Genomic DNA, 1,078,394 nt, shown 5'->3' with positions numbered 1-1,078,394 from the left:
TGCCATAACACATAGATGCCATTTCACAGTGGAATACTTTAATAACCACCTCCAGAAACAAGAAAGGACAGTTCATACATTCATATCCGCTATCTCGCTAACACTTCAAAATAACGCAGTGCAATGAATGATCTTCATGTGCAATTTCATTAAAATGAAATACTCTCCAAAACATGGATGTAGCTTTTAAACTGTTGTGTAAGGAGAATACCTCAGTATTCTGCATTAAAATCTTGGATCTCACAGCAATTTTTCTTACTGATGTGTGACTCACATTCATGATCCGGGACAACTGTGCCTTTCTGTGTACATAAAAACAAACAATATGCTTGTGTGAGAAGACAGTCAACCCTTGGGAACTGCCAAAGACATTTAAGGGGTGCTTTCAATGAAAGTCCTCGAAAAGAACTGGAATGTATGTCCATGACCTACTCCCAGATTACAAGTGATTGCCTATGTGGTCTTCAGAGCAAGGTTTCCAGTATTTTAATGATAGCAAATCAGTGATTTCACTGTTAGCAAATCAAATCGGAGCTCAGATTAATTACAAATCTATTTATTTGACCATCAACAATCAACAATGCAGTGTAGTACAATCAAGATTATGAATCTTAAAACACAGATCATTTCTTCCTTGCCAGCCTAGTTTCCTACGTCTGTCACTTTCCAACCACTACTAAACAAAATTCATGCGAGTCTGGCTCAACATAATTGTTTAAAACTATAGGGCCAACTGAAATAAAAACGAAGTAACGTTATGCATGGAAATATACACAAACCACATATGTCCAGGTATCCTACTAGTTCACTAAGCATATTCAGCAAACTGGCCAATAAAATAGAGTATGCAAAGAGTACAGATTTTTCTTGTATTTGATTTTCAACACAGGCAAAGCATTTCTACCCATTGAGGAACCCCATAAATACACTTACGTATAGTTTGAGGATGGACCCTTTCTTTAATCTACTATAGACAGAGCCACACACTCTCCCACTTAACATTAGTACATGTGCTTATTAGGGATGTGAGTCTATTTGGAAACAGTTTCTGGAACATCCACAAACCTACGAGGACCCACATTTTGCAAGGCTGTCCCTGTCAGCCCTGCTTTGCTTGAGCACGGTTTCGCCCCTGCCCGCAGTGGAGGCTCTCCTGGTGGACTGTCCGCAGTTGCAAGTCTGATCTGGGAGCAGAAACATCTCAAGATGTAGTAACCATAATCAAGGACTTTTGCTCACAGAATACCTTTTTGTGCAAGTAAGTACCACACATGTGCAAAAATCTTTGCAAATCCAGCCTAAAGAAGTCAAATTAAAAAGTAAAACCAGCGCATAAGTGTCCAAATATCCTCTGAATATCAGTTCCTCTTTCATGCTACTCTCATTTTAGAGTGAACTTCTATAGTCTGTGACAGAATAATCTAGAAAGTAAGCACATGTTTAAAAACAACATCATATCAGGGCTTTTTTAGCTTAGCTTGTTGAAGCAACTTTGAAAGAACAGTTCTCAGCAGCTTAACACAAATGTAGATAACCACAGCAGCAGATGTAAATATGAAGGCCATAACATCCAACAAGTACTGCTGGTACCACGGTTGTTGGGAGCTGTATGGGCGCAGGTGAGCGCCTCCCTTTGACGCGATGATGTGTTCTATCCAACGAACTAACTTCTGGTCAGGTGGAAAGGGATCGGATCGGTGAATATTGCTCTGTGCTGCTGCTGCTAATTTGTACCTAAAGGAAAAATGCACAGTATCACTCCACTATTTGAAATAAAGTACATGCAAAAATGCTACCCTATGATTGGTTATTGTACCATCCGTAAATGCTAACCTACGAGTTCAGATCAACATTTGGTTTATTTACCTTAGTTTGCAGTACAGGACATATGAAAGTGGCCACATGTATCAAAACAGTATTTTACGATTACCAAATAGAGATTTTTTACCAAATCACTATTTGGTTATTCCCAAAATGGTATGTATGCTAGGAATCGTCAAAGATTTAGCGAGTCCTTAAAAATACCTAATAGTGATTCAGTAAACAGTGAATCGCTATTAGGTAATTTTACACCATTTGTTCCTTTGGGCCATAAGGCCCATAGGTGAGAATGGTTTTGCATTCGCTAATTTGCGGTCACTTAATTGATAATTGCAAATTAGCAAATATAAAGCCAAGGGTGCGGTGGGGGGGCAAAGGCCCCTGAAGCACCACAAAAAACATAATTGTGCACATGTAATACCTAGGGGCATGAGTGAGCTACATGGCGCATTGGAAAATTATTTTTTTTGCATTTTTCAGATTTTGCACATGGTTTCCATCAACTTCAAGCCGATTTTATTAGCATTTCCTATATGCACAGTTTGCATTTAGAAAATGCTTGGCACATAGGCTTACAGATTCGGTACAGTATCATAAACTTTATTCGGTTTTTTATACAAACCATAAAAGTTACACACAACATTATCACAATTTAAAAGGCAGAATTTGTGCAAAGAAGAGGACCATAATAACAGTAAGAGAGAGAGAGAATATTTATTCGATCAATCACTTGATCATTACAAAAAAGAATACAGTTTAAAATAATGAAAACTTCTCATAAAACAGCAATTTAAAAATACTAGTTAAAAAACATTTGATCCCAAGCCCCTATAGCAGCAAACTATGGGCCCGATTCACAGAACTAACTTAAGACAAAATCCTAAACTTACTACCATTTTTGTATTCACAGAAGGCCCTTACTCATTTTGGTATTCACAGAAGTTAGGAGTCCTAACTTTACTACTACTAAAGTGAGAAAAATCCTAATTTTAAGACTTTCGGTATTCACAGAAGGCATTTAGGAGTCCGAAAGTTAGGAGTCTTAACTTTACTACTACTAAATTTAGAAAAATCCTCATTTTAAAACTTTCGGTATTCACAGAAGGCATTTAGGAGTCCTAAAGTTAGAAGTCTTAACTTTACTACTACTAAATTGAGAAAAATCCTTACTTTAAGGACTCCTACCTTCTGTGAATACCGAAATGAGTAACTGCCTTCTGTGAATACCAAAATGAGTAAGTGCCTTCTGTGAATACCAAAATGGTAGTAAGTTTAGGATTTTGTCTTAAGTTAGTTCTGTGAATCGGGCCCTTAATTATGCACAAATCAGATAACAGTCATAATTCATCTGTCAGTGTGTTCTTATGTGGTCATAGATTCAGAAAACAGTTACAATACATCAGCGTCAATACAGACTTATGTAAGCAATATTGAGATCATAATCTACTCCCCAGAGCAGATTTGATTATCTTGGATCTCCTCCACCATGCAAATAACAAATATCTGGAAAAATCAAAAACCAACCACCTCGTAGTGTCAGATGAGAATATTCTAAATGCTTCGACTAGCCTTCTACAAGACAGTAGCCTACAAACTGGTACAATCCATTGTCTCCTATGGTCATCGTATGCATGGCAATGAAAAAGAAAATGTATGTTGGACTCAGGTGCAGAAAGGCATGCCGGGCATAGTGAAGTTAAACCAGTGTTTCTCCAACTTGATCTCCAACTATTAAGGGGCAAAGTCCCATATCTAAATTGGAGAAACAATACTCTAGCTTGGGACGGCTCGATATCATCCAGACATACCTCAAAATCGTAACAAGCCTTCATATTTAAAAAGCTGGATGTCAAGGAGCCATGTACATTGCACTCAAGACTAGATCGATCTTGGAATTCCCAGTACCTTTGTATTAGTGTAGGAACCATGCTTCTTTTGATCGAGCCCAGATCTTCCCATAGGGAAGCCAGATTTAATCTGAATAATAATTTAACCATTTTATGCGCCCTGATTGTTTGTGAAGAGCAATCAGCTCTGTCAAGGCTTCCTTTATGGGAACTTGTGTATTACTATCCCAGATCCTGATCCAAAAAATCAGGGCTCTAAAGATAGCAAAGTGGCCAATCGATCTGAGCCCCATGTCCAATCTCAATGATAACAAGGGAGTATGAATTTATTCTCAGCGAGATTCAATTCCTGTAGATTTTCGAGACCCCACAGCTCCACTCCATATAGTGCCGCTCGCAGGCCCTTGGCCCTGTGTAACTCAAGTAGCGGAGAAATGGTTTTAAACGGGGATGTTCTGGATCTCTTGGCAATCGCACTATCTATATGTTGGAGGCAAATGGTACTCTTTTCATGTTAGATTCTCACTGATACGGACCCCAAGATAATCGAACACCTTAACCCTCTCTAGGACTTGGGAATCCAACATTAGTTTCCCCTTATCATGTTTATATGGGTTAAACACCATATACTTGGTTTTCTTACAATTAATCGTCAGTCCCCAAGCTCGACAAGCCCTTTCGAAACTACTTAGAAGATTCTGAATTCCCCTTGGGGTTCTAGCCATTAGGAGTTTATCATCTGCAAAGAGCAAGCAGGGTACCACCCTACCAGCCATTTTAGGAGGATCACCACCACAGTTGAAAATATCACCTATAATCCCATTAATAAAGAGTGAAAATAGGGTGGTGGCCAAGACACACCCTTGTCTGACACCTTTTTGTATCAGGATCTTTCCGGTTAGGCCACCATCACTGTTCCATCTAACTCTGGCAAAGGTATTAAAATGCAGACGGATCAAGATGTCAACTAAATATGAGCGTAGGCCCATATCTCTCAGAACAGACCACAGGATGGATCGATCAATGGAATCGAAAGCAGTCTTAAGGTCCACGAACACAACATACAGGTGGCCTCTAGCGATGGTAACTTCTTTTGAGACTAACATCAGAAATCTGAACACCTGATCAGTTGTGCTCGTGGACATCCTGAAGCCTGTCTGGAGATCGGAAAGGATGTTATGTCCCTCGATCCATGGATGAATTCTGGCTAGGACAACTTTGCCAAAGATTTTCTGGGAGACATCTATGAGGCTAATTGACCTATAATTTTCCGGGGACCCATTATCGCCTTTCTTGTATATTGGGATGATTTCGGAGCCTTTTCATGACCCCGAAATCTCACCTCCTCCCATGAGGGCATTAAAGACTGAAGTAAGATAGGGACCCCAGATTTCCGGTTCCGCCCCATACATGTCTCCTGGTAGCTTGTTCAAGCCAGGTGCCTTCCCTTTCTTAAGGGTTTTTATAGCCAATATGGTCTCACCCACCGTGATCAGCCTATCATCCTCCAAGGTCAAACTGGATGGATTTACCCTCAGGGGCCTAACAGACTGATCACTCTGATCTAAGTACAGGTTCCGAAAGTACTCCTCCCAAATCTGTGGTTGCAGATGGAAATTTTCCACTGTTTTGGGATTTACCGACTGTTTAGCAATAAGACGCCAAAAGACTTGACTGTTTCTCTCTTTAGATGCCACCAGAAGTGACCTCCACTTTTCACCCTCCCAATCCCTTTTTGCCTCCCCTTGCACAGCCTTATACCTCTTCCTGCTTTCTTTAATGGCTTGTGGTGATTTATTTTTAACTTCAGTTTTCAAGTTAGTTCTAGCTTGTTCACAGTTCCTGTTAAACCAGGGAGCATTGTGTCTTACAGGATTCATTTTTCCATATTCCCTAGAGAAGTGGGCTCTGAGCCTGGCATTTAGACGTGAAAAGATTGTCATAGAATCTGCCACTCCACCATTAATCTGCATAAGGTCAGAAAGAGCTAGCTCAACCTTTTGGTAAATCTTAGGAGAGACTCCCCATCAGATAGTATAAACAGCACCTTATCCTTTTCTCATTATTTCTTGCTGTCACGGGAGCACTTTTTTTAAAGGTTTCCCTTTGCCACGCTACTAGGTTAGACATTGTTAATACAAGGGCATTATGGTCGCTATCAGACCTATTCTAAGCCATCATATCCTTTACATTTGGCCATAGATCGATATCGACCAAGATATGGTCTATTCTGGATCTGCTTGACCCTCTCTGGAATGTATGGCACGCAGTTCTATCAGATGTTGTTCTGCCATTACAGGCCTGAACACCAAAATTAATAGTCAGGGACATGACCTGTTGTGCAACCCTTGTACTCTTTTTTATTGGCGGGATTTCTAGTTTCTTAATGCCTCTTGCTTCATCTTCCTCAGCTATTAGTTCCTGAATATAATCTACTGGCTCAAACGAGACATTGAAATCGCCAGCAAATATCAATAGATGGTTCCCTCTATCTAGTTCTAGATGGTTTGTTAGTGTAGTTATAGTGTCAGAAGGTTTTTGTGGATTACTACATCGATTATATAAATTTCTTAACTTTACTAGGGGGTTCCCTTTTGCAAGCCCTAATGACAACCCTAAAATATCCACCGAGCCTAAATCGAGAACTTTGAGTTTGCAGGCTATTGTGATTTTAATCCAAATCAGGAGGCCATCTACAGGTCGACCCATTTGGCCCTTTTTGGCTTCAATACTAAAAGTAGTATAGCCAACCCTGTACACCTTTTCAACTGCCCAGGTTTCTTGCAGAAGGCAAATGTGCAATTTTTCCATCATGGAACACCATTCTGGATCATGTAGTTTCGGTGTAATACCTGCCACATTCCAGGAGATGATTTCCAGATCCTGAACGTTTTTCACTATGGCCCTGGGATTCTCCTTTCAGAGAGGGATGCCCTCCCCTCACCCCCACCATCTGGCTGTAACAGCGAAAGGTTGCATAATACGATGTGGGATTTAGGGATGACAGCTACCTTTCTGGGCCAGGCAATCGATTTTGTCAGGTCTGTGCCTCTTGCGCCCTCTGACACAGGAGGTGCAATGCCCCTGCTCGTATCTAGTCAGCCTAGATCATCCAGGCCTGACAACAGGTTGGAATCTATTTCTTAATTCAGATGCATGAGGTGGATTAGGGTTAGTTTCATGCTGTGGGAGAGCCCTACCTCCCTTAATCAGCCGTACTTACTGTACAATGTGCCTATAAAAGATAGCAAGGGGTAATATCTTAGGTCCTCTTCCATCCCTGAGTTCTTCCAGACTTAGAAGCCATGAGGCCAAATGTGGAGATCTGCAATTTATAACTATGCAATCCCCAGTAACGGACTTCACAGAAGCACCAATCCAGTTCACCCGCCTTACATACAGGAGATCCTGAAAAAATACACCTGAGAAGTTCATGTGCTGGGATAACCAATGGCATACTTTGTTCTTTAGTTCAATAAAATATTCCTGTTTGTTTTCCATTAGGGGAACAACATTTGCAAGCACAACCACATACAGGGAACATTCAGATGGAAGATGTAGTATTGTTTTGTCGCCATTGGAATTTCCAATAGGCCCGGGTTGTGGGTTGGATTTAGGTGGTTCATTAGAGCACCTTGCCAGATACTTTACATAGGTTAGTACTAATGCCTACTGGTCTAGATAAAGTATTTACCTGGTCTTGTGATCCACTAGGGATAAGACCTCCCTGTATTGGGTGTGTTACACTGGGAGGTATAGTGGATTGCTCTAGAATGGCTTACTGCTTGATGTATCCATCTGCCCTGTTTTACCCTCGGCCCTTTTAGGGGGTGCTCGAAGACCTTGCTCCCTACCTGAACTGCCCTCTATACTGCTTCCCCCATTATTACACTTGCCTCCCTCTTGCCCTCAAATTCCTTTGACACATTCATACATTAGGTCTACAGATGCCTCAAGTTTCTCCAATCTCGAAATTATTGGATGACATTTTTTTGACATCGATTGATCAAGGTGCACAATTAGCGCGTCCACTATACAAGCCACGGAGGCATCCAAATTGCCTGGGGTAAGTAGGCCATTTGTCACCGGACATTCGTCACTTGTGTCAACCTCATCAGATGCTAGTTCTTTTGCCTTATGCCTTGATCTGGTACGGATATAGCAAGCTTGACCAGTGTCTTTCAAGTTCCTATTTTTCTTTGCACCACCACCATGATCTACTGTCGCCCCCACCCTTGAGCTCAGTTGATCCAAGATTAAAATGGCGTCATCTACTGGGCACAAGTTTAAATTACATGATTCGCTCTCAATGTTGGCATCAATATCAATGTATTTTGGCATAGGGGATTGGGTAAGGTTCATAGTACCTGGGGTTGCTTGATTGTTTGCCACCCCTCCTCCAAACGACATCCGTCGCTCGGCCGACTCAAATTCTTTTTTTATTGCCTTTGTTGCTTTGAGTAAATAGCAATCCAGGATTGAACTTGTCAATTGCGTCGGTGTGTTCACCTTTGTGCCCCCTCCTTTCCGTTTAGGCAACATTTTCCCAGGTATAGACGACTACTCCCCGGACAACCAGCAACCAGTGCAGTACCCAAAGTGAATGAGTTTACAAGCCGAACCCCTTTTTCCAACATTAGGGGCAACACGTACCAAATAAAAGTGCACTCAGAAGTTAGTTGTGGGACGAAATATAAAGAGCCTGGCCCGCCCGCCTTTTCCTGGCTCAGACAGGCACAGATGCTCGTCCCAAGCTGCGGGGGCCCGGTATTGCTTTTATGTGCCTCCTGGCGCGGAAAGGGTGACGTATCTCAACCGGCACAGCCTGCTGGATACTATGGTCCTGCCCCCAGAACCGGTAAACTGCTGCTCTATTTGTTTGCGTGTTAGGCTTAGAGTATATTCTGCCTACAGGGTCCTGCTTCATGTCACCCCCGCCCAGCCTACTGTAAGCACCAACTGGGGCCAGGGCATTGTTATAAGTTAGAACTAAGTTGATGTGTCCCCCACTCTCCCGGCTGCCTTACTTATAGCTCCGAGTCCTCCGAGGTGGGCCCACCGCTGCTGTGCACCGCTGCCTTGGTCTCTCCACTGAGCACGTCCTGCTTCTCCGTGCCACCTCCTCACATTACGCTTACACCGCGGCCCTCCTCGGTCTCCGCAACCACCAGACCTTGATGACGCTCTCGCTGGTCGACCCCCTGGGGATCAGCTCCTCTCTGCTCGTCTACAAGGCCTTGGGCCTCCCGCTGCTCTTCACTCGTCAGGAGTCCCGCATTTTCTCGGGGATCCTGACCTCCGCCACCTCACCTTTCCACTGAGCTCCCGTCCGGGTACAGAGCTTTAAGCCAGTTCGGGTGTACCAGGATGCTAAATTAGATGCTTAATAGGGCCGCGGCGAGCGGAGCTCCAGAAAGTGACCTCTACACTGCCGCCATCATAACAGTAAAAAGTTAATAAATAATTTAAAAACCTGAGGGAAACATACATTATTGATCCATATAGTTCCTGCAGTTAACAGAAGCTTTTAGCAATCTCAATATAAAAAATAGACAGATTCACAAATTGCGATTCTCTATATGCATTCACAATTCTAGGTAATCGCAAAAAATTGTGATTACTCAAAATTGAGACTACAAAGCCTTTCATACATCATGAAGGCTATTTTGCATTTGCAAACCTCTGTTAGGCCACATCTTCTCCCCAACATGGCATACTGTCATTTGAATTGGATCAATGTTATCTTCGTGCACACCTACTTCTTGAATTAGTTTAAAACACGTTCTTTTCAGCACTTTCCTTGTCGCACTGTGTCTGTCAGTGCCTTCACATTGATTATTTGTAATGTGTGATCAACAATATTCTTTTATTGGTTAATTTTTCATTGAAATTCATTTACAATTCATTTATGTTGTGAAGAATTCATTTTTAGTCATGAACATTCAATATTTTTTACTGTGGCCAATGCATTTCGGGTTAGGGAACCCTTCATCAGGGGCCTGCCGAAAAATGAAAGAAAACATACAGGACCTTAGCATTCAGTGAAAGTCAAATAAATGCATTTAAACTTCATTTATCAAAAAACGATCAGATTCACAACATAAATGAATTTAAATGAATTTCAATGAAAAAATTAACCAATAAAAGAATGTATGAAATCAACGAACTTAAAATTTATGGATTTATGAATTTATTGAACAGAAAGACAGTGTAATAATCATTTCAATGAGCAAGTGAAGAAACACTACTGTTTCATGTTAAATGAGCGCATCCTTTGAGGTTTGTTGATCACACATTACAAATAATACTGTCATTTGACCCACACTTTAACAAGCTTGCTTAAAACAGCAAATTTCCAGGTTCAATAATTAAAAAGACTAAAACATTGTTTTCTCAAAAGATTAACTTAAGGTGGTCACTCGTGCACTCAGTGTCTAGAACAGATGCAGGCAATGCCATCCTACCGGGTCTCACTGTAAAAATCACGTTGCCCTTTAAAACAATTATACACCCAACAACCCAGCTGATCTCACAGAAGTGGAAACTTAGTCGTATTTTTCCCATTGCTAGAAAAATATTTTCGCACCCATTCATTTAGGGGAAAGGGTCTTCCTGTTTGCAAATGGTTTACCTCCCTTTTGAAAAGTGTGGTAAGCTGCGACCGCAAATATGATTGCAAAACAATTGTACATGCTGTTTGTACTCCCTATTCACTCATTCATTCATTCAATCTTTATTTCGATCACTTTAGATCATAAAAGAATACAGCAATTTAAAACAATTGAAAAAGTGTACAGTGTAAGAAGATTTAAAAGCAATACAGTTAAGCTGTTTAAAATCAGTTACAATACGATACATTAGGAAACATCAAAAGCAATTCATTTATCTGTATCTGACTTGATGCAGCGGTTACGGGTATGCCACATTACTGTTAAAATTTTTGCCACTGCAAACACAATTGGGGGGGGATAATTCTGTCTTTAATATTCTGTAAGCTGGGAGGTAGTGCCTGAAACCAAGGTTTTTGAGGAGTGGGACAAGCCAGTACTTCCTAGATTTTTGGTAGGCTTTACAGAAAAATATAATATGCAGGTCATTTTCTCGGGGATGTGGGCATGCTGGGCACTGTGTTGAGGGCTGGGACTTAGCCCAGCGATCCGTCAATGCCCTGAGAAGAAGAGTCTTTAACAAAAAATAAGGGAAACCCTACTCACAAAGCAACCAGGGCCAACAATTATATCAAGAACAGTGGTTCCAGTGGTGTAATCAAAAATGATACGAATTAATTATATTGCTCAATGGCGATAAACATTACTACTGAGGATTGACATGAATGGCAAAAAGAAATGCACTCACAATTATATATATTTCTCTCATTTTTACTTCATAGTATAAGTTTCATTGAAATATGTTATACAGTACATTCCATACAAAAACATGAACAATACATAAAAGTGCGGTGTGTCCCAAGTGTATCAAAAAAACCAAACTAACAATACACAAAACATAAGTTCTCTAAAGGCACAGTGGTTTCTAATGGATACATGTACAGGAAAAAGACCAAAGAAAGATAATATGATTGTTATAAGTGAATCTACACAATCGTAGGCAGAGTGCCATATCGCCACTGCATAAATAATTTCCTGGTGGTGACGGGGATGATGCCATCGAGGACAAGCTCTAGGTGGTATGAGTCTTTAGATTTAGTAAACAAGTTTGTTAAAGACCCCTCGCATGTACTCTCGATTGGGACAAGTAACTTGTGCTCTTAGAAATCCCTCAAAAGAAGTTTACGTGGGATCCTACAGCATGCATTTCCTGGATCAAGCCACAGTTCTGGTCTTCCTAGTGTCTCACATGTTTGTTTGATATATCTCAACCATGGATTTGTGCGACATTAGGTAGGCGTAAGATCTCTTCAAACTCAGCCCTATAGTTCGATTGTTCTGGCGTGGTACAGATTTTACGCCAAAAGGTTATAGGTTTTAGTCCTAGCTCTTCTGTAATAGGTCTGAGACCCAAGTCTAATCTCAGTGGGAGCAGGGGGGTACTAGGTGGTAGGGCTGCCAGCTGCCTAATGAAGTTGTTCTCACTAATCTGCAAGTTCTGGGCAATTGTATGACCCCATAGTTCTCCACCATAGGTGACTGCCCCTCTTGCCTGCATTTTGGATTTGAAGGAGGGGACCAAAAGGCTTGTAGGTCGACCTACTTGCCATCCTATAGATACCACCCGTTAACTGAACCAGTTTCATGTTTGCCTTAGTTCGATGCGAGTCGCAAGTCATATTCTGGTTGATGGTTACCCCCAGGTATTCGAAAGTGAGAACCCTCTCTAGTCTTGAAGGCCCTATGGTGGGATTCGGGCGAGTTGAGGAGGGCGGGTTGAAGATCATGTATTTGGTTTTCAGGGCATTGATCTCCAACCCACGCTCCACACAAAAAATCGAGAACCCGTCCAGGACCTGTTGTATACCCATGGGGGACTTGGACAGCAGCAGTGTGTCGCCTGCAAACATAATGGCGGGTACCCTGCTGCCGTTGAGCTTAGGAGCATCAATATCACTCAACCTATTCAGATGGTCGATTACCCCGTTGACAAAGAGGCAGAACAGGGTCGGTGCGAGCACACAGCCCTGTCTTACCCTCTGTCAACGGGGAATCTTCCCGAGAGTGCCCCACCTCTGCCACACCTGACCCGAGCGAAGTTCCCCTGGTGTAGTCTTATCAGAATTGACAGAATGTCAGCCGGGATCCCTAGCTCCGCTAAGACGGTCCATAATTTATCTCTTGGCACTAAATCGAAGGCTGCTCGCAAGTCCACGAATGCCGTGTACAAGCTGCAGCCCTCGATTGTCGCAGTCTTCCAGAACAAAAGATTCAGACAGAAGATCTGGTCCGTGGTTGAAAACCCCCTTCTGCACCCAGCCTGGTAGGGGCTCAAGATGGCGAATTCCAAAATCCAAGTTTGGAGGCGATCGAGTATCAGCCTACCAAATATTTTCTGAGGAACATCGATGAGACTGATGGGCCTGTAGTTGGCTGGGAGCAGAGGCGATCCCTTCTTATATATTGGAATAATCTCTGCGCCCAGCCAAGTACCGGGCACCTCCATACCCCTCAGAACTGCGTTAAATATCGTCACCAAGTAGGGTGCCCCTACATCAGGCTCCTGTTTGAATAAGTCGCCCGGTAAACCATCCAAACCAGGCCTCCATTTCTGTGAAGGGGTGCCCTTCTGGAAAAACGCTGGCGGTCAGTGAGGAATTATTTGGGGCCCCATCGTCGACCCTATACAGGGACTGGAAGTGGTCTTGCAATGCCTTGGCTGAGATGTCAGGTTCTATTGCCGAGGCTAGCTCCTCAGACCCTGTATTGACAATACGCCAGAATTTGCGAGAGTCCCTGCAAGCTAAAGAAATAGTGAGGTTTTCCCACTTCTCCTGTTCCCATTCACTCTTGGCATGGGCAATCAAGCGCTTGTAAACCTTTCTCCTGGCCCTAATCTCAACTCTCTCCTTGCCTTCCTTGATCGAAGGTCAATAGGTCAGCTTTAGCCTTGCGGCATGCCGTGTTGTACCAGAAGGGGCGGTTGCAACCACCACTAGCACTTTTTCCTGTCGAGAAGAGAATTTCGGACACAGACTTGATTAGGTCCAGCTGTTTATTTATGCCCTGAGTGCTGGGTTGCTCCGTTATTGCACAAACCTTTTCGAGTATGGGGATAATCCGGGCATATAGCCCAGAGACCTTCTCTTTATTAGAAGCTAGCTTCTCCCACCTTACTCTCCGTCTATTGTTCGTTAATGCAAGCCCTTGGGCGGGGGCCTCTGCCTCCGCCCCCCTATCGTCTAGGCCAGGATGGGCATATTCCAATTCCAGTGCGTTGTGATCGATATCCTCCCTAGGTGTCACCCGGAAGTCGCTGATGTGACCACAAGGCGAGTGGTACCAGAATATAGTCAAGTCTTGACTCCCTGCCCACTCTATTGTTTGTACATTTGGAAGGGATGTCAGAATTTGTGCGTCCATTACAGGCCCGCATGCCATGTTTCAGGGTTAAGGATGTCATCTGGACAGCCAGAGGGGTCCAGGCTCTAGGAGCGGGCGCTGCAGATGAAGGTACAGACCATACTGCGTCCTCCTCCTGGGAAAGTCCATCCAATAAACCTGAAAGCGGCTCAAAGTGACAATTCAGGTCCCCTCCTATCAGGGAGGGAGTACCCTCAGGAATATAGTTTAGAGCAACAGAGAGTTCCTCAATGGTGCGTGACTCTTGTGTAATGCTTACCGGCCTGGAGTAAACATTTACCACCACAAGCCTACTCGAGTTCGGCCATTCCAACAAAACACCAAGAATGTCCTCTGTGGCTAGGGGAAGTGCGGTGGCCATGCATCCCAGGTCAGCGGCCACCCAGGTTGCAAGACCTCCCGACGGACGCCCCCTGCCCCCCCACTTTGCGGGAGTGGAAAATGCTGCAAAACCTGTGCGGGAGACATCCTCTCTCGCCCAAGTTTCTTGGAACAAGCATATATCTTTACCCTCAATGAATGAACTCCAGTCCGGGCAGTTCAGTTTGTTCCCCAAACCTGCCACATTCCAAGATAGTATCTTTAGGAAGGGAGGTATAAAACTCAGGATTGGAGGAGAGAAGTGCCCGTATTGAGTTGAATCATCAATGGTGTGTTGCTGTGAGAACTTTCCCCTTGTACAACTATGGCATCGTTCAAATTGAGTGGGGACCGGACCGTGGTTTTGTTTGCCTCTCCGGTGATATGTTGCTCCTCACAGTGGACCTTCCCCCTTGGATTAGCAGTGCATTGTGTGGGTGAAGAGACTTTTCTTTCCTTGAATCCCCTATGTCGACCTGCAGCCTCCCCCCTCCTAGTCCCACTCTGTCAGTCTACCATATCCAGGGTGCTATACCTGTAATAAGTTGGAAAGTAAGCAGGCTGCTGAGGTCTATGGTGGAAGGAGACTCCTTTCTCTCTGTCGCCCCAGCTTCCCTCCCTCCTGTGGACTGTTTCCCATCCCTCCTCTTCTTGCGCGTGTATCATTGGTGGGTAGAAAAAGGATAGAGGTAAGGGCTGGATGGAGGCCCCCTGATCAGGATATGACCATCTGCATATATGTGAGACGGCCATGGGGTCCCTAAAATTAATTAGGACACAATCTCCATTGATTGATTTCCTAATGTTGCCTAACCATGGGACTCTCCTCGCCATGAGGACCTCACTCGATATTTCTTGGGGAAGGGGCCTGTTAATGTAGAGCCAGTTGACCACCTTATTTTTCAGAGCAGCAACAGGTTCTTTAGAGAATGATTTTAACTCTGGGACACCAGCTAGAATAACTGTATATGGGCTCGCCTCCGGCGGCAAGTTGACTGGCCTATGTTTTTTAGTGTTGCCCTGTGCACCCTGTGTGGCTACAGCTGTCCTCTTGGGAAGGCTGGAAGTTGCAGCACGATCAGTCACCTGAGGGTTTGAAGTGTGAGGTGTAGGCTGTTGGGTTTGTAATGACTTGAGGGCTGGACCAGCTTCCTTTGCTGGTGGCGCTGGTATAGCCTTCTTATTCCTAAACTCCACCCCTCCACTAGCAGCCTTGTTGTCTTTTTTAAGAGTGTCTGCTAGATGCACTGTTGCTTTTTCAGTGATCACTAAACTGGCTTCGATCTTGGATAGGCGTGCTTCAAGAGGGTTTAGCATTGTCCTCAGAAGAGCGCCAATATCAGAGAGGGTAATGTCTTCGTCCCCTGCGGTTACACTGGGGCGAGAAGGTATCTGTTCTAATGTGTGAGGAGGTAGTGCCGTGTTTTTTTGAGGAGGAGTTGGTCCCTTGCTACTTGATCCTTGTTTGTTACCCTCCGCCATGGATTTGTGCTTGGCAACATTAGCCTTTCGCCCCCCAGTATTTTGTGCCCCTCTTTTCCTTTTTGGGATAGCTCCTTCCCTTTCCCCCTGGGTTGGATGGCTAAGTCTATCAGAAGTGTCATCCGTGTTGGCCAAGATGACAGTAGCAGTGGGTGGTGGGGGAGGGGGCTGGGGTAGGGGTAATAAGCTTAACTCTTCGGGGCGCTAATGTCAATGTCATTGTTATAAAAAGTGGAATTGGTTAGGTCAGGCAAGTCTGGCGTACCACTTGCCCCCTTAACTCCATTATCTGACATTATACAATCCGATCTCTTTTCTGGGGTAATTGCATGCGCTATGGGACCCATAGAGGATCTCTTTACCCATTCTATTTCTTGGGATATACGCCTTTCAAGGATAGTGATTTCATCTATGAGAAGTGACCCCGCTTTGGCGAAATAAGTGTCCAGAGTACCTTTTGCCATCCCGGCGGCTAGCGTGCTCTTGCTCCTTGTCTCCCTTGTGGCCATAGTTCGAGAGTTTGAGGAGATGAAGAGAAAATTTAGAATAAGGACAAAAACCAAGGGGGCGTAGCCCGGCCCCGGTCTCTGCCGTTCTCGAACGGCCTCAAACGGCCCGCGCTGCGTCCCGCGGTGGCGCGTTAGGTGTGTCTTAAGTAGGGGGTGAAGGAGGAGTTACGGGAAGAGGCACCAGGTGTGCGTGGTGGTGGTGCACACTGACCTGTGGTCCTCGCAGTCCCGCAGCCCTGAGCAGCAGTTCCAAAAACGGCGGCAGCAACAGCAGTCCCAAAGTCTAAGGTCAAATAGGGCAAGATCAGCTCCCAACAACAATGGGCTTCGGCTACGACTACGAGCTGTTCCCGCGGAGCAGGGGCCGCGAGTCGTGTTAAGAGGCAGCAGGCTCAGCAGGGAGGAGTTGCGGGAAGAGGCAACAGGTGTGCGTGGTGGTGGAGCGCACTGACCTGTGGTCCTCGCTGTCTCGCAGCCCCGAGCAGCAGTTCCAAAAATGGCGGCAGCAACAGCAGTCCCAAAGCCTAAGGTCCAATAGGGCAAGATCAGCTCCCAACAACAATGGGCTTCGGCTACGACTACGAGCGGCACCCCATTAGGAAAGGACACGCTTGGCATGCCCTTTCCTAATAGCAAAAAATATTTTGTGAACCGCAAATAGGTTAGTGACTCGCAAAATATGGTTTGTACATGGGGCTGACCTTTGTTTGCGGTCGCAAACAGGCCGAATGAGCTGTTGTGACCGCAAAAAAAGGTCGTACATCTGCCCCTCGTCCACAGGTATGCATGGCTTCCATAGGAAGCCTCTGTAGCTCATACCGGATTCTAAATCTGATAACAAAGCTCATTTCTCACTGTTGCACCTCATAAAGGTTTTTCAGGCCAGGTTCACAGGAATCTCTGAGAGGCTGTTGGTGCATTGCTGCTTATATGCTTTGATGAAAGCAGAAATCACTGTTACAGGGAGGGGAAGGAAGGCAGGAAAGGTAGTGGATCAGGAAGGATGTTATTTATGGCTCCCCCATACTTCTCTGCTCCAGCGTAGTGGTGGAAGGCAAGGGCAGATAATGTTGGGGTCCTTTGTAACATAAAATTATAGATGGGTAAAAAGTAAATTTCAGACTTTGTTTTACACCTCGGGGTTCTGAGTGATACTATCGAAAACATGATATTCGTTCTTCTCGTCTATTTGATGTCACTCAGAACTAGGTCTGAGTGAAATTTTGATTACTCTGGAGTATTTTGAGTCGTATTGGTAATTTCGTGTTACTCAATGCAAAATTACTAAAAAATTATGCCTGTTTGTGTAGTTATGAGTGATTTGGCACACAACTATTACCGCAGGAGCACAGGAACAACAATCTTAGAGAGCATTAGAGCATTAGAGAGCATTAGTAGATGCTGCTATTCATGTTCTGTTGCATTTACTGCTGTTTTCTTAACATACAATGCATCCTCTATTCTATTTTGGATGTAAGAGTGCATCTTTGTGCAATGAAAATCGTACTAAACACCTGGCTATGCTCCTCGCATAATTCAGCATTATCTTGCATCATTTTGCATCATTTTGCCAGAATTACGCTACAGGAAATTACAAGAGTTACGCCCACCCCTTATCAGAACTCTTCGGTGAAAAACATCCATGTAATTCGCTGTTACCCATCTATAAATCTGTATGAAATGTGTAGCCCACCCTGTGTCAGGTAGCCGTGTATGTACTCCCTAATTTATTTATTCATTTTATTTTAATTTTAAAGGTTTTATTATAGAGCTAGCTAGACCGGGAGGTATCAGAGCGCTTTACATGAGTATCAGACCATAGTTGCAGGTTACATCGTTACAAAGGTTACACAGGTATTAGAGCTTGGCAAACATAGTTACATATAAGGTCGAGACAAACAAAAAAGGACAAATATGTAAGGGAAAAAGCAGGCAAGGGGAGAGATTCAGGGGAGGGGGGTAGGAGTAGGGCCGGACTGGCCATAGCGGGCACCAGGCGTTTTCCCGGTAGACCGCTAGGGTGGGGGCCGGTTTTGGGCCCCTGGGGGCCGTTTTTGTTACCGGGGGTCGGCAATGTCGGCCCCCGGTAACAAAATCGGCCGAAACCGGCTGTCGCTAACTGCTCACCTGCACTCCCCCTGACCCCAGGGGGGCCAGCTGGTCAGTTTGCCAGGGCCGGTTTCTGTTCTCAGTCCGGCCCTGGGTAAGAGCAGGGGAAGTATACAGAGAATGGAGGAGGGAAAGAGGAGGGGAGTGAGCAAGACACAGCATGGAAAGAGGAGGGGAAGGGTGACGGGGACACAAACCGGTAGACGAGTCAAAGCTGCGTCCAAAGTCCAGTAAGCTGTGATCCTGGGGAAGTGGTATAATTTCCCCATCTCTGTTGCGAGAGGCTCCCTTTACGCAGTGGACTCTCTCAGAGGGGACTCTGAGACTCTAAGGCCTACATACTGGATCCTTCCCCAAAAAGGGGAGAGGGAGTGCTTTGGCAAGGGGTGCCATACCATACTTCTACTGTGAGTGGCTCCCTTGGCGCTGCGGACTCTCTTAGCGGGTTCCCTGAGACTCCAGAGTATAAATATTGGATCTTTCCCCAACAAGGGGAGAAGGAGTGCTTAGTCAAAGGGCACAAAAGGACAGGGGGCTAGACAGGGGGCTAGGCGGTGTAGCAGCCAAGGGGAGAGATCCAGGTGAGAGGGGATAGGAGCAAAGGAAGTAGACAAAGAAAGAAAGAGTACTAAATGGGAACAGACAGCATCAGTTGGGGGACAGGCTGTTTTCTCTCTGTGGCCATTCGAGCAGCTTTGCCATCCAGGACATGAAGCAAACAGTTTGTAATTCGAATTATTTTTTCACAATTCACAGAAGTTTATAGTACGCTGCACATCAGAAATCCAGATGTTTTCATCTTAAGTTCTTGGGTGCAGAGGATGATCCTCAGAACTAACAGTGTTTAACCCATTCACCATCCAGGGGAGATAGTTCAGAATCAGGAGGCTGAGGGAGAAGATCATGAACCCAATGAAGGCCAAATCATGGACCGCAGGATTCTCTGTAGAGGACATGTATGTCAGAGGGAGCTGGCATAGGTTCTCCAGGACATTCAGAATGAAGATAAAATGGCACAGACATTGTAACAAACCAGAATACAAGCACCTTCTATTTTGCTGCCTGTAATTCTGCAGCCATTCTATTAAGGCATACAGTTGTTCAATATTTAAAATTTTGGCTCAGAGCGATGAAGTGTTAGGTTCAAGAACTGTTTCAACATATATTAGCAATGGCTCCATATTTAGGATTGACATTTCTGCAATTCTATAATTTTTTTAAAACATCTTGTTATTTGGTTTTGTAACACATACAGCAGTGGCAGTAGGACAATTCAATTCACAACAATACAGCGAATGGCATTGCACAGAATAGGACTTAAGCATTACATAGTACTGAGGGATGTGTAAAGGTTTAACATGTTAGTAACTGGTGAAGTGCAAAGTGCTGTTTGGTGGACCAACTTGGAGAGGCAATATAACAGGGGAGTGAGGGTGGTGACATGGCAGTGGCAATGAACTCTGTTTTGCGAGTGGTATAGGGTATGGGTTGTCGTGTCGAGAATGGTGCTGGCATAGCTTAGGGTGGGACGCCAGCTGTGGGAAGTCAGCTGTGGGAAGTCGGCTGTGGTGACACAAAATAAGGTGGGGTGTAGGAGGGTGGAGATGGGAGGCGGGTGCTGACGGAGGCCATGGGTATGAAATATTGGCATTCGCCAATTCTATCATGATGAACTACTCTGGGTGAAACATTGTTTAGTTCAATGTAAAAGTCACTAGACGATCACAAACAACAACAGATAACTGAGATAGATAGGACATACTTGTTCATCCCCTACTGTTGCTTACTGGCCGTATTTCCTCATCCAAAAACAAAGAAAGCAGGCAATAGAGTCCTAGACCTTTCGATGTTACTTGCCAAGAGAGTCATCGCAATGACATAGAAAAATGCATATTTAGCAATGTTTAAATTTAAGGAAAAAAGTTTTTTTAAAGGAAAGAATACATTATGTGGGAGTAACCCAACATGCATGAAAGATAAAGAACAGAAGTCAAAACCATATCTTCGATTTATTCCCAACCATAAATGTTTAGTGTTTTCAGGCTGTAAAAAGATACATTAAATACTGATCCATAAACTGAAGGAGTTTGAAAATATGTTTAGATGAGGTCTCGCCTACAAATAACCTTGCGCTCAGTTCCCTTCTCCTGATTCAATGACTTTCTTTCCTATTTTTGTGTTTGTTCGGCCCACGGAACATTTTGGCCCCACTGTATTTTGCCTGGATGATTTTTATCTTTTCAATGCTGATGTCAGGAACTTACTTGAACTGGAGTGCATTTAGGGGTCTCCTCGAGATGCAAATGAATCCTCCATGCTCAATCCGTCATTGTATTGGCGGGCAGCCATCATCAGAGAGTTTTGGAGCCAGTGCGGGTGGTGAAAAACCCTTCATCTTATTTACAAGTCGGCGTTAAGACGCCACTTAACTTGGCTTAACGCTACCATGTAAATAAGGCCCCCGCTCATGTTACACTTAGCATGAAAGGGGTGTGCATTGGCTGTTGTGGTGAGTGTTCTGCCACAACACCCATTGATTTTGATGCTGACCCCTATTTAGAAGGGTGGCATCAATAGGAGGCAGCCCCAAAATGAAGACCAGAGAAAACCTGGTCTTAACATGGCAAAACAAGGAAAAATGCCATATTTCCCCTCGTTTTTGCTGTTTTTATGTTTGCTACATTGTGCAGCAAATATAGAAGCAGCTAACTGCTATGAATTATTGTTTATGAGCAGGAAGGTGTCCCTTCCTGCACATAAACAATCATTTAAAATGAGGAATTCCAACTTGCAGCACATATAGAAGTTACAAATCTCCATTCTGGATTGATTATGTGCAAGAAGAGACACCTTCCTGCACATTCCTAATCATTCCCTCAATGCAGGCACCCTTGCACTACTGTGCAAGGGTGCCTGCATTTATGCTAGGCAGCTTAATTTAGCACCAGCGCTGAAGGAAGTGCATGCGTGTGCCGTATCTTTGTAAACAAGGTGCCTCCCTGCGTTTATGGAATGGCAGAGGGTGGCGTTAGCATTTTGTGCTTAATGCCACGGTCTGCCAATCCCATGTACATATGCCTCTAGATTTCTTAATCGACCAATGTTTGATACAGTAAATAGGGAAATGAAAAGTAGAATCATGTGCTTTGCTATAGCAGTCACCAGGAAAGCTTTATACTTCATGGCAAATCCCTGGTTGTTTAGTCAACTGTTTAATTTTTCAATCTGTCCTCCATAGTTCCGTTTGAACTCAGCCCTTTTCCTACTTATCCTGGTGATGTTAATAAAGCACAATATATCAGTATTAGATCTGGTGAGATGCTTTTCAGCATATACACATTGTACAATAGGTACCCAGAGAGGAATAGGGAACTGTACTAATGGAAAGACAAGCATAGAAGTGAAGTACAGCTAATCTAGTTAAAGTATAGAAGTCAGGTGAGTCCAAGTGAGGCAGTGAGCTGTCTTTTTATAAAAACGTTAGATGTCAGACGTTAGAGGGTCTGGAATGCGCTAAATGATGTGAGAAAACCTGAATGTGACTGGAGGATACATGAGAATGAGTTGGAGATTTTTAAAGATATGCTAAATTGGTTCCACAGGACAACTGTTGCCTGAAATGTAGTACCACACCACTATCTAGTGGATATTAAATACACAGACCTAAAGAATTAAGCTGGGGTAGATGAATGGTAATTAGAGAACAGAGTATGGGAAGGTTTCAAGAACAACACTGTTGTAATAAAAATAGCTGAGACAAGACGGTGTAATCTTCAGGTAAGTTTAATACAACCTGCCTGAGCGTGACATCCCCTGAGACAGCCATAAGATCATCTGACTCTGGTGGAACACCAGGCACACCAAGACAAACAATAGAACATTTTGTGACCAGCATTCAAAAACATGTCTTAAAGACACAACATATACCCCTTCCTTCCTTATAAAAATATTAATGCCCTCAACAAAAATGAGAAAGGAAAAGAAACTTATAACAGAGTACCAGAAATTAACTTAACACGTGATCCTATATATAAAATACAATAAAGAATAATACAATGAAACCTAGAACTGGAATACAGGAATTATTTTGCACATATCCCCCCAAATATGCAGGTGGTCTCCTCTCCTTGCCTGACTCTCTATCATACACCATCGTATCTCACACAATTTTGCTGCCCTCCTTCCCCTTGATCACCACATACTGTAACTCTTACATAACTCTTTAACTTTCCATCACTCATCAACTTTAACCACTACAGCCATCTTTGCCACTGCACCATAAAACTCACCTTCCTTCTGATATAGTGCTACTTTCCGTCTGTTCTACTCGTCACCATTCTCCAACACCCACAACCCTTTAAAGGGTCTGCTGAATTTGAAAAGACCTCTCCTCACACACCCATCTTTAAACTTAATCCAATTGCCTACCTTGATCACACTTGGCAAGCTCCCCTGCTTGATTTTGGATTCCAACTCACTATTACACTTCTTTAACCAAACTTAGTGCTAGGTTTCCGCTCTCTCATCAATTCAAATGGAGAAACCAGTGTGGCTGGACTCACTGTGGTACGATGTGCCACCACCATAACATTTACAATTCTATTTACCTTATTGCCTCTTTGAATTGCCATTTGAATTGCTCCTTTCACCACATGGTTACCTCCCAGCTATATCATTAGCTTGAGGATTATCCAAGGGGGTGCGATGATGTTTGATACCACAATCACCAAGAAATGTCTTCATTTCCAGTGACGTTCGTTGGGTACCATTTTCTGTAATCAAAGTATGGGGAAACCCTTCCTGCTCCAAAATGGAAATAGTATTCTTTGTGGTAACCTCATTCATGAATTTAACCACCAACCACTTTGAAAAGATATCTACCAAAACCATGGCAAACCTGAACTCCCTGTTAAAAAAAGCATTGGACCTCAAAGTCCACACAGACACAATGCTATGGTTCACCAGGATCGGAATATGACCAGCCACAACTTGGGACCCTACCCTTAGCCTCTTCCTGCCCGCTTTGTACACACTACAATTCTCCTCCTACTGGACCATCAACTCCAGATCACCAGAAGTCTTCCTTAATTCTCTGTTTAGTCATCAATTACCCCAAGTGTCACATCTCTCCGGAAATTCTGAGGGGTCACATACCTGTCATTTCTCATCAAAACAAACAGACCATTCAGAGACAACTCCTTCAAAAAAATGTTATACGGCCTGATAGATGGGCCAACTTCCCTTTCTCGCCTTGCACCTTCCACCATAATTTTTTTTACCTCGTTCAAGGCACCATCATTTTCCATTTCTCACTTCCATTCCTCCTTAGTAAAGGCACCTCTCCCACAATGTGTCACATCCTCCAACCAAGCTACAGCTCCTTCATTCTCTTTAGCCACCACAACATCGCCATCCACAAAAGTGTGACAGATCATCCACCTGTGCACCGCACCACCCTGGAACCACATATCGATATTCCTGTAAGCGGGCTGGTAATCTTGCTAACCTGGCCAAACCTTTAGTTTTCACAGAGGAGTTATTACTTTGACTATTGCTTTGTGAACATGCGCAGAGTGAAGTTCATGCCTCACAAGTACATTCTAAAATGCTCTGGGCTTCAAGCTGCTGCTAATGTCTCACGCTCACTGACATCCACTCTCAACACATACTGTAACTTTGATTCAAATGGTACTGATACACCAGTTGAGCATAAGTGAGCACACGTTCTCTTTGATGCATTGAAAACATTCCTGCTGCTCATCTCACCATTCAAACATAAATCCTTTCCTCAATAAAACTCTTGCTGAGAGGACTGGAGCCTGGCCGACAAAAGTAGCAGCTTAGTGTTTATAGATGGCGGCGATGAACGGACAGGTAGTTACTCCATTGACTGACAATGGTAGATACACTAATTGTTTGTGCAACCTAGATTTCATAAGATGTTTATACCACATGAATATTTTAGAGGGCCAGGGCAGAGATACCCAAGGGCAAAGGTGTACAAAGGAGAGTAAACAAACCAAAATGAGAAGGGTAAACCTTTGCTCTGAGTTGACCAACAAATCCATCCTAGGGAATGACACGCTAGCTTCGGAGATACAGGAGATGTGACTAGGTTGCAGACTGATACCATTTATAATTCAGAAGGCACTACCCTACAAATCGAAAGTCTCTGTCTCTGATTGGAGCGAAGTGAGCGGCCAAAGGCGCAGTGTGTATCATGGAGCAACTGCATGTACCAGATCCTGCAGATGAATCTGATGTTTTTATGACCCAGAGACAATGCTTTCCCAAGAAGGACTTCATAACAGGATGATGGCCAGGCACAGGAAGAACCTAGTGCCTGGTTTATCCAAGGCTTCCTGGATATAAGGACTCCACCTGCTAGCTAAAAAGGGGTTATCAGTGCTACAGTACAATTTATAGGCTGGGTTTAACACCCAAGAGTTGCTAATGGTTAGACCAACGGGAATGGTTGAGGCACTTATTAGGATTCAAATGTGGATGAAAATAAAACAATATTGCTGTAGCTATAACGAGTTCCAGGCTAGTGGCAAGGCAAGAGGAAAGGTTAGGGCATCCCTGGTGTTATAGTGATGGTGGAGGGAGTATTCCCTTCGAAATAAATGGGGAAAGATACTGTTGGCCCTTGGCTCAAAATGCATTTTCAGGTCCTATCTTGTTAGACAAAAATGAAGCACCAGGTAACAAGAGGAAATACCACTGATGTCTCTAAAAGCACTCGTTACCAGAGCCTACGGGGAGACACTAGTACTAAGATTACTTATGGTTCTGATCAATGATTAGATTGGCAATGTCACGATTCCATTTGATAAAGCGGGGGACTATGTTAGATTTAAGGAGAAAGGCAATTAATATTTTGGGAAAACATAGAGGAGATTTGTAAGCCAGCCAAGCATCGGTCAAGCACATGTATGCCCAAACAACTTGACAGAGTAAGATTAAATGCCCTGTTTATAACCCTTTTTAGGTCTCGTGGCGTTAACCGCGCGTAAGCACGGTCTTGCCAGAGACCTATAGTCTGCGACACAGCTTTCCAGGAGACAGGAGCTGCCCGCGCGCTTCTTGAAGAAGGCGATCGGAGCGGGCCACGCGCGTGCGAACCCGTTCGCTGTGGCCATATCCTGTCTCCTGGGAAGCGCAAACACACACGCACGCGCAGACACACAGACACACACACGAGCGCCCATACACGCACGCACACATACAGAGGCTCCCCCCGCACACATACACACACGTGCGCACACACACACACACGAGTGCACCGAGACCACCCCCGCACCCCCCCGCCGCCGCCTAGAAATGTGATCACCAACCAAAAAGGTCTCCCATGCTCTAGCCGTCTTGTGCCCTGATGGCTCTCTCGCTCTGGGCCCCCACCGCTCCTCACCTCCCTCACCAGTTCTCCAAATTGTGTTCTACTCTCTGTAGCAGAGAGAGGTCAAAATGTCACCGCCGGCCGCTCGATGTCTAGCGCGTCTCACAGGCCGCGAGCGGCTCATCGGTGCCCAACAGCTCCTGCATACAATTGTCGCTGTGGACAATGCTTCCGCGCTCAGCTGCGGGCCTGCAGCAACCAGGAAAACCACGGAGGCACGGACCTGGGGCACTCTATTCGCTAAGCAGAGTTAGCGGTCATCGTCAGGTCAGGGCTGGGGTCCGGGCACCTGCACAACTCCGGGTCCATGCCACACTCTGGCACCAGCTCACAACGGCAGTTGCAGGTTGGGCCACGCGCAACACTCCCATGTTGGGTGGCTGGGGCTCCGCGGTCCACTGCAGCTCCGGAGGTCGCAGATTGCAGCCCAGGGTATGTGGTGACCGGGACGACAGGTAGGATATCGCGGATTTAGGATTTACAGTAGGATTGTGTAGGATTACTACGGGGCTACGTGACCCGGGCTAAGACACGCCCCTCATGCTGTTTGTCATTGCACGCGCACGTCTTGTTTTTGAAGCGATCGCGAAAGTGAAAGCGATCGCTTTGTCTGCCGTGCCTCCCGGGCTCGCTGCGAGAGGGAGCTGTGAATAATAACTGCCGGCAGCCCCGCGCTGAGGTGCATCATCAGAGCTGTGTGAATAATAACTGCGTCAGCCCAGTGCTGAGGTGCATCATCAGAGCTGTGTGAATAATAACAGATGTGAGCCCGTGCCAGAGGTGCATTATCAGAGCTGTGTGAATAATAACTGCGTCAGCCCCGTGCTGAGGTGCATCATCAGAGCTGTGTGAATAATAACTGCGTCAGCCCAGTGCTGAGGTGCATCATCAGAGCTGTGTGAATAATAACAGCTGTGAGCCTGTGCCTGAGGTGCATCTTCAGAGCTGTGTGAATGAATGAAAGAATGAATGAAATTTGATTTGTAGAGCGCATGGCTGCCCGAAAGCGTCCCAGCGCTTGCTTAGAGAACCCGTCCTGGTATTCCCCTGCCTGCGAGATAACCCATTACTGGGCATCCCCAAGGTGAAAGCCAGGCTTCCCGCTGCAAGGGGCCGTTGTGGAGATTAAGTAAGCTATTGCCTAGAGTTACAGAGTGGGACTCCATGATTGGAATAGGCACCGAGGCGAGAATTGTCAGGTCCGGGGAAATTTGAGCCCAAGACCCGCCGAGGCGGGGAATTGAACCCTGGTCCGGGCAGAACCTCTGCATCAGGGTATGCCGCTCCAACCACTTGAGCCACACTTCTCCACGAATAATAAATAATAACTGCGTCATCCCCGTGCGTGAAGTGCATCATCAGAGCTGTGTGAATAATAACTGCGTCAGCCCCGTGCCTAGGTGCATCATCAGAGCTGTGTGAATAATAACTGCGTCAGCCCCGTGCGTGAGGTGCATCATCAGAGCTGTGTGAATAATAACAGCTGTGAGCAACAGCATACTCTTGCACACACTCTCACTGCTCACCAATTCAAAGTTTGCTAAAAATGTTATGCAACGCATTGTCATACACAATGCCAATAATGCAAACTTTAATGCTGCGAGACCTATTGCATTGTAAATGCTTGTTTAATTTTGTATATGTCATCGGCAAATTGCAGACTAAAATATGACACAGGTGTTTCAGAAATATTAAAATATAAATGTAAATGTATTTGAGCTTATATAGCGCACAGCTACCCGCAGTGGGTGTCCCGGCGCTTGCTTAGGGAACCCGTCCTGGTATTCCCTAGTGAGATAGCCCCGGCAGGGTATCCACAAGGTGAAAGCCAGGCATCCCGCCGCGAGGGGCCGTTGTGGAGATTAAGCAAGCTATTGCCCAGAGTCGCAGAGTGTGAACCCATGAGTCGAGAAGGCACCGGAGCGAGAATTATCGAGTCCGTGGAATTTTTAGCCCAAGAACCGCCGAGGCGGGGAATTGAACCCTGGTCCAGGGCCGATCTCAGCTTCCGGGTCTGCCGCCTCTAACCCCTGAGCCACACTTCTCCACTAATATAATATCCCCTCACCTCTAAATTAGTTTTTGCTACGCCCCAAATTAAGAAAACGCAGGAATCAAATCAATCAAGTTGTGTTTTGTTGGGTGTCACAGAAAGAGAAGGAGGGTTTTTCCTAAATGTGCAGGCAGCACCATAGCATGCATACATGTAGTCCAGAATGAGATGCAATGAAAGCCTAGGGGAAAAGATGAACACAAAGAAACTGAACATAGACAGTGTTCTAGTCCTTGCAGGTGAGTTTGTCCCAAAGATGAAGCAATTGAGAATCATTGATCATTTAGGAGGTTTTTCAAAATGGCAGTGAAGTACTATAAAATCAGCAACTACATTTCTCAGGGAAAGAGAAGACTTTCAACTTCTTGTTACACCTGCAGGGGTTACTCATCAGCGGGAGGAGCGTGTTGGTAAGACTTCACATTCATAGAGGAGGCAACACATCTCTGCTCCTCTTGCTCAGCACAGGGTGTTGTGTTTTCCTACACCTTTGTCAATATTGACATCTCCACAGTCAATCAGCATGTTGTTCTGCTGGCCAACAGAATCGCTGGCCACACAAGCTTGAAAAGATAAAGGTCGTCAACTAAAGGGTTCTTCTTCCCATGCCTGAAGGACGCTATTGTCCCGAAGAAGAAAGCATTATTTGTGCTAAATCTATGGTTTTCCAAAATGGTTATCTTCCCATTGGTTGTTGTTGTAGTGTCCTGTGGGTCACAGAGGACACAGACTCAGTAAGGAGTTCACCTTTCTTTATTGTACGTCCTTTCCCTTCAGTCTCCTTCTTGCAACTGCCCCTTTCCTAGTGTGGCTCCTCCTCTTCCCTTATCCCGCCCATGTCCCCTTCCTTTGCCGAGATGGTCCTACTGCCCAGCAATTCGTGCTCCATTACACCTCCCCCTTTCTAAACAAAATGAGCGAGTTCAATTATCCTTCAATATATAACCACAAAAGAAATTGGCACATAGTTACAGTTCTTCAGTCAGACGACTCAGTCTTTTGATGTTTCGCCGGGGATGTAGATGAACGTCTTGACAGTCAGGTTCTCTTCTATCGGGATCTCCCTTGACAGCTGATCACCGGCTTCAGTCACAACAGGTCCCGTTTCTCCATCGACAGGGCCGGTTAACAGTTCTTTGACTTTAGGGCTGCACTTTTGAAAGTGCGCTACATTCCTGGTGATTCTCTTATCATCCAAATTAGCTGTGATCATAGTTTCCTTTTGTCTGGTGACAACCAGCGGAGTTTCATGATACCGACAGTCTGTTTTCTTGTGCTGTTCTTGTTTTACTAACACCCAATCGCCTTCCCGAATCAGGGAGGGTGCAGCTCTCCGACGGTGATCTGCGTACGTTTTAATTTTTTCCTTCTTGAGTCGATCAGTGGCAGCTATGCCATCATGTTCAGACTCATGCGACACTGTTCCGTCGTTCCAGTCAATCATGAGTATTCTGGTGCGCACCGGCCAGACCAACATTTGGGTCGCGGGACACTTGCCAGTAGTAGAATGAGGTGTGTTTCTATAAGCTCGCAAGACTTAATTTAGAGCCATTTGAGAGTCCTTTTGAGATAGTACCGCTTGTTGAATGGCTTTCTTTAACGTAGACATAAATATTTCAACCATTCGTTGGCCTGTGGCCACAGTGGTGTACTTTTGCGATGCTTGAAGTTGAGATGCTTGGCGAACTCCGTAAAGTCTTGACATTTGAACTGAGGCCCATTATCCGTTTTCACTATTTTAGGAATACCCAAGGCAGCAAACACTTCATCCAACACAGGTATTGTGCTGGACGCTTTTGTTCATGTAACAAATTGTGCGATAGGAAAGCTTGAGTACTCATCCATGATGACCAGGATATATTGTCCAGATTTGAATGGCCCAAAGAAGTCAAAGGCAACATGCTGCCAAACACTCTCCGGCAGCGGGGACATTTGCAGTGGTGCAGGAGGGTCAGGTCGACTGACCAGTTGGCATTAGGGCTGTACAATTTGAGCTGTACCATTTGGTCTAACACTGGAAACCATACCCGCTCCCTCAGTGCTCTCTTGGTGGCCACAATGCCTCTGTGGCCTTCATGTGCCAGAATAATAATGCCTTGCCGTAAATGTTTTGGGATGACTATTCGATTGGCTCGTAAGAGCAGGCCATTTGTGGCTACTGACAGTTCCTCCTTCACGTGCTTGAAAGCGGCAAGTTCATGTCTGTCAACTAAGCTGTTTGGAGTGTTGACATCTAAGTGTCTCCAGTCATTGGTTTGTATACAGCGCTTTATGTTTTGCAGAGTGACATCTTCAAGAGTGGCATCTAAGATGGCTTCCAGCGGGACTGCTGGTGGTCGGGCCTGATCTACCACAAAGCATACGTACTCCTCGGCTACAGACTGCCTGCACTTGTTTGTCTCTTTGGGGTGCCTTGACATGTAGTCAGTAGGGTTTTCTGCTTTTCCGGGCTTGTGCACAATTGTGTAAGTGTATTCTTATAGGCGAAGGCAACAACGTTCTATTCTTGGTGGCATCTTAGCTTGAGATAGTGATGAGGGCCTGATGATCGGTGATTAGTGTGAAATGTTTTCCGTATATGAAAATGTGAAAGTGCTCACAGGCCCATCCGACAGCCAAGCTTTCTTTTTCGGGCTGTGAGTATGCTTTCTCCGTCTCAGTCAAGCTTCGGCTGGCATAGGCAATTATGTATCGTTGGTCACTTTCGGAGTCATATTGGGCGTCTACGGTAATTTCTGTCTTTTTCTTCGGATCGAAATAAGCCATGTTGTCGGCCGACTTCACAGCCGCTTTAATTTCGTTGAATGCTTGTTCACATCCCGCCGACCACTGGAACGGGTGACCTTGTTTTGTGAGTTGTCTCTGGGGATAGCTGATGATTGCATAATCCTGGATATACCGGGCACAGTAGCTGGCCATCCCTAAGAAGGAGCGAACATCTCCTGCGTCCCGAGGGCTGGGGTGTCATTCAAAGCAGCCACTTTGTCTGGATGTGGTCTCATTTCCGCCTGAGAGAAGATATGGCCAAAGAACTTCAGCGTGGACTTATGGAACTCACACCTTGCTTTATTTAACGAGAGGTTGGCTTCCATTAGTGCATGACAGACTAGTTCTTGGTCGGTGTTGTGTTCTTGTGTCGTGGACCCATAAACCAGGATGTCATCACTGTACCATTAGGGGATTGGGGATGTGATGAATCGTTTTTCTAATGGCTTCTTGAAAAATTTCAGCAGCGGACGACACTCCAAAACTGAGTCTCTTGTACCTGAAGAGACCAATGTGGGTTGAGAAAGTTGTGATGTAACGTGACTGCTCGTGTAATTCCAGTTGGTGGTAACCTTTATTGAGATCTAGTTTGGAGAATATCTTTGCTCCGTTGAGTGAAGCAATCATGTCACTGATATGTGGCCCGGGGTGCCTTTCTCTCTCAATGGCGGTGTTGGGCGCCCTCATATCAACACACAGACGGACTTTGTCAGGTTCACCTTTCTTCGGCACGACGACTACCGGAGAAACCCAGTGCGTAGGTCCATCTGTCCTTTCAATGATGTCAGCTGTGAGCAGATCCTGTAGCTCCTGTTTGACTGCTTGTTGGAGATGAAAGAGGATCCGCCGATGGTGTTGAGCAACTGGAGTTATTTGTTCGTTAATGTGTAATCAAATTTGACAATGAGCCATCTTTCCCAGGCCAGCAAATAGCTTTGGAAATTTCTGAACCACATCATCAACCTTGTACAGGATGTCCACTAGTCTCAGCTGCTCAGCAGTCGGAAGACTCAGAAGGCAATCAGCCTCTGGTCCTTTAATGACATGGATGTAGGCAGGAATTGTGCGATCTTGATATGTGAGGTGTGTTGAGAATTTTCCCAAACAAGGGAGTGGCTTTTTGGACATCCAGGTGTAAACTCTCACATGGGCAGGGCTTATTTGCGGTGGTGACTTCATCCTTTGATATTCCGCCACTGGTATATAATTGAGATAGGCTCCGCTGTCCATCCCAAATTTGGTCCAGTGCGTGCCGATTTAGATGCTGAGCCGAGGATATTTCTTCAGTCAGTCGGGGTCAGCGACCATACATACGTACTCATCACTGTCCTGCGAGATGGGGGACAGTGACCTCGATTCTTGAGAAGACACGCGTCAGGATCAATAACTTCGGCAAGACTGGCAGCTAGAGCGGGATGATCCAGTTGATGAGTCTCTGTGATCACGCACCGCTTTGGCATGGTGACGCATGCTCGAAGGTTGAGACGATCTTTCCTGATCTCTCTGTTTGTCTTTTCTGTAGGTTCCACATACGTTTTCGAAGTGGTTCTCCCCCCCACACTTCCTGCATTTCTGACCCATAGCGGGGCACCCATCCGTGTGGGGAAAATCATAGCCACACCGATAACTTTTGAGATGACGCTCCCGCCGTCTGTTGTTTCGACTGGAGCTACGACGTTGTTGGTTCACAGGTTGCTGCTGCATCTAGGACCGGGATGACCTCGGCTTCACCGGAGAATATCTGCGAGTGTTGCGAGATTGAAGCCTGAAAGCTTGTTCACTCTTTTCACTTCTCCCTGCCTCCATCTTTTTGGCATGTTCTTCAGCCTGATCAGCCTGATCATGCACCTGTGTCATCTCCTCAATTTCGTCCAGTGAGTAGCTTTTCTTTAACAGTTTCCATCTTAGTGATTCGGACTGACAGCCTTCAATAACCCTCAGACAAAGGGCATCTTCGGTCGAGAAAGAGTCAAACTCACAATAGCGTGCCAGACGTCTAAGGTGTTTGATGAAAGCGCACATGGGCTCTTCTTTTTTTTGAGCCGCCAGGTTAAACGTGTAACTCTCATAATCAATGTTCTCTTTGTGTAGGAATTTCCGGTTCAAGGCTTCACACACATCAGCGTAAGATGCCACATCAGCTGCAGGTTGTTCCTTTATGATTTGGCCAACGTCTTTTCCTATTAAATTACATAGTGCTATCAGCTGTTGACCGGCTTCCGTCACGTGCAAACCCTTCAAGAAGTCTTCAAAGTCCTCAAGCCACTTCTTCCAGCGAAGACCCTTACCTCCTCCAGTTTTAAGGACCAAACGTTCAGATGGACGCAGAAACAACATTCCAAGCACCCCATGTGACCAACATTGGCTTGCGCCGGACCTGCTTGAGGAGGTGGTGTAGTCAACATGATGATGAAACGGCCTTCTCTCAAGTCTGACCACCGACTGAGAAGAAAGCCCCTTCTGTTGATCGGGACAACGCGCACACCAAATCACTACCAGACATAACTGACTTGAACTTGCTAGGTCTTGATTTAATTAATGCGCAAGAGGACACACTCCAACAGCAGTAGGAAAATGTTCTTTTTTTGTTGACTTTACCAATGCTTGATGATTTCAGGCTTTTTCAGTTGAATTTATCAATTCTTAATGAATTTCAAATTTTCCAGTTACATTTACCAATGCTTGATGGATTTCAGGCTATTCAGTTACATTTACCAATGCTTGATGAATTTCAGTTATTCAGGTACATTTACCAATGCTTGATGAATTTCAGAATGTTCAGTTACATTAACCAATGCTTGATGCCTTTTAGGCTTTTTCCAGTTGAATTTACCAAAGCTTGATGCTTTTTATGAACTTCGCCTGACTTCAAGATGGCTGCCAGGACTTCCTCAATGTGGATAGGTGTAGTCGCCTGACTTAAAGATGGCTGCCGCGAACTCTCGCGCCCCACGAGATTTGGTCTCTCTCACACCGGGAGCAGCTCTTCATTCAACCGGACTTCCCCAGCAGCCAGGAAAACGAAGGAAGACACTCATCCACAGGTACTGGGGGCGCATTACCACGCGACTGGGTTGGGCACCCAGATTGCCATTATGCACGGCCAACGCAGGACCACCACGCTGCTCCGACGTCATGGGGGAGGGCTTCCAGGCACTCCTCACTCCTTCCACGAGGCAGATTGGTGCGGCCAGGGTAGGCACCCGGACAGCGAGGCGCTACGATGAACGCGTTCGGGGTAGGCTCCCGAACCGCGAGGTGCCAAGAGGAACGCGGTCGGGGTAGGCCCCCAAACCGCGCAACACAAATCCTTTTTTTTTAGGCGCTCCACACCTCCTGGCAGCAGGATACACAGGACGCACGCCCACAACGCATGGGTCGTCCCCACCAATCGTCGCCAGTTGTAGTGTCCTGTGGGTCACAGAGGACACAGACTCAGTAAGGGAGTTCACCTTTCTTTATTGTACGTCCTTTCCCTTCAGTCTCCTTCTTGCAACTGCCCATTTCCTAGTGTGGCTCCTTCTCTTGCCTTATCCCGTCCATTTACCCTTCCTTTGCCGAGCTGGTCCTACTGCCCATCAATTCGTGCTACATATCAGTTGTAGATGGCTCCAACTTCTTTTCCTGCAAAATCACGTCCTGTCTGGACAGCATACACTGAGACTTTGTTTTGAGATGCATGTATCATAATGATTTTATTGCCTTATTTTATATCACATTTATCAACCATTTTTAAATCCTTTTCTCCCTGAATTTTGCAAACGATTTCTGAAGCTTTTGTAGTTTGGAAGATCTTTTGTCTGCCTCTTTTTCCACCCCAGTTTAGAGTAGTTTTGATGGCTTTCTTTTTTAAATATCCTAAATGGTATCCTCTTAAGGAGACACTTTGCACCTTTTATGTTAATATTAAATACATGGTGACACTGTGGCTCATGGGAAGTGCAACCCTTCTTTTTGGCAAGCAGGACCAACAATTGAGAGACCTTCAAAGCAGCTAACCCTTGACACATCTAGTGAGCTTGTTAATTTGATACTGAGGTTGCCAACTCGAAGCATCGTAGATTCACATAAACATAATTTGTTCATACAGGCTGCCTTGTTTCATCTTTCAGTAACGGGCTTTTTAATGCTAATGTATTTGAGCCAGATCATATTAAAAAGGGAACTCAGATAATATAATTGCTATATTATTTCCTTTTTGTTCATTTATGATCACCATAATGCTCTTAATGTTTGTAATATTTCAGTATACACATTTTAATAGAACATTTTATAATGAAACTGCATAAAATTTCGTTGGGACAAAGAGTGGAGGGAACTCACTCAAACACCCGTGTCTTTGACAGGTAATGTTGCATTCCCAATTTGAATTCCCTCCGGGTAAGTTCATCCGAGTTTCATGGGACATACACGTCTGTGTTCTCCAATCTGAATGATAAGTTCATATACCTGTACTTTCTTAGGGCTACGGGAAATTGATCAGATATCTTGAGGATAAATCCTGCCACATAACACTCAGCCAATGTCCTACAGGCACTTCCAGGCTCAGGTTAGCATCTTTGTTCATCTACTCATTCATCTCAGAAAGGTAATTTTTCTTATAATCGGTGTCAAGTTATCAGATGTAAAGGCCTGCACTGTTTACTTCATCCTTTCTAAATGTATTACCTATCTTAGACTTTTAATAAATGTATGACAGAATATCGACGGACAGAAAATCGACCTGCAAAAATATCGACATAGAAATGTAGAAGTCAAAAATATCGAAGTCCAATCTACATAAAGGTAAGTATAAAAATATAGAAAAAAAGATATCGTTGTTAAAAAATATCGAAGTAAAAAATATCGTTTTTTAAAATGTTTTAATAATAATGTAAAATTAAGTAAATAATACATATAATACATATAATTAAAAGTTAAATATTACATTTTGGACTATCATGTGATATATACCGTACTTTGAATGAGGCTGTTGCCCATCAGTGGGCTTCTAACGTTTACTATATGTAAGATGTCAATGTGTTTGGTATTTATTAACAACCATTGTAAGATGTCCGCCACAATTCTATGTATGGTATGAGTCCCCTTTCTCTGCCTATGCTTTACAGAACGTGGGAGTGAATGCACAACACTTAAAATAATGTCGGGAGTAAACACAGTGTAACACACACTGACGAAGGCAGAACGCCGAAACGCGTCTGTGTGCACCCCCTCGCTAAATAAAATCTAGCGTGTTGAAACCTTCCACCTTCGAGTGCTGTTTTGGTTCTTCTACTAATTTGGAAGAAATTGGAGCGTTATATATATATATATATATATATATATATATATATATATATATTCCACCAATCCCGCTTCCGTTCAAAACGGGCTGACACATGCTTGACGATACTTCAGGTAAGCTTTATTATCACCTTCAGGGCATATTACTGATAATGGTCCGTCGCCATCACTGTCCCTCTGGCAGACGCGTTTCGGCTTGGATTGCCTCTTCAGTGCCAGTTAAGTGTGACAGGGTTCACTGGTGAGGGTCTTTTGAAAGTCCAGTGTCTTGATCCTATTGGATGCTATTGTGCGGCCACAAATATATAATTAAAAGGTAAAAATTACTATTCCCACTCCAAAGAGTGCAACAGAAGGGAAAGCGCTGGATAGCGTAGGGGTAAGCATTACTATTCCCACTCCAGGGAGTGCAACCGTAGGAAAAGCGCTGGATAGCCTACAGGTAAAAATTACTATTCCCACTCCAGAGAGTGCAACAGCAGGGAAAGCGCTGGATAGCATAGGGGTAAAAACTACTATTCCCACTCCAGAGAGTGCAACAGTAGGGAAAGCGCTGGATAGCGTAGGGGTAAAAATTACTATTCCCCCTCCAGTGAGTGCACCAGTAGGGAAAGCGTTGGACAACGTAGATGTTAAAAATAACATACTTCCCTACACTTTGCCGAGCTGTTGACGACCGACCGACACTGCGGTAGCGCTGGGTGGCTAAACTAGCCTCTTCGGGGCCTGCCTATTGTGGTATCGTTATATGTGCTACTATGCTTTTTGAAAGGAAGGTGTGCGCCCAGCTGCCGTTCTAAGGTACTTTTTGGTTTTGCTGACATTGGGGGGGAGCCTGGACTGACTGCTGTTTATTGACATTTATTGACACTTGCCAGGCGCTCCTCTCCTGCTCTCTTTTATGACATTTGAAAAGGGGCACAAGGTTGATAAAAATGTTGGAACAAAGGGCTCGTTTGGGGTAAGAGCAATCTTTCCCCCCCGGTTGTTGTATAAAAGAAACGGGTATTATGCACTCTGCTTTGTTGGCGAGGCGGGAAGTTCTAATACCGTCAAGCAGGGAGGCAGGGTGGGGGGAGTTTGGGTCTTTGCAGGATGTTCAAAGTATTGTTTCAGGTGGGAGATGGGTAATTGCACATTCGTACAGAAAGGTGGTAGGGAAAAGGGTGGGGGAGAAAGCATTGTTTTTAAGAGTTTCTTTGTTATTTCTTGCACAGTTTAAAAGGACATATATAATGACACACATGGCTGCTGATGTTCTATGGCTGTACGGTCATGTTGAGCTTATAATGACGCAATTTGTATTTGATATTTATGTTTCTACACAATCAACGCGGCACTAGTCCCCAACTGGCTCAACTGTCCACCGGGACCCCACTGACGGTACTCACATGGAATGTACAAGGCTTAGGAGACAAGGTGAAGAGGGGTCTAGTGTTACAGTACCTGAAAAGGTGCGCACCTGCGGTGGCTCTCTTACAAGAGACACATTTGCTGGGTTCGACATGTAAAGCATTGGACAGGTGGGGTTACAAAATGGTGGCACACTCTGAGTTCTCCATTGGATCTCGGGGTTAGGTATTTTGATCAAAAAGCACTTCCCATTAATAATACAATGGACACACATAGATGGTGAGGGACGATTCGCGGCTATCACATGCCAATGGGAGGGAAAACGTTCAATCTGATCTCAGTTTATATACCACCTTCACTACATGCGGTAGCACATCTTGCACTACATACGTTTTTGCTTGACCTTCCGGATGCAGAGATGGTGATCGGGGGAGACTTCAATGATATAGTGGACGGTGATATAGACAGATGCCTACTGCCATGGGGGGATTACGTATGACCGGCTTATTGAATGCCCTCGGGCTTACAGACGTGTGGCGTTATAAGCACCCCACTGCAAAACAATACACCTTCCACTCAGGGGTTCACAACAGCCTCACGCGCATTGACTACTTTTTAGTCTCCGCCACTGCCTTGGGGTTGGGGGGTGACGGACGTAGATATCCGACCTAGGGGTATATCGGACCATTCACCGATATTGCTGTCCTATACATGTGATCGAACAGTGAAGCGCCGCATCTTTCCCATTTACCCGAATTTTTTACTTATACCTGAGGTAATGAAGGGGCTCAAGGACACCACTAACATTTTTTTCCAAGAAAACACGTCATCGGTGGTCTCGCCTAGTATTTTATGGGAAGCATACAAAACAGTAATAAGGGGTCAGGCCATAACCTCAATCACGGGATATAAAATAGGGTAAGCGGGCAGAACTAGATGGTATAGAAGCAGACCTAGACGCTGCGACAGTTCAACATACAGAGGATCCCATACCTTCTTCCTTACAGAGAGTGCACACCAAACAACTTGAATTTGTAGCGTATCAGAGAGAGATGGTCATGGCCAGCCTACAGACTACGTGCCACAGGGTGTACAAACTCGGGGAAAGGCAGGCAAATTGTTAGCATGGCTTGACAAAAAGGAAACAGCAGGTAGAACGATTGCGCAACTGCGTACGTCTGACAACACCCTAGTGACGACCCCCAGTGACATAGTGGCAACATTGGCTGATCACTTTGAGCAGATATATACCTCACGCTCGACATTAACGTTAGAGGAATCACAGGAGTATATCAAGGATATTGCTATGCTGAAACTTTCACCTGAAGAAGCACTGGTATTAGAAGCCGACCTGACTGTTGAAGAACTGCGAACAGCTATTAGCTCTTTGGCATTTGGCAAAGCGTTGGGGTCCGATGAGATCCCCATCGAATTTTACAAAACAAATGCTGACCTGACGGCCCCTTATCTCCTTAATATGTTTCAAGACATCCTCGAGGCTGGAGAATTGCCCAGAGACCAACGGTTGGCCACGATTATAGCGATCCCCAAACCAGGTAAGACACCGGAAGACTGCGATATTGCCCTATATCCCTAATTAACCCTGAACCAAAATATTGGCCAAACTATTGGCTTTGCGATTGACCCCCCATTTATCATCTCTAATACATCCATACCAATCTGGGTTTATGCCCGAGCGAAATACAGCACTTAATTTACGGTGCCTGCAGGCGGTGCAGGCTCGCCAAACATCCATTCAAGAACCTGCAGTCATCCTCTCTTTGGACGCAAGTATGGCGTTTGATGTGATGGAATGGCCATTCCTGTTTGCGGCCCTGCAACATCTGGGCTTCGGTCCTAAGTTTTGCGCTTGGGTCCAACTACTCTACATCAACCCACTGGCACATGTGGTGGCCAATGGCCACATATCTAGAGACTTCCACCTATCCAGTGGAACGCGTCAGGGGTGTCCATTATCACCCCTATTGTTCGCCTTGGCCCTAGGGCCGTTGGCGACCTGGATTAGGTGGGAACCCTCCATCCGTGGGCTCGTTGGACTGATGCCTGGGAAGATCGCATATCATTGTATGCAGATGATGTGCTATTATATTTAACATCCCCCAGAAAATCCATCATGGAGCTCCTGAATGTATGCAAAAAATTTGGTAGAGTATCAGGATACACTATTAACTGGTCGAAATCAGTACTATATGTGCTGAGGGGACTTTGGACGATCCTTCCGGCGGATTTCCCACTACGGACCACCACCGAAGCATTCAAATACCTAGGCATCCATGTGACAGCGGATTAAAATGGGTTTTTTGCGACGAATTTGAAGCCCCCATTGGAGCGCTTCAGGCGTGACGTGATGGTATGGCGCACCCTCTCTCTCCCGCTGTTGGGCAGGGCAGCATTATATAAAATGATGACTCTCCCCCGCTTTCTATATGTACTCGAAAACAAGCCATTCCTGGTCCCACAGGCCTATTTCAAAGCCATTGCCGCTGAACTCTATGGGCTGCTATGGGGGAACAAATCAGCACGGATTGTCCAAGATAAGTTGATGGGCAGCTGGTACGACGGAGGGATAGCGCTCCCAAACATGCAGTTATATTATTGGGCGGCGCATCTTAAAATAATCAACTATTGGATTCATGCACCACAAGATGACCCTGCATACCGGGCAGACAGCCAAGCACTTGGGGCAGATGGGCTGCTGTCAGCATTGTATCGTAAACGTACGCCACCTCGTCTGCTCGGTCTGATGGCGCACACAATACATATATGGTATCAGGCACAGGCTCGATCAAAATGCACAGGCACCATCACACAAATGACACCCCTGTGGGACACACTACAGCTGGGGCGACTCCGGAATAGTAAGGGGTTTTACCACTTGGATAACATAGGTATTTCTGTGGTGGGCGACTTGTGGCTGAGGGGCGTAGTGGTTGACTTCAAGCATCTAGAAACCCAGTATGGCTTGGCATAGACAGAGAAGTTCCGATATCTCCAGATCCGGCATGCACTACAGGCGATAATACCGCTGGGCGCTATTTTGCCGGAAGCCACTAAACTGGAGGACAGGCTACTCACGGAACACATGAACGCAAGGGCGACGTCCTTCACCTACCGTAAATTAATCAATAATTTGCCAGACTAGACGTCTAGGTTGCGACACAAATGGACTCAGGATGTGGGCGATTTTGACGACTCGGAATGGCAGGAGGCATCATCCGCAAGAGAAACGGACATATCCTCGCGACTCAGACTAATCCAACTTAAAGTGCTGCACCGTACGTATTTCACTAGGGTCACATTATATGCAATAGGGAGAACCCAACATCAATACTGTCTGCGGCGCTGTGGGGAAGAGGGTATGTTTTTTCACACTGTATGGGACTGTCCTCAGATTACAGCATATTGGGCCAAGATCATGCACACCATATCACAGACGATAGAAATCTCACTACTTCCAGAACCCAGGCGATGTCTATTAAATGTATGGGAATCTAATGACCTTACTCACAAAGAGCAGGATTGGGTGATGCTAGGCATGACTGTAGCCAAGCGTAATATTGCTATGTTATGGGGGTCGGACACCACCCCAACGCTTCGAAAATGGTGCAAGGATATGTATGTGACCATGGTGGCGGAGAAGGCGGTATTTGTACATCGTGGCTGTCCTCGTAAAGGGGAAAAGGTTTGGGGAGCATGGAATACATTCTGTGGATATATATGTGACCCACCAGACGTCTCTGCAGGCGATGCAACCCCATAATGGAACCAACGAATCAGGGGTCAGGGAAGAGGACTACCTGTAATGTGAGAGGTTGTGTTGTTAAACTGGGACTGTACACTATTGCAGCTTGTGTTTTGATTTGCATGTATTCAACTTTGAGTGATCCATGCCGTTATCACAGCCACTCGAGAATCTTTTGTGTTGATTGTGTTGATTTTGTGCTGATTGTGATTATCTTGTGAATGTATTTCTTGCCCTGCTTTTCTTCAATAAAAAATAAATAAAAAATAAAAAAATAACATACATATAAATGAAATAAATATTATATTTAAATAATGATTTATTAATAAATTTAGGAAATAATATATACAAATATATCAAAAAAATTAATTAATTTAATCATATTAAATACTTCCCACACTATTCCCCAATAAACACACAACACACTCAATATAAAATTTCACACAATTGATAACCAATTATTAAAAATTAATTTGCAATTAATAATTAAATAAAAAAACAATTATAAATAAATAATAGGTAATACAAATTAATAACCAATTAATAATTAGCAACAACAATACCAATGCCAATAAATAATATTTATTACAAATAATAACAAATTCATAATTAACAAATTGTTATTATTAATACTCAATTTTTCTTAATTAATTACTTAATTACAAATATTTTACTTACCACCCTATTCCCCTAAAAAGACACAACCCACTCCAGTAATAAATTAATACAAATACAATAATTATCAATTAATAATAATTAATTACCAATGAATAACTCAATAACAATAAATTAACTATTGATACCAATAAGTAAAAAGGTATAATTACTTAATTAAAATTAAATAACTTCCCACCCTATGCCCCTATAAACCCACAGCCCGCTACAGAAATAAAACACAAGGGGGCGGATTCTGATCCTGGAAAAAAAACGTCTGGACGATTTTTATCCGGAGCCATCGCCGTACGATTCGTACCCATCCGTCCGATTCACGTAGTACGATCCGTATTCCGTCAATCCGTCTGAATCGTAGTGATCCGTACGTATTGCAAGGCTGAAACAGTGAACCGTACGACTCGTACACATGCTGTACGACCCGATGAGTACGATCCGGACCGGGGTATGAGGACGCGATTCGTACTGTCCACGTCAGGTAAGGGTGATTCGTAGTGAAAAGCGCACAATCACTTACACACCGTATGGTGCGTACACCCCATGATAGCAGGGGTACGGTGCATACCCCTGCGATCTTGGGGTGTACGCACCGTACCCCGCGATCGCAGGGTGTACGCACATATGGGGTACGGTGCGTACACCCCGAGATCGCGGGGTACGGTGCGTACACCTCATGATCGCAGGGGTATGCACCGTACCCCTGTGATCATGGGGTGTACGCACCGTACCCGGGGGGGCCGTTCCGTACCTGTTTCAGGGCGAACTCTGCTTTTACAGCTTTTTTCAGCTCGTAGAAAAAAGGGTTGTACGGTGCGTACCCGACACAAATCGTACTTGCCGGGTCGGAAAAAGCAGCTGCAAACCGTACAGATGTCGCGTACAGCGGTTTCCGAGGGAGATTTGTGTGGAGATCCCAGTCGTACGGTCTTTGTACGATTCGTACGGAGTCCTGCTCCTGGTACGAAGTGTACTTCGTCATACGTATGGGGGACGTTGCAGGGTACGATTCGTACGGTAAAACCGCTCCGAACAGCTATTCAGAGCGGTTTTTCCCAAATCGGAATCGCCCCAAAATGTTATTAAAATAAATTAATAATTCCTAAAAAGTATTATTTTATTTACTATAATTAAATTACTTTCCACCCTATTCCCCTATAAACCCACAGCCCACTGTGGTACTAAAACACAAAATGTACTTTAAAAAAAATTACAAATTTCTTAAAAATGTATACATATATTTTAAAAAACTGCACAATACTTAAAAAATCTTGAACACATATATATTAAATACATATTAAAATACATAACACTCATATAAATTTCGATATTACTAACATCAATATTTGCAACTTCGATATTTCTTACAGTGCATTGGTATATTTCTTACCTTAACTTCGATATTCTGGTTGTAGATATTCTTGACTTCGATATTTTGTCCCTACTATATTTAAAACTCGCTATAACTGTGCTTCAATATTTAAAATTTTACACTTTGAATAAAGATATAGAGGAATTATTTATAAAACAAATATTTGTGTTATTCTTATACTTAGTATGATTTTTATCATAACTATATTTTTTAGAGAAGAACTGTTGAACGCATACCTTGGATCTTCTATGAGTTGTTTCATTGTCATCGTAAATATCTGTGCCGTCAGTTGCTTAGCAGGAATTGTGGTGCCCATTTTTTTTTCCACCATTCGAACCATATTGTCAAACTGATCTCCGAAAAGAGGAATCCCCAAAACAGGAACACCGTGATAAATGGATTCCATCAAACTATTCATTCCACCATGGGTAACCAGAAGCCGGACCTTAGGGTGCCCTGTAAAATCAATTAAAAGATGTCATATTTACCATTTTTATTTCAAATTATCGTATGCAAGACTGCACAACCAAGAAATATTTGCTCACAGTAGTCACAATCTGGTGTACTGTAGAAAGTGATTTGTTGTTTTCTGTTTTCATCATGATTTTGTTCACAAAGATAATATCATAAGGGTCACTACCATTCAGGAAGCTGTTCAGTGTTAAATTTCCGGGTCCAAAGCGAAATACCATGTTCCTCACAGGTGCTCTACTCAGGCTCTTCGCAATTCTATGTTGAATTCCGCATGTGGGTTTTTCAAGCATAGAAAAAGATAAAACACAATACCGGTCAATAGATTCTGGACCCAATTCCAAGTTGCACTATTCGATGTGGGTGGAGAGTTCTTCAGCAGGACTATATCTCTTGCTGCGGTAGGAAAGGATTTTTCAGTTGCTTTCACCTCTAAATCATACCCTTTGAGAGATCAGACTTAAAATTTCTGGGCCTATTCACAAACTACATTTTTAGTATGTTTAGGTGTAGTACAATGGTACTACCAGCGCAATACAAAATGCTATTCACAAACCTAAGTGCGGAGATATCCACCCCTCTCCCCCTACTTTTATGTATGGAAATCTCCACCCCGACTGCGTAGATCTCTGCACATAAAGGTACTAGCAGCCCGTCTCGACCTTGTCCGGGAGCAACAGGCTTCCCCGCCCCCCGCCCGCCCCGACATTGTCCAGCAGCCCGGGCCCCCGCCCGGCCCGTCCCCCGCCTGCCCCGACCCCCGCCTGCCCCGACATGGGTCCCCTTACCTCAGCCGCCGCTCCTCCCGCCTGTCCGCTGCTCGCACCGCTGCTGGCCTGTCCGCTGCTCCTCACGTCACCGCTCCTCCCCCGCGCCATGTCCGCCGCTCCCTTACCTCAGCCGCCGCTCCTCCAGCCTGTCCGCTGCTCGCACCGCCGCTGGCCTGTCCACTGCTCCTCACGTCACCACTCCTCCCCCGCGCCATGTCCGCCGCTCCTCCTCGCGCTCCTGGACGCTGCTCCTCGACCGCGCTCCTGACGTGAGCACGCACGTCGCGGCCGGCGCTACATCGGAGGGACTACTTTTGTTTTTACTGTAAATTTTTTAAATAACGTTTAAAAAAAAAAATTGTATAGCCTATAACCATATACACACCCTGACGATTCCAACGGTGTATCGGGTGTGTGGATTGGCGCTGTGGTTCCCGAGTTTACCCGCCTCAAAGGCTGAAAGTTCCTCCTTTATTATAGTAGTATAGATAAATTTCGGCAGTGTAGGAAATGGGGGTTGCCCAAATCTTCAAGGGGGTAGCATGGCATCAAGCGGGCAGGCCAAACTCCAAGGACATGTGAAGCATTCACGCAGTACCCACAGACGACACACCAGGCACACTACAAAAGAGACGCAACTCCACCTTTGGTTGGAAAAGAAGTAGTTTAGTGATATCTCCAACCTGTACGGTAAAAAGGAAAAATACACTGGTAATCATAACATGGCGCCAACTGGCACCCAAGCCAAGTATTTCAGTGGGGGATTATTTACATGGGACAAAAAGGGTTGAGTCCAAAGTCCATAATGTCTAGCTGAAATTCAAAAAGGTTAGCACTTGGCACATATCATCAATGACGTCCATGTAAGGGACAAATTCACTTGGCGTGTTCGCCCATTAAACATGCAATCAAACATTAGGGGTAAGAACCCAAAATAGCTGGCATTGGCGACTCCTGCAAAAAGAATAGGAATCACCCGGCATTAACATCAGGCAGGAACACCTGTAATAAAACACTAGGTTTCTTCCCCCCTCCACCTAGGGAACGACGCGTCAGGCAGGGCCTACTCAGGCCTTCATCCTTGGGAGGTTGGCTGAAATTGTAAGTTGCATATTAGCGTAATTACACCTCATGCGTGACAACGCCAACCCAACCCCTGTAAGGGAAAAACATCATATAATACCAGACAGGAACATGAATCCTCAGCCCCCCCTGCAACCTGCAACACAAACATTAAGCAGTGCATTGGTATCAACAACATATAAACCAGGCTTGAATCCCACTGCACCTGGGCATCACTTTAGTGTAGGCATAACATTAGCATATTCACATTAGCCACCAGACATTCCTAATCCTGGGCAGGTGACGCAGTACGCTCGGCACCCTGCTTTAGCATAAGGCTTGGCCCTAACCTGGGAGGTCAGGCAGGTAGCAGTCACATAAACACTAGGCCCGAATCACATTGAACCCGGGGGCACTTATGCATTTAACATGGACCTGACTCTAGGCCTATGAACCTCAACCTAGGGCAAACCCTCCTTGGGGTATAGACATATAGATTAGATGTCAGGCCTAAACATTTCAGGGAACATCAGGCAACAGGTAACAATGTGCATTTCATTAGGCATATCACCTGGCTATGCGTATCACACAATTCCCTGGGGGCCCCTGCAACATTCTACATTTCCCCTGTGGCCTCTATGATTATCCGGGGTCTCTGTAGGCAGTTCAGCGGGGCCTAACCGGCATCCTGGGATTCAGTGGCAGCAGTCGCTAGCAGCTTTTACCCGCTTTCTGGGCACTTGGGCCCCACTCAGTCAACAGAGGGGAGGGGGGGGCGGACACCGACCCTGTGTCCCGTTGCCCTCTCCACCCTCCATACTGTACTCTGTCGCCCACACTCACCGGCTGTCCAGGGCCTTCTTGGTGGTAGGGGCAGGCACCGGCAATGTGCCTCGAGGCCCCTGCTGCACAGCGCTCACTCGCGGGGCTTCCCTGACCAACTGGAGGCCCCGCGGGACCTGCAGCACCCTCCCGCCGTGGCAGGAGGAAGGAGGGGTTAGCGCTTCCTGCTTCTCTCATGCCCCTCCGCTTCACAAGGACCCGAGACCTCCAGGCAGCCGTCACCTCTCCCACGGGGCTCTCCTTCTCTTCAGAGCCCCGCTGACACCGGCGCTCTTAACGGCCTCCTCACTCTCCTCCGACCGAGCGGGACTCCCTCTTCACTTCGGGAGCCCCGTAGCGCCACTCCAGGCTTCCTGGCCCACCGGACCGGCGGGGTAGGCTCCCGCTCCGGTCTCAGGCCTCTTCCTCTGGTCTCCCGGCCGGCAGCGACCTCGGTGGCTTCACCCGGGTTCCCTCTTCCTCACGGGAACCCGGGGCTTTTCGGCGGGGCAACCAATCCGTGTGCGGCCCTTCAGGGGTGCGGCCGCAAGGACCAATCCGTGCGCGGCGTGGCTGGGGGCGTGGCGGAAGACGTCACCGGCGCCCCAGTCTCGTGATGCGGGTCAGGCAGGCTTCAGGGCCTAGCGCGGCCCACTCCTCACATCGGCGGCCCACTCCTGGCACCGGGGGCCGCCGCAACGTTCACCCCAGCAATGGGGGGGGTCCCCACGATAGCGCCGGGCCGCGGCGGTGATTTCCGACAATTTACCACTGGCGCAAGGCAGCGCCACCACTCCTCGGGCTGCGGCGGTGATATCGGCGGCACAAGGGGTAGGCTCCCTTTTTAATTAATTATTTATATTGCCGAGTAGACATCCGCTCCGATCACGGGGCCAAAAGCGCGCCAAAATGCGGGGTAAGCTCCCGGGCGCTATTCCACTCAGAATAAGGGCGCTATTCACGGAGCACAGCTCCTCCTTCGGCCCACTCAGTTCTCAGGGCCACCAGCACCTCGGGGGCCACACCAATCACCGGCACAGTACTTTAGCATGCCACAGTCCCTCAGGGTACAATCCTCCCCGGCAGCTCCACAGGCAGCAACAGTCTTTGGACCCACAGCGCTTAGAGGGCAATATTGCAGTTTATGCCAGTCAGCCGTCCACAGTCCCTCGAGGGCACAATCCTCCCCGGGTAGCTCCTCACGACCCACCACTTCCACAGGGCCACAGCATTACAAGAGGGGGTAGACAGTCCCACTCCTCACCTCCTGGGCGCTTCTCCCATGCAGCGCTGGCGTGGTACCTGGTCCAAAACGGCGTCAGTGACCTGGGAAGGGGCCCTCCTTTGTCAGGGGCCCAGGGGACAGCAGAGGGGGGAGTTTAGGGGTACAGGGCCCAGCTCACAGGCCCATGTAGCGGTAGCACCTCACAGCAGGTCCCCCTCCCTTCCTTGTCCCAGCGCTGACTGACTCTCTGGTGACACTTCTCCCTATTTATACCCTCCTCCCAGGCAGTGCCAGGACCTTCTAGAATGTTGGCACATCTAGCCTAAACTGGTTCTAGGGGAGAGGGTGAGCACCCTGGGTGCCAGGCTTTCCCTCCAAAAACTAGGGGTAGCTGGGTAATATTAACTAGACCGCCAACCTAACGCAGTCAGGTGGCACTACCCAGGGCCATGGCATCCATTTTAAGTCTCAGTACATTCCAGTCAGGTGCAGTTTTAAAATGGGGGATATTTTCTGTACACCATTTAACATCATGTAATTTTACATTTTCAACAAGGTGTCTCACACCACTCATGGCCTGTACAGGTTTAATTCCATGGGGGAGACATCCTAGGTAAGGGGGTCAAAAGCGAAAAATTTTGGGGGAAAAAGGCCAAGTGCAACACGCAGTAAATGTGGAAGAATAGTGACTCGAAAAGGATAATATTTACAACTGAAGAGGAGTGGTTTTGGGAAGTGTATGAAAGGCTTAAGAGAGGGCTAAAGAGGGGTTTAGAGAGGGATATGCACCCACTGACAAAAGAATAAGACCCGTCCTGTTCTCAAACTGCACTACTAAAGTTACTAAAAAGCCAAAAAGATTCCAAAACAATAATAAATGCACTCCGGTAAGTGCTGGAGTAAGTTCAGCAAAACTCATGGCCACTCACAGGTACTGCTTGAACCTCCTATAGAAAATAATAATGGTGGGTACTTAAAATAGAACACTTTAGGAAATAATGGCAAAATGAATTAACAAATTTTATGTTTGATAAAATATAACAATATTTTAATGTTAAAAAATAAGTAAATTAAAATAAGGTTTTAGTACATAATATTTAGTAACTTTTAATAAATTATAAAAAAATATAAACAATTTACTTTAAGGGGGATTTTTTTTTAAAGAAATCTTTAATTAACTTAGTGCGCCTAAATTTATTTAAAATGGAAAATCGATTTAATAGTGCAGTAACAGTTTAAAAAGATTAGACATTTAAAATACATAAATACAATTATTTAACTTAAAAATTTAGCACACTAAAAAATTGGAATCTTTTAAAACCTGAATAAACTTTACCTTAGAGAGACCTTCGCCCCAATTGTGGAGATTCCTGCCAAGTGTGCAGGACAATAAATGTGGTTGTAAAGTCATTACTAGTAGTAACTTTACAGTTGTATTTGATGTTTATACATACTCTTTCCCCTATTTCAGGGGATGGGGACACCTAAGTCTGAACTTTTGAATAACTTTACTCTTGTAAAAATGGTGAATAGCTAAAAGTAGTAAAGTTACTCAAAAGTGCAAGAGTAAACTTACACATGTAAGATTTAATGTGTAAATTATCTTTTGTGAATATGCCTTACAGTGTTTAGAAGTTGTTACTGACACCATGAAAATGGGGGTAATAAGTCCGCCGGTAGCAAGGTAAGTGCAGTGGAATTCCTGGGTAATGTTCTGCTCTGCTCAATTATAAGTGGAACTGAGGGCCATATTAACAACAAACTGCGATAAATATTGCAGTTTGCGCTTAGCGCGAAATTTTTTAGCGCCAGCTTTCGCTGGAATATATTGCCACGCTAAAGCTGTATTAGCAACAATTAGCGCTATGGCGATAAATATTCCAGCGACAGTGGAAGGGAAGGGCCAACATCGCGGCAAAACGAGCGATGTTGCATGGGGAAGGGGGAAAACCTTGCTGATATGGTCCAGTGGTCGGATCAGCATAATCCACCTGCCATGTTAGGTAAGGTTAAGTCAGGAAAATAGCAAGTGTTAAAAAACCGGCGATGACCCCGGTTAGCGCGACTTTTCACGCCAGGGCCTCCTTGCTAATAGGCGATAGGCCTGTTAGCGGCTGTTTACCAGGTTTGTTGATCGGGAACGCCTACTTTGCACGTCATTAGCGATAAATATCTCTGACATGCAAAGCAGCACCCAAACCGGTTGCTTTAGTCAGAAAGCTGTCGCTAACTGCTGTTAGCAACAGGTTGTTGATAGGGCGATAGAATTATTGTCTCTTTAGCAGGAAAAGGTACCATTAAAGCGGCAATATTGCCCTTGCTAATATGCCCCTGTATTCTCTCCCGCACATTTCGTGAGTATGATGATGGCTTGGAGGCATAGCACTGTATATGTTTTCCCAGCCTATCACCCAATCTGACAACTCAAGGGGCAAATCGGGATCCATATGCTTGTCTGTACTCCTACTTGCAAAAATCTCCTGCTTACGAAAAACCAAATCTATTGGTTGAGCCTACTCCTGCATCACCCCTAAAGCATGAAACAACCTGCTGCTACGCATAAGAGCCTCCTCCCCACTTCTTTAATTTGGAAAGTAGGTGAAGACCTAGCTTTTCCAGTAGTCCCACTAGGCCCTAGGTGTGCACAGAATAACAGCCTCTGGGTGACAGTGCATTCTACTAATCTACACAACATAACATAACATCTAACATAACATAAAAAAATAACATAAAATAACATATGGATTACTTCGTTTTTAGCTCTCGTAGCATGTCAGCAATTTTTATGACCTTGAGGTAAGGTCCCCCATTCAAGCTCTGATGGGTATCATGAGCTGCATGCCAGAGCTGGAAAGTGGAGGAAACTAAACGCAGAAGCAGCATGATCTATTGATTGCCTTGTGTGAAAAATGGGGGTATGACCACAAACAGTTGAAGTGAGGCCAGAAAAGACCAGGAATACATCTGAACACTGTAGCTGTGTATATATGTTTGGGGCTTTTTTATTGTTATTAGCACATTATCTTCAAATAAAGATATGCAGTGTTTTTCCACCCCAAGTTGGAAGGTTTCTGATCTCTGTGGCTGCCATAACTATTCTCATAAATCCTTCTCCCAGCCCGGATCTGTTTGTAGCTTAATCTATTACAAACCAACTCACCCTCTCAATGCAACTTTTATGCATTAAATGCTATCGCGGCCATGGTCACTTTCTCTTAGGTTTTTCGACAAGGTGAGTTTCTCTCCTGACTTCGTCAAATATCTGGCAGTCTTTAATGAATCAAGCCCTGCCTTCATGAGTTAGTTCATGTAGGCTCTCTGCCAATCTGCTAGTGAGAATTATCATGTATATTTTTAATCCTCATTGAGGAACAGCTATGGACCTTTACACCCTGCACTAGTGGTGGTCTGTGCCGGCTTGGAGAGTACCACCAAATTTCCTTCGATCATAGATGCCATTATTCTACCTTACTCTACCACAAATCAGTACATCTGTGTGAGGGTGGAGGTCAGGCAGCTAGCAAATGTCTCATGTGAAGCCATCAGGCCCAGGGGTCCTAAAGCACTTCCTTGATTTGATAGCTTAGTAGTTGAATATTGTGATGGAATCTATGCTGGCCACACCTACAGCAGAAGTTGCACATTGAGAAAAATAGATTCTTTCCAATATGGAGTAGTAATGATGCACATGTAAGTAGCAGGTATAGTATTTCTCATTATGATGGTGGGTCCTTCACACATGCGGTAGCCCAAGGTCAGCTAAGCAGCTCCCACCACTTCTGCTGAGGCTACTTTGAAGGTCTATGCTCCCACTCATGATCTGTACAGTCCCTGGTCAGCTACTTGGATAATGTCGGCTTCCAATACAACTGTGACCTCTGCTCAGCCTTTCCTCTTGTGCAGCACATTTTGCATGAAACATTTTGACCTGAGGTGGGACGTAAATTGAAGCTATAGTCAGTGTTTTGCACTGTGCCTCTCCCACCTTTGGCAAACATGTCCTTTGCTTATTGGTCACCTAGAGGTTCCTTGTATTGTTATGCACTGTGACATGTATTTGTGTAGGGTAGAAACTAGAGGAGAAGGTGTTGAATCTCCTTTTTCCAAAAGTGTCTTCTGCAGTGGTATAATTTTAGTCTTCTGTGATTCAAGGACGGCATGGAGTCTGGATCGTTTCACAGGCCGTTTAGCCCCATACATTAACAGGTAGTAATTTGAATGCACATGATGGCCAAGGGTCTTGTCCTGGAAGTGTCTGTAGGAAGGTGGAATCTGACTATATGGTTACCCCCACTTTATGCCTAGTGTTTTGCTGGTTTTCGACTTAGTTGGACTGGGACCCTGCTATTCAGGGCCCCAGACTATCTGTTTTCTCTATAAAATTGATATCATGTACTTTAGGTACATACCAAATTGGTTACTGGGTTACCCTTGTGAGTCCCTGTATATGGTACCTTAGGTACCCAGAGCATAGGTACCCCAGAGACCTACCAGGGGCTGAAGCATGTATTATGCCACCGCTGGTTAGCCTTCCAAAATGGCACCACAGGTCTGCACTTGCAGCCTAGGTAAGGTGGTGTAAGCACTGCTTACTTAGATATAGTATACTTATATCTACCTTTACATGTAGACAATAGGTTTCCTGTCCAGGGAGGTGCTAGCACCTCCCCAGACAGGCTTTAGTGTATTGGGGCAGTGTGGGTTGCATTCTGTGAATGCTTTTCAGACACTGCCGGGGGAACACAAGGTGCTCCATGCATTTCCCAGTTCAAACCGGTTGCTGGGGCACTCTGCCCCATCTCTGGTGCAAAACTGGACAAAGGGGAAGGGGTGTAACCACCCCCTCCCCAGGTCCTCCCAAAGGTAGGACCCTAGAGTTTGTCCAACCCCTAAACTAACTATAAGAATAGGAGCCCTGTCCCTAGGACTTTAAATTATCCTGGAGGAATCTCTGCAACATATATCTTGGACCTTCTACATTCCATATCGACTGGAAGATGGAAGAAATCTCCCTTGTGGTCAAGGAGTGACCACGCTGTCCAAACAGGCACCAAAAGCATCTTTTCTGGTCTGCATTTGTGAGGCTCCCGCCGATCCTGAAGAATCTGTGACACAGGACACAGACTTCCAGACATCTCTGAAGCTGACCCGAGATCCCAGCCAAGCTGAGATCCGTAGCTGACACAAGAGACGTGGGACCAGAACTCCTGGAAATCCTGCATTTTTGCAACTGCACCTACTTCCTGAGGTATCCTGAAGTTGTGCATTGGGGTATTTGAAGTTCCTGCCTCGAGCACCTTTTGCACACTAGGCCTTGCTCCTTCTTCCCCCACACCCTGTCCCCTGCCGCACGCTCCCCCATCGCCCTGTCACCCTCCTCTTGACCCCCACCCCATCACTCCGGCATTGTCTGTTTTCCTACTCAACACCAGGTCAGCGGTCAAGCACCACCACGAGCTGTTTGTCTTACTCGATTCAGAGAAACCTGACCTACTGCTCCTGACCGAAACCTGGTACTGTGATTCCTCCCTCCCTGTTCTCCTGGCCACCCTACCCCCCTACTATGTGGCCCTGCGGGCCGACCGGCCGGCAGGCAAGGTTGGCGGTGGGGTCGCCCTAATCGCTCGGTCGGAATTGAACTTTCAATCACTTCCCTTTCCCCCCATTCCCCCTGCTGACTTCCTGGTAGTCCGCTCTCTTTCATCTTCCCCCCCCATCACTTGCCTCTTAATGTACCGCCCTCCTCAGCCTTCGCCTTCATTCTTGCCGGCATTTCAAGACCTGTTGGCCAACTTGGTGGTCAACTACGCCTCGGTCCTGGTGCTAGGGGACTTCAATTACTGGCCCTCAGACCCACATGAGTGCTCAGCCTCACAAGAATTCACAGAATCACTTTTGTCCCTCAACTTTATGTCGCATATATCCGTCCCCACTCATTCTCATGGGCACACACTAGACCAGGTCTGGTCCCTCAACCTCCCTGTGGCCTCGGCGGCGGTCTCGCCGTGCCCATGGTCCGACCATGCCCTCATCTCCTTCTTCATTCTCCGTAACCCAACGCCCAAAACTCCGCACGCCAAAAACACCTCGGCGCGGAATTGGAACAGACTGGATTTTTCCTCCTTGACCTCCCTGCTTCGCAACTCCACCCCCACTCTTTCTGGCTTATCATCTGCCTCTCAAGCCAAGGCCATCAACACCTGGCTGGCTGGAGGCTGCGACTCAGTGGCGCCCCTACGTCGCATTTCCATCCGCCGACCAAAGGACTCCAATAGATGGTTCAATGACCACCTAAAAGACCTCAAACTGAGCGCCCGACGGGCGGAGAGGCAATGGAGGAAAAATTACAGTCCCTTATCAAAAACCCACTTTTTATCATCACTGGCCAAATACAAAACAGCAATCCTTGCTGCTAAAACTACCTATTTTTCGTCAAAAATAACTTCTGCAGAAAACAAACCCAGGGAAATCTTCGGCATAGTGAATGACCTGGCATTCTCAGACCGAACTTCGCCCCAAATCCCTCCCTCCCAACCTCTCTGCGATCAACTTAACACCTACTTCTTAGACAAAATTGCTACCATCAAGACCAACATCCCACCACCCTCGTCTGCCTTCGTCGATCCCTCCCCCCCTACCGTTCAATGCCTTCTCACCTCCATTCCCCCCCTCACTCAGGACTCTTTTCTGGAGATACTCCCCAAAGTGAAGTCGGGGTCTCCGGCGGACGTCTGCCCGGCACGAGTCCTGCAGCAAATTTATTCCGGCTGCCCTGAGCCCCCCATTGCCTTCCTCAACAGCTCCCTGGCACAGGGCCTAGTGACCCCTGCGCTAAAGGCAGCCACCATAGTGCCCATCCTGAAGAAACCTGGCGCGGACCCTTCCATCTCGGCCAACTACCGCCCCATCTCCCTGCTGCCCTTTCTGGGCAAGGTGATGGAACGCCACGTCACCGCGGCACTTAGCGCCCATATTGAGGCAAATTGGGGGCTGGCATCCCGCCAAGCCGGTTTCCGTCCCAGGCATTCGACCGAATCAGTCGTGGTCTCAGTCTTAGACAAACTCAGAAAGGGCATGGATGATAACAAACACCAGGCACTGGTCCTCCTTGATCCCTCCGCCGCCTTTGACACGGTGGACCACACCATCTTACTTACCCGTGTCAAGGCGGCCGGCATCGGGGGATCAGCTCTGGTCTGGCTCTCCTCCTTTCTGAGGGACCGCACCCAGGCGGTCCGGCTAGGCGACTTCACTGCCACTCCCCTCCCTGTCACCTGCGGTGTTCCCCAGGGATCCTCTCTCCCCCCCCTACTTGTCAACCTTTATATCTTTCCTCTCATCTTCACACTCCAGCAGCTGGAGGTCACCATTTATAATTACGGGGACGACCTCCAGCTCATCTTTGATCTGTCCCCTTCTCCTCTCTCTGTCTCTAACTCCAGTCAACTATGACATTCATCAGGGACTGGATGAACCACAACCACCTTAAGCTGAACCCGGATAAAACCGAGCTAGTTCTCACTGGTGGTTCATCCAGCCCCTGGAACTCTCTCTTCTGGCCCCCCTTCCTTGGTCCCGCACCGTCTCACGGTCAAAACACTGGGCGTCAAAATAAACAACCAGCTCACTCTCCATTCACAAATCAGTTCCGTGGTCTCCTCCTGCTTTCTCACTCTCCGCACCATCCGCACTGTCTCCCGCTTCTTTTCCCCCCAGGCACTCAAGATTATCATGGTGATTTCACGACTGGACTACGCAAACGCTCTCTACCATGGCATCCCCGCGTACAGCTTGCGTAGACTCCAGACTATCCAAAACCAGGCGGCCCGGCTGGTGTACGGCCTCCCTCGTTATCACCATTCCACCCCCCTTCTCAGGGAGCTTCACTGGCTCCCTGTAAAAGAACGCTCCCTTTTTAAGATTGGATGCATGATCTTCCAGGCCCGCCAGGGCACTGCCCCCGCCTTCATCTCTTCATTAATCAATCCTTATGTCCCCGCAAGAGAACTCCGGTCTTCCTCCAAGTCCCTTCTTCAGATCCCACGCTTCACACGTAAAAAGTGGGGCGGGTCCAGCTTCTCCACCCTGGCTCCAACATTCTGGAACTCACTCCCTGACCATCTCCGCTCTGCCACCCAGTATCTCCCCTTTCGCAGAGATCTGAAAACGTTCCTCTTCAGCCAGGCCTTATCCACTTAAACTCTCTTAAACTCTCCTCTTAATTCCTCTCTTGGTCTTTTTCCTCAGTTGCTGAACCCCCTAGCGCCAAGAAACCGCAAGGTGTACGCTGCGCTCTAGAAATATTTTAAATTAGAAATTAGAAATTAGAAGCTTAGAGGCCTACGCTCCACGAGTGTTCAGTGGGCCCGATTTGTGCATTTCAACTTGAGGCTCCTTTGCTGTTCCTAGTCCGTTGACTAGTGAGTCCCATGAAGGCCAATCCTTTGTTCCTTGAGCTTTCCTGGTTGCTGCAGACATGCTCGGACTCCCCTCCAAAGGAAGAGTCCCCGAGACCTTGCTGGTCTGAACCAAAGCCAATCTTTTCATCTTGCATGGGTTGCTGTTGCCAAGGCTTGTTGGGTCCAATCCGGATTCCGACACTGCAGCACTCGACATTTTTTGTGGGACAGCTCGAATCCAGTTCCTGGTCATTATCGATGCCTCGTGGTCCTCGTGGCTGAAGAGTCAAGCTTCACCTCTTTCACCTGAAATCAGCCAACATCGGCTGGCATCTTCTCCTCGCCATCCTGGTCACTGGCTAGTGACTCAGACTCTGTCCCCTCTGCTTTCAGGTTCTTCACATCTCCGATCCACCCTTGGATCCACCCGGACACTTTTCTTCTGGTCGCCTGCAGCATTTCTTCGCAGCTCTCTATTGGAATCGACAACGAAACCCGACACCAAAAGACACCTATGCACCCGGCTTCCCAGGGTGAGGTAACACGAGTACTCCGGTGCTCCCGTGGGTCTTGACTCTCGAAGTGTCCTAGTCTAAAAGGGTTCCATTGTAGTTCACCTCTAAGTGCCCTTAATCTTTAAAATTGTAACTTATTCGTTCTCCATAGAAAGTCAATGGTGATCCGCGGCTGTGTTTAGACACTGCACACGTTCCCCGTGGGCCTCCTGCGTTCCTACCTTGGGTGGTTCCTGGTTGCCCCAGTGGTTCTACAGGCCCTAGGCCTGCTTTCTATCCCTCATGTGGTTCTTATACCACTATTTTAGTATTTGGTTTGTGAGGTCCCTAGGGCAAAACGTATACTGTGCAACTTATCGTATGCTAATTAAGGGGCCAATTAGGATTGCGGTGAATCCACATCCTCCGGGCCGGCGGAAGCCACCGCCGGCCCGGAGGATGAGGATTCACCGCTGCGGTGATTGCAAAGACCCCCCGCCAGATTAGGATGGCAGGGGGGTCATCTGCGGACGTGAAGACCGCCCGCCGCTTTTTCGCCGCGGTCCAGCGGTGGAAAAGCTCTAATATGGTGGCAGTGTCTATCAGACACCGCCAGCCATATTATGATTCATGCGGAAACATGCTTTTCCACGGCGGGTTTTCCGCCGTGGAAAAGCATGTGGTCTTTGGTGTTTGGGGGCCCGTTGCGGGCCCCCAGGGTGTCGAGGGTGGGGGGTGCACATGGGGGGTAATTATGGTCCCCCCAGCATTTACATGCACAAAGCGGCAGGCACCGCGCGGTGCCTGCCGCTTTGTGCATGCAAATGTTAAACATGCATTTTTAACCTTGCGGCGGGTGCTGCTTCAAGCAGCACCCGCCGCAAGGTTAAAGGAACAGGATGTGACCACCAGGGTGGCGGTCACGTCCTAATTTGCATGGAGGGACCACCGCTGCCCATGCGGACGGTTCCTCTTCCTCGGGGTGGCAGACGAACGCAGGTCCGTCCGCCATCCTAATGACCCCCTTAGTTCCTTGTATTGTATTTTTACCTCTGACCTCATAAAGAGTCCAGATGGGTTGTGTTTAGAATAAATACATATATATTTGATATATACCTTGTGTAGTGTGCTTTCATTTGATCATTCAAGAGATTATAACTGGTAAAACAACTTGCTTAACTCGCCTCTAAATCTTAGACCTTCTCGCAATGCGGAAAAGTTCCTTCTTGAACCCCCCTCCTTCAAAAGAGAAAAATTGTTGGCACAGTCTTTCTCAGGTAATGGGGTGAGAATCCGGAACTCACTTCCTCCTTCACTCTGTGCCATCACCTCCATCCAGATCTTCAAAGCGGACCTCAAAGCTCTTTTATTCCAAAGACACTTTCAGAACTAATTCCCTCCTTCTCAGACCCCGCCAGGAAGTTCTTTAGTCATTGTAAATTTGTCTCATATATTTATATTTTTGTTAGTACATCCTGTGCTTGCTGCATTTGAAATTGTGTTCCTTTTGCCTGCGTTGTTTTGATTCTATGGCCTGCTATTGTTCGCCAGGAAGTTCTTTAGGCATTGTAAAATTTGTCATATTTATTCCTCCTTTTGCTTGTACAGTCTGTTCATGCTGTGCTTGAGATTGTGTGCCTTTTGCCTGAGTTGCTTCGACTCGATGGCATGCTATTTTTGTTTGTTCTATTCCTGCAACAGTTCTCTCATGTAACGTAACTGATTCTATTGTACAGTGCACTGACACCTTCAGGTAAAGTCCGCGCTTTATAAAAATGCATTAATAAATAAATAAATAAATAAATAAATAAATAAATAAATAAATCTAAGCCTGAAGGCTGAAGGCTATTCTCCACAGCTACCACTAGGATAGCTTTCTATAAAGGTTGACTTTAAACCTACCATCAAAGAGGGTCGTTTGGACTGATGCAAGGTGCCCACTAGAATAGTGGACATCAGATGCCAGGCCAACTTCTAATAGTGTCCCATTCGCTGGGTGCTGTGACTTCTGTTGTCATCTCCTTTATAACTTCCCCTTCTGCACCACTTCAGACTTTTAACACTTATCACCCCCTTCACAACTGTAAACAAAATATTTCTAACTTCCAATCTGAGCTCAATTCTATAGTACCCTGTAGTCAACGTTTGTCCTTTCTGGGATCAAGAGCCCTCTGTCCCCTGCACCTCACTGACAACTTTTCTTGTTTAACTTACATCGGTTTTCAAATTCTTGGATGATCCTTGGTAGTTACCTTTGTCTAGTCTATAGGGCCACAGTTTCTTATCATACAGTGTAGAGGCTGTTTTCTATCTTTTTTTCATACATTTCCATGGACTTTGCAGTCTGAAACATGTCTTTTGCATTCTCCACCCATATGCTGCCTCTGGTTGAAATCGTCCACTTCAATTGTGGTTATGCTCAGTATGTCCACACCTCTTTGCACTGTTATGTGATGGGTAGCTTCACCCTTTTGAAATAGTAGGTCACATAGAAAGGCCACGCAGAATCTGATATTTTGGTCTGTTGTGTTAACCAGGGGCCTCAAGGCCTTTTTCTTTACGAGGGCAGTTTGCAATAGGTCTTGGAGCAGAATTATTTTATCTCTATTGTATGCCACAGGCATTTTGTGTTAAACGTAAATTATCAGTAATTCTTTTTGTGTAAAAGAGGATATTTTGGCAAGGATGTCTAGTGGTCCAGCTGTAGCATCTGCCTTGTTTGCGACTACCATATATATGCGTTTGATGCCTACTTTGTCTCCCACTTTGATGTTCAGAATCTGGAGAACTAACTTCTTGACATAGTCTGTCTTCATGATTATTTCCTTCAACTTTTTCTTTTATTGCTGGGCATCCTGATGTTATCGCATCAGTCTTCCATATCCTGACACTTGTCAAATAGCATACCTCTTTGTTGTTTGAATATCTAATGTTCATGAGTGAGTTACTTCCAGCAAGGCCATTGTCAACCCTGTTTCCTCCGCTATGTTGCACAGTTGGTCATTGCCTGATCTGCAGAGGTATGCCACTTCCATGAGGGTTTATTGAATTCTTAATAGTTTGCTCTTTAAGTCTCTTTCCATTGCTTTTTTAAGTCTTGGAGTGGTCATTTTAGGTCCTCTTTGCTCAGCAGCGTCTCTTTTGACTGTCTGCTTACTCCAGTTTTGGACGCCATATTCACTGTCTCAGATTTATCCAATCCCCTGAATGTGATCTTGTGCAGTAGCTGTCCATGTCCTTATGCACTTTGGTGCAGTTTTTGGACCCTGTCTTTTTCTTCAGGGATCAAATTACTTTTTATCCTGTGTGTTGATGTTGGTTTTATTCTATTTTTCACTCAGGAAATGCCATTCAATACCAGTGGACTACTTTTCTTTGATGGAATGCTTATTTTGTTGTAAGTCATATTTTCCACTGCATCCTCTAGGTCAGGTTTCCCCAAAGTCAGTCCTGGAGGGCAGGATTCATGCGAGATTTTTAACATATCCCCATTTAGATAAATGTCGTTATCTTACAAGTATAGCATGGATCTGGCTCTCCAGGACCGACTTTGGAGAACCCTGCTCTAGCTGATACCGTGCCCCCATATGCTGTCTTTCAATGGGTACTCCATGCATGTCCATTCGTCGTCCTCTCAAGCGTGGCTTTCCATCCTCATCTATTGTGGGAAGGAGTTTCCCGCTGTTGCCAGGCTGGCTGGGTTATAAATAGGTGTTGGCATGGTCTCCTGGCCTAACTCCTCTTCATGGTCTGTATCATGTGCTCTCAGCAAGAGGGGAAGGGCTGCCCCAGGAGACTCTCTGTCTTCACTCTACACTTGAGGAACAGGTTTGCAGTGTGACTTGACGTGCCTTCTTGGGCATCCTTTATCGCCTGCTCTCCCCTGGGCCTCTGTGTTCACACTCACCCCTTCTCCTGTGGCTTCCCACTTCACGCATCTCTCTTGACTTACAGGCCGCCCCCACTGCACACACTGCCCATGCAGACATGAAGGTCCTCGGCTACCGCTCCTCTTGCCCTCTTTTCAGTCTTCACCCCCTTCTGCATGTGGGCACCAGTGCAGTCATGGATTCTCTTTTCTGCTGTGGCTCACTCCACTTGTTGCCAGAGGTGTGGGGGCAGAGGCACGTCACTGTTTTCCATTCTGAGCACAGCTTCCTCCTCTCAGGTCCTCTTTTTCACTTAATTGGTTGTAGCTGGGTCCCATTTCACGTTTGTTGTATTTCCATCAAATGGTGTAACGAAAGTTGAGAGGGCACCTCTGCAAGGTACACAGAGGGCCCCCCGCTCCGGATTTAATCTGGAGTTCTCAGGCCCGAGTACTGTGCTCAGGGGCCCCCCGGCAGCTCAGGGGGCCACCTCAACATGGGGGCTGCAGCCGCGCAGCAGCCTGTGTTACCCTCCTGTTTCCATTCATAGATTGAGTATGCATTAAGGGGTATTTCTCCATAACCAAGCAGTGGTGGCCAACACAAATAAAAAGTGATGTGCGGGTGAAGGGTGCGTGACGGGAGCACATGGGGCGTGTGGGGGAGCACGGGTGGGGTTGATAATAAATAAAACGTACCTGATACTCCCCGACGCCTCGCGCCTCAATGCTCCTTTGCTTCTTGCTCCCAGCAGTCCTTGGGACAGCATAAGAGACTCCCCATCAAATTCCTGAGCTGCTCTCATGCTACATTACCAAGCATGAGAGCAACACAGGGATTGGCCTGAGTGGGCTGTTTTAACACTTGCTCAGGCACAAGTCGTCTATGCTGTTTCTCCAACCCGGCTTTGTAATACAGCTGGGTTGCAGAAACCAAACTGAGCATGTCTGATTGGCTGACCTAAGCTGCCGGCCGGCCAAACCGACATACGCACTATGCCTCACTCCGCCCCATCTGCCATGGCCCGGCCCCACCCCTCCCTACACATGCTGGCTCAGCCTGGAGCTGAAAAATAAAACGATAATAAATATTATATTATCTCTCAGCTGCGGCTCCTCTGCCATTGCGGTGGGGTCGCTGATGACCCAAGTAAAGGCTCAAAGAGTTGCTGCAGCCATCTGTATCTTCCAAGCCTGACCCAAGCAATGGTTTTAAGCAACTGTGCAAATAATAATAATCTTAATCTGGTATGATGTCAGATATCATAACGGAAATATTGTCTAACAGAAATATTGCGTTCCAAATATCTTTTCACCCCATTGTAGTTAATAATAGAAAATCTCAAGAAAGGGCCTCGCACGAAGATGGCCCCTTGATCCCAGAGCTCTGTGTCGAGGGGAGCCCCGGACGGCAGTGAGAGCTCTTTGACAACCTGTTTTCAGCCTAAACTTTAGTTTTGGGCAGCGGAGAGACTGGGGCTGATATGGTGAAGTCTTTTTTACTACACGGCAACCCCGGTTGAGTATTCCCGCCGGGGGCTGAATGAGCCCTGTTGACAGACGAAAGACCGCGGCTCGTGAAGTGAGAGTATTGCCTGTGAAGTTAACTAAAAGAGGTGCTTGGAGTTGATTCGGACTCCTGTTCTGCCGTCACTGACGACCCTGAGGTGAGCTTCTGCTGCGGCGTATGATATCCATGTTTTACTTCAGGTGGTTTGGTCTAGACACATGCTGCTGCCAGACCTGAGGAGACTTGAGGAGCATGTGCGGCGGCTTATATACTGCTTATAACATTGAAACCAATGACCGCTCCTGCTCCAGAGCAGAGGCCTGACCTGCTCTTTTGTTCTTTTACCAGCAGAGTGTAAAGTCTTGGTTTTCTTTCTGTAGGGATGTTCTGGGTCTGCGCTGCATCATTGAATGGTTATTGGATACCGCGTTGGAGGTTATCTACCTACCATAATGCTAATGGAGCTTTTCATTTGCCATGTGATATTATTGAAGTAAGCATAGAAGTTGTCCTGCTTCACTGTGTGAAATTATTGGGGGAGATCTATCTGACCGACAGAGATCAACCCTTGCCCTAGTGTGCTTACAAGGCGCTGATTATGACCTAAGATGGCTGCTAAGATTGATGTCTGCTCATGACCCTTTCTATGAAGAATTTCTCAGCAATTGGAAGTTTTGTGGAATGTGAGACTTGATGCAACAGTCATTGCTTTCCCTACTATGGTATTATGGAGTCTCTACTCTAGCAATGATTGGGTGAGCAAGTGCACTATTTACAGCTCTTTCTTCAAGTGAGCCTAGTGGTTACCCTATTGTGGAAATCCTCCTCAAACGAAAAGACCTGTGAAGGCCTGACCGCCATATTAGAATTTCGCACTGTTAGAGGCCAACCTATATCAATATCATCCTCCACACCTGCTACCTGAATATCACCTCTGTAGAATGATAGACCTTTTACTACAAACATATAAGGCAAGTAAGAGGACCCCATCAGAGACCTTAAAACACAAACGTGATAAAGAGGTAAAGACTTTGGCCCCTCCCCCAGAAATAGAAATTCAAATAGTTACCTGTTGCCCTTCAACAGCACTTTCTTTCATATGATCTACCTCTACTCATTAACCTTGTGCCCTACCATGTTCAATACAGTACATCCTGTACCTCCAGAAGGTGATGTCTCCTCAAAAACTCTTATATTGGAGGTGTGTGCTCCAGTCAGCTTTGAAGTATTCATTGGACTCCTTTATCTAGCTAGTCTACGATTAAGTAATTAAGATTATAGATACTACTACATCTGTACTCTCTCTCTGGTTTGTTCTATGTATACCTACGTCCATTGATTACTATATAGAGGCCGTCTACCAAGTGAAAACATTTCTATATGAGAGGATTGATGCTGACAAATCGAGGATGCCTACTGGCAAGACGAATGGAAAACCAGAAAAACAACTCCTCTTTTCAGAAGCTCTGAATCGGGGCTGTTCTACTTCAGATGTAAGGGGTGGCACTCCCTCGACATCAACCCATTCTAACCCTATGATGTCAACATCACCGGACTCCACCATGCAGCAGATTCTTCAGGAAATCTCTCCTGTATGGAAAGGTCTATTTCTGCTCTTTCGACCGAGACTAAATCCATAGCGTATGGATCGTCTAACTGTGCGGAAGGTATGCGTAGAGAATCATTTCCATGCTATACCAGATCGAGACCAAGAGCTTTTCTTACTTAGATTGCAAATTAGTAGATGTGGAAGATAGAAGCTGTCAAGATAAAGTCAGATTTTTTGGCTTTCCAGAGAAAATAGAAGGCTGGGAATGCCAAATCCTTTCTCAGAGAAACTTTTCCAAAGTTTACAGGTCTCACTTTCGACCCACCCGTGGAGATGCAGAGTCCATCGTATTGGACTGCCTAACACAGGGAAAAATATTCCACCACGCCTGCAAATGTATTCGAAGGTCATGAGATCAGGATGGCAGAGGATTTCTGGAAAGAAACTAATGACCATCGCAAAATTTTCCTTTCTCTTGGACCTCGTCAGCATCAGCTTGATATCACAAATGACCTCTTTGAGCCTGCGCATTTACAGATTACCAAAAATGGGATATCCAAAGAATCCGATCCCCGCACCAGCTGTCAGGCCGCTTTCCTGCTCGGCTATTTAAGCAGCGTCAGCGCGCCAACACAGACCTGTGTGCCAAGTTGTTGTCCCCTGAGGCAGAAAGCCAGGGGTTAGTATTTTAAAAATCGCTTGTTAATTTGCCTGAATCCTTGGGGAATATTTTACTGTGTTGTAACGTGTTTTTAAATTCAAGGATTCTCCTGGCACTCACTGGCCTCGAACCCTGGTACCCGCCCAGAAAGATTTAGGCTCTGGAGCGGCGAAATAAGGGAGGAACGCCATCTTAGGGGAGGGAAATCCGATCCCCGCACCAGCTGTCAGGCCGCTTTCCTGCTCGGCTATTTAAGCAGCGTCAGCGTGCCAACACAGACCTGTGTGCCAAGTTGTTGTCCCCTGAGGCGGAAAGCCGGGGGTTAGTATTTTAAAAATCGCTTGTTAATTTGCCTGAATCCTTGGGGAATTTTTTACTGTGTTGTAACGTGTTTTTAAATTCAAGGTTTCTCCTGGCACTCACTGGCCTCGAACCCTGGTACCCGCCCAGAACGATTTAGGCTCTGGAGCGGCGAAGTAAGGGAGGAACGCCATCTTAGGGGAGGGAAATCCGATCCCCGCACCAGCTGTCAGGCCGCTTTCCTGCTCGGCTATTTAAGCAGCGTCAGCGCGCCAACACAGACCTGTGTGCCAAGTTGTTGTCCCCTGAGGCGGAAAGCCGGGGGTTAGTATTTTAAAAATCGCTTGTTAATTTGCCTGAATCCTTGGGGAATATTTTACTGTGTTGTAACGTGTTTTTAAATTCAAGGATTCTCCTGGCACTCACTGGCCTCGAACCCTGGTACCCGCCCAGAACGATTTAGGCTCTGGAGCGGCGAAATAAGGGAGGAACGCCATCTTAGGGGAGGGAAATCCGATCCCCGCACCAGCTGTCAGGCCGCTTTCCTGCTCGGCTATTTAAGCAGCGTCAGCGCGCCAACACAGACCTGTGTGCCAAGTTGTTGTCCCCTGAGGCGGAAAGCCGGGGGTTAGTATTTTAAAAATCGCTTGTTAATTTGCCTGAATCCTTGGGGAATATTTTACTGTGTTGTAACGTGTTTTTAAATTCAAGGATTCTCCTGGCACTCACTGGCCTCGAACCCTGGTACCCGCCCAGAACGATTTAGGCTCTGGAGCGGCGAAATAAGGGAGGAACGCCATCTTAGGGGAGGGAAATCCGATCCCCGCACCAGCTGTCAGGCCACCTTCCCGCCCTTTTTTCCTTACAAAATGAACGGAGGATCTCGCCCGCGCAGCGGGCGCGCCGGTGGCGCGCCAAAGGCAAGCCCGTCTGGGCCCGTCCGGGCCGCGCCGGGCCCAGGGGCCGGCCCCCCTGCTTCTTCACCTGGAAATAGACCTATGATTGCATACGACAGGAATCATCTCCTGCCTATAAGAGGTAAGGTCGGACCGACCTGTATCCTGTTAAATACCGATAAGGATCACGAATCCTGTTCAGGCTGCAATTATCATTTTACCCCAGACATCAGGTCCTCCGAGCAACCTCCTTTTTTACTGGCTCTTCTGAACTGCCGATCCCTACCTAAACATGCCCTAGAGATCTCCATGTTACTGGAGGACACAGACATTGAGGCTCTTTTCCTCACAGAAACGTGGACTAACGAAGGGTCCGACCCTGATGTTGTTCGGGCCCTCCCCTCTAATTATGTCATGGTGAGGCAAGATCGGATGGATGGAAGAGGAGGAGGGATCGCCATAGCGCACAAAAAATCTATAAGTTGTAGAACAGAGAAAGTTTTCATCCCTGGGGCAGAGTGTATGATGTTCTCTGTCACCCTTTCCCCTACATGTAAGCTTTCAGGCCTTTTGGTGTACAGACCTCCAGGGGCGACGGGACAGTTCTGCGAAGATCTGTTAAGCTCAATCATCAACCTATCCTGCAACTCCCCCAATTTTACGGTTTTGGGAGATTTCAACATCCAGTTAGATAAATCAGATACCCCCATCTGTCAGAATCTGCTGGCAGCATTAAACACAGTCCAACTTAGACAAATTATCCATGGCCCTACACACAAGGCAGGACATATATTGGATCATTGTTACACTAATCTAAGCGCGTTCGAGTTTATAAAATCTACCTCAATTCCCTGGTCGGATCATTCACTTTTGTCCTTCTCCCTTACCCGCCAGGAACAGACAGGCCAGGCTTGTTTTGTAAAAAAAACTAGGCGACCCTGGTCTAAATTAGTCACTGAGAAATGGACACTCAACCTTTTAGAAACTGTACCTGAAATTCGCAATGACCCCTCCGACGCTAACGACTGTTATAATCGTTGGCTAGAGGAATCACTAGACCAGACCCTACCTAAGGTTGAGCTTTCCCATCGTATCGGAGCAAACAAAAAAGCCTGGTACACCCCAGAGCTTAGAACCCTTAAACAACTCTGTAAACAGAAAGAGAGGCTCTGGAGAAAAGACTACCAAAAAACCAGTAAGGATATCTATAAGATTACTCTTCGCAACTATAAAAAACTGATTAAATCCACTCAATCCAAATATTACCAGGAAAAAATTACTTCTGCCTCCAGCTCTTCCAGGGAAATCTTTAAAATATTCAAGTCTTTAGCAACCCCATCTACTCCCACTGCTGACCCCAGTCTTGCATCTACTCGTTGCAGGGAATTGGCTAATTTCTTTGTATCAAAAATAACAGACATCTATTCCACTTTCCGTGAGACTCCATGTATATTAACCTCGCCCCCGAGTTTTGAGCTGAATCTCCTTGAGACATTTCCCCCTCTTGATTGCCCTAAGGTCCAATCACTTCTGAGTAACCTTAAATCAGGTTCACCGGTTGATGTGGCACCCCCCACCATGCTCAACTTGGTCTCTGATGTTGTGGCTCCGGTGATTAAGGAGGTGATCAATACTTCACTCTCAGCTGGGGAAGTCCCCCTTCACTGGAAACATGCAAGAGTAAAGGCACTACTTAAAAAGCCCAACCTCAATCCTAACGACTGGGCTAACTATCGCCCTATCTCTTTGCTGCCCACAATTAGCAAACTTACAGAAAAATATGTCAATTCTCTGATTTCCAACCATCTAGAAACCCAGGATTTACTGCATCCTACCCAGACCGGATTCAGGTGCAAACAAGGCACTGAAACGGCTCTGGTGGCAGTTATTGAGGAAGCAAGAAGGATTGTAGATGAAGGCAGTTGCGCAGCCATACTGTTATTAGATCTCAGCGTGGCCTTTGACACCGTTAATCACTCTATTCTGATTCAAAGTATGGGTGATGTGGGTGTCACTGGCACCGCGCTGAAATGGCTGCAATCCTTCCTCTCAGACCGGACCTTCTCTGTATTTGAGGATGACATCTCTTCTCCACCTGTGCATCTTCACTGTGGCGTTCCCCAGGGGTCATCCCTCAGCCCAACCTTATTTAATATCTATATGAGGCCTTTGGCTGAGGTGGTGTTACCTTGGGGAGTGCAACTAGTGATGTATGCAGATGATACGCAGCTTATCATCACCCTTTCTGGCCAGATGTCATCCTATGATAAACTCTCTTCCTGTCTTAGCAAGGTTCGTGAGTGGATGGATGCATCCTTCTTGACACTTAATGGAACAAAGACGGAGATCATGATGTTGGGACATGATGCTCCCTCCGCGGTCGACGGATGGTGGCCTACCACTTTGGGTCACCCCCCTTCCCCTAAAAAGAAAATCAAAAGTCTAGGGGTTTGGCTAGACCCAGCACTTAACTTTTTGGTGCAAGCTCAGAAGGTTGCAGCGAACTGCTACGCCCTGATGAGGTCCCTTAGAAAAATTATTGAACTGCTTCCGTTCGAAGCAAGGCGGATATTAGTCCAGGCCCTGATTTTAACACGCCTGGACTATGCTAACGCAATATATTTAGGAGCACCATTAGGGACACTCAGGGTTCTACAGACGACACAGAATTGCGCAGCTCGGATGATTTTAAAGATACCGCGTAAAACTTCTGCCAAACCAGCACTCAGGCAACTCCATTGGCTGCCAATACAACAAAGGGTCGATTTTAAGGCTATGACTATTGTCCATAAAGCCTTGACCAAGACAGGGCCTGGTCTAACTCAATCTCTGTTTTGTCCTTACCAAACCAATAGGACCCTTAGATCCAGTAGTAAGAACTTCCTGGCAGTCCCACGAATAAGGAGAACCCGCATGGGTGGCAGACGTTTTTCTGTCCAATCAGCCAAACTCTGGAACAACCTGCCGGACCCTATTCGGATGGAAGAGAACCACCTTAGGTTTAGAAAGATGCTAAAAACCTTCCTATTTCTGTAATCTCTCGGGTGATGAATTGGTACACTGCAGCGCTGGGATGCCTCCGGGTAACCACGTGCTTTATAAATGAGTATTCATTCATTCATTCATTCTTTGATCCAGAGGACCTTCTCCATTTCTTGGACAATCTTTCACCTCAACATATGGAATGTACGGAATCTCTACCAGAGTTCGGATCCCAGCTCCTATCATTGATACCTCTATTGTCATTCGGTGGGACCCGACGTAACCCAGGCTGGTCCCAGAGTAGAGGACGAGCACCAGACCGACCTATCCGATCCTTGGGAGATAGAGCACAGGTCCTCCAAGCAGTGGTTTCCTCACACAGGTAAGAGACAGGGGCAAATCATGTTCTTCTCTAAAACCCCCTTCATCCGAGGAGGGTGCATCTTGAACTATCACTGATTGATTGATCACCCTCTCTATATTAATGAGAAGATGGAAGTTTGTTGCCTTGAAGTCGGTTGAAGACGGCGAATGGATAAATACCTGAACACTGCTTACTTGTTATGTATTACTTGCTCTATAATGTTCCTCTTTTACCTGATTTCTTCCCTTTCATTCCCCCCTTCTTTTCGTGCATGTCCAAATGACAATGCTTAATTATCCTTTCAGTATTTTGCAAAGCTTGTTTGATTGTACATTGCATATTGTAAACTTTATATGATACCGTTTAGGATGATTGGCTATATGCTTGTACTCTTGCTCCCTTGTATATATTATTTGCTCTATAATGTTTCTTCTTCCATCACTTCTCACACATCTCTTCTCCTCTCTTTTAATATGTACTTATGATAATATTTAACTGTCATTACTAAGTTATGCTAAGCTTGTTTGATTATACTCTTCACATGGTAAATTATAAATTACATAGTTCTTCCCCTCCTTCCTCCTCCCTTTTCTTCTGATTGTCTCTTCTTCATCAATACTGCACTCTTATAATGCTTTTCCACTCCTATTTCCCCCTTCAACCTCTACTTCATGGATTGTATACTCTTAACCTCTACATCGACAATATTGTTGCACAGGTATGTCTTCTTACTTGCTTTGCCACCAGATGAGGCTCCTCAGTTGTGCATAGTCCGAATGTTTAGACCCACAGAGAGCAATCCTATACCCCTAGTGTTGCGCTTTTCCTGCGTAATACATTTCCTCCTTATACCCTCTCTTCAGTCCTTCCAGAAACTTATTTTTTGCATCCTTTCTCTCTCCTTACCTGTTGTTTTTCCTCCTGTTTTTCCTCCTCTTCTTTCTTCTTCTTTTTCCTTCTTCTTTTCCCTACTTCTTTCGTTCATCTTCTTTCCCTTGCTTAGATTTTCCCCCTTGTCTCTACCACCTGTGCTCAAATGCTCCCCTTACCTGTTCAGCTTTTACCTCTTTATCCTACTCTTTTTTCCTGCCCCCCCAAAATTTAGCACCTCTCGACCCCTCCATCAGATATTCCTAAAAAAACAATCTCTTTCGATTTCCAGCGCACACATGACTGCGAATATTTCCTCTCCCTCTCATCCACTACGCATTACCTCATGGAATGTCAGTGGTCTCACACATTACATTAAACGTAAAAAAAAATGCTGTCTTATTTGCAAATGAAAAGAGCTGATATTGCCTTCTTACACGAGACTCACTTAGATGCCCTAGATCTAGAATCATCTAAGCTATGACGAGAATGGGTGGGAAAAGTGATTTTTAATACAGTTTGTTGTCACAGCCTTGCACTAAGGAGAGTCAGCCATGGAAATATGGAGTGGCTATCATATTGCACAAATCCCTACCTGTCACAATTCTCAAGTCCTGGGTTGATCCAGATGGCAGATATGTCTTTGCTAAGTTAAAAATAGGAGACAGATTCCTTTGTGTTGGCTCAATATATGCTCCAACGGAAGCTAAGCACTCTTATCTTCTTAGACTGAATCGCTTGATAGTATAAATTGGGGCATACAGTTATACATTGGCAGAGATTGGAACCTTGCTTGTGATGCAGTCTTAGATAGGACGGGTCCCCTGGACAGGTGTAATGAAGGAGATAGAGCATTATGGAGAGATGTATTTACAGACCACGGATTGGTGGACCACTGGCACCTTTGTCATCCCACAGACCAGGAGTATACATTCCTCTCCTCTGCTCATGGCATCCAGTCTAGGATAGATTATTTTATTATATCCTATTCGGTAGTTCCAATTACAAGTGAATTTCATATATTAGAAGCTGCTATCTGATGATCATTCTCCGATTCTCCTTGCTCTTGACGTTGGCTTAGTTTCTGCATGTCTTAAACCATGGCGAATGAACATTCAAAGATACCGTTCACCCCAGGGCAAAGCTCAGCTACGTTCTCATCTTTCTGACTATTTAATCAATAATAAAGCATCAGTTACTTCTTGTAGAATCATATGGGTGGCTGCAAATGCAACTATTCATGGACAACTGACGAACTGTGCGGCTGAGGTCAATAATAAGGCATCCCTTCATCTAATTGAACTGGAGGATCAAATTATTACTCTCACGCGTCAATATTCTTCTCATCCCACACTGCCCAATTGTCATTATCTAGAACTAAACAAAATGGCGCTTATTAGGTTGTACACCTCCAAGGCTGAATATGCACTTCAGCGTCTAAAAGTTAGGCATTACTAACAAGGGGAGAAAGCAGGCCAATAACTTGCTGTGCAGCTGAAACAGAGTGAGGCAGCCATGGCAATCCCTGCCATAAAGACAGAAACAGGTGTGATCCTTACTAAACCCCAAGAAATAGTAAACACTTTTGCATCATTCTATGAGAAACTTTAAACCCTTGAGTCCCCAGCTGCTGAAGGCCAATTAACCACCTACCCAGCAGATATTGATCTTCCAAACCTCACAGACGAAGGCAGAGATTTACTTAATGGCAACATCAGCAAAGAAGGATTTGTAGCCATTGCCAAATTACTATACCATAAATCCCCGGGAAAAGATGGTTTTCCTGTGGAATATTATAAATGGTCTGGAGAAGAGGCAATTGATACTTTACATGCCACCTTCCAAGAGGCTGTTCAAGCAGCCTCTCTAGGCCCTATTTCTAACAGAGATTTGATTGCGGTTATTCCTAAGCCAGGCGGAGACCCTCTTGATTGTGGTATCTACCGCCCTATGTCTCTTATAAATGGAGACCTTAAAATGTTGGCAAGTTTTCTAACGCCACAGTTTCACAAATGTATCCCTTCTCTCATACATGATACACAAGTTGGCTTTGTCCCAGGCCGCTCTTCCAGAAAACACCTTTGAACGCTAGCCCATACTTTGTGGACTGCAAAAGAGATGGCGAAAGATGCTGTGGCTCTTTCCCTGGATGCAGAAATGTATTTGACTACATTGATTGGGATTACCTCTTCGACACTGTGAAATGCTTTGGCCTAGGCGATCAGTTTATCTCCATAATACATCTTCTATACGACAACCCTGCTGCCCAGGTTAATTGTGGTGGATTTACTTCAGATCCTTATCCAATCCAAAGAGGTAACCCCCATTTTAGTCCTACTAGCAACGGAAACCCTTGCTTCACTTATCTGCCGTTCATCGCGGATTAAGGGTAGACCTATAGCGGGAGGAGTATCTAAGCTATATCTATATGCTGAGGACATCCTCCTTACTATAAAAGATCTTTCCCATTCTCTACCAGTCTTGCTTGAGATTATTGACAGATTTGCAGCCCATTCCGGTTGACAAGTAAATTGGGGAAAAAGTGAGGCTCCACCTCTTTCTTCAGGGACCACAAAAGCATCAATTGATGGATACCCCTCTTGCTGGAAACTGTTGCAACTAAAGTATTTGGGAATTATGTTTAATCGAGGCTTGGAAGGAATGGTCTCAGACAATCTTTCACCCCTTATAGCGCAAATGGAAACTGATTTTGCCAAATGGTCTTTTTTAGGTTTCTCCATGTGGGGAAGTGTACAGGCCGTAAGGATGGTCACTTTAGCTCACTTCACTTATGCTCTTGGAATGCTTCCGATTCTAGTTCTGCTGTCCACATTGCGCTGGGTAGATACCAGTATATAGACTTATGTCTGGGGATCTATGCGCCCTCATCTAGCTGCAGCCAAACTAATGCTCATCGCTCCCTCGGTGGTCTGAGACTACTATCTTTGGAATATTATTCTTTAGCCCTGCACCTCTCACCACTAGCCTATCTGCTTCCAGGTATGACTTACCCTCCACAATGGGTTACAATGGAACACTCACTAATGAACTGTGATGATGGCCTTGAATCTTTATACGGAACTCGTAATCCACTAATTTCCCCTCCGCATTCTATGATGCAAGCTACATATCAAACATGGCATCGAGCACACCGTCTTCTTGGGGTTTCGCATTGTTTGTACCCTTAAGTTCCGCTTTGGGGTAATGAGAGCTTTCGAATAAATGGTCATGCACTTCACTGGTCCAGTTGGAGATTGAGAGGAATCTTAACATTAGACCAAGTCATACTAAACGGAGAGTTGAAAGCCTTTGATCTGCTCTGTGAGGAATTTGATCCTCCTTTGCCTTGCAGCACCTGCAACTACAACACTGCCTGAGGCGTTGTCTGGGCCTCCATCCCTGGAGATTAGAACCCTTATGATATTAAACTTTCTCCTTATCTGGGGACGACACAAGGGAGTGATGTTGGAGTTGTATGGTGCATTCACTAATCCCTTATATTCACAGCCATTCCTTAAAGCTCTGTGAGAAAAATGTCAGGAGAGCCTACATATTACCATAGAAGAAGATGTCTGGCTGGATATATTGTAATTCTTAGACAAGGGTACTTAGGAAGCGTGTTTGAAATTCTGTCTTTTCAAAACTTTGCATGACTGGTATTGGATACCTTTGAAATTGCAGCGAGCTAGGTTATTGCCACACTCTAAATGTTGGAGGTGTTTGGGAATTGACTGTGATGTTCCTCATATAATTTGTGAATGTCCTACTATACAATGTTTTTGGGCCTACGTAGGGGATACTCAGAAGAAAACAATCCACTCCGACTTCCTCTTACCCCTATCATCATCCTTTTGCATGATCTTGGGAACTCACCTAACATTGCACGCCCACACCTTCACCTTTTACATACTGCAGTTTCTACTGCCAAATTTGTATCTTGAGACAATGGCAATCGCCCAACTCCCCTCGCAGGAGGGATTGGATGGTAGCAATGATTAAGACGGCATTCCATTACCAAAACGAAGTGTTCCAATAAATATGGACTTCTTTCCTCCAAAACTCTTGAATGCTTTCTCCCCCTACCTCACTCCTCACCTCCCCTCCTATGTTATCCTTCTTTTATCTTCACTTACTCCTCTTACATTTTCTTCTCTACATCCCTCTTCATTTCTTCACTTTCTCCCCATCCTTCTATTCCTTCTCTTATCTCTCAATTCACAGGTGCCTTTTTCCTTGCCCCTTTCCTCTCCCTTCCCCTCTTTCCTTCCCTCCTCACAACTTCCCATCTTCTCTTTCCTTTTCTCCTCTGTTCTTTCTCCGGGTAAGGAAACAATAATCTCTCTCACTCATGATCATTTAACATCTTTATTGTCTCTCCCCTTGTACTCATCCAATATTTTGTGGGTTCAACTCTATTTTCCCATATCTATGATTCAATCTGTTTAATTCATCTCATTATGAACAATGAAGATTCTGGGTTATTCATACTATACACAACACCCTTTCTTCTGTCATTTACTCTTTGTCTTCTATTCTACCCCTTTTTTTTCTTTTCCCCTTCTTCCTTTCCTATTCTGTGTAGCTTTTCTCTTCAATTAGCACACTACTATATATATTGGCATTTGACTCATGTGAGTCCACTATGTTGTGCAGAACTTATATATTTATGTTTGCCTTTAACTTCCAATAAAGAATTACGAAACAAAAAATAGAAAATCTACATCCAATGAGACAATATTGTTGTATACGATATTCGTCATAATATTTCTGTCCGAAAACATCATTATGTGATATACATATATATATATTTTTTAACGATATACAACTCGTTTCTTTGATTCTGAAACAACAAAATGAATTGAAAGGGCCCAGCCCACCATTATATTTGTGAAAAAGGTGCTCCGACTTTGTCAGCAGAAACACTTTTATTACAGATTCGCCTGAGAGTAGGGGATCACTAAGAAGGTTGTGAGCTCAATTTGGGGTACAATGACTCCCAAAGAATTTGTTTTATAATCTTCTTCATTTCTATTCGTTTAAACAAATTCAAGGATGTGCATTAGCAGCAAATGATGCCAGAAATATTTTTGTATTAATAATTACTCGTTTTTGTGAATTCTGGACACTATTCAAGTAGTTCTAATTGCTTTTTCGAAAAAGACAAAGTAGTATAAAAAACGTCAGCCGCTTGTATTGACTTGGCTAAAGAATAAAGGATTAATGTCTTGTTAATTAGTTTCAAGCAGGTATGTGCTCCCATCATGCAATTACATCGTATGGTTTCATCTCTCTGTGGCATAAGAATAATAGGCAACGCACAAGTTAAATTAATTTTAAAGTAAAAAAATGCATGCGGGGTCAGCCACAGAAACAACCGCGACCCCATCTGTAAGCCCATTGAGCCTAGGTGCACAGAGACTGATGTAAACATACATAGATCTCCACGGTCCAGTGCTGAAGCCAATCCTTCTGATACTCTGTACATCCGTAATACATGTGACACTATTTCCTAGTCGACCCGGTAGACATTGCTGATGCAAAGGGTTTGCGCACTCAGGTATAGGGAAGGCTCCATCAGAGACTGGGGAGACCTCTGTTAGGTTTGTTTACTTCTTGAAGGAGTCTAGACCTTTTGGGTTGAGCCAACCATGATACAGCCTTCATGGCTTGTGAGAAGTACTTACTCACAGTATTAATATTGGAACTTACCTAGCCACTAGTAGAACATGAGTGCTTTCAACTTAGTATGTAAACAAACACTAAGGGCTAAAGGCTACTGAAAAATATACTTCTTATGGAAGAGGAAGGTGGTTCTTTCACCTAGGATATCTGAAGTTTCTAATCCATTTCGAAAATATCAGATAAGAAAATGGCTTGGGGATGTATTATATTGTATTGCAATCACAATAATATAGTGCTTCATAGCCCCCAAGCAGTATCCAGGGACTATGTAGCACGCTACTCCATCTGTTTTGATTGAGAGCTCAATGGAATGAGAATGGTCTTTGACTCATGAGTGTGGACTCTAATTATCTGCCCCAAAAGGCTAAAAATGGCCACTATAGCCAGCTGCACCATACTGACAAGGGATATTATATTTGAGACAGCACAAGTATTCCCCTAGGGGGCCTGAGTTGTGTGTCCCCCCGTTGGCTCAGCACCAGCTTGGACTAATAAACACAGGAATGCCAGAACCAGAGAGGGTTAACAGAGTAAAAAGAAGAGAGAGAGAAATACAATTTTGTTCGCCTGCAAAATAAGCAGCAGGTGCACAGTTTCATAACCAAGCTACACAGGGTTGCCAAAGTATGTTTTGAAGGAAAAGCAAACTGTTGAGGCCATATGGGTGCCCAGTTCCCCACAATGGGGACCAGATCACAGACACGATGGGTTAAAAGTATGCTTTTTGGAGCAAAACGCCACAATGAAGAGTAGAAAATCTATTTCTTGAATTTAGATCTGAATAAAAAATAGCTAGACTCAAAAATATACCATAGAGAGGCGGACAAAGCACTTTCCCGGGGAAAAAGTAAAATATCTAGTAAATGCTCGAGAACTGGGCCATCGTTCAAGAACTGGTTGGTTGAAGAACCTGGCTTGCAGGAAGATCAGTGGAAGGTGTGGATGAAGGTCACATCATCTGCTCAGAACCCCTTGGTCAAGGCGATATGCTGTGCTCTGCAGGCTCTGAAGCAGGGGGCAGTGAGATGAACACAGGGTCTACACAATTTCAAATGACCACTAGGCATGGCCGATGGTAGGGCCTGGAGAAGGGGGCCTGGGTGCAGGTGTTGTCGCGCAACATGGCCCTTGCTCAGTAGGTGCTTTGGATGGGAGGCAAAGTATATCATAAAAAGACCAAGGACATAACTTCAAAAAATCTTTGTTAATGACATGTTTCGTCTTTTTACTTACATCACAACTAACGTGTCTTTAAAGTCAATCACATTCCCACAAATCCTTCAGCTGAATGGACATGATGTCAACTCAAAAGCTATAAGCTTATAGCTAAAAGCAATTGACATTCAGCAGCTTGGCAGAGCTACCAACTATACCTCCACCCACTGTACTGTTTATGAACATACATGAGGTCACAAAAGCATGACAAATGACATCATCAATGGCATCACGAGTGACATCATATTTCTAATCATCACTGACTTCCTCAATGACATTACTGAAGTAACAAATCAAAGGAGAACCATATGTAGAAAGTGTGACTTTAGCCTTCTCACTGCAATCAATATTTATGAGGTTATGTATTTCAAGTGACCAATCTTTACAGGTGTTTCAGTTGCTGGGAGTTCAGTTGCACTCAGCGGCAGCTCCTTCGCTAAGGTAGAGGAGCGTCGCACCACTGCTCTAAGAGCAGTGCAAAGGAAAAATAAAATGCTTTTGACAGAACGTTATCATAATTTCATTTTCAGTATAATAAAGCCGGGCTAGGGCAGGACGGGGCTGGCCTTGCGTCAGAGGAGGAGTGGTTGGTGAACCATAAGTGTGCAAGACGGTTTGTTCGGCCATCTTTGACCGGCCAAACCATCATGCGCACTTAGCATGTTATCCACCTGGCTGCATTTCACAGCCTGGTTTGAGAACATGCACAGGCTCCCACTCCCTGTTTGAGCGGCGAACCAAGCCACTCAGACCAATCCCGATGCTGCAGTCATGCTGGTGACAGCATCATCGTGATTGGCTATCGGATTCTGGGAGCCTGGGTGCTGCTCGGAGCCAGCAAATCAGAGAGGACGGAGGAGAGGAGGCAGCTGGCGACCATCGACCGGCAGGTAAGTCTTTTTTTTTCTTCTAACCCCCAGAGCCCCAATCCTGCCTCCTTGCCACCATTCCCTACCAGCCGCCACTGGTTGTATTGCATCCATATAATGGCATTTAAGCCATAAACCATGCAAGCTCAGGGAGAAGGGGTTCTGAGAATAAGACTTGGCCAAGGATAAGGCCTGCACACGCTGTTCGGAGCCACGGACTATGCTCAACAGGTTCAAGGGGTCGGATGCTGAGCTCAGCACCCATCCAAAGGCCAAGCCTTGCACCGCAGGGGATGTATGATGTTACTCCGCATACTATTACTCCGCATACCGTTACAACGCGACTTTTACAACGCATACCATTACAACGCATAGCGCTTTGAGGTGCTGGATAGTGGTAAGTATAATTTACTATTCTAACTCCAGTCCCCGTGGACCCTAGGGAAGGTGTTGGATAGTAAATTATACTTATTCCCTATCCTAGAGCGCCCCCCAGCGCAATGCGTTGTAATGGTATGCGGAGTAAAAGTCGCGTTGTAATGGTAGTGTGGAGTAAAAGATGCATTGTAACGGGTGTATACCCACCGCAGGTGTCCAGGTGAAACCAAAGAGCACGCCCAGCAGTGCTTCAATGCAGGAGTGCTGGGTGCAGGGTATGTCCGAAGGCTTCAGTGATGTCAATGTTGATGTCTTATGTAATGTGAACAAATGATTAAATCTTTTATAATCCATGATACCAGGTGAGGTAATGAGGTCCTTATTGAGAGGAGTCACACTTGCCTACATCACAACAACTTGTGAATTTGAATAGGTTTGGAACGTAACTTGAATAGGTCTTCGAATGTAACCATAAAATTCTTTCAACTGATGATTTTTCAGGAAATCATACAATATAGTTATTTATCTGGGAATTCTTTCTAAACAGAGTCTTTGAAAGCTGTGTAAATATTTTTTTCTGGTTGTGTGCACTACTTGAGCTATAATATTCTCTTTAATGAATGTGTGTCTTGTCGCGTTCTAATCTAGGACCATGATCAACCCTATGACCTTTATGCCCCTATACGGCTATAAATCCATTTATTCCTTATATTGGCATAACCGATCAAATGCAATATTCAGAAACTCGTCTCTGGCCTCACACAAACAGAACCACATTTCAGAATCGCTTCCTCTGCAACTTCCTTTGCAGCTCATTAGTGCAAATGACACAGCAGAAGACACTAAGATTCCTAGATTAACACTCCGAATTCTTTAACAAGATAAAAACTTAGCAACCTGGGAAAGCCCCGCTTGCTATGTTTTGATTAGTAATAGAACTCTAATGAGCACTGATAGACGATCACTTCCTAGTGACATCTTTATTGACGTCTTATGTCCAAAAACTTACGTCCAACAAGGCACCTTTCAGGTATAAATATTACCAACGTTGCCTTAAGCAAACGCTGAAGCTGCTGCTGATGATACCATCGCTGAAGCTACTATCGCTACTGCTATCGCTGCTAACGAGCGAACGATGGTGTGGTGAACTCAGGAGCTGAACAGCCGTCCCCCTGCAAGAGCCCAGAAGATGCAAGCTGCCCGCGGACGCTGCCCCTCCTCTTCCTCGACGTGCTGAGAGAGACGCTGTCTTTTCTCCTGCCGAGAAATCCAGCTCCGGCGTTTCCAGCCTACTCTTGCGAGTGACTGGGATATCGAGTCCCTGGAAGGAGATACCAGACCTCCAACATTCTATTCCAGAGGTATGGTGTTGACTAAACCCTTAGAGAGAATTCTTGAAGCAAACCTTGGCAAAACCAACTTAACTAAAGCTACTTACTTACTCCCTTCCACGTGTTAGGCTTAGGTCAGGTACACTGGGGTAGGCGTAGTTAGAAGCACCAGTTGAGTACGTTAGCCTAATGTATATATGAATGTATATATGTTTTATTCATTTTAAACCATTGTATGGCTAAGAAACCATATCAATGCTTTTACAGTATTATTTCGCAATACTCATTTTACTGTACGTACTTTTTATAATAACAAGTCTTCCAATTGTGGCAATTCATTTCTCTTGTATGAGAAGAAAGACTTTTCAATAAATGTTACCCTTTATTGAAAACGCCTGTCTCTCTATTCTCTACATATTGTGAAAGTAATCTGCACAACAACTGACTGAGTAAAATAACTGTCTATTGTTTCACACGACCCTAGAGATTGACTCTTATCTGAGGAGCAAAGTTGTCATGTTGCACGTTTGTTGGAAAACTGAATCCCTTCTTGGCTGTGCCAGGGAAGCTGATCACTTCCTATTCAGTCAAGAAAGTTTCCAGTGACCTCTGGGCTAGTTGGTAACAAACCCAATTAAGTTTAGCATAGTCAGTGGAGGCCTGGAAGATCCGCACTTCTACGTCGATCCTACTGTTTATGTTATTCCAATGCGCAGGGCCTATTGGGAAAATAGGAACTACACTACATGGCGCCCAAACGTTTGGTAAGGCGATAAACTAACGCAAGACGTTAGAGTAACTCAGTCGTGCATTTTTCACACAGACCCCTTTCTCCCGTAAATACTCCAATAGACGTCTGGAGTGGGTGAAAGGTTAAAATCCGCCCGACCTTAGTAGGAAGAGATCCCTATGTAAAGCTCTGGTTTATTCAACGTTGAAGGATACAGTGTTCCAAAATATTGTGCACCTAATCTTTGTCTCCCTGTAGACCTGCTCTGCAAAACCTGCATTTATAAAATGCCAGGAGAAAACGGAACCACTGCACCCGCAGTAAATGCGACTCAGCAGGGTCCCAATGGTACTACTGAACCGGGTGCAATAATCATCCCGGCACATTTAAGAAAATCTATAACGTCAAAACTTATAGAAAATGGACTGACCACACAAGGTGGCACAGTCGTCTTCGTGATAGAGGCACACGAATATTGGCAGACAGAGGTGTTCTATTCATGGATAAAATTTCCAGCAGCAAACGCTGCAACACATGAGTTCCACTATTATAAAATAGAGGATCCACCGGGAGAGTACGCTCCTTTCGAGGAGATTGAAATCCCATTAAAATTCCAAGAGCACCTGCTCTGGTTTAATGGCGCCCTAAAACATAATGATCATATTACCAGGCTCGGTCCACTAGGTAGACCAGGAGCAACGTGGCCGGTTCTAGCCAGCTACACACTACATCCGGACATTGATAAAATGTCAAGTGAAGAACTCTTAGTTAAAGAGAATTAACAAAGACATATAGAGAGTTAGTAAAATTATTTATTAAAAATAATTCAAACACTCCTAAAAAGAGCTGGGATGGAAATAAACAATCCACTCCCAAGGAAAAAGTTTTCCAGTCCAGAGGAAGGTCTCCTCGACGGAGGGAAAGAACTCCGACTCGAGAACACCAGTCTCGCCAGAGGCAGCACTCTGAGAAAAGATATAACCTTAGAAATAGGGATAATTTGAAGAAGCATGATAGATATCAAAGTATTGATACACGTCCCTCTCGATCTTTTTCGCAGAAATCGGAAAGAAGGGGACGGTCAGACCCAGGAGAGCACACCAAGTCCAAAGACAAGGAACATGCTCAGAGTAAAAAATCTCAATTTCCAAAAAAGAAGGTAGCCAGTATTAGAGTAATCAACCATGCCGAGAATACTGAGGACACAGTTGAAAAACGGGGAGTGGGCACAGACAATGCTAGACAGTGCAGCAGAAATCAGTATAGCCCGCAATATCTTGATGAGTCATCTGGAGACAGTGGACACGAATGAATACATTCAGGTTGAAACTGCCGACACCAGACTTAGCGAGCCCCATAAGATATACGAAATAACATTGCGTATAGAGGGTGATAAGACTAGGAAAATGAAGGGTCTATTTTGGGATAAACTCTCAAAAGGCTATGATATTCTGTTAGCTGAAAAAGATTCACAAAAAGTATACTTATGCAAGGAAATGGGCAGGGCACCGGCATTATATAAAAATCATGTAGGATGGGATGAGGATTATCCTCCTCACAAAATCCAATTAAAAAGTGAACCAACTGCCCAAAGGCAGTATCCCATTAAGCAAGAAGCTAAAAAACAAGTCAGGGAGATTTTAGATCAACTTGAATATCAGGGGGTGATTGAAACATGCACCTCTCAAATGAACAATCCTTTGTTTCCTGTCTCCAAGCCAGACAATTCATATCGTCTAGTTTTGGACTACAGACACTTTAATGCATGTTGCAAAACTTTTGCAGTACAAAATTCGCATAGTGCTGCACTAATGAACAACATAGTTAGGAAAAAATATAAAACGACATTAGACATATCGAATGGTTTCTTTTGTCGAAACATTGCACCAGAAAGCAGATACTTGACCGCTTTCTCAGTAATGGGGTCTCAGAAAAATGTCTGTTGGCTCCCACAGGGGTTCAAGAACAGCCCAGGACTATTCTCAGCTAGAGTAACAGAGTTACTACAAATATATGATGATGAGGCATTATCTTACGTAGATGATATCTATCTCACAGACGACGACTTGGAGACTCACTTGAAAAGAGTGAACACCATTATACTTGGGTTCGCAGCAGAGGGTTACAAATTCAACTTTAAAAAGTCTTGAATTGCCCATCTGACAGTATTATTTTTAGGATACGAATTATCAAGTGAAGGAAAAAGCCTAGCGGACAACTTCTTAGAGAAGTGGGCTGTGCTTCAAGCTCCAAAAACGCTGAAGAATTTACAATCGATCCTAGGTTTCCTGAATTTCGGTAGAACTTACATTCTAAATTACGCAGAAAGGGTTAAACCTCTCTACGAACGAATTAAACCTGATTTTAAACAAATCAATTGGACTCAAAAACACACAGAAATTTTGAGATCACTGCAAACAGACATGTTAGCAAAAACAAAATTAGATACACGTGACAATACACGCAATCTTGTAATCCGAGTCATCCCAGGAAGATGCAGATTCACGTACCTGACCTCTAATGTGGGAGAAAAGGTACCAATAGCTTACAAATCACATTTGTACACAAAGGCTGAAATAAAATTCAGTTCAACTGAGAAAATTCTAACTGCGGTTCATACTGCTGTAGCAAAAGAAAGGCCCCTAGCACAAGGTAAACGAATAATAATCGTTACACCCATACCAGCTTTAGAAGAGGTAACTAAAGCAAGCATTCCTAATGCTAAAGCTTTGGATCCGAATTGGATACAGTGTATAAATTCTCTTGGAGCGGAATATGTGAAATACTATTTCGCCCCGCAATTTGAAGAACTGAATGAATTGACTTATGAAGAAGAATATCCTCTGCCAATCAAACTTCTGCCTCTCCCACAGTACGCCTGTATAATCTATACAGATAGATTTGTACAGCATTTCAACGTAGAGAACAAATCCTACGATGCAGCCTATGCGATTGTTAAAGGTCGCTGGCTGAGCGGTAAATTCAGACCGAAAATAACAAAAACTGAATCAGTGAAGTACTGTTCGGCTCAGAGAGCTGAAATCAGATCTTTAAAGATGTCGCTTGAAAATGCGGAACGTGAATTTCCGACACTAATCGTGTGCGATTCTCATTTTTGCGTCAACTCTTACAATAATAAGTTGCAGAGCTGGATTGAAAATGATTACAAAGATGACACAGGTGCCACAATAAAGCATAAATTGCTCTGGAAACAGGTAGCTCTTTTACAGAAAGAACTACAAAAGACTCACGTGATACACGCACAGAGTCTTCAACGTGATGGCGTTCACGTTGCAGGGAATTCATTGGCTAACACAGCCACAGCGGAAGCAACTAAACCGGCTTCCGTAGCCACAAAAAATCGTTCAGAAAAATACATAGACGGGGAAACTATGCTGGCAGTAAAAACGTCCGTAAAAGGCGACTGTGCAGCACTACCCGTGAACTATCCACTCAATTATGCATACGTAATTGATGCAAACTCCGTTCCTTTTGCTCGAATCCCTGGAGTGGGGGATAGGGTAATTCCAAACATGAACAGGAGAATATTTTTAATAGCAGACGCACATATGGGATTGGGTCCTAGGCACAAAAAGATCAAGGAATCGCTGACTGAATTACAATCAGTATACTGGTGGCCGGGAATGAGCGTGCAACATCAAATATATGTAAAGACCTCTCCCGACTGTGACAGGGATCGCAGTAGTGAACTACGCTATCGGCTACCAATCAGGAACAGCGTAACGCTGTCTACATGCCATCCTGCGTCCTATTAATCATTAAGGCTAAATCCACTTAAAAAAATTTGGCCCCCAGCGCTCGGCTGACGCCAGAACGGTTATAAAAGATCTGCGAGTCTTTATCGGCACATACGCAATTGCCATGTTCCATTCTGACCAGGGTCCTGCTTTCAGCTCTTGAGCTTATAAGGAGGCCATGGGCAGCATGGGAGTTGGGTTGCGGTATTCTTGTCCGTCACACCCCGAAGGGAACAGTGTGGTAGAAAGAAAAAACCGGGACATAAAGCGATCTATAACAGCGAAGGTATTAGGTTCGGGTGCTGGGTGGGTCAAACATTTAATAAGTGTCCAGATCAGTCTTAATAATTTGCCAAGAAATTCTCTAAAAGGTTTCAGCCCATACGAACTATTGTTCGGAACTAGAATGCGAGTTCAGGACTTAGATAGTCAGGTATCAGTGGTACAAGATAAGAAAACAAACTTTGACATCAAAGATCGTTCGGCTGTTTTACATGACTTGAATGAAACAAGAAAATCCTTAAGCAACATAAAGTTAAAGCAACAGCCAGCTACCACTGACGAGGCACCACAAGCACCAGCCCCAGCAAGGCCTGTCTGGATTCCAAAGATTGGGGATCTAGTCAGAGAAAAAATAGCGGTGAAGAAGGAATTTGGGCCTTCTTACAGAAAAGCAGTACCTGTCTTGGCAGTAACCGGAACAAGATCAGTAGTACTACCGCCCCTTGCTGGTAAAAAGGAGAACAGAGTTGTATCAATCGACCTGGTAAAACCACAAGCATGTGGCCTCTAATCAACAGTAGGCCCAGTGGACTCCCAAGAAACAACAGAATATCCAAACTTTCAACAATCCAAGAGGTTCAAACTGAAAGACTAATCACATTCGATCAGCCTGCAGTGCACAGAGAGGGACTATGCAATAATGCCATGGAACTCGTGCCTCTTGAGACACAGATTGAAACAGTTTGTCAAGAAACACCAGTCTACAATGATGTGGCATCAGAATGTGCTACTGAAAGACAAATTGAAAGAACAATTCCAACAATTGACAGAACTGCCTCTGGCTATTTCATCAACTTCGATAACTTTTCTGAGGATCAAAGCAACCCCGAAGTGATGCCAGAAACAAAAAAGACTTTTAAAGAAAAAGCAACGGAACTCTTTCATCAACTCAAGGAGATTTATCTTATTTCCCCATGGTTAGAGTTCTGGTTTGGTCTAGGTATATTTTTCCTCCTGCTTTGGCTCATCATGGTACTTTGTTTGGGAAAATTCATTGAGGGAAAATATAGTACAATGGACACAGCAAGTCAGAACATCAACTTAGCTCAAACCACACAGATCATCCCACGTGAAGAAAAGAGAACTGTCAACAGTAAAGGTCACAGCCATTCCAATACCCGATGGGGTAGTATGGGAAAAAACTGACTATGAAACCTATGGTCCGGTAGATCCTGAAGTATCCTCATCAACTCAAGGTTTCCTTAAGTGACTTTGTAAAACCTAATACATTCTCTGATGATTGGGACTTGAAAGTATTAATAACATGATGTCTGACTTAGTAATGTCAGCTAGATTCACAGAACATGATTATTTACAAGGTTCGTCTAGTTATGAACAGATGTTCTGCTTCACACATTATGGCGATCATTACTTGCACAAATCTGCACAGCCTAGAAATGTTTTTAAGTATAACCAATGGGAACATTGTGCTACACTACCTGAAAGCAGTTCTAAAACATTCTATGAGAAATTTCAGTACTTCTAAGGGTTTAACACCAGTGATGCAGAAACATTTTATTATAAACTGTTAGATAAAACAGGGTTGAAAACAATGCTGACAAATACTAAATTGATATATTCAGAAGCATTTTATGAAAAAATGATGTCATTTGGTTTTGATTATTGGAAAAATAACATTGAAACAAAAACCATCTGGGGTACAAAAGAGTGGCAGGTACAAGGCCTAGAAGCATTATTCAGAACCTGCATGATACCAGAACAAATGATGTTTTTAAATGACACAATTCACCAAACATCCTGTCTTGGCCTAGCTAAGATTAAAGTCCTTAACAAACCGTCTATTCCAAAGCCAATACCTGAGAATACAACAACAGATATTGAGATAGACGTAACCAAAATTTTACATTTAAACAGAACACATCCTGATTGGAAAAAGTGGTTAATCAATCAATCAATCAATCAAAGACATTTATAGAGCGCACTACCTACCCGTAGGGTCTCAAGGCGCTTGGGGGGGGGGGGGTGCCGCTACTGCTCGAACAGCCAGGTCTTGAGCTTCTTCCTGAAGGAGAGGTGGTCTTGGTTCAGGCGCAGGTCGGCCGGGAGGGAGTTCCAGGTCTTGGCGGCCAGGTAGAAGAAGGACCTTCCTCCTGTAGTGGCTCTTCGGATGCGTGGGACGGCGGCGAGGGCGTGGCTGGCGGAACAGAGGTGGCGTTTGGGAGCGTAGAAGTTGATGCGGTTGTTGAGGTAGCTCGGGCCTTGATCGTGGAGAGCTTTGTGTGCGTGGGTAAGGAGGCGGAAGGTGATTCTCTTGTTGACCGGGAGCCAGTGTAGGTCTCTTAGGTGTCCGGAGATATGGCTGTGTCGTGGGATGTCGAGGATGAGTCTGGCCGAGGCGTTCTGGATGCGCTGAAGTCTCTTCTGGAACTTGGCGGTGGTTCCGGCGTAGAGTGCGTTGCCGTAGTCCAGTCGGCTGGTGACGAGGGCCTGGGTGACGGTCTTCCTGGTCTCTGTGGGGATCCACCAGAAGATCTTCCGAAGCATGCGCAGGATGTTGAAGCACGATGAGGAGACGGCGTTGACCTGCCTGGTCATGGAGAGGGAGGAGTCCAGGATGAAACCCAGGTTGCGTGCGTGGTCCGTCGGTTTGGGTGCGGTGCCCAGGGCGGGGGGCCACCAGGAGTCGTCCCAGGCGGAGGGCGAGGAGCCCAGGATGAGGACCTCCGCCTTATCTGAGTTCAGTTTCAGGCGGCTCGTCGTCATCCACTCGGCTACCTCTTTCATCCCTTCATGCAGGTTGGCTCTGGCGGCGGCGGGGTCGTTGGTCAGGGAGAGGATCAGCTGGGTGTCGTCAGCGTAGGAGATTATGTTGAGGTTGTGTTGGCGTGCGATGGCCGCGAGGGGGCTCATGTAGACGTTGAAGAGGGTGGGGCTCAGCGAGGATCCTTGAGGGACGCCGCAGATGACTTCGGTGGCCTCTGACTTGTACGGTGGTAGGCGGACTCTTTGTGTTCTTCCGTCGAGGAAGGAGACGATCCATTCCAGTGCCTTCTCCTGGATTCCGCCGTTGCTGAGGCGCTGCACTAGGGTGCGGTGGCAGACCGTGTCGAAAGCCGCGGAGAGGTCTAGGAGAATGAGGGCCGCTGTTTCTCCGTTGTCCATCAGGGCTCGGATGTCGTCAGTGGCGGCGATGAGGGCGGTCTCGGTGCTGTGGTTGGCACGGAATCCGGACTGCGATGGGTCGAGGGATCCATTTGTCTCGAGGAAGGCGGCCAGCTGTTTGTTGACGGTCTTCTCGATGACTTTGGCTGGAAACGGGAGTAGAGAGATGGGGCGGTAATTCTTGAGTTCGGTGGGGTCTGCTGTAGGTTTCTTGAGTAGAGCGCTGAGTTCGGCGTGCTTCCAGCTCTCGGGGAAGGTGGCGGTGTCGAATGAGGTGTTGATGATGTCCCGCAGGTGGGGTGCGATGACAGCGTCGGCTTTGTTGAAGACGTGGTGAGGGCAGGGGTCGGTCGGAGATCCGGAGTGGACGGAGTTCATCATGTGGACGGTGTCTTCGGTGTTGACCGGGGTCCAGGCACGGAGGGTGGTGGTGGGTGGTGTTGCTGCGGTCGTGGCGTGCGTCGGTTGAGTGCTGAAGCTGTTGTGTATGTCCGCGATCTTGTTGTGGAAGTAGGAGGCGAGGGAGTTGCAGAGGTCTTGCGATGGGGTGATGTCGTTGTTTCCGGCGTTGGGGTTGGAGAGCTCTTTCACGATGTTGAAGAGTTCCTTGCAGTTGTGTGCGTTGTTGTCCAGTCGGTTCTTGAAAGCCGTTTTCTTGGCGGTGCGGATCAATTGGTGGTGTTTCCGGGTGGCGAGCTTGAGGGTGGTCCTGTTGTCCGGCGTGGGTTCCTTTCTCCAGGCTTTCTCGAGGGCTCGGCAGTTCTTCTTGGAGCTCTTGAGTTCGTCGGTGAACCATGGGGCTCTCTTTCTGCTGGGTCTGCTGGGCGGGATACTCAGAGGGGCGAGTTCGTCTGCGCATTTGCTGATCCACTTCGAGAGGTTGTCGGCGGCCTGGCTGGGGTTCGCTGAGCTGGCCGGAGGGTGCTGGCTCAGGGAAGCGGCGAGCTGGTCGGCTGTGATCTTGTTCCAGCTTCTTCGGGCAACCTGTTGCTGGTGGTGGTGGATCGTCGTTTTTCTGAAGGTGAAGTGGATGCATCTGTGGTCCGTCCAGTGGAGTTCTGTGGCGTGGCTGAAGGTGATGTCTTTGCTGGATGAGAAGATGGCGTCGAGTGTGTGTCCGGCGAGGTGGGTGGGGGTGGACACCAGCTGCTTGAGTCCAAGGTTGGCGAGGTTGTCGAGCAGGGTGCTGGTGTTGCAGTCGTTGTTGTTCTCCAGGTGGAAGTTGAAGTCCCCCAGGAGGATGTAGTCAGCGAAGGGGAGGGCGTGCGGGCTGACAAAGTCGGCGATGTCCTCGCTGAATTGAGTGCGTGGTCCCGGAGGTCGGTAGATCAGGGTGCCTCTGAGGGTGGTCTTCGGGTCGGTGTGGATCTGGAAATGCAGGTGTTCGGCGGAGGGTGGGGTGTTGTCGGTGCTGGTCGTGATGCTGATGGTGTTCTTGTGGATGATGGCGATTCCTCCTCCTACCTGGTTGGCGTTGCGGTCCCTCCGGGTGATCTTGTAGCCTTCTGGGATGGCGATGGCGATGTCGGGCGCTGAGGAGGCGTTCATCCAGGTCTCCGTGATGAAGGCAACGTCAGGGGCTGTGGCGTCTAGGAGGTTCCAGAGTTCGATGGCGTGTCTGTGGACGGAGCGGGTGTTGAGCAGGATGCACTTGAGGTGGTTGCTGCTGGTGTGCGGCTTGGCAGGTGCTGGTGTCGGGCAGGTCCGGATGCAGGTGAACTTGCAGGTGTTGCAGCTGAAGGGTCCGTGGATGCGTCGTGGGGTGGCTCTGCAGCATCCCGGGACTCGGCCGGTGTTGAGTGCGATGAGGGTGGCGGCGGTGTACGTCAGGTGGGTCGGTCGGGGTCCTCGAGGGCCAGGGGTCCTGGCACTGGGCGCGGTCCAGGCGCGGACGGGCGTAGACGGGCTTACCTTTGGCGCGCCTTCGGCGCACAATCGGCGCGCCCGCTGCGCGTGACCGCTGCGTGTTCGCACGGTCGCCATATAAGGCGAAGTGCGCGGGTGGGCGGAGCAGCTGGGAGGCGGGAGCGGGGAGGGAACAGAAGGAACAAGGGGCGGGGTCAGCGGTGGTGGCGGGAAGCGGGGAGCGGGGAGGGAAGACGGAGGGCGGCAGCAGGCGGGAAAAAAACAGGCAATACGGCGGAATAAACAACAATTATGGCAAATACAAATACAAATACAATTCTGCACAGTACACAGTAAACAGTAAATACACCAGGGGCACAGGGAGAAGAGCGCAGAACACGGACCACGCCGCTCGAAGGAGGGGGCGTGGTCACGAGGCGGCAGTCGGGCAGCGAGGCACAATGGAAGGGGAGGCACACGCAGCAGCTGGTGGCCGTGCGGCGCGGGGGTGTCCTAGAACTAGGCGTGTTAATCTGGCCTACTGACACAAACAACTGTCAAGATAGATTCCTGAACAAAACACAGGGGTTAACAATGTCCAGACAAGCCCCTAGATACTCCCAGAGACAACATCCAGGGATAGTAAGAACATACAGTGTAGGGAAACTCTGCCTCGAATGGCTAGGATCATCCACACTTGCTGAAATTAAGCAACACTTATCTTTACTTAAAGATGGTGCTGATTTGCGCGATTTTATTATGGGACCACGCAAACAGCGTCAAAAGCGTTTCATAGCGACCAGTATCTATGCTGCATACAACGAGGCTTGGAAAGTCACACAAATTGAAGCAGAAAAAATACGAGAAATTGATCGTATTCATTTGGAAAAATCACTTTCTGTAGTGGACAATGGGTTAATGACTCTGTCTTCCAGAATATATTCGTTGGACAATATTGTATCATCTGCCTTTGATATAATAGACAGAGACTTGCTAATGTTACAGCATGGCCAGTCGCAATTGCGTTCTATTGTACAATTAGGCTGGACGCTGCAAAATCTTCGTTCAGGCTATGTGCCTTGGCGTTTAATCAACACAACGTCATTGTTTTCCATCTTTAACCTTACTGATAAACAAATCAGCATGGCACAGAAAGGAGCAGACTATACAATCCTGAGCATCGAAAAACTTGAGAGATTACCTTTGACAATGTCAGAAAGTTCTGTCATTGAATGGATAATACACGGGATTATCACAATTCCGATAACTTTCCAATTTTAAAAGTGCCTTGAATACATACCTACTGGCCAGTATGAACGATTAGGTAAAGGATACGTTAAGTCAACATGGAAATTACCATACACACATTCATGCTATAGTGACAGCAACAAAAATGTATTTCTTAGTGGTGAAAACTGTAAATGTTCACTAAGTAGTATACTTTTGTGCCAGGGTATTAATTTACACGGAGCCTGTGAAGGTAATTCTAACAACCTTTCATGCCACCACCTTGTCACACCTGCAACGCAGATAGAGCCTTTCTTTATGCAACTCGCGAATGGGAGTTACATTCTAAGAACTGATCACAGATGTTGTGGCCTTTTGCCAGGGAAAGCCTATCTCGTAAGCGTAACTTCCATGGTCAAATGCTGTATGCAAGCATTGTTTTCGAGCGGCCCTGGAGACATAGAGACTCCCATCTGGCCTCGTCTGAATTTCTCTTCTATACGAATTGATACTTTAAGCAAAATGAAGTCTGTGCTTTTGCAGACAACAGTGCCCATCACGTCATCAAAAGAGACATATGATCTCCTAGTTGCAAGGACAGCTACGGAGGTTCATGACCTTTTATCAACAAATTGCCCCGTGCATTTTGTAGAAATGCTTAGCCAAATTCTTAACATGTCTAGTGCCATAGGCATCCCAGGCATATTTAAGACGATTTTTACGGGACTGCTAACACCATTTCAAGCAATTCTGGGAATCATTCCTAATTTTGTCCATTCAGTCTTTGGCGGCATACCCCTATTTTTGGGACTTGTAGCAGGGATTTAATTTTTGACCCTCCTGCTCCGATATGGCAAGCCGAAGCTCAGACATGACTCCTACTAGGATGGAAGAAACAATCCTAGCAATCCGCTACCGGGACAGAATAACTAGAGTACTTGGATTGGCCAGGCTGAGAGATCTAAACATGACCTGGTTCCTTTCATTCAGACCGATATGGCAATCCTGCATCTTACCTGTACTACCTGTACTACCTGTACTACGATGTATGCTATGCGGAGATGAGTGCGTGTTGGACATCTGTCTTGCACTTCCATCAGCAGTACCAATGGATATCGATACTTTGCTCAGTCCGATAACGGCTCACGCATTGTGTTGTCCCCAGCGGCTACCAATCCTGATGACGGCATTCGTTGAGACTCCTGAACTATGACTAGGTGGTAACAGTGGAGCGAGTGACAAAAGCAACATCACCCAGGTACGACCTTCTGTGAGCATTACTGATCCAGACTTTGATGACAGCAATCATTCTCACACCTGCCAAGTTACAGCACTATCGAATTTGGTCGAACTGTCACCTGATTTTGTAGACCAATTCTTTGAGAGCCTGTCTGAAATGATGTATTTTTTGGATTGAACTATTTCTTCATAATATTTTCCCCTTTTTCTGGCACGAAAATTCTTTGCTTAAAGTAGACCTATTCATAAAGAACAGAAGCTTCTACTTCTATTTTTAGATAAATCTAGAGACATAATAACTTAACACCAGCCTCTAGCTCATTTTACTGCAATGCAATTTTTTGTGATGAAATTATCTCGCCCTTCTTTTCTGTATTAAGAGATATTTCATGTGTAATTCTTTCGCAAAATCGTTCATTGATTGCATATGCTATAATTTTGAATGATTTCTATGCTTAAAGACGTACAGTACCTATATTTTCACCTATATTTTCACGTATTTCAAATACGCCTATTTCAAATGCAAATATGTATTTTGGGGTGGGCAATGTTACACCTGCATCTTATTGCTCTAGTTTTAGTAATTTGAGGGACATAAATTCGTGGAGTGGGTGTCGCGTTCTAATCTAGGACCCTGATCAACCCTATGACCTTTATGCCCCTATACGGCTATAAAGCCATTTATTCCTTATATTGGCATAACCAATCAAATGCAATATTCAGAAACTCATCTCTGGCCTCACACGAACAGAGCCACATTTCAGAATCGCTTCCTCTGCAACTTCCTTTGCAGCTCATTAGTGCAAATGACACAGCAGAAGACACCATCTAAGATTCCTAGATTAACACTCCAAGTTCTTCAACGAGATAAAAACTCAGCACCCTGGGAAAGCCCCGCTTGCTATGTTTTGATTAGTAATAGAACTCTAATGAGCACTGATAGACGATCACTTCCTAGTGACATCTTTATTGACGTCTTATGTCCAAAAACTTACGACAAACAAGGCACCTTTCAGGTATAAATATTACCAACGTTGCCTTAAGCAAACGCTGAAGCTGCTGCTGATAATACCATCGCTGAAGCTACTATCGCTACTGCTATCGCTGCTAACGAGCGAACGATGGTGTGGTGAACTTAGGAGCTGAACAGCCGTCCCCCTGCAAGAGCCCAGCAGATGCAAGCTGGCCGCGGACGCTGCCCCTCCTCTTCCTCGACGTGCTGAGAGAGACGCTGTCTTTTCTCCTGCCGAGAAATCCAGCTCCGGCGTTTCCAGCCTACTCTTGCGAGTGACTGGGATATCGAGTCCCTGGGAGGAGATACCAGACCTCCAACATTCTATTCCAGAGGTATGGTGTTGACTAAACCCTTAGAGAGAATTCTTGAAGCAAACCTTGGCAAAACCAACTTAACTAAAGCTACTTACTTACTCCCTTCCATGTGTTAGGCTTAGGCCAGGTACACTGGGGTAGGCGTAGTTAGAAGCACCAGTTGAGTACGTTAGCCTAATGTATATATGAATGTAAATATGTTTTATTCATTTTAAACGATTGTATGGCTAAGAAACCATATCAATGCTTTTACAGTATTATTTCGCAATACTCATTTTACTGTACGTACTTTTTATAATAACAAGTCTTGCAATTGTGGCAATTCATTTCTCTTGTATGAGAAGAAAGACTGTTCAATAAATGTTACCCTTTATTGAAAACGCCCGTCTCACTATTCTCTACATATTGTGAAAGTAATCTGCACAACAACTGACTAGGTAAAATAACTGTCTATTGTTTCACACGACCCTAGAGATTGACTCTTATCTGAGGAGCAAAGTTGTCATGTTGCACGGTTGTTGGAAAACTGAATCCCTTCTTGGCTGTGCCAGGGAAGCTGATCACTTCCTATTCAGTCAAGAAAGTTTCCAGTGACCTCTGAGCTAGTTGGTAACAAACCCAATTAAGTTTAGCATAGTCAGTGGAGACCTGGAAGATCCGCACTTCTACGTCGATACTACTGTTTAAGTTATTCCAATGCGCAGGGCCTATTGGGAAAATAGGAACTACACTACAGTCTTACCTAATAGGTCATTCTGGGGCAGCCAGTCAAATATTCTGGCATTCTGAGCCAACTGAAGTTCGGTAGGCCATTTGGACTGCTGGTACCTCCAGATCACTTTTTGGGGCATAAGAGAGAATCCTGCGTTCATCTCTTCCAGCAGTTCAGATCTTCTGACAGATGAAACCATTGATCCCAGTGTAACTACGATGAAGCCAGCATCTCCTGAAGTTGCAATGAATTCTTCCAGTTCCTGGATAAAACAGGAAATAAAACGTTGTCAAATTGTGGTGTTCTTGCCATGTGAAAGCTTCTCTTGGAATAAACAAGTTTACATCATTCTATGGTCCTCTCCTTAAATTACAATCAACTCTTTCATAAGCAAACGAGAGCAAAACATTTGACATGATAATGTCTGAGACGATATAAAAAGCAAAAGTAAAAAGGAACAAACGTGTACAAGGTACTTCACTTTACAAAAATTCTTTATTGGATTTATCACAGAGAAAAAAAAAGAAAAATTACAGAAAACTTATATGTAACAGCACCAATATGACGCTAGCAGGAAAAATCCCAATAGTGAACAGGCTGAAGAACAAACATAGTGGAGTCGCCTAAATCTAGTCATGATGCCCCCCAGCCTCAAGTGCAGCTGACTGTTCTAGAGAAAGAGCCCGGCGTAGGTGTGGCTTGTGGTAGTATGTATCGTGGCTCCAGACCTCAGGGTATCAAAACTACCAGCAGGAACATTCAGAGGTACCCACCCTCATGCCAAGCATGTTTGTTAAAGTGCAAAGGAAGCTCATATGCCGGCGTGAACAGCCACCCTCCAGCGGATCAGCGGGTCAGAGGGGCCGGCTAGAGATCCACTAAAAGCTCACCCGTCAAAAGAATTCTGAACAATATGTACACGACAACAGGTGTCTAGCCCACCCATAGGAGTCCCAGTGGGGCAAGGACCAATTGACATGTGTGCTATGCAGACCTACCATAAATGGTACAGGGAGGACTACCAGGGTCTGGGTAACCATCAGGGTGGATGGGTGTAATTTTTCACCTCTATTTTGTGGATGTATGTGATCCCAGCATCAACCTCCGGCATTACCTACCACATGCACACACATCTCCTCAAGGACATCCTGCTCAGCTTTTGCCCACCTCAGTAATGTGGCTAATGAGCATTGTACGTCCAGGTCTGCAGGGGCCTTCCAGGACATCATGATTTGTCAGATGAAGAGGACAATGGTGAGATTCTTGTGCAAGTATTTATTCCCCTTGGCCCTAGGTCGGAGGCCGAGTACGCACAATTTCCATGAGGGTGGGAGCAAGCATTCCATTAAGGTTGCAGTAACACTAGAAACCTCTCCACCAGGAATACTGAATCACTGGCAGTCCCAGACCATCTGATAAAAACCAGCCCCTAGAAATTGACAACTCGGGCACTCAGGGGACGATGTCGGAAACTTCTCTTTGATGTGTTTCGACGTGAGGTCTGTCTGATATAAAAAATTGAATTGTGCAAAGTGAAAACGTGGGTTTAGGGATGCCACCTTAACAAGCACTTCCAAACCTCATCAGGGGCAGTAAGCGCTGTATAAACACAATTACAATATGACACAATACATGCTGCAATGCCTGGGTCCAAAGAAAAAAGCAAACAAAAGGAGATGATGGGATGGACAGAGCGCTTAAACTTTTCAGACACTCACCCTCAGTCACAGATCTGGGTTGAATCCATCATCTTTCTTTAGCTCAGTTTGCCACCTCAGTTCAGACCCTGCTATATGCAAATCAGTCTTGACCCTGTGCCCCATGTGAACAGTCCAGACTGAACCAGGTTTCTGTGAACTGGAAACAAGCATCCTGGGATAAGTTTCTGGGTAACACCCTTCATCAGCCAGGCTAGCTTGAATCGAGTGCCAAAATGAGCTAGGGACCCACCTCTGGGCATACCCTGCCAACAAAGCAAACACAAAGAGATGATGGACGGAGCGCTGAAACTTTTCAGACTCACCACAGTCACAGATCTGGGTTGAATCCATCATCATTCTATAGCTCTCTTTGCCACTTCAGTTCAGACCCTGCTATATGGAAATCATTCTTGTCCCAGTACCTCATGGGAACAGTCCAGACCGAACTTCCAAAGAACATCCATGAGTGGCATCTGCAGATCCACCATCTAACGGTCCTTAGCCCTGTCCACCAGTGCAACGGACGAGTGCAGTGCGACAGAGTACCGTAGTAAGTTTCCTTGTGCCCCTATGCGATAGGATTGTGTGTAATATCGGGCATATATATGGTTTGGTTTGTCTAAATCCCAGAGTGCGAGCAGTCTGTGCTGCACGGTATGATATGGCAAGAATTGTCTCACCGCTACAGCATAGATCGCCATGATCTCCTGAAAGGGCATGAGGGTTCCCTCCAGGAACTAGTCTCCCATCTGGCTAATCTCTGCCTCTTTCAACGTGAGACATAATGGCATTAGGTCGCCTCCCTGAGTGCAGGCAACTGCCAGTGGGGTGTATTTTGGGCTGGGTTCCCTGCTATGCTCACATACACAACAGCAACAATGTGCCACTCTCTTCTGGTGCATCTCATGTGGAGCTCAGTGTGGTGTACTGTGGGTGGGGTTCCCTGCTATGCTCACATACACAACAGCAACATTGTGCCACTCTCATCTGGTGCATCTCATGTGGAGCTCAGTGTGGTGTACTGTGGGTGGGGTTCCCTGCTAGGCTCACATACACAACAGCAACAATGTGCCACTCTCTTCTGGTGCATCTCATGTGGTACATGAGCCCGGGGTTCTGACAGCCCTGTAAACAAATGTGTCCCCTCTAAGTTCCGACTAATGGATGCCCACTCTCAGGCTGCATCTAACCAGTGCATAGGCCATTGCAGCTGGACCACTGATTAGTAGTTCTCATAATTAGGATGCCAAGGACACCCTCAAGAAGTTGGCGATGGAGGATGGAGAATGCCACTCACCTCCTGCCTCAGCCCCATATGAACTCCAGGGTAAGACCATGGATGTCACAAAAAGGGCACCTGGGGAGAACAGCAATGCAGCGAAGAAGTGTAGGACCCAGTGCAGAACAAGCATCTTGGAAATCGCCACCTGGCCAATTGGAGACAGTGGCAAGGACAGCCAGAACAAGAGAGACGATTAGAGCCCACTTCTGTATCTGAGTGATAAATGTACACCCCATAAACATAAACATCTGTATGTGCCGTGACACCATTCAAACTGGAACCTCGGCAGTGCTCCCCTATTACCCTCAGGGACCGGGGACAGATGAAACAAGCAAAACTTAGCCTAATTGACTCTGAGGATCAAGACGTTTCGGAATTCCCCCAATAGCTCCATCAGGGTCGGAAGAGAGACACTCACCTCAAGGGAAAGTGGTGAGGCGTAAAAGTTCTATATGAGCGCCCGGTGACAAGCGACCAGAGCGAACAATACTGGCCAACATAAGGAGGGTTTGGCCGGCTTCTCCTCCCTCTGAGAGAATATCTTGGAAAGAAAGTGGGCAAATGGGGCATTTTCAAGTAACTTTGACGAAGCAAGAAAGTTGATAAAGCAATGGTGAAAGTGTAGTTATGACATCAATAAAGATATTTCATATGATAATGATGTAGGTAGCTGCTTACATAACGAGCAGGGATTATGGGCAATTTTAAAGTGCCATTCTTTGTTAAAAAAAGTGTGCAACTTTAATTCCAGGGTCACCAAAGCACAGAGGGATCTGCACAACACAGAGAGAGTGAGTGATATTTGACACTTTTCTAGGGCTCCATGTGAAAACAACAGCCTCGGGGCACTACTGATACTCTGACGAGGGGGTAGTCGCACTTGCTGAGCGGGTTTGGTTTTAGGAAATCTTTGTCAACCCTGTCCCCCACCCTGGTGACACATCTCTGTGCCTCAGGGGCCCTCTGCCTGGGAGTCTCTCCAGAGCTCGAATGTCATTGTCATGACGACAAGTGTTACACACCTGGGCCCAGGTCTCCCATCTGCTCAAACTATGGGCCAAGCCACACAGAAGTAGAGAGACGGACGAAGCCACAGACTGACAGACACAGATGAGCGCGGAACAGCATGTGGCACAGTCCGTGGTGTGAGGGAGTATTAAAGTACCAAGAGTGAATTATTGAAATTAACACATTTCTAGCTCTCTGTGTGAATACAACGACCTTGAGTCACTGCTCATAATCTGAGGAGAGAGTGGTCGCACTAGGTGAACTGGCTTGCGTACGACGTCTCTGTAAGAAACTGGCTCTATATATACTGCATCAAAGTGAGGTACAGTGTATAGAGTCCAAGGGTCTCTAGAGGTTTGGCAGAGGTTACAGTTAGAAAGAACCTCACTCTCTAAAGTGGTAGCTTGTCAAGCAGTAAGGCAGTATCAGAGGACAGTGTTAAGCATTTGATATACATACTCAGTCAGCAAATGAATTCACACACTCAAGAACTGAAATCTAGGACAATTGCGTTTGTATAAAAAATATACTGTTGCTTTATTTCTAGAACCAAGCAAGCCTGGTAGAGGTAAGCATATAAATACTTTTCAACTACAAGATTCTTTTGTTTAATACTTTCAAAATATAGCAGGACTTTGTACCAATTCGAGTTTACAAGGGTTGCAATGCAATGCACAAACTTAGTAGACTCAGTACATTGGAATTAATAGGCTTTTTCGGTAAAAATGCAATTACTTTTCTGATTACTTTTACTAACACAGTGCTGGATCCTAGATTCAACCCTGGGACATTTCCTGAAAACAGTTGAGTAAATGCATTTTAGTTAGTTGTATGTTTTTTTTTTACAACAATTTTATTGATTGATCAGGTAAAGGCATAGACACAGTTCTCCACAATCAGGAGGTCACTGCCAAATATCAACACAAGTATATCATGATAGCCCAATCAATGAAAGAAACATTTCTCCCTTTACCCCCACCACCTCCCACAACCCCCCTGTAACCCCACTTCCCTCCCCTTATCCCTCCCTAACCCAGTACAAACGATCACATTAAGCATCCTGTAAGTGCTGTCAGTATGCCAGGCGCCATGCGCCTCTCTAGGCCTGGTGCCCATCGTCCAGATCCGGATCATCGGCAGGTTCTGCTGGGGGCTCCTTAGTCAAACCCCTATAGTCGGCCCACCGCTTCCAGATTTTGTAGTGTTTTTTCGGGGGCAACCTCTGGCCTCGAATACTGGGCGCTCTAGCCCCATAAAATAATCCAGTCCAGACTTCCACGCACTCGTGGGGGGGCTCGCTCATTCTTCCATGCCTGTGCCAAGTCCCGCTTGGCCACCACTAGACCCAACAGCAAAAGGTGGCATTTATAAATATTCCCTCCCACACCCTCTAGCACATGTAGGAGACCCAGGCGATGAGTGCGGGGGAGATCCCAGCCCAGGGCCTCTGACAAACAACTCCATGCACCATTCCAGAACCTAGTCAAGCCCGCACAAGACCATACAGTACGTAGCAGGGAACCTATCTCAGCTCCACAGCGCAGACACTCCGGGGACACAATCAGGCCTGCCTTCCACAGCCGTTCCCGTGTATAATAAGCCCTGTGCAAATATTTGAATTGGATTAGTCGGAGTCGTACCACGATAGCGGTCCCACGTGGGGACTCCAATGCCTCCCTCCAGTCATCCTCATCCAGGGGCCCTACTTCCTTTTCCCAGGCGTCTTTCAGTGGAAGCAGGGAGGAGGAGCAGTGGGTAACCAGCGTTTGATAAATGCGGGACGCCTTCTTATCCCCAAGATCTCTCATAAAAACCTTCGCTTCTACAGGGCTGAACTCCGGGAGCGACTCCAACCCAACTAGACTAGGCGCAAGCGCGTGACGAAACTGCAAATACCTGAAAATTGAGTCTTGGGCATGCGGAATTCATCCCGCAACTCCTGGAACGACTTGAGAGTTACACCTTCGTAACGTCTCCAAGCGAAGAGATCCCAATAGAATCCCATCCGCCAATCCAAACCCCCCCAGCGAGGCCAGCGCGGGGAGCCGCCCATCATGCCACAATGGGGTCTCTGCCATCAACCTACCCCACCAGCCCATGCGACGCAGCGTTTGTTGCCAAACCCCAAAGACCACCTGCGTAGCACATGGCAGCCGCCTCCGGAGCCTGGCCGAGTACAAGATTGTGTGCAATGTATTGTTCCCCATCAGCGAGCGCTCCAGAGCATATGCAGGGTCTCCTCCATCTCCATACCACCATTCATTTAAGACTAACAGATGGGAGGCTTGGTAATATGACAGTATGTCGGATGTAGCCAGGCAACCACAATATGTGGATATGAAGTATGTACGCAGCGCCACTCTGGCGGCACCTCCGGCCCACAAGAAGCGGCCTAGGACGGAATTGACCTGCCGGAATCACTGAGGTGCGATTAGGGGCGGATGGTTCTGCAACTGATATAGGAGGCGCGGAAGGGCAACCATTTTAAAAATCGCAGACCTACCATATATGGGAAGGGGCATTCGGGACCATGTTTTAACGTCCGTTTGGACCTTCTCCCACACCGGTAGCACGTTGCGCTCCCACGAATCGTCGCAGACTCGGACAAGAACACTCCAAGATACAATATGCCCCCGGCCGCCACCTGCAAGGTTGACGCCCACGGGCCCGTGTCTGCCCCATCTCCCAGCACCCATAGGGTGGATTTACGCGGGTTGAGGTAGAGGCCCGACACTTCGCCAAAAATACGCACAATCTCTAACACTCGGGGGCCCGATCTATGTAAGTCAGTGAGAAAAAAGAGGATGTCGTCCGCATAGAGGGCGATTCTATCAGTGAGGCCCCATCCCATGCATAGCCTTGCAGCTGCGCATCAATGCGCACCCAAGAGGCGAGGGGCTCCATAACCAACGCAAATAAATACGGGGACAGTGGGCAACCCTGACGGGTCCCCCGGCCGATGGTAAACCTCTCCGAGATCGCTCCGGAGACACGCACGGACGCCGTGATGCCCGTATATAGCAGCTTGACGTATGAGATAAACACCGGGCCTAGGGTGAGATGAGGCAGGAGCGCGAACAGATAGGTCCAACTCACCGAGTCTGCGCCTGACGAATATTGTGTCGCGTCGCCCTGCGCGGCATAAAGCCCGCCTGATCTGGGTGATTTAGGTCGGCTACATATGGGAGGAGACGGTTCGCCAACGCCTTAGCCAGCAGTTTAGCCTCAATATTGAGCAAAGATATAGGGCGATACGAGTCATGACGATCAGGGGGCCTACCTGGTTTCTGAAACACCACCACCTCAGCGTGGCGCCAGTCAGCTGGCAGCCTACCCAATTCTCGTGCTGCCTCTAGCGCAGACCTGTAATGGGACCCCAATTGGAGATGGAATTTCTTATAGAATTCACACGGGAAACCGCTCGGCCCGGGTGCCTTCCCCACGTTGAGTTGCCCCAGTGCATCTCCTAGCTCCTCCGCCGTGAGGGGGAGGTCCAGCGCGGCTCTCGTCTCAGTGAAGACTGTCCTCGGGGGTAGGTCGGCAATAAATTTATCAATCGCCTCAGCCGGAAGGCAATCCTGCGGTGCATATTGCCCCGCGTAGTAATGGGCAAAGCTAGCTGCTAGTTCCGCCGGGTCCGTTATGGTGACACCATCAATCAATCAATAAATCAATCAAAGACATTTATAGAGCGCACTACTTACCCGTAGGGTCTCAAGGCGCTTGGGGGGGGGTGCCGTTACTGCTCGAACAGCCAGGTCTTGAGCTTCTTCCTGAAGGAGAGGTGGTCTTGGGTCAGGCGCAGGTCGGTCGGTCAGGATTTCCAGGTCTTGGCGGCCAGGTAGGAGAAGGACCTTCCTCCTGTTGTCGCTCTTCGGATGCGGGGGACGGCGGCGAGGGCGTGGCTGGCTGATCGGAGGTGGCGTTTGGGAGTGTAGAAGTTGATTCGGTTGTTGAGGTAGCTCGGGCCTTGATCGTGAAGGGCTTTGTGTGCGTGGGTGAGGAGACGGAAGGTGATTCTTTTGTTGACGGGGAGCCAATGCAGGTCTCTCAGATGTCCAGAGATGTGGCTGTTTCGTGGGATGTCGAGGATGAGTCTGGCTGAGGCGTTCTGGATCTGCTGGAGTCTCTTCTGGAGCTTGGCGGTGGTACCGGCGTAGAGGGTGTTGCCGTAGTCCAGTCGGCTGGTGACGAGGGCCTGGGTGACGGTCTTCCTGGTCTCGGTGGGGATCCACCAGAAGATCTTCCGTAGCAGGCGTAGGATGTTGAAGCACGACGAGGAGACGGCGTTGACTTGCCTGGTCATGGAGAGGGAGGAGTCCAGGATGAAGCCCAGGTTGCGTGCGTGGTCCGTCGGTTTGGGTGCGGTGCCCAGGGCGGGGGGCCACCAGGAGTCGTCCCAGGCGGAGGGCGAGGAGCCCAGGATGAGGACCTCCGTCTTGTCTGAGTTCAGTTTCAGGAGGCTGGTTGTCATCCACTCGGCTACATCTTTCATCCCTTCGTGCAGATTGGCTCTGGCGGCGGCGGGGTCGTTGGTCAGGGAGAGGATCAGCTGGGTGTCGTCGGCGTAGGAGATTATGTTGAGGTTGTGTTGGTGTGCGATGGCCGCGAGGGGGCTCATGTACACGCTGTAAGGCCGGGCAGGGCAAGTGGCTGCAGAGTACGCTGGCATAGCCTGTGGAGCATAGTACAGGACTTGTCTCCCCACTGATATACCCTACTCCGCGTGGCCAACCACGCCTGTCGGGCTTCATCTAGTAACACCGATGCATAGGACTGCTGCGCCTGCAGGAGCTGCCGCACCGCCACACCGTCCCCCTCCCTCTGACACCGTTGCTCCAGAGCTTCCCCCCGAGCTGCTGCTGCAACTATGGCCTCCCGGCGCTTGCGACGGGCCGCCGCATACCACGCAATGTCGATTCCCCTCAAAGTAGGCTTCATGGCTTCCCAGACGACCGTCACATCTGTGTCTTCTACCAGATTTTCTCGCCAGTAGTGAGCAATCGCGCCCGTATGTGTTGTACATATTCAGCTTGTTGAAGGTGCCACGGAGACATCCTCCATTGAATTGGTTGTCTCGTCCTATGTAGGACAACCACCACGGCCACAGGGGAATGGTCAGACAGCCCCCTAGGTAGGATACTAGCCTCCCGCACTCTACTCAGGAACCCACAAGGCACAAATATGTAGTCCAGCCGTGAAAAGGAACCATGAACGGCAGAGACATATGTATACTCGCGGGCCCTAGCATGCATGTGTCGCCAAACATCCACCCAGCCCAGCCCTTCCACCATCGCACTCAGCCGGGTAGGGGCGGCAGTAGTAAGCGTCTCCTGCAGCCTCCGACGGTCCCCATGCACATCCATCACGTCATTCCAATCTCCACCCAGCACCGCTCGGGACTCTGGGATTTTGGCCCATACCGCAAACAAACGCTCAGCCAGGGACCACTGCAATGGGGGGGCATAAATACTGTCAAACACAACTGATTCCGTACCCACCATCCCTTGAACAAACACATACCGACCCTGTGCGTCTATCCACTGTCTCTCGTGAATGTAAGCCAACCTGCGATGGACCAAGACGGCGACGCCCCTGGTGCCCCTGGAAAACCCAGCATGGAAGACCTATTGGTAACCAAACCTCTGCCGGCTAAGCACTTTCGTTCCCATCATGTGTGTCTCTTGTAACAATAAGACATCTGCCGCTTCCCTCTTTCCCCACTGCAAAATCGCCCCCCTCTTGATTTTATCCAGAATCCCTCTAGCATTCCAACTCAGTATGCACATTGACTCCCTGGGGAGCCCCGGGGTTGATGCCTCAGCCATAATCCCACGGGACCCAACACAAGGATGCCCAGCACCAGGCCCAGGCGCAAAGCACAATCCATAACAAGGCACCAGAAATCGCATGTATCCCACACCAACCAACCCAGACCCCTCCCCCCACCTGCCCCCAAAACATACCCGTCAACTCCCCACTCCCTGTCCCCAGCCACCCACCCCTATACCTCATAGAACTCTGAAGTATCTGTCGCGGCATGGGCAACCTCGGGCCCAAAACAGAGCGCCCAAGGCCAACCATATCAATGGATCCCAACTACCCCCTTAAACAGAAGAAAGCCGCCCCCAGTCAACTCCCACTCACGTAGGAGGCAGAGAACCCCTATAAAGAAGCACCCCAAACCCCACCCCGCAACACCACACAGTTTCAAGAAAATAAACTAGCAATGGCAATATACTCAGTTTTCAAATATCGGCACAATCGGACACAGCTATACAACTCTTCTCAGCTGGAGCCTGTGGCATCTGCAGATAAGCTCAGTTCCCCGAAGTCTCTCAATGGTCCTTTCAAGAATGATCAGAGTCAGTAGGCGCACCGGTTTGAGTTCCACTGCGAGAAGAGGATCGTTTCCGCGATCTAGACCTCCTGTTCCTTTTGCCCCGGGCATTTTGGTCCCCCCAGTCCTGTGACAAGTCTCTCGAGTGGCCCGGGTCCAGACTCTGTTGGGCATGCGGTCTGACCCTCACTGTTTCATCAGTCCATTTGAAGACATCCTCCGGTGTATCAAAGAAGTGGGTTCGTGATTGGAAGACTACCCGCAAGCGGGCCGGGTAGAGCAAAGAGTATTGAATTTTCAGACCTCGCAGTTTTGCCTTGGTGGCAATAAAAGAGTGCCGCTGCTGTTGCACAATTCTGGTATAGTCTGGAAAGATCATAATCTTCTGATTCTCGAATAGAAGGGAGTCCTTGGCCTGTGCTTCCCGTAATATAGTGTCTCTATCATGAAAATTTAGGATTCTAGCTATCACCGGTCTGGGCCGCTCTCCCACTGGCGGCTTCTGTGTCAGAGCTCTATGGGCGCGCTCAATCACAAAACAACGAGATAGGACATCCGGGGGGAGCCAGCTCTCCAACCACTGGGACAAGAAATGTTCCATATTGCCTTTCTCACATCCCTCCGGAAAACCCACAAAGTGAAGGTTGTTCCTGAGCGCCCGCCCTTCGGCATCCTCTGCACGGAGCGCAAGGCCCTTTTGAATGTTTTCCATCGCCGCCATTTTCTGCTTCAGTGTCCCAACGTCGTCCTCCACCACCGAAATTCTGGATTCTGCCTCTGTGATATACCGCTTTTGGCCGCCATAAGGGTGGCAGGGTATGCTCAGACGTGAGTCCCTTGCTCACTTTGCCACTGGATTCAAGCAAGCCGGGCTGAAGACGGCTGAAATGCCAGAAACCGGTCCTCTGAAGCTTGTTTCCGGTCCAGGGAAGCCATGGCTTGGCAGTTCAGGCTGGACTGTTCCCATGAGGCACAGGGTCAGACTGATTTGCATATAGCCATGTCTGAACTGGGGTGGCAAAGTGGGCTAAAGAACGGTGATGGATTAAACCCAGATCTTTTGACTGGGTGTGAGTGTTTGATTGATTCAGATGCTCCATCCATCACCACCCCCTTTTGTACCGTAGATTATTTATTAGTTCCTCTCTAATTAATTCACTCAGTTAGTACACCACACATCTATAATATTGAATTTTTGACCATGCTCTTATTTCTATGGTTCTACAACTTAATCCAAATTCTCAAGATCAATCCAGATGGCGTATGAATTCACATACTATTCTTCACAAATATAATAAACCAAAAATGTTATCAGCAAATCAGGATTATTTTACTTTCAACCAAAAAGGCTCTACATCCATAATAACTCTTTGGATTGCCTTTAAGGCTTATATTAAAGGGACATCAATTTATCATATTGCTTATGAAAACAAATTATTCAATTCTAAAATGAAAGAATTGGATAAACAAATTGCAAAATTTGAGAGACCTTTCATAACATCTAGTGATCCCCAATTTAAAATAAACTTGCAAAAGCTGCATTATGAGTTTAACTCAAAATTAAGTGGAAGAGCTGGTACTCAATGTTCTAATACAAAAGCCAGGTTTTGTTTAAATGCTGATACATCTAAAAGGCTCTTAGCAAATTATTTACCTATTAAGAATGATAAAACTTAAATAATTTCAATTCATGGTTCCAAAGGAAAGATTGCATTAACCCAAAATGGATATCGTTAATGAATTTTTTAATTATTACTCAACCTTATATAATAATCCTAATTTAGAAGACCTTTCCCTGATTGATCATTTTTTGCATAAATGTGGACTACCTAAAGTTTCACAGTCAACCAAAGATAAATTAGATTCATCAATTACTATGGAAGAAATTAAATTGGCTATTAAATCCCTTAAGCAGGGTAAATCTCTAGGTCCCGATGGAATTCCAGCAGAATTTTATGAAGAATTTGCCTCGCAACTCCTTCCTCATTTATTTAAACTTTTTACTTTTTGGTGCTTCTGGCTCAACTTGTGGTTCCTTTACTGAAGCTTTGATTATAGTTCTTCAAAGACCCGACAATTGTATCGAATTATCACCCTGTTTTTTTTAAATAAATCAAGATTTTAAACTCTATTGCAACCACATTGACCTCTGTTGTGGATTCCCAAATTCATCCTGATCAATCTGGTTTCAAGAAAAATAGATATTCTGTCAATTATACTAGAGTTTTATTATATACTATTGAACAGGGGTCTTCCTTTTCTTTACCATCCGGAGTGCTTGCATTGGATGCTGAAAAAGCTTTTGATAAAGTTCATTGGCAATTTTTATTTCATACCCTATCTGCATTTAATTTTAGGGATCCATTTATTTGCATGATATCTGTTCTTCATTATGGGCCTTACGCTTCCCTATTCATTAATGGTCAAATTTCTAATCCGTTTTTTCTTTTTGGAGGTACTAGACAAGGTTGTCCATTGTCTCTGTTGTTGTTTCTTCTTGATATTGAACAATTACTTACTACTATTGGATAATGTACTGCTATCAATGGTATTAATATCAAGGATGTTATCATCAAGAATTAGCTAATGCAGATGATATAGTTTTGTTTATTAGTAATCCTGAATCCTCACTTCCTTCATTATTAGATTTTATCTCATTATATTCCCAGATTTCAGGTTATATGTTAAATACTAACAAAACAGATTTTTTTCCGCTAAACATTCATTGTACACCTGATATGTTACCCATACAAGAAATTATTTGACGAAGGGATACAATTAATTATCTCGATATTTAGTTCTCCACTTCTATAAAAAAAACAATTACATTAAACTGCAAATCTATTATAAGCTATATTAAAGATAAATTGTCTAAATGGTCTGCATTACATCTGTCATGGTGGGGAAAAATGTATTCAATAAAAGTGGTAATAGCTCCTAAAAAATGTATTCCATAGCTATGATACCTAGTCAATTTCCTATTCCAGTTTCATAAGACTATTGATTGGCATTTTTCAAGTTTATTTGGAATGATAAAACACCCCATATAGGCTAAAAAAAATTGAAAATGGCTAATTAAAAATGGCTAACAGTAATGGAGGATTTGGCTTGAAATCTACAAAACTAATATTTCAAGATTTAGATTCTCTTTTTCACTCCACTAGTTCACATTCTTCCGATATGTCTTTATGGCATAATCCTAAATTAAAACTATCTTGAACAGTAAAATGTTGGCATTCCTGGATTAAAGCTTGTATTTTTTATTTAAAAAATAAATACCATAATAATACTTTTTTATCATTTGATTAATTGCGACATAAATTTTGCTTACCTCCTTCTGATTTTTTAAATATCAGCTTTTATGTAATTCTATTCTGGACTCCTTTCCCAATATTATCCCCTCTAATATTAATTCAGATTCAACAATGTATATTCATGCAGTTTCTTCTTCATCTCACACTGTTTCATTAATTTATTTAAAAAAATATATTTTTGAAGGAAACAATAGTTTGATGATTTCAGCATTTTGGACTAACAAACTCTCAACATCTTTCTCATATGATACATGGAAGTACATATGATTATATAATATCTCAGGATGGTTACCTCTGTTTTAACTGTTTATGGACTTCATTAAAGTTATTTCAAGCTAACCTTCTTTCTACTTCGAACTGTTGGCACTGTAATTTACATCCAGACTTGTTGGAACATATGTTTTTTTAATGTAATTCTTTTTTTACATTTTGAAATGAAGTTTGGGATGTTATAAAAAAAAAAAAAATTCTGAATTACTTTTATTTAATATTTTGCTTTGCAAATCCGCTGCTCTCTCTATGAATCTTTATGATTTAAACTGCACAAATGTTTTATTGTCGGCTGCTTTAAAGTCTATTTCTGCATGTTGGAAAGATGTGTCCCTGTTATCTTTTCATGCTTGGTGGTCATGGATTATTTTTACAAGAAGAGGTGTTAATTTATCCATGTCAGGTATTGTTCATAATAGTCCCTCTAATCGTCCATTTTGAAACCAATTGATGATTATATTGCTTTTTATTTTAGCTCTCATTTATAATTAGTAGATAGTATTTATAAGTAGCTCTGTTTCGAACAAAAGAAAAATGTTTCTCATAATAATAATATTTTGTTTTTCTTTCCCTTTCTTATTAATGTATTATTCCTCAGATTATATTGTACCTGTTAAATATTTATTGTTACTGATAGAAAGTTTTCTCGAAGGGACTTACTACAGTACTCTTTTTTGTTTTGTCTTTGCATATCATAAAACTCAATACACTATTTTGAACACAAAAAGAATAGCAGTACCACCCAAAGGTGGAAGGTCTGGGAATTGGATTCAGATTAAAAATGTCAGTAAAACGAGCAGGTGAAGTGACCTTCCAGCCAGACCTGGTTGTCAACACTGTAGTGCTTTGTGAACGTTTGAAAGGATGCAGGCTAACAGATGTCAAGGACAGACACTCCATGTGCCAATGGAAATGTACCAGCCTGAACCCAGGTAGAAAATGCTCTCAGAATTCACTGCAGTTGCTTCCGGATCAGTGTGTAGTAGCTCTTAATGCAGAAGTCTATCTACTATGAGAGGGTCCTCTTCTGCAGGACTTCCCTTCCTTTGCCCCGAAGAACCCCACAAAAAGCTGATCATACACACAATGTTCCGTGGTATGATCAGTATAAAAGTTTTTTGCTCCAATCAATGAAGCCTCTCCTAAGCTTTTGAGGACCTGAGGGCCAGAGGATGCAGACAGGGTGGTGAATTGCTCAACATGGAATGGCATCACACCTTTAGGTAAGATGGCAGCCCGAGTTCTCAGTACCAGTTTGTCTGGAGGAAAAGGTGGTATTGGGGATTTGTACCAACAGTACCTCAAGTTCACTCAGCAACGAGCTGAAGCGATCACAGTGATTGTTCTGATGGTCTTCAAGTCAGGAGACACAACAAGCAGCTATGAATCTGTTTGAAGGGTGCAGACATAAGAAACTTCAAGACTAAGGGGCTTATTTAAAAAGGAGAATATGGTATTTACTTCATCAGGATGATGGAGTAAAATACTCAGTTGCCCCGATGGAGTAACCATACTATAAATTTAGAGACATCCACAAGCCAATTGGACACCTCCTATATTAGCAGGAACGGGTGATCCTGCCAATGCGCTGAAAGTGTGCCGTGCAGTTCCGTCAACATGACGGTGCCATAGGACACACTTTCAATATCGTTTTTCATTTTCCAAAACAAAATCCGAAATGGATTTTCCTTTCTGAAAATAAAGAAAAGCCTTGTTTCCCTTATCATGTGAGTCCATCTTGTTTTGAGTCCAGTTTATGTCACTAAATAAGCCTGCAGATTGTACAACGGCTGTTGGCCTGTAGCTGAACCCGAAGAACCCGTAAGGCCTAGAGAAGTGTACATGACAAACTATTGCTATGGTTAATTAGCTGATATTGTAAGGCAATATCCATCTATTGTCCATTGTTTAATGTTGATAAATTATTGGATTAATGATTAGAAAGCACCTATGCCAGGTATACCCTGTTTGGCTATGTATCTTTGTGCAAAGTGTACTGTAACCAGCTGCGGTCTGTGCAGGTAACATCGGAGGGGCTGTGGTGCCGCATTAGGGGGGATTTCGAGTGACGATGCAGAGGGAAAATTAAATAAATAATTAATTTTGCCTCGGGATCCTCCCTCAAAACCCCCTTTCACGCCACCCCACCGCCCCACCGCTGTTACTTGCACGGACTACAGTTGACTGTAACCCATGATTCATGCAAATCTCTGCATTTTTAGCCAGTCCCGCGAGGCACTATCCTCCATGCTGTTGCGTTATAGAAAGTTGCACTTTGAAATCTTACTGCCTGCTTGTTTTTATAAAATGTTATACTTCTTTAGCTGATTGGAGAATGGTGGTCTGTGGATCTTAATGACTTAGCAGCCACAGGTGCCTTAGCACTGACGAGAGCGAAAAGGTCTGGCAGATTACTTCAAGCGTCTACACAGACGGAACTCACTTTCTGGCTCTATGAGCTCTCTGTCCACTTACCTCACAGGTTAGTCCTCGTGTTTTGAATGCTGGCTGGCTGTCCTTGTTGCAGTTTGAATGAAATAGGGTGGGGCGCGCTTTCAAAGAGTTGGGGCCTTACATGCCGTGAGGTGGACAGCTTCTTTGCTGACTTGCTTCTTTGCATCCTCGCTCTGAGGGGAACGGACGACAGCGGCATAAAACTATCCACCGCAAGGAGGAAAACTAACAAAAGGGAGATTGAAAAATCATGTACCACTATAGTTTCCTATCTGGCAAGAGCGGTAAATGTACTCTCTGAGGAAATTGATTGTACCGAGAGACGTTTATCTATAGGCCCTAGTCCCCAGGGGGACGATCAGGGGAAGAAGCATAGGAGTACCCCTACTGAGGAAGGGTCAAGAGACTCTGTGGAAAGTCCATTAATAATAGATGAAACAGGCATTGATATATTGAGGGACGTTGATCTGGTTGCAAAACCATATGTTGATCATTCACGGATATCTTTAACACCCAATTTATCGATTCCTGTCACCCCACCATCCCCCAAAAAGACAAGAGGGTGTAGAAAGAAATTAACTGGTCAGGGTAATTCTAAGATTAGAAAACATGGAAAAACGAACAGTAAGGGATTACAAGCCCCCTTTTTAACTAGACAGGTTCAGACTGATCACCTATATCCCAATTTAACATTAGAAATTATTACAGAGAAAATATCAGAACTTCTTAGACCACTTTATGATAAACTGGAATTTCTGATACGAGAAGTACATAAGTTCGAGGGAAATATGGATAAAGTTAGTGAGAGGCAACAAGAACAGATTAGAAGAATGGACCGGTCTCTAGAGGAAGCTAGGATATTGACAACTGATTCTGTTGTTTTGGCCACTAAGGAGTCGAGTGTTAATAATAGAAAAGGGGATTTCCAGACAAAGGGGAATGTAAGACCCTAAAGATTCACCGCCCCTGATGATACAGTCCGGATACAGAAGGCAATAGTTGGGACAGGGTCAGATGAGATACCTACACCTGGCCCCTTGAATAAACAGGATACCAAGTTGGATTCTGATTATACTTTCCTACCTAAACACATTAATTTACCTCTGGAATGTGATGTTTATGTTGCTATCCTATCCAACGTACCTAAATTACGGGCTGGCTAGGTGGAAAATCATGATATGTTAAAAAACAAAACTATCCACTGGCTATCTAAAAACTGTGGCTATCCCATGGAGGGTGTCAACCAGATATTGACTACCCGGAGAGTTGGCTGGATAGGCCCGCTTATCAAATGTTTTGAAGGGGACTGCAAAATTATTAACTTTTGTTCGCCTAGGTGGGCATGTAAAACTTTAGAGAATGCACAGATGTCCATGCTAAGTAATCAGAATATTACCCTTCTCCCATTGGGGTTTTATTATAGACATTTGATGCCTAGTATAATTAAAGATATACCTTTTTGATCACAATACATACCTGGTCATCCCCCCACCTAGAAAACAACCCCGTTTTAATATCCCTGTAGCTAATAGATTCAGGCGCTGAGCTCCCTGGATAGTAATGATTGACGTAAGGCTGCCCAGCTCAAGTATTTAGCACAGAAAACCAAATGGGTGGGAAAGGATTATAATGTACAGCTCGTCCAGGGCCTTTTGACAAGGGAGAAGTGTACCGAGATATGCAGTAGTTATGGGGCCGAAATGACAATGTGTGATGACAAACAATTTAGGATGCTCCCCCGAGAAATTTTGGAGATCATCATAATAACTAGTAACCCCTGTAGTATTATAGAAAGCTCAATATTGTCAAACACTGTCGTGAAGCAGGAAGTCTGTTCCTTAAAATCGCGGGATGAGTCCACTTACAGTGGATATATAATTACTACATGGAATATGTGAGGACTGACCTAGCCGCGCCTGCCTGAATACAGTTGAACTACAATTCCCATGATGCTGTGGTAAAGGAATTACTTAGGCGTGGACAGCGCATCGAAGGATGCGCGTAACTTTGTTATTTCCTGGTTCCAAGTCGGCATTGAATGAATATTGAATATTGATATTGAATATCAATATTTCTCTTTGTGTGTTCCCATACCTGGCTTGTCACGCAGTTTGGTGCTTACTTTCTGTAGTAAGTAGAGATGGTCACCAGCTTGCTTAAATGTACGTTTTATTCAGAGAGCATAACAGCAGAGATCCCAACGCAAGCTGGCCAAGCACAAACTGCCTCTCCTAGGATTCTAGGATGAGTCAGAGCCATCTGCATTCTAGAACAAGTGACATAAGAAAAGAACATAGAAAACAGAGTACAAGTAATATACAACACATCTTCTCCTATTGAAAGAAAAGAAACAAAAGCTACAATAAAACAAAATAACATGTCAAATTATTAAAAACAAAAGAACATGTCAAGTTAATCACAGCAATAATCATTCAAATACAAAGGTGGTCTACAATACCTTGGAGACCTGGAATTAACCTGCGAAGGTACAGTACAGGAAGAATCAGAAGTGACATTAGTCATACTACTGCAAGATTGAGAATCAGCAGCATCACCTCCACCATCACCTCTCCTATGAACAGGAAAAGAATAAGGAGTAGTGGATTCATCTGAAGAGGTAAACATGTAACCACTATTGCCTCCATTGTAATCAAACTGTCTTTCCCTTGAATTTGAATCACAAGACAATGCTCCTCCTCTCCTCTGATACAAGGCTACTCTCCTCATGTTCCATTTCTCACCGTTAGGAAGAACAACATAGTGAGGAAACACTTCCCTAACAACATAAGGACCTCTAAATTTAGATAGACCACCCAAAACTCTCCCAGGTTTCACCTTAACATAGTCTCCTTTGGAAATGCGAGAGGTACTAGAGGTACCAGATTCCCCACCCACAACAGCTTTCACCTGATCACAGTTGAAAATCAAAATCTTAATCCAAGATGGAGTCAATTTAGTACTGGGAACCCTTCCTCTCATAATTTCAAAAGGTGACCTTTTCTGGATACCATGAGTAGAGGTACGATAAGCATGAACCATATCCTGTACAAAATCATTTGCCATACAGACCTTTGAAAGAGCCAATTGAATCATGCCTTTCACTAGTCTATTAATTCGCTCACATAAACCGTTTCCCTGTGGGTTTTAGAGAGAAGTTCTGTGATGTGATATACCACAATTACTCAAGAAAGAACGCATATTTTGAGACACTAATTGTGTTCCATTGGCAGTAATAATAGTGCTTGGAAAACCTTCCTGTTGAAATAAGGACTTTAAATGCTTTATGGTGGTCTCTGGAGTGATGTCTCTTAGGAACTCAACAGACAACCATTTGCTAAAACAATCAATAGTAACTACATCAAAACGTTGAGAAACAGGTAATTCTTCCATTGGCCCAATAAAATCTAAACAGATAGTGTGCCAAGGAATATCAGGAGAATCTAGTTTACCCACAGTTGAACCCACAGCGACTTTTAACCTCTTCTCCCCTTCTTTACAAGTTGAACAATTCTCAACCATTGAGGACACTTGTGAATCAATACCAGGCCACTAAAAATTGGCCTGAAGTCTTTGTTGCGTCAAGGTCTGACCAAGATGTCCCTCATGAGCAATGGATATAAGTTTAGGTCTTAATAATTGGGAGGAATGAACTTCTCGCCTCGCATCAACACACTGTCATCACAAATAGAGAGATCATCAATAACTTTTAAGAATGGCCGAACAGTGACATGTACACAGCTTTTAAGTCTTGAGTCTAGTTTTATTAATGGGATGACCTCCTGCAACACATTGTCATAAGCCATGGCATTGATCCAGTCTTCATGTGAAAAAGAACGCTCACTTATGTAAAGAATGTCATCAATCCAAGCGATATTCTCATCACTACTCTCTAAACTAAAATCATCACCACTTTCAGGATAACCACCAAGGGAAAGTCTAGAAAGACAATCCGCTTGGAAGTTACTCCAACCTTGTATGTGCGAAACCTCAAAATGATACTCTTGCAGCTTAGAGGCTAGTCTTGCTAACCTGGGTGAACCACAAGTAGCACCACCAGGTGAAAGAATTCTTAGTAACGGTTTGTGATCAGTCTTTAGATTGAAAGTGTTTCCCCAAAGATAAGTGCGGAAGTGATGCGCACCCCAAACTGCCGCCAACGCTTCCTTCTCAATAACAGAATAATTCTGCTCAGAAGAAGAAAGCATCCACGAAGCAAAGGCAATAGGCCGCTCCCCTTCCTTGTGTCTTTGTAGAAGAACAGCTCCAAGTCCGGTAGCAGTCGCATCAACAACCAAGGTTGAAATTTTACTAGTGTCAAATGGTGCAAGCACTTTAGCTTTACAAATATCATCCTTGATATTATTGAAACATGACTCGTGCTCATGCCCCCAAACAAATTTACAACCTTTCTTCAATAACTCTCTAAGAAGTGTGGTCTTCTCAGAAAACTTTTTAACAAATTTCGAGTAGTACTCGATTAACCCCATGAAAGAACGCAGTTGGTCTTTGTCAGTCGAACAATGAGCGGATCGAATAGCCTCAAGAAGATCCTTCTTCGGTTTGACCCCACTAGCAGATGTTTCATGACCTAGGTATTCGATCTTCTGCACTAGAAAGGAGCACTTTTCCCTACGCAAGGTAAGGCCAGTATCCCAAATCCTATGCAAAACATCCTTAAGAAGTCGATTATGATCAGCTATGGAGTCAACCGAAGATCAAGTTGTTATCTTGAAAGAACACGACCTTCCTTAGCCCCTTGAAAATCTCGGTTACCGTCCCTTGGAACACGCTGGCTGCCGATATCAAGCCAAACGGAAGGTGTTTGAACTGAAGAATTCCTTCCGTTGTAATGAAGGCAGTGAGGTGTTTTGAAGTTTCATGAAGCCTCACCTGATGATAAGCACTCTTCAGGTCAAGCTTCGAAAAAAACTTAGCGCCCTGAAGAGTTGACACCATTTCACTGATGTTGGGCAGGGGAAAAGTGTCAGCAACCACACACTTATTCAGTGACCTGAGGTCAACACAAAACCTCAATTTGCCATCAGATTTCTTTAAAATTACCACTGGATAAACCCATGCAGAGGCTTCCACTGGTTCAATCACACCACTCTGAAGCATTTCATTGATCAGTGACTTGACATCATCTCTAATGGAAAGAGGGACTCTCCTCAATCGATGTTGTACTGGCAGACTGTTCTTCTTAAGTTTAATAAGGTGAGAATATCCTTTAAGTTACCCAAGCTCATCCTTAAAAACAGAGCTGAATTCTTCTAGAATATTCTCAGCAGAATCATCCTCGACTACCATTACCTGATTCTTAGCTCTGGGGTTGATAATAATGTAGAGATCATACTGATGTACCCAACCCAGAATTGGTGGACCATCAATAGAGACATAAACCCTACCAAATGTGGACCTGTTCTCAAAAACAATATCAGAATCAAAATAACCAAGGATGTCAATGTTCTCCCCGTTGAACCCTCTAGGTGAAATGTCACTATGCCCCAGTCTCATATCCTTCCAAGTATTGTTAAAAATTGACTGAGGAATAATGGTATATCGAGAGCCTGTGTCCACCATCAGTGATACCTCGTGACCCCCAATATTGAAGATAGCTTTGGGTCTATTCTGCCGTCTCTCGTCTCGGACTACGTCAACATCAGCTACAACTAGTAGTCTGTCACCTTCGAATTTATTTTCATGTAAGTAATCTTCAACAGTCGCCACTTTCTGCCTGCTTTTAGTCTTGCACATCTTTGAAAAATGTCCTAAACGGCCACACTTGAGACATTCTTTATTCGCAGCTTCCAATGTGTGACTGTTACTCCCACATCTGGTACAAAACTTGTTAGGCGAAAAGTTTTTCCTGACAGGAGGTTTAAATGTGTTTTTTACAACAGCAACATTATCTGCATCACAATGTTCGCACTCTACACCACACTTTTTTTCTGAAATCTCTGAAACATCTTTTTGCGAACTGCCTATGCGAATCTATTACTTTGATGTCTTTGTCAGATTCCTCGATCACTTTAGCTAAGTCTATAGCAGCTTTTAACGACGGATTCTTTGACGCCCATAGTCTTTCTTGTATCTTCTTGTTAAAACACTGAACAATCAATTGATCCCTTATTAGCCCGTTATTCGTGGCCCCAAACTTGCATTTAATTGATAGTTCTCTTAGCCGGGCCACAAAATCATCAATTGACTCACTCTCCTTTTGTCGTTGTGTATAAAATTTTTAACGATTCATGACCAAATTCTCCTCTTTTGCGAACCGTACTTCAAGTCTGGAAATCGCTTCTTTGTATTCGTCGGGCATAGCTTGACCATTAGCTTGTAAGGCCATGGGCAAAAATATGAAAACTCTTTGCCCCTCTTTACCCAGGGTACTCAATAAAATGGCCTTCTTTCTCTTAGCAGAACATTCCTGCCCATCTAGAGCCTCAAGGTAGTTATCAAAAATAATAAACCAACCCTCCCAAAGTATTCCTGGATTACCAGGTTCACTCAAAAACGGTGGTGGTAATGTGACTTTGCTGTGCCATGTTTGTTCCAAGCACCCCATAAAAACAAAGATGTAAACAAATGTCCAGAAGTAATACCAATCCCTCAGGTATGAGTGTTGCTCGTGTCTCAAATTCAATTACATTCTAATTTAGTTCTTTTAAAATAATATCTCATAACATACCTTGATATTCCAATAGTGAAAAGGCTCTCCGTTATGTTTAGAACAAAATGATACCCAGAGTACTGGTGGGAAACTGTTCCTCAGCGCTGCCGGTAACTGAAACAGCTTTACGGAGAAGCTAAGATGGCCGCCACAGGAGTGAGAACGAGAACGAGTCTTGGAGCGCACGCCTCATGTAAATGGTATCTCGTGAGCCATGAGTCGTCCTCCCTTCCTACGTGCGCACAGTCAGCTCAGCTCTATGGTGTGGCTGACATAGACTGCACACAATAATGGAAGTGCTGCCTGGATACCGCAAACCGCGTCACCAGGTGGAATACCAATCAATTTCAAAATGCGCGAGTACTCACAGTTTCCTTAGTTTTAATTTTCTCAAAATATGCCTTCCTGTAATAACTCCCACGCCGTTCTTTCCATCCGAGACAAAGGAAAAATTCAGTTTTTTACACAGTAGGTTTACAGGATGGGAGCAGCTGCTGTTGTGACTTTTGTTCCAACGCTGATCTGCTACAGCAGCTGGAGTCTCTCTGAAGAGTGGAATATCTTCACTTGACCAGCAGGATCGTCGCCAAAATTGTAGTAGGTAGAGATGGTCACCAGCTTACTTAAATGTAAGTTTTATTCAGAGAGCACAACAGCAGTGATCCCAACGCAAGCTGGCCAAGCACAAACTGCCTCTCCTAGGATTCTAGGATGAGTCAGAGCCATCTGCATTCTAGGAATAAGTGACTAAAGAAAAGAACATAGAAAGCAGAGTACAAGTAATATACAACACTTTCCCTCCATGTTAAAGAACAGTAGATGTTTCAGCACCCAGGCTAATGTGCTGCATAGCAAAATACATATAAGGTCCCAAAGGCGAGACCAATTGCATTGCAAATGCTTGTTTAAGGGCAGAAAGTGGTCCCTGAGACCACGGCCTTCCCTAAAAAATATTTTCCCCTAAATTTACAATTTTGCGAGTGCTTTACCACCCTCTTGAAGAGGCTGGTAAATTGCGAGTGTTTTGCAACCGCAATTACGGTTGCAAAATATTGTTACGTAGGGTAGTGAGTCGCTATTAGAAAGGGACACCCATGGAACGCCCCTTCCTAATAGCAAGTTGCAAATCCTATTTAGCGAGTCGCAAATAAATTGCGAATCACTAAATAGGGTTTGTACATGGCCATTGGTATTTTTGCATGAGTAAATGGGTCGCAAACCTGGAGTCGATGTTTCTTAGTTCTACCTTCTGGAGACGCTGATCTTCGACGTTTAGGCTGAGAAGATGGCTTAGCAGATGGTAACAAGCCTTTGGAACTCTTCTCACCACGGTTTTCTCTCTCCAGAAGGCCCAGCAACCTCATTTTCTCCCTTTCTTTTAAAGTTCTATTTGAAAGGTTGAGGCAGTGATAACAATCTTCCACCTTATGAGAAGCTGGAAGACACACCACACAAATAGAGTGTGGGTCAGTTTTCACATCTTCTTCCCACAGGAAGGGCATTTGTAAAATAAAGGTGGCATTCTGACTAAAAAACACCAACAGTTTAGTCAGAAAGGGATAACAAACCAACACCAAAGCTATATTTTGACAAAAAATGACAAGAAAAACCAACTTCTGACAGAAAATTACTACAAATGAGCAGAGCTCAAGTTCCAGGTTCCTCACAGAACAAGCCGGAAAAAAGAACTGACCTAACTGTCACCTGTGGTGCATGATGGGAACAGAATTCTCCTGGAGGCCTTAAAGGCAAAGTGTGCAGATTCTCTGGGGCCTTAAAGGCAAGGTGCCAGTCTGATTTTCTGTACGCAGACATTTTTTCATATGCAGCCGTTTTAGGCTAATAACTGTTTACAACAGGTTCTTTGATGAAAATAAAAGGTTTTTCATGGTTATGAAATGCATTTTAGGCTCATGCCTGTTTACTGCATTTATATACAGCATATTTTCATGCGTCAGAACGTGTGTAAGGTTTGGTTTGATTAGCCTATGTATTAATGTTAGGCTGCATATTATGGTTATTATACATGTATATGTGTATAATTACTTAGTACTATTTACTTTTGGTTATATTTACACATATATATGTATATTGTTTATGTGTTCCGGGTCCCCGCTCATGGGCGGAGATAATTCAGTGCTTATGACTTTAATGTGTATACCCCTGGAAGAGAACTAGGATTACAGGTAAGTAACTAATCCCTCCAGTTCAATTCAACGAAGGAATGCCTTATTTTTGGCCTCAGCTGCACACTTCAGCAGTTGTCCACGAATAGTTGCATTTGCAGCCACCCACGTGGTTCTACAAGAAGTAACTCATGCTTTATTATTGATTAAATAGTCAGAAAGATGAGAACGTAGTTGAACCTTGCCCTGGGGTGAACGGTATCTTTGAATGTTCATTCGCCATGGTTTACGACCTGGAGAAACTAAGCCTGCGTCAATAGCAAGGAGAATTGCAGAATGCTCAGAGATAGCAGCTTCCAATATATGAGATTCACATGTAATTGGAACTAACGAATGGGATATAAGAAAATAATCTATCCTAGACTGGGTGTCATGAGCAGAGGAGAGGAATGTATACTTCTGGTCTGTGGGATGACAAATGTGCCAGTGGTCCACCAATCTGTGGTCCGTAGATATATCTCTCAGTAAGGCTCTATCTCCTTCATTACACCTGTCTAAGGGACCCGTCCAATCTAAGACTGCATCACAGTCAAGGTTCCAATCTCTGACAATGACATAACTGGATGCACCAATTTATACCAATAAGCGATTCAGGCTAACAAGATAAGAGTGCTTAGCTCCCGTTGGAGCATATATTGAGCCAACACAAAGGAATCTGTCTCCTATTTTTAACTTAGCGAAGACATATCTGCCATCTGAATCAACCCAGGACTTGACAATTGTGACAGGTAGGGATTTTTTGAAATATGATAGCCACTCCATATTTCCATGGCTGACTCTCCTTAGTAGAAGGCTGTGACAGCAAACCATAGTGAATCACTTTTCCCACTCATTCTCATATTAGCTCAGATGATTCTAGATCTAGAGCATCTAAGTGAATCTCGTGTAAGAAGGCAATATCAGCTCTTTTCATTTGCAAATAAGACAGCATTTTTTTACGTTTAATGTAATGTGTGAGACCACTGATATTCCATGAGGTAATGCGTAGTGGATGAGAGGGAGAGGAATATTCGCAGTCATGTGTGCGCTGGAAATCGAAAGAGATTGTTTTTTTAGGAATATCTGATGGAGGGGTCGAGAGGTGCTAAATTATGGGGGGGCAGGAAAAAAGAGTAGGATAAAGAGGTAAAAGCTGAACAGGTAAGGGGAGCATTGGAGCAAAGGTGGTAGAGACAAGGGGGAAAAGAAGAAGAAAGAAGAGGAGGAAAAACAGGAGCAAAGACAACAGGTAAGGAGAGAGAGAAAGGATAAAAAAAGTAAGTTTCTAGAAGGACTGGAGAGAGGGTATAAGGAGGAGAGAAGGAGGAAATGTATTACGCAGGAATAGCGCAACACTAGGGGTGTAGGATTGCTCTCTGCGGGTCTAAACATTCTGACTATGCACATGAGTGGAGAAGTGTGGCTCACCGATTAGAGTGGCAGACCCTGAGGCAGAGGTCTGGCCCGGGACCAGGGTTCAATCCCCGTCGCGGCAGGGTCTTGGGCTCAATGTCCTCGGACCCGATAATTCTCGCCTCGGTGCCTACTCCAATCATGGGTTCCACTCCGCAACTCTGGGCAATAGCTTTCTTAATCTCCACACCGGCCCTAACAACGCTAGGATGCCTGGCTTCACCTTGGGGGTGCCCAGGAGTGGACACCTCACAGGAACAGGCCAGGAAGGGTTCCACAGGGGTATTCGTACAGCGCTTAGAGACCCCTGAGTGATAGGCGCTATACAAGTGAAAATTACATTTACATTTATATTTACATCTGAGGAGCCTCATCTGGTGGCAAAGCAAGCAAGAAGACATAACTGTGCAATAATATTGCCGATGTAGAGGTTAAGAGTATACAATCCATGAAGTAGAGGTCGAAGGGGGAAATAGGAGGGGAAAAGCCTTATAAGAGTGCAGTATTGATGAAGAAGAGAAGATCAGAAGAAAAGGGAGGAGGAAGGAGGGGAAGAACTATGTAATTTATAATTTACCATGTGACGAGTATAATCAAACAAGCTTAGCATAACTTAGTAATGACAGTTAAATATTATCATAAGTAAATATTAAAAGAGGGGCGAGGAGATGTGTGAGAAGGGATGGAAGAAGAAACATTATAGAGCAAATAATATATACAAGGGAGCAAGCGTACAAGTATATAGCCTATCATCCTAAACGGTATCATATAAAGTTTACAATACGCAAAGTACAATCAAACAAGCTTTGCAAAATACTGAAAGGATAATTAAGCATTATCATTCGTACATGACAAAAAGAAGGGGGGGGGTGAGAGGAAAGGAATCAGGTAAAAGAGAAACAATATAGAGCAAGTAATACATAACAAGTAAGCAGTATTCAGGTACTCATTCATTCGCCATCTTCAACCGACTTCAAGGAAACAAACTTCCATCTTCTCATTAATATAGAGAGGGTAGTCAATCAATCAGCGCTAGTTCAAGATACACCCTCCTCGGATGAAGGGGGTTTTAAAGGAGAACGTGATTTACCCGTCTCTTTCCTGTGTGAGGAAAGCCACTGCTTGGAGGACCTGTGCTCTATCTCCCAAGGATCAGATTGGTTGGTCTGGCTCTCGTCCTCTACTCTGGGGCCATCCTGGGTTACGTCGTGTCCCACTAGAGGACAATAGAGGTTTCAATGATAGGAGCTGGGATCCAAACTCTGGTAGAGATTCCGTACATTCCATATGTTGAGGTGAAAGATTGTCCAAGAAATGACAAAGGTCCTCTGGATCAAAGAACTCTTTGGATATCCCATTTTTGGTAATTAGTAAATGCGCAGGCTCAAAGAGGCCATATTTGATATCAAGCTGACGCTGACGAAGTTTAAGAGAAAGGAAAATATTGCGATGGTCATTAGTTTCTTTCGAAAAATCCGCTGCCATCCTGATCTCATGACCTTCGAATACATTCGGACCATGAGTACGAACCGCTATGATCAATTGACAGGCCTGTACGTGGCAAAGAAAGCAGACGATGAGCAGGCGTGGTTGAATATTTTTCGCTGTGTTAGGCGGTCCAAAACGATGGACTATGCATCTCCAACAGTGGGTCCAAAGTAAGATCTGTAAGCTTTGGAAAAGCTTCTCTGAGAAAGGATTTGGCGTCCAAGCCTTCTATTTTCTCTGGAAAGCCAAAAATCAGACGTTATCTTGACACATCTACTAATTTGCAGTCTAAGGAAGAAAAGCTCTTGGTATCGATTTGGAATAGAATGGAGGTGATTCTCTAACCATACCCTCTGCACAGTTAGACGATCCATAGGGCTTTGGCTTTAGTCTCGGTCGTAAGAGCAGAAACAGACATTTCCATACCCTCTAGCTGTCGGCCTACAGGAGAGATTTCCTGAAGAATCTGCTGCATGGTGGAGTCCGGTGATGTTGACATCATAGGGTTAGAATGGGTTGATGTCGAAGGGGTGCCACCCCTTACATCTGAAGTAGAACAGCCTTGATTTCGAGCTTCTGAAAAGAGGAGTTGTTTTGCTGGTTTTCCATTTGACTTGCCAGTAGGCATCCTCGATTTGTCAGCGTCAATCCCCTCATAAGGAAAAGGTTCACTTGGTAGACGCCCTCTATATAGTAATCAATGGGCGTAGGTATACGTAGAACAAACCAAAGAGAGAGTACAGATGTAGTAGTATCTATAATCTTAATTACTTAATCGTAGACTAGTTAGATAAAGTGGTCCAATTAATACTTCAAAGGTGACTGGAGCACACACCTCCGATATAAGAGGTTTTGAGGAGACATCACCTTCTGGGGGTACAGGATATACTGTATTGCACATGGTAGGGCACAAGGTTAATGAGTTGAGGTAGATCATATGACAGAAAGTGTTGTTGAAGGGCAACAGGTAACAAGTTGAATTTATATTTCTGGGAGTCTTTACTTCTTTATCACTTTTGTGTTTTAAGGTCTCTGATAGGGTTCTCTTACTTGCCTTATATGTTTGTTGTAAAAGGTCTATCAGTCTACAGAGGTGATATTCAGGTAGCAGGTGTGGAGGATGATAATGATATAGGTTGGCCTCTAGGAGTGTGAAATGCTAATATGGCGGTCAGGCCTTCACAGGTCTTTTCGTCTGAGGAGGATCTCCACAAGAGGGTAACCACTAGGCTCACTTGAAGAAAGAGCTGTAAATAGTGCACATGCTCACCCAATCATTGCCAGAGTAGAGACTCCATAGTACCATAGGAGGGAAAGCAATGACTGTTGCAACAAGTCTCACATCGATAAAACATCCAATTGGTGACAAACTCTTCATAGAAAAGATCATGAGCAGTCATCAATCTTAGCAGCCATCTTAAATCATGTTCAGCATTGTGTAAGCACATTAGGGCAAGGGTTGATCTCTGTGGGTCAGATAACCCTCCCCCAATAATTTCGCACAGTGAAGCCGAACAACTTCTACGCTTACTTCAACAATATCACTTGGCAAATGAAAAGTCCCATTAGCATTATGCAAAATTCCACCATCACTTTAAGCCCAAACAGTATACATTTCACCAAGGTGGGGAGATAAACTCCAACGCGGTATCCAATAACCCCCATTCAATGATGCAGCGCAGACCCAGCACATCCCTTCAGAAAGAAAACCAAGACTTTACACTCGGCTGGTAAAAGAACTAAAGAGCAGGTCAGGCCACTGCTCTGGAGAAGGAGCGGTCATAGGTTTCAATGTTATAAGAAGTATAAAAGCCGCCGCACATGCTCCTCAGGTCTGGAGGCAGCACGTGTCTAGACCAAACCGCCTGAAGTAAAACGTAGATATCATACGCTGCCGCAGAAGCTCACCTCAGGGTCGTCCGTGACGGCAGAGCAGGAGTCCGAATTAACTCCAAGCACCTCTCTTAATTCACTTCACAGGCAATACTCTCGCTTCACAAGCCGCGGTCTTCCATCTGTCAACAGGGCTCATTCAGCCCCCAGCGGGAATTCTCAACCGGGTTTGTCGTGTAGTAGAAAAGACTTCACCATATCAGCAAATGTCTCTCCGCTGCCCAAAATTAAAGTTCAGGCTGAAAACAGGTTGTCAAAGAGCTCTCACTGCCGTCCGGGGCTCCCCTCGACACAGAGCTCTGGGATCAAGCGGCCATCTTCCTGCGTGGCCAGACCACGCTCCTTTCTTTTCTATTATTAACTCCAATGGGGTGAAAAGATATTTGGAACGCAATATTGCGGCCGGACAATATTTTGGGTATGATATCTGACATACCAGATTAAGATTATTATTATTTTCACAGTTGCTTAAAACCAGCATTGGTCAGGCTTGGAAGATATAGATGGCTGCAGCAACTCTTTGAGTCTTTACTTGGGGACAGCAGTGGCCCCACTGCAATGGCGGAGGAGCATTGCGCTACTTTGCAGCAAAGAGCCAGCAGCTGAGAGATACAATAATATTTATAATTGTTTTATTTTTCAGCTGCTGGCTGAGCCAGCATGTGTAGGGAGAGGTGGGGCCGGGCGATGGCAAATAAGGCAGAGTGATGCAGAGTGCGCATGAGAGTTTGGCCGGCCTTCTTAAATCAGCCAAACAGATATGCGCAATTTGGTTTCTCCAACCCAGCTGTATTACAAAGCCAGGTTGGAGAAGCAGCACAGAAGCCTTTTTAATTTGTCGCTGTTTATTTTGGTGTGGAATACGAGGAGGGGGAATCCTGTGAGCAATTATAAATTTTTCTGGAAATTTTAGACGTAGAAGACCAGGTAACAAATTCTCCAAGTGCAATCTACAATCGTTACCTTCTACGTTCTAAGGTAAGTTAAAAATACACAAGTTATACTGTCTGTTGCTATTATCCAATTCAAGAAGAAGGTTAGAAATAGTAGGTATTTTTGCAACAAGTGGTGAGAAACTATCAATTTTAACTTTATTGTCCTGTATTTTAATTGTATTGCAAGATATTTTCATTGCTAGACTAGTCATGTCTTTTAGTATATTTTTTATTTCAGACGCAATAGTATCTGTGCTAGAACAAATTGCTTGAATCTCATCAAGTAGTAGGGCCAGAGAAGGTTCACTAGACTCCACCATTTTTTATTTAACTGGAGGCTGAGAAATATTTTGTTTCCTTTTATTAGGTTGAACATGTGTATTTTTACTCTCCAAACATCCTTAAATTAAAATGCTGCAGCAAATGTATGAATTGCAGAATATATTTATAAAAGGAAAAACCTTTCAGAATACATAGATGCAGCAGCTAAATCTGACTGTGGGAGTGACTATGCCACAGGCTACACCTTTTGTTAAAGTTGCTCTGCCCCCTCCCCTCTCCCCCTTGACTGGAAGACTCTGCAGTACCTGCACTGGAAGACCAATGAAAAGCGAGGAGAGGACAAGAACTACTTCTGTCATGCAGAATCACCAGACAAACACCTCACTGGCAAGGAAAAAACCCGAAAATGCTGCTGCAAGCATTCTCGAGGTAAATTCCGGCACCTTGATAAGCAAAATTGTCGATGAAGGGCAGACGCAGTGAGGCGCTCACCCATCTTAACTTGCGCATCTCTCTGGGTGGTACTGCTATTCTAAAGGTGATGAATCACTGGTTAGAATTATCTACTCTTTATAGTGGACACTTTATCAAACTGGAGATTCCTTACTGCTCTTCCACCTCCTCGTTTTGTGTAGTGGTCACTTTTTAAACATCTAGTAAGGTTTCAAGTTAGGAATCAGCACAACGGTATCAACAATTGTACATGCTCCGTGTTTGCTGGCACGGAAAGGAAAACATTTGAAAATGACTATATGAGATTCTGGAAACTCTTGAAGATTTGGCTGTTCAGACAAGGGTATGCCTAAGTGCCTGCCTGCAGTGCATTGTCTCTGTTACCCAGCTCCAAGAAACCTCACCGGGTATTTAACTTTATATAAAACTCTGCAGCATAATATGACATAACATCCCACTCTTTTTTCCCCCACTTCTCTTGACCCCACTTCACTGTGCCCTACTCTACTCTAAGCCACTGTCCTCTACAGCACTGAACTCTTTGCCACTGCACTGTATGCTATTTCACTCTACTCCACCCCACGTCACTCTATGTCACTCTACTCCACGCCACTCTACCCTACTCCACTGCAATACTCTAATCTAAGCCACTGCACTCTACACCACTCCAAGATGCTCAACTCCACTTAATGCTACTGCACTCTACTCGGCTCAAAGCCACCTAACTCTACTCTATTGTACTGTAGTGTAGTTCCTATATTCCCAATAGGCTCCGCGCATTGGAATAATATATTCTATAGATGTGATGTAGGACTTATGTCTACTAGGTCCCTATCGAATATATTAGACTTAATTGTGAGTGCCAGCTAGCTCAGAGGCCACTAGAAAATTTCTCGAATTCACAAGAAGGGATTAATCTCTGACAACCGCATAAACATGACAACTTTGTTTCCCCAAGATAAAACTGATCATCAGAGTCGCGGAAACAATAGATAGATATTTCACTTAGTCAATCATGCATGCTTCGTTTCACCAGAGGTGCTGAGAAAATAGAAAGACAGGCATTTTCAATAAAAGGATTTATTGAACAGTCTTCTTTCTCAAGCATAAGAAGTGAACTGCTACAATCGTAAAGCTGGTTGCAAAATAAAATGCATACAGTAAAAAGAATAGAATAAAATAATACTGTAAGAGCATTGTATGGTTCCTAGACCATAAATAAATACATACATAAATAACAGAGGCTAAAAGTACTCAACTGGTGCTTTTAAAATACGCCTATCTCGGTGTACCTAACCTAATCTTAGTACGAGGGAAGAAGTAAGTGAGGTGTCGAATAAATAGATTATTCTTTTGCCAAGAATCTGTCCAAGAGTTCTCTTAGGGTCTAATCAGCTCCGTACCTTAATTTGGAATGAAGAAGGTCAGGCTCAGGATTCGATTTGCCAGCACCTAGAAAGGGTAGCTTGGAAACACTGGAGCTGAATTTCATGGCAAGAGAAAAGACAGCGTCTCTCTCAGTGCATCTACTGGAGGGTCGGCTTCCTTCGGCACTTGCAGTAGCAGGGCGCGTCGGGCAGGTAGATAGTTGAACTGCTCCAAACCACTTTGTGTTTGCTAAGGCAAGTGTGGGCATATTTATACCTTGAAGTTGCCAAGTTTGACGTATAGGTGAACGTAATAACGTCATAAAAGAGTCTCAGTTCTTTGAAAACTCCATGAGTTCTTAGACAAGCCAGTTCTCAAGGAAGGGGAAAGCCCTGGCTGCTGAAGCTGAGTTTTCCAAGAAATCGTTGTAGATTTTCGGAACTAGTGGAAGTATCCCCTGCCGTATTTGGACTGCATGAGCTAAGGCCAAATATGGGTATGATTTCTATGCCTATATAAGGATATGGTGTTTAATACCTATGTAAGGGTACAAATCGGGAAAATTACAACAGGGTCCTAAAATGGTACACAACAGTACTCCACTCTATACCACAACACTGTATGCAACCCTAGAGTACGCCACTGTACTCTATGCCCCTCTTCTCTACCCCAATTTACTGTACGCCATTGTATGCACTCCACTCAACTTTACACCACTCTACTCTACCCCACTTTACCCTACACCATTCTACTCTATGCCACTCTACGGTATGCCACTGTACGGCACTTTAAGTCACTTTGCACCACTGCACTCTACACCACTGCAGTCTACTCTGTACCACAGCACTCTACACCACTTTGCTCCACGCCACTCTACTCTTCCTCCCTTCACCCTATTCCAGTTCACTCTACGCCACTTAACTGAACATCATTGCACTCTAATGTAGAAAATAAGAAGTATTGATGTACATAGGCTACGTTCATTTCCCTTTTTCCACTCCCCTCCCTGCACGCACCATGAATATTGTAAAGCATTGACTGCATCCCTCTGCCCGCAAAGGCCTGTACCCATGTGTACATGATAGCCATTTTAGGCACCTTGGCCTCTTGCCCACTCATTAGAATCACTGGCTTCCCTCCTGCGCGCATTTGAGCACACCCCCCCCCCTCTTTCACTCTCACATACATAGACCATGAAACCCAGCACTCTGCGCGACCCTGCTATGAAAGGCAACTCTCCTGCTTGACCCAGGCACCCCCCATTTCCCTCTTGAAGAGGCATCCTTCGCCTCAGCTGACATAGCCCCCCCCCAGTTGTATCTGACTGCCCCTGTTCTCTCACGTACAGGTCATAAGATCTCTCTCTCTCTCTCTCTCTCTCTCTCTCTCTGCGCGACTCTGGCCCTGCATACACCCTGACCCCCCCCCTCCTTCTCCTCATATGAGCAAGTCATAAACCCTCTTCTTTCGCAAAGCCCTGTCCTTGAGAGTCACGGCCGCGCCTGACCAGCACCTCCTTCCCTTCCATGAATGCCCCTCTATTGACGAGCCCTCCCTCCGCGCTCGATTGTCCACGCAGGCATGAATACCACTCCTTTGATGACCCCTTCCCTCGAGTCCGGCTGACCACACATGTCCGAGGCCATCGCCTAAGCCAGGAGATACCATTTACTGCCCTCATTGTATGCCTAGCCACCCCACCCCCTGGGCCATGATCAGGCGCACACATCCTACGACACACTCAGCTGCACGATCGCCCTGCCCTCTTATCAGCAGTCCAAGGGTCCCCATTGTGAACGTATTTGGAGTAGGATCATCACGAGGATTATAGGAATGTTTTCCTTTTGCGACACACTGACCTGATTGTATCATCAAATGTTCTACAAATGTATAAAAGCCGGAGTCTCACGCTCACTTGTTAGAGCACCTCCCGAAAGACACTGTGTTTCGTGTCCGAAATGACTGGCTCTCCTCATGAGAAATAAACTCCGTTCTTGATTCCTGCTCCCAGCGCCCGTCTCTTTATTTTGGTAACTATTCAGAATGGGAACTAAGAGGCGGTTTGCGCCAGCAGCCTGGGCATCGATAGAATTATGGGCTCACATTCAACAATTGGCGTCCCAACGCGGGGTCCATCAGTGACATAGGGTTCGGTAAGAGAGATCCAGACGAAGAAGTGAACGTCTAAAATGATCGGAGTATACCTGCCTTGAGAGGGCCCTAGCCCGGCTGCCGATCGACAGAACTTCACCAATTCTGAACGGACCTCTCTTGAGTGACCTATTGTCCTGACTGGAATCCCACAGGAATGCTACATGGAGTAAGAGAACGATCGGGCGCTGGAGGAGGGAGTCGAAGAACTGTCCGTATGGTCCGGTCCGGGTAAGATTAAGTAGGGTGTTTTTACGCCTGATTGGTAGGGTGGCTCTGTTCACCTGATTGATTGATTGTTTGTATTGAAAACCGGTATTTGTATACTGGCATTGTTGGTATTGGTTATTGTTTGTATTGAAAACCAGTATTTGTATACTGGCATTGTTGGTATTGTTTGTATTGAAAACCAGTATTTGTATACTGGCATTGTTGGTATTGGTTCATTTAGCTTTGAGGGCTACTTGACATATTGGTTCTCTTTTGAGAACGAGACATTCTCTGTTTGCAAACAGCGGCGAATAGGAACGTCGTCCCTCTTTGCAGATAGAGAAGGGTAGGTAATGCAGACTTTTGTCCCCGGTGTAATCCGTCATGCCTACTTTTCTCCCCACTGATTGTTTGAAGTCGATTAATAATCGATTGTTGCTCTTTGAGATCTTCCCTGTCTACAAACTGAGACGAATAGAAATATTCTGTCTTCCTTTTTGGATAGCGAAGGGCAGGTAATGCAGACATTTGTCCCCGTTGTAATCCGTCATGCCTGTTTTTCTCCCCACTGATTGGTTGGTTGCCTGGACATTGTTGTTCCAGGAATTGTTTCGTTTGAGGTATTTTCTATTTGCAAACAACGTGAAATAGAAACACTCTGTCTAGTCTTTGCAAGTAGAAAAGGGTAGGTTATGCCCCTTTGTGAATTCGTCAGTCCTACCCACTCCCCACTGGTTGGTTATTGTGGGGTAGCTCGCATGGTCCGCCCAGGAGACTACTCTTATGGAGGACATATGCTCTCTACTCATGGGCCATTTAATAGAAATAGACCGACTGGTCCGTCCAGGAGGCTACCCTAGTAAGTGGAAGTACATCGCTCGGTCTGTCCAGGATGATACCCTAATGAAGGAATATATGTCCCCCTTTTTGATCGATAATCTCGTTCCACCCCGGACCATTTATTGGAGGGGACTCGTCTGGTCCGTCCAGATGTACCCCCCTAGTGAAAAGGACACATAAAAATATGAAGTGATCACCGTTCCCTACTAACAGAAAGCTTTAGCTCGAAACACGCTAAGGAAGAGAAAGAAAAATAAAAAGAAATCAGGCTAAGTCAGTAACCCCCTGATGAGCTTTTGACTTCACCAAAAATAAGAAACATTAGAAGTAGTTCATAATAAGAAATGTAAAATGGCAAAAAGATTCGATATCAGAACATAGCCACGAGGTAGCTAGGCTTCACTGCCTGTTCCTGTTCCCAACATGTCTGCCTCATTGCCCGCCCCGCCCAAATAACGGTCACATGAAGTAGAAACAACTCAATAGGTACCTACCCCCATTCCGGAAGCTCCCGAAGTGCAACAGGTCCGCGGTTACGCCCATCCGGAAGGCGAGGCCTGGAGGCACGAGGGACTCGCCTACCCACGGTCAGAAGGAGACGATGTTGGGCAGGCGGTCCAAAAGGAATGACAAGGACCTCTCCGTCTTCTCCCTTCTGCCGCCCTGCAGGCCGCGGGGAGAGAGGGGGCTGTCTTGCCTCGGCCACCGACCACCCCTCTCTCTCACCCGATCCGGCTTTTGCCAAAGGCCGACGCCAAGGCGACAACGGCGGCGAATCAAGTAGTCCCGCCACATTTCAAATTCGCCGCATGCCATCGCCTGCTGGTCCAGAGCCGAAGCCAAGGCAAGAACGGCGGCAAATCAGATAGTCCCGCCACATGCCAAATTCACCGCCTGCCTTCATAGGTATAGGCAGTCCTGCCACATTCCACGCTCCCTGGAGAGTTGAAGGTAGTCCCGCCACATGTCGCCAAGGGAAGGGGGGGGCTGTCTTGCCTCAGCCGCCGACCACCCCCCCCCCATCATCAATGGCTGGCACGGCCGATGTCGAAAACGATGGAGCCGGGGAACGGCGCGGGGTCGCTGGAAGGGGGAGGTGCCGCGAACGACCCTCCCCCACCTCCCTCCAGGTGGAGGCTTCCAGCGACACCCCAACACTCTTCGCTTAAGGGTCAACATCAAAAAGAGGTCTTCTGCCCAGGACGGGCACACGCTCCATATCGCCTCTCCTCGACCTTGAAGATTCTATAAGAGCCGGGGGGCCCCCGACCCTCTGCATGGGTGCCCCCGCCCCCTTCACTGGGAACCACGACATCGGTGCTACTCCTGCCGGCACCAGACTCGGATCGGAAATGGCTAAGATGCCGCCACGGCACAGGCTTGTTCAGTTCCGGAGGAACACCAGAATGACCCGGTAGGAAAATTGTTGCCGCCCTTCCCACTCTTTGACTCATGGTCCATATTGTTAGACTGTTAACCACATTGCACAAGACTTTCTGAACTGCCAATGGAAAGTTCTGGGCCAACCTTGCGAGACTAGAGACACTCTGACTGTGCTAGAACTTGCCTGACCCCACCCAAAATGGCACCGACGCAAAATGTGACGTTTTTAATGAACTTTGTTGCACCCTGATTGCGCAAGCTTTTTGCCCCGAGATATATATATAACGCTTGGATAATGAAAGTAAATATGAAGGATATTGAGTATGTGCTTGAACAATGAATTAACTTAAGGGTGGGTACTGTTTATGAGTTGGAAAATGAATTGGTATAAATGAATGATCATTGGACGATGTATTTATGAATTACTGACATGCATCGTGCTTGCTCTGTAGGAGAGTTTAATATGATTTTATTGTACTGCCGCACTTTACGCAATGAACTGCCACCAGCTTCGTTCTTCCCATGTACAGTTCCAATCTGCTCCGTGGCTAGCCCACCGGGTTGTAGGCCTGTATTTATGTGTCAACCTTCTTTATTAAAGGTATTTTGGAAACGAAAGCATCGTTGTAGCGGATTGCATTAATGAGTTTTGAATGAATTACTACTATGAGCAACGAGAAAGTATGATGAAGGCTAAAGATTAAAAAGGACCCGATATTTAGCAACCACACTATGTGTGACAGGCAGCCGGAAAGGTGCTTTAGAAGCCCTAAAACGACACCACAGAAATGCCACCTGACCGCCACCCTTGTACCCGATCAAAAGAGGTTACGACCAAGTAGCTCATGTCGCACAGATCGTCAATGATTATCTGTCTGACCTCTCTGGTCCATCTGGGCTTAAACGCCGTGATGGTAGAGAAATGCACTACGTGAAAATAGGTCGAGTATGTGGTAGGTAAAGCGTTTCCGGATTACTGCACGTTGATGAGGTTTTGAACGTTGCCCCCCCACCCCTTCTTTTCCTCCCTTCTGCAGGTCACGTCGGAACACTGGCTAATGTATGGATGGACGACGACCGAACCGCCGATGAGAGAAAAGAAAAAAAGGGAATGTGAGCATGGTCCTTAGGACAAATAAAAGTTAAAAAAAAAAAAAAAAAAAAAGACGTAGACTTAAACATGACTGTTCCTCCTTAGAGCATAGCAATGGGAGGATGGACTGACATAGAGACTGGACAAGTACTGAATGACAAAAATAAAATTGACTAGAAACGACGCGTTAGATGAAATGACTGGACGTTTTGACTAGGTAGGGAAAGGACAAAAGAAAAATTGTACGGGTAAGGGTTGCCACGGCACCATCCGCCTAGGAAGTTAGAAATGTTGCCGATGTTCTAAAATGCACTGCCCCCTTTCTCACACTCTTACAGATATAGCCAAGCTGTCCGACTGTTTTCCCGATCAATACTTGCCGTTGCCTCAGCCTGGAGAACTTCCCACCAAAGGAGGGAACAGAAAAATGGTTTAAGATCCAACCATGGGTAACTAGCATGATCAGGTTAATGTCCGATCAGCCAACGGAGGTGTGAGTATTGGTAATTGGGAACGCTCGCAGGCGTGACAAACGAGAAGGAAAAGGGGGGAAGGGCAGAAAGAGCTAAGCACGTAGATAAATAGGATAGTAAAGATACGTAGGATATATATAAAAATAGATGTTGTAGACTAACAATTGTTTTCTGTCTTGTTGTGAATGTCTTGTATATGTGTAATACATGTGCTGTCTTCCCCGTCTGAGTTTGTGTGTGTGTGTAACGTACGAATATATGTCTCCCCTCTGTCTATATCTGCATGTTACCCGACCTTTGCTGTTCTGTGTTGTGAGCGCACTAAATGACCTATTTTCGTACACGTCTCTCTCTCTCTCCACCCTTTTTTCCTCTCCCTCTCTCTCTACATGTCATACGTGTACCGAATGGCTCGTTTAGATTGCGGACGACTCTCACTCTCTATGAGAGTCTCTCTATTTTCTCTCCATTCTTTTTGGTAAAATTTGTGCCCCACCGGCACCAGTCTGATTTGATACATATTGAACACGAAGGTGTTCAGCGAAATTGACCGAAACTAAAACGACTGTATCTCGCCATGTTACTACCTCTCCTTTCTGCAAAATGAATGAACTTGAATTGGCTGAGAAGGAAAGGACAGGTAAGACGGCTAAGGTCCCCCAATTTGGCCTTTTATAGGGGAACTATATGCCAATGGCATCCTAATTTTTATTGTTAGAAACAAGCGCCAAGGTCCAGATTGACCCCCAATGCCCAGATTGCCCCACCCCTTTGCACCCAAGCACGAATGCCCGAAGCGTCCCCGCCCCACTTGATCGACCCCAGCTACTGCCCCCGATATATATATATGTAATGACCATGAGTAACTGCCGCCCCTCGAGAGAAACATGTTTGACTCTGTCTTTCGATAATTGCACCCCCGCTTGTTTTAGAGAGTTAGCCAGCTCTAAAGGGAAATGTAAGACTGTTACGGCTCGAATTAGAAGGACGAGTCTCTCCTGAATGTTGTCAATCTTGGGGTTTTTGTTGAAATACGGAGGGGACAAGAGTCCGACCTTTGTCCATATATGTCATGAACGAACGCCCATTAGACCAGGTGCGAACGCAGTAGAAATACCCACCTACTTACTTCATGGTAATAGACTTCTGACTATGACCAATGGGCATAACGCCAGGTGCTAGGATTGCGAGTGGAATTCATATGCAAAAATCTCTTCTCCTACCAGTTCTCTAAAACTTGTTTTTACCCATTTAAAGATACTCAATCACCGGAGGAGAAGGGCCGGACGTGACGCACAGCGTGGCTGCAGATCATGAGACACATGCGACCGCAACCAAAGGTGGAGCCGCAGGACAACAAGAAACGGGACGAGGCAGCACTCTCAGAGGCGGTAAAAGAAAGAATGAAGGGCTGTCCTGAAGCTCTCTGTCCGCCAACCCACGTGTGCCTGGAGCCTCCGTCCCTCTTTTCAAGCCCGATTGATGGGCCTGCTTGCTTGTTACCCATTGCTCCCTTGGTCCCTTTGGTGTGTCCCGGGAAAATCTGCCCCCACTCCGCCCTCTCACTCCCATCGACTAACGAAACAGCACACCCTCTTTTCCATACGACTCTCTGCTGACAGGAAAAACAACATCTAGATGGAAATAGGGTTACACCACGGAAATATAGGTGCCAAGCTTAAGGCGCCACTCAAAGGATTGGTTAGGGAACAGGACTGTGGTCTAACAGCAGAGGACTGACCGCACCCTGCAACGCGTAAGGATAGAACCGAGCTGGACCTATAGCTCCACCGCGGGTGCTCAACAGCGCCAACGAAAGGACACGGACTAGAGCCTACCAGTGATGGCTCACTGATAAAAGACACTGTGACGAAGAGATCTTGTATATTGAACTGAATTCCTCCCTTGACTACTTGGTCAAAAATGTTCATTGGTCTCATGTTTTTAAGTCAGAAACATTTATGCTATGTAGTGATTTGAAATGATAGGAACTCGACAAATGCCATCCCCTATGTGCTGCGTTCTGCCAAATGCATCAACTGTCCATGATTATATGACATATGGTAGTATTGACAAATGCAAAATTCTTCGATCGCACCTGTTTATATGTACCTTCATCGACTGTAAAAATGAACTTTGCTATGTAAAAAGGGGCGACTGTAGAAAATAAGAAGTATTGATGTACATAGGCTACGTTCATTTCCCTTTTTCCACTCCCCTCCCTGCACGCACCATGAATATTGTAAAGCATTGACTGCATCTCTCTGCCCGCAAAGGCCTGTACCCATGTGTACATGATAGCCATTTTAGGCACCTTGGCCTCTTGCCCACTCATTAGAATCACTGGCTTCCCTCCTGCGCGCATTTGAGCACACCCCCCCCCCTCTTCCACTCTCACATACATAGACCATGAAACCCAGCACTCTGCGCGACCCTGCTATGAAAGGCAACTCTCCTGCTTGACCCAGGCACCCCCCATTTCCCTCTTGAAGAGGCATCCTTCGCCTCAGCTGACATAGCCCCCCCCCAGTTGTATCTGACTGCCCCTGTTCTCTCACGTACAGGTCATAAGATCTCTCTCTCTCTCTCTCTCTCTCTCTCTGCGCGACTCTGGCCCTGCATACACCCTGACCCCCCCCTCCTTCTCCTCATATGAGCAAGTCATAAACCCTCTTCTTTCGCAAAGCCCTGTCCTTGAGAGTCACGGCCGCGCCTGACCAGCACCTCCTTCCCTTCCATGAATGCCCCTCTATTGACGAGCCCTCCCTCCGCGCTCGATTGTCCACGCAGGCATGAATACCACTCCTTTGATGACCCCTTCCCTCGAGTCCGGCTGACCACACATGTCCGAGGCCATCGCCTAAGCCAGGAGATACCATTTACTGCCCTCATTGTATGCCTAGCCACCCCACCCCCTGGGCCATGATCAGGCGCACACATCCTACGACACACTCAGCTGCACGATCGCCCTGCCCTCTTATCAGCAGTCCAAGGGTCCCCATTGTGAACGTATTTGGAGTAGGATCATCACGAGGATTATAGGAATGTTTTCCTTTTGCGACACACTGACCTGATTGTATCATCAAATGTTCTACAAATGTATAAAAGCCGGAGTCTCACGCTCACTTGTTAGAGCACCTCCCGAAAGACACTGTGTTTCGTGTCCGAAATGACTGGCTCTCCTCATGAGAAATAAACTCCGTTCTTGATTCCTGCTCCCAGCGCCCGTCTCTTTATTTTGGTAACTATTCAGAATGGGAACTAAGAGGCGGTTTGCGCCAGCAGCCTGGGCATCGATAGAATTATGGGCTCACATTCAACACTAACCTACTTTGCACCATGTTACTCAATGCCAATTGCAATCTATATCACTCCACTGTACGCCCTGTACTCTATGCTACCCTACTCGACCCCACTTTGCTCTACCCAGCACCACTTCACTCTACTCATCGCCGTAATATGGATGTATGGCTGTGGACTTTCTTTTCTCCACACAGAAAGCAAACTACCTTGAGCATAAAAACATGTTGCTTGAAATGGATGACCTGATTCCAACCAATAACAACTTCCTTTATGGTAAGGAGTGGTTCCAAAAACTCTAGGGTATGGCCGTGGGTTAAAAAATGTACCCGCCCTAAGCGAATCTGCTCAGGGGCTGGGTAGAACATATTCACTCCTGGGTCCCAATGGCAGAAGAATGGACTAATGAAATCCACTACTGGGGGCGTTACATCGATGACATTATTATTATTACCTCAATGATAATCCCTTCAATGTAACCTTCACACTGAATATTTTCCAGACAAAAATCCAATTCTTTTAGGTAGAACTGTATGTGCCTAGCAACACACTGCAGAGTACTCTCTTCAGAAAGGAAACGGTGGTGAACAGTATCATAAACCACTTCAGTGCACATTCCCCATGTACTAAACGTGCTATTCCATTTGGGGCATTGATCAGAACGTGGAGAAACTGCAATGAAGATGGCCCTTATGAGCATTAACCAGACCCTCTCCATCCTTAAACCCAGGGGATATAAAGTACAGGACTTACAACTGGCGGCGAACAAAGTCAGAACGGTTAGCCATAGCTACACTTTGAAAACCAAACAAAAGGCTGAGTCTAAGGGAAGCCTTTCATTCATCACCACACACTTCAGACTCAACCATGAGGATGTTGAACAAACACTGGTCACGGCTGAAAGAAGTCCCCGGGCAGGTAGTTTACTCTCAAACAGACCATCCATTACATACAGGAGAAGCAAGACCATTAGGGAGTTCCTATGCCCGAGTAACACATTACCCACAGTTAGAGATCAGATCATCTGGCCATGGGTTTCTACACTTGTGGCACATGTAAAACTTGTCAACTGGGACTTACTCGAACAAAAGATTTCACGTACAATACACAGAAAAGAAATGATATTTCTCACTTCATTACCTGGCTGCCAAACTTGTTTTGTTGTGTATGTAATTATATGAGTTTGCAATAAGATATACGTAGGTAGCACTACACAGCAACTGAGATCCCACGTTCAAGAACATTGTAGAGTTTACATTACCCTTGAGGACTCCTACTACTTGGTCTCATGCCACACCTTGAGCTAATTTCAGGTTCAATGGCGTAAATGTGGCCTTACCCAACTGGAGGGGAGAAGACAGGAAACTGCATTCCTTTCCTATCAAAATGCTATTTGCTTTTATTTGGGGTAGGCGGGAGAGAGTGGCACAGCACCAGAACTACTGCTGACATGAATGATCCAGTGTGAGGTCCCATAACTGATGACTCTATACGCTCTAATGGTGCGCAAGTCGAGAGATCAGATCACCGGCATGCGATTTCCACGTATTTTTAGCTTCAAGAAGGAAGGGGTGGAGCAACTTGGCAGCCATCTTATGATAAACACGCAGGCCAGTAAGACAATCTTTCAGTACGAAAATGTATAGTAAAAAATGTACAAACTGCCAATATATTAAAAGGTGTCAGTCTCATGTTTGGTATCACTTATGTCTTACGTGGTGCTGCTCTGCCAATCTTGGAGGTGCGCGAGACTGCTAGGGTTTTTGTGACCCTATATACAAATAGAGAAGTGGAACGACATGCCCCAGAGTGCATTGTGATATTAGCCGAAAAGGTGAGATTAGCAGAAGGTGTCACGCATTACATCAAGACATGCAGCAGATGATACTATCTTCTTTGAGTAGCTGACTATATTTCGATTTCTTAACACAGCACGCAGGGTTATAAAAAGTCAGTGGAAACAAAATGTGCGCCTTTTCTGACTGTTTCTTATCAGCAGATGTCCTTGCGTTGATGAAAAAAACGGTTTGTTTTGCAACGTGAGAGGAGTTTGTAGCTTTGCATTTTCTTGGGGTGCTCCCCTGCAGTATCAGTCTTGCCAAGAGGTTAAAGGTAAGTAATAGCTAAGAAAACATAACTTATTCCCATACAAAATTAAAACAAACTACACAAACCTTAGAAAATAAAAAGTTATAGTTATAACGTAAAGGTATCATTTCCATCACAAACAAAACTTTCTATAAATCACTCGCCTTCGTCCAGACTGTTGCAAACCCACTAGGCAGACTAAATCAACTGTAATTCAAGCACCGAAGCAGGTAATAGTAGTCCGTATAGTAAGGATAAATGAACACAGGTAATTCTAAATGAATGAACCTACATGGTCCATAACATTCCTCTTATTCCATACATGGTTTTATTCTTTGAACATTTCCAAGTCTTCATACATACAAACAACAGAAGCAGCAGACAAGTCGTTTGGGCTTTTTCAAGGCTAAAGGTCTTGTCAGAACAATGCAGTACCAAGCTGGTTGGCAATTTTCATGTTGCAACTCCTAGAAAAAAATGAAAAGATTGTACTGGCTATAGAAGCAAAAGTGTCTCTGAGAGAAAAGAATCCTGAAAAGATATAGGTAAGGCGTTTTGGTAACGGGTCCAAGAGCCGGAAGTAAAGGGAAGCAAAAGTCGTATGTGTGCGCAACAATCTTTGGCCAAGAACCAGGTGGCTGAGTCTATAACGAATATATGATTCCATTCCGCAAACAAAAATTCCGCATACCATCACTCCGCATTTTTTAGTCCGAAAAACCATTACTCCTCAAGCCATAATTCCGCAAATTTTTACATCGCATATGACTTTACTACGCATGCAATTACAACGCAAATGCATGTGTGGTGAAGTCATATACGTTGTAAAAGTACATTATTTTAAAAAAAATATATATATATATATTTATATATATATATATAATTATACACATATATATATTTTTAATTAAAATGAAACATTATTTCTTTAAAATTACATTATGTTTAGATCTATATTAATATTACACACACACACACATATATATATATATATATATATATATATATATATATATATATATATATATATATATATATATATATATATAATATCAAAATATAGATATATTTAATTTTTATTAATTAATAATTACCCTATACACCCTAAAAACGAATCCCACCCTAGTCCCTTTAAATACCCCAGCACCCTTAAACACTAACCCATCCTGACCCTAAAGATACCCCTGTACCCCAAAATCCAAAACAACCCCTGAACCCTAAAAATACCCCTGTACCCCAAAACCCAAACATACCCCTGAACCCTAAAAATACCCCTGTACCCCAAAACCCAAACCTACCCCTGAACCCTAAAAATACCCCTGTATCCCAAAACCCAAACCTACCCCTGATCCCTAAAAATACCCCTGTACCCCAAAACCCAAACCTACCCCTGAACCCTAAAAATACCCCTGTACCCCAAAACCCAAAACAACCCCTGAACCCTAAAATTACCCCTGTACCCCAAAACCCAAAACAACCCCTGAACCATAAAAATACCCCTGTACCCCAAAACCCCAAACAACCCCTGAAGCCTAAAAATACCCATGTACCCCAAAACCCAAAACAACCCCTGAACCCTAAAAATACCCCTGTACCCCATAACCCAAACCCAGCCCTGAACCCTAAAAATACCCCTGTACCCCAAAACCCAAAACAACCCCTGAACCCTAAAAATACCCCTTTACCCCATAACCCAAACCCAGCCCTGAACCCTAAAAATACCCCTGTACCCCAAAACCCAAAACAACCCCTGAACCCTAAAAATACCCCTGTACCCCTTAACCCTTAAATACCCCTGCACCCCATAACCCAAACCCACCCTTAAAATACCCCTGAACCCAAAAAACATATACTCCAAAACCCCAAACAAAAACCATATACTTACCTTACAACTTACCTTAAAACATATACTTTTACCAATCATGCTTTTACAACGGTTTTCGTTGTAAAAGCATGCGTGATAAAAGCATATAATATGTAAAGGCATGCGTTGTAAAAAAATGCGGAGTAAAGGTACCTGCGTTATCATGGAATGAGGAGTAAAGGAATGCGGAGTAAAAATGCGGAGTGACGGTATTTTACCGTCTATAACTCCAATTGGTAAAACGAGGCCTTAATAAGCCTATAAGCGTACAAGCGTCTGGAGAGCAGCCCAGGTCAGCACCAGTGTGTATGTCAAGTCTTCACCATGCACTGCTTATACCCTTTCATAATGCACCATTTATAGCATTTTAAATCATAGCATTCACATCAACACTCATGCCATCTCAAATGAGAGTATTTATGAGAACATAGTCACCACATTATAATGCATTAGACACGCATTTATTTTGCCTCCAGTCAACCCCTAGGCACCCTATGAAGTGATGTAGTGAATGTACTTGGCAGTAAGAGCGATGTTCAGTGTGTGTGTGCCATCTGTCTTAAATACACATTAATAAACTCTGGGCACGGGCCCCTGGTTTGGGAAATCACTATTCATAATTACACAAGCCATGCGCCTGGTGGCTAGTATAAACTATATGACAATCTGTATGTGGTGCCACGAAGCACATGCTCATAAAAACTATTGCGGACAGCCCCATGTCTATCCGAGTGGGGAGCTTCGCCTTGCATTATCTTTGAATTTCAACCAACAATGAATTCGACCCTGTCCACATGCAGGCAAATCAAGACATAAATTATCAAGCTAAATGCTAATTTTTCTAAAAAAAAAAGAGAAGTATTTTATTTCTACTGCTACTAACACAAGGATAAAATACGACATTCACAAACAATCTGGCAATACATTTTGAGGTGAGGACTCTTTTTTTTTAGCAGGTTCCCTGTCCCACTCCCTCCTCGCTTCTAGCAATAGTGCCATCCCCCCATTTACTATTAGTAACATCCAGGGTAGGTCCCACTAGTGGACTGAGTCTCAAGAGGCTACTCTGATGCTGTATTGTCATAAGGTATCTAGCAAGCAAGTTTCCCTGGGATCGGTCTTATCCACACCAGTGGGATCGGATTGACTGGAGTTCCTGGAGCATGTACTCTCCACAGGCGTTGGAGCGGCAGCTGCTTTTTCAGGTGAGTGCACTTCATGCAGCCCAGGCAGGCTGCACTCAGTGGTCATTGAGCTTCTCACACGCAGGCGCGCACTTGTAATGACCGGCGGTTCCTCGCAGTTCCTTCTTGCAGGTAAGTCTATCCGTCTCCACCACAGATGGGGGATAGGTGGAGAAAAGTTCCTGTTGCTGATCCCTCGCCTTGGGGTCGATCCCTGGGAGTTCCCACAGCAGCCTCCCACCTCCCACAATGTTCTAGGTCAGGACATACTTCTTGCTAGTCCTGGCTGGAGGGGTGTGTGCTTTACTGGGGACAATTTCCCTGGACTATTGTGGTGAGGCTACGCTTATATGGGGGAAGAACCTGAGTTTCCTGTTCACAGGTTTGTCTGCTTGCAACGTTCCACCTCACCTGGGTTTGTCGATCAATTACCATGGCCCTAGGTTGCAGAGTCTGCCTGATCACATATTTCTGAGTCAGGGTTGATGGTGGATTCATGAAGCGCAAATTTGAAAATAGTGATGCACCTTTGTTTGTGTATGCCAGTGTACCCTTACACACATTAGCATTATTTTTTAGCATTATTTTTTACCAATGTCAACACTGGGATCTGGAATTTATATGATGTATGAGCAGGAAAACGAGTTTTTGAATTCCTCTAGAATGACTGTATTGCTGGAACATGAAAGACTCAAAATCACAACAATAAGTTAAATCATGGCATTGTACAGGTGGTGAATGACTGGGTCATCTCTCTGCTGCAAAGGGTTAAAATTAACAACAGCAGATAACACAGCCTGAGAAAATAGACAGCATATCTCAATCAATCAAAAGGTTCTCAAACCACTGAACAAGTCTCCTTAACCTGGCTTTGCTTAATATTCAGATGTTGACAGGAAGTACACATGCAGAGCATCAAACTGAACAATCAGTCTATCCAAACATGTGAACATTCCTAGCTACCTCACTGAAATCCACTTCAGCATATGGCGGTCAGGAATGGTTCGTCCACAGGGACATGGGAGCATTGATCTCCTGACCTCCCCACTGCATCACTGCAGGCCATGCCATCTGAACTGCATATGTTCGATTGTCAGTGTTTTCACTGTGGCCAACCTAACATGCACAGTTCAGCCTCTGCCATCAACAGCTGAAAGGCAGCTAAGAAGCAGTGACACAGCCCTGTAAGTTTCCTATGGAGCGCTGTGTTTACTTGCTCCTGCCAATCCCAGCATTTCTCTTATGCTGTTTAGCATCGTAAGCCGCAAGACAACAATGCTTAGATCAGCTTGGATGCTATTATACAGCAAGCAGCATGAGGCAGGAGTAACTTCGGGTGTATTTGCTGCTGAGCCGAATATGTGCTGTGCTGCAGAAGTTCATAAAAAGTTGCTATATTTTTAAAGGCTTTCATGCAATTTTTGCCTCTCGACATTTAAAATGTAGCAGCCACCACTGATGCCAGCAATCTCAATCGACAAATTGACAGAATTCAGCATACACGTTTTTACGTTTAAAAGGATAGCCAAACCAGAAGTAGATATCTGCAAGCAATTCTTCGATATTAAATTCTGTACAATTGGAACAGAAGGCAGAAGCGGCATGAGATGCTGTATTGTATGCAATGTGCCATGGACAAGCCAGGAAATAGACATTAGCATTCAGAGACAGTACTCTAGGTTAATGGAATTATGCCTTCCCATATTAATTGAGGCACTATCCATAGCAAAGCCAACATAATTTTCCCATTGAGTGGAATGCTTTTTCATAACATTAGATATCACATTGAATATACCTTCAGCTGTACTGCCTGGCTTCATCAAGTAAAGAAATGTGCAGCATACCAGACTCTGCTTCACATCAAAAATACATACAGTTATGGAATATTATTTTACAATACGTTGATCACTGCTACCATCTAGGCACAGACTAAATGCTTGATAGTGTCATATCAGCCACTAAGTCAGTCAACAACTCTGGTGATACTGTGTCATGTGATACACATGTTGCTTTTGTTCTGACACATGCATAAGCCTGCAAAATTTTACAATTGGAGAAATATGTCTTAGGCATTGAATTTATTCGGCTGCTGTTGCCTTATACTCTTTGGTATTGTGACCACACAGGTAATTTCACTAAAGCATTGTTTCAACAGCGTGCAAATTTAGTTTTCAAATCTGCTCTCTTCTGGCCTCTCTGGGACATGTCATGTGGATGCGGGAGGTGGAGTCAGTCACTAACAGTTTCAGAATAAAGCATTTTTGCTCAGTAATACAAATACACAGAAACACCATCATCTAACAAGTCTATTTGTCAGTGCCTTCTGTTATTTTCTAGGCATGCATTAGTGCATACTGCTGTGCCCGCCTAGACAAGTGGCACTGTGCTTGATCCCTTAGTGGTGTCATATATGTGGTAGTAATCGGAACAGGTGGCAGACTTGGCATGGCGTGCTGCAGTATATTTGCCACCCGGAGAGACTCAGCGCTCTCTCTGGATCTGGCAGCCCCCACCTGATTTTATTATTTTGACAGCTCTAGCCAACCAGGGGCAGTTGCAGCAGACCTCCTCACCTCTAAAGTGGTTTAGTCCTCAGGGAGCTGGTCCTCCTGGCTCCCTGAGCCAGCCTTCCTCTTGGTCTTAGTTTCTGGGTGCAGAAGTACAGGTCCTTCCCTCACCTGATCCTTAAAGGTGTAAGGGGGTCAGCCTCACTGGCCCGAGGGGAGACTTGCTGATCTTGAAGTCAACTGGGCAGAGTCCTTTGTCCTTTCTGGGCACCAGGGGCTTCCTGCTTCCATTTGTCTATGGCGGTCCCAGGGTCCAGCAGCAGCAGTGACTCCTCCGTTATGGCGGAGGAGTGTCACCTCACTGCTCCCTGACAAGCACTAAAAGGAACAATAAAATGATAATAACAGTGTCATTAACATTTTATTCTTCAGTGCTGAGCCAGGGCGGGGCTAGGCTGTGCTATCCTGATGGACAACAGCGGCCAGCAGGGAGGAGCAGTGATGGCCAACATAAGTGCGCATGACATTTTTGCAGGCCATCTTAGGACAGACAAAGGATCATGCGCACTTAGCATTTCTCGAGTGGACAACAGTCCTAGACACGTTCTAGGCATCATACCAGAAGCTGTGTGAAGCACTGTTAATTGCTCCCTTTGTGTGGGTAGGCCTTTGTTCTTGCTGCTAGGGAGAAATGTAATTAACCTGGCACAGCAGGGTGACAAAAGGCTTGGGCTCTGTTCCTGCACTGTGCCAGAGAAATATGACAATTCTGGAAAACCCATAAATTGTACAGATATCTTTTTGGAATTTGCAGATATGATTTTCCCACTTAAGTTACACCTCAATTTGAAATGTTGTTGGCCTCTGTAGGCCAAAGTGGAGCGTAACTGGACTCTAAGGCAGTCTCATCCTACGTTTATGATAAAGTCTCACTACAGACAAAACCATAAATCACAATGACTTTCCCTATTAGGGTACACTAACATTATAAGGCCTACCCCAGGTCAGTATCTAATCCTGCGAAGTCCCCCTGTGTAGTTACCAGGCTGCGCATAAAAAATTGTTTCCCTCATGCAGCCCACACAAGTGTTCATGTGTAACAAGTCAAGTGCCCTTTACCCTTGCTACATACCAGCAGCCTTATCTTCAAAGGTGTACACTCACTGTAAACAAGTGCTCTCTGTTTGCCATCTGATTAGTGGGTGAGACACCTGTAGTGAGGCTCACCCATAGTAAAAAAAACAAGGACCAGGTGGTCCAAAGAGCAAAAAAATCTGGCCATACTGAATAGGTGGAAGTCAACTGCAACAATATGTTACTGCTCGGATGTCCTCTCTGTAACAATCATCCTAGAAAGGGACTGTAAGGTAGTGACCTTCCAATTCAGGGATTTTGCAGTATTTTAAGATCTTTAGGATGTTTTTAGAGGTTCTTAATGCTTAAAATGGCGTCATTTCAGATATTACTCTCTTCCCATAGACTTCATTGCTTGTTTTTATTTTGGATAAAGTTGCGCTCTTAAGTGTCACACATTGACACTCACAGGTACACTGAAACCATAGAAGTGTCACACATAAGCAATCCGACAACTTGGCAGCTGTACACCAGAGGTTTACAGAAGTGCTTATTGCAACTTCACAAACACAACAAGACTGATTTGCATATGGCTGGGTCTAAACTAGAAATAGCATGGTGTTTAAAAACACATGGTTTTAGGCCAAATCTCTGTACTGGGGTGAATGCTTGAAATTGTTCAGCATTCTGTGCTACAATTGTTCTTTTTGCATTTGTCGCCCAAAGTCGGAAGGGTGTACCCAGATGTGTCTCCTGTGCTCATCATACCACTGGAGTCAAGCTAGCCTGGCTGATGAGGAGTGATACTCCAAAACCGGCCCCAGGATGCTTGTTTCTGGTCCAGGGAGGACCTTGTCTGGCAGTTCAGGCTGGACTGTTCCCATGGGGAGCAGGGTCAAAACTGATTTGCATATGGCTTGGTCTAAACTGGAATGGCATGGTACAAAAAAAATGCTGGGGTATATTTTAAGATCCTTGCGCTGACAGTGCCTCACTTGTTTCACTGGTGTCGCAAAGTGGTGCTCCATATTTACAATGTCATATAAAGCCAACCTGCGTGGCTTTTCTTGGCCTCGTTAATCATCGCCCCCATCACAGTTGGACCAGGGCCACCAAAGAACTTATAGTCAACTCCCTCAGCACACCCACCCCGCCACTGCCAACAGATGGCTATGCCACTAGATCTCTCAGCCGTCTTCGACACCGTCTCCCACCAGACCCTAATCACGAGACTCCACAACGCCAGCATCCACAACAAAGTTCTGGACTGGATGCTCCCCTGCCTCACAGGCCAGACCCAGTGAGTCAGACTGCCACTGTTCATCTCAGAACCCACAGAGATCAGTTGTGGAGTGCCCCATAGTTCATCCTTGAGCCCCATCCTCTTCAACATCTACATAGCTCCCCTCGCAGCTATCGTCAGAAGCCACAGACTCAACATTGCCTCATACACTGATGACTGATGTCACCCAGCTGTTCCTCTCCCTCACCAATGAACTCACAACCACTAGAACCAACTTCCATAGTGGAAAGAAGGTCGTTGCTACCTGGATGAAAGACAGCTGCCTCAAACCTAATTCGGACAGGACCCATGCCGGGACCCACCCCTTCAGCTTGGGATGCCTCCTGGTGGCCTGATGCTCTAGGAGGTCCCCCCACCCAGACTGGCAATGCATGCAACCTCAGCATCATACTGGACTCACCGCTCACTACGAAACGCCTGCTTCGAAAGACGTTTAGATGGATCCCTGCCGGGGTCACCCAGAAACAGCCCTAGTAACTTCAAAACAGCCAAAATATAGCAGCCACCGCAGCCACATCATGCAACACCTCCAGCAACTCCGCTGGTTCCCAGTCAACAAGAGAATCACTTTCAAGCTCCACACATACCTACAAAGCTCTACAGGATGAAGGACCAGCATACCTGAACCACTGCCTCACATTCTACGTACCTGCCAGACAACTCCAATCCTCCTAACTTGCCCTTATCTCTATCCCCAGGATCCACAAGACCAGAACCAGAGGAAGGTCTCCCTCCCATCTTGCAGCCAAGACCTGGAACATTTTGCCCCTCCACTTCAGGCAATCTGCGTCGCTGACCCACCACAGGCAGTACCTCAAGACCTGGATCTTCGAATAATCCTCCACCCAGTCCTACCAGCATCCCCCCACCCCCAGCGTTTTGAGACCCTCTAGGGTGAGTAGTCACGCTATACAAGAACTTGATTGATTTAATGCAGCCCCTTTTCACAAAGCACTTTGCGTGAAAGGGGCGTGCCATGGGTGTTGCAGTGGGTGTTCCCACACAACATTCATGGATTCTGCTGTATTACCAGATTTGCAACATTTTGTAAACCTGGGACTGCTTCATAATCCTACACCTCCACAAGGGAGGCGTAAGGAGGCGCAACAAGGAGAAATACTTATATTTCTCCTTGTTCCTCATGTGATTTTTTGTTTTGTGCAGAAAGATACACCTTCCTGCACAAAAACAATCTCCCCTAAAATGTAGACATCCTTGCACCATGGCGCAGGGTGCCTGCTTTGGTGCATGACAGCCAATTGTGTGGCTAGCAGGAAAAGCTCAGGGATTCAACATATTGTTGTAAATATGACACATCCCTGTGCTTTGAGAGTGGCACACCCAAATGTCTTGTCGTGCTGCAATGCATCACTTTCCTGTAAATAAGGCCAATGTATTTGGGCCTGGATCTCTGTACCGGGGATGAATGTTTGACATTGTTCAGCATTCCGACAATCAATTGTCCTTTTTGCAACTCACAAACAATGCCATGGACCAGATCTCAGTTAAAGAATTCAATGATTGAGAGACAAAAGCCTAATTAAATGTAAAAAGCAACACGTAAAGTGTTAATTTAATGGCTCCATGTTGCTGGTACTAAAAGTGACATTATTTATGGAATATTTTCCTCCTGCCGGCTGAAAATAAAGACAATATATGTTGCATTGTCATAAAGCAGAATAAACTATGGAAAGAAACAACCTCTATTTTTTATTGAGTGCTGCTAGTGAAATAAATCTATTTTAAGACTGATTGTAGCGTACGCCCTACAATTAGACCTAATGTTTATAGCAATATCAATAATCATTTTTCTTAGTAATGCAAGAAAACATGAATAACAATGTAGCAACTATTGAAGTCTGACCAATACAACATTGCATTAAGAAACATAGACTAGGTTGTTGGGGAATAAAACCCTGGAGTTTCATATTATGAGCAAAAGCAATAAATAGTTGTGCTACAGCTGCATCAGTAATGGGCAATGTTGTGTCAACAAAGATGGTGTTCTAAAAGATTACAGCATCAATGTTTCAATCAATCAATCAATCAAGGAATTTGTAAAGCGTGCTACTCACCCGTTAGGGTCTCAAGGCGCTGGGGGGGTGGTTGCTACTGCTCGAACAGCCAGGTCTTGAGTTGCTTCCTGAAGGCAAGGTGGTCCTGCGTCAGCGGAGGTGGGTGGGGAGGGAGTTCTATGTCTTGGCCGCTAGGTAGGAGAAGGATCTTCCTCCGGCGGTGGCTTTGTGAATGCGTGGGACGTTGGCCAGGGCGAGGCTGGCAGAGCGGAGCTGGCGGGTTGGTGTGTAGAATGCGAGGTGGTTGTTGATGTACTTGGGGCCCGCGTCGTGGAGGGCCTTGTGTGCGTGGGTGAGGAGTCGGAATGCGATTCTCTTGCTGACGGGGAGCCAGTGCAGATTCTTCAGATGGGCGGAGATGTGGATGTGGCGGGGATGTCCAGGATGAGTCTTGCTGAGGCGTTCTGTATGCGCTGTAGTCTTTTCTGGAGCTTGACTGTGGTTCCGGCGTAGAGGGTGTTTCCGTAGTCTAGGCGGCTGGTGACGAGGGCCTGGGTGACCGTCTTCCTGGTAGCGGTGGGGATCCATAGGAAGATTTTCCGGAGCATGCGCTGGGTGTTGAAGCAGGACGATGACACGGCGTTGACTTGCTTGGTCATCGTGAGGGAGGAGTCCAGGATGAAGCCCAGGTTGCGTGCGTGGCCGGTGGGTTTGGGGACGGTGCCCAGGACAGGTGGCCACCAGGAGTCGTTCCAGGCCGAGGGGGATGGTCCCAGGATGAGGACTTTCCTCTTGTCTGAGTTCAGTTTCAGACGGCTGAGCTTCATCCATTCCGCGAAGCCCTTCATTCCTCCTGGAGCCTGGCTCTGGTGGTGTCTGGGTCGTTGGTGAGGGAGAGGATTAGCTGTGTGTCGTCGGCGTAGGAGATGATGTTGAGGTTGTATTTGCGTGCGATGGCCGCGAGGGGGCTCATGCAGACGTTGAAGAGGATGGGACTGAGCGAGGATCCTTGTGGGACACCGCAGATGACTTCGGTGGCCTCGGACCGGAACGGGGGGAGGCGGACTCTCTGGGTTCTACCGGCGAGGAAGGAGATGATCCATTCCAAGGCCGCGCCGTGGATTCTGGTGTCGCTGAGACATTGTATTAGGGTGCGGTGGCATACCGTGTCGAAGGCTGCTGAGAGGTCCAGGAGGATGAGTGCTTGGTTTCCCCGTTGTCGAGCATAGACCAGATGTCGTCGGTGACTGCGATGAGGGCGGTCTCGGTGCTGTGGTTTGCTCGGAAGCCGGACTGTGACGAGTCGAGGGATCCGTTGATCTCGAGGAAGGCAGAGAGCTGCTTGTTGACCGTCTTCTCGATGACTTTGGCAGGAATCGGGAGGAGTGAGATGGGTCGGACGTTCTTGAGGTCCGTAGGGTCCGCGGTGGGATTTTTCAGGAGGGCACTGAGTTCGGCATGCTTCCAGCTCTCCGGGAAGGTGGCAGATGCGAAGGAGCTGTTAATGACATCGCGGAGTTGGGGTGCGATGATGGAGTCGGCTTTGTTAAAGATGTGGTGTGGGCATGGGTCGGTGGGGGAGCCGGAGTGTATGGTGCTCATCGTGCGGGCGGTGTCTCGGTGTTGACCAGGTTCCAGGTGCAGAGGGTGGTGGTTGGGTGCGTTGGCTCGGTGGTTGGGTGGCTGGCCTGTGTGCCGAAGCTGTTGTGTATGTGGGCGATCTTGCGGTGAAAGAACGAGGCGAGTGTGTTGCAGAGGTCTTGCGAGGGTGTGATGTCGTTGTTGCAAGCGCTGGGGTTGGAGAGCTCTTTAACGATCCTGAAGAGTTCCTTGCTGTTGTGTGTGTTGTTGTCCAGGCGCTGTTTGTAGGTAGTCCTCTTGGTGGTGCGGATCAGTTGGTGGTGCTTGCGGGTGGCGTTCTTGAGGACTGTCATGTTCTCTGTTGTCCGGTCCTGACGCCAGGCTTTCTTCAGGGATCGGCAGGTTTTCTTTGAGGTAATGAGGTCGTCCGTGAACCACGCGGCTTTCTTGCTGTGGGGTCTGCTGGGTGGTTTCTTCAGTGGTGCGAGTTCGTCGGCGCAGTCGGTGAGCCATTGTGCGAGGTTGCGGGCTGCTTCGTTGGGGTCCATCGTGATGGCGGGAGGGTTCTGGTTGAGGGAGGTGGTGAGCTAGTCGGCGGTGATCTTGCTCCAGCTCCTGCGGGGGGCCTGTTGCGGGTGGTGGTGGGTTGTGGTTTTCTTGAAGGAGAAGTGGACGCAGCTGTGGTCTGTCCAGTGGAGTCCGGTGGAGTGGCTGAAGGAGATGTGCTTGCTGGAGGAGAAGACGGGGTCAAGCGTGTGGCCGGCGTAGTGGGTGGGGGTGTTCACTAGTTGCTTGAGTCCGAGGTTGGCGAGGTTTTCCAGCAGGGTGGTGGTGTTGCTGTCATCGTTGTTCTCCAGGTGGAAGTTGAGGTCTCCTAGGAGGATGTAGTCTGGGGAGGTGAGGGCGTGCGGGCTTACGAAGTCTGCGATGGTTTCGCTGAATTGAGTGCGTGGTCCCGGGGGTCTGTAGATCAGGGTGCCTCTGAGGGTAGTCCTGGGGTCGGTGTGTATCTGGAAGTGCAGGTGTTCAGCGGCTGTGAGGGTGTCTTCCGAGTTGGTTGTGATGCGGATGGTGTTTTTGTGGACGATGGCGATGCCTCCTCCGGTTTGGTTGGAGCGGTCCCTCCGGGTGATCTTGTAGTCGTCCAGGATGGCTATGGCGATGTCGGGGGCTGAGGAGGCGTTTATTCAGGTTTCCGTGAGGAAGGCGACGTCCGGTGCTGTTGTGTCTAGGAGGTTCCAGAGTTTGACTGCGTGCCTGTGGACGGAGCGGGTGTTGAGCAGGATGCACTTGAGGTGATTTTTGCCGGTGTTAGGCTTGGTGGGTGCTGGTCCGGGACGGATGCAGGTGAATTTGCATTCTTGACAGATGAAGGGTCCTTGGGTGCGTTACGGGGTGGCCAGGTAACAGGCGGGGTTCCGGCTGGTGTTGAGTGCGTGGAGGCTGGCGGCGTCGTAGGTTTGTCGGGTACATCGGCATCAGCGAGATCCAGGGTTTCTGGTGCTGGGCGCGGTCCAGGCGCGGACGGGCGCAGACGGGCTTGCCTTTGGCGCGCCATTGGCGTGCAATCGGCGCGACCGCTGCGCGTGGCCGCTGCGCGTACGCGCGGACTCGGCCATAGATGGCGAGGAGGGAGGAGCAGCTGGGAGGAGGGAGCGGGGTGGCGAATGGGAGAGGGGAGAGGGAACAGAAGAAAAAGGGGGCGGGCCGTGGGGGAGCAGCGTCAGGGAGCGGGGTGGAACAGTGGGAAAAGGCGTCAGAAGCGAAAAATACAAAATCAGGGGCACAACAGTGAAAGTAGACAGATACTGGTACTAACAGAGGAATGACCAGGGGGAGAAGAAGGAACCTCGACTGCAGGGGCAGCGACGAGCAGGCGGCGGCAACAAGGGGGACCGGGTGACCTCAGGAGGAGGTGGAGCGACCGACACTGACGAGGTCTAGTCCAGCAGTTCTTAACCTTTCGACTTCTGAGGACCCCCCACTGGATCATTACTGGAATCCTGGGACTCCACTGAGTCATTATTGAAAGCTGTGGAACCCTCGGCCAAAGCAATTTCTATGAGTTGTACCTCAAAATAATACACAAAAATACAAAATCACATATAAACCAAATGCTAAAATATTGAAATATTTTGTTTAATTCACAATCAAATATAGAAAAGATTAGCTTCTTTAGTTAAATATACTTTATTAACCTCAATATTATTGAATTTTGTAAAACATTCACAGACTCCCTGAGTTGGCCTCCTGGACTCCCAGAGGTGCTCAAACCACAGGTTGAGAACCACTGATGTAGGCTACATGGGTTTGAATCCTGGAGGCGTATATTGATGGAACATCAAATGGTCCTTGTGTTACTCTTGGATAAATAGCAGCCCATGTCCTTAAAATACTGAAAAGAACAAAGCTATGATTTTACAAACTAATTCTATGTTCTAATGTTAAAACCTTACACACATAATTAGGGACATTTTCCTCTTACAGACTTGACATAAAGACAGTAAATCGCATTGTCATAAAGAAACCAGGTATTGGAACACATGGAGAGAAATATTGCCTTTCAGCGGGAAATGAAATAGTTCAAAGCTCTGTTTTTAATATAAAATCGGGGCCTTTGGTGGTCAAATCACTGAAAATAAAAGTTTTGAAAAAAATATTATTGTCTACACATGCTCGTGGAAGACAATTTCTATGAACTGGAATCTTGAGAATGCTAAAGTGATTCTGGTAATTTACGGACCTTTGCTGGTCGTTTTCTATCAAGAAAGTTAAATAGAGGCAGTTGCCAGAAAAATAAAAAGAAGAAATTCCCTCATCAGAAAGCAATTCTGGTATTTTACTGACCTCTACTGGTCGTTTTAAATCAAGACAGTTAAATAGAGGAAGTTGAACAAGCAGAAAGCAATTCTGATATTTTACTGACCCCTCCTGGTCGTTTTCTAACAAAGTCAGTTAAATAGAGGCAGATGAACAGAAGAAAAGTCCCTAAGTGGAAGCAGACAAGTCCTAGGGCTGATCTCTAGAGCCCACAAAGTACACACACATATAAGTATATACTAAAGTATATACAAGAGGTCTCTAATGCTCTACCTAAAAATAGGGTAATAACCACTGATGATTTCCATCACATTAAGAAATGCAGTTGATAATACAGGGAAATCAAACCTTGAAAATTCATATTGCGATCAGGGCAATTAACCTTTGCAATACAGAACTCTGTGGCAATCTATGATATCTTGAAAAAATGTACTTTTCGAAAGTTACAGCATCACAGTCTGAACTTATGGTGTATATTATAGGGAAACCCTGGTAGTGAATAACGAGGCCACACCAAATGGCTATTATATTACAAATGAATAACTGACAGACTGTTTCTTGAAAAGCTGAAAGAACCCTAACTTAGAGTTAGACTTTGTGTTATTCATTTAGTCCTCCATGTAGGTATGTAATTCTCTGTCTGTGTATAGTCCATGACTAGTACATTTAAGAATATCAATCCATTTGGTTTCACATTTATTTTCTTAGCGCAGGGACTCTGTCTCCTCACCTTCTATTACAAATGTGTGAGCCCCAAAAATGTAATTTGACTAAGGTCCTGATTTTGATGTACTGTCCCAAAGATAATATCTAAAGAATATGTTTCATATTTTATGATGGTAGTCATATATGTCCCTTCACTCATGTTTTAATGGGTCTTTCAGTTGAGCCTACGTACATTCTACCACATAAATAGTAAATAATATATATAAATATGTTGTGTTGACATTTACAATGGAGTTGAAACTAGGTTTTTTGTAGCTGCACTTTAGATAAATGTGGTGCATTCATCTAAAGTGCAGCTACAACAAGTACAATGCCCTTATTTATGAAATCCTGCATGTGGTGAGGGTAACCAAGTGGTTTCCATCTTTGTTTGATCGCTAATAGTGTCTCTCTGGCTATGTGCTCTGCCTAGAATGTTCCCTTTTCTAATAGCTATCTTAGGTTTCAGGGGAATTATTATATTCATCAGATCAAAAAATAATGTAGATAACTGCCAGTGTTTATTCAAAATAGAGTTCCATTTAGCACTTTTAATATAATATGTTGGTATGAACTTTAATGGAAGTTCACTCGTATCAGTAGGGTGTGTTTTTTCAGCCAGTAGGTTGTCTATTTCTTTTATCTGCTCTGTATTTAGACTTGAATAGCGTTGTTTCTGAGTATCATCTTCACAAGAATCTTCTAAGAGGTATCTGGAATTCCTCCTTTATACGTTTCTAATGTAATATAATTTCTTCTTGTTCTATAAAGCTCACCATAAGGAAAATTAGTAATTCCATGTTGTGGATGGCAAGAAGTTACACAGACCATACTATGACATGGAGTGGTTTTTCGATGTATTCAACTTAGTAACCTATTTTGGCTTACAAATAGCCCAACATCCAAAAATCAGTACTGTTATAGCTATGCTCCAATGTCAATTTCACACTGAAATTGTTATTATTGAGAAAATAATTCTATTTCTTAAGGATTTTACCATTCCAGATCAAAGGAATGTCATCAATGTACCTTTCCCAGAAAATGATATGATCCTGATCATTGTAAAGGTAATCGTTCCAGGCATGCATTCTTTTGTACCGTCCCATGAAGAGATTTGCGTGTCCATCGAAGTCCTCTGAAAGCCAGATAACCGCTGGAAGAGGTCCCGCTCAAGCTGATTATTTTTGCGAGAAAAACAAATGTTACTGCTGCTGAAGTCCAGCATTGGGTAAATACTTGTCAAGCCTTAACCTGGTCAATATTTCAACTTTCAGATTTAGGGCCTGATTTATATCTTGATGGGGAGCATACTTGTTAGAAATGGGGATCTCTAGTTGGCAGAGGTAGGTACTTTTGTCCAAGTAGGGACCCTTCTTCCAAGTCAGCGTAAGGGGGATACACTTCTGCCTTGGTAACTTGGCATGAGCAGACAGGCTTATCTCATAGGCAGTGTATAAAGTATTTGTGAATACATACAATAATACAGTGAAAACACTACAAATGGACACCACACCAGTTTAGAAAAATAAGTAATCTTTATCTAAACCAAAACAAGACCAAAGCAAATTGCAGATGCAACACTTTTCACACAAAGTACCTTGGATGAGCCGCACACACAAACAAACAAAAAGGGTTGTAGAGAAGGTGATGCGTCGCTTCCTTACACTCAGGGAAAGTGATGTGTTGGTTCCTTGCTCCGGGGGAGGTGATGCGTCAGTTCCTTACTGCTGCGCAGGGGAGGTTATGCGTTGGTTCCTTCCTCCTGCGCAGGGGAGGTGATGCATTGGTTCCTTACTGGAGAGGAGGGGATTTGTCTGTTTCTTACTGCGTAGGAAGGTGATGCATAGGTTTCTTACTGCGTCCCTCAACAATGCAATAGACGTGGTGCTTCGATGCGATGCAACGATCTGGGACGATGCATGAGTTCTTAGAGTTGCACAGGAGGGCTTGCGTCGGACTAGGTGCAGTGATCTCAGACTTCGGAGACTAGTGCACTTAATGCAGCATGCGCCGATTTATCAAGCCATGGGCAGGCACTATGTTGGTTTTTTCGGCGATGCGTAGGAAACAAGTACAGATGGTCATGCTTCTCGTTGTTGCGTTGCCAGAACAACCTCCAGTGGCCCAGAACAGCTACAGGCACCTCTTGGCCAGTCAGAACTCCCTGCAAGGAAGTTCAAGGGAGCTGTGGGTGAAGTCTTTGTGTCCCTGAGACTTCAGAACAGGAGGCAAGCTTTTCTTCAAGCCCTTGGAGATCTTCCTCAAGCAGGGAACACAGCAAACAGCAATGCAGTCCAAACCCAGACAGCAAACAGCACAGGGGCGTATTCTTCCTCAGTTTCTCCAGATTTTCTCTTTGGCAAAGATTCCTCTTGATTCCCAGAAGTGATCTAAGATTCTAGGGTCTGGACCCCTCTTTTTATAATACAAAATCCTTTGTTCTCTGGAGGCAGAGAGTGCCTTTGCCCAACCAAAACCAGTGCTGCCCTCATTGGTACAGCTTCCTGGCAGGAGGTGGGGACAGCATTGTCCTTGACAGGCCAGGCCCCTTCAGGTGTGAAAGAAATATCCTCCCCCTACTCTGAATGCAGCCCATGTCTATTCAGCCCAGCCTTGACTCACCCTGGGAAGGCAGGACATACCTAACTCCCCCAAGTGACTGTCTGAACAGAATGCACATCACCAGCTCCTGTCACTCCAAAGCCAGACAGTCAATATACAACCTAGCAGAGGCACACTGGATGTTTAGGCAAGAAAATACCTACTTCCTAAAAGTGGTATTTTCAAACCCAGAATGTAAAAATCACCCTCACTAAAAGATGCTTCTTAACATTCTGAGTTCAGGCACAACAAACTCCATCTTTTTATCTTGTCCCAATGCGGAGTTATATTTATACGATGTTATAAATAAACTCCCATTCTAACCTTTGGGGACATATAGCCTTACAATAGTGAAAAATAAAATGTTCATTATATAACTATCAGCCTTGACTCACCCTGGGAAGGAAGGACATTACTAACTCCCCCAAGTGGCTGTTTGAACAGAATGCACATCCCCAGCACCTGTCACTCCAAATCAAGATAGCCTTACAATAGTGAAAAATAAAATGGCCATTATATCACTATCAGGACATGCCACACACATCAGAGCATGTCCTACTTTTCACATACAATTCACCCTGCCCACAGGGGTACCTTGGTCCTACCTTAGGGGTGACTCACATTTAAGAAAAGGGAAGGTCGGGGCATGGCAAGTGGGTGCACTAGGCAGGACAACATGGCCGTGTTAGACTGCGCATGGGCACAGCAATGGCAGGCCTGAGACCTTGTTGCAAGGCTGCTTGTGTAGGTGGCACAATCAGTGCTGCAAGCCTACCAGCAGAATTTGGTTTACAGGACCTGGACACACACAGTGCAGTGTACTAGGGACTTATGAGTGAACCTAATAGATCAATCATGGAAACACCAATCCATACAACAATTGACAAAGAGAACACGTTGGCACTGAACAGCAGTGGCAAAGTGCCCGAAACATATAGACCAGCAGAACAAAGTCTATCACAGGAAAAACACAGGGGGCAAAGGTAAAATACAGGGGAAACCCGCGCCAATGATTCCGGCTCTAACAATACTCCATTGTGACAGCGACAGAGTATGCTTACTCCCAAGATAATGGATTGCCTGCTCGATTTTGATGCGGACAGACCATAGGTTTGATCAGGCGGAGACTACTCTGTCTCTGCTGTGATTAAACCCCTCTAACAGCCCTGGGGAGTAAGAGCCGTCTGAGACAGACCAGTAATTCTGAATGGTGGAATTAGTGGCGGTTTTCACTGCCTGGAATATCCTGGCAGTAAGGGACAGTTAAAACTGCAAAATGTACTCCTTGACATGGGAGAGGACTCCCATAACGAGGGGAGCACTGACAATTTTATTTTAAAAAAGCAATCTCATTTTGGGATAGAAAAGAATTAAAAAAGAAAACTGTTTGGCACAGGACTCCGTCCTGCTGATGGAGCCATATACCAAAGAGAGAAATGTATTGACTTCAACTGACTGCCGTGACGGCAGTTCTTGCCAATGCTTTATAAATGACTGTCAGCTTTAGCAGTCAGTTATACATTTGTTGGACGGTCCCTTCATCAGGGCTACATAGTACTTTACTCTGCTTCCCTGGGCCATGACCTGGAAGTAGATTTCCTCCAGTGGCAAGCCTGGAGATGTCAAAAGTCCTCTCAAAATCAGACATTGTTGCTGCCAGGTCCAGCAGAAGCTCCGGGGTTCTTGGAAATCCAACATTTTCCAAGACTAAGCTAATTAGCCACTGGAGGCTTAGGCAGTGCAAGTGCAACCTTTCACAAGTCACCTTTTCGAAATGTTTACTTAAAAATCCAGCTTCACCTATGATTTGGATTTCAATAATAAATATAAAAAATAGTGGTTTAATCATGTTTGGTGGCTAGTGATCTGTAAGTAAATGCCTACATTAAATTGTTGCATAACAACTTTTAAATACTAGACACCCCACCTTGTGTGCTACAAGGCCTACTTAGGGGTAACATATTTAATATTTGAAAGTAGGGTCCCTTTCTTTTAAAAAGGGTTATTATATCCGGTTTGCTTGCAGGTTTAAAAGTTGCAGCAGTCAGCCTACACAGGTAAGCCTGAAGCCAGGGTTTCTCCACTCTAGTGGATGCCACAGTATGTGCTGTATTCTCCACGAGGCATTTAACTTTCCATGACTTGGTGTATTTTCCTGAACCAAATACAACAGCCTTACCATAAGGTTGAATCTGTCAACTGGAGATTAGGTATATTTTTGAGGTCAGAGTATTTACACTTGGGCCTGGACAGCTGGGCCTGGACAGCTGGGCCTGGACAGCTGGGCCCAAAGATGAAGTCTTGAAAAAACAGCACAATCAGTGAGCAAAAAAATGGGGAGATCTTGCAAGAAGAGGCACTTTCTCACAGTATGCATGCATAAAAAGAGAAAATGTAAGATTCAAAATTTTGAAATTGCATTGCAAATGCTTGCTGTATAAGTGCATTGAGTTATCTTCTTCGGATGTTCACAGCATTAAAACTTGGCAGGCATTCCAGCATGAGTGCATATTTAACGGTTAAATAAATGTGGAAATATACTAATTTCAGCTTTATTTCTTCAGAAAACCCCAAATAAATATGGATAAATACAGATAAAATGTGGGCAAAAAAATATGGATAAATACAGACGGAAATGTAAAAAAAAAAATACCATAACACCGGGAGACCTAGTTATAATGATGTTTGGACAACTTGTTCATCCAGTCCTTGGCCTCTCTGCAGAGAGCACAGGGTACTGGTAATTAAGTTTCTGTCCAAAAGAGTGAGAAGGAGGAAAACAGCTCTTTAAATATTGACAGGGCCAAAGGAAAAGACTGCAGCTTTTGTGGATATGTGTGAGAAGGAATGAGAGAGGCTTGTGAAGTGGAGTAGATAAAATAAAGTATGTCACGAAAAGTGAGCGAAAATACTGTGATAGAGGAAGAGGTGAAGGATGAGCCGTTTATATAGAAGAAATGCAGGAAAAGATTTGTGGAACAGTAGCATAATACAAGCCATTGCGGATGGGGGTGGGGTGACTTGGGGTAAACGCCCAACCTTTCAGGACCCTCATTCAGCCCGAGGCCAATGGATATCTGTGAGGGAAGGAAAACTCTGGGGTCCCATCACATTATACGGGGTCTGGGGGTGCAACTGTTTATTTTACACCATTGTGGTGGACAAAAAATGGCGTAGGTGACAAACATAGAGAGACTAGCAGAAGGAAATGAGGGGGAAGACCACGATATTGAACACAATCTTGTGCTAACAAGCAGTGGTAATGCCATCAGTGGCATGATATCCTTGTGTGCCATATATTTGGATGGATTAACGAAAACACAGAGGCACCCAAACACCAGTGTGGTTATATGCTGCATCAAACGTGTTTTTAGTTCATATTTTACAGCTACTTGTAAAATACACGCTTTTCGGCCACAGCTCTTTAGAGAACCCTAACACCCACATTTTCCATTGTACTGAAAACCCTGCCCTCTATATTACTTTTTCTGTTATTGTTACTTTGTGACACTCCCTGCACAACATTCTTATTGGAAAAAATAACCATTCACAGTAGTTCTTTGTTACATTTGTCCAAAGTTAAAGGTACTGGTGGGTGTGGTGAAGGGGCAGTTAATCTGATCTTTTTGTACGTGTAGTTCCGAAACTGTCTGGATGCCTTATACTGTTGCAGAGGCGATGGAGGGTTGTGGGGCTCAGGCAACTAACATGTCACAATTTGTGACGATTAGGTGTACGACAGTAAGGTTCAATGGACAGCAGGTGGGGTGTAGGGACGTCTGGGTACAAAAGGCTTCGGTTCAGGGATAACGCTTGTGAAGGGGAACAGTTGTTTGGGCTGCTGGATGCTCGGTTTAGGAGTGGCAGATTAGTAAATGGGGCTTAGGAGCACAAGGTCATTACGGGAGTCAACAGTAGACAATATTGAGGACCATGGGGGACGGAATAGGGCCTTGTGCTCAAAATTGCCGATTTTGAAGCGGGGAAGGGGGAGGTTACGAATAAGGGTCGGATTTCGGCGTGATCAACCTTCTGTGATTCAGGGCAGATTGTTTAAACTTCTCGGAGTACCAAAGAACATTTTAAAAAATTTACTTTGTCCTGGTGTGAAGCAATGGGCCTCATGTAAAAATGCACAATACCAGAGTTGGGTTACAGTGAGACAAAAGTGGGAGCAAGGGGGTGGGGGAGGGTGGGAGCAAGGGGGTGGGGGCGGGTGGGGCAAGGGACCCTCATCTTGGCAACTTAAAGAAGAGGCAGTAAAGGATCTAATTACAAGGTTAAGGGGGGAGCGAGGCTGCCCAGGAGGAGTATTTTAAGATAAGGAGAAAGGGGTGGGGCCTGCTTTGATCCACTGGGCTGAGTGAGCTCCCTCACATCTGGTGGGTTAGGGAGGAGTTGTGACGCCAGGCGCTACAGGGTGTGGGACCCAGTAATTATGGATTGGTGCCATCCCTACAGTAGCAGGAGTGATTAACACACAAGAGTGGCATGTCCGGCGGTGTGGAACGAACCGGTGGTGGCGCGCACACGGCTGGCGGAGTGTGCAATGATGTGAGTGCCTGGCAGTGCGACAACAAGAAGTTTCAGGAGGCTAATTGTGCCGGTAATAGGGAAAAGGAGGCTGTCCACTTCCCCTGTTCACGGCAGGGAGCGAGGAAGATTGTATGTCTGGTGCCTGGCAGTGCTACAATGGGGGGGTAGTAATGTTGGGCCGCAGGAGAGCCTACTTTGGCTAACCGTTCGGTGGGGTGTACTCTTACGAGGAGAGGAGACCGGCAGTTAGGTCAAGGTCCGCAATAATGTAGTCAGTTCTCCTCCTCAAAGCAGTCACGGGTTGCAAGCGCGGAGCTGCTTTTGCCAGTTGTTCTGGCAATATTAAATATACAACCATATGGCCCTAGGAAACACGCAGAACAGAGAGACATGATTATTGTGGAAGAAACAGTATTACACGGAAGGATTGGTCATGCAAAAATCTCTCTTCTAAAAGAACAGCTATTTCAAGATGGTTTGAGTTTTACTTATTAAAGGGCAATCACCCACATCAGAAAAGGAGCCGTGGTAGGGTCCGCGGACTCTTCCACAAACCGCCCGGCTTCTCAACCTTTGGGGCCGCTCCACGTACTCACTAGCTGTACTGCAACCCCTACCTGGGGCTTGTCAGAGGAAACCAATGTGGGATCACACTGCTTCACCTCCCAGAGGGTCGCCCCTGAGCATTGTGGTCACGTGTTTTCTTGCAAAGTCTCTCGAGGTGAAGCAGTGTGATCCCATATTTGTTTCCTGTTTAAAAGGCTCCCTCAAGCCATTTGAGCTGACGAGCTCGTGGAGAGTCACCTGCGTGCCTGGAGAGGTACTGTGACCCGAGATTACTTTGGCAGCCTGCTCAGCAACCCCATACATTCAAATTGCCTAATCTCTACTGATGACGGATAACAATCCAGAAACACGTGTCTAGAGATGGCCAGCACTAATCTGCACCTACCTGGTGAAACACTCAAGAGACTTTGCAAGTACACACACTTGGCGAACTGCATTTACCATGATGCCTAGGGGCGAACCTGCTGGGTGGTGAAGCATTGTGATCCCACATTTGTTTCCTGGGCCTTGTCAGAGCCCGCACTGCGCACCCAGTGCAGGAAGCACGGAAATATAGCAGCGCCTCGTCAGCCGAACTAACATCTCAGGCACTAATATACCTGATACTTCGCAGCATCACCCCAAATATAAAAAAAAAACAAGCATGTTCATGTTTACCTGCTTATGCATCATGATCCTGGACATGATCACCACACATGCATATTTATGATCCCAAGATGATGCACACACATATTGGGGTGATAAACAAAAAAAAAATACAGAACGGAGTGTCCAAAAGTAAATTACAACAGCTGAGACCACCTAAAAAAAGTGAGAAAATAATTAAATAAAACAAAAATGCGACAGGCAGAGGACAAAAGGGAGTGTTGTTGGGAGGCTGCAAAGGGGTAATTAAAGTCTTAGCGGTCAGCTAGCATCAGCGGTGAGAAGGAAGGGCCGGATAATCAATAGGGGAGGAGGGGATGAGGGAAGGGGTGGGGGAAAGCCGCGGGTGAGATAGAAATGCAGAGTGTGTACGGTGTGGTAAAGTCCAGGAAAAGCATTACAGAACGGAGTGGCCAAAAGTAAATTACAACAGCTGAGACCTCATAAAAAAAGTGAGGACAAAATTAAATAATACAAGAATGTGAAAGGCAGGGGACGAAAGGGAGTGTTGTTGGGAGGCTGCAAAGGGGAAATAAAGTGTCAGCGGTCAGCTATCGTTAGCGGTAAGAAGGAAGGGGAGGAGGGGATATGGGAAGGAGTGGGGGGAAAGCTGTGGGTGAGAGAGAAATGCAGAGTGAGTACGGTGTGGTAAAGTTCGGGAAAAGCAGCATACAGGGAATATAGCAAGGATGCATGTACTTCCATGGAGTACTAAAAGAAAACCAGTAACGGGCCCAAGGAAGCAGTGTGATCACTTTCGCGGTCGCTTTGATGTTCTCAGTGGCTGCGCGGCTCACTGAGAACATCAAAGCAGCCGTGAAAGGGATCATGCAGGCTGACAAATGGTGCGCGCGCCTCGCGCACATGCACTGTACCCGATCCGCCTGTAGACTTTGGGAGCACTTTCAGAAGCCCCACTAAATATCTTGCAAAGCATCGCTTATGCGATAGCTAGGCAAGACCTAAAAATGGGGTGATCTTGCAAGAAGAGGCACTTTCTCACAGTATGCATGCATAAAAAGAGAAAATGTAAGATTCAAAATTTTGAAACAGTCTATAAATGTCAACGAATGTGAAATTTTGAGAGCAAAATTAAATTGGTATCCTTATTTTGATTCGTGCCAGCGCTACAAGTACAGCAAACCGACTATTGTATAAAAGATTGGTGACCTCAACTGTAGCACTGGTATTCGCAGACAAAACAGAGATCATGCACAAGGAATCTAATATATTGCTTAGTCTTTTAGAAATTAAACCAAAAATCTGAAAAGCTCCAACCTTCCCACTAAAATAAACACTTAGATTTTTGCATATTTTTAGTTAATTAAATAAAACTTTTCCTAATGTGTATATTTACTTAGCTACACTTTTCTTGTATTTTGTTCACTGTTTTGAGGTTTGAAGTATAAAAAATGGTAAGGCTAGGGTCCCTGGCTTTCAGTAGTGATACACTAGGGGTGCACAGACTTGAAACGGCCGTCTCTCTCTCTCTCTCGCTCGCTCTCTCTACCTCCCACTCCCCCTCCCCCTCTTAGTCACTGTGTATCCCACACTCTACAATAATGCTTCTATCTCGTATAACTGTCTTCCAAGGTATAAAGAAAAAAGACTCATTAATAAAAGGCCGTTGGAGTCTTTGAAGCTTTCTGCAATGACCATGGTCTTGTCATCAATACATCTAAGACAAAGTTCATGGTCCTACACAAAAATAAATACGTCAGAGGGAAGGTGGTTATGGATGGGGTTCAACTGGAGCAGACCCAAGTATTTAGGGCCCGATGTAGGTGGTAAATACCCGGTCGGAAACGGCCGAATTCGGCCGTTTCCGACCGGTATTTGGCATCTTGAGATGTAGGGGGCCAGATTTTACAGATTCTGTAAATTTACCGATTCGGTAAATACTAAATCGGTATTTTTACCGATTCGGTAATTCCCAGATGTAGGTGGGACTCTTCTGAGTCCCAAAGGCCCTACAAATTCGGTATTTTACCACCCAATCCAATTGGGTGTTAAAATACCGAATTCAGGTGTGCATGCACATGTGTGCATGCACAATTAGCCATGTGACAGACAGACATGCCCTTAGGGCATGTCTGTGTGCCACATGGCGCACATGCCTATTTTTGGGGTGCCAGAGGGTGTCAAAGTGACACCCCCTGCACCCTTGTGAAATTCGGTAATGCCCATTCATTCCTATGGGCTTCAAAGCCCATAGGAATGAATGGGCATTACCGATTCGGTATTTACCGAATCGGTAAATACCGAATTCTTCCGATTCGGTATTCCATCTGGAATACCTACATACCCACCCCTTAGATTTACCCATTTTTAATTACCGAATCGGTAAAATTCGGTAATTAAAAATCTGTAAATCTATTCTACCTACATCTAGCCCTAGATTATCTGGGCATAACCTTATCATCCAAATTAGACTGGAAACAGCACACCAACCAGCTGGTCACGAATCACGCACAATTGACAGGAGCACTCACTAAGGAATTTTATTTATCTCATACCAGGCCAATCACCCTGGTTTTAAAGATTTATGACGCTAAAGTTGGAGCAGCAGTTCTTTATGGGGCGGAACTGTTGGGGCTCAGTAACTTAAAAAGGTTGACGGGTGCGCAAAAATTGAACATCACAGGCTTACCGGCTTCCACTCCATTGATCCCTCTCCACTATGACCTAGGGTCTCATGGGCTCGAGGATATGGCCAGATATAGATCGGTTGCCTACTGGAGGAGATTATGGGTCACTCCAGAACTCTCCCAGTATGCACGGGCCTTCCTCGAGGTGAGAGACTCCGATAAGGCCCATAAAATACTATGGATGAGGGAGGTAAAAGCAATATACAAGGCTATGGGATTATCTCCATTGTGGGATGACCCAGTAGGGAATCCCTTTCCACCTAGAAAAACATTTCGAGACCTGTACTGGAACATGCTTGAGGCAAAGAGATTTGGCCGCTGTATTGAACCATCTTTTACGGCAGATTTCCTAGAATTTAAGCATTCTCCGGCCTTTGAGGCATATTGGGATTGGATTACCATCCCAGGGGACAGGAAGAAATATCGTCAGATTAGGGTGGGGACATTACCACTAAATGCTCTCACTGCAAAATGGCGCGGGGGACAAGGTTCGGTCTGTCCCTTTTGTCCCGATCAGCGGGAAGTCATTGGGCACAATCTCTTTGCCTGTCCAGAATTTAAGGTACCTAGGAGATCTTGGTTAAAACCTATTTGTGTCCAGTTAGGTCTCAAAACGGGTTGTGAGGCTGTCAGGATTTTACGAACTGACAACTCCCAAGTCGTAGTTATAGCCATAGCTAAATTTCTCCACTGGATGTGGATAATTCGGGCTCGTAAAATGAGCCTACAGTAATTTCGGCCTAATGACACTTGAGACTGTAAAATGTACTTAGTGACTAATGTACCTAGTGATGAATTAAAAAAAAAATTTAATGAATGAAATGAATTATATATCCATGTGTTTTTTTTCAATTTTTTTTCTTCTTTTTAACATAACTTATTTAATGACTGTAATCTATGGTTTTTATGTTTGGCGGTAGGCCAATAATTGTTAATTGAGAGTTGAAGTGACGAACTGTGGATTTTACTAGCTGTCAATGAAGGGTAATTTTAAATTTTAAATTGTAACATTTTTTGAAAATGCCCAAGGCTGTAACTGTCTTTTATGATTGAAAAACATCGAAATAAAGGCTTTTTTGAATTTGACTCATTAATAGTATACAAACAGCTAACCTCATACAAAATACTGTATATGAAGTCTGAAATAAAGGAGGACTGTCGTAATGCATATTTTCCATAATCCAACAATGTAATTAATGAATATTGTGCTTTATGTCGATGCTGGAAAGGTTCATAGTATAAACCGATGCAAGAGACTCACCTGAGAAACTGGTTTTGCAGGTCTTGCCAGTATCCCTCCAATATAAATGGTGTTTGGAAGAAGAGGGCGTGCAAATTCAATGGAAAAGTCCGTGTTATACATCCAGAGTTCTGTTTTTTGGAAGAGCTCTGTAAGAACTGGTTTGGCTCCTTCTTGGAAATGGTCTTCGATTACTTTGTCAAACTTTCTGTGTATTAGATGATCGAACATTTTTGAGGTAACATACATGATAACGTTCTTCACACTCCCCCAGAAGTCCATCCGATCAGTTAAACATGACTTATACACTGGAACGTAGGACAAGGGGCTTGGGATGCCAATTTTTTGGGCACCCGCAAAAATTGAAGGAAAGAAAGAAACAAAGGGCAATCCCAGTTTTTCTACAAACAGGAAACAGCAAGGATTGTAGCTATCAACTATTACAATGTCAGGTTTCTCAGTTTGGAGGGAGTTGAAGATTTCAGATTGGTTCAGCAGGATGTTGCACTGGCTTGCAAAGTGACCCATAAGCCTCAGATAATCATATCTAGAGGGAATAAAAATCAAGAAATATGAAACATACAATCTCCTGCTAGTCACTTTGGCTCAAGATACTCAATGTTCTTATAAGCGTTATAAGCGTTAACCTGCCATGCAAATACAGTATACATTTATCTATAAAACCAATGAAACACTGGGGCATATTACCAAGCAATAGCGATAATTATTGCTATTGCTTGGTTAGCGATAAAAATTTATCGCCGCGCTGCGACGATTTTTATCGCAGATAAACCTTGCTATTAGCAAGGTTTATCTCTGAAACGATAAAAATCGGCCGAAATGCATGAATAGCGCTGTAAAGTCAGCGATATTCATGCATTACCGAGCGAATGCTCTTAGTCATGTTATCCACCTCCCATTGTATAACATGGCTAAGAACTGCTCAGGGCAGGTGTTAGCTTTTGGAGATATTCGCGCTTAGCGCGAATATCTCCAAAAGTTGGTAATAGGAGATAGCGATGATCTTGGCACGCCCACTTTGCATGTCATTAGTGATAAATTTCTCTGACATGCAAAGCGGGGCCCAAGATGGTCGTTATCTCTTACTAGCTGTCACTAACTGGTGTTAGCGACAGCTAGGTAATAGGGAAATAATGTTATCTCCGCTTTCTTGGCTTTTAAAGCCAAAAAAGCGAAGATAAATCCCTTGATAATATGCCCCCCTGTTTTTCATTGTATTCGGGTATTTTTGTAGTGTCCACTCAAACCCGCTGCTCATTGGGGCGCTTTACTATACAAAGGGATTTACATGCTGCTCAACGTTCATACAAACTTTCATGATGTATTAGAGGTAATCAGGGTATAGGACCTGATATAGATTTCAGCGGACTGGTTACTTCATCACAAACATAACAGATATGCTGTTTGCCATTTTCGAAGTAATTATATCCAATGGCATGTGTAATATGGCTGACAATATTGTCTCAATCAGGCCCTTTAGTTCCAATGCAGTGCACAGGGTTCTTTACAGCATGGGACATATAGTATCGGGTTAGATGGGTGGTCAGCAGTCCAGTGACAGTGGCGGCTTAGGAACGGTGCAGAGGAGCAGTTGGGAACTGGGTATATGTAATACCCTACTATCTCCAACAAATACCTAGAACTTCAATGCACAGTGTAGATAATATTGTTGCTGAATTTTGGTTGCCCAGTGAAATGATGAGATATTTTAGTAGAAGCAGCTTTCAAATGATTTGGTTCACTGGTCTCAGCATATATTGACAACTTTTATAATAATCAATAGAAGTTTTATACTCTCAAAGGGACAAGACAGCAAGCATTGTCATCATTGTCATCTTAAAACTATGTAACACTCACTACCACTCTCAAATACTGTAAGAACAAAATACGAACTGACCCACGCAATAGAGTATCCAAGGTGTATGCAGCCAGAATTCCCTGTGTGGTAAATGTTAGTCCACTTCGGGTAGTCTTGGATCTAATCTGTGCAGGAGAGGACCCACATTCTTGACCCAGTACACTTATTTAAACCTCATTTATTTAGTATCCTAGCACGAATAGTATGTAGGGGCTGCGTACCATACTCTAAATGTGTTTACACATGTGCTCCTGTCACCGCACAATATAAACATATAGAAATGATTGGAATGATTGAATTAACTTGCTAGCAATAAAAATCGTATAATACACAAATTAATTTAATTAATATACATTATAGTTGTGTTCTAATGTAGTTTTAATTGATAAGTCCCATTTATTCAATATAGTATATTATTATTAATATATTTATAATTAATTAAGGAACCATATTCATCAATTTAATAACTAGAAGCTTATGCAAAGTCTTTATGAATAAATTATGTAATTTCAGATGTAATGACTGTTCTTTGAATGCTATGATAAAAAAGTGATGTATTATGATAGTTTATAAGCTGCAGATGTGAAAGGCAAGTTAGAAATAATGCAGTGCATTTAGCGAGTTCACAACATTATGCATAGAGTTCTACGACATATAGTAATTTTTTTACGTGGCGCAAATGATAAATTTAAGTTATAACTATAACTTTAGAATTTCTACTGTTTGTGTAGTTTAAGTTTTGTTTTGTATTCAAATGTAATAAATGAAGATTTCCTAACTTAATATTATCGTTCAACTTTTTTCCCCCAGTGAATTTCAATGCTTTAAAAAAAAAAGATTTTCAAATCATATAGGGGAGTGCCATTGAGGTTAGTTTTGTAGAGTACAGTGGAGTGTCATAAAGTGTAGTGTTGTACAGTGTAGTTTCATGCAGCAGAGTGGCATAGAGTGGAGTGTTGTAGAGTGTCATGGCTTAAAGTGGAGAAGTGAAGAGTGGAGTAGCATAAAGTGGAAGGGTGTCGAGTGAAGTGGTGTAAAGTGGAGTGGCGTGTTGTAGACTAGAGTACAGTGGCGTAGAGTGTATTGGTATGTCCTAGAGTATAGTGACATGGGGGGTCATAGAGTGGCATGTCATAGAGTGTCTTACACTGGAGAGAAGTAGAGTGGCATAGACTGGAGTGGCATGTCGTTGAGGGGAGTGACGTGTCGTACTGTTGAGTGGCGTATCACAGACTGGAGTGACATGGATTGTCAGAGTGGAGTGGAGTGGAGTGTGACACAGTACATTGGCATGTTGTACTGTGGCTTCACATGTCATAGATTGCTACAATGGAGTTCAGTGGTGTGGCAGAGAGTATTGTGGTGTAGAGTGCAATGTCTTAGTGCCATGTCGTAGAGTGCTGTGTTGTAGAGTGCTGTGTCGTAGAGTACTGTGACATAGAGTGTTGTGGAATATAGTGGAGTGGTGTACAGTAGAGTGGCCTACAGTGGAATGGCCTACAGTGGAGTGGGATAGAGTCGAATGGCAGAGAGTGGAGTGGTGTAAAGTGAAGTGGAGTGGTGTAGTGTCTTTCTCTCAAAGGTCTAGCAAAGCAAGGTACATTTTTAACTGTCTTAATTATGGATTGAGTTAGTGCACTAACCTGTGTTGCCTTGATTTGTTTTCTGTGCTCTTATAATCCTCTCTTTTTGTTAGAGGGAGTCGGCAGCTGCGACCCCTGGCATACCCCTTGGGATCCCTGGCACTGCCTCTGCGACCCCTGACCTCATAGGTGGCAAAAGCAGTGCCAGGAATACAGGGGCAGCTCCAATCTCCTATTTTTTTGTCCATTGTTTATTGCAATATTAGTGAATAATATTTTACTATTTATTATTAGTGTAATAGAGTACAATTAACTGGGATATAACCCTCTCTGGTGGCTGAGGTAAGTAAGACATGCTTTTAAATGTATTTTAAGTGTGTGCTTATGGGTACTAGTAGGTTTACGTGAGAGCGAGTGCGTGCCTGTGGGAATGTGTATGAATATGTAAGAATGCGTGTGTGAGTAAAAGAAAGGGTAAAATGGTGCATGGTACCCGTGGCCTTTTGGTGAATTGACACTCATGGGCGGAGGCCAACTGGATGCCTAATTGTTGTTGCTGCATAAAGGTGCAGACAGCAGCACAACGGGAGCCAATAGCCCTCTGCGGACGAAGGATCTTATTTCAAGAGCAATGGAATCTTCAGGTAAGTAAGTCTTTAATTAGGTGGATCTTATTCATTTGTGAGAGACACAATAAGCAAGACCTGCTCAGTGGAATCCTTAAAGCCAAGAAACAGCTTTGAGATGAGGGCATGGTGTTTATAGTACCAACAGCGGCCCTAATATGTGACGTGCTAAAAACTTGCGAAATTTGAAGCACATCGCTTTTTTAGGAATTGGAAGGTCATGGTCACTACAAGGACCAAAGGGAGGCCTACATTTGTCAGGGCGAGGAGCTGGGGATCATGAATTTAGCATACAGATACAGGGGTATAGCATGAGAGTGGAGCGGCTGTCTGAGGGCATGCAACCAGAATTGCTTGTTGGGGTCGTTTGAGGCATGTTCACAAGCACAGCAGGTTATGACATAGACTCAATTTCTTATTGTATTTTAGATTTGTATTAGCTGCCATTATCTGGCATCTGCTCCCCAAGTGGGAATTACATGATTTAATGCTATTAATTCAAATACTTGTATTCACCCTCAATTGTTTCTTGAGCCAGACTTAATTATGAAATCAGATGTTGTGTAGACCAGAATGGCATTTTTAAAGCACTGAGCTGTTCTTAGAGAACAAGTCAAAGACCACAAAGCCCCTCCATGCGCTAGCGGATAGCCACAGCCGAACACCTCAGGTGTAAGTACTTGTGTAAGAGCAATATAAGTAGACGAAGGATATGTCCCTACCAAATAGATGAAGATAGACGAGATGTACCCGTGGAAGCTAAGAACCGATGTAAAAGAGGTAAGCGGTAAAATGGAAATTGATATATTTAGGGTGCTACTCTGTCCCCCGGGAGGGTCCCTGCCATACTCGGATAGAGAAAGGTCAATTACACACCTCTGCAATATGCATATTGGGACACCCGGCGGGAGGGTGCGGCTTAAAATAAGGGTAGGGTGATTGAATATAAGTTTCTCCGCCACATGCCGGCTATGGGCTTTCAAAAAACGGCGGGAACAGGACGGAGATTAGAACCTCCCAGAGACATAGATAAGTTTTTACAGCGAAGAACATTTATTCTCGCCTCGTAATCAAATACCACGTACCATACACGGGATACGAGTTCGGGAAATTACAATAAGTTAAAGAAAGCACAGAAGGGCAAATGGAGAGTGGCAGTTTAAGAGTGAACATAATACATACATTATAAATAGTGGCACATATTGTTTTCCCACTGTAGAAACCATCGAGTTTAATTGATCTGCACCAGACGCGAGAGGCGGTCCGGAAAGACAGTCTAACCACGGGGAACGAGGACTTTCTAATATCTGAAGGTAAGGGTGCAAGAGGGGGAAAGACTCCAAGAGATAGCAGCAACAAGATAAATAAGAAATAAAACCCATTCCTCTTTTACCTTAAATAGGAACTCACATGAAACAAATTCTAACTGTACCAATTGGAGTATCGAATGATTAGCCGCAAAAAGCAAAGCAATAAAAGAACTGAATATACAGCTTTTCTGGCCTATAAATAGAGGTAATGTTTATCTATCTGCCTATACCCTAATCTTTAAATGTAATACTGCAGCTATTGATTAGATCAATTTTAAACCTCCCACACAACAGGATTTTTTTGCCAACCACGTATGAAGTAACGAAAGATTGGGTGAACGCAAGGAATCCATACAATATTTTCTAGAGGTCAGTAGATAAAGATATCCATTAAGACCCTGTTATGCGATGAAGCTGGTCACTTACTATACCATAATGGAGGGACTAGAGATGATACAAGTTGTGAATACTGTGATTTTATTAAATGTATCCCAATACACATATAAGAGAATCATGAATGATATGTGACAAATATGTATACGCAAATTAAGAACCACACTGGTGAAAAGAGGTAATTCCCATTAAATCAGGGAAGAGTACATCAAGCAACAGTGCCAATATGTAACGACGCACAGGCACTTATTAGAAAGAAATATGAGAGATATGTTGATGTGAATATTTGTCCCTGGGAAAATTGGTAGTATATTAGCCCACAGTCCTGATATGTAATGACATAGAGGTATTAAAGAAACAAGAGAGAGATGCAGTCATAATTTGAGAAACGTCCTTGTGAAAATGTATACTGTCTATGAGACCAGAGAACGGTGTACCTTCAAGGTTTTGACATGGAATTACATACATGCACTTACTGATTCTCTTTCACTACACAGAGAGGAAACGGTTGTTTGCCTTTGAAGACCCCAATAAATAAAACTGTCCTGAGGAAGGTGTGACCATATCAACGGGCTACAACACCGAAACGCGTCAACGCACTTTTTTGCACTGAATTCAAACTTACCTAGGGGGCCCCTGAGATATTTTGTACTGTATTATATTAGGAGTCCCCCAAACATTTGTAAAAGGTTTTTTGAATCGATCACTCCGTAGCAATATTGAGTGCTTTATTGAATTTAAAGGGGTTATGTTGTTTATTTTGTTTGATTTGCGATATACTGTATAATTACTCTTATGGACTTGAAAAATGTATTGTGTTTTTCTTTTTTAATATGATATATATATATATGTATTGTCTCTTCTTTATATTTTATATATGTAAATGTATTAGGTTCTCTTTTGTTTTTAAAATTTTCTCATGAGATGTTCTTATATTGATGTGTTCAGTAGATTCATTTAGTATTCCTACTGAATTTTTAACAAATATATTTGTAATAAAAAGACTGTGAACGCTATGATCTAGTTTGTGACCGGTGATTCAGCTGACACTTTGAATGCTTGGGGTGAGTGAATGATATAATAATTGTGGCTAGAGTTTGCCTCTGTGACAATAGTTTCCAGGGATTGCCCTTTTGACTTTCAGTGTTACTAGTACCGTGTTCCCTGGAACCTGTGGGGTCTTCTCTCATTTTTTCTCACTGATGTGTACAGCTTTATGCTGGAGAGATTAAACTAAGTTCTTTGTAGGTCTCCTTTGAAACCTACTTTTCGTGATCCAATTGTAAAATAGATGCAATGAAGACCTTAGGCTTCAGTGAAGAACAACTTACAAAAATTTTGAGCTCCAATAGAAGTGGTAATCAAATAACTGTGATCCCAAATGGGGGTGAGAAATGGAACCAGTTAGTGAACCTTAAAAAGAAAAACATTCGTACTGAACTACATGCTGAATTCATGACTCAGTATGTTAGAGCAGGAACTATCCCAGTTGGGCTCCAGATACGTAATGAGCCGGGACTCTTTGTCAACAATCCCAAATTCTTAGAAACCTGGACATTCATTTCGAACAGGTGTAGTAGGGATTGGATGCGCCTAATAATAGAAACAGCACAGAGCACCATCCTGATAGAGAAGAGGGAGATAGAAGAACTAGAAAAGGGCCTAATGGACACTAACATACTAGAAAATGCAAAAAAGAAGATAGAAGAAATAAACCAAGACATGAATGGGTATTACGAATACTTAAACAATAAAAAAAAAAAAGTTAAGAAAGGACATTAATAGGTTCAGCCAAGAGGCAATCTATCCTTTCCTCAAAAAAGATTACTACACTGAAAAACCAGAAAAGAACTGGGAAAGAGGACCCAGGGTTAGGTTTCAACAAAGACGACCAAGACACATGAACTTTTCAGGTTCGTCAGCAAGCAGTGGGGGGGAAGAGGATATACCACAGAGAGAAGAAGCAACATATATTCATCCAAACAGAGAATATGACGATTTTTTAGATCAGCGCCCACAGAGACCCCAAAGGGGATTCTCAAACAGGGGAAGGGGCTCATTCTCAAGGAAACCAACCATGAGAGACCAGGATCAGGAGTTTCAAAACAACCAAGCACCTCAAGAATACAAGAGGACACGGAACAAGGTTTATTGGAGATAGGGACCACCCCAATCATAAACTTATCCTGTAGAAGTTTGACAAAAACTGAGGAGGAAGTTTTAAGAATGGGATTTAGTTTTGTCCCCACGGCGGGCATTAATAAATTCCAATTAGAGAAAGACCTACGATCTTTCTTTAGAAAAATAAGGCTACGCAGATTTTTTGAGACTAGGCCAGAGAGGGATCCTCCTGCAGACTCAGGTTTGAGGGCCAAATCTACTTTCACTCCGAGCTTAGGAATGGTAGACAAAAACATAGACATTTTTGAAAGTATGGTAAAAATGGAAATTGGAAAGATAGTTGAGAAAAAGCTTTACCAAACACAGAATATCTCTAAAAACCAGAGGGAAGCCTTAGACTCCCTTGCCCAGGGCACGCTTATAACTATTAAGCCAGCAGACAAGGGGGTGGGGGTTGTAGTTTTTAACACATCGGATTATGAACAGAAGCCAATATCTCTTCTGTCTAACAAAGAACATTACACCAAAGTATCTCAAAGTAGAATGGATACTTTAAAACGGGAAGTGGAGTCATTTTTATATACTGCTAAAGCTAATGGTACGATTAGTGAGGAGGAATTCAAATTTCTACACAATGAGAGCCCGAAAACACCTGCCTTTTATGGATTACCAAAAGTCCACAAGAGCATGGAGGATCCACCTCTAAGACCAATAGTCGCCTCCATTGACTCCTTATTAGAGCCTCTTAGCAAATACGCAGATAGGTATCTAAAGCCATTAGTTCAACAACAAAAGTCCTACATAAAAGACACCTCCGACATGATCACCAGGGTGGAGGGTTTGCCCTTCCGGGAAGATCACGAGTATATGGTGACTCAAGATGTAGATCACTATATACAAACATACCAAAACAAGACACAATAAATGTGAAGACATGGCTTGGCAGTTCGGGCTGGACTGTTCCCATGAGGCACAGGGTCAGACTGATTTGCATATAGCCATGTCTGAACTGGGGTGGCAGAGTGGGCTAAAGAACGGTGATGGATTAAACCCAGATCTTTTGACTGGGTGTGAGTGTTTGATTGATTCAGATGCTCCGTCCATCACCACCCCCTTTTGTACCGCAGTGCCTCACAGTGCGGCAGGCGTTTCTACTCCGGCACTTGATGTGTCACTGCCATACAGTGCGGCCGACAATCCTCCTCCGGCCCCTGATGTGTCAGTAGCACACAGTGCCGCAGCCGATACTGCAACACCCACATGTGGGGCAGAACAGTGAACACACATACGAGGACGAGGACATGGATGGTATTGTTGTCAGAAAGAGGCACTAGCATTCATTACTGCTACCTGGCCTGTTTCTGAATGGTGCCGCACATCTGGTGGGATGAGAGTGACCGTGTGCTACATTGCCTACTGCGTTCCAGGTGCCGTGGACACTACAACAGGGACACATGCATTAGTCACTTCCTGGGCCGGACATGGACTGAACCAGGCCCAGAGCCCCCGAGTCATTGTTGCAAGCCCTGCACTGGTCCAGCGTATACCAGGCCAGATCACTTCGCTAACGCTCTGAAGGGGGGGGGCCCACATAGCTACCTGTCGCAGGCGCACTCGCTGGTGGTGTGCAGGTCACTGGTCAAGTTGTCAGCATGTCAACGCCACTCCCAGACGGCAGGTTTGCACGAAACCATATCCATCCGGCACAGATATCACAGGCCATGTGACCCCGCAAATATAAGGGGCCGACTACGTCACATTTCCCTCTGCCGGTGGTGACTGGATGACGGACGCTCCACGGTGCTCAATCATAAATGGCCCATGAGTTACTGCTCACAGGGTTGGTGGCACCCGAAGCCTTGCGGCCGTCAGGTGCCTACCACCACGTGGCGCTGACTGGTGTCGCACAGGGATAGTGGCACCCGGGACCTACCACCACGTGGCACTGACTGGCGTTGCACAGGGCTAGTGGCACCCGTAATAGCTGAGCGGGTGTGAAGCCTGCGATGATGACGCGTTCACTGATGTGGTCTCCACCATTGATGACTCAGCGCCATGTGTGGGACGTGATGGGCCGCGGGCGGCCCGCATGATGTGGACCATGCCATGGTGGTGTCACCGGGGCCTGGAGCTTTCAAGGGCACGTAGTGTCCCTACGGATGGACACACTGGTGGCAGCAGGTAAGCATTCGTGCCTGTGTGTGCAGCAGCGGCAGTGTCTCTCTCTCTCTCTCTCTCTCTTCCTTCCTTTCCTTCTCTCTCTCTCACTCTCTCTCCCTTCCTTTTCTTCTCTCTCTCTCTCTCACTCTCTCTCCCTTCCCTTTCTCTCTCTCTCTCTCTCTCTCTCTCTCTCTCTCTCACCCTTCCCTCTCTCTCTCCCTTTCCTCCCTCTCTCTCTCTCCCTTCCTTTCCTTCTCTCTCTCACTCTCTCTCTCTCCCTTCCTTTCCTTCCCTCTCTTTCTCTCTCTGGCTCACTTTCCTTCTCTGTTTCTCTGCGTCTCGCCCCATTGATATGCGCATGACACACATCCTGTTTTTTGTGCTTTCTTTTCCAGGCTGTGTTGTCGAGTTTGTCCCTGACAGAACCAACAGGAGTCTTCCGCATTGGTGTTTTGTGTTGTGTTCAATAGAGGTCTTGGTTGTTACTTCAGTGCTGTCTGACTGTTTCTCGTTCTTCTGGCCACACATGTGTATTTATTTTGGCAATGTGTGTCATTATGCATTTGTTGTGGCTCTTGTGTTGTGCACGGTATGTGTATGTCCGGGGGGTGGGGCCGGGAGGGACCTGGGGTGGTTGCAGTGGGTGTTGTGGCCCTCATAGGTATCCGCAGTGCATGTTCATTGTTTCCATTGCATCTGTGGGTCTTCAGGTGTGGCTTTGGGTTGGGCTCCATTTTATGATGCAGGTAGTCGTCCTGCTTAACACCAGCAAAAGGCAGGTGTTCATTCCCTGCTGCTACCGCATCTTATTGCCTGTTTTCGTTTTGCAACGCAGATCTGGCGGTTCGTTGTGAAAATGGTGTTGTGCTTTTTCGTGTGTTTTTGCAGAGGAACGCCTAGTCTGCATCTCATTAGGGTTAGTTGGTGGTGTCCACCGTGGAGATAAATTTGGGGGCAGTTATCGGGGGAATACAGGCGATGTCTGCAGTTTGCACCAGCTTGTAAATTGGGTGTTAGATCTATCTCCACTTTTGATGTGTTAAGGTGGGGATAAATCGGAGTTGAGTTCTTTTTGAATATTCCACATAGTCTAAACGACCAGAAAACATAGTGTAAAGTCTGTTAAAAACATAGGTTAAGATAAGTCAATTCTTAATAAAATATCATGCACTTGTAAATTATATATGGGTGCTCTGGGCGGGAATCCGCACCAGCTCATCTTTAGAGGGGCTGTAAGAACACACGGGGCAAATGTAAAGTACTAAGGGCCAGATGTAGGTAATCCCAGTTTACCGACTCTTAAATACCGAATCATTCCGATTCGGTATTTCAGATTCGGAAAACGGGATGTAGGTAAAAAATCTGTAAAAAATACTGAGTCAGTAACATTCGGATTCTTCGTATCGGTATTTACCAAATCGGTAAATACCGAATTTCATGAAATTCTGTATTTTTTAGGATTCCTACATCTCGATAGTCATTTTTTACCATTTCTTATTTACCGAATTTTGTAAATAAGGATTCGGAACATTTCGAATCGGTAGAATACCGACTCGCATTTACCGATTCGGTCGAATTTTGACCCCTATATCTCATTTTCCAAATACCGGTTGGTAACGGCCAAAATTACTGAATTTCGGCCATTACCGACCGGTATTTGCCTACCTACATCTGGCCCTAAATGTGTAGGGCATGAATACTATTCATAATGAGCCAGTTATTTCTTCCAAGCCTTCCGGACTATCCAATCTGGCTGCTGCAGTATCCGTGACCTTCACTAAGTGGGCAGTACGTTTGCTTTCCTTCTCCTGGAAGCAATGGTTCTCTAAATGTTGGTCTTAGCAGTAGCATCTCTTCCACTCAAAGCTGGGGCTAGTGCATTGTATGTGGGCCAGAAATTCCTTTGGGAAAGGGCAGAACCAGCAGCAAATGTTAGCCCGTGGATAATTCCAGCTTTGAGCCACTTGCATCAAAGAGAACCATTGTAAATTGTAAAAACTTGATTTTACAATTAAGTGATATGAGGAGTGATATTTAGAATTGTGGTTTCAGGTCCATGTAGGTGGTAAGTCCATTTCAATTATGGGCTTTCAATTGAAGGGTCACAGGGTCTTTATTTGCAGCCAGCTTTTTTACAGTCTATCCCAAAACAATATATTTAAATACAGTGGATGGATCAATTTGAGCTCTTCTGAACTCCTCTGCAATAGCATCGGCTTCGGCATTCTGTGATTTATTTCAAAATTTTAATAATGAGGCCCTCTGTACAAATGTCTGTTCTATGATGCTTATATCCAATCTTATATGGGGGTCTCTCATGGAATTTGGGGGCCTCAAAAGTTGACAAAAGAGTGAAGTGAAGTAAGTGAAGGGGTTTTGTAGAGCACGACTGCTGCCCGAGGGCGTCCAAGCGCTGAATAGAGATAATAGAACTCTGAGAGACGGGGGGAGAAATCCAGGTGGGGAGCTAATTTCTGAAGAGGAATGTTTTTAGTTCTTTACGGAAGGATGAGAGGATAGGGTTGGACCTTAGTGAGAAGGGAAGGGAGTTCCATAATTTGGTTTGATTCTTGTTTAACCAGTCTCTGAATTTATCTGGAAAGGGTAGGAGACCATAATTCAGTGATGGTAGAAATTTAGTTTTGATAACTTGCAATAGTGGCAAGAGAGAAGGGCCTGTGATCACTATTTTGAAAAGCCCAACCGGTATCGCTGAAGCACATTTTTTTGTAGGGCAGACATTTGAGTGCTGTGTGCGGCGGAAGATTGAAATTCGATTCCCAGGTGTTGTAGGAATTGATCATATTAATTGTATGCTCTCCAAGTTTTCAAAACCAATGATGCATCTTGCTGATCCTTGTGTACGTGACACATTTCGTTTTTTTCTGGTTTATTTCTAATTAATTTCACTTGCAATAAATGCTCAATTTATTGAGGGAGGATTGGAGCCTAATTGCCGAGAACTCCAATGGTACAGCATCGTCTGTGTATTGTATCGTATACAGGGTTTGGCCATTAAGCCTTTGTGGGCAAGATTTTTGAATATTTAGAGTAGACTCACTTTCACCCGTGAATAACTGAAAGAGAATTGAGGCCAACACAGCGTTTTAGCCCTTTATCTATCCAGATTCTCTTAGAAAGAGTACCTTCATTGTCAACGCGGATGTTAGCTGCGGAGAGTGTTTAGAGACGGGTTTAGATTTTCCTTGACTGACGCTTGAGGAAGGAGAAAGTAGTGAAAGTTTCCCTTTGGTAAATAAGAAAACCGAGCAAACCCCTGGACATCTTAGTGGGCGCCTTTAGTCATTTTAGGGGCACGTGAAGTGTGTACCGAACGGGGAATCCATCCCGCTGCCTGGGATTGGATTATTTCCCCTATGAACTGAGTTTGAAGTACCCTTTTCCTGATGAAGCCATAAGAGACGACTGGCTGAAACGCGACCGCAACTGCGTCGACACCATTTTGTTAAGGAGTACCCATAAGTTTTCAATGTAATTTATGCTTGATTACATGCGCCCTGATAAATATATATTTTTTTAGAGGAGTTATACCTCTGGCGCTGCTAGGACTTCCTTTGATGTGTATCACTTTGAGTTAGGAGTGGATACCGTGAGGATTTTGTATATTCCTTTAGGGTACACATATATATATACTTTTTTGTATATGTAGTGTATATATTGTATATGTGATGTATATATATTGTATGCTGTATTGGGATGTATGACGTAACATCGCATACTTTTTCAACGCACACCATTACACCGCAATTTTTACAACGCAGGATCCTTTACAACGAAAGCCTTTTCAACGCATGACATTACATAGCAGATGCTATTACAATGCATGCCATTACAACGTAAGTCTAGGTAAGTATATTATTTATTTAACAAATGTAATTAATAAATATTTACTTAATTTTATTTATTAAGTTAATTTTTTATTAATATATTTGTAAATATATTTATATATTTTTTAAAAATAGTGTAGATGTTTAAAAATAATATTCAAAATCCAGTTAGTGTAAAACCCAAACCCAGCCCTGATCCCTAAAAATACCCCTGTACCCCATAACCCAAACCGAGCCCTGAACCCTAAAAATACCTCTGGTCCCATAACCCAAACCCAGCCCTGAACCCTAAAAATACCCCTGTACCCCATAACCCAAACCCAGCCCTGAACCCTAAAAATACCCCTGTACCCCATAACCCAAACCCAGCCCTGAACCCTAAAAATACCCCTGTACCCCATAACCCAAACCTAGCCCTGAAACCTAAAAATACCCCTGTACCCCATAACCCAAACCCATCCCTGAACCCTAAAAATACCCCTGTACCCCATAACCCAAACCCAGCCCTAAACCAAAAAAATACCCCTGTACCCCATAACCCAAACCTAGCCCTTAACCCTAAAAATACCCCTGTACCCCATAACCCAAACCTAGCCCTGAACCCTAAAAATACCCCTGCACCTCATAACCCAAACCCAGCCCTGACCCCTAAAAATACCCCTGTACCCATAACCAAAACCCAGCCCTGAACCCTAAAAATACCCCTGTACCCCATAACCCAAAACTATATATATAAAATAATAAAAAATATTATAAAAATGTTTAAATTAAATGATATACTTACCTATACTTACATTGGAATTGCATGCGTTGTAATAGCATCTGCTATGTAATATCATGCGTTGTAAAGGCATTCGTTGAAAAGGATCCTGCGTTGTAATGGTGTGCATTGAAAAAGTATGCGTTGTAAAATCTGCGTTGAAACGGTTGTATACCGTTGTATTGTTTATGGAGATGAATGCTAGTTAGGTTGTTACATGGTTGTACAGTCCTTTTGTTTATATACAGTAATTGTTGATATTATTTAAAAAAAATGTGTTCTTGTGCGCCACCTTGTCTTTTGACACGTATATATGGCTTTATAAACTTGTGAACATTAATGATTTCAAATATTTGTAGCCAACAGGACAATTAATTATATCTTGTTTGCAATTAAATGTTGGATTGATCCCTCAGTACCATTTTCTTTACTTTTACATCTTTTGATGTCCCTTGCTCAGTTATGGGAGGGTGATTTGGGCAGAACCCCAATATATTTTTCTAGTTAAGCCTTTGTGGGCAAGATTTTTGAATATTTAGAGCAGACTCACTTTCACCTGTGAATAACTGAAAGAGAATTGGGGCCAACGCAGCGTTTTAGCCCTTTATCTATACAGATTCTCTTAGAAAGAGTACCTTCATTGTTCAGTTCGACTTGAACCCAATAATTGGAGTACAAACTCCATCTACCGCACCTAGAAAAAAGTCTACCTCACCCTTTTCTCAACACACCTCTCTCCAACCCACTTCTCTCTACCACTCTCCGCTCCAACCCCTCCATCTATAACTCTTTACCTGCTTTTTTTGCCTTAACAGTCTCATTGCACTTTACTGCTCGGTTTTCATCTCACTCTCTCTAGCTCTCTTCTCTGTAATTCACCTATCTCTGAAACTCATCTTTCTCTTTATCTCACTTCTCTCACTCTCCCTGTACTTCAACTCTCTCTACCTGTCTCTCAACCCTCTCTCCACTTTGCTCTCTCAAACCATCCTGTCTTAATACCTAATTTCCCTCTATATTTCAAAACTCTACTTTACTTCTTTCTAACCCACCTTTGTCTCTCCCTACCCAATCTCCTAATTTGCCCCATCATTTTTGCTACTTCGCCTCTCCACGTCTTCTCTTCATATCTATTCTATTATTCCTCGCTTCATACCCTCTCCTACCTCTTTTTCTCTGTCATCACACATTAATCTATTGAACCTTCTCTATTTAAATGTAACTTCTACTCCCTGATTCCTTCTCTACTTTTCTTTATACATCTATCTACCTCACATACCTCTACATCTCTATGCACCTCACAACACACTCTCTCCCTATTTGTCTGTATCAACCTCACCTCTGTTTTCTCTACCTTGGCTCTGATTCTCTAACTTTTCTCATTACATCCCATCCCTGTTTCTACCCTTCAACATTTTCTCTCTACGTCACTAATATCTTGACCTAAGATGTGTTTTTATGCCTCTGCTCTGATCATATAAACCCGTTCCTTTCCTCATCACTTTCCCTACCTTGAATTTCTCTATACTTCTCTCATCTTTTGGAGTGCGCCACCCTTTTCCCTATTTTTATCTCACTCGACCTCCCTCTAAAGCCTTACACTCCATCTCTGATCTTTACCTTATCTTTATCCATAACTTCCGTCTCCTTAATCTCTTTCATTAGAACATACACTTGACACCTCTTTCCAACTCCTGTCTCCCTCCGCCTACAGTTTCATTTAGCAAAGTCAAAGGCTGTTTTTTAGCCTATGCAGTGCACACATAGAACGAGGAGATGGACAAGGCACTGGAAACGAATTAAGGAGAAAATTATCAGATTTAACCCAATGGAGCAGTGGCAATCCTTGAACCAGTGCATTTAGTTTCACTATTGCAATGAGAATGCCAGTTGTGAAGGTGGACTTATTTCTGATTATGGCTATCTGGCAACTAAATCTACGTTTCCAGAAACTATGTGCACATGCCTTGTTGTAGTGTTATGTTCTAGTTCACTAAACACCCACCACACCATCCTTACTACACCTACAATGGGATCAACAACCTAGTTAGACACTGATTTATTTAATAAACTATTTCTCTTGCAAAACATAAGAAATTAGCGTAGAAAGAAAAGACTTTGTCAAGTTTTATTCCGGTACCCATACACTATTCTGACCACAACACAGGCACCCTTGCTTCATAGCGTGAGCACTCCTGCGTTAGGGCTAGCCAGCCAGTACTACACCAGTGCTACGAGAGAGCAACACTGCAGTATTTCTTAGTAGATATAGTGCATTTCTGCTCTTTCCCTTTCATGCGATGAAGCAAATTCACTTGCTGTGTTGTGTTGCTCAATTTTAGTAAACCTGGTCATAGGTGAGATCTATCCTCTTCTACTAACTAGTTGTAAGGCAGTGGTTTAACCTATTATATTTTAGAGGCTGTGTTACACAAACACCTTTTTTTAAATTGCCTGGATGTCATTTTCATATAGTACAGGTAAAGGCAAAACATTGTGGTAATTCCTCCTAGTACTGGATTGTATAATCCATATTTCACCACATATTAAATACCTACACTGGCTCCCAATAATTTAAAGGTCAATATGTAGTAATATGTGTCTAGTCCACCGAGCAGTTAATGAACAAGGCTCTTTAATTCTAAAAGACAAGTTTAGGCTATAGAAATTCAAGAGTGGATTCTTGATTTCTGAGTGGTTGGACAGTTAGTATTCCACATGCAAAGAGTGCCATTATCTTTTTTATATTAGTTATAGCATGCTTACAGCTGGACAAATCTAATCTTTGCACAGATGCACCCTTTTTTTGTGTCCACCTGTTTCTGTAGATCTCTTACCATTCATATTCTTTCATGCTAAAGCTCTATCTCCATTGTGGATGGTTTAGTGTGTACAATTTCAGGGTAGCTATTCCTTGAGTTGGAATGTTACAAACAGGGTCTAGTATACAACAACAGAAGTATACAACAACAGGACAACAACCTCACTTCCTTATATGCCCACAACCTGAGGCTCAGACAAGGAAAAGGACAGCACCTTGTATACCAAGTTCCTACACCCCCAAACAGCAAACAGGCAGCTGTACAATCCCTTTCTCCACTGGTCATGAAATCACCTTAAAAGGAAGTCTCATCTCATGCTCTCATATTTGAAGCAGAGCACAGTCCTACACTCTATTCTCAAACAAGCACTCAAATTATCACACTGGGAACTCCATCTTCTCAGACACTGATGGCAGAATGCATCTGTACACGCTTCTACTGCACTGGTTATCCCTATTATATTATGGGGAACTGCATCACACACATTCATAGAAAGGTGCTTCTATACATCAACTTCCTGCATGTCACCCGATCACCACAAGGGGGCACCTCATCCCACATATTCCTGAAACACTTAAATGATCATCCTCTCACCATAGAGGGAACCTCATCTCAAACATTCAGCAAATCAAGTGTTTACACACCAACATCCTGTAGTGGTCATCCTATTCACCACACAAGAAACCCCATCTCATACATTCATGACATACTTCATCTATGCACCAACTTCCTTCGCTCATCATCCTATCACCACATGGAGCCCACCTCTCACACATGCAGGGTAGGCTGCTTCTATGGATTTTATTGCCACACTAGTCCTCCTATAACCACACATGGATCCCCATCTGAATAAGTCAACACTTTGATGAGCTCATTGAAAATATGCACATTGCACACAACCACAAAAATATTAATCACTATATTTACCACACTTCTTCTAGATAAACCTATTGCTGCATATTTCTCACTGTTGTAAATTCTTTTATAAAATCTAATTGTAGCTATTATCTACAGTTATACTCCAGTTGATCGTTAATATAACCAAGTAAGCACACAATGGTTTATATCATATTTTAATATTATATCCGTTGAATTGTTTTACTGCCTTCTGTTACCTGGCCTCCAAAAATGTTTTTTGGTGCTCATCAAATATTATTTTGAGTGGTGTTTCAGATTCCTCTCCAGCTGACCAAGTCATAATTTTGTAGCTGCTGGCTGATTTGTGATCATATTTGCTTGCACCTTAAATACAGAAAGTAATCATATTTTGTAAGAATTTGTCCTCAAATATGAACAAATTAAACAGCAGAAATATAATTTGCAATCCTGAAAGTTAATCTTTTGTATAATCAATAGATTATCTACTACACATCAAAATAATTAGGCGTTAAAGGGAGACTCCTGCAATAATCAATCACCGCAAACATGACCCACCATTAAAGAATAGCATATGCCACATGGTGTAAGAAGCAACAAAGTAAAGGAGCGAAATGTGCAGATGTTGATACTAGTATACGAGCAGTACTCAATGGTAGAAAACAGCGATAAATTGTCCCAATAATTATCTTTGGCAAAATAAAGACAGAATTGCATTTAATGGAGCGCGATGGTGCTCTAAAATTGTAGGGTGCATCATAATCATGGATAGTCCGCATCTGCATATATTCTTGTGTTGTGTTAACAATTGGTCATTAGAAGGTGTTCTGTAATAATAAAGTGAAGTCAAAGGTTAGAAATTTGTGTTGTGCCATGTAAGAGAAATAACGTGGCATTCTTGTTGAACTGTGTAACCTTTGATGTCTATTGCAATTGCTTAACCAAATAGCTGTTTGAAATTTAATACATTAGCTTTAAACGTGCACCATATCAAAGTCTGCACGTTTAGGGATGACTAATTGTGCTGAAATGTAGTTGCTTGCAGATGCAATATTATGACATGTGTGATTAATTTGATGTTAAAGGCCTTAATGCAATGTATGCTTTAGTGTGTTTGAAAGGCATGTTCGTTTATTCTTATGTTGGCCGAATTGTGTAGGCCTGAAAATGTAATTTCCCTAGTAAGCTCTCTCATTTGGAGGTAGTCAGCATATTTCATCTGTATGCAAGGATGTACTGTTCTCACGTTTCAGTTGCAGGTGGAAGAAGCTGCCTTTGTTAGTTAGAACTAAGGCCTTTTGTTTAAAAATTAGGCATGGAGAAGTGAAACATTGTAAACAGAAGGCCGATAATTGGAAGCCGGTGTTCTTTCTCGTTGAGGAGGCCTGGGAACCAAGGTCATAGGACTACATCTGGAGAGGACCGTGGAAAATTACCTAGGAGAGGTGTATTTTAGTATGAGGTGAACTGTGGGCGTGTTTTACCTCCTTGCATTTTGTATTAGGGAAAGAGCCCCGAGGAAGGAGAGACAGAAGGAGACAGGATGAGTTAGGAGAAGGAGGTCAGAAGATCAATCTGGGAAAGAGCATTTTAGATTGAGCTCTGTAATTTTGACTCCCTGATTTACTCTGTGAATGTACTTGTTAGGAAGTCTTCACAAGCTGACACCTTTAATAGACTTTGCTTGGGGAATGTTAAGTAGGCATTTCACCTTAGTGTTAGAGTAGATATAGCTTAATGCCATTTACTTTCAGCCACAGATGAAGACCGACTTGAATATTGGAGCAATTCTTGATTGCGTCCTGTTCTTAGAACTTTTTATCCTCTTCATGATTCATTGGATTAGACTCATGCGTAGATATGGATTTATACCCTGTATTTTTACAACCTCATCTTGAGGTTCTTGTATATTCAGTTGTTTTTGGCTTTGTAATAAATCCCCTAAACTGCAATCTGGAATCCGTGATCTTTCTGAGTTACAGATATTGGGTTTGCTAAATTGTTGCCATGAATGGTTGTCCTCTTTACACTTCTCAGAGGGTAACAAAATATCTGTCGTCCCAGGGTTCCTAGTAGGTTTTTTTTAATAAATCTTTTTATTAAACAGACTTGACATAAAGGTACAGTTCCACAAAAACCAATAGAGGGGAGTACAGTGAAATCAAATATACATACAAATACAATAGGGCGGTTCATTTGGAAATCACGGGGAGAGGGGATCATCACAGTCAAGATCGTGGGGAGGAGTACAGATGTTGCCATGGTATTCATTCCAGGGGGCCACACCTTGGACCGTTTCGGGGGCAACCCTGGGCCATGTACACTGTCTTTTCCCTTATCATACACCAGTCAAGGTCTTTTTTCCAATCCGTAACCGTAGGTGCATGTTATGCTCCCCAGAGCTGAGCGATATTTCTTCTGGGACCCATTGTGGGATGTGGGCGTTGAGGTCTGTAGTTTCCCAAATGTTGAGGAGGCATCTGGGTGCTTCTGGCTCAATTTCAAACACTGCTGTTTCGCTCATTACTTCATGTATCTTACGCCAGTATTCTTGGATTAGTTCACAGTGCCAAAGAATGTGCATGAATGTGCCCAGTTGGGTGCAACCACGCCTACAAGATCCGTCCACCAGCCCACCCATGTGTGCCAGTTGGGGACCTGTTATGTAAATTCTTTACAGGATCTTTAGTTGCACCAATCAGAGACGTTCCGGGATCGCACAGGTTTTGTGGGAGGAGACCGCCACTTGCCAGCTTTCATTGTATAACTCAATGCCGTCTCTAGTCCATTTTTCTCGCAGCGACAGCAGGAGATCTTCCATATTATTAATACATTTTCGATAAGTTAGGGAAATAGCCTTTTCAGGTAGGTGGCCATCTAGTAGTCTGTCTTCCATTGGGGCTGCATCTGGTGGGGAGGAGCCGCGGGGCAACACTGTTTGCAGTGCATAACGGACTTGCAGGTATCGAAAACGCTTAATCTGCAACTCGCAGCAACCATTTGGACGGCGCACTTTTAAAATCAGCAATACCTGCCTACCTCTCGCGGCACCCGCTGCGCGGGTCCCGCTTCGTGTGGGGTGAATCCAGGAAGTGCAAGGATCACAACGGTGTCCCTGTGAAGGCGAGTGACAGGCGGGGCTGCGAGCGAGATCAGGCGCTGGACCGGGACTACAGTTCCCAGGAGCGCTTGCCAGCCCCAATTGAGAACACCTGGGCCGCTCTCCCTGTCTACTCCTCCCCTTCCCCTGTAGACTTATAAATTGACACTGTCAGTACCGCTGCGCGGAAGCGCGCGGGAGCGCCGGGAGAAGCCCGGGACAAGGGCGGGACCGTCTGTGGCCGTCAGGAGCCGAAAGAGGCCGGGCTGGGCCACCCCTCTGATCAGTGGACTAGAATCATATGTGGGTAAAGTGTTGTCTCTCATATCTGTTACCTATACTGGCCCTTCTTGTTTAGAAAAAACACACTGTTATCCTAAGTTTTCTCGCACTTAACTTAACTTTTATTTTGTTAAAGGATGTCTGCTTCTACCCCAAACTCCCTTCCTGACCGTGTGAGCATCTCTATACTCGGTCCTTTAGATAAATTCTTTGCTAAAGCCACTAAGGATATTGACCGTGAACTGTTATTGGCGGAAAAAAGGGCCGAACGACGTTTATCTGTTGAGGCACTTAAAAGACAGGCTCCTTCCGTTAATAAAGGGATACTTTCTGCGTCCATAGTAGAACAGGCGGATATGGATGCAGAGCTTTTTAACACAGATAGCATACCTTTAATTTTTCAGGAAAGTCAGCCACCCCTGGGGGCTCGAGATATGACTGTGGAAAGTTTGAGCGACTTATCCACAGTAATATCAAACAATCTTATAGACCTTAATACCCCTTTACCCCCGGAAATTGATACTCATTGTCACATTAATGCTATTCCCCCCCCCTTGAAGATACAAACAGAGGTTATTTCGTTGCTTCCTTCTTCCCCCTCCGCTGAAACGATCAAGGTACACCACGGTCAAAAGCGTAAAAATGGTGTATCCTCCCCAGCTAGGAAAAGAAGGAGGAAGGGAGGCAAAAATAAAACTAGGTTTCTCAACCCATGGAAACCCTCTGAGATGGTATCCCCTAGACCAACCTCGTTAGTAGATATAAGTGATAAGGTATCAGAGGGAATAGAAATAATGCCAAGGAATACAGATGGGGAGGACAAAAACATCTCTAGTGTTGAGCTCCTGGAAGCGCTTGAAAAAATGTTAAAGGCTCTTTTCCTTCCTCTTGTAGAATGGTTAAAAAGGCTGGATAAAAAGTTAGATTGTCTCCTTACCCATTCTATACCCCCAGAGAATGCAACACCAATTACCCCGGCCATTAAGCCTAGGGAACAAAACACTAGTAAACCTTCTAGTCAACATAATTCCCTTAATAAACCAAAGAATTCAACTGCTAATAAAAACCCTCCCCCTTCATCAGATATACCAGTAAATCTGGCTTCAAAAAACATGGAAAAAGAAAAAGCGTCTGCTATGGTTTTGAAGCCTACCCAAATAATTAAAGCAACTACTCCAAAAACAACTCACATTAACAAAGCCAAATTACAATACAAAAATACGGTACAATTACCCCCAGAGTCCTTTGGTTTTGTTATTGTTTTAACGGGAGTACCAGTAGCCGGGGAGGGGGATACTGAAACAAACACAAGTCTAAAAAATAAAGTGATTCATTGGTTGTGCATGAACAGACCATTACCTGCATATTTGAATGGGGATATTGTATCAGTTAGGAGGTGCCAATGGGTAGGCATACGCCCTAAGGACATAGATGGTGATTTGATTATAGTGAATTTTAAAGACCAGAGGGTGGTATCTTATATAAATGATTGGTTTGTTGGTAGCAACGAGGGTGGAGTCTCTACACGAAGTCTGACATATTTCTACCCAGAAAACATGATGTTTCCATCAAATAAACATCGGCAGAGATATGGTCTAAATTTCAACCATCATCAGAAACCACCCACAAACAATCTAACTTTCAACTATCCAAATAGAAACCCTAGATTCCACCCTAGAGTAAACTACCCAAATCTGTACTCTGGTTCAAATAATCATTATCCGACTGATCCTAGGGAATTCTGGAATATTCCTTTGTCAAACATGTTCTACCCCTTGACTCCATTGAACTTAAATGATTGACTCCCTCTAACCAAACATCAAACAAGCCACTTTGACCCAAGATGGGGGGACAGTACAGTTACTTGTAGAGCTATATACACGGGCGATGAATTGGATGTGGGAAATGTCGATAAGGATACCCAAATAAATGAGCCACAGGAGGTTGCGGATCTGGGAACTAATGTTATAGGAACCAAGGCAGATCAATGTGCCCAAGCCCTTTTCCCAGATAGATTGCAAGTGGAAAAAGAGGATAATTGTGAGAAGGTTTGCAATACTTGTGAGAAGGTTAGCAATTTTTGTGTACTTTCTTGGAACATAGCGGGTTTTGCCCACAGGTTGGAGGATCCGGCCTGGGTAGAATTTGTAGATTCCTTTGATCTAGCCTGTTTACAGGAGACCTGGAGCACAGTGGATTTGAGTTTGGATGGTTTTCAAGCATTTAACACCCCAGCAATACCATCAAATTCAGGGCGAGCTAAGGGTGGACTTATGACAGCAATCTCTGTAAAACACAATCTAAGAACCGTTAACTTAGTGGTGGAAAGACCTTGGTACCAATTATTTACTATCAAGAACCTTTTCATGGAAACTGTTCTTCTTATTAATTGGTATTACAACATATTTGATCCTAATGAAACGGAAATTATTGATAATTTGCAGGAAGAGATTACCAATGTGAGAAATAGAGTCCTCCCCCTCCTTATTATGTGGTTAGGTGATTTTAATTGTGAGTTGTGTAAATTTAGTGGGTCCAGAGCCTGTGGGATGATGGATTTAAATGACCATCCTATGGCCCATTTTTCCCATACAAAACAAGGCGAGGCCATAAACAGTATTCTAATAAATAATAATTTATGCATTCCCGATATGAATAGTTTTTCGGGTAATGAGAATATACCCACCTTTCAGGGCACAAGGGGTAGAACAAGCACAATTGATTTTGCAATCATATCCATGGGACTTTTTAATCATTTAAAAGACTTTAAAATTGAGGTAAACCCGGCTAGCGACCATAACCCCCTAACCTAGAGTTTTTCTATTGCTTCTGACCCAAAATCGTACCAGGAACAACCGATAGTATATACTAAGAATCAGGGTATCACTGTGAAATGGAATAAAGTAGCTGTAAGGCAACTAGAGATGGATATTTTTAAGGAAAATGTGGCTCAGATAGACATCTGCCTATCATCCAATCCTGACCCAGTCCATATAATGACTAGCTTTGAGAAGCTAATGGAAAATGTAGCTACACATTTACTAGTAAAGGTAGGGGGGAAGAATCAAGATCAGGGGCCCAAATGGTTCAACGCTGAATGCTCTGCAGCCCAAACTACCTTAACTAAAGCTTTGCGCCAAAATCCTAGAGATAGAAATATGGTTATACTAGCTAGGAAACAATATAGGCAGGCAATTAGAAAAAGGAAAAATGAACTGAAGTCCAAAGCATGGGAAGATTTAGATAAGGCAGTAGATTTAAGGGACAATAGACTCTTTTGGGAAGTAATAAATAGGCCCTTTTTGAAATCAGGGGACGAAAATACCATTCGAGTTCATTTACCAGAGGAAACCTGGGTAACTCATTACAATAATATTTTTAATCCCAAAGAGATATTATATACTGCTACCTCGGAGGAGGACGATTACCTTTATGTTAATGTGGAATCAGCAAAGAAGTTTAGTGATTCAATAACGCTTGCAGAAGTAGAGCTAGCTCCTACTAAGGGGGCATCCGCAAAGGCCCCAGGCCCTGACTAAGTACCATTAGATCTCTTTAAATGTAATCGAGAGTTTTGGTCCCCTCTACTTATGAATGTTTTTAAGGCATTAATACTTGGCCCTATTCCGACCTCTTGGAAAGAGGCCGTTTTGGTTCCAATTTTTAAAAAGGGTGACAAGTATGATCCTAGATGTTACAGGCCAATATCACTAATAGACTCAACATGTAAGTTAATGGGTAGGGTGATATTGGCACGGCTGGAAACATGGGCTGAGTCATCAGGGGTAATTGTAGAATCCCAATATGGTTTTAGGAAAGGGAAAGGAACTAATGAGCAGTGCCTGAACCTTGCTTTGATTATGGGCAAGTACATGGGTGCCAAGAATGGTTCTATACACTTGGCATTCATGGACTTGTCCAGCGCCTTTGATACAGTATGTAGGGACAAATTATGGCGTATGATGGACTCTATGGGTTTTGAAGAACCACTGGTTACCCTGCTCCGCAGGTTACATACTGCCACAACGGTTAGGGTTAGATATGGCCGTGGTGGTGAGAAATCAAAACCTATATTATCCACTGAAGGTGTCCGACAAGGATGTATTTTAGCGCCCTTCTTATTTCTGGTCTATACAAACGGCTTAGAGGGCTTCTTGTTAGAAACTTCTGCTGATTTTCCAAAGATAAATGGAAGAAGAATCCCAATGTTGTCTTATGCAGATGACACTGTTTTAATGGCACGTACCCCCAATAGCATGCAGATTTCCCTGAATGCTTTTGATACATTTATGGGCAAATTAGAATTAGGTGTTAATTTTACTAAATCTTTTGCCATGACCTGTGGCCAAAAAAATGTTAAAACACGGAAATATGTGGTGAAGAACGCCACTATTGAGAAAGTGGATAACTTTTGTTATCTGGGTAACCTCTTTAACAAAAAATTGAGCTGGGAGCCTCTGCTGATAGCACGGGTTCAGAAGGTTGCACAGCTAATTGAAGCCCTCTTCCGCTTTGCTAGCAAATTAGGCCAGCGACGTGTAGCAGAAATTACATTATTATATAAAGCCAAGTGTGTTTCTGCCTTGACCTATGGTTCAGGTGTTTGGGGCTCGCATAACTGTGAAAAAATACAAATTGTGGAAAACAAGTTTGTTAAACGTTTGTTATCTGTCCCAATGGGCACATCTAATATATTTTGCCATGGAGAAGTTGGAATCGAGTTTATAAATGATATTATTCATGTTGCCCCTTTAATACTATGGGCTAAGGTTTGGCAATCTGAAGAACTGAAATTAACAAAAGATATTATTCAAGATTGTCTTAAGCTTGATTATTACACCCAAATCCCGTGGCTACGATATGTTAGAGGGACTTTTAATAATATAAGTTTAGGTAAGATGTTTACAAATCCCGAACTGCTTGGTAGGGATGCCAAGGAGATTATTAAAAATGCTTTCAGTAATAGTTTAGGTTCTTTTAAGACAAATGACCATGTGTTAAGTGTAAGGGGAAAACTAGTTCCCCAGTTTTATTTGTCATATATTACGAACACGCAATGGCGTTTTTATCTTACAAGATTTCGCCTTGGCACCTTACACTTTTTGTTTGCCTTCCCAAAGCAGGGGGGTTGGTGGGAGAAGTTACCCTACTGCCCTTGTAACAATAGGGTCTCACAAAATACTCTCCACCTTCTGCTTTTTTGCACTTTGTATAAAGTGCCAAGAAACACTTTCCTTAAACCATTATTAGAATCATTTGAAACGCGTTATTATAAAGAAGCGTATGATTGCTTGTTATCCTTGTCAACTGCACGTATTTGTAATGCCGTTTTAAACTTTATTAGATCAGCTTTGGTGATTAGAAATAGATACTGATGGAATTTGGTTTTAAAAAATTATGTAAACATGTATTGTGATTTTATGGTTGATTAATTCAAATGTCTTTTTAAAATTGTCCATGTATACTTTTATGGTTTCTACATGAAATCGAAATAAAGTTTTTGAAACGGGTATCGAAAACGCTCCAAATCTGCCAGTGCATATTGTTGCTAGAGGGTGTCAAAGGGCTTCACACCCTCCCGTGCCCCAGAGATCCCGCATATGGGTGATGCCAATTAGATCCCATTTGTCAAAGCCTTTGGAATTTGCAAGTCCCACAGAGGTGTGGCAAGAGTCAACCTATTGCTCCAGCCGAGTGACTTAGTTGCAGAGTGCCAAATTTTTACTGTGTGGTTGGTAGGGCGAGTGAGTGGGTATCTGTTTGGTTTGGAGTATAGTGCGCAGGTGTAGGTCCCGTTTGGAAGAAGCCAACGAACCATATTGCACCCCGGGTCGTCAGGGCGACCATAGGTGCCATGATTTATTGCTGTAAGGTGTGCTGCCCAGTAGTATTTTTTAACGTCAGGCAGTCCTATTCCACCATCGTTCCAACTGAGCGTGAGTTTTTGTACAGCAATACGTGGTCTCCCACCTCATAAAAGGTCCCGCTGGAGCCCTTCTATTTCTTTGAAGTAGGAGTTTGGGATGGGATCCGCCAAATTTTGTAGGGCATATAGGAAACGGGGTAGGGACATCATTTAAAAAAGGGCCCCCTTGCCCAATAAAGAGAGCGGGAGTGACTTCCAGTTTGCAATGTCACTTTTGAGTCTTTGCAGTGGGGGGACAAGATTACGGGCGTACCGGTGGGAGGGATAAAGAGAAACAAATATGCCTAGGTATTTGAAGCCTTCTGAGACTATTGGTATGGGGCAATTGGGTAACGGAGGGGGGGCCCATGGAGGACATATACGAGAGTTTTTTGCCAGTTGATACCAAATCTGGAGTACCTGCCAAATATAGCCAGGATGTCGAACAGGGCAATCAGGGATCAATTGGGGGACGTGAGATAAAGAAGAATATCATCCGCATATAAAGAAATACAGTCTTCCCAGTCTTCCGACCATCGCATTCCACGAGTCATTACATCTGTGCGGATCCATGCTGCAAGGGATTCGAGGGCCAGTTCGAATAATATGGGAGAGAGGGGGCACCCCTGGCGGGTCCCCCGGCTAAGAATAAAGGTCTCTGATTTCTTATTATTCACGACCACTTGAGCCATTGGTGCGCTATAGAGCAAGTGCACCCATCGGCTGAAATCGGCGCAAATCCCAGTTTAGTGAGTACAGCAAAAAGATAAGGCCACTCCAGTGTATCAAATGGCATGGTGGTATCTAGGGAGACTATGATTGCATCTTCCTGTATGGTCATCGCCCTACCCAGGACCCAGTGGGCTCTGCGCAGGTTCAAAGCGGTATTCCTTTTCGGCATAAACCCTGATTGATCTGGGTGTACTAGGTCACTTATTACCTTGATCAGCCTATATATGCCAGTACCTTGACTAGAATTTTGGGTTATGCATTTAGCAGAGATATGGGATGGTAGGAGGAGCAGTCTGTTTTAGGTTTCCCTTCCTTGTAGATTGTGACGATGGTTGCGGTTCTTTGATCTAGGGGCAGCGTTCCCTGCTCACGGCTGTCTTCAAACATGGATTTCAAATATGGAGCTAATTAATCTGGACGGAGCTTGTACAGTACGATAGGGATACCGTTAGGGCCGAGGGCTTTACCCGAATGAAGCGCTTGTATTCCGAGCACTATCTCGTCGGTAGTAAGAGCACTGTCCATAAATGTTCGGTCGGCCTCCGAGAGCATGGGAAGGGATATATCTCTAAGTAGGTCAGAGGAGTCTGCCTCAGTATAAGGCGCTACCGAGCAGTAGACTGTATGAAAGTGGTCCGCAAACTGGTTGACTATGTCTTGGGGGCATGTTATGGGGGACATGTCAGCGTCTCTAAGTTCTGGAATGAGCCTACTAGCATGTTCTTTTTTAGCCAGGCAGGCAATTAGCTTTCAAGCCTTGTCTCCCCAGTCGTAGATCCGACCCATCCTGTCCTGTCCCATAAGTTTAGCATGGTCAGTGACCAGTGCTCGGTACTCATCCTGGCACAAGCGGAGTGCGTGTAGGGCTTCAGGAGTGGTATCAGAGTTCACTTCTTGTTCAAGGCGGTATATCTCTTCTTCTTTATCAGAGATGTCTTTTATTTTGTCTTTTTTTGACCCCGCTATTTGGGAGAGGGCTTGGCCCTGGACTACTGTTTTAAAGGCCTCCCACAGTATTTGTGGGGAGTCAACGGTGTGTTCATTCTCCAAGAAGTAGTTGCCAATGGATTTACTTAGGTCTTTACATATTTTAGGGTTTTTGAGATACCAGGAATTGATAGGGGCAACACGTCCTGCTTGTGTGCGGTCTAGGACTACATGGACCCAAAGAGGAGAGTGGTCAGAAAAACCTCTGGCCAGATGTCGAATCTCATGGATGTCAGTGACTTGCGGAGCTGGGACAATAATGTAGTCCCGGTGGGAGAGGCTATTGTGTGTCCCAGAATGAAAAGTGTGCTGGAACTTATCCGGATTTTACGTTCTCCATCCGTCCACCGACCCCAGTGCTGCCAAAAAGCTGGAAAAAGAATGTGCAGTGTGGGAAATCTTGCAAGGGCGGTGTCTGTCAAGGGAGCCCGACAGTTTTGAGTTAAAGTCACCGCCAAGCACAACGTGTCCATCTAGCAGCGCCAGCAGCACAGTACTAAGATCAGTAAATGTTGTGGCTTGAAGCCCCAGAGGTGCATATATTGACAGAAAGGTAATGGTCCGTCCCTTCCTATATGTTTTGATGGTGGAACCCAACTTAATCACATTGAAGAGTCAGTATGCTTTTCTTCAACTATATATAGGAGCTACATTTGTTGGACGTTGGCTCCTTAATGACCCATCTGGTTGCCCAGCTGTTCCACATGGTTACTGCTGATCCACAGAGCTTGGAGGTCTCTCTTACTGCAGTGAAATCCTAGAATTGGCTATTAGGGTTCTGTTGGGTTCCTGCTACTCCTTGGCTCAGAAATACGTTCTTTACTCAGTTTGCATTTTTGAATCTCTTTTTTTCTTGAGAAGGGGCTTTTATCAGTCAGAAGGTGGACAATGAAAGATTAGCGAACAACCATTGACTCCTGGGCTTTATGATATAAATCTTTTTTCCTTCCAGAGGTCTTCTGGGTCTTTAATTGTAAGAGGAGTTGAGTTTCTATCAGTACTGTACATCATAGCAGCCAGGAACGAAGTTTTGTTACCTTTGGTTTGTAACCCCTACTATATTTTCGTCTTTTTACCTTTACAGGTTTTTTTTCAGAATTTTCTGGATTATTCTTCTGAAGACTGTTTCTCCAGATTATTTTGGGTTCTGTTTAGTTTAAGTTAGGCTGTTCTGTGCCTTGTCTATTACCGCACATCTTCCAAGCTCCTGTTCTTGCCATGAAACATGGTTTTTGCCTTGACTTTTTCCAGTGAAAGTGACTCTCATCAAAACACTGTTTTTGAAGCATAGTGGATACAGAAGGGAGTTGCCCTATGAGACATGCAGTTAATAAGATTGATGAAAAAATTATAATTATAAAAGATTGCAACTGCACCACTTCTGCCCTCAACTTATTTCTTTTTTTATGTTTAATAAGCTTTATTAAGTAACAATTACATAAGAATAGGCCATGAAAAAACAATATATCTGTAGTATAATAGACATGGGGAAACAGAGAATAAAACATAGTAAAAAGTTGTTTTCATTTTAGCAATAATAAACGAAGTGAGGGAAAGAAAGAAAGGAGAGGAGGGGGATATAATACAATTCTTTAATTGAAGATCCTGAGAGTAAATTATAAACTTTTTAAACGTATTAAAGAGGCAGACAAACACTTAAAACATGAGAAATGCAATATAAGTATAGGGAAAAGTAGTGTGGGGCAGAACGTAGGGACTATAATGATGTATGGAGGCTGGAAATTCTCAGAACGATTACGTGATACTTGGATTGAAATCCTAGTTAAATAATTGGATAATGATGACCAAAGTAAATCCCTATTTACATATGGTTTGACAGAGGAGTCAAATTCAATATCTATGGTAATGACAAAAGTTCTTCCACCAGGATTTCACTGAAAGTTTAGTTCAGCATTTGCAATTAAGTGAGATTTGCTGGAAATCTAAGGCCAACATCAAATCAAATACACCTTTTATATGCAAAGACAATCCCAATGAATCTGATAAACTATCTATTAAGAGACTAATGTTTGATAAAGGAGTATGCAGGTTTAAAAATACCTGAAAGGTGCTTCCAAGCATCCTTCCAAAAGGAAGAGACAGCAGGGCAAGAAAATAGAAGATACATCAAATCAGCCATAGGAGACTGACCAGTCCAACAAGCCTTATCATTAGAATGTGTAAACCAAGCTATGGATGAGGGTGTAAAGTATAATCTGTGATAGAGAAAGAACATGGACTGAGTAGTGGAGGCAGATCTAGAAAAGACCTACCCCACAGGTGGTTCCAAAAATCTAAACTCCAGTCACAGCCCAGATCCGTCTCCCAGGCAGCCTCTATCCTAAAATTTAGAGCGCACAAGATCAGGGGAAATAAGAAGTTTATAGATCAAGGAAGCTTTGGGAAATGCAGTTATTACTCTGAGAAGAGGATCTGCTATGGGAGTGGGTTCAATAGAAGGTAGAGAATAAAAACATCTAGGATTATTGTCATAAGAGTAGAAATGTTATGCCAGAACGAGCGCGGGCATTTAAAGGTGTTTTGAAATTGAGGGAAGGAGAATGGAGATAAGCCATCAAACATATCCTGATACCATATAATCTCCTTAAGCCTCAAGGATTTCCAAAAAAGAGGTCTATTATTTATGGTAAAGAGACAGTTGTACCAAATGGGAGAGTGAAGAAAAGCATTTCTTGAAAGAATTTTGAATTGATAGAGCGGTTTTAATAATGAACAAGTATGTTTAAATAACAGAAGAGAGGTAACATTGACCTTTGGTTGAGAAAGAAGGACTTCCTCAATAGAAAAGGGTACAAGTAAGGATCGTTCAATTGTAACCTATAAAAGTGTAAAGGGGGAGACTTCAGAAAGAAGCCATTTAGATGCTAGTCCAAGACAAAAGGCCTTCTGATACAGTTCAAAATTGGGAAAATTCACTACTCCCATATATTTAGGTTTACGAAGATGTGACAAGGAAAATCTAGCTTTTTTATTGTTTCATAAAAATCTAGGGCTATATGTAGATAATTTGTGTTTTGAGATTCTCAAATTGCGATTGTTAGGGAATCGCAATTAGAGAATCGCAAAATGCAATGTAGGTAAGATTAGCAAAGGTTTTGGTGAATCCCACTTATTCCTATGGGCTAGAAGGCCCACAGGAATGAATGGGAAGTCATTCTGAATTTGCAATTCTCTATTAGAGAATCGCAAATTGAGAATGCAATTTCAGAGTTGTAAGGGTGTCAATAGGACACCCTTTTGCACCCCTGAAATTAACGTGTGCACATTTGGCCCACATACATGCCCTAAGGGCATGTATGTGACCCACATGGCACTTTGAAAAATGCCAAAAAGTGCATTTTTCAAAGAAATCGCAAAATACCACCAACCTGAAGTTGGTGGTATTTTGCGATTCCTTATGCCAAAATTTGCACAACTTGGGTGCTTCCTACATTGCATTTAAGGAATCGCAATTTGCGATTCCTTAAATGCAATAGCAAAATAAAGAATCGCAAATATTGCGATTCCTTATTTTGCATGTGGGTTTTTGTGTGCTACATAGCACACTGCCCTAATTGCGATCGCAAATGCTGAAATTCTGCGAATTTCAGCATTTGCGGGCGCAATTAGGCTTCCTACATATGGACCCTAGAGAGGAGGGAGTCAATTTAAAAAAAATAGATATTCGGGATGTGAATTGGAATCATAGGGGAAATATATAATAAAATATGAGTAATCATCATTTTAATAGAATCAAGATGTCCCCATCAAGAGAGAAAGAGAGGGTTCCAGGAGGAGAGAAGTTTAGAGATACGATCTAGCACATCCTTCATGTTAATTTTAACTGAATTTAATATGGAGTTGTTAATACTTAATTCTTTATCATTTGTCAATCCTCCAAGTTTAAACTTAGTGCAATGTCATATATGTGCACATGGTAAAATACATATCCCCTATATTATCTGAGTTTGAGGATGATTCCTTGCCCTTCCCAGGAAGGCCAGGATATTTCTTATTTCATCCAGTAGACTCCAGTACATCATATAAGGTTTTGTTCTAACCACTAACATTTGCATGGGAAGTCATGAGGAACTTCATTGAGGCAGAGAAAGATCATTATCACTCATTGGCTCCCAAGCCTAACAATATCTGTCTCCCTATATGTGACCAATTCAGAGTCCTAGTGTCCAAACCCCAATTGGTTACCCAATTTTCATCCAGTGCCATCACACAGCCAGTCTGACAACCTCGCCCCTCAACCTCCCTGCCCTCTTGCGACATTGGAGTCCTACGATACTTCCACCCAATTTACCCCTCCCACTAACACCGTTCCAAGACCACACAACACGCCTGCCACCCTTTTACCGCCCTGTCCTCTTCCAACATCGGAGTCCTACGATGACACCCAACTTACCCCTACCCAAAACACTACACCTCACCACACCAAATCCACCCAGGACTCCTGTCATCCTCACCTCTCGTCCTCCCCGTCCATGTCGGGCATCTGATTCTTACATTACCTACACCCAGATGACTCCCCCTAACCTCACACCTCACTGCACCTCAACAATCCCACACATTCAACCTCTCAACACTGTCGATACAGCATATGTCCCACCAACAGATACTGAACCCCTACACCACAAGATCATAGCTCCCCTCCATCCTAACACCAACATCTCTCCTGTCTCAGCATCCTTGCCCTATATTGCTACTCCTTACAAGCATTCACCCTATCACAGCAACCCCATGCGATATCATGCTTTGTCATGCTTTGTCACATGTCTCGACACCACAAGACCACAGTGATAACGCATTACCTTCCGAGCACCCCACGCCCACTACTACCCTTCCCACTCCCAAATTACAACCAGCCACCCCCTCAACTCAGCCATCTACATCCTCCAACATCTCTCCTGTCTCTGCATCACTGCCTTATAATGCTACTCCTCACACGTATTCACCCCATCACAGCCACCCCCTTCGAGGTCATGGTTTGTCACGCGTTTTGACACCACACTGCCGCAGTGATAACGCATTACTTTCTGAGCACCCCCAACTACCCCTCCCACTCCCACATCACAACCAGCCACCCCCTCAACTCAGCCATCTACATTCTCCACTCATCCACCCTTTCGCACAACACTACCTCCAACTCTATCCATACCTGCACCTTTGCAGCCATCCTCATACATAACACAGCCTCCAACCCCACTCATAACTGAACCCAACTTAGGCATGAGGAAATAATGTTGGCTCTTCACCAAATCAAAAAGGAACTCCAATATTTCAAGGTTCTGATGTCGAGACAACCATGACGTAATATTTCCTCAAGAGCCTTTAACCCGAACAAACGCTCATACCACATAACTCGCACCCCTAAACTCACTCCACTCAGTTGGAATTAATTTCCCCTCCACAACACACTATCTCGCCCTAGGCAAAGCATCAATCCGTTTTCTAAGAGCGATCTTCTATCTCTTCTACATTCCTACGAACCCTCTCCCATTATTTGCATTACCTCTACTCAGTTGACCATACCTACTGTCCCCCCAACCCATTCAGATCTGCCAGACATAACAACAGAGGGGTCATTGATAGCAACCTTAGAAGTGTCCCTCTCACCCAAGACCCCTCCTTCTCCCTCATCACTCCCCGTCTTAAATGCACACTCCTAAACTGTAGATCTACCTCTAGACATGCTGCGGATATAGCTGACCTTATCATCTCACAGGAACTAGACCTGCTAATCTTAACTGAAACCTGGCATCCACCACCCCACTTATTGACATTCTAGTGCCACCGAACTACGACATCATCAGATTAGACAGAATCTATAAGATAGGGGGAGGTATAGCCTGTATACATCGTAGTAACATCACTGTAAATAGAGCCAAATCCCCAGTTTTCCCCTCTTGCGAATACTTTTGCCTAGACATTAGCAGCAACGGCAAACCAGCTTGCTCACTACACAACATCTATCATCCACCAGGTGACAACCTCATATTTACTGAACACCTCATGGATATGATTTCAACTAACAACGGATGGCAAAATACCCAAATATTCCTTGGCGATTTCAATCTCCACTGGATTAACAACAACGAGGCAGTGGTCAACAGCTTCAAAAACCTCCTGGATTATCTAGCCCTCACCCAAACTACAGCCCTACACATAATAAAGGATCAACCTTGGATCTAATAATCTCCAAAATTGATGTCCTTCAGTTGGAGTCGATACAACCCTACAACTGGTCTGACCACCATATTATCACCTTCTTCATTAAGGAAACAGTCAAATTCAACTCAGTTCAGTCCAAGAAACCAAAGATTTGGAAAAGATACCTGAAACGACTCAACCCAAACACACTACCTTCCTCAAGCTACAACCTTCTTCGGCCACCTGCTGGCACCTCAGACGTACATGATCTCACCAACCACTACCTCAACTCTATGACCTTGATAATTAATGAGGTAGCCGTCCTTCAACTAAAGAGAGTTTCCACTAAAGACTCTTAGCGAAGATAGACATTCTCTCAGAGCTTTTGAACGTAACTGGAGAACGGTCACGTCTACTAATCACCTCAAGTTACTAAGGAAAAAGAGAAATGCCTATTACAAAAAGATCAAGCGCATCAAAACTGACTTCTTCAGCCACCAACTAGACCAAGCTAGAAATCGCCCAAAAAAACTTTTTGAGCTAATCAAAACTCAATCTAAGGATGCACCTCAATGGTTACAAGACGAAGCCCAACTGTGAACAATTCTCTGCCTTCTTTAATCAGAAGACTGACAACATCGAGAAGGATCTCCTAATTGATCTATTATTATAATCCGTGCCGCACTCGCAAACCTCCTCTTCACTTCCAACTACGCCACACCAAATCCCTTCAAAGGTTGACTTTAAGAGCGAAGCAGCCTGGTCATCCTTTGACACCTATACTGAAGAGGCTTTGGGTAAGATTCTCAATGCCCTGAAGCCTTCCAACCACCTCATCGATCCGATCCCCGCTAACGCTGTTAAAGACTTAAGCCCTTGGCTTCTACCGCTATGGACCAAAATCATCATCAATTCACTGCAACAAGACTGCATTCCAGACTCCCTCAAAGTCGGACAGGTTTTACCCATCCTAAAGAAACCAACAGCTGACCCCATGGATCTTAACAACTACCGCCCTATATCCAATATTCCTACCTTGGCCAAATTACTTGAAAAATGTGTACACCACCAACTGACTAAACATATTGACCATTTTGACCTTCTTAACAATCACCAATCAGGCTTCAGAGCAGGTCACAGCACGGAATCAGCCATGACACACATTATTGATGATGCTCTACAAATCCTTGACCAGAACGGATCCTGCCTACTCATCCTACTAAACCTATCTTCAGCCTTCGATATGGTCAAACATGAGAATCTACTAGATCTTCTCAAACTTAGAATCGGTCTATCAAGATCAGTCTTAAACTGGTTTACCTCTCTTCTCTATAACGGAACACATACATTTAAGATCAACAACACTCTTTCCAATCCAGTACCAGTAAGGCTGGGCGTCCCGCAAGGGTCCTCATTATCCCGACACTGTTTAACCTGTTCATGGAGCCACTCACCGAAATTCTACATGCGTCTAACATGCAATATAATATGTATGCTGACGCTACACAACTTTATCTTAAGATCAATACCTTAGAAGACATTAAATGGCTTAACACCACCTGCCAGTCAACGACCTCAAACTGGCTGTACAAGCTCTAGTTATCCCTCGTGTGGAATATGGAAGTGCCTCGTTATGCGGCCTTCCAAAAGCGAATACAGCTCCCCTTAGAACCTCAATAAACGCCGCAGCAAGACTCATCACTGGCTTGAAAAGAAGTTCCCACATCTCCCCTGATCTAAAATCCTTGAACTGGCTCCCGCTTGAAGCAAGAATTCATCTAAAAATAACTTGCATGACACATAAGGCCTTACACCCCAAGGCACCCAGCTACCTCGCACAGAAACTGACAATCTCTGGTGGGTCAAGGTCCTCTAGGGATGCAGACAACCTACTACTGAAACCTCAAAGATTCAACAAGAAGAACACATATAAACAAACCTTCTCTGGGATGGCGCCTAGGATTTGGAATACTCTTCCCCCAGAAATCAGATTGAATTCTTCTACCGTCTCTTTCAAAAAGGATGTAAAAGCGATTCTCATGGCAAAATGTACTTGATGACATTCTAAATAAATCTGGAAATCAATAGTACCCTTACTACTATGTCATTCTTTTGTTAAGGGTCTAACTAAACATCCTAGTCACTTTATCCTGCCTTGGACTTAAATCAATCGTGATGTTCCTGATATGTACTTTTCGGCTTTTCCTGTGTATTCGTACTGTTATCCCATGCTTGTTCTCTCCTTCATATAATTGCCTGTATAATGTGTCTTGCTATTTGTTATGTATAAAGCGGTACAAAAGGGGGTGGTGATGGACGGAGCATCTGAACCAATCAAACATTCACACCCAGTCAACAGATCTGGGTTTAATCCGTCACCGTTCTTTAGCCCACTCTGCCACCCCAGATCAGACATGGCCATATGCAAATCATTCTGACCCTGTGCCATCACCACCCCCTTTTGTACCGATTTGTTATGTATGATCAGCTTTGATCACTAGAAAGCGCTCTGATATCCGCAACGATCTTGTCCGCGCTGTATAAAACTTTTAAAATAAATAAATAAAATAAGGAAATGGTACCTGTCCCCCTGTAAATATTAGTTGTGGTGAAGGGTGTGAATGCATAAATGAGGTTTGCCTTTTGACATAGGTGTGAAAGGGAGTCCATACTTTCTTGTATTGGTCCAGTTGGTCTCTGACAGCTGCTTTTAATATTTCCGTGACATATAAATGCCAAGCTTCTGTCCACAATAGCCTACGAGTCAGAAGGTCTGGGACTTTTAATTTTTGAGCTATCATCAATTTAGTTGCTAACAATAAATGGGAGATCCACATACTGGTCAGGAAAGATCATCTACCTCTCACAATAAAATGATCATATAAAGTGCAAACTGTTCAGTGGAATCACATATCCACCACTTGTGTAGACATGAGCCAGTATCCCCATACCCCCTTCAATAGATATTAGGACAACCAAACATTGCCCATAATCAAATTGGCATCAGATACCAATGTGCCATCACCATGTATAATTTTTTCTTGAACTGTGTGCAAATAGATGATTTAGCTGCCCATGACCAAAAAAGGACCTAAGAGCAATCTGGGATCTTAGCTTGAAAGTCTATTGTCCACTATTTAATGTAAGTCAATATTTGATGTGGCCATACCACCTCTAAATAGAGGAACAAATGGGAAACTCCTGTGCTGTGAAAACATCTAAGATCTTTCTTGGTTGTGGCATCCCATGTTTATAACTTAATGTGGCAAGCCCACTTAAGTAATAGAGTCAGTCTGTGTAAATCTCTTGGGCCCAACTCGATTTCATTAGTACACTGCTCTCTATTTATTAAGGCTAAGTGGTGAACAATGCTCTTAATGTAGGGGATGATACCGCAAATTCCAATTACGTGGGATATCAGGGGGAAAGTCTAGGGTGTGTACTGTTAGTGTAGTGTAGTTGTAGAGAGACCAAGTCCATATGCAAGCCCTCTAGATATCTCCACATGTCTTGACCCTCTGCACCCTCAAGCCAATCTACAATACAAAAATTACTTCTCCTGGCTCTCCCCTGAGCAACTTTCACCATTCCCTCTAGGAATTTCACTCTGTACATGAAGTCTTGTATTTCTTGGGTTAATGTGATGTCTGTGGTTGGATGTCTGAGAGTTTCTGTTCTGTTTAGTTTACTCTGTCCACCAACTCCCTTTTATTGTCCCTCAGGAGGCCCAGGTCAATCACCACTGTATTGGTTTTATATTTGAGGGTTTTTCAAGAATCTCCTATTGTATTAAGGATAGTGTCCAATTTACTCTGCAAATTAAATACCGATCTGTGAATGAGGATCACAAGCCATCCCGGGCATCCAGGGGGAGAAAGCCCCTTTTGAGCTTCCAAGGTTGGTTTCTGTGATCTGAGGTGTCCCATCTGCTCTGGAGGTGCCTCGTTCACCTGAGTACTTGAGTGCAGCTCAACAAGTCACTGAGTGCATGTCTCTGCTGTTCATCGATCCATGGGGAGGTCATTTGCTAAGGCATTGGCCCGCAACACATTCGACCAAGCCAACCATGTTTACACTGCAGGCGTACAAGCAGCTAGTGCACATCCAGGAATTGAAGTCTTTCCTCCACTGTCACCTGGAGTGAGTTTCTTCTTGATTCACATTTTCTTTTCAGTCCATATAGTCAAGTCCAAGTCCCCTTATCATGGCTGTATGCCCAAGGGTCAAACCAGCTTAATATACCCCTACTCTGGAGAGGTCACACAGCCACCAAGTCTAGGAGAAGAGGGAGTTTGAAAGAAATAGAAGGAGAGAGATGTATCATCTGCATATTTCCTGATATAATGTGGGATAACTAGGCAGGCATTGTAGTGCCCTCTCAAGTGAGTCCTCCAGAGGGTAACAGGGCTTTGTCATAACAACCATGCGTAATGGCTCCTGGTTCCTTGGGGATTGTACAGGAGGATCCCATCTGTCTGCCGGTACCAGCTTACTTCATCTTGAGTGGCGGACTAAATCCCACACCTGATTGTAGCCCTCAGGTTGGCAGTCGCACCCATGCAGGAGTGAAGAAATTTCCTGGGCTGGGCTCTCAAGTGCCGCTGCAGGTCAAATCTCAAGTTCCATTGAGCGGCAGGCCACAGCATTGCAGCTGACCAAGGGAAGTGTCCCCTATGTTCCTGTAACTCCTTACCACGGTGCAGAGATTTGGGCAAGATGGTGTCCTGACTGGCTTTCCACATAGGCTCCCTCTTCTGGTCTCTTTCAGCCCCGCAGTTCATTCCCCCGTACTGGAGCACGGGCTCGTTCTTCTGCCTCAAAGCTTCTCACGGTTACAGGGGTGAGATCCCCAGCTGTGCCATAGAATGGTTGTTTCCTTGCTGACGCAGTGTCCACATGTATGTCTACCTCTTTTTATTTTTATTTTTCGGAGTTTTATATAGCACAAACGTGACCCATAGATATCGGGTATCAGAGCGCTTTACAAATGCACCAGTTTTGTTACAGACAGACACGTTAACTTTTTGTTAGGCACAGGGAGATTAAGGCCTAGATGTATCAAGCAGTTTGTGAATCGTTAAGGCCGAAATTCTGCGAATTTCGGCCTTAACGAATCGTAAACTGAAATTTTGCATCTTTTGAGATGTATGTGTCATTAGCAAAATAAGGAATCGCAAAAAATTGCGATTCCTTATTTTGCATAAGCATTTAAGGAATCGCAAATGTGCGATTCCTTAAATGCCATGTATGAAGCTTTTTTTTTTTGCGAATTGAGGTTAAGGACTCGCAAATTAACACGAACTTGAGGTTCGTGTTAATTTGCGAAATCCTTTAAAACAACAAAATATCACTATTTTGAAGGTGGCATGTGGCACACATACATGCCCATAGGGCATGTATGTGTGCCATATGCACACACATGTAAGTTTCAGGGGTGCAGCAGGGTGTCCATAAGACACCCCTGCACCCTTGAAATAATTCTCAAATTGCGATTAGCAAATTGCGAATTCGCAATTTGAGAATTACTGCACATTCATTCCTATGGGCCTCCTGGCCCATAGAAATGAATGGGAAAATTATTCCTTAATTGCGATTAGCAATTTGCTAATCGCAATTAAGGAATATTAAGGAATCGCTAAAATATAGCGAATTTCTACATACATACCATTTTGCACTTCTCAAATAGCGATTCCTTAACAATCGCTATTAGAGAAGTGCAAAATGATTTCTTGATACATCTACCCCTTAGTGATTTGCTGAGAATCACAGGATGTTGAGCATCCTTGCTGAGAATCCAAACCCGGTTTCACAGATTTGAGGTCAACCGCCCTAACCGTTAGACTACATCCTCTCCCCAATGTAATTGATACAGTTTAAGAAAATGTGACCTGAGCATGAAGCCAAACTAAATTGCGGCTGCCATCTTGCTGCACTGGCCATTCCCCAGATTGGCCAGTCCTTTCTATGCCACTTGCCTGGTGAACTTGTAGTTTCAGAACTCCTTTCAAAGGTTCGCAGGGCACACAACTGTGGTGGTTGAAGCCTTTTACTCCTGATGTCCTGGGGCTGGACCTATTATGGATCCCGTGCAACTGGGCCAAGTGCCCCTTCTGCACTTGACTCTCAGTGGTAGCTGTGATCAAGCAGTCAATGGTCCCTCAGGGAAAGAGTAGATACAGAGCAATGAACACAACTCATAATTCAATATGAACAATACATCAATGCTTAGTCAAATACAAACACAATAAGTATATTACTTCGAAATCTACACAAGCAAATGTACATGACATTCAGAAGAACAACACAATCCCCCCTTGAGATCGGGGCTCTAGTAGTGGTCAGGCAAATCCATGTCCCACCCTCCTTCATATAACGTATTTGGGGTTATTCCCCACTCATTGGTGGCTGCATCCAGGAACTGCACACTATTAGGCCATACTCACAAGTTTCCGTTGACTCTTCAGGATATTAGTAAAAAATGTCAGCGAGTCCCCCAGGGCATAACTTGCCCAGGTCATATTTGCCTGCGCAACTAGCACAGAGGAGTTTGGCAGAGCAGCAGGTTCCCTTAGTACGGGCACCCATGAGCCCTGCACAGTTTAGAGATTGAATGCTGCTGGCAGCTTTGTGGCAGCACCCAGCACTCCAGGCTCTCTCTCTCCTGACCAGCGCTGGCAGAGTCCTCAGATGTCAGTGCAGTCCCCAGCTCGTGAAGACGTGGTAAGTTAGCTTTACTCAGCAGTGGGGTAGTTTGAATCATATCTTCACTCCGACTGCAGCCTATTTAGGGGTCAATTATGCCCATTGCATCTTCTGTAGCCCTCAGGTCAGTCTGGTGCAGTTCCCTTGTAACAGAGGTCTAGCCGGTCGGATGTAGCCTCAGTTTCTCCTTCAGGTAACAAACTGAATCCTTTGGCACTTTGGTACCAGCAGCCCCTTCTGGCATATGGGGTTTCAAGGTACTAGGAAAACACATGCACAGAATTTCTTGGGGCAAACGTCCACGCTAAGACCATTTCGGGTCACAGCGATTCAGCAGTAGTAACTTTACTAATGACCCCATCTGGCATACAGAGTCACCGCAGCATGGCGGTACAGGTTCTCTCAGGCCCACATGGTGCTTCAGTCTCGGCTCAATCTCCAGTGTCTCTCGCCTGGCATACAGGGGTTGCAGAGCTGATACAGCACATGGGCAATGACCCGAACAGTGTACAACCTCACATATAGCTCAGGGAATCTTCTTGCAGCGCTCCGCACTGGACCTTGCTGCCGCCAACACTCTCCTCTTCCTCACATAGCACACTGGTCTTGGCAAGCAGGCAGGCACTGGTGCTTCATGCACCAGGGCAGGTGATCTTGTTGTCCTGGATGATATCCTCACACCCAGTAGGTAGACTAGCAGGACTTGGGCCCCAGTCCTGGTCACTGATAGAAGTCTTGCAGAGCTTCCCCTTTTCATAGAGCCCATCTGGCTGCTTATCAGATGACTAATTTTGGGCTCGCAACCTCTCCTTTTAATCCATTTCCATCTGGCCAGAGTCTTTGAAGTTTTTGTGTTGGGGTTCTGTTTCATTTGAAATGAACACTTCTCCTTTTCTTCTTTCTTCATGAAAGACTGTCTATCACAGCAAGCTAGACTTGAAACTGACTTCCCTACAATTCAAGGAAGTTACTAGAGTTAACATCTGAATGCCAGCTACAGTGATATGTGAATCAGAGGTTAACCCCCGGGCCCCCGCTCTACTCCTTATGATTGCCTTGTCAGCCCCATCTCTCTTCCTGAGATGTGTCCAGCCTTTTGAAGTGTAAAGAGAGTCTCTTCCTTTTTCCCTCCAGTGTGTGTCCACCCAGCTCACAGGAATGCAACAAGACACAAATGTATATAGAGGTGTGGGAGGGGGGGGGGGAGTTCCTCTCCTCCTCATGTCTTCACAAGGCAGGCCTGGACTTCCAAAAATGGAACCCAAGGTCCTCCATATAATTTACCATTGCAGGCACACATATTCAGTGTACATCCACAGCACACTAACTGTCCGGTACTAGTACCTCCATGCATTAAACTATTGTATGTCTGGTTTTAAATGGTTAACATTTGAATGCCATTTCTTTCATCTCCTGTATATTTCTTTATTTCTGGAGAAGCTGGACCAGCAACTTCGAATGCTGCTTGCATTATTTTCTATTCTCATTTAAAAATGCTTCTGTATGCAATCCAAGAATGTGTTAACAAGCTTTTGCAAAGCACCTGCAAAACACAACCTTGGAAAATATATTTTATTATGTTATTGATAACTGCAAGTCTGAAACATTTATACTTGAGAAAAGTAATGAATTTACCTTATCGGCTTGTGCCTTTCCATGACTGATTCTCTGACTGGGAATCATGTGTAGGTGTTACAAGTTTTGGAAAATGTGTAATTTAAGCTAATTTAATGAAAACCAAAGCTCTGATGCTTTCCCCGATGCCTTTTAGAAGCATACTTCCTGCCTCTTAGCGAGAGAGAGATCCTTTTCCTATTTCTTGCTAGCAGATGCTTGCTATTGCCTTTCGGACAGGCGCCACTGCTTTCTCGCATTGCGAGAGGCAGAAACATAAAATGGTAAAACTATGTATGTTTCTGCTTCTCGCACTGCACGAAAGCAGAAGCGTATGCCTGGTTGGGATCGAGCGGGTGGGCGTGTTGGGGTAGAGTGGCTTGCCCAATGTTGGGGCCCTGTCTTGGTCGGCCCTCTGAGGCCGACCAAACCAGTCATGCGCACTCGCCCTTTTCTCCATGTAGTCTGTATGCAGCGTCTATGAAGAAAAGGCACCTGGCTGGGAGCCATCCCCACCAATCATAACGCATCCATTACAGCGTTGTGATTGGCGGAGGGGAGGGTGGCTGTCTGTTTCCTGTGCAGCAGGAGAGCAGGAAAACAGGACCCGGCCAGGAGCTGAGACATTGTGCGACCCAGAAAGGTAAGTTTCTTTAAAAAAAAAGATTTAACAGCCCCCATCCCCGCACAAACTCTCACCCGCCACCCCGACCCACGAGTCAAGCTGGCCGCGACTGCTTTCTGGGTCTTTCTGGCAGTATCCCACATCCTTTCTTTTCTCCCAATTCCTTTGCCTTTTCCCTAGCACAGAAGTGTATAAAGTTCCTCTTTGTGGGAGAAATCATTTGCATTATTCTATTTGAGACAACTCTTTAACAGTTTGTCTTTGCTCATGATTTCGAATTGCTTTGATTATATTGACTAAAGCATTTATGTATTGGCTATTGAATTAAATTTGATGATTTGAGTTTTAACTTTGCAAATCTTTTAATAAACCTTTATGGTTAGAATATAAATATTTTCGGCATTCCTTGTGGGGCCAAACGTGTTTCACGTTATTAAAATGTATTGAATTTGACATCTTTTATTTTATTTTTATTCATTTATTTATTTAATGCGATTTTCTAAAGCGCTAACATTACCCGAAGGTGTCAGAGTGCTTTACAGAAGAACCAGGGCAAGAGCGCCAACAGGAGACGGTCCCAAAAAGGTGGGGCCCACACGTGTTTCCAGTCCAAAAGTTACAAGTGAGTGCTCTCCCGGGCTCCTTCCGCGAGGGCCGGGCCGCTCCTTCACCCTCATTTGAATGCATTTTTTCCCGTAGGATGTATTTCTTTGTTAGGGTGGGGGTAGCAAGGGGTGGGTGGTTTCTCCTCTTGGGGGCTGGGCGGCACCTTTCCCCGTTCCGATTCCATTCCTCCGGTGGATTTATTACTTTGCAGGGGTGGGGGCAGCAAGGGGAGGGCGGTGCCTGGGGAGACGCTACCCGGGCCACTGCAGCCTGGCATGGTGGAGGGGTTCTGCGGCGTGCGGTGCTCTTGTCTGGGGGGTTACTCGGCTGCTTTCTCTCCGTCCCGTCCCCGGTGGAGTGGGCCGCAGCTTGCAGGTCATGGGTACACCAAGGGTGAGTCCCAACCGGTCATGCTGAAGGACTGCAGGCCGAGGCACAGGTCGTTGGTGTCAGGCAGCACTCGAGGCGTATCCTGCACGGAGGTGGGGAAGAGCATCTTGCTGACCGCCGCTGTCTCCCCCCTCCATCTTTCTCCGTTAGAACTAGAGATTCTTTGGAGGGAAATTATTGAACCAGAATTTGCATGGAGCAAAGTGCCCCAACACCCAATATCACTTCTACTCTGAAAAACAATGGGCATGCCATTCGGTGTTGGACATAACTCATGACAATACATTAATCAGGCATAACATTATTGCAAATTAACTCTATCTTGGCAAGCCACGAAGAACCAACCAAATGCAGTCCCTAAAAATTGCATATATGCAGCATATAAGAACTAGTTAAAAGAGTGTACTATGGTATTCAGCTAATTTAACCACCTCAAAATTTCAGACAAAGGCCTACCACACAAGATGCATCGGATTTTTATGAGCCACCACAAAGATTTAAAAAGATAGTGTGATTTCATAGCGCAAAACTAGTTCTATAAAACATATATTTATATTGTTTTTCAAACATATCAAATAGTACAGTACAATAGTCCTTGCAGCCCTTGTCAATGTATTCAGTGACTTTCCAGAAAATGTAGTCAATGGCGTACAATAAATGTGAGCGCAATAAAGGTAAATGACGCCCAGACTGCTGCCCAATGTCAAAGGCGATATGATGTTGTTGCTTGAGGAAGAAACCCTTACTCTTGTGGAGAAGTGTGGCTCAATGGTTAGAGCGGTAGACCCTGATGCGGAGGTCTGGGCCGGGACCAGGGTTCAATTCCCGCCTTGGCGGGTCTTGGGCTCAATTTCCCCGGACCTGATAATTCTCGCCTCGGTGCCTATTATAATCATGTGTTCCACTCTGCAACTCTGTGCAATAGCTTGTTTAATCTCCACAACGGCCCCAACAGCGCAGGGATGCCTGACTTCACCTTGGGGGTGCCCAGGAGTGGACATTTCACAGGGAAAAGCCAGGAAGGGTTCCACAGCGGTATGTGTTACAGTGCAAGGGCACCCCAGTTGGGGTATTAGTGCACTCTACAAGTACAAATTACATTTACATTTACTGTTGTGAGGGAAGTCAGAGCAGAATATGATGGTGCTTGCAAAGAGTGATGTACCTGTTATCCATGTGAGTAACCTGAACAATTTTCCTATGGCTGAAGTGTGTGGAGAGTTAGGGCTCCAGCTGTGATTTATAGAAGACAGGTGTTCTTTCTGGGGCTGCCAATAATAAGAGCACGTGGGTGGAGGGTGCTAGTGGTTAATGCTGTTGTGCATTGAAATTATATTGGTGAGAGTTCTATTTTTCTATTGTTTGGTCCGACTAAGGGTCAAATAGACTTATGGCAACCATGGTGACTGTAAGTGGCAAAGAGTTATCAATAGGGGTAACAGCCTTGTGTAGAGCAATATTCCTCTTAGGGAGCATTACATTGTTGTTTGTGCTCTCTGCTGTTCATAAGTCTTCCCACTCTCCGGCTATTGGGAATTCCCATAGACCACTGACCTCCTCCCTCTGTAGGACCATGCTTTCACTGGATGCAAATCATTTGACTGTTGCTTCCCATTGCTTAAAGTTAGGGGGATTTCCATTGCATGGTAACGGTACCTTCACCCAAATCATTAATAGGTCAGTAAATTTGGTTCCCGCTAGGGTGAGGTGGAAGATTCAAGAGGCGGGCTTCTGGGGTGATGTAGCATTCTATGCTGGTTACGTTGCTAATGATCTCTTGAGCTGTGTGCCTGAACTGAGTTATGATAGGACAGTCCCACATCGTATGGTAAAAATCTGCTATTTCATCATGGCAGCAGGCTGTTGTGGTGTGGTGTAATTTCTCAAATAAATTGGGGGACATAAACACCCTATGCATTTGGTAGGACTAGATTTGTTCGAGTCTAGTAATACCAGAGACGTCCTTAGGCTATTCAAGGAAGTTATTCCACTCCTTAACACTGAGCAGGGGTTCTAAGTCTCTTTCCTAGTGAAATTTGAGCTTGGTTAGGGGGATGTAAAATATTAACAGAGATCTGTATAACCAGACAATTAGTTTGTGACCCATGCCCATGTCAAAAAGTATCTGCATGTAATTGTGTGTCTGCAGTACTATGTTAGTGTTGTATCATAGAGGGTGCAATTCAGCCAGGAGCTTCCTGTGAGTCAGAAACGCATTGGGAGAGATAGGATGTCTTTAGTAGTGTTTCAAAGGGAATTAATACCCTGTTCTCAAAGATGTTTCCTACTGTGGTAAGGCAAGCACATTCCCATAAGCAATCGCGGCTGGCACCCTAAAAATTTGGTGAGCAACACACCAACCACTGACCAGCAAGAGGTCAAAGCCAAAACTGTCAGTCATGGCTCATTTTAAACATATTTGATTCGAACTATGACTAAGGGCCAGATTACGAACACACTAGGAAAGCCCTCTGTACGACTCTGATCTGGAGGATTTTCCAAGTGACATAAGCTGTGCGAGTCGGACTGAATGAGTACGATGCAGCCGTACGCTGACGAACTCAGTTCGCTCGGACTCTATGGAAGCCCAGGTACCGACAGGTTCCCATAGCAAAAAGCGGTGGGAGGGGAAAAGCTTACACCCTGTGGCAGGCACCCCATGTTGCTCGCCACACTGTGCATGCATGGATCAGGGGGACCCAAGGGCACCCCCGTGACTGATTCGAAGGGCTTCAGGTGAAGGGGGACCTGTTACGGCCCCCGAAGTCCGATTCCGACAGCTGTTTCATCTCGTTGAGACTGAGGCAATACTGCTGACCAAATCATGCATCATACTCACTTGGTCGAAATCCGGCTCCATTGCAAAGCACAATTCATCTGCGAACATGTCTGTCCAACAGGATTGGGTTCTGGAAAGGATTCGGTCGATGCGGACGAGATCGTCGCATCGTACTTGGTTGTTAGGAACGGGTGATGACTCGGTTGAAAAAATAGGCACCAAATCGGATTTGTGCGTTCCAGTACTTGTCAGGAGGGCTTCCTTACGAGATCCGAATCTGGCCCTTAGAGCTCTAGCGTTGCGGCTGAAGGCATTGTTTGACTATAAGTGTTTTTTTTTTAAAGGAAATGTACTTATCCATTTCACTGGCTCACCTCCGATCTTCCTCAGTGCTGGTGGTCTCTGCAGCAATTGAAGTCTCCAGTCCAATCCAGATGTTTCTCTCTTGCAGCTGATAATGTTAGCAGCATCAGGATTGGCTGGAGTGCCTATATGCTTCCTCAGGCACTGGAGGCCTGTGCCTGTTCTCTACCAAGCTGTCTTAGGCAGCTGAGTGGAGAGGTTTACACTGCGCATGTCAGGCTGGTCGTCGCTAGACAACTGGCCAAAGGAACATGTGCAGTGTAAACTGGTGGAGAGAGCAACCCTCCCCTGCTGCCAGTCTGTTGCAGTGGCCTCGCCTCCAAACACGGCTGGCTGGCAAAAGGGTCAAAGAAATTGGTCATTAATTCATTTTATTACCATTTTATTTTTCTCCTTTGTGATGCTGGCAGCAGGGGGGTGACGCTCCTCTGCTTTAATTGAGGGGCTATCACTGCCCATAGGTTTTTTGTTGTCCTGTCCTTTATGGGTGGGAGCGCAAATTGCAAAGATAGTGGGATGTTGGGTAGATAGGACTGACTGGCAGATAAGGAGTGGAGGTTCTTTCAGTGACAGCATTGTGCAAACCTAGGTGGATGTTGAGTAATTTGAACCATTTTATTTGGCTTCCTTACCGTACCAAGTTAACTAAGGTTTAAATGATGAGCCAGCATTAAATCCATTGAGCTTATGCTGAAAGATAATATCAAAGTCTGGAACTCTGCGTCCCCCTTGATCGTCTGGCTTCTCAAGTTGATTAGGGGCGGGGGAACAGCCCAACTAAGCGGTGTGGACTACCATGGTGGTGGTCGTTTTTACCCTTTATCTTAATTTGTTAGCTTTTTAGATAAATCTTTGAGATACTCAGTAGGGTTTTCCACCGCCTGGTGGTTACCAATAGCCAATGTGAAATAGGATCTGTCCACTGATCAAGTGAGAACATATGGTCTTAGTTTTTAAAATTAATATATGTGTTTGAATACATTTGTATATATCTATGTCTTATATGATTGTATAATCATGTTGAAGGTGTTCACAATGTATATATATTTTTGAATGTGAGCAATTGTATATAGGCTATTTGTCGTGCATATTCAACTTTTTTAAGAAAATCAATTTTTGGCATGTGTGTCTGTTTTTAAAACCCATCCAGTTCTGTATTTTTGTATTGTTGCATTGTATATACGTATGTCCTGTGGAATGTGTTGTTTGTAACATATATACTTTTCTGGGTCTTGTTTCAGCCATGACGAAGTTCCGCCTAGGATCGAAACACGTTGGCTGTACAACTTCTGCAATAAAGAATTCAACAATTTGGACTAAAGAGGATTCTATCTTATATTTGAATGAGTGCGCCTGCCACTATCTGAAGAAATCTGTTGACCTTTTTTGTGCCTTGTGGCGACGGGCACGGGAAGTGTGCTGCACCAGACTTATACTCATTGTATTTAGGTTATGGTTGTGCTGAAACTTGGTCAGGCCGTCTTTTCTGTAATTTTTATATGTTGTCCACTCTGTATTTCCTTCAATGACAGCACATAAACCTAGTTGATAAGATTACAAGCCACAGCAGATACCTCTGCTGAAATTAGTACTCTCAGTTTTTTAATATTTCTTTGCATGGGAAGAAACAAAAAGAAAACGGGAAAGAGGACTGTCGCTATAGTGGAAGGCGCTGCAATTATCACAGAAATACTGTGCATCTTGAACACACTATCAGTACATTGCATGGAGAATTCATATACCTGGGATACTGATATTTCCAGATTGCAACATTGTGACTTCATGACCGCTCTTCTGAAGAACATGCGAAATCTCACTCATCAGAAGGTAATGGCTTCCTCCTAAATGATGCAAGTTAAAAACAGAAAGGGAAACATTAGCTATATATAATATATTCTGACTGCAGACAAAAGGTTTACTTCATTCTGTGTAAACAGTTTCCTAGGACTTTCTCGTCATTTCAGAGTATTAATGGACACACATTCAATTGTTCTGCAACTACAACAATGTTTTTATTTATTTATTTCTAATCATGCATTGAAGAATCCATACTGCTGTAAACACCATGAAACTATTCCGTGTGTGCCATCACAACCCAAGGGCAGTGGCTATCTGTCGTACTCCATGATTGTGGATGAATGACCTGATGATGATCTATCGGCTATAGTAACTGATTAAAAGGACCGAAAACGTCTGCAGTCTTTTTTTTATTATAGTTTCTATATTAGTAAAACTCTCTATTTTCCAATATAGCTAAACCTCTTTTTCCTGATTGCTAGAATACTAATATAATAGCTATATTTTTGGTCAGTTGTGCACTCACTACTATGTAAATAATCACTTGCATCGTTCTGCAACAGTGTTCTGAGTGATGAACCCTTGACCACTTTTAGGGCCAGATGTATGAAGCTCAAATGGGTTCGCAAACGCCGAAATTCGGCGTTTGCGAACTCATTTGAGCAAAATGGTATGTATGTAGCAAATTTAAGTGCAAAATAAGGAATCGCAAATTTGCGATTCCTTATTTTGCGATTGCATTTAAGGAATCGCAAAATTTGCAATTCCTCAAATGCATTGTATGATGCAAAAAAAAAATTTGCTAATTGTCCCTAAGGAATCGCAAATTACCACCAACTTCAAGTTGGTGGTAATTTGCGAATTTCTTGAAAAATGCCCATTTTTGCATTTTTCAAAGTGCCATGTGATGCCCATACATGCCCTTAGGGCATGTATGTGCACCACATGTGCACCCATGCTTATTTCAGGGGTGCAACAGGGTGTCCTTTGGACACCCTTGCACCCTTGAAATTATTCTCAATTTGCGATTTGCAAATTGCGAATCGCAAATTGAGAATAATTTCACATTCATTCCTATGGGCCTCCTGGCCCATAGAAATTAATGGGAAATTATTCCTTAACTGCGATTAGCAATTTGCTAATTGCAATTAAGGAATTTAGAGAAATCGCAAAAAAATAGTGAATTTCTACATACATACCATTTTGCAATTCTCAAATAGCGATTCCTTAAAAATCGCTATTTAAGAATCGCAAAAGTGTATCTTGATACATCTGACCCTTGGTCAATAAAATGATATGTTCTTTCCTAAATATTCTTAACTAAAAGCAAGTGACATACACTGACATCCAGTCTCGTTGATACCCCTAGAATTGTCGGAGTCCAGGTACCGGCTTTGTTGTACACGGACAATGCGGTCCTGCTGACTTTAAGTGCACCAGTGGACCGCTTTGTGCTCTTTATAAGAAAACAATATCTGACCACAAGTTACGGCAAGTAACAAATCATGTCTTGTTGGCTTGGTAAAAGTACCTCAAGCAGACTTATTGCTAAAGTACAGTCTTTGATTGGAGTTAAAGAGTTTAGTTACCTGGGAATTACATTTAACTCTGCAGGCACCTTGCACGTACAGGTGACTTGCTGTCTCTTGAAGCTCGCAAAAAACGCAGTTGATGGACAGAATGTAGAACAATGTCATACATTCACCCCAGTACAAGGATCTGGGCCTAAATCCATCGTTTTTTGCACTCCACACCACCCTGGGTTAGACACTGGCTATATGCAAATCAGCTCTGACCCTGTGCCTCATGGGAACAATCCAGTCCGAACTACCAAGCCATGTCTTTCCCAGACCGGAATCAAGCATCCAAGGACCGGTTTCTGGCTATCAGCCTTCATCAGCCTAGATAGCTTGACTCCAGTGGGGTGGAGAGCCTGGGACTCACGTCTGACTATACCCAGCACACTCGGGGTGAAAATTGCAAAAAACACAGTTGATGGACAGAATGTAGAACAATGTCATACCAGGGCCTGCCCAAGGCATGTGCAAAGTGTGCACCTGCACAGGGCCGCCAAACCCCAGGGGCCGCCACGACGAGGATCGAATCATACACATATTCGTGGCACTGGCGGCCCCTGGCAGGATTTGGCGGCCTCCGACCCCGGCGGCTTTTAGTTTCAGTTTTTTACTGTCACTTCCGCAAGCCTTGTCACCCCCCACCCTATTCCCCCCCATTCCCCTCCCCCTCCCCCCCCCCCCTTTCACTTCCCTGGCCTCCTCTCTGGCTCCGCATCACCGACCTCCTGATTGGGCAGCAGGGGCACCGGGGTGTTAATTAAGATGATTCATGACCAGGCTGAGTTGACTGTCATCACCCGGTGGGCTGGCACAGACAGACGCCGGAAGCCAAGGTGATCTGTGGCACGGCAGCGCGCGCGCACGCAGACTGTCAACCTAACCTGGCTGCTTCCCGGCACGTGTGCGTAACTTGTGTGGCTTTTGTCTATTAGTCTCTGGCTCAGCTGCAACATAACAGCATTCTGTGGTGGTCGGTGGTCGGTGGTCGTCGTCCGTCCGTCGGATAGGAGTAAGCTGAGAGTGAGCCTGAGCTGAGCAGCGCAGCCTCAGATTAAAGAAGTACTTACTGTACTGTGTACGCTGCGCACCTGTCCTGTGACCTGGCGGGTAAGGGCAGAATGATCATGTTATGTACAAACGTCATGTACTGAAAGATTCATTTCATTGATTATATTTCATTGTCTGGACTGGATTATTTGTTTTTGACATTTGTGGCACTCACTTAATTTATGTACAAGCACGAGTGTGGTGGTGCTCCACGTGCTGCTTGTAAACTAACTACTAGGCAGCCCTTTGCCCAATTTCGCATCATGGCATGGCAGGCCCGCCTGCCGACTCATGAGGCCCAAGTACGACCTTTTGAAATCACACGGGGAAATAAAGTCAACGGTAATCATAATCATATGCCTTTCATGCCAGTCTCACTTTTAATGTGGTGTGCCTCAATTAACAACAAAGGTGTCTTTTGTGGCAAAGTACCTCTACAAAAGGAGAACGGCAATTGTGAAATGTCTTTCTTAGGCATGAAGGCGAAATGCTTTCCTAGCAGCACTCTACAATTTTATAGATTATAGGATCAACGTATTATTGAATACCGCCTTTAGCACTGAAAACTCATCTGATGGCGTCTGTGCAATGGTGGGACGGTAGTGGGACAGGTGTTGAATTAATGGGATGGGCTTGGGGCAAACAGTCCAGCCAAGTGAAACAAACACATACATAGGTCGGCTAACAATCCAGCAATCACAATTCACTATTTCCTCTAATTTGGCATATAAACATAGGCCAGAAGCCTTTTCTCACACACCCTGCCTTCAGCTACTCGTTGCCCTAGCTATATAAAAATACATATAACATGGCATACTGTGCACTTGCTGTTGCTAGAGCCAACATATTTATCTATGTATACTTCATTTAAACCAAAAGCAAAAATGCTAAGAAAGAAATCCCCTAAAGACGGAAGACGAAATGAATAAGGTGGTCTTCCTAAAGCAGCATGTATTCTAAAGAGATGCTTTAATTATGAAACACCTTCCTGAGCTCCGACCCGTCCGGACCCCCTCTTCCGGGGCCCCCACCTACGCTCCCTGCACAGGGCCACCATGAGCCTGGAGCCGGCCCTGGTCATACATTCACCCCAGTACAATGATCTGGGCCTAAATCCATCGTTTTTTTGCACTCTACACCACCCTGGGTTAGACACTGGCTATATGCAAATCAGCTCTGACCCTGTGCCTCATGGGAACAGTCCAGTCCGAACTACCAAGCCATGTCTTTCCCAGACCGGAATCAAGCATCCAAGGACCGGTTTCTGGCTATCAGCCTCTTGAAGCTCCGCAGAGCAGCGGGAGCCATTTTTTATCTCTCGAGCATCTCATTTAAAGGTACTATTTCTCCCTTGTTTAAAGTGTAGAGCGCTCATAGTATCCTTGGAGCAGTGTATGGGTCAGCAGTTTGGTGTTACCAACTTGCCTCTTCACTACGGCCTGACGAAAAACGTATTTCTCGAAGGTTTTTACACCTCCCTCCAACAGCTTCGAGTTATATCCTCCACACAGAGCTTGATCAGCAATACATTGAGGATATAGTCCATTTGGTACCCCTGTTGCTTTGGATCAGTATCGGGGTGAATCCCCATGGCAAGCTATGCAGGGATATTATTTAGGATTGTCTCGGCCTGGATAAAGGATGTGCTATACCATGGCTGAGTTACATATCTAACTTTTTGAAGACCTTGGGGTTGTCCCCTCTCTTTTCTCTACCTACAGCTATGAAGAAAGAGGATACATTAATTGTTAAGCATTTATATATTCAGCTCCGTGAAGATTTGCACTGGTGAGTACGAAAAGCACAGTGTCACTTTATTATAGGCTGCTTACTTCCGTTGAACCAGTTTTCTATCTTGGACTTGAATTAACTCACTCTGAGCAATCTTCGCTTTTTCGGTTTAGATCTAACAACACTGTATGGTGTGTTTTGTGTTTTGATGGTTCTCATGCTAACTTACCCGTGTGATAACCTCTCTGAACAGTCCTTGTTGCGTTAAATGTTTTTTTGCGCTTACTATAAACAGCACAAATGCACTTTCTCAAGCCTTTGTTAAAAAAAACTTGGTTATTGCAGATGCAATAAAGTGCGATATCATCGACAATTGTTTAACACTTCGAATATCTGTCTAAGAATATGCTCTTTTTTAAAAGCTGCTATTGAGCCAGCAGACTGATGGAGGGTTAATATATTACTTAGTGCTGTGATAGATTTCATTTATATGATTGGCACACTTGTTTCGTGCGATTTTCTTTTCTCCCTTTTACCTTTTTAATCTGGCTTTTAGTGGTTTTATCATTGACAATTTGCACATTCGATCATTTCTATGAGCACCGTTTGTATTTATTTGTGTTTGCTGATATTCATCGATTGAGATATTTTGTTGTTTTAATGAATTTTATTAATTTGATGTTTCAGTTATGGAATTCTCTTTTAACAATGTTGTATTATTATGTTGTGCCATGCTGTTCATGTGTCTTTTGTGGCCTGTCCAGCCGAATAAAGAATTGCTCAACTGAACTAAACTGAATCCAACTGTAAACGTGGTTCATTTTACACAAGTAATTATTTCGAAAAACAGACTACCTTGCTGTAGACGAACTACTCATTTTTGGTGGACTCCTGAACCAGAAATGCTTGGTATGTAAACATCAAGCCAGACTGGAGCCCAGTAAGCACATAACCAGGAGTCAATCGTTTCTATTCCATGCTTCGAGACTCTAGGATATCTTTCACTGACCTTAAAACTCTCTCCTTCTCTTAAAAAAATATTTACGGGGTTAAAAATGTTCCTGCAATATCTACAAAAACAACCTGCAGAGGCCTCAAACCTTCTGGATCCTAGCACAGGGTTCCATGTAATATAATGTAATTGGGTATTTGTAAAGCGCTTGGCTACTCCACAGAGTGTCCCGACGCTAAAGACCGCTAAACAGGCAGAGTGTGCTCCCAGCAACGGACTTGTACTACTGTTGAAATAGCCAGGTTTTTAATTTCCTCATGAACGCACCTAAATCAGATGTCTGTCTAAGAGAAGGTGGCAGACGGTTACCAAAACGGGATGCCACCACTTGAAAAGAGCGGCCGCCTATGCGGGAACGAGAAAACCTAGGGATGGTCACCAGGTACTGCATCGAGGACCTTATTGTCTGTCTGGGGGTGTCGTGGGGATCCTTTTCCTAATATAATGGGCACTGAGTTGTGTAGGACCTTAAAGGCCAAGGCGAGAGCCTTAAACTGGACCCTCTTACATACGGGAAGCCAATGAAGAAATTTTAGGTGGGGGGTCATATTAGCCCTGGGTCCCACCATAAGAATAGCTCTGGCCGCCGCATACTGGATCACCTGCAGGTGACCTAACAGATATTCTGGTAAGCCTAAATTTAGGACATTTGCGTAGTCCAGCCTTGATGCAATCAGGGCCTGAACTACCGTCTTTCTGAGGGGGACCGAGAACAGTGGGAGGAAGTCGTAAGCATTTTTAGCAGCCCAAAGCAGGTGCCAGGAACAGGTTGAATTTGGGTCTTCATGGACATGTCCAAATCCAGCTTCACCCCAAGTTGTTTTATGGTGGTAACAGCGGACATCGGGAAGGGATGGGGGGGACATGTCCAGTGGCCTCACTTTATTTGGAACCAAAAAAATAATAATCCCTGATTTTTCGGGATTACACTTTAATTGGTTGCCTCTAAGCCCGGAAAACACCTACGTTAGGCAGGTGTTTATCTCACTGCCTCTGAACACGGAACCCTTCTCACAGGTGAACAGAAGTTACATGTCATCGGCATAAGATACCATTTTAGCGCTGTATTCCTCCGCTAAGAGCGCAAAGGGGGCATATACACATTAAACAAGGCCGGACTTAAAATAGAGCCCAGGGGAACTCCAACTTTCATGGGAGTCATAGGGTTCACGAAAGGGGGGGGGGCCATACTGTTTGTTGGCGGCCCATTTAAAAGGAGGTGTACCATTTGAGAACCATGCCGCCAATGCCACAATCCTGAAGCCTTTCCAGGAGTCGGTCATGGGGCTCGGTATCAAAAGCCGCAGACAGATCCAATAGCACCAGTACTGCATTGCCCCCACAATGCAATGTAGTTTTGATAGTTTCAGAGACTTCTAGTAGGGCCGTCACAGTGCTGAAGTTTGCTCTGAACCCTGACTGACTCGGATGTAATATGTTATTGGCCTCCACATATTCCGTAGTAACTATGTTTACATATTTCTCGAAAACTTTGGAAAAGAAAGGCAACAGTGAACTGGCCTATAGTTACTCGCTATCAGTGGGTCTGCTGTAGGTTTTTTTTAACTGTGGGAGGATTCTTGCGTGTTTTCAGCTCTCAGGCATTATTCCCTCCAACAAGGAGGAGTTAAGAACCCGGTTAACCGCTGGATTAATCGCTTCGGCAATTGAGGCCAAAACTCTCGCCAGACAAGAGTCCACGAGGGAACCGGATTTCAGGGCCATCATTAACTCAAGGGATTTATCTAGTAGGATAGGCGGAAACTGTGAGAGAGATGCACCTAAAGTAGAATTAACTCTGAGAGGAGCAGCTGTATTTTACCCCTCATTCCAAAGCAGCTCCTTAAAAGAATCTTGGATGATTGTAATCTTCTCAAAGAAATAATGCGCTAAACTGTTAGTCCAGCCGCTGGTCGGGGTAAATGGGCTGTCCATAGCATTTGGGGATGTTAAAGTCTTTGACGAATTTAAACAGCCCCTTACTCTTGTTCCCAGCTTGTTCAACTTTGGTGGATAGGAAGAGTTTCTTTTCATCACGACCCTTGGAGTAATGGATTTTTAAGGCCTGTTTGTAAATGGCTTTGTCAGAGGGATTAAAAGTCTTCCGCCATACTCTCTCCAGACGTTTACATGCGCTTTTACTTTTATGAAGAGCCTCCGTAAACCATGGTGCCGAGGCCCTACTGGCTTTTGCTACCCGGGTCCGGCTCCAACGAGCGGAGCTATAACCAGTTCTCCAGGGAGAGTCCATCTCTCTCCAGCATTCCATTAAAAGAAATGGGATGTGGCCTGAGTGCACTGTCCATTGCCTCTACAGTGAGCTTATTAAAAGGCCTAAAGCTGTCAGGACGGGGCCCGCAGTATGATCGAGGTCTGACAGATTCTTTCGGGACTCCAAAATTGAGCCTCTCACTTTCACACTATGACTACGCCTTGCCACCTGATTTAATTTATAACTGCTTTGTGCTGCTTTGTGTGAACTATGTACAATGACTGCAATCCCCTAGACAAATGATGGAGTGTATGTGTGTTTGGCTATTTGATAAGATGCACACTGCAGGCTGAAATACATCTAATGGGCACCATAACCTGACACCATTTTTTATCCCTCAGTTATATATAATCTAAACCTGATTGAATTGTACATTGCTATGTATATGTGCAATGCTTCATTGCCCATGAGAATAGGTCTGTGTTACCAAAAGACAATAAATACACAAAAATATTCCTTGATATCATCATGTCACGCACGTTGTAAAGCCATTGCCACATAATATATCTTGATAATATGTCATTGGTTCTATTTCACATTAACATCTGCAATATTGAATATGAAAAAATAAATACGTCAGACAATGTGCAGTCCTTCCTCGATGTCTATGCTTCTACTGCTGCCAATGTCTTATCCTGGAAGCTAGCTACTACTCCATTGGAAGACTTTTCCCCAGCCCCTACTCTTTCACCTCTTTCCATATCTCCTGCGTGCACCCTTCTGCCTTTTTTGTTATTTTATTCTGATGGGTTTAAATGGGACAGGAGGTGATAGGTGGAAAGGAGCCAGGTCAAGTTTCTGACACCAATTGTTATTGCGACTTGTTTTGCTGAGTCTTTTCCCTATGATTGTTCGGGGCATAGAGAACTTTTATTAATATAAAGCTGTATACGCGACAGTCAAGTCACTCATTTCCTCCCTCGTTTATGAGCCTATGATACACAGAATGTAATTATGAGTTGTGAGATAATGTAGAGCACTGGCAAAAGGTATGTTTGCCCATTAAGCCACAACATAGCGGATTTCCCACAGGCCTTCTTGCATGTGATGGTAATGCAGCGTTTCATCCTCCTTAAGTCCATGGTAAGAGAATACTGTCGGGCACATATTAGAGAGTGTGTCTGTCTGACTCTCTAAGGCAGCTGAGAAGCCCAGGAAAGGATGCTCAAGTCACGTTGTGCACTGTGTAGATTGGGGTGTGCATAGTATTGACTACATAAAGGAGGCACTACAATCAGCTGCCAACAAGTCCATCAACTGCTCCTAAAATAGGTGGAAATAATTAAAATAAGATCACATCTAGTAATATGCCTCCCAGTGGTCTGCCTATTCCTTTGTTTCGGCAGATGCTTGTCTTGCCAAGTCACATTATCTGATTCTGGAACAGAGCTTGGCTCTATTTAGTATGTCTTGTGATAGTTCAGCAGCTAAATCATATTTACTCGTCAATGCACAAATTGAGTTTATGCCAGAAGAGTATAACTTCCACAATGACTCATGAAATGCTGCATGTGATAAACTCTGCATTATTGTATAACCCCAGTTCCGAGGCATATCCGCCATTCTGACTTTTGACCGCACGAATCCAGCGTGTGCACAGAGGCCTTGGCAAGTTCCTGACTATGAGAGGTCCTGCACTAGTCCTAGCACTTCAAGCCTGACCTCATTCGAGACAGGGGACCACCATCCCTGCTGACTGGTTTAGCATGTAGAGCGATGGTGGCAGCATAAGGTTTTTTAGGGACAAATAGTGCTATCGGACCTTTTTATCTAGATGACTGTTGGTGGGGGCCTTCTGGCAGACTCGAGTAAAGTTATGCTTCTATGCTCTTGTCAAGTCATGTGTGCTAACAAACAGAGTGAATAATAAGTGTGTTGGTGTGTAACCCATGTGGCACAAGCAAAGTGTATTTGAGTCAGCCAGAGTGCTGGACATGAATGGAATCCATTCCGCATACCCCTAGCCTTACACAAGAAGGCAGGTAAGGGCTGTGTTCCCAGACAGTGAAAGTGCATTGATAGATATGACAGTCCATCTTTTCAATGCATATACCAACACCTGGGAAATCTGCAGAGCATTCCAAAGGATGGGAATAATGTTTCTTTTACTTAACTCTGTTTGTCTAAGTTTAACAATTGCATTCAGGGTTGTGCTTTGGTAGTAGAAGAGAAGAATCCTTAGGTTTAGAACCCTTGAACAAGTGCATACAAACTTTTGAGTTGTGCAACTGCTTTGGACTTAAGACAGTTACAAACCTGCCTGTCAAATGTTTTGTGTTTTACAGAAACAGGTAGGAAGATTCAGCTGGCCAAATTTTGATGACAAATCAAAATACTATTTCCTTTAACCCTTCAATTCTTGTGTCCAGAGATACATGTTCTCTTCACTTCTTTTCATATCTGACAGGAAGCCAATAATTCATCCAGGGTGAGACTGCCAGGACTTCTTTTCTGTCACTCTGATGTGGGGCCCTGCAGTGTTCCGTCCTTTCCATAACTAACTTATATCTCAACATAGGATGTTTAAGAAGTCTGTTCACCAGCTAGGAGAGCGCCAAACACCAGTGCATACAGCTTTACAGCGGCGGACCTACAGATCTAATCTTGTAGCACTAGGATGGATACAGTTGGCTTCATCCCGCTTCACATGCCGTGCCCCTTATCTCCTATATCCTATATTGACTCCCAGCTCTCTGTTAAAGCTCACATGTCAAACAAACAAACAAAGAACATTTGTAGAGCGCACTACTTACCCGGAGGGTCTCAAGGCGCTTGGGGGGTGGGGAGGGGGTGCTGCTACTGCTCGAACAGCCAGGTCTTGAGCTTCTTTCTGAAGGAGAGGTGGTCTTGGGTCAGGCGCAGGTCGGTCGGGAGGGAGTTCCAGGTCTTGGCGGCCAGGTAGGAGAAGGACCTTCCTCCTGTTGTCGTTCTTCGGATGCGGGGGACGGCGGCGTGGGCGTGACTGGCTGATCGGAGATGGCGTTTGGGAGCGTAGAAGTTGATGCGGTTGTTGAGGTAGCTCGGGCCTTGATCGTGTAGGGCTTTGTGTGCGTGGGTGAGGAGACGGAAGGTGATTCTTTTGTTGACGGGGAGCCAATGCAGGTCTCTCAGATGTCCGGAGATGTGGCTGTGTCGTGGGATGTCGAGGATGAGTCTGGCTGAGGTGTTCTGGATCCGCTGGAGTCTCTTCTGGAGCTTGGCGGTGGTTCCGGCGTAGAGGGCGTTGCCAATTCCAGTCGGCTGGTGACGAGGGCCTGGGTGACCGACCGTCTTCCTGGTCTCGGTGGGGATCCACCGGAAGATCTTCAGTAGCATGCGCAGGATGTAGAAGCACGACGAGGAGACGGCGTTGACTTGTCTGGTCATGGAGAGGGAGGAGTCCAGGTTGACGCCCAGGTTTCGTGCGTGGTCTGTCGGTTTGGGTGCGGTGCCCAGGGCGGGGGGCCACCAGGAGTCGTCCCAGGCAGAGGGCGAGGAGCCCAGGATGAGGACTTCCGTCTTGTCTGAGTTCAGTTTCAGGCGGCTGGTCGTCATCCACTCGGCTACGTCTTTCATCCCTTCGTGAAGGTCGGCTCTGGCGGCGGCGGGGTCGTTGGTCAGGGAGAGGATCAGCTGGGTGTCGTCAGCGTAGGAGATGATGTTGAGGTTGTGCTGGCGTGCGATGGCCGCGAGGGGGCTCATGTAGACGTTGAAGAGGGTGGGGCTCAGCGAGGATCCTTGAGGGACGCCGCAGATGACTTCGGTGGCCTCTGACTTGTACGGTGGTAGTCGGACTCTCTGTGTTCTTCCGTCGAGGAAGGAGATGATCCACTCCAGTGCCCTCTCCTGGATTCCGACGTTGCTGAGGCGCTGCACTAGGGTGCGGTGGCAGACAGTGTCGAATGCCGCGGAGAGGTCTAGGAGGATGAGGGCCGCTGTTTCTCCGTTGTCCATCAGGGCTCGGATGTCATCGGTGGCAGCGATGAGGGCGGTCTCGGTGCTGTGGTTGGCTCGGAAGCCAGACTGTGAGGGGTCGAGGGATCCATTTGTCTCGAGGAAGGCGGCGTTATATGGTTCAGTCCATAACGTCGTTCCTCATCAGAGGCATTCCTAACCAGACTACCAGATTATGCCGCAGCCCAATTTAAGACTATTTTCTATGGTTCCACCCTTATGATATTTGCCCAAAAGACATCGAGCCCTACACAGAAGGGGTTGCTCCAGCTCCCACGTTCGAGCTTCAAACCAAGTGTAAACACGGTTCATTTTACACAAGCAATTACTCTGACTGCAGACCCCCTTGCTGTTGAGCAACAAAACATTTCTGGTGGCCACCTGAAGACTTTGCATCATAACCAAGCCAAGCACATAACCAGGAGTCAATCATTTCCATTCCATGCTTAGGGACTCTACCACTTCTTTCACTGACCTAAAAACTCTCCCCTTCCCTTAAAAAAGAATTAAGGGGGTTCCAAGTGTTCCTGTAATACCTGCTCCAACAACCTAAAGATGACTCTTACATTCTGACTCCCAGCCTAGGGTTCAATGTTCCTCTACTCCCATAGAGGTTCCACTGTGACTATGCCTTGAAACCTTATTTAACTTATAAATGCTGTGTGTGAACTATGATCTATGATTCAAAGCCCCTAGATAAACTAATGAGTGTATGTGTGTGTATGGCAACCTGATAAAGTACACACTGATGACTAAAATACCTCCAATGGGCATTTGAACCTGACATCATTTTCTGTCCCACAGTTATATATTTTCTGAACCTGATTTAAATTACCATCGCCCTCTTGTTATGTATTTATGCAAAGATTCATTGTGCATGAGAATATGTCTGTGCTATACTAACACCAACCAAAAAACAATTGCCAATACTGCTACAGATTACTATACTGAATCAATATTGATATAAGAACTGACCATCACTATATCATAAAGCTCATGAGTTGCTTTTAATTTTTACTCTTATTTCATTTTTTAGAGAAACCGTTGTCAATTTTTACATACATATATTACATTTCAAAAACAAGCCCACACATTCCTTGTACACAATACCATATAATCCAACACCATCACATCAAGCATTCATCTTCAAACATACAGCATTCATAACCATACCCTATAATACATCCTGTACAATAAACCAAACAAATAATTTGATGTAACGAAAAAAAAAATTCTACAAAGAACAAATATATACATTTATATACAATTACAGTATTCCAATGAACTTGATCAAATTTGCACAAATCCTATTGCTATAAAAAATAACCCTTAGTGCACAAAAAGATGGCTTGGTTTATCATAAGGTCTGTGCTCTACTAAGGCACTAAATTAATCACATATAACTTGATATCATAAGTCAAGCAAATTGTGAAGCCACTGTCACGTAATACATCTAAATATATGTCATAGGTTATGTATCGAATATTGAATATGAAAAAAGAAAGATGTCTGACAATCGGTAGTCCTTCCTTGTTGTCTGCGTTTCTACACCTGTCACTCTTATACCCTGGAATCTAGCAACTACTTCCCTGCTCCTTTGGAAGAATGTTCCTCACTTCCGACTCTGTCCTCTCTTTCCAAATGGCCCCCTTCTTCCTTTTTTGTTATTTTATTCTGATGGTTTAAATGGGAGGGCAGTCGAGAAGTGGACGATAGCGAGGTCGGATTCGGATACCAATTTGTTACTGTGATATGTTTTAAAAGTGGTTTCCCTATCATTATTTAGGGCATAGTAAACCTTTATTAGTATAATGCACGATACATACAAGTCAGTCACTCATTTTCACATAGAATGTAAATATGAGTGCCAGATAAAAACTAAGACACAGAGAAGATTTCCCACTGGCGTTTCCTCCATGGTAATACAGCCTTTCCTCCTTATTGAAGTCCATATTACGAGAATAATATCGAGAATATGTTAGTTTGTGAGTGTGACTGGCTGACATTTAATGGCAGCTGAGAATCCCAGAAAAGAATGCTCTTCAAGTCAATGTGTGCCCTGTGTAGATTGGGGTGTGCACACTAATGACTACATAAAGAAGGAAATTCTACCATATGCTGTTAATCAGCCTCCGACTGGTCCTAAAATATGTGAAAATAATTTTTAAAAGATCACATTTACTAATATCCCTCCCACTGGCTTGCCTACTGCATTCATTTCTGCTAATGCTTGTCTTGCCAATTTATTTTAGCCGAATTTGGAACAGGGCTCAGTTGTATTTGATAGGTCTTGTGACATTGCAGCTGGCAAGCCATACTTACTGTTCAATACACAAAGCAAGTTTATGTCAGAGACAATATAACTTCCACAATGACTCATGCTAAACTGCATGTGACAAACTCTGTGTATAATCCCCATTCTGAGGAGCAGAATTTACACAATGGAGGAACTCCTGCAGTTGGTGATATTTACTTTGCGAGGTATTACTTCAACAAGTAACATGGGATCCAAGACTAAAGGCCTTGGGTGTATACAGAATGGGGCCCTAAGTTTTGTACAGCTCCCAATAGATGTTTTGTTTCAACCGAGGGTTATATGTAGCCTTATCTTGCGCTGAAACATATAAATCTTAGTATTATCAGATCTAGGATATGTTTGTTCTTATTATAGTCCTATAATGTTTCCTGACTGCCAGGCTATGAGTCATGTGACGAGTGAAAATAAATTCAATCACCAGTACTGGCTCCTCTAATGGTTTTTTCTCCAGTTTCATACATTACCCACTCCTCCATTAAGTCATTCAGTTCGACTGATGAACAAGTTGTAAATATACTCACAGTGGTGCACCTACATTGCAAGTACATTTCTGATTTTTTTTAACTCTTCCAGATTCTCAGAACTACTCCTAAAGACACATCATCCCTAGAAAATCCACATGCATAAATAATATTGCATTTTTCAACTGAAAGAATTTCAGGCTGATGTGCATTTCCATATTGCAACTTTTTTTATTTCTCAATGGTGAATGTCTTGTTATTACCGATAATCTTCATTACCCCGATTAGGATCCCCCCTGTCCCAGTCCTTACTACGCGAGACAGTCCTGCCTCCACCCAGCCAATCAAAACGCCAGACATCCAAAAGTTTAAAAGTTACATAAGCCCCTCCTACCCACCTCCATGCCTGTTATCAACAAGACTCAGACACAAACACAGCGGGAGGGAGGGAGGGAGAGCACTGGGACGGGTAGGACCCTAATCGGGGAAATTAAGATTACCGGTCAGTAACAAGACATAAACCCCTCAGGGGTCCTCCCCGCCCCAGTCCTTACTATGTGATGCACTCACAAGCAGAGAACCAAGAAGAAAAACGCAGGACACCAGGGATCCATGCAAAAGTACAAAACTTTAATCAATAACTGATCAAAGAACAGCAGCGTTCAAGATGCCAACAGAAAAACTGTCAGCAGAGGCATGTAAAACATCAAGCCAATAATGTCGCACAAATGTGTGATGGGACTGCCAGGTGGCTGCCCTATAAATTTCCTGGATAATAATAATAATAATGACATTTGTAGAGCGCATGGAAAAATACGCCATCTCGGCGTGTCCCCGCGCTAAAAAAGAGAGGCATAAACTCATAAGGGGGGAGTAGACAGAGCGAGGCCAAAAGGGCAGTGGTGGGCAATAAGGAAAAAAGAAAAGTTTTGAGTTTTCGTCGGAAAATATTTTCTGAAGGCTCTAGGCGGAGATGGATTGGAAGTTTGTTCCATGCTGTGGCTGCCGTCACTCTGAACGACCGGCATCCCATTTTTCTCTCCTGTAGCGGTGGATCACAAGGGTGCCCGTATCGCTAGATCTTAGTGATCTGCGTGGTTCGTATCTGGTAACCAGACCTGACAGATATCCGGGGGCTTTGTTCCAGATAATCTGATGGCATATGAGGAGTGCTTTGTATTTTATTCTTTTTTTCACTGGGAGCCAGTGGAGGGCATCCAGGGTGGCTTTAGAGTGAGCCCTTCGTGGGAGTCTAAGCACTAGGCGAGCTGCAGCATTTTGCAGTACCTGCAGTCGTCCTATGCTTTTACTAGAAGCTCCCAAGAGCAGGACGTTCCCGTAATCGAGGCGTGAAGTGATTAGTGCCTGGGTCATAGTGTGCCTGGCCTCTAAAGGAAGGAGATCTAAGGTTTTATTGAGAGTTTTTAGGACTCCATCCATATCCCTAAGTTTTTTGCTTCAGTGCATGGTGTTGGCATATCGCCTAGGCAGTTTGGCCACCAATCGCATGTCCAGTGTCTTTGATCACCGCCTACCACCAAGACTTCCGTCTTGGATCCGTTCAATTTAAGGCAGTGCGTATCCATCCAAGTGGCCAGTGCTTGCATACAGGCTCTGAAATTGTTAGCCTCAGCAGCCGGAGTTTGAGTGAGGGTGAGTAGGAGCTGAGTATCGTCGGCGTAGGATACAATCTCTACGCCGAACGATTGAACCAACTCCGCCAGGGGTGCCATGTATAGATTAAAAAGGGTAGGACTTAGAGCAGAGCCCTGTGGTACTCCCTGTTCCAATACGCACTCCTCAGACCGAAATGAGCCCCGTTGAACCTGAAAGCTTCTGCCTGTTAGAAACGATTTCAGCCAACCGAGTGCTCTATCGGTCACACCTCCTCTGTTCAGACACTGTAGCAAGGTGATGTGTGCTACAGTGTCGAACGCTGCGCTTAGATCTAGCATGACCAGTGCCATGGTTAGTCCAGCGTCCGCTCCTTGACGGAGAGTTTCGGTGGCTCTTAATAAGGCCGTCTCAGTAGAGAAGCCTTTCCGGAAGCCCGATTGGGAGGGGTGTAAAAGATTATTCTGCTCCGCAAATGTCATCGGTTGCACATTTGCAATTTTCTCAGCAATTTTGGCGGTATAGGGAAGCAGAGAGATTGGTCGTAGGTTCTCTAGGACATCATGGTTTACATTAGGTTTTTTCCTAATGGGTAGTACAATTGCTTTTTTCCATTTCCTGGGCAGGGTCTGAGATTCAAAAGATGTAGTAAGGACATGGCGGATGTATGGTTCTAAAGTGGCTATACTTGCGGCCAGAACCCTTGGAGGAGCGCGGTCAAGAGGGGAACCTGATTTTATGCTAGAGCATATGGTAACAAGTTCTTTACTTTGCGGGACAGTAAAGCATTCTAGCTTTGGTTTTAAAATTGTCATCGCTGGTTCCTTCATTTCTATGAAGGTTTCTCCAGCCTCAGGATGAGTGGAAAAGGAGCTGTATATCTTCTTGACTTTGTTGGCAAAATATGCTGCCACCTTGTTACATTCCATCACGGAATCAGTTTCTGGAGAGTTGGAAAGCGAGACAGCTGAGATTTCTTTGTAAATTTTAAAGAGTTCCCTGGATGTGCATTCTGCCTCACTAATTTGTTTTACGTAGAAGGCTGCTTTAGTAGTTCTGACCTGTTTTTGATATCTTCTCTGGGCTGTTTTGTATTGAAGCTTAGTTAGATCATTCCTGTCCTTGCGCCAGAGTCTTTCAAGCTTTTTGCACTCAGATCTGATCGATTGCAGATTATTATTGTACCAAGGTGCTGTTTTCCTGACTCTATTACCTTTTTTTGCAGTTTATTTGCCGATAGAAACCCCCGCCGCCTCAGCCCAGGAAGCAGACACAGAATGCGTCGAACGACCCTACATATGAGACGGAGGAGGCATATCCAAAGACTTATAGGATTGGCAAACCGCCAAACGCACCCACCGACTGATCGTGGAAGTGGAAACCTTCTTCCCCTTAGCCACACCCCCAGAGGAGAGAAACAGGGCAGGAGAAATCCGAAACACCAGCGAACGTTGGAGGTAAATCTGAAGAGCCCTGCAAACATCCAAAGAAGGGGGAAGAGGGAAATCCCCCTCAGCAGGTTAATAAGGAAGTAACACCTCCTGCTGCAATGGAAACTCGAGAAACCTTAGGCAGAAAAGCGGGATAAAGCTGCAAAACAACCCGATCCTGAAGGAACTGCAAATAAGGAAACAAAATGAGCAAGGCACCCAACTCACCCAACTGGCGAGTGGAGGTGATGGCCAGCAAAACGGCCACCATAGCGGACAACCAAAACAAATCCGCTTCCAATAAGTTTTCAAAAGGGGGCAAATGCAGACCCAGAAAAAAACAGTAGGCAAATCCCAAGAAGGCACGATCACAGGAGAGACCTGCCAACGAAGCCAAAAGCTCTGAAGTAGCTGACCTACCAAAGGAGCAACAACCTCCAAGGAAGCCCCAGGACCCCAACAAGCACAAACCTCTGCCCACTGAGTAAACAAAGTTGAAGGGGAAAGGCCTTTTCAAAAACCATCCCAGAGAAAACTTTGAAGCAGGACCCCAGCACAGAATCAACCCCATGGGAAGAACACATGGGAAGAACACCAAGAGCCAAAGGAGCCCCAATGATGTCCATAGCACTTAAGGGTTGAAGGACAATGGGACAACTGAGTGTCATGAGCCACCAAAGAGGAACAGCCCAAAGATTCCAAGGTCATCTGTTCAAGAACCAAGCCGTCATCTGCAAATGACGAAGGCAAGGTAGAGACAGGAGCGGAAACGGAAGAGGAGCTGGAACCAAAGGAAGCCGGACAAACCAACCCTCCGCCAGCTGCAACAGGAAAGGGAAACCAAAGGTGGCAAGGCCAGAAAGGAGCAATCAGCAAGAGGAAACTCTCCCCCCCCTCCCCGAATCTTCTGCAGCACCCTCGGAAGGAGGGGAATGGGAGGGAAGGCATACAAAAGGCCCGAAGGCCAGGGAATTGAAAGAGCATCCCCACCCAAGCCTGAGAACACATCACCTCTGAACAAAACCGGGGGGAGAAGAGCGTTGTGAGATTCGTTTTCTACTTGGAATTTTAATCAGCTGACTCCACCTGAATAAAGGCATAATCCCTCTATACGTCAATATATGACGTTAACCGTTATTTCTAGTCCATCTAGAAATACGATGGTACAGTCCTGAGGAAGACACACCTGTGTCGAAACGCGTAGACAGGAAACCATCTTTTAATTGTATTGTAAATGTATCTGATAAATGTCTGAACTTATGCATATGCTATAATGCTGTAACACTTTATCATGCATGTATATTAATGTACGTAATTTTTATAATTGAATAATGTTTTTTAATAATAATTAAAATGTATCCAAGGTGCAAAAACTTGTTTTGATCACTTTTTATTTTTGTTTGGCAAATGCCATTGTTCATGTGCTAGTGTTTATTAGAAATTTGCCTGAGTACTATATTCACACAAAAAGACAAAGGGACTGGTACAGAGGAAGAGAGAGATGGTACAGAAAAGAAGATGGAAAATTGCGGTTCAGAGCGTCCGCAAGAAAATTCAACTGTCCCAGAATGTACACCGCCCTAATGGCCAACAGATGAGATTCCGCCATGCACAAATCATGGAGGCCAACAGGTTCCGAGACGCACACATTGGTCCCCCAGTGACGGTTCCAGTAACAACGAGTCACCTGATTGTCGGTATGAACCAACAGATTTGTCCCGTGGAGATGAACCTGAAAGAACTGCACCGCCTCCCAGATGGGACCAACTCGCACCAGTCTGAGGAACGGGCGCTGTCTTCCCAAGACCACCGACTCTTGGCTTCTAAGGACCCCAACGTGGTCCCCAACCCCAAAGACTGGCATCCGTCGTCAACAAAAGGGGAGGAGGAAGACAAAACCACACCCTCCTCCTGATTGGGAGTGCCAAGCCACCTGCCCAAGACTCGAACCAGAACAGGAGAGAGAGGAACTAGAGTCTCGTAATCTGCCCAGGATGTGTCCTACCGAGCAAAACAGATGGATCACCAAGGGCTTGAGATGGAGACGAGCACAAGGAACCACAAGAGTGGTGGCAGCCATCAAACCCTGCACCCGCAACCAAATATGAGCCGGGGCAGAGGGAAGAGGAGGGAAAAATATCGCCCCAGAAAGGTGTTAAACAGACCCCCGATGAACTGGAGTCTCTGAACAGGATCCAGATGAGACTTAGCCAGATTCAACTTGAACCCCAGATCCTGGAACAGGGTCATCTTAGCCTCCACCACCAGAAGTGCCTTAGGAAAGGAGGAAGTAGAGATCAAACAATCATCAATATAGAGAAATACAGAGAAGCCCTGATGCTGCAAAACCCCTACAGCAGGTGCCAATACCTTGGTAAAAGTCCTGGGAGCAACGGAGAGACCGAACGGCAGAACCGTAAACTGGAAATGCATCCCTTGGACTGCAAACCTCAGGAACTGCTGACTCGCAGGATGGACTGGAGCGTGAAAATAGGTGTCTTGCAAGTCCAGAGAAGCCCCAAAATCGCCCTGCTGGACGAGGGAAATGACAGACTGCAAAGTGACCATCCAAAAATGATCCAACCGCACCAACTTGTTCAGGGACTGCAGATTCAGTATCGGGTGAAAAGAACCATATGGCTTTGGCACCTGAAACAGATGGGAATATAACCCTAGGTCCACTTCCTCCACCGGTACTGGCACAACAGCCCCCTTCTGCAACAACATGGCGAAGCCAACATGTCAGGATCTTTTGATAACGGGGTAACCAGAAAACAATCCATGGGGTACCTGGTAACCCCACCTGATGACAGACAAGACCCACTGGTCAGAAATCAGAGCTGACCAACGGTCCAGAAACAAACAAAGTCGAACCCCCACAATGGCATAGTCACTTTTGTACCGCACCAGAGGGATTCTGCTGCTGCTGCTGAGTCCGGGACTTATAATGTAATGCGGCCCGACCACAGGCCTGACAACAAAAGGGCTGAGAAGACCAGGGGGCATATTACCAAGCATATTACCAAGCAAAAGTGGTGCAAGGGGCTTGTAAACCTGCCCCGTAATCTTCCTGTGCCTTAAAGAAAACATATGTATAACATCTGCTTCTCTTGTAAAGCGCTCTAACATCCTCTGGCGAGGTTCGCGCTATAAAAAACTGAATGCACCCAGACACACACACACACACAAACGCACGTTATGCTACGGTACATAGACAAATTCTTAGTGGGAATATGGGTATGGTGTGAAAATGTTTTGCATTGCTCCCTGGGGAAGGGCCGGGATTCTCTCACAGGAATGTTCATAGGTATCTAACAAAGCGACTTTTCCTTGCATTGTAAATGCTGCTAAGTAAGTAGTACACCGGGGGCTAAATATAGCTAAATCCCAGACAAGCAAGTAAGTAAAACTCAGTATCTGAGACGGCTCGGTATTGTAGCTACCAGATCGCGGCATAGACACAACTCTTACGCCATTCATAATATATAATGTGCTACGGAGAGGCCGCTGCACACACTAGGTGCCACTTTAGCGGTTGCTTTTTTCATGCATACCGTTAGTGCAATGTGCAGCACTTAATGTTTGCAAATGGTTGCAAATGGTGGCCACGTCACTTATTTTTAGGCTTGGGGCAGTAAGGAATCCTGTAACAAAAAACAAGGGACATGGCTAAAAAGCTTATAAGGACCTAAAAGCGAGACCGATTTGCATTGCAAAGGCTTGGTCTTTTTGTTCCAGTATTTTCACTCATTCAAGTGGCGTAGCCTGCCACATTGCCGCCCGTGGGGGGTGGGGGAGTGGGTGAGGGGGAGGGTGTGTGTGCTGGCGTTATGTGAGCCTTAGAAGTGCAATGAAGAGGGAGCACCAAAGCCTGTTGTTAAACGGCATGGACTGTGCAGTCCATTCTGTGCATGAATATGGGTGCATAAAACAGGTGCCCCCCTGTATGCACCTCCATGCACGGGGGAACCAGGGGCACTGTAGGGCCCCCTTGCTTTCCTGACCTCCACACTTTTTATTGCGTGCTCACCACCATGAAAAGTATGGTGGTCTGGAAATGTGTAATTTGCTTGGTGGTGCCGCAGCTGCACCTCCAGCATATTGCTGCCTCAGACCACCGCTCCATAGCTAAGGACTCGCGAATCCCCGGCGGTTCGCCACAGTACTGTGGCAGTGTAATGAGGCAGCCGGACCGCCAGTGCAGCCGTACTACAAGTTTGGTGGTCCAACAAACTGGTAATCAGCCTCCTGGACTTTAGGACTAAGTTTACCTTTGTGAAGCGGGCCCTCAGTTCTGAAAACATAAGTCTTAATTCCGACTGCTTTAAATTACATAAGGTTTTTAGCAATAGTATTTTTTTCTTCAATCCTTCTTGAGGCTTATCCTCAAGATAAACACAGAAAACCACAGCAGGGCTCACCTTTCAACATAAACTAAATCACCCCGAACCCCAAAAAACCCTTCCGCACATGCCGAACCGGCAAGCACGAGTCTTGGCATGCTTAAGCATAATTACCCAATCAGGGTGGCACTGGCAAAGTGAGTGAGGTCCATTGACAAAGGGGTTAATTTTCATTAAAGCACATGTCAACATTGCTATGCCTCTTCCTTGAGGGGATTACAAAGAAGGCCCAAGAAGTAGTTTACCTTTGTGACATCCTAATCGAACCAAAGATGCAAGTGTCTCTTTAAAAGAGTGGTGTTTTGGCCTCCCTGTTATCTGGCACACCTTCATTTTATTGCTGATGATGATGATGATTTAGTACTTATGTAGCGCATGCTGTCACCCTAAGGGTATCCTGGCGCTTCCAACTATAGAAAGAGACCAGAGTGGAAAAAAGTCAGGCCATAATGTATAGGAGGCTGAGATTAAGCTTTCGGGAAGAGCCAGGTTTTTAAGCTCTTACGAAACTCTATCAAGGTGTCCATTTTTCTGAGATTCCGGGGAAGTTCATTCCAAAGACGGGCACCCACCACATTGAATGCCCTCCCTCCTGACCTGGCACGTTTGACCCTGGAGACCGACACTAGCCCGGCACTGGAGGAGCGAAGTTGCCTCTTGGGTTGGTACCACAAGAATTGTGACTACTGAAAATGGTTGAAACAAAATGGTAGGCAATTGGTGGAAAATAGTCACATGACCACAGATTTCCATTGTCCCAGTACTACTATTAGTATGTTTTGCATGGTCAGTGAGCGAGACATCCACAATAAAAAGGGAGGTCCATTGAGGTGATTCAGCTTCCAGAATCCTTTCTTTCATAAATTCATGCTGCCAGCATGATGGCTCAATGAGATAAACGCTTGCCACTGAGAAATGACTCCATCTGAAAGATTTCGTTTAGAAAACCCAACCTAACCTGTCACCCTTCCTTCCGTGTTAAGTATACTGGGTACTAATAACTTGGAAAAATGAACACCTCTCATTTAGAGTTCTTAGTGAATACAGAATGGTGGTATGAAGCACAATATAATATTATTATTTGGAAAAAACAGATATCTTGAAACAAGGCAAGCCAACTGAAGTAATTTCCTGGAAAATTAGAAAACAAATGGGGGTGATGAATCACCAGATATGCTTGCCCTACCCAGTTAATTTGGCACTATATCAGCAACTAAAAATGCTAAATGATTTCGATACAGAAACTTTAGTTTTATAATCTGCATGACACAAGTTACATTTTTAGCAATTTCCACTTAACTTAATTATTCTGTTATTGATAAAATAAGTAATAATAAAATCAGCGCCAGAATTCCATATCCCCTTACAGTGCTTCAGTTCCCAAAGTAAGCACTATAGGAGAACCAAACATTATTATTGCTATTTTTCAGATATTATTGTCTTTTTCAAACGCAAGGTGTGTCTCCTTTGATAAAACCTATCAGGTAAAAATTGCCAATACGAATTGCAAGGTTTAGCTCAGAGACTTGATCATGAATGGATTAATGTTTCCGAACACTGCGCAAAACCGTTTGCAGAGGGGTCAGAATTCCGCGTTGGGTGGTTATACCAGGTGGATTACAACCCTCACCTTTCTTAAATTCTGACGATTCAACCGTGCAGGAATTGAACAAGGTAAAACAAAAGAGTATTGATGCTTCGAGCACCAAAGTCTGCGTTATTACACAAAAGCTCTGAATAGGTGCTATTGGTTGCACCTGTTAAATTCCAAACCCCAAAGTTTTGGATTTTATTGTGTGTGATAATTCGCATCTGCTCCTGCAACACAATCGTAATCAGGGTCTTAATATTTTAGCATCTAGAGCACACTTATTGCCTCATTTAAAGTGCCACTGGAAATATGTGGATTAGCCCGATTACCGCAAACCTCTCCCGTTAATGTACACAATAATATCACCACGGCGCACACCACCAACTAACGCTAATGAGATGCAGAGTAGACATTCCCGTGCAGAAACACTCGAAAAACAACACCACTGTCTCCACGAAGTGACAGATCTGCGAAGTGAACCGAAAGCAGGTGATAAGCCGCGGTTCCCGCAGGTATTTGACACCTGCCTCAAGCAGGTGTAAAGATGGACGACTACCTACAATAGGCAACGGAGCCCCGCAAACAGCCACACCCACACCCGAAGAACAAACTATGCCATGGAGCTACTCATCATGCAGCTCGGAGCCCCAAAAGGGCTACAACACCCACTGCCACCCCCCCGTACCGCCACCACCCCTAGGACCTGGACCCGCACCACCCCCCGGACCACCACAGAGGCAGCGCAGAATAAGACAGCGGACCTACCGAAAACGCGCCACTCTCACAGACCTGAAGCCTGAGGAAGCCCACTACAGGCTCAAAAGGACAACCATTCACCGCATCATAACCCACATCTCCCACAGGCTGATGGTCCCAGAGAACCTACATCCCTTCACAGACAAAGCTGCTGGCTGTGCTGCACCTGTTGGCCTCTTGTAGCTTCCAACCGACAGAGTTGGAGGTGTCTCACAGCCAGCCCTATCCAAGTTTATCACACCTGCCTGGATGCCATCCTCAGCTTCATACTCCAGAACCTTCACTTCCATAACACTGCGCAGGAACAGCTGGAGACAAAGCAAGGCTTCAACGCCGTAGCTGGATTCCCGGCTGCTTTGGGGGCAATTAACTGGACACATGTTCCACTGGTGCCCCCTTCGGATACTGCACACCACTACCACAACAGAAAGCACAAGCATTCCATCAATGTGCAGGCAATAGTAGACCACGGGGGACTCTTCACCAATGTTGTCGCCAACTACCCAGGCAGTGTGCATGATTCCTTCATCTTCCGACAGTCCATCTTAAATCAGTGCTTCCAGGATGGCACATATGGAATGGGACTGCTCATTGGTAAGTACCAAGACACACATCACACATCCCAATGCCTCCACAGCACAATGCACAACTGTGGGGATGCACACGTGACCAAACCACAATCAACATGTCAAACTACACGGCCACCTACCAGACCACGACCACACCACTTCATGGTCATCCTGGCCTACCCCTGCACCCAAAACAGACATTTCATTGCACCACAGTCACACAACAGTTGAACGTGTGGAGTTGTAAAATGCAGCCATAACACATTTGAGGCACTGCTCTGCCCACATGATCCTACCCCAGTCTCCCGCAGGTCAGCGGCCTGTGGCGGTGGGCCCGTTTCGCCCGCTGTGCATCCGGGGCCACTAGCCCTGTGCGAATCGTGTCATCCCCTTTGTAGTTCTGATATTGCATTTCTGGGTGACTGATGACAGTTGGTGTACTTGCCAGCATCAGCTACTCCCTGCAGGCTGGCTTACACTCACCCCACACACAGCCAGCACAGGCGTCACTTGATTGGTGGACCTGCCATCACATTCGGCCGACCCAAGTATTGACTCTTTTCTCGCTGCACTGTTGCAGGTGATCAAGGATATGCACTCTGCCCTTGGATGATGACACCCCTTCCGAGATCCGAACACACCCACCCAGAGGCAGTACAATGCGGCACACATATGCACCAGGGGCATTGTGGAACGCACATTTGGCGTGTTGAAGTCAAGTTCCAGGTGCCTGGAAGCTCCTGTACAGCTCGGACATTGTGTGCAAGCTGATCGTTGCATGTTGTGTGTTGCACAACATCTTTGTTCGCATCAGGGCCCCTGGGATCCCAGTCCCAGAGGTTCCGGACGATGATGGTGGTGATGGGGCAGGTGGGCCACATCCCACTGCAGCAGTGGCAGGACTGGCACGTAGGAATACCATCATTGACACTTACTTCTCATGAGCACGTCACAATATGGCCATCCATGGCAATCAAGCGACAGTAGTAAATGTCTATATGCACTGCATGTGTGAATAAAATATATTTCCAGGTTTTGGCTTGTACTTGTACATTTTAATGGTACCTTTTCCCTGCAATTTCAGATGTGATTTGCCAGATTGTGCACATTTACGGAATCAGGTGTGTCCTGTGTTCAAATGTGGTGGGGTGCTGTTTGTACCAGGATATTGTCAGTGTCGAGGTGCACTCCTACCTATGTGCGATGCTGCACGGTGGGTGTGTCACTCGTGCGGCTCTGATTTGTCTCCCACTGGTCTCTTTCATGCGGTGTGCCTGTTGGTTCTGTTCTTCCATGGATCTTGGATGTTGTGGTGTACATGTTGTCCTCTGCAGTTGGCCAGGGTGCATCCGTGGTAGTCCGCTGTTGTTGAATTTTGTTCTTTGGCTTTTTCAGTATGCTGTTCTTGTGCTTTTTCCCGCATTGCATGTGTGTATTGCTGCCCTCGCACTAGTTGTCACTGTTTTCTTATCGCACTGTTGCCCATCGCAGGTTTTTTCGAGTTGGGGTTTGTGTTTTTATCTCCTTCGAGGTGGTTGAGTTGCGGGCATTGGTCGCGGAGTACGCAGACTATCGCATGCTACCGCCGTGTTGTGAATTCCACAATGTCAAGAATTTGTTTTCCTGCGATGGGCTGCAATGTTGAAAGTTGCGTTATGCTACTCTTGCGGTAGTTATCACACGTTCTTGTGAATATTGCCCCATCATTTAAATATCTTTGCTCCTTGCCAACAATGGGCCCGATTCAGAAAGGTAAACTTTCACTTTTGTATAATTTTACTACTTTTCAGTATTCACAAAGGTAAACTTAGACCTAAAGTCTAACTTTACTATTTATCGGTATTCACAAAGGTAAATTTAGACCCAAAACCAACTTCACTCCTTTTCAGTATTCACAAAGGTAGGTGTAGTGTTTTTGCAAATGCTTATTCATGTCTTCTCCTTAGTGTTCCTTGTCTCATGCACCCTCACTTAGTTCTTTAATAGAATGAACTCATACTAGAATGTTTAGCTTCAAGCTTCTTGTCAGTTGAACCTGCTTGTTGTAGGATAAGGTCTCTTGTTATGAAGATATATTAAAGACCTTTTACTCAAAGAGCTCCTGCCTTCCTGTTCTTCATTACAACAACAACACCTCATTTTGGCGACGAGGACGGGATTCGAACCCACGCGTGTTGTAGATCCAACAGAAATCAAAAGAAGATAAGGGAAGTAGATATATATGATGAAGGTGTAGAAGAGTCTATTGTTTGTCAGGTCGACAACCTTACTATTGAGGGTCCCATAGAAAAGGTTCTAATTAACGACAATTTTGTTGACATGCTTTTTGACTCAGGTGCAAAGATTACGTTAGTGCCCAAAGCCTTCTTTGAAAAATATTTGGTAAATAAGGTCAAGCTCCTCAAACCTGACATCATTCCCAGAGGTTATGGAGGTCAAATAATTAACCTTCCAGGATTCTTAATGGAGACAATAGATTTCAAAGATAGAATCACAGCAGGGAAAATATATATTTCCATGAAAGGTGATTCACCATTAGTCGGTCCCATCAACGAGATCTTGGGGTTTATTTAGATCCTAATGAAGTTCCTGCTGTACGTTTAAGAGAACTTCCCAATGTTGCTTCCATCTCTGAACATGCCGATTGGGTAAAAAAAAATCCAAAAGTTTTTGATAAAAAACTTGGGTGCCTTAAAAAATATCTGCATCTTATCAAATTCTTTGCCAAAAGTAGCCAATGTCAGAAATGTTCCTCTATTAGTTAAAGATAAAATGAAAGTGGAATTAGACAAACCTTTGTGTAATAGTATCATCCAAGAAATGGAAGCCACAGAGTGGGTTTCTCCAGTGGTTATGGTCCGCAAGGCCAATGGAGAGGCGAGATTATGCATTGATAGGAGAGAACTCAACAAGGCTGTAGTTGTTCACCATTATCCTCTCCCAAATATAACAGAAATGTTATCTTCTTTGAATGGTGCAATGTATTTCTCTACCTTGGACTTATCTTTGGCCTACCATCAGGTTAGACTTTATCCTGCCTGTCAAGAGTTCACAACCTTTATTACACCATTTGGCACGTTTAAGTTTCTTAGAATGCCATTCGGATTAATTTCAGCTGCCTCGGTATTCCAGAGAGTAATGGAGAATGTTCTTGATGGTGTCGATGGTGTCTAAATTTATCAGGACGATGTCCTGGTTCATGGAGCGAATCAGCAGGAACATGATGAGAGAATGAATATTGTGTTGTCAAAGTTGCAAGAATCTGGTCTCACTTTTAGGCTAGACAAATGCAAGTTTGATGTAAAAGAAATAGAGTATCTGGGACATGTGATATCTAGTTCAGGTATCACACCTAAACCGTCCTTGGTAGAAGCCATTACCAATCCTAAATACCCTGTAAATATAGATGAATTAATCAAATTTCTAGGTATGGCAGAGTTTTATAACAAATTTGTTCCAGGGTTTGCTCATAAAACTGAAAACTTGAGAATGTTGTTAAGAAAAGGAAGTGAATTTGTGTGGGACAAACAGTGCTGTGCAGAATATGATTTAATCAAAAATGTTTAAAAAAATGCCCAGAGCCTTTCAAGTTTTGATCCCACCAAAGATTCCTTTCATAATGAAAGATGCAAGCAGTAACGGTTTTGGGGCAGTTCTTTTACAAAATAGTGAGAAAGTAGATAATACCATCTTGTTTATCTCGAGACCTCTGAGAGGATCTGAATGTAACTTCTCCGTAGTTGAAAAAGAAGCTTTGGCGGTTTATTGGGCTGTACGCAAACTTAAGACATTTTTATGGGGTAAGTGTTTTATGGTTATATCAGGTCACAAACCTTTGAAAGAGGTATTTGAAAAGAAAGGTATTGACAGTGTCTTACATAGAATAAGACAATGGGTTGTTGCTTTACAAGATTTAGAATTTAAAGTTTCATATTTACCGGGCACTAACAATATTCTTGCTAACTGTTTATCAAGACTTACTGGTGATTCTGTCTCTGAAACAGATAAAGATGACTTGTTCATGGGCGAAGACCCTTCTGAGGACTTGAAAATTTGTGTAGTAACTGAGGGCCTTATTACTGAAGAAGAATGGATCACAGATCTAACCAATCATTCAACCTTACAACGGGTAGTTGGTTTAATGCGTGATGGTTGGTGTGAGAAACGTGAGTGTGATGATGAAATGAAAGGTTTTTGGTGTGTCAAAGAAGGGTTGTCTTTGCACAACGGTTTGTTGTTCAGAGGAGGTAGACTTGTTCCGCCTTTAAGTTTATGTCACAAATTGATTGAGAACGCTCACTCCAGTCACATGGGAATTGCCAAGACGAAAGAGAGAGTTAGAGAAGCTTATTGGTGGCCTACAATGGACACACAAATGGAAAGGTCTGTAAGAGATTGTGCTCAATGCTCTGTCAGTGATAAATCCTCAAGTGTAGGACTCACACCATGGTTATTAGAAAACAATCCAAAGGTCCGTGGTCAGACATTGCCTTAGATATCTTGGGACCAGTTAAGGTCAAAACCCTCGATAGATATGTTTTAGTGTGTGTTGAAATGTTCTCTAGATGGCCAATTATAAAAATTGTCAATTGTGTGGATTCGTCTTCAGTGATATAATTTCTCGATGATCTTTTTGCAAATAAAGGCTTTCCATGTTTGATCTTGACGTACAATGGAGTACAAATTTACTTCTGGTGCTTTTGAACAATTTTTGAGGGAGAGAGGGATCACGCATAAACGTGCTTCTCTTTATCGCCCAGAAAGCAACGGTGTTGTAGATAGTTTTATTAAAGTTCTTAAAGAAGCAATGCAATTGGCACTTGTGTCAAATTGTGACTGGGAAGAGGCTATTAAAAAAAGGTGTGTGAATATAGATTCACACCCCATTTTTCAACAGGTGTCACACCTTTTACCTTGTTTAAAGGAAGGGTAGCAAGTACTTATCTCAAACCCCTATGGGGTACTACAAAAATGGCTGAAGTTGGTGGTTCTTGTGATAGGACAGTTGGTTGGAAAGATGGAGAATTGGAAAAATGGATAAGAGGAAAAGTATTTTTGATGCAAGAAAAGCTGTAAAGAAAACAGAGGTGAGTGTTGGTGACTGGGTCAGAATAAAATTGCCTGTAAGAAGGTTTGGAGTCTCTAAATTCAGTCAACCAACTAAAGTCATTAAATTGTTAGGTAATGCAGTTAGGACACAAGATCATAAAGTGTGGAACCTTAACAGAATTGCCAAATGTTCTCCAAAGAGTTCAGAAGGGAACACTGCCAGTGTCTCAGATTTTGCCTTGCACACTAATGTAAGGAGGTCTGGGAGACAAAGATCAGTTCCCCTTCATCTTCAAGATTGTGTGTAATGGTGACAAGGTGAAGATCTTTATTTGCCGAAAATCTTTATTTGTCCTCCTAGTTTTTGTTAAGTTTTGGTTTTGCATTAACATCATTTTCCTGTTCCTTTTACTTTTTATCTTTACTTTGTTTATGACAGAAGGGAGGTGGTGTAGTGTTCTTGAAAATGCTTATTCATGTCTTCTCCTTATTGTTCCTTGTCTCATGCACCCTCACTTAGTTCTTTAATAGAATGTATTCATACTAGAATGTTTATCTTCAAGCTTCTTGTCAGTTGAACCTGCTTGTTGTAGGATGAGGTCTCTTGTTATGAAGGTACATTAAAGACCTTTTACTCAAAGAGCTCCTGCCTTCCTGTTCTTCATTACAATGACAACACCTCAGTAGGCTTAGACCAAAAGTCTAAGGTAAGTTACTACAAGTAAAATTAGACTTTTAGTCTAAGTTTTCCTTTGCGAATGCTGAAAAGTAGTACCCTTACACAAAAGAGTAAATTTCCCTTTGTGAATTGGACCCAATGCAATCATGGTGGTCGACCTTAACCTCTGGCTTGAGTCTGTGACTTCTTTTCTTGAGGATATCTCTCACTAGTGCCTGCACAGGGAATGTGCAATGTAGTTTCCCTCAATGTAATTTCAGGATTTATAGGTTGTGTTGCATATCCGTCAGTCACATTTAGCGTCAAGAAATGTTGGCAATAGAGCAAACTATAAATCCTACGTAAGATAACAAGTGGCTATGTTATTACTGCGAGTAATGCCTCATTTTTAATGTCTTTAAAACACTTAAGGAGTCTCAAAATTACCACCACTGAACATTACTTAGTGGTATTTTACAGGTCTCTAAATGAGGCCAGTAGTGCGTGAGTGAACCTTATAAATGCACTTAGTAGGAATTGTAGAAGGAGTACAGGAAATATTGTGGGCACATGTACCCAACATTCTTCAATATGAGCGAAGATGTAGCCTGCAACTGAGAATCTAATGGTTTTATATTGTAGTATATTTTATAGTGCCTCCTACCTATATAGAGGCTCCAAAGGGTTTGCAGTGGATAAGCAGGAGTGTGCTCTGTTCACTATCCCTGTCTAGCAGATTGGACATTCCTAGAGTAGCTTATCTGGGAAGAGCTTAGCATGGTGCACAAGGCTTGGAGGTGCTCCAAAGGTGTCACTTTCAACTTGTGGCTCTGATGAAGCACATAGTAAAGTATAAGCTATTCAGTTGCATATTGGCTCTTTTACCTACTGGTAATCTTCTTTACTCTTAGTCCTACTCACCCTCATCCCAGTCATCACAATTGAGATTTTAAGCCTCCTGAATTGAGACAGGAAGCAACAAACAGGAAATACTCCAACCACATTAGCTGGGAGCTATAAGAACTAGCATTCACTCAACACTTCCTGTAATACTAAGCCAAAATCAAAGGCCATAATCAGGCAGGGAAGCGGGTATGGAATGACTGGGCCGAGTAGGGCTAAGAGCAATGAAGATTACTGGTAAGTAATCAGGCTATTACCTCTACGTCTCTCGTCCTCATCCCAGTCATCAAGATTGAGGTATACCAAAGCTCAACAATCTTTGACCTAATTAAGTACTCCTTTCACTCTTTTATTCATAAAACACACAATTTAAATCACTCAATAAGCATAAAATAACTTCATGCTGCACTCTGTGATTTAATTAAACAAAGCATAATAAAGAAAATAATTAGGGCTATGTTTATGAAATAGTGGCGCATGGCAGCGCAGCAAGTCAACTTGCTGTGCTGCCCAGTGTTACTGGGAAAGGGTAGCACTGCACAGTATTTATCTGTCTTTTCACCTTGCACTGGCGCCACTTTGGCAGGCACCCTTGCACCATGTTACAAGGGTGCCCCTGTTGCATGCAGGATTGTTTTATGCAGGAAGGGGCACCTTCCTGCACAAAACTATTCCTGAGAGGCTTGTTCCTCTGTGTGTACTGCAGAATGCAACACTTGTAAAAAGGGGAAAAAACTAGGAGAAATAAAGATATTTCTCCTCGTTGTGCCTCACCTAGGGAGATTGTGGCACATTCACAAATTTCCCAGGCTTTGCATGCCTTCATAAATCTGGCTAAGAGGCTTTCGTCATGCTTGTACTACTCTGTGTGGGACAAACGTGACTCAAGCCTCTCATAAATATGCCCTTAAGTGAAAATCCTAAGCCAAAACTTTTACCCTCTTGGGGGATATTTTGTAACCTGTAATATCGCTCAATGTGTGGCCGCATAATCAAGTTCCAGCCCTACTAATTTCTTTAAGAGGGACACCTTGAAATTCTGCCCTTAGAGCTGTTACTCCCCTAGTGGAACTGCTTTGAATTATAGCTGGACATTGGAATTCTGATTTGAGTACGCAAAAAAAATAGTCTTTTTTTCCAGCAGTGTCGAGTAATCTTTGAAGCTTTCTGGATAGGGAAGACCACTCGGTCCCCCCGAACGTATGGATGGGTGCCCCGATCCCCCCGGGAAACCATTTTGAGCGGGGGGCTTGGTTCGGCTGGTATGCCCAAAGTGGCGTAGCCGGAGCACGCCCTTCCCGCCCAGGAGGGGTTGTCCTAGACACCCGCCCGGAACACCGCGCCTAGTGGGCATACCTGAGGAGGGTCCCTGCCCTCCCGCAGACGGATAAATAGAACGGGAATCCGAAGAAGCGTCCTCTTGTTCCCGTGCTCTGAAGGCTGCACCACTCGTTGCTCGTGAGCCCTCGACGGAACAAGCGGCAATTTTTGACCCACCCACCAGCCCCTATTGCAATGTTTGTTTGAATAAAGTAATTCTTCATGATATCCGATTGTATTAAAGAGATGCAGTCACGTGTTCAGTATTTATATATGCCTTGGGATTAAAGAAATGTGTATAGGCCTTTTTTCCTTTGTAGAAAAGTAAAGGAGTGTTTCGCGTAATGAAATTGTCTTCTGCTTTAGGACCTTTTTCCCTTTGTAGAAATGTAAAGTTGATGACTCGTCAAGCTGTGTCAGATTAGGCGAACTTTTTCTTCCCTTAGCAGGTAAAACAACTGTCGTATTTATTTTTTGGTCGGGCGGTAAGGTCATGATCGGTGAGCAGTAATTTCAAGGTCCCTAGAGGGGGGCGCCACCCAGAATGGATGGGAGCGCCCGGGGGGAGGCGGCCATTGGCCCCTTCCACGGGGAGGCGGCACCCACTACGGATGGGTCGCCTAGGGGGAGACGGCCATAGGCCCCTCCCAGGGGGGAGATGGCTAGATGCCCCTCCTACGAATTTCCCGGGGGCCGGATATCCACTCCGGCGGAAGAGAGTGTGGGGATGGGGGGGAGTCCACGCTGTCCTTCTGGTGACCGCCCTGCTAACACCAGAAACGGTCGCTCCCCCTCCTCCTCTCCTCTCCTGGCTGGTATTGTACCTATTGCTGCTGAATTCTGCCTCGCATTTCATTTAATTTTGGAATATAAAGCTGCGCCGCGCTCTGTGACACTGCTGTGCCTTGCTACCTAATTGAATAACATTTCGAGTGAGGTGATTAGTGATTAGCCCTGCACAGCGCTTTCTGGCTTCACCTGATATAGCGCTTTGAATTGTGCCTCGCATTTCATTTAATTTTGGAATTTAAAGCTGCGCCGCGCTCGGTGACACTGCTGTGTCTTGCTGCCTAATTGAATAACATTTCGAGTGTGGTGATTAGTGATTAGCCCTGCACAAGCGCTTTCTGGCTTCACCTGATATAGCGCTTTCCTTCTGCTGGCCTGAGATAGTCTTGCCCTGCATAGCGCTCCATTTGCATTGTGGCTTTTGTTGGTTGAGACGCTCGCAACCTTTGTTTACCAGACTGCCATTTTGTTGATTTTCTGACCGTCCCTGACCCTCCCTGAACCTCGCTCCCGCCTCCCTGCTGCCCCTCCCACACACAGAGATACAGGCTGCCCACATCTTCGTGGTGAACTGTGACCGCCCTGCTAACACCAGAAACGGTCGCTCCCCCTCCTCCTCTCCTCTCCTGGCTGGTATTGTACCTATTGCTGCTGAATTCTGCCTCGCATTTAATTTAATTTTGGAATTTAAAGCTGCGCCGCGCTCTGTGACACTGCTGTGCCTTGCTACCTAATTGAATAACATTTTGAGTGTGGCGATTAGTGATTAGCCCTGCACAGCGCTTTCTGGCTTCACCTGATATAGTGCTTTCCTTCTGCTGGCCTGAGATAGTCTTGCCCTGCATAGCGCTCCATTTGCATTGTGGCTTTTGTTGGTTGAGACGCTCGCAACCTTTGTTTACCAGACTGCCATTTTGTTGATTTTCTGACCGTCCCTGACCCTCCCTGAACCTCGCTCCCGCCTCCCTGCTGCCCCTCCCACGCTCCGCCCCCTCCACTATCGATATATGACAAATGCATCAGCGCGCAGCGTTCACGTGCAGCGTTTCGCGCCCCTTGCGCGCCGAAGGTGCGCCAAAGGTAAGCCCGTCTACGCCCGTCCGCGCCTGGACCGCGCCCAGTGCCAGACCCCCTGGTCCACGCAATGCCCAGCCCGCCCACATTACATACGACGCCACCACCCTCATAGCCCTAAACCCCGGCCGTTTCCCCAACTGCGCCCAAGCCGCTCCTGGACTCACCCATGGACCCTCTCCTGCAACTCCTGCAAGTTTGACGGCACCAAGAACAACTCCTCATCCACGAACACCAAACAGAGATCTGACACCAACCACCTAAAATGCATCCTGCTCAACACCCGCTCTATCCACAGACACGCCATTGACCTCTGGAACCTGCTAGACACCACTTCTCCCGACGTCGCCTTCCTAACAGAAACATGGATGAACGCCTCATCAGCCCCAGACATCACCATTGCCATCCCAGAAGGATACAAAATCATCCGTAAGGACCGCACCGACCAAACAGGAGGAGGCATCGCTATCGTCCATAAGAACTCCATCCGCATCTCAACCAGCTCAGACGTCAACCTTACCAGCGCCGAACACCTTCACTTCCAGATCCACACCGATCCCAAGACCACACTCAGAGGCACCCTCCTCTACCGACCTCCAGGATCCCGTGCACAATTCAGCGACGACATCACTGACTTTATCACCCCACACGCCCTCCCCTCCGAGGAATACATTCTACTGGGAGACCTCAACTTTCACCTGGAAAATAGCAATGACAGCAACGCCATCACCCTTCTGGACAATCTCGCCAACCTCGGACTCAAACAACTTGTCACTACCCCACCCACATTGCAGGTCACACACTCAACCCTGTCTTCACCTCCAGCAAACATGTCTCCTTCAGTCACACCACAACTCTACATTGGACGGACCACAGCTGCGTTCACTTCACCTACAATAAGACCACAACTCACAACCATCCTCAACCTACTCTACGAAGAAACTGGAACAAAATCACCATCGACCAGATCTCCTCATCGCTGCTTCAAAACCCCCTTGTCCACTCCTCAAACTCCGACCAAGCAGCCATTAACTTCACCCAATGGCTATCCAACAGCGCCGACATCCTAGCACAGTTGAAAAAACGTCAAATCAAACTAGGCAGCAAAAACGCCTCCTGGTTCAACGATGATCTTAAGAAATCGAAGAAACTCTGTCGCTCCCTCGAGAAGGCCTGGAAAAAATACCCTAACAACAGCACCAAGGACGCCTTCAAAAACGCCACCCGCATACACCACCAACTGATCCAGACTGCCAAGAAAGCCGCATTCAAAGACAGACTAGACAACAACGCCCACAACAGCAAGGAATTATTCAACATCGTCAAAGAGTTTACCAACCCCTCAGCCAACTCCAACGACATCACCCCCTCTCAAGCCCTCTGCGACTCCCTAGCTTCGTTCTTCCACAACAAAATCGCAGACATCCACAACAGCTTCGACAACCAATCCGGAGACCAACCCACTCAACCTTCTGCCGCACCTGCACCCCCCTTGAACATCCTTAACAACTGGAACCCAATCTCCACTGAGGACACCATCCGCCTGATGAACTCCATCCACTCAGGATCCCCCACAGACCCATGCCCTCACCACATCTTCAACAAAGCAGATTCCATCATAGCACCACACCTCCGAGACGTCATCAACTGCTCCCTCAACTCCGCCACCTTCCCGGAAAGCTGGAAACACGCCGAACTCAGCGCCCTTCTGAAAAAACCCACAGCTGACCCCACCGAACTCAAAAACTACCGCCCCCATCTCGCTCCTTCCATTCCCAGCCAAAGTCATCGAGAAAGCTGTCAACAACCAGCTCGCCGCCTTCCTCGAAACCAACAAATCCCTCGACTCCTCACAGTCCGGCTTCCGAGCCAAACACAGCACGGAGACCGCCCTCATCGCAGCAACAGATGACATTCGAACTCTACTGGACAATGGAGACACAGTCACCCTCATCCTCCTCGACCTCTCCGCAGCCTTCGACACAGTCTGCCATAGCACCCTCCTACAGCGCCTCAGAAACATCGGAATCCAAGGAAAAGCACTGGAATGGATCACCTCGTTCCTCACCGGAAGAACTCAGAGAGTCCGCCTCCCACCATTCAAGTCAGAGGCCACTGAAGTCATCTGCGGCGTACCACAAGGATCCTCACTCAGCCCCACCCTCTTCAACGTATACATGAGCCCCCTCACAGCCATCGCACGCCAACACAACCTCAACATCATCTCCTACGCTGATGACACCCAGCTGATCCTCTCACTCACTAAAGACCCTAACACCGCCAAAACCAACCTACATGAAGGAATGAAAGAAGTAGCCGAGTGGATGAAGCATAGCCGTCTGAAACTGAACTCAGACAAAACAGAAGTCCTTATCTTAGGAACCTCCCCCTCCGCCTGGGATGACTCTTGGTGGCCAGAGGCCCTTGGAAAAGCACCCATCCCGACGGACCACGCACGGAACCTGGGTGTCATCCTAGACTCCTCACTCTCGATGACCAGACAGGTCAGCGCCGTCTCATCATCTTGCTTCAACATTCTGCGCATGCTCAAAAAAACATTTCGCTGAATCCCCACCGAAACCAGAAAAACGGTCACCCATGCACTGGTTACAAGCCGCCTGGACTACGGAAACACCCTATACGCCGGTACCACCGCAAAACTCCAGAAAAAACTCCAACGCATCCAGAACGCATCAGCCAGACTCATACTAGACATCCCGCGTAAAGACCACATCTCCAGTCACCTGAAAAAACTCCACTGGCTCCCCGTCAATAGGAGGATTACTTTCCGCCTCCTAACCCACGCACACAAAGAACTTTACGGACTTGGACCTGACTGCCTCAACACACGACTTTCCTTCTACACCCCCCCGCCAGCTACGATCCTCCAACCAAGCCCTTGCTACCGTACCTCGCATCAATAAAACCACCATGGGAGGTAGATCCTTCTCCTACCTGGCCGCTAAAACCTGGAACTCACTCCCCACTCACCTTCGTCTCACTCAGAACCACCTAGCATTCAGAAAGCAACTTAAAACTTGGATATTTGACAAGTAATTCCCCACCCTTCCTCAAGCGCCTTGAGACCCTCTGGGTATGTAGCGCGCTATATAAATCAACTTGACTTGACTTGACTTGACTTCCTACAGATACCTCACACAGGAACTCGGACGACCTTTAAGATGGCGTCGAGTGAAAGGGGGCCCCCACGACAAGGGAAGTTACAGTTGGCAATGAGGGTAAAGTCCTCTGCGCATGCGCCACTCACACCGTGAGGGCGGGATTTTGGTAGTAGGGATCTGACACCGGTTAAGACCTTGCCGTTGGCCCTTAATGCTAGGATGTACAATTTTAATTTAGAATGTATGCATTTTCAGGATGCTAGACTCGGCTAGGAAACCTTTGTATTAGAGATCTGTTAAGGTTAGCCAAAGAACATGTCTTCATCAAAATGTAATGAAAGTAAAATTGTACATAATTCATGAAACGTTTTAATTTAATGTTTTAAATTTTGTTTCATATTTTAATAAATACGGCCGGGGGGGTAACTCCCCACCGCTTTCCAAAAGTTCAAACCTGTGTCTGTCTCCTCCCATAGGGGAATTGGTGTTGGGAGGGGGTGGCGGGCATCCTGGCCAATTATCTTCTGCAGGAAAACTGAAAACGACAAACAGACTTTCTGGCTTTCTGTACTTACTGAATCTGTCAATATAAATAGATAGTGCACAATCAACATCCAACAAATACAATGACTTGTCATTCTCAGACACGTGATGGAAAAAAGGAAAGAATACCCAAGACAAGAAGGATCCAGTTTCAACAACACTGCATCGTCCAAGAACCTTGAAAAAGGTGGATGGTACAAAAAGCAGAAAATTCACCCAGTCTACGTGCAGATGTGATAGCAAAAAAAAGACACCTTTAAAGAAAGATATATTAAGTCTACCATGGCCAAATGTTCAAAAGGGTGAGTTTGCAAACTTCTCAGAACCAAAGGAAGATCCTAAATGGGAGCTAACCTTTAAGAAAGAGGTCTAGGAATAGAAACACTCTTAATGTGTCTCGAAACCAAATATTCAGCACCCGTAAAAGAGAGATTGTCACCTTGAAAAGCTTTATTGGAGCACCATTGCAACTTAAGAGTTGCCAAATAAATATTTTTGTGAACATCTTCCAGCAAGAAATCTAGAATTGTGTAAATAGTGAAAATGGAGGCAGAAATAAAATGAGACAAACACCGAGAATTGAAGGTTACGCAGTGTCTAAAATTTGATTTAAGATATTTATGATCTCTTTGAACAGCTTCAATCACCTTCTTCAACAGATTAAACCTCTTAACCTCCAAAATAAGGGTCATTTTTAGGTGATTGAGGAGAAATCCCACTTTCAATGGAGGAGGAAACATCAGACAAACCCATGGAGGCTGGTGGGCAGCTTCCTCAAAAGAGGCAACCATAGGGCATATTATCAAGGGGGGCGATAGGAAATTATCGCCGCTATAGCGGCCGTTTTCGGCCGCTAAGCGGCGATAATTCTATCGCCCTATTAGCAAGCTGTCGCTAACAGCAGTAAGCGACAGCTTGTAGGCGATAGCGAGCGGTTTGGGGCCCGCTTTGCATGTCAGCGATATTTATCGCTAATGACATGCAAAGTGGGCGTACCCAACCTGTTAGCGACTGAAAGCAGTCGCTAACTTCGCTATAGCCTATTATCAACACAGGCATAGCGATGGAAATATTCTCGCTAAGTGCGAATATCTCCAAAAACTAACGCCTGCTCAGACCAGTTCTTAGCCATTATATTCAATGGGAGGTGGATATAATGGCTAAGACCCTGTTAGCGTTAATGCTTGAATATCGCTGTATTCTCAGCGATATTCACAGATTTTGCCCCTATTGCCAGAAATGTTATCGCTTTTGAGATCAACGTTGCTAATGGCACGTTATCTCAACGATAAAATCTGGTGATGCGCTGCGATAAAAAAAGTGCCCCTAAGCCTACTTAGTGATAAATATCGCTATTTGTTGGTAATATGCTCCATGATCTGTAAAGCCAATATGAAACCACCAGGAATATGTCTGCCTTTTCCTCTTGAATCTTGAGCAGTATCTATGGAATCAAAGGGAACGGAGGAAAAGCATACAGGAGCTTTCTTGGCCACTGTACGGAGATTCAGACGCATCGCCATTCCACAAAGAAGACTGTCTGGATTCCTCCACCATTGTACACTGTTCTTGAGTCTGGAGTAATTGTAAAGTACACAACTCACCTGGGAGGGAATTCTGGTGCTGACATAGAGTTGCCATCTTCGTAGCCGCACCATTTGGTTAGTAGGGTGTAGTCTATAGGGTGGCCTAGGTGATAAGAGTTTTGGTGCCCTTTTGGAGGACTGGAGAGGTGTTATAATGAACTTATGGCAATGCTTATGCAGGGAAATATAAGAGAGTTCAAGAGTTGTTCAGAAGAAGTGATTAGAACAGACAGGTGTTTTGTAATATTTGCTATCCCCTCAGTACCCTGTATTTCCAGCTTTTTGGCCGTCTTCATAGATCTTACCTATTAAACAGCTCGGACGGCTGTACAACAGCCCACTCACTGAAAGAGAAGGGAACCTCTGCCCTGCCTAGGCCTCAGCAGGTAGAAGCTTCAGTGATCCAAGTTGAGCTGCTGCTAGAATAAGGGTGACCAGGGAGAACAGGGCTAGTAGCCAGTCTCTCCCCCCCAGGGTGTCTTTTGGCAAGTGGCTACTTTGTTAAAGTTTTAATAGGTTGGAAAACGTATTCAGATTCACAGTGTACTGCGCCAGTGCCTAGTAAGTACCATATTTCCACGATACACCAAACACATTTTTTTACAGAATGAAATATATTGAAATGTGTAAATACAGTGCACTACACTATGGAGCCCATTACGATGGCAGGCGGACTTTGTCCGCCAGCCAATGTGACTGCAAACGTGACCGACCGCCAGCGGTGCGGCGGTCCCACTGTGCCAATTAGGATGCGCCCCCCACCCTGCGGTCATATCCTGAATATTATGCATTGCGGCGGGTGGTGCTGTCAGCAGCACCCACCGCTATACAAAATATGCATGTTGTGCATTGGCATGCACAACGTGACAGGAACCGCGTGGTGCCTGCCACCGCCCCACCCCCGGGGCCCGCAACAGACCCCAAAGGCATTCCCGAATTCTCCGCCATGGAAAGGCATGCCCCACGCACCCATCAGGCATATCAAGCGCCAACACTCAATTGTGGGCCTTTTCCGCCCGCAGGCAATCGTGACAATTGCCTGCTGGCGGAAAAGCGGCGGACGTCTTTCCGTCAGCCGCCGTACCCCCACCATGCTAATGTGGCGAAGATAAATGACCGTTGGGCGGGGAGTTCTGGCGGGCGGATCGCCACCGCCGATCGGGCGATGGTGATCCGCCCGTGATCAAAACAGGCCCCTATATTTGTGAAATATAGTATATTACAGTGTTTTTCAATTTTTGGAAGATATCTCATTTTTTAAGATCCACAGTACTTCCTAGGTACTACCGCAGTACTCAGTAACATTTTTTTAAATATATACAAACTTATAATTATTTCTCTCTACTAATTAAAATTAACTAAACTGGCAATATGTAGGGAGGAATATAAAAGCTAATACTTACCTTTATGTAAGGCCTTAAGCCAGAACTTTGGAAACGTGCCCTTAAAACAAAATGGCTGCCATAAAAGTTTGTAAAGGCAGTCATTAACGAACCAGATAAGGACCTGTCATTGCCATGTACCAAGATAGCTAACTGAAATTTCACAAAATTCCATGAAAGTACCGCTGTCATAGAGATCTCAAAGTTTAAATGCCTTATAACTATAAAAATACTTATCCTACTTACCTGCAGATAATCTGAGCACCATAATGTATAGCCCAGGCAAATTGTTATGTAAATCCGTTCAGCAGTTTTTGTGCTGCGTCAAATACAATAGTCTTGTTTGGCATTGGTGGAAAAACGTGTTTTGGCACCCCCTTTTTATCTTTGAAAGACCCTTAACAATTCACCATTAAAATTAACATATTTACATAATTTTTAAACTGCTATAGGTCTGGAAAGTCTAGTGGTGATTCATCAAATGGGTGTAAAGTTATTAGGGAGGAACATATCTGAGGAATTCCTATATCTGGGAATCCCAACTATTTGTTTTTGTTGGTGATAGGACTCTGTGCATGTTACCACTGCTAATCAGTGCTAACATGCTTGTTCTTTCTCCCTAAAACATGATACAATTGGCTTACAACTGATAGGTACATATAATTTAGACCTTATTATATGGGACTACATGTACCAAGGCCTGTAAATGCTACCTGTAGGCCTGTAGCACCATTGTGCCACCCAGTAAAGTAGCACTTGTAGTGCAAGTTTAAACTGCCAATTCGATGTGGCAAAATAAACCTTTTGCCAAGCCTAAATCTCCCTTTTTAATTCATAGAAGGCATCCCTAAGGTAGGCCCTAAAAAGTTCACAGGGCAAGGTGCAATATAATTATGAACTAGGGCATGTATTGTAACGTATCCTGATAGTGAAAACCTCCTAAATTAGTTTTTTACTACTGTAAGGCCTATCTTTCCCATTGAATAACATTGGGTTACTTTATTACATTTAATAAGTGCTAACATTTGATTGGGAACAGATAAAGATGTCAAGTTTGAATTCACATGAATTTTAACTTAAAGTCCTCTTTAATGGTAAAGTCGTATTTTAAGTCACAATTCTTAAAAGGCCACTTTTAGAAAGTAGGTATTTTCCTGTCTTAAACATTTGGTGCCTGGTGTCAGTGTCCTGGGTCACATAACTATGAAAAGCTTAGCTGTTGGGCTTTGTGTATTCCTCCCAGTGAGACAAAAAAGTATGAGGTGTTGGCTGGTTAGGCCATCCTGCCAGGATGGCTGGGATTGGAGCTGTCCCTGCTCCACCTCCCCTTTAAGTGACTGTCTCCAGCACAGATACAAAGGAACCTGACGCTAGGCTTTTTCACCCTAAACTTTTGTAGGATAAGGGAAGAACTTTCCAGAACCAGATGTGGCGATGATATGACTTCCTGGACCCCCAGAGGACCACTCTGCTGCGTGATGCCTGCCTTGGTCCCCAGAGAACTTCCCTTCTACTATCAGAGGACTTGCTCCCCAGAGGACTGCTCTGCTTCTAGAGGCCTGTCTTGCTGCTTGAAGGAGAACTGGAGAAATCTCTTTAAACGCAAGATCACCAGACATGACTCTGAGGGTGAGTTGACTGGACTCCTGTGTGAGCTACAGGGGCATAACAAGTGCTAGAGACCCTGATTCCTCCAGCTGGTCTCTGCTGGAGTTAGTCCAAACCTCTTAGCGAATGTATCTGGCCTTGAGGAGCTCTCTTTGGGTACAGCTTGTAGCTTTGTCATGCTGGTGGTTTTCAACTTACAAAACGTTGTCTTAGTCCGAAGATAAAAATCTTCACCAGGCCAGCTCCCCCTCGTCGACAACGAACCCCTCAGCCTGGGAATCCAGCTTCTTCTGCTCAGCGCATTTTCCTGTTATCGTCTATGGCTTTATGCAGTGCTCACCAATGGAGCTGACTCTTCATTGGACACAGCTTGCTGCCTTGCCCCACAGACCTCTACCATCTCCCGGACTTTTCTTCAAAATTTCATCTCAGTCCACAGGTATGCGGAGACCAGGTCCAATTCCCCTAGTGTATCTGATTGATGCTTCATTGCAGTCAACCTTAACCTTTGATTATGTGCTCTTCAAACTACATACCTGTAGTTGGCATTTTGGTCTTTTAGGCACTAGATTTCACTAAAAACTTTAAAAAATCATAACTCCAGTTGTACAGATGGGATTTTGGTGTCATTTTATTTATTAAAATTTATCTTATTTTTCAAAATTGGGTTTGGTTTTTTTTGTGTTGTGTTTTCACGGTATTACAGATTGTGTTCCAGATAATTACTTTACACAGTGCCTCTAAGTTAAGCCTGGAAGCTTTTGTGCTAAGCTACCTCTGGGGTTAACCCTGAGTAGGATTGTGGTTGTTGCTTGAGCAGGGTTTTAGCCCCCTCAACCAATAACCTAATTCCGCACAGCATCATATCTAAGTATTTTAAAAAGACATTCTCCTACCGCTCAGGGAGCTTCTGCTACAAACCACCAATGCTTGCATGGTATTTTCAGTTCTGCCCATGTGATCTTGGAATTATTTCCCACCCATGCTAGTTATATCATTAGTGAGCACAGTGTGTAGAACATTGCTCTCAGAACCGCTTGTGGTATGGTATTAAAGAAATAAAAAAATCTGGGCAAGACAATAATTTTCATAAGAGTTATGGAGCCAACCAGTGGGAGGGTGATACAGTGCTTCACCCCATTATCCTATCTTGAGATGGCCACACCATAGTTATCTCACAGATTTCATATCTATCCCTACTAATCATTATACCTAAGTATTTCACTAAGGCATCTGCCCATCTTAGTTCTTATTCCTTTGAGAATCCCTCAGTTGAAAAGGAAGATCATTGACTTAGACTGATTAATGTGGAGTCTTAACAGGTGGATTTTTTAAATATATGATCATGTTGTCAGCATACATAGATACAATGAGCTGAAGCTTTGTGCATTTGGCTAGAGAGTCTGCCATTTATTTGGATCCATGTGAATAGGCTGGCAAACAGCACCCTTATACAATCCACAAGCAGTTGAAGCATACCTGTTCCTGTTCTGGATCTCCAGCATGTAGTGCTATTCATGCTCATTGAATGCCTTTGTGGAATCTGGCAGTCCCGTCACCACCTTGGTTTCAGGCCACACCTTATGCAATAGGGCACAAATTATGTGTAGGATACTGGAGGTAGACATTTGGAGGAAAAAGCCAAATTAGTTGAGTCTGACTATGGGCCTAATTTTAAGATGTTGGTGGATCAGGTCCTACCATCCTCTTCCCGCCCGTCGACTTGGCTGTCCGTTATCCGTATTTAGATGTTGTTGGGTCCATAGCCCAAAGACCACCAGAGTCTCGCCAACTCCGCCAGGCCGCGGCATAGGCACAATCAGCTGTCGGCAGAACTCCAGCCTAGATTCCCACCTACTGATTACGATGTGCCTTTTCACTGTGGAAACAGTGGCGGGAATCCATTCGAGTTGGCGGAATTGAAGAAATGAGCTAAAGTTGTACCTTTTTTCTGCTTCTTGCTTCCATTTCCACCTTGTACCCAATCATTTAGGTCCCTCCTTTGCTGCTACGCCTCCACCACGATGCTAAATGGCTCCATAGTCACCAAGATCTAAGGTAAGCTACATGTACAATTGTCCTATGTATCATGTGTTGACTGTTTTAGCCTCATGTAGTTCTTCATTGCTCTAACATGCAATATTTTTCTCATGTGTAATGCAGTAGTGTTCAATTTCCGACTTATCAAGGGAAATTAAACACAGCTGTGTTGACACTTAAACAAATATTTGTTATTGTGGTTCTTGGGGGTGTTGTGCTAATGGTGCATGTAGGTGGGCATTCAATAGTGTGTGTATTTTGTGTGTATGGCATGCAATATGTAACACAAAGAGACTTTACACATTCCCTGCATATATGTAATGCAAACATTACGCATATCAATACTGTCACAATAATAAGTTGTACTGGACTAGTCTCCAAGCCACCAGGAACTCATTCCGTCTGCAAACCACCACCAGGCCAACCCTGCAGCACAAATGGAACATCTAAATTGGCACGGCAAAAAACTCGCTACCATGACAGCAATGAAGTAGTGTTAGACAGCAGGAAATACCGCTGCCGCTGCGGTCTCCTGTCTATAGCTACTACATCTAATTACTATACTGTGAAGGTGATCTGAGCACTCTTGGTTAACTATTTTTACTGGTGTTTACTCCTAATATTACGATCCGTGTGCTGCACCTGAAAGAGTGTACCTAAACACCCACGTAATCAAGAGAAGAAGGGGCTAGCTTGCTAGATTGCCTGCTAGACTCAGGTGCGCACTACAGTTAAAGATTTACAATTCTCCACAAATTAAAATGGGTTTTAAGCACCTTAATCATGCAATTTATTCTTAAACATATATTTACAATTCAATTTTCAACTTCAAGAACAGCGTTTACACATACAGTGTAATTTGCATCAAGTAAAATGTACAATGCACAACAGTAAATCAAAATACAAAAACATTTTCAAATGTGGATGTTGATGGCCCAATGCATTACGGGACATAGATGAGGTCCCTTCGTCAGGGCAACACTATAAAAAACAAAGAATATGTAACAGGCACAAAAGTAAGGCTCCATTAGCAACAAATGTATTAGGTTCATATTCAAAGTGTTTTAACTGAAAAACCAGAACAGAGTTGTAAATAGTGAAAACAATAGTAAAAGCCATCACCAGTGTTGATGCCCCAAAGTGACAACTAACTAGAAATTCAAACTCACTATTCAGTAAGACAAAAATGTACTTACGTCCTCAACAAGTAGAGAAAGCATGATCTGTAAATGCAATAGACAGCGATATGACCTATGTGCGATATAAGGTTCATGTCCTTAACAGAACATCACCTCGCTTTCTCCTTACATACCGTGTACTCAGGATAACGGTTCTCCAATTCAATATCCGTTACTTGAACACGAAACAGTCAAAAGCTGATCCCTAAAATCCAAAGCAAAACCAACGGTCAGCTCATTGCTCTAAATCTACTCCTTCAAACACTCGCGGTTTGTGAAAGAACCGAATCACGCTTACTGCAATCTGACACCAAGCGTCTCCGTCTCTCCTGCGTACGCGTTGTACTTAATCACATGACCGTGAGCGAGCGTGTTGTTTGAAAACGTCTAAACGTCATCCCTTGCTGTTCCCTGATTGGTCAAAACATCATTATTGTCATAGCAACCAGTTAAACAAGACTGGTGTCTAAAAACGTGGCATCGTCATCCCGCAGTAGTCAACGATATGGTCAAAAGTGCACTCGACACAATCATCATCATAGTAACTTGGTAAATAAAACCAGCATGTCTTCAACAAAACTTTATTTAGAGATGAGCAGCCTTCAATGTAACAATGTCCTATGCTTATAGGTAGATTATACTCCAAAAATAAGAATGCTTGACGCCTCTACTCACACTCCTAAAAACGTGCTCAACACAGTGGTGATTCTGGACGCGCAACGGGTGAACCTCAGGTGATACCTAAGCAATCAATCCATGCTTAACAACTCTCCTGTGCAAAACAAGTACATAGTCAACTAAATGAATAAAAAACATACTAAAGCAGAAACAACTGAATGAAAATGTGTAGACGAAAAGAGAAAAAGATTAGCAGAGAATAAAAAGGGCAAGAAACTAAAAATAAATATTTAGTGAACCATTGTTTATCACTTACATTTGTGTACACATATATGCAGAAGCAATCTGAATGCATTTACAAAAAGCAACTAAGTTCAATACGGTCATTAAGACCACCCGGGTTCAATGAATTTAAACTTTTGATCCAAAATGTCTCCCACTGGAGTAGTTTTTTATTCATGTCGTAACCCTCTTGTGTTGGTACTACCTCAATGATCCGAAATATAATTTGTGCAATTGTGTGGTGCTTTTCAAGCCAATTTGTTGCTAATGCTGAAGTAGTAATCTTGTTACGAATTCTGCTTTTATGTTCAGAGATCCGTGTTTTTATTTTTCGTTCAGTCTTGCCAACATACTGCAAGCCGCACCAGCACTTAATAACATAGATTATATGATTCGTATTGGAGTCTCCTTCAAATTGTAGTTTAATCTTTTCATCAGTGTGTGGGTGAGAGATGACGTTGCCATGAATGACGTTGTTGTAATGTACACAATTTGAACATCTGCGCATGCCTTTACTGTCTTTGGGTTTCAGGGTATCCTCTTTTTTCATACTTTCCTTTGAACTCAATCATGCTCTCCGTGCAGTTCTCTGTATTTGAGACAACGCTCCTTAATCTTAAAAACTGTGAGTATGGGGGAGGAGCCAAGTTAGCGACCGAGATGGCCACATAGACGCTTGGCTCCGTGAGCCCTCTCACCCCGCGCATACATCCTGGCAACTATCCTGAGCCGTAACGGCATATTCAAGTAGGCGAAGGAAAACTTTCACTAACCGTTTGCTCCTGAGGCTTCTACGTGCGGCAGATCCGAAGAAATGTCCCCGACTGTTTTGCGGCCCTCACGGAGCTGGGACCGGGGTGTTGAGTGAGAAGAGTAGCTGGCCGCGACTGCGACAACAGCGGCCATTGGTGGAGGTGAAGAGTCGGCCGGAGGGCGCCGGAGACTTGATGGGCCGATGGTGACAGCTACGACCCAGTTCATCTAGCGGAGTGCCTCATGGGGATGTGTGGCAAAGCAGGGTCGAGGGGAGTGCATGGTATTTGGCCCCCCTTCCAGTTTTGTGTCCGGGCATAACCAAGGACTTCCCCCCGAATCGGCGGGCGGCTCCCGGGGAGCGGCAGAGATTTTGTTTAGCCCTTTGGTGACTCGCCTCTGGGAAGCCTGTCTTGACTTTCTGGGTCCTCGCTGTGAATCCTGTTGCGCCCTGGTGTGGGGCCCGGTCCCGAGGTGAGGTGAAGAAGGACGAGGCCGGATCGGCTAAGATGGCGGCTGGTACCCTCATACGCAGACCACATCCGGATAGAAAGGCTGCCGTGCGAGAGAGTTCAGGGGACTGGCGGCACAAGAAAGTGCCCACGTCCAAAGATATATTGGCTGCTCTGACGACCCTGCATGCGACCCTGATCCGTAATGCCCGGGACCTGGGAAGAAGGATGGCCGCCATTGTTGTCCCGCCGTTCCACACGGGCACAGTTCAATCTCAAGGAAGTGCCAACGTGCCCGTCTCTATGTCAGTGAAGAGTGCTCCAGCTACGCCTAGGATCGTGGAGACGCTGGAAGACCCGGCCCATGAGACCGCCTTGGACAGATCTGTTGTACATGTGAGTGACTCTTCGGGGCACATATCTAACCGGCGGCTGGGGAAACAACGCCGATCTATGTCTTTGGCCGCCCCGGCGACGTCTCAGCGCTTGCCAATGGTGTGACTCTCTCTCCTTGGATGGTGAGACTGTGTTCGGACTTGAGGATGTTTTCGGGGTCGATACCCACACAGACGGATTTCCGCCATACATGTTCGGCTGGGTTTTGGATGCTGGAGTCCCATGGAGTAATGACACGGCTCGGTCCGCCCGGATCACTTGGACCCTCCACGCCGCTCTGTATGCCGATTGATAAGTGGACGTATGTTGGTACTACTGATAGAAAAGGCCAGGGGTGATACCGTCTAGGATTTAGTGGACTTATTGTTGGCTGACGGTGATTTGGGGGACACTCGGCGGGGATTTTATTGACAGTGCAATTGGTGATTAATGTTTTCCATGGCTATTCTGTTTTTGCTTTTAGGATGTTTACTGTGCGCGGGGGTAGGGGGGGGCGGGTGGTAAGATCAAGGGCCCTTCTCCCTTTTTTTCTTCCACTTTTTTCTCTTCTTCTCTTCTTTCTCCTCTTCTTCTATATTTAGGGTCTCTTATTTAGGGCGACAGGCACGCTGCTGGGGGGGTAGGCCGTGGCCTTCTGCAGGGGTGCAGGGTGGAGGGTAGGTGGATGGGGTTTGTTAATTTGTCCGTTATTTGTTTCTATGGCCCTTTTGTCTTTCTTCCTTTTAGGTGTCGTCGTTTTTCATGTTTTCCACAGTATGTTTCGTTTTGAGGGGTGGGGTGCAGCTTTGCTACGGAACGGGTCTGTGCTTACATTTATCCTGACTCTTATACCTTACCCCTAATACTTCAATTGTATTTGCACTATTTGCGGATCTCCTGATTCATGCTTGTTATTGTAGGACCATGTATGACCGTATGGCATTGATTCTTAGTTTTTTCTTTAATGTAAAATGAACCTTCATGAATCCTGAACTTTGGCCAGTACGCTTGAATATAAGTCATATCCTGGACACTTGTAAGACCCCGGCTCTCGTGCTGCTATATTTTTCCACATTGATTTGCTGTACTTACGACTTGATTAGCGGCCGGCCGGGATGGTTGTAGGCCCATGCTTGTATTTGCTTGAAGTAATAATAAAACTGTGAGTATGGTAAGTTGTTGAGTAGACTTTGAGGGTGAAAGCTCTGGAAATGTAGCAGACTATTTTTATCTGTAGATTTCTGATGTAATGTTGTGATTAATTGTTGTTCCTGGACTTCAACCCAACCGTCCAAGAATGCTATTTTCATTGTGCTCATAGAGTTTCAATATTTTTCAACAATTGGGTTTCGGTGCCTGACCAGCCTATAAAAATGTCATCGATATATCTGCAATAGAATTTCAGGTCGTGCGTCCAGTCGCTATTCTCAAAGATATATTTCTCCTCATACTTAGCGATGTAGGTATTCGCGAATGCCGGCACCCCGGCAAAATCTTTCCATACTCACAGTTTTAAAGTTTAAGGCGCATTGTATCAAATACAGAGAACTGCATGGAGAGCATAATTGAGTTCAAAGGAAAGTATGAAAAAAGAGGATACCCTGAAAAATTGTTGAACAATGCAGAACAACGAGCTCTAGGGCAGAATCACCGTACATTGTTGACAAAATAAGATAAAGTGGAAACAAGAAGGAATGTTTGCTCTGCTTAATTTTCCATCAATTCTCAAAAAATGAGGAGCATCACCAACAAATGATGGGAACTTTTACAGTCAGAAACAGATTTCCATAATATTTACTCTGAACGACCACTGTTTGCCTACACCCGTTCGAAAAATATCAAGTAACTGTTAAGCCAAGGCAAAAGCAAACTAAAACCGAAAGACAGTAAAGTCATGCACAGATTTGCAAATTGTGTACATTGCAACAACGTAATTCATGGCAACGTCATCTCTCACCCTCACACTGGTGAAAAGATTAAACTACAATTTGAAGGAGACTGCAATACGAGTCATGTAATCAATGTTACTAAGTGCCCGTGCGGCTTTCAGTACGTTGGCAAGACTGAACAGAAAATAAAAACACGGATCTCTGAACATAAAAGCAGAATTCAGAACAAGGTTACTACTTCAGCATTAGCAACACATTGGCTTGAAAAGCACCACACAATTTCACAAATTAAATTTCAGATCATTGAGGTAGTACCAACACAAGAGGAATACGACATGAATAAAAAACTACTCCAGAGGGAGACATTTTGGATTAAAAGGTTAAATTCATTGACCCCAAGTGGTCTTAATGACCATATTGAACTTAGTTGCTTTTTGTAAATGCATTCGGATTGCTTCTGCATATATGTGTACACAAATGTAAATGATAAACAATGGTTCACTAAATATTTATTTTTTGTTTCTTGCCCTTTTTATTCTCTCCTAATCTTTTTCTCTTTTCGTCTACACATTTTCATTCAGTTGTTTCTGCTTTAGTGTGTTTTTTATTCAGTTAGTTGACTATGGACTTGGGGGCTCATTAGGATAGCGGATTTTCCGCATCCTCTGGGTTGGCGGAAGCCACTGCCGGCCCGGAGGATGCGGAAAATCCGCTGAGGACTCACCAAAGACCCACCGCCACATTAGGATGGCTGGTGGGTCTTGGTTTCAGTCCGCTGCATTTCCGCCGCGGTTGGCTTACAACCGCGGCGGAAAAGCTCTAATATAGTGGCGGTGTCTCTCAGACACCGCCAGCCATATTAGGATGAGTTTTAAAAAATGCTTTCCCGCGGCGGGTTTTCCGACGTGGAAAAGCATGTGGAACTTCACTGCAGGGGCCCGTTGCGGGCCCCCTGGGTGAAGGGGGGTTGGGGGGTGCACATGGGGGGTACCTATGGTACCCCCCTGCATTTGTATGCATTTTTACCATTGCAGCGGGTGCAGCTTCAAGCTGCACCCGCCGCAATGGTAAAAATAGAGGATGTGACCAGGGTGGCGGTCACATTCTAATTTCACAGGAGGGAACTCCGCAGGCCATGCAGAGGTCCGTCCGCGATCCTAATGGGCCCCTTGGTTTGCATGGGGGAGTTGTTAAGCATGGACTGATTGCCTTAGGTATCACCTGAGGTTCACCAGTTGCGTGTTCAGAAACACCACTGCGTTGAGCACGTTTTTAGGAGTGTGAGTAGAGGAATCAATCATTCTTATTTTTGGAGTATAATCTACCTATAAGCATAGGACATTGTTACATGGAAGGCTGATCGTCTCTAAATAAAGTTTTGTTGAAGACATGCTGGTTTCGTTTACCAGGTTACTATGACGATGATTGCGTCAAGGGCACTTTTGACCATATCGTTGACTACTGCGGGATGACGATTCCACGTTTTTAGACGCCAGTCTTGTTTTTCTGGTTGCTATGACAATAATGATGTTTTGACCAATCGGGTAACAGCAAGGGATGACGTTTAGATGTTTTAAACAACACGCTTGTTCACAGTCATGTTATTCAGTACAACGAGTACGCAGGAGAGACGGAGACGCTTGGTGTCAGATTGCAGTAAGCCTGATTCAGATGTTTCGCAAACCGCGAGTGTTTGAAGGAATAGATTTAGAGCAATGAGCTGACCGTTGGTTTTGCTTTGGATTTTAGGGATCAGCTTTTGACTGTTTGGTGTTCAAGTAACGGATATTGAATTGGAGAACCGTTATCCTGAGTACATGGTATTTAAGGAGAAAGCGAGGTGATGTTCTGTTAAGTGCATGAACCTTATATCGCACATAGGTCATATCGCTGTCTATTGCATTTACAGATCGTGCATTCTCTACTTGTTGAGGACGTAAGTAATTTTTTGTCTTACTGAATAGTGAGTTTGAATTTCTAGTTTGTTGCCACTTTGGGGCATCAACACTGGTGATGGCTTTTAATATTGTTTTCACTACTTACAACTCTGTTCTGGTTTTTCATTTAAGACACTTTGAATATAAACCTAATACATTTGTTGCTAATGGAGCCTTACTTATGTGCCTGTTACATATTCTTTGTTTTTTATAGTGTTGCCCCTGACGAAGGGACCTCATCTATGTCCCGAAATGCATTGGGCCATCAACATCCCCATTTGAAAATGTTTTTGATTTTTGATTTACTGTTATCCATTGTACATTTTACTTGATGCAAATTACACTGTATGTGTAAATGCTGTTCCACAAGTTGAAAATTGAATTGAATTGAAATTATATGTTTAAGAATAAATTGCATGATTAAGGTGCTTAAAACTCAGTTTAATTTGTGGAGAATTGTAAATCTTTAACTGCAGTGTGTGAGTCTAGCAGGCAATCTAGCAAGCTAGCCCCTTCTTCACTACTTCTAATTACGGCAGGTAGACTGCCATCAGCTTGCCGGAGTACTTGGAACCGCTGCACCGGTATTTTAGGAACAGTATTTGTAAACTACAGCAGCCTATAGGATTCAAATTATGTGGGGACCTTACCGGGCTTTAATATTGCAATGAGCAAAGGCTCTCTGAAGTTGGAAGGCATATATCATTATTTTGCTTCCTCTTGCACTGCTAACTGGTGCCTGGTTAACAATGCAACATATTCCTTAGAGAACTCACCAAGCAGCCCTTTTGGGCTATGCGCTTTCCCACTAAGCAGACCTGTAACTACTTCGATGATGACAGTAATTGGTTGACTCAGAAACTCTCTCTGCTCATTACTCAGCCATGCAATTGCAGTCTTATCTGTATTTTCTTTGAGCTGTGATTCAGAAGTGTTCAGTACAATAAATGCTGATGTTATTTCTTCTGCCTTGCATCAGGTCTGCATTTCTCTGTTCATGATATTTGTGATATGGCCAACAGCTCAAGGTGGTTTAAACATGTTCGCAAGTGTCTTACTCGGTAGTTCACCCTTCCTGTATCACAAAGCTGTCATTGCTTTGCCAAGATGCCTGACCTCTGTCTTAGCAGTCTCATTATGTGCAGCTATTTTTACACTGAACTCTGTATGTACAACAAGGCTACGTGTGGCAAAGTATTTGTTTTCTAAATCCTGCATCTCTATTTCAAAGGCACCTATGCACTGCTGCAGTATTTTGAATATACTACTCTGCTTCACATGCACCCCTCACAACCAACCTGGAATTCCTCCCAAACCATTAAATAATTGGCCAGTGATCCAATATTGTGCATAAAGTATTCCTTAATTACTTCCACAACTTCATTCCATAGAGCAGTGTCTATTAATGCTCCTTGTCTGAGCCACCATTTAAATGCCCAATTAATAGCTTTGAGCATTACTATCCATGATTTCGCAGTAAGTAGTAAGTCATTTTATTTGGTTCAGACCTCAACTGAGATCAACAAATACAGATATAAAATTATTATTATGATTTAAGATCATTAAAATAGTAAAACTTTTAAGACACACTGTAGAATGGAAAAGCAATAATGTTTTATCATCTACTTACACAACATTCAATAACATAGAAAATAAAAATGTTAAGATTGTGCATTTACCTTTAGAACAGCTTCAAGAAACTTTTTAAAAACTTAAACAAATTATTTCATACAAATTCATTGAATGGAGAGTTACACAACATAATTAATTCATGAGCTAAGATAGAATTATACTTTAGTTTAATTGGAGTTATATATCGTCGTTGAGCCTCTACCATACTTGCATTAGGACAAATTAATAAAATGTGAATCAAATCTTGTCGACCACCTTTGCACAATTCACATATGCCTTTAGAGTTATTTGTACCGTCCCAACAAGCTAAGTATGTTGCTAATGGGAGATACCCAAACGTAAAAGTAGGATACAGCGACTTACCCCGTGCTCCAGTTGAAATCGTAAATAGGGAGCATAAGTTTTAAATTCTATATTTTTTGTGAACGCTTTATAATGCTTCAATGAATGCAATAATCTTTATCCATTTCATAGCTGATTCTAGGGGCCAAATGCTTTAAAAACAGTTTCAAGTGTGCTGGAGACCACACCTGTAAAAGTGCAACAGTACATTATGAAACCTCAAAGTCTTTTAACATATTCCTATTGAAAGTATACCCAGACGCTTCCTCTCTAAAAGTCTCCAGTTTAACAAATGCCTTAGTGTGTTTGGCGCTGCATGTAAAAGGTTGTACGCCCACCTTATGATATTGGAAATTACTCGACACGAAGAGCTTGGACTGGTACTGACTGCAACATATGAGTATGGTTCCCTCCTTTACTTTTATAGATTACCATGTTTTAATTTGATTGTATTCTATGGCATATTATAGAAGTGGTGGGATTTTCATGCCGTAAACCTCCAGCATTGGTATAAAATGTCTATTTCCCATATAGTGATACCGTCTCTGTAAAGCCCCGATGTGGGAATCTGCCTTCCGACTTAAGTGTTGGAGGTGGGCTGTTTCCTGTCAATTATAAGTGAAAATACAGCCCAAATAGACATACTCTTTTACTGTCTCAATTGGTTCACCTCTTAATGACCATATGTAAGATAAAGGTTTTCTTCTGCCATTGAAAGGGAGAGCTTTAGTTTTAGTAATATTTGGCACCAGAAAATGTTCAGTTGCATATTGATTTAATTCATTCAGGTTTCTTTGCAGGCTTATCGGAGTACAATCGAGTATAACGATATCATTAGCATACATTAAACAATGTATGTCAACTTGTGCTAATTTCGGAGGGTAATTTTCAATTTGGGAAAGACGCGCGGTAAATCACTAATATAGATAGAGAATAATAGGGGCGCTAATAAGCATCCCTTTTTCAGCCCATTATTTGTGGGGAAAGGTTTGGTTAGGCCTTTTTCTCCCCCCATTTGGACTCTGCACCATGTTGATGTGTGAAGGGAGATTATAATTGTTAAAAGATCTATAGGAATCTCCAAATTCACCAATTTTCTCCATAGAGTCAATCTATCTACACCATCGAAAGCAGTTGAAAAATCAATATAAACATAATATAAAGTTGGAGTATTTAACGTAACATCTTTGTTGAGTACTGTTTGGAACACAGTGATGTTATCCAATGTTGAATGCTTTGGATGAAACCCGGCCCGAGACATAGGGATAACTTTTCTCAAAAACGCCTAGTCTTTTAAAGGTTCCAAAATGCAAGCTGCACAGATCTTGCCGGTTGTGTCGAGAAGAGCTATTTGTCTGTAGTTTACAGGATTCGTTATTGAGCTTTTTTTCAGGAGTGGGACCACCAAACTCCCCCGCCAAGATTCTGGTATTTCCCCACTTTTCAAGCAATGTTGGAGGAGTGGGGCTAAGAATTTACTCCAGTCATCTGTGTTTTTTTGTAAAACTTTAATTGGGATCTTGTCTGATCCCATCACGGCAGATGACCTGGCAGAGGACATAAGAGTTGAAATTTGTGTGGCTGAGATTTTCATCGGTTCCTGCTCGCATTGGCTCCTCAGCACTTGATACTGTCTGGGGAAGATCAGATGCTGATGATTAGGTATATAAAGCTTTAGAATATATTTTTCCCAGTCCGATGATGATACTGGTGTAGCTTGAGCAGATTTTTGTAACCCCATTTGTTGTTTTTTTTGTTTTTTTTTATAAACTTTATTTATGTCATTTTTAGGTGGTACATGAAACAATCACGTCTTATAGCAAATCGTCAGCAGATCTTTTCTTCCATTAATCAGCGTACTCCTCTAAAAATGTGCAGAGTATCAAAAAACAACAGAACAAACCCCCGGTCTTAATATCCCTCCCTCCCCCCTGATCCAGCGCCCTTTAGTACAGTGCATTGATTACTTCATGCTTCAAACATGTGAGACAAGGCAGAGCTACAGAAGAGAGTGAAACGAAAAATATAAAGCATTGTCAGCAGAAATCAATAGGCTAGATGCATAACACTCTGTGGTCTCAGTGGGTACAGCAAGCTAGATTCCAGGGGCATACGAATCATCCAGGCATTAATACAATGAAAGTACATTGGAGCCTAACCCACCCCATCCCCAGCACCCATCGAGTCCTTCTCCTCCGCCCGTTGCGTTCTGAGGTAGACCTCAAGCGGGCTCCATATATCCTTAGGTTTAGACTTTAATGGCAGTTGTTCCGCATAAGCATGCAAATTGTCTTGCCATAGTATCATATCTTGTAGCCATTCCTTAAACTTAGGTGCTCTGCCCCTCCCCCAACGACATGCCACCCACCGCTTCGCCAACAATGTACCCAACGCTAGTAGTTTCTTGTGTGGAGTGTTAATGTGTGCTATAAGGCCCAGGAGTATCGTCGCAGGCGTTGGCTCAATGGTGACCCCTAACATTGCAGACAGTCCCGTCATCACCTCCTCCCAGTATTCAGACACTTTTGGGCAATTCCACGCTAAATGTAGAAAGTCTGCCGGGCTTTGATGGCACCTGTGGCATCGGTCATCTTGCCGCAGCCCCAGTCTATGTAAGCGCGCTGGGGTGTGGTAGAGTCTGTGGAGAAATTTGAAATGAAGCAGTCGCAGTCGGCTACTTCCTGAGAGGCATTCTGTCTGTGTGCAGGCTTGTTCCCATTGTTCGTCAGTGAGAGGAGAGGGTAGGTCCTTGTCCCAGGCCATCCTAGCTCTAGCCGGTTCGGGTGGGGGGACCGATCGGACTCTTGCATATAATAAGGATGTGGCGTGTTTAAGCGTGGCATCTTTTGTAACCCCATTTGTGCAGAGATTATGTTCCAAAATGTTTCATTATTTTTGTGTTTTTTTTTTTGAAAATCTGTTTATTAGCATAGTGGTTTGAGCAACACTACAGAGTTAACAGTAGAGTTCAAAGCAGAGTGAGCCGTGCTCCCGTTGACATAATACCAGCTGAATCATCACACATTTTGTATTTTGTTGTATTACTAAACAAGTAAACGATCCCCTGAAAAAAAGGTGAAATCCCACCCCCCACCCGCAAAAATCCCCCCCGACACTCGTAGCACATACATTTATAAGTCTGATCATACTTGGCTGTACCCTTAGGTCCGTTCTTCCCATTAGTAGCACTCTATATAGTTAGTCATGGACAGCAGTAATTAAAGCACGGGGAATCCCGTGACATTGTCTAGTGCACTACCTGCGGTGCGGCACATGTGCGCCCAGCGTGGCAGGACTCAGTCCAGTGCTATGGCATCGACTCAACAGACTCCCCATCTCCCTCCGTTTCAAACATCCCCAATACAGCAAACCAATCCAGTGAAATCGGTGTTTTCCTGAGGCCCCTACATTCTTCGCGCTGCAGCGCCACCCCCTCCGCTTTGCCCCACCGTGACACCTCCGCCCTCCACCATTCGGGATCAGGTGGTTTGGGTGACTTCCACCTCATCGTAATTGCTCGTTTAGCCAGCAGTATGGCCATGTCAGCAAAGCGTGTCGCCACACTTCTAGTGCGCGCTGTGGGTCCCAGCCCCAGCAGCGCATACTCCAGAGTGAGCGGGTGTGGTAGGGCACATGCACCTGTGAGGGATTCGTTGACAGTGGTCCAGTAGTAGCCCAGTTTGGGGCAGTCCCACAGCATATGGATTAGTGAAGCATCATCTGCGGTGCATCGGGGGCAAGTGTCTACTGCAGTAGGGAACATAGCGTGTATGTGGTGAGGTGTTAGATAAGCCCTATGGAGGAGCATGAGCTGGATGAACTTAAATTTGGGGTTTCTGGCCACCTTCTTGGGAAATTGGAGAATACGTTCCCATTCCTTGTCCCTTAGCGGTCTACCCACATCACCCTCCCACCTTACCCTGAGAGGTAGGAGCGGGATTGCTCTCCCCGTTCTGATGCTAACAGCCAGCCATTTAGTCAGGTGGCTCCCCGTCCCCATAAGGTACAGCATCGATGGTAAGGGGTTCGTGGGCGGTTCCACCCCCTCATGCGCCCATTTCCCGGCCACGTAATGGCGGAGGCCGGCATGTAGAAGGAAGGATCCCCCGGGGACACCATGTGTAGCCCTAAAGTCCCCGAAGGACAGCATTCGCCCTTCAGCAAAGAGGTCCCCTATAGTTGCCACCCCAGCATCGAGCCAAGGTGTGAGTGCGTGCGTTGTGAGCGGGCCCATCTCCAACGGGATACCTAGTAGCGGGATTGTAGGGGCATAGGATGTCGCCGGTGTTGTGTACTTCAACGCCTTCCGCCAGTATCGGACAGCAAGCCGGAGTAGCGGTGGAGTATTCCTGGGTAGGTCCGAGTGGGGCAGGAGCAAGGCATGGATCCTCCCTCTGGAGTGGTCTTCCTCCGTCATGTCAATTTCTTGTAAGTTCCGACCAGCCAGCCAGTATGCTAGCCATTGCAACTGACATGCGAAGTTGTAGGCCCTGAAGTCTGGCACTCCCATGCCCCCGGTTCCAGATGTGAGCTGCAGTTTGGCAAGGCCTATGCGCCGCCGCCCCGAGCCCCATACGAGTTCGGTGAGGAGCGTATCCAGCAATTTGAATGTCGATGCAGGGATCAGAAACGGCAAGTTGGTAAAATAGTAAATGAGGCGGGGGAGCATCACCATCTTGGAGATGGCTATTCTGCCGACCACCGATAGGGGCAATGACAACCAGAATTGAACTTGCGATTTAAGCGTTCTAATAGCACGGCCAATGTTGCCATCTAGCATGGCATCGGCATCCCTGTAGATCTGTATCCCGAGATAGCGGAAGGTGGTATCCGCCATCTGAAAGGTATGCGGTGCGAAGGGTAGGGGTGCGAGCGGGCCAGGGGCGGCAAACGCGAACCCGTAGGACTTGGATTCGCTTATGGTGAGGCCCGACAAGTGTCTGAAGTTCTCGAATATCTGAGCTATAGGAGCCAGGTCTCCCCTCAGATCGCGGAGATATAGGATAATGTCATCGGCATAGGCGGACACCATATGGGTAGTCGCGCCCCTTCGAATGCCGCAGCGGGGAGCCTCCGTCCTGAGTTTACAGAGTAGCGGTTCAAGGGCCAGGATGAATAGGAGTGGGGAGAGCGGGCATCCCTGTCTGGTGCCCCTGGCTATGTCCACTGGCCCAGAGATGTATTTGGACGTGCGCACCCGGGCCGTAGGGCGGGTGTAGAGTAATGTGACCCATGCAATATATTCTGGCGGAATCCCAAACTTCTCGAGCGCAGCAAACATGAAATCCCATCTGAGGGAATCAAAAGCCTGCCTCAGGTCCAACGAGATGCAGCCTTCAGAGCCCAAGTCCGCCGGGTCTCGCAGCATCAGTTGGGCGAGCCTTCTAAGGTTCATGGCCGTGCTCCTTCCCGGCACAAACCCGCATTGGTCGGGGTGCACCAGGTGCGGGATGTACTGTGCCAGGCGCATTGCTAATACCTTACTTAGAATTTTGGAATCGGTGTTAAGGAGGGACAACGGCCTGTAGTTATCTAGGTGCATGCCATCTTTACCTGGTTTTAAGAGAGAGGTTATTAAGGCTTGTAGAGAGGACTGCGGTAGCATGGCCGTCCGTAGTGCTTCCAGGTAGACAGCGTGTAGGCGTGGGGCTAGAAGGTCTATGAACGTAGCGTAGAACTCAGCCGGTAGGCCATCCGTTCCAGGGGCTTTGCTCCTCGGGAGGGCGCGTATGGCCTGCCTAATCTCCGCGATAGTAATAGGTCGCTTCAGGTCCTCACATTGCCTAGTGGTGAGTCGGGGCAGGATTAATCCCCTCATAAAGTCTTCTAGCGCAGCCTCTGGGAGACATTGGTGGGGGCCATAGAGTGTAGTGTAATAGTCCCGGAATGCGGTATTTATCCCTATTTGGGTCGAGGCCAGTACACCGTCCTGATCGAGTATTTCTAAAATCGGATGGTTCATTGGGGAGTCGCGTATAATACGAGCTAGTAGGGGGCCTGACCTATCTGCCTGTGTGTGCTGTCTGTTAGTGTACTCCCTGTAATCTAGTAATCTCAAATCTTCCAGCAGCTCAGCGTGTTTAATGTGCGCCTCTTGCAATGGGGTGAAGTGTGTGTTCGTGCCCGCAGCCTCGCTTTCTAGCATTGCCAGTTTATATTCCACTTCCTTTAGATCACCAATCACCTCCCTCCTCCTGCCCACCCTGGAGGCCATTGCTTCTCCCCTGATGCAGACCTTGAAGGCGTCCCACTCTATTCTCCTAGAGCTGGTGTTAGTGTTTGTGGTAAAGTAGGCCTCAACAGCGTCCGTCATGGATGACCTGAAGACCGAGTCTTCAAGCAGTTCCGTGGGTAATCTCCAAGTCGGGATAGGGGCCAGCACCCGGCCCCATTGCCAGGAGAGCTCAACAGGATTATGATCCGAAAGGGTCTTCCCCATATGCTGGGCTTGGACGACTGACCCTAGTAGGGAGCGAGAGCAAAATATGCGGTCAATTCTGGTGTGCAGTTGGTGCGGTGGGGAGAAGAAGGTATATTCCCTATCCAGAGGGTGTATGCTACGCCATGCATCCGCCAAATCCCAACCCACCGCCCAGTGCGCTAGTGCGTCCGCCTGCCTTCTGCTTTCGGTGGCATGTAGTGGGGGGTGGGACCTGTCGAGTGCAATATCTAAAACAGCGTTGAAATCCCCTCCAATCACCCATTGGTGGTCTGCCCAATCCGCAAGTACCCTATTGACTTCTACTAGGAAATCTAATTGGCCTGAATTTGGTGAATACACACAGCCCAAGACAACGGTAACCCCATCCAACAGGCCCTTCACAAACACATATCTGCCCTCCTTGTCAAGTCTCTGCTCAAGCAGCTTAAAGGGAACAGAGTTACGGAGCCAGATAGCGGCCCCCCTAGAGAATGCCGAGTAGGACGTGGCAAAGAGTTGACCCTTCCATTTCTTCCGCAGCTTCGTGCTTTCAGTGCAGTTCAGGTGTGTTTCCTGCAGGCAGGCTATCATCATTCCCCGGCGATTGAGCTGGGCCAGTATCCTGTGCCTCTTGTGGACCGAGCCCATGCCCCGCACGTTCCAGGTGCACAAGTTATAAACATTAAGCGGCCCCATGACTTAGCTTGTAGTACGGCCATGATGGGACCGTGAGTGACCATGCCAAGTACTTCGTGCTGTAGGATAAGAGTGTCATGCAAACAGTTAGCCCCTGAACATCGAGGTCCCCGTGCCAACGGGCTCGGGATCCAAACCAAAGTGCCCAACGTGGGCAGAGTTTAAACAGTTCCAAGTGCATCCGATGGGGGAAGTGGGCCACTCGTGCCCGACTTGTACTGGCTTGCGATGGTACGGCAGCCCCCTGTAATGTAGCCTGCTAACAACCCCCCATTGTATAAGGAGAGACACTGTTCATACATTACCACCCGGGCTTCATTCATAGTGCGAGCCGCTGTCTCTAAAGGTCCTCTGCTGCCTGCGCCGTGATCCTGGGGAACAGTTGTAGGCTGTCCGCCGACCCGGACACTTCGGTGTGTGTATCAGAGTCGCTGGTCTGGTCCCTGGCTGTGTCCGCGTCATGAGCGGTGAGGGCCTTCTCCGTCAGTTGCAGCACCGACGATCGAGCTGTCAGTGGGTCCGCTGCAGCCTGTCCCCTTGGAGGTGAGCGTGATGCGGCGGCTCGTCCAGCTTTGGAAGTGGGGCGACTCTGTCCCGAGGTGTTCCGCTGTCTGCCGTTCCCGGGGTCTTCGAAGGGGTCCTGGGAGGTCGGCGGCGTTAGTGTCACCTCCATCCACTCCTCCGCCTCCTCTGGCGAGTCAAAGAAGTAGGATTTGTTCCCGTGTATAATCTTGAGGCGTGCGGGGAACAGGAGGGCGTATTTCAGGTCTCTCTCCCGTAACTTGCGCTTCACCCCCAAGAAGGTGGACCTCGCCCGTTGTACTGTGGGCGTGAAGTCAGGATATATGGAGATGTTCTTGTCTTCATATCGGATCGGCGCCTTTTCTCGTGCCACTCTCAGCACTGTGTCACGGTCTTTATAGTGGAGGAGGCGCGCGATTAAGGGGCGCGGGGGTGCCCCTGGTTGTGGAGGTCTTGATGGTATCCTATGCGCTCGCTCTACGCTATATAGCGCCGTGAGATCTTCCGGACCCACCATCTTCCTGATCCAGTTTTCCACAAATTCGGTAGGGTTCCTCCCCTCGCTGCGTTCCGGCACGCCTAGGATGCGGACGTTGTTGCGGCGCGCCCGCCCTTCCGCATCATCCACCCTGTCCCACAGCTGCTTGAGTTGCTTTTCCACACCTTCCAGCTTCGCAGAGTGTTCCGTCTGTTGAGGTATGAGGTCATTCAGCGCGATTTTCTGTTCCGACACCCTTTCCGCAAGTTTGTTATGGTCGGCTCGGAGTAATGAGAGGCCCGTCGCCATGCTGTCTATACGTGTTTCCAGCGCCTCCCGTGTGGCCCGTATTTCATTAAGAATGAGATCCAGTTTGGCGTCCTGCGAGCCTTTACCGGTCGGCGGGATAATGTCTGCATTAGATGAGGCGAGAGGGTCCTCAGAGCCGGTGGATTGCATATCTGAGGGTGCGTTGTGGCCCTGGGTCTTGCCCCTGTGTTTCCCCATCGATCTGGTGTACAGGGTGGCGTGGAAGTAGGCGCGCTCACCGCTCCCGGTTCGCCCGCTCTGATGAAAAGGATGTCTGCAGGACGTCTGCGCAGGCACCCGTGGTGTTCTAGGAGGTAGGCGTGATGGTGATATATCCCAGGGCGATGCAAGGCCAACAGCCTTGAAGCGACAGCTGTGCGTGCTGCCGTGCTCCACGGAAGATCCACCTCCTATTCGCAGCTCCGGCCTCTGTGGTGTGGCGGGTGCGGGTGTTGGGTCGCTAGTGGGGACCCGTCAGCGGGTAGCAGAAGGGAAGGTGCTTTGTACCTGTCTAGCAAAAGGTACCTTGCAGCCTGCGGTCCACTGTAGGAGCCTTATGTAGTGGTGCTCCACGGCGGTGCCTAGCGGCCTCCCCCTCCGTGCTGCGGGTGCAGGGGCCGTGGTGGTGGGATGGGGTGACTCGAGGGCTGCGGCACCGTCGTCGTCATGCCTCCATAGTGCAGGGTTCCGCGCTGACTGCCCGGGGGCCCAGGGTGATGGCAGGGTGAAGGCAAATGGCGGCTATGGCACTGCCCTGGTGGGAGGCCGCAGTGAGCTGCCGGTGTGTTGAGGTATCGGCCACAGTCCCCAGGCACCAGCGTCCTCTGTTCCTCCTGCCCCCGGGCCCCCCTCCTGTCACCGGTGTCCGGGCGGGCACGGTCGCCTCCCTCCCGCGCGGGCGGGCGCGAAGGCGGTTCCGGAGTCCCAGGGCCGCGATCAGGGCAGGCAGGTCAGGGTCGGCCCCTCAGTCTTGTCGGGTGGGAGGGAGGCAATGCAGCGGCAGCAGGGGCCGCGTCCGCTGTCAGGCAGGAGAGCTCGCCCGAGCCCAGTGGACCCGCTCACCTTCGGGGACTCTCCTCAGCTCGCCAGGGTCGCGCCACAGCCCGGCCTCCTGCGCAAATTAAGTCCGCGGCTCACCTCGCTGTTGCAGGCCTCAGAGGTCGTCGCCGCTCGCCAGGGTGTCGGCGCTGTCCAGAAGAGGCGGCTCTCCGCAGGTATTCGCCGTTTGCCTCCTGAGACTCCGGGTGTCGAAAAACGGGGTGATTGGTGCTGCAGGTCACCAGGATAAAGTGCTTGTATTTGGGGCTAGGGACGGAGCTCCACAACTACACGTCCGCCATTGTCGGCTCTTGGCCACGCCCCCCATTATTTTTGTGTTTTACCACAAATTGGAGGTCGACCCAGACACAATCTCTTAGGGCTTGCCTTTCTGTCTCCTTTTTCCGTTGTTGGAGTTTTTTCAGTTTCCTTATTTCTCCTCGTCTTACCACACAAAAAGAACAAAATTGAATTTTAGTTGTCGATAATTTTTATCGGCTTGTTTTCGTTTTTGACGTATTTTTACATTTTCACGCCTTGCTGTGTTTCCTTGGAGAGAGGCAACTAACGACTGTATAGTAGCTTCAAATCTATTTATAGTATCCATGATATATTATTGTAGAAATCAAAATCAACTCACAAAACAACATTTTATCAAAGTAATATAGTTACAAAAAACATCACCATTTTAACAAAAACACAAATATCAGTGACAAATTATCGCCGTACAAGGTATCTATTTTGAACAATGTTAAAATAGATACATCTAAATAAAATATTTTAGCCATTAAATAACTATATACAATAACAAAAATATTGAAACATAGAATATCAACAATAATATCACTAAAATAAGCAGAAACAAATTAACATTAAGATGCCTATTTAAACAATAGAACAAATATAAAGTTCTGGTAAAATCAATTCAACAAAAAATATTATTTATACATAGAAGTTAACATTTAACAAATATTAAACAAATAATTGACTTTTAATTAAATATTCATTTAAAAATATATAAATATATTAAAATTAACAGAATAAAAAAATTGTACTATCTTTAAAATTACAATTAAACAACAGGGGGTGGTGATGGACAGAGTTTCTGAATTAAGCAGAATACTCTCACCCAGTCAAGAGATCAGGGCTTAATCCAACACCGTTTTTTAGCTCACTGCACCATCCCAGCTCAGAACCTGGCTATATGCAAATTAGTCTGTCCCTGGCCCAGTGTATCATGGTAACAGGGCAAACCAAACTAACAAGCCAATTCTTTCACTGGGAAGGAAACAAGCTACCGGGGACCGGTTTCTGGCATTTCAGCCGTCTTCGGCCCGGCTTGCTTGAATCCTGATGGTGCAATGAGCTAGGGACTCACGTCTGAGTATACCCTTCCACGCTTATGGTGGACAAAATAATTAAACAACAGGGGGTGGTGATGGACAGAGTTTCTGAATTAAGCAGAATACTCTCACCCAGTCACGAGATCAGGGCTTAATCCAACACCGTTTTTTAGATCACTGCACCATCCCAGCTCAGAACCTGGCTATATGCAAATTAGTCTGTCCCTGGCCCAGTGTATCATGGGAACAGGGCAAACCAAACTACCAAGCCAATTCTTTCACTGGGAAGGAAACAAGCTACCGGTGACCGGTTTCTGGCATTTCAGCCATCTTCGGCCCGGCTTGCTTGAATCCTGATGGTGCAATGAGCTAGGGACTCACGTCTGAGTATACCCTTCCACGCTTATGGTGGACAAAATAATTAAACAACAGGGGGTGGTGATGGACAGAGTTTCCGAATTAAGCAGAATACTCGCACCCAGTCAAGAGATCAGGGCTTAATCTAACACCGTTTTTTAGCTCACTGCACCATCCCAGCTCAGAACCTGGATATATGCAAATTAGTCTGTCCCTGGCCCAGTGTATCATGGGAACAGGGCAAACCAAACTACCAAGCCAATTCTTTCACTGGGAAGGAAACAAGCTATCGGGGACCGGTTTCTGGCATTTCAGCCGTCTTCGGCCCGGCTTGCTTGAATCCTGATGGTGCAATGAGCTAGGGACTCACGTCTGAGCATACCCTTCCACGCTTATGGTGGACAAAATAATTAAACAACAGGGGGTGGTGATGGACAGAGTTTCTGAATTAAGCAGAATACTCTCACCCAGTCAAGAGATCAGGGCTTAATCCAACACCGTTTTTTAGCTCACTGCACCATCCCAGCTCAGAACCTGGCTATATGCAAATTAGTCTGTCCCTGGCCCAGTGTATCATGGGAACAGGGCAAACCAAACTACCAAGCCAATTCTTTCACTGGGAAGGAAACAAGCTACCGGGGACCGGTTTCTGGCATTTCAGCCATCTTCGGCCCGGCTTGCTTGAATCCTGATGGTGCAATGAGCTAGGGACTCACGTATGAGTATACCCTTACACGCTTATGGTGGACAAAATAATTAAACAACAGGGGGTGGTGATGGACAGAGTTTCTGAATTAAGCAGAATACTCGCACCCAGTCAAGAGATCAGGGCTTAATCTAACACCGTTTTTTAGCTCACTGCACCATCCCAGCTCAGAACCTGGCTATATGCAAATTAGTCTTTCCCTGGCCCAGTGTATCATGGGAACAGGGCAAACCAAACTACCAAGCCAATTCTTTCACTGGGAAGGAAACAAGCTACCGGGGACCGGTTTCTGGCATTTCAGCCGTCTTCGGCCCGGCTTGCTTGAATCCTGATGGTGCAATGAGCTAGGGACTCACGTCTGAGCATACCCTTCCACGCTTATGGTGGACAAAATAATTAAACAACAGGGGGTGGTGATGGACAGAGTTTCTGAATTAAGCAGAATACTCTCACCCAGTCAAGAGATCAGGGCTTAATCCAACACCGTTTTTTAGCTCACTGCACCATCCCAGCTCAGAACCTGGCTATATGCAAATTAGTCTGTCCCTGGCCCAGTGTATCATGGGAACAGGGCAAACCAAACTACCAAGCCAATTCTTTCACTGGGAAGGAAACAAGCTACCGGGGACCGGTTTCTGGCATTTCAGCCGTCTTCGGCCCGGCTTGCTTGAATCCTGATGGTGCAATGAGCTAGGGACTCACGTCTGAGTATACCCTTGCACGCTTATGGTGGACAAAATAATTAAACAACAGGGGGTGGTGATGGACAGAGTTTCTGAATTAAGCAGAATACTCCCACCCAGTCAAGAGATCAGGGCTTAATCCAACACCGTTTTTTAGCACACTGCACCATCCCAGCTCAGAACCTGGCTATATGCAAATTAGTCTGTCCCTGGCCCAGTGTATCATGGGAACAGGGCAAACCAAACTACCAAGCCAATTCTTTCACTGGGAAGGAAACAAGCTACCGGGGACCGGTTTCTGGCATTTCAACCGTCTTCGGCCCGGCTTGCTTGAATCCTGATGGTGCAATGAGCTAGGGACTCACGTCTGAGTATACCCTTGCACGCTTATGGTGGACAAAATAATTAAACAACAGGGGGTGGTGATGGACAGAGTTTTTGAATTAAGCAGAATACTCTCACCCAGTCAAGAGATCAGGGCTTAATCCAACACCGTTTTTTAGCTCACTGCACCATCCCAGCTCAGAACCTGGCTATATGCAAATTTGTCTGTCCCTGGCCCAGTGTATCATGGGAACAGGGCAAACCAAACTACCAAGCCAATTCTTTCACTGGGAAGGAAACAAGCTACCGGGGGCCGGTTTCTGGCATTTCAGCCGTCTTCGGCCCGGCTTGCTTGAATCCTGATGGTGCCGCCATAAGTGCGCTGGGGATGCTCAGACGTGGGTCCCAGGCACTCCACACCACCTGTTTTGTTTGCAATTGCCGCCATAAGTGCGCTGGGGATGCTCAGTGCGCTCCGAACTACAAAAGCCATGTCATTCCCAGAACGGAATCAAGCATCCGAGGACCGGACCGGTTTTGAGGTAACACCTCTCATCAGCCTGGCTAGCTTGACTTCAGTGGTGTGGAGTGCCTGGGACCCACGTCTGAGCATCCCCAGCGCACTTATGGCGGCAATTGCAAACAAAACAGGTGATGGACAGAATGTGGATCAATGTCACACATTCACCCCAGTCCAAAGATCTGGACCCAAATCCATCGTTTTTTTGCACTCCACACCACCCTGGGTTAGACAATGGCGATATGCAAATCAGCTCTGACCCTGTGCCCTATGGGTACAGTCCAGTCTGAACTACAAAAGCCATGTCCTTCCCAGAACGGAATCAAGCATCCGAGGACCGGACCGGTTTCGAGGTAACACCTCTCATCAGCCCGGCTAGCTTGACTCCAGTGGTGTGGAGTGCCTGGGACCCACGTCCTAGCATCCCCAGCGCACTTATGGCGGCAATTGCAAACAAAACAGGTGATGGACAGAATGTGGATCAATGTCAAACATTCACCCCAGTCCAAAGATCTGGGCCCAAATCCATCGTTTTTTTGCACTCCACACCACCCTGGGTTAGACAATGGTGATATGCAAATCAGCTCTGACCCTGTGCCCCATGGGAACAGTCCAGTCCGAACTACAAAAGCCATGTCCTTCCCAGAACGGAATCAAGCATCCGAGGACCGGACCGGTTTCGAGGTAACACCTCTCATCAGCCCGGCTAGCTTGACTCCAGTGGTGTGGAGTGCCTGGGACCCACGTCTAAGCATCCCCAGCGCACTTATGGCGGCAATTGCAAACAAAACGGCAGGTGCACTGTAAATCCAGGTTTTAAGTGCCTTCCTAAAAATAGATCTAGATGCAATATGGCGGAGATGGGGTGGGAGTTGCTTCCATGCCTTAGACCCTATGACTGCCAAAGATTTGCCTCCATTTGAGAGCAGTCTAAAGGTTGGAAGGTCAGCAGATTTGCATTGGATGATCTTAGATTACGGGACTGGAAATAGCGTTTGAAACCCATTTGAAGATATTTAGGACCTCTTGAGTGAAAGGCCCTAAAAGTAATGATTAGGACCTTCAACAAAACACATTTATGAATTGGCAGCCGGTGAAGGACATCCAGTGCAGCTGTGGCAGAGGATTTCCTGGGCCACCTCAATACCAGCTGGGCAGCTGCATGATCTGCAGCTTATGCATGACTGCTTTGTTGGTTCCCACGTAAAGGCTGTTAAGTAGTCCAACCTAGATGTTATGAGGGCAACCGCAACCGTTTGTCTGGCTGACTATGATAGCAGGTCGAAGAATTTCCCTAGGCTTTTATTGATGTTGAAGCAGGGGCCCACAACTGCCAGGGACTGTTGTTTAAAAGAGAGAGTGGTATCAAATTTGATTCCTAAATTCCTGGCAGCATTTATTGTGTTGGGGGGGGGGGGGGGTGGCAGTCTCCGGCCACCACAGTTTAGGCACAAAGAGATTTTGTTGGCCACAAGGCAGAATTTCATTCTTTTCTGAATTGCACCTCAAATGGCTGTTCATCCATTCGAAGGTGGCTGAGAGGTAGTTTTTGAGATTTTCTTCTGCATGTGTCGTATCATTGTCCAGCACCAGAATAAGCTGTGTATTGTCCGCATAAGATATTGTATTAATCTTGAAGGACAATATTAGCTTGATCAAGGGGGCATATATACATTAAAGAGGGTTGGGCTCAGGCTTGATACCTCAGGGACCCCCTTAGGTGAGAGCTTTTTTTTCTGAGCTGAACTGCCCTAGAGTGATCACTTGGCATCTGTTTTGCAGAAAGTTTTTGATCTACTCCAGGACATTACCAGCTATGCCAGATTTTGATAGACGTTCTATAAGAATGGCGTGAGAGACCGTGTCAAAGGCCGCAGATAGGTCTAACAGCACCAAAACGGCCTTCTTTCCCTCATCTATGGCTATACGTAGGGTTTCAGTGGAGAACAAGAGGGCAGATTCTGTAGAGTGTTGGGCTCTGAAACCCGATTGGTTGGAGTGCCATACATTGGTATCTTCTAAAAAAGTAGTGAGTTGTCTGTTCACAAATTTTTCAGTTAGCTTGCACAAGGTGGGTAAAAGCGAAATAGGCTGTAGGTTAGAGAGGGTTGTGGGATCTGCCAATTGCTTCTTCTGAAGTGGTTTCTGCAAGTTTCCATTCTATAGGATTCTTTGCTAATTGGCATTGCCTTAGATTAAATATATTTTGGATGTTGATTTTCTGTTACTTATCAAATATTTTAGGTGTGCCAAATAATATGTAAGTATTAGCATACCATGAATTTATTCGAGCCGAGAGACATAGGGTGAACATCAAAATCTAATTTGTATTTCCATGATGGTAGCCCATTCCAAAAATGGCAGACCAGTTTGATTCCACTATTTTCAAAATGGTAATGCAAAATGTTAAGAGTTTGTAAACAAAAAGAATTGCATGCAAAAGGAATGGCTACGTATTGGCTAGTAATTTGAAATATCTGAAGTTCTGGAGGTTAGCTTAGTCTTGGAAAACTGTAGTAGTAATCATGTTGGCTTGTGATATACTTATATAATATCTATCTATATATCTATCTATCTATGATCGTATTTCTGGCTCGGTGATGGAGAATCAATTCTTGGAGCATTAATGGATATGGGTATGGATATAATTATTTCCATCTTAACGTTTTACAATTTTGTATCACAAATGTGCTTAATGTGATAATGATCAGTTGCCGTTAGGAACAATGGATGTTATTAATTATTATCATGAATTTGTATTTGTATTATGATCGAACGCTTTAATGATTTTTTAAAGCTATTTATTGTTATTATGAAGTTTCTTCTACTGTACACTTCGGAGCAAAAATAAAAATCAAATAGAAATATCATACTAACAAATGTGTACCTGTAGATATTCATCCACATCCATCACACAAAAATAAAATCATCAAAAATGCAAAAGTAAATCCTCCAAACTAATCCACAGTCATTAAGAAGCATAGAAAACCTAAAAAATAGGAACTGTTCAAGGAAACCCAAAACTGTAAAGGAAATTAAAAACAGTAATATTGGTTTCAAATAAACCAAAATAATTTCCTTCAATAAACACTGCTGGAGAGATAGGTAAGTACAACTTGTGTATATCTGAAACACATATATATGTTGTGTATGTGTCAAAATGATATGTAGGTAATGTATACGGTATGTTTTGTTGCATGTTAAATATAACAAACTGTTACAATGCACTATATAGTGGAAGTGGCGGTGAAGCCTACCTAACGGGGTTCCAGAGCATTGTGATCTGGTGGCAGCATCACAGGAGGGACCTGAACAATGGTTTCTGACATAGATTCTAAAGTGGGACCCCTAAAAAAGGTGAGTTTTCACCTCTTTTTGTGCCTTTTTGCCGAATTGTGTATGATTCCATGATGGAATAACGTTAACATAAATATCGTCAGAAATAAATATCGTCACGAAAATATCGCTTACATTAATATCGTCATCCTATACTTAAACAAGGATTCACACAAATATTGTTTTTTTTATCGACAACGCTAATATCGTTCACACTAATATCGACAACATAAATATCGCCTACTACATTATCGACTTTTTTTTTAATAACATTACCTTAGACATATATATCGACTACACTAACATCGACGACCTCTCTGCTTATAGAAAGATACAAAAAATATCGTCTTTTTATTACCAACTCGATATGCACTTTTATTTTATTTTACTCACTTATTTTTACTATTTTACTTTACAAAACTATTCACACATATAATTATTTAGTTATCCCATTACTTATTTATATAAAAAAATATAATATAGGTTAAGAAAATTTACATTTACAGATACTATCATACACTCCGATGGCCTAAATGTGAAAAACATTTCATTATTTTCTACATATAAACTATTTACATATAAAACAAAAAAGCACATATAAAACTTTTTACTATGTAATTTAACAAACAAATAGTGATGCAATAAACTCTTAAGAAAATAACGGTTTTCTAATTCAAAATAACGTTCTCAACCAATGAATTTGAAATTTCCCTAATTGAACCAATCAAAAGCTACCATTAATTAACTCACTCATATAAAAACAATTACACACTTAACGTAATTTACCATTTTTGGCCCAAACTTGGAGAAAAACGGTTACCTTGCTGAGAGAAGAGAATACAAACCTACGACTACAACTACAAAACGTCATTCTTCACTTAAAGTAAGTAAAATCCCATTGCTTTTTTCATTCGAACTTAGCAAAATGTAGATAAACTCCCTAATTAAAAAACTGTTCTTCTTTAGAGTGAAAACTAAACATGTTGAACTTATCAACAACAACCAGAAACTTGGATGTAAAAACATTTATAATCTACCTTACCCATGTCTACTTAGAAAGCTGATAACAATTATTTAAACTTGCTAAGTAAATGTACAATTTACTTCATATGTTAACAACTACTATCATCCAAATACTATAAGTAACACAATGATTATTTTTTCCACAGACTCTGCAAAATTTTTTGCCTATCTACAACTACACTACCAACATCTTCTACTACATCAAGTAAGTATAATCACTGTATGTATAACAATTCTGAAAGTGAAATCAAACACCTATCACACTAAATCATGTCTTTCAATTATTCTTTAACACTACTACAGAACTTAAAAAGGAGAAAATTCAGAAAGAGAAATAAGAATAAAAGAATTACCAGTGAAGCCACATAGTAAGTATATGTTCACACTTTTTCCTGCTCCTATACACACCTCTATAAATCGTGTTCAATGTTCTTAAAAATACATATATATATTTTCACAGATCTACCTTAGACATGGCAACTGGAGCTACTTTCATTACTTCACAAAAAGGGAAACTAATGCTGAGCTACATGGGTTACACCTACACCCAAGAAAGAATAAAAGCGAATAAGACCCATTGGAAATGTAGCAAATATTACTCAAGTGCATGCTATGGTAGAGCAACAACTGTTGATAACAATGTGGTAAATGTACGTGAGCATAACCACCCACCAAATGTAACAGAAGTGGAAGTTAGAGAAGCACTGGAAACATTGAAAGATGCTAGTACAGGATCACAAGAAACAAGCACTAGTATTTTGAAAAATGTTTTAAGCAAAGTGCCAGAACATGTGACAGGACAGCTACCTTCTATTCCCAACTCAAAAAGATTAATTGCAAAAGCTAAACGTGCTTCAGATCCAACTCCACCAACCCCAGAAAGTTTTCAGGATATAAAAATATATCCTGAATATACCATTACACATAATGAGGATAAATTCTTAATGTATGACAACCACAGTCATGACAAACGAATTTTACTTTTTGCTACTAATAGTAATTTGCAAAAACTTAAATCATGTGAAACATGGATGATGGACGGGACTTTTAAAGTTTGTCCCAAACCTTTCTATCAACTTTACACCATCCATGGTGAATACCAAGATACAAATATCCCTCTAATATATACTCTGCAGCCAAACAAAACAAATACTACCTACGTTGAACTTTTAACAACGATCAAAGAATTAACTGATAATTACTATCCTCAAAGAATTATAATTGACTTTGAAATGGCCATGATTCAAGCTATCCTTAAAATATATCCCCATACCTCAATACAAGGTTGTTATTATCACTACAACCAAAGTATATGGAGGCACTTACAAAAATCTACTTCAAGCATTGAATATTCTACAAACAGTCACTTTGCTTATCAAATAAAAAAGTTGATTGCATTGGCATATGTACCAACAACAGAAGTAGCTAACTACTACAATTTATTAATTGACAGTCCTTTCTACCGCACCAATGAGAAAAAACTAACTCCCTTCTTGGACTATTTTGAAGATACCTGGGTTGGAAGATTACATCGTTCAGGCCACCGTAGACAACCAAAATTTCAAATTACATGGTGGAATGTGTATGATAGTACAATAGCACAGAAAGCTAAAACTAACAACGCAGTTGAAGGATGGCATAATGCCTTCCAAGCCACTTTAGGAAGAAGTCAACCAACACTTCACAAACTAATCCAAAGCATTAAAAAAGAGCAAAGCTACCAAGAACTCAGAATAGAGCAATCCCTTTCTAAAATTGGCCCTAAACTAAGTAAACAAACATTAAATATGTACGAATATCTCCAGCAAAAAACTAGAATGTACCCAACTATAGAAGGTCTAGCATACTTAGACCTAATAGCTAAATCCATCCTTTGAATATAAATACCTAAGAAGGAAGCAAAGCATAACAAAACATACTATGTAGTTAAATTTAGTAACATTATGTCATGTAAAAATATAAGTAATATGTTATTACAAGACATAATAACATTACATTTAACTAAATAGTTCACTATAACACAATGCAACCCAAAAGTAAATATCACTTTTACTTACGGTTCTGCTGCTGTAGAATATGTTCCACGGTGATACTTTCAACAGCAATAATAGCAAACGCTATCCATATAGTGTTTAAAAATCCCAACAAAATGCAAAAATGAATGAATATTACAACATGACATATATTATTCTTATTAGAAATAGTAAATAGATAATGCTGGATAATGAACCATAATAATTAACTATTCTAACTCCAATCCAACATAAGTCAGGGTAAATGGTGGATAGTAAACCATGTTAATTAAGTATCTAACTCCAAACATAACATAACTCAGGGAAAGTGCTGGATAGTAAACCATAATAAATTACTATTCTAACTCCAATCCAACATAAGTCAGGGAAAATGCTGGATAGTAAACAATAATAAATTACTATTCTAACTCCAAACATAACATAAGTCAGGGAAAGTGCTGGATAGTAAACCATAATAAATTACTATTCTAACTCCAATACAACATAAGTCAGGGAAAGTGCTGGATAGTAAACCATAATAAATTACTATTCTAACTCCAATCCAACATAAGTCAGGGAAAGTGCTGGATAGTAAACCATAATAAATTACTATTCTAACTCCAAACATAACATAAGTCAGGGAAAGTGCTGGATAGTAAACAATAAAAAATTACTATTCTAACTCCAAACATAACATAACTCAGAGAAAGTGCTGGATAGTAAACCATAATAAATTACTATTCTAACTCCAATCCAACATAAGTCAGGGAAAGTGCTGGATAGTAAACCATAATAAATTCCTATTCTAACTCCAAACATAACATAACTCAGGGAAAGTGCTGGATAGTAAAACATAATAAATTACTATTCTAACTCCAATCCAACATAATTCAGGGAAAGTGCTGGATAGTAAACAATAAAAAATTACTATTCTAACTCCAAACATAACATAACTCAGAGAAAGTGCTGGATAGTAAACCATAATAAATTACTATTCTAACTCCAATCCAACATAAGTCAGGGAAAGTGCTGGATAGTAAACCATAGCAAACTGTTTGATAATAGTCCCACGTCGCAATCCTCTCGAAATATAAACCATTAAAAAGGTGATAAATAATCACGAGTAAAAAAGTAGAAAACCTGAAAAAGCAGGGAAAGTTAAAAAGTATGTACCTGCTTTAAAAAAAAAAAGTGTTACAATCCATCTGCTCCCCAAAACGAACACCTGTAAATAATCGAAACAAAACGCACCCTCAAAACATAGGAAATACACATAGCCTACACATAGCATATAAAACATATGAAAACATCTGAATTCATCCATTAATACAACACTAAACGTTACTTGTGTTCGAACTACCTCACAAAGTACGTTCTCCATAACGACGCTAAATAACACGTAAATCGCACATAAAGAGTAAAGTACTACACATATCGACACGTACACACTACAACTATCACTAAAATAAATTTAAATATCTTTAAAAATAATGTAAAATAAACTTACCGTCACCAACAAGAAGCAGCTCCCAACCGCGAGGTTCCGTTTTCTAAAATGACCCAAACAACGATGTTGATAGAGTAAAAAGTGAAGTTCCAAAAACAAAATGGCTGCATAATAAAAACTAAAATAGGACTAAATACCCTTTTGATCAAAAATAAATTGTATTAAATAGCATAATATTTTCCATGTTTAGTAATAAATTTCTTTTTATTGTTAAAAAACAAATAAATATTGTAAAATATACATTAATATGTTCAATATAATTATGTATTAATTGTTTATTGTATATTAAAAATGTTTTTCATTGTTAAATATTTTTCTCAGATGTTAAAAAATGTAAATTTATATTATGTACATATCTTGATAAAAACTATGACATTAAAAATATGTATTATATTAAATTTTAATAAAAATATTAAAATTTAATATACTAATTTATGCATTATTGAAACTGTATTTATGTACAAAATTGCAATATAATTTGTTACCAAAAATTATGTTAAATGTTTTATAAAATGTTCAAAATCTTTGCAGTAACAAATTAAACTATGAATAAAGAAAAATATTTAAAAAAAAATGTTGTTTCTTAATTTATAAACTTGTCATATGTATGTAAAAATTTTATAAAAATGTTTTTAATTTATATTGTTGAAATGAATATTACAACATGACATATATTATTCTTATTAGAAACAGTAAATAGATAATGCTGGATAATGAACCATAATAATTAACTATTCTAACTCCAATCCAACATAAGTCAGGGTAAATGGTGGATAGTAAACCATGTTAATTAAGTATCTAACTCCAAACATAACATAACTCAGGGAAAGTGCTGGATAGTAAACCATAATAAATTACTATTCTAACTCCAATCCAACATAAGTCAGGGAAAATGCTGGATAGTAAACAATAATAAATTACTATTCTAACTCCAAACATAACATAAGTCAGGGAAAGTGCTGAATAGTAAACCATAATAAATTACTATTCTAACTCCAATACAACATAAGTCAGGGAAAGTGCTGGATAGTAAACCATAATAAATTACTATTCTAACTCCAATCCAACATAAGTCAGGGAAAGTGCTGGATAGTAAACCATAATAAATTACTATTCTAACTCCAAACATAACATAAGTCAGGGAAAGTGCTGGATAGTAAACAATAAAAAATTACTATTCTAACTCCAAACATAACATAACTCAGAGAAAGTGCTGGATAGTAAACCATAATAAATTACTATTCTAACTCCAATCCAACATAAGTCAGGGAAAGTGCTGGATAGTAAACCATAATAAATTCCTATTCTAACTCCAAACATAACATAACTCAGGGAAAGTGCTGGATAGTAAAACATAATAAATTACTATTCTAACTCCAATCCAACATAATTCAGGGAAAGTGCTGGATAGTAAACAATAAAAAATTACTATTCTAACTCCAAACATAACATAACTCAGAGAAAGTGCTGGATAGTAAACCATAATAAATTACTATTCTAACTCCAATCCAACATAAGTCAGGGAAAGTGCTGGATAGTAAACCATAATAAATTACTATTCTAACTCCAAACATAACATAACTCAGGGAAAGTGCTGGATAGTAAACCATAATAAATTACTATTCTAACTCCAATCCAACATAAGTCAGGGAAAGTGCTGGATAGTACACCATAATAAATTACTATTCTAACTCTAAACATAACATAACTCAGGGAAAGTGCTGGATAGTAAACCATAATAAATTACTATCTAACTCCAATCCAACATAAGTCAGGGAACATGCTGGATAGTAAACCATAATAAATTACTATTCTAACTCCAAACATAACATAACTCAGGGAAAGTGCTGGATAGTAAACCATAATAAATTAATATTCTAACTCCAATCCAACATAAGTCAGGGAAAGTGCTGGATAGTAAACCAAATAAATTACTATTCTAACTCCAATCCTACATAAGTCAGGGAAAGTGCTGGATAGTAAACCATAATAAATTACTATTCTAACTCCAAACATAACATAACTCAGGGAAAGTGCTGGATAGTAAACCATAATAAATTACTATTCTAACTCCAATCCAACATAAGTCAGGGAAAGTGCTGGATAGTAAACCATAATAAATTACTATTCTAACTCCAAACATAACATAACTCAGGGAAAGTGCTGGATAGTAAACCATAATAAATTACTATTCTAACTCCAATCCAACATAAGTCAGGGAAAGTACTGGATAGTAAACCATAATAAATTACTATTCTAACTCCAAACATAACATAACTCAGGGAAACTGCTGGATAGTAAACCATAATAAATTAATATTCTAACTCCAATCCAACATAAGTCAGGGAATGTGCAGGATAGTAAACCATATACATTTTTCAATCTAAACAATTTTTTAGACCCTATTCCCTTATAATACCAAAAACTCTCTTCTTCAATATAAATGTAATCATTTTTATTAATATTAAAAAATAAATTTCGTGAAAAATTTAAAATTTCGATATTTATTTTTGATTTCATGAACATTTTCTAAATTATTAATATTTTATACAATTTTTTAACACTACATTTTTGAATTACTACCCACCCTAATCCCCTATAATACCAAAAGCCCGCCCCTAAAATTTTAATTTTAAATATTTAAATATAATTATAATTGTAATTTCGTGAACAATTCTAAATTTCGATTTAAAATTTCGAGTTCATAATAATTTTCAAATTTATTAATATTTTATACAAAATTTTGAAACTACATTTTTCAATTACTACCCACCCAAATTCCCTATAATACCAAAAACCCGCTCCTAAATTTTTAATTTGAAATTTTTAAATATAAATACAAATTTAATTTCGTGAACAATTCAAAATTTCAAATTAAAATTTCAATTTCGTAATAAATTTCTAATTTCTAATTTGTTGATATTTTATAAATTTATTATAAACCAAATTTTAAATTACTACCCACCCTTATCCCCTATAATACCAATAACCCGCTACTAGAACTTCAACAATTCTTTTGTAGAAAATATTTTTTAACACATATTATTACTAGTAGGAGTTTTGTAAGTTTTTATACAACATAATACATATTTTGAATTTTTTTTTATAATACCTTATATTTTTATATCAATATTATATACAACGACATTTTAATCAACGATATTATGTTCATCGATATTTTTTATTGACAATATTTTTGTCATTCTCACAAAACGATATTTTTAACATCGATATTTACTACTACGATATTTTTTACATTCGATATTCTTACCACGATATTAATGCTAGTCGATATTTTCCCGTCGATATTCTATCTTTATACCTTGTGTATATCGGTGTCCCTGCCAGGAAAAGCTCAAAGGAAAGGCAGAGTGCAATCCAGATGGTGGTAACCTAGTCGGGACTGCCTCCAAGTCCTGCCTGTGGCTTTCCTGCTATTGACAAGGGAGTCTCGTGGTGGCTGTGGTCCAGCAACGGTCTTGTAGCTGAGTTCAGGATCGTAAGTGGGCAGTTGGACTGAGAAGGCAGCGGGCGGGTAGCCTGCCCAAAAAGCGACAGCAGTGCCGTTCTGTCGAACTCGTAATCAGGCATTGAGACTATAACCCATACTCATAACGTATACCCACATGACCCCTTCCTTAAAACCATCAAAAAACCTTTTCCCTAAAACCTTAAAGAAAAAACTTTAATAAGGACTTACCTTGCCTGTAAAAAGCAGCAGTAAACCACAACTCACCCCCATTAAATCCACCTCAAATTACAGTATTATTAACTCAGGGGGAAAGTTTGTTTAGTGCTCTGAGGCATTAAATAAACAAGCTTTTGATTAGCCTGAGCACTCTCCCCTTTCCCTCCTGTTTGTGACTAAGGCAAGAAAACCTTGGGTGTACGTGCACTGTATAGAATTTCCTAATATAAAATACCAAATAAAGGTATTGGTAAAAAAAAAAGGTCACTAATTGGAAGTAAAAAAAGACTAGTCCTATAAAAAGAAATGGAAATACTCTAAATTATTCTAAATATTAAAAAAATGTATCACAATGTTATAAAAATGTTCACACATATCTAGAAATGCAATAACAAAATATACATGAGTATGCAAAATATAATTTAAATAGTACTATACAAATATGACTTAATATTATATACAGTACCATGTTTTGTATACTAACAAGACTATTAAAGCTGTAAAATTACAAACTTGTATGTGTAACAAAGTTTATATTACAAATAATTATGTAACATTTTTGTGAGCATATTTACAAATGCAAATATAATAACACAATATTTATAAAAACATTACATGGCATTTTTGGAAAGGTGCTGGACACTGAAATGGTTACATTTACCATTCCTCCTCTAATCTAATTACTTTTGAGGGAGGGTTATGGACCCTAAGGGGTTTTAATGTATTATTCCCTCTCCAATGTAAATCATTTTGGCAAGGGTGTTGGACACTAAAGGGGATTCAATTTTCCATTCCCACTCCCATCTCCATTTTTTGGTAAAGGTGTTTGACACTAAAGGGGTCAATTTACTATTTTCACCCCTGCCTGCACACACATGCCTTTAGGGCATGTGTGTGCACCACAAGTGTGTACCTACCGTTTTTGGGGGCTGTATCAGGGTGGCCTTTTGCCCCATAGCACCCTTCAAATTGCATGCGCAATTTGCGAGTACCTATTTTGTAATCGCAACAATAATATATACACCAGGTTTTTGTTAAAAACAATTTAAAAAACAACACTTGAAATGATACTCATACCTTCAATATTTTTGTCCATGATATTTTGGACATCTCGATATCTGTGCAGTTGATATTACTGTAGTAAAATATTTATTTACTGATATTTTGACCAAACACCAGGCCATTCCATACCAAACAGTATGGGTGAGGCATCTGATAATGTTCTAGCTATATGTTGAATTGAATGCACCTGTGACGTCACTGACCATGTCATGAGTGATGTAATATGTGACGTCATCCGCAGTGCATTGCAGGCGCGCAAATTATAGTGAGTCCAACTAACTATAACGTGGGAATTTCATTGGTTTTATGTCCGTAAAATTTCCAGCTAACTATACCTGGTGTGAAACCTATGTTTTTTTCAGTGAATTTAATAGGTTTTTTAAATGCTAATTCCTAACTATAACTGGTGTGAAACCTATGGTTTTTTCAGTGAATTTCATAGGTTTTTTAAATGCTAATTCCTAACTATATATAGCTCCTCAAACTTATATTTTTTTCAGTGAATTTCAAAGGTTTTTTAATAGCAAATTTCTATAGCTATGAAATATAATATTTTTTATAATTAATCCTATATTGTATATTTATGTAATACTATATTTTTTATGTATATTGTTGATGTTTTTTTTTTTTGCCCTGGAGCGCGTACCGGTGAGCGTCCCGTTTGCGCTATTTCCGCGAACGAAAACATCATCGTGACGTATCGCGTAGCCGCATCTGCGTGATACGCACGGTGTAAGCGCACCCAGAAGCACTTGCGTGCATTCCATCACGCTACGTAAGTGCCCCGGGGCGCGTAGCGTAAGCGCGCCGGGTCATGTGACCTGAAAATAACACTTTTCATTGGTTCAAGACAGTTTTGGTTTCCAAATGATGAAAGCCCAGGTCATGTGACCTGAAAATAACACTTTTCATTGGTTCAGGACAGTTTTGTTTTCCAAATAATGAAAGCCCCCACCTTTTTTTCTCATTCTCACTTTGTACTTTGAGTGAGGAAGACCTGTTTGCAGACCTCTTTGTACCTATTTGTACTGAGAAATGGCTACAGTAGCAGCAGCAGCAGGAGCATCTCAACCACCATCACCACTACCACCACCACAAGGACCACCACAACAACACAGTGGTGGAGAAGAAGAAGAGGAGGAGGAGGAGGAGGAAGAGGAGAGGCGGTACCTGCCTGAAGATACAACCACCTATAAGCCAAAGGAGCACATAGTCTGGGAGTTTTTTAAAATCCCAAGGGGCCTCAAAAAAGTTAATGCGCCAAAGGTTACTTGTATGATCTGTGGCACTGTACTTTCCAGGGGGAACCCTGCCAAAAAGTATTCTTTTGGCAACAACACCATGATTCGCCACATGCAACGCCGGCACCCAAACAACTATGCTGCGGCAGAGGTCAGAGAACTGACCAGAAACCCTCCCCAATCTTCTCCCAGCACCTCCCAAAGTAAGCAACTCACTCCATCGGGTCCAGAGACAAGGGAGATGGTCCCAAACATCCAAACCCAGTTTGGAGAATTCAAAATAGTTTGCATATTTTGTGGAAGGACAATTTGCTATGGTGAGCAAAGCATTAAATTCATCAACCGTGCTGGTGACAACCACAAGTGCCCGAAAAAACCTTAGTTTTTTCCAGATTTTTTTTGCTCCAGTTGAGCCGTTTACAATTCCCTGTTTTTTGTTTGTCCCCATAAAAATAACAAAAAAATATAAAATTGTTCATAAAAGCCAAAAAAAGTAAAAAATGTTCCGAAAAACAATAAAAAAAATGTAAAACAACAAAAAGAATAAAAAACTGTTCTTTTTAGAACTACCTCCAATTTATAAAAAATGCTACATTTTTAAAAAAATCTGTCATTCTTTTTTCCCCATGGTACGCTCCCCGGTGCGCCTACCGGGCGCTCCACCCGCATAATTAGAAAAAAAAAATGTTTTGCCCCGCGGGGCCCTTTTATTGGCCCCACATCAAATCTAGGGGGTCAGGGGGGGTCTATCCTGCCCCCTTTTGGTCATTTCCCCCTTTGTTTTTGCCACCTCTTGTGTCTCGATCCTACCGAGACACAAGATGGCAGCCGCTCCGGACTGTTTGGAATGTTGACAGACACCCGAGAGCCAATCAGCTTTCCGCTCGCAAACTCGTGTAGCGCGCTGGTGCGCGCCCCGGTGCGTGTACCGGGGCGCCCTATAGATTTATATATTTTTTTAACCTAAATTACTCAAAATCCACTGGAGCACATATCTTGAGACATAGCAAAGGCACATCGGGCTACCAGTCCCTACAATTTTTCCAAGTTTGGTGGAAATCCATTCAGCCGTTCGGGCTAAAAGTGAGTCCAACCACCCTATGGAAATTAACATGGGGAAAACACGTTTTGGGACCCCCCTTTTATCTCGGCCCCCGCTTGACGAATCCCCCCCAAACTTTCAGGGAAGGAGCGGAGCGCAGCGAGTGAAAATGAATGAAAATGAAAATACATTTATACAGCGCGATTGCTGCCCTGGGGCGTCCAAGCGCTAGGGAACCAAAAGAGGGGGTGTAATGGGGCTGACAGAGACTGGGAGGAAGATGGGGGGCTGAGATGATTACGGGGATTTGAATAGATGGGTTTCAAGTTGCTTGCGGAAGGAGGCAAGGTTAGGGTTAGATCTCAGGTGAGGGGGAAGGGTGTTCCAGATTTTTGAGGCGTTGAGGGTGAACATTCTTCCACCTGCTCTAGATCTCTTGATTCTGGGGACTGTTGCCATGAAAGCCTGGCTGGAACGTAGTTCACGGCCTGGGTGGTATTGGCTGACTAGGCTGCGCAAGAGTTTTGGGCCCGAGTCCCAGAAGGCCTGATGGGCAATGCACATTGCCTTGAAGGTGACTCTTTTTCGTACTGGCAGCCAGTGAAGGCTGGTCAGTGCCTCTCTGACTGGGGTTCTTCGTGGAATTTGCAGTAGGGTGCGGGCCGCACAGTTCTGCACCAGTTGCAACCTATTTAATGAGTACTCTGGGGCTCCCAAGTAAAGGACGTTGTTTGAGTCCAGGCGTGATTGTATTATGCCCTGAATAGCTGTTTGTTTGGCCTCCATTGGGAGCAGGGGTAGGACCTTCTTCAATGTCCGAAGGAGTCCAAAGCAGGTGGCGGAAAGCTTTGTGGCCTGGGTGTTAAAAGTGAGGTTCTTGTCCAGCCACACCCCTAGGCTTTTGATGTTATCTTTCGGAGCCGGGGGGGGGGCCTAGACAGGTGGGCCATAATGACTTGAAGAGGGTCGGGTCGGCCGGGCCTAGCAGCATGAGCTCCGTTTTGTCCCCATTCAGCTTCAGTGAGGACAGCGTCATCCAGGACTTCACCTCCTCCAGGCATTTGGTTAGACCCCCCGATGGAGAATGTTGGGCTTCCTGCGCTAAGGAGACCACCAGCTGTGTGTCGTCCGCATAGGAAATGATCTTAACTCCATACAGACGAACTACCTCAGCCAGTGGCCTCATATAGATATTAAAAAGCGCAGGGCTTAAAGAGGAGCCCTGGGGGACTCCACACTTCATCGGTATGCTGGAGGAGACGGCTTGTCCGTCAAACACCTGGAATGACCTGTCGCTCAGGAAGGATTTTATCCAGAGCCAGGCCTTGTCCACAATGCCGACGTTTGCTATACGGTTCAGTAAGGTGTTATGACTGACCGTATCAAACGCCGCACTGAGATCAAGGAGGACCACTGCCACTGATCCTCCTTGATCGATGATTTTTCTGGACTCCTCGACGACCATGAGGAGGGCGGACTCTGTTCCATGCTTAGGCCTGAATCCTGTCTGTGTAGGGTCTAACAGCAGATTGCTTTCCAGGTAGTTGACCAATTGGAGATTGATGTATTTCTCCGCGATTTTACTGACCCAGGGGAGTAGTGAGATCGGGCGGTAGTTGGCAAAGTCCGAGGGGTCCAGATGAGGCTTTTTTATTAGTGCTCGAACCATTGCCTTTTTCCAGGCAGGAGGAACCGAGGCAGAGTCAATGGACGCATTCACTAGATTCTTGATGATGGGTAGAACCGTCTGGGATGCGAGTAACATTGTCTCTGGGGGGGGCCGGGTCTGTTGGTGAGCCGGATTTCACTTTCCGAGCTATGGATTCGGCTGCTTCTAGGTCCATACAGGTGAAGCGGTCGAGTGTGGGGAAGGAGGCTAGATCTGGGTCTGATCCTTCGTTGTTGTTATGAGGTGACGTGGACGCAGTGCTGGTAGGGAAGGAAGAATATATTTTGTTCACTTTGGCCGAGAAGAATTCTGCCAGGTCGTTACATTGGCCGGTTGATTTCTCCTCGTGAACACTGGAGGGGGGTGGTTTAATCAGGGACTGCAGAGTTTGGAAGATTTCCCTGGGTTTGGAGGTTGAGGTTAGGATTTTGTTCGAGAAGTATTCTGTTTGGGCAGTTTTTATCTGCTCTTTGTAGGTTTTTATTTCTTCCCGATATCGGGTTTTGTCTTCCGTAGCGTAGTTTGCGCGCCATTTTCTTTCTGCTTTTCGGCAGTGTCGCTTTTTATCTCTAAGGGCTTCCGTATACCATGGGGCTGTTTTATGGGGACGTTTAGCCGAGGATTTCTTGAGAGGGAGAATGGTCTCAAGAGAGTGCAAAATCCAGTTTTCGTATTCCTGGTTTGCCAGACAAGGGTCTTCATTATTTGAGGGAGGGTTTTCCACTAGTTTGCTTGTCCATTCGTCTACTTGTATCCGCGCCCACGATCTCGCGCATCTAATCGAGGGGGTGGTGGGAATGGATTTCTCAGTGAGCCAGGTGAGGGGCACCAAGGAATGATCGGTCCATGGGAGGGGAAGAGGGGGGTCGGTTGAAAGTTCTGCGCAATTGCTGAATACTGGGTCCAACAGGTGTCCCTTTGTGTGGGTAGGAGTGTTCACTCGTTGACTGAGTTGTAGTGCGGCCAGGTCGTCAGTTAAGGTAGTGGCCGTTACATCTGCTGGTGAGTCAAAGTGTAGATTGAGGTCGTCTAACACGATGAAGTTAGCAGCAGCGCAGATACGAGGTGCTATCGTTGCTGGAAGACTGCTATGAAATTGTTTTGGAGGGCCGGGTGGGCGGTATATCAAGGTGCCCGAGAGACAGTGGTTGGGGGAAAACTCCAGCGCGAAAGCTAAGTTTTCACAGTCTGGGATGTTTTCCGTTATGGGCCGGCAGCGATATTGGTCTTTTACTATGATTGCAAGTCCTCCCCCTCTGCCATCTGGGCGATCTTGACGAGTGATTTGATAGCCGGCGGGGAGGGCGGCAACCACATCGGGGTCAGAGTCAGACGTTAACCATGTTTCCGTAAGAAACAGCGCGTCTGGCTTACGTTCTTCTAGTAGGAGGGATATTTCCAGCCTGTGTTTGGGGAGGGATCGGCAGTTTAAGAGGAGCATGCGGTATTCGTGGCGTGGGGGTTTTCTCTGCCTTGTGGGGAGGGATGCAGTGCATTTTGGACAGTTGGCAGGAAGGGGTGTGGTATCAAGAGCGTACCTTCGACAGTCATGTTCCATAGGTCTCAGGTCGTGGAGGGCGGCCGAGCTGTAGGCCAGGGTCTGGTTTGCCTGGGTAGTAGGTGGTATGGCCCCTGGCCCGGACTCGGCACGGACGAGCGCAGACGAGCTTGCCTTATGCGCGCCTTCGGCGCGCATTCGTCGCGCCCGCTACGCTCGTCCGCTGCGCTTCCTGAAAAGGCACATTTTTATAGGCAGTAGTCAGGAAGTGCACGAGGGGGTGTGGCCTGTCCGGTGGGCGTGGCCAAGGTCACAATGGCGTCGAGAGTAAACAAACCCTCTCCGGTGGCAGCGTATTGCTCATCTGTCCTTCCGGGGGTTTGTGCAGCGCGAGGTGCTCAGGAGGGGGGTAAGTGCAGCGGAGGTGGGTTAAAACACAAGCAATTTCAGTTTTAAAATTTTGTCAGCGCTTCCGCTTCTACTCCCGGCTCAAGCCTCAGGAGGTTCCAATCTTAATGCTGTTGGCGCTAGAATTCAGCGCGCTTTTTATAGCGAGGGAACGAGTGAGGGGGCGTGGCCTGTCCGGTGGGCGTGGTCAAGGTCACAATGGCGTCGAGAGTAAACAAACCCTCTCCGGTGGCAGCGTATTGCTCAGCTGTCCTCCCGGGGGTTTGTGCAGCGCGAGGTGCTCAGGAGGGGGGTAAGTGCAGCGGAGGTGGGTTAAAACACAAGCAATTTCAGTTTTAAAATTTTGTCAGCGCTTCCGCTTCTACTCCCGGCTCAAGCCTCAGGAGGTTCCAATCTTAATGCTGTTGGCGCTAGAATTCAGCGCACTTTTTATAGCGAGGGAACGAGTGAGGGGGCGTGGCCTGTCCGGTGGGCGTGGCCAAGGTCACAATGGCGTCGAGAGTAAACAAACCCTCTCCGGTGGCAGTGTATTGCTCAGCTGTCCTCCCGGGGGTTTGTGCAGCGCGAGGTGCTCAGGAGGGGGGTAAGTGCAGCGGAGGTGGGTTAAAACACAAGCAATTTCAGTTTTAAAATTTTGTCAGCGCTTCCGCTTCTACTCCCGGCTCAAGCCTCAGGAGGTTCCAATCTTAATGCTGTTGGAGCTAGAATTCAGCGCGCTTTTTATAGCGAGGGAACGAGTGAGGGGGCGTGGCCTGTCCGGTGGGCGTGGCCAAGTTCACAATGGCGTCGAGAGTAAACAAACCCTCTCCGGTGGCAGCGTATTGCTCAGCTGTCCTCCCGGGGGTTTGTGCGAGGCAAGTTCCAGGAAAATTACAGGCAGATTCCTCAATCGACGCCAAAGTTATTCCCAATAGAATGTTGCGGATTCCCTATGGAAAACAATCCTAACTATAACTACCTATATATATATATATATCAAAGCTCCAAACTGTCCCCAGTTAGAGACGCACTCTGAAGGAGACTCGCTGTTGCAGGCGTTTATTCAGGTAAAAACTGCTTGGCACACAAATCTTGAACACAGCAGGATGCCGTCTGCAGCCTGACGCGTTTCAGAGCCCTTCGCTCTTTCCTCAGAGGCTCGGCATTGCTTTGTGCTACGACACACCCACCATTTAAATGCCCTCCAATGGGCTCCTCGAATGAGCAAGGCGCACAGTCTTATGGACTATGTAGTGTGTGTCCTTTTAAAATCCTGAATGGATGCACTTTGAGTATCACAGTGTCCAATTAAAGATCCTGAATGGACTATATATATATGTTACGAAATAGAAAAAACATAGTGTATTTACCAAAAAACTAGAAGGCCCTTCGTTTAAACCACTACTAACGGTAATTGCAGCTAAAGCCTTTCCCACCTTAACATACGCAAGTGCAGCAATGCATGGCAAGGATGGTGCTTTGTTAAATACCTTGATTACCAAAATTTACAAGAAAGTTTTTCAACTTCCCCGCACTGCTTCGTCAGCGCAAATGCGCCTAGAATTTGGTCTCATGAATGAGTCAGTGGGAAGACTATACACGTTCATTAAAACCTGGTACTGCATTAAAATGAATGCCACATTTAAACAGGTAATAAACAAAGCCGCCAAACTACATTCTCTACTTCTCTACTTATTGACAAGGAGATCTTTTCCCATCGTTCACATTCTTGGGTTGCAATTAACAGCTACAAACGTATTACTCCGGCGCTCTACTTGGACTCTACATACTCAGTTTTTTCTAAAAAAAGGTTGATGGCTCTAAGATTCGGAAAATAAAATATCCAACGCTGGCCGATGCACCAGCCTGGAAATATATACGGGATCCATCGCCTGTCAGCTCTGTGATTATAAAAAAGAGGATATATTCCATATTATTTGCCATTGTACAAAGCTGAATCAAGAGCGAACTCTTCTTTTAAAGAATCACTTTTTGACTAAAGGATTACGCACCTGCAGGTCAGCCATTATAGGCTGCTTGGACTCTACGGATCCACAAATCAACTGTAAGATTGTAAAGTTTTTGCTTGCCTTTGAAAAACACTTGATGACTGATTAATACCTCTAATACTGTAGTGTAATTTTCTGAAACCTCATTTTTTCTGTCCTTTAACGAGTATTTGAATTTTATCTTGACGTAAATTTTGAACATGTATTCTTTAACTAATTAAATTTTTTTTAACATTATGACACAAGTGTAAAGAAAATTTGTTATGGTTTTAATTAACTGAACAATAACGTTTTTACTTACTTACTTACAGTGTATTTACCAATTTTAACATATTTAATTATTTACAAAAATGTCTACGCAGTACCCAGGTAATCCTACAAATTACTGCGCTACTTAAACAAACAAACAAAAAATTAAAACATTTAAAAACATAGTACTTGCTAGGTATTGGTGTGGTACAGCATAATCTATTTTATAAAACGTATAGAAAATATAAATGCATTTCTCTACCTATTACCATTTTAATAAAATAAGGAACAACACCCAAACCAATTACTTAAATATATTTAAGGCCTTAACTCAGAACACACCTAAAGTTTACTAAAAAGATTATGGCTTGCTTTTTATTTTGTAAAGGCAGACATTAGTCAATTATATACTGGCTTGTCATTGCTATGTACCAAAGAATACCTCAAAGCTACTGTGGTTATAACTGTATTGCGTTACTCTTGTGCCATGTATGGTGTCACAAGAGCAATGCAATACTTAAGTAAGATTTAACAAGAATGCAAACCTCCACTCTACTCTACACCACTTCACTGTATGCTATTCCTTTCTTTCAGTTTCAATCTACGCCAGGACAATCTACGCCACTCATGTCTATGCCACTCCACTCTATGGTATTCCACTCTACACCACTCCACTTTACGCCACTCTGTTCTACTCCACTCCACTATGCGGCACTCCACTGTATACCACTACATTATACACCACTACATTGCACACCACTCCCCTCTACGCCACTGTACTACACATTATTCCACTCTGCATCACTCCACTCTACCCCAATCAAGTCTTTGACACTCCACTGTACGCTACTCCACTCTACGCTATTGCACTGTAAGCAACTCCACTCTATGCTATTCCGCTCTATGCATCTCCACTACATGCCACTCCACTATACACCACTTCACTGTACACAAGTCCACTCTACACCATTTCACTCTGCCCCATTGCACTGTACAGTATTACCCTCTACGTCACTTCAATCTAGGCCAATCCAGAATATACCCCTGCACCATTCACTACTCCACTGTATGATTTTCCCCTGCTTAACACTCTATGCCGCTCCATTGTACCTATTCCTCTCCATTCTACATCACCCCACTGTATGCCACTCCACCCTAAGCAATTTCACTGTATTCCACTCCACTCTACACCAGTCTACTCTGGTATACAACATGCTAATCAACTGTATGCTATTCCATTGTATGCCAGTCCACTGTATGCCACTTCACTGTACCCTACAACATACACCTACAATGTATGACACTCTATTCAGCTACTCTCAAAACCACTCCAATGTACTGCACTCCAAGCCACTCTAATTTATCACATACCACTCAACTATATGACACTGTACCTCACTCTACACTACGCAACTCTACTCTACTCCAATCCACACAACTCTTCTGAATTGTACAACACTCCACCCCACTGTATGTCATTGGATGACACTCCAGTCCAAGAGACACCACTACATGCAAATATTATGACACACAACTCCACTCTACTCTACCCCATTCCACTCTACAACACTCCACTCTATACCACTCCACTCTACAATGCTTCACTCTATGGTACCCCACTCTATAACACTCCACTGTATGGTATTTCACTCTACGCCAATCTATTCCCAGCCACTCCACTCTACCATCCACCTCTGTATGCCAATCCACACTACACCATTCCACTGTATGTCATTTCACTTTATTTTACTCCACTGAGCACCACTCCAATCCACTGTACTCCACTCCACTCTAGTCTATGAGATGCAACTTCAGTGTACTGAACTCCAGTCTATTCCTTCCAGTCTACACAACAGGAGTCTATGCCACTCCACTTTACTGCAAAACACTGTACCCCACGCCACTTTACTGTTCACCACAGCACTGTATGCCACAACACTTTACCACATGACACTTTTTACCACAATACTGTATGATACAACACTATACGATACAATACTATACCTCATTGCACTCTATGCCACTCCAGTCTATGCCACTGCAGTCTACTCTGCTCCACGACTCTGTACTCCACTCTTCGCCCCTCCAGTCTACCAAACCCTACTCCCCTATATGCCACTCCACTGTACAGCACCGTACCCAAGTCTAGGTCACTGTGCTACACTCTAGAATACTCTATGGCACTGCACAATTATTATTATTATTATTGCATTTATTGAGCGCACAGCTACCCGGAGGTCTCCCGGCGCTTGCCTTGGGAACCCGTCCTGGCTTTTTTCCCTGTGAGATAGCCCCTACAGGGCATCCCCAAGGTGAAAGCCAGGCATCCCGCCGCAGGGGGGCCGTTGTGGAGATTAAGCAAGCTTAATGCCCAGAGTTGCAGAGTGAGAACCCATGATTAGAGCAGGCACCGAAGCAAGAATTATCGAGTCCGTGGACATTTCAGCTCAAGACCCTGCCACGTCGGGAATTGAACCCTGGTCCCGGGTCTGACCTCAGCTTCTGGGTCTGCCTGCTCTACACCGTGAGCCACACTTCTCCACAATGCTCTACTTCACCCTACCACAATGTGCGCAACTCCCTCTATGCCATTCTGGCCAATTTACTCCACTCTATTCTATTGTGGTAAATAATTGATTACCCTGTCATAATTTCTATACATTAATAAGGATCATGCATATAATGAGAGGCAGAGTCCGTGGTGTCCGATTCAGAAGGGCTTTAATGCAATAGCTCGAGCTACTGGAGAATCGGGTTCCATCACCACTAAGGTTCAGCAAGGATTGTCATCTGAATTCTTTATTCACATAACACATTATATATAGTTAAAACATACATTGAGTTAGATAGAGAAGGCGGAGCAAGTGAAAGAGAGAGATAAGAGCACATGGGCGTAAAAGAAGGCGTGTAAGGAGGCGTACACGTGGGTGTTCACTTGATGAGTCATAGGTGTGTCATAGGTGGGTGGATGCATAGAGGGGGTCTGCATGGTCAGCAGGAACCTTTACCCTACTTGTGCGCGCAAAACTGGTCATGACGTGGAATTGACGTGTAACTGGGGAGAGCTGGGGGGAGCTGACTTTAGTGCTAGTAGGAGAGTCTGGGATGTCAGAACGACCTACACCTTTGGCATTATCTGATATCTTGTGTTTGGAGGATGTATTGTCTGAAGTAAAGGTCGCTTGAGCAAAGGCTGCTCATCACTACATGCTAGTGTGTGCATATATTTCTTCGTGCATTGCGTGGGGGCCATGGGCCTTCTATGGAAACGGGTTCAGTAAATCACTTGAATGGAGACAGAAAGGCTAGGCCCTATCTTCTGCAGGCGGAATATGTTTACCCCTTTCACTAGACTGGAATGTGTTTTCTGTGGAGCTGAGCAGATAACTGTAGGCAAAACACTGTCTTTGGCAGGCCAGGCTGGGCACCTCTCGGCTGAGCAGGAAGCAAGTGAGAGGTCAGGGATACATAACTAAACTGCAGCTTTCAGAGTATCAGGAGGCTCAGAGCCTGAATTCGGGTCCTGGCTCGGCTGTGCCTCAAAAACGTGTGCATCTCGACTTTTAAATGTGTACCATGTAAATGCATTGGCAACATAGGCCTCAGTGCAGAATTAACGTTTCATTCATGGAGGGCCTAATAACTGACATGCTAACAGTGGACGGAAATGCAGAGGCATTATTATTACAGGCATGGGAAGGGAATTACATGATGACATGGACATACATGGGGCATGGGTACATAGATAGGGTGCGAGTGGGGGACACACTGGCCACGTAAAATTTCTATTTCCTCATTCCCTCCTTGTCCCCTACTGTGCCCTTTAGGACACGTCTATATTCATAAGACCATCTATTTGTTCATACAGCATCATTTGTTCATCTTTTTTCATTTGCGCACGTGAACGGGGACGTGCACGGGGAATGCAGGCAGTGGCACACAAGCCGCAAATCGCTGGGCCACATTGCAGACAGAGACAGCAACTGAATATAACTAGTAGTATTATTCCTAGGAATGACAATACTTTCCATCCCCAGGCTGATATCACACTCCAGAGCCAACCGGACCAAGTCCAGGTGCCTGGATGATTCTGGTGTATCTCGTGAGCTATCTTATGGAGCCTTGTTATTGCTGCATACACTGATGGCGCGTTATTTGGAATAAACACACAACAACTGGAGCCGATCACTCTACAAGCCCCGCCCCTATCTGCCAGGATGACGTCAAGAACAAGGCGGTTCTGAAGAACAACGAATCTCATAGCAGACTGCTCCTCGGTCAAGTTTCCCAAGGCAGAAGTAGTCTCATTCACTACTGCTTCCAAAGTTCTTGTCAATCTGCGTATTAATTTACTGTTTTGGACAGGACCTATGAAGAAAAAGAATCCTTTATTGAAATCTGAATATTGCTCCCACGCTGTCTCAGTCTGATCGACAACTGGGGAATCGGTCTCCCTCTTGTGTCTAACATGTACTAGTCGTGAGTCTCGATGATAATGGGAAGGGGCTAGAAAAACAGGTGGCAGTAGGAACGCTATATAACACGTCCCACCCCAGTCTAAGGGCAGACGTACATAGGCTGTCTGGCCGCAAATGAAATAGGAATGGCGGGAGGCTTTAAAAGTAGACTTTCCTTTATCATTGAATTCGACCACAGTATTACACTCACTGTGTCCTAAGTGCACCTAACCATTCTTTCTAACGCATAATTCACCTTTTACTGGTAAAACTGTTATGAACGGTGAACCTATATTTGTCTCGGACTGGACATTCAGAATCATAAGGCTAAGGGAAACATTTCCTAGTTCGTACACTTCATTTTCTAGATCTGTTCCTTTCCTTTGGGGAAAACCATCTTTGTCGGGGAAACATGCCTTATTCATTACTATATTCAAATCTCCCCAAATTCAGTCACTCTGGGAATCTGTGAACTTTCTGTCTTGTGTTGATGACATTAAAGCAAACCATGCTCCGCACGAACCATTGTGTGAGAACGGATAAGGAAAGAGGGGCAGAACTCCCTTCGTTTTCTGATAAGGTGGGAGTCGGCCACATACCCAGCAATTCGTTACATTGCTGGTCTGGTGAGACTGGTGTAACATGCGAATAAAAGTATTGTTGCGCAGTGCTAGTCGATAAGACAATTCATGGGGTGGCAAATCACTGAATGTGTGCTCCACAGTGTCATTGAAGGAAGAATGTACATGTGAACCAAGAGGAGGAAAGAAAACATGTAGCGTTAAGCTTATACATATAATCGATATACTTAGAAAAAACATAATGATCAGAGTTACTATGCATCTGCTGCGTAAGGTTTTGCAATATTTTTCTTTTTTATCTCTCTGTCTATCTCTCTGTCTATTCGGGTCTACGATCTTATACATGTCAGGAACCTGTCTAACCGCTTCACCCAAGGGGGACTTAAACAATTAAACGCTGTCTGACTTACTAGACCGTAGCTTTAATTTGTACTCCTGTTGCGGAGTCTTTTCTAGCAAAGGGAGTTTCGAGTCACTGATATCTGGGCAGTCCTTAGTTTCGTTTACTGATCCAAGTCCATGGAAGCGTTTCACGTGGTGGGCATGAATCCAGCCCTTTCTTCCCTTGACCTTGATGGCGGTCCTCGTTGTTAGTAGTACCAGCTTCGGTGCACGCCAGCGGGGCTCGAGAGGACTTGAACGATCAAAGTTTCGATCGAAGACAGTATCCCCAGGGACAATCGAATGTTCTTTCACCTGGGTGTTGTCGGGGAAGGCGGCTGCAACCTGTGAACGACAAGAAAGGAGTGCAGACATCAAGGAAGCCAGGTAATCTGTCAGCATATTACTGTCAACATCGGTAATTCTTTTTGGCATAGGCGTGCCCCACATATTCGGCGGTCTACCAAAAACCACCTCGTACGGGGACAGTCTTGTTCTGGAATGAGCTACCATACGCATGTAAAAGAGGGCAACCGGCAAGGCTACCATCCAATCCACGCCTTTTTCTGCACAGACCTTCGCTAGTTTTGTCTTGAGTGTCTGATTGTGTCTCTCGACGAGACCTGCTGCCTCTGGGTGTCGTACGCAATGGAATCTCCACTGGTACCCTAACAGAAGAGATACTTCTTTCATTAATTCAGCGGAGAATGGCTGACCGTTATCTGAGTACACAACACGGGGCAAGCCGTATCGCGGAAAGAATTCTCGGACCAACTGCCTGGCGGTGGTCACAGCAGTATAATCTGGGACTGGGTACGCTTCTGTCCATCTAGATAGTGCACATACAACTACGAGGACATACTTGTATCCTCGACATCTGTCCATCTGAATGTAATCCATCTGGAGGACTTCAAAAGGGTGGTCAGGAGGATGAAATCCACCTTGTTCCACGGGAATGCCTTTGCCTGGATTGAACTGACAACAGATCATGCAAGTACGCACTTTCTGTTTTGCTGCTGCACGCAGGTGCTTGTTGAACCAGATATTCTGTAAACTGTCTAACATTGCCTTTTCTCCTAAGTGTGCTGGACTATGTGCTGTATTTATGATAACTTGAACCATGTAGTCAAGGAGAAACCATGTGGCTTTGCCTTTTGTCATCCAACCCTGGTCAGTCTGGACCCCTCCTTGTTCAGTCCATTTCTTGATTTCGTCTGGAGTGGCATGTGTCTGTATGTCAAGTACATCTTGTGAGGGATCTCTGACTGTCATGCAGTTTGTCAGTGATGGTACTTCTGTCTTTGTCGTGTCTGTGGGAATGTCTGTTGGAGTCTGGGCTGTAAGTTTAGCTGTTCGATCTGCCAGGTCGTTACCCTGGGAAATGGTGTCTATGACTTTGGTATGTGCTTTGCACTTCATGATAGCTATGGCTGTAGGCAAGTGTATTGCATCTAACAGAGCCTGAATGAGAGGACCATGCTGAATTTTGGCCCCATGAGAGGTCAGAAAACCTCTCTCCTGCCACAGGACTCCGAAGTCGTGAACAACTCCGAAGGCATACTGTGAATCTGTGTATATGTTTACTTTCAAGTTCTTGGCGTGTATGCAGGCTTGGGTCAGAGCGATGAGCTCTGCTGCTTGGGCTGACAGTGTGTCAATTCGATGTGTCTCTATGACTTTAGTATCAGTGGTCACTGCATATGCGGCCACTAACTCTCCTGTGCTTGTTCTCATGCATGAATCATCCACATAAAGTGTCAGGTCTGGGTCTGGTAGTGCAATGTCTGTCAAGTCTTGTCTTGGCTTCGTCACTGTATTTACTACTTCCACACAGTCATGTGGTGCAGTGTCTGCTGTGCTTGAGGGCAAGAGTGTAGCAGGGTTCAGGGTGTTGCATCGTCTGATCTCTATGTGTGGCTTGAATAATGTCAGTTCATATCCTGTCAGTCTTGCTATAGTCAGATGTTGAGTCTGAGTCCTGTTCAAGAGAACTTCCACTGAGTGTGGAACCTGTACTGTCAGGGGGTGTCCTAACACTATGGAGTCACTCTGTCTGATTGCTAGGGCTGTTGCTGCAACTGATTTCAGGCACGCAGGCAGAGCCTGGGCCACTGGATCCAATGTCCTAGAAAAATAAGCACAAGGCTTGCGTTTTCCTGCTTGATCTTGTGTAAGGACAGATAATGCTGTACCTTCGCGTTCAGTGACAAAAAGTGTAAAAGGCTTGCTGTAACATGGAGTCGCTAAAACTGGTGCTTGACATAGAGCTTGTTTCAATTCATCAAATGCGAGTGTATGGTCTTGTGTCCAAGGGAGGACAGTCGAAGACGCTGCCTCCTGTGTTATTAACTGTATGAGTGGTTTGGCTAGATATGCATACTGGGGAATCCATTGTCTGCAGAAGAAGTGAGGCCAATGAAGGCCCGCACTTCCTTTTGTGTCTTGGGCTGTGGAAGATTTGCAATTAACTGAATGCGGTCTGGTGTCATCTGTCTACCCCTCTTGGACAGCAAGTGTCCAAGGTACACCACTTGCTGTGCACAGAATTGCAACTTAGAAGGGGACACTTTGTGCCCCTTGTCTGCCAAAAAGTATAAGACTGTCAGTGATGCACGTTCGCAGTCTCGTTCTGTTCGTGCTGTAATAAAGAGATCGTCCACGTATTGGAGCAGTGCGGTGTCGGTAGGCATGTGAATACTGTCTAGTTGTCTTTTCAATGCTTGACTGTAAATACTAGGACTTTCTGTGAATCCTTGAGGAGCCCTCGTAAATTTAAAGCTGCGTCCATTTAAACAGAATCCGAAAAGGTACTGGCTTTCCGGATGTATCGGGACACTAAAGAAGGCGTTCTTGAGATCGATTACAGTAAAGAACGTCGCTTCGGAATCAATTGCAGTCAGTAATGAAGAAATGTCTGGAACCACTGGGTACTGGGGTATTATGCATTTGTTCAGTTCTCGGAGGTCGATCACAAGTCTGTAGACTGGTGGTGCATTTGGATCAGTTCGTTTAAGAATGGGGATGATCGGAGAATTACATACATTGGAGTCAGTTTCTACAACCACTCCCTGTGCAATGAGTTCGTCAACAATTTTCAGTAATGCTACTACGGCATCAGGTGGTAACTTGTATTGTCGGATTCGTGGCAGTACAACTCCTTGCTTGAGGGTGACACGGTGTGGCGTAATGTGCATGTAACCTACATCAGTCGGACCTTGCGCCCATAAATGCTGTGGTACATTCTGGAGTCTGGGATCAAAATCTCTCAACACATAATGTCCTTTAAAATCATGTAAAAACAATCTCGCTCCTTCCGGAGAACAACAAATCACTGCTCCTAGTTCTTTCAATGTCTTTATACCAAGCAAATTTTCTGGACATGACTTAGTAAGTAGCAAGTCTGTAATACGGGACAAGGGACCGACTCCTAGGGAAACCGGCTTTGACACTTCGTTAACAATAGGCTTTCCTGAAAATCCCAGGGAAATATTCTGTGAGCCTGAGAGGGGTGCCCCTGGAACCTCGTCATGACTGATGGTAGTTCTGCTCGCCCCTGTGTCAATCAGGAATTTTCTGTCCTTTCCCAATACACGACTATGTACATAGGGACCCTCTTGATCTACAGGAACCTCAATAAGGGGCAAGCCAACCTCCCTCTCTAGGCTATTTCATGAGTACTGTTGATATTCTGGATAGTCTGACTGTGCGTACTGGTACATTTGTTGCGTGACATGTTGTGTGGCAGCAATGGGTTGCGGTGTAGCTACTGTCTGTTGTGAGTTCTGTGGCGTTTGCGTGTTCTGCGGGGTGTTATCCTGTCTAGGAGGACGCGGTCTTTCTTTTGTCTTGCCTGTAGCTATATTGTGTTTCAGGACAGCACATTCATTCACATAGTGACCTGGTTGCTTGCAATAATTACAGTTCCCTTTAACAGGTGCCGTGCCCTTTTTATGGCCATCAGCTGATACTGATTGTGCAACTAGTACTTTCATTTTCGTATCTTATATGCGTCTCTTTTCGTGTTCCTGTTCCTCTCTAATTCGGTTCTGATGATATTGTAACATTTGTAACATTTGGGAAGGGCTATTTGCTTGCCAGGTACTCTCAACCTTCTGTACTCTATTTTTGATCGGGGGTAAGGAATTCTCTACTAATTTGCTCACAAAAAGATGTGGGTACGATTCACTATTTGTCTTAAGGCCACTATTAATAATAAAACATTTTTCGAATCTAGAATAAAAATCACTGGTGTCTTCATCTGGTTTCTGTTTACAGGCTGAAATAGCATCCCAATCTTTCTTTTTAGTAACTAATAATCTCGGCAGGACCTGTATCAATAGTTCAGGTAGTGCTTTGGCTTTTTCCCCAAGACCAACACCAGGGCCTCGAAGTTTATCCTCATCTTCCAATTCTGTCCAACTGATCTTTTTCTCTCCCACCTCCCAATCTTTTTCTTTAAGCTTTTCATAAATGCCTGCTGGTAACAGTACTTTTAATAATTTAATGATGTCAGCATATGTGTAATCCCTATGCGGAGAATGTCTTTTAATTCACGGTGGAACCCCCCCCCCCCCCGGGTCTTTATCATGACAGGGCAGCAATTTTTTCATTTCCAGTATTTCTATTTTCGTCAAGGGTGTGTAAACGTATACTCGTTGAAGCTCATTCGCTGCATTTCTAACGGGATGTACCTCTCGTAGGGGGTTCTGTCTGTCTATGTGGAAGGTCTTTCTGTCGCGGTGTGGGGCAGGAATCAAGTGCGTGGTCAGAAAAGTCAAGTACTTATGTCGTTGGTCTAGAATGACATTAATTAATTCGGTACCTAGTCCTCTCCATCTCTCTAGGAGTAAATCGTCCAGTAATTTATACAAAGGACCTGGATCAGAATGTTGGCTCTCGTACAATGTGATCAGATGTTGAACCATATAAATACCAGCTAAACGCTGTTCTTCCAGAGGGAGGCTTAAAAATGTCTGCGCCACTACGTCATCATTATATATATTAGAATTACAAGCCCATTAAACGGCTGACCGGGCTAGTTCCTGTTCATGCATCGTATGAGGTTCACCGCCCCCTACTCGTCTTTTCAGTGCATTCTCAGTAGCTTGGAATAGGTGTTCGAGGGAATATATTTCTGGTATGGGAGGGCCATGTTTACTGTAATCTAGGCCTTTTGGCCTGTCAAACTGTCTTGCTCTACCTACGTAATTCATTTTATCCACTTCCTCTGTTTCTGGCTCATCCTCTTCAGGGGCTAAGTCATCCTCTTTCTCGTCTGACTCTTTCCTGTGTGCGTCTGACTCATTCCTGTGTAAGTTCAGAATTTCTTTACGAATTTTCCTGTACATACATTCTATCTTTGACATTGTATCATGTTTACCGGCAGCTATGTTGTCACTCCAATCAATCATACCTCTAGTTACTTCTTTATTTGGCTGGTCTTGTTCCCTAATCAGACAATTAATCAAAAAACGTAAAATCATGCGTTGGACCCCCACCTTTCTTTGTTCCATGGCCTCATGAATACTCTCGGGTCCCTCCCCTGTTCTAATAAAATTGTATATTCTGTCTAAATTGCCCTTCATGCCTGGTAATGTGATCAAATAGTCTGCAACGCGTCTTAATCGTACTGAGAATATGAGCATTCGGCCCACACCTGATACTGGATCATATATACAATGTGAAATCATTACATTTTGTTTAAGTGGTGATGCTGTCATTTTTGGCGTTCGTTGTAATGCTAATTCATGCAGTGCTCGTAATGGAGGTGGTGTTCGCGGTACGTCTATAATGGGCCCCCCTCCCATTGCCCCTTGACTTGAGTCGTCTTTCACTGTCATTGTCACTACTGGTGTGGGTTGATCCTGTGATACGGGCGGAGGGAGAAAAGGATTGTTAGGATTGTTGCTAGGAGGAGGAGGGGGAGAAAAGCTTGCATTAACATAATCCGGAGCGGCGTCTTCTAAATAGGAGGAAAGAAAAATGTCTGCTGCTGTCTGTTTATGACCATGTACTTTGGTCGGGATCAATGGTGGCGACAAATTACTGGGTACTTCCGGGGTCACTTTAGGTAGTCCTTCGGCGAGGACGGGATACATGCCTTTAATAAGGGCATTTCTTTGTCTATCTACTTGTTCTGCCTTAACCCGTTCACCTTCTTCCTTTCGCTCTTTTTCTCTGGCTTTTTCTGCTGCTTCTTTACTTCTGTCTGCTTTGTTGATTTCTTTCTCTGTTCTCCTATGCGCTTCTTTACGCCATAACTCAATGGCATCTTTCTGGGACTGTCTAGCTTTCTTTTTCCATAGTGCTTCCTCTACTCTCATAATGCAATCAGCATCCCATGTCCCTGAGACAGGCCATCTATATTTCTCTTCCAGATCCTTCGTGTAATCTACCCATAAGTCTAAAAACAGTATGGCATCTAACCCGTGCTTTTGGTACATAGAATGACCAGGAGTGTCCCTAGGCGGGACGGGGACTGCCTCTTCGAGTATCCCTTTCCTGGTCCCTATCTGACGTAATTTCGAAAACAGTGGCATGTTGGAACTAACTTGAACGAAAACACAATATACACAAGAATAGACTGAAAACAATCATTCATACTACGACATTAAAACATTAAAAACAGATACATCCTAACTAGTACATAGAAAAAACACAATCCTGAAAAACTTGTTTACTTTATGCACTGCAAAACAGTACAACCATACCGGTCTCGTAAAGAGACACGTCTTTACCGCATCCACCTAAATGGACATGTCTTTACCGGGTCCGTGTACCCAGACCCGTCTTTACCGGGCTCAAATAAATGAACCCGTCTCTATGCGTTCCCAATAACGGTACTCACCGGGAAGCAAAACTGAAGGCCTTGGAAACTCGATACTGGACTGGACTGCTGCTACTGCTTCTGCTGCTGCTGCGCATGCGCCTCGGAACAGGTGGGCCTCGGGATACCTCGGACCTTGCTCTCTCAGCTTGGGCTCTGGTCGGGATGGTCCGCAATCCTCACCGCCTTGTGTGGATGCCTGGTCGCAGTGTTCGTCTCCTCCGTGGGCCTGAGGGAGTAGGCAGGAAGCCCCGCAGTCGTGTACACTTGAAGTCCGTCACGGCTGTAGAAGGGGTAGGGGGCTGGACCTACATCGCTGGCGCGTGGGGAAGGGGACTAGTCCCTGTTCGGGCACCAGATTAATGTGGTAAATAATTGATTACCCTGTCATAATTTCTATACAATAATAAGGATCATGCATATAATGAGAGGCAGAGTCCGTGGTGTCCGATTCAGAAGGGCTTTAATGCAATAGCTCGAGCTACTGGAGAATTGGATTCCATCACCACTAAGGTTCAGGAAGGATCGTCATCTGAATTCTTTATTCACATAACACATTATATATAGTTAAAACATACATTGAGTTAGATAGAGAAGGCGGAGCAAGTGAAAGAGAGAGATAAGAGCACATGGGCGTAAAAGAAGGCGTGTTAGGAGGCGTACACGTGGGTGTTCACTTGAAGAGTCATAGGTGTGTCATAGGTGGGTGGATGCATAGAGGGGGTCTGCATGGTCAGCAGGAACCTTTACCCTACTTGTGTGTGCAAAACTGGTCATGACGTGGAATTGACGTGTAACTGGGGAGAGCTGGGGGGAGCTGACTTTAGTGCTAGTAGGAGAGTCTGGGATGTCAGAACGACCTGCACCTTTGGCATTATCTGATATCTTGTGTTTGGAGGATGTATTGTCTGAAGTAAAGGTCGCTCGAGCAAAGGCTGCTCATCATTACATGCTAGTGTGTGCATATATTTCTTCGTGCATTGCGTGGGGGCCATAGGCCTTCTATGGAAACGGGTTCAGTAAATCACTTGAATGGAGATAGAAAGGCTAGGCCCTATCTTCTGCAGGCGGAATATGTTTACCCCTTTCACTAGACTGGAATGTGTTTTCTGTGGAGCTGAGCAGATAACTGTAGGCAAAACACTGTCTTTGGCAGGCCAGGCTGGGCACCTCTCGGCTGAGCAGGAAGCAAGTGAGAGGTCAGGGATACATAACTAAACTGCAGCTTTCAGAGTATCAGGAGGCTCAGAGCCTGAATTCGGGTCCTGGCTCGGCTGTGCCACAAAAACGTGTGCAAATCGACTTTTAAACGTGTACCATGTAAATGCATTGGCAACATAGGCCTCAGTGCAGAATTAACGTTTCATTCATGGAGGGCCTAATAACTGACATGCTAACAGTGGACGGAAATGCAGAGGCATTATTATTACAGGCATGGGAAGGGAATTACATGATGACATGGACATACATGGGGCATGGGTACATAGATAGGGTGCGAGTGGGGGACACACTGGCCACGTAAAATTTCTATTTCCTCACTATGACACACTACTCCATTCTACGCCACTCCACTCAATGGCACTGTATATCACTGGACTCTGCGACACTTTATGCCACTCCAATCAACCACACTCTGGCACACTGTAGTGTACTCTACAACACTGTACTCTATTCTATGCCACCCACTGTACTCCACTCTATGACAGTGTCCAACACTCGACAACACACCACACCACTCCACTGTAACACTTTACTCCACTCTATGCTACACCACTGCACTCTACTCCATTCCACTCCAAAGCCCTCTACTGTCCAACACAGTACCCCACCAGGTGAAACTTTACTCCACAATACACTCTTCCACTCCTCTCCACTTTATGACACTTTAAGCCACTCAACTCTATGCCGCTCTCGCAATGACACTGTCTACCCAAATTATTAGTCTCTTTAGCTCCTACTACTAATCTCATAGTTAAAAAGGTGCTCAATTCATCCCTCTCCACCCGCGTAGTGCCACATATTTGGAAGCAGGCAAGAATCTTACCACTCTTAAAAAAAACGTTCGCCAATCATTATAATCCAGCTAAGTATAGGCCTATCTCCCTTCTCTGGCCCTCTCAAAGTTTTTGTAGAAACCTGTTAATTTCAGAACATGTAGAAGCCAGAATGTGCTGAGCATGTCTCAATCAGGTTTTAGGGCAATTCATAGCACAGAGTCTGCCCTGTTAGAAGTGACAGAGCACATTAAGGAAAAACTGGATCAGGGTGGCAGTGCGGTTCTGATATTACTTGACCTATCGGCGGCTTTCGACACTGTCCCTCATGATAGACTGTGGGCACTTGGGCATAGGCGGGACGGCTCTGGCCTGGATTAACTCTTTCCTGGAAGACAGATATCAGGAAATCTGAATACCTACTTTTTCATCTCCCATGCCTAGCATGAAGGTAGGAGTACCCCGAGGGCTCCATACTTAGCCCCACTCTTTTCAATCTATATATGTCTCCTCTTGCATCTTTAGTTGAGGATTTCGGTGCCAAGATTATTTCCTACACTGACGATACTCAACTGATTTTCACCTTTGAAAAATGAGTCAACTTTAAAAAAAAAAAAAAAATTTATTCATCAAATGACAAATATACCGCAGGGCTCTGTACCCCAGAGGCCTCTGCACAATCAATACACAACATCATGACTTTTTGCTAGGGAAAGAAACGTAGGAAGGATATAGAAATACAATGCAGCTGAAAGAAATCCCCCCCTTCTTTAAGAAAATAGGAAGAACAAGAAAACTCCCCCCAGCTGCCACCCCATCTCCCTGTTGCACATACCATCCCATAATCGCAATTGGAGCAAGACCCTGCACCCCAGCCACCACCCCCACCCATTCATGTATACAATCTAATATCCTGTGTGCCCATGGGGTAGCATCAAGCTAAGAGAGGAGAAACCCCCTCTACAATCGGGTCAGCGATAGTCTGCTCACCGCTTCCAGATTTTATAATGTTTCTGTGGGCAGCCTCTCGCTATACAAATTGGGAGTTCCAGTCCCATACAAAAGTCCAGACTACTCTTCCATACGGACACCAATGGTGAAGCTGGCGCCTTCCAAGCCCTGGCGATATCCCTCTTTGCTAATGTAAAACCTAATGTCATAAGATGGCGCTTATGAATGTTGCCCCCAATCCCTTCCATGGCAAGTAACATTACCAACTTTGGAGACCAGGGCAGGTCCCAGCCCAGCAACTACGAAAGACAGGACATCACTCCTCTCCAGAACCTCGCCAGGGAAGAGCAAAGCCAGACCGTGTGTAGCAGGGTTCCCTCCTCCTGTTCACATTTAAGGCACATCGGGGAAGCTATCATGCCCGCCCTCCCTAGCCGGACCCTTTTAAAGTAGACCCTGTGTAGATATTTAAATTGGATAAGGGGTAGACGTACCGCTATGGCCGCCCCTCGCGGGGAGGCCAGAGCCTCTATCCAGTCCGCCTCATCCATAGGGCCCAGGTCCTCCTCCCAAGTCCTCCTGAGATTCTGCAGGGTGGGGGAGCTGTGCATCACCAATGTCTGATATATCTTGGAAATGTTGTGGTCCTGAAGGTCCCACATGAATATCTTGTCTTCCACCAGACTGAATTCGGCGAGTGTCTCCAGGCCCACCAGACTAGGGAAAAGGGCATGACGGAATTGAAGCTATCTATAGAATTGGGTCTTAGGCATATGATAGTAGCCCAGCAGGTCTTGGAAGGATATCAAGATGGCCCCCCTCATGACATCTCCTAGAGCAGAGATGCCAATATTGTCCCATACCTGAAACCCTGACAGGGCCGCCAATTGTGGTAGGTGCCTATTATTCCACAATGAGGTGTCCCTGGTGAATGTGTTCCACCACCCTGTCCGCCGCAATGCTTGCCGCCAGATCCGAAAGACCACACGAGACACCGGCGGCAGAGCCCTGCACGCTGGTGCAGAATATAGGATCGTGTAGAGTGAAAGATCTCCCATGAGGCGCTGCTCGACCGCATATGCTGGGTCATTCCGACTCCCATACATCCACTCATTAGAACCAATAACTGTGAGGCCATTTAGTAAGACAATACATCTAAGGTCGCCAAGCCTCCACAATACGTGGACAGGAAACATGTCCGCAGGGAGACATGCACCGCCCCTCCAGTCCACAAGAACTGCCCCAGCGCTGAATTCACCTGTCAAAACCACCGGGGGGGAATCGGGTATGGGTGATTCTGCAACTGATAAAGTAAACGAGGAAGTGCAACCATTTTAAATATGGCCGACCGGTTATATATTGACAACGGCATGCTTGCCCAGGCCTTCAGATCCTCCCGAACGTGTTCCCACGCTGGTGCCAGGTTTCTCTCCCTTGCCACCACTGGAGACTCAGAGAGGAACACCTCGAGATATTTCATGCCATTAGTAACCACCCGAACCGACTCTGCCCAGTCACCCACGCTCAACGCGCTCCAAAGGGGCCATAATGTTGATTTGCTGGGATTCATGTATAAACCAGACGTTTCCCCAAAACTCTGCATAATACGGAGCAGACGCAGACCCATTCTATTCACATTCGTTAAGAAGAATAGCACATCATCAGCATAAAGCGCAATATGGTCCGACAACCTATGATCCCATTCAAAACCCACCACTTGCACATCTATGCTCACCCGTGACGCCAATGGTTCAACTGTCAATGCAGATAAGGAGACAGAGGGCAACTCTGTTGGGTACAGTGCCCCAAGCAGAAAGTGGAGAACACCTCGCCCGTCACACGTACTGAAGCTGTAAGATAAGTATAGAGCAGAGACAGATAAGACAGGAAGCGCAGGCCAAGATTAAGATGGCACAACAAAGCGAAGAAATACACCCAACTAAGGGAATCAAATGTCCGATCCATATTTGCCAGTAACAACGCCGCTTGCTTGCTACGTCCCCAATCGGCCTCCACAGCCACCTGGGCGTGACGTATATTATGTCCGGTCACCCGCTGGGGCATAAACCCGGATTGATCTGGATGAACAAGTGAGGTGATGTGAGCCTGCAGACGATTAGCCAGCGAGATGTTGAGGAGCGAGATGGGGCGATAGGAGGCATGCCTATCTGGGGGCCTGCCTGGTTTATGAAATACCACAATTTCAGCATGCCTCCAGTCCCGTGGAAGACAGCCTCGCTCCTGTGACTCTTCGACCACCCGACGATAGTGAGCCTAACGGCAAAAAGGACTTCTTGAAAAACTCACAGGGAAACCCGTTGTACCCCAGTGCGTTGCCAGAATTAAGGTCACCCAGCGTGGCGCCCAATTCCTCCTCCATGAGTGGGAGATCCAGCTCCACGCTCACGTCATCCGGCAGAGCCTGTGGGGGTAGATCATCTAAAAAACGGCCAATCTCGTCTTCATCAACACATTCTTTAGGAGCATACAGCTCCTTGAAATACAAGGAGAAGCTTTCAGCTATATCTCGGGAATCTGTGAGGGGCCACCCATCCAAGCCCACTATCCCAGGGGGTGGTTGAGCATGGAACAACCACTTGCAAAATCTATGGAGCATCTTACCGGATTTATCTCCCCTTTGATATATGCGACTGCGGGTAGCCAACCAGGTGAGACAAGCCTCATCCAAAAGGAGAGCGGCGTAGTTTTGCTGTGCCTGTATTAACTGCTGTCATATAACATGTCCCTCCCCGCTCCGACTATGACGTTCCAGATCACCAATATTAGTTTCCGCCAGTATCAGAGCCTCCCTCCGAGTCTTACAAGCTGTCGCCCAGTAGGAGATATTAACCCCCGCAGGGTGGGCTTCATCGCTTCCCAAAGAGGTTCAGCATCCCAGACCGACCCCACATTAACCAAGAAATAATGATCCAACGCATTTCCAAGGCACTCCCTGTAATCTGCCTTATTTAAATTCCACGTCGAGAGACGCCAGCGGAGGGGCCTGTAATGGTAATTGGCGAGTGATCCGAGAGGCTCTGTGGAAGGATATCCGCCTCCACCACCCGGGCCACTTGCGCGGCGGGACAAACAGATAATCAAGGCGAGAAAAGGAGTTGTGTACAGCTGAAAGATAGGTGTAGCCCTGGGCCTGGCCATGTAACTGACGCCAGGGATCAGCCCAATCCAGCCCCAACACCAAAGCGGAAAGCTTCGTACTCTGGTGGACCAGTGTGCCCTCTCTAGGTCTCCAGCGATCCAAGGCAATGTCTAGAACATCATTCCAATCCTCTCAAACCACTGCCAGTCCATCCAGCATATCCGCCCAAATGGCCATAAGCCGCTCAACCAATACCCAGCACAGTGGAGGGGGGACATAGACACATCCCAACATCACCGGCTCCTCTCTGATTGTGCCCCGTAGAAACAGAACCTCCCCTGAGGATCAACCCACACCCTGGTAGGTATATAGGACACGGCGATGAACCAATATTGCGACCCCATGACCCCCATATAAAGCCAGCATGAAACAACTGGGTAAACCCATATCTCTGTAAACAAAGTGCTTTTGAGCCCATAAGATGGGTTTTCTGTAGCATGAGGATATCAACATGGCCCCTCTTGGCATATTTAAGAAATGCCCCCGTTTAATCTTATCTAGGGCAACTCTAACATTCCAGCTTACTACTCTAAGGGTTGGATGTATGTTGTTACAACGCATGCTTTTAGCACGCATGCTGTAACAACGCGGTTTTTATAACGCATTCTTTTACAACGCATAACAGAAAGGGGTGTTGGATAGTGAATATTTTAATTTACTATTCCAACACCAGTCCCCGTTGACACTAGGGAAGGTGTTGGAAAGTAAATTAAAAGTATTCCCTATCCTTGAGCGCCCCCCAGAGTCATGCGTTGTAATAGAATGCGATTTAAAAACCGCGTTGTAATAGCACTGCGTGCTAAAAGTTGCGTCGTAAACGACGTTCCCCCTAAGGGTTCTGAGGGAAACCTGGGCCTGCTCAGGTAACCCCACCTTGGGCTATAACAAAATAAAGGGAAGGTGGGTAGATAGGTGAGTGGTGCGTGGCTAGCGATCTAGAAGTGTAGTAATGCAGTGCGACATGAAAACAAAGACAAAACCATAACTCAACCCAACCCAACCCAACAAACTCCCCCACCCTACACTTCTAGAACGATGAAGCATCTGTCGTGGCTGGTGACACCAGCAGACCCAGCAACAGGGAGTCCAAGCGCACCCCAGCCAATGGATCCCCAGGGTACAGCCCACTGTCAGCGGGCATCCCCTTCGCTGGACCCCCAACAGAGAAGCCGGCCTTCAAGTGGACTCTCCGATCCTCTCAACAGCAGCTGTATTATCAGGGGTCCAGAGTTCTCCTTCAGCCTAGGCACCTGAGGAGGCCTGTCGGGAGGCCGAGCCAGCCCGTGCAGAGGCGCTACAGGAGCAGGACCGGCGATGGGATCTGGACCGCCTACGATCCTTAGGGTTCAGTTGAGACTGCTTACGAGCAGCCTCGCTGGATGACGAGTTGGAGTCCCTCCTAGGCAGTGAATGAGTGTCAAAGAAGTGGGTCCGGGAGCAATAAACCACCCGAAACTGGGCCAGGTACAGCAAGGCATATGTGGAAACTCAAGATCTTGGAGTCGTGCCTTGGCTGCCAGGAAGGACTACCTCTGTTGTTGGACCAGCTTCGTAAAGTCCAGGAATATCAAGATGCGCACGCTGTCAAATAGCAATGGTTCTTTGGCCCTAGCTTGTTTAAGAATAACATCTCGATCTGGATAGTTCAGTAGCCTTGCGATGACTGGACCCGGGCGGGCCCCCGGTGGCGGTTTTTGCATGAGGGCTCCATGAGCCCACTCTATTACGAATCAGCGGGACAAGGACTCTGGGGGGAGCCAACCCTCCAGCCATTGGGTAAGGAACCACTCCATATCTGCCCCCTCACAGCCCTCCGGAAAACCCACAAAGCAAAGGTTGTTGCGACGGCCCGGCGCTCAGCATCCTCCACACGCGCAGCCATGGTCAGCTGGTTTGTTTCAAGGGTGGCTATTTTTTTCTGTAGAGACGTAGCATCATCCTCCAACCCGAAAATGCGTGTTTCGGTCTTGGTAATACGGGTCACTGCGTTCCGCAGATCCTGGCAGAGAAGCATGACGTCGGACCCCACTGACCCAATTCTAGTCTCCAGGGCATCACAAGATTGCGTGATAGCAGCCATGAGCACAGCATTGTCTGGGATCTCCGATGACCCTCCTTGGCCCCCAACCAGCTTCGCTGGGGCCCGAACACAGGACCCCCCGCGTGACAGCACCAGGAGACGCTACAGGGAGAGCCTAAGCACTACAGGTTCAGGACCCCCATGACCCGATAAGGCCGCCGAGCACGGGGTCTCAACAGACCTCAAGATGTAAGCCGGCACCGACAAGAGGACTGGCCCTCACTGCCCTCAATGTAAAAGCACCTGGGAAGACTGCAACAAAGAAGGGTATAGATTAAGTTTCTTATGAGGGAGCGCCACAATGTACTCATCTCAGGAGCCCAAACCTAGCGCCAATGCCAGATGCAGGTGGGCTCCTCCTGTCTCCTCCAGGGACTCCAAGATGCAGTCACTGCCCCTCCACAGCCCGCCAGTGCAAACCAGGGGCACAGATACACAGTCACCGCAGCCCCCGCAGGAACAATACCACCCCGTGCGACCCAAAAATGTCCGCTGAGCGCTCCAGAGGAAAGCACCACCACTCTCCTTAAATCCCCCGGTGTATTAGGGCATGGAAGCAGCCCTCGATGCGGGGCAGCCGCAGAGCCAGAGCCTACAGGTCTCCTGCACTACACACAGCGGCCCGACACTGCCCCCAAGAGTCATCCATTTAAGGCCTCCGCGGCCTGACTCAGGCCACTGACCGCGCAACCATTTTGCAGGGCATTAAGGAGGGGTAGGGCCCCATCTCGTGCCCCCACCACCCAGGGGTCCCTTCCCTCTCCCGAACCCCTCACCGTATGATCTGTTGCTGCGCGCGGCCTCCCTTGGCCCTGCTGATGCCCTAAAGCTCAACACACGCTCCGGGCCGCTCACCAGCCGCCGCTGTCCAAGATGGCGACTGTCAGCCTCCTCCGGTCCGCGCTCCAAGCCGCCTCAGCCGCGGTCACTCCTGACAGGTTAGGGAAGTAAATGAAGGATCACTCTCGTCCCTAATGTACCCCCCCAGATGGGGCGCGAACTAGTATGCAAAGCGGGGTCGGAGGAAAGGATATTTTAAGGATGTTTGTGTAGGCTGGACGGAGATAGCCTAGCACACGTCCAGCATCTTCGGCTGCCAGGCCATGCCCGCCAAAAAATTAGTCGACTTTGACAGTGACAATATCAGATCCTGTCTCATGAAGGTGTTTTATTGGCTTAAAGTGAATCAATTGAAATGCAATCCTGATAAATCCGAGATTGTCTTCTTTAACCAGCCAGTAGTGAGGAACTGGAGATCATGGTGGCTGGAGGAGCTATCTTCCCCCCCATTCAGCACAAACGCTGGTCAAAAATCTGGGTATCCTCATTGATTGCGCCCTCTCCATGAACCCCCAGGTGCAAGCTGTGGTAGGTTCCTGCTTCGGCATAGTTAATATGGTGAAAAAATTCTTTCCACTTCTATCATTAGATATCAGGAAGATTGTGGTCCAAGCCCTGGTGACGTCAAGACTGGACTAAGCCAAAGTCTTGTACTTAAGCCTACCAGATTATCTCATTCAGCGATTGCAGTGGCGCAAAATGCCGCGGCCAGGGTGATTTTTAGAACCAAAGCCAGGTCCCACATGACCCCCATTCTTAAAGCTTTACACTGGTTGCGAATGAAGGAAAGGATCTAGGACCAGATGTACGACCGTTTTTAGAGGTTGCAAAGAGGATTTTGTCCCCTTTGCGACCGCAAAATAGGTCAGTCTAATGTACCAACGTTATTTTGCGAGTCGCTAATCAATTAGTGACTCATATGATAGGGTTAGCGACTCGCTAATAGGAAGGGGTGTGCCAAGGGTGTCCCTTCTTAATAGCCACTCCAAAACCTATGTATGAATCGCAGTTTACCACCCTCGCAGTTTACCACCCTTCTAAGAATGGTGGTAAACCACTCGCAAACGGGAAGGGATCCCGAGGGGACCCCTTCCCCTTTGGGAATGGATGCACCAATATTTATTAATAGCAGGCAGGGGTCGAAGAGACCCCTGCCTGCCCTTAAAAAATTAAACTGAAATGTTTTATTTTTATTTTTTAAATGCTTTCCAATTTCCTTCAAGGAAAACGGGCTGCATTTTTTAAGAAACTGCTTTATCGTCATAGCAGTCCCGGACATGGAGGTCTACTGACCCCAACAGGCCACCATCTCTGGAAGTGCCATCCATTCCCAATGGGGTTGCAAATTCTGACAGCCTCATTAATATTCATGAGGCATGCAATTTGCAACCTCATTGGAAATCGCAAACAGTGTCTGAGACACTGTTGTACATTGGATTTCGCGATTCGCAAATTGCGACTCGCAATTTGTAGCAATTTGCGAGTCACAATTTCCAATGGTCGTACATCTGGCCCTAAGTTCAAAGCTCTGTTATTATTCTTTAAAGCCCTTCACAAGTGCATAAATTGTTACATTCCAGTGTGGACTTTAAGATCCTCTTCTTGACCCGCATTGGTGTCAGGTCTTTCGGGTTTTTTGGGCGCACAAGCATGGAACAGATTACCAGCATCATTGAGAGCCATAACTGACCAGGCTACCTTTAAAAAAACATCTAAAAACTTGGCTTTTCAGGAATTAGTTGCGCACTGACCCTGCCTTGTTCCCACAGAGCCGGAACACTCTTGTTGAGTAGCTGAACGCTATATTACACACCATTCATTCATTCCTACACCTCTCGACCCTACCACACAACACTCCACTGTACAGCAGTGTATTCCACTATATGCTACTATATGACATAGTACTACACTGTGCAATACTCTACACATCTCCCTCTGTGTTACTTCATTCCAATCTACTCAACTGTATTCCACGACTCCTCTCTACACCAGCCCACTCTACCCGACTCTATCAAAATCATCTCTGTCACATCACTCTACCACACTGTACTGTACTCTACTCTACTCAATGCCATTCCACTCAACATCACTGTAATCCACTCTGTGGCAGTCCACTCTATGACACTTTACAAGACTCTATGACATGCGAGTCCACTCGACTGTGCGACACACCACTCTATTCACTTTAATCCACTTTATCCTACACAACTCCAATCAACTGCACTTTACTCTACTCCATTGTATGATAAATTACCCCACTCTATGTCACATTATGACACTCCATTGTACATAGCTACAGTTAGACAATCTCCTCTAGTCTTTGGCACTCCACCGTACAAATCCCACCTCACTCTATCCCACTCTATGACACTGTACTCCACTCTAACCACATACAGTCAACTTTACAACTCTCTATTCCACTCAACCCTGCTACACTATACTGTACAACACTCTACTCCATTGCATTCTACAAGACTTTCCAAGACTTGACACCACAGAACTCCACTACACACCACTCCAATTTAGGAAACTTTACTTGACTAGACATTACGCCACTCCACTTTACTGTACTCCACGCCACTCTACTCTATGAGATGCCACTCTAAGTCTATGGCAATTTACTTGAGTATATGCTACATCACTGTACTCCACTCCAATCTACTACACTGTACAACACTACACTGTCTGACACTCTTCTCCACTGTACTGTACGACACTCCACATAAGAACCCTCCACTCGACAACACTGTACTCTAAGATTTAAAACAAATGTTTATTGACAAATTTTAAAAACATTCAAATTCAAGCTTAAATATAGTCAGGAAAACTTCATTTTTTCTATACAAACTAATCCCAAACTATACAAACATTCAAAATTCTAAAGTTATAGATATAACTTACATTTATAATTTATGCATCACCTTCATATTATTAAGTAGCACACCTCGGTACACTGTTTTCAGCTTCCTAATGACAATATTGTGACAAATTATGAACTCTACTTGATGACACTACACTGTACAAGACCCTCCGACAATCTACTGTGCAATGAAATTTCTCGCAACGGCCGAGCAAGGAATGCCAAGACTGCCAAAATCGGGGGATAATACCACAGACTCAGGCCGATAAGCAGACAGACAATAGTACGTAAGGATAAACTCACTGCACACATCCGACTAGCACCAGAGGGTCACCCTTGTGAAAAGCAAAACGCTAGAGGCAAAAATAGTACATGGCTGAACAGGACGGGAACAATCTAATACTGGGATCAGAATTGCTCACCACTCAATATAAAAAGTGTGTTTTGACCAGTCGTATTGAGTTATCTTTGGTGTAAACAGTAATGAATTTCCAACTTTGTGATCTATTTTAATGGTTTTAAATAATGATGTTTTAAGAATTTTTTAATATGCATTGCAATGGTTTTAATTAACTAAGCATAATAAATTAAACTTAAACTTAAACTACTGTACAATTGTGCGCTTGGCAACACTCAACTCCATGACACTCTACTCCACTGAACTCCGCTCTATGCCACTACACTCTACAACACTGTACTATACTTTATGGCACTGTACGAAAACTCTTCTGGCAATACTCCACTCTAGTCAACGACACTCCAATGTACACCACTCGACTATACTATATGACACACCACTCCACTGAACTACCAACATGCCATTTTGGAAAAGGGGGTGGTGATGGACAGAGTTTCAATGATTCCACTCTACGATATTCCACTCCACTTCACTATATGACACACCGCACTACTCCACTGCATAACACTTTACTCCACTGTATGCTACACCCCTCCACTGTACTCTACTTCACTTTGTTTCACTCTACAATACTCTGTTCGACAACACTCTCCTAGACTGTACATTAAAACACTCCACTAAATGACACTCCAATAAATGACACTCAACACTATGATTTGAAACACCTTTTTATAAAAAAAATAATAAACATTTACATACACTAAAAAAAAAAGGGTAAGGATAATTTATAGCTAGATAAAGTTTATTCTTTCATTACAAGCCCAACTTAAACTACACAATTATTAAAAACTCTAAAGTTACAGTTATAAGTTACATATATAATTTTAGCACCACCGTCATATTACTGAAAGTCACACACTTCCGAAAACAGTTTTGCCAGTCATTTGTTACACACTACATTAACTATAAATCACACCTTCTCCGTGCACTTCTTATATGCTCGCATATTACATCACTTGTACCATATAAAATCACTGGGTCCAAGTCACAAAATCAGTCCAACCACGATGGAGCACAGGTCGAATACAGGACTGAGTTTAGTCCATGGTTTTAAGTAACCTTTGACCTGGGCATAGAGATATGAAGTCCTTGTGTTGGTCTGCACAGTGCGACGAGAGCTCGAGTATCTAGATGCATTGTGTTCCATCAGTGTTGGTGAAGCTGCCATAAGGAGATGCAATATGTGGGCATCAAAATGCATTATGTTGAGGTTGCTGTAGCAGCTGGTGCTGCAAGGATTAGTGTTAAAATGTTTGACACTGAATCGAGATGTGTCGAGCTGGTTTGGTTTTTGGTGTTGAGATGTTTTGCGCTGGGTCAGTGCTAGCGAAGCTACCGATCAGAAGTTGAGATGTGAGGTCATGCAGGGATTGCTGTCGGAATTGAGATGCTTCATGCTGGTTGGTGCTTGCGAAGCTGCCAAAGAAAAACTGCGATGCGTGGACCTGTTTCGGGATAGGTCGAATTGCCTCAGCGCAAAGGAGCCTGCTGCCTCCCTGTATCTTGGAACAGGAGGTCAGCCAACTGACCCTTGGAGCCACTCTGGCGGTTCTGGGTCCAAACAGGCAGACTGGCCTCCCTAGGGCAGTCCACAGCAGCAGAAGAGTCCTTCAGTAGCAAAGCATTCCTTGTGCATCAAAGAAGGCCTTGGGCAGCAGATCAGACCTTGCTCCGCAGCAGGCTTCACACAGGTGTGATGTCCTTCTATCTGCAGGTGCAGAAGTGATCTGAAGAGTTGGGTCTGCGGATCCGATATTTGTAATAGTTGCCTGCTTTGAAGTGTGAGAAGCTTCTAAAGTCCCCCCCCACCCTACAGATGAATCAGGAATTCCCTTCGCCTTGCCCTGGACCTAGATTGTCTGGAGTCACAATAGACTAGTGTGAAACCCTTTGTGACTGAGCTCAGTTAGTCCATGTGATACGTAGTGTGGTAGGTGACAGCTTCTCCCCCTCATCCTGACAGAGATAGTCTATCGTGCTCACACCTATCCCACACTTTGTAACACTGTCTGGGACAAATACACGAAGGCCAACTTCTACCTGCACCTAGTCATGTAACCCACGATACAGGCTGCAGGCACCAAGATGGTTAGGAAAAGAAAATGCCAACTTTCTAAATGTGGCAATTTCAGAATTGTGACTTTAGATCCAGCCTTACAATTAAAGAGGATTATGAACTACAATATTTTAGATATCAACAACAATATTCCTATCTGTTCCCAAACAAAAGTTAGCACTTATTAAATATAATAAGGCAACTCAATGTTATCCTGTGGGAGAGGTAGACCTTGCAGTAGTGAAAAACAATTTTTACAAAAAAAAACCTTTATTGAAGTATTTAAAGTATTACAAGCGCAGGCCTACAACCACGGGGCCCGGCCGCAAACTCAGGGAGTAGATTCAAGTGGCATGTACATATATACGACCAAGTAATATCAACAAGACAAGCATAGCATGTGATTGTATGTGCCACTAAGCGAAGGATATCAAAGGTTTTCATTTTTTGTTATGAAGAATTAGTAGTGGCTGCACTATCGATGGCGTCACACCATACAATAGAATTAAGAAGAGATGGGGGGACGTACCCCGCAGTACAATCAGGACCAGGTGATGAACAATACAGCCTTAGACACACTAAGCCCGCCGAGGCAGACAAGGAGTAAAAGTCAGTGTAATCGCGAGCAATTCAGCTAGAGCATCATCCCGAAAACCCACCCTCCGGAGACAGGGAGGTATAAGCAAGTATAGACTCCAGATAGAGAAAGAAGTGTGATAAAGAGAGACAGCCAACCCTACTGAAGAGGAAGGAAGCCCCACCGAAAGAGAAAAGAAGGAAAAGAAAGGGACCATAGAACAAAACAAACTAAAATAATAAACCCCCCACAACACCCGCCACCCTGCACCCCTGTAATGGCTACGGCCAACCCCACTAACAGCGTGCCTGTCGCCCAGGAACTGCCCTAAAGAAAGGAAGAAAGCGGAGGAGGAGAACATTAGACACACTCCCGGTCCCTTTTACCCCCCGCCAGCAGCAACATCCCCAAAATTCAATGTCGACTGTTAAAGCGAGTACTGAACACATACATGGGGAGAACTCCAACGAAAAACGACCCGACCCCCAGTAATATACACGGTACATATCCGGCATAGAGCACATAAAGAGCTAACCCCGAAATTCAAAGTCAACCCTGACCAGTTCGGTTCTTCAGGAAAGCCCATGTTACCCAAGCCACAGCAATCACAAAGAAAGCGAAGCGTCTAAGACAGTTCAAAACAATGGTGACGGATCGAGGAGAGGAGACAAGATGGCGACATCCGAAAATTCGACAATAGAGGATGAAGAAGGGAGACGAACCTCTCCGAAAGTCACTGAAGAACTGTCTGTGGTGGTATAAACCTTTAGTAACAATGTTCCGTCGAACAGGGATGGAGCAGGGAAAGCCAATGACGGTCACAGGTGCAAGATCCATGGGGCCAGAGTCATCAAAATAAGCTAAATCAGGCTTCCGCCCAGGGATTTCTAAATGGTACGGAGAATAATCCACGCGGTCCAAGGCGTGCTGACAACTTGTCTGAATATCCTCATCTGGTTTCAAGTGTACGTTATCCAGCATTACAGACATCCGTTGGCACAGGACGGCGAAGTGAGAGTGGAGCGCCCCAATGGCGGCCATTACGGACCTCAGCGATGGTGTGCCGTCCGTTCCCCCCATCTCCTCCGGCATGAGACGAGGCAGGATTTGGGCCCCTGAGACACCGTCCAGGAACCAGGCACACACGGAGCTGATGACAACAGCGAGCGCTCACACAACAGGCCGATTCGGTATTTCAGAACACACACTATTTAAATGAGGGTCTAAGTGCTAGTTTTAAGACTCTAAACTGGACACATGCCCCTAACATCAGACTTACTACTAAAAGATCCCACAGGACGGAGCGGGAACGAGCGGAACGACCGATCAACCAGTCTCGTGATTAATTTGAGCTCCTACTCATTGTCCAATGAAGAAGAAAACCTTCTCAACCGTGGATTGGGTTTTGTGGCAACCCACGAGGGTGATCAATTCAACACTCAAGTTGAATTATCCAAACTATTCAGGAAGGTCAGACTTCACTATTTTTTTGCTAAACAGAACCCTGGAGATAATACAGAACCCGTCGTCAACACCGGTCTGAAAAGGCCATCGACCTTCAACCCAACGACCATTGGATTACCTACACGAGTCCAAACTTTTGAAGAGGCGGTGGAGACAGACATCAATCTGCTTTTCAATACGAAGAAATCAAGATCTTTTGTCAATCTACCCAACAAAGAAAGATTAGCACTGCAGGCCTTAACAACCAATGAAGCCATCACAATAAAGCCTGCAGACAAAGGCGGTGCAATTGTCATCCTAGACACAAACTTATAGACAGGAATGCTTAAGGCAGCTACAAGATCGGAAGTCATATCTACCTCTAAAGGATGACCCCACAGAGAGACTAAAGACTAAGATCAGTCAACTAGTGGAAGAGGCAACATCAGAAGGGTGGATTACTCCTCAAGAGGGCCAATACCTATGTACCTCCCATCCATCGGTCCCTTATTTCTACTGCCTGCCGAAGGTGCATAAACCACAGAGACCACCACCCGGGAGACCAATCATCTCCGGCATAGGGTCAGTTTTGGAGCCATTATCCACATTTGTTGACTTTTTTCTTAACCCCATTGTTAAAGAGATGCCAACGTACCTCAAAGATACGAAAGACATGTTACGACTACTACCAAACATAAATTTCGACACCTCTACAGATCTACTCGTCTCATTCGATGTAGAATCTTTATATACATCGATCCCTCAGACAGAGACCCTGGAAGTAGTGGGTAACATACTCCAAGAAAGGGATTTGCAATCGATAACTCCAGCTGCCTTCATCATGGACTTAGCTGAGCCGGCGATGAAAGAAAACTATTTTAAATTTGAAGACACCACCTATCTCCAGATCTCTGGAACCAGCATGGGCAGCGTTTTTGCGCCCAGTCTAGCGAATCTATACGTCCATGTGGTAGAACAGACAAAGGTATTGAATCAGGACAATACCTACTATGTATCGCTTCTTGTTTGGAAGCGGTACATAGATGACATCTTTGTCGTATGGAGAGGCTCTGAGGCCAGCCTATTGGAATTCCATAATTGGTTAAATAATTGCAATGAATTCCTGAAGTTCACAGTAGAATTCAGCAGAAAAGAACTGCCCTTCTTGGACCTTCTTATATTGGCAACAAATGATGGACTAACAACAGAGCTATATAGGAAGCCTATGGCACGGAATGCGCTCCTCAACTTCGAGAGCTGTCATCCCAGAGCCCTCAGGGAAAATTTGCCCTTCGGGCAGTTTCTCAGGCTCAAGAGGAACTGCTCTACAAAAGAAGCCTTCGAGAAACACTCAGAGACACTTTCTGAATATCTGCGTGAAAAGAACTACCCCACAAAGATCATCCGCCAATCTAAGAAAAGGGCGTCAAATAACAACAGGGACGCCCTTTTGGACATTGCCACCCCAAAAGAAAAACCTAAAAGGATGACATTTGTGAATACCTTTCACACAAAATCGAACCAGGTTCGCAAAATCATAACCAAACACTGATCTATTTTGAACACAAGTGGAGACACCTTACCTCCTCCCCTATTTGCCTTTAAGAGAGGACCTAATATAAAAGATCAATTGGTCCATACTAGACCGAAAAGCAAATCGTCCGGACAAGTCGGTACCTTGTGGGATCTACCGGCCGTACAAGGACACCAACCTTGCGGTAATTGTTCGGCATGTCCCCAAACAACTAAGTCCACTAGTGTAGATATCGGAACCATGCGCCCATGGCAACAGCGCAAATTCACCAATTGTAATAGTGAAAATACCATCTACATGATTACCTGTCCGTGCCCTAAAAGATACGTTGGCATGACAACTCGAAAAACGAAAATAAGAATTGGTGAACATAAGAGCACTGTCCGATGCCGCAAACAAGCGACACGCCTAACAGCTCACTTTTTGGAAAAGGGACATGGTCCCAATGACTTTACATGGGCCACCCTGGAACAACCTACCATACCAGACCACTGTCCAGACATAGGCAAATTTCTGTTTAAAATCGAACAGAAATGGGTCTATAAGCTAAACAGTGACAAGGAGGGTCTCAATGAACCGATACCTTGGATGTCACTATAACGGGGTCCGATATTGTCTGAGAGCAAATTCATTAAACAAATGGGTGTAATCTGTATCCTTGTACCACCCGTGATACATACTTAAGGAGAGGTCCTTTCATATACTATAAAAACACTAACATCTGAAACCCAAAATGCTCGACTTTCTTCTGCTGATTTAAAAAAAACTACGATTCCCAGAACACACCACACCTGTATGTCGTTCTCTATTGAAATACCCGCCCTTTTCTCTCGTTCGGTACCTCCCCAGAATAGCCCAGAGGGACGTTGGGAGACACCGACGGAGAGGTGAGTGTGTGAGAGGTCTTTACTGGCAGCGATGTCGGCCACTTAGACGATAACGCCTTGATACGATCTCATGGCTTTCTAATCTTAAACGCCCGGGCGTTTCACTAGAAAACGCCCATACCATAGTTACCGGGTCTATTGCGTATATGTGGCAGGGGATATACCAGTTACATATTTAAAGACTCGTAACGGGCAAAATCATTGTTTGTAGATCAATTCTACATAGCAACTCTCATCTACAAGTCTTTTACCTGTACCATTAGTAAAGACTCGTGACAAGTAGATTTACCCACTCAAATGTTTAAATATAAGAGTCAGCACTTCTTGCCTTGTTTTACTGAATTGGTTGAGTGTCTCTATAATTGTATTTTGGTAACAGAGCGGTGCTCCTTATTTACCTGAGCTGCAGCCAGGTGAGGTGAGGCGCCATCCCCACAAATACTGGGTGAGTGTTATCATGTCCATTAAATTGTATATACATGATCACAAGAATATCGCTACTTGGGAGTGCATTCTTTGATAAATGTGTTTTTCTCTTTTCTCTTTCCTTATCCATATGACTGTCTTAGATTGTGGTGGAGAATCAACACCTGACATTCAGGTGATATTTTTCCCTTTTATTTCTTATCACTAAGTTATGCAAGCAGTAGCAACATCTAGGTCCTGATGAATGCATAGGATAATTTCCGCTTATATGCAGAAACATGTCGACCACTTGCTAGTAGATATTATGTTAAATCTACTTTTCACTGTTCACTTGTTTTTAGATTTGGGGGTCTGAGAGAAATCAATAAAACACTTATTCTACTCAGTTCCACCTAATTTTACTCACTACCACTCTTTTTCACTGCACTGCTTTCTTTCAGTTGTAAATATCACTTCAACACCATACCGATACTACCTAGCGAAACGAATAACATCAGTCTCCTCACTCACACAGTCCTCACGTTCCACACAGTGTGACTGTTTTCTTGTACTAACTCCTGGGTAAGGAGGACCCAAATGAAGTGATAGTGGTGGTACAGAACGGCAACTGATGGGAAAAATTCCTACCCTGGTTGCATGCTGAGTGTATGAGTAGTTGAATGGTTTTTACATACGAATAGTATTTAATTCACTTTCTAATCTTTAAGTCGTATGGTAGTCAGTCTAGAGTAAAAACACTTGGTTGTGACTCCTGGATACCTTTTGTTGTAGTAAGATTCGGTATTTCGCCACTCGCGGGGGCCAGCCCGGCAACCCCGGCTCCCCAAGTGGTCACCGGGCGTAGGACCCTACGACCGCGGACACCGATATCACATGCGTCACTGTGTCGCGTCCTTGGATTAAGCCAGTTACTCAGTTGCCAACTGGAATTAGAAGGAGTGGACCGAGGTCGGAAGACCGGAAGCAGCCCTGGTCCCACAGCCGATGTTGATCACTTCTAACCCGGATGGGCCAGAAATTGAGGTCCCGGCAGAAGCCCTGGAATAGGCCAAAAAGTAAATTCGACGTATCTTCGTCACCCGGTAAGATGGAGGGTCCGGGTTTGCACCGCAGGAGTCAGGAGCACTTCATACGTGTGGGAGTCCGGCGTGTGTGAAGGATGAAAGGCAGGATATACGAGCTGCCGGTGGAGGTCAGCGGAGCCGGGAGCTTATGCGGCTATCTTGGATCATAGCGTAGCTCCTCCCGTGAAAAACAAATTTAAGAGTTTTTCGCTACCAGCACATGAAAAAACTTAAAAGTGCATGTTCAACTTTTCAAATACACTGCAACCTGCCCTCTGGGCTGGATAGGGTGTATAGTAGGGGTGGCTTATATGTAGTAAAAAGTATGGTTTTGAGCCTGACATAAGGTTTAAAGCTGCACACACAATTCCTTAACTTGATAAATTCCACCAAATCGGGTTCGCCCTAAGACCACTGCCCCCATCCATTCTTACCAATCCCTGTTTCTATTGCCTCATATCTAACCAACCTCTTTACCCGGATATTTAGACTGGGACCTTTCCTGATACATGGAAAAAGGCTTCTATTATGCCACTCCTTAAGAAAAGCCTAACCTAGACCCAGATAACCCGGCAAATTATCGTCCCATTTCCAGGTTACCATTTGCTGCAAAAATAGTATAAAAATGAATGAATACACAACTGATACAGTTCATTCAGGTAAGTCATTTACTGGACCCTACACAATTTGGCTTCAGTGCCGAGCATAGCACAAAGCCGGCATTAAGAAAGACCACAGATGAGTGAAGAACTATGCTGGACAGAGGAGGCTCTTCAGCACTCATTCTTCTCGACTTGTCGGCAGCCTTCGACACGGCTGTTCATGCCACACTTGTTGATCGTCTCGAAAAACTTGACATTCGCTACAAAGCTTGTGCTTTGCTTCAGTCTTTTCTAAGGGGCAGAGAACACTCAGTCATGCTGGAGAATATTTCACAGAGGTCTTTTTCTTTTCCTTGTGGGGTCCCTCAGGGATATTCATTGAGATCATTACTCTTCAATATGTATGTCATGAACTAGCTTTCCTGATTAGATCCTTTGGGTTCTCCCGCACTTCATAAGCAGACATAAGCAGATTGTTGTGTCAGCCCCCGACAACGGAGATGTCACTACTTCCCAGTTTCATAACTGTATAAGAGCTGTGAGCAACTTGATGGGCAAACATTGCCTTAAACTGAACTCTATTAAACTGAGTTTCTTTTTGGTAATAGACCACATTTCTGGAGCTCGCCTTGTTGGCCTTCTGAGCTAGGAACACTCCCCATTCCTGTCCAAACAGGGAAAAATGTAGGAATACTTATAGATGATAAGTTGAATTTTAATAAACATATCAGCTCAGTTATCTCATCTACTTTTAACACCATCAGAATTATCAGGAAATTCCTTCATTTTATTCCACTGAACTCAGGAAAAACAGTCATTACATTTCTAATTCTCACCCAACTGGATTATTGTAGTGGACTTTATGTCAAGCTTCACAAACAGTACTTATAAAATGGTACAGAGCATGCAGAATGCGGCGGTGAGACATATTCTTGATCTCCCCAAGTTCAAACCTGTGTTTGCCTCCATTAGGGGACTCCGTTGTTTTTTAGTAAGTAACCAAATTAAATTTAAGGTGCTGTGCCTTACGTATAAGGCTTTGCATGACTCAGGTTCCCATCATCTCATACAGTCGCTAACCTGGTATGTTCCCAGCAGAGATTTACACTCTAAAAACACCATGATTGTCTCTTGCCCCAGATTCAAGAGACTCAAATGGGGGGCAGTTGTTTCTCCTCAGAAGCCTCCACATTTTGGAACGATCTGCCTATAAGCATTAGAGCAACTGCTATCCTATTGACTTTTGGGAAACTGCTGAAAACGTGGCTCTTTACCAACTAGTCTTCTGTCTTCCTTGCCAAACTGCTATAGCATATCATCGCCAAGACACCCACGGGTATTCGTGCGCTTTAGAAATGTATTAACATAACATAACACTGGCTGCAATGGCAGGCAAGAGCCTTGTTGTAAAAGGCTAGTTACAGGGGGGGGGCACAATTGGTGCTGCAGGCCTTCGAGTAGCCATACATATACAGGCCCCTGGTCCAGGCAGTACCACTTTACTAGGGGCTTACAAGTAAACCAAATGTGGCAATTAGGTGTAAGCCAATTTTGCCATGTTTAAGGAGAAAGCATAAGAATGTTTACACTGATCAGCAGTGGTAACGTTCACAGAGTCCTAAAGGCCAACAAAAACGGGTTCAGAAGAGAGGACGGTGAAAGCAAAACCTTTATGGATGACCCTGCAAGTCTAACAACCCTATAACTTACTTGTATATACTATGAAACCATGGAGTAGCGTAACTTGCGTCTAGAGTTTCTTAGGAGAATTAGTGCAGTGCCTAACCTTTTACAGCAAAAGACTGTAGATATCAGTCTTTGGAAGAGAGTGTTTCCTGGAAAGGGAAATCAAGCAACAGCAGCGCCACCTCTTCTCCCAGACGTAGCTCAGTATCAGTTTTCAGCATACAGCAGGATGCAGCAGGATCACAGCAGTATCTGTGAAAATCTCCTGACAGTATCTTGTGAGATACTCTAGGGTGAAGGGCCTGCGCTCCACTGTGGCCAACTGATGGGCCTTATACTTCACATCTTATCTAAGACTGGAATTTCTGGCATAAACAGAGGAATTTACAACATAACATGAGAAATGTCTAACATAACCGAAGTGCACCAATATGCTAGTCTTTGACACATCCATTTAAATAAATAAGGTAAAAACACATCAATTTTGACTCCATTGTTTTGGGTATTATTAAGATTTAACCTTGAAATGGAGATAACAAGGTGCGTGTCCCAGATTGCTGTCACATCAGGTGTTTTTATCGATGTCATTGTCTCAGTGACTTGACACTTTCACAGGTTTTTCAAAAGATAAGGACAGGCGGCCTCTACATCTAAAAGTAGACACGTTGATGATTAGTTTAAATAGAGAAAATTGAGTCTCTGCTTGCTCAAGATGAAGTCTTGCCTGAGGGACTTCACATCAGCGAGAACAGTATAGCTGGTACTGAAGTTCAGAAGATGGGTTCTGAGATCTGAAAGGTGTTTTCTGAGTCCATACTGATGGGTCGTCTGGATAGGGGGACTGAAAGAGCAGGTGTGTGGGTGAAGAAGGTACAGATGACAGGTCTTAATTATTGGTTTTTATGTCTACTAGGTTTGTTAGTCCTGAAGTTCTAATGATCCCGCTGGTGAAGCGTTACCATAGCAACTAATGTAGAATATACTGGTAAGGCTGGTAACAAGTGCCCCTAGAGACTCCAGCACAATAACACACTCCTATGCATAGTTATTGCTGGTTCTAAAGCATGACATACAACGCATATGTCTTGTCAATGCTTACTCCTCAGCAGCCCTGATCGAAGAAATCTCCCTATGGTAAAGTATAGAATAATAGAATAAGCAAAAAAGTTTATAAAATCGAAAAAAGAAGTCAAAATACATTTCTGCCAGATATTATTGCAAATTAAAATTATATATTTATTTTAACCTTCAATTGTATTTGCATGTATATATAGCTCACTACTCCTGACAAGGTGTTGAAGTGCTTTACGTGGGGCAGCGCGCTGCTTCAGAACATAAAATGAGGTTAATACACTTGTTATTGAATTTAGTTTTCTGCTCTGAAGGAGAACATTGCATGCATTTACTCCAGTATCTTTGGTTTGGGTTACATTAGTTGGAGTTAAGTGTGCTGATTAGTGGGGGGAGTATGCAGATTCATACAGATGACCTGCTGAGATTAGTATATGAGCTAGAGGCGATTAGATTAGGTATTGCTAAATTGCAGGTTACGTCTTTCAAAGAAGGACAGATTATGGACAGATTATGGAGATTGAAGGGTGGGAATTTACAGAAACACAATATTGGTCACTAATGCAAAACTTGCTTGAGGAGATAGACATAGAATGGGAAATAGGAAGAGGGCAGTTCAAAGTAAATGGCGAGGTAACAATGAGAAATTTTAATTCACTGTCAACTTTTTTCATGAAGGTATTTAGGAACAAAGAGCAGACCTTTGAGGTAACATGCACTCTAAGGACAATAAACATTCTTTCAATTTGAGATGGTGCTCTTTTATGTCCTTTTTGACAGGCTCTCTAAGAAGGTGAACAATCTGTTTACTGCCACACTACTGCTAGACCACTCGTTGGTGGGACCCTTCAGGCTGCAGTCAGCGCTCTAGTTTTCGCGCTGTACTGCTACATAACCGGATGGCCGATCTCACGCGCAGCGGACACGCGCAGCGGGCGTACTGGCGGCGTGCCAAGGACAAGCCCGTCCGCGCCCGTCCGGGACCAGGAGCCACGACCCCTGGCAGTTCTCAAAATATTCTCAGTTATAGTGCTCAGTCACTGACTGCTTTGAGAGGTGCCACTGGTATCAACTGTTTACACTCAATGAACATTGCTAACAGCCCTTCGGGCTGCTCTTACTGTAACTATAAACTTCAATCTCACAGTAAGGAAGCAGCTCTACTTGCCCCCCCTCAAATTCTTCCTCCTGAACTGTCGCTCCCTTCCTAGGCACTCAACTGAGCTCACACTCCTACTAGAAGACCTCATACCAGATGTCCTATTTCTGACGGAAACCTGGTTACAAGACGAAGTTGACCCAGTCATTATTCAAACCCTGCCACCTGGCTATCTAATACAAGGAGTGGACCGTAAGACCGGAAGGGGTGGGGGACTAGCTATAATATTTAAAGACAACTTCATCTGCCGGTCTTCTATGGACGGGCCACCAGATTGCGAAAGCATGAATTTCCCCCTAGAATTCTCTCCTACCAGCACCTTCTCCGGCTTACTGCTCTACCGATCCCCGGGACCCATAGGCCAATTCCTTAATGCACTCCCCATACTTGTTGCCAACTTAGCTCTAACTCCAGCTAACTTCACAATATTGGGGGATCTTAACATCGGATCACTGAAATAATATCGAATGACAAAATATCGACCTGCAAAAATATCGTTGACAAAATATAGACAGTCAAAATATCGACTTTCTATTTACAAACAGGTAAGTACAAAAATATCGAGTTTAAAATATCGTTTACAAAAATATAGTTGTAAAAAATATCGACTTTATTAAAAACAATGTTAAATTAAATTAATATTAAAAAATATTAACTAAAATATACTTATAAATACTTAAATTAACTTATAATATTAAAATAATTATTGAAAGTTAAAAAAATGTTATCATATTTCTTAAAACATATATATATATAGTAACAAAATATAATTAAATAATAGCCAATCTTATTAACGTACAATAATAATAGTGTAAAAATTACTATTTCCACTCCAAAGAGTGCAAGCATAGGGTAAGCGTTGGATAGCGTAGGGGTTAAAATTACTATTCCCACTCCAGTGGGTGCTACAGTAAGGAAAGCGTTGGATAGCGTAGGGGTTAAAATTACTATTCCCACTCCAGTGGGTGCAACAGTAGGGAAAGCGTTGGACAGATAAGGGGTTAAAATTACTATTCCCACTCCAGTGGGTGCAACAGTAGGGAAAGTGTTGGATAGCGTAGGGGTTAAAATTACTATTCCCACTCCAAAGAGTGCAACTGTAGGGAAAGCGTTGGATAGCGTAGGGGTTACAATTACTATTCCCACTCCAAAGAGTGCAACAGTAGGGAAAGTGTTGGATAGCGTAGGGGTTAAAATTACTATTCCCACTCCAGTGGGTGCAACAGTAGGGAAAGCGTTGGATAGCGTAGGGGTTACAATTACTATTCCCACTCCAAAGAGTGCAACAGTAGGGAAAGTGTTGGATAGCGTAGGGGTTAAAATTACTATTCCCACTCCAGTGGGTGCAACAGTAGGGAAAGCGTTGGATAGCGTAGGGGTTAACATTACTATTCCCACTCCAGTGGGTGCAACAGTAAGGAAAGCGTTGGAAAGCGTAGGGGTAAAAATTACTATTCACACTCCAGAGAATACAACATTAGGGAAAGTAAATCTTTCATATATAAATCAAAAATAACAAGAAATATCTATTAATAATTATTAAAAAGTAAATAAAAATGTTATGTAATAGAATAAATAATAATTGACATTTAATATTTAACAATAATTATTTTAATTATTCACCAATTAATACAAATTAATTAAACATAAACAATTAATTATTTAATAATTAAAAATTATTTCACTATTATTTCCAAATAAATAACGTGTATTTTATTTTATTATTTAATTAATTATTAATATATTACTTTCCACCCTATGCCCCTATAAACTCACAACCCGCTACAGAAATTAAATTAGTAACATTCACATAATAACCAATTAATCAATTAATATAAATAAATTAACAATTATTATTAAATTAATTAACACATATAAATTAATTAACAATTAATTACTAATTACTATCAATAAATATATTTACATATTTAATTATTTTTTATTAAATTACTTCCCACCCTATTCCCCTATAATCCCACAACCCGCTACTGCATTAAATTAGTAAAATTTACATAATTACCAATTAATCAGTTAATAATAATTATTTTGCAATTACTATTAAATTAATTGACACATATAAATTAATTAACAATTAATTACAAATTAATATCAATTAATAAATTTACATATTTAATTAATTATAATTAAATTACTTCCCACCCTATTCCCCTATAAACCCACAACCCGCTACAGAATTACATTACGCAATAATTATAAAAACAAAAATCATTTAATAAAATTATTTATAACATAAATACACACTTTTCACAAATATTATTACATAAAAATACACTATAAAATATTATATATTATTAAAAAATCGATATTTTTGCTATCTATATTTTATACAGTCGATATTACTTCACTTACCTTAAAAACTATATTTTTGTAGTCTTCATTCTGTCCTGTCGATATTTTGTCCAGTCTATATTATTTACTCGATATTATGTCCAAACGATATTTTGGACTCGATATTATGTCTGTGCACCCTTAACATCCACATGGATGACCACTCTAACCACCTGGCCAATAAGTTATCATCCAGCCTCTCGGCACTTCAAATTAAGCAGAAAGGCTTTTCCCCCATGCATGACAAGGGCCATCTCCTCGACCCCGTGTTTAATAATGATCAGAATCTCCGGTCTGGCACTCCCATCCCCCTCCATTGGAGTGATTACTCGCTAATTCCCCTGTTCTGGGAGACTCTGCCCCCCTCTCCTCCTCAGAACACTACTTCGACACTTGATGGGAAATGGTCAAATCTGTCCGTTACCCAATGGACTGCTGTTCTGGACGCCACCAGACCCCATAGTGACCCTAACCCTGAGATGGCAAACAATAACTTTAATTCATGGATCCAAAACTCATTGGATACTATACTTCCAAAAAAACCCTCTCATAAGAGATTCAAGCAAAAATCTTCACCTTGGTTTTCCCCTAAAATAAGGGAGCTTAAGCAGACCTGTAGGAAATTTGAAAGGAGATTGAGACATAACCTTACAGATGAAAGGAAACAGGATTATAGGGAGGCAATTAGGATGTACAAGGCAGAGATTAAAAGCGCCCAAACCAACTTCTATGAGGAGAGAATCAATGCAGCTGCCTACTCTCCTAAAGAGATCTTTTGCATCGCTAAATCTCTCTACACTGTGCCGCATAAACCTCCCAAAACGGAGGAAGCCCCAGATCGTTGCAACAATTTAGCCAAATACTTCTATCAAAAAATCCAGCTGATATGCCAGCCTTTCCCTCCCCATCAGCCGGAATCCACAGATCTCAGGACTAGAAGTCTACATCCTGAATTACAGTGCTCTCTAGGAGAATTCCCTTTGATAGATGCAGATTCCCTGGATACCCTTATCTCCAGTGTAACCTCTGGCTCTCCCACGGACCCCGCTCCTCCTCAGTACCTCTCATTAGTCACCAATTCCATTCGCCAAGTCATTTCTGATGCTCTAAACTCTTCTATCACCTCCGGCACTTGCCCCTGGCATGGAAAAGTTCACAGGTGAGAGCCCTTCTCAAAAAACCCAATCTAGATCACTCCAATATGGCTAATTACCATCCCATCTCTCTCCTTCCTTGGCTGGGCAAGTTGATTGAGAGACACATAAACTCGACTCTGGTACAGCACTAGGAATCCAACAACCTGCTTTGTGTCTCTCAAACAGGATTCTGTCCTCAGCTAGGGACCGAGACGGCCCTACTGGCGGTAACAGAGGAGGCAAGGAGACACACCTGCACTGCGCCTCGAACCCGGCGCTCAGATCTTTCCTGGCTGCCCCTTCCCTGCACGCGACCAGAGACCAGACCGCCGCCGCTGATCGCCCCCTCCTCGCCTGACTCTCGGAGGGGACGGGCGGCTCCACCATCTTAGGCGGGTCTGGCCTTGGCGCTGCAGCGCTTTGGCTCCTCCACCCCCTGTCACGCCCCCTTGACCCTCCCTCTTCATGTGTTGTCCCCACATAACTGTTCCTGTCTTCCGGCGGCGCAGCGGGCGGGCGCAGCGGGCGCGACGAAGGCGCGCCGAAGTTGCGCCTAAGTTAAGCCCGTCTGCGCCCGTCTGCGCCCGTCTGCGCCCGTCCGCGACGGGCCGGGACCAGGGGCCACACATTCTGCCTCTCGCTTGGTTTACACTGCTGCCCAACTTACTGCACTATCTGCATTTCCCTCTCTTGCCCCTCTCCCCCTTCATCACCTACAATCACTTGGTATTCTCTCCTCTCCCCTACTTCACCCGACTCTTTTCTCTTCCGACTCTCCTCCTCTCCCCTCTATTTCACCTCCGGTTCCTCGTTCCCCTTCGGCCCCTACGGTTGCCTCTGCCCACCTACTTAACACCCGGTCCGCAGTTAAACACCAGACAGCACTTTTTAATCTTTTAACCACTGATTTTCCAGACTTTTTATTTCTGACCGAAACCTGGTTCACTATTGACTCTCTCCCTGATCTTCTAGCCATCCTCCCTGACACCTATTATGCCCTCCGAGCTGACCGCCCGGATGGCAAGGCCGGCGGGGGGGTGGCGATGATTGTCCGGTCGCCACTTAAATTTCAGCTCCTTCCTCACCCCCCCATTTCTAACGTGGACTACCTGGTGGCCCGTTCCCTCAACCTTCCTTCCCCCCTCACTGTGGTTCTTGTCTACCGCCCCCCTCAATCGATGCCTTCTTTTGTAGCCTCCATCCAGGAGTTGCTGGCCACCTTGGTGGTCAACAACTCCTCTGTGCTCCTTCTTGGTGACTTTAACTTCTGGCCAGGAGACCCTAAGGAAGATCTTTCTTCCAAAGACTTCTCTGCCACTCTTCACTGTCTGAACCTTACCTCCCACGTCACAGCCCCAACCCACGTGCATGGCCATATACTTGACCAAATCTGGTCGTCCTGTCCCCTTGCCTTACCTCCCTCCATCTCTCCTTGTGTCTGGTCCGATCACTCTATTATTTCCTTTTCTGTTCACTTAGGTGTGGTTGACAAACCCTCTCCCCCTAAAAAACCTTCTAGCCCGCAACTGGAATCAAACCGACCTTGATTCCCTTTCACTCTCTTTGGTTTCTTCCGCTCCTGATCTTACTTGTCTCCCCCTTGAATCCCAGGCCAAAGCCTTAAGTACATGGCTTGCTGCTTCGTGTGACCGTGTGGCCCCGCTAAAAAAGATCAAAGCTGTTCGTCCATACGACGCGCACAAATGGTTCTCCACTGAGCTCAAAGCACTAAAACTTGATCTCAGGCGTGCGGAACGCCTCTGGAGACGTCAGTATTCCCCTCCTCTGCGCGTTCAGTACAGACAACTCCTTACCAACTACAAAAAAGCAGTCCTTAATGCCAAAACCTCTTATTTCACGGAGTGAGTATCGCTCTCAGTGAATAAACCCCGCGAAATCTTCTCTTTGGTCCGCAACCTTGCCACTTTTGATCGCTCCTCCCCCGGCTTGGTTCCCTCCCAACCCCTCTGTCTTTCACTCAATAACTTTTTTATCGACAAGATTGCGAAAATTAAAACTAACATTCCTACTGTGCCTCAGCCTATCCTCACCAGCCCTGCCACTCCCCCTTCCCCTTCCCTCGACACTTTCCCCCCTATCTCCCCTGACTTATTTCACAACTACCTGTCTAAAGTTAAATCTGGTTCTCCTTTGGACGGCGCTCCTGCGCGTATCCTCAAAACCCTTTTCACCAATTGTCCTGGTCCTCCCCTCACTCTTCTCAACTCCTCATTGGCCTCCGGTGCTGTCCCCTCTTCCTTTAAATCTGCTGTTGTTCTCCCTATTCTAAAAAAACCTGGTCTAGATCCTTCCCTCCCCGCTAATTTCCGTCCCATTTCCCTTCTGCCCTACCTGGGTAAGATCCTAGAGACCCACGTCACCTCCTGCCTCTCCTCATACATCGAGGACAATGGCCTTTTAGCTTCCCACCAGGCGGGCTTCCGCCCTGGCCATTCTACAGAAGCGGTGGTTCTCGCGGTCTTGGATGAACTCAAGGGCAAGGCAGATGTTAACCTTCCCCAAGCCTTGGTGCTTCTCGACTTGTCCGCTGCGTTTGACACGGTCGACCATTCCATTCTTCTCGACCGTGTCTGCGCAGCGGGCATTCGGGCGCGGCCTTCTCCTGGCTAGCATCCTTTCTTCAGGATAGGCATCAGGCCGTTCATCTCTCTGGTTTCTCTGCCCCCTCCTGTCTGGTCACCTGTGGTGTTCCTCAGGGCTCCTCTCTTTCCCCTCTCCTCTTTAATCTGTACATCTGTCCCCTTGTTTCTTCTCTTCTCAAGCTGGGGGTCTCTGTATATAATTACGCAGATGACCTCCAGCTTGTCTTTGATCTGTCTTCTTCTCCCGATTCTATTCCCAAGTTCAGTTCCACCCTTATTTTTATCTCTGAGTGGATGAGCGCCAACCATCTTAAGCTCAACCCCGATAAGACGGAACTTGTCCTCACGGGTGGCCCTTCTAACCCTTGGTCCCCTGCACATTGGCCCCCTTCTTTTGCCCCCCCCCCCCCACGCCCTCTTCCTCTGTTCGTACCCTTGGCATTAAAGTCAGCTCTGACTTAACCATGCACAGCCAGATCAGCTCTGTTGTGTCTTCATGTTTCCTTTCCCTCCGTCTTATTCGGAAAATTTCTCGCTTTTTCACCATCGACGCGCTTAAAACCATAGTCTTGGCTTTAGTCATCTCTCGCCTCGACTACGGCAATGGCCTGTACGTGGGCATCCCCTCCCACGAATCCCGACGTTTACAGGCCATTCAAAACCAAGCTGCCCGTCTCATTCTCTCCCTCCCCAAATCCTCTCACATCACCCCGGCTTTGAAATCCCTTCACTGGCTCCCCATCCGCTTCAGATCCCTTTTCAAACTAGCTGTCTTTGCCTTTCGTGCCCACTCTCGCTCTGCCCCTGCTTACATCACTTCCCTCATTTCTTCCTATGTTCCCAGTCGCACCCTCCGGTCTTCCTCTCTCTCCCTTCTTCACATTCCCCGCTTCCGCAAATCCAGATCCGGGGGCACTCGTCTTTCCGTCTTGGCTCCCCAGTTCTGGAATAGTCTCCCACTTCATCTTCGCTCCATTCCTATTCTTAGACATTTTCGTAAAGCCCTAAAAACTTTTCTTTTTTCTTTGGCTTTCCCTTCTTAGGTTCCCTTGTGTCCCCCTCTGTGAGTTCTGACCCAGGTCCCCCAGCGCCAGGAAGCCGCTTGGCAGCAGTGCGCTTTATTAAATATTGTTTTCATTTCATTTCATTTCATTTCATTTCATTTCTGGACCAGGGCGGCTCAGTAGCTATCATTCTTTTAGATCTCAGTGCCGCCTTCGACACTGTCGATCATAACATCCTGCTTGAGCGGCTAAAAAACATGGGAGTGACAAATATGGCACTTACCTGGTTCCAGTCCTTCCTAAAGGATCGGTTCTTTCAACTCTTTGAGGGAACTGCCTTATCAAACAGGTGGCCTCTTAGCTGTGGGGTCCCCCAGGGTTGATCCCTGAGCCCCACGCTTTTTATTAACAACAAATGGCCCCATTGGCAGAGATAGTCATTCCATTCGGCATAAAGATCATTACCTCCGCTGATGATACCCAACTGGTGGCGCCCTGAAGGATCATCTGGCGCTCTTGGTGCTTGCCTAGAGGCTGGAGCCGAATGGATGGATCTTTCCCACCTCAAGCTAAATGGGGACAAGACCGAACAGATGTTTCTGGGCAAATCTCATTTTCCCTCCTCAACACTTATTTGGCCGACCTGTCTTGGCCCTATGCCCATCCCAAAGCAGCAGATTAAGAGCCTAGGCATGTGTCTTGACAGCTCCCTCTGTTTTAATCATCGAGCTACTAAGCTCTCTGCTACTTGTTTTGGCCTAATGAGAATGCCAAGAAAGATCCTTCCCCTGCTCCCTTTCCAGGCAAGGAGGCTTATGGTGCAAGCACTCATACTGTCCCGCCAGGACTATAGAAACATGCTGTATTTGGGCGCCCCTCAGTCCACAATCCAGAGGCTACAAGTAATCCAGAATTGTGCGGCTAGCCAACTGCTCCAGATTTCCCGGAGACAAACAGCGAAACCAGCCTTGAGTTATCTTCACTAACTTCCTATCCGGGCCAGGATTCATTTTAAAGCCATTTGCATAGCCCATAGAGCTCTGTGGCAATCAGGCCCAGTCATCCTTCAGTCCTTGGTCACCCCCTAGGAGTCTTCGCTCCAGCTCTGCTTTTCTTGCCACCTCAATGAAAGTACGAAAATCCAGATGGGGTGGATGTTCTTTCTCCCTGAATGCCTCTAATATATGGAATTCCCTCCCCCACTCTCCGAGGGGAACCTAACATGCAGGCATTCCGTAAACTTCTCAAAAAGAAACTCCACTGTGAGGGTGGTTCACTGGCAGCACAGAGTGCTCAGTACTGCCAGCAGGCAGCATCCAACTTGAGCTTTTGCAACTGCGTGCACCTACTCAGAGCTTCTTGTGCCTCACATCGCCACTGTGTTATTATGAGACAATAAAAATACATGACTAAGCATTTTAGTGCGGTGATGAGGACCACCATTCTAAAATTGTTAGTCTAACCATTCATGCATGTTACTTGGCTGAGCAGTGCTTTCAGCCCCGGAATAAGCACAAAAAAGTGCATTTATTCCCCTCCTTCATTGTCTGTGTTGCCCCCCACACCTGTCCCTCCCTCCTTGTGTCATATATCTTTTTTTACTTTCATTCATGCTGCACTTCAGCCATGCTGCTGTACAATATGACTAAAAAGCATTTCTCTACTCCTCTCAGCGTCATGCATTGGTGTTTGATAGCGTGTGATGAGGTTGATAAACAAATGTTTATACAAATGTGTTTGTAAATTGTAATTGTGTTAAGATCTTCAATTGCTAATGTGTTAAAATGTTAAGACATAACTGAATATGTATCCACTCAAATACACTGAGAAACCAGAAATGTTGTTTAATTACAATGTTACGGGGAAGGAAAACTGGTCTGAGGTTGATGCCTTGGTGGCAGAGAGGGAAGAATGTTGAAATTAATTTTTCCAAGATCAGAGAGCGAGTGGAGATTTATAAGAGGAAAATGACACCTCTCCAGATTCCAGATTGTGTGAGGGTGGAAATGGCTGGAGTGTCAACTAAGAGGTTTGCCAAGTGTTCATGTAAGAATACTGCAGTGAGAGTAGAACATGGCAAAATATGGAACCTCAGGAGAATTTCTTTGTTTAGAGGAGAGTTGAAGACTAAGCATAAGTTGAATAGTGGTAGTGTAGATGGTTTTATGCAGAATGTTATATTTATTGCTTAATGTTAAGAATTTTAATATAGTAGTATTTTTACGGTATTTGTTTTTGTTTTTAGGGGGGCAGGTGTGTTGTATCTGTTACATCTTCAATGGGTTTGCATCTCTGAGTTGTGTAGAGTGTTGGGGTGGAATGCTGGGGGTAGAATGTGAACGCTTGAGTGTGAGGAGTTAGAGTTCAGCTTGGTGGATGTGAAGCTGCTCTTCTTAAATTCGGAATAAACCTACTTTATTCTACATTTGTGGACTTATTTACTACACTTTGCAAAAAGCCTTCTGCTGCACAGCAAAACGTGTTGCTGCGTTGTTTGTACATTTTTATACGTTTGAGTGAGAAACAGTTTTTGGTCACAATTTGCAAACTATAAAGCCGATGATGGATTATGTGACACGTGTTGCAAATGCAATTCTGCAGCTGCAGCGTTTCACGCATAATTATGAACTTCTCACATTTACCACATATTCCATCATCTGCTGTATTTATTTGCAGATTTGAACAAAAAGACATCTTAAACAGATCAAAAGTTACTAAAAACGCAGATCATATTGCTGCACAGTGAAAGTCCCTTTCACAAAGGTTTCATCATCCCCTTTCAGCTGCTTATTGCTGTAGTTGCTTTTAAAACCTATACCAATGTGGCAAAACTTTTTCCAGACAAAGTTAAGGTGTAAAACAAATTTAAATCATAAGATTATACTACCCCACATTACGCTGCATAATTTAGTCTACCCTCCTGCATAATTTGGTACTCTCCGATTGCATAATTCCAGAGGCCCTGATTATAGGGTTGCTATTACTCCTCTGGTCCAAAACTGATATGAGAGAGAAGTCTGAGGTGGAGAGGCGGGGGTGGGGGGGGGGTGGAGCAGAAGGACAGGAGAGTGATAGGATGGAGACTGAGGTAGGAGGGAGGGAAGACAGTGAGAAAAAAAGGACAGTGAGGGGTGAGAGGTGGAGGGAGTTGAATAGACAGGAGGGTGAGGAACAGAGAACATAGGGAGGAAGAGAGAGGCGAGCGAGGTGGAGAGAGAAGGGCGAAGTAGAAATAGAAGGGTGGAGTGGAGTGAGAGTAAATTGATGCACAGAGAGAGAATGGTGAGATTAGGAGAGAGAGGGAGTAGGGTAAGGCGGTATGAGAGGAGGGTGAGGAGAGAAATATGAGAGTAAAGTGGAGAAAGAGAAAGGCACAGCACAGAAAGGAGTGGAAAAGGTGGAGAGGTAGTAGGCTAATATGAAGAGAGAGGAGAGTGAGGTGGAAGAAAATAGAGAGTGAGGTCGGAGGAAGTAGAGGGTGAGGTGAAAGGGGGAGCATGGTGAAGAAGAGAGAAAGGAGTGTGAGGTCGGGCCAGAGTAGAGCGAGACAGAGAGAAAGGAAGGTGTGATGAGGAGAGCAGAGGCGATCGAGCCCGTAGGTTTAAACCTCTAGAAATATATAGTTAGACTTATCAGCACTAGCAATGCTATGCAGCTCAGACCCGTACTAGATGACACAGCATGCCTGGACCCAGCTCTCAGACACCCGGGGGCTTTGGACGAACCCACTCCTCTTTACGGACTATCCATTCTTCTTCATGGACCCCCGCACCCCACATCCTGGATCCGGGCCTAAACAGAATATGAGAAATTGTCTCAACGCCGGAATTGTGAGCCTTTATTCCAAGTGAATGGGTGCTTGGAACTATGAGCAGAAAGGGAGGCTTAGTGAGTGTTTTGTAAGGCGGTTAAAGATTTGGGTAGTGGGGACAGGTGTTGCGTAATATATGGTATCCCCTAGATTCGGGCGTACGCTGCTCTTAAACTGTCTTCAGAGAATAAACCCCGCCCAGGCTGTGTCAGATCGAAGCAGCAGATTTCATTTTCTTGGACTGAGATAGGAACATACCATTAGCCATTACGCGGGACACCAAATTCAGCTGAGGCGAGAAATGTACATTTCTCTAATACTGCAGCCTTTGCTGCACAAGACGAGACGGCAGGAAAGTGAGCAAAACCACAAGTCATACAAAGACTGAAACGTGAAATAAATACAAAATTAAATGCATGCACGGAGAAAGAGTGAAAGGATGGAAATATTTTCTAGGAAATGGAATAAAATAATAAAATAAAAAGGAGAGAGAATACAAGATATTGTAAACAATGACAGAGGATAAAAACCCTAGTAGGGGGTAAACATCAAAAGGGGAGAAAGATTAAAGGGTGGTGGGAAGAAAAGGGGCAATTTGAAAAATCAGGAGAGAAAATTAACAATTTATAAATCTTTTTAACAAGCACATAACTGGCACCGTGAGAACAACAACAGTGATTGTTTCATTACATGCATACAACAGTAAGGCTTCCACTGAACTGGCAAATCACCAGCCTGCTTTATATTTTTATGTCTGTGCAACTCAAAACAAGCATTGGCAAAGACAACAGCTATTGCCTACGAACGAATGATTGGCTTTCTCAATACAAGTTCCTCGTTACGTTCCATCTACAATACACGTGTATTCATACATGCGTGTATTCATACATGCATGCATTCAAAACTTGGATGGAACTTTTAATTCGATTAGCAATAATGAATAAATACATATTTATCAATACCGTTAAACTGTAAGATAATCGATTTGATTTTCATACTACCGAGCAATTTGTTGCGTCCCCAAGTTATACTTAAAATGTGTACTTACCTACGAGGGATAACGTAAGGATCTTGGAACTCCAGGAAACAAAAACGTTCATCATGAAGAGGAAGCAGAATAACTCATTTTTTGTTCCAGTCATTTTTCCTGACGTGAAGAACCAAAAGAGTTGATAACTACAATAACTGCAACTAAATACCAGCCTTGTGTTTTAATTCTCACTCCAACAACCAATGGGACGCGACAACTTTCGAAATGCTAGCTGGCAGCAGCTCTCACAATATTTTACACGGGGGCCATCTTGTGGTGGACTTCAAAAGCAGCACAATCCGACAGACGTCCCTTCGAATATTTTAGCTAAAAGGATGTTTGTTTCATTTGATTTACACACGAACCAATAATAGATTTTTGGGGAGCTAAAGGTATATTGAATTGGCAAAATACCATCAAAGCTAATCTCATTCAAAGCTGTAACACTGTGCCTGAAATTCAAAAAGTTTTTTTCATTTTACAGCTTGGCATTGATGGTATAGATCAGTCGCAGCTAGCATGGCTCGCGGGTGGGGGTTAATTAAAAAAAAAAAATGTAATTAAACTTATCTGTCCGCTGGCATCTGTTGGGTGCGGTGGTGCATAGTGGGTTTCCGGAAGGTGAAGTGGATGCCATGATGGTCGGTCCAGTGGAGTTCGGTGGTGTGGTTGAAGGAGACGTGGGGGCTTGCGAGTGAGGCCGGCGGAGTGGGTGGGTCTTGTGATGAGCTTTCAGTTGGTGAGGTTGTTGATCAAGGTGGTGGAGTTGGTGATGTTGTTGTTCTCGAGGTGGAAGTTCAGGTCCCCGAGGAGGATGTAGTCCGTGGAGGCGAGGGCGTGTGTGCTGACGTAGTTGGCGATGGAGTCACTGAACTGTGGTCGGGGTCCGGGGGGGTCTGTAGACGAGGGTTCCTCTGAGGGTGGTGTTTGGGGTCAGTGTGGATCTGAAAGTGCAGGTGTTTGGCGGTGCTGAGGGTGTCATTGTTGTTGGTCAAGACTATGAGAGTGTTCCTGTGGATGATGGCGATTCCTCCTCCTACTCCGTTGGTGCGGTCCCTGCGGGGGATCTTGTAGCCTTCCGGGATGGCTATGGCGATGTTGGGTGATGAGGAGGGGTTCAGCCAGGTCTCTGTCCGGAAGGCGATGTCTGGGGAGGCTGAATCGAGTAGGTCCCAGAGTTCGACGGCGTGTTTGGTTGCGAAGCGTGTGTTGGGAAGAATACATCTGAGGTAGTTGGGTTCTTTCCTGGTCAGAGGGTTGGTGGGCCGGATGCTGGTGAAGCTGCAGTTCTGGCACGAGAAGGGTCCTAGGGTGCGTTTCGGGGCGGCCAGGCATCAGGTGCGTGATAGTCTGGCGTTGAGGGAGCTGAAGTCGTACCGGAGACGGGCGTAATGGCATTCACGAGGGCCAGGGGTTCTGGAGCTGGGCGCAGTCCAGGCACGGACGGGCTTGCTTTAGGCACACCAGCGGCGCGCCCACTGCGTGTGGCTGGGAGGGGGGAGTGGACAAATGAGCAAGTGGGGGGCGGGCCGCAGGGGACACAGCGGGGGGATTAGTGGGGCAGGAACTGTGAGGGAACAAAAGGCAAAGGAGGGCACAGGTACAGGAACCAAGGGTGAAGCAGAAAAAAACGAGCAATTAAAAGTTAAACAGAGGCAATACACAGGGCACAGAAACCAAGGGTGAAGGAGGAGAAACAAGCAAATTAAGGGTTAAACAGAGGCAATACAGTTACAAGCCGGGGGGTGGGCCCCAGGGGGCACAGCGGTGGGAAGGACGTGGGCAGGAGCGGCGAGGGCACAAGGCACATATTTAAGCAAAGATAAACTGAAGGGGAGAACAGAAACGAAAAATTTAAGCAAGAAACAGGTAACATGGCGGACGGCTAGAAGGTCCATCCGCGAGCTCCGCTAGAGGCGTGCTGAGACGGAGTGTTACGGCTCTGAATTGATAGGTTTCTACCAGTAACTGATTCAAGAGACCTGGAGGTGTACTGGTGATTTGATTTTCTTTGTTTTTGGGTTTGTGGCTGCTGGAGCTTTAATGCGAGAAACACTGGAGCGGCAGAGTGAGTTTTCGTGGCACCCAGGTCGGCGTTGCTCGGGAGGGGAGGTGGAGGCGGGGCCTTGCGGGAGACAGTATTCCTGCCTGCAGAGCTGGAGCGTTCGGACGGAGGCAGCGTCCAGGATACTAACTCGAAGGAAACTATCGACCAGAAACACTTTCAGAGGCCTGCCGAGTAGTTTTTCTGGACTCAGGAAGATGGTCTAAAGGATAGGAAGCCAGTGAAGAAGAATTGGGTCACTTGGAGTGCATGAATCTGGTAAGGAGGAAGGGAAGGGCGAAGAGAGGAGCTTCTTTAACAGGTAAAATAGAGCAACGACAGGGGGGTTTGTTGTTAGAGCAAAATACAACCCCTAGTTATACAAAAGCAGGCACAAAAGAGCAATTAGAACATTTAGACCTCACGGACAAAGAGACTACTTTAAGTAGTATTTGTGGTACAGCTTACCCCTTGAGGAACAGACATTCCATGCTGGACCCCTTAGAGAAGACGGGCCAGCTTTTGGCAGAAGAGGAGGAAGACTACCCCTGGTGGAGGTGTACAAAAAAATACTACAAATACAAATAAGAAAAAAAGAGCTCAGAAAATAAAGACTAAAATCACAGCAGTAGTGTCAACCAGAGCTGCCAAGGCTACAAAAATTGAACACGCTGGGAAAGGGGCCAACAAAAAAATTACGCCTTATCTTCGTTCCTTCTTTAAAGTACAAGAAAAGTTGGAAATTACAAACAAAAACACAAAGCATAAGGGAGAAGGTATTAGCATAAGTGTTCAAAACATGCAGGATCTAACATCTTTCCCCGATGACAATAATGTGGTATCTCCAAACCGCTTCCAAATTCTTGAGCTAAAAGATCAGGTGGAGGAATATAGACCAGAAGTCGAGGAAGGCGTGGAGATGGAGGGAAATCTAATTCAGAGTGTCCCTCCTAGAGAGTGCGAAAAGGATACGATTTCCTCACTGCAGCATGATTTGAGCAACCTGCTAGGCGCATTAATGACAGAGATGAAACTGGGTTTCGCCACTTCTGAAAATAATCAGGAAAAGATAAATTCATCCTGTGAGGCACTGGAGTCTAGAGTTACTGCTCTAATAGACAGAGTGGCAGACATGGAAAACAAATTAGAACAAGCCAGGGAGGAGATGAGAACTTGTCAGGATGACATTGACAAACTGAGATCTAGTGAAAAAGAGCTTAGAGACAAGATTGAGACCCTGGAAAATAATTCAAGAAGAAGTAATATACGAATACTAAATATCCCAAAAGGTCTGGAAGGACAAAACATAAAAAAAATTCGTAGTAACTCTTCTGAAGAATGCTTCCCAGAACTATAAGAGGAAAATCTAGACAATGATATTCAAAGAGTACACAGGGACCCTTACAGACAGAACACATTAAGGAAAAATGCCCGGAAAATATTGGTAAACTTCAAAACTTATACTTTGAAAGAGAATATCTTAAGTAGGGTCTTGAAAGTAGGTACTTTGTCCAGGGGCGATTACAGTTTTAAGATTCGATCAGACATATCGAAAGCTACACTAGATAGGCAGTGGGCGCTTGGAAATTTTATGCAAGAATTGAGATCATTAGGTGCCACAGTTCAGATGAGGTTCCCCGCCTTATTAAAGATCATGTGGAATAACAAAACCTATAACATCAGGGAACTGAAAGAAGTAGAAACCTTACTTGAACAAACTAAAGTGAAAACATGGGGCCATAAAAAACATGATACATTAAAAAGCCTCATATAAGCGTAGCTCAAAGGGGCAATTAGCATTGCCCAATGATAGCAGGGAGGGTTCTCCAGGGGTGGGTGATGGGTGTAATTTGTTTGATTACTTTGAGCACAAGTTTACATTTTGTTTGGTGGGGAGCATGTGGGGAGAAAATAGGAAGTAAAGATCCCGGTGATTGTATAATCATGCTAAATACCTGTAAGGAAACGCAGGAAGAGAGTTTTAAACAAAGATGATAGATACTAAAAGGAAAATAAAAATTGTAACTTGGAACGTAAATGGGTTGAGAGTAAGGAGAAGACGGCAAAAGATCTTTGAATATCTTAAGTTATTAATATGCGATGTAATAATTTTACAGGAAACCCATTTATTAAAATCTGAATGGTCCTAGATCATGAAATAGGAGAAATGGGTGGATAATTATGTGTGCACAAGCCAGACATGCTGTATTAAGGGAGTGGTAATAATTGTTTAAAAACCCTCCAAAATAACCATAGTAGAAGAATACAATGATCCGAAAGGAAGGTGGGCAGCTGCTAAGATTAAACTAGAGGAGAGGCATACAAGTTATGGTATGAAATAAGAAGAAAGTGGAAGATCCCCTATTACAGTCGGTTGGCACCCATATGGAGATCTCAGGAACTCCTGACTGTTTAAAAGATTCCTTAGCAATTGGGTTGAAGGATGTAGGAATAACAAGATAGGGTCAAGTGCTAGATTGAGGCACGCTACGAAGTTAGAACGCTTTGCTTGAAGTCTCACAGGGGAAAATTTCTAGATTCAAATATTATCAACTGTTGAGTTGGATAAAGGACCAAGAGAAATTCTTAGAAGCCACGGAACAATTAGAAACTGAAATTCAATGCGCACCGAAGAAGAAGGAAATATCAATCTGGTATTGGCATTTGATACAAACAAGAGAGGAAGAGTTTACAACCCCAGATGATATTTGGAAGAAGATTTTCCCAGCTCAAGATTTACAACCCCATTGGCAAGTATCCTGCACTTTTTTATGGCAATTTATAGATTCTGCACCTCTTAGGAGAAACCACCTTTTTACTTTACACAGGTCATATTGGACACCGGAAAAGTTATCCAAAATGAGTAACCAAGTGCAGAAAAAATGCCCAAAATGTGGAGAGTTAAGGGCAAATGATATCCATATGTTTTGCTTGTGTCCTCAACTCGAAATATTTGGGAAAGAAGTGGGGAAGATTATTGACAAGACATTAGCTACTACTATTGAGGTAAGCCCATTTATTATTATATTTGGAATTTTGGATACCAATAATGATACGATTATTCTAACTAAAAAACAAAAATGTTTACTATTTATGTTAATTCTGTTAGCCAGGCGCGAGATAAGTGTAAATTGGATTCGTGCTATGTAAGAAGGGTCAGGATGCTTGACAATGCCAGAAGGAATAGTAAGAAAAATAAATACTAGGAACTTTGGGATATGAACATGAGGTAGGGTAGGGAGGGTTGTCCAATGATTTCACCATATGCAAACAAACAAATTGTAAAGAATTGATTTGGAGGTTTGATGACTGGTCAATTCAATCAATTTGAGAGTTCTTTGACATGACCCGAGTATGATATGAAGAAGGCGTTCTTCATTTCCCTGGAAGGTAACGTGACATGGGGATCTTGTCTACCATAACCTCGAAAATTCGCATAAATGAGGACGAAAGAAAAAAAAGAAACAGGTAATAGGGAGCAAGGAGACTTACGGCGCAACAGGTGGTGCTGTCGCAGCGTGGGGGAACGACCTGCCTGGAGCAGGGTCAAGGGTGAATGGCCTGGGGTGAAAGATGTCAAGGTCAGCTTGGTCTATGAACAGGAGACGTGCCAAAGGATGTTTGCATTTAAAAGCCTGGAAAATGAGGGTGCTGTAACCTCATGATGTACAAATGATGCAAGGACGGAATGACAATTGCAAAGTGGACAATTTTGGCCATGAGAAAGTACTTGAGGATGACATAGCAAAACTAGAACTGGTTTGGACAAGGAGGACATGAGGCGATCATCACCACCTCTCTAAATGGACCAATGAGAAATGAGTGCGGACCCTAAAAGTTTCAATTTTGAGTTAGATAGCTAGTAAAAAAGTTAATAAAAGAGCTTGCGTGAAAAAGGAAAAAGAGATGGTTCCGTGGATTTTATTACGCACCACGACATGCTGTTGGTTTGAACGATTTTTGGTGCAAAAAGACTGAATTATTTTTGGACATTACATTTTGATGGGGCAAAGAGATCGAATGTGGAGTCCTATGTTGGGAGGCAGACATCGAGTCGGCTAGAAAGACAGTCAGCTTGGGAACCTGTTCGTTGTAGTTCTGTCATCGCCTATGGCAGACTGGGATTATGCTTTTTACTTTTTTTTCGATTTCTTGAATGTATTAATAAATGCTAAATTGCACTTGAAATGCTATTTTCTTTTCTAAATGAATTTAGATAACATTTCTGTAAAATATAAACCCGAGACTGTGTTTTTATTTAGAATACAAGTCATGACAAAGTAGAAAATAGAGTAATGGAAATATTGTGATTGAGCTGGTCTTAATCGCCATCAACTGACTTCTACTAGTTGGTCCATCGACCAAACAGTGGAGTACCTTGATGTTATTTCCTTATGTCTGTTGAGAGAAATTGATATGTACATATATGTATATATTGTATAAGAATTTGTAAACTAGGTTAATGAGGTACTCCGCTGTCCAGCAGCTCGCCTTCTGTATTCACTGATTCAGGAGCTGTGTGGTGTGTGTATGTGTGACTCACAGTGCTATGGGCCCCACCGATGAGTACATTTATTTATTTAAGAAGTTTTATATAGCGCTAGCCTGACCGGAAGGTATCGGAGAGCTTCACAACAAATACAGAGCGGTGCAAAAGAAACCAAACATAATACAGTAAAGCAAGACATTCAGGGTACGAATCGTAGTAAAGAAGATGCTGACGAGTTCCAAATACAAGGTCTTGACAACCTACATCGGAGAGAGGAGCAATGTCGCTTTAAACACTCCGAGCTGCTCCTATCTGTTCGAAAGGGAGCGGTCGTGGAAAAGGATTTTGAGCTGGCTTTTGAATTTAGGGAAGGAAGGAATAGTTCTGATTTGGGGCGGATAGAGTTCCATATTTTGGGCGCCTTTCCGGCAAAGGACCTGACCTCAGTTTTTTGTTTTCGAGCTTTTAGCGGGATAAGAAGTAGGGTATTAGAGCTTCTGAGAGTCCTGCTCTGACCCGCTTTTCTGAGTTTGGATGCCAGATATTCGGGTTTGCCTGTGTGAAGGGCTTTGTGTGTGAGGCAGGCTGTTCTAAAGTTCGCCCGCATTTCTATTGGTAGCCACTGGAGTTCTTTTAGTGCCGGAGAGATGTGGTCCAATTTCTTTATTCCAGTGACTATTCTGGCGGCCGCGTTGAGGGTTGTTTTCAGAGGAGCAAGATGAGTTTTGGCTATTCCTGAGAGGATTGCATTTTCATAGTCCAGTCGTGACAGTGATGTGTTCAGACCTCAGCAAGGCCTGTGAGTGCAAAGGGTTCGCCCTTCTGTGCACCAAGTCCTCAGACTACACAAAGAATTTGGCACAGAAACTGAAAATACAAAGACAAGTTTAATAAACCTTTAAAGGTGGTACCACAGCCCACACAACACTCTACAGCATTGTACAGGGTAGCACAAAGAACTCAAGCATACAGTCCCCTTTTATACACAAAAGAAGGGGCTCATTCATGGGCAGATACAACTCAGAACATGATTTACGACCATATATGGACATTTCTGAACATGATCAATACATGGGTGGAGTTAACGGTTCTTGAGGCCCGCGAAAATGCACATTCCTATCTACGCTAATCAAAGACAGATGTGACTCTTACTGAGCATGCGCTAGATGCACAATGGGCTATTTATAAACTGTTGCTGGGCAGATCCTAAAGGCGACTAGCGAAGAGGTAGGACTCATTACATGGCGAGCACGTGGCAATATGTAGCAGACAAAATGGAGGACAGAAAACAAGATGGAGTCCAACCCTATTAAGAGTTAGAGCGGGAAAAACACGCAAGAAGGGGAATGCAATATCATATCTTTAGCTAATGCTTAACATTATCGCTGTTTTATTTACAACAACAGCACCAATGCTTGGGTGGCTTGTTTGAGATCTTTGGATCGAATGAAAGGTCTAATTTTGTTTAGTAGCTTCAAGTTAAGGAAAGTACTTGTTGCCGAGATCTTAATGGGTTTGGTCAAGTCTAGTTTGGAGTCTAGCGTGATGCCTAATGATTTAACGGAGTCAGCCAAGGTGAGGTTCCCATTGAGTGCATCAATATCTTTTAACCACTCAACCATTTGTGGGTTCTCTTCTGTGTTCGAGATGAGGAGTAGTTCAGTTTTGTCCGGGTTCAGCTTAAAATGGTTGCTTGACAGCCAACGTTGCACTTCTTTTAGTGTTTCATTGAGACCATGAATGTCTTTAGAAGAGAAGAATTCCAAGTAGAGTTGGGTATCATCAGAGTAGAGGTGAAAGGGGATGTTAGCTTTTCTGAGTAGAGTGGTGAGAGGGGTTCCATGCAGATGTTGAAGAGTTGAGAGGAGAGCACTGATCCTGGGGGCACTCCCCTCTTGACTGGGTGAAGGTCGGATTCAAAGCTTCTGATTTTGATTCTTTGGGAGCGTTTGTGCAAGAATGAGGAGAACCAGTTGAGGACTACGTCGTGAAGTCCGGCCCTTTCTTCGAAAGCTTTGAGGAGAAGATTGTGATCAACTGTGTCGAATGCCGCCGATAGGTCTAGGAGAATGAGGAGGCAACATTGGTCTGAGTCCAGTGATTTGCGTATGTCATCAGTTACGTTGAGGATTGCAGTTTCCGTGCTGCACCCTTTCCTGAATTCTGATTGATGTGAGTCAAGTCGGTTGGTATTGTCCAAGTACCGAGTTAGTTGGTGGAGAACACACCTTTTTAGGATTTTGGAAAGAAGAGGAAGGTTAGAGACGGGTCTGAATTTATTTAAGTCATTTCTGTCGAGGCCTGTTTTTTTGAACAGTGGTGTGACTTGTCCCACTTTCAGACAGTCTGGGACGACTCTGGTTTTTAGGGAGCTGTTGATAATCCTGCACCACAGTGGGGCTAGGGAGAGTTTCAGTTTTTTGTTGAGTTGAGCCGGAAGGGGGTCAAGGGAGTGTGGTGAAGGTTTAGAGGTGGAGATAAGTTTGACTATCTCTTCTTCTAGAATGGGCTGAAAGAGTAACCAGGGTTTAGTAGTGGAAGGGGGAGCGCTACCAAGCACCCACCCTGTCTGCTATGGGAGGGGGAAGAGCAGTTGGTGACCAGGGAGCACTCGATCTTGGAGATCTTATCATTGAAGAAGTTGGCGAAGTTGTTGCATCGTTCTTTGGAGGCCTGCCCTAGGGAAGTATCTGGTTTGGAGGTTTGCTGTCCAATAATACTAAAGAGTTCCTTAGGTCTGTTTTTTGCGCTGTACAGAGCAGAGCGGAAAAACATAGATTTTTTGTTCTTGATGTGATTATTGTATTTCTTCCGGATAGTTCTGAGTTTGTCGCGATGGCAGGTAGTGGGCAAGCTCCTCCAGTACCTTTCTGAGGCTCTTAGTTGTCTCCTTTCTTCATTAGTGTCAGAGTTGAACCAAGATCTGGACGGAATGGCTTGATTTTTTCTTAGTTTCAAAGGTGCTAGTTGGTCAAGAAGGAATACCATATTCGTGTTATAGAGCGAGGTGAGGTCAGTTGTGGAGAGATCTTTGTCGGTGGGTTGGAGCAACTTTAGTCTATCTTCCATGATGTCCAGGGGGATCTGGGTGAGATTTCTTTATTCCAGTGACCATTCTGGCGGCCGCGTTGAGGGTTGTTTGCAGAGGAGCAAGATGAGTTTTGGCTATTCCTGAGAGGATTGCATTTCCATAGTCCAGTCGTGACAGTGATGTGTTCAGACCTCAGCAAGGCCTGTGAGTGCAAAGGGTTCGCCCTTCTGTGCACCAAGTCCTCAGACTACACAAAGAATTTGGCACGGAAACTGAAAATACAAAGACAAGTTTAATAAACCTTTAAAGGTGGTACCACAGCCCACACAACACTCTACAGCATAGTACAGGGTAGCACAAAGAACTCAAGCATACAGTCCCCTTTTATACACAAAAGAAGGGGCTCATACATGGGCAGATACAACTCAGAACATGATTTACGACCATATATGGACATTTCTGAACATGATCAATACATGGGTGGAGTTAACGGTTCTTGAGGCCCGCGAAAATGCACATTCCTATCTACGCTAATCAAAGACAGATGTGACTCTTACTGAGCATGCGCTAGATGCACAATGGGCTATTTATAAACTGTTGCTGGGCAGATCCTAAAGGCGACTAGCAAAGGGGTAGGAATCAATACATGGCGAGCACATGGCAATATGTAGCAGACAAAATGGAGGACAGAAAACAAGATGGAGTCCAACCCTATTAAGAGTTAGAGCGGGAAAAACACGCAAGAAGGGGAATGCAATATCATGTCTTTAGCTAATGCTTAACATTATCGCTGTTTTATTTACAACAACAGCACCGATGCTTGGGTGGCTTGTTTGAGATCTTTGGATCGAATGAAAGGTCTAATTTTGTTTAGTAGCTAATCTGAACAAAGCAGGAAGATTGACCCAAATAAAAGAATTGATTGTAATATTAAGAAAATGGGGAGATGTAGCTCGATGGAGAAGTAGATGGTCAAAGAAAAATGAAGAAGCTAAAGATAAAACATCCTCAGCTTTCCCTGTTAAAGAAAAAGAGCCAGTAGTAACCGAATATCCAATGAGAGAAATACCAGGAGGAGGTTATGTAAATGTACCATGGACTGGACAGGATATATTGTCATTCACAAATGATTTCCCAAGATTACGAGAAAAACGTGTAGAAAGGTATAGACAAGTAGATATGTTTGTGAAAGTTTCAAAGGTATTGTGGGAAGAATTAGATGGGTTGTTTGACATAGTTGTACCTGCAGATTTGTGGACAGAATGTAAAATTACCATTGATTGGCCAAATGAAGACTGTCCAAGAGATGCTAAAACAGGTGCTCCAGGTCCGGAGGTAATTAGGAAATATGACCAAGTCATAACATTTTTGAAAAGTAAAATTCCTCCAAAAGAAACGAATTGGGTAAAAATTGATAGAACCCTTCAAGAACCTAAAGAATCTGTATATGCTTATTATGAGAGATTGCTTCTAGTTTTTAAACAGTACAGTGGATATGAAAATCTGAGTGAAAAGGATATGAGTCATTTTGTATATAGATTTGTGTTTGGTTTGAGACCTGAAATAGGCGATATGATAAAACACCACATGATGTGTTGGCAGTCCAGTTCAGTAGATGATGTATTGAGATATGCAAAGTATTGTAGTGATTACATTGACGCAAGACAGCAACAGCTTAAAGAAAAGGCAATGTGGGCACAAGTGAAAGTTGCAGAACAACAAGAAGCACACTTGAACAGTCAAAATAATAAAGTGGGTCATGCAAAAATGAAAGGTAATATAAATAAAGGAAAAAGGCAAATGAATATAAATAAGGCTAAAAAGAAATGGCCATGTCATAATTGCGGCAAGACAGGGCATTGGAAGAACGAGTGTAAGTTACCCCCAAAGGTTAACCCTGAAAATAAATCATTGAATCCACAGGTGCAGAATGAGGTAAATCAACAGTCATCGCCACAGCAACAGGTAGTTACACAATAGAGTCAGTTGCCATTACCACCTCTCCCACAGAGTGTTAATCTTCAGATATACAGTACAGAGACAGGATTCTACGGAGGAGATCAGGTAAAAAGATCATCGTGTGCAGCTGCGTCTCCGCAGTTTTGGTTGAGATCGGATGGAAATGAGTCCGATTAAAGTTATTGATGGTGCCTAGGAGAGGTAGTGGAGTGCGTGCTTGGCGCAACTCTGGAGGTAGATCAGTCTGGTCGTTTGGTGAATGGAAAGGTGAATGGTGCAAATATTATTTTCCTGGTGGATACAGGTGCTACTCGTTGTACGGTCAGATCAGTAGAAATTTAAAATCTTCCTCTCTCAGGTGAGCATATTCAAGTTGTAGGTGTAACAATCAGACAGATTAAAACTCCTCTCACACAACCCGTGGAGGTGAAAATTGGAAATTTTAAAGAAATGCATTGCTTTGTAGTATGTGACAGCAGTCCTGTTAATTTGCCTGGACGCGACATACTCTGCAAAATGAACTGTGCCATTTACTGTTCACCAGATGGCATTGCTTTCCAGACAGCTGATGATGATATTCTGTATAAAATGACAATGTCAATAATAGATTCAGAAAAGAATGAAATGTTTCCTGTGTTTAACAAAGAGAAAATCCCAACCGAATTAAAAGAAACGGTCAAAGAAGAGGTGTGGGACTTTACAGGAGAAGAGATAGGTCTAGTGAAAGGTGTGAGTCCTGTAAAAATTATTGTAAAAGAAGGAGCTTTATACCCAAATACCCCACATTATAAATTAACGCCAGAAATAATTGAAGGAGTAACCCCTGTAATTGACAAAATGATTGAACAGGGAATATTGAAAGAAATAATGAGTAGCCCATGTAACTCACCCATAATGGGACTGAAAAATCCAAACAAAACTTTTAGGATAGTGCAGGATTTACGAAAAGTGAATACAATTGTTGTCCCATGTTGTCCAATTGTTCCAAATCCAGCTGTGATATTGTATCAAATTCCACATGATGCCGAATGGTACACAGTCATTGATTTATCTAATGCATTCTTTACAGTTCCATTACATCCTGCAAGTCAGCCAATTTTTGCGTTCAGGTTTGGTGAGTGTATTTTGGCATGGTGCAGAATTCCTCAAGGGTATACTGAAAGTTCTTCCATTTTTAATCAGATGTTAAAGAAATCATTAGAAAGTCTAAAAATGCCTGAGAAATCTGTTTTGGTTCAATATATTGATGACCTATTAGTGGCATCAAAGACCACAGAAGCTTGTATATCTGACACTATTGTATTGCTGAATCATTTGGCAAAAGTAGGACATAAAGTGTCTCCCCCAAAATTACAGTTCTGTCAACAAGAAGTACAATATCTAGGTCATAAGATTGGAAAAGGGACGAGAAAAGTGACCTCAGAAAGAATTAAAATTAGTAGAGGAATGATCCCTCCAAAGACATAGAAGCAAGTGAGAATGTGTCTGGAAATGGTTGGTTATTGTCGACAGTGGATAAGTGGATTTTCATTTATTGCAAAACCCTTTCAGCGCTTAACAAAAGGAGATGTAAAAGACCCTCTAGTGCTGAATGAAAATGAGATGGAAGCATTTGAGCAATTGAAGACTACCTTGTGTGAAGCACCATCATTAGGCATGCCTGATTATGAAAAAGATTTTGAATTGTATTGCAGTGAAAGAGATGGGTGTGCATTATCATTTCTGATTCAGAGGCATAAAAGAATGAGAAGACCGATTGCATATTTTTCAGCAGTTTTGGATCCAGTAGCCAGAGCATTGCATGGATGTCTGAAAGCTGTTGCTGCAACGAGTGTGAGCTTGGAACAGAGTGAAGGTATAGTGATAGGGTATCCGGTTAAGGTATATGTGCCACATTCAGTTGAAATACTCCTCACTAGGACCAAAACACAGTACATGACAAACAGTCGTTTGACCAGATATGAAAAAGTGATTCTGGGTGCAGACAATGTGACAGTTGCAAGATGAGTAAATGTAAATCCTTCCACTTTGTTGCCTGATACATTGGATGTGGAAGTCAAAAATGACATTGATCATCATTGTTTGGATGTGCTTGAGTACTATACCAAACCAAGACCTGGCATTAAAGATGAACCTTTGGAAGAATCAGACTATGTGATGTTTGTGGATGGTTCATGCCTGAGAACAGATGAAGGAGTTTTGGGTGCTGCATATGCCGTATGCACAGTGGCAGATGTCCTGGAAGCATCTTATCTGAAAGGAATACGTTCCGCCCAAGTGGCTGAGCTGATTGCTTTGATTCGAGCATGCAAATTGGGAAAAGATATCCGAATTACCGTAGTGACTGACAGTCAATATGGATTCGGGGTTGCCCATGATTATGGGCAACTGTGGTCTTAAAGAGGATACATGACTTCTGCGAGGTCACCTATTAGAAATGCTGAGTTTGTAAGAATGTTACTTGAGGTGATACAGCTGCCAAAGAAAATTGCCCTGGTGAAGTGTGCTGCTCACAAAAATGGAGATGACTATGTCACAGAGGGTAACCGAGTACTGTGCTAAAAACACAGCCTCTATAAATTGGAACAGATAAAAAGAACATGTTTCAAGTCCTTTGATGTTAACTAACATAGTTGAGACTTGGCAGGAAGTGAGACAATTGCAAGAAGGGGCAAGTGATGAGGAAAAGGATACATGGATAAAAGCAGGTTGCAGACAAAGAGAGGAAGACGAAATTTGGGTATACCGAGATGAAAGACCAGTAATGCCTGATATCATGATCTCTAATATGGCCTGAATGTACTGTGTAACCCTGGGCGGAGTTGGCGGAGTGGGGCTTCGCGGAGCTACGCGAAGTGGGCGAGAAACTACGCCCACCTCCGCACTCCGCGTAGCCCCACTCCGCAAACACCACCCGGCTGCCAGCCCCGCCACCCGCCTCCCGCCTCCCTCCCGCCCTCCCTAAATACTTTAAATGAAAGGAATAAATTAATTTAAAACGCACTTACCTTGCCGGCCGCTTCCCGCCGCGTCCCCGGGGCTCGCTATCTTCCGTCTTCTTTCGTAATGCGCATGCGCGGGCGGCCGCGCATGCGCATTTCTCACGAGAAAATGCGCATGCGCGGCCGCCCGCGCATGCGCATTACGAAAGAAGACGAAGACGGAAGATAGCGAGCCCCGGGGACGCGGCGGGCAGCGGCCGGCAAGGTAAGTGCGTTTTAAATTAATTTATTCCTTTACTTTAAAGTATTTAGGGAGGGCGGGAGGGAGGCGGGTGGCGGCCAGCTACGCTCCGTTTGCGGAGTGTGCGTAGTGCCGCCTGGCTCCGCCGGCTCCGCAAAATGCGGAGTAGGCGGCACTACGCACACTCCGCAAACGGAGCGTAGCTGGCCGCCCACCCTTAGTACTGTGGTCAAGCACACATTGGTAGAGATGCAATGATTAGACTTTTCAGACAAACTTGGTATAATCCCAAGTTCCACATGATTGCCGAGAGCTTATGTCAAAGATGTCTAGTGTGTCAACAATTGAATCTAGGACGAAAAACTGTTGTAAGCCTGGGAACCATAGGACGGGAGGGAAGTCCTTTCAACAGAATGCAGTTAGACTTTATAGAAATGCCACCATGCAATCGTCTGAGATATGTACTTTGGTATGTTTTCAGGATGGGTTGAGGCATTTCCCACCAGAAGGAACAATGGACTTACTGTAGCAAAGCTTCTTCTAAGGGAAATTATTCCCAATTTTGTTTTACCGTGACAATTGAAACAGACAGAGGATGTCACTTCCAAAATGAACTCATACAATTGATATGTGAAGCACTGGACATTTGTCAGAAATTGCATTGTGCGTACAGACCAGAGGCTTCTGGGGTAGTTGAACAAGTAAATAGAACAATCAAATTCAGACTGGGAAAAATGTGTTTGGCCACAGGACCAAATTGGCCTGATGCTTTGCCACTTGTTCTAATGACCTTAAGAAGCATACCAGACAGAACAACAGGGTTGAGTCCTCATGAGGTACTGAAGGGACGAGTAATGAGACAAGCATTTGTACCAGTCGACAAACTGTTAACTATAAATGATGATATCATACTAGATTACTGCAAGAGTCTGTCTGACGTAGTGACTTCTGTATTTCACCAGGTTGGGATTGATGCGAGTACAAAGGAAAAGCATCCAGATCATGACCTGAGTCCTGGATATTGGGTTCTTATAAAAGTGCACAGAAGAAGAAACGGCTTAGTACCACGCTGGAATAGACCTTGACAAGTAAACCTGGTCAGCACCACAGCAGTGAAGTGTGCCGGTGTGAAAAGATGGGTTTATGCGAGTCACACCATTCGAGTACCAGAACCTGAAAATCAGCATCTGGAAGAGGCAAATATTAGTTCAGACTCTAACACAGAGTGTGAAACAGACCAAACTCTAGATTCGGTGGCTTGACAGGTACATCGACATCTGGAGATATCAGACACAAGTTCAGCATCTGAAGCAGAGAATGAGATAATTGAAATTCCAGATCTTGAAAATCGACCTGTAAGTCGACATCTGGAAGTACCAAGTACCAGTTTGGACACTGAAAAAGAGCAAAGTAAAACTGATAAAACTGAGAACTCTGAAGATCAAACAGAGAATTTTGAGGACAGGAACGTAAATCTCAAAACTGGTGAAAAGGAAATAACTCACGATGAGGATGAGATACCAAGTACCAGCCATGGAGAAGTTCCTTGTAAAAGAACTGAATTAACAAAAAGAAACACCAGATTCAGTTGATGAACCGGAAATCATAAAGTACAAAATGAGAGGAAGTGAAATAAGGTCTGAAACAGAGTCTGATGGTAGTGAAAGAGAAAAAACTCAACGAAAAAGTCCCAGAAAAAGAGCTAGGAGAATTGAACGTGGAATTATAGAGCTTGAAATAAAAAAGCCAAGAAAAGGAGATAATTGGCCTAAAGATATTAAAGGAATGAAGTTCAAATTGATAAATATAAACAGAAAGCAAGAGGAACAAGTGAATGAAATAACGAGTCAAAGGGATCAAATAAAAGAAAATAAAGAAATTGTGCAAAGGCCAAAAAGAGTAAGGAGACCAAATCTGAAATACAAATCACCAGTATGGACCTACATCGCTTTACCTGATATACAGGAAGTCGAAAGCAGCCAAGAAAACCAAGACAATTTTGGTGAGTGAAAAAGGTGATTGGAGACAAATTGTGTTTGAACTGGAAATTGATTGATGACAAATCAAATTGAGTCGGAAAATTAGAAAGAAAAGTAGCATTACAGAAAAGAAGAATTTTTGAGGACACATATTTTTTCATGTGTAAGAGGTAAAGAGACATTAGAAAGAAAAGGATTAAAGGACATTTATTGTAGTGTGGAAAGTGATTTGAAAAAAAATGGAAAAGAATGTCTGAAAATGATATCAACCCCGACTCACAAATACGTGGTCAGGCGAGACCTAGGCTTGAGGTCACTGATTGACAGGTCACAGGTGCGCTGGCACATAGCCGGCAGGCAAACGCGTGAATAGGAAACTCAGGTCAATCCCTCAGATAAGCGCAGTGACACCACAATAGTCAGGGAGATTGGCCACAAAAAGCACATTTGGTCTAAGGGATGCGCGCATTCTCAAAAACAGCATAAAGTCAGGTGATACATGAAATTAGGAACACACAGCCAATCAGGACACAGCACACACAGTGATCAATCAATCAATCAATCAATCAACATTGTATAACGCGCTACTCACCCGGAGGGTCTCAAGAGGGGTCCGCTACTGCTCGAAAAGCCAGGTCTTCAGTTGCTTCCTAAAGGAGAGATGGTCCTAGGTTAGCCGGAGGTGGATGGGGAGGGAGTTCCATGTCTTGGCCGCCAGGTAGGAGAAGGATCTTCCTCGGTGGTGGCTCTGCGGATGCGTGGAACGGCGGCGAGGGCGAGGCTGGTCGATCGTAGCTGGCGGGTGTGAGTGTAGAAGGTCAGGCGGTTGTTGAGGTACCTGGGGCCCAGGTCGTGGAGAGCCTTGTGTGCGTGGGTGAGGAGTCTGAACGTGATCCTCTTGCTGATGGGGAGCCAGTGTAGGTCTCTCAGGTGTCCGGAGATGTGGCTGTGTCAGGGGATGTCCAGGATGAGTCGTGCAGAGGCGTTCTGGATGCGTTGGAGACTTTTCTGAATTTTGGCTCTGGTTCCAGCGTAGAGGGTGTTTCCGTATTCCAGTCGGCTGGTGACGAGTGCCTGGGTGACCGTCTTCCTGGTTTCGGTGGGGATCCATCGGAAGATCCTTCGGAGCATGCGCAGGGTGTTGAAGCACGATGATGAGACGGCGTTAATTTGTCTGGTCATCGAGAGGGAGGAGTCCAGGATGAGGCCCAGGTTACGTGCGTGGTCCATTGGTTTGTGAGTGGTGCCCAGGGCAGGGGGCCACCAGGAGTCGTCCCAGGCGGAGGGCGATGATCCCAGGATGAGGACTTCCATCTTGTCTGAGTTCAGTTTCAGGCGGCTGTTCTTCATCCACTTGACGACGTCTTTCATCCCTTTGTGTAGGCTGGTTCTGGCAGTGGCGGGGTCGTTGGTGAGGGAGAGGATCAGCTGGGTGTTGTCGGCGTAGGAGATGATGTTGAGGTTGTGTTGGCGTGCTATGGCTGCGAGGGGGCTCATGTAGACGTTGAAGAGGGTGGGGCTGAGTGAAGATCCTTGCGGTACGCCGCAGATGACGGTGGCCTCGGATCTGAACGGGGGGAGGCGGACTCTCTGTGTTCTTCCGGCAGGGAACAAGATCATCCACTCCAGTGCCTTCTCTTGGATTCCGATGTTGCTGAGGCGCTGCACTAGGGTGCGGTGGCAGACAGTGTTGAACACTGCGGACAGGTCCAGGAGGATGAGGGCCGCTGTTTCCCCGTTGTCGAGCAGGGAACTGATGTCGTCAGTGGCTGCGATGAGGGTGGTCTCGGTGCTGTGGTTGGCTCGAAAACCGGACTGCGAGTGGTCGAGGGATCTGTTTGTCTCGAGGAAAGCGGCAAGCTGTCTGTTGACTGTCTTCTCGATGACTTTGGCAGGAAAAGGGAGGAGCGATATGGGGCGGTAGGTCTTGAGGTCGGTGGGGTCTGCTGTTGGTTTCTTCAGGAGGGCTCTGAGCTCGGCGAGCTTCCAGCTCTTCGGGAAGGTGGCGGTGTTGAAGGAGGTGTTGATGATGTCGCGGAGTTGGGGTGCGATGATGGAGTCGGCCTTGTTGAAGACGTGGTGGGGGCAGGGGTCGGTTGGTGATCCGGAGTGGATGGTGTTCATTGTGCGGGTGGTGTCTTCGGTGCTGACCGGGTCCATGCGCGGAGGGTGGTGGTGGGGGGCGTTGGTTCAGAGGTTGGGTGTGTGGTCTGTGTGCCGAAGCTGTTGTGTATGTCGGCGATCTTGCTGTGAAAGAATGAGGCGAGTGAGTCGCAGAGGTCTTGCGAGGGAGTGATGTTGTTGTTTCCGGCGCTGGGGTTGGAGAGCTCTTTAACGATGCTGAAGAGTTCCTTGCTGTTGTGGGCGTTGTTGTCCAGTCGTTCTTTGAATGCTGTCTTCTTGGTGGAGCGGATCAGCTGGTGGTGTTTGCGGGTGGCGTGCTTGAGGTCAGTCATGTTGTCTGTGGACTGGTCGTTGCGCCAGGCTTTCTCGAGGGTGCGGCAGTTCTTCTTGGAGTTCTTAAGTTCGTCGGTGAACCAGGAGGCTTTCTTGCTGCAGGGTCTGCTGGGAGGGGTCTTCAGTGGTGCGAGGTCGTCTGCGCAGATGGTGATCCACTGTGTGAGGTTGCTGGCTGCTTCGTTGGGGTCCGTTGAGCTGGCGGGAGGGTTCTGGCTGAGGGAGGTGGTGACCTGGTCAGCAGTGATCTTGCTCCAGCTCCTGCGAGGAACCTGTTGCGGGTGGTGGTGGGTCGTGGTTCTTCTGAAGCTGAAGTGGACGCAGCTGTGGTCAGTCCAGTGAAGTCCGGTGGAGTGGCTGAAGGAGACGTGGAGGAGAAGATTGGGTCAAGCGTGTGGCCGGCGTAGTGGGTGGGGGTGTTCACCAGTTGCTTGAGTCAGAGGTTGGCGAGGTTGTCCAGCATGGTGGTGGTATTGCTGTGCTTGTTGTTCACAAGGTGGAAGTTGAGGTCCCCTAGGAGGATGTAGTCAGCGGAGGGGAGGGCGTGCGGGCTGATGAAGTCTGCGATATCTTCGCTGAATTGTGTGCGTGGTCCCCAGGGTCTGTAGATGAGGGTGCCTCTGAGTGTGGTCTTGGGGTCGGTGTGTATCTGGAAGTGGAGGTGTTCGGCGGCGGAGAGGGTGTCGTCGGAGTTGGTCGTGATGCGGATGGTGTTCTTGTGTACGATGGCGATGCCTACTCCAGTCTGGTTGACGCGCTCCCTCCGGGTGATCTTGTATCCGTCCGGGATGGCGATGACGATGTCGGATGCAGAGGAGGCGTTCATCCAGGTTTCCGTGAGGAAGGCGACATCTGGTGATGTTGTGTCGAGCAGGTTCCAGAGTTCCACGGCGTGTCTGTGGACGGAGCGGGTGTTGAGCAGGATGCACTTGAGGTGGTTGTTGCTGGTACTCGGCTTGGCGGGTGCGGTGCAGGTCCGGAGGCATGTGAATCGGCAGGCTAGGCAGGTGAAGGGTCCGTCGGTGCGTTTCGGGGTGGCTCGGTAGCAGGCGGGATTCCGGCCGGCATTGAGTGCGTTGAGGGTGGCGGAGTCGTAGGTTAGTCGGTGGGTTGGCATCTGCGGGGGTCAGGGGTTCTGGCGCTGGGCGCGGTCCAGGCGCGGACAGGCGTAGACGGGCTTGCCTTTGGCGCGCCTTCGGCGCACAATCGCCGCGCTCGCTGCGCGTGACCGCGGCGCGTTCGCCGGGTGGCCTCCATATGAGGGGCAGCAGTTAGAGCATGTGTTGATCAGTAGCTATATGAGTGGCTATATGGGTTATTGATTAGTTGCCCAAGTATTTGAATGGGAGACTGAGTGTGTGTGTGGGTGGCTGGGAGGTGTGTGACTCTGTGCATAGATGTGTGAGCAGTTGATTCACTAGGTGTATGAGTTCAAGAGTGCATGTGGAAACAGCTATATGGGACTGTGTGCATGGGTGTGTTGGTGAGTGAATGGATATCTCAGTGCTACATGTCCAAGTAAGTACATATGTAAAACACAGTGCATGTGAGAGTGGCATATATAAATGACTATACATGAGAGCCAGTGAATCTGCGAGTGGCTGTATGGATCATTGTGTACTTGTATCAGTGATTGTATAAGAGAGTAAGTATGTGTTAGTATATGTTTGAATAAGTAAGGTGTTGTGTGTATAACTGTATAGTTGAGGAAATGGAAGTGTGATTGATTCTTTGCATGACCGACTAGGTGTGTGAGCAACTCCATGGATGAGTGGCAGTGTGTGAGTGTCTGTATAGGTGTATGAGTGCATATGATAGTGTTGTATTGATGAGTGACTGTATGTATAAGTGATTCTATGGGTGAATGAGTGAATGTGTGTGTAGACCGAGGAATCAGTGAGTGCGTATGTAGTAACTGGTATTGGTGTGTCAATGGTTTCAAGAATGGTAGTCTGTATTTAACACTGGGTGTATCAAAGGTTATATTAGAGTGTGAGGAGGTGCATCGTATTATCACATGAATTATATCATCAGTGATGTGTTCAGTGGTGTCAAATGAGATGTCATCAGTGATGTCATTTGAGATGTCATCAGTGATGTCATCAGTGATGTCACTGACCATGTCATGAATGATGTAATATGTGATATCATCAGCAGTGGATTGCGGGTGCGCTTAATATAGTTAGTACAACTAACTATATAGGAGCAATTTCAATGTTTTTTTAAATGCTAATTCCTAACTTTATAAGGCCTGAAACCTATGTTTTTTTAAGTGAATTTGCAAGGTTTTTAAAATGCTAATTCCTAACTATATAAGGCCTGAAACCTATGCTTTTTTTAAGTGAATTTGCAAGGTTTTTTAAATGCTATTTCCTAACTATAATACTATATAAGGCCTGAAACCTATGGTTTTTTAAATGAATTTGCAAGGTTTTTTAAATGCTAATTCCTAACTATATAAGGCCTGAAACCTATATTTTTTTCAGTGAATTTCAAAGGTTTTGTAAATGCTAATTCTATTAGCGGATAACGTTTATATATGTTATTATCCTTCTGGGACCACCTGAGCAGGCATCTTGTTTCTCAGGAGAAGTGAGGCACAAGAGAGCTCAAAACAAGAGTAGTAAACGTGAAAAGGGGCAGGGTAGAGACCCCTTTTTTAAAAAAATAGCGGGGTACGCGCACGGTACGCATACCGTACGCGTACAGTGTGCGTACCCCTCGATTTTTTCGGATTTTTTTTTTTTGCCCTTGGGGGTCCCTTTGGGACCCCCTGAGAAGGGCTAGAGGGTTGGGGGGTCTCTACCCTGCCCCCTTTTCGTGTTTTCCACTCTTGTTTTGGGCTCTCTTGTGCCTCAGTTCTCCTGAAAAACAAGATGGTGGCCAACACTTCCTGGTTTGGACAGTTTGGAATGTTGACAGTCGACTGCCAGCCAATCAGAAACTCGCTCGCGCACGTAAGGGTACTAACACGTACGCGTACGGTACGCTTACCGTACGCGTACAGTGCACGTACGGTGAGCGCATATAGATATATAATTTGCTCAAATTCAATTTTCTACGTTTTGGGACCCCCTTTCGGCCCCCGCTTGACGAATCCCCCCGAAACTTTCAGGGAAGGAGCGAAGCTGGCCAAAATTCTGGAAAATTACACGCAGATTCCTCAATTGGCGCCAAAGTTATTCCCAATAGAATGTTGAGCGCATATAGATATATAATTTGCTCAAATTCAATTTTCTCAACAACTACTGGAGGGATTTTCACCAAATAAAGAAAAGGCACTACTGCATACCTGTCCCTACCATTTTGCCAAGTTTGTTGTAATTCCGTTCAGCAGTTCGGGCTGTAGCCATGTCTAAAGGTCCCATAGAAAATGCCATTTGAAAAATTTCAAATTCAATTTTTTCAAGAACTACTGGAGGGATTTTCACCAAACATAGCAAAGGCACATCTGCATACCAGGCCCTACCATTTTGCCAAGTTTGGTGTAATTCCATTCAGCCGTTCGGGCTGTAGCCGTGTCTAAAGGTCCCTATGGAAATTAACATGGGGAAAACACGTTTTGGGACCCCCCTTTTTTCTCGGCCCCCGCTTGACGAATCCCCCCGAAACTTTCAGAAAAGGAGCGGAGCGTAGATGAGCAAATTTAAGGAAAATTACACGCAGATTCCTCAATCGGCGCCAAAGTTATTCCCAATAGAATGTTGGGGATTTCCTATGATAACTAGGTCCTAACTATATATACCTACTGGCGACCGCCAGTAGGTAATATATGTATATATTACCTACTGGCGGTCGCCAGTAGGTAATAGGTAGTTATAGTTAGGATCTACTTTCCATAGGAAATCCGCAACATCCTATTGGGAATAACTTTGGCGCCGGTGGACGAATCTTCGCAAATTTCTCAATTTCTCAAAGTTCGTGGCCCGCTCCGCTCCGGTCCTTCCCTGAAAGTTTTGGGGGGATTCGTCAAGCGGGGGCCGAGATAAAAGGGGGCCCCCAAAACGTGTTTTCCCCATGTTAATTTCCATAGGGCGGTCGAACTCACTTTTAGCCCGAACGGCTGAATGGATTTGCACCAAACTTGGCAAAATTGTAGGGACTGGTAGCCCGATGTGCCTTTGCTGTGTCTCAAGATATGTGTTCCAGTGGATTTTGAGTAATTTAGGTCCAAAAAAAAATATATATCTATAGGCGCGCCCCGGTACGCGCACCGGGGAGCGCACCGGGCGTGCTACGCGACTTTCGCACGGAAAGCTGATTGGCTCTCGGGTGTCTGTAACATTCGAAACAGTCCGGAGCGGCCGCCATCTTGTGTCTCGGTAGGATCGAGACACAAGAGGTGGCAAAAACAAAGGGGGAAATGACCATAAGGGGGCAGGGTAGACCCCCCCTGATCCCCTAGGTTTGATGTGGGGGCTATAAAAGGGCCCGCAGGGCAAAAAAAAATAAAAAAAAATTCGATTTGCGCGGGGGGAGTGCCCGGTACGCGCACCGGGGAGCGGACCGGGGAGCGTAGCATGGGGAAAACCCAGTTTATTCACTGCGTCATCTCTACGACCCTTTCTTGCGTCAATACGCCCCTTTTGCATACATTACACCTGACGTAGGTATAATGTGGCGCAGGGGCTTACAAAGTGACACATCTACCTAGATGCGTCACTTTGTAAATATGACTGAATAAGGTGCATTTTTTACAGCACTGGTGCGTCACAAAAAGTGACGCACCGGTGGCGTTAAAGTGACGCATGGCCTCATAAATGAGGGCTTTAGTCTTCTAGTCATGCGTCATATTAAATATATGACGTATTATGTCGCAAGTACTTACAGATACGTCAGTATTCCAGACGTATCTGTAAGCGCAAAAGTGATGCATTGCTGGAGTGTGTCACAAAAATGATGCAACTCCAGCAATGCATCCTTTCACATGGGGTTATACCTGCTGTGAAACAGGCGTAAGATTTGGACGCAACAGCGTCATAAAAGTGACGCAGTGATATCTCATAGATTTTACTGCGTCACCTCTACGGCCCTTTCTTGCGTCAATACGTCCCTTTTGCATACATTACACCTGACGTAGGTATAATGTGGCGCAGGGGCTTACAAAGTGACGCATCTACCTAGATGCGTCACTTTGTAAATATGACTGAATAAGGTGCATTTTTTACAGCACTGGTGCGTCACAAAAAGTGACGCACCGGTGGCGTTAAAGTGACGCATGGCCTCATAAATGAGGCCTTCAGTCTTCTAGTCATGCGTCATATTAAATATATGACGTATTATGTCGCAAGTACTTACAGATACGTCAGTATTTCAGACGTATCTGTAAGCACAAAAGTGATGCATTGCTGGAGTGTGTCACAAAAATGATGCAACTCCAGCAATGCATCCTTTCACATGGGGCCAGGCCCCATGTGAAAGGGCCTGCATCAGTCTTACGCCTGCTGTGATACAGGCGCAAGATTTGGACGCAACAGCGTCATAAAAGTGACGCAGTGATATCTCATAGATTTCACTGCGTCACCTCTACGACCCTTTCTTGCGTCATTTCGTCCCTTTTGCATACATTACTCCTGACGTAGGTATAATGTGGCGCAGGGGCTTACAAAGTGAAGCATCTACCTAGATGCGTCACTTTGTAAATATGACTGAATAAGGTGCATTTTTTACAGCACTGGTGCGTCACAAAAAGTGACGCACCGGTGGCGTTTCAGTGAACTTCAGTCTTCTAGTCATGCGTCATATTAAATATATGACGTATTATGTCGAAAGTGCCGCAGCGCTGGTGCTGGTTGTGGCGTTGTTTTGCGGTGTGTTCTCCCGCTTTAGGAGGACCTTTGTCTGGCGTTTTCATTCATCCATCAGGATCCACGAGGGGAGAGTCCTTGCAGTGGCAGCGCCCTGAGTGAGAGCGGCGCTACCTGGACCATTGCTGCCGTCGCCGGGGGACTGCAAGTCCCAAGACTCCCTCTGTTTCCCCACACCTGGCCCGGACCATCGGCACGCCCCCAGCCCAAGGCGCCTTGTTAACAGCTCGCCGCACCCGCTATCGCGGGTGCCGCAGCGCTGGTGCTGGTTGTGGCGTTGTTTTGCGGTGTGTTCTCCCGCTTTAGGAGGACCTTTGTCTGGCGTTTTCATTCATCCATCAGGATCCACGAGGGGAGAGTCCTTGCAGTGGCAGCGCCCTGAGTGAGAGCGGCGCTACCTGGACCATTGCTGCCGACGCCGGGGGACTGCAAGTCCCAAGACTCCCTCTGTTTCCCCACACCTGGCCCGGACCATCGGCACGCCCCCAGCCCCAGGCGCCTTGTTAACAGCTCGCCGCACCCGCTATCGCGGGTGCCGCAGCGCTGGTGCTGGTTGTGGCGTTGTTTTGCGGTGTGTTCTCCCGCTTTAGGAGGACCTTTGTCTGGCGTTTTCATTCATCCTTCAGGATCCACGAGGGGAGAGTCCTTGCAGTGGCAGCGCCCTGAGTGAGAGCGGCGCTACCTGGACCATTGCTGCAGTCGCCGGGGGACTGCAAGTCCCAAGACTCCCTCTGTTTCCCCACACCAGGCCCGGACCATCGGCACGCCCCCAGCCCCAGGCGCGATATTACCAGTCCATCACCACCGCGGCGCGGGAGCGCGCGGGAGCGTCCCGGGAGAAGCCCGGGACAAGGGCGGGGCCGTCTGTGGCCGTCCGGGGACGACGAGGGACGGGACGGGACGGGCCACCCCCCTTGGCCCCATTGGACTTCCAACTATTGACTCAGATATTATAGATCGAGGCTCTGGACTGAGTAATTGTCATCTAAGCCCTTTAATATAATCACTAGATTAATTGTACGGTGGTAGGAATAGGGGTGCTAGAGAACTAAGTTGGTTTTGTCACCTGTTAATTGTGGGATTACCAAGTAACGCAGTATTCCTAATCGTGCTTTTGTGGGAATAAGAGTGACTAAGTTGCAGACCTAAAAGAAAAAATGTCTAATCATCCCAACACACGCTCTGTTGTGAGTAAAACCCACACTAGAGAGACCCCTAAGCAAACGCGAGCGTTAATTAAGGAGTCTGCCCAAACCAAAGGAAATAAACCGACTGCAATTGATTTAATGCTAAAGAAGGTCTCAGGGGAAATAGAACGTATGGAACGAAGTCTATCCTCCTCACCTAATCTTAATGAAATTATTCTAACACCCTCTAGAGATCCATCAATTGCAGATAGCCCAAATATGATATGAAATGTGACCCAATCAAATAATGATACTGAGGATGTCCCTTGTGCACAATCCCCGGGGTTAGAAATCTCTGGGCGCAGCGGAATGATACATCAGAGAAAAACGAAGTGACAGGGGAGGACCAAGGGGCCACGAGGCAAAGGAAAGCTCCCGTAGGAGGTAGTCGCTCAACGAGCAGACAAGAGGCCATACTAGTAGAAAATAACACCCAAACAGAAACAACTCCACCAGGATGGGTTGAGGTAGTCCTAGGAGACCTCAAAAAACAACTAGAATCCTTTATAACTGCACATCTAAAACCAATCATAAGCAAGGTGGCCAAAATTGTGTGTGAGCTGTCTAAACAAAGTAAGGCAATAGAACACACATTTACGAAACCTTCCATTGGTTCTAATCAACCAAATGAGGTGGTCACCAAAGACAACGCTGATAAAAACAGATTGCCGAATAATAACTGTGTTAGTCATACTCAACACACAATTGCCCAGATCCACGAGGCACCAAAAATTTCCCAAAATCAAAGAGAGGGTTCCAATGACAAATCAAGAGGGGGATACACCCAAAATACGAATTCCAAAAATATGGATAAACCCCCTTTACAACCACTAATGCAATGGAGACAGGAAGACCGTTACCAGAGAGATGGGAATCATGACCCATGTTATACGGATTCTGACCCTTTCTACACTACAAACAGCCCCGCCCCACATATAGATCTCCCCCCAGAGGCCAGCCCATTTGTAATAGTTTTTGCAGGAGTGCCAGAGATTAGGCCTACCGAGAGAGAATCACACTATCAATTACACGCTAAAATCTCCAAGTGGCTGAATATACACAGACCTTTAAATAATGGGGACAGAGGAGAGATAGTGCATGTAAGACGAGTGAATTGGCTTGGCGGGAGGAAAAAAGACATAAGAGGGGACTGTATAGTTGCAAATTTTAGAGACATTAGATTGGTTGATTATATCCTGAAGAATTCCAATAGGAATCAAACCAGCACAATTTGTGCACTCCCACTCGGGTATTTTTACCCAAGGAGGTGGAACACAAATGGTGATGATGACGATGGTGGGTGGAACCCTGGAAGACCACAACGTACACAAAGATCAAGACCCGTAGGCCACCCCGACCAGTTCTTACCTCCACGAGACTATTCTCAGTGGAGAAACAGATTTGCCCCTTTGCAGTCTCTTGAGGACAATGATTGACTCACCCCGATAGAAAATAATTCTGTAACACCCTTAGCTACCAGTGAATGCCCACGCCCGGAAATAGAGGGTAGTTGCGGGAGTGCCGGGAATGAACAAATCTTGAGGTAAGAAGAACTCCCGAAACAGGGGGAAAAAAGTGAAAATACTATAGAGCCATTTGTAGCGGGAGAGGTTAGAATAAATGAATCTATCACAGTGAGTAGGAAAGAGAATAGGGCTGGATTGACCGTGTTATCTTGGAATATAGCAGGCCTGGAAGCTAAACTCAAAAACAAGGAGTGGAAAGAATTCATAAGGCGCTTTCATGTTATAGCTCTCCAAGAAACATGGGCGCGTGATTCTGACCTCTGTCAATTGGAGGGCTATAAGTGTTTTTTCAGACCTGCCCAAGAAACGAAATCGGGGAGAGCAAAAGGAGGCTTAGCAATATATGTAGATTTAGATTTAAAGGGTACCTGGTCACAGTCAGACTGGGCGTCAGACACACTACAAGCAGTTTCACTACAGAACCAGGGGCAGAGACTATTATTTCTAAATTTCTATAATTCTGGGCCGGTTGATGGGAATCTTCCCATATTATTAGAGCTGGAGAGTAGAATAAACGAGGAACTGGATTTAAGGATGAAGGGGCCTGAACCAACTGTCCTGCTGATGGGGGACTTTAATTGTCATCTATGCCCTAAGCTATTTCCCATTTCTGCTGATTGGTCTACCTGTGCTTTAGAAAAGGGTCCCCATTTTGAACACAATAAAGAGGGCACAGTGTTGATGAAGCTCTTAGACAACTTTGCGCTCACCCATGTTATAGATTTAGTTGCATTGAAAGCAGGGGAGACCCCTATACCCACATTCAAAGGGAGAGGTGGTGGGTCTATAATAGATTTCATAATGATCTCTGCTTGCACTAAAGAGCAGATTATAAGAACAAGAACTGAGTGGAGTCCCTTCAGTGATCATAATCCCCTTTCCCTAGAAATTAATTATAAAGACTTACCGGGGAAAAATCCAGGGGATGTCACCGAAATTCAAATTCAAGCAACAGACCAAGGGAGACGCATAAGGTGGACAATGATCAACCTGCAAGATTTCTACTCCAAGCTAGTGGGTGAAGGGAAAGAGCACATAGAGACCTGCTTAGACCCCACAATAGAGGGCAGAGGAGTGGTTGTGGCTTTCGAATCCTTAACCAAAATAGTAGAAGGGTTACTGAAAACTAAGAGGCCTGTTAAGCAATTACCTTCCCCAAGATGGTTCGATACCAACTGCTCAAGGGCGTTAAGAGAACTAAAGCAGAGTTTAAAAAAGGCCCCGAGGGACAAGATTGAAATTGCCCGATGCAGACAGAACTATAAAACCCAGGTAAAGAGAAGAAAGAGTGCTCTCCAAAAAGAAGTTTGGGCAGACCTTAGAGAGGCAGGAGAAAATAGGGACTATGCCCAGTTTTGGAGAATTATAAACAGACCCTGTTTTCATGACTCAAGCTCCCCAGTTATTAGTTCCAATATACTACCAGAACAATGGATTAACCACTTTAAATCTTTGTATAACCAGCAGGAGGTAGACATTGGAGATGGAATCTGGAAGGGTCCTAGGGCAGAACAACTAGAATTATCTCTGGAGGAAGTTCTAAAAGCAATTCTAGGGTTGACACAAAACAAAGCCCCCGGCCCGGATGGCACCCCACCAGACCTATTTTTAAGTAATACAGATTTATGGGCACCAATAGTTACGAGAGTACTTAATGCAGCAATTAAATCGGGCCTTCCGCGATCTTGGTCTACAGCAGTGATTGTCCCTATATATAAGAAAGGCTGTAGGGACAGTCCGCAGTGCTATAGACCAATCTCGCTGATTGATGTCTCTGCTAAAGTACTCGGGAGGGCACTCCTTAACCGCTTAATAGAGTGGACTGACACTCATAATATCTTGGTGGATACCCAGTACGGGCTTCGAACAGGAAGGTCAACTAGTGACCAATGCCTCAATCTATACCTTCTTGCGGCTAAATACACTAAGACGAGTGATGGGACCATGTACATGGGATTCATGGACCTAGCAGCGGCCTTTGATAACGTTAATAGAGCTAAACTCTGGACACTTATGTATAGATTGGGAATTGACCCAGATCTGATTAATGTACTTAGGGAACTGCACTGGAACACCACTGCCAAGGTCCGCTATAGCGCGGGGGTGGTGAGTACCGATCCCTTCCCGTGCTCCGGCGGGGTGAGGCAGGGGTGTATCCTGGCGCCTTTTTTGTTTTCCCTCTATATAAACGGTCTGGAGAGTGCCCTGCTATCACTGGGAACTGACTGCCCCAAGGTAGGTCCGCGTCATATACCGGTACTTTTGTACGCAGATGACGCGGTCCTCCTTGCGCGAACAGCAGTCAGTCTCCAGCTCCTGATTAGAGGTTTTGCTGATTTCATGAAGAATCTGGACCTCTCTGTCAATTTGACAAAATCTTTCATTATGGTAGCAGGAAAGAAACCACACAAGAGATTTGTGTTCAAACTAGGGGAACATGTCCTGGACACTGTGACCACTTTCCCGTATTTGGGTCTCCTATTTGACGAAAAGATTAAGTTTGCCCCATTGATTGAGGAGAGGTCTAGGAAGCTAGTCTCAGCAAATGGGGCCATATTAAATTTTGCCCGTCGAATGGGACGTTGGTCCCCTGAGCAGGTGATGACACTGTATAGATCGGTCAGTATCTCGAAGGCTATCTATGGAGCAGAGGTGTGGGGTTTTAGGGATGCACAACAGAGGAAGACAAATTTTTTAAAAAACTGTTAAAGCTTCCCCTGAGCATCCCAGCAGCAATTACACACAAAGAGCTCGGTACCCCATACATATCTGACTTGATTAGATTGAGACCAATACTGACCTGGTTTAAAATTTGGCTAAACCCCAACGCGGAATTAACCGGACAGATCATCCAGGATTGCTTACGGAAAGATAGATGGCTCGAAATCCCCTGGTTAAAATATATCAAAGAAACACTAGGGGCTATTGATCAGCAAAGGTTATTTTCTGACCCCTCAAATGTGGATATCTATTGTAGACACTATGTACAAAAGCAACTACTGGAAAAATATGATTGCAGGAGGATGGAACATGACTCTACTAAATCCTCGGTAGTTGCTCACTCGCTTGTTTGTAATGAAATGGGCATGGAACCGTATCTCTTTTTAATGTATAGTCAACATGAGAGGTTTTTAATGACTCGTTTTAGGCTCAATTTGTTGCATAATATTTTAGCTTATCCGTCTGGTTTTACGCAAACAATTGAGCAGAAGGGTGCCTGCGGCTGCGACAATAGGTCTCCGCAGGACACCCTTCATTTTGTATTACTTTGTCCTTTTTATAAAATCCCGCGTAGGAGATTTCTGGTGGACATTTTAAAGGACTTAAAAATTATCCATGCCAAATCTGCTTTATTATTTCTGCAAAGAGCAACTGAAATGCGTACCTTGTGTGCTATTATGAGTTTTCTAAAAATTGTGATTAAATTAAGAAATACAAGGGGTTGATGGTGGATGAAAGGGGATGAAATGAAATGAAATCTGCTGCTCCCTTTTATGCCTACAGTCTGTATATATTAACTAAAAAAAAAAAATTTAACTCGTCTTTTTTTTAAAAATTTTGATGTTCAGTATGTTTTTATGTGGTTATGTAATAATATGCATTTTTATGATGGTTTTTAACCATCGAAACAAATAAAGAACTGAACTGAACTGATGTCGCAAGTACTTACAGATACGTCAGTATTTCAGACGTATCTGTAAGCGCAAAAGTGATGCATTGCTGGAGTGTGTCACAAAAATGATGCAACTCCAGCAATGCATCCTTTCACATGGGGCCAGGCCCCATGTGAAAGGGCCTGCATCAGTCTTACGCCTGCTGTGATACAGGCGCAAGATTTGGACGCAACAGCGTCATAAAAGTGACGCCGTGATATCTCATAGATTTCACTGCGTCAACCTCTACGACCCTTTTTTTGCGTCAATACGTCCCTTTTGCATACATTACACCTGACGTAGGTATAATGTGGCGCAGGGGCTTACAAAGTGACGCATCTACCTAGATGCGTCACTTTGTAAATATGACTGAATAAGGTGCATTTTTTACAGCACTGGTGCGTCACAAAAAGTGATGCACTGGTGGCGTTAAAGTGACGCATGGCCTCATAAATGAGGCCTTCAGTCTTCTAGTCATGCGTCATATTAAATATATGAGGTATTATGTCGGAAGTACTTACAGATACGTCAGTATTTCAGACGTATCTGTAAGCGCAAAAGTGATGCATTGCTGGAGTGTGCCACAAAAATGATGCAACTCCAGCAATGCATCCTTTCACATGGGGCCAGGCCCCATGTGAAAGGGCCTGCATCAGTCTTACGCCTGCTGTGATACAGGCGCAAGATTTGGACGCAACAGCGTCATAAAAGTGACGCAGTGATATCTCATAGATTTCACTGCGTCACCTCTACGACCCTTTCTTGCGTCAATACATCCCTTTTGCATACATTACACCTGACGTAGGTATAATGTGGCGCAGGGGCATACAAAGTGACGCATCTACCTAGATGCGTCACTTTGTAAATATGACTGAATAAGGTGCATTTTTTACAGCACTGGTGCGTCACAAAAAGTGACGCACCGGTGGCGTTAAAGTGAACTTCAGTCTTCTAGTCATGCGTCATATTAAATATATGATGTATTATGTCGCAAGTACTTACAGATACGTCAGTATTTCAGACGTATCTGTAAGCGCAAAAGTGATGCATTGCTGGAGAGTGTCACAAAAATGATGCAACTCCAGCAATGCATCTTTTCTTACCCTTCCACACACCCGTTCCTTTTCAACATTTTCTTTGAATATCCACATTCCCCGTGTTCACTCTCCTTCTCCTTACTTTCCTTCCCAACACTCACCTTCTTTCAGTCCCCCTACTTCACTTCCTTTCTCCTCTCATACCTTTCTGTTCTTTCTTACTCATTTTCCTTTCCATTATCAATGCACTCCACTTCACTTACTCTTTTTAATTTTGTTAAGAATATAGCTCTTTGATGAGAATTGGAGGTAGTTCTGAAAAGAACTTTTTTTCTTCTTTTTTCTTTTTTTAGAACAAAAACAAAAACAGGGAATGGAAACTGCTCAACAGGAGCAAAAAAAACAAAAAGAATTAGGGCTGGGAACGGCAGCGATGGTTCTCCAATGCTCGAACCATGAGCAGAACACTTTGCTCCCCAAAGGTAAGTAGCTGATCGCTGTATCTGCATTTCAGGACGCCTTTGTTGAATGCAGGCTGAATGTTTGGAACCAGCTCTTGCGATCGCCCCCTCACTGAAGTTGTTGCTCCTCCGGTGGATGTAGAGGCCCCATCACTGGGAACCTCTTGTGCCAGAGCCCTGACACTTTCCCAGGCAAAATTCTGGGGGTGCCTCCTCTCCACATGGCGAAGCATTGTGGAGTTCCCAAAAGAATATTTCTTTGTGGGGTCACCCCGTGACAGGACTGAGTGGCAGATCCTGCACTCCACTTTTGGAGCATTCACCTTCTTCTGGTCATCTGGTATGGAAAAAAAATTCCAGATGAAATGCTCTTTTACCTTTGGTTGAGGAGGCTCTTCATCAATGAATTCAGGCTCATCTTCACTGCTGGATGGTCTGGCAGCCATGATTATGCAAGAAAGATCCAAGAGCAAAAAAGCAGGTCTTTCAGTCACAAAAGTGAAAGAAGAAGTGAAGGAAATGGGTGGGGATTTCATTCTTTGTAAAAAAAACTGTTAGCAACCAATGAAAAGTGCTATTTTATGGTCACATGACTTGACGCGATGACGCTGCGCGCAACGGAGCGCTTCCGGGTGGGCATACGCGGCGCGAACGTAGGCGCTTCAGTGGGCGCATACGCAAAGTGACGTTTTCATAGTTTCACGGAATGCAAAATTATTTTCATTTCCTTATTCAAAAAAACTGCTTGTATATGTATGGTACTAAATGTCTTGCGTTATTATTTACTTTTCATTCATATTTTTTTACACGAACGCAAGTAGCGCTCTGGGTGCGCTTTCCGGAGAGCTTACCGGTGCGCGGACCCAGAGCGCCCCAAGAAAAAATGATTAATACTAATTAATATTCACACAAAACAGCAAATAAAAAAAAATCGTAGGTCACAAACTCGATATAGAAAGGAATTAGCATTTAAAAAACCTATGAAATTCACTGAAAAAACCATAGGTTTCACACCAGTTATAGTTAGGAATTAGCATTTAATTGGTTGTTGTAACTGGTATGGGTATCTCCATTTTTTTGAAAATGTTAGTTTCTATTTTTGAATATGTGTTTCAAGGGCTACATTACACTGAAAGAAGGTCTGTCACTCTGTCACAAGGATGGTGTCATCAGTGATGTCATGAGTGATGTCACTGACCATGTCATGAGTGATGTAATATGTGACGTCATCAGCAGTGCATTGCAGGCGCGCAAGTTATAGTGAGTCCAACTAACTATAACATGGGAATTTCAATGGTTTTATGTCACTAAAATTTCCAGCTAACTATAACTGGTGTCAAACCTATGGCTTTTTCAGTGAATTTAATAGGTTTTTTAAATGCTAATTCCTAACTATAACTGGTGTGAAACCTATGGTTTTTTCAGTGAATATATATATATATATATATATATATATATATATATATATATATATATATATATATATATATATATATATATTTAAATAAAACATTATTCATATTGATTGAACTTTGAGACAGTCCTCAGACCCGCTTCTGTAACTGCTCCCAGCCGAAGGGGTTGATTAAACCAACTGTTCCTATTATACCAAACGTTTGTCTTTTGTTTTTCCAAGGTGAATTCATATTCGAGCAACAGAGTACCCCCATGAGAAAGTCCCAGTCAGGGGAATCAAAGGGTTTCTCAATGGTAATCAATAATGTTACATCAGCACTGCCTGCATCTTCAGGATGCAGTGCTGCATACTGCGGTAGGGAATGAATCCACATTGCTCAGGATGGACAAGTTTAGTGATGACCGTGAGGAGTCTATTTGCTAGTATTTTGGCATACAAATCAATTTGGAATTGATCAGGGAGATGGGGTGATAGGAGATGCAGTTTTCAGGTGGTGTCCTTCCATTATGAAGGGTTACAAATGTGGTCATGTCAAGGTAAAACTCCCTTATGGACTTCTCCTCAGACAGTGAACGCAGGGGCCCAGGATATGTTTCTGACAATACTCCATGGGGAAACCATTGAGGCCCAGAGACCTTCTCCAGCTCCTCAAGCTCTATGGGGGGGTCAAGGCTGCATCTGTCAGAACTGGAGAGAGTCGGCAGTGGTACATTGGCCATAAGGGGTTGAGCAGCAAATTCCCTCTCAAGATTGGGGGTTTTGGTATACAGGGTCCCATCATATTCTACAAAAACATAGGCAATGGAGGAAACCTGCATGGTGAGCTTGCCATTAGTCTCCAGCCCGTAAAGCAACCTGCCAGATTTATCACCCAATTTGTAGACTCATTTATTCAAGGCCCTCCAGCATCTTTTAGCTTCATCCATGCAGTGGTGTCAAAGAGATGCTCTGTGAGTGGCCAATTGATGGCCATTGGGATCTAGACTTCCTACTCTTTTGAGCCGGAGGATCTAGTCCTCCAGTTAAGTAATCACTTTTGTCTTCTCAAGTTCTTTCCTCTGAGGAAGGATCTTGCATCCCGACTCATGTAGGCCTTCCTGCTGTCCATAGTATGCCCCAATTCAAGGCATGATTATATGTCCTGTGACAGAAAGCTTAAGCACTCCATGTCATCCAGATGCCAGGTGTTTAGTCACCAATACGGGCAGTTCCCTTCCCTTGGGGCTTCTAGGCTGAACATCACTGGGGAGTGGTTAGAAATGCCCCTCAGAAGAATATGTGCCCCTGTCATTAGAAGCAGAACTGTGGCAGGTAAAAAGAAAAAAAACAGGTAGATACATGATAGCCACCCACTGGAATCACATGTGTAGCCTGCATGAAACACACTGTCATAGTCGAAGCGGGCCAGGCATAAACATTTTGCGCCCAACAGGTGAGTTTCCTGCAGCTTCAGAACAGCAGGTGGGTCTTTTATTGAACCCAAGTACTGCCCCTATTTTAATGCAGTCGTTCATCCCATGTCAGTACCTTAAAGTCGTGCATGATGCGGCCGTTGTCTGCCCGGGGGAGTGGACCTCAGATCCGGATCCTAGTTCCCCCCCCCACTGTATGGGATAGACGTGTGTGGATTAACTGTACAGTGTTAGAAAGGAAATGCTTACATAGGGAAAACAAATCCCCCAACTCCCTCACCAAACTACACGTCCACCCCAAGAAAAGAAGAAAACAAAGGGGAAAGAAAGCAATGGAAAAAGACCCTCCCTCTTTAACAGTCCGAAGAGTGAGAAGGAAATACCGAAGGAAGGAGTGCTGCATTACGGCATCCAGAAAATTTCATGCACTTAAAGGATATTGTGTTGCTGGCTAACATAGACTTTAGGCTGGTTGGTCCTGGTGACATAGAACTAGAGAAGGCAGCTCGGCCACCACGAGCTGCAGACATCCAGGCCACACAAGTTTCAAATTTGTCCCGGTAATAAGGTGCTTGGGATGTGATGTGGAGGCAATGTCTGACTGCACATGTTCTCCTTCACCCCGGTGGTGCGGGGAGTCCGCCGGCATCTACGTTTGACCTTGAGGAATCCTATATTCTCGTGGTCAGGCCCCATTGCTTTTGAGATCTCTTGCACTTATTCGATCTCAGGTTGTGCCTGTGTTTGTTCCAGTTTCTCGTCGTCTCTCCCTCATAGTGATAGGGCTGATTTCTCCTAAGAAGTCATTGCATCATGAGCAAGTCCCAGGTGTTTGGAGAAAAAAAGGTTTTCAAGTCATGCAAAAACATGAGGTCGGCAGTCGCGGCGGCGTGACTCGCAGGGTCACGGGGGCATGGCTAAGCGCCGAACATGGTGCTCGTCTTTTAGACGAGCTCAGGACCTGGGCCACCAATATCCTGGCACAGTTCCGCCAAATCCGCATACAGAGGATTGTACCAGACGTTAAAGCCTCCGGAGAGGCGGCGAGACCCGACTATGCCGCTGGCGGACCTGTAATTCACTGCGATCCGGGACTCCGGCGTGCGGGCCTGGCATCACAGATATTGGGAGGCCCCATCTTGGACCTGCGGCGAGGAGCCTGGAGGATCGCCGCTAACCACCGAAGACCTGCGGGAGATAAATGCTGCTGCGGTGTGGGTGTGAGTCTACAGCCAGCGTCGGAGAACAGCGGAAGCGTGGACATCGACCCGCGGACAACACGGAGAGTGGAGGGCAAGTCCGTGTGGCAGGCACTGGACACAAGTAAGGCCGGGGCTGCGGTGCGGCCTCCCTCCCCCAAACCCCCTCTCTTCTGCAGTGGGACAGTGGGCCGAGGGGCAGGGACACTAACGTAACCACCGACAGCTTTCCACACTCTGATCAGCATGTGTGGGACGGCGGCCGCGGCGTGACTCTGGCGACTCTGGCTCCCACGATGACATCAGGCCCCCGACCACACTGACGGTGCCTACGCTGGTGTCCTTCCTGCACCCGTGACGGCAGTTGCACCTTGGACTGCGGCCGCAGTGGACTCGGACTCTAGCGCCGGGGTTGAACCCCAGACCGTGGTGGCGGAAGACCCCTTACTACCCACGGCTGCTCCCCAGACCAGGACAGCGGCAACTGTGGCTGCGGCGGGCTCCGGTGACGCAGTTGGACCCTGGCTATCCCCGCAGTGAGGTTGGTGGGGGCGGGTCTGGCGTCCATTTCTTGGTCCCTGGGTGTGGTAACAGAGGAGGTGGCACTCGGGTTCCACTGAGTGACGCGGGGCTCCTACAAGCAGAGCCGGGACTGGCATAGCGGCTCAATTTGCTGACTCTGGAACCACTGGGGTGAGAAACCTGGTGCAAGATAAACAACAAGGACTGGACCAGGTGTTTCACCATGCCCGGGGCCCCTGGCAACTGTCACGCGGTGAACCTGTTCTGAAAACGGCCATGCCACTGAGGTGTTGGCGACTGACGAGGTGTATTGTATGAACAGCGAGTTAGGATACGGTGATGGTGATGTTCCCACGATCCACCTGAGGCCATCCAGCCAGAGATAACATATTATATACTGCGCAAGGAGTGTACTGGCCCAACTGAGGAAGGGGCTGGGGTACCTGCAACGTTACAACTGGGTGAGATAGAGGCAGTCTGCTTTGGAGGATACTGGTTTCATTAACGACCACCCCACTAACCAAGGACAATGGGGAGAACTGTTATGTCAACAGGACCAAAGCTGTGCAGACTCTGTACAGGACATAAAGGACCGTGTGGACAGCACGCTTGTTTCTTGTTGTATCACGCCTACTGCTGTCACTGCTCCGGTGGATAAATTGGACCTTATACTGCAAGAAGTACGTGACTCCAGGAAAGCAATTGAGCTCCAGATTGGGACCTTAACCACTGGCCTTAATCTGCTCCGGGCGGACCACGCAAAGACGTCGGACAAAGTGAAGGAAAATGTTGTGACGCTGGCTGAGGTGGTACCGAAACCGAAACAGATTGAAACCAATGTGAAGCAACTGCAGACACAGGTTGCTACCTTACTTGACCATGTGGAGGATGCAGAAGGCGGGGCACAAAGGAACAACATCCGAGTGATTGGAATGCCAGAGAAAAGTGAAGGGACCGATGCACCGCGGTATATGGAGCAGTGGTTTAGAGATCATGTCACGACGGAGGGCTTCTCCACGCAATACTGTATCGAGCGCGCGCACAGAATACCTACAGGAAGGCCGAAACCCGGAGCCCCACCGCAGCCACACATAATCAAGCTGCTGAACTTCCGAGATAGAGACACTCTTCTGCAAAAAGCTAGGGAATCAGCTCTGATAAACTTTGAAAATGCGAGAATCACATTGTATCCTGATTACACGATGCTGGTGCAGAGACAGCGGTCCTCCTTTATGGCCGTGAAACGGAGGCTCAGGGATCTGAATCTGAAATATGCACTGCTTTTTCCGGCACGGTTAAAAATAATACACAAGCAGAAATCTTACTTTTTTGAAAGCCCCGGGGACGTTGAAAACTGGCTGGAAGTGATGGAACTGCCCAACTCTGCGGAGACCTCCACTCAACTCACTGACAGGAGTCCGCTGGTCCGCTACGGGTCGTGGGGCGGACATCCGCGCCGAACCCCTGCATGTAAATATGTTACCTCGCAACAGATACAGCAGATTATTGGTGATTATTGCTGCGGCCACCTTCACAAACACCCCACGGCTGGACACTAAATCCTCCTCCTCAGAAGAAATGACACGTGAATCAGACTCTGAGGGCAGTGTGGCCCTGTTCCCTTCAGCCACCCTGCCGCTGATTAAAGACCTGTTTGGTTGACTGGCCTCGTGCAAGTATCATTTTCCCTTTGTAACTGTATTATGTATCCCTGGTTGACTCATTTGCGGTGCTAGCAGATTAATTGTAGATGGCATAATATTATTAAGGCCCAGGGTACCGTAGAAGCTTAAGAATACTACTGTAAGGATGAATAAACCACATGCAGAGTGCTGGCGTTGTCCCCCTCATGGCGAAGGCTCTCTCCATGACCATTTTGTTTTTATTGGTTAAGTTATGTTTTATGGTCCGGTATAGTTTATTTATTTATTTATTTATTCAAGAGTTTTATATAGCACTGGCTAGACCCGGAGGTATCGGAGCGCTTTACATGAGGTTCAACAAAAATTACATTACAAGATTAAATCAGTTCCAATTTACATCAGTTGCTAGACAAAACAATTGCAAGAGCATAGAAGACGAGATAATTGAAGTGTAGAGGGGAAGGGGGTAAGGGTAAAGGGCTAGGAGGAAGATACGGCAGAGAGACAAAAGGAAATTCTGTCCAAAGTCCGGCTGGGTAGGTGACGGTCAAGGGGTAGTCCCAAAACCCATCTTCTCTATAGCTATCAGGTAGCTTCACCGGACATTGGCCAAAAAGCTTGGTCTCAATGGGAAAAACAATTAAAGAAACATGGAGGGCAAAATAAATGGAGCGTAGAGGGGAGGGGGCATGGAAGGAGAGAAGGGGGGATAGGGGAAGAGACAACAGGGAGAGACTTAATAAGTCTGTCTAAAAGCCGACTGGGTAGGTGACGACCAAGGAGGGAGTCCACGGCCCATCTCCCCTATAGCTAAACCAGGTAGCTCCATCAGGCATTCAACAAAATAGTTCAGTCTCAATACATTGAGAGAGGAGAGAAGGAGAGACAAAAATAGAGGGAGGATGCGGGAAACGACGACAGGAGAGACGAAAGTCTGGCTGAAGACCGACTGGGTAGGTGACGTCCAAGGAGGGAATCCCTGACCTGTCTCCCCTATAGCTAAAACCAGGTAGCTCCATCGGGCATCAGACAAAATAGCTAGATCTCAAAGGACGAGGGAAATTTCGCAGATAGACAGGGTGGGGACTAGGGGCCAGGACAGGTGAAGGCAGAGGTCAGCAGCAGGAAAGTGGAGAGGAGTAGAGCGAGGAGATAAACCGGGTGAGGACTAGGGCCAGGACAGGTGAAGGCAGAGGTCAATAGCAGGAAAGTGGAGAGGAGTAGCGCAAGGAGGGGTAGGGGGAAGGTAGTTCGGCAAGAAGTTCCCATGGATCTGGTGGGCTATAGTTGCCAGCTTAGCCAATGTGCGGGTACTTGGCTGATTCTCCGGTGCAATCTCAGGTACAGTCAGGTTCTGCTTGATTTTTGGTTACCCCATTTTGCAGGCTGGAGTGGATCTTTGTGTGCAGCCTAGATGAGTTTGCAGCATTGGATCTCCCAGCAGGGGTGGTGTACACGCAGGGACACATCAAAGTTGAGATGCGCACCTGCTAGACCTCCAGGTGTCGTTCTCAGGAAGGCTATTTGTTCTCCCATCTAGGCAGGCCTCGTGTGACATGTATCATGGTCAGCTGCTGCCATTAAAGCCCGGTAGGTGGGCACGCAGTGCTGAAAGACCTGCGGAGGGTAATATAGTCTGTGGCCCTTCTAATTGTGTCGGAGTGCAATTGCTGCACGGTCAAAAGAGGGCACCACGACCCGCCGTCAGTGGTCTTTGGCGTCATGGCATGAGCAGGCCTGGGGACCCTCTAGTACACACACTGTCGCGGTTATGGTACGGGCACCGTCATGGCAGGTCCGGAGGCGGGTCCACAGTGTCCTCCATAGGGCCCCTCAGCAGATTCGCAGTGGAAAAGGCCCCCCGTTGACTGGCAGCGCGTGCAGCATGTCAGAGGTGCAGGAGTGGTTCAAAGCTTGAGCAAGGAGCCGGTGCAGGGGTTCCAAGAGCCAGGAAAGGTCTCGATCTGCGGCTGCGGTGCACCTGCGGGCACCATCTTGGGGTCAGGCAGGCTCCGGGCAGAATGACCCAAAGGAGAGCCGCCGCCAGGGTGAAGCTGCTCAATATGCCCCTGGGTCAGAAAGGGGCAGCGGGAGTCTCTGCGGGGCGATAGCGCTCTAACAGCGAGCCTACCTCCCGGAGCCGCTCTCCGCCGACGGCGTTATCGGCAAAGTAATGGCCGCCATGTTGAAGATCACCGCATCTCGTCAACCACCAGGAAAAACAGCCCCAACCGAGGGACACAGAGGCAGGCAAAGACTCTCCAGAGGTGCTCCTAGCAGTCCGCTTCAGGTAGGGAACTTTGTTGGTCTCAACCTCCATGTAGTTGTAGATACACTAACCTACTTGGGAACCATGTTGCCCTGGTATTTGATACAGAACATGTTAGGATGCATACACTGGGTAAATACACCGTAATAACATGGAACAGACGGGGTATGGGCACAATACAAAAGCATCACAGGATCCATGCCGTAAGGCGCAGATAGTGTACCTACAGTAGACTCATATGGTGGAAAGTAAGGTGGTGAAACTCTGAAAGAAATGGAGGGGTCAAATCTTCTCAACCTCTTAATCTAACTATGCGAGGGGGACCACAATTTGGAAATGGCACGGAGTGCCGTTCGTAGCGCAAGATCAGAGGATTGACAAATTAGGCAGATATGTATTTGTGAAGGGAACGCTAGACGGACAACTGGTGGTGCTGGGTACAATATACGCCCCTAACTTCGACCAAGATAAGTATTGGGACATAGTGAGTGGGGCACTGGCGGGATGGGATGCGCACCTGTGGATAGTGAGAGGAGACTGCAACACAGTAATGGATGTGTCCTTGGACAGATCACACCCACCCTTACATGGAGCTGGGGTATTCAAACAGGCTGAAGCATTGGGTAGGTGGGCTGGGGGATGGGGGCTATGTGACATATCGAGGATGCAACATCCTACACTTAGGGAATACTCCTTCTATTCCACAGTACACGATCTCCACACTAGAATGAACAGGATATTCTGTTCTGATAGAATAGCCATGCAAGTGCTTCAATCTACATATCTGCCCAAAACTTTCTCAGATCATAACCCACTGGAGTCAGTTGTTACATGGGGCAGAGTGCCCACCCCGGTCCCTACATGGCATTTATGGCCACAGTTGCTGGAAGACCCAGTGTTCCCTAATGACCTCTCAAACACTATAAACATTTGCAGAAAACAGCAATACGGCAAGGAGCAGACTGGCGGAGTGGGATGCCTTTAATGCAATAATAAGGGGGAAAGCAATTAGTGGGACAGTGGGCGCACAACAGGAACTACACAGTTCCCTAATGGAGGTGGAAGAGAGAATGGGTAGATTGGAACAAGAAGCAGTGACTAACGTAGAGCAAAAGGGCCCATTACAAGAGGCGCGAATCAGGCTCGCTGAGCTTTTAGAATTACTGAGGGTCATAGACTATCAGGCATATACATGGCGTGCTCATGCTGAAGCAGATACGACAGGAGCTCTGCTTGCTAGACGGATTTGGGATACTCCTCCTGCAGTGGTTATACACGCAATTAACACAGAGAATGGGACCACGGTAACTAGCTAGGAAGATATCGATGCAGCATTCCGGGAATACTATGTTACTCTGTACGGTGCGTCAGATTACACTACAAGGGAACAAACAGAGGCTTTCCTATCCACTTTAACATTTCCAGAACTACCGACATCGGTTCAGAAAGAACTCACTGGACACATTACACAACATGAGATCAAAGTCGCTATGAAGGGTCTGCCGCGCAATAAAACCCCTGGTATGGATGGACTCCCCATTAAATTCTATGCCACATATGCAGAGGCCCTAGTGCCCCAATTAATGGAATTGTTCAAAACTGTTTGGGAAAAGGGTTCCCTACCCCTCACCACAGCGCAAGCACTTGTTATATTGCTGCCAAAGCTTGGGAGAGACCATACGGACATGGCTAACTACCGCCCGCTATTGTTACTATCCACAGAATATAACATTTTGAGTAAAGTGCTGGCCAACAGATTACTGCCACACCTGCTGAAACTGGTTCATATAGATCAAACTGGGTTTGTGCCAGCGCGTAGTACTTCACTAAACATTAGGAAACTACATTACTTGATGACAGAGGCACCGAAGCAATACCCTCATGCGGGTTGCGTCTTATTAGATCTAAGGCAAGCATTTGTCTCCATCAATTGGGAATATATGTTTCAGGCGCTATTGAAATTTGGGATACCGGAGGGGTACATATCCTGGCTAAAAACGATACAGAAAAGGGGGTGGTGATGAACAGAGTGTCTAAATTAAGCAGACCACTCTTACCCAGTCCAAAGATCAGGGCTTGATCCATCACCGTTATTTAACTCACTGCCCCATCCCAGCTCAGAACCTGGCTATATGCAAATCAGTCTGTCCCTGGCCCAGTGCATCATAGGAACAGGGCAGACCAAACTACCAAGCCAATTCTTCACCAGAAAGGAGACAAGCTTCCGGGGACCGGTTTCTGGCATTTCAGCCGTCGTCGGCCCGGCTTGCTTGAATCCTGATGGAGCAGTGAGTAAGGGACTCATGTCTGAGTATACCCTGCCACACCTATAGTGGCCAAAAACGATACAGAAAAGGGGGTGGTGATGAACAGAGTGTCTGAATTAAGCAGACCACTCTTACCCAGTCCAAAGATCAGGGCTTGATCCATCACTGTTATTTAACTCATTGCCCCATCCCAGCTCAGAACCTGGCTATATGCAAATCAGTCTGTCCCTGGCCCAGTGCATCATGGTAACAGGGCAGACCAAACTACCAAGCCAATTCTTCACCAGAAAGGAGACAAGCTTCCGGGGACCGGTTTCTGGCATTTCAGCCGTCGTCGGCCCGGCTTGCTTGAATCCTGATGGAGCAGTGAGTAAGGGACTCATGTCTGAGTATACCCTGCCACACCTATAGTGGCCAAAAACGATACAGAAAAGGGGGTGGTGATGAACAGAGTGTCTGAATTAAGCAGACCACTCTTACCCAGTCCATTGCACCATCAGGATTCAAGCAAGCCAGGCCGAAGACGGCTGTAATGCCAGAAACCGGTCCCCGGAAGCTTGTTTCCTTCCCAGTATTAGAATTGGCTTGGTAGTTTGGTCTGCCCTGTTCCCATGATGCATTGGGCCAGGGTCAGACTAATTTGCATGTAGCCAGGTTCTGAGCTGGGATGGTGCAGTGAGCTAAAAAACGGTGATGGATCAAGCCCTGATCTTTGGACTGGGTAGGAGTAGTCTGCTTAATTCAGATACTCTGTCTATCACCACCCCCTTTTCTGAATCAATTTTTTCCACCATAAGCGTGGAAGGGTATACTCAGATGTGAGTCCCTTGCTCATTGCACCATCAGGATTCAAGCAAGCCGGGCCGAAGACGGCTGTAATGCCAGAAACCGGTCCCCGGAAACTTGTTTCCTTCCCAGTATAAGAATTGGCTTGGTAGTTTGGTCTGCCCTGTTCCCATGATGCATTGGGCCAGGGTCAGACTAATTTGCATGTAGCCAGGTTCTGAGCTGGGATGGTGCAGTGAGCTAAAAAACGGTGATGGATCAAGCCCTGATCTTTGGACTGGGTAGGAGTAGTCTGCTTAATTCAGATACTCTGTCCATCACCACCCCCTTTTCTGAATCAATTGTGTCCACCATAAGCGTGGAAGGGTATACTCAGATGTGAGTCCCTTGCTCATTGCACCATCAGGATTCAAGCAAGCCGGGCCGAAGACGGCTGTAATGCCAGAAACCGGTCCCCAGAAGCTTGTTTCCTTCCCAGTATAAGAATTGGCTTGGTAGTTTGGTCTGCCCTGTTCCCATGATGCATTGGGCCAAGGTCAGACTAATTTGCATGTAGCCAGGTTCTGAGCTGGGATGGTGCAGTGAGCTAAAAAAACGGTGATGGATCAAGCCCTGATCTTTGGACTGGGTAGGAGTAGTCTGCTTAATTCAGATACTCTGTCCATCACCACCCCCTTTTCTGAATCAATTTTGTCCACCATAAGCGTGGAAGGGTATACTCAGATGTGAGTCCCTTGCTCATTGCACCATCAGGATTCAAGCAAGCCGGGCCGAAGACGGCTGTAATGCCAGAAACCGGTCCCCGGAAGCTTGTTTCCTTCCCAGTATAAGAATTGGCTTGGTAGTTTGGTCTGCCCTGTTCCCATGATGCATTGGGCCAGTGTCAGACTAATTTGCATGTAGCCAGGTTCTGAGCTGGGATGGTGCAGTGAGCTAAAAAACGGTGATGGATCAAGCCCTGATCTTTGGACTGGGTAGGAGTAGTCTGCTTAATTCAGACACTCTGTTCATCACCACCCCCTTTTCTGAATCAACAGACTAACGCAGGCCTGCACGAGTGGAAGTCTAGGCCTCGCCCTAGCCAATGCATTTTGTAATCCAGCAGTCTTCTTGGTGGTAAAGGATGTCTCAGGCGGTTCTAACGGTTTGGTTGCCCCACCAAAAATAACTTCACAAGGTGTGCTGCCCTTTCAGCAGATCTTCTTGGTGATTCTGGCTGTAAAGTATATGGGGCCAGTAACATGCCATTCAGGTGCCAGGCATCCGCCACTTAGACAGGGACATCAGCCATCTTGATCACCCAGGCCATGCCCCCATTTTAGTCTCCTTTTCCTTTATTAAATTTACTTATTTTGAGATTTTTCTGGTGTTGTGTTTTCACTTTATTACCATTTGTGTGTTGCATACATACCTGACATAGAACCTCCAAGTTAAGCCTGATTGCTTTCGTGCCAAGCTACCAGAGAGTCAAGCACAGGCTAATTTAATGACTTTTGTGGTCCACCCTGACAAGGACTGTGGTTGTTGCATGTGTAGGGTTTTCACCCCACTCATCATAAACCCTTTTTCTCTGCATCCCCCGCTGAACAGTTAAAACGGGACCTGCTCTGGACCCATTTACTGGCCTCTGCTCGAGTGAGTCCTGACCTCAAAGGACTATCACCAACTTCCTGTACCCTTTGATAATTTCAGAGTGCACTTCTCCTGAAAACCTGGAATTTTAGAAACATTCTGCAAGCATTTTACCTAGAGTCAGATGGGTAACCAGGACCCGATTGAGCCTGGTCTCCAGTCGTTCCGAGCCTGAGTTTACTGTACCTTCTACCCTCAAAGCTGGAATCTGTTGATAGAAATTCCTTGCTGACTTCGACCTACAATGTCATTGGTGCTGCAGTTGAAAGGATTCTGATTGACCCTGAAGACACCCTAGGAGTTCAAACGTGAACTTTTCCCGCTGGAGCTTATCCCACCTAAGACCTACAGTTTCGTCTAGCTCCATTCTGATGCTAAATCTGTTGTTTCAGCACCTGCCTGCCCCTTCTCCACGCCAACCCACTGCCTGCTACCTGAAGGCTGTCAAGGCCAGCAATTAAGGTTTACAACTGTAGGAATTTGGTCCTCGCATAGCCTGCACTCCATTGCAGTCGGCCTGTAAACTTACCCTTGTCTTAGTCAAGTACTACCAAGCCACTGTGGTTGGTCCTTCGCGCCTTTTGTACCTATTGTTTATTAAAAATCATAAACATTCGTTATTGCAGTTCTGCATATTGAAGTTTTGTCATTGTGTGTCATTCTATTTACTAAAAAGTACTTTACACTTTGCCTCTAAGTTAAGACTATTTGCACTGTGCCATAACTACTGGGATGTTGAGCTCAGGTTGATTAAATGACTTTAGTTCACCTTGATAGGCATTATGGTTATTATTTGAGGTGGGTACTCAACGCATACCCCAATTCCTTACGAAACCAACATACTGATAATTTGAGATTTACTATATCAGGGAAACTTCATTGGCAGTGAAAAGTAACCCTAAAGTAGTACAAAGAAGCGCTTGCGCTAATCTGCATTGCTTTGCATCAAGGGGGCATAACATATCTGGTACATAGGCATTCCATGCAACCGGCCATCATTTTTGAAGTAAAGTCCTGTCTACCAACAGTTGTAGACAGGGCTTTTTGCCCAAAAAACATTCTCTTTGATGTTGGTGTTAACTTGGAGAAATGATTTTATGTCTCCAAGATTTTGCAACTTTGCAAGTGTACTGCACTGTGCAGCACACATACAAAGTGGGAACAGTGCTAAACTATGTCTATGCATAGTATTTTGTACTGGAAGGGTGCCCTTCCAGTAAAAAACATATGCTTGCCATCTGAACACACCCTCGCACTATGGTCCAAGGGTGTGAATGTTGGAGCATTATAGCCTAAACAATGCAGTGAAAAGAGAGAGAGGAAAACAGAGCCATATCTCAATAGACATGGCCCTGTTCTACTCTGTTCCTTTTTTTGTAATGCAGCACAGAAATTTTGGTTGCTGCGCTGCATTGCATGAAATATTAGTAAATCTGCCCCTAAGGGCTGATGAAACTTCCTTGAGGACAAACTATGAAAAAGACCTTATACATCATTACAAAGGGTGCACCTATATTCTTTGTTTCAAAACAAGGAGAATTCCGACCATATACTGACTAGCAAGTAATGAATCAGATCACAATATGGAAAAGACATTGACTACACTTGATTTCAGTCCTAGATCAACTCATTGGTGATTTTTGCTACGCTAGAATTACTTAGTGCCTACAATTTGGATCATATCAATCAGGGTGAACAATATAAAACCGCCTTAAACACCCATTTCAGCCATTTTGAGGACTTGGTTATGCCCCGTGGCATTTCAATATTCCATTTGTGACATTTCCAGTGACCTCAGCACCTTTCTAGTCATCTATCATGATGACATGCTGATATTCCCTACCACTTTTGAAGAACATTACACTGTGTGAGAGTTTTTGCTAAAACTCAGAGTACACTTGCATGCTAAAGCAGAGAAAAGCCTATATGCTGTACCAGATGTTACTTTACTATGATTCCAGATTACTATTTAGGCCATCCAATAAATCCGACTGAAGTGACGGCAGCTAGGAAATGGACTACTCCCCACATTGTGAAGGAAATACAATAATTCTTTAGATTCGCTGTTACAGACATTTTATTACATCCTTCACTGGGACAGTTATTCCAGAAAAAAGGGGTTAGCTTCCCATCACGACATCTCCAAGGACAAGTCTTTCTGGCCCTTGAAGATGCCTTCACATCTCCTGTTTAGCAACATCAGGATCGTAGCTGAAATTGCCACTTCCTTTTTTGCTGTCGAAACCGTTCTATCACTGGGCAATCCTGGCCATTTTCCATCTTGTTGTATAGCACTCACACACAATGAACTCGGCAGAAAAGAATTACGCAGTGTATGACCGGGAAGTGCTGACTAATAGGAAGGCTTTTTTATGTGGCAAAATAACTTCGATGGACCTGAGGACAAAATGAGTGGAAAGATCAGAAAAACCTGGGCTACCTACAATCCATGAAATATAGAAACCAAGGCACACTCGCCAGTCCCAGCTAATTTCTTGTTTCCACTACCATATGACTTATTATCCTGTAACTCAGAAAAGTAAGGCTTTGCACTGTTGAGTGAATCAGTCAATTCTCCTCCAAAGCTCGCACAAATCTTAGGCCTTATTCCCCAAATGAGCCAACCACTTTCTTGGACAAAGGCAACTTCAAGGCCCACAAATTAACATATAATGGCATACAATGGATCCTTAATGATCACAAAATAATTCACAAATATATAGGTTTGTTATGCCATGCTGACAAGCTATACATTCCAGTAGGGGCTCTACTAAGACAACTTCTATTCTAGTGAGGTCATGCAGAAATATGGAAAACTTGTAATTTTTTTAAGGCAATGAAAGCTAAATGTTTCATTTGTGCTCAAGCAAAGGCCATAAGTAGTACACTAATAGGATTGCTGCAAACACTATCCATGCCAAAGATAACCTGGATTCACCTCTCTATGGTCTTTATTGTATTTTACCAAATCTGATGAACACTCCCCCATCCTGGCTAGCAAAGACTGCACATTTTATTTCTCACACACAACTCCTGACTGGTCCTGAACTGGTCCTAAACTTCTTGAAATTTCCTGGTTGCATGATCTTCCTGATGTTATCATAGCAGACAGAGACACACAGTTCATTTCTCACTTCTGGAAGGAGCTTTTATGAAATATTGGTACCATCCACTTCAATCAGTTCTCATCAATATACTGATGGCCAAACAGAAAGGGCAATCATTCCCTTAAAAAATAACTCAGGTGGATTATCCAGAGAAATGGCTATGAATAGCAAAATTAATGTATATCAATTCTCTACATTGTGCTATGGGGTTCTCGTCTTTCTTTTGTATGTATGCCCATCACCCTTGCATTAGGCCAGTAGAATTAACCCTGCCCACTGCACCAGCAGTACACACTGTTCTGCAGACTACACCAGAGACAAAGAGATCCTCTCCAAAACCTAATGAAAGCTAAAGCTTACTACAAGAATTATGCAGCCAGACACAGACTGCTTAGTCCCCTGTATAAGGCAAAGATAAGTTTGGTTTTCATCAAAGAATCTGTCCATCTCTGGCCCATGAACTAAGTTCACACGGTTTATGGATAATTTTAACATGAAATAAGTCATGGAGTTTACCAAGTTTTTCAAGGGACTTCGCAAAAACATCCAGTGGCACATAATCCATGTTTAGTGTCTGGTCAAACCTGAAAGGTTGGGCGGGATCTTTGTGGATATAGGGTGGGGTACTGTCGGGGTTAGCAAAGCTGACACACATTACAGTCCTACACACTCACCTGTAAGAATAGGTACACCACATACTAGGAAATCGTTATAAAATAAATTTAGTACATGGCAGCATTATTACTAGTTCTGGCAGACATGGTTTTGGGGGTTGGGTCAACGAGTCGGTGCATGACTAAGCCATAGTAAGAAGAAGCACTGCTGGGTACTAACCAATGAGAAACAAGCATGAAATAGCCTTTGTGGAACTATAGGCAGCAGCATAAAACAGTACATCTCTCAGTAGATTGTGCTCGGGAACAGTAGTTGAAGGACTACTCTTAAACTTAGGATTTTCCACTGTTTGCATCCCTTGTGGTTATTCATTTCAGCTTAGAGGCTTTCTGTACTGCCTTTGCCTTCTTGCAGTTCTTCAGTAATTCTCCTCTATGACCTCGTAGACCTGCTATTTCACACTTGTTACTAAGGAAGTGGCCTAGCTCCAATGGGCAACTAGGACTCTAACACGCATCAACCAGTTGCAATTTAATAAAGTAAATTCAATGTAATCCATCCAATTGTACAATACAAATTCAAATAAAGTTTCTGTACAAATTCAAAATTTACATCTCACAAATAAACATGAGACCTTCTAACAAAAATCAATTATACATGGCATCAAGTTTTAAATGAGCATTTTTTGAAGACCCAACCCAATGCATTTCGGGACTCCTGTCCCTTCTTCAGGGGTTACCTATAGAAACAAAGAACAAGAAAGAAAAGGAATAATTTCATTTGCTTCACAAAGCGCACTCAATTGTTAGTGTTAGTCTGAACCGTCTGGGTGACATTGATACCCTAGGGTAAGTGCTACCTTCACATCAGTGTCAAACAAGGACCAGTATTCACATTAAACCGCGCAGGGACTTACTATCAGAGATGTTGCTGCCTGTAGCTGCGTGAAACACAAAAGAACAAAAATAAAGATGAACCGTTGTCGTTTGGAAGCTTTTACATAGGTGCCATCTGTCCATATGGAGAACGCCCACTCACATACCTTGCTTGAAGATTTCGGAAATACTCAAGCATTATAACTGCGTATGTCCATAAGTAAAAACAATCTAGGGAGTCAAAAATAATGAAATCAGTACCCGACTTTGTTCAGACACTACCTGCCTATCTTATAGAATGAAAAACGTTCCTCCCCGTAACAAGCAGTAACTCCATAAATGCATTGTTTTACTCCCAATGTATCCAAATGTTCTGTGTGTGGAAGCCCTGTGTGTAGAAACAGCACTGCAGTTATAGATCAATAAATCCGGTTGAAATCACACCACCAAAAGAGAACATGGACCATAGCTCACCTCTTCAATATCATAGAAGAAAAGCCTCGATGGTAAAAAAGGACTCGTAGTTACACTCGTGTTCTTAACGGAAAAAGACTAGGTACCTTCTTGACCGGATAATCTGAGAATGACGAATAAACAATGGCGAACGTCACAAAATGTACACTGGCTATTTTAAACAGGGAAAAAAATCACTACTGAGCCCAGTATTCTTACCTAAATTAGGTATAAAGTAACCGAGAGCACTCCATTCTATCACCGCGTAATACACGCATGGAATCCGGGCATGTTGCAAATAGTCGAGACCCCGATGACGGCTTGGCGGTTCGGGCTGGAATGTTCCCATGAGGCACAGGGTCAGACTGATTTGCATATGGCCATGTCTGAACTGGAGTGGCAGAGTGGGCTAAAGAACGGTGATGGATTAAACCCAGATATGTTGACTGGGTGTGAGTGTTTGATTGGTTCAGATGCTCCGTCCATCACCATCCCCTTATGTACCGCTTTGTTCGCCATAAGCTGGCAGGGTATGCTCAGACGTGAGTCCCTTGCTCACTTTGCCACTGGATTCAAGCAAGCCTGGCTGAAGACGGCTGTAATGCCGGAAACCGGTCCTAGGAAGCTTGAATCCAGTCCAGGGAAGGCATGGCTTGGCGGTTCGGGCTGGATTGTTCCCATGAGGCACAGGGTCAGACTGATTTGCATATGACCATGTCTGAACTGGGATGGCAGAGTGGGCTAAAGAATGGTGATGATTAAACCAAGATCTGTTGACTGGGTGTGAGTGTTTGATTGGTTAAGATGCTCCGTCCATCACCCTCCCCTTTTGTACCACTTTGTTCGCCATAAGTTGGCAGGGTATGCTCAGACGTGAGTCTCTTGCTCACTTTGCCACTGGATTCAAGCAAGCCTGGCTGAAGACGGCTGTAATGCCAGAAACCGGTCCTAGGAAGCTTGAATCCGGTCCAGGGAAGGCATGGCTTGGTGGTTCGGGCTGGACTGTTCCCATGAGGCACAGGGTCAGACTGATTTGCATATGGCCATGTCTGAAATGGGGTGGCAGAGTGGGCTTAAGAACGGTGATGGATTAAACCTAGATCTGTTGACTGGGTGTGAGTGTTTGATTGGTTCAGATGCTCCGTACATCACCTTCCCCTTTTGTACCACTTTGTTAGCCATAAGTTGGCAGGGTATGCTCAGACGTGAGTCCCTTGCTCACTTTGCCACTGGATTCAAGCAAGCCTGGCTGAAGAAGGCTGTAATGCCAGAAACCGGTAATAGGAAGCTTGAATCCGGTCCAGGGAAGGCATGGCTTGGCGGTTCGGGCTGGACTGTTCCCATGAGGCACAGGGTCAGACTGATTTGCATATGGGCATGTCTGAACTGGGGTGGCAGAGTGGGCCTAAGAACGGTGATGGATTAAACTCAGATCTGTTGACTGGGTGTGAGTGTTTGATTGGTTTAAATGCTCCGTCCATCACCATCCATTTTTGTACCGCTTTGTTCGCCATAAGTTGGCAGGGTATGCTCAGACCTGAGTCCCTTGCTCACTTTGCCACTGGATTCAAGCAAGTCTGGCTGAAGATGGCTGTAATGCCAGAAACCGGTCCTAGGAAGCTTGAATCTGGTCCAAGGAAGGCATGGCTTGGCGGTTCGGTCTGAACTGTTCCCATGAGGCACAGGGTCAGAATGATTTGCATATGGCCATGTCTGAACTGTGGTGGCAGAGTGGGCTAAAGAATGGTGATGGATTAAACCCAGATCTGTTGACTGGGTGTGAGTGTATGATTAGTTCAGATGCTCCGTCCATCACCATCCCTTTTGTACCGCTTTGTTCGCCATAAGTTGGCAGGGTATGCTCAGACGTGAGTCCCTTGCTCACTTTGCCACTGGATTCAAGCATGCCTGGTTGAAGACAGCTGTAATGCCAGAAACCGGTCCTAGGAAGCTTGAATCCGGTCCAGGGAAGGCATGGCTTGGCGGTTCGGGCTGGACTGTTCCCATGAGGCACAGGGTCAGACTGATTTGCATATGGCCATTTCTGCACTGGGGTTGCAGAGTGGGCTAAAGAACGGTGATGGATTAAACCCAGATCTGTTGACTGGGTGTGAGTGTTTGATTGGTTCAGATGCTCCGTCCATCACCATCCCCTTTTGTACTGCTTTGTTTGCCATAAGTTGGCAGGGTATGCTCAGACGTGAGTCCCTTGCTCACTTTGCCACTGGATTCAAGCAAGCCTGGCGGAAGAAGGCTGTAATGCCAGAAACCGGTACTAGGAAGTTTGAATCCAGTCCAGGAAAGGCATGGCTTGGCGGTTCGGGCTGGACTGTTCCCATGAGGCACAGGGTCAGACTGATTTGCATATGGCCATGTCCGAACTGGGGTGGCAGAGTGGGCTAAAGAACGGTGATAGATTAAACCCAGATCAGTTGACTGGGTGTGAGTGTTTGATTAGTTCAGATGCTCCGTCCATCACCATCCCTTTTGTACCGCTTTGTTCGCCATAAGTTGGCAGGGTATGCTCAGACGTGAGTCCCTTGCTCACTTTGCCACTGGATTCAAGGAAGCCTGGCTGAAGACGGCTGTAATGCCAGAAACCGGTCCTAGGAAGCTTGAATCCGGTCCAGGGAAGGCATGGCTTGGCGGTTCGGGCTGGATTGTTCCCATGAGGCACAGGGTCAGACTGATTTGCATATGACCATGTCTGAACTGGGATGGCAGAGTGGGCTAAAGAACGGTGATGATTAAACCAAGATCTGTTGACTGGGTATGAGTGTTTGATTGGTTAAGATGCTCCGTCCATCACCCTCCCCTTTTGTACCACTTTGTTCGCCATAAGTTGGCAGGGTATGCTCAGACGTGAGTCTCTTGCTCACTTTGCCACTGGATTCAAGCAAGCCTGGCTGAAGACGGCTGTAATGCCAGAAACCGGTCCTAGAAAGCTTGAATCCGGTCCAGGGAAGGCATGGCTTGGTGGTTCGGGCTGGACTGTTCCCATGAGGCACAGGGTCAGACTGATTTGCATATGGCCATGTCTGAAATGGGGTGGCAGAGTGGGCTTAAGAACGGTGATGGATTAAACCTAGATCTGTTGACTGAGTGTGAGTGTTTGATTGGTTCAGATGCTCCGTACATCACCCTCCCCTTTTGTACCACTTTGTTCGCCATAAGTTGGCAGGGTATGCTCAGACGTGAGTCCCTTGCTCACTTTGCCACTGGATTCAAGCAAGCCTGGCTGAAGAAGGCTGTAATGCCAGAAACCGGTAATAGGAAGCTTGAATCCGGTCCAGGGAAGGCATGGCTTGGCGGTTCGGGCTGGACTGTTCCCATGAGGCACAGGGTCAGACTGATTTGCATATGGGCATGTCTGAACTGGGGTGGCAGAGTGGGCTTAAGAACGGTGATGGATTAAACTCAGATCTGTTGACTGGGTGTGAGTGTTTGATTGGTTTAAATGCTCCGTCCATCACCATCCCCTTTTGTACCGCTTTTTTCGCCATAAGTTGGCAGGGTATGCTCAGACCTGAGTCCCTTGCTCACTTTGCCACTCGATTCAAGCAAGCCTGGCTGAAGATGGCTGTAATGCCAGAAACCGGTCCTAGAAAGCTTGAATCCGGTCCAAGGAAGGCATGGCTTGGCGGTTCGGGCTGAACTGTTTCGATGAGGAACAGGGTCAGAATGATTTGCATATGGCCATGTCTGAACTGTGGTGGCAGAGTGGGCTAAAGAATGGTGATGGATTAAACCCAGATCTGTTGACTGTGTGTGAGTGTATGATTAGTTCAGATGCTCCGTCCATCACCATCCCTTTTGTACCGCTTTATTCACCATAAGTTGGCAGGGTATGCTCAGACGTGAGTCCCTTGCTCACTTTGCCACTGGATTCAAGCATGCCTGGTTGAAGACGGCTGTAATGCCAGAAACCGGTCCTAGGAAGCTTGAATCCGGTCCAGGGAAGGCATGGCTTGGCGGTTCGGGCTGGACTGTTCCCATGAGGCACAGGGTCAGACTGATTTGCATATGGCCATGTCTGAACTGGGGTGGCAGAGTGGGCTAAAGAACGGTGATAGATTAAACCCAGATCAGTTGACTGGGTGTGAGTGTTTGATTAGTTCAGATGCTCCGTCCATCACCATCCCTTTTGTACCGCTTTGTTCGCCATAAGTTGGTAGGGTATGCTCAGACGTGAGTCCCTTGCTCACTTTGCCACTGGATTCAAGCAAGCCTAGCTGAAGACGGCTGTAATGCCAGAAACCGGTCCTAGGAAGCTTGAATCCGGTCCAGGGAAGGCATGACTTGGCGGTTCGGGCTGGACTGTTCCCATGAGGCACAGGGTCAGACTGATTTGCATATGGCCATGTCTGAACTGTGGTGGCAGAGTGGGCTAAAGAAAGGTGATGGATTAAACCCAGATCTGTTGACTGGGTGTGAGTGTTTGATTAGTTCAGATGCTCCGTCCATCACCATCCCTTTTGTACCGCTTTGTCCGCCATAAGTTGGCAGGGTATGCTCAGACGTGAGTCCCTTGCTCACTTTGCCAATGGATTCAAGCAAGCCTGGCTGAAGACGGCTGTAATGCCAGAAACCGGTCCTAGGAAGCTTGAATCCGGTCCAGGGAAGGCATGGCTTGGCGGTTCGGGCTGGACTGTTCCCATGAGGCACAGGGTCAGACTGATTTGCATATGGCCATTTCTGAACTGGGGTTGCAGAGTGGGCTAAAGAACGGTGATGGATTAAACCCAGATCTGTTGACTGGGTGTGAGTGTTAGATTGGTTCAGATGCTCCGTCCATCACCATCCCCTTTTGTACCGCTTTGTTCGCCATAAGTTGGCAGGGTACGCTCAGACGTGAGTCCCTTGCTAACTTTGCCACTGGATTCAAGCAAGCCTGGCTGAAGACGGCTGTAATGCCAGAAACCGGTCCTAGGAAGCTTGAATCCGGTCCAGGGAAAGCATGGCTTGGCGTTTCAGGCTGGACTGTTCCCATGAGGCACAGGGTCAGACTGATTTGCATATGGCCATGTCTGAAATGGGGTGGCAGAGTGGGATAAAGAACGGAGATGGATTAAACCCAGATCTGTTGACTGGGTGTGAGTGTTTGATTGGTTCAGATGCTCCGTCCGTCCCCATCCCCTTTTGTATCACACAGCTACAGGCAGCAACATCTCTGATAGTAAGTCCTTGCGCGGTTTAATGTGAATACTGGTCGTTGATGGACACTGAGGTGAAGGTAGCACTTACCCTAGGGTGTCAATGTCACCCAGACGGTTCAGACTAACACTAACAATTGAGTGCACTTTGTGCAGCAAATGAAATTGTTCCTTTTCTTTCTTGTTCTTTGTTTCCATAGGTAACCCCTGAAGAAGGGACAGAAGTCCCAAAATGCATTGGGTTGGGTCTTCAAAAAATGCTCATTTAAAACTTGATGCCATGTATAATTGATTTTTGTTAGAAGGTCTCGTGTTTATTTGTGAGATGTAAATTTTGAATATGCACAGAAACTTTATTTGAATTTGGATTGTACAATTGGATGGATTAAATTGAATTTACTTTATTAAATTGCAACTGGTTGATGCGTGTTAGAGTCCTAGTTGCCCATTTGGAGCTAGGCCACTTCCTTAGTAGTATTGCAGAGATGTCCAGCAGACACTATTCTAACACCGCACACCTATCGAACAAAAATCACAGAATCTAGTTTAAAAGAGTGCGCTTCTCACCTACTTTACATAATTTCACAGTTGTTAGCAGTTAACTGGGAGCCGATTCATGGTAGCTGGGTGACTCGTTACAGTATTTTCTCTTCAAACACCCAGGGTTTAAAGGTTGAGAGATTTCTATTGCTAATCATGCATATGCTTATGCTACCTTATACTGTTCACTTTGCAGTCTTTCAGAAATGTCATTCATCTTGACCTGCTGTGGATAGTATATAGATGAAAGACGCAAATCCAGGCCTATGCAGCACACCAAGCTGTGTTTTTTTTTTATCCTTTCCACTTTTTCCAAAGATAGCCACACCTAAGCTTTTTCACTCGTTAATCTTAAAGGTGGTCTTGTAGGAGAGGGGTTGACATCAGAGTCCTGTGGAACACTCGACAAACTGTTAAGCACTTTACACTGTCCTCCTCGTCCCCTACTACTGGCCCTCCTCTTCCACTCAGTCCTTCTCCTCCTCTTATGTTTGCTAATGGTTCTGTGCTGGGTCATGGCCTTGTCCTAGTCCTCGTTGTTATGGTCTTGGTCCTTCATGCCCTAGTTTTATTGCCAGTTCACACTTGGACCCTGCTCATTCTGGTCTGAGCTCCCAGGTCCTCCTCCTTCTCTTGACCATCTCCTTACTCCTAGACCTTCTCTAGGTGTAGGTCCAGGTTTTCTTTTTCATTCTCTTGGTCTGCTTTCTGGTTCTCCCTCTGGTTCTCTTCCTGCTCCTTCTCAAGGTACTCTTCTTCCAGGTCCTGGCCCTACTACACAGCTTGCTGGTCTTCCTTCTCCTCCTGAACTAGTTCTTCAGATCATATTCCTCCTGCCCCTTCTATATGTAATTTTCTGGGATGTGGTCTGCCTTGTGCTCATTATATTGTCAGTCTTTGTTGTTTTCCTTGTCCTTCTGTTCCTGTGTCATCGTCCCCCCCGGTCGTGGCCCCCTTCTTTTGTTCCCCATTTTTCTGGTACTTTTCTTTCTGGTCTTTCTGGCCCTTGTCCTCTAAGTCATGGCCTCCTGGCCATGACCCTAGTCCATCCTGGTTCTAGTGAGACTTCAGGTCCTCCTCTTCTTGGTCCTTCTCAAAGAGCAATTACATTTTTGGTTCTCCTGACCCTGCTCATGTTCAGAGCCCTCGTAGCCCTTCTTAGACTTGGTCAGGCTTCTCTTGATGCTCCTAGTTCTCTTAGTCCTAATCCTCCCAATGCCAGTCCTCCTTGTACTGGTCTCCACTGTTCTGATCTCCATGCTCCTGGCCTTCCTGGTCCTGTTCTCTCTAGAACTGTTTAACCTGGTCTACTTTGTCCTGGTCCTAATGGCCCTGGTCTTTCTAATCCTGTGGGCCCTGGTCTTCCTAATTCTCTTACTCCTGGTTCTCCTGGTCTATTTGGTTCTCATCCTCATGCTTCTCTTTGACTGGTTCTCCAGTTTCTCCTAATCCTTATACTTATGGCCCTGGTCTCAAAAATCCTCTTTGTCCTAGCCCCATTGGTTCTCCCAGTCCTAGTCTTCTTGGTCCTACGGACCTTAGCTCTCCTGGTCATGATTTTCATGGTCACACATCCTGGAGCTACTGGTCCCCCTGGTCATGATCCAGTCGATATGTTAGGCCTTCTTGGCCATGACCATGTTCCTGACCCTCATGGTGTCCCTCAAAGAGGTTGTATTTCTGCCCTCCCTGCTTTTATGGATCCTCTTAGTTCTAGTCCTCCTAGTGCTACGACCCTTGGTCCAGCTCCTCCAGTCCATGTTCTTTTTCATGTCCCTCCTTGTGCTGGTTCACTTGGTCCTCATTGCCCTGGTCCTCCTTGTACCACTAGTCTGGAACTTCTTGGTTGTGGTCTTCCTCCAGGCTTTTGTACTATTCTCTGGCCTTTTGATTCTGCTCCCTCTTAGGCCTGATCCAATTCCTGTTCCTTTTGCTAATTTTGGCTGTCTGAGTTCAAATTCTCATGTTGTCAGTACTTGGTGTTGGCTGCGTTAGTCTTGGTTCCATTGCCTCTCTTGGCTCTGTTCTCCCTAGCCTTGGTGTAGGAGGCTAGCTTAGTATATGGTGCACACTTATATAAGTGAAGCACCCTGCACCAATCCAGAAAAACCTTATGGTGATTTTAGTGGTCTTAGACAACCTTAGAATGCTCTCTAAGTGGTAGCTGTGGAGAGCAGCCTTCAGGCTTAGTCCAGAAAGAGTGTTTAAGCAACTTGTTTCACCAGTACTAATCATATAGTGTAGGGTAAACTAAAAAGAACCACACAGTGTGGTTATAAAAATAGTAATATTTATTATACACGCTAACACATTGGTATATCTCCTACCTGGAGATATAAACACAATACACACAATACTTCAAAAGGAGAACGGGTAAGTAGCACAATTACGCAGTGGTCACCAGGGGGAGAGCAAACCATATACTAATAAAGTGGAATGCGAACTGTGACCCAGAAGACTTAGAAGAGCTGGTGACCCAAGGAACCACCCAAGGTAAGTACCCAGGTGTTATGACGGGATTTTCCGCTTAGATGGGATCAGCCCCCAGGGGCCCCTATGACCCAGCCAAAACGTACTCACCTTCCCTCCTTAGAACGTATTCACAATGGATAGATATACAGATATATATATATATATATAAATCACACCTAAGGATGGGGAATAGCAATACACATGCATAGATTTGCTACAATATCTTATTCACATCAGTTGGTCTCGCGGCCACCCCGACCCAGACCGGTCTACCCTAGGGCAGATATGGCGCACAATCCGGTGCGACTACACATGGGCCCGCAGAACCCGATGCTCCCTTTTCCAAACGATCCACAATCCGGTAGATCTCCACGCCAGTGTCCCCCCTGGCGCTCTCACTTATGCAAGCCACAATCCTGTGGGTATCCGCGCTGGTAATCCTCCCCAGCGTTCTCACTAACGCCGCATATCAACGACGACCACATTCCTATGAACAGTCATCAGGACAAGGTCTCAGTTATCTACTCGGGATAAAACTATAATAATGACTTTTAATACGGCTCCCAAATTATATGATGTACCTCCTATTCTTGGCATCAAAGGTCCACTCACTCCCTCTTTGTTCGATCACTATTTACCTGATCGGGATTTCACATCCGCTCGCATAAACAATTCTCGACTAGGAGATGCGTTTACCGAGATTGAACAGGAACATGAGGCACACTGTAATTCTATAAGAATTAGGATATTTATTGACAATACACACATATCACATTACTATGCAACATAATTTCTGCAAAGAAAAGATAAAGATTAGAGTGCACGCTAAATGGAAAAAGGGCGGAGGTCACCTGGTTAATATGAAGTCTGGTAACAGCGTCATCAGCGCGCCTGGAGGCGCTCAAATAGCGCATCACCCCGGTCGAGGGGGAGGACTTTTTCCTATTGGATTTCTGTTGCTGCTGCTGACCCGTGGAGCACCCTTACCTGCCGCTGTCTTGCCCTCCCGCCTCCCGCCGAGCGCTACCCGACTCCATTATCATCCGGGAGTAGGAGGTGGCTGCGAGGAGTGCGGTCGAGGGAACTGCATTCCCCAGAAGGCTGAGCGGCGCACGACGCGGTAACAGCGTCATCAGCGCGCCTGGAGGCGCTCAAATAGCGCATCACCCCGGTCGAGGGGGAGGACTTTTTCCTATTGGATTTCTGTTGCTGCTGCTGACCCGTGGAGCACCCTTACCTGCCGCTGTCTTGCCCTCCCGCCTCCCGCCGAGCGCTACCCGACTCCATTATCATCCGGGAGTAGGAGGTGGCTGCGAGGAGTGCGGTCGAGGGAACTGCATTCCCCAGAAGGCTGAGCGGCGCACGACGCGGTAACAGCGTCATCAGCGCGCCTGGAGGCGCTCAAATAGCGCATCACCCCGGTCGAGGGGGAGGACTTTTTCCTATTGGATTTCTGTTGCTGCTGCTGACCCGTGGAGCACCCTTACCTGCCGCTGTCTTGCCCTCCCGCCTCCCGCCGAGCGCTACCCGACTCCATTATCATCCGGGAGTAGGAGGTGGCTGCGAGGAGTGCGGTCGAGGGAACTGCATTCCCCAGAAGGCTGAGCGGCGCACGACGCGGTAACAGCGTCATCAGCGCGCCTGGAGGCGCTCAAATAGCGCATCACCCCGGTCGAGGGGGAGGACTTTTTCCTATTGGATTTCTGTTGCTGCTGCTGACCCGTGGAGCACCCTTACCTGCCGCTGTCTTGCCCTCCCGCCTCCCGCCGAGCGCTACCCGACTCCATTATCATCCGGGAGTAGGAGGTGGCTGCGAGGAGTGCGGTCGAGGGAACTGCATTCCCCAGAAGGCTGAGCGGCGCACGACGCGGTAACAGCGTCATCAGCGCGCCTGGAGGCGCTCAAATAGCGCATCACCCCGGTCGAGGGGGAGGACTTTTTCCTATTGGATTTCTGTTGCTGCTGCTGACCCGTGGAGCACCCTTACCTGCCGCTGTCTTGCCCTCCCGCCTCCCGCCGAGCGCTACCCGACTCCATTATCATCCGGGAGTAGGAGGTGGCTGCGAGGAGTGCGGTCGAGGGAACTGCATTCCCCAGAAGGCTGAGCGGCGCACGACGCGGTAACAGCGTCATCAGCGCGCCTGGAGGCGCTCAAATAGCGCATCACCCCGGTCGAGGGGGAGGACTTTTTCCTATTGGATTTCTGTTGCTGCTGCTGACCCGTGGAGCACCCTTACCTGCCGCTGTCTTGCCCTCCCGCCTCCCGCCGAGCGCTACCCGACTCCATTATCATCCGGGAGTAGGAGGTGGCTGCGAGGAGTGCGGTCGAGGGAACTGCATTCCCCAGAAGGCTGAGCGGCGCACGACGCGGTAACAGCGTCATCAGCGCGCCTGGAGGCGCTCAAATAGCGCATCACCCCGGTCGAGGGGGAGGACTTTTTCCTATTGGATTTCTGTTGCTGCTGCTGACCCGTGGAGCACCCTTACCTGCCGCTGTCTTGCCCTCCCGCCTCCCGCCGAGCGCTACCCGACTCCATTATCATCCGGGAGTAGGAGGTGGCTGCGAGGAGTGCGGTCGAGGGAACTGCATTCCCCAGAAGGCTGAGCGGCGCACGACGCGGTAACAGCGTCATCAGCGCGCCTGGAGGCGCTCAAATAGCGCATCACCCCCGTCTCGCGGGACGCGAGCGGGACGCCCGGGGCGAAGCCCGGGCAAAGGGCGGGCCCTCTGTGGCCCTCAGTGGCCGAGGTAGGCCGGGCTGGGCCCTGTTATTTTAGTTTTATTTTTTCTTCGCTGCTCTGATATTGCAGCAAACTTACATATATCAATATACGGACGACCTTAGGACTATATTCCTGCTATCTGTTTATTGTGATCTCTTCGGCTATCCTCCGTAACCGACTATTTATATTTTTATAATTTAACGGAAGGACTATATCTTAAAGATTAATCATGTCTACCAAGAAACTACGCTCTGGGAAAGTACTAAAGGATAAAGAAGAGGTGATATCTGAACCTATACGCCTGAGGAAAAAATCAGAAAATAGTGCGTTAATAAAAGGTCAGATGCAACTGGATCATATTTGGGAAAAATCAGGAAATAAACTTGCAAAAGACCCAATAAGTTCTAAGTCTGGTTTATTGCCTCACTCCCAATCACAAATTAAGTTAGAAATAGACTCAAACATTGGTGTACCGATTGAACTAAAACAATCTATTTCCCCTCAAAAGATGGATAGTATTTTCTTGGCACATGATCATAATATTTTTACTGAGAGAGAAAAGGAAGGTGAAGACTTTGCTGCTACATCCATTTCTACTAATATTGATCTTGAACTTTGTGGTCGATATATGGATAAGAAATCCTCTGCCCAGGTAGCGGACAGTAATATTCCAATTAGGGCAACACCATCTGGAATGCTTCTATATAGTAGCACACCAACAAACAAATCTCGAGATGACTATTTAATAAACAGTGATTTGAAATCTCCTCACCTTAATATATCAGGGATTTGTTCTTTTGTTCAATCTAGCTACCCAAAAAATGAGAAACCGATATCAGAATCGTTGATTGCGCTTGAACAAATATTGTCATCTATTCTGTTGCTCCTTGGTAAATTTGCTGTGAGTTCCGATTGTATTCTATCATCCGTGTCTGAGATTTTGAAGGAAATGTTGGCGAAGAAGGGTGCTAATGTCCAAGCACCGACCTCTGAACCTGTAGTAGAAAAGATTAAATTACCCTCTACAGAATCCGCAATTCAGAGCCTGTCAATTTGTACTAATCTTTTGCAGGGCAATATTCCTTCGAAACTAATTGTCAATGTAGACACCCATCCACCCCCGAAGAGCTCTGTCCTATCTGGAGAGAATAAATCTAAAGAATGTATTGATAAAGATGATAGTCTAATAGAGATGGTGCAAACGACGGGAAATGATCTTTTTCCAATCTTTGTCAATGGAAAAAAGGGCCAAGATGGAGTGCAGGCTCAGACTAAAACTAAAACTAGAAAAGAAAGAATAAAAGGAAAAAATAGGAAGTTACTACGTAAATATAAGAAAAAAAGACCAAGGCAAATTATTTTCCAAAGCATATGTGCTGATGCACGAGAGGAGCCAGGAAATGGGGAAAATCCTCTATTGAATGTAACAAAAAATAAAGTAGTGGCCGATGAATCTAATGATGTATTAGATGATAGTACGATTAAGAGCTGTACAAATGAGCAGTCTTCTGCTCATGTGGTACTAGTTCCGGAACCTCTATCTGTGTTGACTGATGTTATAGACATTCCGCCACAAACAGTAAAAGTACTAAATCCAACTGCATTTACTTTTCGTCCCCAACTTAATACTATTAGTGGCCCAACTCCTCAACCAGTAAAATGTGAAATGAAAACAGTAGATACATTAATACTGGATTTTCTTCCGTTGTTTGACCAAGATGTAAAAATGAATAGATCTCGGCTCCTAAACTGCTTTAAAGAAACTGAAAATTTAAAACTGATTTTGTCGAATGATATTGATCTGGTTTTCCCAGTAAAATCAAGCATTGGACATCGAACAAGAGTAATATTCTATTCAAAAATAATTTCTAATCTTGTTTTACAACAAGCGGAATTTTTCCAATGTAGAGGAATTGATGTATTGCCATTCTATAATAGATCCACATCTATTGCCCCTAGAGATAGTATTAGTAATCCAGCATCTATATATAATGATGGTTATTTAGGTAATAAAGATCTGAAAATCTGGATCTCAAAAGGCAAAAGAATGGTATCTCAGGCCTTGCCATTGCCTGAACATGCAGATGTTCCTTTAATAGAAGACAATCAGAGGTGGAACTGGCTGCCGGGGGTTCTTTCTACTAACTGTGTGAACAACCCAAGACTTTTCCAACATCTTTAACAATAACTTAAAAATTGTCTCTTGGAATGCTGCTGGCATGTTTAATTCCTCTGAGAAATTTGACTTTCTATCTAAATTAAATGTCGATGTAATATGTTTGCAGGAGACGTGGTGTAAAAAGCTACCCTATATAGGGAATGAGTTTTATGTTCTAGAGGCCCCTGCAAAACCCTCAAAAAAAGGTCATGCGAAAGGAGGAATCGCTTGTTTGTTATCTACCTCTTTTCAATGGCATTACACGCATTATTGTGATTCTAGTAATCTTTTTCAATCTGTAACTATCACTAACCTGGGCAAAGTTGGAACACGGTCCTCGTTTGTTATCTTAAATGCATATATTCCCCCTGAGGAATGTTTTAATTGTGTCATGAAGCGAATGTTTTCCTATGTAGCGAATCTAATGAATGTTGAATATCCCCCCTTTATACTAATGGTTGGAGATTTAAACAGTAAAATATCTAATTCTACTCTAGTTAAGTTTAGAAATAAACTGAAGGAAGAGGTATATAATATACCCCAAATGTCCTGGCCTCCTAATATAAAAACTAGTAAAAGAGGTAAGATCCTGTTGGAGGAACTAAGCCTTTTAGAAGGGCTTATTATTAATGGCAGAATGCCCTCTGATAGTCCTGCCCATTTTACACATGGTTCGTATAGGGGAGAGTCTATTTTGGACTATGCCATCACGGATTTTGAGTCATTCCACTTGATTGAGGATATGGAGGTCACTCATTCTATACTGAGTGATCACAAAATAATAAATCTGACTCTTCTATTAACCCCTTCTGAAACTAATGCTTGGTCCTTAAAGCATAGAGATCTCACTATTGATCAAAGATCAGGTAGATGTTTTTGGGGTTTCTCCTCCATGAAGGAAGTACAAAGCCTTTTGGCTCAAACCCTATTAGAACTTGATCAGTGGGAGGGAACAGAATTCCTGCAATTTGAAATTTTTATTAAAAAAGTCATTGGATTCGCCAAGAAAAAGGGAGGTCCAAAAAAACCTCACTTCTCACCTAGTCCACTATTTTTTCTGAATAGGGAGATAAATGCACTAATCAGGAACCAGTATCTTAATAGAACGGCAGAAAATGAGTCCCTACTAGCATTATTAAAACGCAGAAGAGTTAGACTGAGATTGAAACTGAAAAAAGAAAAAGAGGACCTTCTTTGGATTAGCCTGAGGGAGGCAATAACCTTTAATCGAACCAGAGAATTCTGGTCTATAATAAGAAAAGGTTGTGGTACCATAATAACTCCCCGTCCTATATCCATAAGCGAAAAAGTATGGACAGTATTTATAACCGCATTATATGCCCAAAATGAAGTATTGGAGGATACTGGTATGATTGAATCAAATGATTTACAAAAATGCAATTTACCTACAGAAAAAATAATAGTGTTGGCGATAAAGAGTATGCGCTCTACTGGAGCCATGGGTCCAGACGAACTCCCTATGACAATCATTAAGCAGGATATTTCTAGTTGGAGTCGGATTCTTCTCCCTTTATTTCAGGCCTGCTTTTTAACCAGAACTGTCCCTGACTCCTGGAGGGGCAGCATATTAATTCCTATATTTAAAAAGGGGGATCGGGAGCTGCCATCTAATTACCGCTTAATAGCGTTATTAGATGCCATAGGAAAAATTTTCGCTAAATGCGTATTAATGTTAATTATGGAATGGGCAGAAACTAATAAGATTTTACCAATGGAACAAACTGGTTTTCGTGAAGATCACGGAACGCTTGATAATTTGACGATGCTACAGGTGATCAGCGACAAGTATGTACATATCCGTGATGGTGGCTTATATGCCGCATTTATTGATTTCTCTGCGGCGTTCGACAGAGTGGACCGCCCAACGCTGTGGAGAAAACTGGCGACATTGGGTATGCCAGGATACTTACTTGCGTTGGTCCGTTCTTTGCACATGAATACATGGTGTAAGGTATTGCAAGGTGGTGAAGAGGGTATTACAACATCTATTCCCTCTCAGAACGGCCTCAAACAAGGGTGCATGTTAGCACCTATATTGTTCTCTTTGTATATAGCTGACCTCCCAATTTATATCTCATCTTGTGAGGGTGCTGCTCCGAACATTGGAGGATCAGCTATATCTATCCTAATGTACGCGGACGATATTCTTATTTTGGATTTGACCCCGAAGGGTCTATCTAATCGCCTGCTTGCATTGCATGAATTTGCTGTAATGCACCATATGAAAATTAATTCGTCAAAAAGTAAAATCATGTGCATTTTTGGTAAAAGAAAATGTAGATCAAGCAATTATAGGTGGACTATAGGGGGGCAAAGGCTAGACGTAGTTAAAACATATCCGTTCCTGGGTAAAATAATATCATCTAATCTTAGTGAGACACCTCATATCGAACATAACTCTCGTAAAGCTTTGACCCATGGAATGGGGTTATGTTCGTTATATAAAGCTACGGGGAAGAGACATTTCTCTCTTTTTTTGGAAGTCTTTAAAGCAAAAGTGCCAGCTACTCTCATGTATGGAATAGAATTAGTGGAAATGAAATATTGGGGATTCCTTCAAAAAATGGAAGGACGGGTGCTTCGGAAAATTATGTCCCTAAGCAATGCATGTTCCACATCTTCATGCAGACTAGAACTTGGACTTCGCAGCTGTTGGACACAGGCATTGGTGGCATTAGTAAGATGGGTAGCATGCTTGGCTAGAGGAAAACCAGGTACATTAAGAGAGCTTGTTAAAAAGGAATTACTGGGTAATCTTAATGATTTTTCCTCCTTACTAAAAATTTTTAGGAAAGCTGTGGCCCTGTTGGAGGTGGATGAGGATACCCTATTCTCACTTTCTCCTTCTGAGCTTAAAATTTCACTAAAAAAAGCCTCGTGGGAGCTATGTTATAGGTTGGATACCCTTGCCCAACCCAAATTATATAATAGGGAACCTTTGTTGGAGACATACTCCCCCAAGCTGACCCAACAATATTTGACTTGGAATGTTCCTCACGGAGTGCGTAGGTTATGGTATCTCCTACGACATGATCTACTCCCACTTAACTCACTCCTAGCAAAATGGCACGGAAGCTCCCCGATATGTAATTTCTGTAATGGCACTGTTCAAGATCGTAACCACGTCTTGTTTGTTTGCCCTGCCCTACGTTCTCTGCGACTTAAATGGATTAAGCCTATTTGTCTACAATTGGGAATCTTAAATGCTAAATCGTTTATACATGCACTTTACTGCCCTCCTAATGAATTGTTTTGTTGTAGGATTTTTAAATTTTTTAAAGGGTTCTTAAATATTTATTAGGTTGTTGTAATGATGCCGTGGCTCACCTTAAAACTGATAAATTCTTGTGCTTTGTCCTGTATTATTGATTATGTAAGTTCATATATTCATATTATTTGTCCTTATTGAATTATGTAATGTCTATTTCTTTCTTTTTATGTGGCCCTCATTGAGAGCCAAAACATAATAATAAACTTGAAACTATGAAGTCTGGACTCGGCAGTCATCTAGGTTCCCTTCTCGTCTCTGTGTCCTGGCTCGCCTTGCAGTCACACCCCAGCCGTCACAAGTACACGTCTGCACCGCTAGGCTCAACCTCGTCTGCTTCCCTCCAGGGCACTGGAACCTTGCTGGTTATTAGCTACCGTCTCTCTCTCTCTCTCTCTGTGTCAGTGCGCTCCGCGCTAATTCTCCTTCAGTCTTTCTCAGAGAGTTTCGGTCTTAAATCTTTCTCGGACTTCAAAGATGGCGACTGTCCGCCATGAGATAATTAATGGCAGAGATGCTAACGGCTAGATGCCGCCTACGGACTAACTGACAAACTGACTAACACCTTCGCTAATATCAAAGCCCGTTCCTTCATGGAAAGCTACGGCCAGTAACCTGCCGCCCACCAAATTCTTGTACCTCCCCGTACCAAGGACACGTTCCCAGCCGGCCGGCCTGAAGTTGTGTCTTTGGTGTGGAGAAAAATACATTCCTTCGATAAGGGCCAGCCTGAGCCGGTTCTCTCCAAGCGAACAACAGCTTGAAACTAAAACATTACACTTCACCTAGAAAGCCTTCTCGAGCTACCGGGCAGAAAGCAAAATGGAGTCTGTCTCGTTTAAGGCCTACAGAGCCCACAATATGCGTAACTCCATGGAAAATATCCTAACCTGTTAGCAAATGGGCAAATCATGACTAGTACTCATATATCTATCCCCTAACTTAAATTCATAAGCCCTACATTAAGGAAAGTGACACGAAAATACTCTAATATATGGAAGGCAGGGGCCCTGTCTTATAGTCCTAATCCCTATGCTATGGGGGTAATAGGCTGGAGTCACTCTCCATCATTCTTCCCCTTAAAGGAGCCAGAAAAGGGCAGCCATTACACCAGGAACCCGCAAAGAGGCCTTGTGCAGAGTGGAAACACAGCCACATACTCAATGGGAGTTAAAGGGAAAATCGGGGTTGCAGGTTTGAAGAAGGACCCTTCCCAGAGGACCCTGAAGAAACCCCATGGAAGGTTGGAGAGTCACCCCACCCGTGGATACCCCAGGAACCAAGATACCCATACCAGGAATGCAGGGTGCATAGGTGCGAAGTGACGTTGGAAACTGCTGTAGACCACAATGGAGGACTTTTGTGAAGATGCCGCTGGTGAAGAAGGTGAAAGAGTCCAGTGGAATCCAAGGTTGGATTCATGAAAAGGAGTACCTGCAAGCAGAGAGGACAAAGTGCATGCCACTCAGGAGTAACCAGGAGGCATGGATGACCAAAGACCACTGATGACTGAAGATGCAGGAAAGTTGACGGTGACCTTGTCATTGCAGCTGTGAGGACCATACGACGCTGTGGAAGACCAGGAGCCATTCACAAGCTTTCCCATGTCGGGGGTCTGTGTCTGGAAAGAGCACCAACTAGCCTTGGCAGCAGCAACAGATGTGGAAAACGAAGAAGGTGTTGTGTCAATACTAGCAAGTTCCAAGGGACTCACCTAGTACAAGAGAGTCAGAGCTGGCCCTGAGCAAGCAGGGGAGCCCACTGGAGCCAAAGAAGATCCTCAAGAGGACCACAGGTCAAACACACAGGAGTCGCATGAGGACCTCGAGCAGCTCACCAATGATGCAGGCCCACGGTGCAGAGGATGCATTGAGGACGAAGATCTTGGTAGCAGGAGATTCTGGAAGCTACAGATTATTGAAGCCCGAACATCTCTGGAGTAGAGAGTCAAGAAGCCTTGGTAAAGGCAAGTCGACGCAGTACACAAGGGTGCTGGTCCAGTGGTTCCAACGAGGGATACTGGCCTCAAACTCAATGAGAAGAAAGTGCAGGCCTCGAGGGAGTTGCAGAACCACCACCTGTGCTGCTGGGCATTATGAAGTCCGGAGGACGTCAGGAGCAGCAGACTGTTCAGCTTAGTTGCAGTCCCTGCAGATGCAGGGAGTGACTCCTTCATTCCAAGGGAGATTCCTTCGGGTGCCTTTGATACCCACAGGCCTGGAGAAAAACCTGGACGGAGCACAGGCACAGACAACGCAGATGGCTAGCAAGACAACGAGACCAGGAGCCGCAGGAATCTTCCCAGGTGCAGCCTTGGTTCCCAAAGCAAAGTTCAAAGTGCCCAGACGGTAGAAGTAGAAGTGGTTTCGGATCTGAATCTTGTCCCATGACGAATCTGAAGAGCCACCCACAGGTAAGCCCTTAGGTACCCAAAGAAAAGGGTTGGGGCGATTTGGGGGTCCCTCCCAGGGAAGGGGCAGGACAAAGGGTAGGATACTCCCATATCCTTTGTCCATTTTCGCACAGATGCATGACGATACATCGCAAACTAAAACAACGCGTGCTTTTACAACGCGGTTTTTAGTTTGCATGTACCGCCACAACGCATGTTTTTTCAACAGATGGCATTAGTTCGCATTTCCTTTGTGATGCATACTACAAAGTTTCCCGCATGTATTTAAATCGCAATTTATCCCCCAAACACTAACACACTGCCCTACAAACACACGGTCCACAGTAATACCCTACAGTACAAAATTGAAAACTACCCTAAAAAAGTTTTCAAAACACGATGCCACAGTCTGTCCCCTTTACATGAAACTCTACCATACCGGACCTGCTTACACAACCCTAAAGCCAAAACCAATACCCCTGACACTACCCTAAGCCCTAAATTCTAAAACACTAGCATACACTACAACCCCCTTACAGTACCCTAAGCCCCCAAAGCCTAAAACACTAGATTACACTACAACCCCCTGAAACTACCCTAAGCCCTAAATCCTAAAACCCTAGAATACACTACACAACCTCCTTCCTGACACTACACTAAGCCCTAAAGCCTAAAATACTTGGATACACTACAACCCCCTGAGACTACTCTAAGCCCTAAATCCTAAAACACTAGCATACACTACAACCCCTTGAGACTACCCTAAGCCCTAAAGCCTACACTACTACCACCTAAAACTACCCTAAATCCTAATCCCCCTTACTTCTCTCCTTCCTCGTGGTTGTCTCTGCTCTGTTTTCCTGTGTTCCGGTCCCGTTCCCAGTGTCGCCGTCTCTGCTCCCGGTTCCTGCGCAAGCGATGTAATGGCCCGCGTGGTAATGTGTACGCTTGGTTATGTCGCATGTGTTGTAACGCATGCGACGTAACGGCATGCGTAGTAGCAGCCGTGTTGTACTGGCTGTTTCCCGTCTTGCACCATTGCAGGAGCCGAGGGCTCCCCGAACTGGTTCCAGCTGGAGTATAGAAGGAGGGCACCAAATGTGCCCTTCAGAGCAGTCTGTTGGCAATTGGAAGCGCCCCCGGCCCAGCCCAATATACCAAGGGCCTGATGTATCAATAATCTGTTTTGCGATTTCGTAACTGCAAATCCTTGCAATTCGCAATTAGGAAATCGCAAAAAAGCATGCATGAAAGTGTTTTGAACACTTTCTGCGATTCCTAATGGGACGCAAATGACCTACCTCATGAATATTAATGAGGTAGGGTGCAATTTGCGATCCATTAGGATTTGCAAAAATCACAAGGATGGTGTTCAGCTGAGATCAGCAGACCACCATGTCTGTGATTGCTTTTAAATAATTTCTTTTTATAAAACAGCCTGTTTTCCTTAAAGGAAATCTAAATGCTTTACAAAAATAAAAATGAAAAGTTTTCTTTTCATGTTATAAGAGCAGGCAGTGGCCCATGGCACCACTGCCTGCTCTTAAAAAATACTTTTACAAACATTCACAAAGAGGAAGGGGGTTCCTTAGGGACCCCATCCCATTTGTAAATGGGTTACCACCTACTTGAAGTAGGTGGTAAAATGCGAATGTTTTGCGACCGCATTCACGATCACAAAACATTCATACATACCATTAGGATTCACTATTTGGAAGAAACGCACTAGACATGCCCGTTCCAAATAGCGAATCGTAAACCCATTTTGTGATTCGGTAACAGGTTACCGAACCACAAATAAGAGTTTTTCTACATCTGAAAAGCATTTTTCTGCGGTTCGCAAACAGCCGAGCCGATTCTGCGAATCGGCCGTTTGTGAAGACAAAAAATGCTTGATGCCTCTGGCCCTAAGTCCTGTCTGGGAGGTGGTCACACCTCCTTGTGAGAGGAAACCTATTGTTCTACCCCTGCCCTTGCTGCTTCTTTCCCAACCCTCCCACCCGCCCCTGCTTCATCTCCAAGAGATGCCTAAACAACACAGTTTCTTTTTCAACTCTGTTTATTCTCTGCCCCTCTCAATGGACAGAATAGAAAGAAAAGTGTTATGCCGCACTTTTTACTGACCTGTTACCCACCCCGACCTGCTCTCCTGTTCCTTGTTGCTTACCCCGACCCCATTGGCATAGCCATTAGCTCGCCCATAGGCAAAACCTATTGGCTGTGCCAATGCTTTTTTTCTTGCCTCTGCGTGGCTGTGTGTGTGTGTGACTCTGTGTGAGGGTGGCTCTGTCTGTGTGAGGGTGGCTCTGTCTGTGTGAGGGTGGCTCTCTCTGTGTGTGGGTGGCTCTATGTGAATGACTGTCGGTGGCTCTGTTTGGGTGGCTCTGTATGTGGGTGTGGGTGGCTTTCTGTGTGTGGGTGCAAATGCAATAGGTCTCGCATTTGCGAGAGATTAAGCTATTGGCATTGTAAATGACAATGCCATTTATTTATATGTTTTAAAAACAAAAACATGAATAAAAAATGTCATTAGCAATGCCAATAGCTCTAACTTTAACAATGCCGAGACCATTGCATTGTAAATGCTTGTGTATATTGTTTTGCACTTTTGTTTGTGGTTTCAGAGCAGTAGGACCATTAGAAGGTTGGGTGCTATTGCATACATATTAACACTACAAAACGCATGTGCGGTCAGTTATAGCCAACACTGCTCTTTTTCGTAATAACCTCTGTAAAGTAGGCATTATATTATACAATGTTTTGAACAATGTCTACTGCTTACATAAATGTAGTTTCCACTTTGTTTGAACTAGCTCATCCTGGGTATGATCTGTGAGAAGTTGGCCCGATATGCAACGTTCGCTATTCTAGCGACCGCTATGTATCGTTCCAACGACCCTTATGGTGTTTGGTTGTAAGTCAACCTATAGACCAGCTATCCTAGTAGCGTGGATACGAGCAGTCTAAGGCTAAAGACTCAAGAGGGCGCGTTAAGCCAGCTGTTTACCACACATGTACCCCTTGAACACCCAGTGAAAGGACACCACACAAGTGTTATGAAAATAAACAGGATATTTATTAAGAATCACAACAGCCCTGTACTCTTTATGAGGACAGGGTACTAAGCACAAACCAAATCTCTTTAGCAAATACTTCAAGTGCACAGTTTAAAACAAGTGTCCGAGGACACGGAAAGGTTAAGGTCTCGGGCGGACCCGATAAGGCAAGTCGGAAGCGAGGGACTCGGGACCCTAGAGTAAGGAGGCTATGCAGGCACCGAAATGCCGAGTTACCTAGCCACGAGGGCTGCGGCTGCACAAGTCTTACAGGCGTCGGGGTCTTCGCTGACGAGCCAGGAGCCGGAAGAAAGGAGTTGCTGGCCGGCGACCAGTGCTGAATAGTTCGTAGAGATCCAAGCCTGGATCGGAGATTGATGAAACCTGAAAGCAGAGGGGACCAAGTTCGTACTACTAACCAGTAGTCAGAGGGTACCAGGAAGGCACCGGTTGGCCGTCACCTCGACCAGGTGAGTGGGCGACGCTAGGCTCTGCAGTCTCACGGACCAGGAGGCGTTGTCGGCGACCACGGTGGAGGTGCGAGCTGTCCCACGAAGGATGATGCTGTCGGCGTCGCTGGGCCCAGGATGGGGCAACAAGCCTTGGAAGATCTCAGGGCCACGTGGTGGGCCTAATATGGCGTCTTGAGTGGACCAGGAGGGTCCGGGGTGCTTCTCGCAAAGATGGAAGCAAGGGCCAGTCTGGAGCAACCAGACCAGCAGTGATGATTCTTGGATGTCGTCACAGAAGGGCACAAGCCAGCGGCGAGTGACCAGACAACGTGCTGAGCAGCGAGCAGAAGGGCCCCACGCAGATCGTGGAGATGCTGGGAGACTGCACTTCGGTGCTAGAGCGGCTCAGGGTCGGGGCTTCTCGGACCCCAGAGCACTCACCAGAGAGTTACCTCGATGGTCGTGCTGGTTTTTAAGAGCGTGCAGGTTCTGATGATGGCCGGTCCCTCGAGGTCTCGTCGCACCCACAGATCACAGCTGAGCTGATGACGTGGGTAGAGGTCAGAGGTGCCAGGGAAGCCGGTTCTCGTCGAGCTGGGCCGTCGGATCCTTGAGGAAGGACTTGCAGCAAACCGCAGAGTTCTTAGATGGTGCCCGCTGATGCAGGGTGACTACTCCTTAGTCACAAGGGAGAAATCTTGAGAAGAGTCTTGAGTGTCCTTTCGTAGAAAGTAGTTCTTGATTCAAAGATGATCTAATTTGGAAGGGTCCCCGCTCCGGCCTTTATCCTAAAGAAAGGGGCGGGTACATGACTAGGTCCTGCCCTAAGGGTGGGACCAGGAAGGGGGGTAGTTACACCCCTCTCCCCTGCCGGACTTTCCCCAGGCCAGGGCTGTCGCCCCTGGAACTGGTTCTAACCGGCAGATGCGTAGTGAGCACCGGGGTGCCACTCCGCAGTCACCTTCTCGCAAAAGCCCTACCTACCCAGAATACACAAACCCTGTCTGGGACGGTGCGAACACCGCCCTCGACAGGAAACCCTTTGTCCAGACGCTCCTCGCTGGAAGGACTCCCAGCAGCAGGAGGTCAGACTCGTGTCTGTGGTGGCAGCATCCATTTTGTGGAGCTGAGGCTTTCGTTAACTCTAACCGGGGTTCACAGTTACGTACATGTCGTGTCCCTCTAGAAGGGTGGGATGCTAACCTCATCGCCAGAGTTGGTCAGAGGGCAGCACCCCGATTCGTATGACACCTTACTCGACATGCCTTGATAACGCGACACCGGGGTTACCGATATGGTACGCGTTATCATGGAACAGCTATTGGGTCTTGATTCCGCAAGCTGCAACCGGGCTCGGCTCGGGCCTGAACCTAGCTCACACGAGCCCACGCACTCTGCCTTCAGGATTGGTAAGGCCTGCCATAGGAGTGACTGATAGGAACTCGGGTGTCCATTGTATGGTTAGATATAGAGTTACTATACCTAAAGCGAAGGGTGGTTACACGTCTTCGCCCCAGCTGTCGTGCAGCCAGTTGTGTCAAATTTAGGAGGCCAGCCAGGGGTGGCATAATACATGCTTCAGCCCCTGGCGGCCCTGGGTACACCTATGCCCTGCGTTTACGGGGTCTGATAAGGTGGCCCAGTACCAATTGGTAAATGCACCTAGGGTACATATCGTAATTTAGAAAGAGAACAGCCAGGCTGTGGGTCTGATTAGCGGGCCCACAGCCAGAGGAAGTCGTAAACCAGTGAAACAAAAGCAAAAAATCTGGGTGATCATAGGATTGCAGACCCTACTCTCCTACATGACCCCCCCCCAAACGTCGGAACAATAAGCTAACCTTGACCAGGTGAGTCTTCTTGTTCTAAGTGGAAATATCTGGAGAGCCCATCGGCATTGCCATGATCAGTACCAGGTCTATGTTCCACTGTAAAGTCCATCCCCTGTAGGGAAATGGACCACCTAAGCAGTTTGGGGTTTTCACCCTTCATCTGATTTAGCCACAAGAGGGGCTTATGGTCGGTCTGAATCTTGAAGTGAGTGCCAAACAAGTATGGCCTCAGCTTCTTCAGGGCCCAAACCACAGCAAAGGCCTCCCTCTCAATAGCTGACCAATTCTTCTCTCTAGGGGTCAGCCTTCTGCTTATAAAAGCAATGGGCTGGTCTTGACCATCAAAATTCAGTTGAGAAAGAACAGCTCCCACACCCAACTCAGAAGCATCTGTTTGGACAATGAATGGTTTGGAGTAGTCCGGACTCTTGAGGATAGGCGCCGTGCACATGGCCTGCTTCAGGTCATCGAATGCTTTTTGACAGCTCGCTGTCCACTGAACCTTTTTTGGCATTATCTTACTTGTCAGTTCGTTTAATGGTGTCACAATGGAACCATAGTTCCTGACAAACTTCCGGTAGTAACCAGTCAGGCCCAAGAAAGCTCGAACCTGAGTCTGGGTGGTTGGAGGAGCCCAGTCCCTGATTGACTGTATCTTGCTCTCCAGTGGCTGAACCTGGCCTCCACCTACAAGGTGGCCCAGGTATACAACCTGTGTCTGCCCTATCTGGCACTTGGTGGCCTTGATAGTGAGGCCTGCTGCTTGCAGGGCCTCTAACGCTTTCCGCAGGTGGACCAGGTGATCCTCCCAGGTGGAGCTAAAGACAGCAATATCGTCAAGATACGCCGCACAGAAGTCATCCAGCCCAGTAAGGACTTGATTCACCAACCTTTGGAAGGTGGCAGGTGCATTCTTCAGACCAAAGGGCATCACCACGAACTGATAATGCCCACCAGGGGTTGAAAATGCGGTTTTAGGCTTGGCGTCCTCAGCTAACCTGATTTGCCAATACCCAGCTGTTAGGTCAAACGTACTTAAGTAGTTGGCCGAGGCCAATCTATCGATAAGCTCGTCTGCCCTCGGTATTGGGTGGGCGTCAGTCTTAGTGACTGCATTGAGACCCCGGTAGTCTACGCAAAACCTCATCTCTCTCTTACCACCCTGGGTGTGAGGTTTCGGCACCAGAACTACGGGACTAGCCCAAGGGCTATCCGAGGGTTCAATGACTCCCAGCTCCAACATTTTCTGCACTTCACTCTTGATGCAGTCTCTAACGTGATCAGGCTGCCGGTAGATTTTACTCTTAACGGGCAAGCTGTCACCAGTGTCAACCTCATGGGTGCACCAATCGGTCTGGCTGGGTGTTAGAGAAAACATATGTCTGAACGACTGAAGAACCTGTTTACAGTCGCTCTGTTGATGTTCGGAGAGGCTGCCACAAAAGACAACACCATCTACCGATCCATCGTCAGGATTCTGAGTGAGCAGGTCGGGGAGAGGGTCACTCTCTTCTTCCTGTCCCTCATCTAGGGCCATGAGCAAACTCATGTCCTTCCTGTCGACATATGCTTTTAGCCTGTTGACATGAAGCACCCTGTGGGGGCTCCGGGGAGTTCCCAGGTCGACCAGGTAGGTGACCTCTCCCTTTTTCTCCAGGATGGTGTAGGGCCCGGACCATTTGTCCTTGAGTGCTGCTGGGGCCACTGGCTCCAACACCCACACCTTCTGTCCGGGCTGGTAAACAGTCAAGACAGCCTTTTGGTCATGCCAAGCTTTTTGGAGTTCTTGGCTGGCCTTAAGGTTTTCAGATGCCTTTTCCATGTATTCAGCCATCCGCGAGCGGAGGCCAAGCACATAGTCCACTATGTTGGTTGCAGGCTTTTTGAGAGGTCTCTCCCATCCTTCCTTCACCAAACACAGGGGTCCCCTTACAGGATGCCCGTACAAAAGTTCAAAAGGGCTGTAGCCAACCCCCTTCTGTGGGACTTCTCTGTAGGCGAACAAGAGGCAGGGGATCAGGACGTCCCATCTACGCCGAAGCTTTTCCGGTAGTCCATGAATCATCCCTTTTAGGGTCCTGTTGAATCTCTCAACAAGCCCATTGCATTGTGGGTGATAGGGTGTAGTGAACTTGTAGTTAACACCACATTCCTTCCACATAGCAGTTAAGTAGCTCGACATAAAGTTTGCACCTCTGTCGGAGACGACCTCCTTAGGGAAGCCCACTCTGGAGAACACTCCAACTAGGGCTCTTGCCACAACAGGTGCTGTAGTGGTCCTAAGGGGAATAGCTTCAGGATACCTGGTGGCATGATCCACTACCACCAGTATAAACTTGTGCCCTGATGCTGTCGGTGGTTCCATGGGACCGACGATGTCGATCCCCACCCGTTCAAAGGGCACCCCCACCACAGGCATTGGTATAAGGGGGGCCTTTGTCGTGCCACCTGACTTACCACTGGCTTGGCAAGTGACACAGGAGCGGCAAAACTCCTTGGTATCTTCATTCATGTGAGGCCAGTGAAAGTGTGAGACAAGCCTGTCCCACGTTTTCGTCTGGCCTAAGTGACCTGCTAAGGGAATCTCGTGGGCCAAGGTAAGTAGGAAACCACGCTGAGACAAGGGTACGACCAGCCTCCTGGTCATGCCAGGTTTGGGGTCTCTTGACTCAGTGTACAGGAGTCCATCTTCCCAGTATACCTTGTGGGTACCTGTGGCGTTCCCAGCAGCCTCAGCAGCAGCCTGCTGTCTGAGGGGTTCAAGAGAAGGGCAGTCTAACTGGTCCTTCCCCAGGTCTTCCCTTGAGGGTCCCCCTGAACCCAAGAATTCAACTTGATCAAGTTCGAATTCCCTAGGTTCAGTTTCCCGCAATTCCTGTAGGTCAGCCTCCTCTGAGACTTGATCCTCGACCTGGGGCAAGGGGGAAGGCGCAGCCTTAACCCTACTGCTCTTTTTCTTGGGAGGTGTCTGGTCCGTTGTTCCAGGATCCAGCACCTGTTCAGTGGGGCACTTCCTGACCTGTGACCTAGTCACAGTGAACACATGTGCTGGCAAACCTAACATTTCCATGTGAGTCCGGTGCTCCACTTCTGACCATTGTGACGACTCCAAATCATTGCCCAACAAACAATCCACTGGGAGGTCTGGACTAACTACAACCTTCTTTTGGCCAGTTACCCCTCCCCAGGAGAAAGCTACAATTGCCATACTGTGATTGGTAGTGACATTGCTTGCATTGGTCACCAGGAATTCTGTACCTGGCATGATCTGTCCAGGGTCCACAAAGTTAGGCGTCACCATGGTGACGCTGGCACAAGTGTCCCTATAGGCCTGAGCCATCTTTCCATTTATGAAAGGCGTCTGTCGGTATTTGCCCAAAGAATTGGGGCTTACGTCAGGGGACACGTCCACGTCCCCTGTACTGACAAGGACAGCCTGAGTGAGTGTGCCAACTAAGTTGTCACGCCCCTCAGAACCCAGGGTTAACCCTACTAAACCCTTGGGAGGCGCACTACCACTTCTGACTGTACTAGGGGGCACAGGTGCCTTAGGGGCTGCAGTGGCAGGAGTCTGCCCTCCTCCTTTCTTGGTGCACTCACTAAACCAGTGAGATTTACTTTTACAGTACTGGCACCATCTTTTGGATTGGCCTTCTTTCTTCTTTTGGGGAGCCTGACCCCCACCCTCTTTGGGTTGTTGGGGACCTGTCGAAGACTTCTGGTCACTTTGTTCCCCTTTAGAATCTTTACCCTTCTGGTCTGCTTTCTTCTGACCACCTTGATTCTGGCCCTGGTTCTGTTTAACTCTTGTACGAACCCATCTGTCTGCCTTCTTTCCCAATTCTTGGGGAGAGGTCAGATCCGAGTCGACAAGATGCTGATGCAACAACTGGTTCTGACAATTGTTTAAAATTTGTTCTCTCATCATCAAATTATACAATCCTTGATAATCAGTAACCTTACTGCCCAGCAACCAGCCCTCAAAAGCCTTAGTGGCACAATCGACAAAATCAGACCAATCTTGAGACTGCGTTTTCTGGGTATCCCTGAACAGCACCCTGTACTGCTCAGTGGTTAGGCCGAACCCTTCAACGAGTGTATTTTTCAAGATTTGGTAATTGTTAGCATCCTCCACCCTTGTGGTGAGGAGCTTGTCTCTTCCTTTTCCTTCAAAGGAGAGCCACAAGATAGCTGCCCACTGACTCTGGGGAACGCCTTGCACAGTGCAGGCCCTCTCCAAAGCAGTAATCCATTTGTGGATGTCGTCCCCTTGTTTAAAGGGGGGCACTATCTTACCAAGGTGTTTCGTATCGAAACTCTTTTCCCTATTACTAGGTACATTGCTGCCACCAGTGGGGACTACCCCACTTAACTGTTGCTCTCTTGCAAAGGCAAGCCTCTCTTTGGCCAGGGCAAGTTCTTCCCTTTCGATCCTTAGATTAGCTGCCCTTTCCTTAGCTTCGTACACTCTCCTCTGAGGGGACGTCATCCCTCTTTGAGAAGAGTTGTGAGAGCCATTGGTTTGAAGGGATCTGCCAGAGCCTCTTGACAGAGATCTGGCTCGTCCATTTCCAATGTTAAGCTGACCTGATAGTGGCCCCAGGGGTCCCCCAGTACCGCTATCATGTTTGCTTAAGTTGGACCTGCTTAGTCTGACGACTTCTACCTGTCCCTTATCTGCCTCGTCCCCAGAGAGATCCTCATCCTCATCTTCCTCCCCATCTTCGTTCTCAGTTGCGAGGTGGATGAGGTCAGGATCGTCCCGGGTTCCCTCGAGGGGAGGCATGTCTCCTTCTGGATTAGAAGAGCTACGAAGTTTCTCCGCTCTTCTGGCATCATAAGTCTCCAGGAGACCAATCAGAAAGGACGTTGTGGGGTTAGACCCCTGCTGAATCTTCCTGGAGTGACACAGCCGTCTCAACTCCTTGAAGCTCAGCACAGTATATCCTGAAGGGATGACCTGTGGAGGGTCAACTGACACAAGGGGAGACCCAGAGTTTCCTCCTTTGTCCGACATACTGTTTCTAGTGTGGTGTAAGTGATGCACCTACCTACACTATGTGTTTACCTACTGTTCCCTTGCTAAGAGTTGCAGCCAAGGTGTGCTAAGCCTTGAGGAGCTGCAACAGCTGGTTCAGTAGAACTCAGAGTATTCTAAGCTTTAGTTATATGTACTAACAGTACTTATGTGATCTTTCAACAAGATATTCTTAGGATACGTGTGGTAAAACAACAGCAAGCTCAAATCCCAACCGCTGCTCACCAATGTGAGAAGTTGGCCCGATATGCAACGTTCGCTATTCTAGCGACCGCTATGTATCGTTCCAACGACCCTTATGGTGTTTGGTTGTAAGTCAACCTATAGACCAGCTATCCTAGTAGCGTGGATACGAGCAGTCTAAGGCTAAAGACTCAAGAGGGCGCGTTAAGCCAGCTGTTTACCACACATGTACCCCTTGAACACCCAGTGAAAGGACACCACACAAGTGTTATGAAAATAAACAGGATATTTATTAAGAATCACAACAGCCCTGTACTCTTTATGAGGACAGGGTACTAAGCACAAACCAAATCTCTTTAGCAAATACTTCAAGTGCACAGTTTAAAACAAGTGTCCGAGGACACGGAAAGGTTAAGGTCTCGGGCGGACCCGATAAGGCAAGTCGGAAGCGAGGGACTCGGGACCCTAGAGTAAGGAGGCTATGCAGGCACCGAAATGCCGAGTTACCTAGCCACGAGGGCTGCGGCTGCACAAGTCTTACAGGCGTCGGGGTCTTCGCTGACGAGCCAGGAGCCGGAAGAAAGGAGTTGCTGGCCGGCGACCAGTGCTGAATAGTTCGTAGAGATCCAAGCCTGGATCGGAGATTGATGAAACCTGAAAGCAGAGGGGACCAAGTTCGTACTACTAACCAGTAGTCAGAGGGTACCAGGAAGGCACCGGTTGGCCGTCACCTCGACCAGGTGAGTGGGCGACGCTAGGCTCTGCAGTCTCACGGACCAGGAGGCGTTGTCGGCGACCACGGTGGAGGTGCGAGCTGTCCCACGAAGGATGATGCTGTCGGCGTCGCTGGGCCCAGGATGGGGCAACAAGCCTTGGCAGATCTCAGGGCCACGTGGTGGGCCTAATATGGCGTCTTGAGTGGACCAGGAGGGTCCGGGGTGCTTCTCGCAAAGATGGAAGCAAGGGCCAGTCTGGAGCAACCAGACCAGCAGTGATGATTCTTGGATGTCGTCACAGAAGGGCACAAGCCAGCGGCGAGTGACCAGACAACGTGCTGAGCAGCGAGCAGAAGGGCCCCACGCAGATCGTGGAGATGCTGGGAGACTGCACTTCGGTGCTAGAGCGGCTCAGGGTCGGGGCTTCTCGGACCCCAGAGCACTCACCAGAGAGTTACCTCGATGGTCGTGCTGGTTTTTAAGAGCGTGCAGGTTCTGATGATGGCCGGTCCCTCGAGGTCTCGTCGCACCCACAGATCACAGCTGAGCTGATGACGTGGGTAGAGGTCAGAGGTGCCAGGGAAGCCGGTTCTCGTCGAGCTGGGCCGTCGGATCCTTGAGGAAGGACTTGCAGCAAACCGCAGAGTTCTTAGATGGTGCCCGCTGATGCAGGGTGACTACTCCTTAGTCACAAGGGAGAAATCTTGAGAAGAGTCTTGAGTGTCCTTTCGTAGAAAGTAGTTCTTGATTCAAAGATGATCTAATTTGGAAGGGTCCCCGCTCCGGCCTTTATCCTAAAGAAAGGGGCGGGTACATGACTAGGTCCTGCCCTAAGGGTGGGACCAGGAAGGGGGGTAGTTACACCCCTCTCCCCTGCCGGACTTTCCCCAGGCCAGGGCTGTCGCCCCTGGAACTGGTTCTAACCGGCAGATGCGTAGTGAGCACCGGGGTGCCACTCCGCAGTCACCTTCTCGCAAAAGCCCTACCTACCCAGAATACACAAACCCTGTCTGGGACGGTGCGAACACCGCCCTCGACAGGAAACCCTTTGTCCAGACGCTCCTCGCTGGAAGGACTCCCAGCAGCAGGAGGTCAGACTCGTGTCTGTGGTGGCAGCATCCATTTTGTGGAGCTGAGGCTTTCGTTAACTCTAACCGGGGTTCACAGTTACGTACATGTCGTGTCCCTCTAGAAGGGTGGGATGCTAACCTCATCGCCAGAGTTGGTCAGAGGGCAGCACCCCGATTCGTATGACACCTTACTCGACATGCCTTGATAACGCGACACCGGGGTTACCGATATGGTACGCGTTATCATGTAACAGCTATTGGGTCTTGATTCCGCAAGCTGCAACCGGGCTCGGCTCGGGCCTGAACCTAGCTCACACGAGCCCACGCACTCTGCCTTCAGGATTGGTAAGGCCTGCCATAGGAGTGACTGATAGGAACTCGGGTGTCCATTGTATGGTTAGATATAGAGTTACTATACCTAAAGCGAAGGGTGGTTACACGTCTTCGCCCCAGCTGTCGTGCAGCCAGTTGTGTCAAATTTAGGAGGCCAGCCAGGGGTGGCATAATACATGCTTCAGCCCCTGGCGGCCCTGGGTACACCTATGCCCTGCGTTTACGGGGTCTGATAAGGTGGCCCAGTACCAATTGGTAAATGCACCTAGGGTACATATCGTAATTTAGAAAGAGAACAGCCAGGCTGTGGGTCTGATTAGCGGGCCCACAGCCAGAGGAAGTCGTAAACCAGTGAAACAAAAGCAAAAAATCTGGGTGATCATAGGATTGCAGACCCTACTCTCCTACATGATCATCAAGCTCCTGACCCACTCATGTGCACAACAGCACAAGAACATTATGTAAAACGTGCCCTTCCACACCACACTCTGGCAATGCTGGTTTAAAGCCCTACTATATGTATCCCCTTTGGCATAAATGATTAGGTCTTCTAGTCCTTTTGCCCTGCCATATACCATGGGCACAACTAGAGCCACATTTCAGAGGGGCTAATCCTTCCAGTAATATAGAATCAAATTTCGGGGAGGTTCATACTTCGAGCAATGTAGAACCAAACTTAGAGGGGTCAAATATAATACGCCAAGCAATATGTCCTTGTATAATGTAACTGGTGCTCATGCAAAGTGTCTCAATACCTTCAGGTGGAGTTCGAGCTGTATAAAACTACAAAAACACAAAGCCTAAGGTTGCCTTTCAGGAAATGGATTCTCACACTGTGGCAGCAAAAGTAAATTGCAACTTTAAGAACTAGGCAGGTTAGAGATGCAGAGGCTCTAGAACAGGTGAACAAATATAACAAAGCCTCGTTATCAAGTCACTGGTCTTTTAAAGATTTGTGAAGTACTCAGGTGCAGCTGTGATAAAACGCCAGACCAGACAGCCCGCAGCAGCTCAATAACTGTCTGTGTGTGTTTGTTGGGAACCTGTCTCAGTCCGGGCTGACAGATATAATGGGGTGGGTGGGGTGGCTAGAAGACTGGAAGACTAGAAGACTGTGAAGCCCTTTGAGCTCTATGGGCGTTGCACGCGTACGCCTGCCAAATACTAATGGTGCTCAGCTATTCATCCTCCTAGATCAGGATATTCATAGCACCCTTTCTAAGCTCAGTAACTTTTTATCTGCAATTTAGCAATGGATGAGTGGAATTTGTATACACCTCTTGTATATACAAAGTGGGACAAACTAAATTGTCTAACACTTTCCATACAAGAATGCTCAAATTATCTTGTGTGTGAATGACTTATTTTTCTGTCCTAAAGAAAAGGCACAATTTAAAATTGGCTAATTTATTCAGACAAATAGGGTAGCCAACCACGGGGAGGCAGCATCAGTCTGCATACAAGAGTCGCAGGGCATCCTGGTTCGATCCTTTGAAAAGCAGTTGGGTGCACTCTTTCAGTGTAGGTGCAAAAGTGCTTAATTAGAGCTGGTGCTTTGTGGTGCTCGGCACCGGCACCTAATTGTCAATAATACCGGCCTCCCCAGCCATTCCTTTAGCTTTGGGGGCCTGGAATAATCTGAACTGTTGCATATACATGGTTAGGAGTTGTTTTGGCATCGATGGGTGATGCAAGCCTCAGTGGCCTCCTGGTCCAAGCCCTGGCACTTAATATTTTACAAATTAAGCCACACCGAAATAGCAGAGGTCTCTATTTTGCACCAAATACACCACTGCGCCAAGGCTGCTAATTTGTATAAAACAGAGCTGGTTCCACAGCACAAACAGTAGCTTTTGATTTCATTACCAATGAAATTTGAATTAGGTCATTACATTCGCAGGACTCTGAAAATCCTGTTTTGAGCGAGCTGGTTGTTGTGTGTGCCAAACAAAACAGGAAACGGGAAAGGATTTCTGTTATCATTTCCTCGCGACCCCCTCCCATTGGAGGAGGTTAACTTTACACTGACAAGACACGGTGAAAAAACACACAGAGCCCATTTTACAGTGGCATACTTTAATAACCATTCCGAAACAAGAGAAGACCTTATTGTATCCTCTATCCCGCGAACATTTTAAAGGCAGTGCAAGAAATGACCGTCTCGTGCAATGACATTACAATGGAAAGCGCCCTAAAACATGAACAGCCATTTAACAACCGCGTGAGGCGGGGAATTCTGTTTTTCCATCTAAATTGCTTTGATTTGACAGGACGTGGTGCTACTGGTGTGTGACGGGAAGTCTATTCATGAGCCCGGACAACTGCGCTTTTCTGTATACAAAAAACATACATTATGCTTGTGTGAGAAGACGGCCAGTCATTGGCAATTACCGAAGACAATCAAGGGGGCTTCCAATTAAGGCCCTTCAGAAGAACTCGGGGTCTCCTGGTTCATCGAGCAGGGACTCAGGTCACTGGATCCTCTGGAATGCAGGTCTAAAAAGTAAAACTCCCACTAGACGCCGAGGGATTGCTCTCTACCCTAAGGAGCAAGGCTTTGGGAGTTCTGATGACCGCAAATTACTTCTCGGTTATCAAATCGAACCTCAAACCGAACGAAAAGCTCTTAATTTGACCAGATATCAAACTCCTCAAGTTAGCTAAAAAGAGGAAGTTATTGTGCTTCTTGAAACACAGGTCATTTCTTCCTTGCTGGCCTGGTTTTCTACACTTTCCCACCACTGCCAAGCAAAATGCATGCCGCTCAGGCTCAAAATAAGGGGCATATTTATCAATATGTCCCACAGTGCAGCGCTGCAAGCCACCATGCTGTACTGCATTACAGCGAAAGGACACGAATGCACCAGATCTAAAATATTATGGTGCATTCCTGCCTTTTTCCAGCGCTGGTGCACAATCTGCTGCTTAGCGCAACCGCAGGCACTCTTGCACCATGGACACCTTCCTACACAAAACAATTCCCTGATGTGTTTTCCTCTTTCCATGTGGGCTGCAGAATGCTACACACATAGAAAGAGGAGCAATAAACTCGTAAAGCCTCCCCTGGGAAGGAGGTGCATTTTGGCGCATTTGCAGGTCTACGGGTGGCAAATTTGGGAATGTGTCAAAATCCATGGCTGTCGCGCGGGAACACCCACACGTCACCCATGGAAATCGTTCCTGGGTAAAATAATGGAAAGCATGGATCTTTCGTTGAAGTATGTTACTCCAAATGTATTAAGCCTCTCAGGGTCACATAAAATGGCCTTGCATGGCTTAATAAATTGCACCAAAGAGTTGCTTTGCGCTTGCACCCCGTTGCGTGGTGCAAAAGCAACACAACCCTTTGATATATATGAACCTACATATATTAAAACTAAAGGACCGATTAAAAGAAAGATGAAGTAGGAGAATGCTTGGAAATCTACACAAACCACAGACGTCTTGGCGCCCTATCACTTCATGGTGCATGTTCAGCAGACTGTACAATACACCAGTTCATATAGATTCAAACACTTTATTGCATTTTTTCTCCTTCAGCAATGCATTTTCCCCATGGAGGAAGCCTTTACTCCATAAGTCTGAGGGTGCACACTTTCCTTATCTACTCTGAACGGAGCCACTTAACTCCACCCATGGCCATTAGTAAAAGTGTATATTATAGAGACAGGCGTCTATGCAGAAACTCTTTCAGAATACCCACAATCTCCAAGCACCTACATTTTTAAAGTCTATCCTCGTCCATCCTCCTTTGATTGACCATTATCTCACCCCTGTCTCAGGCGGAGGCTGCACAGATGGACTGCCGGCACTTGTCTGATCTTGGAACGGGAATGTGTCATAATGTAATACCACATGCGCAAAAGACTTTACAATTCCAGCCTAAAGAAGTCAAATAAGAAAGTAAAAGCAGTACATAACTAACTGTTCAATTATCCTCTGTATATCTGTGTTTATTCCATACTATTCATATTTTACATTGATCTACTGTAAACTGACAGCATAATTCAGAAAAATAGCCTCGCAATTAAAAACAACATCATATCAGGGCTTTTTTAGCTTATCTTGTTGAAGCAACTTTGAAAGAACAGTTCTCAGCAGCTTAACACAAATGTAGATAACCACAGCAGCAGATGTGAATATAAAGGCCAAAACATCCAACAAGTACTGCTGGTACCACGGTTGTTGGGAGCTGTATGGGCGCAGGTGAGCGCCTCCCTTTGACGCGATGATGTGTTCTATCCATCGAACTAACTTCAGACCGGGTGGAAGGGGCTCAGATCGGTGAATTTTACTCTGGGCTGTTGCCGCTAACTTGTAACTGAAAGAAAAAATAAACAGTTTACACTCCACTATTTGAAATACTTGCTTTCAGTACATAATTATTTATTGTACCATCTAAAAACGTTAACTCATGTTTTCAGATCAGTAATAACGGGTTTTGGCTTGTTTACTTCCGTTTGCGATGCAGAACATGTGAAAGTTGCCGCTTTGTCTTGGAAAATATCTTAGCAAATTGTTTGATAGTTGCCACAGACAAAAAAAAAAAACGAGCCTGCTAGAACTGTAAGAAAATTCTTCAAGAAGGCTCTTGTATGCATTAGTAATGTCCCAACACGCTCAAAGCTAAATATTAATCTATGTTCCTTGATGTTTATAAAAACTGTGCTGTGGGGCATACTAGCATATAGTGTAAGGCTGTAAGATAACTTTACTTGAAATATTATTTTTTACTGTAATTTAAGGAAACATAAATAGGTTTTGGCACATCATTCCCTCACAGATTTTTGAGATTTCACAGCATTTATGGAGTAGACTAGACTCATGGTCCAAACACTGAGAACCTACTTGCCACATGGGTTCAACTTGAGAAGTCGTCTCCATTTCTGTCTGGTGTCTTTCCGAAAAGGACTCCTGCTTGCTGCAATAAAGATCAAGGTACTTATTTACTTACTTATGGCTACTAACCCTGCTGGTATATAGGCCATCAACTAGGACTTTCCAGCCATATCTGCCCTGGGCTTTTCTGATTCTTACTCCAGGGGTAACCCATCATCTTGCAGTCAGCCTCAAGGTCTCAGCAATAGGTGTTTCTTGGCCTTCCTCTTTTGCTTTTCCCTTGAGGGTTCCAGGTCAGGGCTTGTTTGGCGGGGTTTGGTCCTGGCTTGAGGAGGGTGTGACCTATTCATCAATAGGTCGTTGTTGCTGATGGTGTTTGGCCAGTGAATTGTCAGGATTTTCCTCAGGCAGGTGTTAATAAAGGTCAGTACTTTGTTGGTGGTGGTCACTGTTGTTTCCCAAGTTTCTGTTTCATACAGAAGGACTCATTTTATGTTGGTGTTAACCCATTGCATGCTCATGACCAGCTCAGCTCGTCATGGGGCACGGTTGAGCTGCACTCATGACGAGCTGAGCTCGTCATGGCCATTAGAATGTTTGCACGTGGGGATAATCTCCCCCTCTGTGCTGAACATTCCAATACGGGTGTGGTCGTGACGAGCTGAGCTCGTCATGAGAGCAGCTCCACTGCACCTCATGACGAGCTGAGCTCGTCATGAACAAGGCGGCACGTGCACAGCCCACCTCACCCCCGCACAGCAGGAAAAAACGCCCCTGCAGGGAAGGGGTTAAAAAGTTGGATCTTGGTTTGCAGTATTACGTCCTTTGGCCTCCAGATCTTCTTTAGCTGAATTAATGCAACCCTTGCTTTTCCTATTCTTGCCTTTACGTCAGCATCAGTGATGCCCTGCTTGTCCGTGACACTGCCTAGTTAGATGAAGGTGTTGTGTTTCGATTTAGATTCTGTATGCATTTTCCGGATTCATGCCCTTATATAGGTACAAATCACATTGTCCTTAAATAGGCATATAAATCCAGTCCTTATTTAGGCATAGCCCATGCTATCCAAATACAGGCATGGCTACTTCCATCCGTTTATCTACGTCACAACGATTTCTTGGAAAACCAGACTCTTAAGCTGAAAGGACTTCCTCTAGCCTGGATATTGATTTCTCCAATAACTCATTTAATATGCATGAACATCTATTCCTTAGGGGTTCATTCATGATGGTCATATGCCGGACTTTTACGTCAATATTGGCATTCCTGAGCACCTTCAAGGTATAAATATACCTTTACTTGCTGTAGCAAAGCACGGTGTGGTTCGGTGCAGTTCGACTATCTACTTGCACGACGCAGATCGCTACAGCAAGTGCCGAAGGAAGCCAACTCCCCAGCTGATGCACTGACTAGATGCTGTCATCCTCCTGCCGAGAATCCAGCTCCAGTGTTTCTGACTCCCCTTGCGGAGTGTTGGGAAATCGAGTCCCGAGAAAGAGATACCAACGTCTCTCATTCTAAGGTATGGAGCTGATTAGAACCTAGAGAAACCGTTGGCAATTCTTGGCAGAACTAAAACTATAGCTAAACAGCACCTACTTCTTCCCTGGTACTAGACCTAGGTTAGGTACATTGGGGTAGGCGTATTTTAGAAGCACCAGTTGAGTATTTTAGCCTGTGTTATTTATTTATGTATTTTTATATATGTCACTAGCAGCCCGTCCCGACGTTGTCCGGGTATGAATTGCTACCCGCCAGTATTATATTGTTTTTCGGCAATGTGATCCTTTCAGCTTAATGAGAGCGCTCCGCAGCGTGTGCTCAGCCCAGGGGTCGGATCCTGACCCAAATAATTAACTTGGACAAAAGAGGCGGCACAACCGGATACTTTTGGAAGCCTTTAATTTAACGCTTCACCCGTTGAATTAAAGGCTTCCAAAAGTATCCGGTTGTGCCGCCTCTTTTGTCCTAGTATATTGTTTTGTAGGATTTCCTTTAGATAGCATTTCTTATCTGTGACAGGCCTGTGAAACACTCCGATTCACAGTGCACTGCTGATGCACTTAAGAGTGCGCGTTCAGTAGTGTGTGAACTTGAGTTTCCCTACTTTATTTTTCCTTGCAATATTATATAGCGCGAACTCGACAACATGGCATGAGCAAAATTTACATTACAGAAGAACACATTCATTTGTGGTAGGCACGGGGAGACAAAGCGATTTGCCTGGAATCACAGGATGTTGAGCTGATGCCGAGATCCGAACGTAGCTCCCCAGCTCTAAAGTTCGCAATTCTAGAACTTGTGGCGGGAGGTGTGTCTAAAAGTGTTTTTAATGTTTGGATAAGGTAATTATGGGTATAGGGGTATATGTTTTGGGGTACTGAGGTATATGTTTTGGGGTGTTTGGGTATTTTAAGGGTTCATATATCATTTTGGGTTATGGGGCACAGGGGTAGTTTTAGGGTTTAGGGATAGGTATGGGTTTTGGGTACATGGATAGTTTTAGGGTTCAGGGCTAGGTTTTGGTTTTGGGGTATAGGGGTATTGTTAGGGTTTAGGGGTAGGTTTGGGTTTTGGGGTACAGGGGTATTTTAAGGGTTCAGGGCTAGGTTTGGGTTTTGGGGTACAGGGGTATTTTTAGGGTTCTGGGCTGGGTTTGGGTTTTGGGGTTCAGGGGTATTTTAGGGTTATGGGGTAGGTTTGGGTTTGGGGTACAGGGTTATTTTTAGGGTTCAGGGCTAGGTTTGGGTTTTGGGGTACAGGGGTATTTTTAGGGTTCAGGGTTAGGTTTGGGTTTTGGGGTACAGGGTATTTTAAGGGTTTAGGGCGAGGTTTGGGTTTTGGGGTACAGAGGTATTTTAGGGTTCAGGAGTAGGTTTGGGTTTTGGGGTACAGTGGTATTTTTAAGGTTCAGGGCTGGGTTTGGGTTTTGAGGTACAGGGGTATTTATAGGGTTCAGGGCTAGGTTTGGGTTTTGGGGTACAGGGGTATTTTTAGGGTTTAGGGATAGGTTTGGGTTTTGGAGTACAGGGTATAATTATAGGGTTAAGATGGGTTAGTGTTTAAGGGTGTTGGGGTATTTTAAGGAGTAAGGGTGGGTTATGATTATGGGGTGCAGGGGTATTTAAAGGGAGCAGGGTGGTAGAACACGATGAGAGACATGGCATGAAGGGCGGAACGTACCATACGCCCCCAGCGTTTGTCACGCCCCCAGCACACGCCCACAGCACAACGCAGACACGCCCACAAGGGACTACTTTGCTGGCACGGTTCTTTTACCTTTTAAATGTATATGGTGGGCGTCTGCATAGCCTATGTCCTTCTCCTGCAACTGCCCTTTCCAACGCTGTATTGGGTGTTGTGATTGGTGCTGTGGTGCTGTGTGTTCCTGAGATTACCCGCCTCAAAGGTTTGGTGTCTCTCTTTATTATATTAGTACCAGCAGCCCGTCCCGATGTTGTCCGGGTATGAATTGCTGCCGGCCAGTAGTATATTGTTTCGTAGGATTTCGTTTTGATAGCATTTCTTATATGTGACAGGCCTGTGAAACGCTCCGATTCACATTGCACTGCTGATGCATTTAAGAGTGCGCGCTCAGTAGTGTGTTAAGTCGAGTTTCCCTACTTTCTTTTTCCTTGCAATATTATATAGCGCGAACCCGACAACATGGCATGAGCACAATTTACATTACAGAACACATTCATTTGTGGTAGGCACGGAGAGACAAAGCGATTTGCCTTGAATCACAGGATGTTGAGCTGATGCCGAGATTCGAACGTAGCTCTCCAGCTCTAAAGTTCCCAATTCTAGAACTTGTGGCGGGAGGTGTTTCTAAAAGTGTATGTCAATGAGAGAGACCTGTGCATTTTCAAATGGGTGGTGAAAAAATATGAGTATGTTGCTGGAGATGTGGGCCGCCGCGCCACCAATGTACTTACCGGGGGAGGGTAAACACTCATTATTCTGCAACTTTTTTTCCGCATACCATCACTCCGCATACTTTCATTTGGAAAGTACCATGACTCCGCAATGCCATTATAACGCATGGCATTACATTTTATATGCTTTTACCACGCATACAATTACAACGAAATATGTTGAAAATGCATGAATGGTAAAATCATGTTTTTTATGTTTGGATAAGATAAGTAGGGGTATAGGGGTATATGTTTTGGGGTACTGAGGTATATGTTTTGGGGTATTTGAGTATTTTAAGGGTTCAGATATAGTTTAGGGTTATGGGGTACAGGGGTAGTTTTAGGGTTTAGGGATAGGTATGGGTTTTGGGGTGCAGGGGTATTTTTAGGGTTCAGGGCTAGGTTTGGGTTTTGGGGTATAGTGGTATTTTTAGGGTTCAGGGGTAGGTTTGGGTTTTGGGTTACAGGGGTATTTTAAGGGTTCAAGGCTAGGTTTGGGTTTTGGGGTACAGGGGTATTTTTAGGGTTCAGGGCTAGGTTTGGGTTTAGGTTACAGGGGTATTTTAGGGTTCAGGGGTAGGTTTGGGTTTTGGGGTACAGGGGTATTTTTAGGGTTCCGGGGTAGGTTTGGGTTTTGGGGTAGAGGTATTTTAAGGGTTCAGGGCTAGGTTTGGGCTTTGGGGTACAGAGGTATTTTAGGGTTCATGGGTAGGTTTGGGTTTTTGAGGTACATGGGTATTTATAGGGTTCAGGGCTAGGTTTGGGTTTTGGGGTACAGGGTTATTTTTAGGGTTTAGGTATAGGTTTGGGTTTTGGGGTATTTTAAGGAGTAAGGGTGGGTTATGATTATGGGGTGCAGTGGTATTTAAATGGAGCAGGGTGGGATTAGCACACAATATGAGACATGACATGAAGGGCAGCATGTACCACACGCCCCCAGCATTTGTCACGCCCACAGCACACGCCCACAGCACACGCCCACAGCACAACGCAGACACGCCCACAAGGGACTACTTTGCTGGCACGGTTCTTTTACCTTTTAAATGTATATGGTGGGCGTCTGCATAGCCTATGTCCTTCTGCTGCAACTGCCCTTTCCAACGCTGTATTGAGTGTTGTGATTGGTGCTGTGGTTCCTGAGATTGCTTGCCTCAAAGGTTTGGGCTCTCTCTTTATTATATTAGTATGGATGGATAGCAACAGACAATACTATTACAGTATTATTTTATATTACTGTTCACATTGTACGCATTATACTTCACATTCTGTCCCACAATTGTAGCAGTTCATATCTTTTGCATGAGAAATAAGACTGTTTTATTGAAACGCCTGTCTATTTCTATGCAAATCTGTAGAAACTAAGCATGCACGATTGACTGAGTGAAAAAGTTATCTGTTGTTTTCACGACTCTGAAGATCTTGTTTCGGTCCTAGAGGAAACAAAGTTGTCATGTTTTTGCGGTTGTCAGAGACTAATCCCTTCTTGTTTATTCGAGAAAGCTTCTAGTGACCTCCGAGTTAGCTGGCACATGTACAATTAAGTTTAGTATACTCGATAGAGACATACTGACCTCAGTCCTATGTCAAATCTATACTGCATATTATTCCAATGCGCAGAGTCCAAATATTGAATATAGGTACTACACTACATATACACAATATAGGAACTACTCAACCACTTCCAGTGCATTGCATGCAAGAGTAACTGCAATTGTTCTGTCGGTGCTAGCCTTCAGGATCTTGGTTTTTCCCCTATGGATGTTGAGGGCAAACTGTGCTGATGTGGCTGCCTTATTGTTGGTATTCTCTCGCAACTGCATCTGCAGATGGGTATAGGAGAGTAGGACCAGGTCATCTGCAAAGTCCAAGTTGTCGAGCTGTGTCCAAGGTGCTGGTACCATTCACCTGCCGCTGAAGCCACTGACAATACAAAGGGATGGAGGCAGCACTTAGACCGCTCTATGACTGGACCAGCAGTGCCTTTGGAAATCTATATGTCTGACGAACAAGGGTAAATACTCTACAGTTAGGGTATCTAGAAAAGGACATAAAAAGTTAGTAAATTTACGTTTACTATAGGGTTTTACTATTTTGAAGAGGTCTAGCTTCTTCATCATTAGTATGGATCAAACGTACATAATGGAGTAAAGAGTTGCCAACTTGATATGCATATTTAATGATCTCTCAGGTATTTCTTCCATTGTAATCTGTGAATCACATTGTGTCAGATGGCCCTGTATTTAATACCTAATAATAATAAATAAGCATGCTTTAACCATTGCGAACACCTTACTTTAGTTTTTGCAGCCTGGCATTCTATGGCCGTTCTGCTACGTTGTACAGTTGTTCAATATTTAACATTTTGGCTCATGGCGATGAAGTGTTAAGTTCAAGAACTGTTTTCTACATATAGATTCCTTGATTCTGCAGTGTTTCTTGCCAAGAGAGCCATTGTTAAGACATGGAAAACGCTAGTGGACAATTCCACTTCCGCCGCTTCAACGCAGTCTAGTGATTGAGGACTACACATCTGCTGCTTGGCCGGGCTGATTGGCAGCAGGGAGGGGCGAGGGATGAGGGAGGACATAACTAACGCGATGGAGCTGACGAGCAGCAATTGAGAGACTCGCTTTACCACTCTAGCGAAACATGCGAGATAAAGCGGTCATTGGTTTTAAAACTGCCCAGAATATTCTTTTAATCTGTTTACCATCTTAAATATGTTTTAAGTTGTTTTAAAAGTACTGGTATTCTAACTGTTTGAATTTGAATTTGAAACACATACCTGATGGGATCCCGCTCGAGGCACCAGTCCACACCACTTCCGCCGCTCCAGCGCAGTATAGTGGTTTAGGGCTACACAGCTTCTGCTCGACAGGGCTGATTGGCAGCAGGGAGGTGCAAGGGACGAGGGAGGACTTAACTAACACAATGGAGCAGATGCGCTGGCGTGCCTAAGGCAAGCACATCTGCGCCCGTCCGCGCCCGAATGGGACCAGGGCCTGGACCCCATGTCAAATCCAGTTGTACTCGTTGGAGGAGCTGCTGACCCGAAAGCACAGAGCTGCCCCCTGGAGGAACAGGCAGAAGACACACTCATAGCTGAGAATTTGCTTACCATGCAGTGGTGAGAAGAGAGTAGGGGTGCACAACCATATATCTCCAAGGGTACAGGGTCAGTAAGCCCCAGGGATTTAAAGGCAACACTCACTCCCTCCAGAAGCACAATCTAGAGATCCTAGCAATTACAGAAACCTGGCTTGATGACGGCTCAGGTCCAGACATTGTAGCAACACTACCCTTGGAGTATGATGCCCTTTGGCACAACAGACAGGATGGGAAAAGAGGGGGAGGAGTAGCACTACTCTATAACAAACAGCTAGTTGTAGAAAAGCTCACCAGAGAGAATCTAGAGGGCGCGGAAACTGTATTGGCAAGAGGAGGAGAGTGACTTCCTCACCAACCAGCTGAGGGCAGCCATCAATAGGGTGGCACCTGCCCGCAGAGGAAGTCTGCGGAATAAGGGCAAGGGAGTCCCCTGGTTCATGGAGGAACTAAGGGGACAGAAACGGCCCCAAGACAACATGAAAGGCAATGGCATAAGTCATATTTCCCTGAGGCACTCAAGGATTTCAGGGCCAAGCTCACCATATACAAAAAGCCATTTTGACAAGAAAGGCCGTGTATTATGAGGCCAGGATCTTGGAGGCAGATAACAAGCAAAAAGAAACTTTCAAAATTCTGAAGGAACTCAGGCAAAAGCAGGTGCAGGAAAGAGTCACTAGCCCGGAACACTGTAACAGGTCGTGACCTTTTTCTTAGATAAAGTGAAGGACATCCTTACTGATATAAACATCACCCTTACTAGCCAGAACCCTTTGAGTATGGAGGGGGTACACTGTGACAGTAGGGAGCCTCTCGCCTCCTTTCCAAGGCGAGACTCAAATTAAATAAGGTTCACCAGCGGACCCATGCCCAACAAGGATATTTAAAATGGCTCTCCCAGCGATTGAGGGAGAGATCCTTGCTCTGATTAATCGATCACTGGGAAAGGGCAGTGTCCCCAGTAACTTCAAGGAAGCCAGAGTAACACCCCTATTGAAAAAGGCGGAGCAGACGTTACACACCTAAAACATTATAGGCCCATATCTCAACCTCCTTTCCAGACCAAAATACTGGAACTGCACGTCCTTAAAACCCTGTCCTTATATATCCAGAAACATCAGCTACTCGAGGATTGGCAGGCAGGATTTAGGGCCCATCGCAGCACAGAGCTGGTGATGCTATCGGTGCTGGAAGAACTCAGGCTCACGGCCGACAGCAAGAAGCTGTATGCCCTGATACTACTAGGCCACACGGCGGTGTTCGATACGGTCAACCACAGCCAACTCCTGGCACGAATCAGGGACATGGGCATTAGTTTGATGACTTAGCAATAGATCACCTCCTTCCAGACAGCCCAGACTCAAATGATCCAGTTGGGGACTGCATCTCCAATAAAGGGACATTAACATGTGAAGTCCCTCAAGGGTCTGCTCTCACTCTGCTTCTGTTCTATATCTATCTCAGACCATTGGTGGAGGCCCTAGCCCGTATGGACTGCCAGGTGTTCAACTATGCCGATGACACTCAATTTATTCTTCAAATTGACAACACGCCTCAAGCCCACTCAAGCGTGCAAAATATCCTTAGAGATATGGTCAACACGATGACAGCTAATTGACTCAAAGATAATCCGGACAAAACTGAGGTCTAGCCATCATCACAGGCAGTACCCCATGGTCTGACCACTTCTGGCCACCGGAGATGGGTGCCACACCTACTCCAGCCCCAGTCATTAAAAGCTTAGGCAATAAAGTAGACAACAAACTCACATTGTCTAACCAAGTGTCCTCCATGGTTGGGACCTGCGTAGACCTGCTGAGACAGCTGAGGAAATTATCTCCTAGCCTCTCTTTCTCCACCCTGCGGACGGTGGTGACCAAATTGATTGTGTCCCTCCTAGACTATGGCAATGCGCTATACATTGGATTTACCAAAAAAAGGGATTGTTGTGCAATTCTAAGGGTTCTTGTAAAGCCACCCCCTACATCTAAGACAGTTTTGGTTATAAGTACTGGGTCTCTGACCCCATGTTGTTGAAGCACTTTTGAATCTGGAACTGAACCTCTGTCTGAAGGACTGCTAGTGCTGCTTAAGAAAGTCATCAGGACTGTTTTTCTGCTTGTTGCCCAGATGCCTGCTAACTGCTGTGCTGCTTAAAGGACTCAGCCGGACAGCTTTGCTGCTTGTTGCCCTACTGCCTGCTGCTTCCTGACCCTTGTTTAACCGGACACTGCTGCCTGCTGACGGCGGGGCCACAGGAGGGACTTCCACTTTGCAATCTGCCTTTATGTACTGGCCTGCGGCTTGCCGCAGTCTGCTGTGCCCTACTATTGCTCTCCAAGGGATTGTTGGCTTCCCCTCTGCTTCCCCAGATTTTCAGGGCCAGAAAAGACTGTGCCTTTTCATCTCCCTGCCTGCATCACACTCGTGTTTGGCCTCAACCATGTTGAGCGCTTTAGAAGAGCAGTACATGTCTAGTTATTCGCTCTGTCCCTGAACTGTGCCCCTCTGGAGTAGGACCAGTGTGTCCATCTAGCAAGTCACGTCACACAGGGAGTGCAGGAAGGATCCCTAGCCTTTATCTTGGAATCAGCGTGGCCATCCCTGACCTACACCCCGAAACCGAAACACCCCTTCCAAACGCTGGGCTGCTCACTGACTGCGTGCCCGGGCTCTCCGTACACCGCTGCCAGCTGATTGCTGCTAATGAGGCTTATGACTTTGAAAGGAATCCCCTTGTCAGCGCGGTGGCTTCCTCATCCTTGCCCTCAAGTTGCTGGAGCAACCAGAGGGGCGTCAGAAGCCAGCGCAGTGAGTAAAGGATACAGTTGCCAGGTTACGCTGGGCCCCACCTACCCCAAAGGAGGGGAAAGGCCGCTGCAGCCTACGGCAAGGATTGTGCCTGCATCAAGTATTCCCCGCTTCCGTGTCCGACGGACACAGTGTTCCCTAGTGTCCCAGTCAACGCAACCCTGATAGAGGGACCAAGCGGAGAAAAAAATGGTACGGAGTGGCTACAGCTGTGCCGAGCACAGGGAGCCGCAATTTGAATATTCCTCACATGGGGGACCCAGTGAGGTCTCCCTGCTATCATCTACAGTGTGTCTCCCCCATTGGGCCATACCTTGGGGGCACTGGTCCGCTGTAGTCTGCCTAAGTGAGGCCTCAGTGGAGGCCCCCACTTTGCTGATTTAGGGAATTTACAGTGAATTACAGTATTTCCACAACTAGGCTGGCAGGTGCTTCAGAGCCCTGTGTGGGGATGCTTAATCAGCATATAAAGTTTTACAGGAGTGTAGGTGCACTGCACCCTATGTGTTTCTGGGGAGATTATGATTATCAAATTATTTATGAGGATATTTGATCATTCATGTGTATTTACCTAACTTAAACTGGCATTACATGCATTGGTGTTATGATGTTTGTAGTTTTGATTCGTGCATTGTCCAGGATAATGAATACTATCTTTGTATCTGCATAATATGCACAGTATTTATGATTCATTTCATTTTGGTCTGCTTTGATGTACAATATTTTTACTAATATAATAAAGAGAGAGCCCAAACCTTTGAGTCAGGAACCACAGCACCAATCACAACACCCAATACAGCGTTGGAACGGGCAGTTGCCGCAGAAGGACATAGGCTATGCAGACGCCCACCATATACATTTAAAAGGTAAAAGAACCGTGCCAGCAAAGTAGTCCCTTGTGGGCGTGTCTGCGTTGTGCTGTGGGCGTGTGCTGGGGGCGTGACAAACGCTGGGGGCGTGTGGTACGTTCCGCCCTTCATGCCATGTCTCATATCGTGTGCTAATACCACCCTGCTCCCTTTAAATACCCCTGCACCCCATAATCATAACCCACTCTTACTTCTTAAAATACTCCAACACTTTTAAACACTAACCCATCTTAACCCTATAAATATACCCTGTACCCCAAAACCCAAACCTATCCCTAAACCCTAAAAATACCCCTGTACCCAAAAACCCAAACGTAGCCCTGAACCCTATAAATACCCCTGTACCTCAAAACCCAAACCTACCCCTGAACACTAAAAATACCCCTGTACCCCAAAAACCCAAACCTACCCCTGAACCCTAAAAATACCCCTGTACCCAAAACCCAAACCTACCCCTCAACCCTAAAATACCCCTGTACCCCAAAACCCAAACCTAGCCCTGAACCCTTAAAATACCCCTGTACCCAAAAACCCAAACCTACCCCTGAATCCTAAAAATACCCCTGTACCCCATAACCCAAACCTACCCCTGAACCCTAAAAATACCCCTATACCCCAAAACCCAAACCTAGCCCTGAATCCTAAAAATACCCCTATACCCCAAAACCCATACCTATCCCTAAACCCTAAAACTACCCCTGTACCCCATACCCCAAAACTATATCTGAACCCTTAAAATACCCCAACACCCCAAAACATATACCTCAGTACCCAAAAACATATACCCCTATACCCATACTTACCTTATCCAAACATTTTAAAAAAACATGCTTTTAACATTCATGCATTTACAACGAATTTCGTTGTAAATGTATGCGTGGTAAAAGCATATAAAATGTAATGCCATGCGTTATAATGGCATTGTGGAGTCATGGTACTTTCGTAATGAAAGTAAGCGGAGTGATGGTATGCGGAAAGAAAGTTGCGGAATAATGGGTGTTTACCCTCCCCGGTAAGTACATTTGTGGCACTGCGGCCCACATCTCCAGCAACATACTCATATTTTTTCGCCACCCATTTGAAAAATGCACAGGTCTCTCTCATTGATGGCCGGCACCGACATACACTTTTAGACACACCTCCCGCCACAAGTTCTAGAATTGCGAACTTTAGAGCTGGGGAGGTACGTTCGAATCTCGGCATCAGCTCAACATCCTGTGATTCCAGGCAAATCGCTTTGTCTCCCAGTGCCTACCACAAATGAATGTGTTTTTCTGCAATGTAAATTGTGCTCATGCCATGTTGTCGAGTTCGCGCTATATAATATTGCAAGGAAAAATAAAGTAGGGAAACTCGAGTTCACACACTATTGAAGGCGCACTCTTAAGTGCATCAGCAGTGCACTGTGAATCGGAGCGTTTCACAGGCCTGTCACAGATAAGAAATGCTATCAAAACAAAATCCTACAAAACAATATACTACTGGCCGGCAGCAATTCATACCCGGACAACGTCGGGACGGGCTGCTGGTACTAATATAATAAAGAGAGACACCAAACCTTTGAGGCGGGTAATCTCAGGAACACACAGCACCACAGCACCAATCACAACACCCACCCGGGCTGCTAGTACTATATATTTTTTATATAATCCAGTTTGGAGTCTCTTTATGTGGTTTACTCATTATGTTTCTGTGACTGTGTTGGGCAAACACTTTACATATTGCTGCTGATGATAAGCCCGCTTGCTCTGCACCAAGCTACCAGAGGGTGAGCACAGGTTATCATTAGTGTGCAACTTACTTGCCCTGACTAAAGTGGTGGGCTCCATCTGGCTTAAGTGCACACCCTAGCCAACCTGAAAACCCATTTCTAACACCACGCACAAGAGAATGAGATGAATATGACATAGCCCATGTTGCTGCTATGTGGGAACTCACAAACCCACAAGTACAAAGATACCAACTCATAACAGTGGAATTAACCCCTTTCCCCAAATGGTCACCTGTCCTACATATGTCAGGGCTTACTCTGAGAATCATTTCCACCATCTGACAACCAACTAATTCACAATGGTTTCAGTGTTGGGTTATATTATCCTGCAAGCAACCAGCTGCCTCGATTATCATTGATTTGTCAAACTAGACAACAACATATAGTAGACGCAATATATGCCATGATTCTGTAGTTACAAAATCCGAGAAGACTATGCAAATTTATCAATGTTTGAATGAATAAAAAATGTTTTTTTTTTACGTGGCACAGTGGACGGCTTTCATGGCTGTGGCACCTGACAGCCATTAAAATGACTGTACTGCCTAGGTTCCTATATCTAGTCCAAACATTCCCACTACTCCATCTTGCTGGAACTTCAGCTCGAATACAAAAACGGCTTAATAACTGTGTCTGAGCATGCAAGAAGCCAGATGTGCCAACTAGTGGAGGTAGAAGTATTTGGTCTACCAAACGTCCTGAAATACAACCAAGAAGCTCAAATATGTTACATAGTAGAGCGGCACTGCGAAGAGAGCAATAACTATAATGCTTCCTGGATCGGCTGTCACTGGGTTGCAATTGTGGAGGACCCCCAGGTTGGCCAGGCAGCATACATCATGTGGCCTAAATCTGGTGACAGTGGTGACCCTAGAAGCATGGATTGCAGCGATAATAAATACATGACTTTTCTACATGCCCCTTCTCATTTACTCCCTCTGTGGGCATTCTGGACTTTGGACTGGCAGAATCAAACCTGGCATCAGGTGTCTCATGGAGTCCTTAAAAAAAGGCAAGCTGCACTCTAACACCCTGCGAGAACAAACAGGGACAAACACTATCAGAAATATACTAATACTTGTGAGGGAGAGATGGGGGGGGGGAGAGATGGTCTCCCTTGCCAGACTAGATGGCAGAGAGAACTAGGCCATACTCCTACACCAAAGGAATGGTCCTCCATCTATCAGAGGGCGAGTGTTAGACCTGGCATCCTTAGGGTGGTCTTCCCTCAACTTTTTGCCTGCTTACTTTCACTTTTTGATGTATCTTTTTGTTGGCCTTAGGAGTTTGAGCGCTTTACCACTACTGGCCAGTGAAAAAGTGTATGTGCTTTTCCCCTAAACATTAGTGTATACCTGATTGTAATTTTTAGTTTACCTTTAAGCCCCTTTTTAAGATGTATACCACATGCCCAGGGCCTGTAATCTAAATGCTACTAGTGGGCCTGCAGCACTGCTTGCACCACTCACACAAGTAGCATTCAAACTTGTCTCAGGCCTGCCATTGCAGGGCCTGTGTGTGCATTTTACTGCCACTTTAAATTAGAATTTAAAACCACTTGTCAAACCTTAAACTCAACTTTTATTACACGTAGGTCACCTCTAAGGTAGGCACTAGGTAGCCCTATGGGCAGGGTGCTGTGTAACAAAAAGGCGGGACCTGAACTTGTAAGTTTTACATGTCGTGGTAATGACAACCATCTAATTTCATTTTTTACTACTGTGAGGCCTACTCCTCTCATATGGCTTGATCATGTTTCATATCTTTAGAATGGTGGTGATAAATCCTCTTTAACGGAAAGGTTGGATTTGACATTACCATTTTCGAAATGCCACGTTTAGAAAGTGGAACATTTCTCTGCTCCTAACTTTGCTCTGTGTGCCTGCCACTTTTCTCCAATACACATCTGGGCTGGGTGACAGCTACAGTTTGTCCATCTCCTCTAGACAGCCACAAACACTGGAAGGGCTGGGTGTGACAGAGGACTCATCTGCATTCATCTGCATTCTGTAAGCCTTCATCAGTAGGAAGGGGGAGAGAACGTTCACACCTACATCTGAATAGGTTGTGTACTGTTCCCACACAAAGGGCCGATTACCCCTCACAGATGACAGAGAAGGACTAGGTTGAAAGGGATCCTTGTACACTTTGGAGAGCTCTTTTGAAATCACCCCTACATCAAATGTACAAAATCAGTACAGTGCTAGATCTGGAAAGAACTCTGCTGGAGTAAATAATGCTGTGCTGAAAGTATTGCCACTTTGCTGTGACTGACTCTTCATAGGAGCTGCTTGTCTGCTATGCTGAGCTGCCCTACTGCCTACTGATCTGTGCCCTGCTGAGGACAAGGACTGGACTCTCCCACTTGAAACCAGAGTGACTCCAAGGGGTTGCTGGCTTGCTTCCTGTTTTCTCAAGTCTTAGGGACACAAAACACTTCCTGCAATACTGCTGGCGTTTCTGGACTCTACCATCTGTGAGTCCTACCCTTTCCTGAGGTGCCCCCTCCAGTCCTGGGCTTCAGAGGTGGGTTTCTGCAGCTTTTTCCTACATTGACATTGATGCAGCAGTGACTTTGCGCTGACCGGAACAGACACATCACCTTAAAAGCCAAAGAAGCGGCTGCTCAACGACAGAGATTCTACAGCAGGCGCTGCTCGACACCTACAGGCAGAGCAGCTTGACATTGATGCAGCACCTGCACTGCAAAAGGGTTTGACACTGAAGCTTCTATTAATAGGCTGGATAAGCACCAACGCGTGTCTTGATCCACAGATTGATGACAACGCAGCGCCTTCCAAGACTCTTTGAGTCTTCGACACCAACACTTTTCTCCCTACTAGGTACTCAGTTAGTGGGACCTATGTGAGCCCTGTCGCCAGCCTGCCCTTTATCGCGGTCAGCCTCAACGTTTGATTTACCCCAGTCTAACGCAACCTATACTAACTTTTTAGCGCCATTGACTTCTAAGCACTTCCAGTGATTGGATTCATTTTGGTCCTGTTTTAATCAGTTAAATATTATTTATTGTTCTAAACACATTGCCTCTTAAGACAAGCCTGCCTGTGCTACCAGAGGGCCAGCACAGTTTACTTTCAAGTATGAATCTAGCTTACCCTGATTAGGATTGTGGTCACTACATGGACAAGGTGCAAACTTCTGCCAACTAGAGACCCAATTTCTAACAGCGAGGATCTTCTTGATGAGTGCCTCCATCAAAGAAACACTTATCAAACTTGCACTCTATAGTTTCTACAACGCAGAGAGGCTTAATTCATGGGATAACACCAGATCAAAGGAATGCTAGCGGTGCTGCAATGGTACAGAAATGCTCCTTAACTTTCTATGACACTGCCCGAAACTTACTGGACAGAGGTTCTGGATAATATCAACTCCATGTCAGAAACTAAGCTGTTGAAATTCCCCACGTGGATAGTCCCAGGGGCACCAAATCTCCTCACCTACCCTCCTAAGTCACATAGGAGGAAGATCATTTCAGTGCCCTTGATTGCTGCAAGGCAGAACATAGGGGAAAGCTCAAGTGACTGCCCATAAATCTAGGATCTGGGATGTTCTACTGATAGAAAAAAATCACAAAGATCCTGTTTGGCATTGCAGACAGTCCTTGCTGGAACTTTGCGTTGGCAGTCAGCATGGTCTGGTGTTGGTGTAGTGCAAAGTGCAGATCTCGCATTACCAGTGGTCGCTGGAGGTTGCTGTAGCATGAAGAGTTGGGTTCAACGGAGCTTTGAGATGGTGATAACTGACCTGAAGAATGGGTTTGAGGTTCCTATTGTTATACCTGGTGCCAGCTTTGAAGTGGAAGAAACTTCTAGAATGTTCCACCGACAGATGGTTTTGGAATTTCTTTCCTGACTGCCCAGGCTCCAATTTGTGTAGGGTACAAAAGACTCTTCTTTTTTAGTGTGCTGAGGCTGCTCCTTTGAAATGTAAGTGGCGCAGGGAACAGCTTTGCACCTCCCATCTTGAGAGGCTTCATGCCCGTGTGCTAAAGGTTAATGTTCAGGAATATGGTCAATCGACATTAAGCAGTGATTTTTTTGTTTTGTTACCCTTAGTCGTTTGTGAACTGTGTGAAATCATCCCTCACCGATATAAGCTCCCACACAGCTGCAGTCAGATGACGGTTCTCGGTACCACATGGTAAGTGGTATTTACGCCTCTCTGCAATCCAGACTCGGTGCTTGGCTTTGTGAATTCCTGTTGATGTTCTGGACCATGCCCCGGATTTCCCTTCCTTGGATATTTCCGCATTTGAACATTGGCTATTCCTGTGCGGTCTAGTTGTTTGCTACTGGCCCTTAAAGCAGTGGCTGCCATCATCCAGGATCAGGGCCCGAACATCCCGGTCATCGCTGATGCCATCCCACCCCGATGGCTCAGACATTCTACAGTCTTCATTGTTCGTCGCTCTCCTGCCTTGGACGATGAAGACCGAGGGCCAAGACCTTCTAGCAGAAGATGGATGAGTCTGCTGTTGCATACCTGTACTTCTTCGGAGTACCGTTTACATTGCTCTGCTAACGGATGATTGTTCCTGAGCGGCTGAGCTATGTTCAGTTTTTTGTTGTTTTTCTTTGCTTGTTGTGCACCTGCATGCTCCTGTACCACTCTATGCCATGTTTTTTTAAATGTATTTTGATGTTTTCCGTTATTCAGCCTATTAGCCTGTTGATGACTGCTGTGCCCCTGGTGGAGGGGCGACTTCGAGCTGCCGGCTTGCAACTACAGGTATTACTTACCCCAATCCTCCCTTGGGGCCAACTTACATTTAATTGCACGCTGATCCTGCCTGCTTATATCCCCCTACCAACCCTCCTACTGACAGCAGCCTCAGATCTCCGAGTTTTACTGATCCTGGGATGTGCCCTTGACCATTGATGGGACATTAAGGGGTGCCCCGGCCTGCCGCAACCCGTTTTCTCTCTGCGGCCCAGCTCCCGTCCTAGTTTTCTCCCACCTACTTTCTGACCAGCCCCTCCCTGTGGGGGCCTGCACTGGCGCACTGGTGCACTGGCACTGCAAGCCTAGACCCGTGGTCTATAGTCCATGGGCTTTTTGATACCTGATCTTGGATATGTGCAGGTTCGTCTATGCTCCCTTTCCTCCCATCGTTCTCCCACCCCCTCCGATTTTAGCACCACACCCTGTGACGCATCAGAGGGCATCTGCATTCTACTGCTACTGCTTTATCTTTCTTCAAACTTCACCCACTCTTTCCCCTTTTTCTTTTTCTTTTTCTTCTCTTTCTCCCTCTCTCCCCTTCCTACCACCTTCCTCTCTGCCTGGTCATCCCCCCTTCCCTGCCCAGGCCATCCTTTGTCTCCTTGTCGTTTCCGTTAGGGTCATCACTGTCCTTGTCACTGCCAGTCCCACAAACTGTCCCAATGGCCACAACAGCGTCCACAACCTCCCCCTCCTCGGCTCCATCTAGAGGAACGTTAATGGGCTAACAGACTACATGTTTAATGTAGAAGGTGCTACTTGTAGTCAAAGCGGGTGGACATGGCCATTTAACAGGAGACACACCTCTCCAACCTAGAATCTAAAAAGCTCTGCCAGAACTGGGTGGGAAGAGTGATCCACAGCAGTAATCCAATAGCAGCAGAGACAAGCTCTGTCCTTTTCAGGAAATGTGGCATTGCAGTTCTCTTCCGTATGTTGCTGCCAGTCACTGTCATCAAGTCCTGGTCTGGCCGGGTGGCAGGTATGTTTTTGCCAAGCTGAAGCTCGATGAGGGAATGTTCTACGTAGGCTCAATCAATCAATCAATCAATCAATCAATCAATCAATCAATCAATCAATCAATCAATCAGGAATTTGTACAGCACACTACCCACCCGTGAGGGTCTCAAGGTGCTTGGGGGGGGGGGGGATTCTGCTAATGCTCGAATAGCCAGGTCTTGAGTAGCCTCCTGAAGGTTAGCAGGTCTTGGGTCTGCTGGGGAGGGTGTTCCAGGTCTTGGCGGCAAGGTAGGAGAATGATCTGCTGCCGGCAGTCGCTCTTCGGATGAGGGGGACGGTAGCGAGGGCACAGCCGGCAGAGAGGAGCTGGCGGTTCGGGGTGTAGAAGGTGAGTCGTCTGTTGAGGAATGCTGGTCCGGTGTCGTGGAGTGCCTAGTGTGCGTGGGTGAGGAGCTTGAACATGATCCTCTTGTTGACGGGCAGCCAGTGCAGGTCTCTCAGGTGGGGTGTGATGTGGCTGTGTCGAGGGATGTCGAGGCTCATGCGGGCAGAGGCGTTCTGTATGCATTGCAGTCATTTGAGCAGTTAGGCTGGGGCTCCCGCATAGACGGCGTTTCCGTAGTCCAGTCTGCTGCTGACGAGGACCTGGGTCACCGTTCTTCTTGTGTCGGTGGGGATCCACCTATAGATCTTGCTGAGCATGCAGAGGGTGTTGAAGCAGGAGGATGAGACGGCATTGACTTGCTTGGTCATGGAGAGCTTTGAGTTGAGGATGAACCCCGGGTTGAGTGCATGGTCGGTGGGTGTTGGTGTTGCTCCCAGGGCGGTCGGCCACCAGGAGTCTTGCCATGTTGAGGGGTTGGAGCCGAGGATAAGGTCATCGGTTGCGGCGACGAGGGCAGATTTGGTGCTGTGGTTGCGGCGAAACCCGGATTGGGACGGGTCCAGGATGTTGTTCTCCTCGAGGTAGTGGGTCAGCTGTTTGTTGACGGTTTTATGAGGGACCTTTGCCGGGAACGAGAGCAGGGAGATGGGCCAGAAGTTCTTGAGGTGCCTCAGATCGGCATTGGGTTTCTTGAGCAGGGCGTTGATCTGGGTGTGCTTCCAGCTCTACGGGAAGGTCGCGGTCTCGAAGGAGATGTTGATGGCCTTGCGGAGATGGGGTACGATGGTGGCGCTGGCTTTGTTGAAGATGTGGTGTGGGCACGGGTCTGACGGGGACCCGGAGTCGATGGTGTTCATGATTTTGATGGTTTAGTTGTCGTTGATGTTAGTCCAGGTGAGCAGGGGGCCGCTGTGTGTGGTGGTCATGGGGTCTAAGGTGTTTGGTTGTCGAAGCTGTCGTGGATGTCTGAGATCTTGCGATGGAAGAAGGTGGCAAGGGAGTTGAACAGGTCTTGCGATGGTGAGATGTCGTTGGTGTTGGAGCTGGGGTTGGAGAGTTCCTTAACGATGTTGAAGAGCTCTTTGCTGTTGTGTGCGTAGTTGTCGAGGCGGTCCTTGAGGAGGTCCTTTTGGTGGATCTGATGAGGTGATGGTGTTGGCGCATAGCGTTCTTGTGGGCTACGTGGTTCACTGGTGTCTGTTCGCAATGCCCTTTCTTCTCTAGTTTTCAGCAGGTTTGTTTGGAGGTCTGGAGGTCTGAGGAGAACCAGCTGGCATTCTTGTTGGTGCGTCTGTTGGAGGGTTTCTTGATCAGGGCAAGAGTGTTGGTGCAGTCGTCGATCTAACACCTTAGGTTGCTGGTGGCGTCCTCGGGGTTGGTGGGGTCGGCTGGTGGGCTTCGAGTGAGAGCGGTGTTTAGCTGGTCTTCAGTGATTTTTTTCTTCCAGCTGCGGCAGGGGATCTGTTGGGCGCGGTGGTGAGTGGTGGGTTTCCGGAAGGTGAAGTGGATGCAGCGATGGTCGGTCCAGTGGAGTTCGGTGGTGTGGCAGAAGGAGACGTGGGAGCTTGTGAAGAAGATGTAGTCGATCGTGTGGCCGTCGGAGTGGGTGGGTGTGTCCGAGGTTGGCGAGGTTGTTGATCAGGGTGGTGGAGTTGCTGTTGTTGTTGTTCTCGAAGGTGGAAGTTTAGGTCTCCGAGGAGGATGTAGTCCATGGAGGCGAGGGCGTGCGTGCTGACGAAGTCGGTGATGGAGTCGCTGAACTGAGGCCAAGGTCTGGGGGGATCAGTAGACGAGAGTTCCTCTGAGGGTGGTGTTGGGATCAGTGTGAATCTGGAAGTCCAGGTGATCGGCAGTGTTGAGGATGTCATCAGAGTTGGTTGGGAACTTGAGGGTGGATTTGTGGACGAGGGCAATTCCACCTCCTACTCTGTTGGTGCGGTCTCTGCAGGTGATCTTATATCCGTCCGGGATGGCTATGGCGATGTCGGGTGCCGAGGAGTTGTTCATCCAGGTCTCTGTCAGGAAGGCAATGTCCAGGGAGGATGTGTCGAGCAGATCCCAGAGTTCGACTGCGTGTTTGCGTGCGGAGCGGGTGTTCAGAAGTATGCATCTGAGGTGGTTTCATCCTGTCCTGGTGGGCGGGTTGGCGACTCGGAGAGTGGTGAAGCTGAAGCTTCGGCAGGATAAGGGTCCTTTGGTGCACTTCGGGGTGGCCAGGAAGGAGGCGCGCGGTCATCCGGTGTTGAGTGCGTGGAGGGTGTTGGCGTCGTAGCGGCGCCGGGTGTCCTGGCATTCACGGGGGCCAGGGGTCTGGCGCTGGGCACGGACGGGCGCAGACGGGTTTGCATCAGGCGCGTCAGCGGCATGACAGCGCAGCGGCCGCCATATAAGGGGAGGTGGGAGGGAGGAGCTTAGTGTATGCCCCTCCTGGCACTAAGCTCCTTTTTTTCCTCCATCAAAACCACTTCCTCACGGAAATTGGGGCCTCTCACTACTTAATCATAGGTGACTAAAAACTAGTGAGAGATGCAGTGTTGGACCGCACTGGCCTGCTGTATGTGGCTAACAACACAGAAACGGCCCTCCTAGGGTGACATGCTTTCTGACCATGGCTCGGTGGACCACTGGCATCTCTCCTACCAAGCAGATAGGGAGTATACCTTCTTATCGCCTGTATATAGCACCCAATCTAGACTGGACTACTTTCTGGTCTCCCACAGGGTGGTAACGATCACTCAAGAAACCTGGATCGTTGAAGCTGCACTCTTCGGTCTTGCTTTCCCTGCACCTAGCCCTCTCATTTCCCGTTTTGCAAGCCATGCCATTAGATCATCACACGCTATCGTATCCCTTAGGGCAAATCCCATTGGGCTCAAATGTCTCTACACACCTGGAAGACAACCGGGGATTGGTCTGTTCCCACAGGGTCTTGTAGGTAGCCACAAAGATGACTATTCATGGCCACCTCTTGAAGGATTCAGCTCTGGACAATGCACAGAGAATGGCTCGTCAGAGGGAACTGAAGGGTGAGATTACAACCCTTATGCACCTCTCCACAGCAAAGCCCTTATCTCTCATTCACCGTCGACTGGAGAAGTCCTGTATGGACCTTAATGTACTATTTACATCCAAAGCTGAATATACATTGCAGAGGCTTAAAGGTTGCCACTATAAATGGGGCAAAAACGTTGACCGCATCTTGGCTGCTCAACTGCCCCAACAAGAGGCTGCACTGGCCATCCACATATTCCAATCAGTAGGTGAGGAAGTTCTCACCCGCCCACATATTTATGGGTCCTTTTCGATGAAAGAGGCTTGAGGGGCCCCCAAAGGAAGAGAAAAAAGGAGTACATTTTCGAGAGCCTCAGCCACAACCTTTGACTGTATGGACCTTAATGTACTATTTACATCCAAGGCTGAATATACATTGCATAGGCTTAAAGGTTGCCACTATGAACGGGGCACAAAAGTGGACCGCATCGTGGCTGCTCAACTGCGCCAACAGGAGGCTGCACTGTTCATCCACATATTCCACTCAGTAGGCGAGGAAGTTCTCACCCGTCCACATATTTATGGGTCCTTTTCATTGAAACAGGCTTGAGGGGCCCCCAAAGGAAGACAAAAAGGAGTGCATTTTCGAGAGCTGCAGCCACAACCTTTGACTTCACTTAAAGGTTGGGGCTTAACCGTTGCAGGCACTCATTAAAGTATATCAAGGTACATCTATTCCAATTTTCAGCTATGGTAGTAATATTTGGGGCTACTTAGACATGAGGGATCTCCAGATTGTGAAACATAATGTTTAAAGTAAATTGTGGGAGGGGAACACCCATTGCATCGCATGCGTCGCATCACATGCGTATACGTCGCATGCTGTCACAACGCACGCGACATTACAACGCGTGCATTCACTACGCATGACGTTACATCACGGGTGCCATCACATCGCGGGGGATTTTAGAAAGCAGGGACGGCAGAAAACGGCGAGAGACAGGTAGGGTGAACTTTAGTGGAGGGGAGGGTTTTAGGCTTTAGGGTTAGGGCTTAGGGTTAAAAGTCGAATATGGGGGTGTTTTAGACTTTAGGACTAGGGTTTAGGGTTAGGAGTCGAATATGGGGGTGTTTTAGGCTTTAGGGCTAGGGCTTAGGGTTAATGTTACTATATGGTACTGTTTTGCCTTTACCGTTCACACTTTTGAGTTGTTAGTGTATGGTACTGTTTTGCGTTTACTGTTTACATCTTATGATTGATGGGAAGTGTCAGGGTGTTGTACTGTGTTTGGCGGGGCCGTACAGGAAATTTTTGGGGTGTGATTGAACGCCAAATGCGATGCAGCGAGCGCAACAACATTTGTTTTATTTATTTTTTCCGTTACTTACCTGTAATCGTTCGTTTCCCATAGTTTACACCTCCGACCCTGCCCCTCCCCCGGCCCACGTCACTGCCGGGTGGAACGCCCTACACGAGCCGGCACTGGTGTATGGCTTTCTTGATCCTTCCTTGAAATCTCTTTCTCTGCCTAAGATAAGCTGTATGATCCAAGGCATTTGGTCTAGAAGGCGGCTTCATGTCATAAATCGTCCTCCTTAAATGTTCAGTGATTCTCCAATTAAATGTGCCACAATGAGGAAATGTCATAGGACTATCCTTCTCAGTGATCTTATGCCACTGTTTGAGCCAAAAGAACGTATGATTGCCTTAATATGACCGGGCTTACCCTTGGGTAGTGCCTCGTCCCCTTTCTAAAAGGTACAGTAACATCTCCCTTCATTAGACAATGCTTTAAAGAATGTGATTAAAATATTGCAAAATTCAATAAATACTTTTTGTTTAAACTAGAAAATGTTTTTTCAACCTCAATTCTTAGTTCGGCGATCACTACCCATTCCAGCATGGCTCTACAGGATGTACCTTACCAATATCAGTGCAGCTTTACAACAACCGACCAATAGCAGCGCAGCACACTATGAAGGCAACCTCACTGCTTGCAGCAGTACACCCTCTTTTACAATTGTCCACATACGCGTTCTCTTAACAATTTACACACAAAATAAACACAAGCAATTTCGGCACCTAACTTTGTGTGATCTTCTAATGAAATTAAAGATAGTTCTACACACAAAACAAATGCAATCAATTTCAACAACTAACTTTGTCTGATCCTCTAATGAAATTAAAGATATGCCTGAACACAAGAACTAGTTTGGAGCACACTTTCTGACCTACTCTGTCATTCACTTAACATGAAACCTCAACCATTGGGATCTCACTTGGATTGATACAGTTCCTCCCTGTGCACTGAAATTTACTATAACAACCATACCTCACAATCACAAAAAGACAAAATCCCTATCTCAGTAATGCTGTCAACAATGCCTCATGACCAGCACCACAACACAGCCAATGTCATAAGCCACCTATGTGGATCCCAGATGATTGCAATGGGGCAGTGACGCTCATTCACAATTCTTCCCAAGACTTGCCCTCGGTTTATAGGAGCACACAGTGCTCAGGTGGCAAATCCCAGAGGGAAGGGGGTTGGGATGGAGAGAGCGTGTATAGTCAAAGATGCTGTGGCTTGTATACTCAACAGCAACACTGCAGTAGGGATTCACACCAGTCTGATGAACGGCAGATATGGTACTTATAAACAAACAGATAATAAAGCTTTAGTCTAGTATTAACTCTCTCTCTTAAGGTATCACCTCACAAAAGCTTTTCAAATCTCAACCAACCTTTAGTTTTGTTCCATTTGATTGTCCGTAGAGGCCCCTTCATCAACGTTCTCGAAACTGTAGTGAGTATGATTTCAGCATCAAACCCAAATCAAAGTTGGACAGGGTTAGCTTCACCCAAATCCTCTCTGGCAGAACCCTGCCAACAGTATGTACATGATGAACAAAAACACTGCTTAACTTTGTTGGCAGGACGATGTTGCAACTGAGCTCAGCACATGGTAAAATGAAGTCTGTTAATGCACCTCTTCTTGATCTATTTAACAATCATGGTGCAAGACGAAAGTGAGACGTCTCTTGCGGTGAGTTCGAAGCGGGAGGATCAAGGGAGCTGGCAAGACAGAGTCCTGGAAGCTGGGAAACAGGTCAGTGGCAGGCAAAGAAGCTAAGCGAAATGGAGGAGTGTGGACAGTCTTTGAAAAAGACTGCTTTAGAACATTCATAAAAGTCACATTCTAGTTGTGCGTAACAAGGAACAGGTGCAGATATTAAGCTTGATGAGGCTGCCTTCTATGAGGTGCTTGAGAATATTCACAATGGTCATGTTCTAATTGCTTATAGCAAGGAACAGGGGCTGATGATTAATTTGATGAGGCTGCTTTCCAGAAGGTGTTTTAAAATGTCCAACAAGGTTGCAATCTAATTGCTTAGAACAGGTGTAGGGGATTAATTTAGTGAGGACTGTCTTCCGGAAGGTTCTCGTTGAGGCCATGTATGCCGGTTGCTTGATACTTATTCAGGTGGATTTTCTGGATGTTTCTGTGGCACCTAAAACCTGACCTTGCATTTGCATGGTAACACATTTTTAAAAGCTATCAAGTCTTTTCAGACAAACCGGGGAACACCAGCTGCAGCTAGCTATAACCAACAGCATGTAATATGGTCAAAAGTCAGGGTACCAGACTTTGTTCATTCATAACATCATGGCTTTGGCACTGCTAATTGATGCAGCCAAAGAGGCAAAGAAACCACTATTCCTATGATTTATAGATTGTAGCGCAACATTGTATCATGTTGACCGTGCCAGACTATGCCAGACTATGGCAGACACTGGAATAATGGGGGAAGCCGACAGCCCTTCTAAACCAGCTTATCTAACTACACACAGACACCTGGGTCAAAATCAAGCTGGGAGCCGGGACACACCTATCTAGGCGAATAAACACCTCCAAAGGGCTAAAGCAGGGGTGTGTCTTAACACCCTTGCTCTTTAATCTCTTTATGGCAGACCTCTCGGTCGAGCTGGATAAAAGCATGTCACATGCCCCAAAACTAGGAAAAATGCTCCTTTACAATATTTTATATGCGGATGACCTGGTGCTAATAAGCAGAATGCCAATTGGCCTCTAGCATCTCATGAACACCACTAACAACTTCTTGCAAGCCAATAAACTAAGCATTAACCTAAACAAGACAAAAGTCATGGCAGTATATTACTCCAGGAAGAAAAAGCTGATTTAGTATCTGGATGGACACTGCTTAGATTTGGCGCCTGAATATAAATATCTAGGGGCCAGATGTAGGTAAGTATATTTTACTGACTCATAAATACCGAATTATACCGATTCTGTATTTATGAATCGGTAAAATTGAAGGAGGGAGATTTAGGTAAATTCGGTAATTGAATTACTGAATCTGTAAAAATCGGTATTTACCGAATCAGTAAATACCGATTCGGTAATGCCCATTGATTGCTATGGGCCTTGAAGCCCATAGGAATCAATGGGCATTACCGAATCGGTATTTACCGATTCGATAAATACCGATTCCAGCAAGGGTGCAGGGGGTGTCACTTTGACACCCTCTAGCACCCCAAATACTGGCATGTGTGCCATGTGGCACACAGACATGCCCTAAGGTCATGTCTGTCTGTCATATGGCATAGGTGTGCATGCACAACTGGATTCGGTATTTTACCACCCAATTGGATTGGGTGGTAAAATACCGAATCTGTAAGGCCTTTGGGACTCAGAAGAGTCCCACCTACATCAGGAAGTTACTGAATCGGTAAAAATACTGATTCGTAATCTTACCGATTCGGTAAATTTACTTATTCGGTAAATTTACCGAATCGGTAAAATAGGGCCCCTACATGCCAATTACTAAATACCGGTCGGTAACGGCCGAAATCGGCCATTACTGACCAGTATTACGGCTCCTACATCTGGCCCTAGGAGTTTTACTGGATAGCAGAACCTCAGCAGGCGGTCCTACGCTGGAAAGTCATTTCAACTTCCTTTACAACGAGGCCTCTAAAGAAAGCCCTACCACATCTAACCCAAGAGCCTCTGTTACAGGTCATCCGGTTTAAGTTACAATCAATGCTAACATACGGTAGTGAAGTGATGCGAGGGAGAGATGCAATCACGCTGGATAAAATAATCACCAATGCTTATAGAGTGCTTTTTCTAGTTCAGACTTATGTGTCCCCTTGCCCAGAATTTGGTTTACAGAAGCAGTCAGTGGAAAGGAGGGGGAGATACATAAAAAGTTGGCACATGATTAGAGGAGCTGAGCCAGGATCATTAAACTCACATATTTGGATCAAATTGACACAACACAAAACTTTACCTGCTAGAGAGTACCTGCTCGATTCACATATGGGACATATATTGCTAGTATACATGATCTATGACATTTCTTACAATTTCTGGTGAAGGTAGTGGCAATGGAAAGCTAGGAACGTGGACTCGTTTTGTTACTTATGGTGATTTGTTAATGTTCAGACATGTATGGTTGTTTTACTTTGTCTTCCAATAGACTGTTACGTGAATATCATTTTCAACTTCAAATTTATGTTTTTTTCCTATGGTTTACAGTGTGAGGAGCACAGCTTTTAGGTTGCTCTCAAAAGGCACCTGGGTAATGGTTTTAGAAATAAGTGTAATCTGTTAATATAACCTTTGAGAATCCCTGTTAATTAAATATTCCAGCCCTGAGGAAGTCGTAGGGTGACTCACCCGGAGACGAAACACGTGTTGGCTGGTGTGAAGGTGCTATTCAATTAAAAGACAAGAGTTGATGAACTTGAAGACTGCTTGAGTACTTTCTTTTGGACTACAGACTGCATGTGCTCAGTGCTCTTGACTAGCTTTGTGCACCTGGGGATGTGGGTTGACACACCTACTCTTTGGAGCACTGCATTGATTGTTTACATTCAAATTACTATGATTATTATGTTCCAGTGCCCCTAACTCCCCTTTTCACCCATAGCAATTTAATAAAAACTAAAAAGGCACTAGTAAAGCTATTCGGCCTGCACCTCGGTGTCAAAGGCAAGATCTACTGGCTAAGTCAATGCTTGTTAGTATTCGAATTAAGAGCCATGCCTTTCTTTCTTCAGTCCTTAATTTCATTACTGTGGTCTAGGGATGCAGTGGCTTGTCCAGGACAAAGTAAGACAGTAAAGGTGCACTACTTCTTCTGTCATTCAGTAGCCTATGCTAGATGACTAGGCCATCAAATGCTACACTCTATGTCATGCTATTCCCAGCTGTACACTATCAACATCAATCGATACCTAGATTTCTCAATTGACTAAGCATGTGCTATGCTGTGATTACTATATTCCTCTTCCAGGTGGATAGCAGTGCCCCAGCAAAGCTTTATATTTCATGGCAAATGGTGCCAAGATAGCTGCATCATTTTTCAATATGTGCTCCATTGTTTCGTTTGAACCCAGCTTTTTGGATGCCTTTCCTAGTGTGTTACTGATGCACAAGATAAATATATCTTACATTTACGTAGATGCTTTTCAGCCAAGACACAGTACATGGTAGGTGCCCAGAGAGACTAGTTAACACTGCCAAAGGAAAAGCTGGCACAGATGGACACAGCAGATAAAGTATAGAGGAGAACCTGCGTTTACAGGTGAGGCAATGCGCTGTCTTTTTACAAAGACTTTAAACGTCAGATCTAAAGGCGGTGTGGAATACTGTTAGATGGTGTGAGAGAATGTGAACATAACTGGGTGGATAAATGGGAATGAGGTGGCCATTTTTTTAAATATGCTGAATTGGCTGTTGCAGAGAAATTGCTGCCTGCAGCGTTGTCCTGCACCAATGTGTGGTAGATAATACATGTGCGGACCTAAAGAAGTAAGCTAGAGCAGATGACTGGGAATTAGAGGGCAGAATATCGCTTGGCTTCAAGAGTAACACAGAAATACATTTGATAAGTATTCCAGGCAGGAAGGTCCAATCACCTCCAGGTTATATGCTAAGGTGAGGCTAGCTCTTTCATGCCCATGGTAATTAATACTAGTCCCAGGCTAGAAGAAGGGTGACAAGGAATGTCTACATTCCATTCCAGATTTCAGGCCGTGCTCGGAGAAAATGGATGTGAGGAGACTGCTGTAGTCTCACTGGGAGGGATAGACATAGACACACAAAGCGCAGCAGCTGTCCTTTAACTGAGTATAATTTGATTAGTATTTATTAACCGATTAGTATTTACACAAGGTGACAAGGAACGACAGACTGAAAAACGATGGTAGGCATACTACTGGTTTGTGCGGTCTAGACTTTACAAGATGTGTATATCATGTAGGGTTTTTATAGGGACATAACCTAGATTACCGATGGCAAACGTGCGCATGAAGGTAAAACCAATCATAAAGAGAAGGGTGATCGCTTTCTCTGAGTTCCAAAATAACCCATCTTTGAGAATGACATGCTAGCTTCAGAGGTGGGAGCCAGATGTGACTAAGTTGCAGACTAATACAATTTAGAATGAAGAGACGATACCCTAAAAATCGAACGTTCACATCTGATTGCCCTAATTAGAGACCTCAAATAGTTTATTTCCATGGGTTTATTTCCAAGCGCAACTGGAAAAAACTCCCTATAGAGCCATGGGTAACCAACCTAGAGCGCTCCTGCCCACCATCCTGCGCAGACCCCAACCAAGCAAATAAAAATTACGAGAGTTGGGTCAGGGACTCACTAGACACTATCCTTCCTCTGCGGAAATCCATTCCAACGAGGACACACAAAACTGCACCCTGGTTCTCAGACTTTTTGAGAGACCAAAAGCGCCTCTGCAGGAAAAAAGAGAGAGCCTGGCGACTTGATTTCCACCCTGACAAAAAATCCCAATATAAAGAGGCAATTAAAACCTATAGAAATGGGATCAGGACGGCACAGGCCTCCTACTTTGCTGATAAAATTATGGCAGCCAACTCAAGACCGAAGGAGATTTTCCACATAGTAAAAAACTGCATCAAAGCGAATACTGCCCCCCCCTTGACAAAAACGCCGGAACAGTGTAACGAGTTAGCAGATTTTTTTCATAATAAAGTCTCTAAAATATACTCCTCTTTCCCGATAGCAGCCAACAACTCAGGAACATCCAATCCTACTCCTTTGAGCACTTCCCCCCCTTCAGACCAGCCTACTCTGGAACGCTTCCCTCTTCTAGACCTGGACACCCTTCACAAACTGGCACGGCAAGTTAAATCTGGCTCCCCCCGCGACCCGGCTCCTCCGGAGATACTACTCCAGGCAAGCCAAGTCACACTCCCCGTGGTACTAGACCTACTCAACTCCTCCATCTCCTCCTGTACTGTACCCACTGGATGGAAGAGAGCCATGGTTCGGGCATTGCTAAAAAAAACCACTCTCAACCCAGATGACCACTCCAGCTACCGCCCAATCTCATTACTTCCCTGGGTAAGTAAGGTGCTGGAGAAGTACATAAATACCCAGCTAGTACAATTCCTGGAAAATAATCTGCTCCTGGACCCAACCCAGACAGGTTTTAGGCCCAAGCACGGCACTGAAACTGCCCTCCTTGCGATCACTGAAGAGTCACGAAAGATATTAGATCAGGGAGGATCAGTGGCAGTGATCCTCCTTGATCTAAGCGCGGCCTTCGACACGGTCAGCTGCGCCACCTTGCTGAACCGCCTATGCAACATCGGCGTCACAGGCGATGCTCTAAGATGGTTTGAATCTTTCCTTAACAACAGATCTTTTCAGATCTTTGACGGGGATACAGTATCAGCCAGTAAATCTCTGAACTGTGGAGTACCGCAGGGCTCCTCACTGAGCCCTGCGTTGTTTAATGTATATATGAGACCACTGGCCGGGATCGTCGAACCATACGGTATAAAAATTGTATCGTATGCCGACGATACCCAGCTAGTGGTCTCATTGGCTCAAGAGGGTACCAGACATACGTCAGCAGGTCTGATGAAATGCCTTGAGGAAGTTAAGGAGTGGATGACACGCTCCTCCTTAAAGCTTAACGGAGACAAAACCGAGCTCATGCTCCTGGGCTCAGCATCCCCAGTGTCTCTCACCCCCCTTTGGCCTCCCTGCCTGGGTACCCCCCCAACTCCCAAGGACAGCGTAAAAAGCCTAGGAGTTTGGCTTGACAAAAACCTCTCCTTCTCCACTCAGGCCACCAAACTATCCGCCACATGTTTCGGCCTACTAAGAACACTAAGGAAAGTTCTCCCCCTCCTACCAATGGAAGCCAAACAAGTGGCAATACAGGGCCTGATTCTGTCCCGGCTAGACTCGAACAACGCCCTGTATGTTGGAGCTCCAGAGATGACCCTGCGAAAGTTACAGGTGGTGCAGAACTGTGCGGCCCGCACCCTGTTACAGATCCCACGGACTCAGTCAGCAAAACCCGCACTGAATAGCCTACACTGGCTTCCAGTGAGACAAAGAGTGGCATTCAAGGCACTATGTATTGCCCACCGGGCTTTCTGGAAGTCGGGCCCAGCCATCACCGACAAATTAGTCACGCAATACCACCCCAACAGAAACCTTCGATCTTCGGAGGCCTTTCAGGCTGTGGTACCCAGAGTCAGGAGAGCCAGGTCCGGAGGCAGGATGTTCTCCTTAAACACCTCTAAGATGTGGAACTCACTCCCCTTACAGCTCCGGACTAATTCAAACCTACTCTCCTTCCGCAAACAATTGAAAACCTACCTGTTTGCGAGGTCCACCGAACCTTAAACCCATCCGTCATACTCAGTTCTGTCTTATGCTTCAGCGCTTGGACGCCCTTGGGCAGCAACCGCGCTATATAAATGACAATACAATACAATACAATACATACGATATACGAGAAACTACAGGTGGTTGTGAAGTGTTTATGGCACAGAGACAATGACTTCCCAAGACGGTCTTCATCAACAGGATGCGGATCGGGCAAAGGAGAGCCCTGGTCCCTGGTTTTTACAAGGCTTAATGGGGCAGATTTATGAAGGCCTTGCGCCGCCGGTGCGTCACTTTTAACATGGGAAAAAGTGACGCACCGGCAGCGCAAGTCCTTCATAAATCTGCCCCAATGAATATAAGGACCCCACCCCGCAGCTACAAATGAGTTATAAGTGCCACAGGGCAACCAAGAGTACAAGCTATAGTTGGCACACAGGAGTGGCTTGTGGTATGAGGAATGAGGAAATAAGGAATAAGGTTGACACACTTTTAGAGTTTCAGATGTGGTTGAATAAAACAATAACGCTGTAGTTGTCACAAGCTCTATGCTTGTAGCAATTCAAGATAAAAGGCAAAAACATCCCCAGTGCCACAGTTTGTGGGGTGTTTTCTTCTAAGTAATGGGGAAAGATATGGTGCCTTCAGCCAAAATGGATTCTCAGGTAACAGACCTATCTTGCTACACAACAATCAAGCTATAGTAATACCACTGGGGTCTCATAGCGCACACATTGTAGCCACAACCAACACGAAAACAACAGGGGTAAATTTCCTTATGTCTCTGATCAAGGATTAGAGCGAAATCTCACAAATCATTTTGAAAAAGGAAAGGACTATAAGCTAGGTTTGACACCTGTTTTTGTAGGAAAATAAAAGAGAAACATTTAAACCAGCAAAGCACTGGCAACGCACTTGTATGGCCCGAAAAGCCTGACAGGATTATATTAAATGCCTTGCTAATTTAGTCATCACCAGATTGCAGACTAAAAATGACACAGGTGTCCAAATAGATTTTCAGTGTATTATTCCCTCACCTCTAAATTCGTTTTTGCTAAACCCCAAGTTAGGACCACACAGGAATCTAATCAACCAAGCTGGGAAGTTGTGATATGTTTCAGAAAGTGTAGCAGGGCTTTTTCTAAGTTGAACACACAGCACCCTGCACCCAAGTAGAAAAAAGAAAACACGCTGCCTTCTAAACAAAGCGGGCATATGGTTTCAACACCAAAAATAAACATAGCAAAGGGTGTCCATCTTGCATAGGTATTGTAAATAGTCTAACACTGTATTAAAGTCAAGCATGGCTGTCACATTTAGAACTAACGTTTTGGCCATCTTAGAATGATAAAACAATGATACACTGTGTACAACAACCTTTCATAATACTCTCCTTGTTTTGAGGAAATGGAACACACTGCAGATAAAATGCGCAGCAAGAAAGCAACCTGTTGGGGGTGGGTGGGTGTGGCTAGCAGGGCCAAGATGGCAGACGTGCACTGAGGAAGCTCCGCACAGCTGTCCCTTAGCAGTCTTTTTTTCCTGCCTGCAGCTAAACAATCGACACTGCCAGTGGGTCGCATCCCGCTCCGAGATCTGCGGCTGTTAGGGTCCTTATCTGTGCCGCTGGATGACCGGGAGCACGCCATTGCTTGGACCTGGACCACCCTCACTGAATTCAGGAGAGGCCGCAAGACCTGGCTGTTTGAAAAGCCCCATTCAGCGCCTGGATACCCCTCAGGGTGATTAGCTTTGAGTTAGACAGAGAAGCCCAGGACCTTGACTGCGCCCTCAGTTCCCCACTTGGGGTCTCACGCGGCCTACCTTGGGTCTGGCCATTTTGGAGGGCTGGATCTAATACCTGCACATCGCCTGTCTCCTGAACTACCATTACCTCTGTGTAATCGCTGTGCCTTGTCTCTGCCGTTGTGGAATGCCGGAGCGATGAAGCAGGCCCTGGCACCCAGGCCAAAGACGAGCTTTTATTGGGAGACATGATCAGCCTTGAGGGGGATCATTTGGAGGCGTGCGTGCTGTGGGCCCTGGAGGCACTAGGCCCCGGAGTTCCTGATGGGCCAACACTGATACCCCTGCCGCCTGGGATCCTCTGAGTGCCGAAGTGGGGGGCCTACCTTTTGCAGGCCCCTTAACCACCCTAAAGGGTCTGGACGGCCAGCTGAAACATGGGAGCGAGATCAGGAAAACACAGGTGGAAAAGCCTGGGGAATCACTCTGGAAGAGTCGCCCGGAGCACCTACCTAATGCAAAGTGGGTCCCTGGGGCCTCTGGCATCCAGGGATGCCTCATCGGAGAGACAGGGCTGCTTGTTCTGCGACACCATCGACAGGCCTGGTGTCTGAAAGTGGGCCTTAAAGTATGCAATCCCTCCACGGGACTCCTGACAACAGAACCTACTCTTGACCACCTCTGGGATGCTTCTGCTGTGACGCCTGCCCCTTCCTAGGCTGAATGCAAGCAGTCCCATCTTGATGAGGATGCTCCGGCCCCTTTAAACGCCAGTGGACACAAAAGGAGGATATTGAGCTGATGCTAGGCCTGGCTCGATGTGGGTGACCTACAGTCCTTATGGACCCACTCAAATAGGTCAAAGGGACGAGATTCCAGGCGTGCGCTGATTGTGTAGGGTCCCCCAAATGCACAATGCATGTCAGCCCAGCATGGGGTGCCTACATTCAGGAACTCACCAGCAATCACCCTAACAGTCATCCACAATATTGCGGCAGACAGCAGAACATGCAGCAGTAGGAAATCCTGACCAAAGAGGCAACCTAGGCACCAAACTCGACACAGTGTGGCAAGCTGTAGAAAAGATTGGAACAGCACTTGAACAGAACAGACATGCACGTCACTGGAAAGCAGAATAGACAAAGTCACAATGGACTTTAATCTGTTACACGCTGACCACTGCAAAATAACACACTAGGTGCATACTATTGAACAAATGCTGGCTGAACTGCAAGTGACAATATCTGAAACAGCTATCCTGGTACAGGCTCAAGAGGACCACGTGCACCTGCTGGAATAAAGGGCGGGGACATGGAGGGATGCTCCAAAAGAAAGAAACAACATCTATATAGTGGGCTTCCGGAAGGCGTGGAAGGCTCGAACACGGTGGCACATACTAAGTCCTGGATCTGCGCTCTGCTATTGGACGCAGCACTCCCTGCTTTCTTTGTAGTTGAGTGAGCCCACTGTTTGCCGGCCCATCGCCCACCACCTGGAGCCTACCCAGGTCTCTGTTACTCCAACTGCTCAACTACAGAGACCACAATACTATTGTGCACGAGGCATGTAAAGAGCCATAGATTAAATTAGAAAAAGCTGCCGTCATGCTTTTTCCCTTTTATACCAATGCAGTTCAGCAGCAGAGAAACTCCTTTCTCTCGGCCAAGATGTGCCTCCATGCACTAGACATAGACGATCCTTCCTCCTCTTCCCCGAGGACCTCGAGCAATAGCAGAGGGGACTGCACATGTTTTCAACTCAGCTGAAGATGCCTGGGATTGGGTGGAGTCTGCTGGTCCCGCTGCGGAACGTCCTGCACCTGCTGATCTGGTGGGGAGGGGATGCCACCGCTGAGGACAGGAGCATCATCCCCCAGGGCCTGGCTCTATGCCAAATATAGAACAGGTGATCAAAGAGAGGCATCAGGCCATACAGATGGGGTCCACCATGAGTGGACACACCCAGGGCTTAGACCGTGATGCCACCTCCGTGAAGTCCTTTGGTGACAATTGCATCTATGCACATGGCCTCATATGCGGAGTTAGTAGCACCAGCAGAGGTGAATCCCCAAACAGCTGACAACTTGATAAGATACACTACTTGTTGTCATGCATGTGCCTTGAACTGTTCCTACTTCCTTCATTCCAGAAGTATTGTTTGTGCTTGTACTTACCTCTTAAGCACCAGCTGTCATGGACCTGATCCCCCGCGCCCAATACTTGCCTTGCGGTGCTGGGGTCCACGCAGGGCTAAGCTTTGCTCATCCATTTATTTATTTATTTTATTTATAAAGTTTTATATAGCGCGAACGTGATCCTGAAGGATATCAGAGCGCTTTACAATTTGAGGGAGAGGAAGGTAATAGTTGCAGTACAATCATCAAAAGGAATACCAACACAAACAAATCAAATATGCATATCAAACAAAAAGGTTACAAATAAAAGGGACAACAAAGAGTAAGATAATAATTGGACCATAGAGAACTGGGAGGGGAGCAAGTGACTAGTAAAGCAGAAAAACACCAAAGGCAGGACTTAGGGTGTAAATCCAGAGCATTAGAGCAGACGATCCAAGACCCTTTTAAGGTAGGAACTTGTTCATGAGGAATCTTTTTACTTCCAATTTGAAAGCAACCTTGGAGGAGATTCTGCGTATTTCCGGTGGGAGAGAGTTCCAGATCTCAGCGCAGAGCTGGAGAAAGTTTGTTGACACGTTCTATTTTTGCGAAAGATCTGTGGTTTCAGGAGGAGAGAGTTAGCGCTCCGAGAAGGTCTACCTCATCAGGATAATTCTAGCTTTTGCACTAGATAACTGGGGGTTTTAAATGGAGGGCTTTGTGAGACGGACATGAAATCTTTAGCTGAATTCTTGCTTCATAGGGCAACCAATTTAGGGATTTTAAGACTGGGGAGATGGGCTTTCTTTTGGTACCCGTGACTAATCTGACCGCCGCATTCAGTGAAGCCCTTAGTGGGGCTAAGGTATATTTGGGGAGGCCACAGACCGTAGCACTGCCATAGTCTAGCCTCGGCAAAACAAGCGATTGGACCACTTGTTTGAAGTCTGCTTGTGGGAAGAAAGGTTTGAGATTCCTAAGTATCCTCATTAGGTTGTTAGCTCCCTTGCACACATTGCTGATATGATTTTTCATGTCCAGATGCTTTTATAGGGTGAGTCCGAGAGGTTTGGCTTAGTCAACAATGATGGGGAGCATTTGAAGGCAGTGAGGTGGTCCATCCAATGGTGTATCTTGGGGATGTGATTCGGAGGAAAAATGAGAAGGAATTCTGTTTTGGAGGTGTTAAACAAGAGGTGGTTCTCAGTTAACCAGTTTTGGGTATTTATTAGAGTAGAGTTGAGTGATATGAGGTTATTCGGGGAGGAGATTTTCAGATAGAGTTGCGCATCATCCCCATACATATGGAAGAGAATGTCTGCGGAGGTTAGTGCATTAGCTAAGGGTTCCAAGAACAGATTGAAGAGTATGGGGCATAGAGCGGACCCCCATGGATACTGGTAATGGCTGGGAAAGAGAGTGGTTCGCCTTAACTCTTTGGGATCTGTGGTGGAGGAAGGACGAGAGCCACTGCAGCACTGCACCAGAAAGGCCCATCCTGTGATTCAAAATGGATAGGAGCTTGTTGTGATTAACAGTGTCAAACTCTGAGGAAAGGTCAAGGAGGATAAGGAGGAAGGATTAATTTTGGTCGAGCATTTTTAAAATGTCAACCATAATGTGAGTGTGAGCCGATTCGGTGCTGTGCCCACTCCAGAAGCCAGATTGGTGTTGCTTCAGTAGAGTCAAATTCTCAATGTGGGCAGAGTTGAGATTAGACACATTTTTCTAGGAGTTTGGACAGGGTGGGGATGTTAGAGATAGAGTGGAAGTTGTTAAGGTCCGTACTATCTGCTGTAGGCTTCTTTAGGATAGGTGTTGCCTGAGCAGCTTTTAGGCAATCCGGGATCGTATCTTGTGAGAGAGACGCATTAACAATCTTTGTCCAGACCTCCTTCTGTTCCTTGAAGATGGACGGTGGAAATTGGTCCCTAAAATGATTAGATGGGTTGATGCGCTGAAGAATCTTGTTAGTGTCTCTTTCACTGAGGGAAGTGAAAGTGCCCCATGAGGCATTGTTCTTGGTGGTCAAGCTAGTCGGTTCGATTTTCTCAGATTGGGCCAAGGGGGACGCAGACCTCCCACATAGCAAAAGTGCCTTCCTGGAGTCAAGATCAATATTGATGAGTCTGGATTTCTCAGCAAAGAAGGCAGCCAGTTCATCGCATAAAGGTGGGCAGACTCCAGAGAGCGAGCGGTTTGGTGTTTCCACAGATTGTTGTTTCACCAGCTCAAAAAGTTTCTTAGGGCAATTAACGGCTTGATTGAGTTGGGATCTGAAGTAGTCGGCCTTAGTGATCTTGGTTTGTTTGTTGTAGGAGATCCTTACCATTCTAAGTATTATTAGTTGGTCTGAACCACGGTTTGGAAATTTTAGTTGGGACTTTTTTTGTTGGAGTGGGGCAATGGAATCCTTGATGCTAGTGATAGTAGAGTTGTAGAAGTTAGTGAGTGCATGTACCTCAGTTATGACAACTTGTGAAGAGAGGGCAAATGTACAGTGGGTTGTGAGATCTGCTGTATTGATATTTCTGAGGTCCCTTTTACAAATCTTCGATTTTGTTGGTTGAGCCTTTCTCAGGGAGAGTTCCATGTTGATAAAAAAAGAGGATCCTGTGATTATCAGACCAATCGCATGGAGTAATGGTGTCCTGTGTGATGGTGGGACCTTTGGTGATGATGAGGTCCAGAACTCTCCTTTATTATGGGTTGGCTGGTCACAATGTTGAATCAGATAGTGATCAATTAGGAAGGATTTGAGGTATGTTACAGCTTGGTCATTGAGGTTGGAACATGTGCATTTATCTTCATAACTGGCATATAAGTACTTTGACACACGGGGCATCGGACACCCTATCTCACCATCCCCCTTACAACTTTGGTGGGCAACCTCTGCAGCCGATGGAGGCCACTAACCAGTTGATAGTTTGGGCGGACACCTGTTGACCCTTCACTCTCACCTCATAATGCTTCCGGTTCGTATTTCCCCTTTTTCCCCAGTTTACATGAACTCCCCCGGGGATACCTTCCTCCTTCCTCCTTCCCTCCCTTTCGTACCACCACTAATATATATCATACGGGCCACCGTAGAGCGCAACACAGTCGTGGGCGGAACGCCAATTCAATTGTTTCAAGTCATGTACTAGCATTATTACCTGGAACATGAGGAGAATACACGCACCCTTGCATCGCTCCGTTGTATACTCCTACCTTAAATGCAGGCCCATTCATATTGCGCTATCACAGGAGAAACATTTGACATTGGTTGAATCCCGCAAGCTTCACCAATGCTGGATGGGGCAAGTATGTGCCACTGACTACTTTTCCTATGACAAATGGGTGCTGATTTGGGTGCACCCAGAGATTCCATTTGCAGCAGATGAGACAGAGACAGATGTAGAAGGTCAACATACATGCTGCCTTCTGCTGGGAATGATATATGCTCCCAACACTGACCAGGCTCTCTGCTTACACACACGGTCTAGCACGTTTTCGAGGTGGAGTGGAATTCCATGGCTCCTAGGGAGAGACTTTAACTCCTTACTGGACATGGCCTTGGACCAGTCCTACCCTCCTCTATCCTGTATGACACAAATCTCCAACGCCCAAGCACTAATCAACTGGTTGCTTCACTGGAAGTTGTAGATATCTGACACATAAGCAAACCCCAACACCCACATAGACTCCTTCTGTTCCTCACCACACACCCTACATGTCTGGCTAGATCGAATAGTGGGATTGTTGTGCTACCTGGGGTGTGCACACTCAGATCATAACCCCCATTGTTACCACTGGCATGGAGCATTACCACGCCTACCATACCCACCTGGCATCTGCAGCCTGTAGCACTGGAAGATCCGCCCTTCTGCACCTCTCTGGGCACTGCCATAACAGACTACTTTGATTTCCACGCCGACACTGCTACAGACAAAGGGACTGAATGGGACGCCTAAGTAATTATTAGGGGGCACTACCTTGGGCTCACTTGGAACATCCGCAAACAGCTAGATGGGAACGTCATGCATATTGAGCATTTGGAGGTACGTTCAGTGACTGACCCAACATACGCCTGTTGACTTGCAGAGGCACTGCAAGAATACACTGCTCTGCTGGAACGACTTAGATGCCTAAATTATACTACACACTCCTTCTGCATGCACGCAGCCGCAGACTGATTTGACCAGCTATTGGCATGGCTGGTATGCCAGGAACAACCGCAGCACACCATTATTTCACTACAATATTCTGCAGGAAACCTTCTGCATATCCAACACAAAATACATTCGGAACTGATGAAACACTACACCTCCCTCTATAACTCAACTGCACACTAAGGCTCCCAAACATTACCCCTGATCAGCATATGGAGCTTGATGACCTATCAGACTCCATGAAATACGCAAAGCTGTCAGAACCCTAGCCACGGGCAAATCCCCCGGGTCTGGACTATTTGCCGGCTGAATACTATGAAGCCTACACCCCTGTATTGGCTCCTCAACTACTTGCCCTGTATTAGCCTCACTTTCGGCCTCGTCCCTCAACTATTGACTGCAAGAAGCCCTACTCATTTCCTTACCAAAATCTGACACATACCCTACTGCCCCCGGATCCTATAGACTGTTGCTTTTACTTAACACAAACTATAAAATATTGGCCAAAATTCTGGCATCGCGCCTAGTTCCCGCTCTGATACAACATGACCGGAACGGATTTGTACCAGCTCATAACACATCGTTCAATCTGAAATGGTTTTTCCTCATCTGCACATATGCAGTGCAGCGTTGGCCCCACTCAGAATGCCTGGTACTAGACCTCAAGAAGGCCTTTTGATTCGCTCAAGTGGGGTTTTCACGTTTGACACTCTACCACAATATAGCATTAGGGCAAGAATCATCTGGCTGATTTAGCTACTATATACAAACCCATCTGCTAGAGTCAAGACCGGCTCCTATATCTCTGACCCAATTACAATAAAAAGGGGCACCAGACAAGGCTGCCCACTTTCCTCACTGCTCTTCTCCCTAGCAATGAGCCAATTGCAATGGCCATTCGAGCGGCTGGACCAGATTGGGGTATTCCGATGGGGGACAGGATGCACATGATCTCCTTACATGCTGATTATCTTTGAGTCTTTCTCTGAGACATTTAGGTGACACCTTGCATGCTAGCTCAAACCCTTGCTGACTTCGCCACGCCTTCAGGTCTACAGGTAATGGGCCAATTACTGCCTCTTCCTGGTAACCCTCTCACACCCTGATACTACCTATGTCCTCAATGACAACCGTGTGGTGTGGTAGCCAGACACTTTCAATATTTATGGGTCAGATTATATCATCAGCAACAGATCTACAAGATGGCAATCTGGTGAAAGCAATCACCATCCTCAGATCCAAATGACGTTCTGGCACACACTCCCACTGTCTCTCATTAGCTGCATTGCCTTGCTCAAAATTGTGGCTTCGCCCAACCTACTCTACTTCTTCACCTACCTGCCACTATAAATCCCCACCCTTCCTCTTTCGCTCATTCGAGAGAACAATGAGAGAATTTATTTAGAGTAAGTCTCCCTGTATGGTGGCACTTGCTAAGATGTGCCTGCCTGTAGACAGACGGGGACTTGCAGTACCAAATATGGAGCAATACTACCTCTTTCAACTCCTACACTCTCACTGTGGTCCCTGTCTGCGGTGCTCTGACTTTTTCATCCCTGTGGTCGTGGATGACCATCAGAACCTCTGCTGCTGGCGGTCGCCTATAAATTCTTTTGGCGCAGCCCATTTATTACATGTGCCACTATCCAATACGCTCCCGCATTCCCATTGCTAGGAACGACCAGGTGTGGCATCATCACCTCATCTACTGAACTTTCCACCTGGCTTGAGGCTGGCCTACAAATGCTGGGAAACCTCTATCGAGATGCTAAATTGACTCCTTATTACACACTAGTAGAGAAGGACAGAATTCCACCAAGCCAGTTTCTCCTACACACATCACTGATCACAGCACTCGGGCCACATAGGGAGATTTGTCATGAGAACAACCAACACATCTAACTATTGAATACCTGCACATTCTTGGGACGGAGAGGCATCTCACTAATTGGTTTGCAGACCTGTGGCTCCTCTTTTGAAAGTTTGTAGGAGCAAATGTTAACCGATCCTTACTTACGGGGCTTGTATTTGGGGCTTTCTAACAGCCTTGCTCTGCAGTCAGAAGAAAATAGGGTATTGTGACATATCTTAGGTTTACCTCCTGCTTACGCTATATATATTGTTCATCAGGAGTTGGCGGTTGAATATGTTGAGAATTATGTTAAACTAGCCCCCTTGTTGTTATGGTGTAACATATGGGCTAATTCCCACACAGGTTTTAATAGGAAGGCGATCTCTGATTGTCAAGCTTGCAACAGAGGTCTGGCTAAACCTTGGTTGTACTATGTTAAGCAGGAATTGATCATCTTCGGGAGACAATAACTCTTTTCTTCCCTCTCCGCTATTACCAAGGCTGATACCACCTGCGTAAAGAAAGCCTTTCTTTACAGGAAAATGTGGGTTAGAGAGGCTGAGGAATTAGCCAAAAGCTCAGTTAGGGAGTATGGGACTCTACAGACTACTCCCAATATAGAGCCATAACGGTCTTGGGTGGATTCCACCTGGGGCAGAGATCTATTAACTAGATTTAGACTTGGAATTATAAGGTGGCATTTGAGTTTTCCTTTTGGCCAGTTTGAACCCAATAAAGTGTAATTTGTCCTTGTGACAAGTCCTCACCCCTGAGTTTGCTTTATCCTATTTTCTTTTGTAAATACTATTTGGTAGTCTCAAAGACATTTTTAATACCCCTAATTCGAGCCTGTGGTATCAGAAGATGTGCTGAGGCTTTACTTTATCTGTAAGGGCTAAATTCTTCTGCACTGTGTGCCCCTATTTGTTCCTTCTTAAAGGGTGATATTGCCAGGAGAAAAAAGATGTTGTTTTAAGAGCTTAATACTACTCGTTTATTCGATGATGATTGGGCACAGTATCCTTTGGCAGGTTTTCCTTTTACCATGTTTGTGGGGGGTTTTGATTGTGTTTTTATTGGTTATATTTATTTTATAAGTTATTATGAGATTTGTTTTATTAAGGTGATCATGAGATGTGTTTTTAACAAATAATTTTATCTTGTAATGTGCTTATCTAAGCTAAGCTAAAGGTTGCAGATCATTGCGCCAACACGCGGCAACCCCACTCACATCCCTGGGACAACTCTCGGAAACTGACTTAAATCATCCATATATGGACAAGGAATAGGCAGCCATAGTGGAAAGTTCAGTACATGTCCCTAGGAATGCCTGTTTCAATCCTATCCAATACTACATCACTCAGAGGGCCTCCATAATCCCAGCCAAGATAAATAAATACTTCAATTGTGCGGACACCCTCTGCCCCAGATGTCACCTTCAGGATGCTGACCTCCTTCATATGCTATGGTCTTCCCCAACTCTCACAACATATTGGCGGCATGTCCAAACACAACTATACACATGTACAGGACGCACAATCTCACACATATAGGAGGTATGTATCCTGGGCCTATTGTGGGGCAAAGTAACTCCCAGGTTTTTGTCCTCCCCACAACACCGTCCTCCCTGATTTTCCATTTCCCCCCACTCCCTTTGGTACCCCCTTTGTCAATAGTACACTACCAATGTTATGCACCCTAACTACGAATGCACAGGGCCCAAATTGGATGCTGTCCTAGGTGCAGGTATCAATGTGTATGCCTTACGGCCTGCATCCTCAGGGCACATGTGCATATTTCCTTACCTGCTTATTATGATCCACAATACCTCTGGACTTAATATAATGACACCATTTTGACAACCTAATATGTGTGGATATTGGTATTACAAGCATTGTTTTCCTCTGCACATTTATGTACTGATATGTAAACTCTTCACAGTATGTAAGTACCTGTTTGTTCTTCATTAAAAACCAATAAACAGTCAAGCATAAGAAAAGGAAAGCAACCTTTTAGCACAGCTTAGATAGCTATATTATCCTCCTGAGAAACATTGAAATAAATGGGGAGAAGCAAAGAATTGAAAGGTTAACCTCAAAGGAGAAAATAAAAAACTAAAGGACTGGCCAACCAACATAGCTACTGAAGCACGCCTTTTTTCAGGTGGATGTGCACACATGATAAGAAAATGCAATAATTCACAGAGCAAAAGAGACAATGACTGATGCAGACTGAACCACTACCCTCTGCAGTTCATTATCACTGATGGAAGTAAGAATTTAAATGAAACTCAGTCAGACTAGTGGCAGAACAGAGTGCATACAAAGGCCCTCTATGTATCTCTATGTATACATATGGATGTATTTAGCATTAAATGATTTTTGCATTATGAGATTCTGGCAGACATCTAAGAAGAGATTCTAGCAAGAATAATTACAGTGCCAATCTTCTCCTCCTACGGTTTGGCATAGGCAGTAACCAACACCAAAATCATTCCCTACAAAGGTAATCTGATATTTTGAATAACAGAATGCATGTCTATAGGCTTTAATACAGAGAAGTAACAATCCAACAATCCAAACAATAGCAAGTGCTTGCTGCCTTTAACGTATGCTTTTCACAATCAATATGTCAAGCCTAATGTGTTTATCATACCTTTTATAATAAACAGATCTGACATATAGTAACAGAAATATTTTCCTAGTGAACCAATTAGACCTGCAGCTGTTATCAATCGCTTATCACCATAACCAAATTAGGTGTTCTGTACTGAGCATAAGTTTTCCAGCAAGGTAACCATTAGGCTTAGTCATAAAATGAATAGTATGCAAAATTAGATAAGGCAAAGCAAAATACTATCTGTAGTAAAAGTAAATAACAAGGATTATAACAGTACAAGTCTTCTATACCCATGCTTTGCCAGTATCAAAATGTGAGATTCCACGTAATAAATATCTATCTGTAAGCTTTAGTCCAGAATAATAACAATCTACTCTTAAATGCCTATTTCCTAAATCACAAACTTTCATTAAAGACTATAAACTCTTTCTCTCTCCGCTTAGGAAAAAGACCTCTGGCTGAGATGATAAAGATCTATAATGCAAAATGCATCAGTACAGCAATCTTTGGAGCAGGAGTTTGGGGAATAACAAAGGTTGAACAAATTCAGAAAGTTGAAAACTCTTTCCTAAAATTCCTATTGGCTGTCCCAAAGAGCACAACTATCTTTGGTTGCCACTTAGAACTTGGAGTGGATCATATCTCAGATCTCATTAAGATCCAGCCTATCCTGTTATGGCGCAGAATTTGGGCAACGGAGGAGTGCCAGCTCACAAGAGCAATCATTGAGGACTGCATGAAACTAGACCGTATGAAAAAGATAAAATGGCTGTGCTACGTAAAGTCTTTCCTTTCAGATATTGGTCTTTTGAGGTTTTTTGATGAACCACAGTCAGTAATAGACATAACGAAAAAAGATCTAAAAAAGCTATGCCTGTCTCATCTAACCCAACTACGGATGATAAACGAAATAGGAAAGACATCAGTTCAACACTGCCTAATGATACAATCGGTTCCATCTATCCAACCATATCTGCAGCACGACCTGACACAATTTGAAAAACTTCTTCTCACCCGCTTCAGGTTCAATCTTTTTCACATTATGGTTTTATTCCCTTCTCAGAATGTTTGGACACACAATATTTCAGCGTGTCCTTGTGACTTCATTTCCCCTCAGTCCACAATCCATGTTCTTTTCTTCTGTAAATTTTATATGCCACTCCGTAAGAGGTGGATTTTACCAATTTTAAAAGTAATGAAGATCCGAAGATGCCGCCCTGCATATCTGGCGTTGCAGTTTTTGGAAAACAGCTTAGTGTCAAAATCTGTGACACATTACCTAAAATTGTGTCTTAGGCATCGCACGAACTTATGAAAATCATAGAGCTACTTGCCTTAAATATGAACTCTAGCAAATGCTCTGTTCTTTTTTTTAAAAAAAAAAAGAGAGATCAATTTTAACACAGTATGAATTTAATGCTTTTTAATAGATTTTATTGTGCATACCTGTACTTTTATGGCTTTCATAACGAAAACCGAATAAAGTTATTTTGAATTTGAATTTGAATTTGACTATAAACTCTATCATTGGTTTGTCTCCATAAGCAACTTGAACTTACTATGTTTGACCATAAACCAAGGCAACCATCGGTATACCCTATTAAAGATACAAATATGTACAAAGTACAGTTGTCAAAACAATGCCAAATCCCTACTGTTAGAGTCTGATAAAGATTACCATTGTTCACATCATCTGTCCCTGTGGTTTATTTTGGTGGGTCACCAGCACCAAAACCATTGCTTACTACAGGAATCTGCAAGGTTCAATGAAACAAAATGCCTGCCTACTGGTGGCACAGTGTAATAACAAACTATTCTTAAAAGCAGTCTGCTTCAACACATACTTTTCCCAGTAAGTAAGTAACACCTACTTGCTTTATAATAACTTTTCATTATGCATAAATCTCATCTAAGGATCTTGGTGGCTTGCTTTTTAACACTTTCATCTTCCGTCGTCTCTACTCAAGATTGCCATTGAAGATCTTGTACCCTTTTAAAGAGTCAATTGGCACCTTTTATATGTATATCTTAAAAGCAGAGTGGCACAGTGTTCCCAGGGAAGTGCCAACCACTGCTGGGCAATATATTTTGAAGCTTGAGAGATCCTCAAAGCACCTAGCCATAGACACATCTAGGGAGCTTGGTTTTTGCACACCAAGGTTTCAGACAGGAAACGTACAGGATGCCATAAACAAAGTGTGTCCTTGTAGGAAATTAACTTAATTGTGTCATGTTTCAGCTATGCAACAAATAGGATGCACCCATCACGGTGACAGACCTTTCAGTGAAAATGATTATGAGCCAGGACTCAGCAGGAAGGGGATTAAGAGATCTCAATATGTTGTATGCTTGTATGTTATTTACTCTGTGCTAATTTACAATCATCACAATGCTTTCACTATATGTGTAATACTTTTTATATACTCTCTACTTGAATCATTTCTAAGAAAACCATGTAAAATGCTGCTTTGCATTTGTTTGTGTGCTCTCACAAGAGAAAGGGTGAATTGAACTCATTTGAACACCTGTTTCTGTCAATTTTGTTAACCGTATATGAAATCCCTCTGTGTAAGTTCACACGAGTTTTGTGATACACAACATGCCTGTTTTTTCCACTGTGAGTGGTACGTTGGTATGTCCGTGTTTTCTCAGGGAGATGAAATAGGTGTGGTGAGGATAGACAATCCCCAAAAAGGCATTTCCAAGCTCACAGCCACATTTATGCTCATCAACAAATTCATCTCAGCTAGGCAATATTAATAGTAGTTTGTGTCAAAATGACAGAAATAAAGGCAATATCTCTGCATCTGTTCTAAATGAGCTATATATCTGACTTGAGTAAAAATATGGATTTATTACTGACAAATTAATTATCTACTATTATTTTTTTGGGGTGGACAAACTGTTGAATGCACACTGAATTATCAAATAGCAATTTAAGTCTGAGCACTCCAATCTGTAACACATTTGACATACCTTGGATCTTCAATGAGCTGCTTCATTGACATCGCAAATCTCTTCATGGTAAGCTGCGTAGCAGGAATTGCAATGCCAATTTTTTTTTCCATGGCTCGAACCATATTGTCAAACTGATCGCCAAAGAGCGGAATCCCCAAAACAGGAACGCCGTGATAAATGGATTCCATCAAACTGTTCATTCCACCATGGGTAACCATAAGCCGGACCTTAGGGTGCCCTATACGATCAATTCAAAGATGCCACATTTACTATTTTTATTTGAAATTATCCTGTGCAATACAGCAGAATTAAATGCTCGCTCATTGTAGGATCAATCAGGGGTACAGTAGAAAGCATTTTGTTGTTGTCATGATTTGTTTCACAAAGATAATATCTGATGAAAAACTGCCCATCTGGAAGCTGTTCAATTTTATCTTTCTGGTGCCATAGTGAAATACCATGTTCCTCACAAGAGCTCTACACAGGGTCCAGGGGTTTCATGTTTTTATTAGGAAATACACTTGTGGACTTTGCAAGCGTAGAAAAATATGGAAAACATAATACAAGTGGACTGACTTTGGGCCGCATTTATTGAGAATCCTTCAGCAGTACTATCTCTCCTGCTGGGGAGGTAGTGGCTCTTTCAGTTCGCACCCAACTCTTAGACAGTCCCTTTGTATGATAGACCATATAATAAAGTGTTTAGAGGTAGCAACACCATGAAAATGGGATGAGAGAAACAAGAATCAGAATAGAAAAATGGCCTGAAAGGAGTTCTGCTCCACTAAATTACACGTGGAATGGTGTTTCCAAACACAACTGTCCCGAGTACAACGGTGGCCAGTAATGAAGCTAGGATACAGAGCGCTACCTAACCCCTACTTACCTTACCACCTACCTCTTTCAATCCGAGGAGTAATGAAAATGGGGCCCCATACCAATTAGTCTGGTTTCCATCTTCAGTATCATATCTGCATTTTTCTGTGAATGCAATGGGAAGACCCCATTTGAGCTCTGATAGGGGGAAACTGAATTGTACGCTGGAGCTTTGAAAGTGGATGACACTCACCAAAGCAGCAGCACTACATGGTGCTTAACTTGTGCAAGAAAGAGGGATACTGTCAGGTCTCTCAGGAGGAAAACATTTAACTCTATGCTTAGGACAGTGTAAAGACCTTGTAGCACAGTGTTGGTCTGCCAGAGGTAAGCACAACCCCTTCCAGTAGCCATGATGCAGCTGACCCTTAAAAGCGCCTAAGCAGGCAGTGCCTTCCAAAAGTAGCCCCAAAGGATGATAAAGTTTGAAGGCAAAAAACCTCCAACGATGTTAACGTGGCTCCAGGATGACAGGGTGGCATGAAGAGAAATGCAGGAGACTGGAGAAGGCAGCGTAGAACATTACTGAAACCGCTGGACAAAGAAGACAGGAATCTACGAGTATGCAGGAGCAAGGAAACACACCAACAGAAGAGAAGAAGTGTTGTGATGCAAAGAGGAAGAGGAATCTAACCCTTTATTCCCTTAAAACAGGAAATTACCTTAATAAGTGGTGTAGCCATAACAGATAGTGAATATCATAAAGAAAAACATTAGCAAGGTAGACATCTTGGTTTGGGCTTCTCTAAATCCAAGGAATTCTGCCTAGAGGAATGTTGGAAGTCTGGGGAGAAGAAAGAAGATGCCCATGACATCCCCAAATCAGGCCCTAGGGAGAGGACCGCAGGCGACTATACCTGCAAGCATGTTACATCGCATGCTATTAAATCGCGTTCCTTTACAACATGGTCATTACAACAACTGCATTATTAGAATGCTTTACCTTTACAAAGCAAGTCATTAGATTGACTTGCTGTAGGCGGCGCACTGGATTTAGGAAAAGTATCATTAAATATTCCAACTCCAGCCTGCGCAACAATAGGGAAGGTGTTGGAATAATAAATCATACTATTTCTTATGTTAGAACGCCCCCTACAGCAAGTCGATCTAATGGCTTGCGTTGGAAAGGCATCACGTTCTAACAACGTGGTTGTTGTAACAACTGCATTGTAAAGGAACTGCGTTGTAAAAACTGTCTCGCCCCTGCAAGCCAGCCGCCTCAAGGTAGGGCTATTGGGAGTGCACAGTGGCCTGCTGGTATCTGCACTGCCCTGCTGGCAGCCTTGCTACATGTCCTTCTTTTCTGAACAGGACGTTGAAGAAACTCTTGGGCAGTACAACAAATAAGAAAGCAAACTGACAACAAACCAGGAAAAAAATCCTTGCAGCAGACTCTCTGCCAGTCTCAGGGCATCAGGAAAAGATCGTGGACAGCCTGACAGAGCAGGAAGGAGAGGGTAGAGTTAGCTTTTGAGTATGTGGTGTTGAATTCCTTCTCCCCTACTTTATTCCCTCAGTGTGCTTATGCGGGGGCCAGTATGCATTTTATTGTGCTTTTCTTTGTATGTGGATACATTGTTATTGCCAGGCACTCCATCCATTGAAACTGCAACTAAGCAGCTTGACACCAAGTACCAAAGGACATGGAACAAGGAGGTAAGCCATGACAAAGTGTTTGCAAGTCAATAAAATGATTTTTTAACCACTTTAAAATGGTAAAGGACAATAGAACTGAAGGAAGATTATGTTAATTAACTATCTTATTAAAGAATTAAACAGGCATGTTCTGTGACTGGTGGCACTGAGGAGGAGATACAACTAAAACTGATTTACTAATAAACTGATTAAGCAGAACCTCCTTACCTAGCATTGGAAATGCAGGCTTATTTAGACATATACTATTAGCAATTTGGAAGTATAAGTGGTTAAGACAAGCTCAAACCCTAGTTGAAGTAAGAGCCATAACTAAAAATATCAACAGTCGTTTGAGCATGTTGCTCCTGCTCCAGCTTTTGTGTTTCTACATATGTCTTGTTTCTCAAAATTTTATTATGGATGCAAAATCAAAAAAAAGAGATGATCAGTAAGTGACTAGCTAAAGGCCTTAGGGCATCTCATGTAGCTCTAAATGGAGCTAGAGTGGGAGGAGGAACACATTAGTAATCTACCAGGAGGACACTTTAAAAACATCCCTTCAGTCACCCCAAATAGCATGGACCTGACCTAGGAAGGCTTTGACATAAGAGACACTCAAGAAATCACACTGGGCAGAAGAAACATTAAGAAGGCCGAGCAAGATCCCACACAGGCAGCTAGAAAAACAGACTGTACAGGAAGGCACATTATCTTGTTGAATACTGAGAAGAAAGGAATGAGTAACACAGTAAAAACAATCCCTTTCTGAAGTAGACAAGATGCAGATATCTTGCAGGGTTTTCTTCCATCATTCTTAATCAATGCAACTCACTACATAGGTCGCTGAAGCACCAGAGATTACTGCAAATTAGGCAGGGGAATTAAATAAAAAAGTAATTGCAAGTACAAGAGCAAATGATAGAGGATGACCCTAAAGCTTACCTAGAAACGCTAGCACCAAAGGGACATCACCTCTCAGAACCCCTACAAGACAAGAAGATAATCCCCTCACGCAATCAACAGCATACCTATAAAAATAATTTACAGGGTTGACTATCCCTGCTCAGTTTCAATATATGCAATCTAATCGGAAGGCTTAAGAGTACATTGTGTTCAAGATATACCAGTTCATTTTTCTAATAGATATCCATCTCTCAATTGTAAAGCGCAAGCCTCAGTTGGTTAAGTATAGACTACAAAGTCCAAGCCACTGTGAAGGCAGATTATTCCAACTGCCAACAGCAGTATTGTCTACACTAAGTCCAAGTTTAAAAGTCTCTTGATAGAAATCAAAGCCTTTAAAAAGATGAAAGTAGAACAATGTCCAAAGATGGAAGCACTGGCATAAATAGTGGATGCCTAAGACGTACAGCTGGGGGCATTCATGGACAACCACATAGCAATGGTTACTAGATTATCCCGATTAGAAAAGCAAGCAAAAGCAACAGCAGCCAGCTCTGACTTTCAGATCAATATCTTAACTTGCAAATGTGAAGACCTCAAGAATAGATCAGATGTTCCAACATAAGGATAATCTAGCTACTGGAAGGTACTGAGGCAGGAGGGGTAGATACGACAACCGGGATTACTGAACTATTGATGGAAAATATGGGTGACTGCCTAGATGGAGTACAATTAGGTAGACGTAGCAATTGCAAGAGCACAAGGAGTTCCTACAGATCAGCCTGAAATAAGCAGCAACCCTGGGATCATGTTTGCTTACTTTCAGATCTGTGTAGTTGAAGAACTGGTCCTCAGTATTGACAGAAAGAAAAGATGGTCCATATCCAAGCATGGATTTACTTTTACAGTATTTCTCGATCACGCATGGGAGACAACCGACATCTCTCTCTAACAATGAAAGGATCAAATCTTAGAAGTAATTGGCAAAGATCATATGTGTAAACCTACAATGTAATGTGTCAAGGTGGTGAGTGAGGAGGGAGAAACTTTGGGGCATATTTATGAGCCCTTTGCAGAGGTCACGCAAAGCCACTTTGCATGGCTTTGAATGGCACAAATAGCTGTTTTGCCTTACTCTGCCCTCGCGACGCATTCCCTGGGCATTGCAGTGGGTGTTTCCATGCAACACCCATGGATTTTGATGCTTCCCAAGATTTACAAGACTATGTAAACCATGGGAAGCTCCTTTATTTATCATAGTTTATTCCTCATTCCATGTGTGCTACATTCTGAAGTACACATATAAAGAGGAAAACGCATCTCACACTTGTTTTTGTACAGGAAGGTGTTCCTTCCTGCACAAAACAATCCATCCGACAACAGAGACAGGGGGGCCTGTGCTGGTACTAGGCTGTCGAAATGGTGTAAGCGCTGGGGGAAAGTACATGAATGTACCATATTCGATAAACTTGGGCCATTCATGCCCTTTCACTTCAAAGTAGGATAGCGTCACATCCCAATAAATGAGACGCTTTGTTTTCTGCATGGAGTTCCATGCATTCAATAGGATGGAGAGAGAAATGCTTTTCTACTGGCTAGACCAGGGGTCTCCAAACCGGTCCTGGAGGGCCGGATCCATGCCAGATTTTGTGCATATCCCCATTGAGATACATGTAGTTATTTAAAAAATCTGGCATGGATCCGGCCCTCCAGGACTGGTTTGGAGACCCCTGGGCTAGACCAAGGGACAAAGGGGGATAATGTAAGAGATAGAAAATAGCTTCCAGGAGGAGAAGGGAAAGAAAATTTATAGGCAGGGGATCACAGAACCAAGATGCAAGACTTGTATATCCTGAAAGGCCAGAGTCAGCCCGTCCGCGCGAAGGCCGCGCCAGGCGCCAGACCCCCTGCTAATCTGGGGCTGCAAATCTGCAAGGTAAGATGCGCTACTCTAAGCAAGAGTTATGGAATCTACAACATCAGACGTGCACCTGTACCAGGCGGAACCCTGCTCACATCTTGCACCCATTGCCCCACCCTTCCAAGTTATGTTTATTTACTAAATCAAACCTAAAACCACCTCAATCCACTTATACTACCCTTAGGATGGGTCACCTCAATGTCAGATCGATGCAGAAGCATCATCTTGACATACATGACCTTCTAGCGGATTATTCCCTTGACGCCTTGTTCATGACCGAGACGTGGCTCCATGATGACATGGACTCGGTCATCAACCTGGCCACCCCTTGTGGGTTCACTACATATACCGTTAACAGAAATTCTAGAGGAGGCGGACTTGCACTTATAGCTAAAGCGCACCTCGCCTGTCAATTAATCAAAGCTGACATTAGGGGCAGCGAAAGTGCTAGGTTCTCCATTAAAGCCAACCCTCAATTTTGCGTTACTGGCCTCTTGATTTATAGACCCCCTGGCGCGGATACTCCTTTCACCAACTCGCTCCTACATCACCTGGGCACTAACATCACTAAATCTTCCAATTTTACGATCATAGGCGACCTTAACCTACATTTCGACCGGGACACTGAACCTAAAATTTCCACCTTCTTGGCGGATCTTTCCGCTCTCCAGCTTAATCAACTCGTGAGTGGCCCCACCCATAGAGCAGGACACCTCCTTGATCCCATCTTCTCTAACATTGAGAATGGGATCGTCGATGCACCTATCCCTATGGTGTGGACTGACCACCATTTGGTGATCATGACAGTCCCTTGTAAATCCGCCCCTGCATTGGCACGCACCCCTCAAGTCCAGAAGCGTCCGTGGAGAAAACTCCGCCTGGAGAAGCTTTATGAGCTCTTAAAGATTAATCCTCCTCCTCTGAGTGACGACAGTGACCTAGGATACGATCAGTTTTGCCAATGGATAATTCAAGCTTTGGACTCCTTGGTCCCAGCTAAGTGGGTTAAAGCCCGTGCCCACGGAGCTAACCCCTGGTATAATTTAGACCTAGCCACGCTGAAAAAGGAATGTAAAAAGGCGGAAAGAGGATGGAGAAAAAATTACGATGCCAACCTCAAGCATGCCTATGCTCAATTGCAGAAAACTTATCATCGCCAGGTCTGTAGAACGAGGGCGGCTTATTACGCCACTGAAATCAATAATAGCACTAATGTCTCTAAAACTGTTTTCAAAATTGTAAAAGATCTTACTGCAAAGAAAACCACCATTTCTGCTGTCACCTCTCCAGACCTATGTAACAACATGGCCAATTTTTTTACGGACAAAATAAAGAAAATTTACGAGACCTTCCCCCATTCCCCTCAGCCTTCCGTTACGTTAGACCCTAGCAGACCTTGTCTGTACTCCCTTCCCGCACTAGAACGTGTGAGTTTTGATAAAATCTGTAAAAAAATAAAATCTGGCTCCCCGGCCGACCCTTTAAAACCTGAGACCTTCTGTGTAGCCAATGAGCTTATCACAGAACCAATACGAAATATTATCAATCAGTCTCTTTCTATGGCCAAAATTCCTTCTAAATGGAAGCAGGCATGGGTATCCCCCATTTTGAAAAAGCCCACTCTGGATCCTACCCTTCCTGAAAATTTTCGACCCATCTCCCTTCTTCCTTGGCCAGCTAAAATCATGGAAGCACATGTCAACACCATCCTCACCAACTTCCTCCTAACCAATAACATTCTGGATGACTCCCAACACGGGTTTAGAGCGGGTCACAGCACCGAGACAGCCTTGCTTAGTGTTACAGAGGACCTCCGTACCATTCTTGACACCGGCGGAACGGCAGCACTGATCCTGTTGGATCTCAGTGCTGCCTTCGATACAGTGTCACACGAGGTCCTCTTAATGAGATTGGAGGAAGCTGGAATCATAGGTACGGCCCTGGGATGGTTTAAAGACTTCCTTGCCAACAGATCCTTTAAAGTGTCTACCCCCCCTTACATCTCAGAAGAGCACAACATTGGACAGGGGGTGCCTCAGGGGTCATCTCTGAGCCCCACCCTGTTCAATGTTTACGTCCGACCACTGGCAGAAGTGGCCAAACAGAGTGGTCTGACGTTAGTATCGTACGCAGACGACACCCAGTTGGTGGTGGCTCTCAATGGTAACAACGGTCTGGAGGCCCATCACTTCAAGCAGACCCTTACTGACATCACCAACTGGATGACGGCAAATTTCCTCCAGCTCAATGCTGGAAAAACGGAAATACTGCTCTTGGGAAAAAACACCGCAGCCTGGGGCGGTAACTGGTGGCCTGACAGTCTAGGCCAACCGCCTAAGCCTAAGGACTGTGTAAAAAATCTGGGAGTCTGGGTCGACTCTGCATTGAAATTTACTCATCATACAAAAAAAGTTGCAGCTATCTGCTTTGGCATCCTGCGCAACCTAAGACCTACGCTGAAGTTCTTCAACTGTCACACCCGCCAGGTTATTGTCCAAGCTATTATCCTCTCTAGGCTGGATTATGCCAGCTCCCTTTTACTGGGCGCTAATCAGGCGGAAGTTGTTAGACTTCAGAGAGTGCAGAATGCTGCCGCCAGAGCGTTGGTAGGTCTTCCCCGCCACTCTTTAGTGGCGGGAGTTCGGAAAAAACTGCACTGGCTCCCGGTGGGAAAAAGGATTCAGTTTAAGGCACTTTGTCTCGCCTTCAAAATCCTTAAAACCGCCTCCCCCCCGATGCTGTGCCCCCTCCTGACGAAGTATATCCCTGGGAGGCGACTGCGCTCAGCAGGACAACATCTGGTGGTCATTCCCCGTACCAATCTAGCCAGAATGGGCGGTCGTTCCTTCAGCTTGCTCGCTGCCAAGCTCTGGAACAGCCTTCCGGAAAATATTCGTGGCATTCAGGATCTGTTGGCTTTTAGAAAAGCCATCAAAACCCATCTTTTTCAGTAACTGTATCTTTTCTCTTCTGGTATTCCCCTTCTGTTTTTAGTTTCACTCGCAGCGCCGGGACGCCCCTTTGCTGGGGCAGCCGAGCGCTATATAAGTTCCCAATACAATACAATACAATACAATACAATACAATACAATTATTCGAACCCGGATAATTACCTTAAATGTTGAGGGGCTACATTTTAGAGTGCAACAAAAGAGTTCTGTACCTCTGCCCCTGATCACTCATCTATCCAAATCAGACATATGCCCCTCTGGGTGGAAGCCAGCTGCATGGGAAGGAAGGTCCTAGGGAACAAGGAGGGGGGGTCAGGTCTGAATAGGGTTGATTGACTAGTGTCACGGAATGGGGAGGCCAGCTTTGAATTGGCAACACCTTCGAACCCAAGAGATGAAAGTGCTTCAGCATTACCAGACAGCCAGGGCATTGCTGTGGGCCATTGTCCTGCTGTAGAATGCCCCCAGGTAGGACAGGGTTCTTCCAACCTAAAGGGCGACCTAACTACAAATAGAACTAATGTAGCATGCATGAATATTTTGTCATGGAATGTAGCAGGGTTAGAGAAGAAACTGATACTCCCGGAATGGCATAACTTCGTGGATAAATTCGAAGTATCTATATTCCAGAAGACATAGAGCTTAGCTCCACTCTACAAATCAGGTTACACATCCTACTGTATCCCTGCTATTAGCTCAGGCAAAGGCCGTCCGTCGGGAGGCCTACAAATTTGGATAAGAACTGGCCTCAATTGGGTGGTCACCCCACACACTGGCACTTCTCCTGATTTACTACATTTGACCTTCAAAGAGCAAGGCAAGGGCCAGTCACTTGAGCTATTTAATGTCTATGCCAGAGGGTCACCTGATGCCCAAACTTCTCCTGTCATTGCCATTCTTGAGAAAAGCTTAGAAACCATATTGCCCCCAACAAACATCATTGTAGCTGGGGACTTTAATGTAACCTTCGAACCTCTGAGTTCGGGTGATCAAGCAGGAATCATTGAAGAGGACGGCAAATGGGGCATTCCGCCCCTCAACCTATACCCAATTAAGAAATGGTCACAGCGCGCAATACAAATTAACGCTCTCAACCTGGAATATGACCTGAGAGCTGTTAATGGTAGATCGCGCTCTGACCAAAATGGTGCATTTACCTTTAACAGAGTGGGGTCCTCATCTAGGATAGATTACATCCTTTTGGATGTTCGGTTATGGCAGGATCTGATCGATATGGAAATTGTGCCCACACTTGATAGTGACCACAACCCACTCTGCCTCCAAATGAATAATATTTTGCAGCGGGGGGGGGGGACCAAGAAACTCAACCGCCCTGCTATGGGAAGCAGAGAGGTAATACCATCAAGCTGCAAAAGACGTCTCAAGTGGAATATAGTCTCACATCAGGAAGGGCTATTAGCCAGTGTGAGGGAGGAAGTTGTGGCCAAAAGTAGTGAGTTAATGGCATTGTATAATGGCCTGGGGGAATCTAATGATTTTAACTTGAAGAGTTTTTATCAAACGGCAATAGATAAGCTGAGTTCATTTGTTATCACTGAAAGCAAACCAGCCAGAAAACATGACCATATTCAATTCAATTCAATTCAATTGATTTATATAGCACGCTACATACCCAGAGGGTCTCAAGGCGCTTGGAGAAGGGTGGGGGATTACTTGTCGAATATCCAGGTTTTAAGTTGCTTTCTGAATGCTAGGTGGTTCGGAGTGAGGCGAAGTTGAGTGGGAAGTGAGTTCCAAGTTTTGGCTGCCAGGTAGGAGAAGGATCTTCCTCCCATGGTGGTTTTGTTGATGCGAGGTACAGCAGCAAGGGCTTGGTGGGAGGAGCGAAGCTGGCGGGAGGGGGTGTAGAAGGAAAGTCGTGTGTTGAGGCCTTCGGGTCCAAGTTCGTAAAGTGCTTTGTGTGCGTGGGTTAGGAGGCGGAATGTTATCCTCTTATTGACGGGGAGCCAGTGGAGGTTTTTCAGGTGACCAGAAATGTGGTCTTTACGCAGAATGTCTAGTATGAGTCTGGCTGATGCGTTCTGGATGCGTTGGAGTTTTTTCTGAGGTTTTGCGGTGGTACCGGCGTATAAGGTGTTTCCGTAGTCCAAGCGGCTTGTAACCAATGCGTGGGTGACCGTTTTTCTAGTTTCGAGTCTTGCAATCCCTGGTACACTAGGGATTGTGGAGACAAAAGGGCGGCCATCGCACGTAGCATCAGGCTGAAAGACCCAGCTGCTGTCAGAATTGCCAGGAAAGAGTATGCAAGGGCATTGGTGGAGGCTAAAAGGGGTTGGGAGGAGGCGCATTGGCAGGAATTAAAGGCAGCTGCCACACAGAGAGACCCCGAAGTATTCTGGGATTTAATCAATCATAAAGACAGGATATTAACGGACTCCATGTCTAATCATATTAGTTGTGCACAGTGGCAGAACCACTTTGCCAATTTATATTTGGGGGAAGCGTCATCCAAGCCTCTTCCCACAGAGACCAGTCTGGTCACCTGGGAAGCAAACGGAACATCAGACAGGTTCGAACTCCTGGAAGTGGAGCAAGCAATTTACAGCATCTCTCCAGGGAAGGCAGCAGGCCCAGATGGACTGCCTGGAGACGTGCTCCTACATGATCCCATGCCTTGGGCCCAACTCATTCTCCATATCATGAATTTGATAGTTAGAGGGTTTGCCATCCCAGACTCCTGGAAAGGGGCCGAGGTGGTACCAATATTTAAAAATGGGAATAGAGAAGACCCTGCCAACTACCGGCCAATCAGCCTTATAGACGTGATTCAGAAGGTTGTTGGCAGGGTTCTTCTCCCGAGGATTAGAACCTGGCTGGAGGATGGCAACATCCTATCATACTTCCAAGCAGGGTTTCGGCAAAAGGTGGGAACAATGGACCAGGTCCTCAGATTCTTCATGATCTATTGGAAGTCAGTCCTTTTGGGCAAAGGGAGTTTGTACCTGGCTTTCATAGATCTGAAGACTGCTTTCGACCTGGTCCCCCGGGGCAAGCTCTGGCAGGTACTTGGACATCTGGTTATGCCATCTTACATTCTAGATTTTATACGAAGGATGCACATTGATAACTATGCTAGAATCAGGTTTGGGGCCCAAGGGGAGCTGACAGAGAGAATCGCGGTAGGGAGGGGGGTACGCCAAGGTTGTGTGCTGGCCCCCACCCTATTTTCAATATTTATTAATGGGGTGGTGGCCCACCTCAACAAGGAGCCAACTGATGCTCCAGTGTTGGCAGGAGAGAATACACCTACCCTCCTCTTTGCTGACGACACTCTCCTAATCTCCAAGTCCAGAGGTGGCCTACAGAAATTATTGAAAATTTTGACTCATTTTGTAAAGAACAGGGGCTAACCATCAACACTAGCAAAACTAAGCTGATGACTATTAACCCCTCAAAACGCTTTAGGAACAACATCAGCCTAAACGAAGTCCCACTAGAGATGGTTGAGTCTTTTGACTACCTGGGGATCAGAGTTTCAAAAAATATGAAGTGGTCCTTGCACATAGACAAAATGTTTTTAAATCATAAGCGGGCGTCTGGCGCAATTGCCAGAGAACAGTATCTTTCGGTTAGTAGACCGGTTGCACCTGCACTAGCAATTTATAATGGGAAAGCTCTACCCTCGGCCCTCTATGGGGCAGAGCTTTGGGGTATGGAGAATGTCACCGAATTAACCAGGTCAGAGAATAGATTTTTAAGAAACCTTGTATCCCTTCCCACCTCCACCCCTCTGAAGCCCTTGTTTTACGACACTGGTAGGAGACACATCCAGGACATTGCCAGGCTTCGTCCTTTGCTTTTCTGGGCCCGCCTCAAAAGGACGGAGGAGCTCTACAGGTATGCCGCGGGGTTTGATGAATTAGTGGCAGCAGACAAGGGAGGCAGGATAAAATGGCTGGTTGAATTGAAGCATCTTTTGGGCCTCATCGGCCTAAGCGAGGCATGGGCGACCCAGATTCCCCCTTTCAAGCTGGACTTGAAGCGGGCATATTGGGATTGGGTGTCGAAACGTGAGTTATCATGTCAGCAGGCAGGGATACTCACGGAGGGATTCTTTGAATTTAAAAGCATCCGCAGATTAGAGCCCTATCTCGACTTTATACAGGTCCCTAGGGACAGGACCTTGTACATGAAGCTGAGATTTTGCACCCTACCGGTTAATTCAGTGATTTCCTCATGGAAGGGGTCACACTCGGTTCCTGCACCCTGCCCTAGCTGTGGCCATTTTGATGAGTCCATTGCCCATTTTCTCTTGGCATGCCCAGCTTACACAAAGGCCAGAGAAAAGTGGCTAAAGCCAGTCTGCAAAACCTTAGGCCTCATGAGCCATGTGGCTGCCCTACGCATTACGAAAACAGATACCTCCTCATTGACACTGATCTGTGGTCTAGCAAAATATCTGGGTGGGCCTGGCTACTTAGACTAAAGGCGGCAGGCAAGAGCTCGGCAGGCCCCCAAATGGATGATTTGGGACGAATGACTGGCCTGACTTAATAGTACAATGCAGGGGGCAACAAGAGGGTGTTGTCTCCTGATTATATGAAATGGTGATTAATACTCATGTATGAAATTATTTTAAATTGTATATTTTATGCTTATTTTATTGGACTTAATGGACTAACCTTTTGATATGTGCACTGTGCTCCTTTTTAACTGTGGTTTTAACTGTGGCTATATATTTGTATTTCCCAATGCTTTTATGATAATCTATTTATCGAATGAAGCTTATCGTAAAAAAAAAAAGAATTAAACATGTATTGGGTAACTTGAAGCCCAATATCTCTTGCTCCCTAGAAGCCTAAAGTTAGAAAGGCTACCTCATCATTAAGCAATAGCTTAAATCTGGTTAAACCATAGTGAAGGTGTAATCTGGAAGCAAAGAGTATATACATTTTTTTCCATAGTACATACTCCATATTCTAGAACAGATTACTTCCTGGTTAGTAATATGTTAGTTAAAGATATGACAGTTATGGACTTATTACGATTTTGTCGGTCTTCCTATAGGATTGCCAGCGTGGCAGTCCCAGGGAGACGCCGAGCTCATTTTGATCCCACCCGCCGGATTATGAGTAGAATCCACGGCAGTCAGGTGGTGGGGCTGCGGTGTCACTGCAGCGATATGTTAGGCTCATAGGAGAGCCTAAACAGCATACAGCTGCTGTGAGAGCACTGAATGCTTGTCCATGCAGAGTGTGGCATGTACCATGTCGTGCATGCCACACAGTGCACACAGTAACATGCATTTGTAGGGGAGAGCACAGTGTTTAGTACCCGGTTGTTGGATTTGTAGTGTTATAGAGTGGGACCTTAATTAAATTAATATTATTTTACTTTAAATGGAAGTTATTTATTTACTGCATATTCATTATTACATTGAATAATTATGTTATTATTTAATTGTTCATTTATTGTTTAAATGTATTTTGTTAATTTAAATGTATACTTTAGTTTTTATTTTATCATTTTTTGTCTTAGATTCTTTTTATTTAATACAGTGTTCATATTTTCTATGTAGTTTAATAAAACAGGTGTAATAAATATTTGAACTTTTATTGTTATAAGTAATTCTTTAAATGGCTTACACTTTCCTTACTGTCGGTTACACTGAAGTGGGAATAGTAAATCTAAACCCTCCAAAGATCAACAATTCCCTACAGTTGGTTACAGTAGAGTAGGAGTAGTGAATTTAACTGCTCTGAAGTCTAACGCTTTCCCTGTTGTTGCTTAGACCAGAGTGAGAATAGTAGATGTAACCTCTCCAAAGTCCAATACGTTCCCTATTGTTGCCTATACTGGAGGGGGAATAGTACATCTAAACCCTCTACACCTAGTCCAACACCTTCCCTACTGTTACTTAGACCATAGTGGGAATAGTAAATATAACCTCTCCAAAGCCCAAATTGTTCCCTACTCTTGCTTAGACTGGGGTGAGAAAAGTAAATCTAACATCTTTAAAGTCCAACACTTTCCCTACTGTTAATTTAACTGGAGAGGGAATAGTAAATCGAATCCTTCCAAAATCCAATGTTGTTTGTTATTTGTAGAGAAAATATTTTTACTATATTTTTTAGTTATTACATATTATATATGTTTTACTGTATTTAATTAATAATATTTATATAAAATGCATAATTAGTAACATATTATTAATGTATCTTAAACACATCGGTTTTGTTTTTAAATTTTGTGTACACTATAAGAAAATATATTTTTTTATTTACCCAATTTTATTCATTTATATATATGTTAATTGTGAAATATCTAATATGGTAAAACTGCTGTATTGTTTGTGTATTTTTGAATCATTTTTGGCCACGATATTCCGTCAGTGATCCAAAGAGGCAAAGTAAAATTCAGGAGGAGGGACACATGTTATATACTAAAGTTACGGCTGTAGGAGTAGGTCTTCCAGCGCAGTGACACTGAGTTAAAGACACACTATCTAGAGGTGTCACAGCCCCGTCAGAAACTGATGAGGCAGATTTACTAGAGCCTTAGGATTCTCTTCAACACATGCAGGTACTTTACCTCTTTACGTGGTAGGCAGTTTGGTCACATACTACCATGGTGTGTAGATAGTTTGCACATGGTCCTGATGAATTGCCATATGATACTTCTGGACCTGTGAGGCAAGAAACATGTTGACCCCAGTAGAGTAGAGCGCTAGGATCTTGAACCATTATTTTTAAGATAAGTCGCCACTCTACCTCCTTTTAATCAGGTGGGAGTCATTCTATTAAAATTGTTCCCCCCACACCTCACCAAATGGCAAGGAACAAAAGATCTCTGTCAAAGAGCCCCTTATTGGGTGCCCGTTGGATATTGCAGCGCCGACCCGAAGAGGAGCAGACCCAATGATGAAGCATGACACCTAGCTGGCTGGGTGTGAGAGGGCCTTAGTTCTGAAGGGAGGAATCCCCCCCTACCCTTCTCTGGTATTAGTATTATAGGACTACACTGTCCTATAGTTACCTCCTTGTGTACCTCTCTCTACCTGACCTCTTGTTGACCCACTTTGGAACTGCAAACTATTTTTTGTTTATAATATTTGGATATGTATGCTGGACCTTATCAAAAGCCCTTTTGAGTCCCTTCTCTTAGATTAAATTTACATATGTTTGGTCATTTTAATTTATTTTACTGTTAATTGTAAAAAATCAAATATGGTAAAACTTCTGTATTTTACGTCAGTGATCCAAAGAGGCAAAGTAAAATTCAGGAGGAGGGACAAACGTTATATACTAAAGTTGCAGAAGAAACGTTCCAACACTTTTGCCCCAACAGCAGGAGGAAACTACTGTACATATTCCACTAAAAAAATTTACAGATACAATCATGAGCACCTAGCAGCAAATGCCACTGTCACAGACGTTATAAAAGGGAAAATCTATAAAGCAATTATTCTAGAGCTCACTCCACTTTTTCTTCAAATAATTGAAGAAAACCTTGGAGGCCATTTTCCATTTCATCTATATTCATTGAATTATTCAGACCTACATCTTTGTGATGCAGCAGATTATCAAATTTAAATCAATGTTTTAGCATACCGGATTAAATAACTAGCTTGATCACTCACTTGCAACATGACTTTATCTCTGCTGGATACTAATCGATTGGGCAGATTACACACAACACCCCTTGTTCCGAATTGCCTTGAATGCCGAAAACGGATTTGACGTCTGAATGACTATTTCTGTGAGAGGGTTATGGATCAATCAGTCAAACAGCATTTGTATATTGCACCACTGTCACCCCTAGGGGTATCTGGGTGTTGTGTGTGTCAGTGGAGGTTCCTGAGGTGAGAGCTGATGTGGGTCTGTTTAGGGGGGTCCTGGATGAGTCTAGCTGCCGCATTCTGTACTATCTGGAGTCTTCTGAGGAGCTGGGTGTAGATGCGGGTGTAGAGAGTGTTGCCATAGTTGTGGATGCTGGTGACGAGGGCCTGGGTGACGGTCTTTTGACGGGTTGACTGGGATCCATCTGAAGATTTTGCAGGGCAGGCAAAGGGTGTGGAAGTGGGAGGATGCAACTGCATTGACTTGTCGTTTCATTGTCAGTTCGCTAGTGAGGATGTTTCCTAAGTTGCGTGTGTGATTTGTAGGTGTGGGTGTTGGATACAGTTCTGCTGGCCATCAGCTGTGGTCCCATATGGAGGCGTTCTTCCCAAAGATCAGTACCTCAGTCTTGTCAGAGTTGAGTTTGAGGCAGTTGTCTCTCAGCCAGTTGGCTATGTTGGTCATAGTGTCACAGAAGTTAGTTTTAGGGGTGGATGGGTCTTTGGTGAGTAAAGGGATAAGTTGAGTGTCATCTGCATAGGAAGTTATGTTTTGGCCGTGGGATCTGACGATGTCTGTGAGGGGGACATGTAGGTAATGAACATGGTGGGGCTGAGGGATGATCCTTGTGGTATGCCGCATATGATGTCCTTGTGTTCGGAGGTGAAGGGAGGCAGCCAGATGCTCTGTGTGCATCCTGTCAGGAAGGAGGCGATCCACTAGAGGGAGTTTTGCTGTATGCCAATGTTGTAGAGTCTGTTGATGAGGGTGTGGTGGGATACGGTGTCGAATGCAGTAAAGAGATTGAGGAGGATCAGGGCCTAAGTTTCTCCTTGGTCGAGGAGGGTTCGGATGTCGTCTGCAGCGGCAATAAGCGTGGTCTCAGTGCTGTGGTTGGCATGGAATCCTGATTGGGAGTGTTCCAGCAGGTGAATTTGTTCCAGGTACTGTGTAAGCTATTGGTTGATGGCCTTCTAGAGTACTATGGCAGGGTAAGGTAGCAGAGAGATCGGTCATTACATTTTGAGTTCACTCTGATCGGCGGAGAGTTTCATTAGGAGGCTTTTGAACTCTGATTATTTCTATCTGTCAGGAAGGCTGCTGTGGTGATGGAGGTGTTAATGATGCTGGTGAGTTTCGTTCTCAGAGGGTTGGTTCTGAGGTTGAAAAGACGGTGTGGGCACGGTTCGATGGGTGCCCCAGAGCGAATGGAAACCACGATGGCCAAGGCGGTCTGTGTGATAAGTGGAGACTAAGTGTGGGTTGGGGTTCGAAGTCGTTGTAGATCAGAGGTCTTCAAACTGGGGGGGGGGCATAATTGATTCCAGGGGGGCATTAGCCGCTGACCAAGAGAAGCATCAATGCTGATAAAAGTGCTTTGTTTCAGTGGAAAAAATGAGTGCCAGTAAGCCAATCTGTAATGGGCCATCACTAACACCTTTTGTCTTTTATTGACTGGGAGTAGGTGTGAAAAAGGAAGGGGCCCCAAATAATCCTTAAAACCCCCTTAGCACCACTACTGATAATCACCCTGTGGATACTTTTACACTTTATTAGGGCCTGGTTGACAAGACTAGAATGTTTGACAATCGTGTACTTGATTGCATTTCAAGTTTTCAAGTTTTAGGTTTATTTTTATTTGCTTTGGTTCTCTACTCAGGACCACAAATAATTTAAACATAATATTCAGGTGTTTTACACCATTTAAATTTTTTTGTGCTAATACAATGTTAAGAAAGGTTTTAAAAATGTATAAAAATTATAACAGACAAATTCATTTGGCGGGGATTTACATAAAGTGATCAGTTCCTTTGCTAAATTAATCCTACATTTGACGTATATGGCTTGCAAATACCGCTTCCTTGCCGTTACCACCTTTGGATTTGGACATACAAACATTAAATGCTCAACGTCTTGCTCTCCTCCAGTTCACAAATTACATTTAGGGCTTTCCTTTAAGTGCCATTTAGATGTTACAGTTTTGACCGGTAATATACCGAACCGGAGCAGAACGATCGCTCTCCTGACAGTATGATTTAGGTTGAATGCAATGACATGTTTTTCCTAAAAACGTGTTTGGATGAGTCACCATCAATTGTTTCTATTTTGAGCAGAGATCGAAGGGTTCCGTCCTCGGCGTGCAGGAGATTATATGCCCACCTGATGACGTTGGCAATTCCTCGAGAATAGGAGCTGGTTAGTGAAAACTCGAGGCGGAGAGCTTGTACTGGAACAGCCTGTGACACCTTCGTTAGTCTCCGTAATATTTTCCCTTCTTTTAAGTCTAAGAAGTTCCATTGGTTTATTGGAATATATATTCCAAGGCATATGATAGTACAGGCGGTGTCTTGATACTATATACCTTAAGCAGGGAAGAGAAATGCCTGTGTCCTGACGCTGCATATAATCTTGAAAGAGCTCCCGCGTGTACATCAGTTGTCCTGGTCAAGTTCACAGTGTATGGACGATTTTGTAAAGTCTTGGTGAAGATTCTGCCTAGATAGGTGTATTTATTTACCTCTTCCACCTTGTCTCCCCCGAGGGTCCAGTTGTATTTTGAACTCTTTTTCTTTCCTGAAAAAGAAACTATTTTTGTTTTAGTAATGTTGGGGAATAAGTAATTTTCCTCTGTATATTTATTCAGTGCCTGGAGAGTGCATTGTAGTCCAAATGGAGTTAAATCTAATATGATAATATCGTCTGCGTATAACAGCGTATGTATGTTGTGGGAGGCTACTTTTGGTGGAAAATTGCGTACTTGCTGGAGACATTGAGGCATATCACTGAGATAAAGTGAAAACAGTTGATGAGCAAGAAGACATCACTGTTTGAGGCCATTAGGGGTCGGGATAGGGCTAGTTAAGCCCTTTTCTCTCCCCATTTGAACCTGGCACCAGGTGTCTGTATGCAGTGATATTAATATTCGTAGTAACGGATGTACGTTATTACCACGCACACTTTTACAACGTGTTCCATTACAACGCGGTTGTAACAACGCAAGTCGTTACAACGACTTGCGTGGGGGGGGGGGGCGCAAATTAAAAAAATTTAATTTACTATTCCAACACCAGTCCCCGTGGATAGTAGGGAAGGTGTTGGGATAGTAAATTAAATGATTTACTATCCTTGAGCGCCCCCCAGCGCAATTCGTTGTAACAACTTTCGTTGTTATGACCGCGTGGTAATGGTACGGCGTTGTAACGCTTGCGTTGTAAACGTCGCATACCGTAGTAACTGATCAGGGATACCCATTTTACTAAGTTTTTCCCAGAGTATTCTCCTGTCCACTCTATCAAACGCAGTCAAAAAAATCGATAAAAGCTGCGTAAACAGCCTGAGATTTGATGGACACATATTCATCTAGGATAGTTTGCAGCATGGCAACGTTGTCCGTGACTGAATGCTTTGGTCTAAAACCTGCTTGATATCGAGGGATCAGTCCAGATGAAAAGGCCCAGTTTTTAAGTTGATCCAAGACTTCTGCTGTGAAGATCTTTCCTGTGCCATCCAGCAGAGCGATTTGTCTGTAGTTACCAGGTTGAAGTCTTGATCCCTTTTTATGTATAGGTATGATGATACTCCCCTTCCACGACTTCGGGATTACCCCAGTGCTGAGAATGTAGTTGAAGAGGGGAGATAGCATCCTGCTCCATCCTTTAGGATCGGTCTGGAGGACCTTGATTGGGATTTGATCAGGGCCAGTTGCTCCTGTTGATCTCGCCCTTCTTATGTGTATCTCAATAGAGAAGGGGGTAGATGCTCCAGTATTTAAGGATTCAGTTTATGTATTACTAAAAAACATATAGGCCATTTCTGAATTGTTGTTTAATTTGTATAGATTAGTGAGATAAGTTTCCCATTCGTTTGGGGGCACCGGAATAGTTTGTAATGTTTTTTTCGTGCCCGTTTCTTTGGAGATTATGGTCCAGTAGGCACGTTGGTTGTTCTGCATTGCATTTTTAAAAAGGGTTACAGAACTTAACTGCAATATTTAAACATGTTAGAGACCTTTAAACATTGCAAATTTATTAGAATAATTGAAACCAGGCCTTTACTCTTTGTTGCCATAAAGGGGAAAAGGGAGAGGACTCCTTAGACCAGAATCCCCAGCACTACCGTCACTGCACTGCTGCACTCGGAGGCGCATAAATCAATAGCACAGCTCCAGCGGCGCGGGACATGCCTGGGCAAAGCCCAGGCCAAGGGCAGGCCTGTCCTGCACCTGTCAGCGACAGGAAGAGGCAGGGCAGGGCCACCACCCTGGCTCTTTGGCTCCAACACCAACGGTTAGTACTGCACTCTGTGCACCTCTGGAACAGAGGCTGAATCGGTTTGTTGCTTTTGCTATGACAAAACACCTCACCCTCACCTCACCCTGTCAAATACATTTCCTGCATTGTATTGCAGTTTCTCATGTGATTGTTCGAAAGGATGAGCTACTCTCTTGATGTTGTCAAATGTCTGTCAGTCTTTAATGTATCCTGTCTGTTTTTCAAGAATTAATTTGTCAGTTTAGTTGTGAGGATGTTCATGTATATTTTGTAATCCATATTGAGGAGGGCTTTGGGTCTTTCTGCCATGTACTGGTGGTGATCTCTGCCCAGCTTGGGTTGCACTACCACATCTGCCACTTTCATAGATGGCATTTTTCCACCTGATTCCCCCATAGATCGGGACATCTTTGTGAAGGGAAATGTCAAGCAGTTACCAAGTGTCTTCTAGAATTCTCCTGTGAAGTCATCAGGAAGTCATCAGGCCCAAGGGACTTAAATTACTTCATTGATTTGGTACCTGCTAGGGCTTCTGATTCCGTTATGAAGGATTCTAGCTCCTCCCTTCGAAGTGCTGTTAAGTTTGGGAAATTAATTTGCTTAAGATCAGTTTCTGCTTGTCTAATGTCTCAAAAGTGTTTCTGTAATATTCCCCGAATCAGTGTGCATTGGTCTGTCCACATTTTGAAAAGTGCCTTGGCCAACTTTTATCCCAAAAATTCTACATTGGTACTTTTTCCCATTGGCGTGTATTTTTTGCTGCTTGTCTCATAAACCCAACATTTGCTGGCCAGCAGGACTCTCTCTCACTTGTTTATTAACATCACCCTTTATTGCATTAAGTAAGCAAGGTCTTTTCTAGCCCCTATATGTTTGTGTTTCCTCTACCTCTTTCTGTTCTTGCTTTGGATCAGTTCTATATTATTTTTGGCTAGCCTTGATATGGCAAAAAAATTCCTGCTCACAAATGCTTTAAGTGCATTGCAGAGCATCTCAATGAAACCTTCCTAAGTCTCAGTGAGGTGTCGGTAGTCTATGACTGAGTCCTTGAGTTTTGCCCTGTTGGTTTGCCTTGCAGGATATGTCTCTCCACATTCCATCTCCAGTCTTTTGGGACACTGGGCCACACATGTCAAGTGTGACTGGCAGGAGGTTCAATGTCGAGGTGGAATCTATACTGATATCATCTACCAGTCAGAGTGCCTTGAGGAGAATAGATTGTGTCTAACCTGGAGTTGGATCGGTGCACATGTGAATATTAGGTGTAGTATTGCTCATTATGATGGAGGGTCTTACTTAGTAAAGAGGAGACTAAGGGCTAGATGTAGGTAAATCAGATTTACCGATTCATAAATACCGAATTTTACCGATTCGGTATTCATGAATCGGTAAATCTGATGTAGGTAATTATTCGGTAACAAATACCGATTCGGTAATTACTGTTTCGGTGAAAATACTGAATTGCCAAGGGGGACAGGGTGTCACTTTGACATCCTGTTGCACCCCTGTTTCTGGCTTGTGTGCCATGTGACACGCATACATGGCCTTAGGGCAGGTATGTGTTCCACATGGCACAGGTGTACATGCACAGATGTGCATGTACACAGGAATTTGTTATTTACCACCCAATAGTATTGAGTGGTAAATAACGAATTCTTAAGGGCCTGTGGCACTGTTTACTGTGCCACCTACATATTGATTTACAGAATCGGTAAATTTACCGATTCAGTATTTTACAGATTCTGTAAATTTACCGAATTGGTAAATTTACCGATTCTGTAAATCAAAGGCCCCCTACATTACAAAACCCAAATAAAGGTCGGTAACGGCCAAAATCGACCGTTACCGGACGTTATTTGGTTTCCTACATCTGGCCCTAAACTCCTTAGCCTCAACAAAAAAAGCAAAAAGAATGGAATTTCATTCCATATTCATGCTAGAATATCTACGAGCAGGCATTATCCCAATAAGCATCAGAATGAAAAACCAACCTGGCCGATTGGTAGAGATGAGAACATTATTCGAGAAGTGGTCTCTTATCTCCAATTGATATTTAAGAGAATGAATGATAGTAATAGTAGAAACAGCAAACTAACTAGTAACCATCCTCAATAAAGAAATAGAAGAATGTTGTGATGTAATGTTTAATAAAGTTATATCACTTTCCTTGTAATCTCATGTTGGAATTATCCTGATTGTATATTCTTTAGAATGTAAGGCAGACGATACTTGATCGGTGGCAGTTGCTGTTTCACCGTTGAGGTTGTCGGATGCCAGGTTGCCTTCTTAACAAAACCATCTTCGAATTTCCTCTGGTGTACATGGATTTCTTCTAAAGTCCATCTTAACAATTTTGTCGACGATTACTGTTCCCTCGATGGTTCCGGTTTTCCATCGACACCCGTGGAGGTTACCTGGTGATCCTTTTGGTTTCCTTCTATTCCTGTGCTTCCTGTTCGCCCGTCTGTCTTCGGATTTGAAATTGGAGCCTCCGCTGTGGCTATCGTCTCTGAAGGTATTTTTTTCCTTCGGAAATTGTACTTAGAGATGTGGTAGCAAGGAGATTGGGGCTTGAGAGGTTGTCGGCTTGAGATAGCTTGGGGAGCGCTGCTCCATTCAACAGACTTGCTTTCGTCACCCTTCAGTACAACGCAAATCCGGCTCATCGTGAAACGCACGGCGCACGTCACTCAAAGCACGCTATGCGTGACGCTGCACGTAATTGAGGTGCCCTTCATTTTGGTTTCATCGGAAACCCGGAGTCAAGTTCACGTTCTTTTGGGAAGCACTTTCGCCTTTTCAGCACCACTTTGGAGCGTTTTAAGCGCTTAATCGGGATACTGTGTACTGAGTTTTCTCTGGATCTTTCTTTCTCAGCGATTGGTGAGTTTTGCGAGCTTCTCAGCAACCGAGTCTGTGCAGTTTGCCACAGTCACACTATTTGATTCAGTGATCTGCACAACTATTTCTTCCCTGACTTTCACACATTGGAGCCTTATAATTTTCTTCACATATATGTTATATTTGACTCTGAAGTTTTACAGCATTGTGTAGTGCACATTATTTATTGCCATTTTAACGTTGCACTTTAATTTCTTCAACTTCTGTTTTTGTTTAGCCATGTGTGACCCTCATTCTAATGTTCTTGTGCCACCTCTATTTTTGCCTTCACCAGGTACTCCTAGTATTATATGGGAGGTTTGGTTAGGAATGTTAGAAAATTATATTATTGCCCTAGAAGGTCTTCAATTCCCTCCTGCAAGAAGGAAGGCAGTATTATTAAGTGCTCTTGGAAGTGAGGGTCAACGTGTTTTTAAATAGCTTCTGGTGGCTATGGGTCCTAATGATCAACCAATGGATGATGAATATAAAGAATTTATTAAACGCTTAGAAACAAGGTTCGCAAAATAAGTGTATTTAGTTATGGCTAGGTGCAAATTTGATACCCACTCTCAATTTGAGGGTGAGAGTATTGCTGACTTTGTGGCTTGGTTACACAAACATTCAGTGAAGTGCAGTTTTGGAACAATGTGTGAAGAATTAATTTGTGACCAACTTATTGTACAATGTCGAGATAAGAAGATACAAGAGAGACTTTGGGCAGCCAAAAATCGGTCGCTCAAAGAAGCAAATGATTTAGCAAAGGTAATTGGAGAGTCACAGAAATGAATAAAAGAGTTAAGCAAAAGAGATAAACCTTCTAATGATGTTGCGAACATTGAAACTAGCAAGAAAGACAAAGCTGATGTTAAAGTACTCTCTAAAAAAAGTGGAACTTTTTAAAATAATTTTGGTAATGTTTCCAAGCAAAAGAACAGATCATGCTTAATGTGTGGTAGTAATATAATTTGGCTGATTACAAGAAATGTTTTGCTCTAGACCAAAATTGTAGGAAATGTGGCCGTAAAGGTCATTCTTCACATGTGTATAGGTCTAAGGGCATAGCTAAGTTTAAATCTAAAGTCAATGTGGTTCAAACTGATCTTGATTTCAAGCAAACACTAATCGAGTGTTGGTTTTGAGTGAAAATTCTGACACCAACTTAGTGGGTGATGGCATTCAAGATTTAAGGAGAATAACAAGACCTACTGCTGAATTTAATGTATGTGGTAAGAATGTATTCCTCATGGTTGATTTGGGATCAATGTTTACTATTATTCCTGAAAGTCTTTTTAACACACATTATGAGGATGCTCCTCTTTTAAACAAAGATATAAATCCGGTCGGCTACCAAGGTGAACCAATTGATATTTTGAGATTTATGTATGGTCCAACTAAATTTGGGTTGACATCTTCTGATGGCAAAGTGTACGTTGTGAAAGATGGTCCACCAATCATTGGTTGGATGCATCAGTATGATCTACATATTATAATTATTCAAAGGTCTCCCAATCAGATTATGGTTGTGGAGGATGACATACAAATTGATCATATCTTGCAAAATGCCCACAACGTTTTTGAGGACAGATTAGGTTGTGTAAAAGATTATTTACATAAATAATTCTTAAACCTAATGCTTGTCCAGTGCAGCACAAGTTAAGAAAAGTACTGTTGTCAGTTAGGAAAGGATTTAAAGATCTTCTTCAGGAGTGGTTAAGCTCAGGTGTTATAGAGCCTGTGGAGGCATCACCATGGGTTTTGCCAGTGGTTTTGACTCTTAAATCTGATGGCCGTCTGAGATTCTGCATCGATTTAAGATCTCCTAACCGTGACATTGTCATGGATACTTTACCTTTGCCCAATATCAGTGAGTTATTACAATCTGTTGGTGGTGGTAAGTATTTCCCAAAAATTGATTTGTGGAGTGCTTATCACCAAATTAAACTTCACCCAGATTCAAAACCTCTCACAGCTTTTATTACCACCAAGGGCACTTTCCAGTTCACGCGCATGCCGTTCGGCTTGGCGTCGGCTGTGAGTGTCTGCCAGAGAATGATGAATAATTTGTTTAAAGATTTAGTGGGAGTGGTTTATTTCCAAGACGACATTTTAGTCTCCGGAAAAACAATTGAAGAGCACAATGCCAAATTGACACAGGTTCTTTGGAAACTTGAACATTTTGGTCTAACTGTCAATAAGGACAAGTGCAAATTTCTTACTGAACAAATTGAGTATTCGGGGTATACCATTTCCAGCGGTGGTCTAACTCCCAAACACAACTTACTAGAGGCCATAAAAGATGCACCCCATCCTAAAGATAAAGATCAATTTAGGTCTTTTTTAAGCCTGGTCGAGTATTATGCCAAATTCGTTAGAACTTTTGCTGACATTACAGAACCTTCGAGGTGTTTGTTGCGTAAAGGGGCCAGATTTGTATGGTGCAGAGAAGAGCAGGAAGCCTTTACTAACATCAAAGATAAAATTTGCAATGCTGGTATTTTAGCTCCTTTCATCTATGAGTGCAAATCTATTGTCACTGTAGATGCTAGTCTTACAGGAATTGGTGTGGTTCTCTCCCAAATACAACGAGGTGTAGTAAGAACGATTGCTTTTACATCTAGAACTTTAACACAAGTGAAAAGAAATTATTCAGTCATCGAAAAAGAGGCATTGGCTGCAGCATGGGGTTTTGAACACTTCAGAGTATATATGTGGGGTTCTAGATTTGTTCTGAAAACAGACCACAAACCCCGTATTAAAATGTTGTCTGCCGGAGGTGCTGGTAAGGGGTCTGCTCGGTTGGCTATATTCGCTGCTAGATTGCAGGAATATTTGTATGATATTGAATTTGTTCAGGGATGGAGGAACTCGCAAGCTGACTGCCTATCTCGTATGTCTTTAGATTGGGACGTTGTTGATAAAGATGTTTTCAAGAAATTAGAATCTGAAGAAGCGGTAGCTTTGATATGTGAAGTTTCTGATTGTAGTTTGGGTGCGTTTTCTAAGGCACAGTGGGTACAAGAGATATAATCTGATTCCATTTTGAAGGAAGTTAGATCCTTGATTAAGAATAGAGCACCGCGTGAGTATATGGTGTCCATTGGTATTAGACTATATTGGAAACTTTTGGATGAGTTGTCTGTGTGCAATCATGATGTCATTATGAGAGGTGACAGGTTTGTACCTCCAAGTGGTCTTCGTTTACATATTTTTAAACTTGCCCATGAAGGCCATCTGGGCCAAGGTATGACTATTAAAAGGATTAAACAGGAATTCTGGTGGCCGGGAATGGATGATCAGATTCGCAAATGGGTTGAAAACTCTGTTTTGTGCAAGGAAAGCGAGAAGAGACTTAAAGTAGGAGATCAAAAGACTATGGGACATATCACTGATCATGGTAAGGCTTGGCACACTATTTGTTTAGACTTTATTGGTCCACTTTCTGAACTTCCTTTTGATATACGGTTTGCGGTGGTCATCGTTGATGTTCATACAAGGTGGTTAGTTGTCAAATTTGTGAATGTCATTACCACAAAATCTACCATTGATGTGTTGGAAAAATTGATTCTTGATGAATGTGTTTCACATATTTTGTTAACTGATAATGGTACACAGTTGACTTCAGGTGAAATGTGTTGTTTTTTGGAAAAGTGTGGTATTACACAGTCTTGTACATCTCTGTACAATCCCATGGGTAATGGTATTGTGGAGCGAGGTAACAGACTAGTGAAGGGTACCTTACAGTTAGCATTGGTAAATGGACAATCGCCAAGACGTTTGATTGAGGAAATGCTTTGGGCATATCGTTCCATTGAGCATAGCCTTACTCATTTGTCTCCCTTTTAAGTTATGAGAGGGCGTTCGCCTGTTATGTTATGTTATGTTATGTTATTAAATTATTTATTGAGCGCACTAACACTGATTAGTTTCTTGGCGCTAATTTGACAGTAACACAAAAGGGGTAAGAAAAGATAGGTTAAAAAGCTTGTCTGAAAAGCCAGGTTTTCAGAGCCTTCCGAAAAGGTAAGAGATCTTGACAGAGCCGTATTTCCAGTGGAAAGGTATTCCATAAATAGGGAGCAAGTGTTGCAAACCTGCGTCCACCAGAACGTTTAAGCTTGAACGGGGGGATCTGAAGAAGGCCTAGATGGAGAGAGCGAAGCGACGGAGGGGAACATAACTGGTGATTAATTGATTAATACATTCAGGACTTCTGCCATGCAGTGATTTGAACATCATACAGCCTGCCTTAAAGGCACAGCGTTGTGTGATCAGAAGCCAATGCAATTTAATGAGAAGGGGGGTCGCTGCTTGCCACCTTGGTTGCTTCAAAATCATCCTGGCAGCATAGTTCTGTACCATCTGGAGACGCTTGAGTAAATAACCTGGAAGACCCAAGTAGATGGCATTGGCGTAATCCAGATGGGACAGAACAGTGGCGATCACAACCTGGGTAGTAGCCTCCGGCGTAAGTAATCGCCGAACCTTCCTGATTTTTTTTAGTTGGTAAAAACACTTGGAGACCACCTGACCCACTTGTGCCTTAAGAGAGAGGTCAGTGTCCACGATGACTCCCAATGTTTTAGCCGATGGTGATGGTTGTGGAGCTTGACCCAGGTCTGGGGGCCAGTATTGGGGGCCCCAGTGCTTGGCGCTATCCCCGGTCAATACCAGTTCAGTTTTACCTGGTTCTAGGTTAGTCCAGCATGGCTTAAGGATTGGGATTTATCTGAGGGGGGTCTCCTGAAGATTTTTCTAATTCCAAATATAGGGTTAATGATTGGGTTAAACTGAAAAGTGGAAGAGTATAAGCTGGTCTTAGCAAATTTCCGGGTCCACATCGGATCATTAGTGTTGCTAAGCATTTTGTGGTGGTTGAAGGTGGTCAAAAATTGAATCTACTTAGAGTTGCGCTTTACCAAAGGAGAGGTCCTCTGGTCAAGCAATCTTGTGACAATTAAGAGCGTTTTGGTGCTATGTTTATTCCTGATTATCATCTTAATTCTGAAACAAGACAGATGGGTTAGGTGGTTGTTGAACATAATGTTTGTGAGTGATGAACACAACTCTACTCGTGGTAATGCTGCAAGTTTGGGAGCTCGTCCGGACACCTGTGATAATTCAGATCCTAGAGTTCGCAGACCTCCCGTTTACTTGCAAGACTATGTAACTGTTTGATTTCTAAGTAGTTTAATGCCATCTCTGGCATCTTTGTATTCTTTAGGTTCATTGTTTCATCGTTTTATCTCTTTCCTTTCTTTTTCTTCTCTTTCTTTCTGTATCTTTTGAAGAGGTAGGATGTGTTGTGATGTAAGGTTTAATAAAGTTATTTTACTTACCTTGTGATCTCATGTTGGAATTATCCTGATTGTACATTTTTTAAAATGTAAAGCAGACAACACTCGATCAGTGGCAGTTGCTGTTTGAAGTCGAGGTTGTCGGATACCAGGTTGCTTTCTTAATAAAACCATCTTCGAATTTCCTCTGGTGTACAAGGATTTCTTCTAAAGTCCATCTTAACAAAGAACCAGAGTAAAAATAAAGAACTCAAATGTGGTGGATGAAAATATGAAAAAACTGAAGAAAGTAATACTGGGAATAGAAAAATTTGATGCCTATTTGATTAAAATAAAATTGATAAATTACTTAAAGATAGCTACTATTTTTCTCAGGAGTAGGTATGTCTGTATGTTCAGCGGGGTATTGACAGCCATATGAAACAAAAGGCACACGTTTTGAGTACATATACCAATGTACAAGAAAAGTAGTCACTTTCCCCGAAATATTTTCGTGTGAGTCAGAAGAATAGGGGACTTCCAATCAAGGAGGGTAAAGAGAGTCAAGGAGACAACATGAAAAGTTCAATGTATGAGTTGATACAATTATCTGACCAGTGGTATCTCTTTTGCCTCTTCAACAGAAAACCCCACAGAGGAGCACGAGGTGAGAGACACTTTATCCAAGGATAAGGGCAGTTTATGAGGCAAGATGTAGAACCATAAAATCAATATTAGAGATCATTTAGAAAGTAAAGAGCCTACTACTAACAATGTTGTTCAAGTGCCAAAATAAGTAGAACATAGGCAATGTACCACCAATTTCAAATCATCCTCTAAACCAATAGACCAAAGGGCACATTTATAAGCCCCTTGCGCGACCTTTGGATCACTCTTTGTGAGGCAATGGCAGCACATGTGACCAACTCATATTTATGAGGCCTGAAAAGACACTTTGAATGGCCTCATAGATATTGTTGGAAAGTGGATTGATTATTAGTAGTAGTGGAAGTGACATACCACTATTAATAAGCCCATAATACTAAAAGGGTCAGTCAAGCTCTCAATAAATTATTCCGATGCTCACCCTCGGTAACTGATAATGAGCATGCAGGCGTAAGTTATGAGACAGGTGTGTAAAGCTTTTTACTCCTTTACCGCGGCGAGAATTGGGAGTACTATTAGGTGGGCTGGCAATGTCGGCTACCGGACGTGCGCAGCACTACTGAGGTAGTGCTCGCGACGGCCGTTGGCCAGCGCACGCAGGCAAGGGGTTAAAAACACCAAAACATTAAATATGTAAGACACAACACACAATAAAAATCGAACTCCAATTTGTAACAATAGGTTATATTTGCTTGAACAAATAGACATAAAAATGACAAAAATTCAATGTAGGGAACTGAAGATATGAATTTTTAAATAATAAAAACATTGTACTGCTTAAAAACCTATAGTGCCAAATTGTGATATCTGGTCACATTTAACTGGGACAAAGTCAAAGTTTGAAGCTGACCGTGTTGGAGCCCTGGATGGATACACCCAGCGGTAGACCGGGTCAACATTTTACCTTTGCACTCAGTCATTTTTCTGGAGTTTTTTTCTGGACATCAAACAAGCATCCTCTTCAGGCACGATTCGCATCAACATCATTGGCTTGATTTTCTGTGAGGCCCCTGCCAAATCCTGGAGGTCTGGGACTAAGGAGCTTCAGCAGGACAAACCTGAAATCCAGGCTGGGTCGAGGTTGAAGGTATCCGGCTTGATTCTCGACATCAAGTCGGTCACCTTATGAATATTTTCTACCAAAAGGTTTCTAAACTTCACCAAACTTCTGGATCTTCTTCCAGAAGGTCTCCATGAGGGTTCAAACACCAATTCAGATGGTCCTTGGGATGTTGAGGCTACAATTCATAAAATGCACCTGGCCAAATCCTTAGAAGTCCACCGCCCACCACTCCAGGATGGGGATTTCTTAGTGAAGATGATGTAGGTGGGCTCAGTTAACCTGTAGCTTGCAGGGCATCCACTCCTTAATCTTTCTTGAAGCAAGGTAAAGTCCTTAGGGCTGTAGTCCCAGAATGTGCAGCAATTGCAGTCCTTCAGAGTGCAGACCTTTGGGGTGCAGGGTTTCCAGCAGTGTAGTTTTTTTCTCCATGTAGTTTCAGGCAGTAGATGTGTTCCTGGGTGTCAAGCAGGAGGCTCAACTGACCTAAGGAATGCAGGTTGCCACCCAGGTGTATGACCACTTCCTCCAAAGTTTGGCATATTCTTGGCCCAGAGAGCACTAATCTCTCAAAATCCAACTTGAAGAAATTCTCTTCTTGGAAATTAGATCAGGCTCAGCCAACCCATTGGCGTGGCTAAGATTACCTAAAATCCCCCTTCCATCCCCTTCCCTAATCTAATTACAGGGGCTACTGTGTTGCTGGGGTTGCAGGATGGGGAGGTGAGCCTGTGATGTCCCAAAGTGTCATTGAGTCACATTTAATTTTTTTTGTATTTGTGTTGGTAGATTGGGTGTGCCAGTAGGGTTATCCCTCTATACCCAAGGGAGGCTCAAAGAGTTGCAGCCACCACCTTCCCCATTCAGGTCACGCCCTCTGCAATAGTTCTTAGGAACTACACAAATAAAGATGATCTTGAACTAGTATGATTTCAGAAAATCATAACGAAAATATTGTTTGTGTATTAGATATCATTAACAAAAAAAATGGCCCCACTGAAATTGATAGTCGAAAATGTACTGCCAAAGAGGCAACATTTTGTAAGCAATATTTAAGTCATGATATTCCTATCAAACTAAATGTTTGCCAGCAATATTTATGCAATATATATTATTCTAATGAAGTACAACTTGCTTTTTGTTTCTGCAACTTAACTAATTGCATGGAGGATGCCACAACACGAAGGGCCGCCGGTCATTACAATGCTCCTAGTAAGTCGGAAGAAGAACGTTTTTACGAATTCCCCATTAAAGTGCTAGGGAATTCTTAAAAAGGCTTTAAGCTTCTATGGGGTAGAAAATTATTAACCAAGAGATTGTCCTAAAATCTTCCTCATTCCTATATGCTTAGATAATCTCAAGAATGCCAATTAGCCCCAAATCATATCAGAAATATTTAACTGAATAGTTACTACTTTTTTGTGAATTCTGTGCACAGACTTAAATAGTTTCTTCTAATAGCTGAACTTTGTAAAGTTGACCACTCCACATTGCTATGTATGATCACGCTCTGTTTTTGTTGTACTTGCAGCCTTGAGAAAGCACAACATAGTGCGAAAAACGTCAGCCACATTTATTGACTTGTCTATAAAAGAAAGGACTGATGGCCTACCAATTAACTTCAAGCATGTGTGAGCTACCATCCAGTGGTTAAAATGTATCGTTTCATCTCTCTATGGCATAAGAACGAACAGGTAAAGACTTTTTAAAGTAAAAAATGCATGCAGGGTCAGTCACAGAAACAGCTGTGACCACTTCTGTAAACCCATTGAGCCCAGGTCCATAGAGGCAAGTGTAAACACCCCTTGACCTCATCACACACCTAGTAAAGCCTCCCCCATTCTGATTTTCTGCACATCCATAATACACTTTATTCCATAGAAGCCCCAGGAGAATTTGCTGAGGCAAAGGGGTTTTGCTTACCCAGGTACAGGAAGGTTCCATCAGAGAGTGGGGAGACCTCTATTAGTTTTTGAAGGAGTGGGAACCTTTTTATTCAAGTTAAACATGATACAGCCTCCATGACTTGCGAAAACTTCTAACTCACAGAACTAAAGTTTGAACTTACACAGCCATTAGTAGAGAAGTTTTAAGTAAGCAGCCAGTAGGTACTCTGAAGACTGTAAAAAGATGCACTTCTTGGCAATAGGAGGGTGGTTCATTCACAAAGGATTTCTAAAGTGAACTCTCCATTGGAAAAATATCAAATATGAAAATGGCCTGTGGTTGTATTATATGGTATTACAATCACATTTATATTGCGCTTAATAGCCCCGAGGGGCACCAAGTCAGCTCCAGTGCCTGTGCAGCACGCAGCTCCATACGTTTTGAAGCATGAGTGAGAGCTCACTGAAATGAGCATGGACTTTGATTCTCTGCCCCAATAGCCAAACATTGTGTCTGGAGTGGGGGTGAGTGCAGGGGTTGCTATGCAACATGACCAGTGCCCATGGGTCTCTTGGCAGGAGGCAATCTATACCATAACAAACCCAAAGAAAATCATTGAAAACTGTTTCTTAATGACATTATGCATCTTTTCCTCACGTCACAAAATAACGTGGGCTGGATAGACATTATGGTTCGAATCCAAAAACTGAAAGCCACTAACATTCACCAACTATGATGAGCTACCAAGTATAACTACCCGACTGTAGTGCTAAAGATTATACACATGATGTCACCAATTACATGACAAAGGAAATCATAAATTACATCACAAGTGACATCATATTTCTGAGTACCACTGACTTCCTCACTGACGTTACTAATGAATTAACAAATCGAAGGACACCCATATGTAGAAAGGGGGCTGCAACCTGCTATTAACTACCAATAACTATGAGGATAAGTGTTTCTAGTGGTGACTACATCAGCCTTTCCTCTCTCTATCATCTTTACAAAATAATATCGAGTTGCTGACAGTTGTACCCCATCCATAGAACATTTAAAGGCAGAAATCCTTGCAAGCTCTGCGAGAAGGGGTGTTAAGCAGAAGGCCTCCCAAGGGTCAGGCAACCTGGGCACAGTGCTCAGGGCTAAGGGCGGTGCCCAGCAGCTCTAGCAACATGTTTGCTGGTCACAGCATATAGCCGAAGACCAAGCCTGGCACCAGAGATTTCTGGGTGCAGCCGAAGGCCATGCCAAGTGGTGCTTCAGTTCAGGAGAGCACGATCTGTCCGAAGGGAGGTGCTGTGCAGCATCACTAATGTCATTGATGAGGCAAGGGTGATGTGTTGTGTAATGTCAACATTGAAATCGATTACATCATTTATCATCTATTTTGCTATGTGTCAGTCCGTGAGATTTTATTCGGATGAGTTGCATTTACGTAGCTCACAATAACTTGTGAACAGTGGTGGCGCGTCCATTAGGTCGTTGCCCCACAAGCCGCCCGCGCCCGCAGGTATCTCTGCGTCTCTGAACTGAAGTAAACTTCAAGTTTACTGAAGTTCAGAGACGCTGAGAGAGAACTGACAATCATGTCAGTCAGCATGACGCCGGACTGCCAACCCCCTTCAGAGTCTGAAGGGGGTGGGCGGTCCGGCGTCATGTTGACTGCAGGCATTGCCAGACCAGGGGCAGGCAGCATCACAAGTGCGCGTGACTTGTGAAGGTAGGCAAATTTTTCCGCTTTGCCCAGTCATGCGCACTAGTGTTTTCTCAGGCTGGCGCATGCCCATTGGGAGAGCGAGGGTTGAGCAAAGGCTCAAACCTCTGTCTCCTAATGGGCAGGAGGGTGGCGAGCAACCCTGCTCTAAGTCAATACTGGCGCTGTAAAGTGTATCACTTGACTTGCATGTCTGGAAAGCGGCTGTGAGGTAGGGTACACACGAGGGCCGAAAGTACTCCCAGGTTAAAGGTGTGATGAAGATTGCGGGGATCCCCATTAGTTCACATGTTGTATATGGTAAACAGCCTTCATGCGTGCATATGTAACATGCCAGTAGTCTAGCCATGTTTTATATCTGCTTTGTTCAGTGCACAAACGGCACATTTTATTGTACAAACATGTTATCTTAATTTGCAATGAGAGGTCGGTGCACCCAGGCTCATCCAATCGCAGATGTTCTGCATGTTCCTTATAGACTGACCCATATATATATAATGCAGTAATTTGTTCATGAGCAAACTATATACTTTAAACACTAAACCAACAATAACAGACCCACGCGCTTTGAGACAGAGGTGCTATAACAATATCCTCTTGTTCCAGCTATCCTGGAGTTTAGCCACTTTCTAAATTCTGATTTTGAGAGAAAAGGGGTCCCAGGGATTTGGAGATACAGTGATTTGTCCAATAAAACCCAATGCCCTCAAACAGGGGCACTCATTCTCCTGTTGCCACAGACGTGTATATTTTGGTCTATAGCTGTCGTGTGCGGTGTACATAGTGTGGTGAAGCACATTAGTGCATGTATTACGTGTATGTAGGATTCATTTATTTGTATAAATAATGTTTTAGCGAGCAGTAAACATCAGGAACCTTTCCACTTCTGGCCTCTTGCCTTCAAACTACAGAAAATACACACCTCAGAAGTTCAGGAATTCAATCTTTCCTAAAGAACAGCACCATCACCACCAGGAGTATCAAGGCGCTGTGAATTAGTAGGACATGTGAGGTAATAAGAAGCTCTTCATAGTTGCTCTTGTGAGAGATGTAGTATGTAATTTTTATATTTTCCTGACAGGGCCCCCCTTTTTGGCTTGGGTTGGGAGGAATTATGTGGGAGGGAGGAAAATAACCACTTCCTGAGAAGACTGACCTGACTCCAGGCTGCTTGGGTTTTGGCGTTGACTTGTTGAGTCTGGAGTCTTGAGTGAGTCAATAGGGAGGCTCAGGGACTTGACACAAGGAGATGGTGGCCATGTCTTAATCCTGAGTCTATGGTTGCATTTTCTCATGAGACATCTAACATCTGAAAGTGAATTGTATGTGAAGGTGAGTCAGTCGAGGACATCGCTAGGGGACATCAATGCAGTGGTGTATTGAATTTCCTTCATTGCCTAGCTGGAACGCTGGAGCACGAGGCACATATTGGGTGTATATTTTTACAGTTAGTAATGTGTTGTAAAATTGTTTTGACATTAATTTCAATTCCTCTATTAGCCCTTCCACTTGCCCAACAATTTTAGAGAGCTCTGTCCATATTCCAACCTTGAAACACAATTTCCTGTGCTCTAGCCTGGAATACATTTGTATGTGTTGCCAGAGTCAAGCTCTAGTAAATTGTTAGTGAATACCACAAACTTATGACTTTGTGGCCGTGCATCAGCATTTCCCTGTGAATGCACCAAAAAACAAGCATTGGCAGAGCTAATAGTTCCTGTGTTGACCACAAGTTTTTTGGCTTTGAGCTTTGTTTGTGTTAATCATGGTTTTTGCAAAACGTTATTCTTGAGAAACCTGCCTGGCATCAGCATCATCTTTCTACAAAAAAAGCCTACAAGCAATAATATTTTGGCTCTCAAAAAGCACACATTGCCATACCAGTCACTTGAGGGAAATGCTTTGTGTGTGTGTATGTTGCCCTTGTACAAGGACAGAATGCTATCACTCAGAGCGGAGTTAGCCAATGGCTGAGGTAGGCAGACCTATTGCCTTATGTTGTATGCTGTAGTGAGTGGAAGGAAAATGGGAATGACACAATAACAAGTCAATGGATGAAGATGGCTAGCTGGAAACCCCTACATACAAGTATACTTTACATATAATTGTGGCAAAATCCAAAGGTTAAGAACTAACTCCAAATCGAACAAGCAAGCATTTGCAAAGCCATTAGCTATTACCTCTGGGAACTGTTGGCTTTGGCAATGGTTCTAGGCATGCTACTGAGCAGCCATGCTGTGCAGCATCCTTTTTTAATTTTTAATTGCTTGCAGATATGAGTTGGATTGGTAAAAAAAGTAGTGCTAGTGGAGGGAAGCAACAAAGGGCGTGGGAAGTGATGCAGAGAAAGCAACACGGAGCGGTAAAGAAATAAGAGAGGTGAGTGAAGAGGGAGAGAGAAGCAATGGATTGTTAGAGAGAACGAGAGAGAGGGGGTGAAACAGAGAGATGGAGCTAAGCAAAGCCAGAATGAGAGAGTGTGGCAGAAAGAGAAAGGGGTATAACGTGTATGTTGAGCTAGAAGGAGAAAAAGAGGAACATAGGAAGTAAGACAGTTATAGGTATGAGCATACGTACACAGTTATCTCTACTATAATGAGACACTGGAACAGACCATTGAATGTTGGAATGTAAAATCTTGTCCCACTTTGGGGTAACTTAAAATGTTGTCTGCTACAGGAATTTTTAAATATGAGAGAATGTTAATTTGCTTTGGCAAGTCATGCATTGTAGACTGCACTTAGCCCACATGAAATGACACGTGGGAGGCCTGCTTTGTTAGTGAATTGGATCTGGAATTTCTGAGTTTGAGTTGCATGGTCAATATTTATGTGTCACTTTTATAGTTATTTAGACTGTGTTTCTGTTTTATACTGTTTCTGGCAATATGTAAACTTGAGCCACAGTTGTGGTTGATTTTGATTGCAGTGGCTCAGTTTATTTGGTGATTCACAATTCCAATCATGGGTAAAACATGGCTAGTTGAACATAGATGAGATGTTCTTGCAAATTGTTGGATGGCGTATTGCATTTCAGGTTTTCAATTTGACCAATCTTTTGACTTCTCACCAACGAAATATTAGTGTCTTCCTGGTCGAGGACCACACTGCTTTTTCGCTTATCTGTCTTGTATAAAGACCCTGCTGGACTATGGGGTGAAAGAAAACTTGAATAAGCAGCTACCTATGTTATATGACATCTCTTTATTATTGCAATAACTGTACTTTCACAATTGCCTTATTAACCTTCCTGCTTTCTCAGATCTGCTTGAAAATGCACCATTTGTCCACTCTTTTTTCAAATTTTTCTCGAGGTGAGAAGCCCCCCGAACCTCCTTAAGTTGTTCAGGCTCGCTCGCTTGCTCGCTGCTGTACAGTGTGACAATCATTTTACGCCTCACCACTTTCAAATGTCACCAGCCGCCAATGCTTGTGAATGCGAATAGGTATTGGGGTTTGGAACGTAACTATAACATTCTGATGATTTTCAGGGGAATTATACAACGTGGGGACTTTTATGGGTATTTTTTCTAAAGAGATCTTATGAAAGTAATGTAATAAAAATCTGGTAGTGGATACTGTTAATTATGCTCCTTAATTCAGGGTTGTCTTACCTAACAGGTCATTCTGGGGCAGCCAGTCGAATATTTTGGCATTCTGAGCCAATTTAAGCTCGGTAGGCCATTTGGACTGCTGGTACCTCCAGATCACTTTTTGGGGCATAAGAGCAAATCCTGCGTTCATCTCTTCCAGCAGTTTAGATCTTCTGACAGATGATACCATTGATCCCAGTGTAACTACGATGAAACCAGCGTCTCCCGAAGTTGCAATGAATTCTTCCAGCTCCTGGATAACACAGAAAATAAAAGATTGTGAAATGGTGGTGTATTGCCACCTAAAATCATCTCTCGGAATAAAAAGATTTACATAATTCCATGACACTCTATTTTGATTACTATCAACTCTTTGCTCTTTCATAAGCAAACTAGCAGCCCGTTCCGACGTTGTCCGGGTATGAATTGCTGCCGGCCAGTAGTATATTGTTTTGTAGGATTTCATTTTGATAGCATTTCTTATCTGTGACAGGCCTGTGAAACGCTCCGATTCACAGTGCACTGCTGATGCACTTAAGAGTGCGTGTTCAGTATTGTGTGAACTCGAGTTTCCCTACTTTATTTTTCCTTTCAATATTATATAGTGCGAACCCGACAACATGGCATGAGCACAATTTACATTACAGAAGAACACATTCATTTGTGGTAGGCACGGGGAGACAAAGCTGTTTGCCTGGAATCACGGGATGTTGAGCTGATGCGGAGATTCGAACGTACCTCCCCAGCTCTAATGTTCGCAATTCTAGAACTTGTGGCAGGAGGTGTGTCTAAAAGTGTATGTCGGTGCCGGCCATCAATGAGAGAGACCTGTGCATTTTTCAAATGGGTGGTGAAAAAATATGAGTATGTTGCTGGAGATGTGGGCCGCCGTGCCACCAATGTACTTACCGGGGGAGGGTAAACACCCATTATTCCGCAACTTTATTTCCGCATACCATCACTCCGCATACTTTCATGCCGAAAGTACCATGACTCCGCAATGCCATTATAATGCATGGCATTACATTTTATATGCTTTTACCACGCATACATTTACAACGAAATTCGTTGTAAATGCATGAATGGTAAAAGCATGCTTTTTTCAAAATGTTTGGATAAGGTAAGTATGGGTATAGGGGTACATGTTTTGGGGTACTGAGGTATATGTTTTGGGGTGTTGTGGTATTTTAAGGGTTCAGATATAGTTTTGGGTTATGGGGTACAGGGGTAGTTTTAGGGTTTAGGGATAGGTAGGGGTTTTGGGGTACAGGGGTAATTTTAAGGTTCAGGGCTAGGTTTGGGTTTTGGGGTATAGGGGTATTTTTAGGTTTCAGGGGTAGGTTTGGGTTTTGGGGTACAGGGGTATTTTAAGGGTTCAGGGCTAGGTTTGGGTTTTGGGGTACAGGGGTATTTTTAGGGTTCAGGGGTAGGTTTGGGTTTTGGGGTACAGGGGTATTTTAGGGTTCAGGGGTAGGTTTAGGGTTTGGGATACAGGGTTATTTTTAGGGTTCAGGGCTAGGTTTGTGTTTTGGGGTACAGGGGTATTTTAAGGGTTCAGGGGTAGGTTTGGGTTTTGGGGTACAGGGGCATTTTAAGGGTTCAGGCTAGATTTGGGTTTTGTTGTACAGGGGCATTTTAGGGTTCAGGGGTAGGTTTGGGTTTTGGGGTACAGTGGTATTTTTAGGGTTCAGGGCTAGGTTTGGGTTTTGGGGTACAGGGGTATTTTTAGGGTTCAGGGGTAGGTTTGGGTTGTGAGGTACAGGGGTATTTATAGGGTTCAGGGCTAGGTTTGGGTTTTGGGGTACTTTTAGGGTTTAGTGATAGGTTTGGGTTTTGGGGTACATGGTATATTTATAGGGTTAAGATGGGTTAGTGTTTAAGGGTGTTGGGGTATTTTAAGGAGTAAGAGTGGGTTATGATTGTGGAGTGCAGGGGTATTTAAAGAGAGCAGGGTGGGATTAGCACACGATATGAGACATGGCATGAAGGGCGGAACGTACCACACGCCCTCAGCGTTTGTCACGCCCCAGCACACGCCCACAGCACAACGCAGACACGCCCACAAGGGACTACTTTGCTGGCACGGTTCTTTTACCTTTTAAATGTATATAGTGGGCGTCTGCATAGCCTATGTCCTTCTGCTGCAACTGCCCTTTCCAACGCTGTATTGGGTGTTTTGATTGGTGCTGTGGTTCCTGAGATTACCCGCCTCAAAGGTTTGGGCTCGCTCTTTAAAATATTAGTATAGATGAGGACAAAACATCATAAAAAATGTGTAAAAGGTCCAACATTTCTTCGTTGTTCAAAATATCCGTGTATTAATTTTTTTTACACCTCTGACAACGATGTTTATACTATCCAAGTGTTTTCTTCCAAAGCGTTAGCGCTAAAATGCGAGCACAGATCTTTATTGCCTGTTTAGCATTAACCTTCATTATACTGCTAAATCCTGGGCATGGACAACTATCACTTAGTGCTAATTACTCACAAACGTGCATTCTATCCCATGGTGATTTACACATTCCAGTGCAAATGATGTTTGAACTGTGATATATTCGGATGCACTTTTTACAGGAGTGTTTAGTGAAATGGGGGCCTATACTAAGAAACACAGACATGATTCAAGAAAGCATATGAAAGAAGACTCGTTATTCAGCTGTCTATTAGGTTGCACATAATAGGTGCACTCAAACAGGCCCGGACTGGCAATGCCGGGCACCGGGCAATCCCCCGGTCGGCTGGAGGGGGTGGGGGACGGTTTTCAAAAAGGGGTCCGGTTTTGTGGCTGGGGGCCGATTGTCAGTCCGCCCGTCACAGCATGTGACGGTCGGACTGAAAATCGGCCTCCAGCAGCGTCACGTCACTCACTTAGAAGAAGCCACATCAATCATGACTCTCAGTCAGACTTTCCAAGTTACGATCAGTTACGATGCAGGCCTGCAGGATGCCGCCCCCAAATAGTACTGTAGCGCCGCCGCCAGCAAGCCTGATTGACCGGTGTGTGCACTGTAGCACTGCAGCAAGTATGTGCAACCTAACGTAAACAAACGGAGCGAGGAAGAGGAGGTGCCTGTGCGCAGAATTATGCCCTGTCCTCTCCTCTGCCGCGTCTGCGCGTGGAGCGCCTCTACTAGGGTGTGGCTGTAATTCCATTTCCCGCATGCGCATTGGGCAATTAACTGCGCGTGACTGACGAGAGGAGCAGTGGTGCGCACGGACGGACTGTAGTTGAGCGGCCGGTCCCTGCATAATTTTATTCCTACAGTGGCTACTGGCAGTGGCTGGCTAGCGCCGCCACCTAGCCCCCCCGACCCCCCCTGTGTCTGCCATAGTGCCACCAGTGCCACACCGTCCTGTGACCCCACCAACAGCAGGCTTCAGGACGGCAAAATCAGGTATCAAACCTAACGCTCCAAGACCAGAGGCCCGAAAACCAGCAAGGTAAATGCCCTCTAAGCCTCCGGTTGGACGTTAAAAGACTTTCATAATTAAGTGTTCGTCACACCATCGATAGACAGGCCAAGTTAGAAATCCTCCACCTAATTATCACCAATACTGCATGGAGCGTTAATAACAGGATGCAGGAATTCTCTTCAATAACGCGCCAGTGCTTAGTACGAGGAATAATCACGTAAATTGGTGTGCGAGCTGATTTTGACATTATTTCGAGCATTTTCTCCTACTACATTTCAGTTACTTACCTTTCACAGGTGGTGGGGATGGAATGTGCGGGCATTCCCACTAAACGAATAATCTCTAAGGGGAATAAAATCCCATTCCTGTATCAATCGGGATTTCCAGCAAACTCGTTTTTATTTTTTTTTAATTGGCCTCAACATAGAAGGTAATATAGCACATATTAATTTAAATCAAGCGACCACATAGCCTTAGTTTCTTTTCTACTAGGAGTTGGCCTAACAGCTAGGGCTGTCGCCCTCGAATGTGGGGAACTGCCTGGGTTCGAGTCTCGGGAATGACACTGAACTTCCTGTGATTCTGGGCAAATCACTTAATCTCCCCGTGCCTAACAAAAATGAATATGTTCTCGAGTAATTCAACTGGTGCTATGTAAAGCGATCGATACCCGATTCGGGTCAAGTTCGCGCTATAAACTCTGTGGAAAAAAACAACATATTTTTTCAATTTTGTATCAGTATATCCAAAGTTCAATTGTTAAAAGAATTCCCCAAATCTTATTGAACTTCCTTACAATTCCATGACGGCGATAGTAAATTCTTTCCTTCGCCATAATTCTGTTTTCAGTGTTAATGCTTTCCAATAAAGTTGGGCTGTGTTATAAATTCTGTTTCTACACTATAGAGGATCTGGCCGTTAAGAAATGGAAAATACATTTCTAATCCGGAGATTACTTCCATTTCAAAGAGGTAATACAAGCAAGGCAATGTGGGTCTTTCCATTCCTTACGTTGGTGGTGAAAATGCTATATAATCTGAGCGCAGTTTGCCCGTCATAATATAATCTGAGCGAAGTTTGCCCGTCATACCCCTTGGCTCCGGTAGCACAACACCTTACAGTCAGCATCAGCAGTTCTGCCGCCTGCGTGAGGTGAGTGAGTCCGTTTTTCTGCCCTGGGCCGAGACTGAAAGAAGCATTCAGGATCCTATTCTGAGCCGGTGCACTGTGCACAGGAAGGGTTCATGAGTCAGTTTTGAACAAAATTGCCCGGCCAAGGGTTCAAACACTAACTTGGCAAGCAGGGTAAGAGAACGTACATTGGTTTGGAACACAGGGACCAGAATACACGATTAATCCTATCATTCATGAACCGAGTGATCCAACATATAATACAGGATCTAGGGTCTATGTACAACATGTATTTGAAATAAGTTGGCCCACGTACATATAAGGATTCTTATTTTGGCCCTTGTTTCTTTTATAACAATTCTACTTGATTCTATTGAATTTGCGTTATATATTTATATGTGACTGATATGTGTGATTTGAATGGAATGTATGTAGTGCGATTGATAGTTTGACTGTGGTATTTGGGGGGTTGAGCCTGGGTCTCTCCAGGGTGTACATACATTGTTATGAATATTGCTACTGTGGTGTTGGCATTTGAATAGATATTATATATACCAAAGTCTAGGTGTATGTACCATAAGAATCGTTGAATATTGTTAATAAATATGATGTATACATTTTTGCCTCAAACCTGGCTTTGAGATTTGTGATGTATTGAATCGCTGGGCTTAATTGCGACTTATTGAGCTTTGAAATTATTGATGAGATATTTTACTTCAATCTATGTACCAGACGGGTGGTTACTTATACTAACTCGGCAACTTCCAGTTAGTGCATGAGATGCAGACAGCACAACTCAGAAACAGGAAGTGCCAACCACTTCTCGCTGTTCACGCTGCGCTCGCTCGCTATTCGCCGGACGGGGGCTGGTTCGCTACGTGCCGGATGCGGGCTGGTCTGACAAAATTTGCCAGGGCTGCTTTCAGTTCCCAGTCCGGCCCTGCACTCAAACTATGACAACTGAATCCGAGTCTCTATAAAAAAACCTTTTCAAAGGAAAGTTGGAAGTAATTTCTCCCCTCCCACTCATTAAGCTTTAGATGTACCTTCTATGTATGGTACACTGCCCACTTTTTATCTTACAGTAAATCTCCCAAGTTGAAACCCATGCCTTATAAGCACCACATTATTACATAAAGGAAAGCATTTCTACAGTCAATAGAGTCAATAGAAAACTTGCAAAGCCCCTGTGGCCAACAGAAGGTGTTCTGTATGATACAGATGCTGCACCTTTATTGCTGCTTGTAGGATATCCCAGATGGCATGGTTGTAGCCATGGGGTTCATGCCTCATATGCACACTATGGGGTTAGCTTCAGAAGATATCTTTCTAGCCCCCTATACAACTATACTCTGTTTTGTTAATGGTGCAAGTGCAGGATTATCAGGTTTCTTTCATGCCATGGTGATGGCAATTTTTCTATGAACTTTCCTACAGATAACTGTAGTCGGGAATGTCAGCCCACTTAATTCAATTAAATTGAAAAAGAATGGCTAATCCAAGCATGCAGTGATCTGTTAAATACAATCACAGGACTGGTGTTGGATTTGGCCTTCTCTGCTGGGTCACCCACAAACGTTTTGCCTTCTCCCCTCCTGTTTTACTGAATTCATTTTTGTTGGATTTAACACTCTGTGCCCTTTACCACTGCTAACCAGTGCCAAAGCTCTTGTGTCACTCCCTAACACATGGTAACATCGGTTTACACCTGATTGGCACATTTAATTCACTCATAGGGCCCTAGCAAAGTGGTATGCCATAGGCCCAGGGCTGGTAAATTAAAATGCTCTATTAAGTAGCACCTTAACATGTCTCAGGTCTGCCATTGCAGCCTGCGTGCAGTTTTAAACTGCCAATTTGACTTGTAACAAAAAAAATCTCGCCATGCCCAAATCTCCCTTTTTAATACATATGAGTCACCCCTAAGGAAAGCCCATAGGGCAGGGTGCAGTGTACTTTAAAAGTGGGACACAGTTTTAAGTTTGACATGTCCTAGAAGTGAAAAACTCTCATATTCAGATTTCACTAGAATGTGCTTTACCTCTGCCATAGGCAAGGTCGAACTAGCCATACCGGGCATTTGGACGATTCCCGAGGAGGCTGGTAGGGTGGGGGCGATTATGTTACCAGAGGACGTTTTTGTAAGCAGTGCAGCAATTTTTCAAGCACCTGCTGCAGAGTGCCATGTATATTCAGTAGTTTTCAGGCAAAAATAAAACTATTAAGATAACTTAGGGGAGAGAATGTGGCCTAATTTGGAAGGATGGGAACAACTCGAGTCTCGGCAGGGACGCTCAACATCCCGAGATTCCGGGCAAACCATTAAATCTCTCTGTGCCTACCAAAAATGAATGTGTACGACTGTAACATTGCAGCTCGTGGGAATCACAGTTCCTCTAAGAGAGGAGTATAATAGCAAGTTGAGGGCTGGAGTTGTTCTCAAACTGTAGTGTCTGGGGACAGTGTGTCCTTGTCTTGGTGCCCTCATACACCCTGAAGGATGTCATGCTTCATCAATGGGTGTGGCTCCTCGTCGGGCCAGGCTGTATGGATGACATGTGAATCCTACACTTCCGTTAGTAACATTTTCAATACACTGATTCATTATCTGTATTTGTGTGTGATATGAAGTGTTCTGACACCCAACACTGGTATGAGACGTGCTATAAATCAAATACAATTCTTGTGAGAGAGGGGCTATGGAGACATGAGAGACTGATGTAGAGTGGTAGTGAGGAAGTCGCTGAAGACACCAACAAAGATTGTTGAATTGTGGTGCACTCTAAGGTCATCATTTACTATGCTGTACAAGCTAGTACAATTGAATATATAATGAACAAAGTGTTGTAGAATGCGCCATTTTTACCCAAACTTTTTTGGGTGGAGAACCCTCCAAACCCTCCTTGTAGTGGTCAGGCTCACTCACTGCACTGACTATGCACCGTACGGGGGCTGGTCTGAAAGAATTTGCCAGAGCTGCTTTGGGTTCCCAATGCAGCCCTGCCCGTAGGATAACATTGAGCTACCCTATTAAATTTAATAAAAGAAATGTTTTGTTTGGGACCTGGTAGAAATGTCATATTTGGAGTCTAAGGACTTGTAATTCAAAACCCTCTTTAGTGGTAAAGTTCTATTTTAAGTCACAATTCTACAAGACCCACTTTTAGAAAGTTGGCATTTTCTTGTCCTAGCAATTTGCTTCCTGCAGCCTATTTCTGGGTCACAGGACTAGATGAAGTTGGCCTTTATGTATTCCTTCCATATAGCAACACAATAGAGGGCATGGACGTTGGCAGGATGGGAGGGGGGGGGGTGTTGTGCTGTACACAGCCCCACTTGCACTTCAGAAACGCTGCCTTGCCTCAACACACGCACGAAGAACTTTACACTAGCCTATTGTGCCCACAGACATTCTGGGATGAAGCCAGGGAAGCAAGAAATTCTGTAATCTTCTGGGGGGGGGAGGCTCCACAAGTTTATTCCACTTCAAAGCTGGCAGCAGGTATAAAATTAGGACTGCCCTGCTGCCTGAGGCCTGCTTTCTGCCCTCTGAGGACTGCGAAGGTGCTTGAGAGTAGCTTCTCTGCTTGAACCCAAGACTTCCAGAATGACAGTAAGGGCTAGTTGGCTGACCTCCTGATCAGAACCTCAGGAAAAGAAAAGGCTCCACCCATCTCAAACAAGTACCTGGACAAAGCATGAGTGAGTCATAGACACTTGGAAGTGGTGCTAATGGTGGCCGGATAGGGTACATCCAAAAGTTGGAACTCTGAGAATGAGAGGAGACTGGGACCTACCTGCTCACCGATCCGCCCAAATTGCATTGCCAGTGAGCATGATTTTTCTTTACCTAATGCTATTTTCTTTTTTCCACAGCAGCAAACTCTGTTCATCGGCTCCTCGCAGAAGGGGTATCCGGGCTAGTGGAGCACTCATCGTCTACAGCCTGCAGCTACATCCGGCTGGAGATTTTTGAATTCCATAAAAGAAACTAAGTCCGAACGAAGAAAGCTTAATCCAGTTGCTCCCGGACAACACCTCTTCCCTGAACACCGCTGGCTTTCATGCCCCGCTGAACTTTACCCTCTCGGGCATTTTTTGGGTTAAAAATTGTTTTAAGTATGAAGGTAAACGTAGACCGAGCCAATCCACTTTGTGCGTCTGAACCACGCTCCATCAGAGTCAGTCAACATAACTATTGACTTTGCTCTGATCTCGAGTAACTAGATGTTCACAGTTGGCAGTTTGGTCACATAATCAAGACCTTAATGGGTAAAAAGTGTCAGTTTTATGTTAGTTATGATGTATAGTTGAATGTATCCAATCAGAAATTCCTGCAGTGTGGTGTTAAATGCTTTAGTGATGGAAAAATAGTTCTAGACACTCATGGGGAACATATTTATGTACATTATTTAAATCCTGGTACGTACTGAGATGCACCTTATCACCTCTCCCTTTTGCCCCAGTGAGGTCTACATGTGAATAGAGACAAATCTTGTATATTGTCTATTATGCAACATGTATCCCCTGAAAAGGCCCCCAGTTGACAGCAGTACCAGGGATGATGAGAAACCTAGACATCTATGTCAACCTTAGAGACTCTGGTATCATATCATAAACTTTGAGATCACCTGTATTAGTACTAATGCACATTGTCTTCTATCAGAAACTCCATCTGTTGCTGAGGTAGCCCTATCAAACATTGTGATGCTGCCATTATTGCTTTATAAACTTACAGATGATTGTACAGGACAGGGAGCATAAAGTGCAATGAACACTCGCTGGTTGTCAACCAAAAGAGTGAAGGCTAAAGGTGACGGACTTTAAACTCTATTCTCTGGAAGCCCCACTCCAGTGGATATCCAGATGCACGGTAAAGCATGATATTGCAGACATGGAATCCACGAAGCACCCACTAGCCGCGAAAACATTATAAAATTCAATATGGGGATAAAAAAGACTAGCAGTGATTACCTTCATTCAAATAGACTGCTACTATTGGGACATGTGCAAGAAAATATAGCCAACTACAGTGGTTTATGACCCTAAACTACCTTTGTGGTGCACGCCAAAGTTAAAAATGATAGTAAAGCTTAAGGATCATCTGTGGATAGGAAGGTAGGATAATGAAACTGTGAGACCTACATGAGGACTGAAGATTTAATGACATCTGATCTGAGTTTGATATACATGCAAAGATGTCATTTGAGATGTCATCAGTGATGTCATGAGTGATGTCACTGACCATGTCATCAGTGATGTAATATGTGACGTCATCAGCAGTGCGTTGCGGGCGCGCAAGTTATAGATAGCTGAACTAACTGTAACCGGGGAATTTCAAAGGTTTTGTATGAGTAAATTGACCAGCTAACTATAACTGGTTTGAAACCTATGGTTTTTTCAGTGAATTTCAAAAGTTTTTAAAATGCTAATTCCTAACTATAACGTGTGTGAAACCTATGGTTTTTTCAGTGAATTTGCAAGGTTTTTTAAATGCTAATTCCTAACTATAACGTGGCACAAACCTATGGGTTTTTCAGTGAATTTCAAAGGTTTTTTATATGGTAATTCCTAACTATAACATGCTTGAAACCTATGTTTTTTTCAGTGAATTTCAATGGTTTTGTAAATGATAATTTTAAATGTATTAATTGTTATATTTTTTATACTGATTTAGTACAGTATTTTAAATTATTTATTTTTAGATATTTTATTTTTTAAATGACATTACATATTTTTAATATAAATTGGAAAAAAATGTTTTTACACCTCTCTGCAACGCAGCCCCCTGGCGCGTTTACAGTGGGGGAACTAATTCCCCTTGCATAGGGGTCCCTGGGGGCCAACTAGCGTACCTGGAACCTCCAGTATGAGCCAGGGGGCTGCATTGCAGAGAGGTGTAATGAGGCCACACCATTTTTACACCTCTGTGCAATGCAGCCCCCGGGCACGTTTGCAGAGCGGGAACTAATTCCCCTTGCATACTAGGGGTCCCTGGGGGCCAACTAGCCCACCGGGAACCGCCAGTATGTGCCAGGGGGCTGCATTGCAGAGAGTTGTAATGAGGCTATGCCCGTTTTTATACTTCTCTGCAACGCAGGCCCCTGGAGCATTTGCAGAGGGGGAACTAATTCCCCTTGCATTCTGGGGGTCCCCGGGGGCCAACTAGCCCACCTGGAACCTCCAGTATGTGCCAGGGGATGCATTGCAGAGAAGTGTAATGAGACTATGCCCTTTTTACACTTATCTGCAACGCAGCCCCCGCGATTTGTTCCCCCCAGGGGGTAATTTGAAAAAAAACAGACCAGGTTTTTAAAAAAAAATTGGGGGGCCTTGGGGGTCTTTGTGGGACCACCTGGGCAGGCCTTAGGGGGTCAGGGTGTTTCTATCCTGCCCCTTTTTTGTGTTCTACACGTTTGTTTTTCTGCTTTCTTGTGCCTCGGTCTACCGAGGCACAAGATGGCTGCCAACAATTTCTGGTTTGGAGTGTTGACAGACAGTTGACAGCCAATTAGCATGCAGCTCGTGCATGGGAAGGCACGCGTATTGTTTTCTTTTGATTTTCTCAGGAACTACTGGAGGGATTTACACCATTTGAGCAGAAGCGTGGTCTGTGAATCAGACTCTACCATTTTGCCAAATTTCTTGTAATTCCATTCAGCCATTTCGGCTGTAGCTGTGTCTAATCGTCCTATGGAAAATAACATGGAGAAAATACGTTTTGGGACCCCCCTTTTTTCTCAGCCCCCACTTGACAAATCCCCCCAAAACTTTCAGGGAAGGAGCGGAGCGGGCCATCTTCTTTGAAAAATTCGCGAAGATTCATCAACCGGCGCCAAAGTTATTCCCAATAGAATGTTGCGGATTTCCTATGGCAACTATGTCCTAACTATAACTACCTACTGGCGACCATATAAATGCAGTAACCATACAGATGCTCAGAAATGAGACTCAAAACCAGCTGTACTATATATGGAAGTAATACTGCCACCAATAACATGTGAGTTGGAAACATCAACTACAGGCACACAACAGTTAAGTTTCATTAAAAACTTATCAGGATTTTGGCAAATGCTGTATTGAGTTAACTAGAGCTCGCACTTTTGATCAATGTTCCATTTCTACACACTCAATATTGGATGTCAGAACTGACTGTTAAACATGCTCTAGTTTTTCCTGTGTGAAACCTCAATAAAATAATGTAAAAAAGTAAAATGGGTATTTCGGAGCGTGTTCTTAGAGATGGAAATTGAGGGGAATACAGAAGGTCTCCAATAGAAGAAGGTGCAAGGAGGGTGGAGTTCCCATATTTTACAGGACGTTGCTGCTTCCTTTTTTGCCTCTCTACTTCCTTCTTTTCTACCTTGCATGCTCATTACGTAGGCAGGGGAGTTTCTTGGAAAATATATGCAATATGCAATTAGAAATAAATGCATTTCCAGGGCAGGCTTTTGGGGGTAAGGTTGGGGGGGGGGGGTGGTTATGCTTGTTTGTTGAAGCCAACTTTATTGTCTAATGAGAAGATTAAAATTGTCAATGTAAAGGTCTTTGCTTCAAGTAGAAGGGCTCTTCGCCAGAGGTTGCTGGGCAGAGTCAGAGGCCATGTGCTATGTATTCATGGGGCATGGGCAAAGTGGGGATAGGGGTGTGGCATGCACTGGTCTCGTAGCACATGATGAATCCTGGGTGCAGCAGTTTATTCAGGCGGGGACGGATGCAGGGCATTTCCAAAAGCAGCCCTCAATTGTTTCTGGCGGCTTTGGGGATGGGCGCAAAGCAAGTCTGTACTTCTGATGACCATTCAAAGAGTGTTTTTTGTTTGGCCTTGAGCCAACCAGTACACTTAATAAACCCCAAACATGTACACAAAGCTTTATAGGAAGAAAGGTATGGCTCTTTACTTTGAAGATAAAACATAATAAAAAAGATAACAAAACGATAATTCCTCTCCAAAGCACTGCTCATGACCTTAGCCATAATAAAACACCTGTTTGTGCAGGTATTGCAATTACAAGTGGTGCAATGGCTACTGAGTACCATTGACTTGGGTAACAATAAGCATCTTATTCAGTGCCAAGATACCCTTCTGGGTGAATGTGCACATTACAAATACACATATTATGTTATATTACTGCACTTGGTAATAGCATACGCGGTAAAGATCGCACACCCTTTGCTACTTTTTGCCAGGTCAAACATACTGGAATTTAACAAGGGGAATAGTTCCATATTTTCCAAGACATTGAGAGTTTGGTGCAATAAGCACCAAAACCTGAATGTTATTCCCCATATGCTAAGAATATACAAAAATGATCACATATGATCAATTTTGAACAATTCAGTGTCCGATTTTTCATGCATTTGATATTTTTCATATCTAATAAATGTAATAAAAGTGGTTATTATTTGAGTGATGGATGCCCCACTCAAATATTAAACACAGTCCCTGTCAGGGTGAACCATAAAAGTCACCAAACAAACTTGTGTTTAACCCTCTGATAGCTTGGCACAAAAACAGCACTTAAACAGTAATAAAGTGAAAAGACAACACCAGAAAAATCCTAAACCCATTTAGAAAAAATAAAATACATTTAAAAAAATAAAATGTCATATAAAAACAACAAGAATCTAATTAGTAGAACGGGAGATGTGAGTTTTTAATTTTTTTTCGGTGAAAATAGCACCAAAAAGCACAGAGTGGTCATGTGGTCTAGCTAGACTGTTGGGTCAATCAATCAATCAATCAGAGTACTTGTAGAGTGCGCTACTTACCCGTGAGGGTCTCAAGGCGCTGAGGGGATAGGGGTGCTGGGTGAGTCACAAGTTCAGGCCGACTGTGATGGAGCATGGGGGGATACTGGGAACAGGTCAATTCCACTGAAAATTAACCTTCTCAAGTCCTTTGAGTGCTGTTCATGTTGGCAGGGGCCTGAGGAGGAGATTGTCTGCATGAGAATCATGAAAAACAGTTCAAGCATTGCAGACAGTCGCTGTTGTAGCATACAGAGCCAGTCGTCGCTGAAGATTTGCCTTAGCAGTCTTAGAAGTTGACACAGGCTATCACTGTCAGCGCGAAGAGCAGGTCTCACTAGATCTTTGTGTTGTTGGCTGTTGCAGATGGTCCTTGTCGGCATGAAGAGCAGATCCCACTACAGCTTTGCATTGGCGGTCTCGCAGTGGTCAATTCTACCCGTGAAAAAGTCACTACGCAATCATGAGGAGCATAACACTTCTGTATCTTCAGCTTTTCTTCAGAAGGAGTTCACACTGATGACAGCCAGGGTCCAGGCTGTGGAGGCATCTCTTGGAGATCAGGACCCACTTCAGCAGTAACCAGTAGCAGGGTCTAGGCATGTCCAGTTGGAACTGGTCAGCTGGGCCGCTGCAGGGAGGCCTATGGGAGCTTGTTGTGTCCCTGTAGCTCAAACAAGAGATCAGCCAACTGACCCTTGGAGTCACTCTAGAGAGCATGGTTTCAAGGCAAGCAGGCCCACTCTTCCTTCCTTAGACAGAGAGGGCAGTCTTCATTGTGAATATTCCACAGGTTTAGGAGTGTTCTGATGAGAGGTTCTAAAGGACACATTTTGTGTGAACGGATTCCCTGGAATGTCCCCCAAAACTAGATCACATTGGTTCTTTCCCTTCCCCTGGTACTGGTTTCAAAGTTTCTTTTGTGTATACTGCATGGAGGGTCCTTTGAAATGTAATCAGAGCAGGGGACAACTCCTCCCTAGTCATCCTGTTAGGAAGACCCACCTACTCACACCTAAGCCTTCTTTTTTCCTACGCCTAGAAAGAATACATCACCCAAAACAGGGGAGCCATTTACAGTCATGGGACCCAGAATGCTATCAAAAGGACACAGTTGGTTTGGGCATAAAAATTGCAACTTTCTAAAAGTGGATTTTTTTTTATTTCTGAAATTTGAACTTAAAATCTGACATTACAACCCAAGAGGATTTTAAATTACAATTAATTTGAGTGTAAGCATAATTTTTGTTCCTAATCTGAACCCAGTATTAGTCTATGGGAGAGATAGCCTTTCTACGGTGAAAAACAGCTTTAAAAGGTTTCATAACCAGCACATGTAAAAAGTAAACTCACATGTCCTTCTTTTTAAATCCCATGCATCCTGCCATCTCTGGAACAGGATGTTTAGTAAGAAAATCAGGGTTACCAGGACCTGGTCTCTGATGCCGGGCCACTTGCCTATTTACCGTAAAGGCAGAAAGAAGGCTTTGACCAAGTGCTGGTGAAGGTATTGGTGAGGGCATCATTAAAGATGAACAAGGGCTAAGACAAGGCTGGCCCAGGCTACAAAATTTCCGTAAGGACATTTGTTAGGGTCTCAATTAAAGGCAGAAGCAGTACCTGGACTTCAACTGCCTGGCAGTTGTCTGTTGAAAACTATGCACTCCCTTCAATTGGTGGTCCATGTGGGCGAGTCAAACTACGTCTCAAGGGGAGTATTAAGTCCGCTGGCCTCTTCTGAATTCATGTTAAAGTTGTCATCTGTGCAGTAAGAGAGGTCACCCCCGCACCACCACCATTGTCATGTCCATTTTGGTCTGTACCTTGTTCAGAGGCAGAGTAAAAAAAACAATGAAGCCTCTGCTGGTGCGTCTGCTGTGTTAAAGACACTAGTTTACAGTCAGGCTGCATAATGAAAAGTTGTGATTTTATCATTTTGTAATCCTTATAATCTTGTACTGCGACATCGGTTGAGATCAGGCTGAAGTTGATTCGGTGTCAGACATCGAAATCATAACAAGATCCTCTTATGGCACTGGTGGCCTTTGTACCTGTGTCGATGTAGAAGTGCCTGCACAGGAGCCAAAATGGAAGTCTGTACCGTAGTTGGTGCTGGCTAAAACCAGGTCTGCAGGGGTCAGAGGGTGCTGAGGACACATCCACCAGGGGAAATCTGACAAGAGGCCAGAAGTAGGCCAAATATCTGCAACATAGCCTGTTTGAAACCTTCAATCAGTTCTGGCATTGCCAAGGACCAGGAACTTTGGGGTGCACCAGGACCATTTCAGTAATCGGCTCCGAGACTAGAGGGAGACTGACTCACATCATGATGCCCCAGTGTCATCTCTTTTGATGCAAAATGGCAAGAAAGGGTTGAGCTTCTTCAACTTCACTTGTTTGTGTTTGGACTTTGATTTAGACTTACCAGAGAACTTCAACCACAAAGTTGACACCTTGTGGAACGGCCTAGCGAGAGGGAGAGAGTCAGTGCCCCGGACTTGAAGTGGGTGCAGGATTTAAAAGAGGGTTGTAACTTCTTATGTTAGACAAAGTACAACTTTGCTTTTCAGTTTTGGTTCGCGTTCAAATGTGTGATTGAACTTTCTTTGCATGACTTCGAGTCATGTCCTGAGCCCAGATAACAAAGACACACCTCAAATGAATGCATGACTTACATGTGCTTTCACTGCATGGTTTGAAACAAGTCAGTAGAAAATCAGGAGGAAAGCTAGTAGCTGATTCAAAATTCTTTTTTAGCGTATCCTTCCTTTAGACCTCCGGATGGTCACAATAGTGTACCATACATAAGGAAGGTAAACCTAGTGATAGGTGTGGCTCATAATACCCCATTTCCATATTGAACACTGAGGTCAAAATATTAGTGACTCTTACGCAACATAACAACCCCAGTCCACTGTGACTAGTATGGGTATGTACCCGGATGGGCAAACTGATGGAATCCCCACAGAACACATAACTGGCGGTCAAGGACCACAACACCTCGAATGTCTTCCTGTTGTTGGATGCAGAAAACGCATTTTACGTGGTTCATTGGCCCTTTTTAGAACCCACTCTGGTCAAATTTGGATTTGGAAATGGGTGACATTATTATACAATTCCCCCAGTGTGGCTGTACGGGTGAATGGCAGACTCTCCCAGGGTTTCCCCATTGGTCGCAGGACTGGACAGGGGTGCCTCTGTCCCCACTCCTGTTTGCATTGATAGTAGAACCTTTAGAGTGCATGATTAGACAGCAGCCAGGGGTACAAGGCTTTAGGGCTACTCCTGTCAACCATAAGGAGGAGATGATATCACTGTACGCGGAGGAAATTCTCCTATTTGTAACGGAACGCAACACCATGATTCCAACTCTGTTCCAAATAATTGATAACTATAGACGGTATTCAGACTGTAAGAGCAACTGACACACATCAGAGTGTATACCCCTAGACTGATAGTGGAGTGGCTTCCCCTACCAATGGATCAACAAGTGGCTACAGAAGGCTTCAAATATCTTGGTATATTTCTTACACCCCATACTGATGTCTGCCACAGATAAAACATCCAGCTAAACTAAATTTAAAGAGGAGGCAGACAGATGGAGAGACTTGCCACTAAAAATAATGAGCCACACTCTCCCCAGGACGATATTAAGGCTAGGGAGGCAACCAAGGATCACCCTAAGGACATTTTAATGTGACCCATACAATGGTGGTTGGCATTGCCGAATATTGAGGCCTATTGTTGGTCAGCGCATCTGACCCCCATCAACGACTGGATACACGTAGCATGAGATTACCCCACATACAAACTAGAAAGGCAGACATTGACACCCCACATGTTTATTCATTATTTATACAGACGAAAAGGAACACATGGGCTGCTCTCCATGACACAAGTCACCCTGGAAGTGTGGGAAAGAGCATATAGAACACTGGGGTGGGTCCATAAGATTACCAGGGCAACACAACTGTGGAAAGGGGACTGGCTCAAGGAACTGGGTAAGCTACGTGGCTTTGGAACTTGGGATATGTTGGAGATCATTAATGTTGGGGAAGTCATTGACAAGGGTGAATCCAAATCTTTCTCTACTTTCTGCACCGGATTCAAGCTTTAATTCTTGAAATATGCTCAGCTAGGCCACGCATGGCTGGCGGAAGGATTGGTGGGGATGGACCTACCAGAAAATGCACCACTCAAGGGGCGACTACTACAGGAAGAGATCATGACCAAAGCAGTGTCACTCACTTACAAAACATTGAAGAACAACATGCCCGATAAGCTTGGCAAAATCAGGGAGACATGGGAGGGTGATTTGGGTACTATAGACGAAGTGGATTTGGAGGCGGCCATGATGCACCCTAAATAGGTGTCAATCAAAGATAGACTGCGCCTCATTCAGTATAAAATCCTTTACAGGGTATACTACGATAGAATAAACAACAAACTTTAAGGGAGGGCCCAAGGGGTATGAGATTACCGACCTGCTAGTGTCCTGTCCCCCAATCTAAATATACTAACAAAAATGGGACACAAGTGGTCAAGTACCATGTGGCTAAGACAGAAACAGAACAAGTGGCACAGGCTGTGCCTGATATACGTGTCACCACAGTGTACAGAAAACCCATCAGCCCACCCGATGGCGGAGTATCATCATCTGGGATTTTTAGGAAAGAAAAACTGGTATCTCAACCAGGAGTCCCACTAAGTGTTATCGTGAGACATCCAAGGAAGGATCCGCCAGTGATGTGAAACAACCAAGAAATGAGATGCGGTGGTGCTGAAAAATTCTTAGTGAATTGCAGTGTTAGAAGTGGTGTGAGAATAACGTGAAAACTAAAATTGACTAATAATGATGCCAAAATAGAACAAATTTATTAAAGGGTCATCATAATGCCAAGATTAAAAATAGTGTTGGGACAGTCTGAATAAATGGTAACTATCCAGTGATGTTTAACTCGGTCCACATGTTTCAGCCAATCAAGGGCGATAGTTAGCCCACTGGCTTTCTTCAGGACCAATAAAGGAACACTACTGCAATTTTGCAATTAGGACTAAGCCCAAGGTACCGACGGACAAAGCGGGGCCTCATTGCCTGAGCAAGCGCCAGGAGAGGTGAGGTTGGTCCCAAGATTTATCTGTGAAATGAATTAATTTCAGAGACTCTGCTTCCAGATATTGGAATCCCACAAAATGGTAGGATCTCTCTGATTATTTATTCACTTATTTTCTTTGCACAATTGCAGTAGTGTTCCCTTCTGTGCCTGGTTATCAATGCCAGGCCACCTATATGGTTCTCCTCCAATTTCTTCCAAGTTAATGACTGCTCTAATGTCCTTCACTAGCTAGTGTTAAAGGTGTTTACCTCAGTCCTGCAGGAGGGACACATTTCTCCCTCTCATAATAAACATGTAATTATATGCGGATACATTATCTGACACATTGTGATATGGTCCGACACCTTGAGGAAGGGTACAACATTTCATATTTCTTGATTGAGTCCCTTCAGTCTTCCACCATATTCACAAAACACGCTACCACTTACTCTATCTCCAACTAACCATTACCCCATGGCAATCTATCAAACATAGGCAGGCAAACAGCAATTCTTTTTTTCATCTGGTAACATACTCTGCTATGTAGTTAAACAATTGAATTTTGTAGACCATCTGTCCAGTCTAGCTGAACAGTTACAAGCGCCACCAGTTTTTAACACCTTGAGTAAAGGTTTATGATCCATCTGTAATGTTATTTGGTGCCTTAAATATACATTCAAAATGACTGGCAGCCCATGCAGCAGCCAACACATTCCATTCAATTGCAGCAATGATTTCCACAGATGACAACCTAAAAGGAATCCAGCTAAATTGGTAAACTTCTCCATTAGTAATAAAATTGGCAATGCTTTTAATTCTGGGTGTAATCTTATCTGGTGGGAAGCATTGCTCACGACTAACTTGGAATAAGGCTGCGAAGGTCTATGAAAAATCTCAAATTTCCATCTGCTTTTTGTGATCACTGCTGGTGACAACCATTCCGATGCTTCAATGGTTTCTATAATCACCACTGCTTCCATCTGCTTCAACATTTCTTTGGTATCTCATGGGTGGCCAAAGGCACTTTACTGAGAGCATGCTTCAGTGTCACTGCTCCTTTTTGCAACACTATCTTATTGATATACTGTTGAGACACCCTTAGTCTGTCTCAAAAGGCTTCTTTAAACTGCAGCAAAACATCATGAAGTTCTTCCTACTCAACCACCATCAACTGACGAGGTGCTCTAAGAATGATAATTATTTCCAAGTCACCCCAATATTTGTGATCCATCCTTGGCAACATAAACCTTTCCTGAAGTTTGATGATCTAGAAATTGTATTTGTGCCCACATATATCCTGCCACTTCCGCCCTCTAGCACGCCCGGAGGCGTTTAAAGCCCGGAAGCTCCCTCGGTGGAGCGGGGGCCTGCATCAGACTACGGGGGCACACAGACGCTGTACCAGCGCGGACCTTGCCTCACCTCATCGGCCGCATTGTCCCTGGGTTCCACACGCTGTTGGTCTCCCCTGCCGCCGTTTCCACCATCTTTGCACGGCCAAAGCAGGGGGAGACTACAGCTCCCAGGATTCCTTGCTGGACCGCCCACTCCCGCCCTCTAGCATGCCCGGAGGCGTTTAAAGACCGGACGCTCCCTCAGTGGAGCGGGGGCCTGCATCAGACTACGGGGGCACACAGACGCTGTACCAGCGCGGACCTTGCCTCACCTCATCGGCCGCTTTGTCCCTGGGTTCCACACGCTGTTGGTCTCCCCTGCCGCCGTTTCCACCATCTTTGCATGGCCGCAGCGGGGGGAGACTACAGCTCCCAGGATTCCTTGCTGGACCGCCCACTTCCGCCCTCTAGCACGCCCGGAGGCGTTTAAAGACCGGATGCTCCCTCGGTGGAGCGGGGGCCTGCATCTGACTACGGGGGCATACAGACGCTGTACCAGCGCGGACCTTGCCTCACCTCATCGGCCGCATTGTCCCTGGGTTCCACACACTGTTGGTCTCCCCTGCCACAGTTTCCAACATCTTTGCACGGCCAAAGCAGGGGGAGACTACAGCTCCCAGGATTCCTTGCTGGACCGCCCACTCCCGCCCTCTAGCACACCCGGAGGCGTTTAAAGACCGGACGCTCCCTCAGTGGAGCGGGGGCCTGCATCAGACCACGGGGGCACACAGACGCTGTACCAGCGCGGGCCTTGCCTCACCTCATCGGCCACTTTGTCCCTGGGTTCCACACGCTGTTGGTCTCCCCTGCCGCCGTTTCCACCATCTTTGCACGGCCGCAGCGGGGGGAGACTACAGCTCCCAGGATTCCTTGCTGGACCGCCCACTTCCGCCCTCTAGCACGCCCGGAGGCGTTTAAAGACCGGATGCTCCCTCGGTGGAGCGGGGGCCTGCATCAGACTACGGGGGCATACAGACGCTGTACCAGCGCGGACCTTGCCTCACCTCATCGGCCGCATTGTCCCTGGGTTCCACACACTGTTGGTCTCCCCTGCCACAGTTTCCACTATCTTTGCACGGCCGCAGCGGGGGGAGACTACAGCTCCCAGGATTCCTTGCAGGACCGCCCACTTCCGCCCTCTAGCACGCCCAGAGGTGTTTAAAGACCGGACGCTACCTCCGTGTCACAGATGCGCGCGGGCGCCACCGGGCTAAGCCCGGGCAAAGGGCGGGCCGTCTGTGGCCGTCCGGGGACGGAGAAGGACGGGACGGGCCCAGTCCCTGACATCTGTGGATATACATGATATATCCCTTGCCATATGACTAACGGGGGATTGTGAGAGTCACCTTGAACTAGAGACGCTTGGGAGTGATAGTGGGCAAGTGCCACTGCCTGGATATCTATTGAACAAAGTTTGGTGAACTTAGGAAACACTCTGTTGCCCCATTTATAAAGAAAACCGATTAGCACATGGACATGGCAAGCACAGTGCAAACAAGGTCATCAAAATTATCCAAGGGTACCCCTCTAGTCTCCTCTAATGGCAGTAAACCTAAAGGTATGCCTATATCGATCCAGGACAAACCCGCTGCCATTGATAGAATGCTACGCCAAGCATTAGGGAAAGTAGCATCGGAGATTGAGCGAACAGAGAGAAGTCTCTTATCAACTCCCCAATCTCTTTCACCAACCCTGGAGCTAGACTCAGAAGCCCAAACATCGTTACTAGCTTCACCTGATCTTGAGATATTTGATATTCCTTGTGCTCAAGATGGGACTTCACTGGTACAGGAGATAACCTCCAGGGGGGAAACACCACAAACTAGCGAGGCTTGGAAAACTAATAGGAATAAGTCCAGGCGTAAGAGAGTCACCCCGAATGAGGCCCCGTTAGATAGTCCCATCACAGATACAAGGCCTACTGGGGGGGCTGTTTCAAACACACAAGGGCCCCCAATGTGGGTAGCCCAAATCATCACCAACTTACAAAACCACCTAGAACAACTCATCGCCAATCAGACTAAATTGATCCTTAGCAGATTGGATAAAGTAATAAGTTTGGTTAAAACAAAGGGGTTGTCAGGTGGCAGTAATCCTGCCCCCCCAGGTAAAAATCAATTGAAGGATGATACTATTACTAGCTTAGAAATACCACCCATAAACATACCCCGAAATGCCCAAGGCAATACCATTCAACAACCCCTGACCTCCCTGAACACACAACCAGAAGGCCCGACATCGGTTCCCCCGACTTTGCCCGCTGCCAGTAGGGATGCACCCCAGGGAGCGTCAAAGGGCATACACCGAGCAATGGTTCACAGACAAGCCACGACCCCCCCGTAAGCCAGAGCCCACCAGACAATACCACTACCAAGGGGCACTCGAACATGCCAGTAACCCTCAATTTACCCCCTGACGCAGCACCCTATGTAATTATCCTTACAGGAGTTCCAGTGCTGAGGCCAGAACAGGTGGAAACTTATGGCGAACTCAAAAATAAAACCATGTTCTGGTTAAACAAGTGCAGGCCCCTGGTGGGCACGGAACAGGGGGAAATAATAATGGTTCAGCTGGTGAATTGGGTGGGAACCAGACGTAAGGAGGATATCGGGGATTGTGTGGTGGTGAACTTTAGAAACATGCAGGTAGTGGATCAGATATTAAGTTGGGGTCCAACCACAGAGGTTAGTAACATCAGGTCTATGCCTCTTAGTGTCTTTTATCCTAAAGGGGTTTATAATCGGGGGAGTGCCATGGACAGATTGAAAGCTAGGGAGTGGAATTTAGTTGGGCATAACCGCAGACTGCACTATGTAGGCATGAGGAATCAGGGTGGGATTGATCTCCAGAATAGATTCGATCCTCTGTCCACCCTAGAAGGAGTAGATTGACTAGGGATAGACACAAACCCTAGACATATTAAAGCTAGGGATAAGAGTCACGGACAGATTAAGACACCTTTGATTAAAACATCTTAAAACGAGTTAGCGCAGAGAAGGGAAAGCAAGGGGGAAAATATGGCAGAGAGTACCCAACTATGTACTGTAGGGGAGATCGAGTCAACGGGACCAGATAGCATTGATTTAGGCACCCAATTAATAAATACAAATAAGGCAGCTGAACCTAATGAAATTCCAACACTTGAAGGAAACCCACTCACTCATCCACCCAGGGACAGAACAAGAAGAACAGTTGGGCGGGATGGACTGAAAATACTATCCTGGAATGTATCAGGACTCGCTGCCAAATACAAAGATCAGGAATGGACGGCCCGGGACCAGGGTTCGATTCCCGGCGCGGCAGGTTTCTGGACTAGGGTCAGCGGACTCGATAATTCTCTCGCCTCGGTGCCCACTCTGATCAGCGATCACACTCGGCAACTCTGGGTATTAGCTTGCCTCATCCTCACTAATGGCCCCACCAGACCGCCGGGGATGCCTGGTCTCACCCTGGAGATACCCATTAAGGGACCATCTCTCAGGGAAGCCAGGAAGGGTTTCGCAGCGGTCGAAGCGCCTTGGGACCCTCCGGGTAAGTAGTGCGCTATATAAATGCCTATACATTTACATTTACATTTACAGGAGACCTGGATGATTGATAGTAACCATTTCTCCCTGTAAGGGTTTAAGTGTTTTTCAGTCCCTGCACATAGGTCAGCCCCAGGGAAAGCTATGGGAGGGCTGATCATATATGTAGACGTCCTCATACAAGGGGTCTGGTCCAACCTCAACTGGGCATCACAGAACATGCTGGCAGTGGGCTTTCGCTCAAAAGGGTTAAACATCATCCTGGTTAATTGGTACAATGCGGTGGGGGCAAATGGGAAAGGAAACACAATAAAAGAACTGGATTCCCGCCTAAATGCCCAGCTGACGATGGTGCCAACGGCAAATCGCCAGCAGCTCCATCTGTAGTCCTGGTAGGGGATTTTAACTGTCACCTTTGCGCAAACCTTAGGCCACTGAATAAGGATTGGTCACGGTGTACAGTGGAGAAAGGGCCACACTTCTCGCATTCTATGGGAGGGGTGGAGTTAGATAAGGTGCTGAAAGGCCACAATTTGGTCCATACACTGGTCCTGATAGAATTGGGCAGTGGTGAGGAGCTCAATCCTACTTTTAAGGGCAGAGGATGTCTGTCGTACATTGACTACATTATGGTGTCACCTATACTCAAAGGCTGGGTTAGTAGGGTGGACATAGAAAGTAGCATATTTAGTGATCATAACCCTCTGGTGCTAGAATTAAAAGGCGCAACTATTAAAATCACATCATGTGGGGTAGGAGCGACAGAGAAGATATCAGACCAAGGGAGAAGACTTAGATGGTCTAAAATAGATGGGGATAATTTTTACAAAAATGTAATAATTACAGGGGCAGACGCAATAAATACATGCCTCGACCCCAATATTGAGGGGGTCGCTGTAGTAATTGCATTTGAAAAAATGGCGCACCTCATTGACGGACTATTAATGACCACTAGGACTAGGAAATCAATGACCCCCGAACCTAGATGGTTCGATAAAGAATGCTCAAAGGCACACAAAGATCTTAAATCTAGCCTAAAAATAACCCCTAGAGATAGTACTTACATAGCTCAATGTAGGCTGACCTACAAGAAGGTACTAAAAGCCTGTAAAACCAGTCTTCAAATACAAGCCTGGGCGGATCTAAGGTAGGCGGCGGAAAGAAGAGACCTGACTGAGTTCTGGAAAATTATAAATAAACCATGTTTCCAGGACTCAAATGCCCCACAAATTTTAAACACCATTTTGCCAGAGCAGTGGCACTCCCATTTCAGAAATGTATTCAATCACACGGGAGAAATAAACAATGATGAAGGGCAGAGGTTAAAACTGACTGCACGGCCAGAGATTACTCTGGCTGAAGTGGAAGGGGCAATCTTGGGGCTAACTAAAAATAAAGTGCCTGGCCCGGATGGAATTCCTCCTGACCTTTACCTCAGTAAAATAGAGCTGTGGGCATCCATCTTCACGAGGGTCTTGAACGCGGTAGTGGAGGCGGGTCTGCCGCGTTCTTGGTCCTCGGCAACCATAGTTCCAATTTTCAAAAAAGGAAATCGAGATGACCCCAATTGCTATCGCCTGATATCTTGGATTGATGTCACGGCGAGGGTCCTGGGTAGGGTGGTTTTAAATCGCCTGACCGAATGGGCAGATACCCACCGGGTAATAACGGACACGCAATATGGGTTTAGGGAGGGGAGGTCGACCACGGACCAATGCCTGAATCTCTACTTGTTGGTCGCTAAGTACACCATAGCCAGCAAGGAGGCAGTCTACCTGGGGTTCATGGACCTCTCTGCAGCATTTGATCATGTGAATAGAGAGAAGCTATGGGCCCTGATGAAAGGTTTAGGGGTGGACCAGGATTTAGTTAACATCCTAAAGGCTTTGTACTGGAACACAACAGCGTCCGTCCGTTTTAACCAAGACGGAAGCAAGACCTCACAATTTCCATGCACTAGTGGAGTGTGACAGGGATGCATTTTAGCTCCTTTTTTGTTTTCACTTTATATTAATATTTTAGATAGGGATTTATGCAAACTTGGAGTGGACTCCCTGCAAGTTGGCACCCGCCCAGTCCCCGTCCTGCTATACGCGGACAACGCAGTGTTATTAGCCCGGACACCGCGGGGGTTACAGAGGCTCATTGATGGAATTGTGAGTTTTATGGCCTCGCTTGATTTGACAGCAAATCTGGACAAATCATATGTTATGCTCGCGGGGGCCAGACCAGACAAGAAATGTTCTTATAAGATAGGAACCCATTAAATTAGTCTGGTGCAGTCCTTTCCCTATTTAGGTGTACTATTTGATGGGCTTCGAAAGTTTAGATCTTTAGTTGACAAACACTGTGCAAAATTGGTGGCCTCATTTGGTGCTATAATGGGGTATGGGAGAAGGCTGGGGAGATGGTCTCCCGAGCAAGTGATGAATTTGTACAGATCGATATGCTGTGCTAAGGCAGCTTACGGGGTGGAAGTTTGGGGTTTTGTGAACACATACCCGATCCAGTCAGAGAAAAACAAATTCTTCAGAAGGATATTGAAAGTTCCATCTAGTACATCTGCCTACATTTTACACGAGGAACTGGGAGAACCCTACATTGAAGACCAGATTAAGATCAGACCACTTTTGGCCTGGGTGAAAATCTGGTACAACCCCGAGGTAGACCTCAGTAGACAAATTATCACAGACTGTTTAAAACAAGACAAATGGAGCTCTATCCCCTGGCTAGATTATGTAAAGTGCACCCTAGAGGCCATTGGCTGTAAGAACCTCTTCACGGAACCTGAACCCCTTACTGCCCAGAATAAAATGACGGTCAAGTAAATGTTTGGGGAATGGACAATTGCAAGGAGGGCGGCTACTGAAGTGTGTAAATTTACAGTTGTGGCTTATAGACTATTGAAAATAGAGAGTGGAAGGGAACCCTATCTCTCACTGATCCATAATGCACAGGACAGATTTTATATGACCCGTTTTAGATTTAACCTGTTGCACCACTTGTTGGCTGATCCCCCCGGTTTTACCTTAACGGTCAAGCAGAAGGGTACCTGCGGCTGCGACAATAGGTCTCCGCAGGATACTCTTCATTTTGTTTTGTTGTGCCCTTTTTATTCATTACGTAGGCGAAAGTTTCTGGTGGGATTACTGAAACAAGCCAAGTTTAAACATGCTAAGGTAGCATTAATGTTTTTACAGAAGGCTAATGATGCATATACCCTTTTCTGTATTATGAGTTTTATTAAGATGGCAGTGAGGCTAAGGAACTCAAGAGAGATGAGCTGAATATGATGCCCTGCAAATTGAGACTTTGGACTAAATGAAATGAAATGTATTGAAGGAACTATTTTGTAATGTATTTTTAACTGTTTTTATGCACTTTTATGGTATCCTTTTAAGTGCCGAATAAAGAAATATTTGATTTGATTTGATTTGATATCCTGCCACATAAATTGAGGATCTTGGAAAGCCTTTGGACTAATGTATTTTGGGTTTAATTGAACATTAGGCCATATGGATTTAAAAAAGACTCATTTGAATTATTGTGCAAAGTGGAACCAGAGTCTATGATCAGCTTCACATTTGTATCCTCTGCTATTGAATTGCGCCAATTATCTATGTTTTAAATACATCATCTGCTGTTTCAAGGACACACAATACATTATTGTGAGGATATGCCTTCTTTTTGCATGGTCACCCCCACCTTTTGAATGATGCTGATGGTTTTTCGACTCTCAAAGTGCCCTGTGCTCTGCTAACCAGACCCAGTGCTCTGGACCCCTAAAACAGTACAGAATGGGCATGACTAAACATATACATCCCTTGTATATGGCATTGTGTGTACTTAGGGCCTGTAAGTTAAGTGCGACCAGCGGACTGCAGCACTAATTGTGCCACTACGATGCTGACCAAGTCAATCCTGACACAGACTGCCATTGCAGCCTGAAGGAAAGTTTTTAACTGCCAACTCAACATTGCCATTAAAATCAATGGCAAAGCCCAAGCCTTCCCTTACACTACCTAAACGTCACCCCAAAGGGAGGCCAGAAATGCCCAGAAAGCAGACTTTACACTCTTAAAGATACTTCTCATAAATCACTTTGTGAATAGCAAACAATTGTAAACCAACATGAAAGTGTAAGCTTACCTTTGTGAATCAGGCTCCTAGTCTCTAAACGCATAAGCACCTCTTTGAACTTATCCTGCACAACATTTCCTTTATCATCTACTACTGGGAAGGGGGAGGTGCTGTCCCTCCCTCCTTCCCTAGTGCAGTTGTTTTTTTGTGGATGATGAAAAGTCTTTGGCATTGAGTGCTTCTAGGTAATTACTTAATGTGAGAAATTAGGTTGCTGGTTGAGTGGGGTGTTCAAGCAACAGTCACAATCCCTGTCAGGGTGAGCCTCTAAAGTCACTAATCTAACCTGTGCATAACCCGCTGATGAGGAATGCTACCCCGAAACCGGTCCCAGGATGCTTCTTTCTGGTCCACAGAGGATCTGGCCTGGCAGTTTGGGCTGGACTGTCTCCATGGGGAGCAGGGTCAAAACTGATTTGCATATGGCTGGAATGGCAGACTGGAATGGCATGGTAAACAAAACTATTGATGGATTTAAGCCCAGATCTCTGCACTGGGGGTGAATGTTTGACACTGATCAGCATTCTGTCCATCAATTGTTCTTTTTGCAACTTTATAAAAGTGGCATTTCCTTAACTGTAACTTAAATCCCGACTTTACCATTAAAGAGGATTTTAAATTACAATTTTGCCAACACAAAACTTGAAATCCATACCAGCTCCTACTCAAAAGTAAGCATTTATTAAATGTAACAAGGCAAGTCAATGTGAAACCCTAGGCAGAGGTAGGCTTCACAGTAGTGCAAAACGAATTTGTGTTTTTCACTACCAGGGCAATTTAAAACTTAAAAGTACGTGACCAACCTTTTAATTACAAGGTATCACACTATGTAGTTTAAAACTGAATTCAGGCTGCAGTGGCAGGGCTGGGCAAGTTTTACGGGGCTACTTAAGTGGGTGGCAGAATAATTGCTGCAGGCCCACTAATAGCACATAATGTACAGTCCCTGGGTATATGGTATAGCACATTACTACGGACTTATAAGTAAATTAAATAAGCCAATCAGGTGTAAGAAAATGTTATGTTTTAGGGAATGAGCACAAGCACTTTACCACTGAAGAGTCCTAGGACCAACAAAAAGGAATTCAGTAAAATAGGGTGAAGGCAAAATGTTTGGGGCAAGTCCACCCATAAGGCTGACATGTCTAACACTGAATATGTTCTTTCAATTTTTTCTTTGCATGAGAGGAACACTAGGTGAGGGTAGAAAGTATTAGGGGATAATTATCACTTGTGAAGAATCCATGGTATGGGGTTATATATTGAATATACAATGTGGCTTGTGTAAAATGCTATTCTAAAATTTGATTTTATTTGTTCAACTACTAACTGGCACAGCAAAGACATGAAAGTATTTGGAATAGAGAGAGTATCACTTAAAAGGCAACATTTGAATACATTACGATCCCGGGAAGTGAGTGTCTACGGTTTTTGTTGGAACTTTCACCCACCTCCACTTTCTCAGGCCTCCTTATATATCATCCACCTGGCCCTGCTACCCAATTCACAAAGGCCTTCCTTGAAACGACTTCAGCTCTTTGCCTTAAATGTGCACATTTTTCTATCCTGGGTGACCTAAATTTACATTTAGAGAATAACAATAATGATACAGTCAACATTTTTTTCCATATCTATAAGCCATTCAGCTCACTCTTTGGCTGGAAAACCGACTCATATTTATGGCCATGTATTAGACCCTAGAATCTACAATTCCCAACAATTAACAGTAGGAAGTCTGATTGAAATGTTATGGTCAGATCACAAGCTAATAACGTTCGAACTCACCAAACCTGCTGCCAAAACGGCCAAATTGTATATGGTCAATACAAGGCACAACTGGGCCAAGCTCAATCTGAGAGATTGGGAAACCTTGCTAGAAAACACTCACTCTGATTTAACAGGAGACCTAGAAAACAGATACAGCTCCTTTGTAAAAAGGATTCCTAATGCCCTCAATGTGGTGCTGCCTTCTCAGTTATGAAAGACACCTTATATAGGAAGTAAATGTCCCTGGTTCACTCCCAAACTCTTGGAATTAAAAAAAGGAAACTAAGAGACTAGAAAGAGACTGGAGAAAAACTATGGTGGGTCCAAGAAACTGACTTATAAAGGCAAAGTAAGGAAATATTATTACGCCATTATGGCTGCCAGAATTAGCTATATGACAACAAAAATCGAGACAGCTTCAAATTCCTCCAAAGATTTATATCAAATAGTCAATAATCTTATGACAGTCCCCAAGAATGCAAATAAGTATATACCCGCAGAAGATCGTTGCAATGGTTTAGCAAACTGTTTCAGGAAAAAAGGTAGAACACATCAGACACACTTTTGGTGGAATCATAGAAACCATTTCCTCAGATAACTTAATTAATGGAAAATGTAATACTTTTTCAGAGATGACGATTAAGAAAAGTACTGAGATTCTCTCCTCCCTTAGGTCGGGATCTGATTCTGATCCAGCCCCCCCCCCCGATATTTTATTAAAAGTAGGTGATATACTCCTACATAGCCTAACCAACATATTTAATCTTTCTCTTCACTCAGGTACAGTACCAGCAGCATGGAAATATGCTATAGTGAAGACGCCATTGAAAAAGGCTTATGCCAACCCTTTGATAAAAGGCAACTACCACCCAATTTCTTTGTTGCCACGACCCAGTAAAGTCCTGGAAAAATATGTAAATTCCATCCTGACCTCCTACCTTGAGGAAAATAATATTTTGCACCCATCCAAACTGGTATCAGAACAAAGACCGCCCTCTTTATCACCACAGAAGAGCTCAAAGCAACACTAGATAATGGAGGAAAAGAACCCCTTATCCTCCACAACCTAAGTGCCGCTTTTGAAATGGTCTCTCACCCAATCCTTATCAACAGATTAGGACAAATACGTATATCTGGAGCTGTGCTGAAGTGGTTAGAGGCCTTTCTTAAAAAAAAAGAACACTTTTAATTATATATGTAAGTCCGTTATCTGGAATTATGAAAGAACGTGGCCTTACTGCCATTTCTTATGCGGATGATACTCAAATAATCATAGGCCTTTCAAATTAAACAGAATTCACCCCCGCACTTCTTGACAAACGCAGAAAAAAGGTTGTGACCTGTATGGCAGCTAGTAGCCTTCAGGTCAACTGAAACAAAGCCACAGTACAGCAAAGTCTGGGTAAACAGTCATAAAATCTATTCCAAAATATAGAATGGACATAATATCGAAGTAAAAATATAGAATGGACAAAATATCGAATGGGCACAATATATTGGTTAAAAATATCGAATTTAAGGTAAGTAATATCGATTTTCAAAATATAGAAGTCAAAATATCGAAATATACAATATAGGCATTAAATATATCGATTTTTTAATAATATCAATTTTTTTAAAGTGTTTTGTATGTTAGTATATGTGTGAAAAGTGTATATTAATTTTTGTAATGTATGTTTAATGTATTTTAAGTAATGAATTTTATTTTATTTAATTTTTGCGTAATTTAATTCTGTAGCGGGTTGTGGGTTCATAGGGGAATAGGGTGGGAAGTAATTTAATTGTAATTATTTAAATATTTTTATTTATTTATTGGTATTCATTTTGAATTTATTGTTATTTTGTAATTGGTAATTAATTTTTATTAATTGCCAATTAATTTGTATTTATTGATTAATTGTTAATTATGTTAATTTTCTAAATATATTTTCTGTAGCGGGTTGTGGGTTTATAGGGGAATAGGGTGGGAAGTAATTTAATTGTAATAAAGTAAATATTTTTTTTCATTTATTCGTATTGATTTTAAATTTATTGTTAATTAATTTTTAATTGGTAATTAATTTCTATTAATTGGCAATTAATTTTTATTAATTGGTAATTATTTTGTATTAAATATTTGATAATTATTATAATTGTATTAATGTATTTTCTGTAGTGGGATGTGGGTTTATAGGGGAATAGGGTGGGAAGTAATGTAATTGTAATTAATGTCATATTAAAAATACTTTTTGTGTATTGATAATTAATTTACTGTTAATTTTTAATTGGTATAAATTTTTATTATTAATTAGTTTTTGTTATTTAAAATTAATTTGTTGTTGAATAATTATGAATAGGTTATTAATTTTTAATAACTAATATGTCGTTGTATTTCTAATTAATTATTACATAATATTAAATTGGTTATTAATTTCAATTAATGTTTTATTGGTATTGATATTTAATTTATTTTTAATAATATATTAAATCATTACTTTCCCTACTGTTAAACTTACTGGAGTGGGAATAGTAATTTTCACCCTCCCGCTATCCAACGCTTTCCCTACTGTTGCACTCTCTGGAGTGGGAATAGTATTTTTTACCCCTACGCTATCCAACGCTTTCCCGACTGTTGCACTCTCTGGAGTGGGAATAGTAATTTTTACCCCTACGCTATCCAAAGCTTTCCCTACTGTTGCACTATCTGGAGTGGGAATAGTAATTTTCACACTCCCGCTATCCAACGTTTTCCCTACTGTTGCACTCTCTGGAGTGGGAATAGTATTTTTTACCCCTACGCTATCCAACGCTTTCCCTACTGTTGCACTCTCTGGAGTGGGAATAGTAATTTTTACCCCTACGCTATCCAATGCTTTCCCTATTGTTGTACTCTCTGGAGTGGAAATAGTAATTTATACCCTTCCAATATCCAACGCTTTCCCTACTGTTGCACTCTCTGGAGTGGGAATAGTAATTCTTACCCCTACGCTATCCAACGCTTTCCCTACTGTTGCACGCTCTGGAGTTGGAATAGTAATTTTTACCCTCCCGCTATCCAACGCTTTCCCTACTGTTGCACTCTCTGGAGTGGGAATAGTAATTTTTACCCTTATGCTATCCAACGCTTTCCCTACTGTTGCACTCTCTGGAGTGGGAATAGTAATTTTTACCCCTATGCTATCCAACGCCTTCCCTACTGTTGCACTCTCTGGAGTGGGAATAGTATTTTTTACCCCTACGCTATCCAACGCTTTCCCTACTGTTGCACGCTCTGGAGTTGGAATAGTAATTTTTACCCTCCCGCTATCCAACGCTTTCCCTACTGTTGCGCTCACTGGAGCGGGAATAGTATTTTTTACCCTCCCGCTATCCAACGCTTTCCCTACTGTTGCACTCTCTGGAGTGGGAATAGTAATTTTTACCCTTACGCTGTCCAACGCTTTCCCTACTGTTGCACTCACTGGAGTGGGAATAGTATTTTTTACCCCTACGCTATCCAACGCTTTCCCTACTGTTGCACTCACTGGAGTGGTAATATTAAATGTTACCCTCCTGCTATCCTACGGTAAAATATTGTACATTTTTTATTAATAACTTAAATTAATTATATCTTAATTTTAAGGTTATTTGAGTATTTTTAAGTATGTTTAGTTAATTATATTTATTATTTCATTAATTTTAAATTACTTTTAAGACATTTAAAAAAATTCGATATTTTGACTGACTATATTTTTTACAGACTATATTTTGGATTCGATATTTTTGTACTTACCTGTTTGTAGATAGGAATTCGATATTTTGGCATTCTATATTTTGGTGACTATATTTTGGTAAGTCTATATTTTGTCATTCTATATTATGTCAGTGATCCCAAAGTCTCATCGATTTTCGGGAGAATTGAATTGGCCAGTATCTATGGGAACCGTCCCCCAAGGAAGAAGTAAAATGTCATGGGGCCTGATTCACAGAACTAACTTAAGACAAAATCCTAAACTTACTACCATTTTGGTATTCACAGAAAGCACTTACTCATTTTGGTATTCACAGAAGGCACTTACTCATTTCGGTATTCACAGAAGTCATTTAGGAGTCCTAAAGTTAGGAGTCCTAACTTTACTACTCCTAAACTGAGAGAAATCCTAACTTTAAGACTTTCGGTATTCACAGAAGGCATTTAGGAGTCCTAAAGTTAGGAGTCCTGACTTTACTACTCCAAAACTGAGAAAAATCCTAACTTTAAGACTTTCGGTATTCACAGAAGGCATTTAGGAGTCCTAAAGTTAGGACTCCTATATTTACTATTTACCTTGCCCCTCCTCACTCACAGCTGCATCACTCCACGATACCGCGTTGCTGATTTCTTCAATTTCGTGCAATGGGTAACATCTTACTGTAGCGCTGCTTTACATAGAATAATAGCGCTGTGTATCCTCCAATTGTACAATTGTAGCGCTGTTCGACAGAGAATTGTAGCGCCTTGTAGCATCCATTTGTAGCGCTGTCCTATATAGAATCGCTACGCTGTGCATCATCCTATTGTAGCGCCGTTTTTACATAGCATAGTAGCGCTGTGTAGCCTTCACTTATAGCGCTGTGTAACATTCATATTTAGCGCGATTTAGCAGTGAATTGTAGCGCCGCAGCTTTGATTGGCTTCATCAGCGCGACCTCGCTCAGGCAGCTGCGCTCATTTCTCCAGTGTTCTCGTTCATGTACTGATCTCTAAGAACTCGCATTTGTTGTCCCTGTCTGGCTTTCCCCTTTGACCCTCCATTTTGTTGTTGGGATCCCCTGACCCGCCCCTCACCCACACTACCGCCTCCCTGCTGCCCCTCCCACGCTCCGCCCCCTCCACTGTCCATTTATGTCAGATGGTCCCACGCGCAGCGTCCACGCGCTATGGACACGCGCTATGGTGCGCCAAAGGTAAGCCCGTCTACGCCCGTCCGCGCCTGGACCGCGCCCAGCGCCAGACCCCCTGCCCCTCGCGCTGCCCAGCCTCCCCGCATTACCTACGATGCCACCACGCTCCTAGCCCTTAACCCCGGCCGCGCCCCCAACTGCGTCCAAGCCGCTCCCGGACACACCCATGGACCTTTCTCCTGCTACTCCTGCAAATTCAGCGGCACCGACAACATCTCTGATACGACTACACCACAGATTCCCGACCCCAACCACCTACAATGCATCCTTCTCAACACCCGCTCGGTGCACAGACACGCCATTGACCTATGGAACCTTCTAGACACCTTCTCTCCAGACGTCGCATTCCTTACGGAAACATGGATGAACGCTTCCTCCGCACCAGACATCACCATTGCCATCCCTGAAGACTATAAGATCACTCGCAAAGACCGTACCAGCCACACAGGAGGAGGAATCGCTATCGTCCACAAGAAATCTATCCGCATCTCAACCAGCTCTGACACCAACCTCGCCAACTCCGAACACCTTCACTTCCAGATCCACATCGACCCCAAAACCACTCTCAGAGGCACTCTCCTCTACAGACCACCAGGACCCCGCGCAAAATTCAGTGAAGACATCACGGACTTCATCTCTCCACACGCGCTCCCCTCCAAAGACTACATCCTTCTGGGAGACCTCAACTTTCACCTCGAAAAGATAAACGACCACAACACCGCCACCCTCGTGGACAACCTCGCCAACCTTGGACTTAAACAACTGGTCACTTCCCCCACCCACATCGCAGGCCACACACTCGACCCCATCTTCACTTCCAGCAATCATGTCTCCTTCAGCCACACTACGGACCTCCTATGGACCGACCACAGCTGCGTTCACTTCACCTACAACAAGCCGAAACCCATCAACCACCCCCAACCTACCCTCCAAAGAAACTGGAAGAAAATCACCACGGAACAAATCTCCGCATCGCTCCTTCGAAACTCCCCAGCCCTCTCTTCTAACGCCAACGAAGCCGCAGCCAACCTCACCCTATGGCTATCCAACACCGCCGACATCCTAGCACCACTGAAAAAACGTCAAAGCAAACCTGGCAGCAAGAAGGCCTCTTGGTTCAACGATGATCTTAAGAAATCCAAGAAACTCTGCCGCTCCCTCGAAAAAGCCTGGAAAAAAGACCCATCCACCAGCACCAAGGACGCCTTCAAAAGCGCCACCCGCACTCACCACCAACTGATCCGAAAAGCCAAGAAAACAGCATTCAAGGATCGACTTGACAACAACGCCCACAACAGCAAGGAACTTTTCAACATCGTCAAGGAATTTTCCAACCCCTCAGCCAACTCCAACGACATCACCCCCTCTCAAACCCTCTGCGACTCCCTAGCCTCCTTTTTCCACAACAAGATTGCAGACATCCACAACAGCTTTGACAACCAACCCGGAAACCAACCCACCCCACCATCTGTTGACCATCTTCCCCCCGTAAACACCCTTAACGCCTGGAACCCAATCTCCACTGAGGAAACCATCCGCCTGATGAATTCCATCCACTCTGGATCCCCCACAGACCCATGCCCTCACCACATCTTCAACAAAGCAGACTCCGTCATAGCACCGCACCTCCGAGACGTCATCAACTGCTCCTTGATATCCGCGACCTTCCCAGAAGACTGGAAACACGCTGAAATCACCGCCCTTCTGAAAAAACCAACAGCGGACCCCACCGAACTCAAAAATTACCGCCCCATCTCGCTTCTTCCATTCCCGGCCAAAGTCATCGAGAAAGCCGTCAACAACCAGCTCGCCGCCTTCCTCGAAGCCAACAAAGCACTCGACCCCTCACAATCTGGCTTCCGAGCAAAACACAGCACTGAGACCGCCCTCATCGCAGCAACAGACGACATTCGAACTCTACTGGACAATGGAGACACAGTCGCCCTCATCCTCCTCGACCTCTCTGCAGCCTTCGACACAGTCTGCCACAGCACCCTGTTACAACGCCTCAATAACATCGGAATACAAGGAAAAGCACTTGAATGGATTACCTCGTTCCTCACCGGAAGAACCCAGAGAGTCCGCCTACCACCATTCAAGTCCGAGGCCTCTGAAGTCATCTGCGGCGTGCCTCAAGGATCATCACTCAGCCCCACCCTCTTCAACGTATACATGAGCCCCCTCGCGGCCATCGCCCGCCAACACAACCTCAACATCATCTCTTACGCGGACGACACTCAACTGATCCTTTCTCTCACCAAAGACCCCAGCACCGCCAAAACTAACCTACACGAAGGAATGAAAGAAGTCGCCAAATGGATGAAACAAAGCCGTCTGAAACTGAACTCAGATAAAACAGAAGTCCTCATCTTAGGCACATCCCCCTCTGCTTGGGACGACTCCTGGTGGCCGGAAGCCCTCGGAAAAGCACCCATCCCGACAGACCACGCACGGAACCTTGGCGTCATCCTGGATTCTTCACTCTCAATGAACAGACAAGTCAGCGCCGTATCCTCTTCCTGCTTCAACATTCTTCGCATGCTCAGAAAAACATTTCGCTGGATCCCCTCCGAAACAAGGAAAACAGTCACCCACGCACTAGTCACGAGCCGACTGGACTACGGAAACACCCTCTACGCAGGTACCACCGCTAAACTCCAGAAGAAACTCCAACGAATCCAAAACGCCTCAGCCAGGCTCATATTAGACATCCCACGCAACGAACACATCTCCGGTCACCTTAAAGACCTCCACTGGCTCCCCGTCAATAAGAGGATCACTTTCCGACTGCTTACCCACGCACACAAATCACTCTACGACATCGGACCAGATTGCCTCAACTCTCGACTGTCCTTCTACACCCCCTCCCGCCAACTACGTTCTTCCAGCCTAGCCTTCGCCACTGTACCTCACATCAACAAGACCACCATGGGAGGCAGATCCTTTTCATACCTGGCTGCTAAAACATGGAACTCACTCCCCGCTTACCTTCGCCTCACCCAGAACCACCTAACGTTCAGAAAGCAGCTTAAAACGTGGATATTTGACAAATAATCCTCCTCCCCTTCCTAAGCGCCTTGAAACCCTCTGGGTATGTAGTGCGCTATACAAATCTTATGACTTGACTTGACTTGACTACTCCTAAACTGAGAAAAATCCTAACTTTAAGACTTTCAGTATTCACAGAAGGCATTTAGGAGTCCTAAAGTTAGGACTCCGAACTTTACTACTCCTAAACTGAGAAAAATCCTAACTTCAAAACTTTCGGTATTCACAGAAGGCATTTAGGAGTCCTAAAGTTAGGACTTTAGGACTTGTTGCAAGCAGATATGAATGTTCAGTTGGGAAGGAAGATTAAATTGATCACAGTATATCTGTGTAACTGTTGGTGGAGATGAGTTGAGTGAGGTTCAAAGGAGTGTAAAGAAAGAAATTTTCAGGTGTGGGCATACTGTCAGACAGATAAGCAATACTCTGCAGACAAGTAGTGTTATATAGTTTGCCAGGTCCTTCCTGAACCGGAACATAAGCATCCTAGGACCGGTTTCCCCCTAGTTAGGGCTTTTCAGCCAGGTATAGCGTGGTTCCAGTAGCATGATGCGGGGATGCACGTCTGGGCATATCGGACTACCTTTACATTAAAGCTATATGCAAATTTGACTTTGGAATTAATGGTACTTCCAAAGTCTAAAACAACCTTATTTTTACATATAAGTCACCCTTCGTGCCCCAGGGGATATTATAAAAATATGTTTTGTATGCTCTGGTGAGGGAAAAACTGCCAATTTTATTTTTCCCCATTATAGCACGATTGCTCCATAGTGTAACATGAGAAAACTTTAATGTATAACAACTAGCCACTGTTAGATTTATTTTAACTATCCCAGAAAATGAGTTATGGAACTTTCTTTTCTGTAACCCCTTCCAGAAGCATTTTTCTGATTGTCCAGCCTCTACCAGGCTGAGCCAAGCTGTCTTAATGAGACAAAGGATTTCCTGTGGGAGGAGAACTGCAAGCTGCAGAGCAAAAGGTAGGTTGAAGTGGAGCAGCCAAACTGGTCTTCAAAGGGAGATTGACAGTTTAGGGAAGCATAGGCTCCCCCCCCCCATGCATCAACACCCAGATAGGAGCCCCAGTAATTAGATTAGTGAAGGGGCTGGAAGGGAAGTGTTCAGGAAACTTAGCCAAATCAATGGTTTGCCTTAGCCAGATCTAACCCTCTAGGAGAGAGTTGCTCCATTTTTTATTTTGAGAGAATAGTACTTTCTGGGTCAAGACTATACCACACTTTGGAGGAAGTGGTCATACACCTACATGGGTGGCACCCTGCATTCCATTGGTCAGGTGGTTCTCCCTGCTTGATGCCCAGGAACACTGAATACATATGGGAGAGCTGCATGGCAACTCAAACCCCCTGTCTGAAACAACAAGGAGTTGGACTGCCCTGCTGGAACCCTGATCTACACCAGAGGATTGCAGTCTGAAGGACTGCAGCTGCTGCACAATCTGGAACTACAGCCCTAAGGACTTTGCCTGCCTTCACAAGGATTAAGGAGTGGACTGCCTGACAGAAATAGTTCAAAAGAGCTCACCTGCACCATCTCCACCAAGAATTTGCGAGCCTGAAGGATTTGGCTAGGTGCATTCAGGGAATTGTAGTCCCAGCATCCCAAGGACCATCTCTGAGATTCTAGATCCCTGGATTGGTATTGTGGAAACTTTGAACCCTCAAGGAGACCTTCTGGAAGAAGATACAGACATTTCTAGCAACTTTTGTGAAAAGCTCCTTAGGGTGACCAACCCATTGTCAAGAGCCGGCTTGACATCCAGATTTGCCCCACTGAAAGAGCCCAGAGCCCTACTTCGTTGCCAAAACTTACAGGAGTTCGACTGAGATATTGCTCGAGGCCAAGTCAACATCGTCGACTTTCAACCTGACCTGCTGACGTGACCCGCTCGATTTCGAAAGAAAAAGCTTCCAAAAAGTTTTTAAGTGCTAATGTAAAATATTGACTGAAGCCTCCCACTTAGTGTATACGACCCACGCTCCATTGTTGTTAGCCTCAAACTTTGACTTTGATCCAGTCGAGTGCAACCCAGTTGGTGGTTTTTGTTTTTCGGGCACTAAAAAGTGATTATTCCTCTCTGGTCCCCAACATTAGATTTTGGTTGTTTGGTGTCTATTTGTTAAAAAAAATATATAACCTATTTTGATAAATTGGTGTTGAATTTTTCTTGTGTGGTTTGTCTTACATATTTAATGTATTGGTGCTTTTGAATGCTTTACACACCTGTCACCTAAGTTAAGCCTACCTGCTCGCAGCCAACCACCAAGGGTTGAGCAAGGGAATAACTTATTAAGACCATAACTGAAACTTCATTGTGTTTGTGGTCTTATCACTAGTGATATGTCCCTACTTATCACTACTAATGTACCACTTTCCAACAGTCTACTTTAGTGTGTCACTATAAACACGACAGGTATGCCAAGATGTGGGTCCTGTGCACACTGTGTCACTGGAACCAAACAATTACCCGGCTCATGAGCCCATAACTTGGGCATAACCGGTCCTGGGCTACTTGTGTTCCGGTTCAGAAAGGACCTAGCTTGGCATTTCGGGCTGATTTGTTTCGATTGTAGCAGGGTCAAGACCGATTTGCATATTGCTGGGTCCAAACTGAGGTGACACGATGTGCAAAACAATGGATTGGGATAAGGCCTTAGTAATTAGACTTGCTGAGATTCATTCAAGCATTCTATCTATAACTCTTTTGTATACATTAGTGAAGTAAGAGGCATGTCCGGAGTCCAATGTACTCTATATGTGGGCTACATTTATATTATAAATGGAGCAAATGTTAGTCTATTAAGTCAAACAAAAGAGTTTTTTGTACAGCAGACTCATATTTGTATGTGATAATGAAGAAAAAGGTGATTGTGAAATAAAATATTTTCTAGGATCGTAGGTCGAGTAGACTATTCAAGTCACTTGACTTGCAGGTCTGATAACATTTTTCAGATTTTTTGAGGACTGATATACAGTGGTCTTAAACTGCTGCTAAAACCTACATATGTAAAACCTATATAAAGTAATAATTGAAAGAAAAAATTGAGATGGGCAAAGGTTTCGACAAGGCAATACATAAAACTTAATTATGATGACCTAATCATGTTCTTTGAGTTTTAAAAACTGTGAAAGGAGTTACCAGTAAATAGGAAACGTAGAGTGTACAAAGCAAGAATCAGAGGTTGGAGTCCACATTCATGTGTCTAGGGGCTCAGTGACAACTGATTTGCATATAGCTGGGTCCAAGGAGACATGGTGGGCAAAAGAATGATGGGTTAGGATGCTACCCGAGCGATTCCCAGTGATTAAACAAATTGCAAAAAATTCTTCCCATCACCATTTGTGTGTTTCATCTAAGGTTTATGTCAGTGGCAGGGATGGAGTAGTTTACATGTTCAAAGTTACTACGAGTAAACCTCCTTTTACACTCTTGAGTAACTTTACTACTCTGGGCTATTCACAAAGTCACTCAAAAGAGTGTGCCAGAAAGGCCTACGGGGGACTACAAGTCCCAAGGCCCGCGTGTGAGGCCTGTGAGGCCTGCTGGGAGAAGGTGGGGTGGAATCGGACTTCGCACTTCAAAGCACCAGCAACCAGCCTGTAGCACGGGATGCCAGAAAGGCCTGCAGGGAAATACTAGTCCCAGGGACCCACCATTGAGGCCTGTGAGGACTGCTGGGAGCAGGCATGGGAGAACCTAACTTTGCACTTCAAAGTGCCTGTACAAACCAGTCTGCTGTGCGGAATTCCAGAAAGGCCTGTGGGGAACTACAAGTTCCAGGGGCCAACCGGTGAGGACCGATGGGAAAAGGTGGGGCGGAACCTGACTGCGAACTTCAAATCACCTGCAACAAGCCCACTGCATGGGATATGTATATGGTAGTGGAGAAGGTCACATTCTCTAATAGGGGCTGCCCACCCAAATTTCAGAAAGTCTGGGCCAAGTGGATATCGTATTATTCTTTGGAAGAGGTACTGGAAGAAGAAACACTGGATTGAGAGAGGGCAGAATGACAGAAATTGGGGTCCGTCTATTAGTATTAATGTCTGCTGAGCATGTACTTGTTTATCACTATGCTACTGCTGGGTCTTATCGGATGTTGGGGTGGAGGAAGAGGGATGGTGGGGATGGGGGTTGTGCGTTGTCTTTTTTTAGATTTGCCATTGAAGGGAAGTTCCTGCACCTCTGTGGCCTAATATTTGTCCATGTAATATATTTCATGAACTATAAATATTTTAAAAATAAATAATGAGTTAAGAAGGCTAAACTAGTTAAGAAAAATCGTTTTCATGGGAGCACAAAAATGTTATTCCAGAACCATTAGATGATATCGTTGTGGGGCACCAGAACATATAGGGTCAAGTCCAATATGTATAGCAAGAAATGCCTTGTGTCACAACTGTTAGAGAAAAGGTCATCTCACCAAGGTCTATAGGTCAAGGAATCATGTAACCAATGTTAGAGAAGTCAATGATGTCTGTGACAATGTACAGTAACTGGTGCTTGTTATGGATGACATATGTGAGAGAAAGCAGATAGTGTCACAGACTGGGGGAGTAAATTGAGAAAGTATGAAAACATTGGAGAAGCCTCATTGTAATTTGTATATTGAGAACAATGAAGTGAGGATGTTAGCAGATTCAGGGAGCCTATATACTCTGTTATCTCAAGATACCTTTAACAAGCATTAGAAGAGAAATGATACATTGAATTAATCCGACATAAAAGCAGTGAGCTACAGAGGAAAGACCATTGACATCATGGGGATGAGATGGATGATGATAGATTTTGAAGGAGAACTGGTGCATGGTGGAATGCATATAACCACGCAAGGTTCAGATCTGTTAAGGTGGCACCATCAAGAGATCTGAATATTACCCTCAATCCTAATGCTGAAAAGCCTGTTAAAATGACTAGGGTGCACTGTGTGGAACAGGCAAGAAATGTCAGGAGGTTTATGGCAAAAATGGGATGGAGAGATACCCAGAGGTATTCACGGATAAGCAAGGGAAGCTCTAGGGGTTTTCGCATAAGATTGTGCTAAAGAAAAATGCTGTCCAGTTGGTGCATATAGTGAGAAATGTTTCTCATCTAATAACAAAACTACTGAGGAAATAGCTGGACACGTTGCTGGAGCAGGGCATAATAGATTTGATAGAATCCTCAGAATGGCTAACACCAATAGTATTAGCGCCTAAGGAGGGAGGGCAAATTTGGCAATGCATAGAGCTGCGAGACCTAAATAAAAAAATATGGGTGAACAAGCACCCCCTCCCCAACATCTCAGAGATGTTGACAGCGATGGGGAGGAAATGTTTTCAGTGTAATCAATATGTCTGCAGCGCACCATCAGATAGACCTTCATAAGGACTCTACACATCTTACATCCTTTTTTACACCGCTGGGTGCATACAGGTATTGGAGGATGCCTTTTGGGCTTGTGTCAGCCTCAGCAGTATTTCATAGGAACATGTACCAGGTTCTGTGAAGCCTTAGACCACGGGTACTCATAGTACGGCCCGCGGGCCAGGGGCGGCCCGGCAAGCCTTCCCTGGCGGCCCGCGGACCTTGCAGACACGTACCCGTGTTTAAATTCTTTTTTTTTTTTTTACAGTGTCAGCAAAAACCCCTGCGGCAGCGCGACTCAGACTGCTGCTCTGTGGGGGCCAGGCGATTCCCTTCGCAGTCAGAGTGGGGCTGCAGGGGGGCTAAGAGGTGACAACAGGGCCGTTTCTACCATTAGGCCAGACTAGGCGGCTGCCTAGGGCGGCAAAAGAGCTAGGGCGGCAAAAGGGGGGAATTGTTTTTTTTAATTTTAAGGCAGTGAGTGCAAGTGGTGTGTGGAGCGGCCGGCGGTACCAGTGTATGCACACCTTCTCACTCCGGTCTCTGCTAGTTGCAACTTCCTCCCAATGTTCAAGCAGAATCTGATGCTCACTCTTCTCTCACTGCTCCCCACACTTTCACACACTCGCATCCCTCGCCCATTCCCCCGCCCCCCTCCCCCTCCACTAGAAACGCCTGCCTCCGCTATTCCGCTGCGCCCCCACTGTACACGGCTCCGCCATGGCCTGCTGTTCCCGCCCTGCCTTTCTCTGCCCAGACAGTCCACGAGGCGACAGGCCTACCGCCCAGCCCTTCCAGCCACGGAGCTCCTTTCCCCTCGGAGGCAGAGAAGGCACAGCGTCGCAGTGACAGAGGGAGCAGGAAGGTGTGCTGAAATGGGCAGCAGAGGCCTAGCTGGTTATTGTGCAGTGGGCGCAGTGGCACCGATACACAGCAGGTTCCAAATATAGCTCCTTTTTCCTCGCTCACAGTAGGACCCTTGGCAACCTTGCTAAGGCACGAGGGTGTGTGTGTGGGGGGGTCTAAAGGAGCGGACTAGGGCAGCAGCCAGTGGAGAAAGGTTTGCAGGTGCATGTGGGAGAGGCAGCAGGGCTCGAGGCAGTGGCAGACGAGAAAGGGGGTGAGAGAGCTGAAGAAGAAGACGAGAAATCAGGAACTGCTAAAGAGGGGTGAGTGGAAGAGAGCAGATCACGCAAGAACCAGGGACACATCTGGGGTATTAGGGAAGCAAGGAAGGGCAATGCAACACGAAAGAAGCAGGGTGTGAGCAGGAACCACTGAAGGGAGGGAAGGCACACACAGAAGCAGGGAGAAGAGAAGTTAGTGGGGGATGGCAGGCAAGAAAGAAAGGGTGAGCAGGACCTGGTGAATGGAGGGCAAGGGTGCTGAAGGAAGGGACACAAGTGAGCAGCCAGAAAATTAAAAGAACACTCACTGGTAACTTACCTCTAATCACACCGAGCTCGCAAAGCGTGCAAATCCAATCCTGCTTAAAAGAGTTCCTTTCAGTTTTTCATCTTCCTTCGGAGGGTCAATCCATTTCTCCCTCCCTTCTACTCATCCATCCAACCCCTTCACCTTTCCATACACTTACCTCTTGCCCCATTCAGCCATACTGTTTCCATCCATCTGTCATTGCATGTGTTCATCCGTCCTTTCACACATCGCCCTCTTTCCTGATATTCCCTAACGCTGGTATTTTGACTTGCAGGCAGAAGAGGTCCACAAACAACGTATTCACTTTTAAGTGGGGACCAGGTCGCCATTCCATGGGGTCAGTGCTGCCTTTGCTTAAGCTGCTGGTGTGGGTGGGCACAGCTGAGAGAAGCAGTGAGCTCTGCAGAAAGGAGTATATTAGAGAAGCAGGGGGAGGGGTAAGTATTGAATTAAGGCGAAAGGTGAGGACCACTGAATTGAGGAAGTGATGAAAGGTGACGGGAGGCATGGTTTTAAAAAGGGGGAACATTGAGTACTATAAGGTCAGTGGAGATAAAAAGACACCAAGAGCAGAGATGAAAGAGGCGATGCGGGAATCATTGAGGGAAAAGGTGGTATGATAGGACGTATCAGGAGTGCAGGACCTGTGAACAGATGTGAGCTGGTGAAACAGTAAGGACAGGACCTTTTGACTAGGGCCATGGCAGGGCAGGGGGTGGGAGTGGGGAGGGGGGGGGGTTAGAACAACACAGAGTGCTTGAGGGAGAGGCACAATTAAGAACTGCAGAGAAAGTAGGGGGAGAGGCACAGGAGAAATGCAAGGGAACGAGGAACACTGGAACAATAGGTGATAGACTCAGGGAGAGTTAATGAACCAGTGGAGAGGTGAGAGGTGCAGATTAGGGGGCTCCCAAGGGAGGGCTCGACACACCAGAGAGGAGTCCATGAACTTCAGAAGAGAGAGAGATGCGGAGTGATGGTCATGGGAGTTAAAGGAAGGGGCGGCATTTTTCAATTCTCGCCTAGGGCAGCAAAACACCTAGAAACGGCCCTGGGTGACAAAGCCTCATTAACATACGAAGTGTCTTTTGAAGACGTGTGAAGTGCTCCTGTGAGGCTGTGTTTGTGGGTGTGCCTGCCCAGAAGCTGTCTCAGCCCGGGCACACACGGGGAAGGTGGAGGGAGGGAGACAGGGAGGGCGAGAGACAGGGAGGGAGAGGGAGGGAAGGAGAGTGAGGGAGAGTGATGGCAGGAGAGTGATGGCAGGAGAGTGAGGGCAGGAGAGTGAGGGCGAGGGAGAGGTAGAGCGAGGGAAGGAGAGAGTGAGGACGAGGGAGAGGGAGGACGAGGGAGAGGGAGGGAGAGCAAGGGAAGGAAAGAGTGAGGGAAGGAGAGAGTGAGGGAAGGAGAGTGAGGGAGGGAGAGGGAAGGAGAATGAGGGAAGGAGAGAGCATGGGAAGGAGAGAGTGAGGGAGAGGGAGGTCGAGGTCGAGGGAGGACGAGGGTGAGGGAGGGAGAGCGAGGGAAGGAGAGAACGAGGGAAGGAGAGAGCGAGGAAGGGAGAGAGCGAGGGAGGGAGAGAGCGAGGGAGGGAGAGAGCGAGGGAAGGAGAGAGTGAGGGAGAGGGAGGTCGAGGGAGAGGGAGGACGAGGGAGAGGGAGGGAGAGCAAGGGAAGGAGAGAGCGAGGGAAGGAGAGAGCGAGGGAGGGAGAGAGCGAGGGAAGGAGAGAGCGAGAGAGGGAGAGAGCGAGGGAGGGAGAGAGCGAGGGAAGGAGAGAGTGAGGGAGAGGGAGGTCGAGGGAGAGGGAGGACGAGGGAGAAGGAGGGAGAGCGAGGGAAGGAGAGAGCGAGGGAAGGAGAGAGCGAAGGAGGGAGAGAGCGAGGGAGGGAGAGAGAGAGAGAGTGAGGGAGAGAGGGAGACAGAGGGAAGGAGGGAGAGGGAAACAGTGAGGGAGAGGGAAACTGAGGGAGAGGGAAACAGAGTGAGGGAGAGGGAAACTGAGGGAGAGGGAAACAGAGTGAGAGAGAGGGAAACTGAGGGAGAGGGAAACAGAGTGTGAGAGAGGGAAACTGAGGGAGAGGTAAACAGAGTGAGGGAGAGGAAAACTGAGGGAGAGGGAAACAGAGTGAGGGAGAGGAAGACAGAGATGGAGAGGAAGACAGAGATGGAGAGGTAGACAGAGATGGAGAGGTAGACAGAGATGGAGAGGTAGACAGAGATGGAGAGGGAGATATAGAGAGTGAGACATTCAGAGTGAGTGAGACAGAGGTAGAGGGGGAGTGAGCAAGACAGAGGGAGAGAAAGAGTGAGATAGAGGAAGAGAGGGAGTGAGACAGAGGGAGAGAGGGAGTGAGACAGAGGGAGAGAGGGAGCGATACAGTCAGAGTGAGGGAGACAGATGGAGACAGAGAGACAGAGGGAGAGAGAGGGAGAGAGAGGGAGGGAGAGAGAGTGAGGGAGAGAAAGAACGAGAGAGAGAGAGAGAGAGATGTGTGTATGCCGGGTCTGGTGGCTCAGTGGACGAAGGTGTCCGCTGCGGGGACCTGTGATCAACCTCATGGTCACAGTTTTTTTCTTGTTGCTCTAGCCCCGTCCCCCTTCCCCCACTGACCCCGCCCCCACCAGTGCGGCCCTCGGACATAAACCACACTGTAAATTTGGCCCCCTAGAGAAAGTTTGTGAGTACCCATGCCTTAGACAAATCCTATGTTTCTGAACAACATCTGGATTGTGGGGAAAAAATGAGGAAGAGCATGATCATTTGATGGATGAAGTGTTATTGCGTCTAAAGGAATGTGGGTTGACTATAAAGAAAGAAAAATGTCAATTGAGGAGAACCAATGATATATACCTAGGGCATGAAATATCTAGAAATGGCATTAAACTGAAGAAGAACATTGTCAGGGCAGCGAAAGATGCTGCCAAACCAGTGACTAATGATCAGCTAAAGTCTTTCCTAGGACTGGCAGCATATTGCGCCAAGGTCGTGCCAAATTTCACTGAGATTATATAACCATAGCCATTGAGTGGGACAAAGAATGTGCCACCGGGTTTATTAATAATAATAATAATCCACATTTGTATAGCGCACAATCACCCGTAAGGGTCTCTAGGCGCTGGGGGCCGTCGGGAAGATTAAGCAAGCTATTGCCCAGAGTCACATGGTGCTGGGTTAATCTGCCGCCAGTGCCGGGGATCGAACCGTGATCCCCAGATTCCGGAGTCAGTCGCCCAAGCCGCGGCGCCACACCTCTTTAGTAGTGTAAAAGACAGTATATTATGTGCACCAATCTTGGGTAATTTCGATGCCACTGCCAGAACGTACATAATGATTGATGCCAGTAATGTAGGAATTGGCACTGTCCTAATGCAAGTGACAGATAGTCGATAGAATAATAGGGTTTGCTTCTAGATTTCTTCAGAAGGCCGAATTCAATCATTCTGTCATTGAAAGAGAGGCCCTAAGATTCTGTTGGGGAATCAACATTTTAGATACTTTATGTGGGGATTACTGTTTAAACTGAAGACAGATAACAAGAACTTGACTCACCTTTTCAAGGTGGGTAAGGGGCTTGGGGGAACGTGACCGAGTAAATATCTATCTAGGTGAATCTTATCTGTCATAGATTACAATTTTATGGTAGAGTATCTCAAGAATCTAAAAATGTGATGGCCTATGGAAAGTCTGAACATAGAAGATAAGGATGATGATGAAGATGTGGGTGAACTAATGGAAGGGAGTGAGGAGTCAACTATCAATAGAGCAGAATGGGAAATGGCAATGAATGATGATGTTACTCAACAGGAATTACAAAAATGTGTGACTGAAGGTTGGAACTCTGAAGGGATGTCCAATACCCAGTTTAAGATTTATTACCTCGTGAGGGATGAATTGAGTGTGAGTGATGAAAAACTGATGAGGAGGAACTAGATTTTTCCATCCAAAAATCTCTGAAGACAAGTAATTCATATTGCACATGAGGGGCACATTAGCCGAAACATGATGAAAAGACGGGTCGGCCAGTCTTTTTTGATGGCTAAGGATGTATAGTGTCATTGAGGATTCATTTCAAGAGTGTTATGCTTGTGCCAATAGTGACAAGTCCAGAATTCTCAGACAAGCTCCATTTAACTGAGTGGAACTACCCAATAGACCATCGGAGAAGGTGGCTATCGACTTCTTGGAACTTATAGCCAGATTAGGTGAGAGAAAAAGATACATAATTGCTTTAATTGATTACCACACCAAATGGTTAATCATTGAATCTACAGGGTCAGTTTCCTTGATAGAGTGTTAATGGATGAGGGAATACCCAGAATTTTAGTATCTGATAACAGGGTGCGGTTTACATACAATTGTATGTGGGAGTTATCGAGCAAAATGGGGATTAAACACGAAAGGGTGGATTGGTAAAAAGGATCAATTGCTTGATCATGGAGAATATTCAGTTGTTCTCAGCGATTGGCTGTCCTTGGGGGAAGGAGCTGAATAAGGTAATTTGGGTGTATAGGGTCACTCCTCACTCAGTGACTAGCGTTTCACCTTTCATTTCCCTAAAGGGCAGGGAGCTAGGAATTAAAGAGGGTGATTAAAGAACAGGGATTTTTTGTGCGTGGGTAGAGATGTGGTAAAGAGAAGTGTGGTTGAGAAACAAATCAAAACCAAGAGCTACTATTATGTTTAAAAAAGATGTAAAGGAAATATATATAAAGGAAGGAGAATGGGTGGTGGTAAAGAAAATTGGTATTGTTAGAAAGGGGGAAAGTACGTTCTCCAAACCAGTTAAAGTGAGGAAAGCACAAAAGAGTGTTGCAGTTTTACAGGATGGATCTGAGTGGGGTCAAGGGTGTATCAGTAAATGCTCACATGGATATATAATGGAGAATGAGGTTGAATAACCACCATCCTTGATATAAGTCTTGTAGATATTTTCATCAGTACAATTATAGACATTTTGTAAATTTAGATCTATACCTAGCATTGTGTAAATGCCATATATATTATATTTTTTTATGTGCATATATTCCTAAAAGTGGGAGTTGGATCTAGAGTGAGAAGTAGGACATGTCTGTGCGTATCAATAAACATCTGGATACTCTAGGAATCATGGCTGAATGATCTTACAGTCACCCTATCACAGCGCAGCATCCTGTCTGGCAGCCAATCCCTGCACTGCACCTTGATGACGCAACACTTCATACTGCTTCTAAGTTACTGTTTGCCTACTTCAAATACACAAATGTTTCTTTAACAATATATAAGAATGCTGCCTAGTTCCGTGCGATAGTGAACCCTCGACCTGCGAAAGTCACTGCTCAGCAAGTCCATTTCCTTTGCACTAGGAGCAAACTGTCACTGAGATCGGTTAGCACGTTCATACAAGAAAAAATTAAGTTACTACTTTGGTGAGACTGACAGGTCCTGACAGGACATCCTCCTAGCAAGCAATTTTACCAGTTCAATATTCAACTTAAGGTAGCTTGCTTCAAAAGTTTAAGAATATCATCAGAACCACACAATTGTTGTTCAAACAAATCTGACAATCAGATCCACATAATCTTTGTTCTCAATTATCATCCTTTGCATCTGTCACCCTACACCGTCTACAACTCCCACCATGCACTCTTCCGTACCTACTTAATTTCTTCATTTGCACGCAATCCCTAATGATTCTCATGTCATTGTTTTCTTTCAGCCACCTCATCTCTCTGGATTCAGGATCGGATTGGGACTGGATAAATTTAACCTTTGGGGTAAACCATCTAGATCATAAAGGTATAGAGTCCGGTTCTGCAGCCAATTAATTTATCAGTTTAAGAGTCAGCTCCATTCGGAACTATCCTCGGCTACTAGATTTGATGGCGCACAAATTTGCATTAAATTTATACTCATGGGGGTGCAACAATGGCTAGTACCTGGAGCGGTGTAGTTCCAATACAGAATTTGGTGCTCCCCGAAGGGAACCACCAATATTTCTAATTAGGTAAGTTCATGTGAATATGTTGAAACAATTTTTATGAATGACAGACAAGGATTGTCATGTCAAAGCTTTATATAAAGAATTAAAGAATTAAGAAGCAGATTGCAAAAACATGCCGTCAGTGAGTTTAGCAGCAAAGCATACAAATCATAAGTACTCCGTACAGTTCTAAGTGAAATCCAGCATAGATTTGACTTCTCAAGGTGGGGACTAGGGGTTCTCTCAGTTACAGATATCCAAATAGTTTTATAGGACTTTGGACAAAGTCTTTCATACATTCTGTGGGAATACTTGGTTCTCAGCTTAAGCACCAATAGGGAACAATCTAGAAGAAACATTATACTACAGACTACATTTGAGGGTCCTCTTATGATAGTAATACATTGAGATTCAGTCATTTTCTCAGCTTTAGCCGAACAGTTGAGCAGATACATTGCTTCAGCAAGAGCCTGGTGCAGTTGAAAACGCCCATGGTTTGGTACAGTGAAACAATCTCTCAGAGAACTATCCTTACTTAGTCATGTGGACACTAGGGCACACTAGGGATACTTTATTTAGAACCGAAAACAGCAATAGTCATATACTCTTTAAGTCCGCTTTGGCCTCAATGGCCATGTCCACGATTGGTTCACCTCCTTTCTCCAACACGGAACCCAACAAATCAAAATTGAAAACTGCCTCTCCAACCCCAATCCGATCTCTCTCAGTGTCCCTCAGGGATCCATTCTCTCGCCTGCGCTCTTCAACCTCTTCATGGAACCACTCACCCTGATCCTCAAACAAGCAGGAATAAATTACCACCTTTATGTCGACGGCACGCACCTTTACTATAAGATTCAATCCCACTCCGATATTCTTCACCTAAATGACACCCTGACCAACATCCAATCTTAGTTTCACCATAATCAACTCAAACTCAACCCTAAAAAGCTGAAATCATTCTCTTTGCGCCTATAAACAACCCACTTCCCATACAAGACTGGATCTCTGACCTTAACGCTCTCAACTGCTCTCTCACCACTTCCAATTCAGTTAAGTCTCTAGGCATCACCATTAATAATAGCCTTGCCCTCACCTCCCACATAAAAACCTCAGCCAAAGGAGCACTTTTCACTCTCCGTCATCTCAAGAAAATTAAGCCCTTCATCCCAGCCGATGACTTTAAAACTATTGTCCAATTGCTGGTCCTGCTGAGAATCAACTATTGCAACGGTATCCTCGCTGGAACACCTAAAGTCCACCTTGCTCCACTTAAATCTGTGCTCAACCTAGCTGCTAGACTTATCTCTGACTACAAACAATTCAACCACATCTCCCCTGCCCTGAAAACTCTCAAATGGCTACCCATTAAAGGCAGATCCACCTATAAGATTGCATGTATCACGCACAAAGCACTTCACCAAAATACCCCGCGTTACCGCTCAGATAAACTCCACAAAGCAGGCTGCGCACAACCGATAAGGAACACTAACACCCTCATTCTTATCCCCCCTGTTAAAGAAAAAAGGCACCCAAGCTCGCCCCTTCTCCGGTAACGCTCCTTCCATCTGAAACTCCCTGCCTAAAGACTTACGCTGCGACCCCTCCTACTTCAACTTCAAAAAAGAACTTAAATCGTTCCTCCTAAACAAATACTGGGGTCCTTAATTCCTACCTCTGACACTATTCCCACATGCTGCGATCTCGTCATGTCCCCCTCTACTGCCCTCCATTTCCATCCCCTCCACTTTTCTCCCTCAAGCCCCCTCCCTCATGCTACTCTTTCCCCCCTATCCTCCCTCCCTGCTCTCTATATCTACATATGACTCCTAGCCCTTTGCATGGCCTCCTACTGATTTACTACTCTTGCTACTCCCCTAACCCCTACGCTCCTCTTCCCCCTCCTTATCTCTTCTTTTTCACCCTCACCCACCCACCCTAACATAGGTTCTCACTATACACATTAGCTTAATATAGTGTTTTGTAAATAGCTCTAGCATTTTACCTGCTTTGTTATATTAGCTCTTGTTTTATTCAAATGTTTTTTGAACACTGTACCTCCTCATATTCCTGTAAAGCGCTCTGATACACCTTGGTCTAGCCAGCGCTATAGAAAACCTTTAAAATAAATAAAAATAAATGTGGTATATTGTGATGTTGAGGCAAGATGGAGAACAATGTAAACACAATCTAATGTTAGCATAAGCTCAGTTCTTAATGCTCTTTATAGACAGAAAATCAACTCCCACAGCATCTTGCATCCATGAGTGACTCAGAAACTCCAGGACTCGAATATTTAGCAAAATCAACCACCAGAAAAGCCAATACATGCCAGCCACATCAATCCACTCTGTTATCTTTTAGTCTCAGATCACAAGGTGTTAGTTCGTCCTGGCTCACTAGACTCTGGATGAATGACAATCCTGTTGTGCAAAGTAGATGGGTTGAGTTTCATCACACCTGATTTCCTGACTTTCATCATTCTCACTTTGCAAAGCTCCTAACCTTTGTGCCACTGCAGTGTTTAAACTGAAAAGGGTGGAACAACAGCTCAGGTCTACCACAGCACTTTAAGCAATCGTTTTCCAGGCCCACCTCTTCATCTCAGCTTTAATATTTCTTTTTCTGTCAACCTCATGGAACTATGCTATGAGAATAGGAGTGGTTACCACACTGTATTCTAAATGTTGTGTTTGAGTTTTTTTGTACAAACTAAGGTGAATCTGCCTATAAATCAGTACTACCGTACTTACATGTAAGTCATGATACAAAATTGATATTTATTCCTGAAGGTTGTTAGTGAGGCTGTTTTGTGTTGTGAGAACTGATTTATTTTGACCCGAGGATCCCTTCAAATTTGGAAGCAAATTAAAAGACTATCTGTCTTAATAATATCACCAAATATTTGGTCTTCATATAGTTACAGAAACCCATAGATGAATTTTTAAAATATGGTTTGTACTGAAGGCCTCTGAGCAAGTGGTTAATAATAAAACTTTATTGGTTAGAGATAAAAGAGTCATTAATTGTTTTTCAAACAGCTACCCTCATAGAAATTACCATATATAAAATAAGAAAGAAATAGAATGGCATCATAATGCATACTATCTGTAATCAGAAAATGCAATTGTTGACTAATAGGTGTTAGTATATCTGCTGAATTTTATAAGGAAAAGTACACACTAAAAGAAATATGCAAGTGCACTCACCTGAGAAACTGGTTTTGCAGGTCTTGCCAGTATCCCTCCAATATAAATGGTGTTTGGAAGAAGAGGGCGTGCAAATTCAATGGAAAAATCAATGTTATAGATCCAGAGCTCGGTTTTTTGGTAGAGCTCAGAAAGAACTGGTCTAAATCCTTCAGGGAAATGGTCTTCTATTGCTTTGTCAAACTTTCTGTGTACTTGATGATCAACTATTTTTGAGGTAACATACATGAAGACGTTCTTGATACGCTCCCAGAAATCCATGTGATCTGTTAAACGCGACCGGTAAACAGGAACATAGGATGGGGGACTTGGGATGCCCATTTTTGGGGCATCCGCAAATATTGAAGGAAAGAAAGTAACAAAAGGTAATCCTAGTTTTTCAACAAACAGGAAACAGCAAGGGTTAAAGCTGTCAACTACTACAAGGTCATATTTCTCAGTCCGCAGAGAGTGGAAGACATCTGATTGGTTGAGCAGGATATTGCACTCACTTGCAAAGTGACCAATAAGCTTCAGAAAATCACTCAGATCAGATCTAGGGGGAAAAAAAATTAAGAAATATATCACAAACATTCTCCAGATACTCACTTTGGGCCAAGATACTCAATCTTCTTATAAGCGTTAAGCTGGCATGCAAATCCACTATACACTTTTCGATAAAAGCAATGAAACACACTTTTTAATTTTATTGAGGTATTTTGATAGTGTTGACTTAAACCCAGTATTCACTGGAAAGCTTTACTATGCAAAGTGATTCACATAAGGGTCAGCGTGCATACATACTGTTATGACCCAATAGGAGTAATCTGGATTTAGGCCCCAATGTAGTGTACACATTTCCTTACAGGGCATTCAAGTAATATGTATTATAGGGGTCGATGGGTGGTCAGGGAGTCCAGAGATAGTATAGAGACAGTAGTTGGCTTAGGGAAGGTGCAGAGGAGCAGTTGGGGGGTTGGGTAAACGTAATGCCCTACTATCTCAAAACAAATACGTATAACTTCAAAGTATAGTGTAGATAATGTTGTTGTTTAATTCTGGTGGCACAGTGAAATCATGAAAGATTAAAGTAGGAACAGCTTTCAAATCGATTGCTTCACAAGTATCAACATACATCAACAAGTTTAAAAAAAATCCAAAGCACGTTTATATGCGCAAAGGGACAACAGGCATTGTTATCTAAAAACTATGTAACATGCAGTACCACAAATACTGTAAGAGCAACATGCAAGGTATTTCATTCAATAGAGTAAAACGAAGTGTATTTAAGCACATTTCTCTATATGCTAACGTTTTCCTCACTTCAAGTAGTCTTGGAGCTCATCTGTGCAGCAGAGGACCCACATTCCTGTTCCACTATATGCATGTAAACCCCATTTACTGAGTTTCCTTACATAGGAACACCATGTACTCAAGGGGCTGCGTACTAAACTGTAATAGGTGTTTACACATGTGCTCCTGTCACCATTCAATATAAGCATGTAGAAATGATTGTAGGCAAGAATTTGAAATTAACATGCTATCAATAAAAATAATATAGTACAATTAAATTAAATAATTATAAAAAAATGTATTTTTTTATTTTTAATTTTGAAAAGGATTCAAACTCAAAGTATTCATACAATAACGCTAACCTGTTACATATTTTTCTTTTACATTTTATTTGTCTAGAGGAATGGTAGCCGTACAACAGCACTTCCTCAGCCAGATAACAGAAAATAAACTAAATAATAAGCAGTGAAGAGGCAGACCATAAAGAATTTCTTTTAGCACCTTATTCCCAAATCATACCATGCCAAATAGCCTTAAATTTCCATTGTGCCTTAAGACCTCTGTCCCTAGCCAGAACTTTTTGGCGCTCAGAAATGTCCATAAAGATACCCCACCACTCCATTACATTACATGGCTTCGGAGAAATCCATTCCCGGGCTATAGCTAATCTTGCAGAGACTATAACTATAGCTAACAGAGCTCTCTTAGAGCTCTGTCAGCATTGTCTCAGCAGCCCAACATTATCTTGGTTGTAGTAAAGACCACTTCCAGCCCAAGTTGATTTCTTAGTACATTCAGAACCTCTTGCCAAAAGGCCGCTAACATAGGGCACTCCACAAACATATGAACAATATTTGCACCATATTCCCCACATTTAGGGCGCCCGTCCTATTGCTTAAATGATAAGTGGTCATTTGTCTCCACCTGGCTACCTTATCCGGTGAATAATACAGCATAGTTATAGTTTAAAATTGTTGAAGCCTTAAATTAACAGATCATACTGCCTCTTTTGCTGTAGATAATGCTGTCTCAAGGGTTGTACCAGATATCTCTTCCACAAGAGTTGTACTCCATTTCTCAGATAGAAGATCCATAGGATCCAATCTTCCCTGGTTGTATATTTGATACACAGCACCAATTAATTTCCCCTGACCAGGTTCATGTAAAAAGATCAGTAATTGATGAGGTTCCACCTCCTTAAGTCCTAGTGGTCTCATAAAATAATTCCTAAATTGAAGATATTTAAAGTGGTGCTGGCGTGGTATAGAAAAGGAATCTTGCAAGTCTTGAAAAGTACGAAAACCCTCTAGATCATATAGATGTTCCAGTTTATGTATCCCCAAACTGACCCTTAGTTTAGCTATTCCGTCTCTAAATATATCTGGAAGAAATGGATTATCCCAAAGCGTGAACTTAGTAAAATAGGTCGGCACAGAATACATTGTAGAAATGTCTCGCCAGACCATAGCTATGCTCCCCGGGGTCTTAAATCGTACCCTCTTAAAATAATTGGTGTTCTGTATTCGATAGAGAAATGTACTAGAGTCTTGATTTAGCAAAAGCCAATGGCTGAAATCTTGTGTGAAAAAAGGCTACGGAATTGGCTCGTAAATGAAGCCCAGTAATATAATTTAAACAATAAAGCAACACAGGTAGTGGTGGTTTAGGCTGTCGCACTTTCCAATTCTCTACTTAGATTTGTTATTACAAATAAAGTTGTCAATAAGCCTCGTTTTGTTTCACAAAAATGGTGCCCTCAAGGTCACATTTGACATCTCACTACCATAGATGTCGGCTTCCACTTAGATCCCAGAGGGGTCAATTGTAGGTGACTTTTAAACAGAGTTTGTTGTACCTCTGCACTCTAACAATGTAATGTCATAGAAGCCAATGCTTCTAAAGGGAGTTTATTCCCTGTCTTGGCCTGTTTAGAGAGTCAAGACCGCCTATGGCTCATATGCACAGTACTAATATTTAATCGTAGAGAGAACATCCAAAAAGGTGCAGTGGCTTTGAATTTTTTATAATTTATTTGAGAGATGTATTTATACAGTCTTTCGTAGTATTAACATACAAAATATTGTAGTCAAAAGGTCCTTCTGAACTGTAATCCCAGAAGAAAAAGGATGATACGAGCAGCTGACACGTGTTTCGTTACTGAAAAGTAACTTCCTCAAGCCCTCTATGTTCTGTAGCTGGAAAGTAACAAGACCAGTTCGGAAGTCGCATTTAGTAAACAGGATGTTGTATCTTAAATTTGGTGAGTGAATTGATTCCCCGTCTTATAGGTAAATTTACTGTGCTCCCAAACATTATAAAAATGTAGCTCTTTTGCGGAGTTTTTTCACTAATGTGTTATTGATTTACTCATGTCCCAACAATACTATGGGCCGGGATGCCCGCCACCCCTCCCAACACCAATTCCCCATGGGAGGAGACAGACACAAGTTTAAACTTTTGGAAGGCGGGAGGGCCTCACGACCCCCCCCGGCCGTATTTATTAAAATATGAAACAAAATTTTAAACTTTAAATTAAAACGTTTCATGAATCATGTACAAATTCAACTTCAATTACATTTTGATGAAGACAGGTTTTTTAGGCTAACCTTAACAAATCTCTAATACAAAGGTTTCCTAGCCGAGTCTAGCATCCTGAAAATGCATTACATTTTTGAATTTGTACAACCTAGCATTAAGGGCCAACGGCAAGGTCTTAACCGGTGTCAGATCCCTATCACCAACTTCCCGCCCTCACGGTGTGAGTGGCGCATGCGCAGAGGACTTTACCCTCGCAGCCAACTGTAACTTCCCTTGTCGTGGGGGCCCCCTTTCACTCAACGCCATCTTAAGGTCGTCCGAGTTCCCGTGCGAGGTATCCGTAAGAAGGACAGCGTGGACTCCCCCCCTTCCCCACACTCTCTTCCGCCGGAGCGAATATCCGGCCCCCGGGAAATTCGTGGGAGGGGCATATAGGCGTCTCCCCCTGGGAGGGGCCTATGGCCGTCTCCCCCTGGGTGACCCATCCGTAGTGGGTGCCGCCCCCCGTGGGAGGGGCCAATGGCCGCCTCCCCCCTTGGGCGCTCCCATCCATAATGAGTGGCGCCCCCCCAAGGGACCTTGAAATCACTGCTCACTGATCATGACCTTACCGCCCGACCAAAAATAAATACGACAGTTGTTTTACCTACTAAGGAAAGAAAACTATTCCTAAATCTGTAACAGTTTGACAATTCACCGACTTTGACATTGCTACAAAGAATCCATTCCTTTACGTCTCTACAAAGGAAAAAAGGCCTACAAGCAAGTATTCAATTATATGCATACATTCATGATGCAAAAAATGACTGTACCTTTTTATTACATCAAAATAATCATCGAGAAAATTACTTTATTACACAAAATCTGCAATAAGGGGCTGGTGGGTGGGTCAAAAAAGTGCAGCTTGTTCCCTTGAGGGCTCACGAGCGACGAGTGGTGCAGCCTTCAGAGCACAGGAACAAGAGGAAGCTTCGTTGGATTCCCGCACTATTTATCCATCTGCGGGAGGGCGGGGGCCCGCCTCAAGCACGCCCATCCGTGCACGGACTTCCGGGCGGGTGTCTAGGCCAACCTCTTCTGGGCGGGAGGGGCGTGCTCCGGCTACGCCGCTTCGGGCATACCAGCCGGGACACGCCCCCCACCCACAATGGTTTCCCGGGGGATCGGGGCACCCATCCATACGTTCGGGGGGACCGAGTGGTCTCCCCTTTCCATTCCGGAAGACGCCAGACCACCGTGCCCCGAGACGGCGTGTAAAAAAGGGCCTATTATAGCTCCCATTGCTGCAACTTCAATCACAGACTTGAAAGCCAAAGAAGTACTCCACCGATGCGCTCGCTGAAATAATCTAGTTAGAAATATCAGTCTGCTTATGTCACCGCCCTTTCAGGGTGAAGGATCGCTTGACTTGATGTGTAAATGACATAAGTAAACCAATAACACATTAGTGAAAAAACTCCGCAAAAGAGCAACATTTTTAGGATGTTTGGGAGCACAGTAAATTTACCTATAGGACGGGGAATCAATTCACTCACCAAATGTAAGATACAACATCCTATTTACTAAATGCGAATTCCGGAGTGGTCTTGATACTTTCCAGCTACAGGTCTTAGAAGCCTTGAGGAAGTTACTTTTCAGTAACGAAACACGTGTCGGCGGCTCGTATCATCCTTTTTCTTCTGGGATTATAGTACAGAAGGACCTTTTGACTGCAATATTTTGTGTGTTAATACTACGAAAGACTGTATAAATACATCTCTCAAATAAATTATAAAAAATTCAAAGCCACTGAACTTTTCTGGATGTTCTCTCTATGATTAAATATTAGTGCTGTGCATATGAGCCATATGCGGTCTTGACTCTCTAAACAGGCCAAGACGGGGAATAAACTCCTTTAGAAGCATTGGCTTCTATGACATTAAATTTTTAGAGCGCTGAGGTACGACAAACTCTAATATAATTTAAAGTCAGGAAGTGCTAAACCCCCTTGGCTGAATGGATATTTCAAAAATGTTATAGCCCATCTTGCCCGCTTGTACCCACAAATAAAACTACCAACTATACTATCTAGTCGCTTGAAAAACAAATTAGGAAGTTTCAAAGGGATAGATCTAAATAAGTAAAGAAACCTTGGAAGAATCGTCATTTTGACAATATTGCATCGTCCAATAATACTAATTGGAAGCTTTCTGACATTTTTTGAGCTTCTTAGGCGTATCATTCAATAACGCTTCGTAATTTAATTTAATGATACTTTGTATCTGAGAAGTAACTTGAACACCAAGGTAAGTAGTTTCTAAACAATATCCCGTTATGGGGGTTTTGTGTGTATAATTGAACAAAATCTGGGTCTTATCAATATTCAATTTGTATCCCGAGAAGGCACCCGAGCTATTAGCCTCTTGATTAATTTATTCGACAGAACGGGCTGGGTCTGTCGAAAAGATTGCGATGTCATCCGCATAAGCATTACGTTTTAGCTCATTAAGTCCACAAGATAGTGTCCGGATACCACAAGTATAAGTATTTAGATAAAAGGTTCAAGATACAAGGCAAACAACAGGGCGGATAGAGGGCAACCCGGTCTGGTACCCCTATTTATACGAAAAACCCTATACTGTAAACCCTCATAGCTTACTTTAGTCTGGGGTGAGCGATAAAGCGCTCTTACCCATGTAAAATATTGATCAGGGATTCCCATTGCTGCAAGGGTAGGCCATAAATAAGTCCATGTCACCCGGTCAAACACTTTTTCTGCATCCAAAAGTATAATTCTTACTTTAACGTTAGTTTGCTCCACTAAATCGAAAGCCATGATGGCTGTATAAATAGGAGTAGTCATGTCCCCTCCCCAAATAAAGTCGTGGAAGAGAGAGAGACAATCTAATTAAAGATGCTAATACTGGAACAGGAAGGTTTTCAACCTTTTCCTAAAGGTAAGGTGGTCGGTACATTGCCTAAGCGGGAGGGGAAGTTTATTCCATAGTGCTGGGCTACAGCTGACAAGGCTTTACCACCCTGTCTGATCTTTTTTACCATAGGTATTCGGAGAAGGAGCTGGTTACTGGACCTGAGAGTACGGGCAGGTTTATATGAAAGACATTTTTCCGCCTGATATGAGGGTCCCAGGCCATGTAAGCCCTTGTGGACCACGCATCAGGTCTTAAACTTAACCCTTTGGCAAATTGAGAGCCAGTGTAGTTTTTCTAAAAGGGGTTTTGAGGGAGATCTGGGAGGGGCGTTTAGGACTAGCCTTGCAGCAGTATTCTGTACCACTTGTAGTCTACCAAGTACTCCGTCATTAGCTAATGTCAACAGCCCGTTGCAGTAATATAAACGACTGAGCACCAGGGCCTGCACCAAAGTTTTCCTAGTAGAGTCTGGGAGAAGGGGGAATACTTTACGGAGGAGTCCTATCACATTAAAGCAGGATCCCACGGTGTTGTTTACATGCTCATTTAAAGATAGATCCTGATCCAATTGTATCCCCAGGTTCTTCACCACCTGCTTGGGGCTGCGGACAGGACCTAAGTCGGAAGACCATCAGTCAGGGGTCCATAGCATTTTGGCATCCCCGAAAAGCATAACCTCGGTCTTGCCCACATTACACTGTAGGAGATTCAAGGTCATCCACTGGGAGACCGCTTTCATGCCTTCGGAGAAGGATTTTTTAACCTCGGAAGTGAGGGATTTGAATGGGAAAAGGAGCTGAGTGTCATCAGTGTATGACACTGGGATGAAGCCAAAAGCTCTCATAAACCTAGCCAGGGGGCCACATAGATGTTAAACAGAGTAGGGCTCAAACATGAGCCCTGTGGCACCCCCTTTGTAATCTCTACCGCAGCAGATCGATATGCGCCCATGTTGACACATTGAGTGCGGTCTGATAGGAAGCTTCTCAACCAGGCCAGTGCCAAACTCTCAAGGCCAATCTCAGCAAGAGGCCTGAGCAAGATGTTATGAGATATGGTATTGAACGCTGCCGAAAAATCCAACAGCACCAGGACTACCGAATGTCCCTTGTCCTGGTACAATGATTTCAATATGAATTTATTCCATGGGGCGCCTAGGGATCAAATATTGGAGGAGATTGATCACTTTTGGCATATCCGGGCAATTGATGCAACTAAACAACGATTAGACAAAATGGGTAAAGATACAGTGATAAACCTGGAGCATCACAGCCTTCAGTTTGAATGGCAGAGTGGATCCGGACATCCTAGCTCAGGCGACCCATTTTTCAGCACAATCCAAAGCTGTTATTGATTACACTTTAGTATCTCTCCCATTATACCAATCAATAATCCATGCTAATATTATGAAGAGAGAGCCCTTACCTTTTTTAGGCGGGTAATCTCAGTAACCACAGCACCAATCACAACACCAAATACAGCATTGGAAAGGGCAGTTTCAGCAGAAGGACATAGGCTATACAGAGGGCCACCATATACATTTGAAAGGCAAAAGAACCTTGCCAGCAAAGTAGTCCCTTGTGGGCATCACGACAAAAAGAAAGCGTTCCTTAAACGTGTGCGTTGTGCGTGAGACGTGTGCTGGGAGCGTGACAAAGGCTGGGGGCGTACTGGGGGCGTGACAAACGACAATGGACGCGGCAATTGCGCAATTGCGCGGGAGCAAAGGGCAAGACAAACAACAATGGGCGTGGCAATTGCGCAATTGCACGGGAGAAAGGGGCGTGGCCAATGGGCATGGAAATGCACGGGAGCAAGAGCGTTCAATAGGCGTCCGAGTTCAGCTGGAGGCGTGGCAATTGCGCATTTGTGGGGGAGCAAGGGCCGTGACAAACGACAATGGGCGCGGCAATTGCGGAATTGCACGGGAGCAAGGGCCGTGGCCAATGGGCGTGGCAATCGGCCGCCAGCAATAGCGCCACATACCTAAATTATGATGCCAATCACGCACCTGGGCGTATGCGTTCAATGGGCGTCTGCGTTCAGCTGGAGGCATGATAAGTAACCGTTCGCTCTACTCACTTGTGGGCCTGCACGTTCTGCTGGGGGCGTGTCACACATACTGGGGCCGAATGCAGTGTGTGCCTTGTGCTGGGTGCGTGTCAAACAGACTGGGGCCAAATGCCGTCGGTGCTTTACTAAATTGCTGTTACGTTCCTGCCTTCACGCCATGTGGGTCTTAAAAAAATAATAATACCGGGAAATAACTTTCAAGGGTCACATAATTTGCATTATAATACGGTTGCCGCTGGAGCCGGGCCTCCAGCGGTGACACCCGCCAGTGAGCGTGCCTGCGTGGACAATAACTGCAGGGTCTCCTGCGCTCTGTCACTCAACTCTCTGCATAAACGAATTTACACAGAGCTAACAACATCAATCAGGGCTGGAGCCGGCCTCAAGCGGCGGCTGACACGATTAAGCGGCCCTGCTGGCACACTAACCTTGAAACTGACTGCACTTTCCCACACGTGCAGCGTCTCTAGCGCGAGCTGTCACCCACTTAACTCTTCATACCCGGACAATGTCGGGACAGGCTGCTAGTAAGCTTTAATCTGGGAAATAGACTGGAAAGTAATCACCAACCACAAATGATCAGCCTCAATCTTCAAATTACCTGACACGAACAAAGCCCCCCTAAGTTAGGGGAACCTATGGGTCTGACCTATAGAAGGATAAACTGGACTGTAAATAATATACAAAAGATCAAACAGCAAGCAAGAGACCAGTGGGAGGAACAGTTAAATAGCATAGATCAAAATCCATTGACCCTCTGGGAGCATTTCATAGCTAATCTAGTGGAGAAAAATGCTATGTGTTCAAAAGCTGAGCTTGATCTGTTCTGGTGTAAAATTAATTGTGCAGCAAAACGTAAAGATGCACGTGAACTTTGGAGACTGGTCAATCAAGCCAATGATGGGAAACAACAACAACTGATTACAAATATATCGGAAGAAGTCTGCGAGAAGCATTTGGGATCAATGACAGGTTACACCAGAAATATAATAAAGCTAACAGAAGTAAATTCAGTAGAAAGTACAAGGGTCAATGATAATGAAAGGAAAAACTCCCAGCAAATGATCCAGCGGACAACAGTGGAAAAAATGATAAGTTCTAGCGGACGGAGTAGTGCTTCAGGGCCAAATGGCCTCCTTCAAGCACTATTTAAAGAAAATCCACAATATTGAGCAAAGAACTTGTCAAACTTGTTTAATCATGTTTTATGGACGGAAGAAGTCCCAGACAAATGGAGGGGTTCAATTTTTGCTCCGATTTACAAAGCTGGTCAAGTCTCGGATCCTGCTAACTATAGACTTATAGCTTTAATTGATTGCGAAGCAAAGTTTTTTGCTAAGTGTTTGCTAACAGAACTCACGGCTTGGGTTGCTGCCAATAATTTACTCCCAAAAAATCAAACAGGGTTTATTAAAGGCATGGGAACGATTAATAATATTCAAATGCTAGTTCTTATAATGGGTTGGCCAGAAGCCGTAATATGAGCTTTCACTTATGTTTTATTGATTTTAGCTCAGCTTTTTACACAGTGCACAGAAATATTCTTTGGAACAAATTAACGAAAATGAGAATCTCACTGAGTTTGTTGAGAGCAATACAAGTGCTATATACTAATACTTGGACGAGAGTGAGGTTGGGCCAAGGCACAGTTTTGTTAAAAAAAATGATGATAAGGGATGGGCTGAGCAGGGGTGTGTTTTGGCCCCAACTCTATTTAACTTGTATTTAGGTGGGATTTCATCAAGGCTTAGTGAAATTAATTCTCACTCTCCGACTGTTGCAGGTTTTGATGTTTCACATTTACTTTATGCCAACGATATTGTTTTAATAAGCTATACCAAGGTGGGTCTGCAGAGATTAATTAAAGAAAGTGCACAATACCCTTCCACTCATGGCCTAAAGATTAACTTAAAAAGGCAAAAACAATGCTGGTGACTAGAGGGTAGGATGTTAGACAACAATTGAGAATGGAAGGAACTGTATTAGAATTGGTCACTGAATATAGATATCCCGGGTGTTATAATAGATGCTAGGGGCACAGGTAACAATCAGTGCGCTGCACTACTGAGAAAAAACAACTCATTAACTGCTGAATTTTCCATACTTCAGAATAACTTAAAAGGGCTTCCCCTTAACCTACTATTACAAATGATGTCAGTTACTTGCTAGGCATGTCAGACCATCCACCTCTTTACTCTATTGACTACATTAAAAAGATCCTAGAAGGTCCATCTTTACTATCAGACTCAGCTGATGTACCAAATGAAGCCTGTACCTCACTAGGTGAAGAACTTGAAAAAACCAAACAGAAAGAAGTTTGATTATTGTTGATGATCAAGCTCCTGACTGAATACCTCAAAGCAAAAACCATCCCGGTTGGCTTGCAAGTTCACAACGTCCCGGGAGTCTTTACTGACAATCCAAAATATCTAACTGGATTTAGCTACATTAGCACTACCTGTTCCCAGCACTGGATGGTGCTGGGTATCGATCGGACTACTAAAGGAACTTCGAAAAGTAACTTTAGAAATCCAAGAACTTGAGAAACAAATCAAAGATAAAAATACCAACACTGAGGCCAAAAAACTCATTGAACAAGTACAAAAAACTATAGAAGAATTTCACAGGTTTGAACAAAACAAAACGATCAAAGACATAAAAGGCTTCACCCAAGAAAGAACATACCCCTATCTTAACAAAGACTACTATACAAACCAATCATATAGTGGCCCCAAGAACCAGAGACCTTGGGGTAGATTTAACCAACGTCAAAACCTTGTAGGTTTTTCGGACAGTTCAGTTGACTCATCTGAACATTCAGATTAAGGTGAAAGTCGGGGCACCTCTAATAGGATTTTTTTAGGCAGAGGCCAGCCGGAACCCCAAGAGGTGTGAGAGGGAAACAGACACAAAGATGGCCCAAACCCCCAGGCGAACGATTCCCACGCCGCCAACATTACCGATGGTAATTGACAATATTCTCATTGTTGACCCAAGTGGCATTGTTGATAACATACTCCAAACCAATACCTTGCGACCCATCTTCAACTTAACCCAACATTAACTGTCAACTAGTGAGTTATCCTTGCTAAACAAAGGGCTCTCATTTGTTCCCACCATCCGTCCCAATTATTTGGACGCCCAAACTGAACTGTTAAAATTCTTCAGGAAAATCCGGCTACACAGCTATTTCCTACTAAACCCCTCTCCAGCTAAGATTTCAAACACCCCATTTAAACCACCATCTAAATTCTTACCCACAACTGGAATGATTCCACCTGAAATTCTCACATTTGACAAACTTGTTCTTAATGATCTAGCACCTATGGAAAAACAGAAATCTTTTGTACCCTACAACATTTCTATAAATGAGAAAAATGCCTTGGCATCACTTAAAAATAACTCGTCTCTGGTCATTAAACCCGCCGACAAAGGCGGCGGAATTGTGATCCAAGGGTTAGATAATTACAAAAATTAGATTCTCAGACAACTGAGCAACTCCGATCATTATTGTACATTACCTTGCAACCCTACAAATGAAATAAAAAAATTGATTTTACAAGTCACTAATGACGCCCTTAAATCTGGCTACTTATCGAAAAAAGAACTAGAGTTTCTGAACACAAAATCACCCAGAATACCGGTGATCTATTGCCTGCCTAAAATTCATAAAAACCTTGAAATACCTCCAGGTCGTCCTATTATCTCGGGGTGTGGCTCCATTTTAGAGCCCCTCTGAAAATATATCGATTTCTTTATCAAAGGGTTTGTTCCACAGACACAGTACTTCATAAGGGACAGTATGTCCATGATTAACTTGATTGAAGAACATCCCTTTGATCCCACATCCAGCACAATGTGCACGCTGGATGTGGAATCACTGTATACGAATATCCCACAGATAGAGTCACTATGTGTTATTGAGGGAGTTTTAAATAGACGCCCACGCCCACACAATGTCCCCACACTATTTATCCTACAACTTCTTGAAATCTGCCTGACAAAAAGCTTTTTCCTATTTGAGAATCAGTTTTATGGCCAGGTACGTGGGACATCCATGGGAGCTTTTTTTGCTCCCAACTTAGCAATTTTATACATGGACAACCTGGAAATGTGTAACATTCTGAATTCATACAATCCTTTCCACAGTAGCATCGACTTGTGGAAACGATACATTGATGATATTTTTATGCTTTGGACAGACACAGCTGAATCCCTCACACAAATGCTTCATTGGCTCAATAACAACAGTGGAGGACTTAAATACACACTATCTGTAAGCAAGGAGTCTATTCCCTTCCTTGACCTGGAAATTAAACATCAAGACAGTCGACTTACCACTAGTCTTCACCGAAAACCTACAGAGCGTAATACCCTGCTCAGCTACAGTAGCCACCATCCCCAGGCCTTGAGACACTCACTGCCCTATTCACAATTTCTCCGTATTCGCTGAAATTGTTACTTCAAGGAAGACTACTTTGCTGAGGCCAAGACACTCAGTAACAAACTCCGCAACCGAGTCTACCCTCGCTAACTTGTTTGATGCTCTCTCAAGAGAGCCTGGTACTGTCCCCGAGATATACTCCTGGAACCAAGGCCCAAGAAACACCAAGATAGACTTATCTGTGTTACAACCTTCTCCCCAGCATCTAATGCCATACGGAAATGCATACTAAAACACTGGCCAGTACTCAATGCCGGTTCACTAGATATAGAACACCCCATGTTTGCATTTAAAAGAGCAAAAAATATTAAAGACCACCTTGTAAGGGCTGCTCTTCCTCAGCCTGCATCCAGAGTTACGATAAACGATGCGTGGGGCCTACATACACTTACAGGCCACAAAGAAATGCGGCGAATGTGTAGCGTGTGAATCCACAATTGAAGGCAATACATTTAACTATGAGTCACTTAAGTATGAGAGAAGACACTTCACTAATTGTAATTCATCAAATGTCGTGTATGCCATCTTTTGTTCCTGTATGAAAATCTATGTGGGGCAAACAACTCAAAAAATCAAGCTACGAATTGGCCAACATCGCAGCGGGATTCGATGCAGTACCCCGAATGCACCTTTAGTGGAACATTTTCATGCCATGGGACACAATGAAAAGGACTTTACTTGGACCATTATTACCGCCATCAAACCACCACCAAGAGGAGCAGACATGGCCCAATTACTAAATAAGGAAGAATTGAACTGGATACTGCGCACTAACAGTATCTGCAATGGACTCAATCGCCTTGAAGATTGGACTTCACTTCTCTGATTAGCCATTTCTGAGCAGCCCAGACTGTGATAACACCACTTTATGTTTTCCTTCCCGCTATACATATGTAATTCCTTCCCAATGTGCGTGCCACCTGACTTTTTACTTATTTATATAGTAACCACCAGATGTTTATCTATTGTTCTTTCACAGTGTCCATCATGGGTTCATAATTCTAAGGCTATGTAATTCTTGATGCTCTATTTTGTCCCCACTCTCCTCTCGTCTATTTATCACACACTAACCCCCATGCTGGCCGTCAATCCCTGGAACACAGTAGATAACCCTATGTTACCCTTATGCTAACCATAAGCCTTGCAGTACTAGGCTTGTATCCCATAGGGCCACTGCAAATTAACCGCTGACTAGGCACTGCAAACTGATCACCGTTGCCCTGTATGATTCCCATCAGACGCCGCCAACCCCTTTTAAAGTGGCCGACGCTCCCTGTATTGAACTCATCACATATCTATTTCACACCTGCTAATTCGGCTCCCAACACCTTGCACCACGCTCCCCCCTTTTGTCTCTGTTACAGTAACCGCAAGCCCTTTAGTACTCGGCTTACAAAGCATAGAGTCACTTGAATTGACGGCGAACCCTTATGGATCCTACTAAAGAGCGCTCCCCTTAAAGATGGCCGCCGCTTTCAACCACTATGAATGTCTTCTATTTTCACTAATGCCATTCAGACCACGTGACCAATTAAATCCTGGAAATAGCCTCCCCAAACATTACGCTCTTACAGCGATTCCCGCAAGACCCCGCCGACCGACGACGTCCACGAGTATTTACTCAGTAAGTTATTGCCTCCCCTCCCCCTGCATCAGATTCACCAGCCCGGGCGTCCAGGTTACTGAGCCTTGTCCCGCCTCTCTTTCAGATATTGCCAAATATCGCCATTCGCGATGGCCCCTTCCCCCTACTTGCGTGAACCCGACAAACCCTTCAACCTTGGGTAAGCATATGGTTTATAGATGCTACTCGAGCCTGTCGGTCTCCCAATGCATATGACTGAGATACCCGCCACCCCCTCTCAACACAATCATCCCCAAGAATTGGGAAACCGGAAACAGTTCTTGAACTTTTGGAAGGCGGGAAGGGAGTTACCCTTCCCGGCCGTATTTATTAAAATATGAAACAAAATTAAAACATTAAAATAACAGTTTCATAATATGTACAATTTCATTTCCACATTACGATGTTTGGCTAACCTTAACAGATCTCTAATACAAAGGTTCTCCTAGCCGAACTAACATCCTACAAAACATTTGACTTGAAATTGTACATCCTAACGTTAAGGGCCAACGGCAAGGTCGTAACCGGTGTCAGATCCCTAAACCAGAAATACCCCCCTCACTTGTGAGAGTAGCGACCGCACAGAGGCGTACCTCAAGTGCATCTACCAATTTCCCTTTGTACTTGACGGGGGCCCCAATAAACTCGATGCCATTTAACGGTCGTTCGAGGACTCGTGTGAGGTGTCTAAAAGGTAGCGTAAACCCCCTCCCGCACCCCACACAACTTACCCATCTGCCGTCGCAGATGTCCTGGCCCCGGGAAATTCCCCAGGAGGGGCCGTAGCCCCTCCTATCCAGGAAGGGGCCTTGACCACCTTTCCTTTCCTTCCGGCGGCCTCTCCTTAGACAGGACCGCCTCCCCGTTGAGGGGCCAATTGGCCACCTCCCCCGAGCGCTCCCATCCGTAATGGGTGACGCCCCCTCATAGGGATCTTCGAATTACTGCTCACCGATCATGACCTTACCGCCCGACCAAAATAAATACGACAGTTCTACCTAAGTTACTAAGATTACAAAGCAAACATCACTTATTACCAAGCGTAAATACTGATCAATCCTTGTTCCAAATTACTTTATTTGCAAAACATACTGAAAATAACCAATCTTTATTGCATCTTAAGAAATTTCACGACAATCATCACAACCTGTAATAAAACAGAGAAAACAAAAAAGATGCTATGTCAACTGTATTCACAACGAATCGCTGTCCTCAGGGGCTGGTGGGTGGGTCAAAATTGGCTCTTCGTTCCGTCTCGAGCTCACGTGCAGCGGGGAGGTGCAGCTTCAGAGCACAGGAACAAGAGGATGCTTTCTTGGCTTCCGCTCCTCTTATCCGTCTTCAGGGCGGGCGTAAACCCGCCCTCGCCTGCCTCCGAGGGCGTGGCCGGCCGCGTCGGTGTCTAGGCCAGCCCACTCTAGGGCGGGAAAAAGGCGCGCCCCGGCTACGCCGCTTCGGGCATACCAGCCGAGACTCGCCTCCCGCCCAAGATGGCTTCCCGGGGGGATCGTGGTACTCCACCATACGTTCGGGGGGACCCCCGGCACATGTCATGCCCTAAACAGTACATTCAGTTGCATGCATAACAACACAATCTCCTTGAGCAGTCTCAGAATCAATCTGCATCGTGCTGCCTGACTATTGATACACTCAACCACGGTCATGTTATCAGACCAGAACACCACAGAGTGATCACGGAAACCCCCGGGCCACGTTTTCAGGGCCACCAAAATAGGAAAAAGTTCGAGAAAAGCAATGTTACTCGTCAACCCGTACTCATGCCACCATGACGGCCATTTTTGAGCCGACCATTGTGTACCAAATATGGCACCAAAACCTATACTCCCCGCCGAATCTGTCCAAAGGCCCAGCTCCTCGGAGGACACCGCTGGTTTGTTCCAGACAATTCGACCATTGAAATCCGCCAGAAATGCCAACCAAATGCGCATGTCCTGGCGAACCTCTGCCGAGAGTCTCGTGCGGTGATGTCCTTCCTTCAGGCCGACCATGGCTTGTGCAATCGAGCGGGAAAAGGGGCGCGCCATTGGTATCACTCTTAGGGCAAAATTCAACTGACCCACCACCCGTTGCAATTGATGCAGGTTTACTTTTGTTGCACGAATACATGTCTCAAGGGATAACCTGAATTTCAACACCTTCTCCTTGGGTAATCGAAAACAACCTTCTACCGAGTCGAGCTCGATCCCCAGAAACTCGATCAAGGTCGAGGGCCCCACAGTCTTACCTGGCGCCAATGGCACACCAAATCGATTCATTAAGAGACAAAATTCCTGTAAAGCCTGTCCACACTCAGGATCCCCGGCTGCCCCCAAAAACAGAAAGTCATCGAGATAGTGCATAACATGTCGAAAACCTGTCTTCCTTGTGAATACCCACTGCAGAAAACAACTGAACTTCTCGAAATAGGCACATGAAATCGAGCACCCCATTGGCATACATCTATCCATGTAATAGCGACCCTGAAACATGAAACCAAGAAGACGCTGATCGTCTGGGTGTACCGGGAGCAACCGGAACGCTGACTCGATGTCTGATTTCGCCATCAGCGCCCCGGGCCCCAGGCGATTCAACATGGCTACGGCCTCATCGAAAGATGCATACCGCACTGAACACACTTCCGGGTCTATCGCGTCATTCACGGAAAGACCACGTGGGGCTGACAAGTTATGTATCAGCCGAAACTCACCCGGGTCCTTCTTGGGGACCACCCCTAGAGGGGAACAAACAAAGTTAACAACCGGTGGCAAATCGAATGGACCGGCAACACGACCTCGAGTCACCTCCTTCCCAATCTTTACCTGTACCACCGCCGCGTGCTGCAAGACAGACAGTTGATTCTTACAGTTTGCTACACCCTGAAAATCCCCCACTGGGATGCGGAAACCATATGAGAACCCGTTTCGCAACACCCCAGCGGAAGCATGATCCGGGTATTCGTTGAGCCAAGGAATCATTGCCATGGTATCAATCGGGGTAGGTAAAGGCGCCCCTCGGACTATATCAGACCTGTTTGGCGCCTCCCTTACCACCGTTATCACCCATTTTGGCTCTGCACAAGGACTCAGGATGGGATGGCTGCCCACACCCCCCACACTCATGTCTGAATTTGCATGACCCCTGGGGCCTCGTACATTTCCCTCTGTTAAAATTCCAACAGATCCCCCTTTTCCCTGTGTTGCCACTCGGTTTCGAGTGGTACTCATTACCTGCACCCGTCCGAAAGGGCGTCCCAGAGTTTTGGCGGGAAGATTCTCCTCCGTTACTCCCTACCAATGGTACCTTCAACATTCCTGTACTCTCCATTTTTTGCCATGACACGGAGTCGTAACAATCCCAAGTCAACAATGGGTTGTGTTCCTTAGCTTTTCTAAAAAGATTGTCATAGCAGAACCACTGATTGCCCCCATATGCCACAAAATACTCCATAATACGTGACTGATAAATGGGTAACTCGGTCAGCAACTCGGGCCTGCGCTCGCCCATGATGGAGGTAAATATGCCCCACGCTCTGCCCCAAGTACCAATGTTCTCGTCAACCTTAAAGGCGGCCATTTTTGCGCGCCAGACACTCGGATGCATGAGCTCCTTTTGGCTCTTCACATGCTCTATCTCGTAATGGTCGGTAAGCAATGAAAACATGTTTACATACTTATCCGCCCAAATCAATTCCTTAATTTCTAGTGGGACATGCTGGGCAATCTTCTCCCTTCGAGAAGGTACAGACCCCTCCCCCGCAATCGGCAATGGCCGCTTACCTGAAGTAGACCCCGTGCTTGTCGCCGAACTTGGGCCTGCTGTACTTCCAGCCGCCGGAACCTGTGGGGGAACAGAAGATGTTGCCTTCGCAGCCTCCCTAGATTCCCGCAGTTGCCTCATTACTGCCCGGGCGTCGTCAGCCGTGGCGCCCTCGCTGTCTTTTCCCAACCACGCTGCCAATTGTGCCGCTAACTCGGGGGGCATATCCTCCCTGTTCACGGGGGTGACCACCACAGGAATTGGATTCCCCTCTTTCGGCACCGGGATTGGCTCCTCACGTGGGGTATCGGGAACCGGGGTGTCTCCCCCAAGTGCTCCCCTTCTGGGCCTCTTGCTTTTTCCACCGGGGACTGCTCCCTGCAAAGGCCGTTTCGGTCCTCCCGCCCCGTCCTTAGCCTCCACCTTTTTCTTCAGATCGGCTATCTCCTTCATGAGCATGCGGAGCATCTGCTCGGTACTGACCCGCTTTCCGACTTTCTTGGGCATTCTCAGACGGGATATCTGTAAGACAAAAGAAAGATTACAACGCTCAAAATTGGCTCTTCGTTCCGTCTCGAGCTCACGTGCAGCGGGGAGGTGCAGCTTCAGAGCACAGGAACAAGAGGATGCTTTCTTGGCTTCCGCTCCTCTTATCCGTCTTCAGGGCGGGCGTAAACCCGCCCTCGCCTGCCTCCGAGGGCGTGGCCGGCCGCGTCGGTGTCTAGGCCAGCCCACTCTAGGGCGGGAAAAAGGCGCGCCCCGGCTACGCCGCTTCGGGCATACCAGCCGAGACTCGCCTCCCGCCCAAGATGGCTTCCCGGGGGGATCGTGGTACTCCACCATACGTTCGGGGGGACCGAATGGTCGCCCCTTTCCATGCTTCTCCTTAATTGTGGAATTATCTTCCAGGTCACCTTCACGCACCCAGGATCCAACCTGCCCAATCCCTACTCAAAAATTGGTACTGATTGCCCATAACTTCGGTAATCCCATTCCCTACGTATCACACCCCTGTTAGACTCCTGCCTCATTGCGCCGTAATCTTCACACGCATCGTATGTAGCCCAACTATTCTATGTCACTGTTTCTTTCCGGGTTTCAGCAGCCACCTCTATGCGCTGCATCACTCTGTATTAGCTACTGGTTCTGCGCCAACCCTTCTTAATTTCTTAATGCGACACACCTCAATTAGCCTCTTGATTCCGCTGTGATAACTGCTTTCACTCCAAAAATGCTACCTCACAATGTCATACTTTGAGAATTGGCTGTCCTCACTGCGCCATTCCCATGATAATTTTTTAACAGCTCCTTGTTTCCATATACTCACGTGTACACTCCGTACCTCACCACGTTTACCCATCTACATGCTCCTTGTTGAATTAAGTATATATGCCATACTCGCCCGAACATGCTGGTATTGCCGGACTGCCTTATCATCACAATCTTCTCATGCAATATGATGCACTTTTTTCAATTACCTTGAAGGAACCAATAGGCACTTTTTTTGAACTATTGTCACTACGCCCTATGTTACCCAACAACCAAATAGTGCCACGTGTTATGTAACTAAATCCAATGTACAACTGTAAAGTTGCTAATTCTAAATCACTGAATGCCATGCCTAGCAAATTGATTTTAAACAATATTATCTCTCCCTTTTTTCCAATTCTCTTCCCTCAAAAATTCCTTGTGTAAATAAATGTTGTCTTTTTGTTATGTGTGACTGGTAGGCAACTGTTTGAACTCAACACAGGCCTGTTTTATATCTCTGTCCTGAAGATGATGCCACACATTTAAGTTTCGGCATCGAAACGTCAACACCTATGTACTATATGTCTCCTAAAAATTTAGAATGCATTTGACAGTGGCACTTTGATTAAATTAAGTCTGTCTACTGAATACTAGGAAACAGACCGCTTCGCTCGTCTTTGCCTTAATTTATCTGTTTTGTCTTGTTTTGTTTGGGTCACAGATTGTGCCCCCTTGACATTTCCTCTCAAATCAGTGTTATTATTTATACCTGTCAAAATAAAACTCTGTCCGGCTGGACAAAGAACATCTGACTATTTAGCATATGTTGATTCCATTGCTCAACCTCCTTGTTCTAGGGACCCCTGTCTTTAGTAACAATCATACGCCTAAGGTCCCTAGTGTATTGTCTTTGGGTTCCCTTGTTTCTTTAAACAGTTAAACATGTGCTAACTCTTGCATATGGAGTAGAGACCGTAAGAGGTTGTGCTGACAACACCATAGATAAGCTAGTGACGGGGACCTACGGACGCCTGTTTAATCTTCCGCGACATTCTTCACCGGCACAAATCCGTCTTGAGTTCAGACTTAAACGACGGAACCTAAATAGCTCAGGAGCTTATTTAAAATTCTGCCACAAAATTAGAAGGGATAATAATTCCTCGCTTATGACAGTGGTCTGGGAGGCAATATGCGATAATAAACATAAGCAGGCGTATGAATATTTCAAACTGGCAATAGATACGTTCAATGCGGAACAACTATGGGACTTACCTCTTTCACAGGTGGCTTTTAATAAAGTTATAAATGGGTGCAGCAAAAAATTGTCGTCTTTATGGGATAAAGCAGTACTGGCAAAGAGATCCCATGCATGGACAGTTGAGAAACCCTTCGTACGTAATGGGGTAGTAGGTCTGGCTTTGATTGATATTGCTTGTCTTAATAGAAAGTCAACTAAATATAGTTGAATAGGTCTAGAAAAATGTCCAGGAGGTCTGTTAGTAACCAGTGGAAGTCTATGGCCCTGTTGGATTTGACTATCCCAGTCCGAAACAGCTAGATCTGGAAAGGACTTCTGGAACAGATCGACAACATATAGTCGGCAGTCCGTCCCTTTTTTCCTTCTGGTACCCCAAAAACTTGCAGATTATGGCGCCGTTGTCGATTTTTAAAATCTTTAACCATCATCTGCATTGATCTTATTTGAGTCTTGTGTACATCCGTGCGTTTCAATGTTTGGTTCATATGATATTCAGTGCCAGATACCCTCTGTTGAAGCTCTGTGATATCAGAAGTGACAGAAGCTATCTGATCTTTCACCTCTGTCAGAGCAGATCTAATAGCGGAGCTATCAGCTCTGGCTTCAGCATAGTCAGTTTCACCAAAGAGCTCCGCAGCATCTTCCCGGTGGCGACGGGAAAGGATTCAGCTCAGAGCACGTAGCGGAGCAAGCTGAAGGCAGATGCCGGTAAAGTCCCTTATTCTTTAGCAGTCGAGTTATGCGCTCCTCACAAAACCTCAGTCGCGGCGCTTAGCCTTTCCCTTGACTCGCAGGAAAGAATTCAGCAAGGAGTGGAGTGGAGCAAGCAGGAGGCAGACGCCGGTAAAATTCCTTATTCTTTGGCAATCAAGTTATAAGTTATAAGCCCCTCTTTATTGTCAAGCTTTTTTCTATATTTGTCATGTTTTCATTTCCACAGTCTACATTGCTTTGCCGGTCAGTTTGGCCAGGGAGTTCTGTTGCGTCTTCCCAGTGGCGCTGTCAATCAGCCACCTTCCTTCCTCCCGAAAAATTATAGTAATTATAGTTATTATATTAATTAAGAAGAAATTAATTAAGGGCCAATATCCTTCTATATACTAACTAGAAGGTTTTGATTGAGTAATAGATGTTCACCGTTCAGTTGTCCAAGATTACCACACTGTCACAGAATCGCCAGAATTCTTACACACTAATTAACCCCCATTTTTACTGGATCCAATAGGATGTTTACAAGATTGGTTGGTCTGACTGCATTGTAAGTGCACTTTTAATTATCATAAAGCACTCTTCCTTTTAAAACGTTTAAAAACCTTGTAATATACAATGATTCATCAAGTCAAAACACAGTGCAATACACTTCCTAATGAGGCCGAGCAGAAAGAAGCACTAAATGTCTGTTCATAAGAACCCATATACAAATTGTCAAGATATAAGCAGAAAAACTTCACACAAGGGTACCATTTACTTCATTTATTTTTAAACAATAGAAAAAGGAGCAATGTTAGTTATTGGGTTACTGGTAGACTAAGGTGTGAGCTCTGGTCCAGCAGCAACCACAATCCTAGTTAGGGGTTGGCACAAGCAAGCCCTAAATTAACCTGTGCTTAACCCTCTTGTAGCTTGGCACTGAGCAATCAGGCTTAGGTTAGAGGTAAGGTGAAAAGTATTTGTGCAACACTTCAAACAGGAAAACAGAAAAAACACCCCACAAAAAGATCCCACACCAGGTTGGAAAATGTAATAAACAAAACAAGACCAAAATGACAAAAATCCATTCAAGAGAACCGTAGTTATGAATTTTTAAAAATTTAACTGTAAATTAGCACCTTAAAGCACAAAGCGCCAACTGTGGCTATCTGGTCATACTGTAGTAGGTCAAAGTCATAGGTTCAGGCCGCTTGTGATGGAGGGGGTTGGATAGAGTCCCAAATTAGTACCGCTGAAGTTTTACCTTCACAAGTTTTGTGCCAAGAGTCCCGTTTGCACTAGGGTGGGTTGCGGGAAGCAAGAAGAGGATCATTGGTGGTGGTCGACATGGTGTGAAGAGCTGACTGGCGTAGCCGCCGAACAGGTTGGAGCTTTGCTTTGGTGGGGATCGATGATTGCTGTGTAAACAGACGGGCTAGTAGTGGCTTGTGTTTAATTTCAAGAGCCACACCATAAGCCCAGGATGTGATAGGCACCTGTTGGGGGCCAGGAACTCGCTGAAGACAGGCCGAGGGGCTGTTGGTGAGCCTGCTATGTCCCTGAGGCTTAGATGAGGAAGCCTGCAAAATAGACCCTTGAGTCACTCTGCAGTCAGGATGGAGTTGCAGGTCCGGCTCTTCTTCCCCAGGCAAGAGGACAGCAGTTCCTGTAGAGCAGTAGTCCAGCAGAGTGGCAGTCCTTGTACCAGCAAGGCTGTCCTTCTGCCTTGCAGAGTATCCTCAGGTCCAGACGTGTTCGGATGAGTGGGTCTGAAAGTCCTATTTTTTTTATATCAGGGTGTCCTTTTTCTGGAAGGTGGGAGAAGTTTCTGGAAAGGTTCCAAGAAGGGCATGTAATTCCCTGACTCCCCAGCCCTGGCTCCATGCTGGCTTAAGTGACAATGCAGGGTTGTAAGGCCTTTTATGTGGAGACAGGACATAGCCTATTCAGGTGCAAGTGGGGCTGTGCTCAGCTCCGCCCCCCCACCCTGCCATTTGATGGCCCAATGAGGCACACTTGATCACTCTATTTTCTGACTGGGAGTATTTCACAAAGTCTCTGAGCTACACCCAGCCATGTGACCCAAGACAGGCTGCAGGCACAAAGGGCAGGAAAATGTCAGCTTTCTAAATGTCAAAAAGTATTAGGGTACTCACCCTGTAGATAAAGCTCAACTTGACGGTTTTGCTGGTGCTCCTGGGGTATCACACCCCAGGAGCACCCTGACTGGGGTGACTGTCAATAGAGCAGCGACACTTGAGTAAGTGCAAACCCCCTGGGCACAGCAATGTACACAACGCGTGTGTATTTAGTTATGATTCACAAAAATGTGGAACCAATATTTTCTAAAGAAGCATCAATCAATAGCTTTCAGGTTCTTTATTGATGGTGTTCATTCAAGTGATTACGATGTAAAGTAAATTGTTCCAATAGATGACGATGTTAACAGCACATCTTGAAGTCAATCATTCAAAATCCCAATGCATTTCGGGCTGGCGGCCCTTCATCAGGGGTACAATCTGAAAATAATAAAAATACGAATGATACTTAGGGGCAAACTCACACAATCAAAAGTCAAATGATAGCGAGTTACTGCATGCATAGAGTCAAACACCTAATCATGGAAAAGGAGGCCAACAGTGTAGAAAGTGTATCACTATCAAACGTGTCATAACTACCGAAAATATCCCCAAGTTGTGTGCAGGTTAAAAGAAAAAACATGAATCAGGATAGTAAAAGGTGGCCAGTGGATAATTGTCTACTAGAACGTGATAAAACAGATATAAACATAACAGTGTGTAACTCGGATGAACATGCATGAAATAGACGTGCTGGTAGCAATCTTTACTGAAAAAACGCTAAAAAAGAACACCCCTAGTGCCAACAGATCGTGTGACTCAACGATGTGAAATGGAACATTGCGAGCACACGGAGCGTAAATGATTGAAGAATTCAAAACCAAACTTACTTGAACATGCAGTTAAGCAGTCGCAACACGGTTCAGTTAGAAGGTGTGCAAAGCGGGTATGACGGGATACGGAAATAAATGAAGCGAGGTGAAGAGTGGGTATGGAAAACGGTCTTCCAAAAACAATGGGCACCATGTTGTAATGGAGTAAATAAACACAATACATACAAACAGGATAAAAGCAACATGAGAAATCTGAAAAGAATAAACACAATAAAAGCAAATAGGGAAAGAGATGGGAACAACATGTAAATGAAAATAAACAATAATAAACAAGGCTCTATCGAAAATATGGAAATGAAGTATATGTGCCAAAAAGGTGCGGAACAAATGAGTGAAAATTGAGGAAAAAGAACACAATGTGTGAAATGTATAAAGATAAGTCACCCAGATGAAAAGATGAATAGAGGAAAAAATTAGTAAATATTCAAAGTGTGCAACTCAATGTGAAGAGACAGACAGATGTACGTAGCAAAGATATAAAGAAAGGATAAGCAGAGTTACAGATAACAAAGGAACTCAATGCGATCATTGAGCCCACGAGGTTTCATGGAATGCAAGAATTTGATCCAGTAATTCTCTTGTTGCAACAAATGGTTGTTATTGTTCCGGCCTTCTCGTCTCTCCACCACTTTGATCACAGCAAACTGCAGTTGACTGATGTTATGTCGATATTCAGTGAAGTGAAGTGCAATGACGGATTTGGTGTTACCAGTTGGAATGTTACTCTTGTGCTCATTAATTTGAGTTTTTATTTTCCTCTCAGTCTTCCCAGGGTAAACGAGACCACACGGACATCATCAAGAATATTTGGAATTCATTGTATAAATCAGAGTGCATCAAAGTGTCCTCAAAGGCCTCCCATCCCAAGATCGATCCCCCATGATCTTGGGATGAAGGCCATTGACGCAGTTCATTCATTTCACTCTTTATCAGAGCTACTTTCAATGGGTAAATCAACATTACTTACAGATGTCTGGGACATTTATGGGCAATTGTGCCGCGCCTGTCTACACAAACATTTTTATGAAATTCTTTGAAAAGAATAATATCTTCAACCAATCATCTTGGATGTCACATGCCACCACCTTCTTGAGATATATTGACAACATTTTTGTTGTATGGAGAGGTTCATCTGAATCATTAGTGGATGCTTTTACTGGTCTCAACAGCATCAATGATCGCATTCAATTCACTCATGAATACCATGCTGACTCCATAACTTTGCTGGATATCCAAATTACTCGTCGTGACACTTTTCTTGAAACCAATTTATTCATAAAACCAACAGACCGCAACAATTTATTACACTATCAAAGCTTCCATCAGACCACGTTGAAAAAACATCTGCCATTTTCACAACTGTTACATGTTAAAAGAATCGTATCTGATCCTACCAGATACGAATAACAGTCCGCCAATATGCTGAAGAGATTTGAGCAAAGAGGATACCCTGCAGACATTCTTGAATCTGCCAAGACTAGATGTGAGAAATTCACATGTTCTGATGTACTTATTTCCAAACATAAGATTCCATCAAAACGTCCTGTAGTTGTGTCCAAATTCTCTACCTCTAGTGGTGCTTACAGAAAATCCATAATGAAACATTGGCCCATCATAACCTTGGAACCTGATTTTAAGAACATATTTGGAGGCCCACCTGTCTTCGCGTTCAACCGTGGTCACAATATCAAAGAGATCCTTACCAAACCCACCCTCTTCCCAACTACAAAATATAAAGACAACCTTCCATGTCACAATTGCAAGAATTGTAACAACATGATAAGAGGACCCACCATCAAACATCCTATGAAAGGAACTAATGTCAATCTCAGATTTAGCGCTACTTGTGACACCAGCAATGTCATCTTTTCATCTGGTTGACTTATCTTTATACATTTCTTCACTCATTGTGTTCTTTTTCCTCAATTTTCACTAATTTGTTACGCACCTTTTTGGCACATACACTTAATTTCCATATTTTCGATAGAGCCTTTTTTATTCTTGCTTATTTTCATTTACATGTTGTTCCCATCTCTTTTCCTATCCACTTTTATTGTGTTTATTCTTTTCCGATTTCTCATGGTGGCTTTCATCCTGTTTGTATGTTTTGTGTTTATTATCATTTACATGCTGTTCCCATCTCTTTCCCTAGCCGCTTTTATTGTGTTTATTCTTTTCCGATTTCTCATGTTGCTTTTATCCTGTTTGTATGTTTTGTGTTTATTTACCCCATTACAACATGGCACCCATTGTTTTTGGAAGTCCGTTTTCTATAACCACACTTCACCTCGCTTCATTTATTTCCGTATCCCGTGACACGTACTTTACACACCTTCTAACTGAACCGCTTGGTGACTGCTTAACTGCATGTTCAAGTAAGTTCGTTTTTGAACACTTCAATCATTTACGCTCCGTGTGCTCGCGATGTGCCATTTCACATTGTTGAGTCACACGACCTATTGGCACTACGGGTGTTCTTTTTTGCCGTTTTTTCAGTAATGATTGCAACCAGCACCTCTATTTTATGCATGTTCATCCGAGTTACACACTGTTATGTTTATATATATGTTTTATCATGTTCTTGTAGACAATTATCCATTGGCCACCTTTTACTATCCTGATTCATGTTTTTTCTTTTAACCTGCACACAACATGGGGATATTTTCGGTTGTTATGATACGTTTATTAGTGATACACTTTCTACACTGTTGGGGTCCTTTACCATGATTAAGTGTTTAACTCCATGCACGCAGTAACTCGCTATCATTTGACTTTTGATTGTGTGAGTTCGCCCCTAGGCATCATTCGCATTTTATTATTTTCAGATTGTACCCCTGATGAAGGGCCCCCAGCCCAAAATGCATTGGGATTATGAATGATTGACAGCATGATGTCCTGTTTACATCGTCATCTATTGGAACAATTTACTTTACATCATGATCAATTGAATGAACACCATCAATAAAGAACCTGAAAGTTATTGATTGATGCTTCTTTAGAAAATATTGGTCACATTTTTGTGAATCATAACTAAATACACATGCGTTGTGTACATTGCTGTGCCCAGGGGGCCGGCACTTAATCAAGTGGCGCTGCTCTATTGACAGCTTTATAAAAGTGGCATTTTCAAAATTGTAATAAAAAATCCAACTTTACATTTATAGGTTTATCATTACAATTTCATAGGTACCAAACAAGGCATATCACCTTTTCCCCAATTGGAAATTACATTTTTTAAATGTAATAAGACATCTTCAATGCTATCCTATGGGAGGGGAGTAGGCATGAAAGTAGTGAAAAGCTAACTCAGAGTTTTCCTCTACCAGGACATGCAAAACCTAAAATTACATTATCAACCTTTACATTACACAGCACCTTGCCCTGTGGGCTACCTAGGGCCTGCCTTAGGGGTGACCTATATGTAATGAAAGGGGAGTTTAAGGTTTGGCAAAAGGGGTTTAAATTTAAATGCCAAGTCAGGCTCAGGCTGCAATGGAAGGCCTGGGACCAGTTTTATGAAGCTACTTAAGTGGGTGGCATAATAAGTGCTGCAGCCCCACTGGTTGCATTTAATTTACATGCCCTGGGTATATGATATACCAGTCTTCAGGGGAATTATAAGTAAATTAAATATGCTAGTTAGGTATATGAAAATCAAACCATGTTTAGCAGAATGGCATGAAGGGTTAGGAGTGTTAAAGTGCATAGAGTCCTAACGTCAACAAAAACGAATTTCAGCCAAAAAATGAGAGGCAGGTTGGCAAAACGTTTGGGGGATGACCACCCTAAGACTGACAGCCCTGAAAAGCAATATGCTTTTAGTTAATATGCTTCCAAAGTCCTTAACAATGGCAACACATGATTAACATAAACGTCAGTAAGAAGTAGCATACCACAAGATAGTGCATAAACTGTTTCTTTCAGGCATCAATAATTTAAATTATCATTCTTTACCCATTCTTGGGTGAAATAACTTAATAGGCCATTGCTGAAACTGTGCCGTTACCAAATGTGTTTTCCACAAATAGGATCAGGCAAGTCTTAGGTAAGAAAAAAGCACAAGCATGGATAATGAGCAGCCTCATTGTAAAGCACCCATATTCCACTCTTATATCTCCCTTCACTTTTGTGAGGCTTTTTCATCAACGATTTGATACAATTTGTAATAATTTGTAATATACTGTAAAGGCCGATGGACACATTTTGATCAGGCCAACATACTTTAAATACATACTTCAAATAAAAGTATTATAATGTGTCTTTTTTAAGGTCCAACCTGCAATAGCATGTGTTAGCGCATATGTCTCGCTTACGAGACACTCTTGTATACAGAAAACTACTTGGAGCCTGCCAGTTGCTTACTATTTGTGGGCTTGCGCAGCAATTTTCTTTACAGCCTCGTAATTCATCAAGCCAGGCTTAGCATCATTTTCTTTCCTCTCTGTGGAGCAGGGACCAAGTACTGATTGATTCAACTTAATAAGTGCATGCCCGCTGCTCGCGATGTGATTGAGGTACAATTTTGTTCTCTTTAACTTTTAGTGCCCTGCAAATGGCCAGCAGGACAAACAAAAATGCAAAGGTATATTTTCTATAAGTAACTTTCTTTTATTTTGGCAAGTCTTTTCTCACTTTGCATTCATTTTTTCTTTTGTATCTGATGGTGGGCACTGTTCTCAAAAGATGAGGATAATGTTATTGCAAAGCAACATTGTTTCTTTCAGATGGGTAATTTTAGAAATAATGCTTTAACACATAATCTTGATGTAAACACCAATCCACCCCACTCCAATCTGGGGTACTCCAGTTCACACCAATCCACCCCACCTCAGCCCACACCAATCTGTCCAACTTAATCCAATCCACCTCAGACCAATCCAAATCACTCACCGTAATCAAATCCACTCCAAACCACTACACTCCAATCCTTTCAAACCACCTCACTCCAATCTGCCCCTCTACAATTCGCCTTACTCTAATGCAAAACAATCTGCCCCACTCAAAGCCAAAACAATCTGCCCCACAACGGTCTTCCACAATCCAATCTGCCCCACTCCAATTCAAAATAATCTGGCCCACTTCATTTCCAAACAATCCGCCTTACTCTAATGCAAAACAATCTCCTCCACTCTAATCCAAAACAATTTGCCCCACTTCAAACCAAAGCAATCTACCCCACTCCAGTCTAAAACAATCTGCTCCATTCCATTTCAAAACAGTATTCCCTACTCTAATATGCCTCACTTAAATCCAAAACAATCTGCCCGACTACAATCCAAAATAATCTACCCCACTCCAATCCAAAACAATCTCACCCAGTCCAATTCAAAACAATCAGCTCCACTCCAATCCATCCCACCCCAGTCCACCCCACTCCAATCCAAAACAATCTACTCCACTGTAATCAACCCCACTCCGATCCAAAACAATCTCCCCATTTCAATTTGCCCCACTCCAATCCAAAACAATCTGCTTTGCTCCAATCTGCCCCCTTCAAGCCAAATAAATGTGCCCCACTCCAATCCAAAACAATCTGCCCCATCCCAATCTGCCCGACTCCAATCCAAAACAATCCGCCCCACTGCAATCCAATGTATTCCACTCCAATCTAACCCACGCCAATCAGTCTACTCCACTCTATTCCACACCAATCCACCCACCCTTTTGCAATCTATCCCACTACAATCAAATCCACCCATCAAACACTGCAGTCCATCCACCCACTCTACTCCAACCCACCCTAGTCATCCCTAATCCCATCCACCTCAATCCAGTTCAGTCCACTCCACTCAGTTGAATGCATCCAGCCCACCCCACCCCAATCCACCACACTCCAGTCCAATCTACCCCACTCCAGTCCACCCTACTCCAATCCAATCCACCCCATTTCAATGCAATCCACCCCTCCACTCCACTTTAATTCACCCACTCCAAACCATTCTACTCTAATCCAATCCAATCCACCCTACCCCACCCCACCCCACCCACTACAATCCACCCCAATCTAATCCACTTTACCGCATTTCAATCCACCAACTCCAATCCAATTCATCCAATCCACCCACTCCAATCTACCCAACCCAATCCAACCCACTCTACCCAAATCCACCACACTACCCCAATCTAATCCAACCCCCTCCACCCTATTGCCCCTCATTCCACTCTATGTCACTCCACACTATGAGACTGCACTCTATGATACCACTCAACAACACTTTCTGCCACTGAAACACTAAAATCTACTCCTCTCTATGACACTCCACTCCCCCTACTCGGCTCTACTACACTCTACTCCACTCTACTCCAACAAATTAGGTCTACTGCACACTACTCACCCCACTCTAGGACACTCCACGCCACTACCTTTTAGCCATGCTGAACAGCATCCACACTAGTGTACAATATGGCAAAACTGCATTGCAAAAGCCAATATCTCTTGTATAGGCGACGCCTATTGGCTTTGCCAATGTTTGTTACCTTGCTACTGGTGCTCGAGGTTTCCTGTTCTGGTGTTTTAATACATATTCCCGGTGTGGCTTGTCGTGTGTGTGTGTGCCCTGTCTTATACTGCAGCCTTTGTCCGTCCTTGCGGGTCTTTAATATTAGGGCATGTCTGAATTGTTTAGTTATAGGGACACGTTGGTAGCAGGCATTGGCAGCTGCTGAAGGCTCGTATTAAAGTTAATATTCTTTAGCCTGACTCCAGAAAGATGTAGCTCTTACTCACTGAACTTAGCACTATACCTGCCGAAAACAGAAAACAGCAGAATAAACGAGTCTCCCCTTCTGAATTTCAATTCACTTTTCAGTTTTCTCGAGTGTGGATGATATCTTCCCTTAGAGCGAAGTCATTCACTTAAAAAACACCCAGACAATAATCTGCACTGAAATATAACATCAATCAACAGCATCCTTCATATAAACATCCCCTATGCAAATTAGTTTTTGGATGAAGGCCCTTTCATATTAAACAGAAACTAATTATTGCAGAATTCCCATACATTTCTCTGATGCTTTCAATAGAGGGTTTGGCCTTTAATCTCTTTCCATCTCCCTGAATGACCACTATCCACCATTCTACAGCACTACCATCGTTCTGTAATTTTTTTTTACCACTGCCCAACATGTTCTTTTCCCAAGAGTGGCATAGTTACCGATCAGCTGTCTGCAGACACCTCACTTGAGGAGGGCCTGTGTAAATTGCGAAACAGTTATCTTTTTGCAGCTGAGTAATTCTTTCCTCTGCTCACCTCAGATGACACAATCCAACTCTGCTTACAGGAATTTGTCCAATAACCTGTCTACCTGTATCAATGTCTCCAATGGGTTAATTACAGAAACATTAAAATAAACACATCTCTCGCGCTCCATTGACGGGCCGGACATAATAGATAATCGATAAGAACAAAGTTAAAAATCATCACACAAATGAGATTGTGCACAATTTGGAATAGAAAAACAAAAAAAACCATTCAAATAAAATGCTATAACATCCATAAACACATCTCACATAACAGTACAAACATGAACCTTCATTCATGTTAATTACTACCTTGCACCGTAGTCACAAAACAATGGGGTAACCCAAAATTAACCCGAAGGACCTGGGTAACTTATGATAAAAAACAAACAATAGTCCAGTAGGAAAAAGGAACAAGAGGCACTGAATATATCAAAAGATCTCCTACCACTATATGGAAAAGAAGAAAAACAGTCTCGTAGATTCGATCCATAGTTACAAGGTTAGAGCAGCAGACAAGATTTCAAAAACATTTGCCTTTCAGAAAGTTTAGTTACATATAAGTCAGCCTCAAACAACATTCTTATTTACACATTACATCGAAAACTCTCACCTCCAAATAAATTATCCATTTGTGGAGCTAAGAGTTTTCGATATAATGTGTCAAATGTATTGTCTTTTGTAATCCAAGCCAGCTGGTTCTGACCTTCATGACTTCCTTCATGGAGGTTTTTAGTTACCACAAACAATCGTATCCCTTTTTACCAGATACAAGTCACAACCCTTCTAGTGGTCACTTGAATTGTACTCCTGGTCTGTTCAACCAAAAACATAATTTTGTAGGTCTAGCTAGACAGCGCATGCGCTGTCTCTTCAGGACCTGCTGTAATCAGTTTGTGTTATGCATCAAAGTCCTTTAAAAACCCTTACTTGCTACTCATCAGTCCTGTCTCCTCCCAGAGAGTGGAGGCCTAGTACTTTTAGCATTGAAATGAATTAATGAATGAAGAAGACATTTTTACAGCTCACGTTCACCAGCGGCTTCTTGGCGCTTTGAGACTTACTGGCACAGACAACAGAGCAGAGGGAATTTAGTTGAATGCCTGTGCAAACAGCCACGTCTTCAGGGCTCTCCTGAACACCTGGTAAGAGGTGATGTGGCATAGGTCGGGCGGAAGAGAGTTCCACAGGTGAGGGGCTTGTGATGCGCCCCTGGTTCTCTTACTCTTGAACGCGCAGGGGGAAAGGAGATTGAGTCCAGCCGACCAAAGTGTTCGGGAGGGAATGTATCGGTGAAGCAGATCGCCAATGAAGGAGGGACCCTGATTGGTGAGGGCTTGGTAGGTGGTGCAGCCGATTTTAAAGAGGCTGCGCTGAGCTACCGGAAGCCAATGTAGGCTTTTCAGGAGCGGTTTCACAGAGCAAGATTTGGGCTGCCGAAAGATCAGTCTGGCCGCCTGATTCTGGACAAGTTGGAGTTGGTGGGACTGGTAAAGAGGAATCTCGATGTTCTGCTATGGTTCTTTATGTGTTCTTTGGGGTCTATTTCTTCTTTGGTGTTCTCCTCTGTTACTGTTTTTCTGTGTTTAGCTTCAGCTTACATTCAAACATAGCACCACCTCCTCTTAATGCCACAGTTGTGATACCAATGCCTTTTTTTACTGCTGCCTCCGTTGGGCTTTTTCTAGTAGGATATTAGCTTGGTTTCAGCTTCCTTTAAAAGGCTTGTTTTTAGTTATGGCCTGCAAAGGGTTTCTATCCTGCCCCCTCTCTTTCCTTGCTCGTGCTCCAATCCATCCCCAGTGTTGCCAGATTGGCCTATTTCCCGCACAAACTGGTGACCTTTTTCCCATTTGTGAGAGGAAAACCCAAATCCCGCATTGTGCAGCACACATAGAAGTTGTGAACTGTCATTTTTTTAATGATTGTTTATCTGCAGGAAGGGACACCTTACTGCACATGAACAACCAATCATGGTGATTTGCTGTTTCTATGTGTGCTGCACAATGCAGAACACATAGAAACAGCAAAAACTAAAAGAAATTAAGCATTTCTCCTTGTTTCGCCATGTTAAGATCAGGTTTTCTATTTTCTTAATTTTGGCGCTGCCTCCTATTTACGGCACTCTTGTAAATAGGCGGCAGCACTTAACTCAGAGGGTGTTGTGCTGTAACAAAGGCCAGCCTGACAGGCACTCTTTTTGTTCATGTTAGGCAGATAGGATCTGGACATGAGATGAAATGCGTAGACACCCGGCTGCCTGAGCGGAACTTTAACAGGATGAGGATTTCACAGCATGGTGGGCGTGACCTCCTCAGTCTGGCAAAAGTGCCTCAAGCACCTCCACCTTTGGATGAAGGGGAGTGCCACTGACTGCCTCGGATCTGGCCGCTTTAGTTTTAAGCCCTGGAGTGACCAGGGCAGAGTGTCAGTCAGTGGCACCTAGTCAGAGTGGGATGGGGTCAGCAGTCTTACTGACTCCATCCAACTCCTTGACGAGGTTGGGACTGCAGCTTTCCAATCAACCAATGAGGAAAGGAAGCAGTGTCAGCCCTCCTGGGACCTTCGGAGCTTCCCTCTCAGAGAGCTGCAGTTAAGGTGAGTTTTATGCATTTTGTATGTTTCCTGTGTGTATGTATTAATGTTTGTGTACCTAGCTCAACCTCAATCTTTTGTAATTCCAAGGTTGTTAAAAAGGGTTAGTTTGGATAATAAAGTCTTATTAGCACACTCAACTGCATAGCATTCAAATCCTCAATGTGTGTTTCTGAAGAACAAATGCTCTTAATGTATAATGCCTACCAGTGTGGATGATATGACTCCTACAAATTGTAGCCCTCATTGTGCACATGCATAGTAGTGCTTTAATTTACAAGTGGCATTTATATAACCATTACTCTATGCGTTCTCCTAAGAGGATAAGGATTGGATGTGCATTTAGTTTCAACACCATAATGACCCAGTGGCAGAGATTGCGAAAAACGCAGTACTGCCTTCAGCCTCGGGACTCTCAATCATGCCCATCATAAATGTCTACTTGCAATCTAAACTCATCCAGACCTGAAGGCAACTCATTTCTTAATTTGTAATATAAAAGTAGGTTTTGTGAAAATAAAACTAGAGAAACACATCATCCGGATAAAAGAAAAACTATGAGGGAAGACTCGATAAAGTAAAACACATGAAATGCAAGCAACGACTGCTTTTCTGGCATGGATTACCTTAGGGTGTTTACAGTAATTTTTGAGAACTTAAAGTTAAGAGCATGAATAATTACATCCATGGCTGGGTGATAGGAGTAAAGGAGCCTCATAAGAGGGCCTAGGCCCATGGGGTTATGGGAGTGGGACAGTGCTAATGATGAAGGGGAATGGAGTGGATTGGAACACAAACAGTATCAGTAGAGTTGAGGAAGTGTCAGTGTTGATGGTGTCGCCAAAGGTTCTGGAAAATTAAGTGATTTTTCTTTCTACTCCAACAGCGTTGCATTCATCTATACCCAAAACAAATCCACCTGCTGCTTGCCGAGATTAGATGCTTTAGTCGATAGCTTGCTGCAACACTATGAAAACAACAATGTCCTCTATACCTTTTGGTGCCAGATTAAGTGGGCACGTTGAAGGACTTTGGAACGGAGGACAGGGAACCGGTCAGAGTGGGTGACTGTCTTTTTTCAGGTTTCTCCTTACATTTTAACTGGAAAAGTTTGGAACTCTTGTCTTACTGTAGCAACCCTCCATTTTCACACTGTTGCTTCACGCTTACGTACACTTGTTTTGCATGAAAAGTGTGTTTCAGATTTGCTTGCTGCAATGTTTATTTTTGCTATTGTCCATACTGCCATTGTAAAGAAGGTATTTTGTTGAATATCTTCCGACAAGTACATAGAATGTAAGCCGTGCCATTCAAGTTGTGTCGATATTACTTTAATACAAGGGGATGATTCTGAATATGTAGATTACTTTGTGGTGTTAATTCTGCATTTTGGAGCCACATTGTTGAAATAGCATTGATATTCCTATTCATAGACATAATTTGGTTTATAATCTGGTTTTGTAGAGGAAATCATGAATGCCAGTTTCAGGTTTGGTTCTGCAGTGATAGAACTACAAGATGAAAAATCAAAGTGGGTACTTGTCTTGAAAATGAGTAGTTATTATCACAGGTGGCCAGTTAGCCCCCTCCCACTATCTGTATATTGAACAGAATTTAGATTCCTCCTTAAAATGTTTGAGAATTTCAACTTTGGCTGGTTTTTGGGCTGACACTGGTCTGCGTTGGGCTAAATCTGGGCTTAGACTTGAGCCTCTTTAGACTTGGGACGTGTTTCAAATTCTGTCAGCACTGCCTATCCCTCACCCCTCCTGCCATGTTACCTGAGCTTCAGCCTCGTGGAAGCCACCTGCCAGGCTTCATTGCTTCAATCTTTCATCCAAGGTCAGAGAAGATGCTGATAGTAAACACAACCAAGTCTTCGACCTTGCAGTGATTTGTTATTACTATGTATTATTGTCCCCTTGGAAAGCTGCTGTTAGGTTATCATGGTAGTAATTAGCCAGCTAGTGCCTCCTTCCCTGGGGGTGCTATTAACACTTTCACTCACGTGTCAGTGAGACCCCTCAGAGAAATCTTTCCTCTGTAATAAACAGGTTTCCGTTCAGGTATTTACTGCTGTGGCCTGGCGGATGAGCTGGGGGTGGGGAGAGTAATTTCATGCAAACGGCTGGGTGGAGCAGACCTATAAGTTGAAGGAAGGAGTAGGTGTTGACCTACGTAGTGAGGGCTCCACCTCCTCCAGCATCAGTCACCGCTTGCTTACTTCTCCAAGCTAAAGGGTTGGTGGCACAAAGAGACAATGGCTTTCGGTTTCTACCGCAAATCATTGAAGAGCAAGCACGTTGTCTGTTATGCTCAGAAACTTACTGTTCCTCTTTCTCCAGCTCAGCTGTCCCCAGTGCGGGATTTTATTATAATGTTATTTCTTTTTGAAACTGTCTCCATTGAACAGGCTGAACAGGCTTTGACTTTGTCATGAACTAATAAAAATAAACCGCTTGTGACTTCAGCAACTACCACCACCAGCTGATTGATGTTTTATTGTTGCTGCAGTCCCGCACTTTAAATGAAAAGAAAACATACACACAGCTACATTGAAGGCTGAAAAATAGGGTGAAACAATTTTTACCAAGTTTACTTTAGTCACCAAGTTAGGCAGATAAGGAAACGTCAAACCCAAAGTGCAGCTGCCCTGCTTTTTTCAGTACTTAATGGGTTATCCGAGCACAGATGAAAACAGGATCTGTAAAGATATGTCTTTTCCATTATAGTACATCTCGAAGTTCTTCTCTATCACTTTCAAATTTCACCAGCCACTCCTAAATTTGGATGGCAATATCCTGTAATAATGGCCAGTTTTAAGTGAATCACGAAGAGTTAACAGCAGACAGCATAATTTTGAAGTCAGCCTGCTTTAGAAGGTTCGTGCTTCCAGAGTGTTCACTATTTTCCCTGCTTAATAACACCTCGTTGCAATATTGCTAGTTTTTGTTAACTATTTTTGCCTTTGACTATGTATTTGTTTTTTGGCATGAGGCCTGGGAGCCCCCGACATGCATGCTACGAGGTTCTTACTTAAAGATTGCGGGGCATATTACCAAGCAATAGCGATAATTATCGCTATTGCTTGGTTAGAGACAAACATTTACCGTGGCGCTGCGGCGATTTTTACCGCAAATAAACCTTGGTATTACCAAGGTTTAACGCAAATGCGGTAAAAATCGCCGCAAAGCATGAATATCGCTGAAAAGTCAGCGATATTCATGCATTAGCGAGCTAATGCTCTTAGTCATGTTATCCACCTCCCATTGGATAACATGGCTAAGAACTGCTCAGGGCAGGTGTTAGCTTTTGGAGATATTCCCGCTTAGCGTGAATATCTCCAAAAGTTGGTAATAGGAGATAGCGATGTTAGCGACTGTTTTCAGTCGCTAACATCTTGGCACGCCCACTTTGCATGTCATTAGTGATAAATATCACTGACATGCAAAGTGGGGCCCAAGATGGTCGCTATCTCCTACTAGCTGTCGCTAACTGGTGTTAGCGGCAGCTAGGTAATAGGGAGATAATTTTATCTCCGCTTTCTTGGCTTTTAAAGCCAAAAAAGCGGAGATAACCCCCCTTGATAATATGCCCCTGCGTTCCTTTGTCATCAGCTGTGTCTTCACATAGATAGTATTTTAGCCACCACTTTGGAGCAAGTAGAAGCAGTGGCTTGAAATACTAATTCTGTGATAACATGTTTGAAACCCCGCAGAGGTGTTTGCCAGTTTTTATTATGTAAATGGTGTTTTCATTTTGTAATGATTAGTTCCTCCTTCTCCATGTTTGGAAGAGCATTGTACAACAATTGTGCAATAAAAACGAAAATGAGTTTTATTTTTGTAAGAGGCACGGCAGCTCCCAACATGCGGCTACTGGCGGCTGGATTCAATTATTTTGCCTTCTCTCATTTGTTCCCTAAATAGCAGGAAGCTTTTTCTCTTTATGTAGATGGTGTTGTTCCAACCTCATTATAGCAAGGAAGAGGTAGTTATAGTGCAGCAGATAATCTTTTGCCTTGGAACATTTCTGGGTGGTGTGGCTGCTGTAGGGGAAGGGATTTCAAATTACAGAAGGGAGTTTCACATAAGAGATCTATTGTTTTTTTTTAATGACTTTAAAAAACTTTTAATTCTGAAATAATGTTGTTACTTGGGAATATTGTGCTGTGCTTTGGAAAGCACATTGGAAACAAAACTGCCAAAACTAGAAAAAACTCATAGACCCTCATCTCCTCCATATTTTGTTTATGAACACTGATCCACTGGTTTCCCCTCCAGTGGTCTTGGATCTGTGGGTGCTGAAGAATCACACAGCTGCCCTTTACCAGGTGGCCAATCTGCATGTGTGACTTATTTTAAAATATAATTGCTGGTACCTGAGTACATCAGAGTCTGACGTATATCGGTCATATATTTATAGATGTGCAGACCAAACCTGACAGACGTGACCCTATCATGAACATTTCTCCTCGCACAGGGCATGGCAGTGCTTCTACTTTTACGCAGTCGCCCCTACCAAAGTGCAGACATTTATCTGAATTAGCGCTGAAAAAGTAACCAGTGATTTCTATTAATTACTGTCTGCACCACTACCGTGAAAAAAATCGAATTAAATGTATGCTCTTTAGAAGGTGGAGTCATATAAATGCAACTATGGCCAGTGTGATCACAGGTTTGAGATGTGCTGTCTGTGAAACCAGCCTTAGCAAAGCCAGTAGATCTTGCGTTGGCTGCCAGACTTTTGTCTTTGTCAATGCTTGTTTTCTTTTGTAATGGTATTTGGCAACACATTATTGTTGAGGAAGCTGCTGGGAACTCATCAATCTAAAAAACAGACAACTTAAAAACAAAAATAGTGTTGATCTCAAAAAGCACATTATGCCGTAGTAGTCCCTAAGTATTAAGCAAAGACTTTGTGTGTGGACGTGCAACTTATGAAAGGGCAGAATGCTGTCACTCACAGTAAAGTTAGCCAGTGGCTGAAGTGGGCTGAGCCATTACCCTATGGTGCAATATAGTCTGTCCTGGTTGGAAGATGTTAATGACTCAATAACAGGCCATACAAGTAAATATATTATACATAGAATTTTAGTGAAATCAAAAGGTCTTGTTTAACACCAGACTTGACCACAAACTACGACCACACACAATTCAGTTGGCATGTTGTGGAACAGAAGACACCTAGAATAAATTAATTGATAGAAAGCAAGGCAGACAATTAACTTGTAACATATATCAAGTGCCCATATTCTCGGGAATTGTTCTCTTCTAGGAAACACAAGGAATATTGTTTCAAACAGCTGATGTAAATGGTTCATGTGATAGTAATCAGAAGCATTGTGCGCATTGGCAGAGAGGCAAATCATCATTATCTATGGATCATCATTGTCTATGGTAAAGACAACAGATACTTTGCTGTTGTTCAAATATTACTAAAAGTAAAACAATCACAATACCATATACGTTTAGATGTACATTTTATAATTACTGATGTGTTATCAGTACTTAATTGCAAATTTCAAGCAGGTAAATTAAAAGAGAAGGTTCAGATCTTATTGTTGCCAAATACAAAACAACAGTAATGAAAGTGCAAGGAGACCCACCTCTGCACATCCCCCCCCTTGCGCGCTGACAGATGCTATTGTTTACCCCCATAGTTTTACAAGTTCCGGAACTAGTTCCCACACTGGTCATGTTCCCCGACCAGGCCCTTTCTTGTTCCTATCGATACTACTCTACACGCCATAGCTATAACACAGGACAGCACGTACCCGCTGACACACTATGCTCCTATTACAATGACGTGGCACGACCCACCGTACAATAGAGGCTTGGGCCGCGGCCTAAAACAATGTCTTCCACCACCGGACTGTTGACACCAAGCACCGGCAGCTACCTTAGACGTCTGCACACGCGCTGGTGTCACTACAAGGCTTACCAACTGCTAAGCCTGTGGGCAACTACACCCCAGTTGCAATGGTCGCAACCTGGCGCCATCGACATCACGCGCTTATACACACGCCTTAGTGAGCTATACTATTTTACACCAACCTGCAACAGGATGGCATTGTGAACACATAGCCTTTAGTATCCATATTGATAGTCCTCTCCCTGTGGGGATGGATCAAAACTCGAATGATGCCAACACTGACAAAGCATTGACGTGTCTAAACTAACAACAAAATGACAAAATGCTTAGACCTGCCTGTTACTGTGCTGTGTATTGAAATATGAATACAACAAAAGGAGGGAGGGAGAGTGGATTCAGTCTCCCCAGGCAATTTGTTTAAACAAAATAGAATCCACTCAGAAGGTGGTAGTGATCCCTAAAGTGATGGGGAGCACACAGTGTTGTTTTAATACCCCTCACACACCAACAGGCCCCTTGGTGTTATGCTTCATCATCGGGGCCTTCGCATCCCTCTACGGGATGCGGCGTGCTGCGACTCACGGATATGTAGGAGCACTGATAGTGAACTATGTGTTTGTGTGTGTGAGAGGGAGTGTGAGTGGTGAGGTGAAAAAGTGAAGGTTAAAAAATACCTGGCTCGTAGGAAAAAATATTTATTATGTCCTCGGCTGGTATTGTTAAAAGGGGTGCAAGATGAGGTTGTCAGTTATACGTATTAGGGTATATCAACCTCTAAAAAGTGCGTCGACATGTTTCGGAGTACAGCGACTCCTTCTTCAGGACGAGGATATGCACAATTATCCTCACCTTACTCACATGGGTGTGGAATGTAAAAGTGTATTTTATAAAAAACACTAGGTGAAATGTACCTATAGGTGTAGAAGTATGGATAAGCTCTGTTGCGCCCAATTGGCGTTTGAAGAACTTATGGATTAAGGTTGTCTGACCTCATGAGCCTAAGCGTGGTATTGGGGGTTCCTTCCTCACTGCTCAATATAGCAACGGTTACTGCACGACCTAGTAGACTGCCATCCCCTCAACGCGGCTCCGACGATGTGTTCACATGACTCCTTTCTTATACTACTCCGCCGGACCCCAGGGTTGCCGGCTTATTGACTGTGTTCACTTGCTAATGTTTCCTGCGATCAGTATTACCTGCTGCCGGCCCTGTGGGTAGTCGGCCAAGTGCTAAATGTAAGAGAGAATTGAACAATAAAGGTTTTCTAAAAAAAAAAAAATATATATAAAAAATGAAAGTGCAAGGAGACATTTTGCTGGTATTGTGCACTAAAAACCTACATATAAATGAAAATGTTTTATTTCCAGTAAAAACTAAGGTGATGATGAAATCTGTATAATTTAATGTAAGGTAGACAAGGTAATGAGAAATATCGTTATAGTATATCAACGTAATTAAAACATTTATAATACTAACTTTAGGCCAATATGAATACGATTTTGGTTTCTGTAAATACGGAGGTGATGAGAAAGTGGAACATTGATTCGGACAGCTTATATTTAACGATTTGCTGATGGCCATTTCCTAACTGTACTTCTTGCATACCATCATTATCATGATAACATTTATGTAGCACTTATGAAATGGGCATGCATTTGAGCCCTGTGGAGCCGATTAATTTTTTGGGTCTGGCCCAGAGAAATCCTTAGGTGTCTCAACAGCCTTCAGTAATAAAAAGAATTCTAAACAAGCATTTGCAATGCAGTAGGTCTTGCATTACTGAAAGTTGAGATATTGGCGTAGCAAAGAATAATGCAATGCCAATAGCTCAAACATTCAGTCACGCAAGACCTATTACATTGCAAATGCTTGTTTACATTGTTTCTGCACAGAGGCAAACATACTGGTGTCCTTAGCGTAAGGGTAAATTAGATAAGCCTCTCTCTTACACACTTACAATTCAATTATTCATTACTAAATACTTGAGAGCTCCCACCCGCTAGACATACAGTATTCTATGAGTAATGCCTTAAACTCAATAACTTCATAAAGGAAGTATTCATGTGCATAATATGTATTTATGACACATTCTATTACATAAATATGAGGTTATTTTTATACCTTCCTTTTGGGTAATATCTGGGGCAGGTAGTTGGGCAGTGAAGCAGGATCTCACTCTGTTTCCTATTAATACCCACTAGGATTGGAAGCCCTCACAGTGGGGACCCATCCCACGCTGCCAACTTACTGCTGATACAGGATTGTAGCACATCAGTATTCCTATGACTTCTACCCACCCTCTGGCCTCTCGGGGATGGACTGCGACATGGATAGTCCTGGTTTATTGCCCGACTCTTTAGTTCATAGATCTCTGTGGATTGGGTCCATTTTCCAGTACAGGCCCCACTCCTATCAATGGTCATCCAAGAGGAAGATCTTCGGTTCCTACTGCTGCACATTTTGGACTTGGCACAGACCACACTCCACAGGGCTGCTCAGCAGGAGTGTGCCTGCGAGCTCCTCACTCTTGTGTATGGAAAATCTAAATGTGATACAGGAGAAGCCGCCCTAACCGAGTTATGTGGAAAAGATGGCTTAATTCTGCACAATATAAAAATGTAGAGCTTCACACATCACTATTATACAACGTGTTCCACCTTTCCCTTCAGTTTAATTAACATAAATCCTTCCATGAAAGTCCAGTTTTAGTCACTGACTTAATTCCAATAAGTAGTTGGCCTTTCTAATTACATCACAGTTTTCTAGTAGAAGTCTTTCAACATTTGTGTCCCAATTTATATCTTGGCGGATACATCTGTACCAACGAACATTGATGTTCCAACCATCCTCAGCGTTCCAGCCATCCTCTGTTGGAACTGTTGGCCCGCCTGATTTATATATTGGGGGTATACAAGACACATCTCTGTCAACCCTCTGCCATTGCCATCGCATGCAGAGTCCTCTGTCAATGGAGTAATAGCCGAAAAGAGGCTAACGGATGCATTTTAGCCCCAGCTCATCGCGGCCAATGACACTGTTGCTTACTGTCAGTGTAACCATGGGGGTTAAGCCGCAACACCCGACCTGGCGGATACAAACATAAACAAGCATTTACAATGCAACGGTCTCGCCTTTGCAAAAGTTAGAGCTATTGGCATTGTAAATGACAAAATTGTTATTTATGTGTTTGTTTTGAAAACAGATAAATAAATGGCACTGTCATTTACAATGCCAATAGCTTAATCTCTCGCAAATGTCAGACCTATTGCATTTGCACCCACACAGAGCCACACACACACACATCGAGCCACACACACACACACAGAGCCACACACACACAGAGAGACACACACACAGAGCCACAAACAAACACATACAGAGCACCACATACACACACACACAGCGCCACACACACACACAATGCCACACACACACACAGCGCCACACAGCGACACACACAGAGCACCAGGTGTGAGGGTGAGGGGGTGTGAGAGTGATTGAGGGTGAGTGTGAGGGTGAGAGGGTGAGGGAGGGTGTGAGAGGGTGAGGGAGGGTGCGTGAGAGTTAGAGGGTGAGGGAGGGTGTGTGAGGGTGAGAGGGTGTGTGAGGGTGAGGGGGTGTGTGAGGGTGAGGGGGTGTGTGAGGGTGAGGGGGTGTGTGAAGAAGAGGGGGTGTGATGGAGGGGTGTGAGAGTGAGGGGGTGTGAGGGTGAGGGGCTGTAAGGGTGAGAGTGGGTGAGGGAGGGTGAGGGGTGTGAGGGTGAGGGGGGGTGAGGGGTGTGGGGGTGTGAGGGTGTGAGGGGTTTGTGAGGGTGAGGGGGGTGAGAGGTCGAGTGAGGGCGAGAGGGTGTGTGAGGGTGTGTGAGGGCGAGTGAGGGTGAGGGGTGTGTGAAGGCGAGGGGGTGTGTGATAGTGAGGGGGTGTGAGGGTGAGGGGGTGTGAGATAGTGAGGGGGTGTGAGGGTGAGGGGGTGTGAGTGTGAGGGGGTCTGAGGGTGAGGGGGTCTGAGGGTGAGGGGGTCTGAGGGTGAGGTGGTGTGAGGGTGAGGGGGTGTGATGGGGAGGCGAGGGTGAGGGGGTATGAGGGTGAGGGAGTGAGGGGTGTGAAAGGGTGTGAAGGGGTGGGGGTGAGGGTGTGAAGGGGTGTGAGGGTGAGGGTGTGTGAAGGTGAGGCTTTGTGAGGGGGTGTGAGGGTGAGGGTCTGTGAGGGTGAGGGTGTGTGAGTGTGAGGGTGTGTGTGGGTGAGGGTGTGTGAGTGGGGGTGAGGGTGTACGGGGAGGGTGTGAGGGCGTATGAGGGTGAGTGGGTGAGGGTGTGTGAGGGTATGTGAGGGTGAGGGTGTGTGAGGTGGTGTGATGGTGCAGGGGTGTGAGGGTGAGGCATCCTATGAATTATGTTACAAATAGGTCATCACTAGAGACCACATCTGAAAGTAGTGTGTGATTTTCAGAATACCAGGATGCTGATGTAAAGCAAGCAACCACCAGCAGCGTTCTCAAAAGACCCTTTGTACATTCTCAGTTCATAGCCTACAAAAAATGTGCAATATTGTATGGCCATTACAAGTGATGGAGAAAGCAGATTTGGAGCATGTTGGCTTCGGCAGCAGAACTGTTGGTCATTCCGATTTCATAAACATCTCCTAAAATGCCACTCAAACTATATTGTTTAAAACATCAATCTCAATGTATTACATTTAAAAGCAAACGAGAACGCTTGGCCATTGCACTGTGCACTGAGCTAAAATGTCAGTGTATGCATCAAAATGCAGCAGTTTACCAATGGATAAAATAACCTTTGAAGTACATAGTTCACTTTAGGCGCATGCCCAGGTGTCCCTACACAAGTTTCATTGTCACTTCACTTTAGCAAGCATGGTATACACTGGATCAGGGAAATCACACTGGGTGCCTTGAGTCCCTTTTTCTAAGCACTGCGCTCCTACGTGACGTCCTGTCGCTCGCTCTAATACAACAACGTCCATGGGGCTTTAAGTGGGCCGGGTCCTACAGGCACTGGCACCAGCACTGGCAGTTCTAAAAAGCAGGTGCCGAGACGCATCTCTAGCGGGCTCTCCATTTTGCCTTCTCCATCAGGGTGGTAAAAAAAATCGTAACTCTGTAGCAGTGCCACCCTTCACTGCCTCTGATGTAACTTCAAAGAGGCTTGTTCTAGTTCTTGCTCAATCTCATCACTTCAGAACTGAAGCATTTTGAATATTCTATACAACGAAGCCATTGTTGTGTCTTATTTGTCTTATGCGCCTAACAACCGTTGGTAAAGTCAATAGTCCTGCTTCTTGTAAGTGCAATGTTACATGTTGTATTACACATCTGGATACAATGACAGAAGAGGCAATATACCAGTCGGGCGGCACACTATGCAAAACACAGATTTTTAGCTGAAATGTTTTAGCCACGCCATTAATTACATCGATAACGCCCTTTTGAGAGACTACCCAGTTTTTTCATCCCACTTAAACCCCTGAACGTCCAGTCCTGCCCAGTCAGGGACGAAGCTATCCCTAGTGCATCAGGTATTGTGGCACAGGGCCCCAGAGATGTGAGGAGCCCATTGCATCCATAGTCTGTCCGTCTTCTATTATCGATGGCGAGCCAATTCGCCTAGCACCGCTGTGCTCCAGTGACATAAATGAACAGAAGAGAAACTTACTCCTCGGGGTAGTCCGAGGGTGCTCCCTCCTTCACCACAATGCACCCCAGCGATTCTCGGGTGAAAGGTCAGCTCAGCAGACTCGATGTATCGAGAGAGAGAAAAGAAAATCCAACTTTCAATGTCAACCCCTCAGAGCTTCTCCCGTCTCTACCTTGATCTCTCCGTTTATTTTGGAATCCCCTGTAGTGCTTTGAAGCGCCCTGCAAGCAGCCATGAAGCATGACTGTATCGTGGGTATTGAAAAATTGTTTAGCCTTAGCTGTTAGCCAACGACATGACAACATTTGACACTCGCTTTTAGAAAAACAGTGTATTTCTAAAGCTATTTCCAGAAATAAGCTCGGGGAAGTTATACCTTTCTTACCGCAGATATATTCAGAGTAAAGCCACGAATTATGTGCCAAATGTCACCGGAAGTCACAATGAGACAAAATAGAAAGAAACACGTGCCCCGTTATCCGATAAGTTTAGTACTTGGCTGCTTCTGTGAAAACTTATTTCACAGATGCCGGTAGCCTACGGTCGCAGGCCTGGGGTGAATCTCACGTTAGCGTGGAGGGTTTTTAACTTGAGAATACGACCTTTCATTAATTTGCTTCCTTTGCCCTACCCCCTCCTCCAGAGTACAGAGAGTAGATCGGAAACAGTTCATGATGGCCTATGACCTACGGGAAACTGCTGCGCGTGTAAAGCGCCCTAATTCCTTCGGGTCGAGTAAGCGCTACATAAAACTGCAAAAAAGGGCAAAAATATTCACTCCAGTCCCGCTCCCTTCCCCTCTCTCTTCTAAAGCACCCTCGGTGCCTGCTGTAAATTAACTGTTAAGTGCCAGAGTCGCCAGCGGCAGTTTCTGCCCCCAAGAATCTCCACCGGCCGACCTGAGAAATGCCCGATAGAACAAGAACAAACGTTACGTAGGCACTGGTGGCACTTGGAATAAAATGTGATATAAAAACGGCCGAGCTCGTTGGCAATGCCAAGAACTAAGCGAAACACCGGGACACAGCAGAAGGACACTTCTGGAGCAGAGTGAGGTGCTCAGTTGTCCAGACACCAGTCAGAAAGTGTAGATGTATATTCCCTGCTGCAGGAGCAGTTCACAGATCTGCCCAGCGAGGGGACACTAATCTGACTACCAAACAAAGAGACCGGTGGACCCTACAGACCCGGCAGCGCAGGGTGTTTCTCAAACAACAAGCACAGCTTCATACCACACTGAAAAAGAGGCCACTGGTGCGAATAAAGCGGGGCTTACCTGAATGAAGCTCCCCTCTGCCGGGTTTAAATGTCCAGTCCTCGGAAGCACCAGGAGAGACTCCAAGCTCCGCTGCACAGCGCTGTCCACAGGAAGCGCAAGCAATACTTTGTGTCCCGGGTCCTAGACGCATAACGAACCCGGCGCAGTCAAACTTGCCGAAGTTCGGCGCTGCTTGGAAGGCGGAGGGGGTGTGCCCCCAGCGCGCGATGGGCGGATGGACTGCAGGTGTCGGTGGGGGGCGGAGAGGCGTTCCACAGGCGCGGAATGTGCGGCGGCCGCTCGCTCGCTTCAGCCGTATCCGGCACTTCGGTTTCAAAGAGGAAGGGAGCTGTAAGGAGACTGGCCACCACGCAGCTGGACTTTCAAACTCGGAGCTCGATCAGATGGGCAGTGTGCTTCAGTTTTATACCACTTTTTAACAAGCGCACGCTGCTGCATGTGTTCACAGCGCTTGTCGGCTGGCTCGTGCACAGATCCTGTGCTAACGCGAGAGAAGCTGACGCCGGCGCCGTACACGCTCACAGCGCTTGTCGGCGCGCGGCCAGCTCCTGACGCCTTTTTTTAAATTTTTTACACCCCATCCCAACAAGAATCGCCAGCGCTAGCTCGACCGAAACCAGTACGCAGCTCCAGATTTCACCGCCGGAGTTCCCTAGGAGACTAGAGGGACTACTCTGGATGCATGGGGCTACAAAAAACGAGAAGCTACACTCAGGGATTGCACTCTGGACTTCCATTGCAGTCCTGAATAGGTAAGATCTAACTATCGTCAGAAGTACGGGGGAGGGGTGTGTGTGTCTCTGTGTGTGTGTGTGTGTGGGCTTCGGTGAGTGTGGCTGTGGGTGCGCGTGTGATTGTGAGAGGCTGCCACTGTGAATGTGGAGCAAGAGATGTGCACGGCTGGGGGGGAGGGGCCAGGGGGCGCGTCCACGAGGTGCAATCGGCGCTCGTCCCCAGCTCTAGGTCCCTTCACAAGCAACTTGGCTACAATAGGTCTCGAGCCAGACCTAAAAAGGACTGGAGTCCCTTAGCTACCTTTCCAACTAGACTTCTTGCTATGAACCTTATTTTGCAAGGTACCATTTGCCTGCTGTTCAATATTGATGAAGTCCCATCACGTTAAAGAAGTAAAAGGAGATTTGTGTACTTAAAATTGTCTTATTTTTTGTTTGTTTGCATTTAACTCACCCATTACGATTTGTCACGTAGTCTGCTAATTTTTCTTAAGCTTGGATGTTTAAAAATTCTCATCACTTACAAAATCTAATGTGTGCTAAAGGTGTAATTGTGTCCTGTACCCTTCTAACGTTTAAATAATGTATTTACATATGTCTTAACAACCTCTAGTTCAGCCTTATCAAGGTACTAACAATCATTTCAGAATTATTTCCACTTCAAGATGAAAAAACTCTTATTCTAGAAACTTTCAGTACCAAACTGCTTTAGCGCTAATAACTGCTTATTTAAACCCCACGCGGTTAGATCATGTATGATAATGTCATCCGCATAAAGCAAACAGGGCAGATGCCGGACAAACATTCTTGGTGATTCTCTTTTTAAACCACCCAAGTGGGAAGGTAATTCAGAAGGGAATACAGAGAATCGTATAGAGGGAAGCATGCAGCGCAGTTTCATTCTATTTTTTGTGGGAAAAAGGATGCCAGTCCTTGCTCTTCCCCCAAGAAAACCTGACAACAGGTTGAGGAATGCAATGTAATCAGCAGAAGTAACAGAGCGTCTGGAATACATAAGCTCTGTAGTGTTTTTTCCACATGGATGGTGGATCAACTCTATTGAACGCTGTGGAAATATCTGCATAGACTGGGAGGCCTAAAATATGTAAAACCACAACATCCAGACCAAATCTGGGGTGAGGGAACCAGAGGCACAGGGTCCTGGGAGTCGGCAGCCTCCAACATACACTATGTACCACCATGTAGCCACTCCCAGTGTAGTGTCGCTCGTGCTAGTGCAGTTTTAGTTTGTGAGTGCAGGCATCTCACAAAAAAGAAGGACTGTTCTCACACACCACCTGGTTTCATGCTTCATCATAGACCAGTCCTTGCCCTCTAAATACTTGGGGGCAGATTTATGTTAACCGGCGCATCCCCAGGGATGCACCAGTTAACGTGCGCCACAGTGCGCCACAGCTCCGCCACCCATGGTGCGCCGCATTTATAATGCGGCGCACCATGGTGCAAAAACCGCACAGATGCGTGACGCATCTGTGCCGGAAATGTGGCGCATTGCTGGTGTTGCGTTGCTCGGGGGTGCCCCATCTGCACAATGCTGCGTCAAGACCTACGCCTGCTTCAAGCAGGCGCAGGGTTTTGACGCAGCATTGCCCTGAAAGTGACTAAGTGAAATCTCATAGATTTCACTCAGCCACTTTAAGGAGGCGTTCCTGCGCAGGGACGCCCCCCCTGCGCAGGAACGCCTCCTTATGGCGCAGTGCTTTACAACGTGACGCATCTCCTAGATGCGTCACGTTGTAAATAGGGCGCATTGTTTGCGCCGCAGTTGCGTCAAATAAAGTGACGCAATTGTGGCGCAAAGAGGCGCAACGGCCTCATAAATCTGCCCCTTGGTTTGATAGAGGGCGGGCATACACCTGATGACAGGGATGCACTTTTAAACTAAGTGGGGGCCCATTGGAGAAAATAGGGAGTTAAAAGGCCATTAAAGATGTCAGCGTAAATTTAATAGTGCTAGCATCTATATGGTAGTTTAAAATAAGGTGATCAGTATAATGGGGATATTATTGCCCGCCCTCCGCTATCAATGAGGTCAACATGTTTCTGCCTGTAGGCCCAGTTGGGTCCGCAGCATTCATCAGGACTGTGATTACCAAAAAGTAGGGGCTCCACTCTTACCACACTATGGTGAGAGAATTTCCACTCTGTGGGGTGATGAAGATCACACTCCACAGTGATACGGCTAAATTCTTAAGCCTGAAAAATAAAACAAATGTACAAACAAACTGTCAAATAGCATTTGGACACATACAGCAGAACAGAATCAGCCGCAAGCACCATGGTTCTATCGTGAGTGGCTATAAGTGCAACAGTTTTAGGACAACAATCTATGCACCAGTCTAGGAGACAGTATCTCCAAAATGCTTACCCTTAAATGAGGTCAGATTTGTCCCATTGGAGGGTGAGGGCAGGAGACCCCATAGGTCAATTGCAGAAAATGTAGAAAAGGAGAAAACCCAGAAATAGAAGATGTTAAAACCACTTGGGGTACTGCCAAAAAAGCACATGAGGGTAGTAGTGCAATAATGGCATAAAACCTGTAAAAAGAAAGCCTCTCAAACCAGCAATCATACTCTTACTGTGACTTGACTGATCTCCACTTCTATGCCTAGATCTTGTGCACCTCCGCTCTTCACCGTGAAGTGGGTGAGCCGGCATCCAGATTTATAGTGTAAGCTTGAGGAGTTAATTGCTAATTATCGCTCAAAGGGGAGCTGCTGTGCGGGATCCGGTGTCTCGAAGGCATGGTATATTAGTGTTACGGAGGATTGTCTGGCCTTCCAAATAAGGTTTGCGGAAGTGGTAGATGACGGAATGAAATACGTGTGGAAGGTAGTAAGGGTAAAATGTCCCCGATGCGGTCGGCGTCCCCTCACTGTGACTTGGCGGGCTTGATACCAATGCTCTAAAGCAGTTCTGTGTGCATCTACCGACAGAAAAAAGAGAAAGAGTACACACTGAAAAATAGCCCCCCACCCTCTCCTTTCTTCAGTTCCCCTTGTCTGGCAGTAACAAACACACAGCTTGGGGGCATTGGGAGAGAGTACAGATGCTGTGGAGTTACCTGCTGACCCCAGGGCCAGGCCCTGAGCTCTGTTTTTTCTACCCATCCCATGTTTACACTGGGAGTGCCTGGGCAGCCCTGGGGTAAACACGGGTCGAGCCTGGTCTGGTGCAGGGTGACAAGAACCACGTCTGCCAAAACTGTGGTGCTGCTGGTCAGAGTCAGGACTGCAGAAGTGACACATATGATATGAATTAACAGGAAGCAAGAGAACCCCAGCAGCTTAATGGAGGAAACATTTGCAATACTAGCAAAGTAACAAAGTGCGCTGAAGCTGCATCAACAAGCATTGGCATAGCCAATTGTTCTTGCTTTTGGGACCTTATAAGTATTTAGTTATGGAGAACAATATCCTTGGTGCAAAAACATCAACTGTTGCATGGCTAAACACTTATAAGGTCCCAAAGGCGGGACCTATTGACTATGCCAATGCTTGTTATTACAGAAATGGAAACTTCATCTGGACCCAGAACTCCTGACGGTCTCATTGACCCGATAAAGTCCTCAATCTGCGGCACTGAAGATATGACATAAATACTTGTAGTTTCAGGTGTTACATATATGGAGCTCCTCGTCACGATTAGAAGGATACAGGTAAGAGATGTAGCTAATCCATTGCTCTTCCCGGATTGGAATGAGGAGTGAGCTCACTCTAGATCCTCTAATCCCCCAAAATGTCCTAATGTCATTATATGTAGCTGCATCTCCAAGGCCGATCCATTTGCAACCACACTCTTCTTTTTTAAGTTTATTTTCAATCTCTGCCTTTTTCACCTTAGGGGGCTAACCTGCTTCCCTCTTTTGACTGTAAAATGTGTAAACTTTCATCTAAATATTTATCTCCTTTTTTAAGTGGGAACATGACTGAAATGTTGGCATTTTAAATTTTTTTTATTAAGGTTTTATAATATAATCAGCGAAACTTACAATAATAACAAAATAAACAGAATAAAAATGATACCGGCTTATCAGAGCTTTCATCTTGAAAAATTAAGAAAAGGGGGAGAATTACAAATCATATCAGAAACACAGAATGCGATATAGTACCTGATTATGTAGTACATACAATTGGATTATACTAGGTCACTCATTACATGATGTTTCCTCAGAATGATGGGTTTGAAGATAGTCAGTTAGAATTATTCAGTAATCTCTTGCCCTGGATTGTGCAGGGAGCTCCTCCTCATATGTCTTCAGGGTATCACAACAATAAACAATATCCTGTAGCCACTTTTTAATACTCAGGTATCGTTTGCTACCCCAATGCATTGATATCTCCCGTTTTGCCAACAACAATGCTATTATACTAAATGTACGTTTTAGAGATCAAACATTGGTGACCAAACCCAATAAACATGTCTGAGGTGTGCATTCTAGTTTGGTTCCCAACATGTCACTTAATAGTACAATAATATCTTCCCAGTATGCTCTAATATGAGGGCAGTACCATGCCAAGTGAAGGAAATCAACAAACCAAAACAAGTGCCAGTACTGGGACCAACTGAACTAAATAACTTAACCCAAAGACTAGAAACATGAATTTTTAGTCCTGTGATGGATTGAATCCGTCAAATTTAATTTTTATTTATAAATTTTGAAGACAAACAAAATACAAGACATTTATTAAATATGTGCGACAGCAATATTGAATGTAGCAAGAACAGGCGTGGATAAACAAATAACAGTGCAATAAAATTCACTTGGAACACCCTCTTTCACATTTGTTACCTGACTCAAAACCTGATACACTTCACACTTGCAAACACACACACATACACAAAAAACCCTTAAAGATCAGTGGTGCAAAGAATAGAAATAGATAATGTGACCTGCGTAGTAGTTTGGGACAATCATTACATTGTAACCAGCAAAAGATATATGGCAGACTTGGAAATGATTGACAATATCAACCTGCCTATAACAATTAAATTATGTTTTCCTGGAGGAAGTTTAGAAAATACAACTAGATTGTAACGCAGGCCAAAACACAAAAAGGTCGACGTGTTTCAAACCAGACCCTTTTGTCCGGTTCTCATCAGGACCAGGAGACAACCTTATTCCAAAAAGTGGCTTCAGTCAATTCTCAAGAGACGTAAATTTCTCAACGGAATCGGAGGGGTGTAGAAAAAACGGAAGCTGGTTCAACAGTGGGTTGAACTGTCGGCCAACCAATTAACCAGGGCTGTCTGGGACTCGTAGTATTAAAACTAAGAAGACACATCCAAAGTTGCTGCAGAGGTTGCGTGGAGAATGTCTGCTCCCGGCGTTAGTAAGCACTCAGACGCGGGCGGCGCTTGGCTGATTCTCACGTTTTCATTTGAATGAGGAAATCTCTTCGTTATTTGCTGCTCCGTTAGCCCAGGCGTCAGAGTCACCGCAGAGTCACCAGGGTTCCGCGGTGACTCTGATGCCTGGGCTAACGGAGCAGCAAATCACAAAGAGATTTCCTCATTCGAATGAAAACGTGCGAATCAGCCATTGCTCTATGAATCTGCCATTGCTATATAGATCTTGCATTCTGTCTAATCCTATCCGCTGTAACAAGTCCATGCCTACTGTTTCCTGGGTCACTGAGAGAGCCGGATGATGCGGCAGAGGCAGTTTAGTTGTCAATATACCCATACGTTGCCATGCTAGGTTCGTGGTACGAATAGTATTAATTTGACATTTATGCACATGGTCGCGTGTATGTGGCAATTTATTGCTTAATGGGATTGGATGTGCGACGCCATCCTCAACTGCAATATGTGGCAGATAAAGCATTTGGTGATACCAGTAGTGTGCATATTGCCCTTGCGCACACAGGTAATAAAGAAGAAAATCTGGCACCTTGAAACCTTCATTGAAAAAAGGTAATTCAATGCGTGCTTGTTTACCAGCCCAAATAAGTCGAGTAACCAATGTTGATATTTTGCTAAATATTGCCAGCGGTGGTGTAATAGTAGTATTATTGAAAAGATACAACAGTTTGGGTAATACTACCATCTTGACAATGGCTATTCTATCTACCAGGTAGAGTGGTAGCTGAATCCATTTATCCACTTTCTCGTATAATACACATAGAGCTGTCCCATAATTTAACTGGAGGACTACCGCTGGATCTCGGTGGTACTGTATCCTTAAGTACTTAATCGGGTCGGTCTGCCATTCGAGAGGAAATTCTACTGGACGTATTTTAGTAATGTCTGTTAAGGGAATAATTATGGATTTACCCCAGTTTTTTTGAAGGCCCGAGTGCCGCCCAAATTTAATATATTCCTGTATCAGAGGGGATAAGTTAATATTAGGGTCGCAAACATAAAGATCCATGTCATCTGCAAATAATGAGGTGTTTAGAGGCCGCTGAGGGAATTGGGCTGTATTTATATGACATTGTCGTATTTTGCATGCTAACGGTTCTAATGCTATTGCGAACAAAAGTGGGGAAAGGGGGCAGCCTTGTCGTGTGCCCAAGGTAATCTGTATCAGATCTGATACATATTGATTTACTTTTATTCTCACAACCGATTCTGTATATAACAATTTAATCCATTGCAGTAAAACTGGAGGTAAGCCCATTTTTTGTAATATAGTAAATAGATATGGCCATTCAATAGAATCAAACGCTTTAGCAGTGTCCAAAAATACTGCTACTGCCTGCAACTCCAGTGTTAGTTGATGCGATAATGCAAACAGGGTACTTATATTATGGGCCTGGAGTGATGAGGTATAAAACCAGATTGATCTGGTGGTATAATCTAAGTCATTAATGGTTGTAATCTCTTAGCAATCAATTTAGCTAGTATTTTAGCATCTATATTTATTACTGATAATGGTCTATAAGATTCTCAAAATGCAGGATCCTTGTCAGGTTTCAAAAGAGCAATTATCAGGGATTCCCGTAACATGGGTGGTAATATCTGTTTCTCATGAGCATCACCAAACCTCGCAAACAGATGGCGGGCTAACAAGTCAACATATTCTTTGTAAAATTCACCAGTAAAGCCGTTTGGGCCAGGAGCCTTACCATTAGGTAACATTTTTATCACATCTGTAATTTCTTCGACTGTGATAGCTTGCATTAAATAGTTTCTTTGAGCATTCTATAACCACACTATGGCAATATCTTCTATGTATTGTAATGTCTCTTGTGGAGTGGCCGTGTCTCGTGAAGCATATAGTTCCCCATATGTGTCCATGAATACTCCCAAAATGCCCCTTGTGTTATAATGGAATGTACGATGACAGTCTTTAATTTTAGCTACTGTGTATGTGGTACGTCCACTGCATATTTTATGTGCCAGTAGCCGCCCTGGTCTTCCCCCTTCCCCATATGTACGGGCTATCCTTCGCTTTCACATATATTTTAATTAATCTTCAGCAAAATCTTTATATTCAGGTATTATAGTTCTTATCTCACCCAGTATAGCTGTGTCTTGTGTATGTTCAAAGGCTTTCTCTAGGTTAGTTAATTTAGTTTCCCATTGAGTTAATTGTTGACAAATGTCTTTTAAAAATCCTGCATTCATACTGATACAGACCCCATGTATAGTTGCCTTAAATGCTTCCCAGAGTAAACTGGGGTCTTGTACTGAAGGTTGGTTAAATTCGAAATATTCCTCTATTCCTTTACGAATGGATGTATTATATACAGTGTCTAATAGCGACCTGGCATTGAACCGCCATATATATGGTGGTGGTACTTAGCTGGGAAGGTCTATAGATAATAAGTTTTGTATGTCCTGTGTCCACTTGCTCAGTTGCAAGCCAGTAGTCGATGCGCGACCAACTGCCATGCTGTATAGAGTGGTGTGTCACTTCCAGTTGTTTTGGGTGTCTCAGCCGCCAGAGATCTAACATATTAAATTCCGTCATACCATCCGTCATGACTTTTATTGCACGCTTATGAGGTTCTCTAGTGCCGTTCGATCTATCAAGATCGTCATTTAATGCTAAATTCAGGTCACCACCCCATATTAATTCAAATTAAGGCAAATCTCTGATTTGTTCCCAAATATCCTGAAAGAACACAGGATCATCTATGTTTGGGCCATAGATGTTGATTAATCCTACATGGTGTCCTCTAAGATGCCCAGTAACAATAACATATCGTCCCATATCATCTGACATGGTCCGATCAACGTAAAAATGCACTCCCTTTTTTACCAGCAGTAGCACACCTCTAGAGAAAATTGGAATACAAGGACTTTATCACCAACTCAGCCCATTTTTGGGGTTATTCAGACCTCTAATGTTCCAGGATAATAATCTAATATATGATGGTATCAATGTAGCCTCAATACACTATATCCAACTTCTGAAATTATTACATCATGTCGCCCTACTTTGTACCCACAGCATGCAATACACATCCATTTTGTAATTATATATGTGTTTCTGTCCTTACGCAGCCGTAAATAACATACTCTGATTGCACAAGCCTATAAAATAAAACAATACCAAATAATACCAACAGCTGCAAGCCCCCCGCCCACTCATCCCAAAGACTTACCCTTAGAAACAGCAGTACCAGTGTACTAACTTTTATGGGGGAACACCCTCTGGGGGGTCGTTAAGTGCACACATCAATACCCATGAATACGGGTGTGGTCGGGGGAATATGAGTATACAGTATATCATATGCAATAGTTGAACATTGAAATAAATAATACTATTATTGTTAATTCACGACCTACAGGCCTATTCTAATGTAATATAATAGAACTTCTACATCCTAAAGTCTCTTAACATTAACTCAGGCATAGGTACCCTGGAATTAATTTCGCACAGCTCTATTTAGAAGAAATTTAGGCACACTAGCCTGTCGTCATCCAAGAGAATAGCAGTTATCACATGTCTCACATAGAATATAGGAGCAGTATTAAGGAGGGAGCTCCGTAATCATATCTCCAGTGTAGGACATGTAAGTTTTACATCTAACATATTACATGAGGCAAGTTCATGCCTTTCTATTAGGAGTTCCGGAATAGCACAAAACCCGTTCCTGTTTACCTAGCATATAGATACATTACCACCATGCCCATGGTCGTCAGTCTGAATCTGGATCATAGTTCCCATTTTTTTGTACTTTACGTTGAGACATTGTCTTGTTGATGAAATCTTGTGCAGCTTTTGGTGTCGGAAGAATTTTAACATGCCCATCATAAACTACTCGCAGTTGTGCGGGATATAACATTGCATACTCGATGCCCATATCTCTTAATTTCTTCTTGACTGGACCAAATTCTTTGCTTGCAGCCTTAACTGTTACAGTGAAGACCGGATAAAAGGACACAGTATTTCCTTGGTATGTGATGTGTAGCTTTTCCCTTGCAATGCGCAATACCGCATCCCTGTCTGTATAGTTGTGTATGCGGCAAATGATGGGTATCGGTGGCGTTCCAGGTGGTGGTGGTGGTGCCAGCGAACGGTGGGCTCTTTCGATAATGAGCACCGAGGAGAAGTGTCCGCCCGAAGACGTCCTTCAGCATGGTTTCAATGTAGAGGTCCAGTCGTCCCGTGTTCGTACTCTCCGGAACCCCTATGATGCTCACAGTGTTGAGTCTAGAGCACGCTTCTAAGTCTTCATTCTTTTGTTTGATTATTTCCAGGATTTTTTCTATCTCGTTGCATTTGTGTGTCATCTTGTGGGACTTGTCTTCAACTTCAGATAAGTGCACCTCCGCTGCCTTCAATGGCTCGCCCTGCTTATCAAGTTTGGCAGCCATGTTGTCCATTCTCAGCGTGGGCGAGTCGATTTATCCATCAATGGCTTGTAGGCTTACTTGTATGACTTGCAATGTAGTGTTCATATTGAATGTCAATTCTTGATCCGAGTCTAGTTCAGTGTCCGAATGTGCCATCTGTGTTTTGTTGGAACGCAGATTTTCAAAAGAGATTTTTGGTTGCTGCTTGTCAGGCTTGCCCATGTCCTCGGCACTGATGTGCGTACAACATACGTCGTTGTGCGTTAATGCTTTGTATTGATGATTTTATGATCTGCATCTGATGTCTTGGCTTAATGTGCAAGTAGTGCTATGTCTACCACTTCCGCAGCAGTATAGTATTTACTAGGGGTGTGACTCCAGCAGTGCCTCCCAGACAGTACCAGGATCGTAGTGGCTGACAGCAATGGCTATAACATGAGGGAGCAGTATGTTTAATGTTATTGTGGTTAGTGATGTAGGATACAATCCGCCTGTGTCACTTCAAGTATTATGGTTGCAACATTCACTGCGCACCCTCTGTATCACAGGGGAAACATATTCTTCAGTCTTTTATGGCTTAGAGTGCAGTATAATGACTCTTGGGCAGCTCGCCGCAAGTGCGCAATGCCTGCGTATCAGCTCCTGGAAAACAATGAACAAGGGCACCCGTATGGAATTATGGCTCCACGAGTGACGATGTTTTTAGAGCCAAATGGAGCCAACCAACTCCCTGTCTGCATTCATACGTCATTGGAACCAGTCCCTCCTCCAGCACATTTATAGCAGACTGTTGCCGTTCAAGTTATGCCCCACACCGTTGATACCAGAGAACGAGGCAAACGCCACAACACTCCACAGGGCTTCAATGTTATATACACGTTCCTTTCAGGCGGCGCGGTGGATTACAGTATGAATGCCATTCAAGCACCGCACAAGATTACAAGCACACGGCTCCCCAGGGATCGCACACAACACCACATCATGCCGCTCAGCACATCCTGCACAGTCCTGCATCACGCAATATTGAATTAAGCGGTTACACTGTACCAGCAAAACGAAAAGCTCCAGACACTAAGCCGCCATAATCCAGTGCTGCGTCGCAACTTCTCCACTTCGCTCACCTTACATGTCACATGTCTGTAGGCTGGCAACGTGCGATTCTTTCCCCCACCTTCCCAACACAGCGAGGTAATCCCCAGCCGAACCGTATATAAATCGTATATAAACGGACGGATGCAGCCGCCCTCATAACAGTCTAGTTTCGTTTTCTCTATATCTCCCAGGTCGTCGCCGCCATTTTACAACAGCCAGCAGTGGTAGGGGGGCAGATCTTCAGATAGAGATTGCACAGGGGCAGCACGGATTTGTGCACCTTTAACAGCTTTATTTCAGAGCACAGAGGTTCCGATTCTAGTTTCTGTGCTTTGTTCTCATCGGGAAGTGCCTTTAGCTGAGATTATTGCAGGATTTTGACCCTGACTGGCAGAGCAGCACTAATGTACAGCCATTCCGCAGTGCGCCCTCCAGCACCCCCGAAATTTTGGCATTTGTTGGGGTAGCGTGAATAGAGATTTTACTTTAGCTACAAATGACTTCACGTACTGACCATATTGAAAAAGAATGTGTTGGTTCCCAGGTCATTATTATAGCTTCTATAGACACTTTTAAGTTACGACTCCTAGCAGGCCTCCAATTACCTCTTCCGGTAGACTTATCAAATGTTACTGTGTTCCCAATTAAAGTTCCATGGAGACACTTCTGCCAAACACAACTCTAACTAGAATATAATAATCTTGTGATCGCTGTGATAATTATCTGTAACATTCATTTTGGAGCTCAAATTAAATGTCTGATATGAGATGATCAGGTAATCAATAATGAAGCCCCTGGAAATAGCATTATGGGTACATTGAGTTGGGGAATCTTAATCTATCCTACTATTTACCATCAAAAATTCATATTTTCATAATAAGTCCAAAAGAATTAGACCTCTTTTATCTGTTTTTATTTTTATCTGGAAACATTGCTGGAGGAATTTTTAATGCCATTTCCCTATCTGAGTAAGCAAATATAAGACTTGACACTTGATCAATGCATTGAGAAGGTGAGTGTAAGAGGCATCAAGGGGGATGTATGCATTTACTAGGACAATCTCTCAAGACTGGGCCCTTCATCTAGGAAATCGTTTTAGCCAGAAGATTAAAGGCATATGTGGACTTACTAGTAGTCAATCTACAGATGTTACTTAAGAGTATCGCTATCCACCCTTGTATGATCCCTCCTAGTGGAGTTAGCTCTGAAACTAAGCACAAAGTACTGATCAAACTCAAAATCCTTAGGTTGACTGGTTTCTTGGCTGCAGATAATAGCAGCTTCCAAACGATTTAATATTTTATCTGGGTCACTCAATAGACCAACCTCATTTTAAACTATTACAAACTACTCTTGTTGGCTAGTTCCAATGGACTTTTGGAATTAGGAGTACCTGCTAGCCAGCTCCAACTTCCCACTTCATCCTCACTATTGGCGCAAATAAATTCACCTAATGTATCAAACAGAAAATCTCTCTGCCCCCATCACCCAGAGATACGGGCAGGTTTTTTTTCATTCTCAGGGGACACCTCTTTTCCTGATACTGTGGACATCGAAATTACAGAACAACATCCTTATTAGGGTGATAACTTTTCCTTTATTTACCTGGAATTACACTACTCCCCCTTTAAACAAAAAATCACAGTTTTGCAAAATCAAATTTCACAATACCCAGGAATTAAATACAACTCTGGACTTGTTTATCAAACATGAATTTAATATTTTCTGTCTGAATGCCACTAATTTGCACCATCTTCAAGGACTAGGGGCCCGATGTAGGTAGGCCGTTACCGATCGGTAACGGCCGAAAATACCGATTTTGGGCCCTTACCGATCGGTATACTGCCATCGAGATGTAGGGCAAAGAAAAACGTCCAAATCGGTACAAATACCGAATCGGAATGACTACCGATTCGAAAATAATCCGATACGTACATACCCAGATTCGGAAATGTAACGAATCGGTAACACACCGAATCGGATAAAAATACCGATTCGGTCCATGTACCGAATCGGTAGTGACACCGAATCGGAAAATATCCGATTCGGACCATGTACCGAATCGGTAGTGACACCGAATCGGAATTATTCCGAATCGGACCATGTACCGAATCGGTAGTGACACCGAATCGGAATTACTCCAAATCGGCCCATGTATCGATTCGGTAGAGACAGCGAATCGGAAATAAGCCGATTTGGATAACCTACCGAATCGGTAGAATCACCGAATGGGAAAATCCCCGATTCGGACAGATAGGGAGATGTAGGGAAGCACAGAAATACCGATTTTGGCTCTAAATCGGTATTATTCACTCGGTATTTACCATGGATTACAATCAGGTGGTAACCAACTCCAACCCATAAAAATAGACCCAAAATGCATTGCAACTTGCAGGATGGCAGCTTTTTATGTCATTGCAAGGCGGCTACGGCTACAGCAGGAAGGACAGAGGGATTGGCAAAGAGAGGAACAGGTCTACAGACAGAGGATCACCCTGTTCATGCTCACAGAGGCAGAGATCCTACAGAGGTATAGGCTGGACTCAGACACCATTCTGGAGCTCATCAGGGACCTCAAACCACTGTTGGACCACCCCACCCCAAGGGCACACGCCATCCCAGCGCACGTCCAGGTGCTATGCAGCTTACACCTGCTTGCGTCTGGCAGCTATCAAAGTGGAGTTGCAGCGGTAGGAGGGGTGACCCAGAGCAGCCTGTCAAGGTTCTTCCACACATTCCTTGACACCATGATACACAGGATGGACCAATACATCTCTTTCCCTGCAACCCACGCAGAACTGGTACAAACTAAAGCTGACTTCTACCAGATGGCACAATTTCCCCAAATCATTGGCTGCATAGATGGCACGCACATTCCGATTTGCCCCCCAGCTGACACAGAATACATATACCGCAATCGGAAGTCTACGCACACCATCAACGTTCAGGTGATCTGCAATGCGAAGTGCATCATCACAGACCTGGTAGCAAAATTCCCAGGGAGTACCCACGACTCCTACATTTTTCAACAGAGCGGCATCTATGCACGGCTGATGGCTGGCGAATTTGGTGAAGGATACCTCCTAGGTGAGACACATCATCAGACCCCCATAACACAAAGTAGCTAAGTGTAATACATGTATGCATGTGAGTAATGTTACCCCTTTTCCTTCCAGGCGACAGTGCATATGCCCTCCGCTCATTCATACTCAGCCCCTACCTCAACCCCTCAACACCCAGCCAAAGGAGGTATAACCGGGCCCACAAAAGCACAAGGAATGTAGTTGAACGGACCTTTGGCATCTGGAAAAGTAGATTCAGATGCCTGCACAAGAGTGGAGGTGCAAGGCAGTATACCCCTATCACCTGCTGCAAGATCATAGCTGTCTGTGCAATGTTGCACAACCTTGCGGTGAAGAAGGGCACTGAGGTCGAGTTGTCTGACTACGAGGACCATGACGACGACGATGCTGTGCCACAAACACAACCTGCTGGGGTGTCTACGCCAAGTGATGGCAGATACAGACGTGAGGAGATTACAGAAAACTATTTCTGAGTGAGTACAGATGCACAGACAGGTAAATGGTTGTGAGGAAAAGCAAAATGTAATAATGTTGCAACACCGTTACTGCACTGATGTGCAACAAAAGAAAATGTCAAAGTAAAGAAAACAAATGTCAAAGGTCCGGGTTGTCTCACCCGCCCTGGCAAGCCTACTTTTTGGTGCGCTTAGCAGCCCCACTGGGGTGTGCCTCACCCCCTTCCGCATGTCCAGCGGATTCTGCAGAGCGCCTGGTGCTCCGGCGCGGCTCCGACACAGCGCTGGCCGGGCTGCTGCGGCTGCTGCTGTCCCCAGCCTCCCCCAGGTCCAGGGCTGGATTGGCCGCAGTGTTGGAAATGATCATTGCCTCCATGGCTGTTGTTATGCGGGCCATTCCCCTGGTGACCTCAGCGGTGTTCTGTGTCAAGCTTGCCTCCATATTAGCCCCACGTTGGCACAGTTGCGTGGTAGCAGCAGCAAGGCGGCTAATAGATCGGTTGTGCATGCGGGCATCCCGCCTGCGCGAGTGCTCGTGCTCGTCAAGTCTTCCGCATAGCTGTGTGATGGCTGTGGTCAGCCTGCCAAGACCTGCAGCAACTTCCTTGTTTGTGTCAACAAAAGCCTTAAACCCTTGCACCATCTCGCCCATCTGCAGGTTGTGCTGGCGGAGCTGGCGCTGGCAGGCCATGATGGACTTTGCCTGCATGCGCTGGATTTCGACCATGCTGCCTTCAAGCCCCTGGAAGACGCTGCCCTCCCGTGCCGGAGGTGCAGTGCTGGAAATGGCACGCCTCCGGGAACTGCTGCTGCCGCCCTGCTGTGTGGGCTGGGGTGCCACTGGTGTTGTTGTGGTGGTGGCTGGGGCCTGACCCGCTGCTCCCTGGATAGGGTTGAGTGGAGCCACAACCATACTCCTGGCAGGAGATGTGGTAGGTGCAGGGTGGGCCGTTGTTGGAGAGTTCTCAGGGGAGAACAGCAATGGGGGTGTGCCAGACATTTGTGGGGAGTGAAGGAATGCATAGTCAATTACCAGGTCTCCCTCATTTCCCTGGCCAATGGTGTTGTCCTCCTCCTCCTCCTCCTCCTCCTCCTCCTGGGCAGCCTGACTTGTGCTAGACCCTGCCACCGCACTGGAAGTTGGTGCTGGTGCTGGTGCCTCAGTAGCTTGTGCTCCTCCGCCTGATGGTGCCCCTAGATATAAAGAAGCATTTGTGAATTGAGTGCAGATGTATTACATTCACTACAATTAAAGCATTGCACATGTCCTTGCATATCCTTTGAATGTGTTCCACTGTTTTCTATATTGTGGTTCTGCACTGCCATATTTTGCCAACTTCTGCTGACTACATTTACCATGATGCTTTTCTCTTGTATGTTGGTTACAGTACTGGGCTGGGGTTTGGCTGTGCATTGTGTCTAAAGGGGAGGTGTCTGGTAGGGTGTGTCATGATGCGCATGCTTCTTACCTGTAGCTGTAGCTCTGGCTGAGCTAGACAGGGTCCCGATTCCTGTCACACTCTCCCTCTCGATGGTGCTGGACACCAGTTCCTCCAGCTCAGTGAGGGGTGGCGCCGGGTTCCTGCCTCCACCAGTCAGTGCAGCTTGCCTCTGCAGCTCAGCCATTTTGCGTTTCGTCAGGCTGCGGATGTCATAAAATCGTTTTTTAGGTCATCAAGGGTCCTGGGGGTGACACCAACTGAGTTGACCTTCTCAGCAATCTCGCTCCAGAGCCTCCTCTTCGTGCTGTCCGGCACAGTGAGGGACAGCCTCCCAAAGAGCTGCCTGTGCACCCTCACCACCTCCTCCACCAACACCTGCAGCTCCATGGTACTAAACTTGGGCTTTCTCTTGTGGCCAGCCTTCTGGCTCTCACTGCTGCTTGCCATCTTGCTATCACAGTGCTCTGGCTCCTGCTCCCACTGCTGCTCACTGTGAATGTTCAGCTCAGGCTGCCTCTCCAGAAAGTTCTTAATGAGCTGCACCTGCCTGGGTAGCCACTCCCTGCTTGGGTGGGGGAGGGTGGATCCACCTCATTGGCTGTTTCGGATTTTACCGATTCGGATTTTACCGAATCGGATTCTAACGAATCGGGTTTTGCCGATTCGGATTGTTCAATGCATTCCTATTGGCATTTTGGCCATGGGGGTGTATTCCGACCTCCGAATCGGTAATTGCCGATTCGGTATTTGCCGATTCGGCAATTTCCGAATCGGTGGTAGCCGATTCGGTACATTCCGATTCGGTCCGTGCCGAATCGGTACGTATCGAATCACAATACCGATGACGAACGAATCGGTATTTTTTCGTTTTTTTTTCCCTACATCTCATTTTCCGATTTCAGAATACCGATTCGGTGCGCCTCGGTATTTTGAAATCGGAAAAACCGATTTACCTACATCGGGCCCTAGATGTCTGAGAAACATGTTAACAAAAAGGATGTATTCAATCCATTTTTTTGATCAAAGACAGCTACAAAATCCAAAATAGAAAACACATTCAAGGCATGGATGGAGACAGTATTTCCTATCTTTTCCAGACTGTGCGTAATGTGTTAAGTAAATGTCTTGGTAGTCTGGTTAAGGCTACCATTGTTTGTGCCTTATTTAGAAATAAAATGTCCTCACCTTTCTAGGCTGTGTGCTCCATGCTAGCTGACAAGCGGGATGAAAGGAAAAGGCCTTGGCCTGCAAATTAAGATTGCCTCTACCAGTACCTGTACTATTGCCAGAGGTGGTGCCTCCATCGACGCATATGCAACCAGAGCGAATAGAGGCTTCAAGGCACCCTCCAGGGAATTTAGGGCCAGTTGTACGAAGCATTTTACTGTACTTACCCATCTGGCTATTTACATCCGGTGAAATGCATTTTGCCATGTTCAAAAGGCAAAATGCCAATCAGTAATGTTACCAAATCGTATTTTGCATTTGCCATTCAGTTTTAGGAAGGGGTGTGTTTAGGGTGTCCCTTCCTAATAACAAATAGCACTGATATGTTTGAATGTTTTGCAACCAGTATGCAGTCGCAAAGCATTCCTAATTTACCAAATCCGCAGAGGAGTCAGAAAACCCATTAGTAAACTGGAAGAGGTTCTCAAGGGACCCATTATTCTTTGTGATGTGGGTGAAAACATTTTAAAGAGCAGGCAGTGATCCCACGGACCACTGCCTATTCTTAAAAAATGAAAAGAAAACTTTATATTTTTATTTTTGTAGTGCACCCCTTTTTCCTTTAAGGGAAATGGCTGCATTACAAAAATAATACTGCTTTATTTAAAAAGAAATCACAGATATGGGGGTCTACTGACCCCTGCAGGCCACTTTTCCTGTGATTGTAGCCATTCCCAACAGGCCTCATGAATTTTGATGACGCAGGTCCCTTTACGACCCATTTGGGAATTGGGAAATGTGTCCTAGACATATTAGTACATTTGATTTTGAGAGTCTCTAATTGAGAGAGAACTTCTTTTTTCCTTTCTGGAACAGACTCCTCTGGCGTCTGGAAACAGAGCTTTCTTGGCCATTTTTTCTGAATTCAGTGTTGTTTCTTCTTTTTTACCCAGTCTTTCCTAGTCCTAATTTTGCAAAAAGGGTACATTTGGGTGGAAATCAATTACATTTTTTAATGGAAATCACTAACAATGATGTTACATTTTAAATTCTGAATTTGTGCTTACCCAGACCAAAGACTCTTAAACTATACTACTGTTGTAAATAAAGCAGTACACTGTAGAGATTATACAAGACATCTTTATTGCTTGTCATCACAATCACGGGTTCCAGTCAGCTGAAGTCTGCCTTGGAATGTTCGTGCATTCCAGAGAGGGCAGTACCCAAGGAGGGCAGGCAGGAGGGGGGGGCGGAAGATACCAAGAGATTACAACACATCTTCTTATGGAGGAAAGGAACAGAAGGGGAAGGTGAAAAATGCAATACAGTCAGAAATAAGTGAATAACAAAAGAAGATACAGGAAAACGCTTGCTGTTATCAACCAAACCATTCAACAATTGCTGACATGTGAGTACATCAAGTGATATAGTAATCCTTGCTCCACCGGGGTGCGACAGTTGGCCTGGATGACCTCCTGAGGGCCACCTGATTCATACTGTGTGACTGAGACTGCACCTGGGTAGCATCAATTTCTCTGTGTGGAACAATCCTATCCATACTCCAAGTTTGGCCATTAGCTAACTGTACCACATTCCTACCTACTTTGGTTACCCGCAGTGGTGCAGAGAATCTGGAGGCACTCCTCCTTCTAGGCTTGGGAAGGTCTATACTGATCCAATCACCTTCCTTTACCCGACTAGTTCTCACATGTTTATCTGCATTGTATTTTGCCTCATACTTATCTTGGTGATCCTTATGTCGCACCCCAATTTCTTCCCTGTTTACATTACACCTGGTCTGTCTATTTATAGGTGGTGAAAGCTTGGTTTTAGGAATTCTCCCTTTCAATGAAGTAAAAGGGGACACCCCCGTGACCAGGTATGGGGTGGTACGGTAAGCCCAGAGAGTTTCTTGTAGAGCCTGTGCAGCTGGTGTGTTTAATGTCTCCGCACGCTGTAAACACTCTTTTATAAAGTGGTTCATACGCTCCACCAACCCGTTGGCACGGGGGCAATATAATGCAGTTTTCTGGTGGATAATGCCCATGTCAGAAAGAAACTCCTTCATCTCTTCTGATGTAAACTGCACCCAAATTATCTGTGATTAAAATGTCCGGGATGCCTTCCTCAAAGAAGGTGTCTCTGAGGAAGTTGACAAGTACCCTGGTATCAATTTTATGGACACATTTATAGATTACCCACTTAGAGTGGTAGTCCACCAAGACCAGCATAAATCTTTCTTTCAAAGTCTTCAAATTAAGAGGGCCAATTATGTCCAAAGCTAGTTTAGACCAAGGTATCTCTGCTATAGTCACCGGGTATAAGGGTGGTTTCCTTGTCTGGTGAGTCTTATCAGCTTTACTACACTCTAAACAGTCCCTTACTGAGTGTTCTACCATGGCATCCATCCCTGGCCACCAGTAATCTAGCCTGATCTTACTCTTCGTTAGACTACGCCCCAAGTGTCCCACATGTGCCAAATCTACAATTTTCTGCCTGAGGGAACTCGGGGGAACAATCTTTTCTCCTCTGAACACCATATCACCCTGAATGTTAAGTTCCAGCTTCACCTCCCAGAAGCCACTCAACTCAGGTGCCATCTTACTCTTTTCACAAGGCCATCCATTGATTATATAGTTTTTAAGAGTTAGTAAGTTCCCATCTTGGTTCAAGCCTTGCTCCCACTCCTCTTTGCCAAGACAATTTAATTTCAACACACGTTCCTCGTCTACTGCTGCTTCCTCACTCCCACTGGTATCGTTAGGTGAGCGGGACAGGAAGTCTGCTACTACATTTTGTGAGCCTGGCATGTACTTCACAGTGAAGTTGTACCCCTCCAAACCTAAGATCCACCTTGAAATCCGTGGTGTAGTTTTCTCTGACCCTTTTGTAGTAAAGGCATACATGAGGGGTTTGTGGTCGGTTCGCACTGTGAAGGGTATGCCCCAGAGGAAGAAACTGACGTGTTTGATGGCCTATGTGCAAGCTAACGCCACTTTCTCCACCACAGAGTAGTTTAACTCGGCCCCTTTAAGGGCACATGACGCAAATGCCACTACTTGTTCTCTGTCCCTCCCCCCTGGCAATCTCCTTCAGCCGGGTGAGTCCCGCCCCAGCTCTCTGTGACTGACCAGATCTCCCGAGGCTCTGCCGGGAGCAACAACGCTGCCTAGGCGTGGCGCAACTTCGTTTTCTTAATCTGCTACAAGACTGAATTTTAAATACCTTGCCTTCACTTGTTCAGGGGCTGCGCTCTGGATATCGCGCACCCCTTGTCGCCACCGGACTCCCTTGGCTGCCGCTGCCAGAGCGCCCCACGCTGATCGTTCCCTCCCCCTCTGACGGGCAGGTCACGAGGGTGGGGACGGGCGTGGCTACCATCTCGGGCTGCTTTGTGGTTGGCGGGGCAGCTCCTCTGTCCCTCCCCCCCTGGCAATCTCCTTCAGCCGGGTGAGTCCCGCCCCAGCTCTCTGTGACTGACCAGATCTCCCGAGGCTCTGCCGGGAGCAACAACGCTGCCTAGGCGTGGCGCAACTTCGTTTTTTAATCTGCTACAAGAATGAATTTTAAATACCTTGCCTTCACTTGTTCAGGGGCTGCGCTCTGGATATCGCGCACCCCTTGTCGCCACCGGACTAACTTGGCTGCCGCCGCCAGAGAGCCCCACGCTGATCGTTCCCTCCCCCTCTGACGGGCAGGTCACGAGGGCGGGGACGGGCGTGGCTACCATCTCGGGCTGCTCTGTGGTTGGCGGGGCAGCTCCTCTGTCCCTCCACCCCCCGCCACACCCCTACTACTTCCGGTGGCCTACTTTATGGCACTTCTATCCCGGCCGCGCAGCGGACGAGCGCAGCGGGCGCGACGAAGGCGCACCGAAGTTGCGCCTAAGTTAAGCCCGTCTGTGCCCGTCCGCGACGGGCCAGGACCAGGGGCCACACTCCCTGCCCCTTCAGTGGCATACACATCTGCACAACTTCTCTCCTGCACAGCTGATGTGCCCCTATCTCACTCTCTTACGCAGCACCTCACTTCTCTAGGTATCTATGTCCCCCATCCAGGCTGTGTCACTTCTCAGCGGCCTACTCTTTCCTTGCCCATTCAGGACACTAGGCTTTCTCCCACTACACCTGTACCATCACACATTGCCTCTGCCTGCCTTCTCAACACTTGCTCGGCAGGCAAGCATCAATTACAACTTTTCAACCTCCTTACCTCAGATTCCCCTGACATTCTGTTTTTAACAGAAACATGGTTCTCTGAGGCTTCTCTCCCTGACATCCTGGCCATCCTCCCCGATTCTTATTATGCCCTCCGGGCCGACCGCCCTGACGGCAAGATCGGGGGGGTGTAGCCATGATTGCTCGGATTAGTCTCCAATTCCAGCTTCTCTCCCAACCTTCTATAGCTGGGGTGGATTTTCTGGTTGCCCGCTCCACTAATCTTCCCGCACCTCTCACAGTCGTCCTTGTCTATCGCCCCCCCCTGAGCATGCCTTTGTTTGTGGCCTCCCTGCAGGAACTCCTTGCTACCCTCGTAGTTAATAACTCTTCGGTTCTCCTGCTAGGCGACTTCAATTATTGGCCTGGCGACCCCAGGGAGGACTTGGCGTCCAAGGACTTCACGGCCACCCTCTTGCGCCTTAACCTCAAGTCTTATGTATCTACTTCTACCCATAATCTTGGACACATCTTGGACCAAGTCTGGTCATCCCAGGAAATAGTCTCCCCCCCAGCATCCTTCCTTGCACTTGGTCCGACCACTCCCTTATTTTCTTCACTCTCAACCTTGGCTCCCCTCACAAATCCTCACGTCCCAAGAACGTTTTTGCACGCAGCTGGAATCGCGCGGACCTGCTCTCTCTTTCTCATTCCCTTGCCTCTTCCTCACCTGATCTCAATGGCATTCCCCTTGATTTACAGGCCGCTGCAGTTAGCAACTGGTTATCTTCTGCCTGCGATCAAGTCGCCCCTCTTAAGCTAGTCAAGTCCATTCGTCCACACGAGGCCCACAGATGGTTCAACTCTGAGCTCAAGGTCCTCAAACTGGAACTTAGACGCTCTGAGCGCCTTTGGCGCCGCAGCTACTGCCCCGACCTCAAGGCCAATTACAAATCTCTCCTTAAAGAGTACAAGAAAGCCATTCTTGTGTCCAAGACCAAGTACTTTTCTGAGCAGGTAGCCCTATCTACTAACAAATCTAAAGAGATCTTCTCCTTGGTTAACAACTTGGCCACCTCTGATCGTGCTTGCCCTAATTTTATTCCTTCCCAAGCCCTCTGCTCCTCTTTAAACGACTTCTTTATCTAGAAGATCTTCAAAATTAAATCCAACATTTCTATCACTCCCTTCATTCCACTCCATCCTGCCCCCTCTGTGTCTAATTCTTCCTTTTCCTCTTTCCCGCCTCTTTCCTCGGACTCCTTCTTAGCTCTGCTCACAAAAATCAAGTTTGGCTCTCCTACCGATTGTGCCCCCGCTCGCATCCTGAAAACTCTCTTTTCTTCTTGCCCTGCCACCCCTCTTTCCCTTCTTAATGCTTCTCTTTCTACTGGTCCCTTCTTCTTCAAGCCAAGTCCCATCTAGGGACTTGGCTTGAAGAAGTGTCCCACCAAAAATGAACAAAGAAAAGGGGGCAGGGTAGGAATACCCTGACACCGAGATATGCTGAGGGGGTCCCACAGGGACCCAGGCGGGAGTTAAAAGCAGTTTTTATTCAATGTGGTGCAAATTTGTGGGCCGACCAGTGGATCTGTGGTAAAATTGAAAAAAAGAAGACCTCCTGTGGATCTTTAATAGGAAGCCCCCGGCTCAGCCAAATTCTGTGTTCAGTTTATTTTAATTATGCAGGGGTACCCATGTGGCAATCCCGCACCCTGGCAACCAACACCTCCCTGAGGCAAACAATATTAAAATAATGTAGGGGGAGTGCCTGCCCCTCCCCCCACATCCCCAGTAACCACCACCTCCCTGGAGCTATAAATGATATAACTGCGGGGGCCCCAGACGGCCTTCTAGCAGTCCTCGGGCCGCCACCTCCCAGGACTATAAATTATATAACTGTGGGGGGCTCAGGCGGCCTTCCGGCAGTCCTGGGACCTGCCACCTCCCTGTGGCTCAAATGATATAATTGGAGGAGATCCATTTCGGATCTTCGACTCCGGGGACCACCAACTCCCTGGGGCTAAAGTGAGGACTGGTGGAAGCCCACTGGGCCTCCTGGAGCCATGGATGGCCCTCTGATCCCCCCCGCCCCCGGACCGGCTCCTGCTATGTTTCTGGGTACCCACAAGTGCTCCTCAGCAGTCTCCTCCCATTAAATGTATAAAGATAAAAAAAAAATTAAGGCCATGCCGCTCGTTGCCCCCTCCCCTATATACATAGGGGAAAGGTTCAGAGAAAGTAGGAGGTTTTAAACTGAGTTATAGTTATCTCAAGTAACTATATCTTGTGCTTTAAAGTAACTAAGCCCCCCTGAGCATTTATGACACTGGGGACCCCTTTACCTGGGGCTTTTCTGTTTGATTACGGAGAGGGGTGAAAATGGTCCACCTCCCTAAGCGACCTTGGCCCCCGGCATCCCATCCCCAGGGGGCTTTTTTTTTTTTATTAAGGGGAGGGCCCTCTACTCTGGGTTTTAATGGGTGTTCAGTGCCCACCAGGGCACACACAAAACACAATGGGCTTATTATTACGATGCTGGTCGGACAGATCATCTAATCGCCACGGCAGCAACTCAGTTATGCCAGCTGAGACCAGGAAAGTTCCCCCTGTCATATTACCATGCATCTACTGCTACTGAGGAGGTCTCATCTACAGCGGTGCAGATATCCCTGAATATGTGGCTGCAAGTCCATGCAAACTCACAGGAAACATGTGATATGTACAGACATGCATGACATATGAGGGGATATGCCTTGCAGGAGTGTGGAGATCTGTGCACTGTCGAGTTAAGGGGGATACATGCCACCTGAGGATTTACCTGCATTTCGATGCCTACAGACAGGGTCTTAGTCTTTGGGGTTCAGCTGCGTGGTGTAGGAGGGTCCAAGAGGAATTGATCCACAGCAGAGACTGTTGGAGAGAAGCTGATTTTAGTGAGTATGCACCCCAAATCCATTGTTTCCAACAACTGGAGGCAGTCACTTGGACTGCCATGGTTGGGTCCTTGGAAACACACATCGTAATCTGAAGGGCGGTCAGAGATCCCTATAATGCCCCATGGATGCTGCTCTTCTCTAACCGCCCTCTTGACAGTTGGAGAAAGGCTGTCATAGTAGGTGGTCTTCAGAGGTCTGTTGGAGTACAAGAGGCATGCATTGTAATCAAGCTGTCAGACCGACCGCTTCCGAAGAGACTGTGGCAGTCGGACAACCTCCGACGGGACCGCAGAAGCCAGCCCACAGGCACCTTAAGGCCCTACTTTAGGGATTGTGCGGGGAGTATGAAAGTTGTGTACATTCCATATCTTTACATCATAAGAATGTGCGCACACTTTCCTGGATCCAGCCACGATTCATTTGTGCTACGCAATAGCTACATACGACAGCACATTTCACAACTTATATATATGAGAGCCTGGATTGTTGGTAAGTGATATATTACAATGTTAACAACTACTGTTAAACTGTTAGTCCAAAAAGTATATTGTGAACATTAGATATTATTAAATATGTATGTCATATTTTTTCTGAGACTCAGCATATCCAAACCAGTAATGGTTGCTACCACCTCTGTGAATCCAATATTGTCAGGGAAAGTCTGCTCCAATGAGGCACATGGTAGAACTAGAATGCCTGTCGAGTGGGCTTTTGGGCTCCTATTCTATTCTATTCTATTGTTTTGGTAAAGCGCAAAACAGCTGCCCCAGCAATGAGGCGTCCCGGCGCTATAGAACCACAGACCCTGCCTGAGAAGGAAGGTGGGGGGGGGAATTAGGGAAGATTGATGCAAGATTCACTGTCTGCATAGGCCTGATCATCTGATAAGATGTGCCAAAAAACAATGCTATATTATATGCTGCACAACAGTGCCATGGAGTGAAACATAATTTTCGTCCCAGATGATGGCTACAACAAGGAGGCCCAGGGTAATTTTGAAGATTGCAAATGCACAATAACGATGATAGTGGTGAGAAAGAAGGAAATGATCTCAGACAAGATGTAATAGATAACTACTAACTCATGACGGTAAAAGAAATACATGTAGCTAAATAATTAGTTGGGCATTGCTTATATGTACACTGAAGGTGGTTATACATGATGGTTTTGTGTTTGTGTATGCTTGTTACCTAGAAGAGTGGCATACTTTGTATGAGAAAGATGCATGTTAGATGAGAAGGGGACCATTGTGGTACTGAAAATTGATTTCCTGTGATTTGTTAATTGTATTTGTAAGGGTAATAACTAGCATGAAAATGGAGGGCGTGGCCAAGATGGCGGCGGAATAGGACGTGCTTTTCAGTCCCTCGGCGCCGCCCGACATTAAGCCTTGTAAATCCCCCCTGTTAGTGCCCATATACGCTAGCAAAGGCGTGCAACGGTGTCCCCCAGTTGCCCTGACAATATAGGGGCAGCTATTTTGAGGAGTGGTGCGGTCGCCGAGCGGCTCGGAATGGTGAGGCCCTGACTGGCTCTGGGCCCGGCGACCCACGTGGCGGGCGGAGCATGCGGAAGCCTGCACTCACCGGATCGGCACTGTGGTGGTCGAGTGCTGCTGGCCCCAACACAGAGGAGAGGGAATTGGTGCTGAGGCTGTGGCTGCGGAGGAGACGGGCGGCCGTGGCTGAGTCAGGAGCGGTGCCTGCAGGAGAGTGAAGCGGCGGCCTGGCTGGGAGAAGTGCGGTGGCCTGGACATCTGGGGCAGCAGCAGTGGTTGAGACTCCCGCGGGGCGGGCAAGTGCTTCCGCGCAACGCGGCTCCGGGCAGTGGCTGAGGAAGCCTACACCCCCGAGAGAGGTGAGGAGTATGGGGGCGGCCCCAGGGAGGCTTGCGGCTCGGTCCGCAGGACTGTGGACGGTGCGGGCCGGTGCAAGTTTGCTACGCGTTGAGGCCCCGGTGTCGAAAACAGAAGCGGGGTCCAGTTGGTGCTTCCAGCGGCTCCTAGTCCAGGGGCCCTGTGGCCATGAGGGGCCGGATTCCTGAGGGTTGGCGGCAGGCCCAGCCAGCGACGGCAGATTGTTGCTCCCTTCCCCCTGGGCGCCTGTGCAAGCACATCAATGGACGGCTGAGAGAGGCCTGGCCCGGGAGCAGTGATCTGTATATTCGCTTCTTGACCCGCGTATCGGCAGGGAGGCCTTGTCGTGTGGTGGCTGAGTGAGTGGCCGCTCTGCTGTGTGGGTCGGTGGACGCTTTGGATGCCCCTAACAGCTTGCCTCGTGGTGCGGCTGAGACCACAGGAGAACGCAAAGGGCAAGCCTTAGCCCTCTAGAGTAGTCGGCTGTTGAGCAGTGAGGCTGGGGTGTCCCTGTGTACAGGCCCCGGCAGAGGTTTTGTGCCTTTCGCCCCCGCTTTGAGTCCAGGGAGCTGCGGTCTTGAGAGTTTGGGGGCAAGAGGTTTGTTATTGTACTGCCCTTGACTGTGCTGGCCCTCTCCCTGCGGTGGTGGACCGCGACGATCCGGCCGGGCTGCTGGGTCGCTGAGACATTACCCACTCTCTCGGATGCGAGGTAGAGCGGCCCTCTCACGTCCCCCCTGCTTTGGAGGCCTTGGTGGAGCTGGTCTGTGTCTTGGGGAGAAGGTGTGGGCTCTTGGCTGGGGTTCAGTCCGGTAGCCACGCTTCCTGCATAGCCTTCAGTGCTGAGGCATGGGCCCCTCAAGGGGCATGATGGCGGCGGCCAGAAATCTGAAAGACAAGCCCCCGAAGGATGTTCCCCAGAAGGTGACAGGGCAGTTGACCTCTACGGCTGCTGCTGAGTCCCCGTGACCTGATGATAGCGAAGCACCGGCAACCAAGGCCTTCATGCTAGAATTGTTCTCTGCCATTAAGGAGGATATTTCAGAACTGCGCTCCCAGCTTACGTCTGACCTGAGGGAGAGGAGGCGCGATGTGGACGCTGTGGGGGGAGCGGGTGGCGACACTGGAGGAGCATGATCTGGGAACGGCGGCGGACATACATCAACTCCAGCAGGATGTGATTCACCTAACGGAGCAGAACTTGGACCTTCAAGCTCATGCCGTGGGCTTAGATCTCGACAAAATAATATCTGGATTTGGGCTGTTCCGTGGAAGGGCGAGGGGACTGATCTCAGCGAGTATGTAGGAGCCCTTTTTCGTCAGATTCTAGATGAGGAGGACCTACAAGATATTCAACTGGACCGTGTCCACCGTGTGGGTCTGCCGCGGGGGCCCAAGGCCCCTCACCCTGACATATTGGTGTGTGTGCATGACTTTCAGCTCAAAGAAAGGATCCTCCAGAAAGCATGTGATCTCAATCCCCTCCAGTTCCGCGACCACCACCCTGCGCTTTTCCAGATCCTGGCGGCCTCCACGCTTGTCAAGCGCAGGGAATTCAAGCCCATCACTAATCACCTGAGGGAGCAGGGCATTCCCTACTCGTGGGGGCACTTGTTCCGGCTTATTTTTAAGTTCAAGGGCAAGCTGGTTCAGGTCCGCTGCCTGGAGTCGGCCTTCGACATTTTGGGACTGGTGTGGGCCGCTCCCACGTCTGGAGAAGATAGGTCACCCAGCAGACAGCGCAGGTGCTCCGCGGAGTGGCAACGAGTTGGAAAGCCTGCTTCCGCCACAAAGCCTGACTTGTCAACGAGCCTGCTGGAGAGAGGGGCTGCGGTTCTTCTGTGGCCCTGGTCACTGATGCCTCTGAGGTCTCTTGAGGCCCGATGGCTTGGCTTGGCACTAACTAGGCCATTAGCTGGCGCCGGAGGACACCGTTTACTTAATGCAGTTCGGTGACACCCTTATGTCCTTGGATGGAGACGAGTCCTGTATCAGGAACTTGGAGAGTGGGAGGTTGGTGCCATGTTCCCCTGCTATTGGGGCCTGTTTAACGGACTCTTGTTTGCTCTTTTCTACTGTGAATGTTTTTCTGGGTTTTCATGTGCAGGGAGATAGGGGAGATAGGGGGTTTGGGGTTGTTTTGGGGGTTCCGCATCAGCTTTCGGGGGATCTAGGTGAGGATCCAGGGGGCAGTTGGGGCAATGTGGTACAATAGGAGCTCTAGAATAGGAATGTGCATAGGTGATCTGTTCCTCTTATTGACATGATGAGTAGAGATTTGACGGGAGTGAGCCTCAATGTCAGGGACGCTCTGCTATCTTATCTCTCCTGGAAATGCGGAGTGTAGTGTGTGCCTGCTACAGGAGACCCATCTCCTCTCTAAAGATGTCCCCGCATGGCAGAAAAGCGCTTTCTGCTCCAGGTGTGGTCTTCGGGACTGAATAAAAAGAATGGGATGGCCATTCTTTTTAGTGCGCGAGCGCATTGCTAAATTATCTCCCAAGTGGTGGACATTAAAGGCAGATTTCTGGCTGTTCGTGTGCAATGGGGTGAGACGCAGTTTACTATAGGGTCCATTTATGCTCCAAACATTAACCAGGAGTCCTTCTTGCAGGCAGCTCTCTCACAGGTGCTAGCATCACCGGCGCACTGATTCTGGTGGGTGGTGACCGGAACATAGTAATGGAGGCGGGGGTTGACAGGTCGGAGCAGCGGTCCCATCAGTCAGGGGCGATGTCAGAGGGGAGAAGCAGTGCCTCTTAGAGGGAGGGTTGCATGATGTATTGCGCGTTCAACACCCCCAGAACCACGTCTACACCTACTACTCAGCAGCCCACAAGACATATGCACGCTTGGATCACTTCCTTTCCACGTCCTCTCTCCTGCCTCATTTGTCAGCAGCAGATATTGTGCTGCGTTCCTTATCAGATCATGCGCTTATTTCAGTTGTCCTTACTTCCAGCGGTGCTAGGCCGCCACCGGCTGGCTGGCGCCTTCGTGACTCCTTGCTCCACTCAGACTCAGTGGTTGCGAAGATCCGGGGAATCAACGTTCATTATCTTGCGGAAAATCAGGTGGGGGATACGGCTCTCGCTTCGGTCTGGGAGGCCCTGAAATTGGTAGTAAGGGGCAAATTTATAGCGATTGCAGCAACATATTCCCACCTGCACAAAGAGAAGCGAGCTGAGTTAGAAGGAGAGGTTAGCGGCCTGGAGGCGATTCATCAGAGGACTGGGGCACCGATGGTTTGGAGGGAGTTAGAGGCGAAGCGGCGCATGTTGAAGCACCTTGACCTAGATAGGGCCGCGCATACCTTATTACGCCTCCGACACAAGTTCTACCAATGTGGGGACAAAGGGGGACAGATGCTTGCGCGCAGGTTACGGGCGCGCACTCAATTGACCGCTATCCAAACCATTAGGGGGCCTCAAGCGACAGAGCATACCACTGATGATGCCATCGTGGACACTGTTTGCCAATTCTATCAGACCATATATAATGTCCTCTGAGGGAGTGACAGACTATCTCGAGACATGCGGAGTTACACCCCTCCATCGGGAGTCGGCGGAGGCTCTAGACTCGGCGATCTGCATTGAGGATGTTATCTCGGCTATTGCAAAGTTCAAGGTAGCTAAATCTCCTGGGCCAGATGGCTTTTCCGCTATATTTCATAAAACCTTCTGTGTGGAGCTGGCTCCTCTTTTAACCTGCCTTTTTCATTCCTTTCTTAATACGGGAGAGGTGGCTCCGTCCATGGCAGAGGCGGCCATTATGGTCATTATTAAACCAGGGAAAGACCCTAAAGAGTGTGACTCGTATAGGCCGATCTCGCTGCTCAACATCGATGCCAAGTTGTTTGCGGGTGTGCTGGCGGTGAGGCTTAGCCCCTTGATGGACGGAATCATTGAGCCAAATCAAGCGGGATTTATTCCAACACGGCAAGGGGGGGATAACACTAAACGATTGCTCCACCTCATGGACTTGGACTACTTGTTTGCTGTGTTGAAGGCGTTCGGGTGGGGGATAATTTCCTGGAGTGGGTCCAGTGCCTATATGCAGCCCATAAGGTGGCCGTGCGTGTAAATGGCTGCAGATCTGCCCTTTTCCCCATTACTAGGAGAACGCGACAGGGGTGTCCCCTCTCCCCGTTGCTTTTTGCGCTCTATATGGAGTCCTTTGCTCAGCGCGTTCGGTCTAACGTAGATATCACCGGGATCAAATTTGGGGCTGATACTCATAAGATCAGTCTGTACGCAGACAATGTCATTCTTGCATTAACCCACCCTCACTCCTCCTTGCGGTGCTTCTCGATGGAACTCTTTTAGTTCCAGAAGGTAGCGGGCTTTAAAGTCAACTTTAACAAATCGCAAATTCTTAATCTTTCTATCCCTGAGGCAGACGTATTAGATCTGAGGCAGGACTTTGCTTTCCAATAGGCGCACTCCGACATTCCGTACTTGGGTGTCCGATTCGCCCATTCTATTGCTAAAACAGTGTCCCTGAACTATAAAGTGCTGGTTGACCAGGTTACCAAAGCCCTCTCAGACTGGTCCCGTCTTAATTTGGCCTGCTATGGGAGGTTGGCGGATCTGAAAATGAAACTACTCCCCTGCATATTGTACCTCTTTCAAATGCTACCTTTGAGTCCTCTGCAGGGCACCCTACGAAATCTGCAGGGGCTCCTCAATAGGTTCTTATGGAACAATAAACGGCAGCGGCATTTTCCGTAGCGAACACCCCGAAGGTGGCAGGGGGGCTGGGCTTTCCCCTGCTGAAAGCGTACTTTCAAGTATCTTGTCTTAGGTACATAGTCGAATGGAACAGGCCCCTGTCTAGTAAACATTGGAACTTTATGGACCAGAAAGTGGCAGGTTGTAATATTTGGCGGGAGATGTGGTTGCCGTGCAAGCATAGAGCCTGGGGCCTTTATTCCTCCCCGGTGACTTCCCTGACCCTAAAGGCATGGGATCAGCTGGCGCAACGCAAGGGGTGGACTACGTTCCCCTCCCCAATGTTCCCTATCGTTGATAACCCGGATTTTCCACCGGGCCACACGTCCTCAGTCTTCCATAGCTGGCGAGAGGAAGGCTGTAAGAGGGTGGGCTACCTCTTTGACTTAGATGGCCTGATTCCGTTCACCCGGCTACGCACGGAGTTCATCCAACTGCCGATGGCTGACGCTTTTCACTACTCACATGTGGCACACTGGGTGACCCAACCAGCCAATGTTGTCTCCATGTCCCGGCCCTTGATGGCGTTTGAAAAATGGTTGGTCTGCAAGAAAGCTGACCGGAGACTCATCTCGGAGCTATATGCGATGATTTTGAGTCAGCCTCGGAGGCAGCGTACGCCTGCGCAAGTCCGCTGGGAAACGGAGTTGGGGCGTCCATTGACAAGAAAAGAGTGGGAGCATGTTTTCTATCACACACAGCATACGGCCTCAAATAGGGCGGGCACCGAATCGGCCTACAAGGTAGCGGCCTATTGGTATTACACTCCAGCGCGCGTTAGAGCATGGGAAGTCACCAGGTTGGGCCTCTGCTGGCGGGAGTGTGGTCTTTCAGGGACACTGGTGCACTTGTTATGGCACTGCCCGAAGTTGGGGAGGTATTGGACCATGATCTTAGATGAGTTGGATGCTGAGTTTCAGATTACATTCCCTCGGATGCCGGAGCATACACTGTTGTTTTCTTTTCCCTGCGCTGGCTGAAGGGTAGGCAGATTGCGCTGGCTTTGTTGGCTGCAAGGCAGGTTCTTCTGGCACAATGGGGTTCCCCAACTGTACCTGACCCTCAAGACTGGTTTCAAAGACTCTGGCACATTCTAGCAATGGAACGACTCTCGCTGAGAATGGATGGGAAGGGTTCTGAATATGCTAAGCTCTGGGGCCCGTTCTTACAGCTCCTATCCAAAGACCTCCAAGAAGTAACTTGCCCGAAGTATCTACAGATCCTACAACTCATTCCTTTAGAGTCAGAGGGGGTTAAGCCTGTGGATTGAGTTTTGCCTGGTAAGAGCAGGTGGATCCTGGAGAGTGAGCAGCGCAGATAGAAGCTGATGTGGAGCGGGGTGGGAATGGGAGGGGGGTTGTTCTTGAGGGAGGAGGGCTGGGGGATTTTCTTTTTTTTTTCTTCTTTCTTGTTTGTTAGTTGATAAAAGGCGGAGGTCATGGTACTGCGGGGCTGCTCCTCAGGTTCTTTTTGTCTACGCGGGGTCGTCCTCTGGGATGTAGGCCCAGACACTGTGTCATTGCAATGAGTCTACGCCCTGCCGGCAAGTTGATGTAGGCAGCTGGGCTGTGTACCTTAATGCATTCCCGCATAATAAAAATGATTGACTCTAACATGAAAATGAATCATACATATCTATATATTGATAAATAAAATGATTTTAAATAAAGAATACAATTAATACTTAATAATGGAAACTCCATAATAAAATAATTATGAATTGCCAAATTAAATTACAGACACAGAATTAACCATAAATGGACATGAAATATGAGGGAAAAGCCAGAGCTATTTGTAGTCCATGTCTAAAACACATATGTTAATTCCAAGGAAAATTTTAAGAAACAATTGTCCTAAGAGTGAATGGTACTGGTTTGAAACTTGGTGGTGGTCTTGGTATAAATCTCTTACACTGGTCCTGTGGAACAACCCCTCCTGACAGGGACTAATGTATTCCCAGTTGCAGAGTCTGAGGTAATGACAGGTAACTCCAGGGGTTGCAGATCCTCCCTTTCAGTGGAGGAGCCTGGTGGAGTGTGAACCCACGTATAAGGTCCACAGAAAAGGCTATCTGATTCTTTAATGGCCTTACAAATGTCCTTAGACCTATTCTGCCCACCCCAGAAAGGAGGTACAAAAGGGGGTGGTGATGGACGGAGCATCTGGATCAATCAAACACTCACACCCAGTCAAAGGATCTGGGTTTAATCCATCACCGTTCTTTAGCCGACTCTGCCACCCCAGTTCAGACATAGCTATATGCAAATCAGTCTGACCCTGTGCCTCATGGGAACAGTCCAGCCCGAACTGCCAAGCCATGTCTTCCCTGGACCGGAAACAAGCTTCCGAGGACCGGTTTCTGGAATTCCAGCCGTCTTCAGCCCGGCTTGCTTGAATACAGTGGCAAAGTGAGCAAGGGACTCACGTCTGAGAATACCCTGCCACACTTATGGCGGCCAAAAGCGGTACAAAAGAGGGTGGTGATGGACGGAGCATCTGAATCAATCATACACTTTAACATTCTGCATGTGAGTAAGGGGAGGGTAAGTGCATAACCCTTGTCCTGAAGGAGGAGGCTGTGACCTCCGAAACATGTTGACACTTTACTAGTGGTTTTCGATACCTTAACTCGTATCTATCTAACCACGCCCTGCACTTCTTTTAATAATACCAGCCGGGGATTAAATTAAAAAAATGTTTTCCTCCCACGTGCCAGGTATTTTTTAACCTTTCACTTTTTTCACCTCACCTCACTCACATTTTGGTTCTATACACACACCCCCACACATAGTTCACTTCAAAGTGCTCCTGCGTATCCGCGAGTCGTAGCACGCCGCATCCCGTAGAGGGGTGCGAAGGCCCCGATGATGAAGCATGACACCAAGGGGCCTGTTGGTGTGTGAGGGGCATTTAAACAACACTGTGTGTTTCCCCATCACTTTAGGGATCACCCCCACCTTGAGTGGATTCCACTTTGTTTATGTATACATTCAGGGAGACTGAATCCACTGACTCTCTCTCTCCCCCCTTCTGTTACAATTCCCTGGACCGGAAACATGCTTCCGAGGACCGGTTTCTGGCATTCCAGCCGTCTTCAGCCCGGCTTGTTTGAATCCAGTGGCAAAGTGAGCAAGGGACTCACGTCTGAGCATACCCTGCCACACTTATGGTGGCCAAAAGTGGTACAAAAGGGGGTGGTGATGGACGGTGCATCTGAATCAATCAAACACTCACACCCAGTCAAAGGATCTGGGTTTAATCCATCACCGTTCTTTAGCCCACTCTGCCACCCCAGTTCAGACATGGCTATATGCAAAACAGTCTGACCCTGTGCCTCATGGGAACAGTCCAGCTCGAACTGCCAAGCCATGTCTTCCCTGGACCGGAAACAAGCTTCCGAGGACCGGTTTCTGGCATTCCAGCCGTCTTCAGCCTGGCTTGCTTGAATCCAGTGGCAAAGTGAGCAAAGGACTCACGTCTGAGCATACCCTGCCACACTTATGGCGGCCAAAAGCGGTACAAAAGGGGGTGGTGATGGACGGAGCGTCTGAATCAACCAAACACTCACATCCACTCAAAGGATCTGGTTTTAAGCCATCACCGTTCTTTTGCCCACTCTGCCACCCCAGTTCAGACATGGCTCTATGCAAATCAGTCTGACCCTGTGCCTCATGAGAACAGTCCAGCCCGAACTGCCAAGCCATGTCTTCCCTGGACCGGAAACAAGCTTCCGAGGAGCGGTTTCTAGCATTCCAGCCGTCTTCAGCCCGGCTTGCTTGAATCCAGTGGCAAAGTTAGCAAGGGACTCACGCCTGAGCATACCCTGCCACACTTATGGCGGCCAAAAGCGGTACAAAAGGGGGTGGTGATGGACGGAGCATCTGAATCAATCAAACACTCACACCCAGTCAAAGGATCTGGGTTTAATCCATCACCGTTCTTGTTAGACCTGGCACCTTGGCGTGAGTTTCCCTTCCACTTTTTGCTGATGTGCCTCCGATGTTTTGCTGGTTTTCCGATACTCAGGGCACTGCGCCACGGCCGACCCGTGCTGCAGTGCAAGTGCTCCCTACTGTAAATTGTACATGCGATAGGTATCCCTGATTGGTGCATTGGATTTACTGTCAGTCCTTAGTAAAGTGCACTAGAAGTGCCGGGGCTTGTAGATGCTAATACTGCTAGTGGGCCTGCAGCGCTGGTTGCGCCACCCACCGAAGCAGCCGTAAAGATGTGTCTGGGAACTGCGACCGCAGAACCCGCGTGCGGTCTCGTACTGTCACGCTAGCTGGGCAAGTGCACCCACTTGCCAGCCCGAACCTTCCCTTGACTACATATTAGTCACCCCTATGGTAGGCCTACGGGCAGGGTGCGTTGTAGGTGTAAGGTAGGACAAGCCCTGATGTGTGTGGCATGTCCTAGTAGTGACTTACAACCAAAATCGTATTTCACTATTGAAGGCTACCTGCTTCCGTTAGGCCAGACTGAGCTGCTGGAATTATTACACCCTATAATCCCAGCAGGCTCAAGGAGCATGGTAGCGAGTCGTGTTTAGTATGCCTGAACTCAGGATGATAAAATATTTCTTGTAGTCAAGTTTATTTTAGTGTCCTGGGTTTGCAAATGCTACTTTTAGAAAGTTAGCATTTGCTTGCCTAACCATTTCAGCCCGCCTCTGCTGGTATGTGTATCTGACTGTCTGGGATGTGTGAGTGACAGGGCTGGGGGGATGATAGGTGGTGAATGCGCAGATTACACCTTAGTGGGAGGTAGGAGTGGCTCTTGACTCTGGATCTTGCTGTGCTCTGCCACCACAATGCTGGCTCCACCCTCCTGGGGAGCGACTGATGACTCAGCCGACACCTGGTCCAGGAAAGGCGAAGCCCCATCAACAAGGTACTCTGGCTGCCCCTGTCCGCACAATGCTGGCTCCACCTTCTGTGGGGCGTCTGAGGCGCCTGCCCCTCACACTGAAAGCAGAAGCCGAATTACACCCACCGGGGCACTCAAGGACTGAAAGTGGCTATGCAAAGGCCCCCCTGGCCTGCGAGAACAAAAGAAATACCGTATAAAAGAAGGAGCCCTGCTCCTTGAAAGTTAGATCCAGTTTGGGCTACAGAAGGAACTCTGCCCGACGAGAAGGACCGTGAAGGACAAGGAAGGGTACGGTCTCTTGCCTGTGTCTGGTGCCTTGCTGCCGAAGGAGAGGAAAAAGGAAAGACTACGAGAAGACTTTTGCTTGACAAGACTTTGTGCCAAACTCTGCTGAAACGATCTCCAAGGGCTTGCTCTGAACTTGCCCCCTGACCAGCGCCCCAGGACCAGTGGGCGCTACACCCTGAAGAAAGCGACTGTGTGTGCTGCTTATCGCTGCAGTACCGACGGAGGAATCTCCTCCAAGGCAACGACATCCACCGGACCACCGTGACCGGGGCCCAAAGCAACCGCGAAAGCAAAGTGAGGTCCAGCCGCCGCTGGCCCGAACACCGTGACCGCAACTGCACTGGGAGCCCGAGAGCAAAGCGAAGGAGGACCCGTCCGGTCCGAGCTCTCGAGTTGACTGCGCCACGAGCAGCCAATCCACTTGCAAAGACGGACAGTTGCCCTGTAAGAGTCCTCTGGGTCGGTAACTTGCCCGACAGCTCAGCTGTGAGCGCACAGCTGCACCGGCACTTTGCTGGGTACGTCCTGCACTTGGGGACCGTACTGCCACTTGCCGCCACCACACAGCCGCCGCCTCCAGGGTCGGAGCGATTGACGAGGAAAGGACCCTGCCGCCACAGAGCACCGCTGCCCCGGATGACCCGTGACCTGCTCGGCTGAGAGCCGCAACGAACAGCAACCCCGGGAAGGCAACGCGACGTGGGACAGCTCCCCTGGAAGCCGCCCGCTCCACAAGAACTTTGTTGAACCGGCCAGAAGGCCCTAAAGAACACTTATTGCTCGAAAGAACTGTGGAAACTTGAACTAAGTAACTTGGAACCGCTATTTTAAAGTCTGATAACTGTATTCACTTGCCTGCTTGAAGTTTATATAAAGAGATATATTTTCAAAGAATACAGTTTGGTCTCATTGTGTGGTGGGTTGGTTGTGATGGTGTAATATTGCAAGTGTTTAACCCTATGTGCCCCAAAGATTAGCCTACGACTGCTTAAGCCACACTACCTAGAGGGTAAGCAGAGGTTGTCTGGAAGGTAACCCTCAGCCCTGACGAGGAAGAGAGAGTCCCTGCTTGTCGCTAGTGTCGCCACTGCGCCAACTAGAGCCTCCCCCTTCCTACATTGGACGCAGCGGTGAGGATTTTTCGAATCTACATTTGCAATATTTATACCTGTGCTTCCGACCATTGCACAGTGATTACAGTCCAGTTACTTAGCCACAGACTTTGCTTTTGAATTTTGCCGAAAAGAAGATTCCGAGTGTGAGAACCATGCCGGGCACGAAGAGCCTGGATGGAGCGGAGTCCACGACCTCGGAGGTGTTGGAGGTCGAGTGGGACGCCGCGAAGCTGGATACGTACTCCAGAACGGAACTTAAGTTTTTTTGCAAGAAACTCAAGGTTCCACACACCGGTTGCAAGAACAAACCACAACTCTACAAGGCCCTGAAAGCCTGGATAGAGTCCAGAAAGGCCCCGGAAGATCAAGACGCCCTCGCGGAGCAAGTTGCAACGGAGGAGCAGAATGCACTTGGGGATCTGGTGGATCTCGAAAGGCAAGACAGCGTGCACAGCTTTGGTGAAGGCCTGTCGCCAGAGGAGCTGGCAGATAGGAAAGAAACAAGGAATCACGAGAGAAAGCAGGCAGAATTAAAAATCCAACTGGAGCTTGAAACAAAAAGAATGGCGCTGGAAGAGCGAAAGCACCAAATGGATTACGAAGTGAAAATGAGGGAGATGAGTCTGAAGGAGAGAGGCGTGGATCATCCTCCCTCTGGTGGCAGCACATCGCCAGTGCAGGTAGAGTCAAGAGTGCACATCCCGAAGGACGTAGTTAAGGAGTTCTTTAAGGGGGATGACATAGGACAGTGGTTTAGGGCATACGAGGTAGCCATGTCCTCCCACCGGGTCCCTGACAAGGATTGGGGAGCGGGGTTGTGGGGAAGGTTCCTTAGCGAGGGGCAAGATACCTTGCTAGATTTGCCCGTTGAAAATCAGAGATCCTATTCCCACATGAAAGAAGCTTTAATGAACAGGTACGGGCTTACCCCTGAAATGTATAGACAGAAGTTTAGGGGATGTAGTAAGCGGCCTGGGAATACGTATGTGGAGTATGTGACTTACTTTTGCAGAGCACTGGATGGTTGGGTGAAGGGTAGCAAAGTGAATGATTTTCAAGGTCTCTTTGATTTAATTGCATGGGAGCACTTGTATGATCACTGTTTTCCTGAGTTACGCCAACACCTGATCGATAGCAAGCTGTCCAACCCGAGGAAGCTTGCTGAGGAGGCGGACCGCTGGCTCAGCACCAGGGTCCACAAGGGTCCCGTGGGAGACTCCGCCAAGAGTGGGCAGGGTCCCCAGCAGAAGAGTGGGGGGGACAAGGGGGGGAAACAGAAAGGGTTCCAAAAAGGCCCCCAAAGTAGTTCCCAGGGGAACCCGCAGCAAGGTTCTCAGCCTCCCCCACCCCCGAAGCAGAATGGGGCCCCGACAGGTAAACCTGTTCCAAAGGGGCCCTTCAATTGTTACAAATGTGGCGAGCCTGGGCACATATCCAGTGACCCCAAGTGTCGCCTGTTTGGAAAACCCGCACCCACTGGTGCTCCGCCCCGTCAAGTGACTAGCGTTCACTTAGGAGAAGAAGTGATGGTCCCGGGGGGTGGAGATCCCGTTCACATGACCCTAGTCTCACTAGGAGACAGTGAGATGATCCCTACGAACTACCTGCCCTCTAACACTAAGAAATATGGGCAGGTGGTGATCATCAATGGCAAGGAAGCTGAGGCTCTTAGAGACACAGGAGCCAGCGTGACTGCGGTGAGGCAGCACCTGGTGTCTCAAGAGCAGGTTGTACCCCATGCCTACTGTAGGGTTATCAACGCTGATAATTCGGAGAGTCAGTGTCCGATGGCTCAAGTTCCCTTCGAGTGGGGGGGGGTCTCTGGTACTCTGCAGGTCTGTGTGAGGAAAACCATGCCTGTTGACTGTTTGCTAGGGAATGACTTGGAGCACTCCCCTTGGGAAAAGGTGGAGAAAACGACTCACCTGCGGATGGTGGGTCTGCCTGACTGGGCGTGCGTGACCACCCGGTCAATGGCAGCCAGTAGGGGTGATCAAGAGGTCCTGGGGCCTGAAGGAGAGGCCCAGGAACCGGCCTTAGGGAGAAGGCGCAGGGGGCGCGGGAAACCGGCCCCTGAAGTTCCCACGGTCCAGGAGGAAGCAGACCTTGAGGGGGATGCCCTGGAGCCTACAGGGGAACAGATCGCCGAACTGGGGGACCTGCCTGAGCTGACCCATTGGCAGCAAGAAGGAGGACCCTCCAGGGAGGAGTTCTGCAAGGAGCAGAAAGAATGCCCTTCTCTCGTGGGTATGCGGCAGCAGGCTGCAGACCAGGCCAATGGTGTTCAGGTCAAAACACATTATGTGTACTGGGAGAACGACCTCCTGTATTCAGAGCCTAAGGCTGCTGAACCTGGGTCAGCCCGTGTGCTGGTGGTACCCCAGAAGTTCAGAGCCTTCCTACTGGGTCTGGCTCACGATGTACCTTTAGCAGGACATTTGGGGATGGACAAGACTTATGACAGGCTTGTCACCCACTTTTACTGGCCCCAAATGCACAAGAGCTCAGACGCTCATTGTAGAACCTGTCCGACTTGCCAGGCAAGTGGGAAGACCGGAGGGAAGAACAAGGCTCCCCTCCAACCCTTCCCTGTGGTCAGTACACCATTCCAACGAGTGGGTATTGACATCGTTGGGCCTCTGGACCCCAAGACAGCCATGGGCAACAGGTTCATCCTGGTCTTGGTGGATCATGCCACCCGCTACCCTGAAGCTATCCCTCTGAGGACAGTGACGGCTCCCGTGGTGGGACGTGCACTGATGGGAATTTTCTCACGAGTAGGATTCCCTCTAGAGGTGGTGAGCGACAGGGGGACCAACTTCATATCCAAGTACATGAAGTCCCTTTGGCAAGAGTGTGGCGTAACGTATAAGTTCACCACGCCTTACCATCCCCAAGGTAACGGGTTGGTTGAGAGATTCAACCAAACCCTGAAAGGCATGATCATGGGCCTAGAAGGTCCAATGAGGCGTAAGTGGGACGTCCTCTTACCATGCCTGCTCTTTGCATATCGCGAGGTACCACAGAAGTCCCTAGGGTTCAGCCCCTTTGAGCTACTGTACGGTCACCCCGTGAGAGGACCGCTGAGTTTGGTAAAGGAAGGCTGGGAGCAATCTCCCAGGAAACCTCCCCAGAATGTATATAGCTACATGCTGGCCTTCAGAAACCAAACCCGACGCTTCAGACAACTTGCCGAGGCAAATCTGGAAGCAAGCCAGGAAGAGATGAAGCGGTGGTACGACCAGAATGCCACTCTGGTCGAGCTTCAGCCTGGACAAGAGGTGTATGTCCTGGCCCCAGTGGAGCCCTGTGCCCTTCAGGATAAGTGGACAGGCCCATTTGAGGTTGTGGAGCGCAAAAGCCCAGTGACATACTTGGTGGACATGAAGACGCCCAGGAACCCTTTAAGGGTCCTACATGTCAACCGCCTCAAGCCCCACTTACGAAGGTCCGAAGTGGGCATGTTGTTGGCAACTGATGACGGAATGGAGGAGGAGTAGGAGCCTCTTCCTGACCTCTTAGTGGCCTGTGAGAAAGACGGGTCAGTGGATGGAGTTAACCTCTCATCCACCCTGACCCCCGAACAACAGGAAGACTGCCGCCAGCTGCTGGGGCAGTTTCCAGATCTGTTCTCCCTGGTTCCGAGTGTCACAGACTGGTGCGTCCATGATGTGGACACTGGAGACAGCTTACCTGTGAAGCATAAGGCTTACAGAGTGACTGACAGGGTCCGGGCCTGCATCAAGGAGGAGGTCTCCAAGATGCTTGCCCTTGGGGTGGTTGAGTCTTCCAGCAGTCCTTGGTCCAGCCCCGTGGTCTTGGTCCCAAAGGCTGCTGCGCCGGGAGCCACACCCGAACTACGGTTCTGTGTGGACTACAGAGGACTCAATTCAGTCACAAGGACTGACGCGCACCCCATCCCCAGAGCTGATGAGCTCATTGATCGGCTGGGGGCTGCCCGGTTCCTCAGTACGTTTGATTTGACGTCTGGGTACTGGCAGATCGCCTTGACCGATGGGGCAAAGGAGAGGTCGGCATTCTCGACACCAGATGGGCATTTCCAGTTCCGGGTTATGCCATTTGGGATGAAGAATGCCCCTACCACCTTTCAGAGATTGGTCAACCAGGTGTTGGCTGGGCTGGACGAGTTCAGTGCCGCCTACCTGGATGACATCGCGGTGTTCAGTGGCACCTGGCCAGAACACCTGCGACACCTCTGGGAAGTGTTGATGGCCCTGCGCAGAGCAGGCCTCACAATCAAGGCAAGCAAGTGCCAGATTGGGCAGGGTTCAGTGGTGTACTTGGGACACCAAATGGGGAGTCACAAGGTAGCACCCTTGCAACCCAAAATTGAGACCATCCTGGCTTGGGAACCCCCCAAGACCCAGACTGCGGTGAGAGCCTTCCTGGGGCTCACTGGGTATTACAGGAGGTATGTCAAGGGCTATGGCACGATTGTGACCCCCTTGACAGAGCTGACTTCGAAGAAGCAGCCCAGGAATGTGATTTGGACTGACACCTGTCAGAAGGCTTTTGACACCCTGAAGACTGCCATGTGCACGGCGCCTGTGCTCCTGGCTCCTGATTTCTCCAAGGAATTCATAGTGCAAACAGACGCTTCAGAGCATGGTGTAGGGGCTGTTCTTTCACAGATGACTGAGGAGGGCTTTGACCAACCCGTAGCCTTCATAAGTAGGAGGTTACTTCCACGGGAAAGTAGGTGGAGTGCAATAGAGCGTGAAGCATTTGCTGTGGTCTGGGCGCTGAAGAAGCTAAGACCCTACTTGTTTGGGTCTCACTTCCGAGTTCAGACGGACCACAGGCCCCTCAGATGGTTGATGCAAATGAGGGGTTAGAACCCGAAACTGTTGAGGTGGTCCATTTCTCTACAGAGTATGGACTTTACGGTGGAACACCGCCCTGGCACTGATCACGCCAACGCTGACGGTCTGTCCAGATTTTTCCACCTTAGTGATGTGGAACTCCCTGGGGAAGGGTAGTTCCCCCCACATTTCAGCTGGAGGGGACACATGTTAGACCTGGCACCTTGGCGTGAGTTTCCCTTCCACTTTTTGCTGATGTGCCTCCGATGTTTTGCTGGTTTTCCGAAACTCAGGGCACTGCGCCACGGCCGACCCGTGCCGCAGTGCAAGTGCTCCCTACTGTAAATTGTACATGCGATTGGTATCCCTGATTGGTGCATTGGATTTACTGTCAGTCCTTAGTTAAGTGCACTAGAAGTGCCGGGGCTTGTAGATGCCAATACTGCTAGTGGGCCTGCAGCGCTGGTTGCGCCACCCACCGAAGCAGCCGTAAAGATGTGTCTGGGAACTGCGACCGCCGAACCCGCGTGCGGTCTCGTACTGTCACGCTAGCTGGGCAAGTGCACCCACTTGCCAGCCCGAACCTTCCCTTGACTACATATTAGTCACCCCTATGGTAGGCCTACGGGCAGGGTGCGTTGTAGGTGTAAGGTAGGACAAGCCCTGATGTGTGTGGCATGTCCTAGTAGTGACTTACAACCAAAATCGTATTTCACTATTGAAGGCTACCTGCTTCCGTTAGGCCAGACTGAGCTGCTGGAATTATTACACCCTATAATCCCAGCAGGCTCAAGGAGCATGGTAGCGAGTCGTGTTTAGTATGCCTGAACTCAGGATGATAAAATATTTCTTGTAGTCAAGTTTATTTTAGTGTCCTGGGTTTGCAAATGCTACTTTTAGAAAGTTAGCATTTGCTTGCCTAACCATTTCAGCCCGCCTCTGCTGGTATGTGTATCTGACTGTCTGGGATGTGTGAGTGACAGGGCTGGGGGGATGATAGGTGGTGAATGCGCAGATTACACCTTAGTGGGAGGTAGGAGTGGCTCTTGACTCTGGATCTTGCTGTGCTCTGCCACCACAATGCTGGCTCCACCCTCCTGGGGAGCGACTGATGACTCAGCCGACACCTGGTCCAGGAAAGGCGAAGCCCCATCAACAAGGTACTCTGGCTGCCCCTGTCCGCACAATGCTGGCTCCACCTCCTGTGGGGCGTCTGATGCGCCTGCCCCTCACACTGAAAGCAGAAGCCGAATTACACCCACCGGGGCACTCAAGGACTGAAAGTGGCTATGCAAAGGCCCCCCTGGCCTGCGAGAACAAAAGAAATACCGTATAAAAGAAGGAGCCCTGCTCCTTGAAAGTTAGATCCAGTTTGGGCTACAGAAGGAACTCTGCCCGACGAGAAGGACCGTGAAGGACAAGGAAGGGTACGGTCTCTTGCCTGTGTCTGGTGCCTTGCTGCCGAAGGAGAGGAAAAAGGAAAGACTACGAGAAGACTTTTGCTTGACAAGACTTTGTGCCAAACTCTGCTGAAACGATCTCCAAGGGCTTGCTCTGAACTTGGCCCCTGACCAGCGCCCCAGGACCAGTGGGCGCTACACCCTGAAGAAAGCGACTGTGTGTGCTGCTTATCGCTGCAGTACCGACGGAGGAATCTCCTCCAAGGCAACGACATCCACCTGACCACCGTGACCGGGGCCCAAAGCAACCGCGAAAGCAAAGTGAGGTCCAGCCGCCGCTGGCCCGAACACCGTGACCGCAACTGCACTGGGAGCCCGAGAGCAAAGCGAAGGAGGACCCGTCCGGTCCGAGCTCTCGAGTTGACTGCGCCACGAGCAGCCAATCCACTTGCAAAGACGGACAGTCACCCTGTGAGAGTCCTCTGGGTCGGTAACTTGCCCGACAGCTCAGCTGTGAGCGCACAGCTGCACCGGCACTTGGCTGGGTACGTCCTGCACTTGGGGACCGTACTGCCACTTGCCGCCACCACACAGCCGCCGCCTCCAAGGTCGGAGCGATCGACGAGGAAAGGACCCTGCCGCCACAGAGCACCGCTGCCCCGGATGACCCGTGACCTGCTCGGCTGAGAGCCGCAACGAACAGCGACCCCGGGAAGGCAACGCGACGTGGGACAGCTCCCCTGGAAGCCGCCCGCTCCACAAGAACTTTGTTGAACCGGTCAGAAGGCCCTAAAGAACACTTATTGCTCGAAAGAACTGTGGCAACTTGAACTAAGTAACTTGGAACCGCTATTTTAAAGTCTGATAACTGTATTCACTTGCCTGCTTGAAGTTTATATAAAGAGATATATTTTCAAAGAATACAGTTTGGTCTCATTGTGTGGTGGGTTGGTTGTGATGGTGTAATATTGCAAGTGTTTAACCCTATGTGCCCCAAAGATTAGCCTACGACTGCTTAAGCCACACTACCTAGAGGGTAAGCAGAGGTTGTCTGGAAGGTAACCCTCAGCCCTGACGAGGAAGAGAGAGTCCCTGCTTGTCGCTAGTGTCGCCACTGCGCCAACTAGAGCCTCCCCCTTCCTACAGTTCTTTAGCCCACTCTGCCACCCCAGTTCAGACATGGCTATATGCAAATTAGTCTGACCTTGTGCCTCAAGGGAACAGTATAGCCCGAACTGCCAAGCCATGCCTTCCCTGGCCCGGAAACAAGCTTCCAAGGACCGGTGTCTGGCATTCCAGCCGTATTCAGCCCGGCTTGCTTGAATCCAGCGGCAAAGTGAGCAAGGGACTCACGTCTGAGCATACCCTGCCACACTTATGGCGGCCAAAAGCGGTACAAAAGGGGGTGGTGATGGACGGAGCATCTGAATCAAACACTCACACCCAGTCAAAGGATCTGGGTTTAATCCATCACCGTTCTTTAGCCCACTCTGCCACCCAGTTCAGACATGGCTATATGCAAATCAGTCTGACCCTGTGCCTCATGGGAACTGTCCAGCCCGAATTGCCAAGCCATGTCTTCCCTAGACCGGAAACAAGCTTCCGAGGACCGGTTTCAAGCATTCCAGCCGTCTTCAGCCCGGCATGCTTGAATCCAGTGGCAAAGTGAGCAAGAGACTCACGTCTGAGCATACCCTGCCACACTTATGGCGGCCAAAACCGGTACAAAAGGGGGTGGTGAAGGACGGAGCATTTGAATCAATCAAACACTCACACCCAGTCAAAGGATCTGGGTTTAATCCATCACCGTTCTTTAGCTCACTCTGCCACCCCAGTTCAGACATGGCTATATGCAAATCAGTCTGACCCTGTGCCTCATGGAAACAGTCCAGCCCGAACTGCCGTGACGTGAGTCCCATGCTCTCCACACCACTGGATTAAAGCAAGCCGGGCTGAAGACGGCTGGAATGCCAGAAACCGGTCCTCGGAAGCTTGTTTCCGGTCCCGGGAAGGCATGGCTTGGCAGTTCGGGCTGGACTGTTCCCATGAGGCACAGGGTCAGACTGATTTGCATATGGTCATGTCTGAACTGGGGTGGTGTGGAGTGCAAAAAAACGATGGATTTAGGCCCAGATCTCTGTACTGGGTTGAAAGTATGACATTGTTCTGCATTCTGTCCATCAACTGTGTTTTTTGCAATTGTCACCCCGAGTGGTATGGGTATGCTCAGACGTGAGTCCCATGCTCTCCACACGACTGGATTCAAGCAAGCCGGGCTGAAGACGGCTGGAATGCCAGAAACCGGTCTTCGGAAGCTTGTTTCCGGTCCCGGGAAGGCATGGCTTGGCAGTTCGGGCTGGACTGTTCCCATGAGACACAGGGTCAGACTGATTTGCATATGGCCATGTCTGAACTGGGGTGGTGTGGAGTGCAAAAAAAGATGGATTTAGGCCCAGATCTCTGTACTGGTTTGAATGTATGACATGGTTCTGCATTCTGTCCATCAACTGTGGTTTTTGCAATTGTCACCCCGAGTGGGATGGGTATGCTCAGACGTGAGTCCCGTGCTCTCCACACCACTGGATTCAAGCAAGCCGGCCTGAAGACGGCTGGAATGCCAGAAACCGGTCCTCGGAAGCTTGTTTCCGGTCCCGGGAAGGCATGGCTTGGCAGTTCGGGCTGGACTGTTCCCATGAGGCACAGGGTCAGACTGCTTTGCATATGGCCAAGTCTGAACTGGGGTGGTGTGGAGTGCAAAAAAAACTATGGATTTAGGCCCAGATCTCTTTACTGGGTTAAATGTATGACATTGTTCTGCATTTTGTGGTTTTTGCAGTTGTCACCCCGAGTGGGATGGGTATCCTCAGACGTGAGTCCCATGCTCTCCACACCACTGGATTCAACCAAGCCAGGCTGAAGACGGCTGGAATGCCAGAAACCGGTCCTCGGAAGCTTGTTTCCGGTCCCAGGAAGGCATGGCTTGGCAGTTCGGGCTGGACTGTTCCCATGAGGCACAGGGTCAGACTGATTTGCATATGACCATGTCTGAACTGGGGTGGTGTGGAGTGCAAAAAACAATGGATTTAGGTCAAGAGCTCTGTACTGGGTTGAATGTATGACATTGTTCTGCCTTCTGTCCATCAACTGGGGTTTTTGCAATTGTCACCCCGAGTGGGATGGGTGTGCTCAGATGTGAATCCCATGCTCTCCACACCACTGGATTCAAGCAAGCCGGGCTGAAGACGGTTGGAATGCCAGAAACCGGTCCTCAGAAGCTTGTTTCCGGTCCCGGGAAGGCATGGCTTGGCAGTTCGGGCTGGACTGTTCACATGAGGCACAGGGTCATACTGAATTGCATTTGTCCATGTCTGAACTGGGGTGTTGTGGAGTGCAAAAAAAACAATGGATTTAGGCCCAGATCTCTGTACTGGGTTGAATGTATGACATTGTTCTGCATTCTGTCCATCAACTGTGGTTTTTGCAATTGTCCCCCCGAGTGGGATGGGCATGCTCAGACGTGAGTCCCATGCTCTCCACACCACTGGATTCAAGCAAGCCGGGCTGAAGACGGTTGGAATGCCAGAAACCGGTCCTCAGAAGCTTGTTTCCGGTCCCGGGAAGGCATGGCTTGGCAGTTCGGGCTGGACTGTTCCCATGAGGCACAGGGTCAGACTGATTTGCATATGGTCATGTCTGAACTGGGTTGGTGTGGAGTGCAAAAAAACGATGGATTTAGGCTCAGATCTCTGTACTGGGTTGAATGTATGACATTGTTCTGCATTCTGTCAATCAACTGTGGTTTTTGCAATTGTCACCCCGAGTGGGATGGGTATGCTCAGATATGAGTCCCATGCTCTCCACACCACTGAGTTCAAGCAAGCCGGGCTGAAGACGGCTGGTATGCCAGAAATAAGCATGGGCGGAAAATCCGTTCCGCTTGCGGATTTTGCAGATTTTCGGTAAATTCGCAATCCGCGAACGCTCGCGAATTTACCGAAAATCCGCAAATTCGCACGCAGCAGATTATTTTTCTTGGTGATACAATGTTGCGGCGTGCAGTGTAAGTTCGCAATTGCGAACATGTAGGTGCGGCTGGCAGCAACAATCTCGCACTCGCGAAATTACAAAAATTGCAATTCTGCACAAGAAATCCACAAGCAAGCAATAGACCTTCTGAAAATGATGATTTTTATGAGAATAACTCCTCAGGTTGACATTTGCCTGCACTTTTTTGGATTTGAGGCCTTTTGACTTTCTTTGGATCACTTTTGGATTAGAAATCAACTTTCACAAGTAAGCTTGTTTGGGGCATTACAATTGCTGTAATGCTGTTCTGCAGAAAAACGAGTTTTGCTAAACTGAAAGCACTCAGCACCAGGTGCAAAAGTTCAAATTCATCATTAGTAACCATTCCCTGTAGTGCTTCCTGACTGGGGCCCCTCCAGAGTTCAGTTGCTAGTTGCAACAATTGTATGACCCTGCTCTGACCCTCACAGCCGGATCATAGAATCGCTACAAGTAGGCCACAAAGGTCCTGGAAAAAAAAATTGCACTGCAACAGAAAGAAAATTACAGATAAGGAAGCAGGTGCCAGACTGGAATTTTAAAACAGTGACACATTAATAAATCAACCCCAAATTAATTCATGTCAGTTGAAGCAGGGCAGGTGTGCTTGCTTTTCCCCCCCATAATCTGCAGTGATGATGAACCAGAGGGTGGCATTGATGTACCAGAGGGTGGCATGGGTGAAACAGAGGGTGGCAGGGGTGAAACAGAGGGTGCTGGGAACCTGTGATGATGAACCAGACGTAGAAACAACATAATCGCGACCGTTGCGAGCCGACATGTAAGTTCGCAATTGCGAACTGGTACAAAACCCTCGCGAACTGGCAGAAATCCTTGCGAACACACACAAAAAAATCCGCAAATTCGCGAGAATTCACGGATTTTGCGGATTGCGAGTTCGCAAATTCGCAAAATTCGCGAACGCCAGATTCGCAAAATTCGCCCATGCTTAGCCAGAAACCGGTCCTTGGAAGCTTGTTTCCGGTCCCGGGAAGGCATGGCTTGGCAGTTCGGGCTGGACTGTTGGGTCAGACTGATTTGCATATGGCCATGTCTGAACTGGGGTGGTGTGGAGTGCAAAAAAATTGATGGATTTAGGCCCAGATCTCTGTACTGGGTTGAATGTATGACATTGTTCTGCATTCTGTCCATCAACTGTGGTTTTTGCAATTGTCACCCCAGAAAGGAAGCACAATATAGATATCTTCGTCTTTATGAGGTCAATGTGCTCCCCCTGCAACTGATTTTGCTCCCCTAGGAGCTGGTTGTTTACATTTAATGAGGCTTTTCACCTGGCCCATCAGGCCTTTGTGTCTGGGAGATACTTCAATGAGGTTGTGGCTCATAGTTTCACGAAACTAATGGGCATCAGTGGTTTCACTTAGCTGTCCCAGTGGTGCCATGCTCCTACCCGCACTACCCGGTGGCCTTTGAATAGCGTGCAGCATAAGAGTGAGTTCCGGCTTAACTGCAGATGTTGGTACTTGCAATACAGGACCCAAGACTGAGGTACACACTACTGAGGTAGTGCCAGCTGTTTGGCCACAGGGAGCTGTGACAACTATGGACAGAGGAGGTGGTGTAGACACTACATTAGTTGTAGTTGTAATATTAGACTGAATGATGCTCAACATAGAGGCCTGCTGAGATAAACCTGATGGACCAGGCTGATCCTCATTTGGATCTGGACCAGCAGGAGTTCTTTCACCACTGAAGGCATTTGCAGTAGTGGAAGTGGTGGTCCAGGTATTTCTTTCCTGAGCTTCAGAACTGGCCGATGGTCCTACAATGACAAACACAATAATGATACATTACCTGTTTGTATATGAACTGCGTATATAACATTTCTATCTCTGCTTTCTGGCTTTAAATGAATCATCCAACGCTTAAGCTATTTAGGGAGAGTTAACAGCATCATATATTCGGTCGTACATAGACAATTCGATAGTGTGACTGTGATGAGGTATACATACACACAAATCACATTCACATCATCAGGTTAGATGCAAAGTATTGATGTGACATCACACTTGCATCATTATATAACAGAGGCAGTGTAATGCTTTAGCAAGTTGAGGTCTCTTAGACATCCAGCTTTGTCATTTCATTTTTGACTTAGGACAGTACATCAATTCGATTTACTATCTGTATGACATGAAGAATCATTTGAAAAGGCTGCAGACAGCACAAGACTGCAGCCGAAAGGTTCAGAACCTATAGCGCTCATGGGGTACAGAGTGCAAATATTTAAATAGAAAAATGCAAGACAACAGGCACATTTAACAGAGCTCTCTGTATAAACACTTTGTTTTGAAAATACGTAGATTTGTAGATGATCATCCCACTTAACGAGATTTGTTATCAGTGCAACATATAGCATGATGATAGTGTCACATATACATAAACATTATCCACACTAATGCATTACGGTAGACGTAGTCATTGACCGCTAACACTGTTGAAGTAGTTTGGAAAATTACTTTATGTTGGAATAAATTATTACAAAACTGCCTTAGCTATAAATTAGCATTTTTAAATATATTTTAGCAAACTATTGGTCAGGATATTGACCTGAACAATACCAAGAGATGAACAAAATGCAGTATATGCAGTATAATGTAGATACTGAAAAATAATGGTCACTTGCTTACAGAGTGCAATACATATAAATAGAAAATTCTATATGTGAGCACACATTACATTCTGGGAATGAAACAAGGAATAGAAGAATGAACATGGTACTTAGTGAAAATGTTTACTTTTTACAGATGTGTATATAATTTTGGACAAAATTCTAGTTTAAACAATTTGCATGATAATTAAGCTGAAGACGCTGATATACAGTGATTGTAATACCTGTCTTTAATCCCCCAGGGATTCCCGCGTAGCCTTCAGTCTTCTCATCCCAGGGCAAGAGGTTCATGGGCCTGGGAGAATCACCACCGGTTTGCTGGGCCCCTAGATGGCTTTTAGAGGCCTAAGAACCAATTATACCACGCAGATAATTCCAGCAATTCTAAATTTCTCCTGCAAACATATTTTTTTAGATACTGCATTCAATGGTGCAAAATTCTCTCCCACATTTGCCTTTTTGTGTTATAGTGGTAGTTTGAACAAGGGCACCAAACAAGTGAGGCTCTACCCTAATTATCTCATCCAATATGGCTGTTATATTTGTGTCTGTAAATCTGGGTTCCTTCTTCCCGACATGGTAGAGATAATGAAATGAAATTACACATTAACAAAAAAAACGGTGATAAATATGTTTACCGAGATGTGGTACAAGGCAACAAAAACACCCTGGGTCGTGCAGCTTCAAAATGAGAAAGGAAAATGATCATGGTATAGAATGGGGTGTGTTTTATGGTGTGCTGTGCAGGTGAGGTTTTTTAGCCCATTCATCTCAGGTGTGTAATGTACGCAGATGGACACGGCTAGCCATAACAGGTCTGTGACATACATTACTCTATTGGAAGATTGCTGTGAGCCTGGCAATCGGACTGACATATATATACATTTGGTGGGCAGTATACTGCCACTCAAATTCCGATTTAGTATTATCTGATGGCAGACAATTACACGCCATCAGCAGAGCAGCACTGTTGCTCAGACGGAAATACATATTATGTCAAGGCTGGCGGTGGTTACCCCTTCTAAAATATAAATCAGATGGGAGAAGCCCACCAGTTGGGCATGCTGATTTAAACCGTGGAGGATGGAATGACCATCCAACCAAGATATTCATCGGAGGCTTGGTTCGTAATGATTTAATTTGATTTGATTTGATTAGTATACTTATAAAGCGCGCGATTGCCCGAAGGTGTCTTAAGAGGCTAAATATTCCAGCCAGTGTAGTCAGTAGTCCCAGATTCCTGGAGTAAAAATTAGAGATCCTTGTGAGCAAACTGCCACAGGAAGCTGCCTACACACCACACTCTTCCTGTATAACCCATGCATTCCCCAAGTATCCACTTGCCTGTAGAAAGAAAGGGGATCCTTGTTCGGAGAACTGCCTCCCTATTTGACTCTCTGCATCTCCTTTTATACTGTAGTTTGTTGATTGTCCCCGCCTCCTCCCAGTAGTCAGTTGTCAAAGAATATTTGTGTACAGATACATGCCCTGGTGTGAGTTGAGCATATGTGCTTAGCTGCAATTGTGATCTGAAATGTTGTTTTCTCTCCCCCCCACCCTTCTTTCCTTGAACTCCGGTATGGTGTCCACCCTCTGATACTTTTGGATGTGACCTTTTGCCTTCTAAGAAAATATGGTAAAGGGGCTTCTACTACCCCCCCCCCCCCCCGAACCGCTAGCAGAAAACTCTTTTACAGATTTCGACCTTCACGGCCAGGATTAACACCAGTATTACAGATTAGATGTTCCTGCTTCTCCCTCAGTGAATGGAGGTGAATAACACATTCAAGGTATATGCAGATATATTAAAAATAATAACTCTGAACAAACATGCGGGGTGGAAGGCAGCCATGCACATAGAAATAAGATCACTAAACACTACCTAATAAATGTAATTGCATACTTTCACTTCAGATTCTTGGTTCAAAGAATTAGCACAAAACATTCACAAAAGATTAAAATAAGATCGCTACAATGGACTCAATTAAAAAAAAAATCTAAATGAAAATGTAGTTGCAGTATTATATTACACTAAAACATGTTTCTTAATTTTAATCTAATAATATTTTAACTATTAAAGGAACCAAAAACAGCATCCTATAAAAGAAATATGTTTGAATAAATGCATGCATTCAGATGTAGGTACAACTGTGTTTTTTACCAAATCCAATTCAATATCATATTTATTTACTGCAGCTCGGTATAGCCCATACATGAAACATTGAGATCAATGGAGCTACTGGTAGGCCAGAGTGCTGCCTAAAGTTGACACTCTGCACATCACTGTTTGAAATAATTATTTTTATTTTTTATGCCCGAGTAATTTCTAAGGCTTCTTTTTTCAGGGTCTACTTGTGTTAACTTCTAATTAAAAGAGCGAATACAACTTTTGATGTTTTAGCTTGTCCTTTCAAATCAATGGGTTCATTTTTCATCTTTTTCACCTTTTCTTTGCCACAGATTTGATTTCTCAGTACAAACTTTGCGCTGATGGCAAGAGTGGCTGGGTTCAAGTTCCGTTTTAGGTTGATAATCTATTTCTTTCAACTTTCCATTGAAGGGGCTCAGAGGTGCTTTTGTTCCTACAGCATTGTTTGTTTTGCCTACCTCACCCTGCTAACTCACCAGTGCCCCTCATCAAATGAATTTTAAGGAGGACACACACATTGGGACAGTGATAGGGCAATATAAGACGGCTATACATGTCTGTTTGTGTGTGCATGAGTGCGCGTGTGTTGGCCGTGTCAGTGCATGTGTGAGTAGAGGTGAGTCTGGGACTGGGCGTATGACTGGCTGTGTGGGTCAGTGAGTGCGTGTGAGTGGCTGTATGAGCTTATGAGTGCCTCTGTGGGTCTGTGAGTGGATGTGTGAGTAGTTCTCTGGGTCTCTGAGTGGGTGTGTGAGTGTGTAAGTGGGTGTTTGAGACATTTCCTGGGTCTCTGAGTGGGTGTGTGAGTGGCTGAATGGGTGTGTGAGTGGTTTTCTGGGTTTGTGAGTGGGTGCACGGGTGTGTGAGTGGTTGTGTGTCTGGTTTTGTGGGTCTCTAAGTGGGTGTGAGTGGCTGTACAAGAGTGTGAGTGGTTGTGTACATGGGTGTGCGAGTTCATGTGTGGGTCTGCAAGTGGGTGTGTGAATAGTCCCCTGGGTCTCTGAGTGGGTGTGTGAGTGGTGTTTTGGGTCTCTCAGTGGGTATGTGAGTGGTTGAATGGATGTGTAAGTGAGTGGTAGAGTCATTGTGTGGGTGTGTGAGTGAGTGTGTGAGTAGATCTGTGAGTGAGTGTATTTTTTTATTGGTTTCTGGATCTGTGGATCTGTAATGGATTCACATGAGAGCCTCACTAAGTGCGACTGTGGCTCCATGGATCCCCACATGCCCAAACACTTTTGGACAATTTCCTGCCCATAATGGGAACCTCACCCACCCCTACATCAGTCCCATGGATCAGATACCTCTATCCTGACCCCTTATATCCTATTTCTACTTTAATTCCTTCCCCAGCAAACGTGTCCTGATTCACAAAATGGAGGTTGCAACTTTTCTCTCTGGTTGCAGCCATCCAATCGTGGTATTGCTGTTGGTGCTCGGATCCACTTCTCTAGATATACATAAATAAAAATGTTTTAATAACTCAAAAACTACTGAACAGATGTCCACCAAAAAAAAACCCCTTTCTGGACCATGATCTAGCTTTCTGTCAAATTTGGTGTAATGTCGTTTAGCGGTTTGCACTGTAGTTGTGTCAAAAATCCCCAGGGGGAACACATGTTTTAGGATCTCCACACTTTTTCTCAGCCCACACTTGAGAAATTAACCCGCAGCTTTCTAGCCAGCAGCTGTAGTGACTAACAAACTAGTTTGGAAAGTCTCGTTAAGATTCGATGAATCGCAGCAAAGTTAATAGCAAAACAAAAAATGCTTTTCCTAAGGAAACTATGTCCTAGGGCCACCAGTAGGTAATATATATATATGCAAAAAAGAAGGAGAGAACTCTGGGTAGTTCCCAAGTTGAGGTGGAAGGCAGCTCCTGTATAGAGCACCCTCAACACCAGCGACACTAAATTTGCTCACCTCAAATGTCTGCTTTTTTATCAAAGTATTTAAGCATAGGATTAGCACAGTGCTATGCATGCCGAGATAGAAATGGACAAAGTCTGTTGCCATTTGTACAGCAAAGTCTTTAAGCATAGGATTAGCACAGTGCTATCCACGCCGAGCTGTAAAATGACAAAAGCCATTTACCACTCCAGGCACAATATTACACCTTTGGATTGGTAAAATACCATCCAAGCTAACCTGAATTGAATAAAAGCAACCCCTGGCGCGTGCTTCGCAGTCGTTACAGCTATTCAGAGAGGTTTAGCTTTGTTCAGACACAAGCAAAATTCCACGGGAGCGGAGACCAGCGAAACAAGGGCCTCTTGATGATGCGGGGGCTTCTCTAAGCGCGCCACTGGAGCTCGCGCTGCAATTATATCCAGAAAACCTCCTCCGAAAAGAACTAGAAGCCAAAGCAGGGGAACCATGGGAAGCACCTTTATTCTGAACACATGTCCTGGAGATACTAAAACACTCATTGTGGCGAAAGCATTTCAGCGTCTGAGCCTTCTTCAGCGCAGAGGCTGAATCAAACAAGATGCAGGCGTGTATATCGGCTTAAATGTCCTGCCGCATCTTGATTTGTGAAGAGCTACTCCGCCCCCAAGGTAAATACCAATCAGCTATACCTCCTATTAGCCGCCTCGTGTGTGGCGCCTACAGGTCCCAGCATGCATTGTGTAATACTGGCAGGTATTACGGGCAGTGGAATAGCGCTTGAAATCTTAGTCCCCAGACCGCATCAACCTCCGTGCCACAGGGATCCTTTCGGCGGGGGCAAGGTTGGAATACCACCTCGCCCAGCGTGATGTCCAATGACTTCAGCACAGCCCCATCTCCTCCCGGGCCTGTAGGTGGGCCTTGGTAATTCCAGTAACCTGGACAGTAAAATTCCACCGGAGCGGAGACCACCGAAACAAGGGCCTTTTGATGATGTGGGGGCTTCTCTAAGCGTGCCACTGGAGCTCGCGCTACAATTATATATATATATATATTGTGCTCGTTGGGGTGTCCAAAGAATTGAGCCGCACTGGAAATCACAGACGCTTCTCTCCCCATTAAGAAGCCTTTTATTGGTGAGGTTGAAACGCACTCCGTCTTATCAGCAAAACCGTCACCTGACGCGTTTCGAGGTTAACTCTTCATCAGAGGCAGTCATGGTTAAGGAACATGAGGCTGCAGCATCCTAATTAGCCCATCGTGCACCCTGATTGGGTTGCTCAGAATGAGCAACATGTTGCATTATGGACGATGCAGTCTTGTCTTTACTTCCCTTGGATGGTTGTCCTTTTGCAAATTCTATCAAAAGCTCGCATTGAGCCCCGGAGTGTCAACCTCAATCCAAGTCTGTGGTTCAACATCGAGCCTCGTAGCATCGGGCTCCGTCGCCCCATGCTTCTTGGGTGGTGCTAGCTCGACGGCAGGACCGCCGCCCAAAACCTCGTGCTCGTTGGGGTGTCTAAAGAATTGAGACGCACACGAAAACACAGACGCTTCTCTCCCCATTAAGAAGCCTTTTATTGGGCTTGATTGATTTACATGAACGTGATAATGATTGCCTATTCTGTGCTTGATTGTTGTTTTACAATTTATTATTGAATTGATTTTCGTATGAATCTAGCATTCGAAATTTGACCAGTCTGTTATTTAAAGATGACGCTGGCTTAGAGGTACTATCTAGATATATGCTAGTCCTCTTTCGATGTTCATGGTCGAAGTGATTACGTTTAAATACTTTCAGCCTGATTCATCAATCACCCGTTTTGCGATTCGCTATTAAGGACTCGCAAAACGGGATTCATGTAGGATTAACAAAATTTATTGCGATTCCTACTGATTCCTTATTTGCGATTAGCAAATTGCTAATCGCAAATAAGGAAAAACTCCCCATTCATTCCTATGGGCCAAAAGGCCCATAGGAATTAATGTTGCAAAAATTGATTGGAATAATGGCGGCACAACCTGTTGTGATCAGGCAAGCTTCAGGGCACTGATGTCCTGAGGCAGGAGTGAAGCAATTCTAGTAGTCAATGTATATGCTGAATACCCCTTTGAAATATTTTACTTAGAGATGGAATCTGATTCGATGGTTCCATGACACAATATAGACAACCCAAAATATGGCCAAAATAATATTGAATAAAAAAATATCGCAATCCTATACTGAACTAGAAATAACATACACATCAATGATAAAACAATTGCCCCAAAAATCGAATTTTAATAATATTGAACACACAAATATCGAAATAAAATATAATCTTCAATTAAAATACATACACAATATAGAAATATTGAAACATAATTTTTAATACAATATTATCACTAAAATAAGGAAACATATTTTACATGATATACTTATTTTTTTAAATAAATATATATAAAAAACAATAAATAAAAATACAAATGAAAAGACTGATAATTTACTTTAACATTTATTTCAGAATATTCCTATGAGAAAAAAAAGATGCAAGATAAAAACTATGCAATGCAGCTCACAAATTAAAACACACAAAAACTAAATGATATTTTTCAGATGTGTTAAAAACTAAATACAAATATATTAAAATGCAGAATTAGAGACCCAAAAATAAATAAAATACTAGTACTTACAAAGCTGTGTACCCTCTTTATCTAAAAAAAAAACAACAAGAAACATCCACTTCTGCCTTCAGTAGATGCTACAGATAGACTCTTACCTGTTTTTTTGCTGTGGTGAGTACAGTCAACCACTACGGTCCAACATTTGAATCTCTGCTGCAATATCATCATCCTTTTAGTAGGTTACAATGTTGATCACCAGTTTGCTAGAGAGACATGTCACTATCCTGCTGCGTGTTTAACGCTGATTGCTGTGGTTTGGGAATTGCAGCCGAATTCTGCTACTCATAGACCTAAAAAGTACTACCATGCTGTCAGCATCTCTTCATTTCCTTTGCTTGATGGTGTTCTTTGGAAAAAGGTGCATTATCAAATTCTGTGCACTACAGAAATGTTTTTATTCCTTGTGCTTTTAAAATGTAATGTCCACTCCAGGTCCTTTTGCAGGTTTATGGGACAGAAATTATGTTATACAACTAATGATGGCTGATTTGATTTGGCAATGGAGATCAGCATCTTGATGCAAATAATCATCAGGAGCCAATCTGTTCCATCATGATAGAAACAAATACATTACTCAATCTAACAGCAGCAAGGAAGTTTAGAATTGTATGCAGTGGCAAAATTGCTAGACCACCCCAGCTAACAGTCCTAGAAGATTTCTGAAATACTGAAAATATTTAATAGTGGTGACAGATATTTCCAAGAAACAGAAGAGTTTACAACTATTTTGATTACCGTTTTGATAATATAATTAAATATTCATCACATTAATTGATTATTTTCTAGAACATGACTACACAAACTAGAAGGAAAATATCAATGTGAAAAGTATAGGAGGAATTACATTTTGGCAAATTCAGGACACGGATACCTTGTTCAGGGCACGTATAATTCCTAAAGAAATTATCTATTCTAATAATTCTGCAAAACCCCTTATCAGCCAGGCTAGTTTCATTTCAGTGGCACAGTGAACCTGGGACTCACATCTGGGCATACCCGGCACACTTAGGGCTGCAAATGCAAGACAACAAGGGGATGGATGGAATGCTTGAATGAATCTCCGTCACTGTTGATCGCTCAAGGCATCATCCCGATCCATCATTTTTTTCCCAAACATGCCACCCCAGTTTGGACCCAGACCTATACAAATCACTCTTAACCCTGCTCCCCATGGGAACAGTCCAGCTCAAACTGGCATGCTAGGTCCTGCTTTGACTGTAAACAAGCATTCTGGGACCAGTTTCGTGGTATTAGACTTCATCAGCCAGGATAGCTTGAATCCAGTGGCACAGCGAGCTTGGAACCCATGTCTGGTCATACCCTTCCCACTTGGGGAGACAAATGCAAAAAGAAAGGATGATGGATGGAATGTTGAGCATGGAATGGCATGGCGAGCAAACAAATTATGGATTTAAGCCAGATCTGTGACTGGGTGTGAATGTTTGATTTGATCAACATTCCGTCCATCACCTTTTCTTTATACAATACGACATTCACCTAAAGATCAAACAAAACTAGTTCTTTTGAACCAAAGACCACTGAAAGAAGAAGAAAAACGAATTCTACTCATCTCAGATAATTTTCTGCACAGGCCTACAATTTGGGGCTCACACAAGGGAGAGGACCAGAACTTGTACACAAACTGGCGTATTTAAAAGAGGCTTGGGCCACAGGAGCGTCACTTGTTTTGATGCTCTGGTGGCATAAACATCTCAGTCATATATGGGTGGCTTTGCATGGCCTCATAGATATGCAGTAAGATAAAGCAGGGCAAGTTGCTACCTTCCTTTACTGTACATCAAGGAGGTTTTTCAAGGTCGTTGCAGTACGCTTTCCCATGCAGCTCTCATGGATTATAACGCTACCCCAGATTTACTTAATTTCTAATTTCTAATTTAAAATGCTTGTAAAGCGCAGCATACACCTTGCGGTTTCTTGGCGCTGAAGGTTCAGTGGCTGAGGGGAAGGAAGACCGGGGAGAAAATTTAGGCGGGGAAAGCCTGGCTAAATAGGAAAGTTTTCAAGTCTCCACGGAAAGAAAGGTACTGAGTTGCGGAGCGGAGGTTATCAGGGAGAGAGTTCCAAAAGGAAGGGGCCAGAGTAGAGAAATTGGATCCACCCCATTTTTTGCGCGAGAAACGGGGGATCAGGAGAAGGGACTTGGAGGAGGACCGGAGATTTCTTGCGGGGACGTAGGGTTTGATAAGTGAAGTGATGAAAGCAGGGGCAGTGCCCTGACGGGCCTGGAAAACCATGCACCCGATTTTGAAGAGGGAACGTTGTTTCACGGGGAGCCAGTGGAGTTTCTTTAGGAGGGGGGTGGAGTGGTGATAACGTGGGAGGCCAAATATCAGTCTGGCCGCCTGGTTCTGGATGGCTTGGAGTCTGCGCAAACTATAGGCAGGGATGCCATGGAAAAGAGCGTTGGCGTAGTCCAAACGCGAGATTACCAGGGCGGCCATGATGGTCTTGAGGGCCTGAGGGGTGAAGAAACGGGAGACAGAGCGGATAGTTCGAAGAGTGAGGAAACAGGAGGAGACCACGGAGCTGATGTGAGAGTGAAGAGTGAGCTGATTGTTCATTTTTACACCCAGTGTTTTGACAGTGGTGGAGGGGGAGGGTGCAGGGCCAAGAGAGGGGGGCCAGAAAAGAGAGTTCCAGGGACTGGACGAACCACCAGTGAGAACCAGCTCAGTTTTATCAGGGTTCAGTTTAAGGTGGTTGTGATTCATCCAGTCCCTGATGAATGTCATAGTAGACTGGAAATTGGAGACCGAGAGAGAAGAGGGGGACAGATCAAAGATGAGCTGGAGGTCATCCGCGTAGTTAAAGACGGTGACCTCCAACTGCTGGAGAGCAAAGATGAGAGGAAAGATATAAAGGTTGAAGAGAAGAGGGGAGAGAGAGGAACCCTGGGGAACACCACAAGTGACAGGGAGGGGAGTGGAGGTGAAGTCGCCTAGACGGACCGCCTGGGTGCGGTCCCTCAGAAAGGAGGAGAGCCAGACAAGGGCTGATCCCCCGATGCCAGCCGCCTTGACACGGGTGAGTAGGATGGTATGGTCCACCGTGTCAAAGGCGGCGGAAAGATCGAGGAGGACCAGTGCCTGGTGGTTGTTGTCATCCATGCCCTTTCTGAGGTTGTCTAGGACGGCGACTACGACCGATTCTGTTGAGTGCCTGGGGCGGAATCCTGCCTGACGAGAAGCCAGCCCCCCATTCGCCTCAATGTGGGTGCTCAGAGCCGCGGTAACATGGCGTTCCATCACCTTGCCCAGAAAGGGCAGCAGGGAGATGGGGCGAAAGTTGGACGAGATAGAAGGGTCCGAGCCGGGTTTCTTCAGCAGGGGTACTATGGTGGCTGCTTTTAGTACCGGGGGCACCACACCCTGTGCCAAGGCGCTGTTGAGGAAGGCAATCGGGGGATCAGGGCAGCTAGAATAGATTTGCTGTAGGATGCGAGCAGGGCAGACATCCGCCGGTGACCCAGATTTAACTTTGGGAAGAATCGACAGAAAGGATTCCTGAGTGAGGGGAGGGATGACAGTGAGATGATTTTGAACTGGGGGGGGGGAGGGATCGACGAAGGTAGGCGAGGGTAGAGGGATATTGGCCTTGATATTGGTGATCTTATCCACGAAGTAGTTGTTTAATTGGTCGCAGAGAAGCTGGGAAGGAGGGATTTGGGGCGAGGCTCGATCTGAGAACGCCAGGTCGTTTACGATGTCAAAAATAGCCCTGGGTTTGTTGGCGGCCGACATTATTCTCGTAGAGAAGTAGTCGGTCTTAGCAGCTAGAATTGCTGATTTGTAATCAGCCAACAGTGTCAGAAAGTGGGTTTTTAATAACGGGCAGTAGTTCTTCCTCCACTGCCTCTCCGCCCTCCGAACGCTCAGCTTAAGTTCTTTTAGATGGTCGTTAAACCATCGGTTAGAGTCCTTAAGCCGGCGGATGGAGATGCGTCGTAAGGGGGCCTCTGAGTCACAGGCTCCAGCCAGCCAGGTGTTAATGGCCTTGGCCTGTGAGGCCGATGATAAGCCAGAGAGGGGGGGGATGGAATTGTGAAGCAGGGAGGTCAGGGAGGGGAGATCCAACCTGTTCCAGTTCCGCGCCCAGGTGTTTTTGGCAAGCGGGGTTTTGGGGGATGAGTTGTGGGGGATGGTGAAAGAGATGAGGGCATGATCGGACCAAGGGCAAGGGGAGACCGCCACCGAAGCCAGAGGGAGGTTAAGAGCCCAGACCTGATCAAGTGTGTGCCCGTGAGAATGAGTGGGGACAGAAATGTGTGGGACAAAGTTGAGGGAAGACAGAGATTCGGTAAATTCTTTTGAGGCGGAGCACTCGTGTGGGTCTGAGGGCCAGTAATTAAAATCCCCCAGCACCAAAACCGAGGCAAAGTTGACCGCCAGATTTGCCAGCAGGTCTTGGAAGGCAGGTAGAAATGAAGGCGAGGGCTGAGGGGGGCGGTACATGAGGAGACAAGTGATGGGAGGGGCGGTCTGGAGGGAACGGGCCACCAGGAAGTCGACAGGGGCCATAGGGGGAGAGGGAAGTAACTGGAAGTGCAGGTCTGACCTAGTAATTAGTGCGACCCCACCGCCCGCCCTGCCGGCCGGTCGATCGGCACGTAGGGCCACGTAAGACGGTGGAAGGGTGGCCAGGAGAGCGGGAAGGGAGGTATCGCAATACCAGGTCTCGGTCAAGAGCAGTAGGTCAGGTTTCTCGGTATCGAGTAGGACGAACAGCTCGTGGTGATGCTTGACCGCCGACCTGGTATTGAGTAGAATAACGGACAGAGCTGGGGTGGAGGGGGGTGGGTCAGGGCAGGGGAGGCAGGGTGGGAGGGGAGATTGCGGCGGGGAGTGCGGCAGTGCAGGGAGGGTGGGGGCAAGGCCCAATGAATCGACGAGTCTACGGACAGGGTCCGGAAGTGGCCAAGTGCCTTGGAGGGCGATAAGGTCTTTGGAGGAATATGATATAATTTGGGCATAGCGTCGTGCCCCTTGCCCCGTTCGGCCGCGGACGGGCGCAGACGGGCTTGACTTATGCGCGACTTCGGCGCGAAGTCGGCGCTCCCGCTGCGCTCGTCCGCTGCGCGTTCTATATTGACACATAGATAAAGGCGGCCGTAAGGGCGGGAAGGGGGCGTGGCCTGGAGGTGGGCGTGGCCAGCCGTTGGGAGGGCGTCACGTGAGCGATGGATCCGCTGCACGGAGCCCTCGATGTGCAAGTCAGCAAATAGCAGCAGGTAAGGTATAAAAACACAAGTTGCACACTTTAAAATGCAGCGTCTCCCTACTTAATCACGTGAACCTGGGGCAGAACGAAAGCCTTACCCCTCCCAGAGCAGGCGTAATGAGGAGAGTTATTTCTATTTCTCCTTGTTTCTTCCACTTTCGATGTGTGGTGCCCCTGCAGCACACATCGAAAGAGGAAAATACCACCATGACGCAAGGGTGCCTGCAACAGAGGCACCCTTGCTGCATGGTGCAAGCGTGCCTAGTTGTTCTAGTCATCAAATTGTATGCCAATGCATTCGTAAAGGACACAAATGCACCATATTTTATACATATGGTGCATTCCTGCCCATTCACATCGGCATAGGCCGTACAGCATGAATACTTGGGGTGCTACCCATCACCAATTCCTCAAAAATGAGGCCCCATGTTCATCCATTCCGTACAACCCCTTGCTGAACTGGTCATGAAATCACTTTAGAAGGGAATCTCATCTCATGCTTTCAGGTTTGAGGTTAGAGGACAGCCATACACACCATTCTCTAATTTACATACAAGTCATCTGATTATCACACTGGGAACTCCATCCCATATACTCCGAATATTCACACACACAGACGGCAGTATTCAACTGTACGCCCTTACCCACTAATAGACACCCTATCACATTAAGGAACTGCATCACACAAATTCATAGACAAGTGCACCTATATATATATATCAGTTTCCACCACTGGTCATCTTATCATTACAAGGGGAACCTCATCTCAGATTACATCTACTCATCAATGTGCTTCACTGATCATCCTATCCCCATATTGAACTCCACCTAACACAAGTAGTGTAGACTACTTGTATAGACCTTGTTCTCACACATGGATCTTAACTGAGCAAGTCCAAATGTTGACGGTTTCAGTGTACATATGCACATTTCCCACCACCAGAAATCCCTCACTAAAATAATGATCACTATTCTTCTAGATATTCACCACACTACATTCCTCCTTCCAGAAAAAATACCTGGATGCAGATTTGTTAATGCTGTAAAATCATCAATAAAATCCAATAGTTGCTATTTTCAACAGGTACGCACTGGTGGATCGACAATATAGGTAAATAAGCATACATTGGTTTATATAATATTCTAAATATATCATTTGGATTTTTGACTGCCTTCTGTACCTTCCTTCTATAAATTTGTTTTGGTGCTCTGCAAAGAATGTTTTTAATGCTGTTTCCAATTCCTCTCCAGCTGACCAAGTCATAATTTTGTAGCTGCCGGCAAATTTGGGATCAAGTTCATTTACACCTAAAATACAAAAAATAATCACAATTTGTAAGAATGAATACTCAAATGAGTATAAAATAACAGACATATTATTTACAATCGTATAAGTTAATATTTTGCATCATAAATAATGTATCAGAAATCAAAGTAACCAGGCTTTAAGTGGAGACTTCTGCTGCATTCAAGCATGCTTTACTAAGTTAAGCTCGAAGCAAAAATGACCCACCAAAAAAGAACAGCATGCGCCCCATGGTGTTAGAAACATCAAAGTAAAGGGGAGAAATGTGCAGCTGTATATCATAGTATACATCCATAGCAGTATTCAATAGCCGAAAACAGTATTAGTTTGGCCCATCACTCAACAACAGGAATATAAAGACAGAAGGGTATTGAACTGGTACAGTGAACAGTCAGTATAATATTCTTCAGCTAGACACAAGAACTAGATGAGTTGGGCATCGGTTCCCCCATGACCCCGCTCATTGCCCAACTGTTCCACAAGATTAGTATTTCCCTATTACCCAGCTCATTGACCAAGCGGTTCCACAAGGTTCATGTTTAGATGGCAGACCACGGATCTTACTTACCTGCTACTATAAGATTAGCCTCCACCCTCTGTTCAGTGATATTCTGCTGTGGTCGGTGTGGCTGTATCATGTAGGGCTCTAGGTCTGTTCACCTCGCTCCAACTTAAATCCATGACTTGCAGGGCACAGTCAGAGTTGTCTGTGGCTATTAGGGTGCCTGCCATTCCACGCCTCAGATGGGCATTCCCTGTTCAGGCTGCTTTTTGGTATTTTTTTTTCTTAATATGAGAATTTAATACGCCCATGCAAGATATGCAATGATATTCCTGCTACACCTTTTCTTCTTCCTGATGGAGGCCTTCCTGGACATTCATTATAAAAGGAGCTAATAATCTGTCAGCACTGAGACTCAAAGCAGCCAGGAAGTATTTTTACCTCTGGTTCGTGGAGCCTACATATAAATAGATAGTATATTTTTATCTTTTTCTATTGTGCAGATTTTTTCAGAATTGTTCTTCTTCTGACTATTCTGACTATAGACTATTCTTCAGATTATGCCAGGTTCTGTTCGGCTGACATTTTGACCGTTCTCTACCTTGTCTATTTCTGCTAATTTTACAAGCTCCTATTCTTGCTTTGAAATAGATTTTTTCCCTTTGACTTTCTTACGGCATTGATGATAATGTCCTAGGCCTACTTCTCAGACTTCACAAAAGTCGAAAAAAGCTTTTCAGACTGTTTTTCCACCATTGGTCAATTCTCCGAGTTTACGCTTAGCACAATGTACTACATGAAATGGTGTGGTGAGTCCCAATCATTTTTAGACAACCTTGTTTAAGGTTTTACATATTGGGTGAAGCTGAAATAGGCATTGTGGTTATAGCAATCAGTGATATACATAAAGATCAGGATACAATCTCTTTCATCCAGTAGAGTTCAGTACATCATGTAAGATTTAGCATTTACCACTAACATTTGGGTTGCGAGTCAAGAGCAACTGCATAATAATCAGCCTCCATGTATCTGACCAATTCAGAGTATCTGTCAGAGTGCTCAGTGCATTACCCTCAGTATTTTTCAGTTGTGGTGAAGCGGATGAGTGCATATCTAAGGTTTGCAATTTAATACAGGTGTGAAAGGGAGTCCATACATTCTCACACAAGGCCAATTGGTCTCTGATACTTGCACAAATGTTCTCTATGACATATAAATGTTCTACCTTACCTTAGTAGTTGGATGGTCTTGAGATTTCCATTTTTGGGTAGTGATCAACTTAGCTGCCATTAATAAAAGGGAAAGCAATTGCTGTTCAGGGAAGATAAGTACCTCGTTGTCTCGACAAAACTGTAACTATATCATCTTTAATCAGAGATAAAATCGATATCCGAAATCCTCCAGTGTGCTCATATATCTACCTCTTGTTTTATTTATTTATTTGTTTTGAAAGTTTTATAAAGCGCGAACAAGACCCTTGCAGATATCAGAGCGCTTAACAATAAGTGAGGTTAATTATACAACAAAAAGATGTAGGTTAAACACGTATACAGAACATCTTGTAAAATTCAAGCAGTAGGGTACAAAACAGAACAATCCCGCTGAATCAGGTCAAGGGTAGATATAATGTCTAGGTTGTCAAGTTGAACCCTTGTCATAGTACAGGTTAGTAGTGAGGGTGCGACTGGTCTCGAGAATTCTTTAGACTATACTCAGGTGAATTTTGCCATGAGAATCGCTTTTACTTACTTTTTGAAAGATGCGGTAGAAGAGTTCAGTCTGGTTCCTGGGTGTAGTGCCTTCCATATCCTGGGGGCCATCCCTGAGAAGGTTCGTTTATAAGTTATTTTCTTGTTGAATCTTTGCGGTTTCATTAGAAGGTTTCCCATGCTTCTTGAAGATCTTGTCTCACCAGAGATCGTCAGTTTCTGAGCCACATAGCTGGGTGCGTTGTGATGCATGGCTATACTATTTTCAAGTAAATTCTGGCTTCCAGAGGTAGCCAATTCAAGGATTTTAAGTCTGGGGAGATGTGATGAGGCTCGTTGCAGCATTTATTGAAGCTCTTAGAGGTGCTGTTGTAGCTTTTGGAAGGCCATACTGAGAGGCACTTCTGTACTCCACACGAGGGATAACTAGAGCTTGTACTGCCAGCTTGAAGTCATTAACTGGGAGGAAGGGTTTTAACTTTCTCAGTGTGTTTATCTGGAAGTTTGCGCCCTTTGTAGCGTTGCTGATGTGTTTTTGCATATTGAGGTTGCTGTCAAGAGTTATTCCCAATGATTTTGCAGAGTCAATAATGGTTGGTTGAACGCCGAGTGCATTAAGATGTTTGATCTAATCTTGCATTACAGGGACTTTGGCGGGTGGAGCTATTAGGAGGAATTCGGTTTTTAGGGCATTCAATTTGAGATGGTTTTCTGGTAGCCATGTCTGGGTATTCCTAAGCGATGTATTAAGCAATTTAATGTCTTCTAGGGTGTGGATCTTAAGGTATAGTTGTGTGTCGTCAGCGTACATGTGATATTGCACGTTAGACGCTTCTTGCATTAAAGTGAGTGGTTCCATAAAAACATTAAACAATGTCGGGGATAGTGAGGACCCTAGCGGGACTCCTAATGTTACTGGTATGGGTTTGGACAGGGTGTTGTTGACCTTAAATCTTTGTGTCCGTTTTTGGAGGAATGAGGTAAACCAGTTTAGCACTGACCCTGATAGACCCATTCTATGTTTCAGAAGATCTATCAAGTTCTCATGTTATGTGGTAAATATATTTTACCTATTCATTCTAACCGTATAATTATCAATACAAGACAGCTCATTAAAATGAGAGGCAGAGTCCGTGGTATCTGAGTCATACGGGCTTTAATATTATGCTTCGAAGCAAGGGATATCGGGTTCCATCACCACGTAGGTTCAGGAAGGGACATTCAACGTTTTATTAACAGTACACATTATATATAGTAAAACTTTACAATTGAATCCAATACAGTAGGCGTAACAGGTGAAAAGAGAGAGATAAGAACACATGTGCGTAAGAGGAGGCGTGAAAAGAGGCGTACACATGGGCGTGCACTGTACATGTCAGAGAAACGTCACAAGATACGTCACATGGGGGTGGATGCATAGAGAAAAGTTGCAGAATCAGCAGAAACCCTTCACCTGCATGCGCGCGCAACTAGTATGACGTGAAACTGGGGCTTTGACTTTAGCACTAGTGGAGGAGACTGGTGTCTGGAGTGTCAGGGCAACCTGTACCTATAGCATATCTGGTATCTGTTGTTTGGGGGATGTAATGTCTGGAATAAAAGGTCTCTCGGGCAGGGGCCATTCAATATTGAATGCTGGTGCATGCATACGAGTCTTGGTGCAATGCGCGGAGCCATGGGCCTTACCATGGTAACGGGTTCAGTAAATCACTTGCAAGGAGGACAGGAAGGCCGGGCCCTCTGCTCTGCAGCCGGGAATATGTTTACCCATTTCACTAGACTGGAATGTGTTTTCGAGGAGGCTGAGCAGATACCTGTAGGCAAAACATGAATTTGGCAGGCAGGCCAGGCCGAGCCGGGCACCGCTGCGCTGGCAGGAAGTAAGACAGGGGTCAGGGATGCGTACAGCTTTCGGAGACAGGAGAGATGAGGCATAGAGGCCTCGTTTAAGGGCCTAGCTCGACTGGGCCAGGAAACATGGAGAAAAATGTGTGCGAATTTCAGAAGTGCACCATATAAAGACGGTGGCACCGTATGCCTAGGAACATAATTAACGGGATTTCTTGATATGGTTGGATAACTAACATGCTAAGGATGGACGCAAATGTATTTGCGTCTTTCTAGCATGTATAGAACAGAAGCTACACGACATACATGGAACATGGGTGCATGGATAGGGTGCGAGTGGGGGACACATTAGCTACCTGAAAATTTCTATTACCTCATTCCCTCCTTGGACCCTACTACACCCTTCAGGATATATCTATATTCATGAGACCATCTATCTGTTCATAAAGCATCATTTGTTCATCTTTCTTTATTCGGGAGCGGGAACGTGTACTTGGATGGGGAATACAGGCTGTGGCGCACAAGCCGCAAATCGCTGGCCCACATTGCAGACATAGACAACAACTAAATACTATGACCAATATTATACCTAGGAATGATAGCAGTTTCCATCCCCAGGCGGATATCACACTCCAGAACCAACCGGACCAAGTCCAGGAGCCTGGATTCTGGTGCATCTGATGGGCTATTTCATGAAGCCGAGTTATGGCCTTATACACGGATGGCGCGTTATTTGGAATAAACACGCAACAACTGGATCCGATGACTCTACAAGCCCCGCCCCTATCTGCCAAGATGACGTCAATGACAAGGCGATTTTGAAGAACAACAAGTCTCATAGCAGACTGTTCCTCGGTCAGGTTACCTAAAGCAGAAGTAGTCTCGTTCACTACTGCTTCTAATGTTCTGGTCAATCTTCGAATTAGTTTACTATTTGAGACAGTGCCTATGAATGGAAAGAATCCTTTATTGAAATCTATATATTGTTCTAATGTAGTTTCAGTCTGATCAACAATTGGGATCTTGATCTCCCTTCTATGTCTTACATGAACGAGATATGGATTTCTGTGATAATCAGGCGGGGCTAGAAAAACAGGTGGCAATAGGAACGCAATATAGCACGTCCCATCCCAATCAGGGGGCAGATGAACATAAGCTGTATGTCCACAAATAAAATAAGAATGGCGAGAGGCTTTGAAAGTAGACTTTCCTTTGTCACTGAATTCGACCACAGTATTACAATCACTGTGTCCTAAATGTACTGAGCCATTCTTTCTGACGCATAATTCACCTTTCACTGGCAAAACTGTAATGAACGGCAAGTTCGAATTAGTCTCGGACTGGACGTTCAGGATCATGAGGTTGAGGGAGAAGTTACCTAATGCATACACTTCATTTTCTAGATCGGTCCCTGTCCTTTGTGGGAGACCGTCTGCATCTGGGAAACATGCTTTATTCATGACTGTATTCAGGTTCCCCCATAACCAATTGCCTTGGGAAACTTTGGACTTACTATCTAGAGATGACATTAAAGCAAACCATGCACCACATGAACCATTATGTGTGAACGGGTAAGGAAAGAGAGGCAGAGCTCCCTTGTATTTCTGGTAAGGTGGAAGTCGGCCCACATACCCAGCAATTGGTGGCATTGCTGGTCTGGTGTGAATGATGTAACATACGGATGAATGTATTGTTGCGCATGGCTAAACGATAGGATAACTCATGTGGGGGCAAATCACTAAAAGTGTGCTCCACAGTGTCATTAGAGGAAGCATGTACATGTGAATCAAGAGGGAAAAAAACGTGTAACATTAGACTAATGCATATAATCGTAAGACTCAGAAGAAACATAGAGAATAAGGCGATTATGCATCCGCTGAGCAAAACTTTACAGTGCTTTTTTCTTTTCTCGTTACGCCTATCTCTCTGACTACTTGCGTCTATCTTGTTCATGTCAGAAACCTGTCTAACCGCTTCACCCGAGGGGGACTTAAACAATTAAACGCTGTCTGACTTACTAGACCTCAGCTTTAGGCGATACTCCTCTTGGGGAGTTTTCTCTAGCAGGGGAAGTTTAGAGTCAATGTCCGGAAGGGGGCAGTCCTTAATCACAGTGTCTGGACACAGTCCATGAATTTTCTTTATATGGCTGGAGTGCACCCAGCCTTTCCTGCCCTCCAGCTTTACTGCAGTCCTCGTTGTCATCAAAACCAACTTAGGCTGTTTCCATCTCGGCTCCAGCGGACTTTTCCTATCGAAATTTCGCACAAGGACATGCTCGCCGGGGACCACTTCATGCGGTTTCACTTGGGTGTTGTCTGGGAAGGCAGCGGCAACCTGTGAACGACAAGATTGTAGTGCAGACATCAAGGAGGCCAAGTAATCTGTAAGCATAGAACTGTCAACATCTGTTATTTTTCTTGGCATAGGCGTACCCCACATATTGGGAGGCCGCCCAAAAATAATCTCATAAGGAGACAATCCTGTCCTAGAATGGGCTACCATACGCATATAGAAGAGTGCGACTGGCAACGCTACTATCCAATCTACACCTTTCTCTGCACATATTTTGGCCAATCGGGTTTTCAGGGTCTGATTGTGTCTTTCGACCAAGCTAGCTGCCTCGGGATGCCGTACGCAGTGGAACTTCCATTGGTAACCTAGCAGGAGTGAAATCTGTTTCATGAGCTCGGACGAGAATGGCTGTCCATTATCTGAGTATACGACACGGGGCAAGCTGTACCGTGGGAAAAACTCACGAACCAACTGCTTGGCAGTGGTCGCGGCAGTGTAATCTGGGACTGGATATGCTTCAGTCCATCGGGAAAGGGCACATACAACTACAAGAACATATTTAAATCCTCTACATCGGTCCATCTGGATATAATCCATCTGTAGGACTTCAAAAGGATGATCGGGAGGGTGGAAACCACCTTGTTCCACGGGAACACCTTTGCCTGGATTGAACTGGCAACAGATCATGCAAGTACGCTTTCTGTTTTGCTGCTGCTCGTAAATGTTTATTGAACCATAGGTTTTGAATGCTGTCTAACATGGCTTTTTCCCCTAAGTGTGCTGGACTATGTGCGGTGTCAATGATCACTTGAACCATAGAGTCGGGGAGGAACCATGTGGCTCTTCCCTTCGTCATCCATCCCTGATCTGTGTGGATCCCTCCTTGTTCAGTCCATTTCTTTATTTCGTCTGGTGTGGCATGTGTCTGTATGTCAAGCACGTCTAGAATGGGATCCTTCACTGTCATACAATGTGTCTGTGTTGGTACTACAGTATTTGTCGGGTTTGTCTGAGTCTGAGCTGTAAGTTTAGCTGTTCGATCTGCCAGGTCGTTACCCTGAGAAATAGTATCAGTAATCTTTGTATGTGCTTTGCACTTCATAATAGCAATGGATGCAGGTAAGTGTATTGCTTCTAACAGGGCTTGGATAAGGGGACCATGTTGGATCTTGGTACCGTGAGAAGTAAGAAAACCTCTTTTTTCCCAAAGAACACCGAAGTCGTGAACGACTCCGAATGCATACTGTGAATCTGTGTATATGTTTACTTTCTTGTTTTTGGCTAATATACAGGCTTGGGTCCGAGCTATGAGCTCTGCTGCCTGAGCAGACAGTGTGTCTATGCGATGTGTATCTAAAACTTCAGTTTCAGTGGTCACTGCATAGGCGGCCACTAACTCTCCTGTACTTGTTCTCATACATGAACCATCCACGTAAAGTGTCAGGTCTGGATCGGGTAATGCAATGTCTGTCAAGTCTTGTCTGGGCTTCGTTACTGTATTGATGACTTCTACGCAGTCATGTGGTGTCGGGTCAATCGTGCTCGAGGGTAACAATGTGGCAGGATTTAGTACATTGCAGCGTCTGATTTCTATGTGTGGCTGAAACAATGTCAATTCGTATCCAGTCAGTCTTGCTATGGTCAGGTGCTGAGTCTGTGTCCGGTTCAAAAGAACCTCCACAGAATGGGGAACTTGTACTGTCAGGGGATGTCCTAACACTATGGAATCGCTTTGTCTGATTGCTAGAGCTGTTGCTGCAACTGATCTGAGGCACGCAGGCAGAGCCTGGGCTACTGGATCCAATGTACTCGAAAAATAAGCACAAGGCTTATGGTGTCCTGCTTGATCTTGTGTGAGAACAGATAATGCGGTGCCATCGCGTTCAGTAACAAAAAGTGTAAAAGGTTTGCTGTAACATGGTGTCGCTAAAACAGGTGCTTGACATAAGGCTTTCTTTAACTCGTCAAAAGCTTGTGTGTGTTCCTGAGTCCAAGGGAGGACAGTCGAAGTCGCTGCCTCCTGTGTTGTCAACTGTATGAGAGGTTTAGCTAGAAATGCATATAGAGGAATCCACTGTCTGCAGTATGAGGTGAGGCCAATGAAGGCCCGTACCTCCTTTTGTGTCTTGGGTTGTGGCAGATGTGCAATTAACTGAATACGTTCTGGTGTCAGTTGTCTCCCCCATTTGGACAGAAAGTGCCCAAGGTATACCACTTGCTGGGCACAGAATTGTAGCTTCGAAGGGGACACTTTATGCCCCTTTTCGGCCAAGAAACAAAGGACAGTCAGTGACGCGTGCTCGCAATCACGTTCGGTCCGTGCAGTTATCAATAAGTCGTCCACATATTGGAGCAGAGCAGTGGCAGTAGGCATGTGAATACTGTCTAGTTGTCTTTTCAGGGCTTGACTGTAAATACTGGGACTTTCCGTGAACCCTTGAGGTGCAGTGCAAATTTAAAACTTCGGCCATTTAATGAGAATCCGAACAAAAATTGGCTTTCCGGATGAATGGGGACACTAAAGAAAGCGTTTTTAAGATCAATTACAGTAAAGAACGCAGCTTCGGAATCAATGGCAGTCAACAAAGAGGATATGTCAGGCACTACTGGGTACTGGGGAACGATGCATTTATTTAGCTCGCGAAGATCGATCACCAGTCTGTAGACTGGAGGTGCATTTGGGTCTGTTCGTTTAAGAATCGGGATGATTGGGGAATTACATACATTGGAGTCAGTCTCTATAACTACTCCTTGGACAATCAATTCGTCAATGATTTTCAATAAGGCCACTACAGCCTCTCGGGGCAATTTGTATTGTCGGATTCGGGGTAGAACAACACCTTGCTTGAGAGTGACACGATAAGGTGTAATGTGCATACATCCTACATCAGTTGGACCTTTCGCCCATAAATGTGCTGGTACATTTCTCAATCTTGGATCGAAATCACGTAACACATAGTGACCCTTAAAGTCACGTAGGAACAATCTCACTCCTTCCGGAGAACAACATATTCCAGCTCCTAAGGCTTTCAACGTTTTAATACCAAGCAGATTTTCAGGACATGCTTTCGTAAGCAACAGGTCAGTAGTTCGGGACAATGGACCAACTTCAAGAGAAACTGGTTTTGATACTTCATTAACAATAGGCTTTCCTGAAAAACCCAGGGAAACATTCTGTGAGCCTGAGAGGGGAGCCCCTGGAACCTCGTCATGACTAATGGTAGTTCTACTTGCCCCTGTGTCAATCAAAAATTTTCTGTCTTTCCCTAATACCTGACTATGTACATAGGGACCGTCTTGATCTACAGGAACCTCAATGAGAGGCAAGCCAACCTCCCTCTCTAGGCTGTTTCATGTGTACTGCTGGTAATCGGGGTAATCTGACTGTGCATACTGGTACATTTGTGACGTGACATGTTGAGTGGCAGCAATAGGCTGTGGTTGCGGTTGGGGTACAGCTACTGTCTGTTGTACTTGCTGTGGTGGCTGTTGTGTATTCTGTGCGACATGCTGTGGGACGTGTTCCTGTCTAGGAGGACGCGGTCTCTCTTTCGTTTTACCGGTAGCAATATTGTGCTTCAAAACCAAACATTCATTAATATAGTGACCTGGCTGTTTGCAGTAATTGCAATTCCCTTTAACGAGAGCTGCAGACTGACCTGGAGGTGCTGTACCCTTTCTTTGACCGTCTGCTGGAACAGTCTGGGCTACTAGTACTTTCATTTTCGTGTCTTTCATACGTCTCTGTTCATGTTCCTCTCTAATTCGGTTCTGGTGGTACTGTAACATTTGCAACATTTGGGAAGGTGTATTTGCTTGCCATGTGCTCTCGACTTTCAGGACTCTATTCTTAACCTGTGGTAAGGAATTCTCAACCAATTTGGTCACAAAAAGATGTGGATATGACTCGCTACTTGTTTTCAGGCCACTATTAATAATAAAACATTTCTCGAACCTAGAATAAAAATCACTAGTGTCTTCATCTTGTTTCTGTTTGCAGGCTGAGATTGTATCCCAGTCTTCCTTTTTCGTTGTCAATAATCTCGGCAAAACCTGTACTAATAATCCTGGTAATTCTTTGGTTTTATCCCCAAGGCCTAATCCTGGGGTGCGTGTCGTTTCTTCGTTTTCTAATTCAGCCCAATTAATCTTTTTATCTCCCACCTCCCATTCTTTTTCTTTTAGTTTCTCGTAAATACCTGCCGGCAACAGTACTTTCAACATTTTCATAATATCGGGATATGTGTAATCTCCCATGAGTAACATGTCTTTTAATTCACGGTGAAACCCTGCTGGATCTTTATCATGACAGGGCACTATTTTCTTCATTTCCAATAATTCCATTTTACTTAAGGGCGTGTATACAAATACGCGTTGAAGCGCACCCCCTGGAGTTGTCTGTACGGGATGAACTTCTCGTAAGGGATTCTGTCTATCTATGTGAAAAGGATGGTTTACTGGAGGTGGAACAGGAACAAAATGTGGAGTCAAGAATGTTCTGTATTTATGACGTTGTTCGAGAATCACATTAATCAAATCGGTACCTAGACCTCTCCATCTATTTAGTAGTAATTCATCCAATATATTGTATAGGGGACCTGGATCAGAATGCTGACTCTCATATAGCATAATGATATGCTGGATCATGTATATACCAGCTAAACGTTGTTCAGTTGGAGTAAGACTCAAAAATGTTTGCGCTAGTGAATCATCTTTATATACGCTGCTATTATCAGCCCACTGTACTGCAGACCGTGCTAGTTCTTGTTCACGCATTGTACTAAGTTCGTTGTAACCAATTCTATCCTTTAGTACTTTATCAGTGGCTTGGAACAAATGCTCAAGAGAACATTGCTCTGGTATCGGGGAAAGGAGACGTTTCTGGTTTTCTAGACGAATGGGTCTGTCAAAAGGTCTATTTAAGGAATACTGTTTAGGGAGTTTCACTCTACCTACGTACACTATCCTGTCTGCATTCTCTGGAGTCTCTATTTCTTCCTCCTCCGAGGATTCATTCTTGTCTGACCCGGCTTCTAGTTCAGCCCTCTGTCTGTTATGTATTGCTACTATTTCTTTACGGATCTTTCTGGACATGGCATCTATACAGGTTTGTTTATCATGTTTACAATCCGCAATATTTTGACTCCATCTTGTCAGTACATCCATCTCTTCTTTAACAACACCTGGCCGATCTTGTTCCCTTATCAAACCATTAATTAAGAATCTTAATATTAACCCTTGTGTCTCAGCTTTCTGATATGCCATGGCCTCACGAATACATTCTGGTCTCTCCCCAGTTCTAATAAAATTATATATTTTGTCTAGATGGTCTGGCATTTCTGGTAATGTCAACAAATAATCTGTAACACGTCGTAAACGTAATGAGGCTAACAACATGTCTCCTTGCTTGCCGGGTACTGGATCATATCTACAATCGGTAATATACTGTTTAAGCTTTTCATGTGGCATCGCTTTCGGTGTACGCTGTGTCGCTAATTCTCTAAATGTTATTCATTGTAGTTGTGGCGGAGTGTGAGGGTGGCCTCCTAAGGCACCTCCTGAAGCAGAAGCATGGGCATGACCTGACGTCAAAAGCACATGCGATGGGGTTGGACTCTGGGTTGCATCTGTCGAAAAAGGATTGGTAGGACCCATAGTAGGGGTGCCAGTAGCAGCAGAAGGGGAAGTGACAACAGGTGCGGGAAGCGAGTCATGGCGTGGAGGGGTCGTGGCTTGAACATCCGGAACAGGCTGCTGTGCATTATTAACGGGCGGTACGGGTACAGTATATGTTGGAGCTACATCATCTAAATAGGAGGAAAGGAAAATGTCTGCTGCGGTCTGTTTGTGACGAAGTTTAGTCGGAACCAATGGTGGTGGCAAGTTATGTGGAACTTCCGGGGTCGCCTTGGGCAGGCCCTCGGTTAGAACTGGATACAGTCCTGTAATAAGTGCATTTCTCTGTCTGTCTTGTTGTTCTATTCTGACTCGTTCTCCTTCTTCTAGTAACTCTTTCTCTCTAGCTTTTTCGGATTCTTCTCTACTTCTTTCCGCTTTTCTGATTTCCTTTTCATTTCGTCTATGCGCTTCTTTACGCCATAATTCTATGGCATCTTTCTGGGATTGTCTAGCTTTCTTTTTCCACAACGCTTCTTCTACTCTCATGATGCAATCGGCATCCCATGTCCCTGAGGCAGGCCATCTAAACTTTTCTTCCAGACCCTTGGTGTAATCTGCCCATAATTCTAGGTACAGTACGGCATCTAAGCCGTGTTTATTATACATAAAATGTCCAGGAGTGTCCCTAGGCGGGACGGGAACTGCTTCTTCTAATATCCCTTTCCTAGTACCTATCTGACGTAATTTTGTGAACAGCGGCATGATCGGATTACTTTAAACGTTTACACAGGAAAACACAGTAATGACAATAATGGATAGCAAAACAATCATTCATACCACAACATTAAATCACATTAAAACATGTTACCTGATATACAGAAAACACATAAGAGCGAGACTGAAACTCGAGTTGCAACACTAGAATACTGAATTACTAGATTACTAGATGCACTGCTAAAACAGTACAGACCGGTCCCATAAAGAGACACGTCGGACTGCATCCACCTAAGTGAACACGCACGGACCAGGCCTGTGTACCCAGACCTGTCTTGACCGGGAACAAAGTAATGAACCCGTCTAGATGCGTTCCCAATAACCGTACTCACCGGGAAGCAAGAAACTGAAGGCCTCGGAAACTGGACTGGACTGGACTGCGTCAGGTGACGATTCTCCTACGCATGCGCTTCGGAACAGGTGGGCCTCTGGACACCTCGGACCTTGCTCTCTCGACTAGGGCTCTGGTCGGGATCCTCCGCATTCCTCACCGCCTCGTCTGGACGCCGGACCGCAGTCTCAGTCTCCCTCGTGGGCCCGAGGGAAGATAGCAGGAAAACCCGCAAACGTGCACGGTTTCCGTCGGGGCTGTAGAAGGGGCAAAGGCCGCGTGACTTCACCGGCGAGTGGGGAAGGGGGGGGGGGTCCCTGTTCAGGCGCCAAATTATGTGGTAAATATATTTTACCTATTCATTCTAACCGTATAATTATCAATACAAGACAGCTCATTAAAATGAGAGGCAGAGTCCGTGGAAGCTGAGTCATACGGGCTTTAATATTATGCTTCGAAGCAAGGGATATCGGGTTCCATCACCACGCAGGTTCAGGAAGGGACATTCAACGTTTTATTAACAGTACACATTATATATAGTAAAACTTTACAAATGAATCCAATACAGTAGGCGTAACAGGTGAAAAGAGAGAGATAAGAGCACATGTGCGTAAGAGGAGGCGTGAAAAGAGGCGTACACATGGGCGTGCACTGTACATGTCAGAGAAACGTCACAAGATACCTCACATGGGGGTGGATGCATAGAGAAAAGTTGCAGAATCAGCAGAAACCCTTCACCTGTATGCGCGCGCAACTAGTATGACGTGAAACTGGGGCTTTGACTTTAGCACTAGTGGAGGAGACTGGTGTCTGGAGTGTCAGGGCAACCTGTACCTATAGCATATCTGGTATCTGTTGTTTGGGGGATGTAATGTCTGGAATAAAAGGTCTCTCGGGCAGGGGCCATTCAATATTAAATGCTGGTGCATGCATACGAGTCTTGGTGCAATGCGCGGAGCCATGGGCCTTACCATGGTAACGGGTTCAGTAAATCACTTGCAAGGAGGACAGGAAGGCCGGGCCCTCTGCTCTGCAGCCGGGAATATACTTACCCATTTCACTAGACTGGAATGTGTTTTCGAGGAGGCTGAGCAGATACCTGTAGGCAAAACATGAATTTGGCAGGCAGGCCAGGCCGAGCCGGGCACCGCTGCGCTGGCAGGAAGTAAGGCAGGGGTCAGGGATGCGTACAGCTTTCGGAGACAGGAGAGATGAGGCATAGAGGCCTCGTTTAAGGGCCTAGCTCGACTGGGCCAGGAAACATGGAGAAAAACGTGTGCGAATTTCAGAAGTGCACCATATAAAGACGGTGGTACCGTATGCCTAGGAACATAATTAACGGGATTTCTTGATATGGTTGGATAACTAACATGTTAAGGATGGACGCAAATGTATTTGCGTCTTTCTAGCATGTATAGAACAGAAGCTACACGACATACATGGAACATGGGTGCATGGATAGGGTGCGAGTGGGGGACACATTAGCTACCTGAAAATTTCTATTACCTCAGTTTGACCGTATCAAAGGCTGAGGAGAGGTCTAGCAGGATGAGTAAGCGTGTTCCGTTCTGATCAAGGATTTGTAGTGCGTCGTCAATTATGTGTGTCATGGCTGATTCAGTGCTGTGACCTGCTCGGGAGCCTGATTGGTGTTTGTTAGGAAGGTCAAAGTGGTCAATATGCGTTGTCAGTTGGTGGTGTACACATTTTTCCAATAGTTTCGCCATGGTAGGAATATTGGAAATAGGGCAATAGTTGTTTAGGTCCATACGGTCAGCCGTGAGTTTCTTTAGAATGAGTGATACCTGTCCAACTTGGAGGGTGTCGGGGATGCAACCTTGTTGCAGTGAACTGTTAATGATCTTGGTCCAGAGAGGCAGAAGCAATGGAGTGAAGTCTTTAACAGCGTTTGCGGGGAGAGGATCGATGAGGTGATTAGCAAGCTTCAGGGCACTAAGAATCTTGCATATAGCTTCTTCAGTGTAAGTTGTAAAAACTGACCAAGTTGCGTCATTTTTTAGGTTAAACTTTGAAGTGATTTGGTGTGGTGCCTTTGGGAGTGCTGGAGGGGGGGGGGTCCTATGAGGACCTGAGTGTAAGATTAGGTCATTGAGGAGATCCTTCTTGATGTTGTCAGTTTTCTGATTAAAGAAGGCAGAAAATTCTTCACAGTTGGGTTGTGGGCGGGCTATGTCTTGTAGACAGTGAGGTGCGTCTTTAGATTGGGTTTTGATTAGTTCAAAAAGTTTTTTAGGACAATTTTTTGCTGGGTCTAGTTGGTGGCTGAAGAAGTCTGCTTTAGTGCGTTTGATATTTCTATAATATGTATTTCTCTTTTTCCTTAGTATCTTGAGGGGATTGGCGGATGGGACTGATCTCCAATTGAGTTCAGAATTTCTGAGAGACCGTCTATCCTTGTTGAGTAGACCATTGTAACAGGGCTTAGAATCTTTTGTGGAGACTCTCTTTAGTTAAAGAGGAGCTACCTCGTTTATTATAGAGGTCATGGAATTGAGGTAGTGGTTGGTGACAACATGGACTTCGGACGAGCCTGCAGGGGCAGAAGTAGGTTGTAGCTGGAGTAAGGTAATATGTTAGGGTGGAGATTTTTTCAAGTCTCTTTCCATACCTTAGGTCTTGTGAATTGAACCGAGTTAAGTTTCATTGTTTCCTTGATAAAGAAGGTGATAGTATGATGGTCTGACCAGTTACAGGGTTGGATCGACTTAAGCTGAATTGAATCACTTTTGGAGATAATTAAATCCAGGATTGAGCCTTTGTTGTGTGTAGGGCTGTTGCAAATTTGGGTGAGGTCTAGAGCATCGAGTTCATTTTTGAGACTATTGACCACTGCATCGTTGTGGTCGTTCCAATGGAGATTAAAGTCGCCAAGGAATATTTGGGTATTTTGCAGCCCTGTGTTCATTGAGAACATATCCATGAGGGGTTTGGTGGAGGTTGTCACCAGGTGGATGATAGATGATGTGTAACAAGCATAATGGTTTGCCATTGCTGTTGATGTCGAGGCATGTGTATTCACAAGGAGGGAATACAGGGGAAATGGCTCCATTAACAGAGATGTTGCTACGATGTATACAGGCGATACCTCCCCCTGTCTTATCCATACTGTCAATCTAATGATGTTGTAGTTTGGGGGTACTAGAATGTCAATGATGGGTGTGGAAGATTCCGTTAGCCAGGTTTCAGTTAACATTAAAAGGTCCAGTTCTTGTGTGATAATGAGGTCAGATATGTCCGCTGCATGTCTAGAGGCCGACCTACAGCTTAGGAGTATGCATTTCAGAGGGGGTGTGATGAGGGATGAAGTGGGATCCTGAATGAGTGGGACTCTTCTTAGGTTGTTGTCGATGATGCCTCTATTGTTGTGTTTAGAGGACCTGTGAGGATTAGGGGGATAGTAGGGATGGTTATAGAAGCGGGGGTTATTGCATTCATGAGAGAGGGTTCATAAGAGTGTAGTAGAGAAAGTAGATCGCTCTCCAATAACGGATTGGTGCTTTGACTTGGGCGGGTTGATGTATTATGGGAGGGAACTGATTTCCAGCTGTGTAGAGTGAGTTTCGAGGTGAATGTTAGGTGAGTCGGGAGCTCGCTAGATTCAGATGGTCTTTAAGACCTCGTGCACCATGGTTGTCTCGATATCACCTCTTTAAAAGCTTAGAGTTCCTCTTTGATCTGGTGAAGTGAGAATATAATCTCATCCAGTCTGGTGTCTGGAGTGCTTATGAATGGGGTTGGTGGCTGTGTTATGAATGTGGATGGCTGCGATGTGGTCTGGTTAGATCTGTTGTCAGGTGCAGGTCTGAATGGAGTTGGAGGCAGTGTTACATATGTGGATGGATGAGTTGTGGATGATGATGGCAGATTTGTAAGTGTAGCTGGTTCGTGTGTGGGAAGTGTAATTGGGTGCGATGTGTGATCTGAGGGCAGCGTGTTTTCTAAGTGGTAATGATGTGTCCTATTATGTGCCAGCAACTGACCTGGTGGGGTTGGCTGGAATGGGGGGTATAGGTGCTAGGAGTATTGTTGCTCGGCAAGGATGGGGTAGCGGGAGAGGTGGTTATGGAGGGGATGATGTTAGCAGGGGGGAACTATGATCGTACACGGAGGGGGTTTAAATATCTATTGGGGATGGGAAAGCTGTCTCAGTCGTACTGGGTAGCAGTAAGATATGAGGGTTTGGTGAAATGATGTGAAGTGTGTCGGAGGGAGGGGTAATCTGGGTGGAAGTAGCGTATGAATCAGTTGCCAGATTTAGACTACGTCTGTGGATTGCATGAGGATTGTTCCGTTATTGTAGATGGTGATGGTTGATGTCGCTTGGAAGAGCTGGGAGGGGGAAATACCAATAACTAGACCATGTGCGGTTTTCCTAGTGGAGGAGATCGTGAATAAGGGCAGGAATGCTTTCCTCCATTGGGCTCTACGTTTCGTCTGAAAAATTATATCGGTGGTTGTGTTCCCGTTGTGTGGTGAGAAATAGGGATCAGCGTTGAGAGTTTCAGGGTGAAGTTTTATAAAATTGTGCTTGAATCGTTTGGCGGATTTTCTTGAGAGGTTGGGGGGATAAATGATGTTGTAGGTATGTGTGCCTGTGAGCTCCATGATATGACCAGCACAGTAGGTGAGATGTTATGGGGCGCAAAGTGTGTATGGGGCTCGTGAGGGATCCGAGCAAAGCGGCATTAAGTGCTTAGGAAAGGAGGGTGAAAGAAGTAACAGAGGAGGTGGCTAGATTATGGGCTGAAGGGGAAACGGGGGTTGGATCTAGTATCCTGGTGTTTGCACCATGGGCACCAGGTGTGGAGTAGTATGTGAGGTTGGCTAGGGGAAAGAAAAGAAGGGACATATAAAATGTATAAATAGAACATATATAAATATATATATCATATACATATAAAACATATACATTACCTACTGGCGGTCGCCAGTAGCTATTTATAATTAGGACCTAGTTACCATAGGAAATTCCGAACATTCTATTGGGAAGAACTTTGGTGCCGATTGAGGGATCTGTTTGCAATTTTCCTTAAATTTGCCTCGCTCTGCTCCGCTCCTCCCCTGAAAGTTTCAGGGGGATTCGTCAAGCGGGGGCCGAGAAAAAGGGGGGTCCCAAAACGTGTTTTTCCCATGTTAATTTCCATTGGGACATTCTGACACGGCTACAGCTCGAACGGCTGAACCGAATTACACCAGATTTGGCAAAATGGTAGAGTCTGGAATGCAGCAGTGCCTTTTGTATGTTTGGTGTAAATCCCTCCAGTAGTTTTTGAGAAATACGAATTTGAAAATTTTAAAATGGCATTTTCTATGGAACCTTTAGACACAGCTACAGCCCGAACGGCTGAACGGAATTATACCAAACTTTGCAAAATGGTAGGGACATGTATACAGTAGTGCCTTTCCTATATTTGGTGAAAATCCCTCCAGTAGTTGTTGAGAAAATTGAATTTGAGCAAATTATATATCAATATGTGCTCAACATTCTATTGGGAATAACTTTGGCGCCGATTGAGGAATCTGCGTGTAATTTTCCAGAATTTCAGCCAGCTTCACTCCGTTCCTTCCCTGAAAGTTTCGGGGGGATTCATCAAGCGGGGGCGGAAAGGGGGTTCCCAAAACGTTTTTTCCCCATGTTAATTTCCATAGGGACGTTTAGACACGGCTACAGCCCGAACGGCTGAATGGAATTACACCAAACTTGGCAAAATGGTAGGACCTGGTATGCAAATGTGCCTTTGCTATGTTTGGTGAGAATCCCTCCAGTAGTTCTTGAGAAAATTGAATTTGAAATTTTTCAAATGGCATTTTCTATGGGACCTTTAGACACGCTACAGCCTGAACGGTTGAACGGAATTACACCAAACTTGGCAAATTGGTAGGGACAGGTATGCAGTAGTGCTTTTTCTATATTTGGTGAAAATCCCTCCAGTAGCTGTTGAGAAAATTGAATTTGAGCAAATTATATATCTATATGCGCTCATGGAACGCTCACCGTACGCGTACGGTACGCGTACCATACTCGTACGTGCGCGTACCCTTACGTGCGCGAGCGAGTTTCTGATTGGCTGGCAGTCGACTGACAACATTCTAAACTGTCCAAACCAGGAAGTGTTGGCCACCATCTTTTTTTTCAGGAGAACTGAGGCACAAGAGAGCCCAAAACAAGAGTGGAAAACACAAAAAGGGGGATGGGTAGAGACCTCCCGACCCTCTAGCCCTTCTCAGGGGGTCACTAGACTCTTCTGTTTTTGCTCAGCTATCCATTGCTTCCCTCCATGCAGCAACGGGGAGGAAGGTCAGGGGATGTCCAAAACCAGGCAATCTCTCCCTTGGTGATCATTGGGTCAATGCACACTAGCATGCGTCTGCTTTCCATTTGCCTGAATTTGCTGTGCAAAACCTGTACATACAGAAGCATCACATTGCTGTATTACATAATCTTATTAGGATGAGGCCAGATATCAGAACTCAAATGTGAACAATGTGTAAAGGTTTATGCAAAATGTTTTACATGTGAGGATAGGGGGGTCAACCAGTGTTACAAGGGTAGGAAACTGAGTCATAGAGTATGATTAGCTACGCATTATGTAAATGAAAGTCCAATTACTACTATGTGAGACATCCACACCACCCATTGTTCATATAAGTTATTCCTTGCTCCCACAAGCAATGATGGTCTAAAGAAACTACGCTAATAGTTTTCCATCCTTAACAGCATGTGCAGTGGAATGCACAGGTTTCAGAAATGAATATGCAATAAAGTAATAAATCAATATTAGGATTTTTTAGTGATTTATTAATAGAGAATTTTTATTAGATCTTGCCTTGTGCTTGGAGACCAATGCAATGGGCAATGGAGCAGAATAAAATCGCTACCTATTCAAAGAACACATTTGTTTAAATCCCAGACTTTTGATGATTATAGAAAAAAGTTTCACAGTCTTTTTGTTGGTAAAGTCAGTGGAATTCAAAACGTTACAACAGTGGTCAAAAACAAGAACCTAGAGTAAATAATACATACAATTTAAATGAATAAGGGTGCAGCCTTCTGATGTAACATATTCACAAGTGTGTAACATCCTTATAAGGTAAGCTGTGTGCCACTTTGTGTAAATGTAAATGTTGTAGTACTTGTATAGCGCACAGCTACCCGCTGCGGGTTTCCCAGCGCTTGTACGAATACCATAAGGGAACCCTTCCTGGCTTTCCCTGAGAAGTGTCCACTCCTGGGTACCCCCATGGTGCAGACCAGGCATCCCTCGCATTGTGGGGGCCGTTGTGGAGACTAAGCAAGCTATTGCCCAGAGTTGCAGCGTGGGACCCATGATCAGAATAGGCACTGAGGCGAGAATATCCAGTCAGGGGAATTAATGAGCCTGAGACCCGCCAGGGCAGGAATCGAACCCTGGTCCCTGGCCAGAGCTCTGCATCGAGGTCTGCCCGCTCTAACCATTGAGCCACACTTCTCCACAACATAACAGGACTCTACCTTTTCAACCTCTAATTTTAATGGTATATTATGTTATGGTATACATGTAAATGCATCTCTGAATGAACCTGATGATGTGGGTGATCTAGTGCAAATAGCAAGTGAACTTGATGTACTGGAAGATCTGAACAATTACAGTGGCGTGAGATCATCGTCCAAATCCATGCCGCCTATTGTGCTAGACACAGTTATGGATGAATTTTACCATAAAGTAAATTTGCATAAAATTGAAGACTTGCAATGTAATGGTGATAGATGTGTACATGGCTCAAATATGACTAAAAAAGATAGATTTTCTGAATGCACTGAAGGACAATTGAAGCATAGTCATATGGGAAGCAGACAAAGGGGTGAACATTGTTTTTCTGAACAAAACTGACTATATGGACGAGAATAACACACAGCTACAAGCTATGGCCTGCTGTGAAAAACTGAATGGTAATTTTATTTCAGACATTTAACAATATATCAATACGAGACTTACAAATTGGCATGCTAACGGACTGAACAGGAACACAAATATCTATGAGTTCACCATTCAAGGTTTCCATGTATATATGTACTACCTAAAATCCATAAAACTGGCAAATTCCCACCAGGGTTGCCCATCATTTCCAGCAATGTTACGGAGTATTTGATATAGTGCACAGCTTGACCCCAAAGGGGCATCTTGGCGCTGGGGTAACAGAAATGATAGGACCAGCCATTTAAAAAAGCCAGGTTTTAAGTTATTTTTTGAAGCCTGCAAAATCAGTACATGCACTGTTGGCATAGGGGAGTTTGGTCCAGTGGTGAAGGGCAAATAGGTAAAGGCCCATCCACCGTATTTAGATGTGCGGATGCACCAAGGGCGAAGAAGGACCTGATTCCTTGAAGTGAGGTTTTTATCCGGACAATAAAGTGATAAGTTTCTTAAAACCCTCCCATTTAGGAGTAAATATTCCCCATTTTCAGCGCTCCACCTTGTCAACCCCACATTTACAACTAAAACATTGACTTACATGAGCAGAGAATCCAATACCTTGTTGGGGGTCTAAGCATAGAAAATATACGAGGTGGAGGTCTGTGTCCGCAGGCTTTTGAATAACACTTTGTAATGCATGAGTAGTTCTATTTTAGTAATACTTCACAAACTACATATTGTAGTTTGGGATTAGATTTCTAAGATTCCACCCAGACATGAATGGCAGGTAATTGAAGGGTTAGGCAGTATCCTTATGAGGGATTAAGCAGCAGCCGTGTGTGAAGGACCCACTGTCTTTAGGAGCACCCATGCGGACTTTGCAACCCACCTCAGGGTCCCAGGAATACACAACGGACTTACTTGGCTCCTCGTGGGACAGTCATTGTTAGCCCTAACCTGTCGATAAATGACACTAACCAGGTAACCACGATAGTACATGCTATACACAGTGTTCCAGTACCAGAACTGACCACAAGTGATCAAGTCCCCTCTATTTTTTCCTTTGCTTTGCCCAGGTTGTGGATTACGCATGGATGTGATGGGTGCATATGGATGGTGCATCCTTCCCAACTTATGTTATAACTGTGACCAACAGGGTCAATGAAACAAATAAAATCACACAGAAACTTCACCATATACAGTATCAATCCCTGAGATAGCTGTGGATGATGGTGAAGATTATATTGTTGGCTGTCTCTGGAAAAAGTAAATCCCTCACTTCTTGCTGTAAGATATCGTCAGGGCATTTTCTGGGTGCCACTATCAAAAAACCATTCAAAGGTGTCATGGTTGTAAATGGTTTGGGTACCCATTCCTACATAGCACAGTCTTCCACAGGTTCCAACTGTTTCTCACTCGAAGATCGTCCATCAACTTATCCCGCTACTTCTTTGCCTTGAAAGAGTGATACACTGTGAGTAATCATTGCTTCGGTGTGATGTTTGTACCCTAGGTTGTGGTGACTGTCGACTAACCACTCTTGATGGGAGTCCTGACCTTCCATCCTTTGTCTTTTATTATAAAACACATAGATTTCTGAAGCAACTTGTCCCTTTGACAAGTAGATACTTTTTTAAAACTCTACACCTCTAGTAGCAGCATCCAGGATGAGGCAGGTGGGGTCTCGGTTAGAAGTGTTGTGAGAAAACATAAACTACTCAGCGGCAGTCAAAGAGGCACCCTGTGCTCTAGAACACACATCAATATGGCTTACATCAGAACAAAATAAAAGAGTACCCTGCCAACAACACATGTACTGCTTTAAATAGAAGGTTGAGATCAATGACAACTCTCTCGTAGCAGCATTGCCAAGAAATGCTGACAGTGTCCTGACTCACTCCCATCTCCTGATGTGCTTACAGCAACCAGTTCATATAATTAGAGAGAAGGCAAAAATGCCACACCATTCACATATATGCCATCAGATCCGATTCAGAGGGGATTCATAATTGTTAAATCAAAACTGGCTTTTTTTAGCTGTGTCCACCTAAAGGTGCCTCTGTGTCATTATTGTTTAATGGGGAAAATAAATGTCCCTGATTTGTTTACTGCCTCCCTTGTTCCTCCTTTGACATGTTGCCATGAATGCATATACCAGTGCCTGTGTATTTTCTCCTCTCTGTGTTAGTGCATGGCCAACTTGGTTCCTCTCATTATGTAGCCAGAATATGGCTTAGTCTCTTGCATGCCAATAATCTTTAAATATGCATGCATCACACGTGTCAATTTAACTGTCAGGAAAAGGCAGACATAGGGGCCTTCAAGTTTCATATGCAGGCTCAAGAAACCCACAATAAAAGACAAAGGTAAAACAATGTTATTTTTGCTATATGCATTGTTGGAAAGTGGAATAATAGCAGTGGCAAATATGCATCTGCCACTGGCAATAAGGCCACTAACCCAATCTATGGCTCACAATAGGTCTTAATTCCCATGCCCATCCCTTAACTTCAAAGGCAGGTATATAAAGCATTTAAAAACACCAATTCGGTAAATAATTAAGACACAACACACCATAAAAATCCAGCATCAATTTATAAAAATAGGAAATATTTGTATCTCTAAACTGACACCAAACAAAACTGAATCCAATGTAAGAAACCTGGGATATGAATTTTTTAAGATTTAGCACTATATAGCACATAGAAACCTATTGCGCCTATTGAGACATCTGGTCACGCCAGACCTGGACAAAGTGAAAGTTTCAAGCCGACCGTGATGGAACCCTGTGTGTCTACACCTCGCAGTAGGTGTAGGCCAAAGTTTTTACCTGCGGACTTAGAAACTTTTCTCGGGCTTTTCTTCCCTAGATCCCTCGCATCTCTCAGCCAGAGAGGGATTGCTGGCTTGCCTTGTGACTAGCTCCTGGTCAAACTTGTGGAAACCAGAGACCAGAGCTCCGGAGGTTTCCAGCGGAACGAACCAGGGAACCCGGTCGACTCACGGCTGGAGGGGGGGTGGGGGCGGTTGACTCTCGTGGTACGTCACTGTCACCTCTCCTACGTTTGGAGTTGGAAACTTTTACAGAGATTTTTCTTCAGAGGTCCCCCACTGCTCTTACCAGGCTGGCTTCGATGAGAGTTTGCCACGTAGGTTTCAGCCTACTCCCGGTCAAACTCTGGAAGACGGACCTCCAGAGCTTTTCAGCTGAACACCTGGATGGCAGGCCGGCTCGTGGTTGAAGGTCGCCGGCTTGGCTGGCCAGGTTGAGTTGGTCTACTTATGGAGCTTTTTTCTAAAGTTGCTCCAAACTTCTGGAACTACTTTCGGAAGTTCCCCAAGGGTGCCAATGTGTCCAGATCTTTTGACTGGGTGTGAGTGCTTGATTGGTTCAGATGCTCCGTCCATTACCACCCCCTTTTGTACCGCTTTTGGCCACTATAAGTGTGGCAGGGTATGCTCAGACGTGAGTCCCTCGCTCACTTTGCCACTGGATTCAAGCAAGCCGGGCTGAAGACGGCTGGAATGCCAGAAACCGGTCCTCGGAAGCTTGTTTCCGGTCCAGGGAAGGCATGGCTTGGCAGTTCGGGCTGGACTGTTCCCATGAGACACAGGGTCAGACTGATTTGCATATAGCCATGTCTGAACTGGGGTGGCAGAGTGGGCTAAAGAACGGTGATGGATTAAACCCAGATCTTTTGACTGGGTGTGAGTGTTTGATTGGTTCAGATGCTCCGTCCATTACCACCCCCTTTTGTACCGAAAACTTACTCCAAGCATCAGGAAGCTCCAAGATGGTCCTTAAAAGTTTGGGACTTCAGTTTCCACAATCCACTTGGACATAGCCATAACAAATCCACTGGTAGTACTCCAGGCTGAGGATTCTTGGTGGTGATATCTAGGTGAGCTCTGTAGCTTGCAGGGAGTCCACTCTTTAGTCCTTTTGAAGCAAGGTAGTCCACTAAGCTGTAGTTCCAGATTGTGTGGCAGGCACATTCCTCAGAGTGCAGGGCCTGGTTGGTGCAAATCAAAATTCTCAGCATGGACCCTTTTTCTTTCTTGAGTATCAAGCAGCAGATCTGAGAGGCTCTGCCACTCTCAGATACTTATTCCAGGTTTTTTGGGTCTAGGAGAGGGCCATCCTGTCCAATGAGGTACAGGGCAACATCCCATGGTATGACCACATCCTTCAAAGTCTAGCACTATTTTCTCCATGGGATCACCATTTCTCCATAATTCAACATGGCTGATTTTCCATTAGGCAGAGAGGGTCCAGCAAACTACTAGTATAGATCTCTCCGAGGGAACTCTAAGCGACCTTGAGGAAATGAGCCTCCTCTTATTGCCACTGACAGAAATTACACAACCGCCAAATACATCAAACATGGGAGAAGATACTGATTTAACCACTCAAAGCCCTATCCCATCGAGGGTAGAACCACGATTAATAACAGACACCCCAAACTTGACAGGGCTATTAAATGCAGATCGGGGTCTAAGGGAGGGTGCCATACAAAAAAGGAAAATAGGGAAACAGAGCAACAAGGAAAGGAAGGCAAAAAAAGCGAAGATAGGGGTAACACACAACACACCCAGCATAGACTATACCACACAGGATAGAACCTCACCCGTGACATTGAATGGCCCTCCCCTGGAACCACCAAGTAACACTACTACTGGCCCGGCCACTTCCCACAACTGAACACAATCCTGAGTCAGCTGAAGAGGATATAACACTAGCAGACATAGGAAATCTCCTTAAGTTAATCCTAAGTCCCCTAGAAGCCCACCTGATGAAAATGGAAGCGAGACTAATTAAAATTGTGAAAACTGCCTTACAGCTCATGGATTGTTGGAAACCTGGGGTTTCCTGTCCCACAGTCTCTAACACTGATCCAAAACAAAAAAAGAACCCCAACCCTTCGAAACTTGTGAAAACTAGCGAGGCTGTAACAACTTCAACTGGTGCTAAAAACGCCAAACCACATAGCAACCAACTACCGAACCTAAAAGCCAAACATCCACGCTAGCGACCCCAGCAGGTGCCCCCAAAAAGCAACCTCTCAGTGCACAACAAACATCTTTAGTCACCGATAGCATGCACTCCAACTTACAACATAAAAGTTCTCCTACATCCTCCTTGACTACCAACCAAAATGTTCAAGATCTCAATAACACAGTGACAAAACCACAAAGAACAGTTACTGTTAATCTCCCGCCAGAGGTAGCTCCATATACCGTTATTCTAGCCGGGGTACCCGAACTAAAATCGGATACAAGCGAGACAGGGGAGTCATTAAAAAACAAAGTTATCAACTGGCTTTCAACATACAGACCTCTTCCCAGAGGTATGACCAGCAACATTTGCATGGTAAGAAGAGTCTCGTGGGTAGGTAAGAGACCTAAAACAATCAGTGGCGACTGCATACTGGTGAGTTTTAAAGAACCAGGAACAGTCTCATTTATTTGCAGCTCCTTCTTGGAGGACGAGGGGAATACCATCCACCCAGTCCCCTTTTCGTTTTTCTACCCAGCAAATGACCATACAACCAATCACCAGAGACGAGGATACCATCAGAACTCACAGGGAACTTGGGGGGGTAATCAGGAAAGGAGGAGACTCCCCTTAAACCAGATGCGAACGCCTCTCGACCACCCGATAATACATAATGACCTCCAAGGGTGGGAGATTGTAAAGAGAAGAGGAATGGGAATGGGTGGATTCGAAAGAGAAGTACCTTGGGCTCCAAGACATTACCAGCCACCGCTTCTACCGCTTTTTAACCGATATGACTGCCTTGAAATGGTGCACTGACATCTGGCCTCTGAAGAAGGGGCACACGGGCAAACACTAGGGCTTGATGAAGGTAACCACAATACCTCCAACTCCAGGGAGGAGATCTCTACTACTAGGAATTTAGGCCCTCCCCAACAGAGAATAGAAAGGGGAATTATCCTGGAGGGTCCACCCATGGGTTTAGGGCACAGAGATAGGGCATCTCGACCACTCCATACAAGACAAATGGCTAATCAATCTAGTACGCAGACTGTCCCTCAAACATTAAAACTGCTATCCTGGAATTTGGCAGGCCTGGCCAACAAAATAGACTCGGACTTATGGGCCGAGCTAATAAATTCAAAAAGCGTCTGTCTCTTCCAAGAGACTTGCACAAGGGAGGAGACCTCTTTCAGGGGTTTCCAGACATTCTCAATTCAAGCTAGCTGGGGAGGGAGAGGCCGAACATCAGGAGGTTTGGCAATCTGGGTGGCTTCCGACTTAGGCTGCTTAGCGTCACAATATACCGTAGATTCGGAAGATATACTGGCCGCTCTACTTGAATGGCCGAGTCTCTTTAAACTACTAGTCATAAATATTTACTACAGGCCAGTCCCAATAGCTGCTACCTCTAAAACCATAGAGGCACTGTCTCGCCTTCTAGAAACCATCTCAGGGGAGATATCATACCTAATAGGGGGGGACTTTAATTCACACTTCGAACCGTTACCTGGATTACTTGATGGACCCTCCCTTGAGGAGGATTCAAGTTGGCAGGTTCCCCCTACAGAAGCCCGTCCTCCCAGAGCATGGACACCACTGGCTGTTCAAATAAATACATTAAATCTCACCTATGGCTTGAGAGCTTGTAACGGCCATACTAGGTCTGACATCCCGAGCAAATGTACATTTAACAAAGTAGGGAGGGAATCCAGAATAGATTACTTCCTGGTACAGATGCATGCATGGAAAAGGGTGGTGGGTTTCAGAATAACACCTAGGCAGGACAGCGACCACAATGCTTTAGAATTAGAGTATGCCATCCCCTGCTTGGAGGTGAATGCGCTAAGTGAGCAAAAGCCGAGAGAGGAACACCTCCTGGACAACAACAGGAGGAGGATAAGATGGGAAAAGCTTGCCACTAGTGAAGAGAATCTAGCCTCCCTCTACGCTGGAATCATTCCTATCCTCGAGGAGGCCTTTGACCTATGGAACTTAGACTCCACAAAGGATACTAGTGAGGATCTGGCACAGGTACATGAACATCTAATTAGGAAGCTTGAAGCTGACCTCTTTAGCACCAGACCACCTAGAACCCAGGGATTGACCAAAAGTACTTGGTTCAATAGTACTTGTCGAGTGGCAAAACGAGACCTCCCATACATTATAAAAGAAGGAGGCCCGAGGGAAGAGATCCGCTCTAGAAGGAGGGCTTACAAAACACTCATAGCTAATGCTAAAATAGAGTGGGATGTACAGCACTGGGAGAATCTATCGGAGTCCCTAGCTAAAAGAGACTTCCGTAGATTCTGGAGAATAATTAATCATGGAAGCGGGGATCTTCCCACGGCAATCGAACCCAATATTGCAGCAAATGTCTGGCAAGAACACTTCCAGCAGTTATATTCCCCAGAGAATGAGGAGATAGAACCAGCATTACCCATTACCCCCGACATACAGACCTCTGACCCCTTCACCGTAAAAGACATTAGGGTGGCGATAGTGGGGCTCTCCTCTGGAAAGGCGCCAGGCCTGGACGGGGTGCCGGGCGACCTCTTCAGGCAGGAACCTGGGATTTGGGCACCCTATCTTATGGTCTTATTCAATCCAGTGCTGGGGAGAATGAAAATACCCGATACTTGGTTGGGAGCGGAGGTGGTCCCGATATTTAAAAAGGGGTCGCGCCTGCTCCCCGCCAACTATCGCCCAATCAGCCTCATTGATGTATCCCAGAAGCTGTTCGGCAGATTAATTCTTAACCACATGGCTGCTGCGGGGATTTTTGCGCTGTGCTGCAAATTGCGATTCTGGTGCAGATATGACGAGCTCAGCTCGTCATCAGCACACGACACCCGTGGGTGATGACGAGCTGAGCTCGTCATCAGCAGCGAAAGGGTTAATAGGCTGCAAAGCTGGATGGAGGAGACTGACATTTTAAGCCCTCTCCAGGCCGGATTTAGAAAAGGAGTCTCAACAGTCGACCAAATACTTAGATTGAACATTTTATATTGGTAGACGGTGCATCTAGAAGGTGGGTCACTGTATGCGGTCTTCGTGGACCTCCGCGCCGCCTTCGATTTAGTCCCTAGGGCTAAATTGTGGGCGGTGCTGGCTGACCTGGGTGTCCCAGGAGATATTCTCCAGATCCTAATCAGGCTCCACACAGACAACTACGCCCGAGTTAGATATGGAAAGGGTGGCAGGCTGACAGACAGGTTCCCCGTTCGAAGAGGGGTAAGGCAGGGCTGCGTGTTGGTGCCGACCCTGTTCTGCTTATTCACGAACGGGGTGATAGAGCACTTGAGCAGGATCTCCAACATTGATGTGCCACAATTGAACAGCAGCAGGGCGCCAGCGATTATGTTCGCGGACGACACCCTGCTGCTGTAAAAAACACCAATGGGGCTCCAGAGAGTCTTGAATGGGTTCTTGGGGTTCTGCAATGAAAGGGGACTAGAAATAAACCCCTCCAAGACCAAATTCATGATTCTTAACCACAAACCCAAAAGCTGCCCAAATCCCCGCCTGGGATCTAAAATCCTAGAAAGAGTCCACGTAATTGAATATCTTTGCATAACCCTCAATCAGAACCTGACCTGGTTGCCACATAAAACAAAAGCAACCACAAAACTAATCCAGAGGGCCGGTGCCATTACAAGAATCGCCAAAAAATCACCTCTTCGTCCACTGGCACCCGCCATACACATCTATAAAGCCCAAGCCCGGGGGGGCATTACTTATGGGGGCAAGTTATGGGGACATACACCTCTACATACCATACAGGTAGCAGCAAACAATTTTATTAGACAATTGGCTGCACTTCCACCGAGCACTCCTCTTCTCCCCCTAAGAATGGACTTGGCACTACGACCAATTACGGAGGAATTGGGCCTTAAACCCTTGACCTACTGGAGGCGCTTGTGGAGCAGTCAGGATCTGGCACATTACAGAAATGAACTGCAGGAGCTTCTCAGATCAATCCATGCTGTCAAAATCTCATGGATAAAGTACATCAGGGACATGTGTACGACCCTCGGAGTCCCAGAGTTATGGTCCAACCCGGAAGTAGTGTCTGTAAGGCTCCCGAGAAAAGAACTTTCCAAATTATTTTACAGTTTTATGCTTCAGAAATCTCTGAGTTCTATCCGGGAAGGATCCTTAACCGACACATTCATTAAGGCAAAAGACTCCTACAGTCCCGAATATGTACTAGACGGTATGACGCCAGTGTTTGTAAGGAAGATCTACATCCAATGGAGGTACGGTTCTCTTCCCCTGAGGTCCCTTACCAAATCTTGGGACGGCAACCTGGACTCGGGGGTTTGCCCAGCATGCAACTACAAACTGGAAAGTGATCTTCACGTGGTCCTGTTCTGCAGAGCCTACAGCAGAATCAGGAGCTATTGGCTGGTCCCTTACCTAAGGAACTTGGGCTTTCGATCTTATGCCCCAGCCTACAGAGTCCTCAAAACAGACTTATCTGCTCCAACTGTGTTCGTAATGGCAACATTTTTGACGGCAATGTGGAGATTACGTGCAAGAATTATAAGGGACTCTAAAGCTGTATGAACTCCTTGTTCCTAAACCAAAATACATTTTATATTAATTAGACTGTAATCATGAATTTGGCTATTTTTTTTAAAAACACATAGTATACTTCATAATGATTTTAATGGTGACGTTTATGTGTACATCTTTTATGATCTTTTATGATCGAAATAAAGATTTTTGAATTGAATTGAATTAGGCAGAGAAGAGCTAACTAAACAAGCCTGCAGGATGGCCCTTCTACATATTCTTAGTCCTCCTTGCATCTGGAATTCCTACCTTCAGCCAGCCATCTGGCTGGGTTCAGAGGGTAGGGCTGTAACAGGACCACCCCTCCCCCTGCCATAGCATTCCTATGGAGCAAAACTCAGTACTGCTCCCTGACCCCCTGGACTACTTGTCACCTTGTCAACGGAGCCTGGCTAATCCACTTAACTGACCAATTAGGATAGACCATTGAAATTCCAAATTTTGGCTTAAAAACAAGAAAGTCTTATAGTCTGTACATTTTAGGATAAATTAAACAATACCATAGTGTTGCATCTATCAATACCATTGTATCACTTCCTTAATGTTAGTTATTACCTAATAACTTCTTGCCATACTAACCTATAAAGCTGAGGATGTGCACTGGGAAAAATGACTTGAGCCATTTTTCTAACACCAGGGATTATAAAACCTGGTTTATAAGGACCCTGCATATATCTACGGGACCTTCACACCCCTAGAATACCTAGGGGAGACATTAGGGGTTCTGAATATGTATGTTACACATCTTGGCAAGGCCCCGTACAATCGCCCGATACGGTGGTCTATGGTCTTGGCTGTCGAGGTAATGGACCCCAAGCGGGGGCTCGGAGTCTGTGTGCGACCCTGTGGTGGAACAACGCAGCGACGTGGTCCACGTTCTGAACCGGGACTCAGGAACTACGTTTCCCATGGGGATTAGCGGAAGTGATCTCGATTGCCCAGATCACATGGGAATGCAATCGGATGAGGAAGACCGGTTAAAGGCAGCTTCAGGCGAAAATAAATCTGCTGGTTATTCTTTGGTCAAGCAGTGCCTCCTGCGCTGCGGATTCTTGCCTTGATTCGAGTAGGGTAAGGGTGTACTTGCACTGCCTTCATCGGGAGCTTCCTGGTACCACTATGTATAGGGATACAATTGCTGATTAACGTTTGACATTGTGACTCTGCCTTAGTGCTAGCTGGGTTCCTTTCTACAGTCAAAAGCACTTGTCTTTTTGTATCATTGGGGTGTGACATGTTACATCCTGTTACGAGTGCTACCACTGTTTTAGGTATATAGGTTTCGTTACGAAGGATGTGGTTGCACATAGGCGCATGACTGTCAAATGATACGAGTACGAGTACATTACTCCAGAATCAAAAGACATATTTTGAACATTAATATTTGGTTTATCCTTAACAGGGAGTTCAAGAGGCGACCTTCTACTTTTCCCCTGTGATGTCGTACCATGTGTGTGTACTGGTGTGTATGGATCTTTGGCGCATAGTAAAGCTATCCAAGGGTGCGTGTATGTTTGGGCTCCAGAATTTATGTTCCCTTGGTACCTCTATACTTTTCGTAGCGCAATACCCACCATTGCTGAGTTATGATACAGAACTATTGGTTTCATGCTTTTTTTTTTTTGGGTGTTCAAAACTGCTTTATTGCATGGTTTATACAGTACACTGCTTCATGCGCCTATAACCCTGAGGCCAGCAGCGTTGCATGCAAATCAATAAGGAAGTTGTAATTGGTAGAACACAGCCTTTTAACCGGCATCCCGGAGGCCCGGTGGTGCACAATAGCATCAGTCAGTAAATGTACCATATCTACTGCAAACAGATATGCCTGCGAATATGTTGCAGTAGAACAAGTTTTTCATTTTTATCAGTTTACAACATATTTTTTTTTTTGTGTTTTTTTTTTTTGTAAAATTATTTTTGCTTGCATTTTTCAAACTCAACATTACAGGGAAGAAGACAGCAGCAATTTCACTTCTTCCCCCCCCCCACCTCCCTAGAGTCCAAAGATGACTCCATAGTTCGGAGATTCGAATACCCAGTGCCCAGTGGCACCCATCTTGTCCATCTTATTGCATCTCATCCATACCATTAGTGCCAAAATTTGCGCCGTGACCCGTACCTAGATCCCTTTCCCCTACACCCCTCCCTCCAACCCGTGGTGGTGTCGCCACTTGGACCAAACTTTTCGAAACTTCTTGGGGCACCCTCTCGCCTTCTAAGTCACCCTCTCGGATGCCCTATACAAGTCCAATCCCCTTCGCCATTCCTCTAGACCTGGGGGTTCCAATACTTAGCGATGTCCCTTTTCGCGACCACCAGGGCTAGGACAAGGAAAATGGTGAGTGGGCGTGTCAGATCCACCTCCGTGGTCATGCCTAGCAGTGCCAACTTGGGGTCCCGGGGGATCGGTCCCCCCAAAACGTCTTCCAACTCCCTGAAGACCTGTGTCCAATAGGTTTGGATTACGTCACATGCCCAGATCGTGTGGAAAAAATCCCCATCCCCTTGGTGGCATCTGAGACACCGCGGGTCATCTACCTTCCCCATTTTACTAAGTCTCAGTCTATAATAGTAGGTTCTATGGAGCACGTTAAATTGAATAAGACGCAATCTCGATTTAATCGCCACCTCCCGGGGATGCGTCAGTATGCGTCAGTACTATTTCCCGATCCAGATCCTCCATCTCACCCACCTCCGCCTCCCACCTCTCTCTAAGTGTCGCCAGGTCTCCCAGCATATTGTTCGTCAAGGTTTTGTAGGTTAAAGAAACCGCCTGCCCTGGTATCTTCTCCTGAAGAAGCTGTCCCTCTAGCGGAGCATATTCTGGGATGTCGACAAGCGTGATATTTTGGGCTCGCCATGCATGTCTCAGTTGAATGTATTTGAAATGCTGTGTGTTGTGGAGACCAAACTCAGTTTTAAGAGCCTGGAAGGACTTCAGCTCTCCCTTGGCTATCACATCCCCTATGGCAGAAATGCCGATGTCGTCCCACCTTTGAAAGCCGCCTAATTTGTTCAGTTCAGTCAGCCAGCGGCAGTGCCACAATGGGGTCTGTCGCGTGGGCTTCTTGTCCCACCCCATACGTTTAGCGGCCTTACTCCATGCGGCGAGCATGAGGGACGTCGCCAGGAGGTGCGGGTCTCCTCCAACTCCACCATAAAGGTAGCACATTATGTGCTTTGATGACAGTTTGACTCTCTCTAGGGCGTGGAGTTCTGGACCGAACTAAAGTCCAGAGGTGTCAGGGACAACACCCGAAGACCCCTGAGTTCTACCTGTCTCGGTGCACAAATAAACAGAAACACGGGCTTCTCGATGGTGGCGTCAGAGACCAAAGGTTTATTACTGCAGGGATACAGAAGTCACAGAAACTACACACGGGCAGATTCTAGGAGCCTGTTCCATTTGCACTAAGTGGGTTGCTCCTTAAATACAGAGTTTTTAGCTGCAGGCAACATTCTTCACGTGCTAGTACATTGATTTAAGCTTTGTATCCTAAACAATAAATATTTGGCTTCAAACAGGAATTGTCAACAAATTTCTGATGTTCAAACATTACGAATGAGAGGTTCTCACTGTTCGATCATAATCCCATGTCATCTTCTCATTCAAGAGCCGGACCGCCTCATCGTAAATTTCGTTACCTCCCCCTAATAAAGGCCCAGAAGGAAAGGAGCTGAGTCAGGTGTAGAAGATAGAAAAACAGGATAAGAGATGTTTGTGGGTCGTAAATGGGCAAGGCTACCGACTTCGGCCACCTAATCATGATCAGGCCAACGTATACAAGAACCAGTATAGCAGGACTGGCCTCGGGCAGAGGAGGCAGCTTCTGCCGAGTCATGCGGCCACAGCGTTTCTGACTCAAGGTGTACGTGTCATCAACAAGGTGAAGCGCCGGCTAAAGCCTACGTGTCCTTTGAGTGTAATGCATTGATCAGAGGTCACTGTATGTCCATTGACTATGTGAGGGCAAGAAAACAAGATGGATGCCATGATCTAAAATGGATGCCATCGGTGTACCGGAAATGTGCTCATAACAGGAGTACTCTTGCTCGCAGCATAGCGAAAACACCAGGATAGACGATATGGATCATTTACGGTTCACTAGTACCGAAATTATGGGTTTACGACGATGTCGAAAACACGGGTTCGAATCGTCACGGAACCTCAGGCGTACGTCGGGTGGTCCGCCGGGGCATGCAGCCAGTCGTTAATGGGTATCAGGTGTTCCGCCCAATAATAGGCCTCCAGATTAGGTAGCGAGATCCCCCCACTGTATTGGTGTCTCTGGAGTGTAGTCAAGGCCACCCTGGGATGATTGCCTAGCCACAGAAAGGAGCGTAAGTCAGCATGGATCTTAGCGAAGGTCCCCATCGGGAGTGGGTAGTATTCGTTCTGTAATGCGTAGAGAAATTTTGGTAGGGTTATCATTTTGTACATGGCCGCTCGGCCAAGGAGTGTGAGTGGGAGCTGTCTCCAGCGGTCCATATCCGCAAACTGCAATCCGCATGATCTGTTTCAAGTTCCTTTGGAAGGATACTGTCTTATTCAGGGTTATGTAAATCCCTAGGTATTGGAAACCATCAGCCGTTGTCAACAGCCTGTCTGGTAGTCTCCTCCACCGGTCCCGTCCCCCCGGGTCAAAAAGAATTGATTTATGCCAATTAATTCTATGGCCCGCCTGTTGCCCATAATGCTCTAGCTCCCGGAATAGCGCAGGGATGGTGGTCTCTGGTTTTGTTATATATAGCAAGACATCGTCTGCGTAGAGTGAGATCTTTTCTTGTGTCGGATTGGTGTCAGTGCTTGTAAAACCAGAGATATCCGCATTCTGTCGGATCCGTGCTGCTAGTATTTCTATAGTGAGTGTAAAGAGGAGGGGGGACAGGGGGCAACCCTGGCCGGTGCCTCTCTGGATCTGAAACTCGCGTGAGAGTGTCTGGTTCACCCCCAACCTAGCTTTCGGGGTGGAGTATAGGAGTTGGACCCATTTCACAAAGTTCGGTCCAAGGCCAAACCTGTGGAGGACTGCAGTAAGGAATGGCCAATGCACTGCGTTGAAAGCTTTTACGGCGTCCAAGGAAAGGAATCAGTGAGGTTCATCTCGCCCCCGCACATCCTGTAGCCAATTATGAGTGCGCCTGAGATTCAATTTAGTCGCCCTATCCGGCAAGAAGCCAGATTGGCCTGAATGTATGAGGTTTGGAATAACCGCCCTGAGGCGGGCCGCCAAGATGTTTGCTAACAACTTCACCTCCGTTTTAAGGAGGGCAATTGGGCGGTAGGAGGCACAGTCGCCCCTCGGCTTGCCCTCCTTATAGATTGGGACAATTGTCGCCAGGACGAGGTCCGGGGGGAGTTCCCCCTCCTGATACGCACCGATAAGGAGGGCCTTAAGATGTTGCGTTAAGAGGTCTGGAGAGCGCTTAAAAAATTCGGCGGGAACCCATTCGTGCCCGGTGTTTTGCCCGGCCTCAGCTTGGCAATGGCCTCCCCTATGTCGTCGGTCGTTATGGTCGCCTCCAAGCCCGCCCTAGCCTCCGAGGACAGCACCGGCAGGTCTATCTGTTCCATGTACTGTAGCGCTTCCTCGCAGGATGCCAGGTCTCTAGCTGTGTATAACTGTTCATAATGGGTGGCAAATGCTTCAGCTATTCCCGTGTCCATAGTAGTGAGTGTCCCGTCCGCTCTGTGTACACTATCTACCCACCGAGCCGCACGCTCCTTTTTACTGAGCCACGCTAAGAGTTTGCCGGACTTGTCTCCCACGTCATAAAGACGATGGAGTGTGGCAAGGGCTTGGGTCTTTGCCTCGTTGGTTACCAACTCTCGGTATTGCCTCTGGGCGTCAAGGAGTTTTCTGAGTGTCTCGACCTGTTTAGAGGCCTGATACTCGCTCTCCCACCCTAGGATCATCCGTTCCAAGGCCGAGACCTCGGCCTGGAGTCTACGTCTTTCGTCTCCCAATATACCCTGTATTCTATCGCGCAGAACCGTCTTCATGGCTTTCCAGAAGATGACACTAGACTTCACCGAACCTTCGTTTTCGGCAACATAGACCTTGATGTCCACCCTAATACCTCGTAGTATGGCTGCGTTTTGGGGTCCCAGGCTGCTAGGCGCCAGGAGCCTCCCGTAGTGCCCCGTGTACGCCCTACCTTGGCTAGTAGCGGCGAGTGGTCAGATATACCCCTGGCCTTATATTCCGCGGTGTCATCCACCTTCAGGTATTGTCGGGACATGAAAATATAGTCTAGGCGTGAGAACACCCTGTGTGCCCCAGAATAGTATGAGAAGACCCGTTGTGTTGGGTGTAGCCATCTCCAGACATCAGTGAGGCCCAAAGTAGCCATCTGACGGGATAAAGCAGTCTGATGCCCCTCCCTATCTGACTCCCCTGAACGGTCCTGAGCTACACTCATAACATCATTGAAATCGCCTCCCACCACCTGTATAGTATCTGCAGTGTCTAGAAGGATATTAGCCAACGCTGTAAGCGTTCGTGCCTGTAACTTGGGCGGTGCATATATCGAAAGTAGCGTGTATGTGCTCCTATTCCAGGTCCCCTGCACCCCAGCATATGTACCCTGTGCATCTAACCAGGTACGCGTAACGCAGAATGGGGAGTTTTTTTTATGATGACCGCCACCCCTCTGGAGTCGGAGGTGTATCCCGCATGAGCCAGAACTCTATGTCTACCCCTAGCAATGAAGGCACACTGGGTTCCCTTGAGATGGGTTTCCTGCAGGAAGGTGACATCTAGGTCTACCCTTTTAATGTAGGCATTTACCAAACCACTTTTAAAGTTGGAGCCCAGACCATTAACGTTCCATGTCAGGATGCTTATTCCCCTACCCCCCTCCTGTGGAATGCCTACGGTACTTGCCATTCGAAAAAGCGGTAAACAACTGCAGTGAATCTCTGGCATGCATGTGAGGTGTGGAGGTTCAAAGTGTTTCGCTGCCTCTCCCCAACTATTGTCCCCCCCCCAACATTCCCCCCCATTCCCCAACTTGAATCAACGTGATAACCCCTTACCCCGCCCCCCTCCCCACCTCCCTCCCCATCCAGTCGCATCCTAACACAGGACAGAACTGTCCGCAGGAGTAAGCCCGTCGCCCACCCACCCATCCCTCCCTTCAAAGAACTAACAGGGAAAAGACACAATAGAACGTGTTAAAACAAGAGGGCGTGTCAACTTGCGTGCTTCTCCGTGCCGGGCCGCCATCACTAAAGACCAGGTGCACCCCCGATCATGAATGCGAGTCTTGTGTATCAGTCACTGGAGCGTTGTTCAGCTCCGGTGCATCCTGTTCCAAATGGCGGATCGCCACTGCCAGCGGATGGGCAGATTCCTGTGTTCTCACCTCCTCCTCCCCCCCAGATGAGCGGCTCCCCAGCTCCTCTTCGCCGTCGCCCTCCGATCTGATGTTGTTCCGGAGGCAGCTGAACCTGGATCCTGCTCCTGAGTGTGTTCCTGGCGACTCCGAGCGTCCTCTCCGCATACGACCTAAGTCATGACCTCTGTATGGCGTCGCCGGTGTTTGCTTCTTCACCCTACGCGACCTCTGCCTTTGTGGTTTCGGCAGTTCCCACTGAGATCTTTGCCGTATTGCTTTGTCTAGCTCCTCTCGCCCCGCGGCCTCCCTACTGTTAAGGATAGGGCGCTCTTCGAGCCATTGCCAGGCGTCCTCTGGGTGGGTGAAAAAGATAGACTTGTCCTTATAGAGCACTTTGAGCTTTGCCGGGAAGAGGAGCATGTAGGAAAGATTCAGTGTCCTCAGCTTTGTTTTCACAGCGTCGAAGGAGCGACGTTGTCTCTGAACCTCCTGGCTGTAGTCCGGGAAGATCATTGTCGTCGTGTTCTCCAGGCTGATCTCACCCTTTTTTCTGGCCTCCCGCAGGATCAAGTCTCTGTCTGCAAAATTTAGAAAACGTGCAATAACCGGTCTCGGTCTTGCTCCTTCGGGTGGTTTTGCCAGGAGGGCCCTATGCGCCCTCTTGATGATGAAGCACGGAGAGAACTGGGCAGTGGGGAAGGTCTCCTTCAGCCAGGTGCGTAGAAACGCGGTCATGCTCCCTTCTTCGATTCCTTCTCTAAAACCTACGAAGCGCAGGTTGCTGCATCTAGCCCTGTTTTCGGCATCGTCCACCTTCCACATCAGTTGTCGGTGTGACGCCTGCATCTCCGCCATGTCTTTCTTCAGGGTGGTTATAGCGCCGTCGTTTTCGCCAATCCTGGTTTCGGTCGCCGTCACCCTATCTGACAGTTTTCGGAAATCCTGTCGGAGCAGCGTCACCTCAGATCCAACTTACCCGATTTTCACCTCCAACGCCGCCCGTGACTCCTGGATGTCCGCCCTGGACGCCTGGATGGCCTCCAGCAGGAGGCTGGTGTCAGTCCGCACCCCAGAGGGCGCAGGAAGGGCCTCTATCAGTTGTTTGGGTGCCGCAAAGTTGTCCATGGGCCCCTGCTTCGGCGGCCTGGGAGGCGGGTCCTTCTTCCCCATTGCCGGTCGCGTCCCGGGGTCCCACACCCGCCGCAACCAGGTGGCCCAGACCTCCTCGGCGCACCTGCCCAGCGCCAATGGCCCTGTGAGGTGCATCACTTCGTACTTCGAAGGACCGTGGAACCGGTGTCCGCCCAGCTATGCCCCCACCTGCGCCACCGCAACGGCCTGCGGGCAACCAATCCTCGTTCAGTTGGCTGGGTGTCAGCCACTGCCCCGTTCGAGCCACCGGGTACGGCTGTTCCTCCTAGTTGTTGCCCCAAGAGCTCCTTCGCGGTGACACCGGCTGACCCTTCTGCGCGGCGTCTGCCGTCCTCCTCGTTAGCCCCCCGCCACAGCCGCCAAAAGCGGCAGGGACCAGGCGATGATCAGCCGCACGGGAGGAGGGGGCGGCACCACAGTAGTCCAGCAGTGCGTTCTCCCCCGGCTCAGACCCCCTCACAGGCCGCGGTCCAGAGCTCTTCCGCTTCTCTCCTGAGCAATTACCGGGACTCAAATGTGGCGCCACCAGAGTGTTTATTGAGCCCTCACTTCCCCGGCCGCCACCTAGGCGATGGGCCACCTCTTCAATGCCGACGGATGACCAGCTCTCTTGAAAGTAACCGCCCAGACCCAGGCAGGGTGGGTCGGCCCCAGAGCGCAGATGACAACAGGACCGGGCGGGGGAACAGGGTCTCCAGCCCGAGCCGGTCGGAGTCAGTAGCGCCGGATCAGGCTCGGGCACCCTCGCCCGCGGGTATGGTGGCAGCTGCTCATGTCCTCGGCTGGTGCGGTGATACAGCAAGGTGGCCCCCAGAGAGAGGGGGGGGGAAGGGACACCTCCAAGTCCCCGTCAGGGCAGCCCCCCGTCCCCCACCTCAGATCCGGCCACAGCCTAGAAGCCTTTTTTCTTGGTTTTTAAGGAAGGGGGGACCGGGTCCAAGGCCCAGAGTTCCAGGTCGGTGGTGCAAGCCCCACCCGTTTCACCCCTCAAACAGCCCGAGGGGCAGGCGGGGCTCCAGTCACGAGTGCGAGGGGGGGTGGGGCGGCACTCCATCGTGCGGTCGGTCACCGGCCCTCTAGCTCCTCACCTCTCGTCAGGCCGCCGATCCTGCACTCCCGCTCCGGCCCCCAATGGAGCTCTAAGCCTCAATGCGCGGGTCCTCCAGTGGCTCACAGGAACTACTCTGCTCGATCGGCCATTTCAAATGTGATAGAAAAGAACAAGTCATCGATGAGACCCGTTGGCCCATCCCTAGAGATTTATAAGATCCAGGCTAAAGGTGCAGCAATGTACGGTAGCGAACTGTGGGGACATCTACCCTGTAAAGATCTGTTAAAGGTGGAGAATAAGATGATCAGGAGGCTCTTGTTACTTCCCCCCAGCACACCTTTAACCCCATTGAGGCTAGACCTTGGCTTGAGACCAATAGATGAAGAACTATCTATGAGACCACTGATGTTCTGGCGAAGGATTTGGGCCACCCCGGAATTAGTTAGTTATAGGGAGGCCTTGCAAGAGATCCTTTCCCTCCCCAATGCAGGTAAAATTCCCTGGCTTAAGTTTGTTAAATTGGGGTTGGAGAGCCTTGGCTTACATACTGTATGGTATAACCCTCTGGTTACTTGTCCGGTGTTGCCCAAGAAGGGATTGGCAAAAATCTATAATGACCATAAATTAGCGACACTACTGCAAAATAAAAATATCGGGTCCTGCACTGAGTCTTTTCTGCTCTTTAAAGACTACTACTGTTTCGAACCAGTCTTAGACATTATTTATCCACCTCCTATAAGGAAGCTTTATGTGCAGTGGAGGCACGGGTCACTACCGACACGTGACCTTACAATCAAATGGAGTAAGCCCACTGAGAGTAGCTGCCCTGGGTGTGGAGTGGATAGAGAGACAGACATGCACATCCTCTTCTTCTGCCCAGCGTACAGTGGAGCTAGAAAGAAATGGATAGTCCCACTGTGCAAAAACGTAGGCTTCTCTGAGTGTCTGGTGGCTTACAGGGTACTTAAAACCGACCTTGCTGAAAACATCGTGTTTGCTGTGGCAAAATACTTGGACACTGTCTGGAATAGGAGGCGTTACTGTTTGAATCTAGCCCTTCGAAACTAGGAAGTATTTTACTAAGAATGTGGCCAACTTGCGCATTTGATTGAAATAGTTTTATATTTTTAACTGTGGGAATTTTAATACTGTAATATCATTTTTAATATTCTATCAATGTACTGTTTTTTGTATCTTTTATGATGAACAATCATCGAAATAAAGATTATGAAAATGAAATGAAAATGATCGGCCACGTTGGTGAAGGCCTTGCGGGAAGAAGCCACGTGAGGGGGGGCGCTCCAACGGTGTTTCAGCGTCTCCTCCTCATTCTCGCGCCCCACCTCCAGCCGTGGCCCGGTTCTCCCTCAGTTGCTCCTGGGTGCCGCCGGATAGACCCCTTAACTCACACGGGTCATCTCATGAGGCCTCCTCTACTCCGTCCGCCATCTTGGTGTAGGCAGACGGAGTTTGGACCCCCACTAGCCTCCCAACCGGGCTCCCTCGCAGGTCGCCGGATCCCCAGGGCCGCCTCTCTCCGCCGTCCGCCGCTCCTACGGGTCCGCGGCTGAACTCAGGGGGGCCCCTCGCCAGTCGGGCCACCGGAACCACTCCCCCAGTCTACCGACTCGGCGCCGGGCTTCGGAGCTTCTCACTCCCCTTAGAGGAGCTCCCGGTCACCTCACTGGGCCTCCTGCTATTCCGATCTGGATTGTTGCCCGCTTCCACTGGTCCACATCGGCACTCTGCCCAGGCTCCGGCTCATCTGCAGAGACCCGATGCTGCGTCCGCCATCTTGCTTGCCAGGGGCTCACATGCCGGCTCCCCTCGTGGGACGATTTCTTCTGGCTGGAGGCAGTTCCCACACCAGTAAGTCAGCTCCTCAGCATCTGGGTATATTAGGCTCAAGTTTGCATGGATTTCGGGTGCCCTGGGGTCCCATAAACGTCGGATTTGATGGCAGCACGCCGGGAGCTCCGGCAAAGCACTTCCTAACCGGCCATGCTGCTGGCCACGCCCCCCCTGTTGTTCCATGCTTATCCCTGATGAAAGGAATGTTATTATTTGTTTTACAGGTATGAGATGCTCACTGGCTTAGATAAGAGAAACAGTATATCTTTATGTTCGCTGATCATTTAGTATTTTGCCTTTCATGTCTCCCTCCCTGCTGACCTCTTGCTTTCCTTCCCCCACTTGATCAACCAACACGCCTGTGCTATTCCTGCATTCAGCATTGGGACTATCGAGAGGTGGACCCCTTTTGGCATTGAACCGTTCCAGAGGAATCGTCGAGCTGACAAACTAAACATATAGCAGATCCTCACTCCAAAGTGCTCCTAGCACAAAAGTTGACTTTGGGAAGCACTTTATTACAATGTTGGGAGGGAAATATGCCAGGGCATAAAAAAACTCATTTATTAAGGGTCCTCCTTATAAATACTTGATCTCCCATCCCTGGGACACCTAGTGGAGACCCTGGGGGTACCTAAACTGCCCAAACAGAGTTTATTAATGCTTAAATGCCCCAAACACCAAAGTCGAGTTTGGGCATAATTTGCATTTTAAAAGCATTCCAACACACTGCTGCTTTTAAACTGACCTCAGCAGTGCATATGCAAGTGCAGAAAGAGCTGTTGGGCTTTAATCTGCCATGCCCTATTATTTACTAGGGACTTAAAGATAGTTTTAATTCCCCTGCACAAATATGTACTAGGACCTTATAGGGGAGGTCATGTCAATCATAGGGGCATCCTAACCCATAGTGTACCCTAGTGTATGTAGGTGTTTTTTATTGTATTCTAAGTGTGACTTCAGCATAGCACTGGGCCTGGTAAGGAAGAGCCCAGGGTCAGTCAGAGTCAGTTACCACCAGTACCAGTCAGCAAAAGAGAGGAGGTTGCCCAGGGTACAGGATGACTTTGCAACATGAATACATGAAGTTAACTACAACTACTGTGGTCCACTGCGAACAGCTTAATAAGTCATGAGAGGGCGCTACTATAAATAGAGCACTTGCACGTAGTACGTGATTCCATTCACTTGTGAAGTCAGTTAATTTCTTGAGTTGAGCTGAAGGCAGTCCCGGACTGGTCATTCAGGGCACCGGGCAATCCCCCAGTAGGCTGGATGGGGTGGGGGCCGATTTTTTGACAGGGGGCCGGTTCTGTTGCTGGGGCCGATTTGGACAGATCGTGACTCCGTGAGTCATGGTAGGTCCAAATTGGCCAGAACAACAGAACATAGTACATACGTTAAGCCTGTCTGACTGAGGCCTGGTGTGAGCAGGACAAGGATTCTCTGCTGCGGTGCTCCGACGCGTGTACAGGCAGGCTACTAGGCTATTATGATCAGCTGCCACCCGCCGCCCTACTCATTATAATTTATTAAACCCCCTCCACCACCTGACCTGTCACGCTGTGCACGTCATCATGTTCGGGTGACGTGACGTGACTCTGAGGCGAGGTCGAGGCAGGCATTCAGAGGCCAGAGGAAGACAGTCAGGAACAGAGAAAGAGAATGGCACCAAGTGATTTAATTCCCCCTATCTGCAGGTGAGTGCTATTTGTTTCTGGCTGTGGCCAGATCTGATTCATGGGTGACTGGTGGCAGTGGTGGCGCTGTCTGGGGCCAGGGGCGGGGGGCGTCGCAACTGGGCCAGGGCCAGAATCAAAAGAAAAAGGGACGGGCCTAAGGAAGGGGCAAGGAGGGCCTAGTCCCCGGCCCGGTACAGCAGAGCAGTGACCTTTGCTTGTTGTGTGTCACTTGTAGCAGGGAGCGAGGTGGTGGCTGGACTGGCCTACTTCTCACCCTCTCTTTCCTCCTTTTGTTTATTTGTTTCACTGTGAAATGGATCCAAAAACAAAAAATACTTTTGCTGCAAAGGTTGTCGTTTTCTGACTTTATTCTATTCCAAAGTACAGCCTCAGGAGTGAGAGAAATAAAAGGTTAAACTATGAAAGATAAATAAATAAATAACTAAATAAAGCAAGACAGTATTTACAAAGCGGCGCGATTAATTTTATTCACACCCAAACACATTAGCGCCACTATACAGAGTTTGCCAGTGAAGTGCTACTTTTGTTTTATCTTTTCTTTGAACAGCATTGTTTTCCTTGAATGAGGAAGTGCAAGACTCCTGGGGATACTGCAATGCCGGATTGATGGGTGGATTGGGAAACAAAATGAGTACCGCGGCTTGGTGGTCATGGATGTGGTCTTTTTAAACCATACTGCTTGCGTTTTGTAAGGCTATAAGCATTGGACATTGAAGCAGGTCACTTCCGGGCCCTGTAGTCATGTCCTTAACTTTTCAGGCACAAGCACACACTGATTTCTGAATAGTGAGTGTAAATGCTTTAAGTTATCCATGTTGTTCCTGCTTACATTTTACATGCTTTACTTAATTCTGCATTCCCTATGGGTGTCTGCTTTTTTCCGGATGTTGTTACATTTTTTTAGGCAGCATATACTGCTCTTGTCTAGTGTGTAATTTGAACTGAGTCACATCCAGGGATTTATAGCAGGGCACAATTAGGTTGTAGCTGAAGGCAGTGCGAGTTTCTCTCAGTGGGGCAGTATGGTCTTCAGTGGGGGAGAGGATGTGGCACTATGGTCAGAGCTTGTGGATTTGGAACTGAGGAACCAGGTTCAGCCTTCATGACGAGTCCCCCAGACCACCATTCCGAGGGAGAACATTCCCATGTTAGGCCTAAGAAGGCCCTGCAAGGCCATAGAAGCCCCGGTGCCATATGACCAGCAGGTTTACCCTAGTGGGGGCAAGTGTGGATTAACCTTGGAGGCCTGTCCACCACTAGCCATACTGAAGTTTACCTCTAGTCTTGCAGGCAGGCCTATGAAGCAGCACACCCTAGAGCAACAGTGACTCTGTCACTGAGGTCACAGGATCCTAGGAGTGCCAGCTCTAGGGCGGTGCGACCGGTGTGTTTGCACTGGGTGCATACTTTGGGTGGCAAGTATATTATGCTTTTAAAAGTGTTTGCTGCCTCCCTCCTGGCCTCCAGCAATTTTCGGCAATAATATAAATGTTATGATAACTACTTTGATTGATGCTCGTCCTCGAGAGAGATTGGAGTTTTGTCTAGTGGAATTTTTATTCATGGAAAGGTTGCGCAGAAAGTTAATGTGCCTGCTGCAAAGAACATGCACTATGCAGATCAAAATGTGCAAATAATGTAAATAGGTCAGTGGGCACTGATTTTGAAAGACATCTTTGATTGCTTGTAGTTTAGAAGGTAAAATCCTAACATAGAACAGCGAGCTATTGTCATCTATGAGCTGCATGCAAACTGCAGGTTACAAATTAGAGCATTATCTTTTCCCTCTCCCAGTCTTTTGTTTATCCTAATGTTTCAAAAAGTGTTCATTTGGATAGCAATCAATTCTGATTATTAAAGAGAACCCCCAACCATGGTATTGCTTTTTAAATTCTGAGTTTGTGTTTGTCCAGACCAATCACTATTAAACTATACTGCCCACTAGTATGGTTGGCATGTGACTTCTACACCTTTTAGTCCTTTGTCTTATGTAACATTTCTTATACAGTGATTTACACATGTATAATTGATTGTATCTGTGTAGTCTGCGTGATGTAAAGTGCTCTGAAACCCTACACTGGATTGAGTGGTGCTGTAAATCAAATTAAATGCATCTGAGAGAGAGAGTGTGGTTAGGGAGACTTGAGGGGCACTGTTAACGGGTGGAATTAAGGGACTCTGTGGCGGAAGTGGTCACTGGGGGACACCATCAAACACTGTTGCACAGGGCACCACCAGCACTAAAGCCGGCCCTGTCCTTGAGGCCAGTCTGCCTCACCCATTGGTATCGCTATTGGCCTTGTTTCCGCAGTATTAGCTGGAACTCACCAGTGATTGACAATACAGGATTTGCACGCTCACTAAACTAAGTTCACAAACTTCACATTCTCTCTGCTTCATGCACATGCACTTTTAAGATGTGCTGCCTGCTTTGGGGCCACTGGAATTATGCAGCAAAAGAAGACAAAATTACACCGCAGTGTTGACTAAATTATGCAGCAAAAAAAGGCTGCAACGTAATGCAGTATATTTTCTGAAACTTTGTTATTTTGACATTTTTACACATGCTAACAATCTATGGAAAGGTTTTGCCTTATTAGTACCAGTGTAACATACAAATACAGCAGTGAGAAAGGTGATCAGTCAACCTTTGCAAAGGGCGGTCCACTTCGCAACAGCACAAGTCACATTTTTTAGTAACTTTTGATCCATTTGAGCTAAAAACAATTTATTACTTAAAATTGTCAGATAATGTAGCAGATGTTGTATTATGTCGCAAATATGGCAGAGTCATAATTATATAGAAAACTTTTGCAAACTAGGATATTTTTCCCATTCATGTTTGAACTGCTCTTGTGGAAAAAGTTAGAAGTGCTAATAACAGAATCTCCATGGGTCACAGACAAATGGCTTATGCTTCCACTTTTAAGCGTATTTGGGACATTCTGTGATTGGAAATAGGTCTGTATACATATCTATGTGCATGTGCACAGTGGGAATGATAGTAACATTGTAAAAGGTCTGAGTGATGCTTTAATTAGAATAGTGATGTAACAAACTGGACTAGTGATTCACTTAGAGTCAACTGTAGACAAAACAATAACAGAGAAGCTCGAAGTTATAACCGGCAGTAACAGACGGGGCTTGAAAGAAGAGTCCCCATAATGAACACTGTTAATTTGAAAAAAAATGTGCCCTCAAAGTGCAGGTCCCCTTTGACAATTGAGCTTTGCGTCCTAGTCATGTGTCACCCGCCACTTCGCCGCTTCTCCAGTGATCCCTCGCTTTGAGTGGAACTAATTTTTTCTTTTGTTATTCTTCAGGCTTTGAAAGAGTACTCTTTAAATGGCATTTCTGTTGTTGAGTGCATCTTCCAAGAACTTGCAATGTATGAAGACTCTATAATAGGGACAGTCACATAGCCGTAAACACGTCTGGCCCTTTAACCTCATCACTGCGGCGCGAATTCCGCCACAGTGCTGAAGATTCCAATCGCGGGCATGGTCAAGACGGCTCCCGGCCGTCATCAGCCCATGCCCACTGTGACTCATGACGGCCGGGAGCCGTCATCAGCATTGATGAGGTTAAGAAGGTAGCTTTCACATGTTCCAGGGCTTTCTACTTCATGATTCGGAGCGAAACCTCTGGGAGCATCCTCTTGTTAGTAAATATCGTACAACCCCCCCACCATACTTTCTCCCAAGTTCTGGTTTAATGTTATCGGATGGCCTATTCATGTCTAACTGAGCCTGAGCAATACTATAGGCGATTTCTCCTTTCTCAAAAATGTGCTCCAACTGTCCTGAAAATGATCCTGCACCTAGAGCCCAAGTCTTTGGTAAATACTGTATAATGGTGGGCAAGCTTGTGCCCTTGTTTACAGTATTAGGCAATCCGTATTTGGGTACGCAGCAGAGGTGCTTTGCTACCACAGGACACATGAAACTACTCCGCCACACCCCTGATGAAATTAAAGAGGAAAGCTTCTAAATCAAAATAGTCTTCGGGCAAAAAAGAAAAAGGTGAAAACCTTTCCAAAGTGGGGTGCTGTGGTTCTACAAATACCACCTTCGCATCTAATCCCAGAGATAATAAATAATTCCTCTTATGATGAATTTGATGCTACTGTTTTTCATAGTATCTGTCCAAGGAAAGAGAATGACAAACCACCCTTAAAGTTTCTCCAGACATAAGCTTCCCTCATGTGGGAGACAGTTCTCCTTTTTCAAGATGACTGGTGGATCCTTCAGATCTCTGGAGGAGATCGATGTTCTGCAGCCTCTGAGTGCTAACGCGATTCCTCCTGGGTGGAAGTGTGGTCAGAGAGTGAAGAAGTATTGAGAGCTAATGAACCCAGGGCTCCCGGGGCATGCTATAAAGGGACTGTCTGAACAATTAATCTAAAGGTTTTGTTTTTGTGTTCACTGATGCCACTGAAAGCAATATACAACCCAAAAGCATGTGGCATAGGTGTTTTCTCTGCTGTGATCGCTTTTTTGTACACGTACTTGCACATTTTTATTTACCGTTGTTTCCCAGTGAAATTTTCGGAACGTGTTCATCGTACTTACAACTTGAGCACAACTTCTGGCATGTACAGCAAGGTATTTCCCAATCTCTGACATGCAGTCCTCGTAATATTTTTATTTAAATATTAGCGAATCATGCATGTCAACCACAACTGCACAGCAGCTCTGCATTGTTTCTATCTGCATGCACCAACATGTAGAGGCCTTCAAAAATGCACAGATTCTCAGAAGTATTCGTGGGTCCGGGGACCACAATAAGTAACCTGGTGCTCTTTAAGGTCATTTTCTACTATGTATTGTGCTTTGAAAGTTGATACAAATATGCAATGAAAAATGTGCTTTAAAATTCACCATTTTGGTTTGTAATTTTCAAAAAAATGTTTAGGGGTAGAACCCCCCCAAACCACCCTAGTAGAGGTTGGGCTCGCTCGCTGCGCTCGCTCCCTACGAGCCGGATGGGGGCTGGTCTGGCAAATTTTGCCAGGGCGGCTTTCAGTTCCCAGCCCGGCCCTGGCTGAAGAAGTGAGGATTTTTGGCTGCCGGCTTTGGCAGCATTTCTATGTTTCCAGTAAAAGGAACTGAGAATTTTGATGGCTAAAGAAGGTCTGCCTTTTCTGTCCCTCTCAAGTTTCCTGTTAAAGTACCAGGGGAGGATTTCTCTGGTTGTTCTTCCATACCCATCAGCAGAGCGCTTGATTTATTTCCTTTTTGTGGAAGTATAATGACCTTTTGAACTCTATAAGCCTGTTTAGCTGTAGTTATTATCCTGTTGGAAAAATCGTGCTGGGCTGCTGACATTATACAGATAAGTGACTATTTAATGTTATACTTTGTTTATTTCTTACCTTTGTCCTAACAACTAAATAGAAAACTGGTTAATTTATTTTTTTAAGGGGAGTTTTTTCCTCGTGGCATTTAAACTTGGGAGATAAATGAACACTTTGTGAATAACATTCTCAGTAACTATTGTTTATCTAAAGGATTTTTGTTGATTTGGGTCCATTGGCTGCATATTCCCATTAAAGAAAAGAAAGGATTTTCTGAATCTCGTGTTTGGTAACATTATTTTGTTCGTTGATAAGAATATTCATCATTGACAAACATACATGGGACTTTACAGTTTGTGCATGGTATGTATGAATTTCTATACAGCACATGGTCTGCCTTACACTAGTACCACAAAGGTTTGAATGAGGATTTTTCAGTTTACTTGTGATTCGCATTTCTGTGCATATCAGCAAGGAAGGATATATCAGATAAATGTGGTGCATAAGAAAAGTCATTAGTTCCATAAGGCAGCACCCCATACAATAGGTATTTTCATAGCAAAACAATATATATAAGTTGTCTTCGAATAGCAGTGAGAATGGATAACTTAATTTACTTAATTTTTTTTACAGGTCTCCTTCCTTGCAGTTCCTTTCCGTCTATCCTTTCACTCACTCAATCTTTTATTTATTAACTTTATTAACTTTATTTAATTTATTTATAGTCACCCTCCCGGCCGTATTTATTAAAATATGAAACAAAATTTAAAACATTAAATAAAAGTTTCATCATTATGTACAATTTTACATTTATTACATTTCGATGAAGACATGTTCTTTGGCTAACCTTAACAGCTCTCTAATACAAAGATTTCCTAGCCGAGTCTAACATCCTGAAAATGCATACATTCTAAATTAAAATTGTACATCCTAGCATTAAGGGCCAACGGCAAGGTCTTAACCGGTGTCAGATCCTTACTACCAAAATCTCGCCCTCACGGTGTGAGTGGCGCATGCGCAGAGGACTCTACCCTCATTGCCAACTGTAACTTCCCTTGTCGTGGTGGGGGCCCCCTTTTCACTCGACGCCATCTTAAAGGTCGTCCGAGTTCCCGTGTGAGGTATCTGTAGGAAGGACAGCGTGGACTCCCCCCCATCCCCACACTTTCTATCCGCCGTCGCGGATATCCGGCCCCCGGGAAATTAGTAGGAGGGGCATCTAGCCGCCTCCCCCCCTGGGAGGGGCCTATGGCCGTCTCCCCCTAGGCGACCCATCCTTAGTGGGTGCCGCCTCCCCGTGGACGGGGGCCAATGGCCGCCTCCCCCCGGGCGCTCCCATCCATTCTGGGTGGCGCCCCCCTCTAGGGACCTTGAAATTACTGCTCACCGATCATGACCTTACCGCCCGACCAAAAAATAAATACGACAGTTGTTCATCTACTAAGGAAAGAAAGTTCTGACATAGCCATGATGTGTCTTCAACTGCTCTCTGCTAAAAAAGGAAACATATTATCCTAAAGGCTGAGTCACATCCTTATCTTAAACATTCCTTTACTTTTTCTACAAAGGAAAAAAGGCCTATACATCTATTTCTCAGCAAAACTTTATTCAAACAAAACATTGCCATAAGGGGCTGGTCAAAATTGCCGCTTGTTCTGTTGAGGGCTCACAAGCAACGAGTGGGTGCAGCCTTCAGAGCACAGGAACAAGAGGACGCTTCTTCGGATTCCCGCTCTATTTATTCTTCTGCGGGAGGGCGTGTACCCTCCTCCGGTACGCCTCCTGGGCGTGGTCTTCCGTGTAGGTGTCTAGGACAACCCCTCTTGGGCGGGAATTAGCGCGCCCCGGCTACGCCACTTCGGGCATACCAGCCGAGCCACGCCCCCCGCCCAAAAAGGTTTCCCGGGGGGATCGGGGCACCCAACCATACGTTCGGGGGGACCGAGTGGTCGCCCCTTTCCATATGGCCGGGATGCCCGCCACCGCCTCCCCACACCAATCCCCAAGGATGGGAGAAGTCAGACACAGGTTTGAACTTTTGGAAGGCGGGAGGGAGTCACCCTCCCGGCCGTATTTATTAAAATATGAAACAAAATTTAAAACATTAAATAAAAGTTTCATCATTATGTACAATTTTACATTTATTACATTTCGACGAAGACATGTTCTTTGGCTAACCTTAACAGCTCTCTAATACAAAGGTTTCCTAGCCGAGTCTAACATCCTGAAAATGCATACATTCTAAATTAAAATTGTACATCCTAGCATTAAGGGCCAACGGCAAGGTCTTAACCGGTGTCAGATCCCTACTACCAAAATCTCGCCCTCACGGTGTGAGTGGCGCATGCGCAGAGGACTCTACCCTCATTGCCAACTGTAACTTCCCTTGTCGTGGTGGGGGCCCCCTTTTCACTCGACGCCATCTTAAAGGTCGTCCGAGTTCCCGTGTGAGGTATCTGTAGGAAGGACAGCGTGGACTCCCCCCCATCCCCACACTCTCTATCCGCCGTCGCGGATATCCGGCCCCCGGGAAATTAGTAGGAGGGGCATCGAGCCGCCTCCCCCCCTGGGAGGGGCCTATGGCCGTCTCCCCCTAGGCGACCCATCCTTAGTGGGTGCCGCCTCCCCGTGGAAGGGGCCAATGGCCGCCTCCCCCCGGGCGCTCCCATCCATTCTGGGTGGCGCCCCCCTCTAGGGACCTTGAAATTACTGCTCACCGATCATGACCTTTCCGCCACAGGCCGGATAGTTGACCGACTATCCGGCCCCCCCCTACTCCTCCTAAAGGTCATGCTTCCTCAAACCCCTTAGCCACGCTATGAAGTCTCCTATGAGTAAGTCATTCCCCTCCCTGGACAGATGAACCCCATCATTCAGATACATGTGATCACCCCGAATACACCCATGAGGAATGCTATGCAACTGCGAAGAGCGGAACAATTTACCAATTTTATTGTTAACCCTTTTCACTGAATGGTTCAGTGCTGACACCGAAAGGCCCCCCCGCCATACCTTCCTTGGGATCATGTGGGACCAGGCAATCGTGCACCCCGGGATTCTTTTAGCCAACCAGCTAACAGCCGACAAAATGTGTTCCAATAACAATCGTCTACCCAGTGTCACCAAGTCATTGCCCCCCAGGTGTACTATGACTACAGATGGCGGTGACCTTTGCCGCCCTAAGAGACCCTCAAATTGGTCAAAACAGAGCCCGCCCTTCCCATGGAAGGTCACTCTGTACCCGTATTCCCCAGCTGCGCGAGTCGCGTCACCTGCCTTGAATACGTCCCCGGCGCGCCTCACATATGAGTGGCCCACGACCCATACCACTCCTCTCCAGTCGGTGATCCTTGACCGCTGGTCTCCTGGTGCTGGGTCGACTGCGAATTCCGCCCCGCGTGACAGGGTCGCGAAACTGTAATTCAAACAAAAGACAAGAAGCGTGAGTGCATGTCAATTGATCTTTACAACATGTGCAATCGCACATACCTTTTGAAGCAATTCGAGGACCAACGTCCCAACTGTTTTACTTCCTCCGCACTCTGACCCCTGGCTGTAGCCTCAGTAGCAGCCCCTATCCTAAAGGAGTGGGTCCCAAAATCGTACGGGTCCATGCCCGCAGCAGCGATTGACAGTGCTAGCACCCTCTGGAACTGAAATCTCGTCAGTGGGGTGCCATCCCTGTGCCTCAGCAAACCCCCCCCCCATGTAGCCGTCCTTAGTGCCAAGTATTCCTCTATACACCTTATCGGGCACGTGGGGGACCCTCGCACCCGCTGCACGATAACACTATTTCCCATAGCTCCCTGGTCAGTCTTGGACCTGGCTATCGAGATCACCATTGAATCACCCCTAATTTGGACGTGATCCCTGCACAAGCCTCCCTCAACATCTTTCTTGTTCCTTGCGACAAGTTCACTCACCCGCATAGCCCCATGGAATGCTAATGCGAAAGCTGCCCGGAACAGAACTGCTTCGAAATGGGAGGAGCACGTCTCGTCCAGTTTTGCTACGAGTAAAGACAACCTGTCTAAGCCAATCGGGCGCCTCGCATCTTGCTTGCGACCCTCCAGGCGCTGCCAGCCGCGAAGGGCTTTCTTAACCAAAAAGGAACCCGTCGGGTCTTTTATGCCATGCACCTGTGCCATGAATGAAATGGCCGCCCTATGTCTACTGGCCGTCGCCGCTGATCGGCCTTCTCTGTGCAGCGCTACTAGAAACCCCAGGAAGGATTCCTCCTGACCCCAGCTCTGTCTCCCTGTTGGACCCAAAAATGCGCAGTAGGAACGAAACGCTCCTTCGTATGCTTTCCTTGTCCTGGGGGCTAAGCTTGCTGCCACGAGGTCTTGTAATCCGGGGCACCGATTAGCCATAGCGCTTCGGGGAATGGTGCCGCCACTAGGTCCACTGTGGATAAATAGCCCCTCAACGCCTGCATATGTGAACGAGAGAGTGCATCAGCTGCCTGATTCAGTACGCCTGGCACATGTTTCGCCCTGAACTGTACATTCAATCTCATGCAAAGTAGTACAATTTCTTTCAGCAATCTCAAGATCCACTTGCAGCGGGCTGCCTGCTGGTTAATGCACTCGACTACAGTCATATTATCAGACCAAAACACCACTGAGCGGTCCCTGAAATCGTCTGGCCATGCCATCAGAGCAACCCAAATGGGAAATAATTCCAAGAACCCAATGTTACCTGTGAGACCGCTGGAGTGCCACCACGTCGGCCGTACTTGCGCCGACCATCGGTTACCAAAGATGGCGCCAAATCCCACGCTCCCAGCTGAGTCAGTCCACAGACCAAGCTCGTCCGAAGACGCTGGTGGCTTGTTCCACACAACTCCACCGTTGAAGTCCGCCAGAAATGCCACCCAAATGCGCATATCCTGGCGAACCTCTGCCGACAGTCTCGTACGGTGGTGTCCCTCCCTGAGACCCACCATAGCTTGTGCAATAGAGCGTGAGAAGGGGCGGGCCATTTGCATTACCCTCAAGGCAAAGTTAAGCTGACCCACTGTTTGCTGTAATTGGTGCAGGGTCACTTACTCCTTGCCCAGGCATTGTATCAGGGAAGCCCTGAATTTAGCTACCTTTTCGATCGGTAAACGGAAACATCCTTCCACTGAATCGAGCTCAATTCCCAGAAACTCAAGTGAAGTAGATGGTCCAACCGTCTTACCAGGTGCCAGTGGGACTCCGAACTCCCACATGAGGATGCAGAAGTCCTGCAGCGCCTGCGCACAACTCGTATCGCCGGCTGCCCCCAGAACCAGGAAGTCATCTAAATAGTGCATCACATGTTTATGGCCTGTGGCCTCAGTGAATACCCACTGTAGAAAACAGCTGAACATTTCAAAATAAGCACAAGAAATGGAGCAACCCATCGGCATGCATTTATCCATGTAATAACTCCCTTGAAATGCAAAACCCAGCAAGCGCTGATCCTGTGGGTGTACCGGGAGCAACCGGAACGCCGATTCGATATCCGATTTCGCCATCAGCGCCCCGGGGCCCAAGCGATTTAACATGGCCACGGCATCATCGAACGATGCGTACCGCACTGAGCAAACTTCCGGGTCAATGGCATCGTTCACCGGTGAACCCCTTGGGGCGGACAAGTTATGAATAAGTCTAAACTCCCCCGGGTCTTTCTTCGGGACAACCCCTAACGGGGAACATATGAACTCCTCCACCGGTGGGCGATGAAAATGCCCTGCCACCCTCCCCAAGCTGACTTCTTTTGCAATTTTCTTTGCTGCAACGCTTGGGTTGTGTTGGACAGATAACTGGTTTTTACAAAAGGAGTCCCCCCGAAAATCCTCCGCCGGGATGTGGAAGCCATGTAGGAATCCCTTCCTCAACACCCCGGCCGATACATGATCAGGGTATCTGGTTTTCCTCCTTCCTAGCCGGCCGCCGGCAATCGATCTGGGCCCCGCCTGATTCCGCCGTGATGCCGCCTCTGGGAGTCGGGGTCCCTCAGGGCTCTATTTTGAGCCCGACCCTCTTTAACATCATTATGACCCCATTGGCAGCGTTGGTGGAGTCGCATGGTGCCCAGATCGTATCCTACGCGGATGACACCCAGCTCCTCTTCTCTTGTAAGAGAGGAGGCGACTTTGATGGGGAGAGTATTCGGGATTGCCTTGGGGCTGTTTTTCATTGGTTCCATCTAAACAGCCTTAAGTGCAATTCCGACAAGTCCGAAGTACTCTTCTTTGGGTGCGACACAGAGCCAGATTGGCAGACTTGGTGGCCACGGGATATGTTCCCTCCGTCCTGCTCCTCTCAGGTTGCTAAGAATCTGGGGGTGAAGATGGATAACAGGCTCACCTTGAAATCCCAGATCCTGGGGGTGTCGGGCATTTGCTTTGGCATCCTTAGGATGCTGCGGAGGTTCCTTCCTCTGTTATCCGTGGAACATAGGACGCTGACAGTCCAGGCTCTGATTGGGTCCAGGTTGGATTATTCCAACGTTCTTTACCTGGGCCTTCCAGAGTACTTGCTGCAGCGGCTTCAAGTGGTGCAGAACGCCGCTGCCAGGGCAATCTTTGGCCTTAGTAGGCGCTCCAGGGCCTCGGGCCTGTTAGCAACTCTACATTGGCTTCCTATCCGCAAGAGGATCGCCTTTAAGGCGCTGACCTTGGTCTATAAAGCTCTTCACAAGGGGGGGGCTAAGTACCTCCAAAAGAGACTGGTCTTTTATCATCCGACCAGGTCTCTGAGGTCGGAATCCCTGCACCTTGCTGTTGTCCCCCGGGTAAAGAAAGCGCGCCTCGGAGGCCGCTCTTTTGGACTGCTGGCATCTAAGCTGTGGAACTCTTTACCACTGGCCCTGCGGGGAGCCACTAGCCTGCTGGCTTTTAGGAAAGGCCTTAAAACGTGGCTGTTCACTCAGTAGTCGGTCTTCCGTGAATCTCTGGCCCACACTTCTTTTAGTCTTTTATCTGGTGTTATGTTAGTATATTGCAGTTTTGTCTCTTTCTCCAATAAAGCGCCGGGACACTCTTTTTGAGTAGCCGTGCGCTATAGAAATAAATAAATAACATAACATAACATAACATTTGTTCAACCAAGGAGTCAGAGCCATGATATCAATAGGTGTAGGTAATCGTTCACGAGGTCTCACCTCACTCTTGCTTAGACCCCCCTTTACCTCCCATCCCGCTGTTTTTTGATCTACAGCTACTCTCCGAGTGTGAGGAGTTCCCACAGCCCGCACATGCATGCCTGAACTTACAGGTTCCCCGCGGTCTGTTGCAGCTGCCTCTATTGAAGCCCCAACAAACCCCACACTTGCCGCCATTCCCGCCGGTCTTGGGCTGATAGTCCCCACCGGCGCCCGCTCGAAAGGGCACCGCGGGTTTTTGGCGGATGAACCCCGACCCGCTCCCGCTCGGCGAGGACGTACCTGCCCCCCCTGGCAAGAGCTGCTTGTGCCATGACACCGAGTCAAGGCAGTCCCAAGTCAAAGTAGCATCATACTCTTTTGCTTTCCGAAATTTCATATCATAACCTTTCCATTCCTCCCCCTCATTCATGGAATAAAAATCCATAATCCGATTTTGATAGCAAGTCAACTCAGTCATCAGTTCGGGCTTTAGTTCCCCCATGACTGCAATAAATATGGAAGAGGCCTTAACCCAGTTTGTTACTGTCTCATCAACCCTGAATTCCGCCATCTTGGCGCGCCATGCACTCGGATGCCACAAATCTTTCTGGGATTTTGCATATTCCATCTCGCGATGGTCAGTCAATAGTGAAAACATGTTAACATATTTGTCCCCCCATATTAGTTCCTTTGTGGCCAAAGGGCTGTGCTGTGCCACCCTTTCCCGCCTCGAGGGTAATGAACCCTCCCTTGCCATTGGCAATGCGTGCTTACCCGGCTCGGCCGTTGTTTCCGCCGCCTTTTCCCGACCAACCGCAGGTCCTCCTGGCGCCACCTGTGGGGGAATAAGAGGAACATTCGCCGTTGCGGCCTCTCTCGACTGCCGCAATTGCTCGATTATTAGTCTGGCCTCCTCGGCCGGGTCTCCCGCGGCCACTGCCCCCCCTGCCTTTTTCGTAAGCCATGGCAACACTGCTGCTAACTGGATGGCCAACTCGGGAGGCATTTCTTCATCATTTACGGGAGTAATCACAACCGGGATTGGCAAACCTATGTCTGGGTTTGGTACCGGGATGTCTGCCGGCGTGACGGGGCGACTGTGGGTACCTCAGGAACCGGGACCTCCCCAGAAAATGCCCTCCTCTTAACCCGCTTCCCCCTGCCCTCGGGGACGACTCCCGGCAAGGCCGGGCCTATTACCTTCTTGGGGCGACCTGGGTTGCTCAGGGCCGCCAACTGCTTCTTAACCTCCGACAAACCTCGACCGATCGATTCAACTTTTCCGAGCTTCCAGTCCATGCCAGCCATTCGGTTCGACAACAGGCGTAATACCTTCTCCATCTCGGAACCCTTTCCTGCTTTCTTGCCAGCCATGGTTTCGAGTATTCAGCTCCTATTCGATCAACGAGGTCCTGGATCTTTCGTACTTCAATAACTGAAAAAGAAACAACAAGATTACAAGTTCTCAAAATTGCCGCTTGTTCCGTCGAGGGCTCACGAGCAACGAGTGGGTGCAGCCTTCAGAGCACAGGAACAAGAGGACGCTTCTTCGGATTCCCGCTCTATTTATTCTTCTGCGGGAGGGCGTGTACCCTCCTCCGGTATGCCTCCTGGGCGTGGTCTTCCGTGTAGGTGTCTAGGACAACCCCTCTTGGGCGGGAAAAGGCGCGCCCCGGCTACGCCACTTCGGGCATACCAGCCGAGCCACGCCCCCCGCCCAAAATGGTTTCCCGGGGGGATCGGGGCACCCAACCATACGTTCGGGGGGACCGAGTGGTCGCCCCTTTCCATCTGCGTTCTACAGTCCTGTGTCAGGAGTAGTATCGTACCGCAGGTGACTTTCTCTTTACTTACATTGATGTACTGTATTGGTAACATCTCTGTCACGGTGCTAGTGATGAACTGTCTTACCTATTTAAGGAAATTACTCATCAGGAAGATCTTAGCTTCCCTCTTTACTGTTGCTGGGTTTGGAATTATCCTAATGTTTGGAGGGAGTGAGTTCCAGATTCTGGGGGCTGCTCCTGAGAAAGCTCTGTCATATGTTTTCTTCTTTCTGAAAATGGGTGGTCTCAACAATAGCTCCTTGGCACTCCTGGCTGGTCTGCTTCCTCCTGATAGTTAAATTTTCTGTGCAAGGTATCTTGGTGTATCTTATTGAAGCGCTTTGTGAGTGATACATACCATTTTTAGCTGAATTCTGGCCTAGTAAGGTAGCCAGTTTAATGCTTTTTTGCCTTCCTAGTATGCGGAATTGGGGGTATTGAGGGGTGGACCCAATCTGAGCATTGTTCCGAGCCCTATGAGCTCAATTACTTGACTTATCTTGATATAGACAACTGTCGCAGGGATACTGCTCTTACACAGAACTGTGCATAGAGACTTGGAACCTCAGTGAATTAGGGTGTGCCAAAACTCACCTTAGTATCCAAAATCCCCTACCAGACTAGCAATCAGTGTCTCATTGGTTCTTACACACCCCCAATGATTTAGACAACTCAGAACATGGACTTAGAACACCTCAGGTAACGTGGAACACATGAACACTCTTTCATTATACTAACATATCAGTCCAGAACGAGGAGCAAATGATGACACGTGCAAGTTTGAAATGTTTATTTCTAATGCAGTGTTCTCAAGCGCAGTATCTTAGTTAATACAAGCAAACATATTATAAGGAACAAGGTTAGCAGCATAGTTACTATTCCATAAAATACAAAGAGTGAAAGCATGTTAAAATGCTAAAGGGAAAAGGTCTAAAAAGAACCTCAGTTTACCCTCCCTTGCTAGTATAGTATATTATATCTACAGAAGGTCTCTTTGGGTTTAGAAGGACGGGCCCATACCTCTGGTCTTAGCGGAAAGGGATCACATCATCTCCTGCACCAACTCTCTGCACACGAATATTCATCAAGTGTGTGGCTCATGCTCTGTGCAGTGCATTATTAATCGTGCCTAAAAACCCAAAGTTGGCCACAGTTGCAAATGTATTAGGTCTAGACCGTGCGCTGATCAAACTAACAACAAGCACTGTGTTGAAATAACCTTGAAGGCCTCGGCACTCACTGTACAGACATAGCTTACCAAGCAAGGCTGATGTTATAAGCAAACATATTATTCTCGTGTGAAGCAAAACGTTCTACTGGGCGAAAAGCTTTAATAACAAAATGTGTTGTGTGCAGAGGCTGCAGCAAAGGAAAATGGCGTTTAAACTTCTAATAAGCTCATGCTAAAATAACACAGTGCGAAGGCAAAACCAATCCACATGACACAACCCAGTGCAAAAGAAGGTACATATTACTCGGCCACTCACAACATGTGGTCTAGACTAGATTACTGGCTCATAACACGTGATGTAAACACATAGGTAAAAGACATACACCACTTAGGCAGCATGCTTTCCATCCACTCCCCAGTGGTTCTTTATATATCACAGCTGGCAACAGCAATGACAAAGAGATTGTGGAGACTATCATCAAGAATGCTCCTGATTTTTCGCAGACATTCACACATTCACATGGAACTGCATCACTACTTCGAAGTAAATAAGGGTTTGGTCAGGGAGATGGTCACTATATGTGATCAGAGGACACCGCTTTGCCAAGCATCACAGAGTACAGAGACGACACTAGAGAGAGACATTTAACAGCTTGAAACACGCATAGCAGCACAGGATAGCAACAAGATTAGAGAAGAAATCAGAGGTAAAATCACATACTATGATGAAATAGCGAAGTGGTAAGCAAACTACCAAGGCAAATATGCTTAGGCAGGGGTATATGGGAAGAGAGAGATATCCAGAAAAACACTAGCCTTACTGATAAAACTTTGGGCGGCCTTTGACATAACCCAAATAATTGGCAATGATAAATCCTAATATAAACCTAAATAAATAAAAGACATTTATTTTATAAGTACTATACAGAACTATGCAGCACTAAATACGTAAACAGCTAGAGTGTACCCACAAACACCTGGCAGATATAGCCATTGGCTGGCTGAGTAATGCGCAAAGAGAATTTTTGCATCATTCGCTCACGATTGGGGAGGTCAAGTATCCAATGCAGTCTGCTCAACAGCAAGAAGAACTGAGTCAAAAGGACTCTCTGCTGAAATGTATTAGACATACCTGGACTTGTTAGAGCTATATCTGCTGAAGGTGTTTGTTGAGGAAGTTGAGACTGGCAGTCTACCACCCTCCATGTGGGCAGCCATCATTAAAATGCTTCTAAAACAGACTAAACCCCCTATAGGCTGAAGGTGTTTGACTGTTTAGTGTGAAGTTATCCTATGGCAGTGCTAAGTCATTTGGGCATACCCCAACCTTTCCTTTCTCTGATTGGGCTATTATATAAGTTGCCAATGGGAAAGACCTATATGAATGGCGTATTCAGAGCCCACATACCCATTGCAAAGGCTCCAGGCAGGCCCTGCCTTCCACCTCCTGTGCTATTGGCTCTTACCTTAGAACCACTGTTGGCAGTATTGAGACAACACCATGCCCAACATGCTATACGGTTCAAAGGCAAATCACTGGGGATCGATCTACACAGACAACATAACCTTTTATATTAGAGATCCACAGATTAGTCTTGGCACTATTGTCAGGCTACTAGATGTGGCGTCCTGTAATCAATTGAAGCAAATTCAGTGTCTCCACTTACAGGCAATACACATAGCTATGAATTAGACTACCCTTTAGATTGGTACAAATCCTTCATTAAGAGTTTAGGCATTTGGATTAGCCTTAGGGTAGAGGAAATCAGGACCTTTACTACAGAAAAGCAATTAACAACTTGGAAAATTCCATATCTAAATGGCTAAAATTGTCCCTCACAGTGGCTGGAAGGATTGGACTAATACAAATGGTAATCATCTCAAAATTCCTATATTACTTTGATAGCATCCCCATTCAGTTAAAGAAAAGGATCTACCAGCAATTAAACTCTACTTATTAAGCTTAGACGGGCAGGAAAAATGATAAAATTGTCTGGAAAACTATGATGCTGCCATATCACAAATGCGGATTTGCGATCCCTAATATGTATTTATATTACCTCTGTTCCCAGGCACACTGTGCTGAAATATTATTCGACTCGAAATTTTCCACCATTTTGAAAGTGAAAAAAGATTTTGCAGACCCTGTTTCTCTTAGGAAGGTTCTTTGGTCAAATACTACTTCTACAAATATGGAAATACATACTATAAAGCACACAATTGCAGTGTAGGATAAAATGAGCCCTAAAGCAAAATTGAATCTACTATATGCGCCAAACATTCCCTTGCTAGCACATCCATTATTTCCTATGGTTTCTGAACAAAAACACAATCCCAGCTACAAAACTGAAACTTCACTTGTTGAGAAGACATCTATGACAAGGCAAAATGTATTACAAAAAGCTATATTCAAACACGAGTAGCAACCACTACTTTAGATATATTCTGCCTTATGGTTTGAAAATAGTCTGGAAAACAAATACATGTTGTGCCTTGTAATCTCAGACCTTGTTTTGCTCTGCATAACTGAACATTTCCGAGACATTGTTTTTTTGTGGAGTTCACCCATCAGTTCATTACGATGGGTGACACAATGGGAAAAAGGAAGGCCATTGAAGGGGTGGGCAGCTTGGCGAAAAAGACAACAACAAAAACATGTAGGCGGGAACTGTGTGCGTGTGAAGAGATACTTGCACCAGCTCGAGTGGGTTGCTCCTATCTCCCACTAGTCCTCCACTTCCTGGCTGCTCTAATTAGAAAAAAAGCCTACCCGGTTTGTTTAAGAGTTATAGTAAACAAGCCCAGGCACAACACACTAAGGTCACAGTTCATTTAACTATAGTACCAGTGCCTTCTGACCCTGCCCAAGTCCCACAGGCCCCACCTGAGGATGTTTTACTTCTCAGTAATCACTTTACCCCTTTGTTCGAGTTTGGGATGGACCAGGCTTACAACAATACCTCTGTGTATTTTCATACAGCTCTGGAAACTCCCATTACCCCTCTACCAGACCAGGCCCAGTACATTGCTCTTATTTTAGACCTGAAGTCGGGTGCTTGAACCTGTGGTTTATCACTGATGGACTCTATGAGCCAGCTTTTAGCCTTCAGTAAACATCATGCTTTGCTTAGTCAGAGTATTTCATATGCGACTGGCTCAAGTCCACCCATGGTCTCCTTGCCCAAAGTCTCGTCCCCGTGAACAAGAATTCCCTTCATATATTACGCAGTGCTGTCACTACCAATTGAGAGCATTGTCTTTCTAATGATGTGGCCCTAAGGGCCTCTGGCCTAGACATGGCATATCTTCTATCTCTGGCACCTAGTCCTTAGCGGCCCAAACAAGGTGCATCGCTCCGGTCACTAATGCCAAGTGTTTCTGATGATTAACGTTCCCAAGTTGACCACGAAAGTGAGCTGCGAAGGGGAAGATTCTTTGAAGAACAAAGTGGCACACTGCATACGTCATGTTAGGAGGTGCTATTCTTTTATTCACAATGATATCATTGTTGTTAAAAGGGCCATTGCCCTAATTCTAACTATGACAAGTTAGAACTGATTCTCAGGTCCAAGGACACTGTTGACAACTTGGTGGCCTTGGATACCAGGACCAGTCCCTCCTGCCATTCAAGCATTCAATTTGATTATGCCAGGCCACATCAGCATCTAACTAAGAGACCCTGTACGATGTCTGTTAATTCTACCCCAACGCTCAGTGACATCGACTGACTTAGGGTGGTGGGCTTCCCATTTTGTGACCCATCATCCTTGCGGCCACCAAATCTCACACTCCCTTGCTCTTTAGTATCTGGTGGGGGACCCGACTACTGGCGATACTCCTGACTGTCTCTGGTTGTTCTCAGTTGCGACCTTCCACATGTCAGCGAGTCTACTTCTAGTGATGGTGCCATTTTGAACCTTCTATCTTCCTTTACCAACACTCTGTCCGATATGTCTGAAACCACCTTTCTTGTACAGGGTCTTGTATCTTCGAGACCAATGAACTGCTCTTTGTTTCATGGAACGTGGCTATACTTAGATCTAAAACGACATCTGTCTCTTACAAGAGTCCTGGTCTCTGGTCCCGATCCATATGCTAGGATAGCTAAACTTTTTTATCAAAGCAATACAGAGTTCGAGGGGTAGAGCATCTGTGGGTCTGGTTATTTGGATTAGAGCTTCATTAATCTCTAAAATATGCAAGCACAACAATAATTGCCCCAATATTTTGGTCATCCAGCTAGATATTGGTAGATATTGGTTGTACTCATCAGATAACCATCTTTAATGGCTATATAAGAGGAGTTAGGGGTACGTCAGTCTCAAGTGCTTTAGTGTTTACCGATCAATATCCCTAACAACACTTTCTTTTTATACTTTTTTAAACTTTTTTTATTAAAATAACAACATGCCATCTCTTTAGAGGATACACATCATAATAGTCTGACAATCTCAAAGAGACTGATAAATCAATAAGAATCTTCTTATAATAGTCAACCTCCAGATTTCCACCAACCCACCCAAGCCCCTGTTCACCTTCGGTTATATTGTCACTTGCTCCTGATCCTGTCTGCTAATTGGACTACACAGCATTCCCCGATAACTGTTTCACTTCCCTAAACCTTTGTCCATTTTTTTGGGCATCCCCTGCTCTCATAGATCACCCTTTCGGAACACTTAATTTAGCAGGGGAATTCAATTTAACATTCGAGCCCCTAGAAAAGGATGATGTATTTTTAACTAGGGATGAGGATTCAGCGTGGGCTGTCCCTCTTTTAGATATTCCACCTATTAACAGCTGTCCTTCACATAAAGTCATTATTAGCCGGGCATGGCCTGAGGGGCCTCAACGGTCAAACTAAATCCGACCCTCCAGGTGCCGACTCATTTATTAAGCTCCTTTATACGAGTCATATTGATTACATTCTTACTGATTTGAGGCTATGGCCATTTGTCATCGAGATGATTGCCTTAGAAAGAACATAAATGGACCACAATCCTCTTTCTCAAACCATCCAGGCTTTTTGCAAGAGGATTCCTTCCGATTCCTGTTTGCCTTCCAATACGAGGGACATTACTTTGACTGCCGAAAACGCCACCTGAAATGGGAGCAGATGGTCGCCCGCCCTGACATACGGGCTGCTACCCATGAAGATCTCAATGTAGTCCTTACTCACATTGAGGACGGTCAAATTAGCTCTCTCGACCAACTGTTGCTCACACAAAAGGGATTTTTTTTGCATATTTTAGGCCACATTACTATTACAAATCCACCTGTAAGGCAAGGTACTGGCAAACATTGCACTTGGTTTAATAAAGAATATAATGTACTTAACCATTCGTTAGTTAAATCTATCAAAGCCAAGGACATGGGGTGCATCCCCTTGATTAGGAAGGCTTATAAAAATGCCATCACTAATGCCAAAAGGGAATGAGATGAACAGCGGTGGAAGGCCCTTCAGAATGCATGTTCAGCTAGCGACCTTTCCATATTTTGGCTATTGGTTGAAGAAGGTGGCTGTACCGCTGCATTGGACCCTTCAAACAATGCTGCTGCTTCTGTCTGGGTTGACTATGTCCATAATCTTTATACTGATGATTCTTTTGTCCCAACCCAGGCAACCACTGCCATTGCTCTTACGCCCCCTATTGGCGCCACACCATTGTTTGATATTGCTGACATTGTCCAGTTCCTTAATGCTTTCACAAGCAGTCGAGCCCTGATGGTGTTCCTGCAGATACATTTCTATCTGATTTGGAGGCTTGGCCATGTTATATTTTAGCTATAGCCAATGCCATCATTGAAGGGGCCCCTAGTCCCGACTCATGACGGGGTGCAACAGTATTACCCATACACAAAAAAGGTGATCATTCCCTACCATGTAACTACAAGCCAAATAGTGTTATAGACTGTGTCCCAAAAATCTTTTGCTGCTGCGTTCAAGCCAAAATTCCTGACTGGATTTTGGAGAACGACGTTCTTAGTTCATTCCATGCTGATTTTCACCAGAAGGTCTGAACTATTGACTAGCCTTCCGATTTATGCTGATTAACTGGAGGACTGTTCTGATATGCAAGGGCAACTTTTACTTTGCCTTTGTCGATCTAAAATCTACCTTTGATTTGATCCCTCGGCCTGGCCTTTGGAAAGTACTTTCTGCACTGGCATAGCCCCCTCATATTTTTTTGCTTTTAATTTGTTTATATGAAGACAATGAAGCGCGTATCAGGAGGGGGAAACACGGTCAACTGACTGATAGGGCAGCTGTTCACAAAGGTGTTCGCTAGGGTTGTGTCCCAGCACCTACTTTGTTCTCACTGTTCATCAATGACATTCTTGTCTGAGGTCAACACGGATGCCCCATCTTTGGCACAAACAAAAATTCCACTCGGGGTTTGAGACGATCTGGTGTCAGGTGTACTGGACAGTAAGTGATACTTCCAGTTTCGAATAGGCACCTTACTCCTCAGAGTAATTACCTTAGGTTGGGTTGGAAGGGGAGGCACTGTGTCCAAATTGTAACTCTTCAGAAGAGAGTATTCCACATGTTTTTGTGTGTGCCCACGGTATGCCTCCCCCCGTTGCACTTGGCTAAACCCTATAGCAAGCTACTTGGTGTACAAAGCCTTTTGGTCACCCTTAACATCCTCAGGGTGAATTGCCATCCAGAAATAGCCAGATCTGATTGTGAAACTCCTAGGAGCTATGTAGGTGCTCATAAGGAAGGCTCTTCCTCCCTCTGTTATTTGACTCTGCTTAGATTGCCTACCAGACGTTACCTTGGTGTACCATTTTGTAGCTGCCCGGTAGGAAGGTTTTTCTTTTCACTTCTGGCAGCCATAAGTAAAGTCTAGCTAGTTAAGGGGTGTTAGCATGATGTATGATTTTTACACAAATGCTATTGTAGATCTTGTTTTATATATTATATTCAGTTATTTTTATTTTAGTCTTCAACGAAAAATGTTTATGCATGTTTTTATCAACGTTATTCTCTTTTATATTGTCTATAACTTTATTGCCCTGCTGGCCAAAAATAAATTGATTTGCACTGAATGTACCCCTACAAGCACCACAACCACATCACTCACAGCCCCAACAACAGAAAAGAAAATCAGTTTCAATACATGTCTGTTCATTTTACATTGATAAGTTGTAAAATGAACACTAATGCATTACACATAAAAATAAAATTGCATGTAATGGTAATGCAAAAATACAGAAGGCTAAATGAAATGTTAACACATGATTCATAGTAAAACATGTGTAAAAAACATACCTCTGATCCCGGCTACAACCGAGTTGATTAGCTTTGTGATCAAGTTGTAGCAGGGGTAGGGCATGGACAATGGGATTCAAGATGGGCAGGGAAGTGGGAAACAGAAAAAAACATAAATTAGTACATCATTTCCTTTGAATCTGTCAACTCAATTATGGAGGTATCCCCGCTATAGATGTCCTGACAAAAAAGCACATCGTGATTAGGCCATTGGTAATCCTGGCAGAACTCTCTCTGACCGCTACTTTTGCCAATGGTGCAGTCGATGCGGGGGTAATCCTGGCAGTGTCAATGACAACAGGACAGTCTTTAATCCACAGACCCGCTAACATCTAAATCAAGAGGGTCTACCGCCAAGCAAGGAAGTGGTAAAACCATTGAAAAAGTGACAGCAGAACCAAATCTGCCAACGTCTAAATCAGGCCCTAAGTTTCAGCACTGGCAGCTGGTGACCTTTAAAAGTGGTGAAGTGTAATCTTTGGCTCGAATTCAAGTGAGCGAGGCTCATTTCTCATTGGGTCCGGGAGGCTTATTCTGTCACACATTGATTTACTCCCCCTCAATTGGTCTCATTCTCACTGACTCACTCACTTATTCTCAGTTGATCTCACTCAGTCTCACTCAACCCCACTCATTCTCACTCAGGAAGTCTCACTCTGACTAACCTATCACTCAGTCTCACTATGACTACCCTAGTCTCACTCATTTCCACGTAGACTCACTCTGTCTCACTCATTCTCTGGCTCACTCAGACTGTGACTCACTCAGCTTCACTCATTCTCAGTTAGTCTCACTCATTTAATTCATTCTCAGTCAATCAATCTTACTCTGATTCATTTAATCTCATTGACTCACCTAGTCACAATTTTTCTCACTCATTCATGCTTTGTCCCACTCATTCAGACTCACTCTATTAACACCAGTCTCACTGGTTCTCACTCGGTCTCCCACATAGTGACTCACTCAGACTATAACTGACTTAGTCTTACACACAGTAACACTCACTGTTATTCTTCTGCACAGTTACACTCACTGTCATTCTCCCTCACAGTTACATTCACTGACATTCTCCTGCACAGGTACTCACTAGCCTCACATTTACACTCACAGTCATTCTCTCTCACAGTTACACTCAGCCGTTCACCCTCACAGTAACACTCACTGTCATTCTCCCTCACAGTTAAATTCATTGTCATTCTTCCTCGCAGTAACACACTTTGTCCTTACACTCACTCTTCTCACAGTTTCACTCACAATAATTCTAACTCACAGTTATACGTAGTCATGCTCCCTCATAGTAACATTCACTGGCATTCTCCCTCACAGTTACACTCATTGCCATTCTCCCTCCCGGAAACAGTCACTGTCATTCTCCCTCACTCATAACCACTATTCCGATTATACATTGTCACTCACTGACTCTCTCCCTTGATTATCTTACTTTCACACACACACACACACCCCGCACACACCCACTCTCACCCTGCATGCACGTGTTGTCTCTCACAGTCACACTTTTACCCACAAACACACAAACGTACCCATACCCATTTGCACAGCACACAACATTTAAATGATTTAAAGCTTGTTTTGACTTATCTTTCAGCAGGTCCAGTTTGGGCTCTTGTTTCTTTCAGCTTTCAGCACTGTGGTATGAAACTGAAGCCTCAACCTGTGTAGTCGTAGATTTGTGGTTTTAGTTTCTGCATTTTCACCCTACCATTTCCCAACTCTGTGATGATTTACGAAAGGGTGGTGTTACAGGGTGATTTAGCCACAGGAACTGGTAGGCTTAAGCCTGCAGTGCCTATATCTACCTTTAGCTGTGACGCTTAGCACATCACAGATGGGGAAGGCTCAGAGCTGTGCCAGGGCCCCAAGGCTAGCAATGGATCTTCTCCAGCCCTAGTGCTCTCACTCTGAAGGCTGGTGGAGGAGCCTTTGTGCACCTGCACCAGCAATCAGACAGAGACCAGACCCAAAGGAGGTCATCATTTACATTATACCAACAGATTATTATTCACCTGCTATAATTTTTCAAAAAAACTGGCAAAAAGTTAGCGAGCATTGGCCCTGAGCCTATTACGAAGAGCCACCACTGCGTACCCGGGAAATGTAGCGGGGTATTATGGTGTGGAATATTGACTAAAGATCTGGGCACAACATATGTAAATGAAATGCATTAACATGGAAGGTAACAGCTATAAGAAATGTGTGTAAATTGCAGTGTTTTTGTTGTAAAGCCTTAGATTGAATTTGATGTGAATTCATCATAGGAACATCTGATTTACATAACTAGACACTTACATAGTATTATTATCCTTTATGTAAGAGTGACCATCATATTCTTGACTTTCAAAATTGAGGATTCTGGAATACAATTTTCATTGGGGTGAGGCACATGCGCACCAATAGCTGTTTTATGCATGTGGCAGAAGCAAATCAAGACCATGCAGAGTAGGGGCGTGGCTGAAGAACATGGCCAAGTAGACGCATTTCTTCTGAGCTCCGAACGGCGGCCCGCATTATTTCAACATCCTGAATAATCCTGACCCCAACAACCAGCAGACCGGTGACACAAAGTGGTGGAGAACGTGCCCGAGGAGTTGGGGACATGAGATGAGCTGGGGCTGCAGTACAGCGTCGTAGCGAGGTAGCCGAGGCCTCGGGAGACGTGAGGCACCATCTTGAGCCAGCGGCTGGACTGGAACGCCGGAAAGACTCGAGGATCGACTGGGAGGCCCGGTGTGGTATCTCCCACCTTAAGCATCCCCGGCGTCTCCGCGTGTGATGGATTTGCTCGCGGTGACATCACTTAGAATGTCACCGCGGCCAGCGTTCCAAGGCGAGCGCCGGGGATTAGTGTGAGGAAGCTGCGGAATGCGGAGGCTGTGGCTGAGGTCGCAGTTTGTATCACTTGCTGTAATAAACACCACTTGTCATCTGTGGCCGTCACTACACTGGCGACGAGGGAAAACAAGGTTGCGACCTCAAAACGCCTGAAGGAAGGTAAAAAGCACGGCCGACTCGAAGAAAAAAGATGAATTTCCACGAGGAAAAGGTGACAGCTGACAGAAAAAAAGTATTCGGATGCAGCAGACGCAGACAGCGTCGTGGAGGAATTTAAACAATTAGGAGCATCAGCGGGGGCGAGAGGCGAAGTGTTTGAACAATTGAAGAAGGCTCTGCGGAAGAAAGAATGAGGACAAGGGCGACTGCGGGGCAGTAAGAATACACCACCCGTCAGCGCGAGCAAGAAGTGAGGTAACGCCTGCCTAGCACCCTAGCGCGCTGCACACAGACCTGTGATTAAAGACCTGCACGGTATGTACTGGCATCTGGCGTAACTTTAGCGTGTGAGGCGTTTTGGTGCAGTGGGTGTCTGGCAAGCAGTGGAGTGAAGCACCAGCTGAGTCGACCCGACAAGCGAGAGCCAGGCGCGCGGTTTCCTCACCCACTTAAGAATTTCATGGGGAGCTTGTGACAGGCAGTCACGAACGCAGAGCAGACGCCTTTGACCCGAGTTTGACTCAGGTGCAGTGTAGCGCACTTTAAGGGCAGCGTGAAGTGAACAGCACGGATAGGACTGGGTTTAGTGCGATTCACCTTCCTCAGTGTCTTTTCGAGTATCAAGAGTGCAACCGGATGTTGTCAGGAAGGCCTCAGCTGTTTAGAATCAACGCAGCGAGGCGCGAGTGGTGAAGGCAGCTCTTCTGCCACCTTAGAGGGCATTTGATATGACATTGCCAGCAACCCAAAGTCTGAGTGAAAGGAGTGTAACGCACGCACTGTCACAAACAAACATGAGCATTGCCAGCATGTGGAAGTTGTTCTAACCAGAATTCCTCATAGACTGTGTGCTGTTTCCTAACGCATTGAGGGGCACGTGAAGAAGAAGTTTTTTTTTTCCCCTGTCACCACGGGTGTGGTTCATCTTGGACTGTGCTGGCAGTAGGAAGAAAGGAACACTGTGTAGTGTATCACGTGAATGTGGGAATGACATTTTAAGGGGGGTGGCCACGCATTATTTTAGTGAGCATATATCTGTAGTCAGCTTTATGCAGAGTCCAGTCTGCCCCAGGGAGTGTGGGCCGTGCAGGGAAAATAGAACCAAGGAATTTTCCGAAGCATTTCCGCTGTGGGTTGGATATAGACTGCGCTATACATCTATGATTTATCTGTCCCGTAGCATAGAAATCTATAAGCCCATTCAACTGGGGCACTCCCCAACAGTTCTTGCAAGAAGGTTTGTTTGGAAACTGACACTGGAAGTAGAAGTGTATTCGCATGTAGTTTATAAATGTTTGCTTCTTTTAGTACAGGATAATAGCACCCTTCCCTACGTTTACAGTTGGTCCGGCTGGACTTGTACATCCTTATCTGAGTTGTAAATCCATATATAGCCCTGTGACGTATAACCATGCAAAGTGTGACTCCTCCACCCTTTTTCTTGACCAACCCAGGTGATCCCACTATTCAGTGGAAAAAATGGAAAAAAGTGTTCTTAAATTACGCTACTGTATGTGGGCCTAACCTTGGTTTAGAAAGGAAAGTTGCATTGTTAGCCTATTACCTAGGTGCAGAAGGAGAGGAGGTTTTAGACCACCTCCCAGACTTAGGGGCGCAGGAAGCAAGGGGTCTTAATGAGTTTGAAGTAAGTCTAAAGAAATTAGATTTGCACTACCTCCCCAAGACAAGCACAATCATGGAGAGGTACCACTTTGGGAAAAGAGCACAGAAGGAAGGAGAGTCTATTGAAGATTTTGTTTCTGAGTTGAGGAAATTAGCGGCTACTTGCAAGTTCGGTGGGGCGAGTGAAGAAAGAATTAGAGACCAATTTGTTTTGGCTTGCAGGATGGAGCGAGTGCGAGAAGAATTATGGCTTAAAGATGACCCACCGTTGAGGGAGGTTCTTATCATAGCCAAGCAGGTGGAGCACATGCTTCAGTGTGTCAAGGAGATAAAACAAGATGCAGGGGAAAAGAAAAACGATGACAAGACCAATGTCAGTGAAGTGGTGAACGAATGTGAGGCAGTGTCTGTGATCAAAGGCCAGAAGGTAGCGGGCAGAGAACAGAAGGAGAGCAGATTGGGGGGATCGTTCAAGGGTACCTGCTATAGGTGTGGCAAGCTAGAACACCTAGCTAACGACAAAGAGTGCCCCGCCCTCAGATTCACATGTAATAAGTGCGGTAAGAAAGGTCACTTCAAGCAATACTGCAAGAGTGGGCAAGGGGTCAATAGACAGAGTAGAGACAGGACGAATATAGTGTGCGACGAAATTGTTGTGCAAGTAAAAGTGTTGCAGGTCCCAAGTCCCAACGATCCCATGTGTGAAGAAATTGTGGTACAGGTTGATGAAGGTCAGGCCAACAGCCCAAAAGACACCATAAAAGTAGGGGAGGTTGATCTAGAAGCATTGTTTGATTCCTGTTCTAGGATAACTATTATCAATGCAAAGGAGTTCTCTCGAGTGTCTAAGGGGAAGATAACCTTGATGAAAATGGATTTGAGGCCTGGGGGGTATGCTGGTCGCCCCATCTCTATGAAAGGATATTTCTTAGGGAAAATTGAATACAGTAACAGGGCAACTGTGTCCAAAGTGTACGTGTCCACTGTAGGAGACAACATCTTGGGGTGGCAAGCACAGAAGGAGTTAGGGGTCTATCTTAATCCCAACAGTAATCCCCAGATACTGATACAGGAGATACAAGAACAAAAGGCTGACATAGTGACAGAGTTCAAAGGAGTGCTGAGAGAAGAACTTGGATGCCTGAAAAACTACTGCCACAGGATAAGATTGAAAGAGAACACCAAGCCAGTTGTGGCTAAAGTCAGGAAACTCCCTATTGCCATTCAAGAAGAAGTGAAATCCGAGTTAGAGAAATTGTGCAAGGCTGGAGTCATCGAACCGGTGGAAGCGACGGAATGGTTAGCACCCATCGTGGCCGCAAAGAAGAAGGATGGGTCAGCCCGGCTCTGCATCGACCTAAGGGCGCTGAACAAGGAGGTCGTAGTCGACCGATACCCCTTACCGAACATCGCCCAAATGATGAGCATGCTAGAGGGAGCTAAGGTGTTTTCCACTCTCGATCTCACCTCGGCCTATTTCCAGATAAAACTACACGAAGAGTCACAGGAACTCACAGCATTTGTGACACCGATGGGTGCATACAAGTTCAAAAGGATGCCTTTCGGGCTAGTCTCGGCGGCCGCCGTGTTTCAGAGAATCATGGGCAACATCTTGAAAGGCATCCCAGGCGTCATGTGTTACCAGGATGACGTGCTCATATTCGCCAAGAACCATGAAGAGCACAATAAGAGACTGAGATGCGTGCTAGGGATGTTCTAGTCACAAGGACTTACAGTGAAGAAAGATAAGTGTGTGTTTGGATGTGCAGAGCTAGATTTCCTGGGGCACAAGGTGACGACAGAAGGAATATGTCCCAAGGCCGAACTGCAAAACACCATCGTAAATTTGGCACCTCCCACGAGCAAGGACGAAATCAAGTGATTCATGGGGATGTTGGAGTTCTACGGGAAGTTCATAGGAAACCTAGCAGGAAGGACCTACGCCATCAGGCTGCTGTTGCAGAAAGAGACCGAATTCAACTGGAGTCAGGAGTGCCAGAGGGAGTTCGAAGACGTAAGGAGGGCACTTGCAGAGGCCCACAGCTTAAAGTCATATATACCCAACCGGGTGACTGTAGTCACCACCGATGCGAGTGCCAAGGGGCTGGGAGCAGTCCTCACCCAAGTAGGCAAAGAGGGAGAAGAAACCATAGCGTTTGGCTCAAGGTCACTCCAAAAGTCCGAGAACAACTACTCGGTAATTGAAAAAGAGGCCCTAGCAGTATCCTGGGCGGTGGGAAAGTTCAGAGACTTCCTGTGGGGAACTCAGTTCACTCTTCGTACTGACCACAAGCCGTTGGTGGAAGTATTCAGCAAGAAAGGTCTGGATGCCATCTCCAGCAGGATAAAAAAGAGGCCCTAGCAGTATCCTGGGCGGTGGGAAAGTTCAGAGACTTCCTGTGGGGAACTCAGTTCACTCTTCGTACTGACCACAAGCAGTTGGTGGAAGTATTCAGCAAGAAAGGTCTGGATGCCATCTCCAGCAGGATAAGGCGGTGGGTGGTCAGCCTCCAAGAATACACTTTCGGCGTCAAGTACGTCCCAGGAACGCGAAATTTTGCAGCAGACTGTCTGTCGAGACTCGTCAGTGAAAATGAGACGAGGGAGAAGCAAAAGAAGTTGGATGAAGAAGAAGATGGACTTCAGATGGAGAACGTCTGCATCATCCAGAGAGCGTTGGGAGAGGAAACATGGAGAAAAGCATTGGAAGAGGACAAGATACTGGAGGAGGTGTGCAAAAGAATAAAAGGATAATGGAAGAACGAAGACGAACGGGAAGAAAATCTGCGGTCATACTGGGCTGTTAAGGATGAGTTGTCCATAGTAGACGAATGCCTATTCAGGGGGACGAGACTTGTACCGCCTGTATCAGTGAGAGACAACCTGGTCGAGATAGCCCACGAAGGGCATCTGGGTATCACCAAGACTAAACAAAGACTCAGGGAGAGCTATTAGTGGCCGAACATGGACCTGGTCACCGAAAGGAGAATCAGAGACTGCATTCCGTGCAGCAACAGTGACAAAGTCCTGAAGCAACTGACGCCCCCAATGGTATGTAGGCCGCCACTGTCAGGACCATGGGATGAGTTGGCGCTATACATCGTGGGCCCAATGTCTGGAGAACTGCGAACGCCTTACATCTTGGTGCTTATGGATTTGTATTCTAGGTGGCCGGAGATGAAGTTTGTAAATGAAGTCACGACCAGGATAGTCATCGGGTTCCTGGAAGAGGTGTTCATCAGGGAAGGGCTGCCCAGCAACATCCTCACGGATAATGGGGTGCAACTATGTTCGAAAGAGATGGAAGACTTCCTTGCGGAGAGAGGCATCAAACACAAGTGTTGGGCCCTGTACCACCCTGAAACCAATGGCATGGTTGAGCGATTTAACAAAATCCTCAAGGAGAGCATCCAGGTAGCCAAAGCCAGTGGCATAAGCTGGAAAGAAGAGGCGTGGAGGCGGTTAGAAGCATACAGGTTCACACCGCACCAGATGACGGGAGTCACCCCATTCGAGCTGCTCCGTGCTAGGATACCCAACACCAAACTATCCCCAGGGTGGATGGAGTGGCATAAGGGGTGGTCAGACCAAACCAAAGGAGCGCAAAGCTTGAAGAAGCAAGAGGAAGCCATGAAAAAAAAAAGAAAGATATGACCAGCTCAAGGCCACATGGGAGGCCGAATTCAAAGTAGGGGATAGCATCAAGATCAGAACCCCCACCGGGAGAGCAAATTGGTCAGGGTACAGTAGTCCCACCAAAATCACAAAACTATTCAAGAATGCTGTCAAGACTCAAGAGGGAAAGATATGGAACCTAGGGAGAGTAGTGAGGTTCCACCCACCAGGGAATGACTCTGGGAGTGAAAGGGGGGGTGAGGGTGATGCAAGGCAGGACCGTGGTCCCAACACCAAAAAGCTGTTGTCAGTCCCCCACCCAGGTGGTAGGTCTAACAGGAGAGTGACCAGACCCCCCAGGCATTTCGATCAATATATTATGATGTAGCCCTGCTACTCTGCCATTCTTGAGTCATTCCTCCTAGCAGGATAGTGACCAGCCTCTCAAGACATTCCGACCAGGATTCAATTTGCCCCCCCCTGTTTCCAGTTGTTCATGCATTGTTCTATGTTTTCTTTCCGCAGGGGAGGGGGATGTGTGGTATCTCCCACCTTAAGCGTCCCCCGGCGTCTCCGCGTGTGATGGAACTGCTCGCGGTGACATCACTTAGAATGTCACCGCGACCAGCGTTCCAAGGCGAGCGCCGGGGATTAGTGTGAGGAAGCTGCGGAATGTGGAGGCTGTGGCTGAGGTCGCAGTGTGTATCACTTGCTGTAATAAACACCATTGTTTATCCTACGTGACGTCCTTGTCATCTGTGGCCGTCACTACACCCGGGTTCACCGAAATCATAGCTGGCCATCCGGGGACTGAAGTCGGCGATCCTGGCACCTCTGGGGAAGCTGGAGGAATGGTGGAAAATGGCAGAAACTGCAGCCGTCCCCGGTATGTCATAGAAGGAGACAGAGGTACTTGGCGGCTGCCTACCGGCGAAGATGGGGACATGAGGAAGAGTGCTGACGGTCGGACATAACTGGAGCCCTGTTTCCCGCTTTCCGCAGTGCACACACAAGCTCGCTTATGCAGTGCTTTCCCCCGGGTTGCTGGTGAGGATACTAGGTGGAGGCAGGCAGCAACAGCATGGCCCTGCTGGGAAATGGCCAGGCGGAATCTGTCAGTGCTGGGTCGGTATTCTTTGGAGGGACTGATTGGAGGCAGCAGGGGCAACGGCAGGGCCATTAACTGTGGGCCCGGATACACAAGTTAGGAGGCTGTTCGACGTACCTGATACTTTACTGACAGGGTTGCAGTACCGGTTGTCCTCTTCACGCATCGAGGATGGGTCTGGGGGGGCCAATTGGATTTCAGAGAGTACACGGGGCCTGGGATAACTTGTAGGGTATGGCGTTATGCACCCGGGTCCCTGAAATCAATGGCACTGTCAGCCGGATAGTGAAGGCACGATCATCCCAGTGGAAGGTACTGAGATGAGGAGAGTGAGTGTGGTCCCTCGAGTGATTGGTTGGGACGCCTGTGTGAATTGGGTTTCTGATAGCCTAGGCAGCACAGAATATACTCCTGGAGGGAAGAGCGACCCAGCCGACGACAAACATGGGGAAGGACAGGATCCCCAAACCATAAACGGATAAAATCTCCAACTATGCGCAGCCACCGGTGCAGGGACCGGAGCAACGTGAAGACAACAATGGTGCTGACCAGGTACCTCCAGGTGGACAGTATGACGGCCTTCCCACGTTATGTTATGTTAACAAAGGTTTGTATAGCGCGCTGACACCGGTTGGTTTCCTGGCGCTGTGAGGACAGAGTGTGATCAGAGGAGGAGGTTAGGGATTAGTGATAAGCTTGTAAAAAGAGCCAGGTCTTTAGTAGTTTCCTGAATGACAGGAGGTCAGGACATAATCTGATCTCGAGGGGGAGGGAGTTCCATAGGCGAGGTGCCAGGGTGCCAAATCTACAGCCACCCGACCGTTTGCGTTTGAAGGAGGGTGTTTGTAGAAGACAATGGTGTGCTGAGCGTAGACTTCGAGGCGGATTGTATTTTATGATCAGTTTGGAGATGAATTTGGGGCTTTTGCCGTAGAGTGCTTTAAACATCATACAGCTGACTTTAAAAATGCAGCGCTGAGTTACCGGGAGCCAGTGGAGTGATTTCAAAAAGGGGGTTGCTGGCTGCCATCTAGGCTGGCTTAGAATCAGTCTTGCAGCGTGGTTCTGCACCATCTGTAGACGTTTTAGGAGGAACTGAGGAAGACCCAGGTAGATTGAGTTGGCATAATCTAAGTGAGAGATCACAGTGGCAAGCACCACCTGTATCAAGGCTTCACGGGTCAGAAGGCGGCGAACCTTCCGGATTTTCCTTAGTTGAAAAAGGCATTTGGAGACTACCTGACCAACTTGCGTTTTGAGCGAAAGGTCACTGTTTAAGGTGATGCCGAGCGTTTTTGCCGATGGAGAGGGGGACGGGGCTGGGCCCATGTCTGATGGCCAGTAGTGTGGGCCCCAGTGTTTAGCACTGTCCCCGGTAAGGACCAGCTCCGTTTTCCCAGGGTTCAATTTAAGATGATTCTGGTTCATCCAGGCTTGGATGAACCTCATTGTAGACAGGAAAAAAGCGATGGACATGTCTGAGTTGTCAATTGTGAATAGAAGCTGTAGGTCGTCCGCATAGTTTAGCACCGTAACCTGTTTTTTCCTGAGGGCCTGGATTAAGGGGGAGATGTAGAGGTTGAACAGGTGTGGTGATAGGGACGAGCCCTGAGGTACGCCGCAGGTGATAGCTTGTTTAGTGCCCACCTAGTCGAACTGCTTGGGAGCGATTCGACAAGAAGGACTTTAGCCAGGCCGCTGGTGGATATGATCCAAGCCATCCAAATGACCAGGAATGACATGGACAATAGAATTGACTCCGTGGCTATAGACATCAAATTGCTACGAGACGACCTGTGGAAAGTGTCGGACAGAGTGGCCACCAACGAGAAGGACGTTAGTACACTACAATCCGAGGTCAAGTCCCTCACTCCTACAGTGATTGACCTAAAGAGGCAGGTGTTGTAACTGGGCGAGAGGGCGGAGGACTCAGAAGGGAGATTGAATAGGAATAACTACATTTTGTGGGGTTCCCCGAAAAAGCAGAAGGCCCCTCCACAGAGTTATTTCTGGAAGACTGGCTCACTAAGGTGATCGCTCCTAAGATCCTCTCAAACTTTTTTCAAAATTGAGTGCGCACACAGGGCGCTTGTTCCCCCACCAAGGCCGGGGGCACCACAGATGGCTTTTATTGCCAATCTGTTTAATTACAAAGACTACCTGGTGTCCTCTACAGAATCTTCTGGAAGTCACACTGTGCCAGATACACCGGACGACCGTCGGCGGTCGCAAAGACAGCTACAAATGGCCTCACAGAGGGGCCCTGGCTGTATCCAAGTTCTTCAAGCTGGCATATTGCACACATCTGAGACTGTTACGGAGTCTATTGTGGTGACTCTGGATCCAGAGACAGACAACGGAGAACAGGGGAGTGAACAGGAGTGATGGCGTCAGTTTTAGGATGGAACAGAAGAACAGAAGAACAGATAAGTGCTGCTGCTGATGCATAAACACTATTCGGGTACTAATCATGCATAGTCTGAAAGGTTGTTGAGGGTCATAACAGACTCATGGATTGTTTGAATAAAGTAGGGGAAGTGTCCTGCCGTTAGGTAGCGACACCCCCATTAGAAGTTGACTATATAATCTCTCAGGGCTGAATTTAGGTCCGGACTAGAGCCAAACTTCGGCTCTGTTTGTTATGCTTTAATTGACATTTGAATGGTGGGGGATGGGAAGTATGAGGTGGTATGTATTGAATTTTGCACTGGATGTATTGCTATCAGCAGAACTCGTGCGACTGCCCAGAGGCAGGGGAGGGCAACGGGACAGTTTAAGTTATAATGTTTTCAAGGTTAAGGGGGTTTACACTTGGTCATGGGAGTTGGCTACCAGACAAAGTACAATAGTACAAAGTACAATAAGGTGGGAGAAGGGGTATGAACAAGATGAATCTATCCTGATACACCTGATACACCTCATTACACGAACAGACAATAATGGCGGCACAAACTCTGAAATTACTTAGTTTGAACATTAGGGAATGGTGAGCCTGGGAAAAAGATGAAGAGTCTATGCATTTATGTGGTATAAAGTTGGGATTGCAGGGTTGCAGAAAACACATGTATGGGGGGACAATTGTGGGTATACACAGGAAATGGAGAGGGTAGATGAATGCTACAGCCTATTCATGATTTGCAAGGGCGGCTATGATTTGGGTGGCCCCCGGAGTCCTGTTTCAGCATATGAGTCACGTTCTAGTTCCCTACATGGAAAATGGGAGGGTAAGGAGTTGTGTATTGTCAATGTTTATGTGCTGAACGTAGACTGTCACGATTTTTTCCTGGCAGTCCTGAAAGCAGCCCTCCCATAAACGGGGGCTGAGGTTGTCCTTCTAGGAGATTTTAATTGTGTCTTTGAAGCAAATCTGGATAAAGACCCCCAAAACCGCAGGCTAAGCCACGTATGTTGCGATCATTAGAATGGCTGCTGCAGGGTCTGCAGCTTAGGGACAAGTGGAGAGCTAGGAATCGAACAACGAAAGCATTCTCATGTTAAACCCCAGCGGCCAATACATTTAGTTGTATTGATCATTGCTGCCTTACACCAGGACTGTCAGCAGATATGAAGTGCATTTCGTACCTCCCCTGCTATATTTCGGACCACGCACCACTGTTTCTCATTTGGTGGAGCAGACCCACCCATCTGGCCACCCCGCTTTGGAGACTCAGGGTGTAAGCAATTTCGGATCCACCCTATGCTGCAGTGGTGTCGGAGACTCTACAAAATTATTTGCATGAAAACTGGGGGTCCGCTTCTACCAGATCGATTAAATGGGAAGCCATGAAGGTGGTTATAAGAGGGATATGTGTGCAAAAAACTCCTACGGGTGAGACAGCAGTTAAATAGGGACATCACAAGGCTTGAACGTCAATTGAAGCGGCTGGAGGACCAATGTGCATGGGAAACTCTTGGACGCCTGGGCCCGGTTGGAAAAAATCACATATACATCGTATAGGCAGCGGCCGCACATGCAGTGGGAAAGGTTGCAAGGCTAATAAAAACGGAAAAGGAACATACGTCCATATTACAATTACAGACTAGCGACGGGATCCTACTGCAAACGCAAGGGGCGATCCTAAAGGAATTTGCATCATATATGGAATCCACATGCACGGGTATCCAGTGCACTATCCTGGGGGGGGTTATTGGAGCTTTTGGCAGGGGTGGTGCTTCCCACTCTGGGTGATGAGGTGGCCCACTCGCCTTCGTCTCCCCCGACTACATCCTCCTAGGAGACCTCAATTTCCACCTGGAGAACGACCAGGACAACAACACCACTGCCCTACTAGACAACCTCGCCAACCTCGGATTCAAGCAACTGGTCAACGCCCCCACCCATTACGCCGGGCACACGCTTGACCCTGTCTTCTCCTCCAGCAACCACATCTCCTTCAGCCACACCACCGAGCTCCACTGGACCGACCACAGCTGCGTACACTTCAACTTCAGGAAAACAACGACCCACTACCGCCCTCAACAAACCCCCCGAAGATGCTGGAGCAAGATCACCACCGACCAACTCACCACCTCCTTGCGCCTAAACCCTCCCACCAACACGAGGGACCCCAACGAAGGAGCCTGCAACCTCACACAGTGGATCACGGACTGCGCCGACACCCTTGCTCCACTAAAAAACCCTCCCAGCAATCTGAACAGCAAGAAAGCCGCGTGGTTCACCAACAATCTCAAAGACTCCAAGAAATCCTGCAGTGATCTTGAGAAAGCCTGGCGCCACAACCAGTCAACGGACAACATGACAGCCCTCAAGAATGCCACCCGCAAACACCACCAGCTGATCCGCACCACCAAAAGGTCATCCTTCAGAGAACGACTGGAAAACAACACCCACAACAGCAAGGAACTCTTCAACGTCGTGAAAGAGCTCTCCAACCCCAACACCAGCAACAACGACATCACGCCTTCTCAAGACCTCTGCAACTGTCTGGCCACCTTTTTTCACCGTAAGATCGTCGACATACACAACAGCTTTGGTGCTCAAAACACGTACCCCACCACCGAACCTACACCCCCCACCACCACCATGTGCGCCTGGACTCAGGTCAGCACGGAAGATACCACCCACACGATGAACACCATCCACTCGGGCTCACCAGCCGATCCCTGCCCACACCACATCTTCAACAAAGCCGACTCCATCATCGCACCCAAACTTCGGGACATCACCAACAACTCCTTCATATCCGCCACCTTCCTGGAGAGCTGGAAGCACACAGAGATCAGCGCCCTCCTGAAGAAACCCACCGCAGACCCCTCAGACCTCAAGAACTTCCACCCATCTCGCTCCTCCCCTTCCCTGCAAAAGTCATCGAGGAAACCGCCAACAAACAGCTGACAGCCTTCCTGGAGACGAACGGCTCCCTCGACCCATCCCAGTCCAGATTCCGAGCAAACCACAGCAACAAGACCGCCCTCATCGCAGCCACCGACGACATCCGGAGCCTGCTGGACAACGGAGAAACCGCCGTCCTAAACCTGCTCGACCTTTCAGCTGCTTTCGACACGGTCTGCCACCGCACCCGGACAACCCGCCTCCGCCACGCGGGGATCCAAGGAAAGGCCCTGGAATGGATCACCTCCTTCCTCTCCGACAGAACCCAAAGAGTCCGTCTCCCGCCCTTCCTCGCAGAAGCCACCAAGATCATCTGCGGCATACCTCAAGGCTCCTCGCTCAGCCCCACCCTCTTCAACGTCTACATGAGCCCCCTCGCAGCCATCGCACGCAAGCACAACCTCAACATCATCTCCTACGCCGATACCCAACTGATCCTCTCCCTCACCAATGACCCCACCTCCGCCAGAGCCAGTTTCCAGGACGTAATGAAAGACATCGCAGACTGGATGAAGCTCAGCCGCCTGAAACTGAACTCAGACAAGACGGAAGTCCTCATCCTCGGCCCATCCATCTCCGCCTGGGGCGCCTCCTGGTGGCCCCCTGCTCTGGGCCCCCCACCCAAGCCCACTGACCACGCACGCAACCTGGGCTTCATCCTTGACTCCTCCCTCACGATGGCAAAGCAAGTTAACACCGTTACCTCCTCCTGCTACAACACTCTCCGTATGCTCTGTAAGATCTTCCGCTGGATCCCCACTGGAACCAGGAAAACGGTCACCCAGGCCCTCGTCACCAGCCGTCTGGACTACGGGAACGCCCTCTACGCTGGGACCACCGCCAAACTACAGAAAGACTCCAACACATCTAGAACGCCTCAGCAAGACTCGTCTTGGACATCCCCCGACACAGCCACATCTCCGCCCACCTGAGGGACCTGCACTGGCTCCCCGTCAGCAAAAGGATCATGTTCAGACTCCTCACCCACGCACACAAAGCTCTCCACGACTTGGGCCCCGAATACCTCAACAACCACCTCACGTTCTACACGCGAACCCGCCAGCTCGCTCCGCCAACCTCGCCCTCGCCACCGTCCCACGGATCTGCAGAACCACCACCAGAGGAAGATCCTTCACCTACCTGGCGGCCAAGACCTGGAACACCCTCCCCACCCACCTACGACTCACCCAGGACCATCTCTCCCTCAGGAAGCAACTCAAGACCTGGCTTTTCGAGCAGTAGCAGCCCCCCTCCCCCAGCACCTTGAGACCCTAGCGGGTGAGTAGCGCGCTTTACAAATACTCTTGATTGATTGATTGATTGAGGCGAGAAAATCCTAGCATCTATACGGAAATTGAAGTCAGAGAAATGTCCGGGAGGAGATGGGCTCCCGGCAGAGTTTTATCAGAAGTAAGCGCCTTTATTGGTGGATCATCTACTTGAAGTGTTCAATGAGGCCTTGGACAATAAAACGCTACCAAACACAATGTCAGAGGCAATTATATCTAAGCTCCCAAAACCTGGTATGGACACCCTTTTGACGAGCTCCTACAGACCAATTTCGCTCCTTAATATGGACACCTAAATCTGGAGTCGGACACTGGTGTCCCGGCTACTGCCGTACTTTACCCAACTGATCCATCCAGATCCGACGGGGTTTATTCCCAAATGAAATACCACGCATAATATGCCTCGCTTGGCGCACGTCTGGCATGCACCGATTCAGGAAGCAGAAAACTGGGCACTGGGTCTATTGGATATACAACAGGCATTTGACTCTGTAGAGTGGGATTATATGTGGGCAGTGCTGGCTGGGATGGGAGCAGGACAATCATTTATAAAATGGATGCAAGTCATATATAACAGACCAACGGCAAGAGTTTGCATTCGAGGGAAGGTCTTAGAAGGTCACAACAGTGCTGCAGATGGTGACCATGTTGGCAGGGGGAAGAAGGTTGGTTTCTCACATATATAAAGCATTAAGGGAGGATACCCCCCCTCACTCCCCTCGCAATACATACGGAATGGGGCAATGTAATGGGGGCAACTCTTACGGAAGTGCAATGGCAGAAAGTACATGAGTGGGTTAAGCAGATAAGTTCTAATGCACGCTTCAAATTAACTCAATATAATGTGGTGCACCAGACATACCTCACTCCCGAGTAGTACATAAAATATACCCAGACAGAGCAGACTCATATCCTAGATGTAGCCCCTCGGATGAACATGTTATCCATATGTTGTGGGACTGTCATGATCTGGTGCGATATTGGGGGGCTGTTATTGATACTCATAGAGTGTAACCGGATGGATAATACCAGCCACTATTAAAGGAGTGGTGTTGGGGTTTTTACCTACTCCAAAGCTAAAAAACTCACTAGGAGGTTTGTGCAGTTAGGCCTCGTCTTAGCAAAAAGATGAATAGCAATCCATTAGGTAAGTTCAGAACCGCCGGCGCCTAAGAAATGGATTAGAGATGTTGTGGAATGGGCCACCGTGGAGGTGGTATGGATGCAGAAGGTCAGGAGGGAAGACAAGCTTTAGGATGATGTGAGGGCCTGGAGCTTAATGCTCACAGAATTGACCAAGGAGATAGATCTCCCAGAGAAGGAGATGCTTCCTCCTGTGTCACTCAGGTAGAGACCGGCAAATGACACTCATTAATGGTTTCACATGTCAGAGAATGACATAGATAGTTGAGGTAATCCATAATACCTTTGTCTCCGTGTCTTGAAATGAACATGACAACCCATAACCGGGGGAGGGGGAGGAGGGGGGAGTGGATGGGACGGCAGGGGGGGTAAGTTTACAGTTACTGTTACCAACGGTTATAAGAATGATAATGACATCTGCAATTTGTTAACAATGGTTGGATATCAAACAGAGTACTGCTAATAATCTGTGGTAAATGATTGTATATTGTATTTGGTATACTATGCTTGTTTGGAAAAGTGTTATTATCATATGAATGCCAACAAAAATGTATTTAAAAAAGACCATGCAGAGTATCTCAGGTGATGCATCAGACATGACTAGTTTTAAAATGGAGCTTTGCAGCTTCCATAGGAAGGCCCCTCAAGTAATTCATGCTTTGGAGGAGCATAACAATTTTCAATATTTGGTGGTGTGGTGAAGATATTATAGCTTGTACAGCCAATTGCCAGTGAGTTAGTCACCTCAGGCGTTGTCTTCCATCTAAAGTATTTGGTTGGTATCACACAACTCGCTTGTTGCAACTTGGAGACAACGACCCCCTACATCAATCACAGAATAAGAGACAAAGTATACAGATCAGAATGGTATTTATCAGGAGCAGCTGCACCATCTAAGGTTTATATATTCTCGGCAGAGAGATCTATGCCAAGGACATACTTCTATTTTGCAGTCAATTTGCTGCACCATTGATGGTGCCTCAGTCCTATAACTGGTGACGTAAAGGTTTTTAGTGTTAAGATATAATATAAACATATTACGACATAAGGTAAGATGGTGGCACTCCACCCAACAAAGACTCAACATAATTAAGGATTGAAGAATACCGGTTTCTTTAGAAACAGGGGCAACAGAACACTTACATGTTTATAAGTCCACAATACAAGTAGCCCCTTTTAAAGGGAATGCCTGTAATTATGTGTTACTGATTGGGGATCCCAATCACAACTAGCAGCTACTTTAGACACATTAACACCAACGTCTTGTCGGAGATGGGCACTGCCTCACACATGGCATGGAGACCATTTATTGAAATATACTGTGGAATTACGATTATATTGCCTTAGTGTAACTATTATGGGTGAAATTGTGCACACTGTTTGTCTGTGACATCTATTTTGAGAAGAAATGCCGCACTAAGAGACATTTTCTTATTGAACTACACATTTTCTCCTCAAAGGACCTGCTGGTACCTCACTTGACTTTTTGGTGCAAGGCACAGCTTCAGGGAGAAAAGTTAATTTAGATACCAGTGAAACCTACTTAATGTTTTGCGATGACCGTGGGTTAAAGGTCAACACCCTGAAGACAAAGTTAATGGTCCTATCCTCTAGTAGAAAGATCAGGAAGGTTCATGTTACTTTGCGTGGATCCCCCTTGGAGGTTGTGAATGAGTTTGACTACCTCGGGTGAGATTGTCCAATCGTATGACCTGGGACTCCCACATTTCCAAAATGGTATTAAATTTAAAAAGGGTGTCCGGTGCAATAATAAAGAACCAGCGTCTCTCCTTAAGTAGACCGGTAGCCCCAGCCCTAATAGTTTATGAGGGGAAGGCTTTATCTTCGGCTGTTTATGGCGCCGAACTATGGGGTGCAGAAAATATTAGGACACTGGTAACTGCTGAAAACAAGTTTATCAGAGATTTAGTCTTACTTCCGGCTTCTACCCCCTTGTTACCCCTATTTTTTGATATGGGCAAAAAATCAATCTCGGATAAAGTTCGACTAAGGCCGCTGTTATTTTGGGTGCGCCTTAGAAGAACCGAGGAACTAGCTGGGCACGCTCGAGTGCTGGATGAGCTAATAACTCTAAATGTTTCTAATCAAATAAAATGGCTTAACAACCTCAAGAAATTAGTAGTGTCAATAGGTCTGGGGGAGTCCTGGGCGACACAAGTCCCTCCCCCAAAACAAATTGTAAAGAAATTATATTGGGACTGGGTTGAGGCCATGATTAACAACAGCTCAAACTTGGGTACTTTAACAATGAACTTCCTTGCTCATAAACCATCCATGAAGTTGGAACTATTTTTGGATTTTATCGAAGTAGCCAGTCACAGAACTCTATTCCTGAAATTAAGGTATGGCACCCTGCCCCTTAAAAGTTTTTGGGAAAGATGGAAATCTAAGGGGGGAATCGAATTAAAATGCCCAGGTTGCCAATGTCCTGAGGAAACTCTTGGCCATTTTTTATTTGCTTGCCCAGCATATAAATTTGCTAGAGCCAAATGGTTGAAACCTGTATGTAGGGAGTTGGGTGTAAAAGATCATAGGTCAGCCCTACGTATTATTACAACTAATACGATCTCTATGTACATTGTTTGTGGGGTGGCCAAATACCTGGGGGGCGCTTGGTTAATACGCTCCAGACTGTTGGGCAATGTATAAATCTGGGAAAGGGGAAGACATTGTTTTAAACATTGTTTTTACTTTTGGTTTTATGAGATGTAATTGTAGTACTTTGGATTCATTGTCTTTTATATATTTGTATGTTTGTACTTTTATGATGAATTTTCGTCGAATAAAGTATTACAAAGACAAAGACTTAATGTTATAGATATAACTTCCTGGGAGGACTCCAGAGCACACACAGTTGATACAAGACTACATCTCCTAAGGGTACCACCCTTCATCTTGGGGCACTATTCTACACCCCATATTCAAAATAGTTCAAACTGTATACTACTGACCACTTTGAAGACAATTGTATCTAAAAGCAATACCTCTTAAAGAAAAAAGGGTTCAACATCTGTCTTTGTTTATAGCAAGTATTCTGTGAAGTGTTTGATACAAAATTCCGATTACATTTCAGTTGCTTATTTGTGGTAAATGTTCAGACAACATTGCTATCCTGTTGTTTCAATAACATGCGCTTCTTTTTAAATCACTGTTTGATCTGTGAGGGACTCTGACTATTGAAAGGGTGGAAAACAAATATGTGGTTTATTTGCTCTGTCGCTTAATGCACATGCCAGCAGGAATTAAGCCTCTTAAATGAGTGGTGGTATCCCAAGAACAGGGATACTGTTGTATTTTTGTTCAATAAAAGTGATGGAAACGGTTGGCAGGTGGATGGGAAGATTCTAGGAATACCAGCTGAAGCTAGAGGTTACGCCGGGGTGATTGAACTTTGTCTTCTACAGAATTGAATTGGGATAACATTGACTTACTTTGAAGTATGGCAACTTGCAATTATTTCATGGTGGAGATGAGCAAGAGCACAAGGACCCATGTTTTAAAAGAGGCTTTTCTGAAGAGACATTTTTGAAGAAAAGTTCTATGTTGCTGGTATAACCCTCCTGGTTGGTGTCTCATTGTTTGGTATCTGGTGCAATACTGTTGGGACACGGCTGAGTTTTCCATGTTTTTGGGTTATCTGCACACATGTAAGCTGCTGCCCAGCCTGTACTGACATTTCAGGAGAGATCTCGTGCATGAGGAAGTTATGGGGAAGCTGGTGTGTGAATGCAAACCGAGAAACGCGCATGGAAACCACAGGAAGCTGGTGCCCGAATCCAAACAGATGCATGAGGAGAGCTTGTGTATGGTACAATGTAGAAGGCGTGTCTGCGAGTGCCAGGAAGTGTATCTACTGTTCGTTTTGATGGGTTTATTTGGTGCCCATATTTCAACGGTGTGGAAATAAAACATTTATTTGGTGGCTGTATTTTAACAGTGCAGAAATAAGAGTGATTCATACACCCTTGGTGTGTCCAAGTGAGCATATTTGGTGTATAAAACTTTATAACATCTGATGCAGGCGGTGGTCTGCACACCTTATGCTCATCATTAGTATATTTATTTGAGTGGTGTGGCTATTTGGACATAATCAGTAGATAAACCTTACTGGAGGAAAATCCATTTTTTAATCATCTGTATTATAATTTATTAGAAATATGACTAGTACTGCACCACCAAAAATGGAGCCACCACCTTTATTTCTACAATTTAAAAGTGAGCCACCTATGACTGGGAGCTTTGGAATCCTGTATTTTTGGCATACGTCGCTGTTTTGGAAGTAGATGATTATTCACCTCAAAGAAATTTGCTAATTTGAAACATACTTTTGGAAGAGCAGGTCTCAAAGAATTGAAGGCCTTACCTCCTTTTGAAAATGTTGGCAGTATGCTGTAAAACAACTTAGCATTAGATTTGGGAAAAAACTCAATGAAATTATGGAAAGATTTAAATTTTAACTCAGACATGTGATTTTTAAACAATTACTTATGATATACTTGCGATATCAGGTCATGATTAAAACTAAAAGCAAAAAGGTCCAAGAGAGACACTCTGGGTAGGAATGGAAATACCAGTAACTGATGCTGTAAGCATTGCCAGAGGAATTGAGCAATTGGAGAGATGTCTGCAAGAGATCACAGGTGCTAGCAGGAATGGTAGTGGGGACTGGAAATATACTAAACCTACCGCTGAAATCAATATAGTCAAAACTGACAAAGGAAAAAAATTATCACAACAGAAAAATACCCACAGTTTTTTATATATGTGGAAGTAGTTATCATTTAAGCAGTTGTCCTGCAGTTGATAAGACTCGTAACCATTACAGTAAGAAAGGACATTTGGAAGACTTTGCAAAAGCAAGCCTGAAACAAATGTTAACTGTATTTAGCTGATGATTATGGTTGTCTCAATCCTAATGCCATACTCGGCATCAGTAGTGGAGGTGTCAGCAGTTTTCACAAAGGTTACTCAACCTGTTGAGTCGTTGCCATAGGTTTCACGTGTTGTAATTTCCTTGAAACATTCAAGTGAGCTTAGATTAGGTGCATATTTTAGAAGCCTCAACAATTAAATATCATCATTTGCCAAATGTACATTAATTTGTTTCTATATTAGCTGGATCTACATTTTTTCCACCTCAGATCTTGCCAGTGCCTATCTTTAGGCTGAATTGGACAAGGAGTCTAGGCATTTAACTGATATTGTATCTCCTGAAGGCATGTTTCAATTTTTTAGAAGTCCTTTCAGGTTAGCCAGTGCAGCATATGTTGTTCAACGGTTGATAAAAGTGACTCTAGCAAGTTTTAATAGTGCCATTGCATTTCAGGATTTACTTGTTTTATTTTATTTTAAAGGTTTTATATAACGCTGGCTAGACCCGAAGGTATCCAAGCGCTTTACATGAGCATCAGATCGTAGTTACAGGTTACAACGTTACAAAGGTTGCACAGTTATTAGAGCAAGGCAACATAGTTACTTGTAAGGTCAAGATAAACAATAAGCACAAATACGAAAGGGGAAAAGCAAGCAAGGGGAAAGATTCTGGGAAGTGGGGAAGGAGCAGTGAAAGTAGACAGGTAATGAAGGTGGGAAAGTGGAGGGGAAGGGCGACGGGGACACAAACCGGTAGATGAGTCAAAGCAACGTCCAAAGTCCAGTAAGCTGTGATCCCAGGGGAAGTGGTATCACTTCCCTATCTCTGTTGTGAGAGGCTCCCTTTATGCAGTGGACTCTCTCAGAGGGGTCTCTGAGACTCCGAGGCCTACATACTGGATCCTTCCCCAAAAAGGGGAGAGGGAGTGCTTTGGCAAGGGGTGCCATAACATACCTCAGCTGAGAGTGGATCCCTTGGCGCAGGGGACTCTCAACAGTTACGCAGAGACTCCAGAGTATTAATATTGGATCTTTCCCCAACAAGGGGAGAAGGAGTGCTTAGTCAAAGGGCACAAAGGACAGGGGGCTAGGCAGACTAGCAGGCAAGGTAAGAGATTCAGGGGAGAGTGGCTAGGAGCTAGGGAGGTAGACAAAGGGAGAAAGAGTACTAAATGGGAACACATTTAATTAATGAGTTATTATATAACGCTGGCTAGACCTGATGGAATCAGAGTGCTTTCATGAGGGCCAATAATGTTGCAAATTACATCAGTTAAAAGTTACATAAGTATCAAGAAAAGCATTTAAAGACCATAGGGGACAAGGTGAATGGAGCAGGAAGGGTAAGGGGATAGGGTAAAGGGGATGGAGGAAAACAGGACGTAGAGACGAGGGGAAAATAGTTACAAAAGGTACCAGAAAAAACTTTTTAGGAGCATAGAAGAAAAGGGAAATGGGGTGAGGAATGGAAAGGGGGTGAGGGCAAAAAGGGTAGTGTATAGATACAGCGGAGAGACAAAGGGAAAGTTTGTCCAAGGTCCAGCTGGGTAGGGGACGGCCGAGGGGGAATCCTCGGCCCATCTCCTCTTCAGTTCATCATAGACTTATTGTTCAAGGTGTAACCCTCTATCAGCTTGGAAACAGTGAGGAAGATCATTTATTCAACTTACGGAGTGTACTTTGTCAATTGGAATAGAATGGTTTAACCCTCAAACGAACAGCACGGATTCAAAATAGCGAATCCGTGCTGTTCGTTTGAGTGGGCCACCATGCCGTTCCTAAGTTATTTCTGAATACTCGTGTGACATGACAGATCTCTCACAAGTTTTTCAAGTATATTAAGAACTCGCCAGCTCATACTGCATACCATAAGACAGATATTTGAGCCCTGAAGAAGTCTCATTTGTAGAGACGAAACGCGTTGGCTAGAGAAAAAAAGAGAAAAAGAAAATCGTTTGTGAATTGGATCATTTTTTCTACTATGAAATCAAAATAAAGGATTGAAAATATATGATTGCCAAGCTCGGACCTGTTCATTTGACACGGATGCGTACTACTGTTTCAAAGGACATTATTTGCAATTGTACTTCGTAGATGGGTGCTGATTCCATAGCTTTTGTTATTATTTATATAGTAAATTCTGTTTCTATATTTTTTGTTTTGTCCAACACAAGGAAGTGTGTCATTTTTTTGTTTAACTAGAGCACAGGGAAATGGTTGCTAGAATGTTGGTAGGCAGTTGGGAAGATTCTAGGAATGCCAGTTTGAGCTAGAGGTTGCTTCAGGGTGGAGTGGCAGAACTTTTGTCTGCTCCTAAATTTAATTGGAAATACATGTACTTCAAAGGATGACGTCCTGCAATTATTTCAGTTATGTCCTTCAAAGATTAGACTTTAAACAATAAAGTGCAGCTCACATGGTTCACAACCAGTCACAGAGGCCAGAACCTAGTACTATGTGTCTTGGTTTCTTCCCAGTGGTAGGAGTAGAACATAATGATGAAGTATGCCACATTAGGTGGGTGAGGGTTCATCATCCAGGTGAGTACCTTCTCTACCTAACTCAACTATGTAGTCTCCCAACATAGATAACTTGGTGAAGTGTACTTTTCTGCTATAATATAATGATTGCCACTAAGTCGGGTATCATAAAGCAGAACAAGAGAATACAGGAAACGCTATCAAATTGCTGTATAAAAACAAGTCATTTATCAACAATCAAAACCAAATGCTATAATTTGGGAGAGACAAATGATGCACACCCCTTGTATTCTCTACACCACCTCAGTGATAGGCATGGTCCTCTTCTGACAGTATCACTCAGTTTTCAATGATATTTCCAAGCATTTACTAGGTGAAGATGCGTTGGTTTCTGACCGATGGGGTGCCTCTCAACACTAACATTTTCCTAAGGTTTGTGATATCACCAAGGCACTTGTGGATAATGAAAGGGATCTTCAGAGGCCCAAACCAAATAGGCGCGGCAGTGAGAGACTTCCTTTGGTTAACTGCTCTCTTCACCTTGCTGGGGATAGCAGTACACCCTCCACATTGGGAAGGGCAGCACCATGAAATGAGACCAGTGTCACTTATCCTAGCCTGCTAATTACCCACATTTCACATGCTAATCCTTGCACGTTATATCAAATGTCACCCCTCCTATATTACTGTAGTGCTAGAGGCACTGATGACCATTGACCACCATTATTTTAATTGAATGTTGGTGTTTAACTTTACCCTAGCCTGAAAGTACGAAATTGTTTTCTGCATGTGCCCTGTTTCCTTGAAGATTTCTTTTGTGTAATCTTGTAGTTTTAAATAGGGAGCTGTCACAGAGTAGAACAACCTTGCCAGGAACAGAACTTCTGGGATGTGCATTGGAAAGCAAGAGAGAGAGAGAGAGAGAGATGTGGAATGTACTTTCTGGTCTCGAAGTGAGGTGCTATAAGCAGTGGTGCATGAATGTGCATTGTGTTGTACATTGGGAGATAAAGTCTGTGATGTTACAGGCAGCGGTACACAAATGTGCTTTGTGTTGTACATTCGGAAGTATTATGAAGTTCTTACTATTGGGTTTGAGATCTTGAATTCTGATTCTGTCTAGCTTGAGCTTTTTGCACGCACAGGTAGGCCCCCAGATTAGTCAACTTGTTTAGGGTAATCACAATTAGGGTTGCTTTGTTTTTGGAGATTGTTGAATGTACTGCCGGAATCTTTTGTAAGCTTCATTAAGATAAAGGCTGGAACACATGAGAATGCAGAAGGAAAGGGAGAACTCCTCTGCCTTAGGAACGCTTGCATGGAAAATGGCCAATTCCAGTAAGTTTCCTTGGTACAAGGAAGAGCTTCTCGGAAACTTCTAGTGTGTTTTGAGACTATAAAGTTGAGTTTTGTTGACTTACAAACTGAGATTGGAGCCTGAACGATAGACCCGTCTACAGTGCAGCAGTTCCTGGTTTTGCTGAGTCCCTTGACAATCAGCTGTGAATCCCACAGTCTGGAGTAGGCCAAAATGAAGTTTGCAGCTGGTGATGTATCCCGTTTTTGATTGTTGCCATTGTGATGTGTGGGTATCTGTGTTCACATTTAGGTTCCACTGGCCATAATAGTCATTGTGATGTGTGATTGTCTGTGTGCACATTCAAGTTACAGTGTCTATAATTATCTGATGCATTTACTGAATATATCTTTCTGATTTCTTGCAGGACATTCAGCATCATCTGCTTGTGTTTCATTCCATATTATTATCTGCTTGTTTTTCATTTCATATTAATATCAATGCTTGTAACAGATTCATTTGCCAAGTGTGTTATTACTGCTTACATTACCTACTGGCGGTCGTCAGTAGGTAGTTATACTTAGAACCTAGTTTCCATAGGAAAAGCTTTTTTTGATTTGCTAATAACTTTGGCATTGTTTGACGGATCTTCGCAAAATTCTCCCAAAAATATTTCATCCAGGTCAGCTCCTATCCTGGAAGTTTGGGGGTGATTTGTCAAGTGGGGCCTGAGAAAAAAGGGGGTCCCAAAAAGTGTTTTCTCCAAGGGGATAATGAGTAACTACTCGCACCAACTGTGGTGAACTACTTTGTACTCGTCCATCTACATGTACTACATGTACCAGAGTGCCAAGGGGCGACCCGGAGGAGAGGCTAGTGGTGTGCGATCCATCTTGGTTGTACTTAAACGGCTCCCGTGAGCCCTGAGCTGACGAGCTCTTGGAGACGCACTTGCGCGCCGGAGAGGCATCAGGGCCTGTGACGTTTACTTAGCGGCCTTCCCATCCACCCCAAACACTGCTCTGCTGACGAGGGAAACTGTCCCGAAACCCGGGCCATGTCTCGGGTCCAGAGAACTTGGGGATAATGAGTAACTACTCGCACCAACTGTGGTGAACTACTTTGTACTCATCCATCTACATGCACTACATGTACCAGAGTGCCAAGGGGCGACCCTGAGGAGAGGCTAGTGGTGTGCGATCCATCTTGGTTGTAATTAAGGTTGCTTTGTTTTTGGAGATTGTTGAATGTACTGCCGGAATCTTTTTCTCCAAGGCTACAGCCCGAACTGCTGAAAGGAATTACACGAAATTTGGAAAAAAGGTAGTTCCTGGTTCAGAAAGAGACCTTTTTTTTAATTGGTGTAAATCCGTTCATAAATGATTTTCGCAAAATTTTCTTCTTTATTTCTTCACAGTTCATATGTAGTCACAGCACACAGTTCTTCCAATCCTTTCCTTAATGTACAATTCAATGCCAACATGTGTTTCGTCCGGCTAATAAGCCTGTGGACTTCGTCAGGGCTAAAAACAAGTGACATATACACTTTATTAGATGTTAGAACAATAAACCATGGTAAGTTCATTTTAAAACTAGATGCCCATCAACTTAGCATCAGATGTACAGAAAAATCTCTCATGTTAACACAGGGAAAAACATTTCATAAATTCGATATTCTCTACATCTCTAATTGATTATGAGATGTAAACCCAGGATAAAGTGTTATTTACTGAATAGAACCGAAGAAAGGAACAAGTATGGTCCTTCACCAAAGAATACACTGTGCAAAGGAGAGAAATTATGTATCTAATATACTATGGATGACCTAAAAGATTCTTTTACTGAATAAAACCGAAAAAAGGAACAAGTGTGATCCTTCACTACAGAATACACCGTGCAGGAAAAAGAAAGAAATGTTATATCTAATATACTGTGAAAAACCTACAACAAGTTAATATAAAACACCTCCTATATTAGGGAGTGTTACTACCGGTTAATGTAGTGCAAAACTTACCAATTGATAGAGGTCTCTATAAACTGTTATCTAGTGGATATTGTCTTTTTTTAAAAGCGAAAACAACCTATTAAAGGGATACATATATTTTAGTATTTTAAATTAATTATAATTATATCCATTCAAAATTATAACCAATTATTAAAATGATAACCACTATTAATCTACCTATTGTTATAACTGATTCTCACAGTAATTCCTAATTTATCCCAGCGTTCTAGCTGGGGACTAAAAATATAGTCTAAAGGTCTCCTTACGACATGAATGTATTCCAAGGCTGGAAAATCTTATCTCACGATTATGTAGCGACTCATTATTACTCGAATTTAAGATTAACATCTTATAAATTATAGTCTTTAATGTCTAATATAGTAGCACCTATATTTTAAGATCTTCCATAATCGATATATGTAATTATTCCACTTTTTATAAGTATACCTAAACAATTCCAATATAAATTACATATCCCCAGTATTTTTAGATCAAAAGTTCTAAATTCCATAAACTACACTATTAGTTGTTCCGTTACAATACTAGGCGATCTTGGGCGCCATCTTTGCACGGATGCATCCAAAATATTATAAAAGCCCAATTCCAACGATTTAGATTAATATACTATATTGTTCTCTAATTGAATAATATAAGTTAGTATGAAAGTCAAATATTTATAGAAGAAGGAAAGAGAAAATCAAACGTATAGAATAATTCATATGTAGGTGTAGGGAAAAACATCATTTACATACATTATTAGAACCAGTCAAAAGCACAGTACTTCATTAATAGTGATTCACAATGTGAAGAATACAACTAATATATATAAACCCTTGTTGTGTATACATATTAGTAAGATCTTTTAAATCTGGTTATTCAATAATAAAAACCTGACGGTTTAACTGAAATTAAAAAAGTAGAATGAATCTTAAATATATACAAAGTAGTAATGCAAACAACATTCAAAGTACATTATATTGAGTTCTGTTCATAAACAGAATTTATACAGTGCGAAATACTGAAGATCTAATTAGTCTCACTTATTTCTGTATTAATATGGGCAATTTCATTTTAATATTATCATCCTAAAAAGTATTGCATCTCACTATCTACGTTAATCCCCTGTTCTACAGCATGTAATCTAATTATCCAACGTACTTCTGCTTGACGGACTCTAAGTTCCCTATTGCCTCCCCGTATATTAGGAGGGATACTTTCTAGTCCATTAAAGGAGAAGCCTTTAGTTAAGCATGTTGCTGCATGTAACCCCACAGGGTGTCTTTTATCCATATTTTTAAAAGCACGGTGATGTTCAGAAATACGTTCCTTCATGCTTCTAATAGTGCTTCCCACATAGATTTTTAGACATTTACAGATTATAACATAGACCACATATTTAGTTAAACCGTCAATATGTTGTCTAATTATATATTTTCTGGATCCATTATACTCAAAATCTTTTTTCTCCTTAATTGCCACTCTACACATACTGTAGTTATTACATTTAAATGAACCCAAATTGTGTTAATGTAACCATGTAGGTCTAGCTATTGGGTCTCTATGATAGCTTGGGCTGATTATATTACCCAAAGTTTTTCCTTTTCTGTAAGTAACACTTGGGTATTTAGGGATACATTTTTGTATTTGAGCATCAGATGAAAGGAGATGCCAATGTTTTTTTAAGATGTTAAATATTTTATGCGACCAGGGATGAAAACCGGTTACTAATCTCACAGGTACTTTTTTGAGTTTGTCTTGTTCTCTTGGTTTTAGGGTATCCAACCTATTCAATTTCATTGCTCGTTTTTTAGCTTTATAGAGAACCTTTTTATCATAGCCCCTCGATAAGAATCTATCTTCCATGTCTAGTACCACCATTTCAAAATCTTCTTTTACTTTACTTTCACAGTATATTAGATGTAACATTTCTTTCTTTTTCCTGCACGGTGTATTCTGTGGTGAAGGATCACACTTGCTCCTTTTTTCGGTTCTATTCAGTAAAAGCATCTGTTTAGGTCATCCATAGTATATTAGATACATAATTTCTCTCCTTTGCATGGTGTATTCTTTGGTGAAGGACCATACTTGTTCCTTTATTCGGTTCTATTCAGTAAATAGCACTTTATCCTGGGTTTACATCTCATAATCAATTAGAGATGTAGAGAATATCGAATTTATGATTTTTTTTTCCCTGTGTTAACATGAGAGATTTTTCTGTACATCTGATGCTAAGTTGATGGGCATCTAGTTTTAAAATGAACTTACCATGGTTTATTGTTCTAACATCTAATTAAGTGTATATGTCACATGTTTTTAGCCCTGACGAAGTCCACAGGCTTATTAGCCGGATGAAACATGTGTTGGCATTGAATTGTAAATCCGTTCAGTAGTTACTGAGGGATTCAAAAACTAAGAGTCAAAAAATCAATTTCACATAGGAAATTTTAGCCTAGGCTACAGCCCGAAACTGCTGAACGGAATTACACCAAGTTTGGCAAAAAGGTACTGCTTGGCTCAGAAAGCAAACCTTTTAAAAATGCCAGAAATCCGTTCAGTAGTTGCTGAGAAATCGAAAAAATAAAAATATCGATATCTAGAGGCGCAGAGAATCGTCCCGACCAAGAGCTTTAATCTAATTGGCTGTCAACACTCCAGATCAGGAAGTGTTGGCAGCCATCGTGTGACTCGGTAGAACCGAGTCACAATAAAACAGAACAACAAAGGAGAAAAAAAAAGAAACGGGGGCAGGGTAGAAACATCCTGACCCCCTAGGCCTGCTCAGGGGTCCCACAAGGACCCCCAAGGCCCAAAAAAAGCATTTTGTTTTGTAAATGTCAGTGAAATTCGTGGAGGGTCAAAATTAATAAAAAAAAATGAAGCGCGGGGTCCTGGGGGCATTTGCAAAAAATATATGCGGGGGCCCCTGCAGAGCCGGGGATCGGCACCCAGGGCTACTTTTTAAATGTGTGGGGGGGCTACCCAAGCCTGGGAACCGCCACGCCTGGGGCTTTTATTAAGTATTCGCGGGGAACACCACCCCGGGGGTTAGTTTTTTTAAATGAAAACAGTCCTGTTTGGGGGGCTCGAGCCCCTCCACACACCCCGGGAACGCCACCTCTTCGGGGCACTAAAATGGAAATGCGGGGGTCCGTTACGGACCCCCGAGCCTTGGGGACTACCACCTCCCTGGTGGCATTAATCAAATATGGAATGAGGGCACGCGGCCCCCATCCTGGAGCCCGTGATGGCCCTGGGGTTCCCCATCTCCCGGGGCCCGCTCCTGCAGAGAGTGTAGCCCACCGGGACACTGCTGGTTGCTATGGCAGGACGGGAGCCGTGCGGCTCCCGTCCTGCCATAGCAAACACTGGTTTGGATTTTGGAAGCAAGAGCAGTCTCACTTCCAAAATTCAAACCAGATTGCGTTTCCGTGTGGAAAAGTATTGCCGGCTCCCGCATGAGGTGGGGAGCCGACGGGACCGTGAGTGCTTTGGGGCTCCCCCCACTGTCCCCAACCGATAGGGCCAGCCGGCGGGATGGGGTCCCTGGGGCCTGAAGTGGCCCAGTAGGGGGACCACGCGGCTCCCCTCCCCAAAACAAATAAACAAATAAAGGACAGCCCTGGGGATGTGGAATTGGCCACGGGAGGGGGGCCGACGCAGCCCCCTTCACATTTAGATGTTTTTACCCAGCAACTCTCTGCAAATGCCCCCTGTGGCACGTTTTGAGTTGGAGGATTAAGTCCCCTTCAATCCTAAGGGTCCTTGGGGGCCGACTACCCCCCCCCCCAGGTACCTCCAGTATGTGCCAGGGAGCTGCGTTGCAGAGAGGTGTTTATAGGCCATGCCCCTTTTTACACCTCCCTGCGACGCAGCTCTGTGGCACTTACTGGAGGTACCTGGTAGGATAGTTGGCCCCCAGGGACCATCAGGACTCAAGGGAAATTTATCCCCCAACTTAAAACGCGCCAGGGTGCGTTTGCACAGTGGTGCAGGAAGGGGGTGGGCCTGACATAGCAAGTGTGCAAATACACCCCCTGGCACATTGTAAATTGGGGGATTAAGTCCCCTTCAATCCTGAGGATCCCTGGGGGCAAACTATTCCACCAGGTACTTCCAGTATGCACCAGGGAGCAGCGTTGCAGAGAGGTATTGAGAAGCCACGCCACTTTTTACACCTCTCTCAGGACTCAAGGGGATTTAATCACACAAATTACCATGCACCAGGGGATGCGTTTGCACAGTGGTGCATGGAGGAGGCGTGGCCTGATGTAACAAGGGTGTAAACGCACCCTGTGGCACGTTTAAAGTTATAGGGATTAAGTCCCCTTGAATCCTGAGGGTCCCTGGGGGCCAACTAGCCCACCAGGTACGTCCAGTAAGTGCCAGGGAGCTGTGTGGCAGAGAGTGGTCCAAGGCTATGCCTCCTTTTTACACCACTCTGCAACGCAGCTCTGTGGCACTTACTGGAAATAGCTGGTGGGCTGGTTGGCCTCAAGGGACCCTCAGGACTCAAGGGGACTTAATCCCCCAATTTACAACGTACCAGGCGGTGCATTTGGACAGTGGTGCAGGTAGGGGGCATGGCCTGATGTGACAAGTGTGCAAATGCGCCCTGTGGTGCGTTTTATGTTGGGGAACTAAGTCCCCTTGAATCCTGTGGGTCCCTAGGGATCAACTACCTACCGGGTACCTCCAGTAAGCACCACAGAGTTGTGTTGCAGAGAGGTGTAAAAAGGGACGTGGCCTCGGACCACTTCTCTGCAACGCAGGTCTGTGGCGCTTACTGGAGGTACCTGGTGGGCTAGTCGGCCCCCAGGGACCCTCAGGATTCAAGGGGAATTAATTTGCCAACCTATAACCCTCCAGGGGGCCTGTTTGTATAGAAGTGAAGGGAGGGGGCTGGGCCTGATGTGACATGTGTGTACTTATGCAATCATTCGGCCAAAACACAAGCACTAATAAATTCACCATGCACTCTCCTTGTACACTTTAATCATTCAGTCACTACCCATGCACTCATGCTATGACCCATGCACTAACTCATGCACTGCTACAATACCCTGAGCAGTACCCATGCAGTCCAGCCATCGCCTTGTCACTACCCATGCACTCCTCCAATCACCCAGCGAGCACCGTGTACTCATCCAATCACTCCATCAAAACCCAGGCACTTATACATTCACCATGCACTGTCCCTGCAGTACACTAATCTTCCAGTCAGTACCTATGTACTCACGGAATGACCCAGGCACTAACACATGCACTGCTACAATACCCTGTGCACTACCCATGCGGACCTCTAACCTCCTATGCAGTCCTGATTCAATCCACCAATTATCCAGGTTGTACCCATGCAGTCCAGAAATCCATCTGTCACTACCTATGCTCTCCTCAAATCACCCATCCAGCATCATGTACTTATCCAATCACTCTGCCAAAACCCAAGCAGTTATAAAATCACCATGCACTGTCCTTACAGCACTCTAATCATCCAGTCACTACCCATATACTCATGCAATGACCCAGGCACAAACTCATGGCAAATACAAAGCAGGTCATGCTAATCAGAGGGGTACCCCAATGCATAGTGTATGTAGGTAGGTGTTTTAACTGTATTCTAAGTGTCTTTTACCATAGAACTGGCTTTGGTCCTGGTTAGTCAGAGTCAGTTACCACCATTACTCGTCAGTAAAAAGTTGGGGCACAGGAGGACTTTCTGCTCCTCTGTTGCTTCTTTCTGCACATCTCTTGCTTCTTCCTGCACTTTTGTTTGTCTTTATGGACTTCTGTTAACTCTTTCAGCATTTTGTAGTGTAGTTCCTATATTCCCAATAGGCTCTGCGCATTGGAATAACATAAACAGCAGTGTAGACGTAGGACTGAGGTCATCTAGGTCTCTACTGACTATGTTAGACTTAATTAGTTTTGCCAGCTAGCTCAGAGGTCACTAGAAATGTTCTCGAATGTTCAGGAAAGGGTTAACCATCCTGATTTAGACAAGAAGGGATTCGTTTCTGACAACCACATAAACATGACAACTTTAAAGAGTGTATCTCTAGAGTCGTGTGAAAACAATAGACAGCTATTTCACTCAGTCAATCATGCATGCTTAGTGCCACCAGAGTGTAGAGAAATAGATAGACGGGCGTTTTCAATAAAAAGGTGTCATTTTATTGAGCAGTCTTCTTTCTCATGCAAGAGAAATTGTTGTGTTTTATCTAGGACCCCGATCAATATTGTGACCTCATGCCCCTATACGGCTATAATTAATACATATCCCTATACTGGCATGGTAATCCGAGCCATATTTCAGCAAGTCGCCTCTGCAGTCCATGACAGTCCATGACACAGCAGAGGTCACTTCCTTAGATTCCTAGATAGCACACCGAGTTCTTTCGACATACCAAACCCCCAGCAACCTGGGAAATCCCAGCTTACTTTGTTTTGATTAGTAATAGAACTCCTGCGAGCACTGTAAGAACGACCAGTTCTTAGTGACATCTTTATTGACGTCTTATGTCCAAAAACTTACTTCAAACTCAGCACCTTTCAGGTATAAATAATACCGATGTTGCCTTAAGCAAGCACGGTGGTGGTGAATACTGAAGCAGATCAGCTGTCCCCTTGCAGAAAGCCCAGCAGATGCGAGAAGCCCACGGACGCTGCCCCTCCTCCTTGATGCGCTGAGAAAGACGCTGTCTTTTCTCCTGCCGAGAAAATCCAGCTCCGGCGTTTTAAGCCTACCCTTGCGGGTAACTGGAATATTGAGTCCTGAGAGGAGATACCAGACCTCCAACATTCTATTCCAGAGGTACGGTGCTGACTAAACCCTTAGAGAGAATTCTTGAAACAAACTCTTGGCAAAACCAACTTAACTTAAACTGCTACTTACTTACTCCCTCCCATGTATTAGGCTTAGGTCAGGTACACCGGGGTAGGTGTAGGTAGAAGCACCAGTTGAGGACGTTAGCCAAATGTATATATGAATATATATTTTATTCATTTTAACCATCTTATGGCTAAGAAACCATATCCATGCTTTTACAGTATTATTTCGTGCTACTCCTTTTACTGTACGCACTTTTTATAATAACAAGTCTTGCAATTGTGGCAATTCATTTCTCATGCATGAGAAGGAAGACTGTTCAATAAATAATACCTTTTATTGAAAACACCCGTCTCTCTATTCTCTGCATACTGGTGAAAGTAATTCTGCACAACTGACTGAGTGAAATAGCTGTCGATTGTTTCACACGACTCTAGAGATTGACTCTTATTCTGAGGAGCAAAGTTGTCATGTTAATGCGGTAGTTGGAAAACTGAATCCCTTCTTGTCTGAGCCAAAGAAGCTGATCACTTCCTATTCAGTCAAGAAAGTTTCCAGTGACCTCTGAGCTAGCTGGTACAAACCAATTAAGTCTAACATAGTCAGTAGAGACCTAGAAGACCACAGTCCTACGTCTACACTGCTGTTTATGTTATTCCAATGCGCAGGGCCTATAGGGAAAATAGGAACTACTCTACAAAATGAATTGCCACAATTGCAATACTTATTATAAAGTAAATTGCGTACAGTAAAAGTAGTATTATGAAATAACACTGTAAAAGCATTGATATGGTTTCTTAGGCATATGATACTTTAAAATGGATAAAATATATACATACATAAAAACATTGACTACGAACTCAACTGGTGCTTCTAAATACGCCTACACCGGTGTACCTGACCTAAGACTAATACGTGGGAAGGAGTAAGTAAGTTTGCAGTTTTTAAGTTAAGTTAAGTTTTTGCCAAGTATCGGAATCAAGAATTCTCTCTACGGTATTAATCAGCTCCGTACCTTAGTTATAGAATGAAGGAGGTCTTGTATCTCGCTTCTCAGGACTCGATCTCCCAGCAACCCGCGAGGGTGACTTGGGAACACCGGAGCTGGATTTTCTTGGCTGGAGAAAAAGACAGCGTCTCTCTCAGTGCGTCAAGGGGAGGGGCAGTTTCCTTCGGCTCTCATAACAGCTGGGCTCCCGGGCAAGTAGAACGTCGCTCTGCTCCCAACCACCGTGTCTTTGCTTAAGGCAACGTTGGTATATTTATACCTGAAAGGTGCCGGGTTTGACGTAAGGTTGGACATAAGACGTCACTAAGACCTAACAGTTCTTTCTGGACTTCAGGAGTTCTTGTGCAAATCAAAACAAAAGCAGGGGGTTTTCCCGGGCTGCTGGAGGCTTGGTTTGTTTAAAGAACGTGTTGTGCTTTCTAGAAGTCTATGGGAGTAGCCTTACCCTGTTTTGGACTGCATGGGCTATTACTAAATATGGATATGATTCTTATGCCTTTATAAGTATATTATTTGTTATAACCACATAAGGGCATGAATCGGGAATATCGAATTAGGGTCCTAAATAGAAATACAATACCCACTCCACGTATTAATGTACATCATTACTAAATAATAAGCAATATAAACATATAATGATGCATGTGTGTTTTCTAACCCACCCCAAAATACATAAATTGCATTTGAAATGGTGTATGGTTTATACACGAAAATGAGTATTGGTACTGTACGCTTTTCAAGCAGGGTTATCATACAGTTAAATGCATATATATATATAATATATATATATATATATATAATATATATATATATATATATATATATATATATATATATATATATATATATATATATATATATATATATATATATATATATATATATATATCAGCTGAATAAATTGCAAAAATTACACATGAAATGGCTCTGTATACAGAAAAGAAGGTCGAGACCATTTCATCACATATTGATACGATATTGTACATGTGCTAGAGGCTGAGGTAAATATTGTCTCTAAATTCTATAAAAATAGAAGCTCTGTTCTCTAAGAATAGTTCTACCTTAAGCAGAGTACCATGTGCCAAAAAAAGTAAATATTTTGGAAGTGGAAAAATATTTCGCTTTCTGGGGAAAAAATTGTTCCAAATGTTTTTAGTAGCGTTGTTTATCAAAAACTGAAGGCCGAATTCAGAGTTCAGGGAACGCTGTGCGCTCATTGTTTTTAAAGGTTATTCTTGTTGTTAGGAGAGAACATCATATCAGACAGACTCGCAAAAAATTGGTCTACAACATCGGGTGAAAGTTCGACCAAGTTTGAAAATACTGTAACTGTGCAGTTCTGTGCGTGATTGCTATCATCGATGTTTGGATCTGCAATGCTCACAGAAGGTTGTACCTGTTTGGTGCTACTTTCCTCTCGTACTTCACCGCCACCTAATCGTAATGATGAAGTCTCAATGAATGCCGTAATCAGAATAGGTAGCCGCTGGGGACAACACGTTGCATGAGTCGTTACTGGACAAAGCAAAGCGTTGATATCCATTGGCACTGCTGATGGTAATGTAAAACTGACGTCCATCACACATTTTCTCCGCATAGCAGACATCGAAGCACAGGTAAGATGCAATCTTGCCAGATTGGTCTGAATGAAAGAAACCAGGTTGTACTCAGATCTAATAGCCGGGCCAATCCGAGGACCTTAGTGATACGGTCTCGGTATCGTATTGCTAGGATCGTTTCTTCCATCGCTGCTGGAGTCTTGTCTGTGGATTGGCTTGCCATATCGGAGCAGAAGGAACAAAAATAAAATTCCTGCCACGAGTCCCAAAATCAAAGTTAGGCCGCCAAAGACAGAATGGACAAAATTCGGGAAGATGCCCAGAACTGTTTCAAAGGGTGCTAACAGTCAAGAAAAAACTGTCTTAAATACATGTGCGATGCCACTGGTATCAGACATGTTTAAGATTTGACTAACATTTCTACGAAATGCACGGGGCAATTTGTCGATAAAAGGGTATGTATCTCTGCTGCTGTCCTTGCAACTTGCAGATCATACGTTTCTTTGGACAACGTCAGAGACACAGTAGTCTGTAAAAGAATTGACTTCATTCTGCTTAAAGTATCAATTAGAATAGAAGAGATATTCACATAAGGCCATATTGCCGCCTCCATGTCTGGATTGCTGTTTGGATACAATACTTGCATACAGCAAACGACCCTGGAAGTAACAGTTACGAGATAGCATTCTCCTGGCACCATTCCACAACAGCTGTGTTCATTTATTAAAACGTAGCTGCTGTTGGAAAGCTGTCTGAAGAATGGTTCTATCTGTGTTGCAGGAGTGCCTTGCAGGTGACATGAAAGGTTATTTGAAGACCCTTCGCAAGCTCCATGCAAGTTAATACCTTGACACAGAAGTGTACCGCTTAGTGATCTTTTACAATTGATGCCACTAAGAAATACCTCCTTTTTCCCTTCACTATAACATTTGTGTGTGTAAGGTAAATCCCAGGTTGATTTGATGTATCCTTTACCCAACCTTTCGTACTGGCCTCCTGGTATATATTCTTGGCAATATTTAAACTGGAAAGTTGTTATCGGAATTGTAATTGTTCCGTGTATTATCCATTCAATGAAAGGTCTCTCTGACATTGTCAATGGTAATCTCTCAAGTTTTTCAATGCTCAGAATCGTATAGTCGGCTCCTTTTTGTGCCAAACTGATTTGTTTATCAGTAAGGTTAAAGATAGAAAATAATGACGTTATGTTGATTAGACGCCATGGCACGTAGCCTGAACATAGGTTTTGCAACGTCCAGCCAAGCTGTACAATAGAACGCAATTGAGACTGACCATGTTGTAACATTAGCGAGTCTTGCTCTATTATATCAAAGGCAGATGATACAATGATATCCAGTGAATATATTCTGGAGGACAGAGTTGTTAACCCATTGTCCACTACAGAAAGTGATTTTTCCAAATTTATACGATTAATTTCTCGCATTTTTTCCGCTTTTTCAATTTGCATTACTTTCCAGGCTTCGTTGTATGCAGCGTATATACCGGCCGCTATGAAACATTTTTGACGCTGTTTGCGAGGTCCCGTTATGAAATCTCGCAAGTCAGCACCTTCTTTAAGTAAAGTTAAGTGCTGCTTAATTTTAGCCAGTGTGGATTTCTGTAGCCACTCAAGGCATAGTTTCCCTACATTGTATGTTGTAACTATCCCTGGATGTTGTCTCTGGGATTATCTTGGGTCTGGCCTGGTCAGTTTGAACCCCTGTGTTTTGTTCAGGAATCTATCTTGACAGTAATTTGTGTCTGTGGGCCAGATCAACCATTTTTTCCAATCAGGATTTGTTCTATTGTGGTGAAAAATATGGGATACGTCTATTTCCACATCCGTAGTGCAATTACTATCAGGTATGGGCTTCGGAATAGACGGTTTGTTTAAGTCTTTTATCTTAGCTAAGCCAAGACAAGTAGTTTGTTGAATGGTATCATTCAGGAATATTATTTGTTCTGGGATCATGCAGGCTCTAAATAATGATTCTAGACCTTGTACCTGCCAGTCTTTTGTGCCCCAGATTGTTTTTGTTTCAATGTTATTTTTCCAGAACTCAAAACCAAATGTGACATTTTGTCATAAACTTTTTCAGAATAAATCAATTTAGTATTTGTCAACATTGTTTTCATTCCTGTTTTGTTTAACATTTTAAAATAAAACGTTTCTGGATCACTCTTGTTAAACCCTGAGAAGTATGGAAATTTCTCATAAAATGTCTTCGAACGTCCTTTTGGTGGAGTTGGACAATGTTCCCATTGATTATAAGTAAAAACATTTCTAGGTTGAGCAGATTTATGCAAAGAGTGATGACCATAGTGATTGTAACAGTATAACTCTTCATAATTTGATGAACCCTGTTAATAATCATGTTCTGTAAATTTAGCTGTCAAACAAACAAGGGAACCCTTAAGGTATCACATAGGGACCTTGGGCATTAATTATTATAAAGAACAGTGGTCCCTATAACAAGTATTTTTGTGAACAATGATCATACACTAAATAGATTGTATGTCTTCTGTCCATCCGGACAGGATTTTATTTTAAATTAGAAGAATAGTTTTGATTGTAAAAAAATGTCAAGCGGGCACAGCCGTGACCTTCAACATTTACAGGACAACAACAAAAAGGACAAAATGGAAAAAGCACAAAATATGTCTGTACACTAGCATTTCAGTGGGATAGACGTCAAATGTTAGACCGCACCATTGCAATTATCCATGTTACATACACATTTTGCATATGGGGTTTATATGTCGACGTTTCGATGCCTTTCCTAGAATGTGGGCATCATCATCAGGACATTGGATGACATTATTGTTGTCTTAATTATTGAAACCATATTAATTGGCCTTTCCATCACATTTATATCATAAACATTATTTACATTGGGAGGAAAAGGGGGGAAAAACAAAGAAAAATAACATAAATAACAGGCATATAGCTTAAATCCTCTATGGTTCTGGTCAAATGCTTTGGGTGAATGGTGGCATGCACAATAATAAACTTAGAGTGGCCATTTGTTTGTGCGTGAATTGGACAACTCCAATTCACGCACAAACAAATGGCCACTCAATGTAAATAATGTTTATGATATAAATGTGATGGAAAGGCCAATTAATATGGTTTCAATAATTAAGACAACAATAATGTCATCCAATGTCCGGATGATGATGCCCACATTCTAGGAAAGGCATCGAAACGTCGACATATAAACCCCATATGCAAAATGTGTATGTAACATGGATAATTGCAATGGTGCGGTCTAACATTTGACGTCTGTCCCACTGAAATGCTAGTGTACAGACATATTTTGTGCTTTTTCCATTTTGTCCTTTTTGTTGTTGTCCTGTAAATGTTGAAGGTCACGGCTGTGCCCGCTTGACATTTTTTTACAATCAAAACTATTCTTCTAATTTAAAATAAAATCCTGTCCGGATGGACAGAAGACATGCAATCTATTTAGTGTATGATCATTGTTCACAAAAATACTTGTTATAGGGACCACTGTTCTTTATAATAATCTGTAAATTTAGCTGACATTACTAAATCTGACATCATATTATTAATATTTTCAAAGTCCCAATCTTCAGAGAAACTACTTGGTATCACAAAGTCACTTAAGAAAACCTTAAACTGGTGTGGATACTTTAAGAGCTCAATCGGGCCATAAATATCATAGTCAGTTTTGTCCCATACTATACCACCAGGTATTGGGTTAGCTGTGATGTTTACTGATGATAGTTCTCTTTTCTCGATGTGAGAGGATCTGTGAGAATTTAGGACCAAGTTGATGTTCTGACTTGCTGTGTCCATTTTACTATATTTTCCATCAATGAATTTGCCCAAGCATAAAACCATGATGAGCCAAAGCAGGAGCAAAAGTACACCTAACACAATCCATAGTTCAATCCATGGTGAAATCAGATATGTTTCTTTTAGTTGGTCAAAAAGTTCGGTCCTTTTTTCTTTGAAAGTTTTTGTTGCTGGCTTGTCTCCATGTTCACTTGGATCATCGGAAAAGTCATCAAACTTGATAAAATAGCCAGATGCAGTTCTGTCAATTGGTGGGATTGCTTCCGGATTTCCATTGATCTTTGTATTTTCTTTTGTTACATTTTTACATGCTGATGCTACATCATTGTAGATTGGTGTATCTTCACAAACTGTTGCAATTTGGGTTTCAAGAGGCACAAGTTCTATGGCTTTGTTGCATAGTCCCTTGTTATTTACTGCAGGTTTATCAAATGTGATTAGTCTCTCAGTTTGAACCTCTTGGATTGTAGCATAGTTTGGTCTTCTGCTATTTCTTGGTAGTCCACTGGGCCTGCTATTTATTATCGGCCACATGTTTGTGGTTTCACCAGATCGATGGAAACAATTCTGTTTTCCTTTTTACCAGCAAGTGGCGGTAGTACTACTGATCTTGTTCCGCTGACAGATAAGACAGGTACTACTTTTCGGTAAGAAGGCCCAAATTCCTTCTTTACCACGATCTTTTCTCTGAACAGATCCACAATCTTTGGAATCCAGACAGGTCTTGCTGGGACAGGTGGTTCTTCAGTGGTTGTTGGCTTAAACTTTATGTTACTTAGACTCTTTCTTGTTTCATTCAAGTCCTGTAAAACAGCCAAACGATCTTTGATATCAAAGGTTTTTTCTTCCACCACTGAAGTTTGACGATCCAGATCCTGGATAATAATTCTAGTACCAAACAAAAGTTCATACGGACTGATACCTCCTAGAGAATTTCTTGGCATGTTATTAAGACTACGTTGGACACTTATTAAATGTTTGACCCACCCATCAACCGAACCTCATACCCTCGCCGTTATAGATTACTTTATGTCACGGTTTTTTCTTTCCACTACCGCATTTCCCTCAGGATGGAAGGGAGAAGAGTACCGCAATGCAATGCCCATGCTGGTCATGGCCTCTTTGTAAGCTCGAGAGCTAAACGCAGGACCTTGGTCAGAATGTAGTTGCCAATTGCGTATGTGCCGATAAAGACTCGCAAATCTTTTATTACAGTTCTGGCGTCAGCCGAGCGCTGGGGCCACATCCAAATGAATTTCGTGCAGGAATCCACTGCGACCATGATATATTTATAGTTGCCATCCCTTTGTAAGGGACCACAGTGGTCCAAGTAAACACACGCTAATGGTTTATCTGAGATTAGAAGGGGCGTCTGCGCTGGTCGTTTCACCGTTGATACTTTCAATCTTTGACATATTTCACATTCTAGAACATAGTTCTTAGTTTGTTTTCTCATGCGCGGCCACCAATATCTCTGTTTTAATAACGATGTTGTGGCGGAAATACCAGCATGTGCAGAAGCTAGCCCTTCGCGTGCCGCTAAAATAAGTCCTAATCTGTGTTCCATGTTTGGAATTGCCCTATCCCCCACTCCAGGGATTTGAGCAAATGGAACATTATTTGCATCAGTTATGTATGAGTACTTTACTGGAAAGACTTTCGGGAGTGTTTTTCTATCATCCTTTACTGAAGCACTGACAGCTTGCATTGTATCGCTGTCTATTTTTGTTTTTGACCGGGTGATAGCAGCTACGGAAGCCGTTTGCACAGCTGCCTTCGCTCCTTCATCAGCCAATGAATTCCCCGCAATGTGAACGCCATCACGTTGATGACTCAGTGTATGTATCACATGAGTCTTTTGTAGTTCTTTCTGTAAAATAACTACTTGTTCCCAAAGTGTTTTATGCTTGATTGTGCCACCTTTTGCATCTTTGAAGCCGTTTTGAACCCAGTTCTGCAAGTATTCATTGTGAGATTGAACGCAGTAATATGAATCATACACTATTAGTGTGGGGAATTCGTGATCGGTATTTTTAAGCGCCATCTTAAATGCCAGAAGTTCAGCTCGCTGAGCTGTACAATCTCCTAGAGATTGGGTTTTAGTGATCAGTGGTCTAAATTTTCCTTCATGCCAATGACCTTTAACGATCGCGCACGCAGCACTATATGCTTGTTTACCCCCAACTGCGAGTTGTGCTGATCCGTCTGTATATATTATACAGCCGTAATGTTTCAGAGGCAGGATGTCGGTCGGCAGAGGACATTCGTATTCATATTGGAGAAATTCTTAAGTTTTTAAATTAGGATCAAATGTGTATACTACGTCTGTTGCAGCAAGAGAATTAACCCATTGTATCCATCTTGGATGTAGAGCTTTAGCATTTGGAATGCTTACTCTTGTTACTGCTTCGAGGACAGGTACTGGTGTAACGATAATTATTCGTTTACCTTGTGCCAGGCCTCTTTCTTTTGCTACCGCAGCTTGAACCGCAGTCAGAATTTTTTCTGTAGAACTGAATTTCATTTCAGCTTGAGTGTACAGGTGTGATTTGTAAGCTATAGGTACTGTTTCTCCCTCATTAGAGGTCAGGTATGTGAATCCGCATCTTCCTGGGATGACTCGGATTACAAGGTTGCGTACGTTGTCGCGAGTTTGCAATTTTGTTTTAGCTAACATGTCTGTTTGTAGTGATCTTAAGATTTCTGTGTGTTTCTAAACCAAATTTATTGGTTTGAAATCAAGTTTTATTAATGCATAGAGAGGTTTAACCCTCTCTGCATAATTTAGAATGTATGTTCTACCGAAATTCAGGAAGCCTAATATTGATTGTAAATTTTTCTGCATTTTTGGTTCTTGGAGTACTGCATACTTCTCTAGGAACTTGTCTGCCAGGCTTTTGCCTTCACTTGATAATTCATATCCTAAAAATAGGACTGTTAGATGGGCAATTCTTGACTTTTTAAAGTTGAATTTGTAACCATCTTATGAGAACCCAAGTATTATGGTGTTCCCTGTTTTTAAGTGAGTCTCCAGGTCATCGTCTGTAAGATAGATGTCATCGACATATGATAATGCTTCATCATCATATATTTGTAGTAACTCTGTTACCCTTGCTGAGAATAATCCTGGGCTATTCTTGAATCCCTGTGGGAGTCGGCAAAATTGTTTTTGCCACCCCATTATTGAGAAAGTGGTCAAATACCTGCTTTCAGGTGCAATGTTTTGACGGAAGAATCCATTAGAGTTATCTAATGTTGTTTTATATTTTTTGCGCACGATGTTATTCATTAGTGCTGCACTGTGAGAGTTTTGTACTGCAAAAGTTCTGCAGCAGGAGTTTAAATGTCTGTAGTCCAAAACTAGGTGATATGAATCGCCTGACTTGGAGACAGGAAACAAAGGATTGTTCATTTGTGAGGTGCATGTTTCAATCACCCCTTGATATTCAAGTTGTTCTAAGATCTTCCTGACTTGCTTTTTAGCTTCTTGTTTAATTGGGTACTGCCTTTGTGCAGTGGGTTGACTTTTTAACTGGATTTTGTGTTGAGGAGACTCCTCATCCCATCCTACATGATTCTTATATAAAACAGGAGCTTGGGCCACTGCCCATTTTCTTGCAAATGTGTATTTTTTATGAATTGGAATATGATTTGAGAAGGCAGGCATAATCATTTCTTCGCCATGAGGGCACTCCCTGACAAACTCTGGTGGCCAGTCTTTTTCAGCTAACAGGATGTCATAGCCTTTAGAAAGTTTCTCCCAAAAGAGACCTTTTATTTTCCTAGTTCTATCTCCCTCTATACGTAATGTTATTTCATATAGTTTATGGGGCACACTAACTCGTGTGTCTGCAGTTCCCACGTGAATGTATTTATACGTGTCCACTGTCTCCAGAAGATTCATCAGGATCTTGCGAGCTATGGTCACTTCTGCTGCGCTGTCTAGCATTGTCTGGGCCCACTCTCCGTTTTTCAGTTGTGTCCTCAGAATCCTTGGCATGTTTAATTTTAATACTTGCTACCTTCTTTCTGGGAAATTGTGATTTTTTACTTTGATGAGCAGGTTCTTTGTCTTTGGACTTGACGTGCTCTTCCTTGTGTTCTGATCGTCCTCTTCGGTTTTCTCAATTTATCCCTATCTCTAAGGCTGTATCTTTTCTCAGAGGGTTCCCTTTGGGGAGACTTGCCTCCTCGGCCAGGAGATGTTTCTCTCCGTTGAGGAGACCTTCCTCTGGACTGGAAACGTTTTTCCTTGGGAGTGGATTGTTTATTACCCTCTTAACCCTTTTTTGGAGTATTTAGATTATTTTTAATAAATGTTTTTTCTGGATTTTCAGTTAGTTTTGGGTTTTACAGGTTCCCACCCAAACTATCTCTTCCTAGTTCTTCATAGGATTTTTCTATGATTCTGGCGAGTTCAAATGGTTGGTCTGTTATATCTGTCTCCTTCAATTTTTGGCGGATTGCCACACATGCTGCTTCTCCTTTTATGTTGGCTAATAATATAGCCAAGACCTGCTTAAAGTCTTTCAGTAATTTCATACCCGGAGTTAAAGCAGGTTCTCGACCGTATTTGTTTTGAATCTGTCTTAGTACATCTGGTATGACCGCCATAGACGGAACACCATGTGTTTTTGTGTAGATGGAAGCAAAGACCATGCCCCAAGTGTCACAGTCCTCCACATGTGGTGCGACCTCCATTGGGAGGCAGATGGTCAAAATCCTGTGTTTTTCATGAGGTGTAGTATTAGGAAATACTGCCTCTATTTGAGTTATTTTTTTAGCTAACCAGAATGGGATTTGTTCCCATTTTATGTATGTTCTGTGGTGTAATTTTGTTTGTATTCCCCTGATGAGGGGTCAGTTGTGGGATGTTAATTGTTGGTTGGACTGTTGCAGTCCGCATGACATCTTGGACCAATTGCCTATGTATTTTAATTAATAGTTTTAGCTGAGCTAAAAGTTCCTGGTCTGGCATTTTATCAATGTCTGGATGTGGTGTGTAGCTGGCTAGAACCGGCCACGAGGCTCCTGGTCTGCCTAGTGGACCGTGCCTTGTGATGTGATTTTGATGTTTTAGGGCGCCATTAAACCAGAGCAGGTGCTCTTGGTAAGTTAGTGGGATTTCAGCGTCCTCGAAAGGAGTGTATATATCTGGAGGTTCCTCTCTTTTGTAATAGTGGAAATCTTTTTTCACAGCGTGTGCTGCTGGAAAATGTATCCATGTGTAGAACACCTCTGTCTGCCAATACTCATGTGCCTCTATCACGAATATGACCGTACCACCTGTTGGTGATAGTCCATTTTCTATAGGTTTAAGAGTTATAGTTCTTCTTATATTGACCGGAATGATTATAGCATTCGGGTCACCTTGCTGGAAACTTGTGTCTTCCGCTAAGAGTTGACTTGCTAATGCTTCTCTATCTCTTTCTTCTTCACTTTCCGTCATATTATTGACTAAAAATGTTTTTGTTGCAGAGCGAGTTTCAAGGAAACAAAGATTAGGTGCACAATAGTTTGGAACACTGTATCCTTCAACGTTGACTAAACCAAAAACTAATACATAGGATTCTCATCCTACTAAGTTCCGACGGATATTAACCTTTCACCCACTCCAGACGTCTATTGAAGTTTTTACCACATAAGGGCATGAATCGGGAATGTCGAATTAGGGTCCTAGATAGAAATAAAACAATTTATCTTGCTTCTTTCTGCGCTTTTCATCATCTTTCTTCACATGTCCTACCTTTGTAGGCATAGTTAGAAATTAGCATTTCAAAAACGATTGAAATTCACCGAAAAAACCATAGGTTTCAGGCACATTATAGTTAGAAATTAGAATTTAAAACACCTTCGAAATTTACGGAAAACCATAGGTTTCAGGGATGTTAGTTAGTTGGACATTTCACTCATACAAAACCATAAAAATTCCCCCGTTAGTTAGTTCAGCTAACTATAACTTGCGCCTCTGCAATGCACTGCTGATGACGTCACATATTACATTATTCATGACATGGTCAGTGAGATCACTGATGACATCACTAATGACATCTCAAATTACATCACTGATGACATCATCCATGTGATAATCTGATGCACGTCATCACACCCTAATATAACCTTTGATACACCCACTCCAAAATACAGAATACTATTTTTGAAACCATAGACACACCAATACCACTTACCACATATCTACTCACTGGTTCTTAGGACTACACACACATCTACTCATTCACCCATACAATCACTCATACATGCAGTCACACATCAATACAACACTATCATGTACACTTATTATTATTATTATTATTATTTTTTATTGTTATTAATATTATTAATATTATTGATATGGCGTACAAATCATCCCGAAGGGATCTCTCGGGGCCCGGGAAGGCAGACAACGACATACTGATTGGGTACCCTAAAATAGCAAATTTTAAATGTTTTCCTTGAAGGCCATGAATATGGTACAGGACCGCAGGTCAACTGGTAGAGCATTCCAGTATTTGGGGGCAACATAGGAGAAAAGCACGTCCCCCCATCCTGGCCTTTTTAATTCGAGGAATTTGGAGGAGCCTATGGCCACTAGATCTTAACTGCCTTGTAGGAGTGTACCATATTAGTTTCCTCCTTAGATATTCTTGACCTGGACCGACCAGGGCCTTGAACCTCAGACACAGGAGTTAAAAGACTGCTCTTTTCCTCATTGGGAGCCAATGTAGCTCACTCAATAATGGAAGAGAGGGAGTACGCGCAGGTTTGTTAAGAACTAGGCGTGCCGCCGTATTTTGCACGACTTGAAGTTTGGAAAATAGATCTTCCCTCATTCCCATCAGCAGGACATTTCCATAGTCAAGCCTGCTGACTAGGAGTGCCTGTAAGAGGACCTTTCTTGTGGAGAGCGCAATCCAGGGGAAAATCTTCTTTAGCATGCGGAGTAGTCCAAAACACTTGCCAGATAGTGTTTTCACATGCTGCTCCATAGAAAGTTTGGAGTCGATTGGTACACCCACATTTTTTGCCCAAGATTTAGGTAAGGGAGCTTCTCCTAGTTCTTCTGGCCACCAACCCTTAGTCCATAACTGCTCGGCTTTCCCGAACAGTAGGATCTCGGTTTTATTTGAGTTTAATTGCAGGAAGTTCTTTTTCATCCATACTGCTATTTTGGTCATGCATGCTTTGAATCTATCTCTATTTTCTCCTGAGTCCTTCTCTATAGGGATAATGATCTGCGAGTCGTCGGCATAAGAGACGGTATAAATACCACATGATTTAATAACAGAGGCAAAGGACAACACGTAGATATTGAACAGTGTGGGACTTAATACAGAGCCCTGAGGAACTCCCTTATCCACGATTGTGGTTCTGGATACCAAGGTGTCAAGTTGTACAAATTGAGATCTTTCAGAGAGAAAGCTCTGTATCCAGTCCAACACTCTACCAATGACACCAATCGCCCGCAGTTTATCTAACAAGATCCTGTGAGAGATGGTGTCATAAGCCGCTGATAGATCCAAGAGAACCAGCATGGTGGGGGTCCCTTCGTCCAGCAGCAGCCTGATCGTGTCTGACACCTCGGTTAGTGCAGACTCTGTGCTGAAACCTACACGGAAGCCTGACTGTGAGGGGTCAAGTAGGTTATTCTGTTCTAGATAATCTGAGAGTTGACGATTAACCAGAGACTCCATAATTTTTTTGCATAATGGCAGAATAGAAATGGGTCTGTAGTTATGAAGGTCCCCATGATCAGCCGAGGGTTTCTTAGGCAGAGGTTTAAGAAATGCCTTTTTCCATTTTAGTGGGAAAGAGGCAGATGATAGGGACAGATTACAAATTTCCTTGATAGGGAACCCAGGTCAGACATGATGTGATGAGGAGCCACGTCAGCTTGAGAGCCTGACTTGCTATATTTTAATGATGAGAGAACATGCTCCCTCGTTATGCTTCTCTATCTCTTTCTTCTTCACTTTCCGTCATTTTCTTGACTAAAATTGTTTTTGTTGCAGAGCGAGTTTCAAGGAAACAAAGATTAGGTGCACAATAGTTTGGAACACTGTATCCTTCAACGTTGACTAAACCAAAAACTAATACATAGGATTCTCATCCTACTAAGTTCCGACGGATATTAACCTTTCACCCACTCCAGACGTCTATTGAAGTTTTTACCACATAAGGGCATGAATTGGGAATGTCGAATTAGGGTCCTAGATAGAAATACAACAATTTATCTTGCTTCTTTCTGCGCTTTTCATCATCTTTCTTCACATGTCCTACCTTTGTAGGCATAGTTAGAAATTAGCATTTCAAAAACGATTGAAATTCACCGAAAAAACCATAGGTTTCAGGCACATTATAGTTAGAAATTAGAATTTAAAACACCTTCGAAATTTACGGAAAACCATAGGTTTCAGGGATGTTAGTTAGTTGGACATTTCACTCATACAAAACCATAAAAATTCCCCCGTTAGTTAGTTCAGCTAACTATGTCTTGCGCCTCTGCAATGCACTGCTGATGACGTCACATATTACATTATTCATGACATGGTCAGTGAGATCACTGATGACATCACTAATGACATCTCAAATTACATCACTGATGACATCATCCATGTGATAATCTGATGCATGTCATCACACCCTAATATAACCTTTGATACACCCACTCCAAAATACAGAATACTATTTTTGAAACCATAGACACACCAATACCACTTACCACATATCTACTCACTGGTTCTTAGGACTACACACACATCTACTCATTCACCCATACAATCACTCATACATGCAGTCACACATCAATACAACACTATCATGTACACTCATTATTATTATTATTATTATTTTTTATTGTTATTAATATTATTAATATTATTGATATGGCGTACAAATCATCCCGAAGGGATCTCTCGGGGCCCGGGAAGGCAGACAACGACATACTGATTGGGTACCCTAAAATAGCAATTTTTAAATTTTTTCCTTGAAGGCCATGAATATGGTACAGGACCGCAGGTCAACTGGTAGAGCATTCCAGTATTTGGGGGCAACATAAGAGAAAAGCACATCCCCCCATCCTGGCCTTTTTAATTCGAGGAATTTGGAGGAGCCTATGGCCACTAGATCTTAACTGCCTTGTAGGAGTGTACCATATTAGTTTCCTCCTTAGATATTCTTGACCTGGACCGACCAGGGCCTTGAACCTCAGACACAGGAGTTAAAAGACTGCTCTTTTCCTCATCGGGAGCCAATGTAGCTCACTCAATAATGGAAGAGAGGGAGTACGCGCAGGTTTGTTAAGAACTAGGCGTGCCGCCGTATTTTGCACGACTTGAAGTTTGGAAAATAGATCTTCCCTCATTCCCATCAGCAGGACATTTCCATAGTCAAGCCTGCTGACTAGGAGTGCCTGTAAGAGGACCTTTCTTGTGGAGAGCGGAATCCAGGGGAAAATCTTCTTTAGCATGCGGAGTAGTCCAAAACACTTGCCAGATAGTGTTTTCACATGCTGCTCCATAGAAAGTTTGGAGTCGATTGGTACACTCACATTTTTTGCCCAAGATTTAGGTAAGGGAGCTTCTCCTAGTTCTTCTGGCCACCAATCCTTAGTCCATAACTGCTCGGCTTTCCCGAACAGTAGGATCTCGGTTTTATTTGAGTTTAATTGCAGGAAGTTCTTTTTCATCCATAGTGCAATTTTGGTCATGCATGCTTTGAATCTATCTCTATTTTCTCCTGAGTCCTTCTCTATAGGGACAATGATCTGCGAGTCGTCGGCATAAGAGACGGTATAAATACCACATGATTTAATAACAGAGGCAAAGGACGACACGTAGATATTGAACAGTGTGGGACTTAATACAGAGCCCTGAGGAACTCCCTTATCCACGATTGTGGTTCTGGATACCAAGGTGTCAAGTTGTACACATTGAGATCTTTCAGAGAGAAAGCTCTGTATCCAGTCCAACACTCTACCCATGACATCAATCGCCCGCAGTTTATCTAACAAGATCCTGTGAGAGATGGTGTCAAAAGCCGCTGATAGATCCAAGAGAACCAGCATGGTGGGGGTCCCTTCGTCCAGCAGCAGCCTGATCGTGTCTGACACCTCGGTTAGTGCAGACTCTGTGCTGAAACCTCCACGGAAGCCTGACTGTGAGGGGTCAAGTAGGTTATTCTGTTCTAGATAATCTGAGAGTTGACGATTAACCAGAGACTCCATAATTTTTTAGCATAATGGCAGAATAGAAATGGGTCTGTAGTTATGAAGGTCCCCATGATCAGCCGGGGGTTTCTTAGGCAGAGGTTTAAGAAATGCCTTTTTCCATTTTAGTGGGAAAGAGGCAGATGATAGGGACAGATTACAAATTTCCTTGATAGGGAACCCAGGTCAGACATGATGTGATGAGGAGCCACGTCAGCTGGAGAGCCTGACTTGCTATATTTTAATGATGAGAGAACATGCTCCCTCGTTATGGGGGCAAAGAACTCCAATTTAAGAATGACAAGACGTGTCTGGCCCCGGAACTTCTACCATGCACTCCGAGTTTGAAGTGAAGGAGTTATATTTTTACTGGTAAAATACACTGCAAGTTCCTCGCACACATATAGCACCTTAGCGAGTGCTTTACATTGTTCAATTATACACTCACTTAAATTAAGATTGCACCTTCACTTTTTGGTCCTGTCGAAAGCCAGTTTTAATCATAAAGGCCTGTCTGAAAAATGTAGCCCACACTTGGATGAAGGAGGCCCCAATAGATACCCCTACCACATCCATCAGCCTTTTTTAATGCTAACAGTGGCCCAGTTATTAAAGTGTAATTTAACCTCGGGTACTGGGACCCCTGTATATCTTTTAAACTTTCACCTTCACGTCACAACACTGCACACTCAGTAACTTACCTGCTCGGCTGTATCCAGGCGTCGAAGCACACCCGGGACACATTCGGTGTCACTGGGTGGGCCCGATGATGAAGCATGCCACCAACCAGGTTGGTGGGTGAGGGCTTCATGAACAAACCTAATGGGTTGCACGTTGTCATACAATTTTGAGTCGAGGTAAAACTTCACAAACAGGCTAGTCCCTATTGATTGCACATATAAACCTTGGGGATACGGACTAGCTATCTAGTCCCCTCTCTCTCTCTCTGGATAACGACAAAGTGTATTAACAAGACATTGCATCTTATCAGAAGAGGCCAGGTTCTAGCCTTCAGCAGTAAGCTCTGGGGCATAGCCATCAGCCTCAACACATTTACATGCTCAATGCCACCTCTCTGAGAAAGCAATTATCCCCTCAAATTTAAACACATACATCATGGAAAAACCAGTGGTAAAGCTAATGGGTATGACTTATATTTGAAAATACAGTCAAGACTTATTAGCTCTGTCAATGCTTGTTTTGTTACTGCCTTCCCTAAGCTTCATAGGGGTTTTAGCATTGCAGATAGGTTACCTTATAAATCAGTGTGTTGATTAATAAAAGATGATTATATTTCAAATAATCTTTGTAGGAAAATATTCATCACTGCATGTTGAGATTAATAATATTGAGTTGGGGGCAAGGCAAGTGGATGAAGAATGCAGCTGTTTTTTGCAGCAGATATGCACCAGCCATATAATAATCCTTTCTAAACCTGCTCCCCGATACCTGCTACCAGCAGCCGACTGTCGAATTGGGCCCAGGGCTGTGCAGATGAGTTACCGGCCATCCGGAAATAACAGAAAACCATCAGAGCTGCTGAAGGGATGATTCCGGATAGCAGACCTGTGCTAAGTGGCAGAGTAAAGCAAAGTTTTAGTCCCTGGCCACTGGGCTGAGAGAAGAGCCTGAAATTTGAGCCTCCAACTCGTGCTGAGCAGGGCCCAAAGTAGGAGATGGCCAAGAATAATGGGCCGTAACGGAAGCTCGGAGCAAGGTTTCAAGCGCAGCCGAAGCACAGTGGGCAGATGCGAGAGCCTAACCAAGGTCGGAAAAGAGAGACTGGATGTCGGCCAACAGAAGCGGTCCGGTGTGTGAGAAACTGGATTGGCTGGATGGGAGAAGCCCTGCGGATGTGATTCCAGCAGAGCCCAGGGTAGTAAGACAGAGAGGACTGTGAGGCCTGCAGATTTTAGTGATTGCCAGGACAGAGGGCTAACGGTGACCAGGATGCCACAAGACCTAGTCCTGTGGCAGGGTCCATCAGAGGAAGCTTGAGAAGGACACCCGGATGGGGGATATTGTCACCCTAGAATTAATTAATGCATGCACCGCCCTCGTGATCAATGTTACCTGGAGCCTTCAGAAGGAAGCCAGTTCCTAGGGAAGGGAAACCAGGGTGACAAGCCCAGTGGCTGATGAGCAGTAGGGGCTGCAGCAGGGAGGGCAGGACTGAAACAACTAGGCAATATCAGAGGTTGACCGGGGATGTTTCTGGATCCTAGCCTCAGGGCAATAACTTTGTTCCCTGCCTGTGGGTTACTGATCTTGGACATCGTATCTGGATAGGGTGGCAGTGGAAAGTCCATGACACATAGTCCAGAAATGAGTCAGGCCATTGTATGGAACACACAATATGACGAAAGACAAGGTTGCTGCGTCCACAGGACAGGAGAAAAAAAGAACTTAGAAAAATCCACCTTTCTGTTGAAGGGGACCGGCAGGGGGGATGCTGCAGGCCTGGCTTTGGGGTGTAAGACACGGTTTTATCGGTTATGGTCCTCAAAGCCACTAAAAAGTGACACAAACACCTCAACCAAAAAATAGAAGGAGTGGTGTTGATGTTTTCCTGCTCCGACAGGAGTAACAAACCTTATCAGAATACACAAATGACCCTCCTGGATAGAATAGCAGAAGATGAGGAAAGCAGGCCCTGCAGAAATATTCTGGTGGGGCTGCCCGAGGGAAAGGATTGTGCTCACACTGAAAAGTTTCTTGAAGACTTCTTCAAACTGTGGCTACTGGTCTACTTACTGTCGCAATGCTTCACCCTGGAAAGAGCACAAAGGGCATGGGTGCCAACCAGGTGCTTCACCTAGGCCCATCATTTCGAGAGTACTTAACTATGCCAACAGGAACTAATTTCTATGGAGGGCATTCTGAAGTATCCTACAACGTCACAAAGATACTAATCTTGTTTGATTATACACCAATAACGTACAAACTCAGCAGAAATCCTTCTCAGAAGTAAAATTGAAATTAGGAGTGATGAAGATCCAGTAAATGTGCTTTACCCAGAAAAACCTAAAAGTCCCATTCCAGGGGTAAGCTTTTTTCTTGGAAACCCCATGACAGCGGGAAATGGGTACAAGAAAGTAGGATAATCTCCCAGTAAAGAATTGCAAGTAATGACGGTTGACAGGTATGAAGCAGGGGAAGGCCTCCCACATAGAGACCACACCTCCAGGTGCAGGAAAAGACAAAGCTCATGAAACGCAATGCCACAGTAGACAGAGATTCCTGCACAATGAGATCAAGTGACAGAGGTGCCCACCAGTAGGAGAACTGACACTGGGTGGCCTGTACAGGGCAGAGACAGTGGACATGGGCAAACTGATATTCTATCATACTATGCCCCCAGCATATGCCTCCAAAGAGTACATTCTCCTTGCCTACCTCAACTTTCCCCTGAACAACTCCAATGACAAAAACACCTTGTTACTGCTGGAGAATCTCACCACCTTCGGACTCAAACAACTGGTCATCTTCCCAAACCACTCAACAGGACACATGCTTGACCCCATCTTCTCCGCCTGTGAAAACATCACCTTTAGCCACACTACCGAGCTCCAGTAGACCGACCAACGATGCGTCCAGTCTGCCTCACCAAACCTACTGTACACCACCACGCCCATTGCTACCCTCATAGAAGCTGGAACAAGGTCACGGAAGAACAGCTCACCATTGCTCTCAGCCAGACCCCTTCAATGACATCCACTGATGCTAACACCGCAGCATGCTAGCTCCACCGATAGATCTTCGACTGCGCCAACAATTTGGCTCCCCGGATGAAAGCCCTAAGCAACCGATATGCCAAGAAAGCTAGCTCGTTTTCTTCCGCCCTTTATGAGTCCAGACACACTTGTAGATGGCTCGAGAAGATATGGGGGAGCAGCAAGACCCTGGAAGATCACTCTGCTTTCAAGGCCACTGTCACCTCACACCATCACCTCATTAGAACAACGAAGAAAGCAGACTTACAAGAAAATATCAATGCTAATCCGCTCAATGGCAAGGAACTTTTCGACGTGGTCAAATAATTTGCCAGACCCTTCACAGAGACAGCATACATTCCCCCTCCCATGACCTCTGCAACAACCTTGGCACATAATTCCACTGCAAGATCAGAGAGATATATTACAGCTTTGACAGCCTTGATACCCAAGAACTTCACACCCTACATGCAACCACCGCACCCCATGATGCCGGATACCAATGGACCCTACTCAGCTGGACCCCCTCAGAGAGGACGACACCCTGAAGATCATGAGGAGCATCCACTCCTAAGCACCCTCGGACCCCTGACTGTATCACATCTTCAACAGGGTCATTGAGAAGGCCATCAACATCTACCTTGCTAGGTTCATTGAAGCAAATTACATCCTGGACCTCTCCCAATCTGATTTCTGAAGCAACCACAGCACCAAGGCCACCCTCCTTGCCACCACAGATGACATCCACACCCTCCTCGACTGACACAAAACTGCAGCGCTCATTCTCCTGGACCTCTCAGCCACCTTTGATACCGTCTCTCACAGCACCCTATACACAAGACTCCATGACTCCAGCATCTGCAACAAAGCCCTGGAATGGATCCACTTCTTCCCCACCGGTGCAGCAGTACCATTAAGCTGTCAGTTACTGGATTGCTTGTGACCTGATAGAAGAAGAACCTGCTCCATCTGGTGCTTTTCTGACACTAGAAAGAGTTAAGAAAAACTGGCAATCTGAGGAGAACACAGAATGTCAGACTGCCTCCTTTCCTCTCAGAATGTACAGTGATCAGCAGCAGAGTGCCTAAGGGTTCCTCCCTGAACCCCACACTTTTTAAAATGTACATGGCCCGCTCGCAGCCATTGTCAGGAACCATGAACTCAAATCGTCTCCTATGCCGATGACACCCAGCTGATTCTCTCCATCTCCCACAAACCAACAGTCACCAAGAACAACTTTCACAGTGGGATGAAAGGGGATTGGTGTCAGTACAACGCGTTTTTTTACAACGCATTCCGTTACATCGGAATTTTTACAACGCAGGATCCATTACATCGGATGCCATTACAACGCATGACATTACATAGCAGATGCTATTACAACGCATGGCATTACATCGTAAGTATAGGTAAGTATACCTTTTTAAAAAAAATGTAATTAAGTTAATTTTATTAATTAAATTAAATTAATTTAATTAAAATACATTTTAAAATAGTAATTAATTTAATTTAATAAAATAAAATCTATTTATTTAATTTAATTTTAATAAAAATTGTAATTAATTTTATTAAATTAATATAATGAAATTAATTTAATTTAAATATTTTTTAAAATGTAATTTAATTAAATTAATTAAAATAATTTATTTAATTTAATTAATTTAATTAAAAAATGTAATTAATGTAATATAATTAATTTAATTTAATAAATAAATTTTAATTAATTTAAAAATGGTAAATATAATTTAATTAGCCCTAAACACAAACCTACCCCTACCCCTGAACCCTAAAATACCCCTGTACCCCAAAACCCAAACCCTGCCCTAAAACCTAAAAACACCCCTGTACCCCAAAACCCAAACCCTGCCCTAAAACCTAAAAACACCCCTGTACCCCAAAACCCAAACCCTGCCCTAAAACCTAAAAACACCCCTGTACCCCAAAACCCAAACCCTGCCCTAAAACCTAAAAACACCCCTGTACCCCAAAACCCAACCCCTGCCCTAAAACCTAAAAACAACCCTGTACCCCAAAACCCAAACCCTGCCCTAAAACCTAAAAACACCCCTGTACCCTAAAACCCAAACCCAGCCCTAAAACCTAAAAACACCCCTGTACCCCAAAACCCAAACCCTGCCCTAAAACCTAAAAACACCCCTGTACCCCAAAACCCAAACCCAGCCCTAAAACCTAAAAACACCCCTGTACCCCAAAACCCAAACCCTGCCCTAAAACCTAAAAACACCCCTGTACCCCAAAACCCAAACCCAGCCCTAAAACCTAAAAATACCCCTGTACCCCAAAACCCAAACCCTGCCCTAAAACCTAAAAATACCCAAACACCCCAAAACATATACCTCAGTACCCCAAAACACATACTCCTATACTCATACTTATTTAAAAAATTACTTAAATTAATATTTTTAATTTATAATATTAAAAAACATAAATAAATTAATTTATTTAAAATTAATAATGATTAAATTAATTATATAATAGTAAATTTTTTTAAAAAAAATTATATACTTACCAATACTTACGATGTAATGGTATGCGTTGTAATAGCATCTGCTATGTAATATCCTGCGTTGTAATGGCATCCGATGTAATGGAACCAGCGTTGTAAAAGCTGCGTTGTAACAGCATTACGACGTAAAAGTTGCGTTGTAACAGTGACATACCGATGAAAGCTGTTGCCGCCTGGATGAAGAACAGCTGCCTTAAACTGAACTCAGAGAAGACTGAAGTCCTCATCATGGGCTCCACCCCTACACCTGGGACGACTCCTCACTCACTATGAGCTTCCAGGTCAATGCTGTCTCGTAACTCTGCTTCCACATGCTACACCTGCTTCGAAAGATCGTCAAATGGTTCCCCACCGAGTTCTGGAAGATTGTCAACCATGCACTCATCAGCAGCAGAATCAACTATTTATTTATTTAACGACTTGTAAAGCGCCTGGTGACCCGAGGGCATCCCCGCGCTATAAAGATTTATTATCCAGATGAGAGGGAGGAAAAGAGGGGGAGGACGTTATTTGGGGAATAGAAGTGTTTTCAATTTTTTTCTGAAAATCAAATAGTTGGGTTCCAGTCTGAGGGTACGTGGGAGGGAGTTCCATCCAGTGGAAGCTTTCACGGAGAAGCGTCGGCCTCCAGTGCGTGTCTTTTTAAATTTGGGGATGTTGGCTAGGTGTTCATTCTCGGACCGTAGGGATCTGGGTGCTTTATAAGGAGTAACCAGGCCGCTGAGAATCGAAGGTCCAACTCCATTGATCAGTTTGTATGCCGTGCACATGGCTTTGAATTCCACCCTTTGGCGCACAGGGAGCCAGTGCAGGGCCTTGATGGCAGGTTTAGCTGACACTCTGGAGGGAAGGTTCATGAGTAGACGGGCTGCTGCATTCTGTGTTTGTTGCAGTTTCGCCAGGGTGGCCTCAGGGGCTCCCAGGTAGACCATGTTACTGTAGTCCAACCGTGACAGTATGAGCCCTTGGACTAGTAGTTTCCTGGATGCGGGTGGGAGTAAGGGAAGAATCCTGCGGGTGGTGCGCATAAGCCCAAAACAGGTTCCTGCAGTTTTGGCCGCTTGCGTTTTCATTAAAAGCTCGGGTTCTAGCCAGACTCCTAGGGTCTTAATTTCATGTTTTGGGGTGGGAATTTCCCCGAACACGTCTGGCCAGACCGCTGGCGGGATGGTCACCCATTGCTTTCCCATGAGCATCACTTCGGTCTTTGACCCGTTTAATTTTAGTGATGATTCACACATCCAACCGTGGATTTCCGTAAGGCAGTTTGCCAGGTTGTCTGGGTGGTCATCTAGTTGGGATAGGGAGACGACCAGCTGTGTGTCATCGGCGTAGCTCACTATTTTTATACCGAATGGTGTCACTACGTCTTCAAGGGGGGCCATATAAGCATTAAACAGCGTAGGGCTCAGGGACGATCCCTGAGGGACCCCTCTCGTGAGGGGGAGGGTGGATGAGTGGTGATTACCGTCCCATACCTGGAACGTGCGCCCGGCAAGGAAGGACTCTATCCACCTGAGTGCCGTCCCGGTGAGCCCTGCTGCCGCCAGCCGATGGAGAAGGACACGATGATTGACTGTGTCGAAGGCTGCACTAAGATCCAGGAGGATCACTGCCACTGACCCTCCTGAATCCAAAATGCGCCTTGCCTCCTCGATGACGGCAAGAAGGACGGTATCTGTGCCATGGCCCGGGCGAAACCCAGTTTGGGATTGCCGTAAGATGTTATTTGCCTCGAGAAACTGAGACAATTGTCCGTTGACCAATTTCTCGGCTACCTTGCTAATGCCAGGGAGGAGTGAGATTGGCCGGTAGTTTGCCATATCTGCTGGGTCCAGCTGGGGTTTTTTAAGGAGTGCTTTCACCACTGCGCTCTTCCAGCTAGCGGGAACAGATCCCTGGGCAAGAGAGCTGTTAATAAGCTCCGTGATCGTGGGAACGATGACGGGGGCTACTGTTTTGAGGAATCTAATGGGTGCAGGGTCCAGAGGTGATCCGCTTTTCATTTTGGCCATGGTTACTTCTACCTCGTTGCATGTTGCTGGCCTAAATGTCGCAAGTTGGGGGCGTATGCTGCTTCCAATCTGGCTGGGGGGTGCATCATTGTCCATGCGGCTAGGGGGACAGGGAGGGGGAAGGGATGCTAAGATGCGGGCAATTTTGTCATTGAAATAGGTGGCTAATTCGTTGCTTCGGTCCACAGGGGGGGTGTTGGAGGAGAGAGTGGTTGGAACTTTCAGTAGCTCTTTTACGATTAGGAAAGATTCCCTGGCTGAGTTGGTGGATTCTTTTATCCGAGTATCGTAATGGGAAGCTTTAGAGCGTCTAACGGCAGTTTTGTTTAGTCTAACTGAGTTTTGGTAGGCTTCTTTGCTGGCGTGCTGCCAGTCTTTCCTCCATAGCCGTTCGGCTCTCTTGCAATTTTTGCGTAGTAATCGAAGTTCCGGGGTGTACCACGGGGCGGAACCTGGTTTCCCATTTTTGTCCTCCCGAGTTCTAAATGGGAGAACGGAGTCCAGGGAGGTGGTAATCCACTCTCTAAATTTACTATCGGCGATAGCCGGGTCTTCAGCGCAGGCAGGGGTAGTTGACTTTAGGGTCCTGGCCCATTCTTCGGTGGGGAGCTTGGACCAGGCCCTGTCCCTGGTGTAAGTGGGCGGTTTTTGAGGTTTCCTAAAAGTTCCTGGTAGTTGGAAGGAGACTAAAAAGTGGTCCGTCCAGGGGAGGGGAAGGGACTCACTAGCTTGCATAGTGGGGGTGCTCGTGAACACAGGGTCCAGCAAGTGACCTTTGTTGTGAGTGGCTCCAGAGTTTAGGAGGCGGATGTCGAGAGCCGCCAGATCGGTGATCAGGTCGGCTGCCCCAGAATCTAAAGGGTCATCGAAATGAATATTCAGGTCTCCTAGTATCATGAAATTGGTGATGGAATGGGCCTGTGTAGCTACTGTGTCCAGGAGAGTACTAGCAAAAGGACCTGGGTGACCGGGGGGGCGGTACACTAGGATCCCTGTGAGTGAGTTGGTCGGGTCTAACTTAATTGTGAACTGAAGGCTTTCAGAGTCGGGAATCTGCGCCTCATTGGATTTGCAGGGGAGATAATCCCGGTGGATAATGGCGACAACACCACCCTTACCTGAGGGACGAGGTAGGGACTGAATGAGGAAGCCCGGTGGGGTAGCTAGCACCATATCTGACTCCGAGTGTGGGGAAAGCCACGTTTCCGTCAGGAAGAGAACGTCTATCTCATGGTCTTCTATGAGGTGGTTAATCTGCATCGCGTGTTTAGGGAGAGAGCGACAATTCAGCGAAGCGAGTTTAAGGGCTGAGGGCTTGTGGGGTCGAGTAGGGAGTTTGAGCTGGACTGGATGACAGTAAGTACAGCTGATAAATGGTCCATTCAGATCATGAACATACTGACAGAAGGAAGCGATGGGGGGTCTGAGACTTAGGAGGTCCCGACGTGAGTAGCTTACCTTTGGGGCAGCTTTGTCCAACAGGGGTTCTGGCCCTAGGCCCGGCCGTGCGCGGACGGGCGCAGACGGGCTTGCCTTAGGCGCGCCTTTGGTGCGCAGACGGCGCTCCCGCTGCGCTCGTCCGCTGCGCTGGTATGGCCGGCACATTTGTAGTGAGTGTTATGGGCGTGGCCTCGCAGTGGGCGTGGCTTCCGCCTTGGGACCGCGCTGGCGGTGTGGGCGTACTATGGCATTGCACTCTACGCCGGCACCACCTGGAAACTCTTCAAGAAACTGCAGAACATCTAGAATGCCTCCGCCAGACTCATCCTCAATATCCCCCACCGCAACCACATCATCAGCCACCTAAGAGAATCCCACTGGCTCCCAGTCAACAAAAGAATCACTTTCAAGCTCCTTAAATATGCCTATAAAGCCCTACATGATGTGGGACCTGCGTACCTCAACTACCGCCTCTCATTCCACATAGCCACCAGAGACCTCCGCTCTGCCTAACTGGCCCTGGCTACCGTCCCACATTTCTGCAAGACCACAGCTGCAGGAAGATCCTTTTGCTACTCCCTGCCTCAGGCAATCACCAGCACTGCCTCAATTCAGGAAGTATCTAAAGACCTGTCACTTCGACTGATCCACAGCACCTCCATTGACCTGCAGCTCCACGCCCCCGCCAAGGCCTTGAGACCCTTACAGATGAGTAGCCGCGCTTTACAAGCCTTTGATTGCTTAATTGAAGACTGATTAATCATCAGAGAACTGTGCAGTCTATAGGCCACCTTCTTTGATAAATATGGAGGCAAAAATCTTAGAATAGTGGCAAAGATACAAACTCTGTTCAAAACGGCTTCATGCCAGCCAGGTGTACAAAAACACTGTATCAGCCCTGCCAAGTACCACGCATCAGGGGTTACGCTAATACATTTTAGTTCTGGTGTCTGCATCACCACATTATAATTAATTGTAGCGCCCCTGTGCCCACCCGATACGAGACACTCATTGCGGTTGGCTGCATGTCACAAAAGCAACCAGTGGCCATTTTGTTTGCTGCAGTAGTAGTGCCTTCGGTGCTCTGAGGCTCTGCTGCCGAGCTTCTCACAATGTTATACTTCATATTGGTACCCTAATATAGGTTCAGGGAACATAGTACACCTTCCCTACATCATCTCCCCTTCATTTCATATGAACGAGCCTTAAAATGTTATAACTCCTAATAAAACCATACTGCCTTATAGGGACTGAACACCTTATAAGTACTGATGCCTTTTATGGACTAAACCTTTCACCTACTTCCATGCTGAGGGAGGGTTCTTTCCAATCGATATTGCTAAGACGTCATCCTTAGCGCATATGAATAATTTATGAGAACGATACCTGGGTGTATACTTTACCTCTCCTATCCACGCACAAGGTTTAATCCCCAACGTCATCCTCGTACTAAACAATAGCTAACACAAGCACATTGACTGTATAAATACAGCACCTCTTACTATCAGTAAGGAAGAGGGACGGAATATTCACACCGACAAACTGACCAGAGACGCTGCGGATCTGACATGAAATCTCTCCAGCTGACAGTGGCCTGACTATCCCTTGCGGGGTGTCCAATTCGAGTCCAGGACAAAGTCCCACACTCTCACTATTTCATGTAATAGGGTTCGACTAAATCCTAGCGGGATTCTTGGCTCGTAGGCTTAGGCTCTTTCGCACCTACTCACATGCTAGGCACACTTAGGTACAGCTATACAGGCATCGTAGGAGTACACACTATCTTTTATAAATGCATTTTATATTCATGTATCTGCTCATGACTATTACAAAATGGTAGAACTGTGCTATTCCTTTTTATTCACTGTACTGCTGATCTTATATCTCTGCTACTGTTTAATAGTTGTAGCAGCGCATATATTTTACACTAAAAGAACAACGGTACAATGAATTCTTATTGTAAACACGCTCAACTGTTTCTTACATGTATCTCTCTAAGAGAAAATGAGCATGCACGAGTGACTGGGTGAAAAGTAGTATATTGTTTCCACAAGTCTGAGGAATCAGGGTTTGTTGTGTTCTGATGTTGCCAAAAACTAATCTCTCTGATAAAAGGAGATTCTAGAGGCACTGTGAGCTAGCTAATGCAAAATTAGGCAACAATACTCGGCGGGGTGTACAGAGTCAGTCTGCCACCTGACCCATAGTATATGTTATCCAAAAACAGCGCAGGTCCTGCATGAAGGGTACTATAGGAACTACACTACATGGCGCCACCAACGTTTGGTACTTATTTAACAGTAGAATCGGAGTAGCTCAGTCGTGCTTATTTTCAGAGACCCCTACTTACAAAACCAGAGACGTCTGGAGTGGGTAGGCACAAAACTCTGCCACAGCTGAGTAGGCAAGATATCCTATTTCTTGGATGTTGGTTAATCAAATTTGAAGGAATGTTCCCAAATTGTGCATAAAACCTTATCTTAAAATTCCTTGGACAGTTATTCCTTGTCCTAAACACGATGTCTAATGAAGAAGAAGCCTTAAACCCAATAAACCAGGCACTTAATCAGTCTGAAGAAGATGATGTCAATGCAATACAGATTTCACCCAATGTAAGATATACTCTGACACTAACAGTTAAACTACTCAAAAATGGGTTACCACCCCGAGGAGGTGTAGCAATATTCGTGATAGAGGCACACAAAGATTTCCAAACAGAGGTATTCTACTCATGGGTTATATTCCCAGCAGCGATTGCAGTAACAGAAACTTTTCATTTTTACACACCTGAAGTAGTTCCAGCAGTCTACACACATTTGCAGAGATTGAGATTCCGCTTACCTACCAGAAAATTATTTTCTGGTTTAATGGCACCTAACCCACGTTAAAACAAGAACAAGGCTTGGTCCTTTAGGAAGAACAGGAGCAACATGGCCATATTAGCGACCTATGCTCCACATCCTGACATTGACACAATGCCATGTGATGAACTGCTTGTTCAACTCAAAGAGTTGATAAAACTTTACAGAAACATGACACAGTTTGTCTTGAGGACACTAGCGGTCCAACCTACAGTAATTACACCTAATGCAGCTCCTACGCAGAGCACTGGTACTAAAATTGCTCCACAAACATTACACGCTGTAATGGGCAAAGTGCCTACAAAACGTGAACAAATTCCTTTCTGGGTAGCTCAGAAAATAATACAGTCAGAAGCAGTATTCCCAAATACAACTCCAGTTGAAAAACACAGAATGTTAACAATCTGGTTGCCAATGGGGATTACACCACTGTTAGAGGATTCCACCTCTTGGGGTACAGTCTTTGCTGTCATATATACCAGAACTCAAGCTATTCCTTCATTAGCAGTAATAACTAATGCATTAAGACAAATACAAAATGAGTACGGAGCAAAACCTGCCCTAAACTTAGGGATGAAGGTATTAAATAACTACGACCAGTTATCAGCCATAATACTAGCTAACATTAAAGGGGAAGCAGCATCAGTGTCAATCTGCCAACGCCTACATGAGTTCTTTCAATTAAAACAGGGGAATGAACTACCCAAAATATTTGAAACTGCGTATGCAGAATTCGGCAGGGATAGTTTGGGGGGAAGAGCTTTAAAACCTCAACTACAGGGCAGTCTCGAAAAGGACACTTCTAAGCAGGCACCTACTTCTTCTAAAAAGAAGTGGGATAATAAAAAAGAAAACTCTAAAGACAAGAGATCTCAGGCCCGAGATAGGTCTCCTCAACAGGAGCACTCTGAAAAGAGGTACAACCTTAGGATTAGGGATAATATTAGGAAACCTGACAGGTATCAGGATACTGATACACGTTCCTCTAGTTCCTTTCAGGGCTTGAAGAAAAGCTCCAAAAGAGAAGGAGGGTCAGAAAATAGAGAGGAACGCACGCAATCCAGAGACAAGTAGCGTGCTCAAGACTACTTCTAAAAAAGAAGATAAGCAAAACTCAAAACCTCAATTTAAGAAAAAGAAAGTTGCTGGTCTAAAAATCAGACATTCCCAGAATTCTGAAGACACAACTTCTGAACAGGGAATGGGCACTGATGATGCTAGACAGTGCGGCAGAAGTAACAATAGCTCACCAGAACCTGAAGGAATTTCAGCGTACTTGAATGATTACATCACGGTGGAAACACCATACACCGGGGGGGCATCCCACATAAGTGATATGAAATAACACTCCGGATGGAGGGGGACAAGCCCAGGAAAGTAAAAGGTCTTTTTTAGAAGAACTATCGTCTGGTTATGACATCCTGTTAGCAGAACAAGATTAGCCACCTGCATTCATAATGAAGTGCCCCAGAGGAGAAAGTATTATTTTTCCTGCATTTTCTGATTAAGTTTCCGTTCACATTAAACATACATATGCACAGGAATGGACAGTAGCCCAAGCTCCAGCATTGTACAAAAATCATGCTTGGTGGGATGAGAACTCAACCTATCATGTGATCCCGTTAAAGATTTCACCTACTGCTCAGAGGCAATATCCAATAAAGCAAGAAGTTAAAAAACAGGTCAGGGAGATCTTAGATCAACTTGAATACCAGGGGGTCATTGAAAAATTTACCTCTCCAATGAACAAACCCTACTTTTCCTGTCTCTAAATCTGACAATACATATTGTCTAGTTTTAGATTACAGACATTTAAACTCATGCACAAAGACATATGCTGTCCAAAATGCACCTTGTGCCGCATTAATGAAAAACATTGAGCGCAAAAAATAAAAAACCACACTTGATATCTTAAATGGATTTTTCTGCCAAAATGTAGTGCCTGAAAGCAGGTATCTGACCGCATTCAGTGCGTTAGGCTCCCAACGACAATTTTCTCGACTAGCCCAAGGGTATAAGAATAGCCCCATTGTATTTTCAGCAAGAGTAAAAGAGTTACTTAAAAACTGTGATGAAGAAGTGTTGTCCTATGTGGATGATATTAATCTAACGGAAGATGACTTCAGAGAGGCACTTGACCAGGGTAAGCATCATTATTATGGGATTTGCCACTTAGGGCTACAAATTCAACTTTTCAAAATCAAAAATAGCCCACCTTGATGTTCTATTTTTGGGAAATGAAGGTAAAAGTCTGGCAGTTAACTTTTTAGAAAAATGTGCGCTCATCCAGCCTCCAAAATCATAAAAAAAATTACAATCAATATTTGGATTCCTAAATTTTGGCAGGACATACATTTTAGATTACGCACAAAAGGTAAAACCTTTCTATGACTTAATAAAACCTGACTTTTCAGCCAGAAATTGGACACAAGAACATACTAATATTCTTTGTTTACTCCATAAAGACATGATTGCTTCCAAACACGTGTAAACGTATGCTACTTGGTGATCCAAATAATCGCCGGTCAATGCGGGTACACTTATTTAACCTTCAATGAAGGAGAAACTGTACCAATCGCTTATAAATCATACCTGCACACAAATGCAGAAATGCGTTTCACTTCAACAGAAAAAATACTGACAGCCGTTCAGACTGCTCTAGCAAGAGAAAGAGCACTGGCTCAGGGGAAACGCATTATTGTTGTAACCCCGGTACCAGCTTTAGAAGCTGTTACAAAGTCCAGCATCCCAAATGTGAAAGCGTTACATCAAAGATAGATACAATGGGCTAATTCTCTTACTGCAACAGATGTTGAATACAGATTTGATCCAAGTTTAAAAACACAGGCATTACAGCAATATGAACAAGAATATCCTCTACTAAATGAAATCTTGCTTCTCGATCAGTATGAATATATTATTTATACTGACAGATCTATACAACCGACCATACGAAGTAAGCAGCAATATTTTTTGCCGTGAGCAATTGTTAAAGGTCGCATGCATGATGAAAAGTTTCATCCTTGTTGCACAAAAACGCAATCTCTAGAAGACTGCACAGCTCAGTTGGCCGAATTAAAAGCACTGATACTGGCACTTGTAAATACAGATCACGAATTCTCCACACTAATCGTGTGTGATTCCTTTTATTATGTACAGTCGTACAATGAGTACTTACAACATTGGGAACAAAACGGGTTTAAGGGTGCGAAAGGAGGCACAACTAAGCACAAAATGCTATGGGAACAGGTAGAGTTGAAAGACTAGCTACAGAGGACTCACGTGATCCATACACTGAGTCATCAACGTGATGGCGTTCACGTTGCAGGGAATTCATTGGCTGATGAAGCCACAAAGAGGGCTGTTTGCACGGCTTCCATAGCTGCGCTGACTCGTTCAAAAACAAGAATAGACAGAGATATTGTGGTAGCTGTCATTGCTTCACGCTAAGGCAGCTCAGCAGTACCTAAGAATTTCCCACTCAAATACTCCTATAAGTTAGATGCACAAAACATTCCATATGCTCAGATTCCTGGAGTAGGAGATAGAGTAATACCAAGTATGGATCATAGGCAAGGTTTAATAATAGCTGCACACAAGGGTTTGGGCTCTGCGCACACAGGGGTTACAGCGACTATTTCTTTACTGAAACAGCGCTGTTGGTGGCCAGGGTTAACTAAGCAAACTAAAGATTATGTCTTGAAATGCGACATCTGCCAGCAGATGAAAGGCTCCACCATTGCACGCCCGGCACAGACGCCATTATTAAAATCAGACAAACCTCTTGCATGTGTGGACGTGGACCACTGCAGCCCCTTACAAACAGACGAGGCTTACAAATATATCATGGTTGCAGTGGATTCATGCTCGAGGTTCCTATGGGTATGGCCTTAGCACTCGGCTGACTCTTGAACTGTTATGAAAGATTTGCGAGTCTTTATCGGCACATACGCAGTTAGAACGTTACATTCTGACTGCAGCCCTGCATTTAGCTCTCAGGCTTAGAAAGAGGCCATGGAAGGAATGGGTATTGGATTGTGTTTCTCAACTCCATACCATCCCGAGGGCAATTTGTGGAGAGAAAAAAACTTAAAGCAAACTTTAACAGCTAGGGTATTAGGCAAGGGCGGTAGTTGAGTCACACACCTTTATGGGATACAGCGGCCGTTAAACAACCAGCCAAGAAACTCTCTAGGGGGTGTCACTCCATATGAGGTCCTCTTTGGGACACAAATGTGGGTACCTGATCTTGATTGTGAAGGTGCAGTGGCAGATGAAAAACCATTTGATATCCAAGATCGTTTGGCTGTTTTACAAGATCTAAATGAATCCAGGACAAAACAAAGCAATGTCCATCTAAAGCAGACCACCACTGAGGAAGTCAAGGTAGTCACTGCAAGATCTGTCTGGATCCCAAAAGTCGCGGATCTGGTCAGAGAGAAAACTGCGGACAAAAAGGAATTTGGACCTTAATACAGAAAACCTGTACCAGTCCTCCTCTTGATGGAAAAAAGGAGAAAAGATTTGTCTCAATCGACTTAATCAAACCACACCATGTGGCCGATACTAAACAGTAGCCCAAGTGGACTCTGCTGTAGCAGACGCCTTCCTCTAGCTACAATCCAAGTAGTGCAAACAGAAAATTACTCATCACGTTTGAAGAGCCACCTGTAAGTAACGAAGGACTAAGAAACAATGCTATGGAGCTTGCTCCACTTGAACCAGACATTCAAATTTAAAATGAAAATCAGAATAATTCACAAGTTGCAATTAGACCTAATACAGACGTCTACATCAACATGCCTCATCGACCAATCCTGATGCAAATACAACACTTGATCGAACTGCTTCGGCTACTTCCTTAACTTTAAGCAGTTTTCTCTCGATCCAAGGGAACTGGAAACGAGGCATACCAAAAACACTGTTCAAGCAACAAGCAAAGAACTTTATTCTCTATTTTCAAAATATCCCCTTAGATTGAACTCTGGGTAATTTCTGGGATATTCTTTTTTTCTTCAGGCTAGGCTCAGTATTGACTTTTAGTATGCTTATCAATGGACGCTATCTTCCACAAAGTTCCATAGCCCAAAAGGTCAACATCCTACTGAAGGCACATACATCATCACATTGTGAACAAAGAGACTTGTCATCAGTGAACATTATAGCAGTCCCTATACCGATGGTATAGTATGGGACAAGGCTGATTTTAACATATTCGGCCCGACCGAACTTTTAAAAATTAATCATGTATTTAAGATTTCACTAAGTGATTTCATTACCTCCAGTGCATTTTCTGATGAGTGGGACAATGAAATAGTAAAAAACATGTTGTCTGATTTAAAGAAAACTGCTGCATTTTCTAATAATGAAATGTTGGAGGGTTCATCAGACTAGGACAAATTGTACTGTTACCAACATTATGGTCATCATTTCCGGCACAAATCCATTTCAGCAAGGAATGTTTTGAGTACCATCAGTGGGAACATTGCCCAACACCACCAAAAAGTAGTTCACAAGCATTTCCCCTGAATTTTGCATATTTTTCAGGGTTTAACACATCCACCCTCATAATATTATAAGTTTGCACCAACATCAGCACTGAAAATTTATCACATAGATTTTGATGCCGGGATGGGGATTAAGAAGTGTTTCTTAGTGGTACAAACTGCAAGAATGCTTTAGGCGATTCTCTCATGGTTCAATTGCAAATCTGTCTTGCCACATGAAAGGAACTTCAGCTGCCAGGATCACACCAGCATTTGATTTACTTTCGAATGGGACTTACTTGATGCTGAACGATCAAGGTTGTTGTGAGTTGCTGTCTGGCATTGCATATATGGTCACCTTGAACACCAGGGTTACTTGCTGAATACAAGTATTGTTTCCTCCGACAAATACATTCAGGGAGGCGCCGCTATGGCCTTCACTGAATGTTTCTTTTATACAGTTTGATGCTTTGAGCAGAATGAAAGCCATGCTTTTACAGCAGACCATGCGGTTAACTTCCACTCGAGAAACCGTTGAACTTCAAATCACAAGGACCTTGACAGAGATACAGGTGCTAATACGTACTAACTACCCCGACATTTCATAGAAATGGTGGGTCGTATCGTTAATATGTCAGATACGAGCAGCATTATACACCTATTTAAGACCATAGGATCAGGATTCCTTAGCACCTTTCAACCAATCCTCGGAGTTAGTCCTAACTTTATAAACTCCGTATTTGAAAGCATTTTTGGGGGTCTACCTCTGATCCTGCTCGCTGTAGCTTGAATCCTGATTATCGTCTACCTGCTGCGCAATGGACGGACCATGGATGGACCATCCACCAGCGAGATTGAAAAAGCTGTCCTAAAGAGATATTACAGTAAGAGCATGATACAGCATCTGGGTGCACCTCGCCTACGAGAAGAACTAAGAGCTTCTTGGTTCTTATCCTTCAGACTAGTCTTTCAGGACTGCATCATACCTGTATTTGGATGCCTGTTCTGCGGAGGAGGAGAATGCAAGTTGGACAACTGTCTGACACCACTAATGGAGACGTCAGCGGACTTAGGCTCCAGGCTGGAACCACTGCGTTCCCATTCTCGACTCGGTCCTCTGCGTATTCCCCCCTTAACAAATGCATTCCTCGTGGATCCGCAGGTTCCCATTTCAACTGAATTGGATTTAACCTCCAGCATTGGCACCGAGGTATCGAATTCAGCACCGGCTGCCTCCACACCAACTGTTGGCATTGAGGAGTTTCATCTATGCACCCTTGACGTGCTATGCAAGGTACTGCAGTGTTTGTCCCCTGTGGCAGCAGGCAGTGATACTGTTATGCCTCCCAGCCAGGACATTTCATCTAAATCTGGCTCACAGTGTGCTGGGAACGAATTCAGAACTTTTTCATCCAAAAAAAATATTTCAAGAGAATTCTTTTGCTCTCTCCCTGTTTTTTAAACTGTTTTAAAATGATTTTTAAAGTTTTTAGAAACATTTTAAATGACTCATTGCTAATCTTATGCACTGACACCGTTATAAATGTGTATCTCAAATTGTGTATTATTATTGTTGAGTATTAGGTGGAGTGGGTGTAATATTTTATATCGGTACCCTAATATAGGTCCAGGGAACATCGTACACCTTCCCTACATCATCTCCCCTTCATTTCATATGAACGAGCCTTTTTGTGGAAATCGCAGAAATTGCCGTTAGTATAAGCTGAATCCATTTTAGTTCTGGCACTCATTTTGTTAGCCATGTGATTCTTCCATCTTCACTGTTGCTTGCCTTTCTATTCTACTTGAGTCATCAACTGTAGTTAACTCCTTCAGTACTGAGCCAGAGCACTGTGTGAGCTCAGAAAGGCCTGTAGCTGCTAGAATGCACCTGTCTTAGAATGTAACTTTCAGGCTGTTCCAACTGATGTAAGCAGTTCTGTCTCCCCTCCCACACTGCTGACAAAGTGGTTTCTATCTGTCCATGTTAGTCAATACCTATTGCTGTGTATGCCTGTACCTTCTATTTGAGTCTCAATGCTTGCTATGCATAAAAGACCTTGGTTTCTGTATTCCTTATACTACCTCATAAAGTGCCCGATGGGGTTGTATTGATGTAGTCCCACTCATGAGTGGTTAATGAACTTGTTATTTGATATTCCAGCTTACGTGCCAATCTCTATTTTGTTGGTTTAAGGACGCATGGACATAAAAGGGTAAACCCCTGCAGTGGTGAGCCTCTAAAAAGGCTTGTTCCCACAAATTGGCGCCCGGCTCGTGCGGCTCTTTGGAGACGCGGCCATCCGAAGGAGCGGTCTTGATGGATGAATGAAATATTGCTGAGGAGGTACCCTGCATGAGGAGACTCTTGCCTATGCAGACCGAAGTGACTTTTTCGGTTTACCTGATCTGACCCTCCAGGTGGTGGCTGGTCCCAACTGAGATCTCCTTTGGCAGGTGGAGGGCTGGAGAGTTTTGTCATTTAGTAAAATTCGTAAGTAGAGATACGCCGTGCTCTTTAGTGTTCCGCCAGGCCACTTGGTAATTCGGTCTCTTCTTGCAATGGCTTGGGGGTTTTACCCTATCTTGTTTTGGGTGGGTCTGCAGACCCCTGTAATAGGCATGCCTTATGATTTGGTAAAGACACAGAGGGACCGATTCACAGAACTAACTTAAGACAAAAACCTAAACTTACTAATTTTGGTATTCACAGAAGTTAGGATTTTGTCTTAAGTTTGTTTTAAGACAAACTTAAGACAGACTTAAGACAAATATAAGACAGAATTCTAACTTAAGTCTGTCTTAAGTCTGTCTTAAGTTTGTTTTAAGACAAACTTAAGACAAAATCCTAACTTAACTCTGTCTAAAGTCTGTCTTTAGTTTATCTTAAGACAAACGTAAGACAAAATCCTAACTTCTGTGAATACCAAAAGTAATAAGTTTAGGATTTTGTCTTAAGTTAGTGTTTGTGTTGGACCTGCGATGGGCAAGCCCAGCACAAAGGGGGTAGCTTGGCTCAAGTGTCAAGGCAAGTGAAGGCTATCGTGTTAAGCCGGCTCTGACCCAATAATATCTCCTTGTACAACCACCAAAAAGAAGGACACCACACCACTGTTGTAGAAAAATACGATTCCTTTATGTAAAAATTCTCTGTTGTGAATGGGGGATCAATTAGGAAAGCACATTTACATTTCCTTTGGTCACAATTTGCTGGGTTTCGATTTTGGAATAGATTCAATAAATAAGCTTAGGAGAACAGTTCATCAATAAATGGAATGAATATCAGGAATAAATATTGTCAATAAATAGAATAAATATCGGGAATAAATATCTTCAATAAATAGCATAAATATCACTTTCTGTTTAGCAGAATAAATACTGGTTCAGTTAAATAAACAACCACATATTCTTTCTGGTATCGCTGCCACCAATTAAATAGTTCAGGAACACTACATTTGTAAACACATTTCAGGTTGGAAAGATAACTCTTACAGTTTAGGACGTTTTCACCACTAATGTACACAGGCTTCTCTGGGCACAAAAGGGAGTGCTGGGACTCTTTAAGAATCACACGGGGGTTATGCGCGTATATCTAAAAAGCAAGGAAAGACAGCGAACACTTCATTTACACTCGGCTGCCACCGGGTTGAGATCTCTGTTTGCCGGTGGGGGTCTAAGCGCACCTAGGGGTTTCTATCACCGCTAGCACTCAGGCGGCACCAGTTCCAAGTCTTTAGACTGCCGAACGGGGCTGCCGAAGAGGTCACACAATCTTCGCGCTCAGTCAAATAAATGCCGGTTCACAGTTCCTTTGTAACAGCGCTTCCCACCTGAAGAAACGGGCCCACCTCACATCGGCTGCAATCGAAAAGCGATTCAGTCGGGTTCAGCACTTCTCTCGCCAGCGACGGGTTCTCAGGGGCTCCACGGACCTCCCTCCGACTTCCTCAAACAGGGATGGTTCCCGCCCACAGCTACAGCTGCCGATTCACTGGGGAGTGGCAGAGACAGTAGTCCCGCCCAACGAAGGCCGGCCTTTCCCCGCCCCGGCGCACCACCTCACCTCAGTCTGGGCAGGAAGCACTCTACGCTGGTGGAGCTCGGAGACATCCGAGCTCCTCGCTGGAGGCCCCTGTCACAAGGAGGCACAGAGGACGTTCTCGGTCGCGGCGAACTTGCTCTCGCCTCGCGGTCCGAGTCTGTCGTAATTCACCACCGGGGGGCGGGGAGGCACACGAAAACGGCCACAGTCTCTTGGGGGTGACGAGGCACTCGCTGGGCAGGCGCTGTAGGCGCGAGGTCACTGCACACACAGCTGACTGGAACGCCAGTCAGGATCCACGCCAGTGACCCTTGCTTGCTCTACTGCCTGCACTACCAGCCGCCTCAGGGGTCAACAGGGCAGGTGTCAATCTGGTGTCAAGTCTGGAATCTCCTTCTTCACCTAGATCTGGAACATCATTATCCTATCTAGTCTTCTGGTCATCATCTAAAATGGCCGCCAGGGACTGGACCTTATATAGCCAGTGCCCTGAGGTGCTGGCTCGTGCCAGTAGGTTCTAGAACCTTCTTTGGGCTAGGCCAATGACATGGCACTTCTGGGGTATTTGGGACCCTAACAGCCACCATACTGGTGTTCTAGAGCAGCCATTTTGTGTACCTGAGGGAAATAAAGAAATTCCTGTCAGGAATGCGTGCCATGTAAAAGGGCGCCAAAACCTTGAAAGGTCAAGGTTCATGGAGGCTCCAAGGGGAGTCACTCACATGAGGAAAATGGATGGCCACCATTTTGAGGCCATTCATACAGGTTGCCAATCCCAGTCTATAATGTCACAGGTTCCTTGTAAATAGGTGCCAAAAACCTTGTGAACAACTGGGCGTCAAGGAACATCCAGCCCCATGAAACAGCACACAAAAGATCCTGGTAGACAAAGAAAAGCGACAAATTTTGGGAGGTACAGGGGAACAAAAGAAATCATAGTGGGGAGGGGACTCTCAGAAGCAGACGGGTCTAACACGCGTCCCCCCCAGCTGAAAGTGGGGAGAGCTACCCAACTCCTTGGGAGTTCTCAACACTAAGGCGGAAATACCTGGAGAGCCCGTCTGCATTGGCGTGGTAAACTCCGGGTCGGTGTTCCACCCAAAAGTCCTTTCCCTGTAGGGAGATAGACCACCTCAACAGTTTGGGGTTTTCCCCCTTCATCTGCATGAGCCAGCGAAGGGGTCGGTGGTCTGTCTGACCAAGGAAGTGTGAACCAAACAGGTATGGTCGCAGCTTCTTCAGTGCCCAGACCACCGCAAAGGCTTCCCGCTCAATGGTACTCCACCTCTGTTCCCGGGGAAGCAGTCTCCGTGACAGAAAGACCACGGGTTGATCCAGACTCTCTTCATTGAGTTGCGATATCACCTCCCTAATGCCAATGTCGGATGCATCTGTCTGGACAATGAATTCCTTCGTGAAGTCTTGTCGCCTTCAAGATAGGAGCGTTACACAATGATTGTTTCAGAATGTCGAAGGCCCGCTGACAAGCCTCCGTCCAGATGACTCTCCTGGGTTGCTTCTTAGCGGTGAGTTCAGTAAGGGGTGCCACGATAGTGCCATACCCCTTCACAAACCGTCTGTAGTAACCTGTGAGGCCCAGGAAAGCTCGGACCTCAGTCTGGGTCTTGGGGGGTTTCCAGGCCATGATTGCCTCAATCTTCGCCTGAAGGGGCTGCACCTTTCCCCTGCCCACCAAGTGACCTAAGTACACTACCGACCCCTGTCCAATCTGACATTTGCTGGCCTTGATCATCAAGCCAGCCCTTTCCAGGGCTTGGAGAACGGCTTGCAAGTGCTGCAAGTGATCCTCCCAACTGCTACTGAAGACAGCTATGTCATCCAAGTAGGCAGCAGAGAAGGACTCCATCCCGGTGAGGATCGTGTTCACCAGCCGCTGAAAAGTAGCAGGAGCGTTCTTGAGCCCAAAGGGCATGACGCAGAACTGGTAGTGTCCATCAGGTGTGGAGAAGGCTGACCTTTCCTTGGCTCCATCAGTCATGGGAATCTGCCAGTACCCTGCAGTGAGGTCAATGGTACTGAGAAATTGGGCAGCTCCCAACCGGTCAATCAGTTCATCCGCCGAGGGATCGGATGAGCATCCGTTTTGGTTACCGAATTTAGTCCTCGGTAATCCACACAGAATCGTAATTCTGGTGTGGCGCCAGGTGGAGCAGCTTTGGGCACCAAAACCACCGGGCTAGACCAAGGGCTACTTGAAGGTTCAATGACTCCTAGCTCAAGCATCTTAGCTACTTCACTTCGAATGCTGGCCTTCACCTTGTCAGACAGCCGGTAAGACTTGGACTTCACCGGTGGGCTGTCTCCTGTGTCCACATCATGGGTACACAGGTGGGTCTTACCCGGGAAAGGGAGAACAGAGGAGTGAATGACCCCAAGACCTGGCGACATTCCTCCTGCTGCTCAGGAGTCAGAGATGGCGAGAGTTTCACTCCCTCCACCGACCCATCCGTTTCTTGAGACGCAAAAAGGTCAGGGAGAGGCTCTGTGTCCTCTTCCTCTGATCCGTCAGTTACCATAACCAACATCACTTCGCGCCTCTCGTAGTGGGGCTTGAGGCGGTTGGCATGCAACACCCGATGTGGGTGCCGAGGGGTCTTCACGTCCACCAAGTAGGTAGCCTTGCCCATCTTCTCCAACACCTCATAGGGGCCTGTCCAACAGTCCTGGAGGGCACTCAGCTCTCCAGGCTCCATCACCCACACCTTCTCTCCAGGCTCCAGCTCCACCGGGTGAGCATTGTGGTCATACCACGCTTTCATCACAGACTGGCTGGCTTCCAAGTTGTCAGAAGCTTGCTTCCAGAACTTAGCCATTTGGCTCCGGAAGGCCAGCATGTAGCTCACCACGTCCTGGGGAACTTTCTGAGGAGACTTTTCCCAGGAGTCCCTCACCAGGCTGAGAGGTCCACGTACAGGGTGCCCGTACAAAAGTTCAAAGGGGCTAAAGCCCACTCCCTTCTGCGGCACTTCCCTGTAAGAAAAGAGCAAACAGGGTAGGAGGACGTCCCATTTCCTCCGCAGGCTTTCGGGTAGACTTCTGATCATACCCTTCAAGGTTTTGTTGAACCTTTCCACAAGGCCATTGGCCTGTGGGTGATAAGGAGTGGTAAACCGGTAGGTCACTCCACACTCCTTCCACATAGCCCGCATGTACGCTGACATGAAGTTGGTCCCCCTGTCAGACACAACTTCCTTGGGGAATCCCACTCGGGTAAAGATCCCCATCAGGGCCTTCGCCACTACCGGTTCAGTAATTGTTCTCAGAGGTATTGCCCCCGGATACCTTGCGGCATGATCCACCAGTACCAGGATAAACCTGTGACCGGATGATGTCGGTGGATCTAAGGGCCCAGCAATGTCGATGCCCACCCTTTCAAAGGGGGTGCCAACGACGGGAAGTGGTTCCAGGGGAGCCTTCAGCTTCATCCCTGTTTTCCCAATGGCTTGGCATGACACACACGACCGACAGTATGTGTCGGACGCCACCCTCATTCGAGGCCAATAAAAGTGGGGGACAAGCCGTGCAAATGTCTTGTCCTGTCCCAGGTGTCCTGCCAAGGGAATCTCGTGAGCCAACTCTAATAGGAAGGCTCGGTAACTCTGTGGGACTACCAGGGCCCGTGACAGTCCGTGCACTGGCGCCCTGGGCTCACTGTAGAGGAGACCATCCTCCCAGTAAACACGATAGTTGCCAGACTTGTTACCTGCTGCCTGGGCTTCAGCCTGTTGCCTCAGACCCTCGAGGGTGGGACATCCCCTCTGTCCCTTGCTCAGTTCCTCCCTGGATGGTCCCCCCTCCACTCGCCACTCAGCGGGGATAGGCAGATCCTCCAACGGAACCATGTCCTCCTCCGCGGACTCCGGGCACCATCTCCTCCGATGGCCTATCCATCTCACGGGGCACGGACATCGAGGTAGGCTCCTCCTGTCCTCGAGATGCTCCCTCATCGGCAGTTGGGTGGGCCATTGTTCCAGGCTCCAACCCATGCGACTTCTCCTCCTGAGCAGCCGCCGACCTGGTACTCACACAGGCCCAATCAGGTGTACCCAGCATCTCAGAATGAGTCCGGTATTCCACCTCCTTCCAAGCATTGTGCTCCATATCATTGCCCAGCAGACAATCGACTGGCACGGCGGGGCTTATGGCAACTCGAAGTGAACCTGCAACCCCTCCCCACTCAAAGGGAACCTCAGCCACGGGATAGTGGCTCATTTTGCCATCAGCCATCGCGGCTGGATGAAGTACGCCTGGAATCACCTGCTCTGAGGACACCAGATGACTCCTGACTATAGTCATACTGGCTCCTGTATCTCTCAGAGCTTCCCCTCTATGGCCATTGATGGTGACCCATTGCCCATACTTGGTAATATTTGGGGGCACCTGGATCTGAACCATCTCCCGATCACCCAGGGACACTAAGGTGACACCTGCCCACTCCCTCCCCTTAACTAAGGGCATCTCTTCCCCGAGCGCTACACTAGCAACTCCCGTGGCCTTTCCTCCAGTGGGAGGGTGGTCTCTTTGGGCATTTTGCGTCTCCCTCATAATGTCCAACACCACCGCACTCAAAGCAATGGACAACCCTTGGCTGCTGACTCTGGCCAGGATTAGGGTTCTTTTGCGGGCTAGCCTTAGAGTTAGAGAAGAAACTTTTCCCCTTAAAGTTATTTTGAGGGCCTTTGGAGAACTCCTGTTTCTTATTATCTCCCCCCTCTTTCTTCTGGGGAGCGCCCTGTCCGGACTTCTGAGAATCTCCTCCCGTCCCCTTCGTGGACACTCGGGTACTTACCCAAATGTCCGCCTCCTCAGCAAGCTTACTGGGGCAAGTAAGTTTGCTGTCTACCAGGTGCTGCCTCAGCTCGGGAAGACATTTCTCGAGTAGATGTACCTTGAGTATGAGATTGTACAACCCTCGATAGTCTTCCACCTCACTACCTTGGACCCACCCATCCAGGGCTTTCTTGGCATAATCCAGGAAGTCAACCCAATTCTGTGAGCTTAGTTTATGGCTGCCCCTAAACCTCTGCCGGTATTTCTCTGGGGTCAACCCAAACTTCCTGATGAGCGCCACCTTCATGGCGGGGTAGTCTACCTGATCCTCCCGGTCTAGGGCCAATAGGGCATCCCTACCTGTTGGAGGCATGTAGTGATACAATCCACCACCCCAATGCTTCTCATGGATCCCATGGGCTCTTAAGGAGACCTCATAGGCTGCCAGCCACTTAGCTATGTCATCTCCAACGGTATAACTAGCGACCACGTCCTTGGGTAAGTGAGGCCTGAGTTCCCTGGCAAATTCCTTAGACTCGACACCCTCCGGAGTGATGTTATGGGCCCTGAGGTCGAGCTCTCGTAGCTTGAGCTCGTGTTCCATCCTCTTCCCTTCCATCTCCAGCTTGGCTAACTCCCACCTCAATTGTCTTTCCTCTCTTCTGTCAGCTGACTCGGTTTCTGACAACCCTCCTGTTGATGCACTGCTGCCCTCCCGTGAGGTTACCTTGGGGCTGATTATCATCTCACCCACCCCTAGGGGACATTCCGCAGCCCTCTCAACGACAGTACCCCTGTCTGACTCCTCCTCCTCTACCATACCCTCCGGATGCGCTTCCACCCAGGCTCGCAGACTAATGCAAAGCTCCTCTCTTTTGGCCCCTCGCCTAACGAACACTCCCCTTTCCTGACAGAACTCCTTGAGCTGCGCCACGGTATAGGTCTCCAGCTCTGACATATCGAATTCCATCTTGTCAGTGAAAAGTGTGGACAACCACCTCAAAGTAGGTTACAAGGATAGGAACTCTGATGTCACCTCCTCCCACCTCCAGAAGAGAATTTTGAAAAAGCAAAATATTGAATTGGAGGGCCGCTGGGAGAAAACTCCGGGTGTGTACCTGTGGCGCACACTGAATTATTATGGGGTCCAAAACAAGCACGGCTCGTAATCCCACCCGCTGAGCACCAATTTTATGTTGGACCTGCGATGGGCAAGCCCAGCACAAAGGGGGTAGCTTGGCTCAAGTGTCAAGGCAAGTGAAGGCTATCGTGTTAAGCCGGCTCTGACCCAATAATATCTCCTTGTACAACCACCAAAAAGAAGGACACCACACCACTGTTATAGAAAAATACGATTCCTTTATGTAAAAATTCTTTGTTGTGAATGGGGGATCAATTAGGAAAGCACATTTACATTTCCTTTGGTCACAATTTGCTGGGTTTCGATTTTGGAATAGATTCAATAAATAAGCTTAGGAGAACAGTTCATCAATAAATGGAATGAATATCAGGAATAAATATTGTCAATAAATAGAATAAATATCGGGAATAAATATCTTCAATAAGTAGCATAAATATCACTTTCTGTTTAGCAGAATAAATACTGGTTCAGTTAAATAAACAACCACATATTCTTTCTGGTATCGCTGCCACCAATTAAATAGTTCAGGAACACTACATTTGTAAACGCATTTCAGGTTGGAAAGATAACTCTTACAGTTTATGACGTTTTCACCACTAATGCACACAGGCTTCTCTGGGCACAAAAGGGAGTGCTGGGACTCTTTAAGAATCACATGGGGGTTATGCGCATATATCTAAAAAGCAAGGAAAGACAGTGAACACTTCATTTACACTCGGCTGCCACCGGGTTGAGATCTCTGTTTGCCGGTGGGGGTCGAAGCGCACCTAGGGGTTTCTATCACCGCTAGCACTCAGGCGGCACTAGTTCCAAGTCTTTAGACTGCCGAACGGGGCTGCCGAAGAGGTCACACAATCTTCGCGCTCAGTCAAATAAATGCCGGTTCACAGTTCCTTTGTAACAGCGCTTCCCACCTGAAGAAACGGGCCCACCTCACCTCGGCTGCAATCGAAAAGCGATTCAGTCGGGTTCAGCACTTCTCTCGCCAGCGACGGGTTCTCAGGGGCTCCACTGACCTCCCTCCGACTTCCTCAAACAGGGATGGTTCCCGCCCACAGCTACACAGCTACAGCCGCCGATTCACTGGAGAGGGGCAGAGACAGTAGTCCCGCCCAACGAAGGCCGGCCTTTCCCCGCCCCGGCGCACCACCTCACCTCAGTCTGCGCAGGAAGCACTCTACGCCGGTGGAGCTCGGAGACGTTTGAGCTCCTCGCTGGAGGCGCCTGTCACAAGGAGGCACAGAGGACGCTCTCGGTCGCGGCGAACTTGCTCTCGCCTCGCGACCCGAGTCTGTCGTAATTCACCACCGGGGGGGCGGGGAGGCACACGAAAACGGCCACAGTCTCTTGGGGGTGACGAGACACTCGCTGGGCAGGCGCTGTTGGCGCGAGGTCACCGCACACACAGCTGACTGGAACGCCAGTGAGCATCCACGCCAGTGACCCTTGCTTGCTCTATTGCCTGCACTACCAGCCGCCTCAGGGGTCAACAGGGCAGGTGTCAATCTGGTGTCAAGTCTGGAATCTCCTTCTTCACCTAGATCTGGAACATCATTATCCTATCTAGTCTTCTGGTCATCATCTAAAATGACCGCCAGGGACTGGACCTTATATAGCCAGTGCCCTGAGGTGCTGGCTCGTGTCAGTAGGTTCTAGAACCTTCTTTGGGCTAGACCAATGACATGGCACTTCTGGGGTATTTGGGACCCTGACAGCCACCATACCGGGGTTCTAGAGCAGCCATTTTGTGTACCTGAGGGAAATAAAGAAATTCCTGTCAGGAATGCGCGCCAAGTAAAAGGGTGCCAAAACCTTGAAAGGTCAAGGTTCATGGAGGCTCCAAGGCGAGTCACTCACATGAGGAAAATGGATGGCCATCATTTTGAGGCCATTCATACAGGTTGCCAATCCCAGTCTATAATGTCACAGGTTCCTTGTAAATAGGTGCCAAAAACCTTGTGAACAACTGGGCGTCAAGGAACATCCATCCCCATGAAACAGCACACAAAAGATCCTGGTAGACAAAGAAAAGTGACAAATTTTGGGAGGTACAGGGGAACAAAAGAAATCATAGTGGTGAGGGGACTCTCAGAAGCAGACGGGTCTAACAGTTTGCGAACACTCTGCGGCATATTTTGGAAAAGGCCCGGGGCTAGAGCCTGTCTTCTTTGGTAAGGTCGCTGAAGTGGCACTCTTGATTTTGGATTTGCTTGGCCAAGATTCTGGTTTTATTTGTTTGTTTGTTGCAATAAACAAAGGCATGTAATGAGGAGATTTTTGTCTCTACTGTTGATACACTTGAAATAAATACTATTTGATTATAATATTATATTTAATGATAATATTTTTGGCATGCCTGCTCCTAGCACACATCGTAGAATGTGTTGCTGTCTTGGAGGTACCAATATGGATCTAGAAAGTAGTCAGCCGGCTCCCCTAGAGTGGACACCTAATAGATTTATGTATATTAAATATGGTATTCATTCCATAATGTATAGTACATTGTGGAACACATATACGAAAAAAGGATCCTGATCTACGATGGCCAGTAAATGGGTCATTTGATTTTAAAAAGATTATATGTTTGATTGTGTACAAATGTGGGGATTTTTCTCTTCATGATATTTGTAACATGGAACAGTCTTTGAGACGCTTACTTGTCTTGGTGCAGTCTCTGGATTGCTTTTGAGAGCTATTTTGATGGTAAATATGATTTAGAATTGGTTTGGTTTGAGGAAAATCTGTGGTCTGCCTCTTGTTTTTGTCCTAGTGTTGATTTGTTGGTTGATTGTGTGTTTGAGGTTTGTGGACTGACACCGGTGGTAATGCCTGTGAAGTACTTGTTTGAGTGAGTAGCGACTGTGTTCTTTGCGTAAGGATGGCTTGCCTCAGCAAGCTGTGTTGTGTGGTATGAGGGTGTGGCCCCTTCTGTAAAATGTCTGGAATTAGCTCAATTTGGTTTCTTGTCCTCATTGTATTCTGCAGATGCCATTGGAAGAATCACATTTAAAATTTTCAAGAATGAATTATATAAAATATGTGAAGTAGCTGCACGCTACTATGGGAAGTAAAAGCAGTAACAACGTATAGATGTGGGAACATTCAATTATTATATAGCCACAATGGTAAAAAAATGTAATTAAAACTCAAAGCAGAATTGCCTAGCATTCCATATAAAAAGAGAAAACAAATAAAGCGCCTTGAGACCTTTGGGTATAGCTAGAGCTATATAATGTTAAAACTAACTTTATCTAGAAAAAGGCACTCAATAGAAAAAAGTAGGCCTCACAGAGAAAAATGAATTTGTGTGTTTTATACAACTAGGACTTAACAAAATTAAAAATAGATGCCTAACATTTTGTTAGTACTGCCTATCAGCTGTACAAAATGTTACAGCACTATCCTTAGATACATCATATTAAATATTAAAAGGCATTCACATTATATGAGTAATTGGTTGCTGCTAAAATAAAAGCGTCCTCCTTTTACCACACTGCAAACAATAGATTTTGACAGGCATGGGATGCCTGGTTTTTAATTAAATGATCTGACCCTCATTCCCAGCACCAGTAAGAGAGCTTTTAACAGCTGCTCAAGCTGTCTGTCCAAAGGAAGCTGTCCGTCAGAGCAGAGGGAGGTCATGAGTGGTTTATCAACTTTTTGGGGTTTCTGTGAGGACATTAGAATACAGCACATTGCTGTCATATTGGAAACTGATAGCATTATAAGGGGTCCTGTGCAATTAATTGTCAGACAGGATTTATCAGTCCTAGATCACAAGGCCTTCTCTCCTGAAAGAGTATAGAAGCTAACACCTGAAGGTCATAAAACACAGCTAAGTAAATAAGATAGGCCTTGTTAGATCTGTGGGTCTCTAATTGGCAGAGGTAAGTACCTTAGACCAAGTAGGGACTCTTGCTTCTAGTCAGGGTGACGGAGTACACACAGTAGATAACCCCTGCTCCCCCTCTAGGTAGCTTGGCATGAGCAGGCAGGCTTATCCCCAAGGCAATGTGTGTAATAAATGCACTTAACACAACAATAATCCCCAATCCACCACAAACTGAGACCACACAGGTAAGTATATTTATAAAAATATATCTTTATCTATTTGCAGCAGTAAAAATCAACAATATACGATAATTACTTTCTTAGGGAAATGTTGCACTTAATCTTAATGGTTGCACGTAATGTAGGAAGTCTCTTAATAAAAATAGTCTCAAGTCTCTTGTAAATCTGTATTAAAAACTAGTAATACCGACTTATTGCGTCATCAGCTCCTTAAATGACTGCTCGAGTAATGCCCGCAAGTAATTCACCAAAAGAATTAGCCCTTCGATTCTATGGGCCCCAGCCAATGCGAGCGCGCCTCACCGTTGATCTTAGCGCCTTCACGCCAGCACTGCAGACTTCCTCTCTGCCCCGGCCGGTCCTAGCAGCCCTCCGCCCGCTCTCAGGTCCTCGGGGAGCGGCGGGGAGCTGACTCGGTGCTCCAGCACAGGGAAACAGGCCAGGGGGCAGAGATCACTCCCACGGGATCCCTCGGCGAGGTTGGGTCGGTCTTCTTGCAGGTCCCGGTCCCGCCAGCCAATCCTGTCGCGGCACTTCAGGCGAGCCCCTGCAGCCACCCGGGAGTCAGCCAATGACAGTGCGGCTCCCGGGACAGGCCCCTCCTGAGGTCAGAGCTTCTGCAGGCGAGGCAGCAAATCAGAGCGCAGCTCTTGGGGCAGGCCTACGGCGAAGGCCAATCAGAGCGCGGCTCCTATTGTTGATGGACCAATCCGGTCGCGACCCCTTCGTTTCTTTCTCCGCTGCTTTGCGGAGTGTGGAAACAGCTCCTGGACAATTTCAGGCCCCCGTGCCGCGGCGGTGAATTGCGGGCAGATGATTACAATGCGCCCAGCGTCAGTAGGGCGAGCTTGAGGAGCGCAAATCCGATCAGGGTGTTATTTCGCCATGAGGACGCCTTCGGGCTCTCGGCCACAACTGCACACGTGCCGATGAGCATGTCGATCACCCGGCACAGCAGCTGATGAGCAGGCAATACACAGCACGGTGCTCTCAAGCCAGACAGAGGGCAGCCAGCGCTCGACACAGGCAGATGATCGACAGTTTAAGTAAACAGCTCACGATCTCTGCAGCACACAGCAGGGCTTGGTTGTCTTTGGTAACCTTTCTGTTCCTGTGTTACCAAACAGGAGGCCAGCTCTTCTCAGGCCCTTGGAGATTCAGTTTAGGAGACACAGCACACAGCAAAGTCTCTTGGTGATCAAGTAAGCAGGGTCACAGCACACAGCAAAGTCCCTCTTCTCCTCAGCTTCAGTTGGTCAGCAGAACAGGTCAGCCCTTAGAGCACACAGCAAGGCAATCTTCCTTCAGTTCTTCAGCAGGCCTTCTTCCAGCAGAGGTTCCTCTTGATTGTAGAATCTGATTTTCTGTTGTCAGGGGTCCTTCTCTTATACCCCAAAAAGTCTTTGAAGTTCTTTGAAGTCTTTGTGCAAGTGGGCCGTGAGCCCGGTCTAAACCAGTTCTGGCTGTTGCTGGGGCACTGGGGGTTTCCTGGCTTCCTTCTTTCTTTCAGTATCAGGGACAGAGGTGACAGTCGCCCAGCGGGAGGTGGAGCCAACATTGTGGTCAGGCAGGCACATCCCTAGTCACTTCCAGGTGCTATCTCCTCCCACTTCCTTGGTAGCAGATGCAGCCTTTCATCCACGGGCTGACTCAGACAACCTCCTGGGGGCTCTGCAGCCCCTGTCACCCTCAAACCAGACAGTCAATCCACAAACAGTCCCAGGCACACAGAAAGGTTAGAGAAGAGAACAGCCACTTTCTAAAAGTACTATTCTCAAACACAGAATTTAAAAACAACCTTTTCTAAAAGATGTGTTATTAAATTCTGAGTTCAGGGATATCAATCACTTATGTCCCATCTTGTTCCTATGGGAAGATAGGCTGGTATCCATTGGGACCAGCCTCCCCCATGTTAATCTATGGAGCAAGATAACCTTGCAGGAGTGAGCACACAAAACGGCTGCTGCTCACTACCAGAGCATGTTACGTGCACTAGTACATGCTCTACCTTACCTATACACTGCACTCTGCCCAGGGGGGTACCTTGAGCCTTCCATAGGGGTGACTGATGTGCACAGACAGGGAAGGGTTAGGCCCAACCAGTGGGGACACTGACCAGGCGGACATGGCAGTCCACTGACTGCACACAGGCACTGCGCTGGCAGGCCTGAGACACCATTTTAGGGCTACTCATGTGGGTGGCGCAATCTGCGCTGCAGGCCCACTAGTAGCACCTGTCATCACCAGCCCTGGCACACGCAGTGCACTTTATTAGGGACTTCATGGTGATACAAATATGCCAATCAGGTATATCCAATCAATATGACAATTTACATAGGGAGCACTTACACTCTGGCACTGATCAGCAGTGGCAGAGTGTCCAAAGCATCTAAACCAGCAAAAACGAAATCCAGTACAGCATCAAAAATACAGGAGGCAGAGACAAAAAGATGGGGGAAAAACCACGCCAAGGGTGTCAGGTCTAACAGGCCTTACCTAGGCACAAGCTACAAATAAACACTGTGGCAACTAGCATGTGCATTAAAGACTATTAATTTTGAAAGTTAGAAATACAGCTTCATTATTGTGGATAAAAGAGAAAGGATAAAAGTAAGGACTTTCTTTCTTCTTGCTTTCCTAAGAATCACATCTGTGAATCTGATGGTAAAAAATTACCACTTTCTTAAAAGTGAAACAGACGTCCTATGTTTCAGTAAAGCTTCTATGCTTAGGTTCAAAAGAAGTTTTGTAAGTGTTATAAATAAATGCATTTAAAAACAAAAGGAAAGGAATGAGGCTTGCTTTTCATATGTAGAAACAACAAAAGGGTTAGTAATCATTATTCAAAAAATTACTACATGTAAAAAATTATTAAAAGTCATTGCATTAAAATCGTTTCTTGCATTATTATGATCTTTATAATGTGTAATAACATTATTGTAAAAATTCAATATTATTTAGCACTGTAGAAAGTTACCCTGTGCAAAGTGTGCATTAAGATTTCAATGTCTAAATGGCTGAATACACTGTGCATTAAAATTAAAAAGGTGATTATTAGTTTCTCTAACAATGCCAATATTACTGTATCTTAGTGACAAACTTAAAATATGATTTCTAGTATGGCCTAATGGCTGCAGTCTCAAATACAATGAAAAGGTATATAAAAAGAGTAGCTCTAGAGACATGTGAATTACATCGCACGCCTTAATGCACAATAGTTCCGGGTGCATTATGGCATTCTGAAAACTAACATGTTGAGCCAGTTCTTTAGGTTCTAGAACGCACAGTACACAAGAATAAAAAAATAAAGAGTAAAAGTTACATTTTACCTTTAAAATATCAGCACAAAGGCAGGTAGCGGTGATGACTTTAGTCATGCTTCTGAGAGAGTTATTTTGAATTGTAATGACCACATGGGGATAACCTTTGCCCAAGTTCTGTATTTAGCAAACTAGCACGGTTGAAAGCAAAATACACACACAAGAGGGTTTCTTTCTGATAGGCTTGCTCTGGCACTTCGACCTTGAAAGACATTCCGAAGGAGGGTGCCAGAGTGTAGAGAGAGAGAGAGAGCTTGCTTAATATTTTTGGCATAAGACTAGGCAGGTTCTACGAAGCCACAAGAGAGAAGGAGGGGCAGCAGCGTTGGTTGGGCTCGCTTTAGTCATTCATTTCACAGGATGCTGTGAATATGTTTGTGAATAAATAGAGACAAAGCACCTCACCAGTGCACGTCTAATTGGATATTAAGTAATACTGTTTGAACAAATTGTCAGAATTAACAAAATAAATAAATACACCATGTTACTGCCCATCCTGTCTGTAAACTGATGAGATTGGAATTGGATAAGGATGAAAGGATGGGTAGAATAGACTGATGTTCCCTTATTTGACCTTTAGGGGGAACTATATGTTAGTGGTTTTTGTTCCAAATTATCAGGTGGCAATACCAATTATTGTTGATGTTATTACAGAACCACATAAGTCACAAATGCATCACGATTCCCTCATTAGTTATTCTATATAATCGAGCTGACAACCCTTGCTAGAGCTGGTGAATATGTTTTTCCCCTGAATATGATCTGACATGGCCAAAATCGTGAAAAGTAAGATTCATATGGTTCACAATGCTAGGAAAGATGCCCGTATTCCCTTAGCGCACATCTTTAAGAACAAAATGTTCTTTTGCTTGTTTTCTTGTCTGCCACAAACAAGTTCTGCTGGAAAGTTCATGTACCTACTAGGTTATGTTTAAATTATCAGTTATTCATGTTATATGGATGTCCGTTACATTCACAGTTTTAGAGATTCCTGCTACACCTATAATATGAGAGCATGGTCATAAGCGCAAAACATGGTTGTTCTTATGCAAGGAAAATAATTTTAGAGGTGTCTCCAGTTTTGCACAATAGTGAAGGTTCACAAAGTAGAAGCTTTATTGTGATTTCTCTGATGCATTAAGCACAAGTTTGTTAAAAAGAATAGTTGTTTTTAAATTCTTTTTATTTTAGGTTCTTCATGAGAATAATATAGGGGCGTTTCTGAAATAGAATATCCTCTTTTGATTGATTATTTGTATGTTTTGTCTAAAGATTTCTATTCTGTTTACTAACGGATATCTGCTGCCCTAGAACCATTGCCAGAGGAGACTGGACATAAGATCCAGCCTGGGGATTCAGTGCAAGTCCAGCTTGGAGCTGAGGGGAACCACCACAGGTGTTGCTGGCAACTAGGACCGCAGTGAAGGTAGAAGGCACTGGGTCCATGAAAGTGACATAAAACTTGTACCCCTACCACTGTCGGATAATTCTTGGGTGAAAGATGGGGTCACAAATCAGGACGGAGAGCTGATTCCTCGCTTTGTTCCTGTTTGTTGTGCCTAGCTGAGAGAGGCACAGACCAGATAACAAGAGCAAGGAGGTTGTGCCTGAGGTGACCCCCTCTGAAACAAGGGATACTTCAGATACACTGGGTTCTGTGCATCAGGCCTCTGAGTTCTGGCCCTTAACTAAATGCAAGTCTGCACCTTTGTTTATTGATAAGGAGGTGCCTGGGCACACTAGGTGCAATGTGTGGCACAGACAAAAGAGCAGTGTGCCAGCAGAGCAACACAGGAGTTAGGGAAGGACTTGAGTTTAGGGTACAGGTGCTGTGTCTCTGGTTAGATTAGAGTGAAGAATACTGGTGTACTGCCTGAGACACAGGACAGGATGGTTGAGGGTGATTTCCCTTTCCTGAAAGAAAGAATTTTTCCTTAACCTGGACCATGATTGTTTTTTTTCCGGGTTGCAAGTTATGCAGATCCACCGTGGGAGAAGTGAACACTTGATGCACTATAAAAGTCTGCCTGTGAGACTCAGACGGACACAGGGAGAATACCCTCCTCTGGCTAGTGTATAGGGCTTCAATTTCCCAAGTACTTTTTTTGTTAGCAATGTACCCATTTGGTCATCCCATTTTTAAGGAGGAGCAGCCATTTGCAGCGCCTCGTCCTAATTCCCATGGCCACTTTTGGTCTTCCTGATCCCCAAAACAAAGATTGTTTTTTTGTGACAATATGTGTCCTTGCTTTACTATTTGTATTTGGAATACTGTTTTTTCTGCAAGAAAAACATTTTGTGCACACTTTGATAAATACTACTCTGCCCCCGAACATATCATTGGTACTTTAGCCATCATAAAGAAGAACACTAGAAGGTCTATCAAGCTAATGTTTTTATTTAGACATTGCATTAGACATGTGCTGTTGACTATTTCTAAACTGCATAAAATAGCCACTGAAATACATCAGAGCCCTGGGACTTGGAATTGGACTGGGTGGTTTTGGGATTTACTTTCTGCTTGGGGTTGGAACATATTGACAGTTCTGTTTGTGATAATAGCCATTATTCTCTCTTTGTGCTACTACCTATACCTAATATATATCAGCTAAACGAAATGCTCAGAATATAAATGTCTGACTAGTAACTGACCAAGAAATAAGAGAACTTGATATAGCTGAATACTTTCATGTTTCTTCTACTGCATAGCGGATGTCTTCAGCTAATGCTAAAGGGACTTTCTGTGGAAATCGCAGAAATTGCCGTTAGCATAAACTGAAGCCAATTTAGTTGTGGCATCCATTTTGTTAGCCATGTGATTCTTCAGTCTTCACTGTTGCTTGCCTTTCTATTCTGCTTGAGTCATCAACTGTAGTTAACTCCTTCAGTGCTGAACCAGAGCACTGTGTGAGCTCAGAAAGGCCGTAGCTGCTAGAATGCACCTGTCTTAGAATGTAACTGTCAGGCTGATCCAACTGATGTAAGCAGCTCTGTATACCCTCCCACTCTGTTTGCAAAGTGGTTTCTATCTGTCCATGTTAGTCGATAGCTATTCTGTGTATGCCTGTACCATCAATTTGAGTCTCCATGCTTACTGTGCAGCAAACTGGGTATAAAAGACCCTTGGTTTCTGTATTCCTTGTACTACCTCATACAGTAACCGAGGGTGTTGTATTGATGTAATACAATAGAAACAACAGCTACGCTGCCAGAGTATATGTCAAGGTCCCTTAAGTATCAGTAAATGGTGACAGAAAATATGTATTAGAGCCAATTATACATCAAACAGTGTTCATTTTCCTTTTTTTAAAGATTTATTTATTGAATTTATATAAAAGGTTAATATAAGTGCTAAGGATTGACACAGGTTAGTTTTAACTCAACTTATTATATAGGATGAAGAAAAAGGATTGTTTTTGTAGTTTGGCATTGGTTGAACCAAGCAAGATGCATACATACATGTCCCACACACTCCCAGACTCATCCACTAAATTCACACTTATTTTCATACCCATGCTGTAGGTGGTTCTCGATGCCTTTGGATGTTGCTCAAACAGGGATCTTAAGCTTATGGAAAACACTGAATTTTCCTACATATGATCCCCCCTTTCCTAATTTTTCCAAATGGCAACATAAAAGTAAGTGCTATACGAATTGAATAATCAGATGGGCAAATCTGAAGACACCTGGAGCAGTTTCCTCAGGCTTGATATGTGGTATAGACAGATGTAGCTGACGGCTTGTTTTGAATGCTCGGGTGGGGTTATATGAATCAATGTCTTATTTCACATACATCTTGCAGGTTGGGGCAGGAGGGACTTTCTGGGTTATATCATTAATGTCTTTATTTTCCCTATTTGTCCATGCATCTTGCCTTTTGAATGAGATAATGATTATGTTTCTCTCCTTACCCTGGAAATACAAACTGTGATATATATATCATTTTGCCTGGCCAGTGAGATCATTTCACTGCTGCATAGTGAAGAATTGTTATAAAATAACCTTGGGTGAAAGAGTTCAGTGAAACAGTCACAGTGTATCACATCCGGGTCCACTTTACCTAGCTAAACCTGGGGTTGATATTGGAATGCCAAATTGTCTTACACGTAGGGGTACTGGGCTATGAGATGTCTGGTCAAATGTTTCAACTCTTCAGACAATCCTTTCTGTGCCACTAGCCTAATCACATCACTTGTGGCAAGATTCTTAGTAAGACTTTGATATTAATCACAACTAACACAGCAACACATGTCTGGCATATGGCAATATATGTGCAGCTCTGCAAGAATAAACCCATCCTCGACTGACACAAGGTAACAGCTACACACAAAGCATTGGAGCAATGGGCAATGGTCAATGGTATCACCTCTACTCTGAAAATAATGTGCATTCGGTGTTGGACATAGCACATGACCATATATTTATCATGCTTAACAGTGTTGGAAACTCACTCAATCTAGGCAAGCCAATGTAGTGTAGTTTCTATATCCCTAATAGGCTCTGCGCATTGGAATAATATACACAATAGATTTGACATAGGACTGAGGTCAGTATGTCTCTATTGAGTATATTAAACTTAATTGCGTGTGCCAGCTAACTCAGAGGTCACTAGAAACTTTCTTGAATGAACAAGATGGGATTAGTCTCTGACAACCGCATAAACATCACAACTTTGTTTCCCTTAGAGTCGGAACAATATCTTCAGTGTCATGGAAACAATAGATAACTATTTCACTCAGTCAATCGTGCATGCTTCGTTTCTACAGATTTGCATAGTTGAACAGTCTTCTTTCTCTTGCAAGAGATATGAACTGCTACAATCATTAGACAGAATGTGAAGTACAATGCGTACAGCGTAAACTGTAATAATACTGTAATAGCATTGTCTGTTGCTATGACCTATACAAAAATACATACATAAATAATACAGGCTAAAATACTCAACTGGTGTTTCAAAAATACGCCTACCCCAGTGTACCTAACCTAAGTCTATTATGAGGAAAGAAGTAGGTGCTGTCTTAGCTATAGTTTAGTTTTGCCAAGAATTGCCAAAGGTTTCTCTAGGTTCTAACCAGCTCCATACCTTAGAATGAGAGAGGTTGGCATCTCTTTCCCGGGACTTGATTTCCCAACACCCCGCAAGGGGAGTCAGAAACACTGGAGCTGGATTCTCGGCAGGTGGATGACAGCTTCTGGTCAGTGTGTCAGCTGGGGAGTTGGCTTCCTTCGGTACTTGCTGTGGCGAGCTGCGTCGCACAAGTAGGTAGTCGAACTGCACCGAACCACACCGTGCTTTGCCATAGCAAGTGAAGGTATATTTATACCTTGAAGGTGTTTAGGAATGGCAGTATTGACGTAAAAGTCGGGCATATGAACGTCATGAATGAACCTCTAAAATATAGATGTTCATGCATAATAAATGACTTCTTGGGGAAATCAATTTCCCTGTAAGGGGAAGTACCTAAAGCTTCAGAGTCTGGTTTTCCAAGAAATCGTTGTGACATAGATGAACTGATGTAAGTAGCCATGCCTGTAATTGGGTAGCATGGGATATGCCTAAATAAGGACTGGATTTCTATGCCAATAAAGGGCAATGTGAATTATACCTATATAAGCGCATGAATCAGGAAATGCATACAGAATCTAAATCGATACACAATGCCCACTACACTTTCTTATGTACAACGTTACTAAATTCTAAACATGATACCATATCTAAAATATATCTATACATGAAGTGCTAAAACCTGTTTCAAACACATTGTAAACAATATATCCAAACTAGTTTGTAAGCATAAATTGAAGTTATTCATTCATAGCATATTTTTGAAATTATGAAATGCAAACATGAATGAATCATAAAAATATACATATTTGAAATGGCTCGTAAATACAGAAGAAAAAGGGCCGAAACCATTTCATGGCAGATGACATAAAACTGTTTGTTTGTGGACAAGGTCATATATTGTCTCTGGAAGTATTCATATAATTCTTTTTCTCTAAGAATAGTTCTACTGTAAGCAGATTACTTGTGCCAAAAAATGAAAAATACAAATTTGGAAAAAAAAAATTAATCATAGGAAAAAGTTCCAAAGTTAGTACCTTTTTTTTGAAAAATGAAGGTCAAATTCAAAGTCTCTCAGAACACTGTGTGCCAAAATCAAAAGTCAGTGTTAGGGCTTGGAGAAAACATGAAATCTTCTATGTCTGTTGGCAAAAAGTTGTCTACCATTGTAGGCGAAAGTTGGATTACCTCGTTTAGAGGATTAACCGCACATAGATGTGAAGCATCACCTTCAGCCTTGGTCGCATCAGCAATGTTCTTATCGGATGTTACCTGCGCGCCTGATGTTTCTTCTCGTACCTCAGCATCAGCAATTTGCGTCTGTGAGATCTCAATTAATGCCGTCATCAGAATTGGTAGCCGCTGGGGCAACACAGAGCATTGGCCGTTACGGGTTCCAGCAAAGTATCAACATCCATTGGCATGACTGATGGGAGTGTTAGACAGGTGTCTAGCACACATTCTTCTCCGCATAGCAGGCAGCGTAGAACAGGTAAAATGCAATCTTGCCAGATTGGTCGGAATGACAGAAACCATGTGATATTTAATTCTCGTAGACAAGGTAACCCTAAAATTTAGTTGATGCGCTCACGACACTTCATCACCAGTAGAGTTGTCTCCATGGAGAACTGGGTATCGCTGGTGATTTGGCTTGCCATATCATAGCAGAAGGAGCAAAGATAGTATCCCTGCAACGAGTCCTAAAAGGAGGGGAAGTCCACCAAACACAGAGTGCACAAAGTTTGGAAATATTCAGAGGACTGCTTGAAAAGGTGCTAACAGTCTGGAAAATACGTTCTTAAATAGATGTACAATATCGCTCGTATCAGACATGTTTAAGATACGACTTAACATTTCTGAGAAATGTATAGGGCAGTTTATATTCAAATAGGCATGTATCTCTGCAGAAGTCTTTGCAATTTGTAGATCATAGATTTCTTTGGCCGAGGTCAGTGGCACTTTTTTTGCAAAAGAATGGCTATCATTCTGCTTAGAGTATCAATTCGTTTAGAAGAGATGTTCAGTGAAGGCCATAGAGGTGACTCCCTGACTGTCTTACAGCATACAGCAAGTGACCCTGGATGACACAGTTACTACATATGGTATACCTGGCAACATGCCACAGCAGCTGTGATCATTCAACATGAGGTAACTCCCATTCGAAAGTTGTCCAAAAATTTTATCAATCACCGCAGCTGGTGAACCTTGCAGGTGACAGGATAAGTTGTTAGAGGAACCATCACAGGCCCGTGTAAATTAATACCCTGACAAAGGAGAGAACTGCTCAGTGCATTTTCACAGTTAGAACCGCTAAGAAACACTTCACGCACCCCACTCCAACATCTGTGTGTGTATGGTAAATCCCAGGATGTCTCGATGTATTCTGTACCCAAACTTTCAAATGTACTTGCTGGTATGTGTTTTAGGCAATACTGATAATGGAAAATTGAAACAGGCAGAGTGATTGTTCCATATATGATAGCCATTCAGTAGCTGTTTATTCTGCTACCATAAATACAATCTTTCCAGTTTTTCAATGCTCTCCACCTTTGTGCCAATTCGATCTGTTTATCAGTGAGATTGAATTCTGAAAACAGCGACGTGGTATTGATTAAACGCCAACGCACATAGCCTGAACGATGGTTTTGTAATGTCCAGCCCCAGCCTATTAGCATGATAGAACGTAGTTGCGACTGACCATGTTGCAACATGACCAAGTCCTGTTCCATGATTTCTATGGCAGAAGATACTATGCTGTCCAATGAATATATCCTGGACAACAGAGTTGTTAACCCATTGTCAACTACAGAGAGAGATTTCTCCAAATAAAAAAATCAATTTCTCGTATTCGTTCTGCAGTCTCTACTTGCGTAATCTTCCATATTTCGTTATATGCAGCATATATACCGGCATATATGAAACGTTTTTGATGCGGTTTTCTTGGTCCTAGCAAGAATTCCCTAAGATCTCCGCCATCTTTAAGTAGAGATAAGTGTTGCTTCACATCCTTAAGTGTAGATCTTTTTAGCCAATCAAGGCAGTGCTTCCCTAAACTGTATGTTGTTACTATTCCAGGGTGCTTTCTTTGAACATATCTTGAGTCTGGCCTATTGATTTTAATTTTAAAGCCTTGTGTTTTGTTCAGGAATCTATCTTGATAGTTGTTTGTGTCTGTGGGCCAGATCAACCATTCATTCAAATCTGGATCTGATGTCATGCAAAATAGTATGTACATCAACCTCCCCCTATAAAGTGTTATGTGGAGAAGCGTGGCTCAGTGGTTAGAGGCGGCAGACCCGGATGCTGAGATCGGCCGTGGACCAGGGTTCGATTCCCCGCCTCGGCGGGTCTCGGGCTCAAAATTCCACGAAGTCGACAATTCTCGCTCCGGTGCCTATTCGACTCATGGGGTCACACTCTGCGACTCTGGGCAATAGCTTGCTTAATCTCCACTACGGCCCCTCGCGGCGGGATGCCTGGCTTTAACCTTGTGGTTACCCGGCTGGGGTATCTCACAGGGGAATACCAGGACGGGTTCCCTAAGCAAGCGCCTTGAGACCCCTGGGTTAAAGTGTTGCGCTATATAAATCGAAACACATTTACATTTATCACTCTCAGGTGTAGGTGTAGGTATGGACGGGATGTTCATGTCTTTGATCTTGGCTAGCCCAAGGCAAGACGTTTGTTGGACAGTGTCATTCAAAATCATAATTTGCTCAGGGATGATACAGGCTCTAAACATAGTTCTACCCCCTGTACCTGCCAATCTTTCATACCCCAGACAGTTTTTGTCTCAATGTTGTCTTTCTAAATGTCGAAACCTAGTCTATACAGTTGAGCAATAAAGGATGCAGAACAAATCTGTTTGGTGTTCGTTAACATACTCTTCAGTCCTGTTTTGTTTACATTCATAGAGTAAAATAATTCTGGATTGGATACATAGCAAAGGTTTTTGAGCTCCCCCTTGGTGGCTTAGGACAATGTTCCCATTGGGTATAAATTAATAAATTTCTAGGACTTGCAGATTTGTGCAAGAAATGATGTTTATAATGGTTATAACAATACATTTGTTCATAGTCTGAAGAACCTTCTAAATATTCATGATTTGTGAATACTGCAGACATTTCTAGATCTGACATCATATTATTAACAGTCTCAAAATCCCAATCATCAGAAAAGGTACTAGATGAAACAAAGTCACTCAATGAAATCTTGAATAAGTGTGGAATCTTCAACAGCTGCGATGGGCCAACAATGTCATATTCTGTTTTGTCCCAAGCTATACCATCAGGTATAGGAATGGCTGTGATGTTCACTGCTGACAAGTCTCTTTGTTCACGATGAGATGATTTGTGTGGTTTGAGGAGTAAGTTGACTTTCTTACTTGCTGTGTCCCTTTTGACATATCTTTCATTTATCAGCATATCCACAATTATTGTCAGGAACTAGCAAGGCGCCTACCTAATAGGATATGGACTACATTTCCCAGAGGTCCTGGAGGAGGGCGTGTCACTATATAATAGTGAATTTGACCATCCCTCACTGTTCGTGATTTGTGCTATCAGTTGTTTTTGAATTTTAGTCCATAGTTTTTCTGCAGCGTTTCCCGTTTTGGATCCTGAAGTAACGAATAGCTGCTCATTTCTTGTGTTCAAAGGCGAGTGAGATAGTCAGATCTCATAACTTTGTTTATTTTCCCTCGCCCTATCCCTCGAACACACTGTGTTTTTTACGTCAGTGTGTTGGTGTGGTCGGGAGGTGGAGTTCTATGTGCTACAACCGGATCCTGCAGCGTGGAGCCTGACAGAATCACAAACCCACGAATTGCATTCTGCCTGGTCCGGTTGTTGTACATATGGCCACCTTGGAGGACGTGTTGCATGCTCTGGTTCTGGTTCAACAGGAGCTAGCATCATCCAAGGCAGAGACTGCTGCACTTAAGGATAGGGTAGAACAGTTATCTAAGAATCCTTTTTCCACCAGTCCCTCTCAAATACAAGTCACTGTTCCTCCCCCTATTCCGTTGGCTACCCCAGAAAGGTATGCTGGTGATCCGCGTAAAACACAGGTGTTTTTGACCCAGGTGATGCTTCACTTCTCATGTAAACCGGCTTCTTTCCCCAATAATCACTCAAGGGTTGCTTTTGCTATTTCTTATTTAGTGGGGGACGCCGCAAACTGGGCAGTACCTCTAATAAAGAGAGACGATGCCATATTGTCTAATTGGACAGCATTCAGAAACGAATTTGAGAAGGTATTTGACAGGAGGGCCACAAACTTCAGTGCAGATAAAGAGTTGTTAACCTTACGTCAGGGCAGAAGTGACTTGATCACGTATCTAACAACTTTTAATCGTTTGGTGGCTGAAACAGAATGGCCAGAGGGAAAGAGAATGTCTTTGTTCTATCAGGGGTTAAGGGATGAATTAAAAGACGTAGTGGCCCAGATAGACCACCAACCCACTACCTGTGTAGACATGGTGAATTTGGTATTGAGACTAGATGGTAGGTTGACTGAGCAGAGTGGAGACCAGAGAAAGTGGGACAAAGGTTATACCCGTGCTGTGAGTTTCCCTCCTAGGGCTATGGGTACTGCAGAGGCTGGCTTAGAACCAATGGAAATAGGAGCCATTAGACCCCCCCTGTCTAAAGACGAAAGAGAAAGTAGAAGAGTACAAGGCCTTTGTATGTATTGTGGAAAAAAAGGTCATTATGTACGAGAGTGTCCTTCTAAGCCCAAGACTTCTTCTGGTTGGAATAGGAATAAGAGGGTGGCAGTCTCCACTACAGCTAGGGAGTCGGACAACCCGTTGGTACCTTCGCCTGGAGAGGTAGAGACGCCTGATTGGAAACTCACTTCCCTTTCTTCGCATGGGATAGGGGAAACTGAGTCACATTTGGTTCTTGCTATGTCATTGGAATGTGAGCAGAAAGTCCATCAAGTAATGGTTATGCTGGACTCAGGTGCTACAGGTAGTTTTATAGACAACGGGTTGGTGTCTCGTTTATCAATACCTAGAGTACCTAGAGACAATCCAGAGGAGGTTTTGGCCGTGGATGGACAGCCCATAAAATCAGATCTCATAACTGAGAAAACAGCAGAAGTAGAATTGTCTATAGAAGTGTCGGAGGGGAGACATGTGGAAAAGGTGGAGTTGAACATAATCGATGCTCCTCAATATGAGATCATCTTGGGGATGCCTTGGTTTACATATCACAATCCTTCTATTGACTGGAAAACACGCACTGTGCATTTTTCATCTGGGTATTGTAAGGAACATCTGGTGCCATATGTGTCTTCCCCTGTAGCCGTGCTAGCATGTTTGTTTATGGTGGCGACAGCCGCAGAGAAGGAAGTGGTTCTTCCAAAACATTACGAAGCTTTTCAGGATGTGTTTAGCGAAAGTAGAGCAGAGACACTACCACCTCATAGGCCATATGACTGCCGGATAGATTTGATTGATGGGGCGGTTATTCCAACATGTAGAGTGTATGCCTTGTCCGTCCCCGAAACCACACATTTAAAGGAGTACATTGAGCATTATGAAAGCATAGGGTTTATAAGACCATCTCGTTCCCCTGCAGCCTCTCCCCTTTTTTTCATCGCGAAAGCCAACGGCGACTTGAGGGCCTGTGTAGACTACAGCGTCTTGAATAAGAATACCATTCGCAACCGATACCCTCTCCCCCTCATTTCAGTTTTGATTGACCAAGTGAGGGAGGCTATGATCTATACTCGTTTGGACTTGCGAGGTGCCTATCACTTGGTCAGGGTACGTGAGGGGGATGAGTGGAAGACGGCTTTCAAGACGCGGTACGGACTATATGAATATCTGGTCATGCCGTTTGGGCTGTGTAATGCCCCTGCGGCTTTTCAGTTTCTGATCAATGATATCCTGAAGGAATATATTGATTTGTTCGTAGTCGTCTACATTGATGACATCTTGGTGTACTCTATGGAGGAAGGCAAACATGTGGAACAAGTATGCAAAGTGTTGGCTAAACTGAGGGAACATAGTTTGTTTGTGAAGCTCAGTAAATGTGAGTTTGGAGTGTACAGCGTGGAATTCTTGGGAGTGATGATCAGGCCATTGGGTTTGCAAATGTCCTAGCGCAAGGTGAAGGCGGTTCGGGACTGGCCTGTTCCGAAGAATGTGAGAGAAGTCCAAAGTTTTTTGGGCTTTGCGAATTACTATCGTCGCTTTATATTGCATTTTTCGCAATTGGCAGTGCCCATTACGAGGCTCTTGAGGAAGGGTATACCTTTTGTGTGGACACAGGAGGCCGGAGAGGCTTTCCAAACACTCAAGACTTCGTTCACTACAGCCCCGGTTCTGTCACATCCTAATCTGGAACATCCCTTTGTGGTAGAGGCGGATGCTTCGGATGAAGCCATAGGGTCGGTGTTGTCTCAGAGGGATGTAGTTACAGGGCAATTGCACCCAGTGGCCTTTCTGTCAAAGAAGTTGAGTTCGGCTGAACTCAACTATACTATAGCGGAAAAGGAATTGTTGTCTATAAAGAGGGCTTTTCAAGAGTGGAGGCAATATCTTTGGGGTGCTCTCCATACACTGACCATAGAAACTTGCAATATATGTCCTCGGCCAGACACCTAACTCAACGGCAGATGAGATGGATGCTCTTTTTTGCCGAGTACCTTTTTGTGGTCACTTTTCGCCCTGAGTCTGAAAACCGAAAGGCCGATGCCTTATCCCATCAGACAATGCCAGCGGAGAGTGAGGAAGAGAAACAGGCCATCATTCCTACAGGGAAAGTTCTATGTGTGGTAAGGGGTGAGACATTTCTGGATGATGTTAAGAGTTATCATCATCCAGGGGGTTGGATAACATGGGCGCATGGCAACATTGACAGGAAGGTAAGAGAAGGACTGCCATTCTTTCAAGATAGGTTGTTCTTGCCCTCTGTTCCTTTGCAGAAGAAGGCGTTCAGCTGGTGTCACGAGGGAGTATTAGCAGGACATCCGTAAAACCCTTGTAACGGTCCAAAGACATTTCTGGTGGGCTACCCTGATCAAGGATGTTACTCTATGGGTTGCTCGTTGTGACATCTGTGCAAGAGCCAAAAGTGTAAACACAAAAAAGGCAGGGAAGCTCTTCCTATGCCCACTCCCAATCAACCTTGGCAGAATATAAGTTTGGACTTCGTGTCAGGCCTTCCACTGGACCAGGGTTTCTCGGCAGTACTGGTGGTGGTGGATAGCCTCACTAAAATGGGACACTTCATCCCGTGTAAGAAACTTCCCAATGCGAGCCAAACCGCACAACTGTTGGCCAGTAACATCGTTCGTTTGCATGGTTCTGGTTCTGGTTCCGGTTCTGGTTCTCGATTCTGGTGCATGTGGTGCTGTGCCTTGAACATTGAATCAAATTTGTCCACCAGCTTCCACCCACAAACAGACGGGCAGACGGAACGTCTGAATCAAACCTTGAAAAAATATCTGAGATGTTTCGCTAAAGAAGCTCACGAGTCCTGGGTGGAACTGTTGTGGATGGCTGAGCTGGCCTATAATAACACTTGGCATAGCTCCACTGGTATGTCCCCTTTTAAGGCTAATTTTGGGTATAATGCTAACACCTTGCCTGTTGATATTCCCCCTGATCTACAGAATCAACCTTATGTCAGGGAAAAGGTGTTGCAGCTGAGGAAGGTACATAAAGGGGTGCAGGTGCATTTGAACAAGGCCAAGGAGGTGTACAAGAAGTGGGAAGATCGCCGCAGGGTGGAGGGCCGCCAGTACGTGGTGGGAGACAAGGTGTGGCTGTCAACCAAGAACATCCGTTTCAAGCTGCGCAGCGTTTTCCACCATAGGTATATTGGCCCTTATCCCATAGTGAAACAGGTGAATCCCGTGACATACAAACTGAGACTGCCGGGTTCTCTGAGGATACACCCTGTGTTTCATGTGCAGCTGCTGAAGCCCGCTCTTACATTTCGTAGGGCGGTCCCTCCACCGGTGGTATGTGATGGGGGAATGGAATATGAGGTCAAGTGCATCTGTGACTCTAAGTGGCGCAGGGGTGTGCTCATGTACTTGGTGTCTTGGAAAGGGTACACCGCAGAGGATGATTTGTGGGAGATTTGTTCTGATGTGCATGCTCCTGGGGCGGTGCGGTCTTTTCACCAAAGGTTTCCTGCTAAGCCTGGTCCTAGGAGGCGCTAGGGACGGGGACATACTGTCAGGAACTAGCAAGGCGCCTACCTAATAGGATATGGACTACATTTCCCAGAGGTCCTGGAGGAGGGCGTGTCACTATATAACAGTGAATTTGACCGTCCCTCACTGTTCGTGATTTGTGCTATCAGTTGTTTTTGAATCTTAGTCCATAGTTTTTCTGCAGCGTTTCCCGTTTTGGATCCTGACGTAACGAATAGCTGCTCATTTCTTGTGTTCAAAGGCGAGTGAGAAAGTCGCGCCTTTGTTTATGGTAAACGGCCCGCCTTTCAGTCAGCTGCCGGCGTTCTCGGATTGCAAGGACAGAGAGCGGAGCGATGGCGTCTCCGTAGCGAGGACGGTAAACAAAGTTTCTGGGCTGCAACAAGATACCGGCTGGAAGCGGAGTCCGTGAGTAAGCGGAGTTGGGTCTCAATTCAATTCCCGATAGTTTAAAGAGAGCGCGTGGTGATAACGCGTTACTTTGGTACATTTAACATTTCTCTTTGAGGAGCACATGAAAAGGAGCCATTGTTTATGAACTTGCACGGCTGTGCAGGTTTCTTGTTTTTGGCCAGTTGTAGAGCGGAGCGTAGTGGGAAGTCTATTCTACACGCTACCGTTCCGAAGAAGGTCACTAGTGTCCTGTTCTTTAAGTGCCAAAGCAGAAGGTAGTGGGGCCCTACACCTTGCCGTATTTGGAGGTTTGAATCTTATTGGAATACTGTGGAGTATAATCTATTAGAGCGGAGGAGAGTGGTTGGATGCTTTGTCTTACCGTGTCTAAATTGGAGCTTCTGTTGTTTGTTCTTTAAAGAAACTTCTGGCTATATACTTATTTTTGAATTACACTTGGGATTGTGGTGTGTTATGGATGCAGCATAAGGATATCACCAAATACAAGGAGGGGGACCAGAGGTACTGATATCCGTGATATGTTATAAGAGGGAAAGGTGGAGAACACTTCACTCACACAACTGTCCCTTCCCTGCAGTCCCCTTCCGTCCCCTCCTTGTTCTATTTTATTTTCCCTCGCCCTATCCTTCGAACACACTGTGTTTTTTACGTCAGTGTGTTGGTGTGGTCGGGAGGTGGAGTTCTATGTGCTACAACCGGATCCTGCAGCGCGGAGCCTGACAATTATTACCAGAGCTAACCAAAGTAGAAACAAAAATATTCCCAACACAATCCAAAATTCAATCCATTGTGAAACCAGATAAGTCTTTTCCCGGCGATGGAAAAAGTCAGTTGCTTGTTCTTTGAAAGTTCTTTTGCTGGCGTCGTTTCAGGTTTGCTGGGATCATCAGAAAACAAAATTAATGAAATAGCCAGAGGCAGTTCTATCAGTGGTAGAGATTGCATCCGGATTTGTTGAAATCACTGGAACCACTTGATCACTTGTTACTTTGTTGTAGACAGGTGTTTCATGACGAACTGTTATTTGGGTCTCAAGAGGTACAAGTTCCATCCCTTAGTTGCATAGTCCTTCTTTTCTCACAGTAGATTCTTCAAAGGTGATGAGTCTCTCATTTTGAACCTCTTAGATTGTAGCTATAGGTGTGCGTCTGCTACCTGGTCGGAGACCACTTGGCCTTCTGCTTAGTATTGGCCATATAATGTGGTTTGATCAGGTTGAAAGACACTAACCTGTTCTCCTTCTTACCAGCAAGGGGCGGCAGCAAAACTGTTCTTGATCAGTGGATTGCTGGGACAGGTACTGGTTGTCTGTAAGAAGGCCCAAATTCCTTCTTGTCTGCGATCTTTTCTCTGACTAGATCACCAAGCTTTAGGATCCAGACAGGCCTTGCTGGGAAAATTGGTTTTTACCCAGTGGTGGTTGGCTTCAGGAACACGTTGCTATGTTTCCTTCTTAGTTCATTTAAGTCCTGTAAAACAGCCAAATGGTCTTTGATATCAAATTTCTTTTGTTCCACCACTGATGTGCGACATTCAAGGTCTGAGACCAACATTCTTGTCCCAAAGAGGACCTCATATGGAGGTATACCCCCTAGAGAACTTCTTGGCAAGTTGTTAAGACTATGTTTGGTTACTTGTTAGATGTTTAACCCACCCGTCACCCGAACCTAATACCCTAGCTGTTATAGATTGCTTTATGTCCTAGTTTTTTCTTTCCACAACCGAATGTCCCTCAGGATGGAATGGAGAGGAGTACCATGATGCAAACTGGCCATGGTTTCTTTGTAAGCTCTAGAGCTAAACGCAGGACCCTGGACAGAATGTAGCATGCCAATTGCATATGTGCCGATCAAGACTCTCAAATCTTTTATAACAGTTCGAGCGTCAGTCGAGCACTGAGGCCACATCCAAAGAAACCTTGTCTTAATATTTGTGGGATCACATTTGTCCACAGGGACGTCTGCGTATAGAAAGTCTAATGCTGTGTAACAATGGTGTCTGTACTGGGCTGGCTATGCTATAGTCAGGTATCTGGCGACGGTCTGTGCTACGATCTCTATTGCAATCTATGCAGTTAATTACAAATATGTTGATGTGTGCATTCATTCCTGGCAACCAACACATCTCTTTTACAGTTACTAATGACTTAGAGATTCCCTGATGTATCAGACCACCTCCCTTCATGAATCAAAGCTGCTCTACGTTCCCTGTTTGGAATTACTCTATCCCCCACTCCAGGAATTTCAGCAAACGGAACGCTATTTGCATCAAATATATATGAGTATTTGAGTGGAAACCCTTTAGGTAACACTGCACCACTGCATTTGCTTGTAGCATTTACAGCCAGCATTATTTCACTGTCTATTTTTGTTTTTGAACGAGTGATTGCAGCTACGGAATCTGACTGCCCAGCCCCCTTCGCGGCTTCATCAGCCAAGGAATTCCCTTCAACGTGAACGCCATCACGTTAATAACTCAGCATGTGTATCACATGAGTGTTTTGTAGTCCGTTTCGTAACTGAACTACTTGTTCCCAAAGCATTTTAGGCTTGATTGTGCCACCTTCTGCATCTTTGAAACCGTTCTGAAGCCAATTCTATAAATATTAATTGTAAGATTAGACACAATAGAAAGAATCACACACTATGAGTGTGGGGATTTCGCGATCCGTATTTTCAAGTGCCATTGTGAATGCTTGTAGTTCAGCTCGCTGAGCTGTACAATCTCCTAGAGATTGCGGTTTTGTCACCATAGGTCTGAATTTGCCATTGCAAATACGACCTTTAACGATCGTGCATGCAGCACTATAAGCTTGTTTACGCCCCGTAGCGGGTTGTGCTGACCCGTCGGTGTAAATTATACATTCATACTTGTCCAGAGGCAGAATGTCAGTAGCCAGAGGACATTCTTGTTTGTATTGTAGAAATGCTTGTGTTTTAAATAGGGATCAAAAACGTATTCAACATCAGTTGCAGTAAAAAAATTAACCCATTGCATCCATCTTGGATGTAAAGCTTTTGCCTTTGGGATGCTTGCTGTTGTCACTGCCTCTAAGGTAGTACAGGAGTTATGACCATAATGCGTTTCCCCTGTACTAGGGCTCTTTCTCTTGCTACAGAGGTTTGAATAGCTGTCAGGATTTTTTCTGTTGATGTAAATTTCCTTTCTGTCTCTGTGTACAAATGTGATTTTTATGCGATTGGTGCTTTTTCACCTTCATTAAAAGTTAAATAGGTGAATCCTTATTGACCCAGAATGATTCGGATCACTAAGTTCCATATAGTTACGGGTGTTGAAAATTTTTCGTTGCTAACACGTCTGTATGGAGTCAACACAGAATTTCTGTGTGTTATTTTTTCCAATGTATGATTTTAAAATCAGGTTTGATTAATTGGTAGAGATGTTTAACTCTTTCTGCATAGTTTAGAATGTAAGTTTTTCAGCGTTTTTTGAGGTTGGAGCAGCGCACACTTTTCTAAAAAGTTGGCTGCCTGGCTTTTGCCTTCACTTGATAGTTTTTAAAGTTGAATTTGTACCCTTGAGAGGCGAAGTCCAGTATAATGGTGTTCACTCTGTTCAATGCCTATCCAGGTCATCGTCTGTCAGATAGATATCATCGACAATGCCTCATCATCATAAGTTTGTAGTAACTCTGTTACCCTTGCTGATAATAACCTAGGACTATTCTTGAATCCTTGAGGGAGAGGACAGAAGTGACGTTGTGTCCCCATTATTTAGAAAGTGGTCAAATACCTACTTGCAATATTTTGACAAAAGAAACCATTTGAAATATCTAATGTGGTTTTATATTTTTTACGCACAATGTTATTCATTAATGCTGTACTGTGTGCATTTTGCACTGCAAATGTTTTGCAACAAGAGTTTAGATGTCTGTAATCCAATACTAGACAATATGTATTGTCTGGTTTGGAGACAAGAAACAAAGGATTGTTCATTGATGAGGTGCATGTTTCAATCACCCCTTGGTATCCAAGTTGATCTGAAATCTCCCTGACCCGTTTTTTAGCTTCTTGCGTAACTGAGTACTGCCTTTGTGCAGTTGGTTGATTTTTAAACTGGATTTTATGGAGAGGTGAATCCTCATCCCATCCTACATAATTTTTGTACAATGCTGGGTTTTGGGCGACTGCCCATTTCCTGGCATAAGTATATTTTAAATGTATTGGAATATGTTTGGAGAAGGCTGTCATAATGATGTCTTCGCCATGTGGGCACTACCTGACAAATTCTGGTGGCCAGTCTTGTTCAGCCAGAAGTATACCGTAACCCTTAGAAAGTCGCTCCCAAAAGAGTGCTTTCACTTTTCTTAGTATGTCTATCCTCCATTCGGAGTGTTATTTCATATAACCTGTGAGGAGAACTAACCCTGGTATCTGCAGTTTCAACTTGAATGTCCTCATTCAAGTCCACTGTCTCCAGAAGTCCCTTCAGGTTCCGGTGAGCTATTGTTACTTCTGCTGCGCTGTCCAACATTGTCTGAGCCCATTCTCCGTTCTTGAGTTGTGTCCTCACGATCCTCGGTGTGTCTGAATTTTAGACCTGCTACATTCTTTTTGGTGAATTGAGGTTTTAGTTTAGTTTCTGAATGTGTTCATCGCCTTTGGACTTCACGCGTTCTTCTTTGTTTTCTGATCGTCCTATTCTTTTGGATTTCTGTGACGAAGTATGAAAGGTACGAGAGGAACGTGTATCAGTATCTTGATACCTCTCAGGTTTTCTCAAATTATCCCTATACTGAGGTTGTAACTTCTTTCAGAGGGTTCCTTTTGAGGAGACCTACCTCGGGAATGAGAAAGCTTCTTTTTGGAAATTTGTTTGCTATTTTCCCACTTCTTTTTAGAAGTGATAGGAGTGTTTTTAGTAAAGGCCTTTTCAGGACTTTCAGACAGTTGGGGTTTCACTGGTTTCCCACCCAGCCTGTGTCTGCCTAATTCTTCATAGGATTTTTCAATTATTCTGGCTATTTCTTTTGGTTGTTCTGTTACATCAAAGTCCCCTAATTTCTGGTGGATCGCCACTGATGCTGCTTCTCCTTTAATATTAGATAATATTATTGATGAGACCTGGTTAAACATTTTTAGTAATTTCATACCTAAATTTAGAGCAGGCTCTGCCCCGTATTCGTATTGAATGTGTTTCAGGACATCAGGTATTACCGCCATAGACGGAACACAATGTGTGTTTTAGTGTAGATTGCAGCGAAGACTGTACCCTAAGTGGTGCAGTCCTCCAGATGTGGTGTGATCCTCATTGGTAAACAGATTGTTAAAATTCTGTATTTTTAATGAGGGCTAGTATTAGGAAATACTGCTTGGATCTGAGTATTGTTTTGAGCTATCCAGAATGGAATTTGTTCACGTTTTGTGGGTAATTTACCCATGACTGCATGTAAAGTCTGGTTTAATTTTAAGTGGATTCCCCTTTTGAGAGGTGTATTGTGAAGTAACTATTGTAGGTTGGACTGTAAGAGTCCGCATGACATATTGGACCAATTGTCTGTAGATTTTGATTAACTTTTTGAGTTGAGCTAGTAACTTTACTTCTGACATGTCATTAATGTCAGGATGTGGTGTATAGCCGTCTAAAACCGGCCATGTAGCTCCTGGTCTACCTAGTGGACCAAGCCTGGTAATGTGATTTAAATGTTTTAGGGTGCTCATGCTCCTGGTATGTGAGTGGAATTTCAATATCCTCGAAAGGAATATATTCCTCTGGTGGATCATCTTCTTAGAAGAAGTGAAACATACGTGTTACTGGATTTGCTTTAGGGAAGACTATCCATGAATAGAATACCTTTAGTGATATTCATGTGCCTCTAGCACAAAAACTGCTCTACAACCTCTGGATGATAGGCCATGTTTTATAGGTTTTATAGTGAGGCATTATCCTCGTCAGCCATTTCAATGAAAGTTTGCAGAGCAAGTGGCAAGGAAACAAAGATAAGGTGCACAATATTTTGAAACACTGTATCCTTCAACATTGAAGAAACCAAAAACTAATACATAGGATTTTTCGTCCTACTCAGCTATGGCGGATATTATCCCTTACCCACTCCAGACGTCTATTGGAGAATTATGAGTAAAGGGTCTCTGAGAAAAGCACGACTGAGTTACTTCAGTATCTAGCGTTAAATTAGTGCCTTATCAAACTGTTGGGAGCCATGTAGATGTAGTTCCTATATCCCTAATAGGCTCTGCGCATTGGAATAATATACACTATAGATTTGACATAGGACTGAGGTCAGTATGTCTCTATCAAGAATATTAAACTTAATTGTGTGTGCCAGCTAACTCAGAGTAGTATTAGAACAGAGCCACCCAATAATCCCACCAGGACTGGGTAATGTCAATCGTATAAGCCAAATGTCCAGGTAGGAATCATTCGCAGTATCAATTTTTAATCAACAGTGTCATAACTATGATCACTCACTTATGAAAGGTAACCAAGGGGTTTCAACAACAACAAAAGTGAATAGTATCAAAAATATACTTTTATTTTTCATATAGATTTATATATTTTTTTCTCTTTTTGTTCCGAAATCAAAAAGTCTGGCAACATAAACCCACCGACGTTAGATATCACAAATCACCTTTAGGTGTTTTTACCACCCTATGATTTGTGATATCTAACGTCGGTGGGTTTATGTTGCCAGACTTTTTGATTTCGGAACAAAAAGAGAAAAAAATATATAAATCTATATGAAAAATAAAAGTATATTTTTGATACTATTCACTTTTGTTGTTGTTGAAACCCCTTGGTTACCTTTCATAAGTGAGTGATCATAGTTATGACACTGTTGATTAAAAATTGATACTGCGAATGATTCCTACCTGGACATTTGGCTTATACAGCTAACTCAGAGGTCACCAGAAACTTTCTTGAATGAACAAGAAGGGATTAGTCTCTGACAACCGCATAAACATGACAACTTTGTTTCCCTTACAGTCGGAACAATGGATAACTATTTCAGTCAGTCAATTGTGCATGCTTTGTTTCTTTAGAGTTGCATACAAATAGTGAGACGGGCTTTTCAATAAAAAGGGTTTATTGAACAATCTTCTTTCTCATGCAAGAGGTATGAACTGCTACACTTGTTAGACAGAATGCGAAGTATAATGCGTACAGTGTCAACAATAATTTAAAATAATACTGTAATAGCAGTCAATCAATCAATCAATCACAAAATTTGTATAGCGCGCTACTCCCCCGTAGGGGTCTCAAGGCGCTGAGGGGGGGGGGTCGCTACTGCTCGAACAGCCAGGTCTTGAGTTGTTTCCTGAAGGAGAGGTGATCCTGGGTCAGCCGTAGGTGAGTGGGGAGGGAGTTCCATGTCTTGGCTGCAAGGTAGGAGAAGGATCTTCCTCCGACTGTGGATTTCCGAATTCTTGGGACGGAGGCTGGCGGATCGGAGCTGGCGGGTGGGTGTGTAGAAAGTGAGCCGGCTGTTGAGGTACTTCGGGCCCAAGTCCTGGATAGCCTTGTGTGCGTGGGTGAGGAGTCTGAGCGTGATCCTCTTGTTGACGGGGAGCCAGTGCAGGTCTTTCAGGTGGGCAGAGATGTGGCTGCGGCGGGGGATGTCCAGGATGAGTTGTGCTGAGGCGTTCTGGATGCGCTGGAGTCTTTTCTGGAGTTTGGCTGTGGTTCCAGCGTAGAGGGTGTTCCGTCTTGTCTGAGTTCAGTTTCAGACAGCTGGTCTTCATCCATTCCGCGACGGCTTTCATTCCTTCCTGGAGGTTGGCTTTGGCGGTGGTGGGGTCGTTGGTGAGGGAGAGGATCAGCTGGGTGTCGTTGGCGCAGGAGATGATGTTGAGGTTGTGTTGGCGGGCGATGGCTGCGAGGGGGCTCATGTAGACGTTGAAGAGGGTGGGGCTGAGTGAGGATCCTTGCGGGATGCCGCAGGTGACTTCGGTGGCCGCGGATCGGAACGGGGCGAGGCGGACTCTCTGGGTTCTTCCGGCGAGGAAAGAGATGATCCACTCCAGTGCCGCTCCTTGGATTCCGGTGTTGCTGAGGTGCTGTGTCAGGGTGCGGTGGCAGACGGTGTCGAAGGCTGCTGAGAGGTCCAGGAGAATGAGGGCAGCTGTTTCCCCGTTGTCGAGCAGGGACCTGATGTCGTCGGTGGCTGCGATGAGGGCGGTCTCGGTGCTGTGGTTTGCTCGGAAGCCAGACTGTGAGGGGTCGAGGGAGCCGTTGGTCTCGAGGAAGGTGGAGAGTTGTCTGTTGACGATCTTCTCGATGACTTTGGCTGAAAAGGGGAGGAGCGAGATGGGGCGGAAGTTCTTCAGGCCTGTGGGGTCCGCGGTGGGCTTCTTGAGAAGGGCGCTCAGCTCGGCATGTTTCTAGCTCTCCGGGAAGGTGGCGGATGCAAAGGAGCTGTTGATGATGTTCCGGAGTTGGGGTGAGATGGTGGCATCGGCTTTGTTGAAGATGTGGTGTGGGCAGGGTTCGAGGGGGAGCCGGAGTGGATGGTGTTCATCATGCGGGTGGTGTCTTCGGTGCTGACAGGGGTCCAGGTGCAGAGGGTCGTGGTTGGGGGCGCTGGTTCGGCAGTTGGGTGCGTGGTTTGTGCGCCGTAGCTGTTGTGGATGTCAGCGATCTTGCGGTGGAAGAAGGAGGCGAGAGAGTCGCAAAAGGTCTTGCTAGGGAGTGATGTCGGTGTTGCAGGCGCTGGGATTTGAGAGCTCTTTGACGATGTTGAAGAGCTCCTCGCTGTTATGGGTGTTGTTGTCCAGTCTTTCTTTGAATGTTGTCTTCTTGGTGCTTCGGATCAGCTGGTGGTGTTTGCAGGTAGCGTTCTTGAAGGCAGTCATGTTCTCTGCTGTCTGGTCATGGCGCCAGGCTTTCTCGAGGGTGCGGCATGTTTTCTTGGAGTTTTTGAGGTCGATGGTAAACCACAAGGCTTTCCTGCTGCCGGGTCTGCTGGGAGGATTCTTCAGTGGTGCGAGTTCATTGCGCAGTTGGTGAGCCACTGTGTGAGGTTGCAGGCTGCTTCGTTGGGGTCCGTCGTGTTGGTGGGTGGGTTCTGGCTGAGGGCAGTGGTGAGCTGGTCGGCGGTGATCTTGCTCCAACTTCTGCGGGGAACCTGTTGAGGGTAGTGGTGGTGGGTCGTGGTTCTCCTGAAGTTGAAGTGGACGCAGCTGTGGTCTGTCCAGTGTAGTCCGGTGGAGTGGCTGAAGGAGATGTGCTTGCTGGAGGAGAAGACGGGGTCAATTGTGTGTCCGGTGTAGTGGGTGGGGGTGTTCACCCATTGCTTGAGTCCGAGGTTGGCGAGGTTGTCCAGCAGGGCGGTGGTGTTGCAGTCCTTGTTGTTCTCCAGGTGGAAGTTGAAGATTTGCGAGACTAATCTTAAGTCGCAAGCTCAATGCAACAGCCTGATTTACATCCTTACTTCATTTCAGGGCCAACACTACTCTTTGGGTTGCCTAATGTATTAGTCCTGATGAAGACTCGCATGGCCACGGCCTAACTCACCTATAGGCCCTAAGACGAGTCTAAACGTCGACGCTCCCCCCTTTTCTCAACACCTGGATTGTGAAACACATTTTCTGGTGCAACAAGTTTTTGGAAGCTATGTCTCCATTTAATGAAAAATGTGTATGAAATTTATATCATAGGCCAGGTTACTGTCAGATGGTGTACTGTGCAACCGATCCATTGTGTATATAATATTGTGAATATCTCTATGCCTTTATCTATTTCCTTCTATTGAGCACTTGACAATTCTTTATTTCTTGCACGCCCCCTTTGGGCAACCTGAAAGGTTTTGATATAAAGATAGTGGTAAACACAATGAATTAAAATTGCCCCTGATTTTGTAAATTGCTGCTGTTGCATTTTGTTTGTTTTTTGTCTTTGTATAAATTCAATACATTGAATGTGTAGAATTGATCTGAGAGACGTATCCCGCAACTATGTGGTAATATTGATCATACATTAATTAATTCAGTGGAAGGAAAGTAATGGTTGAAGACCATTATATTTCAATAGTATCTAATACCCAGGTCTTTGACTTCATGGGTTTCCCCATTTTGGATAATGGTTTGAAGAATCAAAGTAAGGCGGTATTGAACACGAAGAAATCCTACACCCACTGTGATATGTGAATATACTTAACAGAAAATGATGCACCCAAATCATACTTCAATGAATCGTATTGCCATGAATTTGAGTGTAGGAGTTCGAAATAGCAGAGCCAGCACTCTGACACAATGAAAGATACATAACAATCACTGTCCTGCGATGATGATTGAGCCAAAGCAAAACATATAAAATTGTTATACATAAAACAACATGATTGCACAAATGATAACACTTCGTGATGAATGCAGCTCATAAGAGGTGACTGAACTTTGCACAAAATCACTTGTGATATGTACTATGGGAAGCAAATAATGTCCATTTTATCATTCAGACCACAAGGGGTCATAGTATTAAACAGTTTTACCCACCAAACCTCAATTTGCGATCTCAATCTCGAAATATCTCTGTCTGCACTGATCTGTATAATTTCCAAAATTATATATCTCAGTTGTGCGAAGGTATGATTATGATTAAGCCAGTGTGAAGCTAAATTGGATTTGATGTTCTTTGTCCTAATCGTGCTCTTATGTTTTAGTGATTCTGGTTTTGATTTTGAATTCTGTCTTGCCTACGTACATTAGGCTGCACGGACACTTTATGCAATAGATTACATAGGAAAAATTGCAATCCCTGAATATCTGAGCTTGAGGGGTTTGCTGGACTATAGGCGAGTGACAGTGTTGCCTAACATGACATTATAGCAATTAACACTATTTTAACTCTCTTTGGCAATAGTCAAAGCTTCTTGTGTAGATGTGATCCTTTTAATTCTTAACATCTCTGAGAATGGAAGATTATAAATGAGACTTGAGGGATGGAAGCTTAAGAATAATGATAAGGTATTCCTGTCAGTCTCCTTCTTGAAAACAGTTGTTTCCAAATTGGATCAACCCTTTGGAAATCAATACATCAAGGAAAGACAAGCTTGTCTTGCTCATGGTGTGTATGAGTTGAATTCGAGCACTCTCTTGATAGATTTCTTGGATTGTAAGTTCCAGTTTGGCCTGAGACTTGTTCCAAACTAAAGATATGCCATCAAAATATCTTCCATAGAAAATCAGGTTGGAATGCCAGTCTGAGTCAGCAAAGATATAATCTTGCTCAAATTTAGACATAAAAATGTCTGTGTAAGATGGTGCTCCAGAAATACTCATAGATGTTCCGCTTACTTGTGAATAGAACTTTTCTTTCCATACAAGGTAGCTATGTTATAAGCAAAACTGTAGAAGTTCAAGAATGAACACTCTGTTGGCTTCAATCACAGGAAGCTGAAGTAGAGCCCACTCACATGCATCCATGCCCGCTTGCAGTGGCATGGATGTGTACAAAAATGTTACGTCAATGGAACACAAAATCCATTGTTCATACAACTGGATGTCCAACTTGTTGAGAATTTGGAGAAAATGGGTAGTGTCTTTAATGTATGATTTACAATTCTGCATGAAAGATTGCAGAAAGTAATAAATGTGCTGTCCCAATGGCTCGAAAGCTGAGCCACAACCAGACACGATGGGTCTGAAAGGAGGATCATATACATTTTTATGAACTTTCAGCAGCATGTATAGGCGAGGACATCTGGGATGTTGAACCTTTAGAAAATTGAAAGTGTGGGTTGAGATCCAGTTCATATCCAAGGCTTTGTCTAAGATCTGGTCTAAAGTCACCATAATTTCATGGGTGTGGTCTCTCTCCAATTTAGCGTATGTATTCGTGTCCTGCAGATGCTTGGCGACCTTTTGTTCATAGAAACTAGTATCCATCACAACTAGCGCACCCCCTTTATCTGTTGATTAATACGTTAAGTGCTGTTTCTTGGCTAGTTGGTGCATTATCCATTCCTCATTCCTAGATAAATTGGATCTGGTTTTAGGTGCAGGTTCAATTTGGAGATGTCTTATTTGACCATAGTTTCAAACGTGTCCAAACGTTTGTGCGACGTCAGTGCCATGTACGTACTCAGAGGTTTAATCTTTTTATACGGTGTCTCAATTTGAGTAGATGAATCAGACTACATCGAATCAGACAAATGCAGCACATTAGTGAAGAAGTGGTGTAATCGAAGATTTCTCATGAATTAGAAAATTGATATCTAAATTTCTAAAGAATTACTGTCATACATGGGTATGAATGATGTTCCTTTGTTTAATGTACGTCTCTGTAGTTGATTATTGATTATTGGATGTCAAAGAATTTTGTAATCAAGAACAGCGTTTTGTTTATGTTGCATATATTGTTGATACATATTGAAAAATAGTCAATGCCTGTTTAATTTTGATTGGTTTAATTGTGTGAAATTAATGTCTTATGACATTAAACAATGAGTAATTTACAGTATGAATACGTTTTGATGCATTGTTTATTCTGATGTAGGACTTTGTGAATAGTCAGATTCAAAGAATTTTGCCACTACAAGCTTTATGACACAGGCCTACCACAGGATATGTTTGAGATGTTCATGAGCTGTCACAAAGATACAAAGTTGGTGTGATTTCATAACACACAACCTAGCGGATAGCAGCTACTTCATACGAAATACATACAAAAAATGAGTATTCTCTCGTTGTTACATTTTTTTCTGTGTGGAAGGGAAAGAAAAAGAGGATGAATGTAAAATGTTGGAAGGTGCTACAGTTATCACAGACATACTATGCATCTTGACACACAGTACAATGCAATGTCTATACTAAAAGAGACTTCATATACCTGAGATCATGATATTTCCAGACTTCAGCAACATTGTGACTTCATGACCACTCTCATGAAGAACATGCGAAACCTCACTCATCAGAAGGTGATGGCTTCCTCCTAAATGATGCAGGTTAAAAATCACATTGGAAAATATTAGCTATATATAATATAAACTGACTGCAGATAAATGTTGTATGTGTAAACATGGCTTCCCATTGACTTTGTCATCAATTCAGAAATGCAGTGGACATGCATTCAATTGCTCTGCATCTATATAAATGTTTTCACTCATTTATAATCATGCAATTATTGAAGAATCTATACTGTTGTAAGAACCATGAAACTATTTTGTGTTCCCTATCACAAACTCAGAGCATTAGGGCTCTATGGTACTGAACTATATTGGATGCTGTTTCAATAATTTGTACTGATGATGGGCTGCCATATTTACTGCTTAAAAGGATCAAAAACGTCAGAATTCTTTCTTGGTTTTAATATCTGTATAACTCTGTTTTCCAACAGTATGATTACTATAATACTATTATAATGTGCATATTCACGGTCAATTGAGCACACACTGCTATGCAATAAATAACTTTTGTTATTCTGAATCATCGTTTTAAACCATAAGCACTTACCAGTTTTGGCCAATAGAATGATTATGCTATATGACAAATCTTCATAACTGAATGCAAGAGACTTACCCCGGAGAACCAACTTTTTGTTATTCATGTGTGACACATAGCTTTAATGTTGAAAAATATGTGGATACTAATACAAATGTAAAAATTATCTGAAGTACCAATGCCTCAGTTTCACAAAACTTTGCAGCATTTCCATGTCTATAACTGAAACATATTGAAGAAAAATTCCCAAAGCAACTATAGGTCTATTGGATACATAAGACCTTATACTAAACACACATGATATTTATCTACTCGTAAGCAGAACATCCAAGGGAATATATATATATATTACACAGGTTCATCCCGAAACTCCCCAAACAAACTCCAACACTTCACAGGGCAATGAATAATTCATTTATTCTGGTGTGGCTGCACATATATGTATATATATATACACACAGTAGCCACTCTAGTTATAGTTGGGATGACCGGAGATAGGGATTTTTTTTATTTTGTGCCTTAATAACTTTGCCCCTGTTTGACAAATGTCTGTAAAGCTTTACAAACCTGCTGGCCCATTTAATTCTTGGGAGTCCTGAAAATGTTACAGCATTTTATCAAGGGTATGCAAAAAAAAGGGGTGTCCCAAAATGGACGTAAAATCCAAAGCATTTTACAAAGACTTTTGTTTTTTGTGTAGTGCGAAAACTGTCAGTCATAATTTGACAAAATTGGGAAGGATTTTATATTAATCTGTGAGGATGATTTGTTTTCAGTACTGCAGATAAGTAGGTAAGTATTTTATATGTTTTTAAGTGTTTTTCTCTGTGTTCTGCGTTACGCCTTTCAATGTAGGTAAGTATAGGTTTAGGCTCTTTCGGAATTCAATCAGAGTGTCCGTTTGTCTAAGGTTCAGGGGAAGTTCATCCAAAGGCGGGCGCCCACAACATTGAATGCCCTCCCTCCTGACCTGGCACGTTTGAACCTGGAGACAGACAAAAGGCTGATGACATCATCCAAGTGACAATCTGATAACACCTCATCATAAATTGATACTTGTATAGCGCACTACTCACCCGCTAGGGTCTCAAGGCGCTTGTACGAATACCGCTGTGGAACCCATCCTGGCTTTGCCTGTGAGGCGTCCACTCCTGGGCACCCCCAAGGTGGAGGCCAGGCCTCCTTAGCGTTGTGGGGGCCGTTGTGGAGATTAAGCAAGCTATTGCCCAGAGTTGCAGAGTGGGACTCCATGAATGGAATAGGCACAGAGGCGAGAATTATCAGGTCCGTGGAATTTTGAGCCCAAGACCCGCCGAGGCGGGGAATCGAACCCTGGTCCCGGGCTAGACCTCTGCATCAGGGTCTGCCACTCTAACCATTGAGCCACACTTCTCCATCATACACTAGTATAACCTTTCATCACTCACTGTAAAATATAGAGTACCATATTTGAAACCATTGACACAACAAAACCAGTTACTACATGCCCATTGAACAACAGAATCACTTATACATGCAGTCACTAATTAATAGAACACTATAAAATGCACTTATACACATATATAGACATTGACACATCAGCAGTCATCTTAGTTGGTTATGCAGTCACCTACTCACTCAGTTAAAATGTTAAAAATTCACCATTACAATTATACACTCATTCATATAGTTAGTCTCATAATCACTGACTCTTACATATACTTATTTATATACACCAATTCTCACCTACAATACCCTTTTATTTTCTTACTTTGTTGAAGATGTACAACTAAAACATATATTCGCTCACCAACACACAAATAAATACACTTAGTCACCCAAACAACTGTTTACACGTGCACTCTTAAACCTATACACCTAGTCAATCAACCATTCACACATCTATGCATAGAAACACAAAACCCACCCAACCACACACAACTCAGTGTCCCATACAAATACTCACCCAACTAATCAATAACTAATATACACACTCATGTAGTTAGTGACCAACTGATGCAGCATGTTATACAACAACAGAGACAGTGATGCACACATTCACATAGTTTAGTTAATAATCCATGTATTAAGTGACTGAGAAAAACTAATGTGAATTTACAGAAAATATGCTCTCAGTTTAACTTATAGATCACCTTTCAAACCTCTGTGGGAAAATCATGAGAAAATAGTTTTCTCTCAAACATGATTCATGATATCCCAGCAGAAGGCTTTTTCACATGGTAAAATCACCTTAGAACACACCAAGGGCCCGATGTAGGTGGCCAATCGGTATGTAGGGGCCTAAATCCAAGGCCACATGTAGGTAAATCTACATTTACAGAATCGGTAAAATTACCGATTCGTTAAAATACTGAATCGGTAATTTTACCGATTCTGTAAATTCCATATGTAGGTGGGACTCTTCTGAGTCCCAAAGGCCTAAACGAATTGGTATTTTACCATGAAATCCAACTTCATGGTAAAATACCGATTCCGGTGTGCATGCACATGTGTGCATGCACACCTATGCCATGTGGCAGGCAGACCTGCCCCTAGGGCTTGTATGCCTGCCACATGGCACCCAATCCTGTTCAGGGGGTGTCAAAGTGACACCCCCTGCACCCTTGTGAAATTCGGTATTTACCGATTCGGTAATTACCGAATCGGTAAAGCCTATTGATTCCTATGGGCTTTGAAGCCCATAGGAATCAATAGGCTTTACCGATTCGGTATTTACCGAATCGGTAAATACCGACTTTTACCGATTCGGTAAAAGGGAACATCTGGATTCCCTACATACCCACCCCTCACATTTACCGATTCTTAATTACCGAATCGGTAAAATTCTGTAATTTTCGGTAATTAAAAATCGGTAAATGTTACTTACCTACATCTGGCCCCAAATGATTTATAATGTAACTAAAGTCTTAAAACCTTCTATTAACTGCAATGCTTTTTAATGAGGTGCTATCATGTATATTGATCCCAAGATGGCTGCCAACACTTCTTGGATGAAATGCTGACAGCCAATCAGATCTCACGATGAGATGTGTCGTTAGGCTCCACCCAGATACATATATATATATATATATATCTATATATATATATATATATTACCTACTGGCGGTCGCCAGTAGGTAGTTATAGTTAGGATTTTTTTCAATGTTAAATCTCAAAATTCTATTTGGAATAACTTTGGCGCCGGTTGACGAATCTGCCTGAAAATTTCATGAAAATGGCCTCGTCAAGCTCCGGTCCTTCCCTGAAAGTTTGGGGGGGATACGTCAAGCGGGGGCCGAGATAAAAGGGGGGTCCCAAAACGTGTTTTCCCCATGTTAATTTCCATAGGGCGGTCGATTTCACTTTTAGCCCGAACGGCTGAATGGATTTGTACGAAACTTGGCAAAATTGTAGGGACTGTTAGCCCGATGTGCCTTTGCTATGTCTCAAGATATGTGCTCCAGTGGATTTTGAGTAATTTAGGTGCAAAAAAATATATATATCTATAGCAGCGCACCGGTGCGCGCACCGGAGAGCGCTCCAGGCGCGCCACGCGAGGTGCGCATGGAAAGCTGATTGGCTCTCGGGTGTCTGTAAACATTCGAAATAGTCCAGAGCGGCCGCCATCTTGTGTCTCGGTAAAATCGAGACATAAGAGGTGGCTAAAACAAAGGGGGAACTGACCATAAGGCGTCAGGGATAGACCCCTTTGACCCCCTAGGTTTGATGTGGGGGCTATAAAAGGGCCCCGCGGGGCATTTAAAATATTTTTTTTTTTCGTTTTGCGCGGGGGAAGCGCCCGGTGCGCGCACCGGGGAGCGGCCCTGGGAGCGTACTATGAGGAAAAAAGGTGACAGAGTTTTTAAAAAATGAAGTTTTGATTTAGAAATTGGAGGTAGTTCTAAAAAGAACTTTTTTTTTTCTTCTTTTTGTTGTTTTATATTTTTTTTGTGTTTTTTGAACTTTTTGAACTTTTTTTGGCTTTTCAAAACAGTTTTATATTTTTTTTGTATTTTTTTAGGGGGAGAAACAAAAAAAGGGAATTGAAACTGGCTCAACTGGAGCAAAAAAACAAAAAACCCAAAAAATTACTTCTTTTTGGGGCACTTGTGATTATCACCTGCAAGGACGATGAGCTTAACACTTTGTTCCCCATAGGAGATAAGCTTGCCACAAGCAGTACAAGTAATTTTAAAATCAGCAAATCTCGGCTGAATGCAAGGCATCACCTCGGATGTTTCTGGTTCCAAGGAAGTGGGTTGGTTTCTTTGGGAGGGGGTCCTTGATGACTGGGGGAGGTTACTGGCCAGTTCCCGGAACTCTGCACGAGAGTAGTTGTTTGGATGCTTTCTTGTCATGTGCCGAATCATGGTATAGTTACCAAATGAGTATTTCTTGTTTGGGTTGCCCCGTGAAAGTTCATCATTGCAGATGAGGCAAGTCACCTTGGCCGCATTCACCTTTTTTTTCCCCTCTGGAAGTGAAAAAAACTCCCATACAATGTGTGGTTTGGGTTTGTATGGGGTATTTTCTTCTGGCAGCCATCTTCTTCTCCCCTCCTCCTCTTCCTCTTCCTCCTCCTCCTGTTCTTGACCACCAATATAATTTGGAGCTGGTCCTCTTGGTGGTTGTGGTGGTGGTGGTGGGGCAGATGCACCAGCTGATGCTACTAATGAAGCCATTATTTAGAGCAAAAAAGTAGACAGAGCAACACACAGGTCTTCCTCAGTCAAAGGACAAAGTCAGAATAAGGAAAAAAGGTGGGGTCTTTCATCATTTAGAAAAAAAAACTGTCCTGAACCAATGAGAAGTGTTATTTTCAGGTCACAAGACCAGGGGCTTCATCATTATGAAACCAAAACTGTTATGAACCAATGAAAAGTGTTATTTTCTGCTCACATGACCCGACGCGCTTACGCTACGCGCCCGGGGCGCGCCCGGGGGCGCGCCCCGGGTCGCGCAGCGTAAGCGCGTCGGAAGTTTACGTTGTGCGATCGTATTCGCTCGAGTACTTCCGGGTGCGCTTACGCCGTGCGTATCACGCGGTCGCGGCTACGCGATACGTCACGATCATGTTTACGTTTGCGATATTGGCGCTCACGGGACGCTCCCCGGAGCGCGCCCCGGGGCGCTTTTCAGAAATACGCTTTTCGGGGCGCTCCCCGGGGCGCGCTCCGGGAGCGCTCCCCCCAAAAATTAAAAAAAAAAAATGGGATAATTGTAGGGACAGGTAGCCCTATTCTGAAGTGGTTTGTAAAAAAATGAACTTTAGAAAAATATGTATTGTGCTACATTGGGCTTAATATATGTTAGAGCCAAAATGAAGCCCAAATGTAGCCCAAAGTAGCCCAATGTAGCCCAAAGATGGCCACCAGAGACCAAAAATTGTAAATGTAGCCCAAATTTCAACTAGATGTAGCCCAACTGTAGCCCAATGACAGAATGTACAAGAGTGTTAAAAAGAACAACTAGAGTGCTAACAGTCTTATTTATAAAGTGAAACTTATAGTTAGGAATTAGCATTAAAAAAAACCTATGAAATTCACTGAAAAAACCATAGGTTTCACACCAGTTAAAGTTAGGAATTAGCATTTAAAAAACCTTTGAAATTCAGTGAAAAAACCATAGGTTTCACACCGGTTATAGTTAGGAATTAGCATTTAAAAAACCTATTAAATTCACTGAAAAAACCATAGGTTTCACACCAGTTATAGTTAGCTGGAAATTTTACTGATATAAAACCATTGAAATTCCCACGTTATAGTTAGTCGGACTCACTATAACTTGCGCGTGCAATGCACTGCTGATGACATCACATATTACATCACTCATGACATGGTCAGTGACATCACTGATGACACCATCCAGTGAATATGTGTCTTTCTGAAAAATAAATATTAGTGAGTTATGTTTAAATATTTAAATACATATATTAGTGTTTCACTTTGTGTATAAGTGGCTACATGTGCTGATAAGTAGCTACATGCGTATGTATATGGGTTATTTGATATTTTTATTAGTATCAGTATGAGTGTCTATATGGTTTGGTGGAGGTATTACTTAGCACATAGATGCATGAGTGACTGACTCTTTGTTTGTATGTGTTTTGAAGACAGCATATGTACAGGACTGTATGGGTGGATGAGTGTCTATATGTGTTTGTTAGTGAGTGAATGACTGTCTCACTAGTGTCTTTATCAGTAACTACATATGTTTTAATCTAGTATATATGAATATTGATGTATATAAGTGAGTATATGTGAGAGTAAGAGATTGTAAGATTTCCTGTTTAAATAAGTATGTGTTTCTATAAGTGATTGTTTAAGAGAGTAAATATGTGTAATTTTCAATAGAAGTAAGGTGGAAGTGTGTGTATAACTCTATATTCAAATAAATGGTTGTTCAATAGTTTATTTGCACGTGTGAATATGTGTGTGAGTAACTTTTGGATGAATGTCGGTGTGTAACAGGATGTATAGGTGTATCTCTTCATATGATGAGTGAGTATATGTATGAGTGACTATATAGAACTGTTGGTGAATGAGTGGATGAGTATATAGATAGTGGAAGTACAGAATTGCTTGTTGTAACTGATATAGGTATGTCCATTTTTTAAAAATTTCAGTTTCTATTTTTTAATATGTGTCTCAAGGGTTACTTTACACTGAGAGGAGGTCTGTCACTGTGTCACAAGGATGGTGTCATCAGTGATGTCATGAGTGATGTCACTGACCATGTCATGAGTGATGTAATATGTGATGTCATCAGCAGTGCATTGCACGCGCAAGTTATAGTGAGTCCGACTAACTATAACGTGGGAATTTCAATGGTTTTATATCAGTAAAATTTCCAGCTAACTATAACTGGTGTGAAACCTATGGTTTTTTCAGTGAATTTAATAGGTTTTTTAAATGCTAATTCCTAACTATAACCGGTGTGAAACCTATGGTTTTTTCACTGAATTTCAAAGGTTTTTTAAATGCTAATTCCTAACTATAACTGGTGTGAAACCTATGGTTTTTTCAGTGAATATATATATATATATCTATATATATATATATATATATATATATATATATATATATATATATATATATATATATATATATATATATAGATATATATATATATTCCTTTAATATCTAAAATCTACTGAACAGATTTCCACCATTTAACAAAAAGGCACTAGTCTGAACCAAGGACTACCTCTTTGCCAAATTTGGTGTAATTCCGTTTCAGTTTGGGCTGTGGCTGCGACTATGGGAAGTTGCATGGGGAAAACACGTTTTGGGACCCTGACGCCAAAGTTATTGCAAATACAATGTTGCGGATTTCCTATGGAAAATAGGTCCTAACTATAACTACCTACTGGCGACCGCCAGTGGGTAATATATATATATATACTTTTGCTCCAAGTACACCCGCTTGGTGCACTCGCAGACGGGTGCTATTCAAATGCGGAGGTGCATCCGCATATCAATCAAAGCTCCGACTCTCCTCCAAATCCAGGACAATCCCCAAGGAAGACAGCAATTTGCGGGAGAAGGTTCGCTATTTTATTTTCGCGGACCACAGTCACTCAAACAGACGTGTTTCGGCAATGGCCTTCATCGATAATTACAAGCGAAAAAGAAGACAGTACCTCTGTGTGGACCTATATTTCTTTTAACATGGAAAATATCGAAAAAGTTTTTAGAAAGATGCCAGTGAGAAACTATAAAGTATTATTCAAACATTAGATATTTATTTGATTATTTTTTCATTTTCAACATTTTTCAACATTTGTAAAAAAGACATTTGTGCAAGAGTACAAAAACGTTATCATTGTATAAACCACATTTTTACATACAGATTTTAGTAATGGTCATCCTAACATTCAAGATATGCCCTCTAATAACAGTTTATCTAAATGATCATACAGCATAGACTCATACATCAGTCATACTGATTCTAAAAGTTAAAGATACAGATCTAACAACCTAAACACATAGACATGATGGTACAAGACATTGGACTAACACTAATAATGGCTCAAAGGTGTACTTAGTGTGGTACGCATGGGAACCTAGATGGTATGGTTCCTGCTAGTTCTGATGGAGTTAACTAGATCGTATCCTGGGCAGTAGATGGTAGGCCGACGTACGTTTCGGTGAGTGTCACCTTCCTCAAGGCCGAAGACAAAGAACAGACAAGTGCCTAATACACTTATAGTTAAAATAAGAGGGCTTCGTACAAAATTCTGAAAAAGAGAGTACAAAAGATATTTCTTTTACTTATTTTGTATGGTCGTCTTTCTCAGTGGCATCATATATGTACACAAACTTTATTAAAGTTAAATTTGAATAAGTGCTCATAGATAGCTAGCACATCTGGTTGGGAAGAAATAGACCATAGAATGGAAGAGACCACCAGTTGACAAGAGACAAGGTGAGGGGTAAAAGGTGAGGTGACATGGTGAATCTAGTGAATTGAAAACACCCAAAAAGTACATGAAACATGCAGTGCTTATGGGTTAATATAGTATGCTGGTATCTGCACAAAGAGGAAGCTTTACCTATGATAAAAAGGATCTAGGCGTATCAATGGAGACAGACTTGTTGGTTTCTATAGGGCGTTAGCTGGAAAAAGATTGTTTATAAAAAGTTATTAAAACATGTTTGAAGTGGTAATACTGAGACTGGGGTATAAATGCTAAAGTAGTAGATATTGATTTACCTCAGTGTCCAAAGTGCGCTCATATTAGTTATCTTTAATGTATGAGCCACCTAGGGGACTTCTGTATGGCGTTTATAGCTGCATGGAAATAGAAAGTAATCAACATGCTAGCTATTACAGAAAACAGAACTGTGAAGTAATCATTAAAGGATGTTGGGATAAATACCTCAGGCATTCGTGCTGCGCGATGATTTTATAATGGGTACATAGTGCGTAAGGAAACACCTGAATCTGTATGAAAAAATAGCCCAAGTTATGCACAAATATGTGCAAAGAGATGTGGGGTTTTCTAATATAAATTGCGCCGCGATAACTATGCCTATTGTGATGTTAGCAAGTTCTGAAATAGTTTAAAGTAGAAGCGAGAGCTAATCATTAAGTTACAAAGAGCTTAATGGCATGACTACAGACTGTGGTAATAGCGTTTTGAAAAGGGATGACAGCTTGATGATTTGCTAATAGACCGTGCCTCCTGGAGTGTAGTTCAACGTAAGAAATAGTTATGATGCGTGTATCTGCAGCCTCTAAAATGATAGAGGTAAAAATCCCGTATTAGCATTACAACAAACCTTAGCCTCTTTTCCAGCAGTCTCAATATATCACTGTCCAGAATCTCTGGATGCAATATTAACATTTTTATAAACTGATAAGAGACGCCCTCTAACGCGTCCTGCTCGTACGCAGAGGTCTAATCAGGCAATGTGAGTCTGACTCGCTCACTCTCGAGCCCTCGCCATAGCATTTAAGCACAGCTAACTACTTGGTATAAATTAAACGTAACAGCAAAGCAACCAGTAGGATCATATATATAGAATGTAAACTCGCTGTCAGCGTTTTCACAAACTTGAGCCTTTTACTGAGCAGGTCCCACTTTCTAACTGCCCTTTTACCTCTATCGTTTTAGAGGCTGCAGATACACGCATCATAACTATTTCTTACGTTGAACTACACTCCAGGAGGCACGGTCTTTGTGACCGGAACGCTTACAATCAGGTAAGACGAACGGCACCTCATTACCCGCCGATCCCCCATTAGCAAATCATCAAGCTGTCATCCCATTTCAAAACGCTATAACCACAGTCTGTAGTCATGCCATTAAGCTCTTTGTAACTTAATGATTAGCTCTCGCTTCTACTTTAAACTATTTCAGAACTTGCTAACATCACAATAGGCATAGTTATCGCTTAATGCGGTGCAATTTATATTAGAAAACCCCACATCTCTTTGCACATATTTGTGCATAACTTGGGCTATTTTTTCATACAGATTCAGGTGTTTCCTTACGCACTATGTACCCATTATAAAATCATCGCGCAGCACGAATGCCTGAGGTATTTATCCCAACATCCTTTAATGATTACTTCACAGTTCTGTTTTCTGTAATAGCTAGCATGTTGATTACTTTCTATTTCCATGCAGCTATAAACGCCATACAGAAGTCCCCTAGGTGGCTCATACATTAAAGATAACTAATATGAGCGCACTTTGGACACTGAGGTAAATCAATATCTACTACTTTAGCATTTATACCCCAGTCTCAATATTACCACTTCAAACATGTTTTAATAACTTTTTATAAACAATCTTTTTCCAGCTAACGCCCTATAGAAACCAACAAGTCTGTCTCCATTGATACGCCTAGATCCTTTTTATCATAGGTAAAGCTTCCTCTTTGTGCAGATACCAGCATACTATATTAACCCATAAGCACTGCATGTTTCATGTACTTTTTGGGTGTTTTTAATTCACTAGATTCACCATGTCACCTCACCTTTTACCCCTCACCTTGTCTCTTGTCAACTGGTGGTCTCTTCCATTCTATGGTCTATTTCTTCCCAACCAGATGTGCTAGCTATCTATGAGCACTTATTCAAATTTAACTTTAATAAAGTTTGTGTACATATATGATGCCACTGAGAAAGACGACCATACAAAATAAGTAAAAGAAATATCTTTTGTACTCTCTTTTTCAGAATTTTGTACGAAGCCCTCTTATTTTAACTATAAGTGTATTAGGCACTTGTCTGTTCTTTGTCTTCGGCCCTGAGGAAGGTGACACTCACCGAAACGTACGTCGGCCTACCATCTACTGCCCAGGATACGATCTAGTTAACTCCATCATAACTAGCAGGAACCATACCATCTAGGTTCCCATGCGTACCACACTAAGTACACCTTTGAGCCATTATTAGTGTTAGTCCAATGTCTTGTACCATCATGTCTATGTGTTTAGGTTGTTAGATCTGTATCTTTAACTTTTAGAATCAGTATGACTGATGTATGAGTCTATGCTGTATGATCATTTAGATAAACTGTTATTAGAGGGCATATCTTGAATGTTAGGATGACCATTACTAAAATCTGTATGTAAAAATGTGGTTTATACAATGATAACGTTTTTGTACTCTTGCACAAATGTCTTTTTTACAAATGTTGAAAAATGTTGAAAATGAAAAAATAATCAAATAAATATCTAATGTTTGAATAATACTTTATAGTTTCTCACTGGCATCTTTCTAAAAACTTTTTGGATATTTTCCATGTTAAAAGAAATATAGGTCCACACAGAGGTACTGTCTTCTTTTTCGCTTGTTTTTTCTCCCCCCTCTGGGCCTCAAAGTATCTGGGAGATCTCTCTTCCCTTATATTCTCAACAGTCTTTACTGTAGAGTTTTTTCTTCCTCGATTAGCTCTGTAGCTGCTCATAGCACACATCTTTTGGTTTAGTCTGACCTTATCTACCACTGACACTATACTATACAACCCTTCTCCAACTTTTTTCACGTTGAGTCCTATCTCTTAATTACATTAGTGGCGCACTTTCCCTCCTCTCATCACAGCCATGGACAACCTAAAAACATTCGGCTTCTCCGATGAAGATTTCCTCACTATGATGGACCAAATCACAGGCGGCAACAAAAGCAATACCACCAGTGTTCCTACTACCAACACCGATTGGCTAAAATTAGTTAACTTAAAAAAGAAAGCCAAAAGAATGGAATCACATGCTTTTTTTATGGGGGAATATCTCAAAGCGGGAGCTATCCCCATAGGACTTAGAGTCAGAAACATACCGGCCCTATTTGTGGAAGTTCGCAGTTTCCTAGAACGTTGGTCCCTCATAGCAAATCGCTGTTCACGCGATCGGATGCTCCTCACCATAAACACAGTCAAAGATATGCTAGTGGCATTACAAAAAGAAATCCACGAGCTAGAAGAGAAGTTAAAAGCAAATCCATCGTTAGAAGAAGCCAAGAAAACCTTACAAGAAATAAATGAAGAAATAGAGGAATTCGACACATACCTCATGAAAAAGAAAATGGATAAACTTAGAAAAGATGTCCGTTGGTTTGCACAGGAAAAAATCTATCCTTATCTAAAACAAGACTTCTATAATCAACAACAAGAAGACATAGCTGAAGGAACCAGATCATATGATCAAACCTATTATAACTCTAGATTTAACAAAAGAGTAAGATTTCAAACCTTCTCTAACACCAATTCCTCAGACTCAGAACAAGAAGGAATAATAACAGAAGAAGACTATGACTATGGCTACCCTAATCACAATCAAAGAGGACACTTCTCGGGAAGACCAAACCGAGGCCCACGACAGCCTTTTTTAGTGAGGGGCAGAGGACGAGGAAGACCTCGTTATCCGACAACAAACCAGAATCAATATCAACAACCGAACCAATACCAGCAACCGAACCCTCCACATCCTCAGCCATATGTCCAAACGAGACGGCAACAATATTGGAAACAATAAAAAATCAAAACAACATATCCATACCAATATTTAACCTGTCTTCACACAAATTATCATCAGAAGAAGTAAAAACCTTAAGCAAAGGATTATCATATGTACCAAGTACTGGAGCAAACAGATTCCAAATACATCAAGACATTTTTTCCTTCTTCAGGAAAATTAGGCTAAGAAAGTACTTTGACAACCTAGAAACAAGAGAAGAAGAGGAAAATCTATCAGGCTGCCACCCTCCCTCTACTTTCACCCCCACCTTGGACATGTTAGGACCAGAAGTGGCGATATTTGAGAAAAGTGTCTTGAATGAACTGGAGAGAATTCTCAAATTTATCCCACTGCCCCACACAAACTTAGAAAAAGAGGAAAGATCAGCCCTGCAAACGCTACAAAATAACCAAGACATCATAATAAAACCATGCGATAAAGCGGGAGGGATTGTGATTATGGACACATGCCACTATGCAAACAAAATAAACCAAATGCTAGGAGTGGAAGAACATTACAGAAAAGCAAGCAAACGATCGCTTACAAATCTAGCAGAAGAAATCAAAAAGCTAGTATCAAAAGCTTTTGTAGAAGGGTTTATATGTCAAAAAGAGATGGACTACCTTATTAACACCTACCCTGTAGTCCCTGCTATTTATGGTGTTCCAAAAACACACAAAAACACTCTGGACCCACCTCTGAGGCCTATAGTAGCCTCTATAAACTCTAGCACGGAACCCCTCTCAAAATACTTAGATACCTTCTTATGCCCGCTCACTGCTACCTATGCCTCGTACATCAAGGACACTGGGCATATGATCAAAGTTCTTGAGAACTCCCGTTTCAATAATGCTACCCAACTGCTAGTGACTTGTGATATAGAATCCCTATACACAAATATTCCTCAAGATAAAGCAGTGGAATCTGTCGCAGCCCTCCTAGCACGAACACCAGGAACAAGACCAGATACCTTCATTTTGGAGTGCTTAAAAATGGTACTACAAAACAACTTTTTCGAATTTGGAGAGGAAGTATACCACCAAGTGAAAGGGGTCAGTATGGGGGCCTCTTGTGCCCCCAGTATTGCTAAAATCTATATGGGGGAGTTCGAACGAAAGAACATCTATAATGAAATCGCACCGTTTTTTGAGAACATCAGTAGGTGGCATAGATTTATAGATGATGTGTTTTTTATTTGGTCAGGAACAGAAGATCTCCTAAAGGAATTTATGGAATGGCTTAATTTAGCCGACAAAAACCTGAAATTCACCCATAACTTCTCAGCAAACCAAGTGGAATTCCTGGACATATGGGTACGCCATACAGATGGCATACTAACAGTCGATCTGTATCGCAAGCCCACAGCCAAAAATACCATTCTGGAACACAGCAGCTACCACCCTAACTGCCAAAAAGACTCCATCCCTTTTGGGGAGTTCTTACGAATAAAAAGAAACTGCACATCTATGAGAGACTTCATGATACATGCCAACCAGCTAACAGAACGACTACTAGCAAGAGGATACCCCAAACGTCTCATACGTAACTCTATGAAAAGGGCGAAATATTACAACAGAGATGCCCTTTTAAACCCTGCTCCAAAACCCCAGGATCAGAAACTTGTCTGCGTCCTAAATCACTCTACCATTAACAACAAAATAAGGAAAGTGATTCACAACAATTGGAAAATACTAAACACTAATGATCAAGAAAGCAGATTAAACAAACCAATTCTTGCCTTTAGGAGAAACCAGAATCTCCGTGATAAGCTAGTACATAGTGGATAGAAAGGAAAAGAAAAAGACAAACAGAAAACCTTGGATGGAAACCCCTTACCAAAGGGCAATCACAGATGCGGAAACTGCCATGCATGTGACCAGGTCATACCAGGTGAGAAATGGACTTATGGACACAAACAAGGAAACCTAAAAGAAATGACCAATTGCAGAACAAAAAACATTATATACTTGATCATATGTCCATGTGACATAGGATATGTAGGGGAAACATCGAGAGAATTCCGTACTAGACTGTCTGAACACAAATCTGCAATCCGAACTCATAAAACCGGTGCCCCTATGGTTGCCCATTTCATGCAATATAATCATAATGAGAAAGATATACGCTGGCAAATTTTGGAACATGTCCACACACCTCCAGGCAAAGACCCGTCAATCTTTCGCAAAAAACGCGAAACCTTTTGGATACACTATCTGGACACTGTCCGTTTTGGGCATAATGAAGAAATCTCATGGATAGTAACACTCCAATAAGATTTCAACAACTATGTACTTGGCCTCTGTGAATCACGCCATACCATAGTGCAAGCTTTATCCCTTGTCATTATTGTCTGTAAACTTCAATAAATAGGTCGCATTCAGCCCCTCTGAAACTGATTCCTCGTAAAAGATATTTTGTAAATACGTACTTATTCACCAGTATCTTTGATCACCATTCACTTACTCCAATATGGCCACCACAAAGCCTCTATACTAGTCCATCTTTCATGTCTCACTTTAAGATATGGCTTTAGTCCTACATCTCTGTCAATGATCCCCCTCAGAACCTCGATTGCTGCAGTGTATTTAAAACGCCCACAACACTCACAACCCTCTCAGGCAGGGACCTCTGTCCAGAACCCCCGGATGTGGAAGCAGCACTCTGACAAAATGGTAAGAGACGCCTTCTAACGCGCCCTGCTTGCATGCCCAGTTGCAATTACTTAACGTTAGCCATTCGTTCTAAATACCATGTGTTCCCTAACGAGCCTTTGCGTCAGCATCGCGTTTGGAGTAAATTGTTTAAACCTGCGGTAATCCGCATACACAATTCAAAATCCCGTATTAGCATTACAACAAACCTTAGCCTCTTTTCCAGCAGTCTCAATATATCACTGTCCAGAATCTCTGGATGCAATATTAACATTTTTATAAACTGATAAGAGACGCCCTCTAACGCGTCCTGCTCGTACGCAGAGGTCTAATCAGGCAATGTGAGTCTGACTCGCTCACTCTCGAGCCCTCGCCATAGCATTTAAGCACAGCTAACTACTTGGTATAAATTAAACGTAACAGCAAAGCAACCAGTAGGATCATATATATAGAATGTAAACTCGCTGTCAGCGTTTTCACAAACTTGAGCCTTTTACTGAGCAGGTCCCACTTTCTAACTGCCCTTTTACCTCTATCGTTTTAGAGGCTGCAGATACATGCATCATAACTATTTCTTACGTTGAACTACACTCCAGGAGGCACGGTCTTTGTGACCGGAACGCTTACAATCAGGTAAGACGAACGGCACCTCATTACCCGCCGATCCCCCATTAGCAAATCATCAAGCTGTCATCCCATTTCAAAACGCTATAACCACAGTCTGTAGTCATGCCATTAAGCTCTTTGTAACTTAATGATTAGCTCTCGCTTCTACTTTAAACTATTTCAGAACTTGCTAACATCACAATAGGCATAGTTATCGCTTAATGCGGCGCAATTTATATTAGAAAACCCCACATCTCTTTGCACATATTTGTGCATAACTTGGGCTATTTTTTCATACAGATTCAGGTGTTTCCTTACGCACTATGTACCCATTATAAAATCATCGCGCAGCACGAATGCCTGAGGTATTTATCCCAACATCCTTTAATGATTACTTCACAGTTCTGTTTTCTGTAATAGCTAGCATGTTGATTACTTTCTATTTCCATGCAGCTATAAACGCCATACAGAAGTCCCCTAGGTGGCTCATACATTAAAGATAACTAATATGAGCGCACTTTGGACACTGAGGTAAATCAATATCTACTACTTTAGCATTTATACCCCAGTCTCAATATTACCACTTCAAACATGTTTTAATAACTTTTTATAAACAATCTTTTTCCAGCTAACGCCCTATAGAAACCAACAAGTCTGTCTCCATTGATACGCCTAGATCCTTTTTATCATAGGTAAAGCTTCCTCTTTGTGCAGATACCAGCATACTATATTAACCCATAAGCACTGCATGTTTCATGTACTTTTTGGGTGTTTTCAATTCACTAGATTCACCATGTCACCTCACCTTTTACCACTCACCTTGTCTCTTGTCAACTGGTGGTCTCTTCCATTCTATGGTCTATTTCTTCCCAACCAGATGTGCTAGCTATCTATGAGCACTTATTCAAATTTAACTTTAATAAAGTTTGTGTACATATATGATGCCACTGAGAAAGACGACCATACAAAATAAGTAAAAGAAATATCTTTTGTACTCTCTTTTTCAGAATTTTGTACGAAGCCCTCCTATTTTAACTATAAGTGTATTAGGCACTTGTCTGTTCTTTGTCTTCGGCCCTGAGGAAGGTGACACTCACCGAAACGTACGTCGGCCTACCATCTACTGCCCAGGATACGATCTAGTTAACTCCATCATAACTAGCAGGAACCATACCATCTAGGTTCCCATGCGTACCACACTAAGTACACCTTTGAGCCATTATTAGTGTTAGTCCAATGTCTTGTACCATCATGTCTATGTGTTTAGGTTGTTAGATCTGTATCTTTAACTTTTAGAATCAGTATGACTGATGTATGAGTCTATGCTGTATGATCATTTAGATAAACTGTTATTAGAGGGCATATCTTGAATGTTAGGATGACCATTACTAAAATCTGTATGTAAAAATGTGGTTTATACAATGATAACGTTTTTGTACTCTTGCACAAATGTCTTTTTTACAAATGTTGAAAAATGTTGAAAATGAAAAAATAATCAAATAAATATCTAATGTTTGAATAATACTTTATAGTTTCTCACTGGCATCTTTCTAAAAACTTTTTGGATATTTTCCATGTTAAAAGAAATATAGGTCCACACAGAGGTACTGTCTTCTTTTTCGCTTGTTTTTTCTCCCCCCTCTGGGCCTCAAAGTATCTGGGAGATCTCTCTTCCCTTATACTTCATCGATGTTTACCAAAAACGCCAGATTTCCCTCTTTTTAAACATAATTTCTAACGCATTTCCGTCAACAACATAAACAAAGGCCAACATGTGCAATCACAAATAATGTCAGAATTAAAGCCACAGAAAGGGAGCGCCTTCTTGGAGTGTCCTAAACTTGTATGAGCGTGACACACGACTTCCAAATAAGTATATCTTCATACCAGAAATGCAGCACATCCTTCTTAGCTAATATTACGTGCTTAACTAATAGATGTCAACAAGTAGTAAAAATACACTGCCCCACACCCGATGAGAGACCTAAATAACGCCCTGAATGGGCATAATTAATAGTAGCCTCCCAAAACACAATCCCACCTTAGATGGGTCTGCATTAAGCAACACTATCCTTCAACTAATTAGTTCAGTTGATAGTCACGGAAAAACATATTACCCAGTAGGGATAATAAATAGGGACAGCAATATATCCAATAATTACAAAGCATGATTGATGTAACATGAGCATACACGCATAACTTTTCATCTAGAGGGTTGATCACCTTCGGATCTACCTCATCTCTGACTAAAAGGAGATCAATAAACTGCTTATTCACTGTCTATATACACTACGCTCCTAACAATCGACCCATAATAGCCATGAAACAGAGATATTCAGAAAATAAATAAAGATAAATACAAAATCAGAACATCAACATTCAGAAATCAGAATCAGTGATATATATATACATTCATTGACAATGAAGACAAAGCCATCAGTCACCCAGATGTACTGCCAGTTCCTCCCTGCTATTGAGGCCCTGGGGTGACTTTGTGTGAAGGTCAATTATGTAGCGGGATTCCAGCTGCCGTAGCCTAATGATTCTATCACCACCCGTGGGTTGATTGGCACATGATCATGACAGAAATAGCTTAGCAAATCGCTATACGCTGATGTCTCTTATTAAAATGTCGGGCAACTGGGTAAGCCTTATCTCCATTGGGTATTGCCCTCATGTGTTCCAAAATCCTGACTTTCGTCGGATGACTCGTGCTACCTACATAACGTAGGCCGCAGGGACAGGTCAGGCAGTACACAGTATAGAGGGTCAGGAATTTTCTGATACTCATCCGTATTCCTATGGATCGAATCTCATATACAAGGACCCTCTTACTGCCATTGCAGGCCTTACATTTCCCGCATGGGAAAGACCCATTTAGTGCACCAAAGGCAGATCTGGAGGTATCAGTAATAAGATGACTATGGACAAAGTCATTTTTTAATGATCTCGCCTTCCTGAAAGAAACAAGGAGGTTCGATGGCAAATCTCTCGGTATTATATTGTCTGTCGGTAGAATGTGCCAGTTCTTCCTCAGAATACTCTTGAGATCACTCGCATTCTCTGAGTAAGTTGTTATAAGGCAGAATTTGTCTTCCACTGCCTGAGGTTCCCTCGCTTCCTTATTTCTATTTAATAATAACTCTTTTCTAGCCAGAGAGTTTGCTTTCTTAAATGCTTTGTACAGGACTGACTGGCTATACCCTCGTACCTTGAAGCTGCCTGAAATTCTGTAATACTTGAGCTATTCCTCTTTATTCTAAACTGCTCCCCATAGGGGATAATGTTGATAAGATTAAAAGGATGGCTACTCGTAGCATGGAGGGTGGAATTGCCCGCAGTAGTCTTGCGGTAAAGGCTAGTGTTTAGTCTCTCCTCTTTCACATAGATATTTTGATCAAGATAATTCACAGATTCAGAGCTAAATTCACCCGTAAACTCTAAATTAACCTCATTCATGTTTAATACCTTCATGAAAACTGATGTTGTTTCCGGTGAACCATTCGAAATGATGAACAGGTCATCAATATAGCAGTACCATGTGACCACTCGATCTGTCCATTCCTTGATGGATGGAACATCTCCGTGCCATAAAGAATTGTGATATGAAATACCTTATGGCTGTGCATTTTAAGGATACGCACAAATTGACAGAAATAGAAGGAATCTATTTTATGGGGATTGAACAGGTTACCCTAGACAGAAGAGGGGCGACCTTAAAAGTATACTACGCATGAGAGAAATCTTTTGGATCAATAAATTACAAACTGTTCAACATGGTTTGAATATTGATAGGGAACTTTACACAGTAATTTAAGACTAGATGATGTGAGCAGTAAGTAAAAGGGAACATGGGTGCACGAAGCTGGTGGGAAGACTAAATAGGTCAACTAGATATTACAAAGTCAGAACACTTCACCCCCATTTAATTAGTCTTTATCTCCCCATAACATGGTACAATATAGTACATTGTGGAGCATATTTCGTAGTAAGAATGGGGTTGAACAAGTGAATTTTAAGGAAGTAACCAAGAAAAACACTGAGCAGATTATAGCTATTAAATAAATCTCAAGACTTTTTCTCATAAGATTAACAATAATATTGACTCCAAATTTTGATTAGGGACCTGGGTGTACCGCTAATTAGGAGCAACAGCCTGATAAATTAATGCAAACAAATTTTAAAAGGATTTTGTTTGTAGAAAATGGGGTAGAGGTTGATACAGTTTGCTTTTTAAGCAATTCCCATGGAGGTACGGTAGCACTAATGATAAGAGAGGGACTATTGTTGAAGAGGTCAGGGGTTCTAATCCTGACAATAATATAAATATTTTTAAAAAATTGTCTTTCATTTTGATTATTTTTATACATTTAAAGCTTATTTACTTTGTGGAATAATTGGTTTTGCAGTTTGTGTGCTGCTTTGTAAGAAGTCAAAATAGATTTTTGAAGGAAACCAACGCTGTAGAGTACTGAGTTTTCTGGGTTAATGAGCCTCGAGGAGATAATTGGTAACACCCGTGGCACACAGGTGGTTGTGATCGAGTACAAATAAAAGTGTATAAGGAGTAAGGTTGTATTGAGCCCATTGCTTGTCTGTGAAGCAAGGGAGAAGGTTTGAAGGGCTCACAGCCTGTAGCCGGTAAGCAGGGGGACTGTTTAGTTGATAGTGAATCATGTGAGGTTGTAAAGGGAGTTAATTTGAGGGTGCTTCATTCCTTAAAAAACATTGAAAGCACCAGTAAGTTTTGTGTTTAACAAGGGGGTAGAGAAATAATATACTCTAACTTTGTAGTCACTAAGCTTATTCGTTTACTAGTGACGGTTTCTTCTTTTTTATGTGTAGACCTGTATCAAGGGGTTTTCTGGCGTAGTAACCATGTACAAGGACTTTTTACTTTAAATTGAACCATAAGAAGAGGATCCGGATCTATTAAAAGAAATTTAGAGGTGAGAGGGTTCTATTTAATAAATTAAAACGAGGACGGGAGAAAACGATTAGATTTATCAAGGTATCTCTGTTTTCCTATATAACAGTTATAAAGGAAGATGAGAATGATTGAATTAATGGAGGAATGGGAATGATGGAATAGAACAAAATTATCACAATTAAAATTGAAGGTAAACTAAATAGATTAAGACTTAACATTGATTACTATACTTTAGATTAAATAACCTTGTGGGCCTCAGGTAGGATGTTAAAATTGAGAATACAATAATTGTTAGACAGAAGAGCTAAATTTTTTAACAAATCTCATGAAGGTATGGTGGCACTGAATAATAAGAGAGGGGTAACTGCTGTGGAAGTCACAAGTTCTAATCCTGATATTGACAGAATATAAGTATATATTTTCTATAATTCTGTCGTTTTTAGATAGATAAACGTAGACTTCTTTAAAAGGCTGACCAGAAATGATGTGATTGGATCACAAACGAAATATGTTGAGACATGTGGGGATAATGAGAATGTAAATTTAATCCATGTAGCTTCATTGTATTTTATTTTATGTGCAGTAAAAATTGTTAATAAATTTCAGGGGTGTGTTGTTAAATAGATTGATTCTGTTAAGATTTTGATTTATTGTATTCTATGTTTATGGCAGTAGAGCGCGAAACACGTGTTAGCTTCTGTCTGATCACTAACAACGTATTGACATGGATAATTAAGGAAGAATAAACACAACTTAAAGACTCAACCATGGAAATGTGTTGTGAATTGTTGCGTCTGTGGATATCGCAGTATTTTGTTGTTTTATATGTTTGTAAAAAAATACTAGTGGGGAGCAGTAACTGGGATACTAAGCGCCGGGCAAAAACTGTTACCCAAATTGTATTTGTATCTATCTATCTATTTATCTATCTATCTATCTATCTATCTATCTATCTATCTATCTATCTATCTATCTATCTATCTATCTATCTATCTATCTATCTATCTATCTAACTATCCATCTATATCTTTATATATATATTTGTAAAAATTAGGAGTACCACAGTACTGAGTAAAAAACCTAAAAATGAATTGCAGACAAATTACAGGCTAGCTGTAAGTTTCCTAGGGTTTACGATTACCAAATAGCGAATTTCAGAGATATGCTATTTTATAATCGCAAACAAGGATGTACTCAGGGACGGCTTAAAGATAGTGAGACTGGTGCGGCCGCATTGGGCACTGACTTGGGGAGGGGGCGCTGACCTCGGGGGGGGGGGGGGCACTTGTGTTTAGTAATAACTTATGATTTAAAAACATCTTCAGCAGATTTCTTTGTATGTCCAGTTTTCGGGCAGCATTTATATGTCAAGATAAAGCTTGTGATTAATGTTCCTGCTAGAGAGAGAGGCCAGAGTTTAGTCTAGAGGTAGTTTTGACTCACCATGAAGTAGTGCAGAGAGTTAATATACCTGCTACAAAAAATGCCTACCATGCAGATCACAGATCCATATTTTATGTGGATAGCAGAATGGATTACTGCTTTTTTCACAGACATCCTTTTGTTAACGCAGTTCATAAGATACAACCCTAATATAGAACTGTTGAAAACCGAGGCAGTAAATGTGAGGCCTGCACAAATAACATGTCTACATTTGTCCTTCTCTGGGAACCAAACACCCCACTGTATCGCTTGACTTCCTGAGGGTAGCTTTGCAGAACAGTCTAAGGCTTACTTAAGGGAGGAGATGTGAGCTAGTAATCACCATTTACAAGTACACAAAAATAACACTCAATAATTGATTGTTGTAATATCCTTAATTGGTTTTACTTCTGCTTTTCTATTATTTGTTAGGACAGTTTTTCCCTATTCTATTTTAGAACCTTATCATTAGAAGCTGAGAAGCTTTTATGTGAATCTGTGTGTCAGTTGTTCCTGTAAGCTGTGTGGATAGGACGTCTTAAACCTGCTTATCTTATTGAAGAATAAATCTACACCTCTCTATCTACCTTTGGTGGTGTTGTGCTTCATTAAACTGGCGACGATCTGGTTTACGAACCCTTCTATCAAGATGACAAGATTCATTTTCTTCAAGATTTATTTGTAAAGATGAAGAGAAGACGTCCTAACACAACCAACTTGAGTGGTAAAGCTTACATGTCAAACAAGGTACTGTACAATTTTCCTTTTAATAGGAAGAAAGTTTCATGTCTAAACTGACTCGGCTTGTGTGGAGGTAAAGTTGTAAGTTTTATTTCTCCAAACTACTTTTAATGCTGCCGGAAATTTCATCATAATCTGTTCTCCTTGACTTCTCAAATCAGTCATGCGGGACCCCAGTTCCCATTGCCTTTGCGCAGTAACTCTTCCTACATCGGAACAAATTAAATATTTGGAGGAGTCAATCTGGAGAGATGGATCAATCAGAGCCCTAGTCAGAATCAGCTCTTTTACCGAGTATGTCTGAAAATTGACCAGGATCCTCCTCGGGGCATTCCTGTCTGGGTGCCGGCGAAAAGGATCTCTATGTGCCCGCTGAATCTCACACTCAAGGTTGATATCTGGTTTATCCTTCAGAACACCTTCTCTCAGTAATTTGCATATTAGGGATTTCACATCTCCATTTTCTGCCCCTTCAGGGATTTTTAAGAATTTGAGATTATTCCTCCTAGCATGAATCTCAAGGCGTTCCATATCAAGTTGTAATGATTTATTCTGAGCTTTCAGTTCAGATATAGTTTTAGAATGTGCCTGGGAGACCCTAGAGAGGACCGCCACTTCCCCTTCCAACACCTCCGTTCGGGAGCAGATGACATCCAATTTACTCTCAAGGCTGGTACACTTCTCGGCGATCTCTCTCTGATTTCCCTCTGAGATCTCAAATTTAGGGAGCAGTTTAGCCAGTAAATCTTCATGTAAAGATCTAAAAAGGCTCTATATGCTGTCGCTTTCTTTTTCTCTATGTTGTACCCCTACTGATCCCTCTACTTCAGGAACTGCTGGGTGCTGAGAAACAGACACTGGAGATACCTCTGCTGGTAACAGGGACACAGCACTTCCCTCTATGCCAACCTCTGGTCCTGAGGCTGATAGACAGTCCCCCAGGCCTAGATCTGTCTCAGGCTCAGATAACAACGGGGCATACTTGTTTTGAAGTACAACTGACGCCTCAGTCTGGGGGGGAGGAGCCTTCTGCATTCCTGGTTGCAATTCTGCTGGCTTGCCAACCTCTCCTGAGGCAGACACAGCTTTTTCCATTATCTTTAAGTAGGTCTTTAGTGAGGTAGCCGGTTTTAATTTCAATATAGTGGAGCTTCCTTTTGATTTTTTTATCTCTCCTGTTTTGCTCCTCTCCCTTCTCTCTCTTTTTCTGGCGCGGGGTCAAGGGGACCAATTGGTTAACCAGTTTGGTTGACGGTAAGATCTGACAAATCTTTCTCTGGTTGAGAACGAAGGAGGTATCTATTCCTAACTACTGGAGGAGCTGACTGAGCCGATTGAGTCGATGGAGTTGGCTGAGCTTTACTCCCTACTATTTTCTCCCCCTCCCCGGCCCGTCTCCCGCCTCTCTGACTTTTCTCCTGACTGGAAGATTCCTCTTGTACATTGGGGGGGGGGGCTCCTTCCGATGTAACATCCATTCCCCTACAGCCTTCCCACTCTATGTAGCCAGACCGCACTACTACCTCAGCTACCTCAGCAGCCAAACTTGCACTCTTAATACTACATATACTGTATATATCAGGGACAAAGAACCAGTTCTTCCCACCCAATCCAAGTTCAGAACGATACTGGCTCACTGCTGTAGATGCATGCCTCGGATAAACCTTCGCTGCTGCCGTCCGGATTCTACACCATGCTTTGGCTCGATTTTTGCCCCACACGCTGCTCCTACTCCTCTCCTCCTCTGTCTCAGACTACGTCATCTGCTCGCTCCGTTTCGCATTCACATTACCGACATGAGCCGCCCACGGGCTCCAGGGTCCTAGCGCTCCCGACACAATCCCCACAGTCAGTACGAGCCAAAGAAGGGAAAAAAGCACCGGTTAACACGCAAAGAACATTTCAAGGTAAGACAGCATACCCCCGTAGTCTCACTGCGTTAAAAATGACAGTTGGAGCTCTCTTTTCAGGCTCAGGCTCTCCTATGCAGCTCCTATTCACCAGGTTCGGGACAGAGCTCTCGCCGCTGGCATCAGCCCGCCGCCATCTTCCTCCCTGCCTCCGCTAAAATGAGATCTACTCTTGTTAGATTTCTAATTAGTATGAAAGAAGCCTAATATTAGACGACCGCCCTTCTTTTCTCTCGCTCAATAGCGTTAGCTCCCTGATTAACCAATGAGTAGTAAAACGGTATGGGAAAAAAACAAAACATTTTTAAATTAAGAATTATAGTCTTGTAAGTACACTGGGGTGGTTAATCGCACTGGGGTAGTTAATCTTAATAGGAACTAGGAAAAAATAGAAGAAAAAAAAAGAGGAGGGAGCAAGGAACTCATGTTTGTGGGTAGGGGCATAGGCACATTATTTAGTTCATACACCTAAGGAGTTAGAATCCGGGTTAGGGATAGGAACTCTCATTGGCGATATGATCACCAAAGTCCAAGAGGGGGGGTTCCTCAAGGGGGTGGTGAGGGGGGGAGGGGTTGATAAAGAAAAAAACTATTCCTTAGAGAACCATAAAATCGGAGATAATTAAGCAAATTCTTTCAAATGAAAGTGCTATGCCTAGTGCTGAGACACCTATGAAGCATTTATCCCTACCTAATGACCAGCATTTCTAATAAAATTAAAATAATGAGTTGGAATGTGAATGGCTTGAGGGAGGGAAGGAAGTTGAATAGAATTTGTGAGTTTTTGAATAAATCGGGGGCCCACGTCTTAATGTTGGAAGAAACTCACCTTGAGCCGCTAGAATGTAGGTCTGCTTTTAAAAATCAAAGGTGGATTCAAGACCTGCTTTATTCCAGACAAAGTGGAAGCACCAAGGGAGTGGCAGTAATCATTTGGGTGAACTGTGGGATCGGATTAGAAAAGCACGACACAGATTGCTCAGGTAGATGGCTGACTGCATTTCTGGTTCTGGATAGTATGAGATTTGCCTGTGCAGCATACTATGGACCTAATCAAGACTCTTCAGAGGCCCTCTTGAATTTGAAAACTAGCCTCTCCGTTATGAATGTACCTGTTATCCTTGGAGGTGATTTTAATTTGGTTTTTGATCCAAGTCTGGACCGTACCTCCAGGGCTGTTTTCTCTCCTCCACATAAATCGAAAAGAGAATTGAAAAATATTATGAAGGACTTTAACTTATTGGATGCATGGAGGATTAAAAATGGCAAAAAGAGGGATTACTCATTCTATAGCCACAGACATAGACATCATTCACGCATTGACTTCTTTCTCATAGACCAAGGTGTATTCCCTGCAATTTATATTATCTCTTACATTCCAGCTATATTATCTGACCACTCAATAGTTGAGTTAGTAATTAAGTTCCAGCAGGAAACGCGAAGTAGAAGGTGGACTCTGGATAGATATTTACTCCTGCAAGAAGATGTAAAAGATAGCATTTTGAAGCAGATAGCTGAATATTTCAGGTTCAATAGTGTCACTGCATCTGATCAAATAGTGTGGGAGGCCTTTAAGTCTTACTTGAGGGGATCCTTTACTACCATCATGATTGGCAGGAATAAGGCTAGGAAAAAGGCGGAAGAGGACTCCTTATCTTTGATAAAACAAAAGGAACAGCAGTTGCAGAAGGCCTCATTAGATCAGCAGGATAATTTGGTTGCCATTCAGAAAGAGCTGGAGGGGCTAAAAGCTCAATATCAGGCTAGCCTAGACAAGATTGTCAAGGATAGGTGGGATGCGAGTAAGTTGCGAAATTTTTCTCATGGAGAAAAGTGTGGACGCCTCTTAGCATGGAAGGCCAGGATGGATAGGGTGAGAAACTAAATTAGTGGGTTAAAAATGTTTAGCACAGGCACTGTATCGTATAATAATGACCAGATATCCGAAGAGGCCAAAACTTATATGCAAAAGTTATATACTGGAAATAGTGACCCTCTGCCTCAAAATGCAGGGAATTGGTTGGAGCAACTTGACCTGCCACAGTTAATAGCGGCAGATAGTTCCTGCCTGAGTTCCTCTATTAAGGAGGGAGAGGTCTATAATCAGCTGACAAAAATGGCCAAGGGAAAGGCAGCAGTCCCAGTTGGGCTCCCCATAGAATTCTACCAAATAGGTTCAGATATCATCGTTCCTGACCTTACAACCTTATTTAATAAAATACACTTGGCAGGGGAACCTATTCCTCAAACTTGGCTGGATGCTACAGTCACATTGGTTTTGAAGCCTAATAAAGATCCCCTGGCCATCGAGTCCTACAGGCCGATCTCGCTCCTAAACACAGACTATAAAATCTATGCAGGGGTTTTGGCAGCGAGATTGGCCAAAGTGATTCAATCTGTGGTGCACGAGGACCAGAGGGGCTCATGCCGGGGAGGCAGCTCAATGAGTTGACCTTCCAAGCCATTGCTGCAATAGATTATGCCACTGACAAGAAACTCCCTTTAGCAATTGTAGCAATAGATGCCGCTAAGGCATTTGACCAAGTTAGTTGGTCATACCTCTGGGAAGCACTGGCTGGGTTCGGATTTCCCAAAAATGTTATATCTCCGATACAAGCACTGTGCCTAAACCCAAATGCCAGAATTCTGGTCAACGGTACTCTTACAGATTGGGTGCAAATATCTCGGGGTACAAGGCAGGGGTGTCCCCTTCCCCTTTGTTGTTCAATTTATATATTGAACCTCTAGCCTCCCAGCTGAGATCTGACATACTGATTAAGCCTTTTCTCTTAGAGCAATTAGTTTTAAAATTTGCATTATATACAGATGATCTTCCAATGTTTACCACAAATCCTGAAGTGGCAATTTCACGACTTCTCTATCAGGCTGAGGCCTTTGGCGCAATTTCAGGTTATAAAATAAACAAGGATAAAACTGAAATTATGCAGTGGAACCAGGCAGTAGTATCCCATGCAATTAAGCCTCAGATGAGATATCTTGGAATACTCTTGACACAAAATATCTCTGAGATATCTAGGATAAATCTTAATAAAGTTTATAAGGAGGTCTGTGGGCTTTTACAGCGCTGGTCTGGTCTTCCTCTAAATATTTTTGGGAGAGCAAATCTAATAAAAATGGTCATTTTTCCCAAAGTGACCTTTTTATTCAACTCTTACCCCTCAGCTTTTGTCCTAAGGGCATAGCAAAAATACAGGGGAAAATCGAAATCTTTATTTCGAATTCAAAATCTCCTCGAATCTCCTGGTAAAGCTGAGGAGGAAACTGAAAGTAGGAGGGTTGGCACTGCCTGATATATTAATCTATTGCCACTCATTTCATTTAAAAAATTTCAGGATAATGGCAGATAAAGCGGATATGTCTTCAATGGGCCGCTTATTTCAGGCGTTATTGCAGGGCTGTCCCCAAGGGCATGAGTATTTTTTGTATAAATTCTGGGATCCCAGATTCTATAAAAAAGTAAGGTTGAAGATTTTAGGTACAGCCCTGAAGAATTGGGTATTCTTCAGGAAAAAAACGAGGAATTCCGTATTATGTGCCCCAGGCCCCGATATGGGATTCCCCAGGGACACCTGAATGCCTTAAAGACCAATTATCAAATCCCCTTAAAACAGCGGGCATTACTCACTGGCAGGATCTCCAAAATAATTTACAGCTTTTGGACTGGGATACCATTTCTAACCTGACTGGAGGAACCCTTACCAGATTCAAATACTACCAGCTGTCTGGATGGTGGGCTAACATACCATGGGTCTCTGATGTATTTGAACCCAAGGTGGATATGGTAAATAGAAAGGGAAGGTGGAAAAAGAGATATCTTTTTGGTATGAGGCTATGCTGGAGGCAGAGGGGATTACAGAACAAGAACTCCATAAATTATGGGGAGGGGGATAGTGAGTTTAGACTACAATAATTTAGAGGATTTGTGGAGGAATTCGTTTATGACACTCTATGCAGTAGTTAAGGCTGCACCCCTTAAAAGGAATCATCTATTCACTCTGTATAGAGCATACTTCTCTCCAAAAAAATTGACTAAGATCACGAATTAGAATATCTCTGCCCAAGGTTTAAAGCCCCTTCTGCTGACGACCTACACATGTTTGTGGAATGTCCTAGGCTTATAAACTTTTGGTCACAAATAGAAGGGTTTGTAGCGGAAGCATTGGATATACAATTTTCAATTACTCCTAGGACAATTTTGTTTGGGCTTGCCGTAGAGTATCAGCTTAATGATATGGCGACCAAATTTATTTTTTATGTGATGGTCTTAGCAAGGCGGGAAATATGTAAGGCTTGGAAGGATATTTATGCCCCTACTTTTGCGGAACGTTTACAATACATCATCTACATTTCTGAATCAGATATGGCCTGTGATAGCCTTAGCCAGGATAACATTTGGGCAGCCCTGGTGGCATGGCGGAATAGATGAGTCAAATCCGAGAGTATTCCGATGATTTCACCTGGGCACTGTTGGTGCTTTGCCTCCAGTCAAACCAAGGGCCATCGATGTACGAAGGATTGGAGTGGAGCAAGCAAACAGTTGAAACTGGAGGGGTTTCCCCTATCTCTCTCTCTCCTCTGTTTCAAATGGCTGAGGGCGGAACATCGTAACATTGGAGTGAAGAGGGGGGTCTCCCCATCTGGAATGCCCATCATTGGTATACGAGGAATAAAAAAAATTTAAAAAAGTAAACTGACTCGGCTTTCCTGAAACCTTCGAGGTTAATGAAAATCATTTTCCACCTCGACTTTGTGGTACTCAACGTTCCAGCCTGGAGTCAAATCTGACATTTTATTTACTTGATGTTTCTTAAATTCTTAATTTAAAAACGACACATCTTACTTTAATAACGGCACAAGGATCCAATTTGACTGTACTTTGAACTTTGCTTGTGTTCTTTTATTCAAAATGTAAATGACAAAGTAAAGGGCTTGTCGTATTCAGACATTGTCGATCGCCTCTAAATTTCCTTTTGCCCTTTTGTTCTAAGAAGCTCCAAGTTTTTGCTACCCAGCACGAGTAAAAAAAACTTGCTTACTTTCAAAATCTGCTCCTCACCTCGCATGACAATTCCAATTTTCAGTTTTCCTTGTGCACCTGAACGCGTTCTTTGTTTTCTGCTGCGAGCCTCGTCTCGAGACGCCTGCTTTACATAATCGTCCACGTCGTTGGGGGCTTACGTCATCTTCATGCTTCGTTACCAAGGACGCCCTCACGTTTATTGTCTGTTACCAAGACAACGTTATGAGGCTGTTTCCAGTACTGATATTCGACGGGTGAATACACATCGACGGGTGAATACACATCGACGAATCTCATCGACGTTAATAAACACATCGCAGAATGTTTGTAAATCTTAGTAACACAGTGATAAGCACACCTTTATTGTGTTTGTCAGCCCAACTATACGGTGATGAACACACCCTTCCCGTTCATTTTGTTGTGTCAACAAACAAACCCTGGCAACGCAAAACTACCTAGTGGTCTACACAGTTATTAACACACCTTTTATTGTGTTTGTCAACTGAACTGTTTGCACGGTGATAAACACACCTCGCTTTTTGTTTATTAATAAAAAAGCTTTGACAACATCAAGTTACTTGTAATTTACACGGAGATGAACACACCTTTGTTTGTGTTTACACTTTACTGTTTGAATGGTGATAAACACACCTCACTTTTTGTTTATTTATAAACAAGCCTTGGTAACATCAAGCTTCTTTGTAATTTACAAGGTGATGAACACACCTTCCTTGTGTTTGCACTCAAACGGTGATGAACACACCTCCTATTGAATTTGACTTTTCAACTGTTTACCTTAATTTTAAATCTATTAATTTACAGACCATCATTGTATTTGAGTTCTAGGTTTCTGATATTTGAAATTTAAAATGCAGAATGTCACCTCAGCTCCATTTTTTTGTCAGATCCGGGAGACCCTCCTATTCGTTCGTCTAAATGGAAGAAAGTCTTCCTTAATTATGTGAGAGTCTGCGGTGCATAAGTAAAACCAATTAAGGATATTACAATTGTCCAGTCTAAACTTTTCTTATACAAACCAAGAGTACATTTATTACACACACTACTCAATACCATCCATCAATTTACATATGTACATAAGCTGTTGGATTTACTTTGTGACATTGCATAACATTTCCACCCCTCCCGCAGGGGGGGGGGGGGGTCTAGTATCACCACTCCTATGTATGCACATCATTTTGCCCCCTAATGTGGTACATTGGCCATAACCTGGAGTGAGGGCCCTGCCCACTGGCACCATCCCAGAGGCGACTACCCGATTACCTCAACAAGCATTTATAAGGGGAACACCTGCCCTAGTGACACATAACCCTGACTGAGCATCTCATACTCACCATACATCACAGTGGCTAACAATCTGGGTTGTTCATCACTTAATGCAGTAGCGAGAATACATGTCTAAGCATCCCTTTAGAATGGCAAGTACTTATCATTTTTCATAATATTTGTAATGCAATGCAATTACAGCCCCTAAAAGGCATCACAGTTATAATCATAGAATTAAGCATTTACAGCCAGGCACCCTGGTAGGAATGCCTAACAATATAACCCTACTTCGCTTATGATTTCACCATGCACATGTAACTTCTAATCCCCCCAAAAAACTAACATCATGTAAATGCACCACTGTGCAATTTCACCTTTCCCCCTCTAGGGTGTTTCATTTCAATGACCGTCCAGGTTTAAACTTGCACCCTTCAGTTAAGTCCCGAGCTTCAGCTCCCAGCTGCAGGACAAAAGTTCCAGAGAGGGATTTAGCTTTAAAAACCCTGGTTAACCCTTGAGGGGTTCTTTCTTTTAAGTCCCCCAGAGACTGAGGGTGAGGACTTTCAATTTTCATGCAGCTTTTCCAGCCAATGGTGGTGACCCACATTCTCTAGGGGGCCACCTCATGCCAAAAAACATGCAGCAATCCCCATGCCCTACAAGGCATTATGGGGTGCATTGTGTGCAGAGCACGCATATTAGAATATCCACTCTACAGCTGCTCTGATGAGAGCTGCGCTGCCAAAGCCAGAGGCCTCATACCACATCTGCCCACCGTTGGGGGCCCGGTCTCACAAGGACCCCTTTCCTCGCAGATGAGTGTCATTGCATCTCAGGGAGCCCACCCCCAGCTGCTCCTGCCAGCTCCCCATCTGGCCAGCACCCTTGTGTGCGGCCACGGGAGCCGGTGCTTTCTTCTGGTCTGCCTGCTCCTGTGGGCAGACACCAAGACTGCTGCTGGCCCAGCAGGGCCAAGGGGAAGCGACGGCACTCCCCCCTCCTTCCCACGGCTGTGGGGAGTGGGGCGGCACTCCTCCCTCTTCCAGCTTCACACCGGGGCACAGAGTCTGGGATGCTGGGCCCCCTAGGGCAATCTTCACGGCGAGAACAATGTCTCCTCAACTTCCACTTTCTCTTCGGGCCTGAAGTAGTGGTCCCGGGCCCCAGAGCATTCTTCACAGGGAGTGCAACAGTGCTCCCGGGCTTGTCTTCTCCCGCCAGGAGGTACGCATGATTACACGCCCCCCTCCCCTCACCATGGATTTGGGGATCCTGGGCCGCTGAGATCTTCACGGGGAGCCCGATGGCGCTCCAAGGCTTCATCTTCAGCAGGTCCTGGAGTTGGGGGTCCTGAGCCCCAGAGATCACTTCGAAGCGGGTGCGTTGGTGCTCCCCTACCTTTAGTGTCATCAGGGGCCATGGTGGGCTCCTGGCACCGCCTTTGGGCCAATATCACTGGGAGCGCGACAGCGCTACCTGACTTTACTTCCCTCTGGGGGAGCCCCACGTGCTTCAAAGGGGCAAACTCAGCAGGGAGCTGTCTTCATTGGCTCCCTGCACCAGCCTTTCACCTCGTCCTCCTTCTGAGCCTCTCTTCTCCTTGCGCCAGGGCTCTGGCTTCCCCTCACTGGCCCTGTACTTCCTCCAAGGAGCAGTCCAGAGTCCTGGGACAGTCAGAGTGTATTGAAGACAGAGCCCTGCTTGCACACACTGCTATGTTAGCATGAGCTTATTAGAAGTCAAACGCCATTTTGCAGCTTTGCACATGACACTACATGTAACTGTTGTTGTAAAGTTAGACTGCTTGATTTTCCTCGCATGAGAACGGCTTGCTTTTAACATCCCTAGACTTACATCGCGACCTTAGTCTGTACACTGCGTGCAGAAGCCTTCAAGGCTACCATAACAATGTATGCTGTTATTCAGGTCGATCGACCCATGCTCTAGACACAACATGAACACAGCTGCAGCTAACTGAAATTCTAGTGCCTTTAATATTGCACTGAATGCATGTTTTGGGCTCTTGGGAGAAAATCCTTGTCCAGTGAGAGAGCTTTGCTGATCCTGTGATGTGATTCACCACTGCTGATCTTGAAGGTATGGGGTTCCCCATTCAAGCCTAAGAGACCTTCTATTATTATTATAAAACCTAGTTCCTAGCAGGGGAGTGTTGTTCACAATGCGCTATAGGACCTGTTTCCACTATCATTATAATATGATTTCTCCCTATGTGTTTTATGTAATTGTAACAATCATATTATTTTTAATCATATGCCTGCTTATGTTAGCAAAAATGTTGCATCTTAGAGCACGTCGTTAAAATAAACATTTTAAACTTTTCTTTGTCTCTAATTACTCACGTTGTGGACCGGTATGAGAATAACAACGGTCTCGCCTTTGCAAAAGTTAGAACTATTGAAATTGTAAATGACAACATTTTTATGTATGTGTTGGTTTTGAAAACAGATAAAGAAATGGCGTTGTCATTTACAATTCCAATAGCTTAATCTCTTGCAAATGCAAGACCTATTGCATCTGCAATTCAATAGGTCGCATATTTACTCAAGTTTGAGCTATTGACATTGCAAATAACGATGCGTTTTACTTATGTTTCAAAAACCAAAACATAAATAAAAGGTCTCACACACTGCTGTCTCTCTCACACGGCTGTCTCTCTCACACACACAGAGCCACACACACACAGAGCCACACACACACACAGACAGAGCCAATCACACACAGACAGAGCCAAACATACACAGACACACAGAGCCACACACACACACACACACACACACACACACACACACACACACACACACACACACACACACACACACAGCCACACACACAGGCACACACAGAGCCCTACACACACACACACACAGAGCCACACACACAGAGCTACACACACACACAGAGCCACACACACACAGACCACACACAAATACAAAGCCACACACACACACACACAGAGCCACACACACACAGAGGTACACACAAACAGAACCACACACACATACACAGAGCCCCAGAGCATAATTCCAAGACCCAATGTAGTTTAAAAACTCTTGAGGAGGTAAAACATGAAATTAATCAGGAAACTCCTCAGTTCAGTCGATTGATGTGTCAGCTGCAGAGATATGTATGTAACCTGCACGTCGTAGGTTTCAGTCGGCCTAACATAGCTCAGCGGGTTGATCGTCCCGATTCGGAGTTGAGTGTGAACATTGAGACCTCCCGCCCCAGTAGGTAGAGCAGGCCGAAGCTGCTGCGCTGTGCATTTTCAAGTCCCATGTTATGCACTTCCCTAGGGGTACGGGCCAGTAGACACCCCCCGCTCACCACCAATCACCCCCAAAGCCCCTCTCTTCACAGTTCATCTGCCACACACCCACGCCCGTTTTGCCCGTCACCTGCTGGTGACCGGGCTATAAAATATGTTCTCCACTTTGAACCCTGTGGTGTTACGAATTCAAACAGAGGACCACATCAGTCGGACCAACATAGTTCAGCGTGTCGATTGTCCCGATCCACATGGTAATCTTACACTGTCTTTACAACGTTATACCAGCAGATAAGAGGTCTACAGGGCAATAAAAGGGGGGGAACATGGGCCGATGGGGTATAAATGCACCCACGTACACGGGCAGGTGTTGAAGTGAGCACAAAGCGTCCATTTGCCGCTGCCGACGGGGTTTCATCCGGCTGCAACAGGCTGTTCGTCTGAAAATGAAACGTTGCCATGATTCCTCCGGCCCTTGCTGCCACTGCAGTCATGTGACCTAATGGATCATTATGCGCGCGCGGCGCTAGGTCAACATCTTCTCGGATGAAAGCGAATTCTCTTTTAATGAGGAGGAGAACGGGCATGACCTCTGTGTTACCGCACCCAGGGCACAAGTCCTAAAACAAGCGCTTGCCATCTCTAAGCCCTGTCCTTTTCAGACTGGGGCGTGTTTTTGACTGAGAAAGTCACTAGGTGAAAAGAATGTCAAAAACACGCCCCCAATCCGAAAAGGACGGGTATTAGATACAAAGAATGACATCACTGGGACCTCTTCTCCAATGGCTGGGCCAGCCAATGGAGAAGAGGGGCGGGGCTTAACCTTGCAACTCCAAGTCATTAAATCTCGCGAACTTGAGTTCGCATGTGCGCACCCGACGCCACACAAGACCTAAAAACTAGTGTTCTTGATTCCCACCATTCCTGAGAGTACCCTAAGTCGCATATTCTGGGTTGCCTAATTATTGGTAGCTTCGCTGTAGGACGGAGAGCTAATGAGACACTGATGCTGTTCGGTAAGGGGTTCTGGGTACTGAGGTGAGTTTTTTGGTACACCACAATTCACTGAGGTCTTGGGTTCCTGTGCACAGTTCTGTGCATGAGCAGAATCTCCACAACATGGCGCACCCAACGTTTGGTCTTATATTTGAGACTCTCAAGTGGTGCTTTTAACAGTCCACAACGCCATAACTTCTGTTCCCGGTTGACAGTAGTGATGGGTTAATCTACCTATATGGATAAATTATAGGTTCATTCAAGCTTGATATTTTAAAAAGGTTCGTACTTTGAATTACTGCCCATTTGTGCTGCTTTTCATTGTTTTTTTTATCTATGATGTGTTTTTATGGGTGACATTGATATTGCTCAGCATTGTCGCGTGCTACTCCGAAATCACTTATTTCAGTATGGGGTAGCCACTGAAGGTATGGCGGTGCTCTTTGTGGTTAGTGCGGATGCAGCGTACCCATCTGAGATCTACTCTTGGGTTACCTTTCCAGCTGCAAATGCGGATGATGGTCCATTCCATAAGTTCACACACACACAATATAGGACAGAGGAGATTCCACTTTCTGCTTGGCGATTCAGAAAAGGGGGTGGTGATGAACAGAGTGTCTGAATTAAGCAGACCACTCTTACCCAGTCCAAAGATCAGGGCTTGATCCATCACCGTTATTTAGCTCACTGCACCATCGCAGCTCAGAACCTGGCTATATGCAAATCAGTCTGTCCCTGGCCCAGTGCATCATAGGAACAGGGCAGACTAAACTACCAAGCCAATTCTTCACCAGAAAGGAGCCAAGCTACTGGGGACCGGTTTCTGGCATTTCAGCCATCGTCGGCCCGGCTTGCTTGAATCCTGATGGTGCAGTGAGGAAGAGACTCATGTCTGAGTATACCCTGCCACACCTATAGTGGCCAAAAACGATTAAAAAAAGGGGGTGGTGATGAACAGAGTGTCTGAATTAAGCAGACCACTCTTACCCAGTCCAAAGATCAGGGCTTGATCCATCACCGTTATTTAGCTCACTGCACCATCCCAGCTCAGAACCTGGCTATATGCAAATCAGTCTGTCCCTGGCCCAGTGCATCATGGGAACAGGGCAGACTAAACTACCAAGCCAATTCTTCACCAGAAAGGAGACAAGCTACCGGGGACCGGTTTCTGGCATTTCAGCCGTCGTCGGCCCGGCTTGCTTGAATCCTGATGGTGCAGTGAACAAGGGACTCATGTCTGAGTATACCCTGCCACACCTATAGTGGCCAAAAACGATTCAGAAAAGGGGGTGGTGATGAACAGAGTGTCTGAATTAAGCAGACCACTCTCACCCAGTCCAAAGATCAGGGCTTGATCCATCACCGTTATTTAGCTCACTGCACCATCCCAGCTCAGAACCTGGCTATATGCAAATCAGTCTGTCCCTGGCCCAGTGCATCATGGGAACAGGGCAGACTAAACTACAAAGCCAATTCTTCACCAGAAAGGAGACAAGCTACCGGAGACCGGTTTCTGGCATTTCAGCCGTCGTCGGCCCGGCTTGCTTGAATCCTGATGGTGCAGTGAGCAAGGGACTCATGTCTGAGTATACCCTGCCACACCTATAGTGGCCAAAAATGATTTAGAAAAGGGGGTGGTGATGAACAGAGTGTCTGAATTAAGCAGACCACTCTTACCCAGTCCAAAGATCAGGGCTTGATCCATCACCGTTATTTAGCGCACTGCACCATCCCAGCTCAGAACCTGGCTATAAGTATAAGAATTGGCTTGGTAGTTTGGTTTGCCCTGTTCCCATCATGCACTGGGACAGGAACAGACTAATTTGTATGTAGCCAGGTTCTGAGCTGGGATGGTGCAGTGAGCTAAAAAACGGTGATGGATCAAGCCCTGATCTTTGGACTGGGTAAGAGTGGTCTGCTTAATTCAGACACTCTGTTCATCACCACCCCCTTTTCTGAAACATTTTGTCCACGATAAGCGTGGAAGGGTATACTCAGATGTGAGTCCCTTGCTCATTGCACCATCAGGATTCAAGCAAGCCGGGCCGACGACGGCTGAAATGCCAGAAACCGGTCCCCGGAAGCTTGTTTCCTTCCCAGTATAGGAATTGGCTTGGTAGTTTGGTTTGCCCTGTTCCCATCATGCACTGGGACAGGAACAGACTAATTTGCATGTAGCCAGGTTCTGAGCTGGGATGGTGCAGTGAGCTAAAAAACGGTGATGGATCAAGACCTGATCTTTGGACTGGGTAAGAGTGGTCTGCTTAATTCAGACACTCTGTTCATCACCACCCCCTTTTCTGAATCATTTTGTCCACCATAAGCGTGGAAGGGTATAGTCAGATGTGAGTCCCTTGCTCATTGCACCATCAGGATTCAAGCAAGCCGGGCTGACGACGGCTGAAATGCCAGAAACCGGTCCCTGGAAGCTTGTTTCCTTCCCAGTATAAGAATTGGCTTGGTAGTTTGGTTTGCCCTGTTCCCATCATGCACTGGGACAGGAACAGACTAATTTCCATGCAGCCAGGTTCTGAGCTGGGATGGTGCAGTGAGCTAAAAAACAGTGATGGATCAAACCCTGATCTTTGGACTGGGTAAGAGTGGTCTGCTTAATTCAGACACTCTGTTCATCACCACCCCCTTTTCTGAATCACTTTCTGCTTGGCAGCATCGAGTTTGGTTTGATAGCGCACTACCCCACTCCGTAACGCCGGTTCGGTTAGGTCCCTTGTCTATTCCTGGGGCCCTTGACCATTCTTGGCCGGGTTCACACCGCATCCACGTTATATGACAGTCACTACAGCTGAGTTACGTTTACTCTATGCCTCCGTTGTTGGGGTACATAGGGATTTAGTGCAATACGTTTCCTGCAATATCCAGGAGGGGGCACCTGGAGCTGCGGCGCAACCAGTTGGACTGGCCGGGATTGAAATGAGTCCTGTCATGGTTAATTTGGTTATGGGCAAGTGCCCCCAAGATAAGGACGAGATGCCTTATTGGCTTGCGGAGAAATTTGACCAACTGGAAGCAGTATTTCCTAATACAATTCTTGTTGAGCAACACAGTATTCTGACCATTAGTTTGCAGAGATACTTAGTACCAGAGGTAACAGATTGTGAGACCTGGGGTAAAGTATTTGCGGTGGTCTATGCAAAGTGCTTTGGCACGCCATCTATGACTGTCTTATCCTCCATGATTAAGCATGTTCAGGATCAACACGGTCCAGAGGCAGCTGTAGAATTGGGGATGAGGCTTGTCAGAGTGCCCCCGATGCAGATAAACCCCGGCAGTTACCGAAAATCATTGGGGAGGCTTATAAGACCATTGACCACAATAGTCTGGGTGTTAAGCCTTTTGCTAAAGTAACAGCTCAACAACAAACTCAGACGGCTAAGTCTAATAAAGACGACCGTCCGGTTTTTCCTAAACAAAATTGGAAATCTAAAAAACAGGGGAAGCAGCCAAAAAAAAAAGGGTCGCTTCCTGCATCACCGATACCTGTGTCTACTAAGCGCACATATAATTTGCGCAACTGCGCGAGTATTAAGTCACCTGATTATTTTCAGGTTCCTGATCAACATTATCCTCGTTCTTTGCAGGAAACATCGGTCTTAACAAACCGGTGAAGGAGAACGCGGCAGAGGCCGGGGCGCCCCACAAGGACATGAGCAGCCTCGCCAGATGGATGGTAAAGGCAAGCAGGCCGACTTTCAACGCCCTCAGTTTCGGAAAAAGAAGGTTGCAGCTTAACCGCGAGGTATGCCACGGATAGTGAGTACACAGGAAACTGTCATGGGCGCTAACGCTGCTCGACAGCGCAGCGGAGGTTAAAGTAGTGTGGCAAGCACTGCGTCCGGATCTGAAGGTGACAGCAACTGACACGTTCATTACTTTTGAGACAGCTGACACTAGAGTGTCTCCCCCTGACAGACTATATGACATAGTCCTTTTAATTGAAGGCGATATAAAACGTACAATAAAAGGGATTTTTGGGGAAAATCTGACCTCTATATATAACATTTTGTTAGCGGAGGCAGACTGACCCCCACCTTTCGTATTGGTCACTCTGAGAGGGGAGGAGGTAACCCCCAGTTTCACTCACATAGTACCGAAGGAGCAGGTGCAGAAGTTTGCAGAGGCGTGGGCTAAGATGCTTGCACCGGCTTTGTACTGTGCTCAATGTGGATAGGAGAAACTTTCGACCTGACATGAGATTCCATTGCAATCAATGCCACAGCCTCAACCACGATATCCCATGCAGCGTGATGCGAAAGCTCCAGTTGCAGAAATCCTTTAATAATTGGAATATCAAGGTGTGATTGAAATATTTGTGTCACCTATGAATAATCCTCTTTTTACTGTGAGCAAACTTGATGGTATTGGATTACTGCCATTTGAACTCTCATTGTCGCACCTGTGCGGTACAAACACTCACAGTTCTGCCCTTGTAGATAGTCTCGTGCAAAAACCACTAAGACCACACTTGACACATCCAATGGCTTTTTTAGCCACAACCTGTCCTCCATTAGTAGTCAATGGACTGCTTTCACTTCTGGCGGCAAACAAAAACAGTTCAAAAGATTAGCCCTGGGCTACAAAAACAGCCCATGCATCTTTGCCGCTCGTATTGTCTTTCTCTTAGAGAGACTGATGCGTGCTCGTATGTTGATGATATTTATCTCACAGAAGACTAATTATAACCGCATCTGTGTCGCGTTGACCGCATCATTGTTATGTTTGCGGACTTCGGTTACAAATTTAACTATTCAAAATCACATATTGCAGAGTACACAGTGTTGTTCCTGGGCTATGAGCTCAACAATGAAGGTCGAGGTTTAGCGCCTCACTTCCTGGAGAAATGCGCACAGTTGCGGGCTCCTACATCTCTGAAAAAACTACAATCTTTACTGTTTTTTTTAAATTTCGGGCGTACTTACATTCCCGATATGCCCTGCATATCAAGCCACTATATGCCTTGGTACAACCAACTTTCACCAAATCTTGCTGGCTGCCTGATCATTCTGGTATACTGCAATCTTTGCAGTCTGATTTTCTTGAATCTAAATACTTACTGACGGGTGACAACCACACAAACCTGATAATAAGAGTTGTTCCAGGCGCAGTGGGTTTCACATACTTGACGTTTAATGAAGGAGAAACAGTTCCTATTGCTTTCATGTCACACTTGTACACTTCGGATGAAATGTGATTTTCTACTGTCGAAAATGTTTTGACTGCAGTGCCAATGGCGATTCTGAAAGAGAGAGCACTTACGCAGGGGAAACACATGTTGGTTGTTACACCGTATCCTGCCCTGGAGGCAGTGGCGAAAGCCAGTGTACCATATTCAAAATCTTTGCATCCACATTGGATATAATGGGCCACATCCTTGGCTTCTCCGGATGTCATGTTTATTTAGTATTTCTCTTTGCAGGCTCAGGAGTACCTGCAGTATGAATTTGTTCATGCGGTTCCTTTGTCCTTGCGCCCGCTGGAGGATTTCCATTGTATCATTTACACTGACGGTTCAGTGCAACCGGCGATGGAGTCAAAGTTTATTCAGCAGCCTGCACATTAGTGGTGGGTATCATGGTGAATGGAGAGTCCAATTCCGATGTGCATATTCAGACATTAGGGGACTGTACCGCCCAGTTGGCAGAACTACGTGCTCTGGTGCTTGCACTGGAGTTCTCTGATCCTTGTGTGACTACTCTTATTGTAAGTGACTCTTAATACTGTGTTCAGTCTTCCAATGAAAATGTATTCTTTTGGACTCAGAATAAATATCATGATTCCAAAGGTGGCACAATCAAACACAAAATGCTACGGGTTATAATTTCAGAACTTAGTGAATGTCTGCCACTCGTGTTTGTAATTCATATTCTTGGTCACCAGCATATAAGAGTACACGCTGTTGGTAATTGCCTTTCTGACGAAGCAGCGAAGACAGCAGTAGCAACATATGTAGTAGCAGCAGTTACACGTTCCTAAAATAAGATTGATGATGACATCTTGGCAGCCAATGTTGCAACAGAGAAGGGAGGTAATTACCCTAGAGCTTTTCCTTCTAAATACTCTTATCATTTAAGTCCTAATAAAGTTCCCTAGGTGAGAATTAACAGCGTTGGTGACAGATTGATTTCCAACGTGGACCACAGACTTTCCTTGATAACAGCCGCTCATCAGGGCATGGCCTTGGTTCATGCCGGCGTCTCAGCGACTGTCTCTATCTTACAGCAGCGTTACTGGTGGCAAGGATTGTATAAACAGATAAGTGATTATGTCCTTAATTGAGACATTTGCAAGCAGATTAAACGCTGTGCGTCCACCACAAACACAGCTTTACATATCTAACAAACCACTTGGGTGTGTTTATTTAGATCACTGCGGTCCTTTCTCTTTGGATACTGCGTATAAGTACATCTTAGTTGCAGGGCATTGGTGCACACACTTATTTGGCTCTGGCCGCAAGGTAGTGCTGATGCTCGAACTGTCATAAGGGATTTGCGTATCTTTGTGGGAATTTTTGCATGGGGCACCATTCATTCGGACAAGGATCCATCATTCGCCTCTAAGGCGTACAAGGATGCCATTAGGTCATTAGGAGTGCAGGTCAAATTTTCGTCTCCGTACCGGCCTGAGGGAATTCCGTTGTGGAGCAAATGAACCGTGACTTGAAGCAATCCTTGACAGCAAGGGTTTTAGGTACTGGCAGAAACTGGCAGACCCATTTGTATAGCGTCCAACATGCACTTAATAATCTCCCTAGAAGGTCTCTGGTGGGCGGACAACTTACAAAATGCTCTTTGGCATCAAAATGTTTGTTACGGACCTTGAGGGTCTAGATATGGCGGCGTCTGCCACACCCTTTGACATAGATGATCATTCTGCTGTATTACAGAACCTACAAGAGGCTTGTGACAGTCTTGCAAAGGAATATTTGCCCTCCACATCTAATGCAACTCTTCAGATTCTGATAGTAGGCTGGCTACCCTGAGTCGGTGACCTGGTCTGTGAGAAGGTGGAGAACAAGGAGTTCAGCCCCTCATATCGTGCGCCAGTTCCTGTGCTTGGAGTGCAGGGTACATGAACAGTCATTTTACCTTCACTTCCTGGTCGCAAGGAAAACAGGTATATCTCCATTGACAATGTCAAATTACAACGACTGGCCGATTCTTCTTAGTATGATACCAGCGGTCTCTTGTTCAGCAATACTGAGAAATTCTGTTTTAGCTCCTGCGAATACCAACAGGCCTGACATTGCCATTGAGATGCCTACAGTTACTAATCCATTATTGAATCCACAGGCTGGTGATCCCCTTGATGATACTGAGTATACGTATCCCACAGATGTGTCGTTGCCTGGTGTGCAAACAAGTGCAGTTGACCAGTCACAATTTATTTTTGACACTAACTCTACACCATCGAGGTCCACATCAAAAGTTTCTATTTTTGCTGTTTGGTTTAAAAGACATTTTTTGATACCCACTTGGACTTACATTTGGCTGGTGCTTTTTTCATTTTTTTCCATGTCAATTGGGTTTATAGTTGTATTTTTTCATGTAGTGAATGGACATTATGTTAAAGAAAGATATACAATTAGGTTAATTGATGGAACTTTGGCACCCCACTCCTCGTCCCACATCATGAAGAGGGACCAGACTTTTGTCAACATCACAGCTTGCCCTGTATTAGATGGGATTGTGTTGGATGCTGTTAAATTTCAGATACACAACCCTACAGAGGTTATAAATGTCCCCAATGTACTTCGTGTTTCAATGGGGGATGCTGTTAAAACAAAACATATGGTCTGGGTCTGATGATTGGGATGTCCAAACCGTAGAGGCTCTTTTTTTTAATTTGAAATATTATACTGCTTTTGATGCTGAAGATTTGTACTTAGACTCAGCTAATTATGCAGACTTATTCTGCTACCAACACTATGGCAATCATTTTCTGCATAAAGCAAACACATTTAGAAATGTGGTTAATTATACACAATGGGAAATAGCCCAGCTCATTGAAGGCAGCTCGAAAACTCTTTTGAAAAAGTTTATTTATTTTACTGATTTTAATCAATCTAATCCTGACGCCTTTTATTTTAAGATGACTGCTAAGTCCTTTTTCAAAGTTAGACTCACCCACACTACATTACTGTATTCAAAGTCCTTTATCAATCAATTAGCTGTAGGGGGTAAGAGCTGTGGAAAGATACTATTGATCTTAAATCTGTTTGGGATTCTATAAGCTGGCAAGTACAGGGCACCGAAGATTTGCATCATGCATGTGTCATCCCGAACCATATGTTGTTTTTGAACTCAACTACTTGCTTTGGATTGACTACATCTAAAATATGTAATTCCCCTTCCATTCCTGGTTTGGGAAAATACCCTACATGGTACAATCACACCAATAGGTCCATTGATGAATATCAGTCCCTGATACTAAATTCCTCTTTTAATATTTCCAGCTTGGATTCCCATGGTTGGTTATTATGGCAAACACATTCAGAGTCACGCCAACATTGTTTTCAAGGTCTGGCCCCAGGCTGTACACAGGTTAGAGTAGACCCCCGTTTGGAAAAAGCCCATTCTATTACTACCTATTCAGTAGGCAAATTATGTCAGAACTGGCTTAAGCATTCCACTTTAGCGCCAGTTAAACTTCAGTTGTCCAAATTGACTGACAATGTTGATTTGAATGACATTGTTAAAGGCCCTGTTGGAGGCAGGTCAAAAAGATGGGTATATGCGATTTACAATGATGTTTGGAAACTGTCTCAAATTGAAGCTGCTTCTAGATTAAGGGCTATTGATCAAGCAAATTTAGAAAAAGTGCTTTTGGTTGTTGATAATAGCATCAACACTATTTCTTCCTGGATATACACATTAGATAATATTGTTTCATCTGTTGTTGATATTGTCCAGGATGAAGTGCCTGTTTTGTACCATGGTCAAAATCAATTACGTTCCATTATGCAGTTTGCTTCGACTTTACAAACCTTAAAATCTGGGAAAGTGCCTTGGGACTACATGAACACCTCTTCTCTATTTTTACCGTTTAACTTGACTGAAAAACAACAGTTTATGTCTATGAAGGATGCTGCATATTTACTTTTGCATATTGATAAGTTGGAACCTTTACCTTTTTCTGTTGCTGAATCTAATTCAGCTGTATGGCTCATTCATGGGTTAATAACACTACCTTTCCCCTTGTTTAAATTCAGTTCATGTATGAAACACTATGCCATAGGCAGATATGAACCTTTGGGATGCGCCTATCTTCAAGAAATTTGGTCTCTACCATTCACCTATAGATGCCTGAGGGAGGGTAAAGAATTTTATTTAAAGGGTGAAGAGTGCACTTTCACACCTGATCACTCACTGGTTTGCAAGAACATACAATTGCATGGCTGATGTAACACGCAAACTCCGAATTTAGCATGCATTTTAAAGGGTAATCTAGTCCCAGCTATAACACCAACTTTCACGTTGCTAGCTAACGGTAGTTATTTACTATTAAATAATGAAGATTGCTGCGGTATGCTGGCAAGGATTCTGTACAATATTACCGTCTCCCAATGTATAGTCTACTGTAGAAATGTGCTTTTCTTGTATCCGCATGGGAAGCTCGATGTGTGCATCTGGCCTTCCATTCTGACCTTGAAAGCAGAGTTCAACAAGATAAGTCGAATAAGAGCCCTATTGTCCCAGAAAGAAGTTGCCCTTACTTTATCCAATGAAACATTTGTCCTTCACGCTGCAAACACCCGCACCAAGGTACTTGCGCTTTTGAATACTGATCTCCCACTGCATTTCGGTGCTTTGATTCACACTATATTCAATGCCTCGTCGACAATGGGCTTGGCTCATTTTTTTAAAGTTGTAAGCTCTGGCCTTGTGACTTTATTCCAAACTATATTTGGTGTGATACAGGTATTTTTTCATTCTATTTTTTCCAGCATCTTCGGCAATTTACCATTAATTCTCGCCTTGGCTGCCGGTGTACTACTATTGATTTGCTTGCTCACAAATGGCTGCAGAGTCTCTGCCACCAGACAACCTGCCTCGGCTGCCCCAGCTTCGCAACTGGATGCTTGAATACCATGGAACGCAACCTTTCACCACATTTAGGCCCACATGCATCAAGCATCTTTGGAGTTGCAAACGGTGCGATTCCTTAATATCGGCCGTTTGCAATTCCAAAAATGCTTTTTTGGATGCATCAAGCAATTTTAGAAATCGCAACATTTTTGCGATTTCTAAAATTTCGATTGCTTTTAAGAAATCGCAAATTTGCGATTTCTTAAAAGCAATGCATGATTACTTTTGAAATTGCCAATTCGCAATTAGAGGGATAAATTTACCGAGTAGTTGAACTACTCGGTAAATTTGCAAAAAGTGTAATTAACACAGAAAACGCATTTTAAAAGCATTCATGTTACGGACACACATGTCCTTAGGACATGTGTGTGTGCAACATGATGCGAAAAATACATTTCAGGGGTGCAGGGGGGTTCATTTGAACCCCCCTCACCACCCTTGAAATGCAATCAGGATTTGCGATTTTCAAATTGCGAATTCGCAATTCCCATTCATTCCTAAGGGCCTTTTGGCCCATAGGAATGAATGGGAATTGCGAATTCGCAATTTGAAAATCGCATTTTTTATGCGATTCGGTAAAAATAGCGATTTCTACCGAATTGCATAAAAATGTAAAAAATAATCATGCATAGGCTTTTGCGATTTCTAAATTGCGAATCACTATTTATCGCAATTTAGAAATCGCAAAAGCCGATATTGATGCATGTGGGCCATAGTGTAGCATATGGATTATCCTTCCGGTTTTCATACTTTACATGCATGCAACCTGTTTTCCATTGCCTGGATTGCTGTTTTGAAGGGGTTCTGGATTTGTGTTTCTTGAATACGGTGTCTCCTGACCCGGATTATGATCAACTAAGGAGTTCCTTAGTAGCTCATGAGTTGGACTGTTCTGGTATCGGGATTATGGCCTGTGCGGCAGCGCATGGAGTCCTAGGGAATTGGAATATATGTGTGGCTGCATATGACTTCCTGGCACACAATTTATATCAAAGAACACCCAGGTTGTCCTCTGATGGTGCTAGAGGCTCCAGCTACCGAAGAACATGTATATTCCTTCACTTTATTGAACTGGATGGCTGAATTATTTTCTGATGAGAACAATGACTTCCTCTTGGAGGCAGTTGCAATTTACAGTGCCTATACGCTGATGGATTGAATTGGCATTTGTCCGACTTCACTTGTACTGTAGTTGAAAAAAATGTTTATTATTTTTTTCCATTTCCATGATGTGCAGTATTCCGCCTCTTCTTGTTTTTTTTATTGTTTCCTTACTACTTCGAACGTATTACTTCTTTAACTTGGTTCTGCCTCAATTAAACTTGAACTCTGCGTTCCTAATTTGCCTCCCTTTATGTACGTGTTCCGATCAGGGGAGGGATTAGTGAAGACAGAGCACTGCTTGCACACACTGCTTTGTTAGCATGAGCTTTTTAGAAGTTAAACAACATTTTGCCACTTTGCAGCTTTGCACACAACACTACATGTAACTGTTGTAAGATAGACTGCTTGATTTTTCTTGCATGAGAACGGCTTGTTTTTAACTTCCCTAGACTTAAATCACGACCCCTAGTCTGTACACTGCGTGTAGAAGCCTTCAAGGTTACCACAACAATGTATGCTGTTATTCAGGTTGATCGACCCACGCTCTAGACACAACATGAACACAGCTGCTGCTAACTGAAATTCTAGTGCCTTTAACATTGCACTGCATGCATGATTTGGGAACTTGGAGAAAATCCTTTTCCAGTGAGAGAGCTTTGCCGATCCTGTGATGTGATTCACCACTGCTGAGCTTGAAGGTATGGGCTTCAAGCCTTTTATTAATATTATAAAACCTAGTTCCTAGCAAGGGAGGGTGGTTCACAAGGAGCTATCATTATAATAAGATTTTTCCCTTTGTGTTTTATGGAATCGTAACAATGCTGATCGTAATATTTTTTTCATATGCCTGCTTATGTTAGCAAAAATACTGCATCTTAGAGCACATTGTAAAAATAAACATTTTAAACTTCTCCATGCCTCTAATTACTCACGTTGTGGACTGGTATGAGAATAAAAATGAAAAAGTGTTCTTGATTCCCACCATTCCTGAGGGTACCCTAAGTCGCATGATCTGGATATCCTAATCAGTACACCACAAATCACTGAGGTCCTGGGTTCCTGTGCACAGTTCTGTGCATGAGTAGAATCCCTGCAACAAGGGATTCCTACTTCCAACTACCCATGGGGCCAGGCTCCAGTCCCAGTCCTCCTCAGCAAGACCACACCCCAGAGAGACCCTCTTCCTGTGCAAGACGTTTTCAAATAATTTTGAGGGGACTAGCAGGAAGGGACTTCTGCCCTATCCTGCAGCTACACATCACCTCTCTGCCCCTGCTACCACCTTCCTGCCCAGGCCTCTGGGATAGTTCAAAATGGCGTCGTCCCAGGGTCTCATGCCACATGGTCGCTGAAAAGCCCCCTTCCCCCCTGCTGCCTTCCTTGCCCGGGCCCGGAGAAGGCTTGGTGCCTGGCACCGGGTAACTCAACAACAAAAATAACCTAGGTTCCTGTGTCACTTAAACTCCATTCATTTAAAGGAGAAAAAAACACACTATTTTCTGTTGGTGGTTGGGTTATTTATTTTACCCAAAATTTTTCAATTAATTCGTATATAGTAAAAGGGGCAACTGTTCTCCACTCATTTACACAAAGAATTTGCTAACAAACATTTACAAATACATACACTACTTCATACATACAGCAATAATCAATAAAACAAATAAATTCACAAGTTTTTACACACAATGAAACAAATAAATTCACAAGTTTTTACACACAATGTTCACAATCACTGTCAATAATCCAATGTGGAACGCAAGAAATGTTTTTCGCAAGACAAATCAATTGTACTGCAAGTCTGCGTAAGTTTACACTATTTTCTCATATCTTGTTTGTATTTAATTCATTCTCTAAGATATTCTTGTTATCAGTAAACATATTCCTAATACAACTCAGCGGAATTCTCGCTGTGCCGACGCGTTTCGAGACACACAGTTGCCTTAGTGCACTCTCATCAGGGCATCTTACTTGTCCACATATGGGTGTATCTGCCAATGTGGTAAAGCGTTATTAAGTTGAGGTTTCCAGACTGCTGTGTCCGGTTTGTGTACGCAATGAGTCTGTCTTTTTAATAATGCCAGACTCTAACAACACTCCTTTGTTCTTACTCTTCTTTGTTACCTTAAGGCGTCTGTATTTTTTCTTCCGCCTATTGCACTGGGACCCGGGTAATTATACACCTTCCTTTCAATCACCGGTAGACGTGTCTTATCCTCATCCTCTCATTATCTCGGCCGCGTTGCATGAATCAGCCAATGCGGGTGACAGCAGCTTCACCACCATCTCTCCCTCCTGGAGAGGAGACCTTCGCCCTTGGAATGCTTGCAGTGAAGGGCTAGGCCTCTGATGCTACAGCTTGGGGAGGAAGGTCATTAATCTGGCCTGGCAGGATCGCAGCCAGGCAGGCTCTGGTTATGAGCTGAGTCAAAGGAATGTGGAGTGGTGTGGTTCACTGGTTAGAGGTGGCAGACCCGGAAGCAGAGGTCGGCCCGAGACCAGGGTCCGATTCCCGACGCGGCAGGGTCTTGGGCCATGGTCAGTGGACTCGATAATTCTCGCCTCGGTGCCTACTCCAACCATGGGTCCCACTCAGCAACTCTGGGCAATAGCTTGCTTAATCTCTACTAACGGCCCCATCACCGCCGGGGATGCTCGTCTTCAACTTGGAGATGCCCAAGAGGGACCATCTCACAGGGAAAGCCAGGATGGGTTCCCCAGCGGTATACAGCGCCGGGACGCCTCTTTTCTGGGGCAGCTGTGTGCTTTACAAGTATACGACATTTAACATTTAATATGACATTTTTGGATGACCCATAAGCATTACAGATATGGCCTTAGACTCAGCAGAATACTTCTTTCTACACAATTTACAGTGTACATGTGTGCGTGTCTGGAGTTTGTAGGCCTTAGGTAAGGGAAACTACCATGTAGCCTCTGTTTCCATCGGAGAGAAATGAAGTGTGCTATTAAAACAGTAAAGCACACTGACTTTTCTGTCCATGTGTGTTATAAGGCCTATTCCATGTCACCACCCAACTCTGCATCATTTCGGCCACACCATTCTATCTATACCTGCTCCTGGGCTACGCACAACAAGAATCTCCTCCGCACAGCCCTTACACGCGTGCACACGCCTGTGCACATGTGTCTACAAGTAACAAGTCCGGTGCCCCTTAGTGGGCCTGCAGCGCAGCGGCCTTCTCTCACAAGGGGAACAATGATGCAATCCACATGCAGTTTCTTTTATTATGAGTTCACTGTGGGTGAGTCCCAGCTTATGAAGCTCTCCCACAGTAAAAACTCAAAAATTGTTTAAAAAGTTAAAAATCCAGGCGGCTTGGATGGTCAGCACCACCGTCTAACAAGAACAGTGACTGTTATGAACTGTCATCAAAGAGCTGCACGCAAACTTCATAAACTAAGTTATGATGATCTGTTGTCCCCCCAGCCTTTCATTATCTTTTCCTAATATTGGTGACAAACATTGTTATGGTAGATATACATTTGTAAAAAAATGCGTCAGACGTTTTTCACAGAACGGGAAAAAGATTTGGGGACCCCCTTAATTAAATCCCACAAAACGTTTACACCTTCCACAATGAAATGGTTGTAACAAGTACGATGAGTTTTGGGGACATTCGGCAAATGGGTCCAAAATAATGAAGGGAGACAATATTTAAAAGTCCTTAAGTCGATAATATTTACACATTTATAAACAAAAAAAGGTAACCTATTATCACTGAAATTAAGTTTTGTAATTAAAACTTAATAATTATCTATAACACTCAAAGTCATAAGTCAGCAAAACGCTGCCTGCACAATAATGGAAATTTGTGATAAAAACAATATGCCTGTTTTTTACCTTTGGTCAACACAGCGATGAACCAATCCCATACGCAGGTGTGAGCCCCATGTACAATGGTATACCATGAATTTAGCACTGTACACCATAGCACAATATATAAGTTTTATATAACTGATACGTTTAACATTACTTACACTATTTACATATACAAGCAGAAAATGTGCATTTACATATTATAATATATATTTTGCAGAAATAAAATTGACATCTTTTCACACACTTTAAGACTAAGTTTCCTTTCATTTACACACTCCACTTCACACCACTCTACTGTTTAACAATTCACTAAACAGCACTCCAGTGTACGCTATTTAAAGTATGTTACTCCACTTTACAACACTCCAATATATGCCTATATATTGTATGCTAATCAACTGTACATTTGTTCATTTTACTCCAACAAACATCAATGTACACCACTCCAGTCTACAACACTATACTCTACACTATTACACTGTTTAGCGCTGTATTCTATTACACATTTGTGTATGACAGTTTCTGGACACCCCTACACTGTCCTGCTCACAAATGTACACATTTCATTCAAAGCAACTCTAGTTTATGCTATTCCACTATATGCTATTCAACTATGCCCCATTTCATAGCACTGTGCTGTACTACAATCCACTGTATTACACTTTACAAGACTACATTCTGTGGCCCTGCACTAAACAACACTTCACTCTATTACTGGAATCTACACATCCTATTCCATTATACAAAGCTACTGTACGGTCCTCCAGTAAATGTCACTCCAATATACATTTGATTTCACACCACTATACTGAAATTTATTACACTAAAGACTACTCAATTCTGTGCTACTCCAGTGTATGGTACTACACCTTACGCTACTCCTGTATACGCCATAGCACTGTACACTATTGCACTGTACCCAACTGTAGTGTATGCAATTTTGCTCTGCATCACTACACTGTACAGCACTCCAATATACACCACTCCCATTTACTGAATCTTAATTTAAAACACTACACTGTACCACACTCAACATTAAGTAAGCCCACTGTACACCACTAAACTGTTCGCTACTCCGCTGTAGGGTACTCCACTGTACTTCACTTTAGCTTATGCTATTTCACTCTACGCCACTTCACTGCAACAGATTCCACTGCATGCCACCACACTGTACGCCATTACAGTATACGATATTCCAATATCTACTCCTACACTGTACAACACTACACTGTATGCCAATGCAGTGAATGCAAATATACTCTACAATAGTTACAAAAGTAACTCTACTTTAACACACTCCACTATATGCTATCCCACTGTTTACCAAAGTAGTGCACACCACTACACTATAAACCAATCCAATATACACCACTTTACCATTTTCTAATTCACTATGTAGCACTCCACTGTATGCCATTACACTGAATGCCACTCCAGTATACCAGATTCTACCTTATTCCAGTCCACTATACCACAATATACCGTACCGTAGTATACTATACAACATTGTCCTCAAGTATATTGTACCACACTCCACATAACAACACTCCACAAAACTAAACTGGACTAAATTGGACAAATATTCCAAATTTGTTACTAACATTAGAAAAACCACTGAAATGTATTAAAAAAAACCTAAAGATTAAAATTCATATAACTTATGCACCTCTGTACACAGTCTACTCACTTCACTCGCAACACTATATAAACTATAACTCACCACTGGACCATGCACTATGTAACAACATTGCTGACTTCTTTATTCAGAAGGTTGAACTTATTTACAAGTCACTCTCTGCTCCTTCCCTTTCCTTGTGTAGTATGGCTTCTGCATTTGACCCTATATCTCACAGTAATTGTGACAAGATAGCCAAGATTTTTTCCTGGCACCCATTTGAAGAGGCCTCTTTCCAAAATTGTTTAAGTAGTATTAAATCTGGGTCTCCTCTTGATCCTTTGCCTATTAACATTTTAGTCAGCTCCCTGCCACATCCAAAGGCGTCCTTATCGATCTTCTTAACACCTCTATGCGGGAGGCCTTAGTACCCCCCCCCCGAGTGGAAGCGAGCCATGGTCATCCCTTTGTTGAAAAAGGTTGGAGCAGATCTTTCTGTACTATCTAACTTTAGACCTATATCTCTGCTTCCAGCTTTCTCCAGAACTTTGGAGAAACACATCAATACTCAGCTGACACAACACATAGACAAAGTTGGCTTTCTTCATTTTTCACAATCCGGGTTCAGAGCCAACTTTTCAACTGAAACCGCTCTGCTTGGGGCTACTGAGAAACTGCGCCAGCATTTAGATCAAGGGGAAACTGTGGCACTCATTCTATTAGATTTGAGTGCCGCATTCGATACTGTGTCGCATAACATCTTGCTTAATGCCCTTAGGTCTTTTAGGATGGACGGCACTGCCCTATCCCGGTTTGCTTCATTCCTTGATGGTCACACTTTTCAAGTCTTTTCTGCTAAGGCATCATTTAAGATCTGTGTATCAGCGCATGGAGTCCCACAGGGATCCATTTTAAGCCCCCTGCTCTTCAACATCTATGTCAGACCTTTGGCAGAGATTGTGGAAGAGGCGGGTATTTCCCTATATTCGATTGCGGATGATACGCAGATTGTCTTTTCGCTTTCCACCACTAAAGACGCTATGACACCTGCCCTTCAGTGCAGCCTACGGCAAGTGACAGAATTCTCTTCCGGTGTCCTTGAAGAATGACCCGTCCTATCTCAGATTTCGAAGAAATCTTAAAACTTGGCTCTTTTAGTAGCAAATGGTTCTTGACTGCTCCTTTTCTAGCAATTTGTGTGCTAGGCGCAGGGAAACCCTTTTTGGGTAGCTGCGCGTGTTACAAAACTAATTTATTAATAATAATAATAATAATGTTCTCCCACATTATGTAATTTCAGATGTCATAGGCGTTGTTATAAATGAAATAATTTCACATGCTCTAACATCTTTATTATGCAAGGGAATAGGTAGTGCATGGAGAAGGGGTGAGTTACAGATAATGCAGTGTGGCGAGTGAGGTGAGAAGACTATGTACGGAGGTGCACAAGTTATATGAATTTTAAGGTGGTGACTAAATATAAATGTGAGTTATAGGTGTGACATCTTAATTTGAAAGTGGTACATAAAAACTAAATAAAAAATATATATTTGGTTTAATTGATCTGTTTAATAAATAAAAGGGCCTGGGGAACCCACCCCCAAGGATTGAAGCAATTCCAAGGCCAGGCGGTATGCCACCTGTGCCCATATGTGAGGGGTGGGGCATGCTGGCCTCTTGTCTACCTGTTAGCCCTCCTCGTCAGCAGGGGAAATGCACTGCACTTGCTAGGTGAGAGCAAAACCCGATAAGTGCTGGCTACTGCGTGTTGCACAGGGATTGTGTGAACCTGCAGGTAGCTAGTTGAAGCCCACAGGGACCCTGGTGCTCGCATGTGCAGCCCCCATGGAAAACGAAGGATGTGGGTACCCTATGTGGGACCCTGGCATCCCTAACTAATTGAAAAGAATACAGGGAGAGGTCGCACTTCCAAATCAAAGTGTGGTGGAAAGGCTCTTTATTGAATACAAGGGGCAGGGGCACCTTCTATGTTTCAGAAGATGTCAGCAGCTGCAGGTAGTGCAGCAGCCCCCCAGAATGTTTCTTTTTAAAATTACCCTACGTCTGCTTTATTAGCAATGTGGATCACTGACAATGCAAGGTTTTACAGAGTAATGAAAGTTATTGACTGTTGTAACTACCCTCATTGCCTTATGTGGTGGGTTATAACATGTATTGTATACTGATACTGTTCTCATTGATTTCACTGGTGTGACAACATTGAAATATTAAAATATTACATTTTGCTGCTTTTGCAGATGTAGTGACACCCTGACAAAGTCAGTAGGCTTGCTTTAATGATAATTACACTTCCTTATAATGTGAGGTTGCATCTAGTATAAATGGGGGTATTGTGGTTGTAGGTCCCATTAATGATGTAACATGATACGAGAGTGCCACCAATGGTATTTCTATCTACCTGAAACTATATATTTGTAATTTAATGTTTAGTATTTAGTAGTGTGTGTAATAAAAGTGCTTTTCTTTTTTTAAAGAAAAAGCGCTGACTGGACAATTATTTATTGGTGTTGTTGTTGTGTACCAGCTAGCTAGAGCTATAAACCCACACCTCTGACAAGGCTTGGGACTGTTTTTCTTTGCTACCCAAAGAGAGTCAAGTGCTACTTGGTTCCCAGTAAAAAGACAATTCCAGAAATATTGCTCAATAAGGATATAATGAGCTTCTTATAAGGTTACATATCCTTCACAATTAACAACCTAGTTTCTCGAAGAAGAGTACTCGATTATGTACACATACAAGAGAGAAAGAGACTGGATTGCTGTTGTGTCTAGTTTCATATACATGGATCATATCGCTGAGTAAAGGGGCCAGCTCTCATGTTTTGTTTTTTAACAGAGATTTTATTGAGTTTTCCAGAAAACAAGACATGCACAGAACATTGCATCCAATACATTCTTGATACAGGAGGAGATGACATGATACTTAGTTGCATAGTACACATGTGCACAAAAATTGCAGTATCATGCATAGCGGTGTTTGGAGATCTAGCAGTATCGGATGATAAAACACTATTGAAGAAACAATCCTACTTAGTTAGTAACTACATCAATAACCCTCCTCCCTCCCTGCCCAACAGATGGGTGCACCTATTGTTGTGACAACAACAAAAAATAGAGAAAAGGGGTGACTGCACATATTGCTAACTTAGAGTGTAAGTGCACACGAGAGGACTACCACATCTGCCTTTGAGCTTATTACATTGAGTAATGGATGCTGCATACTATATTAAAAAGTGTAAAGAACTGAGTTTCCTCTCCATCATCTTTTCAGAAGAACTAACCTACTGATCTAGCCTTAAATCACTAAGAGGGAAATAATTGGCTTCATCCAACTCCATTTGTACTTCACAAAATCTCTATTGGCACCCAGCTATCTGTTAAAGCCATGTGACAGAAAAATACACATTTTAAGCTGATGCTGCTTCTCAAGATCATTCCATACTTATCTGGCACTGATTTCCATTCTGGTGTTCTGCCATAGTGTTGCTCCACATCAAAGGGGTAATGCTTTCCTAAGCAGGCTACTAGATTACACAGTAGCCCCATTTAAGACTATTCTAGTCTTTTGCTAAGTGACATTACAGTAAACCTCCCTCACCAGGAGTGGTGGCTCTGGATACCCCTTGCCAAATTGAATCCAACCGTCAACTTGGTTCACTTTTCACAAACATTTTATTCAAACAAAAAAAAGTTTAAAGACTGCTTTGATGTTGACCAATCCAGAATATCTGGTGGCCTTTTGAACAGTTCAATGGTCTCATCCCAGCCAAATTGAAACCAATTAAGCAAATAACAAGGAGTCAAACATTTCTATTCTATGCTTCAAGACTATAGTGTATCTTTTAATTGCATTGAGACTCTCCTTTTCTCTTAAAAATATTAAAGAGGCCAAAAATTGGTCCTACAATTTCTACTAATCAACCTGCAAGGCCTCCTACCTACTGTATTCCACACAGGGCTCAATGTACCTCTACTCCAAATTTTCCACTATGACTATGCCATACAACTTGACATCACATATAGGTCTTTAATGAGAACTAAGATCTATGACTGCAACACCCTAAATATATATATATATATAAGCCAGGGAGAAAGAGAGAGAGAGGGAGAGAGAGTGTGTGTGTGTGTGTGTGTGTGTGTTTGTGTGTGAGACAACTGGATAAAGTGCAGTGCTGACTAAAACAGCTGCATTGGCATTGTAATCTGACATAATTCTTTGTATAGCACTAATAAAATGCAATTTAACATCTTCATAAATAATGCACTGTTAGAGATTAGGTGTTTGATTGAGGGAAAGGAAAACCCCTCTCAAGAATCAACCACAATCCTTGTCAGGGCAAAACACAAAAGTCACTAAATTAACTTATGCTTATCCATCTGGAAGCTTGGCACAAAAGCAGTCAGGCTTAACTGAAAGGCAATGTGCAAACTATTTATTAAGCACTTAAACAGTAATACCGTGAGTACACAACACAAAAGAAATCCCACCCCAATTTAGAAAAATTGAGTAAAATGTAATAAACGATTTGATACCAAAGTGACAACAATCCAATCAGCGTAACAGGAGTAAATAATTAAAAACATTTTAGGTACAAACGACCACCTAAGAGATCAAAGCAACAACCGTAAGCATCTAGTCGCGTAAGATAGGGACAAAGTCGAAAGTTATGGCAGACCGTGATGGAGAGCGGTTCGGATACTAGGAGCGGATTGGGTCTGGTCTTGACTTACCTTCATAAATAGAAGAAATTTTGAGGAAAAATGTCTGAGAAAGTAATATTTTGCAGGGCAAGGCAGTCAGTGCTGTTGGAGTCGGAGGCGTCATCATCAGGGAGCGGCTGGATGAAATTCACAGTGAAAATTTCTATGTTCGGACTTAGTCCCTTGTATTTGGAAGTATCGATGCACCTTTGGCAGATCCGCAAGCAGGTAGGTCTGGGTCGGTACTCAGGCCTGTTTGGGCAGTTTTAGAACCACTTCTAAAATCTAAGGACTGTGTGGGCACCACTTGGATGGTGGGACTCACTTCAGGCAGGGTCCAGGTGTAGGGTTAAAGTTGTTGGAGTTTTTTGTGTCCCTGTAGCTCAAAACAGAAGGCCATCCAAATTGCCCTTAGAGACACTCTGGTAGTCCTGCGTCAAGCAACAAGGCAGTTCTTCATTAGCAGAGCAGTCCTCTGAGGGTTTCTAGGGGTTCAGGCAAACTTCAGGCAACACAACAGTCTTCTGGAGTGCACAGCAGGCCTTCTGAGTGTACTCTGCAGGTCCAAGAGTAAACTGAAGGAGTCGGTCTGAAGGTTCTATTTAATAACTGGTGCCAACCTTGGAGTAGAAAACACTTCTGGAGTTTCCCTCTCACAGATGGTTTCCTTCCTCTATGTCAAGGCTCCAATGTGCCTAGGGTGACAAAAGGCTTGTGTGAAGTTCTTTGTGAGTGTGCTGAGGCAGCTCCTTTAAAATGTAAGTGGGGTAGGGGGACAGCTCTGAACCTCCCATCCTGGCAGGATGGCCTTTTCTTGCTATCACCTTGTCCCCCTTTGTCTCACTGTCTGAGAGATATCCTCGAAGGGCAGCTTCCACTCTACTCACAGTTGTGTGACCCCTGACACAGGCTACAGGCCCCAAATTGTTAGACTTTCCATACGTGGCTTTTTTCAGAATTGTGACTTAAAATACGACTTTATCATTAAAGTGGATTTGAGATTAAAATTCTTTAAAGACCAAACATGACATTTCTACCTGTTCAGAAACAAAAACTATCACTTAATAAATGTAATAAGGTAACCCAGTGTTATTGAATAAGGGGGGTAGGCCTAACATTAGTAAAGAACGAATTTAGGCACGTTTTCACTACCGAAACATGTAACTCTTAACAGTACATGTCCAACTTTTGAAACACATTGCACCCTGCACAATGAGCTGTCTTGGGCCTACTTTAGGGGTGACTTCAATGCATTAAAAAAGGGAGGTTTAGGTCTGGCAAACTGGCAGTGTAAAGCTGCACACATGTTGCAATGGCAGGCCTCAGACATGTTTTAAAGGGCTACTTAAGTGGATGGAACCAATAAGTGTTGACGGCCCACCTGTAGCATTTAATTTACAGGCCCTGGGTATATTGTGTACCACTTTACTAGGTATTTATAGGTAAATTAAATGTGGCAATCATGTGTTGGCTATGTTTTAAGGAGTCCGCACAAGCACTTTTGCACCCGTTAGCAGTGGTAAATTCCAATGAGTCCTAAAGCCCCCAAAAAGGCATTTTTTTAAAAACAGGAGGGGAGAATGCATATGTTAGAAGGAAGACCACCCTATCGCTGACAGGTCTAACATGCACATTGTCAAGTAATTTTTCTCACATGGTAGACCTTTCTTGTTGTTTTCACTGCTACCACTGTTAACCTGGAAGCTAGCAACTACTGCCCTACTCATTGTAACACTTTTTCCCAAACTGAGACTCTTTTCTCTCTTTTCACAGCCCCACTTGCATCCTTTTTCATTTGTTGCTATTTTATTTTGATGGATTTGTATTGGAGAGGTGTTGACGAGAACAGAGCAGTTGGCAAGTTGGCTTTTGATACCAATTGAGATGGTGACTTGCTTTGTTGCGGAAGGGACTTTCTTATGATTGTGGCGGTATAGAGACCGTTATTAGTATAATGCACTATACAGGACCAGGTCAATCAGTCACTTTCTAACTCACTTAAGGGCTTATTATACAAAGAACGTAATTATGAGAAGTGACATAATGTAGAGCACTAGCCACGAAAAGTATGCTTGGTCATTACGCCACAACATAACCGATTTTCCACAGATTCTTCCACCATGTTAATATATCCCTTTATCCTACATTGATAAGGTTTCAACGTAATGAGGGCCTAAGGTTTCTCTAGCTCCTCGGAGATGTGCTATTTCAACTGAGAGACTTACGTATCCTTAAATTGTGCTAAAATACTTAAACTTTATATTTTCAGATTTGGGACTTGTTTGTTCTCTTATCGTTTTGCACATTTTTCTTTGTTGTCATACTATGAGTCATGTCACTAGAGAAAATTCAACGTTTGGTACTGGCTCATTTAAAGATTCACAGCCATTTTTACACATAATGGAGGAAGACAGAGTTATGTCATTCAGTATGATTGATGTACAAAAGTTGGAACTTTACTCACAATGTTAAACTCATGTTTTCAGTTAAGTTTCTGAATTTGTAAACATTTTTTAAGAATTCCAGAAGTACTCTAGGATGTTGCACAGCAGTTGCAGATTCCCAGGAATACCGGGGGCCTTATTGTGGAACTCTGAAAACCTTGATTGAGTCCAGTCAGGCTCATTTCAACAATCTTAAGCTCAAACCTGGGTAATTATGACTTTCGAGCAGCAAGGCTTAAATAAAGGAACTTAGTGTAAAGCATTTAAAAGTACCAAACAACGAAATAAGAACATCACTAATCCATAAAAAAAACACAACATCGATTTATAAAAATAGAGTGTACTTTTAGGACTTTTTGGAGTACAAGAAGAGCAAAATCGACAGAAGGGTTCCAAAAATAAGATTTTTCAAAGGTTTTATCACTGTTAATTTCAATCGCAACAAGCATTGGCCAACAAATAGTTTGCAAACTTTTTTAAAGTTTGCAAACGTTAGTACTACTATGGCCAGGCTTTGCAAACCACATCCAGCAGGATGGAGGTCTAGGGTTGTCAGTGATGTGGAGGTAGGTCAATTTAGGTCATTAAGTTTGTTGAGTACATTTTTATATTCATTCATTCCTTCATGCATTCATTCAGCCAACAAGATGGCTGTGTGAATTAAAAGCTTGAAACTGAAAATGAGGCCACTCACAATAGTAGTCCCAATCTCAAGTTTGAGTGCATGGATTCCTTTCTCGATGATATAGCTTCCAATTGCCTGAACAGCGAACCTGCTTTTTTTTCCCCTCAATGAAATGTTACAATTCATAGTATCCTCTGTGCAGCATTTAGCGCCGTGATAGAACGCTCTATAAATATTTTATATTCTAACATGTGGTTATGTTATTACTGCGTGTAATGCCACATTTTTTCCCACGTCTTTGAAAACACTTAGGTATTCACAAAATGACCACCTTGCATTACCTAGTGGTACTTTACATGTGCCTAAATGAGGCCAATAGCGCATGTGTGCACTTTACAAAGGCACTTTGGAGGAATAGTTGAAAAAGCAAAAGGAATCCTGCAGGCACATGCACCCAGTCTATTCACAGGAATCCTTGCAGGCGCATTTACCCAGGCTATTCACAGGAATCCTTGCAGGCGCATGTACCCAGGCCTTTCAAATCTTCAATCTGGGCAAAGGTGAAGGCTGCCTGCAACTAGGATTTGTAGAACTAATAGTCTGCATTATATAATTTTCATAGCGCCTCATACCCATGTAGAGACTAGAAAGCATTTGTTGTGCTGGAGGAGCAGAAGGGTGCCAAGTATACTGTGTTGTTTGGAGTGTTGAGGGTTCATAGAGTGGCCTATGTGAGAAGCATCTGTCCGGCATTGGGCACGAGGCTTGGCTCCGACGGTGTCATGTGTGAGAGCACAGTCATGCTGCAAGCAGTTGCCAGCTTCACCATTTGTTGTGCGTGATTGGTAGTGTGTGGCTTGTCGAGTGGCCTCGGTGAGAAGAGTGTTGGTGCTCTTTGTTGGACAGGTGGGCGGGGGGGGGGGGGCTACAAACGTAATATGCGCAGTTTATTGCAGCGCTTAAGGATGGAGAAACGCAGAGCAATGTACAAGAGTTCTTTAGCAGAAGAGGTGATTAAGAAAACTTACAGCCGCCAAATTTCCAAAATCACAACAAAACACGAAACTCCACACTATCTGGTCAAAGCTCATAGTTTCAGAGTTGAAACAATTTCTCCCATTCTCTAATTCATAATTCAAATGTGTAATTCAACAAACGTTTCTATTCTCTTAGTGTGCTTCACGCAACACATATTCAGTTATGACTTAACATTCTAACACAATAACATGTTATCATCTTAACACATTAACATTTACAAACAGCTTTGTTCAGCAACCTCATTAGGCGCTATCGAGAGGCGCAGAGAAAGCCCAGGGAGTCCCACGGAGTGTTGCGGCTAAAACACACGTCCATCCACATATTCATGCATTCAAATCTTAGCTGTACGTTTTCAATTCGATCAGCTATAATGTATGAATAAATATTTAACAATACTGTTATGCTGTAAGATAATAAGTATCTTTTGATACCAACGTGCAAATTGCCGGGTGCCCATGTTATACTAACAGGCACTGCTATTATCTATACTTACCAATGATGGATAACGTTAGAATCTTGGAACTCTCGGAAAGTAGGGGGTTGAGAAAGAAGAGCAAAAAGAAAAACACACTTCCACTTCCAGCCATTTTCCGCTCGTACATGAACGAAGTGGAAGGGCTTGATATCTCCCAGCAAATAACTGCAGTTTCCTTTCGCTCTGTTTTTCTCCTAACTCCAACAACCAATGAGAAGCCAGCCACAACTTTACAATTCCTCGCTGGGAACAGCACTCGCACTGTTGTGTAGGGGCGCCATCTTATGGAGTACTTGCAAAGCAGCACAACCGGTTACACGTTTCCTTTGTTTTTGAGTTTAATATTTTTGGGAAAATATAGAACTGTAGACATTACTGAACAGAACAACGAGATATATAATAGTGAAATAGTCCAAAGAGATATAAGGGAGAAATAAATATGAAATAGTAATACATTGAATTCAGCTCAATAAAGTAAAACATATCTCAAAATAGATACACAGGAATGAAATCCGCAATAGTCCGGTGCTCTCCCCTTTAATTTCCCCCAACTCACACTCCGAGCCCCAAAATGGCCGCGTGCGTGGTACGTCATGACGTAGCGCGCGGCGACTAGAGCGCAACTCTACATGTCTCTCCCTTTTGCATTATCAAAGGAAAACGTACAGTCTATTTACAAAGCACGCTATTTGTCTTCTCCTAGTTCAAAGTCTTGAAATCGGGTAGGCCTCACCACCGCTCTACCTGCTCGTGTGCGCCTTACCAGAGTAGAGGGAACTTCCCTGGGACTGTTCTCCGCTGGGCTCACCACCTTATCCCCTTTTTTACAGGGCCCTTCTCTCCTCGGGGTCTCACTCTCCACTCCTAGATGTTCTCCTGTCATGGGGATGTCACTGTCTCAAAACTCATCGCTGCTCCCTCCTGCTCCAGGATTCCCTTGTCTTCAGGGGTTGTCTCTCACTCTCCGGTGGCGGCGGGTCTTGTGATGTCCTCCCACTTTCTTCATGGGACCATTGTAGAATCTTATTACATTTGGACATGCGGTCTTGGGACCATACATTTCCGTCGCTGTGCAACGCTGCTCTGTCGTGTACTTCTTTTACTTGCAGAGTTTGGCTGTATTTGCTGTCCCCTTTTTTCCGCAGTTCTGCCAGTTTGACTCTAACCCATTCCCCTCTCTCAAGGGCTCTTTCTTTCACATTCTTCCTCCGGTTATAATGTTCAGCGTATATCTTTTGGACTTTCTCTAGATTGTGCTACACCACCGCTGGGGACCACTTGCTGGTTACTGTCTTTTCCTTCCACGCTAGGTTGTCTTTGGTGAAGGGATCTCGCCCTCTCAAGATCTGGAAGGGGCTTTTCCCAGTGCTCGTGGGGGTGATGCAGTAGGCCCACATCATACTTTGGACCTCCTTTTCCCAATCTTTACCCATCATGATGGCTGCTTGTATGGATCCCATTATGACCCTATCAAAGCGCTCCACTTGACCATTTCCAGCTGGGTGGTATATAGAGGTGTATTTGGCTTTGATGCCATTCCTACTTCTCCGAGGTGATCTGTGGTCCATTGTTGCTCAATATGGATCTGGGAATACCTTCTCTGAGGAAGGTAGATGTAAGGAATCAGAGCACTGTTTCTGTGTCCATCTCTTCCTGTATGTGCACCTCCGGCCACTTCGAGTACCTGTCGACGAGGACACACAGGTATTTTGGCGTGCCTGGGTGTCTAATATAGGTCCAAGAATGTCTATAGACACCTCCTCCCAGGGATTTATCAGGCTGGCAAACTTCCCTAAAGCTGGTCTTAGAGGTTTCAGGGTCTTGTCTGCCCTTTGACACTGGTCGCAGTACCTTACGTGTCTTTCTACTTGGATGTCCATTCCTGGTCCCCAGTACATTTGTTTCGTTCTCATCTTTGTCTTTACTATTCCCAGGTGCCCTTTGTGTAGTACCGCTAACAAGTGGTGTATCAGTGTTGTTGGTGGGACTACTTTGTCTCCTTGGTACAAAAATATTCCTTTGCCCCCTATTGACAGTTCCTCCCGCACCTCATAGAATTTCCTGAGTGCCGTCCGTAGATGTTTCTATTCTGGCCATCCCTGTAGTATACATTCTTTGACCTCACCGATGTCCCGGTCTTCTCCATACGCTTCAGTCCACTCCTGGTTATTTATCACTCTCTCCAGATCTTCCTTTAAGTCTACCATCAGCTTACTCTCTTCCGCGCTGCCAGAGGCTTCTGCCATTGCTGAAGCTCTACTAAGGTAGTCAGCTACCTTGTTTCTTGTTCCTGGGATGTATTCCATGTCGTACCGGTAATCTAGCAGTTTCAACGTCATCTTGGCGATGCGGGGCGTGGCGCTTGCATGTTTCGATGTGAGGACCTTGACCAGGGGTTTGTGGTCAGTTTTGAGTTGGAACCTCGTGCCCCATAAGAATTGGCGGAACTTCCCCATGGCCCATACTACCGCTAGCATCTCCTTCTCACAAAATTTCTGTTCCGTGGGAGAGAGGGACCTTGGTGCGAAGCTGAGAGTCTCCATTGTCCCATCTTTCCTTTCCTGCATAAGGACTGATCCCAGTCCTTTTTCACTGGCGTCCGCCGTCAACACTGACCGCCCTTGGGGGTCGTATCCTTGTAGAGGTATTGCTTTGCTGATGTCGTTTTTTAGGGTATTAAATTCCTTTTGTGTCTCCTCTGTCCATGTGAACACTGTTTTGTCCCTAATGAGTTGCCTCGGGTGGTGTGTCTTTGTGGCTAAATGTTGTACGGATTTGCTGTAGTATTCAGCCATCCCTAAGAAGGATTTCACCTCTTCTTTGCTGTTTGGTGCTGGGGCGTCACAAATTGCCTTCACATTGGTCCATTTTGGCGTGATGCCTTGTTCTCCAATCTCGTGTCCCAGGTATGTGACAGAGGTCATTCCGAACCGGCACTTCTCCCATTCAGCTGTTAGGCCATTGCTTTCCAGGACTCGAAGCACCATGTCTAGCTTCCTATCATGATCTTTTAGATCTTTTCCCATCACCAATATGATGTCGTCCTGGAAGTACTGCATTCCTTCAATGTCTTTAAATAAGCGGTGCATCAATTTCTGGAATACTGCAGCCGCCGACGTGAGACCAAAGGGCATGCGTCGGAATTGGTAACATCCGAAGGGTGTTATAAACTATGTCAGTTTCCGGCTCGCTGGGTGCAGAGCTATCTGATGATAGGCTGAAATGAGATCAATAGTGGAGAACCACTTTACTCCTTTTGTCTTTGTCAACATCTCTTCGATACGTGGTAGCGGGAATTTTTCTACAACTATGCATTTATTCAGCTCTCGTAGATCCACACAGAGACGGACCTTGCCATTAGGGTTCATGGCTACCACCAGGGGCGCCAGCCATTCTGAGCAATTTATTGGTTCAATGATTCCGTTCTCCTCCAGTCTGTGCAACTCCCGCTGTACCGCTTCTCTTACCCCTGTGGGTACGTTCCTTACTTTGTGGGAAACTGGCGTTGAGTTCTCCTTGAGGTCTATCCGATGCGTGAATTTTTCCAATCTGCCGAACTTCCCGCCGAATACCTTAGGAAATTCACTCTTCATCTTCTCAAAGTCCGGCCAACGCTCTGGGGCTGTCATTAGCACTTGCGTGTCTCCTCCTGGATCCAACTGTATACCTAAGTCACCTTGATCCATTCACCCTAGGACCACTGGCCCCTTCTCCGCTACATACAATTTGCACTCAGAACTTCGCCCTTTGAACTCAAAGGTTAAGACTCTGTATCCGACCATCGGAATTGGTTCTCCTGTGTACGTGAATGGCCTTATATCCGGTGATTCTAGTCGTGGTCCTGGGCTTGGTCTGAAATTCTCATTCCATACTGTCCTTTGGATGATGGTGTATGGGGAGCCCGAGTCCGCTACCATTTTGATCTGTACTCCTCCAATCACCATGTCGCATTGCGGTTTACGGGAGCATCTGCAATCAATGCTCAATACCTGACCTTCCACACACAGTACGTTGTCTTCTTTGTCCTGTTCTCTATCTTCTTCCTATTCCGGATCTTGCGCCACATACTTCACTGTGGGTCTTCTCATCTTGCGGCGGCATACCTTTTCATAGTGTCCCATTATGCCGCAGAACATGCATTTTGCTCTGAACGCCGGACAGCATTTGTCGTGGGCCGCATGGGACTGGCTTCCACACCGGTACAACTTGTTCATTCTTTCTCTGTTCTGTTTTCTTTGCTGCATAGGTTTCCCTGTCCATCTGTTTGACCCTTTACCTACTGCCGTTGTGGCTTTGTTCCTTCCTGTTGGTTCCGCGTCATCTACTTTGTTCACCATGGACCTCAGGGCAGGTTCTCTTTTTGCTGCCTCTGCGCACCTTTTGGACTGTTCTGCCTTTTTCACCATGGCAATCACCTCCTTCAGCGTGGCTTCTCCATTCACCCATAGTTACTCCTGGACGGTCTTATTGGGGGTGTGCATGACTATCTGGTCTTTTATGAATTTGCCATGTAAGACACTGAATTTACACGTTATCACCATTTTTCTTAGCGCGGCAACATAGTTGTCTATTGATTCGCCAGCCTCCTGTTTCCTCTGCTGGAAATTGTATCTATCAATGGATATGCACACTGCTGGTTGATAGTTGTTGTTCAGATCTTCTATCGCGTGTCTGAACATGTTGTCGTCTGTGGCTTGCCTGGGGGTGGGCACAAGATTCTGAAAGACCCTAATACCTTCCAAGCCTAAGTTGTGCAAGTGCATTCTCCTCTTCCTCTTACTGGGGAAAGCTTCTCCGTTCTCGTCTTCCAGAGCATCTATGTAGTTCATGAAGTACTATCTCCAGTCCTCCCACTTCATTAGAGGTTCTCCTGGTTTGAGCAAGAACGGGATCGGTGTCGTAAGTGAAGACGTCTGCGCACTTATTTTGGCGCGTCTTTCTGGTTCTGCCCCTGGACCTCTCGGCTACCCGGGGCGCTTGCACCCTCTCCATGCGCCTGGTTTGATTGGGGTCCCTCTGCGCCCCATTCTCCGCTCCTCACTGACTCCGCCAGGGCCTCGATCGTGTGCGGGTGCTATCTCATGGATTGGCCACCCCACTCTGGTATCCCCTCCTCAGTCTCTTTAGGCCTTGTACTACTTGGGGGTCGTATCCTTGTAGAGGTATTGCTTTGCTGATGTCGTTTTTTAGGGTATTAAATTCCTTTTGTGTCTCCTCTGTCCATGTGAACACTGTTTTGTCCCTAATGAGTTGCCTCGGGTGGTGTGTCTTTGTGGCTAAATGTTGTACGGATTTGCTGTAGTATTCAGCCATCCCTAAGAAGGATTTCACCTCTTCTTTGCTGTTTGGTGCTGGGGCGTCACAAATTGCCTTCACATTGGTCCATTTTGGCGTGATGCCTTGTTCTCCAATCTCGTGTCCCAGGTATGTGACAGAGGTCATTCCGAACCGGCACTTCTCCCATTCAGCTGTTAGGCCATTGCTTTCCAGGACTCGAAGCACCATGTCTAGCTTCCTATCATGATCTTTTAGATCTTTTCCCATCACCAATATGATGTCGTCCTGGAAGTACTGCATTCCTTCAATGTCTTTAAATAAGCGGTGCATCAATTTCTGGAATCACTGAATCACAATTTCTGGGGTCACTGTAGGGTCAATCCCTGGCTCCCCGCTCCTGTCGCACTCTGTCCCTTGTACCTGGTACTCTTCTGTTTCCTTCTGCTGCTCACTCTACGTGGCCCTGTGCCCCTGCCACGCTCTCCTGCCACGCTCTCCTGTTGCTTTTTTTTTGTTTGTTCTCTCCTCTCCTCTCCTGTTGCTCTTCGTGGTGGTCACCTGGGTTCTGTGTGCTCCACTTCTTTCCTTTATGCTGGGTTCTTTTTCGTGTCTTTTCCTCGTGTTTTTTTTTATCCCGGCCTCGTCGCCACTGTAATGATGCACTTTGCGTTGGAGTAAACACTTGTGAGGCAACTGTTGAGGTGGATTAGTATTTATTTGTGTACACACTCTCAGCAGGAGAGCGCCCGGCATCCGGTGCTCTCCGATAATTTCCCCCGACTCATGCTCTGAGCCCCAAAATTGGGCCGCCGTGCGATGTATGTCATGACGTAGCGCGCGGCGACTCAAGCGCAACTCTACAATAAGAAGCAGCATTTTATATGTTTTATAAATTTGGGCTATAAGGAGGAGAAAAAAAATGGGAAAAAAGGTGCGTTAAAATATATGAAGGTAAAAGCAAGAAGTTAGGATATAATACGGCTTCATTAATGTTTGAGAACCTCATCAATTTGAGTGGCAATTATGTTCTGATGAGATCAATAGGAAGTCAAAGGAGACAATAACAGGCCCTTTTTTATGGCACTGCACAGTGTGGGTGAACGGGCGTTGTTCAATCTATGATTATGACAAATAAATGTACATCAGGTAAGAAGAGAAATATTGTTAGAGTTTTCCAATTAGAAGTAACTTGAAGGGCCAGCACCACCCTTAACCTTATCACCCAAACAAATATCCAAACAACCTCTGAGAAATACAAGAAGAATGGTACAAAGAGAAGTAATAGAAAACAATTGGGACAATTTGTGCCAAACCTGTTTCCAAAAGGAAAGATCCTTTAGACATAGGAAGAACATAAGAAGAAGATCTGCATGAGAGGCCTGGCAAATCCAGGAATTATTGTGAGGGAGTAATTTAATTTTAAAAAGAGAACAAGGAGTTAAAAATGACCGATTATTAAAAAAAAAAAAAAAACATGATCTCAGTGGTACTAGAAGAAGGAGAAGTATGACGGATCATGTACCATATTTTGTTCCATACGGGTATGGAGAAGGAAAACTGCAAACATTTTTCCCAAGATTCCTCAGTTTTAGATTTTGTCCTGTCTAAGTCTGAAAAAGAAAACTGCTTATATATGAAAGAAGCTTCAACCTTGACAGCAAAATTGAACGGAGATGTGGGAGAGTTGGAAGATTGTGAAGAAATTGAAGAAGGGTCTATGACACCTTGTCTAAATATATACAAGTGAGTGCCAGATTTAGTCCGAAAAGAAAAGGGAATGTGAAAATGGAAGGATAATTTATCAAAAGAGAAGAATCGATTGTCATGAATGATCTGGGATACTGAGGTAAGACCATTTGCCAAACAAGACCATTCAAGAACCTTATGAGCAAAAGTAATATAGGGATTATACAACAGGAGTGAACAGCAGCAATTGAGAAGGGGTATACATTCGAGATTTTCATTTCGTAACAACATTGCTAGAGTGTTTCTGTAAAGGAGAAGACATAGTTCTGGGTTTATGAGTCATGAATGAGAAAAGAAAAAGGAGAAATTAGCAAAAGTTCAAGCGATTGCCAAAGCGGATGGGAAATGCAATGTGAACTATCCAATGAAGACCAAATCTGTCTATGGGTAAAAGCAGAATGATATTGAGTGAAAATAGGGAAATTAATACAACCAGATATTTTGGAATTTCTAAGTTTGGATAGAAAGATTTAAGTCAATCCCTTGTTTCATAAGAATTTGGATAGAAGACCATCAATGGATCTGAAAAACATGATATATAACGAAGAGGAAGCATTTGCAAGTAAAAATTTATAATAGACAAGAATATCTTTTTAATTGTATCCAGTCTACCCCACCAGGAAAGGTATAAGGGTGACCATTGAGCAGATAAGGTAAGAATCTTGTGTTTTAGAGTAAACAAATTAGCTTGTATAATGTCATTGATAGAGAGAGATTTAAGTATTCGCAAACATTAACGGGCACATGCATCATTCGTTTTTGCATTCGCAAACGGTGCGATTCGCGTAAATCGGACGTTTGCGAATGCAAAATTGAATTTTGGGATACATCAATGTCAAAGTCCAAATCGCAAATTTAGGATTCGCAATAGTGTTTGCGATTTCTAAATTAATTCGCAAAAAATAAGGAATTGCATTTTCAATACCAGAAAGTGCAAGCATGAAAATTCGCAATTTGCGATTTTCTTAGAATTCACAAATTGCAATTCTTATTTTTAGAAGAGGTCTGAGCTGGTGGTATTTTTTTTTCTAACAGTGCATCAGGTGAAAGTGATTATAAAGGCATATAAGGGGAACACCAATGCATCTTACATACATTCACTATGGGTGCAGTCATTGTAGTTGCAAGTAGGATGAGGTTGAGAGCTGCTGCTAGGAGGAGAAGGATGATTAGTGAAAGAATTTTTAGATTGCGCATAACTTTATTAGGGCAAACAGAGCCAGAGATATATGATACTTATAGGCTCAATGGTGATTCCATTTTAGAGTTGATTGCAGATTTGGACCCAATTTTGCAGAGGCAGACACGTAGGACCCAAGCCATTCCTACTCATGTTCAGGTACTTTGTTTGCTCCACCTTCATGCCTCGGGGTCTTTCCAGGGTGTCATAGCCATTGCTGGTGGGGTCTCCCAGAGTTCACTGTCTAGGTTTTTAAATAATTTTCTAGATGCTATATGGATAAGGATAAGGCATTACATTAGTTTCCCTACAACTGCGCAGGAATTGCTTCAAACCAAGTTAGACTTCTACAACTTGGCACATTTCCCACATGTCATAGGCTGCATAGATGGCACACATATTCCTATTTGTCCTCCTTCTGACAATGAGTACATTTTCCGCAATCGGAAATGTTACCATTCCCTCAACATTCAAGCTATATGTAACTCCAAAACTATTATCACTGATCTAGTTGCTAGCTTCCGTGGGAGTGCCCATGATTCCTACATTTTTAGACACAGTGGCTGGAGAATTAGGTGATGGTGATGATGGTGATGGTTATTTGCTTGGTAAGTGATTTCTTTGGAAATGTATTTAAGTGAAATAATACTTTGCATTAACACTAATAGCTTGTATTCCACCTTGTCATGTATTGTAGGTGATAGTGCTTATGGTGTCAGATCATTCATACTCACACCCTATCTGACTCCTACTACTCGCAAAGAGCAACAGTACAACCATGCCCATATTTCAACACAAAATGTAATTGAAAGAACTTTTGGAGTGATGAAATATAGATTTCGCATACTGCATAAAACAGGAGGTGCCTTACAATATCGCCCTGAAGTTTGCTGTAAGATTGTAGCAACATGTGCCATGCTGCACAACGTAGGAACTAAGAGAGGACTTGAATTGGATTTTGAGGATGTCTTTTAAAACAATGACAACCAACCCCAACAACCCCAAGCCAGAATACATGGACCAATCGCTGCAGAGGGAAGGAGAAGGGGGCAGAGATCATACAACATTACTTTTAACACAGGTATGACACTTGCAATGCTGATATTTTGGTGACATGTTCTGTGTATTATGGTTAATTTGAAATTAAGTGAAAAAAACATTTAGACATCATAATGGCTCTTGGATAAAGTAAAGTTACATGTATTGACTTATTGTAAACTTTTGAAAAGCATAAATCTTATGATGACAAATGTATCAGGTCACTTTAGGAAACATGCTATTTTCTTCTACCTCTCACCCCTAAGGCTTTACTTGTGACATTGTCAGTGACCTTGGTCATGCTGGTTCCTTCGCCACTTTTCCTATTGCTGCGGCGTTCCACAATTTGGCTACTACTCCCTTGCTCTGCTACATCTGCCTCACCATAACTGACCTCCCCTTTCACAGGCATTTTACTATTTCTCACAACATGCATGTTATTTGTTAAAGTCATGAGTGAGGACATTCCTCTGGAAACATCATCACAGCACTTTGTCAACCCTTCTGCATGGCAACTGAATTCTTGATCAGCTGTGTTGTGGCCATGCACATTCTATTCATTGCCCTACTACATGATTGCATAGAGATGAAAGACCGATTTGACCCTTGCTATTCTGTCCAGTTTTTCAGAGGACACCATATGTGCATTTTCCATGAGTGCAGATATTTTTGATAAACTTGTACTAATGGCACTAAGATCAACATTGATGTTACTCATTTTTCTTTTAATGAACCTAATGTCTTTTCCTTGCAGACGCTGAATTTTTAAAAGCTTCAATTCTACCACACTGGCACTGGTATCATCATCATTATTTGATCTGCGCTGCCCATGACATGTCCTGAGCCGAAAAAATTGCTGCAATCTATGACGTCTGCCAAGCTGTCTTTGCGGAGGAGCAGGGTTTTGTGGAGTATTTTGGACTTGAACAACGTCATTTTGTGGTACATCGCTGTCTGACTCTGGAAGTTGACGTACTCTGTGACGTGGATTACTTCTCTGGACTGTTGGTGAGGATGCTTCAGAATGATTTTCAACTGAATTCAGCAAATCCTCAGTGAAAGACTCAGCAAAGTCTATGAAATGTGTGTCCAGGTATGCATCTATTGTTAAAAGAGTGCAAAAATGTGATTACTATGTGTGAAATGTACTTTATGTTGCATTAAATAAAGTACTTCATTTGTATATCCAATACATGTTTACAGCCTACTTTGCTTGCCTAATTACTACATGTATTTATTTCTGTTTTTGGAAAACACAATTAACAAATGTTTTCTGCATATGTGAAGAAGAAACTACAAGTACCATGATGCATTGCAGCTACTATAAAAATTAGTATTGCACACACATCCATAGGTAAAACATTGAAGCAGATGGTGAAACAAACCAACATCACTTATGATGTAGTTTGGAATGGCCAGCAAAGACAAACATTACATCTTAAAACACAGAAAGCATCTTTACCTTGAGAAGTTTCTGGTAGCTCTGATGTGTCAATGTCTATTAATCCAATCACTGCTTCTGTGGAAAGGGTTCCTTCAACAAGGTCCTCAAGGGGTGTATTTGGCTTGTCTTTGGGAGGTCCTCCACCAGTCCTTCTGGCAGTCTTAAAGCGGGTCGCAATTTTTTCTTTTGCGCGACTGCGCAGATCATACCATCTTTTCTGCAGGTTTGTGATGTCTCTGTGTACTACGCCTACTGCATTAACTTTGGCTTGTATTGCCAGCCAAAGTTTCCTTTTCACCCCTTCAGGCACCTTAAGGGACTGTTTGCCAAACAACCGCTCCTGTCTCGCTGTGACCTCTTCTATTAGAATCTCTAACTCCTGGTCACTAAATTTCACTTTTCTTTTCCTTGCAGGCTGCTCTTCAGACACATTTTCTTGAACCATTCTTTCAGAAAAAAACACAGGCTCCTCCACTACCAACAGGCACAGCTCCAACTGCCAGAAGTCTCTCCTGCAGTTCAAATGCTGAATCAGGTGCATTTGATTGCTTCCCTAGCTTCCTGGCAGTAATTGTATTAAGATGCATCATGTGTGCGATCTCGCTATTTGCGAATTCGCAAAAATGCGAATTTGCAAATACGAATTCGCATTTTTATGCGATTCGGTAACAATTGCGATTTTTACCGAATCGCATAAAAATTGCGAAAAAATTGATGCATTTCATTTTGCGATTCCCTAAATTTCGCAAATAAGGAATCGCAAAATGTTCCGATGATGCATGTGGCCGTTATTATTTAGAAGAGTTCCAAAGATAACTGGTATTGTTCAACATCTCTTTGAGACAAAATGTATTAAGCAGCATTACTTCCGATTTAGCAATATTAAGATGATAGCCAGAGTGCAGAGTAGTGAGATAGAAGTTGAAGAAATTTGTGAAAGGATGCATGAGTATTGGAAATATAAAGTGAAATATCGGCAGCATATGCAGTGAATTTAATAAGAAGTTGATTTAAAGTATAACCAGTGAAAGTCTGGGTTTTTCTAATAGATTGTAAAAATGGTTCCAAAGCAAGAATAAAAAGTAATGGAGATAATGGGCAACCCCGTATTGTTCCTCTAGAAAAGGGAAAATACAGTGACTGCAAGCCACTAGTAAAGACCGAAGTAGAGGAAGAGGTGTAAAGAATTATAACATATTTAAGAAATGTAGGTCTGAACCAACGCCATTTAAGGGCTCAGAACATAAAGACCCAGTTAACACAATTGAACGCCTTTTCGGCATCAATATGGAACAAGCACTTGGAGAGGCAACTGAGGAAACAGTGAAAAAAAGATGTAACAATGCAACAAAACACAGATGATGTCCTTCAAAAAAGTCTTGTTTTAATAAGTCATCTTGACACGGTGATACAAGTGAACAGCCAATATTCTCAATATCAGATAACCAATGAGACAGCCAAGAACCAGCCAATGCGTTTCACCCGAAGCAGGCTTCCTCAGGGCTGTAAATACAACATATACAGAAAAACAAAAACACATATTTCCACAACTGTTCAATATCCATATAATTGCTTGTTTGAGAAATCAATAGTTATTGTAGGTGTTATTTAGGATGCATGCGCTTAAAAAGGATATCATACAAAATTATTTATGAAGGAATACCATTTGAACTCTATAAATTGATTAAACTAAATCATAATATGGTCCAACCTGGGACCAGTCACAGTGCAAATATTAATAAATTATCTCAAAGAATAAAAGGAAAGAAGAAAAATGTGATTTCTAACGAAAGAACAGAGAGAGAGAGGTAGATCAAATAAACAGAAAAAATGACATAAGAAAATGCAAGGAAAAAGAATAGTGGAAAGATAACGTAGCCAAAAGTAATAAGAAAAATGAGAAAACAAGGCAATGAAACAGAAACGGAGGGGGAGAATACTGGAGCAGTGAGAGAAGAAGACAAAGAAAACACCATAGCCAGAGTGTAAAGTGCAAATTTGAATACTAAATGCAAAAAACGTAATTCCAAATTGTGACAAATGACAAAAACCATAAAAGAAGAAACAATCACTAGCAATAAAGTCACAGTACAAGTCTTACAAGACTTAAATGGTCTCACCCCAAAAAAAAATTTTGCCTCGAATTTGCAGCAACCAGAGTAGTACGACTTCAGGTAATACACTGTGTATACAAGTGCACTGTAATAAGAGCGAGAAAATGAAAAAAAGAAAGAACCTATATAATCATAGGCAACCGTAATGTGAAACCATTACTAGTATGCCGAAACCTATATACCCCAAAAAGAAGGTACCTTATTTAAGTATGTATCCTATAAAAATATGACATCAAGAACAGTAAAAGGGAACATGGCTTTGAATAGGACGCAGTTTCAACCGAAAAGTTAAAGAGCAAACAAATGAAAAAGTGATAAGTACTAGATGTCAACACAGTGGATGATACCGACTAAAGATTCGTTCTTAGAATCCATGTAGTTACCTGAAAAGATCTTTACTTTTCCTAAAGGCATCAGGAAAGAGTTTCACACTTGAGGTGTATACTGTGATATGCCAACGCCCAATAACTGAAGTCAGACCAAGAAAAGAAAAAAATATATATTATATGAATCAAAAATGACAGGGTAAAAAAGAAAAAGTGAAATAACGTCAGCCAAAATATAACTAGAAAGTATTGACGAAATTTGTGAATTTGCGCGAAATCTAATTCGCGATTTGCATAATCAGCGAATTCGGGCGAATTTGCGGATATTTATTTTTTGCGTGTTCGCTGTTTTTTTTGCGTATTTGCGGGCTGCTTGCAGCGCACCGACCGCGAAGTTACCCATGCGGCCATCTTGTACGCGTTGCGTATTTCCATTTCCAGGCGCTATTGGCAAGCTTGCGTTATGTGCGGGGTGCTATTACGAGTTAGCGTGTGTTTTTGCGTGCTCGCGGGGGAAATATCGCGCAAACTTACCCACGCAGTCCTCAATGGGCTCGGCCATCTTGTTTTTCATTCATTGGTATGGTTCTGGGCATGCTTTTCCTATCCTCCACTAATCTCTGCAATCCTTTGTTTCTTTGAACTTTTTTTGATCTTTTTTACTCATTATCTATCCCTCTATTTTTCTACATCTCTCTATTTTTTTTTTACTTTTCGTTACTTTCAAAGCTACTTTTTAAATTTCTTTTCTTTTTTTTTCCCTATTCTTTCCTATTTTTTTTCTTCAGCTGTCCAGGACCATGCCAAAGGGAGCTGGGAAGAGTAAGGGCAAGGGTCCCGTACCCCGCACCCGGCTCCCATGCGGGCGTTTGAGGGGGGTGCAAGTGGTGGCCAGGGAGATTTTCACCGCGGTGGAGGTGGTCGCCCTTATATATTTTTTTCTGCGCCACCTCCCTAAGACCGTGGCAGCAGGGGGCAGACCCAGTCAAGGGCATGGCCTCCGGGAGCGTCGCCAGGGTGGGATAAGGTGTGCCGGGCCATGCGGAGGGAGTGGGGGGTCCGGCGCACCTACGACCAAGCGACACACCGGTGGCTGACGTCCTCGACTGGGAGCAGGACCTGCTCCACCTGCTAGGCGTGGAGATTCCTGGCCTTGATGAGTAGCTATTTAATAACTACTTTGTATTCTTCTGTTCTGTGTTATATTGCTAAAATATGTTTTTCCAGAAGAGCAAGAATGCTGCCTATTCGATTACATTGCAGGTAAAATAGTGTTTAAATAGCTTCTGTGATTGCAGGTGCTCGCCTCCTCAGTGGCGTTGCTACTATGCTTACTTGTTTGCAACTCTGTGCTCATTTGGCCTGAATATGTATGAGTGTAGTACTTTACAGAACTGCGTAATGCTAGATAGACTAGAGACTCAAGTCTAGTCATTCCTTTGTACACCTGCTGCCACTAAGAAAAAGAGATAGCGATGGATTGATAGGTTGAGTATATTATGACTTGTTATTAGTAGTAGGATATTTTTAGTGCTCTGCAATCATGATGACGGACTGTGTCAGTCACGTCGCGTGCTGCTGAGTGCTGGCAGTCATAGTAGAACCTTTTTGTTGTTGGTTTAGTTAGTGAGTTACATAACTTTCCAAGTAGACGGTCTGCGAATCCAGCAATACTGTACTAGTATCCTCCTAGTTGACCAGATCAGATAGGTCAATACATGTAGTGCAATTATTGCTAATTTGTTTACCCGAGATAATTTTTGATTGTGGTCAAAGAAACCAAATATTTCCAAAAAACAATCATCCATGTTTGTGTTTATTTCATGATCATCAGCACCTCCCAGGGACAAGGCAGCAACATCCCAGACTCCGGCGGAACAGAGTGGGCAGGAACGGTCCTCTGCAGGCTCTTCTGCTGGTCCCAGTAAGTTGTTCTGTTGTTAATATAATTATACTTCCCTAACTTTTACAGCTCCTATTCATTCCAAACTAGTCTTTGATATTGTTGTAGTCTGTTTCTCTTTTTCTTAACCTGCCTCTTTACCTTCACTCTCTGTGGTACTACTATTTACTATTATTTATGAGTTGGTCTGTGTAGGTAGCTAAGCTTGCCCAGTCGGCAAACGGTGTTAAACAAAACTCTGATCCAGCAATAGCTCTAGAGGGACTCAGTGCAGTCCTCTGGGTTGCCCTTGCTGTCTATTCCAGTCTTCTTAAAGTTTGTGCTTTGACAATTTCCAACAACAAAATGTCTATGTCCACCAAGATTAAGCTAGTAGTTGGCTTTTTGATTTGATAGTAGCACATACCATACCGCTAGTGTTTCAGGGACTATTCTGCACATACAGAAGTATGGACAAGAAAAATAGGACATTGTTGATGATAGGCGCAGTTCGACTTTCCACATACCTCAGTCAGAAGTAACTGTGCGGGACTCTGGAGCCCTCACCTTGTTGGAACTTCAAGTCCTCCTGGTGGTGATGAGGAGTAGTTGGTTCTGTCTGTAATTATAAAAATGTTGCACGTTAAAGAGCAAGCATTCATCAGTTGTGCCAAATAGAGGTGCATATTATGGCTAAGCATATAAGTTAACACCCTCCCCAAAACTGTGACTTCTTTTCAGTCCCAATAATTAAAAATTGTTTAACATTTTCTCTTTCATTACCAGACAAAGTAGGGGGTGGTGTATGGCATCTAAAAATATGACATGTTTTTTCTAGGTGTCACAACATCGGATGCAGCACTTGCCACCACCAGTGCCGGGGCCAGCAGTGCAGAGGGGTCCACTCAAACGGCGGATGTGGCGACCCCACCAGGAGGAGCTGAGGGGGATGGCTCAGCGGCGGCGGACGGTGGTAAGTTATTATTATACTCCTTACTTATTGACATTTTAAAGTAGACTCACAAAGACAGTAGACAGTACCCTACTACAATTACACTATACTGTTAAGAACAGTTAATGATTTAGAACTACATTTTTTTAGCCAATCACGGAGAAGACAGTCACCCTTGACTTAGCAATAGCATTAGCGGTGGTAGTTCTCGAGTAAGCAATGGGAAACTTTTATCGTGAAGCCAAGTCATATCAGATGAACTTGAGGGATGTGATTAACGAAAAGGGAAAGAACTTAGGGTCAATGGAAGGACGAGCGAGTCGTAACATTTATGACTAAAGAATGATACGTGTTTTTGAATGCAGGCATAGGTGGCTGATAGGAAGGAATCAGTGTATGGCTGCTTGAAGCAAGGATGGTTGGAGGAGAAAGAAAAAATGACTGCCTGTGTCTGTCAATCAGAAAATTCATTTGTGGTGTGCATTGCAATATATCATTTTGGTGAAACTCAAATGCAAGTCAAAACGGTGGTTTACAAAATAAAATGAAAACGGTGTTATTTCATTGTTGAGAAAAAGTTGTTACAGTTGAGGCATTAAGAAGAATGATAGACGTTTACTTTGGAAGCCTGAATGGTATCTTCTTCCTCATACATAGCAGAGGTGTATATAGAGTAGACGTTCAGTGCATGAAGAGTGTTACTTTGTTCGAACAGCATGTCCGTGCCAGAGTAGCAAAGCAGAGGAAATCCAAATACTACAAGTTGTGATTGTTCAGAAACTCTCCCTTGCCCAAAGTAACGGTACAGTAGTTTACTTTGCAAGCACAGCATATATTGTGTATGTATTGTATAGTTGACAATTATATCAAGTCAAGTCCCTTCCTGCGGCAATTATGGTTACCACACTCACTCCCTATGTTCATAATTTTCTTTCTGCTGTGTTAATCATGGGTGGACTATCGCTGTTGTTCACTCAATCTATCACAACAAAGCACCTAAAGTCATCCATCATATAAGTAAAGAGATGATGTGATCGGCGGGATACATGATCAGAAATGGATAATCTACATTTCCTTTTGTAGTACTGAAGGCCCAGGGGGGGCAGTGCGAAATATAAATTACATTGAGCAGTAGCCCTTGATGTAACAGAGTATGGCCAGTGCCACCCCTATACAAAAGTAAGAGCTTCCCTATCCCCACCTGCATGTACTTCTTAAAGTAATGCATGGAAGTCTGCGTCATCATGGCTTGTGTCTCTTTTTCTTGGGTGCAAGCTGACTGAGCTGTCATTATGCCAGCTACCACAAGTTCACCTACAAGTAATTTATTTCGTAAAAGTAGAGAAAAAAAGAAGAATATTGGTGTACTCTCGGACTATATATTGAGTCCATAGTGCTGCCTGGTAGTAGAATTCCTAACACTCCCACTGTTACAGGCCTACAAAGACGGCGGAAAGATACATGCCAAAATGTTATACTGTACTTGCAAAATGCTAGTGTTACTGTGAGACAACTTTCTGTTGAATTATTTTGTCTTATTGTTTAAGAGTATTGGTTACATTATTTTTTTTCTTTCTTCATATAGATACTCCCAAACAGCTCACCAGAAGGGAGATGTCTGTCCAGGCCAGGGCCCAGAAGCTGGAGGCCATTCGGGTGGAATATTCCCGGATGTGGGCTCTGGAACAGGAGGAGGGGGCGTCAACAACCTCCTCAAGCACTGCCCCCGTGTCCACCACCCAGCAGTCTCCGGCACACCGCAGTGCTCGGACAGCCCACTGCCGCCGCTCAGCTGCAAGAACACCAGCAGCTGCTCCCCCAGAGCCTGGAAGGCATGCATGCGCTGCCTAAACCTAAGAGTGGACTACCTGGAGCGCAAGGTGGACGACCTTGGAAAAAAGCTCCGGGACCTCCGCAAGGAGCGGCGGGACCCCCTGTCCAGACACCACCGGAAGTGACTGTGTCCCTTGCCCCTTTTTTAAAGACTGTTGGGGGTTGGGAATCACGAATTGGGGATTATTTGGGACTACTGGACTATTTGAAATGGACAATTCTTTGGGGTAGGGAGGGGTGGGACTAGTTTTTTTGTTAGGGGAAATATATCATTATTCATTTTACATACTTCAACATAGTGTACGTGTTGATCTTATTTTGTGGGGTGGTGGGCGGGAGTTACGGCACGTTTGGTTTCCTCAAACTTACCAGCATGAATTATCTAAAACATCCAAAATTGTTCAAAAGTGCCACTAACAGAGTTAGTGAATTCAATTGGCCTACTAGTACTTTACTAGTACTACTGACAGTCTCTCGTCCTAGTCCTAGCCCATTATTCTACCTCCCCAAAATGCTTATCTTACCTGTGATTCGTGTTTGAGAATAGAGCTAGATACAGCGCTGGCTGCATGGCAAATGGTAATTACGCCATCCTGGACCAGAATTCCGTTGTTGTGGTGTTAGTAGGCGTGGTACCACACTAGCAGTAGCAGCATATGAAAAACAAAGTAAAAAAATGAGACATTGAGTGGCCTGAGAGGAGTATTAGAAGGAACAGTAGCCTAAGCAATGCTGAAGATAAGTATGGGGAAAAAAGAATTACATGGATGATTATGGCTACAACAAGAACAGTGACACAGCAGCGTAACAACAAGTCTTCTTGACACGTAGGAGGATGATGTTGACGATGGATCCAATCGATGGTGGGCATGAAATTCTGAATTTATTTTAAAATACTCATTGTTGTTTTTTCACCAGAATTACAATATCCTAGGATTCATCTAGCTGCCTTAAAATTGATTTGAGGAGGTTGCTTGCACCTTATCCCCCCAGCAAGTGTGTGAAATTATTGTTGTAATTTACTCACACCTCAATGAAAACCGCACAGCCCGGGTTAAGAGGGTTAGGGTTTGAAACTTGAATTGGAATGGGGTTTGTGGGGAAAGTTTTGTGGAGAGAGGAAAAAAAACACACAGCATGGACAAACAACAAATGAAGATAAATAAATCATTGGATACGAAGCTATCCATAAATCTTTTACGGGACATAAAGGAAGTGCATGCACTACTGCATGCATGCAGTTGTTTGCTAAATGGATAGGTTACTGAAAAGTAAATAGTACTTTCTACAATGTACTAACTATGAAGAAACAATGTGACAGTACAGGGCTGGAGTAATTACGCAATTTCACTTGCCTATCTGCCCTCAGAGAGATGATCCTCCTAGTACATTAAATTAGTTTAAAAAATAGCAAAGACAAAAGTATACAATGGCTGGAGAGATGAATTGAAGCAGAGAGCAAACAAATGCACAGAGTCACACTCATAGAAGTTCAGAGCAATAACATTACTTAAAAGATAAGTAGAAATGAAGATGGATACTGTAACTGTATGTTGTTGTAGTTTTCCTGTTGAATTTGGGAAGTGACATGCATCCAGCCATTCCTCTTTTTTGCGGTACTCCTCCATTCCATCTGACGCTCCGTCGATCAATGTTGGGGACCAGAAGACACCTTGTCCACTGCCTGCCTGGCAGGTGCTGAATTGCGGGTCGCTAATTGTAAGCCTGAGTTAATCCTTTTTGCCATTGCACAGGGTAAAAGCCGGCCTGTAATTGTTGATGGAAAAACAGGAAGTGATATTAAAACACCAGGGAGAAAAAAATATAAGGTACGCGGTGTAGTGCAAAAATAACACTTTCAGTTTCAGAGTCAACAGTATTACAATACATACAAAGATCATTTCGAAAGTGCCTACTCTGAGTCTCCGTTTCAGGGATAAATAAGTGCGGGCGAAATTTGCGGATCTTCCCTTCAAGATAGGTGTAAAGTGTAAACTGCGATTTTAGAACAAAATTAGACCTTCCCAGCAGTGCTCCTAGACCCATCAACCCACCCCCAAACATCTAGTACCCCCCAATCAGCCCCCTAAAAACATGCGATACTCCTACTAGGCCTAACTTTTAACCGTGCCAAAACGCTCTATGCAACTAGGGCTAGGCCCAAACCCCCTTTTTCTACCATGGATTTTCTCCATACCACTTGCATCTGATATTAGACCTTCGCGGCATTGCCCCCAGACCCCTCAACCCACCCGCAAAAAAGTAGAACACCCCCAAACAAGCCAAAAGCAAAAATGGAAAATGTTACACACAGAAAATTTGAGGCTTACCTCAAAATCACTCCAAACGCGCTCTGCAGCTAGGCCTTAACTCCCCTTTTCCACCATGGATTTTCTTCAAATCACTTGCAATCAAAATTAGACTATCCCAGCAGTGCTCCCAGACCGCCTGGACCACCCCCAAACACCCAGAACCCCCCAAACAGCCCCCCAAAAACACGCAAGTGAGCTAAAAAGGAAAATCTTTTTCACCATGGATTTTCTCCAAACCACTTGCATCCGATATTAGTCCTTCCCAGCATTGCCCCCAGACCCCTCAACCCACCTGCAAAAAAGTAGAACACCCCCAAACAGGCCAAAAGCAAAAATGGAAAATGTCACACTTAGAAAATTTGAGGCTTACCTCAAAATCACTCCAAACGCGCTCTACAGCTAGGCCCTAACTCCCCTTATCCACCATGGATTTTCTTCAAACCACTTGCAATCAAAATTAGACTATCCCAGCGGTGCTCCCAGACCCCCCAGACCACCCCAAAAAACCTAGAACCCCCCAAACAGCCCCCCAAAAACATCCAAGTGAGCTAAAAAGGAAAAACTTTTCCACCATGGATTACCTCCAAACCATTTGCATCCGATATTAGACATTCCCAGCATTGCCCCCACACCCCTCAACCCACCCTCAAAAAAGTAGAACACCCCCAAACAGGCCAAAAGCAAAAATGGAAGATGTCACACACAGAAAATTTGAAGCCTACCTCAAAATCACTCCAAACACGCTCTGCAGCTAGGCCCTAACTCCCCTTTTCCACCATGGATTTTCTTCAAACCACTTGCAATCAAATTTAGACTATCCCAGCAGTGCTCCCAGACCCCCCGGACAACCCCCAAAAACCTAGAACCCCCCAAACAGCCCCCCAAAAACACGCAAGTGAGCTAAAAAGGAAAAACTTTTTCACCATGGATTTTCTCCAAACCACTTGCATCCAATATTCGACCTTCCCAGCATTGCCCCAGACCCCTCAACCCACCCGCAAAAAAGTAGAACACCCCCAAACAGGGCAAAAGCAAAAATGGAAAATGTCACACTTAGAAAATTTGAGGCCTACATCAAAATCACTCCAAACACGCTCTGCAGCTAGGCCCCAACTCCCGTTTTCCACCATGGATTTTCTTCAAACTACTTGCAATCAAAATTAGACTATCCCAGTGGTGCTCCCAGACACCAGGGACCACCCCAAAAACCTAGAACCCCCCAAACAGCCCCCCAAAACACGAAAGTGAGCTAAAAAGGAAAAACTTATTCACCATGAATTTTCTCCAAACCACTTGCATCTGATATTAGACCTTCCCAGCATTGCTCCCAGACCCCTCAACCCACCCGCAAAAAAGTAGAACACCCCCAAACAGGCCACAAGCAGAAATGGAAAATGTCACACTTAGAAAATTTGAGGCCTACCTCAAAATCACTCCAAACGCGCTCTGCAGCTCGGCCCTAACTCCCCTTTTCCACCATGGATTTTCTTTAAACCACTTGCAATCAAAATTAGACTATCCCAGCAGTGCTCCCAGACCCTCCGGACCATCCCCAAAAACCTAGAACCCCCAAACAGCCCCCCAAAAACATGCAAGTGAGCTAAAAAGGAAAAACTTTTCCACCATAGATTTTCTCCAACCCACTTGCATCCGATATTAGACCTTCCCAGCATTGCCCCCTGATACCTTAACCCACCCGCAAAAAAGTAGAACACACCCAAACAGGGCAAAAGCAAAAATGGAAAATGTCACACACAGAAAATTTGAAGCCTACCTCAAAATCCCTCCAAACACGCTCTGCAGCTAGGCCCTAGCTCCCCTTTTCCACCATGGATTTTCTTCCAACCACTTGCAATCAAAATTAGACTATCCCAGCAGTGCTCCCAGACCCTCCGGACCATCCCCAAAAACCTAGAACCTCCCACACAGCCCCCCAAAAACACGTAAGTGAGCTAAAAATGAAAAACTTTTTCACCATGGATTTTCTCCAAACCCCTTGCATCCGATATTAGACCTTCCCAGCATTACTCCCAGACTCCCCTACCCACCCGCAAAAAAGTAGAACACCCCCAAACAGGCCAAAAGCAAAAATGTCACACCTAGAAAATTTGAGGCCTACCTCAAAATCACTCCAAACGCGCACTGCAGCTAGGCCCTAACTCCCCTTTTCCACCATGGATTTTCTTCAAACCACTTGCAATCAAAATTAAACTATCCCAGCGGTGCTCCCAGACACCAGGGACCACCCCAAAAACCTAGAACCCCCCCAAGCAGCCCTCCAAAACACGCAAGTGAGCTAAAAATGAAAAACTTTTTCACCATGGATTTTCTCCAAACCACTTGCATCCGATATTAGACCTTCCCAGCATTGCTCCCAGACCCCTCAACCCAGCCGCAAAAAATGAGAACACCCCCAAACAGGCCAAAAGCGAAAATGGAAAATGTCACACCTAGAAAATTTGAGGCCTACCTCAAAATCACTCCAAACGCGCTCTGCAGCTAGGCCCTAACTCCCCTTTTCCACCATGGATTTTCTTCAAACCACTTGCAATCAAAATTAAACTATCCCAGCGGTGCTCCCAGACACCAGGGACCACCCCAAAAACCTAGAACCCCCCCAAGCAGCCCTCCAAAACACGCAAGTGAGCTAAAAAGGAAAAACGTTTTCACCGTGGATTTTCTCCAAACCACTTGCATCTGATATTAGACCTTCCCAGCATTGCCCCCAGACCGCTCAACCCACCCGCAAAAAAGTAGAACACCCCCAAACAGGCCAAAAGCAAAAATGGAAGATGTTACACACAGAATATTTGAGGCCTACCTCAAAATCACTCCAAACGCGCTCTGCAGCTAGGCCGTAACTCTTCTTTTCCACCATGGATTTTCTTCAAACCACTTGCAATCAAAATTAGACTATCCCAGCAGTGCTTCCAGACCCCCCCGGACCACCCCAAAAACCTAGAACCCCCAAACAGCCCCCCCAAAACACGCAAGTGAGCTAAAAAGGAAAACATTTTTCACTGTGGATTTTCTCCAAACCACTTGCATCCGATATTAGACCTTCCCAGCATTGCCCCAGACCGTTCAACCCACCCGCAAAAAAGTAGAATACCCCCAAACAGGCCAAAAGCAAAAATGGAAGGTGTCACACATAGAATATTTGAGGCCTACCTCAAAATCACTCCAAACGGCTCTGCAGCTAGGCCATAACTCTTCTTTTCCACCATGGATTTTCTTCAAACCACTTGCAATCAAAATTAGACTATCCCAGCAGTGCTCCCAGACCCCCCGGACCACCCCCAAAAATCTAGAACCCCCCCAAACAGCCCCACGAAAACACGCAAGTGAGCTAAAAAGGAAAAACTTTTTCACAATGGATTTTCTCCAAACAACTTGCATCCGATATTACACCTTCCCAGCATTGCCCCCAGACCCCTCAACCCACCCGCAAAAACGTAGAACACCCCCAAACAGGCCAAAAGTAACAATAGAAAATGTCACACTTAGAAAATGTGAGGCCTACCTCAAAATCATTCCAAACGCGCCCTGCAGCTGGGCCCTAACTCCCCTTTTCCACCATGGATTTTCTTCAAGTTCAAGCCACTTGCAATCAAAATTAGACTATCCCAGCTGTGCTCCCAGAAAAAACAGAAAGAGAACCTGGGGTTCAAACCAGAAATCATGAGAAGAAACAAAACAATTAGATAATGAATCAAATGATGTAATTGAATCAACGAATGATGTAAATCTTGTTATAAACCTTTCTGATCGTATCTTGAATGTCTCTGAATTGTCTTTACTAAATAAAGGATTGGGATTTTGTGCAAGGTACAAGGATGTTTTTTCTGATATCCTTGCTGATCTGTTTAAATTCTCCAGAAAACCTAAATTAAGATGCTATTTTCATCTCAATCCCACCCACGTTAGGCCACAGTATGCTCACTATGATGATTCCGTGGGGTTGTCTGTTGAACATCTAAAACATGTGTCTCTACTGATTTCTTTAGATGAATGTATGGAATTACCTTTGGAGGGGTTGGCACAAGAATTGGATATACATCAGGATTTGAACTTGGACTCTCATTTACGACCTAAAAGCAAGTATGTACCACAGGGCCAACACCTACTAGTATTGATGTGTTCCAAAGATTGGTGACAGAAGATCTGCATAAACTTGAGGATAAGTACATTGGAGGTGGTAGTCCAGTTAGACATGAGAATTTAACATCAGCAGAAAGAAGAGCTCTGTTTCAACTCAAGAATGATCCCTCGCTTGTCATTCTTGAGGCTGACAAGGGCGGAAATGTGGTCATTATGAACAGATCTGATTTGATTGTGAGGCCTATAGACAACTGGGTAACGTACAATGTTATAAGCAGATGAGGTATAATCCTGTTCCAGCTGCCATACAAAGAATCAACATTCGCTTATCACATTGGAAGGAAATAGGTCTCCTGTCCGACTCTGAATACCAATATTTGAAAATTGTGTCACCAAGATCTGCATGTTTGTACCTTTTACCAAAGGTGCATAAAAAGAAGAAATTTCCTTCCGGACGCCCAATAATTTCGGGAAATGGTTCCCTAACTGAACATTTGTCAGAGTTTGTCGATCTTTTATTGAAACCATTTGTATCCACTCTTCCTTCTTTCATAGAAGATACAAAAGACTTTTTGACCAAAATTGAGAATATACAATGGAACGATTCCATGTGGCTGGTGACCATGGATGTCGAATCATTGTATACGTGGATCAAAAGAGAGTTTGGGAGATTGGCAATTGACTATTTTTTGTCGACTAGAAGTGCAGCCCTTTTGGAACACATGGTATGATTCTAGAAATGATTGATATCATTTTGTCTAATAATTTTTTCCTGTTCATTCATACGTGGTACAAAAAACAACAGGCACAGCAATGGGCTCAAAATTCACACTGTCCTATGCAAATTTATTCATGGGGTGGTTCGAGAGAATATTTGTTTGGTCCCAGAATGCGAGTCGATGGACAGGTGAAGTCCATTTTTGGGGTCGCTACATAGACGATGTTTTTATGGTTTGGACCGGGTCAGAGGATGGATTGAGACAGTTTTTCGACTATCTCAATTCCAATTCCTTTAATATACGTTTTACCATGGACAGTTCTTTTTTTAAGTTCAAGAAAATTTTATTTGATATGAAAAAGAAAAAGCAAGGTGTCAATACAAAGTACCATGGAAATATAAAACATTGAGAATTATGATAAATAAACCAAGCATAAGGTTGTAAATAGTATCAAAAGGAAAATCAGGGCAATGGAATGAAAAAAGGAAAAGACATATAAACATTAATCATAAAAGCAAGAAAAAACCTGTAAGAAATGTAAAAAGGATACAATGAGGAAAAGAAAAATGGAATGCATTGAGCATTTAAGGAGGTTTAAGGACTTCTTGTTGCGAGGGCAGTGGACGAAATAAACGATTAGCACAAGTATCCAAGTAAAGCGTGATAGGGAGCCATAAGTCCAAACGCTTTGCGGCCATGTGAGCCGGAAAAACAAAAGCAGTGTCAAGTCTGTGGTTATGGCACACATTAAACCACCACGCCTTAAAGGAGACATTGGAGGAGTCCTTACAGTTTACCGTTATCTGCTGGAATGCAGCGGCTAGTAGCAAGTCAATAATCTGAGGCTTTAGTTCAACATTATCCCAACAAGGGGAAAGGCTGCCTAAGAAAATGTTTATGTGAGAGAAAGGGATACTTGCGTGAAAAATCAAGTTAATTTGAGCCCAGATCTGTAACCAAAAAGCATGAACAGAGGTTCATAAGAACAACATATGAGTTGCTTGTGGGGATGAGCAAGACCAGCATGTATGAAAAGTGTTTGGGAAGCGCTTTTGAAGGTCAAAAGGTGTATAGAGAAGTATGTTATAAATAAAAAACAGGGACTGTGTCAAGGTTGCCGCTCTTGAAGTTTTACGGATCTTGATCCAAACTTTGTCCCATAGTGAAATTGGCCATGACGTGGAGAGGTCATGTTCCCAACATTCCTCTACTTTGGATTTAGGCCTAGGAGAGTCAGTGGTGTGAAGGTATTTATAAATGGAGGAGGCCTTTGGAGTCTTGCGCAAAAATGAGTGAAGTAAGGAGACGGGAGTGGGAGAAGCAGGAGATGGATGTAGCTGAGAGAGTTGATTGTAAGTTGTTAGTGCCGCCTCCCTAAGTAAATGATAGTTGCGAGTGAAGGAGGTAGGTAAGTCATAGAGGGAACGGAGAGTGGTGAAAGACAAGAAAGAGGATTGAGAAAAGAGTTGAGAGATCCATATCAGCCCCCTGTGATGCCATGCTTTCCAAAAGAAGGGTTTGTTGCGAATAAGTAAGGCGGCGTTATGCCAAATGGTGGAAGAAAGGAAATCAGCAATGGTCGTTGGGGGGGAATGGGAAGAAGAGAGGAGCAGTTTAGTAGTACATTTATGGATAGGAGTGGAAATGGAAGAGCGTTTACGGGAGAAGGAAAGATATTCAGCGAAGGAAAAGGGAGAAAGGAGGAGGCGCTCAAATTTAGCCCATAAAGGACAAGAGGTGCTGGGATGTTGCAGCCAGAAAGAAGCTTGTCGTAATAAGAACGCTTTATGGAAGCAGGGAAATTTGGAAAGATAACTCCACCCTCCGTCTTAGGACGAGTCAGTCGGGCAAGAGACATTCTAGGCTTTTTCTTATTCCAAAGAAAGGACATCAGAATGGAGTTAATCTTTTTAAAAAATTTGGAAGGAATGGATACAGGAATATTGGAAATAGTATAGAGGACTATGGGAGACAACATCATTTTAATAGTGTCAAGGCGGCCCCACCAGGACAAGTAAAGAGGATGCCACTTGGACGTTAAGTCCACTAATTTTTGGGTGCATTTGGATAAACAGAGGGAAACAGTATCTGAAATGGTAGGAGTAATATGCAAGCCGAGGTATTTAATATGGGATGATTTCCATGTGAAATTGGAGGCAGTAAAATCGGGTCTAAATGTGAATTTCGTTAAGGGTAGGATCTCACATTTATCATTATTGAGTTTATAGCCAGATATTTGGGAGTATTCATGCACTTCAGCAAGGAAGGCGGGAATCGAATCAGTGGGGTTAGAAATAAAAAGAAGGATGTCATCCGCGTACGCGGCCAGCTTAACTTGAGAATCTAAAATTTGGAAACCTTGAATGGTAGGGTTCTGACGAAGTTTAGACAGAAAGGGTTCTAAGGCCAAATTAAAAAGAAAAGGAGATAAGGGGCACCCTTGACGAACACCTCTTCCCAAATCAAAAAAGGAGGATATTTGATCATTAGCACAAACAGCTGCACGTGGATTGGAATAAAGTAAAGAGATCAGAGAAATAAATTTGGGACCAAAACCAAACCAATGAAGGGTGTGAAAAAGATAGGTCCATTCAACTCTATCGAAAGCCTTTTCAGCATCAAGGGCAATGGCCGCAAGGGAATGGGGCAAATGACGGGACTTAGATAAAACATTGAATAGCAGTTTAGTGTTGTCAGTGATAAAGCGTCCCTTGACAAAGCCTGACTGTTCCTCGCCCAGAAGATCCGGGAGAAGATCAAGACGTGCTGCAAGAGACTTCGCAAATATTTTATAATCAATATTAACCAAGGAGATTGGCCTATAATTCTTACAATGTTGAGCATCTTTTCCCTCCTTGGGTATGAGGCAGATATGTGCATCAGAGAAAGAGCCTGAGGAAGAACCCAAGGTCAGGAAAGCATCAATGAGGGAGTTTAGTTTAGGAATGAGAAGTTTTGAGAAGTGAAGGAAAAATTCAACAGTAAAGCCATCCGGCCCAGGAGCATTATCTTTTTGGAGACTCTGAAGTGCTGTAAGTAATTCTCGTTGAGAGATATTAATCTCTAAATGAGAGAGGTCGAGCGGGAAGTGAGCTGGTTTTTGGATGTTGGAGAAAAAGCGGTCTAAGGATTGAGAGGAGGGTTGGGTTTCGGAAGAGTATATGGTTTTGTAAAAGGCAGACAATTCAGCAAGAATATCTGTATCTTTATGTTTGAGTACAGAGTGTGTGTCATAGATTGATTCAATATTTAATTTGTTATGCTTTACTTTCAAATAATTAGCAAGAATCTTCCCAGCCTTATTTTTACCCCCGTAAAACTTTGCACTTGATTTCAACAAATATAAAGACGTCATCTGTGGACTTTTTGTTAAATTTCATTTTGGCATTAATCAAGGCTGTTAAACTGTCCTGCGAACGGGAGGTAAAATAAGAATGCTCCAATTTTTTTATGTCAAGAAGGAGAGTAGCTGTGAAGCTACGAGCAGCTCTTTGTTTCTTTGCCACAAAACCAATTATAACATCCCTTGCTGCAGCCTTGAAGGCATCCCAGATGGTGTGCTTAGGAATGGAGGGAGTGTCATTAAGTAAAAAAAAATCATCGGAAAATTCAGTGAAGGATGCAGTGAACTTGGGGTCTAAAAGAAGGGAATTATTAAAGCGCCATCGCTTGGGTCCAACTGATTTAGGGAGAATATCAAGTTGAACTAAAGTGAGGGCATGGTCTGAAAGTAGTATCGGGCCTATCTCTGCATGAGTAAGGGTTTGGGCAATGTCATGAGTAACAAAAATGTAATTGATCTGGGATTAGGAATGATGACAAGGAGAATAAAAAGTGAATTCCTGCAGCTCTGGATTACATAAACGCCAGGCATCAGTGAGTTTATGTTGAGAAATAGCTTGAGAGAAGAGTTTATGTGACTTATTAGGAACAAAGTGAGCCTTGGAATGTCTATCCAAAAAGGGGTCAAGGGGCTGGTTGCAATCCCCCGCTAAAATAAAGTTACTATCAATAAATCTGGTAATATGATGGGAAAAGGTATACCAGAAAGTAGGATCGCCAGCAGTGGGGGCATAGACATTTAGAAGGGAAATTGGAACATTCTTAATAGAAAGCTTGACAAATGTCCAGCGACCAACATCATCTGATTCCTGAATAAGCAAAGAGTGAGAAAGATTTTTGTGGCATAAAATGGCTACTCCATTACGCTTGCCATCCCCTGGAGAGTAATATACATCACCCACCCAACTTCTCTTCAACTTAACAGATTCTTCAGCAGATAAATGAGTTTCTTGCAAAAAAGCAATATCAACATTTAAGCATGCAAGGTGTGACAAAATTCTCTGTCGTTTGATGGGAGAATTAACGCCCTTAACATTCCATGCGACTATTTTTAACGACATATCATGAAAATAAAAAAGAAAATAGCAATAAAAAAAGGAGAATAATAAGTGCCCAGAATAATAAAATGAGTAAAAAGGATATGAAAGTCACAAAGAGGTAAGGTAATATGAAGTTGAAAAATAGTAAGGAGGAAGTACAGGTGAATAATCAGGAAAAATGCTAAAGGAGTGAGAAAAAGCAAAGGAAGAATATACAAAGAGGAAATAAGAAAAGAAGAGGAAAGAAAATTCAGTAGAAAAAGGAACAAGGTCGAGAGCAAGTGATAAACAACAAGGAAAGGATCAGAAAAAAGAAAGAAAGAGAAAAAGGAAAGGAAAGAATGTGAATAAAGAGCAAATATGTAAACTGAAAAAGTGGTAGTGAGATTCAGATAAATGAAGAAATAAGGTAGAGGACTACAAATGCGAGGAAGAGAAACATGAAAAAGGTAAAACATAGAAGTGGATGAGAGAGAGGAAGAGAAGACACCTTTGAACAGAGAAGAACTAGAGATAAGAACAAGATCAAAGACAAAAAGGGAATAATGAAGAACAAGGGAAGGAAGGAAAACATACTTACGAAGGGTGAAACTGAAGAAGGGCGATCACGGGGTAGGGGAGACGAGAGGAGAAAACTGAGGGGGGAGCGCCCACTGGGGGAGGCGGCACAACCGATGTAAACGAACCGTCAAACCAAGGGAAGGACATACTCTAAACTGTGAAACCTGTGGAAGAAAAAAGAAAACAAAAGAATTGAGGAGAAGAAAACATCAAGAGGTTTACTGATAGAAACGAAATACCAGAATAAGTGGGAAAGAAGTGAACATATTATGGAACTAGGAGGGAACAAATATAAAGGGAGAGGATTCAAATAGGAGAAGGGTAGAGACAACATGATAAGAACAAACATATGTAAAATCTGCACAAACTATGCAAACTAGTGAATGAACCACATTAGTAGGTTATGAAAGTCATGGAGGGAAAGCTGACGAGGAGCTGGAGAGGTCCATTTCAGATGTTTGGCAGATATTAAGGAAACTCCGAAGGCGAACAGAATCCTCGTAGGTCGTCGTTTTGTTGTTATGAGTGACTCTAAAAAGGCAAGGGTGGAAAAGGCCATATCTGGCGCCAATGGATCGGAGCTCCGGTCGCATATCCAGGAAAGCTTTACGGCGGCTGGCTGTGGCTCTAGCGTAATCCTGCGCAAAGAAGACGGCGGATCCTGACCATGTGAGGCGAGGAGAAGTGCGGGCCGCCGATAAAACTTTGAGAAGATCGGTATATTCCAGAAAGTACATGATGACACCTCGTGGTCTGGAAGAGGCAGAGGAAGATGAAGAAATGCGGCCAAGCCTATGTGCTCGTTGGATGTTAAGCGTGGTTCCCTCAGGTAAATGGAGGAGCTTAGGCAGGAAAGATTTGAAAAAGGCAACAGGGTCATTCCCCTCACAATTCTCCGCCAGGCCGTAAATACGGAGGTTGTTGCGTTGATTGCAATTCTCAAGCTCCTCGACCTGCTTCTGGAGAGAAGAAATCTGCGACTGCATGTGCGTCACCTTGGAGGATGACTCCTGAAGAGAAGATATGGAATGTTCCACAGTCGTCACTCTCGCATCCGTCTGTGACCAATTGTCGGTTAAGACCTGCAACTTAGAGTTGGTTTCCTCCATGAAAGGTCGAAGAGCACGTATCTCCTCCAACAGTAGCTCCATAGATACAGCTGAAGTAGAGCCTGATGGTGATGGAGGGTCTTTTTTGAGGCACTTCGACGTAGCTTTCCCTGGGGCCTGAACAGGACGCTCTGTGTTGGACTGCGACATTTGGTCAACAAGTGCTTGAGACGCTTCCAGATGCGCCAGTGCAGAAAAGACTTTAGAATTTTTGATAAAAACACGTAGTGGAGTTTTGGAAACACGACCAATTGCGCCTCTCTCCATATGATGAAAGCCGCCAGCAAAAAGAAAGCAATAAGGAGACTAGACCTTCAAATGTTCCATGTCTGCGGGAGTCAATAGGAGAATGGAGGAGGGCTAATCAACAAAAGCATGTAAGAATAAAGAAGTCCGAAGGAAACTTTTTCATAACCACTTAGGAGCTGCAAAGGTACACATGGAGACATATAGCAGTATCCACTTGCGTAGGTCAGGAAGCCTTAATGCTAGAAAGTAGAGCGCAAAATGTCCATAACAGGATAAGCAGAATGCTAGCATGTGTTCAAAGAAAAAAGAAGGAATCCAGCAGGAAAATTGCAGCTTCGTGGTGGATGAGGGTAGCCTGGAAAATGTGCGCAATCAGAAAGAGGCGCTGGCAGCAAGAAGAAAGGGGAGCATTGTTTTGGAAACACCCAGGAAAGACAAAATGGCCGCCGAGAACACAATATTTACGAATATTGCTCATGCAGGATAAGGCAGGCAGAGTAAAAGCAGTAGCACGCTGAAAGATGAGGAAATTGGCTCACCATGCGTCTTTATAGGGGTCTGGAGCGGCAAATGAAGGCAGCATTGTCCGCGGTAATTAGCGCGTCATATGCGCGAAGGAAAAACAAAATGGCGGTCGTGGCTCACAGGGAGCCGCGGCCGCTCGTAATTGCCTGAAATAAAGCTGACGAAAGGCTGAAATATGCCGCCGCTGGAGTCAAGACGTTCCCTTCATGCTCAGACTGGGAAATCTTCTCCGTAGCAGCGGCCGGCACAGGTGAAAGAGGGTGAATCCCTCAGCTGACTCGGAGCGCTCACATCAGAGCAGCCGTCCGCGTCGGGCGCTAAGCCACGCCCCCTGCACCATGGACAGTTCTAAGACGAGCATACATTTCCTAGATGTTGAGGTATATGTGAACCAAGATAAACTAATGACATCTATGTTCAGAAAGGATACTGCGGTCAATAGCACTCAGCACAATGAAAGTGCTCACTCTAATAGTACTAAGAATGCAATTCCTTTGGGTGAGCTGATACATGTACGACGCAATTGTTCTGACGACATCCAGTTTGAAAGACATGCCCTTGAAACAGTACAATGTTTCAAACAAAGAGGGTATAAGGACTAGGTACTCTCTAGTGCACTTGTTAAGGCACGAGGAATGGATTGGAGAGATACGCTTAAACCTAAGGGATCACGAAAATACCAGAACAGGGATCGTTTGACTTTCATAACGACTTTCTCTCACTTGAATCAGGAAGTTTATAAGATCTTGTCGAGACATTTGGAAGGTGTTGATGAGCACACCAGGAGTGGGACCACTTCTGGAAGTGAGGCCTTCTATTATCTATAAGAGATCAGGGACCCTCCGTGAGGCACTTGGTCCAAGCTATACCACCAAAAAGACCAATCTTACACGGTTGTGGCTCAGAAGTCCTATTGGCTTCTACGTATGCAGTGACTGTAATGTATGCCAGATTGGACTCAATAAAACTCTGCGGTTCTCATATAATAGTGGGTACACACATGAAATTACATTTTTTATGAACTGTAGATCCACATATGTTGTATACGTAATTGTATGCACATGTAACAAGATCAATGTCGGCAGCACTGTACGAAAGTTGCGGATCCGTGTTCAGGATGTGCATGCCTAAGGAAAGACAACTTGAATACTTTAGGCGCTCATGTGTGTATGTCTCAACAACCTAAAAATAACTTCAGGTTTCATGCTTTAGATCATGTTCCCATAGATAGACGAGGTGGAAATAGATATTTACAACTACGTTGACTCGAAGCTACATGGATATGTAAACTGCGGGCCACTGTACATGGGTTAAATTCTGATAATGAAATGCATTATTTTCTATAATTGTGTACAAAGTTGTTCATTTTGTACTGTTTTTGTGCTAATATTCTGCATTTCCCATTGCATGATCTATAAATTGTTATGAGTCTTTATCCTAAAACATCTTGTTGTTCATGCAACCTAATTGACCTGAGTTCGGTCTCACCACATATGTATTGCTCTTGTCAAAATCTGCTGTAAAGAGATGTTTTCTTCTTTAAATTGGTTTTACCTGGTGCTTGGGAATCACGATATTACATTGTTGTCCGTCAAATTGTGATTCTTTACATTATTGTCATTATCTTGATAGCTAAAGCAAGCTTGTGTGTGAGTAAATTATTCGGTTTTAATATAGGCACTGATTAGGCCTGTGAATGTTTCTAGTCATGACCTGTCTGATCTGTACATGCCTTTCTATACTTTGGTGCTGGTGATCTCTGATGTTCATATCCCCATTCTTATGAACCTGGCTGTAATTATTCATTATTGCATATGGTTTCTGGTTTGGGTTTCTGTAATCCTTTGTATCATTTTATTGAGGCAAGGTTTGTTTGGGTATGGATGTTGATATCCTCTTGTCTCTTGACTTTTAGATAATGTAATTGACACGTTCTATGACGCTCGCCATAGGTATCTTGTTTTTTGGGTATAAATTCGATGGATTTCATATACCTTACTGGATTGGATATGATATCCAATTGCGATTTGTTCATTGCTTAGTCATGTTGTGTATACATATTTTATAATAATTAAACAATTTTACTCTTCTCATTTAATCTCTCATTTTGAGTACATCTGCTCTGGATGCCGTGAGTGCCATGTCCTTCTATACTCGTGAGCATTACTGAACAGCTCACGTGAGAGCAATACAAGTAGAGTTAAATGGCTCCATCCTTGTTCTCTTTGTTCGGCTTCTAAGTATGGTGAATTTAAGTTTGAAGAAAAACCAAAGGTGGGGATGGACGGAGCGTTGACAATACAAACACTCACCCCCAGTCAACTGATCTGGGTTTAATCCATCACCGTTCTTTATCTCACTCCGCCACCTCAGTTCAGACATGGCCATATGCAAATCAGTCTGACCCTGTGCCTCATAGGAACAGTCCAGCCCAAACTGCCAAGGCATGTCTTTCCTGGACCGGAATCCCAGGACCGGTTTCTGGCATTACAGCCGTCTTCAGCCTGGCTTGCTTGACTCCAGTGGTAAAGTGAGCAAGGGACTCACGTCTGAGCATACCCTGCCAACTTAGGGCAAACAAAGAAAAACCAAAGGTGGTGATGGACGGAGCGTTGACAATACAAACACTCACCCCCAGTCAACTGATCTGGGTTTAATCCATCACCGTTCTTTAGCTCACCCCGCCACCCCAGTTCAGACATGTCCATATGCGAATCAGTCTGACCGTGTGCCTCATGGGCTTCAGCCAAGCTTGCTTGACTCCAGTGGCAAAGTGAGCAAGGGACTCACGTCTGAGCATACCCTGCCACTTTGCCACTGGATTCAAGCAAGCCAGGCTGAAGACGGCTGAAATGCCAGAAACCGGTCTTTGGAAGCTTGTTTCCGGTCCAGGAAAGGTATGGCTTGGCAGTTCCAGCTGGACTGTTCCCATGAGGCACAGGGTCAGACTGATTTGCATATGGCCATGTCTGAACTGGGGTGGCAGAGTGGGCTAAAGAACGGTGATCGATCAAACCCAGATCTGTTGACTGGGTGTGAGTGTTTGATTGGTTCAGATGCTCCGTCCATCACCACCCCCTTTTGTACCGAATTTAGATGTGAACAAGCAATCGACCCTGTGGCGTGAGGGGTTGACAATAGGAAGTTCGATACCTGATCTCATGTAGGTTCGAATCAGCTATTGGCAGATGTTGAAATAAATATATTCTGTCCTGTATATATTTTTACAGAAATTCTTTAGAACTTTTATCAATTTTACTAATTCCTTAATTTCTATTTCTTTTGGGAATTATTTCCTTAAAATAATACATTACTTTTTTTCTTCATGTTACCCAAATATTTTTGGTGCTTTTAGACAATAGAACAGACTTGCTGTCAAGTTTTTGCCAATCTAACGCGGTCTGTTTTGAGGCATTTGCATTACTTCAGATTTGCTGACCAAACATTATGTCTCCCAAATAAATGATGAGTTGGGGGCTATTTCCATGAGTCAGACTCTTTTTATCTTTTTTTCTTTTTTCCTTTTTTAGTCCTTTTTTATAGTATTTTTCCTGTCTTTATCGTGTCTGTTCTGGTGGGGGTGATCGCTCAGGTCTACTTTATACATGAGCGGATTAGTGGGTGCGAGATATATGTACAGACACCAGGATGGTTTCACCACCCCTCTTTCTGCTTAAAATACGTTGAGGTTTCCTTGTGGCTGAGTCACGTCCACAATAGCGTGAGGTGCTGGTAACATGGAGCAAAGTACCAGACCTCACAAGGATCATAATACGCTATTGGTAGACATCATGAAAATCTATATATTTTTTTCATTTTCAATCATATCTATGCAGGTTTTGCAGAAACTCTGTATAGTGCATCTAATAACGTAGTATTCATTCCTTTTGGAAAGATTTTTTGTTCATGTACATATGGGTCTTTCAGAACCCCTATAGACAATAGGTGTCTGTGACACATTGTAACTCTGTTGATATGGTTTTGTCTATCTAACACGGTTGTGTCGATAAAGCATTTGTGCTTTTGATGAAAAAAAATTGGCTTCGCACCATTTACGTGCTAATTAAGGTCAACCATGACCTTTAAAAGCAGCGCTGTGTTGATATGTTTTTTTTGTCGCGGAATCCGGCTTTTAGGACCTAGGGCGGTACACTGTTCGGAAGGAATGAGGATGATCTACACATAGATATGTGAGTATTCTGATGGGAGTTGACATAAATTAAGGTGGTTTGCCGCAAAGAGTCCAGGGAATGGGCATATGTAGGCATTATAGATGTGGTGTTTCCTCTTTTGTTCCTTTTTTTGGTGACCACTACGCGTTCATTTTACGTAACGAGCATTTTACATGAGCCCCCCCGCGCCCTTCTGCCTGTTCTTTCGTTTTCAGACGTTGGGGACTTCTACAAACGGTGCTCACAGTTATGCTGGTTGTTTCGTGTTTCTCCTTACATGTTTTAAATCTTACCATGAGCTATATACACAACCTTTAATTCTAGATGTGTGTTCTTTATATTTGGGAGGCCGTATCAGTGTTAGTATCTGAGACACATTATGACTCATGACATTGTTGTCGAAAAGGGGTTCCAGTATAGGGATCACATCTGTTTTACTAAATAGGGCATTTTCTATGTACAATCTCGCAACACATGACCTTGAGAAAATGATGGGTCTAGGGCAATATGATTGTTGATCCTCATCCTTTTGGACACTCGTCTGTTTATTCATTGCTTCGAAATATATGTCCAATTTTTTAATTTAGTTTACTTGTGTTCCCTCGCTGCCTTAATTTTTTCAGTCCTTTATATTCCTTGCTTGCTTTTTTGATGTGCCATATTTTAGTGTTGCTGTGTTCTAGTTATATTTTGGCTGACGTTATTTCACTTTTTCTTTTTTACCCTGTCATATTTGATTCTTATATATATATATATTATTTTCTTTTCTTGGTCTGACTTCAGTTATTGGGCGTTGGCATATCACAGTATACACCTCAATTGTGAAACTCTTTCCTGACGCATTTAGGAAAAGTAAAGATCTTTTCAGATAACTACATGGATTCTAAGAACGAATCTTCAGTCGGTATCATCCAATGTGTTGACATCTAGTACTTATCACTTTTTCATTTGTTTGCTCTTTCATTTTTCTCTTTTAGGAAACTTTCGGTTGAAACTGCATCCTATTCAAAGCCACGTCCTCTTTTACTGTTATTGATGTTATATTTATAAAGGGAAACAAACTTAAATTTACCTTCTTTTTGCGTTATAGGTTTCGGCATACTAGTAATGGTTTCACATTACGGTTGCGTATGAATGATTATATAGGTTTTTTCTTTTTTTCATTTTCTCGCTCTTACTACAGTGCATTTGTCTACACATTGTATTACCTGAAGTCGTACTACTCTGGTTGCTGCAAATTCGAGGAAAAAAATAATTTTTGGGTGGTACCATTTAAGTCTAGTAAGACTTGTACTGTGACTTTATTGCTAGTGATTGTTTCTTCTTTTATGGTTTTTGTCATTTGTCACAATTTTGAATTACGTTTTTTGCATTTAGTATTCAAATTTGCATTTTACTCTCTGGCTATGGTGTTTTCTTTGTCTTCTCTCACTGCTCCAGTATTCCCCCCCCCGTTTCTGTTTCATTGCCTTGTTTTCTCATTTTTCTTATTACTTTTGGGTACGTTGTCTTTCCACTATTCTTTTTTTCTTGCATTTTCTTATGTACTATATTCTGTTTATTTGATCTACCTCTCTCTCTCTGTTCTTTCGTTAGAAATCACATTTATCTTCTTTCCTTTTATTCTTTGAGATAATTTATTAATAATTGCACTGTGACTCGTCCCAAGTTGGACCATATTATGATTCAGTTTAATCAATTTATTGAGTTCAAATCTTATTCCTTCATAAATGTTGTATGAGGTCCTTTTAAGCGCATGCATCCTAAATAACACCTACAATAACCATTGGTTTCTCAAACAAGCTATTATGTGGATGTTGAACAGTTGTGGAAATATGTGTTTTTGGTTATCTGTATATGTTGTATTTACAGCCCTGAGGAAGCCCGCTTCGGGCAAAACGCGTTGGCTGGTTCTTGGCTGTCTCATTGTTTATCTGATATTGAGAATATTGGCTGTTCACTTGTATCACCGTGTCAAGATGACTCATTAAAACAAGACTTTATTGAAGGACTTCATCTGTGTTTTGTTGCATTGTCACATCTTTTTTTCACTGTCTCCTCAGTTGCCTCTCCAAGTGCTTGTTCTATATCTATTTGTTCTAAAGTCCCTTGGCAGTGGACTTGGGAGGTGGGCAGCTTGCATACAGCAATTGCTGTGTATACATAGTTGGTGCAACAGAGAATCCCGTACTGCCTTTTTTGCTGTATTTTGCCGTTTCAACATCCAAGGTAACCGCTGCTAGAGGATTTTTGTACCGGAAAGTCTTGTGTACAATATTTCTAAAAGAGCGGGAGTTATCCCAAATGCTATGACCTTTAACCAAGCCAAACTGCTAAATACCGACAAGAAAAAGGGACAAGATCATTGGCACAAAGTGCCAGAACCTTAGAAAAGATTTTACAAGCAGCATTAATGAAGGATATTGGCCTCAAATTTTTACAATCAGCAAAGTCCTTATCCTTTTGTGGAATTAAACAGATTATAGCTTCAGAAAAAGAGCCAACCAAGGGTATCAGAAATAAAAAAAATGGTGAATAAGGCTAAAAAGGTTAGGGAGTAGAAGATGAGAACATTTGGAATACAATTCAATGATAAAACAATCAGGAACTGGAACCTTGTTCTTTGAAAGTTTGGAAATAGCAGACTGAAGTTCAGCCAAAGAGATATCTGTGTCAAGAAAGGAAAAATAAATATGCGGAGATTGAGATTTAGGAATAATACTGAAAAATGTGTAAATGGAATCTTGAGTAGGATGAGTATCTTCAGTATAAAGATTGGAATTAAATTCAGGGAAACAAGTGATAATATTCTGATAAAAAAAACTGTTGAGCGGAGGCATCACGGATAACTTCAACTTTGGATTTCTGTTTTTTAATCTTTAGATAATTTGCTAAATGTTTGCCTGCCTTATTGGAACCGCCATAATATAATGCGTTTATTTTCAAGAGAGCATTACAAGCATTATTTATGAATGATTTGTTAAAGCTTAGCTTAGCTTGAATAAGTTGGTCCAAAACCTTTTTATTGGATGGGGAATAGTATTCATGTTGTGATTTTTTAATATGTTGTATGAGAGAAGAAGATACCTTGGCGGCAACCACTTTCTTTTGGGGAACAACTTTGATCTTCTGTTTTTTAATCTTTATATAATTTTCTAAAAGTTTGCCCACCTTATTGGAACCGCCATAATATTATGCGTTTATTTGCAAGAGAGCATACAAGCATTATTTACAAATGATTTGTTAAAGCTGAGCTTAGCTTGAATAAGTCGGTCCAAACATTTTTTATTCGATGAGAAATATAATTGTCTTAGTGTCTTAGTGCAGAGGCTTTGAAGGAGTCCTAAACATGGTGGAACTTGATGTTAATAGTGGCGTTGTTATGAAAAAATTCAATGATAAACTGTTCAAAGCCTGTGTCAAAATGTTGATCTAGCAATGGGAATGGGAGGGTTCTAGGTCTACAATCACATGGCATGATCAGATATCAAGATACGGTGTAATTCAGCATGAATAAGATGTTGTGTTAGGTTTATGTCAGGAAGAATATAATCTAGTATAGAAGAGGAGTGATGTGTGGAAAAAAATGATTTTCTAAAAGATCTAGGTTAAAAACACGGCAAGCATCAACAAGATCTCTATCAGAAATTGTTCTATGAAAAGCCTTTTGCATAATATTAGGAATATACTTACAAGCTGATTTCCTATCTGAAAACGGATCATACAACTGGTTACAATCATCTCATCGAATGAGATTAACACTTTTGAGAGATAACAATTTCTAGAAAGTGAATCTCAAAACTGTGCATCCACACCGGTTGGTTCAGAAACCTTAGTAATAGAACAAGGACAATTATTAATAGTAACATTAAAATGAAGGAATCGACCATCAGAATCATTGAATTAACTTGAGCAGTAACAGATAGACTTTTATGAAATAATATAGTCACACTATTTTTATGAGAGGCAGTTGGAGAACAGTACAGAATACCAACCCAACTTTTATTAAGCATGTGAATATCTTTTTTCAGGAAGATGGGTCTCCTGCAACAAAGCAACATGACAGCAGGATTTTGAAAGGTGTGTTATAACTCTCTGTCTTTTAACAAGGCTATCAAGCAAGTCCTTTGGCATTCCATGAAAAACTGCTACTCATGAAAACAATTCTAAAACATGATACATAACTGCAACCCCATGAAATAATATAGATATTACAGTAAACAAATGCATGCAAACCTCTATGACAACATGAAAGTAACGGAGGAAAAAGTATATATGATAAAGGAAAGAGTAAGATTAATGAAACAAGAAAAATAGAAAAATAAAAAAGCCAAAAAAGCCACAGACAAATAGAAAAGAGAGATAAGACTAGAAAAATACGAAAGAACCAAAAGATGAGAAGAAAAGGGAAAAGTAAGAGGGAAAAGGGAAATGGGTCTGAAGAAGATCCAAAAGATCAGATACTAGAAGAAAATGGCTGTGAGTCGAAAGGACTCGAGCCAAATGAAAAGGAACACAAAAAGAAAAGAAATTGAAGACAGAACACTGAGGCACACCATAAAAGATAAACCAGCCAAGGAACCCAATCCAAAAATACAGAAATAAGATAAGGGAGTAATAAACCAGAGTGAGGAAAAAAGGCAGAAGGGGTACAGGAGCAGAGGGTAACGATGAAAAATCCTAAGAAACATACTATGAAACAAACTTACCCATCAAGGTGGGACATATAGGAGGAACGGTCCAACAAAGGATAATGATCGACATTTGAACAAAAGAAAAGTGGGAAACGGCAATATAGACAGACTTGGGAAGGAAAAAAAATAGATAAGTTAGTGAAGTTGGAAAAGGAAACATAGAAACAATAAATATCAACCTTCCCAAAAGGAGTGTAAGTGAGAAACCATGGAAATCAAAGCAAAAATAAGAATTCAAGAGCCAAAAGTATCCATGGCTTCTCTTTTATGACAATGGATACATTCCTTTAATTGCACTGGATAATTGAATGAATGAATGAATGAAAATATTTATAGACCGCACTACTGCCAAGGCGTCTTGGCGCTATAGAAACTGAACAGATCACAGTGCAATCAAGGGATTATTGTTGAGTAAAAAGCCAGGTTTTAATTTGCCTCTGGAACATCCTTCTGTTTGTTTCCTTTCTCAAATGAATAAGAACTGAGTTCCATAATCTAGAAGCGAGAAAGGAAAAATGCTTTCCTCCCCATCTTGCTTTCTTTATCTTGGGGAGTTTGACCAACCCAAGCGTGGCCGATCTTAAATCACGCATAGGTATGTATCAGGAAAACAAGGACTGCACATCCTCTGCCACACCGCCAAACAGGGCTTTGTGAGCCAGACAGAGTGATTTAACTTCAATGCGTCGTCGTACCGGAAGCCAATGAAGTTGTTTTAAGGCAAATGAAGTAGGGTGATGTTTAGGTAGATTAAGTAGGACTCTGGCCGCCGCATTTCGAATTGATTGCAGTTTGACCAGCTGTCTTACACCAGCTCCCAAGTACAAAGCATTGCCATTTTTCAGACGTTTAAGCATAAAAAAGTAGGCTGATAACCATTGGTTGATCTGTACATTCCAGTCCATCTCTTTATCAAACATGAAACCAAGATTTCTGGCATTAGTTACTGGCACTGGGCAAGCCCCTGCTGAGGGTGGCCACCAGTGCTGACCCCAGATGACTTATGACCAAACTCTAAAACGTCCGTTTTCTCTGTGTTTAGTTTCAGAAAGTTATCGCTCATCCAGGTCATCAAAGCCAAGATGCAATTAGAGAATTCCACTCCCATTATATCCTCTGCCTGGGTTACTGATACTATCAGCTGGGTGTCATCGGCGTATGACACCAGCAAGAAACCAAAACTCTTTATTAGTTTTGCCAATGGGGCAACATAAAAATTGAAAAGAGTGGGGGATAATGCAGAGCCCTGAGGGACGCCTCTCGGTAGCAGGAATTCCTCCGACTGAAGTCCGTCCCAGTGGATGATTTGTTTTCTGGATGCCAGAAATGAGGACAATAAGGCTAGAGTTGTGCCCGAGATGCCAATGTCCTGAAGCCTTTGAATTAACACCAGATGATTCATGGTGTCAAAGGCTGCTGTTAAGTCTAGCAGGAAGTAGCGCTGTCCTTATAAGTGACCTTGATATTGCATGGATGTAAAAGACCATATCTGGCACCCATATCTCAAGGAGATGGACCAAAACCCAATAATTCTTTACATTCAGCAGCCGTTACTGGTGAGACAGCGTGAGTGAGAACAGTCTTGTGACCTGACTAAATCATCTTCTTTCGTTGCCAAAAGGACTTGCATAAGATCTGTTTATTGAAGAAATAGTATGATAAAGCATCTGGGTTTTGAGGTGAATCTAGCGCTGACATTTTTTGGAACAAGACGATGGGTTCTCTGGATATTAGGGGGAGAACTACTAATGAAGCCCACTATTTTGGGCAAATTAGTGTGAAGAAAAGCAATCATATTGCCTCCCTCTGCCCCCTCAGGTATTTCATAAGCTTGAAGATTATTTCACCAGTTAGGATTTTCAAAATCTTTGGTGTGTCATTTCAGAACCTCGATTTCCTTGGCCATACTAGTTACTTTTGAAGAGATGTTCTGAAACTCCGCAGAATGAAGTTTATGGTCAGAAACTGTTGCTTCAAGGGAGACCATGTGTCATCCAGACACTGGGGCGTGGTCGGGGCATTTAATATGTAAGGTTTCAACATTTTGAGTTTGTCCATTAAAATCTTCCATGGTGATTGAGAGAAGTGATGTACTGAACGACGCGGGGTACTTTTTAGGTCTCTTACCACCACCACTGACACAAGGAAGTGCTGCTACAGTAGTAGATGATAAAATTAAACCTTCCGGTAGAGAATTGGTGGGCTACAACTAATAGTAACCAGCAAAATATATATAATTATATATATCATGAACACTTTCCACACACAGAAGAGAAAAATAAGCAATAGGGAACTCCTATGCAATGTATTATGCAAAACTTCAGCGTGTCCCCTGGAAAATTGACCGATAAACTAAAACAGCTGCAAGCTATCACTATCACCCATCACTAAGACAGTCTAGTCAGTAATAACCAGTCAATAAATAAATTAAGCATTGCATGTTGAAGCAAACAGACTCGGGCAAACCCAATCAGAGTCTGTAGTATAGGAAAATAAAGAGAATCCTAAAAGGTGTAATGATAAAAACAAATTTTGGGCGAGAAACCTCACTCTGCTACTGAGGAGAATCTGCCGCTAAGGAGAAGAAAGGTGCGGGCCACTGGAGAACGGGCTAGCCAAGCAAGCAGAAAGTTTCACCGCTTGAGCAGCCCCTACCTCTGAAATAAACAACTACAACGTGCAGAGGTATGTCTCAACTAAGAATGGGCGGAAAATCCGCAAGCGGAACGGATTGGGTCAAAAGTTCAAGCTGACTTTTGTAACTCTTTTAGAATGGCACCGGCAAGCTGCCAGAGCCATTCTAAAATAGTTACAAAAGTCAGCTTCAACTAGAAGCTCTAATAGATAAAGTAAAGCAGGTGTTCGAGTTGAAGGTCAAATTCAGTTACACAATCATTAATCACCCCAAACTTGAAGTTCTTTGTAGCTATTTTAGAATGGCGCTGGCAGCTTGCCGGCGCCATTCTAATTGGGGCTGAGGGCAGAAGGGCACAAAAGTGGGACAGAGGGCAGAAGGGGATAAAAAATGAGTGGGGCAGAGGGCAGAAGGGCACAAAAACGAGTGGTACAGAGGGCAGAAGGGCATAAAAAACGAGATGGTGGCAGTGATTAACCAGGCAAAAAAAACGGAACACGCAAAGCACCGCGCGAACACCTGCGAACACGCAAAGTGCCCCGCAAACACCCGTGAACACGCAAAAATGAAAAAATCCGCAAATTCGCACGAATTCGCGAATTTTGCGGATTGCGAATTCGCAAATCTGCAAATTCGCAGATGGCGAATTCGCAAAATTCGCCCATGCTTAGTCTCAACTCTGGGTGAAGAACAAAGGCGAAGTTCAGACCAAGAGAGCTGAGCTCCATTACTCGCCCACCATCTTGTGCACAACCTACCGTGTGCTCCACAGGTCTTCCGTTTAAAAGATGTTGGTTTAATCTACAGACAAACACATGTGTATTTTTGTGGGCTAAAACTGAGTTACATTGTGACAAATAGTAAGTCTTAGCATCCAATTAACTCTCAGGGAATATGTTGTTTTGAATGAATGAATGAATAATGATTTGTAGAAGCGCAACTTTGCCAATGGGCATCAAGGCGCTGACGATGGTACTGGCTGTATGGAGGGAGAGGGCGTGCGCCGGCTATAGGAAGGCCTCCCTGAACAGCCATGTCATTAAATGCCTTCCGGAAGAGAGAGTGGGAGGTTTGTCCCTTAAGCTCAGCCGGAAGTATGTTCCAGATCCTGGGGGCGAGGGAGGAAAAGGCCCTCCTGCCCCACCTGGCTTTGGTGACTCGTGGCACAGCAAGAAGATTTTTAGATGCTGAGCGAAGTGCCCTGCCAGGGGTATAGAGGGAGACAAGGGATCTAATGTCTTCGCCACCGTATCCATGCAGGGCCCAGTGGGTGACACATAGGACCTTAAACTCTATCCTGGCCTGTATGGGGAGCCAATGCAGATCCCTCCTAATGGAGGGGCCTGATGAGAATCTCGGGGCGTCAGCAACAAACCTGGCTGCTGCATTTTGCACTGCTTGAAGGTTTTTTGATTCCTAAATACAGCGCATTGCAGTAGTCTAACCTTGAGGATATGAGGGCCACGGTGACCTGTTTTCGGGCCTCGATTGAGAGATAGTGTACAATTTTCCTCAAGATTCTTAAGACCCCACAGCAAGTTGAGGCAGTCCTGCTGACTTGTTTGTCAAAGGAGAGCTTGGTGTCAAAAATTGCATCCAGATTGCGGGCAGACTGTCAGGGCGTGGGCAAGCTCCAAGGGCAGAGGGCCACCACCCCATCGACCAGATCTCATGCTTGCCTCTGAAGATAAGGACCTCTGTTTTCTCCCTGTTTAATTTGAGGAAGTTCCTTATCATCCAGCCCGCAACTGCTTCCATACAGTTCCTGAAATTTCGGGCTGTGATGTCTATGGATTGCGAGAGGGAAACCATAATCTGAGTGTCGTCAGCATAGGATAGGACTTCCAGCACAAAAGATCTCACAAGCCTGGCAAGCGGTGCTACATAGATATTAAAGAGCGTGGGGCTCAGGGACGAACCCTGAGGCACCCCACAGTGCACAGGCTTGACTGGGGAGAGAAAATCACCCAGCTTAACCCTCTGTTCACGGTGGTCAAGGAAAGATGTCAGTAGGCTAAGCGCTGGTCCGTCCACTCCTATCTCCCTAAGGCGCTTGGCCAAGATGGAGGGGGACAGGGTATCGAAAGCAGCTGTAAGGTCGAGCAGGACCAGAAGAGTAGTCTGGCCACTGTTGACCTTAGCGCAGATGTTATTTGTGACTACTGTCAGGGCGGACTCGGTGCTATGTGCCCTCCGAAAACCATGCTGAGAGGAGTCCAATAGATTGGAGTTGTCCAGGAAGGCACTCAGGTGGCTGTTTAGATGGGCCTCTAGCATTTTTGAGGGGTCTGGGAGTAAGGAATTTGGGCGGAAGTTCTTTAAAATCACTGGATCCAGAGTGGCCTTCTTAAGGAGGAGCTTCACTATGGCCATTTTCCTTGCTGTCAGAAAGACACCTTCGTGTATTGCCAGATTGATTACCTCCAGGAGAGGGGAGAGAAGAACTTCCCTGCACTCTTTAAGAATTTTCAAAGGACACTGATCAAGAGGAGATCCGGATTTAAGTTTGTCCAGGTGCAAACTAAGTTGCACCAGTGTGAGCAAAGGGAAGTTAGTAAGATTGGAACCCAGAGCCCTCACCGGGACTTCTTCCAAGGGGGATACCACTGAAACAGGAAGGGCCCCAGGATCTAGGTTGAGGGCTTCTAGGCCTGAGTGAATGTCAGTTATCTTAACGTGGAAGAAGGTTGAAATCTGATCACAGAGTTCCTGTGTTGCTATTATGGGGTCGGGTGATTGGAGGACAGATAGGGAATCAGCGATTTTAAACAATTCCCTGGGAGAGCTGAGGGAGGCAGTCAGTTTGGCAAAATGTTTTTTCTTTTCTGCCATCACCGCAGCTTTATAGTCCCTAAGTAAACTTATGTTTATCTTTTTCGTGTGGGTCGAGGTGTGATCTCCAGAGCCTCTCTTGCTTCCTACAACCCTGCCGTAGCAGCCTAAGGGTATCGGAGTACCAGGGTGCTGAGGGTCGTTGTCTAGCGGAATAGTGCTGCTTGATCGGGGCCAGGATATCCACAGCCCTCGAGATAGAATTGAAAAGATCAAGAGCGGCAGTATAAGTGTCTCTCGCTAAGGTGGGCATGAGACTAGCCATCAAAGGGGCTAAGGACTCGTTGTTTAAACTCCTAAAGTTCCTTTTTAATTCCCACTTACTGGGATCTGCTACGGGTGTAACGGGATAGGGGGGTGTGAAATTAAGCGGGACGGCCAGATGATCTGACCAGGACAGGGGAAGGTGGGGCCCTAATCCTACCCTGGGGTCGTTGGTAAAGACCCCGTCCAGGGTGTGTCCAGCTGAGTGAGTGAAGCCTACTACTCCTTGATTCAGCCCACAGGAGGCCAGAGAATCCAGCAGAAGGGCAGTATCAGCAGAGCTGTCACTCTCCAAATGGAAGTTAAAATCTCCAAGGATGGACAGATTAGGTCTATCAATATAGGGTTCCAGCAATTTTAGCAGGTCATGACTGAAAGCGGACCTAGGGCCCGGGGGCCTATAAATCAGGATACCGGAAAAGGAAACCAAGTGGGAGGGATTGAGAGCAAAATACATGGCCTGAAAGGAATCAGGCGGTGAGGAAAGGGGCTCGGTCCGGCATCTTATAGAAGTTTTGTGAAGTATTCCCATCCCCCCTGCGCCCCTCTCTGTCCATTCTTGCCAAGGAGTACCCCTCAGGGATGGCATTTAGGAGCTCAGGCCCTGTGTGCTCAGAGGCCCAGGTCTCAGTAATAAATGCCCAGGATGGTTTTCTGTCTGAGATGAAGTCTCTGAAAGCAATGTTGTTTTTGATTAGGGAACGAGCGTTGATCAGAAACCCAGTCTCTATGATCGGCAAGAGAAGGTTGTGGTTCCCTATTCTAGGCCGTTTGTGACATAGTTCAGGGAGGGTGAGCTAGTCCCTCTCCCAGAGCATTGACACTCAGGAGTGTTAAGTAGCCCCTCTGGTAGAAGTGTATGCTGACCAGGCTTCCACGGGGTTTAAGTGTTCGTAGTGTCCGTAAAGAATACAGGGGGCTGAAAGGAACTTGAGTGTCTAAATGGCCAGCCTTCCTGGCCCCTGGCGCCTCCTTAGTGCTGACTGGCGCAGACTGGCTGGACTCAGTCGTGACTCCGGTGCTGAAGCGGCGCGTCCGCAGATCGCGTCAGCTGCGCGGAGGCATGCCCGTCTCTTTTATGCGCTGGAGACTAGAGCGCTGCAGGTGTAGCCTACCCCCAAGATGGCCACTGCTAGATTCCGCGGTCCTAAGTCCGTGTGTCTCAGCACCTCAGTAGGCTGAACACCGGATAATGATCACCAAATGCGGGGAAATGGGGCCAACGACTGCCGAGTGGTCAGCAGGGGGCAAGGTAAGTACCAATGTGGTATTTGGGAAAGATTTAGAAAGAGTCTTAAAACACGATGATTTTAAAAATAATGGTGGAATAATAGCCCAGGAAAGAGGTCCACACTCGCAAGGCACACAGCAAAACCTCCCGGCTTTCCGCCTCAGGAGGGAACAACATACACCAAGTGATTTGCCTGCTTAGAAAGCTCTTTTATGCGCTGGAGACTAGAGGGCTGCAGGTGCAGCCTACCCCCAAGATGGCCGCTGCTAGATTCCGCGGTCCTAAGTCCGTGTGTCTCAGCACCTCAGACGGCTGAACACCGGATAATGATCACCAAATGCGGGGAAAGGGGGTCAACGACTGGCGCGTGGTCAGCAGGGGGCAAGGTAAGTTCCAATGTGGTATTTGGGAAGGATTTAGAAAGAGTCTTAAAGCATGACGATTTTAAAAATAATGGTGAAATAATAGCCCAGGAAAGAGGTCCAGACTCTCAAGGAACACAGCACAGCCTCCTGGCTTTCCACCTCAGGAGGGGAAAACACACAGCAAGGGATCTCGCCTGCTTAGGAAGCTCTTTTATGCGCTGGAGACTAGAGTGCTGCAGGTGTAGCCTACCCCCAAGACGGCCGCTGTTAGATTCCGCGGTCCTAAGTCCGTGTGTCTCAGCACCTCAATCGGCTGAACACCGGATAATGATCACCAAATGCGGGGAAAGGGGGCCAACGACTGCCGAGTGGTCAGCAGGGGGCAAGGTAAGTTCCGATGTGGTATTTGGGAAGGATTTAAAAAGAGTCTTAAAACACGACGATTTTAAAAATAATGGTGGAATAATAGCCCAGGAAAGAGGTCCACACTCGCAAGGCACACAGCACAACCTCTTGGCTTTCCGCCTCAGGAGGGAACAACACACATCAATGGATCTCGCCTGCCTAGGAAGCTCTTTTATGCGCTGCAGACTAGAGCGCTGCAGGTGTAGCCTACCCCCAAGATGGCCGCTGGTAGATTAATCGGTCCTAGGTCCTTGTGTCTCAGCACCTCAGTCGGCTGAACACCGGATAATGATCACCAAATGCGGGAAAAGGGGGCCAAAGACTGCCGAGTGGTCAGCAGGGGGCAAGGTAAGTTCCAATGTGGTATTTGTTATTGTTGTTATTGTTATTTTAATTTTATACCGCGCCTAATCACCTGCAGGCCTCTAAGCGCCCGGAAAGATGGAATAGGACAATAACACAACAAGGTCAGAACAAAAGATCGCATTGGATTAAGCCATGCTCAGGCTTCTCCTGAACAGTAGCGTTTTCAGACTCTTTCGAAATTTTAAGAGGTTTCCTTCCTCACGTAGCCCTCCAGGCAAGTTGTTCCACAGCTGGGGAACCAATACCGAGAAGGCTCTGCCTCCCTTCGTCACTAGCCTGTACCGAGAGCAAGTCAACAACTGCAAGTCCGAGGACCGAAGTGATCTCGTCGGGCAGTACAGTTGTAGGCGCTCCTTGATATAGGCCGGAGCCTTACCATAGATGACCTTATGGGCTGTACACAGACTCTTGAATTCCACTCTCTCTTTAATTGGAAGCCAATGTAGGTTTTGTAGTAGAGGAGTGGCTCTAGACCTCCTAGGGAGTCTAAAAATCAGTCGGGCAGCATCATTCATTAGAACCTGAAGCCTATTAGTAAGGGTTTTCGGTAGGCCAAGATAGAGGGCATTCCCATAGTCGATTCTGGAAATGATAGTGGCAGTTACTATTGAGCGCATCATGGGCTCTGAAAGGATAGGGGATAACTTCCGCAGTTGCCGGATGATATTAGTACAGCTGCCTACCACCGACGCGATCTGAGGCGCCATCGATAGGTCAGCATCCAACCGAATCCCCAAGCTTTTTCCAGCCAGGCTTGGTTTTGGGGCCGGGCCCAACTCCATGGGCCAGTAGAGGTCACTCCAAGGTGAGAGGGTGGATGGTATAACCAAGATCTCAGTTTTGTCAGGATTGACTTTTAAAAGGTTATCTGTCATCCATCGTACCGTGAACCTCAGGATGTTCTGGGATTGGAGTTGTGCGGCCGAGGTGTTATTTATACTTAGCAGCAACTGCGTATCGTCCGCATAGTTGAAGACTTTACAGTCCATCGCAGCCAGCGCAGCGATCAGGGGTTGCAGGTATAGGTTGAATAGAAGTGGGGACAGGGCCGACCCCTGCGGTACTCCACACTCTAAAACCCCGACCTCAGATGTTTCATCCCCCAGTTGTATCCTTTGGGTCCTGCCTGTAAGGAAGGATTCCAACCACTGCAGCGCCGAGCCCTTAATCCCAAAGCTCTTCAATCTGTCCAAAAGCAGGGTGTGGCTGACAGTATCGAACGCCGCTGATAGATCTAATAAAATCAGGGCGCTCGCTTTCTTACAGTCAGCCCTACCTCTTAGTTCGTCCAGCACCGAGAGCATCACCAACTCGGTGCTGTGGTGTGCTCGAAAACCTGCCTGTCTATCGTGGAGTAGATGGTGAGATTCCAGTGTAGCAGGATAGGGACTGAAGAACGTGTTGCTCAAGGATTTTTGAGAGAAAGGGCAGCTGGGAGATGGGTCTGTAGTTCTTCAACACAGCGGGATCTGACCCCAGCTTTTTCAATAAGGGTCTTACCCGCGCCTCCTTAAGTTCACTCGGCAGGTATCCCATGTCTAGCGATCTATTAAGGAGAGAGATGATGTATTCCTCCAATAAGGGACGCGCAATGCGAAAGATCTCAGGTGGGCAAGGATCAGCTGGGGAGCCAGATTTAATTTTACACATCAGTTGTTCCAAGATTAGTGTATCCATCTGTGGGAACATTCTAAGAGAACAGTCGCTCGCCTTATTAGATGTTAAGGCAATTGCAGTCCCTGTTGCCGCCATATTCTCTATCTCCTGGACAATGATCTTCACCTTCTCCAGGAAATAGGTCTGGAAGGTATTACAATCAAAAGGGGGCTTAACATTATCAGGCTTCTTACTCAGCTCAGCCAAGATTTTAAAGGTTTCTTTCTGGATATTAGTGGCCTTGCTTAGGCGCGACTCAAGATAGTCCGCTTTAGCTTGAATCATAAGTTTTTTATATTGGTGGAGAAAGGCCTTATAGGTATCCCTATCAGTATCCTGCTTGGATTTCCTCCACAGCCTTTCTAATCTCCTTAGCTTGGTTTTGGTTTCCCTTAAGAGCGGAGTAAACCAGGGAGCTTTCCCAGAGCCCTTGATTTGCTGTGTTTTCACTGGCGCTATCTGATCGATGGCCCGAATCAAACATCTTGTTAGATCAGAGTAGTCTCGGTCCAAATTACAATCTGGCTCTAAAACCTGGGGGGGTTCCAGATGTGCCTCAGTCAGGGCTCTCAGATTGACTTCAATCCATTTCCGGGTTTTCCTGAAGCTATGTGAGTTATGAACAGCCCCATTGCTAAGGGGGACCTCACACGAGACCAAACAGTGATCCGACCAGACACAGGGCGCTGCCTCACTAAATGTTAGAGTGGCATCGGTGGTCCACATAAGGTCAAGAGTGTGCCCTTTTTCATGCGTTGGGGTATCCACAATCTGTGTGAAGTCCAATGCGGACATTAATGTGTCTAACTGGCGCATAGGTGAATCCCAGGTGGGCTTATCCCAATGTAAATTAAAATCCCCTGTAACCAAGATTTTTGTATATCTTGACCTAAGGTCAGATATAATAGGACAGAATAAGTCAAAGAAGGTAGGGGTTGCCTTTGGGAAGGATTTAGAAAGAGTCTTAAAACACGACGATTTTAAAAATAATGGTGGAATAGCCCAGGAAAGAGGTCCACACTCGCAAGGCACACAGCACAACCTCCTGGCTTTCCGCCTCAGGAGGGAAAAACACACAGCAAGGGATCTCGCCTGCTTAGGAAGGATAATGATCACCAAATGCGGGGAAAGAGGGCCAACAACTGCAGAGTGGTCAGCAGGGGGCAAGGTAAGTTCTAATATGGTATTTGGGAAGGATTTAGAAGGAGCCTTAATACACGACGATTTTAAAAATAATGGTGGGATAATAGGCCAGGAAAGAGGTCCACACTCGCAAGGCACACAGCACAACATCCTGGCTTTCCGCCTCAGGAGGGAATAACACACAGCACGGGATCTCGCCTGGTTAGAAAGCACTTTTCTGCACTGGAGACTAGAGCGCAGCAGGTGTAGCCTACCCCCAAGATTGCCGCTGGTAGATTCCGAGGTCCTAGGTCCGTGTGTCTCAGCACCTAAGTTGGTTGAACACCAGATAATGATCACCAAATGCGGGGAAAGGGGGCCAAAGACTGCCGAGTGGTCAGCAGGGGGCAAGGTAAGTTCCAATGTGGTTTTTGGGAAGGATTTAGAACGAGTCTTAACACACGACGATTTTAAAAATAATGGTGGAATAATAGCCCAGGAAAGAGGTCCACACTCGCAAGGCACACAGCACAACCTCCTGGCTTTCCGCCTCAGGAGGTAATAACACACAGCAAGGGATCTCGCCTGCTTAGGAAGGATAATGATCACCAAACGCGGGGAAAGGGGGCCAACGACTGCCGAGTGATCAGCTGGGGGCAAGGTAAGTTCCAATGTGGTATTTGGGAAGGATTTAGAAAGAGTCTTAAAGCACAACGTTTTTAAAAATAATGGTGGAATAATAGCCCAGGAAAGAGGTCCACACTCGCAAGGCACACAACACAACCTCCCGGCTTTCCGCCTTAGGAGGGAACAATACATAGCAAGGGATCTCGCCTGCTTACACACAACCCCAGCGTGGACGCAGGGGTTGTGTGTGAGAGGGTGTTGTAAATATTTAAATGAGAGAAATCTTACCTCAAAGCTGGGTTCCATGTCTTTGTTGCACCTGCTCTCCTTAGTCTGCTTCCAAGAACAGAAAGTAGGCAGCTAGGCTCCCTCCCCTAAACCAATCACAATACTGCATTGGGGTGTTAGGACTGGTCATAGGCGCTAGGACAAGGCAAGAGATGGGCATGTTCTCCATGTAGGTTGTAATGCAGCCTGCAGTACGAACAGGACAGTGCGCATGACTGCTTTGGGCAGCCTTGATGGGCCGATCAAACAGTCACTGCGAACTTGAGTGGGCATGCCACTCTGCCCCTGCCCTGCTCCTTGAGTGGAGCAGCCCTACCCACCCTGCCGCCCGCAAAGGAAACATAGCACGATTACATCAGGAAGTTATCATCATGTGATGATTGTTCCTCTTCTTGCACTGCTTGAAAGCAGTGGGGGATGCTCTTCCACCATAGCGGATGAGTGGCCACTGGGGGTGTGTCATCTACAGGTGCTTGGCCTGTGCGACATGACCCCTGGGCCTTCTCTGCTATGCATCTCACCTTCTCCTTACCTGGACCTTGATACTGTGGCGCAATCCGCTGCACTCCCTCCAAATCTGTGAATCAGCCAGCCTGAGCCTCAGCTAGGTGGAATTTCACAAGCCTGGGTACAGCAGTTGCCGACAAGTCCACTGGTGAACCTCCCGATGCTGTTGATGTAACAGGGCCCCTTTAGGCATGAAGGTGCAGCACTCCCACCACACAAGTTCAGCGCAGATCAGGGGCCTCACCCACCATAGCATCTGGCCAGCGCAACATCATCCTGCCTGTGATGCAGAGAGGCGCCCCCCACCTGTGGTAATCCACTCCGTGCACCCCGGTTTAGTGGTGGAGTATAGAAGCAGACCTCCCTTCATTGATGCACAGCAGCCCTTCTACCATTCACAGCTCCAAGGGTTAGCAATGTGTCTCCCTGTGACCTGGCAGACTTCACCAACAGATACAGGCGATCACTGCTCCTCAATGTCTACCGCCATGGCTCATCAACTACACAGCTAATCCACATCCCACTCCAGGCTCCAGAAGCAGGTCCAGCGGGGCATCCAGGCTCTTAACCTGGTCATCCTGGATGTTGGGTGGCTTGAGGGAGTTGGTGATGTGTGCGGCACTTGGCCCTGGCTGCTTCATTCTGCCTTTCACAGTTTTTTTTCCTATATCTATTGGAGGTAGACTGGGATGCAATTTTTTACCATAGAGGCAAAAAAACTCATGTTAGGCTGACTAACATGCGTTTTTCTGCCGCTAATGGGCCTTTTGTTGGTTTAGGCCCGCTAACACCGGAATTCCTTTTGCCATCATGCTAATGTTAGCGGCAATTTCACCGCTGATCCCTGAAGCTATCGCCATGTAGCGACGTTTGTACATACGTCACTGATAAGGGGATAGTTTTCCGTAGTACACAGCAGTAGGAAAACTGCAGCTAACTACCATTAGCTGTAGTTTTCACCAGTCCTTGTACATATGGCCCACACATTCTCTTTACGCTCAAAAAAGTCAAAATACATTTGCCCCTTTCACACACACTCATACACCTATTTCATATTCTAAATCACACATATTTTATTCTCACAGGCATACCCATGCTTGCGAACTTACACACTTTGTTTGCTTTTTCTTTGCATCTCTCACAAGTTGTCTTACACATGTACTGCTGGACAGTAGCTGCTGTCAAATATTTTAGCAGGTATAAAAGCAAATCTGAAGATGCATTTTGTGCGATGTGCATATTCACAATTTTAATGTGTCAAAGGCTGCCAATGGTGTGTCTCATTAGAGCAGAGTTCCTTAGGAGGTGATCTGGCTGCTCCATATCACCTAAGAGGTTTACATTTCTATAAGAAACATTTATTAATGAATGGTGCACTGAGAATAAATAAATTTCAGTTTTTTGAATAATTATTAATGCTTTGATTTAAGTCTAAATTCTTCATATTAATTTCACTTTAAACATCAGCAGGGCATCTTGTGTGAAGGACACATACTCTGCCAGTATGGAGTTTATCCCATATTTGAACAGATGCCAGAAGATAGAAGGATTTATCGACAGGCTCAAAAGAATGCACAGAGCCTGCACCAGGAGCAGTGTCATGAAGGATCCAATAGTCACCATAAAAAAGACAAAAGAATAGTCATTGTTGATTTTTGTTTATATCCATGATGTGTGTGGACTGCCACAAAATATGTGAGCAGGGCCCGGTTGCCCAAGTGGCACCATCCTATGTAACATTTTCAATTTATTCCTGATTTTTGCAATATATGCTTTGTATGCTGGGATTTTTTAAATGGCTTATGTAGATTGAGAAAAGAGCCTATAAATTCCAGAAATCAAAGGTTGCCAGCTAAAAATCCCAAACTGTATGAAAGTGTCACGCCTTCAAGAGAACCTCCTGTCACAATTCGTTTAGGTCCAGTTATCCATCTGACGCAAGAGGTTGTCACTTATAAAAAACATTTATTTTGCCTCTTATGTCGTATTTCTTTTAGGTTAATTGAGGAAATTGCTGGAGAGGGCAGGGATTTTCTTTCATACAAAGCCTTTACTTTATATTGTAGATGGGTGAAGATTTGCATGGATTTAATATAATGGGCATGCAAACAAGCTGCACTGCTCCGAACAATGCATTCCACAGCCTGCCCATTAGGGTTTACAGTCACCTTTCTACTGCCACTGTGTAAGTAAAGGTAACAACCTGCAGCCACACCCTACTCTCATAACTACCACAGCAGCACACATAGATCACTGTGTCCTGGAGATAAGAGCTGCAGTTCTGGCGCACTTGAAACCATCTTAGGCCAGGCTTCCAACATTTGAAAGAGGTGTTTAAACCGAGCAGAAGCTGCAGCTCAGGCAGGAATTCACGAGCAACAGCACTTGTGTCGTAGCCAGACCCCTTATGAGTACCGGTACTCTCCTTCTCCGAGGAAAAGTTCTGGTACTCCTGGGGAGAAAATCAAAAGTGCCCATTTAAAGCACTGCGAATAAAAATGAGCTAAAAGGTAACAGCAAAGAAACTAAAACCATGCAATAACTGTAACACTAAAGTAGTCAGAAAAAGTCTAGCAGTTTCTACCTTATTGTACCGAGTTTCATCATAAAATCTAGAATTCTGTGTACGAGTTTCTCTATCAGGAAAGCTTCTGGGTTGATATTAGCTACTTGAGGAATGAGGCTCTTTTTATTTAGAGCAAGATTTAAAATTATTATTCAACACTTGGTCTAGAGTACTCAGCATATGAAACAAAGCCCTGAAATGTTTCTGTTCAGCAACTGGTCCCCACTGGTTCTGACCCCAAGTTAGGGAGGGAGAACCGGCGGGAAAAACAAGTGAGGAAGAGAGGTGTGTCCACCTCTGCCAACTCCACCCACTGGATGGTGGCATAATAGAGGGTGTACCCACCCCAGGGAAGGGACCCACTGGTCCCAACCTTTTACCTACCTGTAACATCCCAACTCTGTCTCCTGTGAACACTGGATTTGTTCTCCAACAGACTCCAGCTCCAGCAGGATCGTTGAGTCTGCACCACTCTGCACCCGATGCCCACAACCAGAGTTCCAGTGGCCCAACACCAAGAGGAGGTCTCCCCAGAGTCTCAAGCCTCAAGCCTCCAGCCGACACCTACAGCCTCAAACCAGAAGGTCCCCCAACCGCGACCAGGAGCAGATAAGAAGATCCGACCCTGAAAGGCACCCCTGCACCCAACGCCACTCGGCCTTGGGTGGCTTAACCAACGGTGACTAACCAACCCCCAGCATTCCAACTTACCTCTACAAGTGGTGGTTACACCCAGAAGACCTTCGTCCCCGAACCTACAGGGTTTTTTTGCAAACAGGAGACTCCCCATTGAAAGCTACAGGGCGCTCAACACCAAAACAGCACTCTGCACTCGGCCTCCCAAGTGCATTTGCAAACCGGAGCCGCTGAGGGTGCCCCTTTTGTGCTGGCTTGTACCCTTATTTGCCCTGAACTTAAGTCCAGGACCTTTGCTCCCACAACGCAGTGGCCTGCTTGTTTGTGGGAAGCCAATGGCGGCCATATTGAGATAGTCGATTGCGACAAATATATATATAATTTTGAAGAGGCTATTAAAGCAAATAAATGTTATATATTGGAAGCATATTATACACATAACTGTGAAATAATTTCACTATAACAATAGTGGCATGTAGATAACACTCCTCTGTAGATACCCAGAGATCAAGGTGCCTGCATGCTATATATAAAGGAGAATTAAGATGGCACCTGTTTACCATGCTATCCAGAATCAAGCATTTTATTTTATTTTAAGAGTTTTGTATAGCACAAACTAGACCCGAGACATCGGGTATCAGAGCGCTTTACATGAGCACCAGTTTCGTTACAGACGGACACACCATGGAGTACTCTCCATCTGAACAAGTGAGTTAAGATGATTTTGATCATATAATGGGATTCGTTGTGAGATATTAATGAATATAATTGAATATGGAGATATTTAAGTCTTGAGTACACTTTAGAGAATGTGGATTTATTTGGTTTTTTGAATGGGCTTTTAAGTTTAATACGCAGAACGATAGACACGGTGCTAATATTAGAATGTCGAGGAGGTAAATATTGATAACTATGTGATGATGATTAAATAGTGACTTGCTCTCTTTTATGTGTATAAGTTTAAGATGGAGAGAGAGTTAAACGCAATGTTAAGCTAAGATAATTTTGGATTGCTTGAAAACCGGATAGTGTTCTGATAAATATTTATCACTCGCAGGTCAAATAACTGGTGGCCTGTTCTTTAGTGTAGCAAAAGGAGGCAGAAAGGAATTGAGGTGAGGACTTGATTTAAGAAATGCATAAGATAATACTAACTAGTGTAGTTGGTTTTGGGTAGTACTTATACCTGTAGTGTTGTGTTCTAGTCTTCACGCAAACGCGTGATGACGTAGATCGTAACTGCCATTTTGGAGAGGAGTGCCTAGTCCGATCGCAGAACGGACGCTTTCCCGGCGCTCTCCTGAAGTTAAATAATAAAGCCATTTAAGTACCTGCCACTTGCCTCTAGCATATCATTTGGGGGAGCAAATTACATTATTACAGTGGCGTCGAGGATGGGATCAGCGAGGAACATAACGAGTGAAACGTGGGACCACCAGACGTTGACCCACAGTGCCCCACAGTCAGTCTATCACAGAGGACCATGAGGGTGAGCCTAACCCAGGCAGGCACCAACACAGGAGAGCACGGCAGAGGATAGCGCCCCAACAGGAAGCCAGACCGCTACAATGAGAGCAGCTCCCAGTCAGGTGAATACAGCCTAGGAAGAAGGTGAGGACACACACCCCACCATGTGGGTAGAGACAGTGGTCTCCACCGGCTGCCTGGATGAGCACAACGCACAGACCACGGAAACACACTTGTCAGAGGGACTCTGCCCACAGTAAGTACCACACCACACAGAGAGGGGGAGACAAAGGGAGTGAACTTCTCGTCAGGGACAACGAAACCAGGCTAAGAGAACACAGCCTGTCAGCGAGAGGCCCTGGCGGAGCAAGCACTGCACAGTGAAGGGGCGATTCTGAGCCTCAACAAAGCCAAGCATATCAGCATAGTCTAAGTGCACCGGGCAGTCCCGGAGAGGAAGAAGCAATGCCAGGGAGGTGAAGGGAAATGTGTGCCCAGGCATCCTCGCTCACAACGCCAGTCCCATTCCTACCCAAACCAGGTGACCCCTTGATGAAGTGGGTGAATTGGAGGGAATACTTTATGAACTACCTGCAAGGCCTAGAGGAAGAGAACAGGGAGGCGTTTCCCAGCAAAAGGAGGAAGAGAATATTACTTCATAACCTGGGCCCGGAAGGCATCAGAGTTTTCCAGAATCTGGACCCCACACCGCAACAAGCAGCAGATGACGACGTGTTCCAACACGTGATAGAGGACCTAAAAAACCACTACAGACCAGCTGTGTGCACATCCATAGACAGGTACAACTTCCAACAGAGGAAGCAAGCAGTGGGGGAGTCCATAGATGAATGCGTAGCAGCTTTAAAGAAATTAGTAATCACGTGTAAGTTTGGCACCTTACACGACGAATTAATCAAAGACCAAATAGTCATGCACACCACAAATACAGCGATCCAAGACAAACTGTGGATAAATGGGGAAGCCACCCTGAAGGAAATCATAGCCATGGTAAAAAAGGCAGAACTATCAAAAAGGTGTGCAGACACGGCAAAGAGGGAAACAGCCACAAGACGGTGAGCGGGAAGACACAAGCTAAGTGGACGCCCAGACCAGCGCAGGTGAAGAAACCCACTAAGGAGAGTGTGAATGCATGCTATAGGTGTGGCAGCCCGTCCCATGCAGCATAAAACAAACGTTGTCCAGCCTTCTGTCAAATGTATGTTCTGTGGAATTATGGGGCATTTCGAAAAAGTATGTCGGCGTAAGCTGAAGAGACCGACAGTCAAGTACATAGCACAGGAGTTGGGAGTGGAAGGTGAAAAAGAAGTAGTGGAGGACAACGTGCTGTGCATCGAAGAACACATACTGGGCATCGACTGCAACCACTCCAAGAAACTGCAATGCGACCTAGTCGTGGGAGGAGTACCGATCAAGATGGTGGCAGACTCGGGTTCCCCATATACCATAGGACAACATACAGTGTAGAATGAATGCTTCAAACAATGCCTAGGACCCCACCTGGAACCTCCAGACATTCGACCGGTCACATTCACGGGAGAGCCCATTCCTATGGTCGGATATCGAGTCCTGAAAATCGAATTTAAGGATCGCAGTGCAGGATGCAAGCTATATGTGGCTGAAAAAGGCCCTTCAGTCCTAGGTTGGGTAGACCAAGGTAACCCAGGTATACAGCTGAACCCGGGAGGCACCACACAAGTTTTGATGACCAGCCCGGAACAACAGCCTGATGTCACCAGAATGAAGGAACAATTCCCCACAGTGTTTGGAGGCAGAGTGGGAAAACTGTCAAATTTTACACACAGGATTAACCTCAAGGTCGAAGCCAAACCGGTATCCCTAGCGATCAGAGAAGCGGTGCAACAGGAACTACAGAGGTTACAAGATAATGGCATCATCGAGCCGATTCACAGTGCCGAGTGGCTGGCCCCGCTGGTGGTGGCAATGAAACCCAAGAGCAAGGTCCGCTTATGTGTGGACCTGAGGGAACTGAATAAGGACATAATAGTTGAGAAGTTCCCAATACCAAGGATAGATGAAATGCAAGCATAGACGAAGGGGATAAGGTGGTTTTCCACCATAGACCTCACCTCGGCCTACCATCAGATAGCCTTGCACCACACGAGCCGCAAGCTGACATCCTTCATAAAGCCCTTCGGATGCTACCAGTTCCGCCGGATGCCGTTCGGGCTGGCGCCGGCAGCGGCCAAATTCCAGAAACCTATGCACAAAATGTTCAAAGACGTAGACGGAGTACAGTACTCCAAGATGATATCGATGGGCAACGATCAAGCTCACCATAACAGAACGCTGTCAGATGTATTACACGTCTTGGAACAGAACGGACTAACGGCAGGATGGGTGAAATGCCGATTCGGTATGTCGACGGTCACCTAGTTGGGCCATGAGATCAGTGACCACGGCATCACGCCCAAACACGCCAATGTCAAAGCAATATGTGAGGCACCCCCTCCGAAAATCAAGGAAGAAGTAAGACCATTCTTAGGGATGGCCGAGTATTATAGCAAATTCGTGCAGCACTTCGCCACCAGGACGCACTACCTGCGCCAAATCCTTAGAGACAAAACAGCCTTTGTGTGGATGGAAGAGGCATAAGAAGAATTTCAGAGGATCAAGGAGGACATTCGAGGCAATATCGAGAGACACCTTCCACTGCTGCATGGCAGCCACAGCAGAGTGGCTGCGAGCCAACTCGCTTCAATTTAATGGATCCAAAACGGAGGTTCTCCATTGCTCCTTAGACCGTACCCCTCATCCGCTTCCGGACGATTTTTGGCCTACATCTATTCCAGGTACGGTAGAGGCTGCTGAGTCGGCCCGCAATTTGGGAGTTTTGTTTGAATCCAATCTGCAGCTTGAGGCCTCTGTGAACAGAACCGTAGCGGGCTGTATGGGTGTACTTCGTGCCCTACGCAAGATCCTACCGCTTCTCCCCAAGGAGGCAAGGGCAGAGGTAGTGCGCAGTTCTATTCTTAGTCGATTAGATTACTGCAACGCACTACTTCTGGGAGCACCAAAAACCTTGATTCTAAAGCTTCAGAGGATCCAAAATATAACGGCGAAATTGGCCCTATCCCGTCCTCGATCTGCCTCTTCCTCCGGCGCATTAGCAGACCTTCATTGGTTACCCATCCAAGAGAGAATCTCCTTCAAGGCGCTCTGTCTCGTCTTTAAGGCCTTGCACGGACAGGGGCCGATACCGCTCCAAAACCTTTTCTCCTGGTATCCCGCTGCCAGACCCCTAAGATCCTCCTCTGCGTTTCTGGTGACGGTCCCCAGGATCAATAGAGTGAGGATGGGTGGGCGTGCTTTTAGCTTCACGGCCGCCACTCTCTGGAACACCCTCCCATTGACACTGAGGGGTAGACAAGATTTTATCCCTTTTAAAAAGGATCTTAAGACCTTTTTGTTCCCTAGAGCAATGTAATTGGTAGCATGCCCGCAGGACAGACGCAGTCTCAGCGCCAGGATACCCTTTGGGTCGCGCTTAACAAGTAATTAAACAAACATTAGCAAGGCAATCCCTCTACAGGGATTCGACCTGCAAGGGAAATCCATACTAACAACAGACGTGAGTGAAAGAGGACTAGGAGTATTCCTTATGCAGGAGAGGAAGAACAGAGAGATGGCTATGATCAGTTTCGCGTCCAGATCACTATCACTCACAGAACAGAAGTTGCGCGTGATAGAAAAAGAGATGTTCGCTGCAGTATGGGCCATGGGGAAGTTCCGCCAATTCCTATGGGGCACGAGATTCAGGCTCAAGACAGACCATAAACCATTGGTAAAAGTACTTACGTCCAGTGGACACGCGAATGCTACCCCACGCATTGCCAAGATGATTTTAAAGCTACTGGACTACAGGTATGATGTTGAGTACATCCCAGGGGCAAGGAACAAAGTATCATAAACAAAAGGAATCCACTAGGTGGACGGCGGTTGTTACCACAATGGTGGGGAGCAACCAGTGTTGTTAAAATACCCCTCACACACCAACAGGCCCCTTGGTGTCATGCTTCATCATCGGGGTCTTCGCAAACCTCTACGGAATGCGGCGTGCTACGACTTCACGACTACGCAGGAGCACTTTATGAGTGAACTATGTGTTTGGTGTGTGAAGGTACCAATAATGTGAGTGGTGAGGTGAAAAGTGAGGAATTAAAAAATACCTGGCACGTGAGTGCTGAAAAAAATTTTTATTTAGTCTCCGGCTGGTATTATTAAAAAAAGTGCTAGAGTGGTTGTGGTTTACTAATTAGGGTAACCCAACCAAATTAGTGCGTCGACATGTTTCGGAGTACTGGAACTCCTTCTTCAGGACGGGAATATGCACTACTTATCCCCACCTTACTCACATGTGTGTAGATATTAAAAATTGTGCTCTACAAAAATAGATATGGTGAATAATGTACCTATCTATGTTGGATGTACGGTCCGTTGCGCCCAGTTGGCGGTTCAGGATACCTGTAAACAGAAAGGTTATGTAAAACAAGATGGCACATATTGTTGTGTCCATACTGTGCTAAAAAACACAGAAGGGTCATAAGGAACAAAAGTGAAGGTCCAGGAACCCTAAAAAAATTTTTACTACTAAGCAAGATAATACATATTTTTATGTTACTACTGTGTAAATACACAGAAGGGTAACAAGGAACAAAAGTGAAGGTCCAGGAACCCTAAAAAGAAAAAAACGAACTACATATAGATTGAGACACACACACACATTCAAAATATCAGATAGGTCTTAGAGGGTATGGTTTGTGACCCAAATGCGTAGCTTACTTATTAATAGAGGTCCAATGGCCTCATGAGCCACAGCGTGTTGGGGCGTGGTCCGTTCTACCCGATATGGCAACCTGTGAGGTATTTAAGGGAATGGATCAAAAGGTAGTAATACCTCGGTAAAAATAGATCACACACCTTCAGGTTTGTTCATACATCCATACACACTCACGGTTCTGCACAGGGCTGTCTGGCTTGTTCCCCCTCCACGCGGCTCCGACGAGTGAGGTGGTGAACTAGGGAGCGAGTTTAAATAGTCTCAAAAGACCTCAATTAGCCCCTAATGGAAAACGGAAAAAGCCCATACTTGGTCCGGTCCCCTGGTTTGCTATCCGCATATGCGTGCACCGGGAAGGGTGTTCCCGTGTGAATGCGCATGTGCGGAGGAGCAGTGTTGCGCATGCGCCCATGCTCTTTCGGTTAGTGGCAACACTGAGTCGCTTCGCGCATGCGCGAAATCTAGATCCAGTGTCTGCCACCGCGCGCATGCGCAGTGACGGTGTTGTGGCCTGTAATCGACTCGATTTTGCTGAGAAACCTCATGTATTACCAAGGGGCGAGTTGTGATCCCTATGGTGACAGCGAAAAGTATAAGCCGCCTATACCCGGGGGTCCTGATAAAATTATGACCACATGCATTTGGGGTAAAACAGCAAATATTTAAGAAATATTAAGAAAAGCCTGCAAGCCATGAGGTAGGCAAGATTAAAAGGCAAAAAACCTGAACCCCTATCAGCCAAATAGGAACATCATGGTTTTACCTGGATGTCCTCCAGTGGAATGAATAAATGGTATGGGGAACTGATTGAAGGGCAAGATGGTTTACAGATCTAAGGGTGCTGGTTTTATTAAACGCAGTTTGCTTCATGCAATGGAGTTGATGGTTGAAAGGTCTCTGATTTTTTTGAGCAGAAAAAGGGGGTTATTATTTAGCGTAATTGGCTCCATGGAATGGAGTCATTCAACCCGGTCACATCTGAGCCCAGACGGAACACCCATCTTTGTTCCTTCTCAAACAAACCTCTTTCAGATTTTAATTGCTCAATAACAGTCCAATGTATGTCATTCACACAGTGCTGTGCCTCTAGGAAGTGAGATGCCATTTTCGTTGTCTGTTTTTTGCATCTCACATTGCTCTTGTGTTCATTAATTCTGGTTTTTACCGCACGCGTGGTCATTCCTACATACTCCTTACCGCAAGGGCATGTGATAAGATACACCACATTGCGGCTGTTGCAATTCGTGACAGCGCGTTGTTCCCATTTCTCGCCATTACTGAATTCAAGGGACAGGCTTTTCTTTGTCAGGTGGCAACTATTACAATTCCCACATGGGTGATGCCCATGCAGTCCTTTTAGCCTCGTCTGCTGTGTTACATTGGTTTGGGGTCTTGTATGGACCAGAATATCCTTCAAGTTTCTCCCTCTCCTATGTGCAAAGATTGGTTTTTCCAGATCTAGACTCACACTTGTAAGGATGCGCCAGTGTTTGTTTACCAGCTTGGTCACTTGGTTTGACACGGGGCTGAAGGTTGTGACACAGACTGGTCTGACAGATTCCTCTTTCCGTGGGTTGTCATCTAAAAGAGCTTCCCGGTTATTCTGGTCCATACAAGACCCCAAACCAATGTAACACAGCAGACGAGGCTAAAAGGACTGCATGGGCATCACCCATGTGGGAATTGTAATAGTTGCCACCTGACAAAGAAAAGCCTGTCCCTTGAATTCAGTAATGGCGAGAAATGGGAACAACGCGCTGTCACGAATTGCAACAGCCGCAATGTGGTGTATCTTATCACATGCCCTTGCGGTAAGGAGTATGTAGGAATGACCACGCGTGCGGTAAAAACCAGAATTAATGAACACAAGAGCAATGTGAGATGCAAAAAACAGACAACGAAAATGGCATCTCACTTCCTAGAGGCACAGCACTGTGTGAATGACATACATTGGACTGTTATTGAGCAATTAAAATCTGAAAGAGGTTTGTTTGAGAAGGAACAAAGATGGGTGTTCCGTCTGGGCTCAGATGTGACCGGGTTGAATGACTCCATTCCATGGAGCCAATTACGCTAAATAATAACCCCCTTTTTCTGCTCAAAAAAATCAGAGACCTTTCAACCATCAACTCCATTGCATGAAGCAAACTGCGTTTAATAAAACCAGCACCCTTAGATCTGTAAACCATCTTGCCCTTCAATCAGTTCCCCATACCATTTATTCATTCCACTGGAGGACATCCAGGTAAAACCATGATGTTCCTATTTGGCTGATAGGGGTTCAGGTTTTTTGCCTTTTAATCTTGCCTACCTCATGGCTTGCAGGCTTTTCTTAATATTTCTTAAATATTTGCTGTTTTACCCCAAATGCATGTGGTCATAATTTTATCAGGACCCCCGGGTATAGGCGGCTTATACTTTTCGCTGTCACCATAGGGATCACAACTCGCCCCTTGGTAATACATGAGGTTTCTCAGCAAAATCGAGTCGATTACAGGCCACAACACCGTCACTGCGCATGCGCGCGGTGGCAGACACTGGATCTAGATTTCGCGCATGCGCGAAGCGACTCAGTGTTGCCACTAACCGAAAGAGCATGGGCGCATGCGCAACACTGCTCCTCCGCACATGCGCATTCACACGGGAACACCCTTCCCGGTGCACGCATATGCGGATAGCAAACCAGGGGACCGGACCAAGTATGGGCTTTTTCCGTTTTCCATTAGGGGCTAATTGAGGTCTTTTGAGACTATTTAAACTCGCTCCCTAGTTCACCACCTCACTCGTCGGAGCCGCGTGGAGGGGGAACAAGCCAGACAGCCCTGTGCAGAACCGTGAGTGTGTATGGATGTATGAACAAACCTGAAGGTGTGTGATCTATTTTTACCGAGGTATTACTACCTTTTGATCCATTCCCTTAAATACCTCACAGGTTGCCATATCGGGTAGAACGGACCACGCCCCAACACGCTGTGGCTCATGAGGCCATTGGACCTCTATTAATAAGTAAGCTACGCATTTGGGTCACAAACCATACCCTCTAAGACCTATCTGATATTTTGAATGTGTGTGTGTGTCTCAATCTATATGTAGTTCGTTTTTTTCTTTTTAGGGTTCCTGGACCTTCACTTTTGTTCCTTGTTACCCTTCTGTGTATTTACACAGTAGTAACATAAAAATATGTATTATCTTGCTTAGTAGTAAAAATTTTTTTAGGGTTCCTGGACCTTCACTTTTGTTCCTTATGACCCTTCTGTGTTTTTTAGCACAGTATGGACACAACAATATGTGCCATCTTGTTTTACATAACCTTTCTGTTTACAGGTATCCTGAACCGCCAACTGGGCGCAACGGACCGTACATCCAACATAGATAGGTACATTATTCACCATATCTATTTTTGTAGAGCACAATTTTTAATATCTACACACATGTGAGTAAGGTGGGGATAAGTAGTGCATATTCCCGTCCTGAAGAAGGAGTTCCAGTACTCCGAAACATGTCGACGCACTAATTTGGTTGGGTTACCCTAATTAGTAAACCACAACCACTCTAGCACTTTTTTTAATAATACCAGCCGGAGACTAAATAAAAATTTTTTTCAGCACTCACGTGCCAGGTATTTTTTAATTCCTCACTTTTCACCTCACCACTCACATTATTGGTACCTTCACACACCAAACACATAGTTCACTCATAAAGTGCTCCTGCGTAGTCGTGAAGTCGTAGCACGCCGCATTCCGTAGAGGTTTGCGAAGACCCCGATGATGAAGCATGACACCAAGGGGCCTGTTGGTGTGTGAGGGGTATTTTAACAACACTGGTTGCTCCCCACCATTGTGGTAACAACCGCCGTCCACCTAGTGGATTCCTTTTGTTTATGATAGTTGCCAGGGGAGACAGAATCCACTTTTCCCTCTCCATCCCTCCTTTGTTAAAAATTATTCAAGGAACAAAGTAGCCATCTATGTTAGCCTAGCCTCAACCATGGAGGAGGCCCCCCAGTACTCTGATGAGGATGATGCCAGGGTCGCGTTCATGGAAGATCATGAAAAAGTAATAAGCGGATGTACTGGTGGCCGGCAATGGATAGCCTAATAGAGAAACACGTTCGTGAATGATGTGAACGGTGACAAAGGGCAGACAAATCGCAGTCATTGATGCGCCCTTCGCTGGGGAAGTTTGACAACCCGTCAAATCCATGGGAAGAGTTGGCAAAAGATATCCTTGGCCCAGTGCTGGATGCACAGGGAGTGCCGAAATATGTAGAGGTTCTCATAGACAAGTATTCCAAGTGGGCAGAAATAGACATCCAAGAGGAAATAGACACTGAGACGGTATTGAACTTCCTTACTGCCACCTTCCTCCGAGAACGTATTCCCCACTCCATTCTGAGCGACACTGGACCCCAATTAACGTTGGAAAAATGGAACAACTATATGGAACGTAATGGCATCAAGATTAAACACACGTCCGTAAATTACCCGGCCGGCAATGGCTTAACCGAAAGGTTTAACCGAGTCATCATGGGGTCCATACAATCCGCTATAGGAGCAGGAAAAGACTGGGAAAAGGAAGTGAAGAGTACATTGTGGGCCTACAGAATCACCCCTACCTGCACCGGATACCGCTAAGCATGGGCGAATTTTGCGGATCTCGCGTTCGCGAATTTTGCGGATGTGCGAACTCGCAATCCGCAAAATCCGCGAATTCCCGCGAATTTGCGGATTTTTTTTTTGTGTTCGCCCGTGTTTCTGCCAGTTCGCGAGGGTTTTTAAAATTTCGCAATTTGCGAACTTACCTGTCGGGTCGCAAGTTTTGCGAACTTGTTGTTTCTACGTGTCCAGCCTGTTTGGGACACTCTTCTTCATCACTGCCACTCTCTGTCACCACTGCCACTCTCTGACTACTCATGCCACCCTCTGGCCCACCCATGCCACCCTCTGTTTCATCACCACACCCTCTGGTTGTCCAGTGTACATTATTTTCGGCAAAGCAAAGCACACCTTCCCTGCCTCAAGTGACCTGAATTAATTTGGGGCTGATTAATGTGTCACAGAATATTTTTTTAGCTGGCACCTGCTTCCTTAGTGCGCCCTGATTAGTGATCTTTTGCACTTGCTAAGTGCTTTCATTGTTGCAAAATTAGTTACAACACCTGCCCTGCCCCAACTGACAATAATGAATTAGGGGCTGATTAATGGATTTTAACTTCCAGCCTGGCTCCTGCTTGTCTCCCTTAGCTGTAATTCAGGACCTTTGTGGCATATGTGTAACTATTCTGAGGTTCAGAGCAGGGTCACATAATAGTTGCAACTGGCAACTGAACTCTGGAGGGGCCCCTCAGGAAGCACTACAGGAAATGGCTACTAATGATGAGCCTGAACTTTTGAACCTGGCAAGTAGTTTCAGTTTTGCTAAGATCGTATTTCTGCAATTTAGCACTTATTCGCGGGGCGCGAAGTTGTACTGGGAAGCCGCGAACTCACGCGAACAGTGCGAGCAGTGCGAGCAAAATCCGCTGCTCGCGGATTTGCGGATTTTGCGGGAGATTCGCGAATCTCGCGGATTGCGGATTTCCCGAAAATCTGCAAAATCCGCGAGCGGAACGGATTTTCCGCCCATACCTAGATACCGCCCTTTCACTATGGACAATCTGGCGTGGAAGGAACGTACCATCACGAGCAAATGGTCCCCGGCGGTAGTCCACCACAATTTGGAAAGAGCCCAATGAATATATACTGAACACTACAACAAAAGGCGGAATGTGAAAGAGACAGAGTTAGAAAGAGGAGAGTGGGTCAGAGTCAAACTAGCCCAGCTGAGAAGAAAAGGGGACAGCAAGTTCAGTGCGCCCTTGCAAGGAAAAGAAGTGCATGACAGAACTGCGTTGCTTAGTGACGGAAAAATCTGGTCACAAGATCGAATATCCAAGTGTAACAAGATACTGCAAAGGACCAGAGAAGAGGATTTGCTGGCTAAGGACAATCAGGTTCCACCAAATGATATCATCCTGTCAGGGGAAGGCGAGATGAACCCAGGAGCAGGGGGAAGAGAAGAAGGGTTGGAGAGTGAATTGAACCCAGTCGCCATAGAACATCCGGGAAACTCAGGCGAAACTCTGGGAAGAGAAAGTCACCTGGGAGCTGGTAGAAGGGGAGCACAAATGCCCGGAGAAAGTACGGAGAGTCCCTCGACTACCCTGGTAAGACGTACACGAGCAGGGAGAATGGTGGTAAGGCCAGCCAAATACAGAGACTACGATATGGGGGAGGTGAAGGACCTGGCCAGAACATAGACATTGAGACTTTCTTTCCATTCGCTTGTTGATCCATAAAGAAGGGAGATATTTAGTGTTGCACTCTAGTCTTCACACGAACGCGTGATGAAGTAGAGCGTAACCGCCATTTTGGAGAGGAGTGCCGAGTCCGATCGCAGAACGGACGCTTTCCCGGCACTCTACTGAAGTTAATAAATTAAGCCATTTAAGTACCTGCCACTTGCCTCTAGCATATCATTTGGGGAGCAAATTGCATTAATATAATACCAAAAACTGGTTTTTGTTCCTGTTATTCAGATAAGATTATTTGAAGAATTGATGTCTAATATTTTTCTGAGTATTATTTACTCATTGGGTTGCACAGGTGTCTTTTCTATGCACGGTTTAACGTTATTTAATTTGCATGATAAAACCCTGCTTCAAGTGCTTTGATAATCTTTATTAAAATGGTATACACAAACGTGCTTGGTTTTGGTGAAGAATACTTTCCTTTCAGAATGTAAATGTAAATGTATTGCGATTTATATAGCGCACGTATCACCCGAAGGCATCAAGGCGCTTGCCTTGGGAACCCGTCCTGGTATTCCCCTGTGAGATAACCCTAGCAGGTTTTCCACAAGGTGAAAGCCAGGCATCCCGCCGCGAGGGGCCGTAGTGGAGATTAAGCAAGCTATTGCCCAGAGTCGCAGAGTGTGAACCCGTGAGTCGAGTAGGCACCGGAACGAGAATTATCGAGTCCATGGAATTTTTGAGCCCAAGACCCGCCGAGGCGGGGAATTGAACCCTGGTCCAAGACCGATCTCAGCTTCCGGGTCTGCCGCCTCTAACCCCTGAGCCACACTTCTCCACTTGGCCTACACAGAAGGCCTTGTTGACTCTAGAGTATATTGGTTTTTCCCTCTTTCTAATATGAATATACATTCTTGAAACCTTTAAAACATTCTAAGATTTTCTTACACTAGGGTGTTTGGTGAAGGAATGATATGTTATACAAATAGGTTTTTAGAACCTTTTGTTTGTTTACTTATATCCCTGACGAAGTCAGTGACGTAAGATCATCGTTTTCTGACTAAACACATGTTGGCTATATCTGAAGGCTGTAACTGAAGATGGAAATTTGTGAAGCTGAAGAATTTTGAAGAAATGAATTGAGTTGAATATAAGAGAAATTGGACACATTCTTCTTTCATATTTTCTGGTGCTCAGGAAAAAGTGTTTACTGCTTTAGGACTGGGTGTTCACTGCCACTTCTTCTGATTTGAATTCAATAAAAACTAGCATTGGCAATGCCAATCGGTCTTGGAATATTGATGAGTTTAGTGAGTAGTTTCTCAACTTATATTTGGTGTGTTTTGGGTAATTTTTACAGTTTTGCTTCCAGCCCCTCCACTTCATGTTCCACAAATTAAGCACTGCTCTAAATACTCCTTTCCATGAATGAATTGTCTTCAAACTATTTGTATTTGAATAAAGTGCATGGGCTAAATCAAAGTAGTAACAACCAGGTTTAACTTTGCAGCACTCTGCAGCCATATAACTCCCAAATAAAGGACTACGCCCAGTGTTTAATTTGTAAAACATAAAGTGCTGTGACTAAAAGCAAAGCAGCAACTGCCACGTTTAACTTTACAGCACTCAGAAGTCACAAAAGTTCCATATAAAGGCCCACATGTAAGCCTTTATTTGGGACCTGTTAGACCTGGCACCACTGGAGTGGTTCTCCCTCCAATTTTTCGCTGTTGTCTCCTCTGTTTTTGCTGGTATTAGATGCTCTGGGCGCTGTGCCACAGCCATTCAGTGCCACAGTGCAAATGCTCCCTGTGTAAATATGACTGTGAATTGGTATAGCCCTGATTGGCTTATTTGGTTTACCTGTTAGTCGCTAGTAGTATGGCCTGTGTATGCCCAGGGCTGGTAACCCAAATGCTGCTGGTGGTGCCACCCACAGAAGCAGCTCGTAAAGTGTTCCTCAGACTTGCCACTGCAGTGTCTGCGTGCAGTCCAGAACTGCCATCTTGGCTGTGAAGTTCCCACACTTCCCAGCCCCTGAACCTTCACTTGGCATCATGTCAGTCACCCCTCGGTAGGTCCATTGTGTGTGTAAGGTAGGACATGGCTTGATATGTGTAGCATGTCCTGGTAGTGAATCACCCTCCATTTTGTTTTTCACTGCTGCAAGGCTACCTGTTCTCCATAGGCTAGAATGGGCAGACTGGCTATTACATCTTATAGTCCTATCTGACTCAGTGAACATGGTAGAAACTTGAGTTTAGTATGCCTGAAAACAGAATGATAAAATACACCTTTTAGTGAAGTTGGTTTTAACATTCTGTGTTTGAAAATACCACTTTTAGAAATTAGGTATTTTCTTGCCAAAGCCGTCCAGTGTGCTCTGCTATTATGTGTATTGGCTGTCTGGGTTTAGAGGGGCAGGCAGGCCGAGTCAGACCTGGGATGAATAGAGATATCTGCATTGAGTACTGGGGAGGGGAAGCTGCTTTATCTGTATAGGGCTGTGCCTGGCAAGGTGAAGGCTGGCTCCACCTCCTACTGTGCTTCTGATGGCAGACCCCCTCTTTCTGAAACAAAGTGCTCCAGGCCTGAGCAGAACTGGTTCTGGCTGGGTTCAGTGACTAGAGACTTTTGAGAACAAACACTTTTGGGGTATAAATATCTGTGCCCAAACCCCTGATTTTGGTATTGCTCCTGGATGTCAAGAGGAACTTCTGTCCGTGTTACTGAAGGAATCTGCAGGAGAGGACTGTCCTTGTACTTGTGTGCTGTTTCTTGGATCGGCCTGCAGTAGTTCCCCTTGGACTTGGAAGTAGAGGGAAAAGGACTTTTGAGAGACTTTTTTTTTTGCTAAGCAATCACCCAAGGGCTAGAAGAGAGCTAGCCTCCTGCTGGAGTCACAGGCACATCTGACTCCCCCACCAGCCTCCTGATTCCTCCCAGCGAGGATTTCTATCTGCAGTTGAGGCCCCTGTGAGTTCCAGGGCCTCTAGTTCTACTACAGAGAAGAGAGTGCTGAAATCATCGCTAACGCCCGTTTGTGAGCCGCCGTAGCTGAAGAGCGTAAGGAAAATCATTGCGCCGCTCACGCCGAGCGCTCGCAAACCAAATATCATCGCATCGCACGCTTGCGGGCCAGAAAGTGCTCCCTAACCCCCGAGATCATCGCATCGCACGTTTGCGGGCTTGTCGAAGGCTCGCTAACCCCTGATCATCGTATCTAGATCATCGCAGAGCGGGCGCCGTTTGTCCGCCATTTTCCTGGCATCGCACCCGGATCGTCGTTCTCTCGCGCGGCGCCATTTTCTTTCGTCGCAACAAGATCACACACGCAACAGGATCAGCACATCATCCTCCCTTGCGGCAAGGATTCAACGCATCGCTGGCCTAGCGTCAAGAAGTCTGTCACTTTGTCCCTCACGCACCCGCAGACTGGCGCATCATCCTCCCTTGCAGCAAGAATTCAATGCATCGCCGGCCTAGCGTGGGGAAAATCATCGCTACAGCGCGTTTGCGACATTTTGCATATTTTAGTTATGAAATCCAGGTACTTTGTAAGTAAAAGGGTCGCAGAGACCCCTGCTTTGAAATGAACCCCTATTTGAACACTTTGAACTATTTTTCCAGCTTTTCAAGAGTAGCCCCCCTTTTTCAGCATTGTGGCTTTTTACCATTATTGGTCTTGTGTTAAGTCTATATATAAAGATACTTATTTTTTTATAACTACTTGTGTGGTGTCCCTTTGTAGTGTCCTTCACTGTGTTACTGTGTATGATCATAAATGCTTTACACACTGCCTCTGAGATAACCTTAATTCTCGTGCTACGTTACCACAGGGTTGGGCAGGGGTTATCAAAGAGTGTAGCAGCAGCGGTGCGTCCATTGGGGGGTAGGGGCGTAGCCCCACCAGCCACCATGGACCCGCATCGCGGCCGCCAGCCAATCTTCTAAGTAAAATACGTATGATACATTACAGCAACAGATCAGCGGCCGGGAATTGAACAGGGGGGGGTGGCCTGCTGCAGCTTGAGTGACAGTCCACACTCAGGCTGCAGCAGACCGTCCCACTGGGGAATTTACAGTGCGCATGCTTGGGAAAGTTGATAACTTTCTCAAGCATGCGCACTGTAAGTTCCTCAGCGGGACCCAGGGGTGCTTGTTTGCTCCAACAGCCCGGGTTGCCAAAGGGCGACAGGGCGAGCAGCAAATGTGCCTCTCTAGCCAATCCTGGCGTTGCTCCAGCGCCAGGATTGGCTGAGGACGGAGGGCGGGGTTTCCGCTCCAGTGAAGGCGTTCCAGAACTTAGAAGATGCAGGCGGCGCTGATCGGCGGTCAGGTAAGTTTCCCCTTCTTTATTATTCTAATTCCCCAGTCCCCCCTCCACAATTGTCTTTCTTATGTTGGATATCATTATAAATGAGATTTCTTGTGGCGTTAATAATGGGAACAGCCACCTTTCACACGGAGCCACCGGCGTAGCTGGGGGGGAGGGGGCACTGTTTTGGAGGCAGCACTTGTGGCCCTTTGCGGCGGGTTTTATCATTTATTTGGGGACATTCACTGTCTGACACTTTGTCAGTCAGTGTTCCCAGCCCCCAAATAAATTATAAATGTGACGGCAAACTCACCTTCTTTCAACTGCTGCCTGCAGCGTACGCACGTTGCACGCATGATTGGGAGCAAAACCCAAAACAGCGGCTGGCATAAGAGTGACGCCACTTTCAATGCCCAATATCTATGGGATACTTATTAGGGCGCTGCAGCAAAAAGCTGGGCGGCACTTCAAGATTAGCTGCAGTGCAATACCACGGTGCAGTACATACCGCGGGTGAGACGGGCCTCTCAGGCTCACCCGACCCTCACCAGCACAGTGACAGGCTAACTTAGACCATGGGCAGCCTGTAGGGGAGGGAGCTGCTCGACGCTGGCTTTCAGCTGCTGCTTATCTAGTTAATCCTCCCAGCGGCGCGGATCTAGTCGTGAATCAATGCAGGTGTGATTTGAGCTGGGCGGGCCCGGATCATAGAGGTGAGCGCTGCCATTTTTTCCCCATTATTATACTTGCTTCACATAAGCCCAGATCAAAACTTGTAATTAATCAAGCCCAATCAAACCCACTGTCGGGCCTTCCCACAGGCTTTCTTCAATTGAGAAAGAGAACAACATGACGATTCATATTATTATCCGAACAGCAGCCCCCACACACAGATCTTTTTTTAAATGCTGGCATCCAATGCACCCCAGACAGTTATTGTTATGCACTAGTGGTGTACAAGTTCCAGACGGAAACGGGTAGTTTAGTTCTTTTTACCGAGCTGCCCTAGGCTATCCCAGCCTCTAATCTTAAATGATGTTGGCAGGATGTTTTTTCCCCTGCGTCGCAATTACCTAAATGCTGATTCCGCCCTACCCCCCAAATATTATTTCGGTCCCAGGCAGCTGGTCTGACTCAGAGCAGATCGTTATCTCCGAGGCCAGTCCACTCTGCAGGAAAAGAGTGAGAAGCTGCAGTGGATAGTATAAGTGGCAAAATGTGATGGATTCAGGCACTCTGAAGACTGTGTTGTATTTTTAACTATAGTAATGGAAAACTCGCAGACACGCAAATCATAGTCCCTGCTTTGATTTACTCACGAGGAAGTGCCACTCGAAGTGTCACACAAGGAAAACACATAAATATCACACATAAGCAATTATAAATATTGGCAGCTATGTAAAGTTGTATGTAAGAATCGTGTCTAGGCCCTTTGCAAAATGTTACAATGAGAACAGAAGGCTGGTATTTTTCTCAGAGGTGGGAGACAGATGCAGGAGGGCAAGGGTTAGGGTTGTGAGGGTAGTTTCAATAACAAGCTGACCCATACTATAAAATGTGCTTTTTAGGCTAGCGTGTGGTCATGAACAGATCATTCTGAGCAGTAGCAGTGCCTGCCAGGCTGTAGTTACACAGTGTGTCTCTGGTTTGTACCCTTATATTTCTGGTGCCGTGCAGCAGTTCTAAGATGTTCTTAGAGTTTCTCATTGCTCAAATGGGTAGGATCTCTGATATTTAATATGTGCCTCTCATCATGATTGCTTGATTTTTGCCCGCAAGATAGTGTCACTCATGGATGTTGAAATGTCACTCATAATTACATTGGAATTATGAAAATGTCACACATTGCAATCTGAAACCATGACAACTATGGTGGTGTGGTTTGCTGCGCGAGTCAGGCAGTCTCTCCTGGGCAATGTCAACCTCCCGCACAAAGACACTGGCTAATGCTGGGACGAGCCACAGGTCCCAGAGTCATGCTGAGCTCAGCTGCCGTCCGCCGTGCGCATTGAGCGGGTGGCATTTCAAAGGTTTCTGAACTGCGCGACATCCTGGGACTCGGGAGCCAGCCTCTAACTATTCGACCCTGTCCCGGTGCCCGGTGGGGATCTTGAGGAATGGATTGATTCGGGATTCCCACCACCGACGCACCACAGTCATACAAATCCATGTTAGCAAAGATGTGTTGTCTTATAGTGAACGTTAAGTCGTCAGTTTGTTCTTCACGCTACAATATTTGATTTAAGAATTGCACTGCATATGTGGCGGTGCAGGTGCTGGAGAGAGCCGCAATTAAATGTCACAAATGTAAGTGTTAGTATGGTGGCAGTCTGTGTGTTCTCCTTTGTACTGCCGTTCACCGTTGTATTCAACTGTGTAGCCTTGGACTGTGTCATGTATGTGCATGTAACTTGCATGATCGAGGTAACTATTAACGGCGATACTACGTGTCTCTCGGTCCTTTTTCCCCAGCCCCCTGCCCCACTCCCCAGGGGCGGCAATCTGAGGGATAGCCCCGGGCGCCACAAGCTCTAGCTACGCCCCTGGTGGGAAGGCAAGAGGGTGCCTGAATCTTTAGACAGATAGAGAATAGAAAGAGGTCCTGGGCACAAGATTAAGACCAATATGCTGTTTCCCATGCGGACGTCCAGAGCCTGTCCCTGATATTCCTATGCCCTCGTGAGACCTCATCCCGCTGTTCAGAGGTGGTCTGACCCAGTTGCACAGACACCAAATTGCAGGATTTTACCTTCCACTCTGATGAAGTGCTGGGATACCGTTCTTGGGGGGGTTCAGTGTTGAAAATTCCAAACACCTGCAACTGTGGGTTTGAATGTTCTCTCTTTAATTTGTTTTTATTAATGACTTGTTCTCAGTCTTCCTTCTGACTTGACTCGCCACGCTGCTAAAATGTGGTGTTTCGTTCTCTGTTTTGATTCATAATTGTCAGTTTTATTGCTTCAGCTTTACCGTCATCTTATGTGGGCAGTTGCTTTTAATCAGCACTTCGCAGTCCCGTGGTGACGGAAAGACACTTACAGAGAAAAGGGAAGGTGTCCTGAAAACCATTCCCAGGGGATAGTGGTGACCACGTTTCAGCACTTTTCCCTGTAGCGTCGAATCACCAGTAGGAGGTACAGATATCGTTCTGTAGCTGAAGCTGAGCCCTTGTTTGTTGCGTCACAGGTGATGTCCAACAGAGTACAGTTGGTAGCCCAGGCATTTTCTATTTAAGCTGTGCAGTCTAACAGCCTTTGTGGTGTTCACTCAGGAGAGTTTGTTGTTTTGCAAACTCGACCCAAAGGTTTTGGTGGGTATTACCTGTGCACCCACCCTGGCTACATTACACTAGCTCAGAGGTTTGTAAGCACCACAAGGCAAAGCGATTTGCCCCGAATCACAGGATCTATTAGAGCCGGCGCTGAGACTCGAACAGCACTTAGTGCTTTTTTGACTTTTTTCACGGACCTCCAGTTAGCCACGTGTGCTACATGTATCCATATTTTCACTGTATGGAGCCATAGTCTGTACATAAATATGTATACATGTAGCACACAACACAATGTGAAATGGAGACTCAAGAAAAAGCACTAAGTTGTTCGAGTCTTAGCCTCGCTCTCTGTTGATTAAATAATTTAAAGGCTTACTGACAAAATGTGTTTGAGCTGGCAGCATCTTTATTTCACATTTTTCTTAACAGTTTGGAAGGAATGTAGACGTCACTGGAATTCAATAGTAATCTCTTGAAGCTCGAACAATGTTTCTTCAGTGCCTGGACTGTGTGTATGTGACAGGACTGCACCATCTTCTGCGCATGATAAAAGAGCTCTGCATATGGCGTGCAAACTGCATAAATATTGAAGGCTGCAGTCTGGGAAAGCTAGGATATTTCATTGTATAAAAGCTTGTGAAGGTGTTTGGCATTTGTCGAATCCGGTGAACCCTTGATTGTCACAACCCAATACTCTGTAAATTGCTGGTTTTATTGTTGGGAAGTCAAATTGTGAGCTGGATGTGTTCCTCCCTGGTGATTGCAGCCTGCTGGAGTGTGTAGAGTGAAAATAAAGGGAAAGGCGAAAGCTGGTCTGAAGTGACATTCACATTTGGAGTAATTAAGTTGCTTTTTGTGACCTTTTAAGCCTTTTAATTGCTAATTGGTGATCTGACAGTCAAAGTGTTTATTTACAGCTGCCAAAACTTCAGATTGCTTACTTGTGACCGTTCCAGAGTTTTGGTGTACTTATGTCCACTTGTACAAGTGGCTCACTCCAGAAACTGTTGAATGTTTTTAATGCAGTAAGGTATGGGGCAGTTCTGATGTACCAAGTCAGACCCAGACCAGTCCCCACAGTTGCTCCGGATTAAGGGACATTGTCATGTCATCTCAGGCACGATGTAAAGACTCCCAGTGAGCTGAGGACTCTTTTGGCTCAAGAACCAACTAGCTGGAGACCCTTGTGGTTGTTTAAAGATTTAAGATCAGCCTGTAACTCAGCCTTGAGCTGGGTGGGTGACCTCGATTACAAAGTGGCTGTGCCAGATGTCCCATTATGACCCCTTTTGCCTGTCTCCCCTTCAGGCGCACAGGGCATAAAACTGGGGGGTGCTCAACCCTGCCAAAAACCTGAGAGGTGACCCTAAGAGCACAGCTGCCATCCTATCAGGAGTGGGATGCTTTGGTGTGCTGGTCTGGTTTTCTGGGTGCGTTGGCTCAAGTTTTTTCCCATGTAATTGATTGGGTGTCTTGGTAAGTTGCTTTTATGTGAATGTCTGACTTATGACTGCGCATTCCTTTCAGTGTGCACTTGCTTCAGTTTACTTTTTGAGTCACTGTCTAGTTTAGTTAAGTGTTGGGGGTCTCGGAGTGGCTTAAGAAACGTCACTATGATCAATTTGCGCAGGGAGTTTGGGAGCTCACCACGCTCCAAGGCTTCTGCGAACGTCTCTGTCAGCCGAGGGATCAATAGGGTAGAAAACGTGCTGTAGTACTCGAGAGGCAGACCGTCCAGTCCTGGCGCCTTATTTCGAGCTAAAGCACGGATCGCACCCGATATGTCCGTTGCTGTTGCTTTTGCATCTAGTGTGGCCTTGTTCGCGTCTGTGATGCGAGGGAGGTGTAGCGGGTTCAGGAAGTGGCTAATCGTCTCCTGTCGGAGATGCGGCGGAGTGCAATATACTGCAGTGTAGTGGTTTCGAAAAGCAGTAAGGATGTCTATTTGGGAAAGCCCCAGATCCCCTGAGGGAGTTATAATCTCAGTGATGGGTTTGTTGTCTGTATCCTGCTTTGCTAACCATGCAAGGAGTGTGCCCGTCTTGTCCCGTTCTTTGTGCATGCGAGTGGCATAGGCCTTAAAGTTGTATTTGCGTAGGACTGCTAGAGCAGTGGAGTATTGTGTTTTAGCCTCCGCCACTTGGGCTACTGTGGCAGCGTCGGTATCTTCCTGTTTTGTGAGTGTCGCCAGCTATTTGGCACATATATGCTGCCCAGCAGGATAGGTTGGCCGTCTAGTACCCCCTCAAACAGGGCGTATCTGCCCTCCCTGTCCCCCACTCTACGCGTTCCCAGAAAGGGAGTGCCCGGGCGAATCCAAATCAACGCACCCTGTGCGAAAGCTGAATATGACCACCGGGTTCGTAGTTTGTCAATTTCTGGAGCTGTGATATGTATCTCCTGTAGGAGTGCAATGCGCGTTTGTTGGCGCTTATTATAGGCATATGTGGCGTATCTCTTGTGTGGCGTGTGGAGACCCCTCATGTTCAGGGTTAAGATGCTAACGTCCGCAGTTGACATTGGGAAGTCTGAGAGTCACGGCTTGTGCCCCGTAGTGTGGCGCTGAGTGGTGAAGACAAATGTGTCGATAGTGGTCTAGCCCTTTGGTTTCCGCTTACGGCTGACATCTCCACCCACCTAGTTGTGCTGGGGATTCTGAAAGTTGTGCCCCCCATGTGGTTTAGGGTAGAAGGAAACTGGGGAAACAGAACATGTAACTGGGTGGGGAAACAGTCCCAATACCTGGGACGTATCAGCGGATCCGATATGTCCAAACGAGCTCCCATGTATCCGGAGAGCAAACAGTCAATGCGTGGGGGTGGTAGCTCCCGCCTGCGAGGCTGGGTCCGCTGGAGCATTGGAAGGATCATTGATCGTCGAGTGAGATGGTAGTGAGTCGTTTATCTTGCGGTGGTAAACAGAGGCCGCCCTTGTTTGGCGAGGGCCGCCTCCATGAGTTTATCTGGTCAGAGTAGTGCTCGGCCCTCTTTGTGCAGGCTCTCAGGGAACAGTGTCGTCAGTTCGAGGAATAGCCGGGGGTAAGGTGATGGAGTTAGCTGAGGGTCGGGCTTCACTGCTGTCGTCGTCGTTCCTGGTAGAGAACAGGTGGGGGGTCCCCTCGACGTCCTCTTCAAGTGGGTGGGTCCCTAAATCAGTCACTGCTCGAAGGGCCTTGCGATGTTCCTGTATGATTTGTTCCAGATCAGGGGAATCAAACTCGTGGCGCACCGTGGACTCTCACCAGCTCTGCATTCTCTGCGTTGGTGGTGGTTGTGTGGCGCGTTTCCTGTTTCGTGCTGGCCTTTGGGTGCGCACATGTGGTCCTTCCGTTGTAGGGTCCAATGTGCAGTGGTGGTCCACCCACTCGCATGCCTCCACGGCAGTGGAGAAGAAGTGTGTGGTACCTGCGTGGATTACCTTGAGGCGGGCAGGATACAACAGGGAGTATTGAATGTCATTTGCCCGCAATTGGCGCTTCACCTCAAGGAAAAAGGATCTCAGTTTCTGCACCGCCCTCGCGTAGTCCGGGAAGATCATGACATGTTTGTTTTCCACTTGAAGTGGATCAGAGCGTCTGTCAGTGATGTCATTTGAGATGTCATCAGTGTTTTTATCAGTGATGTCACTGACCATGTCATGAATGATGTAATATGTGACATCATCAGCAGTGGATTGCGGGCGTGTGAGTTATAGTGAGTCCAACTAACTATAACATGGGAATTTCAATGGTTTTTTATGAGTAAAATGTTCAGCTAACTAGAACTGGTGTGAAATCTCATTTTTTTCAGTGAATTTGAAAGGTTTTTTAAAAGCTAATTCCTAACTATAACGAGTGTGAAACCTATGGTTTTTTCAGTGAATATCAAAGGTTTTTTAAAAGCTAATTCCTAACTATAACGTTTCTGAAACCTATGGTTTTTTCAGTGAGTTTCAAAGGTTTTTAAAAGCTAATTCCTAACTATAACGTTCCTGAAACCTATGTTTTTTTTTAGTGAATTTCAAAGGTTTTTTAAAAGCTAATTCCTTTGTATATCGACTTTGTACCCTACGATGTTTTTAAAAAAAAATAATAATCCCCGTGGTGCGCTCAGGGTGCGCGTACCGGAGCGCCCACCTGGGAGTGCACCCAGCGCTTACCCCGCAAAAATGTAAAAAAATAAAAAAAGTTTTTTTGACCTTCAGGGTCCTTCTAGGCCCCCCTCAGAAAACCTAGGGGGTCAGAGGGTGTCTACTCTGCCCCCTTTTAAATATTTCCCCCTTTATTTTTCACCTCTTGTGTCTCTGTTCTTCAGAGTCACAAGATGGCGGACTATGCAGACCATTTAGAATGTTTACAGACACCCAAGAGCCAATAAGGTTTTGAAATTTAGAACCAACTAAAATGTTTCTTTGCATTTGAATTTGTGTGTGATGAAGTTTCATTGGTTTTCTACATGAATATACATGAGAAATGAGAGGGAAACACAGTAATTTTGTGATAGTACTCTTTGAGGTATATTTGTGAGGAATCTTTGGTGTTCTATTTCTGGAGTGAAATTTTCACAGTACTAACTCTTCTACTGCTTCTAAAAGGTGAATTGTTAATTTGTAAGGGGAATTTAATACTTGATATCTATTACTAAAAATGAAAAGTTAAAGTGATTTGTTTCCTGCAATTTACAGCTAGAATGCGGATACCGTTGATATTAATTTTGAAATTTCTGCGACTTTTGTTGAGGCGAGTTTTATTGAGGTCTTGAATGATCCTGTTGATAACACTATCCATGATGAAGACCTTATTTTGACAGGAAATGGAATGGAGGATTTTAATGATGAGACTTTGGATGCTGAATTAATCCAATGTTTGGACTATATTGAGTTTCAGGCCTCATGTATGGAGACTTCTGATGAGGAGATTCCTGATCAATTAATGTTAGAAGTTCTTCTAAATTAAGAAATTATAAATTGTTTGAGACATTATTTATTATTCTATTTGTAATTTATGAGATAGTAGCAAAATGATGTGGTATAAAGTGAGACTTATAGTATAGAGTGCAACATTTATGTGTTACATAGTAAGTTTACTCCCAGTTACTTCCCTTCTCTCACTATATTTTCTCCAATGTGCATTTCACATCTCTTCTTCATCTCATGCCTTCTTTCTCTCACTGTCTCTCTCTTATGTACACTATTGCCGCCATTTTGTGTACTTTCAGAAGACAGTGAAATGTAATGCTCCAAAGGTGGAGTGCAAGATCTGCCATACTGTACTTTCCAGAGGAGACCCCATAAAGGGAATGAGGATAAGTGAAGAAAATGTAGTAAAGGAATGGGGTGTGGAAGGGTAAGAAAAGAGCAGTGATGTTTAGGATGCAGAATATTAAAATTGGCACCCAGACAAGAATATAAAATGCTGTGAGAGATGTTTAATTGTATCAAGTGAGGGGTTTTGTCCTACGGGGCCAGGCTGGACTATATACGTTTTGGAAAAAACACAAGTGCCTGGTCTCGAATTTGATGCTGTTTTTTATTTTACAGCGAATCAGAAGCTTCAAATTAATCGTAAAGCTTCCATAGTTTTTTTTAGATATTTACTCTTTTCACTTTTTTAAGAACTGATACGAGGTTTGAACACAAACTTTAACAAAAAAATGTTTCTGACAATCAGTGAGATACAAATATACTCAAATTATACAACATTTCACAAAGTACATCATTCCACAAAGTACATAAAATACAGTTTTTTGTCAGTTTAAAGAAAACAAGTTAATAGGGTACACTAGAAAAAGTTATAGCAGTCCTATTGGCCTAATTTCTTTAGCTATTTGGGACTGGGTTCACCATAGGCTTATTATTTAATCAGAATCGGGTCCCACAGCCTGGGACTGATATTTAGTGCCTTTGGTGAGAAGAAGAGATGAATCCTTTAGGAAAGCCGACGCATTTCCAAACCCGGACTGTGAGTTTACGGGTTTTTCCTCAGGGCTACCTGGGTACCTATTGGTGTAAATGATAGAGAAAACTTCTTTTAGTGCCTGCTCCTATTTAGTTAAAACTGAACTAAGCGCTATAATGGACATAGGAGTACCTTTGTGTTCCAGCGCTTCGGTTTCTTCTGTTGTCAGGGGAGATTTTCAGACCTGTGTTTATATAAAAAAGACTGTTTGACCTTATTTCCTGAACGGGGGGCATTTCTTGATGATTCGTAAATGTGTGAATCACTACTTACTTGAGATTAGACTTGTAATGCAGTTCGATTTCACTGATTCATCTGTCTTGAAATTAGCACCGCCTGTTGAAGGGAGGCAGGTTTTTACTTATATTTGATTTTTACATATATTGAGAAGTGCAATGCTGCTTTGGAATGGACCACACTGCTTACTTGTAATACGCCGTCTTTTTAATGGCGGTGCATCTCCGTTACTTAAGTCAGCATTCACGGGACTTTTCTCCTGCTGGATAAATAAACAAACCTACGTTTAGATTTTGACTCCTGGCGTTGGCAAGGGCTGAAACTTATCAAAGTCTGTGGGTTCTCACCTATTAGCAATTTCGTGAGTTCTGCTACGCTTTCTCCTGTTACTGTTCGGTGCGTGTCTCCACTATGTTTGGATCAATCACGGAAGTGCTGTGTTTGATCACGTGATTTAATATGAGATTGGAGTTTCTGGGACTTGTAGTTTGAAAGTGGAATCGAGCTTCATTTTGGTCAACAAAAGGTATGTTTGATTCCCCGCTGTTGTCGTTTTTTAATTCGCAGGGGATTTTGGGGTGTCGGTGGTGTGCATCGAGGTCAGTGAATGTTTCTCTGTAGTTCAGACAATTCGTTCATTCCATCACTCACGCAATTGAACTTGAGTATCAAATATGCTTCTCTCTGCATGAGTAAAGCATCTACGTCACCTCCACATGTGGGAGTTTTGATGGTAGATAACACTGTCCACTTGAATTCCTTTTCAGTGTGCCCGTTTTGTTGAAAATGTTGCACCATTGGGGCTGTTACTGTTTTGTGAGAGATGTTTAAAGCTTTTTTTAAATGGCATAAATTGAGATAGAATTTACAAAAAAAGAGAGGCATATTTACAAGCCGTGTGCACAATCTTTGACATAGCTGTGTGTTTATAAGGTAGACTCTCACAATGTTAACATCTCTCACATTACATAAGGTAAGGTCATGGGCTTGTCCCATGTGAAAGGATGCATTGCTGGCAATTATTTTTTTATTACAATTTTTTACACTGTTTTGCCCTGTGGTGCGTTTGAGGGCCTCATTTATTAGGCCATGCGTCACTTTTACGCCGCTGGTGCGTCACTTGTTGTGACGCACCAGTGGTGTAAAAATTCCACCTTGTTGAGTCATATTTACAAAGTGACGCATGTAGGTAGATGCGTCACTTTGTAAACCCCTGTGTCACATTATACCTGCACCAAGAGGACAGAGGGAGTAAGAGAAGGAGTTAATGAAGTGGAGTTAGGAAAGTAAAGGAAGGGAAAAAAATAAAACAAAGAAGTAATGAAGAGAGAGGAAAGAAAGTAAAAGAGAAGACCTGAAAGAAGGTGAGTGTAAGAGAAAAGTGTGAAAAAAGAGAGTAAATGTGGGGATTCAGAATAAGTGAGGCAAGCGCAATAAGGGAACAGAGGTGTGGGAGTTTCAAAGAAGAGTAGTGAGGTTATGGAAAACAGTATAGAGAAAATTAATATTGTACATCAAACTTACCTTATAAGTATTGTAAATTTAATAATATATTTTCATTAAATTTTATATCTGTGAAAGACAAAAAAAATTAGAATATTTATAATATATATTTTACAATACAAGCAAATGACCTTGAGACAAAGGAAGTGAAAGAGTGAGAACATAGAGGTAGTGAAGGAAACACTGGCAGAAAGAAACTGAGTAAGAGATTAAAGAAAGATAAGTAAGGGAGTGTGGGTGAGTTTTAGGGAGACAGGAAGTGAGAGAAAGGGAGTGAGGATGTGAGAGGACAGAGGAAGTGAGAGAAGGAGTGAGGGAAGTGTAATAAGGTGCGTGAGAGAAAGGGAATTATTGAGGAAACAAAGAAAGAAAACAAGGAGAAGGAGAGTGTAGTAGACTGACTGACAGCTCGAAAGTAGTGAATGGGAGAGAGGAAAAAGGCAGTGAAGGAGTGGTTAATGAGAATAAGTGAAGAAAGTGGAATATGGGAAGAGAGGTGAGGGAGAGTGAAAAAAGGCCAGTGAGGGTGAGTTAAGAGGAGTGATAGAGGGTGGAAATAGGTGAGTGAGCATGAGAGAATGGGAAAATAATATATATTTAATAATAATTGATATTACAAAATTATTTCAACATCATGTTAAATGGTTTATTTTTGCTGTTCTCAGAATATATTGAATTTCACTTAAAACAGTGACTTCAATAGTACTCATCATATAACAGCAGGCAAAAAAAAAAACACAATCAAAATGATTGTGTTAAAAAAAACATTGAATAATTTCTTAAATAATGTAAAATTTTAAAAACCATATCTAAACTCACTTTTGATCCATCCACTTTTCCCCGAGGCCAAATAGTAAATAGAAAGTCCTTTTCTATGTCAATTAGTCCACTGTTTTCTTAATGTCTCATTTACCCGACTTTCTGAAAGAAAAGCTCCAACACCTTTACCATTATGAAACAAGAATTTTACTTTCACCTCTACCTTACTTTTTATAAATAATTTGTATAATACTCACAGCACACACTACATGATAAAAATATACTATCTCCATGAAAACTACATGTTTTTTATTATCTTCATCACTCTCATTCAGAAAGTAATTTTGAAGAGAAAATTAAGTTATATTAACTGCTGCAATCTTCATAGGCCAATTACCTTCCCTAAAACTTCGGTTGTGAGAACACTAGGTAAGAATTTAGTAAGTCAGAAGGCAAACGTTGTTTGAAACTCAATTGAGTATCATTACAGAGCTTCCACCCTTTTTGACATTTTAAGTAGCATGTGTAATGTCCTGATGTTGTTGAAGAACCATCATGGTAAATAATTGCTGCAGTTGTGAAGGTTCTTCCTGAAATTGATAATTGAGAAGCCACAACATTTTTAATTAATGTTGTCAATTTAGTTCCATCAGGTCTACATTGTTGGAACATTAAAATAACATACTGTCCATATCTTCTTAAAAATAAAGTTGATAGCATTGCAGATTTACATTGACTACAGACCATGTTTTGATTTGCTGCTCTAACTACATTATTAGAAGACATTGATTTGCAGTCTGGTAAAGTTAAATATATAAATCTTTCAGTGTCTACTGTAGTATTACTTGAAAAGGACCAATTGTCACAGTCATGTTGCCATTTATAAGAAAGTCCAAAAAGATTTTCTACATCTAAACCTTCACCTTGCAAAACAACAAGCATATACATTAGAAATTCCTGACAATCTTGCTGAATATTCTGTGAAAATTGTGTTTGACCAGAACATATGTCTAAAACATTTCGAATTTCAGAAACACTTTGTATTTTTGTTCTATCACTGCTACATTTCTATAATACAGAATTTAATAAACAACAAAGTGTTTGATCACGATTTTCAGCAATCTGTTCTTTTACAGTTTGGAGAAAATAACAACATTAACCACTACATTAGCATAGCAGTTGACACCAGAACTATTTTCAAACTGAAATCCAACAACATCTTTAACTGAATCCATTTAGTTTCTGCTTACAATTACTGTTTCATCTACTTTTTTTCTTTTTGCTACAACTTCACTGCAATTTTTCTCATTTCTTCTTTTTCGGCCTACCACACGCTTTTCAAACAGAGGATATTGAGGTTAATTTGGCGCATACTCTCTTCTTAACCTATTATATTCTTTTACACAATTTAGATCTGCATTAATCTTTGTCTCATCAAATTCAATCAAGAACAATCCAGATAAAGTTCTGACTCGAGATAAAGCAACATATGATATGCCCTCTTTGAACACAGAATTTCCAATATTCACCAAAGCACTATCAACACTTAAACCTTGAGATTTATGAATAGTTACTGCATATGCCAAACAATCAGGAAACTGTTTTCTGCGTACATATAAATCTTTCACTAGCAAAAAACTAGCAGAACAACAACAGATTTGTTGTACTTCTTCAATACCATCAAATTTAATTTTTATAATTTCAATTCTATCTCTATTTCGGTAATTCACAAAATCCACAACATGACCCATTGCTCCATTTACTAAACCTCTTTCCACATCTAAATTACGTCGTAAAATTATACAATTTAAAGATGCATACAGAGTCTTTTCCATACCAGCAGTTTTAGACATTGTCTTCTCTAAAGAATCTAATTTTGATTTCAACTTCTCTGACAAAATAATAGTTGCGCCTTCATGTTCTATTTTATCAATAGCTTCCAGTTTCACAATTTCTTGATTTTCCAACTTTAACATTTTGGTGTTGAAGATTGAACATTCTTGCAGAGTCCGCATCAAGCATATGACAGATTTGTTTTCAGGAATTTTCTTAAAAATATTCTCTGGGAGAATGTTTTCTTTTGGAAACAAATTTGAAATTAATCGTGAATGTAAAGCTGCTTTCCCATGCTCACTAACTTTTCCAATTCTTACATCTTGTAGAATATTTTTATAATCTTCATCCTTTGCCTGTTGCATATTTTGAAGTAGTTCTGCATATTTAAAATTTAGCCATATGTTAACATTTCCAATGCTTCCTAAGCACTTCCTGGTATCTTCATGCGTAAGCATTTTAAACACTGGCTGTCCTTTTACTGGAGTTAGTTGCAGTAGATCTCCAAAAACAATGATGTGTTTGCCTCCAAATAACACATCATAGTCTGTTTTAAGAGTTTCTTCCATTCTTAAATGCACAAAAGCAAGCATTACATTTGACACCATGCCTACTTCATCAATGATAAGAAGTTTCATTTTCTTTAAGACTCTTGAAACTTCACAACAAGCTTCTCCAGATAGCTTGTGGTATTGTAATTTGTTATCATGCTCCACTGGCAGCATCAATAAGCGATGTAAAGTAATCTCTTTAATGTTGTGTGCTGCCAACCCAGTTGGAGCAGTAACAACACAAGAGAGCGATGATTCCGTTGTTTTCTTCAAATATGTTGCAATCACTTTAATCAGGAAACTTTTCCCAGTTCCTGCTTCTCCACTCACATACAGACGGGTAGGTACAAATGATGTACATGAGCACTCTTTTTTCTCATGAGATAAACCATGCTCAATTTGTTGTGTGACTTGATCATATATTTGTCTCTGCTCAACGTTTAGTTCTTTTTCCAAATCTTCTAAGTCAACTCCATCCTCCTGAGCTTGTTCCATGGCTCTCTCAACTTCATCCATGGCAGTGGCAGCTTCATTTTGTATAATTGGCCCTCCTAGTGGATCCTGACTCAATGAAGCAGAACTCTGACTGTCTTGAGAACTGTCTCTAGCAATCTCTGCTGCAATTGTAGCTTCTTGCTGTATTTCCTCATTCAACATTTCCAGATAATTTGAAAAAAACAGGAAATTCTATGGTATCTTTGGTTGCATTGAACGAATCTTCATAAGTAAGATAATCTCTAAGTAGTACCTCTTCTCTACGCCAAGGTTTAAAGAGTTGTAAAAGAGCTAAGTAATAAAATTCCCTTTTGTCTGGAGAATCACAACTCAATTTTCGATGATTAATGAAATGGCCTTTTCTTTGTTTTACTAGACAGCCTTAACATCCAATTACAGCATATACACCTTTATTGATGTCTTCTGTGACGTTCTTTTTAAAAATGTAGGTTTGCAGAACTTCATAGAGACAAGCGTTCTCAAGGTGAGTACTTCTATTTGGATAGTATGTATCCAACATGTTTGTCTTCAAAATATCTGTACTGTCTGGTTCTTTCTCCGCTAAACACTCAATTTCTTGTACAGATTTCAAAACTCGGTTTCGTGTTGCAGCAAGACCTAGACTTACCCAAATGATGGTTCTAGATTTGGCATATAGACTTGCTGATGACAACCGATCAGAACATTCATATGCTCCAATTTCTCGATGCGACAACATCTTCAGACTGTAACTGCATAATTTCTTGCTTAGACTCTTTTCATGTGAAATTTCCTCTAACATTTTCTTCAGTTCCGTCTTTTCTGATTTTGTGATGGAAGACGTCACATATCGAGCCACAGCAATAGAGTTGTCAGACATATATTGAATATCCATGTTAGCATTCCACATGGACAAAATGACTGGGTTGTAGTCATTTATGTATTTGGATTCCTCATTTCTTCTTAGGTTGTATGTATTTTTGGGTGATTTCCTTGTCACAGTATGTTGCAGAGAAGACATAAAATTGTTGACTCTTCCTTTCGATGTTTTTGGACGTGGAAATGCAAAACGACATTTCGTGTAGAACTTGTCCTTGGATTTGTATTTTCGACGACGTATTTCCCACAACGATGGCGTTCAAAGCGTAAAACCTGATGTCTTAAATTGTTTTCTTCTTTACTTTTTGGAACAGCACATGTAGAATACTGCTCAATGAAAGTCATCACTTTCTCATCTGAATCTGTTCCAAATTTTGGTGCATCTTTAATCCATAGCAGCATATCTCTTGCTTGATACTCCTTTCTCCAAAAGAAATCCAACACCTCTCCAAGCGGAGGATTTCTTTTGTTTGTAATAAAAGACATCATAGCGTCAAACCTATGATTGAAATACCTGCATACATTAACTGGATCCAAAGAGCACAGTTCTCCATGTGTCTTGTATTCAATATTTTCAATGTTTTTATTTGCCTCTCGTAGAAATTCAAGTAAGTCTTCCCAAGCATACTCAGCACAGCTAAGAGTGAGGAACCATGTAGGAGTTCCTACGTTTCTTAGCATACATTTCAATTCCCCATGACGACGGTACCAATACTCATTAGTACCACGCTCACATGCCATGAGATTAATTAGGTGAGATTCCAAAAAACTGTCTTGCAGTTTCACTTTATCCATAAAATCCCTTGCTGAAAAATTTTGTAGATGTGTTCAACTTTTCAGTATATGGTTTACTGCATAGGAAAGTCCAGACAAGTCACTCTCAAACAGTAGATGGAACAAATATGGAATGCATTGACAAAACCTTGGATCTTCTGCATATAATCTTGAAGTCCGGTATTCAGATGCAGGAATTTGAACAGGTCGGTCGTCATATCGTCCACCTTCACCTGTTGGAAATAACTGTGAAAAACAACGAGCTTCTAAACTTTCTTCCCATACACTATTGGGACTTCCTTCGGCTTTTTTCATCTGAAACAAGTCAATAGCATTCCCCTTTACTTAGTTGGAATGCAATGGATGAACACTATAATGTTCGTAAATATCTTCACTTCTAGAGACATCAACTTTTTCTATTTGTCCAGGAGAGACATCAGTGTTGTCTTGTACAGTTGTTTCCTCATCTCCCACATACACATTTTTATCGTACTGATTATTTTTTACCAGATACAACGTTGCCTTTTTGACTTTTCTAACATCCACTAATTCTTGCCAGATTTTCTTACTTTTTGTGGGAACACCATTGACTAGAATAGCCAGAGGTTCCTCTTCTACTTCTTCAACACCAATTGTATAAATATTTTTCTTAAAATCTAGAGGCAAATAAACAACTCTTCCCTTTAATCCTCTCTGTAAATCTGAAGGAGGCAATTTCCCTGTCTTAGGCTCCATGCGAACAATAGCCTGAAAAGGATGCACACATTGAATCAGAATAGACTCATAGGTATTTAAATCCATCAATTCAGAAGGAATGTCTACAAACTCCAGATAATTATGAACAGCTCTAGCAGGCATTTTGTTTACATTTAATTTATTATAGCAATATGTACAAATACGTTGATCAGAGCCCAAATCAAAACAATTTTCAACCAACAAATAAGTTGCAAAATCCTTCCACTCATTATTATTTATCTTTTCGCTTTTTACATATAAATCAACTAATCTATTCTGATGCTTATAATGAGCCGTCGACAACAAACACAAGAAAAATTAGGCCTTTCACTTGAATTGACTTTAAACTTTATAATTTCATTTTCAAATTTTTCTGTACTTAAAATCTCTTCTACATTACCTTCCATTACTGGATCAATTTCTACACTAACCTCTTTTTCACCAAAGTAACACAGTTCAATTTCATCACAAATGTTTTTGATATCTAATTCAGTTCCATGCAAAAGAGCACTGTTTAACTGTTTTAGTTTAAGTGCTGGCCTTTTTGCATAGTACAACATTCTCACTAATTTCCTCACTTTATTATGATGCACTGCTAACATCCTAAAATGGTGAAAAACACTCTGACATACTTTTCTAGAAAGACAAGCCAGTGAATGACCATGCAAACCTGTTTTTTCCCTCACTCTACAAGGATCTAACTCTTGTAAAATTTTCATTTTTTGTTTCACACTTTTCTTAGTATATGTCCGTAAGAAAGTGCAAAACAAATCAATTGATTCCTGTCAGACACTACAAATACTACTACAATTCCATGTATATACTGGAGTTTTAGGACATCTCCCTAAAACTTCATCAGCTAACACCTCTTCTGTATTTCTAGGCACAATCTCTTCTTTTTCAACCGGACAACTGTCCTTCACCTCATATGCTAGACCACTGGTGTCAACTGCATGTACCAAATCATTATCCTGAAAGTATCTTTCTTCATTAAAAAATGGCTCAGAACTTGAACTATGCTAAATCAATTTTGGAAAAGGTGATGGACAGAGTTTCTGAATGATGCAGAATACTCCTACCCAGTCAAGAGATTAGGGCTTGATCCATCACCGTTTTTTAGCTCACTGCACCATCCCAGCTCAGAACCTGGCTATATGCAAATTAGTCTGTTCCTGTCCCAGTGCATGATGGGAACAGGGCAAACCAAACTACCAAGCCAATTCTTATACTGGGAAGGAGACAAGCTACCGGGGACCGGTTTCTGGCATTTCAGCCGTCCATTCTCCAGAAAAAACAGCACAGAAATTAGTTTGATTAATTACTCTCCTCCACTTACATTTTGATTTAAACACATTGATTATCTTATCAAGTGCACAAATGTTATTCATTACTAAACAAAACAATTTATTTTTCACTTTAAATGCTTCATCCATGATCTTAACTATGTTTTTTTTTCTTGTAAAAAAGCTGTCTTTTTTTACACCTTTTTACATTTTTTAATAAATTTAATACAATTCTGTTGTAAAACATTCGTCTACGAATATCAGAAAATTGTTTGCTTCTTCTATTGCTTTGCAAGATATCGTCTCCTTCTACACGTCTAACATTTTTAGAAGGACATCCTGTCTTTTTTTAAATTACAGGTGTTTCATTCTTCTTAGTTAAAAAACTTGTTTTTGCTTGACATTTCAATAACTTCCTGAGAAATGTTTTACTTTGCTTATCAGGAGCATTTTTCTTTTTCTCTGAAGATCTTATTTTGGTTGGTTCTTGATTTTCTTTTTCCTTAGACCTTAATTTTCTCTTATAATTTTTTTCTCTTCTTCTTTTAGAAGGCATCTTTTTGTTTGTTTGTATAGATGATTATAATCTGTGGAAAACAAAAAATAACGAAATCTATTGCATTTTCAATGGCCTGTTTTTAGACTGTAGGTACAGAGAAATAATTTATGCAGAGACACACATACTGCTTGCAGAGAAAGAGATGGTAGATTACATGTAATATCGTGGACATGTGCCTAAGATCACACCAAATCTATTGCATTTTCAATGCTTGTTTACTTTGGTTCCATCAAGAAGGCATTCAGATGTGTCACACATTTCCCATAAATTCTGATTGTTTGACATTAATGCTGGTCCAGAGATAATGTAAAGGTTTCATTGGCATACTTACAAGCCGCTTGCGCAATGTTAGTTTTAATTTACAAATGAATGTTATATCTTGTTTATATATAAGTGGCCTGTTTTTAGACTGTAGGTACAGAGAAATAATTTGTGCAGAGACACACATACTGCTTGCAGAGACAGAGATGGTAGATTACATGTAATATCGTGGACATGTGCCTAAAATCACACCAAATCTATTGCATTTTCAATGCTTGTTTACTTTGGTTCCATCAAGAAGGCATGCAGATGTGTCACACATTTCCCATAAATTCGGATGGTTTGACATTAATGCTGGTCCAGAGATAGTGTAAAGGTTTCATTGGCATACTTACAAGCCGCTTCCGCAATGTTAGATACAATTTACTAATTAATGTTATATCTTGTTTATATATAAGTGGCCTGTAGATACAGAGAAATAATTTGTGCTGAGACACACATACTGCTTGCACAGACAGAAATGCTAGATTACATGTAATATCGTGGACATGTGCCTAAGATCACACCAAATCTATTCCATTTTCACTGGCCTGTTTTTAGACTTTAGGTACAGAGAAATAATTTATGCAGAGACACACATACTGCTTGCAGAGACAGAGATGGTAGATTACATGTAATATCGTGGACATGTGCCTAGGATCACACCAAATCTATTGCATTTTCAATGCTTGTTTACTTTGGTTCCATCAAGAAGGCATGCAGATGTGTCACACATTTCCCCTAAATTCTGATTGTTTGACATTAATGCTGGTCCAGAGATAGTGTTAAGGTTTCATTGGCATACTTACAAGCCGCTTCCGCAATGTTAGATATAATTTACTAATTAATGTTATATCTTGTTTATATATAAGTGGCCTGTAGATACAGAGAAATAATTTGTGCTGAGACACACATACTGCTTGCACAGACAGAAATGCTAGATTACATGTAATATCGTGGACATGTGCCTAAGATCACACCAAATCTATTCCATTTTCAATGCTTGTTTACCTTGCTACCATCAAGAAAGTAGTCAGATGTGTCAAACATTTGCCATAAATTTAGAATGTTAGGACTCTGGTTGCTCATTATTTCAAGCTTCACTCACAGTGTAATCTTAGGCAGATTAATTGGATTTTAGATATAATGTACCATGTCTGCCACTGCCAACAGTATGTTTGACACCAAGGGCGAAACCTATTGCATTTTCAATGCTTGTTTACTTTGGTTCCATCAAGAAGGCATTCAGATGTGTCACACATTTCCCATAAATTCTGAATGTTTGACATTAATGCTGGTCCAGAAATAGTGTAAACGTTTCATTGGCATACTTACAAGCCGCTTGCGCAATGTTAGATATAATTTACTAATGAATGTTATCTCTTGTTTATATATAGGTGGCCTGTTTTTGGACTGTAGGTACAGAGAAATATTTTGTGCAGAGACACACATACTGCTTGCACAGACAGAGATGCTAGATTACATGTAATATCGTGGACATGTGCCTAAGATCACACCAAATCTATAGCATTTTCAATGCTTGTTTACTTTGGTTCCATCAAGAAGGCATTCAGATGTGCCACACATTTCCCATACATTCTGATTGTTTGACATTGATGCAGGTCCAGAGATAATGTAAAGGTTTCATTGGCATACTTACAAGCCGCTTGCGCAGTGTTAGATATAATTTACAAATTATTGTTATATCTTGTTTATATATAGGTGGCCTGTTTTTAGACTGTAGGTACAGAAAATAATTTGTGCAGAGACCCATATACTGCTTGCAAAGACAGAAATGCTAGATTACATGTAATATCGTGGACATGTGCCTAAGATCACACCAAATCTATTCCATTTTCACTGGCCTGTTTTTAGACTTTAGGTACAGAGAAATAATTTATGCAGAGACACACATACTGCTTGCAGAGACAGAGATGGTAGATTACATGTAATATCGTGGACATGTGCCTAGGATCACACCAAATCTATTGCATTTTCAATGCTTGTTTACTTTGGTTCCATCAAGAAGGCATGCAGATGTGTCACACATTTCCCCTAAATTCTGATTGTTTGACATTAATGCTGGTCCAGAGATAGTGTTAAGGTTTCATTGGCATACTTACAAGCCGCTTCCGCAATGTTAGATATAATTTACTAATTAATGTTATATCTTGTTTATATATAAGTGGCCTGTAGATACAGAGAAATAATTTGTGCTGAGACACACATACTGCTTGCACAGACAGAAATGCTAGATTACATGTAATATCGTGGACATGTGCCTAAGATCACACCAAATCTATTCCATTTTCAATGCTTGTTTACCTTGCTACCATCAAGAAAGTAGTCAGATGTGTCAAACATTTGCCATAAATTTAGAATGTTAGGACTCTGGTTGCTCATTATTTCAAGCTTCACTCACAGTGTAATCTTAGGCAGATTAATTGGATTTTAGATATAATGTACCATGTCTGCCACTGCCAACAGTATGTTTGACACCAAGGGCGAAACCTATTGCATTTTCAATGCTTGTTTACTTTGGTTCCATCAAGAAGGCATTCAGATGTGTCACACATTTCCCATAAATTCTGAATGTTTGACATTAATGCTGGTCCAGAAATAGTGTAAACGTTTCATTGGCATACTTACAAGCCGCTTGCGCAATGTTAGATATAATTTACTAATGAATGTTATCTCTTGTTTATATATAGGTGGCCTGTTTTTGGACTGTAGGTACAGAGAAATATTTTGTGCAGAGACACACATACTGCTTGCACAGACAGAGATGCTAGATTACATGTAATATCGTGGACATGTGCCTAAGATCACACCAAATCTATAGCATTTTCAATGCTTGTTTACTTTGGTTCCATCAAGAAGGCATTCAGATGTGCCACACATTTCCCATACATTCTGATTGTTTGACATTGATGCAGGTCCAGAGATAATGTAAAGGTTTCATTGGCATACTTACAAGCCGCTTGCGCAGTGTTAGATATAATTTACAAATTATTGTTATATCTTGTTTATATATAGGTGGCCTGTTTTTAGACTGTAGGTACAGAAAATAATTTGTGCAGAGACCCATATACTGCTTGCAAAGACAGAAATGCTAGATTACATGTAATATCGTGGACATGTGCCTAAGATCACACCAAATCTATTCCATTTTCAATGGCCCGTTTTTAGACTTTAGGTACAGAGAAATAATTTATGCAGACACACATACTGCTTGCAGAGACAGAGATGGTAGATTACATGTAATATCGTGGACATGTGCCTAAGATCACACAAAATCTATTGCAATTTCAATGCTTGTTTACTTTGGTTCCGTCAAGAAGGCAAGCAGATGTGTCACACATTTCCCCTAAATTCTGATTGTTTGACATTAATGCTGGTCCAGAGATAGTGTTAAGGTTTCATTTGCATACTTACAAGCCGCTTCCGCAATGTTAGATATAATTTACTAATTAATGTTATATCTTGTTTATATATAAGTAGCCTGTAGATACAGAGAAATAATTTGTGCTGAGACACACATACTGCTTGCACAGACAGAAATGCTAGATTACATGTAATATTGTGGACATGTGCCTAAGATCACACCAAATCTATTCCATTTTCAATGCTTGTTTACCTTGCTACCATCAAGAAAGTAGTCAGATGTGTCAAACATTTGCCATAAATTTAGAATGTTAGGACTCTGGTTGCTCATTATTTCAAGCTTCACTCACAGTGTAATCTTAGGCAGATTAATTGGATTTTAGATATAATGTACCATGTCTGTCACTGCCAACAGTATGTTTGACACCAAGGGCGAAATCTATTGCATTTTCAATGCTTGTTTACTTTGGTTCCATCAAGAAGGCATTCAGATGTGTCACACATTTCCCATAAATTCTGAATGTTTGACATTGATGCAGGTCCAGAGATAATGTAAAGGTTTCATTGGCATACTTACAAGCCGCTTGCGCAATGTTAGATATAATTTACAAATTATTGTTATATCTTGTTTATATATAGGTGGCCTGTTTTTAGACTGTAGGTACAGAAAATAATTTGTGCAGAGACCCATATACTGCTTGCAGAGACAGAGATGGTAGAATACATGTAATATCGTGGACATGTGCCTAAGATCACACCAAATCTATTGCATTTTCAATGCTTGTTTACTTTGGTTCCATCAAGAAGGCATTCAGATGTGTCACACATTTCCCATAAATTCTGATTGTTTGACATTAATGCTGGTCCAGAGATAGTGTAAAGGTTTCATTGGCATACTTAAAAGCCGCTTCTGCAATGTTAGATATAATTTACTAATTAATGTTATATCTTGTTTATATATAGGTGGCCTGTTTTTGGCCTGTAGATACAGAGAAATAATTTGTGCTGAGACACACATACTGCTTGCACAGACAGAAATGCTAGATTACATGTAATATCGTGGACATGTGCCTAAAATCACACCAAATCTATTCCATTTTCAATGCTTGTTTTCCTTGCTAACATCAAGAAAGTAGTCAGATGTGTCACACATTTGCCATAAATTTAGAATGTTAGGACTCTAGTAGCTCAATATTTCAAGCTTCACTCACAGTGTAATCTTAGGCAGATTAATTGGATTATAGATATAATGTACCATGTCTGTCACTGCCAACAGTATGTCTGACACCAAGGTCGAAATCTATTGCATTTTCAATGCTTGTTTACTTTGGTTCCATCAAGAAGGCATTCAGATGTGTCACACATTTCCCATAAATTCAGAATGTTTGACATTAATGCTGGTCCAGAAATAGTGTAAAGGTTTCATTGGCCTACTTACAAGCCGCTTGCGCAATGTTAGATATAATTTACTAATGAATGTTATCTCTTGTTTATATATAGGTGGCCTTTTTTTGGACTGTAGGTACAGAGAAATAATTTGTGCAGAGACACACATACTGCTTGCACAGACAGAGATGCTAGATTACATGTAATATCGTGGACATGTGCCTAAGATCACACCAAATCTATTGCATTTTCAATGCTTGTTTACTTTGGTTCCATCAAGAAGGCATTCAGATGTGCCACACATTTCCCATACATTATGATTGTTTGACATTGATGCAGGTCCAGAGATAATGTAAAGGTTTCATTGGCATACTTACAAGCCGCTTGCGCAATGTTAGATATAATTTACAAATTATTGTTATATCTTGTTTATATATAGGTGGCCTGTTTTTAGACTGTAGGTACAGAAAATAATTTGTGCAGAGACCCATATACTGCTTGCAGAGACAGAGATGGTAGATTACATGTAATATCGTGGACATGTGCCTAAGATCACACCAAATCTATTGCATTTTCAATGCTTGTTTACTTTGGTTCCATCAAGAAGGCATTCAGATGTGTCACATATTTCCCATAAATTCTGATTGTTTGACATTAATGCTGGTCCAGAGATAGTGTAAAGGTTTCATTGGCATACTTAAAAGCCGCTTCCGCAATGTTAGATATAATTTACTAATTAATGTTATATCTTGTTTATATATAGGTGGCCTGTTTTTGGCCTGTAGATACAGAGAAATAATTTGTGCTGAGACACACATACTGCTTGCACAGACAGAAATGCTAGATTACATGTAATATCGTGGACATGTGCCTAAGATCACAGCAAATCTATTCCATTTTCAATGCTTGTTTACCTTGCTACCATCAAGAAAGTAGTCAGATGTGTCACACATTTGCCATAAATTTAGAATGTTAGGACTCTAGTTGCTCAATATTTCAAGCTTCACTCACAGTGTAATCTTAGGCAGATTAATTGGATTATAGATATAATGTACCATGTCTGTCACTGCCAACAGTATGTCTGACACCAAGGGCGAAATCTATTGCATTTTCAATGCTTGTTTACTTTGGTTCCATCAAGAAGGCATTCAGATGTTTCACACATTTCCCATAAATTCTGAATGTTTGACATCATTGCTGGTCCAGAGATAGTGTAAAGGTTTCATTGGCATACTTACAAGCCGCTTCCGCAATGTTAGATATAATTTACTAATTAATGTTATATCTTGTTTATATATAGGTGGCCTGTTTTTGGCCTGTAGATACAGAGAAATAATTTGTGCAGAGACACACATACTGCTTGCACAGACAGAGATGCTAGATTACATATAATATTGTGGACATGTGCCTAACATCACACCAAATCTATTGCATTTTCAATGCTTGTTTACTTTGGTTCCGTCAAGAAGGCAAGCAGATGTGTCACACATTTCCCCTAAATTCTGATTGTTTGACATTAATGCTGGTCCAGAGATAGTGTTAAGGTTTCATTTGCATACTTACAAGCCGCTTCCGCAATGTTAGATATAATTTACTAATTAATGTTATATCTTGTTTATATATAAGTAGCCTGTAGATACAGAGAAATAATTTGTGCTGAGACACACATACTGCTTGCACAGACAGAAATGCTAGATTACATGTAATATTGTGGACATGTGCCTAAGATCACACCAAATCTATTCCATTTTCAATGCTTGTTTACCTTGCTACCATCAAGAAAGTAGTCAGATGTGTCAAACATTTGCCATAAATTTAGAATGTTAGGACTCTGGTTGCTCATTATTTCAAGCTTCACTCACAGTGTAATCTTAGGCAGATTAATTGGATTTTAGATATAATGTACCATGTCTGTCACTGCCAACAGTATGTTTGACACCAAGGGCGAAATCTATTGCATTTTCAATGCTTGTTTACTTTGGTTCCATCAAGAAGGCATTCAGATGTGTCACACATTTCCCATAAATTCTGAATGTTTGACATTGATGCAGGTCCAGAGATAATGTAAAGGTTTCATTGGCATACTTACAAGCCGCTTGCGCAATGTTAGATATAATTTACAAATTATTGTTATATCTTGTTTATATATAGGTGGCCTGTTTTTAGACTGTAGGTACAGAAAATAATTTGTGCAGAGACCCATATACTGCTTGCAGAGACAGAGATGGTAGATTACATGTAATATCGTGGACATGTGCCTAAGATCACACCAAATCTATTGCATTTTCAATGCTTGTTTACTTTGGTTCCATCAAGAAGGCATTCAGATGTGTCACACATTTCCCATAAATTCTGATTGTTTGACATTAATGCTGGTTCAGAGATAGTGTAAAGGTTTCATTGGCATACTTAAAAGCCGCTTCTGCAATGTTAGATATAATTTACTAATTAATGTTATATCTTGTTTATATATAGGTGGCCTGTTTTTGGCCTGTAGATACAGAGAAATAATTTGTGCTGAGACACACATACTGCTTGCACAGACAGAAATGCTAGATTACATGTAATATCGTGGACATGTGCCTAAAATCACACCAAATCTATTCCATTTTAAATGCTTGTTTTCCTTGCTAACATCAAGAAAGTAGTCAGATGTGTCACACATTTGCCATAAATTTAGAATGTTAGGACTCTAGTAGCTCAATATTTCAAGCTTCACTCACAGTGTAATCTTAGGCAGATTAATTGGATTATAGATATAATGTACCATGTCTGTCACTGCCAACAGTATGTCTGACACCAAGGTCGAAATCTATTGCATTTTCAATGCTTGTTTACTTTGGTTCCATCAAGAAGGCATTCAGATGTGTCACACATTTCCCATAAATTCAGAATGTTTGACATTAATGCTGGTCCAGAAATAGTGTAAAGGTTTCATTGGCCTACTTACAAGCCGCTTGCGCAATGTTAGATATAATTTACTAATGAATGTTATCTCTTGTTTATATATAGGTGGCCTTTTTTTGGACTGTAGGTACAGAGAAATAATTTGTGCAGAGACACACATACTGCTTGCACAGACAGAGATGCTAGATTACATGTAATATCGTGGACATGTGCCTAAGATCACACCAAATCTATTGCATTTTCAATGCTTGTTTACTTTGGTTCCATCAAGAAGGCATTCAGATGTGCCACACATTTCCCATACATTATGATTGTTTGACATTGATGCAGGTCCAGAGATAATGTAAAGGTTTCATTGGCATACTTACAAGCCGCTTGCGCAATGTTAGATATAATTTACAAATTATTGTTATATCTTGTTTATATATAGGTGGCCTGTTTTTAGACTGTAGGTACAGAAAATAATTTGTGCAGAGACCCATATACTGCTTGCAGAGACAGAGATGGTAGATTACATGTAATATCGTGGACATGTGCCTAAGATCACACCAAATCTATTGCATTTTCAATGCTTGTTTACTTTGGTTCCATCAAGAAGGCATTCAGATGTGTCACACATTTCCCATAAATTCTGATTGTTTGACATTAATGCTGGTCCAGAGATAGTGTAAAGGTTTCATTGGCATACTTAAAAGCCGCTTCCGCAATGTTAGATATAATTTACTAATTAATGTTATATCTTGTTTACATATAGGTGGCCTGTTTTTGGCCTGTAGATACAGAGAAATAATTTGTGCTGAGACACACATACTGCTTGCACAGACAGAAATGCTAGATTACATGTAATATCGTGGACATGTGCCTAAGATCACAGCAAATCTATTCCATTTTCAATGCTTGTTTACCTTGCTACCATCAAGAAAGTAGTCAGATGTGTCACACATTTGCCATAAATTTAGAATGTTAGGACTCTAGTTGCTCAATATTTCAAGCTTCACTCACAGTGTAATCTTAGGCAGATTAATTGGATTATAGATATAATGTACCATGTCTGTCACTGCCAACAGTATGTCTGACACCAAGGGCGAAATCTATTGCATTTTCAATGCTTGTTTACTTTGGTTCCATCAAGAAGGCATTCAGATGTTTCACACATTTCCCATAAATTCTGAATGTTTGACATCATTGCTGGTCCAGAGATAGTGTAAAGGTTTCATTGGCATACTTACAAGCCGCTTCCGCAATGTTAGATATAATTTACTAATTAATGTTATATCTTGTTTATATATAGGTGGCCTGTTTTTGGCCTGTAGATACAGAGAAATAATTTGTGCAGAGACACACATACTGCTTGCACAGACAGAGATGCTAGATTACATATAATATTGTGGACATGTGCCTAACATCACACCAAATCTATTGCATTTTCAATGCTTGTTTACTTTGCTTACATCAAGAAAGCATTCAGATATGTTACACATTTGCTATAAATTTAGAATGTTAGCACTCTAGTTGCTCATTATTTCAAGCTTCACTCAAAGTGCAGATCTTATGCATATTAATTGGATTTTAAATATAATGTACCATGTCTGTCACTGCCAACAGTATGTCTGACACCGAGGGCGAGATCTATTGCATTTTCAATGCTTGTTTACTTTGGTTCCATCAAGAAGGCATTCAGATATGTCACACATTTCCCATAAATTCTGAATGTTTGACATCATTGCTGGTCCAGAGATAGTGTAAAGGTTTCATTGGCATACTTACAAGCCGCTTCCGCAATGTTAGATATAATTTACTAATTAATGTTATATCTTGTTTATATATAGGTGGCCTGTTTTTGGCCTGTAGATACAGAGAAATAATTTGTGCAGAGACACACATACAGCTTGCAGAGACAGAGATGGTAGAGTACAAGTAATATCGTGGACATGCGCCTAAGATCACATTGTAAGTGAAGCTTGATTTTAAATGGATGTGGATGTATCAGCTTTAATGTCAAACATTGCGCACGCAGCTTGAAAATATGCCAATGAAACCAATACACAATCTCTGTCTCAGCTTTAATGTCAAACATTGCATACGCGTCTTGTAAATATGCCAATGAAACCAATGCACTATCTCTGTATCAGCTATAATGTCAAACATTGCGCAAAAGTCCTGTAAATATGTCCCTCTTTATCTTAATTTCCATCTCAATTGATACCATTACTGAAATACTTTATGCATCTCCCACACCATTTCATATGGTTTTCTATCTGCTATTCCTATCCCTCTCCATACATTCACTGATTCCACCCATGCTAAAGGTTGCACAAGGCGCTTCAAAAAAAGGAGCATATTTACAAGTCCATGAAACCATTATACAATTTCGAAACCAGCATTGAATCCAAGCATAAAATTTTTTTTATAAAGAAGTCTACCTTATAAACACACAGCTATGTCAAAGATTGCGCACACAGCTTGTAAATATGCTTCTTTTTTTTGTACATTCTATCTCAATTTATGCCATTAAAAAAAAGCTTTAAACATCTCTCACGGCATTTCATATTCTTGTCTGGGTGCATATTTAATGTTAGCACTCTAGTTGCTCATTATTTCAAGCTTCACTCACAGTGTAATCTTAGGCAGATTAATTGGATTTTAGATCAAATGTACCATGTCTGTCACTGCCAACAGTATGTCTAACACCAAGTGCGAGATCTATATCATTTTCAATGCTTGTTTACTATGGTTCCATCAAGAAGGCATTCAGATGTGTCACACATTTCCCATAAATTCTGAATGTTTGACATTAATGCTGGTCCAGAAATAGTGTAAAGGTTTCATTGGCATACTTACAAGCCGCTTGCGCAATGTTAGATATAATTTACTAATGAATGTTATCTCTTGTTTATATATAGGTGGCCTGTTTTTGGACTGTAGGTACAGAGAAATAATTTGTGCAGAGACACACATACTGCTTGCACAGACAGAGATGCTAGATTACATGTAATATCGTGGACATGTGCCTAAGATCACACCAAATCTATTGCATTTTCAATGCTTGTTTACTTTGGTTCCATCAAGAAGGCATTCAGATGTGCCACACATTTCCCATACATTCTGATTGTTTGACATTGATGCAGGTCAGGAGATAATGTAAAGGTTTCATTGGCATACTTACAAGCCACTTGCGCAATGTTAGATATAATTTACAAATTATTGTTATATCTTGTTTATATATAGGTGGCCTGTTTTTAGACTGTAGGTACAGAAAATAATTTGTGCAGAGACCCATATACTGCTTGCAGAGACAGAGATGGTAGCATACATGTAATATCGTGGACAAGTGCCTAAGATCACACCAAATCTATTGCATTTTCAATGCTTGTTTACTTTGGTTCCATCAAGAAGGCATTCAGATGTGTCACACATTTCCCATAAATTCTGATTGTTTGACATTAATGCTGGTCCAGAGATAGTGTAAAGGTTTCATTGGCATACTTAAAAGCCGCTTCCGCAATGTTAGATATAATTTACTAATTAATGTTATATCTTGTTTATATATAGGTGGCCTGTTTTTGGCCTGTAGATACAGAGAAATAATTTGTGCTGAGACACACATACTGCTTGCACAGACAGAAATGCTAGATTACATGTAATATCGTGGACATGTGCCTAAAATCACACCAAATCTATTCCATTTTCAATGCTTGTTTACCTTGCTAACATCAAGAAAGTAGTCAGATGTGTCACACATTTGCCATAAATTTAGAATGTTAGGACTCTAGTTGCTCAATATTTCAAGCTTCAATCACAGTGTAATCTTCGGCAGATTAATTGGATTATAGATATAATGTACCATGTCTGTCACTGCCAACAGTATGTCTGACACCAAGGGCGAAATCTATTGCATTTTCAATGCTTGTTTACTTTGGTTCCATCAAGAAGGCATTCATATGTGTCACACATTTCCCATAAATTCTGAATGTTTGACATCATTGCTGGTCCAGAGATAGTGTAAAGGTTTCATTGGCATACTTACAAGCCGCTTCCGCAATGTTAGATATAATTTACTAATTAATGTTATATCTTGTTTATATATAGGTGGCCTGTTTTTGGCCTGTAGATACAGAGAAATAATTTGTGCAGAGACACACATACAGCTTGCAGAGACAGAGATGGTAGAGTACAAGTAATATCGTGGACATGCGCCTAAGATCACATTGTGAGTGAAGCTTGATTTTAAATGGATGTGGATGTATCAGCTTTAATGTCAAACATTGCGCACGCAGCTTGTAAATATGCCAATGAAACCAATACACAATCTCTGTCTCAGCTTTAATGTCAAACATTGCATACGCGTCTTGTAAATATGCCAATGAAACCAATGCACTATCTCTGTATCAGCTATAATGTCAAACATTGCGCAAAAGTCCTGTAAATATGTCCCTCTTTATCTTAATTTCCATCTCAATTGATACCATTACTGAAATACTTTATGCATCTCCCACACCATTTCATATGGTTTTCTATCTGCTATTCCTATCCCTCTCCATACATTCACTGATTCCACCCATGCTAAAGGTTGCACAAGGCGCTTCAAAAAAAGGAGCATATTTACAAGTCCATGAAACCATTATACAATTTCGAAACCAGCATTGAATCCAAGCATAAAAACAATTTATGAAGAAGTCTACCTTATAAACACACAGCTATGTCAAAGATTGCGCACACAGCTTGTAAATATGCTTCTCTTTTTTTGTACATTCTATCTCAATTTATGCCATTAAAAAAAAGCTTTAAACATCTCTCACGGCATTTCATATTCTTGTCTGGGTGCATATTTAATGTTAGCACTCTAGTTGCTCATTATTTCAAGCTTCACTCACAGTGTAATCTTAGGCAGATTAATTGGATTTTAGATAAAATGTACCATGTCTGTCACTGTCAACAGTATGTCTAACACCAAGTGTGAGATCTATATCATTTTCAATGCTTGTTTACTATGGTTCCATCAAGAAGGCATTCAGATGTGTCACACATTTCCCATAAATTCTGAATGTTTGACATTAATGCTGGTCCAGAAATAGTGTAAAGGTTTCATTGGCATACTTACAAGCCGCTTGCGCAATGTTAGATATAATTTACTAATGAATGTTATATCTTGTTTATATATAGGTGGCCTGTTTTTGGACTGTAGGTACAGAGAAATAATTTGTGCAGAGACACACATACTGCTTGCACAGACAGAGATGCTAGATTACATGTAATATCGTGGACATGTGCCTAAGATCACACCAAATCTATTGCATTTTCAATGCTTGTTTACTTTGGTTCCATCAAGAAGGCATTCAGATGTGCCACACATTTCCCATACATTCTGATTGTTTGACATTGATGCAGGTCCAGAGATAATGTAAAGGTTTCATTGGCATACTTACAAGCCGCTTGCGCAATGTTAGATATAATTTACAAATTATTGTTATATCTTGTTTATATATAGGTGGCCTGTTTTTAGACTGTAAGTACAGAAAATAATTTGTGCAGAGACCCATATACTGCTTGCAGAGACAGAGATGGTAGCATACATGTAATATCGTGGACAAGTGCCTAAGATCACACCAAATCTATTGCATTTTCAATGCTTGTTTACTTTGGTTCCATCAAGAAGGCATTCAGATGTGTCAAACATTTCCCATAAATTCTGATTGTTTGACATTAATGCTGGTCCAGAGATAGTGTAAAGGTTTCATTGGCATACTTAAAAGCCGCTTCCGCAATGTTAGATATAATTTACTAATTAATGTTATATCTTGTTTATATATAGGTGGCCTGTTTTTGGCCTGTAGATACAGAGAAATAATTTGTGCTGAGACACACATACTGCTTGCACAGACAGAAATGCTAGATTACATGTAATATCGTGGACATGTGCCTAAAATCACACCAAATCTATTCCATTTTCAATGCTTGTTTACCTTGCTAACATCAAGAAAGTAGTCAGATGTGTCACACATTTGCCATAAATTTAGAATGTTAGGACTCTAGTTGCTCAATATTTCAAGCTTCAATCACAGTGTAATCTTCGGCAGATTAATTGGATTATAGATATAATGTACCATGTCTGTCACTGCCAACAGTATGTCTGACACCAAGGGCGAAATCTATTGCATTTTCAATGCTTGTTTACTTTGGTTCCATCAAGAAGGCATTCAGATGTTTCACACATTTCCCATAAATTCAGAATGTTTGACATTAATGCTGGTCCAGAAATAGTGTAAAGGTTTCATTGGCATACTTACAAGCCGCTTCCGCAATGTTAGATATAATTTACTAATTAATGTTATCATTTGTTTATATATAGGTGGCCTGTTTTTGGCCTGTAGATACAGAGAAATAATTTGTGCAGAGACACACATACTGCTTGCACAGACAGAGATGCTAGATTACATATAATATTGTGGACATGTGCCTAACATCACACCAAATCTATTGCATTTTCAATGCTTGTTTACTTTGCTTACATCAAGAAAGCATTCAGATGTGTTACACATTTGCTATAAATTTAGAATGTTAGCACTCTAGTTGCTCATTATTTCAAGCTTCACTCACAGTGCAGATCTTATGCATATTAATTGGATTTTAAATATAATGTACCATATCTGTCACTGCCAACAGTATGTCCGACACCACACGGAGGGCGAGATCTATTGCATTTTCAATGCTTGTTTACTTTGGTTCCATCAAGAAGGCATTCAGATGTGTCACATATTTCCCATAAATTCTGAATGTTTGACATCAATGCTGATCCAGAGATAGTGTAAAGGTTTCATTGGCATACTTACAAGCCGCTTCCGCAATGTTAGATATAATTTACTAATTAATGTTATATCTTGTTTATATATAGGTGGCCTGTTTTTGGCCTGTAGATACAGAGAAATAATTTGTGCAGAGACACACATACAGCTTGCAGAGACAGAGATGGTAGAGTACAAGTAATATCGTGGACATGTGCCTAAGATCACATTGTGAGTGAAGCTTGATTTTAAATGGATGTGGATGTATCAGCTTTAATGTCAAACATTGCGCACGCAGCTTTTAAATATGCCAATGAAACCAATACACAATCTCTGTCTCAGCTTTAATGTCAAACATTGCATACGCGGCTTGTAAATATGCCAATGAAACCAATGCACTATCTCTGTATCAGCTATAATGTCAAACATTGCGCAAAAGTCTTGTAAATATGTCCCTCTTTATCTTAATTTCCATCTCAATTGATACCATTACTGAAATACTTTATGCATCTCCCACACCATTTCATTTGGTTTTCTATATGCTATTCCTATCCCTCTCCATACATTCACTGATTCCACCCATGCTAAAGGTTGCACAAGGCGCTTCAAAAAAAGGAGCATATTTACAAGTCCATGAAACCATTATACAATTTCGAAACTAGCATTGAATCCAAGCATAAAAACAATTTATAAAGAAGTCTACCTTATAAACACACAGCTATGTCAAAGATTGCGCACACAGCTTGTAAATATGCTTCTCTTTTTTTGTACATTCTATCTCAATTTATGCCATAAAAAAAGCTTTAAACAGCTCTCACGGCATTTCATATTCTTGTCTGGGTGCATATTTAATGTTAGCATTCTAGTTGCTCATTATTTCAAGCTTCACTCACAGTGTATTCTTAGGCAGATTAATTGGATTTTAGATAAAATGTACCATTTCTGTCTTTGCCAAAAGTATGTCTTACACCAAGTGCGAGATCTATATCATTTTCAATGCTTGTTTACTTTGGTTCCATCAAGAAGGCATTCAGATGTGTCACACATTTCCCATAAATTCTGAATGATTGACATTAATGCTGGTCCAGAGATAGTTTAAAGGTTTCATTGGCATACTTACAAGCCGCTTCCGCAATGTTAGATATAATTTACTAATTAATGTTATATCTTGTTTATATATAGGTGGCCTGTTTTTGGCCTGTAGAGACAGAGAAATAATTTGTGCAGAGACACACATACAGCTTGCAGAGACAGAGATGGTAGATTACATGTAATATCGTGGACATGTGCCTAAGATCACACTGTGAGTGAAGCTTGATTTTAAATGGATGTGGATGTATCAGCTTTAACCTCATAGGTTCTGCGCCCAGTCCAACAGCCGACGGCACCACTACCTCGGGAGTGCTGCCGTCGGCCGTTGGACGTTCCAGCTGCATCTGGGCAATGGAAGGTTCAGCACTGGAGCTGGACGTTCCATAGCAGCTAAGGTGTTAATGTCAAACATTGCGCACGCAGCTTGTAAATATGCCAATGAAACCAATGCACTATCTCTGTATCAGCTATAATGTCAAACATTGCGCAAAAGTCTTGTAAATATGTCCCTCTTTATCTTATATTCCATCTCAATTGATACCATTACTGAAATACTTTATGCATCTCCCACACCATTTCATATGGTTTTCTATCTGCTATTCCTATCCCTCTCCATACATTCACTGCTTCCACCCATGCTAAAGGTTGCACAAGGCGCTTAAAAAAAGGAGCATATTTACAAGTCCAAGAAACCATTATACAATTTCGAAACCAGCATTGAATCCAAGCATAAAAACAATTTATAAAGAAGTCTACCTTATAAACACACAGCTATGTCAAAGATTGTGCACACAGCTTGTAAATATGCTTCTCTTTTTTTGTACATTCTATCTCAGTTTATGCCATTAAAAAAAGCTTTAAACATCTCTCACGGCCTTTCATATTCTTGTCTGGGTGCATATTTAATGTTAGCACTCTAGTTGCTCATTATTTCAAGCTTCACTCACAGTGTAATCTTAGGCAGATTAATTGGATTTTAGATAAAATGTACCATGTCTGTCAATGCCTACAGTATGTCTGACACCAAGGGCGAGATCTATTGCATGTTCAATGCTTGTTTACTTTGGTTCCATCAAGAAGTCATTCAGATGTGTCAGACATTTCCAATAAATTCTGAATGATTGACATTAATGCTGGTCCAGAGATAGTGTAAAGGTTTCATTGGCATACTTACAAGCCGCTTCCGCAGTGTTAGATATAATTTACTAATTAATGGTATATCTTGTTTATATATAAGTGGCCTGTTTTGGTCTGTAGATACAGATAAATCATTTGTGCAGAGACACACATACAGCTTGCAGAGACAGAGATGCTAGATTACATGTAATATTGTGGACATGTGCCTAAGATCACACTGTGAGTGAAGCTTGATTTTAAATGGATGTGGATGTATCAGCTTTGATGTCAAACATTGCACACACAGCTTGTAAATATGCCAATGAAACCAATACACAACCTCTGTATCAGCTTTAATGTCAAACATTGCACACACGGCTTGTAAATATGCCAATGAAACAAATGCACTATCTCTGTATCAGCTTAAATGTCAAACATTGCGCAAAAGTCTTGTAAATATGTCCCTCTTTATCTTATTTTCCATCTCAATTGATACCATTACTGAAATACTTTATGCATCTCCCACACCATTTCATATGGTTTTGTATCTGCTATTCCTATCCCTCTCCATACATTCACTACTTCCACCCATGCTAAAGGTTGCACAAGGCGCTTCAAAAAAAGTAGCATATTTACAAGTCCAATGAAACCATTACACAATTTCGAAACCAGCATTGAATCCAAGCATGAAAAACTATTTATAAAGAAGTCTACCTTATAAACACACAGCTATGTCAAAGATTGTGCACACAGCTTATAAATATGGTTCTCTATTTTGTACATTCTATCTCAATTTATGCCATTAAAAAAAAGGCTTTAAACATTCCTCATGGCATTTCATATTCTTGTCTGGGTGTATATTTTATTATTCTGCATGCATTTTCTGCTTGTACCCATGTCAAAAATTGCGCAAAAGTCTTGTAAATATGCCCCTCTTTATCTTATATTCCATCTCAATTGATACCATGACTGAAATACTTTATGCATCTCCCACACCATTTCCTATGGTTTTCTATCTGCTATACCTATCCCTCTCCATATATTCACTGCTTCCACCCATGCTAAAGGTTGCAAAAGGCACTTCAAAAAGAGGAGCATATTTACAAGTCCAAGGAAACCATTACACAATTTCTAAACCAGCATTGAATCCAAGCATAAAAAATAATTTATAAAGAAGTCTACCTTATAAACACACAGCTTACATTATGGAAAAAGGTAAACATATAATTCCTTAGTTCACACAGACACTCACTATGATACTAGTCAAATATCTTTAAACTCTCTATCTTTTTTAAAAGAATCATTACTCACCTTTAAAAATGCTTTGGAAAAGTCAAGCAGTGTCAGTCACAGTCAACAGATATTCTTAACCTGAATCTCTGAACAATGCTTCCTTCACTGGAGCCTTTCAATAATGGCACAGATTCTTTCTCATTTCAGAGCCATATTTTTGTACGTAGCCAATAAAAATTGTTCCCACACAAATTCAAAACCAAACTGCACATTTTAATTGGTTGTACATTTCAAGACTTTGAAACTCACATAACATTCACCCATCCCCCTAGTACTCATTCACCAAGTAACCGTGGTAACTCCCTCTTAAACCAGCAAACAGTTCACAAGTTCAGCATACTAAGTTGCAAAACAAGGCTGTTTGACCTCTCAATCTACTAGCTAATGAAATGCAATGTTTCTTTAAATGACTTTTTCTCAACCATTGAAATGACTTCTTACAAAAAAAAGCATGCACGCTAATTTTAAGTGGAGATTTTTAACAAAGCACCAATCATTTCTGGTTATTCAACTGCACTGATTCCCAAGCACTTTTTTTCATAATGAAACTGCCATTTCATTTCCACAACTCATCTGACTAAAAGCACATCCACCTTCAAAATGACAAAGGTCTGGTTTGTGGTTCATAGCTATGTCCACTGGAGTCAAAATTACGCAGCTAACAGAGGTATTTACAATCTTGATTTACCAAATGTGGACATGGTATGGAGATTGTATGGATTGGACAGAGAGGATTGAGGAGTCACCAATTTATACCATTGGTAAAATCCTTTATGCATTTACCACACCCTGACCTTATAATTGTGCACTGTGGTGCAGATGACTTGGACACTTTGACTGGGGTAGGTCTGGAAATGCTTTTAAATGACATCTTTGGGCAATTGATGTCACTTTTTCCAAAAACTGCCTTGGTATTTTCTAATATATGCCAAAGGCAAAAATGGAACTGGTCCAACCAATTGTGTCCACAGATTGAGAAAGCAAGGAAACATGTCAATAAATCTGTTTCTGCTTACCTCAGAGACTATGGTATGGGTTCCATTTTCCACAACAACTTGCATTACAACATGCAAGACATCTATAGGAGAGATGGTGTGCATTTTACAGATGAGGGGAATAGAGTTTTCCTCTTGAATATAAGACTATGCATTGGTACCTACTTGTAGGTACAAAAAACACCCACTTAACACAACAGCTCTTTTCAGAGCTAACTTACCTCTAAAGACTCTACATTAATTTTTTTACACTATTTTTTTACACTGTTTTTCCCCGTGGTGCGCTCTGGGTGCGCGTACCGGAGAGCGTACCGGGGAGCGCAGCCAGCGCTTACCCCGCAAAAATGTAAAAAAACAACAAAAAAAGTTTTTTTGCCCTTCAAGGTCCTTCTAGGCCCCCCTCAGAAAACCTAGGGAGTCAGGGGGTGTCTACTCCTCCCCCTTTTAATCATTTCCCCCTTTCTTTTTCACTTCTTGTGTCTCGATTCTACCAAGACACAAGATGGCGGACTCTCCGGACTGTTTAGAATGTTCACCCGACAGCCAATCAGCTTTCCGCTCACGCACTCCGGTAGCGCGCCGTGTGCGCTCCCCGGTACGCACACCTGTGAGTCTATAGATATATATGTGTTTTTGAAGTACATTTTCGTAAAAACCACGGAAGCAATTTTCACCAAACATAGCAAAGGCACATCTGCGTACCAGTCCCTACAATTTAGCCAAGTTTGGCATAATTCCGTTCAGCGGTTCGGGCTGTAGAATTGTCAGACCGTCCTATGGAAATCAACATGAGGAAAACACGTTTTGGAACCCCCCTTTTTTCTCAGCCCCCACTTCACGAATCCCCCCGAAACTTTCAGGGAAGGAGCGCAGCGGAGCTGGCCAAAATTTTGGGAAATTACATGCAAATTCCTCAACCAGCGCCAGAGTTATTCCCAATAGAATGTTGCGGATTTCCTATGGTAGCCAATCCTAACTATAACTACCTGTAGGTTTATATATATATATATATATATATATATATATATATATATATATATATATATATATATATATATATATATATATATATATATATATATATATATTCTTTTTTTTCCACCAAGTTGCCCTTGTGGAATGGTCACGCAGGTAAGGGTTACCGCTCAGCACGCCACAAGCAGCAGGAAGTCACCGCGGAAGAGAGGATCCTGGGTGTTCGGCATTTGGACACTAATAGGAAGGTGGGGGGCCTGAGCCACGAGGTGATATTGGCAGGCGGCTGGCGAAGCTGACATCACCTTTTCCCAACCGGGATGAACATTCAATGATGGAGGCAGCAAGGCACTTGCATACACGAACTACGAAGTCTTCCTACCCAGGAACTAACAAGACCAGAATGCCTGTGCGGTAACGCCCACTGGGGCGGGACTTCTATTGAAATAAATCAGATGTTCAAACACACACTTCCTCCGTCATTTGCCAGTGAACAAGAGCTCCTAAGCTCGAAACGCGTATGGCTCCAAAAGGGATTACAGTTTGCTGACTTCCTGCTGCTTGTGGCGTGCTGAGCGGTAACCCTTACCTGCAACTTGGTGGAAAATATATATATATATATATATATATATATATATATATATATATATATATATATATATATATTATATCCACAGGTAACTCCTTTACAAGAAACCAGGAAGGACACAGCGAGGATTGTAGGGAAAGTTACTTTATTGCTCAGAAACTGCGGCATAATGCATTTCGACGTGAGTCTTCTTCGGATGTCTTCGCAGATGAAAATGAGGCAGCCCTTCGATTTAAAACCATCCTGGCTCCACCCCAATCATCGGAGTGCAGCTGGCCCCAATTAACAACAAAGTTTTGGTTGCGTAGTCGGATATCACAGACTACCAATCCCACAAGACACCAGATGTGAAACTGTCTTGTGTGGAGCTCATTGTCAAGTTCGCGCTGTAAGTGCCATTATGAAGGTGAGCAGTGCTGCCAAAATAATGTCTTATTTTAAAAGTCAGTTTCCCTTGAGTCCCCTGACACTCCGCCTCCAAATGCTAACTCCAGCAGGGTCACGGAACAGCAGGCCAGTGCCCGTGCTCCCCCGTCAAATTCGGGTTGCTTCCATGCAATAACCTTTGCTGTGATGATTCATGAGGCAGTCCGAGGTTAAGACCAAGTTTATTGAAAAAACACGAAACTGCCAGGCATACCTCGGACTTTTGTGAGCGGGTCCTTCCACGCATGACTGGCTATATATATATATATTCATGACAAACGGCGTTCCTCACGAGCACTCAGGCCTCAGACGGACAGACCACAATCCACTTGTAAATCCAAAAAGTTGATTTATTTAATTCATAAATCTACGTGACGCGTTTCGCACTTCACAGAGTGGATTGTGGTCTGTCCGTCTGACGCCTGAGTGCTCGTGAGGAACGCCGTTTGTCATGAATATTTAAACCCGGCTGCTCCGCCGGTTCGAGCCACCCCTTCTGAAGGCGAGGAGGTGTCAGCAGGAGCGTTTGTTTGTAAATATATATTTTTGGACAACCCCACGGAGCGGAATATATATATATATACATTCACATCCCTCCTTCAGAAAAAGAGGCACACTGACTCTGGCTGGATTGCTGTAATATCCTTTAATCTGTGGAACAGCACGAAGGCATTAGGCGTCCTTTACCCAACGTTTCTGCTTCTGCAAGCCTCTGACTTTCAAATGACCCACGTGATTCATTAAATACACCGCAGGCTGTATTTTTTTGCATAGAGCGCAGGGGGAAAAAAGTGACATATTTAAAAGGGAAGCGCTTCAATTTGCGTGTAACTTTCCTCTTTTCTTGTCTTGTCCCCAAGCGCTGTAACACAGTCAGCCCAATTGCACAGTTTGTTTTTTCATTTCTCCACTCACTTTGGAATTACAACCCCAGCTCGCAGCATCCAGAAATCTTTCCATCAGCTCCCAAACTCGCCACAGACTGGAACGGCAATCCCAGAGGGCAAGCCGGCCCGGTTCTAACAATTAATGTCCAAACACGAATTGCCTCGCAACTTGAACCGGGACCTAGAAGGGTGGTCAGTGAGGCTGGCGCGGGGCTTCCAGTTGTAAATACATTCACATCCCTCTTGGATTGCCGTTCCAGTCTGTGGCGAGTTTGGGAGCTGATGGAAAGATTTCACCGAGGAACAGGAGAGCCTTGCGGAGTGGCAATTTGAAAAACAGCTTGGTGACTGATGCAGCTCGTGCCCAAACCCACCTGGGTAATACTTTGAAATTATTGTGGACAACACGGCACCCACTGGGGACATCAACAACCCCAGGTACCAGCATGCCTGTTGGCATACGCCCACAAGGGCTGGACCTAGTTTATCAAGGCTTCCTTGAACTGGCGTTATGTTTGTCTTTCTTTGCCCGTGACCAAGAACACAGGAGTTTTCGAAACTCGTAGGGCTGTGCATTGAACTGTGGAGGAGACTGCACTTTTACCGAACTGGGACTACTTCAAATAAATAGGTGTTAATCTTCTGTCATGTGGCGTTTCTTCAAAGGGCATCCTTAGTGTGTGTAAATATATATATATGCATGGTCTTTTAGATAATTTTGACTATAAAAAAAATTCTTTTTGGATTTTTTCTCTATTATTATGTAATATTAGAAACTATTATAATTTGGATTATGATTTAATACACGTTGGTGAGCACCAGTATCTGCACTATAGTTATGTAATGTCAGATGGACAAAGCTGAAACAATCAAATATGTATTTTTTGAGGGAGGAACCAGCATTCATGCTGATATCTCAATGTCCGAAATTCAAATCCTTTTCCCAATCGCATTAGAGATATGTTTATTATTTCTTGAACAAATAATGCAAGATTGTTTTATGTATTTATACAGTTAGTAACTGAAAATTATTATTGGGAAATTACATGTATTTATACATTTAGTATTTTCTTTATGTCCTTCATTGAGACATGTGATTGCACGTCATCACTTTAAAAGGGGTCAAAGCACTCTGTAATGCCATGTGACCAAGGCCACTAGGACGAGACCGAGTCAACAAAAGAAGCAAGTAGAAAAGGAAAGAACAAGCGGAGACGAGAGAGGAAACGCAAGTGCAGACACAAATTTAAAAAAGAAGAAAAAAGGCAATTGGCAGAGGAAACAGAAGTGACAAACAACAGCATTGTCAATCTATCTTCAGTTGTTCTTACTAAAGCTGAAGAACAGCTGTTATCACTGGGTTTAAACTGTTGTTCTGGACAAAGTTTCAATTATGCAAATACTCGTATTGATGTCTTTTGCTTTATTAGAAAGTTGAAACTACAAACATTATTTTCTTTGAAAGCCGCAAAAGACAATACAAAAAGCAAAAATTAAACTGAAAGCAATAAATGATTGTCCTCTGATGTATCGAGCCTCCTAACTTTGCACAATCTTAATGCAGCAACCATGTCTCAACCATCTGGGCCTGATGCCGATCTTGCCACTCAATTGCGATTGAATAAAATTAATGTAACACAAAAAGGATCGGGATTCAGCCCTTTCAAAGTGAAATCAAATGTTATTCCCTTAATGCCAAAGGATGCAGTAGACACTTTCCATGACTGTGTTATTAACGACATCAAAAAATTGTATCAGCATACTAAGGGCAAAAAAGGTTAGAAAATTCATTATAAGAAATTGGAATATGCAAACCTTATAAAGAAACTCAGAAACAATAATGACATTGTGATAAAGAACTCTGATAAAGGAGGACATTTAGTTATTTGGCCCAAAAAGGACTACATTAAAGAGGCCAATAAACAACTATGTGACAGAGATTGTTATGAGAAAACAACTTACAAGGAATATTCAAAAGCTAAAGAGGCTCTATTTAAGCAACTGTCATCATGGCACAGGGAGGGACTGATTTCCAGTGATGAATTCAAATTTATGAACAATGAGTTCCCAGTTCTCCCTGCCTTATATTTAATTCCAAAAATTCACAAGGAAACAATGACAGTACTGGAAGGCCAATTATATCTGCTATTAAAAGTGCAGGGGAACAAGTGAACCAGTATATTGATTTTTTCCTTCAGGATTTAGTCAAAGAGCTACCAAGCTATGTGAAAAATCAAAGATCTTTTTTGGAGTGATGACATGTTTTTGATAACATTAGACGTGGATTCTTTATATACAAGTATTAATCATATACAAGGAATGGCAGCTGTTGAATATTTTTTGTCTATCAGACCATGTGAATACTTTGAGCACAATAAGGGTCTCATCAAGCTTATTGAGTGGTGTTTAAATAACAACTTTTTCCTGTTTGGGAAGGAGTTGTACAAGCAACTGATATGAGTGGCGATGGGTTCCTGTTTCTCCCCCAGTTATGCGTGTTTACAAGTAGGCTGGTGGGAGGAACAGGTCCTAAAAGTACAGCATAAGAGATGGGTCCAAGAAAAAATAATTTGCTATCTCCGATATATTGGTGATATTTTCATCTTATGGCAAGGGGAAGAATCAGAAGCCCGTGACTTTGTAGATGAGATTAATCAGAATTCTCTTAATCTCAAATTCACATCCCACATTAATAAGACTAGTGTGGAATTCTTAGATGTGAGGATATACATCAAAGATGAGAGAATAGAAACAACCTTATTTAGGAAATCTACGGCTGGAAATGCCACGCTACACCCCACTAGTCTGCACCGGAAGCACTTAATTGCCAGCATCCTTTATGGGGAGATTAAGATTAAAACGTATATGTAGTACTAAAATGGATTTTGAGTGTTGCCTCAATGATATGATTGAAAGACTTAAGGCACGCGGTTACTCTGACAATTTATTACTACAGCCAGTTAAAAAGGCGGAATTAAGATCTAGAGAGAGCTTTTTTGAAGTCAGTGAACCTATTATTGCAGTCGTAGAATTCGATGGGGCCACAGGGGGAGAGTTTGTCAACAACAATAGTCCAATATTAATAACAACCTATAGCAATGAAGAGAAAAACATCAGAGCCATTGTTAAGAAAAATTATCGGATCTTGCTCACTGAAAATGTACTTGGTTCTAGATTGTCTAGTAGCCCCACTATAACTTCCAAAAGATCAAGGAATATGGGGACAGTTTTAGATAAAAGCAGTCCTGAGGCGATCTCTAACAGTATGTGGCTAAGACCAGCACAAGGGTTTCGGAAATGCTCCAGTTGCAGAGCGTGCAAGTTTGGTGCAAATACTACCCATTATCGAACCCCGTTCAGTACACAAGATGTGGCAATTTCTGGAAGCTATGATTGTAGAATGGAATATGCTGTGTTTGTCCTGACATGCGCCTGTGGATTGAACTACATTGGGAGTACCAAGCTGCAGGTGCATGTCAGGATTTTACAGCATCTTTGAGCCATTTTGCACACTGATCCCGCCTATCCAGTGTCACGTCATTTTAAGAGAAGTCATAACAATGACGTGGCCTGTTAAAATATTTTGTGGTAGGAGAAGTTCCCAAACCACGCAGTGGCAGGCATCGGGAGCGCCAGTTGAGTCGACTTGAAACCAAGATGATATTGGAGTTTGATAGCAAATGGCCCAACGGGTTAAATAACACTGAGGAATTGCATACTTTTTTGTAGATCTTACAGCTCCCTTGGATCCAAATTACAAAATGCTACTGATCTAAGTCCCCGAAAGTATAGGCACAAACAAAGGTAAATCAAGTGTTGGAATGTTGAGGTATCTGTATTTCTCTGCTTGATAAATAGGTTCCCTAATATCAATGCATCTGAGAAAATGAGAAAAGAATGTAAAAATGATGATTCTCTTATGGTAACAATTTCTATACAGTTTGGACAGCAAATATGATGCAAATAATATATATATATATATGTCACCTCCTTTTGCACTTATTTTACCAATATGATGATGTTTTAAAATGCTATTTATATATTTTTAACAATTGTATTCAATAATTTAGTTCATTATTGTTAATAATATTGATAGATGCTATTTATCATATGGTTTAAACTTTTCTCAGCTTATTTTGCACAAATCTTGCACAGTTTTGCACAGTGAATTTGGTGCACATGGAATTGGCGCACCAATCGGGGGGCATGAACATTACCTGCCGGTACCCAAGTCCTGTCCTCAGCTGTATATCCCTTCCAATCTACTAGATAATACAGCCTACCCCTTCTGCGACGTGCATCCAGTATAGACTGTACCTCAAACTCTTCATGGCCATCAATAACCACTTGTGGAGGAGGAGGAAGGGTTCGTGTAGTTGGCACATAGGGCTTAATAAGGGATGTGTGGAAAACAGGATGAACCCCAAACTCATCCGGTAATTTGAGCTTCATAGCTACCTGATTGATCACTTTACAAATGGAAAAGGGCCCACATAACGGGGTAACAATTTCCGTGGTCCCCTAATGCGCAGGTTTTTTGTAGCCAACCACACCTTATCCCCTACTGCATATAAGGGGGCTGGATTCCTACGTTTGTAAACCTGCTCTTTCATTGTCTCCTTAGCTCTATGTAAGTGGATTTGTGCCTCCCCCCATATATGCCGCAAGGTTCGGCCCAGTTCGTTTACAGCAGGCACAGAACCGGAAGGCTGCATCAGCAATGTTCTGGGATGATATCCCATAGAACAATAAAAAGGGGACATTCCTGAGGCAGAATGCACACTGTTGTTATAAGCGAATTCCGCCAACGGAACAGCCTCCACCCAATCACAGGACAAAGAAGACATCAAACATCGAAGGTATTGTTCCATAGTTTGGTTAGTGCGTTCCGTCTGTCCATCCGTCTGCGGATGATATGCAGAGGACAGACGGATCTCTATGAGCAATAGTGAACACATCTCTGTCCAGAAATGCGAAACAAACTGAGCCCCTCTGTCTGAGACTATGGCCGTTGGCAACCCATGACGTCTCACTACTGCAGTCATAAAGGACTTAGCCATTTCTCTTGCTGTTGGTATTTTGGGCAGAGGGACAAAGTGTGCCATTTTAGTGAACAAGTCTACTACCACCATACTGGCAGTACACCCTGAAATTAAAGGGAGGTCAGTCACAAAGTACATGCTGATGGTATGCCAAGGTGTAGGGGGTACTGGCAAAGGCATTAACTTTCCTGAGGGACTTAAATGCGAAGACTTGCTAATGGCACAAACTGGACAAGAAGCCACAAACACCTGCACGTCATGAGCCAATGTATCCCACCAAAACCACAGTGAACACAACTTCTTGGTTTTAGGAACACCTAGATGGGCAACCAAGGCAGTAGAATGACACCAATGTAACACAGAGTCTCGCAGCTCACGAGGGATAAACATATGCTTCTCATGTTACAGTAGCCCATCACACACCTTATATGTCAGGAACGCCACCGCAAGAGTCCAGATGTTCCCGTCCTGTAGCCGATCAATCCCAATACCTCCAAGAGCCAACTAGTGTAGCAAGAATTACAGACACTTGGCACAACCAGTTGGCCCCTAAAGGGAAAGGGAAAAGGGGACGGAAAGGGGCAGTGGATGGGGATGGGAAAGCGAGAGAGAGAGAGAAACAACACAGGATCTCTTCTAAGAGAAATCTGTTCACCTCTCCTGAAGTTCACCGGGCTTCTCAGAACAGTTATAGATACACTGACTCTATCGAAACAAGGAAATGCAAATAACAATTATCATTTAACTGCTCTTACTCTTACCTCCTGAGATTCTAGCTTTTACATTTCTGACCGTACATACCAATAGAAGGAGATAGCCCAATCCTAACTTCGTGGTGCAATTCAGGGCCTTTTCTCATAAACAATCGTATTTACACCTTGAAACAACAAGATATTCTGTAAGCAATCATTTCTTTAGTTTTCAACCACCAATTCCCAGCTTGTCCCCAACTGGTTAGTAAGCACTAGCAAACTCAGCAGCATGCAATATCTCGGTCTTACCTTAGAGACCTCTGCACAACTCTGTAGTTATAACTGGTTCTGTAAAATTAGAGAAACACAAAAAACAGAGCACAGAACCACCACATAACAATCAGTTGCCAGAGCGATTGTTCAATTTGTTAAGCAGTTATCTTCACTGCTAGTAACATACTTGCATTGAACTTTCAACAGTATCATGAGCATTTATACACAAGGAAACATTAGTACGATAGTGTCCTTAAATGAGTTTCCCCCTTGGTTTTAACACTGTTTGTTTTGAGTCTCAAGTCTTTGCACTAAGTTACACTTGACTTTAGCAAGGCTTGTTCTTACCCCGGCGTTCTCTGTGCATCGGCGTTGTTAGAGTTAACCTTACTTGCTTGTTGCTTGTAGGATCGTTTTTAGCCGAGGACCAAGGTAGATCAGGAAGCGGAAGTTCGTCGAGCCGAGAGGACCGGAACTGGAGGTGAATCTCGGAGCCGGGGAAGGAGCGACTTAGAAGAAAGCCGCCGAAGATTGCAGGGTCCAAAGAAGGATTCAGGTGAGTGGCGCGGCGTCTTTGCAAGCCCCGGTCCGGAAGCAGAGCGAGAGAAGAAGCCGGCGGGCGGGGCTGGAATCGTAGACTGGAACTCTCTAGTGACGCTTGGTCTGCCCAAGAAGCGAAGCGCTCTGCCTTCCGCTAGGAAGACTTTTATAGTCTTTTAGGCACGTGTGTAACAATGACAGTTTAGCGCACCTGCCCAACGTGTGCTCACGCATTTGCATACGGAGCGGCATAACGGAACAACAGCATCCTAGAATCAACAAGCATTGTCCCAACCAACATACCAAGTAATCAACAAGCACTTTCAAAACCAACTACGTTGTATTTAAAGAAGGGGACACAGGCAAGTTTCACTGAAATACTGACAATGACTAGGTTTTCATGACAGTTCCCCCTCCCAAAGGCCTCCTCAGGGGTCGTGGCTTGTCAGGGTTCATTGCATGAAAAGAACGAATCAAGCGAGGGGCATGAACACTGGTTTCTGGTTCCCATGATCTTTCTGAGCTATCGTACCCCTTCCAATCAATTAAATAATGCAAACGTCCCCTGATTCTTTTTGAGTCCAGGATTTTCTTGACTTCATACTCCATATGATCACCTACAATGATTGGAGGAGGTGGTGTATCAGTACGTGTGTTCGGATGTACAGGCTTGAGTAGTGACACATGAAATACTGGATGAATTTTAAACCCCTGAGGCAGACTTAATTTCATGGATACCGGGTTCAATATTTTTTCAATAGGGAAAGGACCAATGAAACGAGGTTTTAATTTCCTAGGCCCCTCTAGCTGAATGTTTCTTGTTGACAACCATACCTGATCCCCAATCTTATACTCAGGTGCTGGTTTCCTGTGTTGATCTGCGTATTTTTTCATTCTAGCTTTCTGTGTTGTTAATGTTTGTTTGACATGTTCCTGAAATTTCCGTAAACTGGCTAACCTTTCGGATACTGCTGGCATATTCGATCCTGTCTTTGGGATGGTTACTGGTAGTGTTCTAGGGTGTGTCCCAGTGAGGAAATAAAATGGGGAGCAACCTAAAGCCGAGTGTATTGTGTTGTTGTAGGTAAATTCTGCTAATGGCAGAGCTTCGGTCCATTCTGAAACTAGAGTAGTGGTTAGACAGCGCAGGCTTTGTTCCAGGTACTGATTTACCTTTTCAGTCTGCCCGTCGGTTTGAGGGTGAAAGGCTGATGATAGTGCCAAATCTATACCCAGCTGACCACTTAACTGCTTCCAAAATTTCGACAGAAATTGTGGGCCTCTGTCAGATATGATCTTTTGTGGTAAACCATGTAACTTAACTATGTTGGTCAGAAATACCGTACTAAACTCTACAGCAGAAGGTAATTTTGGCAAAGGAATGAAGTGTCCCATTTTTGACAATAAATCTACCACTACTAGAATTGTGGTCATCCCTGATGATTTAGGTAGGTCGGTGATGAAGTCTAAACTAATGGTGTGCCAGGGTGTTGGAGGAATTTCTAGAGGTTGTAGTAAGCCTTTAGGGGAGGAATGTGAGCTTTTCTGCCGAGCACATACTGGACAAGTCAATATGTATTGTTGGATATCTGATTTCATGTTTTTCCACCAAAAGTGTCGTTCACATAATTCGACTGTCTTACTAATTCCAGGATGACCTGTGATAGCCGAGTCATGACTCCATCTAATTGCTTGTTCTCTTAATTCCTTTGTAGGAATAAACAGTTTGTTCTTCAAAAAGAACAAACCTTCTGAGACTGATGCTTGTTCTTGTTCCAACCACTTTTCTTGATCTAACGCCTTTATCTGTTCTTTGAGTTCTGACAAAAAATCCCCCTGAGAGAGTACTGCGCAAATCTTTTCTTCGGGAATGATACTCAATTCCTCCTGACCCGACTCTTTGTGTTTGTTACAGACTAGGCGTGAAAGGGTGTCTGATAGTAACTGTTTAGCTCCTGGTCGGTAGGTAATTAAAAAATCAAATTCGCTAAAAAATTGCAACCACCTCATTTGTCTTGGTGTGAAGGCCTTCACTGTGGAGTAAAACTGCAGATTTTTGTGATCTGAGAAGACAGTAATTGTGTGTTTAGCTCCCAAGAGGTGATGTCTCCATTCTTGGAAAACTGCCTTGATAGCCAGGAGCTCTCGTTCTGTAATCGTGTAATTCTGTTCAGCAGGCAATAATTTCCTAGAGTAAAAGGCTATAGGATGGTAGTTACCGGAAGTAACATCTTTCTGCAAGAGGACCCCCCCAATTGCTGTTTGGGAAGCATCAGCCTCTACAAAAAACGGTCTATCTGGGTCTGCATGTTTCAAAATAGGAGCTGAGGTGAAGGCCTTCTTCAGTAAATTAAAAGCATTTTCTGCTTCAGGATTCCACTGGAATTTCTTCCCCTTCTGTAACAGACTGGTGATAGGAGCAACTATTTCTGAGAATCCAGAGATAAATCTTCTATAAAAGTTAGCGAATCCTAGGATTCTTTGAATTTCTTTTATAGAGGTGGGAGTTGGCCAGTCTAAGATTGCCTTAACCTTTTTTGGGTCCATCACGATCCCTTCGGGAGACAACCAGTAACCTAGGAACTCTACTGTGGATGTGTTAAACACACACTTCTCCAGTTTAGCAAACAAAGAGTGATCTCGTAGTTTTTGGAGAACTGACCTAACATGTACCACATGATCCTCAGGTGTTTTGGAAAAGATCAGAATGTCATCTATATAAACGATGACGCAGATATCCAGCAGATCATGCAACACTTCATTAATGAAATACTGAAATGCTGCTGGGGCGTTACAAAGGCCAAAGGGCATCACCGTATACTCAAACAGACCGAATTTCGTGCGAAAAGCGGTCTTCCACTCGTCACCTTCCTTAACACGTATCAGGTGGTAAGCCCCGCGAAGATCAAGTTTGGTGTAAATGGTGGACCCCTTAACTTGGTTTAAGAGCACAGGTATTAGGGGCAGTGGGTACCTGTTCTTTATTGTGGCCTTGTTAACAGCACGATAGTCAATACAGGCCCTCAAATCTCCTGTCTTTTTTGCTACAAAAAACAACGGAGAAGAGACTGGTGAAGTGGAGTGACGTATAAAACCTAATTCCAAAAGTTCGCTTAAGTATTTTTGGAGATATTGGTTTTCTGGCTCGGTTAAGGCGTAAATACGACTGCAGGGTAGAACTGCACCTGGAATTAAATCAATCCTGCAATCGTAAACCCTGTGAGGAGGTAAAGTGGTAGCTTTTACAGGATCAAACACATCAGCAAAATCCTGAAATTCCGATGGTAAGGCTATCTGAACTGATTGAGAGACTGCACAATGGAGAGGGCGTTTAAGATCCCCGTGTTCCTGGTAGCAATGTGTTTTACAGAATGCAGAATCTAAAGTCACAGTGCGTTGCTTCCAGTCGATCTTTGGGTTGTGAAGTTCTAACCAGGGAATCCCTAGTATGACCCCAAAAGCTGGTGTATCTATGAGATCAAACACGGTTTGTTCTGTATGACCATTGTCTGATAGAAGTAATAGGGGCTGGGTATGGAATCGTATGAGACCGGAAGAGAGTGGTGATCCATCTACCGCCCGCACTGGTTCTGGCTCCTTCTTAGGAACTTTTATAAGGTTTAATTTTCTAGCAAAGTCTAAGTCAAAAAAGTTCCCAGTAGCCCCAGAGTCAATGAGTACTGGAATGCTATGCCTCTGTTGATTGCCCAGAATAAGAATCAACCTAATGGTTAGGTGTCGTGGTATGTGATTTAGAACGTTAGTTAAGTACTGTGAGATCTTGCCAATTGTTTCTCTCGAGTGAACGATCTCTCCTTCCCTCGAGTTTCCTAGTTTTCCGACTCCAGAGAGGTTTCTGGAATAGCGGCCACCACTTTCTTCTTAGCGGGTCTAGAAGGGCACTCTTTGGCGAAATGACCTGCCTTACCACAATATAAGCATAGATTGGCTTTTCTTCTTCTATCCTTTTCTTCCTGAGATAAAGGGCCCTTCACGCCTCCAATCTGCATTGGTTCCACCTGAGCATTCTTGTCTTCATTAGCCTTTCTTTCTACCTTGAAATGTAGAGCTCTGAAATCTGTCTTAGGTCTCTCTGACCTCCTCTCACCTAACCTATGATCTAACTTGACCACTAGGTCTTGAAATTCTATGAAATCATCAGGTAGGTTAACTATGTGTGCTAGGGAGTCCTTCAACTCGTCTCTAAGCCCTCGATAAAATAAAGATATCCTTTTATCTTCGGGCCATTGGGTCTCAGCTAATAAACGATTAAAAGTAGTTACGTATGAGACCAGATCCCGGGAGCCTTGACGCAAATTTAGCAACTCATTGTCTGATGCTTGCAGGAAAACATGTTTCGCAAATAAACTAGACATTGCATTCTTAAAGTGTGTCAGATTGTGTAATAGAGGGTCGTTTTTGTCTACTAAGGGCATGGCCCAATTAGCTGCCACTCCCCCTAAATAGGAGATAATGAAAGCTACTTTAGAGGTATCAGAAGTGAAAATCTGAGGTTTGCATAAAAAATGCAATTGACATTGACTCATAAAAGATCTATAATGAGCACTATCCCCAGTAAAACGTTCTGGGTTGGCTAAAGGAACTGGTTGAGGGGACAACACTGTAATCTGGGCTGGCTGGCCTTGACCTAAACTTGGAGAGTGACTCTGAAAATGGGTTCCAAACTTAGGTGGAGATAAGATGGGTTTCTTTACTTCTCCTTTGTCCCTCCAGGCTGTGAAACCCTCCCTAGTGTGTTCTAATTCCTCTGTGGTGTGATCTAATGCTTGCCTAAGCGCCTGGTTCTCCAGGCGCAAATCCTGAATTTCATCATTCATTTTGCGCACTAGCTCGACCAACTGGGTAGTATCTAAGGATTCCATGGAATTAATCGACCACAGGTGGAAACTTGGACGGTTGTATTGGCTTCGCTTTCTGTCAGGAACGCCACCGCAAGAGTCCAGATGTTCCCGTCCTGTAGCCGATCAATCCCAATACCTCCAAGAGCCAACTAGTGTAGCAAGAATTACAGACACTTGGCACAACCAGTTGGCCCCTAAAGGGAAAGGGAAAAGGGGACGGAAAGGGGCAGTGGATGGGGATGGGAAAGCGAGAGAGAGAGAGAAACAACACAGGATCTCTTCTAAGAGAAATCTGTTCACCTCTCCTGAAGTTCACCGGGCTTCTCAGAACAGTTATAGATACACTGACTCTATCGAAACAAGGAAATGCAAATAACAATTATCATTTAACTGCTCTTACTCTTACCTCCTGAGATTCTAGCTTTTACATTTCTGACCGTACATACCAATAGAAGGAGATAGCCCAATCCTAACTTCGTGGTGCAATTCAGGGCCTTTTCTCATAAACAATCGTATTTACACCTTGAAACAACAAGATATTCTGTAAGCAATCATTTCTTTAGTTTTCAACCACCAATTCCCAGCTTGTCCCCAACTGGTTAGTAAGCACTAGCAAACTCAGCAGCATGCAATATCTCGGTCTTACCTTAGAGACCTCTGCACAACTCTGTAGTTATAACTGGTTCTGTAAAATTAGAGAAACACAAAAAACAGAGCACAGAACCACCACATAACAATCAGTTGCCAGAGCGATTGTTCAATTTGTTAAGCAGTTATCTTCACTGCTAGTAACATACTTGCATTGAACTTTCAACAGTATCATGAGCATTTATACACAAGGAAACATTAGTACGATAGTGTCCTTAAATGAGTTTCCCCCTTGGTTTTAACACTGTTTGTTTTGAGTCTCAAGTCTTTGCACTAAGTTACACTTGACTTTAGCAAGGCTTGTTCTTACCCCGGCGTTCTCTGTGCATCGGCGTTGTTAGAGTTAACCTTACTTGCTTGTTGCTTGTAGGATCGTTTTTAGCCGAGGACCAAGGTAGATCAGGAAGCGGAAGTTCGTCGAGCCGAGAGGACCGGAACTGGAGGTGAATCTCGGAGCCGGGGAAGGAGCGACTTAGAAGAAAGCCGCCGAAGATTGCAGGGTCCAAAGAAGGATTCAGGTGAGTGGCGCGGCGTCTTTGCAAGCCCCGGTCCGGAAGCAGAGCGAGAGAAGAAGCCGGCGGGCGGGGCTGGAATCGTAGACTGGAACTCTCTAGTGACGCTTGGTCTGCCCAAGAAGCGAAGCGCTCTGCCTTCCGCTAGGAAGACTTTTATAGTCTTTTAGGCACGTGTGTAACAATGACAGTTTAGCGCACCTGCCCAACGTGTGCTCACGCATTTGCATACGGAGCGGCATAACGGAACAACAGCATCCTAGAATCAACAAGCATTGTCCCAACCAACATACCAAGTAATCAACAAGCACTTTCAAAACCAACTACGTTGTATTTAAAGAAGGGGACACAGGCAAGTTTCACTGAAATACTGACAATGACTAGGTTTTCATGACATTATACAATGATTGCGACAACCATGGGACAAGATCTACATTCTTCATCTTTTCCCTTACGGAATCCATAAAGTCCTCCACTGAGACACTCCCTATGATTCTATCTACAGCAATCATGGGTCTCTCTTCTCTTTCTGGATCAACATTCCCATGACCCACATAAATACGAGACAATGCATCAGATTTTATCTGTTGGGCTGCAGGACGATATGTGATAACAAAGTCGTATTCATTGAAAAACAACACTCAACGCATCTGTCGGGGTGTCAATGCTGTAGCGGATCTAAAGAACTCCAAATTCGTATGATCTGTATATATAGTGACTGGATGACGCGCACTCCATAGGTAATGCCTCCATTCCTCGAATGACAGTTTTATGGCGAGTAATTCTCTCTCAGCCACTGTATAATTACGTTCCGCTGGTAACAGAGTTTTAGAAAAAAGGGCAATTGGATGCATACCTCCTGTATCAGGATCTCTTTGTGATAGCACACCACCTACCGCACATACAGAGGCATCAGTCTCTACATAAAAGGGCAAGGAGGGATCAGGATGCACAAGCACCGGAGCAGATGTAAACCTGTCAATCAATTTACTGAAAGCAGCCTGTGTCTCCAAAGACCATTCAAACAACACCCCTTTCTTTAGTAAAGCTGTCAAGGGCGCTACCAAATCAGAAAAATTGGATATAAAACGCAGATAGGAATTGGCGAACCCCAACAGTATTTGCACTTCCTTTACACAGGTTGGCCTAGGCCAGGTGACAATGGCCTCGATCTTACGTGGATCCATCCGAATACCATCCCCTGAGATGATAAATACCAGAAATTCCACAGTAGACACATGAAACGGACACTTCTCCAGTTTTACGCACAACTGATGCTCCATCAACTTCTGTAACACCTTGCTCACATGCGCCTCGTGCTCAGTCGTAGACGCAGAAAAAATCTAAATGTCATCGAGATACACAATGAAACTCAAATCCAAAAACTCTCTCAACACTTCATTAAAAAAAAACTGAAAGGCTGCCGGAACTTTACATAAACCAAAAGGCATAACTAAATACTCAAACAAACCAAACTTAGTCCTAAAAGCAGTTTTCCATTTGTCGCCCGGCCGGACGCGAATGAGGTGATAGGCTCCCCTTAAATCCAATTTAGTGAACACCACAGCATGTTTCAATTGGTCCAACAATACCGGAATCAAGGGGAGAGGATATTTATTCTTCACAGTAACCTTGTTCAGGGCTCTATAATCAACACAAGCACGCAGACGGCCTTCCTTCTTCGGAATGAAAAAGATGGCCGATGACGCCGGAGACGTGGACTGCCGTATAAAACCTTTTGCCAAAATGTCATCTATATATTCCTTGAGATGTTGTTCCTCAGGTTCAGACAGAGCATATATACGGCTACACGGCAACACAGCCCCAGGTACCAGATCGATACAACAGTAAAAAGACCGGTGAGGAGGGAGACTGTCTGCCTGACCTTTATCAAACAATTCCCGAAACCGATGATAAGGTGGTGGTATGGAAACAGTCTCTGGTACCTGACCCACAGTTGCACATACCAATGGTGATACCTTTTCAGTGGCCACTTGATAACAACTCCGCAAACAGTGATCCGAATTCAAGGTTACTGTGTGTCTTACCCTGTCTATCCAAGGATTATGCAGTGGCAGCCATGGCACTCCAAGAACCAAACCAAACGAAGGAGCGTCTATCAGATCAAAACAATCATACTCGAGTGCCCATTGTCGCATATCAAACACAAAGGCTCAGTTTGTCGTGTGATAGATCCCGACGACAATGCAGTTCCGTCAATAGCCCTTATGGGTTCGGGTTGTTCCTTGTATACACATAGAACCCTTAACTTTTCTGCCAATCTTATATCCATGAAATTTCCAGTTGTTCCTGAATCAATTAATACGGAAACTACTGCACGGTTGTCCTCTGCAACCACCAAACAAGCCAAAATGGTAAAGTGCTGTGGTGCCCTCTGTACTGCCCCTGCCACCTCGAATGACCTGTTATACTCTTCCTGCACTGCCACACATGCCACGGTCTTTTTAGGTGTTACGGTAGAGGGTTTAGTTGGGCATTCGCGTGCATAATGACCAGCACAACCACAGCAAAGGCACAAATACAAATCTCGCCTTCTCTTTTTCTCATCAAAGGTGAGCGGGCCTCTAATACCACCTATTTCCACAGGTTCAACCTCCGTTTTCGAGTCAAGTGGCGGTTTACTCTCACTCTTTACCCATACTGCACGGGATGACTGAAAACAACACCGCTCCCCACGTCGTTCCAGCATTCTATGGTTCAGTTTCACAACTAGATCGATAAAAGCTGCACATTCTAACGGTGGATCTACCACCTGGGACACAATGTTTTTCACTTCTTCCGCCAATCCCTGATAGAACAAAGAGGTTCTCTTCTCAGCTGGCCAATGGGTTTCAGACACCAACCGGTTGAAAGTAGCGATATAAGTCATCAAATCCTGTTTGCATTGGTGTAGCTTTATCAACTCCACATCGCTCGCCTGCATAAAGGCATGATTAGCGAACAAGCTTCTCAATTGCTCCTTAAAGGCCTGATAATCATACAACACCCTGTCATCACTGTCTACCAAAGGTACAGCCCATTGAGCCGCCGTTCCAACCAAATATGAAACGATAAATGCCACCTTAGCAGAATCGTCCGGAAAGGCGTTAGGCCGACACATAAAATGCAGAGGGCATTGGTTCATAAATGTGCTGTATTTGCTAGAGTCCCCTGAGAATCGTTCAGGAGCTGCTAACGGAACTGGTACGGGAGTAGTAACTGAAACAGCCAAGGGGGCCCATTCCACTGCTCCTAGCCCCGCACCCCTATCAAAATGGAAGGTTGCAGGTTGTATAACTGGATGCTGGCCGTTAGTTTGATCCCTGCTTCTTATTGCACTAAGTTCCTGTCGGAAACCCAAGTTATCTTGCCTTAAACCATGCACCTGAGATTGCAGGGTAGTAATCGCCCCCATAAGGTCCTGAAGAGTTATACCACCCTCTTCAGCCAACTCCCGACTAGTCCCATGCAACATCGCCCGGGCAGTATATCAATTCTTGGGCTTGGCTTTCTGTCACTCTGACCATCCAACAGAGCCCGATACTGCAGAGGCGATGCTGATCCCTATCCCCTACCCTCGCCCTAGCAGAGTGCACCGATGTAATACACAGAGCACTAACTACCAGAACGCCGGAAGAGGAAGGGGGGAAGAAAAAACAAGGGAGCCTTTGGACTTTCGGAGAGGCTGATCCCGTCAGGCTAATGCACGCACCTGTAGCAGGGAACAAAAAAGAGAACAGCTTAATAGGGACACATCAAGGGGTATATAACCCAACAAGTGATCCTTCTATTGCCAAGTACAGTGATAAGCGTGGCTCAAATCCACCCGAGTGACTTACCACACTCGCAAATCCACCCGAGTGACTTACCACACTCGCCTATAGTAACTCAGTAAGAAGTCAGCCGGACAGTGGAGAAGAATAATCAGAGTAATTTTATTAGGCCACAAACTCCCATATGAGAGGGCCCTGTCCGACCTCACCCCTAAGAGTGCGCCGAGAGGACTAACTCATATCATCACAGCAATACATTATATCATAGTACAGTGAATTAGGGTACGGCCCTTCTGGAAAATTACTGAAACTCAGACAGAGGAACAATGGCATCATACAAGAGGCATCTACACCTGCAAGGGATACATTTGCTATCTTTGCCCAAGGCCGCGGAGCTGAGCCTCAGCGTCTCTGGTGCATGAGAACACTATTGAAAAGAAACTTGTTAGTTTCGGCCACAGTTAGCCGAGAAATGAAAACTGCTGCATTAGTGATTTTCCTATTCCTACGGGAGGGGTGGATGAGCGAGTGCGACTCGCAGGCACAGAGGAATACACAAAATGGAGGCACACGAGCTAAGCTAAGGGAACCAAATATCATCACACATATAAATGAATAATCACATAAGTAGTAAATATAACGCAAAAACGTATATGTATACTTCATCAGTTAGACACATGATGCTAACTTGCATATGTAGATAGGGATGGGTGGGACATCGAAAAGTGAATTCTATCAACAGTAATAGATTCCCTAGGCAAAAAGCCCCTCTTACCGAAGATCCCTCTCCGGATGCAGTATAGGAGTGGGTGTGGTTAACTTCCCCACACGCCTCAAGACCAAATCCAAGGAAACAACAATGTAGGACTTAAAAGAAGGGGAAAAAGTCAATGGACATAAAAAAACCCTTAAAAGGTTCAGCAAATGTTCATGAAATAGGCACGAAGTCCAGAGTTGTAGGCCTCCCCCTCACCTAGACTAACTAACTAAGCAGAAACGCTACTTCTATGACCAGATTTCCAAAAATGTTCGTAAAAGGAACCAAAAAAGGACAAAACGAAAGAAACTGGCTGCAACTGTAGCCATTTGTCCCCAGGTGTTCACCGCGTGCTGGGTGGGGGCGGTGCGCCACCACGAGGTCCTCTGTTCGTTCCGCGGAACCTCTGCCCGAGCCACTGCCATACGCTGCCTCTTCCGCTCTCCGGGTCTCAGAGGGGGGTGCAGCACTGATCCGCTCCAGGCTCTCCAACTGCCTTCGTCTGCGCTCCCCAGCGTGATCCGGAGGTTAGTCACACTCTCCTGCCCCTACTCCGGTGCTGTAGGGGGGAAAAGGCTGCCGTTTACGCTCCGGGCAAGGCTGAGTCGGAGGAGCACCCGGAAAGCACATCTCCTCACTCCGCCATCTTGGCCACGCCCCTCAGGCAATGCCCTTTACAATGCCAATAGCTTAAACTGGCATAATTGCGAGACCTACTACATTGCAAATGCTTGTTTACTTTATGGGATGGTCAGGTACACATCCACTACTACGAGAGCCACCCCATCACTACACAGTTGAACCCCAAAACTAGACAAATGACAGCAGGGAGAAATAAAATGGTTGATTTGCAACACAGTAAGAATAGCTAATTAGAGGTAGAAAGTTTTTACATTAGGAAAAGTTATTACCTAATTATGACTCAGTAAGAATCACCATTAGGAAATTGAAGTTCCTCATTTTTGTATATCTGGCCCCTAATTCTACATGCTATGCCTACTTTCCGGGCCTCACCTCGGGTAACTTTCGCCAGGTTTGACCTGCAGGAAATTATAAGGGAAACCCTGAGAGTGTATGATGCGTATAACAGAGCTTCTAATTCATATTGTTGTGCAAACTCCTGTTTGCACAGGGATCGGAACTGACCCTTTAACTTGCAGTGAGGACTTGAGGGTGGGTTACTTTGGGAGCATAGACTAACATAAAAGTCGACAGTATATGGCGTGTTTTTTTTTGTTTGTTGCCAACAACTGTCATTTTAATAAAGCCCTGCACTCCTTATGAAATATCTTCTAGCTGTGATCTTTTTGGAGAGCCAGCACGAGCGCCACGTAAAATACCTGTTTGGCTTGTCTTGCACTGTAAACTGCCTTGTTCAGTTAGGATTTGCATTCTTTATTTAGCTGCGCATTATCAGCCATCCCAGAGAATGAGATTACAAGGCCATGCTTGCTCAAGGAGCAGCACTCAAGTGTTGGACTATTTATCCAAGGGTTAATCAATCAATCAATCATCGCATTTATATAGCGCACTACTCACCCAGAGGGTCTCAAGGCGCTGGGGGAGGTGGGTCTGCTACTGCTCGAACAGCCAGGTCTTGAGTTGCTTCCTGAAGGCGAGGTGGTCCTGGGTCAGGCGGAGGTGGGTGGGGAGGGAGTTCCAAGTCTTGGCGGCGAGGTAGGAGAAGGACCGTCCCCCTGTGGTGGCTCTTCGGATGCGGGGGACGGCGGCGAGGGCGTGGCTGGTCGATCGAAGCTGGCGTTTGGGAGCGTAGAAGTTGAGGCGGCTGTTGAGGTATCCTGGGCCTTGGTTGTGCAGGGCTTTGTGTGCGTGGGTGAGGAGACGGAAGGTGATTCTCTTGTTGACCGGGAGCCAGTGCAGGTCTCTCAGGTGTCCGGAGATGTGGCTGCGACGGAGGATGTCCAGGATGAGTCGTGCTGAGGCGTTCTGGATCCGCTGGAGTCTCTTCTGGAGTTTGGCGGTGGTTCCGGCATAGAGGGAGTTGCCGTAGTCCCGACGGCTGGTGACGAGGGCCTGGGTGACCGTCTTCCTGGTCTCGGTGGGGATCCACCGGAAGATCTTACGTAGCATGCGCAGGATGTTGAAGCACGACGAGGAGACGGCGTTCACTTGTCTGGTCATGGAGAGGGAGGAGTCCAGGATGAAGCCCAGGTTGCGTGCGTGGTCTGTTGGTTTGGGTGCGCTGCCTAGGGCGGGGGGCCACCAGGAGTCGTCCCAAGCGGTGGATGAGGATACCAGGATGAGGACTTCCGTCTTGTCCGAGTTCAGTTTCAGGCGGCTGTTCTTCATCCATTCGGCTACCTCTTTCATCCCTTCGTGAAGGTTGGCACTGGCGGTGGCGGGGTCGTTGGTCAGGGAGAGGATCAGCTGGGTGTCGTCGGCGTAGGAGATGATGTTGAGGTTGTGCTGGCGTGCGATGTCTGCGAGGGGGCTCATGTAGACGTTGAAGAGGGTTGGGCTGAGCGAGGAGCTTTGAGGGACGCCGCAGATGACTTCGGTGGCTTCAGATCTGAACGGAGGGAGGCGGACTCTCTGTGTCCTTCCGGCGAGGAAGGAGATGATCCACTCCAGTGCCTTCTCCTGGACTCCGACGTTGCTGAGGCGTTGTAGTAGGGTACGGTGGCAGACAGTGTCGAAGGCCGCGGAGAGGTCGAGGAGGATGATGGCCGCTGTTTCTCCGTTGTCGAGCAGCGCTCGGATGTCATCGGTGGCTGCGATCAGGGCGGTCTCGGTGCTGTGGTTGGCCCGGAAGCCAGACTGCGAGGGGTCGAGGGATCCGTTCGTCTCGAGGAAGGTGGCCAGCTGCTTGTTGACGGTCTTCTCGATGACTTTTGCAGGAAACGGGAGCAGCGAGATGGGGCAGTAGTTCTTGAGGTCGGTGGGGTCGGCCGATGGCTTCTTGAGTAGGGCGCTGAGTTCGGCGTGCTTCCAGTTCTCCGGGAAGGTAGCGGTGTCGAAGGAGGTGTTGATGATGTCCCGCAGGTGGGGTGTGATGACAGCGTTGGCCTTGTTGAAGACGTGGTGAGGGCAGGGGTCGGTCGGAGATCCGGAGTGGATGGAGTTCATCGTGCGGACGGTGTCTTCGGTGCTGATCGGAGTCCAGACGCGGAGGGTGGTGGGGGGGGCGGTGTTTCGGTCGTGGCGTTCGTCGGTTGAGTGCTGAAGCTGTTGTGTTTGTCCGCGATCTTGTTGTGGAAGTAGGAGGCGAGGGAGTTGCAGAGGTCTTGCGAAGGGGTGATGTCGTTGTTTCCGGCGTTGGGGTTGGAGAGCTCTTTGACGATGTTGAAGAGTTCCTTGCTGTTGTGTGCGTTGTTGTCCAGTCGTTCCTTGAATGCAGTTTTCTTGGTGGCGTGGATGAGTTGGTGGTTTTTTCGGGTGGCGAGCTTGAGGGCAGTCATGTTGTCTGGTGTTGGGTCTCTGCGCCAGGTTCTCTCGAGGGCTCGGCAGTTCTTCTTGGAGCTCTTGAGTTCGTTGGTGAACCATGGGGCTTTCTTGCTACCGGGTCTGCTAGGAGGGGTCCTCAGGGGGCGAGCTTGTCTGCGCAGTCGCCGATCCACTTCGTGAGGTTGGTGGCTGCTTGGCTGGGATTTGTTGCGCTGGTGGGTGGGTTCTTGCTCAGGGAAGTCGCGAGCTGGTCGGCTGTGATCTTGTTCCAGCTTCTGTGTGCAGCCTGTTGTTGGCGGTGGTGTGTCGTGGTCCTTCTGAAGCTGAAGTGGACGCAGCTGTGGTCTGTCCAGTGGAGTCCGGTGGCGTGGCTGAAGGCGATGTCCTTGCTGGATGAGAAGACGGGATCGAATGTGTGTCCAGCGTAGTGGGTGGGGGTGGTCACCAGCTGCTTGAGTCCCAGGTTGGCGAGGTTGTCCAGCAGGGTGGTGGTGTTGTGGTCGTTGTTGTTCTCCAGGTGGAAGTTGAGGTCCCCTAGGAGGATATAGTCAGCGGAGCAGAGGGCGTGCGGGCTGATGAAGTCGGCGATGTCTTCGTTGAATTGTGTGCGTTGTCCCGGGGGTCTGTAGATGAGGGTGCCTCTGAGGGTGGTCTTGGGGTTGATGTGGACCTGAAAGTGCAGGTGCTCAGCGGTTGCGAGGGTGTCGTCGGTGTTGGTCGTGATGCGGATGGTGTTCCTGTGGACGATGGCGATGCCTCCTCCGGTCTGGTTGATGCGGTCCCTTCGGATGATCTTGTAGCCGTCTGGGATGGCGTTGGCGATGGCGGGCGCTGAAGAGGCGTTCATCCAGGTTTCCGTGAGGAAGGCGACGCCTGGTGAAGTAGTGTCGAGCAGGTTCCAGAGCTCGACGGCGTGTCTGTGGACGGAGCGGGTGTTGAGCAGGATGCACTTCAGGTGGCTGCTGGGTCGCTCAAACACTGGTGGCTGGAAGTGGCAGGCAGGCAGCGGCAGGCGTGGGAGGCAAGGGGGTTGACCCGGCCTTGTTAGAGGCGCAGCGGTCACTCCAGACACCCTTGCAACAGCTGTGCCTGATTACTCAGCATCCCCCTTGGTATGTGTCAGCCGGGCTGGATCGATATTACCCGGGAGAGAGCTGATTAAACAAACCGAGTGCACCTGTGATTACAGCAGATGAAAAAACATGAGAGCAGAGAAGCGGTCTCCGGAGGCAGAAAAGGGCTGCAGCTGTTGTTTCTAACACTCCTTTCCGTCCCTACTGTGGTTGCCAGAGCATGGGGAGATGGAGTGCCCGTTCATTGCCTGGCTTAGTGCTGGAAGGCTAGGCATAGGATGGGGGATCGGGTAATAACCAATTCCCAGACCAAGTTGAGGTAAAAGGCCGCTTTATTGGACAGGTAGGCAATACACAATATAAATTCATAACAGATCATAATATGAACATTTCCCAAACAAACGCCCCCATCCCCTAAGCCATATCTCCCTGTCGACTATTTCCCCACCTTGTTCGACCTAAACCTCCTCCCCAAATGCCTATCTCCATCACCTGCCTACCTCTTGACTCCAACTTCTCTCCCCTGCTGCCCTCTGTCCGAACCTATTCCTAATGCCCCCAACCCTTCCTGCCTTCTTGATTTCCTCCAAATCTGCCCCCTGTCCAAGCAATAACCACCCATAAAGAACTTTATGCATATGTAATAAACAATTACTAGTAGAGAAAATACATGAAATTAGACAAAAAAGGGGGTGGGAGGGAGGGCCAAATTAGGCCTCCCTACCTCGCCCGGCCTTCAGAAAGTGCACAACTTGGAACGCTGGGTTCCCGCGCTCGCGCCTCGCACTTTTCAGAAAATAACTACGGCACCCTGCCAACAAAGTGGTGAAGGGGCGTACCATTGCCCGAAACCACCCGGGGGCGAACACTCTTCGAGTGTCACCCCCAGGACCCCATTGAGCAATAACCACGTCCCAGACCAAGTTGGGGTAAAAGGCTGCTTTATTGGACAGGTAGGCAATACACAATACAAATTCAAAACAGATCATAATATGAACATTTCCCAAACTAACACCCCCATCCCCTAAGCCGTATCCCTCTGTCAACTATTTCCCCACCTTGTTTGGCCTAAACCTCCTGCCCAAATGCCTATCTCCATCACCTGCCTTCCTCTTGACTCCAACTTCTCTCCCCTGCTTCCCTCAGTCTTAACCTATTCCTAATGCCCCCAACCCTTCCTGCCTGTCTTGATTTCCTCCAAATCTGCCACCAGGAAAAACCCTATCACAGGTGTTTTTCCTGCCCCCCCCTCCCCCCCCCCCCACTGTTTGTCAGCTGTTATGATAGAAAAAGTTTATTTAAAACCACTGTCGCCAAACAGGATAAATCTTTATTCAAATGTGAACAAAGGTGAAAGAATCATGAAAACACTATACTGACGCCATAACAGTAAATAACTGCATCCCAAAAAAGATATAAATAGAAAAACTACCGCCCAACAAATTCTGAAATTTTACTGTAAAGGGAAACTAATGGAAACAGTTAGCATACATTTTTTATGAGGGGGGAGAAGGAAAGAAAACAGGGTGTGTAAGGTGGGAGAAAAAGGGGAAAGGGGATGGTGGAGAAATGGAGATACAGAAAAGGTGAAAGGTTATACGCAAGAGCACAGTTATTGAAAACCAAACATATACCGGTATTCTGTTGCTAAAACAGCACATTCTCAGGACCATGGATTTATATTCAAAAGCAATCATTTTCCTTATGTTCAGCAGATAAATTTCGTTTCCAATGAACGACAGATGAACTCCATCATGTCTAAAAAACAGAACATCCGCCCTGGTAAAATCATAATGAGCCAACCAATAAATACGATTGATAAAACAAAAATGTTGTAAATCATGATTTACTTTCCTTCACTCCTTTTCTACAGCAGTGAAACTGTCCCCCCCTCTCCATATTCTCTGAGGCAGAAAAGCTGTCAGGATGAGTCGAGATCTTGGTCATGTCTTCAAGAAAAGTTCAAGATCGATTTTCAGGTCTATCAACAGCCGCAAGCCTGACAATTGAACCAGGTCATTTTCCCCAAGGTGTATAAAAAGTAAATCCGGCATGCTTTTAGAGGAGAAATCACTGATCAGCGGCAAAAACTGGCCCCATTTCATCCCGCTCTTCCCCCACCAAGTAAAACAAGTGAATCTGATAAAAAACCCAGGTTCCTGCCAAAATGCCCTTTTTCCGCCTGTGCTGCACATTTGATGAAGGCATGGCCAAGGAGCCATACTTGCTTGGGCAAGAGTTACACACCTAGAAAGAAATAACAATTAATATCCCTGAGCTTCCAATTGTCTGATGTAGCGTAAAAAACAAGCGGAAGACCAACACCCTAATTTTTTAATGTCACCAACAGAAAAACCCCACCAGGCCGCTTCTGAGGCCGCCCCAATGCGAAAAGAGTGCATACCGTTTGTTTTGGGGTTCTCCCCAAGACTCCACAGAGACTTTCTGAGTATGGGCAACAATTGTGATGCTTTAAGTTGTGACCCATCTTGATGACAAAAAAGAAATATGGACAATGCACCTCCTATGCCTAAAAATTCGGACCAAGCTTGTGTAGGGCAGAGAAATCCACCTATAGCCTGCAAGATTACCATGGAACCTCTACCTGTCTGGTCAGTTTTTGAGTGCTCTAAAAAAATTTCAATGTGTGAATGTAATCATGAGACTTGTATTGTCTTCAAGCCATCGTTAACGGCAGTACCCAGCAGCTCTGCCACCCTGAAAGCCCCAAAAAAGAGCCATACCTTGCACAATTTATTCAAATGGAACTCAAATTCAGAAAACAAATCTTGGGCAGAACTGTGATAACAGCTGCAGCAGTATAGGATCTCGTTGGTATGAACCCCTCTTCCTTGACTTAGCCCAACCTTGTAGTATTCTTTTACCCATCTCGCCTGCTGAGGGTCATATCCCCGAAATGATTTCCAGTAAAAGGAGATACCTGCTAATTTACCAGTAATAGTGATGAAGGAAACGTTCTTCTTGATATTAAGCATAATAAATCGTACTACATCCTCTCTACACTGTTATAAACCCAATCCATTGCAAAATCTAAACACAGCACCTGAATCTAAAAATTCCAGCCAAGCTGTTCTGTAAGCCAATTTGGTGATTTTTGCTAGAGAGTTCTCGACGAGCTGATAAGCATTCATATCCCCAAATTCCATATCTTACTGGGAATGGGAGTCCAATGTAAATCCGCTCTGGGCGCCAAACCACAGAATCTCTCCCACTGAAAACGAGACAGGTCATCTGCGATATTATTTGCTATGCCGCAATGTGTTTAACATTGAAGACAATGTTAAACTTTAAATATCCTATCATGAAGACCTGTAGCATCTGTTTGTCTTTCGCCTTTTGCCCATTTACTAAATCCGCCACTGTGATGTTGTCAACATTAAATAGTACTGTTCTATTGGCCAGTTTGTGACCCCATACTGTATGGGCCACTATGAGTGGGAAAAATTCCAAGAACACAATACTCTTCATTTCGGCAACCCAATTTTCCGACCTTTTCTCAGGACACCACTTACCATCCCAAAATAAGCCGAAACCATGGGCGCCTGAAGCGCCAGAAAAAAGTTGCAGTTGCCTGACAAAATCTTCGTCCAGAGACCAAAGTGTTATGCCATTGAAGTCTGATAGAAATTCCGACAAACCTCAAAATCGGCTTGCATATGTGCTGTTACCCTTATTCTTTTGTGTGGGAGTTTCGTACTAAACATAGAGAAACCCAAGCGCCTGCAAAAAGACCTGCCCGCACGTATGACCTTGCAGGCAAAGTTTAGGTGTCCCAGTAGACATTGTGCTTCCACCAAAGTCAGTTTTTGTACAGTGCGTACATGGTCCAAGAGCCCTGTTATTTCTAATATCTTCTTTTGAGGGAGCCTAGCTTGCATCTTGATGGTGTCTATCTCAATGCCAAGATATGTAAGGCAACAACAAGGGCCTTTGATTTTATCCTCTGCTATGGATACTTCCAGTGTATCTGAAAAAAGCTTAAATTCGTATAAAGGAGCTTCGCATTGGTGGGAATTAGCTGCGCCCATAAAGGGAAAATCGTCCAGATAGTGTGTAATGCTCTTATGTCCTGTGTGGAAAGAAAAACACCACTGAAGAAAAGAACTAAATGCTTCAAATAGTTTGCATGAGATGGCACAGCCCATGGAAAGGGTCTTGTCAACAAAATATTGCCCTTCAAAAAATATGCCTAGCAATGAAAAATCTGATGGGTGTACTGGCAATAACCTGAACGCAGATTTAATGTCACACTTGGCTAACTGTGACCTCTCCCCCATGTCCCTGATCATAACTACAGCTGAATCCACAGATTCAAAATGTACCATGGAGTCCTCTTTGGCAATGAAATCATTAACAGAATAACCTTGTGGCCATGATAGATGTTGAATCATCCTGAACTCGCCCTCGGCCTTCTTTGGCACAACACCCAATGGAGACACAATTAAATTCTCCAAGGGGCATTGATTAAAAGGACCTGCCATCCGGCCTTCTTGAACCTCCGTCAATTGCTTCTTTCGAACTATGTGTGGAAAAGTATTGGCAGATTTTAAATTCTGCGCAAATCTGGGCCTTCGTGGGCCTTGGTAACCTAGCTTGAAACCTTCTTGAAAACCCCAATGTAGTAGAGCAGCATCCTGTGTGTCTGGGTAAAACTGCAACCATTTACATAAAATGTCCACCTTGATTGGTATAAAAGCCCTTGCTGCCAAACTGTGTTGTAAACCCTCTGCCCCTGCCTTGAAAACCGTTCCCCCCATGTGTCTGTTCCCCGAAACATTGCGTGACTGCATGTTTGCCCCCACATCTGGAGCATTCGTGTTTGTATTTACAGGGATTTATGACACAGTACCCTTTATTGAAATTCCAGCATGCAACGGAAACCATGGTTTTTTGGTCTGCTCCATACCCCCACACCCCCGGGGTGGGCCTAAACTAAAAGGGCAGGTAAGGTACCGCCAAACCACTGGCTGTGTGCATAGATGGGGGTGGCCTTTGGGGGTACATCCACTGTTATCCAAAGTTCATTTTCAACCTCCCCCCATGGCTTGTCCGGCATTAATGTTAACAGTGCCCTAAATTCTTCATCATAATGAAGCCAAGCATATCCCCCAAATTCAGTCACTGCCATCCTAATGAGATCAAGATACTTAAAAAGAGATACCGATCTGTCTGAAAATTTCTCACAGTATACGCTAGCGAATATGAGGAAAGCAGAAGTCCACGAGTCTATGTTTGTAGGTACCCTCTGCCATGTTGACACTTCCCAAGCCTCTTCTGTGGAACCCTCTTTTGCTTGTATCTCCCTGTGAAGAAGCTTAACAACGTCAATGAATTCCCCTTTCCATATCTTATCTTTCTTGGCCTTGCTTAAATGAGCACCCAAAGGCATGGAAACACCCATATAAGGTAAGCGTTTAAAAATACCAGCTGTTTTATTTTCAGATTCTGCTTTGTTTATGTTCTCTTCCCCTACTAATGTTTGAACTGTGGCAGACACTGTATCCCCTCTTTACTGTCATGAGCGCCATCTTGCAGAGAATCTAATACAGTATGTGCCCCATCAGTGCCCACACCTTTATCCACTCTTGAACGTTTCGAAGTCCGTACTTGAGTCTCACCTGACTTGTTCTGTACTTGGTATTCAGCCAATAAACCGTGCTTCACCCCCTTGTTCTGTTTCTTCATGCTGGCTCAGTAGATGGCAGGTTCAGTTCCTTTACTCTGTAAAAAATACAATCTGGACAAATCTTTACCGTACCCCCCAGTTTCCCAGAAAATGTAGGCAAACAGCCAGCTATTTCATAAGTTTCTGAGAGCTCCCCTTCTTCCAATGAGTCATTGTCATCGCCCGGTGGAAAATTGCCTACCACCCTTTTCTTACCTATGCTACCACCCCTGCCGCTGCGACTAGGTTGTTCCCCATACCCAATACCACCTTCAAACTCCCTCCAATTAATATCTTTTTTGAAGCGTTCAACTCTCTTGTCGTTCATTGGTGTGGTAAATTTCGCTGAAAATTCCCCTTTCTTCTGGCTTCTGGCTTCTGGCGGTTCAGGACGCTTGATGCCTGACTGGTACGCTCCAACTGCCCCTTATTGTGCCTGGCAGTATTTCGCCCTCGCTGGACTGCAAAACGCTCTTGTGAGTGCAGTAATCTATGTTCATCAGTAATGTCCTGTGGTATCCACACCCATTGACCTTGCCCCTCAGGGCCCTTGGAAGCATTCTTGCTTCTTTGCCAAGTTATTCTTTCATCTAGTGAACAGCGCCTATTCACTCCCAAGTGCCATGCATCAACTATGCCGTCCACGAGATGGCACGCAAAGCCATCAAGTTCACAGGGAAATTTGGCACTTGAGTCCTCGGACAACTTTGTAAACACCCTCATTGTCAATCCTAAAGTGGCTGCAGCATTCTGCAACACCGCACTCCACTGAGCCTCCTAACAATTAAACATTTTCCATTACCGCGACTCCAAACAACAGAACTGTTACTATTTTTTCAAAATGCATATTTATATCAAGTACTTTCAGCAAACTTAAAAAGTCATCTATTTATTTGATGTTTAGATAAAATGCCTACACCGCAGAGAACAGAGCAAACAAAAGGTGTTTAAATGGTATTATAAAGCAACTAATTTATTTGTGTGCTGAAGTATGTAAAGACATGTATGAATTAGTATTTATTTTCAGGGCAGATCTAGATGGAAGCAATGTGGTGAGGCCCACTGAGGGAGACAAATTGAGATCACGTGCATCCAATGGGTATTAAGTAATAGAATTAATTAATAGATGCTTGCAATGAGGCCTTTCTAATTCGCCCATGCGTGCCTGTAAATTTGAGCCCCGGAGTTGAAAACACACGTATTCATCGAGGTTTGTTCCATCTGTACAGAATGAATAGCATGGCAGTAAGGATTGCTTTCCTATATTTTCCTGAAGGAACTAAGATACTGGATGAACTGGATCCCTGTCCCTGGGCTCTGCAGGTCTCCACCACTGACCGCCAAATGCAGAGGCATTATAATTAGTTACTGTTGGCCAGTCCCACTGTTTAGGTCGAGCCTAGGCAGCGTATGCGCCGTCTACAAGACATGCTGCATCTGCTTTGTGGACTTATGGCACATCCATCAATGCCATTCGTTCTTTGTTGAGCCATTCAGCAATGCTGCATTTTTATTAGTGCATTCCTAGTAATTGCCCCTCCTTTGGGTACTTGGTTCCCTACCAGGTGTTTTCACTAAGTAGTCCTTTTATTGTTTGCCATCACAACACATTTGCGCTTCCTTCTGGCACAGCGCGCGATGGACCATCTTCCTCTCTAGGCATCCCAGCCTCAGGATTCCTTCTGGTTATCCATCTGTTCGTTTTTGCTCATGTTCAGCTGTGGGCTGAGGCATGGGCTTATTTAGTGTTTGTGGAGGGGAAGCAGCGAGTAGGGTGAATGGAGACAGCGCTGCTGGAGTGTGGCATTGGATAACCGCTACCTGCAGAGTGCTTACCAGATGCCACCATCCCCTGGCTGAGCCCTTTGCCATCTTGGAATGCCCAGCACAGATCTGCGGCTTCTGTCTCTTAGAAGCTATACTTAGCTCCTTTGGCTCATGTTTCATGCATGTCTTTTGCGAACAGCGTGTCTGCATTCAGCTGTCTGTTTTGGTGTTTACTGTGGACTTATTTTGTGTACTTATAAGCCAGTGAGGCACATGTTTCTATTGTATGTATGTTTGCCTTTGCCATAATGTTCTTTATCACAACAAAAAAAATGTAACCTAAAGATCCTAAACACCAAGCGTGGAGAGAAAATGGCTGTGTAGCTGGTGAGCTCCGCCGCCCTCTGTAGCCCCTGTCTATCCTGAGTGACCATCCGTGGCACTGATTGCCAGTTTCCAGCACCGGAGCACCGGCGGAGCCCGACCCGCCTGCTCCTTTACCGTGCCTGCACCTGAAGCCTGAGATCTGGCTCTGTTGGAGCTGCGGCCTGCATTTAGACATGGAGCCGAAGTCCACAGCTGAACATACGGCGGCCTGTCGTGGAGGCGTCACCGCAGGCTCGGTGTCGCCACTGTTTGGGGTGCTGCTGCTGTCCTCCGTGTGGCTGAGGCGGCTCGTACAGCTATCGCGGCTCGCTGCGGTGGCTGCGGTGGAAGACCCATCGGCTTTCCGAACAGTCCCACCCCCTTTAAAACTACATCAGGCCAATTCGACGCGCCGGCCGCGCTGCACCAATATGGCGGCAGCGCAGCTCAACTGCGGCAATCTCCTCCGTGGGATGCCATGTTGAAGTTTGGTGATGGCCCCCAAGCTGAGATACACTGCCTGCCCCTTAAGCTACTAAAACACTCCTGACCTGCAGGCGTGCACTGGAGCGGGGTGCATAATTTTGCTGTGGTGGGCGTCCCGGCCGCGGAGTTGAGGGGAGCGGCGGCGCGCCTTTGATGTGCGGAGCAGTCACTATGGGGTGCTAAAGACTTCACCACCTGTGCATTTGTGGCCCCCTCTGGTGGTATACTGCATCCTACTTCCATTTGTAACAGCAAGAGGCCATATCAGCAGAGCGCAGTGGAGTCCACTGGGCTCTAGGAAAGCCCCCTGCCCGGCGCGCTTGGTGCCCAACATGTGGCTCTATGAATTGATGAACTCAGGGCCTGGGTTCGAGCTTGGTGATCACTGTGCTTCGCTACATGGGGCTACCAACTGCCCCTTGAGCATCGCCCTCCAGCCTGTCCTCTCTGCTGTGGACCTGAGGTGGCAGGGCCTCAGAGACGGACGCATGGGCCCCAGCACCGGCAGGGCACAGACCCGAGATTGGGACTAGCGGTGAGTCACGTGTTGGGGCTGGTTTGGTGCGGGGTGTGGTGCAGTGCTGTGAGGCCCACCAATCCCCTCTTACATTACCGCTAGCAGGTCCAGCACAAGCCTTGAACGCTACGATGGAGCCCATTAAGGGATCTGGGTCTCAGGGCCAAAGTTGACTCAAACCAATAAACTTGACCATTACACGGTCTCCAAGGAGACGCTGCATGGCCGATTGTCGGAAGAGACAGCACGTGGTAGCCCGGGAGAGGAGGAGCAGGAAATCTCTCTCAAGGACGTCATGGAGGCCATCACTGGAGACCTCCTTGGAACACAAAATGAATTCCACGGCCATTGACATTAACCTTATCAGGGCTGATATGGGGAAGCTAAATGAAAAAGTCAAGCAGGTGGAAATAACAGCTATCAGTCTGGTGGGAGACGTTGTGTAGCGTCAGAGGGAGGTCTGTGAATTCCAGGACTCTCTTGACTCTGCAGACCTCAAGCTTGATGACTATGAAGGCCGACTTCGCCGCAACAACTTGCGTTTCCTAGGGGTTCCGGAGAAAGCAGAGGGGCAAGCCCCGGATCTATTTGTTGAGGAACTCATTCTCAAACATTTGAAACCCAAAGGCCTCAGTAAATTTTTTGTGATTGAGCGAGAACACAGAATCCCGGGCGGCCGTCCCAAACCGGGCTCTCCCCGACGGCCCATGTTGGCTCGGGTCCGAAACTTCCGAGATAGGGACATTATTCTCAAAAACTCAAGAGCTGGAGCCCCCCAACGCTATGAAAATGCGCACATCTCCTTCTTCCCTGACTTTACAAAGGGTGCAGAGGCAAAGTAGGTAGTTTCTGTCGGTGAAGCGCGACCTGAGAGATAAAGGCCTAAAATACACAATGTTATTCCCAGCACGTCTCCGGGTTGAGGCTGATGGGAAAGCGTGGTTTTTCGACTGGCCAGAGGCGGTGGCGGAGTGGATTGAGTATAGAGGTGCAAGAAGCCCAGCGGACCATGGAACTGGGGACACGGCGGGCGCTCAGCCGGTCTGATGAAGGACCTTCCATGCAGGACACTTTCTATAGAATACAATGACACAGTTGGGTGGGGTCCGGGGGAGGGGATGGGTGACACCGGCGCCTTACTCAAAGAAACTGGTAAATTTCTATTGTTTTCAGCTAATATCTCGATTGATGGTGTACTGAAGTGATTGTCTGAAGCGGGGACACGGAGTTTGCTACTCTTCCCCAATTTTTTTCTTTCTTTGAAATTTGTTAAGGCGACAGGCACTCTGCAAGTTTCTCAATGGGCAGTTTCAAGCCCAGAGTGCAGGGCAGCAGGGAGGGGGGTTGTTGGGTTGGGGATTCAAGTTGGTTGGTTTCAAATTTTTTTGTTGGTTACATCAGCATAGTACACAGGCCTGACAGAAAAAATGCGGAGGATTGTCAACTTTACCATGTAGACGATGGGGGTAGGGAAGTAAGGGTTTTGAGTTAGAATGTTAACGGGTTGGGGGATAAGATCAAGCGGAGTGTGTGTTTCATCAGTATGTCAAGAGACATTCTCGTGACGTGGTCCTGCTTCAGGGGACACATCTAGTCGGCAAATCATGCAGAGCAATGCATAAAGGGGGATACAAAATGGCTGCACACTCAGGGTTTACATCTGGATCCAGGAGGGTGGGCATTTTGATTCATAACACGTTTCCATTGGCTGTGACCTCCACTTGGGAGGATGAGCGAGGCAGATACACCGGGGTCACGGGCATGTGGGAAGGCCGACACATAATGTTTCTATCTATCTATGTTCCTCCAGGGCTACAGGGCATGACAATCGCTGATTTTGGGGCAGTCCTGCTCACTGTCCCAGAAGGGCTTTTAATCCTGGGAGGCGACTTTAACGCAGTCGTCTCTGGTACATTGAACTGACATCCCCCACGGGAGACGGGACGGGCGGCGCGATGGCTACCGGACTTCATAGATGCAATGGGACTGGTTGATTGTTGGAGGCTTCATCACCCGGAACAAATGCAATATACCTTTCACTCTGGGGCTCACCACAGTCTCTCAAGACTAGACTACCGCCTTGTCCCTGCCGCGCAAGCAACATACATAGCGGATGTCAGGCACTTAGCCACTCAACTCAAACTGAATTTTAACTGTTTAAACTGTGATAACTTTGCTTTTTAACTCACCTATTTGCTGGGCACTCGTCTTGGTAGCCACAGACATCAACAGACACCCCGGCACAGCGGAATTAGCACTGTTACGGGTGAGTGTTTTTTTTTTCTGCCGCCATTTCCTGGTCCCGCCGGACATGCCCACTAGGGCTGGCCACGCCCCCTTACCAGGGCATTTAAACACGCGCTGAATACGAGCGCTGTGTTTACAGATCCCTCCTGAGGCGAAAAGCCGGGAGCAACGTGAAACTGAATTTTAATTGTTTAAACAGTGATAACTTTGCTTTTTAACTCACCTATTTGCTGGGCACTCATCCTGGTAGCCACAGATATCAACAGACACCCCCGCACAGCGGAATTAGTGCTGTTACGGGTGAGTGTTTGTTTTTCTGCCGCCATTTCCTGGTCCCGCCGGACACGCCCACTAGGGCTGGCCACGCCCCCTTACCAGGGCATTTAAACGCGCGCTGAATACGAGCGCTGTGTTTACAGATCCCTCCTAAGGCGAAAAGCCGGGAGCAACGTGAAACTGAATTTTAATTGTTTAAACTGTGATAACTTTGCTTTTTAACTCACCTATTTGCTGGGCACTCATCCTGGTAGCCACAGACATTAACAGACACCCCCGCACAGCGGAATTAGCACTGTTACGGGTGAGTGTTTGTTTTTCTACCGCCATTTCCTGGTCCCGCCAAACAGGCCCACTAGGGCTGGCCACACCCCTTTCAATCATTTCCACTACTATTAATTATGCACACCCACTGGAAGCGCAGCGGGCGCGACAATTGCGCGCCAAAGGCGCGCTTAAGGCAAGCTCGTCTGCGCTCGTCCGCGCCGAGACCAGGCCCAGGGCTATGACCCCTGATCCTGTTGTGCCGTGCCCTACTCAAACTTAAAAATTTCTCAAATATTCCTCCGCCCATCTTTGAAATCTCAAACCACCGGCAAATCTCCTACATTCTACACCGCACCTGCTGCATATTGACCCTATGGTAGGCCCTATTAAATGTCCTACATGCACCACTTATATTCCTTTGGCCAACCCTTCCCCTCAGATTCGGGCCGCACTTATCAATGTACGCTCTGTTCCTAAACACAAAACTGAGATCCTGGAATTTATTGAGTCATATAATCTTGATTTACTGTTCGTTACCGAGACCTGGGGTGATGACGCCTCAGGCCCGGATTTCAAAGCGGCCATTCCCGGAGATTACTCAGTGCACAGACTAGATTGAAAAAAAAGGAAGGGTTGTGGGATCGCCATTTTTTATAAGAGGTGTTTCAAAGTTAAAATCACCGATCTCAAA

General features: G+C 44.7%; 2 protein-coding genes across 2 annotated transcripts; both read right to left on the bottom strand.

Annotated features, from left to right (window-relative positions):
• Window positions 1-540: 540 nt before the first annotated feature.
• LOC147726410 (UDP-glycosyltransferase 3A1-like) lies at window positions 541-352,525 on the bottom strand. The gene is made up of 7 exons (XM_086960533.1): window positions 352,432-352,525; window positions 215,008-215,106; window positions 183,261-183,387; window positions 164,665-165,190; window positions 92,811-93,042; window positions 43,054-43,273; window positions 541-1,734 (listed from the first exon to the last, which is right to left on the bottom strand). Exons 1-7 carry the CDS (start codon window positions 352,523-352,525, stop codon window positions 1,458-1,460), a joined length of 1,575 nt encoding a protein of 524 aa, XP_086816659.1. The 3' UTR covers window positions 541-1,457.
• Window positions 352,526-436,890: 84,365 nt separating this feature from the next.
• On the bottom strand, window positions 436,891-930,755 carry LOC147726409 (UDP-glycosyltransferase 3A1-like). The gene is made up of 7 exons (XM_086960531.1): window positions 930,599-930,755; window positions 868,691-868,792; window positions 688,115-688,241; window positions 576,945-577,479; window positions 523,821-524,052; window positions 486,381-486,600; window positions 436,891-439,152 (listed from the first exon to the last, which is right to left on the bottom strand). The coding sequence occupies exons 1-7, from the start codon at window positions 930,705-930,707 to the stop codon at window positions 438,876-438,878; spliced, it is 1,602 nt and encodes a 533-aa protein (XP_086816657.1). The 5' UTR covers window positions 930,708-930,755; the 3' UTR covers window positions 436,891-438,875.
• Window positions 930,756-1,078,394: the final 147,639 nt, after the last annotated feature.

Source organism: Lissotriton vulgaris, chromosome 3_1, assembly GCF_964263255.1.
Source record: "Lissotriton vulgaris chromosome 3_1, aLisVul1.2, whole genome shotgun sequence".
NCBI lineage: Eukaryota > Metazoa > Chordata > Amphibia > Caudata > Salamandridae > Lissotriton > Lissotriton vulgaris.
The sequence above is the reverse complement of the archived record's forward strand: the minus strand, read 5'-3'. Positions and strand labels throughout refer to the sequence as shown.

Bases quoted from the DNA above. Each gene is read 5' to 3' on its own strand.
- LOC147726410 (XM_086960533.1), bottom strand. From the start codon at position 352,525: ATGACTGGAACAAAAAATGAGTTATTCTGCTTCCTCTTCATGATGAAC. The intron at 183,388-215,007 runs GTATATGAATTC...TCTGTATTTAAG, and splicing joins TGGAAATATCAGTATCCCAG to GTGCAAGCAAATATGATCAC. The intron at 1,735-43,053 runs GTATGCGTTCAA...TTTTTCCTTTAG, and splicing joins CAACTCATAGAAGATCCAAG to GTACAAATTAGCAGCAGCAG.
- LOC147726409 (XM_086960531.1), bottom strand. From the start codon at position 930,707: ATGTACGAGCGGAAAATGGCTGGAAGTGGAAGTGTGTTTTTCTTTTTG. The intron at 524,053-576,944 runs GTGAGTGCACTT...TGTGTTATCCAG, and splicing joins CTGCAAAACCAGTTTCTCAG to GAGCTGGAAGAATTCATTGC. The intron at 439,153-486,380 runs GTATGTCAAATG...TTTTTCTTTCAG, and splicing joins CAGCTCATTGAAGATCCAAG to TTACAAGTTAGCGGCAACAG.